Below are 1,113,268 nucleotides of genomic sequence, written 5' to 3' on the forward strand. Positions count from 1 at the left end.
CACGTTCCCGTACCTCGACAACGTCACCATCTGCGGCCATGACCAGCAGGACCACGACGCCAAACTCCGCAAATTCCTCCAGACCGCTAACGCCCTGAACCTCACCTACAACAGGGAAAAATGCGTGTTTAGCACCGACCGTCTAGCCATCCTTGGCTACGTAGTGCGTAATGGAGTGATAGGCCCCGACCCTGAACGCATGCGCCCCCTTATGGAGTTCCCCCTCCCTCACTGTTCCAAAGCCCTGAAACACTGCCTGGGCTTCTTCTCTTATTACGCCCAGTGGGTCCCCAACTACGCGGACAAGGCCCGCCCGCTAATTCAGTCCACCGTCTTTCCCCTGTCGACAGAGGCCCGCCAGGCCTTCAGCCGCATCAAAGCGGATATCGCAAAGGCCACGATGCACGCAATCGACGAGTTCCTCCCCTGTCAAGTCGAGAGCGACGCATCCGACGTAGCTCTGGCGGCCACTCTCAACCAAGCGGGCAGACCCGTGCCCTTTTTCTCCCGGACCCTCCACGCTTCAGAAATCCGCCACTCCTCAGTGGAAAAGGAAGCCCAGGCCATAGTAGAAGCTGTGCGACATTGGAGGCATTACCTGGCTGGTAGGAGATTCACTCTCCTCACTGACCAACGGTTGGTACCTTTATGTTCGATAATGTGCAGCGGGGCAAGATCAAGAACGACAAGATCTTGCGGTGGAGGATCGAACTCTCCACATATAATTATGAGATCTTGTATCGTCCTGGAAAGCTGAACGAGCCGTCCGATGCCCTATCCCGCGGCACATGTGCCAACGCACAAGTGGACCGTCTCCAAGCCCTCCACAAGGACCTCTGCCACTCGGGGGTCACTCGATTCTACCACTTTATGAAGACCCGCAACCTCTCCTACTCCGTCGAGGAGGTCCGAACAGCCACAAGGAACGGCCAAATCTGCGCAGAGTGCAAGTCGCACTTTTTCAGGCCAGGTAGAGCGCACCTGATAAAGGCGTCCCGTCCCTTTGAGCGCCTCAGTCTGGACTTCAAAGGCCCCCTCCCCTCCACCGATCGCAACACGTACTTCCTAAACGTGGTTGACGGATACTCCCGTTTCCCTTTTGCCATCCCCTGCCCCGACATGACCGCGGCCAGAGTCATTAAAGCCCTCTGCACCATCTTTACATTGTTCGGTTTCCCCGCCTACATCCATAGCAAAAAGTGGTAAAGCAAAAAGTGCAGAGGATACTGGAAGTCTGCAGAGGGATTTGGATAGGCTAAGTGAATGGGCTAGGCTCTGGCAGATGGAATACAATGTTGACAAATGTGAGGTTATCCATTTTGGTAGGAATAACAGCAAAAGGGATTATTATTTAAATGATAAAATGTTAAAACATGCTGCTGTGCAGAGAGACCTGGGTGTGCTAGTGCATGAGTCGCAAAAAGTTGGTTTTCAGGTGCAACAGGTGATTAAGAAGGCAAATGGAATTTTGTCCTTCATTGCTAGAGGGATGGAGTTTAAGACTAGGGAGGTTCTGCTGCAATTGTATAAGGTGTTAGTGAGGCCACACCTGGAGTATTGTGTTCAGTTTTGGTCTCCTTACTTGAGAAAGGACGTACTGGCACTGGAGGGTGTGCAGAGGAGATTCACTAGGTTAATCCCAGAGCTGAAGGGGTTGGATTACGAGGCGAGGTTGAGTAGACTGGGACTGTACTCGTTGGAATTTAGAAGGATGAGGGGGGATCTTATAAACATATAAACATATAAGATTATGAAGGGAATAGATAGGATAGATGCGGGCAGGTTGTTTCCACTGGCGGGTGAAAGCAGAACTAGGGGGCATAGCCTCAAAATAAGGGGAAGTAGATTTAGGACTGAGTTTAGGAGGAACCTCTTCACCCAAAGGGTTGTGAGTCTATGGAATTTCTTGCCCAGTGAAGCAGTAGAGGCTCCTTCATTAAATGTTCTTAAGATAAAGATAGATAGTTTTTTGAAGAATAAAGGGATTAAGGGTTATGGTGTTCGGGCCGGAAAGTGGAGCTGAGTCCACAAAAGATCAGCCATGATCTCATTGAATGGTGGAGCAGGCTCGAGGGGCCAGATGGCCTACTCCTGCTCCTAGTTCTTATAGCGATAGGGGGTCCTCCTTCATGAGCGATGAACTGCGTCAATTCCTGCTCAGCAAGGGCATCGCCTTGAGCAGGACGGCCAGTTACAACCCCCGGGGGAACGGTCAGGTAGAGAGGGAGAACGGTACGGTCTGGAAGACCGTCCTACTGGCCCTACGGTCCAGAGGTCTCCCAGTTTCCCGTTGGCAGGAAGTCCTCCCAGATGCCCTCCACTCCATCCGGTCGCTGCTGTGTACCACAACTAATCAAACGCCTCACGAGCGACTCCTTGTCTTCCCTAGGAAGTCCTCCTCCGGATAGTCACTTCCGACCTGGCTGGCAGCCCCAGGACCCATCTTCCTCTGTAAGCATGTGCGGGCGCACAAATCGAACCCGTTGGTCGAGAGGGTTCATCTTCTCCATGCGAACCCTCAATATGCATACCCCGACGGCCGACAGGTATGCCGCCGCCCGCCGGAACTCCCCACATCCCCCCAACACCAATCACCCCCTCCCTCCCGCCGGCGCGCCCCACAGCCGCTCCCTTCCTGGGTGGATCGGGCCTCCTCCCGTGCCCGCCCAGGAGTAGTGAAACAGGAACAAACATCGCAACGCTCCCAGAAACGACAGTGCCCGAGCCAGCGTCTGCAACACCACCGGAGCTGAGACGATCGGCAAGGACGACCAGGGCACCCACTCGACTCATTGAATCTGCGTGACAAAGCAAGATCTGTAAATAATTCAGTGGCCCAGTAAAAGCGGCATTGTAAATAGTTAACCGTTGATATCGATGCATAGCCACTGTGTTAATGGAAGCCCAGTACCGACTTTGTAACCCCTACCACCATGCGACTGCACCACCCCGCCGGGTTCTTTTTCAACAAGGGGTGAATGTGGTGGTATGTATTAGGGGTAGTACGGTACCCAGTGATGCCGAGAGGCTATTGATGGACAGACACTGGGTCCTGATTGGATCTGCCGCCTGCTGGCTCCACCCAGTAAGGCAGAGTATAAGAACCCGGGGTCTCCCAGCAGCCGCATTCTGTAACCGAGCTGCTGGGGAACAAGTCTGCGTAATAAAGCCATCGATTGACTTCATCTCTTCTCGCCTCGTGAGTGATTGATTGTGCTACACTATAACTGTAACATTATATTCTGCAGTCTCTCCTTCCTTCCCTATGTACAGTATGCATCGTTTGTACAGCATGCAAGAAACAATACTTTTCAGTGTATACTAATACATGTGACAATAATAAATCAAATCAAATCAAATCAAGTAGGGCAGGGTACTTGGAGGACCACCACACACACCTGTTATCATGGAAAGAGAGAAGACCATGTTTCATTCGAACAGAGCCCTATTCCCACCACAAACCAATATACTTTTGTGGAATCACAGCCCCTGCCCATTTAGCTCTTAATCTCCTGCAAACATGCTCCCCCAGAACCAAGACAATACAATTAGCCTGGTGTGATTTTAATGAGTGAGATTTTCTGTACAATCATTTTCTTTTCCAGGTCAGCTCACAAGTGACCAGGGGTGGGATTTTCCGGACCTTCCCATCGGCGGGATTGTCCGGCCCCAGGGGACGACCGGGAGGAGGAGGGGGGGGGGGGGGGGGTAGTGGGCGGAGCGTCGACCATTGGCGGGACCAAAAGTTCCCAATAGCAGGAAGGGCTGGAAAATGCCACCCCAGATTTTTGAGCCTAATTCTATTTGCACTACTCACCACCTCTAGGTTGGTAGTCCACTATCATAACAATAATAGCTTGCAGCTACATAGCAACTCGAAGTGGTGCACTGGTGTAGCACAAGAAAATATGAGTTCAGGTGACCCACAGCTTGGCCAAAGTGGTAGGTTTTAAGGAGCAATGTAAAGCAGGAGGAAGAGAGCGGGAGAGAGGGAGAGACAGCGAGAGAGAGAGTTGAAGGGGGGAGGAGGAATTTCAGCACTTAACTGCTTACAGCCCCCAGTGAAGGAGCCTCTTCCCAGGTCTGTTGTCCACATTTTCTTACAGCTCAGTTTACCTTCTCGAGCAGCGGGTGGGAGGTGACACCATAGAAAAGAATATGAAGTGAGAGATTGGACAAGCGCTCCAAGGGTTAATGCTACCTCGTCCGTGCGAGAGATGCAAAAACCATTACTCACTGCAGTACCAGTTGTTCAGGCAATGCAATTAACAGGCCATCATACAGGCACCACTTGTCAGGAATATAAATCAGGGTTGTGGTAATGTTTTGACTGAGCACACACACACACACACGTGATGTGTCTCTCCACACACGCTGTCTGCGAGCTGGAGTCTGTGGCGAGTGACTCAGGAGATAACAGCACTGCCAACCTTTGACATCAGTTCCCACATTTCCAACGGCAGTAATTTGCGAACCTTAATTTGCAAAATTCCTCACAGTGATATGTACTCCATCTCTGTCTGTGCCCCATTCAGAGGAGCATGGAGAAGGAAGCCTGTCTCAGACGGTTCTCCGGCCTGTCTCATGAGGTGTGCAAAAGGCTCTCGGCTTTTGATGAACGTTTTTAAAGTGGATTCGAGGCTATTTTTGTTTTTAAATGAGCAAACTTCAAACCTTTCCATTTCTAAGCTGCTGACTGTCATCCAAAGACTTTGCGCATGCCAATTCCTGTACCCCTGTCAGAATACCTCTTCTACAAAGAGTCTTCCCATTTCCTAATCACCGATAGAAGTCTTACAACACCAGGGGCGAGATTCTCCGCCTCCCCGCCGGGTCGGAGAATCGCCGGGGGCTGGCGTGAATCCCGCCCCCGCCGGTTGCCGAATTCTCCGGCACCGGAGATTCGGCGGGGGCGGGAATCGCGTCGCGCCGTTTGGCGGGCCCCCCCCCACCGCGATTCTCCGGCCTGGATGGGCCAAAGTCCCGCCGCTAAAATGCCTGTCCCGCTGGCGTAGATTAAACCACCTACCTTACCGGCGGGACAAGGCGGCGCAGGCGGGCTCCGGGGTCCTGGAGGGGGGGGGGCGCAGGGCGATCTGGCCCCTGGGGGGGGGGCCCCCACGGCGGCCTGGCCTGCGATCGGGGCCCACCGATCCGCGGGCGGGCCTGTGCCATGAGGGCACTCTTTCCCTTCCGCCTTCGCCACGGTCTCCACCATGGCGGAGGCGGAAGAGGCTCCCTCCACTGCGCATGCGCGGGAATGCCGTCAGCGGCCGCTAACGCTCCCGCGCATGCGCCGCCCGGAGATGGCATTTCCGCGCCAGCTGGCGGGGCACCAAAGATCTTTTGCCGCCAGCTGGCGGGGCGGAAATTCGTCCGGCGTGGGCCTAGCCCCTTAAGGTTGGGGCTCGGTCCCCCAAGATGCGGAGCATTCCGCATCTTTGGGGCGGCGCGATGCCCAACTGATTTGCGCCATTTTGGGCGCCAGTCGGTGGGCATCGCGCCGATACCGGAGAATGTCGCCCCAGGTTAAAGTCCAACAGGTTTGTTTCAAACACTAGCTTTCGGAGCACTGCTCCTTCCTCTGATGAAGAGGCCCAGGCCAATTCTCTGGGGACATGGGTTTAATTCCCACCACGGCAACTGGTGGAATTTAAATCCAATTGATAAATCTGAAATCTAGTCTGAAAAATGGTGACCATAACAACTGTCAAGGATTGTTGTAGAAATCCATCTGGTTCACTTCCCCTTAACTGTAATCTGGTTCACTCGTGTCCTTTAGGGAAGGAAATCTGCCGTCCTTACCCGGTCTGACCTACATGTGACTCCAGATCCACAGCGACGTGGATGACACTGAACTGCCTTCTTAAATGCCCTAACAAGCCACTCAGTTCAAGGGCAATTCGGGATGGGCAACATCCCGCCAGTGATGCCCACATCCCGTGAAATAATTTTTAAAAAATACCGCTTGTGGTATTTGAGGTCCACATTCTCACCACTCTCCAGGGTTTTCTCCCGAATTCCCTATTGGATATATTAGTGACTAACTCGTAGTTATAATCCTCATTCAGGTCTTTCCCTTCCCTATTCTACCCTATCAAACCTTCTGAGAATTTTAAAAACCTCGCCCCACGGTCTCCTCTTTTCCCGAGGGAAGAGTTCACACTTTCCTGATAGCTGTAACCTCTCAGTTTTGGTTTTGGCCAATTCAATCAACTTTTTTGCTCCTTTTCCAGTGCTTCTATCTCTCTCTGTATAATGTGGAGACCAGGATTGATAATAGGATACGGAACTCTTGTTCTCAGAGTTGTGGTCTTGCTCCAGTCTATCACGTCAATTTTTTCTAGGCCTAAGCTTTGGCCCCGTGCCCTTTAATCCTCTTTAATCGCCCGCCCACTGTGGCTGAAGAGCTCCCAATGTTAATTCTGCCCACTGAGGCAGGCATTGTCAAACTCGGGGACGCGACCCGCGGGTGGGTCGCGGGCGGGTGTCGGGAGGGTCGCGGAGCCGTCCATCGCTGCGCTCCCGATCGCGCAAATCTGCGCGCAACAGCCGCAGGAGCCGGCTGTTAAGAACGCTGGCTGCAAGCGGCCTTCAAAATGGCCACGAACATGTAAATAAAATGCGGCCGCACTGCGCATGTGTGCCAGATCATCGGCGCGCATGCGCAAAACTATGTGCGTGCGCGCCAATGATCAAGCACGCATGCGCAGTGCGGCCGCTTTTTTTTTTTACGGTCGCAGCTTTTTATTTTACAAGTTCAGGGGGGTTTTATTGGATAAAATTTTACAGGAAAAAAATGCAGAACTTTGGACAGTTGGAGACTCCATACGTTCCGACACCGGAAGGCTTCACCTTCATCCAACAGGTTCCATTGGAGGGGCGTGTACGAGGGCCAAAGGGACCCAAAACCATTTCCTCCATTTTTGTCAGCAGCAAACAAGGTAGGAGAAAATGGTGGGTCGCGCAGGTCGGCCGGCGTGGGTCGCGCAGGTCGGCCGGCGTGGGTCCCGAAGGTTGGCCAGTTGGTAAAAATGGTCCCCAGAAAAAAAGTTTGAAGAACACTGCACTAAGGGGCACAATGGACATGCGTGGCAACTACAAGACAAATGCAGGGAACAGCACACACCCTTGTACATGGCCTTCTTTAACCTCACAAAGGCTTTTGACACTGTCATCTTTTAGGGATTGTGGAGCATCCTCTCCACTTCAACTGCCCCCAAAGGTTTGTCACAATCCTCTGCCTGCTCCACGAAGACATGCAAACCGTGATTTGCCCAACGGAATCTACCTAATTCACGTTCAGACAGGGGTCAAGTAAGGATGTGTCACCACACTGACGCTCTTCTCGAGCTTCCTTGCTGCAATCCGCCATCTCAGCCTCAGCACGCTCCCCACTGGAGTGGAGCTAAATGGCAGAACAAATGGGAATCTGATCAACCTCTGCTGCCTGTGGGCCAGATCCAAGGCCGACCCATCTTTTGTCATTGAACTACAGGATGCAGATGATGCTCGGTCGCTGTGCACACTCGGGACTGAGCTCCAAGCCATCGGCAACACCTTCACTAAAGTGTACAAAGGCATGGGCCTTACAGCAAGGAGCTGTAAGACAATGGTCCTCTACCAACCTGCCCTTGCTGCACAGTACTGCCTCCTGGTTATCAAAATCCACGACGGGCCTTGGACAACGTGAACCACTTTCCTTAACTTGGGTGCCCACCATTAATGAGGGCAAACATCGACAACAAGGTTCAACACTGCCTTCAGTGTATTAACGCAGCCTTCAGTTGCCTGAGAAACAGAGTGTTTGAAGACCAGGCCCTCTGATCTGGCACCTAGCTCATGGTCTATAGAGTGGTAACCATACCCGCCCTCCTGTCTGGCTCAGGGATGTGGAGTATGTACAGCAAGCAACTCAAAACCCTGGAGAAGTAACACCAGCGCTGCCTCTGCAAGATCCTGCAAATGCATCGGCATTGGAGGGAAGAAATGCTCAGAGTCTTTTCTCAACCGTGTGGAGTTGTAAATAGTTGCGTTTATTTGGAATTGCTGTGTGCACACAGGAGAGGCAAGTTCTGCAGCTGGCCTTAGCTCGCAAAAATCAGCTCTGATCATAGTCAGAATTACACGCATATATATATATTTTTTTTAAAAATATTTTATTGAAAATTTTTGGCCAACCATCACAGTACATTGTGTATCCCTTACACAGTAATATAACAATATAAATAACAATGGCCAGTTTTATAAACAAAAAATAAATAATATATAAACAAAAACAAAACTAAATGGCAACTGCCTTGTCCCAGATAAATATTCTCCAAAAATATGTTTTAACCGTCCCATATACAATTATCTATAACAACAACCTATACATATTATACTTATATATTAACATCCCTGAGAATCCCTCTGGTTTCTCCCCCCCCCCCTCCCCCCACGCCCCCCCCCCCCCCCCCCCGGGTTGCTGCTGCTGTCTTCTTCTATTCCATTCCCTCTATCTTTCTGTGAGGTATTCGACGAACGGTTGCCACCGCCTGGTGAACCCTTGAGCCTATCCCCTTAGGACGAACTTAATCCGTTCCAGCTTTATAAACCCTGCCATGTCATTTATCCAGGTCTCCACACCCGGGGGCTTGGCTTCCTTCCACATCAACAGTATCCTGCGCCGGGCTACTAGGGACGCAAAGGCCAAAACATCAGCCTCTTTCGCCTCCTGCACTCCCGGCTCTTCTGCAACCCCGAATATAGCCAACCCCCAGCTTGGTTCGACCTGGACCCCCACCACCTTCGAAAGCACCTTTGTCACCCCCACCCAAAACCCCTGTAGTGCCGGACATGACCAGAACATGTGGGTGTGATTCGCTGGGCTTCTCGAGCATCTCGCACACCTATCCTCTACTCCAAAAAATTTACTGAGCCGTGCTCCAGTCATATGCGCCCTGTGTAACACCTTAAATTGAATCAGGCTTAGCCTGGCACACGAGGACGATGAGTTTACCCTACTTAGGGCATCAGCCCACAGCCCCTCCTCAATCTCCTCCCCCAGCTCTTCTTCCCATTTCCCTTTCAGCTCATCCACCATAATCTCCCCCTCGTCCCTCATTTCCCTATATATGTCTGATACCTTACCGTCCCCCACCCATGTCTTTGAGATCACTCTGTCCTGCACCTCCTGCGTCGGGAGCTGCGGGAATTCCCTCACCTGTTGCCTCGCAAAAGCCCTCAGTTGCATATACCGAAATGCATTCCCTTGGGGCAACCCATATTTTTCGGCCAGCGCTTCCAGACTTGCAAACGTCCCATCTACAAACAGATCTCTCAATTGCGTTACTCCTGCTCTTTGCCATGTTCCAAATCCCCCATCCATTCTCCCCGGAGCAAACCTATGATTATTTCTTATCGGGGACCACACCGAGGCTCCCGTCTTTCCCCTATGCCGTCTCCATTGCCCCCAAATTTTCAGAGTAGCCACCACCACCGGGCTATACGCATATATATTTAAGGTTCTTTCAGATTTACAAGTCGGCATTGACGTCATCGATTCAGTCGGAACAATACAAGGTGATCAGTATGCATATTTTCTGGTCGCTTTAATGGGAAAACGATCAACTAATACAATGCTTCTTTACAATCTCCTGGATTCTGTTCAACATATTTCCTTTACCCTGAACTTCTGGATGGGGTGTTAATGTGTTTTTATCCCCTGGACTGGGCTGGACAATGAATCTCCTACAGACCGGCTGGAGCCATGATTTCTGTGATGTGGGTCCCCTTTCTTATCCTAATGCCCTGTGAGATGATTGAATTACCTCCAGTGCAGGTGACTTTTCTTAAGGTCCACCATTTTAACCCCTTGCCTGCTGGTTTTCCCCTTGACCTGTGCTGTTATAATACTTGAGACATCTTTATTGTTACTTATATCAAATCTGACACACATATTGCAATTTCTTCCGCTAACACGCACCAACGTCAGTGTTCTCGCTCACACCAACATCACCAGCTTCAAAATATGAATCACTCTCGATCAGCTCTGCTGGGCGGGCCACATAGTCCACATGCCTGACGTGAAACTCCTGAAAGAAACATTCGACTAGGAGCGTCGACACAGCAAGTGAGCCCCAGGAGGGCAGGGGAAATGCTTGAAAAAGTGGACCATCCCCATCGACACCTGGGAATCTGGTCTAAAACCGCCTGAAGTGGAGGAAAAGCATCGGGAAGGAGGTGAACACCTTGAGTTTCATCGCCCACAGCAAGTTGAAGCCAAGTTGAAGCGAAAGGAGCGCGTGGCAACCTGGACACACACCCCACCTGCTCCTCCAATCACTGTCTGCCCCACCTGTGACAGACTGTAGGCCGCACATTGGATTCCTCAGACACCTGACAACTCTTTAGTCTGGAAGCAAGTCACCCTCTGCTCCGCGCGGCTGCCCAATAAGGTGAGTCCTCTGACTCCAGCCTCTCGTGCGTAGCTCCGCCCTCTGCTCCACAATTACTGGCAAACTCCTTGGCTGCCTTCACCTCTCCTCCAGAACTCCATCCCCAACCCCCCACCAGCCTTTATCATAGAATGTACAGTGCAGGAGGAGGCCATTCAGCCCATCGAGTCTGCACTGGCTCTTGGAAAGAGCACCCCACCCAAGGTCAACACCTCCACCCTATTCCCATAACCCAGTAACCCCACCCAACACTAAGGGCAATTTTGAACACGTAAGGGCAATTTAGCATGGCCAATCCACCTAACCTACATTTCTCCTCGTTTCTTTCAAAAGCCATCTTTTTGACCTCTTTCTTCGGTGACTGCTGCGTCTCCTGACTGGAAAGCAGAGTGAAGCAGCTCACAGCACCCAGTCTCTCGACTCGTACATTAAAGACAGCCAGACCGGTGAGGTACATGGTGCGAGTTGGTAAGAGTCAGTAGCTTGGGGAAAAAGAAGAGGAAATTGAGGAAAACTGCACCAAAATACTTATTAGTGGAGGAGGGCATGTGAGGAACAGCACCAGGCATTCCTAAAAATGATGGAGGAGCCCAGCACATCTGTGCAGAAGATAAAGCTGAAGCATCCACAACAATCCTCAGCCAGATGTGCCGAGTGGATGATCCATCTCAATCTCCTCTAGAGGTCCCCAGCATCACAGATGTCAGTCTTCAGCCAATTCGATTCACTCCACGTGATACCAAGACACGGCTGAAGGCAATGGATACTGAAAAAGCTGTGGGCCCTGACAATATTCCAGCAACACTACTGAAGACTTGGGGTGCCACAGTGGTGCAGTGGTTAGCTCTGCTGCCTCACGGCGCCGAGGACCCCGGTTCGATCCCGGCCCCGGGTCCATTTGGAGTTTGCACATTCTCCCCGTGTCTGCGTGGGTCTCACCCCGCAACCCATAGATATGCAGGGTAGGTGGACTGGCCATGCTAAATTGACCATTAATTGGGAAAAAAATAATTGGGCACTTTAAGTTTAAAAAAAACAGTGCTGAAGACTTGTGTTCCAGAACTTTCTCTGCCCATAGCCAAGCTGCTCCAGTATAGGTACTGGCATCTACCCAACAATGTATAAAATTGCCCAGGTATGTCCCGTATGCAAGAAACAGGACAAATTCAACCCGGCCATTTACTGCTCCATCAGGCCACACTCGATCATCAGTAAAGTGATGGAAGGGGTCATCGACAGGAAGGGGTCATCGATAGCACTATGAATGCTTTATGAATGCTACACTTTACATCAAGGCAGCATTTGATGAGTATCAAGCAGCCCTAGCTAAACTGGAGTCAATGGGAATCAGGGGGAAAACACGACCTGGCACAGAGAAAGTTGGTTGTGGTGGTTGGAGGTCAATCATCTCAGCTCCAGAACATCCCTGCAGGAGTTCCTCAGGGTAGTGTCCAAGGCCCAACCATCTTCAGCTGCTTCATCAATGACCTTCCTTCCATTATAAGATCAGAAGTGGGGATATTCACTAATGAATGTACAATGTTCGGCACCATTCATGATTCCTCAGATAATGAAGCAGTCCATGTCCAAATGCAGCAAGACCTGGACAATATCCAGGCTTAGCTGACACGTGGCAACGTACATTCGCACCACACATGTGCCAAGCAATGACCATCTCCAACAAGAGAGGATCTAACCATTGCCCCTTGACATTTAATGACATTATCATTGCTGAATCCTGGATGTTACCATTGATCAGAAACTGAACTGGACTAGCCATATAAATACTGTGGCTACAAGAACAGGACAGAGGCTAGGAATCCGGCGGTGAGTAACTCACCTCCTGACCCTCCAAAGCCTGTCCACCATCTACAAGGCACAAGTCAGGCGTGTGATGGAATACTCTCCACTTGCCTGGATGAGTGCAGCTCCAACCACAATCAAGACGTTCAATACCATCCAGGACAAAGCAGCCCTGCTTGATTGCTCCCCCTTCCACAAACTTTCAAACCCTCCACCACCGGTGAATAGTGGCAGCATGTGTACCATCTACAAGATGCACTGAAGGAAATTACCAAGGCTCCTTAGGCAGCACCTTCCAAACCCACAACCGTTACCAACTAGAAGGACAAGAGCAGCAGATACCTGGAAACCCCACCACCTGCAGCTTCCCCTCCAAGTCACTCAGCATTCTGACTTGGAAATATATCGCCGTTCCTTCACTGCCGCTGGGTCAAAATCCTGGAATTCCCTCCCGAACAGGTAATATGGGCGTACCGACACCACATGGACTAAAGCAGTTCAAGAAGGCAGCTCACCACCACCCTCTCAAGGGGCCATTAATGCTGGCCTAGCCAGCGAAGCCCACATCCCGTGAATGAATTAAAAAAAATGAACACAAAATGACAAATCATTAAGGAGGGCCGTTAAAAATTGGCTATGCCCACCACAGCTACTTCCAGACACGTAGGGCAGCCTCTGGGTTTCTAATGGGAAGAGCTTTAGTCTCTCAGCATCTACAGTGTTCCTGGCCACTCACAGAGCAAATTCAAATCCCCTCGGGTACTTGTGGCCACCACCCAGATCTCACATCAGCGCATCAGGCACACAATGTTTTTCGCAAGAGAAAGAAACCTTTGTTTCCTCCCCCCTCCCTCTCCCAGTCATCTCCATCTGTGCTGGATCGAGCCCAGAGACAGGATTGTGACTTCAGTCCCTCTCTGAATGCTGAGATGGCTAATTATCTGGCAGACAATGAATTGAGCATTAAGGTATCTTTGTTCCTGGAGCACCGAGGGGCTGCCCTCAAGATCTCATCTTGGACTTCCAGTTGCGGCTATGCCTAGGTAGGTTGCACATTCGGCAGCTCCTGCCGGGAACGGACTTTTGGGCTCTTCAGAGGGGCCCCAATGGCAATCGTTCGACGGCTTCCAGTGTGGGAAGGTGACAGCAAGGTTCCCCCGACACTATATGGATTGGACCAGGGATGGAGCGGTGAAAAAGGTAATCCTGGTGCAGCGGAAAGTGCGAGGGAGGAAAAGCAAGATGGCGGCGGGTGGAGACCAAGCAGCGTGGGCGCAGTGGTCGCAGGAGCAGCAGGAGTTCCTTAAATGCTGCTTTGCGGAGCTGAAAACAGAAATGCTGGCTCCAATGAAGGCGGCGATTGTGAAACTTGTGGAAACCCAGAAGGCCCAAGGGGTGGCGATCCGGGAGTTGCGGTAAAAAGCCTTGGAGAACGAGGACGAGATCTTGGGCCTGGCGGTGAAGGTGGAGGCGCACGAGGCGCTGCACAAGAGGTGGCAGGAAAAATTTGAGGACCAGGAGAATAGGTCGAAGAGGAAGAATCTTCGGATTCTGGGTCTCCCTGAAGGAGTGGAGGGGCCCGATGCCGGGGCATATATGAGCACGATGCTCAATTCGCTGATGGGCGCGGGAGCTTTCCCGAGACTCCTGGAGCTGGATGGGGCTCATCGGGTCCTGGCAAGGAGACCCAAAGCCAACGAGCCGCCAAGGGCTGTAGTGGTGAGGTTCCACCGCTTTAGACAGAGTGTGTGTCCTGAGATGGGCCAAAAAAGAGCGGAGCAGCAGGTGGGAGAACACAGAGATCCGAATTTACCTGGACTGGAGTGCGGCGGTGGCTAAGAAGAGGGCTGGTTTTAACCGGGCTACCGCGGTTCTCCATCAGAAGGGGGTGAAGTTCGGGATGCTGCAGCCAGCGCGATTGTGGGTCACGTTCCAAGATCGGCACCACTATTCTGAAATGCCTGATGAGGCATGGAACTTTATCCAGACTGAAAAGTTGCTCTCAAACTGAGAGTTTGTCGTGGGGGGATGTTTACTGTGTTTACTGCGTTTGGGGAATGTTCTTTTTGTTTGAGTGCTGGGTGGGGATGGGTGAATGGATTTGATGTGGGGGCTGTGGGAGAGTGTGGGCATCGGTGTTGGAGGGGCAGGGCCCCGTGGAGGAAGAGGGTGGGGGCCCGGGGATGGGGAGTTGGGGTAAGGGCGCAAAAAGGAGCTGCGCCAGAGGGGGCGGGGCCGGCTCAAACGGAAAGCGCGGGCATTTTCCCGCTTTAGGGAAGGATGGGGGCGGGGCCGGGGGGGAAGGGCGGTGCTGGAGAGGAGCGCACACTGACTGCCAAGGGGTGGGGGGATTCTCACACTGGGGGGTCGATGGAATGGCGGGAGGGGCCGGGGTCAGCAGGAGTCAGCTGACTTATGGGAGTGTCATGGGGGGAGCAAAATGGCTAGCTGTGGATCTAGCGGGCACGGCGGAGGGGGGGGGGGGAGGGGGGGGGGAACTGGGTTGATGCTGCATTGGCCAAAGGGGAGCTGGAAGTAGGAGAGGTAGTCGGGGCGGGGGTCCGCCGCCTGGGGGTCTGGAGGGTGCGGGAGGCGCGGGCACGTGGCTAGCCTAGAAAAGGAGATGGCTAGTCGGCAGAGGAGTGCGAATAGCCCCCCCGATCCGGCTGATAATTTGGAATGTCAGGGGTCTGAGCGGGCCGGTCAAGAGGGCCCGGGTGTTCGCGCACTTAAAGGGACTGAAGGCAGACGTGGTTATGCTCCAGGAGACACATCTGAAGGTGGCAGATCAGGTCAGGTTGAGAAAGGGATGGGTAGGGCAGGTCTTTCATTCAGGACTGGATGCGAAGAACAGAGGGGTTGCAATACTGGTGGGGAAGCGGGTGTCGTTCGAGGCAATGAATATTGTAGCGGATAATGGAGGTCGAGATGTGATGGTGAGTGGTAGATTGCAGGGGGTGCGGGTGGTACTGGTGAACGTATATGCCCCAAATTGGGATGATGCCGGATTTATGAAACGCATGCTGGGTCGGATTCCGGATCTGGAGGTAGGAAGCTTGATAATTGGGAGGGACTTCAACACGGTGCTGGACCCAGCACTGGACCGTTCTAGGTCCAGGACGGGTAAGAGGCCGGCTGGGGCCAAGGTGCTCAGGGGGTTTATGGGCCAGATGGGGGGAGTGAACCCATGGAGGTTTGCCAGGCCGCAGGCCAGGGAATTTTCCTTCTTTTCCCACGTCCATAGAGCCTACTCCTGGATAGACTTTTTCATTTTGAGTAGGGCGCTAATCCCGAAAGTGGAGGGAACGGAATATTCGGCCATAGCCATCTCGGACCACGCCCCGGATTGGGTGGAGCTGGAGTTGGGGGAGGAGAGGGACCAGCGCCTGCTGTGGCGCCTCGATGTGGGACTGTTGGCGGATGAGGGGGGGTGTGGGCGGGTGCGGGGGTGTATTGAAAGATACTTGGAGGCCAACGACAATGGGGAGGTGCAGGTGGGGGTAGTCTGGGAGGCGTTGAAGGCGGTGGTCAGGGGAGAACTAATCTCCATTAGGGCCCACAGGGAGAAGAGAGAGGGGAGGGAGAGGGAGAGGGTGGTGGGGGAGATTTTAAGGGTGGACAGGAGTTATGCAGAGGCCCCCGAGGAGGGGCTACTTAGGGAGCGACGGAACCTCCAGACGGAATTCGACCTGATGACCAAGGGGAAAGCAGAGGCACAGTGGAGAACAGCGCAAGGGGCGGTTTATGAGTATGGGGAGAAGGCGAGTCGGATGCTGGCACATCAGCTTCGTAAGAGGGAGGCAGCGAGGGAGTTTGGTGGAGTTAGGGATAGAGGGGGGAATACGGTGCGGAGTGCGGTGAGAATAAACAAGGTATTTAGGGACTTCTATGGGGATCTGTACAGCTCTGAGCCCCCAGCGGGGGAGGAGGGGATGTGACGATTCCTAGATCAGCTGAGGTTCCCGAGGGTGGAGGAGGAGCAGGTGGCTGGTTTGGGGGCGCCGATTGGGCTGGAGGAGCTGGTAAAAGGATTGGGGAGCATGCAGGCGGGGAAGGCCCCGGGGCCGGATGGGTTCCCGGTTGAATTTTACAGGAAATACGTGGACCTGCTGGGCCCGTTGCTAGTGAGGACTTTTAATAAGGCGAGGGAGGAGGGGACCTTGCCCCCGACAATGTCCAGGGCACTGATTTCTTTGATCTTGAAGCGGGACAAGGATCCATTGCAATGTGGGTCGTATAGACCGATCTCGCTCCTCAATGTTGACGCTAAGTTGCTGGCGAAGGTGCTGGCTACGAGAATTGAGGACTGTGTCCCGGGGGTGATTCATGAGGACCAGACGGGATTCGTGAAGGGTAGGCAGCTAAATACAAATGTGCGGAGGCTCCTCAATGTGATTATGATGCCCTCGGTGGAGGGGGAAGCGGAGGTAGTGGCAGCTATGGATGCGGAGAAGGCCTTTGATCGGGTGGAGTGGGAGTATCTTTGGGAAGTGTTGCGGAGGTTTGGGTTCGGGGAGGGGTTCATCAGTTGGGTCAGACTGCTATATAGAGCCCCGGTGGCGAGTGTGGCTACAAACCGGCGGAGGTCGGAGTATTTTCGGCTGTACCGAGGGACGAGGCAGGCATGCCCCTTATCCCCCTTGTTGCACTGGCAATTGAGCCGCTGGCCATGGCATTGAGGGAGTCCAGGAAATGGAGGGGATTGGTTCGGGGGGAAGAGGAACACCGGGTGTCGTTGTATGCCGATGACCTGTTGTTGTATGTTGCGGATCCAGTGGAGGGGATGGCGGAGGTCATGCGGATCCTTAGGGAGTTTGGGGACTTTTCGGGGTATAAACTCAACGTAGGGAAGAGTGAGCTCTTTGTGGTGCATTCAGGGGACCAGGGAAGGGGGAGCTTTCGGTACGTGGGGATCCAAGTTGCTAGGAGTTGGGGGGCCCTGCACAAGCTCAATTTGACACAATTGGTGGAGTAGATGGAGGAGGATTTTAAATGATGGGATATGCTGCCACTCTCACTAGTGGGTAGGGTGCAGTTGGTCAAAATGAAGGTCCTTCAGAGGTTTCTCTTTGTGTTCCAGTGCCTTCCCATTTTGATCCCCAAGGGCTTTTTCAAACTGGGAAGCAGGAGTATCATGGGATTTGTGTGGGCGAATAAGACCCCAAGGGTGAAGAGGGTGTTTCTGGAGCATAGCAGGGACAGGGGGGTGGGCTGGCGCTGCCAAATTTGTGTGGTTATTATTGGGCAGCCAATGTGGCGATGATCCATAAGTGGGTAATGGAGGAGAGGGGGCGACGTGGAAGAGGCTAGAGATGGCGTCCTGTGTGGGCACGAGCCTGAGGGCGCTGGTGACGGCACCGCTGTCGCTCTCGCCGACAAGGTACACCACGTGTCCGGTGGTGGCGGCGACGCTGAAGATCTGGGGGCAGTGGAGGCGACACAGGGGCGAGGTGGGAGCCTCGGTTTGGACCCCGATTCGGGAGAACCATCGGTTAGTCCCGGGAAAGATGGATGGGGGGTTTTGGAGCTGGCATCGGGCAGGGATTAGAAGAATGGGGGACCTGTTCATCGATGGGACGTTTGCGAGCCATGGGGCGCTGGAGGAGAAGTTTGGGCTACCCCCGGGAAACGCTTTCAGGTACATGCAAGTGAGGGCGTTTGTGAGGTGGCAGGTGAGGGAATTCACCCCTGCTTCCGACACGTGGGATTCAGGACAGGGTGATTTCGGGTGTATGGGTTGGCGAAGGCAAGGTTTCGGCGATTTACCAGGAGCTGCAGGAAGAGGAGGAGGCCTCGGTGGAGGAGGTAAAGGGCAAGTGGGAGGAGGAGCTTGGGAGGAGATAGATGAGGGTCTGTGGGCTGATGCCCTGAGTAGGGTTAATTCTTCCTCCTCTTGCACCAGGCTCAGCCTAATACAGTTTAAAGTTACTCACAGAGCGCATATGACAGGGGCGAGGTTGAGTAGGTTCTTTGGGGTGGAGGACAAATGTGGGAGGTGCTCGGGGAGCCCAGCAAATCACGTCCATATGTTCTGGTCATGCCCGGCGCTGGATGGGTTTTAGAGGGGTTTTGCGAGGACTATGTCCAAGGTGGTGAACGCCCAGGTCAAGCTGAGCTGGGGATTGGCATTATTTGGGGTATCGGACGAGCCGGGAGTGCAGGAGGCGAAAGAGGCCGGTATTCTGGCCTTTGCATCCCTGGTAGCCCGGCGGAGGATTTTGCTACTATGGAAAGATGCAAAGCCCCCTAGTGTGGAAGCTTGGATCAATGACATGGCAGGGTTCATCAAGCTGGAGAGGATAAAGTTTGCCTTGCGAGGGTCTGTGCAAGGGTTCCTCAGGCGGTGGCAACCGTTCCTAGGCTATCTCGCGGAGCGTTAGGAGGAGGTCAGCAGCAGCAGCCCAGGGGCGGGGGGGGGGGGGGGTTCTTTTGGGGTGGCGTTTGGGTTAAGGTGTTTTTTCCCCTACTTGTGCTTTTTACTGTTATATGGGGGGTTATTGTATATGGGGGAAATCCAATGTATAATTTCTGCTTTGTTGAAAATCTGTTGAAAAATTTGAATAAATATATTTAAAAAAAAAGATCTCATCTTGCACAGCAGTGCCAGTGAGCTGGGTCCCTGTGGAAAGTACTAATTTGCTGCTCGCCAAGAGCCAGCTCGAAACATAAAATTCAATTTGCTGAAATGACATTCCCTAATGTCGTCGCGCGGGGCGACAGGACGTGACCACTGATTTGAATGCCTCCTCCACAGAGGAAAGTAAGTTCCACGAAGGGCTGCGTCCGCGTGACGTTTGGGCAAACCTGCTTATTTTTTAATCAATACGCGGGTATTGATTGTGGGCTCTGGAAAGAAGAGAGTGCTTGATGAGACAGAGGGTAATGAAAGCAGATCACGCACTCAGGCAGGCCAATTAGACTAAAAGGATGCGTTAAAATGAATACCGAACACAAACAAAGCCTAATAGATGTCCAGACAAATTTAATGCAACTTCTCTCAGATGATTCATGTGACATTCAGCTTGTGGCTTGAAATATCGAGGGATGGCAGGCTGAACAGGCAGGTTCCCTTTCGCTTTTGATGTGTGAGGCAAGAAACACTTGCATTTACATATAGCCCTTTTCATCAACTCTGGAAGCGCCAAAGCCCTTCTGCAGCATTTTGAAGCACTGTCGCTCTTGTAACACAGGAAATGCAGCAGCCCATCTTTACACAGCAAGCTCCCACAAACAGCCATGCATTAAATGGCCGGGTAGTCTGTTTTTCTCTGTTGTTGATTGAGGGATGAATATTGTGCAGTGGGTCATCAGAGAGAACACCCTACTCTTCCTGGAGCAGTGCTATAGGGTTATTATTCGTCCGTCTAGTCCTTGTTGTGTCAGTACATCCACAGTGCTGTTAGGGAGGGAATTCTCGATTTTGACCCAGCGATAGTGAAGGAACGGCGATATATCAGAGTGGTGAGTGGCTTGGTGGGGAACCTCCAGGTGGTGGGGTTCCCAGGTATCTGCTGCTCTTGTCCTTCTAGATGATAGCAATCATAGGTTTTGAAGATGCTGTCTAAGGAGTCTTGGTGAGTTCCTGCAGTGCATCTTATAGATGGTACACACAGCTGCCACTGTGCATCATTGGGGGAGGGAGTGAATGTTCATGGATGAAGTGCGAATCAACTGCACTATTTTGTCCTGGATGGTGTCGAGCTTCTTGAGAGTTGTTGGAGCTGCACTCATCCAGGTAAGTGGAGAATATTCCATCACACTCCTGACTTGTGCCTTGTAGGCGGTGGACAGGTTTTGGGGAGTCAGGAGGTGAGTTACTCACCACAGGATTCCTAGTCTCTGACCTGCTCGTGTAGCCACAGTATTTATATGAAATGAAATGAAAATCGCTTATTGTCACAAGTAGGCTTCAAATTAAGTTACTGTGAAAAGCCCCTAGTCGCCACATTCCGGCGCCTGTTTGGGGAGGCTGGTACGGGAATTGAACCGTGCTGCTGGCCTGCCTTAAAAGCCAGCTCTTTAGCCCTGTGCTAAACCAGCCTTATATGGCTAGTCCAGCTCAGTTTCTGGTTAATGGTAACCCCCAGGGTGTTGATAATGGGAAATTCAGCAATGGTAATGACATTGAATATCAAGGGGCGGTGGTTAGATTCTCTCTTGTTGGATATGGACATTTACTGGTACTTGTGTGGCACGAATGATCTTGCCACTTGTCAGCCCAAGCCTGGATACTGTCTAGGTTTTGCTTAATTAGGATATGGACTGCTTCAGTATCTGAGGAGTGGCGAATGGTGCTGAACATTGTGCAATTATCAGCGTACACCCCCAGTTCTGACCTTTGGAAGCATGGACATTGAGGAAGCAGCTAAAAATGGTTGGGCCAAGGGCACAGCCCTGATGTACTATGCTGTGATGTACTGGATCCGCAATGATTGACCTCCAACCACCAGAACCATGTTTCTTTGTGCCAGGTATTATTCCAACTAATCACGACTGGATGTAGCAGAGCTCCGGAGCTTTGATCTGATCTGTTGGTTGTGGAATTGTTTAGCTCTGTCTCTCACATGCTGCTTACACTGTTTGGCATGCAAGTAGTCCTGAGTTGTAGCTTCACCAGGTTGACACCTCATTTGTAGGTATGCCTGGTGTTGCTCCTGGAATGCCCTCCTGCACTCTTCACTGAACCAGGATTGATCCCCTCTCTTGGTGGTAATGGTGAGTGGGGGATATGCCCGGCTATGAGGTTACAGATTGTGGTTGTGTACAATTCTGCTGCTGCTGATGGCCTACAGGATGCCCAGTCATGAGTTTCTAGATCCATTCACAATCTATCCCACTTAGCACGGTGGTGCTGCCACTCAACACGATGGAGGGTTTTGTCAATGTGAAGATGGGACTTTGTCTCCACAAGGACTGAGCGGCGGACATTCCTAACAATACTGTCATAGATCGATGCATCCGCAGTAGGCAAGTTGGTGAGGATGAGTATGTTTTTCCCTCTTGCTGGTTCCCTCACCACTTGCCACAGTCCCAACCCAGTAGCTATGTCTTTTACGGCTCGGCAGCTCGGTCTGTACTGTTCTGGGCCGTTATGGTGCAGGGTCTCAGTAAAGTTAGTCTAGTAGAATTGGGGGCATTGTCACTCCTACCGATACTGTGATGGACAGATACATCTGCAACAGGCAGGTCGCTGAGGATAAGATCAAATATACCCATGAGGGCTGCAAGTAAGGAGGTAACCGCCAAGCTAGCCTTGATTGAAAGAAAGGTTTAAGAATAGGATTTAAGAGGTGTGTGTGCAGTCTACACTGTGTCCATAGAATCTCACTTTTGATGCCTTCAGCCCTTAGATTCCCTCCCATGACCAGCTTCCCGCTGCACCCTCACCCCCCACCCCTCCCCCTTGACCCTTCACCTGCCTCCCACGTTCAGCCTTTGTGCAGCTGGTTGGAACGGCACCCGATATGAGCCAAGTTATGAGTGGTCCCAAGAAGATCGAAGCAGCATCTACTCACCTCAAAGTCGTGGAAAAGGTGAAGCTCGCCGGGTGCACGACATTTGTATCCAGTCGTAAACATTCTATTTTCTCACTGGCGGGGAATTTAATATGGCGGGGCAACTTAATTCCAATGAGGTGTTTTTTTAATTGTCATGCGGGACATGCTAATGCATATGAAAGGGATTCCCTACATATTTTATGGAAAGCTTAACCCACCTTCAAAATCCCAAAAACTTAATTCCCAATGTTTGTTTCACATCAATTCAGGTTTTGAATTGCAAATTCGCTGCGGAGGTTCCATTAAGCACAGGTGACTGAGAGACAAGTAACAGACACCACTCCCAACCCTCAGTCGTACAGGAGGTCCTTTGTTGCTTTTAAGGATCCGACGCAGATAAGGTTTGACCTGCTGAAATCCAGCTGCCAGTAGGAATGGACCCACAGCACAGAATTGCCCCTCGCCCGGCTTTAATATGGGAAACCACAAGGTAGCCAATTGTCAAATGAAATACCAACACATTTAGTGTGCTTTACTGAGTTTGGGAATGAGAGTCATAGAAACCATAGCAAAGAAACCATTTATATATTTGTCATTACTGAGGGAAGGCTCTTCCACCTCACTGCTGGTTTCCTAAGTCCTTTCCAAACTCCTCCTTGAATGATGTTATAGATTCTCTCCCAAAAACCAAGCACTCCACCTCCTAACGTATTGTTGAAAGAGATTCTTCTAACTTAATAGATACATAGAAGATAGGAGCAGGAGGGGGCCTTTTGGCCCTTCGAGCCTGCTCCGCCATTCATCACGATCATGGCTGATCATCCAACTCAATAGCCTAATCCTGCTTTCTCCCCATAGCCTTTGATCCCATTCGCCCCAAGTCTAGCCGCCTCTTGAATATATTCAATGTTTTAGCATCAACAACTTCCTGTGGTAATGAATTCCAACAGGCTCACCACTCTTTGGGTGAAGAAATGTCTCATCACTGTCCGAAATGGTTTACCCTGAATCCTCAGACTGTGACCCCTGGTTCTGGACACACTCACCAATGGGAACATCTTCCCTGCATCTACCCTGTCTAGTCCTGTTAGAATTTTGTAAGTCTCTATGAGATCCCCCCTCATTCTTCTGAACTCCAGCGAGATTCCTTCCAAAATCCATCCATCCATCCACGGCCCCCTTGGTAAAAATCTCCATTGTGTTCCAAGTAGAGAGAGCTATAAACCTCAACCAGTCTGGTACTGAGCTGCCACATCTCCTGATCCCCAGGGCGAACGCTCCCCTTTGGTTAGTGATTCTTTAGAAAAAAGTGACAGCCCAGAAGGGGCTCGAGGAACACTTTCTTCCAAAAATGGATGGGATTGAACCCCCTGTCACTGGGCCTTTCCACAGGAAATGATCAATAATGGGTTGCCAAGGGATACCAAGGCCACTACACCATCAGAATTGCCCTCGTGGGATAACTCTTTCACTGTTAGCTACTTGAAACTACTTTGTGGTTGAGCAAAAAATCCTTCCCACAGCTTAGATCACTGACTGAATATAAAAATAACACTTGCAATTATAGAATGCTTTCATGTATCAATAGCTCTCAAAGTACTTCCCATATTAAATTAGATTAAGTGCACTAATGGTTAAGAAGGCAGGCTTGAGGTGACTCGAATAATTCTCCCCCAAAAACATCGGGGCCCGGAGAATCGCTGGGGGGGCCACCGGCGTGGCAGGAATCCTGCGGGCGCCCGAGAATCGGCGCCGGAGAATGAGGAAGCCGGCGTCGGGGCGGCTGGGCGTGATTTTCGCGTCCCCCCCGGGGATTCTCCGAACCGGCGCTGGGTCGGAGAATCCTGGCCGCTGTCTTTTGAATGAGATTGTAAACCAAGACTCTGTCGGCTACCTCAGGTGGATGTGAAAAAGCCCATGGGACAATTTCAAAGAATAGAAGGGGTGTTCTCCCCGGTGTCCTGGCGAACATTTATAGGAACATAGGAATTAGGAGCAGAAGTTGGCAATCCAGCCCTTTGAGCCTGCTCCGCCATTCAATCAGATCATGGCTGATCTCTTCCTGGTCTTAAATCCACCTCCCCACCTGTTTCCCACACCCCTTCAACCCATTTTTTTCATCAGAAATATATCTATCTCCTTCTTGAAACCATTTAATGTCTCAGATTCCACTGCACTATGGGTCAGCGAGTTCCACAAATTCACCACCCTCTGCGAGAAGTAGTTCCTCCTCATTTCAGTTCTAAACCTACCAACTCTCAACCTCTATCCGAGACCTCTCGCTGTAGATTGCCCCACAAGAGGGAACATTTAATCTACGATTAGCTCTTTTAGTATTTTATATATTTGATCAGATTCCCTCTCAACCTTCTGAACTCCAGTGACTATAAGCCCAAACTATTTAATCTCTCTCCATACATCACTCTTTCATCCCCGGAATCAATGCACGGTGGCGCAGCGGTTAGCACTGCTACCTCAGGCGCCGAGGACCCTGGTTCGATCCCGTCCTCGGGTCACTGTCCATGTGGAGTTTGCACATTCTCCCCGTGCCTGCGTGGGTCTCGCCCCCACAGCCGAAAGATGTGCAGGGTAGGTGGATTGGCCGCGCTAAATTGCCCCTTAATTGGAAAAAAAGAATTGGGTTAAAAAAAACATTCCACTTACCTTTTAATTACATGCTGTACCTGCGTACCGACTTTCTGTGGTTCATGAACAAAGACACCCAGATCCCTCTGCCCAGACGCATCTTGAGTCTGCTATTCATTTAGATAATAATTTGCCTTTCTATTTTTTGGATAATCTTACACTTATCTACATTAAACTCCATCTGCCAAATTTTGGCCCAATCTCCTAGCCTACCTATATCCATCTGTAAGATCTGTATCTCCTCTTTGCTATGTTACATTCTGTCCTTGCTTGCAAATCATTCATATAGAATGTGAACATTTGAGGTCACCCCGCGACACCCCGCTAGTTACAGTTCACCAGCCAGAGAAGGACCCAATTGTCCCAATCCTCTGCTTTCTGTCAGTCAACCAATCCTCAATCCAATCTAGTTCTCTACCCCCAGTCCCCTGTGATCTCTCCTTCTGGAGCAGTCTTTTATGTGGCACCTTGTCAAAAGCCTTCTGGAAGTCGATGTGGACACACCACATCCACAGGTTCCCCATTATCCACCTTGCTGGTTACGTCCTCAAAGAACTCAAGCAAGTTTGTCGAGCATGACGTATCCTTCATAAAACCATGCTGACGATGGTGGATTGAGCTTTGTCTGCCCAAATTTTCAGTTGTCTCTTCCTTAATGATTGATTCCAGCAACTTACCCACCACAGAAGTCAAGCTAACCAGTCAATAGTTTTATATTTTTTGCCTCTTCCCTCTTTTTGAATGGAACATCACATTAGCGTGTTTCCAATCCACCGGTACCCCTCCAGAATCCAGGGAAGTCTGAAATATCATAACCAATGCATTCACTATCTCTGCTGCCACCTCCCTTAATACCCTAGGGTGCAGGACATCAGACCCTGGAGACTTATCTGCCTTTAGTTCCATTAGTTTATTCAATACCTTGTTTGTAGTAATGGTTATTGTACTAAGTTCCTCTGCATTAACTGCAGTTTTTGGAAAATTATTACCCTCTACCGTGAAGACAGGCAAAATATTGATTTAGTGCCTTTAACCATCTCTGTGTTCCCCAATATTACCTCACCAGTATCATCCTCCGAAAGGCCAACATTTACTTCTCGCTATTCTCTTCCTCTTTATATACTTATCATAGAATCATAGAATTTACAGTGCAGAAGGAGGCCATTCGGCCCATCGAGTCTGCACCAGCCTTTGGAAAGAGCTCCCTACTTAAGCCCACACCTCCACCCTATCCCCATAACCCAGTTATCCCACCTACCCCTTTTGGACATTAAGGGCAATTTAGCATGGCCAATCCACCTAACCTGCACATCTTTGGACTGTGGGAGGAAACCGGAGCACCCGGAGGAAACCCACGCAGGCACGGGGAGAATTTGCAGACACCGCACAGACAGTGACACAACCCGGGCAGTGACCTTGGGACCCTGGAGCTGTGAAGCAACAGTGCTAACCACTGTGCTACCGTGCCGTGCCGCAGAAACTTATATAGAAGCTTCTGGTATCTGTGTTTATATTTTCTGCTAGTTTCCTTTTGTAGTTCATCTTAGCTCTTTTGATGTTATTTTTAGTAGCCTTTTACTGCACCTTAAAGTTCTCCCAATCCTCCAGCTTACCACTAGTTTTTGCAGTAGGGTATGCCCGAGTTTTTGCCTTCAGGTGTTCCTTGACTTCCTTGTTTAGCCATGGAACGTTTTTCTTCCTTTTACAATTCCTCTTCCTCTCAGAGGTATTTTTAAAACAAATAAATTTAGAGGACCCAATTCATTTTTTCCAATTAAGGGGCAATTTAGCGTGGCCAATCCACCTAGCCTGCACATCTTTGGGTTGTGGGGGCGAAACCCACGCAAACACGGGGAGAATGTGCAAACTCCACACGGACAGTGACCCAGAGCCAGGATTGAACCTGGGTCCTCGGCGCCGTGAGAATTGAGAGGTATTTAATATCTCCCTGAACATCCACCATTATTCCTCAACTGTCCTACCCTCAATTATTTGTGATCAGTCTAATTAGGCCAACTCTTTCCTCAGGCCTGTGTAATTACCTCTGCCCAACTCTAGTATGGTACTGTCTTCTCTCGCACAATCTGAATTTGAAATTCTAGCATATTGTGACCATTCCTTCCAAGAGGATCCTTAACGACAAGATTATTTAACAACCCTTCTTTGTTAGAAAATACTAAATCTAAAATAGCCTGCTCCCTGTTTGGCTCCAGAACATATTGTTCTAAGAAACAATCCCTCATACACTCGATAAAATCGCCCTCGAGGCTACCCTTGCCAGCTTGATTAATCCAGTCAATGTGCATATTAAAATCACCCATGATTACCATTGTGCCCTTCTCACAAGCCCTCATTATTTCTTGGTCTATACTATGTCAGACTTTGGAAGTATTGCTTGAGGGCCTGTAAATTAGCCCTACCAAGGAGTTTTTTCCTTGTTTTTTAATTCTACCCAGATCGATTCTACATTTTGTCCCTTAGTGCCAAAATCATTTCTTAATACAGCCTTAATGTCATCTTTAACCAATAAAGCAACTCCACCTCCTGTTCAATCCTGTCTATCCTTTCGGAATACTGCGTATCCTTACATATTCAACTCCCAGTCCCTGTCCTCCTGCAACTATGTTTCAATAATCCCCACCAAATCATACCCATTTGTCTCTATTTGTGCCATCAGCTCATTGACCTTATTCCGAATACTGCATGCATTTAGGCACAAGGTTTTTGAATATGTCCGACAGATTTGTCTTTCCCTTGCAGGATCTTCTTGTGCACTACGGTTTTCACACATTCTGACCTCCTTTATTAATCTCTGATGACACTCATCCTCATCCCCAATTTTCTCTCCAACAGTCTCCGTACATTTTGATTTTTCACGTTATCTAGCCCCTCCGTAGGGGTAAGACTGGCCCCACCCATTCATCCTAATAACCTCTACCATCTGCTCATATGTTGACGTGCTCCTTTGGTTCCCATTCACCATTATACTGCTAGTAGCACCCCCCCCCCCCTTCCCCAACACCCCCCCCCCCTCCCCCCGCCCCCCCCAACACCAATTTCCGAGAAACGTATGATCTGGTCACTTAACTCATTGCTATTTTGGGACCTTGCTGTGTGCAAATTGGTCTCCCAATGTTTCCTATATTTCCTGCAGTGACCATAACTCAGAATGATGTAATTGGCTGTAAAGCGGTTTGAGAAGTCTTCGGACTGTGAAAGGCTCTATATAAATCCTCAAATAATGCCATACAAAAGGAGGCGATTCAGCCTTTGTATACTCTTTGAATGGACTACGGTCTTTCCCCAGAGTCCTGCAAACGTTTTATCTTCAACCACTTATGCAATTCCCTTTTGAATATTACCATTGAATCTGCTTCCATCACCCAGATCATTCCAACTTCTCGTATAAATTTTTGTTCTCCTCACGTCACCTCTGATTCTTCTGCCAATCACCTTTACTCGGGGTCCTCTGTCAGTGCAAACTGTTTCTCATTCTATCAGCACCTCTTATCGGATTTCTCCGTACGTTTCCATGGTCAGCGGATAAAATCCCAGCTTCTCCTAATTACCCCAAATAACCAAAGTCCCCCATGTTGCCATTCTAAATACAGCAGAAGGTCAAGACCCCCCCCCAATTGAGGATCCACAACCTTGAGTAAGAAACAGTGCCACCTGGAGGCAGAAGTTGACTTTCATGAAGTGTGGATTGCAGGAGGAATTCTTTCATGGGATGTGGGCATTGCTGGCTGGGACATCATTTATTGTCCATCCCTAATTACTCTTGGGAAGATGGTGGTGAGCTGCTTTCTTGAATCACTGCAATGCATGTGGTGTAGGTACACCCACAGTGCTGTTAGGGAGGGAATTCTGCGATTTTGGCCCCGGGACAGTGAAGGAACGGCTGATATATTTCCAAGTCAGGATCACGTGTGGCTTGGAGGGGAACTTGCAAGTGGTGGTGTTCCCATGTGTCTGCTGTCCTCGTCCCTCTAGATGGTAGAGGTTGCAGGTTTGGATGGTGCTGTCGAAAGAGTCCTGGTGAGTTACGACAGTGCATTTAGTACACAGTACATTGCTGCCACTGTGCAGTGGTGATGGGGGATTGAATGTTTGTGGATGGGGTGCCAATCAAGTGGGCTGCTTTGTCCTGAATGCTGTAGAGCTTCTTGAGTTTTGTTGGAGCTGCACTCGTCCAGGCAAGTGGAGAGTATTCCATTACACTCCTAATTTGTGTCTTGTAGATGGTGAACTGGCTTTGGGGAGTCAGGAGATGAGTTACTCATTGCAGAATTCCCAGCCTCTGACTGCTCTTGATGCCCCAGTATTTATATGGCTGGGTCCAGTTCAGTTTCTGGTCAACGGTAACATCCAGGATTTTGATGGTAGGGGATTCAGTGATGGTAATGCCATTGAATATGAAGGGGAGACGGTTAGATTTTCTCCTGCTGGAGATGGTCATTGCCTGGCGCAAATGTTATTTGCCATTTATCATCCTAAGCCTGAATGTTGCCCAAGTCTTGCTGCATTTGATCAGACTGCTTCAGTATCTGAAGAGTCACGAATGGTGCTGAACATCGAACCTCTACCAATACCTGATGGTGTCACCAAACACAGTTGCAGAAAAGATAGATCTTCATTGCCTTCACCTCCATACTGTGGATAAATGTGAACAAATCCTATCTGTTTCCCCAAAGGGAAGCTAACTCACTTGAATTGACACAACTCACTTGTGTATCTCTGGCCTCCCTGTGTTGCTTGAAGCCCGATGTTCTCAAGAACTTTGTGAACAGACTTTGTCCCTCATCTCACCCTTCCTACCCAGCAAATCATCCACAAGGACACTGGGGTCTCGCAGCAGCATGGAGCAAGTCCAGTAGTAGAGTCAATAAGTGCCTGCACTAAGCTCATCAAAGATACGATCAGGAGGATGTACTGTAGTTCACTGCCATTAGTTAAGCTCCCACGAGAGTAACTATCCATTTATTCAGTCACACTTACGCATCCATTAAACATCTCGTAAATCAGTTGTAAGAAACTGTCGATTTTACCTTGTCTGCTACCATTTATAATATGTTAGATCTTCCTGTCTGCAGACCTTACTTCCTCCTCTTTATGTTTTTGTCACACTTTGTTGGTCAACTATTCTCCATTGGAAAATAATAGTAATCTTTATTGTCACAAGTAGGCTTGCATTAACACTGCAATGAAGTTACGGTGAAAAGCCCCTAGTCGCCACATTCCGGCGCTTGTTCGGGTTCACAGAGGGAGAATGCAGAATGTCTAAATTACCTAACAGCACGTCTTTCGGGACTTGTGGATGGGACCTTCCTGTATGTAAACATGCCACACTGTACTGATACACTGCTACTAATGGCAGCACTATAGCTCAGTCTGTGCTCCGCAGAAACTCTTATCAGCTCTATAACTCTGCTTTCCACTTTACTGTATGTTTTTTCAGTTTTACGAGAAATTATGATATAAAAATATGTGAAGCATGTAGCCAAGTAGGGATCTAAACCTTATAAATCCAATGTCCTGGCCTCTCGCAACCGGCTTAAGGGGGTCACTGCACTCAATGTGCCTCGCACAGGAGATTGACCAGTGAATGAAAGACCTGCATTTATGTAGCATCTTAGTACCTCCTAACCACATCACAGCTAATCCAAATACTTTTTCAAGTGTGAGAAATGTAACAGCGGAATTGTAGAAAGCCAGGTCCGACAAGCAGCAATGTTACAATGACCCGACAATCTGGTTCAGGTGTTGGCTGACGGATAAACGCTGGCCAGGATATCAGGCAAAACTGATCTGCTTTTAAAGTGCCTCGAGATCTTCTGCATTCACGTGAAATAGAAGTCGGATCCTTAGGCGGCAAGGGGGGGCGCAGTGGTTAGAACTGCTGCCACAGGGCGGCGAGGACCCGGGTTCGATTCTGGCCCCGGGTCACTGTCCGCGTGGAGTTTGCACATTCTCCCCGTGCCTGCATGGTTCTTACCCCCACAACCCAAAAGGTGTGCAGGGTAGGTGGATTGGCCACGCTAAATTGCCCCTTCATTTGGAAAAAAAAACAACCAAAAAAAAAGTCTCGCCCAAAGATGGCACCTCTGACAGTGCAGCACTCCCTCAATGTTGCATCGATGTGTCAGCTTGAATTGTGTGCACAAGTCTCTGCAGTGGGATTCGAATCCAAAAGAGCCACAGCTGGCTCCTCGCATAGGGTCTAATTAGAAGAGAATTGTGAGCTCGGGGTGGGTGGGGCTAAGGTTAGGGCTATCCCTGTGTGGCGGCTGTCGCGTTTTGGTGCCGGGCCTCGGTTTAGATCGTAGAATATTAGAATTTACCGTGCAGAAGGAGGCCATTCGGATAGAGCACCCAAGCCCACACCTTCACCCTATCCCCGTAACCCAGTAACTCCACCTAACCTTTTTGGACACTAAGGGCAATTTAGCACGGCCAAGCCACCTAACCTGCACATCTTTGGACTATGGGAGGAAACCGGAGAACCTGGAGGAAACCCACGCAGACACGGGGAGAAAGTGCAGACCCCACACAGACAGTGACCCAAGCCGGGAAACGAACCTGGGACCCTGGAGCTGTGAAGCAACGGTGCAAACCATTGTACTACGGTGCCGTCCCGGCTCAAAGGACAATACAAAATGAGCAGGGGCAGGCTTTCCTCGTGGTGTGAGGAAGCCGGCCGAGCTGGAGAAAGGCGAGCCGTGTGTGGAAAATTGATTTTTTTCTTCTTCTTCAACCGAGGAAAGATCGTACTGCCTCACTTGGCATGCACGAGATGGCGGGGCAATGGACGGTGAGCTGACCCGGGCGTGTGTCTCCTGTTACAAAACGACAAGGAGCTCGAGCACGTCGGCCAGACAAGGTTGCTTGTGCATTCATGCTCGGTTGCAGGAAATCAATAACTGCCCGACAGCATCCTCGTTGCTGGCTGTATAATCAGTGTGTGTCTGCATTTTACATTCATTCACTGCTCCCTTCACAAGGAGGTTTATAGACTTCGAGAATGCGTCTATATTGACCGAGCAGTGGCTGACTGCTTCCCTCCAGTGCTAACAAATCTATCACCAAGTCACCACTGGCACCATTCCTCATTTAAAGGTGCAATATTCGTCGGCAGTCTTTACCCCCTCACCCCGGTACACAGTCTTTACCCCCCCCCCCCCCCCAGTAATAATGAGCCACCTTTAAACCGGCTCTACTTGAAGTATTTTGTGAAGGGAGTCTTTTGTGTGCAGGAGTACCATCGTCACATAGGCTGCAGCAGTTCGAGAAGGCAGCATATCGCCACCTTCTCAAGGGGAGTTAGGGATCGGCAATAAAGGTTGGCCTGGCCAGCGACACCACATCCTCCGAATGGATGAATAATTTTTTGTCTTTTGCAGGATGTTGCAAGAATTACTGTTTTGTCCCCTTTTGTTAGTGCAGAGCAGGCTGCGAGTCATTTCCCTCGCTCCCTCTTCTTTGTGTGAAAAGACAGCTGCCTTTGTTATGCTCTGCTTATCTTGTTGATATTAACTAATGTCCTTTGAAAGTCAGCAAACGCAGAGCTGCTAGATGCAACGATAGCATCCACGATATCTTTCAAACCTTTCAAACATGACCAAGGTTACCAGCATGCCTTCTGATTTTGGCCAAGCTCCCTTTGCTCCAGTGGTGCTTTAATAATAATGGCCCATTTCCTCAGTAAGCTATTGATCACAAACAAGCCTGCCTGTATCTCCATCTCGATTGTGATTGAGTGCAGGTGAGTTATCCACCATTCTCTGTCCGCACTATAATCCATCAATTTACGCAGGCAAACCAAGTTCCTGCGGCGGTTCAATTCCCGTACCAGCCTCCCCGAACAGGCGCCGGAATGTGGTGACTAGGGGCTTTTCACAGTAACTTCATTTGAAGCCTACTTGTGACAATAAGCGATTTTCATTTTATTTCATTTCATTTCAAGTTCCTTAAGCAGCAGAACCCTGGTCATTATTCTCTATTGTGAAGGGGTAAACCTAGCTTCAGTTTCACAGTCGTCCCTGAATTACAGTAGAACGCTTAATGGAGAGATGTCAGCCATGTTCTTCCACTACTTCAAATGGTGAAAGATAAAACAACACCTGACAACAGGCTAACTTATTTTGTCAGATTTATTTACAGGTGAAGAGCATAAGGTGTAGGAGCAGAGGTAGGCCATTCGGCCCATCGGGTCTGCTCCGCCATTCAATGAGACTATGACTGATCTGATATAATCCTTAACTCCCGCCTTATCCCTATAACCTTTGACACTCTTTACTGACTAAAAATCTGTCTGTCTCAGCCTTGAACATACTTTAATGACTAAGCCTCTACAGCTCTCTGCGGTAAAGAATTCCACAGATTCACTACTCTCTGAGAGAAGAAATTCTCCCTTAAATGTCTTGAATGGGTGACCCTTACTCGGAGATGATGCCCTCTGGTCCTAGACTCTCCCACGAGAGGAAACATCCTTTCAACATCTACCCTGCCAAGCCCCCTGAGAAGCCTACATGTTCCAATAAGGTTACATCTCATTCTTCTAAAATCCAATGAGTACAGTTCCAACCTACTGTCTTCATAAGAAAATCCCTCCATACCTGGACTGCCTCCAGTGCCGGTGTATCTTTCCTTAGATAAGGGGGCCAAAGGGCAGTACGGTGACGCAGTGGTAGCCGAGGTCCCAGGTTCGATCCCGGCTCTGGGTCACTGTCCGTGTGGAGTTTGCACATTCTCCCCGTGTTTGCATGGGTTTTGCCCCCACAACCCAAAGATGTGCAGGCTAGGTGGATTTGGCCATGCTAAATTTCCCTTTAATTGGAAAAATGAATTGGGCACTCCAAATTTAAAAAAAAAGATAAGGGGACCAAAACTGTTCACAGTATTCTGTATGTGGTCTTGCTAGTGCTTTGTACAGTTCTAGCAAGACTCTCCTTTGAAATAAAGACCAACTTTCCATTTGTCTTCCCCATTATTTTGTCTTATTGAATAGGGGCTGGTTCAGGGCAGTGGGTTAAATAGCTGGCTTGTAATGCAGAACAAGGGTTCAATTCCCGTACCGGCCACCCGGAACAGGCGCCGGAATGTGGCGACTAGGGGCTTTTCACAGTAACTTCACTGATGCCTACTTGTGACAATTAGTTATTATGATTATCACCTGCTGAACTTTCATGCTAGCTTTTTGTGCCTACAGTGGCTAGCACTGCTGCCTCACAGTGCGAGGGACTCGGGATCAATCCCGGCCTTGGGTGACTGTGTGGAGTCTGCACGTTCTCCCCGTGTCTGCGTGGGTTTCCTCCGGGTGCTCCAGTTTCCTCCCACAGTCCAAAGATGTGCAGGTTAGGTGGTTTGGCCATGATAAAATTAGCCCTTAGTGTCCAAAGATGTGGGGTTGTGGGGAGTGGGCCTAGGTGGGTTGCTCTTTCAGAGGGTCGGTCCAGACTCAATGGGCTGAATGGCCTGCATCTGCACTGTAGAGATTCTATGCATGAGGACCCCCAAATCCCTCTATTCTGCAGCTTTCTGCTATCTTTCTCCATTGGAATAATATTCAGCTCCTTTATTCTTCCTACCACAGTGCAGAACTTCACAATATCCTACATTATATTCCATCTGCCAAGTTCATGCCCACTCACCTAACCTGTCTATATCCTTCTGTGGACCCTTTGTGCCATCGTCACCACTTGCCTTCCCACCTAGTTTTGAATACATAACATAATAAAGACACTGCAAGGCATTAAACAATGCAGAACTTAAATAATATTGTAATAATCAGTGAACAAAGGGTGAGTAATAAAAATCATAAGACATTTATGACACAGAAGGAGGCCATTTGAGCCTCACTGGGTGAAACATTTTATTCCCAACTCTCCTCTAATCTTTCTATTTGTTACTTTAAATCTGTGCCCCCTGGTTATTGACCTGCCTGCAATGGGAAATTTGTCCTCCCTGTCAACTCTATCCAAGCTTCTCATAATTTTAGACACCTCAATAAGCTCTCTCCTCAGTCTCCTCTGTTTCAAAGACAATGACCTATCCAATCTTTCCAGCTCTGACCTCTGTTATTGAAAATATGGAAAGATGTGTCATTTGAAACATGGAAGACTGGCAATATCTGGTCTGAGAGAAACATGAGAGGATACAGGGAAAGATCCCACAAAGGGTTAACAGCAGCTGCCAGGGAAGGATTGTAAAATGCAGATATCCTTGCTCAAGCAGGCTTCGCAAAAACAAGACAAACAGGATTTTGAATGAAGCCAAAAACAATGGCTCACACCTTCATTGAAAGTAACTATCTTAGCAAGCACCTGGAAAAGCATGGATGAGGTTCAGTTGAATTTGGTGACGATTCTAGGTGTGAAAATTTGCTAATACCAGGTAAATTAAAGAAAACTGGAGACGACCAGTCTACGAGAAACATAATTTAAAGCCAAAATCAAAGTCAAGATTATGAGCTGAGGACTCAATTGGAAAATATAACTATAGAAATGACAGGAATTAAAAATAACACCTCTTGAAGTCAAAGCATTTTGAACATCACAAAGGAAACAATGTAATCAGATCTATGAGATGAAGTCATGTCAAAATGAATACTTAGTTGGATTAGAAAGTTTACATCAAAGATACTTTTTACAATCAAAGTTAAATCAAGAGTTACTTTACAATAAAGTCATAAAAACTAGATAACTGTTAAAAAAAATAATAAACCTAGAGACCAGAGCAGGAACTACCAGAACCAGAACTCAGAGGGAGAGAGAGCGAAGCAGAGGAGGAACAAGCAGCTCAGAGTCAGATTACAGTCAGCTCGGCCATGGGAAAGAGACAGGGCAGAGCAGCCGAGCTAAAACAGCTAATACATCTAAAGAAGACTAGAATTTAAAGAGTAGACAGAGTCAGCTCAGAGATAGCCAGCAGAGCCAGCTCTCACAGCTCGGTACATGGGAAAGACAGTACACAGCAACCGAGCTCATCAGCGAATACATCTAAAGAAGACCAGATTTTAAAAAGAAGATTGATTGTCAAGTTGGGCCTGAAGGTCCCTTCAACCAACCAGAAGGATCCAGAAGCAAGATCTTTTTCCTTTCTGTGAAGAAAGTAATTGCAGCTTTTAAAAGAAAAAATATAATAATAAAATAACTTAATTTAACCTGAAATAGTGGTTATTCCAAAGTCTACTTTACTTACTTAGCAATGTGGGACCCAGGATCGATGCTACTAAGTGGTAAGTAGATGAAATCTTCGGTGAAGGTATGGGTTATACCGGGGGATAACTTGAAAACATAGTTTGACGTGAATAGCACCCACTGAGGCTTGCATCGGAGTCGGGGAGTGAGAATCCCTGATCACCATTTAGAATGTCGGCCCTTTTTGGTATAGGGGGAATTCTAAGAATAGTGGTGAGTTTTCAAAAACACCCCTTCCCCGTAAACTTCCTTTATACCCTCTCGAACGGGATCACATCCTCCCTGTAATTCAGCGACACAGAACTGTATACAGCACTCCAGCTGTGATCTAACTGGTGTTTTATACAGTGTGATCTGTGCACTCCAAGGTTCCTCTGCTGCTTTACACTCCTTATCCTCCTACTTGTTGATTATTCCCACACCTTGTTTGTCCTCCCTAAATGCTTCTCAGGATTAAATTCCATTTGTCACTTTTCCAACCAGCTGACCAGTCCGATATCTTCCTGCAGTCCACGCGTTCCTTCCTCACTCTCACCGAGACAGTCTAATTTAAAAAAAAATTTAAGTACCCAATTATTTTTCCAATGAAGGGGCAATTTAGCCTGGCCAATCCACCTACCCTGCACATAGAATTTACAGTGCAGAAGGAGGCCATTCGGCCCATCGAGTCTGCGCCAGCCCTTGGAAAGAGCAGCCTACCCAAGGTCAACACCTCCACCCTATCCCCATAACCCAGTAACCCCACCCACCACTAAGGGCAATTTTGGACACTAAGGGCAATTTATCATGGCCAATCCTCCTAACCTGCACATCTTTGGACTGTGAGAGGAAACCGGAGCATCCGGAGGAAACCCACGCACGGGGAGGATGTGCAGACTCCGCACAGACAGTGACCCAAGACGGGAATCGAACCTGGGACCCTGGAGCTGTGATGCAATTGTGCTATCCACAATGCTACCATGCTGCCCTAATCTTTGGGTTCTGGGGGTGAGGCCCACGCAGACACGGGGAGAATGTGCCAGCTCCACATGGACAGGGGGCTGGGATCGAACCTGGGTCCTCGGTGCCGTGAGGCAGCAGTGCTAACCACCGCGCCGCCCTTCGGAAGTCTAATTAGTCATGTCATCTACCTTTAAATCTAAATCATTGATATGTACCACAAACAGCAAGAGACCTGAAACTCCACACTGTAAACACCTTCCAGTCATAACAACACTCAGCAATGATTACCCTTTGCTTCCTGCCATTAAGCCAACTTTAGATCCAACACTACCTCCCCTTGGATTCCATGGGTCTGACCAACCTGCCATATGGGTCCTTGTCAAAAATCTTGACAAAATCCATACTACTTCAGACTGGTCATAGGAACGTAAGAACAGGAAGGAGTAGGCCATTCAGCCCCTCAAGCCTGTCCCACCATTCAATGAAATCATGGCTGATCTGTGACTTAACTCCATGGACGCGATTCTCCGCTCCCACGCCGGTTGGGAGAATCGGCTGGCACGCCATTTTTCCCCGCGACGCTGGTCCGATACCCTCCCGCGATTCACCCAAGCGGCGAGAACGGCCCCGTCAAGTTCTGCGCAGCGTAGGCCGGAGAATTGCCCGGGACACCCAAAATGGCGATTCTCCGCTACACCCGCTATTCTCTGGCCCGGATGGGCTGAGCGGCCTGTCCAAAACGACGGCTTCCCGCCGGCGCCATCCACACCTGGTCGCTGCCGGCGGGAACAGCGTGGGAACGCTGGGGGGACGGCCTGTGGGGGGGGGGGGGCGAGGGGGGTTCTTTCACCGGGGGGGGGGCCTCAAATGGGGTCTGGCCCGCGATCGGTGCCCACCGATTGGCGGGCCGGCCTCTCTGAAGGAGGACCTCCTTTCCTCCGCGCCCCGCAAGATCCATCCGACATCTTCTTGTGCGGCGGCCTCGGGGCTCCGATCTTAGTCCATTTTCGGGCCCTGAATCGGTCGCGATCGGGGCCGTTTCGCGCCGTCGTGAACCTCGACGGCGTTCACGACGGCGTGGGCACTTAGTCGCGGGAGCGGAGAATCGCGCCCCATATACTTGCCTTTGGCCCACATCCCTTAATCCATTGACTACATCAAATGCACTACACCTATCAAATGCACTACACCTATCAACCCTTCTTGTTGCCTCCACAAGAGCTAGTAAATGAAAGGCCAAAAGGCCTCCTCCTGCTCAAACCTTCTATGTATCTATGTAAACAGGTGACCTTTCCCCTCCCAGCGTTGGAGATCTGGTCCGGCTGGTACCGGGGTCATGGGAGATCTGACAGCATCAAAACCTCCGATCCTGGTCACGACCCAAGTGGTAAGATGAAGCAGAGAGTTTTGGCTTCTTATCAAACCACCGCGGTCGATCAAAGGGCTTTGCGCTCAGCCACAGGTTTCTCCTTTGTAGTACGGTCACTGTTATTGTTGCAGCATGGCTTAACGTAGCAGCCGGGTGCGCATAGCAAGTTCCCAGGAATAGCAAATGCGAGAAACAGCGGTCGATATTTTTGGCTGTGTTGGTTAAAGGCGGGTAGCCGGGTTTCTCTGCTTTGTCTGGACACCTTTCAATCTGGGGCACCGAGCATAGTTCATGCAAGTCTTCTTGAGAGGGTGAGGGGAAAGGGTGTGTGCATCGAAGCTTAATCTAACCATTTTATGATAATTTGTGAAAGAGCTATAGGGGAGGGGGGAGAAAATCTTTCACACAGCGGGTTAATACTTTCTGACATGGGATGGCACTGCAGTGCAGTGGTTAGAACATAGAACATACAGTGCAGAAGGAGGCCATTCGGCCCATCAGGTCTGCACCGACCCACTTAAGCCCTCACTTCAACCCTATCCCTTTAACCCAATAACCACTCCTAACCTTTTTGGACACTAAGGGCAATTTAGCATGGCCAATCCTCCTAACAATCACGTCTTTGGACTGTGGGAGTAAACCGGAGCACCCGGAGAAAATCCACGCATACACGGGGAGAACGTGCAGATTCCGTATGGACAGTGATCCAGCAGGGAATCAAACCTGGGACCCTGCCGCTGTGAAGCCACAGTGCTAACCACTATGCTACCGTGGTTAGCGCTGCTGTCTTCCAGCGCCGAAGACCCGGGTTCGATCCAGGCTCCAGGCCACTGTCCGTATGGAGTTTGCACATTCTCTCCGTGTCTGCATGGATCCCAACCCCACAACCAAAAGATGTGCAGAGTAGGTGGATTGGCCACGCTAAATTGCCCCTCAATTGGGAAAAAAAAATTACTGTCTGGCATGACTTGTGTGAAGGGCCGGACCCAATGGTAACTTTAAAAAGGGAATTGGATAAATACTTACAAAGGAAAACATTTGCAGGGTTATGGGGAAAGAACCAGGGGAATGGGATAGTACTTTCAAGATGTGATGGGCTTAATGGTCTCCTTCTGTTTTGAGAATCCACGATATGAACTTTGTCCATGCAGTACAGAATATGACCACCAAGGGGCAGCCTGTGTCCAGCAGATGGCTGGAGCTTCACCAACCCTGGAGTTGAAGGGGAAGCCATCCAGGGAACTTGCAACATTCCGTTTTCATACAAGCTCCCCCCTTGCACAAGAAAAGCAATTCCATCCTGAATTTAACAAATCAAAACAAAGCAGTTCCCTGTGGAAATAATGAACAGGGATTAAATGAACGGAAACAGAAGAACAAGGAGCACTGATACAGCGGTAGATAGGGAGAAAAATTCCATTTAACTGTACTCAGGAGAGGCAAGGAGAAAGAGAATCATAAAAGGGAACAGGTGAATGAGAGAAATGGGTCGTGAAATTCATTCGCCCTGATATGTGGGTGCGGAGGCTGTGCTATGTGACACTTGCATTGGATTCTTCGGGTGGGGTTTAACTAAATGGGAACAAAGTCCCATAGCGGTACACTGCATCAAAGGCATGTTGTAGCGGTACATTGCATTAAAGGCATGTTGTAGCGGTACACTGCATTAAAGGCATGTTGTAGCGGTACACTGCATTAAAGGCGTGTTGTAGCGGTACATTGCATTAAAGGCATGTTGTAGCAGTACACTGCATTAAAGGCGTGTTGTAGCGGTACACTGCATTAAAGGCGTGTTGTAGCGGTACACTGCATTAAAAGCATGTTGTAGCGGTACACTGCATTAAAGGCGTGTTGTAGCGGTACACTGCATTTAAGGCATGTTGTAGCGGTACACTGCATTAAAGGCATGTTGCAGCGGTACACTGCATTAAAGGCGTGTTGTAGCGGTACACTGCAATGAAGGCGTGTTGTAGCGGTACAATGCATTAAAGGCGTGTTGTAGCGGTACACTGCATTAAAGGCGTGTTGTAGCGGTACACTGCATTAAAGGCGTGTTGTAGCGGTACACTGCATTAAAGGCGTGTTGTAGCGGTACACTGCATTAAAGGCGTGTTGTAGCGGTACACTGCATTAAAGGCGTGTTGTAGCGGTACACTGCATTAAAGGCGTGTTGTAGCGGTACACTGCATTAAAGGCATGTTGTAGCGGTACACTGCATTAAAGGCGTGTTGTAGCGGTACACTGCATTAAAGGCGTGTTGTAGCGGTACACTGCATTAAAGGCATGTTGTAGCGGTACACTGCATTAAAGGCGTGTTGTAGCGGTACACTGCATTAAAGGCGTGTTGTAGCGGTACACTGCATTAAAGGCGTGTTGTAGCGGTACACTGCATTAAAGGCGTGTTGTAGTGGTACACTGCATTAAAGGCGTGTTATAGCGGTACACTGCATTAAAGGCGTGTTGTAGCGGTACACTGCATTAAAGGCATGTTGTAGCGGTAGACTGCATTAAAGGCATGTTACATAAGAACATAAGAACTAGGAGCAGGAGTAGGCCATCTGGCCCCTCGTGCCTGCTCCGCCATTCAATGAGATCATGGCTGATCTTTGTGGACTCAGCTCCACTCTCCGGCCCGTACACCATATCCCTGAATCCCTCTATTCTTTAGAAAGGTATCTATCTTTTTCTTAAAAACGTTTAAAGAAGGAGCCTCAACTGCTTCACTGGGCAAGAAATTCCAGAGATTCACAACCCTTTGGGCGAAGAAGTTCCTCCTAAACTCAGTCCTAAATCTACTTCCCCTTATTTTGAGCCCCCTAGTTCTGCTTTCCCCGACCAGTGGAAACAACCTGCCCGCATCTATCCTATCAATTCCCTTCATAATTTTATATGTTTCAATAAGATTCCCCCGCATCCTTCAAAACTCCAATGAGTACAGTCCCAGTCTACTCAACCTCTCGTCATAATCTAATCCCCTCAACTCTGGGATCAACCTAGTGAATCTCCTCTGCACTCCCTCCAGTGCCAATATGTCCTTTCTCAGGTAAGGAGACCAAAACTGAACACAATACTCCAGATGTGGCCTTACCAACACCTTATACAATTGCAGCATAACCTCCCTAGTCTTGAACTCCATCCCTCTAGCAATGAAGGACAAAACTCGATTAGCCTTCTTAATCACCTGTTGCACCTGCACACCAACATTCTGCGACTCGTGCACCAGCACACCCAGGTCCCTCTGCACATGTTGTAGCGGTACACTGCATTAAAGGCATGGTGCAGTGGTACACTGCATTAAAGGCACGTTGCAGCGGTACACTGCATTAAAGGAATGGTGCAGCAGTACACTGCATTAAAGGAAAGGTGCAGCAGTATACTGCATTAAAGGCATGTTGCAGCGGTACACTGCATTAAAGGAATGGTGCAGCGGTACACTGCATTAAAGGAAAGGTGCAGCGGTACACTGCATTAAAGGCATGTTGCAGCGGTACACTGCATTAAAGGAATGGTGCAGCGGTACACTGCATTAAAGGAATGGTGCAGAGGTACACTGCATTAAAGGAATGGTGCAGCGGTACACTGCATTGCAGTGCTGAGGGAGGAGTGTGACACACCCGGGGAAGGAGACGGCAGCCACCAACCCCCCCCCCCCCCCCCCACTGTCTTAGTGACACCACCCTGAACACACTCTGCAAAAGGCTGGGGGATGGGTTCGCTTCTGCTGTCAACCACAAGCCCACTTTCACCAGTCAATATGCACAGTGGGATTGGTATAGCCACGTGCTACAAGATGGGCCTGTCAGTAATGTTGTAAACAGGGCCCATGCCACTTGCTCACCTTGCAAGCTTGATGCAGAAGCTGGGCTAATGAAAGCTATCCCGTGGGACAACGGCTACCCTGACCAGGCTACTGTTCGCTGTGACCCGCGCAAACGTGAACATGGTCTAAAGCTGCCACTTTCGGGCCTGAACAATGCTCGGTCTACTTCAAATTACCCTGGACAGGTGAAGCATCTGAGAAATCTGAACAATGGGTCAAGCAAGCTGCTCCAGGTGCTACGGTGCAGTGCCTACGCCAGTGAGATTTTACACCAGCATAATTTTGCTTTCAGTCCAAAAAGATATTCTGCCTTTCACACAGTTGAGCAACATTGTGTATGGATTTCAGTGTTGATGTGATGCCAGGTATGGAGGGCATACCCCTCAATGATTGGCTGATCAAATCAACAGCAGGTCCCGTCGGCTATTTGCAATAGGCAGAGTACAGACTGTACTCAACCAGCTCGAGCTCGCAAAACCCAAAACAGAACGTCTACCATTAGAGATAATATATAATAATCTTTATTGTCACAAGTAGGCTTACATTAACACTGCAATGGAGTTACTGTGAGAAGCCCCGAGTCGCCACATGCCGGCACCTGTTCGGGTACACCGAGGGAGAATTCAGAATGTCCAAGTTACCTAACAGCACGTCTTTTGGAACTTGTGCGAGGAAACCGGAGCACCCGGAGGAAACCCACGCAGACATGGGGAGAATGTGCAAACTCCACACAGTGACCCAAGCTGGGAATCGAACCTGGGACACTGGAGCTGTGAAGCAACAGTGCTAACCACTTGTATAGTCACCACTATTGTATATATATCGCATATGAGGTGTATTACGGTAAGGCTCCTGTACTACAGGTACGGGGGTAGATCCCTGCCTGCTGGCTCCGCCCAGTAGGCGGAGTACAAATGTGTGGGCTCTCCGAGCTGCAGCCATTTCGGCAGCAGCTGTGGGAGGCTCCACATCTCTGCATAATAAAGCCTCGATTACTCTCTACTCTCGTCTTGTCGTAATTGATAGTGCATCAAATTATTACGCAGTGATTTTACAACGATGGATCTCCGCATCAAGCCTGATCGCTGCAGCTGCACCCTCAAGCAGACAACGCCAAGTCGGCCTTCGCACATTGGCTAGCTTGCTTTGAATGGAGCGCTGAGCTCCATTATCTTTCCCCTCATCCGGGATGCACCGACCTACGCCGAGGCCATGGCGCTACTGAAGGAGAACTACGCTCAGCAGACTAACAAAATCTACGCCAAGCACCTCCTGTCCATGCGGCATCAACTGAAATCTGTGGAAGATTTCTGGTGTTCCTTGCACGCCCTAGCGAGGGACTACGATTGCCAGGCCGTTTCGGCCGTTGAACATTCTGAACTCCTGATTAGAGACACTTTCGTTACGGGCATAGGGTCAGCGTACATCCGCCAGCGCCTCTTAGAAGGGGCTACCCTCGACCTCGTGGCAACCAGGAAACTCGCAATCTCACTCACAGTCGCCTCCCTCAATGTCCAGGCGTACGCCCCCGACCGCACGGCCCCCTCCTCCGCCAGCGAACACCCCATCGTGGACCCCACCAGCGACCGCCCCCAGCCAACCCCAGGCCTGCGCCGCGCGGCAGCCAACCAACCCCGGGGGATCCAATCCAAGTGCTACTTCTGCGGACAGACAAAACACCCCCGGCAGCGCTGCCCGGCGCGGAGCTCGCTCTGCAAGGCCTGTGGGAAGAAAGGACATTTTGCTTCTGTGTGCCAGGCCCACTATTGTCCCTGCACCCTCCACGTGCGACCCGTGGGCGCTGCCATCTTCCTCGCCTCAGACCACGTGCGGCCCGTGGGCACCGCCATCTTGTTTGCCTCAGAACACGTGCGGCCCGTGGGCGCTGCCATCTTGTTTGCCTCAGAACACGTGCGCCCCGTGGGCACCGCCATCTTCCCCGCCCCAGGACCGCTGCTCGTGGGGCACCTCTTCGGGCCGTTCAACGCCTGCAACCGCCGCCGACCAGCCAGGGGCCTTCCAACACCAGCCGCGTCTTGCTTTCATCACGATCGACCAGTCCCGATCTCACAACCTTCCCCACTGCCCCAAAGCCCTCAAACGATGCCTGGGGTTCTTCTCATACTACGCCCAGTGGGTCCCTAACTATGCGGACAAGGCCCGCCCACTCATTCTCTCCACCGTTTTCCCACTGACGGCCGAGGTTCACCAGGCCTTCAACCGTATCAAGGCCTACATCGCCAAGGCCGCGATGCACGCGGTTGACGAGACGCTCCCCTTCCAAGTCAAGAGCGATGCATCAGACGTCGCTCTGGCCGCCATCCTCAACCAGGCAGGAAGGCCCATGGCATTCTTTTCACGCACCCTCCATGCCTCCGAAATTCGGCACACCTCCGTCGAGAAGGAGGCCCAAGCCATTGTTGAAGCTGTGCGACGTTGGAGGCATTACCTGGCCGGCAGGAGATTCACTCTCCTCACTGACCAACGGTCGGTTGCCTTCATGTTTAATAACACACAGCTGGGTAAGATCAAAAATGATAAGATCTTGAGGTGAAGGATCGAGCTCTCCACCTACAATTACGAAATTTTGTATCGCCCCGGTAAGTTCAACGAGCCCCCGATGCCCTATCCCGAGGTACATGTGCCAGCGCACAAGTGGACTGACTCCGGACCCTGCATGACGATCTCTGTCACCCAGGGGTCACCCGGTTTTTTCACTTCATCAAGGCCCGCAATCTGCCCTACTCCATCGAGGAGGTCAGGGTGATCACCAGAGACTGCCAGGTCTGCGCGGAGTGTAAACCGCACTTCTACCGGCCAGACCGAGCGCACCTGGTGAAGGCTTCCCGCCCCTTTGAATGCCTCAGTGTGGATTTCAAAGGGCCCCTCCCCTCCACCGACCGAAACACATACTTTCTTAACGTTGTTGACGAATACTCCAGGTTCCACTTCGTCATCCCATGCCCCGATATGACGTCTGCCAACGTCATCAAAGCCCTCAACACCATCTTCGCTCTGTTTGGTTTCCCCGCCTACGTCCACAGCGACCGTGGATCCTCATTTATGAGCGATGAGCTGCGCCAGAACTTGCTCAACAGGGGCATCGCCTCGAGCAGGACGATCAGCTACAACCCCAGGGAAAACGGGCAGGTGGAGAGGGAGAATGAGACGGTCTGGAGGGCCGTCCAGCTGGCCCTACGGTCCAGGAATCTCCCAGCCTCCCGCTGGCAAGAGGTCCTCCCAAACGCCCTTCACTCCATTTGGTTGCTCCTTTGCACTGCGACTATTGTAACCGCCCATGAACGTCTCTTTGCCTTCCCCAGTAAGTCCACCTCCGGGGTTTCGCTCCCAACGTGGCTGGCAGCTCCAGGACCCGTTCTCCTCCACAAACACGTGCTGCTACACAAGGCGGACCCATTGGTCGAGAGGGTACAGCTACTCCATGCAAACCCACAGTACGCCTACATGGCGCACCCTGACGGCCGCCAAGACACAGTCTCCCTCAGGGACCTGGCGCCAGCTGGGTCCCCACACCCCCCCTGCCCCGGTGCCACCCTCCCTCCCCCCAGCGCACCTCACCACGGCCCCTGCTCCAGGACGATCCGTCCTCCCGTTGGTCCCACCCGGGGATGAAGATGAGGCCGACACGCTCCCGGAGTCACCGGCGACCGAACCGACGCCTGCATCGTCACGGGGACTGCGGCGCTCACAACGCAGGATCAAGGCGCCCGATCGTTTGAATTTGTAAACTTTTCCTAAACTATTAACATATGCATGTAAATAGTCTTCCACCCCGCGGGACTCTTTTTTAATAGGGGGTGAATGTGGTAGTCACCACTGTTGTGTATATATCGCACATGAGGTGTATTATGGTACGGCTCCTGTACTACAGGTACAGGGATGGATCCCTGCCTGCTGGCTCCGCCCAGTAGGCGGTGTATAAATGTGTGGGCTCTCCGAGCTGCAGCCATTTCGGCAGCAGCTGCGGGATTCTACACATCTCAGCGTAATAGAGCCCCGATTACACTCTACTCTCGTCTCGTTTATAATTGATAGTGCATCACCACTGTGCTACTGTGCTGCCCGCCAGGTTACATAAGCCAGGGAATTACAGGCCAGTGAGTCTCACGTCAGTGGTAGGAAAACTATTGGAGAAAATTCTGAAGGAGGGAACCTATCTCCACTTGGAGAGGTAAGGTTTGATCAGCAATAGTCAGCATGGCTTTGTTTGAGGGAGTTGGTGCCTAACAAACTTGATTGAATTTTTGAGCATGTGACCAGGTGAGGGTAGTGCAGTGGATGCAGGTTACATGGATTTCAGCAAAGCCTTTGACAAGGCCCCACATGGGAGACTTATAAAGAAGGCAAATAGTCATGGGATACATGGTAACTTGATAAGGTGGATCCAAAATTGGCTCAGCTGTCGGAGACAGAGGGTGATGACAGACGGCTGCGTTAGTGACTGGAAGCCAGTGTCCAGTAGCGAACCACAGGGATCTGTGCTGGGTCCCCAATTGTTTGTCATTTATATAAATGACATAGGTGACCATTTGGGGGTAGGATCAGTAAATTTGCGGGAGTCAGTAAGAGCAATTGTTTGACTGAAGGGTCCGGTGGCTATGTTAACGACATGGCAAAGGGCCACTGTCTTGTTTTAAGGCTTTATGGTTTGTTTGACTGCTAATGGTGGGTATTTTTTGAGGGGACTTATTAAATACTTACATTGTTATTTCAACAGTGGTTCAGTTTCACCGTGAGCAAAAGGAGACCGGGTTATATAAAATTGTTTTTTTTTGTGTGTGTGAACTCATTCAAAAGAAAAGTGAATGATCGATAGCAGCAATAAAGAGCAAGGTAGACATTTCCATCAGATGGAATGCCTCGTGCCAGTCATCTTTACTGCTCTCACAACTGGAGGACCAACACAGCTGAGTAATAAAAGTGAACGCTGCTATTTGTCAGGGGCGACAGGGAGCGGCGCAGGACCAACAATCTGTTCGCAAAATGGGGTCTGAACTGAGCGTTTTGCCTGGTCACTGATTTAAATGGAACAAGAAGTCGTTTGGGAAATAAGCAGCTCATCTCGCGCCACGGGGCTGAGGTATGATTCATGAGTGTCATGATATGCAGATAATGATGTACAGACAGGCACAGACAGGCAGCTAATGAACACAGAGAACAGGACATGACCAATGAGCAGGCAGGACACTCAGGGGTGGTATCTCACTGTAAAAGGCACGAGGCACTCCCACTCCGCCTCTTTCCACTGATGAACATCTACAGAGTGAGTCAGGGTGTATGTACAGTATCACACCCCCAGCACGTGGCTAAGAGCTAGTCTGGTTCAGTCAGACAGAGTAACTACACTTCGGTTAGCAGAGAGTTGAAGTCATAGAGAAGTGTGTTAACTGTGCTACTGGTTCAATAAATCAGATTGAACTAACTTCAAGGTCTGGAGTATCTTTTGGTTAAAGTTGCATCCAGTGTTATCCCAGAGTACATAACACGACAATGAGGTGGAAGATTCAGAACATGGGAACACTTTCCGTGGCACTCTCTATTTATAGAAGGGTTTGCACAGCCTCTAGCAGTCAATGCAGGGCGTAGGCACAGGATTTAACTCGAGTGTGCTATGAAACGATGAACTGGTCTCTTTTCTGGGGTCAATCGGCTGGTCGGTGGTAGTGGGGGGGGGGGGGGGGGGGGGAGAGACACACTGTTGCGTTTGGAACACTGGTTTCGTTCTTTTTTATAGAACCCTTCAGCTTAGATGCATCACCTTTGCGATTGCTGACTTGTGAGAAAGGGTTGTTGGGACCATGGAATATTTATTTGCAAAGTTAGCCAGCCAAGGTTGAATGATGCTGATTATTTAGCTGAAGTGCATGAGGAGGCCATTCAGCATGTCAAACCTATTGCGCCATTCAATTAGATCCTGGCAGATCTGCATCTTAACTCCATCTACTCACTTAGGATTTGTTTGTAACCCTTAATAACCTTGCTCAACACAAACTGTTTTACCTCAGTTTTGATATTCACGGTCGATCCCCCTCCTCAGCAGTTTTTTGGGAGGGAGAGTTTCAGAAACCCGCCATCTTAGAAAATATAGAAACATTGGGCTGAATTTTCCAGTCCCTCCAGCTGGTGCAATCTTCCAGTCCTGCTGATGGCAAGCCTCTGCTGCAGGTTCCCCTGTGGCATGGCTTGCGGACAATGTAAAAGGCCATTGACGTCCAACACCATACTCCTGCCCTCTCCCCATACCCCTCGATGCCTTTAGAATCTAGAAATCCATCTATTTCCATCTTAAATATATTCAGTGACTTGGCCTCCGGGGCCTTCTGTGGTAGAACATCCCACAGGTTCCCCACCCTCTGAGTGAATGAACCCCTTCTCATCTCATCCCAAATGGCCTACCCCATATTCTGAGACAGACCCCCTGTTCCAGACCACTCCCCCTTTTCCCAGCCGGAGAAAGCATCACCCCTGCATCAAGTCAGTCCAGCACTGTCAGAGTTTTAATGATTCAACCTTCAACTGTTTTTTTATTGTACGGTAGCATAATGGTTAGCACTATGGCTTCACAGCGCCAGGGTCTCAGGTTCGATTCCCGGCTTGGGTCACTGTCTGTGCGGAGTATGCACGTTCTCCCCGTGTGTGCGTGGGTTTCCTCCGGGGGCTCCGGTTTCCTCCCACAGTCCAAAGACATGCAGGTTAGGTGGATTGGCCATGATAAATTACCCCTTAGTGATCAAAAAAGGTTAGGAGGGGTTATTGGGTTATGGGGATAGGGTGGAAGTGAGGGCTGAAGTGGGTCGGTGCAGACTCGATGGGCCGAATGGCCTCCTTCTGCACTGAATGTTCTATGTAATTTTGTTCCACGGTTTCTCACTTTCTTATGGGTTTTCTCCTTTCCGGGTTTGTCCCTGTTTGCGTCACTTTGGAACGAACGTTAACTGAGGAAACATGCGGGATTATGAAGAGGCTTGGTGGGGTGGACGCGGCGGGATTGTTCCCGCTGGTGAACGGCGCACAGTCTCAGGATAAGGAGCCGGTCATTTAGGACTGAGATGAGGAGAAATTATTCACTCAAAGGGTTGTAAATCTTCCGAATTCTCTACCCCAGAGGATTGTGGATGTTCCATCCTTGAATACATTTAAAACTGCGATAGATGGATTTTTGGTGTCTCAGGGAATTAAAGGTTATGGAGACTGGGCAGGAAATTGGAGTTGAAAGCCAAAATCAGCCATGATCGTATTGACTGGTGGAGCAGGCTCGACGAGCTGTGTGGTCTACACTTCTTAATTTTTGTGTTCTTGTTCTAGATTTACCTACAGTAACCCACTCACCACCTCCAAAAGACAAAAGGACAGGGAGATGGGCAAGAAGAGAAGGTGTGAGTAGAGGAGAGTAGGAGGGAGAGGAGAGAAGGAGGGAGAAGAGGGTAGGAGAGGAGGGAGGAGGGGAGAGGGAGGGAGGGATAGGAGAGGGGGAGAGAGAGGAGAAGGGGAGGGCGAAGAGAGTGGGTGGGAAGGGAAGGAGGGGAGGGAGGAGGGGAGAGGAGGGAGGAGGGGAGAGGGAGGGAGGGACAGGAGAGGGGGAGAGAAAGGAGAAGGGGGAGGGCGAGGAGAGGGGGAGGGAGAGACGAGAGGGGGAGTGAGAGAAGAGGAGAGGGGAGGGAAAGGAGAGAGGGAGGAGAGGAGGGAGAAGGAGCGAGGGAGGGAAGGAGAGGAGGGAGAAGGAGAGAGGGAGGGACAGGAGAGGGGGAGGGAGAGGAGGGGAGAGGGGAGGGAGAGAAGAGGAGAGGGGGAGGGAGAGAAGGGGGAGGGAGAGAAGAGAGGGTGAGGAAAAGAAGAAGAGAGGAGGAGTGAGAGGAGAGGGGAAGGAGGGAAGAGGAGAGGGGGGACAGGAGAGGCGGAGGGAGAAGAGAGAAGGGGAGGGAGAGGAGAGAGGAATGGAAGGAGGGGAGAGGGGGAAGGAGAGAAGAGAGGGAGGGAGAGAGGAAGAGAGGGGGAGTGAGAGAAGAGGAGAAAGAAGGAGAGGAGGAGGGAGAGGAAAAGGAGAGATGGATGGGGGGGGGTAGAAGAGAGGGAGGGAGGAGAAAGGATTGGAGAGGAGACAGAGGGATAGAGGGAAGATAGAACAGGTAAACATTTATATCATGATTTATCACATCTTTCTTGGGAAGATTCTAAAGTCCTTTGCATCATTATCACCACAGCAGATGTTAATTGCTGAGTATACCAAACGACAGAGAGAAACTTGATTTACAGGCCAGGCATTCTGAAAACAAGAAGAAACGCACTGATCTCTGTAGAAAGAAGTCCAGTATCACTTTTCGGCTTTAGAAGTTAATGTAAAAGACGTATTACCAATAAGAAAAGAAAACTTAAGCATGCTAGATTATGGTTACACAGTTAAAACTAGTTTTACAAAATATTCCACCAAAAGGCTCTCTACTTGGTTAGACACACAAGTAAACACCTTCCAGGCAACACTCCCTTATAGATGTTTAATTATAAAAATCCACATTATAAAAATCCAGTAATGTAACCAAGGCAAACTGTTATAGCTTTAGTAAAGGTGTACCACACAACTTCTTGAACGCACGACCACTCTAGTGTAGAAATCCAAGAATTCAGAACAAGACTGCTTTTTACGGCCCAAGACTTCATTAGCTTGACTGAATGGCTGATTCAAACTGCATCTTCCCACAGCTCAGAGCTGTTTCCTCACAGAGACAACAACTAAACTCTCCCTGGTAACTCTAAAATACTATTCCCCCCCCCTTTCATCTAAGCTTAACATAAGAACATAAGAACTAGGAACAGGAGTAGGCCATCTGGCCCCTCGAGCCTGCTCCGCCATTCAATGAGATCATAGCTGATCTTTGTGGACTCAGCACCACTCTCCGGCCCGTACACCATATCCCCGAATCCTTTTATTGTTTAGAAAGGTATCTATCTTTTTCTTAAAAACGTTTAAAGAAGGAGCCTCAACTGCTTCACTGGTTCCATTGTTCTCATACCTGTTTGAAACTCCAATCCTTCCAAATATCAAATCTTACATGTTTCTATTTTGTCTCAGCTTCTGGGGCAAGAAAATGTAATTTACCCTCTTCTATTTACCTATGGAACTCCTATAGGATGCAAAATGTCTCTCGTCCCATCTTTGATTTCCCTTTGATATTCAAATGAAAGCTTTGCAGAGAAAATCCCAATCTAGCTCACAGAATGGAATGTGTTAATGAAAGCTTACAGTGTCAGGTCAAGAATAAGATGATGTTAGTTTGTTTGCATGGCACGAATCTCAATGAGGGCAGACAAAGTGTGGGCTATTTCTAGCTTCTATAAACGGTGACCAATTTACAGGATGTCTCATCCTTTGTAGCTTTGTGAATAAGAACTGCTGACTGAGCAGTTCCCCCAATTATCGTTCAATTTCCAAAGAAATCTGCAACTGGGGAAGCCCTGGCAGGAACCAGGATTCAAGTTGGATTGTTTATTTGAGACATCCTTTCTGCCTACTCAACACCCCAAGTTGCCAACATCCCTGTGGTACTTCACCCGAGTGGCCGTTTGGCATGTGTGATCCCGGACAATAAGAGCCAGGAGGATCCGCTTCCGTTGTGTCAGTCAACTTGTAGCTAAGATGAGGTCTTGTCTACTCTCGGGGCCTACAGATTGGGAGTCATTGAATTGGATAATGGATTGGACAACGTTGGTTGGTGCAGTGAGCTACAAGCTGGTCTTTTACCTCTACATTTCCAATGTTCAAACTTTCCAGGGTTCGGACTCCTGACAGCTACCCAGTGACATTTGCCGGTGAGTTTCTCTTGGTGAAAACTGGGTAAAAATCAGGATTGGGCTTGGACTATGTTGCCGCCCTCCCACAGTCAATATCCCAGCCAATGCCGGCAATCTTGGTTCACAAGTGAACCACAACACCGTGGAAAAACCACGTGCTCATGAGATTATGGTTCCAAGCCCCACTCGGGACTCATGAATACAAACTGCAGGCTAACGTTTCTCCCCAATACCCAGTGAATACCGCGCTGCCGGAAGTGTCAGCGTGTGGATGGGATGGTGAACAGAGGCCCCATTTGCTCTCTCGGGTGTTATTTTGAAGAAAGGGAGGGGTGGGGGTTGTTCCTGACGCCCTGGCCAACACTATTTCCTCAATCAGTGAAGATATCTAGCCATTATTACATCATAGAATTTACAGTGCAGGAGGAGGCCATTCGGCTCATTGAGTCTACACCGGCTCTGGAAAGAGCACCCTACCCAAGGTCAACACCTCCACCCTATCCCCATAACCCAGTAACCCCACCCAACACTAAGGGCAATTTTGTACACTAAGGGCAATTTATCATGGCCAATCCACCTAACCTGCACAACTTTGGACTGTGGGAGGAAACCGGAGCACCCGGAGGAAACCCACGCACACACGGGGAGGATATGCAGACTCCGCACAGACAGTGGCCCAAGCCGGAATCGAACCTGGGACCCTGGAGCTGTGAAGCAATTGTGCTATCCACAATGCTACCGTGCAGCTTGTCGGAAATTACTGGGCACAAACATTTCCTCCAAACAACAGTGAGCACATTTCAAAAATACTTGCCAACGTAAGAAATAGGATCTAGCCCTTCGAGCCTGCTCCTTCATCGGACGGGGTATTGAGTACAAGAGTCGGCAGGTCATGTTACAGTTGTCTCGGACTTTGGTTAGGCCACATTTGGAATAGTGCGTGCAGTTCTGGTCGCCACATTACCAGAAGGATGTGGATGTTATAGAGAGGGTACAGAGGAGGTTCACCAGGATGTTGCCTAGTATGGAGGGTGCTAGCTATGAAGAAAGGTTGAGTAGATTAGGATTGTTTTCGTTGGAAAGACGGAGGTTGAGGGGGGACCTGATTGAGGTCTACAAAATTATGAGAGGTATGGACAGGGTGGATAGCAACAAGCTTTTTCCAAGAGTGGGGGTGTCAATTACAAGGGGTCACGATTTCAAGGTGAGAGGGGGAAAGTTTAAGGGAGATGTGCGTGGAAAGTTTTTTACGCAGAGGGTGGTGGGTGCCTGGAACGCTTTGCCAGCGGACCGGGTGGTAGAGGCGGGCACGATAGCATCATTTAAGATGCATCTAGACAGATATATGAAAGGCGGGGAACAGAGGGAAGTAGATCCTTGGAAAATAGGCAACAGGTTTAGATAAAGGATCTGGATCGGCGCAGGCTGGTAGGGCCGAAGGGCCTGTTCCTGTGCTGTAATTTTCTTTGTTCTTGTTGTTCCTCCATTCAGTAAAATCATCTACCTCAACCCCTACTTTCCTACTTTATTCTTCAATCCCTCGATTCCCTTATTCCCTCACTCAAAAATCTATCAATTTCTGTCTTGAGTATACTCAATGACCGAGTATCCACAGCCATCTGGGGTAGGGAATTCTCTCAATCCCAGTGCTAGGAACTAAATGGAGCCCCTCTTATTCTGAGATTATTTCTGGAATGGCTTTTGTGTCTTCCACCATGAGGACATGGGGCGCCACGGTGGCACAGTGGTTAGCACCAGGGACCTGGGTTCGATTCCAGCCTTGGGTGACTGCTTGTGCGGAGTTTGCACGTTCTCCCCGTGTCTGCGTGGGTTTCCTCTGTATTCCTCCCACAGTCTAAAGATGTGCAGGTTGGGTGGACTGACCATGATCAATGCGTGGTGTTACGGAGTTAGAACAGGGGAAGTGGGCCTAGTGCTCTTTCAGAGGGTCAGTGCAGACTCGATGGGCCGAATGGCCTCCTTGTGCACTGTAGAGATTCTATGAAGACAGATACAAAGTCTTTGTTTGATGTCACGTGGCAGTTACAATCACATTCATTTAAGTCAGTTTACAGCTCAGCATTACATTATAATCCAATATAAAAAGTGTGCCCCATGAGCAGGCCATCTTTATTGGACTGACGTTAGATGGCAATAAAGTTTCTCCAGCATTTCTAACCCTTTTAGTCTTGACAAAAGCCCCCACAGCTTTCTCTCCAACAATCTGGACATTGTTTCTGTGTGGTTTCATCCTCTCCTCTGTACAGTGGGGAAGGGATCAAAGATCTACCAAACCAATGGGTGTAAGGGAGGCTTATTAATTAATGCTCATGGTTAACAGTCCTCAGGGAAGTAAGATCCATTAAACACATGCCACCTAGCATCTTTTTAATCAAAGAACAGCTGGGCACACAGACTCTAAAAGGCTAACATAAAATATTCAGTGCTCAAAATTCTTTCTTGGAGGAGGGGCAGGGGGGTGGGGAGAGAGTAGGTCAATGAAATATCTTGAAATGTGACATCTGCAATGTAGAATGCACCTGCCTGCTCGAATCTGGGTGAAGGTCCGGTGGGGGGGGGGGGGGGGGGGGGGGGGTTAGGGAGGGCATGGGGGAGAGGCTGCCTATGGTTGGACTATAAATCTTCCAACACTCCCAGAAGCAGCACCTGCTTACGCTTGCCACTGGAGGCGCTGTACGTGGAGGTGAACCCAGGCAGAAGGTGCAGTTTTTGACTGCAATCTCTGTTAGGGTTGCTTCACCACTTGACTCCCAATTCCAGCTCTGGGTTACAATGCATGACTTTACATTCTGCTTTATCTCCCCTCCTCCCAATCGTATGATCTAGAAACTATGATAACCTGACCAGATAATCCATTTTGTTGTGATGTTAATTGATAAATATTCTTTTTTTGACTTTTTTTTAAAGAGTACCCAATTCATTTTTTCCAATTAAGGGGCAATTTAGCGTGGCCAATCCACCTAGCCTGCAAATTTTTGGGTTGTGGGGGCGAAACCCACACAAACACGGGGAGAATGTGCGAACTCCACACGGACAGTGATCCAGGGCCGGGATCGTACCTGGGACCTCGGCGCCGTGAGGCAGCAGTGCTAACCACTGCACAAACATGCTGCCCGATTGATAAATATTCGTTGAAATGATGCCATTGGACCTTTTACACACAGCCGAACCGGCCTCCATTTAACATGACACACACAAAGCAGCATCTTCATTTGGTGCTCAAGCCCTGGAATGGAGCCTGACCACAGAATCTTATGATTCAGAGGGGCGTACACCACAACTCTGTTCATCCATTGGTTGGCTGGGCCAGCATTTATTGTCCATCCCTGAGGGCATTTTAAGAGTCTCTCCGGACGGTCCCAGGTAGGCCAGATCATGTGAAGACTTGAGTGAACCAGATGGGTTTTTAATGACAATCGACAAGTGGTCACCATTAGACTTTTAATTTCAGATCTTTATTGAATTCAGATTTCACCATCTGCAGAAGTGGGATTCGAACCTGGGTCCCCAGAGCATTACCCGGAGCCTCTGGATGACTAGGCCTGAGGCAACACCACTACGCCGTCGCCTCCCCAGCACAGGTCCTGCAGCATATCCTGGCCTGAGATAATTGGAAAGGAATTTTCCAGGGTAATTCCATCCCTCGTTGGGTTGGGGATTTTCTTCTTTGTATTTTTCCCTGGGCCTCGCTTGTGAGAGAGGCTGTGGCCTACGGCTGTGAGCAGGGATGAGTTTGGATTGTCTGGTCATGCTACTCTCTCCATTACAGTGAAGGGGCAGGCTTGACAAATATGTCTTGCTCATCAATTTCAACTGTTCCTATCCATTAATTTTTTTCTTTCGAGGCGGGTGATATTGAAAATCAATTTGCAAGTGCGCAGCAACTATAGCAACAGCTTCTTTTACTTAAACAACGGGAGCCTTTTGAGGTGATCGGGTTTGAAAGCGTTGGAATTGCCTGATCTCTCCATCCGGCCAGGAACAAGCTGGCATCAGGAAGCTCGGGTACATCAAAGTCAAAATCAAAAGAGCCTGCATTGAATCAGGACAACAGGAACAGATACTCTCCAGTGACAGATGCTGCTGTCTCCCCGGTTACAGTCAGTGCCATTTATGACAGGGCTTATGCAGTGTGCTAACACCATGGCAAAATATCTCTCAAAATATCCCATTCCTTCCCAGCACAGAAGAAATATAATCAGCTCCAGTACATTTTAAAACCTGGGAAGGAAGAGGAAGAAGGTGAGACATTCATGTGATCAGTTCGGCCTCAATCTAAGTCGCTCTCAGTTCCTGCAAATCGTAATGACTCGTTGGAGTTTAGAAGGAAGAGAGGGGGGATCTTATTGAAACTTACTCCTGTACCAGCCTCCCCGAACAGGCACCGGAATGTGGCGACTAGGGGCTTTTCACAGTAGCTTCATTTGAAGCCTACTTGTGACAATAAGCGATTTTCATTTCATTTTCATTTCAGGATACTGCGAGGCCTGGATAGAGCGGATGTGGAGAGGATGTTTCCACTTGTAGAAAAAACTAGAAGGCAGAGGACACCATGTCAGACTAAAGGGACATCCTTTAAAACAGAGATTAGGAGGAATTTATTCAGCCAGAGGGTGTTGAATCTGTGGAACTCTTTGCCGTAGAAGGCTGTGGAGGCCAAATCACTGAGTGTCTTTAAGTCAGAGATAGATAGGTTCTTGATTAATAAGGGTATCAGGAGTTATGGGGAGAAGGCAGGAGAATGGGGATGAGAAAAATATCAGCCATGATTGAATGGCGGAGCAGATGCGATTGACCAAGTGGTCTAATTCTGCTCCTATGTCTTATGGTAATACTCCCAAGGCACAAACATCTCTGTGTTTCATGACAAGTGTTCAACCTTCCTCAGTATCAGCTCTTGGATCACATGTGCAGTACTGCCCAGAGTGAAAGGTGGTTTAGGTGGACTTTGAACCACTGAGCGAGTTTGCTTATTTAAAAAAATAATAGTTTAGAGTGCCTATTCATTTTTTTCAATTAAGCGGCAATTCAGCGTGGCCAATCCACCTCCCCTGCACATCTTTGGGTTGTGGGGCGAAACCCACGCAAACACGGGGAGAATGTGCAAACTGCACACGGACAGTGACCCAGAGCCGGGATCGAACCTGGGACCTCGGCGCGTGAGGCAGCAGTGCTAACCACTGCGCCACCGTGCTGCCCCCCCGAGTTTGCTTATTTTTGACCGATATCTCCTGTAAAGCACTGTAGGGTGTGCTACTACAATAAAGGTGCTATATAAATGCAAGTTGTTAGGCTGAACCACGACTGGTTTAATTGTTTGTTGAAAAGGGAGTGGGGGGGAGGGGGGGGGGGGGAAAGTTGGGGAAGGGTTTCCAAAAAGAAAATGCTGGAAAATCTCAGCAGGTCTGGCAGCATCTGTAGGGAGAGAAAAGAGCTCACATTTCGAGTCCAATGACTCTTTGTCAAAGCTGACAGAGAAAGTGGGAACGATTTATACTATGGAGTGAGAAGGGTTGCCCCTTTACAATCGCCCATTTCTTGCCTCCCCTCCTCCCACCCCAGCAGACTAACGAGGAGGTTTGACGAGCACCCCCCCCCACCCCCAAATCATCCTCCTGCAATCGTGAACATATAGTGGAGCTCCCCGCGATGCATCAGCAACACCCCCCCCACCCCGACCCCGGCATTGACACTTTGATTTAATTAGTCAAGTTTCCGTTTGACGTGTTATTTTGGTTGCAGTGGCCCCACCAGGGGCAGCCGCCCCCGTCATTATTGTTTAATTTATGGAGAATTGTTTTATCTTACAAGGAGATGGTGGAGTTCCACAGGGATCGGTGCTGGGGCCACTGGTCACCGTTTGCAGGAACCAGGTGGTCTGGGAATTCAGAAAGTTAACCTCAAAATTTGCAGGCGACACCAAATTGCGGCAGGCTGTCGTTAATACAGAGGAGGACTGGGATAAGATCCAGGAAGGGGTTAATAAATTTGCAGACTGCGTGTGTGATGAGCAAATCAACTTTGATATCGATCTGTCAGTAGCCTGCTACAAGAAATGTTTTTGATAAATGACCTGGTTATAGAATCACAGAATGGTTACAGCACAAAGGAGACCATTTGGCCTGTTGAGTCCATGCTAGCTCGTTCCACTCCCTTGCCAATTCCCCTTAGCCTTTGACATTTAACCAAATTGTTTTTGAAAGACACGATTCAATCTGCTTCCACCACACACTCAGGTAGTGTGTCCAGATCCTAACCACTTGCTGCGTTTGACACAAAAAGATTTTCATCACATTGCCCATGAATGGTGGATCAGGCTCGAGAAACTAAATTGCCGACTCCTGCTCCTAGTTCTTATGTTCTAAGAAAGAACTATTCTGTCTAATTCCACCTTCCAGCTCTTGGTCTGTAGCCCTGTAGGTAACAGCACCTCAAGCACAAATCTGCTATCTTGATCAATAAGGGGTTCAGGGGATAGGGGGGGGAAGGCAGGGGATGCGGATGAGGGAACATATGCTGATATGAATGGCAGAGCAGACTTGATGGGCCGAATGGCCCAATTATATCATAGAATTTTTATATCATAGAATTTGCAGTGCAGAAGGAGGCCATTCGGCCCATCGAGTCTGCACCAGCTCTTGGAAAGAGCACCCTACCCAAGGTCAACACCTCCACCCTATCCTCATAACCCAGTAACCCCACCCAACACTAAGGGCAATTTTGGACACTAAGGGCAAATTATCATGGCCAATCCACCTAACCTGCACATATTTGGACTGTGGGAGGAAACCGGAGCACCCGGAGGAAACCCACGCACACACGGGGAGGATGTGCAGACCCGCACAGACAGTGACCCAAGCCGGAATCGAACCTGGGACTATGGAGCTGTGAAGCAATTGTGCTATCCACAATGCTACCGTGCTGCCCTCTGCCCAATTCTGTTCCTATATCTTATAAGTGTGAGGGTGAGATGGCATATGTTGGTCAGAAGCATGAGGAGTCACATGCTCCTTGTAAAGTAAGTGTCAAATTGTAGAGGGATCTGGGGACACAGATGCAGGCATCGGTAAATTAAGCGACACAGGGTATTAAATCCTTTTCAGGTAAATGAAGCACTGGGGTGCATATCTCGAGGGGTAGGATAGAAAAACAGAGATCTTGCATTAATCGTGTATAGAATCCTGGTTGGGCCACACTTTGAGTGCTGTGAAGAGAGGTTTTTAAAAACAATTTATTCGATCATGGGATGTGGGTGTCGCTGGTTGGGCCAGAATTTATTGCCCATCTGAGGACATTTAAGAGTCAACCACATTGCTGTGGGTCTGGAGTCCCATGTAGGCCAGACCGGGTAAGGGTGACAGATTTCCTCCCCTAAAGGACATTAGTGAACCAGATGGGTTTTTAATGACAATCGACAATGGTTTCATAGTCACCTTTAGACTTTTAATTCCAGAATTTTATTGAATCACCATCTGCGGTGGCTGGATTCGAACCCTGGTCCCCGGAGCATGACTCTGGTCTCTGGATTACCCGTCCAGCGACAATACCACTAGGCCACTGCCTGGAGAAGATATTTTTTGCTTGGCGGCGAGACCAGAACTAGAGGTTGGAAATTTGAGATATTCACTGACAAATTCAGGAGAAACTTGTTTTTCCCAAAGAGTGATTAAAATGTGGAACTCACTGCCAGATGGAGCACAGATGGATTGAAGAGGAGTCCAGGTAAACTGGAAGCAGAATCTTCAGAAGGTAATGTTAATGGGGTTAGATGAAGAGAACTGGGAGGAGACTCATTTAAAGCACATATACCAGCTTAGACCTGTTGGGTTGATGAGCTTGTTTCTCTGCTGTAGATAATTTGTACTTTGTGATACTTTTGAGATAGAAGCTCTAGCCTGCAACTCTAATGGCAATGGTTTAAAAATAACATGATTGTGTCAGGTCATGAGATAACGCTCGCCAGGATCGAAGTCGAGAGACAGTGAATTTAATCGCAAATGAATATGAATTTGCACAGTTCAGAATCCCAACAGTTAGAACGAGGATCCTGATCACGTTTATGAACATGTAGCCCCTAGCTGTAGGTGAATTTTATCGTAGAATCATAGAATTTACAGTGCATAAGGAGGCCATTCGGTCCATTCGAGTCTGCACCGGCCCTTGGAAAGAGCACCCTACTTATGCCCACCCCTCCACCCCTATCCCTGTAACCCAGTAACCCCACCTATCCTTTACCAACATTTCTGTCCAGTTTGGGCTTTGGAAATATCAATTCCACCCCCCCCCCCCATAAACACTGATTATGGACAAACATGGGTAAATCCTGCAAGTTCCTGGTGGGTTGTCCCTCGTTGTTAGGCACTCTTCATATGGCGAACGTTCTCCAAAGGAGGCGACGCAGGACTCCTTAGCCACCCAGACCGCTCCATGCTCCCCACTACAGTATGAACCTGACCCCATTTCCAGTTCTCTCTAGCCTTGACAAAAAGTCGTTCAGATTCGAAACGTCAGCTCCCTTCTCTCTCCACGGATGCTGTCAGACCTGCTGAGATTGTCCGGTGTTGTCTGTTTTGTGCCTTAAAGGTCAAAGGTCGATGACCCCTGCTGTTGCACCAGCTGGTCCCTCTGTTTTATGGTTTTATATTGCTTCAATCTTCTTTCTTTCCCAACTATTTACCTTCATTGAATATTTCAAGGTGTCCTTCCTGTATATTTTATGTATGTGCATATGCATACACTTCAGTGCAGTACTCGATCAGGTAGACCCGATGACCTGGACCAAATACCATGGCACTGTTTTGAAAAAGAGCAGGGGACTTCTCCCTGGTGTTATGAACAATATTTCTCCCTTGATCAATACCTCAAGAATTGGCCACTCTCAGGTTGCTGTCTGTGGGATCTTGCTGTGCGAACATCATCTGCCTCAGTTCCTATATTACAACAGTGATACTATTCAACAAGTACATCGTTGGCTTTAACACCGACATTGGGATGCTCGGAGGTGCTGATAGGGACTATCTAAATGCAAGTTTTAAAATATATACAAATGAAACTTGCCTTTAATGTAGTTAAATATCCCAGCATGCTTCACCTGGGCGATCAGACAGACTCATTCCCAAAGGACATCTTTGGGCAGGTGGCTAAAAGTTTGCCCAAAAGTAGTAGGTTTTAAAAAGGGTCTTAAAAGGGGCGAAAGAGGTAGCAAGGAGAGGTTTAGGGATGGAATTCCAGAGCTTAGGCATGGCCATCAACAGCAGGGTGAAGAAAACTAGGGTCGTATAAGAGGCCAGACATGGAGGAGCACAGAAACCTGGAGGGTCGTAGAGGTGGAGGAGGTTGCAGAGTTCAGAAGAGCAGAGACCACAAAGGGGATTGAAAACCAGGATCGGGGCTTTAAAATTTAGGCGTTGTCGAAGCAGGAGCTGGTCTGGGCCAGCGAGCTCCGGGGTGCTGGGCTGGCGCAACAGAGGATACGGGGCGACAGAATTTTGGACGAGCTCAGGAGGATGAGTGCTGGAAGGACAGCTGGAGTGACTATGTCAAGAGTTGATAGCGATGTAATGCTGTCCTTGAGCAAATTGCCTATCATGAAGGGCTGAACTTGTGCAAGATACCAGAGAATAGGCAGCAGATATGATACTGCCTCTCAGGAACAGTAGGGGTTAAATATGAGAAAGCTGGGTGGAAATACATCTGCAGAAAAATCAAGTTTCGAAAGTATATAAACTCCATTCTCTATTCAGTTCTCAAACAGCTAGGATCAATTGTATAAATGCCCTGGCAGTGGTGTGCTATTATGGCTGGGATATAACACAACCTGAAGAGTATATTGCTATTGATCTGTATTTCAGGCTGTCAGCACATTAATGTATTTCAGGCTAAAGATATTTCTTTGCCTCGTCAGGCTCCATAAGATTTTTGGCACAAGAAAGACAAACTCTGAATCCCTCAGGAACAGAAGGACATCTGTATAGTTATCATTCAAAGTCGAGTGTTTTTTAAAAGAAAACAATAAAATGACAAACCGCACTCTCTGGTCCAGTTGCTGAATCCTCCCCCGCCCCCGCCCCCCCCCCCCCCCCCCCCCCCCGTCTGCATGGCACTGACTAGATTTGTGTGCGCACGTGGTTGTCAGATTTCAGATGAATTGGGATTACCACATGTGGTTGCTTTGTGGGAGAGGCACGGTGGCAGCATCACAATCGCCCAGGATTCGCGTTTCTGATTGCTGTCTAACTCTCCTTCGGTAGAGAGCGTCCTGGATAAGGGGAAAAAATATCGGAGCTCAACCGTGTGTACAGGATCTGAGGATTGTTCGGTCGCTGACCTGGTGTAGGCTTCAAAGCAAGCTAGCCAGTGGTCGAAGGCCGAGGTGGCATTGTCTGCTTGAGGGTGCAGCTGCAGGCGATCTGGCTTGATGCGTAGGTCCATCGCTGTAATATCGCTGCTTAATAAATTGATGCACTATCAATTACGATGAGAGGAGAGAGTAATCGAGGCTTTATTAAGCAGAGATGAGTTGCCTCCTGCAGCTGCCGCTGAAATGGCTGCAGCTCGGTGAGCACACCTATTTATACTCTGCCTACTGGGCGGAGCCAGCAGGCAGGGATCTACCCCCGTATCTGTAGTACAGGAGCCTTACCGTATTACCTCGCATATACGTTATATATACAAACAGTGGTGACTACCACAGAAGAGTGAGTGAAGCGTATAAGATTCTGAACGGCACTGACAAAGTGGATGTGTAAAAGATGTTTCCCTCTTGTGGGTGAGCACAGAACTAGGGGGGCACTGTTTTAAAATTAGGGGTCACCTTTTAGGACAGAGATGAGGGAAAAAAACAATTCTCAGAGGGTTGTGTGACTTTGGAACTTTCTGCCTCAGAAGGAGGTGGAAGCGGGGTCACTAAATGTTTTAAAATAGATATTATTATTAGCGACTTATCGAAATAGAGACGTGAACAGACGGGGTATAGAAGGATACAGGCGGTTGGTCTTGATAGGGCACGTGATCGGCGCAGGCTTGGAGGGCCAAACGGCCTGTTCCTGTGCTGTTCTTTGTTCTTCCATTTTAACAAATAATGCAACAACATCCTCAGATCTGCTACAGTATAAATATTTCAGCATGGATAAATACAGAAAAAGACAGGGGAACACCAACACAATTGGTTCAGCTTAATTATTATACTTGGTGCCTCCGTTTATACAATGAAAGATGGCGAATGGATAAATTAGAGAATAAGGAAGAAGAGTATAAAGCCGTGAAAACATAGTAAAGTGGCGCTCACCGTCATGTGTAGCGATTGTTTATACAGCCAACGAGAGTACAGGATAAGGTTTTTCCGCCATGTTTGGGCACGCAACTGGACACACTTTCCCCAACTCCAATTAGACCAGAGCTAGCAAGGACAATGGGCTGGACTATGTCCCCACGCCGGCGTCAAAACGGTAGAGTGTTTACACCAGAAAAAGTTGGATCAAAGAGACACAAATTCCCAGCCCTGCGGGGTCGAGGAGGGACCCGGAGTAGATCTCGCAGCTTTTGCTGCAGATACAGGCCCCCGGACATTCGGGTCGGAGGCCGCGCATGCTCCGTGCTCCATGGCGGACTTGGACCGCGGAGCTAGACCCACAAGCGACCCCCAAATGGCCCCGCACCTGACACTCAACCCCCGCATCAGCACTCCCTGGCCACCTAGAAGGCCCATCCCAGGCCTCCGATCCAGCCTGCCCTGACCAGGGCGGACGTGGACTGAGTCTGCAGCCGCCACGCGAGTATCCCGAACGGCTGGAGCACATTAGTTCCCATCCGTCGGGACTTCGGCCAGTCGGGGTGGAGAATGGCTGAGCGGGACTCTGGCAATGGCCCCAGGTAGGTCCCAGGCCGCTTTTCGGGGCTCGCAGAATCGATGAACTGGCGCCGGTCCCGATTTCTTGTGGGAAAATGGATTCTCCGCCCCTGCGCGGCTGCGATTTCGGCGCGAGGGTACGGAGAATCCAGCCCAACGTCTTTTTCTCGGATGGAAGAGCTGCCCGTACCTTCGCAGGAGCCAATTAAGGATTCTTTATTCCCAAAATAAAGAAAAGAAATACAGAAAAAATTCACAAAGACATTAGTTCTAAGAGGATATTTTACATATAACCACACGAGCCACAAATCCCCCAAATCTAGTCCAGTGCACAAGGCAATACCCGGCAGACGGTAATAATGAAGAACAGAGTATTAATTGGTAACTAACAAGGGTAAATTATGTCCAGGCACAGAGTCGTTAATATGAGTGTTAACACTCGGCTCCTGGGTTCACTCTGATTAGAACACTGTTCCTCGGGAACAACGCTAATCCCTCATTGGTCGGTGTTCACTTGCTCCTGCGTGATAGGCCCTGAGGCAGTCACAAGGACAGTGAGGGCACACCCTTTAAAGGGACCGTGCTATCACATTCCTCCTCAAGTCCCTCAATTAACGTATGTACAGACAGGCTGTGAACAATGATCATATACAATATAAGGCTGAGGAATACAAGGGAAGAGAGTCCAAACTATCCATCAGAGCATTAATCGATCAGGAGATTTCCTGGGTCTCATGGACCGTCTTAATCCCCCAACTTGCTCCTCCAAGTTGGAGATAACAGTATCGTTACTCTTAGTAGAATGTTCTTGGGCCTCAACCAACCCCGCAGGGTTATTCCCTTCTGTATCATTCCCGAATCATCAATGGGGCCTCCTCGAGACTTCTGGATCCCCTTTGACCCAATTCAACCACAGGAGCACATTTACAGCTGCCGGCTCCAACTATTCGAGATTGGGGTCCCCTGATTTCTCACATGGTCAAAGTGTTTCCTTACTGTTCTGCCGCCCAAGTCCACTACTGGGCCAGACGTGGGCATGATCTGGTCTGGTAACCATAGTGGGCCTGAGACAAAGTTTCTGACAAGGACCTGACCATCTACTTGGAAAGATCTGTCGCTTTTCTGTGAAGTGCGTTGTTTCCTCAGGGAGCTCTGCCGTGCCTCTACCCTCCCTGCCAAATTTGGGAAGACCAAGTCCAACCGGGCCCTTAAACAACGGCCCATCAGATGTTCTGCCGGTGCGACACCCGTAGTATTGGTAGGCTATTTCCCCCAACAGTATCCAAAGTGGTATTCCTGCTCGAGAGGGGGACAACCACAGTGGTATTCCTGCTCGAGAGGGGGACAACCACAGGGTATTCCTGCACTCACTGCCTGCCCCTTCTGATGGTCACCCATCTCTCTGCCTGCACCTTGGGTGTGACCACATCTCTATAATTCCTATCTATGACGCTTTTCGCCACTGCTCCTGTATGCTCCTCAGTGCATCCAATTGCTGCTCTAACCGAGCCAAGTGGTCTGTGAGGAGCTGCCATTGGTTACACTTGCTGCAGATGTAGTCGACTGGAACGCTGGAAGAGTCACAGTTGGAGCACTCCACCCCGCTGATTGCCACTTAAGCACTAGTTAATTAATTTGAAATAAACACTTGAATTGTTAGATTGAGTTACAATTAACTATATGACCCTGACGCTAGATTTTTACTGTAAAATTAAATGCTAAATACCGATCTCTGCCCTCAGGTTTAAATACTCCACTATCTCGTTAATCAATTAGATTTGTTTTGTAATATTATTTTTTTTTCAAATTTAACCAATTCCCAACCAACCAATCAGGTCTCAGCTTTACTGTGATGTCACTTCAGCCCCCCCCCCCCCCCACACACAATTTGAAAAGGTAATAAAATCATTGACCTTCCCAGGATGCTCTCTGGATCTCTCCTGGCAGATTAACAGTTACAAGCCGGAAGAAAGGAAACAAAATAGGGAAAAAGCTCCTCCTGCCACTCAGGATGTCTCAACTTCACCCTGCGCAAGCTTACTGTCTGCGCTTTATGTCTGTGTTTACATAGAACTCGACTAAACAAGATGACTCACAGTATTTACAGAAGAATGCAATTCAATACAATTCACACCTTTGGCCACTAATCAGGCTTCAGGTGACTGAGATTACTGCCACTTAGTAATTAGGGGTGGGGGCAGCCAATCAGATACTAAGCTACACACTGCACTTTTAACTGTAAAACAGCAAAATTAGATTTGCCATTTACCTTTCTTGATTACCTCACTGCACCAAATTACCAAGTTCCAATCCCCACTCTGGCTGTCTCTCACCGAATCAACCAGGGTGTTCGGCATAAATGCAGCAGGATTTCCTCCCACAGTCCAAAGATGTGCAGGTTAGGTGGATTTGTCATGCTAAATTGCCCCTTAGTGTCCAGGGATGTGTAGGTTAGGTTAAGGGGTTATAGGAATAGGGTGGGGAAGTGGACTTGGGTGGAGTGCTCTTTCAGCGGGTCACTGCAGACTAGAAGGACCGAATGGCCTCCTTCTGTACTGTAGGGAATCTAAATTCTATGAACTGAAGGCGAGTCCCCACCAAGTGCCCTTTTGATTGACAGGATTCTCTTCCCGCTTCATCCTTTCTCTTTAGGATATCATGTAGTTCATCAATGTGAGCACCCATGTTCCCAATGCCAGGGAGCCGAGATCATTGTCCACAATTTACAATGGCAGCCACCTTCTCACTCACCAGCGAACCCACCACTGCGAATTGGGCCCCACCACTGCCATTTCAATCAAACAAGGATTTTCTTGACCTAACTCGACTCCCCATCGCCAAAATCTAGTCAGGACCTTATGGGTTGAGCATCAGGATAACGATAACAATTAAAATATGAGTAGCTCCTGAGGTCATGAAAAGCAGCCACTCCTGTGCTCACATCACGTGAGCCCCACTGAATATTTGTCAGGCGGAACTAGATAGACTCTTGTTAGGCAAGGAAATCAAAGGTTATCGGGAGTAGATGAGGAATGTGGAACTCAACACAAACAGTTCAGCTATGATCTTATTGAATGGAGCAGGCTCCAGGGGCTGAAAGGGTCGACTCCTGCTCTTATGTCCGCAATCATGTTCATCTGCTCCAATTAGTTCCTCATCTGAGGGCCCTGCATTAGAACATGCGCGTGGCCTTTCCCACCAGGGTGTTTGCACATGAGCAGACCTATCTCCCTTTCCTGACTGATCATGCCTGTTGACTCACTAAGTGCAGATTGAGACTGTAAAATAACTTCTAACGTTTGCACTGTGCTGACATCTGAACTGATGACCGGAGTCGGGTGTGGTCAAGTTACGGTCATCTTCCGCAGAGGTAAGCTCTTCACTCACCCTTCCGCCTGACGTTGCAGTAGCTGAGCATCCGACGGTAATTAGCTGAAAGAGAGCCATGGGGTGAGGGAAATGGAAGGGGGTGCAGAAGGTCTTTGCATCGGCAATTCCCATTTCATGGCACCTTTCAGGGAAGTGAGGATCTGTTTATAATTTATTCAACAATGCAGCCAGGAGGAATCTCAGGCATCACTCAGACACTCTAGCATGCTGTACTGCTGAAGGTGCTGTCTTTCAGATGAAATGTTAAGCCGAAGCTCGAGCTGCTTGTTCAGTTGTAAAACAGTGGTAGGCAATCTACAGCCTCGGGGCCACATGCAGCCCACCTGGGTTCGGAGAGCGGCCCACGAGACATTTTGTTGACCGTTTCCCAGGCACAGGTTTACCTCATTCTGCTGACTTACGACCACATAGTTGTTTTCCTACCAGTATGACTGAAGTGATACGCAAGTAAGGCGAGGGCAAGTGAAGGGGAGTTCTCCCCAGCGCCCTGGCCAATATTTATCCTTATCTGATCATCATCACATTGCTGTGCACAAATTGGGGTTGCCGTGTTTCCCACATTACAATAGTGATGACACATCCAAAGGCATCCCACCGGTTGTAAAGCACTTTGAGAAATCTGGTGGTCATGGATTGCACTGTATAATTGCAGGTCTTTTCTTTTCCCCCATTCCCAACAGGTGCGTGGACACCATGAATCGTGGCATCCATGCCCAAAGTTCTGGGCACGAATTAAATGCCCAATATCTCCGAACATTGGATCACAGAATTGTTACGGCGCAGGAGGCCATTTGGCCCATCCTGTCTGCACCAGCTATTTTCTGTGTTTAATCCTGTGTTAATAATAAAGTTTGTTTTAATATAACGTATCCCTATTTGTCAGTGGAATCACTCCTGGAGTGAAGTATCCTTTCCCCACAGCTATACAAATTTAAAAAGCCTGTTTGGAGTTCTTGTTCCGGTATCCTAACAAACGCTGGGCTCTGGCCTGGGATCTTAACACTTGTGTTATGCAACGTTATTGTTACAGCTGATATAACAAGGACCTTCAATGTAATGTGTATAAAAATACAGAAGCGGTCACGTGTTGGCAATATTATTGGCTCAGTAATCCACAGACTTGGACGAATGCGCCAGGGACACAGGTTTAATTCCCACCATGGCAGGGGGAATTTAAATTCAATTTATTAATAAATCTGGAATAAATAGCTAATCACAAAAGCTCATCTGGTTCACTAATGTCTCTCAGCGGAGGAAATCTACCGTCATAACCCGGTGGCCTACCGGTGACTCCAGATCCACAGCAATGTGGTTGACTCTTAACAGCCCTGTGAAATGACCCAGCGATCCACTCACTTGCATCAAACTGCTGTAGGAAAGTTGAATACACCCACCACGTGGACTGTCACGGTTCAAGAAGGCGGCCACCTTCTCAAGCGTAATTAGGGATGGACCAATAAATGCTAGCTTTGTCAGCGAATGAACAAAAATTCACAGCAGTGTTACCATACAAAATCTGACACTGAGATACGTAAAAAGACAGGCGAGTAAAAGGTTGGTCAAAGCAATGGATTTTAAGGAGTGACACAGTCAGGTTTAGGGTGGGAATTCCAGAGCTGCTGTCTTTTCTGTGTCGGGTAGAAGTATTAAAACTGTAGCAAGATGCAAAATCCTGTTTCTGCAATCATTTGCGAACAGATGATTTAAAACTTAATTAAAATTGGTGGCGTTATATACAAACTGATTGTATTCTTAGAGGGAGAGATAGATAGGCACGAGTTGTAGCTTCCACCGGAGTGTGATTTTCACCATTGGGGGCGGGGAGTTGCAGATGGTGGAGAGGAGAGAGAAAAAGAGACAGCGAGAGTGTGAGAGAGATGTAATAGATGTCATATGGACACCTGCCCGTTAGCTCGCCTCATTTACCCATTCAGCCCTGCAGTGAAACATGAACAAGAAATAATAATAAGAAATAATAATCTTTATTGCCACAAGTAGGCTTACATTAACACTGCAATGAAGTTACTGTGAAAAGCCCCTCGTCGCCACACTCTGGCACCTGTTCGGGTACACAGAGGGAGAATTCAGAATGTCTAAATTACCTAAAAGAACAAAGTCTGTGGTGCTCAAGGAGAGCTAGTGGAAATACCCCCATCTTAGTTGCAAGTCCAATAAACATGACCTAACTATGGTAGAGGCACAGCCCATAAACTACAAATTGTAAAGAGCAATAAAAATTGAATTATGTCGCTCTCTATGTTCCACACTTAAAACCCAGCAACGCTATACTAAAAACCATATTTCACTCTGTTCCATAACCGAGAATGAATTGATAGTGCATAGCATGGCAGATGATGAGAGTAATAAAATTCATCAAAGGTTTGTCAGCTTAAACGAGCACCACCAACTGTTTTAAACACATTCAGGTCTAGTTCTTGTTATTAGAGAAATATTCTAATGGAGCTTTCTTCCAGTTGCATTGCTTGACTCCGCTGTAAAAAGAGGCTTTGAAGCTGGACTTCAAAGGGGGATTCGCTAAAAAAATATCTAAGTTGCAAAGGTCTTCATTGCTTTTGAGAATGCGGGTGGGGAATAGAAACATAGCTCATTTCTCTTCTTCAAGCAGAAAGCATTTGGGGCACGAGAAAGATCAGAGTCATGACATTCAGGAGAGAAGTTGTTAGGAAGCAATTCTTTACAAAAAAGGTGGCTAAAATGTTGGATTCACTGTCAAAAAAAAAGCAGTAAATGGTAGCTCAATTAATAATTCCCATCTGGGATCAGTAGGTTTTTGCTTGTCAAGAGTTTTCGTTGTGGAGAGGGAGGGCTAATTTTACTGTCCCTTTCTTAAAGTCACTATGAATGCTCATTTTCCGTGGAACAAACAACAGTACTCCTTTTTAAAAATAAATTTAGACAACCCAATTAATTTATTCCAATTAAGGGTCAATTTAGCGTGGCCAATCCACCTGCCTTGCACATCTTTGGGTTGTGGGGCGAAACCTACGCAGACATGGGGAGAATGTGCAAATTCCACACGGACAGTGACCCAGAGCCGGGATCGAACCTGGGACCTCGGCGCCGTGAGGCAGAAGTGCTAACCACTGTGCCGACCCCTACCAACAATACTCCTGTTGGTGAGCAGAGGTTGTCTTGGAACAGCAAAAGACAGACGTAACCCGTTCAGATCACTATCATCAATGTTTCCGGGTTACGCAACTGTATCAGTTGGTGTAGCGCCGAGTGGGTCAACTCCCTCAGCAGCAAGACGCCGAGACCACTTGTGGGACCATCAGGACACAAAAAAGTATCTGCCACAACCCCACAGTAGTAGCATTTACCGTTGCAAGGCTAGCACTGCCGTTCCTGACAGCTGAACGCTGTTAATATGAGCGCCTTAGAATTAGAGTAATAAAGTGGTTATGCATCTGACTATGTCTTGTTCAATCCTTGGGAGACCCAACACTAAATGAGCTGTTTTATGTAGAGTGAAACAAAGGCCAAATTAGAGTTTAACAACTAATTAGATGTTTTCAACTAGTGGTAGAGTTACTGTCTCTGAGGTTTCAGAAGGGATGGTGGATAAAACACTGGTTATTTTGGTCTCCCCTATGTTTCCCTCTGGAGTCTACCTTTCTATATTCAGTACATATTTTATATGCTTATAAGGAATTCTGGACTATTAGTGGAGGAAATTTAGATACTAATTTATCAATCCTGACATGATGCTCAACGCTTAAAGTATTTCAGGCAACAGAGAAACCAATATTCATGTATAAATACTTTACATTATTCACATGGTATAAAACCAGATCCCCCACTAGGTTTGATTATCTTGTAGCAGCTGTTCATTATTTGCATCTCACTTTATCAAAGTCTCCACCTGTTACAGCATATTTTCTCTTTGCAAGTAGAAGGTAACCATTGCAGGCTTTTTCCATGCTACTGCCCAGTTTCACAGATCAAGGCTGCCATAAATGAAGGGGTACGCTGGACAGCCTGAATGTGGCTGAAGTAAGAAATATGAATGACGGTTTTACAATTAGGAGTGCTACTCCAATTGAGTAAAACCTGGGCAAAACCTATGCTGGCTTTACAGTGAGACTGATCTATGCCACACTTGTCAGCTTGACAAGGCATTGCGTATACAATACAGATTGTTTTTCATTCCTCCGCAGCAATTCCTTTCATCTCAATTTGTGAATACTTGAAACACCCCCAAAACATGGGTACCGATGATGAGACCCATTAAAACTGGCACTGACAGGAAGATGCCTGAAAATAGCCGCTGCTGAGGAGGCCCACGAATACTGGTGTTGAGGGACAACTGGCACTGAGAGGGAGAACTGGCACTGACGGGGAGATCTGTGAATACTGATGCTACGGGAGATTCTTTAGTATTTCCTCAACAGGTTTTCCCAAGCACGTAAGGAGCAGAAATCTGGCAATGCAGGCATGGCGAGCTAATACATCACTGTCTCTGTGAATCTGCCAGTGCACAAAGCTGCCACCCCTCCAGTGAAAGGTTAGTAGGATTATGGAGACTCCGCTGGTGTTTCCAGTTTCTGTCGTTTATGTTCGTGATCCTCAGTGGCATCTTGGTGATAAGAGTACAGCTGGGAGTCTGCCATCTTTTCAATGTCCAGCACGACTGGGAAACTCTGTCCGACTCGCACCACCTGGCGCACCGTCATGTTTATCCTGGAGCTCTGTAAGTATTTCATACAGATTTCCCAGTCATCTTCATCACTTTGTTGGTAGCTTGTGTCAGCAGAGCAGTTGTCCCTGATCGGCGTGTTCTCTAAACAGCTGGGGACTGCCCTGCCTTCCAGATTGGGAACAATCCGGGGAACTGCGTGATAGAAAAGACGACTCCTGTCTGACATTATTACGATGTCGCCGCTGTGAATGAACATCGGAAGCGGAGGGTCCTGCCGCTTCAGGCCTCCGAGTAGAAACACAGCCGACTGGCCAAAACTGGAGGAACGAGAGAGAAAAGGAAAACTTGAGATTAGCAGTTTCAAATACTTTCAGCCTATCCATTTTCTCTCATCCCCTCTCAAAGCAGTAATTTAATGGTGCTACGATTTCACAGGTACAGATTATCCGTTGGTATCTCACCCGCACCACCATTCTTCAAATATGATGCTTGACAGTATCTATGGATGCTTCCATCATAATGACCCAGCAACTAGTTTTATCTGACACTGGGACACAACCAGCTCAGCATTTCCAAGGACTTGGTGACATGGGAAACTATACAGGCAGCAGAGCTTTGCACGAAGATTAGGGACTATGGATGATGAGAGGGCAATCAGGAGAGTACGAGAGTAACTGAGTCTGGAGGTGACAGAGGTATGAATGAGAGTTTCAATGATAGATGGAATGAGACAGTGGCAGAAGTGGGCTCTCTGTTGCAATGTGGAAGTAAAGTGACCTTTGTGATGAGAGAGGATACAGGATCTGAAACTCAGTGTTGCATTGGCCCTTAGCTGGGGATTCTGATTGAGCTCAAGACAATGATTGGAAGGGTGGGGATTGGAGCCAACGACTAGTCCTTGGGTAGCATTGTCTAATGCATTTTAAACAAATCAAATTTATCTTAGTTTAACTGACCGATTCCCACAGAAATCTAATCATTGAGGACTTGAAATAATACTTTTCCACATGCATTATCAGGTTACAATGAAAATCTGGCCCCAGATTTTGGCTACTTCTGTTGCGTTCATCCACAGCAAAGGTACCTCTCGAAACACTAACTGACAAAGCCGCACAACACTCACTGCCTGGTGGGTAATTTCAGGATGGTTATTATACTGGTAGAAATAAAGAGCAGTGTACTGCAAATTACTAGAATTCATTACTTTCATTGATCTTCTCAATGTTTACTCGTTCCCTCTCTCCATCCAGCACCTCCCTCCAGCCTGTAGAATTGGTCAACCAAGGCCATATAATTCCAAGTGTCAGAGACATTCTGAGAAAAAGATTAAGCTGCCAGTACAAGTGAAGTTACAGTCTGTGCAAAACCTCTCCCCTCCAGATGTTAAGTGTGTTTTGAGATGAGGAGTAAAGGCACTTACAGCTTTGTTAAGATACAGGACCAGACCCCAATATTTGTTAGGATACCGGACATGAACTCCAAACAAGGTGTTTGATCGTGCGAAACTGTGAGGAAAGGATACTTCACCCCAGAAATGATGACTCTGAACAACAGGCATCTATTATGTTAAAACAAACTTTGATTTAGGGTGGCACGGTGGCGCAGTGGTTAGCACTGCTACCTCACGCGGCCGAGGACCCGAGTTTGATCCCGGGTCACTGTCCGTGTGGAGTTTGCACTTCCTCCCCGTGTCTGCGTGGGTCTCACCCACACAACCCAAAGATGTGCAGGGTAGGTGGATTGGCCATGCTAAATTGCCCCTTAATTGGAAAAAAAAGAATTGGGTACTCTAAATTTTAAAAAAACTTTAATTTAAACAGAATTAACCACATTAACATCAAATAAATAGTTTTACAATTATCAGTTAACCTTACAAAAGGTAAAGTCACACTGGATCAGATGTTGTGGATAGTGGTGAGGACTGTCAGATGATACAGCAGGATATAGATTGGTTGCAGACTTCGGCAGAGAAATGGGAGATGGAGTTTAATCCTGACAAATGTGAGGTAAGGCATTATGGAATAATACAGTTGGGAATTATACAGTAAATGGCGGAACCCTTAGGAGTATTAACAGAGAGATCTGGGCGTACAGGTCCACAGATCACTGAAAGTGGCAACGCAGGTGGATAAGATAGTCAAGGTGGCATATGGCACGCTTTCCTTCATCGGTCGGGTCATTGAGTATAAAAATTGGCAGGTAATGTTGCAGCTGTACAGAACCTTAGTTAGGTCAGACTTGGAATATTGCGTACAATTCTGGTCACCACAGTACCAGAAGGATGTGGAGGCTTTGGAAAGGGTACAGAAGAGATTTACCAGGATGCCTGGTCTGGAGGGTATTAGCTATGAGAGGTTGGATAAACTTGGATTGTTTTCACTGGAAATACGGAGGTTGATGGGAAACCTGCTAGAGGCTTACAAAATTATGAGTGGCATGGACAGAGTGGATAGTCAAACGTTTTTTCCAAGGGTGGAAAAGTCAATTGCTAGGGGGCATCGGATAAAGGTGCGAGGGGCAAAGCTTAGAGAAGATGTGTGAGGAAAGTTTTTTTACACAGAGGGTAGTGAGTGCCTGGACAGTGCTTCCGAGGGAGGTGGTGGAAGCAGTTATGATAGTGACGTTTAAGAGGTATCTTGACGAATACATGACTAGAATGGGAGGAGATGGACCCCAGAAGTGCAGAAAGTTTTAATTTAGGCAAGCATCATGATCGGCTCAGGCTTGGAGGGCCGAAGGGCCTGTTCCTGTGCTGTAGTGTTCTTTGTAAACTGTTCTTTGTAAACTGTTCTTAAAAGGAGAAACTTGAACTTATTATCTATACCTGCTACTAACTCCAATTAAGCAACCCAATACAATTCAAATGCCACTTATTACTTGCTCTGCTGCACAGACCTTTAGAGAGCTTCTTTCACGAGCAGATTCAGTACACCTCTGCGCAACCTAGCAGCATTTGGCAAAACTGCTGTTCAACCTAAAATCCTTGCATCTTGTCAGATTCAAATCGCATGGCAAACTGCAAAACTACTGACAGACCTGGCTCCTCCCATTAATTACAGCACCTGTATCCCACTGAGATGTCACATGACCTGCTTGCCTAGGACTAAATACAATCCCTCAAATTATCTACTCTCCAGGGTATCTCCAGCTCGTAACAAATATACCATTAGCCCTTTATCTGTAACCAAGTAAGCAGTTGGAATGAATCATGACCTCATCTTTTACAACTTCTTAATTACAGCTTCAGCAGACACACAGTCTGGATACCTTAACCGTAGTTCTTCAATAATATTTATCCAGTAAACAACAAGGGCACCATTCTGCTTGAATCATTAATACAAAGGTACTACTAGAATCATGGAATGCATCAGCCCATTGGGCCTCTGCTGGCTCTTTGAAAGACTTAGACAATTCATTCCTATCTCCGACCTGTCTTCATGGTTTTGTAAACTCCCACCCTTCAGTCATTTATTCAACTCTTTTCTGAAAATTATTACTAAATCTGCTTCCACCCCCCTTTCAGACAGTGCATTCCAGAATGCAATAACTCATGATAAACAAATGTCTTCACATTTCGCCTCTTGTTCTTTATTGATTATTTTAAATCAGTGTCTTCCAATTATTGACCTTTTTGTCAATGGAAACACTAATTCTTAGTTCTTACTAGGAACAATTCTTATCCCACCCCCTCCCAAAAATCTGCTATTTTGTTCACTTTTCTTACCTGAATGATAACAGGGGTTTGGAATAATCCATTTCAGATTCATCCACATGAATACCCAGTGAAGAGTCAAAATGATAATAATTCAGTATTCCAGCTTCTGCCTTAAACTGCTGGAAGCCACATGCTGCCGCCACTTGTTCAGACAGGTGGGCGAGGTCCGTGGGAAATGTTGTATGGTGATCGGGTGAATACTTCTGCAAATAAAAAGTACGAGCAAACAGTCAGTTAGGTACACACATAGCAATGGCCACCTTAAAGAATGTGAGCACTGACTGCTCAAATAGATACAATCATTAAAAGAATATATAAACTCGGACATGTTCATTGCAAGTTTCATTAGTTCTCAGATTGGATTTGAGCAATGTTTGAAAGTAATTTTTAATGATGAAGAAGGCATCCATTGGTCATCTCTATGGACCAGTTAGCCCATCCTGCTTGTGCCTGCTGCTTGAGAGAACATCCAATTAATTCCATTTACCTCACGTTTTCCATGTTCCATGTTCAAACATTCACTGTTCAATTACATATCAACTTCCTTTTGAAAATTACAACTGAACTGTCTTGGCATGATACTCCCACACTGCACACGATTTAAGCGAGGAAAGACGATAATCAACCAAGCCAACTTGGGGATAGCGTTTCTACAAGATTGTTGACCTTGTGTCATGTGAGAGTACCTTTAAGAAATGGGTGTTTATTACTGCAGTGATGTCAGAGAGTTGGTGGAGCTGGGCTGTCTGCCAGCTTTTTACTTTCGTTTTAGGCTGTTTGCTGTTTCATTATCAGAGCTGGATAGCTGCAGTCACAGCCAGAAGATGTATGAATCTCTCTCTGTAATCTAAAGACTGTAACTCAATCCTGGTGATTTTAAACTAATACCAGTAATGACTTTAACCTGATGTGCTTTTGGTAAAAGGTGTTTTAAGTCTTATGGATGTTAAAGGGAAAACTTAAAGGATTACTTAGTGTTGTATTCTTTGGGGGTTGTATTTGAATTGATGGTTGCTAAGATGTTCACTGTATGTTTTAAAAAGGTTAACTTGAGTTCATAGAATAAACATTGTTTTGCTTTGAAAAATACTTTTCCATTTCTGCTGCACCACACCTGTAGAGTGGGCCGTGTGCTCCCCATACCACAATCTATTAAAAGTTGTGGGTCAGGTGAACTCCATGATACACTTTGGGGTTCTCTAAACCCTGGCCCATAACACTTGTCTCTCTTCTTGTTAGCTACCATGGGGAGGAGATGTTGAAGAAGTAATCTTAACGATACGCTGCAGTACATCTTGTACATAGCACACACACAGCAGCCTATGGTGAAAAGTGCTTTGGTCTGTACAGTGCTGAGCTTTGAGTGCTGGTATGGCTACAACCATCTAGGCGAGGGGTGAGTATTCCATCACAAACCTGACCCAAGTCTTATAACTGGTAGGGAGGCTTTGCGAACCTAGCCTTTCTTCTGCATTGTGACCACAGTATCAATATGATTGATCCAGTTCTGGTTCTGGCCAGTGGAGGCCAGCAAGTCGTTGACGTTGGGCAAAATTGGTGACTATGCTGTTGTTGAAAGTTGGGGGAGTTGGCTGGGATTATCTTTTGATGAAGGTGGTCACTGCATAGCATATCTGGTACAAATATTAAATTCAATTTGTCGATCCAGGCCTGGAATATGTCCAGATTCTATTCAGGTCAAATTGGGCAGTGGAGAGATTTTCAATAAAGTTAAACACATTGAGTAGTCATCAAATAACTCCATTCCTGATCTTATGGACTGGAGAAGACGAGATTTCAGACTGGTAAAAGTAAAGTTTCAGTGCCAGAGAGGCTGTTTTGCAGCAATTAAGGCCCTTAAACATTGAATGGAAAAGCCACAATTATTTCTGGCATATTTAATTGATAACTAATAGGCAGGTAATACAACTATATGCCCTTTTGCAGCTTTAATGCAGAATGCTTCTGTGAGTTAGCAGTGTAGCGAAGCTGGTAATCTCGTGGTTATTGTACTCCAATATCTGGACCATGATCTACATTTGGGTTTTCCTGATGGCTCACAGTTAAGGCAGTGAACAGCTGAGCCACTTGGATCAAGGATGTCCCAAGTTTGAATGGTCTGAATGAGTTAATGACCTCATTGGAGGTATGTAGAGCTTGGAGAAGTAGGTCTGCTACATTAGTTTCAGCACCTTTGGGCTTTCGGAAGGGAAAAGGAGGAGAAAGAAAAAGTGACCGAACTACTATCCAGTTGACTCCTACAAGTGTGGGCTAGGCTTGGGCTCAACTCTCATAGGATCACAGAATTGTTAAGGCGCAGGTGGCCATTTGGCCCATTGTGTCTGCACTGGCTCTCCAAACAAACATCATGACTTGGTGCCAGTCCCCATACCCCTGCATACAGATAATTACTTGAATAGAAACAAATGCCCTCTTTGATCCCTCAATTGAACTTGCCTCCACCACACTTCCAGGCAGTGCATTCAAGTCACAAACCACTTCCTGTGTAAAAACGTTTTTTCTCACATCACATTTGCTTCTTTTGCAAATCACTTTAAATCTGTGCCCTCTCGTTCTCGATCCTTTTGTGAGCAGGAGCAGTCTCTCCCTATCTACTCTGTCCAGCCCCCTCACGATTTTGAACACCTCAATCAAATCTCCTCAGCCTTCTTCTCTCCAATCTATCCTCATATTTGAAGTTTCTCATCCCTGGAACCATTCTTGTAAATCTCTTCTGCACTCTCGCCAATGCATTCACATCCTTCCTATAATGTGGCACCCAGAACTGAACACAGTATTCCAAATGAGGGGCGCGATTCTCCGACCCCCCACCGGATCGGAGAATCGCAGGGGGCTGGCGTGAATCCCGCCCCCGCCGTGTCCCGAATTCTCCGCCACCAGAGATTCGGCTGGGGCGGGAATCGCGCCGCGGCAGTCGGCGGGAATCGCGCCGGTCGGCGGGCCCACCCCTGCCGATTCTCCGGCCCGCGATGGGCCGAAGTCCCGCCGCTGTCAACCCTCGCCAGCTGGCGTGGATTAGACCTCCTTTTCAACGGCGGGACAAGGCAGCGCGGGCAGGCTGCGGGGTCCTGGGGGCGCACGGGGCGATCTGGCCCCGGGGGGTGCCCCCATGGTGGCCTGGCCCACGATCGGGGCCCAACCAATCCACGGGCGGACCTGTGCCGTGGGGCACTCTTTTTCTTCTGCCTTCGCCATGGTCTTCACTATGGCGGAAGCGGAAGAGACCCCCTCCCCTGCTTATGCGCGGGGATGCCGTGAGCGTCCGCTGACGCTCCCGCGCAAGCGTCGCCCGGCGAAGTCTTTTCGGCGCCGGCTGGCGTGGTGCCAAAGGCTTTTCCGCCAGCCAGCGGAGCGGAGACCGCTCCGGCGCGGGCCTAACCCCTCAAGGTGAGGGCTTGGCCCCTAAAGGTGCGGAGAATTCCGCACCTTGGGGTGGCCCGACGCCGGACTGATCCGCGCCGTCTTTGGCGCCGGGTAGCGGACATTGTGCCGTTTTCGGAGAATCCCGCCCGAGGTCTAATTGTAGAAATTCAACATAACCTCGTTGCTCTTATACTCTATGCCAGTGGTTATATACATTATGGGACACCTATATACTATTAAAAAAAATTGAGGTACACCTTCTATTTTCTCTGCTGACTTCCCTTACTGGAACTTCATTTTTAACTTCCTTCTGTCCTCTCTCCTATTTTTTTTAACCTCTCCCTGTCTCCCTTGTTTTCCCAGGGTTTCTGCGACCTTTTTGCGTTTTCACTTTTTGTGCAGGCAGATGGGACCATTTGTCTTCAACTCCAAGTGCCACTGGTCACGCGCATGGGCCTGACCCACATAAAAAAATCCAAACCACGCATGTGCGGTTCTTTCCCAGCCCGCACAGGTGCAGGAGGCCCAAGATTCACCGGATCTTGGAGATGCCAATCACAGAGCTGAAAACAAAGGTTAGTTGGAGTGTAATTACACAAATTTTGAATCTTTTTTCACGGCACACTTGGGGTGGGGGTGGGGCATCTTCAACCGCTGCTCTATGCCCCTACTAATAAAGCCCAGAATACTATATGCTTTATTTCCTGCTCTCTCCACCTGTCCTGTCACCTTCAATGATCTATGTAAATATATACCCAGGTCCTTCTGCTCCTGCCCCATTTAAAGAATTTTATCCCTTATTTTCCATTGTCTCTCCATGTTCTTCCTACCAAAATGCATCACATTTTGCATTGAACTTCATCTCCAACCCACCTGCCCACTCCACCAACTTGTCTAGGTCCTAATTCCCTGTAATGCATATTCATAATCCAGGTTCATAACAGGAAGGCTGGTCACTCGATTGAGTTGGAGGAGGATGTCAAACATCAGTGCTTACTACAGTGGGATGAAAAAAATAGACAGAGAGAAAAAGAGAGAGCAAGCAAACTAAAAAATGTCACTCCTGCAGTTATTACCCCTCAGAATGAGATGGTTTCAAGAAAGCACTGTCCTTATAATCAAGGGTTATGGAAGGCGAGAAAGTGGGGTTGAGGATTATCATATCAGATCAGTCATAATCTCACTGAATGGTGGAACAGACACAATGGGCTGAATGGCCTACTTCTGCCCCTATGTCATATGAACATCCTCTTCCTCTGGTGTACATCTCTCATGAACCAGATTGAATAAAGTGTTAGATTTTCAGCTTCCTCGCAATTGTGAGAGTGCTGATGGCTGCTTGGTTTAAACAGGGTTTTGAATTTTTCTGACAAGCTAGTGCCAAGTTGGCAGGAAGCTAGGAGCAGCTCACCCATTCAGCTTCCCGACAGGTGGAAGGTGTCAAGCCACAGGCTGAAATCACGAAATGGAACCCGATAAAAGGGAGGGAGTGTGCATTTTTCCTGAAAATGTTTTCTGAGTCACAGAGCAAAATTACCTTCGTCTCCCAGTTGTAATGATATCCGAGGGTAACCCATCGCAACTTCTCCAGCAAGCTTTTAGCCTCTCGTTTACCAGGAGCTTTTAGCCTGGAAAATATAGGAAGTTCCATTAAAAAATTCACTTTGCTTTTCATTCCCATTTCATGCCTGAATTTTTAGGATTTAGAGGTGGGCAATAAATTCTGGCTTTGCCAGAAATGACCACATCCTTTGAAATAAAAAGAACACTTGAGGAAGGGAAAAGGAAACCACCTCATACTTTCCTTTGCTCTGGTCCAATATGGTTAGTACAAACCATTCTTATCAAAGCAACAGCGAGAATGGAATTGGTACCGCAAATGTAGGTGGACCTGGACTGTCATCATGCTACTGAGCACACCTCAAAAGCTTGAAGAACATGAAAAAGGAAATAAAAACTGACACCAAAAGAACTGCTAATTGGAATGATGCAACATTCTATCAATCAGGGAAAGCATAAAATGTCATTCAGAAGATATGCAGATTATCAATCAACATTCTTGGTTTGTGTGATGCAAGGTGGATGGATGTTGGGAAGTACTAACACAATCATGGAGTCATTATCTGCTTGGCGGAGAGAAACATCTCCCACCCAGGCACTTTCATCTAAGAGGGTCAGTGGCTCAAGGATACAGCTTGGGACAGCACCTCGCTGGAGTACATCCAGTCAGTCTGCACCCTTTCCTCACCCATGAGATTTCATGGTCCATGTCCACACAGTACAACATCCAGTGTCCTGGGCAAGGATGGACGAGAAACTCACCCAACCAAATAAAAGAAGCAGGTAATGATTGGCAGCTCAGGGGCTCAAAGCACACACCGTTAAGAGTACAGGCTGCAAGCATCGATCAGTTGGGCATTTTGAAACTGCACGCTTTATTTTCAGAAATCATACATGATGGCATTGCTATTTTTCTGATGTTGCCATAGGCTACTGGAAAATTGTAATATTTACAAAGCCTACAAATATTGCATTTGATTGAAAGAAACAAAATCAGAAATTAAGAAATGGCTGCTTGTGTGGTTTGGGACAGGTGGGTGGGCAACCTTGCTCTCAAAACCAGCCTGCTTTATACACGCAGTTACAGAAGGATCTCAATGCCATTCTTTCTTCCACCTGGAGATTCAACATCTAAATTTACTAGATTCCTTTAGGGCCCTTGTTCTTCAGGGTTTGTAGTACAATTAGGAGTGCCACGATGCTGCTAGTAATGGGAATCTGGAATGTTTATACAGCATATAGTAGAATGCGTCAGTACATATACTGTAGTGCGCAGCATTCAAGTGTAAAATGCACAAGTTTCAAATCAAATATGCGATCATGATTTATATGGCTTGTCATTTTAAGTTCGTACTTAATTAAGTATTTTGGGGACGTGATTAGACTCTAGTTTGTGATGGTAATTGTCTGGCACTTGAGGAGATAAGCCTCCTTTGTCACCTTTCTTCATCAAAGAACAGAAAATATATTCTCCATTGACCATCTTCAGCTGCTTAATCCAACTTCCCTCAAAATTGAGATTAGAAGAGATGTTTGGCGATGATTGCACTATGCTCAGTTCTATTTGCGACTCCTCAGATTGTGAAGCAGCCTGTGTTTAGACACAGCAAGACCTGGACAACATTCAAATCTGGGCTGATGAGTAGCAAATAATATTCACACCACACAAGAGCCAGGCAATTACCATCACAAACTAGAGTCTAATCACTTCCCCAAAATACTTAATTAAGTGGGAACTTAAATTCACAAGCCATATAAATACTAGAACATCCCAGCAGCTAGGTGATCTGCAGCTAATGACTTGCCTCTTTCCCAAAGTCTTTCCACCATCTACAGGACATAAATCAGGAATGTGCTGGAATACCCTCCTGTGGATGAGTGCAGCTCGAACACATTCAAGAAGCTTGATACCATCCAGGACAAAACAGTCCCACTTGATTGGCAGAGCGTCCCATCTATTTGTGGTGCACAATAGCAGCAGTGTGTACCATCTACAAGATGCACTGCAGTAACTCACCAAGGCTTCAAACCCTTGACGTCTACCACCTATAAGGGGAAGGGCAGCACCATCACCTCCAAGCCACACACCATGCTGACTTGGGAAATATCACTGTTCCTGCCTCCTCAGTGGGTCAAAACTCTGGAACTTCCGCTTTGTCAGAATAGCTTTGCCACACAGACTGCTGTAGTCCTGGAAGGTATCCACCTGCCACAGTGTCAAGGACAATTAGGGATGGATAATCAATGCTGGTCTTGCCAGTGACATGCATATCACACGGTGGCATAGTGGTTAGCACTGTTGCTTCACAGCGCCAGGGTCCCGGGTTCGAATTCCCGGCTTGGGTCACTGTCTGTGCGGAGTCTGCACGTTCACCCCGTGTCTGCGTGGATTTCCTCCGGGTGCTCCCGTTTCCTCTCACAAGTCCTGAAAGATGTGCTGTTAGATGAATTGGACATTCTGAATTCTCCCTCTGTGTACCTGAACAGGCGCCGGAATGTGGCGACTGGGGTTTTTTCACAGTAATTTCAGTGCAGTGTTAATGTAAGCCTACTTGTGACAATAAAGATTACTATTAAATATCCCTTAAATGAATAAAGAACAAGGGTTGAGGCTGCGGCGTGGTTTTTAGCGGCAGAGGCAGCTCGCATAGGACGCCGGCGGGGTCTTCCTGGCCCATCAAGGTCTTTGGCACCTTGCATCGATCGCCCGCCACTGGGGAACCAGCCATGGGTAGGGTCGCTTTCAGTCGGACCCATAAGATCCTGCCAGCAGGAAAGGCTGAATGTCCCGCCCAAGGGGCGGGATTCTCCACTCCCGTGACGAAGTGGCCGCGCCGTCGAGGTTCACGACAGCGCGAAACAGCCCCGGTCCCGACCGATTCAGGCCCTGACAATGGGCCAGGATCGGGGCCGCGTCATCTACACGCGCCAGGCCTTGTCGCCCGTGTAAAAGCGGCGCCGCATAGATGACGCGGCCGGCGCCACATAACGGGCATAATCCGCGCATGCGCGGGTTGGCCGGCGCCAACCCGTGCATGCGTGGTTGCCGTCCTCTCAAAGTCCGGCCCGCAAGAAGATGTCTGACGGATCTTGCGGGGCCGCGAAAGGAAGGAGGTCCTCCTTCAGAGAGGACGGCCCGACGATCGGTGGGCACCGATCGCGGGCCACCCCACATCTGAGGTACCCCCCCGGTGCAGGATCCCCCCTCGCCCCCCTGCAGGCCACCCCCCCCAGCGTTCACGCACCACTCACGACTGCAGCGACCAGGTGTGGACGGCGCCGGGGGGAACCCGCCGTTTTGGCCTGGCCGCTCGGCCCATCCGGGCCTCAGAATAGCGGGGGTGCCGGAGAATCGCCATTTTGGGTGTCTCCGGCGATTCTCCGGCCTGCAAAACTCGACCGGGCCGTTCCCGCAGCTTGGGAGAATCGCAGGAGGGCGTCGGACTGGCGACCCGGGAAATCTTGGCGGCCCAGGCGATTCTCCCAACCGGTGTGGGAGTGGAGAATCGCGCCCAAGGTGTTTGGCTAATAGGTTAATAAGCATCTCTACAATTGTGTCTAATGGTAGTCAGAGGGTTGATGTTGATTATTAACTTTCTTCCTCTGTTTTGGAGTCAAAGCACATTTAGTTGTATAATCAAAGAGATCCTAACTTGTATCTATTATTTAAGGATTAGTGCCGATTACTTCACACTTCAAAGAAAAAGGATTTCATATCACCTGTAAAGCAAATTTCTGTACACTGGTATCCTGGATGATATCAAGAAGGATCAGAGATGCATGTTTAGCAGTCAATAAAACCAGTTTATTCACAAGATACTGTGTGCGAAGGTCAGATTTTTGTTTTAAATTTGGAACCAGTGGAAAGATTCAGCAAAATTACTGAGTGATTGAGAAGCAGGCTGCAGCATAGAATATCAACAATATTCAAAGTGCTGGAAACACATTTGTTATTACACTATTTTAACTCTGTTCAGATGGATCAGATGTGCATCTCAAAAACATTACATTTATTTGGCAGATTAGCAGCATTTGAGTGCTATCCAAAGATTGAACCCGTGATGTATTTCGCAAATCTTCGGTGTACTATAAGGTAGAATCAGCAAATGGAAGCTAGAAAAACAGGTACTTTTCCTGTGGGGATGGAGAAATAGAAAGGACCATTTTTCATACTAGTGAAGTGGGAGGGTTGCAAATGTGCATTGTGCAGAAAGGGCTCCACCAAGACACACACACCCTTTTCAATCCTCTCGCTGGTGGTTTCGGGCATAACTGCCAATGTAATTTGTGTGATAATTTATTATTTACATTGTGTTCTATTAATGTTCATGTTAGAATTTATTAAATCTGTTTAATGTAAACAAATGTTTTAGTATTTTGTTTTGAGAAGGATTGAAATTGGAGGACGGTAAGGCTGGGTGAAAGGGTGGTGGCATATCCGTGACAACAGAGGAAAGGAACAGAAGGGTTACAAACAGTGTTTGTCCTATAAACGCGATGGACACACACCAGCAGCAAAGAGGTTTGCACAGTTTTTGAAGCTGAGAACTGTGCGTGGCTGGGGATGAGAGACAGAAGAAATAAATGAATATCTACTTCTCCAAAAGTGTAATAATCCTCCACGTAGATTAAAGAACGCCTGGAAAGTGTATAAAATCAAAGCAGCCACATGACTCTGCATATAATTTGGGGAGAAAGCAGGATTAGGCTATTGAGTTGGATAATCAGCCATGATCGTGATGAATGGCGGAGCAGGCTCGAAGGGCCAAAAGGCCTCCTCCTGCTCATACCTTCTATGTATCTATGTAACTCGCTACAGATGGACTCTTTGGGTTATATCCAGATCCTGTGATTGCAAGATGCGAATAAAGACCACAAATTAGGAAATAAAAACCAAAACTTTTAATTGCGAGGATACTTGCCAGTTTTTAATAGTTACCTCAGCTGTTCTCTACTCTGCTCCCAAAGGTCTGTGGTTTCCTCTCGTGACATGTGAAGGTCCAGGTTGCAGACGTTTGGTTTCCGAGGGTAGATTTTCAAGCATTGTTTTACCCAATAACGCTGCCATCCAGGAAGAAATGGATCCGAAATGAACATGAACCCTAATAGAAAGACAGAATCGAATAGATAAAATAGTCTGCCGGGTCCACCCGGAGACCGGAGAATCCTGCCCGAGGTCAATGGACTTTTCCATTGTACATGGCTCACCTGGGAGAATCCAGCCCTGTGTGTCTCTAACTGGAATTCTACTCCTCCTTCCCCACTCACCACCGACTCCTGGGAAGTAGTGTAAAGTTGGATAGAATGACAGGATGAGCCAAGCCCTTTGCCTAACTGCCTCCTTTTGCATTTCACCAGCAGTGGGTTAGATGTTGGCTCACCTATCCAATTGAGGCTACTTAAGGGCTTCTTCCCACCACGTAGCTATTTTACTCATGGCTTCGGAGTGTCTAAGTCACATGGCGAGACTACCTGATAAACTGTTGGCTGCCTTGCTGCAATTGGGAACTGGAAGGGATCAAAAACCTTGTGGCCAACGAAAAGGTCCCCCTAGTGAAAAGGGCCCCAGCCCAGCTTGAAGACTAACCACTTGACAGTACAGGTACTGGTGAGGCCACTCCACCTGCCTGCCCCTCCAATATTACAGTGCCAGCCATGGCCTGGTGGTAGTAAGATCAGGAGAAACATTAGTCAATTGAATGACTGGCAGTTCTTAGTGGAAGCCTTCATCTCATCTGTTAACTGCCTGGCGACTGTAAAATCCAGTCATAGTTTCTTGGCCCAGCAGAGGTGGGCCCGCCCCTGACTTTTCAGCCAGTCGGCAGGGCTGCTGGCTTCATGTTAAATCATCTCACCAGATCCCCTCAGTAAAAATCATGGTTTTTCTCACCAATACATATGGGATATTGGATAAAATCAGGAAACTAGTGCCACCATGAATTGTTTGCTCAATAGGTTTGGCCGTTGATGAATATGTTCAAAACAGTGGGTGCACAGAAGACCTTTTGCCTGCATTGTGGGTAGATATGGTACATCATGATAAAAGGTACACAGAGAAAAAAAGTAATCACCCAGTTTGTAAGGGATGTGCCTGCACATCTTTATGTTAACATCAAAGTTGGATCATTGGGATGGTCTTCATGAAAAGGTGCTTACGGAAAAATAGCCTTTCCTCAGCGTACTACTCATTTAGATCTGTCCAATTCATAACGCACCTTGAGATTACCATCTATCAGGGATGGACAGTGTGGCTAATGTTATTGGAAAAATGTGCTGGAGAAGGTCAAGTGCTGAGCACCACCCTTTGCCTGACTGAAATATTTATAGAGGCGAGAATAATCAGTCTTGGTCAGGGGAGGGGGGAAAGACACTTATTTCTGTCTTTGTTGCCTAGTGCAAACATTATGTATTCTCAGCTACTATTGTACCCTATGGCAGATCAGATTTAAAGTAATTGGCAAAAGAAGCAAAAGCGATATGACAATAAGCTTTTTCACGTAGCGAGTGGTTGAGGTATGGAGTATGGGATGCGGTGCTTGAGTGTGGTGGAGGCAGGTTCAATCGAAGCTTTCAAGAGGGAATTAAACTGTTATTTTAAAAGGAAGGCTATTCAGGGTTAAGACGAGAAGGTCAGAGAACCACACTGAGGGAATTGTTCATTTGGGGCTGGTGCAGGCATGATGGGCCGAATGGCCTCCTTCTACATTGTAACAATTCTGTGACTCTGTGCTCTTATTTATAAAATTCAAAACACTATTGACTCTTTTTAATGGCTTCATCTACCCATGTGCTACTGTTACATGTTGACATTCACAGTCCTCTCGTCCTGGCATTCTGAATTTGGATCCTCACCTTCTTGACTCTTACAATAGGAATCCTTCACATTAGAGTGTTCATTGGAACCTTTCATGGTCCTAAAGGATAAGAGACTACTTATTGCTTCCAGAAAACTGATGTGCTCTTTCAGAAATAAGAGGCCCTTTATTTAGTATTTGTAAAGCAGGAAGTTTTGAATGCAGAATATTTGGGAAAATACACAAAGTATCAGCAGAGTAATGAAAGCTCAAACATAAGTGCTAATGTTTTACAAGTGACTGAAATAAATATTCTCCACCATTCTCTTCTTGGATAGTACAGAACATTTCACTATTACAGTACGGAGCTTTACACTATTATTTAATCTAGAAACCAGCAGAGGAAATAAAGAGAGAGGAAATACGAGAGAGTGGGGTAGAGAGACTGTGAATGCCCCAGATTCAACAGTGACATCTATTAATGGCATGAGAAGCTCAGCCATCTGGAAAAGTACAAAGTGATGGAGCAATATCCTGAGATAAACAGATCCTTAGAAAGGATTGACCAAAGATATCAGAACACCGTTCCCTAAAGCTGATGCAGAAAACTGCACTTAAAGAACAAAGAACAAAGAAATGTACAGCACAGGAACAGGCCCTTCGGCCCTCCAAGCCCGTGCCGACCATACTGCCCGACTAAACTACAATCTTCTACACTTCCTGGGTCCGTATCCTTCTATTCCCATCCTATTCATATATTTGTCAAGATGCCCCTTAAATGTCCCTATCGTCCCTGCTTCCACTACCTCCTCCGGTAGCGAGTTCCAGGTACCCACTACCCTCTGCGTAAAAAACTTGCCTCGTACATCTACTCTAAACCTTGCCCCTCTCACCTTAAACCTATGCCCCCTAGTAATTGACCCCTCTACCCTGGGGAAAAGCCTCTGACTATCCACTCTGTCTATGCCCCTCATAATTTTGTATACCTCTATCAGGTCGCCCCTCAACCTCCTTCGTTCCAGTGAGAACAAACCGAGTTTATTCAATCGCTCCTCATAGCTTATGCCCTCCATACCAGGCAACATTCTGGTAAATCTCTTCTGCACCCTCTCTAAAGCCTCCACATCCTTCTGGTAGTGTGGCGACCAGAATTGAACACTATACTCCAAGTGTGGCCTAACTAAGGTTCTATACAGCTGCAACATGACTTGCCAATTCTTATACTCAATGCCCCGGCCAATGAAGGCAAGCATGCCGTATGCCTTCTTGACTACCTTCTCCACCTGAGTTGCCCCTTTCAATGACCTGTGGACCTGTACTCCTAGATCTCTTTGACTTTCAATACTCTTGAGGGTTCTACCATTCACTGTATATTCTCTACCTGCATTAGACCTTCCAAAGTGCATTACCTCACATTTGTCCGGATTAAACTCCATCTGCCATCTCTCCGCCCAAGTCTCCAGACAATCTAAATCCTGCTGTATCCTCAGACAGTCCTCATCGCTATCCACAATTCCACCAACCTTTGTGTCGTCTGCAAACTTACTGATCAGACCAGTTACATTTTCCTCCAAATCATTTATATATACTACAAACAGCAAAGGTCCCAGCACTGATCCCTGTGGAACACCACTGGTCACAGCCCTCCAATTAGAAAAGCATCCCTCCATTGCTACCCTCTGCCTTCTATGGCCTAGCCAGTTCTGTATCCACCCTGCCAGTTCACCCCTGATCCCGTGTGACTTCACCTTTTGTACTAGTCTACCATGAGGGACCTTGTCAAAGGCCTTACTGAAGTCCATATAGACAACATCTACTGCCCTACCTGCATCAATCATCTTAGTGACCTCCTCGAAAAACTCTATCAAGTTAGTGAGACACGACCTCCCCTTCACAAAACCGTGCTGCCTCTCACTAATACGTCCATTTGCTTCCAAATGGGAGTAGATCCTGTCTCGAAGAATTCTCTCCAGTAATTTCCCTACCACTGAAGTAAGGCTCACCGGCCTGTAGTTCCCGGGATTATCCTCGCTACCCTTCTTAAACAGAGGAACAACATTGGCTATTCTCCAGTCCTCCGGGACATCCCCTGAAGAAGGGTCTATTGCCAAATCAATTTAACTGAGTATGAGTTTTCCTACTTGCGCGCAGCCCAGTCTTCTGGACAGTGCTTGCTGTTTCATGAGCAACATTGCCTGACTCTAGCCCCATCTTCATTCAAAAGGCCAAGGGCAGACCTGTATGATCTGTTTCCCAGTGTTTAAAAGAGCTGGCACAGGTACAATGGGTCGAATGGCCTCCTTCTGTGCTGTGCAGTTCTATTCATGTTTATTTTAAAACTGCAAAGTGAGGGTTCTCCAATACCCGATTCAGCTCATGCGAGATTTAAGACTGGTCAGGCTGCTCATTTGAAACCATATGTATAATAATTCCATTCACATTTCATTGGCAATGGCTGGTTAATGTGACATGCTCAGGGTGGACGGTGTACAGTACCTGGATAGCCATCTAAACTATATGCTTTCCATTTGCAAACTGGCTGCAGTCCAGCTTTACATGCATCCTGGTCACTGATGGAGGTCACATTCAGTGGTGCGATCAATACCTGCAAGGGAAAGAAAAGGTTACATAATGATTCGGCAGAACATTGGAATTATAAAAGTGATTATTGAATATTGTATTCCCTTGAGTAGAAGATTAAGAAGTGATCAGACTGAGATGTTCAGTTTGAATAAAGGACTTGATAAGGTAGATAGGAAGAAATTATTTCTTCTGGTGGAGAATTCCGGAATATGAGGCATAATATTAAAATTAGAGCTAGGCTGTTCAGGGATGAAATCAGGAAGTACTTCTTCACACACATGATGGGGAATTCTCGAACCCTGTTGAGGCTAAGTCAATCAGCCATGATATAACTGAATGCCAAAACAGGCTTGCGGGGCCGAATGGTACACTCCTGTTCTATCTTCCTAAAGCAATGGGCGCGATTCTACAGTTGAGTTGTGTTCAAACGAGAACACGACGTTGCCAGAGAATCACGGGAGAGGCATGCATCGAGCATCCTGACAGGCACCGCGCCTCGCGAGATTCTCCGAAGTCCCACGAGACATCCGAGTCGGAACTCTGCCCCAAATGGGCGGGACTGAATGATGCTCGCGGAAGTAGGTCGTAAACCTACTTACGACCTACTTGCCCGATATCCACCAGTCTTCTTTGATTCTCCACCCTCCCAGGGAGGCTGCAGTCAGGCACCGATCGGCACTAGTCCACACAAATGTGGACCAGCCGGAAGACGCCCGGGGGGTCTCCTAGGCCAACAGAGACCCCTGGGTGGTCAGGGTAAGTGCAGGGTGGCTCCCTTGCCTGCCCATGGAATATGGGCACCTTGGCACTGCCCAGCTGGCAACTTGGCATTGCCACCCTGGCACTGTCAAGGTGCCTGGATGGCACTGCCAAGCTGGCAGGAGCACTGCCCGAGTGTCAGGGTAGCACTGCCAACGGCCAGGGGGCCATGCCCATGAAATGATGGTGGGGGGGGTTGAAGGGTGGGGAAACGCAGGGCAGGTAGGTATGGGACTCCAGGAAGTAGGGTGGTGGTCCTAGAAGTGAGGGGGTGCTGTAAGAGGGCTTGGTAGGGCCTGAAGAGGGGGAACCCCCCCCCCAAGGACCCCATTGCGGGGTGTCCTCACTTGAGGGTGTGAGATAGTGTCCATTTGTGTGTGTGTGTGTGAGGGGGGTGACATTGTCCATGGGTGGGTGTTATAACCTGCCTACTTACCATTGGCTGTGGACTAATGTCTATCCCACAATCCTGTGGGAGTATGAGCTTCCCCAATGAGGGGGGCGGAGAAACCACTAGTAAACTCCTAGTATAAATAAAGCTGGCCAGTTCAGGAACCAGCAGGAAAGAGTATGTAGCAAGGGAAGTTACTGCTACTGTTATGTGTATATGTTATTAGTAAATAAATGTTATTACTTTGTATCCTTAAAACTTGTGCTGGATTCTTCGTGGCCCTTACAAAACTGGTGACGAAGGTTAAAGTGAATAGCTGTCTACACTGCTGAAGCCATCTCCCTTGATTTTTGTTGGATACAGGTTGGAAGTTGTTTTCTATTATACCATGTCTCTGTACGGACGTTTGGATGTTTTTGATGCTGTGCTGGAAAGCTGGAACCAGTACACACAACGGATGCGTTACTATTTCCGGGCAAACAATATCACCGAAAACGAGCAGCAGGTGGTCATATTGCTCACCGCCTGCGGCCCGCATACGTTTGGGGTGATTAGGAGCCTTACGTACCCAGCTGCGCCGGACACCAAAACGTTTGATGAACTTGTGAATATAGTGGGGCAACATTTTAACCCAACCCCGTCCACGATAGTCCAGCGTTACCGGTTTAATACCGCTGAGAGGACCCCTGGAGAATCCCTTGCCGATTTTCTATCCAGGCTACGCAGGATTGGGGAGTACTGTGACTATGGTGAGACCTTGTCAGAAATGTTACGCGACCGTTTGGTTTGCGGTATTAACAATGCGGCCACCCAGAGAAAGTTGTTAGCGGAGCCAACATTGACTTTTCAACAGGACATTCAAATAGTATTGTCCCGAGAGAGCGCAGAGCGAGGAGTACAGGAGCTACAGGGAATGGAAGTGCATGCCTTGGGGCGCAACCCCTTCCGTCCGAAAACGTCCCCCCACACTCCTGCGGTACCTTGGGCGAGGCAACATCCGGACCGACGCCACTGGCCGTCGGACATTCCTCCCCAAAGGGAGCCTTCTCCAGAGCCAATGGATGAGGAGCCATGTCCGTGTCAGACTTGTAGGCGCCGACCCCGTCGTGGACGGCGGTCCTGGGGGCGCCAGAGGCGCCGTCGTTCCGACCGAAACTGGGACCAGCCCAGGGGCCGTAACTGGGACCAGCCCAGAGGCCGTACCTTCCATGTGGATGAACCTGCGGCGACTACTCCTGAGGACGTGGAGACGGAGGACGATTGCCTGCAGCTGTATTGTGTGGCAGCTCCCCGTGTGGCCCCCATTAAGGTGACAGTACGGGTCAATGGCCACCCGCTTGAGATGGAGTTGGATACTGGCGCAGCGGTCTCCGTGATCGCCCAGAGGACATTCGGCCGCATCAAGCAGGGTATACAGACCATTACATTAACCGACTCACAGGCCAGGTTGGCCACCTACACGGGGGAACCACTGGACTTTGCAGGAACTACAATGACCCCTGTGGTCTATGGACGCCAGGAGGGGCGTTTCCCACTTGTCGTGGTGCGCGGCCGTGGGCCCAGCCTGTTGGGTCGGGACTGGTTGCGCCATTTGCGGTTGCAATGGCAGCACATCCTCCAAACAGTTTCTGAAGGGTTGACTGAGGTGCTAGGACGATACCCAGATGTATTCCAGCCTGGTTTGGGGAAAATAAAAGGGGCCGTAGCCCGTATCCACGTTGAACCAGGAGCCACACCGCGCTATTTCCGGGCGCGCCCAGTGCCTTACGCCTTGCTCGAGAAGGTAGAAGGGGAGCTCACTCGTTTGGAGAGTGATGGTATTATCAGGCCCGTCCGTTTTGCTGACTGGGCAGCACCAATTGTACCTGTAATGAAGCCAGGTGCCACAGTTCGCTTGTGTGGCGACTATAAACTTAGTGAATACGGTTTCCCGACTCGACCAATATCCAATGCCTCGCATAGAGGATCTCTATGCGAAACTTGCAGGTGGACTCTCGTTCACAAAATTAGATATGAGTCACGCCTACCTGCAGTTGGAGCTGGACCCTGCCTCCCGACCATATGTAACGATTAATACACACCGGGGCCTGTATGAATATACACGGTTGCCCTTTGGAGTATCCTCTGCCTGCGCAATTTTTCAACGTGTTATGGAGGGCATTTTGAGAGGTTTACCACGTGTGGCTGTCTACCTAGATGACGTTTTGATTACAGGGACGTCGGAGCAGGAACATTTGGAAAATCTGGAGGCTGTCCTTAGACGCCTTTCGGAGGCTGGAGTCAGTTTACGTTGCACAAAGTGCGTATTTCAGGTAAAGGAAGTAGTCTACCTAGGTTGTCGAGTGGACCGCGAAGGTCTGCACCCCGTCGCAGAGAAGGTGCGTGCAATTCAACATGCCCCCGCCCCGACTGACACTTCGCATCTTCGTTCTTTTCTCGGTCTCGTAAACTATTACGGGAAGTTCCTCCCGAATCTGGCAACTACGCTGGCCCCTTTGCACCTTCTGCTAAAGAAAAATCACACCTGGGTTTGGGGTCAGCCGCAAGAAACCGCTTTCCGGCGGGTAAAGCAACAATTGTCGTCGTCTGGGTTACTAATCCTGGAAAGCCTTTGCTCGTCACATGTGATGCATCCCCGTATGGTATTGGGGCCGTCCTGTCCCACAAGATGGAGAACGGGGCCGAACGACCGATAGCTTTCGCCTCCCGCACAATGACTGCAGCGGAGAAAAAGTACGCGCAGATCGAGAAGGAGGGCCTGACAGTGGTTTTTGCGGTGAATCGCTTCCACCAGTACGTGTACGGCCGCCATTTCACTATCGTGACTGATCATAAGCCCCTGCTGGGACTTTTCAGAGAGGATAAGCCAATACCGCCCATTGCTTCTGCATGGATCCAGCGCTGGGCTTTGTTGCTTGCTGCATACGAGTATTCTCTGGAGCACAAACCAGATAGCAAATGCCGACGCACTGAGCCGATTGCCTTTATCGACCGGCCCCATGTCGACCCCCACGACTGGTGAGGTGGTTGCAACCCTAAATTTTATGGACACCTTGCCTGTCACGGCATCACAGATCCGTGGGTGGACCCAGACGGAGCCAGTCCTGTCAAAGGTTCGGCACATAGTCCTGTATGGTGGGCAGCATAGACAGCTCCCAGGCGAGTTGCGGGCATTTTCCTCCAAGCTGTCAGAATTCAGCGTGGAAGACGGCATCCTCTTGTGGGGGACGCGTGTGATTGTCCCGGAAAAAGGCCAGGAGCTGATACTAACAGACTTGCACAATGGGCATCCAGGCGTGACCAAAATGAAAATGTTGGCCCGGAGTTATGTCTGGTGGCCAGGCCTCGACACCGACATTGAGAAGGTGGCCCAAAACTGCTCCATTTGCCAGGAGCATCAGTAGCTTCCGCCGGCCGCGCCCCTACATCACTGGGAATGGCCAGGGCGGCCTTGGGCACGCTTGCATGCAGATTTCGCAGGCCCTTTTCAAGGATCCATGTTCCTTCTACTAATTGACGCCCAGTCCAAATGGCTAGAGGTGCATAAGATGCAGGGGACAACGTCCTGCGCAACAATTGAAAAGATGCGTTTATCGTTTAGTACGCATGGCCTCCCCGAGGTGCTGGTCACGGATAACGGCACTCCATTCACGAGTGAGGAGTTTGCGAGATTCACGAAGATGAACGGCATCCGCCATATCCGCACTGCCCCTTACCACCCGGCTTCAAATGGGTTGGCAGAGCGCGCAGTGCAGACATTCAAAAGAGGCCTAAAGAAGCAGTCTTCCGGATCAATGGACACGAGACTGGCTCGCTTTTTGTTTACGTATAGGACCACCCCCCATGCAGTGACTGGGGTAGCTCCCGCAGAACTCCTAATGGGCCGGAGACTTCGCACCCGCCTTAGTATGGTTTTCCCGGACATTGGCGCAAAAGCACGCCGCACACAAGAACGGCAGGGACAGGGATTTTCTCGGCATCGGCCGATTCGGCAGTTTGCGCCCGGTGACCCAGTGTTCGTTCGGAATTTTGCTGGTGGTGCCCAATGGGTTCCTGGTGTAATCTTTCGCCAAACGGGCCCTATATCTTACCAAGTGCAAGCCCAGGGTCGTCTCCAGCGAAAACATGTAGACTACGTTCGGTCCAGAAGACCATCCCCTCAAAAGATTCCCCGCCCCTGGAGCTCATTTCAACAGCCGCAGAGACCAGAGACAAGGGAAGGTAGTCCTCACAATCTTCCACTGGTGCCTCACTTGAAGCCTGCGCAGGTCGTTATGGGACCGAATGGAGATAGAGACGCTGACATGACGGAGGCAGCAGACTCTGACTCCGAGATGGAGACACAGGATGCATCAGAGGGGGGATCCTCGGGTCCACAGGCCGTGGATGTACAACCGTGCCGTTCATCACGGAAGCGCCGGTCTCCGTCTCGTTACACGCCGCCTGATTCAGCGCCGCGTGCAAATGGTGTCCGGCCTGCGGCCTGAGTCCGACGCCCTCCTTTACCAGGGTCTTCGGTGGATTCCTTGGACTTTGGGGGGGGGAGGGATGTTATAACCTGCCTACTTACCATTGGCTGGGGACTAATGACTATCCCACAATCCTGTGGGAGTATGAGCTTCCCCAATGAGGGGGGCGGAGAAACCACTAGTAAACTCCTAGTATAAATAAAGCTGGCCAGTTCAGGAACCAGCAGGAAGGAGTATGTAGCAAGGGAAGTTACTGCTACTGTTATGTATATATGTTATAGTAAATAAATGTTATTGCTTTGTATACTTCAAACTTGTGCTGGATTCTTCGTGGCCCTTACAAAAGTGGGGGTGTGTGAGGGACCCACAAGCTCACTTCGACATTGGGGCACCCTTTCAAAATGGCGGCCCGATTCATGAGTTCAGTTCCTCAGCGTTAAACAAAAATTCTATGTGTGGGCTAAACCGATGAGAAACTCCCCAGGGCCCCAAAAAATGACGAAGTGTCGTTGAATAGCGGTGGGGAACTCACCGGCAGGATACTCGCTGAAAAACTGCCACAAATTAACTTCGTATAGCGATCAGAATTACATTCAGTACTCTGGGTGTGGTTTAACCAAGGTATGATACAAGTTTTTAAAAATATATTTGTTCATGACATGTGGGCATTGCTGGCAAGGCCAGCGTTTATTGCCCATCCCCAAATGCCCTTGAGAAGGTAATGGTGAGCTGCAATCATTGTGGTGTAGGTACACCCCCAGTGCTGTTAGGGAGGGAGTTCCAGGATTTTGACTCACTATCAGGGAAGGAACGGTGGTATAGTTCCGAGTCAAGATGGTATGACTTGGAGGGGGTCATCCAGGTGGCGATGTTCACATGCACCTGCTGTCCTTGTCCTTCTAGGTGGTAGAAGTTGTGGGTTTGAAGTACAGCATAACTTCTTTACTTTTCAATTCTATTCCTCCAGAAATTAACCTTAGTGCTTAATTTCCTTATTTTTGGTGGCCTTGTTAACTTGCGTCATTTGTCTTAGTGATCTGTGTATTGGTACTCCCAGATCCAATTTAGATTTTCTAAGTAATATGCAACATCCTTATTTTTCTTTCCAAAATGTAATATCTCATGTCTTTCTCTGTCAAAATTAATTTGCCAAATGTATGTCATTATATTTCAAGATTATCTTAAATATATTTTGTGTTCCTGTACAATGGGCCATATGGCTGCAATAGCCAGCTATGAACATTCAGCTTAATCATTTTAATGCTGACAATTTCGTACAGCAACATGGACAGGACTTTTGTGGCTGGATTCTCTCTATCCCCAGTCGTGTGTTGCTTGGCAGTACCCCGTTCGCTGGCGGTGGGATATTGTCTTCTCGCCGCTTGTCAGTGGGCTTTCCCATTGACGCCACCCCACATCTCCGAGAAACCCATGGGCGAGAGTCTATTGTCGGTACGAAAAGTGAATCGCAATGGTCAGACTTCCAGCCCTAATTGAGTGTGAACAGAAATTTTAAAAATTGTACTAAAAAACTATGGTAGATGGAATTAGTGATGTAGAACAGGGGAAACCTCCACATTAAAAACTTGGCATTTCATGAATTACTGCAATTTTGAATTAGGCAGCAGGTATAAGAAGTGAAAAACTCTTGACGGCCCCTTTGCCTTTTACCAGTCAACACTGAAAAGGTCAAATATATTTCCTGCTAATATTGATTCTGTTTTCATGCTATTCTCAGAAGTTTTACATGTTGACAGCAAGAGAGCAGAATCCAACTCGTGGTGTAAAAATTAGAGTGTTGATAAACGGTGGAAGGTTTCACTCTGTACCCAGAGGTGATGTCTCAATCAATGAGTGCAGGCTACCTGAGCCACCAGGCAGTACAATGTTGAAGGCAGATCAGTAACAGATCCTACACTGTGGCCCTTCTGCTGTCAGGTCCAATTTGGCAGCTGCAAGAACAACATGACATCGAGGAACAAGAGTCAATATTCAGTAACATCCAACATTGCTGCAGCAGGAATCGGGGATCATCTTTCTCCCTGTTCCCAATCACTAAAGATATTGAAATCATTGACTCCAAAGTCCCGGGATTTAAAAAAAAACTCTACATGGCTATAAAAACACACATCTGTGTAATGAATAAGAATGGATACTGAATATTGTCTCCAGTGAAAGGGGGGGGGGGTGGGGGGGGGGGGGGGGGTGGGGGGTGGGGGGGTGGAATAGGAAGCAGGTATTGCAATTATAAAAATATTATTTTTGTACAAAATGCAGTCTGCCACTTCAAAGATAACTAAAACCTAGAAACAACTTGCCATTCAAGTGTCAAACACATCGACACACATAATTCCTTGGTTTTTAGGCCATTCAAGTGTCCCATAGACGTTGGCCAAATTCTCCGCAGTGAGCTATTCAATCTCAAAGGTCAAAATAGTGGTAAAAGAATGTGTGTGGCTATGGAATTAAATGCAGAAAACGGCAAATCCTGTGTCAGGATCAATTTAATCACTTATTGACAAACAATTGAAGAGAATCTCAATGCTAATGGGGTTTAGTGCACCACAAGAATAATGTTCTAAGTAGAAATATTTGACTTTTTAAAAAGGCACAAGCTGTGTCTGAAATAGAGGAGGATTTTCACACGCCATCCTGCTTTGATGTAACAGTATCGAACAACTAGATGATTGAAGAACAGAAATAGACTGTCTTCACCCTAGGTGGCTCAAAGTTGTCTGAACAAGTCTGTTAGAACTGTTAGACTGTATTTTCACACCAGTGCTGGATTAAATTAACCATATACAAGAGCTCAGGGTGCACATGGCTTTTCTAAATGGTTCATGCTGTGCTTTCAGGATATATCAGTGTACTCTTACATTATAACTGTTTGACGCTGTCTTCTACCTAATAATCTGTTAATAATCTGTTATTGCCATAGACATCTCTGTAGTTTTTAAAGAGGGTCTGGCATCACACATTTTGAATCAAGTCAATATCACAATGACATCCATCAAATCTATGTTTATGGCTATCCCATCGTCGTCAGGGCTGTAGTTGATGCTTTAACCATGATATTTTGCCCAGTGCCTATGACTTCTTCAAGGCTCGACCTTCCTCTCTGCTCTTCCTATATATTAAAATGATCTTTGCAGCAGTCAAGTAATCCATCTCCTCTTAAGCCAAGGACACCAATCTAAATTTGGAAAATTCCAAAGTTTGCACACCCAATACTAATTTCCGTTGTTTTGCATGGACTGAATTGCTACACCTCCTCCAGGGCTTTCAATGAGGCTTGTGAGCATTGTTCCTTTCAGTTATTTAAATTGAGCTTCATATATTTGCTGTTCCCGTTAACAGTTACCATTTCTTAACTTTGATAATTCCATCTTTAGTCTTTCTTCATGTGCTGAACGTTTGGTCTCACCATTTCATTTGATCTGAAATTTTAAACATCTGCACTTTTTCCACAGATAAAGTTGCTTCCCAAGAGACCGGCCTTCCAATCACTTATCTGAACAGCTCTTAACTGTTAAGGACAGGGATAGCAAGTGCGGGTGAGCGGGTGCAAGATAGAGGATGACTCCAAACCAGTCTTCCACCTGCCAGTAATGCATTATGGAATGTCCCTGGAAGAGAGTTAGGAGTAATGGCCCTCCCTTTGATTTCAGTCAGGAAATAATACGCTGATAGATACACACCAAGTAAATGAATTCACCAGGAGGATAATTAGGATGGATAACAACAATAATAATCTTTATTGTCACAAGTAGGCTTACATTAACACTGCAATGAAGTTCCTGTGAAAATCACCCAGTCGCCACATTCCGGCGCCTGTTCGGGTACACTGAGGGAGAATCCAGAATGTCCAAATTACCTAACAGCACGTCTTTCGGGACTTGTGGGAGGAAACCGGAGCACCCGGAGGAAACCCACGCAGACATGGGGAGAACGTGCAGACTCCGTTAACAGTTGAAAAATATTAAGGTAGATAAGTCCCCAGGGCCTGATGGGATCTACCCCAGAATACTGAAGGAGGCTAGAGAGGAAATTGCTGAGGCCTTGACAGAAATCTTTGGATACTCACTGTCTTCAGGTGATGTCCCGGAGGACTGGAGAATAGCCAATGTTGTTCCTCTGTTTAAGAAGGGTAGCAAGGATAATCCAGGGAACTACAGGCGTCAGTGGTAGGGAAATTACTGGAGAGAATTCTTCGAGACAGGATCTACTCCCATTTGGAAGCAAATGGACGTATTAGTGAGAGGCAGCATGGTTTTGTGAAGGGGAGGTCGTGTCTCACTAACTTGATAGAGTTTTTCAAGGAGGTCACAAAGATGATTGATGCAGGTAGGGCAGTGGATGTTGTCTATATGGACTTCAGTAAGGCCTTTGACAAGGTCCCTCATGGTAGACTAGTACAAAAGGTGAAGTCGTACGGGATCAGGGTGAGCTGGCAAGGTGGATACAGAACTGGCTAGGTCATAGAAGGCAGAGAGTAGCAATGGAAGGATGCTTTTCTAAATGGAGGGCTGTGACTAGTGGTGTTCCGCAGGGATCAGTGCTGGGACCTTTGCTGTTTGTAGTATATATAAATGATTTGGAGGAAAATGTAACTGGTCTGATTAGTAAGTGTGCAGACAACACAAAGGTTGGTGGAATTGCGGATAGCGATGAGGACTGTCAGAGGATACAGCAGGATTTAGATTGTTTGGAGACTTGGGCGGAGAGGTGGCAGATGGAGTTTAATCCGGACAAATGTGAGGTAATGCATTTTGGAAGGTCTAATGAAGGTAGGGAATATACAGTGAATGGTAGAACCCACAAGAGTATTGTAAGTCAGAGAAATCTAGGTGTACAGGTCCACAGGTCACTGAAAGGAGCAACACAGGTGGAGAAGGTAGTCAAGAAGGCATACGGCACGCTTGCCTTCATTGGCAGGGGCATTGAGTATAAGAATTGGCAAGTCATGTTGCAGCTGTATAGAACCTTAGTTAGGCCACACTTGGAGTATAGTGTTCAATTCTGGTCGCCACACTACCAGAAGGATGTGGAGGCTTTAGAGAGGGTGCAGAAGAGATTTACCAGAATGTTGCCTGGTATGGAGGGCATTAGCTATGAGGAGCGGTTGAATAAACTCGGTTTGTTCTCACTGGAACGACGGAGGTTGAGGGGCGACCTGATAGAGGTCTACAAAATTATGAGGGGCATAGACAGAGTGGATAGTCAGAGACTTTTCCCCAGGGTAGAGGGGTCAATTACTAGGGGGCATAGGTTTAAGGTGCGAGGGGCAAGGTTTAGAGTAGATGTACGAGGCAAGTTTTGTTACTCAGAGGGTAGTGGGTGCCTGGAACTCGCTACCGGAGGTGGTGGAAGCAGGGACGATAGTGACAATTAAGGGGCATCTTGACAAATACATGAATAGGATGGAAATGACCCAGGAAGTGTAGAAGATTGTAGTTTAGTCGGGCAGCATGGTCGGCACGGGCTTGGAGGGCCGAAGGGCCTGTTCCTGTGCTGTACTTTTCTTTGTTCTTTGTTCTGCACAGACAGTGACCCAAGCCGGGAATCAAACCTGGTCCCTGGAGCAGTGAAGCAACAGTGCTAACCACTGTGTTACCGTGCCGCCCCAATGATTGAACGAATGTGAATAATGACGAGATGGGGGAGAAAAATATTTTTAAATTATATGAAAATTTATATTATGCACACAAAATAAATACTGTGTAACTATTACTTTCTGTGCAAATTCCTGACATGGGTAGCAACCTTATTAATTGTTAAAAGCAAGGGTGATGGTAGTGCAAGGTTTACTATTAGTGCACGGGAATAATTATTCTTAGAGAAATAATTTTATAAATGTTTTGTCTTTTTAGAGCTCAGACCATCTAGACAAGTCGACTGGCAAAAAACCAATTATACTGAATATCCCTACAGGGAATGCAGCATGCGCCAATTGAAGGAAGCAATGAAGGAATATTACAGCCTCTGTAAAATGCAAGTGCACATTATGCAAGGCAATCATAACCTTGCAAAAGCACAGTTTAAAATTAGATTAGGCTGCAACAGTGTTCAACTCCAGGCTGGATGTAATTATGCTAGAGTATATAAAAATGATAATTTACAGTGGCTCAAGGAGACTGAAAGAGAATAGTCACAACTGGAACTTCTCCAAAAAATTAAAATAATTACAAACAATGATAAACTTTAAACATTTTGGGTTTATACGAGTGCTGATGGGTTTAAATCAGGAGAACTGGTGCAGTGAAAATGCTAAGCCAATATGGAAGGAGTCACACTAATCAATGTTCCCTCTGGCTGTGTCAGTGTGCAACAATCTAAATATTCCTGCGCAGGCTGCACCCAAGTTGGCCTCTTTAAATTACTGTGTGTGCACAGTCGCAAAAAATAAGTTAAGGGCTGTGCACTTAAACAAATTAGCCATGCAACACAAAGAAAGATTCAAGGATACGTTGACACTAATATAGATGTGACCATTAACCCACAGTGTTTTAGTATTTGCTATGATACTCATGTTTCGGTCAATTTGCCACACCTCCCCTGCAGAACTATTTCAACTGATAAAATCAACAAAAAATAACTCTTTACAGTAACTTTATCCAGATGAGAAGAGATAATAAATGTGAACTCCATTCTTAAACTAAATACTCTCCCAAAGCAGATCTTTTTATTTTAATGGAGATTACTTCAGAGTTATTTCAGTTTAAGTTATTTTGAATTTGATCAATTTAAAAAACACTGACAGGCATGTTGTATTAGGACATCCGTTCAACCCAAGGGAGGGTTAAAAGATAGCCTCAGGGATGACAACTGTCTATCATTTGGCTTTAAGCTTTCTGCTTGTATGCATGTGCACAGGAATCCTAGCTTCTGTTGAAAGCTAGTACATAGCTTGAAACTGCCCAGTGTTGACTATTTTATTCATAGAGCTTCTGTGCAATGTGAAAATACTTTTCTTTATTGGGGAATACAAAAGGGAGGGCCAAGGGCCACAGGATTTGCATTGCCAACATTAAAAAAGCAACAAAGTTAAGAAGTAGTCAACTGTTCTTAATGAACTTAGAATTTGAAAGCATGAAGATCAAGAAGAAGTGATAAAAACGTTGGAGGCTCATCGTGAGAGAGAATCGTCAGATGGCAGGTTTCATTTTGTATTTTGCTGGGTGTGTACGGTGTGAGAAGAACCTCCATTGACGTTAAGAGAACACAAGAATTAGCAGTAGATCATTCGACCATGCTGCACCATTTAGTAAGATCATGGCTGATTTGATTGTGGCCTGAACTCCACTTTCCTGTCTTCCCCCGTAAATAACCCTTGATTCCGTCGATCAAAAATCTATCCAATTATACATCATCCAGGATTCTCTGGAAAAGAGAATTCCACAAGCTAACAACCCTCAGAGAAAAAGAGTTCTCTTCATTTCAGTCTTAAATGGGAGACGCCTAATTTTGAAACTCTGTCCCTGAGTTTGAAACTCCCCCAGAAGGAAAACATTCTCTCAGCATCCATTCAGAAATGTACTACCTTGATTTCAACACTTTAAAGTGAAAGTTCTGTTGATAAAGATATTTTTGTACATCAGGACATACACGACTAGAAAGTAGTACTTTTATACTTTATTTTCTTTGTGGTGTAGCCACCTGAGTTGGCCAATTCCCGACTTAAAATGGAGAACAGCAAAGGCTGAAGGGAAATTCAGCCAACACAGGCAAAAACTAGCAGGTGCAAGTTTACTGTGTATTAGACTCTGCAAAAGCCCAGACAGCATCGATACCAGCAACCATCGGATTAATAATGTAGCAGCCATCTACATACTAATGAGCGATCCCCGGGAACAATCGAAACATTTGAGGTAAACAAAGCCAAGCTCCTCGGCGCCAGCAGGAGCCAACACAAAAGAGGTTAACGGACACCTAAAGACCGCCCATCGATCAGGGAACCGCTCCAGTATTGGAGAAATCGAACCAAGCGATTGGAACGAAGTCCAATCACTTGAAACCAGGTACGGGGTCCGCCCCGAAAGGCGTGAAGCCCCTGGGGACTATAAAGTAAAGCCCCCAAGTTCAAATCGTCCTTCTTGACCGGTCCAACGCGAACCAACCCTTGACAGTGACCGGTGCAGCTGCCGCCAAGAGACAGTAAGTCTTAAGTCAACGCTCGCTACGAGATAGGCGCTCCTAGCTACCAGTCCATACCAGCTTTTGAATCCCGCAGACTCAGAACCCGAACAAAAGGCCATTTGTTCCCCTGATCTGGTGGGCCAGTCCGAAACTACGTATAGGCCTGTTAGTTGTAGAAGTAGCTTAGAAGTAGAATTTATGCATGAGTAGCGATTTACTGTGTATAATAAATGTGCTTTGATTTGAATCTTACTAATTGGTGTACTGAGTTATTGATCTTTACTTGAACTTCGTATCATAAAGATACCTGGCGACTCGAGAGCAAAGGTTATAAAACAGAGCCAATTGAACCAATCAAAAGTTAGCAACAGTGGGCCGTATTTTGAGACACATGGAATTATATAGGCATCTTCAACATAGTAAGGCCTGCAAAGATGCTTCACTGGAACCTAATCAGACAGAAATCAACTCCAAGTCAAAGAAGGAGACATTATGAAAGAAATAGCCTTTTTCATGTCAATTTGACATCTCACTTTACAGTGCTTAATTTTTGAAATGTAGTCAGTTTTGCAATCTAGGAAGTGTGGCAGCCAATTTGTGCAGAGCGAACTCTCACAAGCAGCAATGTGGTGAAGACCAGATTATGTGCTTTTGTAATGTTGATTGAAGAATAAATAAGGGCCAAGACACTGATGTAACCTTCCTGCTCTTTGAAACAGTGCCATTGGGTTTTTTTACAATCTCTCACACAGGTTTAATGTCTCATCCAAAAGGCAGCACCCTCCAATAGTGCAGAACTCCCTCAATACTATAACTGGAATGTCAGGCTTGCTTTTTGTACTCAAGCCCTGGAGTGGGACTTGGACGCAGAATCATGTGATTCAGGAGGTGAGAATTATACCAATTGAGCCATGCTGACAAGTATGTTTTACGCAGCATCTTAAAGAGGTAAAAGAAGTGAAGAACAGACACAAATTTCAAAGTTATAAGGTTAGAAGTATATCAGTTAAACTGCAGTGAAAGAGAAGTGGAAAATGCAAATTGCAGATTGACTTTTCTGACAGTCGCTCAAAGGAAATTTTGATTGCGCAAATAACCTAAGGCGCAAAGTTTGGGGGACAAACAATAGGACAGAAAAGAGCAGATGTAGTAGAAGGTAATGAAAAATTGAGATTGGAAGGAAAATTATTGAGTTGTTGAGTTTCTTCTGCCTCTGACGGTTTCTGTTTCGATATCACCCCCGGTGAGTGCCATTTTCTGATCCAAGTTAACACAATCTATATCAGGGTTTTTCAAATTGCGGGTGGCGACCCATGGGTGGGTCGCGGAAGGGTGTCGGGAGAAGTGCCCAACAGCCGCGACCGGCTTTTAAATGCAAACGATGCAGTCTTCCCACCAGAAGCCCGCACGTACACTCATATCACACGTCCTGTACATCCATGCTTGTGGCGCAAAATCACAGAGGAGAGATTCCTCCATTTTCTAGCTGCCAGTAAGCAAGGTAACATGGCTTTGAAGAACTGAAGATGGATTGTTTTGTTATAAGGAAGAGAGGGCCAGAGACACAAACAGATCAGGATCTCAAAACTGAATCTGCTAGACAGCTGGTCAGGAGAGTCCATGGCAGGACAAAGCAGTGCTGGTGTGAGCTGCATACAGAGGCTCCAGGGCCCCTGGTGAACAGTCTAAGAAGAAACTGAAATCGGGAACAAAACAGTACAATGATGATTTTTTGAGGTATGGCTTTGTTAATTGTGCCAATCCAAATCAGGATGCAAAGCCCATGTGTGTTCGATGCAGGGAAGTACTGGCAAATGAGAGTTGGATGCTAACTATGTCTTATCTTGCTGACATCTTTTCAATTCTAAACAAACTGAACCGCAAATTGCAAGGGCAGGATGATGACAGCTTTCGGTATTGTGAAGAAATAGGTGTTTTACAAAAGTAATTGAAAGTTTGGCAAGTGTGAGTGCAAAGCCAAAACCGCTACATACATGTTCCCCAGACTGCTACGACACATCGAAGAAAACAGTGTCAGTAAGGGAACTGTAAATAGACTGGCAAGCCTTATTCAGTCGCATCTGGCTGCACTGATCAACAATTTTGGTCACTACTTTCCAGAGGAGAAGCTTCAGATTTTGAAAAAGAAGAGGTGGGTGAAAAATCCTTTTGAGTTTGAGATCTCAGAGTCAATCATTAACTTACAGCTTCTGCGCCTCACCTGTGACAGCACATTAAAAACACGCCACATGTCCATGAGGCTGTCAGCATTCTGGAACACTAATAAAGATTATTATTATTGTTTCTGAGGCTTATCCAGTGCTGAATAAAACAAGCATTTTGTTGCTATTGTCCTTCACAACGACCTACATGTCCTAGGTTGAATTTTCCATCCTCACAAAGATGAAGACAGCACAAAGGAACCGGCTGAACTCTGCACCTGATATGCGCGTTGCCCTCTCTTCCTGTGAACCTGATTGGAATGGGATCGTGAGGACCAAGCAAGCTCACGTGTCATATTGAAGGTAAGCAAAAATGGTGTGTTGCAAAGGTTGTCCGGCGTGGGTCGCAAAGGCCGACGGTTGGTAAAAATTAACCCGGGGAAAATGTTTGAAAAACGTTGATCTATATAGCCCTGTTTCATTGTTTACAAACAATGCTATATAATTGCTCATAAGTGGGAAATTAATGAAGAATGACAACACACTTGGTCCTTAACATTCAAATAGAAAGTGGGAGAATGCAATTCCCTTAGGAAAACCAGAATCTTTTATATCCTAATAGCAGTTAGTAGCCAGATATCTTTTCCTAAAAGAGGACTGCGAGGTGAACAAAAAGAAAGTTACCACTGAAGAGCACTATAGAGAGGTAGACTGGAATGTACTTCCATTTGAAAAGAAGCCCCTGGAAACTATATTTAGCAGAAGCTGTAGTAGCTGTAAATTGGAACTAGCATGGAGAAGCTACATCGCTTTAAACTTCCTCTAAAAGAGCAGATAGATAAACCAAACAGAAAGCACAAGCCATGTTCTCAATCACCGTTGGTCATGTATTCACCTGTATAGATTGATATAGAAACGATAAGCAATGTATTAGGTTCCTGTTGAAAGGTTATTTGCAGAATATAGGTCAGTTGCTGGAACAAACTCGGGAGAGGCTACTGCTTTACAGCACTGGTCCTAGTAGACACATTTCTATTCGCAAACTGTTTTGCATTTCGAGACATTTGGGGAAGATTGATAAGGTCAGATGTTTTTAAGTGTTATATATGGTCAGGATTAAGAATACGCACCTCCTAATCCCTGAAAGCTTCTTCATCAACTACAAGGTTCAAGTCAGAAGTGGGATGAATTTATCCATCACTAGCCTGGATGGGATTTTTAAAATATATTATTCTTTCACTGGATGCGAATGTTGCTGGCAAGACAAGTATTTGTTGCTCATCCCTAATTGCCCTCGCGAAGGTGGCGATGAACCACCTTCTTGAACTGCTGCAGTCCATGAGTGTGATACACACAGGGTTGTTAGGGCCCGAATCCAGGCATGAGCAACCTGGCACCTGGGCAGTGCCCCTGCCATTCTGACAGTGCTAGATGGGTACCTGGCATTGCCAGGGTGGTATTTCCAGGGTGGCACTGCTGGGTGCCCATGTGGCAATGCCAAGGTGTCAGACTGGCGTTCCACGGTGCTCAGGAGGCAGCGGGAGTGCCAGAGTATCACCCTTCCCAGAGCCTGACCACCTAGAGCCCTCCGATGGCCTGGGCGACCATCCAGGTGTCATTACGCCAGGTTCATGTTTGTGTGGATCAATGCTAAATGGCGCCATGGCGAGGTCTGTCAGGCGCAGGTGTTTGTTCCTAGGCTTTGGGAGAATCTGGCGGCCGTCCGTTCCCGGGCCTTGGGAGAATGAGGCGCTAACATGTTAAAGAGAGCCGAACAGCTCACTTAAAAATGTAAAATCTGGGCAGCACGGTGATGCAGTGGTTAGCACTGCTGCCTCATGGCGTCGAGGTCCCAGGTTCGATCCCGGCTCTGGGTCACTGTCTGTGTGCAGTTTGCACATTCTCCTCGTGTTTGCGTGGGTCTCGCCCTCACAACCCAAAGATGTGCAGGGTAGGTGGATTGGCCACGCTAAATTGCCCCTCAATTGGAAAAAATGAATTGGGTACTCTAACTTTATTTTAAAACATATGTAAAATCTGAATCATGCCCAATGAGGGCGAGATGAGGCGTTCCGAACTTCGCAAATCTCGCGAGAGGCATGGCCTCGTCGCGTCGCCAAATCGGGCACAACGAGGCCGTTCGATCGCGCCCTATATCTCACCATCATCGAGATTCTTTTGGCTCAGAAGGAAGAATTTCTGTCTCTGAACAAGAAACGCAGGGATTAAGAACCCCCTTCAGGGCTTGATGTTCACGGGAGGTGTGTTCATGATGTGTTTTATGTAGGTTGATAATCTGCTTGATGATCCTTACAACACTTCCCCACTATTCCCTAAAGGAATGTATGAAGATACAAAGTAAACAAATATCACCATCACCCAAATCTTTATCCACACTACACTTCAGCGTCACTAAATGTTTATCCATACTACATCTATTGGCAATCTAAACTGTGATCCACGTTACACCACTCCACTTCTGTTACCTCAAAACATAATGTCTCTGAAAGCAGCTTACCAATCTCCTCAACTCCACCCAATACAAACCCTATCTCATTTAAAACTCAGCCGTCCACATCGTACCAGATTGCCCATCATGCCCACCCTCCATCAGCTACTTTTACCTTAATGTATGAAATGCAAATTCTCATTCGCAAAAATCGCTCTATCGCATTGCCCGCCCCATCTAATTTCTGCCACTTCCTCCGGCTGTGTATCTCAGCATGTTGACTTCAGCTTTGACTTTGGGTGTATTCTTCCACTAATAGTGGCAGAGCACTGACCCTTCTCAACTCTAGTGTCTGAGCCTCCAACCATTTGCTGCTTCAACAACACTGTTGGTGTTTCTAAACCACATAGACTGCAGCGGTTCAAGGAGGCAGCTCACCACCACTTTCTCAAGAGTGGTTGGAGGTGGGCAATTTCTGCTGGTTTAGCCAGTGACGCCCACATCCAATGAACAAATTTTTAAAAACTGCTGGAAATAGTCTGCTTTCATTGGCGCCATTCCATCCTTTTGTAATTAATAATACTCTTTACTATTGTCACAGGTAGGCTTACATTAACATTGCAATGAAGTTACTGTGAAAATCAAATCCCCTAGTCGTCACACTCCGGCGCCTGTTCAGGTACACTGAGGGAGAATTCAGAATGCCCAAATTACCTAACAGCACGTCTTTCGGGACTTGTGGGAGGAAACCGGAGCACCCGGAGGAAACCCACGCAGACACAGGGAGAACGTGCAGACTCCGCACAGACTGTGACCCAAGCTGGGAATCGAACCTGGGACCCTGGCGCTGTGAAGCAACAGCGCTACCACTGTGCTACCGTGCCTAAACACTTTCAAATCTACTAGTAATCTGCATTGTTCTAAAAAGGGTTACAGATTTTCAAGTCTCCCTTTGTATTTCCTATCCGGCTGAACCCTCATGAATGTGACAGTACGCTGTCAAATCCTGCATATCCTTTCAGTACTGTATAGCTCAATACTGCATTCAGTAATGAGGTCTTAAAATGTTATTATTGGCTCTTCATAAATGCTTGTATTGATTGAAATTTGGACTTAATAGTCTAGAATTAAATCTTGTATGTAAACCATGTTCCTCTGCAGATAGGCTTTTTCGCATAACAAGCCATTGTAAAATTAATCTTTCCAACCACTTAAATTTGTGCTGATCCCTCTGGTTGGCGTCAGTCACCAAGTAGAATGTATATAGTGCCTTCAGCTTCAGGATGCTTCACAGATGAGATGTGGATGTTCCAGTGGAATCATTAGAAAGAAGGACTGGAAATATGATGAGAAAGATAGTTTTGAGGGAGGGTGCTATTGTTTTATTCATTTACGGGATGTGGGCATCGCTGGCGAGGCCAGCATTTATTGCCCATCCTTAGTTGACTTCAGAAGGTGGCAAGTTGCCTTCTTGAACCGCTGCAGTCCTCGAGGTATAGATACACCCACTGTGCTGTTAGGGAGTTCCAGGATTTTGCCCCAGCGACAGTGAAGGAACAGCGATATATTTCCAAGTCAAGGTGATGAATGACTTGGAGGGGAACCTCCAGGTGGTGGGGTCCTTCTAGATGGTAGTGGTTGTGTGTTTGGAAGTTGTTGTCTAAGGAACCTTGGCGAGTTACTTCAGTGCATCTTGTAGATGGTATATACAGCTGCCACTATTCGTCGGTGGTGGAGGGTTTGAATGTTTGTGGATTGGGGAGCAATCAAGCTGGCTGCTTTGTCCAGGATGGTGTCGAGCTTCTTGAGTGTTGTTGGAGCTGTACACATCCAGGTAAGTGGAGAGTATTCCCTTACATTTCCGACTTGTGCTTTGTAGATGATGGACAGATTCTGGGATGGGGGGGGGTCAGGAGGTGAGTTAGTCGCCATATGATTCCTAGTATTTGACCTGCCCTCGTAGCCGCAGTACTAATGTGGCTCCTCCAGTTCAGTTTCTGATCAATGGTAACCCCCAGGATGTTGATTATGGGGGATTCAGTGATGGTAATGTCATTGAATGTCAAGGAGCGGTGGTTAGATCCACTCTTGTAGGAGACAGTCATTGTCTGGCACTTGTGTGGCACAAATGTAACTTGCCACTTGTCAACCCAAACCTGGCTATTGTCCAGGTTTTGCTCCATTTGGACGTGGACTGCTTCATTATCTGAGGAGTCAACAATGGTGCTGAACATTGTGCAGTCGCAGTCATCCGCAAACATCCCCACTTCTGATCTTATGATCAGAATGACCTTATGGTCATTGATGAAGCAGCTGAAAATGATTGGGCGTCGGATACTACCCTGAGGAACTTTTGCAGTGATGTCCTGGACTGAGATGATTGACCTCCAACCACCACAACCATCTTCCTTTGTGCCAGGTATGACTAACCAGCGGAGAGTTTTCCCCCTGATTCCCATTGACTCCAGTTTAGCTAGGGCTCCTTGATGCCATCCTCATCAAATGCTGCCTAGATGTCAAGGGCAGTCACTTTCACGTCTGGCATTCGGCACTTTTGTCCATGGTTGAACCAAGGCTGAAATGAGGTCAGAAGATGAGTGACCCTGGCGGAACCCAAACTGAGCATCCGTGAGCAAGTTATTGCTGTTATAAAGAGTTGGAAGGAAGTTGCAGGATTTTTACCCAACAACAGATAAGGAACTGCAATATAGTTCCAAGTTAGGATGGTGCGTGACTTGTGGGGGAACTTGGCGGTGGTGATGCTCCCATGTATTTCTTGTCCATGTCCTTTTAGGTGGTAGAGTTTGTGGGTTTGAAAGATGCTGCCGAAGAAGCCTTGGTGAGCTGCTACAGTCCATCTTGTAGGTAGTACACACTGCTGCCTGCCACTGTGTGTTGGTGGTGGAGGGAGTCAGTGTTTAAGGTGGTGGAAGGGATGCCTATCAAGTGGGTTGCTTTGTCCTGGATGGTGTCAACCTTCCTCAGTGTTTTTGAAGCTACACTCACACAGGCAAGTGGAGAGTATATCATCACACTCTTGACTTGTGCTTTGTAGACGATGGATAGACTTTGGGGAGTTAGGAGGTGAGGTGCTCATTGCAGAATTCCCAGCCTCTTACCTGCTCTTTTATCCACAGTATTTATATGGCTGGTCCAGTTAAATTTCTGTTCAATAGTCTTGACAGTGGGGGATTCAGCAACAGCCACAGAATGAACAGGGTCAGATGTCAAGGGGAAATGGTTAGATTCTCTCTTGATGGAGAAGGTCATTGCCTGGAACTTGTGTGGCGTGAATCTGTGCCATTTAATCAGGTCTTACTACACATAGATATGCACTGCTTCAGTGTCTGATGAATTGCAAATGGTGTTGACAATTATGTAATCATCAGCGAACATTACACTTCTGACCTTATGATAGAGAGAAGGTCATTGATGAAACACTTGAAGACAGTTGGGTCGAGGACACTACCCTGAGGAACTCCTGTAGCGATGTCTCTGGTCTGAGATGACAGAACCACCGTTTTTTTTTCTAGGAATGCCTCCAACCAACGGATAGTTCCCCCCTAACTATTCCAATTGACTTCAGTTTTGCTAGAGTTCCTTAATGCTACATTGGTTCAAATGCTGCCTAGATATCAAGGGCAGTCAATCTCACCTCATCTCAGGAGTTTAGTTTGTTGTCCATGTTTGGACCAAGGTTGTGATGAGGTCTGGAGCTGAATGGCCCTGGCAGAACCCAAACCGAGCACCAGTAAGCAGGTTATTTCTGAATAAGTGCTGCTTGATAACGCTGTCGATGACGCTTTCCATCACTTTGCTAATGATTAAGAGTACTGATAGGATAGTAATTGACTGGATTGGATTTACCTTGCGATTGGTGGACAGCAGTGTTGTAGCTGTATTGGATTAGCTTGGCTATGGTTGAGGATTCTCGATGGAGTACAATGGATACAAATTTTAAAGTAAAATGCTGAGAGCAGAGAGCTAGAGAAATTGTTTTACAGAGTGATGCAAGGCTTTTGGAATTTACTTCTATGATCAGTGATTAAGGCAGAAACTATATTAATGTTCATGACTAGAATGGATAGGCGAAGGAAAATAAGGTGACGGGATAGTGGAACTGGGTAGGTTACATGGCGACTAAACAGGGACACAGACTGAGTGGAGGAATGGCCCATTTCCAGGTTGCAATTTATATGATGTTGGTCAAGAACTGCACGTTGTTCCCAATGTGATATGACAATTAAAACAGGTGAAAGTAATGTTGTCAATTTTCTCTGCCTTTGGTTACATATGTTGTGAATGCTGTATCATTTATTTACGAAGACCATTAATTGCTCCCAGTGGTCATGCAGATGAAAATCAATGCTTTCAATTTGTTCTCTTTCATGTAGTGGTGTTTATTTTGAGTGTGACTCTGCAGCAATGAGGTGCACAGGAAAGGCTAAAAGTGCTCAAACCTAAAAGCAGCCCTGCAAAGGAGCAGTAACAGAGTGATGCTACAGCACTTTTGTAGAAAGCCTATTCACATAGAAAGGCTGAGTGAGAGGCAACTCAAACACCTTTGAGGTAAAAATAAACAAGTTATAGGATAGTACAATGCAGGAGGGGGCCATTTGGCTCATCAAATCTGCATTGGTTTGTTTGAAGAGCAATCCAGTTAGTCCCACTGGTCCCATCTTTCCCCATTTCACTGTTATTTTTATCTGCTTCAAGTATTTATCCATTAATTTTGAAAGGTACTATTGAATCTGTTTCAACTATCCTATTTGCATTGTAAATTCCGACCCCTGGTTAAAAGAAAATCTACAAGTATGCGTTCAAACTCAATTTATAGAGGACTGTAAAATTCTGTAAATTTTGTTCTACTTTTCAAAAAAGGCATCAATTTTCTTATCCTCCCACTAAGTCGTGTTTGTGACATGAAAAGGAAAATTTCTCTATAAATTTCACAGTGGGGGCCCTTAACTGCAATTGAACCAAATGCTATGCTGTAGTTATAGAACTTGAAAAAAAAATTGTATCTGCTTGACATTCTAGTCACATTCATGGCCAAGTGACTGTCAGCAGCATTAAAAAAATAATCATTCTTGGGATGTGAGCATCACTGGCAAAGCCAGCTTCTGTTGCCCATCCGGCATTGCCCATGAGGATGTGGTGGTGGGAGCTGGCCATTTCACCATGAGTTGGCAACTCGGAAAAGTATTCATTTCAGTGGGTTCACGAGCTGAGTCCAAACCCAGACATGGGAACATAACTGGGGAAGCATTCATGGCTTCAGTTCTGGATATGTGTGGTGCTATTGTCAAAAATTCAATAGCCAATTCCTTCATTTCAGAACTCAATCAGGAGTTGGCCATTTGGACCCTCACGTTTGTTCTGCTGGTCAGTTGGATCCTGCCTGATCAGTGCCTCAACATCATTTATTCACATTTGAGTTACATCCTTGGAAACCCGTTTCTAATAAAAATCAATCTTGTAAATTCAAACTGATATGGCATCCACAGCCCTTGGGCAGGGAAAGAAACACAGCCGTAATTCGGTGTTTTGACCACAGAAATCATGCAAAACTGTAAATAAGTTACACAGGTGCTCCATTATTAAAGCTGAATGCTGTGCAGGGAAAGAAAATATATAAAAATGATAGAAGGGGGAAGAAACAACAGGGGCGATCTAATGGCCACACCATGCCCGAAAAGCAGCATGGCCAATAAAAGCCGGGAGACCCTGCTCCCGGAATCTACCCGGCTCGCAATGCCTCCAGGAGACCATAAGACATAAGAGCAGAATTAGGCCACTCGGCCTATCGCGTCTGCTCCGCCATTCAATCATGGCTGATATTTTTCTCATCCCCAAGATCTAATGCGATCGTGCGAGACGTTGCGATGTAAATCCCGCCCATTGTGGTCGGGATCACATTTTAGCAAATCTGCACATTAAAGTGAGACAGCTAGTCTCACTGTAACGTGCAGATTCCTGGGTTACCCGAGGCGTGGAATTTAACCCACTCGCCTCGAAGACCTCGGGTGAACGCTGTTCAGTACTGGTCTCCACAAACGGGGACCAGATGGAACGGCACTCATGGGGTTCTCCCAGGGGATCGAAGGTCCCCAGGTGCATGCCCTTTGGCAGAGTGGCCCCCTGTGGTACTGCCGGTATCACCCCGGTACCCTGGCACTGCTAACCTGCCAGGGCAAGCTTGGCACCCTGGTGGTGCCAGCCTGGCACTGCCAAGATGCACAGTTGGGGAGGGTGTGTGGGGGAAGCGGGTACCCTCCCATAGTGCGTTGGGGTTGAAGGGAGGGCCGGGCACCATTTAAAAATGGCATCCCAATCTCTCGTTGCACCGAGGAGTTCCAGCGAGTGGAGCCCCTCAGTGCATAAAATGGGGCTATGTGCGGCCTCTTGTTGAGGCCCCTTATCAAATGTAAGTTGTGTTTTATAGCCTTGTGTTTCTCGCCACTGCGACCGCCGGGATATATGCAGCTAAACGCGTTTGCTATGGTACTTTTTTCCCCATTTAATTAAATTGCGTCCAAAGTGTTCCTACAACTAGATATCGCTGACAAACTAGTTTTTTTGGATAGGGCTCTCTGTTAATACCTTAAGTGTCTCATTTCAGTCATGTGGTCCTACTGGTAGCAGTCAGGTCTGGGAGTCACAATATCTGGGCTTGCTGCAATGTTGGAAGTGCAGTCTTTTGGCTGAGATATTAAACTGAGGACCTGCCTGGTCTCTCAGATGGATGTAAAAGATTTCAGGGCACTTTTTCAAAGAAATGTTCCCCTGTATGCAGGTCAATATTTGTCCCTGAACCAATAAAAGCAGATATATGGTTACTATGTTGCTGCTTGCTGTGCACAAAGTGGCTGCCCTACATTATAACAATTACTACATTTCAAAAATTACTTAATTGGCTGTAAATCGCTTTAAGACATGTGAGGTTGTGAAAGGCATTAAATAAATGCAAGCCTTTCTTTTATAAATGTACTGGAGACACAAAACATTTGAACCCAAATTAGCAAGACAATATTTCACTCAGGAGTGTTTACATGTGAGTGCTGGAGCACACAGTCTACAGAGCTGAATAAAAGCCCATAGGTTGGCATGCCTCTAGAAAGTTTTGAATGAACATTGTCAGGAAACAGAGGTTGTTTTAAGTAATCTACATTTATATTTGTGGGTATTAGAAATGTTGTAACCTACGCAAGATCCATGGGGCCTGGCCCCCTTATCAGTAGGAGAGGAATCCAGACTATAAAACTCTGGCCAGGGTGTGAGGCGCAGATAATCCCTTCTGGGACCTGTGTACACTCTGTAAATAAACCTTTCGTTCCCAACACTTCCCATGTAGCTGCTTCTGCAAACTCGACACTGGCGACGAGGATTAAGTGAAGCCGCAGACGCCACCATTTTCGCTGTACCTGGCCATCTCTCCGTAGACCTCTGGAGGTTGGTTCACACATTGCAGCGATGCCGGGCTTCAGGAAGCTGAATGTATTTGATGTGGGTATTCAAGATTGGTCACAATATGTCGAGCAGACACACAATTTTTTTTCCCTCGGGCCAACGTCATTATCGGAGAGGAGCGTCAGGACTGTGATCCTCTCGCTGGCCTATGGAGTGCCCAACTTCAGTGTGATTAAGAGCCCAACATACACTGCTGCACCGGATTCAAAGTCATTCGCAGATCTGGTAGCACTTGTGGTAGATTATTTCAAACCCAAGCCATCAGTCATCATCCAGTCCTACCACTTCAATATGGAGGGACGGAGCCATGGGGAGTCCATAATGGAATTCTTGGTGCATCTCCATCTCAAAAGAATTCTGCGAATATGGCGCCGCCCTCTCGGAGATGTTGTGGGATGGATTGGTCTGCAGCATGCGTAACACAGCGACCTAGCAGAAGTTGCTCGCTGAGCCTCAATTGGACATCCTTGGCCCTAGAAATCACCATGTCATGGGAAAGCGCAGAGTGGGGTGTACAGGAATTGCAGGGGATAGAGGTCCTCAGCTTAGGGTGCACCCCTCCCTGGACGTGGCATCCCTCAGCCGGGTAACGCTAGTTCTCCACCCTGGGCAGCAGCCTGTCGGGGGTCAGGCCAGTGGCCAAGGACCCAACAACCAGGCAGGACCCCTCCCCCGATCCGGATAAGGAAGACCCCGGGCGTTGAGAGCAGCCACCGTGGGATGGTCCTTCCGCCCACCGCTTCACTTTTTTATGGAAGAACCCACGGATGATGGTCTGCTCACCCAAAGTCGCCCCCATTAGGTTCACGGTTTGAGTCAATGGTCACCCATTACTACTGGAGTTGAACACAGGTGTCACTGTCTCTGTTGTCGGTAGGCCCACTTTTGAGAAACTCTGGATGGGAGCAGAGCTCCTGTCATTATGAACATCGAGGCTTGGTTGGCTGCGTACACCAGAGAACCACTGACTACAGCAGGCACCAAAGTGGCTCCTATAGTCTGCGGGCAGCAATCTACTGGTTTGCCCCTGATCATGGTGAAAGGCGACGGCACCAGTTTGCTCGGCAGCGACTGGCTACAATGCAGGGGGTTTTCCAAATGGGCTCGAGAGGCCCCAACAGTGTTGTCAAAGTACCCCAAGGTCCACGGTGCCATGGCGAAGATCAGTGTGGATCCTATGTCACAACAGAGGTATTTCTGTGATCGCCCAGTTCCCCACGTGCTACTGCCTACGATAGAGGTAGAGCTCGGTCGGCTTGAAGGCCTGGGGATTATCTGGTGAAGTTTGTGGATTGGGAAGCACCAGTCATCCCGTCATGAAGCCCAACGGCACGGCTTGCCTCTGTGGCGATTATTAATTGACAGTGAATAGAACCTGCAAGCTAGACCAGTATCCGATGCAGCTGATAGAGTGATAGAGGACCATTATGCCAAGTTCACTCAACGTCACTCGTGATATGAGCCATGTGTACCTCCAGTTGGTGCTGGTCCTGGAGCCTCGTCAGTACATGACGGTGATTACACATCGGGGTTGTGTGAGTATACAAGGTTGCCTTTTGATGTACCATCGGCCAATGCCATTTTCCAGCGCGTGATGGAGAATATTCTGCGGCGGGGGGCGGGCGCAGAGAAGAGAAGCTGTGTGTGGTGCTTTATCTGGATGACGTCTTGGTCAGAGGAACGTCTGAACATGACCACCTGAATAGCCTGGACAAGGTGCTCTGACACTTTGATGAGTAAGCACTGTCCCTCCGCAGAGGGATGTGCATTTTTCACGCCCAAGAGGTGACCTATCTGTGATATCATGTGGACTGCGAGGGGCTCTACCTGGTTGAAGACGAAGTGCAGCCCATCCAACAAGCCCCCGTGCCGGGTGATGCGACAGAGCTGCGTTTGTTCCTGGGCCTTGTAATTTACTAATGGGAAATTCATTCCGGGCCTTGCGACTATGTTGGACCCTCCTGCACAATTTACTCAAAAAAAACAGGAGTGGACCAGGAGGGGCACCGCAGGAGGCCGCGTTCGCCGAGATAAAAAGGTAGCTCAAGTCTTCTCAGCTGCTGATCCACTTTGACCCCATAAAGCTGCTCTTGGTCACCTGCAACACCTTGCCATATAACATCGGCACCTTGCTGTCTAATCGGATTGGCGACGGCAATGAGCAGCCGATAGCTTTGCCTCGAGGACGTTGGCCGCAGCTGAGCGCAATCATGCCCAGATAGAGAAGGAGGGTGGCTGTGGTCTTTGCCATAAAGACGTTCCACTAGTAGGTGGGGTTACTGGGTTATGGGGAAAGGGTGGAGGTATGGGCTTAAGTACGGTGCTCTTTCCAAGGGCCGGTGCAGACTCGATGGGCTGAATGGCCTCTTCTGCACTGTAAATTCTATGATTCTTCGTCGGTCTACGGGCACGGTTCACTGTATTGACCGATCACAAGCCACTGCTGGGGGTATTCAAAGAGGACAGGGCCATCCCACCTATAGCGTTGGCTAGAATTCAATGATGGGCCCTCTTATTGGTGGCATACAAATGCACGCTGGACCATTGCCCTTGGACGCAGATCGAATGCTAATGCGTTAAGTAGGCTCCCGCTTCTGATGAGACCACCGACGCCCCATGGGGCCGACAACTCTGTTGCTACAATGCATTTTATGGACAAATTGCCAGTCACGGTGGCCCCCGATTCATGCAGAGATGCAGACTGACCCCTTGTGATTCAAGGTTCATCATATCATGTTGTATGGGGCCCAGCATTGCGCCCTGAAAGCTTTACCTTGAAGATCGCCGGGTTCAGTGTGGAGGACAGTTTGGGGACGCGCGTGGTGGTTATGCACAAGACCGCATCTTGGCAGATCTCCATAACAGACACACTGCCCTGTCTAAGATGAATATGCTCGCCCAAAGTTACGTGTGATGGCCGGGGTTCGACACGGAGATTGAGCGGCTCTCCCAATCGTGCAAAGTGTGTCAGGACCAGCAGAACTCCCAACTGCGGCACCGCTTCATCCCTGGCAGTGGCTGGGTCGGCCATGAATGCACCTCCATGCTGATTTTGCAGGCACTTTTCAGGGGCCCATGTTCCTCCTCCTCATTGACGCACACTCCAAATTGTTGGATGTTCACAAGATGTAAACAATGACTTCTAGGGCGACGGTCGTTAAGCTCAGGCTCTGGTTTAGCACGCACGGCATCCTGGAGGTACTGGTCTCCGACAATGGAACACCATTTACTAGTGCAGAGTTCGGAAATTTAATGCGAACAAATAGAGTGCGCCACGTGAGCACTGCCCCATATCACCACAGTTCAATTGGGTTTTGCCGAAAGAGTGGTCCAGACATTCAACCGTGGCATGAACAAAGAGACCTTGGGGTCCCTGGTCACATGTTTTGCGTACTTCCTTTTCTGTTACCGCTCAAAACGCACACAGCCACTGGCAGAGATTCTCATGGGACGCGAAGTTGTCTCAGCCTGCCATTGGCGGGAAGGTACGCCATGGGCAGGAGCCACTGGGGTGCCGCTCTGCAAAGCATGTCCCACCCAGACAATTCACATCAGGTGACAAAGTCCACGTGCGCAACTTCAGAGTCGGGGCCAAGTGGGTTTCTGGCACTATCATTCGGCAGACCGGGCTAGTGTCGTACTGGGTTTGTGTGCAGGACCGGGAATAGAATAGGCACCTCGATCATTTCCGCAGTAGGAGCCCCATGATGTGCGACCTCCGAAAGGCTGGGACCATCCCACCCACCATGGCGCCGGTGACTCTGCACGTGCCGTCCCAGGAAGGACTTGAGGGCGAGTTGCAAGATGCCAAGGATTCCGACTCCACCATGGAGCTTCAGTGGCCGGACGTTTCCGATGGGGAGTCTCCCGCCGATGATTGTCCCACCCCTTTGCCAGACACCCGTTTTCAAACTTTGGAGGGGAGGGAGAGGAAGAGATGTTGTATCCTACACGAGACCCACGAGGCCAGCCCGTTTAGGTCCCCCTAGAGTCTGGGCGGCAAGGTGGTGCAGTGGTTAGCACTGCTACCTCACGGCCCTGACAACCTGGGTTTGATTCCATTAGGAATTTGCACATTTTCCCCATGTTTGCATTTGCGAGGGTCTCACCCCCACAACCAAAAAAACGTGCAGGGTAGGTGGACTGGCCACACTAAATTGCCCCTTAATTGGAAAACAAATTGGACACTTTAAATTAAAAAAAGGTTCCCCTGAGTCTCGTGGAGTATGAGCGTCCCCGCTAAGGGTTGGAGCCCCCTTATCAGCGGGAGAGGAAGCCAGACTATTAAAATCTTTGTCCGAGTGTGAGCCGGGGGCAGGTAGTCCCTTCTGGGACCTGTGTACATAGTGTAGCACAATCAATCACTCATGAGGCGAGAAGAGATGGAGTCAATCGATGGCTTTATTACGCAGACTTGTTCCCCAGCAGCTCGGTTACAGAATGCGGCTGCTAGGAGAACCCGAGTTCTTATACTCCACCTTACTGGGTGGAGCCAGCAGGCGGCAGATCCAATCAGGACCCAGTGTCTGTCCAGCAATAGCCTCTCGGCATCACAGGGTACCGTACTACCCCTAATACATACCACCACACATAGTATTTCCAAACCTCTGTAAATAAACCTTTTATTCACAATGCGTCCTGTGTGGCTACTTTTGTGAACTCAACAAGAAACAAGGTATAGCTTTAAGCAAGTTTAATTTTGTGTTTCTGTGTAAGGTGGCTAAAACATCAGTTAGCTTCATGTTGAACAAATGTGCCTGCTAGTCTGGGTTTTGGTTTCAGTTCAAACTGTGCCTGCATTGTAATTAAAGGTTTACGATGTAAAGTCAATGATAGATATCAAAAAACTAAGTTGTTGCTTAGCAACCAGGGGCTCACACTGAAAGGCATAAGCACTTGTAACCAGGAATCTGAGGAGAAAGCAGCTCTCACAGAAACTGCCAGCAGAGAGGTAGGGCATTGGAGTAAGATGCAGAAAGCAAGTCCCAGAAGTTAAAGAAGGACAGCTTTTCATTACTAAATCCCAGGAAAACTAAAGTCAAAGGAACAAAGAACTGGAATCAAGGGACTGTCCACTGAAGTTAAATAAAGGAGCAGAGAGAGGATCCTAGTTAAAGACAGGGCTGAAAGATGCGGACTTGGTGAGGTTGGCCAGCGAGATGCCAGGCATCTGAAGTAATCCTAAGGTTGGTGACACCTTAATACAGCCTGAAGAAGCAGTAATGTTCTGTTGGTATGGCTGAGTACCCGGTGAATTGTGTGGAAGCTTGAACGCATGTAGCAATCCAAGGTAGAGGAATACTGAAAGGAGGGACTGAAGTCCTGGAAGTGGATCCTTGGTGAAGGCATCTGAGAGAAAGCTTTGTTTTGGAGAAGATTATAAGGTGTGTTTTTCAAGAGTGAAGGTTGGAAACACTTGTGTGGAAATCAGAATTCTAGTGAGACCAGTTGGTTCACAGTGTGATAAGCATCTGTGGGAATTTGCTGATAAAACCACAGAAGTTGTGTTGGATGGCATCTACCACTTGGTATCAGAGTGTGGTCTGTCTGACCACAGTTGGCTTGTTGGTTTACACGGTCTGTGTCCTTACTGAGAACATTATGGTACAAGAAATATTGTAACTTGTGTTAAAAATCTGTGACGATATAGGTGGGGTGAAAGAATGTTACATTATAGTCAATCTTTTCATGTTTAATAAATGTTTTATTCTTTTGTTAAAAATTAATTGGCAGTGCTGTGACTGTTCATCCACGTCCCTAAACAAAAAATAAAAGTTATGGTCTATCGAGCCAGGGTTCCATTCTGGGACCTGACTGCCTAGCATTATCAGCTGGGATCCTAACAACATTTAAATATTTTAGGGCAGCACGGTGGCGCAGTGGGATAGCCCTGCTGCCTCACGGCGCCGAGGTCCCAGGTGCGATCCCGGCTCTGGGTCACTGTCCGTGTGGAGTTTGCACATTCTCCCCGTGTTTGCGTGGGTTTTGCCCCCACAACCCAAAGATGTGCAGGCTAGGTGGATTGGCCACACTAAATTGCCCCTTAATTGGAAAATATTAATTGGGTACTCATAAAAAAACATTTAAATGCTTTGAGCATTACATTATTGGATTCAAGATGGTGCCAGAGCATGGCGACTCTCTTGTGAGTTCTCTCAAACAAACCCTTTTCTTTTGTCTACTATGTAGACAATGCTTAAAGCATCTATGTGCGTTCCCTTGACCGCAGAAAAATACTTTTCACTGTACTTCGGTACATGTGACAATAAATATCAATCAATCAATCGGCCCCAACAGTGACCGAGCTTAAAGAGTTCATCACCAGCAGCTCCAACTGTATACACTTCAAAATGTTTCCTTTGCTCACCCCTTTTCTTCCCCCCCCCCCCCCACCAAAAAAAAACAACCAAGGACTGGAACAATCTTCCACTAGCCTTAAATAAATCCTGAGAGGGGGCATGGAGACTTAAGGAAAATCTGTTTCTGTTTTAACATTAACGTGGCCATCGACTGCACTCGTGGTGTACCTCCTGTGATAATTCCCTGAAGGGCAGAAGAAAGGCGAAGAAGGGAAACCTTTTACCGACTGCCAATCTTCCTCATCCCTAACCAGATGCCGCCAAGTGACGAAAGATGCGTGTGGGGTCTGCGCCCTCTCCGCGTGGGGTTCTACCGGGCGCTCCCCTTTCCTCTCACAGTCCAAAGATGAGAGCGGGTTAGGTGGATCGGCCACTGGGCTGTAAATTGCCCCTTAGTGTCCAGGGCTGTGCCGGTCAGGCGGGTTACGGGCCTGAGTGGGGTGCTCCTTCAGGGGTGGGGGGGAAGGGTGCAGACTCGATGGGCTGAACGGCCTCCTTCTGCACTGCAGGCATTGTGTGAATCTGTCAAGCGTGCTCGGGGGGGGGGGGGGGGGGGGCTGTCTTTATTGTTATGCGAGTTCAGGCACTTACTTTACAGTTGTGTTGAGCTCTGGAAAAGTCGACGATCCCCGACAGGTCCGGCGGGGGTTGGCGCCTCTTGTAGTATTTGAAGAGCCTCCTGAAGGCGTCTTCCCCCTGCTCCAGGAGGGCGGCCGCCATCAGCCCGGCGGCGGCCATAACAACAACAACAACTGCCTCACAACCGATCACAAACTTTGATTGCCACTCCCACCTCCCCTTCCGCGGTGTTTTGGCAGCAGTTATATTCAACGTGCAAGACGACTCTCGGCAGCCCCGATCCTTTAATTTTCGGCTGGGCCCTGAAGGTCGGGGGTCAGCGCCGGGCGGCCGTTACAAGATGGCGGCGGCTCCTTCCAGAAAGAGCTTCGAGATTTTCGTGTCGCGGATCCCCTGGACCCTGGCCAGCAGTGAGTGCTTCGTCCTCTTCACCCCCACCCCAGTGTGTTCGGTCCTTTGTTTATGATTTTTTTTTTGGTTGGGGGGGGGGGGGGTTTGTGGACTGGACGAAACAGCCAGATCATGGCGGGGGCGACGGACCCTTAACGCCGTTAAATACACAAAAACGCGGGGAAAGGCTGAGCACCTCTGACAGTATCTGTGGAGAGAGAAGCAGAGTTAACGTTTCCAGACCGTCCATCAGAATGGTGACTCTTACAGTGGGTGGGGGGGGTGGTGACTGGTCCAGGAGGGAGGGGGAGGGGTGAATACTCGTGGCTGTAAAATGGGGGTGGGTGTTGGTGGAGGGGGAATATTGGGAAGGGGGAAGCCAATACTGCTGGCTTTAAGATAAAGAGGGATTGATGGTTGGTCCTTAAGACCTGTTCCGCCACTCGGGTGAGATCATGGCCGACCCTAGTGTGGCCTTGACTCCACTTTCTTGCCTGCCTCGCCCCCAACCCTTGTCCATTACCAATCGGTAGCTTTCGGAGAGCAGCTCCTTCATCAGGTGAGCTGTGCTCCGCAAGCTAGTGATTCAAAACAAACGGGTTTGAATTTAACCTGCTGTTGTAAGACTTCTTATTGTGTCCACCCCAGTCCAACTCCAGCATCTCCACATCTGGTCAATTATGACATTGATAATATTCAATGACCTGACCTCCACTGCTCACTAGTTGACAGAATTCCCAACTCTAGCCCCCCCCCCCCCCCCCAAAGAGCTTTCTCAACTCTATCTTAAATGGGAGACCACTTATTTTTAAACTCTTGACCCCTGGTTTTGGATTTTCCCACGAGCGGAAACATCCTCCCAGCATCCAACTCCAAAAAATGTTCTGCCTCAATAAGAAGTTAACTTATTATTTCATTTTCATATCAGTATTATAACCTGGTATGGTTCCAGTGTCTGAAGTTCAGTTTCACACTGCTTGTACCCCAGACCCACTGGGTCTTTACCTAAGGTTTGGTGCAAAGGGTACATTACAATTAAAGATGAGGGACATATGGCAAAGATGGTTTGGAAGCTGAGTTTGTGCAATGCTTTCATGACAGTTTCCTGGATCAAAACATTGTGGATCCAAATAGGGATAAAGAATTTCTTTACTTCTTGTATTGCACAGTAAACTGGGATTACTCCGTAAACGATCTGCTGTGAAAAATGATCATAATACAATTGAATTCCATACTAAATTTGAAAATGATATTCCAGCTCCGAACCAGAATCTTAAAGCCAATTATATGAGGGGAAAGAAAGGTGGCTTTGAACGTGTAAATAGACTAAAAGGTATAGCAAAAAATAAACCGTGGGAAACATCGAAAAAACAATTCAATGTTCATCAAAATAATCAGTAAGAAAGATCCATCCTTGGCACAATAAATAAGAAGAAGTATAGTAGATTAAAAGAAAAGGCTTATAATGTGGCAAAGAATAATAGTAACCTTGAGGATTGGGAGCGTTTTAGAAACTAGCAAAGGGCCATCAGAAGGTTGATAATACGGGGAAAATTAGAATATGAACGTGAACTAATTGGAATATAAAAACAGATTGTAAATGTTTTTATAAGTGTATTGAAAGGAGAGTAGCTAAAATAAACGTTAGTCCCTTAGAGGCAGAGACCAGACAAATGATCATAAATGAGAAAATGGTAGAGACACTGAACAAATATTTTTGTCTGTCTTCACTGGAGGAGATACAAATTGCATGCCAAAAATAGAAGGCAATCAAGGGACTAAAAAGTGAGGAAATGATGGTAATTAAAATCAGCAGAGGAGTACTGGAGAAACCTAAAGGACTAAAATCCAACAAATCTCCAATTGGCTAAGGTGGACTGGACAATTGAGTTTGTAGAACAGATTCCTGGGTCAATAGGTTGTGGATCCAACTGGGGATAAATGTTCCTTTTTATTTATTTGTTTATGGGATATGGGCATCGCTTGCCAGGCCAGCATTTATTGCCCATTCTTAATTGCCTTTTGAGAAGGTAGTGATGAACAGCCTTCTTGAACTACTGCAGCCCCTGTGTTATAGGAACAGCCATTGCTGTTAAGAAGGGAGATCCAGAATTTTGACCCAGTGACGGTGAAGGAATGGCGATATAGTTTCAAGTTAGGATGGTTTGTGACTTGGAGGGGGACATGCAGGTGGTGGTGTTCCCATGCATCTATTTCCCTTGCCTTTCGACGATGCAGAGGTTGTGTGTCTGGAAGGTGCTGTTGAAGCAGCCTTGGTGCAGCAGTGCACCTTGTTGATGGTACATACTGGGCGGCATGGTAGCATAGTGGTTGGCACTATGGCTTCACAGCACCAGGGTCCCAGGTTCGATTCCCGGCTTGGGTCACTGTCTGTGCGGAGTCTTCACGTTCTCCCCGTGTCTGCGTGGGTTTCCTCCGGGTACACCGGCTTCCTCCCACAAGTCCCGAAAGTCATGCTATTAGGGAATTTGGTCATTCTGAATTCTCCCTCTGTGTACCCGAACAGGTGCTGGAAAGTGGCGACTAGGGGCTTTTCACAGTAACTTCATTGCAGTATTAATGTAAGCCTACTTGTGACGATAAAGATTATTATTATTACTGCTGTTACTGTGCGTCAGTAGTGGATGTTGTCCTGGAAGTTGTCAAGCTTCCTGGGTTTTGCTGGATCTGCATGCATCCAGGCAAGTGGAAAGTATTCCACCACACTCCTGACTTGTGCCTTGCCGATGTGGACCGGCTTTGCGGAGTTGGTAGGTGAGTTACATTCTACAGCATTTCCCGTCTCTGATGTGCTCATGTAGCCACGGTATTTATTTGGCTGCTCCAGTTCATTTTCTGGTCAATGGTAACCCCCAGGATGATGATAGTGGGGGATTCAGCTATTGGGAGATGGTTAGATTCATTTTTGGGGATGTTCATTGCTTGCCACTTGTGTGACACGAATGTTACTTGTCACTTATCAGTCCCAAGCCTGGATCTTGACCAGGTCTTGCTGAACTTAGGGCACTGACTGCTTCAGGGTTCAAAAGGGGGTTCTGAAAGAGATAGCTGCAGAAATAGTGGATGCAGTGGTTATGATTTTTCAAAATTGTCTAGATTTTAAAATGCTCCCAGTGATTACAGGTTAACAAACATGACAACTATACAAGAAGAAGTGTGAAAGAAACAAAAACTGTGAGCGCCAGGACAATTAGCCTGACATCAGTTGGGAAAATGTTGGAATCTGTTATTCTGGAAAGCATAACATGCACTTGGAAAATCATAGCATGGTTTTCAGAAAGGGAATCACATTTGATAAATTTATTGGCGTTCTTTGAGGATGTAATAGATAAAGGGGGACTAGTAGAGGTAGCAAACTTGGATTTCAAAAGACATTCAAAATGATGCCACACAATGTTAATATCCAAGATTATGGCTCATAGAGTTGGGGTATATATATTAGCATGCATAGATGATTGGTTAATGGACAGGAGGAATAAGGATAAATGGGGCATTTTTTAGGTTGGCAGGATGTGACTAGTGAGTGCCGCAAGGATCTCTGGTGCAACCTGAGATATTTACAATTTATACAAGTGACTTAGACAAAGGACTGAGAGTAATTTATCAAAGTTTGTTAATAAAAAGCCAGGTCAGATTGTAAGCTGTGATGAGGACCTGCAAAGAAATGTAGACGGGTTACGTGAGTGGGCAACAAGATGGCGGATGGCACGTGATGTGGGGCAGTGTGACGTTATCCACTTTGGCAGTAAAAATAGAAAAGCAAAATAAATTTGAACAGGAGTGAAATTTGAAAATGTTGATGTCCAGAGGGACTTTGGTATACTTGGACAAGGAGGGAATACAAATTTAATACTTAATTACAGCAACCAGAAGGGAAGGCAAATGGCCTTCATTACTAGTAGATTGGAGTACAAGAATAAGGAAGTCTTGCTACAATTATACAAAGGTTTGCTGAGACCTCACCTGGAATATTGTGTGCAGTTTTTGTTTCCAAATTTAAAGAAGAATATCGTGGTATTTGCTTTGGAGGCAGGACAGCAAAAGCCCACTAGTTGGTTCTTGGGATGAGAGGGTTGTCCTTTGTGTGGCTGAGTAAACATTGCCTGTTCTCTAGAGTTTAAAGGTGAGAAGTGATCTTGTTGAAACATACAAGATTCTGAAGGACTTGGACAAGTAGTGGTAATAGAATGTAAATGTCGCCACGGTCCTGAGGACCATGGGCTGCTCTCCCCTTTGAGAGCTGACTGTCTGTGATTTAACCTGAGTGTCACCATGCCTCAGGCGAGGGGCAGGGTTGGGAAGGCGGGCCCTTCATGAATAACCTCAGCCGGGACAGGAATTGAACCCGTGCTGTTGACGTCGCTTTGTGTCATGAACCAGCTGTCCAGCCAACTGTGCTAACCAGGAAGTTTTTGTCATCTGAAGGGTTGTGAATACATTATACATTGAGTACACTCCAGGCTGGGATGAGTAGACAGAGTTTTGATCTCAGAATCAATGAATGTGGGGTGCCGGTGGGAAAGTGGAGTCGAGACATGACCAGCCATGACCAATTGAATGGCAGAACAGGTTTGAGGGTGATATTGTTTACTCCTCCTATTTCCAATGTTTTTATGTAAGTGTGCTTTATATAATTTAATTAGTCTTTTGAAGATTATCAAATTTAATTAGTCTTTTGAGTGTTAAGATTATCAAATTAAATGTGCCCTCTATATCTCTGCAGAAGAAATCAAAGAATATTTTGGACAATTTGGACTTGTCAAGAAATGTCTTCTTCCATTTGTGAGTATTTAATTAGTTGCAGTAGCATTTTTGGTCTGTTATAATGTAAATTGGAGATTGCTTTGTATTCCGTGGCCAAGATTATTCTGTTTCTGGGTGGAGTTCACAAGTTAAGACACTTCTGGTAAGTGATCTTGAATATTTCCAATATCTTATTTACACAAATGGATATTCCATTTTTTAATGACGTGAGCTAATTTGAAGCTATGACAAATTGTAACATCCTTTAGGACTGCAAAAGGGTCAACAGGATGGGCAGATAAGTCACAGATGTAGTTTAATTTTGAAAAAATGTGAAGAATACATTTGAAGAAAGAATATAGAAAGAAATGCATCCTCAGTTGAGATTGCAAATCGAACAGAGGAGTGGAGGGTGGGATACAAGGGTTATTAGTAGCAAGAAGGGTAAGCCGAAAAGACCATTCTGTAAAAATCAAATTACACCCTGGTTTTGTATTTGGGGGCATAGAATACAAAGGCAAAGCTGTAATGTTGAACTTGTACAAATTGTTAGGCTGCGATTATGCGATTTTGGACATGGAATAAAAAGGATACCGAAAGCTTGGATGCAACGTTGCCTGAAACAGAGCAGTGGGATGTATATGGTGGGGTTCTCCAGGGATTGGGACCAGAATCAATGTTGTTTGGAAATTATATATTAATGATCTAAACTTTGGTATACACGTTTTGATGTGTAGAGGAAGAGGACGTAGACTGTTTGGGCAGTCATGTGGCAGATGACATTTGATGTATAGGGAGGAAACATAAGGAGGGGTAATATAATTTAGCGGGTGCAGGAAGAGACGTGGAGATATATGTGCATAAACAGTTGAAGATGGCAAATGAGGTAGAGAAAGCAGTTAAAAAGGCACATGTGATTTTGGTTTTATAATTGTTGGCATAGAGTACAAAGGTATGCAAATTATGATGAATCTTTATAAAACACTGACTTGGCTTCAGCTGGAGTATTATGTCCCATTATTGACACGTACTTAAGGGAGGATGTGTGAGGATGCACAAAAGATTTAGGAGCATAGTTCTAGGGCTGAGAGACTTCTGTGATGTGGATAGCCTGGAGATACTTGGGTTGATCTCTTCGAAGAGAAGGTTGAGAGATGTTCAAAATCGTGAGGGGTCTAAAATAGAGTAGATGGAGAGAAGCGTTTCCCAGTGGCAGAAGAGTCAAGAAGCAGAGGGCACCAATTTAAAGTGCTTTGAAAAAGAACCAGTGGTGACATGAACATTTTTACGTAGCAAGTTGGGTGGCTCTGTCAAGAGAAGGTGGTGGAGGCAGATTCATTCGTAGAATCATAGAAAATGTACAGCACAGAAAGAGGCCATTTGGCCCATTGTGTGGATTTCAAAAGGGAATTAGTTGATTTGCAACTAGCTGATTTGTCCTTTTTAGAGAGTAGGTAGGTATGTATGTGAAGGGCTGAATATCCTCCTGTGCTGAACCCATTCTAGGATTTAATGATGGTATGAGTTCAAAAAACATAAAAATGGATAAAGTCACTGAAATATTACAGTGGGTGAGGCATATAATTAATTATGAAGAGAAACCTGAGGTTTTAGCCTTTTTATCATGGGTGAGTTTTCAAATGAGTGTTCATAGTTGCGCAGGATGACTTTTTGCTTCATAAGAACCTAAGAAATAGGAGCAGAAGTAGACCATTTGGCCTGCTCTTGTCATTCAATATAATCCTGGCTGAGCTTCTGCTTCAAATCCACTCACTCCTCGTATCCCGTTGATTCCTGAAGGGGCCACTGGTCAGGCACAAATTTAAGATAATGATTAAAAGGGTCAGAAAAAAAATTAATAGATTTGTTTTAGAATGTGAAGTTCTCCACCATAAAGTTATGTTGAAATACGTGATTTTAATTGTATCAGTTGATGAAAAGGACATATGATAAAAGATATATGGTGAGGGAGGAGAGTAATATGACTGACGGCGTAAACACTTGTGCAGGTTTGATGTGCTGAATATGTTCTTGTGCTCCAGTATTCCATGATTCCAGCCAAGAGGGAGGGGTAGGTAACATGGTTACATTACTGGATGAGTAATCCAGAGACTGCTCTAATGATTCGGAGAGACAAATTCAGATTCCACTATGCAACTGGGGAATTTAAATTCTATTAAATATGGAATTTAAATAAATACTTGGTCACTATCGCTGATATCATAAAAATCCATCTGTTCACTAATGTATTTCAGGGAAAGATATTTGCTGTCCTCACCTGGTCTGGCTTTTAGGTAATTTGGACATTCTGAATTCTCCCTCTGTATACCCAAACAGGTGCCAGAATGTGGCGACTAGGGGCTTGTCACAGTTACTTAATTACAGTGTTAATATAAGCCGACTTGTGACAATAAAGATTATTATTATGTGACTTCTGACCAAAGCAATGTGGTTAATTTAAAAAAAAAATGTATTTTATTACAAACATGTATCAAAACAGGTTACAGCGAACAAACACCCTGGGAAACGGGACAGCAGGGAAGATGTTACCAATGATGGGTGTGTCCAGAACCAGGGGTTACAGTCTGAGGATTCGGGGTAAACCATTTCGGCAGAGATAAGGAGACATTTTGTCACCCAAAGAGTGGTGCGCCTGTGGAATTCATTACCACAGGAAGTAGTTGATGCTAAAACTTTGAATATATTCAAGAGGCGGCTAGATATAGCATTTCGGGAGAATGGGATCAAAGGCTATGGGGAGAAAGCAGGATTAGGCTATTGAGTGGGATGATCAGCCATGATTGTGATGAATGGCGGAGCAGGCTCGAAGGGCCAAAAGGCCTCCTGCTCCTATCTTCTATGTATCTGTGAAACATGCTTCCCTACAATCTACGTGGTTAATTCTCTACTGCCTCCTGCACTGGCCATGCCACTAATACCCACATTACATAAATAAATTTACAAAAAACTGTAGTTAACGTGATGAACTTTAAATGTAATCAGCAGAGATCATTTATAAAGTTTATCAGTCATTCAGTCTGTGTTGGTTTGTTGGATTTCATTGAAGTTGAAGCTGACCTGTCTGGCACTAGGCAAATTAATCTGTAACTACTATTGAAGATAGCATGTTTCTTTTATTGAGACTGTTAACACACCTACAGTATTTGAAATCTGCTTCCACTCCAGACTCAATATTTTAAACCGAGCAAATCAGAATCGTCAAGCCTTGTGGGCTGTATGTAATCTGTGGACTGGGATTTGGACATACTAATCTTAAATTACACTAACAAGAACTGTGGGACACTGATTAAGCGTGCCCATTATCATCTTAACGGGCAGGATTACAAGACAGTTTGGAAGAATATGTTATTTTCTTAAAATGTATCGGGGTGGCATGGTAGCACAGTGGTTAGCACTGTTGCTTCACAGCACCAGAGTCCCAGATTCGATTCCTGGCTTGGGTCACTGTGCGGAGTCAGCACGTTCTCCCTGCGTCTGTGTGGGTCTCCTCCGGGTGCCGGATCCGGTTTCCTCCCACAAGTCCCGAAAGATGTGCTTGTTGGGTGAATTGGACATTTGAAATTCTTCCTCTGTGTACCTGAACAGGCCCCGGAGTGACGACTAGGGGATTTTCACAGTAACCTCATTGCAGTGTCAATGTAAGCCTAATTGTGACAATAAAGATTATTATATTTCATTCTCTGCACCATCTGTGAGTAATAAAATTCTAGCACCCTAGATGTTCTTGAGCACAAAATCAAGTGCAGTACTGAAGGAGTGTTTCACTGTCTTTCGGATGAGATGTTTAACCAAGGCCGCATATGTCTGCTCATGTGAATGTATAAGATACAGATCCCATGGCACAATTTTGAAGAAGAGCAGGGGACTTGCCCTGGCCAATATTTATCCCTCAGTCAGTATCACTAAAACAGATTGTGTGGTTATGTATTTCTGTTTGTGGCAGCTTGTTGTATGCACATTTGCTGCTGCCTTTTTTTACAATCCAACAGTAGCTCGACTTCAGGAGTACTTTGCTGTTAAGTGCTTTTGAGATCTCCGGTGGTTGTGAAAAGTACTATATAAATGCAAGTCTGTCTCCAAGTAGAACTTCTTCAGCACAACACATGGTGTGCTACTATTGTCCAATCAACTTGTTTAAAATTGATCTGAGGCTTGAGGAGTACTGCATTAATCTAATCTACTGTATTATGTACGACTCTTGACTGCTTCATTTCAGATCCCATTCAAGTCCTTTATTTTAATACATGGGAAAACGCATCCAAACTTGCAGTTTATATCTAGATGATAGCAATAAAGAAAATAGTGGTTGCTGGAAATCTGAAATAAAGAGAATGCTGAAAAAAACTCGACCTGACAGCATTTGAGGAGAGAAGAGAGATTTTAAAAATAAATTTTGAGTACCCAATTTCTTTTTTTTTTCCAATTAAGGGACAATTTAGTGTGGTCAATTCACCTACCTGGCACATCTTTGGGTTATGGGGGTGAGACCCACGCAGACAGCGGGAGAGTGATCCGGGGCCGGAATCAAACCCGAGTCCTTGGTGCTGTGGGGCAGCAGTGTTAACCACTGTGCCGCCCTGGAGAGAAACAGTTAATGTTTTGAGTCCATTAATTCTTCAATGATCAAGAAAGGGAGAAATGTGAGGGGATGCAGCAAAATAGATTAGGGATATTGGGAACGCTGGAGAGATCTGATAAGATGTCATGGGCACAAGACAAAGGGAGTGTTCATGGTGGTGTTAAAGACTAATGAAGTGGCATAAAGTAAGATGACTGAATGCATGAATAGCAGAACAAGGATTAACGCTTTGTGAAAGCAAAGAATGTGACATTTGAGGGGTGGGGGATGTTGGGATGGAAAATGGGGTCAAGTTGCAGGTGAGAGTTCAGTCTGGTTCAAAAGAGTGTTAGGTGCCTATTCAGAAGGTGAACTGCTGTATCTCCAGTTTGTGTTGGGCTTCACTAGAAGATTGCAGCAGGCTAAGGATGGACATGAGAGCACGATGGTGAGCTGAAATGGCAAGTGACTGGAAGGTTGGAGTCATGCTTGCAGACTGAGCAGAGGTGTTCTGCAAAGCAGTCACTCAATCAGCATTTAGCCTCCCCAATGTAGAGGAGACATTAATGGGAACAGTGAATTCAGCAGATGAAATTGAAGGAGATGCAAGTGAAATGCTGCTTCACCTGAGTGTTTGGGGTCTCGGACAGTGAGGTAGTTAAAGGGGCAGGAGTTGCACCTTCTGTGGTTGCATAGGGGAAATGGACCAGAGTGTCATGGAGGGAAAGGTCCCTACAGAAAGAAAGGTGTTTGGCAGTGGCATCGTGCTGGAGTTGGCAGAAATGGTGTAAAATGATCCTTTTTGAGTAAAGTGAAAACTAGAGGCACCCTATCATCGTTTTGAGAGCGAGCAAAAGGGGGGAGGGTAGAGCTGCAGATGGGTTGAATGCCCGGTCAACCACTGGGGAAGTGGAGGGTGACCCGCAGTTTAGGAAAAAGGAAGAAATGGCAGAAGTATCATTTTGGAAGGTACCATCATTGGAACAGATGCGATGGAGGTGGAGAAACTGGTAGAATGGGATGGAGTCCTTCGAGGAAGTGGCGTGAGGAGCTGCAGTCAACATAGCTGTAGGAGTGGACTGATGTAAGTGTCAGGTGAATATTGTGACAGCAGTGCCAGACAGCTACATGCAGTTTCTAGTCGGAATATATTGGATCCAAGTGCATGTTACTTATGCTGAAGCAGGACTGTTTAGTAGGTACAAGTAATTGTTCCATTTGTCTGCTAATACTGTCAAAATAAAACCTTTTTAAAAAGTGGTATGTGCTGTGTCACTTAAACTCATTCATGTGTGAATAGCTGGGTTAATGATTTAAAGCTAGCCTGAGGGCTACTCTGGAGCTATGCAACCTCAGTAAACCACACCAACTACAATGAGTTAACATATTAATTGATTTAAAGTTTTTGATTAATCCAGTGTTTAGGTTCAATAAAGAAGTCTTCACATTAACAAGCTGCATGAAGAATTCTAGGTGTTTGCAAAACAAACTTCCAATGATTGAGTAGGGAGATGGGGGCAACTCCTGTGAACTGCACAGTAATACTCGTTGTTTGATGTTGCAATCAGCTGCAAATTATTTTCCACCAACAGCAACGTACAGATTTATAAAGTGCCATTAAAGCGCGAGAACGTTCCAAGTTGCTTCAGTAGTGAGGGAAGTCGGTGCAATGCTCTATAATTTATACAGTTTGAAAGGGTACAGTAAGAGTGGGGACCACAAGTTTGGTCAAGGAAAAAGTTACATTTTTTTTTTAAGGTGAGACTAAAGGGGTTCGGGGAGAGATTTGAACATGGGTGGCTGAAAGCACAACTGCTGAAGGTCAGATGAAGGAGGATTTAGGGCTAAGAACTTTGAGACATTTGGCTTGGAAGCCTCCGCAAAGAGGACTTGATATGGGATAAGATGCAGAGGGATTTAGATGAACTGGCTGGTAATGTGCAACAGAGTAATCAAGTAAAGAGTCAAAGGCATAGCTATGGAACGTAGTAGTTAAGCTTAAGTAGAAATAGCCATCTTAATGAGGGACTGGGCAAAAACTGAACTTGGTGGGGGTTAAATGGCATATCAGCCCGAGTCAGGAGCATTGGAGCTACTGGTGAGAATATAGATTTTCTGGAGAAGGCGATATGACCTGCACCTAAATAGTAAACCTATAAGTAGCCTAATGGCACAGGTGGAGATGGTGGGTGGAATGAGCATGCACAAACGGGTCTGAATGTGAACCATAGGAAAATTTCAGATGAAATAATTAGCCATCCTTTGCTGATACAATGTTAAACGTATGCTGCCCTAATTTATTGGACCCATATTCAGCACTATGCAACTTTGAATTGCAGGACAAAGAGACTGGATTTCATAGAGGATTCTGTTGGGTTGGCTTCAATACTGAAGAAGGGCTTCAGAATGCACTGCAGAAGGAACCACACCTCATTGAAGGTGCAAAGGTTAGTTTCAAAACTGTGGTCAAATTTATGGGTTACCAAGTATTGTAATCCAATTATCCAGAAAAGGTTTAGGCTTATTTTACTTGGTCTCATCTTCAATTTCTCCCTGGCTAATGCTTAATGGCTATCACACTTCTGTTGTGGTGGGTTTACAGCTGAGATTGAGAAATCACAGGATGTTTAATGTGGAGGGAAATTAACAAGTTTCAGAGGTGCAGTACAAGGCACCTGAGATTGGGCAGAATTAAAGCTTTACTGCTATACATCATGCAGGCATTCAGTGTTAGCTGTGGCCACTTCCATCCTCCTTGATAGTAACAAACCTCAAAAGCACAAGAATGTTTTTTGTTTTATTTTAAAAGTGAACAGAAGTGCATTACCAAACAGTGGCACCAGCCAGCAACCTATGATACAAAGGCAATTTCACCCAACAGCTGAGTGCTGCCTGCTACCCAACCACCTGGTTAGCATTCAAAGGAGGTAATTTAAACTTGTCAACTAACCTGGCCACAATTAGTTGAGTTTTAGCAGTACAATTTACAGCAATACGTTCCATGGGGATAATGTTGGTATTACATTAAAGCAGAAGTAGAAATTGGATAACTCATTAAAAATTTATTCTCTTCACAGCTTCAAGTTCAGAGAAACAGAAAATTGTTTCAAGGGCGCAGACCAAATAAAGTCACCGAATCAGCAAGTTGACACAATATGGAGGGTGCAGTTAAAGCTGTTTTGTCCTAATTAAATTAAAGATGGTGATTTAAACACTTCTTTGACGTCTTTTTTTTTTTTTAATAGTCTTGCAGACCTAGGGTGCTTATTCTAGTTTTTTGAATTAGGAAAAAAAGTGGCCAGACTGAATTTAACTTTACAGAAGCATCTCTGTACACCAAACTCCCATTAGAGGACTCAGGGTTTCATGATATTCAGTATTTGCAGAAATAAAGATCTTGTGCTATGAACACAAGGCTACACCATATAAACAGTCCATTATTCCTTTCTTCGCTTCTTTCCCTCATGTTCATATTCTTTTGAGCGACCACTTTCAGGCCTCTTTGAACCACCATGTTGCTTGGCTTCCTCCAAGAACTTGTCCAGACCAAAGGGATCTTCTTCATCTCTCTCGAATTGAACAGGGCCTTCACGACGCTGCCTGCGGTCTGTGCCAGAGAATTCTCGGTCGGGGACAAACCTAAGCAAAAATGCAATTGTTTACATTGAAATACATACACCACTTCCACGAGTCACAGGTTTCCAACCAGCAGCTTAATCCTGGATGTACATAACTAAATACATGAACTACAGTACCAGGCTGGAATGAAGTAAAGTGTGTGTCAAGGCAAATACATCAATGCAATTTTATAAGAATCCACTAAATAATCAACACAATGGTTTCTGGCAAGTTCACATTCCCCAACTATGAGATTTAATCATGCATTGTTCATCTTTAGATGACAATTTACAGAAAATAATCCACCAAAACCTGAATAGGTCAATGAAAGGGATCTTCAGATGAAGATCAACAAAATGCTAGGTTTTGGGATTTGTGAAGATCCCTAAAAACGGAAGGGTTTAAAAATAATTACACAGCTTTTAGATGAGCAAGAAACCAATTTTGGTTGCAAGACGTTTGACATGATACTATCTTGAGCTTCTCTGTTGACAAGTTTGCTGTTGACACGACCACAGTGGGTCAGAGTACAGGAGCGAGAATCTAGTGGCATAGTATAACAACAACAACAATCTCTCAACGTCAACAAAACTAAGGAGCTGGTCATTGACTTCAGGAAACAAAGTATCGTACACCCCCCTGTCTGCATCCATGGTGCTGAGGTGGAGATGGCTGACAGCTTCAAATTCCTAGGTATGCACATCACCAATGACCTGTCCTGGTCCACCCACGTTGACACTACGACCAAGAAAGCACCTATCCTTGGGCAACTTGGCATGTCCACGTTGACTCTTACCAATTTTTACAGATGCACTATGGTTATAGCAACTGCTCAGCCCAAGACCGTAAGAAACTACAGAGAATCGTGAACACAGCCCTGTCCATCACGCAAACCCATCTCCCATCCACTGACTCGGTCTACACCTCCTGCTGCCTCGGGAAAGCGGCAGCATAATCAAAGACCCCTCACACCCGGGTTATTCTCTCTTCCAACCTCTTCCATTGGGCAGGAGATTAAAAAAAGTCTGAACACACACTAACAGGTTCAAAATAGCTTCTTCCCCACGGTTACCAGATTCCCGAATAGACTGAAATGATCTCTTCACGCATCTTCTCTGCTGAGTAGTATTCCGTATGCTTCACCTGATGCCTGTGTTTCTGTATTTACACATGTCCTATGTTTTTTCAGGTATGGAATGATCTGTCTAGACTGTACGCAGGACAATACTTTTTACTGTGCCTTGGTACATGTGGCAATAAATGAAATCAACACAGTTTGTAGCATACAGTCAGCCTGTGGTAGAGCCAGTTAGCGTTGCTCTGAAACTAGATTCCAGCAGGCGGGCTGCAAAGGAGAAACGTGAGATTCTTCGAACCGTTCCCTACTATGACAGTGGACCTGAATGGAGTGAAAGATGATACAAACAAACCTATATCTCTGGACTAAACACCCTACAAGTTTTAAAAACAAAAATCAAACTCACCGACTATTTTTCATAAGTGTGTCTAAATCATCACCATATGTTTCTTTATCAGCATTCTTGGTTGGTCTGTAGACGTTTTGGGCCATATCTTTGCCAGTTCTCCATGGCTGATCATAAACATTGTAAAGCTCATCCTCTCCTCCTGCGAAGCCACTGTCCATACCCTGACAACATAAAACAGGACAATGGTACTCAATACATTTTAAACTGAAAATGTAATCAAGGTGTTGCTTATTTCATGTATATTTAAAGAATGCAGTTTTGGGTTTATCCGATTTTATTTCAACAAACTCTGCCAGATTCAATTTGAACCTGAAAGCTAAACTGATTAAAAAATGGACCATGTTAACTCTACTGAATTAAACTTGCAGTTACAATAATTACCCGACCTACAGCACAGAAAACCCAAAATGCTAAAAAAAAAAAGATCATTCATCCTATTCCAAAAGTACATGTAGTCTGTCCCATTAAGGGCTCTATCCAAATTTATCTTTTATGGGAATAGTCTACAAAGTTTCAAGTGAAAAATAAAATTGCTCGATTTATACAGGAGACAATAAATGCTTCCTGGCATCTCTTTAGGATCAAGGGTGACTCCTTAATACATAGAATTCAGAATAGAAACCAGCCCTTTGGCTCAAAATTGTGCCGATGTACACTCCTCACTTGGGTCCTCCCACCCTTTTACCGTCAACAAGATATTTATCTGAAGAGTCATATGGATTCGAAACGGCAGCACAAGTGGATAGCACTGTGGCTTCACAGCGCCAGGGTCGATTCCCCGCTGGGTCACTGCGGAGTCTGCACGTTCTCCCCGTGTCTGCGTGGGTTTCCTCCGGGTGCTCCGGTTTCCTCCCACAGTCCAAAGACGTGCAGGTTAGGTGGATTGGTCATGATAAATTACCCTTAGTGACCAAAAAGGTTAGGAGGGGCTATTGGGTTACGGGGATAGGGTGGAAGTGAGGGCTTAAGTGAGTCAGTGCAGACTCAATGGGCTGAATGGCATCCTTCTGCACTATGTTCTATGAAACTTTAACTCTTGTTTTCTCTTATTAACGTTGCCAGACCTGCTGAGATTTTCGAGCATTTTATCTTTTTGTTTCAGATTCCAGCTGTTTTGCTTTTATTTTAAGGTATTTATCTATCTTCCCATTATCCATGCTACTTACCTCATCACGTGGACACTCTCTGGGTAAAAAGGTTTTCCTTCAATTTCCTGTTAGATTTATTAACTACTATCTTATGGTTACAGCTCTTGGCTTTGGACATTCCCATTAATAGGAAACATTTTTTCTGTCTACCATATCAAACCTTCATAGTTCCAAAGACCTTAATGTTACTCTGTAGAATTCTTCTTTCTAGAGAAAAGAGCCCCCCACCTCATTCAATCTTTCCTGATAGTTGCAACTTAAGTTCTGGTATCACCCTTGGAAATGTTTTTGAATCCTCAACCAGAACTACACTATTCAAGGCTCAATAAGTTCTATGAATGATAACAAGATAGCTAAAAAGATGAAATTGGGAGAGATCGAGGAACATTCCAGCACTCAGCACGTCTAATTGCTATCGAGCAGCAATAAATTAAGCAAAAAAAAAAATAACAACTATACAGCCAAAACATTAGAATACAAGGCAGGAGTCATCACACTTGAACTGTACAGAATTGTAGTGATATGTTTAGATCATATTTTTTTTTACACTGGGGACATGAAGCAGAGAAATTTTCGATCCAGAGCATGAGAGAATTAAGTTACAGCAAAAAGAAATAAGCTTTAAGTAAAAAGCTGACCGTATAAGACAATATAAGATCATATTTTAAACTGAAGCATAACTATTTGACAATGGGAACAGACCAATATATTAAAGGTGAGATTTAAAACTCCTATTTCAGTCATCTTTCTGTAATGGAAAAGGGGAAAGACTAAGGATGTGTGAAATGCTATCCATATGAAATGTGACTCGATGGGCCGAATGGCCTCCTGCACTGTAAATTTTGTGATTCAATTGAGTTCAGATTATTTTTTCCTGTATAACACAGGTAAAGCACTGATCACGGTGGCAGAATTGGGAGCCATCCGAGGAAACACAAGAACATCATGCACAGTAGCATATTTCAGTGTATTGGCTTTTCTCCCTGTTGTGTACTGGTCAAGTGACAACACTTGCTTTTTTGCTTTCACTACGACATCAGTCAAATAACAACAAATTGTATTCATATAGCACCGTTCACCTAATAAAATATCCTAACATGCTTTGCAAAGACATTATAAACAACATATGACACTGAGGCACGTAGGAGACATCAGGGCAGATGCCCAAAAGCTTGGTCAAAGAGACCGAGGAATGTTAAGGGAGGACAGTGAGGTAGAGACGTTGAGGGATTTACAGAGAGAATTCAAAGCTTAGGTCCAATCCAACTGCAGGCATGGCCACCAATGGCAGAGCAATCAAAATTAGAGGTGTACAGGAGGCTGGAATTGGAGGAGAAAAGATACCTCAGAGGGTTGTGAGGCTGGAGAAGATTACAGAGATACAAAGGGGCTAAGACCATGAGGGGGATGACAATTTTAAATTCAAGGAGATTATTAACCAGAACCCAGTGTAGATCAGCGAGCACAGGGATGATGGGTGAATGGTATTTGATCGGAGTTAGGCCATGGACAGCAGAGTTTTGGATGACTAGGTTTAGAGGGAATGTGGGAGGACTGTTAAGTCCAGGCTTGCTCTAACAAGGCAAAGTTGAGGATTTCAGCAGCAGGAGCTGAGGCAGGGGTGGAAAGGGACATGTTACAGAGGTGGAAATTGGCAGCTTTAGAGACAGCATGGCCATATGGTTGGAAGCTAATCTCAGGGTCAAATATCACACTAAGGTTGTGAATCTGGTTCAGTTTCAGAAAGTTACCAGGGAGAGGGATGGAATAGTGAGCGAGCAAGGTTTGAGGCAGTGTCACTCAGGAGGAAATAGCTCTTCACAGGTTCACTGGACTATGTTCCATAATCGCTAGTTTGAATATCTAACTCAAACTATGATCCATCCAATGGCACGGTGTAAAGCCAAAGAGAAACTTGGCCAACTGGGAGAAACAAATATAAGTACCAGATCATTTCCTGAACAACCCACATTAAGGAAAGCAAATGACTGCATAAATCACCAGTTGCCAACATTCTTTTGTAATGGTCACTTTAGTTTACCTTGTTCTGGTTGAAAAGTCTTTGGTCATACTGTATTTCAGTTGCTGCACGTTGATTTGGTACACCCAAGGCAATCAGTTCACTGATGTCTCGGTCCTGGTCCCTTTGCAGCTTGGACCTGATGTTTAAAGAAGTAGAATTACTTACACAGCAGAACTCAGTTGCCATTGTGAAATCAGCACAAAAGCTCTTGTTGCAGGGTAGAGGATGTCAGAAAACTTCACTCTCCATGAAAATTTCCGAAATGTGCCGAATTTCACTAAACTCAATGTAAAATATTCTCTTAACCCTATCCACAATTATACCAATTGGCTTGAAAGATAAACTTGCATTGCTACAAACAGCTTTCGCTAATGTCACCTTTTGCTCAGCGGTAACACTGTGCTCTCAAAGTCAGTATTGTGGGTTCAAAGCCCATTCCAGAGACTCGAGCACAAAATCCATGCCAAGTCTTCAGTGCGGTATTGAAGGAATACTATTTTATTACAAGTGCTGACTTTCAGATGAAGCATTGGGTTTAGCCTGCACAACAAGTAAATATACCACATCAGTGTTTTAAAGAGCAGGGTCTTCTTGCTTGTTGGCCAACATTCATCTCTTAAAACATCAGCATCAAAAATATTAACTGGTCGTTTTTCTTAATACTATTTGTGGGAATTTCCTGTGTGCAAATTGACTGCATTTCTCTACGAACGTACGGAACAGCAGTGACTACACTTTAAAGGCAAATCCTTGACTACGTACTTTGGGATGTGCTGAGGATGTGAAAGAAAGGTGCTATCATGATTGAAAGTTTTTTATTTTAAAAAAGTGACAAGCTCTAGGCCAAAGGTACTGAGACGAGGATTTCACAACGTGGCATGCAATGATCCAATATTCTAAATAAATTATATTTCTCAAAAATTCATCAATTTGTGACGTACCTCTTATCCGGGGCTGCCCGGGCAAGATTGCGGTCATGCTGTCGTTCTTTTCTTCTTTCGTGTCGAATTTCATCCCGCTCTCTGGTTTCATTTTCCTCTTTAGAAAAAAGAAAAGCCCTGTCACATAACTTTTAAAACTACACTACACAGAAGTTTTCTTTTTAAACAAATGGAGGCTAGCCATTCTTTTATTTTTATAAATTTAGAGTACCCAATCCCGTTTTTCCAATTAAGGGGTAATTTAGCGTGGCCAATCCACCCACCCTGCACATCTTTGGGTTGTGGGGGCGAAACCAGGAGGCTAACCATTCTGCTTGTGAATACCGAAGATCAGACTTTTGAATTTTACATGTACTCTTTTTTTTTAATGTAGCGAAGCAAGTGAAGTTTTAGAAAGTCTTCAAATTAAAAATAAAACAGGTTAATAGAGGCACAGTAGTGTGCTTTGCAAATACAGGCTTGTTGCGCCGTGCAGTCGTTTTCTGCTTCCATAAGCATTTTGTACAGAATGCCTTATTGATAATCAACTGACTCACCTGTGCCATTGCAGCCAACTGCTATCACTACAATAGTGGGTTCAAATTGGTCATCACTATACAACTTGATATAAATTGCAGTGCCGTTGTGGGCCACAACAGAGGTCAGAATGATTTGGAGACTGGGAACAAATAGTGATAATAAACCCAACCCATTGTTTCACACATCTTGGTTTTGAATAATCGCAGCGGCTTGGGAACAGCTTGTCCAAGTGCTCTCTTTCCCAAGGATTATTTTTCTCTTTGGGTTGTGGGGCGAAACCCACGCAAACCCACGGGAGAATGTGCAAACTCCACACGGACAGTGACCCAGAGCCAGGATCGAATTGGGACCTCGGTGCCATGAGGCAGCAATGCTAACCACTGCACCAATGTGCTGCCCCTCTCTTTCCCAAGGATGCCAGTGAAGGAAAAATAAAACGAAGTTGATTTTTATTTTTAAAGTTGCATTCATATCCCCCCTCACCTCAAAATCATAGGTTCATTTAAGGGTTAAACCTTGAAAGAATATGTGGTAACCAAAAATTTTGTAAGGAATGAATACAATAAAAATCTGTCACATCAAGGTGCTTTTGTCCTTAAAAATGTTTTGGCATGTTCACGAACTGCATTCAACAGAAGATACTGTACTTAAAAGTATTTAATGCATATGAAATAGAGGCACAGTAGGATGCTTCCCAAATATAGATTTTTCTTTACAAATATCTCATACCTTTCTCTATGTGAGTCTTAATACCAGCTCTCCTTTCCCTGGCAATCTGAGCCAATTCTCGGAGCTTCTCTTCCTTCTTCTCTTTCTCCTTCTGAGCCATTTTCCTTTCAACTTGTGCTCGCATCTCTACAGCTTCACGTGCCTATGTGCACAACATAGGTCAGTTAGATGACCTCAATAAAAGGTTAAACATGAACAGAAGCAAAAGGAGATCACTCAGAAACTAGGCTGCGCCTTGCAACATTTCAGGAGTTCAGGAAAAGTTACCTTTCTGTCTGCAATGTAGAGAGCCTCTGCAAGTTTAGCAAAGTTCTCATTGATGTGAACAGTTTGAAGTCCTCGGCCATCGGCAGCAAGACGCTTGTCCAATGGAATTGTGTAACCCTGGAACATACAACAGAGACACACAATAAAGAGCTGTACAAATGTGCACCTGGCATCTCAATCAGAAACTAGGCTGCGCCTTGCAACATTTCAGGATTCAGGGCAGCACAAAGATTTTTAAAATAAAAATTAGGAATGCAGGCACCGACAGTCTGATGGGCTGATTCTGATTCAGCAGCCCAGGAATCTTGATTTTCAACTCTCATAATATCTTGAGCTCTTCTAAGATTGTGGGCTTTTTATAAGGAACTAGATAGTTTCTCTTGAAAGTTTGCATTCCAGTTGATCACCAGTGTAAACTTTAATCCTCTTGGGCCACTAAAAAAAATACTACCAATTTGAGAACTGCCACTTGAAGAAAAATAAAACGGAGTTGATTTTATTTATAAAGTTGTGTCCAAATGCACCAGACAAAGCCAAGAAAGGGTTCAAATACGGGAATACAAACGTTGCACATATAGCTCGCTGGAAATAGTTTCTGTTCATGGAATGACAAAACTTGTCAAAATATTAGGGTATGCGAATAAATCAATTTTTTGATAATTCTAGGTCAATTATTGAAGCCCAAGTTCAAAACTTCAATTAATTGCTACGCTCAACTTCCTTTGCATGAGATCACATTTCAGCAGATTCCGGAGTATTCATGCAATACTATTTGAAGATAATGACAAGAACGTTCTCCCAGGGGGCATATTCAGTTGAGAAATACACCAAATTTTCACAAAGCTTACAAACGAACCACCAGCCCCTTCTAACAAATTTCCTCAGGTAAACAGATATGCCAAGGCTCAGATTTCCACGGCCAGAGGTGAAATTCCAATTCCAGATAATCGGGTTGTGTCATCCAACCACGCGTCTCACTCACGCGCAGTGTTTTGCTGAGATCAGCCTAAACTAGAAACAGTGATTGCTACGGTCAGGGACAAAACTGGATTGGGAGAAGTGGAATGCTCAGGGAAACACAGAGACGGCTGTGACCATTTCCCCTCCTTGAGCTGCTTGGCGGTCATTTGGCCATGTTCAGTTTGTAAGATGTCAACCGAGTAAATTTTATCCAAACTTGAGGCCAATCGCTGCAAGTCATGCCAATTTTCATTGCCAGCCTTCAGCATCTTGAACACATCCTTCAAGATACATTTTAAAAGGAAGCTTTCAGTGTCTGATTCACATTACTTGCAGCATACAGCATTGTTTTGCATCTATCTGAATTAGGAAATTTTTATTTGACTAAACTGTTATAACGCGACCGGAGGCCAAGGGATCTGCAACCCGAGAGTCCGTATAGCCTCATCGGAGAACAATCTACCTAGATGAAGGGAGCGGAACCACCCCCTTAAACCAGGGGCATTTGGGACATATATACCCCGGCCCAAGTTTGGGCTGGGCGCGGGAGAGCGTTTGGGGAGTAGCAAGTGTAACATAATAGCTATAATAAATTTGAGTTTCTTACAGCCATCACTTCTTTTCTTAAATATAAATTTACAGTACCCAATTATTTTTTTCCCAATTAAGGGGCAATTTAACGTGGCCAATCCACCTAACCTGCACATCTTTGGGTTGTGGGTGTGAGAACCACGAAGACACGGGGAGAGTGTGCAAACTCCACACAGACAGTGAGCCAGGGCCGGGATCGAAGCCGGGTCCTTGGCACCGTGAGGCAACAGTGCTAACTACTGCACCGTGCAACAGCTATCACTTCCGAGTGGTCATTTACCTGGGACTTTACATAAACCAACAGTGCAGCCTGAATTACTTTAAATGGTTTCCTGGGTTACTGGCAAAGTCAACATTTTATTGTAATTAAACTGATGGCTACACCATAGTTCTTTTTAAAAAAAAGAGACTGCAAACAAAGGTCAAGTTTTTTTTTACCTTTGCGTTCTTCCAGTTTGATATGCATGGAGGAATCTTCCACTCTTGCTGTTCTTTTACAGTCATCTGAAACAAAGATATCAAAAATGCTGCATTGAAATAATCCAATAAACTGAAACAAGGAGGCTTCATAGCACTGCCGACTTGAAAAAATGAACACACTATTGTGGCAGCCTTCTTAAAGGTTTCAGGTAGGAACAAACCAGTGTGCATTTGAGGACACCTTGAAGTGCTTTATGTGAATTACTGTTGAAATGCAATTACTCGAAAATTGTTATGTAGGCAAATGTGTGATTGGCAAGATCTTATGAAAGGTAAATAATTACAATTGCTGCTTTGGTTAGGTTGAGGGAACTTAGGACAGCAGGGAAAGTCCCATCTATTTGAACAGTACCATGAGACCCTTTACTCAGTGTAGGCAGGTGGTGCAACCTTGGTTTCATCCAAGTGATCACTGTACTGGAGTGTCAACCTAGTATACACATTCCTTGAGCTGACTCGCTATTTTGGGATTAGGATGATAAGAGTTCATGCACCTGACCTCAGAATTTTACAGCACTGATGATCATTTGACCCATTATGTGCCGCTGAAATGTGGCCAAGAACAACAATACAAAGAAATCAGAGGCTCTCTGGAGATGTAGTTTCTATAACAGGATGCTGGACAGCAGGAGGCCCCTGGCCTGAAAAGGAGATCATTAGCAGCTACGTGATAAGGCAAAAGATAACCAGCTACGTGATAAGGCAAAAGATAACAGCTATGTGACAAAGAAAGCTGGAGGATGATTGAAACCAGGCTATTGGAGACAATTGCGCAAGGGGTCACATTAACCATTGTAGTCACAGATACGGTTAATCTGGAAGCTGTTTTATGGCATAATGGACCTCTGCAGCCAGAGGGCATTAAAACTGACATCATCGAATCTTCAAAAAGCTGGAAGAGATTGTATAAAGCAGGGATTCGAAGATTCATCAATGAAAAACGCAGGAACTACCATCGCAGAAGAGTACCATGAATCATGGCTCGGTGATCAGTAAATCATCCTTCGAGAAAGCTTGGTCAGCTGTTCGATTGGAGCGACGTTTGAGTTTGATTCGTAATAGTTATCAATTATTGAGTTAAAGTCGGTGTGGCATTGAGTTAAAGTTTGTGACATTTATTGAGCTGGTCTGTGAGACGGTTCAATTAAAGGTGACAATAATTAACTGCATAAGACTCTGTGTGACACATTTGATCTGAATAAAGTAAACGTGATTCAAGAATATTTGTATAAGTAGTTTGTGTGATGTGTCAATTGCGACCCTCATCCAGGAGCAACAAAGGTGACTGTGAGTTGCCTTCTTGAACCACTGCAGTCCCCATGGTGTAAGTACACCCACAGTGCAGTGCTGTTAAGCAGGGGGTTCCAGGATTTTGGCCCAGCGACAGTGAAGGAACGGTGATATATTTTCAAGTCAGGATGGCGAGCGGCTTGGAGGGAAACATTCAGGTGATGGTATTCCCAGGTGTCTGCTGCCCTTGTCCTTTTAAATGGTGGTGGTCGTGGGTTTGGAAGGTGCTGCCTAAGGAGCCTTGCCAAGTTCCTGAGATGCACCTTGTAGATGATACACACGGCTGCCACTGTGCGTCAGTGGTGGTGGGAGTGAATGTAATTGCAAGGGCTGCCAATCAAGCACGCTGCTTCATCCTGGATGGTGTCAAGCTTCTTGAGTGTTCTTAGAGCTGCACAGATCCAGGTAAGTGGAGAGTAATCCATCACATTCCTGACTTGTGTCTTATAAATGGTAGACAGGCTTTGGGGAGTCAGGAAGTGAGTTACATGCCAAAGGATTCCTAGTCTCTGACCTGCTCTTGTAGCCACAATCATAAAATCCCCACAGTGCAGAAGGAGGCCAGTCGGCCCATCAAGTCTGGACCGACCCACTGAAAGAGCACACTAAACTAGGCCTAGTCCCCCACCCATCCCCATAACCACACCAAGGGATAATTTAGCATATCCAATGCACCTAACTTGCACATCTTTGGACTGTGGTAGGAAACCCACACAGGCACGGGAACAATGTGCAATCTCCACACAGGCAGTCGCCCAAGGTCAGAATCGAACGTAGCGTTGTGAGGCAGCAGTGCTAACTACTGTCCCACTTGCCACCCTAATATTTATATGGCTAGGTCAGTTCCCCTAGGATGTTGATAGTAGTGGATCTAATAACGTTAATACCACTGAATGTCAAGGGGCGATGGATAGATTCGCTCTTATTGGAGATGGTCATTGCCTAGCATGGTGTGGAGTGAATTTAATTTGTCATTTGTCAGCCCCAGCCTGGATAGTCTAGGTCTTGCTGCATTTGAACATGGATTGCTTCAGGAATGACTCCAACCAGCAGAGGATATTTGTGAAGCCTCCTTCTCCAGAGAGTTGTTTAATTGTCCACCATCATTCACGGCTAGATGTGGCAGAGCTGAAATCTGATTGTTGATTGTGGAATCACTTAGCTCTGTCTATTACTTGTTGCTTATGCTGTTTGGCATGCAAACAGTCCTGTTTTGTAGCTTCAGCAGGCTGACAATGTATTTTTAGGTATGCCTAGTATTGCTCCTGGCATACCCTCCTACACTCTTCATTGAACCAGGGTTGATACCTTGGCTTGCTGGTAATGGTAGAGTGGGGGGTGTGCCAGGCCATGAGGTTACAGATTGTGGTTGAGTAAAATTGTGCTGTTGCTGATGGCCCACAGCGCCTCCTGGATGCCCAGTCTTGCGTTGCTAGATCTGTTCAAAGTCTATCCCATTTAGCACAGTGGGAGTGCCACATAACATGGAGGGTGTCATCAATGTGAAGATGGGACTTCATCTTCACAAGGACTGTGTGGTGGTCACTCCTGCCCATACGGTCACTGTGATCCCTGTTTTCATGTTCATAGGGGGAGAAAAACTGATAGAAAGTAAGTTTAAAAATTGATTATGCAAAGGCACGCAAATATCCATGGGTTCAGAGCATCATCATTAACCTTAGTTAACATTTGAAACCAAATAGGCCTTAGAATGCAGGCAATGTTTGTTTCTAAATCTATTTTTAGGCACGTTTGATGATGTCTTTCCCAATAAATCAAAGATCTATGACAGGTTTCCTTTGCTGCAGAATACTGTACAGGTATTTTATTTCTCTACTGCAAGTTGCAGGGCTGTGTGGGCTGTTAGTAATTTGCTGCTCTGATCCATCAAGCCCCATTACTTCGTTTTTCTGACAAACCTCACCTTGCTGCCAAAAGATAACACAGCAAGTTTTAATCCATTTGCAGTAACCACGTTTGAACGGTACCAAAGCTATCATTTTGTTGAGGATTTAATTCATTGTTTCTAGACCAACAAAGTTACCACTCAGTCAGGCTTTGATGAGGACATCACAGTTCATCTAGACTTCTGCTGCTGTGCTATAAAAGACAGCATAACTACATTAGAAAAATACTCCAGTAAAGTCTTCTGTGAAATACTGACAAGCAATATCATCTTGCATTAATTGATTGTTCCCCTACCTTTCTGCTCGGTGAGTGCATGACAGGTGCAGGAGGCGATGGGGGACCTCGAGGAATCTTCTTATTAATCCTAAATGCAAAGATGACAGAACAGGACTGGTCATAATCAACATGCAAAGTAACAGCAGAGTCAGAAATACATGTTGTTTTCTGATCCAAATGGAGCCTCAGTACTGGAAGATAGTGGAAGCGGAACTGCCAAACTATCAAATTGTCTGATCCCACTGAAGTGTCATGCCGGGACCCTTGAAAATCATACGCACATTCAGATTTCATGACGTTATTTCAAAATTTTACATTGGCTGTTAGGAAATTGCACGACCATTGTGAAGCACCATTAAAAATAGAATTCCACCGTTGAAAGATCTGGACACTACACTGGTATCTACTTACTTGAATCGAGGAGGTTCCATTGGGTCCTTTTGCATTTCCACCATTCTAATAACTCTCTGTTTAGCTCCTGAATTGAAAGCAACACCTTGTTGAGAAGGAGTGTACCTGAGCACAAGGAAAATGAAAAAAAAAACATTTAACGTGCTGATATGGTTAATTTTTACATACCTACACAACTTAATTCTTAAAAATTAGACTGTGGCTGTAGCTTCTTTTGCCATCCCTGCCTGCACCATTAGTCCCTGTGCCTCCAAGGATTGATCATTGGCTCCCTCCTGGTACTCATTTGCATGCTGCCCCTCAGTGAGATTATTCGTGTACACAATGTCATGTTCCACATGTACACTGGTGACACCAAGCTCGACCTCACCATTGCCCCTTCAATCCCACACTGCCCCTGATCTGGCATACTGCTTGTCTGACATCCAATAATGGATAAGCAGAGATTTTTTTCCCAGCCAAACACTGGGGAAACCTAAGCCATTATATTTGGTCTCTTGCCACATACTCCGCTCTCTAGTCAACGACTTCCTGGTAACTGTGAGTCTGAACCAGACCATTTGCAATTTGGACGTCATTCCTGACTCTGAGCTGGGCCTGTTACCTCCAGTCTTGACCATTAAAAATGCTCTGCTGGCCGGCATCTTCCAGCCTACATAAACTGAAGCGGATTCAAAACTCTGCAAAATGGGCCAGCACCCTTGTGCTTGCTGACCTGCATTGACTCTTGATCTGGCACGGTCCTAACTTTAGAAATTCTTATCCTTGCCACACCCAAATTCTGTAACCTCCTGCAGCCTACTCTGCCATTCAATGCGATCAAAGCTGATCTTTTGCCGTAACCCTTTTTTCTCACCTGCTCTCCATATCCATTGATGAGAAACCAAAAATCAGTCTATCTCAGCCTTAAGTATTGTCAATGATGGAACATCCACAACCCTCGAGGGCAGAGAATTCCAAGGACTCATAACATTTTTTCACCTCATCTCAGTCCCACACGACAGGCCATTTATCTTGAGACTGTGCCCCCAAGTTATAGATTTCTCCAGCCAGCAGAAACATCTCAGTAGTTACCCTATTGTGTCCTTCAGAACCTTATACGTTTCAATATCATGTCTCATTCTTCTAAAATCCAGGCCCAATCTACTCAGCCTCTCATCATAGGACAATCCTCTCATCCGAGGAAACAAGCTAATGAAACTTTGCTCTACCATCTCCAAGACAATTATATCGATTCCCGGCTTGGGTCACTGTCTGTGCAGAGTCTGCATGTTCTCCCCGTGTCTGCATGGGTTTCCTCCGGGTGCTCCGGTTTCCTCACACAAGTCCAAAGATGTCCAGGTTAGGTGGATTGGCCATGATAAATTGCCATTAGTGTCAAAAAAGGTTAGGTGGGGTTACGGAGATAGGTTGGAGGTGTAGGCTTAGGTAGGGTGCTCTTTCCAAGGGCTGGTGCAGACTCGATGGGCCGAATGGCCTCCTTCTGCACTGTAAATTCTATGACAATCTATGACATTTTCCCTGCTGATACCAATTACCTCAGGTTCCTCACTCTTATTAGTCTCCAGGCTACTCTCTATTATGTAGTTTGTCTTCTATTGTGAACAGTCACAAAATGTTTGTTCTATGTTTCTGCTATTTCTTCAATCACCATGATAATATCTCCTGTTTCTGTCTGCCAGCACCACTATTTACTTTAGCTATTCTCCTTTTTATATACTTTTAAACGCCATGACAATCTGCTTTTATATTTCTGGCTAGTTTGTCCAAATATTTTATTTTTTCCAGATCAACATTTTGGTGCTCCTTGCTGTTTTCTAAAACACTCCCAATCCTCAGGCTTACTTCCATTCTCCACCATATTAGCCTCTTCTTTTAATCTAATTCTATCTTTAACCTCCTCAGTAAGGCACGGATAGATATTTCTCCCTGTGTTTCCAATGGGTATAATTGTTTCCTTAAATGTTTACCACTGCTTTTTTTATTGCCAGGCCTTTTATTTTATTTACCCAAATCTTGTTTGGCAAGATTCTATGGTATTTATTTGAATGCAAGGAGATTGATGAACAAGGCATAATGATTGTGAACAAATTAAAACATGGAGGCATGATGTCATTGCTGTCACTGAGATATAAGAACAAAGAACAAAGAAAATTACAGCACAAGAACAGGCCCTTCGGCCCTCCCAGCCTGCGCGATCCAGATCCTTTATCTAAACCTGTCACCATTTTCCAAGGATCTACTTCACTCTGTTCCTTGCCCATTCATATATCGGTCTAGATGCAGCTTGAATGATGCTATCGTGCCCGCCTCTACCACCTCTGCTGGCAAAGCCTTCCAGGCACCCACCACCATCTGCGTAAAAAACCTTCCACGCACATCTCCCTTAAACTTTCCCCCTCTCACCTTGAAATCGTGACCCCTTGTAATTGACATCTCCACTCTTGGAAAAAGCTTGTTGCTGTCCACCCTGTCCATACCTCTCTATTTTGTAGACCGCAATCAGGTCCCCCCTCAACATCCTTCTTTCCAACGAAAACAATCCTAATCTACTCAACCTTTCTTCATAGCTAGCAGCCTCCATACCAGGCAACATCCTGGTGAACCTCCTCTGCACCCTCTCTAAAGCATCCACATCCTTCTGATAATATGGCGACCAGAATTGCACGCAGTATTCCAAATGTGGCTTAACCAATGTCCTATACAGCTGTAACATGACCTGCCGACTCCTGTACTCAATACCCCATCCGATGAAGGCAAGCATGCTGTATGCCTTCTTGACCACTCTATCGACCTGCGTTGCCACCTTCAGGGTACAACGGACCTGAACTCCCAGATCTCACCCGTGCTCAAGGAAGCTGCAAAGAGGGACAGGATTGGTAGCTCAATATTCCAGGATACTGGATCTTCAGGCGAGATAGGGGAGGAGGCGTAAGAGGAGGGGCGGTTGCAATTTTGGGAACCAATTATTGTAAGGAGGGATGACATCTTAGAAGGTTCTTCACCTGAAGGCATATGGGTTGAACTTAAAAATCAAAAAGGAGCAATCACATTGCTGGAGTGTACTATAGGCTCCCTAACAGTCAGAGGGAAATAGAACAGCAGATATGTAGGCAGATTTTAGAGAAGTAACAGGGTAGTGATAGATGGGGATTTCAATTTCCCCAACATTAACTGGGGTAGCCATAGTGTAAAAGGTTTAAAGGGAGTGGAATTCTTAAAATGCATCCAGTAGAACTTTTTAAGTCAGTACGTAGAAGGTCCAACAAGGGAGGGGGTGGTCCTGGACTTAATTTTTAGTAATGAAGCTGGGCAAGTGGTTGAAGTATCAGTGGGGGGAGCATTTTGTACAGAGTGAGCATAACTCCATTAGATTCACGATTGTAATGGAAAAGGGCAAGGATGGGCCCGAAATCAAAGTTCTAAACTGGGAGAAGGCCGATTTTAATAAAATCAGATATGATTTGGCCAGAGTGGACTGGCAGCAGACACTTTCAGGTAAATCTGTGACAGAAAAGTAGGATACATTCAAGAAGGAAATAGGGAGAGTCCAGGGCCAACATGTTCCAATCAAGACAAAGGTTGGGACCAACAAATCCAGTGAACCCTGGATATCGAGGGAAATACAGCATTGGATAAGGAGAAAAAGGGAGGCTTTTCTTTTTATGTACTAAATGATCTGTTTGAGCTGCTCGCAGAAAAATATTTTTCACTGTACCTCGGTACACGTGACAATAAACAATCCAAACATGACAAATTTCGAGGGCTTAAAACAGCAGAAGCCCTAGGTGTATAGAATGTGCAAAAGGGATTTTGAAAAGGAAATTAGGAGAGCGAAAAGGGGACAGGAAAGGATACTAGAAAATCCTAAGTTGTTTTACAAGTACATTAAGGGTAAAAGGATAACTAGGGAAAAAGTAGGACTTATTAAGGACCTGTGTGGTAATGTGTGTGGAGCCAAGGGGCATAGATAGGGTTCTAAATGAATACTTTGTGTCAGTGTTCACTTGTGATGAGGGACGGTGTGGGTATAGAAATAATGGAGAAGGACTATGATAAATTAAAGAGACAGAGAGGAGGTGGTGAGTGGTCTGGCAGGCTTAAAAGTAGGCAAATTTCCAGGGCCAGATGAAATGTATCCCAGGCCGTTGAAGCAAGGGAGGAGCCAGAGGACTGGAGGATAGCCAATGTGGTAGTAATTATTCAAGAAGGGAGAAAGGGATCAACCAGGAATCTACAGGCCAGTCAGCCTAATCTCAGTGGCAGGGAAACTATTGGAAGCAATTCTGAGAGACAGGATTAATCTGCATTTGGAGAGGCAGGGATTAATCAAGAACAGTCACCATGGTTTTGTTAAGGGGAGGTCATGTCTGACCAACTTGATTGAATTTTCGAAGAGGTGACCAGGTGTGTAGATGAGGGAATTGCATTTGATGTAGTCTACTGGACTTCAGCAAAGCTTTTGATAACATCCCACATGGGAGACTGACAACGATGGTAGAGCCCATGGGATCCAAGGAAATTTGGCAAATTGGATCCAGAATTGGCTGAGTGGCAGGAAGCAGAGGGTGATGGTCGAGGGGCGTTTTTCCGACTGGGTGCCTGTGTCCAGAAGAGTCCCGCAGGGATCAGTTTGTGGTTTATATAAATGATTTAGACATGAATGTAGGAGGGTTTATCAGTAAGTTGTGGATAATAAGAAAATTGGTGGGGTGGTAAACAGTGAGGAGGATATTCTTAGATTACAGGAGTATATAAGAGCTGGTCCGTGGCAAATGAAATTCAACCCTGATAAGTGTGAGGTGATGCACTTGGGCAGGTCAAACAAGGCAAGGGAATATATGATAAACGGCAGGACTATGGGAAGCACTGAGGATCGGAGGGACCTTGATGTGCATGTTCACAGGTCCGTTAAGGTAGCAGAGCAGGTGGATACAGTGGTTAAGAAGGCATATGGTATACTTGCCTTTATTAGCCGAGGCATAGAGTTTAAGGGCAGGGAGATTATGTTGGAATCGTATAAAACATTGTTTGTCTACAGTTAGAGTATTGTGTGCAGTTCTGGAATCCACATTATAGTAAGGATATTATAGCACCTGAAAGGGTGAAGAGATTTACCGAGATGTTGAGTTTTAGCTATGAAGAGAGATTGGATAAACAGTGGTTGTTTTCCTTGGAGCAGAGGAGACAGAGGGGGGCAGGATTGAGACGTGTATAATTATAAAAGGCATACATAGAGTAGACAGGAATAAATGTTTCCCCTTGGTGGAGGGATCAATGACCAGGGGTCATAGATTTAGGGTAAGGGACAGGAGGCTTAGAAGGGTAGTGAGGATGGTTGGAGTCTGGAACTCACTGCCTGAAAGGGCGGTGGAGGCGGAGACCCCATACCATTTAAGTAGTATTTAGATGTGCACTTCCAATCCCAGGCATACAAGGCTATAGATAAAGTGCTGGAAAATCGGATTAGAATAGTTAGTTGGTTGTTTTTGACCAGCACAGACATGATGGGTTGAAAGACCTTTTCTGTTCTGTAGACCTATGACGCTATCATCAACCATAGTCATTTTCTTCCTCATACCAATGTAATTGGCTTAAGTTTCAGGCTCTTGTTCAAGATGGAATATGCCACTTTCAAACTTAAAATTGAATTTAGTTGTATTATGATCAATCTTTCCCAGAGGAACGTCCACCGAGACTGTTAATTAACCCTGCCTCATTGCACATTACTTTTTCCCTAGTTGGTTCCACAAGGTATTGTTCCAGGAAACTGTCACAAAAGCATACTACAAATTCATCTTCCAGACCACCGTTGCCAATTTGATTGATCCAGTCTATATGAAGATTAAAGACCATCACAATCATTGCACGCTCCAATTACTTCTTGCTTAATGTTCTGTTCAACGATTTAACGATTGTTAGGAAGCTTATAAGCTATTCCCAGCTGCACCAATGGTTTTCTTACCCTTGTTATTCCAAATCTACATCCATACGAATTCTACTTCCTCTTGAGCATCCCTAATTTTAATCATTTCAACATAAGCAACCAAGCTTTCACCTACTTTGGCCTCTTAACTCTAGAATTCCACCCTCAGACCTCTCCGCCCTCCTGCAAGACATCTGCAAAACCTGCCTTTTTGACCAAACTTTTGGTTTTCTGATCTAATGTCTCCTTGTACAGTTTGGTATTAAACTTTGTTTGATAACTTGCCTGTGAAATGTCTTTGAACATTTTACTATATTAAAGGCACTAAATAAATGTAAGCTGCTGTTGGGTTTAGAGGTCTAATGGAGGATTTTGAAATGATAAAGTGATTCGATAGGGCAGGTTCAGAGAAATGTTTTAATCTGGCAGAGGCATCCAAAATTAGAGCTAGGTAGTTTAGAATTTAAATGAAATCAGGACTCGGGTAAGAAAAATCTGAAACTTGTTCCTCCCCAAGAAACTGTGGATACTGGATCATTTCAAGACTCAGATTGTTTTTTTTAAATATCGAGGGAAAAGGAACAAAGATGAAATTGAGTGTAGACCAGCCAGGCCCACGGGGCTGGATGGACTATTGCCATTCCTAAATTATTACTATTATTGCAAATTAACTTAGTTAAAGAAAGTCACTTGGGTGGCCCTTCTAACCTGATGTACTGTGCAGGGGCCAGTTTCTCAGCTGCCCGAACGGGCATGGCTGCTGCAACCTTCTGTGAAACTTGTTTTTCAAGAGCTGAACGTGTCTTTTCGGTCAACTGCAATGAAAATAAAGAGAATTTAGAAGCTTAATGTGCATTTCTTTACCTCCAGGTTTCATATGGTCAATGTTCCCCGAACCTTAATCTTAATTTTCAAGGACTATTTCGCCCATGGCAAAGTCAACTGTGAAACTCTATAGTGTTAGAAACATCATTTCACAGAGCATATGAAGCTGCCCGTTCCCAATGGTTACAGCATAATCCGATCCACAATTAAGGAGTTTTCTTTCCAATTGTACTGACATTACAGCTTTGTTACAAACAGACCGCACACAATCTACTGCAGCACAGGATTGTCAGTGGTGCTGAAAGTATTCATGCGGATTCTCCACTTTTACCATCACAGAATTGTGGACAGGCCTCCAATACCTCACTCCAGTGGCCATTCATGTGTGAATCTTAACTGTTAATATTTCGCTACAAGGCACATCACAGATAAGTCACTGACAATCGAGGCACATATACTTTACTGCAGGAACAATTATGATTTAGAATGGAGTAACAGTGATTTCCCCTCTCTATATATTAGTGTTACAGCCAATGTGACAAATTAACTTAATCAACACGGGGGGGGGGGGGGCAAAGAAACAGCTGGAATTTTGATGGATGGTATGATTCAGTAGAGCACTGTGCAGTATATTTATCAACTGAGCCATCAGACCGCTCAGGAACAAGAAAAAGTTTGACTTGCATATATTCTGCCCTGAATCTCACTGGGGCAATTAGCCCAGATGCAACCTTTGGATGGTGTGTACGTGCAGAACATGCTTAAACATATCCAACTTAATTACAGTACATGGACACCCATTTTACGCTAACAAAATAAATAGATTTATAATAAAATATCTCAACGGATTCAGCACACTTTGTAGTCCAGTGATTTAAGAGATGAACTGAACATCACAGCTTAATATAGCACCTTTCATATAACAAAGTGCCCCAGGATGTTGCATAGAACATAGTGTTGAAGGTGGCCATTCGGCCCATTAAGTCTGCACCGACCCACTTAAGCCCTCACTTCCAACCTATCCACGTAACCCAATAACCCCTCCTAGCCTTTTTGGTCACTAAGGGCAATTTATCATGGCAAATCCACATAACCTGCACGTCTTTGGACTGTGGGAGGAAACCGGAGCACTTGGAGGAAACCCACGCAGACATGGGGAGAACGTGCAGACTCCGCACAGTGACCCAGCGGAGAATCGAACCTGGGACCCTGGCGCTGTGAAGCCACAGTGCTATCCACTTGTGCTACCGTGCTGCCCAGGGGGAACAAAGTTCAACACACAAAGATCAATATGTTGACTAAGGAAAGATTTGTGCTAGGATAGCACCTTCCCTACCCCAGGAAATTCCAAAGTGCTCCATCGCCAACAAGTCACTTGACAAGATGGAGTCCCTGCCTTCACTTTTGTCCATTAGTGACAGAGGTTTTACTCACCCAGATTATACTCTCTGGATTGCTCTACCTAAACCCTTGCTCCTTTCCTCCGACCTCCCTTTACAATCTCCCCTAGCCCCATTATTTTGACCAAAATATTGGTCACCCCTCTTAATCTGCTTCCTCCTAAGACATCTGTGTTCCATGTGATTATCTGTAAAGCATTATTGAATTTTTAGAAAATCTTGAAAGTGCTATGCAAAAGTTATTGATTACACAGCGAAACAACCAATTCACAAGCAGCAAGGTTTTACACTCAAATTGAGTGAAACAACCAGTTTAATGTACTTGGTGGAATCGGCCAGGGAAGGCTCTCACCTCAAAACGTGACATGGGATCTTCAATTCTGCACGCCTTTCAACAGTTTGATGAACACAGTGCCTTGACAATGCACAAATGTGGTGGTTTGGATAGATCAGCCCACTTTGATTCATCTTTCCAAATCTCCCATCAGGTGCCTCACCATTTCATTTTTAACTGACAATACTATCCCTCAGAACAATTGCACACCTCATGCTAAAACCAGTAATAAATAACACACCTCTTTTATACATTCTTCATCGGGTCTCTGCAGCTCTGGGTCATCTTCATTGATGACCTCTTTTGGAATCAGATCTGTAAACTTGCTGTAGATCACCTAGACAGGGAAAAATCATTATTTTTCAAATACCTCAAAAAACTATTTGACTCAGAACTGGATAGCAAATATCTAATGAAAGATGGAGCCCCACTACTTCATAACAACTGTACAATATGTTGTTTGGCACAACATGAGAAACAGAATAATGGAGCATTTGATGCACATGACTACCTGGAATACACTCCAAGCTCTACTACTGGAAATGGAAGACAGAACAATTTAACAGGTCCGTGGAGAAGAATCGGACCACTGTTATGATACATGTTGCAGTACCTTGTCTTTCGACTGCCCTTGCCTAGCAATAGCGTCAAATTTGATCTTTCCCTCTGCATCCACTTGAATCGCCAGTGCATTGGATGACTTTTTCTTGCGGCCCATTTCCAATGGAAATTGTGCCATGTGGACCTCTGGGAATGCACCTCCATCGGCAAAATCCTGGATGAACAGAAACAAAGCCAAAATCTTAATCATCAAGAGCTGTAGAACCCAGGTCACACTCAGGAGCTCTGCAGGGGCAAAATCATATTGGTTGTTTACATTTTATGAAACATAGTCAGTTTTAATAATAATAATAATCGCATATTGTCACAAGTAGGCTTCAATGAAGTTACTGTGAAAAGTCCCTCGTCGCCACATTCCGGCGCCTGTTCGGCGAGGCTGGTACGGGAATTGAACCCGCGCTGCTGGCATTGTTCTGCATTACAAGCCAGCTGTTTAGCCCACTGTGCTAAACCAGCCCCTTTACTGACTGTACTCATGTTTGATAAAGAAAAACTTATCTTTGTTAAGTACTACTGTGGCAGCACACACACGTTTATCGAGGAAGACAACTGTACCGGCTCACTGGTTTTAATTCCTACAGATTCTGACAATCGTATATCTTGCCAAGTTCTCACTTTGAAAAGATGACAAACTGTTCGAGGTTTTATGGCACTGGCCCAATGCAGCCTCCGCACAGTTCCCTCCGATGTTTATAGATTGACCGCTGCCACCACCTCCTGCAGTTTTGTTGGGAGGAAAAAAGGGAACATATTTCTCTGCACAAGACCATGAATGGGCCCACAGAGGTACAATTCCCTTTGCATGTAAAGCAAAATTCTTCTGTTTTTAAAAATTGCCTGATTGAGGACAGGGTAAGGGAGATAAACCAGCCTAATGATGGAATTTTGTGACAGTGTGTTCAACCTACACTCAGACCCGTGGAGTTTCCTGTCTCTCAAATTTATGGTGCAGCAGTACTGCTGAAGTCCACAAATGAGGCGGCAGTCAGCTGCACGGACACCTCCAATCATATTACATTTTGTACTCCACCTTAGTTGGCATTTACCAGTCAAAAATGTTCTTTCCAATAAAGCCCTGATTTTAGGCAGTACAATGGACAGCATTTCACCAAAACCATACAATGACGACATGTCAGGCCTGTCACAAAGTGTTGATTCGACACAAATGGCTTCCATGTTAAATTCTGAATTCTAATTTTGCTTGTTTATATGATCTGCTTATCAACAAGGCTCACCCTGTTTTTTTTAAATTTAGAGTACCCAATTTTTTTCCAATTAAGGGACAATTTTAGCGTGGCCAATCCACCTACCCTGCACATCTTTGGATTGTGGGGGTGAGACCCATACAGACACGGGGAGAATGTGCAAGCTCCACACGGACAATGATCCGGGGCTGGGATCGAACCTGGGTCCTCGGCATCGTGGGGCAGCGGTGCTACCCACTGAGCCACCGTGTCGCCCAGGTTAAAAAGAAACTACACACGCTAGAAGTTTGTAATAAATTGCAGAAAAACCACACTCTTGTCAGCATCTGTTCTGATGAAGCCTAGGCCAGAAATGCCTTTCCTCTTCAAATGCTGACAAACCTGGCGTGCATTTCCAGTACTTTATCTTATGCAGTGTTATCTGACGACTGCCTACTATGTATGAGGTTAGTGGCTAACCTCAAAATGTGACTGGCAGATACGTCCACGAAAGCGATTAAACATTTGACACAAACATAAACATGCTAGCAAAGATATATTCTTTATCCCCCCCACTGTGATAAGCTGCAGCAATTCTAGGACAAACATTGAACAACTGCAATTCACTGAGACCTATTCAGTCTCTTGCTCAGTAGATGGTAGGGCTAAAGATCCAAATGATTGGAAAGATTTACTTTCTTGCCACTAACATCTTCATATTGACTCACAATGCGAAGTGCTGCGGCTGAACATTTAAGCATATGATGGACTAATCTTGCGATACGGAATAAATCACAGGATTTTCTCATGCCAAGACATTGCAGATGTTACCTCCATGGATCGAGGAACCCATCCCTTTCTGTGTCCATATGGTGGAGGTTCTCTCCGCGATGCCACTAATGCGGTCTGTCGAATTCGTTGAGAGCGAACTTTTTCCTCAGCTTCCAGCTGGTCCTGGGACAGCTGGGTTGGCGCAGGCAGAAAACTTGAAAGTAAAAGAAAAATACATTTATTATAACCATTGCATTCGCCAGGAGCAAGACAATCTCCACAATCACCAAATGAGCAACAATTGTGACAATAAGCGATTTTCATTTCATTTCACAAGTGGTACAAAGACACAGTTAGCCATGACTATGGGATGGTGTCACAGTGTTAATGCTTCTGGGCTAGTAATCTAGAGGCTTGGATTAATGACCCGGAGACAGGAGTTCAAATCCCGCTATGGCACCTGGAAAATTTAAATTTAATTAATAATTTTGGAATAAAAAGTTAGTCTCAGTAATGATGATCATAAAACTTCATGTTTAGGGACAGCACATGGTACAGTGGTTAGCACTGCTGCCTACGGCACTGAGGACCCGGGTTTGAATCCCAGCCCTAGGTCACTGTCCATGTGGAGGTTGCACATTCTCTCCGTGTCTGTGTGGGCTTGACCCCCACAACCCAAAGATGTGCAGGTTAGGTGGATTGGCCACGCTAAATTGCCCCTGAATTGGAAAAATATATAATTGGGTACTCTAAATCTATTTAAAAAATAAAACTTCATGTTTGCTGTAAAAATGCTAGCATAGGAAATTAGCTGTCCTTATCTGGTCTACATATGACTCCAGATCCATTAACCACCTACGTAAATGCCCAAGTGAACCACTCAGTTGTATCAATCACGAAATAAATGATAAATAATTTAAAAAACTGGATGACCACCCAGTCAGTCCGGCAAAGTCCTCTTTGCTAGCATCTGGGAGCTTGTGCCAGAACTGGGAGAATTGCCACATGGACGAGTCAAGCAGCAGCCTGACATAGCTATACTCACCGAATCATACCTTACAGCCAATGCCCCAGACACCATCACCACCACCTCTGGGGCTATCCTGCTGAAGTGACAGAGTTGAAGGCACAGTGCCACACAACGAGTCTTGCACATTGGACTTCAGACCCCATGAAATCACTTGGGAATGGAAACTTTCTGCTGATTACCACATACCGCCCTCCCTGTGCTGCTGAGTTGGTACTCGTCCATGTCAAACACCACTTGGAAGAAACACTGAGGGTAGTGAGGACACAGAGCGCACACTTGGTGGAGGGACTACAATACACATCACCAAGAGCAGGTGGATAACATCACCACTGATGGGCATATCTGATAGAATGGGTTTGCGGCAGATGTTAAGAGAAGTAGAAAATAGGGAAAAACCTACTTGACCCCATCTTTACTAACCTAAATGTCAAAGATGCATTTGTGCATGTCAGTGACCACCTCACAGTCCTTGTGATGTTGGCTGTGTCTTCATAAAGATGCCTTCCATTGTGTTTGGTTGCACTACCACCATGCTACATGGGATTGATTCAGGACAGATCCAGCAGCGTTTTCCACACTGAGCATTACTAACAAGCTAGTGGACCAACCATATCACAATGAAGAATGTAGGACAGCTTTCCAGGTGTAGCATAAGGCATCCAAAAATGAGATGCCAACTTGGTGAAGCTGCGTGCTTGCAGCATATTATAGACAGAACTAAGCTTTCCCACTACCAATGCACCAGTTATGAGCCCTGCAGTTCTGCCACATCCGGGACAATTGAAAACAAACCAGGCTTCGCAAACATCTCCATTCTCAATGCAGGAGGAGCCCAGCACATCAGCTCAAAAGAAAAGACTGAGCCGTCTTCAGCCAGTGCTGCCACATCCGGGACAATTAAAAACAAACCAGACTTCGCCAACATCTCCATTCTCAATGCGGGAGGAGCCCAGCACATCAGCTCAAAAAATAAGGCTGAAGAAATTGCAGCCACCTTCAGCCAGATGTGCCTAGTGGATGATCCACCTCAGCCTACTCCTGACATCCTCAACATCACAGATGCCAGTCTTCAGCCACTATGGTTCCCTGCATGTGAAATAATCAAATCGCTCAATACACTTGATACAGAAACACCCTGGCAACAACATGGTAGCAGCAGTGAAGACTTGTGCCCCAGACTTGGCTGCATCCCAAACCAAGCTGTTCCAGTGCAGCTATACCAACAGCATTTACCCCAGGAATGTCACGTCCACAAAAAGGACACATCCCAACCAGTCAACTGCTGTGCCATTAGTTTTCCATCAATCATTAGCAAAATGATGGAAGGTGTTATCAACTCAAGTGGCTTTTACTCAACAGTGACCTATTCACTAATGCTCAGTTTAAATTCCACCAGGACCACTTGGTTTCAGGGCTCATAGCAGCCTGGACCCAAACATGGCCGAAAGAACTGAACTACTGAAGTGAGGTGAGCCCGACTGTCCTTGACATCAAGGCAGAATTTGACAGAGTATGGCATCAAGGGGCCCGCGCAAAACAGGAATTGATGGCAATCAGGGGAAAAACTCTCCACTGATGGGAATCAAATTCTAGCACAAACGTTGTGGCTGTTGAAGGCCAATCAACTTAGTCTCATGTACATCGCAGGGGTTCCTCAGAGTAATGTGCTAGGACCAATCATCAACAGCTTCTTCACAACCTTCTCTCCAACATTTCAGAAATGCGAATTACTGATGATTGCACAAAGTTTAGTGCAATTAGTAACTCCTTAGAAACAAAAACAATGGTACACATATGCAGAAAGAGCTGGATGACATTCAGGCTTGGGATGAGAAGTGGCATGTGATATTTGTGCCACACAAGTGCCAGAGAATGGCCATCTCCAACAAGAGAGAATGCAACCAATCTCCCCTTAACATTCAATGGCATTATCACTGAGTCATTCATGATCAACATCTTGGGGGTTACCATTGATCAGAAATATAACTGAACCAGTAATATTATATACTATATATTGTATACGGTGACTACAAGAGGTCAGAGACCGGACATTCTTCAGCAAGTGCCTCAGTTACTGACTCCCTAAATGTATCCACCATCTATGGCAGGAGTGTGATGGAATACTCCACTTGCCTAGCACTCGATCTACCACCTTAAAACAGTACACAGTAGCAGTAGTGTATACCACCTACAAGATGCACTGCAGCAACTTGCCAAGCCTCCTTTCAACAGCACCTTCTAAACCCACGGCCTTTACCGCCTAGAGGAACAAGAGCAGCAGATAAATGGGAACACCATCAACTAAACTCCCCATCACACCTTGTTTAGAACAATTATTGCCATTCCTTCACTGTCCCTGAGAAAATCCTTCCAAACAGCATTGCGGTGTACTAACACCACACAGACTGGAGTGGTTCAAGAGGGTGGATCACAACCATCTTCAAGGGTAATTAGAGATGCTGATTTTGTTAGTGCCTACAGCCCCTAAAGGCACAGTTAAGCAAATTCTGTTTCCCAAAGAAGATGCCAGGCACAGCTCACCGATGGGCAGGTCATGGACACAATCCCACCACCAAGCTTGCAAGAAAGTCACTTGTGTATGGTGGACTGACAAGCCAACATAAAGATTATTTCCAGAAACAAATTTAGCTCTGTGAACTCTGCACCAAACCAAACTAGTACAAGTTACACAGAACTGTTATTCTGCACATTTTCACTATCTTTCTTTTTTTATTGAGAATCCCCCAATGAATCTAATAAGATTATTTCTCAACAGAACACAAAAAGTGATTGAGTATTAAGAGTGGCAATGTCTTTGGTTAACATTCATTTGGCTTAGTAAACCAACTGTATTTTACCACAGAAATGGACATGAGAGATGAAGAGTTGATGCTATAGTCACAACAGACTGATATTCAGTCCTCATTTCTTCTGTGGCAATCCGAGCTGGTTTAAACTCATTAGCTCCTTCCACGCACCAGATCACCATCATCCTTGCAATAGCAGTTTGTAGAAATATATTAATGTGGCTAAGTGTGCATTAAAGACAGATGCAGCTGATACTGCAATTTGTATCTATCTTGAGTAGAGGCAAGAAACAAAATACCAACGCTAAAACAAAACTAAAAATAAATCGAGGATCAATTTATTATATTCAGCACATTAAGAAAATGGCAATGGAGTAAATAATGGGAATTAAAATGGATAAGTCTCGTGGACTTGATTGTTTACCCTGGAGCTTTGAAAGTGAGGAAGTTCCAAAAACAATTGATGTTTAAAGATCTTTCTGATTCTGAAATTGTGCTATTAGATCGAAGTAATATCACTATTATGTGAGAAGCTGGAGAGGGAGGAACTAGGTAACTCTGTCATTGTAACCTCTGGAAGGGAAAAGCAATAACAAGGGGACATAATTTTAAAATTGGAAACAGATTTTTGAGGAGCACAATCAAGCAGCACTGTCAATGTTGGAAAACTCTCTCCCCGCCTCAGAGGGCTGTGGATGTTGGAGACAATTGGCATTTTCCAAGACTGAGAAAGATTTTTGTTAGGCAAGGGTATCACTGCGTCAGGATCAAAGGTAGATATCAAGCATGATCTAACAATGTCAGAGCAGACCTGAGGGATTAAATGGCTTATTCCTGTTCCTAATATTAATTTGTGATATTTGCATTATTTGACAGAAAGCAGGCATGGTGTGTAAAGTTGTCCACATTCTCTAGAACTGTTCCATTGATGAGGAAAGCCAAAGTACCAAGTACAGGCTGATAACTTTAATTTTGGAAATATTAAGAAAATAATTTGAATAAACTAGGTTTTATTTAAGGCATTCAGCAACATGAGGTCACTGGCAAAATAAGCCACAATTTTAAGAGCTTTTGGCCATGTCTGCAAGTACTATTATTGAACCTTGAGATGGAAAAGCCGCAAGGAAAATAGCAAAATGTGCAACCTGCATCCTTGTTTTATTTCTGTTTCAATGGGTAAGGATTGAGGTTGAGACCCAATGTGCAGCCCCCTTCCTTTAATATTACCAGACAATAGATAATGTTAATCTCATTGCAAGTGCAAACCTGCCATTGCTTATTCAAAACAAGTTCAGAAACATTGAATCAAACAACAGAGGGGAACATTCGGCCCATCATTCCTCTGCCAGCTTTGATAAAGCTACCAAATGCATCTTTCACTCCTGCTCAATTGTTTTTGATAAAATTACACTTCATTTTAGATTTCCGATATGTGCATCTTTTTGGTTTGGGTGATGGTTTCCATGGCAGCGACTGTGTGCTAACAGCATAGACATTGCACACCTCATCATAATTGGCTGGAGAACAAGCCCCAAAGGTATGACGAGCAAAATACTTGCAAGTAAATAGTATATTCATATAATCTGTAGACAGAAACCGGACTATCAGAATAATAACAGCTAAACCGTCTTCCCCACTCGTCACTGGGGTTAATAATCTTTCACGGTCCCTTTAAATTCTGAGGCCTGTCCTGTAAGAGAATGAATAAAAGTGACTCCAAGTATGAACTTTTCCGCCACGCTCCTCCCTGCGCTTCTCGCTTCCTCAACGCGACTGAGAGCCAAGCAGAGGCTCAGGCTTTGTTGGGCCTAGTTGCAACCCCGAGTGGATCATCCCAGAGACTCAAGAATATTCCAGAGACCCGGATCCCTCTGCGATGATCCCTCGCAGCGTCATGACACTGATAGGGGGGTGGGGGGGCGGGGGGGTCCCAGGATCCGGCACTTTACTGGCCGCCGGATAACGAGGGGAATAAAGAAAAAAAACACAGCATACCTCGTCAGCGCCATTTTCTCCTACCGCCGCCACCTTGCGTTTGACGTCACCCCGCAACGTTCCCTTCGAGAGCTTTGCGCCTGACGTCATCCCGCAACACGCAGCGGTCCCTTCCAGAGCTTTGCGGATGACATCATCCTGCAACTCGCAGCGGTCCCTCTGATGACTTTGAGTCTGACGTCATTGCGCAACACGCAGCGGTCCCTTTGATGGCTTTGCGTCTGACGTCATTCCGCAACACGCAGCGGTCCTTCCGAAAGCTTTGCGGTTGACGTCATCCCGCAATGCGCAGCGGTCCCTTTTGCGAGCTTTGCGTCTGACCTCATCCACATCGGTCCCTTTGAGAGCTTTGCGACTGACGTCATCCCACATCGGTCCCTTTGATGACTTTGCCACAGACGTCATTCCGCAACACGCGTCTGATCTCCCCTGATCAGATCTCCCCTGAGCCGCTTAATGGGGCCAACCGCAACCCTTGCGGGGAGCCGTGGTCTCCCTGCGGAATAAACGCCTTTCCATATAACTCCTGGGCGTTAGGGGGTCTCCCATTGTGAGTGATGTCCATCCAGGTTAGTGGAGGGTGTGCAATAGCGCTGCTTGGACTTGGTTCCCCTCCCCTCCCCCCCGGAGCTGCTGTAGTTCCTCCCCGCCCACCGCCGGTGAAGGGAGCGGGGATGGCGGCCGGAGTGGACTGCAAGTCCCAGCGGCCTTTGCGCGGTTGGATTGTGCCATTCTCAGCACCCGGCAGGGGTGTGGGGGAAACTCCAAGTGTCAGAGGGCGAAGGTGAGTGTTGACATTGTCCGGTAAGTGCAGCAGGCGGTTGTCAGGAAGTATATTTCAACATGGTACCGACGATATATACCTATTATTAAATACAGTTGCAAGCAAAGGTTGTGGAAACAGAATGATCAGGTTTAGTTGTATGGATGATTGAAAGGTCACATCTGTAAAGTGTAGAGCCTGGCATTTCAGGGAGGCTGGGAAAGGATAATTTTAAATAAAATCATGTGGCTAATAAGGTTCAACTAATAAGGGCCTATCCAAATAAGGTTTGGACACTTAAATAGTTGTTTTTGACCTGTGCAGACATGATGGGCCGAAGGGCCTTTTCCAGCTGTAGACCTCTGACTTTATGACAAGTTGTACAACATGTGTCAAAGAGGGTTGGGTGCATTGCAACCTGTATAACTCAGGCGCGTGTGTGGGATCTACGACTGTCTAGCTACTACTGCAAAAGTTGTACAACTCCTGCTTACTCCTTGACTCCATGATCACTATTCCTGCATTGTAATATTAATCTTTGTTCACATGATGTTGGTGGGTTAAATATTCCTTGGTACCTGAAAACCTGGTGTTAAAATGAAAGAAAGACTTGTATTCACTGTAGTGGCTTTCATAACCTCATGGGTGTCCCAAAATGCTTTACAGCCTTTGAAGTTTTGTTTAAAACTCTTTGCAGGATGTGGGTGGCAGCAGTTGTTGCCCATCCCTAATTGCCTTTGAACTATGTGAGTGGCTAGCCCACTGCAGAGTTGAGTCAACCATATTGTGGGTCTGGAATTACATGGAGACCAGATGAGATAAGGACAGCAGATTTCCTTCCTTAGAGGACATGAGTGAATGAAAATGAACAAATGAAATGAAAATCGCTTATTGCCACAAGTAGGCTTCAATGAAGTTACTGTGAAAAACCCCTAGTCGCCACATTCCACCGCCTGTTCGGGGAGGCTGGTACAGGAATTGAACCGTGCTGCTGGCCTGCCTTGGTCTGCTTTAAAAGCCAGCGATTTAGCCCCAGTGTGCTAAACCAGCCCCTCAGAATAAACCAGACTGAGGGGATGATGATAGCTTTATGGTCACCATTATTGAAACTAGCTTTCAATTCCAGATTTATTAATTGAATTAACGACACCAGCATGGTGCGGGGGGAGGGTGTGTGCGTGTGGATTTGATCCTATGTCTCCAGAACATTAACCTGGGCCTCTGGATTACGAAGTGAGTTAAGTTGCCACTAATAATAATGTAATAATCTTTATTATTATCACAAGTAGTCTTACATTAACACTGCAATGAGGTTACTGTGAAAATTCCTGAGTCACCACACTCCGGCGCCTGTTTGGGTACTCCGAGGGAGAATTCAGAATGTCCAATTCACTTAACAGCATGTCTTTTGGGACATGTGGTAGGAAACCGGAGCGCCTGGAGGAAACCCATGCAGACACAGGGAGAATGTGCAGATTCCGCACAGACAGTGACCCAATTCGGGAATCGAACCTGGGACCCTGGAGCTGTGAAGCAACAGTGCTAACCACTGTGCTACCATGCCGATCATATGCCTCAGTTTCCTTAATAGGGTTTACTGTTTACAAGTTTACTGCTGTAATGTAGAAAATGCAGCAGCTAATTTGTGGCAGAAAGCTTCTGCATTGGTGTTGGTTGCTGTAAATACTGGATATGACAAAATTGGACTTTGCACTGATCCCTCTGGGGTGCATCACTTGAAACATTGCCGCAGTCTGAGCAATATCAGTTAACCCAACCCATTGTTCCCTGTCAATCAACCATTATTCTGTCTATGTTCTTGCATTTCCTGTTGGGACCATGCACTTGACGTTTTATAACAAGCTTCTTATGAGAGATCTTACCGAGCATCTTCCGAAATCTATGTAGACCACTATTTTCTTTGAACTGTCCTATTAGCCAATTCTTAACAAAACCTCTTGCAAACACAACTTGTCTTTGAGTGGGCCAACTCGCCTTGAATTTAATGTGCTATTTAATAAGATCATGGTTGAACTTCTACATGAATCCTCTTTCTCATCTTAACTCTGTATTCCTTGCTTCCCTTAGTGCCAGAAAATCTTATCAATCTCCGTCTTGAATATATTCAACAATGGAGAATTCATAACCCTTTGGGATAGAGAATTCCAAAGTTTCAGAACCCTCGGAGTGAAGAAATTTCTCTTCCAAAAGGCCCTTATCTTGAGACTATAAACCCCTAATTCTAGACTATTTCGCATGGGACACACAAGTGCAGTTTTTCCAGCCATCTGGGGCTGTTTCCGTGCATGCCGGGTAGTAAAATCCTGGAAATTGATGTTAAGTCGGGATCTAGATGTCATCTGCCCTGTTCTGACTATCTTCGGTTCTCAATCCATCGGGGAATCCTCTTTGGTCTGGTGGGGAACCACTTGAATCAACTAACGAGGCAAGTCAGAGCCTTTTTAACCATGAATTTCTTCTTTCCAAACAATGTTTCTGTGCTGTGTTTACTCCTCACCAGGGTCATCAAGAGCAACACCAAACAGTTGTGACTGCTTTGATCGGTTACACTCAAGAGTTCCAGCCATGGTGAGACTGCTGTTCAAAGCACTTTCTTCTCTCAGAGAGTGATTGAGGGGCGATTGCAAACTTCTCGGAAGGCAGTTCACCAGACCGGTATTTCACTCACTTTCAGTTGCATGTTCCTGTTGCCAGCCTTCACGCCATGGGAGCAACCTTTGCAGTGCCACCTTCCATCTCTGCTACTGCAAGAGCACAGGCCGCATCACCACCAACTGCTCCAGCAACACCAGCAGCAACATAGGGTGTCTTCCGCTGACCCTCCACTGGGCAGTAAGAATGGATACCGGGATCCAGCTGGAAGGAAGCAAGACCTGCGACACAGGATGCACATGCAGAGAATCAACTGTCTCCACATGTCTGAGAGCAGTTGCCAGTTCTCCCTACTATGCCCGTCCCACTGTCCAGGGAGCCCAGACTGGCCTTCAAACGCCCACACACGGTTCAGCGTGGACCGGCTCTTAAACGTTGAGTAGATGTTGAGTGAGAACATGTGGCTTTGATGTTCTCCATTAGCCACTAGTTTGGCTGGGCTCACTCTCTCGGCTCTCTCATGTTGAGTGTCCACTTGAGCAGAGCACTAGAGGGCTTATGGCCCCCTTTTTGCACAAACTGGCTGGCACCTTCATCTCCAAAACGGCACTTCAAGAGAATGAAGTGACTGTGAAGCACTTTCAGGGAAACATCAAATACTCTGCTGAGTGCATTCCATTCAAACATACACCAGCTTTTGATTCCCAAGCTTTCAGGAGAAGGTGTGGGTGAAAATTGGCAAGAAGTGAACCTTGATTCAATATTTCAACAGGTGGTTTCACTGATATCTATAAATTCCCAAAGCTGCCTTTTATCTACCATGAAAAAGCAGGTTTCCAAATGAAAGCTTCTTTTGTGCCAGCTTGGCTCAGTAATGCTCTTTTCCTCGAGCTGTTGGTTCCATTCCTACATCAGTCCCTTTTCATGCTTTGTGATTGCAGCGCACTGCCGTGCAGAGGGAGCATCGTATTGCTGGGTGTGCCAGCCTTCAGATAAGGTATTTAACCTTGGACCCTCTCTCCCCTCCACACCACCACCTCCCTCATTCCCGTCCACATCTGCTCAGTAGTTCAGGTTGGGGGAGGGGATGGGGGTCTCCTGATCTCCTGACCAATGATGCTCTCAGTCAACATCAAGAGTAAATTAGTTGCTCATCCTGTTGCTATTGGTGGAATCTTGCTCTGTACAATGGCCGACGTAATGGTTGCCACACTTCATTTTCTGTGAAGTGCTTTGAGGTGGTTTCTAAGCGATCGGGTAAATGCAAATGTGTGTTTTTGAGACGAGCTGACCATGTTGTCAGCCTTGTCCCATGTGCTGACTGAGATGCGGCCTCATCTGAGGGGTGTAACTCTGGGGAGCTGGTGGCCATCGTTGCCAGTTCATGGAACTGGTCCGGGCTGGCACTCAACGCCCCCTCCTCCTGCTCGGTGCCCTTAAGGGCCCTGGAGTTCACCTTAGGACGGAGGAGCGGCTGATTCGAGCTCCGGCTGCCCCTGCATCATCTGGCTCATCAAGCAGTGGTGGTTCCCCAATGTCTACAACATTGTGTCAACGCTCCTCAGTGACTGGGACACGCTCTGCAGTGCCTCAGCAATGTCCACCTGACTGGGACAAGCTCCACAGTGCCTCGGACATTCCCATCAGCGCCTTGGACATTCCTATCTGAGAGCGGGACATGCAGAACCTCATCAAGGTCAGCCTGGTACTGGGTGACATCCCCCAGCGAGGCAAACAATCTGCCGAGACCCTCGGCCATGGCCGTCACCGACTGCGCAACGCTTTATACATCTTCAATAATGGTGCAGATGTCGTGCACCAGGCTCTGTGCGCTCGCCACCCTGGCAATGTTGGCCTCGGTGCTACGCATTGCTGGCGACATCTCCTGTGCCTGTGTCTGGGACTCCTCCAATCGGCTATGGATCTGCTGGAGTGACGCTGACATTTCCCTCTGAATGATTGGCTGCTCCCTATCGTCTCCATCAGCTCCAGGTACCTCTGTTCCACAGGCTCAGCATCTGGTTGGGACCGAGCTGGGTCCTGGGATCCAGCAGCCCTCCGACTGCTGTCTCGCCTGGGGGTTCCTGCCTCCAGCTGATGTGCAGCAGTGTGGTGCTCACCAGATTGTGCTCCCCAAAGCCTGTCCACTAACGTTTCCCACCGAGGTGTGTGTCTGCGCTGGTGGAGGGTGGGGATGACAGCTGTGCCGAGACTATAACGGTGGCATCCTCGGAGTTGTCCTTCGAGGTGGTCTCCTGGGAGGCTGGAGAGGGTGCTGCCTGGGATGGGCCGGCGCCATTGGCTGGAGAACCTGCAGGAGAATGGACATGTGGTCAGTGGGAGGGATGGGTCAGTCAGTAAGGCAATAACATCTCCCGTTTGACAGGTCCTCTGGATGCAGCCCGGCGGTTCCTCACCTCTGCGGCGTCCGCTAGCCTCCGCATGGGTGACCATCCCGTCTTCGGCCACATCAGTCATCTCCAGGCCACGCTCCTTGAAGGAAGTGAGGACTCTAATGTCCGGCACCCCTCCACCAATCTGGGCCCTCTCCTGACGATTATGGGAGAGCTTTTCCTGAGGAGACACAGAGGTGGCATCATTAACCACACGCGTGGTTCACTGTGGTGGGGGGTGAGGGGGTGTGAAGGGAGGGTTGGGGGTGGCTTGAGGAGGGTGGAGGGGGAGGGTTGGGGTGTCACATGGAGAGTTGGGGGTTGGATGCTGCCATGGGGGGTGGTGGGGGAGGCTTTAGTGTCTACTCACCCATGCTGCCCGGTGTAGGTCGTTGACCTTTTTTCGGCATTGGAGTCCAGTCCTCCTGGTCACACTTCCCAAGTGCACAGCTGTCACCACCACATCCCAGGCAGCATTGGCTGCCTTATAGCTCACCCTCTGGGACTCTCAGGGGAACAGGACATCCCTCCTGGCCTACACTGCATCTAGGAGCCTCCCCAGGTCAGCGTCCCTGAACCTTGGGGCTGGTCTCCTTGGCGCCATTGTTCCAAGCTGGCTGGAGTTGGCGGAGCAAGTGCAGCCTAAGTGCTGCTCGACCTTGTTAGCAGGCGAATCGGCTGGCGAGACTTCATTTACAGTGAGTAGCCCGTGGGGCCTCGTTAAGTGGACCAATTAACGTCAAATAGCATTGCCGGCTTCGCTGGGCCGATTGCCAGGAAGCTCGCGGCAATTCCCGCTCGTTAGAGCACTTAGAAATCTTTCAGGAGAATGCCGGCCTTGATTTTTCTTCCGAGTGTTGATATTTCAGAAAACCCACAAATTTTTTTTTTTTGCTTCTTGGATATAAAGTTTATTTGCAGCTGGATGCCGCATGAAATTTCACCAGTCACACAGTCTTGGGTGAACTGAAGCTCAAAGAAGCTGGTGGGTGGGAAATAGTTCTGTAGATGACGAGGGCATGGATGAGAGTTTCAGTGCCAGCTGGGCAGAAGTGGATGGCAAAGAGGTGGAAGTCATCTTTGTAAAGGATAGGACTGGTGAGATAATTAGCTTAGGGTTGATTAGGACGTTTGGATTGAGCTGCCTGGTTAAGCCTAAAACCATGACTACTGGGGATAGCAGGCTGAGGCCTGGCTTTGCCCAGGACGTAACTGGAGGGAATTGTTGCTCATCCAACACTCTACCGTACAAATGACCTGGAGCCAAGACAGTGGAGGACTTTGAGAGATGATGTGGAGATGCCGGCGTTGGGCTGGGGTGAGCACAGTAAGAAGTCTTACAACACCAGGTTAAAGTCCAACAGGTTTGTTTCAAATCACTAACTTTCGGAGCACTGCTCCTTCCTCAGGTGAATGAAGAGGTAGGTTCCAGATTTCTGGGACCTACCTCTTCATTCACCTGAGGAAGGAACAGTGCTCCGAACGTTAGTGATTTGAAACAAACCTGTTGGACTTTAACCTGGTGTTGTAAGACTTCTTACTGGACTTGAAAGATGGCAGAGAGGCACCAGTTGTGTGGCTTTGGTGTGCATGTGAAAGATGACCCTGTGGCTGTTGATGGTTTTACCAAGAGGACACCTGAGGAGGTGGGGGGAGGGGGTGTTGGAGGTCGAATTGCCCAAGACCAGATCATTACCCAAGGTAATGGTGGAGAGATAGGAATGGTTTGAAGCAATTTCTCGAGCTCTTGGCTATGATTTGATAGATGATGTATGTTGTTCCCCTTTGGTTTCCAGATGTTGTTAATCATCATCCTTTGGCCTTTGGAAGATCAGAACTCTTTCAGTTTTAGCTGCCATGAACAAGAGAAGGTCCCAGATTGAACTGGTTCTGGTATACATCTCAAGAGTCTCTAGTGTAGCTGTGAAATATGGCCCCCGGATCACTACACATAACAAATTAGTTCCTAGCTAAATAACTCCTAGCTATTTGCAGACATTTACACAACAGTAATACAATTGATAATTTGGACAACAATAATACGACTGATAAGAGGTGGAACCCCACTAGTGCAATTCACCTGAATTGGAAAGCAGGAATAGGTGGGGTGGTTGACGGAGATTACTTGTTCGAGATTGTCAGAGGTTGAGGAGGAGATAGCTCAGTCACTGAGGATGTTGTTTATGGTTTTGATTGGGGCCCTTCCCGTGCTTTTGAAATCTGATTGGAGAGCATTAAACACGGATTTGCATGGCCCCGGATTTGGGAAGATGACAACACTTTCAAGGATTTGGAGAGAAAAGGGAGGGGCAGTAGTTTGCTGAGTTTTAAAATGTGCGGGATAGTATGAAAGGGAGAGGAAACTACTTCCAATGTCAGCGAACACAGGACCTGGAAGGGAGATTGGGCTGTTAGTAGTTTAAGGAAAATGGTGCCAAGGGCCCAGTGTTCCCTTGACGATGAGGGAAGTCGGAGAGAAACTGGAGCCTGCCACGAGTTTATGGCAGGTGGGGACCCGGAGGGGGAGGGGGAACGGTGACTGGGGGAGATTTGGCTTGCTGGGTAAGAGGAAAAACAAAGCAGTAGAGGCAGCCGGATGGATTGTCCCAATCTTAGTGAGAAGTACATGACTGCCTCACACTTGTTGGATGTGCGTTTGGAGGAGTGGGCAGAGAAGTTGAATGAGATATTTGGTGGTGGAGAAAATAAACCAGGTGCTGGCTTCGATCTTGCTGATCCTGGTGCATGCCTGTGTCGGGAGAATGAGGCTTGACTGCGCTTGAGATTCTATTCCCAGCTGCTGTTCTTCCTATTCTAAAATAAAGTACCTCACACTTATGTGAAACTGTGTCTGTTGTCATATTGTCCATCTGCTTCATCTGTCTGTTCTCTTGCAGTTCACCACAACACCTATTTAATTTATTGGAAAACTTGGATAGACTGTTTGCTAGTCCCAAATCCTAGTACTGCATTGGAAAAAGTAAAGCCCAGACGGCTGGCACTTATTCCTGCCCTACACTAAGAATGTATTTTACCTCTTTCACCCAGATAGTCATGAAGCAGTCTCCAATTCCATGTGTCTCTCTGTTTACAATTTGTTTTGTTCCCGGTATGGCAGGTAACATGCGCTACTCAATTCAGTTACAGCAAAGGCTTTCGGAAGAAGGCTCAAAGTCGTCCAGAAGTTTTACATAAAGTTTATTGAGTGACACAACTTAAATAACTGCGTGAGCTCTTATATTACGAACTGTACTAGTAGAAAGGTTACAACTTTTCTATACACTACCACTAGGCCTGACCATACGAGCAGCCCTGAGCTAAATCTCTGCCTTTGTTCTCCTTACAGTCTTCTCAGCCAAAGAGACCTTGAGGGCTGCTTGCTTCCCCCTTTATACCCGCCAATGCTGCTCCCTAGTGGTCTTTCCATTTTCCATCAGCCCCTTCTCTACATACCCATGTAAAGATCACTACATCCCCCTTTTTCACTTTTTGTTTAGTTGCAGAGCTGTAACTACAATGGAACAAACACAGTTAGTTTTATGCACACACACTGCCCCTGATCTGGCATACTGCTTGTCTGACATCCAATAATGGATAAGCAGAGATTTTTTTCCCAGCCAAACACTGGGGAAACCTAAGCCATTATATTTGGTCTCTTGCCACATACTCCGCTCTCTAGTCAACGACTTCCTGGTAACTGTGAGTCTGAACCAGACCATTTGCAATTTGGACGTCATTCCTGACTCTGAGCTGGGCCTGTTACCTCCAGTCTTGACCATTAAAAATGCTCTGCTGGCCGGCATCTTCCAGCCTACATAAACTGAAGCGGATTCAAAACTCTGCAAAATGGGCCAGCACCCTGGTGCTTGCTGACCTGCATTGACTCTTGATCTGGCACGGTCCTAACTTTAGAAATTCTTATCCTTGCCACACCCAAATTCTGTAACCTCCTGCAGCCTACTCTGCCATTCAATGCGATCAAGGCTGATCTTTTGCCGTAACCCTTTTTTCTCACCTGCTCTCCATATCCATTGATGAGAAACCAAAAATCAGTCTATCTCAGCCTTAAGTATTGTCAATGATGGAACATCCACAACCCTCGAGGGCAGAGAATTCCAAGGACTCATAACATTTTTTCACCTCATCTCAGTCCCACACGACAGGCCATTTATCTTGAGACTGTGCCCCCAAGTTATAGATTTCTCCAGCCAGCAGAAACATCTCAGTAGTTACCCTATTGTGTCCTTCAGAACCTTATATGTTTCAATATCATGTCTCATTCTTCTAAAATCCAGGCCCAATCTACTCAGCCTCTCATCATAGGACAATCCTCTCATCCGAGGAAACAAGCTAATGAAACTTTGCTCTACCATCTCCAAGACAATTATATCGATTCCCGGCTTGGGTCACTGTCTGTGCAGAGTCTGCATGTTCTCCCCGTGTCTGCATGGGTTTCCTCCGGGTGCTCCGGTTTCCTCACACAAGTCCAATGATGTCCAGGTTAGGTGGATTGGCCATGCTAAATTGCCATTAGTGTCAAAAAAGGTTAGGTGGGGTTACGGAGATAGGTTGGAGGTGTAGGCTTAGGTAGGGTGCTCTTTCCAAGGGCTGGTGCAGACTCGATGGGCCGAATGGCCTCCTTCTGCACTGTAAATTCTATGACAATCTATGACAATCTATACAGAACAGAGAGCAATAATTGTATCAGTCCCATGTTCACAAGTTCAGACGGTTGGGTGCCTGTCTGATTCGGGTAGACCTCCTGAGTGGGCATGGAGATCCTGAGGTTTTTACGTCCAGCTGGGCAGCAGCTGCTGGTGTCCCGGGATGTCGCATGATAGAGTCCTGCAGATCCAACGTCGGAAATACAGGTTGATGAGGTCGAACCTTCAGCAGGTCTTGTCGATTGCGTCGAAACAGCACACCATCATCAGACTTCACAAAGTACGATCGTGGCGATACTTGGCGGAGCACCATTGCCATGTTAGACCAACCTCCACCAGGGTGTCGCAGTCTAACCATGTCGTTGATTGCTAACGGATGCAGCACTTTCGCATTCCGGTCACAGTGCTGCTTTTGTCCGTGACGTTGGTGACACAACTTGTCCAGCACTTGCGAGTGATCTGGATCGGTGAAGTGTAACGCCAGTAGCGTTGTCCTCACATCTCGATTGAAGAGCATTTGAGCCAGTGACAGCCCTGAGCTCAATGGTGATGAACGATATGATAATAGAGCCAAGTGTGATAATAGAGTCAAGTGTATGTCGGAATTCGAGTCAGTGGCCTTGCTGAGCAGTTGCTTAATAATGTGGACACCTTTCTCCACCCTGCCGTTCGATTGAGGAAAGTGTGGACTCGACGTCACGTGCTTGAAGTTATATTTTTTTGAGAATTCCATCCACTCCCCGCTTGCAAAGCAAGGACCATTGTCGGACATGACCATCTGTGGGATGCCATGCATCGAGAAGGTTTCCTTGCAGGCTTTGATAACTGACGCCGATGTGAGATCTGGGAGTTTCATGACTTCCGGAAAGCTGGAGTAATAATCGATGAGAAGAACATAATGTCGACCCATGGGATGAAACAAGTCAATGCCAACTTTGTCCCACGGTGACGTAGCCATCTCATGTTGTCGGAGTGGCTCCTTGCAATGTGCCGGCCGATGTCACATGTGAGCACCATGTTTGTTATGTCCTCGTTTACCCCAGGCCAGTACACGGATTGCTGTGCTCTTTTGCACTTCTCGACACCAAGGTGCCCCTCATGAAACCTGCGGAGCATGTCCGCCCGGAGCGCCAATGGAATAACGATTCTTGTCATTTCACAGTACGATGCCATCCACCACGGACAGTTCAGTTTTGACGTTTTGGAACTGTGGGCACCGCCCTCTTGGCCAGCCATGCGGAAGGTTGTGCATGACCTGGAGCAGGGTCGCATCTTCTCGTGTTGCCTGACGAATTTGCTGCAGCCTCTCGTCCGTTGCCGGGAATGTCTCTCTGCACAACTGTGCGTGAGCTTCTACATCGTTAATGGGTGCCGGAGGTGTACTGTCAGCATCAATGGCTCGGGACAAGGTGTCAGCGATTATTAGGTCCTTCCCTGGAGTGTAGACCAGCGTGAAGTCGTACCTCCTCAACTTCATCATCATGCGTTGTAGGCGCGTCGTCATGTCATTGAGATTTTTGTTGATTATGTTGATCAGTGGCCTATGATCAGTCTCCACTAGAAATGTGAGAAGGCCATACACATAGTGGTGGAATTTTGTTATACCCGTGATCAATCCCAGGCACTCCTTCTCTATCTGTGCATACCTGCACTCTGTGGCGGTCATCACTCTAGAAGTGTAAGCCACTGGGACCCAGTCCGACTGGTCACTCTGTTGAAGTAGCACCGCACCAATTCCATGGTGACTGGCGTCGGTGGAGATCTTTGTGGGTTTTATGGGGTCGAAGAATGCCAGCGTTGGAGCTGCCATCAATTGGTGCTTCAGATCCACCCACTCGTCTTGGTGGCGTGGAGTCCAGTCAAACTCCGTGTCCTTCTTTATCACATTTCATAATGCTGTCGCCCGTGCTGCTGGGTTCGATGTGAACTTGCCGAGGAAGTTGATGAATCCCAGAAACCTGAGCACCGCTTTCTTGTCACGTGGCCGCTGCATGTTCGGAGTTGCCGCGATCTTCTCAGTGTCCGGCTTCACCCCGTGCTCTGATATCGTGTCACCCAGGAAGGTCAGAGATGAACGTGCGAAGGTGCACTTGGATTGGTTAAGCTTCAGCCCAAATTGTTGGATTCTTTTGAAGACTTGCTTTAACCGAGCAATGTGGTCTTCCTCTGTCGTTGACCATATTATGATGTCATCAACATATACTCGGACGCCGTCAATGCCCTCCGTCATCAGCTCCATAATTTTGTGAAATATTTTGGATGCAGCGATAATCCCGAAAGCCATACGATTATAGCAGTATCGTCCAAACGGTGTGTTGAAGGTACACAGCAGTCGGCTGGAATCATCGAGCTGCATCTGCCAGAAGCCTTGTGAGGCATCAGGTTTGGTGAATACGCGAGCCTTCGTCATTTCACTCGTTATCTCCTCTCGCTTGGGGATGGGGTAGTGTTCCCTGTGAATGTTTTTGATCAAATCTTTGGGATCTAAACAGATTCTGAGTTCACCGGGCGGCTTCTTGACACATACAACGAGCTGACCCAGTCAGTCGACTGTGTGACCTGTGATCTGATGCCTTGAGATTGGAAGCGTTGGAGTTCTGCTTTTAGCCTGTCCCGCAACGGAGCTGGTCCCCTCCTTGGTGCATGAATGGCCGGTGTTGCATCGCCTTTGAGCAGGATTTTGTACTTGTAGGGTAATGTACCCATGCCACAAAAGACGTCAGGATACTCACTGAGAAGCAGCTGGATGGCATCAGCCAGTCGTGATGAATCAATCGTATTCATGAAAATCCTCTGTATCAGCTGCAAATCCTTGCAGGCTTGAGCACCTAACAGCGACGTTCGTTTGTCGTCCACGATCTCAAAGCGTAGTCCTTTCGTGACTTTCTTATTGACTACTTGTAGGTGGCATGATCCCCTCGACGTGATCTGGTTGCCATTGTAGTCTGTTAACTTGCCTGCAGCAGGTATCATCTCGTGTGTCCCTGGAATGGATGCGAGATCTTTGCTTGTCATCAATTCCCAGATGCTCCCGTGTCAAGCTTGAACGTAATTGGGGAGTTGTTCACTTGCACATTGGCACTCCATTCGCTTGTGGAGTCAATGGTATGCATGTATTGAGGCTGTGTGGTCAGCTCGTGCAGTTCCTCTGTGGCATTTATGATTCCAACGCCGTATGTGTTCTCCCAGGAGTGGAACTCTTCATGGTCGGAAAAACTTTCTTCGAGTGTCTGAGTGTCCATTGCATCTACTGTGCGAACCTTGAAGTTTCCATGTCTTTGCATTGGAGAGTAATATTTTGCTGTGGACTGACACTGGGAGGCAAAATGATTAATCTTGGAGCACTTTAGACATTTTTTCCCTAGTGCAGGACATTTCCCTTTTAAGTGGGCGTTGCCACAACGGTAACACGTCATGACGTCACGCGTCGGCAGCGATCGCGCATGCATGACTCGCTCTTCTGGCTGGGTTCGGAACTTTGCATACTGTGCATGCGCAGCTGGAATGGGTGCGGTGGCCGGAAAAGAATGCCTGTGAGTAGAGGCCACAATTTTACCGTCTTCCACCTCGTGGAGGATTTTCTCCTTGTTTTTTTTTTAGAAACTACGTACTGCTGTTTTTTCTGTTCTTGCTGTAAGCATTTTGCTATGGTAGTTTTTCAAGTTAAATCATTTTGCTGCATTAATGATTCCCTTAAAGCTTCATCTGAGAGACCATGGGCGAGATTCTCCACTCCCGCGCCGGTTGTGAGAATCGCCTGGGCCGCCAAAATTTCCTGGGACGCGGGTCCGACACCCTCCCGCGACTCTCCCAAGTGGCGGGAACGGCCCCGTCGAGTTCCGCGGGCTGCAGGCCGGAGAATCGCCGGAGACACCCAAAATGGCGATTCTCCGGCACCCCCGCTATTCTCAGGCCCGGATGGGCCGAGCGGCCAGGCCAAAACGGCAGGTTCCCCCCCGGCGCCGTCCACACCTGGTCGCTGCCGTCGTGAACGGTGCGTGAACGCTGGGGGGGGCGGCCTGCGCGGGGGGGGGTCCTGCACCGGGGGGTACCCACCGATCGTCAGGCCGTCCTCTCTGAAGGAGGACCTCCTTCCTTCCGCGGCCCCACAAGATCCGTCCGCCATCTTCTTGCGGGGTGGACTTAGAGAGGACGGCAACCACGCATGCGTGGATGACGGCAGTTATGCGGCGCCGGCCGCGTCATCTATGCGGCGCCGCCTTTACGCGGGCGACATGGCCTGGCGCGTGTAGATGACGCGGCCCCGATCCTAGCCCATTGTCAGGGCCTGAATCGGTCGGGATCGGGGCCGTTTCGCGCCGTCATGATCCTCGACGGCGTTCACGACGGCGCAGCCACTTTGGCGCGGGAGTGGAGAATCCCGCCCCATAAATTAATTGATTTCTGATGATGGAGTCTGTTACATTAGCATAGTTACAACCTTGTGCTAGCAATCGGAGATCTGTGACAAAATTAGAGATAGTCTCCCCATTTCGTTGGAATCTGTTACGCAGGTTAAAGTGTTCGATGATTTCATTTGGCTGTGATTTACAGTGTTCATCAAATTTTGCAATTGTCACTTGAAAGCTATTTTTATCTTCATTGTCACCATAAGTAAAAAAGTTATAAATGTCTACAGCTTGCCGGCCTACCGTTGACAGTAATATCCCAATCCTGGCAGTAACTGCCATGTATATTTGAAGCTGCTATTTATACATTTTCCAGTTACTATTTAAATTACTGGTAGTTTTTAGCAGCTCTGGAAGTGGCGTGTGGTCCATCACTTTGGTTGGTTGTCTGGAATCCAAATGCTGCGAAGTCTTCCACAGTCGAGTGGCCGGCCCGTTACTTTTTCTGCTTATTTTGGTTCTTTCTGGTCTCTAACCTAATCTATCTAGTACTGTTTGATTAAAGCCAACCTGGTACCATGTTTTGTTACCTGTATGGCAGGTAACATGTGCGACTCAATTCAGTTGTAGCAAAGGCTTTCAGAAGAAGGCTCGAAGTCATCCAGAAGTTTTACATAAAGTTTATTGAGCAACACAACTTAAATAACTGCGTGAGCTCTTACTTTAAGAACTGTACTAGTAGAAGGGTTACAACTTTTCTATACACTACAACTAGGCCTGACCATACTAGCAGCCCCGAGCTAAATCTCTGCCTTTGTTCTCCTCACAGTCTTCTCAGCCAAAGAGACCTTGCGGGCTGCTTGCTTCCCCCTTTATACCCGCCAATGCTGCCCCCTAATGGTCTTTTCATTTCCCATCAGCCCCTTTTGTACATACCCATGTAAAGATCACTACACAATTTATCTTTTCTTTTTAAATCTTTTCCCCACAGAACTTTTAATGTTGGGGGTTTAAAACAAAATGTATTCACACCAGTACTCAAAAAATATATATAGTTAATAGAAGTCGTTTTCGCTGAAGACCGCACACAATACACAATTGATTGGTTTGAGTTGGTAATCGATAATGAGTTCATGCCTTGATAACGAGGTAGGTATAGCGTGCTTTTAGTTTTTGATTGCAGACAGGATGAGATGAGTTGGAGAGGCAATCTAGACGAACAAAGGGTGGGAGAAGACAGTTGGTAATTAGAATGTGAAATATTGCTGAACGGAGAGACGTGTTACCGAATGAGCGTGCTAATAGCGACACTAATAACCAATTTAAGATGATCAGCCAAGCTCAAAACGTGGCTCAGTTATACTTGCTGGAAGCGACACCCATTCATATGCAGGGACCTGTTCACTGCAAACAAAGGGAAGGGCAACACGGGAGCACAGTGGGTAGCACTGTTGCTTCACAGCTCCAGGGTCCAGGTCCCGGCTTGGGTCACTGTCTGTGTGGAGTCTGCACGTTCTCCCTGTGTCTGCGTGGGTTTCCTCCGGGTGCTTCGCTTTCCTCCCACAAGTCCCGAAAGACGTGTGCTGTAAGGTGAATTGAATATTCTGAAATCTCCCTCTGTGCACCCGAACAGGCGCCAGAATGTGGCGACTAGGGGATTTTCACAGTAACTTCATTGCAGTGTTAATATAAGATTACTTGTGACAATGAAGATTATTATTAATATGTTCAAGTCTTGCACTTTTTTGAATTACTTGGGAGCTAGAGGAGCCTATAGTTCCCTGTTGCTTTCCCCATGGCAATGCCTTGGCCATTCAGAGTTGACTTGTCAGCCAATCAACACCCTCTTCTCCTGTAGTATAAATTGTTATTATTTGAAATTTATCATCCTTGTGTTTGTTCTGATGAGTGCAAGACTAAAAGCTTCGGCAATCACCTATCAACAATATTCAGGTTCTGTATTGCTAAGCAAACGTTAATACGTGGAAGGTCAATTTCCTCAGCTGGAAGCTGACCTGAAAGGACATGAATCAATATTCCACCTTCCCTTTTCCTTAGCGTGTGCATTTTTTTTTATCGGCTTCGTGCCAAAGGATGTGTTGTAGAATTTGGAATTGCGGCTATGTTCAGTCACTCGTGTTTTGACAAAATAACCAAGTTCTTGATTTGTCCTTGACCTTGCTCAATTGTCCAGCAGTTCCATATATTGAAAGATTGGGAAGTGGAACTGAGGGCCAGCTTGCATAGAATCAGAAAATCATAGAATGGACAGTGCAGATGGAGGCCATTCGGCCCATCGAGTCTGCACCAGCCCTTGGAAAGAGCACCCCTACTTAAGCCCACACCTCCACCCTATCCCCGTAACCCAGTAACCCCACCTAACCTTTTTGGACACGAAGGGCAATTTAGCATGGCCAATCCACCTAACCCGCACGTCTTTGGACTGTGGGAGGAAACCGGAGCACCCGGAGGAAACTCACGCAGACACTGGGAGAACGTGCAGACCCCGCACAGACAGTGACCCAAGCTGGGAAGCGAACCTGGGACCCTGGAGCTGAGACGCAATAGTGATAACCACTGTGCTACCGTGACGCATGTCATTGTTGTAGCTACCTGAGATAATAGTGCCATACAATTAGATATTGGGGAGTGTGAGTCAACCTAGGCATGTGAAGGGCATTAAGGGGTAATATCACTGGATGAATAATCCAGACCCAGGGTAATGCCCTGGGACATGTGTTCAAATCCCACTATGGCAGCTGGTGGAAAAATAAAACTTGGAATTGAAAACTAGTCTCACCCATCGATTTGTTGAAAAAACACATCTGGTTCACTAATAATAATATAATAATTTTTACTGGTGTCACAAGTAGGCTTACATTAACACTGCAATTAAGTTACTGTGAAAATCCCCTAGTCGCCACATTCTGGCGCCTATTCAGGTATACAGAGGGAGAATTCAGAATGTCCAATTCACCTACAGCACGTCTTTCGGGACTTGTGGGAGGAAACCGGAGCACCCGGAGGAAACCCACGCAGGCACGGGGAGAACGTGCAGACTCCGCACAGACAATGACCCAAGCCGGGAATCGAACCTGGGACCCTGACTCTGTGAAGCAACAGTGCTAACCACTGTGCTGCCATGCATCCTTTCGGGAAGAAAATCTGCCGCCCTGGCCTGGTCTGGCCTTCCCAAGACTCCAGATCCACAGTGAGGTGGTTGACTCTTTAGCTGCCCTCTGAAATGGCCGAGCAAAGCCACCCAGTTCATGGCTGACTCAGCCAGCGACGCCCACACCCCATGAAGAAATCATTAAAAAAAACATCCATGTACAGGGGTGGCTGCTGCCGCTGAATTTGAATGTCCCGAACGAGGACCCAAACCTGTGACGTGCACCAATTGTACTTGGCAACCTTGTGAGGAATCTCCAGTGCCTTCTGAAAGTCCGTGTGGATGCAACATCCACTGATCCCCTCTCCACCAGCTCAGTGACTTTCAAAGAGTCTATTACCTTTAGTGAGACATGGTCTACCTTTCAGTGAACAGTGCTGACTCTCCGTAATCAGCTTATACATTTCTAAGTGCTCACTCACTCTGTCAGCAGTGATGGATTACAGAAAGTCTTCCCCCGAGTGATCATCCCACACCGGCTTGTAGTTTCTCGGTTTGCCGCTCCTTTCTTTTTGAAAAAGGTACAAAGTTTTCTGCCTCCTAATCTTTTAGCAGAATTGAATGAGACAGATTCTACCTGACTTGTTTCTTGTTTGATACCTTTGGACGGGAACTGGGTGTGGAGGTTTTCCCAGTTTCAATTCCACAACTTATCTATTAGTTTTTTTTGTCTGCTTGTTGATCCCTGTAAATCTTTCACCTTCACTGACCTGTCTCCTCCTCAAACTGTGGGCTTCTATGCATCTCTGACATTGAATCTTACTCCACTTCGATGACCGAAAATAATGTATTCATTTAACATTTTGGTCATGTCATAGCGCAGAAAAGGCCCATCGGGTTTGCCCTGACAATAACTACCCCTAATCTCGCACTAATCCCACTTACCAGCACTTGGCCTATACCCTTGAATGTGATGGTGTTTCAAGTGCCCATCCCTGTGTTTTTTTGAAGGTTCTGAGGTTCCCAGCCTCCATCACCTTCTGGGCAACGCAGTCCAGATTTTCACCGCCCTCTTGAGTGAATTTTTGTTTTCTCGAATCCCCTCGGAATCTCCTGCCCTCCTGGTTTGAAATCCCAGACATCTATTAAAGGACCAGAAGGACTGGGGTGAAATGCCTGACTTCCTTTCTGCTTTATGGCATTCTTTTACATCTTTGGCATCAGACAGGTGCATGACAGACAAAAGATTTGAGAAAGAAAGAAGCTGAATTTGTATCACCCATAAATGTTCCCAAGACATCGGGAAGATTTTCACAGCCATTTGATTACCTTTTGAGAATAGTCACTGCTATTTTGGAGCAAACATAGGAGCCATGCATGTGGTGATATGCCTGTAAGCAATAGATTGCTGGTGCTGCGACCTCCAACCAGAAGGTGGCAGTACAGACACACCATGTGGTCTCAGGACAGTGGTCATGTGACAAAGCACATGGAGTTTGGTGTTTGGGGTTGAGTTTCCCCCCCCCCCCAAAAAAAAAATCCAATTAATTAAGTAAATTAATTAACTAGTTAAGGGAATTTGGTGCTCATCTTAAGGAGGTGCAGCGAAGCAGACCTGTGAGGGAGTCTCGGGAGCAATTACATCACAGCCAGCAGGTAAGTGATTGGCTTGTGACTGGTAAGTGATTTCTCTCTCTTTGACTTTCTCTTAGCTGTGTAGTTCAAATTTAACTTCAGGTTTAAGTCATGGCAGGAGAGCTCAGACCCGTGTCATGCTCCTCTTGTGAGATGTGGCAAGTCAGGGACCCTTCTGGTGTCCCTGACTCCTTCATCTGCAAGAAGTGTGTCCAACTGCAGCTCCTGTTAGACCGCTTGACGGCTCTGGAGCTGCGGATGGACTCACTTTGGAGCATCCGCGATGCTGAGGAAGTTGTGGATAGCACATTCAGTGAGTTGGTCACACCGCAGATTAAAATTACTGAGGCAGATAGGGAATGGGTGACCAACAGACAGAGGAAGAGTAGGAAGACAGTGCAGGGATCCCCTGCGGTCATCTCCCTCCAAAACAGATTTACCGTTTTGGAAACTGTTGGGGGAGATGGCTCACCAGGGGAAGGTGGCAGCAGCCAGGTTCATGGCACCGTGGCTGGCTCTGCTGCACAGAAGGGCGGGAAAAAGAGTGGCAGAGCTATAGTGATAGGGGATTCAATTGTAAGGGGAATAGACAGGCGTTTCTGCGGACGCAAACGAGAATCCAGGTTGGTATGTTGCCTCCCTGGTGCAAGGGTCAAGGATGTCTCGGAGCGGCTGCAGGGCATTCTGGAGGGGGAGGGTGAACAGCCAGCTGTCGTGGTGCATATAGGCACCAACGATATAGGTAAAAAACGGGATGAGGTCCTACAAACTGAATTTAGGGAGTTAGGAGTTAAACTAAAAAGTAGGACCTCAAAGGTAATAATCTCAGGACTGCTACCAGTGCCACGTGATAGTCAGAGTAGGAATGACAGGATAGCTAGGATGAATACGTGGCTTGAGAGATGGTGCAAGAGGGAGGGTTTCAAATTCCTGGGACATTGGGACCGGTTCTGGGGGAGGTGGGACCTGTACAAATCGGACGGTCTGCATCTGGGTGGGACCGGAACCAATGTTCTCGGGGGTGTGTTTGCTAGTGCAGTTGGGGAGGGATTAAACTAATGTGGCAGGGGGATGGGAACCGATGTAGGAAGTCAGTGGGGACAGAAACAAAAGGCAGGAAGGGAGAGTGTGTAAAGCATGACCAGAGAAAGCAGGGCAGAGAGCAAGGAAAGTCTACATTAAACTGCATTTATTTCAATGCAAGGGGCCTGACGGGCAAAGCGGATGAACTCAGGGCATGGACGGGCAAAGCGGATGAACTCAGGGCATGGACGGGCACATGGGACTGGGATATTATAGCTATGACTGAAACATGGCTAAGGGAGGGGCAGGACTGGCAGCTCAATGTACAGATGCTATAGAAAGGATAGAACAGGAGGTAAGAGAGGAGGGGGAGTGGCGTTTTTGATTAGGGAGAACATCACGGCAGTACTTAGAGGGGATATATCCGAGGGTTCGCCCACTGAGTCTATATGGGTGGAACTGAAAAATAAGAAGGGAGAGATCACCTTGGTAGGACTGTACTACAGGCCCCCAAATAGTCAGCGGGAAATTGAGGAGCAAATATGTTAGGAGATTACAGATAGCTGCAAGAATAATAGGGTGGTAGTAGTAGGGGACTTTAACTTTCCCAACATTGACTGGGACAGCCATAGCATTAGGGGCTTGGATGGAGGGAAATTTGTTGAGTGTATTCAGGAGGAATTTCTCATTCAGTATGTGGATGGACCGACTAGAGAGGGGGCAAAACTTGACCTCGTCTTGGGAAATAAGGAAGGGCAAGTGACAGAAGTGCTAGTGAGGGATCACTTTGGGACAAGTGACCATAACTCCATTAGTTTTAAGATAGCTATGGAGAATGATAGGTCTGGCCCAAGAGTTAAAATTCTTAATTGGGGCAAGGCCAATTTTGATGGTATCAGACAGGAACTTGCAGAGGTAGATTGGGGGAGACTGTTGGCAGGCAAAGGGACGGCTGGTAAATGGGAGGCTTTTAAAAATGTGTTAACCAGGGTGCAGGGTAAGCACATTCCCTTTAGAGTGAAGGGCAAGGTTGGTAGAAGTAGGGAACCCTGGATGACTCGAGATATTGAGACTCTGGTCAAAAAGAAGAAGGAGGCATATGACGTACATAAGCAACTGGGATCAAGTGGATCCCTTGAAGAGTATAGAGATTGTCGAAATAGAGTTAAGAGGGAAATCAGGAGGGCAAAAAGGGGACATGAAATTGCTTTGGCAAATAATGCAAGGGAGAACCCAAAGAGATTCTACAGATACATAAAGGGGAAAAGAGTAACTAGGGACAGAGTAGGGCCTCTTAAGGATCAACAAGGACATCTATGTGCAGAGCCACAAGAGTTGGGTGAGATCCTGAATGAATATTTCTCATCGGTATTCACGGTGGAGAAAGGCATGGATGTTAGGAAACTAAGGGAAATAAATAGTGATGTCTTGAGAAGTGTGCATATTACAGAGAAGGAGGTGCTGGAAGTCTTAAAGCGCATCAAGGTAGATAAATCCCCGGGACCTGATGAAATGTATCCCAGGATGTTGTGGGAGGCTAGGGAGGAAATTGCGGGTCCCCTAACAGAGATATTTGAATCATCGGCAGCCACAGGTGAGGTGCCTGAAGATTGGAGAGTGGCGAATGTTGTGCCCTTGTTTAAGAAGGGCAGCAGGGAAAAGCCTGGGAACTACAGACCGGTGAGCCTAACGTCTGTAGTAGGTAAGTTGCTAGAAGGTATTCTGAGAGACAGGATCTACAAGCATTTAGAGAGGCAAGGACTGATTTGGGGCAGTCAGCATGGCTTTGTGCGTGGAAAATCATGTCTCACAAATTTGATTGAGTTTTTTGAGGGGGTGACCAAGAAGGTAGATGAGGGCAGTGCAGTAGACGTTGTCTACAGTCTACATGGACTTTAGCAAAGCCTTTGACAAGGTACCGCATGGTAGGTTGTTGCAGAAGGTTAAAGCTCACGGGATCCAGGGTGAGGTTGCCAATTGGATTCAAAACTGGCTGGACGACAGAAGGCAGAGGGTGGTTGTAGAGGGTTGTTTTTCAAACTGGAGGCCTGTGACCAGTGGTGTGCCTCAGGGATCGGTGCTGGGTCCACTGTTATTTCTGATTTATATTAATGATTTGGATGAGAATTTAGGAGGCATGGTTAGTAAGTTTGCAGATGACACCAAGATTGGTGGCACAGTGGATAGTGAAGAAGGTTATCTAGGATTGCAACGGGATCTTGATCAATTAGGCCAGTGGGCCGACGAATGGCAGATGGAGTTTAATTTAGATAAATGTGAGGTGATGCATTTTGGCAGATCGAATCAGGCCAGGACCTACTCAGTTAATGGTATGGCGTTGGGGAGAGTTATAGAACAAAGAGATCTAGGAGTACAGGTTCATAGCTCCTTGAAGGTGGAGTCGCAGGTGGACAGGGTGGTGAAGAAGGCATTCGGCATGCTTGGTTTCATTGGTCAGAACATTGAATACAGGAGTTGGGACGTCTTGTTGAAGTTGTACAAGTCATTGGTACGGCCACACTTGGAATACTGTGTGCAGTTCTGGTCACCCTATTATAGAAAGGATATTATTAAACTAGAAAGAGTGCAGAAAAGATTTACTAGGATGTTGCCGGGACTTGATGGTTTGAGTTATAAGGAGAGGCTGGATAGACTGGGACTTTTTTCCCTGGAGCGTAGGAGGCTTAGGGGTGATCTTATAGAGGTCTATAAAATAATGAGGGGCATAGATAAGGTAGATAGTCAACATCTTTTCCCAAAGGTAGGGGAGTCTAAAACTAGAGGGCATAGGTTTAAGGTGAGAGGGGAGAGATTCAGAAGGGCCCAGAGGGGCAATTTCTTCACTCAGAGGGTAGTGAGTGTCTGGAATGGGCTGCCAGAGGTAGTAGTAGAGGCGGGTACAATTGTGTTTTTTAAAAAGCATTTAGATAGTTACATGGGTAAGATGGGTATAGAGGGTTATGGGCCAAGTGCAGGCAACTGGGACTAGCTTAATGGTAAAAACTGGGCGGCATGGACTGGTTGGGCCGAAGGGCCTGTTTCCATGCTGTAAACTTCTATGATTCTATGATCACTCCAATATAAGTGGGGGCACATCCGGTCCCCAGCAGATGGTAGTAAGATGTACAAGTGAACAGTCGTGCTAGGTGTAGTTCCAGAGGAGTACAAAGAAACTCCATAATAACTGAATTTAAAAAGCTCTCATCCGGCCTGGGTGGGGTGGTGGGGGTGGAATTCGCTCCACTGATCAATGCAACTTTGACTGATAAACCAGTTTAATTGAAAAGGTTTTGCCAATCTTTCAGCGCAGTTACAATGACTGTTCTGAAATTCCAGGCATCTGTCTCAACACCAGAGAGGGGAAAAAAGGGTTGTTAACAGAGCACCTGCTGAAGTATATAAAGCAGTGTGACTGAGAAACAGCAAAAGAGAAGGCTATTCACTGCTTGTGCCTATGGCGGCTCTTGGAAAGAACTATCCATTAGTCCCATTCTCCACACCCCTGACAACTTTTCCCTTTCAAGGATGTATTCAATTCTCTTTTGAAATTGAAATGAAAGTGCATGGGATAGGTGTAATGTATTGAGATGGATAGAAAACTGGCTGGCAGACAGGAAACAGCGAACAGGAATAAACAGGTCTTTCCCAAATGGCAGACAGTGACGAGTGGCAAACCGCAGGGATCAGTGCTGGGACCCCAGCTATTCACAATAAATATTCATGATTGAGATGAGAGAACCAAATGTAATATCTTCAAATTTGCAGATGACACAAAGCTGGGTGGGAGGGTGAGCTGTGAAGAGGATGCAGAGATCCTTCAGCGTGATTTAGACAAGTTGAGTGAGTTTGAGAATGCATGGAGATGCAGTATAGTGTGGAAAAATGTGAAGTTATCCACTTTGGTAGCCAAAAACAGGAAGGCAGAGCATTATCTGAATTGCTATAAATATTGCTAGGGGAATATGCAACGAGACCTGGGTGCCCTCATTCATAAGTCGCTGAAGATAACATGCAAGTATAGTAGACGGTAAAGAAGGCAAATGGTATGTTGGCCTTCATAGCGAAAGGATTCAAGTGCAGGGAGCATGCTGACTTGCTGCAATTGTACAGGACCTTGGTGAAGCCACACGTGGAATATTGTGTGCAGTTTTGGTCTCCTTATAGAGCCATAGAAATATCCTTATAATATAATAAGGGACTGGTTTAGCACAGGGCTAAATCGCTGGCTTTTAAAGCAGACCAAGGCAGGCCAGCAGCACGGTTCATTTCCCGTACCAACCTCCCCGAACAGGCGCCGGAATGTGGCAACTAGGGGCTTTTCACAGTACCTTCATTTGAAGCCTACTTGTGACAATGAGCAATTTTGTCACAAGTAGGCTTACGTTAACTCTGCAATGAAGTTACTGTGAAAAGCCTCCAATTCCTCTCTGACTGTGGTGCTTTATTCCTCTTTGCCTTCTCTACAGCATTCAGAATAGTTGACTATGTCATCCTCTTTCAATATCTCTTTGCCCCCCATTGTCCATCTCTGTGCGTCCTACATACCCCACAATTACCTGCCCAATCTAATCCAAGCATCTCCAGCAAATGCTTCTTTTCCTCTCTCTGGTGGACAGAATCGCCAAGATCTATCCTTTCTCAGAACAGGAAGAGGCCATTCTGTCCTGCATACTTATTCCTGCATTCAATTAGTTCATGGCTGACCCGGTCCTTAACTTTATTTATCAGCCTTTGCGTCCCTAGTAGCCCGGTGAAGGATCTTGCTAATGTGGAAGGAGGCGAAGCCCCCCAGCCTGGAGGCCTGGATAAATGATATGGCTGGGTTCATAAAGTTGGAGAGGATTAAGTTCGCCTTGAGAGGGTCTGCGCAGGGGTTCTACAGGCGGTGGCAACCGTTCCTAGACTATCTCGCGGAGCGTTAGAGGAAGGTCGGTCAGCAGCAGCAGCAACCCTGGGGGGGGAGGGGGGGACTGCGTGGGAGGGTGGATGAGCAAGAGATAACATGAAGGGTTGGGGAAACTGGCACGTACGGGTGAGGGCCAGTGTACAAAGCTGTGTAAATATATCATTTTGCCATGTATATATCTTGCTCTGCGCGATTTCTCGTTTTTTTTTGTTACGGGGGGAGGGGGGTTATTGTTTGTAAGGGAGAAAAATTGTGTTAAAAAACTTTAATAAATATATATTTTTAAAAAAAAACGTTATTTATCAGCCTTGGTCTCCTAAGCCTTGATACCAATTTCAGTTTTGACATTTTCCGTTATCCTCTCGTCACAGCAGCTTTTTAAGGGAGAGCGTTCCCCGAACTTTTCTGTGAAGTTGTGTGTACTGATGTTCTTGAAATGCCAAGCTCTGTTACTTTGGCTTGACACTGTGTGCTGTTTCACAGCAAAATCATCTGCACACAAGGGGGGGGACAGTCTCTACACACTTACCAATTATCCACAGCCCTGCTTCCCCTTCAGCTGTTTGACTGTCTCTGAACTGGTCACTCTCATTTTCTTGATGTTCAGGCTTGGACAGAGTCTTAAGTTCCTTTAATTCAACTTTTGGGAGACCAAAGATATCATTTTTGGCCTCACCCACCAGTTCTGTTCCCATGTCACTGACAATTCCACCTTCCCTGGCCATTGTCTTGGGCTGAAGTGGTTAGATTGCAGGTTTGGTGACCTGTTTGGCCCTGAATAATGACAGGCTGGTGGGAGCTTTTCGAAAGAGAAAGCTGATTGCTGTGGGGGCCATATAAGTGGCATAGGGGAGAGCAAAGGTTCAGGGCCAGCAAAGCAGCAAGCGAGGTTGAGGGTTGTGCTACTGGAGAAAGAGGATGACCCAAGGAGGGGTCAAGGACAGAACCTATTTGGCTAGGGAAAGGGAGATAAAGCAGTGCAACCAGGGGCTGGTTTAGCACAGTGGGCTAAACAGCTGGCTTATAATGCAGAACAAGGCCAGCAGCGTGGGTTCAATTCCCATACCAGCCTCCCCGAACAGGCGCCGGAATGTGGCGACTAGGGGCTTTTCACAGTAACTTAATTGAAGCCTACTTGTGACAATAAGCGATTATTATTATTATTATTATTATTATTATTATTATTATTATATTGCTTGGAGTAATGCACAGGCCATCAACTATTGGGGAGGATGTCGGGGAACAAATTTGTAAGGAAATTAGAGAGATGCTAAAATTATAGAGTAGTTATAATGGGGGACATTTAATGATCCAAGTATGGATTGGTATAATAGTAATGTAAAGGGCTGAGAGGGGTAAGAGTTTCTAGATTGTTTTCAGAAGAGTTTCCTTCAGTGTGTGTCCAGTCCCAACGAGAGAGGAGGCACAGCTCGACCTGGCTGTTGGAAATGATGTGGGCCAAGTGGATGAAGGGTCAGCAGGTGAACATTGAGGGCTGATCATTGTCTCATAACATTTAGGCTGACTATCGAAAAAGACAAAGAACAATCCAGAGTAAGAAGAAGCAATTTGAGGAAAGCCAACATCAATGGGACATGAGCAGATCTGGGTCAAATAAACTGGAGTCAAAGGTTAGCAGGAAAAACAGTGGCTGGACAATGGGTGACCTTCAAAGAAGAGAGAGTTTGGGCACAAGGGGCCTTGAAAGGTAACAGTAGGGCAAACTATACCAGAGATCCCAGGATGACCAAGGAGATAACATATTTAAGATAAAGAAGAAAACATGGGCGGGTTCTCTGACCCCGGGCCGGGTCGGAGAATCGCCAGGCCGGGCGCGATTCACGCGAGGCTGCCCTGACGCCGGTCCGCCGATTCTCCGGTGACCAGAGAATTGCCGCTGGCACGGTGCCGGTCGGGGGCCGCTCTACGTGGCCCCACCCGGCGATTCTCTGCGCGGGATGGACAGAGTGGCTGCCGAGGTAGGCCGAGTCCCGCCGTTCACATGTGGTCTTACCCGGCGGGACCTCGGCGTCCATCCTGCGGGGGGCAGCCTGATGGGGGATAGGGGGGGGGGGGGGGGGGGTCCGACCCGGGGGGAGGGGTCCGACCCGGGGGGGTCTCCACCGTGGCCTGGCCCGCGATCGGGGCCTATCGATCGGCGGGCCAGCTTCTCCTGGTGGAAGCTTTTTCTACTTCTCGCCGGGCACCTGTAACTCTACGCCATGTTGCGTCGGGGCCAGCGCGGAGACGGAAGCTAGTGCGCATGCGCGAATTCGCGCCGGCCGCAGCGCGCATGCGCAGACCCGCAGTGCCCGTTTGTCCCCGGTATCGGCAGCTGGAGCTGCGTGAGTCGCTCCACTGCTGTGCTGGCCCCCTGTAGGGCTCAGGATTGCTGCTGCTCCTGGGGGCCCTGTTGACACCGTCGTAAAACGCGACGGTGTTTACGACGGCGTCAACACTTAGCCTCAGGATCAGAGAATCCCGCCCAGTGTGTTTATGCCAAATGCCAAGTAGTAAATACACATGAGAACTAGGCTGAATATCGAAGCCCACCCCCCCCACCCCCCGGCGGTCGGACGAGCCACACAAAATGCAGTAGACATTGGTGGGACCAGAATATGTATCTCAAGCCTGCAGAGCATCAGGTGACCACTGCATCCTGTTTCCTGGCTAGCTGCCTCCTGCCCTGGAAAATACACCGGGGGGGGGGGTGGGGGGGGGGGGGGCGTGAAATCCTGTCCAAAGTGTTCTATAAATAAATAATAAAATGGTGATACTAGAAGGTGCAGGACGACCAGGGACCAAACAGGGGATTGAAGACTGAAGCCAGATTTGTAAGATCCTACCCAGGCCATGGTGAAAGAGGAGGTGATTTAGACATTGGAAGGGTTTAAAATTGATCAGGAGGAAGTATTGGATAGGCTCTCTGTACTTAAAGTGCATAAGGCACCAGGAGGATGAGATGCATCGGATGCTGAGGGAAATGGGAGTGGAAATTGCAGAGACATTGGCCATAATGTTTTAGTTCTCCTTAGACTCGAGGGGGGGGGTGAGGGGGGGGGGGGGTGCGGTGCGAGAGGATTGGAGAATCGCAAACTTTGCACATGTTCAAAAAAGGATGTGAAGATAAACCCAGGCCAGTCAGCTTGACTTCGTTGGTGGGGAATCTTCTAGAAACAATAATTTAGAGAAGGTAGTGGGAGTCTGGAATTCGCCGCCCGAGTTGGTGGTGGAGGCAGGGCCCCTAAACTCTTTTTAAAAAGTACCTGAATCTGCACCTTAAGGGCTGTAAGATACAAACTATGGGCCGGGTGGGTGCAGGAAGGTGGGATTGGAAAGGGCACCCGCGTGTCCTCGGGCTGGCATGGACAAGTTGGGCTGAATAGCCTCCTGTGCTGTAACGTTGCTACGGTTTTAAGGAGACAAAGTTAGTAGTCACATGAAGAATAATTAATTAAGGGAGTTTAGCATGGATTTCTTAAGGGAACATTGTGCTTATCTAACTTGCTGGAGATGTTTGAAGTGGTAACAGAGAGGGTTGATGAGGGCAATGCCGTTGATGTGGTGTATGTGGACTTCCATTTGATACAGTGTTGCAGAACAGATTTGCGAGCAAAGTTACAACTCCTGGAATAAAAGGCACAGTAGCAACATGGAATTGGCTGAAAGTCAGGGAATAGGGAGTGGTTAGTGGATGATTTTTAGGCTTGAGAACTGTCTGTAGGAGCATTCCCTAGGGTCAATGTTGGGATCCTTGCTTTTCCTAATATATATTAATACTGAAACCTTGGTACACGGGGAACAATTTCAAAGTTTGCTGATGATATGAAACCTGGAACTGTGTAGAACTTTAAGAAGTCACAGACAAGTCAGTGTAATGGGTGGACAGGTGGCACATGAAGAAGTTCAATGTGAGAAAAATGTGAAGTGATTTTTTTTGGTACGAAGTGGATGGAGAGGCAATACAAAATAAGGGCTGCAACTCTGAAGAAGGTGCAGGAGCAGAGGGATCTGGGTATATATGGTGCAGGAAGGTGGATTAGAAAGGGCACCCAGGTGTCCTCGGGCTGGCATGGACAAGTTGGGCTGAATAGCCTCCTGTGCTGTAACATTGAAGGTGGAAGGACAAGTTGAGAGAATCATGAAATCATCGAATCCCTACGGTGCGGAAGGAGGCCATTCACCCATCGAATCTGCACTGACCCTCCGAAAGAGCATCCTACCCAGGCCCACGTCCACACTCTATCCTCGTAACCCAGTAACCCCACCTAACCTTTTGGACACTTAAGAGGTCATTTAGAATGGCCTATCCACCTAACCTGCACCTCTTTAAACTGTGGGAGGAAACCAGAGCACCCGGAGAAAACCCAAGCAGACACGGGGAGAAAGTGCAAACTCCACACAGACAGTGACCCTAGACCGAAACTGAACCCGGATCCCAGGCTCTTCAGAGGTATTAGCATATGCTGCTTTTTTGTATGACTTATCTTTCTGAGCCACACACAAACATGCCACAAAGCATTTGCTGTGAGCCAGCAGTGCTAACCACTGAGATTGCAGTTAATAGAACATACAGTATCATAGGTATTATTAATAGGGACGTAGTATACAAGAGCAAGGGGGCTATACTGAACTTGTGTAAGACACTAATTCAGCCTCAGCCGGAGCATTGCATCCAGCTCTAGGAGGCGCACTTTAGGAAGGATGTGAAGACATTGGAGAGAGTGCAGAAAAGTTTCATGAGAATAGTTCTAGGGTGAGTTAGATAGATAGAGAAGGGAATTTGATAGCGGTATTCAAAGTCATGAGGGGTCTGGACAGAGTAGATAAGGAGAAACTGTTCCCACTTGTGAAAGGATTGAGAATGAAAGGGCACAGATTTAAAGTAACTGTATTGAGTATAAGAATTGGCAAGTCATATTGAAGCTGTATAGAACCTTAGTTAGGCCACACTTGGAGTATAGTGTTCAATTCTGGTCGCCACACTACCAGAAGGATGTGGAGGCTTTAGAGAGGGTGCAGAAGAGATTTACCAGGATGTTGCCTGGTATGGAGGGCATTAGCTATGAGGAGTGGTTGAATAAACTCGGTTTGTTCTCACTGGAACGACGGAGGTTGAGGGGCGACCTGATTTCATAGAATTTACAGTGCAGAAGGAGGCCATTTGGCCCATCGAGTCTACACTGGCTCTTAGAAAGAGCACCCTACCAAGCCCACACCTCCACCCTATCCCCATAACCCAGTAACCCTACCCAACACTAAGGGCTAGATAAATTATGAGGGGCATAGACAGAGTGGATAGTCAGAGGCTTTATCCCAGGGTAGAGGGGTCAATTACTAGGGGGCATAGGTTTAAGCTGCAAGGGGCAAGGTTTAGAGGAGATGTACGAGGCAATTTTTTTACACAGAAGGTGCCTGGAACTCGCTGCCGGAGGAGGTGGTGGAAGCAGGGACGATAGTGACGTTTAGGGGGCATCTTGACAAATACATGAATAGGATGGGAATAGAGGGATACGGACCCAGGAAGTGTAGAAGATTTTAGATTAGACGGGCAGCATGGTCAGCGCAGGCTTGGAGGGCCGAAGGGCCTGTTCCTGTGCTGTACTTTTCTTTGTTCTTTGTTCTAACTTGCACATTCCGAGAGGGAGGTTGCCCGTACAACATTCTTCCACTTTCTGTTGTGGAGAGTCCAACCGTTGCTGGTTCATTTCTCCCTAGCTAGCCTAGCTTTGATTGAGAACTTGCTCTGGTTGGGAACTGCATGCAATAAAACCCATGTTTTCTCACTCTGACCACCTCACCTGGTGCCCTGATCAGACTCGGCCATGGCGGCAGGTTCCTTCCTTCAACAGATTGGAAAAATAATGTGCCCCTTGTATAAATGCAGAAGACAAAGTAACAGATGAGTGAGGGGATGAGCAAGAGAGGCTTGGCGTTGGATTTTCTTGGGTCAATTTGCAGATGTGGCTTTGTGGTATGTTTCTGTGTGTGGCTCAGAAAGATAAGTCATACAAAAAAGCAGCATATGCTAATACCTCTGAAGAGCATAATAGGGTTCAGGGGGCGATTGCTCAGCTATCGCCTCATCAAGAGGGTGATTCAGACAGTGTCAGCAGGAGTGCGATTAGATTCCAACCTGGGAATTGTGGGCTCCTGTGTGTTAAATGAGATATAGCTAATAGTTATGTGGCCATTACTTCCCACTGTCCTACCAGTAGCCAGCTGTATGTGAAAATAAATGGAAAATCGAGACTTATTGCAGAAATCGCAGACACTATTAGCTCACCTAGCAACATTAGCTCACGATCTAGCAACACCTCAATGTTAGAATTCTCATCATGGTGTTAAAAACCCTCCATGGTCTCGTGTCCCCCCCCCTACATTTCTGCAACCTCCTCCAGCCCTTGAGATCCTGCCTTTTAGCAATTCCGACTTCTTGCGCAGCCCCAGTTTTCGTTGCTTCGCATTGGGGCTGTTACTTCAGCTGCCTGGGATTGAATCGTTGGGATTCCCTCCCCAAACCTTCCACCTCTTTATCTCTCTCTCTCTCTCTCCTCCTTTTTAAGTTGCTCCACAAAGCCTTCCTCTCTGGCCAAGCATTTGGTCTCCTGTGCAAACGTTTTCCATGGCTCGCTGTCAAATTTGTTTGAGAGTGCTCCTGTGAAGCACCTTGGGGCATGTTTACCGGTCCACGTAAGTACAAGTTGTTGTTGCCTAAACTGAAATTCTTTTTTTTCTCTACTAACTGGGTGGATGGCACATATAGAAATCCAGCATCAGGTATCAGAATTTCCTAACAAGCTACCGAGAAATCTGTCACCACCCGCCAAAACGTTGTGTTGGTGTGAAGGGTGTGGTGCATTCTGCTTTACACCCTTCAGCCTGTAGGTTGTGGTTAATTAGAGCAGCACGGTGGCAAAGTGGTTAGCACTGCTGTCTCACAGCGCCAGGGGCCCGGGTTCAATTCCGAATTTGGGTACCTCGGTACGGTAGCACAGTGGTTCGCACTGTTGCTTCACAGCTCCAGGGTCCCAGGTTCGATTTCCGGCTTGGGTCACTGTGTGGAGTTTGCACGTTCTCCCCGTGTCTTTGTGGGTTGCCTCCGGGTGCTCCGGATTCCTCCCACATTCCAACGATGAAATGAAATGAAAATCGCTGATTGTCACAAGTAGGCTTCAAATGAAGTTACTGTGAAAAACCCCTAGTCACCACATTCCGGCGCCTGTTCGGGGAGGCTGGTACGGGAATTGAACCGTGCTGCTGGCCTGCCTTGTTCTGCTTTCAAAGCCAGCGATTTAGCCCAGTGTGCTAAACAGATGTGCAGGTTAGGTGGATTGGCCATGATAAATTGCCGCTAGGTGGGTTTACGTGGATAGGCTGGGATTTGGGCCTGGCTGGGGTACTCTTTCAGAGGGTCGGTGCAGACTCGATGGGCTTAATGGCCTCCTTCTGCACTGTAGGGAGTCTATAATTCTAAGAGCCAGGCTTTCGGGTTTTCTGAGTAAGGACAGGGAAACTCCTAGACATTAATCAGGTTAACCATACAACGCGCTCACAGATTGCTGCAACACTATCCACTGCCTGTCCAGATTTAGACATCAGCCTTTTTCCGTCTCCACTTTTACATGAGCTGAGGTTTTTTTTTGAACACTGCCTTATTAGGATTTTGTACTTTTTGCCTCAGCTGGCAGTTCAATTCTGATCAGTCTTGCAAGGACAATCATTGGCTGTTTCGGCAGGTCAGAGACTGGGAATTCTGCAGCGAGTAACTTGCCTCCTGACTCCCTGAAGCCTGTCCACCAAGGCGCAAGTCATGTGTGATGGAACACTCTCTCCACTTGCCTGGATGGGTGCAGCTCCAACAAAACTCAAGAAGCTCGGCACCATCCTGGACAAAGCAACCCGCTTGATTGTCAACCCATCCGTCACTGTAAACACTCACTTCCTCCAACCTCGCACTGGCTTCTGTGTGCACCATCTACAAGATCAAACAGAGGTTGAGTGACTGCTTGGCAGAAAATCTCTTGTTCAGCCTGCAAGCATGACCTTGAGCTTTCTGCCATTTTAATTCTCCATCCCATTCCCATTCCGACTTCTCTGTCCTCTGCCTCCGACACTGTTCCAGTGAAGTTCAACATAACCTCGTGGAACAGCACCCCATTTTTTGATTAGGCACTTGATAGCCTTCCAGGCTTATCACTAAAGTTCACCAATTTCAGATCGCAGCCTCTGTCCCCATTATCTTGGGCAGCAGCAGTTGAGCATGATTCTTCTCTGTCCATTTACACCTCCTCTGGACTCATCGCTGTAACATTACCATCTCCTCTTGCCTTGCACCATTATCCCTTTGTCATTTAACCTCTTTTGCTTGACACCCCACCACATTTTTGTTCCTCTTCACCCCCCTCTTTCCTGTCTCTGTATTTACATCTGCGACATCTCTAACTTTTCCCCTGTCTGAAGAGAGGTGGTGTAAACATCAACCCAGCCTGGTGAGCTGAGCCATTCCATCATTTTCTGGGTTTATTTTTGCCTTTAAGAAGTCCATGTCCACTGTCTTTGATTTAAGTCTTGCATTTCCAAACACTGACTAACCTTATCTCGAATAATCGCAAGGTTCCGGGTCCAAGGCCCAATCAAGGCTGACACTCCAGTGCAATATGGTGAGAGAGATCACTGCACATTGAGATGCCAGGCCTACGCAGAAAGAGCAGAGGACTGGGATTATATGGATAGTTCTAAGGGCTGGCACAGGTATAAAGGGCTGAATGGCCCCCGCCGGAGCTGTATGATTTCCATGACTTGAAGATCGCCAGACTTGCTGCAAAATCAGTGCGTCCCATCCAAGGTCCCATTGGCAGCCGGGCACTTTGTATACCCTGCCCTGCAGTCAGCCGCTGTATTCCCAGCTGCAGAGGGGCAGGGGAGGAAATTAGGATGGTGTGACCTGCACTCTGTTCGGGATGCTGGTTTGGACCCCCTGACGGGTAACGTAATGACGTGATGATTGAGATGGGTGAGATGTGAGCAGCAAGCTGATAGCCAGTGGCTTTATACCCCAGTGGGAAACCTTGCCATTTGCGCATTTCACAAAACAAAAAGAACACACTCTCTCTCAAATCACCAGTGCAAGTGTAAACCATGATTTAACGTTTGCCTTCTGATGCGATTGCCTGTAGACTGCTGTCCTTGAGAACTAACAATGCAGTTATGCAGCCAGAACGGCTGGCAGTGATTGACATAGTTTTTGAATTTGTGCAATCGGCTTGGGGTTAGTGAAGAGAGTGCTTTCATCGTTAAAATGTCTAGATTGAACTGAGCTGGGACAGCATGGAGGTGTGGTGACTTGTATCGGCAGAGTATTCATTCCCACAGCCCCCGTTGGGCGTAATTTGCCGGGAAATCTCTCTTCACGTGGCTTCCTCGTTGTCTGAGGGTTGCCAAACATGGCCGATGCCACAATGTACCACAAGACATGGTGACAAGCCAGGTCCCAAGAACTGCCTCAAGCCAGTATTGAACCAGCCCTGTTGGCATTATTCTGCACCACGCTCCAGCCATCTGAACTAACTGACTCTGGCCTGTCAGAACGGGGGCAGCCCCCTCCAAACCATCCTTGTTTGTTTACATATATGCAGTCCTCAAAGAGGGTTGATTTAGTTGCGGTGTAGAAAGAAAGCACAAGGCCAGAGGCTTTTCAGAGTTCCTGCAATGCTAAATGCCTTGTTTTAGCAACAGAGGAAATAGGAGCTGGAGTAAGCCAATTGGCCCCTCGAGCCTGCTCCACCATGCAGTGAGGTTATGGCTGATCTTCTCCCTCAACATCATCATCCCCATACCCTTGACATTTCTAATATCTAGAAATCACGGTGACTGAGCCTCCACAGCCTTTTAGGTAGAGAATCCCAAAGATTCACCAGCCTCTGTGTGAAGAGATTCCTCCTCATCTCAGTCCTAAATGGCTTACCCTTTATTCGGAGACAGTGCCCCCAGGTTCGAGACCCCCAAGCAGGGGAAACAACCTTTCTGCATCTACCCTGTTGCGCCCTGTAATAATTTTGGCTGTCTCAATGAGGTCACCTCTCACTCTTCTAAACTCTAAAGAATAAAGGCCCAGTCTCCTCAATCTCTCCTCATGGAACAATCCATCCCGGGCATCATAGAATAGAATCCTAGAATCCCCACAGTGTAGAAGGAGGCCATTCGGCCCATCGGGTCTGCACCGACCCTCCAAAAGAGCACCCTACCTAGGCCCACTCCCATACCCTATCCCCATAGCCCCACCTAGGGGGCAATTTATCATGGCCAATCCACCTAACCTGCATATCTTTGGACTGTGGGAGGAAACAGGAGCAGCCGGAGGAAACCCACGCAGACACGGGGAGAACGTGCAGACTCCGCGCTGACAGTGGCCCAAGGTCGGAATCGAACCCGGGTCCCTGCCGCTGCGAGGCGGCGGTGCTAACCATTGTGCCGCCGTGCCACTCCAGCGATTTGGCGAACCTTTCTTGCACTCTCTCTATGACAGGGAGATCCTTCCTGGGTAAGAAGACCAAAACTGCACAAAACTTCAGGCATGGTCTTGCCAAGACTCTACAATTACAGCAAAACCTCTTCAGTAAACTTTGCATTCACATTTTGCAGTTCTGTTATTGGCGGTGCAGCACTTGCAATTGGCGCAAGTTAGGCATTTAATGTAATCAGGAGGCCCTCCACTGCTTCGGAAGTTTGTTTTCAATGTTTCTTTTCGCTCTGTGTACCGTGCTCTCTATCATCAGACTACATCTTGTTGCCCGCCTGATTTGCAAAATAACAAATGTATCTTGCAGCATAGCCCTCTCACTGGGGAATTTACACTGTCACTTTCCTTCAGACACGAGCTGCTTATCTGTCATTCAGAACCAACTTTGTCAGGGTTTTAATTTTTGTTCCTTGCTGGAGATGGTCAACGGGTCAGGCAGAGAGGGAGAGACAGAGTTAATGTTTCAGGTTGATGACCTTTCATCGGAAATGTTTCATCAAGCCTGATGAAAGGTCATTGATGCCAAAGATTAATTCTGGTTCTCTCTCTTGTTCTCGCTCTCTATCTCTCGTTCTCGCTCTCTCCCTATAGATGATGTCTGACCTACTGAAGTGCATCCAGCGTTTTCTTAATTTCGCATTTCCATGACTTGCAGTGTTTTGCTGTGAAATAATATTTCACTTTTAAAATGCCTATCTTTTGGTGTTCAAATGCCTCTCTCCATCCCTGTAATCTCCTCCAGCCCCGCAATCCTGCCATCCTGTGATCTCTACGCTCCTCCAATTCCAGCCGGGTGAGCATCCCTAATTTTAACCGCTCCACCATTGGTAGTTGTGCTGTCAGCTGCCTCCCCCCCCCCCCCCCCCCCCTTCCTAAGTCGTTCCTTAAAACTGACTTCTTTGTCAAAACCTTGTCGTCATTTGTCCTAAAATCTCCACGTGGCTCGGGGTTAAATTTTGTTTTGAGGTGGAAGTGAAAGATCTGGCACTCTTTCGACGAAGGGGATTGGCAATCCCCAGTGTCATGAGCAATGTTTATCGCTCAATCAAGGTCATAAAAACAGATGATCTGCTTATTAGCATGGTTATGAGCCAGTCGGGGGCCACGTTCTGCACTCCGCTGAACTAATTCATTGGCCGAGGTGGTGAAAAGGGGGCTACAGGAATACCGTCCTACTCTTTGTTTCACCTGAAACTCTTGCACTTCCATTGATGAACTCTGGCTAGTAACATTCCATGGTTGAACCATCCGCGGGCCCTGGCCACACAGGAACTGTCCTGTTCTGCAGTTTTAGCAGTCAGTTATTCTCAGCTGCTGGAGTTTCTTCACTCATTCCAGTTAATTATCCATTTCTAATTGTCACTGCTCCTCCATTGGTGTTTTTTTTTTGGCGTATATTGCCCACCGCAAGTCGCCCCTTGAGAAGGTGGAGGTTGCCCCTTGAGAAGATGGTACCTGGAGTGAGCCGCCTTCTGGAACTGCTGATGCCTGTGTGACGCAGGTACGCCCACGGGGCTTTTTAGGATTTTGACCCAGCAATGATGGAGGATGGCGATTAAAGTCAGGATTGTGTGTAACTGAAGGTGAAGGTTGTGGGAGTGAAAGTTCACATTATCCTAACATCTCTGTCCTGGGCTGTCTCTGAGGCCACCACATGATGAATTGAGACAGCTTTTTGCTGAGTATAGGATACATTGTGTAAACGCCAAGGGTATCTACTCCAGGAAGGTGATGGGATGTGTGAAATTAACACTTAAGAGATGCACTGCAGCAACTCATCCAACATCACCTTGCAACACCTAAAAAGGCAAGAGCAGCAGATACGTGGGAACACCACCTGAAAGTTCCCCTCCAAGCCACATACCATCCTACCTGGGAACTACATTGCCGTTCGTTCCCTGTCGCCAGGTAAAATTCCTGGAATAGAAAACCACTAACAAAAGATTACTTGAGATTAGGAAACTGGGGCCTCCCGAGTATTCATTAGATACTTCAGTGGGAAGATGAAAGGTTTGATCTTCTGACAGGATGCCACATGAAGTTTACATCACTGAAATAGGCCATTTAGCCACTTCCCTTCATCTCACCCTCTCGGCATATCCTATTCCTTCCTCCCAGACTTGGGCATGCCAAGTATAGAGGTCATGATAATCTCACATCAGCTGAGATGTACGGGCGACCATGATGTCAGAATGCCTGACTCTAGACTTCCCAGGCGGGTGTCATGGAGCTCCTTCACACGGGAGACATAGGAAATGTTCTGGAGATTACCTCAAAGCCTTCATGGAGCTCTGCTCTATTAACATCAATATATGGGAATCAGTTGCTCAGTTGCAACAGAAATGGTGATTCATCATCAGACATGACCTCAAGACCTTCCAATCAACAAGGGCAGCCACTGAAATGGAACGCTGAGAGAGATGGAAAGGGAGGGCATCTGCTTGTGCCAACAATCCCCCATCACCAACAACAATTGATGTCCTCACTGTGGGAGAGCATGCTTGGCTAAGATAGGGCTCATAAGCCATCTGCACAATCACAGCCAAAATCTCTCTTCCATCCAATAATCCACAAGAAAGAATCCGACTCGACAGGAGGAATTGTCACTAAATAGACTTCCGTGTCCTCATGTGCTTATCTAATTTTCCCCTTGACTGGCAGCCTCGCATGTGACCGCGAATTCCACATTCTTAACACACCCTGGATAGAGGAGGTTTTCCTGGATTCCTTATTCGAGGTTTCAGTGACTATCTTATGTTTAATGGCTTCTCGTTTTCATCTCCTCTACAAGTGAAAACATATTTTCTCCATGCCCAGCCTGTTGAATGCTTTCATTACCTTAAACAAACTCGATTCGGTCACCCCTCAGCCTTCCTCTTTTCCAGAGTTAAGTACCGTTCGATCCATTCTGCGAGGTATAACCTTTCAGTTCTGGTATCATCCCTGCACCAATGCCTGTGCATTTTCTTTTATTCTTATGGAGTGGAACTGTGCACTCTGGAACGTGACTAGCGGACGGTGGGAGGTAGTCAGGGGGGTGGATTAACACACACACTCTGCCCCATCCCTGCCATCTACAGGCCCAGCCAAGTAATGGGCCCTGCCACCACAGGTCTCTGTAAAACTCATCGTAGTACAGAAAGATTTCGACCAACTGTTGGATCAAAATATTCTAGCATTTACAAACCATGTCAGAAGAGGGCAATGCAGAGTTGGTGGGAAATTGGTTATCGCTCGTTCACAAAAGAAAGATAAAGATCTTTCATGTTATGCGTGTTTGTATCTTTTCATTCTGAGCTGTTTGCCTGGTGTTATTAAAAACACAATTTCTATCAGACACATTTACATCTAACCTATGAGTTTATCATTGCATGTTTGTTATCTGTGCATGTGACTGTAACAGTCAAGTGTGGTGTCGTGATCTGATTCACTATGTTACTAATGCAAGGTATAATACTTTGTACTACCAGGAGCTTGAGTGTTTGTGTCTATCTGTCCATCTGTGCGTGTGTCTGCTTGTTCAAACACATTTGTGTTATAGAGTGAACAGCGGTAGAGGTTGAATAGTGAAGAGGTCTGGAGGATCCCACACTGCATTCGCTGCCCAGCAGGATCCTTGGAATAGCAGTTGCGTTAAATTATAAATAACAGTATCAAGGATATCTGCAAGTGAGACATGAACGTGGTGGACATAGACACGAGCAACTGGGAGACAGTCGCTGACCTCTGGAGGCTGGCTGTCTGCAGGGGCGTTGGAAGAGGTGAGCAGATATGAGAAGTTCAACTGGCTGAAAAGAGGACCCAGAGAAAACAAAATCAGCAAAGCCTCAGCCACCACCTACACGTGCAGTAAATGGGGTAGAGACAGCCTTGACAGAATAGGGCTCCTGCACCCTGTTATAAGGTTGTCTGTTGCCCTATGAAGAGGTCTAGAGGCTTGTACGGATGAACAATAACTATTAATAACATAACCACATGCATATACATGGGATAGAGTCCTGGCTAAGGTGCTATCTTTACGCTGACTTCGACCAGACTTATTGCTCACTTTGCTACTTCCACATGACTCGCTACATCATAATGTCGGTGGTACTGTTTCTCCAGTCCCACATTAACCCTCACAGTTCCAAACGCCCTAATCCAGCCTGCAGGAAATAGCAGACCACAGCTTCAGGTTGTCTGTTATTCTGAATCTGTGCTGCATTCTGAATAGAACATGCAGTGCAGAAGGAGGCCATTCGGCCCATCGAGTCTGCACCAACCCACTTAATCCCTCACTTCCACCCCACCCCCCCTAACCCAATAACCCCTCCTAACCTTTTTGGACACTAAGGGCAATTTATCATGGCCAATCCACCTAATCTGCACGTCTTTGGACTGTGGGAGGAAACCGGAGCACCCGGAGGAAACCCACGCAGACACGGGGAGAACGTGCAGACTCCACACAGACAGTGACCCAAGCCGGGAATCGAACCTGGGACCCTGGCGCTGTGAAGCCACAGTGCTAACCACTATGCTACCGTGCTGCCAAATCATAACCACATGCTGAAGTTGAGGTCAAATTCAGTGGGGTCATGAAGGCAATCGCTGAGAATTGACCATCAAAGCAATGGTAATTCTGGACCAATATCTATTACATCCTTAAATAATTTGATGAGGTTTGTCGAGCATAATTGTCCCATTTGAAATTAATCCTGGTTACTTCTTTATCAGGATGGATAGCAATTCCATTCTTAATTAAAGATTTGACAATTTTCCCTACCACTGATATTAAACTAACTGGCCTATTATTGCCCAGATTAACCCTTGAGAGCTTTGCAGCACAGAAAGAGGCCATTTGAACCATCAAGCACCTATCTATTCAAATCCAATTTTATAGCACTTGGTCTGTAGCCTTGTGTGCCAACGCATTTCTAGTGCTCATCTAAATGCTGCTTCAATATTGTGAGGGTGTGGTGAACCACTGTAATAGGAGACGTAAGGTAGGACCTGCACTACAGGTTCGCCGGTAGCTTCTACCGCCCACGGAGAACTGTATAAATATGCATGACCTCCAGTGCCCTGCCATTTCGCCAGCTGCAGCAGGAGGCCACGCATCTGACTGTAATAAAGCCACAGTTGTACCCAACTTTAGTCTTTGTGCAATTGATTGCGCATCAAGTTATTACAGTCAGATTTTCCACAGAATGGATATCCAAAATAAGCCCGATCACCTGCAGCTGGATCTGCACTCGCCCGACGCCAGGAAAGACTTTGCTCACTGGCTAGCTTGTTTTGAGGCTTACATCAACGCGGCGGACCCCGCGCCAATGGAGGCTCAGAAGATAAATGTCCTGTACTCCAGACTGAGCTCCAGCGTGTTCCCATTGATCCAAGACGCCACGAATTACACAAAAGCAATGGAACTCCTTAAGGAACACCGCGCGGAAGGCGAACACGCTCTTCGCCAGGCATGTACTCGCCACCCGCTCGCAACTACCTGGTGAGTCCATCGAAGACTTCTGGCGGGCCCTAATTCCACTCGTCCGGGACTGTGACTGTCAGGCCGTTACGGCCACCGAACACGCAAATCTCCTCATGCGCGATGCCTTCATGACGGGATTGCGTTGGACCGCATCCAAGAACGATTACTGGAAGGGGCCACGCTTGAACTGGCGGAGACGAAAACCTTGGCGCTCTCCATGACGGTTGCATCCCGTAACATACAATCGTACCCCTCCCACCGCGCTGCCCACCCTTCTACTCCTTCCTACCCCTCCTGGACCCCGCCGACGACCTCCTCAGCCGGGGCCCTGCCTTCCCAATACGCCTGGGCCGCACGCCGATCCGCGCACCCCGGGGGTCCCCGCTGCTACTTCTGCGGTCAGCAGAAGCACCCCCGCCAACACTGCCCGGCCCGCACTGCAGTTTGTAAAGCCTGCAGTAAAAAGGGCCACTTCGCGGCTGTGTGCCAGGCCCGCACAGTCTCTGTGATCGCGCCCGCTATCGCCCCCTCCTCCACGCCAGATGCACAATGGGAGCCGCCATCTTCTCCTCCAGGGTCCATGTGCGACAAATAGGCGCCGCCATCTTGCCCCCCTTCAGCTACGTGTGCCCCATGGGCACCGCCATCTTGTCCCGACCCTGCAATGTGTACACCATGGGCGCCGCCATCTTGTCCCGGCCCTGCAATGTGCGCACCATGGGCGCCGCCACCTTGTCCCCCACAGGGTCTCCGGACATCCCGACATCGGAACCGCACACGCTCGCCACCCGAAGCATCCGATGGCCACCCGCAGCTCGCTTCGATGACGCTGGACCAATCTCACCCGCACAACCTGGCCACCGCGTCGACGACGGTTAAAATCAACGGCCACGCGACCTCGTGCCTGCTGGACTCCGGGAGCACCGAAAGCTTTGTTCACCCAGATACGGTAAGGCGCTGCTCCCTCGTGGTCCACCCTGCCAATCAAAGGATCTCCCTAGCCTCCGGATCCCACTCCGTCCCGATCCGAGGCTTTTGTACAGTCACCCTCACGGTCCAGGGCGTAGAATTTAGTAACTTCCGCCTCCATGTCCTTCCTAATCTCTGCGCTGCACTCCTGTTGGGCCTGGACTTCCAGTGCAACCTCCAGCGCCTCACCCTCAAATTTGGCGGGCCCTTACCCTCCCTTACCGTTTGCGGCCTCGCGACCCTCAAGGTCGATCCCCCCTCCCTTTTTGCCAATCTAACTGCGGATTGCAAGCCCGTTGCTACTAGGAGCAGACGGTACAGCACCCAGGACAAGACCTTCATCAGGTCCGAAGTCCAGCGGCTGCTTAAAGAGGGTATTATCGAGGCCAGCAACAGCCCCTGGAGAGCCCAAGTGGTAGTGGTTAAAACTGGGGAGAAACACAGGATGGTCGTGGACTACAGCCAGACCATCAATTGGTACACGCAGCTTGACGCGTACCCCCTCCCACGCATATCTGACATGATCAATCAGATTGCGCAGTACCGGGTCTTCTCAACAATTGACCTGAAATCCGCCTTCCACCAGCTCCCCATCTGGAAGTCGGACCGGCCATACACTGCCTTCGAGGCGGACGGTCGCCTCTGCCACTTCCTTAGGGTCCCTTTCGGTGTCATAAATGGGGTCTCGGTCTTCCAAAGAGAGATGGACCGAATAGTCGACCAGCATGGTTTGCGGGCCACCTTTCCGTACTTAGATAATGTCACTATCTGTGGCCATGACCAGCAGGACCACGATGCCAACCTCGATAAACTCCTCTGCACTGCCACTCTTCTCAACCTGACCTATAACAAAGAGAAGTGTGTGTTCAGCATGACCCGGTTAGCCATTCTCGGCTATATAGTCCAAAACGGACTTCTCGGGCCCGACCCCGACCGCATGGAACTTCCACTGCCCCAAGGGCCTCAAACACTGCCTGGGGTTCTTTTCCTACTACGCTCAGTGGGTCCCAAACTATGTGGACAAGGCCCGCCCACTCATTCAGTCCACCCAATTCCCCCTCACGGCCGAGGCACAACACGTTTTCGCCCGCATCAGAGCAGACATCGCCAAGGCCGGGATGCGCGCAGTGGCGAGTCACTGCCCTTTCAAGTGGGAAGTGACGCTTCTGACGTCGCCCTTGCCACCACTCTAAACCAGGCAGGCAGACCCGTGGCATTCTTTTCCCGCACCCTTCATGCCTCTGAAATTCGACACTCATCCGTCGAAAAGGAGGCCCAAGCTATCGTTGAAGCTGTGCGTCATTGGAGGCATGACCTGGCCGGTAAGAGATTCACTCTCCTTACGGACCAACGGTCGGTAGCCTTCATGTTCAATAACACACAGCGGGGCAAGATCAAAAATGATAAAATCTTGCGGTGGAGAATCGAGCTCTCCACCTATAATTACGAGATCTTGTATCGCCCCGGTAAACTCAACGAGCCCCCAGACGCCCTGTCCCGAGGTACATGTGCCAGCGCACAAGTGGACCAACTCCGGGCCCTACACGACAGCCTTTGTCACCTGGGGGTCACTCGATTGTACCATCTGGTCAAAGCTCGCAATCTGCCCTACTCCGTCGAGGAAGTAAGGACAGTCACCAGGGACTGCCAGGTCTGTGCGGAGTGCAAGCTGCACTTCTACCGGCCGGACCGTGCGTGCTCGGTGAAGGCTTCCCGCGCCTTTGAACGCCTCAGCGTGGATTTCAAAGGGCCCCTCTCCTCCACCGACCGTAACACGTACATTCTCAGTGTGGTCGATGAGCACTCCAGATTCCCCTTCGCCATCCCATGCCCCGATATGACGCCTGCCACCATCATCAAGGCCCTCAGCACCATTTTCGCTCTGTTCGGTTTCCCCGCCTGCATCCACAGTGACAGGGGATCCTCATTCATGAGCGATGAGCTGCGTCAGTTCCTGCTCAGCAGGGGTATAGCCTCCAGCAGGACAACCAGCTACAACCCCCGGGGAAATGGGCAAGTAGAACGGGAGAATGGGACGGTTTGGAGGGCCATCCAGCTGGCCCTACGGTCCAGGAACCTCCCAGCCTCTCAGTGGCAGGAGGTCCTCCCTGATGCTCTACACTCCATCCGGTCACTATTGTGCACCGCAGCTAATAACACACCCCATGAACGTGTTTTTACCTTCCCCAGGAAATCCACATCCGGGGTGTCGCTCCCGACTTGGCTCGCTGCTCCAGGACCGGTCCTTCTCTGTAGGCACGTCCGACTCCACAAGGCGGACCCCTTGGTGGACAGGGTTCACCTGCTCCACGCCAACCCTCAGTATGCCTACGTTGAGTTCCCTGACGGCCGCCAAGATACTGTCTCACTCAGGGACCTGGCACCGTCAGGTTCCACCCCAACACCCCCCCACCCCCACCAATGCGCCCCCCCCCCCAACCTCCCACCGCGCCGCCAATATTGACCCCACCAGACCACCCCCCCTCCCCTTTTCCGCACAAGAGGACGAAGAGGACTTTGGCACGCTCCCGGAGTTCCCCGATGACCGGCCAGCATCAGCACCGCCACCATCGGTGCCACCTCCACCACCGCCAGTACCGACTTCGCCGCCACCGTTACGCCGCTCCCAACGAAGCACCAAAGCACCGGACCGGCTGAACCTTTGACGGACTCTGGACCCGTCAACATGGACTTTTCTTTCCCTACCACTGTACATAATTGCACTAATTGTATATAGTTTCACGTCACTCCCGCTGGACTCATTTTTAACAGGGGGCGAATGTGGTGAACCACTGTAATAGATGTAAGGTAGGACCTGCACTACAGGTTCGCCGGTAGCTTCTGCCACCCACGGAGAACTGTATAAATATGCATGACCTCCAGTGCCCTGCCATTTCGCCAGCTGCAGCAGGAGGCCACGCATCTGACTGTAATAAAGCCACAGTTGTACCCAACTTTAGTCTTTGTGCAATTGATTGTGCATCAGAGGGTTCCTGCCTCAACCACCCTTTCAGACCGTGAGTTCCAGATTCCCACCACCGTCTGGGTGTAAAAGGTTTTCTCCTGCCCCTGACCTTAAATCTATGCCCCCTGGTTATTGACCCCGCTACTAAGGGGAAAAGCTATGTTCTGCATTATTTTGTACACGTCAATCAGGTCCCCCGTCAGCCTTCTCTGCTCCAAGGAAAGTAACCGCAGCCTAACCAGCCTCTCTACATAGCTGAAATGTTCCAGCCCAGGCAACATCCTGGTGAATCTCCTCTGCACCCTCCTTAGTGCAATCACATCCTTCCTCTAGTGTGGCGACTAAAACCGCACACAGTCCTCTAGCTGTGGCCTAATGAGCATTTTATACAGCTTCAACATAACCCCCCCTGCTCTTCTATTCTGTGCCTCGGCTAAAAAAGACAAGTATCCCATATGTCTTCTTAACCACCTTATCCACATGTCCTGCTGCTTCAAAAATCTTTGGACATATACCCCAAGGTCTCCCTGGTCTTCTGCACATCCTACCATTCATTGTGTATTCCCTTCCCTTGTTAGTCCTTCCAAAATGCATCACCTCATACTTTCCAGGGTTAAGTTCCATTTGCTACTGTTCTGCCGGTCTGACCAGCCGCTGTATGTTGTCTCAGGCATACATGTTTGAAAAGTAATTTGTCATTAAGACACAGTGCTGATTAGGTGCCAGCTTCATGCTGAGCAGACCCAATACTATAGTCTACTACTCCCATGTGTCCCTCTCATATAGGCAGTACTGTTTTACCAGTGCTACATTTGCCCTTACGGTCCTGAATACCTTAATACTACAAGCCCCACCAGTCGATGCTTAAGAGTTGACCACCAAGGCGCAAGCCATCATCTCACGAGAGAGAAGATTCCGAATGATAATAAAAACGGTATCTAGCTGTTTGTGGTCGACGACCTCTTTTCAAGTTCCATAGGCTGCGTTAATACTGCTGCTCCCACTCTTTGTGCAGTAACAGCACTCCTGAATGATAAACTCGGTACCGTCCAGATTTGATGCTTCTGATGGGAACAGTGCAGTATCATCACTGCATGTTAAAGCAGCAAGCAGGGCCTGTCCCTGTTGAGAGCTGAAATGTGGGCCTTGCAGGTTACATAAAGGATATTCCTCCTCATGTTAAACACCCACTGGATATCAATTGGGTCAAAAGTCATTTATCTTAACAGCACTTACCCAAATTGACCGGTTTTGCTCAGATGCCCTGTGTGTGTGTGTGCCCAATTATTTCATCATTTCTGGGTTGAATTAATATTACTTGATGCAGCACAATGTTGGAGTTGGAATATAATTAGTTTCCAAGTTGTTTTGTGATGTCTCCAGTGAAGTATTTTTGATGCACAGCCCATTCAGATGTATTTAAAGGTTACTGCGGTGCTGAATGTTAATCGGTAAGAATGTGCTTTGTGTGCCCTCCGATCATGTACATTAATCTGCCCTGTGGCTGGCAGGGGCCGGGCATGGCTACAATCCCAGGTGATAGAATAATCTCTTAATTTTATTCTTCCTGTGCCATTTTCACAATTCCTCTGAATTTTCTTAGCCTTTCCAAACTCCGTCCTTTCCCATTGCGCTGAAATGAGGGGGTCTAGATTGAGTGGGAAGGGGGCTGCATTTCCCTTGGTTGAGGGGGCCCATAACCAGGCGGGTATAGAATTTGGTTCAGAGTTAGGAGGTTTAGAGGAGATTCCAGGGGAATTTTTTTTTTGGCGGTGCACATTTCATAGAATTATCATAGAATTTACAGTGCAGAAGGAGGCCATTCGGCCCATCGAGTCTGCACCGGCTCTTGGAAAGAGCACCCTACCCAAGGTCAACACCCCCACCCTATCCCCATAACCCAGTAACCCCACCCAACACTAAGGGCAATTTTGGACACTAAGGGCAATTTATCATGGCCAATCCACCTACCCTGCACATCTTTGGACTGTGGGAGGAAACCGGAGCACCCGGAGGAAACCCACGCAGACACGGGGAGGATGTGCAGACTCCGCACAGACAGTGACCCAAGCCGGGAATCGAACCTGTGACCCTGGAGCTGTGAAGCAATTGTGCTATCCACAATGCTCCCGTGCTACCCCCACTGCCTCGAGGGGGGGGGGGGGGGGGGGCGGTGCGGTGCGGTGGTTGAGGCAGAAACCTTCACAACATTTAAGAAGTATTTGTAGCGCATGGCACTTCAAATCCATTTCCAAGACTGGATCAAGGTTTTGAAAAATAACCGCATATGCTGGAATCTGAAACAAAAACAGGAAATACCGGACAATCTCAGCAGGTCTGGCAGTATCTGTGGAGAGAGAAGGGAGCTGACGTTTTGAGTCTGGATGACTGTTTGTTTGTCAAAGCTAGAGAGAACTGGAAATAGGATCAAGAGCTGGAAAGTGGGATTAGCCTGGATGGTTACATGTCGGCTGGCATGGAAAAAGTGGGCCGCATGGCCTCCTTTTCTGCTGTATATTTCTCTGATCCGATGAGGTGGAGGCCATTCTGCCCCTTGAGCCTGTCCTTAGATGGTGGCAAATGTTGACTGCATTTACATGCTTTGGTGCTGTAACCCATAACACCCATGCCCGACAAAACATGTAGCAGCACATGTTTGAGGAACAAAGTTTCAAATTTCCACTACCTATTTGTATGACAAAGTGCTTCTTGGCATCAACCTTGAATGTTCCAGCTCTAGTTTTATACTTTTGCCCCCTTGTTGTGGACTTCATCACTTGAGAGAGAAAAGCTTCCCCCTCCCCCAGCAAATCATTTCATCACTTTAAGCAACTATGGGCAGCCCATATGTGCCTTGCCGACGTGTGCAGGTGGCAGCCAAGACTCTGCTGCTGGCGGGCATTGACTCTTGAAGGTCATCACCCCATTCCTGACTCCAGCTTGTTATTTTTCCAGTGCTTCAGAACAATGTACTAATCCCTCACCATTCCCCTCACCTATATTTCCCAGTTTGCCCGTTAACCAATTATTGCCCCCTGCAGCGAGAGGGGCCTCTTTTGGACCTTTTGTTGGTTCCTACACCGTGAACCTTGGTCCTTCACCTGGGCTGCTAGGTTTTCAAAGATTTGGTGTCCCTCTGCTTCCAGGATGTAGCTTTCTCACATTTCTGTTTTAAGAACCATTGAGATGATGTTTCTATAGCGATGGAACAGAAATAGCAGCAGCACTGTAATTGCAGGTTTTATCAATTTTCTTCACTCCAGACATCATCATGAAACACGTTCTGCAGTCGGGGGCGTTGGCGCTGTTTCTGTTGGCACAGCGAGAACGCTGCCTTGTGCTCGAAATGGTGGATTTGTCAGATGTACGGGATGTTACTCTGAGACCCCGTGTTCTCTCACTTGGATGTGATCAATTAGTTTAGTACTATTCGAGGAGGAACAGGGATTTCACCCCATGCACGATCCAACATTCACCTCTTGCTCAACGCCATTGTTGCGTTATGCTTCTTTGTGTGGCATAAGCTGCTTCCTTGATGTTTGCTCTGACAAAGGAAGGTCCAGACTTTATAATGAGTTCAATATGTTTATTGAACTATTAACACAGTTCTCAAATGAGTTCGACTCTCCTGCTAATCTAACTGTAGTAACTCAGTCTAACTAAACCAGTCTGCTCTAAGCCACGTGCTGGGTGTGATGCTGCTGAACAACCCTGATGTACTCTCTAGATGTCTGTATGAAAGCCTTACAACTAATAAGAAAATGTGCTGAATAATGGAAAACCACACACACACACAATTAAAATGCCACTATGATTGTTCATGGCTGTGTCCAGAGGATCTTGGAGTCTCCAAGTCACAGATTAGCACGTTGGCAGCCCTGGATGGTGCCTATTGCATGGGAAGTGAGGGATGGTTGTGGGGTAGAGGCACATCGGGTCAGTCCCCGTATCTTGTAGCAACCGTTAAAAGAAGTTGGGGGTGGGGGAGGAGGTTGTGCTGAAATTCTGATATTTTCCGTCCTGTTGATGGAGATTAATTCAAAACTCTTCTTTTTTGCTGCAGAGACCTTGGGTCCTGGGATGGCGAAGTGGTTCCTGAGGCTTGGAGCAGTAATTACAGGAGGGTTAGCGTTGTCTGATTTCTACGTGGCGACCCGTGTGGACCCTAATGACGTTGCGTTTATTCGAATTGCACGAGCTGTGACCACTGTAAGTCGTGTTCTTAAAATATCAAATTTGTACCAGGTTTTCCTCCCTATCTACTCCCTCTCACCCAATCAACATATCCTTCTGTTCCTTTCTCTCTCATGTACTTATCTAGATTTCCCTTAAACGCATCCAACATCTTTGCCTCATTAATTCTTGTTGGTAGCTGGCTTCACATCCGGCCTACTCTCCAGGTAAAGAAGTTTCTCCTGAATTTCCTGTTGAATTTGTTAGTGACTACTTCATATAATACAAGCTTACTTTAAGTAATCTAACAGTTGTAACGTTCTGTCCAATATGTGCGACACGCCTTGCATGACTGATGTTTCCTTACTCAGGTAGTTTTGTGAGGGCCACGACGAATCCAGCACAAGTTTGTAGAGTCGAAAGAAATAACTATTTACAATTACATATATGCAACAGCAGCAGTACTTCACCATTGCTCTCTCCTCTAGCTGGTTCCACGCTGGCCAGCTCTATTTATGCAGGTGACTCTGCTAATGATTTCTCCGCCCTCCTCATTGGGGGAGCTCATGCTCACTAAGGGTTGTGGGAGCCCCAATAGTCCCCAGCCAATAGTAATCAGGTAGGTTAGAACAGGTATATTGCCCAGAGATGTACTGTACACAGTACTCCAGATGTGGTCCAACCAGGGCTTTGAATAGCTGGGGCAAAACATTCTCTCCTTTATGTTTTGTCATTTGAGTTAGAAAGGCTCACATTCCGTGAGCTTTCTTTAGTAATTTGTGCACATGGAGGAGCCCTAGGCGTCATTGGATCTTCACTGTTCCTAACTTTTCCCCATTTAAATCAAACAAAAAGAACGAAGAACAAAGAAATGTACAGCACAGGATCAGGCCCTTCGGCCCTCCAAGCCTGTGCCGACCATGCTGCCCGACTAAACTACAATCTTCACACCTGGATTTCTCCTTTCTCAGGACGAAATGGAAGATCTCGCATTACCCGCATTGAAATCCATCAGCCACAGTCTCGCCCACTTGTTTACTCCATCAATGCCTCTTTGTAGTTTTGTTCTGTCACTTACACAGTTGACTATGCCACCAATCTATGTGCCACCGGTCAACTCAGATAAATGGCTCTCCATCATTAATAAATATAGCGAATAGTTCAGGCCCACTGTAGCCACCTAAAATGGCTGATTCCCGATTAATTTGGCCAAAACCCGATGTAAAATGGCTAACCGAAAAGGCTGATGGGAAAAGCAGCCAACAGGGCACAAACGGACAGCTGCAGACAGAATGGTGTATTCGGCTCTGGGGAAGTCGGCCCAGATCGATACCTGCGACCATTAGCAGCACATCAACACAGACATCTGCAGTTTAATCGGCTATCCCCGGGAACAATTGCAACATATTAGCAATTGAATGCCGATCCAGACCTCTCGGCGCCAGCAGTGGCCGAGACAAAGAAAGGTGAACGACCACCCCCCCGATCAAGGAATCGCCCCATTATTGGAGCATATCGAAGTCCAATCACTTGGGACCAGGGTCAAGGTCCGCCCCGAGAGGCGGGAGGCCCCCGGGACCTATAAAGATAGGGGCCAAGTTTAGATCGGCCCTTCTCTCCCTTCTTCTCCTGCTCGCAACCTTCGCAAGAACCATCGACCAGCAACCGTAAGTTTGACTCCAGTGATCGCTACCCGATAGAGACTCCTAGCCATCGACCTGTATCAGCCTTTTGAATCCCGCAGGCCAGACCCAATTCGATAAGCCATTTGTTTCCCTGACCTGGTGGGCCATTCCCAAAAGTTAAGTATTGGCCAGTAGTGGTAGGTAGTGATATAGAAAGTAGGATTATTGTGTAAGTATTTATTGCTGTACATAATAAATGACCGTTGATTTCAATCTTACTAAGCGATATGCTGTCTTATTAATCATAACTAGAGCTTGAACCATGTGGCGGTATCAGAAAAATACCTGGTGACTCGTGAGCAAAGGTGACAGAATTAGAGCTAATAAAACTAAGGCTAATAAGAGCAACGCCACAACACAGATCCTTGTGGGACACTAATGTGCGATTGACCCTACTCTCTGTCTTCTACAACCTAATCAATATCCAAACCAGGTCAATAAACTGCTGAGAAACCTCCCTTTAATTGTCCTCAGGGTGTTGCCATGCGGATTATTTCCCCTCTAGTGGACTTCAATCACAGTTTCATTGTAGTAGCTGTGCATCCCTGCCCAAGCTGGCCTGTAAATAATGGAATCGGGAAAGGCATGTGTGATGGTGTTAAAATGTAACACCAGCAAATTTTAAGCAACCTTCCTCACAGGAAGGGAAAGAGGGAGGATCCAGTCACACCTCTCCCCACACGGCAACCAACCTAGCTGCCCCTGTGAATAAACCAACAGATGTAATAGAGTGGCATGGTGAGGGGCCTAGTATTAGGACTAAGATACTTCAGTAAACCTGCTGGCTGGGAGGAAACAGTGGAGTGCTGAGAGAGGTAATAAAGCACTTTTTGGCATTTATAGCAAAAGGAATTGAGTATAAAGGTAAGGAACTGTTGTTGCAACTAAACAAGGCATTGGTAAGACCACACCTAGGGAATTGTGCACAGTTTTGGTACCCTTATTTGAGGAAAGATGTAGTGGCATTGGAAGCAGTTCAGGGAAGGTACACTAGGTTGATTCCAGTGATAAGGGGCGCAATTCTCCCATCGGGAGTCTAAGTGGCGATACCGGAGTGAAAACTGGAGTGTTTCACTCTGGCGTCGGAGCCCTCTCCCAGCCCCCTATTCTCCTGCCCCTGGGGGGCTAGGAACGGCGTCGCATCATTTGCGCACGCCGGGCCTTGGCGCCACATAAAAACGGCGCCGCGTAAATGACGCGGCCGGCACCGCGTAAATGACGTCACCCGCGCATGCGCGGTTGCTGTCCTCCCCCGAGGCCGTCCCGCAAGAAGATCTCGGATGGATCTTGCAGGGCGGTGGAGGAAAGGAGGTCCTCCTTCAGAGAGGCCCCCCCCCCCCCGGTGCAGGAACCCCCCCCCCACAGGCCGCCCCCCCCAGCGTTCCCGCGCTGTTCCTGCCGGCAGCGACCAGGTGTGGACACCGCCGGTGGGAACCCGTCGTATTGGGAAGGCCGCTCGGCCCATCCGGGCCGGAGAATCGCCGCTCGCCCGTTGCAAACGGCGAGCGCCGATTCTCTCAGCGGCCAGCCGTGATTCTCGCCGCACCGGTTTGGGGGGGTGTGGGAGAATTGCGTGCGGGCGTCGGGGCGGCGTGGCGGGACACGCGCGGTGCCACGGTGATTCTCCCACCCGGCGTGGGGGGGGGGAAAATTCCGCCCAAGGGGTGGGATTCTCCAATAATGGGGCTACGTCCCCATGTCAGCGTCAAAACTTGGGCGTTTCACTCTGGACTTTCCTCAAGATTCTCAGGCTTGCAGGGCCCCGGCGTGCTTCTCGCAGCTCTGGCTGCGGATACGGGGCCCTGCACTTCCGATCTAGAGTCCGTGGGTGCGCACAACGGCGGCCTGCGGCAGCAACGTGGCGGACTAGCACCACGGACCCTGATGCAAAAAGTAGGTGAGATTGCCGTGCCCGCGGATCGGTGCTGCCTGATTGCTTGCCTGGCCGGCCATGAGGCCCCCTGCCGGTGAAGGATCCCCCCCCCCCCCCCCCCCAGCCCCCATCAGGGCGGCCGCGGACTGAGTCCGCAGCCGCCTCCGGCCGTTCCCGACAGGCAAAATGTGGTTAGAACCATGCCATCGGGAACTCAGCCAGTTTTCCTCGGAGAATCGCTGGGGGGCGTCTCTGTCAATGGCCCCCTACCCACGGCGCATAGACCGCACGCGCATGATTCGCGGGAGTGGCGTCTGACCGGATTCGGCGTAAACGCCCATTCTCCGCCCCTCCGCCGATCGCAATTTCAGCGCGGAGGCTCAGGGAATCCAGCCCAAGGGGTTTGTCGGATGAGGAGAGATTGAGCAGTTTAGGCCTATATTCGCCAGAGTTTAGAAGAATGGGGGGAGATTTAATTGAGGTATACAAGATGCTAAAAGGTTTGGATAAAGCCGACGTGGAGCTGATACTTCCTCTTCTGGGGCATTTGAAAATGGGAGGTCATAATCTTAGAATAAGAGGTAGCAAATTGAAAACAGATTTGAGGAGAAACTACTTCTCCCGAAAGGTTGTGAATCTGTGGAATTCGCTGCCCCAGAGTGCGGTGGATGCTGGGACAGTGAGTAAATTTAAGGAGGATTAGACAGATTTTTAATTGGTAATGGGTCGAAGGGCTATGGAGAGCGGGCAGGACGGTGGAGTTAAGGCCAGAATGGGATCAGCCTGATCACTTTGAGGGTGTTAGGCTCGGGAGGCTAAATTGCCGACTCCTGCTCCAAGGCCATGTGTTCTAGGGAGGAGATGCTCTGAATGCTTTTGCAATCCAGCTCTTGGTCTGTAGCATTGTAGGTAACAGATGAGGAACATATCAGCCATGATAGCATGGCGGAGCAGACCTGTGGGCCAAATGGCCTAATTCTGTTTCTATATCTTACGAACGTTTGTGATCTTACTTTCAGACTGCAGTCATCAGTTTTGACTACATGACCTCACTCAGGGGGTTAGAATATGGGACGGAAGAATATGAGACTGCCCAATCACAGGTAAGTCCGAATCCTCATTGCTGGCTGTGCCTGTTGGATCTTCCATTGATCTGTGATTTCTTGTGAAGCATTTTGGTCTGAAGATGGTGAGGAACTTTGGTTATGCGGCTGGACGCATATTACCCTTGGGCCTACTCTTGAACAGATGAGAGGTGGTGAGAAGGAGGGAAAGAAATGAAATCAAAGGGAGTGTTGTCACTGGGCTGCTCTGGTGCCTTGAAAACAGCGTTGACGGACACTCTGACCCAGGAGTCAGTCACCAAAGGAAAATAGGAAGACGAGATTTGTGCATTGAGTGGGATGGGTGGAGGCCACACCATCAGGATCCCGCGATTATAGTATACCTCTGAAAAATATCACCGCTAAAGTAAGTGAGGGCTTAATATTGTTTGAAGCGGAACTAGATAAATATTTGGGCAGAAACGTATTCAATGTTCGTATGGGATGGGAAGGGGGAATAAGCTGCGTGTGAATAATTTTTCAGGGAGCTATCACAAGTGCAATGAGCCAAATAACAACCTCTTATGCCACATGCCAGGGGAATGAGGTAACAGGGCAGCTCATTCAGAGACCAAGTACAAATACAATGGGACAAATAACCTTTCATTCTGCACAACCTTTTGATTCTATCCTATGCGTCACATTTCTACTGTGAGATAAAATATGCTTTATCAAAGTAGTTTTATTTTAGTGGGATTCCGAGGGGAAGCTGTTGGCTTTGTTTGATGTGGAATACTTGTGTTGTGCCTTCTGACAAGATCCTGACCTTGACTCTGGATAAAGCATTGGTCACGGGCCAATCCACCTAACCTGCACATCTTTGAGCTGTGGGAGGAAACCGGAGCAACCGGAGGATACCCACGCAGACACGGGGAGAACGTGCAAACTCCGCCCAGACAGTCACCCAAGGCCGGAATTGAACCCGGGTCCCTGGCACTGTGAGGCAGCAGTGCTTGTTAAATAATTGAATTTTGATGGAAGTGAAAGGATAATCTTCTTCCAAATTGTAGTCGTGCTTATTTCTGTCAAAGGTGCACTTCTAGGCTGAGTCTGCTACAGTGCAGATTGTTGGATTACGTACTCAGAGGTGTCAATAATATGGCTGGGATGTTTTCTTTGTAAATTTATTCTCAATATTGCTGGCATTTAATGCCCATTTGGAACTGCCATCGAGGAGATGAAGGTGAAAAAAAAGGAACACTTGTATTTATATATCGTGCTTTTCACAACTGTCGGATGTCTCAAAATGCTTTGCAACCAATGGACCAATTGAAGTATAGTCAGTGTTGTAATGTGGAATACACGTCAACCAATTTGCACTCCGCAAACTCCCATAAACACCATTGTGATCGTATGTTTTTTGTGATGTTGATTTTGACCCTGCCGCTCTTCAAAATATACCAGGGGATCTTTAACATCTATCAGGGCAGGCAAGTGGTTTCAAATCTCAATGAAGAAACAGCGCCTCCAACAATGGCGGCCTCCCCGATTACTGCCGGCCAAGGTGCTAGCCAAGGAATTTGAGCAGTGGAGGATGGAAGAGAATCTACAAAAGTCATTTGAGGAAGCCCTGGTCCCTGTCCGGGTAAAAAAAAAGCATAGCGAGGTGCTCGAAGGTATGGAAAAAAGTCCTGAAGCAGCTGGCCTCGCTAGAAGCTGAAATAGCGGGTAGTGGCCGATGAAAACAGGAGGCTGAAGGCTCAGGCCGACGACCTCGAGAGCCGATCTAGGAGGCAGAACCTCTAGAGTCGTGGGTTACCGGACAGAACAGAGGGCCCGAATCAACTACATATCTTGCACGAATATTTGGGAAAATGATGACAGAGGATGGAGCCGCGTCCCCTCCGAGGCTGGACGGAGCCCACTGGACCCTTCGTCAAAAACCTCGGCCGACCACGTGCTGCCACGTGCGGCAATAATGCGCTTCCATTGTTTCCAAGAAAAAGAATCATAGAATTTACAGTGCAGAAGGAGGCCATTCGGCCCATTGAGTCCGCATCAGTCCTTGGAAAGAGCACCCCACTCAAGCCCTCACCTCCACCCTATCCCCGTAACCCAGCAACCCCACCTAACCTTTTTGGACACTAAGGGCAATTTACCACGACCAATCCACCTAACCTGCACATCTTTGGGCAGTGGGAGGAAACCGGAGCACCCGGAGGAAACCCACGCACACACGGGGAGAACGTGCAGACTCCGCACAGACGGTGACCCAAGCCGGGAATCGAACCCGGGACCCTGAAGCTGTGAAGCAACAGTGCTGACCACTGTGCTAGCGTGCCACAGAGTGGGTCCTCAGATGGATCAAGGATCATCGGTAACGGAGCTGGGAAGGCAATCTCCTGCGGGTATACCAGGAAGTGGGAGCTGAGCTGGCGACGAAGGTTAAGGCCACCTTGTACAAGAAAGACGTTCAGTTGGGGTGGTGTGTCCGGCGGGTCACTTGTGATGCAAGGGACTTTTACTTTGATACACCGGAGGCGGCAGACGCGTTCGTTAAGAAGCATGGACTCAATTCAAATTAATGATGCTATGTTTGATCTTTGACTACTGTGCGTGGGGAGGGATTTTGGGGAATCCTAAATATAGTTGTCTGAGGGCGAAATTCTTATCTTTCTCTGTTTTTTTCCTTCTATAGGGATGACGGGGGGATTTTTGCTTCACGTACGGTTTGATTTTTAGTGGGGGGCTAACTTCTATGCAAGGTGTTGTTTCTTGTATTATAGTTGGAGTTACATTGCCCCGACTGGGGACTCCGTTTTGTAGGAGTATTGGTTTCGGGAAGCTTGTTTTATCCCCGAGGCGGGCGATAAAGTTGTATTACTTCTTCTCTATTGTGGGGTGTGACTGCTCCTCCCGCATTAAAATTCAGCTAGTTAACGGGAGTGAGATGGGGAGCAGTTATCGAATCACTCTCAAGTGGTTCGTGCTTAGCATCCGTGAATGGTTTGGGTTTGGTGGGAGGGAGTTTTGGTTTTTTTCCGGGTATCAATATGTATATTTGGGGAGGGGTTAGTTTACTGATAGTGATTGCAAAATTCTCTTTGTCTCAGTCTGCAGATGGGTTTGGTGGCCATCTTGGGTGGGCCTTGGCCTGTTCCTTTTGAGTAGAGCTTGGCAGCCCTTGACGGTGGAAATGGCTGACTCGGGCGTGAGAGGGTTGGGAGGCCCCAATTCGGTTGGCCACCTGGAACATAAGGGGGTTGGGCGTCCCGGTAAACAGATCGGAAGTTTCTGCCCACTTACCAGCACGGTAGCATTGTGGTTAGCACAATTGCTTCACAGCTCCAGGGTCCCAGGTTCGATTCCCGGCTTGGGTCACTGTCTGTGCGGAGTCTGTACATTCTCCCCGTGTGTGCGTGGGTTTCCTCTGGGTGCTCCGTTTTCCTCCCACAGTCCAAAGATGTGCAGGTTGGGTGGATTGGCCATGCTAAATTGCCCTTAGTGTCCAAAATTGCCCTTCGTGTTGGGTGGGGTTACTGGGTTATGGGGATAGGGTGGAGGTGTGGGCCTGGGTAGGGTGCTCCTTCCAAGAGCCGGTGCCGACTCGATGGGCCAAATGGCCTCCTTCTGCACTGTAAATTCCATGTAAGGAATCTAAGTGTTGATGTAGTGTTTTGCACGGAGACCCATTTGCGGGTAAAGGATCGGACCTGACTGCAGAAGGGGTGGGTGAGCCAAGTGTTCCATTCGGACTTGGGTGGACGGGCCCGAGGTACAGCGATCTTCATTAATAAACGGGTTCTTTTTTCGGCCACTAGGACCGTAGCAGATCCCAATGGCAGATCTGTAATGGTCAGTGGATCTTTGGCGGGCACGTCGGTGGTACCAGTAAATGTCTACGCACCAAATTGGAATGATGTGACATTCGTTAGGAGAACGTTGACTTTTATTACTGACCTGGACTCACGCTAACTGATCTTTGGAGGGATCCTAAACGAGATTGATCTAGGCCTAAATCGTTTGCTCTCATGGGGATGGCAAAGGTGCTCCTGGTCTTTATGGAACATATGGTGGGGGGTGGGGGGGGGGGGGGGGGGGGGTGTAAATCTTGGACCATGCTCCATATGTCATGGACTTGAGCTTGGAAACAGATTCTAGTCAGTGGCCACCGTGGAGGCTGGACGTTGCGTTGTTGGCGGACAAGGGGGTTTGTGAGCACATGTCCAGGACCATCGAGGTGTATACTTGAATGACTCTGCCTCGCCCTCCACACTGTGGGAAGCCCTTAAGCCGGTTGTAAGGGGGTGGAAGTACGTTTAGACAGGGGTGTGAGGGCGGAGCACAACGGCTGGAGGATGCGCTCCTTGAGATGGATCACCAATATTTGTCTGACCCTACCTTGGAGTTGCTTGCAAATAGGAAGAATCTGCAATCCCAGTTTGATTTGTTGTCCACTGGGAAGGCAGTGACCCAGCTCCAGCACTCAAAAGGTTTTTTTTCAGTATGGGGAGAAGGCCAGCCGGCTTCTCGCCCACCAGCTGAGGACGCACGCAGCTTCCGGAGAGATTATACAAATTACAATCTCGGGCGGCAGTTTGGTTTCCACGGTCAATGCGGCCTGTAAGACTTTTACAGGAACCTCTATAGGTCAGATCCCCCAGAGAATAAGTCGGTCATGTTGGCACTCTTAGATGGGTTGTCCTTTCCGGCGGTAGATAGAAAACAACAGGGCTGTGTCCGAAAGAAATACTGAAGAGCTTGGGCTTGGTACAATAGGCTTTTGATGGGTTTCTTGTCAAATTTTATAAGAGGTTTGTGAGCAAGTTAATACCATTGATACTGGACGTGGTTAGCTATTCCTTATTATTGGAGTGCTTGCCCCGTATCCTCTCCCAGGCCTCTTTCTCTCATTTTGAAAAAAGATAAAAGTCCCACTGAGTGTAGTTCTTATAGACCCATATCGCTTTAGAATGTCATCGCCAAATTGATAGCTGAGGTGTTTGTGCTGCGTTTGGAGCCATATGTCCCAGAGGATATAACTGACGACCAGTTAGACGTCATTACGGGCCTGCAATTTCTGGATAATGTGCGGCAGTTATTGAACGCTGTCCTTTCCCCCTCTCCGGTTTCCAAACCAGAAATGATTGTGCCTTTGGACACTAACAAGGCATTTGACAGGGTAGAGTGGGAGTACCTCTTCGAGGCCCTGGGGAGGTTTGGTCTTGGGCAGAAGTTCATTTTGTGGGTTGGGCTGCTTTATAGTACCCCTATGGCCAGTATACGTACCAATGCTTCAAACTCAAAATATTTTTCATTGAGTAGGGTGTTACAACAATGCGCGCTCAATTAACAGTCCCACAGATCCCGGTGCCCCAACACAAATGAATTTACTAATAATTTGTATAAAATTCCCAATAATGTACCAGGTTTGTAAGTAATGCTTAAAATAAAGATGAAATATGCAGTCATTAGAACAGAATATCAGCAAGCTAACCTACTTCTACCCCTTTGACAAAAAGCTTTGACAAAAAGCTTTGACAAAGAGTCATTCATGTGACCATCAATTCACTGAGAGACACGTTGAGAAGTAAACTGTGGTTCTAATCAGCTTACAACTGAGCCTGCCTGTGACCGGTACAACAATGAATGCGGCCCCGCAGGTCAGCTGCCTTTATACTTCCTGTAAGGGGTGGAGCCATGGGCGAGCCCGTACATGCCCCGACATATCCCCCTGTGGGTGAAGCCGCACAATGGCCCATAGGTGGAGCCCACAGGGTTAAACACAACGTAACATGATACAGCAGTAACATGATATCACAGTGCACTGGTGAATTAACAGTAGTTCCATTCACCACATTCACCCCCTGTTTAAAAAATGAAGTTCGGCGGGGATGAGGGGTTTACAGATTCAGTCGGTCTGGTGCCCGGATCGTACGTTGCGACCGCCGAAGCACTGGTGTTGCAGCCGTTTCGGGTGGCTGTGGAGCTGGGCCCGGAGCAGGCACAGGCGTGGACTCCTGGGGCGGCTCTTCCGGAGCTTCATTTCTGTGGACCGGTGCGGCGGGTGGGAGGGAGCGCGAGAACCATATCGGGGTAGGGACGCTGAACATGGGAGGTTGGATAGGGGTAGGGGGGCTGAACATGGCAGGTTGGACGGGACCTAATGTGGGGGATGCAGTAGTGGTCGTGGTGTCGGAGCCTGTGGGCGCCAGGTCCCTGGAGGGAGACGGTATCCTGCCGGCCATCAGGGTGTCTGATATATGCATAGTGTGGGTTGGAGTGCAGGAGCTGGACCCTCTCTACCAGGGGGTCGGTCATATGGCTCCGAACATGTTTTCGGAGGAGGACTGGACCCAGTGTCATCAGTCAGGGCGGAAGCGAGGCCCCTGAGGTAGCTCCCCTAGGGAAAACAAACAAGCGGTCATGAGGGGTCTGGTTTGTGGCCGTGCAAAGGAGGGACCTAATAGAGTGAAACGCATCGGGGAGTACCTCCTGCCAGTGAGAAACCGGGAGATTCCTGGGCCGTAGGGTCAGTAGGACGGTCTTCCAGACCGTCGCGTTCTCCCTCTCCACCTGCCCGTTTCCCCTGGGGTTATAGCTGGTAGTCCTGCTCGAGGCGATGCCCTTACTGAGCAGGTACTGATGCAGTTCGTCACTCATGCACGACGAGCCCCTGTCGCTGTGGACATAGCTGGGGAAACCGAACAGGGTGAAGACACTATGCAGGGCTTTGATGATTGTGGGAGTGGTCATATCGGGGGAGGGAATGGCAAACGGAAAACGGGAGAACTCGTCTATGATGTTCAGGAAGTACGTGTTGCGATTATTGGAGGGGAGGGCCCTTTGAACTCGATACTAAGGCATTCAAAGGGCCGGGACGCCTTTACCAGGTGGGCCTTATCCGGTCGATAGAAGTGCGGTTTACACTCCGCACAGATTTGGCAGGCTCTGGTTACAGCTTTGACCTCCTCAATGGAGTAGGGCAGGTTGCGGGCCTTGATGTAGTGGGCGGGCCGGGTGACCCCCGGGTGGCAGAGGTCATCGTGGATAGCACGTAATCGGCCATCTTGCGCGCTGGCGCACGTGCCGCGGGGCAGGGCATCTGGGGGCTCGTTGAGCTTCCCAGGACGATGTACTATATCGCAGTTATAGGTGGAGAGTTCGATCCTCCACCTCAAGATCTTGTCATTCTTGATCTTGCCCCGCTGCGTATTGTCAAACATAAAGGCAACCGATCATTGGTCGGTGATGAGGGTAAACCTCCTACCAGCGAGGTAGTGCCTCCAGTGCCGTACGGCTTCCACGATGGCTTGGGCTTCTTTTTCGACCGAGGAGTGTCGAATTTCAGAGGTGGTGAGGGTGCGGGAAAAGAACGCTACCGGTCTGCCTGCTTGGTTGAGAGCGGCGGCGAGAGCGACCTCTGAGGCATCGCTCCCCACCTGGAAGGGAGCGGACCCGTCCACCGCGCACAATGCAGCTTTGGCGATGTCCGCCTTGATGCAGTTGAAGGCCTGGCGAGCCTCGGCTGCCAGTGGAAAAATGGTGGCCTTAAATAGTGGGCGGGCTTTGTCCGCTTACTGGGGGACCCACTGGGTGTAATAGGAGAAAAATCCAAGGCATCTCTTCAGGGCCTTGGGGCAGTGAGGGAGAGGGAATTGGAGGAGGGGGCACATACAGTCAGGGTCGGGCCCTAGGACCCCGTTTTCCACGACGTAGCCGAGGATGACTAGCCTGGTTGTGCGGAAAACGCATTTCTCTTGTTGTAGGTGAGGTTGACTTTTTGGGTGGTTTGGAGAAATCGGTGGAGGTTGGCGTCGTGGTCCTGCTGATCATGGCTGCAGATGGTGACATTGTCCAAGTATGGAAACGTGGCCCGCAGCCCGTATTGATCCACCATTTGGTCCATTGCTCGTTGGAACACCGAAACCCCGTTTGTGATGCCAAAGGGGACCCGGAGGAAATGGAAAAGGCGGCCATCTGCCTCAAACGCCGTGTAGTGGCGGTCCTCCGGGCGGAGTGGGAGCTGGTGATGTGCAGACTTCAGATCTACCGTAGAGAACACGTGGTAGTGCGCGATCTGATTTACCATGTCTGCAATCCGGGGAAGGGGGTACGCATCGAGTTGCGTAAAGCGGTTAATGGTCTGGCTGTATGTAATCAACCACCATCCGGGACTTTTCCCCGGTCTTGACCACCACCTGAGCTCTCCAGGGGCTATTGCTGGCCTCGATGACCCCCTCCCGCAAGAGACGCTGGACCTCGGACCTAATGAATGTCCTGTCCTGCACACTATATCGCCTGCTTCTGGTGGCTATTGGCTTACAATCGGCGGTGAGGTTCGCAAAGAGGGGGGAAGGGTCGATTTTTAGGGTTGCGAGGCAGCATATTGTGAGCGGGGGCAGGGGCCCCCTGAATTTAAGAGTTAGGCTCCTGAGGTTGCACTGAAAATCGAGTCCTAAGAGGAGAGGAGCGCAGAGGTCAGGGAGCACATATAGTTTAAAATTAGCGTACTCAGCGCCCTGGATCGCTCGGGTTGCAGCAGTGCACCCTTGGATTTGCACCGAATGCGACCCAGAGGCGAGGAAGATAGTTTGTCGCGTCGGGAATATTGGGAGCGAACAACGTCTTACCATGTCCGGGTGAATGAAGCTCTCTGTGCTCCCGGAGTCGAAAAGGCAAGGTGTCTCGTACCCGTTTACCCGGACGGCCATCATGGAGCTCCGGAGGTGCTTCGGTCGCGACTGGTCCAGGATGACCGCGCTGAGCTGGGGGTAGCCGGCGGCGTGATCGGAGCTGCTGGGGCGGCCCCGCAATGGCTGCTGTCCATGTCGTTCGTACAGCTCGGGTGGTGTACAGATAGCGGCCAAGATGGCGCCCCCGTTGGTCAAGCGCAGTGTGCGGTAAGGACGATGGCGTCCAAGATGGCGGCCCCCATGGATCGCATGTGGCCGGCCGCGTAGGGGAGGTTGGCCAAGATGGCGGCCCCCATGAGTCGCACGTGTTGCGCGGAGGCGGAGTCGGCAGACACGCTGCCACTTTGCGGGGTCTGCGGGCCTGTGGATCGGGTCTGTGAGTTTGTGTTTTTAGCCCTGGCCAGGCAGACCTTGGCGAAGTGTCCTTTTCACCCGCAGTTACTACAGTTCACGTTGTGGGCCGGGCAGTGCTGTCAGGGGTGTTGGGACTGGCCGCAAAAATAGCAGGGCAGCCCCCCATGATGGGCGGGCGGCCGCGTGGCACAAGCCTGGGGTAGTCTCTGGTCGGGGGCCCACGAGGGGGTCGCGTGGTCGGCGGGGAACGCAGTAAGGCTCTGAAACGCAACCTCCAGAGAGGAAGCTATTGTTACCGTGTCCTCCAGATCCTGGGCCCCTTTTCGAGCAGGCGCTGTCTTACATAGTTCGATCGGACCCCTGCCACATAAACGTCTCGGATAGCGAGCTCCATATGCTGAGGGGCCGAAACGGCCTGGTAGTTACAGTTGCGTGCGAGGGCTTTGAGGTCGCGTAGATAGTCATCTAGCGACTCCCCGGGGCGTTGGCGGCGAGTGATGAAGATGTGTCGCGCGTAGACCTCGTTCACGGGCCGTACATATATGTGTTCGAGTAGTGTGAGGGCCTCTATATAGGACGGGGCGCCGTCGAGCTGGACAGAAATACGATGGCTCACCCGTGCTTGGAGAAGACTCAGTTTCTGTTCATCCATGACGGATGGCGTAGACGACGCGGCGAAATAGGCCTTGAAGCATCGAAGCCAGTGCGAAAAAATTTCTCTCGCCTCCGCGGCCTGTGGATCGAGTTCCTGTCTATCAGGTTTGAGGGCTGATTCCATAGTAGTATTTTAAGCTGATTAAATTGATGTGACCATCAATTCACTGAGAGACACGTTGAGAAGTAAACCGTGGTTCTAATCAGCTTACAACTGAGCCTGCCTGTGACCGGTACACCAATGAATGCGGCCCCGCAGGTCAGCTGCCTTTATACTTCCTGTAAGGGGTGGAGCAATGGGCGAGCCCGTACATGCCCCGACATATCCCCCTGTGGGTGAAGCCATACAATGGCCCATAGGTGGAGCCCACAGGGTTAAACACATAACGTAACACGATACAGCAATAACATGATATCACAGTGCACTGGTGAATTAACAGTAGTTCCATTCACCACAGTCATCCAGACTCAAAATCTTAGCATCTGTGGAGAGAAAAGGAAGCTATCAGACCGGCTGAGATTGTCCAGTGTTTCTGTTTCAGATTTCAGCATCCGCAGTAGTTTGCTTTCAACTACTCCCCTTTAACTGTCCCACCTTCCGTCGGCACACACAAAGGACACCTCCGCTGTCCGAATTCCAAACAAAGTAAAAATGGAATTTTGTGGCTCTGAAGAACATTCCAGAGACGTCTAAACCAATCACTGCCGGGTATTGGCAGAGCCTAGCCTTGTTGAGCCAGCTCATTGGCTGCCAGCCAAGTCCATCAATCTGAATCACCACTGATGTCAATCGAATCGTTCTGGAATCTGCTTGTTTGAAACAAAGGCAGCACAACCGTCTGGAATCTACTGGTTGGAATTACAAACCACTTCATGCTTTGCCTTAGAGTCACAGATTGCTTATCGAATTAAAGGCAAAGTCTGCATTAAAGACACGGCCCATTAATCGTTCATGGATGTAAATTGTAATGGCAAAAATAAAGGAAGTATAAGAAAGGAGAAAACCGGGAACAAACAGGATTTAGGCGTAGGATCCCTTACAAGGGGCACAAGGCAGGGATGTCCTTTGTCACCACTCAGCCTATATGATAGCACTAAATTGCAAGGAGATATTGACAGACTAGGTGAATGGGAAAATTTGTGGCAGATGGAATTCAATGTGAGAGAATTCAATGTGAGCAAGTGTGAGGTTATCCATTTTAGACCAAAAAAAGGATAGAGCAAAGTACTTTCCAAATGGACAGAGGTTAGGTACAGTGAATGTCCAAAGAGATTTGAGGGTTCAGGTGCATAGATTCTTAAAATGCCACGAACAAGTGCAGAAAATAATCCAAAAGGCTAATGGAATGCTGGCATTTATATCTAGCGGATTGGAGTATAAAGACACAGGGTATATGCTGCAGCTATACAAAACCTTGGTTAGACCCCAGTACTGGGAGCGGAGCTGGGCACCACACCTCAGGAAGGATATTTAGGCCTTGGAGGGAGTGCAACGTGGGTTTACAAAAATGACACCTGGACTACAGGGGTTAAATTACGAGATTACACAGATTAGGCCTGTTTTCGGTAGAATTTAGAGCATTAAGGGGTGATCTGAAATATTTAAAATATCAATGGGGAAAGACAAGATAGATAAAGATAAACTATTGCCACTGGTTGGAGAATCTGAAACTAGGGGGGCATAGTTTAAAAATTAGGGCCAGACCGTTCAGGAGAGATGTTAGGAAACACTTCTTCACTCAAAAGCGGGTAGAGGTTTGGAACCCTCTCCCACAAACAGCAGTCGAAGCCAGAACGGTTGTTCAATTTATATCTGAGACAGATCGATTTTCGTTCAGCAAAGATATTAAGGGAGACGGGCCAAAGGCCACATATGGAGTTAGGCCACAGATCAGCCATGATCTCATTGAATGGCGGGACAGGCTCGAGGGGCTGAATGGGGGGTGGGTGGTGGTGGGGGGGGGGGGGGGGGGGGGGGGTGACGGGTGCATAGAATGTCTATGTGCTGATGACCTGCTTCTATATATGACCAAGTCTCCTCTATGGATGAAATAATGAAGCTACTGAGGGGCTTTGGCTCCATGTTCAGGATACAAACTGAACCTGAAGAAGAGTGAATATTTTCTGGTTAACCCCCCCTGGGGAGGGGAACTGATCTGGGGATATTACCTTTACATCTTGCCAGAGGTAGCTTGTGTTATCCGGGTGGCCAGGGACTGGCTATCACTCCATAGTTTGAACTACACAAGTCTGGTGAGCAGAGTGAGATCCGACTTGCAAAGATGGATTAATTTCCCTCTGTCCTTGGCGGGCAGGATCCAAACTATAAAAAAATGAATATTCTTTTTCAATGTCTCCCGATTTTTCTCCCCAAATCCATCTTTCGCGAAGGTAAACAGGTTTGTGGCCGCTTTCATTTGGGCGGGTATGACCCCCAAAGGCATACCTTTCGAGCTACTGGCTCTCGGGAGGTCCGGCGTTACCCAACTTGCCTGTTTATTATTGGACGGCCAGCATCGAGAAGTTGCTCGGATGGTTTGGGGAGCCGGGCCCCATGTGGGGACCGATCGGAGCAAGCTTCTGGAGGGGGCATTAGTCTAAGGGCTTTGGCAATGGCCCTGCTTCCCTTCTCCCTGACGAGATGCTCTTTGAACCCAGTGGTGGTGTCCACTCCTAAACTATGGCGGCAATTTAGCAGTATCTGAAATTGGGATCCATGTCGTTGCTGACCTCAATTTGTGGCAACCATCTATTTTCTCTGTTGTGTTTAGACGCCTCGTTCAGGTCATGGGAGGGGAAGGACCCTTTGAACAAAGCGTCTTCACCTCCACCACGCCATAGCCCAGACACCCGGGCAACTAGGAACCCAGGCCCCAGTCGGGGGTGGGGTAAAAGACTCGACATGGCCAGACATCTCAAGCCCCTCACGGTGAGCATCACGGACAGGAGAGCATAAGACCAATGATTGGGCCGTCCACCCAACCCCCGGCCCCGAAGACAGGATACAATGTGTTCTGTCAAACCTCTCAAGGATACGTCGCAGTTCATCAAGGTGAGCACCTAAACCCCGCGCCGAGATCGTCATCCAGGACACCATTTGCAATGGATATCATCCTGATGCAGACAATGCCTCCAAGGCGTAGGCCTGATCACCAGAAAACTCGACACTGCAAACTGGGCCCCACCCAGCCATCTCCATTCCGCCCCACCCAGCCATCTCTGTCCGTCCCCATCAAACAAAGATTCTCTTTGATTCAACTTGGCTCTTCACCACGGAACTCCGATCAGGATCATCCAGGGACGTTGCGCAAGACATATATCCCCCCCCCCCAAAAGATATTATGGATTGTGCATTAAGATAAAATAAAAGATTAAAAGACGAGTGGTACCAGAGTTCACGAAAACGCAGCTGGTTCCACACTCACATCACGTGACCCCGACTAATTTGTGTTCAAGTGCTGCTTAGTTGAATGGCTTCCAACCAAATTATATTTGCTGAATGTTTACCATAAGGCGAAGGTGAAAAACTCCACTGACGGCGCTGCTGCTAGGGTGAGAAGTGATAAACTGCCGCAAGCAAAGGAAATCGCACCATTGCTGAAACCTTATGGCGTTGAGAGGGTTATTTTGTTTTTCCCATTGAAACATTTGTGCTGGGAGTTTTCATCAGTGGGTTCGAACCAAGACAAGGGGGCTGGAGGGATGAACTGTGCAGAGTGGGGAGCTCCCACGATTACGCTGTTGTGTACTGAGGAAGAACTTTTATCTACACAGAAAAGCAAAATAGTGCAGATTCTAGAAATCTGAAATAGTAAGAGGAAATGTTGGAAATGCTCAGCAGTGTTGGTTAACTTTTACCTAATGAAAGATCATCAACTTGAAATGTTGAATCTGTTTCGCTCTCCATCTGCTGAGTATTTCTGGTATTTTCTGTTTTTATTGCACTTATATAGCACCTTTTTCGACTCCCCAGGCATTTCACAGTGGCTTTGTGGACAGTTAAGTATGTTTCGAAGTGTGGTCACTGCTGTGCTGCAGGAAATGTGTCAGCGGATTTCTGAGCAGCAATCTCCCACAAACGGTGAGGTGATAATGAGCAGTTAACCTATTTTTGTGATGTTGGTTTAGGATCAATATTGGCCAGGGTTGCTGGGGAGAATACATCTTGTCTTCTTTGACATAGCACCATTGGATCTTTTACATCCACCCGAGAGGGCAGATGGACCCGGGTTTAAAGTCTCACCTGAGGAGCGGTGTGTCTAACAGTGCAGCACTCCCTCAGCAGTGGAGTATCATCCTAGATTTCTGCCTTCAAGTCTCTGAACCCACAAAGTATCAAACTTAGAAGTGAAAGTGCTACCAACTGATCGATGGTCGGCGCCAGCTGGTGACAGCAATTGGATGGTGGGGTGGGAGGTGCATCCTATTCCTGAGGGGCACGCAGTGATGTTGATTGAGGGTAGACCCTGTCACGGTGATTGACGAGTCCGCTACTGACACTTGCTGTTGAAGCTGATTCGCCAATAATGCTCACTCAACTGGAAGGATCTCATGATCCCAAAGCACTTGACAGTCAATTAGGTTCTTTTGAAGTGTGGTCACTGTTATAATGGTGTTACGATATCCGTAGAGTCCAATAACTATTAAAAAGACATATAAATTTCCCAGTGGCAAAATCAAAGCATTGCACAAGATTCCATGTCCTAAGAGTTTTACTGCAAGAAACACACTAAAAAAATCAACACAGACTGAACATTACTTTTTTCCCCTTTATTTCTTGGGATGTGGGCGCCTTTGGCAAGGCAGTATTTGTTTCCCATCCCTAATTGCCCTTGCTCGGTCATTTCAGACGGATAGTAAGAGGCAACCACATCGTCATGGGTCTGGAGTCACAGGTAGGCCAGACCAGATGAGGATGGAGGATTTCTTTCCATCAGTGAATGATTGGTGGATTTTTGGGACAATCAATAGTTTCATGGTCACCCATGACATGTTTTATATTCCAGTTCAAATTCCACCAGCTGACATGGTAGACATGCCCCCAGAGCATTAGCCTGAGTCTCTGGATTACCAGTCCAGTGCCATGACCACTGCACCACCATCTCCCCTTATAGGCAACTATTATATTACACTTAAACTGAAGAAAACATATCCCCTTCTAATGTAACACAAAAAAGACCCCTGCTGTGTTTATACAGTACTGCACTCACAGCAGAAATGTATTCTTCTTGTTAAGTGCCAAAGTCCATTTGCTTCATTAGGATCTCTTCTCTGTGCCCTACCAGGATGAATCTTCCAGTGTCCTTTAAAAAAATTTCCCCTTCCCTCAATCTTCAATAATTGAATGGGCTTTCAGTAGCAAGGTGTCTTGATTCCGTGGTCTTGAATTCTTCAAAAGTCTCATTCTTCCAACTGGGAACCTGTCCTCCCTAGTCCATTGCTCGTTGGGTGAGCTGTGATTGGCATGGCAGCACCTGTTTCCAGTCTCCCTCTTCAGGTCTCTTTGTCTGGCTGAGACCTCTGTGCTTACAAAATGTCCTTTGTGACTTACCGTGCCCAGATATTAAAACATGTACCTAACTCTCAATGACCTGTGCCTCTGCCTCGGTGGCAACAAGGTCACATGGCCTTGTGTCCAGGCAAATACCATAGGAGGCCTCATTCCCCTCTCCAAACAGCCCCATTTTACCTTGAGTTAAAGGAGACAGTTTAAAAGTAACCATCCTACACAGCCCAGTTTCATCACAATGGAGGCGATGCAGAGCAAGCTCGCATAAACAGCAATGTGACAATGCCCAGATAATCCATTTTAGTGATGTTGGTTGAGAGTTACATTGTCCACCTGAGATGGGTAACAGTTCTTCAGCTTAACCTTTCACCTGAAAGGCCGGGCAGCATTCCATCAGTACGGCACTAGGACCTCAACCCAGGTACCTGGAGTGGGCTTTGAACCCACCACCTTTTGACAAAGTGCTACCGACTGAGCAGTTGGCCTGAAATTACAGTGGTGTAGGGTGGGTGAATGAATGGTTGGCCTACTGCCCACATTGTGAGCTGGGTTGGCAATGGAACGAGGAATTAGAGGCAGAACTTGGATTCACCAGGTTTCCATCTCGCTTAAGATCTGTTTTTGGGTCTTCTGCCCAACATTTCCCCCAAGGAAATGAAAATGAAATGAAATGAAAATCGCTTATTGTCACAAGTAGGCCTCAAATGAAGTTACTGTGAAAAGCCCCTAGTCGCCACATTCCTGCGCCAGTTCGGGGAGGCTGGTACGGGAATTGAACCGTGCTGCTGGCCTGCCTTGGGCTACTTTAAAAGCCAGCGATTTAGCCCAGTGTGCTAAACCAGCCCCTAATAGTGTTACGTCTGTTGGAGTTTCCAGACTACCCCGACAATATCCCACTCTTTGAGTAGCAGAGTGCCGCCCACTTTCTTTTACCACTGGCACTTGGAGATGGGACCTTTTTAAAATGATGCTTTCATGAGATGTATATGTTGCTGACTAGGCCACCATATATTGCCCATCCTGATTGTGAGTGGCCTTCTTGAACCGCTGTAGTCCATATGGTGTAAGTGCACCCATAGTGCTGTTAGGAAGGGAGTTCCAGGACGTTGCCCCAGTGACAGTGAAGGAACGGCGAGAAAGTTGCAAGCCAAGATGGTGCGTGGCTTGGAGAGAAACTTGCAAATGTTGGTATTTCCCTGTATCTGCTGCCCTTAACCTTCCAGGTAGTAGAGGTTGCGGGTTGGACAGTACAGTTGAAGGAGCCTTCCATCGCTACAATGCAGCTTGTAAATGGTATACACTGGTGCCACTGTGCGTTAGTGATGGAGGTGGTGGATGGGTGCCAATCAAATGGGCTCTTTTGTCCTGAATGGTGTCGAGCTTCGTGAGTGATGTTGAAACCGCACTCAATGAGGCATTTTAAAAAAACTTTTTTAAATGAATTTTTATTGGACATGGGCTTCGCTGGCTGGGTCCAGTGCTGGAACCGAGCTGGGACCAGTGTTCTGGCGAAAAGAATAAATAGGGTGGTCAATAGGACTTTAAACTAAAGATTGGGGGGGAAGGGAAAGTCAGGGAACCAAGAGGTGAAGTAATCAGTGGGAAGCGTAGCTGCTTAGGAATACAAAAAAGCACGAAAAGACAAAACTCAGGAGAGGTTACGATAGTCCCCATCCCACAAAATATGACACAGTGTATGGAAAGGCTCAGTAAACCAAGGTCCACCACACTAAGAAAACAAAAAGGGACGGTCAATAGAGAATTAAAGGTGCTATATTTAAATGCGCGCAGTGTACGGAACAAGGTAGATGAGCTTGTGGCCCAGATTGTGACTGGCAGGTATGATGTGGTAGGCATCACAGAGACATGGTTGCAGGGGGTTCAGGACTGGCATTTAAACATCCAGGGATTCACAACCTATCGAAAAGACAGGGAGGTGGGCAGAGGGGGCGGGGTTGCCTTGTTAATTAGGAATGAAATTAAATCAATAGCACTAAATGACATAGGGTCAGATGATGTGGCGTCTGTGTGGGTAGAGTTGAGGAACCACAAAGGCAAAAAAACCATAATGGGAGTTATGTACAGGCCTCCTAACAGTGGTCAGGACCGGGGGCACAAAATGCACCACAAAATAGAAAGTGCATGTCAGAAAGGCAAGGTCACAGTGATCATGGGGGACTTCAATATGCAGGTGGACTGGGTAAATAATGCTGCCAGTGGACCCAAGGAAAGGGAATTCATTGAATGTTTACAGGAGGGCTTTTTGGAACAGCTTGTGATGGAGCCCACGAGGGAACAGGCCATTCTGGACTTAGTGTTATATAATGAGCCAGACTTGATTAAAGATCTTAAAGTAAGGGAGCACTTAGGAGGCAGTGATCATAATATGGTAGAATTCAATCTCCAATTTGAAAGAAAGAAGGTAGAATCAGATGTAAAGGTGTTACAGTTAAATAAAGGTAACTACAGGGGCATGAGGGAGGAACTGACGAAAATCGACTGGGAGCAGAGCCTAGTGGGAAAAACAGTAGAACAGCAATGGCAGGAGTTTCTGGGAGTAATTGAGGACACAGTACAGAGGTTCATCCCAAAGAAAAGAAAGGTTATCAGAGGGGGGATTAGGCAGCCATGGCCGACAAAGGAAGTTAGGGAATGCATCAAAGCAAAAGAGAAGCCTATAATGTGGCAAAGAGTAGTGGGAAGTCAGAAGATTGGGAAGGCTACAAAAACAAACAGAGGATAACAAAGAGAGAAATAAGGAAAGAGAGGATCAAATATGAAGGTAGGCTAGCCAGTAACATTAGGTATGATAATAAAAGTTTATTTAAATACATTAAAAACAAACGGGAGGCAAAAGTTGACATTGGGCCGCTCCAAAATGACGCTGGTAATTTTGTGATGGGAGACAAGGAAATAGCTGAGGAACTAAATAAGTACTTTGCCTCAGTCTTCACAATAGAAGACATGAGTAATATCCCAACAATTCCGGAGAGTCAGGGGACTGAGTTGAATATGGTAGCCATCACAAAGGAGAAAGTGCTAGAGAAACTAAGAGGTCTAAAAATTGATAAATCTCTGGGCCCAGATGGACTACATCCTAGAGTTCTAAAGGAGATAGCTGAAGAAATAGTGGAGGCGTTAGTTATGATCTTTCAAAAGTCACTGGAGTCAGGGAAAGTCCCAGAGGATTGGAAAATCGCTGTTGTCACCCCCCTGTTCAAGAAGGGAACAAGGAAAAAGATGGAAAATTATAGGCCAATTAGCCTAACCTCGGTTGTTGGCAAGATTCTAGAATCCAATGTTAAGGATGAGATTTCTAAATTCTTGGAAGTGCAGGGTCAGATTAGGACAAGTCAGCATGGATTTAGTAAGGGGAGGTCGTGCCTGACAAACCTGTTAGAGTTCTTTGAAGAGATAACAAATAGGTTAGACCAAGGAGAGCCAATGGATGTTATCTATCTTGACTTCCAAAAGGCCTTTGATAAGGTGCCTCACGGGAGACTGCTGAGTAAAATAAGGGCCCATGGTATTCGAGGCAAGGTACTAACATGGATTGACGATTGGCTGTCAGGCAGAAGGCAGAGAGTTGGGATAAAAGGTTCTTTTTCGGAATGGCAACCGGTGACGAGTGGTGTCCCGCAGGGTTCAGTGTTGGGGCCACAGCTGTTCTCTTTATATATTGACGATCTAGATGACGGGACTGGGGGCATTCTGGCTAAGTTTGCCGATGATACAAAGATAGGTGGAGGGGCAGGTAGTATGGAGGAGGTAGGGAGGCTGCAGAAAGATTTAGACAGTTTAGGAGAGTGGTCCAAGAAATGGCTGATGAAATTCAACGTGGGCAAGTGCAAGGTCTTGCACTTTGGAAAAAAGAATAGAGGCATGGACTATTTTCTAAACGGTGACAAAATTCATAATGCTGACGTGCAAAGGGACTTGGGAGTCCTAGTCCAGGATTCTCTAAAGGTAAACTTGCAGGTTGAGTCCGTAGTTAAGAAAGCAAATGCAATGTTGTCATTCATCTCAAGAGGCTTGGAATATAAAAGCAGGGATGTACTTCTGAAGCTTTATAAAGCATTAGTTAGGCCCCATTTAGAATACTGTGAGCAATTTTGGGCCCCACACCTCAGGAAGGACATACTGGCACTGGAGCGGGTCCAGCGGAGATTCACACGGATGATCCCAGGAATGGTAGGCCTAACATACGATGAACATCTGAGGATCCTGGGATTATATTCATTGGAGTTTAGGAGGTTGAGGGGAGATCTAATAGAAACTTACAAGATAATGAATGGCTTAGATAGGGTGGATGTAGGGAAGTTGTTTCCATTAGCAGGGGAGACTAGGACCCGGGGGCACAGCCTTAGAATAAAAGGGAGTCACTTTAGAACAGAGATGAGGAGAAATTTCTTCAGCCAGAGAGTGGTGGGTCTGTGGAATTCATTGCCACAGAGGGCGGTGGAGGCCGGGACGTTGAGTGTCTTTAAGACAGAAGTTGATAAATTCTTGATTTCTCGAGGAATTAAGGGTTATGGAGAGAGAGCGGGTAAATGGAGTTGAAATCAGCCATGATTGAATGGTGGAGTGGACTCGATGGGCCGAATGGCCTTACTTCCGCTCCTATGTCTTATGGTCTTATGGGTCAGCATTTTATGGCCCATTCGTAATTGCCCTTGAAAAAGTGGTGAGCTGGCTTCTTGCAGGTGCAGTCAAAATGGTGCAGGTACACCTACTGTGCTATTGGCGAGTTCCAGGATTTTGACCTAGCGACAGCGAAGGAACGGTGATACATTTCACGTCAGGATGGTGAGTAACATGGAGGGGAACTTCCAGGTAGTGGGGCTCCCATGTATTTGCTGCCCTTGTATTCTAGATGATAGTGGCCGTGTGTTTGGAAGGTGCTACCTCAGGAGCCTTGGTGAGTTCCTGCAGTGCATCTTGTAGATGGCACACACTGCTGCTACTATGTATCAGTGAATGTTTGTAGAAGGGGTGCCAATCAAGCGAACTGCTTTGTTCTGGATGGTGTCGAGCTTCTTGAGTGTTGTTGGAGCTGCATTCATCCAGGTGAGTGTGAAGTATTCCATCACACTCCTGACTTGTGCCTTTATAGCTGGTGAGCAGACTTTGGGGGGTCAGGAGGTGAGTTATTCGCCTCATGATTCCTAGTCTGTGATCTGCTCTTGTAGCCAAAGTATTTATATGGTTAGTCCAGTTCAGGTTTTGGTCGATGATAACCCCAGGATCAGCATGTTGATAGTAGGGGATTCAGTGATGGTCATGCCAAGGGGCGATAGTTTGATTTTCTCAATGAGATGGTCATTGCCTGGCACTTGTGTGGCCTGAATGTGACTTGCCATGCATGCCAGCCCAAGCCTGGATATTGTCCAGGTCTTGCTGCATTTGCACGTGGACTGCTTCAGTGTCTGAAGTTGCGAATGGTGCTGATCATTGTGCAGTCATCAGCGATCATGCCCACTTCTGACTTTATGTTGGATGTAATGTCATTAATGAAACAGCTGAGGGTGGTTGAGCTGAGGACACTACCCTGAGGAACTCCTGCAGTGATGTCCCAGGACTGAGATAACTGATCTCCAACCACCACAACCATCTCCTTTTGTGCCAGGTATGACTCCAACCAGTGGAGAGTTTTCCCCCGATTCCCATTGACTCCAGTTTTGCTACGACTCTTTGATGCTCTACTTGATCAAATGCTGCCTTGATGACCAGGGCAGCCACTCTCCCCTCCCCTCTGGCATTCAGCTCATTTGCCCATGTTTGAACCAAAGCTGTAATGAATCAGGAGCTGAGTGACCCTGGTGGAACCCAAACTGAGCCTCCATGAGCAGGTTATTGTTGAGTAAGTGCCACTTGGTGGTACTGTTGATGACCTCTTCCATCGCTTTACTGATGATTGAGAGTCGACTGATAGGGTGGTAATTGGCCAGGTTTATCCTGCTTTTTGTGTACCGGGCATACCTGGGCAATTTTCCACATGACTGGGTAGGTGCCCGTGTTGTAGTTATACTGGAACAGCTTGGCTAGGGGTGCAGCAAGCTCTGGAGCACAAGTCTTCGGTACTGTTGCTGGAATATTAACAGGGTCCATGGCCTTTTCAGTATCAGTGTCTTCAGCCATTTTGATATCACGTGGGAGTGAATCGAATTGGCTGAAGACTGACATCTGTGATGCTGGGGACCTCTGGAGGAGACCCAGATGGATCATCCACTTGGCACAATCGGAGGAAGATTATTGTGAATGCTTCATTAGGTGGATTGGCCATGCTAAATTGTCCTTGGGTTAGGTGGGGTTACTGGGTTACGGGGGTAGGGTGGAGGTGAGGGCTTAAGTGGGGTGCACTTTCCAAGAGCCGGTGCAGACTTGATGGGTTGAATGGCCTCCTTCTGCACTGTAAAATCTGTGATTCTATGATTCAGCCTTGTCTTTTGCACTGATCATTGAGGATGGGGATATTTGTGGAGCCTCCTCCTCCACTGAGTTGTTTAATTTTCCACCATCGTTCATGATTGGATGTGGCAGGACTGCAGAGCTTGGATCTGATCTGTTGGTTGTGGGATTGTTTAGCTCTTGTCTATCACTTGTGCTTATGTTGTTTGGCACACACGTAGTAGTCCTGTGTTGTAGCATCATCAGAATGATACCTCGTGTGGAGAATATTCCATCGCACTCCTGACTTATGCCTTGTAGATGGTGGGCAGGCTTTGGAGAGTCAGGAGGTGAGTTACTTGCTGCAGAATTCCCAGTTCTACCACACTCTGACTGTTTCAATGGCCCCCATCCTACAAGTTTGCGAGGGTGGGGTTGGGGAGGGTGGGGGGGGGGGGGGGGGGGGGGGCAGGGTGGTGAGGTGGAGTGTGAGGTCAGTATAAGTAGCCATAGGTTGCTCAGTATAAGGACCCGGAATTCCTTTGTGACTGTTTCAGTGACGGTGATGCCTTTGTTAAAGATGGTAAGAAGAATTTGGGCCTCTTCTCTTTTGGGTAAGCAGAGGGTCAGCGCAATCCAAGCAAAGTCTTTTGAGATTACGCATGGGCGCTAGAGAAGTGTTCTCGGCAATCAGATAGACCACTACGGTTTAAGCATCAACAAATACAGATGTGAAAAGTGACTTATCCATAGCTCTAATACTCTGAAGTTCAGGAAATTCCCTCCTGGGTTTCTCGGCCCCCCCGTTCCTTTTTAGGGTTTTAAGGAGCAACCTATCTCTTAATATCGCTTAATATCTCTTAATATCTCCTTTGTGGTTCGTATCAAATTGTGTTTGATAATTGCACCTGTGAGCATTTTACTATATTTATAGCCACTGTATAAATGCAAGTCGTTGCATAAATATTGTCACATCATTTCTTATTCCTCACGCTTTCTTTGAACACTTTGCTCATTATAAAAGATCTTGGACATGAGGTATGGTGGAATCGTCCAATTAAGGACTAAGCTACTATGTTATTTGCTTCCCAATCGGCAATAATGCGGGGCATGATAAACATTGACCAATGACATCGCTGGGGCAATTGGCGGCAGTAGATCATGTGATGACAGCACCCGGAATATGTCCTAACCAGTGTTGGCAAACATCGAAAGATAGAAAATAGGAGCAGGCGGAGGCCCTTTGAGCCTGCTCCGTTATTCATTATGATCGTGGCTGATCATCCAACTCAGTTACCCGTTCCTGCTATCTCCCCCCCCATATATTTTGATCCTTTAATCCCCAAGAGCTATATCCAACTCCTTCTTGAAAACTTACAATATTTTAGGCTCAGATGCTTTCTGTGGTAGCGAACTCCCCAGGCTCAGCACTCTCTGGGTGAAGACATACTTAGAAAATAGAAGCAGGAGGAGGCCATTCAGCCCTTGCTCTGCCATTCCAAGTTCAATAACCTGATCCCACCTTCTACCCCCCCACCATATCCTTTGATTCCTTTAGCCCCAAGTGCTACATCTAATTCCCTCTTGAAATCACACAACGTTTTGGCCTCGATTACTTTCTGTGGCAGTGAATTCCACAGATTCACTGGTTGAAAAAATTTCCCCTCACCTCAGTCCTAAAAGGTTTACCCCTAATCCTCAATCTATGACCCCTACTTCTGGACACCCCCACCATCAGGAACATTCTTTCTGAATCTACCCTCTAATCCTGTTAGAATTTTGTAAGTTTCTATGAGATGCCCTCTCACTCTTCCACACTCCAATGAATATAATCCTAACTGACTCATTCTCTCCACCTATGACGGTCTCGCCATGCCAGGAATCAGTATGGTAACCCTTCGCTGCACTCTCTATAACAAGGATAGCCTTCCTCAGATAAGGAGACCAAAACTGCACACAATATTCCAGGCGTGGTCTCACCATGACCTTGTATAATTGCAGCAAGACACACCCCTGCTCCTGTACTCAAATCCTGTCGCTATGAAGGCCAACATACCATACTGTCTGCTGCAACTGCATGCTTACTTTCGGCGACTGGTGAAGAAGGACACCCAGGTTTCATTGCACATTCCCCTTTCTCAACCTATAACCATTCAGATAATAATCTACCTTCCTGTGTTTGATATCAAAGTGGATAACCTCGCATTTATCCACATTATACTGCATCCTCCTCACAACTCGCCCTCCCACCCAGCTTTGTGTCATTTGCAAATCTTGAGATATTACATTTAGTTCCCTCACCTAAATAATTTAATATATATTTTGTACGAGCACACATCACTGCGGTACACCACTAGTCTGTGCCTGTCTCGGGAAAAAGACGGTTTTTCCTACCCTTTTGGGCTCGATTTACCAGCTGCGTCTGCTGGAATCGGGATGGGATGCGGCCGGGAGAGCCCTCTTCCGGGATCCCCGACATCTTTATGCCTCGTGTCATGTGAATGTCCCTTCAAGAAAAGTGTTTATCAAGTGGCTGCAGTGATGTCATTGTGTGGGTGGAGCTGCAATGTGATTCTGTCTTTTACTTTCGTTTTGAGCTGGCAGCTGCAGTGTGTCTTAGTTTCGTTTTCAGCTGGAGAGCTGCATTCAAACCAAGCAGGTGTGTGTATTGATCTCTCTCTCTCTAATCTAAAGAATGTCTCCAGATCACTTGATGGTTTCAAAGTAATACCTGTTTCTGTAAGGAATGCAAACCTACTGTCTTTGTTAAAAAGGATTTTTTGACTTATGGATGTTGTTTGGAAAGTTATTCAGGGTTATCTATAGAGTACTATATCTTTTGGGGGGGGGGTTATCAAGGTTGGTAGTTGATAAACTGTTTACTGTGTGTTTATAAAATGTTAATTGGATTCATAGAATGAACATTGGGTGGGATTCTCCCAGCCCTGGGCCTGGCAGGAGAATCCCCGCGAACGGGCCACGCCGCCCCGACGCCGGCACGCGTTTCTCCGCAAAGCAGAGAATCGGCACCAGCAGCGCCGGTCGCGGGCCGCTCTACGCGGCCGGCCTGCCGATTCTCCGGCCCGGATGGGGCGAGTGGCCGTAAAAAAAGAGCCAAGTCCCGCCGGTGCCATTCTAACCTGCTCTGAGCCGGCGGCACCTCAGCGTTGAAGGGTCGGGTGGCGGCCTGTGGGGGGGGGGGGGCTCCGATATGGCCTGGCCCGCGATCGGGGCCCACCGATCGGCGGGCCGGACTCTGTGGCTGGGGGCCTCCTTTACTACCCGCCGGCCCCTGTAGTCCTGCGCCATGTTATGTCGGGACCGGCGTGTTGAAGGAGGGCGCAGTGCGTGCGCGCATTGGTGCCGGCGCCACTGCGCATGTCCTCCTTGGCGCCGGCGCAACTGCGCATGCATGGATCCTGCGGCGCACAGTTCGCACCGGGATCGGTCAGCTGGAGCAGCGTGAACCGCTCCAGCGCCGTGCTGGCCCCCTGTAGGGGCCAGAATTAGTCCTGGGAGTGGCCCATTCACGTCGTCGTAAAACACGACGGCGTTTACGACGGCGTGGACACTATGCCACGGTATTGGAAAATCCCGCCCCTTGTTTTTGTTTAAAAATACCTTTAGATCTCTGTTGCATTGTAAAGTGGGCCCTTGTGCTCCCCATAACCAAAATCTATTCAAAGTTGTGGGTCAGGTGAACTCCATGATATACTGAACCCTGGCCCATAATACTCGTGAGATCTCGCAAGACGTTGCGATCTGGTTCCCGCCTACAATGGACAGGACCCAGATTTGCAGAGTTCACTTAACTTTGCCGATGCTATATAGAACCAGCTCTCCAGAATCTACCAGCCTCGCCGAGGAGAGCCCAGTTTGGCACAGGTTCCCACAAATGAAAAGCAGGCGGAATGGCACTTTTGCGGGCATGGGGGGGGCAGTCTCCCAGGCGATTGGAGGCCCCTAGGTGGTTGGCCTTTGGGCCGAGTGGCACCCTGACACTGATGCCGCCCGGGTACCTTGGCACTGCCAGCCTGGCACCCTGGCTGTGCCACCTGGACACCCTGGCAAGGACACAGGTGCCATCGCAGGGGATGATGGCCTGATCCTCAACTTATTGACCCAGAAAACAATCCCGTATACACTCCAGGAATTCCTCCTCTACATTATTGTTACTAATTTGATCTGCCCTTGCCCAACATATATGCAGATTGAAGTAATCCACAATTGGAGATGTTCCTTTATCGCACGCATCTCTAATTTCCTGATAAATGCCATTCCCAACATCTCCAAGGCAAATGATATTTTTACAAAAAAACGAGGACTTATAAATTATAAATTTCACATTATTGTAGCTAATGAAATTTACCTTCATCTTGGGAAATCACTATGATTAGCCCGCTCTTGGTGGACGAAAGCTGGTGTTTATTGAAATGTTATTGCGATGATGTACATTACCTCATGTTCACCTTTTGGGATGGAGGACGAGGTGAACATTTGTCAAAAGCACAAATTAAGTGCCCCTGCAATTCATTCATTGTTGGAATAAACAAGAACAGGTTATTACGTTGATTCCAGCAGTATAAGAACCAGCAGGTTGCAAAATCCTCCCTGGGTCATGATTTGGAATAACTCCTCCCTTGCTGTACCAAAGCTGTAACCTAAATGTTTACTAATAATGCTAATTAGGGTGATTTATTATTTAAAACTCTCAATTGCTTATTTTGCCTGTTTTTTAAAAAACCATTAACCATGCACATTGGAGAGAAGAGACAATTAAAATACAACCATGAATTAAACTATGAACTATCCCATTGCACGGCTCCTTTATTAATTTCTGCAAATAGAAAAACTGCAAAGAAAACATGGTTCTACATCTCTGTAATCTCAAGCTGCTAATTCCCAGCACAGTTGGTCCTCATCAGCAATCATTGCTTGTGCTATGCCATCATGCATTACACAGCATGCAAAAACCTTCACATCGTTTTTCAACTGACTTGTCAGCACAGAACTGTGGCTTTTAAAATCTAGCCCCAGGCTTCAGGCCTACACTTCACATTCATGTGTAAAGCATCTGCACTCTGACGGCCTATAGGCACAAAGGAATTAACTCTTTGGAAGTTGTACAGAGGTTGAGAAGAAGATGCAAGATCTGAATAATGTTTGTTTTTGAAGACCTCCTTTGATTACCTGATTCAGATGCATGTTTGCTGTGTTGCTGACTCCCGCAGCTGCACTTTTGATACTGGTCTCGCACAGATATTTTTGCAGTTATGCATTGGCAGAATGGGGTTATACTGCCAGCTGGGTGCTATCGAGACTGCTGCAACAATGGGCGGATTTCTCCCAGGGCCCTGCCGGCAGGTTCAATGGTGGGCCGGCAGTGAGGGTGGTGGGGGAAATTCAACCCTTAAAATCAGTTTGATAATGTAGTGAATGTATAATTACTGATAATTCACCAGTGCACTGTTATGCTATTAACCCTGTGGGCTCTACCTATGGGCCATTGTGTGGCTTCACCCACGGGGGATATGTTGAGGCATGTACAGGCTCCGCCCATGGCTCCACCCCCTTTACAGGAAGTATAAGAGCTGCTGACCTGCGGGGCCGCCTTCAGTGTTGTACCGGTCACAGGCAGGCTCAGTTCTAAGCTGATTATAACCATGGTTTACTTCTCCACGTGTCTTCGAGTGAATTGATGGTCGCATCAGATGACAACGTGAATTTCCTGTGGGGTCTTCCGCTGGTGCCCACCATGGTGGATCGGGAAACTTGCTGGAGGCCGGCGTGAAACTAGTTTGCATCTCGCTAATGGGATGCAGCTGAAGGCCTGACCACCCATGCCTGATTCTCCTCAAAACCAGTGGGAAAACATGCCGGTGCAAAACACAGCTGGGACAACGTGGTTTGCAAGTACTTGGGCTCATCTGAATGATGCCTGGAGCTGCCTCTCGGACCCACAGACGTACTTTCAATGAAACACACAGCGTTGCTGCGCGGAGCCCAGGCCAATGGGGCCCCATATGGCGAGGTGACTGTTGTGGTAGGAAGCCTTCACCGAGGCAAGGCTGGCCAATGGTCGCCACGGGTAGCAACTTTTTGGACTTTTTAATTAAAAATTTAGTGAATCCAATTTTTATTTTTCAAATTAAAGGGCAATTTAGTGTGGCCAATTCGAAGCCGTGCTCATCTTTTTGGGTTGTGGGGGTGAAACCCACACAGACTCGGGGAGAATGTGCAAACTCCACACAGACAGTGACCCAGAGCCGGGATCGAACCCAGGTCCTTGGCGGCGTGAGGCAGCAGTGCTAACCACTGTGCCACCATGCCACCCAGCGGGGCGACTCTTGACCTCCTGGCCAGGGCCGAGGAGCCAATTAAAAAGAGCAGAGGCCACCAGGCCAGGCAGAGCTGAGAGAGCTATGCTGGGCAGCAAACAGACTGGCCAGAGAGGGTGCGAGAGAGCAGAGGCCAGGCCAGATAGCCAGCAGTAGCCATGCAGCCAGCCAAGAGCACAAGGTCGTAGAGGCTCGAGGCCTGACCACCCGAACGAGAGGTGAGCAAAGCAGCAGTCAGGAAGTGCGAAGAAGGCGAGGCAAGTGCTGGCATTGTGTCTTGGGGAGCAGTGGCCAATAGGAGCGGGGCGACTCGGCAAGAGGCCTGCTGGGCAGCAGGGCTGAGAGCTCCTGGTGGTAGCCACGCTGAAGATATGGAGGCTATTTCGGCAGTACATTACGTTAGTGCCGGTGTTGGAGCTGATGCCGATTCGAGAGAATCGAGTTTGAGCCGGCGAGACTGGATGCTAGGTTCGGGGATGGGAGGAGTGGGGAGTGATGGAAATGAAGGACTTTGTTGTATGTTTCTAACCCGGGCCCCACTGTGGGGGATATAATGGAGCTGCTCAGGCGACTTGGGGCTTTTTCGGGATACAAATTGAATTTGGAGAAGACCGAGTGCTTTTTGGTTTCCTCTCCGAGGACCGGAGCTGGCCTGGCGGGATTGCTGTTTCGTGTGGCGATGACTCACTTCAGGTACCTGAGGGTGCAATTGGCTCGGGACTGGGCCTGGCTCCGTAAATTACATTTTCCGAGCCTGATGGGTATTGTCCAGGCAGATTTGTTGAGGTGGGACTGCCGCCTCCTATCATTGGCAGGCCGAGTGCAGGCAGTTTGTATGGGCGGGTAAGGTGGTGAGGATTCAGAAGACGGTGCTTCAGAGGGGCCGACAGTCGTGGGGTTTGGCTAATCTGATGTATTACTATTGAGCGGCTATCGCCGAGGAGGTGCGGGGCTGGAGTAAGGAGGGAGCTGGAGGTGATGAGGATGGAGGCAGGCTCTTGTAGGGGGTCGGGGTTGCAGGTGCTGGCAAAGTTGCCACTCCTGTTTGCCCCAGGGAAATACTTGGTAGTCCGGTGGTGGTAGCCACGCTGAAGATATGGAGGCAATTTCGGCAGTACATTAAGTTAGGGCTGGGGTCGAAGGTGATGCCGAATTGAGAGAAACAATGTGTTTGAGCCGGCGAGACTGGTTGCTAGGTTTCGGGGATGGAAGGAGCGGGGAGTGATGGAAATGAAGGACTTATTTTAGGAAGGGCGGTTTGGGAGTTTGAAGGAGTTGACGGAGAAGTTTGGGATACCATGGGGGAAGTCCTTTGGGTGTATGCAGATGCAGGACTTTGCAAGGAAGGTTTTTCCGATGTTTCCGGTGACACTGTCCTCATTGTTGTTGGAGGAGGTGTTGGTGGTGGGGTTGGGGGTGAAGTCGGTGATTTATGGGAAGCTTTTGGAGTGGGATATGGTGTCGCCGGAGGAGGTTAAGTCCAAGTGGGAGGAGGAGCTGGGGTTGTCATTGGAGGGGAGGCTGTGGTGTGAGGTGTTACGGAGGGTGAATGCATCAACCTCGTGTGCAAAACTGGGGTTAATACAGTTAAAGGTGGTGCACAGGGCTCACCTGACGAGGCCAAGGATGAGCCAATGTTTGAGGGGGTGGAGGACATTTCCGAGTGGTGTGGGAGGGTGTGAGAGAGGTCTGGCCAACTATGTACATATGTTCTGGTCCTGCCCGAAGTTGGAGAAATTTTGGGGATCGTTTTTCAGCACCATGTCAGTGACCTTGCATTTAGATTTGGAGCCCAGTCCCCTGGGGGCCATACTTGGACTTGCCAGAGCTGTAGATGGGTGCGGGGGCAGATGCTTTAGCCTTCGCCTCGCTGATTGCTTGTAGGCGGCTCCTGTTGGGGTGGAAGTCAGCCTCTCCACTGTCATGGAGGTGTTGTGTTTGGGTAGGGTGCTCTTTCCAAGAGCCGGTGCAGACTCAAAGGGCCGAATGGTCTCCTTCTGCACTGTAAATTCAATGATAATCTATGATTAATCTAGGACAAATGTTCGGCACAACATCGTGGGCCGAAGGGCCTGTTCTGTGCTGTATTTTCTATGTTCTATGTTCATGTGAGAGTACCTTTAAGAAATGGGTGTTTATTACTGCAGTGATGTCAGAGAGTGGGTGGAGCTGGTCTGTCTGTCTGCTTTTTACTTTTGTTTTAGGCTGTTTGTTGCAGGGTGCGATTTAGTTTCGTTTTCAGAGCTGGATAGCTGCAGTCACAGCCAGAAGGGGTATTAATAGTCTCTGAAACATAAAGACTGTAAATCGATCCTGGTGATTTAAAACTAATAACAGCCGTGACTTTAACCTGATGTACTTCTGGTAAAAGGTGTTTTAAGTCTTATGGATGTTAAATGGAAAGCTTAATGGATTACTTAGTGTTGTATTCTTTGGGGGTTGTATTTGAATTAATGGTTGCTAAGTTTTTCACTGTATGATTTAAAAAGTTTTTTTTTTAAATTTAGAGTGCCCAATTATTTTTTCCAATTAAGGGGCAATTTACCATGGCCAATCCACTACTCTGCACATTTTTGGGTTGTGGGGACGAAACCCATGCAGACACGGGGGAGAATGTGCAAACTCCACATGGACAGTGACCCAGAGCCGGGATCGAACCTGGGACCTCAGCTCTGTGAGGCAGCTATGCTAACCACTAGGCCACCGTGCTGCCCTATGTTTTAAAAAGGTTCACTTGAGTTCATAGAATAAACATTGTTTTGCTTTAAAAAATACTTTTCCATTTCTGCTGCACCACACCTGTAGAGTGGGCCGTGTGCTCCCCATACCACAATCTATTAAAAGTTGTGGATCAGGTGAACTCCATGATACACTTTGGGGTTCTCTAAACCCTGGCCCATAACACCACCAAATGCCTCAGTGTGGCTTGGTGATCTGACGGAGTTTGTATTTGGAGATGTTAAGGTTACCTTGAGGGGGGTGATTGCCAGGTTCCACAAGAGATGGGGTCTATGGGGTCTGTTTATTTTTCACTTTAAAGAATTGGTTATCGTCATCTGCTGGGGGGCGGGGGTGACGATAGGGATGGGGAGTGCTAATGTTTGAGTTATTGGGGTGTTGGTTGGTAGAATAGGGGGGGTGGATTTTGTTGTTTTGCATTGTTTTGTTTCATGTATAAAATGTAAAAAATATATATTTTAAAAGTTTTTATGAGTCCCATTTCCTGAGGGTGAACAGAAATGGTGAGATGGAAAGGAGAAATTAGTTGATTTTTTTCCCCCAGAAACTGATATGTTTGCAAATTATTACCTGAACCTAGTAAAGGGAAACAATCATTAGTCGATGGGTATTCTAACTGGAGAAATGTTGAAGAGATATTGGTCTAAATTCCTGCTTGCGGTGGGAAGCCGTATGTAGACATTTTTTAAAAGTTATTTTTGCTCTTTCTTTTAAACCGGGATTGCTATTGTTTTATTGATTTTTTAAAAGTAATTTAATTTTTTAAAATGACTATAGGTGATTATCTTTAAGTGAACATGGGTTTGGTTATTTGTTTAAATCTGCACTATATTATTATATAATTTTACATCTGGCATGGTTAAAAATGTTTGTATGTTTTAATTTAGAATATGGCCACAAGATTTTAAACGCGCCCCAGGGCTTTTTACCGTCACTGTCCTCGTAACATCTGATTATTTTTGATTAGTGTTTGCAGAATCACTGCAGTGCGGAAGAAAGCCATTCGGCCCATCGGCTCTGCACTCTGAAAGAGCACCACACCCAGGCCCATGCCCTGCCCTATCGCCATAACCCCACCTAACCTTTGGACACCTAAGGGGCAAACCCACCGAACCTTCACATCTTTGGACTGTGGGAGGAAACCAAAGCATCTGGAAGAAACGGTGGCGGCACGATGGCACAGTGGTTAGCACTGTTGCCTCACAGCACCAGGGACCCGGGCTCGATTCTGGCCTTGGGTGACTGCGTGGTCTTTGTACATTCTCCTCATGTCTGCGTGGGTTTCCTCTGAGTGCTCTGGTTTCCTCCCACAGCCCAAAGATGATGTGGAGAGGCCGACGTTGGACTGGAGTGAGCACAGTCTTACAACACCAGGTTAAAGTCCAACAGGTTTGTTTGGAGTCACTACCTTTCGGGGCACAGCTCCTTCATCAGGTGAGTGAAGGAGCTACGCTCCAAAAGCTAGTGCTTCCAAACAAGCCTGTTGGACTTTAACCTGGTGTTGGAAGACTTCTTACTGAGTCCAAAGATGTGCAGGTTAGGTTTTGGGGATAGGGCGGGGGAGTGGACCCAAGTAGGTTACTCTTTTCAGAGGGTTGGTGCAGATTTGATGGGCTGAATGGCCTCCTTTTGCACTGTAGGAATTCTATGGTTCTATTCCATGCTTCTAGGAAACACATGCAGACACGGGGAGAATGTATTATCCGTTTTATTAATGATTTTATTTAGGAATTTATTTGTCATCTATATTCCCGTGATGCCCAGTAACGCTTAGATAAGATTAAATTACTCGTGGTGTAATTGCAGACATGTTAAAAAATCGTTTGCACTTAATTATCTGGATATCCTGTTATTACAATGCACATTTTAAGTTGACTAATTGACGATTGCAATGCACATAAACCTGAATAATGAGGTCTGAACTCCCTCGGAGTGGCAGTCAGCGTCGGAATGCCACACCGATCCCAATTTCTGACCTGAAATCCTGTCTCACCCGACCTTCTGACTCAGGCTGGGTGAGATTCGGGCCGAGGTGCCCTGGGCCTATTGTCGAGTGCAGCTCTGGTGAGGGGAAGAAAGCTACACCCCATGTTTCATGGCACTAGCTGCTGTAATGCAGGTAAGCTTAAAGGCCCTTGACAGGCCAGGGAGGAGGTAAGTGGGTAGGATTTGGAGGTGAGGGGCGGGGATGGTTGAATGGGCGTCAGGCCCCATGGTGTGGGGAGGGGTCAATCGGGCCTTGTGGGGGGTAAGGCAGTTGGGGTGAGAGTTGGGCCTGGCAATTGGGATGGGAAGAGTCCCTGTGGGGGCAGGAATAGTCAAGGGAATGGAGGGAGGTCCCTGGGGGGTATCGTGGATTTGGTGGGAGTCCCGTAAGGGTAACTATTGCTGTAACCTAGTCGGAACCATCTGAGGTTTTACGATTTAAATAGCATTTTTCGGATGGTTCACAGGGCAGGGCAATTGCCCAGGGGATGTTTGCACTCTGGGCAATTGTCATGCAATTTTTACCTGGGAACCTACGAAGGGGATTCCCTAGTGCATCTTTGCTGTCCCCTCCCGTTCGTAATACAAAGCACTGGAGTTCGGAAGTTGAGGCTCAGGAAATTAACATGAATTTGAAACAGTTATCTACAGGACCTGTAATTTCTCCAATAACCTGGTGATGGCACTGCTATTAAGGAATTAAGAAATTAAGGAGTGCATTTCTTTCGAATAAAGGTGATCTGTTAGATAATTGCGATGTTGAAAATAAAACAAACTTGTGTTTTTGTCTCATTTTCCTTCCTATTTGGGGTTAGTTCCTCCCCCCCCCCCACCGGCAACACCTTTTTTCTCCCGTCCCAGAAACATATGATTCCTCCTTCTGCACTGTAAATTCTATGATTCCTTTCCTTCAATGTTAAAGATGCTGAAAAGAAGGAAGCCCAAACCTCTCCAGGGTCACCCAAGTACTTCATGTCCATGTTTCCTCCCTTCAGATATTGTCACAGTATGTCCGCAGCTAGTTCTCACACAATGCAGCCCACAAGGAACAACAAGGCAAATGTTCAGCTGACTAGGGAGGGTCAGCGATTACAAGGCCAGAAGTGGGTTTCACAGAGAACAGTGGACCTCTGGAACAGATTAAATGCACCATTGGACTTTTCCCCTGTTTGCCATTGTTGCATGTCCTTAACTAACCCGTCAGCCAGGTAGCCAATTCCACAGGCTCACCAGTGAGTGGTCTGCCTGTGGGATTCGCTGCCACAGAAAGCAGTTGATGCCCAAACATTGTATGATTTGACGAAGGGGTTAGACAGACATAGCTTTTGGGGGTTTAACGCGATCAGAGGGTAATGGGGGGGGTGGAAAGTGGGAGCAGGTTACTGAATTGGCTAATGATCATAATGAATGGTGGAGTCTGCTCGAAGGGCCGAATGGCCTTTTCTGTGTTTCTGTGTTAGAAATATGTAGATGAACCAAAATGACAGCTGAGGAACAAGAACAGTGTTTTTCCAGATGTTCGTGAAGACCACCCTAAATGAGACAGGGCCATCACGGCTGCCCTTTGCTCAGCAATGTGGGTTTCAGTTGTCACAATTGTCAATTATTCTAGAATGTTTAATTTGACCCTTGGTGTCGAATTCATCACAATATAAAACTTAATTTCCAACTTCCTTCGTGAGCCGTCATACACTTGGACAAAGAGTGAGAACATTTGAGGTGCAGCTTTAACAATGGAGTTTCTAAGAGTGTAAGAGAATGATGTCTGTACAGAGGGAGCATCATGTTGGAGATGCTTCTAGCTGAGCTTTGATTTCACCACTCGAGGATATCCGTTCATCATCTTCAAAAATAGATAACAAGATTAGTAGGAAGTTGCACTTTTCCCCTGGCACACCGGTGTTGATTGAGAGGCGATGAGTTTAGGAACAATATGTCAACACTGAATGTTTCAGGGTGAACACTCACACCTCTCTGACAGAGTGCTTAGGTGGTGATGTCGCTTATGCTTGTCTCTGTCCGTCCATTACCTCTGCTCAAAAATGTAATGAAGCCCAGTGTGAAACATTGTCAATGAAGAAGACCAAAATACTGTGAATGCCAAAAATGCAGGTAATACTCAGCAGGTCAGGTAGTACGTGTGGAGAGGGAACCAGAGTTAATGTTTCAGGCCTTTCTTTGACCTTTCATCAAAACTGGGAAAAATTAGCGAGGTAATACATTTTAAACAAATACAGAGGAAGCAAGGAAAGGGGGGAGTGAAAGGAAAAGGACAAAAAGGAAGGCCTGTGGTTGAATTGGAAGCCAGGAGAAATTAAGGCTGGGATTATGGAGATGGGATTTAGAAAACAAAATGGCCACTGAGCAGACAAGGTGAAAATCCCAAGTCTGTTTCCACTCTGGCCATCTTCACCTTAGTGGGAAAGGGACGGTTGAGGAGCCAGCCTGCTGTGACTTTCCGGCACAGTTGTAGAAGGGAGCACTTCAGAACTTGGTCATGTTTTGGAAGTTCTCTTAAATCACACCTGCAGAGTGAAGACATGAACCATGCATTGAAGGCGGGAGCAAAAATTGTGTTGTCTCCTTTACAGTTCATCACAAAATGTTTGAGTTACATCTCTGTTTACTAAAGTGAGTAATGATAGTGCTGCGATTGGAAAATGTACGTGACCATTAAATAATGTGGTTGCGAGATTGTTAACTTCTGACAAATGGTAAGCTCTAAAGTGAAAGAATAGTGTTGTAAACGTGGAAAAAGTTTCAGGTGCGTTAGAATAGGTTATCCAGTGGATGAAGTGCTACCCTGCAATGTTTAATATTGAAAGCCTAGCCCAGTATGAGCTCCAAAGCTAATTGTTGAGACTCTTCCCATTGCTTTCATTCATTCTTTGCAGATGAGCACAGCCATCTGTATGCCTGTTTGAAATTTTTGACAGATGTATACGCTTTTGACTGCCATCATAAGCTCTAATGGATTCCGTAGTACCGAGTTTATCCAACCGTGCAGGTGAATGTGAATTTCGATGGCTTGGCTGCCTTCAAAAGCACTAATGGATTCTGTAGTGCAGAGTATGTTTATTCAGTTGTCATGGGGAATGAGAGTCTGATGGCTTTGCTACTCTCAAAGGCATTAATGGATCCTGCCGTGCAGAGTTTGTTCACTCAACTATCATGGGGAAGCGGAGTTTAGTTTTGACAGATTTACATGCTTCTGAAGAGGATTTCTTTCCTAAATGCCTGTCCAAGTGATGTTTGCTTATTTTGACAGATCTATGAGCTACTGAAGAGAATAATGTTTTTTTAGGTGTCAATTCATTTGTTGTCTTTTTGAGAGAACTTTGTGCCTGTAAAGGACTACCAAATGTTTTTTTTTTTTTTACAGAGTTGTGAATTCTGTTTATTAAGCGGACACTGAATAACTGGGTTAGGAGTCGTTAAGGGGCGAGGGGGGCCTGATCTGAAGAAGCGGACAGATGTTTCTGGGAACGCACTCGGGCTTTTTTACTGGGCCTGTTCGGCGCCTCCGTCTCTGCTCTGGGCTTCCCTGTCTCTGGCATTTTCAGTCCTTATTTCAGATTTCCAGCATACCAGTCATCAATAATGTGATGCGTCACTGTGGCTGTGTTACTTTGTTGTTTTCTGCTTTCCCTGGATCTATCTTTGGTTTAGTTTAGCACATTTGGCCCTGCCTGCTAAAGATTCCACTCTCACCTTGCCTCAGTGTCACCAGCACACTTGCAAAGATTTCCTATCCTGCTCCACGCCTTTGAATCAGGAGGTTATTGGGTCACATTACACTTGAGACACATTAGCACAAAGGCCAAGGCTGACACTTCAGTACTGCATTGTTCACTGGATGAAGGCCCTGTCTGCCCTCTCGGATTGAAGGCCCTGTCTGCCCTCTCGGGTTGAAGGCTCTGTCTGCCCTCTCGAGTTGAAGGCCCTGTCTGCCCTCTCGAGTTGAAGGCCCTGTCTGCCCTCTCGAGTTGAAGGCCCTGTCTGCCCTCTCGGGTTGAAGGCCCTGTCTGCCCTCTCGAGTTGAAGGCCCTGTCTGCCCTCTCGGGTTGAAGGCCCTGTCTGCCCTCTCGGGTTGAAGGCCCTGTCTGCCCTCTCGGGTTGAAGGCCCTGTCTGCCCTCTCGGGTTGAAGGCCCTGTCTGCCCTCTCGGGTTGAAGGCCCTGTCTGCCCTCTCGGGTTGAAGGCCCCGTCTGCCCTCTCGGGTTGAAGGCCCCGTCTGCCCTCTCGGGTTGAAGGCCCCGTCTGCCCTCTCGGGTTGAAGGCCCCGTCTGCCCTCTAGGGTTGAAGGCCCCGTCTGCCCTCTCGGGTTGAAGGCCCCGTCTGCCCTCTCGGGTTGAAGGCCCCGTCTGCCCTCTCGGGTTGAAGGCCCCGTCTGCCCTCTCGGGTTGAAGGCCCCGTCTGCCCTCTCGGGTTGAAGGCCCCGTCTGCCCTCTCGGGTTGAAGGCCCCGCCTGCCCTCTCGGGTTGAAGGCCCCGCCTGCCCTCTCGAGTTGAAGGCCCCGTCTGCCCTCTCGGGTTGAAGGCCCCGTCTGCCCTCTCGGGTTGAAGGCCCCGTCTGCCCTCTCGGGTTGAAGGCCCCGTCTGCCCTCTCGGGTTGAAGGCCCCGTCTGCCCTCTCGGGTTGAAGGCCCCGTCTGCCCTCTCGGGTTGAAGGCCCCGTCTGCCCTCTCGGGTTGAAGGCCCCGTCTGCCCTCTCGGGTTGAAGGCCCCGTCTGCCCTCTCGGGTTGAAGGCCCCGTCTGCCCTCTCGGGTTGAAGGCCCCGTCTGCCCTCTCGGGTTGAAGGCCCCGTCTGCCCTCTCGGGTTGAAGGCCCCGTCTGCCCTCTCGGGTTGAAGGCCCCGTCTGCCCTCTCGGGTTGAAGGCCCCGTCTGCCCTCTCGGGTTGAAGGCCCCGTCTGCCCTCTCGGGTTGAAGGCCCCGTCTGCCCTCTCGGGTTGAAGGCCCCGTCTGCCCTCTCGGGTTGAAGGCCCCGTCTGCCCTCTCGGGTTGAAGGCCCCGTCTGCCCTCTCGGGTTGAAGGCCCCGTCTGCCCTCTCGGGTTGAAGGCCCCGTCTGCCCTCTCGGGTTGAAGGCCCCGTCTGCCCTCTCGGGTTGAAGGCCCCGTCTGCCCTCTCGGGTTGAAGGCCCCGTCTGCCCTCTCGGGTTGAAGGCCCCGTCTGCCCTCTCGGGTTGAAGGCCCCGTCTGCCCTCTCGGGTTGAAGGCCCCGTCTGCCCTCTCGGGTTGAAGGCCCCGTCTGCCCTCTCGGGTTGAAGGCCCCGTCTGCCCTCTCGGGTTGAAGGCCCCGTCTGCCCTCTCGGGTTGAAGGCCCCGTCTGCCCTCTCGGGTTGAAGGCCCCGTCTGCCCTCTCGGGTTGAAGGCCCCGTCTGCCCTCTCGGGTTGAAGGCCCCGTCTGCCCTCTCGGGTTGAAGGCCCCGTCTGCCCTCTCGGGTTGAAGGCCCCGTCTGCCCTCTCGGGTTGAAGGCCCCGTCTGCCCTCTCGGGTTGAAGGCCCCGTCTGCCCTCTCGGGTTGAAGGCCCCGTCTGCCCTCTCGGGTTGAAGGCCCCGTCTGCCCTCTCGGGTTGAAGGCCCCGTCTGCCCTCTCGGGTTGAAGGCCCCGTCTGCCCTCTCGGGTTGAAGGCCCCGTCTGCCCTCTCGGGTTGAAGGCCCCGTCTGCCCTCTCGGGTTGAAGGCCCCGTCTGCCCTCTCGGGTTGAAGGCCCCGTCTGCCCTCTCGGGTTGAAGGCCCCGTCTGCCCTCTCGGGTTGAAGGCCCCGTCTGCCCTCTCGGGTTGAAGGCCCCGTCTGCCCTCTCGGGTTGAAGGCCCCGTCTGCCCTCTCGGGTTGAAGGCCCCGTCTGCCCTCTCGGGTTGAAGGCCCCGTCTGCCCTCTCGGGTTGAAGGCCCCGTCTGCCCTCTCGGGTTGAAGGCCCCGTCTGCCCTCTCGGGTTGAAGGCCCCGTCTGCCCTCTCGGGTTGAAGGCCCCGTCTGCCCTCTCGGGTTGAAGGCCCCGTCTGCCCTCTCGGGTTGAAGGCCCCGTCTGCCCTCTCGGGTTGAAGGCCCCGTCTGCCCTCTCGGGTTGAAGGCCCCGTCTGCCCTCTCGGGTTGAAGGCCCCGTCTGCCCTCTCGGGTTGAAGGCCCCGTCTGCCCTCTCGGGTTGAAGGCCCCGTCTGCCCTCTCGGGTTGAAGGCCCCGTCTGCCCTCTCGGGTTGAAGGCCCCGTCTGCCCTCTCGGGTTGAAGGCCCCGTCTGCCCTCTCGGGTTGAAGGCCCCGTCTGCCCTCTCGGGTTGAAGGCCCCGTCTGCCCTCTCGGGTTGAAGGCCCCGTCTGCCCTCTCGGGTTGAAGGCCCCGTCTGCCCTCTCGGGTTGAAGGCCCCGTCTGCCCTCTCGGGTTGAAGGCCCCGTCTGCCCTCTCGGGTTGAAGGCCCCGTCTGCCCTCTCGGGTTGAAGGCCCCGTCTGCCCTCTCGGGTTGAAGGCCCCGTCTGCCCTCTCGGGTTGAAGGCCCCGTCTGCCCTCTCGGGTTGAAGGCCCCGTCTGCCCTCTCGGGTTGAAGGCCCCGTCTGCCCTCTCGGGTTGAAGGCCCCGTCTGCCCTCTCGGGTTGAAGGCCCCGTCTGCCCTCTCGGGTTGAAGGCCCCGTCTGCCCTCTCGGGTTGAAGGCCCCGTCTGCCCTCTCGGGTTGAAGGCCCCGTCTGCCCTCTCGGGTTGAAGGCCCCGTCTGCCCTCTCGGGTTGAAGGCCCCGTCTGCCCTCTCGGGTTGAAGGCCCCGTCTGCCCTCTCGGGTTGAAGGCCCCGTCTGCCCTCTCGGGTTGAAGGCCCTGGGTTGCCCTCTCGGGTTGAAGGCCCCGTCTGCCCTCTCGGGTTGAAGGCCCCGTCTGCCCTCTCGGGTTGAAGGCCCTGGGCTGCCCTCTCGGGTGTATGTGAAAGATCTAGTGGCACATTTTAGAAGAATCAAGGAGTTTGTCCTGATATCCTGACCAATATTTATCCTTTAGCCAACATCATTAAAACAGATTATCTGGAGTTTGCTGTGCGCAAACCGACTGTCGCATTTACTACGATCCAGCAGTGACTATATTAAAAAGAAGTGCTTTGTTGTAAAGTGTCATGATATTCAGATAAACATCATGGTGCAAACACACATACACACTGATGGACAGATCAACGGACCAATCAATACACACACGCAACATCACAGCCAATCACAAGCAAGAGCAGACACACTATAAAACAGGGAACACGACACTTCCGGTTCATTCCAGCAGGAGACAGCTCAGGGCACAGAGCTCACAGCAAGCCACTCAGACATTCACCATGTGCTGAGTGCCTCTCCAAGATAGTGTTAGGGCTGGGTCCACAGATTAGAGGGTAGTGAACGAACCACAGTAACCAGTTTACAAATGTTAATATTGTTAGTAATAAAACTGAGTTGTACCTTCCGCAAGACCATAAGACATAGTAGAATTAGACCACTCGGCCCATCGAGGCTGCTCCGCCATTCAATCATGGCTGATATTTTTCTCATCCCCATTCTCCAGCCTTCTCCCCATAACCCCTGATCCCCTTCTTGATCAAGAACCTATCTATCTCTGTCTTAAAGATTTGGCCTCCACAGCCTTCTGCAGCAAAGAGTTCCACAGATTCACCACCCTCAGGCTGAAGATATTCCTCCTCATCTCTGCTTTGAAGGATCATCCCTTTAGCCTGAGATTGTGTCCTCTGCTTCTAGTTTTTCCTGCAAGTGGAAACATTCTCTCCACGTCCGCTCTATCCAGGCCACGCAGTATCTTATCACTTATTTCCATCAGGCTCTTGCTGATAAATATGGAGCTACCTTTTCAATGCTCCACTGTTGTCCCCGACACCACCCTCTACTCCGCGATTGCCACCGCACTGCGTGACTCCATGCCTGACATCAAGCGGCAGAGCGACCCGAGCTTCCTGCAGCTCAGCACCGGCCACGTTGAGCTGCAGTTTAAAGTCTCGTCCGAAAGACAGCACTCCCTCAGCACTGCAGTGGAGTGTCGGCCTAGATTTGCTTTTTTTATGCTCAAGCCCTGGAGTGGGACTTGGATTTGGAACCTTGTCATTCAGAGCTGGGTGTGCTTCCACAGCTGCTACCTGATATACATACACGATGTAGAGCACCTTTCTAGATCGTAAAGTTTCCCAAGACTCTTCAGCATAAAAAGTTTACCATCAATCCCCATAAGGCAGGTGACAAGAGCTTGGTCAATGGGGTAGGATTATGGAGTGTCTTAAAGGAAGAAAGAGAGGTAGCGAGGTTTAGGGAGGGAATTCCAGAGCTTAGGGTTCAAGCAGCTGAAGGCATGGGGTGCGATATACCGGTCAATGGGAATGCGACGTGGCCGGTAGATTCCGCGTGAGGCCTCCCGCAGCCATCCCGACAGCCGCTATACCTCGCGGGGTCTGGAACCCGCCCACAGTGGCAGCACCGCGCCGCGCTCCCGTAAGTAGGCCTTAAATATCATTCAGGCCGACTTATCCAGTATCGAAAGAACTGCAGGGATCTACCGGTCTCCTCAGGGAGGGCGCAGCCGAGTGCCGTTCCAGTCTGTGGAATGGAACCCCCAGGCCAACGGAAGCCCCTGGGTGGTCAGGATCAGTGATGAATGCCCGAAAGCTAGTGATACCAAACAATGCTGTTGGACTTTAACCTGGTGTTGTAAGACTTCTTACTGTGCCCACCCCAGTCCAACGCCGGCATCTCCACATCATCATTAGATAGCAGTGGGGAACCCACCGGCAGAGCTGGTGGGAAACTCCCAGCAAAACCTGCCACAAATGACATGTAGAAACGTCCGATAAATCGCGCCCGTGGTCACCATTGTTGCAGCAAGCAAAATCAAGATCTCCATTCTAAACGTTGCCATTTTGACTGGTAACGCTGCACAGAAACATCGAGGGGTGTTTTCCTTTGTAGCGGTGCAATATAAATGCAAGTTATTACTGCAAACTGCTTCACGTTGCCACATTTCTCATCATGTTAAGTACATGAAGTCTCACTCATGGGCGGTTTTTAATGGAGGTGTCGGGGATCTCGGCTGCGAGCTTGGAGAGTCAACGAGAGCCCCAAGCCACCTCTTATTTTGGCGAAGGCCTGTCACATTAAGCGCCAATCAGGCTCAGTTCACAGGGCAGTTGGGGGGCTTCCCTGGGTTCAAGGACTCCGGCGCCAGAAGTTCCACCCCCTGGCTAATTAGAGGCCTGACTATTTGCCCCACAGCCTCCAGATTTGGCATGGGGAAGCGCATTAAAATCCCCCATGCTGCGCATCAGAAATCTTTCAGGGGAGTGCTGGGGATAATAACCTTGTATCATATTCCTTGAGGTGATGCTGCTTTCCAATATATATATATTTTGCATTAATTGCATTTTGTTAATCAAAGACGTGCCAATTTTTTTCGAGTAAGCCTCTTTCTAAAATGGACCAATTTTAATTGCATGTCATTTAAACTGCTATCATTTTTTTGTTCTACCGTCCAAAGTAAAATGCAATTCAACATGATTAATAACTGGGCACATAGCACAGGAAAGGTGTTTGACACAGAACACTCAGAATTTACAATGAAGAAGGAGGCCATTCTGCCCATCACGTCTGCACTGGCCCTCGGAAAGAGCACCCTACTTAGGCCCACACCTCCACCCTATCCCCCAACCTTTTGGACACCAAGCGGCAATTTAGCATGGCCAATCCACCTAACCTGCACATCTTTGGACTGTGGGAGGAAACCGGAGCACCCGGAGGAAACCCACACAGACACTGGGAGAACGTGCAAACTCCACGCAGTCAGTCACCCGAGGCTGGAATTGAACCTGGGATCCTGGAATTGTTTCATATCATAGAAATTACAGTGCAGAAGGAGGCCATTCGGCCCATCGAGTCTGCACCGGCTCTTGGAAAGAGCACCCTACCCATGTTCAACACCTACACCCTATCCCCATAACCCAGTAACCCCACCCAACACTAAGGGCAATTTTGGACACTAAGGGCAATTTATCATGGCCAATCCACCTAACCCGCACATCTTTGGACTGTGGGAGGAAACCGGAGCACCCGGAGGAAACCCACGCACACACGGGACGGCGTGAAGCAATTGTGCTATCCACAATGCTACCGTGCTGCCCACAAAAGGCGGCAGTGCTAGCCACTGTGCCGCCCTGCAGGTGCTGGTCGGGTCAGTCTCGCTCGATGGCTATCAGAGGCCGGACTCTCTGCTTGCTGCCACTCCGCATCACCTCCCTGGCCCCGGCCCCTTCTGTTTGATGGTTTCTGATGCTATATTGATTCCCGGCAACAATAGCAGTGTGTGCTACTCACTTTAGCACTGCTGTGCCTTCGTTGAAAAAAACCCAGTGTTCAGCACTTTGCTACGCGACCTGGGAACGCAATGCTTTTTCAGTGGCCCGCAGGGAATTGATGTTTTTCTTGCCGAGTGAATAGGTCCATTGTGGCACTGATTTGTACTTCAAATTGTGATGTAGAGGTTGTTATTCTACTTGCACAGAAATTTTAAAAAATATTTTTTTTAAATTTGGAACCCCAATCCCAGGGTAGCATGCTCAGATAGTGTCAAAACTGGACAGGTTTGGCACATAAATGGGATAAATTAAGGCACGAGCGATTATGGTGCGCTAAAGGTTCGAAGCTCTGTCGATGCTATTAGGACTGGAGGGCTGATGGAGGGGGGAGTGTATCCACGGTTTCAGGGAAAGTAGGCGTTTGTGTGAGTCTGGATCTCAAGGCAGCGAAGGTGTACGAAAAAGAAAGGTAGATGTGCATTTCTGTAGCGCCGAGCACAACCTCAGGATGTGTTGAAACATTTTCTCAGGCAATGTTTCTGTGATCCTTGTTGCAATGTCGGAAATGCGGTAACCACCTGAGCGGACCAACAGCGTTTCAGCATAACATCTGATCCAAAACACGGCACCTCTGACCCTTCTGAACCTCCTGATCTATAGGGCGAGATTCTCCACTCCCGCGCCGGTTGGGAGAATCGCCTGGGTCGCCAAGATTTCCCGGGACGCCGGTCCGACGCCCTCCCACGCCAAGCGGCGGGAACGGCCCCGTCGAGTTCCGCGGGCCGGAGAGTCGCCGGAGACACCCAAAATGGCTATTCTCCGGCACCCCTGCTTTTCTCAGGCCCGGATGGGCCGAGCGGCCAGGCCAAAATGGCGGGTTCCCCCCGGCGCCGTCCACACCTGGTCGCTGCTGTCGGGAACAGTGCGGGAACGCTGGCGGGGTGGGGAGTGGGGGGGGGGGGGGGATCCTGCACCGGGGGGTACCTCAAATGTGGCATGGCCCGCGATCGGTGCCCACCGATCGTCGGGCCGTCCTCTCTGAAGCAGGACCTCCATCCTCCCGCGGCCCCGCAAGATCCGTCCGCCATCTTCTTGCGGGGTGAACTCAGTGAGGACGGCAACCACGCATGCGTGGGTGACGCCAGTTATGCGGCGCCGGCCGCGTCATCTATGCGGCGTCGCCTTTACGCGGCGACAAGGCCTGGCGCATGTAGATGACGCGGCCCCGATCCTACCCCATTGTCTGGGCCTGAATCGATCGGGATCGGGGCCGTTTCGCGCCGTTGTGAAACTCGACGGCGTTCACGACGTCGTGGGCACTTTGGCGCGGGAGTGGAGAATCCCGCCCATTATTCCAGATACATTGGTCTACATGCCCGTCCTCCCCCCTGTGGTGAGATTCAGACTTGGCCTCTGGCCTCCTCCTTCATTCTTCCCAGCAGGAATTCTTCACCTTTTGGCCGCTTCTGACTCTCCCACCTTCCCGATTTTGTGCTCAAGTTGCTGGAGCAGGGCTTGAACCCAGCACCGGCTGGCTCCTGCTACCCACTAAGCCACAGCCGACACCCGTAATGTCGCCGGGAGGTGGAAGTAGGAGGAAGAATGTGGGGGAAGGGGTGTCAGCAGAAGCGGGAGAAGGAAAAGTCAGAGGGATAATGGGCTTACAAGGAAGGAAGGCTGTAATTTGGTGTTGGGGATGTCAGGACCCAAAAAAGAGGTTGTGGTGGCTATACTTGAGGGAACGAATAGCTAAAACCTCTGACCCCTATTGGAAGATCCTGTAGAGAGCAAGACTTTCACATGAAATGATGACTGGCAAATGAAATGAAATGAAAATGATAATCGCTTATTGTCCCAAGTAGGCTTCAAATGAAGTTACTGTGAAACGCCCCTAGTCGCCGCATTCCGGCGCCTGTTCGGGGAGGCTGTTACGGGAATCTTAGTGGCCTTGTATAATACAATATGATACAGCCTAACCTGGCACTCAAAATCTCAGACAATGACACAAGATGAGATGATGAAAACGACACATCAATATAGTGGGGGGAAGGGGTGAATTTTTGAGAAGGTGATTAGGTTGATTAGGAATGGATCAATGGCAACTTATAAATGCTGACTTGGGTGTCAAAAGTAAAAGAGATTTATTCTACATTCTGAATGGGTATCTCGCTTGATGGAGTGCACAAACAAATACAGTCTGGGCTCCAGGGTTTGTTTTATCAACTTTAAAGCTTTGTCAGAAGACACACACTTTGGTTTGGGAAAGATATATATATTTTTTTCAGCTGCAATCTTTTTTTGATGGCTGCTTGACTTCCGCAGTCAGAGAGAGAGAGAGATTTTAGATATTCCTGCAAAAGATGACTTTCCTTTTCCCAGGGGCACTGCACACCTTCACTGTGGAAAACGATTAGCTGCTTTTCCTCACAGTGCATGCACATGCATGCACGAAGCCAGCAGGCAGGCATGCCACCAGCCTTCTAATAATAATAATAATCTTTTATTGTCACAAGTATGAAGTTACTGTGTAAAGCCCCCTAGTCGCCACATTCCGGCGCCTGTTTGGGTAAGCTGATACGGGAATTGAACTCGCGCTGCTGGTCTTGTTCTGCATTACAAACCAGCTGTCTCAGCCCACTGATCTAAACAAGCCCTTACTGACTCAGATTCCACTGCACTTTGGGGCAGCGAGTTCCACAAATTCACCACCCTCTGCGAGAAGACTAGCTGGTCACTTTAATTTGCAAATATTCCAAATACGGGTCCCGTCCATTGTGAGCGAGATCCACATGGCCTTGTTTTGCGTGATCCCGTTAGATATCGCGAGTCGTGGTGAGCTGGGGAAATCTCGCAAGAGGCCTCTCACAAGATTTACAGACCACGTCATGCCCGAGTCAGGCGGGGCGTTGCCGGTTAGATCGCTCCCAATGTGTTATCCAGATTGGGAGATCAGGTCATTGCTGGGTGCAACTCAGAAAGGCAGAGACATTGTGAGTTTGGAGAAGTTTTGAGAGCGAGAGAGGAGCTGGGTTCTGATCTTCCTGACTGAGTCCACAATTCTTTCTCAGTAGGATAGTGTAAAAAAGAAAGAGTAACAATATTTTAAAACAGAGCAGTCTTTGAAAATAAGGAAGAGGCCTGAAACAACCCAGTGGAAGCAGCATGTTGAAGATATTCAGCCAGAGTCTGAAGAGGTTCTAACCAGAGCCAGAATCTGTTTAGTACCACAAGTGTTACTCTATGCCTTGTTAATTTTAAAATAGATTTAGAGCTACATGTTTCTTTTCTTGTTGTTTAATGAGAAATTGGGTAGTAGTGTTACATAGGAACACAAGACATAGGACATGGAAATTTGGAGCAGAAAGAGGCAATTCAGTCTTTGAGACTGCTCCGCCATTCAATCAGATCATGGCTGATCTCTTCCTGGTCTCAAATCCACCTCCCCACTTGTTTCCCACATCCCTTTACCCCGTTTTTTAAAACTGTTGTTAAGGGGTAATCGTAAGCTGTTCTTTTCGGATACCAAGTCAAAAGAAGTTTAATATTGTATTTATAATAAAGTTATTTGTTTTAGAAATACAAAAGCCCTACTTTTTTCATGCAATCACTTCTTTCCGCACAGTCTTAAAATAAATAAAAATATCGGGGTTTCGGTCCAGTATCCTCCGCTGTTGAGGGTCTGGTTTGCGATCGTAATACCGTTGACTCTCGCAAGCCAACTGAGTGGTGGAAAGACGAGTATTTGTTTTGGCGCCTTCCCTCATCCCCATTCCAATTCAGGAGCATGCAGTGTTGTCCTTCATCATGGGTGATGACATTGTTTCTCGGTCATCATCAAAACGAACAATATCCGGAGCAACCTGCTTGCAGGATTGGAAGTGCAGATACCAGTGTTATGGTACAACCTGTCATTTTAGCCCTTTCCCATTGCCACCGGACTTTCCTGTCGATTTGTCGTTTGCGCTGACTAACCCTACCCTTTAAGCCTGGAGCACATCTGTCATGTCCCAGGGAACTAGGATGGCAGGAGTGAGGTCTGCAAGCTGTTGATTTGGATTCAGAGTTTTCTTCTCCTAGGTGGATTGCCAACCAAGGCTTGAAGGAAGCCTCCTGCCCTTGCTATTATATCCATAGCTGTTATACGAACAATTGTAGTCCACGCGATATGGTGTGGCACACCTTTGGTCCAGAATATGGTGGTTATTTGAGTTTGTGATGAATGTCAAAATTGATATATATTGTATATATAACGTTATTAAAAAACCCTGGTTTAAAATACATACAGGCAGTGTATCTATTAAAGCTGTAATTAAGATGTCATAAAAGGTGAGATAATCATTGATTTTAACCATTCGCTTGTTTACAGAGAGATGGTTAGTGGAACATTGTTTTGATTGCAATAGATTCCCTCAGCAGATAATTTATGAGGGAATAGTGTTTAGTGTTAGCTAAGCAGGTCATGGGACACCTTAGTGGGATATAGATGATATAATTAATGGATGGAGCCAGGTATGTCTGTAGTTTTGCCGTCTGTTAGAAGATTTCAATTTGAACAGCAATTTGTCATAGGATTTGAGTCTGACAGGACTGAATAATTTGCAGGTTGTTCCTGAAAGTGTCACTCTCCAAATGTCTGCACAGATAAGCAAGTAACCCTGATTGTTAACTTTATTTATAAGTGGCATTTGGAATGTACTGGGTTGCTTAATTGGAATATAGTGGCAGGTGTAGATAGTAAGTTAACGTTTTTCCTTTTATTTAAGAATTGTTTAACTGTTGATTGTAAAGCTAAATCTTTGATAATGTGGTTAATTCTGTGTTTAAATTCAAGTTGGTTTGAACATAAAAGATACCTATTGGTACTCCTGAGGTGAAGTATCCTTTCCTCACAGTTTTACGAATTAAAAAATTGTTTGGGGTTTCCCGTTCGGTATCCGAACAAAAACTGGGGTCCGGTCCGGTATCCTAACAAGTCGCATGGAATTCTTCTGCCCTGGTCATTTTATGGTTCTGAAGGAAGACGCCTCACGTTCATCCCTCACTACGCTTTACCTGTCAGCTGAGGTGGGTGTGTTGGGGTTTCACGCTTGGAGCCAGCAACGAGAGTTGGGTGTAAATGAAGACCCAGTGGTCCCAGTCCGTCCTACAAGTAGGATGTAGCGGACTGAAAATATAAGTGTACTAACTCTTATATGAACGACCCAGACACCCCTGTGATGTTAATTAAGGGATAACGATTGTCTGGGATAACTCCCCTACTCTCCTTTTGAAATAGTGTGATGGAAACCTTTGCACCCAGCTGAGCGAATATTCGAGGCCTCGGTTTTGCATCTCATCTGAGAAACAACAGCCCCAACTGTGCAGCACTTCCTCGGTGCTATGGTGGAGCGTCAGCTGAGATTCATTTTATTCTTTCATGGGTTGTGGGCATTGCTGGCTAGGCCGGTATTTGTTGCCCATCCCTAATTTAATTATGCTCATGTCTGTGACTTGGGAGATGGTGCTACCAACTGAACTACAACTGACACGACTGGTGCACTTTGTAATCACATTCATCAGAAACCTTGAGTGACGTGGGGTGACAAGGCAGAGAGAAAGGAACCAGACTTTGACTTTTAATATTTTTGAAGGTGGTGGAATAAATCAAATCTGTGAGTTGGAGGATCAGGCCAACCTGGCGATCTCTTGGTGTACAGGCAGTTGTGATTACAATCAGGTGAATTACTATCTGTTTCACACGAGTTATGCTACAGGGTCAACGCACAGAGGCTCAACTGCGATAGATGGGGAGAATTTATGTTCGGCTCCAGCATGCTGGCCTGTTCATCTGTCTCTGAATGTCATTGTCCTATTCATTATAACGGAGCATCTCGGTGAGCATCTTTCAACGTCCTTTGTTTAGTGACAGATATGGGAGAAGGCAGGGATGCGCTTGGCTGTGATGTGCCATGTGACTTTAACGCCCTGGTAGACTGGCTCGAGGCTTGCGTATCGAGAGAAAGGTTGCGTATTTCTATAGCACCTTTCATAACCTCAGGACGTCTCAATGTGCTTTACAACCAATGACTTACTGTAATGTAGCCGTTGCAATTTATGAAATACAGCACGCTCCCTCAAAGAATAATGTGGCGATGTTGAGATTATTTGCTTTTACTGATGTTAATTGAGGATTAAATATTAGCCGGAAACTTGTTCCTCTTCGAAATAGTGGCAGGAGATCATTTATGCCCCGCTTGAGAGGGCGGGTGGGGCCCTCAGTTTAAAGTCTTCCCCCCCAAACAAAACGTGGCACCTTCTGCAGGGCAGCACTCCCTCACGTCTGCGCTGCGCAAGACTCTGGAGTGGGACTTGAACCCACAACCTCCTGCCTGTGAGGCTAGAGTGCTACCCACTGAACCATTGGAGGGTAAAGCAGTCGTGGGGCCTGTGTAACCAGTATCCAGCAGGAATATGTGACTTTCGAAAGGGTGCACCGATCATGCAAGGTTGAAAAATGAAAATCGCTTATTGTCACATGTAGGCTTCAATGAAGTTACTGTGAAAAGCCCCTAGTTGCCACAATCCGGCACCTGTTCAGGGAGGCTGTTACGGGAATTGAACCGTGCTGCTGGCCTGCCTTGGTCTGTTTTCAAGGCCAGCGATTTAGCCCAGTGTGCTAAACAGCCCCATTCCCTGGGCCCACAAGTAACTCCAGGAGAATCCCTCACAAGCTGGTGGAAAGTATGATAACTCCATGCCGCCTTTTAACCTGTCAGAAAATTGAACAGCATCCTTCAGAATAAACACAGTAAAACATACATAGTGCAATAAATACTGCCTCAATTACTGGTGATTTATTGAAATATATGCAAATTTATGCAATAAGACAGGAAAAGCCCGCCAGGGGTTAATTTTATTCTTATTATGTAGTTCATTACTTGAATGAATCATCTTGTCGTGCTGATGTGCTGACTTGCATATTTTTGCACGAAGCAGTGAATTGGAATCTGAGCACTCTGAAGGAGGAACATATGTAGCTGACTGCAGTAAGCCTGCCAGGCTGGCAGAAGTTTGAACACCCATTGGCTGCACTCTCTCCCGTTTTAATTAGGTGCGTTCCGAGATAATTTAATAACATTGTGACAGAGGAATAATCGATGTGCACTTTCGGAGCGGACGGGACCAGACATGCTGTCACTCGCAGCCTGTGACAGTCAGAAGACGTTCCAGCTTCTCTCAGGAGGAGACACGTGGGCCTGTCCTCATCGTGCCGCCTGGCTGTGTGATGTGACAACATTGCAGCTGTGCCGAGTGTCAGTGTTAGCAGAGCCTTACTGGCAGCGGCTTGTTACGATAAAGCACCCACATCTCACTTCTGACTCAGTGGACCTGTTACATCTGTCGGAGGATTTACAGCTGACTCCAACGCTTCTATCATCTGACAGATTAGTTTTGTTTCCTTCCCCATGAGTTTATCACACTTTCCTTTGGTCATTTTCCCGCCTTGTGGCAGTGATGCTTGCTAGTATTTCCCCCCCCTCCCCCCCCCCCCCCCCAAAAAAAAGGTACAGGCCTAAATGATGAGTCCCGAAAACTTAAACTCATCTAAATGTCTGCCGGCTGTCGCCTATCCCAGTCACCCAGAAAATGCTGTTTATATTGCCCACATGCCCAATTCTCATCCTTGTGTTTAAACCCTGTCATTGCCCTGGCTTGTTATCTGTCTGACGACACGTCTGCCAAGCAGCTTGTTCCCATGTTAAAAGTGCTCCATGAAATGCCATTGGTTTTCTGCTGGCAAGGTACTCCGCTTTGGACGGCATCAGCCCTCGGTTGAAATGACTATTTACTTGCACTGCTTTCACATTCGTCTGCTGTATTCGCTGCTCACGATGTGGCCTTCTCTTCAGTGGGGCGAGCGAAAGCAGGTTAAGTGACCTGCTTTGTGGAGCACCTCCGTTTAGTGCCTGGATTCCTGGTCTCATGTCATTTTAATTTTCCACCTTGCTCCCAATCTGACCTTTCTAATTGGCCTGCTACGGTGTTCCAATAAAGCTCAATGTCAACTTGAGCTCCAGCACCTCATCTTTCAACATGGTACTTCACAGCCTTCTGGACTCAACATTGGGTTCAGCAATTTTAACTCGTAACCTATGGCCAATGTGGTATTCTTTGTGATTCTTTAATCAGGATGGATGTTGGTAGTGTTCACAAAGACCACAGAAGCTAAGTTCATTAACAAAGCTAACTTTTATTTACACTACTTATTAAAGCTCGAACACTTACTTTTCATGTAAACAATAATCCAGTAAACTACAATCTCCACTCTACTAACACTAGTCTCTACACTCTATCTATAACTGTACTCTACTCTCACGGCTCCTCTCCAGCCCTCTCCCAAAAGCCTGTGAGTCAGTGCTTTATATAGTTCTGCATCGAGCTCCATCTAGTGGTTAATCATGATATGACATTAACCCTTTGTATTCTGAACATTTCACATAATGTCACAGCCACCTTTTATTTCCTTTCTCTTTGCAGGTTTTGGCTTTTACATCTTGTTCCTCTTTCCTTTTAGATTTCGGACAGCAGCTACTCGGGATCCGGCCATTTGCACCTCCTCTAGACAGATCCTTTGTTTCTTTACATGTGTCACAAGCACTACCATTGGCCTTGCACCATGAACCCCTTTGACCATTCAACCTCTCCTCCACAACCCGTCTCCCCCCCCCCCCCCCCTCCCCCACCCCTTCACTTGCGTAGACCCTATTACGTTTCTAACTTTCCTCAGTTATAATGGAAGGTCACAGGTCAGAAATGTTGACTCAGATGCTACCAGACCTGCTGAGTAGGTCCAACATTTTTCATTTTTCTTATCCACCTAAACTTTTACTGTCAACCCCTTCATGTGCATTTTTCAGGATGGGTCACTGAATTCTGCTTATCAAGTGGAAACCCTGGCTGATTTTAGTTCTTGCATCAGGGACCTGGGACTTTATTAATTTCGATCGTTCAATACAGTCCCATAAAATGAATCAGCAGAAGTCGGCCTTTCGGCCCATCGAGTCTGCTCCATCATTCAATGAAATCTGATATGATAATCCTCAACTCCTATTTCCCACCTCATCCTTTTAATCTTACTTATTAAAAATCTATTTATCCCAGCCTTGGACATACTTAACGACCGAGCCTTGTCTTGAGATTTTCGTTAAAGAAATGTTTGGCTGCTCATATTACTGCAGTGATGTCGGAGTGGGTGGAGCTGGGCTGTCTGTCAGCTTTTTACTTTCATTTTAGCCTGTTTGCTGCAGGGTGTGTTTTAGTTTTGTTTTCAGTGTTGGAGCTGAAGCCAGACCAAGCAGGTGTACTGCTGTTCTCTCTGCCATCAAAAGACTATCTCTTGATCTTTGGTGAATTCAGAATGATAAATGTTCTCAGTAGTGAATGTAAACCTAATGTGCTTCTGGAAAAAGGTATTTTAAGTCTTCTGGATGTTGGTTGGGAAGTTATTAAGGATTACTTAGTGTTGTATTCTTTGGAGGTTGTATTTGAATTGATGGTTGCAAAGATGTTCACTATGTTTTAAAAAGGTTAACTTGAGTTCATAGAATAAACATTGTTTTGCTTTAAAAAATACTTTTCCATTTCTGCTGTATCACACCTGTAGAGTGGGCCATGTGCTCCCCATACCACAATCTATTAAAAGTTGTGGGTCAGGTGAACTTCATGATACACTTTGGGGTTCTCTAAAACCTGGGCCATAACAAATTGGGGGCTCGAGGGGGATAAAAGTCTATCTATTGGATTGGCTTAGTGAACTTAAAGACAGTGAGGGGTGAGCATATTGTGGTTGCTTTTCAGGTGTGGTATTTTAGTTTAAGTAGGGAGTGTGTTGTGGACGGCTCTTTCAGAGGCTCTGAAGTTTTTGGGGGTGGAGACGGTCACACGCAGTACCTTACGGACAGAGACTAAAAGCAGACTGTTAGATTTGGCAAAAACATTGCAGTTAACATTACCTGACAAAATGTGAAAAGGTGAGGTAATTATGGCGGTGGGTAAGCATTTAAAGCTGCTCATTGGAAATGGCAAAAATTCAGTTACAAATTAAACAAATGGCACATAAGAAAGAATTACAGCAGCTTGAATACGAAAGAGAGTGAGAGGAAAAAGAGAGAAGAAATGTAAACAAAAAGAATAGCCCCAGCAGAACAAAAAGAAAGAGAAAGGGAGATACAGATCAGGGAAAAAGGTAAAGAGATAGAGTTTGAACTTCAGAAAATGGCCATGAAACATGACAGTCAGTTAAAATTTGCAGGCGTAAAGGGAAACGTACAGTTGGATGATAGTGATGAGGATAGTGAGAAAGAGCGTCAAAGTTGAAGGCTTGATGGGAATCTATTTAAATATATCCAAGCATTGCCAAGGTTTGACGAGAAGGAGGTAGAAGCCTTTATCATTTCATTTGAGAAGATGGCTAAACAAATGAAATGGCCACAGGACATGTGGGTATTACTGATTCAAACAAAGCTGGTAGGTAGAGCTAGTGAAGTGTTTGCATCACTACCGGAGGAGGTATCTGGAACGTATGAGGAGGTGAAGAAATCCATCTTAAGTGCATATGAGCTAGTGCCTGAAGCTTGCAGACAAAGGTTTAGAAATTTAAGGAAATAATTTGGTCAAACATACATGGAGTTTGAAAGGCTCAAAAAGAGTAATTTTGATAGGTGGATAAGGGCTTTGAAAATAGACCAAACGTATGAAGCTCTCAGAGAAATTATACTTTTGGAGGAGTTTAAAAATTCAATTCCTGATTGAGAACTCATGTGGAAGAACAGAGGGTTAAAACTGCGAGGTTAGCAGCAGAAATGGCAGACGATTATGAATTAGTTCATAAATCAAAGCTTGGTTTCCGACATCAGTTTCAGCCTGTGAGGGATCGAAACTGGGGACATGAGAAATACTCAAGTGATAAAGGTAAAGGTGATCTGATGGGAGATAATAAGGAGAGTGTACCTCAGATTAAAAAAGAAATCCAGGAGGGTGGAAAAGAAATGAAAAGTTTCAAATGTTTTCACTGTAATAAACTAGGCCATGTAAAGTCACAGTGTTGGTGGTTGAAGAAAAGCACTGGGAAGGCTGATGTGGTAAAACAGGATAAGACAGTGGGGTTTGTTAAAGTGGGAAAGGAAAGCCCAAGTGAAGCGAAGGAGATGCAAAAGATAGCACAGCCTGATGAAGAGGTGATTGATAAGAAGGTACCAGATCTCTTTAAAGAATTTACTCGTGTTAAGGGAAATTTGCATTACAGGTTATTCATTTATTCGTTAAGAATCTCTATGTTTAATTATTAGCTTATGCCTGCAATAGTGTGGACTGCTGAGTCAATCTATACTAGCCTACTCACCACGGCAATCTAATTCTGCAATGACCTGATAAGTACGGTTACTGGCGAGTCATTCTCTAACTGACCTACTGACATCTGCAATGTTCCGATTAATTGCAGAGTCATTCTGTTTCTGACAAACTGACCGTTAACTATTGAGACACCTGTTATCCTTGTAATTGTGGACAAGGAGTTGTGGACATTAGATAATGAATGTTTTTAGAGGAATGTGATTGGAAGCTAAATGTTTCTAGGGGGGCCTAATTGGTCGTGTAGGTAACCCCCCAAGCTAATGAGGAACTAACCAAGTGTGTACATGTATAAAAGAGGCTAACTGCCGTTGTACAATTGAGAAGGTGACCACGAGCACTGCGGAGTGCCTGGCTTTCTCCCAAAAGCCTTTGCCAATAAATTGACTTGACTCAACTCTTTGGTGTGAATAAGTTATTTACCACTTCACTTGTGGTTACTCATGTGTATCAGGAGGCGTAGATAAAGAAGTCACAATTTTAAGAGATACAGGAGCTAGTCAATCTTTAATGGTAAGAGATGAGGAGTTATGTAGTTTGGGAAGAATGTTGCCAGAAAAGATGGAAATATGTGGAATTCTGGGTGAGAGGAGTAGTGTTCAATTATATAAGGTAAGGTTAGAAAGTCCAGTGAAAAGGTAAAAAATTAAACCATCTTGAAGTTGATGGTTTATTTTGTTTTCTTGGGGGGAGGTGTCATGAGAATGTCGCTTTAAGAAATGTTTGGCTGCTCATATTACTGCAGTGATGTCAGAGAGTGGGTGGAGCTGGGCTGTCTGTCAGCTTTTTACTTTTGTTTTAGTCTGTTTGCTGCAGGACGTGTTTTAGTTTCGTTTTCAGTGTTGGAGCTGAAGCCAGACCAAGCAGGTGTACTGCTGTTCTCTCTGCCATCAAAAGACTGTCTCTTGATCATTTGGTGAATGCAGAATTATAAATGTTCACAGTAGTGAATGTAAACCGAATGTGCTTCTGGTAAAAGGTGTTTTAAGTCTTCTGGATGTTGTTTGGGATGTTATTAAGGATTACTTGGTGTTGTATTCTTTGGGGATTGTATTTGAATTGATGGTTGCTAAGATGTTCACTGTATGTTTTAAAAAGGTTAACTTGAGTTCATCGAATAAACATTGTTTTGCTTTAAAAAATACTTTTCCATTTCTGCTGTATCACACCTGTAGAGTGGGCCGTGTGCTCCCCACACCACAATCTGATAAAAGTTGTGGGTCAGGTGAACTTCATGATACACTTTGGGGTTCTCTAAACCCTGGCCCATAACAGCCTCTACAGTTCTCTTGATTCACTACCGTCGGAGAAGAAATTCCTGCTTATCTCTATTTTAAATGAGTGCCTCCTTATTCTGAGATGATGCCCTCTGGTCCTAGATCCTACCACAAGGGGAAACAATTTCTCAACATCTACCCTGTCAAGCCCCTTTGCTTTGTTTGGCCCCTTTGTTCCGCACTGTAATCAATCACTTTGTCGATGTACCATTTGTCAATGTTCCCTGTTGATTATTCTTTTTGTCTACTATGTACGTACTGTGTACGTTCCCTTGGCTGCAGAAAAATACTTTTCACTGTACTTCGGTACATGTGACAATAAATCAAATCAAATCAAGTCAAAAAGAATTGTCTTATGTCTCAATAAGGTCGTCTCTCATTCTTCTAAACTCGAATGTGTATAGGCTTAACCTACTCGACCTCTCCTCATCAGAAAATCCCTCCACACCCGGGATCGACCCAGTGAACCTTCTCTGGACTGTCTCCAATGCCACTACACCTTTCCTTCGATAAGGCGACCAAAACTGTGCACAGTTCAATTTGCAGCACAGAAACATGCCTTTTAATCCAACTCCTCCATGCCAGTGTTCATGCTCCACATGAGCTTCCCTGCCATCCTCGCCATCTCAGCCCATCAGCAAATCTTTTATTCCTTTCTCCCCCGTGCTCCTGCCTATCTCCCCAATAAGGCAGCTTTTTTTCTCCCCCATGGTTTTGTTATTTTGACACTGATGCTGACCACTTTTCTGTTGAGGTGATGACCAGATGTTTGAAAGTTACGGTTTTATCCTCCCCCCTTAAGCACTTCACCGGAATTCATGATGAGAAACCTAGGGATTGTTAGAGGAAAAGACTCTGAGCTATCTGATTCACCTTGTACCATGCAAAATTCAAGGATAATGAAATTGCTGACTAATCCTTGCAATCAATCTCTATCAATTAGTCCATAGCTTATGGGGAGGCCGTGGCGCAGTGGTCTTTTTGCTGGACTAATAATGCAGAGACCCAGCGTGATGCTAGGGGACCCACAGCAATGTGGTTGACTCTTAACTGCCCTCTGAAATGACACTAGCAAGCCACTCAGTTCAAGGGCAATTAGGGATGGGCAACAAATGTTGGCCCAGCCCAGCGACGCCCACCACCCATGAACAAATAAATGAAAGACTGCGACGCAAGCTGAGGAAAGTGTCAAAGGCAATCGGCCCAAAGTCACCTGCTTCAGCCAATGGCCACCAGTCATGTCACAAATAACTCATTATTAGATGCAGACCTGTAAGCTATTGGGAGAGATGAAAAGTTTCTCACTGTGCTAATGTATAATTATATTATACCATAGTTTAAATCCTGAGGTTTTGGTGAAAGCACTTTTGTGCAGTGTCCACCTCAGTACTGTTGGTAATTCCTGCACTTGTGATCGCATTGAACCTGCCTGAACATTAAAACCCAGTCATACACCCAGATTTAGAGTTCCAGGTGTTAAGAACCCTGCTGATGTTAGACGCGAGGGTATCCCAAAACCCAGAAGGGTAACCTGGAAGGCCGGTTATTAAGAGTGTGCTTTTTCCAGTTTGATATAATGCGAGGACAGATATGCAGACTGGTGAGGGAATCGTAGAATCCCTACTGTGCAGAAGGAGGTCATTCAGCCCATCGGGTTTGCACGACCCTCTGAAAGAAGATCCTTCCTTGGCCTACTCCCCCGCCCTATCACCGTAACCCCATCTGACCTACACATCTTTGAACACTTGGGGGCAATTTAGCATACCCGATCCACCTAACCAGCCCATCTTTGGACTGTGGGAGGAAACTGGAGCACCTGGAGGAAGCCCGTTTCGACACGTGTGGAACATGCAATCTCCACACAGACAGTCACCCAAGGCTGGAATTGAACCTAGGTGCCTGCCACTGTGAGGCGGCAGAGCTAACCATTGTACCACCCCAGTCCAGTCTTGTTGTAACCACTGAAATAAAATAAGGTTTATTAACAGGTAAAACACAAAACAATCAATACAAAACAAAGGTACACTTAACTACAATAATGGCTACACACACACATGATATTCTGGAATTAACCCCGTTCCCATCAGTCTACATTCCTGAACTCTGAGAAATGTCCCTTCACCCAAAACAATCACCTATGCAGTAGAACTCTCAGCTAAATCCAGCAAATAGTTACCACCCATGAGTTAGCTTTACATTTAGGAAACCTTCTTAGGTTTGGTGTAGTTTTTCTCTGAGGTTTCCAAATCAGCAGTTTTTATCCAAGAATTCTGCTTTCTGGGAGCGTTTTGTTTTCCAGTTGGGCGTGGCTATAATCGTAACTGATTTTCCAGCTGTTTCCCTTCTTTCTCCTTTCCACCTTTCCTGCCAGTACAGATCTACATGGCTACTGATATACCAAATTTCCTTTTTGATCTCTCCCTATCTAAATGACTCGCCTCTGGAATCCAGCACATGCATGTAAACTGTGTAGTCATGCCCCCACTTTGAACACATCTCCTCTGCAGCTTTGACACACCCAAAATTCTATACTTCTATTCTTCCCCACTTCACTTAAGTAAATATCTATTTACCTTCCTTCTCGGCTAATTAAAAATCAAAACCACTTCAGACAACTGGACTCATCAATTCCTTTCATCCCATTCTTCAAACTTTATTTTGTCCAAACTTCTTTCATCTTTATTGTACCCCATTCGTAAATCTTTACTTTGTCCAAGCTCTTGACAAAGGCTGTTGGCGCAGTTAGGAAATAGAAATAGTTTAAATAATTGATATTTGTAATTGTAGGTATTAGGAATAAGGTTTAAGGGTTAAGCTTTATTTGTGTTTCTGGATTTGTGTGTGAAGAAAGGGTTAAAAGTTTGATTATCTTCATGCTAATTTTGTTTCACTTTAAACTTCGCCTGCATTGTCATTAAGGGTTTACGACACAATAACAATGACAGGCTTTTTAAAAAAAAAAGCTTAACAACCAGAGTCCCACACTGAAAAGCAGAAGCAGTTAGAATTCAGTTGGTATCAGGTAAGGAGAAGCAAAAGGTTTTCACAGAAATTGCCACGACAGGCAAGACAATACACTGATGCAGAAAACAAGTCCCAGAAGCAAAAGAACAGTCAGATCAGGAAATGAGAGTTTCAAGACTATGTCGGCTTTAAAACGTCTTAAATGGGCGAAGACCCTGGATCTATTCACTGGGTCGTTAAGCCCCCTGACATTCCTGGTGATAATCCTGGTGGGGGATTTCTGTCCCTTCCCCTTCCTGCGGGATCAGCCATACGTACCTGGTGGACACGCCCCTGCACTCCGGGGTTTTCCTTTGTTAAGGGGACATCCAAAATGGTCACTGTGCTGTTCTCACCATGAGGTCGTGCCCTTGCGCTCCTGGGTTTCCCTTTGTCCAGGGAGCACCCAACATGGCCGCCAACTGTGTGCACGCCATGTGGGTGGGGCCTCGACCTCTGGGTTTTCCCTTTGTTTAGGGACCCTCCAAAGTGGCTGCTTGCGGCGCCATCTTGTTCCCTCTACCTGCACCTTACCTGCTGAAACCAATCTGAAACCCAACCCTTTCTTCTCTTCGTGTCCCCCTTGTGTTCATTCCCGTTTCCCCCCACCCCCCCTTGATATCGTACTTCCTGCGCTAGCTATCCCGTCTTGTGTGGTGACCCCCCTCCCGGGGCTGGTCTTACCCCCCCTGTCTTATGCCTGCTGACTGTCCGTTAACTCTGCTTAAGCCTCACCTTCACCTACGTACTGCTGCCTCACCCTTCCTTGGTCTTTCTGATCAAAGCGAGGCAGCACAGTCCCGCGCAAACATATTGTGTGTCCATCATATTTCTTTCTTTCCCTCTTTCGCCTTCAGCGTTGCCTTGCCTGCACCTTGTCCAGGCCGTTCGTCCGAACAAACTTGTCACCCTCTGCCGGGATGTTGAAGTAGTGTTCCTTATTCTGGAACGTGATCCAGAGCCTAGCTGGGAACAAGATTCCAAATTTCACTCCGTTCCTCTATAGGGCCGTTTTCATCTGGTTAAATTCAGCCTTGGGTTTTGCCAAGTCCACCCCAATGTCCTGATAGACCCGGATTCTGTGTCCTTCCCAGCTACTCGCCTTTGTCTGTCTTGCCCACCTTCCACGATAATCGCCCTCGGTTGTTCCCCTGCCTCGGGCTTCGGCCGGAGCGACCTGTGCGCTCTGTCGATCTCAAGGGGGTTGGCGAAGCTGTCCCTCCTGATTAGGTTGCCCAGCATATTCTGACGGGTCTCTGCCCTCGATCCCCTCTGGCAAGCCCTCAATCTGAATGTTCTGGCGTCGGAACTCCTGGCCCTCAACTTGAAATGAAATGATATGAAAATCGCTTATTGTCACAAGTAGGCTTCAAATTAAGTTACTGTGAAAAGCCCCTAGTCGCCACATTCCGGCGCCTGTTCAGGGAGGCTGGTACGTGAATTGAACCGTGCTGCTGGCCTGCCTTGGTCTGCTTTTAAAAGCCAGCTCTTTAGCCCTGTGCCTCTTCAAGCTCCCTGGGGTTGCCACCAACCTTTTGATTTTGGCCTTCAGGGCAACAATCCTGTCGCTCTGGTCCATCAACGCCTTCTCAAGCTGCTGGATCATTTTTCCCTGTGCCTCCACCTTCTTTCCCCCATCCATTGATTGCCGTTTGCCTGGCGGCCAATGCCACCTTGACCACCACCTGGATTTCCACCTTTATCGCCTCCCTCATCGCGGCCAGTTCCTTCGTAAGGAATGCCTTCCATCCATCTCCAGGTGAGGGGTGGGGGCGGGGATAGTTGGCTGATGCTCGGGACATCGGTCTCCCTCTCTCCGGGCTGGCCGGGGCCCCCTCGCCTCATGGGTCCACCAGCTCGCCCTTCGTGTCCTTTTCCTCCACTCCTACCATCTCTTCAGCCTCTCGAGCTCCCATTTGCTGGCATGCTGGCTCTGTTCCTTCCCTTCCCTAACTGAGCGTGTGACGCTACCAGATTTTCAGACTAATTTCACCTAAAAGTACCTATTTGGCTATGTCCTGGAGGAGAGCCACCTGATCCTGACGTGCGTCTGCTCAGCACATCACTGTCACCGGAAGTCTGGTCCCATTGAAAGTTGATGGACTTTTGGCTGGCCCACTACGGCAGGGTTGGAAAGCCCTGGCCTTGGTCACAGAAATTCCCAATCTATATGGTTACTTTGCTGATGTTCCAATATCCAGGACAGCAACATCAAAATGATGTACAGGTTGCTAACTTTGGGTGCACCTTAACCTGTAGTTATGTCATGTTTTCCCACATTATAGTGCGCCACTTGTGCGGAATAGTCTGTGTACAACGTGAACAACCTAACATCATTAAAGCATTGGACATAGAGTGAGTAAGGTTAAAAAACAACAGGTCAGAGCATGTTGCTGAGGGCTACTGTATCAGAGATGTTTAAAAAAAAATTGTTGTGGCATCGGAGCTGATATTGTCCAAACTGGAGCTTTGTGACTTCAATTATTTGTGTGATGGTGGGAGGAGAGAGGGAACGAGTTACCATCTCACAACAAATTGCCCAGACACCCCAAAGGACTTGTGTGCAGGAGTGAACATTTATATACACACATACATTTTAAAAATTGCTTTTGTCTAGTGCCTGTCATGATTACCAGATGTCAGGGCAGCATGGTGGTGCAGTGGTTAGTCCTGCTGCCTCACGGCGCCGAGGGCCCAGGTTCGATCCCGGTTCTAGGTCACTGTCCGTGTTGAGTTTGCACATTCTCCTCGTGTTTGCGTGGGTTTTGCCCCCACAACCCAAAGATGTGCAGGCTCGGTGGATTGGCCACGCTAAATTGCCCCTTAATTGGAAAAAATGAATTGGGTACTCTAAATTTATATTTTAAAAAATGAATACCAGATGTCTCAAGGCGCTTTTTAAAAAAGAAAATAGTTTTACATTGAATTTATTCCAGGCAGCGTTAGACAGATATTTGATAAATAAAGGATTCACGGATTATTGAGATCACAGTCAGATCAACCACGGTCAAAGGGCTGAATGGCCTACTCCTGTTCCTCGCTCCTGTGTTGCTTTGCTTGCAGCCAATGAAGTACTTTTGAAATGTGGTCAATGTCATAAAGTTGTAAATTCAGCAGCCAATTTGTGTACAACAAGCTCCCAAAGATAGCAACATGATGATGCTCAGATAATGTTTTTTTGTGATGTTGTTTGAGGGGTAAGTGCAGTCCAGAAGCTCGGGAGAACTTCCCTTACATATAACATAGAACATACAGTGCAGAAGGAGGCCATTCGGCCCATCGAGTCTGCACTGACCCACTTAAGCCCTCACTTCCACCCTATCCCGGTAACCCAATAACCCGTCCTAACCTTTTTGGGACACTAAGGGCAATTTAGCAATCCACCTAACCTGCACATCTTTGGACTGTGGGAGGAAACCCACGCAGACACGGGGAGAACGTGCAGACTCCGCACAGACAGTGACCCAGTGGGGAATCGAACCTGGGACCCTGGCGCTGTGAAGCCACAGTGCTATCCACTTGTGCTACCATGGTGCCTGTCTGTTCACACAATGCGTGGTTCGGGGCTGGAATGCACTACCTGGAAGTGTGGTGGAGTAGGTTCAATAGAGGCATTCAAGAGGGCGTGAGATGATGTATAAACATTGTGCCGGAGTACGGGCAAAAAGCAGGGCGATTGGACTAAGCCATGATGTTCGTTTGGAAAGCAGACACAATGGGCCAAATGGCCTCGTTCCACGCTGTAACAATTCTGTAATTGTGTTCATGTACTCTCTTAAAAAAAAATGTTATTCAAATTTTCACAATATATCAACAACAAAATACAGAAAGAAAAGAACAGACCCCCCCCCAATATTCATAAATAATAAATTAACAGCCTTCATCAACACAAAGGCAAAAATACACACCCACTCAAGACAAAAAAAACGAAAAACGAACCAACCCCCCGAACCCCCACCCCCCCGGGATGCTGCCGCTGCTGACCACCTTCTAACGTTCTGCCAGGAAGTCTAGAAACGGTTGCCACCGCCTGAAGAACCCTTGTACCGATCCCCTTAAGGCGAATTTCACCCTCCAAATTAATAAACCCCGCCATATCGCTGATCCAGGATTCCACGCTTGGGGGCCTCGCATCCTTCCAGTGAAGAAGAATCCTTCGCCGGGCTACCAGGGACGCAAAGGCCAGAATACCGGCCTCTTTCGCCTCCTGCACTCCCGGCTCCTCTGCCACCCCAAACATTGCGAGCCCCCAGCCCGGCTTGACCCTGGATCCTACCACCCTCGACACCGTCTTCGCTACACCCTTCCAAAAGTCCTCCAGCGCTGGGCAAGCCCAGAACATGTGGGTGTGATTTGCTGGGCTCCCTGAGCACCTAACACACCTGTCCTCACACCCAAAGAACTGGCTTATCCTTGCCCCGGTCATGTAAGCCCTATGCAGCACCTTAAATTATATGAGGCTGAGCCTCGCATAAGAGGAGGAAGAGTTCACCCTCCCCAGGGCATCCGCCCACATCCCCTCATCAATCTCCTCACCGAACTCCTCCTCCCACTTACCCTTTAGCTCCTCCACCGAGGCCTCCTCCTCCTCCTGCATCACCTGATACAGATCAGGTGATCTGCCGAGATCCTTCCCTCTCCAACCCACCCCCCCGACAGCACCCTGTCCTGGACCCCGCATGGCGGCAACAGTGGGAACTCCACCACCTGCCGCCGTACAAACGCCCTTACCTGCATATATCTGAAGGTGTTCCCCGGGGGGAGCCCAAACTTCTCCTCTAGCTCACCCAGACTCGCGAACTTCCCGTCGACAAACAGGTCCCCCATCCTTCTAATACCTACCCTGTGCCAGCTCAGAAACCCTCCGTCCATCCTCCCCGGGACAAACCAGTGGTTCCCCCGAATTGGGGACCGCACCGAGGCCCCCACCTCCCCCCTGTGACGCCTCCATTGCCCCCAAATTATGAGGGTAGCCGCCACCACCGGGCTCGTGGTATACCTCGTTGGAGGAAGCGGCAGCGCGCCGTCACCAACGCCTCCAGGCTCGTGCCCACACTGGACGCCATCTCCAGCCTCTTCCATGCCACCTCATCACCCTCCATCACCCACTTACGTACCATCACCACGTTGGCGGCCCAATAATACCCGCAGAGGTTAGGCAGCGCCAAACCCCCCCCCCCATCCCTGCACCGCTCCAGGAACACCCTTCTCATCCTCGGGGTCTTCTGCGCCCACACAAACCCCATAACGCTCCTGTTAGCCCGCCTGAAGAAGGCCCTAGGGATCAGGATGGGGAGGCATTGGACCAGGAACAAAAACCCCGGGAGCACTGTCATTTTAACTGACTGCACTCTACCCGCCAGGGAGAGTGGGAGCACGTCCCACCTCTTAAACTCCTCCTCCATCTGCTCCACCAGCCTCGTGAAGTTAAGCTTATGTAAGGCCCCCCAGCTCCTAGCCACCTGGACCCCCAGGTACCTGAAACTCCTCTCCGCCCTTTTTAGCGGGAGCTCACCAATCCCCCTCTCCTGGTCCCCCGGGTGCACTACGAACAACTCGCTCTTCCCCATATTAAGCTTGTACCCGGAGAAATCTCCAAACTCCCTAGGGATCCTCATCACCTCGGGCATTCCCCCCACTGGGTCCGCCACATATAGCAGCAAATCATCCGCATAGAGCGACACCCGATGCTCCTTCCCACCCCGCACCAGCCCCCTCCAGTTCCTCGACTCCCTCAACGCCAGAGCCAGGGGTTCAATCGGCAGTGCAAAGAGCAGGGGGGACAGGGGACGCCCATGCCTCGTCCCCCGGTGTAGCTGGAAATACGTTGACCTCCTTCTGTTCGTGGCCACACTCACCACCGGGGCCTCATACAGCAGCCGCACCCACCTGCCGTTCCCCTCCCCGAACCCGAACCTTTTCAACAACTCCCACAGGTACCCCCACTCCACCCCATCAAAGGCCTTCTCCGCATCCATCGCCGCCACTATCTCCGCCTCCCCTTCCATCGCCGGCCTCATTATAACATTCAAGAGCCTCCGTACATTGGTATTCAACTGCCTCCCTTTCACGAACCCCGTCTGATCCTCGTGTATGACCTGCGGCACACAGTCCTCTATCCTCATGGCCAAAATCTTTGCCAGCAACTTTGCGTTTACATTTAAGAGTGAGATCGGCCTGTATGACCCACACTGTAGGGGATCCTTGTCCCGCTTCAGGATCAGGGAAATCAGCGCTCTAGACATCGTCGGGGGCAGAGCCCCCCCTTCCCTTGCCTCGTTAAAGGTCCTTACCAAAAGCGTGCCCAGCAGGTCCGCATACATCTTGTAAAATTCAACCGGGAACCCATCCGGCCCCGGTGCCTACCCCGCCTGCATATTCCCTATCCCTTTGACCAACTCTTCCAACCCAACCGGCGCCCCCAACCCCGCCACCTGCCCCTCCTCCACCCTTGGAAACCTCAGCCGATCCAGGAAGCGACCCATCCCTCCCTCTTCCAGTGGGGGCTCAGACCGGTACAGTTCCTCGTAGAAGTCCCTGAAGACCTCATTGATACCCACCGCACTTCGCACCGTGTTCCCTCCTCCATCCCTAACTCCCCCGATCTCCCTAGCTGCCTCTCGCTTCCGAAGCTGGTGCGCCAGCATACGGCTCGCCTTTTCTCCATATTCATATACCGCCCCCTGCGCCTTCCTCCATTGCGCCTCCGCCTTCCTGGTGGTCAACAAATCGAACTCAGCCTGGAGGCTACGCCGCTCCCTAAGCAATCTCTCCTCCGGGGCCTCCGCGTACCTCCTATCCACCCTCACCATCTCCCCCACCAACCTCTCCCTCTGTCTCCTCTCCCCCCTCTCCTTGTGTGCCCTAATGGAGATCAGCTCTCCTCTGACCACCGCCTTCAGTGCCTCCCAGACCACCCCTACTTGCACCTCCCCATTGTCATTAGCCTCCAGGTACCTCTCTATGCACTTTCAGACCTGCCCGCTTACCTCCTCGTCCGCCAGCAACCCCACCTCTAGGCGCCACAGCGGGCGCTGGTCCCTCTCCTCCCCCAACCCGAGGTCCACCCAGTGCGGAGCATGATCAGAAATGGCTATCGCCGAGTACTCCGTATCCTCCATCCTCGGAATCAGCGCCCTGCTCATGACAGAAAAGTCAATCCGGAAGTAGGCCTTGTGAACACTCCTGACATTCACCTTTTAAGGGCAGCACGGTAGCATGGTGGTTAGCATAATTGCTTCACAGCTCCAGGGTCCCAGGTTCGATTCCCCGCTTGGGTCACTGTCTGTGCGGAGTCTGCACGTTCTCCCCGTGTGTGCGTGGGTTTCCTCCGGGTTCTCCGGTTTCCTCCCACAGTCCAAAGATGTGCAGGTTAGGTGGATTGGCCATGCTAAATTGCCCTTTGTGTTGGATGGGTTTACTGGGTTATGGAAATAGGGTGGAGGTGTGGGCTTGGGTCGGGTGCTCTTTCAAAGAGCCGGTGCAGACTCGATGGGCCGAATGGCCTCCTTCTGCACTGTAAATTCTATGATTCTATGATAACATGGGAGGAGAATGAAAATTCCCTGGCCCCCGGCCTCGCAAACCTCTGTGGATCCACCCCTCCCATCTGGTCCATGAACCCCCTCAGCATCTTGGCCGCCGCCGGCCTCCTGCCCATCCTAGACCTAGAGCGATCCAATGTTGGATCCAACACCGTGTTGAAATCCCCCCCCCATTATCCGGAATCCGGCCCAGCATACGCCGCATGAACCCCGCATCGTCCCAATTTGGGGCATATACATTGACCAATACCACCCGCTCCCCCTGCAGCTTGCCACTTACCATCACATACCTACCGCCATTGTCTGCCACAATGCTCGACGCCTCGAACGACACTCTCTTCCCCACCAAGATCGCCACCCCCCGATTTTTTGCATCCAAACCCGAATGAAACACCTGCCCTACCCACCCCTTTCTCAACCTTACCTGATCTGCCACTCTCAGGTGCGTCTCCTGCAGCATGGCCACATCCGCCTTCAGCCCCTTCAGGCGCGCGAAGACCCGGGCACGCTTGACCGGCCCATTCAGTCCCCTTACATTCCAGGCTTTCAGTCGGATCAGGAGGCTACTCACCCCTCTCCCCCGCCGACTAGCCATATCCCTTCGTAGGCCAGCCACGTACCCGCGTCCCCCCCGCACGGCCCGCTCCCCACAGCGGCAGACCCCCGCCCCGACCTCCTCTACCAATTCCAGCTCCCCCTTGGCCATCCCAGCAGCAACCCGGTTTCCCCCCGTCCCCCCCGCCCCAGCTAGGTCCCCCCCCTAGCTGCATTGCTCCCCCCATTGCACTCCCGTAAGTCAGCTGACTCCTGCTGACCCCGGCCACTCCCGCCGCCCCATCGACACCCCCCCCCCCAGTGTGAAACTTCCCCTCCCCCTGTCCACCAGCGGATCATATCCATTCCACTCCCAGCGCGGGAGAAAAAGCCCATGCTTCCCATCTTTGGCCCCGCCCCTTAAGCCCTAAACGCGGGAAAGAATAAAAAAGCCAGCGCTTTCCACTCACCCGGCCCTGCCTCCCCTGGCGCAGCACCCTTTCCAGGCCCGGTCCCACTACCCCAACTCAGGCCCCCCCCACCCCGCCGCGGGGCCCCATCTCCCTTACCGACCATCAACCCCCCAAACAGTTTACCTACCCCTCCACACGAGCCCGCCCGGCGGACCTAATTAAAACAATGCCCAATCAACCCCCAAACAACAACGAACCCCCCCCCCTCGAAACACAACCCAACAATCCCCAACCACCCCTCCACCGTGACCCCTCATCCCCGACCCTTAGTCTGAGTCCAGTTTTCCGGCCTGAACAAAGGCACACGCCTCCTCCGGGGCCTCAAAATAGTGGTGTCGATCCTTATAGGTGACCCACAGAGGCGCCGGCTGCAGCATACCGAACTTCACCCCCTTGTGCAGCACTGCCTTCGCCCAGTTGTAGCTGGCCCTCTTCTTCGCCACCTCCACGCTCCAATCCTGGTAGATCCGGACCTCCGCGTTCTCCCACCTGCTGCTCCGCTCCTTCTTGGCCCACCTTAACACACACTCTCGATCAGCAAACCGGTGGAACCGCATCAGCACCGCCTGCGGCGTCTCGCTGGGCTTGGACCTCCTCGACAGCACTCGGTGGGCCCCCTCCAGCTCCAAGGGCCCCTGAAAGGCCCCCGCTCCCATCAACAAATTCAGCATGGGGACCACGTAGGCCCCCTCGTCCGATCCCTCCAGCCCCTCCGGGAGACCCAGGATCCGCAGGTTTTTCCGCCTCGACCGGTTCGCCATCTCCTTGAACCTCACCTGCCATTTCTTGTGGAGCGCCTCGTGCGCCTCCACCTTCACCGCCAGGCCCAGGATCTCGTCCTCGTTGTCCTCGTTGGGCCGTCTGGGTCTCCAGCAGTTTATCGATTGAAGCCTTCATTGGCTCCAGCAGCTCTGCTTTCTGTTCCTTAAAACGGCACTGGAGAAGCTCCTGCTGCTCTTGCGCCCACTGCCTCCACGCTGCCTGGTCTCAGCCCGCCGCCATCTTGGTCCTCCTCCCTCGCATCTTTCTTTGCTTCAATGCCACTTTTTTAATCGCCTCACTCCTGGTCCACTCCATACACTATCGGGGGAATGTTGCTGTCCCCTTCCCACACCGGGAAACGTCGAACAAGCGCCGTTACGGGCCCTAAAAGAGCCCAAAAGTCCGTTTTTAGCGGGAGCTGCCGAACGTGCGGCTTAGCTCCGCATAGCCGCAACCGGAAGTCATTCATGTACTCTCAAACTCTCATGTACTTCCATAGACTTTCATACATATACTCATATATTCCACTCACATACAGTAAGTGCATATATCCCATAAATTAATGAAAATACATCCCATGAACTTCTATAAACTCTTATATACGGTTTGAAAACTCCGTGTATTCTAATAAACTATCTCATATACTCAAAAACTCCGATTCTCGCAAATATTCCCAAGTATCCACTTTTCATCTGATTTATTGACCCACTTTCTTTTTAATCTCATATTGCTGCATTTTCTTGTATTCATTTACTGAAGTTATCATAAACTCCCATTTACACCCATAACATTTCCTAGCCCCCCATGTATTCCTGTACTTCTGTGTATTCTGGTAATGCCAAGTATTCACATACTCCCCTCTATTTTTGTGCTTCCATTTATTCATGTACTTATATTGAAGTGCTGTATCCTAAACTCTTTGTTTAGCAGGGACTCCAGGAACACAAAAGGGTTTCTGAAAAATGATGGAAGCTATTATCTGGAATCAATATGCATGTTGTCTTGGAACATTTCCCCATAGCACACCAATGCAAGCATTTCAAATGGCAAAGAATAATTTATTTTTCTTCAAAGAGGATAAAACAATCAAGTCTTTGTCTTTGGAAAAATGATCCAACAGCTTGAGAGATTTCATGCACAATTTAACTGTTCATCATCCATTACCAGCTCTTATCTCTCTTGAATGAGACAATGGAGGAGGACGCTAATTGTTTCTTTTTCTCCTTTGAGGAGAGGCGAAGAGGAAGAGGATCTGAGGGTATCCAATTCTGTTGCTGACTCTGGGGCCAGAGTTAGGGATTTTTTTTGTTAATATTCTACAACAAACCTTAATCTAATCCAAAACAGCCAATCAACAATTCAGATTATGGAGGACAGCTCCTTTCCAAGACATCGCCATGGAACCGAAGGAGGTAGGCGAGGCTGTGCATCTCATTGAAAAGCTGGTAAAGACGAAAGGCCATAAACCTGAAACATTTCTCTCTCCTCAGATGCTGCCTGACTTGCTGTGTACTTCCAGCAACTTTACTTTCTCTGGCTTTGTCGATCTTTAGTTCACCTCAGAGGTTTACCTCCTGACCTTGTAGGCTATTCATTGTTTAGGTGTGTGCTATTGGATAAACCTTGTTGAAATCTAAAATGTCATGTTTACAGAATCTTCAGAACCAGAGAGGTTTGCCATTTTCCTCAGGCCATTTGTTGAAGAGAAGAAAAAGAACGTGCATTTATATAGCGCCTATTCATAATCTCCTGAGGTGCCAAAGCCTTTTACAGTCAACTGGCTACTTTTGAAGTGTAGCCACTTGTTCTTTTTATTCACAGATATGCCCCCCCCCATTTCATACAGTGGGGTGTCATAAACAGCAATGATATAAGTGACCAGTTGATTGGTGTTTATTGATGTTGATTGAAACATAGGGAGGGAATTCTCAAGTAACTCACAGTATATGTACCTTTCAAATGTAGGCGCTGTTGTACTTTAGGAAATGCAGCCATTTTGTGAACAGCAACCTCCTATTAACGCAATGTAATAATGGCCATGCAATCTATTTTAGTGATGTCGATTGAGGGATTGAAAATAGGCCAGGACACCGGTATTAAACGCCATGGACTGGATTCCCAGTTTTTGGGACTATGTCCCCACGCCGTCGTACAAACTGCGGACTTTCGTGCCAAAAAAACGCGTGAAAGGGCCACATGTTCCCAGCCCTGCAGGGGGCTAACAGTGAACCATGCTTAAAACTAGCAGCTTGTGCTGCAGATATGGGCCCCTGCACTTCCGAGTCAGAGGCCGCGCATGCGCACGGCGACGATGGCCTCCAGCGGCCGCGCCGTACTCCATGGCGGACTCAGACCGCAGAGCTGGACCCTAAACATAGTGCCCCCAATCGGCCGCGTGGCCGAACTTGACCGCCCGCCCCAAAATTGCCTGGCCGCGTATAAGGCACCCCCCCCCCCCCCGCCCTCTGATCGGACTGCCCACGAACAGCGCGGCTGCGGACCACGCTAGTATCACAACTGGCAGGACCATGTTAGAGCCACGCCGTTGGGACTTTGGCCGGTCGGGGGCGGAGAATGGCGGGGCGGCTCTCCAACAATGGCCGCACGTAGGTGATATGTGGCGCGGCGTACTTTTTGGGGCCCGGGAAATTGGGGAACCGCGGTGAAATGGATTCTCTGTCCGGCGCCGGCCGCGATTTCGGCCTCGGGGTGCGGAGAGTCCAGCCCCACATCTTCTGTGAAATAGTGCAGTGGCATCTTCTCCTCTCACTTGACGGAGCAGGCAGCAACTCTGTTCAATGTTTCATCCGATAGAATGATGGGATGATTTGTCCTGTAAGCCTTTACTGACCTTGGTTGTGACAAGATTGTGGCTGCATTTGGTAGTCTTCTGTGTTGAATTCCCTTGATACGGGCCATGTTGCTCTGATATAAGCACTTATGGCAGGGAAGATAAGTGAAGATGAAAGATTTTCCACTGGCTTAACATCACTATGACCATTAACTTCAAAAGGCAGTTTCAGCGGATTTTCTTGGGCTACAAGAAATATAAAGATGCCCGTCGAAATCAGTTGAGGATACACACTAACTGTTACAGATCAATGTCTCGACTAGCAATGTGCTACAGTAAATATCTTTGCTCATGAGGTGATGATAACCCGCTCGCGCCATTCATCACCAATGGAGCCATCTGGCCAGCACTCCGTCTGTTTATGTTCATTGCTCAGGACACCTGACCATCCTTTGTTGCGCTACATTGACATGAGAGCAGTCTATCGTCTTTCAAGCAAAACTTAGATTCACTTTGTATTCAATGGATCTGCAATATGGCCAAACCATTCATGGTTAAATTGGCTGCTCGCATTCATTTGCACAAAATATTCCATCTGCGGATCTCAGATAATATTTCTACCAACTTATCTCTTAAAGGACTTACAGTTTAAATAGCTTAAACAGTAATTGGATTCCTCTACAAATTACCTCTATTATTCATTCTACTGTTAGAGTTCTTTGACTTTCAATCCTTACTATTTTTTTCTCTTTGGCTATCTTCAATGTTCATGTTTTCTTTCCAGACAGTCCATTGATGCGTTTTTGTTTATTCCAGGTTTTCACTCACTTGCTGAGGTTGTACAAGACCACAAAGATATTGGGAGATGACTGATGGACAATCCGACAGAATTTGGTTGAATGAAGTTGACAATGTTTGGGTAATAATAGTCTATCCTTGAGTAGACCTCGTTCATGTATGGAAAAAAAATGAGAATTCCCAATTGCGTGGATGCAGGAATCTCCACGGGTCCACTCCCCCCATCTGCTCTATGACGGTCTGAAGCACCTTCACCATCCCTGAGAGTGCCAGAGGTTTAGGCCTTGACTTTTTGTTGAGGAAGTCCCCGCTCCTGGGGTCAGAAAGCAAGAGTATTCTGCGATAGTAATCTCTGATCATGCTCCACATTTTGTGGACCTTGAACTGGGGCCATATCCCATCCAGTGGGCACCATGGTGGAGAGGGGGTTCTGTGAAGGGGTACTCTCATTGAAGAGTACATTGGATTTTTTTCCCTTTTCTTTTTCAAATGCTTTTTCCAATTAGGCGGCAATTTAGCATGGCCAATCCACCTACCCTGTCCATTGTTGGGTTGTGGAGGTGAGACCCACGCAGGCATGGGGAGAATGCGCAAACTCCACACGAGCAGTGACCCGGGGCTGGGATCAAATACGGGTCCTTGACGCCGTGAGGCAGCAGTGTTAACCACTGCACCACCGTGCCGCCCTTGAGATCAGTCTCTCCCTTCACGTTATGGGAAGCCGGTGATAAGTGAAGAGATAATCTCGCAAACTGCGCACTTAGACAGGGCAGTGAGGGTGGAACGGCAGTGTTTGATAGGGACGATCCTGGAAACACATCATTGTGTCATGTGAGAGTACCCTTTAAGAAATGAGTGTTTAAGAAATGTACCTTTAAGAAATGGAGCTGCTCATGTTACTGGAGTGATGTCAGAGTGTTGGTGGAGCTGAGCTCCACTTCTGCTTTTAAGTTTCAGTTTGAGAAAGAGCTTGGGTGTGTCTGTGTTTCAGTGAGCTGAATCTGAAGTTAAAAGTGAGCTGCACTGCTGTTGATCTCTGCCATCCAAAAACTATCGATGGATCATTTGGTGAATTCAGAAGAAGTATAAATGTTTTCAGTCTTGAATGTAAACCCTGATGTGCTCCTGTTTGGAGGTTCGTTAAGTCTTTTGGATGTTAAAAGAACAGCATACAGATTACTTAGTGATGTATTCTTTGGGGGTGTATTTGATTTACTGGTTGCTAAGATGTTCACTGTTTGTTTTAGAAAGGTTAACTTGAGTTCATAGAATAAACATTGTTTTGTTTTAAAAACCACTGGTCCATTTTCTGCTGTACCATACCTGGAGAGTAAGCCGTGTGCTCCCCATACCACAATCTATTAAAAGTTGTGGGTCAGGTGAACTCCCTGATACACTTTGGGATTCTCTAGACCCTGACCCATAACAATTGGGGGCTTGTCTGGGATAAAAGTCTATCTATTGGATTGGCTTAGTGAACTTAAAGACAGTGAGGGGTGAACATATTGTGGTTGCTTTTCAGGTGTGGTTATTTTAGTTTAAGTGGGGAGTGTGTTGTGGACAATGACTCTTTCAGAGGTCAGAAGTTTTTGTGGGTGGAGACTGTCACACGTAACACCTTACGGACAGAGACTAAAAGCAGACTGTTAGATTTGGCAAAAACATTGCAGTTAACATTACCTGACAAAATGCGAAAAGGTGAGGTAATTATGGCATTGGTTAAGCATTTAAAGTTGCCTGAGATAGAGTTTGACTCATTGGAAATGGCAAAAATTCAGTTGCAAATTACACAAATGGAACATGAGAAAGAATTAAAGCAGCTTGAATATGAAAGAGAGAGAGCGGAAAGAGAAAGAGAGGGAGAGGAAAAAGAAAAGGAGAGAGAAGAGAGGAGAAAAGAAAGAACAGCCCTAGCAGAACAAAGAGAAAGGGAGATACAGATCAGGGAAAAAGATAAAAAGAGAGAGTTTGAACTTCAGAAAATGGCCATGAAACATGACAGTCAGTTAAAATTGGCAGACGTAAAGGGAAACGTACAGTTGGATGATAGTGATGAGGATAGTGAGAAAGAGCGTCAAAGTTGAAGGCTTGGTGGGAATCTATTTAAATATGTCCAAGCATTGCCAAGGTTTGACGAGAAGGAAGTGGTAGCCTTTTTCATTTCATTTGAGAATGTAACTAAACAAATGAAATGGCCACATGACATGTGGGTATTACTGATTCAAACAAAGCTGGTAGGTAGAGCTAGTGAAGTGTTTGCATCATTAACGGAAGGGGTATCTGGGAAGTATGAGGAGGTGAAATAATCCATCTTGGGTGTATATGAACTAGTGTCTGAAGCCTACAGACAAAGGTTTAGAAATTTAAGGAAAGAATTTGGTCAAACATACATGGAGTTTGAAAGGCTCAAACAGAGTAATTTTGATAGGTGGGTAAGGGCTTTGAAAATAGACCAAACGTATGAAGCTCTCAGAGAAATTATAATTTTGGAGGAGTTTAAAAATTCAAATCCTGATGTAGTGAGAACTCATGTGGAAGAGCAGAGGGTTAAAACTGTGAGGTAAGCAGCAGAAATGGCAGATGATTATGAATTAGTTCATAAATCAAAGCTTGGTTTCCGACATCAGTTTCAGCCTGTGAGGGATCGAAACTGGGGACATGAGAAATACTCAAGTGGTAAAGGTAAAGGTGATCTGATGGGAGATAATAAGGAGAGTGTACCTCAGATTAAAAAAGAAATCCAGGAGGGTGGAAAAGAAATGAAAAGTTTCAAACGTTTTCACTGTAATAAACTAGGCCATATAAAGTCACAGTGTTGGTGGTTGAAGAAAAGCACTGGGAAGGTTGATGTGGTAAAACAGGATAAGACAGTGGGGTTTGTTAAAGTGGTAAAAGAAAGCCCAAGTGAAGCAATGGAGGTGCAAAAGATAGTACAGCCTGATCAAGAGGTGATTGATAAGAAGGTGCCAGATCTCTTTAAAGAATTTACTTGTGTTAAGGGAAATTTACATTAGAGGTTATTCATTTATTCATTAAGAATCTCTCTGTTTTATTATGTTTAATTATTAGTGGATGGGGGGGGAGGTGTCATGTGAGAGTGCCCTTTAGGAAATGAGTGTTTAAGAAATGTACCTTTAAGAAATGGAGCTGCTCATGTTACTGTAGTGATGTCAGAGTGTTGGTGGAGCTGAGCTCCACTTCTGCTTTTTAGTTTCAGTTTGAGAAAGAGCTGGGGTGTGTCTGTGTTTTTCAGTGAGCTGGATCTGAAGTTAAAAGTGAGCTGCACTGCTGTTGATCTCTGCCATCCAAAAACTATCGATGGATCATTTGGTGAATTCAGAAGAAGTATAAATGTTTTCAGTCTTGAATGTAAACCCTGATGTGCTCCTGTTTGGAGATTCGTTAAGTCTTTTGGATGTTAAAAGAACAGCGTACAGATTACTTAGTGTTGTATTCTTTGGGGGTGTATTTGATTTACTGGTTGCTAAGATGTTCAATGTGTGTTTTAGAAAGGTTAACTTGAGTTCATAGAATAAACATTGTTTTGTTTTAAAAACCACTGGTCCATTTTCTGCTGTACCACACCTGTAGAGTGAGCCGTATGCTCCCCATACCACAATCTATTAAAAGTTGTGGGTCAGGTGAACTCCCTGTTACACTTTGGGATTCTCTAAACCCTGACCCATAACAATTGCTACTTAGAAGATCCTACCCCCAGAGCTGCTTACAACTAGGAAGCAGCTCCCCTTAGCACCGCAACCCTCCCTCTTGGAGGAAATGTTAGGGTTGATGGGGGCGGCGTGCGGGGGAAGAAATCTCGAATATCTATGAGTGAACCATCTCAACGAAGTCTGCGCCGCTTGATCGAGTGATGATGAAATGGGGCAGGGGTTGGGACCCATCCTAGGTGAGGATGTGTGGAATGGACCCTTTGTAGGGTAAATTCCACCTCCTCTTGAGCATGGCTCAGTCTGATCAAACTCAAAGTGGTACACAGAGCACATCTAACCAAAACTGGAATGAGCTGTTTTTTTTGTTGAAGTGGAGCGGTGCTCTCATGGGCCCAACAACCATACCCACATGTTCTGGTCCTGTCCAAAGATGGTAAGCTCTTATCTGGAGCCTTGTGCGTTGGTGGCCATTTTCGGGGTGTCGGACTCGCTGGGACTGCCAGCAGGGGTGGAGGCTGATGCACTTTCCTTACTTCACGAATAGCCCGAAGGAGAGTTCTGCTGGTTTGGAGAGCGTCCGTTCCGCCTAGTGCCTCGGTCTGGTTGGGTGACCTTATGGACCTTTTATACCTGGAAAAGGTCAAGTACACTGTTAGGAGATTGGTGGAGGGATACTTCCTGAGGTGGCAGCCATTTATCTCAAACTTCAAAGAGTTACCATTAGCTGTTAGGGGAATGGAGGTAGGATTTGGTTGTTGGACTGGAGGGGTTATGGGGGGGGGGGTGGGTTGGATATAGCTGTTGTTGCTTGTTTTTCTTTTTCTCTGATCTTTTGGGTTATTAACACGACAAATGTACCATGTTTGAACCATTTTTAGAGTTGTGTCGTAGTTTAGATTGTGCGTGTTATCTATGAAATCTTTAATAAAATATTATTTAAAAAAAATACTGTTGTGCACTCTCTGGGTACAACATCAACTAGATGAAGTTGGAAATCGTGTCGTTGGAATTCTATTGCCATTAAATGGCTAAAAATTGGTATTGGATAGTCAAAACAGATCTGTAGATTAAGTTAGAATTAGCTCTAGCTACAATGATCAAAAACCTGGAGACTTACTGCCTGGATATTAATGTGTGCAAGTGATCTAAAATCCCTTCTAATAAAACATATAGGTACAGTAACAGTGGTTATGTTACTGAACTAGAAATGCAGAAGTGGGGGCTAATCTGGAGATGTGAGTTCAATTCCCACCATGGCATTTGTGAATTTCAATTCAATTGATTAAATAAATAAATCTACAATAAAAAGCTGTTAATTGCAGCTGTGAAACCCAACATGTTCACTCATAGCCTTCTGGGGAAGGAGACATGCTGTCCTTACCTGACCTGTCCAGAACCATAACAATGTGATTGACTCTAATGCTCTTAGAAAAGGTCTAGCAAACCATTTAGTTATATAAAACTGCTATGAAAAGCACAACTAAAATAAACGCATGAGGACGGCCTCAACCGGAACCTTGGATTCATGTCACACCCCCCACCATCTGGCCTGGGCTTGCGAAATCTTACCGACTGTCCAGGCTTGAGACAATTCACACCTCTTTAACCTGTGATTATCCCTCTCTCCAGTCGCACCGTCTGGATCTGTAAAGACTTAATTACCTGCAAAGACTCGCATTCAAAGTATTGTCTTGCATCATTGACTTTGTCTATATATATGTTTCTGGAACCCACCTCTTCACTCACCTGATGAAGGAGCTGCGCTCCGAAAGCTAGTGATTCCAAACAAACCTGTTGGACTTTAACCTGGTGTTGTAAGACTTTTTACTGTGCTCACCCCAGTCCAACGCCGGCATCTCCACATCATCGAATAAATAGGGATCGGACATGAAGGCAGACCCAGCACAGTTGACCGTCCAAAGTACTCCTCCCTCTCATCTGAGGACTTGTCGAAATTGAGCGAGCTGACCCACAGACCAGTCAAGCAGCAGCCCAGTCATACACCCACAGTTTTGTACCTTACCAACAATGTCCCAGACACATCCATTACCATCCTTGGGCATGTCTTGTGCCAACAGCAGGCCAAATCCACCAGAGGAATCACAGTTGTATACAATTGGAAAGGTATGAGCCTGGGAGTTCTCAACATTGACTCCAGAAGCTGTGAATTGTCATAGAGGTAGGCAAGGAAACCCACTCCTGCTGTTTGCCATCTACCACCCTCCCTCAGCTGATGAGTTGGTGCATGGAATGTACTCTGGTTGGGGGCTCTAATGTTTGCTGACCGAGTCCTGAAGGACATACCTGTCACACTAGTCTTGTGGCAGGTGAGAGAATCAACATGAAATAAACAAACTTACTTGGCCTAATACTTTCTAGTACCTGTTGTAGATGTATCTATCCATGCCATTATTGGTCGGAGTGACAGCCACGGAGTCTTTGTGGAGAAGAAGTCCCATCTACACACTGAGGACACTCTCCATCATGTTGTGTGGCATTAACTCCATGCCAAATGGGATAGATTCAGAACAGATCTAGCGGATCAAAACTGGGAATCCATGAGGTGCTGTGGGTCATCAGCCACAGCATCACTGTATTCCACCTAAATTATAATTGGATGTATCCTGACTGTATTTCATTATGTTAGGGGATGCATTCTGGTTTAATGGGAAAGTGTAGAAGACTAAGGGAGGAGTAGCATCCAGTGTACCTCAAAGTGAGATGCAAACCTGTTGAAGCTACAGCAAAGGAAAACACACATGCTAGGTAGTAGCGGCAGCATTAAAAACGATCCCACAACTAACAGATAAGATCAAAGGTCTGCAATCCTACCACATCCAGATGTGAACCTCTTCAATGCTTCATCAATGATCTTCTCTCCATCATAAGATCAGAAGTGGGGATGTTTGCTGATGGTGCTCAGTGCCATTTGCCTCTCCTCAGACACTGGAGCAGCCCATGCCCGCAAGCAAGACCTGGGTTACATTCAGGCTTGGGCTGGCGACTGGCAAGTCACTTCCATGCCACACAAGTGTGAGGCACTGGCCATCCCAAGAAAAACGCGTCTAACCCACTCCTCTTGATATTCAATGGCATCATTATTGGTGAAATGCCCGCCATCAACATCCTGCCAAGCACCTAGAAACTTAACTGGACCAGTAATGTAAATACTGTGGTTAGAGGAGCGTGCCAGAGGTTGGTAATTTTGTAATGAACGACTCAACTACTGACTGAAGCACCTAAAAGGCACAAGTTGGGAATGTGACGGAATACTCTTCACTTGCCCAGCTGACTGCAGCTCCAACAGTACTCAAGAAGATCAACACTTAGAAGTTCTCCTCCTCCGAGTCTCACACCATCCTGACTTGGGACTGTATTAATGTTCCTCACTGTCGCTGGCTCAGAAACCTGGGACACTCAGATCCCATGAATTTTCTTTTTATCATTTACTCTTCCATGGGATGTGGGTGTCGCTATCCAGGCCACCTGCCCATCCCTAATTGCCCTTGAGAAGGCGATGGTGAGCTGCCTTCTTGAACCATTGCAGCCCATGTTGTGCAGATATACCCACATTGCTGTCAGGAAGGGAAGTTCTAGGATTAAGTAAATAAATGTATGAAAGTTAAATAAACAAATAGTTATTCTGAGTTGACCCTGGGAGCACTTGCTGTGCTTTTTGGAGAACACTTGCACCTCTGGCAAGACGACCAACACGGCCAAGATTCAAAATGACACAACTGGTCATTGCAAGTCACATCACTGAGCAGTTCCTACTCTCTCCGACAACAGGAACATTTTGAGCAGAGAGAGAGTCGGGCTAGCATTTTTCCCAGGCCTGAGAATAGTCTATTTGGCCCGTGGGCTGTTTAGCACAGGGCTAAATCGCTGGCTTTGAAAGCAGACCAAGGCAAGCCAGCAGCACGGTTCAATTCCCGTAACAGCCTCCCCGAACAGGCGCCGGAATGTGGCGACTAGGGGCTTTTCACAGTAACTTCATTTGAAGCCTGCTTGTGACAATAAGCGATTTTTCATTTTCATTTTCATTTTTCATTGAATTTATCCTTCCAATACGTTCAACACCCTGAAACCCTGGATCGCTCTCATTCCGTTACATCATCTGGCAAAATATCTCCAGCAATTTAATCCTTTGGGAATTATTTGTCTCTGATTATTCAACCATTCCTTATTTTATTGCACAACCTCTCGGTATTATCCTGAGTTCACTTAACCAATGCCATTGAACAGCTTTGTGACCATCTCTCAGCCGCTTCCTTTCTCGATTGATGAATAAAAGAATCTCCAATTACTCCTCGTGGCTCACTCGCATTTACTTTGCCACGCTTTGTGATTATAAATTCTTGTATCAGCGTTACTTTAGAGAGTTGGATGCTCTTTCTAGGCTGCGATTGAAGTTCAGTCTTCAAGATGTGTGAGGGCTGATTTTTTTCCCCCTCCAGTTATATTGTTAACGCAGTCTTAAAGATTCCTTTCCGGGCCCGAGATCAATGTGAGAAGTGAAACAATTTGCTCAGATCGATAAGAACCGAATGTGTGTGGGCAGGGGGGGGGGGGTGGGGGGCGGCAGGGCTGGCAGAATTTCTTTGTAACATTGCAGTTGTTGACCTCTCATCCACCCTAGGCAATTACAAAGGAAAAAAAAGGAGCTTTGGATGAGTTGTACCCGCCACAGGCTGACTGTGAGGGACAAAGCTGGTGTGACTCTGCGCTTGAATTGTTTCTGTTGTCAGAGAGAGAGAGAACCGCTCAGTGATATCGCTTGCAACAAACAGAGGTGTAAGTGTTCTCAAAAGAGCACAGCGAGCAAAATTGTGTCTGTTAACGTTTAGACGAGTGCCTGCACTATTCAGCCTTTTGAACAGAACACATTGCTCAGGAGCATCTTGCCAGACCGTCAACTAATGTGGCAGGGGGATGGGAACCAGATTAGGAAGTTAGAGGTCAGTAAAGAGGCAGTAAGGTACTAGATAATAAACTCAATGTGACTAAGGGGAAGAGTAGACAGGGAAGAGATGAAGAACGCAAAGGGACAGGTGGTTTGAGGTGCATTTGTTTTAATGCGAGAAGTGTAGCAGGTAAGGCAGATGAATTTAGGGCTTGGATTAGTACCTGGGAATATGATGTTATTGGTATTACGGAGACTTGGTTGAGGGAAGGGCAAGACTGGCAGCTAAAAATCCCAGGGTATAGATGCTTCAGGAGGGATAGAGAGGGAGGTAAAAGGGGTGGAGGAGTTGCATTATTGGTCAGAGATGATATCACAGCTATGATTAAGGAGGGCAATATGGGTAGAGCTAAGAAATAGGAAGGGTGCAGTAACATTGTTGGGACTTTACTACAGGCCTCCCAAAAGCGAGCATGAAGTAGAGGTACTAATATGTAGACAGATTATAGAAAAATGTAGGAGCAATAGGGTGGTCGTGATGGGAGATTTTAACTTCCCCAACATTGAATGGGACTCATGTAGTGTTTGAGGCGTAGATGGAGCAGAATTTTTAAGGAGCATCCAGGAGAGTTTTTTAGAGCAGTATGTAAATAGTCCAACTCGGGAAGGGGCCATACTGGACCTGGTATTGGGGAATGATCCCAGCCAGGTGGTTAAAGTTTCAGTCGGTGATTACTTTGGGAATAGCGATCACAATTCCGTAAGTTTTAGAATACTCATGGACAAAGATGAGAGTGGTCCTAAAGGAAGAGTGCTAAATTGGGGAAAGGCCAAGTATAACAACGTTCGGCAGGAGCTATGGAATGTGGATTGGGAGCAGCTGTTTAAGGGCAAATCCACATTTGAAATGTGGGAGTCTTTTAAGGAAAGGTTGATTAGAGTGCAGGACAGACATGTCCCTGTGAAAATGAGGGATAGAAATGGCAAGATTAGGGAACCATGGATGAAGGGTAGAATTGTGAGACTAGCTAAGATGAAAAAGGAAGCATACATAAGATCTAGGCGACTTAAATCTGATGAAGCTTTGGAGGAATATCGGGAAAGTAGGACAAATCTCAAACATGCAATAAAGAGGGCTAAAAGGGGTCATGAAATATCTTTGGCTAACAGGGTTAAGGAAAATCCCAAAGCCTTTTATTCGTATATAAGGTGCAAGAGGGTAACTAGAGAAAGGATTGGCCCACTCAAAGACAAAAGAGGGAATTTATGCATGGAGTCAGAGGAAATGGGTGAGATTCTTAATGAGTACTTTGCATTGGTATTCACCAAGGAGAGGGATATGACGGATGTTGAGGTTAAGGATGGATGTTTAAATACTCTAGGTCAATTCGGCATAAGGAAGGGGGAAGTTTTGGGTATTCTAAAAGGCATTAAGGTGGACAAGTCCCCAGGTCCGGATGGGATCTATCCCAGGTTATTGAGGGAAGCGAGGGAAGAAATAGCTGGGGCCTTAACTGATATCTTTGCAGCATCCTTGAGCACGGGTGAGGTCCTGGAGGACTGCAGAATTGCTAATGTTGTCCCTTTGTTTAAGAAGGGTAGCAGGGATAATCCAGGGAATGATAGACCTGTGAGCTTGACGTCAGTGGTAGGCAAACTGTTGGAGAAGATACTGAGGGATAGGATCTATTCACATTTGGAAGAAAATAGACTTATCAGTGATAGGCAGCATGGTTTTGTGCAGGGAAGGTCATGTCTTACAAACCTAATAGAATTCTTTGAGGATGTGACAACGTTAATTGATGAGGGAAGGGCTGTAGATGTCATATACATGTTTGATAAAGTTTCCCATGGCAGGTTGATAGAAAAAGTCAAGTCGTATGGGGTTCAGGGTGTACTAGCTAGATGGATAAAGAACTGACTGGGCAACAGGAGACAGAGAGTAGTGGTGGAAGGGAGGGTCTCAAAATGGAGAAAGGTGACTAGTGGTGTTCCACAGGGATCCGTGCTCGGACCACTGTTGTTTGTGATATACATAAGTGATCTGGACGAAGGTATAGGTGGTCTGATTAGCAAGTTTGCAGATGATACTAAGATTGGTGGAGTTGCAGATAGCGAGGAGGACTGTCAGAGAATACAGCAAAATATAAATAGATTGGAGAGTTGGGCAGAGAAATGGCAGATGGAGTTCAATCCAGGCAAATGCGAGGTGATGCATTTTCTAAGATCTAATTCAAGAGCGGACTATACGGTCAATGGAAGAGTCCTGGGGAAAATTGATGTACAGAGAGATCTGGGAGTTCAGGTCCATTGTAACCTGAAGGTGGCAACGCAGGTCGATAGAGTGGTCAAGAAGGCATACAGCATGCTTGCCTTCATCGGACGGTGTATTGAGTACAAGAGTCGGCAGGTCATGTTACAGTTGTATTGGACTTTGGTTAGGCCACATTTGGAATACTGCGTGCAGTTCTGGTCGCCACGTTACCAGAAAGATGTGGATGCTTTAGAGAGGGTGCAGAGGAGGTTCACCAGGATGTTGCCTGGTATGGAGGGTGCTAGTTATGAAGAAAGGTTAAGTAGATTAGGATTGTTTTTGTTGGAAAGACGGAGGTTGAGGGGGGACCTGATTGAGTTCTACAAAATTATGCGAGGTATGGACAGGGTGGATAGCAACAAGCTTTTTCCAAGAGTGGGGGTGTCAATTACAAGGGGTCACGATTTCAAGGTGAGACGGGGAAAGTTTAAGGGAGATGTGCATTGAAAGTTTTTTACGCAGAGGGTGGTGGGTGCCTGGAATGTTTTGCCAGCGGAGGTGGTAGAGGCGGGCACGATAGCATCATTTAAGATGCATCTGGACAGATATATGAATGGGCGGGGAACAGAGGGAAGTAGATCCTTGGAAAATAGGTGATAGGTTTAGATCAAGGATCTGGATCGGCGCAGGCTCGGAGGGGCGAAGGGCCTGTTCCTGTGCTGTAACTTTCTTTGTTCTTTGTTTTTTGTCAAAGCAAAGTGAATGACGCTATTCCCCATTGGAGACTTAATTGTTTGGGCAAACGTACAGACAGGTTCTAGACACCTCCCGAGGAAATACATTTCACAAAAGCAATTGGATACGTATTTGAAATGGATAAATTTACAGGGCAATGGGGAAAGCGAAGGGAAGTAGATATAATTGTTGGGGGTGGGGGCATGTTAGCACAGTGGTTAGCACTGTTGCTTTACGCTAGAGTCATAGGTTTGATTCCCGGCTTGGGTCACTGTCTGTGCAGAGTCTGCACGTTCTCCCCGTGTCTGTGTGAGTTTCCTCCGGGTGCTCCGGTTTCCTCCCACAAGTCCCGAAAGACGTGCTTGTGAGATAAATCGGACATTCTGAATTCTCCCTCTGTGTACCCGAACAGAAGCCGGAGTGTGGCGACTCGGGGATTTTCACAGTAACCTTGTTGCAGCGTTAATGTAAGCCTACTTGTGACAATGAAGATAATTATAATTATTTGGCGAGCATTTTCAAAGAGCTGGGCTGGGCCAAGTGGCTGCCTTCTGTGCCATGATCAGTGAAGCTGGTCCCTTTCAGTTACCTCTCTGAGATCATGCTCACTTGTTGAATGTCTAACTGTTGCTTAACTAAAAAACTGGCGGCCACTTCCAAGGCCTCATCAATTCAGTGGAGGTGTTGATGCTCAGTGGGTGGTATTCTCTCTCTCTCCCCCCCCCCCCCCCCGCCGGATGTATTTCACAGTGGCAGAAGCAGCCCACCCGTTGCTGTCAATGAAGTTTCCTGTTGTTGGCACTTTTGGCCAGGGGAGAGCTGGAGTGGGAAGTCAGGGGAGACTCTGGACGGGAGTTATTCCCTTCAGCAGTATGTTTCCAGTCCATTAAGGAAGGAGGCACTCCTCGTTCCGGTGCTTAGAAATGAGATGGGCCAAGCAGATCAAATGTTAGTGGGATAATATTTTGGGGACTGTGATCATTGTATTACAAGGTTTAGACTGACTACGGTAAAGATCAAGGAACAGTCCTGAGTACGAATAATTAACTGGCGGAAAACCAACTTCAATGGAATAAGCGCAGACTTGGGTCAATTAAACTGGAGTCAAAGGTGGGCAGAAAAAATGGTAGCTGTTCACTGGGCTACCTTCAAAGAAGAAGTAATTTGGGTGCAGTCAAGGTATATTCCCTCGAAAGGGAAGGGTAGGGTGTACAAATCCCGAGTTCCCTGGGTGACAAATTAAGATAAAGAACAAAAAGTGAGCGTATGATAGGTGTCAGGTGGGAATGATTAAGGACCATGCTGAATCTGGAAGGTATGGACGGGAGGTGAAGAAGCAATTAGGAGAAGCAAAGAGGGAGTATGAAAAGAGACTGTCAGCTACCATAAAACAGAATCCTAAAGTCTTCTACAGGCTTAGAAATAGTAAAACAATGGTAAAAGGAGGAGCAGGGACAATGAGGAGCCAAAAAAGGAATTTACATCTGGATGCAGAGGGCATACCTGAGTATTAAATTAATACTTCGTATCTGTCTTTACCAAAGAAGAAGATGCTACCCAGGTCATGGTAAAAGAGGAGGTAATTGATCCATTAGAGTGTTTAAAATTGAATAGGAGGACGTAGTGGATAGATTATCTGTACCGAAAGTTGATAAGTACGAGAAGTGAAAGTGGAAATTGCAGAGGCACTGGCCATAATTGTTCAGTCTTCCTTAGAGTCAAGGGTGGTGCTAGAGGACTGGAGAATTGCAAATGCTTTATAGCCTTGTTTAAAAAAAAGGGTGTGAGGATAAGCACAGCAACTACAGATCCGTCAGTTTTACTGTGGTGGTGGGGAAACTTTGAGAAACAGTAATTCAGAACAAAGTTAATACTCACAAGGGCAGATATGGGTTAATTAAGAAAGCTAGCCTGGATTTCTGAAGGGAAGATCATGATTGACTAACTTCCTGGAGTTTTTTTTATCGAGGCACAGAGAAGTTGATGTGGGTAATGCTGTTGATGTAATGTACCTAGAAACTCAAAAGGCATTTGATACCACACAGCAGTGCCACACAACAGATTTGTAAGAAATGTTATGGCTCATGGAATAATAGGGACAGGAGCAATATGGAAATGAAATAGGCTGAGTGGCAGGAAACAGAGAGTAGTGATTAATGGGTCTTTTTCATGCTGGAAGAGGTTTACAGCGGAGGTCCCCAGCGTTGGTACGCTTGTTTTTTCTGACTTAGATCTGTGCACCATTTCGAAGTTTATGGTTCGTACTTGTTATAAGAGTATTATTATTATGCATCTTCCATTGCTGGTGTCATCAGTAAGTGCTGTGACATCATTAGTTGTTGTCTTACATGTGTATATTCGTATTCAACTGTCATTAGTTCTAATCTTATTCTGTTACTGTTATTTCAATGTTTAACTAGCTGCTCCCATTTTTGAGTCCATACTGTATTTTAAACCTCATCATTTTTACATATTAAAAAAGGTTAACTTATAAGACGTTTTCAACTACCTTTTTGTGGTCCAGTTACCACAATACTCAACTCGGAAGCATTGCGAGTTGTGAGGGGAATAGCGTAGAGCCTCAAAATTACCGGCACATTGGAGGCATGGGTGGACAGGTTGCAGATAAAGTTCAATGTGGCGAAATGTGAAGTGATTCATTTGGTAGAAAGGACATGGAAAGACAGTGCAAAATAGGGGGTACAACTATAAAAGGGCTGGAAGAGTAGAGGGACCTGGATGTTTGTGTATGGGCAATTAAAGGATAGAATAGAATCCCTACAGTGCAGAAGGAGGCCATTTGGCCCATCGTGTCTGCACCGACCCTTCGAAAGACCGTCCTAACTATGCCCAATTCCCCGCCGCTATCCCTACAACCCCATCCTAAGGGACAATTTAACACGGCCAATCCACCTAACTTGCACATCTTTGGGTCGTGGGGGTGAGACCCACACAGACACGGGGCGGATGTGCAAACTCCACACGGTCAGTGACTCGGGTCCTCAGCGCCGCAGGCAGCAGTGCTAACCACTGCGCAACCATACCGCCCTACCAAAGTTGGCAGGACAGGTTGAGAGAGAAGCTAATAAAAAGTACAGTATCGTGGGGCCGTATTACTAGGTGCATAGAGAACAAGAGCAGGAAGGTTATGTTGAACTTGTGTAGGTCACTAATTCAGTCTTTGCTGGAATATTGCATCTGGGTGAAGGCATTGGAGATAGTGCAGAAAGGATTCACAGGAATGGTTCCTGGGATGCAGAAGATCAATTATGAAGATAGATTGGAGAGGTTAGGACAGTTTTCCTTAGAAAAAGAAGGCTGAGAGAAGATTTGGTAGAGGTATTCAAAATCTTGAGGGCCCTGGGCAGAGTAGATGGGGACAAACTGTTCCCACTTGTGAAAGAGTCGAGAGAGGGCACAGATTTAAAGTAATTAGTTAACGAAGCAATAGTGATATGATTTTTTCACACTGCATGGTTATGTTCTGGAAGGTTCTGCCTGAGAGTGTGGTGGAGGCAGGTTCAATTGAAGCTTTCAAAATGGAATTAGACTGTTATTTAAAAAGAAAGAATGTGCAGGTTAGTGGAGAGAAAGTGGAGATTGGAAGCAGGTGAGTTGCTCATTTGGACACCTGGTACAGACGCGATGAGCCAAATGGCCTCCTTCTGCGCCATTACAGTTCTGTGATTACCATTGGGCGGGATTCTCGGGTCGCCGATGCCGAAATCGCGTTCAGTGATCGGCTGGAGAATCCCCGTTTGCGCCGAAATCGGCAGAGGCGCCGCTTTTGCAATTCTCCGGCCCCCTCAAAAACGGCGTATTTTCAAATAGCCCCCCACCAGACGGAGGATCGGTGCAGCTTTTGCGCAGCTTTTCGGGGGCAAAAAGCCACTGTTCCCACCCTGGCGTCAGCACTTAGTCTTCGAATCGGAGAATCTAGCCCATTGAGTCCGCTTCCTGCACCCTTTTGGACAGTGCAATCCGGACTCAACTCACTGCTTACTTCCTCAGACCACGTCTAGTTCTTCCACCACTGATTTTAAATCTAGGTTCTCTGTTACTGACTTTTCTGGCATTGAAAACTGTGCCCAATTCTTTACTCTATCAAAAGCCTTATTATTTTGAGCACAAACAAAAACTAACACTGAAAACTGACGAGGAGATGTAGTCACTTAACTCTTATCAAGTTGAGTTGTTAACTTCTGGAAATGCATGATCCGTTGATCTTTCCTTTCCATAGTAAAAAAACCTGAACCTGTCCAAAGCTCTGCTGCCTGTATCTGAATTTGCACCAAGTTCAGTTCCCCCATCACTCTGATGTACATTGACTCTCGGTCCACCAAAGTCTCGATTTTAACATTCTCATCCTTGTTTTCACATTTCCTCCGAGACCTTGTCCCTCCCTCTCTCTGTAAGCTCACTGCGGCCTCATTCAGTCTGGCAACCCTCTTGAGATCTTTGTGCTCCTTGGGATGTTTGGCAACGTTCAAGGTGCCATGTAAATACAAGTTCCAATCAATAATGGATTGCCCAGTGGCGCCAGCTGAATTTTCCTCTTTTTCTGCTTTAGCTTCATAATTGTCCATCCTGCATCCTTCCTGAATTTAAATTAATCCCCCAAACACTCCTTCCAGGTGAGCAGCAATTGAATTGTACTTCTTTCGATTTATTGTACTCTATTCACTGCTCACGATGTATTGGGGGAACTGACTGCAGACTGATTGACTGCTTTGCAGAGCATTTCTGTTTAGTTCACGTGCTGGACCCAGAGCTTCCAGTCGCCTGTTGTTTTAATCCTTTGCTCCACTCCCACTCTGACCTCTGTGTCCTCGACCTACTACACTGTTCGCATGAAGCTCAACACAAGCTTGAAGAACAGCACCTCGTCTTTCGGTTAGGCACCTTCCAGTTTTCCAGACTCAATATTGAGTTCAGCGATTTAAGGGGGGGGGATTCTCCGACCCCCCCGCCGGGTCGGAGAATCGCCGTGGCTGGCGTGAATCCCGCCCCCGCCAGTTGCCGAATTCTCCGGCACCGGAGATTCGGCGGGGGCGGGAATCGTGCCGCGCCGGTTGCCGCCCCCCCCCCAGCGATTCTCCGGCAAGTCCCGCTGCTGGAATGCCTGTCCCGCCGGCGTGGATTAAACCACCTCTCTTACCGGCGGGACAAGGCGGCGCGGGCGGGCTCCGGGGTCCTGGGGGGGGCGGGGGTCGCGGGGCGATCTGGCCCCCGGGGGGTGCCCCCACGGTGGCCTGGCCTGCGATCGGGGCCCACCGATCCGCGGGCGGGCCTGTGCCGTGGGGGCACTCTTTTCCTTCCGCCTTTGCCATGGTCTCCACTATGGCGGAGGTGGAAGAGACCCCCTCCACTGCGCATGCGTGGGGATGCCGTGAGCGGCCGCTGACGCTCCCGCGCATGCGCCGCCCGGCAATGTCATTTCCGTGCCAGCTGGCGGGGCACCAAAGGCCTTTCCCGCCAGCTGGCGGGGCGGAAATCAGTCCGGCGCGGGCCTAGCCCCTCAAGGTTAGGGCTCGGCTGCTCAAGATGCGGAGGATTCCGCACCTTTGGGGGCGGCGCGATGCCGGACTGATTTGCGCCGTTTTTGGCGCCGGTCGGCGGACATCACGCCGATTACGGAGATTTTCGCCCCCAGATCATTGAAGCTGTCCTCATTTTCTTTGATTTTGGATGGCAGCAATCGGTGATAATTCTACCATTTTTATCTTCTCTGGCCTGATCTTCTTTACTTATCCTATTACCATTCTCCCTTTTACCTTGCAACCTTTTGTTGCTTAATGTCTTTAGTCTTCCATGCAGACTTTTCCTTATGCTTATTTCCTCCCCCTTATCCCTGCCTCTCGTTCTTAAAACCTCTTTTTCCAACTCTGAAAGGTCCTTGACCTGAAACATTTACTTTTGGCACGATTCTCCCAAAAAGGAACAAAGTCCCCCAGCGAGCGCGTTTAGCCGCGTGTTTCCCAGCGTTCGCAGTGCCGAGAAACACACGGCTCTTCAACGCGGCTCACATTGAATTAGGGGCCTGAACGGGGAACGCGTGGCCAAGGTCACACACAGCCCCGTTTTGTACAGTACGGAGCTCCGATTGCTGGAACTCCCCATTGTAGCGAGATTTCCGAGGCCCCTGAAAAAATCCCCGACCTCTCTCTCCCCCACTCCACCCCAGCCCGAACACAGTATGGGAGGGTCCCCACCCTCCCACCCCGCACACCCAGGTGCAGGCAACCCCGGCCCAATCGGACAAAAGATGCGAGCTTGGCAGTGCTAACCTGCCACCCTGCCAGTGCCCATGCCAGCTGGCATTGCCTCCTGTGCACATTGGAAGTGCCAGGCTGGCACTGCCAGGGTACCCAGGTGGCACCAGCAGGGCTAGGGCACCAACCTGCTCAAAGGGCATGCAGCTGGGGTTCCGATCCCCTGGGAGACCCCCGCGAGCGCCGTTCTGTCTGGTCCCCGTTTGTGATGACCAGTGCTGAACGGCGTTGGTCCGAGGTCTCTGAGGTGAAGGGATTGAATCCCAAAGCCTCAGGTGCCTCGGGAACCTGCACATTTAGCGTGGGGCTCACTGCCTCGCTTTAATATGCAGATCTGCTAAAGAGTGATTCCTCCCGGGTCCTGTACCCAGCAAGCATATGTTTTCTTGTTTGGCTCAGAAATATCACCATGAACCTAAACTTCATGATGATTATAAATCATTGAAATTATTAATTGGGATAGATTTAAAGGTCGTGGTGGTCCAAGAATCCAAATAACTGCCTGCCTGCGCATGGAAGGCAGCGGTGTGCCCACTGGGATAATCGCAAATTCATCTTTCCCTCTACTTGGGTCAAGTACATTAGTCCTACATTATCCAGCTGGAGCCTGTTTTAGAAAGGGGCATTATTCAACGAGGCAAATTGTTTCTCTGCAGTAAAGTTTACATCTGATTTATTATTTCTTCCTATAAGTTCTTCAGTTCAGTCTAAGAGAAGTGTTGTTACGAATGCCAATTTCTTTCTCCCTCTCGTATTTTTACGACTACCAGCGCGCCGAGTGGCAGTCTTGTGGCGCAGTGGGTAATGTTCCTCCCGCTGGGCCAAAAGCCCCAGGTGTAAGTCCCACTTGAGGACTTGATGGCCACAGAAGGCTCATAATGTGGCCAACCAGGTTGATAATCAGCCTGTAAATCCTTCCAATGCGCCTGATGGATTAGATTGGATCGGATTTGTTTATTGTCACATGGACCAAGGAACAGTGATAAGTATTGTTCTGCGTACGGATGGCAGGTGGTAAAGAGCGGGACAGTTCCCTGGTCAGACGTACTGCACAAGGCAATGGCAAACCACTGCAGTACTTTGTCAACCATAATCGTCGACCATTCTCAATGCAAGTCTATGGTCGCCACTGCCCTTTTGGGGCATGGCAGCTGATGGAGGAGGAGGGTTTCATGCTATGTGCCAATCACGTTCCATGGGCCAGCAGCCTTGTGTCTGATGGTGAAGAGTGTAGACAGCAAAGTTCTTTCTGGCATTTAATGCCAGGCAGTCATAGCGGCTGCTTTTGGGAGACTCTGTTACTGAAGGGCATTTTAGAGAGTGGGGTGGCAATGTTGATGATAGCAAAAGGCAGTTCCTGTTTAAAATAATCTTGGTCATTATAGCACTATTGTTTTATTTATTCTCGGGATACCAGTGTTGCTGGCATGCCTGTCATTTATTGCCGATTCCTAATTGCCCTTGAGGAGGTGGTGGTGAGCCGCTGTTTTGAACCGCCGCAGTCCACGTGGTGTAGGTACACCCACAGTGCTGTTAGGGAGGGAGTTCCAAGACTTTAACCCAGCGACAGCGAAGGAACGGCTGTAGTCCCAAGTCAGGATGGTGGTGTTCCCATGTATCCGCTGCCCTTGTCCTTCTCAATGGTAGACATTGCAGGATTGGCGGGTGCTGTCGAAAGAGCCTTGGCGAGTTGCTGCAATTACAGATAGGACACACTGAGTGCCGGTGATGGAGGGAGTCGACCTTCAGGATGGTTGATGAGGTGTCGATCAAGGGAGCTGTCCTGGATGGTGCCAAGCTTCTTTAATGTTGTTGAAGATGCAGACATATATACAATGATATAAAGCAAAAGATGCCAGGGAAGCTTTAAAGGGGTGATCTGCTGTTTAGCATAACAACCATTATTGAGTTCAGCGTCTTTGAGAGGCCTATCAACATACCTTTACCTTGTGTTTTGATGCAGTGCCAACCCCCTGGCAAAGTGCCACCCTGACCTAATGGATTTCTCTTAAGTCAATTTTGTCTTTGCTATTTGCTGATCTTATTCAGTTAAGTGAATACACAGTGAGTGCAAAAAAAACAACACATTATTCTTGTCAGATGTGCAAACTCCTTTCAGAATCTCTGACTCTCTATTCTGTTAGTTATTTACTTGGGAGTAAAGACAAGGACAAACGTGATCCTCAGGCTCCAGAATCACTGTACAATTCAGTCTGCAGCCACTCTTTTTCAAAGTCTAAAATGATTAATTGGATTTCACGCCTTTTTAATCATTCCTGGCACATTTTCTCTGCCTGCTCTTTGTAGTGCAATGACATACGAGTGTCATCATAGATTATCACAGAATTTACAGTGCAGAAGGAGGCCATTCAGCCCATCGAGTCTGCACCGGCTCTTGGAAAGAGCACCCTACCCAAGGTCAACACCTCCACCCTATCCCCATAACCCAGTAACCCCACCCAACACTAAGGGCAATTTTTGGACACTAAGGGCAATTTATCATGGCCAATCCACCTAACCTGCACATCTTTGGACTGTGGGAGGAAACCGGAGCACCCGGAGGAAACCCACGCACACACGGGGAGGATGTGTAGACTCCGCACGGACAGTGACCCAAGCCGGAATCGAATCTGGGACCCTGGAGCTGTGAAGCAATTGTGCTAACCACAATGCTACCGTGCTGCCCATACCGCACAGAAGGAGGCCATTCATCCCATTGTCCCCAAACCAGCTCTTTGAAAGAGCTGTCAGATTAGACCATAGGACCATGAGATATAGAAGCATAATTAGGCCATTCTGCCCATCGGGTCTGCTCCGCCATTCAATCATAGCTGATATATTTCTCATCCCCATTCTCCTGCAATCTCCCTGAAACTCCTGATCTCCTTATTAATCAAGAACCTATCTATCTCTATCTTAAAGATCTCAGTGACTTGCGTCCACAGGCTTCTGCCGCAATGAATTCCACAGATTCGCCATCCTCTCGCTGAAGAAATTCCGTTTCATCTCAGTTTCAAAGGATTGTCCTTTCAGTCTGAGGTTGAGGGTTCTAGTCTCTCCTACGAGTGGAAACATCTCCATGTCCACCTAGACCTCTCAGTATTCTGTAAGTTTCAATGCGATCACCCCTCATCCTTCTACTACATTCAGTAAAGACCCTGAGTCCTCAACGGCTCCTCATAGGACAAGCCCTTCATTCCCAGGATTATTATTTGTTTGACATTTTTTCCAATTAAGGAATTTGGCATGGCCAATCCACCTACCCTACACATCTTTGGGTTGTGGGGGTGAGATCCACGCAGACACAGGGAGAGTGTGCAAACTCCAAATGGACAGTGACCCGGGGCTGGGATCGAATCCGGGTCCTCGGTGCCGTGAGGCAGCAGTGCTAACCACTGCGACACGGTAGCCGCCCTTTCCTAGGATCATTCTTGTGAACCTCCTCTGGACCCCCTCCAAGGCCAGCACATCCTTCCTTAGATATGGGGCCTAACACTGCTCACAGTGTTCCAAATGGGGTCTGACCAGCCAGTGTGTCCCTGCTCTCATAGTCTAGCCCTCTTGAAAGTCAAGTTTCATGTCAGGATTAAAAATTGCGTCACTTGCAGGGAGCTCGGAAACCTGCCCTATATGGCAATTAATTAAAAGATGAATTTCAATGGAGGTTGCAATATTTTCAATATTGCAGAGGATGGAGTGATAGAGTAACCAAAATGACCTGGCAATTTGTCGAAAATCAGAACTCATCTCTATTACTGCAAATCGCAGGGTCTAAAAACTAATAATGGCGAGTGCTATTAACTCACCATAATCTTCCCAGCAATTCCAGGACCGTTTATGTTAACAATAAATCTGCTGCTTCTCTCCGTACATGAACATTTCTTTTACGTTCCTACCCTGGATACACAGGACAACCACACTGAACAAAAGCTAATATTATGAAGACGACAACAGCCACTGAAAAAAGCTAGCATTGCATTGGCTTTCCTAACTGCCGACTGAGCCTGCACGTTAACCTTAAGCCTGAACTAGGACTCCCAAGTCACTTTGTGCTGCAGATTTCCGAAGCTTTTCCCCATTTAGAAAATAGATTGATCTCACACCACCCCAATCTCTCCCCATCGTGCTGCAAATATTCAGTTCATTGTGGTTCCGTACCTTTATGATCATTTCTGAATATTCTCTAACAGTAGATGATAGACTCTACTACCCCTTACTGTTCATAAATGTATTTAAGGGCAGCACGGTGGCGCAGTGGGTTAGCACTGTGGCCTCACAGTGCTGAGGTCCCAGGTTCGATCCCGTCTCTGGGTCTCTCTCCGTGTGGAGTTTGCACATTCTCTCCGTGTTTGCGTGGGTTTCGCCCCCACAACCCAAAGATGTGCAGGGTAGGTGGATTGGCCACGCTAAATTGCCCCTTAATTGAAAAAAATGAATTGGGTACTCTAAAATTAAAATAAAAAATAAGAAAAATAAATGTATTTAAAGGAGTCCCATATTAAAACGTTTCCTACGCTGATGAAACCTGTCTGTTTTTTCATTACGAGAAACCCAGGTGAAGAGCCAGGAGATGAATAGACCAGGAGGCAAGATAAGGTAAATTACGATCCACGCAGTCATGGCTAGTTAACACTAAGCCTAGGTATTATAAAGAAGTAGGTTGCAGGAGGGAGAAAAGGCTGAGGGAGGTTCCGGGTGCCATAGTGTGTAGACCCAAGAGAGAATGAGTTAGAACAGGCCTCACAGAGTGAGGCCTTGAGGAGTCAAAGGAGGAAGAAGAGTGTGTTTCTCCCTTGGCCGCACATAATTCCCTGATTGGGAGGGCAGTGAGCCTTGCGGTGAACAGTCGACTTGAGTCAGAGGTCCACTCCTAGGGTGTGCTACCCAGTAGGAAGTGTATGAACAAGATTTGGGGCAAACCTGTCCTGCTGTTTTCAGCCTTCCTGTGACTCTATTTCCATTAGTCACGGGATGTAACTGTTATTCATAGCTCTGATTTCTGATGTACCCTGTGATTACTGACGTGACTCATAAGAGTGCTTGTGATGGAGCATTCTGTCAGTGTAGTGTGGGTGTTATTATTTCGGAGGCACTTGACAGTCACGTGACAATGGCTTAACGACTGCAGCATCCTCCTGGCATTGAGCCTGTCCTGGCAGACTCAGTAAACTAAACGACAAGAGTATTCTGAGCTTTGAATTTGCAAACATGGCTCCTTCTTTTCACACGCCCTGAACAATACTTGCAACATGGTGGAAGCATCAAGGGCGAAAGCCCAGTTAACAGATTGTATTCCAGCAACTGCATTGTCGAAATGTTGAATGCCAATCCGAAGTGAAGTTATTTTAATCTGTGATTGTGAAATCTTGGCATCAGGGGTTTTAAATTGTTGCAAACTGGAAATAACCTCTGGAGTTCAGTGATGTTGGTAACGTGTGTAAGCGGACTAGCTGTGGTCTCGGAATGAATGGCAGACCGGTAAGATACCTCATTTTGGAGATGGCAAGTGAAAATACCGAATGACAGTTCACTCAAATTTTGGTTTCTTTCGACTTTAGAATTGCACTACGTTATCCTGCCTTGGCAACCTCAGAACCTTTTCTGGCCAGCCGCCTGGCTCCAATGGGATTATGGTGAATGAACTTACCCTTCGCTGACCGGGCTCCCATCTCAGACCTAACGGGATGCTGAGGCCTTTTTCTGTTTGTGCAGCCGCCTTCTCCTCTTCTGCCCCCCCTCCTCAGGTTTTACTATCCAAGCTCTCCCTGGACAGTGATGCCTCTGTCATTACTGACTGCTTATCCTAATGCCGTTTTATTTCCCCGGTGATCTAAGCTTTCCTACAAAAGCCCTCCTGAAATTGCCAGGGCCTCCTGGTTTTTTTCACATGTGCAGAGCAGTAGAACCTGTGGTGCTTGGTCACTGAGGTCTGCGGCAACCGGTGCTTAGACCAGACGCAAGCTATGTTGCTCTGATCTTATCTTCCCTGAGTTGCTTGCCTATCAACTTCCTTGGTGTCAGCATCTTTCTGTATCCTATGGATGACCACTTCTCTGGACTCTGCTTAAAGGAAGAAAGACTTGAATTTTTACAGGACTTTTCATGACCATCTCAGAACTCTTCGCAGCCAATGAAGTACTGCTGATGTGTAGTCACTACTGTAATGTAGGATTCATGGCGGTCAATTTGCGCTCAGCAAGATCCCAAAACAGCTGTATGTTAAGAACCAAGATAACCTGTTTCTGTGACGTTGGCTGAGATGTACATATCGGCCAAGTCACCAAGGAGAACTCCCCTCCTCTTTTTCAGAATAGTGCCAAGGGATCTTTTATGTCACCCCAAGCTGGCAGATGGGGCCTCGGGTCAATGTTTCAACTGAATGATGGGCCTGTGCCAGTGCCAGTGCAGCACTCCCTCATACTGCACTGGAGTGTCAGCCCCGGTGTTTGTTCTCAAGTCCTGGAATGGTGGCACTTGAGTCCCCGAACGTTGTGACTCAGAGTGACCAATTAAGCCAGAGCTGAAATATTCATAGAACCCAAACATCCTAGCCAAACTCCGACCATGGTTCACGGTGCAGAAGGAGGCCATTCGGCCCATCGAGTCTGCACCGGTCCTTGCAAAGAGCAACCCCACCCAAGCCCACACCTCCACCCTACCCCCGTAACACAGTAACCCCACCCAAACCTTTTTGGACACTAAGGGCAATTTAGCAGGGCCAATCCAGCTAATCTGCACATCTTGGAAACCGGAGCCCCCCGGAGGAAACCCACGCAGACACGGGGAGAATGTGCAGACTCCGCACAGACAGTGATCCAAGCTGCGAATGGAACCTGGGACCCTGGAGCTGTGAAGCAACTGTGCTAACCACTGTGCTACCGTGCGACCATCTGTGCTACCGTGCAGTTCCCTCTGCGGCCATTGTCAAACATAAGGCGGCCCCATCAACAAATCAATTCCTCTTGGATTTGGAGGCTGCTTCACGGAACTGTAAACAGACTCAAACCCTAGTGAGGCAACCCTGACTTAAGGCACGTTCCCTTTCTTTCTGTGGGAATGTGATCAGGAAATCCTGCAATGTAACATGACATGGAAAGAGCTACTTGGTTCTAGAATTGTGCTCAGGAAATCAATGAGAGGTTTAGAAGGGTTGACTATATTGAGCTCCTGCCCAAACCCCTTATTGTTTTTCGTGTTTCTCTTCAGTTAAGCGTCTTGTACAACTGCACTACACTGAAGGAATCCCTCGAGATGTCTTTCTTTAAAGATCACAATAAGAAAGGCTTGCATTTATGTCGAGCCTTTCATGACCCCGGATGTCCCGAGGTGTTTTGCAACCAATAAAGCGAATGAAATACTTTGGGCTCGATCCAGTGGCTACTGTCATGAGAATGTCACTTTAAGAAATGTTTGTCTGCTCCAGTGGCTGCAGTGATGTCAGAGTGTGGGTGGAGCTGAGCTCTGGCTCTGCTTTTTAGTTTTGCTTTGAGGAAAAGCTTGGGTGTGTCTGTGTTTTTTAGTTTTGTAGTTTTGGTTCCGTGTTGGAGCTGCAGCCAGCCAAAGAAGGTGTAATTTCCATCTCGCTGCCATCTAAAGACTATCTCTAGATCATTTGCTGACTTCAGAGTGATAACTGCTCTCAGTAGAGAATTTAAACTTGTTGATGTGCATCTGTAAAAAGGGTTTTTGTCTTATGGATGTTAAAAGGAAAGTTTAAGGATTACTTAGAGTGTTGTATTCTTTGGGGGGTGTAATTGAATTGATGGTTGCTAAGATGTTCACTGTATATTTTAAAAAGGTTACCTGAGTTCATAGAATAAACATTGTTTTGCTTTAAAAAATACTTTTAGCGTTCTGCTGCACCACACCTGTAGAGAGGGCCGGGTCCTCCCCATACCACAATCTAGTAAAAGATGTGGGTCAGGTGATCTCTATTATATACTTTGGAGTTCTCCAAACCCTGGCCCATAACACTACGTTGTGCTGGAAAAGCAGCTAGCTGCGGCGCACCGTGGCCGATAAAAGTCGGGAGACCGGTCGGCCGGGAAGGGCTGGCGGGTTGTTTTTAGAAGCCAGATTGGTTGGGGTTTGTGTCCGGGGGCGGGGGGGGGGGGGGGCGGGCTGATGGTTATTTTATTGCGGGTTCTGTATCTGTTGGATGTTGTTGTTGAGAAGAGTTCAAATTATAAATGCCTCAATAAAATATTTAAATAAAAATAAAATTTAAAAAACGCCGGGAGACCCTGCTCCCAGTGCAGCAAATGCCAGGAAACACCCCATCTTTTTTTTATTAAATCGCACCCAGAATGTATGTGCTCTCAAACTACTCATGATCCAGATATTTTTCATGGGAAGAGATGCGTGTTTTCCTTGGAGTAGGCATTCCAATTCAACAATTCAGCAGCAAGCTTTTGTGAGTTAAAAATAAATGTTATTTCTCGCACCCTTACCCTGAATTGAACGCAATATCTGACACACTTGTTTTCATGCAAAGACATATTATAGACAGATAAAGGTGATGAACTTCAAATTATAGGTGCCTTGGTCTCTGATTGTTTATTATCGGTTGTACCTGCAGACCACTTTTTTACGATTCATGCACGAGGACATCCAGATCCATCTGCACTGAAGCACTCTGAAGTTCCTGACCTGGAACATTAACTCGCCTTTCTCTCTCCAGAGATGCAGCCTTACTTGTTGAGCATTTCCAATGTTTTCAGTTTTTATTTTAGATTTCCAGCCCCTGAAGTATTTTGCTTTTGGATCACAAGGTTGCAGATAAAGATGGGAAAGCAGGGCCAGTCGTGACGTTAAAGAATTGGTCTAGCTGGCTCATGCCAGTGTTTATGTTCCACACAATCCTTCTCCCATCCCTCTTCACCGATCACTCTATAGTCGTGCCCTTCTAACCTGGAGCATTTAGAGTTTTCTCCTTAAATACACCAATGCTATTCTTCTCAACCACTCCTTGTGTTAGCAGGTTATACATCTAAACCACTCTGGATAATGTGGTTTCTCTTGATTTTAGTTTTGATATATTAATATTTCTAATTTTGGTCTCCTTCACTAGTGAAAACATTTTCTCCATGCCTACCTATCATAACACAGTTCATAGAATTTACACTGCAGAAGGAGGCCATTCAGCCCATCGAGTCTGCACCGGCTCTTGGAAAGAGCACCCTACCCAAGTCCACACCTCCACCCTATCCCCATAACCCAGCAACCCCACCCAACACTAAGGGCAATTTTGAACACTAAGGGCAATTTAGCGTGGCCAATCCACCTATCCTGCACATCGTTGGACTGTTAGTTCACCCTCCCTAGACCTGAGTTGTACTATGTTGTAAAGCCAGTTGTTAAAGGCTTGCCATTGTGTATTAACGATTAATACATAACTGCCTCATGCATTTTCTTTTCAGTAGCATTATTATATACTGTTCATTAAATTCCTGGTAAGCAGTGTCAAATTATCTCTTTTCATAAACTTGTCCCGATCAATAGTGATTACCTCAGTGCAGATCATCACTGCAGTGGTAATACAAGACAGGTTTACTGCTCACATTTAACTACACCCCAAAACGCTGAAAAATCATCCATAATATGAACTGCATATGCAAAACAAAAGAAAAACTACCAAGGCAGCAGTTATTAAAGTAATCTGATCCAGGGCTCAGCTTCACTGTCACTTCTTATGACAGCTGAACCCCCCAATTGAATTCTAGCCTATACCTCGCTCCCAGGTATTCATTGTTTTATATATGAACCAGCTAAATCTCTTGATTAGATTCCAGCCTCTAACTAACTCTTGGGTATCTACTGTTGCCTTTATAAACCGCTTGGGTCCCTTAATTTGTTTCCAGTCTGTAACTAACTCCCAGGTATCCGTTATTCAATACACTGCTGAAAAGAGAAACATGTTTTTGTCTTTTAGGCTCATTAGGACAAACACAAAAACGCCAAGTTTCAAAGGGAACTGCAATTACACTGCATGAGAAAAATGTGCTGATTAGTTGGCAAGTCAACTGCTAGATGTAATTCCACATTTGGGCAGTACTTGCTGGACAGGCCCGAGTGTGATAATAGCTGCCGTAATGGTCTATTTAAGATAATCGGTTGGACTTATAATGTGGCTTATTTACACTTGCTAGAAGAGAAACAAGAACAGATTCCATGCAAACAAAAAAATGTTCAAGCTTTGCACGTTTTTGAAACACCCAGGAGCTTGAGGACCCTATAATGCCCCATTACTTTCTCCATGGCAACACTTCGACCAATCAGAGTCAATTTTCCAAACAATCAGCGTCTTTCCTCCAAGTTGCGACAGTGGTTAGCACTGCTGCCTCACAGCGCCTGGGATCCGGATTCAATTCCAGCCTTGGGTGACTGTCTGTGTGAAGTTTGCACTTTCTCCCCTTGTTTGTGTGGATTTCATCCGGGTGCTCCGGTTTCCTCCCACAGTCCAAAGATGTGCAGGTTAGGTGGATTGGCCATGATAAATTCCCCTTAGTGTCCAGAGGTGTGCAGGTTAGGTGGGATTATTGGGTTACGGGAATAGGGTGGGGGAGTGGGCTTAGGTGGGGGTGCTCTTTCAGAGGGTTGGTGTGGACCCGACGGGCCGAATAGCCTCCTGCACTGTAGGGATTCTATTCTGTTGTATAAATTGTTGTGATTGTTTGAAATTTGGCATTCTTTGGCAAGATGTAAGCTTCAGCAACATATTTTTACTGTAGTATTCAAGTGATGTATTACCAAGTGACAGTTTTTATTCTATATAAACTGTTGGAATCATCTATTTCAAAACTATATTTTTCTTTCAAAATATGGAAAAACATTGCATTATTTGGACTCTTGGCTGCTGACCTGGAGTTTCTTTTCACAAAGGTCATGAGTTCACTTTGGAACTGTCAACAAGCATGTCAGAATGGTACTTGAGGGGGAAGAGCTGCTTTTGCCTTGAACTACATTCACATTAATTGATGGAGAAAATCTGATGAAGGCAAAGGCGAGCGAATTATTGGAAATCCACGGTAGGGGGCAACACGGTACCATGCCAGGGTCCCAGTTTTGATTCCCCGCTGGGTCACTGTCTCCCCGTGTCAATCATAGAATTTTTACAGTGCAGAAGGAGGCCATTCGGCCCATCGAGTCTGCACCGGCTCTTGGAAAGAGCATGAGTGGGTTTCCTCCGGGTGCTCCGATTTCCTCCCACAGTCCAAAGACGGTTAGGTGGATTAGACGTGCTAAATTGCCCTTAGTGTCCAAAAACGGTTAGGAGGGGTTATGGGGATAGGGTGGAAGTGAGGGCTTAAGTGGGTTGGTGCAGACTTGGTGAGCTGAGTGGCCTTCTGCACTGTATGTTCTATGTTCAATGACTGAGGCAAGCTTTTGAACCTGTTGTTTTTGGGGAATAAGGTGAGAAGGAAGGTTGCCCGAACTCGCTTTCTCCGTGGGCGGTTATCAACCTGCATCCAGAGAATCCTCATCCAAGGAGAACTTGTCTTTATTTGGAAACCTGCAAAGCGGAGATGAGAAAAAATGATCCAGCTCTATATTCTCTTCTACACCGAAGCTTCGTTTGTGAGGACCTCCGGACAATTACTGGGGTCGTCTTCACGCCGGATCAACAGCATTGAAACCCTGCGAAGTTTATCCTTTGTTTTATTAAGTTAATCCCTCAAAACCCATCTCAGTAGACACCCTAGGCCCAATACCGCCTCGTCACGCCTGACTCGGTGATGCGACGAAGCCGTTGAATCTCGTGATAGGCCTCCCAACGATCGAGACGTCGCACGAGATTCAACTGAACCTCATGAGGTGGTGCGATCTGGATCACGCCCTCGCTGGGCGAGATCCTGATCAACATATTTAAATGATCCATCAGGCTAATTTAAATATGCGTTCGCCGGATTCTCCCAGGCGGCGTTTAATATTGGGTCACATAAATGTGGACCAGATGTAGCGGCATGTGCGGGGTTTCCAAGGCTATTGGCCCCCATTTCTCCCTCCGGCATGTGTGCACTGTCAGCCTGCCACCCTGGCACTGCCAAGGTGTACGGGTGGCACTGCCAATCTATCAGGGGCCTGAGGGGGGGCATGTCCATGAAGGGGGGATGAGGGGAATTATGAAGTGTGGCAGGGTCAAGGGTGTGAATGAAGGGGCCTCATAAAGATTTGGGGGGTTACGGTGGTGGGGTTCCTGAAAGGGGGTGGGCCCAAATAGGAGGCAGTGGGGAGGCCTGAAAAGGGGGGTGGCCTAGTGACCCCATAGCGGGGTGTCCTCATGGGGTGTGTGTGGAGTAATATTCATATGTGCAGGGGGTGACATTGCCTGTGGGTAAGGTGGGCGCGGGTGACCCTCAAGCTCACTTAGACATTGGGGCACCTTTTCAAAATGGCGACCCAATTACTGAGGAGCCAGTCTCGCCAGTGGGCTAGACCGGGGATAAACTCCCCATGGCCCCAAAATGTCTAAGTGTGGCTGAATACCGGTCTGGATCTCACCCAAAAAGCCGGCGGGAAACACCCCGTCGAACTCTCCCAACATTACGCTTTTGGTTGAATTCTGCCTTCCATCTGTTTCTCCCTTGTTTGTTTGTTTGTGTATGTGTGCATAGAACATACAGTGCAGAAGGAGGCCATTCGGCCCATTGAGTATTCACCGACCCACTTAAACCCTCACTTCCACCCTATCCCTGTAACCCAATAACCCCTCCTTTTGTGGCGACTAGGGGCTTTTCACAGTAACTTCATTAAAGCCGACTTGTGATAATAAGTGATTATTGTTTTGGACACTAAGGGCAATTAGCATAGCCAACCCACCTAACCTGCACGTCTTTGGACTGTGGGAGGAAACCGGAGCACCCGGAGAAAACCCACGCAGACACGGGGAGAACGTGCAGACTCCGCACAGACAGTGACCCAAGCCGGGAATCGAACCCGGGACCCTGGCGCTGTGAAACCACAGTGCTATCCACTTGTGCTACCGTGCTGCCCTTCTGCTGGAGTATTTTTAAAAAGGCATAGATAGTTCTACTTACAGAGTGCACCAGTTCTTGCATCGTGTTTTAGAAAAGAAAGCCTTAAAAAATAATAAATCAATCATTCTGAGTTTACTGAAAGAAGCCTGGTTTAAGTATAGTCTGTTCTCGGTCTAACAGCAGCGAAGGCAAATAATTGGCCATTTTGGTGAGTGAATTAAACTAATGGTGTAACCTGCGGAGTAGTGGTGATGGATAATTTGCGCACTTCTCCCATCCCTGTCGTATCAAAGCCACCTGAGTCTCTTGAATGTCTGTTGTCTGATGTGCACCATTACCCGAAAGGTGGCTTTGCAACAAAGCCCAGGATATCTCCATAATCCCCTCCTAATTTATAATACACGTCGCTCATCAGAGAATGTCCATTAAACACCAAGAAGTTGTAATGCTGCGATTTCCTCATGTCTAATGTGACACTGCCTCAGCCTCTTCTCTGATGTCAAAGCCCTTATCGCACTGCTGCCTTCTGTCAGAGAGACTCAACAAAAATAGAAAGCCTTGCAGTACGGCTTCATCAAGATGGGCCAGAGGATGCTCGCAGGAATTAGATTCAGAATGACACATCTGTCATTTTGGTCTGCAATGTTGATCCTGTACAATCTCTTGAAACCATGTTAGTAATCGCAGCATCAAGTCTCTCAGCATCAAATTGGTCAGTGCCCCTTCATAGTTTAACTATTCAGGAGCTTTTTCATTTAAGAAAATACAATTCCCTTCCTCTCTTCTCTCTTCAATCCGCTGCGATGCTGGGTCCTGGTGCCATGGGTGTTAGTTATCCTGCAGGGCTTCGGGGAGGCAGTGGCACACTGGTACTGTCACTGGTTTAGTAATCCAGAGACCCAGGGTAATGCTCTGGGGACCCAAATTCGAATCCTGCCAGAGCAGATGGTGAAATCTGAATTCGATAAAAATAAAACTGGAATTAAATGTCTAAGGATGACCATGAAACCATTGTTGATTGTTGAACTCTGGTTCACTAATATCCTTTAGGGAAGGAAATCTGTCTACCTTACCTACTCTGTCCTGCATGTGACTCCAGACCCAGAGCAATGTTAAATGCCTGCAGGGATGGGCAATAAATGCTAACGCAGCTACCGAAGACTGCATCCCATGAACAAATAAAAAAACAACACATAGCCATTGAACAATAGCTGCAATAGCTTACTTCAATGTCGAGAAAATCTGCCACAGCACTTCACATCAGACCAAATTGGGCAACATTTTGTAAGAAAAGTGAAATATTAGGAAGGCAACCAGAACCAAAGAGGTGTATTTGTACGAGTGTCTTAACGGAGGCGGAGGTGGTTTAGTGATGAAATTCCAGAACATCCAAGAATACATCCAATCAAAGTTGGCAACTAAAGTGCTACAAGTTGGAGGTGTGACATAATACTCTCTGCTTGTCTAGAGTGTGGGTCCAACAATGCTCAAGAAGTTTGACACCATCTAAGACAAATCACCTCACTTGATTGGCATCCCATCCACCGCCTTCAGCATTCACTCCCTCCACCACCAACGCACAGCGGCAGGAGTGTGTCCTATATGCAAGACATACTGAAACAACTCACCAAGGCTCCTTCGACAGCACCTTCCAAACTCATGACCTCTACCACTCCGACGGTCAAGGGCAGCAGACACATGGGAACACCACCACCTGATAGTTTCCTTCCAAGGCACACACCACCTTGACTTGGATCTTTATCGCGGTTCCTTCACTGTCGCTGGGTCAAAGTCCTGGATCTCCCTTCTTGATGGCACTGTGGGTGTACCTACACCACAGGGAACTGACGTGGTTGTAGAAGGTGTCAAAGGCGATTTGGAATGGGCAATAAATGCTGGACTCGCCGTTGACACTAAGATCCCATAAAAACAATAGGTAGAGTATTAAAGCTTTAACCTATTGGTGGACGTTAAATGGACTTAACTGCTGGTTTGTGTTTTTGTTACGATAACCAGTTGGGCTTTGATTGGCACTCTATAGCATGTTGAACAGATTAAATTTGACACTGTGAGTGATTCACCTCCTGGGGCCTGGCAACTCTTAAATGATAATGCTTTTTGCAGATTGGTATTGCTGCCAGTGACATCTTTGTCAATTTTAGCATCGTGTCTTAAAATCAAAACTCAGCAGACAAGAATGTTAAGTAGGGAAAAAAAACGTTTATTTTGTAACAAAAGCTTGCAGGGAGAATTTGAACCTCTATTTTTGTACTTTCCTGCTTATTTTTTTCAAGATCTTGGGCTGGATTCTCTGCCCCGCCATGCCTCTTTTCAGCCTCGACCCGCCGGCGGGATTCTCCGTTACGCCGGTCTGTCAATGGGGTTTCGCATTGTGGGGCAGTCCCACGCCGTCGGGGAAACCCCCGGGCGCCGGCAAAACGGAGAATCCCGCCCCTTGTGTTTCTGCCTTTCTAGCTTCAGGACCCGGAGCTTTGGGTTGAGATGTAGAGCTGAGAAGTTGGAGATTTGAAGGCAAGAAGGGTGGAGGGTGGGAGCAATGATTTATACTGCATGAGAAAAGGGCGTTGATACGGGGAACATCAAAAGCTATCATGCACAATAATGGCTACCTCGATCAGATCATTACTCGCTGCATACTCATGAATGGGCTTAAGGCTGCCACCTTTGGACCTGAAAAGTGCCCACTGCTCCTTAAGTTACCCGGGAAGGGTAAAGTATCTCAAAACCTTGAGCAATGGGTGAAGCTAGCTGTTTTGCATTGTTACTGTGCAGTACCACCCCAAGTGCAATTTTCCAGGAACGATGCTGCCGTCAAACCAAAAAGATAATTTGCCTACGGGACGAGTGAATAATGTGGCTTACAATTTTCAGCGCTGGTTTGATGCCAGGCATGTAGGCCATAAATCTCAACGATTGGCAGGTCATATAAAACAGCATGCCCATTCAACTGTTCGCTGAGTACTGACCGTAGGCAGAGTACTGACCATATTAAACCAGCTTGTGCTTACAAAACTCATAATATAATGCCTAACATTACAGGAGATTTTGCGATTAGACAGCACTTGCAGAGCAATCCCGAGTGTTCCCACAATTATACTAACAACCTATTTATTGTTATCGGTCAGGCTTGCAATATGGCTTATTTACGTGCACTAGAAGCTAAACATGTTCAAACACAGGGACTTGTCATCTGTAGGCAAAAGAAATATGTCCAGGCTTTGCACTTCTTTGAACTAAACAAAAGCATGGGGGACAATAGTTCCCTGGGGGACAATCGTTACCTGGTGTGTTCTTCATGGCAACACTTGAATTGACTTACCAACCAATCAGCACACTTTTCTCATGCAGCATAATTGTTGCTTCCTTTGAAATTTGGCATTCTTGTGCCTGTTCTGATGAGTGCAAGACAAAGAGCTTGGGCGAAATTCTCCGGTATCGGCGCGATGTCCGCCGACTGGCGCCCAAAACGGCGCAAATCAGTCGGGCATTGCGCCGCCCCAAAGGTGCGGAATGCTCCGCATCTTTGGGGGCCGAACCCCAACCTTAAGGGAATTTCCGCCCCGCCAGCTGGCGGAAAAGGCCTTTGGTGCCCTGCCAGCTGGCGCGGAAATGACATCTCCGGGCGGCGCATGCGCGGGAGCGTTAACAGCCGCTGACGGCATTCCCGCGCATGCGCAGTGGAGGGAGTCTCTTCCGCCTCTGCCATGGTGGAGACCGTGGCGAAGGCGGAAGGGAAAGAGTGCCCCCACTGCACAGGCCGCCCGCGGATCGGTGGGCCCCGATCACGGGCCAGGCCACTGTGGGGGCACCCCCCGGGGCCAGATCGCCCGGTGCCCCCCCCCAGGACCCCGGAGCCCGCCCACGCCGCCTTGTCCCGCCGGTAAGGTAGGTGGTTTAATTTATGCCGGCAGGACAGGCATTTTAGCGGCGGGACTTTGGCCCATCCGGGCCGGAGAACCGCGGGGGGGGCGGGGGGGGGGGGGGGGGCGCCAACCGGCGCGGCGCGATTCCCGCCCCCGCCGAATATCCAGTGCCAGAGAATTCGGCAACCGGCGGGGGTGGGATTCACGCCAGCCCCCGGCGATTCTCCGACCCGGCAGGGGTCGGAGAATCTTGCCCCTTGTCTTTTTCAGCAACACTGAAGTTCTTTCTTTATCATTGTTATCTCAACCAACATCCACCAAAAACAGAGTAACCGGCTGTCCTTCTCATTGTGTGCAGTTGGTAATTATTTTACATGCTGAAGAAAAGTAACCAACTTGGTTTCAGATCTTTGCTGGCAAGTATGGGTGAATATCTTTTCACGTGAGTGAACAAAGCTCATTATAAGGAGTGTTTCAAGTCACTGTTATGGGCGGCGCGTTAGCTTAGAGGTTAGCGCTGTTGTTTCACAGCGCCAGGGTCCCATGTTCAAGTCCTGCTTGGCACTGTCTGTGAGGAATCTGCACATTCTCCCCGTGTCTGCACGGAGTCTGCGTGGGTTTCCTCCAGGGGCTCCGGCTTCCTCCCACAAGTCCTGAAAGACGTGCTTGTTAGGTGAATTGGACATTCTGAATTCTCCCTCAGTGTACCCGAACAGGCGCCGGAGTGTGGCGAAGAGGGGATTTTCACAGTAACTTCATTGCAGTGTTAATGTAAGCCTACTTGTGACAATAATAAAGATTATTACATTATTATTATTATTATTTCTCGAGGCAAACATCAAATTCAGACATGAAATCTCTGTTGAGAAATGGAGAGATGAGAAATGTTGCAAAAGGATGACTGAGTGGAGAAGATCAACAAATGACCGTTATTTTGGTGATGGTTGTAGATTGCTCATATCCTTACTGGAAACTATAAGTGCACAGATTTATTTATATAATCACACTGCAGTTTGTCACATAATACTCAGGTACACCAGTGGTGGACATTGATAATTGCTATGTTTACTCTTCTGTGATTAGAATGATGTGGCAACACTTTGTGTGACCCAGCCAAACATGTTTTAAGTGGAGTCCATACACTGGATTTCCTGACTGGCTTGCTGTAGGAGCTAAGAGTCCGTGGGCAGGTTCTAGCAGCCAGAGTACTTGGTTGTCAGGGTTTCAGAGAGCTCTGCTGGAGCTCCTGAATAAAAAGGATCCCCTGAAGGCCACATGCCATGTCAGGCAGAAATCTCCCATTTCTACATCCCAGGCAGGAAGCCAAATTCAGGCTCTGGAGCAAAATCTTCGCCTAACCAACCTCCGCAGGCCTGTAATCAGACATGTCACGGAATGTTATCTCGATTGTGGAAGAGCACAATGCAAAGGAACCTTACAGATGGTTGTGGTATTATCAGAACTGACAAGCTTAATGAAGTGTTAAGAGTAGCCACTGGAGGGAGCTACAGGTACAACTATATAAGGCAGTGATGCTAAGCCTTGTGGGAGAGTGTGTGCAGGAGTTAGCTCGTGAGAGTCAGAAGTGCAGATAGTGTAAGTGAGTGCAGATCATAGTTAAACCAGCAGTGAGATTAATTGTAGATGAGTGTAGTGTAGATGTTATTAATCAACTGTTTATGGAGTACATGTCGAATCCAAGTTAGTAGTGTGAATAAATTTACCTGATGAAGGAGCTGCGCTCCGAAAGCTAGTGATTCCAAATAAACCTGTTGGACTTTAGCCTGGTGTTGTGAGACTTCTTATTGTGCTCACCCAGTTCATCACCGGCATCTCCACATCATAATAAATTAATAGCTTTGTCTAAGTTAACGCTTTTTTGTGGTCTTGTGAACACTACGCCAACCATCCTGAAATAAGCACCACAAAGAACACCACAATGGTGAGGAGAGAAGTTCAGAATCTGTGATCACGATTGGACAGTGAAAGCCTTCAGGACATTTTTTTAATGAGCAGCCTGATCTAGTTTAATCCGTTATGGGCAAAGTAATTATGTGTTTATCAGGATTCGAGGATATTTATAGATGTAACTGGCCAAACATTGCTGAGCTCACTCATAAGTTGTTGCCATGCTTAGGAAGCTTTAATCATGACCTTGCAAACCAGCATCATAAACATACACATGAGAGCTGTTGAAGTGAGCATTAATGTCTTCCCTTTCTTAAATTTTAAATAAAAAGTGGCGTCTATTTTCCGATACTAAATAAACTAGCTGTCAGTATGAATTGCCAGCTTCCTTCAGGCAGCCAAAACTTTCTGTCTCCGTTATCAATACCATTGTTTTATGGCCATCTTGTTAATCCTCAGCCAAGAACCTTGCTGAATATTTGATGTGTCAAACTTTTTCGCGAGGTGTGAAGCAATGCGGAGCAGTATCCCGACCTAGTGGGCCGGTTTGTATTTTTCACTCTCTTGTGCTGTGTACGCTTGTATTTTTGCACGACCCATGCGGTGTTAGTTTTGCATCTTGTGTACTTTCAGTTTTGTCTTTTGGTAACATCTCTTGGTCTACATACTGAATGTCATCACACACACAGACAAACAACACCGAGGGAAAGGGTGGTGGAGAAGGAAAGAAAATATAAATAAAAGGATAAGGATGCTTGATGCACTGTGATGACTTCCAGTCTAACGTTGGGGCTTTCTTTTTGGTACTTCTTCACGTTATGGGCCAGGGTATAGAGAACCCCAAAATGTATCATGGAGTTCACCTGACCCACAACTTTTACTAGATTGTGGTATGGGGAGCACACGGCCCACTCTACAGGTGTGGTACAGCAGAAATGGAAAAGTATTTTTTAAAGCAAAACAATGTTTATTCTATGAACTCAAGTTAACCTTTTTAAAACATACAGTGAACATGAAATGAAAATCGCTTATTGTCACAAGTAGACTTCAATGAAGTTACTGTGAAAAGCCCCTAGTCGCCACATTCCAGCGCCTGTTTGGGGAGGCTGGCAGGGGAATTGAACCGTGCTGCTGGCCTGCTTTAAAAGCCAGCGATTTAGCCCAGTGTGCTAAACCAGCCCCTATATCTTAGCAACATCTTAGCAACCATCAATTCAAATATAGCCCCCAAAGAATACAACACTAAGTAATCCTTAAGCTGTCCTTTTAACATCCATAGACTTTAAAAAAAAAACTTTAAACAGAAGCACATCAGGTTAAAATCACTGCAGAGAGCAGTTATTAGTTTTAAATCACCAAAGGATCGATTTACATTCTTTAGATTACAGAGAGACTAATACCCCTTCTGGCTGTGACTGCAGCTATCCAGCTGAAAACGAAACTAAAACACACCCTGCAGCAAACAGCCTAAAACGAAAGTAAAACGCTGCCAGACAGCCCAGCTCCACCCACACTCTGACATCACTGACAAACACCCATTTCTTAAAGGTACATTTCTTAAACACCCATTTCTTAAAGGTACTCTCACATGACATTCCTTCTCGACTTGAGATGGTTTTCTCTGGCAAGGTTGTCTACTTTCTCTGCAGACTCAGCATCGTTTCAGGTTCACGTCAAAGGGTGTGCCAGTCACTCACTGCTTTCAGAACAATAGGGCAGCTCTTTCACTTCAAGCAGGAGAGAGAGTGCGAGAGAGAGAGCGCTCCTTTCACTTCAAAGGTCTAAGCACATTTGCTCAGTTTTTTCAGAAAGCACCACGCAAGAACCAATTACTGACTGTTGTCAGGCAGAACATTGTCCCTGGCCAATCCACTGATTGCCAGCTAACCAATTGAACCGACTCCCTCCAAAACTGGTTCCTAAGATTCTCAGTGCCGAAGAATCTGGCTTCTTCTTTCCAAGATACGAAACCTTGGAACATAGTGTCCTGACAAGCAGGCTGTTTTCAACTTTGGGCCTTCTGATTATGGGTCCACAGCCCAAAATAATTAAATAAAAGAAATGGGAACAAAGGAAATAAGCAGGAAGGACTCTAGACTATCGGCTATCTGTTAATGTCTATCGATATAGAAATTGATTTGTAAGCATTTTGACAAGGTAAAGCCCACTAAGAGATTTTATCCCATCAAGTGATATGGGTGGACAGATGCAGAAGAAAATGATACCCAATACATTCACCAACATTGACGCTTGGTCTGATTCTGGGCAGCAGCCCTTATAGTTCAAAGAAACATAGAAAATAGGAGCAGGGATAGGTCATTTGGCCCTCCAAGCCGGCCTCCATTATTCATTATGATCTTGGTTGATCCCCTATCTCAATGCCATACTCTCACTTTCTCTCCACCCCCCTTAATACCTTTAGAGTCTAGACATCTATCTATTTCTTTCTAATATATTTAATGGCGTGGCCTCCACGGCCTTCTGTGGTAGAGAATTGCACAGGTTCATCTGGGTGAAGACATTTTTCATTATCTCAGTTCTAAATGGCCTATCCCACATCCTGAGACTGTGACCCCTTGTTCTGGACCACCCTAGCCGGAGGAAACATCATCCCTCCCAGTCCTCTCAGAATTTTACACGTTTCAACGAGGCCCCCTCTCATTCTTCTGAACTCCAGTGAATTCAGATCTAGTTGACCCAATCCCTCCTCACATGACAATCCCAGGAACCTTCGCTCCACCATGGAAAGAACAAAGAGAACAAAGAACAAAGGAAAGTACAGCACAGGAACAGGCCCTTCGGCCTGCCAAGCCTGCGCTAACCATGCTGCCCGTCTAAACTAAAATAAAGAACAAAGAAAAGTACAGCACAGGAAAGCATTCTTTCTGGTTGTATCACAGCTTGGTATGGATCCTGCTCTGCCCAAGACCGCAGGAAACTACAAAACGCCGTTAATGTAGCCCAATCCACCACACAAACAAGCCTCCCATCCATTGACTCTGTCTATAATTCCCTCTGCCTCGGAAAGGCAGCCAGCATAATTAAGGACCCCACGCACCCCGGACATACTCTCTTCCACCTTCTTCCGTTAGGAAAAAGATACCAAAGTTTGAGGGCACTTACCAACCGACTCATGAACAGCTTCTTCCCTACTGCCATCAGACTTTTGAATGGACCTACCTCCTATTATGTTCATCTTTTCTCTACACCTTGCTATAACTGTAACATTACATTCTGCAGCCTCTCCTTCCTCCCCTATGCACGGTATGCGTTGTCTGTGTCGCATGCAAAAAGCAATACTTTTCACTGTAAACTAATACATGTGACAATAATAAATCAAATCAAATCAAATCAAAATGTAAGGCACAGGACTCAATAGTTTGACATTGATTATTGAGGGAGCTGATCTGTTCTGTGCACCAACTGTCTGATAGTACCAGTGGAAAGCCTTGTCCATTCAAAGGGCTGGCCTCATTACCCTACAGCCACCAATGGGTGTACTGCGGTCGCCTGCTGTCTCCAGGCCAGCCCAATATCAGACAGCCCTTCATCAAAATAGATTTGGGGGAGGGGTTGGGGTGTTTCTGTAATGGGAAAGGTGCAGAGGCGTTGACCATGTGTATCGACTAATTAAATTGGAGTTGGTCTTTGCTCTCTCCGTCACTATTTGGGTAGAATCATTAAATCGTTAAAGCACAGATAATTGGACCAATGTGGGCAATTTAACTAGCACTGCTTTTTTGTCCTTTCCCCATAGCCCCGCAGTGTTTTTCCTCTCACATAATTATTCAATTCCCTTTTGAAAATTACAATTGAATCTGCCTCCATCAGCCTCTCCAAGGTGGTATATTCCAGCCCCTAACCACTTGCTGCATAAAACAGGTTTTCCTCATGTTGCCTTCAATTCTTTTATAGTCACCTTAAATCAGTGTCCTCTGGATCTCAAATGGTAATTGTGGATGTTATGATGAACTTTAACAATGGATGATCAGAATAACGTCTGTGGCAATACATTCAGGATTAATTCTTACGGATGGCATTTTAAAGGTTGTTGACCAGTTTATTTTAAACAGTGAACGAAGTTGCTTCATCTTTTATATTGATCAAAGTATTAAAAATAAGACTCTCCGAAATTTTGCTGCCGCTGTGCTGGTGATGGGAGACCCCTGAGGGTATTGTGTAAAACAAGCTCTGTGTTACCAATGAGCTACTTGCTCTAAATGTTAGACAGAGGAAATCCAATATGAGTGACTAATTTATGGACTTGCGTCTCATTGAGGGGGTTTCTGATAATACCGGTTCAAGTCATCATTTGACTGTCACAGTTTTCCTCATGAATCCTTGTGAGATAGCTCTGTATATGTGTTAGAGCTTGACTCGTTTAAATGACATTTTTATGAATGGTAGGTGCCGTGGAAACACTCTCTGAAGGATTATTGGTGACTGTATCATGCAGTCAGAGCAAGTTTATCCAACTTTAATCGTGGGAATTACACTGAGCATCTGTAACAGTATTGATATTTCAGCTTGTCCTTCCAACCTCTCTCTCTCGTACAACCATTCTTCAAGCTCCAAAATGTGCTGCCCCTGCTCGAACTTCCTCCTCCTGGCACCCTTGCACTTTCCTCATTCTCTCCAGTGATTCCGAACGCCAGCGCTCCTTATGTCTCCAGCTCTCCTGCTTCCAAGATCCAGTCACCCAACTGCTTACCCCTTGACCCGCCGAGTCTTCACCCCCATATTCTCTTTGAACCTTGGTGCTGCCCTGTATTCTGAGCAATTGTCCTTTCATGCAGGTTACTTGATACATAGATACATAGAAGATAGGAGCAGGAGGAGGCCTTTTGGCCCTTCGAGCCTGCTCCGCCATTCATCACGATCATGGCTGATCATCCAACTCAATAGCCTAATCCTGCTTTCTCCCCATAGCCTTTGATCCCATTCGCCCCAAGTGCTACATCGAGACATCTCTTGATCTGCAAATAAAGGTGCAAAAAAATAAGAAAGACTTTACCAAGTATCACAGGATTTCCCCAAGTGCTTTACTGCCAGATAAAGGATTTCTGAAATGCAGTTGCTGTTGTGGTGTAATAATAATAATCTTTATTATTGTCTCAAGTAGGCTTACATTAACACTGCAGTGAAGTTACTGTGAAAAGCCCATAGTCGCCACACTCCGGCGCCTGTTCGGGTACACAGAGGGGGAGAATTCAAAATGTCCAATTCACCTAACATGCACATCTTTCGGGACTTCATAGTATCATAGAATCATAGAATCTACAGTGCAGAAGGAGGCCATTTGGCCCATTGAGTCTGCACAGGCCCTTTTAAGAGCACCCCAAATCCACCCTATCCCAGTAACTCCATCTAACCTTTTTTTGGACACTAAGGGCAATTTATCATGGCCAATCTACCTAACCTGCACATCTTTGGACTGTGGGACGAAACCGGAGCACCCGGATGAAACCCCCATGCAGACACTGGGAGAAAGTGCAGACTCCGCACAGACAGTGATCCGGGGCCGGGATCGAACCTGGGACCGTGGAGCTGTGAAGCAACCGTGCTAACCACTGTGCTACTGTGATGCCCACTTGTGGGAGGAAAGCGGAGCCCCCGGAGGAAACCCACGCAGACACGGGGAGAACGTGCAGACGCCGCACAGACAGTGACCCAAGCCGGGAATCGAACCCGGGACCCTGGCGCTGTGAAACCACAGTGCTAACCACTTTGCTACCGTGCCATCCTTGTAGGATAAACATTCTCAACACCACCCCCCCCTCACCCCACTGCCCTCCATCCCAGTATTGTGTTACAAATGTGAGGGTTTCTAAGATTATGGAGCTATATCTTTAAGTTTCTAACACTAGCATAGTTTGGGTCATCATGTAGGTTAAATGAAAGGATCATGTGATACATTTGCAGGCTGTCTGACGGCAAACCTGCATTGTTTGTTTGTTGAAGATCAGATTTGTTTTTTTCAGAATGGAGCTGGTGGAAACAATGACTGTTGTCCTCAAGTTCATAATGAGAAGACTCTTCAGTCTTTTTCTTTTTCTTCTAAATCCTGTTCCAGGTGAGAAAACTGTCCTGCCGCTCGCCAGCCTCACAGCCGGGATTTAGAACATAAGAACTAGGAGCAGGAGTAGGCCACCTGGCCCCTCGAGCCTGCTCCACCATTCAATGAGATCATGGCTGATCGTTTTGTGGACTCAGCTCCACTTTCCGACCTGAACACCAGAACCCTTAATCCCTTTATTCTTCAAAAAACTATCTATCTTTATCTTAAAACATTTAATGAAGGATCCTCTACTGCTTCACTGGGCAACGAATCCCATAGATTCACAACCCTTTGGGTGAAGAAGTTCCTCCTAAACTCAGTCCTAAATCTACTTCCCCTTATTTTGAGGCTATGCCCCCTAGTTCTGCTTTCACCCACCAGTGGAAACAACCTGCCCGCATCTATCCTATCTATTCCCTTCATAATTTTATATGTTTCTATAAGACCCCCCTCATCCTTCTAAATTCCAACGGGTACAGTCCCAGTCTACTCAACCTCTCCTCGTAATCCAACCCCTTCAGCTCTGGGATTAACCTAGTGAATCTCCTCTGCACACCCTCCAGTGCCAGTACATCCTTTCTCAAGTAAGGAGACCAAAACTGAACACAATACTCCAGGTGTGGCCTCACGAACACCTTATACAATTGCAGCATAACTTCCCTAGTCTTAAATTCCATCCCTCTAGCAATGAAGGACAAAATTCCATTTGCCTTCTTAATCACCTGTTGCACCTGTAAACCAACATTTTGCGACTCATGCACTAGCGCACCCAGGTCTCTCTGCACAGCAGCATGTTTTAATATTTAATCATTTAAATAATAATCCCTTTTGCTGTTATTCCTACCAAAATGGATAACCTCACATTTGTCTACATTGTATTCCATCTGCCAGACCCTAGCCCATTCACTTAGCCTATCCAAATCCCTCTGCAGACTTCCAGTATCCTCTGCACTTTTTGCTTTCCCACTCATCTTAGTGTCGTCTGCAAACTTGGACACATCGCCCTTGGTCCCCAACTCCAAATCATCTATGTAAATTGTGAACAATTGTGGGCCCAACACTGATCCCTGAGGGACACCACTAGCTACTGATTGCCAACCAGAGAAACACCCATTAATCCCCACTCTTTGCTTTCTATTAATTAACCAATCCTCTATCCATGCCACTACTTACCCCTTAATGCCATGCCTCTTTATCTTATGCAGCAACCTTTTGTGTGGCACCTTGTCAAAGGCTTTCTGGAAATCCAGATATACCACATCCATTGGCTCCCCGTTATCTACCGCACTGTTAATGTCCTCAAAAAATTCCACTAAATTAGTTGGGCACGACCTGCCCTTTATGAACCCATGCTGGGCCTGCCCAATGGGACAATTTCCATCCAGATGCCTCGATATTTCTTCCTTGATGATAGATTCCAGATGATAGATTATAGCTCACTGGCCTATAATTACCCGCTTTCTGCCTATCTCCTTTTTTAAACAGTGGTGTCACGTTTGCTAATTTCCAATCCGCTGGGACCACCCCAGAGTCTAGTGAATTTTGGTAAATTATCACGAGTGCATTTGCAATTTCCCTAGCCATCTCTTTTAGCACTCTGGGATGCATTCCATCAGGACCAGGAGACTTGTCTACCTTTATCCCCATTAGCTTGCCCATCACTACCTCCGTAGTGATAACAATACTCTCAAGGTCCTCACCTGTCATAGCCTCATTTCCATCAGTCACTGGCATGTTATTTGTGTCTTCCACTGTGAAGACCAACCCAAAAAACCTGTTCAGTTCCTCAGCCATTTCCTCATCTCCCATTATTAAATCTCCCTTCTCATCCTCTAAAGGACCAATATTTACCTTGCCACTCTTTTTTGTTTTATATATTTGTAGAAACTTTTACTATTTGTTTTTATATTCTGAGCAAGTTTACTCTCATAATCTATTTTACTCTTCTTTATAGCTTTTTTGTAGCTTTCTGTTGCCCCCTAAAGATTTCCCAGTCCTCTAGTCTCCCACTAATCTTTGCTACTTTGAATGCTTTTTCCTTCAATTTGATACTCTCCCTTATTTCCTTAGATATCCACGGTCGATTTTCCCTCTTTCTACCGTCCTTCCTTTTTGTTGGTATAAACCTTTGCTGAGCACTGTGAAAAATCGCTTGGAAGATTCTCCACTGTTCCTCAACTGTTTCACCATAAAGTCTTTGCTCCCAGTTTACCTTAGCTAGTTCTTCTCTCATTCCATTGTAATCTCCTTTGTTTAAGCACAAAACACTAGTGTTTGATTTTATCTTCTCACCCTCCATCTGTATTTTAAATTCCACCATAATGTGATCGCTCCTTCCGAGAGGATCCCTAACGATGAGATCCTGAATCAATCCTGTCTCATTACACAGGACCAGATCGAGGACCGCTTGTTCCCTCGTAGGTTCCATTATATACTGTTCGAGGAAACTATCGCGGATACATTCTATAAACTCCTCCTCAAGGCTGCCTTGACCGACCTGGTTAAACCAATCGACATGTAGATTAAAATCCCCCATGATAACTGCTGTACCATTTCTACATGCATCAGTTATTTCTTTGTTTATTGCCTGCCCCACCATACTGTTACTATTTGGTGGCCTATAGACTACTCATATCAGTGACTTTTTCGCCTTACTATTCCTGATTTCTACCCAAATGGATTCAACCTTATCCTCCATAGCACCGATGTCATCCCTTACTATTGCCCGGATGTCATCCTTAAATAACAGAACTACACCACCTCCCTTACCATCCACTCTGTCCTTCCGAATAGTTTGATACCCTCGGATATTTAACTCCCAGTCGTGACCATCCTTTAACCATGTTTCAGTAATGGCCACTAAATCAGTCATTCACGATGATTTGCGCCATCACTCATTTACCTTATTCCGAATACTATGAGCATTCAGGTAAAGTACACTTATGTTGGCTTTTTTTATCTCTGTTCTGAATCTTAACACCTCGATCAGTAACCTCTCCTAAGTTACATTTCCTCTTAACTTTTCTCCTAATTTTCCTTGTCGTTGAACCCATATCTTCATGTAACAACCTGCCGCGTCGCTTACCATTAATGTTTTTACTTCCCGTTTTATTCCTTTTAGTATTCCTGGTCCTATTCACTGAGCTCCCCTCAGTCACTGTACCTTGTACTGTCGCCCTTTTTGATTTTTGACTAAGACTTCTCTGCCTTACACTTTCCCCCTTACTGCCTTTTGTTTCTGTCCCTGTTTTACTACCTTCCAACCTCTTGCATCAGTTCCCATCCCCCTGCCACATTGTCCAGCACTTAGAAATAAACTAGTGTTGGAGGCGTGTGTCACACTGGCGAGCGGGGCCTGGAAAAGCTGGCAACGTTGCCTCTCAAGAGGTTGGGGCACCTTTTAATAAAAGGTGTCCCAAACTCTGGAACAAAAAAAAACTAATAACGCCCCCTCACGGACCTGGGGACCCCCCTACAACACTCAAGGGCTAAACTCCCTCCACCATGTATACAGGGACTACCCCCTAACCCCATGGAGCTCCTCAGACTAACTGCCCCCTGGCAATATTTTATTGAGGAATGACTGTTGTGTGGAGGGGGAAAAGAACAGCTCTTACACTAGACAACATCCCAGTGTCACATCGTGGGTCTAATTGGGAGGGAATTTTTGTTGGCATTGTTGGTGGTTCCACTAAAACGCCCTACAGAAATACTGACACCGACAGCAAATCAGGCAGCCACACGATACAAAATGTTGGTGTGCTACCGTGGGTTGGTTGAAAAGGTGATGGTCCCTACTGAGTTTCCTCAGCGACTGACTTGCCACTCGATGGAGGCTTTGAGTTAGAAGCAAAGGTATTTTGACCTGAGAAGAAGAATGGCTCTCTTCGGGCTAAAGGAATCAAGGGATTTGGAGGGGGAAGGTGGGAACAGGGTACTGAACTTGATGATCAGCCATGATCATAATGAATGGCGGAGCAGGCTCGAAGGGCTGAATGGCCTCCTCCTGCTTCTATTTTCTATGGCTCACCAGAGGCCCACTACCATGCATTTCACCTTTCCTTTTGCAAAACTGGCTTTCGCAGTTTTGTGTCTGCTGTCTGCTCTTTCAGTTCGGAATATAACACGAGGAGGCGTCTAATTAGAGTGCAAAAAAATGAATCCGAAACAAAAGCAAAATACCGCTAATGCTGACAGATCAACCTGAAAATTCTGAAAATACTTGACAGGTCAGGGGGCATCTGTGGAGAGAGAAACAGAATTAATAGTTGCACAGTTCGATAAGATCTGTAAACAGTCATGAGAGTCGTGAAGTGCGATCAACCAACATCCATTTCTTCCGCTACAGGCAGGACACGAACTCCACGCTGCTTACTCATTTACATGATTGCAATGTTGAGGGTTGCATGCCTGAGCAGGAGGTGTAAAATCATGACAGGGCAGCAAGTATTTAAGCCAGCTTGCACTACTGAAGAGATATAGGCTGGCTTTAAAGGGAAGGTATATTTTGGAAAGGACAGGTGCCGGAAGGCATTGCGAAAGTTAGTTTGACCTGCGAAAGATACAAGGATGACACAGTGTGGCAGAGCGTAGGCGTCAGATTTTCCAACGGCATTGGAGGTCTTGGGTCAACAAAGTGCAGATGGGGAGCAGTGCCATCGTGAAGTGGATTATAATCCTCGCCCCTTCTTGGGACTACTATTCTCGGTCAGGCGCACTGCTCGGAAAATCGCTCTCACTTATAAGTTGAGAAAGACAGGCCTCACAGACACTTGTGCGGGTCTGAAGAATTGATCTAACACTCCCTGGTGGAAAGGAACCAACAGAATATTATTGTCCTCCAGATAGCTTTTTGAACAAGTTTTAGCGACAATGTAACAACCCAGATATTATAAGAGTCCAGGCATCTAGCCTCAACAATGTACCTCTCCACTTAAGAGTACACAGAGATAGGTTTTCAAGTTTGGATACGAGACAATATATTTTTTAAATTATATAATAGTTTATTAAAGAACCGAATATGCAATTCACTTTTGATGGTAATCGCAACATTGATAGTTCTGGGAAAAGAAAGTTTAATTTTGTTTCCAATAGAGAATCTAAGTCTTATTTATGTTATTGAGAGATATTTCAGACCCATCAATATGTAAAGTACTTACCTTGAATCCCCGAGTAGAAAGTCACTGAGCCTACCAAGATACTTCCATCCAAATGAAGGGGAGAACTATCAGCACCTTAGCAGCTTTGCCTTCACTTTGAGATGATGTGGAGATGCTGGCGTTGGACTGGGGTGAGCACAGTAAGAAGTCTTACAACACCAGGTTAAAGTCCAACAGGTTTGTTTCGACATCACTAGCTTTCGGAGCGCTGCTCCTTCCTCAGGTCCTCCGAAAGCTAGTGATATCGAAACAAACCTGTTGTACTTCACTTTGAGAGGCACTGGAGTGAATCCAACAAATCAAAAAATCCTGATGAAAAGACCGAACCAGCAGGAAACATGTTGAGCACTTATGCTGGACAACATTCTTTGTTTTCTTCAACATCCATAATTTTCGTCAACATCCTTCAAGCAAACAGGATACTGAGAAGTGCAGTTAGTGGTCACTACTGATTCTATTGATAGATTATTTAGGGTCATCCTTAAATTATCCATAGTTAGGTTGTAGAATCTTACAATTGATCATTGCTTTGCAGGGGTGATGTAGAGGCCAATTCCTGTTTTTTCAGAACTGTCTTGTGTTAGAGGATATGCCATATCCTTTCCTCAGGGATGTTGTATCCATGTGCACACACTTATGCCCAGGCATATTGATAAATCTCAAAGCTTTTGTCCAGCAGATGAACTTTGATTTTAATTTTTAATTCTGACTTCATTGGAGAATCGCTCTTTTTTATCTTATAACTCCTTATTTATAGCTGGATTCTCTTCTAACGCTGTATTTGTAGCAGCATTCCTTCACAATATGTCCACAAGGTTCCATAAGAAATTCAATGACCTCACACGATCAGTCAAGGTCAGTGAATGTATCTTCAAATGCCATATCCTACCAGCTACACCATTAGCCTCACACACTGCACAATGCATCAACCCCCCCATCACTCAGTAACCATCAATCTCTATTAGTCAGGACGCATAACAAATGTTCCTAGATACATCTCCCCTTCACACACTTAGCACTAGTGCAAGCCTCACACCCAAATCTCGCAGCTTGCACACAGCGCCAGTTAGTTAACATGACAGCAACATCACCCAAAGAGATTGCACTACACTCAATTATACACTTTTTCTCTCTCTAACAAAACAAAGTGGCAGCAGCACTTAACCAGCAGGGTTCACGGAGGACTGTATGTCCTCACCCTCGTGGAGGAGACAATGCTTGTCATTGTTGGATTGCCAATGGCTGACCCTGTGGCCAATGGCATGATTGAAACCATCGATGATAACGGTCACCATATGCCCCCGCCTCCTTTTCACATCCCTCATTCTGCAACCTCTTCTGGTTCATTAGTTGCAGGAGGTATAAGCATTCACTTTCCCCCTCTTTTCCTCACTGAATTCCTACCTTTCTGCCTTCCTCCATTCAAATACCATGAAACCGCCACTTAATCATGTGGAAGTGAAAGAGGTACAGTCACAGGAAGACAGTGATGATGATGAGGAAACACCGTCACTCCCTCGTGCACTCACAGCCACCAGTTCAGATACTGACACTGCATGTACCTTATGGAGTATTTTTTGAAGTGGGTTCGGCTTGTGGTGAGACACCATGCTTAAGTGGCCTGCAGCCAGAGCAGGGGAAAGAGGGCGCCCAGGAGTTCTGCTGCAGAGGATTCAATCGGGCGGCCTACAGAAGAAGCTTGATGGGTCATGAACAATGAAATGCGTTGGCAGGCCTGCCAAAAAGCCAATGTCTGGGAGAATGGAGGAATCTGGCACCAACGTGACTTAGCGCTTGGCGCAGAGCTTGGAAGTGTGGCCGACGTTGTTCGTGAACCCATCAGTGGGCCTGAAGAACCCTCCATTGTGCTGCCATTCTGGGCTTGTTTAATGTCATCACTGAGCCTGCTTTCCAGACGCAATTATCTCATTTTGTTCTGCCAGCGCACTGGATTGTAGCAAGAATCTCTGTCTCGGCGAGTATTGATATATTCAGCAGGACACTGATTCCCCGAGGAGTTGCAGATAAGCTGGTCAGCAACTCTGAACCATGTTGAAAGCTTATGTTAAAAAAACAAAAACAAACATCAGTTGCAGCTTTGTAATTGAGAATGAAAAAAGCCTTTGGGCGATTTGCAAATCATGTCTAACTGTACATTGGTTTTTGATCATGCTTTATTGACTTTGCTTAAAGTGGATGAAATGAAAGTACCCAGAAGGCCAGTGTGGTGGAGAGTTCTCCTGAACCATTTTTTCTGCTGCCTAGATTTTTGAGTTTATCAAAATGAACCATGTTACTGCTTAATGCAATTAAACATTAATGCTCTTCATCAGCATCAAGCTCTCCAGGTCAGCTAGAGTAAGACGCAAATTACATCTTCCTGTCCCCTCCAATCATGGACCTCTTCCCAACCGTGCAGTTGAGTGCTTGGTGTATAGTGATTAGCACTGTTACTTCACAGTGCCAGGGTCCCAGGTTCGATTCCCAGCTTGGGTCACTGTCTGCGTGGGTTTCCTCCGGGTGCTCCGGTTTCCTCCCACAAGTCCCGAAAGAGGGGCTGTCAGGTGAATTGGACATTCTGAATTCCCCCTCTGTGTATCCGAACAGGTGCTGGAACTTGGGGACTAGGGGCTTTTCACAGTAACATCATTGCAGTGTTAATGTAAGGCTACTTGTGACAATAAAGATTATTAAATTAAATTAAATATATGTTTTCCACCCCACTAATTAGAATGGAAAAATTACCTCTGGCAGGGTTTGATTCAGCAAAGGTGACAAACATATTTTTTGAAGCATCTTTCATGTTAAAACTTAGGCCTCATTGGCAAGGTTACCCTTTATTGCCCATCCATCTTTTCTTTTTGTTCTTTCATGGGATGTGGACGTCACTGGCAAGGTCAGCACTTGTTGCCCATCCCTTAATGCCCTTGGGAAGCTGGTGGTGAACCTCCTTGAACCGCTGCAGTCTGTGTGGGGTCGGTGCACCCACAGTGCTGGGAATTCCAGGTTTTGACTCAGTGCCTTGAAGGAATGGCGGTTTAATTCCACGTCAGAATGGTGGGTGGCTTGGAGGGGAACTTGGAGATGTAGGTGTTCTCTTGCATTTGCGGCCCTGTCCTTCTAAGTTGTAGACGTAGCAGGTTTGGAAAGTGCTGTCGATGGTAGCATGCTGAGTTGCTGTAGTGCATCTTCTAAATGGTATCTACTGCCGCCACTTTGTGTTAACGGTGGAGGGGATTGAATGTCGAAGGTGGCGGATGAGGTGCCGATCAAGCGAGCCGCTATGTCCTGCATGGTGTCAAGCTTCTTGAGTGTCGTTGGAATTACACTCATCCAGGCAAGTCATCACACTCCTGTCTTGCACCTTCCAGATGCTGGACAGACTTTGGGGAGTCAGGAGGTGAGTTACCTGCCACAGAATTCCCAGCCTCTGACTGCTCTTGTAGGCGGGGTATTTATATGGATGGTTCAGTTCAGGTTTTGGACACTCGTAACCCTTTGTTGATAGTGAGGGCCTCAGCAATGGTACTGCCATTGAATGTCAAAGGGGAGATGGTTAGATTATCTTTTGCTGGAGATGGCCACTGCCTGTACCGTCCCCAAATAGACTGCTGCGGTTCAACGCGGGGTCTCACCACCAGCTTCTGAGCAATTAGGCATCAATGTGCTGGTGGTGGTGGGTCTTATTTGTCGTGGTTTGATATCACTGATTGGTGGCTTGGTTGGCCACTTCAATGGGCAAGCAAGAGTCAACCACATTGGTATGGGCCTGGAGTCACAAATAGGCCGGGTGAAGACACACCAGTTTTCCTTCGCTAAAGGACATTCGTTGTTTTTTTACGACAAGCAAAACTTTTTTTTTTTTTAATTTCCAGATTTTGGGTAAACTGAATTTCAAAATCTCAAACTTCCGCGTTTGGATTTGAACTCATGCAGTCTGAGCTATTGAACCGGTAATTTAATCACTGCATGACCATATCCCAACGAGGAGGAAATGGATTCTTGATCAATAAGGGGATCAGGGGTTATGGGGAGAAGGCAGGAGAATGGGGATGAGAAAAATATCAGCCATGATTGAATGGCGGAGCAGACTCGATGGGCCGAGTGGCCTAATTCTGCTCCAAAGTCTTATGATCTTATGGATGTTGAAAATGACGTAGAAATGAGAGGTTTTGAGAAGGTTCTTGACGGTGGAGGAAGAATCGGAATGTTGAGGGGATTTAGGGTAAAATTCCAGAGACGCAGGCTGAAGGGACACCTTCCAGGGACACTCTTTTCTTCAAGGCTGTGGCTGGATTTGAAGTTGAAGACTTCCACATTCAATAATGTTTGGATGTGAGGGAGGATATTTTTGAACAAGGTGGAGTTTTTGAAGATGGTGGGTGGGAGGATTGAATGTAAGAAACAGCGAAGAAAACCAAGTGTCTCCAAATGTGCATATCCGCCGGGTGGTGGGTGCTGCTAATCCCCTTTCATGGGGTTGGGATAGGTGGGGAAAAACTTCCTTCCTTAGCGTCCCACCCGCCCACCTCTGGCTGAGAGGTGTCATCTGTGAGTCTCTGGAACAAAATAATTCACCTCTCAAGTTTGGGAATGTTATAGCTCGTTATGTCCAGGGAGCTTCTGCCAGACCGCCTGGAGACTGCACGATCCAACTTCAAAGGGAGACCATTTGCATTTGACAAACCATGCATGCTGGTAGTCTGTGAGTCTATGAAGACAGTGACTTCCCAAGCCCCAGACCCTCAACAAATCGCACCTCTTTCAACCCATAATGACTGAGATGGTATCAGCCTGGAACATGGGGTGGGATTCTCTGCAGTCCGGCATCGCGCTTTCCCAAAGGTGCGGAATCCTCCGCATCTTGAGGGGCCGAGCCCTCACCTTGAGGGGCTAGGCCCGCACCGGACTGATTTCCGCCCCGCCAGCTGGCGGGAAAGGCCTTTGGTGCCCCGCCAGCTGGCGTGGAAATGACTTTGCCGTGTGGAACATGCGCGGGAGCGTCAGCGGCCGCTCACGGCATCCCCGCGCATGCGCAGTGGAGGGGGTCTCTTCCGCCTCCGCCATAGTGGAGACCATGGCGAAGGCGGAAGGAAAAGGGTGCCCCCACGGCACAGGCCCGCCCGCGGATTGGTGGGCCCCGATCGCGGGCCAGGCCACCATGGGGCACCCCCCGGGGCCAGATCGCCCCGCGCCCCCCCAGGACCCCGGAGGGGTCAAAGACAATTAGGGATTTGCACAAATTCTGGTCTTGCCAGTGAATCCCAAGGCACATGGATGCCACGTATACCCTTTGAGCAGAGCTGGGCAATATTGAGGGTTGCGATGCACTGACAATGTGAAGGGAGATTTTCTAAGAGGAAGTCTCATCATACAGACCCATGAGTGGTCTGCTGTTACAAAGCCATTCATGTTAGTTTAACTTAAAAAAGGAAGGTTATAAATGTGGCAGCATGATTTCCTATTCTGTGAAGGGTCTAGATGGTGAGTCTTCCTTTTGTGCAGGATTTGACTCCATCAAGGTTGATTGTACATGATTCATATCCTTGTTTAAGGTGATGTATAACAGACTTTCGTAGCTTTGATTAGAATGTGTGTTCCTTATAGGACACTGCACACAACGGGCACTTGATGATTAAGATTGGAAGTGTGAAAAGCAAGCATGAAAGGATAAATCAGTTGCTTGCTGCGTACTTTGATGCTGCCGGAAGTTAAGTGAGTGCATCGATCCTAAAATGGGAGGTATTACCATTGCCGCACTTTTTCAGGCTTCATGCAAAGGGACTTTTAATGTTGAAAGTGCACCAAAATCCAATGATCGCATTATTTTTACCATATAAGAAATACTAACCAGAAATATACTCATTATCTATGGACACATTGGGAGACTCCTGTGACTTGATGCATATCCTGCGTGGGAGCCTAACTTGATAACATGCAAAAGGTAAATTCGCAAGTGAATTGCCGCCACAAGTGTGATATTACTGATATCCTGCTGGCATTAATAATAACTTATGCAAAATCTGAAGGATTTAGTCTGGCGAGAAATTAGGTAAAGTTAATTAAGTAAATGGGTGAAAATAATTGATCTTCATATAGTCCTAAATCTCATTATAGTTTTGTTGCAAAGCAGTTTAAAGATGAGCAAGTGCTCACTACTGTATTCCCCTAAGGATTTAGAATACTTATAATTTAATGTTCTCCTCTCCCATTAATGTGTGGCTTGGGTTTAAAATGTTTGCACATCGAAGATTCTATTGATGTGTGGCACGACTTTGGCCTTGCTGTATTAATATATAAAATGAGATAAGATTTGTAGGTGAACATTGTTTTGCCGTATTGACACGACAAAGGTTTATAATGTGTTGCTGTGTAGTATGAGTTTCCCGTTAGTTTTTGCTCTTTGACTATGGAAGGGCACACAATGACGAGCGCTAAAATGAAAGAAAAATACTGCGGATGCTGGATATCTGAAATGGAAAACAAAATGCTGGAAATACTCAGCAGGACTGGCAGCATCTGCAGAGAGAAAGATAGTTAATGCTTGTGTTATGGGCCAGGGTTTAGAGAACCCCAAAGTGTATCATGGAGTTCACCTGACCCACAACCTTTAATAGATTGTGGTATGGGGAGCACACGGCCCACTCTACAGGTGTGGTACAGCAGAAATGGAAAAATTATTTTTTAAAGCAGAACAATGTTTATTCTAGGAACTCAAGTTAACCTTTTTAAAACATCCAGTGAACATCATAGCAACAATTAATTCAAATACAACCCCCAAAGAATACAACACTAAGTAATCCTTAAGCTGTCCTTCTGACAGCCATAAGACTTTTAAAAAACCTTTATCAGAAGCACATCAGGTTAAAGTCACCACTGAGAGCAGTTATTAGTTTTAAATCACCAAAAGATCGATTTACAGTCTACAGGTTACAGAGAGAGAGACTAATACCCCTTCTGGCTGTGACTGCAGCTATCCAGCTCTGAAAACGAAACAGAAACACATCCTGCAGCAAACAGCCTAAAACGAAAGTAAAAAGCTGACAGACAGCCCAGCTCCACCCACCCTCTGACATCACTGATATATACCCATTTCTTAAAGGTACATTTCTTAAACACCCATTTCTTAAAGGTACTCTCACATGACACTTGGAGTCAAGAATGATTCTTCTAAAAGGTAGAAATGTGATGGGTGTACATAGTACATAGAAAATACAGCACAGAACAGGCCCTTCGGCCCACGATGTTGTGCCGAACCTTTGTCCTAGATTAATCATAGATTATCATTGAATCTACAGTGCAGAAGGAGGCCATTCGGCCCCCTGAGTCTGCACCAGCTCTTGGAAAGAGCACCCTACCCAAACTCAACACCTCCACCCAACACCAAGGGCAATTTGGACATTAAGGGCAATTTATCATTGGCCAATTCACCTAACCCGCACATCTTTGGACTGTGGGAGGAAACCGGAGCACCTGGAGGAAACCCACGCAGACACGGGGAGGACGTGCAGACTCCGCACAGACAATGACCCAAGCCGGAATCGAACCTGGGACCATGGATCTGTGAAGCAATTGTGCTATCCACAATGCTACCGTGCTGCCCTTAAGAACAAATAAATCTACACTATATCATTTTCCCGTAATCCATGTACCTATCCAACAGCTGCTTGAAGGTCACTAATGTTTCCGACTCAACTACTTCCACAGGCAGTGCATTCCATGCCCCACTACTCTCTGGGTAAAGAACCTACCTCTGATATCCCTCCTATATCTTCCACCTTTCACCTTAAATTTATGTCCCCTTGTAATGGTGTGTTCCACCTGGGGAAAAAGTCTCTGACTGTCTACTCTATCTATTCCTCTGATCATCTTATAAACCTCTATCAAGTCGCCCCTCATCCTTCTCCGCTCTAATGAGAAAAGGCCTAGCACCCTCAACCTTTCCTCTTAAGACCTACTCTCCATTCCAGGCAACATCCTGGTAAATCTTCTTTGCACCTTTTCCAGAGCTTCCACATCCTTCCTAAAATGAGGCGACCAGAATTGTACACAGTACTCCAAATGTAGCCTTACCAAAGTTTTGTACAGCTGCATCATCACCTCACGGCTCTTAAATTCAATCCCTCTGTTAATGAACGCGAGCACACCATAGGCCTTCTTCACAGCTCTATCCACTTGAGTGGCAACTTTCAAAGATGTATGAACATAGACCCCAAGGTCTCTCTGCTCCTCCACAATGCCAAGAACTCTACCGTTAACCCTGTATTCCGCATTCATATTTGTCCTTCCAAAATGGACAACCTCACACTTTTCAGGTTTAAACTCCATCTGCCACTTCTCAGCCCAGCTCTGCATCCTATCTATGTCTCTTTGCAGCCGACAACAGCCCTCCTTACTATCCACAACTGCACCAATCTTCGTATAGTCTGCAAATTTACTGACCCACCCTTCAACTCCCTCATCCAAGTCATTAATGAAAATCACAAACAGCAGAGGACCCAGAACTGATCCCTGCGGTACACCACTGGTAACTGGGATCCAGGCTGAATATTTGCCATCCACCACCACTCTCTGACTTCTATCGGTTAGCCAGTTCGTTATCCAACTGGCCAAATTTCCCACTATCCCATGCCTCCTTACTTTGTGCAGAAGCCTACCATGGGGAACTTTATCAAATGCCTTACTAAAATCCATGTACACTACATCCACTGCTTTACCTTCATCCACATGCTTGGTCACCTCCTCAAAGAATTCAATAAGATTTGTAAGGCAAGACCTACCCCTCACAAATCCGTGCTGACTATCCCTAATCAAGCAGTGTCTTTCCAGATGCTCAGAAATCCTATCCTTCAGTACCCTTTCCATTACTTTGCCTACCACCGAAGTAAGATTAACTGGCCTGTAATTCCCAGGGTTATCCCTAGTTCCTTTTTTGAACAGGGGCACGACATTCGCCACTCTCCAATCCCCTGGTACCACCCCTGTTGACAGTGAGGACGAAAAGATAATTGCCAACGGCTCTGCAATTTCATCTCTTGCTTCCCATAGAATCCTTGGATATATCCCGTCAGGCCCGGGGGACTTGTCTATCCTCAAGTTTTTCAAAATGCCCAACACATCTTCCTTCCTAACAAGTATTTCCTCGAGCTTACCAATCTGTTTCACACTGTCCTCTCCAACAATATCGCCCCTCTCATTTGTAAATACAGAAGAAAAGTACTCATTCAAGACCTCGCCTATCTCTTCAGACTCAATACACAATCTCCCGCTACTGTCCTTGATCGGACCTACCCTCGCTCTAGTCATTCTCATATTTCTCACATATGTGTAAAAGGCCTTGGGGTTTTCCTTGATCCTACCCGCCAAAGATTGTTCATGCCCTCTCTTAGCTCTCCTAATCCCTTTCTTCAGTTCCCTCCTGGCTATCTTGTATCCCTCCAATGCCCTGTCTGAACCTTGTTTCCTCAGCCTTACATAAGTCACCTTTTTCCTCTTAACAAGACATTCAACCTCTCTTGTCAACCATGGTTCCCTCACTCGACCATCTCTTCCCTGCCTGACAGGGACATACATATCAAGGACACGTAGCACCTGTTCCTTGAACAAGTTCCACATTTCACTTGTGTCCTTCCCTGCCAGCCTATGTTCCCAACTTATGCACTTCAATTCTTGTCTGACAACATCGTATTTACCCTTCCCCCAATTGTAAACCTTGCCCTGTTGCACGTACCTATCCCTCTCCATTACTAAAGTGAAAGTCACAGAATTGTGGTCACTATCTCCAAAATGCTCCCCCACTAACAAATCTATTACTTGCCCTGGTTCATTACCCAGTACTAAATCCAATATTGCCCCTCCTCTGGTTGGACAATCTACATACTGTGTTAGAAAAGCTTCCTGGACACACTGCACAAACACCACCCCATCCAAACTATTTGATCTAAAGAGTTTCCACTCAATATTTGGGAAGTTAAAGTCGCCCATGACTACTACCCTATGACTTCTGCACCTTTCCAAAATCTGTTTCCCAATCTGTTCCTCCACATCTCTGCTACTATTGGGGGGCCTATAGAAAACTCCTAACAAGGTGACTGCTCCTTTCCTATTTCTGACTTCAACCCATACTACCTCAATAGGGTGATACTCCTCGAACTGCCTTTCTGCAGCTGTTATACTATCTCTAATTAATAATGCCACCCCCCCACCTCTTTTACCACCCTCCCTAATCTTATTGAAACATCTATAACCAGGGACCTCCAACAACCATTTCTGCCCCTCTTCTATCCAAGTTTCCGTGATGGCCACCACATCGTAGTCCCAAGTACCGATCCATGCCTTAAGTTCACCCACCTTATTCCTGATGCTTCTTGCGTTGAAGTATACACACTTCAACCCATCTCCGTGCCTGCAAATACTCTCCTTTGTCAGTGTTCCCTTCCCCACTGCCTCATTACATGCTTTGGCGTCCTGAATATCGGCTACCTTAGTTGCTGGACTACAAATCCGGTTCCCATTCCCCAGCCAAATTAGTTTAAACCCTCCCGAAGAGTACTAGCAAACCTCCCTCCCAGGATATTGGTGCCCCTCTGGTTCAGATGCAACCCGTCCTGCTTGTACAGGTCCCACCTTCCCCAGAATGCGCTCCAATTATCCAAATACCTGAAGCCCTCCCTCCTACACCATTCCTGCAGCCACGTGTTCAACTGCACTCTCTCCCTATTCCTAGCCTCGCTATCACGTGGCACCGGCAACAAACCAGAGATGACAACTCTGTCTGTCCTGGCTTTCAACTTCCAGCCTAACTCCCTAAACTTGTTTATTACCTCCACACCCCTTTTCCTACCTATGTCGTTGGTACCAATGTGCACCACGACTTCTGGCTGCTCCCCCTCCCCTTCAAGGATCCTGAAGACACGATCCGAGACATCCCTGGCCCTGGCACCCGGGAGGCAACATACCTTCCGGGAGTCTCGCTCGCGACCACAGAATCTCCTATCTATTCCCCTAACCATTGAATCTCCTACAACTATTGCTTTTCTACTCTCCCCCCTTCCCTTCTGAGCCCCAGAGCCAGACTCAGTGCCAGAGACCTGGCCGCTAGGGCCTTCCCCCGGTAGGTCATCCCCCCCAACAGCATCCAAAACGGTATACTTGTTTTGAAGGGGAACGGCCACGAGGGATCCCTGCACTGTCTGCCTGTTTGTTTTTTTCCCCCTGACTGTAACCCAGCTATTCTTGTCCTGTACCTTGGGTGTGGTTACCTCCCTGTAACTCTTCTCAATCCCCCCCTCTGCCTCCCGGATGATCCGAAGTTCATCCAGCTTCAGCTCCAGTTCCCTAACACGGTCTTTGAGGAGCTGAAGTTGGGTGCACTTCCCGCAGGTATAGTCAGTGGGGACACCGGTGGTATCCCTCACCACCCACATCCTACAGGAGGAGCATGTAACTGGCCTAGCCTCCATCCCCTCTTACCTTACAGAATATAGCTGCTGTGTGGACTAACTAGATCTCCGCCCTCCGACTCTGCTCCCAGTCAGCTACACTTCCTGTAAACTCCTGGCTCTCTTCGCACTCTTTGCGGAAATGTCGGAAACAAAAAGAAAGGAGCACCTTACTCCCTCCTCACCTAACTCCCTCGGTCACCAAACTCTCACTATCGCACTCAAAAAGCACCAAATTCAGCACTCCCTCGGTCACCAAACTCTCACTACCGCACTCAAAAAGCACCAAATTCAGCACTCCCTCGGTCACCAAACTCTCACTATCGCACTCAAAAAGCACCAAATTCAGCACTCAGTGCAAACAAAGTCTGCACTGTAGGGGATCACTTTTATACTGTGAATCTAGCCTCTGAAAACTGGCCTAATCCAATTAACTAATTAACAAGCTCCAGCTGCAAGTGCCTAGAAGTAGAAGCCTGTTTAAAGCTGATTGAAAATTCACCTTCTAAACCAAACAGCAACTTTTAAGTTAATTAACTAAATAAAAGAAAGACTAAACTTTAGATGAAAATGAAGCCTTATACTCCCTCGGTCACCAAACTCTCACTATCGCACTCAAAAAGCACCAAATTCATCATTCACGGGTGATGCCGTTGAAAAGGAGAAGAGGGAGGAAAAATAGCCTGGTTCTTTGGCAGCATACTTTGATCTTGCCTCGATGGGATGTGGATAGCACTGCTTCCTCATAGCGTCAGGCTTCCGGTTTCGATTCTGACCTCGGCTGACTGTGTGTAGTTTGAACGTTCTCCCCGTGTCAATGCGGGTTTCCTCTGGGTGCTCCGGTTTTCCTCCCAAAGTCCAAAGATGTACAGGTTAGGTAGATTGGCCATGATAAATTGCTCCTTAGTGTCCAAGCATGTGCAGATTGGGTGGATTGCTCATGATCAATGCGCGAGTTATGGGGATGGAGCGGGGGAATGGGCCTAGGTAGGGTGCTTTTTTGGAGAGTCAGTGCAGACTTGATGGGCCGAATGACCTTTATCTGCATTGTAGCGATTCTATAAATTATATGGGCCACTTGGTAATGGGTTCCAGGAAATTGAGTACACCTGAAAATTCAGTGCAGTTCCTAGGGAATGTGGCACTGTTGGAGGTGATGTCTTTCAGTTCAGATGTTAGATTGTGCCTCCATCTGCTGGAATGGACATAAAAACATACCAGAGCAATATTAAGAGAGTTAACATAGTGGCCTGGAGCTAAGTGCTTCTGCTGACGGAGAATCACTCTGGTCTCCGCTGGCTCTGGGAGCAGGGCCCAGTAAGCGTGTCTCTCTTCTTTATCATGCTAATTTATGCACGGGGAGAGCTCGCCGGATTCCGTCAGAGCCTTGGTATCAGACCACCATTTTGATCGGGTGGCCGGATTCCAGGGTCCAGCAGCAGGCCCCCTACACCCCACAACTTAAACCCTTCCACGCCCCACTGACATGTCTGAGAATCATTCCCTCCACAGAAATAACAGGTCACCCTCCCACAACCTGCACGCATGAGGGCAATCCAAAATCCCATCAGACTCCCGCCATGAGAGACCCCCCATCAGAGACCCCCAACAGAGACCCTCATCAAACCTCCAAATGTCAATGGGAGAGAACATTAAATCATAAGTGCTTTCTGCTGTGATAAAGAGTAAGTGAAAGCACTTAGCTCCTTTTGATGTGGTGAGGAGCTGTCAATCATAGCAAGAGTGTATATAAACTTTGTTGTTAAAGTCAAAGCAAGGTACTTGAGATACATTCGTGCATGAATGGGAGGAAGGATAAACACTCCACCAAGCACCTATCTCTGGAGTAATAAAACTGTCAATCACTGGCTAATGTAATGGATTTCTGTGTGAAATTGAATGAAAAATTTGCATTTCAAAGGCTGCCAAGGGATTTGGAGCCCTTTGAAGTGTGCTCGGCCTCTGAGGAAACCCCTGACACTCGTAAAAGCTGCTGCTTTAAACACTTCTGTCTGAGGCAGCAAATGTTTGGGGAGGGAAGTGAAAATGCAGCAGTGATTTTTCAGTCTACTGCCTGGACTGCTCTTCAGCTTTCAGACAGGGGTGCCTTCTGGAGGTCTTTGATTGGTTCTCTGTTGGGGGTGGGGGGGGGGGAGGGGGGCTCTGATGCGGAGGTCTGCTGGAGAGTCGGGGGGGGGGGGGGATGTTGTATGGGGTGGTTCGGGTCACCCTCAGGCATCTGTGCCCTTACTTATCGGGGGAGAGGAGCCTTCTGATTGATTTTGCGGGAACACCTCAGTTATGCACTGACCCCCTCCACCGTGTGAGGGAGGGCCACGCCTGTGCAAACTTGCACCAAAGCCCGCCCGGAGGATTTCCTGCAGTGGGGGTTGATGCATAGTGGGCGGGTTGGAAACCTGGGCTTCCAGCCCGTTAGACACTGGCGCTGAGGCTGCTGACAGGGGATCGGAGAAGGGCAGCGAACCCGTTTTTCCCTCTGAACACAGAACATATAGTGCAGAAGGAGGCCATTCGGCCCATCGAGTCAGCACTGACCCACCTAAGCCCTCACTTCCACCCCATCCCCATAACCCAATAATCCCCTCTAAACTTCTTGGACACTAAGGGCAATTTAGCATGGCCAATCCACCTAACCTGCACGTCTTTGGGCTGTGGGAGGAAACCCACGCAGACACGGGGAGAACGTGCAGACTCTGCACATACAGTGACCGAGCGGGGAATCGAACCTGAGACCCTGGCGCTGTGAAGCCACAGTGCTATCCACTTGTGCTACCGTGCTGCCCTCTGCTCCATCTCCACCCCATTGGGAATCCTGATCGGAGCGGCGTTGAATGGAGAATCCTCGCCAGTGTCTTGGCCTGTATTTGATGCTCAACCATCACTACAGAAAAGGATTATCATGGCCTGTTATCTCATTGCTCTTTTTGGAAGCTTAATATTTTCAGGTTGGCTGCTTAACAGCAGTGCCCGCACTTGAAAAGCAATTCATTCGCTGCGACTTGCTGTGGGACATTCTGAGGTTATGATAGGTGCTATATAAATGTGAATTTATCCTCTCAGTTTCTTTTACCCGAATGCACTATTAATGGATCTCTGTTGATGCTCTTTGAGAATTTTAATCATAATATAGTTACTGAAAGATAAACTATTAAATAATTCATTGGGATATGGCCTGCCGAATAGATCAGTAATGCATGCTTGCCTTTCATTTGCTTAAGTCAACAGAACTTAACATTAATTCCCCCTCAGCCACCTCACTCAATACAATCTCAATCAATATTCTAAAACTAGTAAATTTTAGTAACATGTTTTCACAGGGTCTTGTTTTCGCTGACAATGTGATTTAAATGAATAATATTGAAGGAATAAGCTAAAAATAGCTAGATTTTAAAGTCATTCCAAGTATTTTTACAAATAAATCTTTTTTTTAAATTTAGAGTACCCAATTCATTTTTTCCCATTAAGGGGCAATTTAGCATGGCCAATCCACCTAGCCTGCACATCTTTGGGTTGTGAGGGCGAAACCCACGCAAACATGGGTAGAATGTGCAAATTCCACGCGGACAGTGACCCAGAGCTGGGATCGAACCTGTGACCTCGGCGCCGTGAGGCAGCAGGGTTAACCCGCTGCGCTACCGTAATGCCCGATAAATCTTTTGTTGTGGAATGCCCGTGAGTGAGATTGGAGCCTCTGGGTGCAAAAAACATCCAACTTCAGGCCAGAAAGTGGCCATTTCATGAGATGTCAAACTTTAAGATGAATTTCTAAACACTCTGGAAATTGAGGAAGAAAGGAAGAATTATTTTAATTCAGCCCTGGCTGGTCCAGCATTTATTGCCTATCCCTAATTGCATGTGAACCACTGCAGTTGGTGTGGCGTGGGTAACACCCCCAGTGCTGTTAGGAAGGGAATTCCGGGATTTTGCTCCAGCGACAGTGGAAGGAACATCGATATGTTTCCAAGACACGATGGTGTGTGGCTTGGAGGGGAACGTGCAGGTGGTGGTGTCCCCATGCAGCTGTTGTCAACATCTGTCAATACATCACAAAGTAGGCTTACATTAACACTGCAATGAAGTTACTGTTGCCTAGTTGCCACACTCCGGCGCCTGTTCGGGTACACTGAGGGAGAATTCAGTATGTCCAATTCACCTAACAAGCATGTTTTTCGGGACTTGTGGGAGGAAACCAGAGCACCCGGAGGAAACCCACGTAGACACAAGGAGAACATGCAGACTCCGCACAGACAGTGACCCAAACGGGAATGGAACCCGGGACCCTGGCGCTGTGAAGCAACAGTGCTAACCACTGTGCTACCGTGCCGCCCACAGCCAATAAAGTACTGTCATGATCAGGAAATGCGGTACTCAATTTGTACAGAGCAAGCTTTCAGAGTAGCAGTGCGATAATGATTAGATATTATGTTTTAGTGATGTTGGTTGGGGGATAAATATTGATCAGGACACCTACTCTTTCTTGAATAGTGTCGTGGAATTATTTAATCTCCACTTTAGAGGGGAAACAATGCCTCGATTTGATGTCTTATTCTAAGGATGTATAGAATTTGCAACAGAAACAGCCCCACAGATCTACGTTCCACACAAGTCTGCTCTCATCACTTCACCCCACCCTATCAACATATCCTTAGTTCCTCATGTATTTGTCCAGCTTTTTCTTAAATGGATCCGTGCCATTCACCTTAATTTCGCCATGCAATAGTGAGATTCACCTTCGTTGTTGTATGAAGTGGTTGAGGTGATTATCATGGATCAGTGTGGTACAGTAATCTTACTGCCATTAATTGTGCAGTCGTCAACGCTTCGATGGGATTGCAGATACAGTCAGAAACCCGGCTCTGACTCCCGGGATACCTGTGAGCAGCATCAGGAGACATCTATTCGTAGTTCTTTCAAAATGTAACTAAAGAAGATGGCAAATAGTGGATATATACTTGGGAAGGAAACAAAATAAGCAGGGCTCTGGCGAAAGAGCAGGAAGCATGGATCTAATCGAATTACTGTTTCATAGAATTTACAGTGCAGAAGGAGGCCATTCGGCCCATCGAATCTGCACCGGCTCTTGGAAAGAGCACCCTACCCAAGGTCAACACCTCCACCCTATCCCCATAACCCAGTAACCCCACCCAACACTAAGGGCAATTTTGGACACTAAGGGCAATTTATCATGGCCAATCCACCTAACCTGCACATCTTTGGACTGTGGGAGGAAACCGGAGCACTCGGAGGAAACCCACGCACACACACGGGGAGGATGTGCAGACTCCGCACAGACAGTGACCCAAGCCGGGATCAAACCTGGGACCCTGGAGCTGTGAAGCAATTGTGCTATCCACAATGCTACCGTGCTGCCCTTTAAAGGGCTAGCACAGGCATGATGGGTGAAGAGCCTCCATTTGTGCAGTAAAATTCCACAGTTCTACAAAGGCAAATCCACCTGCTGTGGGCCGAGGAAATGGCAGCTCCTGTAAGCGTAATGTTAAACAATTATTGGCTCTGGTTAATTGTGAGAATTAGTAATTACTGCTTCAGTGGTTAAGAAATTAAATCAATTTAAGTGCCTTGGTTCTCAGTCACTTTATAGACTGGGTACCTGCAACGTTAGTGTTTTTTCAGTCTCCTCATGTTTCATTACTGTAATCTTTTTAAAGCAATCCTATTAGTTTTGTGTGATTTGAAAGTTCTCATTCTTGTGTTTAATTCACGTCAATGGCCTCGCACCTTCCTATCTCCGTAACCTCCTACAACCCTCCAGGATCCCCGCACCCTTCAAATTAATCTCCACCCGTCTCTCTCCTTTTAGGCGCTTCTTAAAGTCTACCTCTTTGACCAAACTTTTGGTCACACTTATGTGGCTAAGTGTCAGATTGTGTTTCTGGACTCTTGGAATGTTTCACTATGTTAAAGGCACTATATGAATTCAAGTTGTTATTATAGGTGAGGGAACATGAGGGCTCTACTCGGAGCTGTTACACTGGACCCCCCCCCCCCCCCCCCAACCAGACCCCAACCACACCAGACCCCATCCCCAAACCCCAACCATCCAACTGCCAAAACTGGACAAGGTGAGGGTAGTGTGGTTGATGTAGTTTATATGGATATCAGCAAAACCTTTGACAAGGTCCCACATGGGAGACTTATAAAGAAGACAATGCACATGGGAAACAGGGTAATTTAATAACACAGATTCAAAATTGGCTTAGTTGTCGGAGACAAAGGGTGCTGACAGATGGCTGCTTAAGTGACTGGAAGCCGGTGTCCAGTGGCATATCACAGAGATCTGTGCTGGGTCCCTAATACTCGTAATTTATATAAACGACATAGATGACTATGTGGGGGTAGGATCAGTAAGTTTACGGGTGACACAAAGATTGGCCTGGTAGTTAACAGTGAGGTTGAGTGTCTTGGGTTGCAGGAAGATATAGACGGGATGATCAAATGGATAGCTAAGTGCCTGCTTTAGCACAGTGGGCTAAACCGCTGGCTTGTGATGTAGAACAAGGCCAGCAGCACGGGTTCAATTCCCATACCGGCCTCCCCGAACATGTGCTGGAATGTGGTGACTAGGGCTTTTCACAGTAATTTCATTGAACCCTACTTGTGACAATAAGCGATTCTTCTTCTTATTAGATGAAATTTACCCTGAAAAGTGATACACGTTGGAAGGAGTAATCTAAGAGGAAGTATTTAATGAACGGCAAGACATTAGGAATTTCTGAATAGTAAAGGGACCTTGAGCCCCAGGCGTGTTCTGGACAGCCTTCTAAGAGGCGATGTTCGAGTTGTGGGGATGAGGGTGGAGCCATGCCCGAAAGTGGCAGTCTTCAGGGTATCAGGACAGCCAGAACTCTTCATGGGAAGGAGGGCCGATGCCCCTACCTTTGTCCCCCTAATCGCCTGCTGAGGAATCCTGCTCGGCTGGCGGTCAACAGCACCACCTAAAGCTGCGGACCGGCTGTCCGACCTATCGGAATTTCTCCAAATGGAGAAAATCAAATTCACCATGTGGGAGTTGGAAGAGGTCTTCCACAAGGTATGGACATTATTCCTCATCTTGCTCCAGGACCTGTTTATAGCCAGCAGCCAATATACCAGGGGGAGGGGGGACCCACTGAGGGACCACAGACACCAATGAAAAGGAGAGGGGGAGGGAACAAGGGGCCACATAACCCAACCACACCCCACACTCCCACATTCGGGGAATGTTTGTAAATACAAGCAACTAAATAAGAACAACTTAGCACGGTGCAACTTATGTATCACTCCGCTACCCCTGTATGTCCAGGACTGATGAACCAGCGAACAAAGGAAACATGCCAGATAGCAAGAAAGGGAGGGGGTCTCGGGGCAGTAGGGCGAGTTGGGATTAGGAGGCCAATTCAAATGCTGGACACTTGTAAATTGTAAACTGTAACTGATGTGTATAGATTTATTTTTCTCCTTTCTATGTAGAACCCTAATAAAAATATTTTTTTGAAAAAGAAAGGGACATTGGCGTGTTAGTCCTTAGATCTCGGAAGGTTCGATTTGGATCGTGGGTGACTGTCTGTGTAGAGTTTTTAGGCTCTCCCTCTATCTGCGTGGGCTTCCTCCAGGAGGTCCGGTTTCCTCCCACAGCCCAAAGATGTGTAAGTTAGGTTGGTTGGCCATGATAGATTGCCCTTTCGTGTCCAAAGGTTAGGTGGGGTTACGGGGATAGAGAGGGGGGGTGGGCCTAGGTAGGGTGCTCTTTCAATTGTTTGATGCAGACTTGATGGGCCAAATGGCCTTCTTCTGCACTGTAGGTGTTCTATGCATCTATGAGTCTATAACGCAGAAGGGCAGGTTAGTAGGGTGGTGAAAAAGGCATTTGGGATACTTTCCTTTATCAATCGAGGTAGAGATTGCAAAAGCAGGGAGGTCATGTTAAAGGGAACTTGTGTCTTGTAGGTGGTGAACAGGCTTTGGGGGGTCAGGAGGTGAGTTACTCGCCGCACAATTCCTAGTCTTTGACCTGCTCTGATATCCACAGTATTTATATGGCTAATCCAGTTCAGTTTCTGGTCAATGGTAATCCCCAGGACGTTGATTGTGGGGGATTCAGCGATGGCAATGCCATTGGATGTCAAGGGGTGATGGTTAGATCCTCTCTTGTTGGAGATGGTCATTGCCTGGCACTTGTGTGGCACAAATGTAACTTTCCACTTGTCAGCCCAAGTATGGATATTGTCCAGGTCTTGTTGCATTTGGAAATGGACTGCTTCAGTGTCTGAGGAGTTGCAAATGGTGTTGAAGAGTGCGCAATCATTTGTGAACATCCCCACTTCTGACCTTATGATGGACGGAAGGTCATTGATGAAGCAGCTGAAGATGGCTGGGCCTAGGACACTACCCTGAGGAATTCCTGCAGTGTTGTCCTGGAGCTGAGATGATTGACCTCCAACCATCTTAACCATCTTCTTTTGTGCCAGGTGTGACTCCTACCAATGGAGAGTTTTCCCCCTGATTCCCATTGACTCCAGTTTAGCTAGAGCTCCTTGATGCCATACTCGGTCAAATGCTGCCTTGATGTCAAGGGCAATCACTTTCACCTCACCTCTGGCATTCAGCTCTTTTGTCCATGGTTGAACCAAGGCTGTAATGAGGTCAGGAGCTAGGAGACCCTGGCGGAACTGAAACTGGATGTCCGTGAGCAGGTTACTGCTGAGTGAGTGCAACTTGATAGCATGTTGATGACCTCTTCCATCACTTTTCTGATGACCGAGCGTAGACTGATGAGGCGATAATTGGCTGGATTGGATTTGCCCTGTTTCTTGTCTACAATTTTCCACACTGCTGGGTAGATGCCCGTGTTGTAGCTGTACAGGAACAGCTTAGCTAGGGGCTAAGCAAGCTCTGGAGCACAAGTCTTCAGGCCTATTGCTGGAATATTGCCAGCGCCCATAACCTTTGCAGTATCCAGTGCCTTCAGGTGTTTCTGGATATCATATGGAGTGAACAGATGTGCTGGGCAGGATTCTGCAGCTTCAGAAGTGTTAAAGATTCTGCCGTAGCTTCTGTGCTGACCTCCAGCTCTGGAAGGTAGAAGACTTTCATTTGGGACTGAAGCATGGGTGGCATTTGACTTTCACCCGTGGAAGATACCAGCTCTTTAGCAGTCTGATCCTCGTGGACTCTGGCCTGGATCGAGGCAAGGCATTCTCGATGGAAGAATCTTCATGAACAACAGTAGATAAAGTAGGCCATGCCTCGGTAGGCTCAGTGGAACGAAGATCTGAATACTGCTCAACCACTAAAAACACAGCTGTTTCTACCAAAAAGACAATCGACACTTCATAACGTGCATAAATCAATAGGAAAGATTAACCATTCCCTAGGACCTCAACCACTTAGGCGTCACTCTCAAGGAAGGCAGTGCCTTCTGCATCCTTCACCTCTGGCCTTACTTAATGATTAACTGAGCGATTTATAACTTCCATGGGCAGAACATCAGGATAGAGTGAATGTGGAGAGAATGTTCCCACCAGTCGGAAAAACTCGAATCCGAGAGCATAGCCTCATCCTGAAGGGACAATCCTTGAAAACCGAGATGAGGAGGAATTTCTTCATTCAGTGGGTGGTGAATCTGTGGAACTCTTTGCCGCAGGAGGCTGTGGAGGCCAAATCCCTGAGCGTCTTTAAGACAGAGATAGATAGGTACTTGATTAATTAGGAGTTGCAGGGAGAAAGTATGGGAATGGGAATGAGAAACATATTGGCCATGATTGAATAGCGGAGCTGACTCGATGGGCCGAATGGCCTAATTCTGCTCCGATGTCTGCTTATGGTCTTATGCCACCCTGGGTATAGTGGATGGTGTGTTTGTGAAAGAAAATAACTTACTGCTGAGTATATAAACTTCCCCAGCTTCTGAAGGCTAGATTTCCAATGTTTTAGTAAAAGGTTGAAGATTATTGCATGATAGACGGCGAGTCTTTCAAACGATGAGCATCATCTATTTCTTCCCAGAATTCCTAGAAGTATGCCAACACCGTCACTCAACAAGGATGTACGTTGATTGTAAAGCACGCAGAGGTGATTTGTCTCCCTTTGTAGCTCAGAGCAACAATAACCCGCCTTTGATTGGAAAGTCTGGACCTGGTAACCTGATGTCTGGTGGATGAAAGGTCATTGGCTGAAGCTAATCAAGGTTATTCGCGAATATTGCCAGCTGCTCAAGTATCACTTTTAAAAGGAGTATCAAAGTTTTGAACTTGGACTGTAACTGACCGGCACTCTGGGCCAAGTTACCTACCAAGTTTGGGGCAGCACGGTAGCATTGTGGATAGCACAATTGCTTCACAGCTCCAGGGTCCCAGGTTCGATTCCGGCTTGGGTCACTGTCTGTGCGGAGTCTGCACATCCTCCCCGTGTGTGCGTGGGTTTCCTCCGGGTGCTCCGGTTTCCTCCCACAGTCTAAAGATGTGCAGGTTAGGTGGATTGGCCATGATAAATTGCCCTTAGTGTCCAAAATTGCCCTTAGTGTTGGGTGGGGTTGCTGGGTTATGGGGATAGGGTGGAGGTGTTGACCTTGGGTAGGGTGCTGTTTCCAAGAGCCGGTGCGGACTCGATGGGCCGAATGGCCTCCTTCTGCACTGTAAATTCTATGATAATCTATGATACCTCCCTTTGGAACTCTTGTCATTTAGAATTTTTCTGGACTTCTATTTCTTGGAAGGACTGCGTTTTATGAATATTTGCTGGTCTGTGAATTTGATTAAAATTGCTGGATTTGCGGAAATACTTGAAAAGTTCTGTTTTGCACCCCCCCCCCCCCCACCCCCGGCAGCATCTGCCCCCCCCCCCCCCCCCCCCCCCCCCCCCCCACCGCCGCTGCACAGTCTATGCTGGGTTTTTGTTTCACAACGCTAGCATCTCAAAATGACATCTGGCATGGCGGTTCCCACCATTTTGGTGAGTTTGGCGGCCTTTCGTATGGTTGGGGTCGCTGCCCGTGAGTCAACACAATCTACAGAGTCATGTGACGCCTCCGAGTCGGCCCGAATATTAAAGCCTGAATAGGCGCAAGAGCATCACGCACTGAACTTCCTGCCCGACAGCAGGGCTCTGTCATGGATTAAACAAGGTATCAAAGGCAAAGGTATCATAACAGACTCAGAATCCATGCTGGACTCCCGCACACCCCACCTTAGGAGAACGACGTCTGCTACACAACCTACTCAATATAGAAGTGAACCAACTTGTATCTTTGGCTCCTTTTCATGAGGACCTGATACTGTTTGGATTTGGAGAAAATGGCGTATTCATAGCTCCCACTGCTGGCCTCCCTGGAGCCCTGGAGGTAGTCAAACGGGTGAAGCAAGGGCAGGGACTGGTCACTGGGCACGGTCATCATAACCTTTCGCCAGTGTGCCTCCTCTTTCCGCCAAAGTTTCTCGAGCTGCTTGCAAAGGTTTCTTCACTCTGTGGTTCTCTTGATAACACCCTTCTGTCTTGGGTCCTAGGGGTGGGACTTGGCTCTTAGACTGTGGACATACTCTGGTACCTGCTTGTTTTTGGTACTACATCCAACGAGGTTCCAGAGTAGGCACATAGCTCCTAGGCATGATTCCATTCTCTCTCTCTCTCTCTCTCTCTCTCACACACTCTCTCTCTCTCTCTCCTCTCTCTCTGTCCCTTCTCCTCCTCTCCCTCTTCTCCCTCTCTCTCTCTCTCACACTCTCTCTCTCTCTCTCTCTCTCTCCTCTCTCTCCCTTCTCCCCCTCTCTCTCTCCTCTCCTTCTCTCTCTCCCTTTTCCCCCTCTCTCTCTCCTCTCCCTCTTCTTCTCTCTCCCCCCCCCTCTCTTTCCCTCTCTCTCTCTTCTTCCTTTTTCTCTCCTCTCCCGCTCACTCTCTCTCTCTCTCTCTGTGCCATATCTTAAACATCACACATTAGCATATCCCACCTGTTAACTCTTTATACTACATCCAGGACAAATGTTTTTTTGGGAAGAGGCCTGCCATTATAGGCTTCATCTCTCACAGATTTGACATTTTTTTCATTTTCACAAGTTGCTTGAGGTGTTCTACCTTTGTGTGGATGTTTAAATGAAAAACATCTAATCATCTATTGGAGATACAGCCTGCCTTTGGCCTGAAATCGGACTATAGTTACAACAGTGGCACATCACAGTACCCTGCATTCTGCAGTGTGGACCTCTCCAATTCACCCACAGTTAAACGCTAACCTAATCTATTCTATTCCCATTGAAAGCTGCTGTTGAGCACTGTGCTATTTGTTCTGAATGCTCCAGTATACATCCTCCAAATTTCATATTTATAACAGTCTGTCACGGTCCACCCAGACCACATCTGTCCTCTCAAATGGGCGTACAAGGTCCCAGGGTTCTATTTTGAAGAAGGGCAGGGGAGTTTTCCTCCTTATCCTGGCCAATATGTATGCCTCAATCGACACCTAAAATAATTGACGTGGCTTTTATTTCAATGCAGTTTCTGGGAGCTTGCTGTGCGTGCAATTGTCTGTGCTGCATTGCCTACATTACGAACAGTGACTACACTTTGAGAATATTTCACTCGCTGCAAAATGGTCACCCTGAGGTGGTGAAAATTCTTTATTTTCTTTATGTGGCACTGTTAAACAGCAAAGCAATTAAAATCTAAAGCATACACTTCTCAATTAGTATTCTTCAATATCGCATTAACTCATCCAAAATCAATGGTTGATACTCATCAGAAAGATTAGGCTTAAGCCTAAAGATCAGATCTGTGTTTCTATTTTATTAGATACGCTGAATGAACCTGCATTCTCCCCATTCCTAAATCTACCGTGGAGGGGTACGATTGAAGGTAGAAACAGCCTATCATATCTGTCAGGAGCCTCTCAAAAGTATGAAAGGAATTGATAGGGTACTTTCTACTTGCTATAAATATGGTATGAGATGGAATCTAAAACGTCTGATCGGGAATTCAGGAGAAACCTCTTTACCCAACGAGCATCAGAACTTAACGTGTGGGCGGCACAGTAGCACAGTGGTTAGCACTATTGCTTCACAGCCCCAGGGTACCAGGTTCGATTCCCTGCTTGGGTCACTGTCTATGCGGAGTCTGCACGTTCTCCCCGTGTGTACCCAGTGACCCGGGTTTCCTCCGGGTGCTCCGATTTCCTCCCACAGTCCAAAGATGTGCAGGTTAGGTGGATTGGCCGTGCCACGTTGCCTTAGTTTCCAAAAAGGTTACGGGGATCGGGTGGAGGTGTGGGCTTAAGTAGGGACCTCTTTCCAAGGGCTGGTGCAGACTTGAAGGGCCGAATGGCCTTCCTCTGCACTGTAAATTCTATGATTAACGACACAGAGTTGTTGAGGTGATTAATATAGATGCATTTGAAAGGAAAGTAGAAAAGCACATGAGGGAGAAACAAATAGTAGGACTTATTAATGGGATTAGATAAGGAAAAAAAAAACTTTTTTACCCAGAGGGTTGTGGGAGTTTGGAATTCATTGTCTGAAAGGATGGGGGAGGAAGAGGCGCTCAGAACATTTTAAGAAGTATTTAGATGTACTAGCGATCCAAGCGCATGGGCCATGTGCTGGAAAATGGGATTTGAATGGTTAGGTGGTTGTGTTTGACTGGCGCAGAATGGCCTTTTCTGTGCTGTATGATTCTATGACTATGAGAAACAGGAGGAGACTCCTAAACGGCAGTAGTGGAACAGTCGGGATGCACAACCACGTCTGTGCTGTCGATAGTTTGTACTTTATACTACAGTGGATATGTCTGAAACCATTTGAAGGCCAGTGTGCACTAAACCAGGGCTTTTCAAACTCAGGGTCTGATGGCATCTGTAATTTGAAAGAATGTTAACTCCTGGCTGGCTCGCCAATTGTTGAGAATCTTTAATTTGAAGGGATCTTAACCTGGCGAGCTACGCCAAGTTTGGGGGAAGCTTAGTTGATGAATCAAAGTCCTGGCGCAATACGACAAGTTGTAAGATTTGTAATATTTCTGGACTATGCCAAGTTGTTGGAGTCCTAGTATTATTCGACTGTGTAAAGTTGAAGGAGTTTATATAATTTCTGCTATTCGGTTACCAGTAGCACTTTGCGAATACTGGGACTCAGCGGAAATTTGCAGTTAAAACTTCTCAGGTGCCAAAAAGAATTGTTTTATTTGTAGTCGCTTGATTACAATTTGAAAGTCATTTAAAAGGCAATTCCTAGACAATTCGAAGCTTTCAGAGAATTACAGACATTATCTTTTTGCTTGGGCAGACAGCTCGAAAGTAACTTTTTAAAAGGTCAAAGTCTGGCAATGAAACATGAAGAGAGAGAGAGAGAGCTAATCTTCAACTAAACTCAAACTCAAAGCCAAAAGTACACTACATCACTGACACAGACTAACACAAAGACAGAAATTAAGGACAGACAACACTAAAATGGCGGGCGGAAACTTTTCAGTTATACACTTTCATATCTGTCTTAAGTCATCTAATCACACCCCAATATAATCCTAATTGGTTTGGGTTAGACTCAAACACATTTGATTTGATGGCAAGCCGTCCATCTTCAATGTGCAACATTAGCTTTTCTGACTTGGCTGTTATCTGCATTGTGAACAATGGTGCCTTCATGTTGCTATGGTATTCAGTCCTTGTCCTTGACAATTAGCACAATCAGTGTCAAATTGTCTTGCAACTGTGCTGTTTTAATGTCACACTGACTTTGAAAATATGCATTTGTCAGAACAACGGACCTCAGTAAAAGTGAATTATGCTGTATAAATGGGTATTTAAAACTGGGGCTTAATATTTATGCTTAAACAGCTATCTTTTACCTATACTAGTTTTATTCGAAATACCTGGCTTCTACAGGGTCGCGACCCGTGGGTTGGTCATGGCAGGTGTCTGGAGGGTCGCAGTGCGAGCAGCCATGGCATTCCCGATTGTGGGAGAAGCGGCCAATGGCCATGACCAGCTTTTCGGAATGCCAGCAGTATCCGGCCTTTAAATGGGAATGCTTGAGTCTCCCTGTCAGAAGCGGCAGAGAGCAGGTCATGCGCCCGGAATATACACGGACGTCATGCGTCCTGTAGGCCTGTGCTTTGGGAGCAAAATCACAACGGAGAGATTCCTCCATTTTGTAGCTGCCAGAACCAAGCAACAGGGCTTTGTGAAGAACTGAAGAGGGATCATTTTGTAATAAGGAAGAGAAGGCCAGTGACACAAACAGGCCAGGATCTCACAACTGAATCGGCTAGAGAGAGCTTCTCAGGAGAGTCCACAGCAGGACAAAGCAGTGCTGGTGTGAGCTGTATCCAGAGCTGCAGAGCCCCAGGGCCTCTGGTGAACAAGCCATGAACAAGAAACTAAAATCGGGAATACAGCAGTAAAAAATGATTGTTAATTTTACCAATGCAAATCAGGGTAAAAAGCCCATGGGCTAGATTCTCCGCCCCGCTACATTTCTGCCTCGACCCGCCAGTGGGATTCTCCGTTACGCCGGCTGGTTAATGGGGTTTCCTATTGTGGGGAAGCCCCACGCCGTCGGGAACACCCCGGGCGCCGGCAAAACGGAGAATCCCGCCGGTGGAGAATCCCGCCCCATGCGCATAATATGCAGGGAAGGACTGGTAAATGAAAGATAAAACCCTCAAAATTTCCCAAGGCATTTGTAGACGAAGCTTGGCGAGTATGAGGACAAACCTCTTTCAAAGGATGCAGCGAGAACGTAAAACGTCAGCTGAAGTCCTTAGCAGAAATGCAACATTGAATGACAAAGCAAGTGAGATCGTGAGGACCAGGCAGGCTCACCTGTCGCATTAAAGGGAAGCAAAAAGGGTGTCAGTCGGCGTTGGTCGTGAAGGTCGGCTGGCATGGGTCCTGAAGGTTGGCTGGTGGGTAAAAGTGGATGCTGGGAAAAAAAAGTTTGATAAACACTGCACTAAACTGTAGGCTAACAGGCAACTCTTTTGCACACAGCTCTTCAATGAGCGAACTGTTACTTAGGAAGAATCTTGCCTAGGGTTCTGTGAGGGCGCTTCTGTTTTTAATCAGGTCCTAAGACTTTTAACATCCATCCAAACATTTGAAATGGGCAGCGTGGACCTCAGTGGAAGCTCTCAATCAAAGATGTGGCACTCCCTCGCAGCCAGCTTGATTAAAATCACTGGGGGAGCTTTTTCTTTGTCCGTCGCTGCTGATTTCCTTTTAATAATTGTTTTGTTTAAGTTGGAGAGCGCTGTGCACAGGGTATGGGGGTGGCAGGGGATGGGTACCTGCATTTGGAGAGGATTCTGACGCTCGTACTGTAACTTGCATCAAATCCCATTCACCCATCACACTTCTTTTCAAACCCCTCCAGGGCATCTCCAAAACCTCCTCCAACCCTCGAAACGTTCAAGGTGTCTGTGTTCCTTCAGTTCTGGCCTCTTACGCATTCCCAGTTTTCATCGCTCCGCCATTGGTGTCTGTTAACCCAGCTGCCTTGGCTCTGAGCTCTGCCATTCCTTTCCTGAACTGTTCCATCTATGTACTTCTGCTTCTTTAAATCGCTCCTTAAGAGCTACGTCCTTGAACATGTTTTGGGGCACTGTACCTAATATCTCCTTTCACCTGCTCGAGGGCATTTAGGGATGGGCAACAGAGGCTGGCCGAGCCCCCATCCTGTGAAAGAATCGCGATTCCTGCCAGGTTTTGCCTGATGATGTTCCGAAGACCTATCTTCGGATTTTCTTTCTGCATTAAAGGCACTATGCAAATGTCACCTGTTGATTTACCTAGTCCAACTCGGGCGTAATGACCGTTCAATTTGTGTGCAACCATTTTGAGTTGTTGCTTTTGTTGTTTAAACATTTTGTTGAGATATTTATTGTTTTATAACAGTAACAGAAGAAACAGTGTACATACAATTATAAACATGGTGCAAAAGCCACCTTCCTCTCTCACAGGTCCCACCTTTTCTAGCCCCCTCCTCTAAACTAAACTAACCCCACAGCACCCCCACTTCTGCTGACGGTTATTTTTCCCCAAAGAAGTTGACGATCGGCTGCCATCTCCGGGCGAACCCTAACAGTGACACTCTCAAGGCGAACTTGATTTTCTCCAGACAGAGAAAGCTAGCCGTCAATTAGCCAGGTCTCCGACTTCGGGGGCTTTGAGTCCCTTCAAGCTAATAATATCCATCTCCGGGCTACCAGAGAGGCAAAGGCCAGAACGTCTGCCTCTTTCTCCTGGAATCCCGATCTTCCAACACCCCGAAAATTGCCACCTCTGGACTCGGCGCCTCCCTTGTTTTCAACACCTTGGACATGACGTCCGCAAATCCCTGCCAGAATCCCCTAAGCTTCAGGCATACCCAGAACATATGGACATGGTTCGCTGGTCCTCCCGCACACCTTGCGCACCTGTCTTCCAGCCCAAAGAACCTGCTCATCCGGGCCACTGTCATGTGAGCCCGGAAAACAACCTTAAACTGTATCAGGCTGAGCCTGGCACATGTTGTGGACGTGTTGACTCTACTCAATGTGTCCGCCCAGAGAGCGTCCTCTATCTCTCCTCCTAACTCCTCTTCCCATTTGTGTTTCAGTTCCTCGGTCTGCGTTTCCTCTGACCCCATAAGTTCCTTATAAATGTCCGAAACCCTCCCTTCTCCCACCCACACTCTGTAAACTACCCTGTCCTGCCGCCCCCTTGGTGGTAGGAGCGGGAAGGTTCAGGCCTGCCTGCGTAGGAAGTCTCGCGCCTGCAGGTACCTAAATTCATTCCCTCCCGTCAGTTGAAATTTCTCCTCCAGCTCCCTTAGGTTGGGAAAGCTCCCCTCTATAAACATATCTCCCATTCTCTCGATCCCTGCTCTCTGCCATCTCCGGAACCCTCCATCTAACCTGCCCGGGGCAAACCGGTGATTATTGCAAATTGGAGACCAGACCGATGCTCCCTCTGCTCCCACATGTCTCCCCCACTGACCCAGACTCTCAGGGCCGCGACCACCACGGAGCTGGTGGGGTAGCGTGCCAGCGGGAACGGCAGTTGAGTTGTTGCTTTAACAGCGTTAAAACAGTCTAGCCATGCTCCGATTAAACTGGTTAAACCCAGAAAAATTCAGCCCATGTGCAAGGTGGAGTTTGTAAGCAAAGGTGACGCGCTGCTTGAAGGTAACAATGTTTAAACCAGTAATCAATCTCGTTTTTTTTTATTGATCATTCAGTGCTCAGTTATTAAGGCTCCAAAAGCGGTGGAGTAATAGAATGCGCAGTTGAAGTGGTAACATTTATTGATGTACATTGGGTAATGAGCAGAGTGCTAATTCATGTTTCAGTCAAAGTAACTACTTAAAGATGTCCCCTTAACACTCAGCTTTTGAATGCAAATATATTCGATTTGAACTGCTTCCTTTAAATCAAAACTGTGATTGAAGATTAGAGTCAGTTTGGTTCTGTGTTCTTTGATGCAATTTATACCGTCAGTTCACGAGCAAACCTTTTTCATGCAAATTGTGTCTGTCCCAATTTAAAAACCTCAACTGACATTGAATAGCAGAAACACACATTAATCATAATGATTCAATCTTACAAGCGGTCTGGAGGTGGATTTCCCTCATTAACAGGATTCTTGATGGCACGAGTGTTGTTTAAAAAAAAAAAAATGTCCTGATGGACAGACTCAGTGAATTCTGATCCAATTGATAATTTGTTCTGTAATAAGGACCTTGTTGGCAAAAGATTATCTTTAATGCGGTTACAGTCGGTACAAATGTAGCATTTTTCTTCCATTGATCTAGTTATTAGGAAAGCAGGGGCTGCAATGAACCTCTGGCCCCTCTGACTTTATTTTGAGTAATTTGTTTGAGTAATTAATGGGGCTGGTTTAGCACAGTGGGCTAACTAGCTGGCTTGTAATGCAAAACAAGGCCAGCAGCGCGGGTTCAATTCCCGTACCGGCCTCCCCGAACAGGCGCTGGAATGGAGGGGATTTTCACAGTAACTTCACTGAAGCCTACTTGTGACAATAAGCGAGTATTATTATTACAATTTGTATGCTCGCTGGATTTGCTCACAACAAAACAATAGCCTCCATAAACAGATCCTCGTCTCCTATTAACAAAACTAGACCCCTCTACGTAAAATAAACGGGATTGTATACCATGGGATTGCTTCAGTCACTGCATTACATATGGCATGAACTGCTCACACTAAACAACAGTAAATATCACCTTGCCAGATATTAGCATTCAGGTTAAAACTAGCATTCAAATTTAGTTCCAAATAGGATAATTATATAGAGATAGAAAAACATTGTACAATAAAATAGGATTATTGATTTGTGGGTAACACTTTCAAAACAATAAGTCCTGAATCATCAGTAGTTCCTTTCAATAACGTTTGGAACTGAGCCGCTGCTGACGAGTTATGTAGCTAACAACCCCATCTCGATGAAGAATTCTATCATATTAAGGTCGCTTATTCTCAAGAGGCATCACACAACTAGATTGCCAATTATTCCTCTCTCCCAATCTTTTAGTTGCTGCTGTGTCTCCATGTCCTCCTCTCTCCCAATCTTTTAGTTGCTGCTGTGTCTCTGGGTCCTCCTCTCTCCCAATCTTTTAGTTGCTGCTGTGTCTCTGGGTCCTCCTCTCTCCCTCGCTTTTAGTTGCTGCTGTGTCTCCATTTCCTCCTCTCTCCCAATCTTTTAGTTGCTGCTGTGTCTCCATGTCCTCCTCTCTCCCTCGCTTTTAGTTGCTGCTGTGTCTCCATTTCCTCCTCTCTCCCAATCTTTTAGTTGCTGCTGTGTCTCTGGGTCCTCCTCTCTCCCTCGCTTTTAGTTGCTGCTGTGTCTCCATGTCCTCCTCTCTCCCTCGCTTTTAGTTGCTGCTGTGTCTCCATTTCCTCCTCTCTCCCAATCTTTTAGTTGCTGCTGTGTCTCCATGTCCTCCTCTCTCCCTCGCTTTTAGTTGCTGCTGTGTCTCCATGTCCTCCTCTCTCCCTCGCTTTTAGTTGCTGCTGTGTCTCCATGTCCTCCTCTCTCCCTCACTTTTAGTTGCTGCTGTGTCTCCATGTCCTCCTCTCTCCCTCGCTTTTAGTTGCTGCTGTGTCTCCATTTCCTCCTCTCTCCCAATCTTTTAGTTGCTGCTGTGTCTCCATGTCCTCCTCTCTCCCTCGCTTTTAGTTGCTGCTGTGTCTCCATTTCCTCCTCTCTCCCTCTCTTTTAGTTGCTGCTGTGTCTCCATGTCCTCCTCTCTCCCAATCTTTTAGTTGCTGCTGTGTCTCCATGTCCTCCTCTCTCCCTCGCTTTTAGTTGCTGCTGTGTCTCCATTTCCTCCTCTCTCCCAATCTTTTAGTTGCTGCTGTGTCTCCATTTCCTCCTCTCTCCCTCGCTTTTAGTTGCTGCTGTGTCTCCATGTCCTCCTCTCTCCCTCGCTTTTAGTTGCTGCTGTGTCTCCATGTCCTCCTCTCTCCCTCGCTTTTAGTTGCTGCTGTGTCTCCATGTCCTCCTCTCTCCCTCGCTTTTAGTTGCTGCTGTGTCTCCATGTCCTCCTCTCTCCCTCGCTTTTAGTTGCTGCTGTGTCTCCATGTCCTCCTCTCTCCCTCGCTTTTAGTTGCTGCTGTGTCTCCATGTCCTCCTCTCTCCCTCGCTTTTAGTTGCTGCTGTGTCTCTGGGTCCTCCTCTCTCCCTCGCTTTTAGTTGCTGCTGTGTCTCCATGTCCTCCTCTCTCCCTCGCTTTTAGTTGCTGCTGTGTCTCCATGTCCTCCTCTCTCCCTCGCTTTTAGTTGCTGCTGTGTCTCCATGTCCTCCTCTCTCCCTCGCTTTTAGTTGCTGCTGTGTCTCCATGTCCTCCTCTCTCCCTCGCTTTTAGTTGCTGCTGTGTCTCCATGTCCTCCTCTCTCCCTCGCTTTTAGTTGCTGCTGTGTCTCCATGTCCTCCTCTCTCCCTCGCTTTTAGTTGCTGCTGTGTCTCTGGGTCCTCCTCTCTCCCTCGCTTTTAGTTGCTGCTGTGTCTCCATGTCCTCCTCTCTCCCTCGCTTTTAGTTGCTGCTGTGTCTCCATGTCCTCCTCTCTCCCTCGCTTTTAGTTGCTGCTGTGTCTCTGGGTCCTCCTCTCTCCCTCGCTTTTAGTTGCTGCTGTGTCTCCATGTCCTCCTCTCTCCCTCGCTTTTAGTTGCTGCTGTGTCTCCATATCCTCCTCTCTCCCAATCTTTTAGTTGCTGCTGTGTCTTCATGTCCTCCTCTCTCCCTCTCTTTTAGTTGCTGCCGTCTGACTCCAGTTCCTCTTTCCCTCTATTCCAGTCTCTGCTGTCTGTCTCTGGGTCCTCCAGGCTTCTAATCTTCTAGGTGCATACAGGATTTTGGAAAGGTTTACATCCAAATCAACATCAATGACAAACTACCATTTGTTCAAATAAGCTGTTTGCGCAGTTTTCCAAGTTCCAGTGGCCATCAAGGAATTCTTGCCGTTGGGATGAAGAGGCTGGGATTTAGTGAGAAAATGGCTGAACCTGGGGTTACATCCCTCAAAGATGGAAGAACTGATACAGGGAAATCCTATCTGCATCTGTTGAGAAAGTAGACAATTCCAAATCCTCTTTCCCCCAAGGTTGTTGAACACATCAGCAGCCCTTCCCCAACCTCATATCCCTGCCACCATGCTCATCTTTCCCAAAATTCCCCTTTAGGAATTCTCCTTTCAGCTTTCAAGCTATTAACAAGGCTGAGACCATTACAGTCACCAGTCTGTGACTGTGACCACTGCCTCCTCCGGCATCCTCAGTCTTTCTATAAGACATGCTGCAATCAACTAATCCATATTCCCCACCACTTTACCTCTGTGTCCCCACTTTCTGGGGCCTGCCCTTTCTTAGTTCCAGTCTTAACCATTCTAACGTAACCATTGCATCTCCACAGATGCTTCTTTGCGTACTCCCAAACTGTCACCACTGAGTTTTCATTCTTGGTTTCCATCATTCCTTATTCATGCATTGCTTCTGGGAGATTTTATGCACAGACCGTGGTGTCCCTGATTCCATTGCCACCTTGGTTCTGTCACACTATCTATCTAATATTACACATGTTGAATTCTAGACCTTAAGAAGGCCATTTAATCCATCAAATGTGTTCTAGCTCTGAAAGAATGTTCCACTTAGTTTCATTCCATTGCCATAAGAGTTATTGACTGATATAGCACAGAAGAAGGACATTGCAATTGAACTAGATGGTCCGCAAACTTAGTTTTGTGTTCAATCCAAAATAAAGCTTCAAATCCCGTATCTTACCCATGGTCAAAACTTCTCAATTCTATCTCTATCTTCACCCTTGCCTTACTCGCCACAGTAAGAATTCCTAGTTTAGAGGATTATAATTTGGTTACATCTCATATCTTATTGCTTTGACTTTGTTTTTCAGTTATAGTTTGTAGATTTGGATGTAGCTCGAAATAGTGTCTCGGTCAGGTTGTTCATTCCAAAATTCTTCAGAATACAGATGATATTTAAGGGAAAAAAGCTTTGTCAGTGAGGGGTCTTTTGTGAGTAAGGAATGCTGATAAAGGGTCAGTGGTTTCTCAGGTAAGAGAGAGTAACAGGCAAACAAAATAATAATTAACTGGTTTGGAAACTGAGAAACAGCTTATTTTAAGCGATGCCGATGCTTGATGAGAGCCCTATAAAGATCTTAAGCTTTGCTTTACAATTCATAGAAAGAGGCAAAAATGAAAGATTTGATGAAGATTACATTCTCTATCCGGAGCGAATGTGGGTCATAACGTTTATTTCTCAGTTTGACTGTTGTCCAGATTGTGTATGTACAAAATGAACTAAACTCAATAAAACTTGTTTGGAACTGAGTTGGTGTAAAATCCAAGAACCTTTCACCACCACCATCAAAGCCCTCCACCACAATCCTCATGAAGGCTACACTTCGTCTGTACCCTCTTCCAGCCTCCTGAGGTCCACCCTACCCCAGCCCACATGATATTCAACTGTCCCAGATCTTCACTGCTTTCTTCCTTGTTTTTTGTCAAGTTCAACCCGCCAATCTCCATGACCTCCCTGTTCTTCAACACACCAAACATGAAAACCGCCCGCTCTCCCTCACCCAAACTCTCAACCTCTTCCGACCTTCATTTGCTGGTCCCCTGACACTGGCCTCGTATGCAGTCCTTCTGCTCCTCCTACGCCCAATCCCACACCCACTGGCTTGTCTAAAATTGTATTTTCTGGAAGTTGCTGAGAAGCTAAATAGAAAGAGAGGAGTTAAATAGGAAAAAATGGGTAATAGAGCTCCCTTTCTTGTCATGTCACTGCTCTTCCTCTTGCCCCTGTTCCGTACAGGCTTTGGTTCCAGAGTTGATGGAAAGTCGGATTGTCATCAGTTAAAATGAAGACCTTCAGTTCTCCAGGCCTACTTGGATCTGGTAGTAGAGAGCATTCTAGGAGCCGCTTCAATGTTTAGGATGCTTCTCTGCAGCCACTGTTGTTATAATTCGTTTGGCTGCATCTCCACTTCTGCACAAAGGCCTTTGCAGTGCTTGATGCCAGTCCTGAGGTGATTGAGGCACAGTTGAGTCGGCCATGTTTCCCTGACTCCTGGAGGGAGGGCGCCTGTGTCTGTGGATGTCTTGACCAGGTGTGGGGGGTTACAATGTAGGGGCTGGAAAGTAGGTAAAAGGTTGCCCCTTGGCATGAGTCTCTTTGTTGCCGGCTCTTTATGGAAGAGCGGATGAAAAGTGGCACTGGTCTGCTTTGCTCGTTGTCAGCCATGATGTGGCGATGCCGGCGCTGGACTGGGATGGCCACAGTAAGAAGTCTTGCAACACCAGGTTAAAGCCCAACAAGTTTATTCGGCGTCACGAGCTTTCGGAGCATAGCTCCTTCATCAGATTCACTCACCTGATCTGGAGCTACGCTTCGAAAGCTCGTGATTCCAGATAAACCTGCTGGACTTTCACCTGCTGTTGTAAGACTTCTTACTGTGCTCGTTGTGGTTAGAACCCGCAGATAGGATATATCGTCAGCCAATCGTAGTACTGCCTCATAGAGTTGTAGATATATAAAGAACTGCCTTAATTGAGGGATGTGCACAGCAGATGGAGACAGAACAAAGGGAATCGGACAATTTTGGCACTTGGTCACCTAGTTGTAAAGGATCAGGATAATCAGGATAATATCTGTCCTTTGCACCTATTGCCTTGATACTGTGAGTAACGATTTTTAAAAAAAATTTCTGCTTCATGCAGTTTTGATTTTCTCTTTTCAGGTCTGTCTACCTCTTGAAAGTTTGCAGACTTTCAGCACCCTTTGGACCAGACGCAGAGGCGGACTTAGACCACGTGGGGTCCTGCGCACACTTTCATTTCTCAGCCCTCGGGATCGAGTTACCCCTGTTGCTCTCTCCGACCTCACCTCGCTGCTGGTTCAGGCTGCCTGGCTACAGCCTCGCTTTCCTGACCCTCCTCAGCCCTGGCCTGGGGGTCGAGTTGCCCCTACTTCTCTTGCGACCTCGCCTCGCTACTGGCTCAGGCTGCCAGACTATGGTCTCGCCTGCCCAGCCCTCCTCAGCCATGGCCTGCTGGTCGAGTCACCCCTTTGCTCCCCTTGATGCCACTTCACCTCGCTCGATGATCTCTCCTTGCTTCTGGCTGCCTAGCTAAGGCCTGACGTCCTCAACCCTGGATCGAGATCAAGAAACCTGTTGCTTTTTCGCAAAAACAGAGGAGATCTTCACTTTGACTGTTGCCTCTTTTCCTCCAAATCACCTCAATGACTTTGGATCAATGTTTTCACGCTCTAAGGGAACTTGACCAATCAGAGTCTGATGTCACTCTGCATTGCTTACTTATAGGCTCATTTGTATTTGTCTAAGCAAATGCAGAGTTAACAGGCTCTGATTGGTGCTCAAGAACTGCCCACAGACACCGGCCAGCAAGGGCCTCCCCCATTGGTCAGGGCCCGGGGCCTGGGCACGGTGTTTCTTTATGAGTCCACCTCTGGATGGCAATGTAATCCAGAGTGCCGCTTCTGTCTGTGTAAAGCCACCCAGTATCCGGCCTATTCCTACTCTAACAATGTTTAAACTCAAGCACAAGGGAGGAAAATACCTGGAACTGATCAATAATCAGTACCGAAGATCTGAAGTAACAGCACCAAAAATCAGAATGCGAGGAGCGGGAAGGTCAAAGACAGACTGGAAGAGATTGTCTAGAAATCTTCATCAGCGCAGTCCTCATGTGAACAGAATTTATTTCTCTTCAGCAGATACCTACTGACCTGTTGTATACTTCCAGAATTTTCCACAATTTTGCCCTTTTAATATTTTGCTTTGTTGGGGGAACATATCTGGGCTTCGAAATGAATCTGGGATCGTGAACATTTACTGATCTGTTGAGTCCCTTGGACATCCTCTGGTACCTTCATTGCCCACCTTCACATCTGGAGAACAATTGAATTGCGTTTGGTTTATTAATAATTCGTCCATGAATGTGGGCGTCGCTGGCTGGGCCAGCATTTAATGTCCTTCCCTGAGGGTATTTAAGAATCAACCACATTGCTGTGGGTCTGGAGTCACATGTAGGCCAGACCGGGTCAGGCGACAGATTTCCTTCCCTAAAGGACATTAGTGAACCAGATGGGTTTTTGCGACAATCGACAGTGGGTTCATGGTTACTTTTCTTTTAGACCTTTAATTCCAGATTTTTTATTGAATTCAAATTCCACCATCTGCCATGACGTGATTCGAACCCGGGTCCCCAGAGCATGACTCTGGGTCCCTGGATTACTAGTCAAGTGACAATACCACTATGCCATTGCCTCCCGAGCAGTTCCGACTGCTCGTATTTATTTTGAGAGTTTGAGGGAATGCATATTGCCATGAACTTTCCTTTCAAACAACAGTAATGAAATTAAAGCCCTTCAGGGCATTCATAAGGTCAGTAAGGTCAAGTATTTTACAAAGGGATAGGGGAGAAAGGTCAAAAGCCTCAAGACCATTTTCTACAAGCCCTCACAACTATGACTGTTTGTGTTTTCCTGACCATAAGACATAGGAACAGAATTAGGCCATTTAGCCCATCAAGTCTGCTCCGCCATTCTATCATGGCCGATATGTTTCTCATCCACATTCTCCCCGTAACCTCTGATCCCCTTATTAATCAAGAACCTATCTCGCTCCGTCTTAAAGGCACTCAGTGATTTGGTCTCCACACCCTTCTGCGGCAAAGAGTTCCACAGATTCACCACCCTCTGGCTGAAGAAATTCCTCCTCATCTCTGTTTTAAAGGATCTTTCCACCAGTCTGAGGCTGTGCCCTTGGGTTTTCAGTTTCTCCTACCAGTCGAAACATCTCCTCCACGTTCACTCTATCCAGGCTTCTCAGTATTCTGTAAGTTTCAATGAGATCCCTCCTCATCCTTCTAAACTCCATCGAGTTCCGAGTCCTCGACCGCTCCTCATATGGCAAGTCCTTCATTTCCACATCATTCCTCTTTGCAAAATGCTTGGCGATATCTTTTTGTGTGTGAGGTGTGATAGGGAACATGTTCCAGTGCATGAAGCAAAGAGTAGTGTGGGCAGAACCATGTACGTTGGGCCTGTGGAACTTCCTGACCTATGGTTGGTGAATGTGGCCACTCAGTCCTGAATAAAGGGGGTGCAACAGGCAATTAGTATTCCTCATTGTTAACATAGGAAATAAGCAAATGAAGAGTGCAACACTAAATGAGTTTGCCTGCTGGCCTGGCCTTGCACATTACCGTTGTGCGATGGATGTTCTTTAGAAACACACAAGGGAACAAACAGGGTTCAATCATCACATTAATATTTAACTTCGGCACTTCGGCAGGACTAGAAGGTGGGTGGGAATGTAATTTCTAAAATTTTTGCCTGCAATTAATAGTCACCTCTAATTAAGTCATTACATCGTATTACTGGGTGATGTGAAGGAGGTCAAGGCATTCTCACCACTTCACTACCACCATGTATTCAACCTCCATGGGTTTTGCAGTGCAGTATTCAATTGTTCATTTGTTCGGTGTTTGATTGTGTGTTTCTGCTGAGTCTTCTCTGTTCAGTGCGCTGTTAGTCAAGGCTGAACGTGGTTGCTGAGAAAGAAGAACTAAAATGAAACAAGAAGCTAGAAGCATGAGAAAGCCGACATTTTAAAAGCACTGTAAATCAAGCTTCTGTTTAGACATAGAGACAGGTGTGTCATCTCTGCATATCTCCAAGGCATAACCATGACCTGCAAAACTTAGATATTGAGGAACTAAACTTCTAGAGTCATGAGGAACTTGCTAGTTGGCCCGTTGCTGCCTCTGCTGATGTGTGGCCGCTGTGTATCCTCCTGTGAAGCTGTGGTTTCTTTTTAAGTTGGTTCTTGGTATTTCTGGCAAAGCCGGAATTTCTTGCCTGTTCTTAATTGCCCTCGAGAAAGTGGCCACGTTGTTGAACCACTGCAGTGAAGAGTTCAATTAAGAGTCAACCACATTGATGGCCTGGAGTCAGAGGTAGACCAGACTGAGTAAACAAAGGTCATTTCCTCCCCTGCAGGGGGAAACATTGAACCAAATGGGTTTTAACGATAATCAGATTGTTTTATAATTAATGCTAATAAAACTAGCATTTTATTCTAAGTTTATTTAATAAATTGGATTAAAATCTCCCATGCCGCTGTTGCTAACTTTGCCTTAGTTCAATTGCTCTGTTTTATTACCTTTGCTCTTGAGTCGCCACGTGGTTCAAGTCCGAGTAATGATCAATAATTCAATACACCGATTAGTAAGATTTAAATCAAAGCACATTTATTATACACAGTAATCGCTACTCATGCATAAATTCTACATCTAAGCTACTTCTACAACTAACAGGCCTATACTTAACTTGGAACTGGCCCACCAGGTCAGGGAAACAAATGGCCTTTCGTTCGGGTTCTGGGCTTGCGGGATTCGAAGTTGGTACAGATTGGTAGTTAGGAGCGCCTATCTCGTAGCGAGCGTTGAAGTAAGACTTACAGGTTCGATCGGCTGCTGAAGAGTGACGAGAGCTGGAAGAGAGCTTGAAGGTCTGAAGAGAGCTGGAAGAGAGCGATTTGAACTTGGGGCTCAATTCTTATAGTTCCCAGGGGCTTCCCGCCTTTCGGGGCGGACCCTGTACCTGGTCCCAAGTGATTGGACTTTGTCCCAATCGCTTGGTTCGATTTTTTCCAATGCTGGAGCGGTTCCCTGATCGATGGGCGGTCTTGAGGTGCTCGTTCACCTCCTTTTGTGTCGGCTCCTGCTGGCGCCGAAGAGTCTGGTTTTGCTTTGCATGTCTAAATGTTGCTCATTGTTCCCGGGGATTGCTCATTAGTATGCAGATGGCTGTTGTTTTGTTATGCTGATGGTTGCTGGTATCGATCTTGTCTGGCCTTTCCAGAGGTAAATACACAGCCAACCTGCAGCTGCTGGTTTTTGTCTTGTTGGCTGACTTTCCCATCAGCCTTTGCCGTTCGCCATTTTAAATCGGGAGTTGGCCATTTTAAGTGGCTACACCGCCAAGGTGGGAGAAGAACTCATGGCTCTGAAGCATTAGGTAAGGCCATTAGATTCCTCTTGCAGCAATATTACTGTGATGTTGCTATCCCCAAATATGTATTTGAATTGCAGGACCTGAGTAAAGCTAGTGTTCCAGAGGAAGAGAGCGAGAGCGAAGGGACAACGATAAATCGATACTCATCGCAACCCTTCAAATATTTGAACAACAGAATTCATTTTCCAATCAAGCATTTCTTGCGTGAAAACAAGCGTCCAGAAATTTCAAGCTGACGAGCTGCCCTCCTGTGGCATTGCTCACAGGTCACGTTATCAGAGGTTCACAAAGCTTATCCTTTTAGCCAAGCCCGTTCTTTGAAAATTCGAGGCCCATGCACCGCCCCACCTCCCCATGTTGGCCTGGGCATTAAATGGGCATCAGTGGATCATGCACCCTGTCAACTATTTTCCTTTCAGTTGACTTCAGTGCAAAAGGAAAAACCGTTGAGGATGTGCGACCAGTCGCTGATTGGCGGGAGCCCAATGTCCCAGCCAAGGTTGAAAGTTCCCTCCATAAGAATGAGGAATGGCCCAGCCATGATGAGCCGGACAACCTCCTCCTGCGCTGTAGAGAGTCCAGGCTGAGAGGGAAAAGGACGCTTTCTTTTTTTTAACATCAACTAAGATGGAATAGGTTACCGGAGAAGGCAATCCAAGCCAATGGTGGGAATGGATGCAAATAGAAATGCAATGCACTTCTGGGGTTATGAAGGAATGACAGGTATTTTGATGAGATAGTGGCTGGAGTTAATGGTGTCAGTTGTGGCTTTGTTGGTAACCCCCTTGCCTCTGAAGATTGTGGATTCCAGTCCCCACTCCAGAGAATCGAGCACAAAATCGACGCTGAACTCCAGCGCAGCACTGGGAAAGTGCTGCACTGTCGGTGGTGCCGTCTTGTCAATGGGTAGATGTAAAGGATCCCACAGCACAATTTGAAAGAAGAGCAGGGAAGTTCTCCCAAAGTGCCCTGGCCAATTTATCCCTCAGCCAACTTCACCAAGAGCACGTGACCCAGTCATGATCACATTGTTGCTTGTGGGAGCTTGCTGTGCAGATTTTGAATATTGCATTTCTTGCATTGCAACACTTGTACTTCAAAAGTACTTGATTGGCTGAGAAGGGTTTTGAGGCTTTCTGAGATGGTGATATACGTTATAGAAATGCAAGCCTTTCTTTACACAGAAACATAGAAAATAGGAGCAGGAGGAGGTCTTCCTACCTTTCGAGCCTGCTCTGCCATTCATTATGATCATGGCTGATCATCCAACTCGGTGGCATGTTCTCGCTTTCCCCTCATATCCTTTGATCCCATTAACCTCGAGACCTATATCTAACTCCTTCTTGAAGGCATAGCATGATTTGGCCTCAATTGCTTTCTGTGGTAGCAAATTCCACAGGCTCACCATTCTCTGGATGGAGAAATTTCTCCTCATCTCAGGCCTAAATTACTTAGCCTGTATCCTTAGACTGTGATCCCTGGTTCTGGACTTCTCTGCCATCGGGAACATCCTTCCTGTATCTATCCTGTCTAGTCTTGTTAGAATTCTATCAGTTTCTATGAGATCCTCCCTCATTGTGCTAAACATAATCCAAAGCGGTATATCTGTTTTGCGAGAGAATGGCCATAGGAGATTCTTGCGCTGTCGACCTAGTCCTTACGGTCTGCCGAGTGGTCACCCATTCCTTCCTGCCTGCCGAGTCTTTGTCTGCAGTGTGACCACTTCTCTATGCGTGCTCTCCGTGATACACTCCACCTTGCGGATGTTGCACAATGTCCCCAGCTGCTACACCAGCTCCAAAACCCAGGAGCTTCAGTTAGAGACACTTACTGCACACATGCTGGCCCTAGGCACTGGAAATGTTCCCAGCTTCCCATATAGGACAGGAGGAGCACGCCACTGCTTTAAGCTCTCCTGTCATGACTTACCCCTTTAAGTTAAACATTTTGGAAGATGCTTAAAATCAAACAATGTCAATTACTCTCGGAACTTTCTTCCCTGGTCCTCGTTACTAAAGAATATATCCCTTACAAACTATAGAGCACAAAATATAGAACTTACAAATAAGCGATAAAAGTAGTAAATACTTATACAACCGTACACTCCCGATCAGCTGTTTCCATTTGCCGGGTGTCACTTTTTAATCCTGACTTCACCTCAGGAGCTCCAAACTCCAAGCTTGCACTCCTCTCTGAGTCTCGCTCTTTCCCGTGCTTTTTTATCCTCCCGGTCCCGCTCTCAGTCTCACTCTTTCCTGTGCTCCTTTATCCTCCCAGCTCCACTCTCCAAGTCTTTGAAGTCTTTCTTTCTGATCTATGAGACAGGAATAATCTGGGAACATCAAAATGAACCTTTCCTGGGCTTAAAACTAGAGTGCTCATTGTTTTCACTCTGAATTTGCTGCTGAATCCACGTTTGGTCACACCGACGAAACAAACCAGAGCAGCTGGTTAAAGTTTGAATTTGACGGACGTTCGTTAGCCATACTCAGCGCTGGTCAGACTAGATGTTGAACTAATTGGCTGAAACGCAGGGATGTACAGACGGCTGGAGATGTGCGGCTTGGCTTTGTTTGAAGTGAGTTAATCCACTCCATCAAAGGCACTATGAAAATAGAACCTTTGAACCCTGCTGTTCCCATTGCGTTGACTCTCAGCAGCTGGCAATGCTGGAAGCCTTAACTAACAATGGCACGACATTGCAAGTAACCAGCAGCTTGCCAGTCGGGATCTTAGACTGGTTTTTCCTCAGAACCTGGAGCTATTTTTTGTTATGATGTGGAAAGGGCATCGGAAGAAGATTCAATCGTAACTTTCGACATATAAATACTTGGAAAGACTGATAGACATCAATTCAGACGAGGCCTGAGAAGCAGTGAACCGATGCTTTAATAAGCTAAATATGTGCCGACCTGTAGCTCCTCCCGCACTGCAGGGCTGACCCAGGTCAACAGGCTTTATACCTCCACCGCTGGGCGGAGCCACAGGCAGAGCCAACAGCAGCACCAATAATAACATTCCAACAGTACAACAGCAACAACCAACAACAGAACAGCAATAAGTATTTACAACGGTGGAGATAACAATCCTAATAGAACAGTAGAACATATATACAACAGCCTTACGTAGCCATACGTGGCTCATTGCAAAGACAAACTAATTTGCAATGCTCCGGCGGAAGAGCAGAGTGTGGCGGAAGAGCAGAGTGGAGGGGTACTAATCTGATTAACTCTTTTGCAAAGAGCTGGCCCAGGCCCGATGGACTGATGCACACTTCTGTGAACAGTGGCAAATACTTGCACTTGTGATGTCTTTTGGAGCACAGCAAAATGTACCACCCAGGATTGTGGATGGGAGAAAGATGAATGTCATGCAGGAGCTGGAATTACAGGAGGTGTCTGTTGTTTTTCTTAAACGCTTATTCACTGGATGTGGGTACCACAGGCAAGGGGGGCAGGGGGACACAAGTGGGGCTTTATTGGCCGTCCCTAAATACCCAGCGAAGGAGCTGATGGTGGGAGGCTGCTTGAATCATTGCAGTCCTTGTGGCAATGGTGCTTCCAAGGTGGAGCTGTCACAGTGGTGGGTCTGATTTTCTGCCCATTGTGGAAATGGGTAATCAGTGGGATGGGTTCCAACCAACTACACTTCCCTTGTCCACCTGGGGAATCAGGCAGAACAGGAGGAACAGGCGTCCTTTCTTCTGGGTGGCTTTATAAAGGAATGTAACAGGATTTGAGCAAAATACTATAACGTACTCTTATGCAGGAAAGCTCAGCATCAGTTTGCATCTATATAGCATCCTCTAACATAATCGCTTCTGTAAAGCACCTTTATTATCAGACAAACATTTTTCGCTGAACCACATTGTGAGACTAGAACAGCTTGGTTAAAGTGCTAGTTTTGTAAGGGACAACAAAAGGTGTCCACACCGAGTTGTATAGAAAAACATAACTTATTTGTATTTACCTCGTAAACTATATACATGTCTCCTGTAGTTCCCTACTGGGTCTTCTGTAGTTGGTGCCTGACTGGTCGACTCTGCTAATACAGAGGCACATGATCTGTGTTAAGGGTCCCCCGCCCCCTTACTGGGGAGCTCGTAATCTGCAAGCTCCACGCGGTAGTGGATCATCCCTACTCCGTGAGATCCGTGCGGGTTACAGCAGATCGGTTTTAAAGAGCATATTAAAGGAGGAAAGCGGGCTGGAGAGATGGAGAGGTTTAGCGAGGGAAATCCAGCGCTTAGAACGTTGGCAACTGGACTCACGGTGATCACAGATGGAGCCATTCACATCGGGGTTGTGGAGCCAGAATTGGAGGAGCACGGAGATTTCAGAGTGTTGTGGGTCTGGAGGTGATTACCGGGATAGGCAATTTGAGGCCATAGGGGGATTTGTAAATGAGGATAATCATTTTAAAATTGAGAAATTGATGGTGCCAATGTAGGCCAGCGAGCAGAGAATTCACTGCTGTCTCCAGTGGCAAAGTCAACCAGTCTTATACCTGGTGTAACAAATGTTAGGCGTGGTATAGACCCACTGTTATTCTGCCTCTTAAAATGGCCCTTTACTTCTAATGTTAGGTTCATACTCTATCTCCACTGTCTGTCCGTCTGTCTGTCTCTGCCTGCCTGTCCCTCGCTCTCTCTCTCTCATAAACCATTCCAAACACCCCCCCTGGAGAAGTCAGTTAAACCAATTGTCATGATATGCAGACATGCAGATAATGATATACAGACAGGCACAGACAGGCAGCTAATGAACACAGAGAACAGGACATGACCAATGAGCAGGCAGGACACTCGGGGTGGGATCTCACTATAAAAGGCACGAGGCACTCACACTCCGCCTCTTTCCACTGATGAACATCTACAGAGTGAGTCAGGGTGTATGTACAGTATCACACCTCCAGCACGTGGCTAAGAGCTAGTCTGGTTCAGTCAGACAGAGTAACCACACCTAGGTTAGCAGAGAGTCAAACTCGTAGAGAACTGTGCTACTGGTTCAATAAATCAGATTGAACTAACTTCAAGGTCTGGAGTATCTTTCGGTTAAAGCTGCATCCAGTTGCAGCCTGTGTTATCCCAGAGTACATAACACATCATGCTACCAGGAGACTGCTTAATGTAGGTGGTTTACCTCCTACCGCCTGTGACGACCAGTGAATGTATCCTGGCACCGTGGAGAAGATTCAGGCTCCTCACCAGCTCAGGACCTCTGGCAATCTCAGTGCCAACTGGCGGATATTCAAGCAAAAGTTTCTGCTGTACATCGAAGCTTCAGACCTCGTGGGTGCGTCTGATGCAAGGAAGATCGCGCTTCTCCTCTCAACAGCGGGTGATCAAGTCATCGAACTCTTCAACTCTTTTCACTTCACCGAAGGCCAGGACAAGACAAAGTTTCAGACCATCCTGGACAAGTTTGACAGTCACTGTGAAGTGAACACCAATGAAATCTTCGAACGCTACAGCACGGTAGCATAGTGGTTAGCACAATTGCTTCACAGCTCCAGGGTCCCAGGTTCAATTCCGGCTTGGGTCACTGTCTGTGCGGAGTCTGCACGTTCTCCCTGTGTGTGCGTGGGTTTCCTCCGGGTGCTCCGGTTTCCTCCCACAGTCCAAAGATGTGCAGGTTAGGTGGATTGGCCATGATAAATTGCCCTTAGTGTCTAAAATTGCCCTTAGTGTTGGGTGGGGTTACTGGGTTATGGGGATAGGGTGGGGGTGTTGACCTCGGGTAGGGTGCTCTTTCCAAGAGCCGGTGCAGACTCGATGGGCCGAATGGCCTCCTTCTGCACTGTAAATTCTATGAAATTCAAACAGCGTCTACAAGGTAAAGATGAATCTTTCAACTCCTTCTTAACTAGCCTCCGCCTGCTAGCGCTGTCCTGCAACTTTGCTGATATTGCTGACTCCATGATCATAGACCAAATCGTATTTGGAGTTCACTCTGATCCTCTGAGAGAGCAGCTACTGAAAATCAAGGATATGACCCTGCCAGTCGCGATTGAAACATGCACAGTGCATGAGCACGGCAAAAATCGCTATGCCCAGTACAAATCGGCTGAAAATGAGAAACTTGCCTCCCATGAGGCAGAGTATGTGCAGGCCACCTCCCGGATGCAGCGCCTCAGCATTGATGAAAGCAGCCATTTAGAGTGCTTTTCCCGGGGCCCCACGCATGCGCGAGGCGAACGGGAGCAGCCGACACCCGCACTGCGCATGTGCGACGACGCGCGGAGCGTCATGACGCCGACGTCATGACGTGCTCGAACTGCAGCAACGCCCACTTAAAGAAACACGGGCAGGCGATGTTTAAACTGTGGGAAGCCTGGACACTATGCAGCCTTGTGCAGGTCTGCACCACCAGTCAGGGGCCAGCGCTCCCAATTCCGACGACAGCGCGTTCAGAGTGTGCAACAACGATTACAGGATTCTGATCCTGGCAGCACAACGGATCCAGGGGAAGAATGCCTGGACTCCGCCTACTGTGTGGGCATCATTACCAAATGTGAATATGCCACATCCAACTCATCACAAATTCAATCCATCCTCGCTGTGGATTCTGCGGACGAATGGCGTGCGGTGATGCAGGTCAACCGCTGCTCCATCCAGTTTAAGCTGGGCACAGGTGCTTCTGCCAACCTCCTCTCACAGGCAGATTTCAAACACATCAAGAAGCTCCCCAAGGTCCTTCCAGCAGCCTGCAGGCTCCTGGACTACAACGGCAATGCCATCACGGCACTGGGATCCTGCCATCTACTCGTCTCCAACCGGAGCACCCATGCACGGTGACGTTTTGAAATTGTCAAGCCAGACAGGGCATCCCTACTTGGTGCGCATGCCTGCAAGCAGCTGAACCTCGTGCAGCAGGTTCACACAACGACATCCTCCAATGTGGATCTTCAGGCCGGCATTGACGACATCCTCGCTCAGTATCCGGATGTGTTTGAAGGGGTGGGAACGCTGCCATATCGATACAAGATTCTGCTATGACCTGATGCCAAGCCAGTGGTCCACACACCACGCCGGGTTCTGGCTCCGCTGAGGGAGCGCCCGAAGGCACAGCTCAAGGATCTTCAGCAACAGGCATCCTCCCCGTGTGTGCGTGGGTTTCCTCCGGGTGCTCCGGTTTCCTCCCACAGTCCAAAGATGTGCAGGTTAGATGGATTGGCCATGATAAATTGCCCTTAGTGTCCAAAATTGCCCTTAGTGTTGGGTGGGGTTACTGGGTTATGGGGATAGGTTGGAGGTGTTGACCTCGGGTAGGGTGCTCTTTCCAAGAGCCGGTGCAGACTCGATGGGCCGAATGGTCTCCTTCTGCACTGTAAATTCTATGAAATTCTATGAAATTTCCAAGGTAACTGAACCGACTGACTGGGTCAGCTTGATGGTATGTGTTAGAAAGCCTTCGGAAGACCTGCGCATCTGCATTGATCCCAAGGATCACAATAAGAATATAATGCGTGAAAACTACCCCATCCCGAAGTGGGAGGAACTCACCAGTGAGATGGCACATGCACGGTTTTTCACCAAGTTAGATGCGTCACATGAATTTTGGCAAATCCAGCTGGATGAGTCCAGCAGAAGGCTCTGCACCTTCAACACATCGTTTGGCAGATACCGCTATAATCGCATGCCGTTTGGCATTGTCCTGGCATCGGAGATCTTCCATCGCATCATGGAGCAGATGATGGAGGGCATTGAAGGGGTTCGTGTGTACGTGGACGACATCATCATATGGTCCACAACCCCTGAAGAGCATGTTTCCAGTCTCCAGCAGGTATTCCGCCGTGTCCATGCCAATGGCCTGAAGCTGAACACGTCCAAATGTTGCTTTGGCATGTCGACACTGAAGTTCCTAGGTGACCAGATCTCTCAGCAGGGCGTGCGTCCGGACACAGACAAGGTCAAGGCCATCGAAGCCATGAAGGTCCCTGAAACAAGAAGGCGGTGTTGCGCTTCCTGGGCATGGTCAATTTTCTGGGCAAGTTCATCCCAAACCTGGCCTCACACACCACGGCCCTACGATACCTGGTGAAAAGGTCCACTGACTTTGAGTGGAAGGCAGTACATCAGGCAGAGTGGTTGGAGCTGAAAGCCAAGCTCACCACTGCACCCGTACTGGCATTTTTCGACCAGACAGGGAGACGAAGATCTCGACAGATACGAGCCAGAATGTCTTCGGTGCAGTGCTGCTCCAACGCGATGACACTTCATCCTGGGCACCGGTATCCTCAGCATCGAGGGCCGTGACGCCCACCGAAACAAGGTATGCACAAATAGAGAAGGAATGCCTGGGTCTTCTCATTGGCATTCTCAGGTTTCACGACTATGTCTACGGCCTGCCGACATTCACTGTCGAGATGGATCATAGGCCTCTGGTCCACAGTATCCACAAGGACCTGAACGACATGACGCCTCGATTGCAGCGCATCCTCCTCAAACTCAGAAGGTACGACTTTGACTTAGTGCACACGCCTGGCAAGGAGCTCATCATCGCTGATGCATTGTCCCGCTCCATCACATTGCCTAGTGAACCCCTGGAAATCATCCGGCAGATTGAATCACAGGTGCAGCTATGTGCTAGGACTCTCCGGACGTCTGATGAGAAGGTGGTTCGTATCCGCGAGGAGACAGCCAAAGACCCCCTCTTGCAGCGTGCCATGCACCACCTCGCCAATGGCTGGCAGAAAGTGCAGTGCCCTCAATTTTGCAATGTAAAGGACGACCTGACGGTGATTGACGGTATCCTCCTCAAGCTGGACCGGATTGTCATTCCACTCAGTCTCCAGAGCTTGGTGCTCCGCCAAATCCATGAGGGACACCTGGGCACGAGAAGTGCGGACGCAGAGCCAGGCAGGCTGTCTACTGGCCCGGTATTAGCCAGGACATCTTGACCATGGTCCTCAACTGTGCGACCTGTCAACGCTTCCAGCCAGCGCAGAGCAAGGAGACGCTCCAGCAGCATGAAATCGAGACCGCCCCATGGTCCAAGGTTGGCATCGACCTCTTTCGTGCGAATGGTCGTGACTATGTGTTGGTTATTGACTATTTCTCCAATTACCCTGAAGTCGTGAAGCTCTCAGACCTCACATCTCGGACTATCATCAAGGCCTGTAAGGAGACGGTCTCCAGGCATGGTATCCCACTCACTGTCATGAGTGACAGTGGCCCGTGCTTCAATAGCCATGAGTGGTCTATGTTTGCCAAGTCATACCATTTCATACATGTGACTTCCAGCCCTGGAAGGTTGAAAAAGGGGTGCACATTGTGAACCAGCTCATCTGCAAGGCCGCGGATTCTGCTTCTGACATCTACCTCGCGCTGTTTGCGTACAGGGCGACCCCACTGTCCACTGGCATGTCACCGGCTCAACTCCTGATGAACAGGGACCTGTGGACGACACTTCCAGCCATACACTTGCCCAACCTGGATCACCTCTAGGTGCTGCAGAAGGCGTAGCAGCTCCAAAACCAGCAGAAGCAGGGCTATGATGTTCATGCCACCGATTTGCCCGTGTTATCCCCGGCAGACACTGCCAGGATCAAGATACCAGATGGTGGCTGGTCTGCTCCAGTTGTCGTTGTTCGACAGGCTGCGCCCCGCTCGTATGCTGTACGTATAGCTGATGGTTCTGTTGTGCGACGAAACAGATGGGTACTGCGCAAAGTTGCCTGCCCGCAACCCCTTTCTTCTCTGTTTCCGTCCGGTGTTTTGTCATCTCCTGATACCTCGAACTACGAGGCCACCAGTCAGGCTTCCATCCCGCCTGTCAAGACGCCCTCGTCCCCACCACCACCGCTCCGGCGGTCGACAAGGATCAGACGCAAGCCCCAGAGACTGGACTTATGAACATTTGTTTTGTTTGCTATGTTCTGTTTTCTCACATTAGACAGCTATCTTCACATGTAAATATGTTCACATACGCCACGGCTTGTAAATATGTTAATATATGCCACCACATGTAAGTACGTTCCCATGTGCCAACAAAACATTAAAAAAAGGGGAGTTGTCATGATATGCAGACATGCAGATAATGATATACAGACAGGCAGCTAATGAACACAGAGAACAGGACATGACCAATGAGCAGGCAGGACACTCGGGGGTGGAATCTCACTATAAAAGGCACGAGGCACTCCCACTCAGCCTCTTTCCACTGATGAACATCTACAGAGTGAGTCAGGGTGTATGTACAGTATCACACCTCCAGCACATGGCTAAGAGCTACTCTGGTTCAGTCAGACAGAGTAACCACACTTAGATTAGCAGCGAGTCAAACTCCGAGAACTGTGCTACTGGTTTAATAAATCAGATTGAACTAACTTCAAAGTCTGGAGTATCTTTTGGTTAAAGCTGCATCCAGTTGCAGCCTGTGTTATCCCAGAGTACATAACACATCACCAATAAGTCATCACTTACTGTTTGTGCTGTTGGATAGAGGGTACCATCCCTTCATCTGCATGCAATTGGCTCAAGCTCCAAATGTTTAAGACTGTGGGCTGAATTTTACATACCCTGGAAAGCACGTTTCCTATGGGTGTGGGGGGATGGGGTGGGGGTGGGGGGGGGGGGGGGAACGGGGAGGGGGGGGGGGGACTGAGATGCACCTAAAATAGGGGCGGGTGGGGAGTGTAGAATGAGGCGATTGCTCATCCACCTCCTTTCCACCCACCCTGAGCTCACCCCCCACCGTACGGGTGGTGGGGCTTTGGCAGGTGCCGAAATCAGTAGCCTGCCAACCATATTTAAATGAACCATGAAGGGTCAATTCGGCTTGTTATCAAGCCAGTTGAATCTGATAATACACAAAGTGTTTGGTGTGGTAGCAGGGTGGGAGTGGGATTTTCTTTTTCTCTCTTTGTCTTTCCTACCCCAAACACTTAAAGGGCAGAAAGGAAAGGGGGAGGGGCTGCTGCTCAGGAGCTGCCCTTTGCCGATCGTGGAGTGGCACCCCCTTAGGTTGAACCCCCACTTCCTTCCTACGCACTCCCTCCCTTAAACTGAACTACAGCCCAGTAAGATTACAACACCAGGTTAAAGTCCAACAGGTTTGTTTCGAATCACTAGCTTTTGGAGCGCAGCGCCTTCCTCAGGCGAATGAGCTGTGCTCCGAAAGCTAGTGATTGGAAACAAACCTGTTGGACTTTAACCTGGTGTTGTAAGACTTCTTACTGTGCCCACCCCAGTCCAACGGCGGCATCTCCACGGCATGAGCTCCAGCAGACAGGTTAGCTGGACATTAGAGGTGCTATGGAAAGATGTGAACACCTTTAATTCTGGCACAGTGCTTTCTGAGACAATATTGTTTTGTGGGGAAAGCATCTAAAAAATATATTATTCCACTTTTGACCAGTGCGGTACAATACAGCTGTACCATCCAACATTCAGGCATTTAAAATCTCCCGATAATGACTGATCTCTGCACCCTCCCCACCCTCTCCATTTGGGGATGCAGAGGCCAATTTTAACACTTGGCCTTGCTCCCCCTCCTGAAAATACAGCATGCATTTGCATGTATGTGTGTGCATTTAAGTCTGTGTTGTTTGTGCATCGCACAGTTATTGGGGGTGTGTCTGAAGTCCACACTGTACCATTACCTTGTCATGTAGGTTCAATAGTAAAATTGCCATGTATTCCTGAGAGGCAGCGGGGGATCGTCAATGGGTATCAAAGCTGCAATACTGAATCATCGTAGACCGCTTCTCTCAAGCTCTCACATCACGTTCTCCTCCCATTATGTTTCCTCAGGAATGTTTCACTGTAGCTGCACCGGCTGAGCAGAAATGTCCTCCCATGAAATGCCGGGTAGGCTGAAGCCATTGCTTTTGGTCCTCACTTCAAACATCTGGCAACAAACTGAAACTAAGTCAGTTTGATTTCAAACTTGGCGTCACATTTGACCCCCGGACACATTTCATAAGATAATATATGATAATAGTACCATCTTTATTAGTGTCACAAATAGGCTTACATTAACACTGCAATGAAGTGACTGTGAAAATCCCCCAGTCGCCACACTCCGGCGCCTGTTCAGGTACACTGAGGGAGAATTCAGAATGTCCAATTCACCTAACAGCACGTCTTCCGGGACTTTGTGGGAGGAATCCGGAGCACCCGGAGGAAACCCACGCAGACACGGGGAGAACGTGCAGACTCCGCACAGACAGTGACCCAAGCCGGAAAGCGAACCCGGGACCCTGGTGATGTGAAGCTGCAGTGCTAACCACTATGCTACCATCATCCATATACCTGTGCTACCTCTATGACTGTCTAAATCCACTTCCATAACATTGTCCCACTTTGCCCTATCTCAGCTCTTCTGCCTTTGTTATTCAAGACTTTAATATTCCGCGCACTCCTGGCCGATTTCCCACTTTCTATCCTCCGTAAACCTGAGGCCATCCAAAGTTCTCCTGCCCATGCCTTAGCTTGCAGCAAATCCCGTACCCCGAACACGCTATTTTAAAATTCTCATCCTTGTTTTCAAATCTCCCTGCGGCCTCGCTAACCCTCCACTCCACATCTCTCCTGTCTCTCTGTAACCTCCTCCATCATTTGTGGCTGTGGCTTCCTGAGTTCCAAGCTCTGAAATTTCCTTCCTCAACCTCTCTGCTTCTCTACTTTTCTTTCCTCCTTCAAACCGTTCTTTGACATCTACCTCTTCACTCGACATCTTGATCACCTGTCCTAATATCATCTGTTGTGGTTTTGTCCAATGATGTTTGATAATGCTGCTGTGGATCCACTTGGGATGTTTTACTGTGTTACGTAAGTGCAAGTTTGTTGTGTATAGATTGTGGCGATTGCCAGTTTGGAGTGGTTAGACTATGGGGACTGGCATTATTGCCAGTTTGGAGTGGTTAGACTGTGGGGACTGGCATTATTGCCAGTTTGGACTGGTAAGACTGTGGGGACTGGCATTATTGCCAGTTTGGACTGGTAAGACTGTGGGGACTGGCATTATTGCCAGTTTGGAGTGGTTAGACTGTGGGGACTTGCATTATTGCCAGTTTGGAGTGGTTAGACTGTGGGGACTGGCATTATTGCCAGTTTGGAGTGGTTAGACTGTGGAGACTGGCATTATTACCAGTTTGGACTGGTAAGACTGTGGGGACTGGCATTATTGCCAGTTTGGAGTGGTTAGACTGTGGGGACTGGCATTATTGCCAGTTTGGAGTGGTTAGACTGTGGGGACTGGCATTATTGCCAGTTTGGACTGGTAAGACTGTGGGGACTGGCATTATTGCCAGTTTGGAGTGGTTAGACTATGGGGACTGGCATTATTGCCAGTTTGGAGTGGTTAGACTATGGCGACTGGCATTATTGCCAGTTTGGAGTGGTTAGACTATGGGGACTGGCATTATTGCCAGTTTGGAGTGGTTAGACTGTGGGGACTGGCATTATTGCCAGTTTGGACTGGTAAGACTGTGGGGACTGGCATTATTGCCAGTTTGGAGTGGTTAGACTGTGGGGACTTGCATTATTGCCAGTTTGGAGTAGTTGGACTGTGGGGACTGACATTATTGCCAGTTTGAAGTAGTTAGACTGTGGGGACTTGCATTATTGCCAGTTTGGAGTAGTTGGACTGTGGGGACTGACATTATTGCCAGTTTGGAGTGGTTAGACTCTGGGGACTTGCATTATTGCCAGTTTGGAGTGGTTAGACTGTGGGGACTTGCATTATTGCCAGTTTGGAGTAGTTAGACTGTGGGGACTGGCATTATTGCCAGTTTGGAGTGGTTAGACTCTGGGGACTTGCATTATTGCCAGTTTGGAGTGGTTAGACTATGGGGACTGGCATTATTGCCAGTTTGGAGTAGTTAGACTGTGGGGACTTGCATTATTGCCAAGTTTGGAGTGGTTAGACTGTGGGGACTGGCATTATTGCCAGTTTGGAGTAGTTAGACTGTGGGGACTGGCATTATTGCCAGTTTGGAGTAGTTAGACTGTGGGGACTGGCATTATTGCCAGTTTGGAGTGGTTAGACTCTGGGGACTTGCATTATTGCCAGTTTGGAGTGGTTAGACTATGGGGACTGGCATTATTGCCAGTTTGGAGTAGTTAGACTGTGGGGACTTGCATTATTGCCAAGTTTGGAGTGGTTAGACTGTGGGGACTGGCATTATTGCCAGTTTGGAGTGGTTAGACTGTGGGGACAGGCATTATTGCCAGTTTGGAGTGGTTAGACTGTAGGGACTGGCATTATTGCCAGTTTGAAGTAGTTAGACTGTGGAGACTGGCATTATTGCCAGTTTGGAGTGGTTAGACTGTGGGGAATGGCATTATTGCCAGTTTGGAGTGGTTAGACTGTGGGGACTGGCATTATTGCCAGTTTGGAGTGGTTAGACTGTGGGGACTGGCATTATTGCCAGTTTGGAGTGGTTAGACTATGGGGACTGGCATTATTGCCAGTTTGGAGTAGTTAGACTATGGGGACTGGCATTATTGCCAGTTTGGAGTGGTTAGACTGTGGGGACTGGCATTATTGCCAGTTTGGAGTGGTTAGACAATGGGGACTGGCATTATTGCCAGTTTGGAGTGGTTAGACTATGGGGACTGGCATTATTGCCTGTTTGGAGTGGTTAGACTGTAGGGACTGGCATTATTACCAGTTTGGAGTGGTTAGACTGGAGGGACCGGCATTATTGCCAGTTTGGAGTGGTTAGACTGTAGGGACTGGCATTATTGCCAGTTTGGAATGGTTAGACTGTGGGGACAGGCATTATTGCCAGTTTGGAGTGGTTAGACTATGGGGACTGGCATTATTGCCAGTTTGGAGTAGTTAGACTATGGGGACTGGCATTATTGCCAGTTTGGAGTGGTTAGACTGTGGGGACTGGCATTATTGCCAGTTTGGAGTGGTTAGACTATGGGGACTGGCATTATTGCCAGTTTGGAGTGGTTAGACTATGGGGACTGGCATTATTGCCTGTTTGGAGTGGTTAGACTGTAGGGACTGGCATTATTACCAGTTTGGAGTGGTTAGACTGTGGAGACTGACATTATTGCAAGTTTGAAGTAGTTAGACTGGCATTATTGCCAGTTTGGAGTGGTTAGACTGTGGGGACTGGCATTATTGCCAGTTTGGAGTGGTTAGACTGTAGGGACTGGCATTATTGCCAGTTTGGAGTGGTTAGACTGTAGGGACTGGCATTATTGCCAGTTTGGAGTGGTTAGACTGTGGGGACTGGCATTATTGCCAGTTTGGAGTAGTTAGACTGGCATTATTGCCATGTTTGGAGTGGTTAGACTGTGGGGACTGGCATTACTGCCAGTTTGGAGTGGTTAGACTGTGGAGACTGGCATTATTGCCACGTTTGGAGTGGTTAGACTGTAGGGACTGGCATTATTGCCAGTTTGGAGTGGTTAGACTGTAGGGACTGGCATTATTGCCAGTTTGGAGTGCTTAGACTGTGGAGACTGGCATTATTGCCACGTTTGGAGTGGTTAGACTGTGGGGACTTGCATTATTGCCAGTTTGGAGTGGTTAGACTGTGGGGACTGGCATTATTGCCAGTTTGGAGTAGTTAGACTGTGGGGACTTGCATTATTGCCAGTTTGAAGTAGTTAGACTGTGGAGACTGGCATTATTGCCAGTTTGGAGTGGTTAGACTGTGGGGACTGGCATTATTGCCAGTTTGGAGTGGTTAGACTGTGGGGACTGGCATTATTGCCAGTTTGGAGTGGTTAGACTGTGGGGACTGGCATTATTGCCAGTTTGGAGTGGTTAGACTGTGGGGACTGGCATTATTGCCAGTTTGGAGTGGTTAGACTATGGGGACTGGCATTATTGCCAGTTTGGAGTGGTTAGACTATGGGGACTGGCATTATTGCCAGTTTGGAGTGGTTAGACTATGGGGACTGGCATTATTGCCAGTTTGGAGTGGTTAGACTGTGGGGACTGGCATTATTGCCAGTTTGGAGTGGTTAGACTATGGGGACTGGCATTATTGCCAGTTTGGAGTGGTTAGACTATGGGGACTGGCATTATTGCCAGTTTGGAGTGGTTAGACTGTGGGGACTGGCATTATTGCCAGTTTGAAGTAGTTAGACTATGGGGACTGGCATTATTGCCAGTTTGGAGTGGTTAGACTATGGGGACTGGCATTATTGCCAGTTTGGAGTGGTTAGACTGTAGGGACTGGCATTATTGCCAGTTTGGAGTGGTTAGACTGTAGGGACTGGCATTATTGCCAGTTTGAAGTAGTTAGACTGTGGGGACTGGCATTATTGCCAGTTTGGAGTAGTTAGACTATGGGGACTGGCATTATTGCCAGTTTGGAGTGGTTAGACTATGGGGACTGGCATTATTGCCAGTTTGGAGTGGTTAGACTGTAGGGACTGGCATTATTGCCAGTTTGGAGTAGTTAGACTGTGGAGACTGGCATTATTGCCTGTTTGGAGTGGTTAGACTATGGGGACTGGCATTATTGCCAGTTTGGAGTGGTTAGACTGTGGAGACTGGCATTATTGCCAGTTTGGAGTGGTTAGACTATGGGGACTGGCATTATTACCAGTTTGGAGTGGTTAGACTATGGGGACTGGCATTATTACCAGTTTGGAGTGGTTAGACTGTGGAGACTGGCATTATTGCAAGTTTGAAGTAGTTAGACTGGCATTATTGCCAGTTTGGAGTGGTTAGACTGTGGGGACTGGCATTATTGCCAGTTTGGAGTGGTTAGACTGTGGGGACTGGCATTATTGCCAGTTTGGAGTAGTTAGACTGGCATTATTGCCAGTTTGGAGTGATTAGACTGTGGAGACTGGCATTATTGCAAGTTTGAAGTAGTTAGACTGGCATTATTGCCAGTTTGGAGTGGTTAGACTGTGGGGACTGGCATTATTGCCAGTTTGGAGTGGTTAGACTGTAGGGACTGGCATTATTGCCAGTTTGGAGTGGTTAGACTGTGGGGACTGGCATTATTGCCAGTTTGGAGTGGTTAGACTGTGGGGACTGGCATTATTGCCAGTTTGGAGTGGTTAGACTGTAGGGACTGGCATTATTGCCAGTTTGGAGTGATTAGACTGTGGGGACTGGCATTATTGCCAGTTTGGAGTGGTTAGACTGTGGGGACTGGCATTATTGCCAGTTTGGAGTGGTTAGACTATGGGGACTGGCATTATTGCCAGTTTGGAGTGGTTAGACTGTAGGGACTGGCATTATTGCCAGTTTGGAGTGGTTAGACTGTGGGGACTGGCATTATTGCCAGTTTGGAGTAGTTAGACTGGCATTATTGCCATGTTTGGAGTGGTTAGACTGTGGGGACTGGCATTACTGCCAGTTTGGAGTGGTTAGACTGTAGGGACTGGCATTATTGCCAGTTTGGAGTGGTTAGACTGTGGAGACTGGCATTATTGCCAGTTTGAAGTAGTTAGACTGTAGGGACTGGCATTATTGCCAGTTTGAAGTAGTTAGACTGTGGGGACTTGCATTATTGCCAGTTTGGAGTAGTTAGACTGTGGGGACTTGCATTATTGCCAGTTTGGAGTAGTTAGACTGTGGGGACTTGCATTATTGCCAAGTTTGGAGTGGTTAGACTGTGGGGACTTGCATTATTGCCAGTTTGGAGTGGTTAGACTGTGGGGACTGGCATTATTGCCAGTTTGGAGTAGTTAGACTGTGGGGACTGGCATTATTGCCAGTTTGGAGTGGTTAGACTGTGGGGACTGGCATTATTGCCAGTTTGCAGTGGTTAGACTGTGGGGACTGGCATTATTGCCAGTTTGGAGTGGTTAGACTGTGGGGACTGGCATTATTGCCAGTTTGGAGTGGTTAGACTATGGGGACTGGCATTATTGCCAGTTTGGAGTAGTTAGACTGTGGGGACTGGCATTATTGCCAGTTTGGAGTGGTTAGACTGTGGGGACTGGCATTATTGCCAGTTTGGAGTGGTTAGACTGTGGGGACTGGCATTATTGCCAGTTTGGAGTGGTTAGACTGTGGGGACTGGCATTATTGCCAGTTTGGAGTGGTTAGACTGTGGGGACTGGCATTATTGCCAGTTTGGAGTAGATAGACTGTGGAGACTGGCATTATTGCCAGTTTGAAGTAGTTAGACTGTGGAGACTGGCATTATTGCCAGTTTGGAGTGGTTAGACTGTGGGGACTGGCATTATTGCCAGTTTGGAGTGGTTAGACTGTGGGGACTGGCATTATTGCCAGTTTGGAGTGGTTAGACTATGGGGACTGGCATTATTGCCAGTTTGGAGTGGTTAGACTGTGGGGACTGGCATTATTGCCAGTTTGGAGTGGTTAGACTATGGGGACTGGCATTATTGCCAGTTTGGAGTGGTTAGACTATGGGGACTGGCATTATTGCCAGTTTGGAGTGGTTAGACTATGGGGACTGGCATTATTGCCAGTTTGGAGTGGTTAGACTGTGGGGACTGGCATTATTGCCAGTTTGGAGTGGTTAGACTATGGGGACTGGCATTATTGCCAGTTTGGAGTGGTTAGACTATGGGGACTGGCATTATTGCCAGTTTGGAGTGGTTAGACTGTGGGGACTGGCATTATTGCCAGTTTGAAGTAGTTAGTCTATGGGGACTGGCATTATTGCCAGTTTGGAGTGGTTAGACTATGGGGACTGGCATTATTGCCAGTTTGGAGTGGTTAGACTGTAGGGACTGGCATTATTGCCAGTTTGAAGTAGTTAGACTGTGGGGACTGGCATTATTGCCAGTTTGGAGTAGTTAGACTATGGGGACTGGCATTATTGCCAGTTTGGAGTGGTTAGACTATGGGGACTGGCATTATTACCAGTTTGGAGTGGTTAGACTGTAGGGACTGGCATTATTGCCAGTTTGGAGTGGTTAGACTGTGGAGACTTGCATTATTGCCAGTTTGGAGTGGTTCGACTGTAGGGACTGGCATTATTGCCAGTTTGAAGTAGTTACACTGTGGGGACTGGCATTATTGCCAGTTTGGAGTGGTTAGACTATGGGGACTGGCATTATTGCCAGTTTGGAGTGGTTAGACTATGGGGACTGGCATTATTACCAGTTTGGAGTGGTTAGACTGTGGAGACTGGCATTATTGCAAGTTTGAAGTAGTTAGACTGGCATTATTGCCAGTTTGGAGTGGTTAGACTGTGGGGACTGGCATTATTGCCAGTTTGGAGTGGTTAGACTGTGGGGACTGGCATTATTGCCAGTTTGGAGTAGTTAGACTGGCATTATTGCCAGTTTGGAGTGATTAGACTGTGGAGACTGGCATTATTGCAAGTTTGAAGTAGTTAGACTGGCATTATTGCCAGTTTGGAGTGGTTAGACTGTGGGGACTGGCATTATTGCCAGTTTGGAGTGGTTAGACTGTAGGGACTGGCATTATTGCCAGTTTGGAGTGGTTAGACTGTGGGGACTGGCATTATTGCCAGTTTGGAGTGGTTAGACTGTGGGGACTGGCATTATTGCCAGTTTGGAGTGGTTAGACTATGGGGACTGGCATTATTGCCAGTTTGGAGTGGTTAGACTGTGAGAACGTGCATTATTGCCAGTTTAGAGTGGTTTGACTGTGGGGACTTGCATTATTACCAGTTTCGAGTATTTAGGCTATGGGGACTGGCATTATTGCCAGTTTGAAGTAGTTGGACTGTGGGGACTGGCATTATTGCCAGTTTGGAGTGGTTAGACTGTAGGGACTGGCATTATTGCCAGTTTGGAGTGGTTAGACTATGGGGACTGGCATTATTGCCAGTTTGGAGTGATTAGACTGTGGGGACTGGCATTATTGCCAGTTTGGAGTGGTTAGACTGTGGGGACTGGCATTATTGCCAGTTTGGAGTGGTTAGACTATGGGGACTGGCATTATTGCCAGTTTGGAGTGGTTAGACTGTAGGGACTGGCATTATTGCCAGTTTGGAGTGGTTAGACTATGGGGACTGGCATTATTGCCAGTTTGGAGTCGTTAGACTGTGAGAACGTGCATTATTGCCAGTTTAGAGTGGTTAGACTGTGGGGACTTGCATTATTACCAGTTTCGAGTATTTAGGCTATGGGGACTGGCATTATTGCCAGTTTGGAGTCGTTAGACTGTGAGAACGTGCATTATTGCCAGTTTAGAGTGGTTAGACTGTGGAGACTGGCATTATTGCCAGTTTGGAGTGGTTAGACTATGGGGACTGGCATTATTACCAGTTTGGAGTGGTTAGACTATGGGGACTGGCATTATTGCAAGTTTGAAGTAGTTAGACTGGCATTATTGCCAGTTTGGAGTGGTTAGACTGTAGGGACTGGCATTATTACCAGTTTGGAGTGGTTAGACTGTGGAGACTGGCATTATTGCAAGTTTGAAGTAGTTAGACTGGCATTATTGCCAGTTTGGAGTGGTTAGACTGTGGGGACTGGCATTATTGCCAGTTTGGAGTGGTTAGACTGTGGGGACTGGCATTATTGCCAGTTTGGAGTAGTTAGACTGGCATTATTGCCAGTTTGGAGTGATTAGACTGTGGAGACTGGCATTATTGCAAGTTTGAAGTAGTTAGACTGGCATTATTGCCAGTTTGGAGTGGTTAGACTGTGGGGACTGGCATTATTGCCAGTTTGGAGTGGTTAGACTGTAGGGACTGGCATTATTGCCAGTTTGGAGTGGTTAGACTATGGGGACTGGCATTATTGCCAGTTAGGAGTGGTTAGACTGTAGGGACTGGCATTATTGCCAGTTTGGAGTGGTTAGACTATGGGGACTGGCATTATTGCCAGTTTGGAGTCGTTAGACTGTGAGAACGTGCATTATTGCCAGTTTAGAGTGGTTAGACTGTGGGGACTTGCATTATTACCAGTTTCGAGTATTTAGGCTATGGGGACAGCATTAATAATAATAATCTTTTATTGTCACATGTATGAAGTTACTGTGAAAAGCCCCTAGTTGCCACATTCCGGCGCCTGTTCGGGTAAGCTGGTACGGGAATTGAACCCGCGAAGCTGGCCTTATTCTGCGTTACAAATTAACTGTCTACCCCACTGAGCTGCCACTTTAGAGTAGTTAGACTTGGGGACTGGCATTATTGCCAGTTTGGAGTGGTTAGACTGTAGGGACTGGCATTATTGCCAGTTTGGAGTGGTTAGACTGTAGGGACTGGCATTATTGCCAGTTTGGAGTGGTTAGACTGTAGGGACTGGCATTATTGCCAGTTTGGAGTAGTTAGACTATGGGGACTGGCATTATTGCCAGTTTGGAGTGGTTAGACTGTGGGGACTTGCATTATTGCCAGTTTGGAGTGGTTAGACTATGGGGACTGGCATTATTGCCAGTTTGGAGTGGTTAGACTGTGAGAACGTGCATTATTGCCAGTTTGGAGTGGTTAGACTATGGGGACTGGCATTATTGCCAGTTTGGAGTCGTTAGACTGTGAGAACGTGCATTATTGCCAGTTTAAGTGGTTAGACTGTGGGGACTTGCATTATTACCAGTTTCGAGTATTTAGGCTATGGGGACTGGCATTAATAATAATAATCTTTTATTGTCACATGTATGAAGTTACTGTGAAAAGCCCCTAGTTGCCACATTCCGGCGCCTGTTCGGGTAAGCTGGTACGGGAATTGAACCCGCGAAGCTGGCCTTATTCTGCGTTACAAATTAGCTGTCTACCCCACTGAGCTGCCACTTTAGAGTAGTTCGACTGTGGGGACTGGCATTATTGCCAGTTTGGAGTGATTAGACTGTAGGGACTGGCATTATTGCCAGTTTGGTGTAGTTAGACTGTGGGGACTGGCATTATTGCCAGTTTGGAGTGATTAGACAGTGGGAACTGGCATTATTGCCAGGTTGGGGTTGTTAGACTATGGGAACTGGCATTATTGCCAGTTTGGGGTGGTTAGACTATGGGAACTGGCATTATTGCCAGTTTAGAGTACTTAGACTATGGGAACTGGCATTATTGCCAGTTTAGAGTACTTAGACTATGGGGACTGGCATTATTGCCAGTTTAGAGTTGTTAGACTATGGGAACTGGCATTATTGCCAGTTTGGAGTGGTTAGACTATGGGAACTGGCATTTTCGCCAGTTTGGAGTGGTTAGACTGTGGGGACTGGCAATATTGCCAGTTTAGAGTGGTTACACTATGGGAACTGGCATTATTGCCAGTTTAGAGTTGTTAGACTATGGGAACTGGCATTATTGCCAGTTTGGAGTGGTTAGACTGTGGGGACTGGCATTATTGCCAGTTTAGAGTGGTTACACTATGGGAACTGGCATTATTGCCAGTTTGGGGTGGTTAGACTGTGGGGACTGGCATTATTGCCAGTTTAGAGTGGTTACACTATGGGAACTGGCATTATTGCCCGTTTAGAGTGGTTACACTATGGGAACTGGCATTATTGCCAGTTTGGAAAATTTAGACTATGGGGACTGGCATTATTGCCAGTTTAGAGTGGTTAGACTATGGGAACTGCTAGTTTGTATGGATTAGACCGTGTGGTGGATTCAGAACACTTACCCCACATGCACTGTGGTACATTTGTGATTGCTCAAAGGATGTGTGTGTGCAACTGTCTGTCTCTGACCCTGTTTTGTCACGAGAAGGCCTTCCAGAAATTGTTAAAATGGCCCTGGTTAGCATATGCTGACATTCTCCTGGGGAGCCACTGTAAATACTGGCACTCTCCCGGGGATCCTCTGCAAATATTGACGCACTGAATCTGGGAAATATTCAAACACCCTTCGAGGGACTCCTGACTCACTGGTGCACTCAAAATGCCCCTTCACAGTGAAAGCATTGAGAACAAAATGGAACTGCAGGTGTGTGTATCCTGTTAGGAGATGACTGGAGTGTGATGTGCCTGCGGAGTTGTTACCCAATTATGAAACAGCCCAGTGCGACTCGAGAAAAAGAGAGAGACATTTGTGGTTGGGGGAAAAAAAAGGTGTGAATTAATTTCAACTATTTGCAGGGTGACGCAGTCAATTAAAACCAATTCTACAGCAGCAAAGATCTGCAGAAAGATCAGCAGTTATTTGAATTTAGTGTGTGCTTGAAATAAACTAAATGGACTGTTACAGGGATCGGGTCAGGAGCCTAACTCACTGTATTGGAATAATCATAGGTTTTCAGTATAATGGAATACGGACCAACCTGAGAAGCAAGTTGTATTGTACTTATTATCCAGTGTTTTACGATAAAAGTAACACTGTCCAACATACAGCAAATCAATAATTTCTTCAGCCATACTGGTAAAGGCTCCTGCTGCAGAGTGTGAACCATTATTGTCCTCCTTACAGATTAAACACCGTGGTTTAATGAGGTGTGGCCAGTCTGGTTTGTTCACCTTTCTGATCCTTGTCCAAATCTGCTGCGCTGTGCCATGCTCCCCGGCCCCATGGCTCCGTCAGTACATGGTCCGTAGGCTGCCTTACTGAGCTGTGCCGAACCTTGGTCTGTGTAGGTTGGTCAGCGGTAGCAGGAGGTGGCGGCGCAGTCGGCCCAAGCCTCCTCTGATCAGGAAAGGAAAAGCTAACCTGGTCGCAATGCTGCAGCTCTGCAGTGACGAGAGACGCAGCCACCTCGCTAGCTGAGAGAGGCGATGAGACCAATTGGAGAAATGCATTGTTACGTTTGCAGGGTTAGGGAACAATGGGGTGGCCCTGGTGGGTGTGGGCAGCCTGATTTGCCTCAACAAATGTTTCACTCTCGATTGAAACTTGTTATGCACTGACCGTTGTGGCTTGTGGCACGGTGGCACAGCGGTTAGCACTGCTACCTCACAGCGCCAGGGACCTGGGTTCAATTCCAGCCTCGGGTGATTATCTGTGTGGAATTCGCCCGTTCCCCCGTGTCTGCGTGGGTTTCCTCCGAGTGCTTAGGTTTCCTCCCACAGTCCAAAGAGGTGCAGGAAAGGCGGATTAGCCAGTATAAATTGCCCCTTTGTATCCGAAGATGTGACGTTTAGGTTATGGGGTTTCAGGGATAGGGCAGGCCTAGGTAGAGTGCTTTTTCAGAGGGTCTCTGCCGACCCAATGGGCCGAATGGCCTCCTTCGGCACCGTAGGGATTCTGCGATTCTATGATGTTTGCTGGAAGATTGGACAAACTCTAATACTAGTCTGGTGTCTGGAGGCTTTCTTTCTCCATGACTCTCTCTGACTCTGTGTATCTCTCAGTTTCTGTCCCTCTCTGTCTCTCTCTAACTCTTGTTGCTCTGCTGCCTCTTTCTCTCGCTCTTTCTGTCTCTCTTGCAGCGTCTTTTCTGACAATTGGAAGATGTTAGGAAAATTGGATTATAAATGTAGGAGCTAATTTAAGGGTTAAAAACCTGAGGTTAGAATGTGTTTGTTTAAATGTAATTCTGCTTTGCAGAGCCTGGGTGTTTTAGCAGCCAGCAGGTGAAATTAACAAGGAATGTGTTTTTCAGTCTAGGCTAATGGGCTGTAGTTTGACAGGGGAGGTCCTTGGGGAGTTAATGTGCTTTAGCAGCCAGCAGAGATTATTTGTTTTTTAGCCAGGGGAAATGAGGCCATTGTATGGAGCTCAGAGAGATTTTAGAGAAGCTTTGAGAGAAAGAAGAGCTGAGTTCTGATCTGCCTGACTCTGAATTCAGTTCTTTCCAAGTAGGTTAAAAGAAAAGGGTAATAATATTTTAAAGCAGAGCAGTCTTGCCTGAAGACAAAGAAGAGGCTGTAACAATCTAGTTGAAGCAGCTAGTTGAAGTTATTCAGCCAGAGTCTGCAGGGGTCCCAACCGGAGCCAACTGTTTTATAAAGCGAGTATTACTCTATGCCTTACTAATTTTAAGATGGATTAAGAGCTGTATGTTTATTTTCTTGTTGTTTAATGGGAAATTGTGTTGTTGTGCTAAGGGATAATTGTAAGCTTTTTTTGGGGGGTGTGAAGTTAAAAGTTTAATGTTGCATTCATAATAAAGCTTTGCTTCAGAAATACCAAAACCCTATTATTTCATACAGTGACTCCTGGAGAGAATCATTCTTTCAACAGTCTTAAAGTAAACTAAAACATTTGGGTTTCGGACCAGAATCCTAGCCACTGTTGGGGTCTGGCCTGGTATCGTAATACTTTATGTATCTATGTGTGTGTGTGTGTGTGTGTGTGTGTGTGTGTGTGTGTATGTATATGTCTCTCTCTCTCTCTTTTTCTCTGTTTCTGTGCCTCTCTCTGTGTCTTTCTCTCTCTCTTTCTCTCACACAACATTGCTGATGGTATTTATGATTACTGTTCAGGCTGTCTTTATATTTTTGGAGAAACATTTCGCACCAGCACAAAACTCCTACAATGTGCGAGATGTTATTAGCCCCACTTAAGCACTTCTCATTTGATACTGGCTGTAATAATTGAGGAATCCATATTTCCATTTAATCTAAGAAAAAAAAGACTTGCATTCAGTGAGTGCTGTTCACGACTACCTGACATCTTACAGCGTTTTACAGCCTATGAGGTACTTTTGAAGTATGGTCACTGTTGTAATGTAGGAAACGCAGCAGCCAATTTACACACAGCAAGCTCCCACCAACCAGCAGTGTGAAAATGACCCCCCAAAAATCCAGTTTTGTCATGTTGATTGAGGGATAAAATATTGGCCAGGCGCCAGAGGGAACACCCTACCGTGCCCCCCCCCCCCCCCCCCGCATCTTCGCAATTGTAGCCGCAGGTTGTTTTAGGACCAGGCAGACGGGACCTCAATTTAATATCTGAACCCAAAGTCAGCGCTCCCTCAGTACTGCGCTGGAGGGTCAACCAGACGTTTTGTGCTCAATCCCTCGTGTTAACCTTGAACTTGGAATCTTGTGACTGAGATGCGAGAGTGAGCATCACTGAGCCGTGACTGACATACAACAAAGTTCCTGCATTCAAATCTACAATGGCAGACAGGAATAGACCCTCTGGTCCATCTGGCCTGTCATCAACAATTGCCTTACCTTCTGTAACACTATCCTGACACTCTTCACCCTACCCAAGGTGATGTGATCTCCTGGGAGAGGCATGAGAACAGATCAAAACCCAGGGTTTCAAAAGGAATTGTTAATTGTGTCAGATGTTACTCCTTTGAAATGCTAATGTGGTTAGAATTTTTAGAATCATCTCAGGCAATTATAGCTATGGTGCAGTGTTAAGTGCAAATGAGTCGATGGGCAGCCAAGAGACTGTCATTCACGCTTTATGTACTTAAGTGCTAGAAATTATTAATATCTTGATTGCCTGACATTGTGAAAAGAAAAAAGCCATTTGATTCTGAAATGAACTTGCCTTCAATTGAAAGAAAATTGAGGAGCATATCAAGACCACAGTCTTAGGTTCTTTTTAGTTCTTGGCTTTGTATTTCCTATTCAAATGTGGCTCAGCAAACAAATCTGAATGGGGTTCGGTGAGGATCTTTACCTTTAACAATTCATCAGAAACATGGTTCAAGGGCTGGAGAATGAAATTGCTGCACTTACAGGGATTCCTATTTTTTCAAAACAGTTTATGTATTTAAGTCAAATATTTCTGTGCGGTTCTATGCCTCTGTATAATTATTTTACTTGTGAATAAATCCGACTGTTAGTTTAGCCTGAATGTTATCATCTGACCACCTTCTGTTTGCTGTCTGTTGAAATTGACAGGAGAACGTGGTGGACTTTCATATCCACTAAAACTATAATTTAATAATAACCTTTTATTGTCACAAGTATGAAGTTACTGTGAAAAGCCCCTAGTCGCCACATTCCGGCGCCTGTTCAGGTAAGCTGGTACGGGAATTGAACCCGCGCTGCTGGCCTTGTTCGGCATCACAAACCAGCTGTCTAGCCCACTGAGCTAAATCAGCTAAACTGCAGTATAAGAGGTATTTGGCTATCTCATCATACATAAGTGATTAGGTTTTAGTTGTTGCATCTGCTTTCAGAGTTTGCCTTTGCACTGTGAACATAAGGAATGTTTTGGGTGAACAGTAGTACCGGAGTCCCGCCTGACCCCTTGTACAGCTGATGAAGATCCCCGGCATTACTGGAAGAACCTGAAACCTTCAGATCATAATCACTGCTCCCATTTTGTTCATAAAGCAGGAGCTTGGAATGGAATGCCATTTACGGCAGCTCTCGTTTGGGGCCTTACTTAACTCGCCCCCTTTGCTTTTCACTATCACCTCTTTTGTCATTTAATCTCTCCGACCTTCTGCCCTATCACAGACCATTCCTTCTGTTCTTTCCTCACTTTTCTCTGCCGTACCTGCTTAAATAAAACGCTGTTGCATTTCTTTTTCCCGTTCTGATGAAAGATCTGAAATGCTGGGAGGCATTCTCCGTTTGAGAGACTAGGTGCTGATGCCTGGACTGAATGGGGGGGGGGGGGGGGGGGGGAGGGGATAATTCCGCGGTCCTGATGGGGGCGCCAGTCCCGGAGCCGTAAAGAACATACAGATGTGCCAGCAATCGCGCCACGTGGAACTAGTGCAATTCCAACTCTCACCGGCGGCAGATTGGCTGGGGTAGGGATTTGCAGTGGAGAGCTTGGCTGCGTATAAACACTCCACTCCCCACACACTCATTCCAGCCATGAGAATGGCACCATGTAGAGCAATCCTGAGGCTCGCCGACGAGGAGCTAGAGATACTACTGGATGCTGTGCAGGATAGGCAGGACACCTGGGTTGGAAGGAGGCTGCCACCCTCCGACGTCAACCTGCAGGTGGCAGAAGCCAAGAGAACTGTGGGCCCCACCCTGAGGACTGGCCAGCAATGCCGAAAGAAAGTCCACAATCTCAGGGCGGCCTGGGTGAGTTACCACATCCGTGCCGCTGGTCCAGCCCCTGTCCCCCATACCTCTCAACCCCCCCCCCCCCACCGCCCAGAGGACGACCGAACCCCAGCCACCGACAGCCCCCTGCACCCCATCCTGCACCACATGCCAACACCCATGCCCCCCACCATGGCCGGGTGCCTTGCACACACAGGCCACCAGCTGTGGATCCCCTGCACTACCGGCGTCTGAGTGTCTCTCACTGTGCATGTCCCCCCCCCCCCCCCACCCAGGTGAAGGCGGCCCACAACAACCGGGAGCGGGAGAAGACCGGAGGGGGCCTGCCATGCCTCACCGTCGTGGAGCAGTAGACGTTGGACCTGGTTGGCGGGGTGGCAGTGTGGGCAGTCGCAGAGGGGGAGATTGGCATGGGACACCAAGTGACCATCCAATGTGTTGCAATGTCCCGTGAGCCACCCTCTGCTACTCCCCATACTCGTAGGTCGCCCCCTGCGCTTTCCTCCACTGTGCCTCTGCCTTCCCTGTGGTCAACAGGTCCAACTCCGTCTGGAGACGTCGCCTTTCCCGAAGTAATCCCTCCTCAGGGGCCTCTGCATATTTCCTGTCCACCCTTAAAATCTCCCCCACTAACCTCTCCCTTTCCATGCCCTCTATCTTTTCCCTGTGAGCCCTGATGGAGATTAGCTCTCCCCTGATCACCGCCTTCAGCACCTCCCATACCACCCCCACCCGCACCTCCCCGTTGTCGTTGACCTCCAAGTACCTTTCGATACACCCCCTCACCCTCCCACACACCACCTCATCTGCCAGCAGTCCCACATCCAACCGCCACAGCGGGCGTTGGTCCCTCTCCTCTCCCAGCCCCATTTCCACCCAGTGCGTGGCGTGATCTGAAATTGCTATGGCCGAATACTCCGTTCCCTCCACTTTCGGGATCAGCGCCCTGCCCAGAACAAAAAAATCTATCCGGGAGTAGGCTTTGTGCACGTGGGAGAAAAAAGAAAATTCCCTGGCCTGCGGCCTGGCAAACCTCCACGGGTCCACTCCCCCCATCTGATCCATAAACCCCCTAAGCACCTTGGCCGCTGCCGGCCTCTTTCCGGTCCTAGATCTGGAGCGATCCAGTGCTGGGTCCAACACCGTATTAAAATCCCCAGCCATCATCAAGCTTCCTACCTCCAGGTCCGGAATGTGCCCCAACATGCGCTTCATGAATCCGGCATCATCCCAGTTCGGGGCGTATACATTTACCAATACCACCCACGTCCCCTGCAACTTACCGCTCACCATCACATATCGCCCTCCGTTGTCCGCTACGATATTCTTGGCCTCAAACGCCACCCGCTTCCCCACCAATATTGCCACCCCTCTGTTCTTCGCGTCCAGCCCCGAATGGAATACCTGTCCTACCCATCCCTTTCTTAACCTGACCTGATCCGCCACCTTCAAGTGTGTCTCCTGGAGCATAACCACGTCTGCCTTCAGTCCCTTTAAGTGCGTGAACACTCGGGCCCTCTTTACCGGCCCATTCAGGCCCCTCACATTCCACGTTATCAGCCGGATTGGGGGGGCTCCCCCCCGGCCGACTAGCCATCTCCTTTTCTAGGCCAGTCCCGTGCCCGCACCGCCCTCACCCTCCAGTCCCCCAGACGGGAGACCTCCGCCCCAACCACCTCTTCTGTGTCCCATTCCCCTTCGGCCAGTGCAGCAGCAACCCTTGTTTCCCCCCCTTCCACCCCCCCTCCCCCCCCCCCCCCGCTAGACCCCTGTCTAGCTTTTTTGCTCCCCCCCATAACACTCCCATAAGTCAGCTGACACCTGCTGACCCCGGCTTCCCCGCCGTCCCATTGAGCTCCCCGTGTGGGAATCTCCCAATCAGTGTGAGTTCCTCCATTCCCCCTCCCGCCTTTCTTCCCTAGCGCGGGAAAAAAAACGCGCTTTCCTAAGCCTACCCCGCCCCCTCTGGCGCAGCTCCTGTCGCGGCCTTGCCTCTTTCCCCCCATCGCCATCCCCCTCTCTCCCCCAGCCCGTGTAACATTTCCTGCGCGTGATTAACACCCTATATACAACAACCATCAAACATCAAACATCCCCCCCCCACCCTTACAAACCCTCAGTTTGAGTCCAACTTTTCGGTTTGAATAAAGGTCCACGCCTCTTCAGGCGTTTCGAAATAATGGTGCTGATCCTTGTATGTGACCCACAATCGCGCTGGCTGCAGCATTCCGAATCTCACTCCTTTCCGGTGCAGCACCGCCTTGGCCCGGTTGAAACCCGCTCTCCTCTTTGCAACCTCCGTGCTCCAGTCCGGGTATATTCGGATCTCCGCATTGTCCCACCTGCTGCTCCGCTCCTTCTTGGCCCATTTCAAGACCCTCTCTCTGTCCGTGAAATGGTGAAACCTCACCACAATCGCCCTTGGCAGCTCGTTAGCCTTGGGCCTCCTCGCCAGCACCCGGTGTGCCCCATCCAGCTCCAGAGGCCTCGAAGGGGCCTCCGCGCCCATCATCGCTTCGAGCATCGTGCTCGCATATGCGCCGGCATCGGCCCCCTCCACTCCTTCAGGGTGACCCAGGATCCGAAGATTCTTTCTCCTCGACCTGTTCTCCAGGTCTTCGAATCTTCCCGCCCACCTCTTGTGCAGCGCCTCGTGCTCCTCCACTCTCACCGCCAGGCCCAAGATCTCGTCCTCGTTCTCATTGACTTTTTTCTGCACCTCCTGGATCTTTACCTCGTGGGCCTTCTGGGTCATCCCTAGTCCTTCAATCGGTGACAGCATCGGCGCCAGCATCTCCTTCCGCAGCTCCGCGAAGCAGCGCTTGATGAACTCTTGCAGCTCCGGCCCGCATTCCACTTTATCCCCGGCCGCCGCCATTTTGTCTTTCTTCCCTCGCTTCTCCCGCTGCTCCAATGCCGCTTTTTTGGCCGTTTCGCTTCTGGTCTGGTCCATAAAATGGTGAAGGGGGACCTCATTCTTCCCTTCCCACACGGAGCGTCTTCAAAACAGCACACAACATTCAAGGTGTGGCCTCATCAAGGCCCTGTATAATTGCAGCAGGATAAGGACAAGTGTGGCTCAACCCCATTTTACTACAGAATCTTACCATTCAAACACTATATTAACAAAAACAACTCTAACTCCTTAAAATGCCGCACTATCGATCTGAAATATTGGGCATCACGGTGGTACAGTGGTTAGCACTGCTGCCTCACAGCTCCAGGGTCCCAGGTTTGATTCCCGGTTTTGATCACTGACTGTGCAGAATCTGTACGTTCTACCCGTGTGTGCATGGGTTCCCACCGGGTGCTCTGGTTTCCTCCCACAGTCCAAAGATGTGGAGGTTAGGTGGATTGGCAATGCTAAATTGCTCTTAGTGTCCAAAAAGGTTAGGTGGGATTACTGGCTTACGGGGATAGGATAGAGACGTGGGCCTAGGTAGGGTGCTCTTTCCAAGGGCCGGTGCAGACTCGATGGGCCGCATCTATGATCCCTGCTCCTGTACTCAAATCCTTTCACTGGCCAACAAACCATTTGCCTTCTTTACCGCCTGCTGCACCTGCACCTTTAGTGACTGGTGTACGAGGACACCCAGGTCTCGTTGAACATTCCGCTCTCCTAATTGGTGTTCCTCTACCTCCTTCTCCAGCATCCCGCCCCTCTGCTGCGCAATGTTGTGGAGGACGCAGCAGGCCACCATGATGTGGGAGCCCCTCCTCGGGCTGTATTGGAGGGCCCGCCCATAGTGGTCCAGGCACCTGAATTGCACGTTCAGCATGCCGATGCACCGCTTGATGACGTCCCTGGTCGCTGCACGGGCATCATTATAACGCTCCTCCGCGTCGGTCTGGGGCCTCCGGATAGGTATCATCACCACGACCGCAGTGGATACCCCGTGTCACCCAAGAGCCAATCCCTCACCTGGGGGAACGCATCGAAGGATTCGGGAACCGTTGAGATATCATTGGTTTCAGAGTTCCACCTGGTGTCCAGGCCAACATTCCTCCCTTAACGCACACAAACAGAAATCAAAGGAGATGGCTGTTCACGGTTTGCCAAGCTAACAGTCGCTGCTTTCCAAAAGCAATCTAATTCGCGTTGAGACCTTTGAATTGTCTCTGTGACATGATAAGGTGTTGCATGATTTTAGTTTTAAGTTCTTGTGCGTCAGGGGGGGTGGGGGGGGGGGGGACTGGTGTTTATTGTCATCTTTATTTTCTCCTTCAGGGAGATGGTGGTGCGTTACCTTCTTAAACACACTGCTGTCCATGTGATGGAGAAGCTTCTACAGTGTGGATGGATAGGGAGTTCCAGGATTTTGACCCAGCAACATTATGTCTTCTAACGCTACATTTAATAGGTCTGCACAGGAACATAGGGACTGAGGGGGGTGTGTGTGCACAAAGCGTTGAAGGTGGCAGGACAGGTTGAGAAAGTGGTTAAAAAGGCACACGGAATTCTAGGCTTTACCAAGAGCGACGTAGAGTACAAAAGCAAGGAGGTTATGTTGAGCTTCTGCCCACATTCTCCACTTTCATTTTAAGGGCAGCACGGTAGCACAGTGGTTAGCACAGTTGCATCACAGCTCCAGGGTCCCAGGTTCGATTCCCGGCTTGGGTCACTGTCTGTGGGGGGGTCTGCACGTTCTCCCCGTGTCTGCGTGGGTTTCCTCCGGGTGCTCCGGTTTCCTCCCACAGTCCAAAGATGTGCAGGTTAGGTGGGTTGGCCATGCTAAATTGCCGTTAGTGCCCAAAAAGGTTAGGTGGGGTCACTGGGTTATGGGCAAAGGGTGGAGACATGGGCTTAAGTAGCGTGCTCTTTCCAAGGACTGGTGCAGACTCAATGGGCCGAATGGCCTCCTTCTGCACTGTAAGTTCTCTGATTCTGTGAAGCTGTGTTTCAGCCTCAGCTGACGAAGTCTGTCCCGTTCTGGGCACCGCACTTCAGGAAGAATGTGAAGGCGTGGAAAAGATTGACAAAAACGGTTCCAGGAAGGAGGAACTTCAGTTACAGGGATAGATTGGAGAAGCTGGAGTTGTTCTTGTTAAAGAAGGGATGGTTAAGGGTGAGATTTAATCGAGGTGCTCTCAACGTCACAAGGGGGTCTGGACAGAGTCGATAGGGAGGAGCTGTTCCTGTCGGCTAATAGGGCCGAGATCAGGGGAGACGGATTTAAGATGATGGCCAAACGAAGCAAAGGTGACATGAAGAAAACAATTGTTTTTACTTGGGGAAAGGTTACAATCTGTAATGCACACCCTGTGAGTTGTGGTTCAGTTGTGGATTTTAAAATGGAATTGGGTAAGGACTAGAAGGGAAAAGATTATTAGGGCAGCTGGATAGGAGAGGGCCTGGGATTGGCTGAGTTGTTCTTGCAAAACAAGCAGCATAGAATTCAGACGGAATGGCCTCAGTTTGTGTTATAACCATCCTATGATTCTATGCATGCTTGGGTTTTTTTTTTTGGGGGGGGGGGTCGTATTTTGGTGAGTAATCATGAGAATGTGAGCGATGCCTGACCTTTCTTTTAATACTTCAGGAATTTGCCTTGTCGCCTCTGTCTTTCAATGAGATAGCCAGACCTTTCAGGTTTCAGACTGTCGGAACTGTCTTTTTGCTTCCCCAACCCCATCAAGGTGCATCACCGTTCCGCCAGACGCCTGCTCGACCTTTGCTCTGCCAACAGGGGCACGTTCATCAAAGTGGGCCAGCACCTTGGAGGTTTGGACTACCTGTTACCCGAGGAGTACACCAGCACCCTGAGGATTCTACATAGTAAAGCCCCACAGAGCAGTCTGCAGGAAATCCAGCAGGTCATCGAGGACGACCTCGGCAAAGAGGTAATGTGGAGACTTACACTCGACGTTTTTACATCTTCTGTAGAATTAATTTTAACTGAAGGGAGGAGAAAGTGTGAAATTACCCCTCTCCCTACCAACATACACACGTATACAAACACACCTGTATCCTGCTATTGTTCATCTTTGTGTCTTTAATTAGTTCAGAGGATTTATCATAATTATATTTTAAGGTCTCGAGTGATATTGTTAATTTTGGTACCGTTAATTAAAACAGTTTGGAGTATTTATCATATAATTATTTTAAATGTCAATGGTGGGTCAAATAATGTGTTGGTGTCATAGAAATTACCGTGAAGCTGTCTCTTTAACACGATGAATGCTGATAATTAGCTATTGATGCGTTGAAAATAAGCCACAGAGAAACAGGATCCATCTTTATTTTATTTTATTTTTTTAATTAATTTATTTTTTAATTACTTTTTTCTGAGTTACCAAGCCAGGGCTCAGAGTGTGGGTCAGGGGCGAACCCCTAATCCAGCTCCTCGCCTGCTCCAAAAACCAATTCAAATTGAATCCAATTCATGGTCCCCACAAGAGAGACATATCAGATCTGAGCCAAAGGCTCAATCTACATTACACTTGATCTTATTGAGGCTGCAAGGTGGGAACAGAGAGACATAGACAACATAAATTAGGCAGTGGGACAGATAGACGGAAAGAGAGAGAGAGACCGAGAAGTGGATGGAGAGGAAGCAAGCGGGAAGAAAGAGAAACACAAAAAAACATTTTGAGAGAAGCAGATAAAAAAAATAGTGATATTCACACATCACAAGGCAGGCACACATGCATATAAGCACACATGCATATATAAGCACACATGCATATATAAGCACACATGCGTATATAAGCACACATGCATATATAAGCACACATGCGTATATAAGCACACATGCATATATAAGCACACATGCGTATATAAGCACACATGCATATATAAGCACACATGCATATATAAGCACACATGCATATATAAGCACACATGCATATATAAGCACACATGAGCACAAACACAGGCACACAAACATACGCAGGAATGTAAACACACAAACACAGGCACAAACACAGATACACACGACGCACACACAAACACATAGATGAATACAAACACACAGATGTGCACACACACAATTTCCGTACATAGAATGAGATACACCCATCAAATGGGCCAGTTATGAGACCTGTTGGCAACCGACGCATTCTCTATGCATCAAAATGACCATTAAGATAAAAATGCCTGCTCCGGCTCTGGATGTGGGAAAGTTGATTGCGCCTGACATGTGAGCGCAGAGAGAGAAACAACAATCAGCCCCCAGTTAGCAGGGTCAGAGAGAAGCCCCCCGGCTAGCCAGCGTGACAATTTGAGGGATATTCAAGCGGCTTTTGTCCCAGAGCGCTTCCTTACCGTGTGCGAGCAGAGGGCAGAGACGGCAGGGGCTCTGAAGGGCAAGGTTAGAAGCTGAAAGTGGAGCTGTTTCACATCACTTCGTTCTGACGCATCATTTTTTTTCGAACCCAAGATTTACGGGAGGGGAAGTTGTTTTATCCATTCATTGCTGAGGGGAGGATATGTTCAGCGGGAAAAGAGAAAGAAATTTGCCTTTAGATTTGCTTTCCATCACTGATCCTCCTTTTATTTATTTGATGTGCTGGAGCTGCTCGTCGCACTTCACTGGTTTCAGCAGAGCAGCTGGGTAGGTTCACCATCATTTCACAGTAAGCAACCCCCCACCCCCACACACACACACACGACCCAGCTATACTTGTCTTTTAGCCCACCCACTCCTCTCGCTAGCTGCCTTTATCGTCATCTCTCGTCATTTTTCTGTGGGGAGAAGGAACACAGAAATAGAATTCAGAAGCTGGTGTGAATTGTATGTTTCTTTTGTTAAATGTCCCTCAGTTCCTGGTTGTTATTGGCAGTCCGTGTGCACAGGTGGGAGCTGGACACTCGCCGAGCAGGGCATGGGGCAGCCCCAATGGCAGACACACAGCCATGGACATTCCCTTGTAATAGCAGACAAAAGCTTCTTTCCCCAATCCTATTGGGCTTAAATAAATGGTGAGATGAGCGTGGCATGGCGGTTAGCACTGCTGCCTCACAGCGCCAGGGACCCGGGTTCAATTCCCGCCTCGGGTGACTGTCTGTGTGGAGTGCGCGCTTTCTTCCTGTGTCTGTGTGGATTCCCTCCGGGTGCTCCGGTTTCCCCCCACAATCCAAAGATGTGCGGGCTAGGTGGATTGGCCCAGCTAAGTTGTCCCTTAGTGTCCAAAGATGGACAGGTTAATTGGGGTTACGGGGATAAGGTGGGGGAGTGGGCCTAGGTAGGGTGCCCCTTCAGAGGGTTGGTGTAGACGTGATGGGGCTGAATTGCCTCCTTTTTGCACTGCAACAACTCTTCTGTGTGCATTTGAGCACCTGAGTGAGCGCTTTAAAGAGGTCCTGCTACTCAGCAGCTTAACCTGTCTCTGCCTCAGCTGCTGCCCCCCGCACCTCCACCACCAACACCTTTCCCACCACTCCACTGCACCTCCGCATTTGGCCCCACTGTTCCTGAAGATGTTGGCACTTATTGGGGTCATGTCCTCCCTGTGGTACATTGTTCAAATATCCAGCTGCTCTCCTTTGCGTCAAAAGCTTGTGGATTCAAGGCCACACCCTCAGAGACTTGAGCGCAAAAGACTTGGCTAATGCTCCCCAGTGGAGTACTGAGGGAGAACTACCACACCATCGGATGCGCTATTTCTCAGCTGTTAAACCAGGGCTTCGTCGGCCCTCTGAGGTGAATGTGACAGATCCCATGGCGCTCTTCTGAAGGAGATTAGGGGGCTGAACCCTGGTGATAAAAGTAAATTACTGCGAATGCGAGAATCTGAAACGAAAGACAGAAAATGCTGGACAGCGTCAGCAGGACTGACGGCATCTGTGGAGAGAGATGGAGCTAACGTTTCAAGCCTGAATGAGTCAGGACTTAACCCTGGTGCCCTGGCCGATGTTAATCCCTCACTCAACACCACAAAAAACGGGTTATCTTGACATTATCACATTGATATTAGTAGGAGTTTGCTGTGCACTATTTGGCTGCCGTACATCCCTCTGTTACAACCATCCGCCTTTGCAAAGGTCTTCCAGTGGCTGTAAAAGCGCCTTGGGACTTCCTGAGGTCGTGAAAGGCCCTATATAAATGCAAGCCTGTCATTCATTGGTTCTCCATGTGTGAATACACCATCCTGTTTAACAATGGAAGACAGAACCCTCCAGCTTGATAGATCTGGCGCCCGAGGTCCAAATAGTTGCACTGACCAGCGGGGGAATCAGAAACAAGAATGGCCTAACCTGAGGCTTGGATACCAGCTGCGGCACCAGTTTTACCACCCAGGCTGGGATCAGCTCACTCAGTACGGACCAGGGGAATGACCCTGCCGGCCTCTCCAGGCAGTGCATCTCAACGGAGCTCTCCGGGAAAATTAGAGGCGGTCCACCTTTCATCCACCACTTAGTTTATCCAGAAAATGAATTGGGAGGTTATGAGTAAAGAGCAGAGGAGGGAGTGGGATGAATTGGACAGCTCTTTCAATGAGCCAGCATGGGCATAATGGGGCTGACTGGCCTCCTTCTGTGCTGTATCATTAAGAACAAAAGAAATAGGAGCAGGAGTAGAGCATATGCCCTGTCAAGCCTGCTCCGTTGTTCAATACGACCGGGATTGATCCTCAGCTTCAACATCACTTTACCGCCCGTTGTCCATAGCCCAAGATTCCCCGAGAGACCAAAAATATGCCTGTCTCAGCCTTAAATATATCCAATGATGGAGCTTCCACACCCCTCTGGGGTGAAGAATTCCAAAGATTCGCAACTCTTTGAAGAGATTCCTCCTCAGCTCAGTCCGAAATGATTAGCTACTTACCCTAAGGTGGCGCTCCGATGTTCTCGGCTCCCCAGCCAGAGGCAGGCAATCTCTCAATGTCCGTCCTGTCAAGAATCACCTCTCATTCTTCTAAACTCCAGAGACGCAGGCCCGATTTACTCCGCCTTTCACCATAGGACAACCCTCTCATCCCAGGAACCAATCTAGCGAACCTTCGCTCGGCCACCTCAAATACAAGTCTATTCTTCCTTAGATACAGAGGAAAACTGCACACAGTGCTCCAGGTGTTATCTCCCCAAAGCCCTGTATATTTGTTTTTGTCTACCCTACTAGGTCTATGCTCAAAAAACACTACTAAATTTGTCAATTTTATTAAATTATGCTGACTTTCTCTGACCATAGCATGATTTTTCTAAGTGCATTGTTAAGATGTAGACCACCAGATCCTGCACATTTTGGGGATTTTAGTTCCTAAGATTCCTCCAATACTTTTTCTCTGCTAATATTAATTACTTTGTGGTCTTCACTTGTATTAGCCCCTAGGTTTTCCTCTGACATGTAATTTGTGTCTTCAACTGTAAAGATGGGACAAATATTTGTTCAATGTCTCTGCCAGTTCCTCATTTTCCTGAGATAATTTCCCCTGTCTTTGCTGTTAAGAAACAAATGTATACTTTAGCTACTCTCCTCCCTTTTAAGGTATTTGTAAAGGCTCTAACAATCAGTTTTTATATTCCTGGCTAATTTACTCAGTCTTTTGTTTTCCCATTTGTTTAAATGTTTTTGTGGCCCTTTGCTAGTTTCTAAAATACTTCCAATCCTCAAGCTTAACACATTTTTGCCACAGTATAAGTCCCTTCTTTTAATCTAATGTTAGGCAGCACTGTAGCATGGTGGTTAGCATGCTCCAGGGTCCCAGGTTCAATTCCCGGCTTGGTTCACTGTCTGTGCGGAGTCTGCACGTTCTCCCCGTGTGTGCATGGGTTTCCTCCGGTGATTGTTACTGTACTCGGTCTGGTAATAAGGTTAAACGATCCAGCCTCAATGTTAGCGAATGGGAAGGGTAGGTAGGGTGTGTACGAGGGTGAGGTGATGAATGGGTAATTCGGCGCGGCGGGGGGCTAGCCAGGTCTGGTTTTGGGGGAGGTGGGGAGGGGTGGTAGTTGGGTTTGGCCATGGGGCTAGTCACACACGTGGGGTGCAGCCGGGTTCTCGGAGGAGAGTAAGCTCTGCTGGGGAATTGAGGGGGTTAGTTAGGCCTGGTTAGGGTGGGGGGAATGGGATCATCAGGTCAGAAAGGTAGTCGAGTGGCCAGGTGGGGTGGTAATCAGGTCTGTTTGGCAGAGTAGCCTGTTGGGGTGGGGGTTGGCGGAGTGTGCGAGGAGGATGTGATAGTAGTTGGGTCAGGGCTGTGGTTTTGTCATTGAGTCATTGCCCTGGTCCACCATTCCCAGGATAACGTTCCAGGTAAGTACTGCAACATTGACCAAAGTCTCCAACTCTAACTCAGAGTCAGGGACGTTTGTGCAGCATCCAGGGAAGCTGGGGAATTGCAGATTTTGGAAGTCCCCACGTCGGTCCACGGGTCAGGACCTTCACAGGGCCCCGACATACATCTTCAGTTGTCTGTCTGATTCCCGGTGATTCGGAGATTGGGCCCCTTGTGAAAAAAACACACTTTTAGATTAGGATGTTGGACAAACAAGTAGCTTCTCTGAAAACAGAGAGTTTGATCTGCCTGTGAACAGGAGAAGTTTCTCTCAAAGCAATGAGTTGAAGATTTGTCTCTGAACAGGACAGGAGCGGTTTCTCAAAACCTGGCAGATAAAACAGTACTCTCAGACAGACAAGAACCTGCAAGCTGTTTTCTGCCCTTATTTCTCTCTCTCCAATCAGTCTTTTAAAAGGATTTCTATTGAGCAAGTATTCCTGAGCCTACTAACTGTATTTAAAAGTGGATTGTGACCTGAGCTGGGTGTTGTTTGAGTGGAGATAAAGATATTAGTTAGCAGTTACTGTTTAATTGTATTGTTAAGCATTGTTTAACTGGCAATTTTAAGCTATTGTCTTTATGATATTAAAATTAATAATACTGTGTTCTAATATACCATATCCCTATTTGTGCATGGAATCACTCCTGGGGCGAAGTACCCTGTCCTCACAGTCTTACAAATTAAATAATATATTGGGATTTCTGTCCGGTAGCCTATCAGCTGTTGGGGTCTGATGCAGGATCGTAATAAGCTGTATAACTCACATAGTAACACAGTGTCTGTTCTATTCTCAGAGATCAGTTTCAACACCAAGATCTGTTTAATGACTGTCAGATAGAAAGTTCTGCCACTTGGAGTGGACCCTTATTGTTTCCTCTTTGCATGAATTCTCAGGGTACGCTGATCTGCCAAGCAGAAAATAGACTGAAACCCAATCTAATTGCAATTAGGCTTTTGTGTACACTTTGCTTCTTAGCTGTTCATTTCCTTCTGAAATGTCCAAGGTCCCCAACTCTAACCCAGAGCCAGGGACGTTTGGGCAGCGTCTCGGGAGCAGGGGAGTTGTTGATTTTTGAAGTTCCCACGTCGGTCCACGTGCCAGGACTTTCACAGGGTCCCGATACACATCTTCAGTTGTCTGTCCGATTCCCGATGATTTGGAGACTGGAAGATTTGGCCCCTTGTGATAAAAACCACAGGGACGTCAGAAAACCCCAGTTTGTATGGGAATTTCTTGGAACCTAATGATGCCATACCAGGAAACCAACATATCTTTCAGAATGCTCCCCAGCCCACTTTGGCCTTAAAGGGACATTGCACAAAAAGAAAATACATGGGCCAGAATTACAAATTGATTGGGTGGACCCGCCTGACTTGCAAGCACGTGAAATTGCATGAGAAGATGTCGGATGCGTGTCCTGACCTAAACGAGCTTGTGCGCAACATTATCGTCATTGGGTGTGTGCAGGAATCTGAAGTGGCCCACTGACAATTAAAAGGGCAGTTAAACTCATTAAGGAGGCATTTCTATGTGACGCGTCCACTTTTACGATTGGCAGACAGGCCAGGCGGCCTTCACATTTTCACTACAACTTCAACCCAGGGCAAGATGAAATGTCGAGGGTGAAATATAATGAAAAAAGATATCTGGGAACTGAGATTTTCTTTACTTCTGCTGTCAGCTGCTTGAATGTGCTGCATAGACAAAGCTTACTGCAGCTTTTTCATCTCATTTCATTTGTCCATGTCTACAACTCCCCGAGGCAGCTCTGTCTGCAGCAGCTGTCCACATTCAGGGAGCGGCACGGGGGGACAGTGGTTAGCACTGGTGCTTTAGTACCAGGGACCCGGGTTCAATTCCAGCCTGGGTGCCGATGTGGAGTTTGCATGTTCTCCCCATGGGTGTCCTTCGGGTACTCCGGTTTCCTCCCACAGTCCAAAGATGTTCAGGTTAGGTGGATTAGCCATGCTAAAATTGCCCCTGAGTGTCGAAAGTGTGCAGGTTAGGTGGGGCTATGGGGGAAGGGCAGGGGAAGTGGGCTTAGGTATGGTGCTCTTTCAGAGGGTTGGTGTCGACTCGATAGACCGAATGGCCTCCTTCTGCACAGGAGGGATTCTGTGGATTAGAATTGCCCTTCTGTATCCTCACTTTTCTTGGCGCCCACCCTCTTTCTGCCTTTCTTAGTGCGCTCTTATGTTGGCTGCCTGTTAATTGGCAAGGCAGCGTGAAACCGCGGGTGGGAGCCTATTGCGGCTAGAAGTGCAGACTGCTTCAGCTTCTGGGCCCTGCCAATCGCACATGCCCAGCGAGGGTAAGATACCGGATTCCCAAAAGACATGGTGGGTGCAGCACAATTATTTTCACTTCCTTGAGCTTTTTCAAATAATCTAAGTATCGGAGGTGGGAAAAGTTGGTTTTTTGGATGACTTGAGACTTCAGGCAATCGAGTGACAAAGCATTTGTTCAGTCGTAGAGTGGCAATACCATCTACAAGCTGCAAACTCAGGAATACTTTCCACTTGCCTGGATGACTGCAGCTCCAACAGCACACAAGACTCTCAACACCATCCAGGACAAAGCAGCCACTTGATTGGCACCTCAGCCCCCACCTTAAACATTCAGTCCTTTCACCATCGACACAGTGGCAACAGTGTGTACCATCAACGAGGTGCGGGCAGCAACTTGCCAAGCCTCCTTCGACAGCAACTTCCATACCTACCACCACTTGGAAGGACAGGGGCAACAGACACATGAAAAACCATCATCTGGAAGTTCCCCTCCAAGCGACACGTCATCCTGACTTGGAAATATATCACCATTCTTTCACTGTGGCTGGGTCAAATTCCTGGGACTCCCTCTCCAACAGCACTGTGGGTGTACCTACACCACAGGGACTGCAGCTCACCACCATTTTCTCAAGGGTCAATTGGGGATGGGTAATAAATACTGGTGTTGCCAGCAACGCTCACAGCACGGTAGCATTGTGGTTAGCACAATTGCTTCACAGCTCCAGGGTCCCAGGTTCGATTTCCGGCTTGGGTCACTGTCTGTGCGGAGTCTGCACATCCTCCCCGTGTGTGCGTGGGTTTCCTCCGGGTGCTCCGGTTTCCTTCCACAGTCCAAAGATGTGCAGGTTAGGTGGATTGGCCATGATAAATTGCCCTTAGTGTCCAAAATTGCCCAAAATAGTAACTGGGCGGCATGGACTGGTTGGGCCGAAGGGCCTGTTTCCATGCTGTAAACTTCTATGATTCTATGAATTGCCCTTAGTGTTGGGTGGGGTTACTGGGTTATGGGGATAGGGTGGAGGTGTTGACCTTGGGTAGGGTGCTCTTTCCAAGAGCTGGTGCAGACTCGGTGGGCCGAATGGCCTCCTTCTGCACTGTAAATTCTATGATAATCTATGATAATCTCTGATAAATTATTAAAAAGAAGCATGCAGACATCTGGGTGAATTAAGCAGACAGAGTGATTTGTGAATAAGGCAAGAAAGGAACGGGCAAAGAACGCAACTGCTCCCCCTCTTGAGTGTGGTATTGATTCAGTGTATTGACAAATGAAATTTTGTTAAATTGGCCTTGTAGATTTACTGCATTGCCTCCAGATTCACTGAATGTACAAAATGTACCAACGGATAGCGTCAGCAAGCTTTGTCTATCCAAACATGTCCTGCCATTTTCGATGGGACTGCAGTACCCCCAGAGCTCTGCTGGTTTAAGGGCTGAATACACTTTATAAGGGGATTTAATAGGGATTTTCAAAATGACAATATGATTTCAGAAGTGGAATAAATAAAATTGTCCTGTTTTCACGACTGACAACGGGTATTGATTGAAGATTATCACAGAAGAATGAAAGGGTCTGTTAGCCAAATTTATTTCACAGAGCATTATCTGAATATGGAATGGTTGATCACAGGTTACTATTAAGTTAGGCAAGTTTATTTTACATGAAATGTATTTGAACAGGAGTGCTTATCAAGTGCCTTTCGAGCCCCTCAGTCCTTCCAAAGAGCATCATAACCAATTGTCTACTTCTGAAAATCAACTATTGTCGTTCTAACAGAAGAAGTAGGATCAGAGTAGGCCATTTGGTTCATTGAGTCTGCTCCGCCATTCAATATGATCATGACTGATCTGAATGTGGTCTTAACTCTACTCTCCTGCCCCACTCCCACCCCCTGTTGCCTTGGAATTTGTCTTGTCACTTGTTCCAATTAAATATCAGGAATAAAGCCACTGGGCGGGATTCTCCGCTCTCCGATGCCGAAATCGCGTTCGGCGATCGGCCGGGACGGCTTCAGGACATTTCCTGAGGCCCTCCCCCGATGCTCCGCCCCCTGATGGGCCGGGTTCCAGACAGGGTCGGTCGCGTGTGGTATTTATTTTCGGGAAGCGGTGTGGCGGCTGCGGACTAAGTCCAGCACCGCCACAGTCGGGACTGTGGGGGTGGGGGAGCCGATCCGTGGGCGGAGACTTGGGGCACTGGTGGGGGGTGGTCCGGGTGGCGAGCCAGGCCAAAGGGGAGCACTATTTGGCAGGCTGGTTCCATGCGCGGCTGGGACCATGTTGCACGGCTGCTGCAGGCCGCTGCCGCGTGCAGGCGCGGCCACGGACACAGCAATTCTCTGGCCGTATCCGCAGTTAGAGCCGGGGGCTTTACGCTGCGTGCCTGCTAGCCCCCCCACCAGACGGAGGATCGGTGGCCGTTTTGCGCCGTTTTCCCGGTCATAAAAGGCCACCGTTCCCACACCGGCGTCAGCACTTAGTCTCCAGATCGGAGAATCCGGCCCTTTGTCTTTGGTCACTGACACAAATTCGCTCCGTAAAATCTGCACATCCCTGCCGAAGCCTGCTGCTGAAATCCTCATTTGTGCTTTTGTTAACCCTATTAACCCCAGATCCGACTATTCCAATGCTCTCCTGATTGAGCACCAATCTTTACCCTTCCTTAGAATCATAGAATTTACAGTGCAGAAGGAGGCCATTCGGCCCATCGAGTCTGCACCCCCCCTCCCTTGGAAAGAGCACCCGACTTAAGCCCACGCCTCCACCCTATTCCAGTAACTCAATAACCCTACCTAACCATTTTGGACACTACGGGGGAATTTATCATGGCCAATCCAACCAACCTGCACATCTTTGGATTGTGAGAGGAAATCAGAGCACCTGGAGGACACCCCCGCAGGCACGGGGGAGAAAGGGCAAACTTCACGCAGACAGTCCCCCCCCCCCCCCCCCCCCCCCCGAGTCCGGAATTGAACCCGGGTCCCAGGAGCTGTGAGGCAGCAGTGCTAACCGCTGTGCTGTCGTGCCGCCCCCATTCAACCAGAACACTGCTTCCCAAATTCTAAAGTACACTGAGACTCGTTGACCTACATCCACACTTCCACGTTTAAATTTCTCATGCGTGATTTCAATTTCCCCCAGGTTCCACCCTCTCCCTGTTCTGCGCAACCTAACAATTCAGGAGAAAACGTTACCCAGAGACGGATGAGAATGTGGAATTCCCCACCAAATGTACTAATTAGGATGAATAGCATGGATACATTCAAGGCAAAGCCAGGTTCCCACGAGGGAGAAAGAAATAGAGGGATATGTTGATGAGGTTCGATTAGGTCAGTTGCAAGGAGGCTTATGTGAAGCATAAACGCAGACATCAATCTAATGGACCAAAGGCCAGTTTGCACTGTAAATACTATGCAATGTAACCTCCTCCAGCCCTCCAACCCTCCCCGAGCTCTGCACACCTCCACCCCTGGCCTTGTCCTCACTGGATTTAATTGACCCCTTTATTGGAGACCGGCCATCAGCTGCCTTGATCCGAAGCGCAGGAATTAGGGTAGCACAGTGGCTAGCACTGTGGCTTCACAGCGCCAGGGTCCCAGGTTCGATTCCCGGTTTGGGTCACTGTCTGTGTGGAATCTGCACGTTCTCCCCCTTGCCTGCGTGGGTTTCCTCCGGGTGCTCCGGTTTCCTCCCACAGTCCAAAGATGTGCATGTTACACAGATTTTATCCATGCTAAATTGCCCTTAAGTGTCCAAAAAAGGTTAGGAGGGGTTATTGGGTTACGGGGATAGGGTGGAAGTGAGGGCTTAAATGGGTTGGTGCAGACTCGATGGGCCGAATGGCCTCCTTCTGCACTGTATGTTCTCTGAATCTCTGAATTTCCCCGTTGAACCTCTTTGCCTCTCTGAACCTTCAAGACACTTGTTTAAAATCTCTGGCACAGTCGTTCACAATATCTCCTTTGGTTTGATTCAGAGTTTTGTCTGATAATGCTCCTGTGAAGCGCCTTGGGATTTTTTGTTCCATGTCTGGCACCAAAGTGGGTTATAATTGGAACTGTAGCGATTTGCAGCCTGCCAAATTGCACACTGTATTTTTTTGCACCATCTGAGCACCAAATTGTCGGCATATTTTTCTCCATTCACTAATGTCACTAAAATAAGTCATCACAATCGCGCCTGCTGTCACCTTTTGAAGCTGACAGAGTTTAAGTGCCAGCCCGTCAGTGATTCAGAAGCAAAATCTACCTGTCCTTATTCCCCAGAGTTTGGCAGTTGTTTGCAACAACCAATCAGATCAATTGGAGGGGAGGTGGGGCAGTTATCACAATCAATCAGATCAAGATGAAGGCGGGACTGGATTGTGATCACAGCCAATCAGATCAAGGGGAGGGCGAGACTGGCTAGCTATCACAGCCAATCAGATCAGGAGGAAGGCTGGACTGGATAGTGTGACGACTGGAATACTTTAGGATTATTGGATTCTAAATATTGGGAAATGTAAGAGTTAAAAGTCTGGTGTATGGTAGTAGCATGAATAGAGGATTGGTTAATTAATTAAGTCTGGTCACGGTTTAAAAAAAAAATCTGTTTTGCAAGTGCTTTTAGCAGCCAAAAGGTGAACTTGACAAAGGAATGTGTTTTTCAGTCCGGACTAAAGGGGCTGGATTCTCCTATTTTCAGGCTATCTCCCGGCGCCGGCGTGGGAACGATGGCGTTTTACAACCGGAAATTCAGTGCACAACGACCACCGATCCTCCGTTTGGGGGGGGGGGCTAGCAGGCAGGCAGCGTAGAGCACCCGGCCCGGAGAATTGACGGGTCTATGGCTGCGCATGCGCACGGCGGCCTGCAGCAGCCGTGCCGTGCAACATGGCGCCGGTCGCGTGCGGACCGGGCCTGCAAAATAGTGCCCCCCCCTCTGGCCGGCTCGCGAACCCCGGATCCCTCCTCAACAGTGCCCCCATCCCCTGCCAAAGCCCCGTCTGCCTGCGGATTGGCCCTACCCCGACTGTGGCCGAGTTCCCGACAAACTTATGTTCTTATACGTAGAAATCTAATGCAGAGAAGTATGAAGTGATGCATTTTGGTAGCATAGGGTAAGGAGAGACGATATCAAATAATGCAGGGAGGCAGTGGTGTAGTGGTACTGTCACTGGATGAATAATCCAGAGTGATGGCCTTGGGGCCCAGGTTCGAATCCCACCATGGCAGATGGTGACATTTGAATTCAATAAACATCTGGAATTGAAAGGTCTAATGATGGAACCATTGCTGATTGTCGAAAAAGCCCATCTGGTTCACTAATGTCCTTTGGGAAAGGAAATCTGTCGTCCTTACCTGATCATGTACCTGACTCCAGATCCACAGCAATGCGGTTGACTCTGGGTAATAAATGCCAGCGGCAGTCACATAAGAACTAGGAGCAGGAGTAGGCCATCTGGCCCCTCGAACCTGCTCCGCCATTCAATGAGATCATGGCTGATCTTTTGTGGACTCAGCTCCACTTTCCCCCCCGGACACCATAACTCTTAATCCCTTTATTCTTCAAAAAACGATCTATCTTTATCTTGAAAACATTTAATGAAGGAGCTTCACTGGGCAAGGAATTCCATAGATTCACAACCCTTTGATGAAGAAGTTCCTCCTAAACTCAGTCCTAAATCTACTTCCCCTTATTTTGAGGCTATGCCCCTAGTTCTGCTTTCACCCGCCAGTGGAAACAACCTGCCCGCATCTATCCTATCTATTCCCTTCATAATTTTATATGTTTCTATAAGACCCCCCCCCCGCCCCCCCCCCCCCCCCCCCCACATCCTTCTAAATTCCAACGAGTACAGTCCCAGTCTCCTCAAACTCTCCTCATAATCCAACCCCTTCAGCTCTGGGATTAACCCAGTGAATCTCCTCTGCACACCCTCCAGTGCCAGTACGTCCTTTCTCAGGCAAGGAGACCAAAACCGAACACGATACTCCAGGTGTGACCTCACTAACACCTTATACAATTGTAGCAAACCTCCCTAGTCTTAAACTCCATCCTCTAGCAATGAAGGAGAAAACTCCATTCGCCTTCTTAATCACCTGTTGCACCTGTAAATCAACTTTTTGCGACTCATGCACTAGGACACCCAGGTCCCTCTGCACAGCAGCATGTTAATATTTTATCATTTAAATAATAATCCCTTTTGCTATTATTCCTACCAAAATGGATAACCTCACATTTGTCAACATTGTATTCCATCTGCCAGACCCTAGCCCAATCACTTAACCTATCCAAATCCCTCTGCAGACTTCTGGTATCCTCTGCACTTTTTGCTTTACCACTCATCTTAGTGTTGTCTGCAAACTTGGACACGTTGCACTTGGTCCCTAACTCCAAATCATCTATGTAAATTGTGAACAATTGTGGGCCCAACACTGATCCCTGAGGGACACCACTAGCTACTGATTGCCAACCAGAGAAACACCCATTAATCCCCACTCTATGCTTTCTATTAATTAACCAATCCTCTATTCATGCTACTACTTTACCCTTAACGCCATGCATCATTATCTTATGCAGCAACCTTTTGTGTGGCACCTTGTCGAAAGCTTTCTGGAAATCTAGATATACCACATCCATTGGCTCCCCGTTGTCTACCGCACTCATAAAATAATTTAAAAAAAATCTAAAGTGAGTGCAGGAGCAGAGGATCTAGGCTAAATGTACACAGTTTGTGGGAAATTACAAGACAGGCTTAGAAGGCGGTTGGGAAGTCCTATGAGATCATGAGCTTTATAAATAGAAGCAAGAGTACAAAAACAAGGAGGTTTTGGTGAATGTTTATAAAAGTGCCGGAGTTATGAATCATAGAATTTACAGTACAGAAGGAGGCCATTCGGCCCTTGGAAAGAGCACCCTACTTAAGCCCACTCCTCGACCCTATCCCCGCAACCCAGTAACCCCACCTAACGTTTTTGGACACTAACGGCAATTTATCATGGCCAATCCACCTAACCTGCACGTCTTTGGACTGTGGGAGGAAACCCGAGCACCCGGAGGAAACCCACCCAGACACTGGGAGAACGTGCAGACTCCACACAGATAGTGTCCCAAGCCGCGAATTGAACCTGGGACTCTGGAGCTGTGAAGCAGCAGTGCTCACCATTTCAGGGCACCATACTTTGGGAAGGATGTAAATGTTTGCGAGAGTGTGCAGAAAAGAATCGTTGCAGAGATGAAGGGTGAGATTCGTGGATAGATTGGAGCCGAGCTGGGGTGTTCTCCCGAGAGAAAGGAAGATTGAGGGGAGATTTGATAGAGGCGCTCACACTCATGTGGGTTCTGGGTAGAGATTCTGAAGAAAGAAACTGTTTCCGCTGCCCAACTGGGACATTACTTTAACGTTTTTAGCAATGGAAGTGCGGTGACATGAGGGAACCCCTTTATGCTCAGTGAGTGGTTTGGAACTGGAATGCACTGCCTGAGTGGCAGAGGCAGCTATGTAGGGACTTTCAAATGGGAATTCAGTAACCACCTGAAGAGAAAAAAACAATTGTAGGGCTATGGGGAAAAGTGTGAGGGAATGGATTAGCTGAGTTTCTCTTGTACAGAACCAGCATGGGCATGTTGGGCCAAACATCCTCCTATTGTGCTGTAACCATTCCATGATTCCACTTTAGAACTAGACTGAGCTTTTTATGTCGTGGCCGTTTTGCAGTGACACCTGTCAATGATTGACATCAATTGGACTGTGAGAGGGACATATCAATCCCTGATGATGCAGGGCACAAGAACTTGAAGAGAACATGCAGGGATAATAATAATAATAATCACTTATTGTCACAAGTAGGCTTCAATGAAGTTACTGTGAAAAGCCCCTAGTCGCCGCATTACGGCGCCTGTTCAGGGAGGCTGGCACGGGGAGAGGTGAAGCGTGAAGTTATAACGACTCTCAGTTTAGCTGGCTTGATACTGATGTTCTCTGCGGCTCCCATCCCTGGGAGCTGGCTTATTAGTCACTGGTTTCCTGAATTTGAGTTAACATCACGCACTATGAAAGGAGCTGGTGATGCGGAACAGGTCCTGCAGCGATCTTCGGAGGGTCTGCAAAACGTTGCTTAAAATATAGTGGAGATCAGTGGCGATAAGTATCTGTTTTTGCTACTGTGAACTACAAGCTGACCTTCTTTGATCAGTCTATGCTTTGGGATTCCTACAACTCCACACTCTTCAAGATTGGCTTTATTGGCAAACTCTTAAATTTTTGCCTTTCGCTCACTGTGCATACTTTACGCCAAAGAATAAGGCACATCAAAGCTATCCTGCGGGATAATGGATACCCCAAACACATCATTGCTTGCCATGTATTGCGCAGACTCAATAATGGGCCGAAGGCCACAACGTTTGGATCTGAAATGTGCGTGGTGTTCCTCACATCATCCTGGAAGGGTAATGTTTTTCAAGCATTTGAGCAACGCTTCACTGGTAATGCAGGGGGTGTCCTCCACTAACAGGATGCTGCTGTCACGCCAAAAGGATGTTCTCCCTACCACAGTTGATTAATGTGTTATATAAATTACAATGCTGCTGCAATGCCAGGTAGGTAGGCCATACATCCCAAAGACCGCCGGATCGTACCAAACAGCACGTCTCTTTGATTGTTCGTAATCGGCAGTGTGAACATACTCAACCAGCCCTTGGTTGCAAAACTGAGAGCATGATGTCTGATGTCGGATGCGATTCTATGATTGGGCAATATTTGCTGGACAACCCCGAGTGTGCTAATAGTTACAGAACAACCAATTTAAAATTATCAGTTGGGCTCGCAATGTCATTCACTTATGCTACATAGAAGGTCCATATATTCATATGCAGGGGCCTGTCCTCTGCAGACAAAAGGAACATGTCTGGAATATATTATTAAGGAAGTCGTAACAATGTATCAGGAAAATATAGTATGATTACAACAAAGCAACATTGTTTTACTAAAGGGGAATCCAGTTTGACAAACTTATTAGAGTTTTTGAGGATGTAACTAGGAGGGTGGATGAAGGGGAACCAGTGGATGTAGTATACCTGGATTTCCAAAAGGCAATGTATAAGGTGCCACATAAAAGTGTAATAAGCAAGATAAGGGTTATTGGAGTTCGGGGTAATATTTTAGCAAGGGCTTTTTTGAGTTGGCAGGCAGTGAATGATGGAGTGCCACAAGCATCAGTGCTTAGGACTTAGTTAATTATCATCTATATTAATGGTTTAGAGTCAGAGTAAAGTATCTGAGTTTGATGACAACACAAAGCTCTGTGGAAAGGTAAGCTGTGGGGAGAACACAGAGGGGCTGCAAAGAGATACAGGCAGGTTAAGTGAGTGGACAACAAGGTGGTAGATGGAGCATAATGTAGGGAAGTATGAAGTTACTCACTTTGATCATAAGAATAAAAAAGCTGAATATCTTTTAAAAGATGTGAAACTTGGGAAGTGTTGCTGTTTTTAAAAAAACTCTAATGTTCTCATATGGAACACAGAAAGTTAGCCTGCAGGTGCAGCAAGCAATTAGGAAGGCAAATGCGATGTTGGCCTTTATTGCAAGGGGATTGGAGTGCAGGAATAAAGAATCTTGCTGCAATTGTACAGGGTTTTGGTGAGACCACATCTGGAATACTGTGTGCAGTTTTGGTCTCTGTATTTTAAGAAGGATATACTTGATTTGGAGGTGGTACAGAGAAGGCTCACTGAATTGGTCCTTGGGATGAAGGGGTTGTCCTGTAATGAGAGCCTGAGCAAACTGGGTCTATATTCTGTGGAGTTTAGAAAAATGTGAGGCAATTTCATTGAGACCTCCAAGATTCTGAAGGGGTTTGATAGAATGGACACTGAGAGATTGTCTCCATTTGTTGGGGAATCTAAAACAGTCTTGGCATAAGGGGCTGATCATTTAGGACTGAGATGAGGAGAAATTTCTTCACTTTAAGGGTAGTAAATTGTTAAGAATTCTCTATCGCCGAGGGTTGTGAATGCTAAATCGTTGAATACATTTAAGGCTGGGATGGACAGTATTTTGTCTCTCGGGGAATGAAGGGATGTGAGGAGCAGGCAGGAAAATGGAGTTGAAACCCAGCCATGATTGTATTGAATGGCAGAGCAGATTTGACGGGCCATATGGCCTACTCCTGCTACTGTTTTTTGCGTTCTTGTGGCCATTGCACTTTTTTTGAATAGACAAAACATGGGCAGTAAGAGCTCCATGGTGCGTTCACTATGGCAACATCTTGAATCAATCGAAGCCTACTAGCTAACCAATCAGCAACCTATTTCTCATGCAGTATAAATTGTTGTTGCCTTTGAACTTTGGCATTCTTGCATCTGTCCTGATGAGTGCAAGACGAAAAGCTTCGACAGTGTGTCTCTTTTTTTCAGCAATATTGGTTGTGAATTTGTGAATGTGTTTAGAAAGGGCTTATTTATAATTTTATTACAAATTGCAAACAGAAGCTAAAACTCCCCTATTCCCCATCTCCCCACAGGAGCGTCATAGAAACCACTATCCCAGTAATTTATTTGCTCTCCTTTCCCTAAAGATGCTGACTCATGTAAAGGTATAGTTCTGGAGGGCAGCACGATGGTGCAGTGGTTAGCACTGGGACTACGGCGCTGAGGACCCGGGTTCGAATCCCGGCCCTGGGTCATTGTCTGTGTGGAGTTTGCACATTCTCCCCATGTCCGCGTGGGTTTCACCCTCCACAACCCAAAGATGTGCTGGTTAGGTGGATTGGCCACGCTAAATTGCCCCTTAATTGGAAATAAAATAATTGGGTATTCTAAATGTATAAAAAAGCTAAATAAAAAGGTATAGTTCCGGGCTGGCACCGGTGCAGACTTGGAACCGATGTTGAGCCAATCCTGGTCTGGTATTCATTGTGGAAATGGCCCTCGGATGCCAGTGGGAGTGTCAAACCTTGGTGGATATTGGCACTTCTTCCCTGTGGTGAGGGTGGGGGCACCAGGGCCAATGCCAGCACCCCTGATGTGTACACCTTCCAGATCTGCCTTTTGGGGAAAAACTAACTTGACCTGCCGCAGATAACGGGACTCTTGGATTTATTTGATATTTCAACTATGTTTGATTTATGGCACCTTGAAGGATGATAATCTCCATTGTGCAAGGACAAATCTATCTTTTATGCTGCTGTGCTAAAGCCCAGCTGCGCCTGCTTACCTATTCATGGAGTTTAGTTACCACATATACTTTTACAATCTCTGCTCACTTGTCAGTAAAGTGTCGCTTAGCTTTGATTTGATTTTATTGGGCCCCAGTGTCCTTTTTGTTGGAGATGATGCTGTGCCCAAAGCAAGGCTACTGATTATTGCCTTGTGACCAGTTTGTAAGGGAGATGATCGTTTGATTTCTCTTATCCCTTTCCGACTCAGAAGCAATGTTCAGAGCCCACAACCTTTTAACCCAGCAAGGATGCTATTGCAAAAGCGAGACGTAAAAGCATTTGTTGTAGCACCTCTCATAACCACAGCCAATGAGTTACTTTTGAAGCGATGTCAGTACTGTAATGTAGATAACGCGACACATAATTTGCGCCCAGCAACCTCCTGCAAACAGCAATAAGGTGAAAGAGCAGTCGATCTGCCTCTCGTGATAACAAAAACTGAAAGTTGGGCGGCACGGCGGCACAGTGGTTAGCACCGCTGCCTCACAGTGCCAGGGACGCAGTTTGAATTCCGGCCTTGGGTGACTGTCTGCGTGGAGTTTGCACGCTCGCCCCGTGTCTGCGTGGGTTTCCTCCAGGTGCTCCGGTTTCCTCCCACAGTCAAAAAAATGTCCAGTTTAGCCATGCTAATTTGCTCCTCAGTGTCCAAACATGTGCGGGTTAGGTGGGGTTACAGGGATAGGGCGGGGGGAGTGGGCCTAGGAAGGCACTCTTTTGGAGGGGCGGTGCAGACTCGATGGGCTGAATGGCCTCCTTCTGCACTATAGGGATTCTAAGGTCTCAATGGAAAATGCTGGAAACACTCCGAGACAGAAACAGAATTGGAAAAAGTTCCTGTGTGGATTTTAGGGAAGATGAGAAGTTTTTAAAAAAAAAACACAGTGGGTGGTATTTTCCATTTTTTTCCCCAAAGTGTTGACTCAGGCGAGAAAACGGTGTGTAGATTGCTGGCTGCACTGCCAGCTTTTCCTGCCACATCCAACATGTTGGAAAAAAAATGCTGGAGGCGTGGCTCATGCCATCACACTGGCAGGGCATGGCCGGAAAAGGTCGGCAGCTGGGAATACTGAGTTCCAAAGGACATCCCAATCTCCAATATTAAAAAAAGGGAACCCCCCCCCCCCCCCTTCCACACACACACATAGAATTAGAACCCCCACCTGGAGCTCTGCAGATGGCCTACCCCAGCACCGGCACCAGGCAATGTCACCCTGGTAGAGCCAGGGCATTTCCCCCTCCCCCAGGGGGCTATACCTACCCGTGTGGCCCCCAGCCGATTCCCCTTGACTGTTTCATGTTTGTGAAAGGCAGTTGTAAAGGTCGGCAAAGCAGGGAATTCCCAAGACTGGGTTTGGAGATTCAGTGATACCCTTCATAGAAACATAGAAAATTGAAGCAGGAGGAGGCCATTCAGCCCTTCGAACCTGCTCCGCCATTCATTATGATCATGGCTGACCATCAAACTCAGTAACCTGTTCCCGTTTTCCTCCCCTAGACTTTGATCCCCTTAGGCCCAAGAGCTATATCTAATTCCTTCTTGAAAACATACAATGTTTTGGCCTCAATCGCTTCCTGATGTACCATATTCCACAGGCTTATCACTCTCTGGGTGAAGACATTTCACTGCCGTGGTGCATATGGACACCAACGATAGAGATAAAAAATGGGATGAGGTCCTACAAGCTGAGTTAGGAGTTAAACTAAAAAGTAGGAGCTCAAAGGTAACAATCTCGGGATTGCTATCAGTGCCACCTGCTAGTCAGAGTAGGAATCACAGGATAGCTAAGATGAATACGTGGCCTGAGGGATGGTGCAAGAGGAAGGGTTTCAAATTCCAGGGATATTGGAACCGGTTCTGGGGAGGTGGGACCAGTACAAACCGGACGGTCTGCACCTGGGCAGGACCGGAACCAATGTCCTTTGGGGAATGTTTGCTAGTGCTGTTGGGGAGGCTTTAAACTAATATGGCAGGGGGATGGGAACCGATGCAGGAAGTCAGAGGGAAGTAAGGTGGGGACAGAAACAAAAAGCAATAGACGGAAAAGTGGAAGGCAGAGAAACCAAAGACAAAAATCACAAAGAGTCACATTACATCATAATTCTAAAAGGGCAATAAATGTCAAAAAAACAAGCCTGAAGGCTGAGTATCAATGCAAGGAGCATTTCTAATAAGGTTAATGAATTAACTGTGCTGACAATCATTAAAGGATATGATGTCATTGGGATCACGGAAATCTGGCTCCAGGGTGACCAAAGATGAGAACTCAACAGCCAGGGGTATTCAATATTCAGGAAAGACAGAAGGAAAGGAAAGGGAGGTGGGGTAGCCTTGCTGATTAAAGAGGAGATTAATGCAAGGAAGGACATTAGCCTAGGCGATGTGGAATTTGTATGGGTGGAGCTGCGGAACACCAAAGGGCAAAAAACATTAGTGGGAGTTGTGTACAGATCACCAAGTAGTAGTTGTGAAGCTGGGGATGGCATCAAACAGGAAATTAGAGATGCGTGCAGTAAGGGTACATCAGTTATTAGGATGACTTCAATCTGCATATTGATTGGGCTAATCAAACTGGTTGCAGTGCGATGGAGGAGGATTCCCTTGAATGTATAAGGGATGGCTTTCTCGACCAATATGTCGAGGAACCAACTAAAGAGCAGGCCATCCTCGACTGGGTATTGAGCAATGAGAGAGGATCAATGAACAACATTGTGGTGCAAGATCCTTTAGGGAAGAGTGACCATAATATGGTAGAATTCTTCATTAAGATGAGTGACACAGTTAAATCTGAGACTATGGTCCTGAACTTAAAGAAAGCTAACTTTCATGGTATGAGACTTGCATTGGCTAGGATAAGCTGACAAAAGATACTTAAGGGGTTGACGGTTGATAGGCAATGGCAGCCATTTAAAGAACACATGGATTAACTTCAACAGTTGTACATCCCATAAAAAGCAGCAAGCCTGAGGACTGTGTGAAATTTAAAATTCAGCCGAGGAGGACAAAGGGCTAAATTCGGAAAAATAGAATACAAAGGTAAGTTTGCAGGAAACGTAAAAACTGACTTCAAAAACTTCTATATGTGAAGAGAAAACGACTGGTGAAGACAAATGTAGGTCCTATACAGTTAGAATCAGGTGAATTCAAAATGGGCAACAAAGAGATGATAGACCAGTTGAACAATTACTTTGTATCTGTCTTCACTAAGGAGGGCACAGATAACTTTCTGAAAATACTAGGGGACAGAGGGTCTAGCATGAAGGAGGAATGAAGAAAATCCTTATTAGTCAGGAAATTGTATTGGGGAAATTGATGGGATTAAAACCCGATACATCCCCAGGGCCTGATGCTCTGCATCCCTGAGCACTTAAGAAAATTACCCTAGAAATAATGGATATATTGGTGATCATTTTCCAGCATTCTATAGAATTTGGAAGAGTTCCAATGGATTTGAGGGTAGCAAATGTGACCCCACTTTTTAAAAATGAGGGAGAGCGAAAATGGGAAATTATAGACCGGTTAGCCTGACATTGGTGGTGGGGAAAATGTTGGAGTCAGTTATTAAAGTGGTGACAGGATTGGTCCAAGTCAGCATGGATTCACCTGCTGCACCTATTTCCTATGTTTCTATTTCTCCTCATATCTGTCCTAAATGATTTACCCTGTATCTTTGGAGTATGACCCCTGGTTCTGGACTCCCACTCCATCGGGAACATCCTTCCTGCATCTACCCTGCCTAGTCCAGTTAGAATTCTATAGGTTTCTATGAGATCCCTCCTCATTCTTCGAAATGGATTTCAAGTGACGTTATGTGTAAGCAGGTCGCACGAAAGGTGGCTCCTGCCAGGGTCCAGGTACTTTGATCCTTTAATCCCTGTTTTTTAGGGATATTTTGGGTTCTAACCCAGTAGGTTGGCGTGGAGAACAGAAAGGCAACAGGGGAACGTCAAAAAGCTCATTTTTCTAAAATCCAGCAAATGTAAGTCTCTCCTACTCAATCCCTCCTCGTATGTCAGTCCCACCATCCCAGGAATCAGTCTGGTAAATCTTCGCTGCACTCTATCTTTAGCAAGAACTTCGCTCCTCAGATAAGGAGACTAAAACTGCACACAATATTCCAGCTGTGATCTGTGTAATTAAGGGTGAGACGTCCCTGCTCCTGTACTCACTATGAAGACCAACGTACCATTTGCCTTATTCACCGCATGCTGCACCTGCATGCTTACTTTCACTGACTGGTGTACTAGGATACCCAGATGTCATTGTAAATTCCCCTCTCTCAATCTATAGCCATTCAGATAATCTTCTTTCTGCTTTCAATCATCTGCTTTCAATGGGGGCCGGTTTAGCTCACTTGGCTAGACAGCTGGTTTGTGATGCAGAGTGATGCCAGCAGTGTGGGTTCTATTCCCGTACCGGCTGAGATTATTCATGAAGGCCCCGCCCTCTCAGCCTTTCCCCTCGCCTGAAGTGTGGTGACCCTCAGGTTAAATCACCACCAGACAGCTCTCCCCCTCAAAGGGGTCATCCGGGACGATGGCGACTTTAGTTTTGCTACCAAAGTACCATTTATCCACATTGTACTTCATCTGCCTTGTATTATCTCACTCACTCCCAGTCTAAATCACAGTGAAGCATCTCTGCATCTTCCTCACAGCTCAACCTCCCACTGAGCATTGTGTCTGTAAATTTGGTGATATTACATTTAGTTCCCTCATCTAAATATTGTGAAGAGCTGGTGCCCTAACACCGCTCCCTGTGGTACCCCACGAGTCTGCCATTTGGAAAAATACCTTTTTAATCCTACTCTGTGTGTCCTGTCTGCCAACCAATTTTCTGTCCATCTCAATACACTACCCCCAATCTCATGCGCTTTATTTTACACGCTAATTTCGCATGCGGGACTTTGTCGAAATCCTTCTGAAAGTCCAAATAAGCTGGCTCCCCGTCATCAACTCCACTAGTTACATTCTCGAAGAAGTCCAGTAGATTTGTCAAGCATGATTTCCCTTTTATAAATACGACCCTGTGACTTTTTTCCAAGTGCTCTGCTATTACATCTTTTATAATGGACTTGAGCATTTGTTTGACAGGTCTATAATTCCATTTTTTCTCTACCTCCCTTTTTAAATAGTGGGGTTACGTTAGATGCTCTCTAATCTGTAGGAACTGTTCCAGTGTCTATAGGATCTTGGAAGGTGACCACCAATGCATCCATTGTTATGGGCCAGGGTTTAGAGAACCCCAAAGTGTATCTTGGAGTTTACCTGACCCACAATGTTTAAAAGATTGTGGCTATGGGGAGCACACGGGCCTACTTTACAGATGTGACGCAACAGAGAGCTAAAGTACTTTTAAATTAAAACAATGTTTATTTATGAAACCAGTTAACACTTTATAAACCCACAGTAAATATCTTAACAACTATCAACACCAATCATCCCCACAGATACAATATTCTAAAAGTAACCCTTAATCTTTTCTTGCAACATTCAGAAGACAAAAGACTCTTTTTAAACACAGAGATCAGGTTTAAATTCTCTACTGAGAGCAGTTATCACTTTGAAGTCATCCACATGATCTGGAGACAGTCTTTAGATTGCAGAGAGATTCTTATACAGCTGCTTGCTTTTCCTGCAGATATCCAGCTCTCAAAACAAAAATTAAACACACCGTTTAGCTGCCTGCTCAAAAACGAAAGTGAAAGACAGACAGCCCAGCTCCACCCACTCACTGACATCACTGCAGCTATTCAGTAAACACCCATTTCTTACAGGTATTCTCACAAGACACCATGATTTCTAGGGTCACTTCCTGACTGCAGTGTGACCATCTCTTTACATATGTCATCCACAATACTCTGCCTCGTTGATGCTCCACAATGTCCCCGGTCGCCACTCCAGCTCTGAAACCCAGGATTCCAGGAACTGCAGCTGGAGACACTTCCTGCACACATGCTGGCCCCGGGCACTGGAAATATTCTCGGCTTCCCACACAGAGCGTGACGAGCACACCACGCCTTTTGTCTCTCCTGCCATGGATTACTCCATTAAAGTAAACATTTTAGAAGATACTTAATATCAAATAATATCAACTACTCTAGCGCCCTTCTTCCCTGGTCCTCGTTACTAAAGAATATAGCCCTTACAAACTATAGACCACAAAATATTGATCTTACAAACAACAAGCGATAAAAGGTGTAAATACTTACCTGACCATACTCAGCCAATCACCTGCTTCCACTTGTCCAGCATCACTTTTGAATCCTGACCTCACCTCAGGATCTCCAAATGATGAAGATTCCGGCAGACGCGCATCTCTAAACTCCCCTCTCAGACTCGCTCTTGTATCCTCCCGGCTCTGCTTTCCTCGCGATCTGATTCTCCTTTCAAAGGGGATTTGGATCTCTCCTGTAAAAGGCAACTTTTGCGAGCCTGTGGATCAGGAGTTGGGGAGTGGGACCAATTGGATAGCTGCTTCGAAGAACCAGCACAGGAAGGATGGGCCGAATAACCATCTTCTGTGCTGTTTAATTCTATCGTGCATCTCTGCTCAATACAATTTAGTTGTGAATAGCAAGTCCGTGCCAGACAGCAGGACAATACCGATTGCAATGTCTGAGAGTGCTTGTACTTATTTGATACACTCGAGTGGGCAATGAGCTGTGTTTGGGGATTCACGTCTGCTGGAATCTTCATCTACACGCTTGTTCAGGCGCTCAGCCAGGTGGTGTCAGCAGTTCCTATCCGCCAAGTGATTTGAATGCCTGGTGGGGCTGTGTGCATGTTGGGAATGTCTCTTTCACTCAGCACGGGACAGTGAGAATGGAGAGGCAAACACATTCTGGAGGAACCTTTCTGCAGGGGAAAGCACAGAGGAGGAGGGACTCACTGAGGCCTTTCGAGACTCACTTGCTTTTCTGTGCCCTGCAAAGCTAATTCTTAACCCAAGCAGCATTTATCGCTGTGCTGATTGAAGACAAATAACCGCTAACGTAATGCCCAGTTCCTGTGTCTCCCAGTAAACATTGGTTTCTTTAACGGATTCTCAGGAGGCGTGTAAGGCTTGGAAGGGCTCTTTGTGGTATTGGTGGCAGAGGAGGGGGAAATATTAACCCCCAAAAATTGGATATGTTGGGAGAAGCGGGGGAGTTAAAATAATTGATTGTTGGATCGTGGTCCACTTCTGGGTCTGAGGAGGTGCGTTTGATGCCAGTGAGCAAGCAACTCACTGAAATTTAAATTAGTGCACACAGGAATGTGTTGCAGCAATTTAAAAAATATATGTTTATTAAAACATTTTCATATTGAACAAAACCACCCAGAAAAATTAACCAAAATTACACAATAGAAGAAAGAGACAAACAAGCAAAAACACATATTAACTTTAACCCCCCCAAAAAACTAAACCCCCTAACAGCTGATGTTGAATTGCTCCTTAAAAAAGGAAATGAATAGGGCAGCACGGCGGTGCAGTGGTTAGCACTGCTGCCTCACATCCCGAGGTCCCAGGTTCGATCCCAGCTCTGGGTCACTGTCCGTGTGGAGTTGGCACATTCTCCCCGTGTCTGCGTGGGTTTTGCGCTCACAACCCAAAGATGTGCAGGTTAGGTGGATTGGTCATGCTGAATTGCCCCTTAATTGGAAAAAAATAATTGGGTACTCTAAATTTTAAAAAAAGGAAATGAATGGCGGCCATCTTAGGTAGAACCCTTCTACCGACCCTCTAATGTGTACTTGTCATTCTACAAATGTAGAAAAGACATGAGGTCATCCAAACAAGCCAATGCACTAGGTGGAGTAGGAGACCTCCAAGCAAGCAGAACTCAACTCCAGGCTATCAACGAGGCGAAGGTGAGGACATTTGCCTTCACCCCCGACTGAATCACCCAGCGAGTCCGATACCCCAAATATGGCCACTAGCGGACATGGATCCAAATGTACATTGAGAATCTCCGACATGGTGTTGAAGAAAGAGGCTCAGAAGCTTACCAACTTGGGACAAGACTAGGCTAGCCGGCCCCACGAGAGCAATGCTCACTTGTCCTCCATCCCAGAGAAAAATCCGCTCATTCTCGCTTTAGTCAGATGCACCATCTTGAATTAGAACATAAGAACATAAGAACTAGGAGCAGGAGTAGGCCATCTGGCCCCTCGAGCCTGCTCCGCCATTCAATGAGATCATGGCTGATCTTTTGTGGACTCAGCTCCACTTTCCGGCCCGAACACCATAACCCTGAATCCCTTTATTCTTCAAAAACCTATCTATCTTTATCTTAAAAACATTTAATGAAGGAGCCTCTACTGCTTCACTGGGCAAGGAATTCCATAAATTCACAACCCTTTGGGTGAAGGAGTTCCTCCTAAACTCAGTCCTAAATCTACTTCCCCTTATTTTGAGGCTATGCCCCCTAGTCCTGCTTTCACCCGCCAGTGGAAACAACCTGCCCGCATCTATCCTATCTATTCCCTTCATAATCTTATATGTTTCTATAAGATCCCCCCTCATCCTTCTAAATTCCAACGAGTACAGTCCCAGTCTACTCAACCTCTCCTCGTAATCCAACCCCTTCAGCTCTGGGATTAACCTAGTGAATCTCCTCTGCACACCCTCCAGTGCCAGTACGTCCTTTCTCAAGTAAGGAGACCAAAACTGAACACAATACTCCAGGTGTGGCCTCACTAACACCTTATACAATTGCAGCATAACCTCCCTAGTCTTAAACTCCATCCCTCTAGCAATGAAGGACAAAATTCCATTTGCCTTCTTAATCACCTGTTGCACCCGAAAACCAACTTTCTGCGACTCATGCACTAGCACACCCAGATCTCTCTGCACAGCAGCATGTTTTAATTTTTTATCATTTAAATAATAATCCCTTTTGCCATTATTCTTACCAAAATGGATAACCTCACATTTGTCAACATTGTATTCCATCTGCCAGACCCTAGCCCATTCACTTAGCCTGTCCAAATCCCTCTGCAGACTTCCAGTATCCTCTGCACTTTTTGCTTTACCACTTATCTTAGTGTCGTCTGCAAACTTGGACACATTGCCCTTGGTCCCCAACTCCAAATCATCTATGTAAATTGTGAACAGTTGTGGGCCCAACACTGATCCCTGAGGGACACCACTAGCTACTGATTGCCAACCAGAGAAACACCCATTAATCCCCACTCTTTGCTTTCTATTAATTAACCAATCCTCTATCCATGCTCCTACTTTCCCCTTAATGCCATGCATCTTTATCTTATGCAACAACCTTTTGTGTGGCACCTTGTCAAAGGCTTTCTGGAAATCCAGATATACCACATCCATTGGCTCCCCGTTATCTACCGCACTGTTAATGTCCTCAAAAAATTCCACTAAATTAGTTAGGCACGACCTGCCCTTTATGAACCCATGCTGCGTCTGTCCAATGGGACAATTTCCATCCAGATGCCTCGCTATTTCTTCCTTGATGATAGATTCCAGCATCTTCCCTACTACCGAAGTTAAGCTCACTAGCCTATAATTACCCACTTTCTGCCTACCTCCTTTTTTAAACAGTGGTGTCACGTTTGCTAATTTCCAATCCGCCGGGACCACCCCAGAGTCTAGTGAATTTTGGTAAATTATCACTAGTGCATTTGCAATTTCCCTAGCCATCTCTTTTAGCACTCTGGGATGCATTCCATCAGGGCCAGGAGACTTGTCTACCTTTAGCCCCATTAGCTTGCCCATCACTACCTCCTTGGTGATATCAATCCTCTCAAGGTCCTCACCTGTCAGAGCCTCATTTCCATCAGTCACTGGCATGTTATTTGTGTTTTCCACTGTGAAGACCGACCCAAAAAACCTGTTCAGTTCCTCAGCCATTTCCTCATCTCCCATTATTAAATCTCCCTTCTCATCCTCTAAAGGACCAATATTTACCTTCGCCACTCTTTTTTGTTTTATGTATTTGTAGAAACTTTTACTATCTGTTTTTATATTCTGAGCAAGTTTACTCTCATAATCTATCTTACTCTTCTTTATAGCTTTTTTAGTAGCTTTCTGTTGCCCCCTAATGATTTCCCAGTCCTCTAGTCTCCCACTGATCTTTGCTACTTTGTATGTTTTTTCCTACAATTTGATACTCTCCCTTATTTCCTTAGATATCCACGGTCGATTTTCCCTCTTTTTACCGTCCTTCCTTTTTGTTGGTATAAACCTTTGCTGGGCACTGTGAAAAATCACTTGGAAGGTTCTCCACTGTTCCTCAACTGTTTCACCATAAAGTCTTTGCTCCCAGTCTACCTTAGCTAGTTCTTCTCTCATCCCATTGTAATCTCCTTTGTTTAAGCACAAAACACTAGTGCTTGATTTTACCTTCTCACCCTCCATCTGTATTTGAAATTCCACCATATTGTGATCGCTCCTTCCGAGAGGATCCCTAACTATGAGATCCTGAATCAATCCTGTCTCATTACACAGGACCAGATCTAGGACCGCTTGTTCCCTCGTAGGTTCCATTACATACTGTTCGAGGAAACTATCGCGGGTACATTCTATAAACTCCTCCTCAAGGCTGCCTTGACCGACCTGGTTAAACCAATCAACATGTAGATTAAAATCCCCCATGATAACTGCTGTACCATTTCTACATGCATCTGTTATTTCTTTGTTTATTGCCTGCCCCACCATAATGTTACTATTTGGTGGTCTATAGATTACTCCTATCAGTGACTTTTTCGCCTTACTATTCCTGATTTCCACCCAAATGGATTCAACCTTATCCTCCATAGCACCGATGTCATCCCTTACTGTTGCCCGGATGTCATCCTTAAATAACAGAGCTACACCACCTCCCTTACCATCCACTCTGTCCCTCCGAAAAGTTTGATACCCTCGGATATTTAACTCCCAGTCGTGACCATCCTTTAACCATGTTTCAGTAATGGCCACTAAATCATAGTCAATCATGATGATTTGCGCCATCAACTCATTTACCTTATTGCGAATACTATGAGCATTCAGGTAAAGTACACTTATGTTGGCTTTTTTACCTCTGTTCTGAATCTTAACACCTCGATCAGTAATCTCTCCTAAGTTATATTTCCTCTTAACCTTTCTCCTAATTTTCCTTGTCGTCGAACCCACATCTTCCTGTAACAACCTGCCGCATCGCTTACCATTAATGTTTTCACTTCCCGTTTTATTTCTTTTAGTATTCCTGGTCCTATTCACTGAGCTCCCCTCAGTCACTGTACCTTGTACTGTCGCCCTTTTTGATTTTTGACTATGGCTTCTCTGCCTTACACTTTCCCCCTTACTGCCTTTTATTTCTGTCCCTGTTTTACTAACTTCCAACTTCCTGCATCGGTTCCCATCCCCCTGCCACATTAGTTTAAACTCTCCCCAACAGCTCTAGCAAACACCCCCCCTCGGACATCGGTTCCAGTCCTGCCTAGGTGCAGACCGTCCGGTTTGTACTGGTCCCACCTCCCCCAGAATCGGTTCCAATGTCCCAGGAATTTGAATCCCTCCCTCTTGCACCATCTCTTGAGCCACGTATTCATCCTCTCTATCCTGACATTCCTACTCTGACTAGCTTGTGGCACTGGTAGCAATCCTGAGATTACTACCTTTGAGGTCCTACTTTTTAGTTTAACTCCTAGCTCCCTAAATTCAGCTTGTAGGACCTCGTCCCGTTTTTTACCTATACCGTTGGTGCCTATGTGCACCACGACAGCTGGCTGTTCACCCTCCCCCCCAAGAATGTCCTGCAGCCGCTCCGAGACATCCTTGACCCTTGCACCAGGGAGGCAACATACCATCCTGGAGTCTCAATTTCGTCCGCAGAACCGCCTGTCTATTCCCCTTACAATTGAGTCCCCTATCACTATAGCCCTGCCTTTCTTCTTCCTGCCCAGCTGCGCAGCAGAGCCAGCCACGGTGCCATGAACCTGGCTGCTGCCGCCTTCCCCTGGTGTGCCATCTCCCTCAACAGTATCCAAAGCGGTATATCTGTTTTGCAGGGAGATGACCGCAGAGGACACCTGCACTGCCTTCCTACTTTTGCTGTCTTTTGGTCACCCATTTACTATCTCCCTCAGTACCTTTCACCTGCCGTGTGACCAACTCGCTAAACGTGCTATCCACGACGTCCTCAGCATCGCGGACGCTCCAAAGTGAGTCCATCCGCAGCTCCAGAGCCGTCAAGCGGTCTAACAGGAGCTGCAACTGGACACACTTCATGCACATGAAGGAGCCAGGGACAGTGGACGGCCCCAACATTGAGGGGCTAGGCCGCCAAAGATGCGGAGCCTTCCGCACCTTTGGGCCGGCGCGATGCCCGTCTGATTGGCGCCGGCTTTGGCGCCAGTCGGCGGACATCCCGCCGTTGGGGGAGAATTTTGCCCCTCATTCCAGACCACACCATCCATAGTGGGACCCAACTTACCCTCCCATTTCATCCTCCCCTCACTCAAAGTTGCGGACTCCGCTGAGAGGATATGGCTAGATATGCCCAAAATATATGCCAGGGGATTTATCAGTCTGCATCAACCCAATGTATTTTGTTTTTTCCTCTGGGCCCAACTGGAATTCCAACTCATTGGTACTCTCCACCTCCACCGCTGGGATGGTTAAACTGTCCAAAAAGTCAACCATTAAAAAAATAAAATCATTATTATGGGATATGCGTGTCTCTAGCTAGGCCAGCATTTATTGCCCATCTCTAGTTGCCCTTCAAGGTGGTTGTGAGCTGTCTTCTTGAACCACTGCAGTCCTTGAAGTGTAGGTACACCCACAGTGGTGTTAGGGAGGGGGTTCCAGGATGTTGCCCCAGCGACAGTGAAGGAACGGTGATATATTTCCAAGTCAGGGTGATGAGTGACTTGGAGGGGAACCTCCAGATGGTGGGGTTCCCAGGTATCTGCTGCTCTTGTCTATCTAGATGGTAGTGGTTGTGGGTTTGGAAGGTGCTGTCTAAGGAACGTTGGTGAGTTACTGCAGTGCATCTTGTAGATGGTACACATGGCTGCCACTGTTCATCGGTGGTGGAGAATTTGAATATTTGTGGAAGGGGAAGCAATCAAGCGGGTTGCTTTGTCCTGGATGTCGTCAAACATCTTGAGTGTTTTTGGAGCTGCACTCATCCAGGAAAGTGGAGAGTATTCCATTACACTCCTGACTTGTGCCTTGTAGATGGTGGACAGGCTTTGGAGGGTCAGGAGGCGAGTTACTCGCAGTAGGATTCCTAGCCTTTGACCTGCCCTAGTAGCCAAAGTATTAATATGGCTAGTCCAGTTCAGTTTCTGATCAATGGTAATTGAGGTTAATCGAGGTTAATCTACCGGTGGCCCACCTCAAGAATAGAGTCCACCTGCCTCTGCTGCTCCACCCTCACTGTCTCTACCATGCAGGCTTTATAGGAGATAATCTCTTCCTGAGGACCATCTTAAGGGCTTCTCATAGTGTGGAAGGTGAGATTCACTTACTTTTTGTGGTACCCTCAATAATGACGGTTAGAGTGTAAACAGTAAAGAAGGCTTTAATAAACTAAGAACTAGACTAGTGCTGAGACGTGTGCTAACTGCTGCACTGCCCACAAGGCGGTCCCTTATATACGGCTCCAAGATGGGCGGAGCCGGAAGCGGAGTTCCCCAGGGTTCCAAGCCCGGTCTTAAAGGGGACATCACCTTACATGATGACAAGGGTACAGTTTTACAGTCACCGTTCATCACATTTTTATTACATTTTAAATAATCCCCAATGGCAGTGGACATGCATTCGCTAATAATGTTGTGTCCAACGTCCAGGGATGCGTTGTTGCTGGAGATTCTACTTGGCTTTGCTTTGTAACCCGTTATATTGATTAAGCCCTGCCACAACCGATGAGAGTCCGTGTTGTTAGTCTGTGACTCTAGCTTAGTCTGGTATTGTCTCTTGGCGTCCCTGCTGGCTTTGCGGAGGTCGTACCTAGATTTCTTGTCTCGGTCAGGGTTACAGATGGGGATGGGGTGGGGGAGTGGACCTAGGTTGGGGTGCTGTTTTGGAGGGTTGGTGTCGACTCAATGGTCCAAATTGCCTTCTGCACTGTAGGAATTCTCCACTGCTGCTCGTGCTTCAGATACTTCTATCGTATATCTAGCAGGTAGGTTTTGCGTTCATACAACTTTTTCTAAACATTGGAGTCTCTCACACTGACAAGATTGGGATGCGAGGCATAATGGACAAGTGGGTCGCAAGATTAGCAGAGCAAGACCATCATCATCCACACAGCGCTTGCCCGATGGGATCAGCAGATGCCCAGCTGGGAAGTGAGGAGGCGAGGGGCAGTACCCACGCCACAAGATACGTAGAGAGTGCGCTCAGTTTCCTTGAACTCTTGGAAGAGCAGTGCTGCCCAAGGGCTGAGGTGGTCACGTCAGCTGGTAGAAGATGTCCACAGACTCTCCACCCTGCTGGACAGGCATTACCGGTGTTGCGAATGTCACCACTACCCTCAACCTGCCGGCCTCTGGTCTCTTCCGAGGCGCTGCCAGAGACATCGCAAGGACGTTCTCGGCGCACTGCACATAATTGCACCAGGCAGGTGCCAGATGTTTGCCAGGCCCCGCCAGTTGTGCAGAATTTCCTTGTGATGACAGTAGCCAGAATGAGTGGAATTCGCTTCCCTCGCTGCATTCCCACAGGAACGGGATGCAATTGATTGGGCAGCCAGGCTAATGCGGGCACCACCCGTGTCAAACAGGCTACAAGGGATTCATCAATGCTCAGCCTGTTAGTACGCTACACAAATCCCAGTTGCAGCTCATTCAGCAAGGTGTAATCTTTTCAAGGGTGCTGGTAGAAAGACTAACAGCGTAAAAGTGAAACTTCACATAAAATTGAAGTGGTTTCTAAAGATTTCTAACCTCGACAGTGTGGAGGAGATGGGAATCACTGACTGTGACCTCTGGATTTCCTGTGTGTGCTTCAGGTTTACCCTGTTTGGTTTCCCCGCCTACATACACAGCGATGGGTCCTCCTTCATGAGCGACGAACTGCGTCAATTCCTGCTCAGCAAGGGCATCGCCTCGAGCAGGATGACCAGTTATAAACCAGTTAAAACGGACAGGTAGAGAGGGAGAACGGAACGGTCTGGAAGACCGACCTACTGGCCCTGCGGTCCAGGAATCTCCCAGTCTCCCGCTGGCAGGAGGTCCTTCCCGATGCACTCCACTGCATCCGATCACTGCTGTGTACCACGACAAACAAAACACCTCATGAATGTCTCCTTGTCTGCCCTAGGAAGTTCTCCTCCAGGACCTCGCTCCCAACCTGGCTGGCAGCCCCTGGACCCATTCTGCTCCACAAACACGTGCGGGCGCACAAGTCGGATCCATTGGTAGAGAGAGTCCAACTCTTGCATGCTAACCCTCAGTACGCCTACGTGGTGTACCCCCACGGTAGGCAGGATACGGTCTCCCTACGGGACCTGGCGCCCACTGGACCCCCCCCCCCCCAACCCCACCCTCCCTCCTACCGGCGCATCCCACGGTTGCCCCCTTCCCAGGTGGATCGGTTCTTCCACTGGTCCCACCCAGGGGTGATCAAGCTACCAAACAAGCCAAAGTCACGCTCCCGGAGTCACGGATGCCCGAGCCGGCGCCTGCATCACCGCCAAAACTGCGACGATCACAGAGGACGACCAGGGCCCCCGATCGACTAATTGCTTCATTCTGATATGTACATGTAAATAAATACTGTAAATAATTGTGACATGTAATAAGGCAAAACACTGTACCACCGACGTGTACCACCATAACCTCTACCACTGTATGACGCGAGACCACCACCTCCGTCGGACTCATTTTTTTAATGGGGGTGAATGTGGTAGTCGGTATTAGGGGTATTACGGTACCTAGGTTGAGGCTGTAAGATCATTGGTGTGGGAGGTACCTGAGACAGGAAGATCAGTGGTGAAGCCTGCCTGCTGGTTCCGCCCAGTAAGGCGGAGTATAAGAGTCTGTGTCTCCCTAGCAGCTGCATTCTGTACCTGCGCTGCTGGGGTAACATCTAGTCCAATAAAGCCTTCAATTGTCATCCAGTCTCGCTTCTGGAGTCATTGATTGAGCATCAATTTATTGGACTAGATTTTAAAGAATGGAGCTCTGAATCAAGCCGGAGTGTCTGCAACTCAGTCCCCACACGGAAAACTCAGCGGCAACCTTCAAACACTGTCTGGCGTGCTTCAAAGGGTACCTCAGGATGGCCATGACTGCACCCACGGAGGACCAGAAACGGCAAGTTATCCACTCGAGGGTGAGCCCAGAGATCTACACCCTCATCGAGGATGCGGACGATTTCGAGGCCGCGGTGGCCCTGTTGAGAGGACACTACATTCGCCCAGTAAACCAGGTTTACGCTCGACATCTGCTAACGACAAAGCGACAAATCCCGGGGGAATCGCTGGATGAATTCTACCGTGCGCACCTGGTACTTGGTCCCGCAAGTTTCAGCCAGCGACCACATCGAACTTTTAACCCGGGACACATTCGTTGCAGGTATGCTGCCCTCCCAAATCCGTCAGCGGCTCCTGGAGAAAGAGACACTAGGCCTCAAGGAGGCACGGGCCCTTGCTAGCTCCCTGGATGTGGCCTCCCGAAATGCCCACGCGAATGTCCCCGACCGCGCGGCAGCCCCTTGGGCAGCGTGGAACCACATGTGGACGACCCCGATGCATCCCCCATCCCCCCACAAACTTGTGCAGTGTGGCTACCAGGCAATCCCGGGGGGCCCTGCTGTTATTTTTGCGGGCAAGCCAAGCACCCCCGGCAGCGCTGCCCGGCCCGCTCCTCCACCTGCAAATGTTGTTGCAAAAAGGTCCATTTCATGGCGGTATACCAGGCCCGGGCGGTCGCCGCTGTCTCCGGGGGTGAACCGGGGCCGCCACCACAACTCTCTCCATGGGCCATGTGCGGGCTGCGGGCGCCGCCATCTTCATTTTCCCGAGCCACGTGCGGGCCCCGGGTGCCGCCATCTTGTTCCCCAGGGACCATGTGCGATGCGTGGGCGCCGCCACCTTGCACACCCCCAGCCATGTGCGACCCGTGGGCGCAGCCATCTTGGCTGGAGTCTCAGGACCCCGATTCGGATGACCACACACCGCCCGAGGAAAATCTTCAACTTTTACCACAACTCGCCTCGGTGACCCTGGACCAGTCTCGGCCCTGAACGCTCTCGACCGCGCTGACAACCGTGCTCATCAACGGGCGCAAAACATCCTGCCTGATCCACTCCGGGAGCACAGAGAGCTTCATACACCCCAACACGGTAAGGCGCTGTTCTCTTCCCATACACCCAGTTAACCAAAGAATCTCCCTGGCCTCAGGGTCTCACTCTGTAGAGATCAAGGGGTTCTGCATTGCGAACTTCAAGGTCCAGGGAAGAGAATAAAAAAATTTCCGACTCTACGTCCTCCCTCACCTCTGCCGCTGCCACGCTCCTGGGATTGGACTTCCAATGCAACCTCCAGAGTTTAACCTTTAAATTCGGCGGCCCTGTACCCCCCCTCACTGTCTGCAGCCTCGCGACCCTCAAGGTCGACCCGCCTTCCCTTTTTGCAAACCTCACCCCGGATTGCAAACCCGTCGCCACCAGGAGCAGACGGTACAGTGCCCAGGACCAGACCATTAGGTCGGAAGTTCAGCGGCTACTGAAGGAAGGTGGTATCGAGGCTAGCAACAGCCCCTGTTGTGGTTGTAAGTAGTGGTTGTAAAGACCAGGGAGAAGCACAGGATGGTGATCGATTATAGTCAGACCATCAACAGGTATACGCAGCTCGACGTGTAGCCTCTCCCCCGCATATCTGATTTGGTCAATCAAGATTGCACAATACAAGGTCTTTTCCACGGTGGACCTCAAATCCGTCTACCACCAGCTCCCCATCCACCCGGGCGACCGCAAGTACACTGCATTCGAAGCAGATGGACGGCTCTACCACTTCCTAAGGGTTCCCTTCGGTGTCACAAATGGAGTCTCGGTCTTCCAACGGGAGATGGACCGAATGGTTGACCGGTACGGTTTGCGGGCCACGTTTCCGTACCTCGACAACTTCACCATCTGCGGCCACGGTCAGCAGGATCACGGCACCAACCTCCGCAAATTCCTCCATACCGCAAAAACCCTTATCTTAACCTACAACAAGGACAAATGCGTGTTCAGCACCGACCACCGTCTAGCCATCCTCGGCTATGTAGTGCATGATGGAGTCATAGGCCCAGATCCCGAACGCATGCGCCCTTTCATGGAGTTTCCCCTTCCCCACTGCTCCAAGGCCCTGAAATGCTGCCTGGGATTTTTTTCATATTACGCCCAGTGGGTCCCCAATATGCGGACAAGGCCCGCCCACTAATCCAATCCTCGGTTTTCCCCCTGTCGGCAGAGGCCCGCCAGGCCTTCAGCCGCATAAAGGCGGACATCGCAAAGGCTACGCAATCAATGAATCCCTTCCCTTCCAAGTCGAGAGCGACGCGTCCGACGTAGTTCTGGCGGCCACCCTCAACCAAGCGGGCAGGCCCGTGGCCTTCTTCTCACTCACCCTCAATGCTTCAGAACTCCATCATTCCACCGTTGAAAAGGAGGCCCAGGCCATAGTAGAAGCTGTGCGGCACTGGAGGCTTTACCTGGCCAGCAGGAGATTCACGCTCCTCACTGACCAACGGTCGGTAGCTTTCATGTTCGATAATGCACAGCCGGGCAAGATAAAGAACGATAAGATCTTACGGTGGAGGATCGAGCTCTCCACCTACAATTATGAGATCTTGTATCGTGCCGGGAAGCTAAACGAGCCTCCTGATGCCCTATCCCGATGTGCCAACGCACAAGTGGACCGACTCCGGGCCCTCCATGAGGACCTCTGCCACCCGGGGGTCACTCGATTCTTCCATTTTATCAAGATCGCAACCTGCCCTACTCCCTCGAGGAGGTCAGGACCGCCACCAAAGAACAAAGAACAAAGAAATGTACAGCACAGGAACAGGCCCTTCAGCCCTCCAAGCCCGTGCCGACCATACTGCCCGACTAAACTACAATCTTCTACACTTCCTGGGTCCGTATCCTTCTATTCCCATCCTATTCATATATTTGTCAAGATGCCCCTTAAATGTCCCTATCGTCCCTGCTTCCACTACCTCCTCCGGTAGTGAGTTCCAGACACCCACTACCCTCTGCGTAAAAAACTTGCCTCGTACATCTACTCTAAACCTTGCCCCTCTCACCTTAAACCTATGCCCCCTAGTAATTGACCCCTCTACCCTGGGGAAAAGCCTCTGACTATCCACTCTGTCTATGCCCCTCATAATTTTGTATACCTCTATCAGGTCACCCCTCAACCTCCTTCGTTCCAGTGAGAACAAACCGAGTTTATTCAATCGCTCCTCATAGCTTATGCCCTCCATACCAGGCAACATTCTGGTAAATCTCTTCTGCACCCTCTCTAAAGCCTCCACATCCTTCTGGTAGTGTGACGACCAGAATTGAACACTATACTCCAAGTGTGGCCTAACTAAGGTTCTATACAGCTGCAACATGACTTGCCAATTCTTATACTCAATGCCCCGGCCAATGAAGGCAAGCATGCCGTATGCCTTCTTGACTACCTTCTCCACCTGTGTTGCCCCTTTCAATGAAGTGTGGACCTGTACTCCTAGATCTCTTTGACTTTCAATACTCTTGAGGGTTCTACCATTCACTGTATATTCCCTACCTGCATTAGCCCTTCCAAAATGCATTACCTCACATTTGTCCGGATTAAACTCCATCTGCCATCTCTCTGCCCAAGTCTCCAGACAATCTAAATCCTGCTGTATCCTCAGACAGTCCTCATCGCTATCCGCAATTCCACCAACCTTTGTGTCGTCTGCAAACTTACTAATCAGACCAGTTACATTTTCCTCCAAATCATTTATACATACTACAAAGAGCAAAGGTCCCAGCACTGATCCCTGTGGAACACCACTGGTCACAGCCCTCCAATTAGAAAAGCATCCCTCCATTGCTACCCTCTGCCTTCTATGGCCTAGCCAGTTCTGTATCCACCTTGCCAGTTCACCCCTGATCCCGTGTGACTTCACCTTTTGTACTAGTCTACCATGAGGGACCTTGTCAAAGGCCTTACTGAAGTCCATATAGACAACATCTACTGCCCTACCTGCATCAATCATCTTAGTGACCTCCTCGAAAAACTCTATCAAGTTAGTGAGACACGACCTCCCCTTCACAAAACCGTGCTGCCTCTCACTAATACGTCCATTTGCTTCCAAATGGGAGTAGATCCTGTCTCGAAGAATTCTCTCCAGTAATTTCCCTACCACTGAAGTAAGGCTCACCGGCCTGTAGTTCCCGGGATTATCCTTGCTACCCTTCTTAAACAGAGGAACAACATTGGCTATTCTCCAGTCCTCCGGGACATCCCCTGAAGACAGCGAGGATCCAAAGATTTCTGTCAAGGCCTCAGCAATTTCCTCTCCAGCCTCCTTCAGTATTCTGGGGTAGATCCCATCAGGCCCTGGGGACTTATCTACCTTAATATTTTTTAAGACACCCAACACCTCGTCTTTTTGGATCACAATGTGACCCAGGCTATCTACACCCCCTTCTCCAGACTCAACATCTACCAATTCCTTCTCTTTGGTGAATACTGATGCAAAGTATTCATTTAGTACCTCGCCCATTTCCTCTGGCTCCACACATAGATTCCCTTGCCTATCCTTCAGTGGGCCAACCCTTTCCCTGGCTACCCTCTTGCTTTTTATGTACGTGTAAAAAGCCTTGGGATTTTCCTTAACCCTATTTGCCAATGACTTTTCATGACCCGTTCTAGCCCTCCTGACTCCTTGCTTAAGCTCCTTCCTACTTTCCTTATATGCCACACAGGCTTCGTCTGTTCCCAGCCTTTTAGCCCTGACAAATGCCTCCTTTTTCTTTTTGACGAGGCCTACAATATCACTCGTCATTCAAGGTTCCCGAAAATTGCCGTATTTATCTTTCTTCCTCACAGGAACATGCCTGTCCTGTATTCCTTTCAACTGACACTTGAAAGCCTCCCACATGTCAGATGTTGATTTGCCCTCAAACATCCGCCCCAATCTATGTTCTTCAGTTCCCGCCTAATATTGTTATAATTAGCCTTCCCCCAATTTAGCACATTCATCCTCGGACCACTCTTATCCTTGTCCACCAGTACTTTAAAACTTACTGAATTGTGGTCACTGTTACCGAAATGCTCCCCTACTGAAACATCTACCACCTGGCCGGGCTCATTCCCCAATACCAGGTCCAGTACCGCCCCTTCCCTAGTTGGACTGTTTACATATTGTTTTAAGAAGCCCTCCTGGATGCTCCTTACAAACTCCGCCCCGTCTAAGCCCCTGGCACTAAGTGAGTCCCAGTCAATATTGGGGAAGTTGAAGTCTCCCATCACCACAACCCTGTTGTTTTTACTCTTTTCCAAAATCTGTCTACCTATCTGCTCCTCTATCTCCCGCTGGCTGTTGGGAGGCCTGTAGTATACCCCCAACATTGTGACTGCACCCTTCTTATTCCTGATCTCTACCCATATAGCCTCACTGCCCTCTGAGGTGTCCTCTCGCAGTATAGCTGTGATATTCTCCCGAACAAGTAGCGCAACTCCGCCTCCCCTTTTACATCCCCCTCTATCCCGCCTGAAACATCTAAATCCTGGAACGTTTAGCTGCCAATCCTGCCCTTCCCTCAACCAGGTCTCTGTAATGGCAACAACATCATAGTTCCAAGTAGTAATCCAAGCTCTAAGTTCATCTGCCTTACCCGTAATGCTCCTTGCATTAAAACATATGCACTTCAGGCCACCAGACCCGCTGTGTTCAGCAACTTCTCCCCGTCTGCTCTGCCTCAGAGCCACACTGTCCCTATTCCCTAGTTCTCCCTCAATGCTCTCACCTTCTGACCTATTGCTCCCGTGCCCACCCCCCTGCCATACTAGTTTAAACCCTCCCGTGTGACACTAGCAAACCTCGCGGCCAGGATATTTATGCCTCTCCGGTTTAGATGCAACCCGTCCATCTTATACAGGTCACACCTGCCCCGGAAGAGCTCCCAGTGGTCCAGATAACGGAAACCCTCCCTCCTACACCAGCTGTTTAGCCACGTGTTTGTCTGCTCTATCTTCCTATTTCTAGCCTCACTGGCACGTGGCACAGGGAGTAATCCCGAGATTACAACCCTGGAGGTCCTGTCTTTTAACTTTCTGCCTAGCTCCCTGAACTCCTGCTGCAGGACCTCATGCCCCTTCCTGCCTATGTCGTTAGTACCAATATGTACAACGACCTCTGCCTGTTTGCCCTCCCCCTTCAGGATTCCCTCTACCCGTTCGGAGACATCCTGGACCCTGGCACCAGGGAGGCAACATACCATCCTGGAGTCTCTTTCACGTCCACAGAAGCGCCTATCTGTGCCCCTGACTATAGAGTCCCCTATTACTATTACTCTTCTGCGCTTTGACCCTCCCTTCTGAACATCAGAGCCAGCCGTGGTGCCACTGCTCTGGCTGCTGCTGTTTTCCCCTGATAGGCTATCCCCCCCGACAGTATCCAAAGGGGTATATCTGTTCGAGAGGGGGACAACCACAGGGGATTCCTGCACTGACTGCCTGCCCTTTCTGGTGGTCACCCATTTCTCTGCCTGCACCTTGGGTGTGACCACATTTACATAACTGCGATCTATGACGCTTTCCGCCACCTGCATGCTCCTAAGTGCATCCAATTGCTGCTCCAACCGAACCATGCGGTCTGTGAGGAGCTGCAGTTGGGTGCACTTTCTGCAGATGAAGCCATCCGGGACGCTGGAAGCCTCCCGGACCTGCCACATCTCACAGTCAGAGCACAGCACCCCTCTAACTGACATTGCGTCAATTAATTAAAATTAAAATTTGTCTTTTTTTTAAAAAATACTTTTTTTTAAAATTGCAAAGTTACTGTCAACTATCTGTTTCCTAGCACTAGATTTCTAATAGAAATGCGATAGCTAACTATAATACTCTCCGATCTCTGGCTTAGATATCTTCTAAATTATAATTAAGTTATTATGTTTAATTAGTTCCCAAATACTCAAATTTTTTTAAAATTTAGGTTAGAATCCCAACCAGCCACTCTGGCCACAGCTTTTCTGTGATGTCACTTCAGTTTCCCCCTGACACACACAATTTGAAAAAAGGTATAAAAGTAAAAATCACTTACTTACCTTCTTACCTTCTGAGTGTCTGAGATGTTCTCAGGTTCTCTCGCTGACAGAGACTGCTCCTCCACCTCCGATCCTTGACCTGCACAATGCTAATAATATAATATGGCACTTACCTTACACCAATGGGTCTTATTATTAGGTTAGAGGAGGAGGGCGGGTGGGAGACACTACACGTGTAGTGTCTCGGGTTTCCTCTCCACCAGAATTTATTGGTTGGGGGGGGGGGGGGGGGGGGGGGGCGACTTGCCAGAGGTCGAACTTCCGGTTCCCGCCTCATATAAAAATAAATAAAACAGAAAAGAAGAACAGACACGGGACCAGGCAAGGCTTTTTAAATTCACTACTCACCTCCAAGAAGGCCCCTGCGCACCGCTGCCGCCGAAATCCAAAGGGCTGCTCCTGTAAAGGTAAGAGCTTTTCAACTCACTACTCACCTCCCAGAAGGCCCCTGCGCACCGCTGCCGCCGAAATCCAAAGGGCTGCTCCTGTAAAGGTAAGGCTTTTTAAATTCACTACTCACCTCCAAGAAGGCCCCTGCGCACCGCTGCCGCCGAAATCCAAAGGGCTGCTCCTGTAAAGGTAAGAGCTTTTAAACTCACTACTCACCTCCCAGAAGGCCCCTGCGCACCGCTGCCGCCGAAATCCAAAGGGCTGCTCCTGTAAAGGTAAGGCTTTTTAAATTCACTACTCACCTCCAAGAAGGCCCCTGCGCACCGCTGCCGCCGAAATCCAAAGGGCTGCTCCTGTAAAGTCCAGAAACTGCCAAATCTGCGCGGAGTGCAAGCCGCACTTCTGCAGGCCAGAGAAAGCGCATCTGATAAAGGCTACCCGCCCCTTTGAACGCCTCGGTATGGACTTCAAAGGGCCCCTCTCCTCCACCGACCGCAACACGTATTTCCTGAACGTGATTGACGAGTACTTCCGGTTCCCATTCGCCATCCCCTGCCCCAACATGACCGCAGCCACCGTCATAAAAGCCCACCACAGTATCTTTACCCTGTTCGGTTTCCCCGCCTACATACACAGCGATAGGGGGTCCTCCTTCATGAGCGACGCACTGCGTCAATTCCTGCTCAGCAAGGGCATTTCCTCGAGCAGGACGACCAGTTATAACCCCCGGGGAAACGGACAGGTAGAGAGGGAGAACGGAACGGTCTGGAAGACCGTCCTACTGGCCCTGCGGTACAGGAATCTCCCAGTCTCCCGCTGGCAGGAGGTCCTTCCCGATGCACTCCACTCCATTCGATCACTGCTGTGTACCACGACAAACAAAACATCTCATGAACGTCTCCTTGACTGCCCTAGGAAGTTCTCCTCCGGGACCTCGCTCCCAACCTGGCTGGCAGCTCCTGGTCTCATTCTGCTCTGCAAACACCAAACACGTGCGGGCGCACAAGTCGGACCCATTGGTAGAGAGAGTCCACCTCCTGCACGCTAACCCTCAGAGTGCCTACGTGGCGTACCCCCACCGCCGGCAGGATAAGGTTTCCCTACGGGACCTGCCGCCTGCTGGATCCCCACCCACACCGCCCCCCCCCCCCCCCCCCCCCCCACCAACCCCACTCTCCCTCCCACCGGCGCATCCCACGGCTGCCCCCTTCCCAGGTGGATTGGTTCTTCCACTGGTCCCACCCAGGGGTGATCAAGCTACCAAACAAGCCGAAGTCACGCTCCCGGAGTCACGGATGCCCGAGCCGGCGCCTGCATCACCGCCAAAACTGCGACGATCACAGAGGACGACCAGGGTCCCCGATGGACTAATTGCTTCATTCTGATATGTACATGTAAAATGAATACTGTAAATAATTGTGACATGTAATAAGGCAAAACACTGTACCACCGACGGGTACCACCATAACCTCTACCACTGTATGACGCGAGACCACCACCCCCGATGGATTCTTTTATTTTAACGGGGGGTGAATGTGGTAGTCAGTATTAGGGGTATTACGGTACCTAGGTTGAGGCTGTAAGATCATTGGTGTGGGAGGTACCTGAGACAGGAAGATCATTGGTGAAGCCTGCCTGCTGGTTCCGCCCAGTAAGGCGGAGTATAAGAGTCTGTGTCTCCCTAGCAGCTGCATTCTGTACCTGCGCTGCTGGGGTAACATCTAGTCCAATAAAGCCTTCAATTGTCATCCAATCTCACTTCTGGAGTCATTGATCGAGCATCACTGTGTTTAACAGCACATGTTCAGATGCTACAAGATGCTGCCAGCTCCACAGACCCAATCACGGAGCGCACTGACCGCTTTGCTGTCTTTACAACAGCCAAATCTGGGCCAATATGTGGGCAGCTGCTGAGAAGTGGCAGATCTGTGGAGTCACTTGGCCGACCCAAGTCTGTTCGCTGTCTGCCCGCTTCTTGCTACCATTCTCTGGTGAACTGCCATCTAAAGATCGCACTTCCGCTATATCTCTGTGCAGCAAGAAGAGCAATCCTTTCGACTGTCGGAGAATCTCATTCCTTTGTCCTTGGGTTGCAAGTTATTGTTATTCTGAGTCACAAAGGAAAGACTTGCATTTATAAAGTGCCTGTCACATCCTCACAATGTCCCAAAGCACCTTCCAGCCATTGAGGTACTTTCATAGTGTTGTAGTGTAGGCAATGGGTGGGATAAACGGAATACTGTGCAAGTGAGCACAAATCTACCTGCTGACCGTGATGTAGAATTCACCAGGTTAATAATCCCAGAGAAAACACAAATAGTAACTGCTGTTCAGATGGAGTGGGCGTTAATTTGCACTCTTTGTGCTGGAAGTCAGAAAGCAAAGTGACAGGAGTTGAGCAATGTGATTCAAATCACTGTGGACCATAATGGAGAATGCTTTGCAATATAAATGGCACCATGCAGTTGCAGAGTATTAGTATGAAGTCAACACCCTCGGTGTCACCGTGCAGAAAAAATGATTGCTGGACAGGAGCAATTTACTGTGGTCTAAATAGTGCATTACGAAAGATATGGTTTTGATTGGTCAAGATGGGGAAATACACTTGTCACCATTGGAAATGTCCAATTTGTGTCCACAATGCATCTGACCTCTTGGCCCTGCATTCTCTGCTAATTCTTGACAAATGCCAAACATCATTTCAAACTTCTATGAAAAGGGTAATGTTTGAGTTTTGAAGTGAATGCAGAGATGTCACAAAACAGCAGTGTGCGAATGAGCAGCTCATGTGCTTTGAGGGAGAAATAAAATATTGGCCTGGGCACCAGCCCTGCTCCCCTTCCAAATAAGGCATGGGATCTCTTTTGATCACCTGAGAATGCAGACAGGCCTCCCCATCCAAAGGAGCACATCTCTGATAGTGCAGCCCTCTCTCTGCCATAGTTCCAGAAAGCTCAGCTCCCAGGTTGAGCCCCGTGTTCCTGATATCGCTGCGAAAACCCCAAAGGTGGAGGAGCCCCGAAGTCTCCCCCTTTCACTCGGACTGCCCTGCATAGTGTAATAAGAATTGCGTATTGCAGGTTATTAGAGTGTTTGCAATACTGCAAGCCTGTTTCATTACTGAATTAAATGAAAATGAATGAAAATGAAAATCGCTTACTGTCACAAGTAAGCTTCAATGAAGTTACTGTGAAACGCCCCTAGTCGCCACATTCCGGCGCCTGTTCGGGGAGGCTGGTACGGGAATTGAACCGTGCTGCTGGCCTGCCTTGGTCTGCTTTCAAAGCCAGCGATTTAGCCCTATGCTAAACAGCTGAATGACTAGAGCACAAAGAGTACACCCTTTTTTTCAAAAACAACTCTTGTAAAGAGTTCTCATTGAAGTCCTTTCACAGTGGAAAATCTTCAGTCTGCTATGCTGGCACATCTCCAGCTGCCAGCTGTGATCTCACTCACACACACACACACACACACACACACACACACTGTGAAAAGGTCAGTCCATTGTTTTTTCACCTGTATTCTTTTTTCTTTAATTTCTCAGAGGATGTTCTCCTCGCTTAAGAGGGCCAATATTTACCTTTCTCCTTTGATCACAGAGTAGCAGTTCACAAAACAGCCTCTCTTCCTAACACCTTGTTGTAAAGCTAATGCGGAGGCTGTTTCATGATGAGGCAACTCTGCTCGCTTTCATAAAATCATAGAATCCCGGCAGTACAGAACACACTCTCTGTCTGTTCCCCCACCCCTTTTCACACTCTCCACCCCCCTCACACTCTCTCACCTCCCCCATACAATGTCACCAGTCCCTTCCCCATAGCTCTCAAGCAGCCATGGGCAAAACCATGAAGCAAATCCGCCCGACCTGGTACAAAGGAACACTGTTACCCTGGTGCCACGGCCCGTTGACCTTAATGTACTTTATTTTGATGTTTGTATTGACCGTGCAAAACCCAGGCATTGCAGGCTGATTGGCATTGCAACAGCCTAACAGACCCGATTGTTGAAGAACGTTCAAAAAGAGGAGACTGTTAAGATAACTTATTTGCTTATCAACGGATCTGGCAAGAATGGAAGTGGGCAAATTGATCACTATGATCTTAAAAAATTCACCGATGGCCCGTTGGCGTCGCTGGGCTGGGCCAGCAATTATTGCCCGTCCCTAATTGCCCTTGAACTGAGTGGCTTGCTTGGGGCATTTAAGAGCGTTGAATCCGCGATAAGTAACATGCATAGAAGATAGTACAAATTTCCGAACAATGTTTATTGCAATACCTTTTCAAATACTCCCCCACTCCCCTCAGGGTCTCCTTCCTCGACCTGCAGCCAGGCCGATGTTTTAATGCAGCTGGGCCTCTCCCTGTTAAGGGGAAGCCCCACCCCCTTGAAGGTAAAGTCCCACCCCCTTAAAGAGGAAGCGCATATTCCGGGGAGGGCATGGAAAACCAAATGGTCCTGACCCCAGCACCTCCATTGGGGTGCCGTACCAGCCTCCCCGAATAGGCGCCGGAATGTGGCGACTAGGGGCTTCTCACAGTAACTTTGTTTGAAGCCTACTTGTGACAATAAGCGATTTTCATTTCATTCATTCATTCACCCTCCCCCCCCCCGCCCCCATGTCCGGAGCAATGTCTACATCCATGGGAAAGTCCACAGGTCCTTTCAACTGATTCACCTGTGGACGGCATTCAGGCAAATCCTTGCGTCGTGAGGGGGCGTATGTTGAACTGGGGAGTGGCGTTTGTGTGACGAGCGTCTGGGCGGCGGGGAGGTCACGAGAGCTGGCAAGGACACCTCCGGTGGTGGCAGAACATTCATCACGGTTTCTGAGTCGGAGCTAAGCGGTTCTTCATCCGACGTCTTGGCGTCCTCAAAAATGACTTCTGGATCCTCGACAACTGGCGGAGCTGGGGGCGGCAGTGGTAACAGGCAGCGGTGAAGACGGCGGAGCGAGCACGTCCGAATCAATGGCCGGTTCAGCTGGAGTATCCAGCACGCAGCTTCAGAGATGGTCCACGTGGCGATTAGACTCGTGACCCTCTGTCCATACTTGGTAAGAAACTAGACCCGTTTTCGGCAACATGATGCCCGGGATCCAACGGCTCCATTGCCGAAGTTCTAGTTGTACGATGTGAACTCGCGCATTGGCCTGCGGTAGCCTGTATCCGGCTCAGTTCGATCCTGAGTGCGGTGAATTTTCCTCCAATATCCGGAAAGATGATCTCCAATGATTCCGGAGGCGGTGACCCATCAACATCCCGGCTGGCACGATGCTCATCGTTACATGTGGGGTTGTCCGGTAATAGATGAAGAATCATGCCAGTCTCCCAGGATCCTGGGGCGAAATTCTCTGGTATCGGCACGATGACCGCCGACCGGCGCCAAAAACGGCGCATATCAGTCGGGCATCGCGCCGCCCCAAAGGTGCGGAATCCTCTGCATCTTGTGGGGCAGAGCCCTAACGTTGAGGGGCTAGGCCCGCGCCGGACTGATTTCCGCTCCGCCAGCTGGTGGAAGTGCCCCGCCAGCTGGCGCGGAAATGACATTGCCGGGCAGCGCATACGTGGGAGCGTCAGCGGCCGCTCACGGCATCCCCGCGCATGCGCAGTGGAGGGAGTCTCTTCCGCCTCCGCCATGGTGGAGACCGTGGTGAAGGCGGAAGGAAAAGAGTGCCCACACGGCACAGGCCCGCCCGCGGATAGGTGGGCCCCGATCGCGGGCCAGGCCACTGTGGGGGCACCCCCCGGGGCCAGATTGCCCCGCGCCCCCCCCCAGGACCCCGAAGCCCGCCCGCGCCGTTTTGTCCCGCCGGTAAGAGAGGTGGTTTAATCCACGCCGGCGGGACAGGCATCCTAGCAGCGGGACTTCGGCCCATCCGGGCCGGAGAATGGCGGGGGTGGTCCCGCCAACCGGCGCGATTCCCGCCCCAGCCGAATCTCCGGTGCCGGAGAATTCGGCAACCGGCGGGGGCGGAATTCACGCCAGCGCCCGGCGATTCTCCGACCCGGCGGGGGGTCGGAGAATGACGCCCCAGATGTCTGCTTTTTCATTCCAAGCTTATATGTTTGCACCGCCCGTTTGGCCAACCCATTCAAAGCTGGGTGGTAGGGGGCGGTCCTCGTGTGACGGATCCTATTGGCGGACATGAATGCTATAAATTCCGCACTTGTAAATACTGTACCATTGTCTGATACCAGCACCTCGGGTATGCCGTGCATGCTGAAAGTATGTCGGAGTTTTCTATGGTGGTCCGGGCCTTCGTCGCCTGCGTTTTGCGGACCTCCATCCATTTGGAGTGTGCATTGACAAGGACAAGAAACATCGCCCCATGAAATGGGCCCACAAAGTCTATATGGAGGCAAGACCACGGACCATTCCTAGGGGTGGAGCGGGGCTGCAGGAGGCAACTTCTGGTGTGCCTGATACTGGATGCAGTGCTGGGCTACCCGTTTGGTGTCTGCATCGATGACGGGCCATCAACCGTAGCTTCGAGCTAACATTTTCATCTTGGACACACCAGGGTGCCCATTGTGGAGGTCCATCAAGACCGGGCCGCATCCACGTTCGGGGACCACCACACGGGACCCCCAAAGGAGCATGCCATCCTCTGTGCTAAGCTCCTGCAACTTTGGTGTGTAGGCCTTCAGATCCTGCTGTAAAGGCCTGTGCTGAGCCCCCTACTGCACCATGTGGTGGATGGACGCGGGATAGCTGAGGGTCAGCCTGGGTCCACCTATGCATGCGGGACACTGTGACTGGTAACGAGTCCATAAAATGGAGGGCGGCAATTACCCCGCCGTCGCTGCTGGTATAGGTGACCTGGTTTGCAAGGGGAAACGGCGTAACGCGTCGGCGTGGGAACCCTGGCCCCAGAATGGTGCTCCATAACAAAGTCATATGCTGCGAGCAGCAATATCCATCGCTGGATATGAGTGCTCGATCTTCCTTAAAGAGCCCTAGAAGGGGTTTGTGAGAACGGTGAAGCGACGGGTAGACATATTGGTGAAATTTCTTGACCCAAACATGGCAGCCAATCCCTCCTTCTCGATCTGAGCATATCGCCTCTCTGTGTCAGCCAATGTTCCTGAGGCCAAGGCGATGTGACGTTCAGATCCGTCGTCCGTGGTGTGGCTGAGCACGGCCCCGACGCCATACGGAGAAGCGTTGCAGGTCAACAGGAGTGGTCAGGATAGGTGGAAGTGGGTTAGCAGTCTTCATGAGGAGAGTTGTTTCACCTTGGCGAGGGCCGCCTGGGCCACCCCCAGTGTTTCCCCTTTTTTTAACAGATGGTGGAGGGGGGCTAAAGTGGTGGCCAGGTTTGGGAGGAACTTGCCATAGTAATTCACCAAGCCCAGGAATGATTGGAGTTCCTTTGGGCCACCTGGTACCAGAGCCTGCCGAATTGTTTGGACCTTTTCTTCCACCGGGTGTAAGCCATGGCGGTCTACGCAGTAGCCGAGGTAAGTTACTTCAGCGGCGTTGAAGACACATTTCTCCTGGCTTCCTCAAAACGCCTCAGCACCTTGTCCAGGTTTTGTAGACACTGGTCCTGGTATTCAGGACATTGTTTAGATAGACCACAACGTGAGGTAGGCCTCACACGATATTCTCCATTACGCGCTAGAATATTGCACATGCGGAGGAAGCCCCCAAGGGCAGGCAGATGTATTCATATAGCCCCCTGTGTGTGTTCACGGTTACCAAGTGTCTGGACTCAGGGTGGGCGGGGCAGGGGGGGCAGGACCAACTGGGGGTAAGCGTGACTCATGTCGAGTTTCGTAAATGTGCGACCTCTGCTGAGTCATGGTAATATGAATAATAATCACTTATTGTCACAAATAGGCTTCAATGAAGTTACTGTGAAAAGCCCCTAGTCGCCACATTCCGGCGCTTGGTCCAGTCGAAACCCACGGTTGACCAGCATCTTATAGTCGCAACACACAAGTACTGATCCATCCGGTTTCATGACCAGGACGACCAGCATCACCCTGTCGGAGAACTGCCCCGAGTATACAATGCCGAATTCTCCATCCGGTCCAAATCAGCGTCCCGCCGGTAACCTCGGGTTGTAAGGCGTACAAGACAAGTCAGGCGCAGAAGTTGCGTGGTTGAGCCATTGGGTCCACGCTTATTCGGGCCACAGCGCCTTTTATGGTGTCCAAGCCATTCTGGAATACCGATGTGTTCTGGGCGAGGCGTTTCCAGAACCCCAAAATGTATCATGGAGTTCAACCAACCTCTCCCTTTAATGGATTTGTTGCTTTTCCTAGCACACGGTTTTTTCCCTAGGTGTGGGATTACAATTATGGACATGTGGGGTTTTAAACACAAAACACTGTTTATTCCATGAACTCAACTTAATATCTTAAATAAACATTGGATCTCTTAACACCCCTTACTTCAAAGATAACTCAGAAAATATTGCAACAGTAAATAATTCCTTAAAATGTTCCTTCAAACTTCCAAGATACTTAACACTTTTAAACAAAATCACATCAGGTTAAAGGTTTTACTATTATGAGTTTAAATCACCCAAATGTTCCAGAGATGGTCTTTTATGGCAGGCACCACAGCTCACTGCAAACACAGACACACACAAGCTGTTTTTAAAACTGCAAAACTAAACTGCAAAATGGCTGACCTGACCTCAGCTCCACCCACTCTCTGACATCACTGTTTTCTTAAAGGTACATTGCTTAAACATCCATGTCTTAAAGGTACTCTCACATGACAGATGGAAAACCGGTCAGAACCACTTCAGGGCCATGTGGGTGCATGCGTCACACACACTGCCAACGTAACCAATCACGCCCCAACAAGCTCGGACTACTCCCTTGGACCAGAAGCAGAGGAAGGTTTGCAGATTGTTGACCATAGTCAACCGGAACAGCTGGTTTGGAATTAGATTTGTTTTATTGTCACGTGTACCGAGATACATTGAAAAGTATTGTTCTGCATACAGTCCAGACAGATCGTTCCATACATGAAAAAACATAGGACATACGATAGATACACAATGTAAACACAGGCATCGGGTGAGTATACGGAGTGTAGTACTACTCAGTAGAGAAGATGTGTGAAGTGATAAGTTCAGTCCATGAGAAAGTCATTCAGGAGTCTGGTAACAGCGGGGAAAAAGCTGTTTTTGAGTCTGTTTGTGCGTGTTCCAGACTTTGTATCTCCTGCCCGATGGAAGAAGTTGGAAGAGTGAGTAAGCCGGGTGGGAGGGGTCTTTGATTATGCTGCCCGCTTTCCCCAGGCAGTGGGAGGTGTAGATGGAGTCAATGGATGAGAGGCAGGTTCGTGTGATGGACTGAGCGGTGTTCACGACTCTCTGAAGTATCTTGTGGTCTTGGGCCGAGCAGTTGCCATACCAGGATGTGATGTGGCCAGGTAGGATGTGTTCTATGGTGCATCGGTAAAAATACCCAATTGGTAATCTATCAGTGATGGTGTAGAGAGTGTTCCTCGGGTCAGTGTCTATCAGTGATTGTGTAGAGAGTGTTCCTCGGGTCAGTATCTATCAGTGATAGTGTAGAGAGTGTTCCTCAGGTCAGTGTCTATCAGTGATGGTGTAGAAAGTGTTCCCTGGGCCAGTATCTATCAGTGATGGTGTAGAAAGTGTTCCCTGGGTCAGTATCTATCAGTGATAGTGTAGAGAGTGTTCCTCGGGTCAGTGTCTATCAGTGATTGTGTAGAGAGTGTTCCTCGGGTCAGTGTCTATCAGTGATTGTGTAGAGAGTGTTCCTCGGGTCAGTATCTATCAGTGATAGTGTAGAAAGTGTTCCCTGGGTCAGTATCTATCAGTGATAGTGTAGAGAGTGGTCCCCAGGTCAGTATCTATCAGTGATAGTGTAGAGAGTGTTCCTCGGGTCAGTATCTATCAGTGATAGTGTAGAAAGTGTTCCCTGGGTCAGTATCTATCAGTGATAGTGTAGAGTGTTCCTCAGGTCAGTATCTATCAGTGATGGTGTAGAAAGTGTTCCCTGGGTCAATATCTATCAGTGATAGTGTAGAAAGTGTTCCCTGGGTCAGTGTCTATCAGTGATTGTGTAGAGAGTGGTCCCCAGGTCAGTATCTATCAGTGATAGTGTAGAGAGTGTTCCCTGGGTCAGTATCTATCAGTGATAGTGTAGAGAGTGGTCCCCAGGTCAGTATCTATCAGTGATAGTGTAGAGAGTGTTCCTCGGGTCAGTGTCTATCAGTGATAGTGTCGAATATGCCCAGGTCAGTATTTATCAGTGATAGTGTAGAATATGCCCAGGTCAGTGTCTATCAGTGATAGTGTAGAATATGTCCAGGTCAGTGTCTATCAGTGATAGTGTAGAATATTCCCAGGTCAGTTTCTATCAGTGATAGTGTAGAATATTCCCAGGTCAGTATTTATCAGTGATAGTGTAGAATATGCCCAGGTCAGTGTCTATCAGTGATAGTGTAGAATATGTCCAGGTCAGTGTCTATCAGTGATAGTGTAGAATATGCCCAGGTCAGTGTCTATCAGTGATAGTGTAGAATATGCCCAGGTCAGTGTCTATCAGTGATAGTGTAGAATATGCCCAGGTCAGTATTTATCAGTGATAGTGTAGAATATTCCCAGGTCAGTTTCTATCAGTGATAGTGTAGAATATTCCCAGGTCAGTGTCTATCAGTGATAGTGTAGAATATGCCCAGGTCAGTATCTATCAGTGATAGTGTAGAATATGCCCAGGTCAGTGTCTATCAGTGATAGTGTAGAATATTCCCAGGTCAGTGTCTATCAGTGATAGTGTAGAATATTCCCAGGTCAGTGTCTATCAGTAATAGTGTAGATTATGCCCAGGTCAGTATCTATCAGTGATAGTGTAGAATATGCCCAGGTCCGTGTCTATCAGTGATAGTGTAGAATATTCCCAGGTCAGTGTCTATCAGTGATAGTGTAGATTATGCCCAGGTCAGTATCTATCAGTGATAGTGTAGAATATGCCCAGGTCCGTGTCTATCAGTGATAGTGTAGAATATTCCCAGGTCAGTGTCTATCAGTGATAGTGTAGAATATGCCCAGGTCAGTGTCTATCAGTGATAGTGTAGAATATTCCCAGGTCAGTATCTATCAGTGATAGTGTACAATATGTCCAGATCAGTATTTATCAGTGATAGTGTACAATATTCCCAGGTCAGTTTTTGTCAGTGATAGTGTAGAATATTCCCAGGTCAGTATCTATCAGTGATAGTGTAGAATATTCCCAGGTCAGTGTCTATCAGTGATAGTGTAGATTATGCCCAGGTCAGTATCTATCAGTGATAGTGTAGAATATGCCCAGGTCCGTGTCTATCAGTGATAGTGTAGAATATTCCCAGGTCAGTATCTATCAGTGATAGTGTAGAATATGCCCAGGTCCGTGTCTATCAGTGATAGTGTAGAATATTCCCAGGTCAGTGTCTATCAGTGATAGTGTAGAATATGCCCAGGTCAGAATCTATCAGTGATAGTGTAGAATATTCCCAGGTCAGTATCTGTGAGTAATAGTGTAGAATATTCCCAGGTCAGTATCTATCAGTGATAGTGTAGAATATGCCCAGGTCAGTATCTATCAGTGATAGTGTAGAATATTCCCAGGTCAGTATCTATCAGTGATAGTGTAGAATATGCCCAGGTCAGTATCTATCAGTGATAGTGTAGAATATGCCCAGGTCCGTGTCTATCAGTGATAGTGTAGAATATTCCCAGGTCAGTGTCTATCAGTGATAGTGTAGATTATGCCCAGGTCAGTATCTATCAGTGATAGTGTAGAATATGCCCAGGTCAGTGTCTATCAGTGATTGTGTAGAATATGCCCAGGTCAGTGTCTATCAGTGATTGTGTAGAATATGCCCAGGTCAGTGTCTATCAGTGATAGTGTAGAATATGCCCAGGTCAGTGTCTATCAGTGATTGTGTAGAATATGCCCAGGTCAGTGTCTATCAGTGATAGTGTAGAATATGCCCAGGTCAGTCTTTCTCAGTGATTGTGTAGAATATGCCCAGGTCAGTGTCTATCAGTGATTGTGTAGAATATGCCCAGGTCAGTGTCTATCAGTGATAGTGTAGAATATGCCCAGGTCAGTGTCTATCAGTGATAGTGTAGAATATGCCCAGGTCAGTGTCTATCAGTGATAGTGTAGAATATGCCCAGGTCAGTGTCTATCAGTGATAGTGTAGAATATGCCCAGGTCAGTGTCTATCAGTGATAGTGTAGAATATGCCCAGGTCAGTGTCTATCAGTGATTGTGTAGAATATGCCCAGGTCAGTGTCTATCAGTGATTGTATAGAATATGCCCAGGTCAGTGTCTATCAGTGATTGTGTAGAAAATTCCCAGGTCAGTGTCTATCAGTGATAGTGTAGAATATGCCCAGGTCAGTCTTTCTCAGTGATTGTGTAGAATATGCCCAGGTCAGTGTCTATCAGTGATAGTGTAGAATATGCCCAGGTCAGTCTTTCTCAGTGATTGTGTAGAATATGCCCAGGTCAGTGTCTATCAGTGATTGTGTAGAATATGCCCAGGTCAGTATCTATCAGTGATAGTGTAGAATATTCCCAGGTCAGTATCTATCCGTAATAGTGGAGAGAGTGTTCCCCAGGTCAGTATCTATCAGTGATAGTGTAGAGAGTATTCCTCGGGACAGTATCTATCAGTGATAGTGTAGAATATGCCCAGGTCAGTGTCTATCAGTGATAGTGTAGAATATTCCCAGGTCAGTGTCTATCAGTGATAGTGTAGAATATGCCCAGATCAGTGTCTATCAGTGATAGTGTAGACTATGCCCAGGTCAGTGTCTATCAGTGATTGTGTAGAATATGCCCAGGTCAGTATCTATCAATGATAGTGTAGAATATGCCCAGGTCAGTGTCTATCAGTGATAGTGTAGAATATGCCCAGGTCAGTATCTATCAGTGATAGTTAAGAGAGGCTTGCTGATTCTGTTTCCTAGCTACTGGCGCAGAGATTCTCTCAAATGCTATTTTTCCGTACTTACATGGAGTCCATAATTGAGACCATTCTGGTGTATATGGTCCAAATGATCCAAGCCAGATTGGTGCCCACGTGGGCAGACAGATTGGGGACCACGCGGGCAGACAGTTTGGTGACCACGCGCGCAGACAGATTGGTGACCACGCGGGCAGAGAGTTGGTAACCACGCGGGCAGACAGATTGGTGACCACGCGGGCAGACAGATTGGTGACCACGCGGGCAGACAGATTGGTGACCTCGCGGGGAGACAGATTGGTGACCTCGCGGGGAGACAGATTGGTGACCACGCGGCAGACAGATTGGTGACCAAGCGGGCAGACAGATTGGTGACCACGCGGGCAGACAGATTGGTGACCACCCGGGCAGACAGATTGGTGACCACGCGGGCAGACAGATTGGTGACCACGCGGCAGACAGATTGGTGACCACCTGGGCAGACAGTTTGGTGGCCATGCGGGCAGACAGATTGGTGGCCATGCGGGCAGACAGATTGGTGACCACGCGGGCAGACAGATTGGTGACCACGCGGGCAGACAGATTGGTGACCACGCGGGCAGACAGATTGGTGACCACGCGGGCAGACAGATTGGTGACCACGCGGGCAGACAGATTGGTGACCACGCGGGCAGACAGATTGGTGACCACGCGGGCAGACAGATTGGTGACCACGCGGGCAGACAGATTGGTGACCACACGGGCAGACAGATTGGTGAGCACGCAGGCAGACAGTTTGGTGACCATGCGGGCAGACAATTTGGTGTTCAATATTGAGAACCGTTGGGTGGGATTTTCCCGCACCCGTTTGCGTGTTTTTCGGTGGCGGAGGCGGCTCGACTAGCGGAATCTACTAGTCCTGCCATTGTCAGCGGGACTTCCCGTTGACTGCACCCTTTGTTGCCGAGAAACCCATGTGTCGGCGTGGGGCTGGAATATCCCGCCAGCGTGAACAGACGGTCAATCCTGCCCAATGCGTTCAATCCCCGCTCTCAAGTCAGTTCCCTGGTTACTGACTGCATCCTTCTCCCTGGCCACTGTCTGAAGTTGAGCCAGCTTGTTGACAATTGTGGTGTCATATTTGCCCCTCAGATCAGCTTCCGAACACGTAATCACGTCACCACTATAACGACCCGTTTCCATCTTTGCGCCATTGCCTCATTTCACCCTGCCTCAGCTCACTGCTGCTGAAACCATCGTTCATGCCTTTGTTACCACTAGACCTGACTGTTCTAGCACACTCCTGACCGCTCTCTCAAACTACCTTGCATAAATTCCAGATCCAAAACTCTGCTGCCTGTGTCCTAACGCACTCCATGTCCGGTTCCCCCCATCGCCTCTGGGCCTACTGACTATACTACTGGGCATTGACTCCCGGTCAAGCCACGTCTTAAATTGCAGCTCTTCCTCCAATTTTCAAATCCTGCCATGGCCCTATCGCTGTAAACTCCTCCAACCGCACAACCCTGCTATGCCTGTGCTGCTCAATTTTGGGCATCCCCCTTTTTAATTGCTCTATCATTACTGGCTGTGCCTTAGCGACCTAGGTTCAAAATTCTGACATTCCCTCCTTTAACCTCTCCTCCTCTCTCTCTCTCGCGCGCTCTTTTCCTTTCAGCTGCTCCTTTAAATCTACTCCTTTGATCAAGCCTCTGACCCTTTGCCCTAATATTTCTGAATGTGGCTCAGTGTCTCATTTTGCTATGGGACACTCCTGCGAAATAAATGCTTTGGGAATATTTTTGATGTTGAAGGTGCCCGGTAAATCTGAGTCGTTGATAGCGACCATAGCGCGTGAAGGGCACTCCCGTGTGTATAAAACAGTGGCCCCGCATCGTCGGGTAAACAAGAGTGAACGCTGGTGGAGAGAAGGAAGCAGGAGCTGCAACCTGAAATGTAGGTTAATGCTGTCCTCAAGGCATTTCGTTCAAGCTCATTCTTGGATTGATGCAGCAGAGGGGATTAAAGGGATGTTGTCGAGTGCTGTCGGCTGTTAAAATAAGCACTCTGCCTCAGAAACCTTCTGCAAGCAGATGGCGATGATGGGTGGGGGTGCAGGGGAGGGGGAGATAGGGAGGACATCTCAAAGCCAAGAGCCATCACAAGGGGGCACTCCACCTTTGGCGGTTTGGCCATTGACTGGAAGAGTGAAAGCATTATCTTTCCTTTTTGACCCCGTCTTAAGCTCCGGAATTAGTTGAAAATGAAATTCTGCCCGATAATAACACGCAAGCCTTAACCTTGAGAAGTAGCAACTGTTTGCTTTGTCACAGAAAATCTTGCAGGAGGTAATGTGGCAATGAATTCCAGTGTTTGAGCGTGGTGTCTTTTAGGTAAAGTCAGCTTGCTTTTATAAAGAGGTACATTCCAATACCCCAACCAACAGAGACGTATGAGCAGAGACTCACTCGTAAGAAAGAGATAATGTTCAAATGCTTCCTTTTTAAGGGAGATAAGAGGCTTTCATTATTGGGAAAAGTCCCCAGTTGGCCTTTCTGTTTGATGAGTTAACTGTGTTGCTACTGACAGTATCTTGGTGAAGAACCATCCCAATTGTATCATCATCATCCATTGCTCAGAGAGAGAAGTGATGACAAGAAGGTTTAAAGCTAAAATTAAGTCTTACTTAGCAGAGAGGGGAAAATGTGTACTTCAGTGCAATTCTGTTCTTTTTAAGGCTTTTTTATTGAATTGTAAAAATCTTGATGAAGGTCCCAAGGTGCCTAGTTCAGGACATGATCGATGCTATAAAATATATTTGGTAGATCAAGAAATGATGGCTAGATGATAGCAAAGAAGTAAGAAAGCATTTTCATTTGTATAGCGCCTCACACATAGAGTGCAAAAGGAGGCCATTCGGCCTATTGAAGTCTACACCTACCCTCTGAAAGAGCACCCTACCTAGACCAACCCCCTGCCCTATCTCTGTAACCCCACCTAATCTGCACATCGTTGGACACTAAGGGGCCATCTATATTATGGCCAATCCTCCTGACCTGCATATCTTTGGACTGCGGGAGGAAACCGGAGCACCTGGAGGAAACCCACGCAGACGTGGGGAGAACGTGCAGACTCCACACAGACAGTGACCCAAGGTCAGAATTGAGCACGGATCCCTGACGCTATGAGGCAGCAGTGCTAACCACTGTGCCACCGTGTCGCAGGCATTCCCAAAGCACTTCACAGCCAATGTAATATTAAATTGCCGTTACTATTGTATTGAAGGGACTACAGCAAACCAACGTTAATGACCAGATCAGAAGTTTATTGATTGAAAAATAAATATTGGCCAGTGCTGCATATTCTCCAAAATGGTTGCCAAGGGATTTTTTTCACGTCGATCTGAGAGGGTGAACAGCCACCTTGATTTAATATCTGACCCCTGATTGCATCTCTGACATTGCAGCACTCCTCGGGTATGTCACCAGAGTGGCAATTTAAATTTTTGTGCTCAATAGTCTGGAGTGGGCCTTGAGCGCACAACCTTCAGACTCAGAGGCCTGATTGCCATCAACGGAGCTAGGGCTGTCATTTAGTATGTGTGTGCGTGCGGTGTGTGCGTGCGGTGTGTGCGTGCGGTGTGTGCTCGTGCGTGTGTGTGCGCGCGTGTGTGTGTGTGTGCCCCTTCCCCACCCAGTGAGGCAGCTACTGCTGCCTTACATTGAGCGGTGAACTGTGTTTGTCCCAGTTGCTGCGGTATTAACATTGCCTTTCAGCTGAGGCGGTGTGGGCAGGCTCCGCAGAATAGAAGCACAGCACTGAGTACGTTCTGCTCCTTGTGAGTACAGTGGGCCCTGGTGGATTCATGGCTTCTGTTCATTCAGTTGTTCTCTGCCATACCGCCTGCTTTTCCCACTCGTTCCTTTTTGCATTCCGGTGGATCAGGTCACCGTGGATTTCTGCTTCTCAATAAACTGATGCAGTCCAGAGAACAGACCCAGGTGTGGTGGCTGAATCCAATGTTTCAGCTCACTGATGAATCTATTTACCCACCGTTTAAACAGTGGGCCACATCTCCCTCTGCACACTGAGGGTGTGCTGCGCTGTCAAAGGTGCTGTCGCAGATGAAATGGAGTCATAGAGTCATACAGCACAGAAAAGGCCCTTCGGCCCATCCCATCTGAGCAAGTCACAAACAACAACCTAACCATTCGAATCCCATTTTCCAGCACTTGGCCCATCGTCTTGTATGCCTTGTGCAAGTGCACATCTAAACACTTGTGAAATATTAGGAGGGTCTCTGCCTCCACCACCCTTTCAGAGACAGTCAGTCCCAAACTCCCTGCCACCCTCTGGGGGAAAACGTTTTTCCCCACATCCCCCGTTAAACCTCCTGCCCCTTACCTTAAATCGATGCCCTCTGGTCATTGACGCCTCCACCAAGGGGCAACGTTTCTTCCTGTCTACACTCTCTATGCCCCTCAATTTTATACATCTCAATCATGTTCCTCCTCAGTCTCCTCTGCTACGGTGAAAACAACCTCAGTCTATCTAATCTCTCTTCATAGCTAAAACTCTCCAGCTCAGGCAACATCCTGGTAAATCACCTCCGTACCCTTTCCAGTGCTATCACATTTTTTGAGTATAGAAGCAGGGATGTGTTGCTGCAATTGTACAGGTCCTGGGTGAGGCCACACTTGGGGTATTGTGTACAGTTTTGGTCTCCTTCTCTGAGGAAGGATGTTCTTGCTCTCGAGGGAGTGCAGCGAAGGTTTACCAGACTGATTCCAGGGATGGCGGGACTGTCATGCGAGGAGAGATTGACTAGGTTGGGATTGTTCTCGCTGGAGTTCAGAAGAATGAGGGGGGATCTCATAGAGACTTATAACATTCTAACAGGACTAGACAGGGTAGATGCAGGGAAGATGTTACCAATGATGGGTGTGTCCAGAACCAGGGGTTACAGTCTGAGGATTCAGGGTAAACCATTTCGGACAGAGATAAGGAGACATTTCTTCACACAAAGAGTGGTGAGCCTGTGGAATTCATTACCACAGGAAGTAGTTGATGCTAAAACTTTGAATATATTCAAGAGGCGGCTGGATATAGCGCTTGGGGAGAATGGGAGCAAAGGCTATGGGGAGAAAGCAGGATTAGGCTATTGAGGTGGATGATCAGCCATGATCGTGATGAATGGCGGAGCAGGCTCGAAGGGCCCAAAGGCCTCCTCCTGTGGATTCCAGAACTGCTCACAAACCTCGAACCAATGTTTTAAACAGTTCCAGCATAATCCCTGCTCTTAAACTCTATGCTTTGGGTAATAAAGACAAGTATACCATATGCCTTCTTAACCACTATATCCACCTGCTCAGCTAACTTAAGGGACATGCACACCAAGGTCTCTCTGATCCTCGGTGCTTCCCAGGGTCCTGCCGTTTATCATGTATTCCCTTGCTGTTAAATTGTCACTCCCTTCTGCCCTCTCAGGTAAACATAAAAGCAAGGTGAATGACTGTTACAAAATAAAATAAGGGACTCTTCGAATGGCAGGGTTGCGGGTGAGTGCTGGTGAGCGTGAGAATGGCGGTTGGGTAATTGGAGGGCGGGGGATGTTTCTGGTGGATTTGGATTTGAGTTTATTGCCATGTGTACCGAGGTACAGTGAAAAGTGTTGGTCTGCGTACAGTCCAGACAGATCGCTCCATACATGACAACATATGACACATTATAAATACACAATGTAAATACATAGACACATATATCGGACATGATTCTCGTTGCGCTCTCACTCGATTGAAACGAGGCCGGTGAATAGCGGGAGAGGCCGTAAACGAGAACCGTGCCAGGCGCCAAAGAGTTTGCGATGCAACCAGTCTGCTCTCAAAGGCGAAATCGGGATCTCACCATTCCGGGGGCAACCCATATCCCTGCCCGTCTGGCCCACCGCCCTCCCATAGCCCGCACCGACTACCGAGGCCTCTGGCCGTACGGCTGAAGGCTATTGCTAATCGGGAATTGGCAATCGTGGTTAAGTGAGTACTTCACACAACCCAAGTGGGTTCCAGTGGGTGGGCAGGCCATGTAGCATGTGGGAGTTATTGCCTGGACATGTGCCTGAACACTCCGGGAGGCAACACCACATACACAGCAGCCAACATCCCAACACCCAGGGGATGGAACACAGCTCCTGGGACATGTCCAGGGCTAGGGGGAGGGCACCAGTGTCCGGGGTACTGGGTCTGGGGTCCGGCAAGTGGAGCCCACTGCTGCCGGGTATCCGAGGGGGTTCTGCATGGAGGGTGAGGGGTGGATTAACGGGGGAATGGAGGGTCCCTGGGCGGGAGCTGCTTCTGTCAGCCTAACACTCTCTCCCAATGCCTTACAGATATTGAACGTTATTGCAGGTATATGGACCCAGAACTTGCCCCAGTGGTGCTGCTGCTAGGCCAGACACCTAGACAGTGGCAGCAGCAGCGTCTGCAGATGCTTGAGGTGGTGGACCATGTGCCAGACCCTGTCCCACACCCTGAGGACCCGGCTGCCCATCAGGCCAAGGAGGGACCCAGAGCGGGAGTCCCGCGACGGCCCAGGGTGTACAGGCGTCGCTGGTCATTCGAACAGATGGCGGACAGCGTGGGCCACAGCGGGTGCCACATGGTACCTGTGCCATGTCCTTGCGGACTTGGCTGCACATGGAGGCGGAGCACAACTGCTCCCGGTGGCCGTCAAGGTCACTGCAGGTCTGAACTTTTACGCCTCAGGATTATTCCAGGGCTTGAGTGGGGACCTGTGTGGCATCTCACAGGCCACAGCCCACCGGTGCACCTGACAGGTCCTGGATGCCCTGTTTGTCCGGGCAGGAAACTACACCACCACCAAGTGCAGCAAGATGCTCGGGTAGCAGGTTTCTCCGCCATCGCTGGGATGTCCCAGGTCCAGGGGTTAATAGATGGTACGCAGGTTGCCTTGTGCGCACCGGGCCAGCTGGGAATACCCTACATTAACAGAAAGGGGTTCCACTCCCTGAACATACGCTCATGTACGACCACCACATGAAGATCATGCACGTGTGTGCACGCTTCGCAAGGGTGTGCAAAACAGTTACATCCTGGGCAGTCAGGCATCCCCGGCCTCTTTGAGGACCACCCAGGATGGGCGGCTGGCTCTTGAGGGATAAGGGCTACCCGCTGAGGACCTGGCTAATGACGCCAGTATGGAGGCCGGAGACCAAAGCGGAGACCTGGTACAACAAGGGCCATGTGGCCACCCGTGCTGTTATATAGACCGGTGCATCGGACTGCTCACGATGTGGTTCTGGTACGTCGCTCGCTCCGGTGGTTCACTGTTGGAGGGAAGAAAAACCTCAAAGTCTGTTCTCGACCGCATGGTGTTGGTAAAACTTTGTTTAATTCGGAAAAACTGTGTGTACACAGGAGAGGCAAGTTCTGCTGCTAGCTTTAGCTCGCAAAAGCCAGCTCTGCCTGTCCTCAGTATTACATGCATATATATTTAAAGTCCTTCGGAGTCACAAGCAGATATTGACTGAATCATTCGGAACAATACAAAGTGATCAGAATGCATATTTTCTGGTCCCCGTAATGGGAAAACGGTTAAAGAATACAATGTTTCTTTACAATCACATGGGTTTGTGCTTAACATATTTAACTTCTAGAAGAGGTGCGAATGTGTTGGACAGTGGATCCCTTAGACTTACTGGGGCCTCCTGTGTTTCCCTTTTCATATTCAAATGCTCCGTGAGATGATTAAATCATTTCCAATGTGGGTTACTTTAACCCCTTGCTTGCTGGTTTTCCCTTGATATATGTTTAACCCCTTGCCTGCTGGTTTGCCCTTGACCTGTGCTATTACAATACTTTGAGACATCCTTATTATACCAATCCTGACACATATAGCAATTTCTTCCGCTAACACTCACTCTAGTACACCCCCCCGGAGGGTCGCCCACTTTGTGGTCGTCTGGTGTGCCCGCCACAATCCCGCACAGCAGCGGGGCAATGGGCTGGAGGTTGTTGATGAGCAACATGTGGCCACCGAGGAGGAGGGGGATGAGGAGGATGAGGCGGCGCCAGACCAGCAGGGGCTATAGGACGATCCCAGGGAGGTACTGGAGGACCGGCCGGGGGCTGCAGGACAGACGGCAGCGGTAAGGGTCTGGCAAGCCTGGAGGGCTAGGGGTGCCTTCATACCCACCCGATTCACTTGGGACGTGGCCTGTTCCGTCACCCCATTTCCCATCCACCCAGGGTCCATGTCACATCACTCCAGGGTGCTGGGACTGTGTTGGCACTGTCAGTGCACCCACATTGCAGAATAAAGTAACAGAGGCGTCATACTGGTTGCGCATACGGGTGTCTATTGTGTGTAACAATTCCCCACTCTCCCTAATGGTGCAGCCACCCCTTCCCCCACCCCACCCCCTCACTCCTACCTGCCCCCACATCCCTCGGCCTCCCCCAGTGCCCTCAGTGATCCTCAGTGTGCTTTGCCTTCCTAGCTCTACTGCTATTTCTAGGTGTGTACCCAGGATGCTTAGCACACTTAATGGCCTTCGGTGTCCCTGGCGGGCATCCTCTCGGGCCGGAGGGCCCCGGCTCGGCACATGCACAGCCGTGCCGCCCTGTTCCAAGTGCTGGCTGAGAGATGCGGCTCCATCAGAGGGGTGGAATTCGGGGTAGCTGATGGCCACCGTCACCACCCCATGGGATGTGTCCTGGTTGGCACCCTCATCCCACTTGGCGCCCATAGGACCCTGGGGTTCACCTTGGGACGGAAGGGCAGCTGGTTCAAGCCCCGGCTGCCTCTGCGTCGCCTGGCACTGCCAGCCCTGGCAGTTCCCCATGGTCTGCGCTGTCGTGCCGACGACCTCAATGGTGCTCCTCAGTGACTGGACCATGCTCTGCAGCGCCGTGGCAATGACCACCAGCTACTGGGACAAGCTCAGCAGCACCTCGGCCATTCTCATTTGAGAGCGGGACATGTCCCGCAAAGACTCATCAGGGTCAAGCTGTTACTGGGTGACTTCCCAGCGAGGCAGACATTCTGCTGAGACCCTCCGCCATGGCCGTCACCGACTGCGCGATGCCTTGGACACCTTCACTAATGGTACTGAAGTCGTGCACCAGGCTCTCCACTGCTGTCACCACCCTCGCAGTGTTGGCCTTGGTGCTACGCACTGCTGGTGTCCTTTCCCGTGCCCGTAGCCTCCGGGACTCCTCCAATCAGCCAAGAGTCTGTTGGAGTGTCGCTGATATCTCCCTCTGAATGTCCTGACTGCTCCCTATCATCTCCATCAGCTCCGAGTATACAACCTCCAGAGGCTCGGCATTAGGCTGGGACCCAGCTGGGTCCTGGGATCCAGCAGACCTCCGACTGCTGTCTCACCTGTGGTTTCCTGTGCTCCAGAAGCCTGTCCACGAACCTTTCCCACCAAGGGGCATGTATCTGCGCTGGTGGAGGGTGGGGATGACAGCTGTGATGCCTCGATCGTGTCTTCCTCGGAGCTCTCCTCCGAGGTGTTCTCCTCGGAATCAGGGGAGGGTGCCGCCCGGGATGGGCTGGCGCGGTCGGCTGGAGGACCTGCGGGAGAACGGACATGTGGTCAATGGGAGGGACGGGCCAGTCCGTAAGGCAATAACATCTCGCGTTTGACAGGTCCTCCGGGTGGGGCCCGGTGGTTCCTCACCTCTGCGGCGTCCGCCAGCCTCCGCGTTGGTGACTGCTCCTCGAAGGAGGTGAGGATTCTTATATTTGACATCCCTCGGCCAGTCTGGGCCCTCTCCCGACGGCTGTGGGAGAGCTTTTCCTGAGGAGACACAGAGAGGGCATCGTTCGCCACACGCGTGGTTCGCAGTAGTGGGATGAAGGGTGTAAAGAAAGGGTTGGGGGGAGTTGAAGGGAGAGCAGCGTGGAGGGAGGTTTGGAGGTGTCACATGGAGAGTTGGGAGGGTGAATGCTCGCGTGAGTGGGGGGGGGGGGGGGGGGGGGGGGGGGGGGGGGGGAGAGGGCATTGGTGTCAGCTGACTCATGCTGCCCGGTTGACCTTTTTCCAGCACTGGAGGCCAGTCCTCCTGGCCACACTCCCGGCCCTCACAGCCGCCATCACGTCCCAGGCACCACGAGCTGCCCTCTGAATGACCCTCAGGGACCCTCTGGGGTACAGGATATCCCTCCTGGTCTCCACTGCGTCTAGGAGCCTGGCCAGATCGACACCCCCGAACCTTGGGGCCGGTGTCCTGAGTGCCACTCTTGTGAGCTGGCTGGGGCTGTTTAAGTGCTGCTTGACCTGGTTAGCGGGGGGCTGGCGAACGCGGTGCCGGCGAATCGACTGGCGAGCCTTCATTTGCGGCGAGAAGCCCGTGGGGCCTCGTTAAGTGAACCAATTAACGTTGAATAGCGTTGCCCGCATCGCTGGGCCGAGTGGCGTGAAGCTTCTGGCAGTTCCCGCTCTCTACCACACTGAGAAACCTTTCTGGAGAATCCCGCCCATTGGATAAAGCATACGGAGCGTAGTACTACTCAGTAGAGAAGATGTGTGGAGAGATCAGTTCTGTCCATAAGAGGGTCGTTTAGGAGTCTGGTAACAGTGGGGAAGAAGCTGTTTTTCAATCTGCTCGTGCGTGTTCTCAGACTTTTGTATCTCCTGCCCGATGGAAGAGGTTGGAAGAGAGAATAAGCTGGGTGGGAGGGGTCTTTGATTATACTGCCTGTTTTCCCCAGGCAGCGGGAGGTGTAGATGGAGTCAATGGATGGGAGGCTGTTTCATGTGATGGACTGGGCTATGTTTATGACTCTTTGTAATTTCTTACGGTCTTGGGCCGAGCAGTTGCCATACTACAGATTCACAGGATTCACAGTGCAGAAGGAGGCCATTCGGCCCATCGTGTCTACATCGGCTCTTGGAAAGAACACCCGAACAAAGCCCCCACCTCCACCCGTAACCCCACCCAACACGAAGGGCAATTTTTGGACACTAAGGACAATTTATCATGGCCAATCCACCTAACCTGCACATCTTTGGATTATGGGAGGAAACCGGAGCACCCGGAGGAAACCCACGCAGTCACGGGGAGAACGTACAGACTCCGCACAGACAGTGACCCAAGCCGGGAATCGAACCTGGGTCCCTGGAGCTGTGAAGCAATTGTGCTATCCACGATGCTACCGTGCTGCCCACTGTGATACAGCCAGATAGGATGCTTTCTATGGTGCATCTATAGAAATTGGTAAGAGTCACCGTGGACATGCTGAATATCCTTAGTTTCCTGAGGAAGTATAGGTGCTGTTATGTTTTGTTGGTCGTAGAGCTGACGTGGGTGGCCCAGGACAGATTGTTGGTGATGTGCATACCTAGGAATTTGAAGCTGTTAACCATCTCCACCTCGGCCTCGTTGATGCATGATACTTTCATTACTGAAGTCAATGACCAGCTCCTTGGTTTTGCTGACGTTGAGGGAGAGATTGTTGTCGTTACACCACTCCACTAGGTTCTCTATCTCCCTCCTGTGATCCGACTCATCATTGTTTGAGATCCAACTCACTACGATCGTGTCATCAGCAAACTTGTAGATGGAGTTGGAGCCACATTTTGCCACACAGTCAGTCGTGTGTGTCTAGGGAATATAGTAGGGGGCTAAGTACACAGCCTTGCGGGGCCCCGGTATTGAGGATTATCATGGAGGAGGTGTTGTTGTTTATCCTCACTTAAAAAAAAAATTTAGAGTACCCAATTATTATTTTTTTTACAATTAAGGGGCAATTTTAGTGTGGCCAATCTACCTAACCTGCACATCTATGGGCTGTGGGGGTGAAACTCGCGCAGACACGGGGAGAATGTGCAAACTCCACACGGACAGTGACCCAGGGCCGGGATTCGAACCTGGGTCCTCAGCGCCACAGTCCCAGTGCTAACCACTGTGCCACATGCTGCCGTGTTGTTTATCCTTTCTGATTGTGGTCTATGGGTCGGGAAGTCAAGGATCCAGTTGCAGAGGGAGGAGCCAAGTCCAAGGTTTTGGAGATTTGATATGAGCTTGTCTGGGATTATGGTGTTGAAGGTGGTGCTGTAGTCACTGATAGGAGTCTGATGTGGGAGTCCTTGTTGTCGAGGTGCTCCAATGATGAATGTAGGGCCAGGGAGATGGCGTCTGCTGTGGACCAGTTGCGCGGTATGTGAATTGCAGTGGATCAAGGCATTCTGGGAGTGTGGAGTTGATGTGTCCCATGACCAAACTCTCAAAGCACTTCATAATGATAGATGCCAAGACCTCTGGATGGTAGTCTGGGGCGAGATTCTCCGACCACCCGCCGGGTCGGAGAATCACCGGGGGCTGGCGTGAATCCCACCCCCGCCGGTTGCCGAATTCTCCACCACCGGATATTTGGCGGGGGCGGGAATCGCGGCGCGCCGGTTGGCGGGCCACCCCCCGCTAAAATGCCTGTCCCGCCGGCGTAGATTAAACGACCTCTCTTACCAGCGGGTCAAGGCGGCGCGGGCAGGCTCCGGGGTCTTGGGGGGGGCGAGGGGTGATCTGGCCCCGGGGGGTGCCCCCACGGTGGCCGGGCCCGCGATCGGGGCACACCGACCCGCGGGCGGGCCTGTGCCGTGGGGGCACTCTTTTCCTTCCGCCTTCGCCACGGTCTCCACCATGGCGGAGGCGGAAGAGACTCTCCACTGCGCATGCGCGGGAAACTGTCAGCGGCCGCTGACGCTCCCGCGCATGCGCCGCCCGGAGATGTCATTTCCGCGCCAGCTGGCGGGGCACCAAAGGCCTTTTCCGCTAGCTGGTGGGGCGGAAATTCGTCCGGCGCCGGCCTAGCCCCTTAAGGTTGGGGCTTGGCCCCCAAAGATGCGGAGCATTCGCACCTTTGGGGCGGCACGATGCCCGACTGATTTGCGCCGTTTTGGGCGCCAGTCGGTAGACATCGCGCTGTTTCCGGAGAATTTCGCTCCAGGTTCTTCTTTGGCACCGGTATGATGGTGGTCTTCTTGAAGCAGATGGGAACCTTGAAACAGAGTAGGGAGAGGTTGAAGCTGTCCGCAAACACACCCGACAGCTGGTCCACGTAGGATCTGAGTGCACAACCAGGGACTCCGTGTTCTAACGGTGACCATTAGAATTGGGGGAGGGGCGTTTGCACTTGCAATGTATCTTGTGGAGTCACAATCTTGTTGTGCGCGTGCTCACAAAAAATAAGAGGGAAAGGCAAGAGGAGACGTCCAGGCTTATTCTCCCTCAGGCTGTCCGAGAAGTACAGGACAAAAGATGTCCCTTAAGGAATGCTGGACAAACAGTCAAAACACTGGACTGCTTGTCTCCCTGCATAAAAGATCAAAGGCATTTATTTTGAAGAAGAACGGAATTCTTCCTGGTGTCCTGGGTGGTATTTATTCCTCCTGCAACCGCAGCTTAAATAAAAAGTTGATTTTTTTCATTCTTGTATTGCTGTTTGTGGGAGCTTGCTGTGTGTAATTTGGCAGCTGTGTTTCCTACATGACAACAGTGACTACACTTCAGAAACCCTTCATTGGATGGAAAACATGTTGGGATGTCCGGAGGCCATTAAAGGTGCTGTAGAGAGTCTTTCTTTACTTTTTTTCTAATACATATTTTTATTCCAAAAATTTTCAAATGATCACAAAACAATCCAATAGAATACAAATAATTTGTTATTTAAAGAAAGTAACAGCCCTAAACTCGCCTCCTCCCCATGACCAGATTCCCACACTTCCCATCCCAACCCCTAACCAATGCCAACCCCCCCCCCCCCCCACCCCAGTTGCTGGCCACAAACAAATCCTTAAAGGTGATAACGGCTTCCACCTCAAAAAGAACCCTTCCTCCGACCCTCTAATAACATACTTAAACTTAATCTTTTCCAGTCTCAGAAATCTGACAAGTCCACCAACCATGCCAAGGCCTTTGGTGGTGCCGACAACTCCCATCCAACCAGGACTCTGAAGGCCAAGATATCAGCCTTCTTCCCCTCCAGACCGCTGGCGGGTCTGACATCCCAAAATTCACCACCAGAGGGCACGGCTCCAGCCTGACCCCCACAATCTCCAACATAGTCTCAAAAATGGAGACCCAAAACCCAAACAGCTTAGGGCAGGACCAGAACGCGTGTGAATGGTTCACCGGCCCCCTTCAACAATACTCACTCCTGTCCTCGACTCCGGGGAAGAACCCACTCATGCACGTTCCAGTCAAATTGCTTCACAGCTCCAGTGTCCCAGGTTCAATTCCCGGCTTGGGTCACTGTCTTTATGGAGTCTGCACATTCTCCCCGTGTGTGCGTGGGTTTCCTCCGGGTGCTCCGGTTTCCTCCCACAGTCCAAAGATGTGCAGGTTAGGTGCAGTGGCTATGCTAAATTGCCCTTACTGTCCAAAAAAGGTCAGGTGGGTTACAGGGATGAGGTGGACGTGAGGGCTTAAATAGGGTCGGTGCAGACTCCATGGGCCAAATGGCCTCCTTCTGCACTGTAAATTCCATGATTCTATGAAGTGCGCCCTGTCAACTATTTAAACTGCATCAGGCTCAGCCTGGCACAAGAGGAGGTGGAATTCATCCTGTGCAAGATATCCCTCCAGCCCAGGCCCATCTCCACCTCACACATCCCCATTACTTCTCCAACGGTGCTCCCCCTATCTCCAACAACCACCCATTTATATCAGATATCTTCCCTTCCCCATCTCAACTCAGGATAGTATCCTGTCCATACATTTAGGTCCCGCCAATTGAGGGAACAAAGATACTTCCTTAGGAACAAAGTTTTGCACCTGCATATACACCTAAACAAACAGAGGGAGCTGTCTGGGTCAGTATCTCAGTGCTGACTGGGAAGGACTCATTTCTTTCATCCAGAAAGTTTTGGGGTAAAATATTTTCAGCTGGCTCAGGTCTGATGGGCTGAAATACCTCCTCCAATCCCGTCAATTTCAATGATACTATTTACCCCAAGCTGAGGAAATTCTGGCTCATTGAGTGCCCATGACGATATTTGCACTGCAATATTGTACCTCCTGGCAGCCTATCTCTTCTGAAGCAATCTGCTTGGAGCACTTTTACTACGGGCCAAAGCATTTGAAGTAATGGACCAATCTGTGAGAGTACCATTGATTGGAGAACTGCTCCCTTTTGCACTGTCATACTTCTCCCATTCTGTACCAGACGCTAATGCTGGTGAGCTACTTTAAGCAGCAGTTAGAATATTATAACCTCCCCAGCCGCCCCCTCCACCTCCTCCCCATGCAGATAGAGAGCCCTGTCTTGCGCTGGCTGAGGCTCATGATGTTTCAGTAAACGAAAGCACGCTCATTTTTAAGGGCTAGACTGAAGGGGGAAAAGGAAAATGCCAGCCCCGGGAAATTAAGTGAAGTGGTGCAGAAATACACAGCATGACCTCAAGGTTAATCGCATATGACAGACGCTTTCTCCAAAAGGCACAAACTGTCTTTTTTTTCCCCCCCACCCCCTCGCTCTCCTGCTGCTGGCTTGCCAAGTCTTTGCAAATGAAATTTCCAGAACGTTCCCATTTTCAGCCGCATCTTGCTGCCGAAAACAAAATAGGAAAACAGCCCTTTTAGATTAAAAAAAAAAAATTTTTTCCAAGGATAGATTAGTCAATGTCGGAGGAAATGAGCCTGGAGTTGATTGGCCGACTGAGCTCCAGTGATTGAGAGATCCAAAGCAAATGTCTTGTGTGTGAATGAACGTGACCTGAGGTTAAGGGAAGCTTATACTACTGCAGTCTGGCTTGGCAAGGCAGTCTGATTTAACATATTTAGATGAGCGAACCTGTGCCACCTTCCTGGCAGATTATTGCCAGTTGTCGTTGCAACTTGTAGGACTAATGATCAATCAGCCACCATCTGCTCTGTGGGGTGGAGAGGAAGAGGCAAGATTAGTCTTTTTAGCACAAGGGCGACATGCCGATGGGAGCAGGATACCGAACCAACCCTTTTCTCCTCACTTGCTAGCCTGGTGCCTGAGCCAGCCATTCTGCTGCTGATCAACTCGCTAACCTGGCTCATTACTGAGCTCCAGAGCGATGGACGTGCCGCAAGATTTCTTCCCAATATTCATAAAAATAATAATCTTTATTGGTGTCACAAGTAGGCTTACATTAACACTGCAATGAAGTTACTGTGAAAATCCCCTAGTGGCTACACTCTGGCTCCTGTTCGGGTACACTGAGGCAGAATTCAGAATGTCCAATTCACCTAACAAGCACGTCTTTCAGTACTTGTGGGAGGAAACCGGAGCACCCGGAGGAAACCCACACAGTCACGGGGAGAACGTGCAGACTTCGCACAGACAGTGACCCAAGCTGGGTTTTGGACCTGGGACCCTGGCGCTGTGAAGCAACAGTGCTAACCGCTGTGCGACCGTGCCGTCCATATTCTGGTCCTGCTACCCCTACAGTTGGTATTGCAAGAGCTGTGATGGTCGAGGGAGCTTCAACCAGTGTTGAACTAGCACGCCCTCACGTCGACTCTGTCTGGTGCTCCAGCACCCACCAGGGTTATTTTGGTGAAAGGGTGAAAATGGGTACAGTGCGACTGAGACACGTCCTTTTGAAAGTTGTGCCCAACTACTTTGTGGTGTTGGGTGCTCTGAGGTACAGATGAACCAACACGGTTGAGATTGGTACAAGGCAGTTTTATTCCAACTTGTTATTTACAGATCTGTCTTGGTACTCAGCACGTGGTGACTGTGTGAGTGTCTTGTTAATCAGGTCCTGTCCTTGTCCTTGTCTCCAGATGGACTGACCACCAGGTGTCGTGTTTCTTGTCTTATACTGTGTCTGCTCTTGTCTGTGATTGGCTGTCGTGTTATGTGTGCTAATTGGTCTGTTGGTCTATCTATCATGATGTGTGTGTTTGAATATCATGACATACTTGTTACAATAATTTGAGTTTGCCTGGAACTGCTAAACGAGAAATCTGCAGGCTTTGCACTCAAGTGCTGATTGGATACAATTTTTACAATGACAGTTTCAGCGACCGAGGAAGTGGGTGGACTGAGGAAGAGGTGGAATTGAAGCTCCTGGTGGAGGAGGCCTGGAGGTGGCGTGTCGTCCAGTACCCACAGTGGGAAGGAGTCCACCTCATCCTCCTGACCCACTCTCCTTCAGCAACTGGCCCTGCTCTGCCCAGCTTCCTCCCATAGTCCTGTAAACCAAGCAGGCACTCTTAGTAAGATGCCCACGACAAGCTCTCCTTTCTCCTGGTGCCTCCTATGAGGTAGAGTAGCACAACATGCACTCATTTTAGGTGAAGCCCTCAGAGAATTTGTTACTTGAGCGTGGCAAAAATCTCAACAAACATTTCCTAGGAGTCTCCCAATGTGGTTTAAACATCCTCCTCCAGTCCTCCAACAGAAAGTGAACAGTAAAACATAACACATTCTTAAGTAGCACGCAAAATCCTCTGTGGCAATTTAATTGCAATCGAAAAGGCACTTGCCATCCAATCTGGACTGCCCATGACGGCGAGCCCTACTTCACTAAGCTGTAGCTGGTTTTGAAGCAGGGTGAGGATTGGAATCTAGAGTGAGGTAAAGGAGTTTCAAGGTACGGGACCTGTTTGATTGGGCAAGAAGGTGTGGCGTGGAGATCCCACCGCCTCTCCACCTCCCTTTCTGCCTCATCAACCAGTGACGGGCAAGGCAATCACCATACTCAAAAACTCTCAGCGCTTGATCGAGGGACTAACGTCAGGAGGGAGGATGCCTATTTCGAACTGATCTCAACTCTTCCCCCCCCCTGGTGATCCCACCTCCCCATGACTCTCACCCTCACCCACCTTACCCCAAGGAATTCCTGGTGAAGGCCCAAGTGGTCAGGCTGGTGCTGCTGGTGATCCGGAGCTGCCAGTCTCTGTTTGGCCGGAAACTCTCCGGAGCAGGATTTCCGCCCTCATGGGGGAAGTACAGCACTCAAATGCCTGCTGTGCAGTGGGAACCCTGGCAGCCAGCTGCCAGTTAGAAACGTAAGTCACTCAAAGCTCCGGAGATCAGGTCTGCGGATGGCTGCCAGTTTTGGGATGGAGATCTGGCACCCGCTGCCCTCCTTAAATTCCACCCTGAATATCTGACTCTCACCCATTGGCTAACCTCCTCAATGTTCTATGGTTCGTGAATGCCCAGTGTTTGAAGTTGCTCCCTCAACCCTGTACACTTGAGATAGTGACTTGTGTATCAATTAAGCTGTTTTCTAATTAACCACATTCTCATTAATATGCAACTTCTAATTTGCACAATTCTTTCATGTTCCCCCTCATTTTACTCCCTGAACTTCTGTGAAGATGAAACTAGCTGACTTCGAATTGTTTAATTGGCTCCATTTCCCTAAGTAAATTGTCTAATTAACATAATTCACATTTTATTATCCTTCACAGCATAACAATTCTACTCTGATTTAACCCTGGTGCAGTTTGTTTATATTTGGCTTCTAGGGGAAACGGCTGAATTTTAACTGAACTCGTGCTCGATATTAATCTCACTGATTTCGCAGACCTGTCTGTGAAGGTTTCTGTGGCGCAGAATAATACCAACTGCATATCTATTGGAAGTTTGAAACATTTCACAGGAAGTTAAGTTTTACTTCCCCCTTTCACAAGATCACAGGATAGGAATGGGTGAGGAAGGCTGTTCGTTGGGTCAGCACGCTGGTGCAGTGGTTCGCACTGCTGCCTCACGGCGCTAAGGTCCCAGGTTTAATCCCGGCTCCGGGTCACTGTCCGTGTGGAGTTTGCACATTCTCCCCGTGTTTGCGTGAGTTTCGCCCCCACAACCCAAAGATGTGCAGGCTAGCTGGATTGGCCGCGCTAAATTGCCCCTTAATTGGAAAAAATGAATTGGGTACTCTAAATTTATAAAACAAAAAGAAAGGCAGTTGCATACAGCCTAGCTCATACATTCTAATTCACTGGTCTTAACACACATCCAAACTCACTCATTAAACTCACTCACTCATCCATTAAACTCACTCACTCATCCATTAAACTCACTCACTCATCCATTAAACTCACTCACTCATCCATTAAACTCACTCACTCATCCATTAAACTCACTCACTCATCCATTAAACTCACTCACTCATCCAACTCACTCACTCATCCAACTCACTCACTCATCCAACTCACTCACTCATCCAACTCACTCACTCACATACAGCCTAGCTCATACATTCTAATTCACTGGTCTTAACACACATCCAAACTCACTCATCCAACTCACTCACTCATCCAACTCACTCACTCATCCATTAAACTCACTCATCCATTAAACTCACTCATCCAACTCACTCACTCATCCAACTCACTCACTCATCCATTAAACTCACTCATCCATTAAACTCACTCACTCACTCATCCAACTCACTCACTCATCCAACTCACTCACTCATCCAACTCACTCACTCATCCAACTCACTCACTCATCCAACTCACTCACTCATCCAACTCACTCACTCATCCAACTCACTCACTCATCCAACTCACTCACTCACATACAGCCTAGCTCATACATTCTAATTCACTGGTCTTAACACACATCCAAACTCACTCATTAAACTCACTCACTCTCCAAACTAACTCACTCATCCATTAAACTCACTCATCCATTAAACTCACTCACTTACTCATTAAACTCACTCATCCAAACTCACTCACTCATCCAAACTCACTCACTCATCCAAACTCACTCACTCATCCAACTCACTCACTCATCCAACTCACTCACTCATCCAACTCACTCACTCACTCATCCAACTCACTCACTCACTCATCCAACTCACTCACTCACTCATCCAACTCACTCACTCACTCACTCATCCAATTCACTCACTCACTCATCCAACTCACTCACTCACTCATCCAACTCACTCACTCACTCATCCAACTCACTCACTCACTCATCCAACTCACTCACTCACTCATCCAACTCACTCACTCATCCAACTCACTCACTCACATACAGCCTAGCTCATACATTCTAATTCACTGGTCTTAACACACATCCAAACTCACTCACTCTCCAAACTAACTCACTCATCCATTAAACTGACTCAGTCACTCATCCAACTCACTCACTCATCCAACTCACTCACTCATCCAACTCACTCACTCATCCAACTCACTCACTCATCCAACTCACTCACTCATCCATTAAACTCACTCATCCATTAAACTCACTCACTCATCCATTAAACTCACTCACTCATCCATTAAACTCACTCACTCATTAATTAAACTCACTCACTCACTCATCCATTAAACTCACTCACTCACTCATCCATTAAACTCACTCACTCACTCATCCATTAAACTCACTCACTCACTCATCCAACTCACTCACTCATCCAACTCACTCACTCATCCAACTCACTCACTCATCCAACTCACTCACTCATCCAACTCACTCACTCATCCAACTCACTCACTCACATACAGCCTAGCTCATACATTCTAATTCACTGGTCTTAACACACATCCAAACTCACTCATTAAACTCACTCACTCTCCAAACTAACTCACTCATCCATTAAACTCACTCATCCCTTAAACTCACTCATCCACTAAACTCACTCATTAAACTCACTCACTCTCCAAACTAACTCACTCATCCATTAAACTCACTCATCCATTAAACTCACTCACTCATCCAAACTCACTCACTCATCCAACTCACTCACTCATCCAACTCACTCACTCATCCAACTCACTCACTCATCCAACTCACTCACTCATCCAACTCACTCACTCATCCAACTCACTCACTCATCCAACTCACTCACTCATCCAACTCACTCACTCACTCATCCAACTCACTCACTCACTCATCCAACTCACTCACTCACTCATCCAACTCACTCACTCACTCATCCAACTCACTCACTCACTCATCCAACTCACTCACTCACTCATCCAACTCACTCACTCACTCATCCAACTCACTCACTCACTCACTCATCCAACTCACTCACTCACTCACTCATCCAACTCACTCACTCACTCACTCATCCAACTCACTCACTCATCCAACTCACTCACTCACATACAGCCTAGCTCATACATTCTAATTCACTGGTCTTAACACACATCCAAACTCACTCATTAAACTCACTCACTCATTAAACTCACTCACTCTCCAAACTAACTCACTCATCCATTAAACTCACTCATCCATTAAACTCACTCATCCATTAAACTCACTCATCCACTCATCCAACTCACTCACTCATCCAACTCACTCACTCATCCAACTCACTCACTCATCCAACTCACTCACTCATCCAACTCACTCACTCATCCAACTCACTCACTCACATACAGCCTAGCTCATACATTCTAATTCACTGGTCTTAACACACATCCTCACTCACTCTCCAAACTCACTCACTCACTCATCCAACTCACTCACTCACTCATCCAACTCACTCACTCACTCATCCAACTCACTCACTCACTCATCCAACTCACTCACTCACTCATCCAACTCACTCACTCACTCATCCAACTCACTCACTCACTCATCCAACTCACTCACTCACTCATCCAACTCACTCACTCACTTATCCAACTCACTCACTCACTCATCCAACTCACTCACTCACTCATCCAACTCACTCACTCACTCATCCAACTCACTCACTCACTCATCCAACTCACTCACTCACTCATCCAACTCACTCACTCACTCACTCATCCAACTCACTCACTCACTCACTCATCCAACTCACTCACTCACTCACTCATCCAACTCACTCACTCACTCACTCATCCAACTCACTCACTCACTCACTCATCCAACTCACTCACTCACTCACTCATCCAACTCACTCACTCACTCATCCAACTCACTCACTCACTCACTCATCCAACTCACTCACTCACTCACTCATCCAACTCACTCACTCACTCACTCATCCAACTCACTCACTCACTCACTCATCCAACTCACTCACTCACTCACTCATCCAACTCACTCACTCACTCACTCATCCAACTCACTCACTCACTCACTCATCCAACTCACTCACTCACTCACTCATCCAACTCACTCACTCACTCACTCATCCAACTCACTCACTCACTCATCCAACTCACTCACTCACTCACTCATCCAACTCACTCACTCACTCATCCAACTCACTCACTCACTCATCCAACTCACTCACTCACTCATCCAACTCACTCACTCACTCATCCAACTCACTCACTCACTCATCCAACTCACTCACTCATCCAACTCACTCACTCACTCATCCAACTCACTCACTCACTCATCCAACTCACTCACTCATCCAACTCACTCACTCACTCATCCAACTCACTCACTCACTCATCCAACTCACTCACTCACTCATCCAACTCACTCACTCACTCATCCAACTCACTCACTCACTCATCCAACTCACTCACTCACTCATCCAACTCACTCACTCACTCATCCAACTCACTCACTCACTCATCCAACTCACTCACTCACTCATCCAACTCACTCACTCATCCAACTCACTCACTCATCCAACTCACTCACTCATCCAACTCACTCACTCATCCAACTCACTCACTCATCCAACTCACTCACTCATCCAACTCACTCACTCATCCAACTCACTCACTCATCCAACTCACTCACTCATCCAACTCATACATTCTAATTCACTGGTCTTAACACACATCCAAACTCACTCATTAAACTCACTCACTCTCAACTCACTCACTCATCCATTAAACTCACTCACCCATTAAACTCACTCACTCATCCATTAAACTCACTCACTCATCCATTAAACTCACTCACTCACTCATTAAACTCACTCACTCATTAAACTCACTCACTCACTCATCCAACTCACTCACTCACTCATCCAACTCACTCACTCATCCAACTCACTCACTCATCCAACTCACTCACTCATCCAACTCACTCACTCATCCAACTCACTCACTCACATACAGCCTAGCTCATACATTCTAATTCACTGGTCTTAACACACATCCAAACTCACTCATTAAACTCACTCACTCTCCAAACTAACTCACTCATCCATTAAACTCACTCATCCATTAAACTCACTCATCCATTAAACTCACTCACTTACTCATTAAACTCACTCACTCATCCAAACTCACTCACTCATCCAAACTCACTCACTCATCCAAACTCACTCACTCATCCAACTCACTCACTCATCCAACTCACTCACTCATCCAACTCACTCACTCATCCAACTCACTCACTCACATACCGCCTAGCTCATACATTCTAATTCACTGGTCTTAACACACATCCAAACTCACTCATTAAACTCACTCACTCTCCAAACTAACTCACTCATCCCTTAAACTCACTCATCCAAACTCACTCACTCATCCAAACTCACTCACTCATCCAAACTCACTCACTCACTCATCCAAACTCACTCACTCACTCATCCAAACTCACTCACTCACTCATCCAAACTCACTCACTCACTCATCCAAACTCACTCACTCACTCATCCAAACTCACTCACTCACTCATCCAAACTCACTCACTCACTCATCCAAACTCACTCACTCACTCATCCAAACTCACTCACTCACTCATCCAAACTCACTCACTCACTCTCCAAACTCACTCACTCACTCTCCAAACTCACTCACTCACTCTCCAAACTCACTCACTCACTCTCCAAACTCACTCACTCACTCTCCAAACTCACTCACTCACTCTCCAAACTCACTCACTCACTCTCCAAACTCACTCACTCACTCTCCAAACTCACTCACTCACTCTCCAAACTCACTCACTCACTCTCCAAACTCACTCACTCACTCTCCAAACTCACTCACTCACTCTCCAAACTCACTCACTCACTCTCCAAACTCACTCACTCACTCTCCAAACTCACTCACTCACTCTCCAAACTCACTCACTCACTCTCCAAACTCACTCACTCATCCAAACTCACCCATCCAAACTCACCCATCCAAACTCACCCATCCAAACTCACCCATCCAAACTCACCCACTCAGCCGAACTCACTCACTCAGCTGAACTCACTCACTCAGCTGAACTCACTCACTCAGCTGAACTCACTCACTCATCCTAATTCACGCATTCATTATAACTCAAACATTCTGAATGCTCCCTCTGTGTACCCGCTGGAATGTGGCGACTAGGGGAGTTTCACAGTAACTTCATTGCAGTGTTAATGTAAGCCTACTTGTGACACTAATAAAGATTTATTTATTTAACATCACACTGAGGGGATAACCCTTGAGTCTGCCTTCTTTATTTAGTCAGACAGGCCGAGCACTTACTAAGCTTTTCCCCAAACTCATACAGTTTCTGTCTGACAAATGTTAAACTTCTCTCAGCCCGCTGAGTCAATAAGGAATCGAGCACCACCCTTGCTGCGTTAACCTCTTTCGCTAACTGCTTATTAGGGGGCTTCCTAAACCTCTCCGAGGCATCAGCTAAACAGACCTCCAAAGGAAGCTGGCTCTCCAGCATTCTTTACACCTTTTGCTGGCCATGTAGGAAACAACCAGACCCCTAACATAGACCTTACAAGTCTCCCAGAAGGTGGAGAGGGGCTGGTTTAGCACAGGGGGCTAAACAGCTGGCTTGTAATGCAGAACAAGGCCAGCAGCGCGGGTTCAATTCCCATACCGGCCTCCCCAAACAGGCGTCGGAATGTGGCGACTAGGGGCTTTTCACAGTAACTTCATTGAAGCCTACTTGTGACAATAAGCGATTATTATTATTATTAACTAACCCCCTCAATTCCCCAGCGGAGCTGACTATCCTCCGACAACCCGGCTGCACCCCACGTGTGTGACTAGCCCCATGGCCAGACAACTACCATCCCTCCCCACTTCCACCCAAAACCAGACCTGATTATCAGAAATGAAGTTAACTGAGCAGAAATCTCAAACACCTTCTTGAAATATTCAGTAAACAATGCATCCCTAAGTAAGGAGGCATCAAATTGCCGTGGCCTAGAGCTGGGGATGTGGGTGGAGGTATTAAGCAGTTGAGCAGAAATTGCAGGAAGGCAGGGACATGGTCATAAATTACAATGCTACCTATAGAACAAGAGGGAACCAAATGTAGGATTGTCCTAGGCACAAAGAAATAGTCGATTCTTGTGTGACACTGATGGGGGGGCTGAGAAAAAGGTAAAATCTTTAGGCACACATCCAGATAACCCACTTCTTCAGACGTCAATGCCATAACTCTGGCCTGTAGGGTGGGATAGATTCCTGGCGACCGGGAGCTTGTCTATTAAGGGGTACAGATGGCAATTGGAGTCATCACCCACAAATGAATTGGCCGAAGCTAACTCTGCAAAGTCTGTAAAAGCCTTAGTGATAAACGCCGGGGAGTACTTCGCTGGACTGTACACATTCATTATTGAGACAGCTTCCCAGTGTACCAGTCCCTTAGCTATCACATACCTACCGTCCTTATCCTTTACACACCTCTTGGCCTTCAAGGGGACATTCTTGTTGGCTAGGATTGCAACACCCTTACTGCTCATTCAGAAAAGGTGGAAAAGACCAGCCCTGCCCAATCCCGCCTCAATTTTAAGTGCTTCCTATCATCCAAGTGAGTCTCCTGTAACAGGGCTGTGTCCACTTTCTCCTTCCTCAGAAAAGAGAGGATAATTTTCCTTTCGATAGAGTGATGAACTCCCCTTACATTCCATGAGTAAAGTTGAAAATTGGTAACAGCCTGTGCGTAGACCACCAAAGGAAGAGGAGGATAGGATTTTCGTGCCACATTTGGGCATGCACCATCTGTGATGAATGTAGGAATTTCCGATTTTTGTATTGCATTTATTTGGTGCAGTAGGGGTTAAAAGCCTGGGCTAGTATGTGACTGCAATTATGTTTTAAAATAATCCTGGTTTGAAAGGTTTTGGGAGCCAGAGGTGCAATTAAAACATTGTAAAAGCTTGGGCTAATGGATTTTTGTTTGGATTAAGAGGGTTCCCTGTGGAATATTTAATTAGAGACCTTTGTGTTCAGTTAGTCAGATGGTGGGACTAATAGGAGGAGATAGAGTACCAGGCATTTTGCAGAAAAGTAGGCAGTTGCAATTGGTTTCTGAAAGTCAAACTGTGAGACAGTTTGTGAAGACTTCAATTAGGGATTCGGAATTGTTCTGACAGGACTGAGGTGTGTAATAATCCACAGGAGGCAGGGGTACCGTCCCTACACCAGTATTTATTTGCAATAACTATATCCCAAGAACAGCTCCAAACAGTGCTGCTAGCATTCCAGTCAATCTAAGACTGGTTCACAAAGCCTACACAGGTGCTTATATGGGCCCCCTCAATGAGCTATCTTTGAGGGAGCTCATACTCCAATTGGCCAACCAATAATGCCAATTGGAGGTCATTACACCCCTCCCCCCCCAAGGTCCGAGGAATTCCTGCCAGCTGGCATTCCTCTGAGCTTCTTCCTGCTCCTCCTGTCCGGGTCTGTCACCTCTGTGTCATCCGCCGGGTCGTTCCCCGACGTGGGTGGGGTGTACCTTATTAGGTGCCCATCTTTTCCTTGACGACCTCCTTGGAAGTTGTTCTTCCTCCTCCTCGGGGAGAGGTGGCGCGGCGGCCTCGTCGAACGTGTCCATCTCCGATTCTGACGACGGGATGACGGGGTCTGGAAAAATTGCTCGGGGCTGGGGTATCTTTCCCGTCTGGGCTAGCCCAGCTTGAGGCGGTCCTGCTTCGCCTGCCTCCAGGTGTGGTTCCGCTGCCCTATTTGGTCTTGGTGTTTCCTCAGCACCTTACCTCCTATCGAAACGTCATAGGATATGGGCCCTGTTTGGGACTCTACCGTGCCTTTGACCCACGTTGGTCCATTCCCATAATTCTTGACTCAAACCGGTGCCCCCACCTGGAAATGTCTCTGCTGCCGACTATTATCATGCCCCCTGCGTTGGAACTCCTGTTGTTTCTCCACTTTCCCCGTTGAATTTAGGAAAAGGAGACTCAGCCTCGTTCGTAGCCACCTTCCTATTAAGAGTTCAGCTGGCGGTATGCCCGTTGTGGAATGCGATGTGGTCCTGTAATCAAACAGCCAGCGGGAGAGCTTTGTGTCCAGTGACGCTGCCGGCTGCTTCTTGAGTTCCGCTTTTAGTGTCTGGACCGCTCTCTCTGCCAGGCCGTTGGACGCTGGATGGTAAGGGGCCATTTTGATGCGGCGGACTCCGTTTCCCTTCAGGAATTTTCCAAATTCCCCACTTGTGAATGCTGTTCCGTTGTCCGACACCAATACCTCCGGAAGTCCATGTGTTACAAACGAGGCCCTGAGCTTTTTACTTGTCGATGCTGTGCTTGCCGCGTTTACCCGGTGGACGTCCAACCATTTGGAGTGGGCGTCCACTATCACCAAAAACATTGAGCCCATGAAAGGGCCGGCATGGTCAATATGCAGACGGGTCCACGGTCTGCCTGGCCATTCCCACGGGTGCAATGGCGCAGCTGGTGGCACACTTTGCCCCTGTTGGCACTCCTGGCACCGACGTACCAAGGATGCTCTGTCTGTGTCCAATCCTGGCCACCAAACGTAGCTTTGAGCTAGCATCTTCATTTTAGACACCCCTGGGTGTCCGTGATGTAACTCGGTTAAGATTGCCCGACGGCCCTGAGCTGGGACTATTACCCGGGCTCCCCATAATAGGATTGCGTCTTCTACGGTTATTTGGTCCCTTCTGCTCCAGTATCGCTGCATCTGGGGCTCCACTGGTCTCTCCAGTTCCCCTGTTAGCAGTAAATGCTTCATCTTGGCTAAAACTGGGTCTTTTTGCATCCACAACCGAATATGTTGTGCGTCCACTGGTAGGGTGTCCAAAAAATAGAGTCATTACTGTCTCCTCTACTTTCGGTATTAGCGGCGGGGTGTCTGGGAGGGGAAGTCTGCTCCAAGCACCTGCATTTGCTACTTGCGTTCCCGGTCTGTGCTCCAGAACGTATCTATATGCCGCCAGTAGCAACGGCCAGCGTTGGATTCTAGCTGATGCAATCGGGGGTATTGACTTGTCTTCTTTTAATAACCCTAATAACGGCTTAAGGTCCGTCACTATGGTGAATTTTCGCCCGGACAGATACTGGTGAAATTTTTTTTACTGCAAATGTCACCGCCAGTCCTTCCTTCTTGATTTGGGCGTACTTTCTCTCAGCCATCGCCAAGGTCCTCGAAGCATAGGCTATTGGCCGTTCTTCCCCATTCCTTCCTCTATGGGCTAAGACGGCTCCTACCCCGTGATGCACAATCAATTACTCTCACGATGAAGTGATTCATAACTGAAGGCTTTAATCTGCTAGACCTCTTCCCCAGCAGGTTCGATACAGAATGTGAAGGCTGCTGGGACAGCATCGGTTCTTATACTCCGCCTCTCAGGACGGTGCTATGTACATCAGCCAATGGTAGATTCCTGGGTCTAACCAATGGTCATCCACCTCTCAGGTACCGCAATACCTGGTATTACCACATTCACCCCCTGTTAAAAAGGAGCCCGGCGGGGTGATGGCCAGTGTTAATAGTCGCCTTTCGCATGGTATGACCAGGTATGGAGGTACCGTGATGTCGAGGGTAATAACAAAGTGTTCATAGTGCAGCAATCAGTCGATCTGGTGGCCTGGTCGTCCTTCTGGAGCGTCTGGGCTTCAGCGGTGATTCTGATGGGGGTCCCGGCGGTTACCACTCTGGGAGCGTGATGTCGTCCTCCCAGGCAGCTTCGTCACCCCTAGGCGGCACTGTTAGGGCAAAAGGTGGACAGGGGGGGGAAGGCGCCTGTAGGGGGCGTCGGTGTGTGTTCGGGCCTAGGCAGGAGCGGCGGGAGTACTGACCCTCCAGTTAGGTGCTGTGGGGAGGGTGGGGGTGGGGGCAATGGTGCGGGTGCGCGTGGGGTTCCGGCGGGCGCCAGGTCCCAAAGAGAGACCGTGCCTTGGCGGCCGTCAGGGAACGCTATGTAGGCGTACTGGGGGTTGGCATGCAGCAGGTGGACCCTCTCGACCAACGGGTCCGACTTGTGCGCCCTCACGTGCTTCCGAAGCAGGATGGGTCCGGGTGTCGCTAGCCAGGTTGGGAGCGAGGTCCCGGAGGAGGACTTCCTGGGGAAAACAAGGAGATGTTCATGAGGTGTCTGATTCGTGGTTGTACAGAGCAGTGACCGGATGGAGTGGAGAGCCACCGGGAGGACTTCCTGCCAGCGGGAGACTGGGAGATTCCTGGACCGTAGGGCCAGCAGGACGGTCTTCCAGACCGTTCCGTTCTCCCTCTCTACCTGCCCGTTTCCCCGGGGGTTGTAACTTGTCGTCCTGCTCGAGGCGATGCCCTTGCTGAGCAGGAATTGACGCAGTTCGTCACTCATAATGGAGGACCCCCTATCACTGTGAATGTATGCGGGGAAACCGAACAGTGTAAAGATACCCTGGGGGGCCTTGATGACGGTGGTTGTGGTCATGTCTGGGCAGGGGATGGCGAATGGGAACCGGGAGTACTCGTCAATCACGTTAAGGAAGTACGTGTTGCGGTCGGCGGAGGGGAGGGGGCCTTTGAAATCCATGCTGAGCCATTCAAAGGGACGGGAAGCCTTTATCAGGTGCGCCCTCTCTGGCCGGTAGAAGTGCGGTTTGCACTCTGCGCAGATTTGGCAGTCCCTGGTGACGGTCCTGACCTCCTCGACGGAGTAGGGCAGGTTGCGGGTCTTGATAAAATGAAAAAAACGAGTGACCCCCTGGGTGGCAGAGGTCATCGTGGAGGGATCGGAGGCGGTCCACCTGTGTGGTGGCACAAGTGCCGTGGGACAGGGCATCAGGAGGCTCGTTCAGCTTCCCCGGACGGTACAAGATCTCGTAATTGTAGGTGGAGAGTTCGATCCTCCACCGCAAGATCTTGTCGTTCTTAATCTTGCCCTGCTGTGCATTATCGAACATGAATGCAACCGACCGTTGGTCCGTGAGGAGAGTGAATCTCCTGCCGGCCAGGTAATGCCTCCAGTGCCGCACAGCTTCTACTATGGCCTGGGCCTCCTTTTTGACCGAGGAGTGGCGAATTTCGGATGCATGGAGTACGGGAGAAGAAAGCCACTGGCCTGCCTGCTTGATTGAGGGTGGCCGCCAGAGCTACGTCGGACGCATCGCTTGCGATCTGGAAGGGGAGGGACTCATCGATGGCGCGCATCGTGGCTCTTGCAATGTCTGCTTTGATGCGGCTGAAGGCCTGGCGGGCCTCCGTCGACAGGGGGAAGGTTGTGGACTGGATCAGGGGTCGGGCTTTGTCTGCGTAATTGGGGACTCATTGTGCATAATAGCTGAAGAACCCGAGGCAGCGCTTTAGGGCCTTGGGGCAGTGAGGGAGGGGGTACTCCATGAGGGGGCGCATGCGCTCAGGGTCAGGGCCTATGACTCCACTTCGCACTACGTAGCCTAGAATGGCTAGACGGTCGGTGCTAAACACGCATGTATCCTTATTGTATGTCAGATCAAGGATTTTTGCGGTCTGAAGAAATTTGCGGAGGTTGGTGTCGTGGTCCTGCTGGTCATGGCCGCAGATGGTGACGTTATCCAGATACGGGAATGTTGTGCATAAGCCGTACCGGTCAACCATTCGGTCCATCTCTCGCTGGAAGACCGAGACCCCGTTCGTGACACCAAAGGGAACCCTTAAAAAGTGATAGAGCCGCCCATCTGCTTTGAAGGCAGTGTACTGGCGGTCACCATTACGGAGGGGTAGCTGGTGGTAGGCAGACTTGAGATCCACCGTGGAGAAAACCTTGTATTGCGCGATCCTGTTCACCAGGTCGGCTATACGGGGGAGAGGGTACGCGTCCAGCTGCGTAAACCTGTTGATGGTCTGACTGTAGTCAATGACCATCCTATGTTTCTCCCTGGTCTTTACCACCACTACTTGAGCTCTCCAGGGACTGTTGCTCGCTTTGGTGACCCCTTCCCTCAGCATCCTTTAGACCTCCGACCTGATGAAGGTCCGGTCCTGGGCACTGTACCGTCTGCTCCTGGTGGCGACGGGTTTGCAATCCGGGGTGAGGTTCGCAAACAGGGAAGGTGGGTCGACCTTAAGGGTCGCGAGGCCGCAGACAGTGAGGGGGGGTACAGGGCAGCCAAATTTAAAAGTCAGGCTTTGTAGGTGGCACTGGAAATCCAGCCCCAGGAGGGTGGCTGCGCAGAGGTGCGGCAGGAAGTACAGGTGGAAATTGTGGAATTCCCTGCCTTGGACAGTGAGGTTCGCTAGGCAGAAACCCTTTATCTCCACCGCGTGTGACCCGGAGGCCAGGGAGATCCTTTGATTTACGGGATGGGTGACAAGAGAACAGCGCCTTACCATGTCAGGGTGAACAAAGCTTTGCGTGCTCCCAGAGTCAATCAGGCACGGCGTCTCGTGGCCGTTGATGGAGATAGTCGTTGTAGCTTTTGCAAGCGTCCGGGGACGGCTCTGGTCCAGAGTCACCGAGGCCAGCTGAAGTAATGGAGAGTTCTGGTCGGGCAGCATGTATTCGGCTGTGCTGGGGGCCTGGGGCCCCATCCAAGATGGCGTCACCCATGGGTCGCACATGGGGTCCGGGGATGACGAAGATGGCGGCGGCAAGGGTCAAAATGGTGGCGGCGAGGGACAAAATGGTGGCGCCCACCCGTTCAGCGTGGTGTCCGGGGGTCAAAATGGCCACGCCCGCGGGTCGCACGTGGCCTTAGGATAGGGGGGTAGACTCCCGGGTCTAACCAATGGTCATCCACCTCTCAGGTACCGCAATACCTGGTATTACCACACCCCGTAAGGTGATGCGTCACACGTGACCACCAACTCCTTCCTTGGGTCATTATGCTCTCGGACATTTTCGAATGACAGCTGTTCCTTAATGTCCCAAATGCTCGGTTTTGGCGGGCGGACCATTTCAATTCTTGTCCCTTTTTTAGTAGCTGGTGGAGGGGTTCTAGGATGGACGCCATAATATGTTACCAACCCTAGAAATGATCGTAGCTCCTGGACTGTGGTGGGAGCTGGGGCTTCTTTTATTGCCCTTACTCTGTCTTACAATGGGTGTAAGCCCGACTCGTCTACTTTATGTCCCAGGTACGTCACTTGTGGGGCCAGAAAAACACATTTTTCTCTCTTCAGCCGTACGCCTGCCTTTGCGAAACGCCTGAGCACTTCCTCCAGGTTCCTTAAGTGTTCCCTGTTTGTCCTACCCGTGATTAAGACATCGTCCAAATAAATCGCCACCTGCGGTAGTCCCTGCAGAATATTTTCCATCGTACGCTGGAATATAGCGCAGGCTGATGACACTCCGAAGGGTAGCCTAGTATAACGAAAAAGTCCCTTCAGGGTGTTGATCGTAGCGAACTTCCGGAGCCCTCTACTATCGTCAACGGTAATCTGAGCAATTGTTTGTCATATTCCACGGGTACACGAGTCATGCCTAGAACCTCCAGGGGTTCCCCCGTGCAGATTTTAAGTTTTGTCGATGTTTTTGTGAGGGTTAGTGGCTGGAGTCCATCTTTGATTTTTTAAAATGCTGCCACTCCCATTACTGATACGGCCGCACCCGTGTCTATTTCCATTATTGTCGGCCGACCGTTCACCCGTGGGGTAATCTTAATAGGTTCTGCTTTCTTCGTCGCAATATTATATAACTGTTCCCCTTCGGAGGAGGATGGGGCTTCTAGGTTGTGTACTTCCCTGCGTCCCCACCTGCTATTCCTCTTTTGCCACCTCCTTCCAGGGTTTCTGTCGCTGTTACCCCACTCTGTCTGGTGCCAGAAACGGTCCTTCTCGGTTGGGGGAGTCTCAGCCAGTAGTTCCCTCTGTCTCCAGTTAGTCCTAGCAGACTTGGGGGCAGTTCTGGGGTTTTCCTTTGGCCCTCTATTCCTCAGGCTTTTCCTGAGGGCGGCTATCTGGTAGCTGGACCCGTTGTGGTAGTCCCTCTTCCAGGTATCTACCTCCATTGGCGTGCCCTATAGTTCTTGCGCCCCACTTGCTGCCTTTTCTAGGGACAGTGCGAGCTGTAACGCCCGCCTGCAGTCTAGCTGCGTTTCCGCCAACAGGCACTTCTGTATTGTGAGGCCATTTATGCCACACACTAACCGGTCCCGAAGCATTTCATTTAGCGTCGGGCTGAAGTCACATTTTTCCGCCAGCCTTCTCAGGCGGGTCAAGAAATTCGTGACTGACTCTGTCTTCCCGCTTCGTTGTGTAGAATCTGTACCGACGCAAAATGAGGGGTGGTTTTGGGTCATAGTGCTCTTCCACCAATTTCGTTAATTCTTGGAAAGGTACCGTGTCCGGCGTATCGGGATAAGTTAGACTACGTATAATGGCGAAGGCTGAGGGTCCGCACGCCGGCAGCAGTATAACCCGTTTCCTTCCGTCCTTCATTATCTCATTGGCCTGGAAGAAGTAACACATTCTCTCCACATACTGGGACCAGTCCTCAATAGTCGGGTCGAATGCATCTAACTTCCCAAAACACAGCATTTTTGAAATAGCAAGGCTTACCCTCCGAGTGCGGCAGCTGGTCTCTGCAAGGTTCTTTGTTTACCTCGTCGCCACTGTAATAATCCACAGGAGGCAGGGGTACCGTCACTACACCAGTATTTATTTGCAATAACTATATCCAAGAGCAGCTCTAAACAGTGCTGCTAGCATTCCAGTCAACTTAAGACTGGTTCACAAAGCCTACACAGGTGCTTATATGGGCCCCCTCAATGAGCTATCATTGAGGGAGCTCATACTCCAATTGGCCAACCAATAATGCCAATTGGAGGTCATTACAAGGTCTAAAACAGTTTCAAAGAAGTTCTCTTAAGCAAAGATGGCTGGGTCTGCTAACTGTATTTAAAAGTGGATTGAGATCTGAGATGGTTCTGTTGTTTGATTGGAAGTAAAGATAGCAGTTAAGGGTTATTGTTTCACTGTGCTGATTAGCATTGTTTAAGAACATAAGAACTAGGAGCAGGAGTGGGCCATCTGGCCCTTCGAGCCTGCTCCGCCATTCAATGAGATCATGGCTGATTATGGAAGGGGTAAATTGTAAGCTATTTTCTTGCGTGATGTTAAAGATATTTTAATACCGTTTTAGTAATAACGTTTTTTTTAATATACTATATCCATATTTTGTGTGAAATTACTCCTGGAGCGAGGTATCCTTTCCTCACAGTCTTACAAAATTAAAATATTGGGGTTTCTGTCTAATATCCTAGCCATAGCTGGGTCTGGTTCGGGATGGTAATAATGACACCCCTTCCCCACGGATGTAAGATCTGTCTATGCCTAAGCATGATTTAGTCAACATCATAAATACAAAAGTATTGCAACCCCAAATGCTCTAAAGTGAGATTCCTCAACCAAAATGAGGACCCATAGGACTAACCCTATGGCCAACTGGATACATCCTCCTCAGAAAGAAGAAGAAGATAAGATCCCCCAAGCGAGTGGGGGTTAAATGCTCCTACTGCGTTGTTAGCCCACCCATGAAAACCTATACCCACCACTCACCCTTCAGTAATGGCCCCACTCGAATCTGCCATGATTAATACACGGATAATAAGAAAAGACGATGAATAACTAGCGTGCGGCACAGCTCCCATACATAAAGATAATAAGGGTCCCCAAAACACTCAAGGCCCAGAAATAGACACTCCTTGCAAAGCTCAAATATTAACGTCTTCCTTTAACAGCAGAAATGACAATAAAATCGGACAACCCCCCAGTAGGGAGAGAGTCCGGATCAAAATTTGTAAGCCTTTGAGAATCCTGAGCCGCAGAATATTAGTCAAACTCCGTGCCCTTCATGGATTTAATGAAGGCCAAGGCAGTAGATGGTTTATTGAAAGACTTAACTGAGTCGCTGGTTAACGCTATCAAGGTCGCAGGATAATGGAGACCATAATTCACTCCAGCTGCCTTCAGGCTTCATCGAAGCCTTGACACTTTGGCGGCATCATTTCCAGAAAGTCCTGGAAAAAGGGGATCCTTGCTCCTTCGTGGAGCCAAGCCCCACTGCCCCGCGCCATCTCCAGGACCCTCTGGTCATCCTTAAAATTGTGGAAGCGAATGATTAAAGGCCTGGTACATTGATTGTCCCTCAGCCTCAAAGATGGAATGCAATACGCTCCTTCCAATTTGAAAGGCCCAACTTTCACATCCAGCCCAAGAAAACATGGCAGCCAGTTCTTAAAGAACTTAACAGGAGCCTTACCCTCCACACCCTCAGGCAGACTGGCGACCTGGATATTCTTTCTCCGGCCCGGATTCTCCAAATATTCCAAGATTTCTGACATGCCACATAGCTGGTTTTCCAAGGATTGAATACGAGCTTCAGCTGAAGCAGCAACATTTCCGACGCTCAGGATTATTTCCTCTGTTTCATTGAGCCTTTTATTGGTATTCTGCAACCCAGTCCCATGAGCACTCAAGCCCTGTGTCAACACTTTGTCCGAGTTATTGTTCAAACCCCAATGTTGGCAGTCACCATTTGCAACGCCTCCAAGAGCACCCCAGCAAGCGCCGGGTCCAGAAATGTCCCGGGGATCAGGGCGCCATATTGAAAAGGCGTCTCCACCCCCGTTAAATCTATTATCGCCGGATTTCTTCAGGTGTCTCGGCATATTCTTCAGACGCCAGAAGTCTTCTCGGGACACAACATCAAATATTAGATCTTGGATTCGGCAAACCTGTGCCGGGCAATCAGGAGAAATGGTGGATTATATAGCAGATGGCGCCAGAGCCCGTGAGAAAGCTACTATTCCATGCCCACATCATATGATCCCCAGAGGAATACTTTTGGACAGGCGTGAATCTTTTAAATGTTGATGCTGAGGGCTGCTTGGTTGTAGCCATACGGTGCTCTTGTGGTGGTACCGCTGGTGGTACATCTCCAGTGCTTTCAGATGCCCGCTGTGTGTCAGTTGGCTGAGTCTCTGAAGTATACAGTCGCGTGGGGATCACTGCCCAGTAAACCATGACCTGAATTCCGGGTTTGAGATCCTGGTCCTCAAATACTCTGGCACATTGGAGGTGATGATGATCAAGATGTGCTCAACCTGGTGGCAAGAAAGGTGATCCAACAGCAGAGGTCTCTTCCAAGCCAACTTGTCAAGGCGCTGTATTAGCATAGGGCTAAATCGCTGGCTTTTAAAGCAGACCAAGGCAGGCCAGCAGCACGGTTCGATACCCGTAACAGCCTCCCCGAACAGGCGCCGGAATGTGGCGACTAGGGGCTTTTCATAGTAACTTCATTTGAAGCCTACTTGTGACAATAAGCGATTTTCATTTTCATTTAATTTCATTTCAAGGCAGTAATCATTCAAAACCAGCTCCGCTGTCACTCGAATGCCTGACACCAGACCTCTGAAGCAACTGCTCCACTCCAAACTCAGTCATAGCAGGAAACTTCCAGGAGGACAGCGGAAATGCTTTAGGGATCGTAGAATCAGAGAATTTACAGTGCAGAAGGAGGCCAATCAACCCTTGGAGCACCCTACTTAAGCCCCCCACCTCCACCCTATCCCTGTAACCCAGTAACCCCACCTAACCTTTTGGACACTAAGCGGCAATTTATCGTGGCCAATCCACCTAACCTGCACACCTTTGGACTGTGGGGGGAAACTGGAGCACCTGGAGGAAACCCACGCAGACAGGGGGGAGAAAGTGCCAACTCCACACAGACAGTTACCCAAAGTCGGAATTGAACCCGGGTTCCTGGAGCTGTGAGGCAGCAGTGCTGACCACTGTGCCACCGTGCCTCCCGTATCCTCAAAGCGTCCCGAAAGAGGTCAAACATCTCCATCGTCTCATGGTCGTCGCTAACTTGTGACTGACCAAAATGGAGAAGATTCGATGGGAAGGCATCGAGCACATCAAAAGGCTTCATAAGAAACATGCTGAGGCAAAGATGAGGCATCAGGTAAAGCTCACAAACCCCCAAATAAACTCAGCTACTCGACCCTCGAAGTTTCACCTCCCCTACATGCGACAGAGACTGGAGATAGAACATTGGACTTTTCAGTTATCTCCAAACCCATTGGATTCTGAGGGACTGACTAGGAAGACAAAGACTCCTGCAGGGAACACAAAGTTAGCATGCAGGCACAAAAAACAAATAAGAGGGCACATGGCATGCTGGCCTTTATTTGAAGGAGTTTCGGGTACAGGAATATGGAAATATTACTACAGCTGTACAAGATTTTGGTGAGACTGTATCTGGAGTCCTGTGCTGAGTTTTGGGTACCCATGTTGAAGGAAGGATACACTTCTGATTTGGTACGGCAAGGGTTCAATAAATTGGTTCCTGGGATAAGAGGATTGGCCTATGAAAAGAGGCTGAGTAAATTGGGCCTATAGTCTTTGGAACTTAGAACAATGAGAGATGATCTTACAAACAGGTGAACTAGGAGTAGGAATAGCCCACTCAGCCCATCAACTTGCTCCGCCATATGATACGATCACGGATGATCTAGGAACATAGGAGTAGGCCATTCAGCCTGTCAAGTCTGCTCTGTCATTCAATATGATCATGGCTGCTCCAACACTTATACCCACACGATCCCCATAACCCTTTACGTTATTGTTAATCAGAAATCTCTACCTTAAACAGATTCAAGGGGCTGAATTCTCCGCCGTCGGGTGCTCCATTTTGCCGGCAGCCCGGGGGTTTCCTGATGGAGTGGGCTGCCCCACACTGGGAAACCCCATTGACCAGCCGGCGAAACGGAGAATCCCGACGACGTGCTGAACCAGAAATCTGGCATGGAGAAATTCACCCAAGGAATTGGCTTCCACTGCCCTCTGAGGCAGAGATTCCCAACCTGCTGTGTGAAGAACTTTCCCCTCATCTTGGTCTTGACTGTAGCCTCTGATGTCGGAGCGGTTTCAAGACCTGTGTATTGAGTCAGCTTCCACGTGGGGTCATTCCCTGTGGCTCAGAATAGTACGGAGAGGAACAAACACGACAACCTGGACAAGATGGCTTACTTAATCAAGCTTGTTACGTGTACACAGAGAACAGACTGGATATCTGCCAAGACCTGTTCTGCCGAACAAAGACCAGAGCACAGTATTTATGCAACGTTCAAAAATCAATAGCCCACCCCAGTTGGACGCGATCCAATCCCTGAAGTTGCTACGTTTAAACTTATCCAATAGAATTGCAAGCAGCGCATGATTGATCCTCATCCTGACAGCTGTGTACAATCCCAGCAGTTTGTGCTGACTGTTTGTGAGAAACAGAACAACAGAACCAGCACCCTGGATTGTTTCACAAAGACAGAATGTCAGAAGTAATGTCCTTTTGGTCAAGTGAGCTATCCTAAATCCCATTTGATTACTTATTACTGCTATGTCCTTAAAATACATGTTAATTAATGGTTAATAATGATGACTCAGTCCTATAATTCATCTCAATCCTTAATAAAATAACTTATGTAAAACTTCCCTACTGGCATGCTAACTATTCAGTTTTAAGAGGTATCATCGCTGAACCCCCCCCCCCCCCCCCTTCAGTCTCAACTCTACTCTCCTGTCTTCCCCTTCCCCTTATAATCTAGGCCCAACCATCTTCAGCTGCTTCAGCAATGACCTACCTTCTATCATAAGGGCAGAAGTGGGGATGTTTGCGGATGACTGCACAATGTTCAGCACCATTTGCGACTCTTCAGATATTGATGCAGTCCATGTCCAAATGAAGCAAGACTTGGACAATATCCAGGCTTGGGTTGGCAAGTGGCAAGTTACATTCCTGCCACACAAATGCCAGGCAATGACCATCTCCTACAAGAGAGGATCTATCTAACCATCAGCCCTTGACATTCAATGACATTATCATCGCTGAATCCCCTACAATCAATAACTGGGGGTTACCATTGATCAGAAACTGAATTGGACTAGCTATATTAATACTGTGACCACCAGGGCAGGTCAAAGACATCGGAGTCCTACAGCGAGTAACTCACCTCCTGACCCCCAAAGCCTGTCCACTATCTACAAGGCACAAGTCCGGAGTGCAGTGAACTATTCTCCACTTGCCTAGATGAGTGCAGCTTTAATGACGCTCAAGAAACTTGATACCATCCAGGATAAAGCAGCACACTTGGGATTGCTTCCCCCTTCTGCAAACATTCAAACCCTCCACTACCGAAGAACAGTGGCACCCATGTGTACCACCTACAAGATGCCACTGCAGTAACTCACCAAGGTTCCCTAGTCAGCACCTTCCAGACCCACGACCACACCTCAGAGACTACAGCGGTTCAAGAAGGCAACTCACCACCACCTTCTGAAGGACAACGAGGGATGGGCAATAAATGCTCACCTAACCAGCCACGCCCACATCCCGTAAATAAATTTTTACAAAACCTTTGACTCCATTGTCAAATGTGATCTTATTGAAAAACACAAGACTTGGAGAGGACTTGATAAGATGACAATAAGATGTTGTTTAGCCTACCTGGAGAATCTGGAATATGGGGGCACAGTCTCAGGAAAATTTTGGGCGGGATTCTTCCCCCCCCCCCCGCCGGGGCGGAGAATCGCTGGGAGGTGGCGTGAATCACGCCCCCGCCGGCCGCCGAATTCTCCGACACCGGAGATTCGGCGGGGGGAGGGAATCGCGCCGGTCAGCAGGTCCCCCCCCCGGCGATTCTCCGGCCCGCGATGGGCCGAAGTCCCGCTGCTGTAATGCCGGTCCCGCCGGCGTGAATGAAAGCACCTCCCTTACCGGCGGGCCCAGGCGGCGCGAGCGGGCTCCGGGGCCCTGGGGGGGGGGGGCGATCTGGCCCCGGGGGGTGCCCCCACGGTGGCCTGGCCCGCGATCGGGGCCCACCGATCCGCGGGCGGGCCTGTGCCGTGAGGGCACTCTTTCCCCTCTGCGTCGGCCATAGCCTCCGCGATGGCCGACACTGAGGTGACCCCCACCCCTGCGCATGCGCGGGGATGACGTCAGCAGCCGCTGATGCTCCCGCGCATCTGCGGACTTCCGCCGGCCGGCGGAGTCCCTTCGGCCCCGACTGGCGTGGCGCCAAAAGGCCTCTCACGCCAGCCGGCGGGACGGCAACCACTCCGGCGTGGGCCTAGCCCCTAAAGGTGAGGAGAAATCCGCACCTTTGGGGCGGCCCGACGCCAGAGTGGTTCACGCCACTCCATCCCGCCGGGACCACCTGCCCCGCCGGGTAGGGGAGAATCCCGCCCCTGATTTGGGATTTCTTTATTCAGATCGTTGGCAATCTTATGAACTATCTGCCCCAGAGGGCTGTGGATTCTCCACTGTTGACGATATTTAAGACTGAGATTGATAGATTTTTGATCTCAGGGAATCAAACGAGATTGGAAGTGGGCAAGAATGTGGAGTTTGAGACAGAAGGTCAGCCGTGATCGTATTGAACGGCAGAACAGACTTGAGGGGCCGAATGGTCTACTCCTGCTTCTTTATCTTACTTTCTAATGTAGGGCGGTGAGCTCAGAGATTGACAATTTAGTAGACCGCCTCCGGGAAGACTGCACCCCTCGTCTCGCTGGCGGAAAGTGCGGGCTCACGACCTCCATTTGACCTTGATGTGGGGGTGCCAAAGCCAGGGACAACTTCCAGCTCAAAGCCTCTGTTCCCTGTTAAATTGGCCAAGGGCTGGCAATGTGCCTGAAGGATGGACTATTACTGGGAGCATGTGCGCAGGATTGAGTGAGGTGGAGGTCTCATGATTAAACCTCCAGGGACACAGCCATCCTCCAGAAAACCAATCCTGCTGTACAAGATCAATCTGAATAAAGCTAGTCTTTCTGTCCATTTGATTATCCGGACTGTCCTCCTGGACACAGCAGTTATCCAGCTTGGGGGGTGGGGCGAAGCTTGGAGGATAGAGAAGGAGAGAAGCTCCGGGAGAATATAGATTCCTTTGAATCGTGCTGCATTGAGTGTGAACATTGAACTACCATTGCTTCATATTGAAGCATCCAAAGACAGCCTGATCCTAGCTGCTACCTCCATGCAATCGATCATATTAAAGACATGTTGATGCACACATCTTGCATTTAATTACAATGTGCTTTATATGCTTGTTGAAGTCCTCTTCAAAATGAAGTGTCATTGATACTTATTACTGCTTTATTTACTATACAAGTGAACATAACTACTGTATCCATTACAAATGTTATAAACACATATACAGGCATAGAATATATATGCTTACAGATCACATATATACATTTACAGGCTTAATGCACATGTACATAGATATAGATATACATATATATGTATATATATATATATACACACAAACATACAGACACACATTGATACGCATACCTAAATAGTCATGTATACACACAGACACATGGGCACAAAATTACACACACACACACACACACACATGCATGTTCATGACTGTTCATGCATGTTTGAAACTTCTGCTACTTTCCTGTGAAACGTTGAATTTACCCATCGTAATTAAGTACTCCTATCAAAATTCTTTGAAACCTAATCAGCCATTTGCTCGCAGGCACTGCTTCCCTTATTAAATAAGCTGGGGATTAAGACAATAAATGCAGACAAATAATCTTTAACAAGAGAGACAGTTTGGGCAGCTGAAAACAAATTAAAACGTTATTTTTCAGAGATCAGAATGTAATCAAAGTCGGACGTGCAAGCTTTGGCTAGGAAGTTGTATCAGAGAGGACGAGATCACCCTGCTAGTTCTCGGTGTGACAATCCAGTCTCGCCCATCCCCATAGAGCAGAGACAGGTGTAACTTGCCCTTCCAGCAGCACAATGTCGGCGGAAGATTTAGCAGATCAGTGCTTAATGAGGCTGCCTCACTCGTGTTCAGTTGCTCAAACACTGCCTGGGAATTCGGACCAGAGCCACAAGCAATAGTTGAACAGGAGGGTAGATCGGATTCACATCATTCACTGGGGGATTCTGCACGAATGCAGTACAGAATGAGGCTGGCTGGCTTTCCAAGGTGGATATCCCTCCAATGCAATGAATACTCTTCATGTATTATGACCAAATAAAAGCCAGAATCCATTTCAGGTATCGTGACTAATGCTCAGTAGTCATTTCAGTAGCCTCACAGTGGTTGAATTTGTTTTTATTTATTTGTTCACGGGACAATGCTTGGTCAGCATTTATTGCCCATCCCTAATTGCCCTTGAGAAGATGGTGTTGAGCTGCCTTCTTGAACCGCCATGTCCTTGTGGTGTAGGTACTCTCAGAGTGCTGTCAGGGAGGCAGTTCCAATATTTTGACCCAGTGACAGTGAAGGTGTGTGGCTTGGAGGGGAACCCAGGTGGTGGTGTTCCTATGTATCTTGTGCCCATGTCCTTCTGAGTAGTAGAGGTTGTGGGATTGGAAGGTACTGTTAAAGGAGCCTTCCTGAGTTATTGGTCTCTATCTTGTGTACAGCTCACGTTGCTGCTGATGTACGTCAGCGGTGGAGGGAGTGAATGTTTAAAGGCGGTGGATGGGCTGCTATTCAGGCAGCTGCTTTGTTTTCGATGGTGTAGAGTTGCACTCATCCAGGCAAGTGGAGGGTATTCCTTCACACTCCTGACTGTTAGATGGTGAACAGGCTTTGCGTCAGTTAATCGACACACAATTCCCAGCCTGTGACCTGGTTTTGACGCCACGGTATTTATATAGCTGGTCTGTTCAGTTTCTGGCCAATGGTAACCCCCAGGATGTTGATGGTGCGGGGATACAGCGAGGCCAATGCTGTTGAATATTAAGGGGAGATGTTTGGATTTTCTCTTATTGGAGATGGTTATTGCCTAGCACTTGTGTGATCTGAATGTTATTTGCCATTTATCAACCCGAGTCTTGAGTGTTGTCAAGATCGTGGTGCATTTAGATATGGGCTTCTTTACAATCTGCATGTTGGTTCATGCTATTCTGCCAGTTGCCATGATGTCTTCATCCTTTGTAAATCGTGATGCTGCTGCTTTTCATTGCATTGTGGTTGGCCTCTAACTGGGGGCATTGCACAGCATGCCCACTTCTTCCCTCCTTTGTCATCAAAGAATGGGAATACGCAAGTTTGGGTTCATACTACAACATGTCCATTGTATAGAAAGATTATATTATTCCGCATCCACAAATAAAAGACACGAATGTGACCGGCTCAGTGTTACTAATGGTGCAGAGGTATTCCAGTTACTTGCCACTTATCAGCCCAAGCCTGGATATTATCCAGGTCTCGCTGCATTAAGGACACGGGCAGCATCAGTGTCAGGAGTCGCGAATGGTTCTGAACATTGTGCAATCATCCTCACTTCTGCGCGTATGATGGAAGGCAGGTCATTGATGAAACAGCTGAAGATTGTTCGTCTAGGTTACTACCCAGAGTAACACCTGCAGTGATGCCCCTGGACACAGTTGATTGACTTCCATCAGCCTCCACAACCATTGTGGCTATTTGTGCTAGGTATGACTCCGACAAGTGTGGAGTTTCCCCCCTGATTTCCATTGGCTTCAGTTTTGCTCGGGCTCCTTGATACCACGTTAATTTATGTCGTCATTTTTCTGTTTTGCTGGGATCCCTCTAATCACACCCATGGTGTTCGTACATGCATAGTGTTTTGGTGGGCCAAGTGCTTTCATGCAATGTGTTTAACACATGTTGATCCCCCAGATGGATCAGCTTACCAATGCAGCCCATTATGGTACGATTGTTAGGTAAATGCCGTGTCTCTCCCATTAGTCTATTTCAGAGCTGGCAAGACAGTTAAGTGCAACAATTAGCCTCAGAAGCCCTAATCTAGTGTTTGGAATGGAAACTGGGGCCATGATCCCCCACCCCACTCCCGCCAACCACCCCAAACCTATAATTCTTTGAAGTCTCTGAACTCCTTGAATACTGATCTCTTGCGTATCCCTGGTTTTAACCTGTCCACCACCGGCAGCTGTGCTTTTACCTCCCTGGGCCCTAAGCTGTGGAATTCCAACCCTAACCTTCTCCACCCCTCTCTCTCCCTTTAACATACTCCTTCGAACCGACCTGTTTGACCAAGCTTTCTGTTACCTCCCCTGAAATCTTCGCTCGGCCTCCAGTTTTGTTTACTAATTCTGTCGTGAAACGCCTTGGAATATTTTACTATGTTGCCGCTGCTGTTGGATCAGAGGGCTCGACGGTATATTCGCGAGTTCCCATTAATCCAGTTGCAGAGCGCTTCACACCGACTATGGACTTACTGATGATGTATATCATGAATCACTGGGTGGTATGACCAGAATGATCGATTACATTATGAGGATTAAATTGTCAGTTCTCACTGGGAAAGAGCAGGTCAAGAGGCGATATGATTGCTTTTTAAAAAAAGATTCTAAAAACGACTAAAAAATGTAGACCGTGACCTTTCACCTTGGCCAGATCAGTGTAACAAGAGGACACAGAGAGGACTTGAAGAAGGATAAATTCAAAACTAATCTGTGGAAATATTATTTCAGTCAGTGTGTAAATCTATGGAAAGGCTCCCGAGGGAGACGGTTGAAGCAGATAGTGTTGATTAATTTAAATGCAAATTAGTTCGATTTTCTTTTCAGCAAATAACATTTTTGGATGCAGCATTTGAGTAACTCGAGACATGATGTGTGCTGAGTATATAGCATTGCTTGGGAAAAGCAGGTATTTTTGGACCTATGGTTCCCAAAGCTCTTCACCACTGGAATTTTACCTCACCTCATATGGGGCTGCACGGTGGCACAGTGGTTAGCATTGCTGCCTCACAGCGCCAGGGACCCGGGTTCAACTCCGACCTCGGGTGACTGTGTAGTTTGCACATTCTCTCCGTGTCTGTGAGGGTTTCCTCCGGGTGCTCCGGTTTCCTCCCATAGTTCAAAGACGTGCAGGTTAGGTGGATTGGCCATGCTAAATTGCCCCCAAGTGTTCAAAGGCTAGGTGGGGTTACAGAGATAGGGCAGGGATTGGGTCTGTCTAGGGTGGTCTTTCAAATGGTCAGTGCAGACTCGATGGGCCGAATGGCCTTCTTCTGCACTGTAGGGATTCTATGATTCTCTTCTCTGGGTCTGTTATAGACTGATCGATAAGCGGTTGATTGCAAGGATCAGTCATCAACTCTTCTTATTGTTGTTAAATCGTGCAATCTAGATGGACCTCGGACTTTTATTTGTTCAACCATTCCTATGTATGATCAGAGTGCCTGCCTCATGGCAGTCTGTAGAGTCAATGAGCCATAGCAGCGCAGAAGGGGGCCATTGGGCCCACCGAGTCCATGCCTGCTCTGTGTAGAGCAATCCATTCCCCCGCTCTATCCCAGTATCCCTGTTAAGCTTATTCCCTGCAAGTACCCATCCAATTCCCTTATGATATCACTTGTTGTCTCTGCATTCACCACACTCGTAGGCAGTGAGTTCCATGTCATTAGCTGTGTCGAAATCTCCACCTCGCAGCCTGTCTGCATCTCTTGCCCAAAACCTTAAATCTGTGGCCCATTAGTCTTTGTACCATCAGTTAATAGAAACATAGAAAATAGGAGCAGGAGGAGGCCATTCCACCCATCATGCCTGCTACGCCATTCATTATGTTCATGACTGATCACCAACTCAATAGCTAATCCCGCATTCCCCCCATATCCTTTGATCCCATTCGCCCGAAGTGCTATATCTAACTGCTTCTTGAAAACATACAAAGTTTTGCTCATATCTGCTTCCTGTGGCAGCGAATTCCACAGAAATGACCCCCCTCCGGGTGAAGACATTTCTCCTCATCCATGTCCTAAATAGTCTACCCCGTATCCTCAGACTGTATCCCTGGTTCTGGACGCACCCACCATCGGGAACATCCTTTCTGCATCTACCCTGTATAGTCCTGTTAGAATTTTATAGGTTTCTATGAGATTCCCCCCTCATTATTCTGAACTCCAGCGAACATAACTCCAGCGAATATTCTTCCTCAGATAAGGAGATCAAAACTGCACACAATACCCCAGGTGTGGCCTCACCAAGGCCCTGTATAAAAGCTGCAAGACATTCCTGCTCTTGTACTCGAATCCTCTCATAATGAAGGCCAACATACTATTTCCCTTCTTTACCGCCCAGGTCTCGTTGCACATTCCCCCCTCCTAATTTATTGCCATTCAGATAATAGTCTGCCCTCTCGTTTTTGCTACCAAAGTGGATAACCTCGCATTTCTCCAAATTATACTGCATCTGCCATTCATTTTCCCACTCACTCAACTTGTCCAAATCACGGAAGGATCTCTACATCCTCCTCACAGCTCACCCTCCTACCCAACATGGTGTCATCTGCAAATTTGGAGATATTACATTTTGTTCCCTCATCTAAATCATTAATGTGGAGATGCCGGCGTTGGACTGGGGTGAGCACAGTATGAAGTCTTACAACACCAGGTTAAAGTCCAACAGGTTTGTTTTGATGTCACTAGCTTTCGGAGCGCTGCTTCTTCCTCAGGTGAATGAAGAGGTATGTTTCAGAAACATATATATAGACAAATTCAAAGATGCCAACCAATGCTAGGAATGCGACCATTAGCAGGTGATTAAATCTTTACAGATCCAGAGATGGGGTAACCCCAGGTTAAAGAGGTGTGAATTGTATCAAGCCAGGACAGTTGGTAGGATTTTGCAGGCCAGATGGTGGGGGATGAATGTAATGCGACATGAATCCCAGGTCCCGGTTGAGGCCGCACTCATGTGTGCGGAACTTGCCGAAAAGTTTCTGCTCGGCGATTCTGTGTTGTCGCGGGTCCTGAAGGCCGCCTTGGAGAACGCTTAACCGGAGATCAGAGGCTGAATGCCCTTGACTGCTGAAGTGTTCCCCGACTGGAAGGGAACATTCCTGCCTGGTGATTGTTGCGCGATGTCCGTTCATTCGTTGTCGCAGCGTCTGCATGGTCTCGCCAATGTACCACGCTTCGGGACATCCTTTCCTGCAGCGTATGAGGTAGACAACGTTGGCCGAGTCGCACGAGTATGTACCGCGTACCTGGTGGGTGGTGTTCTCACGTGTAATAGTGGTATCCATGTCGATGATCTGGCACGCATTGCAGAGATTGCCATGACAGGGTTGTGTGGTGTCGTGATCACTGTTCTGAAGACTGGGTAGTTTCCTAGCATTGTTTGGCATCTTTGAATTTGGCTATATATGTGTTTCTGGAACATACCTCTTCATTCACCTGAGGAAGGAGCAGCGCTCCGAAAGCTAGTGACATCGAAACAAACCTGTTGGACTTTAACCTGGTGTTGTAAGACTTCGTACTGTGCTCACCCCAGTCCAACGCCGGCATCTCCACATCATGGCTACCATCGACACCGCAAACTGCCGGCTCAAAGTGGAGAGGATCTCCAGGAAGATCGCGCATATAGACACTGACATTAAGTTTCTACAAAGATGCAAGAAAGCAGACAAGATCCCGAAAGGGCTACAGATCACAAACCCACTCAAGTCGACCTACAACACAGACTACGCTGAGAGACTCTGCCGTCGCACCTCTCTCACACTCCTCAACCATCTCGTCCGCCAGCTATACAGCAGACGACGCAACCTGGAAACCAAAGTAGAGGCCATATTCTCAACTTGCGCTCAGGATGCAGCAGACCAACTGCGGAACACCGCCAAACAGATGAGACAACAATACTATGCCACCTATATGCATACCAAGAACAGGAAGCTTGAGAAACTCGGCATCACCACCAGCAGCAACCAAGCCTCCCCGGTACCACAGTAGAAAACAATACAGGGAAATCTATTGTCAACTTGTCAGACTACACCCTTCAACCAGACAAAATCGAAGTCCTCAGCAGAGGGCTCAATTTCTGCACCACCACCAAAATGGAGCCCATCAGTCTCGTGGCAGACACGGAGGAATTCATCAGGCGAATGAGGCTCCGGGAATTCTTCCACAGACCCCAAGAGGCCAACAGCGAACTCAAGCAGACTATCAATGAACCGGAACAGCAGACCGAGAGATCTGCGGAGCGGCAACCGAGGAGGAAAGAGTCGAATTGGACCCCTCCGGAAGGCCGCTGCCTTAGACGCGACATGTATGCTCAAGCCGTCAGGAGTTGCGTCAATGCCTGATTCATCAGTCGCATTCACAAGACAGCCCCGAACGTCACCCAAGCACAACGCAATGCCATCCGTGCTCTCAAGACCAACCGCAGCATCGTCATCAAACCAGCAGACAAAGGAGGGGCCACTGTCGTACTGAACAGAACGGACTACTGCAAAGAAGTATACCGACAACTGAACAACCAAGAACACTACAGACAGTTACCCGCAGATCCGACCAAGGAACACATCCGCCAACTTAACAGACTGATCAAGACCTTGGATCCAGATCTTCAGAGCACCCTACGTGCTCTCATCCCATGTACTTCCCGCATTGGAGATCTCTACTGCCTCCCGAAAATACACAAGGCCACACACCAGGCCGCCCTATCGTTTCAGGCAATGGGACCCTGTGTGAGAACCTCTCTGGCTACATCGAGGGCATCTTGAAACCCATCGTACAAGGTACACCCAGCTTCTGTCGCGACACGACGGACTTCCTACAGAAACTCAGCACCCATGGACCAGTTGAACCAGGAACATTCCTCGCTACAATGGACGTCTCGGCACTCTACACCAGCATCCCCCATGACGACAGCATTGCTGCAACAGCCTCAGTACTCAACACCGACAACTGCCAATCTCCAGACGCAATTCTGCAACTCATCCGCTTCATTCTGGATCACAACGTCTTCACCTTCGACAACAAGTTCTTCATCCAGACGCACGGAACAGCCATGGGGACCAAAGCCGCACCCCAATACGCCAACATCTTCATGCACAAGTTTGAACAAGACCCACTCACCGCGCAAGACCTTCAACCGATGTTATACACCAGATACATCGATGACATTTTTTTCCTTTGGACCCACGGCGAAGAATCACTGAAACGACTACACGATGACATTAATAAGTTCCATCCAACCATCAGACTCACCATGGACTACTCTCCGAAATCAGTTGCATTCTTGGACACACTCGTCTCCATCAAGGACGGTCACCTCAGCACTTCGCTTTACCGCAAACCCACGGATAACCTCATGATGCTCCACTTCTCCAGCTTCCACCCTAAACACATTAAAGAAGCCATCCCCTATGGACAAGCGCTCTGTATACACAGGATCTGCTCAGACGAGGAGGAGCGTAACAGACATCTACAGACGTTGAAAGATGCCCTCGTACGAACGGGATATGGCACTCGACTCATCGAGCGACAGTTCCAACGCGCCACAGCGAAAAACCGCACCGACCTCCTCAGAAGACAAACATCGGACACAACCGACAGAATACCCTTCGTCGTCCAGTACTTCCCCGGAGCGGAGAAACTACGTCACCTTCTTCACAGTCTTCAACACGTCATTGATGACGATGAACATCTTGCCAAGGTCATCCTCACACCCCCACTACTTGCCTTCAAACAACCGCGCAACCTCAAACGAACCATTGTTTGCAGCAAACTACCCAGTCTTCAGAACAGTGACCACGACACCACACAACCCTGCCATGACAATCTCTGCAAGACGTGCCAGATCATCGACATGGATACCACGATTACACGTGAGAACACCACCCACCAGGTACGCGGTACATACTCGTGCGACTCGGCCAACGTTGTCTACCTCATACGCTGCAGGAAAGGATGTCCCGAAGCGTGGTACATTGGCGAGACCATGCAGACGCTGCGACAACGAATGAACGGACATCGCGCAACAATCACCAGGCAGGAATTTTCCCTTCCAGTCGGGGAACACTTCAGCAGTCAAGGGCATTCAGCCTCTGATCTCCGGGTAAGCGTTCTCCAAGGCGGCCTTCAGGACCCGCGACAACGCAGAATCGCCGAGCAGAAACTTATAGCCAAGTTCCGCACACATGAGTGCGGCCTCAACCGGGACCTGGGATTCATGTCGCATTACATTCATCCCCCACCATCTGGCCTGCGAAATCCTACCAACTGTCCTGGCTTGGTACAATTCACACCTCTTTAACCTGGGGTTACCGCATCTCTGGATCTGTAAGGATTTAATCACCTGCTAATGGTCGCATTCCTAGCATAGTTTGGCATCTTTGAATTTGTCTATATATGTGTTTCTGGAACATACCTCTTCATTCACCTGAGGAAGGAGCAGCGCTCCGAAAGCTAGTGACATCGCAACAAACCTGTTGGACTTTAACCTGGTGTTGTAAGACTTTGTACTAAATCATTAAAATATATTGTGAATAGCTGGCGTCCTAGCCCCGATCCTTGCGGTACCCCACTAGTCACTGCCTGCCAATTTGAAAAAGACCCACTAATTCCTGTTCTTTGTTTCCTGTCTGCCAACCAGTTTTCTATCCATCTCAATACACTACCCCTAATCCCATGCACTTTAATATTACACACTTATGCAAGACTTTGTCAAAAGCTTTCTGAAAGTCCAATTAAACCACATCCACTGGCTCCACCTCGTCAACTCTACTAGTTTCAACCTTGAAGAATTCCAGTAGATTTTTCAAGTATGATTTCCCCTTCATAAATCCATGCTCACTGTCCGATCCTGCCACTATTTTCGAAGTGCCCTGCTATAAAATCTTTGATAATGGAATCTACAATTTCCCCCATCACTGACATCAGGCTTACCGGTCTATAATTGCATGTTTTCCTCCCTTTTTAAATGGTGGAGTCACATTAGCTACCCTTCAATCTGCAGGAACTGTTCCAGAGTCTATAGAATCCTGGAAGATGACCACCAATGCATCCACTATTTCTAGAGCCACATCCTTAAGTACCCTGGGATGTAGATTATCAGACCCTGGGGATTTATCAGCCTTCAATCCCATCAATTTCCCCCAACTCCATTCCTCGACTAATATTGATCCCCTTCAGTTCCTCTCTCTCACTAAACCCAGCATTCCCCGACATTTCTGGTATCTGATTTGCATCCTCATCTGTGAATACAGAACCAAAGTATGTGTTTAGTTTCTCAGCCATTTATTTGTCCCATATTATACAGGAAAGGTGGCAAATCCTTTGGCTGGATTCTCCATTTGGGAGACTAAGTGTTGACGCCAGCGGAGCATGTGTGGACATTCAGGACAGAAAATTCAGCGCCAAACCCTCGCCAATTCCAGTACCGGTGAGGGGCAAGCATCGGCGGCGTGTGAAACTCCTGCAGATCTGCCGAAAACGGCCGGAGAATGGTTGGGTCGCGGGCCGAGCATGTGCACGGCTGACGACCTGCACCTGTTTCTGACTAAGGGACCTACATTTGTCTTCACCAATCTTTTTCTCTTCACATACCTACAGAAATCTTTACAGTCAGTTTTTATGTTCCCTGCAAGCTTATTCTTGTATTCTATTTTCCCCCTTCTTAAATCAAACCCTTGGCCTTTCTTTGCTGAATTCTAAACTGCTCCCAGTCCTCAGACTTGTTGTTTTCTTGGCCAATGTGTATGCTTGTTCCTTGGATTTAATGCTATCTCTAATTTCCCTTGTAAAACAAGGGGCTTGATTCTCCATAGCCCAACGCCTAAATCGTGATCGGCGATCAGACGGAGAATGGGTTCCCATGCCGGAATCGGGGCCAGCCCCGGTTTGACGCTCGTCCGCCATGCACCACCCTCTCCAAATTGGCGTCACCATGATGTGCCATTTCAACGGCGTTGGCGCGTCATCGGCCGGCCCACAGACGATGCTCCGCACTGATGGGCCGGGTTTCCGACGGCACGGGCCACATGTGAGGAAACACTGCGTGCCATCTGCGGACAGTGTCCAGCGTCACCACACTTGGCCGGGATCCGTGCCACTGGCCGTGGGGAGCTTCTGCTAGGGCTGGGGGGGAATGGTGGCGGGTGGCCATGGGGCAGCACGGTAGCATTGTGGATAGCACAATTGCTTCACAGCTCCAGGGTCCCAGGTTCGATTCCGGCTTGGGTCACTGTCTGTGCGGAGTCTGCACATCCTCCCCGTGTGTGCGTGGGTTTCCTCCGGGTGCTCCGGTTTCCTCCCACAGTCCAAAGATGTGCAGGTTAGGTGGATTGGCCATGATAAATTGCCCCTTAGTGTCCAAAATTGCCCTTAGTGTTGGGTGGGGTTACTGGGTTATGGGGATAGGGTGGAGGTGTTGACCTTGGGTAGGGTGCTCTTTCCAAGACGCCGCTGGCGTCACACTTAGTCTCCCAAATGGAGAATCCAGCCCAAGGTTTAGCTACCTTTCCTGTTTTACTTTTGTGCCAGACAGGAATAACCAATTATTGCAGCTCCCCCATGCACTCCTTGAATGCTTGCCATTGCCTATCCACCTTCATCCCTTTCAGTAACGGGTACAGCTTTTCTGTACCTACCTTAACTAAACCTGTCATAACTTTGTTCACCTCTGCAAAATCTTCCCTTAATCTCCTTGGCACCAAGGAAAACAACCCTAGGTTCTCCGACTTAGTCTTGTAGCTTCATCCCTGGAATTATTCTGGTAAATCCCATCTGCATTTCCTCAGGGAACCTCGCAACTTTCCGTAAGTGCGGTGATCAGAACTGGATACATTAATTATGCCTGAACGACAGCTTTCTAAATGTTCAACATAACTTCCCTGATTTTGTACTCAATACCTTTTTTTATGAAGCCATCCGGCTTTGCTAACTGTTTTCTCAACATGTTCAGTTACCTTCAAGGATCTGTGCACCACTCTTAGGATTCCAGTTAGCATTACAATTGGATGGGAAGATACCAGAATGGAACTCTGGCTCAAAAGAATGTGGGCGGGATTCGCCAATCACCGACGGTGAAATCGCGTTTGGCGATCGGCCGGAGAATCCCCGTTGACGCCGGAAACGAGGACGGCGCCATTTTTGCAATGTTCCGCCCCCTCACAAACGGCGTACACGTGGAGTACTCCGCACGCTGTATGGACGGCCTCAGGACGTCACCTGAGGCCCTCCCCTAATGTTCTGCCCCACCCGATGGGCCGAATCCCCAATGGCATGGGACACATGTGCTCACACCGTTCGGGGACCCTCGTGTGGCGACTGCGGACTGAGTGCAGCGCCAACACAGTCGGGGGAAGGAACCATTCTACTGGCAGGGGGGATTCGGTGGGGGTTGGGGCACTGATGAGGGGTGGTCCGGGGGTGGCGAAGCTGGCCACAGGGGGGGGGCAGATTTTGGCAGGCCGTTGTATGTGCACGCCTGTGCCATGTTGCACCGTGCGGCCCCTGCCGTGCGCATGCGCGGCCACGGACCCGGCCATTCTGGGGCCGTATCCGCAGGTAAAGTCAGGGGCGGACATAGCCGCAGGATCGGAGAATCCAGCACTGTAACTTTTACTCTTTTTATAAACGTGGAGGATTAGAGTCACAAGGCCGCTAATTAGTTTCAACAATAGGAAAAAAATCATTTACTAAACATGGAAAAATTGGATTATAATATAATACTCCTTTAATCTTCCCTGAGTTTAACAAATACATACAGATTTAAAGATTAACATGGATAAGCTACAATGGTCTCATTAACGCAAAAATGTCCCTTTTAAGCACACGAGGTAACTGTGCCAAATACACACACACTCCACTCTGAATCAAGTTTGTGCCTGCGGATTTTTCCTCAGAATCCCCCCAGATGATCGTCATGTAAGAGTTTCCGAACTACACTCCCAAAAAACACGCTTTGAATTCTCTTCATTTCTGGTGTCTTAACCATGCTTTCTATCTCAATTCCCTGGATTGTATCTTGTTCCTTCGAAAGCTTGCAACTTTGCAACTCCCATCTTTTCCTGGCAGATTTGAGAGATGTTGCCTCCTCAGTGTCCTGTCTCCAACTGCCCACAAATTCAGCTAAACCTAAAACTCAAAAGCTTCCCTACCGTACAAGGCCAAGTTGCTAAACAACACCGGTAGCCATCTTTAAGCTCAATAGAAACACAGTTGGAACTTAACCAACCCCCACATAGGTTTTACCCTGCCAGGCACAGAAGCATTAAATTAGAACCATTTAATATTATACCTTTTTAAAATGTTTACCAACACAAATATAAACACCTCAAAACTACCTTTATTTTCCTATCACCACTAAGATTGGTCTGTCCCTGCACACTCTGAAGGACTATACCATTGGACTGGATTTTCCTCTTAGGGGTGGGAAACAGAGATCGGGACAGTCTCTCTATTCTGGCTCTGTGCAGGGGTGAAGCAATCACAATCCCAGATTTTCATGGGGTGGACCGTTAATTATGTTATTTCTTCACAAGACCACAAGTGGGTTTCGGTAATTAAGACCCCATTTGAACATAAGAACATAAGAACTAGGAGCAGGAGTAGGCCATCTGGCCCCTCGAGCCTGCTCCACCATTCAATGAGATCATGGCTGATCTTTTGTGGACTCAGCTCCACTTTCCGACCCAAACACCATAACCCTTAATCCCGTTATTCTTCAAAAAACTATCTATCTTTATCTTAAAAACATTTAATGAAGGAGCCTCTACTGCTTCACTGGGCAAGGAATTCCATAGATTCACAACCCTTTGGGTGAAGAAATTCCTCCTAAACTCAGTCCTAAATCTACTTCCCCTTATTTTGAGGCAATGCCCCCTAGTTCTGCTTTCACCCGCCAGTGGAAACAACCTGCCCGCATCTATCCTATCTATTCCCTTCATAATTTCATATGTTTCTATGAGATCCCCCCTCATTCTTCTAAATTCAAACGAGTACAGTCCCAGCCTACTCAACCTCTCCTCGTATTCCAAACCCTTCAGCTCTGGGATTAACCTAGTGAATCTCCTCTGCACACCCTCCAGTGCCAGTACGTCCTTTCTCAAGTAAGGAGACCAAAACTGAACACAATACTCCAGGTGTGGCCTCACTTATACAATTGCAGCAGAACCTCCCTAGTCTTAAACTCCATCCCTCTAGCAATGAAGGACAACATTCCATTTGCCTTCTTAATCACCTGTTGCACCTGTAAACCAACTTTTTGCGACTCATGCACTAGCACACCCAGGTCTCTCTGCACAGCAGTATGTTTTAATATTTTATCATTTAAATAATAATCCCTTTTGCTGTTATTCCTACCAAAATGGATAATCTCACATTTGTCAACATTGTATTCCATCTGCCAGACCCTAGCCCATTCACTTAGCCTATCCAAATCCCTCTGCAGACTTCCAGTATCCTCTGCACTTTTTGCTTGACCACTTATCTTAGTGTCGTCTGTAAACCTGGACACATTGCCCTTGGTCCCCAACTCCAAATCATCTATGTAAATTGTGAACAGTTGTGGGCCCAACACTGATCCCTGAGGGACACCACTAGCTATTGATTGCCAACCAGAGAAACACCCATTAATCCCCACTCTTTGCTTTCTATTAATTAACCAATCCTCTATCCATGCTCCTACTTTCCCCTTAATGCCATGCATCTTTATCTTATGCAACAACCTTTTGTGTGGCACCTTGTCAAAGGCTTTCTAGAAATCCAGATATACCACATCCATTGGCTCCCCGTTATCTACCGCACTGGTAATGTCCTCAAAAAATTCCACTAAATTAGTTAGGCACGACCTGCCCTTTATGAACCCATGCTGCATCTGCCCAATGGGACAATTTCCATCCAGATGCCTCGCTATTTCTTCCTTGATGATCGATTCCAGCATCTTCCCTACTACCGAAGTTAAGCTCACTGGCCTATGATTACCCACTTTCTGCCTACCTCCTTTTTTAAACAGTGGTGTCATGTTTGCTAATTTCCAATCCGCTGGGACCACCCCAGAGTCCAGTGAATTTCGGTAAATTATCACTAGTGCATTTGCAATTTCCCTAGCCATCTCTTTTAGCACTCTGGGATGCATTCCATCAGGGTCAGGAGACTTGTCTACCTTTAGCCCCATTAGCTTGCCCATCACTACCTCCTTGGTGATAACAATCCTCTCAAGGTCCTCACCTGTCATAGCCTCATTTCCATCAGTCACTGGCATGTTATTTGTGTCTTCCACTGTGAAGACCGACCCAAAAAACCTGTTCAGTTCCTCAGCCATTTCCTCATCTCCCATTATTAAATCTCCCTTCTCATCCTCTAAAGGACCACTATTTACCTTAGCCACTCTTTTTTGTTTTATATATTTGTAGACACTTTTACTATCTGTTTTTATATTCTGAGCAAGTGTACTCTCATAATCTATCTTACTCTGCTTTATAGCTTTTTTAGTAGCTTTCTGTTACCCCCTAAACATTTCCCAGTCCTCTAGTCTCCCACTAATCTTTGCTACTTTGTATGCTTTTTCCTTCAATTTGATACTCTTACTTATTTCCTTTGATATCCACGGTCGATTTTCCCTCTTTCTACCGTCCTTCCTTTTCGTTGGTATAAACCTTTGCTGGGCACTGTGAAAAATCGCTTGGAAGGTTCTCCACTATTCCTCAACTGTTTCACCATAAAGTCTATCTTAGCTAGTTCTTCTCTCATCCCATTGTAATCTCCTTTGTTTAAGCACAAAACACTAGTGCTTGATTTTACCTTCTCACCCTCCACCTGTACTTTAAATTCCACCATATTGTGATCGCTCCTTCCGAGAGGATCCCTAACTATGAGATCATTAATCAATCCTGTCTCATTGCACAGGACCAGATCTAGGACTGCTTGTTCCCTCGTAGGTTCCATTACAGACTGTTCTAGGAAACTATCGCGGATACATTCTATAAACTCCTCCCAAAGGCTGCCTTGACCGACCTGGTTAAACCAATCGACATGTAGATTAAAATCCCCCATGATAACTGCTGTACCATTTCTACATGCATCAGTTATTTCTTTGTTTATTGCCTGCCCCACCATAATGTTACTATTTGGTGGCCTAAAGACTACTCCTATCAGTGACTTTTTCGCCTTACTATTCCTGATTTCCACCCAAATGGATTCAACCTTATCCTCCATAGCACCGATGTCATCCCTTACTGTTGCCCGGATGTCATCCTTAAATAACAGAGCTATTCCACCTCCCTTACCATCCACTCTGACCTTCCGAATAGTTTGATACCCTTGGATATTTAACTCCCAGTCGTGACCATCCTTTAACCATGTTTCAGTAATGGCCACTAAGTCATAGTCAATCACGATGATTTGCGCCATCAACTCATTTACCTTATTGCGAATACTATGAGCATTCAGGTAAAGTACACTTATGTTGGCTTTTTTACCTCTGTTCTGAATCTTAACACCTCGATCAGTAACCTCTCCTAAGTTATACTTCCTCTTCACCTTTCTCCTAATTTTCCTTGTCGTTGAACCCATATCTTCATGTAACAATCTGCCACGTCGCTTACCATTAATGTTTTCACTTCCCATTTTATTCCTTATAGTATTCCTGGTCCTATTCACTGAGCTCCCCTCAGTCACTGTACCTTGTACTGTCGCCCTTTTTGATGTTTGACTAAGACTTCTCTGCCTTACACTTTCCCCCTTACTGCCTTTTGTTTCTGTCCCTGTTTTACTACCTTCCAACTTCCTACATCGGTTCCCATCCCCCTGTCACATTAGTTTAAACTCTCCCCAACAGCTCTAGCTCTAGCTCTTGCCTAGGACATCGGTTCCAGTCCTGCCCAGTCCGGTTTGTACTGGTCCCACCTCCCCCAGAACCGGTTCCAATGCCCCAGGAATTTGAATCCCTCCCTCTTGCACCATCTCTCGAGCCACGCATTCATCCTATCTATCCTGACATTCCTACTCTGACTAGCTCGTGGCACTGGTAGCAATCCTGAGATTGCTACCTTTGAGGTCCTACTTTTTAGTTTAACTCCTAACTCCCTGAATTCAGCTTGTAGGATGTCGTCCCGTTTTTTACCTATATCGTTGGTGCCTATGTGCACCATGACAGCTGGCTGTTCACCCTGCCCCCCCCAGAATGTCCTGCAGCCGCTCCGAGACATCCTTGACCCTTGCACCAGGGTGGCAACATACCATCCTGGAGTCTTGATTGCGTCCGCAGAACCACCTGTCTATTCCCCTTATGATTAAGTCCCCTATCACTATAGCCCTGCCATTCGTCCTGCCCAGCTGCGCAGCAGAGCCAGCCATGGTGCCATGAACCTGGCTGCTGCTGTCTTCCCCTGGTGAGCATCTCCCTCAACGGTATCCAAAGCGGTATATCTGTTTTGCAGGGAGATGACCGCAGAGGACACCTGCACTGCCTTCCTACTCTTGCTCTGTCTTTTGGTCACCCATTTTCTATCTCCCTCAGTACCTTTCACCTGCGGTGTGACCAACTCGCTAAACGTGCTATCCACGACGTCCTCAGCATCGCGGATGCCCCAAAGTGAGTCCATCCGCAGCTCCAGAGCCATCAAGCGGTCTAACAGGAGCTGCAACTGGACACACTTCTTGCATGTGAAGGAGCCAGGGACAGTGGACGTGTCCCTGAGCTCCCACATCGCACATGAGGAGCATTACACGGGTCTGAGATCTCCTGCCATGTCTTAAACCTTTGGTTAACTTCAACAATTACAATTTCCCCCCAAAATAAACAAATAAATAAATAAATAAACAACGAAGAAAAAAAAAAATATACCAATGAAAAGAAGAAGAAAACAGAAACACTACTTACCAGTCACTTACCAGGGATAAAAAGCACTTCCTCCCCACCCAGCTTTGAATTCCCACCTCGATTCAAATTCCCAAACTCACTCTTGGTTCTGTCTCACTCTGGCTGTGTCTTCTCTGGCTCACTGGGAGGACTCACTGGGAGTGAGTTTACAAGTTGCTCATTTTAAATTGTCCTGAATTGACTCCCCTCCCCCACCTGCTTTCCGATCAAAGTAGATTTAAGTGACTGACACTTAACTGCCAACCAGTTATGTGAGTGGGTGGGGCAGCCCTTGTTAACCTACACTGCACAATTCTAGCTTAATTTAAATGAATTTAAACTCCTGAAATTTAAATGGAGCTGCCTTACTGATTTGATTCAATTCCCACCTAGATTCAAATTCCCAAACTCACTCTTGGTTCTGTCTCACTCTGGCTGTGTCTGTGTGTGTCTTTGATCTCACCTTTCCAGATATTCCACTCTTCCCAATGAAGCATCCAGAAGGTTCTTAACTGAATTCAGTATTTTCACCTCAGCTAGCATTGTGGCAACTTGTTCCTGCTGTTGAGCATTCTATGTATCAAGAAATGCTTCCTGATATTATGTTCTAAATTTACAAATGTTTAGCTCAGTGACGGCAAGCCCCAGTCACCACTTTATGCATGGACTGTGCTTGTATGGAGGTTTCTGGAAGTCTATTGTTTTTTTTAAAATGGACACTCATCAAGTGGCTAAAATGGCTGCTGAGGTCAGGTTGCTTTTGCAACGCTCAAACGTTCCTGATTGAATAGTGGATATACATAGCTGGAACTTATACTTGCTATTGTTAGGGGATTTACTAAAGAAAAAAGTCCACACTCCAAGTTGGAGCCCTAATGAAAGCTGGGCAGGAATTAATTCATCCTGAATAATTGCGAATACCTCATCCATTATCTCCATTGTATGGTAATGACTGTCAGCTTTAATCCGTTCCAGGGGGATAATAGCAGTTGGTCATGTGACTGAAACCAGCTTGATGGAACAGGTTTTCATATCTAAAAATCCAGAAAGACAAGGGTAGGCTGCAGAGAACATTGATTTAAAAAAAAATATATTATTTTTATTCAAATTTTTATCGAAACAAAATTTTTACAAAACCATTAGCAACATTTAACAAAACAAGGTGAACGTAAACATCATATAATAATTTAAAAAACAAACAAAAAAAAAAAGAATATGCAGTAAGTGAACATTTCCCACCCCTCCGCCCCCGCCCCCCCCCCTCCCCGGATTGAACAATGTACAGCACAGGAACAGGCCCTTCGGCCCTCCAAGCCCGTGCCGACCATGCTGCCCCACTAAACTACAATCTTCTACACTTCCTGGGTCCGTATCCTTCTATTCCCATCCTATTCATATATTTGTCAAGATGCCCCTTAAATGTCCCTATCGTCCCTGCTTCCACTACCTCCTCCGGTAGCGAGTTCCAGGCACCCACTACCCTCTGCGTAAAAAACTTGCCTCGTACATCTACTCTAAACCTTGCCCCTCTCACCTTAAACCTATGCCCCCTAGTAATTGACCCCTCTACCCTGGGGAAAAGCCTCTGACTATCCACTCTGTCTATGCCCCTCATAATTTTATATACCTCTATCAGGTCTCCCCTCAACCTCCTTCGTTCCAGTGAGAACAAACCGAGTTTATTCAATCGCTCCTCATAGCTAATGCCCTCCATACCAGGCAACATTCTGGTAAATCTCTTCTGCACCCTCTCTAAAGCCTCCACATCCTCCTGGTAGTGTGGCGACCAGAATTGAACACTGCTGCTGCTGCTGACAGTTTAATGGTCTCCTAGAAAGTTGAGGAACGGCTGCCACCTCCGAGAGAATCCCATCATGGACCCTCTCAAGGCAAACTTTATTTTCTCAAGACTGAGAAACCCAGCCATGTCACCAACCCAGGTCTCCACAGTCGAGGGTTTCAAGTCTCTCCACATTAAAAGGATCCGTCTCCGGTCTACCAGGGAGGCAAAGGCCAAAACCTCGGCCTCTTTCGCTTCCTGAACTCCCGGATCGTCCGATACACCAAAGATCGCTATCTCTGGACTCGGCACCACCCGCGTGTTTAGGATCTTGGACATTGCCTTAGCGAATCCCTGCCAGAATCCTCTGAGAGCCGGACATGCCCAGAACATATGGACATGGTTTGCTGGGCTTCCTGCACATCTATCCTCAACCACAAAGAACTTGCTCATTCTCGCTGCCACCATGTGTGCCCGATGGACCAACTTAAACTGAATTAAGCTAAGCCTGGCACATGATGAGGAGGAATTAACCCTGCTTCGGGCATCAGCCCACAGGCCCGCATCCAGCTCCCCGCCTAGTTCCTCCTCCCACTTGCCCTTAAGTTCCACCACTGGGGCTTCCTCCACCTCCTGTAGTTCTTGGTAGATGTCCGACACCTTCCCCTCCCCTACCCAGGTGCCAGAGACCACCCTATCCTGTATCCTATATGGGGGTAGCAACGGAAATGTCACCACCTGTTTTTTTAGAACGGTGCGTACCTGAAGGTATCTGAAGGCATTATCAGGGGGCCAGATTAAATTTCTCCTCCAGCATCTTCAAGCTGGGAAAAGTCCCGTCTATGAACAGGTCCCCCATCCTTTTAATGCCTGCCCTATGCCAGCTTTGAAACCCCCCGTCTATCTTGCCCGGAACAAATCTGTGACTGTTGCGTATCGGGGTCCAAACTGAGGCTCCCTCCACCCCCCCCGTGTCTTCTCCACTGACCCCAGATCCTTATTGCCACCGCCACCACCGGACTTGAGGAGAAGCGCGCCGGCGAGAACGGCAGAGGTGCCGTTACAAGTGCCCCTAAGCTGGTGCCTTCGCATGACGGCGCCTCTAACCGCTCCCCCGTCGACCCCTCCCCCAATACCCATTTCCTAATCATGGCTATATTAGCCGCCCAGTAGTAGCTGCAAAAATTCGGCAGCGCCAACCCACCCCCCGACTGCGCTCTAGATACAGTCTCTTTACTCGCAATGTCTTATTTGCCCATACAAATCCCGAAATGATCTTGTTCACCCGCTTAAAGAAGGACTTAGGGATGAAGATGGGAAGGCACTGGAAGACAAACAAAAATCTGGGGAGGACCGTCATCTTAACTGTCTGCACCCTCCCCGCTAGAGAAAGCGGGAGCATGTCCCACCTTTTAAAGTCCCCCCCCTCATCAGCTCTACCAGCCGGGATAAGTTAAGCTTGTGCAGGGCATCCCAGTTTCGAGCCACCTGTATGCCTCGGTACTGAAAGCTCTTCTCTTACCATCTTAAGCGGAAGCTCTCCCAGTCTCTTCTCCTGCCCTTTAGCTTGGATCATGAACATCTCGCTTTTCCTCTCGTTTAATTTGTACCCTGAAAAGTTATCAAAGTCCCTCAGAATCTGCACGACCTCCCCCATCCCCTCTAGTGGGTCCGAAATATACAGGAGCAGATCATCCGCGTAGAGCGAGACCCGATGCTCCTCCCCCCCCGAACCAACCCCTGCCAGTTCTTTGAAGCCCTCAGCACTATGGCCAACGGCTCTATTGCAAGGGCAAATAGTAACGGGGAGCGGGGCCACCCCTGCCTCGTCCCTCGGTGAAGCCTAAAATACTCCGACCTCACCCTGTTCGTGCATACACTTGCTACGGGGGCCTGATAAAGTACTTTGACCCACCCTATGAATCCCTCACCGAATCCAAACCTTCTTAACGTTTCCCACAGGTACTCCCATTCCACCCGGGCAAAGGCTTTCTCTGCATCCATCGCAGCCGCTGCTTCTGCCTCCCCTCTCTCTGAGGGCATCATAATAATGTTTAGGAATTCCGTACATTGGAGTTCAGTTGCCTGCCCTTAACGAAGCCTGTCTGACCCTCCCCTATCACCCCTGGGACACAGTCCCCTATTCTAGCGGCCAAAATCTTGGCCAGCAATTTGGCATCTACGTTCAAAAGCGATATCGGTCTGTAGGACCCACATTGTAGCTGATCTTTCTCCCGTTTGAGAATGAGTGAGATCGAGGCCTGTGACATTGTTGGGGGGAGGGTTACTCTTTCTTTAGCCTTGTTAAAGGTCCTTAGCAGGAGTGGACTCAACAGTTCCGAAAATTTATTGTAGAATTCTACAGGATAGCCGTCCAGCCCTGGGGCCTTGCCCGACTGCATACTCTCTAGGCCCTTAACAATCTCCTCCAACTCTATCAGGGCCCCCAGTCCCCCCACCAGATCCTCTTCCACCTCTGGAAACCTCAATTGGTCCATGAATTGCTTCATCTCTTCCCGTCCCGCCGGAGGTTCTGACTCGTACAGTTTACTATAAAACTCCTTAAAGACTTCATTCACCTCCTCTGGGTCCAAGACCGTGTTATCTTCCTTATCCCTAACTCCCCCAATTTCCCTGGCCGCCTCTCTCCTACGAAGTTGGTGCGCCAACATTCTACTCGCTTTCTCCCCATACCTCATAGACTGCCACTTTTACCTTCCTCAGCTGTGCTACCGCTTTCAGCAGATCAAACTCTGCCTGCAGTCTCCAGCGCTCCTTCAGTAGCCCCGTCTCGGAGGTCTCCGCGTAACTCCTGTCTATTCTTAGTATCTCCTCTACAAGCCTCTCTCTCTCTGCTCTTTCTTCTCCCTATGGGATCTGATAGAGATCAACTCCCCTCTAATAACTGCCTTCAGAGCCTCCCAAACCGTAGTCGCCGTTACCTCTCCCATATCATTTGTTTCCAAGTAGTTTTGGATGTTCCTATTTATCCGCCCGCAAACCTCGTCATCCGCTAGCAGTCCCACATCTAGCCTCCAGAGTGGGCGCTGCCCTCTCTCTTCACCAAGTCGCAAGTCCACCCAGTGCGGAGCACGGCCAGAGACTGCAATGGCCGAGTACTCCGTCCCCTCCACCCTTGGGATTAACGCCCTGCTCACAACAAAAAAATCTATACAAGAATAAATTTGTGAATGTGGGAGAAAAAAGAGAACTCCTTCGCCCTCGGCCGAGCGAATCTCCATGGGTCTGCGCCCCCCCACCTGTTCCATGAAACCCCTCAGCTCCTTAGCCGCTGCCGGTCGCTTTCCTGACCTGGGCTTTGACCAGTCCAATACAGGGTCAATGACTGTGTTAAAGTCGCCCCCCATTATCAAATTATGTGAGTCTAAGTTCGGGATTTTACCCAGTGATGCATGATCAATTACTATTAAAGACGAGGTAGTAACATAACTGAAGGCTTTAATAGACTAGAACTGTTCCCCAGCAGCTTCGGTACAGAATGAGGGCTGCTGGGACGGCACCGGTTCTTATACCCCACCTGTCAGGGCGGAGCTACATATCAAACAGCCAATGGTAAACTCCTAGGTTTAACCAATGGTCTACAGCCTCTCGGGTACTGCAATACCTGATAATACCACATTCACCCACTGTTAAAAAAGAGTCCGGCGGGGGTGGTGGCCAGTGGTTACAATTGCATTTAACATGGTATCATCAGATATGGAGGTACCGTGATACCTGGTTACAGGGTTGTCGAGAATATTTACAAGAGTGGAAGATATATACATTCAGTGTTCATTTACAGTTACAGTTCCAGTGAAGCAATCAATCGGTTGGGTGGCCCAGTCGTCCTCCTGGATCGTCTGAGCTTCGATGGTGATTCTGGTGGGGGTCCGGGTGCCTGCGACTCCGGGAGCGTGGCTTCGTCCTCCATGGCAGCTTTGTCACCCCTAGACGGCGCTGGTGGGGCAAACGGTTGACACGAGAGGGGGGCGCCTGTAGGTTGGTGGGTGGGAGGGCCTAGGCAGGAGCGGCGGGAGGACTGACCCTCCTGTGAGGTGCTGTGGAGGGGGGAGGGGGTAATGGTTCGGGTGTGCGTGGGGTTCCGGCAGGCGCCAGGTCCCGAAGGGAAACTGTATCTTGCTGGCCATCAGGGATAACGTCGTAGGCATACTGGGGGTTAGCGTGCAGCAGATGGACCCTCTCGACCAACGGGTCCGACTTCTGCGCCCGCACGTGCTTCCGGAGCAGGATGGGTCCGGGTGTCGCTAGCCAGGTTGGGAGCGAGGTCCCGGAGGAGGACTTCCTGGGGAAGACAAGGAGACGTTCATGAGGTGTCTGGTTGGTAGTGGTACAGAGCAGCGACCGAATGGCGTGGAGGGCCTCCGGGAGGACTTCTTGCCAGCAGGAGACTGGGAGATTCCTTTATCGTAGGGCCAATAGGACGGTCTTCCAGACCGTTCCGTTCTCCCTATCTACCTGCCCATTTCCCCAGGGGTTGTAACTGGTCGTCCTGCTTGAGGCCATGCCCCTGTTGAGCAGGAATTGACGCAGTTCGTCGCACATAAAGGAGGATCCCCTATCACTGTGTATGTACGCAGGGAAACCGAACAGTGTAAAGATACCCTGGAGGGCCTTGATGACGGTGGTTGCGGTCATGTCTGGGCAGAGGATGGCGAATGGGAACCGGGACTACTCGTCAATCACGGTCGGTGGAGGGGAGGGGGCCTTTGAAGTCCATGCTGAGGCGCTCAAAGGGACGGGAAGCCTTTATCAGGTGCGCCCTCTCTGGCCGGTAGAAGTGCGGTTTGCACTCCGCGCAGATTTGGCAGTCCCTGGTGGCTGTCCTGGCCTCCTCGATGGAGTGGAGCAGGTTGCGGGTCTTAATGAAGTGGAAAAAACGAGTGACCCCCGGGTGGCAGAGGTCCTCGAGGAGGGCTCGGAGGCGGTCCACTTGTGCGGTGGCACATGTGCCGCGGGACAGGGCATCAGGAAGTTCGTTTAGCTTCCCAGGACGATACAAGATCTCGTAGTTGTAGGTGGAGAGTTCTATTCTCCACCGCAAGATCTTGTCGTTTTTTATCTTGTCGTTTTTTTATCTTGCCCCGCTGTGCATTATCGAACATGAACGCCACCGACCGTTGGTCAGTGAGGAGAGTGAATCTCCTACCGGCCAGGTAATGCCTCCAATGTCACACAGCTTCTACTATGGCTTGTGCCTCTTTTTCGACCAAGGAATGGCGAATTTCGGAAGCATGGAGGGTACGGGAGAAGAAGGCCACGGGTCTGCCCGCTTGGTTGAGGGTGGCTGCCAGAGCTACGTCGGACGCATCGCTCTCGACCTGGAAGGGGAGGGACTCGTCAATGGCGTGCATCGTGACCTTTGCAATGTCTGCTTTGATGCAGCTGAAGGCCTGGCGGGCCTACGTCGACAGGGGGAAGGTTGTGGACTGGATTAGGGGTCGGGCTTTGTCTGTGTAGTTAGGGACCCGCTGGGCGTAATACCTTAAAATCCCGAGGCAGCGCTTCAGGGCCTTGGGGCAGTGAGGGAGGGGGAACTCCATAAGGGGGCGCATGCGTTCAGGGTCGGGGCCCCTAACTCTATTTCGAACTACGTAGCCTAGAATGGCTAGACGGTCGGTGCTAAATACGCATTTATTCTTATTGTACGTTAAGTTAAGGATCTTTGCGGTCTAGAGGAATTTTCGGAGGTTGGTGTCGTGGTCCTGCTGGTCGTGGCCGCAGATGGTGACGTTATCAAGATACGGGAACGTTGCGCGTAAGCCATACCGGTCAACCATTCGGTCCATCTCGCGTTGGAAGACCGAGATCCCGTTAGTGACACCAAAGGGAACCCATAAAAAATGATAGAGCCGCCCATCTGCTTCGAAGGCAGTGTATTTGCGGTCACTAGTACGGAGGGGTAGCTGATGGTAGGCGGACTTTAGATCCACCGTGGAGAAGACCTTGTATTGTGCAATCCTGTTTACCAGGTCGGCTATACTGGGGAGAGGGTACGCATCCAGCTGCGTAAACCTGTTGATGGTCTGACTGCAGTCAATGACCATCCTATGCTTCTCCCCGGTCTTTACCACCACTACTTGAGCTCTCCAGGGACTGTTGCTAGCTTCACTGACCCTTTCCCTCAGTAGCCTTTGGACCTCTGACCTAATGAAGGTCCGGTCCTGGGCACTGTACTGTCTGCTCCTGGTGGCGACAGGTTTTCAATCCGGGGTGAGGTTCGCTAACAGGTAAGGAGGGTCGACCTTAAGGGTCGCGAGGCCGCAGACAGTAAGGGGGGGTATAGGCCCGCCGAATCTGAAGGTCAGGCTTTGCAAGTTACATTGGAAGTCCAACCCCAGGAGTGTAGCCGCGCAGAGGTGCGGCAGGACATAAAGGCGGAACTTGTTGAATTTCCTGCCTTGGACAGTGAGGTTTGCTCGGCAGAACCCCTTTATCTCCACCGAGTGTGACCCGGAGGCCAGGGAGATTCTTTGGTTTACAGGGTGGTTAACAAGTGAACAGCGCCTTACCGTGTCGGGGTGTATAAAGCTTTCCGTGCTCCCAGAGTCGATCAGACAGGACGTCTCGTGGCGGTTGATGAAGACCGTCGTCGTTGCTGTTGCGAGTGTCCGAGGTCGATTTTGGTCCAGAGTCACCGAGGCCTGATGAAGTAGTTGCGGGTTTTGATCGGGCAGCGTGTAGTCGGCCGTGCTGGGGTCCTGGGGCCCCATCCAAGATGGCGTCTCCCATGGTTCGCACATGGTGGTCGGGATGGACAAAATGGCGGCGGGGATGGACAAAATGGCGGTGCCCATCCGTCCAGCGTGGTGTCCGAGGGGCAAGATGGCCGTGCCCGTGGGTCGCATGTGGCCCTAGGATAGGGGGGTGGCGGTGAGTGCTGGCCACCTGGGGTCCGAAGAGAAGGTTACCGCGGCGGTCCGGAGTCACTGGAGACCGCGGCCACGGCTCGTGCCTGGCAGACCCCCACAAAATGGCCCCTCTTGCCGCACCCTTTGCAGGTGGAGGTGCGGGCCGGGCAGCGCTGGCGGGGGTGCTTTGCATGCCCGCAGAAGAAACAGCGGGGCCCAACGGAGTTCGTGGGCCATCTTACAGCGCAGGCCTGCGGGGACACGGGAAGGTCTGTGGGGCTGCTGCTCTGGGATGCCACGCAGCCCAGGGGGCCGCCACGCGGTCGAGCGCATCGGATTGTGCGTTTCTGGAGGCAACGTCCGTGGACCATGCCAGGGCTCGTGCCTCTCTAAGTCCCAGGGTGTCTTTTTCTAAGAGTCTTTGGCAGATCTCTGAGGAGCTCATACCTGCTACGAAGGCATCCCGGATTAGGAGTTCCATGTGCTCGCTCCCCGAAACTTGCGGGCAGCCACAGTTTCTGCCCAGCACCAGTAGCGCACGGTAGAACTCCAACGATTCCCCGGGGCTTTGCTGTCTAGTTGCAAGCAGGTGACGTGCGTAGACCTGATTTATAGGGCGGATATAATGTCCTTTTAACAGTTCGATCGCAGCATCAAAGTCCTCCACCTCCTCGATGAGGGTGTAGATCCCAGGGCTTACCCTTGAGTGCAGGAGATGCAGTTTCTGTGCTCCTGAGGGTGTGCCTCCGGCCGTCTCGAGGTAGCCTTTAAAGCACGCCAGCCAGTGCTTAAAGATCGGCGCCGGGTTCTCCGCGTGGGGGCTGAGTTGTCGACACTCCGGCTTGATTCGGAGATCCATCCTTTCAGCTTAAGTGTAGTCTATTAAATTGATGCACGATCAATCACTATTAAAGACAAGGTAGTAACATAACTGAAGGCTTTAATAGACTAGAACTTCCCCAGCAGCTTCGGTACAGAATGAGGGCTGCTGGGACGGCACCGGTTCTTATACCCCGCCTGCCAGGGCGGAGCTACATACCAAACAGCCAATGGTAGACTCCTAGGTTTAACCAATGGTCTACAGCCTCTCGGGTACTGCAATACCTGATACGACCACACCCAGCATGCGTCTCATGAATTCCACGTCATCCCAGTTCGGGGCGTAGACGTTCACTAACACCACCCGGGTCCCCTGCAGCTTTCCACTCACCATTATGTATCTGCCCCCTTTATCAGCCACAATACTCCCAGCCTTGAATGCCACCCGTTTACTGACCAGAATTGCTACCCCTCTGGTCTTTAAATCCAGCCCCGAATGGAACACCTGGCCCACCCACCCCTTTCTCAATCTTGTTTGATCTGCGAGTTTTAAATGAGTCTCCTGTAGCATGGCTACGTCTGCCTTTAACACTTTTACGTGCGAGAACACGTGAGCCCTCTTGACCGGCCCATTCAGATATCTCACATTCCACGTGATCAGCCTGGACGGGGGTTTAACCCCCCCCCTCCCCTGCGATTAGCCATCCCCCTTTTTCGGCCAGCGACGAGCCCACTCCCCCCGCTTATTCGAGCCACCCTGATGTGTTAGGCAGGTTGGTTCGATGTGGACTGCACTCGATGCAGGGAAGCTAGAAACAGACGTCTAACACTGGAGAAGATCCAACACTGTTTTATTCAACGAGATGAACTGCTGTCCATATTCAGCTGTGGATCGACACAATACTGATCTGACTAGTGGCCTTGTCGTAGCCTGACCAGACTTACTAGCTACCGCATGGTGTTTGCACTGTGCTAGCTCATGGACTCTGACTGTCTCAGTAGCTGGGTGCCGAGAGAGCGGGAAACCTAGTGCACTCTGGCTTTATAGTGATAGTGTCCTGTCTGGTGATTGGCTGTGCTGTGTTGTTTGCTTATTGGTCATCCTATGTGTCAATCACTGCCTGTCTGCATCTCATTATATATATGAGTGGATATTATGACATCTCCCCCCCCCTTTTTTTTTGAGGTAAATAAATACTGAGGTGTATTATATATATGCCTGATTATATACAAACGGTGATTGAACAAACATATATACATGGGAAGGTGTCGATAGTGCAGATACATGGCAAACTAAGCAATATTTACAAGAGTTAAGTCGATGGATTCAGTCACAAAAATTTACAAAAGTTAAGTCTACAGATTCAGTCTTTGTGGTGGGCGACGAGTCCTTGTTGATTGCTGCAGAGGTGGATCAGGAGCCGCCTGCACGTGGAGAGGTGAGATCGCTGCCATCGTGGTGGTCGTGTGGGCCGGCAGGATCGCTGGCAGATCGGTGGCCTCGTGGCAGGGGACGTCCTGAAGAAGCACGATAGCCGGCGGAGCACTGCGGTCAGGTGGTGGGCGTGGTACTCTTCGCAATGCCCGTCTGTTGCGCCGTAGCAGGGAGCCAGCAGCCATGCGAACAATGAAAGACCTCGGGGCAACTTGTTTGACAACAACAGCTGTGGCTGACCAACCGCCCTCAGGCAACTGGACGCAAACATGATCGGCTGGAGCCAGCTCAGGTAAATCCGTGGCATGAACATCATATGTGGCCGTCTGTTGGGCCCGGGACTGCTGCACATTTTGTCATACTGTGAGGTGGTCAAGGTCTGGAACATGGATGGCTGGAACTGTGGTCCTCAGAGTGCGATTCATGAGCATCTGAACTGGAGACAACCCAGTGGACAGTGGGGTTGCCCTGTATGCCAGCATGGCCAGGTTGAAGTCGGAGCCTGTGTCTGCAGCTTTGCACAGCAGCCGCTTGACAATGTGGGCCCCTTTCTCGGCCTTCCCGTTTGATTGCGAGTAGTGGGGACTGGAGGTAACGTGAGGAAGTTGTAGGACTGTGCAAAATCAGACCATTCTTGGCTGTAAAAGCAAGGACCGTTGTCGCTCATTACCGTGAGCGGTATCCCGTGCCTGGCGAACATTTTTTTGCAGGTTTTGATGACCGCCTTTGACGTGAGGTCGGACAGTTTCACCACTTCTGGGTAACTGGAGACGTAGTCGACCTGATGTACGTAGTCACGCCCCTTGGCGTGAAAAAGGTCTACACCTACTTTGGACCACAGAGAGGTCACGATCTCGTGCTGTTGCAGTGTTTCCTTGGGTTGAGCCGTTTGAAACTTCTGCCAGGTGGGGCAGTTGAGGACCGTGTTGGCAATATCCTAGTTAATGCCCGGCCAGCAAACCGCCTCCCGAGCTCTGCGTCGGCATTTCTCGACTCCAAGGTGACCCTCATGGAGTTGACCCAGCACCATAGCCTGCATGCTTTGAGGAATAACGATCCTGTCGAGTTTCAGAAGGATTCCCTCCACAACCGTCAGCTCGTCTTTAACATTAAAGAATTGGGGACATTGTCCCTTCTGCCAGCCATGGGTAAGGTGCTGCATCACACGCTGCAGGAAAGGATCCTTGGCCGTTTCCTCATGAATTTGGACCACCCGTTCGTCAGAGGCTGGGAGGCTGGCGGCACAACTGCACTTGCGCTTCTATGTGGGTGGCAGATGAAGTCACCTTGTTCACACGGTGTGGTGATGGACCGGTATAGGGCATCTGCAATGATCAGCTCTTTACCTGGCGTGTAGACAAGTTCGAAGTCATAGCGGCGGAGTCGAAGAAGAATTCGCTGTAACCGAGGTGTCATGGCATTTAAATCCTTCTGGATTATGTGGACTAGAGGCCTGTGGTCCGTTTCCACCGTGAATTTCGGCAGCCGTAGACGTAGTCATGAAACTTGACTATTTCTGTCAGGAGACCCAGACACTCCTTTTCGATCTGGGCATACCGTTGCTCAGTGGGTGTCATGGCCCGGGAGGCATATGCCACTGGAGCCCAGGACGAGGAGTCATCTCGCTGGAGGAGCACCGCCCCAATGCCGTCCTGGCTTGCATCAGTTGATATCTTGGTTTCCTTGGTTGGGACGAAGAATGCTAGAACTGGGGCTGTGGTGAGCTTTGCCTTCAGCTCACGCCATTCCTCTTCATGTGTGGGCAGCCACTGGAATTCCTTTGACTTCTTGACGAGATGGCGGAGGGCCGTGGTGTGGGATGCCATATTGGGAATGAATTTCCCGAGAAAGTTGACCATCCCAAGGAAGCAGAGGACCGCCTTCTTGTCCTCCGGGGTCTTCATGGCGTTGATCGCCGCGACCTTGTCGGCGTCTGGCCGCACACCCTGCCGTGAGATGTGGTTGCCGAGAAACTTTACATCAGATTGACCAAATGAGCACTTGGCCCTGTTGAGCTGGAGACCATGATCATGAATTCGCTGGAGACCTGCTTGAGGCGAGCGATGTGTTCCTGGGGCGTTATGGACCAGATGATCACGTCGTCCACGTATACTTGTACCCCCTCGATGCCCTCCATCATCTGCCCCATGATGCGATGAAACACTTCGGAGGCAGATATGATGCCGAAAGGCATGCGGTTGTAACAGTAGCGACCGAACGGGGTGTTGAACATGCACAGCTTGCGACTGGACGCGTCCAGCTGTATTTGCCAAAAACCCCGGGAGGCGTCCAGCTTAGTGAAGAATTTGGCATGAGCCATCTCACTGGTTAACTCTCCACGCTTCGGGATCGGGTAATGCTCCCGCATGATGTTGCGGTTTAGATCCTTGGGATCAATGCAAATGCGGAGCTCCCCTGATGGCTTCTTTACGCATACCATGGAGCTGACCCAGTCTGTTGGCTCCATGACCTTCGAGATAATGCCCTGGTCTTGGAGGTCCTGTAGTTGCTTTTTCAGACGATCCTTGAGGGGCGCCAGCACCCGGCGTGGTGCATGGATTACAGGGGTGGCGTTCGGCTTGAGAAGTATTTTGTATCGGTACGGGAGCGTGCCCATTCCATCGAATACACTGTGGTACTGCATGATAATGTCGTCTATGTCGGCTTGCAAATTTCCCTCGGGCGAGGCCGTCGCCGGTGACGATGACATGGTGTGGACTTGCTGAACCAGGTTCAGGAGCTTACAGGGCGAGCACCGAACAGGGACACCCTGTCAGGCCTGACTATTTCAAATCGTAATGTTGCCTTGATTGCCTTGTTGGATACCCCTAGTTGACACGAGCCACTGGCAGCTATCGCATTGCCATTGTAGTCAAGGAGCTGGCAGGCCGTTGGGAGAATGCTTGGTCGGGCCCGGATGGTGTCGAGGTCGGATTTTGAGATGAGGTTCGCAGATGCGCCAGTGTCCAGTTTAAATCGGATGCGAGCCTTGTTAACTGTGAGGATAGCACACCACTCGTTGTCGGGATCCACACTGAGGATCGAGAGGTGTTGCGCAGGTGTGGTGGAGGCCAGCTCATATGTGGTTATGATGCCCACCCGGTGTGGGGACTTGAGGCACTCAGCATCAGTGTCTGTTGGGCTGTCGGGATCGGAATCTGGCATGCCTTGTTGTATTGAGCGGACACTTCTGCGCCGCAGCTGGGATCGCTGGCTGCTGAGTAGTGGAGCGGATCTGCAGAGGGTTGCGTAGTGGCCAAGCTTGCCACACTGGAGACATCGGCGTCCTCTTGCCGGACATTGCCGCTTTAAGTGGGCGGAGCCACAATTTGGACACGTCATGACGCCGACGTCAGCGCGTCCCGTGCACCATCGCACATGCGCAGTGCGGTCAGCCGACGTACGCACCTGCGCAGTCGGGTTTTCGGTCTCGTCGTCCACTCGGTCGTGGCGCGTATGCGCAGGGACCCGGGAAAAGCGCACGAAACGGCCACTCCTCGATGCTCAGGCCCTGCATCTGTGCAAAGGCCTGAACCCATTCCGCCTCGTGGGAGGCCAACTTTGCAGTTTCTGCTGCCCTGATGTGGGAGTAACGATTCTCAGCATGCTCATGGACAACGCACGTCTCGATAGCGACAGAGAGGGTCAACTGTTTGACTTTCAGGAGCTGCCGCCGAAGGGAGTCGGAGTGGACCCCGAAAACGATCTGATCCTGGATCATGGAATCAGCCATCGAGTCATAGTTACATGACTGCGCTAGGATGCGGAGGTGGGTCAAGAAGGACTGAAAAGGTTCATCCTTACCCTGAAGCCTCTGCTGGAAGATGTACCGTTCAAAGCTCTCATTCACCTCAATGTCGCAGTGGCTGTCAAACTTCAGCAGGACTGTTTTGAATTTTGTTTTGTCTTCGCCGGCAGCGAACGTAAGCGATGTGGATGGCGTGGTCCCCCGCAGTGGAGGGAAATAGCGCGATCTTCCTGGCATCCGATGCTGCTTCGAGGTCGGAGGCCTCGGTGTACAAGAGGAACTTTTGCCTGAAGATTTTCCAAATGGCGCCGAGGTTGACGGAGATGCGGAGGAGGCTGGATGTTTTCCATTTCGCTGGATGGCTGCTTGCCGGTCGATGCTGATTCACTCGAGGTAGGTCCGTCAAGATCAATATCACTCTGGTACCATGATGTGTTAGGCAGGTTGGTTCGATGTGGACTGCAATCGATGCAGGGAAGTTAGAAACAGACGTCTAACACAGGAAAAGATCCAACACTGTTTTATTCAACGAGATGAACTGCTGTCCATATTCAGCTGTGGATCGACACAATACTGATCTGACTAGTGACCTTGTCGTAGCCTGACCAGACTTACTAGCTACCGCATGGTGTTGGTGCTTGCTAGCTCGTGGACTTTGACTGTCTCAGTAGCTGGGTGCCGAGAGAGCGGGAAACCTAGTGCCCTCTGGCTTTATAGTGATAGTGTCCTGGCTGGTGATTGGCTGTGCTGTGTTGTATGCTTACTGGTCATCCTATGTGTCAATCACTGCCTGTCAGCATCTCATTATATACATGAGTGGATATTATGACAGCCGCCACCCGACTCTCTATCTGTTCCCCAAAGTTGGCTCCTCTTCTGTCAGCAAAGCAGCATCCCCCCCCCCCCCCGGCCCCCCACCTCCCCCCAGCATCCCCACAATCCCAATCCCCCAAGTCAAGCACCAGCTTAACACTAATTCTCCCCCCATTACGCTTCCATGAGTCTGCTGACCCCGGACCCGACCCCGGGCGTTAACCCGGCCCCATCAAAGAAACGGCTCCAGATGACTGAAGAGCAGCCCTAAGTATAGGGCCCCTCTCCCCACTCTGTGGCTGAGCTCCACAAAAGCAGAGAGCATGGCCAGAGAAACAGGGAACAAAAAGGGAGACAACATAACATAGCTCCCTCCAGCCACCTCCCCAGCCCCCTCAAGCATTTAACATTACTCCCAATCTTATGTGAGGACAACCTCATGTTACACATCCTCACCAGAGCGTTTCATCAAAGTGTAGCTGTCCTTTAGCTCGAGTCCAACTTTTCATGTTTAATAAATGTCCACGCCTCGTCCGGTGTATCGAATTAGTAACGCCGGTCTTGATACGTGACCCAAAGCCTCGCCGGATGCAGCAGCCCGAACTTCACCCCTTTGTTGTGGAGGGACAACTTAGCACGGTTGAATCCAGCGTGCCTCTTGCCCTCAGGTCCTGGTATAAGCGAATTACGATGTTCTCCCACTTGCTGTTCCGCTCCTTTTTGGCCCATCGCAAGACACGTTCCTTGTGTGAAAAACGGTGAAATCTTCCCACCGTAGCCCTCAATGGTTCGCTAGTCTTGGGCTTCCTTGCAAGGACTCTGTGCGCCCAGTTCCAGAGGCCGAGGGAATGACCCGTCCCCATCAGAATCCCCAGAAACGTGGTCACAAATGCACTCGCGTCCGACCCGGTTATGGTTAAAGAGAAGACAGAGAAGCAAGTTTTCAACAAAATAGTAATTCATAGTTCACATGGTTGGAGATTAGTCCTTTTGGCCCAATAACGGCCCCTAGTCGGCGCATTCCGGCGCCTGTTCGGGTACACTGAGGGAGAATTCAGAATGTCCAAATTAGCCAACAGCACGTCTTTTGGGACTTGTGGAAGAAAACCACCCTCAGGGATGCCCAAAATTCGCAGGTTTTGTTTCCTGGACCTGTTTTCAAAGTCTTCCAATCTCTCCTGCCATCTCTTATGCAAAGCATCATGCGCCTCCACCCTGACGGCCAGACCAAGTATCTCATCCTCGTTATCAGAGACCTTTATCTCGATCTCCTTAATCGCCTTTTCCTGCATTTTCTGGGTCTCAACCATCTTCTCCATTGAGGCCTTCATCGGGGCCAGCATCTCCGTTTTTAACTCTGCAAAGCAGCGTCTGAGGAAGTCCTGCTGTTCCCGCGACCACTGGGCCCACGCTGCCTGATCCGAGCCGGTCGCCATTTTGTGCTCCCGCGCCCGTTCCACCCGCTTCTCCGCACTCACTTGCTTCGCAGCCCTACCTCTGGTCCCCTCCATAAACCGATGCGGGGAACCTTTCCAGCGTTGCTTGCCCCGTCGAATTTCACCGCGGGAGAGCTGCTAAAGCTCCGAAAAAGGGCCCGTAAGTCCGTTTGTGGCGTAGCATTTAGTCTTTTGGGGGTGAATATGTGAATAAATCATCCTCTTTATTCAAACCGCTGAAAGCTTGTGACTATTATTTAAATTGACCATTAAGTGTGGGGGCTATTAAAGACACATCTTCTTTTCCAAAGCCGCACATTCCGGACACTAAGGAAAATGGTCCGAGGGCTTCAGTTCTGCCCTGACCCTGTCCGTAACAAAATAACGATCTACCAGAAACCCATGTCCTCTTTGGTGCTTATAGTTTTCTTGCTATCTCTTGTCAAGCATCTTACATGGTCCCGTCTGAGGCAGGTCTTATCTCAGACTTAAGAGCCATAGATTATTGGGCCGTTTATCATACATCAGCTCTCTAACACCGGGGTGTAACCTCATTGCTGTCTTCTGCACAAGAGCATTGGTTGTCTTTTTGGATCACAGTGACCAGCACTGTACTCCGTGTACCGGGTGTGGCCTGACCATGGTTCCGTGCAGACCTCTCATGACTTCTGGCGATTTGAATTCAATTGATCGGGAAATTTAATGCAATGCCCGATTCACCTTGTTTTTTAGGTGTCACGCACTGTACTTAAATCACCTTCAATCAGTTCTTCCTCCCAACTATCAACAACCACCACCATCCCCCGCCTGCCCTCCATTCCCCGCATTGCTCCCCCCCCCCCCCCTCCTCCCCATTGCCTTGGCCAGTTCCATACTGTTCCATCCGCTGAATTTGTGCATCTTAATTTCTCATTCCCGTGTGCAGTCTTGACAAAAGATTGAAATGTTAACAGTGTCCCGGGTTTTGCTGCGGTAATGACGATGCGATTGACTGCATTCACCATCACTTTGCACTGTAACTGTCAGCAACCTTGGGATTCTGCGGGTGTGCAGATTAACACAGAAATCCATCCATTGCTGTCAGTGATTCTACACTTCTCAAGAGGTTGCAATGATGAGGTATTCCCAGAATGCGATCAATGGGAAATCTTTGAATTGACAAGAACTTCCATTTCTAAAGTATTCGACTCACAGTAAAAACTTGAGGGGTGACTGTGTTTTTAATAGTGTACTAACTTCAAAATTAGCGCTAAACATCCTCAAGGCTTTGAAATGCCAATTTTACATTTGTGGAATGTCAAATTTCTCTATTATGGTAAAACATTCCACATTACTAAAATATGTTTTTTGAAGTTTATGATATTCCTGTCTTAACCAAGTCACCATAATTTAATTCACTCTAGGCGTTATTTAAATTAAAAGTGAAATTATTCAGTTCTTTTAACACCCTGGGTTGCTGTCTGTGGAAATGCTTCAAACTCATTAGCTGCATATCATGTTTGCTTTCAACACTGTGCTGATGGCCGGCGGTCCTTTTGACTTAGCACCAGATTCAAAGAGCTGTCGGGAAAAGGGGAAAACTGTGCCATAGAGATCACCAGATCTATGGGACAACTGTTATTGAGGTCCGCAACGAGCACCATTCCTTCACTGCTGGTTGCAATACCCACCTCTCTATTTTTCTCACAACAGTTCTATCTGACCTGTTGGGTGTTTCCAACATTTTCTGTTTATCTATAAGATCTCCAGCATCCGCAGTATTTTGCCTTTATGCAAGATCTTATGTTTTGTACCATTAAACGACCGACAACGCCAGGTGCCAAATTATGGTGCGCTATGGTAGCATGGAGGTTCCACTCCACAGGCATGAGCACAAAAATCTGGACAGTCCCATGCAAGACTGAGGGAGTGCTGCACTGTCAGTGGTGCCACCTTCTGGCAAGGATGTCGAACCAAGCCTGTCCCCTGAAGTGGACACAACAAGGGAGTTCTCTGCATCAGTCAACATCACCAAAACATGGCGATTTGGTCGTCATCATAGTGCTGTGTGTGGAGTTTGCTGGGCACAAATTGACTGCCATGTTTCCTGCTTTACAACAATGACCATGAAGGTAAAGGCAAATTACTGCAGATGCTGAAATCTGAAACAAAAGAGGAAATGCTGGAAAATCTCAGCAGATCTGGCAGCATCTGTAGGGAGAGAAAAGAGCTAATGTTTCGAGTCCGATGACTCTTTGTCAAAGCTAACAGACAGAGAAAGTGGGAAATATTTATACTGTGGAGTGAGAATGAAAGATGAGTCATAGCCACAGAAACCGGGTGCTAATGGCCACAGAAACCCAGGGAAACCGGGTGCTAATGGCCACAGAAGCCAAGGGGAAAGAGTGTTAATGGCAGTCCCCAGAGAGGACAACAGATGTGAAAGGCCAAACAGCAGAGAAACTAACATCAGTGGATGAACTGTAGATGTGGGGGGAGGGGAAGGGGGAAGCAAAGAGGAGAAAGGGTAAGGAAAGGTGGATAAGATGGGGGGGTGGGGGGTGGGGGAGGGATTTATATATATATGAAGAAAGAAAGAAATGGTAAAAGACAGTTAAAATGAAATGGGATGAAAAAAAATGGGTCGAGGTGGGGTGGAGCTAATCATCTGAATTTGTTGAATTCGATGTTGAGACCGGAAGGCTGTACCGTGCCTAACCAGAAGATGAGATGTTGTTCCTCCAGTTTGCGTTGAGCTTCTCTGGAGCATTGCAGCCAAGGACAGACATGTGGGCATGGGAGCAGGGTCTTGTGTTAAAATGGCAAGCAACAGGAAGGCCAGGTTCCTGAATGCGCACAGACCAAAGATGCTCAGCAAAGCTATCACCCAGTCTGCATTTGGTCTTTCCGACCATGAAGGTACAGACCATGAAGGTACTTCAGTGATTGTGAAGTGCTTTAGGACCTCCTGAGAGCATGAAAGACCGCTCTTATGAATATAAATCTTTAACAAAAATTTAGGAGTCGCGAACAATAGCGTGGGATTTTCTGCGCAATCTGCCACGTGTTTCATGGCGGTAAAGGCGGCCTGCCATTGTCTGCTAGCGGGATCTTCTGTAGGGAGAGAAAAGGGGTTTCCTGTTGAATGCACCTCAAACCCGCGGCGCGGTGTGTCATCGACGGAATCGGAAGATCTTACCGGCGTGAATGGTCGGAAATTTCTGGCCACCATGTTAAAATTTGGATGACACAGTGATGGTAGATTCCCAATAGCATGGAGCTGTACAAATGTACGTACAATTCAGTAGTAGTACGGGTTGATTACTGATTGTCTATGGGTGGCATTTATGCTTTGGGGGTTGAACCTGTCAATCTAATTGTGACTTGCCTTCACAGAGAGATCCAGATTTTAATATTTCAAATGCTGGATTTGAATTTTTTGAAACATTAGACGTCCTGAATATTAATCCAAAGTGCATATGTTGTGAATATTTCCGACTGACGATGGGAGCGTAACCTTAGATGTAAAAAAGGAAATTACTTTGTGAAATTTAAAGTCACAATTTGCATCCAGAGTTGACAGTTTCTCAACTCTGGACCATATTTAGTGTAACGGACTGAGGCCTCTCCTGTTTGTAATCAACATCATTCACAACGCTCCAGCAAGGTTACTTTCCCAAAGCACTTGTGGCGGGTACATAAATTGGAACAGGGAAAACAATTTGGTTTTACTGCTGAAAAAGCAGAACAACCTGTGACAGCACAAAAGAAAACACAGAAATCTTGCAACACCAGGTTAAAGTCCAACAGGTTTGTTTCGAATCACTTAGCTTGCGAAGCGCAGCTCCTTCCTAAGGTGAGGGAAGAGGTAGGTTACGCAAACACAGCATATATAGACAAGAGTCCATGATGCAAGACGATACTTTGAATGCGAGTCTTTGCAGGTAATTAAGTCTTTACAGGTCCAGACGGTGCACCTGGAGAGAGGGATAATCCCAGGTCAAAGAGGTGTGAATTGTCTCAAGCCAGGAAAGTTGGTAGGATTTCGCAAGCCCAGGCCAGATGGTGGGGGGTGAATGTAATGAGACAGGAATCCAAGGTCCCGATTGAGGCCGGTGTTGTAAGACTTCTTACTGTGCCCACCCCAGTCCAACGCCGGCATCTCCACATCATTGAACCAGGGGTGGTCTCTTGATTTTAATGGCGAAGTGAGCAATATGCTGGGTCATGAGGATGCTATAATTCCAGCTTGCTTCTGAACTACTCTGCCCCTCAAAGGTTCGAACACATTCTTATACCTTTTGCAAAGGTTTGAACACATTCTTATACCTTTTGCTTTACAAAGCATTACATTTACATTAGGTCATCATACTGTTACTTTGCATTTGTTATAGTTCTGTTCTGATCACATTGTCCTGTGTGCTTGCACTTTAATTGTTTTCTGGTCATCTCCTGTCTATCTGTTTACAATCTCAAAGCGTTGTGTTTGTCAAGCCAATTTCGATGGTGTGTTAATTGTCCCCTTTTCCCTGATACTTTATTCGTTTTAAGAGGCACAATGGCCCACCTAGACATTGTGGAGCCTCGTTACACGGTATCAATTCTCTTACTATAGCTGCGGCCTTGGAAAGATCTCACCTGGGGTGCTACTGTGTATTACTGTCTGGGATGTGGTAAGTTGTCGTGACTGTCCACAGTGAGTGTGAATCCTGTAGCCAGGCTGTCTGTTTAATAATAATAATAATAATCTTTATTGTTATAAGTAGGCTTACATTTACACTGCAATTAAGTTACTAGTCGCCACATTCTGGTGCCTGTTCAGGTACACAGAGGGAGAATTCAGAATGTCCAATTCACCCAACAGCATGTCTTTCGGACTTGTGGGAGAAACCCGGAGCACCCGGAGGAAACCCACGCAGACACAGTGTAAACGTGCAGACTGCACACAGACAGTGACCCAAGCCGGGAATTGGACCTGGGACCCTGGAGCTGTGAAGCAACAGTGCTACCTTGCCGCCCAAGGTAGCGGCCCTTTCGATTCCTTACTCTCCTGCTGCAGCCCACACTCCCTGGGTATTCCCTACTACATGGTGGAATACAATTCTGCCTCTTCTCGTGGCCCACACGGTGCATTATAGATGCCTAGTTTTCAGCTGGGCAAGTGAGATCATTGAACTTCAGTGGCACTTCACTTAGATTCTCGAGGCTAGACTCCTGGCATGGACTGCAACAGCTACCCGCTCCTACTGCCTTTGTTTGCAAAGCTCCGAGCTCCCGGTGGGTGAACCATCTCTCTTCTGCTTTACACCTCCTCCATCAAGGCACAGAGTGTGGTGTCACAGAAGCTTAGAGTACTCGCTGTCCTCTACTGCACCATAATTCACTCATCTCACACTCCCCTTCACAAACTTCCAGCATTTGCTTCAGCCAGAAATACACCTCCCCTTTAATCGGTACAGCCTGTATTGAAGTAATGCAGACCAGTGTGAAGTGCTGCTAGCCTTGCATGAACCTGGGCCTCTTGCTGAGGCACGTAGTGTAATGATCTCGGTAGGCTAATTACAGTGGGCAGCACGGTAGCATTGTGGATCGCACAATTGCTTCACAGCTCCAGGGTCCCAGGTTCAATTCCGGCTTGGGTCACTGTCTGTGCGGAGTCTGCACATCCCCCCGTGTGTGCGTGGGCTTCCTCCGGGTGCTCCGGTTTCCTCCCACAGTCCAAAGATGTGTAGGTTAGGTAGATTGGCCATGCTAAATTGCCCTTAGTGTCCAAAATTGCCCTTAGTGTTGGGTGGGGTTACTGGGTTATGGGGACAGGGTGGAGGTGTTGACCTTGGGTAGGGTGCTCTTTCCAAGAGCCGGTGCAGACTCGATGGGCCGAATGGCCTCCTTCTGCACTGTACATTCTATGATAATTTTTATTTTTATTTTTCGGAAATCCAAAAACCCAGGTATTTACTAAAATAACCAAACCACGAGGTAAACGGTTTAAAACAAAATAATTTTACGACGCAAAAAACAAAGAAACTGCACTCTGTCTTAAATAGTCAGTTCCCTTACTGATATTAAAAGTACAACACGGGTGGTAACTTTTGCTCCAAATCAAACTTCTTAACTCAGATTTCCTTCTACACCCATTTGGTTTACACTCCCAAGAAGCTCGAGTCAGATACTGAGCAAATTGGAAGACTAAACCAAACAGCGAATACTGAAAAAACTCAGCAGGTCTGGCAGCATCTGTAGGGAGAGGAAACAGGGTTAATGTTTCGAATCCATGTGACTCTTCCTCAGATTTAAAGAAGAGCCAAATGGACCCAAATGTTAACTCTGTTTTCCCTCCCGCCAGATGCTGTCAGGTCTGCTGAGGTTTTCCAGAATGGCGATGTGGCGACTGGGGGCTTTTCACAGTAACTTCATACTTGTGACAATAAAAGGGGTATCATTATTATTCTTGCAGATTCTTTCAGGGGCTTTTCACAGTAACTTCATTGCAATGCTAGCCTACTTGTGACAATAAAGATTATTATTATTATAGATTCCAGCATCCGCAGTCTTTTGCTTTTATGGTAGATTAACCACTTAGTCTGAGTACTTTATATCCAGAAACTGGTAGATCTGGGTCTCCTACTTATGCTGTTCTGTGTCAGCGCTCCAGTGCAGGGCTTTGGGACGACTTAGGTCAAAGACAGCAAATAAATGCAGGTTTTTGTTGTGTCATCTGGCCACGATGTATTGATTTACCTGGTCTTCTGTTCAATATTTCTGGCATCTACATACGGGTCTCATTCTTTCTCGTCTGCCTCTCAACAACAAAGACAAATTCAACCCATTTGTAGATCTATTCCCAGCTCGGAAGACAGCTGGCTTTTTCAGCTCAGTCTGCCGTGTACCCGATGCATTATATTGTCCAGTGAGGTAGTAACAGTAATTTTCAGTGTGCTGAACATATCCTCACAGTCGATTTACTGGTGCAGAAACCTTCGATTTAATGAGAAAATTATGGCTTTATATTTCAACCATGACCGGCACTGATTGATGGCCGAATCTGGGCCTCTGATTGGCTCATTTTAATCAATGGGGACAAACAAGGTGCCTTGAGAATTTCGGGTAATATCCAGTGTGTTGCATCCTTGCCCGAATTATCTTTTTGCGTTGTTGCAAAGCATTTCTACTTCTGCATTAATACAAGCTGCATGGTGTCACAGTAACTTAATTCAAATTCCGTCAAGAGGCCTGCAACATCCTGTGGAAGATGATCTCATCCTACCTTGGTCTCGCACACTCCGCTGCTTTACAACCATTAGCAAGAGGAACACGAGCTTCAGCCAAAAGCTTCCACTAACATTAACACAAACTGAGTGAACTTCACATTCACTGGCTGGAGAGTAGGTGTGGAATCAGCAGTACGACTTTGGTCCGTTGGGCCTGCATTGTCACTTCCAAGAAAGCATCAAAGAGATGTGATTGTTGTGTTATGCTGCTTCGTGTAGCATAAGCTGCTTCCTTGATGTATGCTCTGACAAAGGAAGCTCCAGACTGTGAAATGAGTTCAATATGTTTATTGAACTATTAACACAGTTCTTAAATGAGTTCGACTCTCTGCTAATCTAACTGTAGTAACTCAGTCTATCTTTACCAGCCTGCTGTAAGCTGCTGGGTGTGATGCTGTTGATCAACCCTGATGTACTCTCTAGATGTCTGTCTGTGGAAATAGGCAGAGCATGTGTGCCCTATCCTTTTATATGGGTTGTGAAGTGCCCCCTTGTGGTAATGCCACCTCTGGGTGTCCTGATTACCCATAGGTTGTGTCCTGTTGTAATGACCCATTGGCTGTATGTCTGCATGTCATGACATCTCTGGTGCTCCCTCTAGTGGTTACTTAGTTGTAGTGTATTTACATTAACCCCTTGTGTATATAGAGTGATGCATATCACCACAGTGACGACCCTCCTTAAATTGGGAGCAATGGCAACTTACTAATTTCAAAATGAAGGTTGTGCCAACAAATGCCAGCGAAGCCCACATCCCGTAAAAAATGAATTTTAAAAAATGAACCTTTTTTAAAAAAAAAAATGTTCTTCAAGTAATGAAGTAACGCTGAGATTTGGGGAATGGATTTGATGGATTCACTTCCCAGAGATGTAAGAGGAGCTCAATTAATATCAGCAGATGGTCAGTTATCACCTCCTTTGGACGGCACAGTGGTTAGCACTGTTGCTTTATGGTGCCGAGGACCCGGGGTCGAATCCGGTCCCGGGTCACTGACCGTGTGGAGTTTGCACATTCTTCCCATGTCAGTGTGGGTCTCACCCGCACAAGCCAAAAAGATGTGCAGGGTAGGTGGATTGGTCACGCAAAATTGCCCCTTATTTGGAAAAAAAGAATTGGGTACTCTAAATTTATTTTAAAAAGTAATCTCCTCCGTTCAGTGCCATTGGCAATTCAACTGCTCAGAGCTTCAATAGTTCCCCCCCAAGCCCCAGTCAACACAACTACTTGGCGGCTATTATTCCACTGATCATGGACCCATCCAATCTATGAGCTCATCCTACTTTTACCTTGCATTATGCTTGGGGTCTCTATTGGGTCTGTTGGAGACCCAATACAAGGGAGACTTCTGATCCACCCTCTGTCTCAGCAGCAGTTCTTGAAATTCATGAAATTGTCTTCCTCACCATCAGGATCTTTAAGGTCACCGGTTACATGGACAGTGAGTCAGTGGGAGTATTTATTGTGTATCTTCCATGCAGGTTATCAACATATAATAATGTCAGTAGATTGTGGTTTTACAAAGACAATGGATGGAATTTAATGGTGTCCCCCCCCCATCCTCCATGGCGAATTTGAAGCCAGTGGGGGGCATTTAATCAGATGGGAGGGTAACAAGCCAGGAGGAAACTGGCCGCCTTCCCTCCTCCACCCCAATTATGTCGCTGGTATGAAAATCAGTGGACAGCCTTTCCACCCACCACCTGTTGAGGCCCTTAAGTGGGTCCCACCCAAGGGCTTCGTTCCACTTTCCACCGATGTTAACCGGGGGGTGATTCTCAGCAGTCTCCTCCACACAATTTCATTGCCATGTTGGGTTTGCTTATTGTGTTTATCCGATGACAAGGCCCCTGACCACAGCTGTGTTAATACCAGCAACAGTGCGATGGGGCCCTTAATTGGCCACTTCAAGGCCTCAATTGGCATCCGGACGGGAAGGGTCTTCCTGTAATGGGGCTGGTTTAGCACAGTGGGCTACATAGCTGGCTTGTAATGCAGAACAAGGCAGCAGCGCGGGTTCAATTCCCGTTCCGGCCTCCCTGAATAGGCGCCGGAATGTGGCGACTAGGGGCTTTTCACAGTAACTTCACTGAAGCCTACTTGTGGCAATAAGCGATTATTATTATATTATTATTATAATAGACGTAATCAGGATGGGGATGAAAGGGTGATTGAATGCCCCCTCCTCACTACTAAACTCGCTATTGGGAAGGGCATTAAATGTTGTCCTGTGGATGTGATTGATCCCTCTCCCCTACAAACATTGACACAGCTCCTGTCCCAGTGGGACCCCAGCAAATACTCACACACTAAGGTTTCCTGCAAATATTGATGCACTCCTAGGGACACCCTGCTAATACTGATATACTACCAGGCTTCAGCTGCAGTTACTGACGCTCTCCCAAGTACATCTTGCAAATATTGATATACTTCCAAACTCCCCTTCCAGATATTAACACTCTCCCAAGGACCCCTGCAAAATTGACATTGCCCTCGCAGATATGGACAATCTCCCAGCGACCCCTCCAAATATTGATGCTGTCCCAGAGACTCTTGTAGATCTTGATGCTCTGTCCGAGATCCCCTGCAGATATTGATACTCTCCCAGATGTTAGCCGTTTTAGTTGCTGCGATATGAAGAGTCTAAAGTTCTTATTCCTTTTCACCAAACACCATTTATTTCACTTCCACAGCCTCTGCACAAAACTCTTAACAACACACCACCTCAACAGAGGCCACCTGAAGCCCCTTTACATATCAGTGTCAATTAATGGATACTTAACATAAATGAGACAACTAATTGCAATGTCTCTTAACCCATTACTTAACAGTCTCCCCTTCCTTGGAGAAAAAAAATAATTAGGTGAAAACAAAATTTCAAGAAACTCAAAAACACACATAATTCCCCCCCCCTTTTTTTTTGTTTGGACGCGAAAGAAAAAAAAAACAGTCACAGAAACAAGCGCCCTTCATTAACAATATCCAAAAGTTTCTGTGAACTCGCCCCACTTTTCGTAAAACAGTCTGACAGTTGATAGCTCCTGTCGACCCATTTAATTTTTGTTATTTCCCCTCTGTCCAACATCTGCTTCAAACTTGCGATGTCTATCCGTAACCTCTTTTCATTGACACTTTTTGTAGAGTGCACATTTTCCCACAGGGATTTATTGTCAATGTGACAGTCAATAGGTATATTACCCAAATCCCCAATCCCAAAATTTCTGTCAATATCATACTTATATAAAAGGCCATATCCACCGCCTCTACAAGGCTTAACGTCTCAGCAGCCAAAGTGCTTTTTCCCACTCTCCTTATTTTCTTTGTTTCCCACACAAGCGGGCAACATTTGCCATTGATCCCCAAAAGGAAAATTATAAAACCTCCTGCGCTTGAAACCCCATCACATAAATTTGCGTAGGACGCATCACTATAAACTATGAGTTTCAAGTGCTTAAGGTCACCTAAAATCGGGAACTTCAAAACACACTCCTGCATTTTTAGTTTGGCCAACGCTTTATTTGCTCTTATTATGTCTTGCACTTTGGAATCATTCATTTTTGTACTCAACTCTAAGACATCAAAACTCACAGCCGGTTTGGTCTGTCTACCTAACCAGTTCAGTTGCCCAATTAAACTTCGCAGTTGCTCTTTTTCTATCTTTGAAACCATTGCATCTTTTTGTGAAACTCGGCCACGACTAATTGCTATTGGGGTGATGCTTTCCAAATAAGATTGCTGACGTAAAGTTGCCCCTAACTTAGTCTGTCCAATTTCCAGTCCAATATATTTAAATGCACCGGAAGCCTGACTTCCAACCCTGAATTCTTTCCTCAAACCAGAGATTACAATAGCTTCAAAATCACTAGTCCCACCCCACAAAAAATCATCGACATGCATCATAAAAATGCCAGAAAGATTTCCTTTATAGTGCCAGTAAAACATTGCAGGATCTGCTTTCAACTGGCAACAGCCTAACTTTAACAAAACTGACCTTACCGAAAAATACCAGACTCTAGATGCATCATGTAAACCATATACACATTTGTTCAACTTCCAGAGTACCCCTTCTGTGTTAGCTGCTTCTTTAGGAGGACGGAGAAAAATGTCTCTCTGGAGCTGATGCCCCTGTAAAAAGGCAGCTTTTATATCTATAGATTTGCATTCCCATGCCTTTGTGGCTAATAGAGCCAAGAAGATCTTTAAAATAACCTTTCCTGCTGTAGGTGAATCTACCCTTAAATCCTGATCTTCTAAGTTTTCTTCAAATCCCCTTGCCACAAGCCTGGCCTTTGCCTTATAAGTTCCATCCGGAAGAACCTTTTCCGTGCAAATCCATCTGTGGGATAGAGCTCTTTGTCCCCTATCCGGTACTTCCGTGTTTATTCCCAAATTTAGTCCAACTATGCAATTCTTGCTGTTTAGCTTCTTTAATAACTTTTTCATCTAATTTATTTGAAGCCACCAAAATCTCACGTGCATGTGGGCTTCTACTCCTATTAGTATTCGTAGTCTTACTCATGTTCCGAGATCTTGACAAACTACGTCCCCTCTCCCGCCTGGTATCTCGTTCTGTACTGCTACTGCTTGATCTTTCCCTTCTGCTGTGGGATGCCCTTTCAATAGTTCTCGACCTTTTCCTGTGGACCTGTTCACTATCCAATGTACTATTTGAACTGGCACTGTGTTTCTGTGCCCTCCATTTTTGAACTTTGTTTTCCCAATCCATTGTCTTGACTCCTTCCCCTGATTGCTGTACATTCAACCAATGTTTATACTTTCCAGTGGCCTTCCCTGCTCTACTAATAACAGTTGCATCCTTCCATTGACTAGACCCTTCAGGCAAGTATGAACTTTTGTACCAACTTTTGGCAGTTGCCCTTTCAGAAAAATGGCCTGTTCTAATTCACCAGAAGTGTTGTGTTCCTCCACAGAAACCCTGTCTATATCAATTAATTGGCCCTCATAGTTCTGTAACTCATGCGTACCAGATGACTCTGGTTCCTCGACATGTCTGTCTGCTCTGTCTAAATTTGAAAATTTGTAATCTGTACCCATTATCCTTGATGAATGTACCCTAACAGTTTGATTAACATGTTGCAAAATAATTGTTTTGCCATCTATGCCTCTCTTCCCTGGGCCTTTCCATTCATTAGAATTGTCCCCCTTCTAGTATACCATGCCTCCTTGCTGAAAAATGGCATCTGATGGCCGTACGTTATGTCTTAAAGCTCTGCGAATTCTTTCAGAGACTTCTGCTTCCAAAAAAGCTTTTCTACTGCTATGTAATGCATTGAAATGTTCAGCAAAACCAGAGCTAATTGTAGTCCCCTCCCAAGCTGGAGGCTGGTCATCCAAAATGGACGGAATTTTAGGATTTCTACCAAACACTAATTGATAAGGACTATAGCCCCCAACCATCTGCAATGAGTTCTTTGCATGTACTGCCCATGCTAAAGCTGAATTTAGCCTGCAATTTGGTCGATCTGCCAACATTTTCCGAAGCATGTCATCGATGACAGCATGATTTCTTTCACAGACACCATTACTAAATGGGCTTTCTGCAGCCGTAATCATAACTCTGATATTCATGTTTTCACACATATCCCTCAACTCATCATTAGCAAATTCTCCCCCATCATCCGTAAGGAATTTTGCCGGTGGACCCATTCCTTTCCCTATCCATTTTTCCACGATTTGATCCAGAATTACTCTCTTTTTTTTTACTTCGTACAATCGTTGATTGACTAAATCTGGTTGCTAAATCTACAAAATGCAAAATAAATATATTATTTGCTTTATCCCAGATCTTAAGGTCCATGGCCACAATGTTGTTAAAATCCCTGGCCAAAGGTAGGGTTACAATCGGTCGTGCTGGTGTCCTTCTGTACTTCCTACAAACTTCACAGGGGTCACTAACCTGTTCTATCAGTCTAGTATAGTCGCCATCCCTTACCCCTGCATCCTTTAATAAAACGTTCAGCCTCCGAGGAGACGGATGTGCAAATTGCCTATGCAGTTTTAATATCACAATCTTTTTATCAGCTAAAGTCCCATTTTCAACTGCCATTAACACATCCTTAACCACTCTACTTGAAAAATTATTTGTCAGTAATGGAATACAATAGTGTCCCGACTGTGTAAATTGTAAGTCCACCGTCTTTTCAAAAACTGTTGCCTTATCCTGTTCCATATCCAGTTTCATGTGTGCTTTCTTCATCGACAGTCTGCTCAGAAGCAAAGGTATCTCACTTGATACAACATCCGTGCTAATGTAATGATTCACTCCGGCAATATTGCAAGGGATCACCACTCTTTTCAGCGACTTCAGAGTATTAGAGTATTATCATCCCCAAACCTGAAACTTGTGGAACTTTCAAATTCCTTAACCTTGTTATGATTTTCAGCATTCAAAGAGTCCAGGTAACATTTTAACCAGTCAATTCCACACACAGTAGATGTGCAGCCACTGTCCAATACAGCACAGTTGAAGGATTCTGCAACCAACACCCTCATTACCGGCGTAAAACTGCTTGTCAATAGGACAATGCCTTCTTTCTGGTCACTATCTTTGTCCTCTTCTGACTCTTCCGTGTCATGTGTCGCTTCAAATACTCTATCATAACGAGTTGGACAGTTGAAAGCATAATGGTATTGAGAGTCACATCGAAAATATCCATTTATCATGCCCCATGCATTTCTGGGGTTCATCTTCCTATTGTAGGTTCTAACTGGGTTTCTGTCTTCATAATTTCCTTGTCTCGGTCTCCGTCTATAATCTTGAGCCCTGTTCATAGCCATACGATTTCGCCATCCTGTTACTAGTGTATCTTCTATATTCTGCCTTATTGCAGGCTGACCTATTTGGGTCATCAGAGCCATCGGAATCGAATGTTTCCCCAGAAACTTTTGTCAAGCTTTTGTCATCTGTTCAAATAAGGTATCCTTATCAGTAAACTGAACTCCTGTCAAAACCAGGAGCCTATCCATGTTGCTCACTCTAGCACAGACAAGTAATTTAAAGGCCAACACAGACTGTGGAAATTCCAGAGTGTGTTTCTGCAGCCTTTTATATAGTCTGCCAAATTCCATTATATAGTCTTCCATGGAGATATCCTCCATTTTCCGGAACTTATCAAAATCCGACCATGCTTCATACACACTTAACAAGTCATCTTTCTTATAAATCTTATCCATATAATGTAATAAAGTCTCCAGACCTTCTTCTGAGTCTAACTCTTCCAATTCCAGCTCAGAGAGCACTTTGTTTCGGATTTTACTGCCATATGGTAGAGAAAGAGCCAATGCCATACCTTGTTTTCTCTTTCCCAAAGCAGTTACCATAGTCCACATAACTACTGCACTTCTCCATTGGCCGTACGATTCCCTTTCAGAAAATAAGGGAGGATAGTCGTATCCAGCCATCTTTATCCTCGCTTCAGCCATATATCCCTTTTTTTTTTCTTTTCTCACTCACTCCTTGGTTTGATCTGGAAAAGTTGTATCTTTCAGCCCTTCACATGTACACAGCAACCATCCTCTGCTACCAATTGTTAGCCGTTTTAGTTGCTGCGATATGAAGAGTCTAAAGTTCTTGTTTCTTTTCACCAAACACCATGGGCGCGATTCTCCACTCCCACGCCGGTTGGGAGAATCGCCTGGGCCGCCAAAAGTTCCCGGGACGCCGGTCCGATGCCCTGCCGCGATTCTCCCAAGCGGCGGGAACGGCCCGGTCGAGTTTCGCAGGCCGGAGAATCGCCGGAGACACCGAAAATGGCGATTCTCCGGCACGCGCTATTCTGAGGCCCGGATGGGCCGAGCGTCCAGGCCAAAATGGCGGATTCCCCCCAGCGCCGTCCACACCTGGTCACTGCAGTCGTGAGCGGTGCGTGAATGCTGGGGGGGGGGGCGGCCTGCGGGGGGGGCGAGGGGGGATCCTGCGCCGGGGGGTACCTCAGATGTGGGGTGGCCCACAATCGGTGCCCACCGATCGTCGGGCCGTCCTCTCTGAAGGAGGACCTCCTTCCTTCCGCGGCCCCGCAAGATCCGTCAGACATCTTCTTGCGGGGCGGACTTAGAGAGGACGGCAACCACGCATGCGCGGGTTGGCTTTTACTCGGGCGACAAGGCCTGGCGCGTGTAGATGATGTGGCCCCGATCCTGGCCCATTGTCAGGGCCTGAATCGGTCGGGACTGTGGCCGTTTCGCGCCGTCGTGAACCCCGACGGCGTTCACGACGGCGCGGCCACTTCGGCGCGGGAGTGGAGAATCCCGCCCCATTGATTTCACTTCCACAGCCTCTGCACAAAACTCTTAACAACACAGGATACTTTTTCAAAGGGGTGGTGCAAGCTCGATGGGCCAAATGGCCTCCTTCTGCACTGCAACAATTCTGTGATTCTATTAGTCGGACCTTGCTGCCTGCACAGCAGCTGCCATGGTTTCTACATTGCAACAGCATAGATACATGTGAGGTGGTGCGTTTGAGTAGGATGAATAAAGGGGACACACACTGCTTGGATAATAAGAGACTGAATGGAGTAGAGAAGCAAGATACACATTCAATAACCACTAAAAGTAGCAATGCAGGTGAATGACATCATGAAAAGACAAACCGAGCACCAAGAATCATTTCTGAAAGCATAGAATTGATAAGCAGAGATCTTTTATTCAACTTATATCCAGCTTTGGCTGGATAATACTTGGAGTACTGTGCACAGTTCTGCTTGCCATATTATAACAAGGATCAAGAGGTACTGGTGAGGCAAACAGATTCGCAAGGATGATACCTTAACTGACAGGATGTATTTATCAGGAGAGAGTGAACAAGTTTGGCCCACGTTCAAAAATTAGCTTTATTTTCCAATACTCAAGCATGTTCTTTATTCAGATGTACCTGACAATAGGAATTCCAAAGATTGAGTTTAGTTTTTAAACAGTGAGCGCTAACTGCAAGTGGGAATACCAGGATTGGATGAGAAGGAAAGAAACTTGCATATATCTTTCTGTCATATGAGGAGAGACTAAGTTGGTTCGGAATATATTCATTGGAGTTTAAATCAGTGGTGGGGGAGGGGGATCTCACAGAAACTTACAAAATTCTAACAGGATTAGACAGGGTAGATATCAGAAAGAATGTTCCCGATGGGTGGGGGAGTCGAGAACTAGGGGTCATTGTTTGAGGATAAGGGGTAAACCTTTTAGGACTGAGGTGAGGAGAAATTTCTTTACCCAGAGAGTGGTGAATCTGTGGAATTCACTATCACAAGATGTAGTTGAGGCCAAAATATTGTGTAATTTCAAGAAGGAATTAGATACAGCTCTTGGGGCTAAAGGGATCGAGGGATATGGGGAAAGGTGGGATCAGGGTATTAAACTTGGTGATCAGCCATGATCGTAATGATTGACGAAGCAGGCTCGAAGGGTTGCTTCTATCTTCTCTGTTTCTATATAGCGTCCTTCACATCCACAAGACATCCCATAACGTTTACTTATGATGCACTTTTGAAGCGTAGTCATTTTGAAAACACGTGGCCTAAATTGTTAATGTGCTGCTTGAGCCCCTCCCACTCCTCTTCATCGAACCCGATCAACATATCCTTCTGTTCCTTTATCCCGCATGTACTTACATAGCTTCCCCTTAAATGTACCTATGCTGTTCACCCCAATGTGAGTTCTCCATTGTAAATATTCTCTGAGCAAAGAGATTTCTGCTGAATTCCCTATTCAATTCATCAGTGCTATCTTATATTTATGGCCCTCAATTGGACTCCTAACAAAAGTCAAAACATCTTCTCTACATTTACTCTTTCAAGCTCCTTCGTCGTCTCAGATTTCCAAAGAGATAGCACAGTTACAATGGGCTGATTAACCTCTTTCTGTGCTGTATCATATTATATTATAATTCCAAAACCCTCGGAGGCATCTTCCTGGGGCTGGTTTAGCACAGGGCTAAATCGCTGGCTTTGAAAGCAGACCAAGACAGGCCAGCAGCACGGTTCAATTCCCGTACCAGCCTCCCCGAATAGGCGCCGGAATGTGGCGACTAGGGGCTTTTCACAGTAATTTCATTTGAAGCCTACTTGTGACAATAAGCAATTTTCATTTCATTTCATTTCCTGACCTCTATGTCTGCTTACATTGGGCATGGCTTAACTAAAAAAAATAGAGTCCGTTCTGGGCGGGAATAAGTGGCAAGAACGATCCGCTATCTAATGGCATTCTGTTGCACTGTTGAGGCCGCACTTCGCATAATTTCCTGCACTGAGGAGCTCCGGCGAGCTCCATCCAGACTCCCTGATACGACCCCCGGATCCCCAACTCACCCCATCTCACCCGGCAGGGCACCCCCGGCCTGATCCTCAGTGCGGGCAATATGCCGGCCTGACCCCTATACACTGTCAGTCTGGCACCCTGGTAGTGCAACCGTGGCACCCTGGCGGTGCCAGGCTGGCATCCAGGTGGCACAGCCAGTATGGCACTGTCAGGGTGCCAGGCTGGCAGTGCCAAGGTGACCGGGTGGCACCAGCAGTACCATGGTGCCACCCTGCCTGTAGGCTGACCACCTAGGGCCTCTGATCACTCTCTGAGTGAAGTAAGCTCTCCTCAACTCAGCCCTAAAACGCCTATCCTGTATTCTCAGACTGTGACCCCGTGTTCTAGACCCCTGCCAGCCAGGGGTAAAATCATCCCTGCATCAAATCTGTCAGAATTTTACGCATTTCAATGAGATCCCCTCTCATTCTCCTAATCTCCAGTGAACACAGGCCGAATCAACCCAATCTCTCCTCATACAACAATCCTGCCATCCCAGGAATCAGTCGGGTGAATCTTTGCTGCACTCCCTATTTGGCAAGTATATCCTTTCTTAGGTAAGGAGACCAAAACTGCCCATAATACTCCAGCTGTAGTCTCACTGAGGCCCTGTACATCTGCATAAGATACCGTTGCTCCTGTACTCAAATCGAATCGCAATGAAGGCTAACATATTGCGCTCTTAACTGCTTGCTGCACCTGCCTGCTTACTTTCAGTGACTGGTGTACAAGGGCAGAGTATAAATATGTGTGCTCCCCATACAGCAGCCATTTCACCAGCTGCTGTAGGAGGCCACACATCATGGTGTAATAAAGCCTCAGTTGTATTCAACTTTGATCGTGCAGCAGTGTGGCAACATCCTTATAAGTCTCTTGCACTAAGGAAGTGGAGATGAGGGCTCTACCTTGTGTGTGTGTGGGGGTCAGTCAGCGTGAAAGAGATTATTGAAGGCCAAACGGTGACAAAGATGGAGTTGAGAGTGTATTTGAGCAAATCAGTAGCTGCAGAAATGTGGTTAATGGAGGATCAAAAACTAGGTAATTGGGATGTTGAAAGTGTATTTGTAACTACATTTAGTAGATTTTTTTTCCAGGGTGGATACAGAACGATGTATAGTTATTCAGAATGTGGAGATGCCGGCGTTGGGCTGGGGTGAGCACAGTACGAAGTCTTACAACACCAGGTTAAAGTCCAACAGGTTTGTTTCGATGTCACTAGCTTTCGGAGCGCTGCTCCTTCCTCAGGTGAATGAAGAGGTATGTTCCATAAACATATATATAGACAAATTCAGAGATGCCAGACAATGCTTGGAATGCGAGCATTAGTAGGTGATTAAATCTTTACAGATCCAGAGATGGGGTAACCCCAGGTTAAAGACCTGGGATTCATGTCGCATTACATTCATCCCCCACCATCTGGCCTGCATAATCCTACCAACTGTCCTGGCTTGACACAATTCACACCTCTTTAACCTGGGGTTACCCCATCTCTGGATCTGTAAAGATTTAATCACCTACTAATGCTCGCATTCCAAGCATTGTCTGGCATCTTTGAATTTGTCTATTATATATGTTTCTGGAACACACCTCTTCATTCACCTGAGGAAGGAGCAGCGCTCCGAAAGCTAGTGACATCGAAACAAACCTGTTGGACTTTAACCTGGTGTTGTAAGACTTCGTACTGTAGTTATTCAGAACCAGAGAGGTTTTTTAACAGTAGTTATGACTTAGTAGTACACCATTTAAAACCCCAGTTTTACCTCATTGACAAGGTGTAACCTTTTCAGTGTTTTTTTAAGCAGCGCTAGTACGGTAACACGTGGGGCAGCATTGTAGCATAGTGGTTAGCACAGTTGCTTCACAGCTCCAGAGTCCCAGGTTCAATTCCCGGCTTGGGTCACTGTCTGTGCGGAGTCTGCACGTTCTCCCCGTGTCTGCGTGGGTTTCCTCCGGGGGCTCCGGTTTCCTCCCACAGTCCAAAGATGTGTGGGTTCGGTGGATTGGCCATGATAAATTGTCCTTCGTATCCAAAAAGGTTAAGTGGAGTTACTGGGTTACGAGGATAGGGTGGAGGTGTGGGCTTGGGTAGGGTGTACTTTCCAAGGGCTGATGCAGACTCGATGGACCGAATGGCCTCCTTCCCACTGTAAATTCTGAATACAACATAAAAGGGGAAGTTCTTACCAGCTCAGTGATTTCCAATTGATTGCCGTCAGTGGTGACTTCAACAGTTTTTGGAGGAGAATAAAATCATTGATGGTCTCTGTGCTTTTATTCTATGATTCTTTCTCTGGATCGCCATCTTTAACTGCGCATGTGCGGACTCCAGAAGTTGCTGCCAGTTTCAGAGGAGTAATGGCGATGCTGACAGTTTCGACATCATTACGACTGCAAAATGTGGGCCATTAATGAGCAACGGGTTGGTTGCTGGCCAACAAGGGTGAATGGCTTAAGTAGAATAAGGTGAAAGGGACAATGAGTTAAGGGAAAACAATAGTAAATTGGGTTGTTGGATTTTGAAGAGAACTCAGAAAGGTCTTTGTGCCCTTACTTTAGAAGCTCAATGATCTATTGTAGACTGTAAGCCTTCGCTTTAATGTCCTCTGATGTACTACATTCTTTGAAGTATTGTTTATGGTGCCTTCACTAATAGAGAAACTGTATAAATCATTCACTCCATAACAGGACTCTCGCTTTAATACTCTGATAAATTCTCCGGTGTCAGGTTAAGCTGTTATGGTGCACAGTGTCACACTGTACTGTAATTCCCCAACATTTATAGTTTGAATGAGCATTAGCATCGTGTTCAAGTCATTACATTATGAGCGGACTGCTCGGCACTACAGGGTTCAGCTTGGACATCTCGGCAAGTGGTTACTCTTCTTGACCTTGAGACACAGCTCTGTGTTATTCATCACGTCACTGGCTATGGTATCACTTTCAATGGTACTCTGTGTTGAAACTCAAACGTTTTGTATGTTGCAGTATGTCCTGGGTTAAAATAGTGCCTCTTCTCCCAAAGAACGTTGGAGATGAATGGTGCTTGTAATATTGTCATAAACAAGTTCTTTGAAGAGCCGAGTTGGAAGTTAAATATCATTTTGTGATCTTGAGATGTGAGTGATGCTGGAAATGCCACATTAATTGGTCTTTCTCAGATGACAATGTTGAGCCATTTACTTTCAATGGTTGCAGCTCTTGTGCTGATGGTGCTCAGGCGGGGTATCCAGGTAGTATATCTCCTAGCCGGGATGGTGTGTGACCAGAAGGGAACTTGGAAGTGATGGTGTTCCGTGAATCTTACTGCGCTGATCCTCTCTGCTAGATCTCTTGTGGCTGTTTGAAGCATACTTGGTGAGTTGGTGCAGTGCTTGAACCATGCATAGTGCAGCCACAATGTGGTGGTGATGGAGAGAGTGGATATCAAGTCCAATGAATGGGGGAAATCATTCGTTACCAGGATCCCAATGTATAGTCTGTACTTTCACCATATGGTTGATATGATTCGCTCTGATGAACTTTCAACCAATGGTGCCCTCTAGGGCATTGACCGGGTGGGGTCTTGTCAATGGTTATGCCATTGACCGCTTGCCAATGGTTATGCCATTGAAGGCCAAGGACAAATGTTTGGGCATTTCTTTCTTTGAGATGGTCAATACCTAATGGTCAGTTTAGACCAGAAAGTGAACTAGACTGGCTGCATAAATACTGTGGCAGGTCAGACACCAGGGGCTGGATTCGCCGTTGCTGAGGGTTCTCGTTCCAAGGGCCGGCGCAGACTCGATAGGCTGAATGGCCTCCTTTTGCACTGTAAATTCTGTGGTACCAAATCAGATGGATGGAAAAGATCCTGTGAATCATTTCAAACTGAGCTTTCATGTTCTCTGGTATATTACAGTCCCAGAACTAACCCCAACAGTTTTAATATTTTTTATTTTGTAAGACTGTGCGGAAAGAATACTTCACCCCAGGAGTGATTGCACAAAGAAATAGGGATTTCGTATTTGAAATCAAAATTTTATTATTGATACAATATTAAACTCTTTAACATCACACCCAAAAATAGCGTACAATTACCCCTTTAACAATTATACTCAATGCAGTAAATACCATACCCTTAGTTACTATCTCTATTCTCAATTAAACAAGAAAGGAAATACATACAGCTCTCATTCATCCCACATTCCCATTGGCACAGAGTAATACTTGCTTTCCAGAACATATTTGGCTCCTGTTAGAACCCCTTCAAAAAGCTGTTTCGACTGGCTTGTTTCAGTTTCCCCCTTGTCTTCAGACAAGTCTATTACTAAATACTATTGCTCTTTTTTAAACTATCCTACTGTGACCAAAAGCCCTTACCTGCGGTCTGAAGGGTTAGTCAGATCAGAACCCAACTCAAAAAGCTGTCTCAAAATTGCAGAGTACCGTAGCTCCACCCAGCAATGACATAATCTCCCCAAGCTGAAAACAAATTAACTCCTCAGGCTGAGAACACATTAACTCCCCAGGGACTCCCCCAGTCAAACAACATTGCATTAGTCCAGGCTGTTTTTACTCTAGCTCCTAAAAGCTTTCCAGGTTTGCAAAACAAGATTATTTTTCAAATCATGCCGACTGCAGTCAAACAGACTCTAACCCCAGGCTTTAACACTTAAATTGCCATATGTTTAAAATCCAATATATCTAAAATCCCGCATTCATCACAAGTTGCTTGGCTTTTTTCCCTTCACCTCCCTGAAGAAAACTTTGAACCAGCAAAGGACCTCAATTGGCGATACCACCTACAACCAAAGGTTTCCATTCACGTCCTTGTGAATTGGTGTATTAATATCTTTAGCAACCTCCTTAGACAGCTTGGCAGGGTAGATGGTGAGAGGCTTTATTCTCTGGCTGGAGAGTCTAGAATTGGGCATCATAATCTCAGGATATGTATGGGGTTGATTAGTTAAGATTAGGATGTGGAAAAAGTTCTTCACCCCCATGGTTTTGGTTCATAGAATCACTAAAGTGCAGAAGGAGGCCATTCTGCACTGACCCTCCACCACCCTATCCCCTTAACCCAGTAACCCCATCTAACCTATCCTCTAACCATTTGGACATTAAGGGGCAATTGATCATGGCCAATCCACCGAACCTGCACATCTTTGGACTGTGGGAGGAAACCAGATCACCCGGTGGAAACCCACGCAGACACGGGGAGAAAGTGCAAACTCCGAGGCCGGAATTGAACCCGGGTCCCTGGCGCTGTGAGACAGCAGTGCTAACCACTGTGCCACCATGCCGCCCACGGTGTTGTTCGTTGGAATTCTCCAGCCCAGATTGCTGTGGATGTTTAGATCGAGGCTGCCAGATTTTTCGATGCTAAGGACATCAAGTGCTGTGGGGATAGGCAAGATAGTGGAGTTGAGGGAGAAAATCATCCTTGACATTGAATGGCGAAGCATTCATGCTGCACCAGCGCCAGGCAGTGACCATCTCAGAATCACAGAACCTTTACAGTGCAGAAGGAGGCCATTTGGCCCATTGAGTCAGCACTGGCTCGCTGATAGTGCATTCTACCTGATCCCACTCCCCTGCCTTATCAATGTAACCTTGCACATTCTTGTACACTCTCCAACACGGAAAAATCAAACCATCTCCCTTTGATGTTCAGTGACATTAACATTGCTTAATCCCCCACCATAACAAATCTACGTACCTCTAAACACATAAACCCAACAGGAAAGATTAATCAACTGTGGCTAACAAAATAAAAGATTGCATTAAATCAAAGCACGTGCCTTATAAGGTTGCCAGAGGAATTGGACGCCCGAGTATTGGAGGCAATTTGGAATTCAGTAAATGAGGACCAAGAAATGGCAAAGAAAGGGAAAAGAGAATATGAATGCAAGCTATCAAGAAACATAAAAGGCAGACTGTAAACGCTTCTTTAAGTATTTGAAAAGGAAAAGGTTAGCTAGGGCAAATGTGGGTTCCTTCCAGGTTTAGACAGAAGCATTTATAATTGAAATGGGGGAAATGGCGAGAAGCTAAACAATTACGTTGTAAATGTCTTCATGGAGGAAAATACAGAGAATCCCCAAGAAATCTTGGGGAACCACGGGGCTTGTGAAAATGAGGACCTGAAAGAAATTACTCAGATAAAGAGGTAGTACTCAAAAAATTAATTGGATTGAAGGTTGATAAATGTCCTGGTCCTGATGAGCTACATCACAGAGTGTTGAAGAAGGTGCCTTTAGACATAGTTGGTGCAGTGGTGCTCATCTTTCAAAATTCTACAGATTCTGGAAAGGTTCTTACAGACTGAAAAGTAACAAATGTAACCCCACTATTTACAACGGGAGTGAGAGAAAAGAGGGAACTACAGACCTGTTAGTCTGACGGCAGTAGTAAGGAAAATGTTCTGCACTGTAAAGGTTCTGTGATTCTGAGATGGCCACTGTTAGAATTTATTATAACATGACACTTAGAAAATAATGATATGATTGGGCAGAATCAACATGGAATTATGAAAGGGAAACCATGTTTGACAAACTCGTTGGGAGTTTTTTGAGGATGTTACTTGTAGCATCGATAAAGGGGATCAGTGGATGTGGCCTACGTGGATTTTCAGAAGGCTTTCAATACGGTAAGTAAACAAAAGTAGGTGACCTGTGACTGGAGGTAATACACTGGTTTAGATTGAGAATTGGTTAACAGACAGAAAACAGAGTAGGAATAAACAATTCTCAGTGGGGTACAGCAAGGATCGGTGCCGGGACCACAACTAACTGTTCGCAATCTATATAGGTGATTTGGAAGTGGAGACCAAATGTAATATTTCAAAATTTGCTGGTAACCCCAAACTAGGTGGGGATGTGTTTTGCGAGGATGATGCAAAGATTCTTCAAGGGCACTTGCACTGGCTAAATGAGTGGGAAAGAACATGGCGGATGGAAAATAATTTGAATAAGTGTGAAGTTATCCACTTTAGTAGAAAAACAATACAAAAAGGAAGAGTGTTTCTTAAATGGGGAGAGGTTGAGAAGTGTCGGTGTCCAAAGGCACCTGGAGGATTGGCGACCATAATGAGAAACTGTGTTTGATTTATTTGATTTGATTTGATTTATTTATTGTCACATGTACCGAAGTACAGTGAAAAGTATTTTTTTCTGCGGCCAAGGAAACGTACACAGTACGTACACAGTTGACAAAAAAAGTAGATAGTTACAGTCAATGTATAAAAGTGCACAGTATGTCGACAAATAAGTAATTAGTTATAGTATGGAACAATGGCAAAATAACAAAGCAAATACGACATAAGCAAGAGCAGCAGAGAGGATCGTAAATAGTATCTTATAAGGAACATTTCAGTCCGAGGGAGAGTCGTTGAGGAGTCTACTAGCTGTGGGGAAGAAGCTGTTCCTATGTCTGGATGTACTGGTCTTCAGACTTCTGTATCTTCTGCCTGGTGGAAGGGCCTGGAAGAGGGCAAGGCCTGGGTGCGAGGGGTCTCTGACAATGCTGCCTGCCTTCCCGAGGCAGCGGGAGGTGTATACATTGTTTAATCCATTCCTTCTGCAGGCTGTTACCCATCACCACCCCTCCTGGAAGGTTTCGGGTTTGAAGTTTGGTGAGAACGGTATTGGTTTAGACTGAGATCCCCACTGTTTAGCACAGGGCTAAATCGCTGGCTTTGAAAGCAGACCAAGGCAGGCCAGCAGCACGGTTCGATTCCCGTAACAGCCTCCCAGAACAGGCGCTGGAATGTGGCGACTAGGGGCTTTTCACAGTAACTTTATTTGAAGCCTACTTGTGACAATAAGCGATTTTAATTTCATTTCATTGCATAGCCTGACAACCCTCGAACGTGAATAACAGACTGCGCTGGAGCACAGGAGAAGTCTGTTTCCTGTGGTATGATTTTCTCTGAAGATTCAGCGCCTTGAGGGGGTGAAGAAAATTAGCAAAGAAAATAAATTGAAGTTTAAACAAAAAGGAAATCATTTGCAAATTAGAATTGCACTATTTTCAGATTTTAATAATGACATTTGAACAGAAAAAGTGAATTAAAATTAAAAAACAACATTGAGTGCAAATACTGTGTGTATTTCATCATGGTGATTGTGTTGCAAATCATACGATTGCTGCGCTGATTAATCCTCAAGAAAGTGCTGGATAAAGGATATCTGCTTGCCTGCCTAACAGTGACTGTACTTCAGAGCAATTCATTATACACGGAGTACTGAGATTCCCTCAGATATGTGGTGAGGCACAATATAAATGCAAATCTTTCCCTCCTTTTATCTTTTTCGAAGTAGGAATGAAGGTTATCGGTATACATATAGACACTGATAAGTCAAATGCGCCAGGGAATAGAATGGTTCTAAGATAATCTAAAAAAAATGGTACTTGTCTGAAGAATTCCTTCCAGGATTGAATTGAGGAGATTTGAGGATTTAAGAGTATTCTAGAGTTTTGTTTATTCATGTTTAGGGATCTGGAGTATTTACACTGAGCTTTTCCCTGGAGATTAAATGAAAGAGACAAGTCATTGGATAGGGAAGATAGCACATAGTCTGCAGAAGGAATGGATTAAATGATGTCTTCTCTACACAGTTTCTCAATAGGGTCGCCAACCTGGCTGGCACAATGGCACAGTGGTTAGCACTGCTGCCTCACAGTGCCAGGGATCCGGGTTCAATTCCGTTCTCGGATGACTGTCTGTGTGTAGTTTGCAAATTCTCCCCGTGCCTGCGTGAGTTTCCTCCGGGTGCTCCGATTTCCTCCCACAATTCAAAGATGTGCAGGTTAGATGGATTGGCCATGCTAAATTACCTCTTAGTGCCCAAAGGCTAGGTGGGGTTACGTGGATAGGATGAAGGCAGTGGGCCTAGGTAGGGTACTCTTTCTGAGGGTTGCTGCAGACTTGATGGGCCAAATGGCCTCCTTTTGCACTGTATGGATTCTAGGATCTTTCTATGAACCCTCCTGGAGTCTTCCGGAATTTTAATCCCCTGGACTCTCCTGTGAGCAACCCGGGGGAAAAAAAACATGGAGGCAGTTTCTTCTCTAGTTTAATGGCTCACAGCAACAAGCCCAGTGCAACTCTGATGGTCATTGTGATAGATAGAGCAGCTTCTGGGGTGCAAAGAATTGTTGGTATTGTCACCGCCATTACTGTCTGAGTGTATCGGGTGGCAGGGGTATGAGGGGTGGCTGGCTAGAAGCAGGAAGTTATGAGTGTACACGTCCTGGAATATGGCCCAACTAAGGTCCTACCTTATGTCTGTGGTCTGTATGTCGACCTTTAGAAACTTGATCTAATTTTGTACATGCCATTATTTATTACCCGGAATACAGCAATGACTCTTTAAATCAAAGAGTTACCGAGAGACAGGAATCGTCTCATTGTTGCTACAGGTGATTTAACGTTAATAAACCTGGTTTGTCTTCTGATACACCATGTTCCTCGGTTATTACTCGGCGGCTCCCAATTTCCTGAGTTATCTTTTGCAAATGCTGAATTTGTGACAGAAAAAGGTTCTGTATTGCAAACTGTGCAAATAAATTCTGTATCCCCAGGGCCAGGCATAATGCAATTGCCAAAGCTGAATAAAATTCATTTTCCCCACCCAAAAAATGTTCGGAAAGAAAACCACTTTCACAATTGAGAAATGACCGTCTTTAAAGGATGGGTTTTAAACGTCACTTTCGCATTCATTGCCCAGGATTGATAAGATGGTTCATTGACTGAAGCTAAAGAGTGCATTTATTTTCTGGCTATTTCTTTCAGTTTTCATTTCCTTTTCATATTGCAATACAATGAATCAAAGTGGCCCCATGTGCTGAGTATAAGGGCATCTTTTATATCTTTTATTCACCTAGTTTCGGTAATTCTAATCAAAGTCAGACCAGTGGACAATGTGCATTCAGTATTCTCTTAACTTAAACTCAATGGCCCTGATGTTATGCAGAAAAAAACCCATTTTAAAGTTCATCTGGAATTCCTCTCTATGCTGGCTTTTGTGTTTGCGCAGTTTTTTCAAACTCCGTATTGGAATAGCACAGGAAATAATTTTGTGTTGTCAGTGCATTCGTATCTCAGTATAATCTCAATTTTCATCTGTTGCGACACAGGTTTATAATCCACCCACCCAAAACAGCCATCTGAGATGAAATTCAGACGATGGAAATATTCACGATGGAGAAAAGACAGCGCATCTCTTTTGCTCTTTATTCTTACGTTGTGGGTAGTGATGGCAGAACTGTGTTTATTGCGCAGCTGTAGTTGCTCTAAGAAGGCGATGGCTGTTCTCCATAGGGTAGAGAAGTCCGATAGGAGATTTGATAGAGGTGTTCAAAATCATGAGTGGTCTGGACAGTGTAGATAGGGAGAAATTGTCCCATTAGCAGAAGAGCAGAGAAACAGAGGACACAACATCAAAGTGTTTGGCAAAAGAATCAAAGGTGACATGAAGAAAAAAAAACGCAGCGAGCGATTAGGATCTGGAATGTACTGCCTGAGAGTGTGCTAGAGGCAGATTGACGGGGCTTTCAAAAGAGACCTGGAGGTGCAGCACAGTGGCGCAGTGGGTCAGCCCCGCAGTCTCACGGCGCCGAGGTCCCAGGTTCGATCCCGGCTCTGGGTCACTGTCCGTGTGGAGTTTGCACATTCTCCCCGTGTTTGTGTGGGTTTCGCCCCCACAACCCAAAAGATGTGCAGGCTAGGTGGATTGGCCACGCTAAATTGCCCCTTAATTGGAAAAAATAAATTGGGTACTCTAAATTTGTAAAAAAAAACGAGGACTGGAGAAGCAAATATTGTAGGAGAATGGGGAAAGGTGGAGTGGGACTCACGACATTGCTCTTTCAATGGGCTGACACAGGCTTGACGGGATGAATGGGCCCCTTCTGTGCTGTAATAATTCTGTGATTCTCCTTCATTCGCTGTATTTCTTATGGTGTTGATTCCCCCTACAATGGCGTTCGGTAGGGAGTCCCACCATATCAACCCAGTGACGATGAAAGGATGGTGACATATGTTTAAGTCAGGTTGGGAGCAAAACCTGTGGTGTTCCCGTGATAATGTGGCTTTGGTCATTTTTGACGGTCGAGGTAGCTGGAGTAAGTCATTGCTACGTTGCTGGTGATGTGATAAGAGTTCACCCTGTCGATCCTGCAAACAGTTTCCATGGTGTGTCAGTGATGGACATGATGGATATTGAGTGTCGCGGCATCAATCAAGTCCCCTTCTCTGGGTGATCTTGAGCTGCTTGGGTGTTTTTACAGCTGAATCCATCCAGGTGAACACTGCAGTTTCCATCATACTTCATTAAAGGATCAAGAGGTGAGATAATTATCACAGAATACCAAGTTTCTATGCTGGTTTTGTAACTATGGTGCTGATATGGCCAGTCCAGTTTAATTTCAGTTCAATGGTTATCTCCAAGATGTTGATGATGAGGGACTTAAATGATCACGGTATTGTTGAGGGTCAAGGGGGGTGGCTGCGCTTTCTCTCTCTTGAGATGGTCATTATCGGGCATTTATTTCCTATTTCTTTTGGAAGGGATGTCAATGATCAAGGAGCATAGAGTTAAATTAATTGATGGAAGAAGCAGAGGGCAGTTGAGAAGAAACATTTTCACCCACAGGGTTTTGAGGTTCTTGAACTCAGTGACTGAAAGTGTGGCAGAGACAGAAACCCTCATCCCATGTAAGAAGCATTGGTATATGCACGTGTGAGGTGCCATGATCTTCAGGCTACGGACCATACCTGGAAAGTAAGATTAGAATGGATAACTCCTTTGGTCTGGTGGAGATACAATGGGCCGAATGTCCTCCTCTCTTGTAAATCTTTCTGCCGTCCGGGGAGCAGCAACCACCGTCGGATTATCTTCCTGCTCCTACTTCTCTGTACCAAGACAGAGTGGTACATTTCTAGCTGGGTCTTCCAACCCTGGCTTCTTCAGAAATGCGAAGTGGTCTTCCATGAAACTGCTTCCTCATGGTGCTGGATCATCAGGATGGGAGGTGAGACAAGTCTTTTTAAGGCACGTGCTGCCGTTTTCTGGTAAGCGTTCACTAACAGGCAGCACGGTAGCATTGTGGTTAGCGCAATTGCTTCACAGCTCCAGGGTCCCAGGTTCGATTCCGGCTTGGGTCACTGTCTGTGCAGAGTCTGCACATCCTCCCCGTGTGTGGGTGGGTTTCCTCCGGGTGCTCCGGTTTCCTCCCACAGTCCAAAGATGTGCAGGTTAGGTGGATTGGCCATGATAAATTGCCCATAGTGTCCAAAATTGCCCTTAGTGTTGGGTGGAGTTACTGGGTTATGGGGATAGGGGGGAGGGTTTGCCCTTGGGTAGGGTGCTCTTTCCAAGAGCCAGTGCAGACTTGATGGGCCGAATGACCTCCTTCTGCACTGTAAATTCTATGACAAATTTATGAAACACACTGGAAATTGGGTGGGTAATGAGGTCAGACCAGGAGGGGTTGTCAGATTGGAGACTAGTCCAATCTGGTTGGGGTGGGGGGGGCAGTGTCAGGTGGGACTCCGAGGTCAGGTGGTAGGGGCTAGTCAGGTCGGGTTAACAGTGAGTTGGGGGGGGGGGGGGGCGGTGTCATGTGGGACTCCGGGGTCAGGTGGTAGGGGCTAGTCAGGTCGGGTTAACAGTGAGTTGGGGGGGGGAGGGGGCGGTGTCAGGTGGGACTCCGGGGTCAGGTGGTAGGGGCTAGTCAGGTCGGGCTGATGGGGAGTTGGGGGGGGGGGGGGGAAGGGTGTCAGGTGGGTCTCCGGGGTCAGGTGATGGGGGCTAGTCAGGCTGTGGGTGGGGGGCGTTTCTGACCGTTAAATTGGGGAGGCTGGGCTGGCAATTGTATAGTTCCCCAGGAGATCATCTAGGATTTTTTTGTGTCACAATTTGTGTAACCATCCAGATGAGTAAGCCAGAGACTGTCTAAAGTCTGAAACTCTGAGCCAAAGACTTTTTCAGAGGGTCCCTGGGGGTCTTGCCCATCAGGATGAAAATTTCTCAGGCAATTCCCACAGAGCCATTGTGCCGGCACATCTGAAAGATCCAAAAGCACATCTTGGTTGTTAAATCCAGACTCCGACAATCGGGAGATTCGAAGATCTGAGCCAAGGTTATGTGATTTCATAGAATTTCATAGAATTTACAGTGCAGAAGGAGGCCGTTTGGCCCATCAAGTCTGCACCGGCTCTTGGAAAGAGCACCCCACCCAAGGTCCACACCGTCACCCTATCCCCATAACTCAGTAACCCCACCCAACACTAAGGGCAATTTATCATGGCCAATCCACCTAACCTGCACATCTTTGGACTGTGGGAGGAAACCGGAGCACCCGGAAGAAACCCACGCACAAACGGGGAGGATGTGCAGACTCCGCACAGACAGTGACCCAAGCTGGAATCGAACCTGGGACCCTGGAGCTGTGAAGCAATTGTGCTATCCACAATGCTACCGTGCTGCCCCAAATTTGAATGTTACCTACTGGTTCTCAATGCAAATGCGGAACTCAAACGTGCCCCATAGGAGACTCAGTTGGATAGCTTCGTTTTCAGAAGAATCGTGAAAGAAACAAAACCTTTCTTACCTTATGGTAGGGGGTAGGTCATTGATGAAGGAGTTGAGGATGCTTGGACGAAGGACACATACCTATGGAGCTCTTGCAGAGATGTCCTGAGACTGTAATAATTGACCTTTTCCTTTGTGTCAAGCTTTGTTCCAGGCAATGGAGGCTTTTCCATCGGACCCCCACTGCTTTCGTTTTATCCACAGCTCCTTTGTTCCACACTCAGTTGAAAGCTACCTTGATATTGAGGGCAGCTATTCCCATTTCTTCCCTGGTTTTTTTTCTCTGTCTTATCTCCTTCATGATGTGGAGATGCCAGCGTTGGACTGGGGTGAGCACAGTACGAAGTCTTACAACACCAGGTTAAAGTCCAACAGGTTTGTTTCGATATCACTAGCTTTCGGAGCGCTGCTCCTTCAAAACCTGAGGAAGGAGCAGCGCTCCGAAAGCTAGTGACATCGAAACAAACCTGTTGGACTTTAACCTGGTGTTGTAAGACTTCGTACTTATCTCCTTCAGTATTTTACAGTTGATTGATTTTTTGCGGGTTCAAGTCAAGAACATTGGTAAACCAACTGGATTGTTGTGTCAATCTGAAACCTTTAATGGTTATTTTTCTGTTGATAGCTCTCAGAATACTATATTTATTGAATTCATTTTTCGAACTTGCCCTGATGGGATTTAAACACATAACCTCTGTGTCACTGACACCAGATTATGTGTTCTTAATTCATTACACTGGATGTGGGGCCTGACTCGATTCCTTTATTGACCTTGAGAAGGCAGTTGTAAGCTGTCTTCTTGAACCACTGCAGGTCCGTGTGCTCTAAGTGCACCCAGAGTGCTGTTTATGGCTTACAATGTTTATTGTACGATACCAGGAGAAAGTACACAGATTGGGCCATAACTATCTCGGTGTGGCAATCACACCTTGGTGGGGAGGATGGGACATTGGGGTGGTGGGGTCATTGGGTTAAGGGGGGTCAGGGGGGTCAAATCTGGTTGGGTCAGGGGAGGGGAAATGGGATCAGGTTGGGTTAGAACATACAGTGCAGAAGGAGGCCATTCGGCCCATCGAGTCTGCACCGACCCACTTAAGCCCTGACTTCCACCCTATCCCCATAACCCAATAACCCCCCCAAACCTTTTTTGGACACTTCGGACAATTTATCATGGCCAACCCACTTAACCTGCACGTCTTTGGACTGTGGGAGGGAACCGGAGGAAACCCGCGCAAATACAGAGAACATGCAGACTCCACACAGAGAGTGACCCAGCGTGGAATCGAACCTGGAACCTTGGCGCTGTGAAGCCACAGTGCTAGCCACCTGTGCTGCCCATGGGTTGGGGGGGGCGGGGGGGAGAGTCTGTTTGGCCATGGTGGGATGGGGATTCCTTTGTGGGCGCGGGCCGGGGATGGGGAATAATGTTTTTTGGGGGGAGGGTTCCTTAGTGGGTGGTGGAGGTGTCCCCTGTGGCACTAGCGTGTCGGGGAAGTCCGTCACAATATGTGAAGTAGTTACGCTGTAGTTCGAAGTGGTTTTATTTCCTCTGACTCTTTCAGAGTAACTATCAGCATAACACTGGCAGAACAATTCAAAGTTAGTGATTTAAATCGCTTTGTTGGATGGTTCCTGTGGTAAACCATTGTTGTACTTATATTAGAGGATGTACGGTAGAACCTGCACTACAGGTTCGCCTGTGGCCCCTGCCTGCTGGCTCCGCCCAGGAGGCGGGGTATAAATATGCGTGTCCTCCAGCTCGCAGCCATTTCGCCAGCTGCTGTGGGAGGCCACACATCTGATACTAATAAAGCCTCAGTTTGGATTCAACTTTCGTCTTTAGTCAAATTGATCGTGCCTCAATTTATTGGTATCAGTTTAGAAGGATGGACCACCGTTTCAAACCGGATCGCCTACAGCTGGATACGCACTCAAGCGACGCCAGAAAGGACTTCCAGCACTGGCTAGCTTGCTTCGAAGCGTACATCAACGCGGCGCCGACCCCTGTTCCAGAGGCTCAGAAGATCCAGATCTTATATTCCAGGCTGAACTCCAAAGTCTTCCCACTGATCCAGGATGCACCAAACTACGCCAAAGCCATGACTCGACTCAAGAACAATTACGAGCAGAAGACAAACACGCTCTTCGCCAGGCACGCGCTCGCAACTCATTCTCAACTACCGGGTGAGTCCACAGAAGACTTCTGGAGGGCCCTAATCCCACTAGGCTGGGACTGTGACTGCCTGGACGTTACAGCCAAGGAACACTCAGACCTCCATATGCGGAACGCCTTTGTGACTGGAATTGGGTCAGATATCATACGTCAGCGTCTCCAAGAAGGGGCCACACGCGACCTCGCAGAGACTAAAACGCTAGTGCTCTCCATGACGGTCGCCCTGCGCAACATCCAGTCCTACGCCCCCAACCGCATGGCCCACCCCTCCTATGCTTCATGGACCTCGCAGGCAACCGCCCCAGCGGGGGCACTGCCCACCCAATACGCCTGCGCTACACGCCAGCCAGCAAACCCCGGGGGGCCCCGATGCTACTTTTGCGGCCAGCAAAGGCACCCCCGCCAATGCTGCCCGGCCCGCGCTGCCCTTTGTAAAGCCTGCGGGAAGAAGGGCCACATCGCCGCAGTGTGTCAGGGCCGATCAATGGCCGCGATCGCCCCCACCTTCCCCCAGTCACGGACAATGGGCGCCGCCATCTTCTCCTCCCCCCAGAACATGGGCGACCAGTGGGCGCCGCCATCTTCCCCTCCGCGCAACACGTGCGTTTCATGGGCGCCGTCATCTTGCTCCACCCCCGCAACGTGCGTTCCATGGGCGCCGCCATTTTGTAACCCACAAGATCTTCAGGCGCCGCCATCTTGTCTACCCCTCAGCACATGGACACCACCAGCGTTCCAGGATCTGGACTCAACGGCCGCCCCCATTACCCGACGACCAACCAAGGCTCGCCTCCATGTCACTCCGCCAGTCTCGCCCGCATAACCTGTCCAACGCATCCACCAGCGTGAAAGTGGACGGCCATGTGACCTCTTGCCTGCTGGACTCTGGGAGCACCGAGAGCTTTATACACCCGGTAAAGCGCTGCTCCCTCATGATACACCCCGCCAATCAAAAAATCTCCCTGGCCTCCGGATACCATTGCGTAGCGGTCCAGGGGTACTGTACGGTCACGCTCACGGTCCAGGGCGTAGAATTCCACGGCTTCCGCCTCTACGTTCTCCCTAACCTCTGCGCTGCACTTATCCTCAGCCTGGATTTCCAGTGTAACCTCCAGAGCCTAACCCTTAAATTCAGCGGACCCTTACCACCCCTTATGTGTGCGGTCTCGCGACCCTAAAGGTCGACCCACCTTCCCTCTTTGCTAATCTAACTCCAGATTGCAAATCCGCCGCCACCAGGAGCAGACGGTACAGCACCCAGGATAAGACCTTCATCAGGTCCGAAGTCCAGTGGTTGCTTCGGGAAGGCATCATCGAGGCCAGCAACAGCCCCAGGAGAGCTCAAGTGGTAGTGGTTAAATCTGGGGAAAAACACCGAATGGTCGTGGACTACAGCCATCAACAGGTACACGCAGCTCGACACGTACCCCCTCCCACGCATATCTGACATGGTTAACCAGATTGCACAGTACCGGGTCTTCTCAACGGTGGACCTGAAATCCGCCTACCACCAGCTCCCCATCCGTAAATCGGACCGTCCATACACCGCCTTCGAGGCAGACGGCCGTCTATATCACTTCCTTTGGCATCACTAACGGGGTCTCGGTCTTCCAAATGGAGATGGACCGAATGGTCGACAGGTACGGTTTGCGGGCCACGTTTCCGTACCTAGACAATGTCACCATCTACGGCCATGATCAGCAGGACCACGACGCCAACCTTGTTAAATATCTTTGCACCGCTACTCTCCTAAACCTCACTTACAACAAGGAGAAGTGTGTGTTCAGCACGAACCGCTTCGCCATCCTCGGCCATGTGGTCCAGAACGAAGTTCTGGGGCCCGATCCCGACTGCATGCGCCCCCTCCCCCACTGCCCCAAGGTCCTCAAACGCTGCCTGGGGTTCATCTCATATTACGCGCAGTGGGTCCCAAACTATGTGGACAAGGCCCGCCCACTCATACAGTCCCCTGACGGCTGAGGCCCAACAGGCCTTCGCCCGGATCAGATCTGATATTGCCAAGGCCACAATGCCGCTGTAGATGAAACACTGCCCTTCCAAGTAGAAAGCGACGCATCAGACGTCGCCCTTGCCGCCACCCCCAATCAGGTAGGCAGGCTCGTGGCATTCTTTTCCCGCACCCTTCATGCCTCTGAAAGTCGGCACTCATCCGTCGAAAAAGAGGCCCAAGCTATCGTTGAAGTTGTGTGACATTGGAGGCATTACCTGGCCTGCAGGAGATTCACTCTCCTCACTGACCAACGGTCAGTAGCCTTTATGTTCAACAACACACAGCGGGGCAAGATCAAAAATGATAAAATCTTGCGGTTGAGAATCGAGCTCTCCACCTATGATTATGAGATTAGGTAGCGCCCTGGCAAACTCAATGAGCCCCCAGACGCCCTATCCCGAGGTACATGTGCCAGCGCACAGGTAGACAGACTCCGGATCCTGCACGACACCTTTGTCACCCAGGGGTCACACGGTTGTACCACTTCATTAAGGCACAAAATTTGCCCTACTCCGTCGAGGAAGTAAGGACAATCACCAGGGACTGCCAGGTCTGTGCGGAGTGCAAGCCGCACTTCTACCGGCCGGACCGCGCATGCCTGGTGAAGGCCTCCCACCCCTTTGAATGCCTCAGCGTGGACTTCAAAGGCCCCCTCCCCTCCACCGATCGTCACATCTATTTCCTCAGTGTGATCAACGAATACTCCCGGTTCCCCTTTGCCATCCCATGCCCCGACATGACGTCTGCCACCGTCATTAAAGCCCTCAATTCGATCTTCACTCTGTTCGGTTTCCCCGCCTACATCCACAGTGACAGGGGATCCTCATTCATGAGTGATGAGCTACGTCAGTTCCTGCTCAGCAGGGGTATCGCCTCCAGCAGAATGACAAGCTACAACTCCCGGGGAAACGGACAGGTAGAGAGGGAGAATGGGACGGTATGGAGGGCCGTCCAGCTGGCCCTACAGTCCAGAAATCTTCCGGCCTGCCGCTGGCAGGAGGTCCTCCCCGATGCACTACATTCCATTCGCTCGTTACTCTGCACCGCCACTAACAATACACCGCATGAACGTCTTTTTGCCTTCCCCAGGAAGTCCACATCCGGGGTGTTGCTCCCGACTTGGCTCACAGCTCCAGAAACCGTGCTTCTCCATAAACATGTCCGACTCCACAAGGCGGACCCGTTAGTGGAGAGGGTACACTTGCTCCACATAAACCCTCAGTACGCCTATGTGGCATTCCCCGACGGCTGCTAGGATACTGTCTCCCTCAGGGACCTGGCACCAGCAGGTTCCACCCCCACACCACCCCGTCGCCCGCAGCGTCACCCTCCCCTCCCCCGTCGCTCACAACACCACCCACCCCAGGACCGTCCGTCCTCCCCCTGCCCACGCCCATCGATGAAGAGGCTTTCTGCACGCTCCCGGAGTCACCTTCAACCAGGTCAGCACCAACATCGCCGTCACCGCTTCGTCGCTCGCAAAGGACCATTCAAGGCCCCGGACTGGCTGAACCTCTGACCGGTCCACCGGCCGCAGCCATTTTGCCAACTGCTGTGGGAGGCCACACATTTGATACCAATAAAGCCTCAGTTTGGATTCAACTTTTGTCTTTAGTCAAATTGATCGTGCCTCAGTTCCCATTGTTGCTAACTTTTGGTTGGTTCAATTGGCTCTGTTTTATAATCTTTGCTCTCGAGTCGCCAGGTAACTTTATGATACCGCCACGAGGTTCAAGTTCAAGTAATGATCAATAACTCAACACACCAATTAGTAGGATTCAAATCAAAGCACATTTATTATACACAGTAAATCGCTACTCATGCATAAATTCTACTTCTATAGCTACTTCTACAACTAACAGGCCTATACTTAACTTCGGACTGGCCCACCAGGTCAGGGGAACAAATGGCCTTTCGTTCGGAATCTGAAACTGCGGGATTCAAAGCCGGTATGGATTGGTAGCTAGGAGCGCCTATCTCGTAGCGAGCGTTGACTTGAGACTTACTTCAGAGATGCGGCAGCTTGGACCGTTCACTCCCAGGGGTTGCTTCGCGTTGCTGAGTGACCCGGTCAAGGAGAGCGATTTGAACTTGGGGCTTAACTTTTATAGTCCCCAGGGGCTTCCCGCCTTTCAGGGCGGACCCTGTACCTGGTTCTAGGTGATTGGACTTCGTTCCAATCGCTTGGTTCGATTTCTCCAATACTGGAGCGGTTCCCTGATCGATGGGCGGTCTTGAGGTGTCCGTTAACCTCCTTTGTGTTGGCTCCTGCTGGCGCCGGGGAGTCTGGCTTAGCTTTGCTTGTCCTAAATGTTGCGATTGTTCCCGGGGATTGCTCATTAGTATGTAGATGGCTGCTACATTATTATGCTGATGGTCGCTGGTATCGATGCTGTCTGGGCTTTTGCAGAGTTTAATACACAGCAAACCTGCACCTGCTGGTTTCTGCCTGTGTTGGCTGAATTTCCCTTCAGCCTTTGTTGTTCTCCATTTTAAATCGGGAGTTGGCCAACTTAGGTGGCTACACCATCACAGTGCCGTTGTCCATAGAAAGTTAGCCGTTCTGGGCAATTGCCATGTAAACTCTTACCTGGAAACTTCCGAGAGATATTCCCCAATGCATCTTTGGGGTACCCCATCAATCTGATGCTGCGGAGCCAGGAAGTTACGGGAATATCTTTAACAAAAGACATAAAAACAATTCAGCTATCATTCCTCTCTCTCGTTAGAGACGTTCTTTATGTTTCTTCCTGGCCTTGCATTTTGTTGCAGATTATTAAAGAATGAAGCTTGGGATCTTATAATGTGCTTCTCATTCATTATTCCGTTGTGACCAGCACTCTTACCTCTTATCAAAACAACAGATGCCACATGTTATTATCCTGCTGACCATTGTTTCATCCTTTATCTCAAAGCTACATTGACTGAGCTTTCCTAACCAGGACTGTGAAAGCAATCACGAGTGTTGAATCATGTATTTCATCAGTAAATCAAAACATATCCTGACACCCAAAATACTGAAACATCCTGGGACATCCTGGGAATGAGCAATGTTCTTATGTTCCTCATGTTTAACCAAGTGTATTGCTGAAAAAAAGAGACATGTTATCCAATCTTTTTATCTTTCGGTCATCAGGGCAGATTGCAAAAATACCAACAGTAAAGGGAACAGCAATTTATAATGAATGCATGAGAGCAGAGTGCTGATTGGATTGGATTGGATTTGTTTATTGTCACGTGTACCGAGGTACAGTGAAAAAAATATTTTTCTGCGAGCAGCTCAACAGATCATTAAGTACATGAAAAGAAAAGGAAATAAAAGAAAATACATAATAGAGCAACACAAGGCACTCAATGTAACTACATAAACACCGGCATCGGATGAAGCATACAAGGGTGTAGTGTTAATGAGGTCAGTCCATAAGAGGGTCGTTTAGGAGTCTGGTAACAGCGGGGAAGAAGCTGTTTTTGAGTCTGTTCGTGCGTGTTCTCAGACTTTTGTATCTCCTGCCCGATGGAAGAAGTTGGAAGAGTGAGTAAGCCGGGTGGGAGGGATCTTTGATTATGCTGCCCGCTTTCCCCAGGCAGCGGGAGGTGTAGATGGAGTCAATGGATGGGAGGCAGGTTTGTGTGACGGACTGGGCGGTGTTCACGACTCTCTGAAGTTTCTTGCGGTCCTGGGCCGAGCAGTTGCCATACCAGGCTGCGATGCAGCCAGCTAGGATGCTTTCTATGATGCATCTGTAAACGTTGGTAAGTGTTAATGTGGACAAGTTGAATTTCCTTAGTTTCCTGAGGAAGTATAGGCTCTGTTGTGTTTTCTTGGTGGTAGCGTCGACGTGGGTGGACCAGGACAGATTTTTGGAGATGTGTACCCCGAGGAATTTGAAACTGCTAACCATCTCCACCTCGGCCCCGTTGATGCTGACAGGGGTGTGTACAGTACTTTGCTTCCTGAAGTCAATGACCAGCTCTTTAGTTTTGCTGGCATGGAGGGAGAGATTGGTTGGCAAAGTGGATGGCGATTGGGAGAGGCGTTACCATGGAGAATGCAGCTGGGAATAGTTCACTGCTCAGGTTTTGCTCACATTCAAATCAGGCAGGTTAACTCTGATTGGTCAAGGCATTGCCCTGGGGAATGAATCAGGGAATGGCTTAACTTTTGACGAGCCGAATTTTCCAGCTGTTCCCGTAGATCCCGCTGCGGCAACCCCCTGCAATGGGTGCGAACAATGGGAAACCCTGTTGACAGCGGCAGGTTGCAAAACACGCCGTGGGGGTGGAGAAAACCCCGCCCAAGCATTTAATTCAGCAAAAATAAACTTAAAAATAGACTTAGATGAGAATAACCCAAATCCTAACCCAACATATATGTACATAATTAAGGTACTTCATACCAATTACTTGTCCAATGTTTCTGCATATTGATTTTTCTCTGGTAGTGCTAATCAAAGTGAGGGAACAAATATACTTTCAATGCTTGGCCATCAAATACCAGTACACGGTTCTCACAGATTAGATGTTGCAAAAACCACACAGAATAATGCTGCATCTCTTCCCCCCCCCCCTTCAGTCAGTGTGCTTTAATTCTGTCCACTGAACCAATGTGATATTTCCAAATGTAATACCGGTTATTCAGAGCGGATGTGCTGTACCAGCCACCTGCCCCATCTGGGATTGTGCCTGCTGTATGTGCTACACTTGCACTTTCTATCGGTCGCTCCATCATAAATGGTGCAGCGGAAATAAAAGCACAATCAGAAAACTCTGCAGGACATTACCTGGAAAAGCATCAGCCCATCACACATGTGAAAGAAACACAAATACAGCCTCCAATCTCTGTCAAAGCCATGTGTTATTAACACAGTTGGTAGCATTAAGCAGTGCTGATAAGCCTTTGTGCTGGTGCGGTATGATGAGGCTGAAAACAATCCTCGGCTTTCTGCTTTCCCTTGGCGATTTTCAAAATTCTATAGCTTTTAGCTTTTCCCCCATCAGTATATTTAAGCAGGATATTCTCAGAGACATATTTAATTCTGTCGAATGCTGCGATTGTGATTATCATTCTGCGATTTTCTTTCCCTCTTCACTGCCCCCACGAGCCCTGCGGTCACTTTCTATGATCTGATTTCATTGTCGCCGTTTTAGCGTTTGGTAATTCCTCTCAGTGACTGTTGTTCACGTGGTCAGTGTCGACATGGGTGCGTTTTTCAGGAAGGCTAGTTGACGTTTGGAATGAAATTTGAGAACAAACAGTACCTTGCCAGGGAAAGTTTGAGGGAACGTGGATTGAAAGTAGGATTCGCCTGTCAGGGGAAGGGCAAATCTGTGGTTGGTCTATCTGCTTCTTTATGCCCTGCAGCGACTCAGCCAAGGTTACTCTGGAAGCACCTTGAAGCCATGTCACTTCTATCACCAATAAGGACAGATCACCAAGATAATAAGAACACCTAGTTTCACACACAACTTACATTCATACAGTGCCTCCCTCAGTGCCTCCAGTCATTTCACAAGAGCATTATTAAAAGGAATTTGAAGCTGACCAACATAAGGAAACATTAGGCCAGGTGACCAAAAGCCTGGTCAGAGTTTGGTTTTAAGGAGTAAAGAGAGGCTCGTAGACTTTTGGGCACCAAACTTTAGAAGTTAGAGAAGGTTATGGAAGTTGGTGCTATAATTGCTTCCTGGGATTGGTCTGTCAGAAAAGCGAAACAATGTTGAGACTGGAGTATGTTTCCCATTCCTTAAAACTTTTAAAAGTACAGAGGTCAGATTGGCTTACATCACTTCTTTGTGGAATGGATAACCAACAAAAACTGCTTGTATTTTCAGATTCCTCAGCTGTTTGTCAGCTTTGAAGAAACCCCACTGGGTGCAGCGTCGTGGGCCCAAGTCCACAAAGCAGTGTTACATGATGGAAGGACAGTGGCAGTCAAAGTTCAGCATCCGAAAGTGCGGAGCCAATGTGGCCAGGACATCATTTTGATGGAGGTAAATGGAAAACTTTAATCAAACCTTTCAAAGCAAAGACAATGACATTGGGAGTGATCCAGATAACTGGATCCCTAAGAACAACACACGCAAGAGTTTGTCTTGCTTTTGAACTCCTCCAATCCCGGCATCTTCAGCATCTCCAATGCTAATCACTCTACCATTGCTAGACGTGCCGCTAACTGCCTGGGCCCCAAGTTCTGGAATTCTCTCCCTAAACCTCGCCTCTCTTTTAAGACACTCCTTAAATCCTACCTATTGGAGCAAACCTTTCGTCACCGGTTGTATCTCAGCATCAAATTTTGTTGGCTAACATTCCTGTCACTCTCTCTTAAGGAACAGCCAAGACAATTATTTTATTACATAGAATGTAAAGCACAGAAACTGGCCATTTGGCCAGTTTGTCTACGCTGGCATTTATGCTCTCCGTGAACCTTCCCCCATCAGCCTTCATCTAATCCTATGAGTGTTTTTTTCTCTGTCTTATTTATCTAAGTTCCTCTGAAATACATCATCTGGCTATTCCCTGTGGTAGTGGAATTGACATTCTAACCACTTTCTGGGTGACTATCTTATATGTTTATGGCCTCTAGATTAGGTCCTCCTTATTAGTCGAAACAGTTTCTCTACATCTACTTCATCAAACATCTTCATAATTTGAAAGACCTTTATAAGATGACCCCTCTCATTTTCTTTTCTAAAGAAAAGAACTCCAAAAGAAATACAGCATCATCTTCCGATGACCAGGAGTGGGCTATGATAGCGGTTGCGGTTGGCTGGAAACCCAGATGTAGTGATGTCAAATACCAATATTTTAAAAATGATCTATTCATTCACGGGAACCAGCCCAGCATTTATTCCAATTCCAATTCTCCCCCCGCACCTAGTGTTTCCATATCTTGTAATTCCCGGAACAGGTCACTAGACTGTCGCCAGGGGCTTAAAGCTTGAGGGGCGCCAATCCACATTGAGTGTGGCTGACCAGGAGTCTCACCCGCTGTTACCGTCAACCATTGGCGTGTTTCTTTGAAAGGATTTGGCAGGTTGACACTCAACCTGTTGGCCGCGTTGTGAACTCACCTTCCTTGGCCACCCAGTCCTGGGGTGGGACTCGAACCTGGAATTTCCAGCTCAGAGGGAAGGACATTATCCCCTGTGTCAGCATGTATTGCACTGTCATGTGAGAGTACCTTTAAGAAATGGGTGTTTATAAATGGGTGTGTATATAAATATCTGTAGTGAGAGTACCTTTAAGAAATGGGTGTTTACTACTGCAGTGATGTCAGAGAGTGGGTGGAGCTGGGCTGTCTGTCAGCTTTTTACTTTTGTTTTAGGCTGTTTGCTGCAAGGTGTGTTTTAGTTTCGTTCTCAGTGTTGGAGCTGAAGCCAGACCAAGCAGGTGTACCGCTGTTCTCTCTGCCATCAAAAGACTGTCTCTTGATCATTTGGTGAATTCAGAATTATAAATGTTTTCAGTAGTGACTTTAACCTGATGTGTTTCTGATAAAGGTTCTGCTTTTCAGTTGTATGGATGTTAAAAAGGAAAGCTTAAAGGTTTACTTAGTGTTGTATTCTTTGGGGGTTGTATTTGAATTGATGGTTGCTAAGATGTACACTGTATGTTTTAAAAAGATTAACTTGAGTTCATAGAATAAACATTGTTTTGCTTTGAAAAATACTTTTCCATTTCTGCTGTACCACACCTGTAGAGTGGGCTGTGTGCTCCCCATACCACAATCTAGTAAACGTGGGTCAGGTGAACTCCATGATACACTTTGGGGTTCTCTAAACCCTGCTTGAAAAGGGAATCTGCTTCATTTCTGCGAGTCGGTGAGGAACGCCCCGCCAAGATGGCACTTGGTCCCATTTCCTGCACTAACGAGCTCTGCTCGCCAGTGCATGAAGAGTATGGTGGGGCCCAATATCTGAAACCCCACCACGGCCTGCAGACCCCACCAACACCCCCAACATACCAAGAAGGTGTCCCTGAGCCCCCGCACCTCACCTCATAAGGGCAGGGAACCCCCGGACCCAATCCCCAGTGCGGGCAACATACCACCTGGGCACCTTGGCACTGCCAGTTTGGCATGCTGGCAGTGCCAGGGTGCTACCCAGGTGGCACTGCTAGGGTGGCACTGCCAGGGTGCCAGGCTGGCAATGCCATGGTGCCCGGGTGGCATCAGGGGCACCAGGCTACCACCCTGCCCAGAGCCCGACCTCCCAGGGGTCCCCGATCGCCTGGGAGACTCCCTCAAGTGCCGGTCGCCCTGGTCCACATTGGTGGAGACCAATGCAAAACGGCGCTCGCTCGGGGTCGCCGAGCCACGGTCGTTGGATCCCGTACCTTGGGCAACTCCGGCGTGAACATGTTCAAGTGAGCCTGACTGCATATTCAAATATGCAAATCTGGATCCCGCCCATTTTTGGCGAGATCCAGATCACGATGTCTCGCGAGATCTCATTAAATCTTGTGATATGTAACGAGGCAGTTAAATCTAGTGAGAGGCCATTCATGAGATTTAACGGCCCCCTCGCATCCTGATTCGGGCGCAATGAGGCTGGTAGATGGCGGCCTATTTGTCTGCTGAAGTTGTCATTAAGGGGTTAACAGCTTGGCAGGCTGTGATGTTGCTCATGAGAGGGGCTGGGTCTGTTTCATTTTTCAGCCCTGCCCTGTGTCTTGTTTTTAGTATCAGTTTTAGAGTTCTGCCTTGATTTTCTGAGAAAAGGAGGTGTGTTTCTCGGATTGACTTCTGAAAGCTTCTCTACCAAGGACTTTGTGCATACATCTGTAAGCAACTGTGTGTTAACTTTATTAATAAGTGACATTTGACCTGTGTGTGTGGATTTTGCTTAATTTAAAGCTTAGGCTTCGATGTGATAGTAAGCTCATAGACCTTTCTTTATTTTTGTTTTAGATCTGTTTAACTGTTAATTGAAAAGCTGTCTTTTCTTGGGTGTTAATGGGGTAAATTTGGTGTTATTGATAATGTTTGTTTTAATATAAAAGATCCCTAGGTGTCAGTGGAACCACTCTGGAGCGAAGCTTCCTTTCCTTAGTCTACAAATTGAAAAACTATTCGGGTCTCGTCCAGTTTCCTGTTATAAATTAGTGTCTGGCCTGGGTCCTGTAACATTGGAAGGTGCTGTTGAAGTTACTGCAGTGCCTCTTGTAGACGGTACACACTGCTGCCACTGTGTGCCATTGGTGGAGGGAGTGAATGTTTAGGGTGATGGATGGATTAAGTTGTGACTTTGACTTTGATCGAGCTGGTGATTTGTGTGGGCTGGCACCAGAACAGAATTCCCACAAGAACAAAGCAGCTGGACTTGCCTCCCTGTATGACCGACACATGGTTGCAATTCTAAGCGGACGGGTCAGCACCACCCTCTCTGGACAACTAGGCACGGACGCGTAACCCTGGCTTTATCGGAATCACCCACACCCTGTGGGCAAATGAAGAAAACAACCTATTGGTTGGACAGTGAGTGCAGTTTTCTCTGCTCTGTGGCAATGATGTAACATGGGGCTGGTTTAGCACAGTGGGCTAAACAGCTGGCTTGTAATGCAGAACAATGCCAGCAGCGCGGGTTCAATTCCCGTACCGGCCTCCCTGAGCAGGCGCCGGAATGTGGCGACTCGGGGCTTTTCTACAGCAACTTCATTGAAGCCGACTTGTGACAATAAGCGATTATTATTATTATTAACTCCAATCTCACAACATTCTTGGCGAGGTGAACAATTCCTGATGCCCGGCCGCTGAGGAGAATTGATGAAAGATAGGGGGCAGTTCTCCTTCCCCTGTCATCACCTGGCCTTCCCTGCCAGGTATGAGTGATAGATACTGCTGCAAGAGGGTGTGGCTGGGAAGGGGTAGAGAATGAACTTTAAAGTGTTACCCATATATAAGGTAACTAGAAACATGGCAGATGCAGACACTAATTGGCATAAACACTAACCAATTCACTTTGTGAGATTTCATACAGACTGCCATTACTAAAGCATTCTTGCTTCTGCTCCATGTGAGCTAAGGGTTATAAATCTTGTGTCCTTTTCATTTAAAGAGCAGCTATTCCCTAATAATAGATATTACCTTCTGTGGGTTCAGTTTGTTCTCATCCTTATTGCTCTATAAACCCACATTGTACAGGAGTCAATTGGCCAATGTTCTAACCAGGGTTTTGTCCGTGTTTACAGCCCCAAATATATGGCACTGTCGGTTATCTTTCTTCAGATATTTCCCTTTCCCTCCTGCCTTTCACAAACCAACTTTTCTGTAGCAGTTTTGTACAACTGAACTGCTTGCTGGGCCATTTCAGTAGGTAGTTATATGTCAGCCATTTCGTTGTGGATCTTAATCAGGCTAGGTTGGCAGATTTCCTTTCCCAGCAGGACATTAGTGAAGCACAATGGTTTTTACACAATCGATAATAGTTTTATGGTCGCCATTATTGGTGCTAACTTTCAGTTCCAAATTTTTTTACTCAATTCCACCAGCTGTAGGTTTTCAGCCCATGTACCCAGAGCATTGTCTGGGCCTTAGAATTACTAGCCCAATGCCATTCTCTTACCTGCCTCCCCCTATGTTAAGACTTCTGAGATGGTCAGAATTAAGCCACAGAAGACATTAAACAAATGCAAGTTTTTTCTTTCTGTAAAAGCATGTATGAATATGGGGTTTGCTGACTAGCTTGACTATCGTTTCTTAGATGCCTTTCTTTCCTTCTCCCTGGAAAGCCTGATCATGAAAGAAGGTACCATGAAATATATCTTCTCCTCAACCCTCTGTCAGCATTCCACAGGGACCAATCCCACTGTGACACCCTGGCCCCACTCCTCTATTACCCTCAACTTCTCATTCTCTTCCCACAACACCTTCCCTCGCAATTGCAGGAGGTGTAATTCCTCACCCTTTAAGGCCCCCAAACACTCCTTCCAGGTGATGCAACCTTTCACTTGCACATCCTCCAATTTTGGTCTGCAGTATTCGCTGCTCATAGTGTGGTCTCCCCTGCATTGGGGAGACTAAACGCAGGCTGGGTGACCGCTTTGTCAAACAGCTTCGCTCTGTCCGCAAGCATGACCCCCAACCTTCCTGTCGCTTGCCATTTCAACTCAGCACCTCGCTGCATGCTCACATGTCCATCCTTAGCCTGCTGCAGCGTTCCAATGAAGCCCAGCGCAAACTGGAGGAACAGCATCTCATCTTCTGACTGGGAACGTTGCAGCCCATGGGACTTAACATTGAATTCAACAACTTTAGATTGAAACCTTCCACCTGTATCTTGACCCCTTTTATTTATCCAAAACCTTTATTTGTCCCAACACAAATCCCCCCCTCCCCCAATGGGCCATCTGTCACTTGTTCTCAAGTGTTTCTTTCTCTGAGCATTGGCCTCCGTTTTCCGATTAACGCATTCTGCTAATTTACCTCAATGCCACGATCAACACCTTTTATAGTCCTTCGCACTGCCAATAACGCTTCCTCCGTCTTGAGCCCTACACACCTTTGTTGCCATCTCTCCTTGCTCTCACCCATCACTGACCTTCTACTCTTCTCCAGCTGCTCCGCCCCCTCTTACCGAATATATAATCCACCACCTTTTTCCCTCCCTTTAGCTCTGAAGAAGAGTCATATGGACCCAAAAAGTTAACTTTGTTTCGCTCTCCACTGAAGCATCCAGACCTGTTGAGTTTTTCCAGCATTTTCTGTTTTACTTCATGAAAGAAAGATTACAGTCATATCCAGAAGGAAGTTCTCCATTTTTGCTGGAAAAGCCACTATATAAGAAAGTAAATTGGTCAAATCAACAGGAAAGTGGTCATTAGGCACCCAAATAGTCAATGGAGGAGTAGGAATAAAGGAACGGGTGTAGGCTGTTCAGCTCTTTGAATCTGTCCCCATCATTCAATTCGATAATGACTGATCGGTAACTTGATTTTACATACCCGCTTTAATTCCGTCACCCTTACCTCACAAACACATGGCAATCTTAGATTTGAAATTTTCAATTCACCTCCCCCCCAGCCTCAGAGTCTTTTTTGGGGAGGAGCAAGCCATCAACATGTTTCACAAGTTAGCTTCAGATGACAAAGGCCCGTTTTGTCTCATCCACAATACTGACCTGCCTTCCTAGTCCAGTGCAGCCTCCTGCAGCTGCTGCCGAAATGGCTGCAGCTCGGTGAGCACACACATTTATAATCCGCCTACTGGGCGGAGCCAGCAGGCAGGGATCTACCCCCGTACCTGTAGTACAGGAGCCTTACCGTATTACATCTCATATGTGATGTATACAACAGTAGTGACTACCACATCCAGTATCCAGTTAACTTAGTTCAATATTGCCATGTCAGCCTGTGCAAGTGACACAATATACGGACCATCAGTTTGAGTCCCGGGAAGAGGATCAGAGTGAAGGTGCCAAGGTTGTGGGCGAAGACTTTGAGCATGTAAGTACCTGGGGTCTAGGAGGTCGATTCTGGAAATATGGGAATGGAAATTAAGCAATGGATTTGTTGTGCTTGGATTAACTGGGAGAAGGGCAGTGGAGCGTAATTTGATCGAAGAGTATCACTGAAAGGAAGAATCTATGAGGCAGTTGTGAGGCCGGCCTTGTCATGTAGTGCGCAGAAACCTGGGCAGCATCAAGAAGTGAGGAACTATGATTGGATACTAATGCTGGTGCTGAGATGGATGTGTGAAGTAACGAGAAAGGACAAAATCAGGAACCAGCACAGTCGGGGGTCAGCAAAGGTTGTGGGAGCATTGAATAAAGTAGTTGAGAAGAGATTGAAATGGCCTGGTCATCTGTTGCAGAGGAAAAGAGAGAGAGAGGAACTGTGGTGAGGTGAGCGATGAGAATGAGACTGGGAGAGGAAAGCCCAAGACCAGCTGGCACAATGTGACCGTGAGAGGCTTAAAGGCAGCAGGACTGGAAGAGGAATGGGAGGAGATGGAGAAAGGTGATGAACCAGCACTGTGGTAACCCCAAGTAAAAAGGCAGATGCTGAAATTAGAAGACATTGTGATGTCAGCCTACCTTTTCATCGGTTTGTTCTACATTTCCGAATTGTGAATGTGACACATGTAGATTTAATAAGGATTGCATGTTGAGTTCCAAAGTACAAAGTAAAAATCATGGACGGGATTCTCCGACCACCCCCCCCACCCCCCGCCGGGTCGGAGAATCGCCGGGGGGCGGCGTCAATCCCGCCCCCGCCGGCCGCTGAATCCTCTGGCACCGGAGATTCAGCGGGGGTGGGAATCGCGTCACGCCGGTCGGCGCCCCCCCCCCCCCCCCCCCCCAGCGATTCCCTGGCCCGCGATGGGCTGAAGTCCCGCTGCTGTAATGCTGGTCCCGCTGGCGTGAATTAAACCACCTCCCTTACCAACGGGACCAAGCGGCGCGAGCTGGCTCCGGGGTCCTGGGGGGAGGGGGGGGGGCCTGATCTGTCACCGGGGGGTGCCCCGACGGTGGCCTGGCCCGCGATCGGGGCCCACCGATCCGCGGGCGGGCCTGTGGTCAGCACTGCTGGTTCGATTCCGGCCTTGGATAATTCCGTGAGTGGAGTTTGTACATTCTCCCTGTGTCTGAGTGAGCTTCCTCTGGGTCCTCCGGTTTCCTTCCACAGTTCAAAGATGTCCGGATGAAGTGGATTGGTCATGCTAAATTGTCTGTAGGTTCCAAAGGTTAGGTGGGGTTATGGGGTTACAGGGATAGGGTGGGGGAGTGAGCCTAGTTAGGATGCTCTCTCAGAGACGTTTGGTGTAGACTTGATGAGCTGATAGGCCTTTTTCTAAACTGAAGCGTTTGTATGATTCTATGCTGACTCTTTAGGCTGCTAGAAACATTCTGGAGAAAGTGAGGGAGGAGAAATTCGACCAACAGAAATTCTAAAGTGATTGTGATCCGAGAACATTGAGAAAGATAAAACAGATTGTTAAAAAAGGGGTTTAGTTAGTAAGAGCAAATTCCTCTTAGATGCGCACTGTTGGTTCAAGTGATGGGTTAGAAGATGAGAGCTTTAACATAAGGACGTTGGAAAGCATGAAATGAGTAAAATCCACTCAGCCATTAAGCTTCTCCTGATCATCACAATTTGCCTGTGCACTCCACGTAACACGCTTGTTTTCCTAAGCAAGCTTGGATAATGGGGAAGTGAAGGTGAATCCTTTCTGTAACCGTGTTACTTAAAGGTTTCCATCAAGTTGGACTCTGTGCAGTATTGCACCTCTATGACCAACCCTGCTTAAAAACACTACTTATGCTTGAAATCTGAAATAAAGAGAGAAAATGCTGGACATACTCCGCAGGTCTGACAGCATCTGTGGACAGAGACTTTTCAGGTTGGCGGCCTTTCCTCGGGAGTTCTGATGGTAGTTCACAGACCTGAAGCATGAACTCTGTTGCTGTTTCCAAAGCTGCTCTCAGACCTGCTGAGTAGTTGCAGTATTTTCTGCTTTTCCTTTGGAATTGTTTAAGAATCGTTCGCAAATGTTCATATCAAAGAAATTATGTGAGCCCTGAATGTGATTCCTCTGTGCTGCTAATTTGAGTGGGTTGTCTGTCTTCTGGCGTGGATAATTGCCTGAGAGTTTCGACTATGATTAGATCATAAAAGCCTAACAGCGCCAATTGGACAACCAAATTGAATTCTCAGCTATTGAATTGTGTCCTTGGACAGCAACAGCCAAGATAATTGGGATTTAATACTGGCTACTCTGATTTAATTAATATATTGTTAGTAGCATAATTACTTACCTTTGATCTCTGTTAAATAAAGAGTTATATTTTGTTACACAAGTGGTTTGCTACCTCAGACTTATTCAAAACCTTGCGAGTATGCCAACTATATCTTTCTTGACTAAATCAAACTATTGCAACTTATTGCAGGTGCATGATGTTACTAAAGGTGCATACTAGAGGAAACAGAGTGATTTGAGTATGCTGTGGAGTTGTGTGCAACTCCTTTGTCCATTACTTTTGGTATGGCAGCAGAGTGGTTTTATTTCTTAACCAATACTCCAAGGACTTCAAATGAGGCTAAAAGTGAGGCTAAATCTCATTATGGTAGTTCGTGAATCTGAATTCAACTGACAACCTGTCCATCACAAAGACTGCCTACTTTTAACTCCCTATTGTGCATTTCCTAAATCCATTTCTTTCATCAGATTAAAGAAGGAATTTTAAATGATGGAAACTTAATCTAAGGTCGGTTTGAGGACATCCGACAGCATGCTACATTGTCATGGAGATAGCTGGAACTCAGGGAGGTTCTGTGGTTTCAATTTATTTGGGTGGTTACTGAGAGAGGTAGTTGTGGCTTGGAACTGGTGTGTACAGTTTTCAGCTCACTGAGAGAAGATAGCTAAAGCCAATCACCATTAGTTGGGCCTGAAATGTAAGCAGAGAAAAAGCTTAATGATTCACCCTGTAGAATGCAGGTGAGGCTTCATCTCAGTTGGAAGTTTGTGAGGGAACAGAAGCTGGAAGGTTGTCTAATTTGAAGGCAGTGAAATAATCTTCAGTGGTCCTCATTGCGTCCAATGGGAAAAGAAAGAACTCAATAGGTTAGCTGGGAAGTGTTCGGAAGGCACCCAGAACATGGAACTGAGGCATTCACAACCTAGAGGCAGTAAATGAAAGTCTTACCTCTGAGAATAGCTATAACTGAGGAGATTTAAAATATTTTTCCAGTCCTATGGCATAGTTCTCCACAGAATTGGATTGTCCCTACAGAAGTAAATAACTTTAAAATTGATACGACTTGGGGGGGAAAATAAGAAGTAAACCTGAAGACATAACATAGGTATTGTTCAGTTAATACTGATGGTTTTGTTTGTATTTCATATACAATAATGTTTGGGTTTTTTTGTTTAAAAACATGAAATCTTGTGGCACAGTTCTACTGGGTAAAACCAGGTGTTTGAATTGTTCTTTAAATCCCTAAGTGGAGCTGGGGGCACTTGGCAGCGTTCCAAACCCAAAGACTAATCTGAGGAGCGCTGGGATATTGGCTAACGTCTAAGATAACAAGATTTCACAGTGAACTTTGATTGTATTTATTGAGACATAGTGCAATGTTGTTAATTATTTAAACTTTTCTGGAGATGGAATATTTATCCCGTGTTAATTCCATTAATTGCATATTGAGGAAAGGGTGAATCTGAAGCCCATCTTGTGTTTAAGACAGGTTTATTTACAAAACTACAGAATAAATATGCATATTCATCCAGTTCCCCCAACCCCCAGTGAGAACTGGCTTTATGCTTCTACAATGATTCCCTAATCTTTCCCCAATTGACCATAAGACCATGAAACGCAGCAGGAGCAGAAGTCGGACATTCGGCCCATCGCGTCTGCTCCGCCATTCAATGAGATCATGCCTGACCTGATATAATCCTCAACTCCACTTTCCCGCCTTATCCCCATAACCCTTGATTCCCTCACTGATTAAAAATCTGTCTATTTCAATCTTGAACCTATTTAATGACCCAGCCTCTACAGATCTCTGCGATAAAGAATTCCACAGATTTGCCACCATCTAAAAGAAGAAATTCCTCCTCATCTCTGTCTTAAGTGGGAGACCCTTTATTCTGAGATTATGCCCTCTGGTCCTAAAGTCTCCCATAAGAGGAAACATCCTCTCAGCATCTACCCTGTCAAGCCCCCTGAGAATTGTATATACTCAATAAGGTCACCTTTCATTCTTCTAAACACCAATGCGTACAGGCCCAACCTACTCAACCTCTCCTCATAAGAAAATCCCTCCATACCTGGGATCAGCCTAGTGAACCTTCTTTGGACTGCCTCGACTGCCAGTGTGCCTTTCCTTAGATAGGGGGACCAGAACTGTTCACAGTATTCCAGGTGTGGTCCAAATAATGCCTTGCATAGTTGTAGCAAGACATCCCTATTTTTATATTTCATTCGCTTTGAAATAAAAGCCAGTATTTCATTTGTCTTCCATTGGGGCACCTGTTCTAAAAGTATGTACTCTATTACAGCACAATTCCAACGTTAACAACCCTGAGTGATTTGTATTAATTAACCAAAGTGAGGTTAATAGAATTAGCAAAGCGTTGAAAATTAAGTTAAAAATAGTGGCTGCGGGGGGACCTGTTGGAATTCTTGACTCTTGAGAAGGTTAAGTTTGAACTGATGGGAAGGATGGGCATTATTCATTATGCACTTTCAAGAACTGGATAACATTGAACATTAGTTGGGGGGTTGTGGGGAGGGGGGCGATGGGCATTAATGGTGGCTATGGGTGATTCCTGATTCCTTTTTGTCATTTGTTTATGCGAACATGTGGGCGAATGTTTGGGGTTTGGTGGGAGAATGGGATTGTTGTTATTGATATGGGGGTTGACGTATTTGCTACTGATTATTGTTTATTGTTGGTGGGTGTAAAGTTAGGAGAAAATGTGAAAAAGGAGGAGAATAAAGAAATATTTAAAAATAAAATAGTGGCTAAAGCAAGAGCGCAGCATTTGGGATTGGAAGAAAAACCCAATCTAACAAAACGACGTTTGAGTTGGCCAGAATTCAGTTACAGATAAAGGGTTTTGAAATTGAAAAAGAAAAAGAAATTTTTAAAAAGCGAGTTCAAAGGAAAAAGAAAGAAAAAGACAGGGGCCGGGATTCTCCCCTACCCAGCGGGGCGGGGAAATCCGGCATAATGGAGTGGCAGGAACTCCTCACCTTGAGGGGCTAGGCCCGCGCCGGAGTGATTTCCGCCCCGCCGGCTGGCGAGAAAGGCCTTTGGCGGCAGGCCAGCCGGCGCCGAAAGGACTTCGCCGGGCGACGCATTCGCGGGAGCGTCAGTGGACGCTCACGGCATCCCCACGCATGCGCAGGGGAGGGGGTCTCTTCTGCCTCCGCCATAGTGGAGACCATGGCGAAGGTGGAAGAAAAAGAGTGCCCCCACGGCACAGGCCCACCCGCCGATCGGTGGGCCCCGATCGCGGGCCAGTCCACCGTGGGGCCACCTCCCGGGGCCTGATTGCCCCGCGCACCCCCCCCCCCCCCAGGACCCCGGAGCCCGCCCGCGCCGTCTGCCCCCGCTGGTAAGGTAGGTGGTTCAATCCACGCCGGCTGGCCAGGGTTGACAGCGGCGGGACTTCGGCCCATCGCGGGCCGGAGAATCGCCGGGGGGGAGCCCGCCGACCGGCGCGACGCGATTCCCGCCCCCGCCGATTCTCTGGTGGCGGAGAATTCGGGACACGGTGGGGGCGAGATTCAGGCCAGCCCCCGGCGATTCTCCGGCCCGGCCGAATGTCGGAGAATCGCGCCCATGAAATTGAACTCCAGAAAGAGAGGTTGGCGCGTCATCGGCCGGCTCACCCGCAATGCTCTGCCCCCGATGGGCCGAGTTCCCGATGGCGCGGGACACGTGTGGTCTTAGCCGTGTGGGAACCGGTGTGGCGGCTGCAGACTGTGTCCCACGCCGCCACACTTGGCCCGGGATGCATGCCGCTGGTCGGGGGTGGGTGGGGGGGCGGGGAGGGGGGGGGGGTGGCTTCTGCCAGGGCTGGGGGGGACTGGTGGTGGGTGAAATGGAGAATCCAGCCCAAATGGTATGAACCAGCTAAAGAAAGGCTTAAGTTATGGGGTGAAAGTGGAAATAGTAGCTCAGAGATGGGTTGAGACTCACTCCGAGTTTTTCTGTGCCTACTGAGGATTGAGTTTAGAGATATTTTGTTTCGTTGGAGAATGCTGCTACACAACGAAGGTGGCCAAAGGACAGATGGTCTCTTATTTTGCAAAGCGTGTTAATTAGGCAAGGATGTTTATTCAAGTCTTTCGACAGAGCAATCTTCAAATTATGAGACAGTTAAAACTGCAATGCTTAATGCGTATGAACATGTCCCAGAGGCGTATCAATTAAAATTTCAGAGTTTAAAGATAAGACAGATTGAAAGGTTTGTAGAATATGTGAGGGAGAAAGAGATATGGTGACAGAGTTCTATTGGTTTCAACAAGCTGTTTAGATTCCTCTTCAAATGTGAAGGGTTTTCAACTGGACCGTACCATAACCAGCACTGCCAAAGCAGATAAACAGATCATTAGTCCCATTGCTATCTTTTGGGACCTTGTTGAGTACACATTGTCTTTGCCACTTGTCGGCAACACAGCAGCATAATTGATTGATTGCAAAGAATTTTTGGATAACTATGGATGTGAATGGTGCTATATAAATGCAAGTCTCTCTACTGATTTTGTTTAAATTATTTAACAGGCGCATTCATACAATTCTGATCTGAATAAATCCACATTTATAGTCATCTGACAAGAACATTGTTTGTTTATATGGTGCCTTTATATGTCCCTCCACCTGTGTTTCTGAAATGAGCTATCATAGAATTTACAGTGCAGAAGGAGGCCATTCGGCCCATCGAGTCTGCACCAGCTCTTGGAAAGAGCACCCCATCCAAGGCCAACACCTCCACCCCATCCCCATAACCCAGTAACCCCACCCAACACTAAGGGCAATTTTGGACACTAAGGGTAATTTATCATGGCCAATCGACCTAACCTGTACATCTTTGGACTGTGGGAGGAAACCGGAGCACCCGGAGGAAACCCACGCACACACGGGGAGGATGTGCAGACTCCGCACAGACAGTGACCCAAGCCGGAATCGAACCTGGGACCCTGGAGCTGTGAAGCAATTGTGCTATCCACAATGCTACCGTGCTGCCCGTGAGCTAAGTCTCATCCCACCCTATTCCGGTTACCTTCAAAAGCTCTTTGCTGCACCAGACATATTCATTTGCTGGTTTTGCTTTATCTTAGTTTGTCTGACAAATAGCAATGAATATCCTATTTGTCCTTCTCCAATGTCAGAAGCCCATTGACTAATTATAATGGGTCTCTAACAATAGGAGATCTATGAATAGATACAATCTCTATTTGTTCAAATGACTGGAAAATGAAACAATGGGAGCTCTTCCCCTTAATGTCATTGCCACTCAAACAGGATCAGCATTTTCTATGACCACCCTGATTCACTGTCTGACATTGCCACTGTGGCTAAGTGCAAGAATGCCTTTCTATAGAGGCTTCAATATTTTAAAAAATATCTAAAGGCATTTAACAGGGGCATCTTTAAACAAACATTAATGCTGAATCAAAGATAGTTATATATGGAAGGGTGACTGAAACTTTGGTTAAAAAAAATGTGGAAGGTGTTATGAGCCAGGGTTTAAAATCTCCAAAGTATACAATAGATTTCACCTGACATATAACTTTTGTTGAATTTGGCTAGGATGAGCACAAGAGCCTTCACTTCAGGTGTGATTCAACAGTCTTCCTAGACACTTCAATCAAAATAAGCTTTATTCTAAGAACTTAGTTAACATTTATATATAACGAACCAGCAAGCCGTTTTATCAATTACAAATACCTCACAGCTACAGTAATCTATGTATAACACGTAATGAATTCCCCCTTAACTGTTCCAAATCAAAAACAAAATCCCATAAACCAGAAATCCCTTATCAAGGGCGTGGCCCAGCACTCTGCATTCTCACTTGAATAAGACTGGCTTTTCCTGAGATTCTGACCCCGTCTCACCAGCAGGTTTAAGCCCTTCCAGAAAGCAAACTATATTTTTTAAGTTTCTAAAGCAGGTAGATATAATCAATGTTCCTTTTCCTGGAACAACTCTTTAAAATGAAAATAGAAAGATAGGAACAAAACACTTCTTTTTCCCTGAGTCCACAGCAGTCAAATCTGAAAGTGAATAAGAAAATCAGCTCACAAAGCCACAGCCCAGCTCCACCCACACAATGACATCACTGAAGCCATGTGATAAGAAAAAAAACCTTTCTTAAAGAGACATTCCCAAGACAAAGGACATAAGGAGAATAGGGTGGTTGAGGGACAGAGCTGATCAGGAATGGAAATCCCGATTGTGGCACATAAGAGTAAGCGGAATAGAGCGTTTGAGGTGCTGTGGGGCCAGAGGCGGTTGCAGAGCCTCGCAGCCAATGAAGTATTTCTCATGTGTACTCAATGCTCTCATGTAGGAAACATGCACTCAACTTGCATATAGCAAGCATCCACACAGTGCAGTGAGATACATTTCTAGATATCCTGTTCTGGTGAACTTTTATTGAAGAATAAATAATGGATATGGTCGCGGTGAGAGATTCCCCTTCTTTCATACTTTTCAGACTGGGGAGGCCGTTATCAGGCATTTGGTCATCACATGGGTGACAACTTGTGGACGTTGCTGGCTAAGCCAGCATTTGTTGACTATCTCTAATTGCCCTTGAGAAGGGTGATCTGCTTTCTTGAACCACTGCAGTCCATGTGTTGTAGGTACACCCACAGTGCTGTAAGAGAAGGAGTTCCAGGATTTTGATTCAGCCACATGAAAGATCGGCAATATAATTCCCACTCAGGATGGTGTGTGCATGGATAGGCTTGCAGGTATCATCTTCTACACTTATTCTTCCAGGTGGTAGAAATCATGTGCTAAGTGCTGGCTGAAATGGAGAATTCACGGGCGTTCTTATGACGCCAATATCGGCGCCTAATCCAGAGGTGTGGAGAGTATTCCATTGCATATGTGCCTTATAAATTGTGGCCAGGCTTTGGGAGTCAGGAGGTGCTTGCCTCAGAATTCCCAACTTCTGACCTGCTCTTGTAGCTACAAATATGTGGCTGGACTAGTTAAGTTTCTGGTCAATGGTAACCTCCAGGATGCTGATGGTGGGGTATTCAATGGTGATAATGCCAGTGAATGTCAATGGAAGACAGTTAGATTCCCTCTTATTGGAGATGGTCATTTCCGGGAATTTGTGTAGCAAAAATGTAACTGGCCACTTAACAGCCCAATGTCTTGCCGCATGTGGGCATGAACTGTTTCCGTATCTGAACTGAACCCTGTGAAATCATCAATGATCATCCCCACTCTGGCCTTGCATTGGAGGGAATCAAAGAATTTACAATGCAGAAGGAGGCCATTCGGCCCATCACGTCTGCTGATGAAGCAGCTGCAGAAGGTTGGGACTCAGGCACTATACTGAAGAACTTCATCAGTGATGCCCAGCAGCTGAGGTGACTGATATCCAATCACCACGAATGTCTTTCTTTGTGGGAGCTATGATTCCAACCAGTGGAGAATTTTCCTCTGAATCCCGTTGACTCATTTTGCCAAGGCTCCTTGATGCTACACTCGGCCAAATGCTACCTTGATTTGGCCACGGCTGGGACAGCATCTAGACCCCAACAGCAATTGTTCGAGCTGAATGCAAAGGTAACTGGAAGGCTCCAGTGAGGGAGTGGGCAAATACGAGTGGGGTGGGGGGATGTAATCAGTCTCACCTCGCTGCTAGAATTCAGCTCCTTTGTCATGTTTGAACCCAGGCTGTATTGCGTTATGGAACTGACTGACCCTGGTAGAACACAAACTGAGCATCAGTGAGCAGGTTATTTCGAAGTTCCGCTTGATAGCACTGTCAACAAAATCCTCCACCATTTTGTTGATGATTGAGAGTAGACCCAGATGTAGGAATTGGCCAGATAGGATTTGTAGACATGACATACCCAGGATATGTTCCACATTGCCGAGTAGTTGCCAGTATTGTGGCTCTACTGGAACAACTTGGTAGGGGCACAGCTAGTTCTGGAGCAGAAGCGCAATGTTCTACAGCTATGATGTTGTTTTGGCCCTCAGCCTTTACCGTATCCAATGCCTTCAGCCATTTCTTGACATCAAGTGGAATGAAATAAATTGTCTGGCAAGTTTTGAATGATTAAGCACACACAGAAAGATTAAGGATTGGCTGCCATCAACAGAGTGACTTCTAGTGATACCCTACATTGCCTTGTGTGCTGTTCACTGCAGTCGTGCTCTGTAAGGTAGAAAGACAATAATAAGCAACATTGACATTCCAATTCATGAAGACTTGAATACCTCACTGTCAAATGGCCAAGTCACAAGACATCTACCAGTGTCTGTGAAATAGTCGCAGAATGGTACCAATGGTAGCCGAGGCCATTGGGCTCAGGGCAAGAAGAGTTTTTATAAGAACAGGCAGCTGTGGCTCAGTTGAACGCACTCTTTTCTCTGAGTCTTGAGGTCCTGGGTTCAATCCCACTCCAGGCATTAACCACAAAGATCTCGGCGGAACCTCCAGTGCGATATGGCGGGAGCACCGCGCTGCCCAAGGTGGTGTCTTTTGGATGAGGCGTTAAATCGAGGTCCCATCTGGCTGCTTGGGTGGATGTAAAAGATCCCGCCTCACTATTTTTAGGAAGAGCAGGAGAGTTACGCCTTGACAGATATTTATCCCTCAATCAACAGCATAAAAAAACAATTTAAATCATCTTTATCACATTGCTGTTTGTGGGAGCTTGCTGTGCGCAAATTGGCTGCCGCACTTCCTACAACAGTGACTTGAAAAGCACCTCCTTAGTGATAAATCGCTTTGGGGGGCCCAGTGGTTGTGAACAGGGCTATATATAAATGTCCGTCACCTTTTTCTTTGTTATATTAAAATGAACCGTGCATACATTGTGTGAAGGAAGAGGAATGCGCAGCAGTGAGTTTTCTGCTGTGATAGTGTGGATTGTGTAAGGAGGACTGGGCATCAATTTGCACATATCAGGCACATCAGCAGGGACTGGCTAATGGCAGCAGTCTGTCCTTTCATGCGTTTAAAAAATGCAGTCAATACAGAAAAACAAAAGACCTTTGAAACTCTCTGCAGTGAATGGGAGGCCATGATTAATGGGACTGGAGTGGTTATCTGGGGCGCATATTATTCGTTCACCCCGACAGGTCTCGTAAATGCTGTGCATCATTCATTATCTCACTGTAATTGGGAGCAAAAAGGTGACATGTTGCCAGGCCCGTTGCCAACAGTGTTCTTGAATTGGCTGATAGATGACGGACATGGGTTACACCTCTAACTTCCTAGGGACGAGACTCCCAAGCTCTGGACTGTTGCCTGTAGCCTAGTCTAGTCACATGAAGAGACTGGAGAAGCTGAGATTGCTCTCCTTAGGGCAAAGGAGGGAAAGGGGAGGTTTAGTAGAGGTGTCGAAATTCTGACGGGTTTTGATAAAGCAAACAGGGAGCAGATGCCTCCAGTCATAGGAGGGTCAGGGACCAGAGGGCACAGATTTAAGACAGTGGGCACTGGGGCCAGAGGGGAGATGTGGTGATATTTTTATTTCTGCAGGAAGTTGTGAACTACAATTCACTGATTGAAAAAGTGGGAAAAACAGACACAATAAGGGAATTTGATATGTATATCGGGTAAAGAACATGTTTGCAAGACTGTAGGGAAAGAGCAGGGTGAATGGGACACACCGGATAGCTTGTTCAAAAAGTTGGCGCAAGTCCGCTCCTTCCATCATAAGATCAGAAGTTGGGATGTTCGCTGACGACTGCACAATGTTCAACACCCTTCATGACTCCTCAGATTCTGAAGCAGTCAGTGTTCAAATGCAGCAAGACCTGGACAATATTAAAGTTGAGATGACAAGTGGCAAAGATCATTCACGCCACACAAGTGCCAGGCAATAACCATCTCCAACAAGAGTGAATCTAACTATCGCCCCTGGCCTTACAATGGCACTACCATCACTGATTCCCCCACTATCAACAACATCCTTGGGGTTACCATTGACTGGAAACTGGTTTCTGTGGAGGGCTCCAATAACACTTAAAGTTTGACACCATCCAGGAAAAGGCAGCCCGCTTGATTGTTAGCCTTCCACAAACATTCACTCCCACCACCACCGACACTCGGTGGCAGCCGTGTGTACCATCTACAAGATGCACTGCAGCAACTCACCAAGGCTCCTTCGCCAGCACCTTCCAAACCCACAAGCGCTACCATCTAGAAGGACACGGGCAGCAGTTACTGGGAAATGAAACGAAAATCGCTTATTGTCACAAGTAGGCTTCAGAGGTTACTGTGAAAAGCTCCTAGTTGCCACATTCCGGCGTATGGTTTCAAAAGTCCGTGTTGAAATTACCCAAATCCTTCACCAATGGTGTTGGCGTGTTGGCAGGTTCACACGCGGATCTACTCATCACCTTTAACAGCGCTCCAGCAGGTGGGATATATAAGTGAGACTTTCCCTTCAAGACTGATCATAACATTGTGACACACTCTTTAACTACTCTAAGATGTAAAGTACATATAGTCCTGTTCTCATTTTGCTTCAGTGGATAATTAGTTTGCGACACATATTTTAAGATTAATCCAGCTGCCATATGTTGACAAGCTAATTAATTTTGGCACTGTGGCCCTGGTGTGCGCCATTCTGTGGCAGTGAGGGCCTGGCTTCAGTTAAAGCTTCAGTGTTTGTCACAATTTGCTCCCTGGCACCCCCTTTAATTGGGATGGTAGGGCCTGTTCCGGTCAGGACTTCACTCCTCCAATAGATTAGCGTGAAAGGTAAATTTGCGAGTGTGTAGGGGGCTGCTGGGGGGGTCATGGGTCAGCGGGTCAGGGGCACAGGGGGTTGGAAGGACTTGGGGGTGTCGGGTGGCTGGGAAGGTCAGGGTTTAGTCAGGCGGTTGGAGGGGGAAAGGTCCAGGATGAATCCAGGGATTAGAGGTTTAGTTGGGGGTGGGGGAGAGGATATCGGGTGGTTAATCCGGTAGCCAGTCAGAAGGCCGAGGGATTAGGCGTGGAGTTGTTGTTAGGAGGTTAGTTGGGTAGTCGGGGGTTAGTCATGCGCTTAAGGGGATTGGAGGAAAGGGGTCTTAGTCTTGTAGCCGATGGGGATGGAGGGTGGTAGTCGGGGGGTCCAATCAAGGGGTGGTGGTGGGGGGGGGGTTGTCAGTGGTAAAGTTACCCAGGAGTTAGAACTGGTCTTAACCCTTCTAACTTTTCCTGGGTAAATATTTTGCTAAAAAGGTCAGAAACATTCAAAGTCTCTGACTTTAAAATGAAGTTTTGGAGTTTGAGGCACAAGATAATTCCCATGTCGTTCTTGTCTGGGAAGCTCTGAGAGCCAGCTAATCTTCTGAGGTACATCGTGGTATGATGTTCCGGCGAACAGAAGATTTGGTATTTAGAGCCTGGGAACAAGGCCATTTGGGCCCTCCAGCCTGTACTGATGTTTAAGCTCCAATTGAGCCTCCTCCTATTCTTCCTCATCGAACTCTGTTGGCAAAACCGTCGATTCCCTCCAGCCTCCAATGTTTAAGTGCATCTATACAATCATTTCAATCACTCCTTTTGGTAGTGAGTTCCACGTTCTCACCAACTCTCCAGGCAAAGACGTTTCTCCTGAATTCCCCATTGGATTTCTTGATGACTGTGTTATATTGAAGGCCTCAGACTCTCCGTGTCCATTCTGTCCAAATCGTTCATCATTCTACAGACCTCCAGAAGGTTACCCCCTCAGCTTTCGCTTTCCAGCCTTTATTTTATTCTCAAAGTCATACCCCCAATTGTAGAAAAGATGCCAGCGAACATCCCTTGATATTACTGTCACTTCTAAAAACAACTTGAGGTGCCTGCTCTAGTTATAATGCATCTTCCCTTGAAGAGTTGCAGCCTTGCTTTAAGTAATGCAGGCTAGCTTTAATTTGTGCCAGCCTCTCACCATTTGGCGCTGGCTAAACTACTGAAATCTTTTCACTCAACAGACTGCACGACATTCCTGCTTTGGGAGCTACGGGCGTGGTGTAATCCCACATCCTGATCTCCGAGCCTGTTTTCGGTCCCTGTCCAATTTTACCCGCTTTCAACAGAAAAATAGTCAGTAAGTGCACAGTTGTAATAGCTTCCACTGTTCGCCAAGTTGCCATGACAACCGACATGGCCATGCTCGAGCAGAGATATAAGTAGTAGGCCCTCCATGTGGGTGAATGATATGTGTAAAATACATCATGTACACATTTTGCCCCCTCTGCACCTTCTTGACTGCTCTCTGCCCTCCAAGCTCGTCTGTACCCGCACGATGGGCTGAATGGCCTCCTTCTGTGCAGGAACCGTGCTAATGGAATTTGTTACCTTGCTCAGTCAATAGAACAATAGAACATTGCAGCGCAGTACAGGCCCTTCGGCCCTCGATGTTGCACCGACCTGTGAAACCAATCTAAAGCCCATCTACACTGTTCCATTATCAAGTCTTCCTGCAAACCACCCAGTTTCCACTCCTCTGTAACAGCACAATCCAATAATTGTCAGTAAATGGTTATTTTGACACTTCTTCCATGGACAGTAACTCCCAGGAATCAGTACACATTTTATTTTGTAGCCCTATTCATTTGCAGGTCGAATTAAATTCTGGTTCACACAATAATGTGGATTCGCCCTCGGTGAAAATGTAACATATTGTGATTATTTCACCCTTAACAAAAATTACCAGAGTTTACTAATTGTACGTGAAAGTGAATTGTGATTCGGTTCAGTAGGGAATTTACTGAAGGGTTACTGTGGTGATTCCAGCCACCTGCTTCAAGGCCTTGGAACCGTTACCCAGCTTCAAATTGAAAGCTATTGAATCGTAATTAAATACAATCAAATGTTGGCGGGATGATTTGTGAGGCTGGATTCTGTTCCAGTGATGTGAGTCCCACCTGCTAGTTGGAGAACTGGCGAGAACGCCGCGACACTTCGAAGAGAAAGGTCCACCGCGTTGAAATACCCGATTGGCGGGTGGTGGGGCCGCCCACGCGGTTAAGGACCCTGGAGGGGTGGACATCCCGCTCCCGAGCTCTATGTTGGCAGGCAGCGCCACGGGGAGCTGTGGCTGCTGTCGGTAATGCACCGAGGCCCCAGAGTCGACTCTGGATCCCAGGGCAAGGGTGAGTGAAGCAGGATGGGGGTCGCAGGGAGGGGATTGGTGGGGGTTTGATGTGTGGGTCAGATGAAAGGATGGGGGTGGTTTTTAGATGCCCACCCCCCCCTTCCTACCTCCCTGATGCCAGGTCTCTTGTTTGAACATGCAGTGCCTGTGACTGGGGGACACATTCCCACGAGGCCGCAAGACAAACACAACTGGGAGCCCTTTGGGAAACGCGGGTTTTCCGTGCAATTTCGGGAGAAACCCTGAGACACCACTAAATCCCTTAGGGCTAGGGATTAAGTAGCTCATTAATAAGGCTAATCTCGACATTGGGCCCATCCCACCCTCAACTTAATAATGGACAGTTTTCCTAACATCAGGAATCTGATGGGGGCACTCGCACCCAATTTTCCGGCTGCCCTCCCTCCCACCATGCCAACTCCGATAGCTCCATCTTGCCCAGAAACCCTTACCTTTTAAATGCAATAAGATAGAATTTGCTGCCCAGAAACAGGACATTTGGTCCAGGTCGATGATGATAGTTACTCTCCACGTGAGCCTCCTCCAGCTCTTACTCCATCTAACTGTCATAATATCCACTCATGTATATAATGAGATGCAGACAGGCAGTGATTGACACACAGGATAACCAATGAACACACACGACACATAACAACCAATCACCAGACAGGACACCACCACTATAAAGCACACAGGGCATTAAGACTCTCCCTCTCTCTACAGGACACAGCTACTGAGATAGTAAGAGTGCACAAGCCAGTGAGCACTATCACCATGAGGTAGAAAGTTAGTCTGGTCAAGCCAGTAGGAGGTTATCAGTTAGATTGATAGAGTGTCAACTCACAGCAGACTATGTACAGCAATCAGGAAGTTCAATAAAACAGTGTTGGACCATCTCCTGTGTCAGAAGCATGTTTCTAGTTTCACTGCATCCAGTTGCAGTCAACGTTGAACCAACTTACTTAACATATCACTAACCTTCACAGATTCATCCCACTTAATCAGCTGGGCTGGTAGCAGCCTCGCTAACGGTCCAAAGAGTGCAGACCAGTTTAATTCCCATTCATTTAAAGACCGAATCCTTGAACGACACAGCATTCTGCTGCTGCATGCTCCCTTTCAGCCCCGTGGACAAGAGGTACAAGTTTTAGTTATCTGTGCAATTATTGCTCACCCCCCTTTGAACTGAGCATTACTGCTGTTTCTTCATGATAGTCGCTCCGTAATCATTTATCACCTCTCGGATCAGCACTCTCGTTTTCTTAAGAGCGTGCTGTGTTTTTGTGATAGAAAATAGATTAGTTTTCTTTCTCAAAAGAAGATGCTATCTTCACGTGGTACAAAATGCTCCAAAAGCAGTTGCTAGCGAGCTAAGAAGAAAAACCTTGGGGTGCCGGGGATTAGAATTTTGATTAAATCAGGCATAACCACCTATTAAAATGCAAAATTTATAAAATGACGCGCACGAGGACAGAAGAAAAATCAATCCGAGCCTCTGCGGAGTCCAAAAAGGCACTCAGTGGATTAAGAGCGAACACAGTCTTTGTACCCGGGTGATTTACACACAAGCTTGGAAGATTCAACGGCACTGCCGTTTCTTTTTTCTCCCCCTTGAAGATGCACATTGAACAAAGTTCGCCAAATCTTGTGTGTAACTCAGCGAGGCAAAGCGAAAAGGGATGACATTTCAATCAGAGAACGAGCTGGTGGCGACTGATTTGCAAATTGGTTGTTTAGCCAGCTTCTTCTGTAGGTGCCACGTCAGAATGAATTTTAATTACAAACAAAAGTTAACGTTTGAAACGTTCCTCACGGGTGCCACTGCTTCGTATTCCACTGATACAGGAAAGGCAGAAGTGGCTGTGCGTGTCGCTCTTTTCTCTAGCCAAACAAAGTGTGAGAGATGACCTGATAGGGGGTTTTGAAATGATAAAGTGGGGCTTGAGGGAAATTACCTGACTTGCCAACACCACTTCAGTAACAAGCACCCTGAAGTGTATTTTCACTGTTTGGTGGTGGTGGGGGTGGGGGGTTACCCTCCATGCCACATCCGCTGCCATTCACCCAGTATCCACAATGGGCAGGTCTCATGAGCCACGCTGAGATGATAAAAAATAAACTTACAATCATGTAATTCAGCTCTCTCTCACTCCGTTACACTTGATAACGACAAAACCCCCATTTGTAAAATCCATTCAAAGGGCTTTTCAATCTCCTCAGGTGGTTAATTGCCTACAAAAACAAACAAACTACTAATCAGTAGCCACATCAAATGCAGCTGATATTTTAATAGCCTTTTAAATCTGTCAATCAACCTGTGAACTCCGAACTCCCTGCTAAGATCGTCATAGGTTTTGGCACTAAACCAAATATTTGTAATTCATAATACGAGCCCTTTGGGAAATGTCAACAAAGAGCTCGATTGAAACTGCATGACCAAATGCCGCTTTTTTCCTAACCTACACCTGTCAACCAGGGTAGCCAGCAGAGGTTTTTTTTAACTCTCACTGGCAGCTGCAGCCTGAGTTTTTAAAAGTTTGAAGAGGGGGGAATTTTAAAAAACTTCAGGTCATAGCAGTTAAACATACCTTGGGCACGATTTAATGGAAAAGGTTCGAAGTGTGGTGGTGAGCGGGAACTGCCATGAGCTTCCCGACCGTTGACCCGGCAAGGCCGTCACTGGTATCAAACATTACTAAGACCACTTAACGAAGCCCACGGGCTTCAAGCCGCGAATGATGTTCCCGCTGGCTGATTCGCCATGACCACACCCACCGGCTTCCCGCTAACAAGGGAGAGCAGCACTTAAACTAGATCCGCAGAGCAAACCCCAGACAGCATGCAGCCCTGCCACCGCGCGGACCAGCTCCATGATTTGGCGATGCCGACTTGGTCAGAATGTTGGATGCGGTGGAGTCCAGAAGGAATGCCCTATTCGCCCGAAGGGCTCGGAGGGTCAGCCAAACGGCAGCCAGTGCCACCTGGGAGGAAGTGGCAGTGGCCGCTAGCTCGGGGCATTTCACCAGGAGGACCAGCATCGATGCCGTAAGAAGATCAGCTACCTCCACCGGGCCGCACGGGTGAGTTGGCACTGGCCCTGCCTGCCACCCTGCTCCCCCCCCCTCCGATGACCGTGCACCTGGCATCTCCCTCGTCCATAACCATACTGTGCCCCAGCTCACCCATACCCAGCAATGGTGCCCACGCCTGCCCCTCCCCCCCCCCCCATGTTGCACGCAGCATAAGCCTCACAATTCCCCCTCTGTGACCCTGCAGTAGAATTTGATTGCCCCCAACAGATGGGAGAGGGCCCAGGCGGGCGGAGGGGTGCTGGACATCAGAGTCTACATCCCCTATGAGGGGATGGACCCTGGAGGTCGCGGGGGTGGCCGAGGATAGATCGGTCACCAGTGAAGAGGTCGGCGCAGAGGTGAGGATTCACCGCTCCCACCCAGATCACCTGTCACACCTGAGTTGTTAATGCCAGTCAGAATGATCCTTCCCTCCCACTGACCACATGTCCATTCCCCTGCAGGACCTCCATCCGATGGTGCCGGCCCATCCGGAGTGGTCCCCCTCTGCCTCCCAAGAGAACACCTCTGAGGGGAGTTCCGAGGAGACCACCATCGATGCGTCACAGCCGCCAACCTCAACCTCCACCAGCGCAGAGACACACACCTCGGTGGGTGAAGGTAGCGGACACGCTTCCGGGGCACAATCTGGTGAGCACCACACAGTAGCTGATGCAGATCAGGTGGAGACAGGAACATCCGGGGGATACAGCAGTCGGAGGACTGCTGGACCCTCGGGCCCAGCTGGGTCCCAGCCTGATGCTGAGCCTCTGGACCATGTTTACCTGGAGCTGTTGCAGTCGATAGGGTGTGGCTGTGGGATTCAGAGGGGAATGTCAGCAACACTCCAGCAGGTCCACAACCAACTGGAGGAGTACCAAAGGCAATGGGCGCAGGAGATGGCACTGGTGATGCGTGGCACCTAGGTCAACACTGATAGGGTGGCAACCGCAGTGGAGAGCCTGGTGCATGACGTTGGCATCATGCAAGGTGGCATCAATGGTGCAGCTCAGTCAGTGACGATGGCTGAGGGCCTCGGCAGCATATCTGAGTCACTGGGGGACGTGTCCCAGTCCCAGGCACACCTTTCTGAGGTGCTGAGCAGCATATCCCAGTCTCAGGTGGGCATTGCCGGGGCACTCGGTCGCTGGGGGACGTGTCCCAGTCTCAAGCTGGACCTTTCTAGGGTGCTCCAGAGCATGTCCCGGCCACTGAAGTGCATCAGTGAGGGCGTCGACACCATGACGCAGACATTGGGGAGCCGCCAGGGCTGGCTGAGCCAGAGGACGCAGGGACATCCGGAGCTCAACCCAGCTCCCCTCCAGCCCTAGGGCCCCCAGGGGACGCCCGCCAGGGGCATTGACGGCCACGGGATGTGGTAAGCAGCAGGCAGCCTCCACCAGTGATGTGCATCCTGGGGACACACCAAGACATAACGGCAGAGCACGGAAGGCTAAGCAGATCGAGTATCCCTGAGAGGGCACTGGGATGGGAGAGGGGAGCAGGGGTTGGAAAGGGAGGGCTAGGGCGAGATGGGGTCACAACTGTAGAGCATTGAAACATGTTGCCCCTGAGACATGTGATGCCTCTGGCACGTTATTCCGCAATGTGTGCCCCTGCCCCAGCCCGCCTGGCTTGGTAGTTCTGGATTCTCCACTGCCCACCAAAGGCATGCCACGTGCAGGTGATGGGTGTGAGTGAGCACTCAGCAGACAGACAGGAGTCAGACTGTGGCATAGATTGAGGGGCACCAGAGCTCAGCTCATAGCGGGTTATCATCACCCACCTGCCTTTGACAGAGGCCCGCTGACGGTGCCGACACAGGCCCATCACCCTGCAGTCATGTAATATAGACCCTGGGCGGGTGGAACTGGGCGATTGGAGCAGAGCGGGAAATGGGCGGAGCTAGGGTGGGGAAGGTAAAGAGGACAGGGTGGCGGAATGGAGGGACGGGTGTGGTAGGACGGGTGTGGTGGGAGGGTGGGTGAGAAGGGGGTGAGATGACAGATCACGTCCTATGTGAAGAGGGCGAGGGTGAGAGCCTCACTGGCCCTCCGGCTTGCCGGATCATCACCGCTCTTGCCTGCCCTCCAACCTCCGACTGGTCCTGCAGGGCCTCCCCGGGCCCGTCCTCCAGCCCCTCCTGGTCCGGCGCTTCCTCGCCCTCCTCGGCTCGGTGGCCACATGTTCCACCTCCTCGGCCACTAAGCAGGCGACCCTCTGTCGGGGGAGTGGGGGGGGGGGGGGGGGGGCAGGGGGAGTACTACAGTGCACCACCCGAGCAGTCGAGGCGTTAGCGTCATTAGCCAGGCCCTCAGCAGGTACCCCTTATCCCCAAGAGCCAACCGGCCATGCTGGTGTCCTCGAAGAGGCCGGGGCTGTCTGACTGCCCCAGGCTATAGCTTTGTGCGAACTCTCGGGAAAGCTTGCACACATGCATAATCAGGAGGTGGTGGTCAAACATTAGTTGAACGTTCAGGGAGTAGAACCCCTTCCTGTTAATGATGGGACTCTCTGACGCCACGGTGGCGCAAGGCGATATGGATGCCATCTATTATCAACTGGGCATCCCAGCGATGGCGGAGAATCATGCTGCCCAGACATCCTGTTGGGCTTTGTCCAAGTCAAAGTTTATATAATTAGCTGCCAGGGAAAAGAGGGCATCAGTGACTTCTCGGGGCCACTTGTGGGCTGTAGCTTGTGAGATGCTGCACAACTCCCCGCTCGAGCTCTGGAATGATCCTGAGGCGTAAAACGTTAATGGCTGTGGTGACCTTGATGGGCACTGGGAGTGGGTGTCCACTTCCTCCACGTGGTGCCATGGACATAGCACAGCTGCCGCACCATCCCCTTGTAGAGACGGAGCCTGCTGCGGCACACGCTGTCCCATCAACTTGTCAAAGGATCAGCGACGCCTGTATATCTTTGGCCGTCACGGGCCTCCCCCTCTAGGTAACTCCCTGACCTGCTGGGTGGCCTGGTCCTCAGGTTGTGGGGTAGGGCCTTCTCCGACGTCTGGTTGCCTGGCCTGCCACCAGAACCGCGATAGCCACCTCCGCAGGTCCATCTCATGTAAAATCTGGAAGGAATTGGAGAGGTCGAGAGACCGACAACTAGCCATGGCTTTGCCCCGGGTCTCTCCAGGTCCACATGTCTCCCCCTCTCCCACATCTCCTGCCATCCCTCCGGGTTCTATCCAATCCACTCTGCCCACGCACCTCCAGCCACCGCAGGACCCCTGGGCACCTGACCCCAGACCCTGTACCCCATACACCCACTGGTAACGTTACCTGCGTTGGATGCTGCTTCCCTCAGGGTGCACACAGCCACCCTTTGTCACGGGACTGTGTCCTGTACTGAGGCCCAGCCCCAGGATGTTTGGATGTTGCTTCTGTGGTGGCGAGGCCTCCAGTATTCAGGCAAAGCGTCCAGGCCTCACGGTCTGATTGGGATGCTAGGCAAGAACCCCCACCTGCGACATGGCATGCCTACCCAAGGGAATCCACTTGGGAACTGTGAAGTTACTACGATTACCAATTCCCTATTAGCAACAGCTTTCAGCAGTGCAGCCAGATGCCGCCATGGTCAGTGGAAATTATGGGTGGTTGGTGGGACAGACGGGCAGGAGCTGGAGTTGACCCCGTTATGGGTACACACGCTCCAGGGGGTAGCATAGTGGACCCGATGAAACACCCAACACCCCCCGCATCCATCGATGGTGGTCCACCCACCCCCTCCGTCCCCACCCCCTCCCCAGATGACACCCACCCCCCCTCCCCAAGCCCTAGGTCAGCTCCCCAGTGTCCCCAGGCTTACTGCCCGGGATTGAGGTGGCCCTGTGTGAATCAAACCCTTTCTCCGATATTCAGGACGCCAAAGCATGTAATGAGGCAGTGGGGAAGGGAACACTGACAAAGGAGAGTATTTGCAGGCACGGAGATGGGTTGAAGTGTGTATACTTCAACGCAAGAAGCATCAGGAATAAGGTGGGTGAACTTAAGGCATGGATCGGTACTTGGGACTACGATGTGGTGGCCATCACGGAAAATTGGATAGAAGAGGGGCAGAAATGGTTGTTGGAGGTCCCTGGTTATAGATGTTTCAATAAGATTAGGGAGGGTGGTAAAAGAGGTGGGGGGGTGGCATTATTAACTAGAGATAGTATAACAGCTGCAGAAAGGCAGTTCGAGGAGTATCACCCTATTGAGGTAGTATGGGTTGAAGTCAGAAATAGGAAAGGAGCAGTCACCTTGTTAGGAGTTTTCTATAGGCCCCCCAATAGTAACAGAGATGTGGAGGAACAGATTGGGAAACAGATTTTGGAAAGGTGCAGAAGTCATAGGGTAGTAGTCATGGGCGACTTTAACTTCCCAAATATTGAGTGGAAACTCTTTAGATCAAATAGTTTGGATGGGGTGGTGTTTGTGCAGTGTGTCCAGGAAGCTTTTCTAACACAGTATGTAGATTGTCCGACCAGAGGAGGGGCAATATTGGATTTAGTACTGGGTAATGAACCAGGGCAAGTGATAGATTTGTTAGTGGGGGAGCATTTTGGAGATAGTGACCACAATTCTGTGACTTTCACTTTAGTAATGGAGAGGGATAGGTACGTGCAACAGGGCAAGGTTTACAATTGGGGGAAGGGTAAATACGATGTTGTCAGACAAGAATTGAAGTGCATAAGTTGGGAACATAGGCTGGCAGGGAAGGACACAAGTGAAATGTGGAACTTGTTCAAGGAACAGGTGCTACGTGTCCTTGATATGTATGTCCCTGTCAGGCAGGGAAGAGATGGTCGAGTGAGGGAACCATGGTTGACAAGAGAGGTTGAATGTCTTGTTAAGAGGAAAAAGGTGACTTATGTAAGGCTGAGGAAACAAGGTTCAGACAGGGCATTGGAGGGATACAAGATAGCCAGGAGGGAACTGAAGAAAGGGATTAGGAGAGCTAAGAGAGGGCATGAACAATCTTTGGCGGGTAGGATCAAGGAAAACCCCAAGGCCTTTTACACATATGTGAGAAATATGAGAATGACTAGAGCGAGGGTAGGTCCGATCAAGGACAGTAGCGGGAGATTGTGTATTGAGTCTGAAGAGATAGGAGAGGTCTTGAATGAGTATTTTTCTTCTGTATTTACAAATGAGAGGGGCGATATTGTTGGAGAGGACAGTGTGAAACAGATTGGTAAGCTCGAGGAAATACTTGTCAGGAAGGAAGATGTGTTGGGCATTTTGAAAAACTTGAGGATAGACAAGTCCCCTGGGCCTGACGGGATATATCCAAGGATTCTATGGGAAGCAAGAGATGAAATTGCAGAGCCGTTGGCAATGATCTTTTCGTCCTCACTGTCAACAGGGGTGGTACCAGGGGATTGGAGAGTGGCGAATGTCGTGCCCCTGTTCAAAAAAGGAACTAGGGATAACCCTGGGAATTAGAGGCCAGTTAGTCTTACTTCGGTGGTAGGCAAAGTAATGGAAAGGGTACTGAAGGATAGGATTTCTGAGCATCTGGAAAGACACTGCTTGATTAGGGATAGTCAGCACGGATTTGTGAGGGGTAGGTCTTGCCTTACAAATCTTATTGAATTCTTTGAGGAGGTGACCAAGCATGTGGATGAAGGTAAAGCAGTGGATGTAGTGTACATGGATTTTAGTAAGGCATTTGATAAAGTTCCCCATGGTAGGCTTATGCAGAAAGTAAGGAGGCATGGGATAGTGGGAAATTTGGCCAGTTGGATAACGAACTGGCTAACCGATAGAAGTCAGAGAGTGGTGGTGGATGGCAAATATTCAGCCTGGATCCCAGTTACCAGTGGCGTACCGCAGGGATCAGTTCTGGGTCCTCTGCTGTTTGTGATTTTCATTAATGACTTGGATGAGGGAGTTGAAGGGTGGGTCAGTAAATTTGCAGACGATACGAAGATTGGTGGAGTTGTGGATAGTAAGGAGGGCTGTTGTCGGCTGCAAAGAGACATAGATAGGATGCAGAGCTGGGCTGAGAAGTGGCAGATGGAGTTTAACCCTGAAAAGTGTGAGGTTGTCCATTTTGGAAGGACAAATATGAATGCGGAATATAGGGTTAACGGTAGAGTTCTTGGCAATGTGGAGGAGCAGAGAGATCTTGGGGTCTATGTTCATACATCTTTGAAAGTTGCCACTCAAGTGGATAGAGCTGTGAAGAAGGCCTATGGTGTGCTCGCGTTCATTAACAGAGGGATTGAATTTAAGAGCCGTGAGGTGATGATGCAGCTGTACAAAACTTTGGTAAGGCCACATTTGGAGTACTGTGTACAGTTCTGGTCGCCTCATTTTAGGAAGGATGTGGAAGCTCTGGAAAAGGTGCAAAGAAGATTTACCAGGATGTTGCCTGGAATGGAGAGTAGGTCTTACGAGGAAAGGTTGAGGGTGCTAGGCCTTTTCTCATTAGAGCGGAGAAGGATGAGGGGCGACTTGATAGAGGTTTATAAGATGATCAGGGGAATAGATAGAGTAGACAGTCAGAGATTTTTTCCCCGGGTGGAACACACCATTACAAGGGGACATAAATTTAAGGTGAAAGGTGGAAGATATAGGAGGGATATCAGAGGTAGGTTCTTTACCCAGAGAGTAGTGGGGGCATGGAATGCACTGCCTGTGGAAGTAGTTGAGTCGGAAACATTAGGGACCTTCAAGCAGCTATTGGATAGGTACATGGATGACGGTAAAATGATATAGTGTAGATTTATTTGTTCTTAAGGGCAGCACGGTAGCATTGTGGATAGCACAATTGCTTCACAGCTCCATGGTCCCAGGTTCGATTCCGGCTTGGGTCATTGTCTGTGCGGAGTCTGCACGTCCTCCCCGTGTCTGCGTGGGTTTCCTCCGGGTGCTCCGGTTTCCTCCCACAGTCCAAAGATGTGCGGGTTAGGTGAATTGGCCAATGATAAATTGCCCTTAATGTCCAAATTGCCCTTGGTGTTGGGTGGAGGTGTTGAGTTTGGGTATGGTGCTCTTTCCAAGAGCTGGTGCAGACTCAAAGGGCCGAATGGCCTCCTTCTGCACTGTAAATTCAATGATAATCTATGATTAATCTAGGACAAAGGTTCGGCACAACATCGTGGGCCGAAGGGCCTGTTCTGTGCTGTATTTTCTATGTTCTATGTTCTCCTGGGAAAAATTGGGTCATTCCGAAATGGGCCCCACTCACCATTTTATAAGGTCTGCGGGCTCTTAATGACTCTGCAAAAATCTAGCCCAAAATGTTTTCACTTGTGACGTCTCCAAAATTAGCAACCCAGGCATATGGGACAGTTATTAATAAATCCAGCCTGTACAAATCACAGTGAAGGATCACTGCATCCTCCGCACAGCTCACCATCCCAGCCTGCTTTGTATCATCTGCAAATCTAATTCCCTCGAACCTTATTGAGTTCTTTGAGAAGGTGACCAAACAGGTGGATGAGGGTAAAGCAGTTGATGTGGTGTATATGGATTTCAGTAAAGCGTTTGATAAGGTTCCCCACGGTAGGCTACTGCAGAAAATACGGAGGCATGGGATTCAGGGTGATTTAGCAGGTTGGATCAGAAATTGGCTAGCTGGTGGTTGATGGGAAATGTTCAGACTGGAGTCCAGTTACTAGTGGTGTACCACAAGGATCTGTTTTGGGGCCACTGCTGTTTGTCATTTTTATAAACCTGGAGGAGGGCGTAGAAGGATGGGTGAGTAAATTTGCAGATGACACTAGAGTCGGTGGAGTTTGGACAGTGCGGAAGGATGTTACAAGTTACAGAGGGACATAGATAAGCTGCAGCGCTGGGCTGAGAGGTGGCAAATGGAGTTTAATGCAGAAAAGTGTGAGGTGATTCATTTTGGAAGGAATAACAGGAAGACAGAATACTGGGCTAATGTTAAGATTCTTGGCAGTGTGGATGAGCAGAGAGATCTCGGTGTCCATGTACATAGATCCCTGAAAGTTGCCACCCAGGTTGAGAGGGTTGTTAAGAAGGCGTACAGTGTGTTAGCTTTTATTGGTAGAGGGATTGAGTTCCGGAGCCATGATGTCATGTTGCAGCTGTACAAAACTCTGGTGCGGCCGCATTTGGAGTATTGCGTGCATTTCTGGTCGCTGCATTATAGGAAGGATGTGGAAGCATTGGAAAGGGTGCAGAGGAGATTTGCCAGAATGTTGCCTGGTATGGAGGGAAGATCTTATGAGGAAAGGCTGAGGGACTTGAGGCTGTTTTCGTTAGAGAGAAGAAGGTTAAGAGGTGACTTAATTGAGGCATACAAGATGATCAGAGGATTGGATAGGAGGACAGTGAGAGTCTTCTTCCTCGGATGGTGATGTCTAGCACGATGGGACATAGCTTTAAGTTGAGGGGAGATAGATATAAGACAGATGTCAGAGGTAGGTTCTTTACTCAGAGAGTAGTAAGGGAGTGGAATGCCCTGCCTGCAACAGTAGTGGACTCGCCAACACTAAGGGCATTCAAATGGTCATTGGATAGACATACGGACGATAAGGGAATAGTGTAGATGGGCTTTAGAGTGGTTTCACAGGTCGGCGCAACATTGAGGGCCGAAGGGCCTGTACTGCGCTGTAATGTTTTATGTTCTAAATCATTGATATATAATGTGAACAGTTGGGGTCCTAGCACAGATCCCCGTGGTACCCCATTAGTCACGCCTGCCAATCGGAAAAAGACCCATTTATTCCAACTCCAAGTTTCCTGTCTGCTAACTAGCTTTCTATCCATCTCAAGACACTACCCGCAATCCCATGAGCTTTAATTTTGCATACTTAGCATCCGCAGTAATTTGCTTTGACCTTGCATTTATATGGTGTTCTTAATGTAACAAAACACTGCAAGCAAACACAGAATTATACAACATGGAATGAGGTCATTGGCCTGTTGTGTTTGTGTTGGGTCTCAGAAGATTGACACCATTAGTCCCGTTTACCCTGTTCCTTCCCGACAGCATTGATATTTATTTATTTCCAAGTGTTTGTCCAATTCCCATTTTGAAAGTTACCCTTGAATCTGCATCCACCGCCCTTTCAGGCAGATCATAACAGCTAGGTGCACAAAAGTAAATGCCTTCACCTCCCCTCTAGCTCTCTTGGCAAATATATTAAATCTGAATCCTCTGGTTAGCAACCCACCCGCTCCAGAATACAGTTTCTCCCTGTCGGCCACTATCAAAATCTCCTCATTATTTGGAAGTCTCTGCTCAGTGACACTCTCTACTGTGAGGAGAAGAGTTCCAGTTCCTGTCACAAAATCATCCCACATTTCATCCCACCAGCCTCCGTATGCAAAGCATAATCCTCCGCCATTTTCGCCAACTCCAGCGTGTTGCCACCACCAAACACATCTTCCCTTCACTCCCTCTGTCAGCAATCCGCAGAGACCGCTGCCTCCGAGATAATCTAGTCCACTCCTCCACCATATCCAGCACCTCTCCCATCATCCATGGCACCCTTCACCTGCCCCTTTACCTCTTCCATGCTTAACATTCCAAGCCCAAAACACTCATTCCAGGTTAAGCAGCGTTTCACTTGCACCTCTTCCAATTTGGTCTACTGCGTTCGCTGCTCCCAATGGGGTCTCCTCTATATCGGGGAGACCAAACGCAGACTGGGTGATCGCTTTGCTGAACACGTTCGGTCTGTGCGCATTCAGGACCCGGACCTTCCCGTTGCTTGTCATTTTAACAAAAGACGCTGCTCCCATGCCCACATGTCTATCCTTGGCCTGCTTCAATGTTCCAGTGAAGCTCAACGCAAACTGGAGGAACAACATCTCATCTTCCAGTTAGGCACTGTACAGCCTTCCGGTCTCAACATCGAATTCAACAAATTCAGATGATTAGCTCTATCCCATTATTTACATCCCATTTCAATTTAACGGTCTTTTACCATTTCTTTCTTTCTTGTCTTTCTTAATATATATTTACCCCCCCCCCCCATCTTATCCACCTTTCCTTACCCTTTCTCCTCTTTGCCTCCCCTTCCCCTCCCCCCCACATCTACAGTTCACCCTCTGATGTTAGTTTCTCTGCTGTTTGGCCTTTCATATCTTTTGTTCTCTCTGGGGACTGCCATTAACACTCTTTCCCCTTGGTTTCTGTGGCCATTAGCACCCGGTTTCCCTGGGTTTCTGTGGCTATGACTCATCTCTCATTCTCACTCCACAGTATAAATATTTCACACTTTCTCTGTCTGTTAGCCTTGACAAAGAGTCATCGGACTCGAAACGTTCGCTCTTTTCTCTCCCTACAGATGCTGCCAGACCTGCCGAGATTTTCCTGCATTTTCTCTTTTGGTCCAGTTCCTGTCACCTTCTGCCACCTTAAAATGGCCCATCACAAACTTGACTCTTTTGGTAAGCATCCCGCCCTCCTGCCCTGGGGCCTCCTCTATTCAGGCTGGTTGCTTATTGGCAAAAAAATATGTGGTCAGTACCTGTAATTGTGAATCGATTGTCGACCGCCCCTCGTCACTGGCAGCACTCGCTCCCAACGGTGCAAAATATTGGTTGGAGTCAAATCAACCGCTCCGCACAGGAATACATTTGTTCTGCAATGTGTGGAATATGCTACAATTAAACTATGCAATAACATGGATTGTGAATGATTGCTCACTTGGATTTCCAAACTGTCGGAGATAATTGATCAAGCTGCGACCTTTAAGAGGAAAAAAGAATTACCCCAAATCAATGCGTTGGCATACACTTCCACAACCTTTGTGGCAATAAATTCATCACTGTCACCTAAACAACAACATATTTTTGTATAATACAGTCCACTGTGCAGTTCATGATTGTAGAACTAAAATAAAAAGGAACCGCGTTGGTCGCTCTCGGGCTGTTAATTAAATGAGTATCGTTCCAGGATCACATCAACAGCATAAGTGTTCGAAAACATGACAGTCTTAAAGGTTAGTTGCGGAGGTTTTGTTAAAGGAGTTATAAACCATCATTAAAATCAATAAGACTTGAGCAATTTTATGCTGCGATTGCAGTCATTTTGGAAGTTTGATCATTTGCTCCCCCAAGGTGAGATACCATGTCGGAATCAAATCCCTGAATAGAAAAGCTATCCTAGTATTTGCTAAGTTATGGAGGTAGCGAATGTTCACCTTTTTAATGAGGGGCATCGCCATTCGAAAATTATTAGCAGACAGATGCAAGAAAGTTTGCTCAGTGGAATCAACCTGTGGAGGAGTGGGTTCCACTAAATCTAGCTTAACGTGGGGAGGAGAGGATTGAAGATCATTGGGCTGTGGGGGTGATCAAATGCTACATGGTGAGGTGACATTTGACTGTGCAGCTGGGTTTGAGTTGGAACGAAGGGTTGTTTAGTGGAGATATAGGAAACAATGAGCAAATAGTGTGCATTTTTAAAAATTATCCTTTGGAGATCAGGGACTGTTTGCGCAACACATTTCCTCAGGGGGTTACGTGAGCCAGATAGGGTTCATGATGGCGTAGAGTTGATATGGACTGTGAAGGAATGAGCTGACTCTCACATAAACATTTTGTGTCACCTGTGGTCTGGCAGGATGACGTGTTTGAAGTTGAAAAATATTGTTGCATTGTCAATCCTGTGTTGAAAGGAGCCTCTTCTGTATCCTCTCCATCCCGAGAACAATCCTTCGTAAAAAAAAGACTATTGAGTATGAAAAATTGGCAAGTCATGTTGCAGCTGTACAGAACCTTAGTTAGACCACACTTGGAGTCTAGTGTCCAATACTGGTCGCCACACTACCAGAAGGATGTGGAGGCTTTAGCGAGTGTGCAGAAGAGATTTACCAGGATGTACCTCCACCCTATCCCCGGAACCCCACCTAACCTTTTTTGGACACTAAGGGCAATTTAGCATGGCCAATCCACCTAACCTGCACATCTTTGGACTATGGGAGGAAACCGGAACACCCGGAGGAAACCCAGGCAGACACGGGGAGAACATGCAGACTCCCCACAGACAGTGACCCTGGGACCCTGGCACTGTGAAGCCATAGAGCTAACCACTATGCTACCGTGCTGCCTAGTATGCTACCGTGCTGCCTGGTGTTGGTGAGACCACATCTGGAGTATTGTGTCCAATTTTGGTCTCCTTATTTGAGGAAGGATGTGGTGGTATTGGAGGCAGTCCAGAGGAGGTTCACCAGATTGATTCCGGGGATGAAAGGGTTGATGTATGAGGAGAGATTAAACAGTTTGGGCTTATTATACTCACTGGAGTTTAGAAGGATGAGAGGGGGATCTGATCGAGGTATATAAATACTAAAAGAGATTGATAAAGTAAACGTACACCAAATGTTCCCCGTTGTGGGGAAATCTAGAGCGAGAGATCACAGATATAGGTTGAGAGTTGGTAGGTTTGGAACTGAGATAAGGAGGAACTACTTCTCGCAGAGGGTGGTGAATTTGTAGAATTCGCTGACCCGTAGTGTGGTGGAGCCTGAGCCATTAAATGGTTTCAAGAAGGAGATAGATATATTTCTGATAAAAAAACATGTTAAAGGGACATAGGGAACAGGTGGGGAGGTGGGTTTGAGACCAGGAAGGAATCAGCCATGATCTGATTGTATGGTGGAGCAGGCTCGAAGGGCTGAATTGCCTACTTCTGCTCCGAATTCCTATCTTCCTATATGCAAACAAATTAGGACCAGCAGTAGCCCGCTCGGCCACTCGCCTGCTCCGCCATTCAGTATAATCACGGCTGATTCCTACCTACTCCTTAATACCCTTCGCCACCATAATGTTCAAAGATTCTGAAACTTATTCTTATCCTGAAACTTCTGTCGCCCTGTGGTTATGGCATTCCTACAATGGGGTTGGAAAGTTAACTCCAGGATATTGAGTCAATGATGATGAAGGCGTGACGAAATGTGTCACAGTCAAGACTTCGAGAAGAACTCGGATGTGTCATAACCTTACGGGCAGCACGGTAGCATTGTGGATAGCACAATTGCTTCACAGCTCCAGGGTCCCAGGTTCGATTCCGGCTTGGGTCACTGTCTGTGCGGAGTCTGCACATCCTCCCCGTGTGTGCGTGGGTTTCCTCCGTGTGCTCCGGTTTCCTCCCACAGTCCAAAGATGTGCAGGTTAGGTGGACTGGCCATGATAAATTGCCCTTAGTGTCCAAAATTGCCATTAGGGGTGGGGTTACTGGGTTATGGGGATAGGATGGAGGTGTTGACCTTGGGTAGGGTGCTCTTTCCAAGAGCTGGTGCAGACTCGATGGGCCGAATGGCCCCCTTCTGCACTGTAAATTCTATTTAAAAATAAATAAATAAAAATAATGGGCGCGATTCTCCACTCCCACGCCGGTTGGGAGAATCGCCTGGGCCGCCAAAATTTCCGGGGACGCCGGTCCGACGCCCTCCCGCGATTCTCCCAAGCAGCGGGAAGGGCCCGGTCGAGTTTCGCGGGCCGCAGGCCGGAGAATCGCCGGAGACACCAAAAATGGCAATTCTCCGGCACCCCCGCTATTCTCAGGCCCGGATGGGCCGAGCGGCCAGGCCAAAACGGCGGGTTCCCCCCGGCGCCGTCCACACCTGGTCGCTGCAGTCGTGGGCGGTGCGTGAACGCTGGGGGGGGCGGCCTGTGGGGGGGGTGAGGGGGGATCCTGCACCGGGCTTCACCTGGAATGTGGGGTGGCCCGCGATCGGTGCCCTGGGATTCATGTCGCATTACATTCATCCCCCACCATCTGGCCTGCAAAATCCTACCAACTGTCCTGGCTTGATACAATTCACACCTCTTTAACCTGGGGTTACCCCATCTCTGGATCTGTAAAGATTTAATCACCTGCTAATGCTCGCATTCCAAACATTGTCTGGCATCTTTGAATCTGTCTATATATATGTTTCTGGAACATACCTCTTCATTCACCTGAGGAAGGAGCAGCGTTCCGAAAGCTAGTGACATCGAAACAAACCTGTTGGACTTTAACCTGGTGTTGTAAGACTTCTTGCTGAGCGTCTGTGGAGAGAGAGAAACAGAGTCAGGCTTTTGAGTCTGCGTGGCTCTTCAGAGTTAAAGAGAGGTAGAAATGTGATGGATTTTATCCTGGTTAAGAGGGGGTGCAGCAAAATAGAAGGTCAGGGAGAGGTGGGAGCTCAGGAGAGATTTGACAAAGATGACTTGGAACAGAAACAAAGGGAGTGTTAATGATGAAAGACTAAAGAAGGTGTTAATAGTGGCATGGAGGTAATATAGAGGGTGGAATCTAATGGCCGCGCCCGACTCAGGAAAGGTCGCGATGCGGCCGGTAAATCTCACAAAAGGTTTCTCGTGAGATTTACCCGGCTCGCTATGCCTTGTGAGATCTAATGCTATCTCGTAAGGTGTCCTGATCCGGATCCCGCCCACAGTGGGCAGGGCCCAAATCTGCATATTAAAATGAGCAGTTAGGCTCACTTTAATAGGCATTCTCCAGAGTTACCCAAGGTGCGGGATCTAACTTCTGTGCCTTGGAGGCCCCGAGCGAGTGCCAGTTAGTACTGGTCTCCACCAACATGGGCCAGGTGTGCCTGCATTTGGGGGGTCTCCCAGGTATTGGGAGCCACTGGCTCCCCCCCCCCCCCCCCAATGCCACCTGAGCACCCTGGCAGTGCCACCTGTGCACAGGGTGGTATGGCCAAGGTGCCCGCGTGGCATTTTCCAGCACTGGAGATTGGGCCCTGCCCTTATGAGGTGTTCCAGAGATCGGGATGCTATTTGAAAATGGCGCCCAGTTCTCATCCTGCTCTAACGAGTGCCAATCGCCAGTGCAGGAGGGCGCTCATTAGTGCAGGAAATGGGACTGAGTGGGACCACGGCGGGACATTCCTCACCAAGGCCCCGAAATAGAAGAGCCCCATTTAATAGCGGGGCGGTTCCCAGTGCAGCCGGCGCCGAGAAACACCCGGCTAAACGCGCTCGACACGGGACTCTTTCGTTTCCATTAAATCGCGCTCAGAGTTCATCGTCTAAAGTTGTTGAACTCAACGTTAAGGCCAGAAGGCTGTAAAGTGCCGATTGCTGGCTGCTATTTTCTGGCCTACCTGGGCAGGCTGTGAACTCAGCCTGTGTAGTCCAAAATCATAATGGCCATGAATCTAGTAAACATAATAGATTTAATATCTCGCTGACAGGAATTCTTTGTAAAGCTCTGAGCACTTTCTGTTTCATTGTGGTCAGAAACATAAACCCACATGCCCATGGGATTAGTGTGTTTACAAACCAGCTGTTGACTATAGATTGATTCCTGAGTAAAATGAGCCCATTTCCTTGAGAAGGATGAACGGTGATCTCATTAAAACATATAACATCTTGGCGGGCTTGACAGGGTCGATGTTGAGAGGCCGTTCCCCCAACGGGAGAGGCTAGAACTAAGGTTCCTACCTCAGGATTAGGATTTGGCGATTTCGGACTGGGTTGAGGAGGAATTGCTTCATTCAGAGGATTGTGAATTTTTGTATTTGGGAACCTACTGCAGATAGCTGTGGGTGCTGCTATTGAGTATATTCAAAATCGTGGTCAAAGGTCCTTGAGGCACTAAGGGAATCCAGGGATATAGGAATCTGATCTTACTGAATGACGAAGCGGACTTGGAGTGTTCAATGGCTCCCTCCAGGAATTTATGTCGTTAAGTGATGCACTATCAAGTACGATGAGACGAAAGTAGACAGTAATCGAGGCTTTATTAAGCAGAGATGTGTTGCCTCCTACAGCTGCCGCCGAAATGGGTGCAGCTTGGTGAGCACACACATTTATACTCCGCCTACTGGGCAGAGCTAGCAGGCAGGGATCTACTCCCGTACCTGTAGTACAGGAGCCGTACCATATTACTTCTCATATATGTCATAGAAACAAACTGGTGACTACCACATTCACCCCCTGTTAAAAAGGAGTCCAGCGGGGGTGGTGGAAAAACAATTTACATGGTATGTGAGCATATTTAAAGAGTTCAGTTTGGGGAAAGTTCACAAATTTAGCCGGTCGGCTGCCTTGATCCTCCGTTGTGAGCGCCGCAGTCCCGGCGGCGATGTAGGCGCCGGCTTGGTCGCCGGTGACTCCGGGAGTGTGTAGTCCTCATCTTCATCCCCGGTGGAACCAATGGCAGGATGGATCGTCCTGGAGCGGGGGCTGTGGTGACGTGCGCTGGGGGGAGGATGGGTGGTGCCGGGGCAGTTGTGGGAGGGGGGGGGGGGGCAGCTGGTGCCAGGTCCCTGAGGGAGACTGTGTCTTGGCGCCCACGTAGGCGTACTGCGGGTTTGCATGGAGTAGCTGTACCCACTCAGCCAACGGGTCCGCCTTGTGGAGCCGCATGTGCTTGCGGAGGAGAACCGGTCCTGGAGCTGCCAGCCACGTTGGGAGCGAAACCCCGGAGGTGGACTTCCTAGGGAAGGCAAGGAGACATTCATGGGGGGTTGCATTTGTCTCCGTGCAAAGTAGCGACAGGATGGAGTGGAGGGTGTCGGGGAGAACCTCCTGCCAGCGGGAGACCGGGAGATTTTTAGACCGTAGGGCCAGCAGGACGGCCTTCCAGACCGTCCCGTTCTCCCTCTCCACCTACCCGTTTCCCCGGGGGTTGTAGCTGGTCGTCCTGCTCGAGGCAATGCCCTTGCTGAGCAGGAATTTACGCAGCTCATCACTCATAAAGGAGGATCCCCGGTCGCTGTGGACTTAAGCGGGGAAACCGAACAGAGTGAAGATGCTATTGAGGGCCTTGATGACTGTGGCAGACGTCATATCGGGGCATGGAATGGCGAAGGGGAATCTGGAGTGTTCGTCGACCACGTTAAGGAAGTAGGTGTTTTGGTCGGAGGAGGGGAGGGGCCCTTTGAAATCCATGCTGAGGCGTTCAAAGGGACGGGAGGCCTTCACCAGGTGCGCTTGGTCTGGCCGGTAGAAGTGCGGTTTGCACTCCGCGCAGACCTGGCAGTCTTTGGTGACCGCCTTGACTTCCACAATGGAGTAGGGTAGGTTGCGGGCCTTTATGAAGTGAAAGAACCGGGCGACCCCTGGGTGACAGAGACCATCGTGTAGGGCCCGGAGTCGGTCCACTTGTGCGCTGGCACATGTACCTCGGGATAGGGCATCGGGGGGCTCGTTGAGCTTACCGGGGCGATACAAAATCTCGTAATTGTAGGTGGAGAGCTCGATCCTGCACCTCAAGATTTTATCATTCTTGATGTTGCCCCGCTGTGTCTTATTGAACATGAAGGCAACCGACCATTGGTCAGTGAGGAGAGTGAATCTCCTGCCGGCCAGGTAATGCCTCCAATGCCGCACAGCTTCAACGATGGCTTGGGCCTCCTTTTCAACGGAGGAGTGCCGAATTTCGGAAGCATGGAGGGTGCGGGAAAAGAATGCCACGGGTCTGCCTGCCTTGTTGAGGGTGGCGGCCAGAGCGACGTCTGATGCATCGCTCTCGACTTGAAAGGGGAGGGTCTCGTCGACCGCGTGCATTGCGGCCTTGGCGTCGTCGGCCTTGATATGGTTGAAGGCCTGGTGAGCTTCAGCCGTCAGTGTGAAAACTGTGGAGTGAATGAGTGTGCGGGCCTTGTCCGCATAGTTAGGGAATCACTGGACATAGTATGAGAAGAACCCCAGGCATCGTTTGAGGGCCTTGGGGCAGTGGAGGAGGGGGAGATCCATGAGGGGGCGCATGCGGTCGGGGTCAGGCCGAAGAACTCAATTTTGTACCACATACCCAAGGATGGCTAAGTGGTTGGTGCTGAACATGCACTTCTCCTTGTTATACATTAGGTTCAGGAGTTTGGCGGTGTGGAGAAATTTGAAATGGTTAGCGTCGTGGTCCTGCTGGTCATGGCCGCAGATGGTGACATTATCGAGGTACGGGAAGGTGGTCAGTACCGGTCAACCATTCGGTCCATCTCCCGTTGGAAGACCGAGACCCCATTAGTGACGCCGAAGGGAACCCTAAGGAAGTGGTAAAGGCGGCCGTCTGCTTCGAACGCAGTGTATTGGCGGCCCGCCTTGCGGATGGGGAGCTGGTGGTAGGCATATTTCAGGTCCACTGTAGAGAAGACCCGGTACTGTGCAATCTGGTTGACCATATCAGATATGCGTGGGAGGGGGTACGTGTCGAGCTGCGTGTACCGATTGATGGTCTGGCTGAAGTCAACGACCATCCTGTGTTTCTCCCCAGTCTTTACAACTACCACTTGGGCTCTCCAGGGGCTGTTGCTGGCCTCAATGACGCCTTCCCGCAGTAGCCGCTGGACCTCCGCCCTGATGAAGGTCCTGTCCTGGGCACTGTATCGTCTGCTCCTGGTGGCGACGGGTTTGCAATCCGGGGTGAGATTTGCAAACAGGGAAGATGAGTCGACCTTAAGGCACGTGAGGCCGCATACAGTAAGGGGTGGTAGGGGCCCACCGAATTTCAGAGTTAGACTTTGGAGGTTGCACTGGAAGTCCAGGCTGAATAGCAAGGCAGCGCAGAGGTTGGGGAGGACGTAGAGCCGGAAGCCGCTGAACTCTACGCCCTGGATGGTGAGGGTGGCGGTGCAGTACCCCCAGATTTCCACGGAGTGGGATCCGGAGACCAGGGAGACTCGTTGGGTAATGGGGAGTACCGCGAGGGAGCAGCGCCTTAACGTATGGGGGTGGATGAATCTCTCCGTGCTCTCGGAATCGAGAAGGCAAGGTGTCTTGTGGCCATCGACTTTCACCGTTGTTGTCGCGGTTGCGAGGTTGTGTGGCCGGGACTGGTCGAGTGTGACGGAGGCGAGCTGCGGCTGGTGTTGGTGGGGCCCGGGCTGGTCGGCGGCGGTTAGAACATAGAACATAGAACGATACAGCGCAGTACAGGCCCTTCGGCTCACGATGTTGCACCGACATGGGAAGTCAAAAAACAAAAGCCATCTAACCTACACTATGCCATTAGCATCCATATGCTTATCCAATAAACTTTTAAATGCCCTCAATGTTGGCGAATTCACTACTGTTGCAGGTAGGGCATTCCACGGCCTCACCACTCTTTGCGTAAAGAACCTACCTCTGACCTCTGTCCTATATCTATTACCCCTCAGTTTAAGGCTATGTCCCCTCGTGCTAGCCATTTCCATCCGCGGGAGAAGGCTCTCACTGTCCACCTTATCTAACCTCCTGATCATTTTGTATGCCTCTATTAAGTCTCCCCTTAACCTTCTTCTCTCTAACGAAAACAACCTCAAGTCCATCAGCCTTTCCTCATAAGATTTTCCCTCCATACCAGGCAACATCCTGGTAAATCTCCTCTGCACCTGCTCCAAAGCTTCCACGTCCTTCCTATAATGCGGTGACCAGAACTGTACGCAATACTCCAACTGCGGCCGTACCAGAGTTTTGTACAGCTGCAACATGACCTCATGACTCCGGAACTCAATCCCTCTACCAATAAAGGCCAACACTCCATAGGCCTTCTTCACAACCCTATCAACCTGGGTGGCAACTTTCAGGGATCTATGTACATGGACACCTAGATCCCTCTGCTCATCCACACTTCCAAGAACTTTACCATTAGCCAAATATTCCGCATTCCTGTTATTCCTTCCAAAGTGAATCACCTCACACTTCTCTACATTAAATTCCATTTGCCACCTCTCAGCCCAGCTCTGCAGCTTATCTATGCCCCTCTGTAACCTGCTACATCCTTCCGCACTGTCGACAACACCACCGACTTTAGTGTCGTCTGCAAATTTACTCATCCACCCTTCTGCGCCCTCCTCTAGGTCATTGATAAAAATGACAAACAGCAACGGCCCCAGAACAGATCCTTGTGGTACGCCACTTGTAACTGAACTCCATTCTAAACATTTCCCATCAACCACCACCCTCTGTCTTCTTTCAGCTAGCCAATTTCTGATCCACATCTCTAAATCACCTTCAATCCCCAGCCTCCGTATTTTCTGCAATAGCCTACCGTGGGGAACCTTATCAAACGCTTTACTGAAATCCATATACACCACATCACCTACCCTCGTCTACCTGTTCAGTCACCTTCTCAAAGAACTCGATAAGGTTTGTGAGGCATGACCTACCCTTCACAAAGCCATGCTGACTATCCCTAATCATATTATTCCTATCTAGATGATTATAAATCTTGTCTCTTATAATCCCCTCCAAGACTTTACCCACAACAGACGTGAGGCTCACCGGTCTATAGTTGCCGGGGTTGTCTCTACTCCCCTTCTTGAACAAAAGGGACCACATTTGCTATCCTCCAGTCCTCTGGCACTATTCCTGTAGCCAATGATGACATAAAAATCAAAGCCAAAGGCCCAGCAATCTCTTCCCTGGCTTCCCAGAGAATCCTAGGATAAATCCCATCAGGCCTCGGGGACTTATCTATTTTCAGCCTGTCCAGAATTGCCAACACCTCTTCCCTACGTACCTCAATGCCATCTATTCTAATAGCCTGCGGCTCAGCATTCTCCTCCACAACATTCTCTTTTTCCTAAGTGAATACTGACGAAAAATATTCATTTAGTATCTCGCCTATCTCTTCAGACTCCACACACAACTTCCCATCCCTGTCCTTGACTGGCCCTACTCTTACCCTAGTCATTCTTTTATTCCTGACATACCTATAGAAAGCTTTTGGGTTTTCCTTGATCCTACCTGCCAAATACTTCTCATGTCCCCTCCTTGCTCGTCTTAGCTTTGTCTTTAGATCCTTCCTCGCTACCTTGTAACTATCAAGCGCCCCATCTGAAACTTCACTCCTCATCTTCACATAGGCCTCCTTCTTCCTCTTAACAAGAGATTCCACTTCTTTGGTAAACCACGGTTCCCTCGCTCGACGCCTTCCTCCCTGCCTGACCGGCACGTACTTATCAAGAACACGCAGTAGCTGTTCCTTAAATAAGCTCCACATATCCAGTGTGCCCAACACTTGCAGCCTACTTCTCCAACCTATCCCCCCCAAGTCATGTCTAATGGCATCATAATTGCCCTTCCCCCAGCTATAACTCTTGCCCTGCGGTGTATACTTATCCCTTTCCATCACTAACGTAAACGTCACCGAATTGTGGTCACTGTGGCCTCTCCTCTTGTTGGCCTGTCAACATATTGTGTCAGGAAACCCTCCTGCACACATTGTACAAAAAACGACCCATCTAATGTACTCAAACTATATCTTTTCCAGTCAATATTTGGAAAGTTAAAGTCTCCCATAATAACTACCCTGTTACTTTCGCTCTTATCCACAATCATCTTCGCCATCCTTTCCCTACATCCCTAGAACTATTTGGAGGCCTATAGAAAACTCCCAACAGGGTGACCTCTCCTTTCCTGTTTCTAACCTCAGCCCATACTACTTCGGAAGAAGAGTCCCCATCTAGCATCCTCTCCGCCACCGTAATACTGTTTTTGACTAGCAGCGCCACACCTCCCCCTTTTTTGCCTCCTTCTCTGAGCTTACTAAAACACCTAAACCCCGGAACCTGCAACAACCATTCCTGTCCCTGCTCTATCCATGTCTCCGAAATGGCCACAACATCGAAGTCCCAGGTACCAACCCATGCTGCCAGTTCCCCTACCTTATTTCGTATACTCCTGGCATTGAAGTAGACACACTTCAAACCACCTACCTGAACACTGGCCCCCTCCTGCGAAGTCAATTCTGTGCTCCTGACCTCTATACTCTCAATCTCTCGTACCCTAAAACTACAATCCAGGTTCCCATGCCCCTGCTGTATTAGTTTAAACCCCCCCAAAGAGCACTAACAAATCTCCCCCCCAGGATATTTGTGCCCCTCAGGTTCAAATGTAGACCATCCTGTCTGTAGAGGTCCCACCTTCCCCAGAAAGAGCCCCAGTTATCCAGAAATCTGAATCCCTCCCGCCTGCACCATCCCTGTAGCCACGTGTTTAATTGCTCTCTCTCCCTATTCCTCATCTCATTATCACGTGGCACGGGCAACAACCCAGAGATAACAACTCTGTTTGTTCTCGTTCTGAGCTTCCATCCTAGCTCCCTGAAAGCCTGCCTGGCATCCTTGTCCCCTTTCCTACCTATGTCGTTAGTGCCAATGTGGACCACGACTTGGGGCTGCTCCCCCTCCCCCTTAAGGACCCGGAAAACACGATCCGAGACATCACGTACCCTTGCACCTGGGAGGCAACATACCAAACGTGAGTCTCTCTCGCTCCCACAAAATCTCCTATCTGTGCCCCTGACTATCGAGTCCCCAATTCTCCACCAGAATTTATTGGTTGGGGGGGGGGGCCTTCCCAGAAGTCCGCGGGTCGAACTTCCGGTTCCCGCCTTATATTAAAAAAAATATATAACAAAATAAAACAGAAAAAGAAGAACAGAAACGGGACCAGGTAAGTGTTTTTAAAGTAAAAACTTACCTCCCAGAAGTCCCTTGCGCACAGCTCCCGCCGAAATCCAAAGGCCTGCTCCTGCAAAGGTAAGTGCTTTTAAAGTAAAAACTTACCTCCCAGAAGGCCCTTGCGCACCGCTCCCGCCAAAATCCAAAAGGCTGCGGGCGATGAGCGGCCCGATGAGATGCCCGACAAGCAGGGGTCCTGAGGCTCCGTCCAAAATGGCGGCGAAGATGGCGGCGCCCACGGGGCGCACGTGGCGGGTGCCGTTAAAGATGGCGGCGCCCACGGGCCGCACGAGGTCTGGTGGGGGGAAGATGGTGGCGCCCACGGGCCGCACGTGGGTTGCGGGGACGAAACTGGCGGCATCCACGGGTCGCCGGTGGGGGGCGCAGGAACAATGGGGCTGGTTACAGCGGCGATCGACCGGGCCTGGCACACCGCAGCGAAATGTCCTTTCTTCCCGCAAGCCTTGCAGATTGCGCTCCGCGCCGGGCAGCGCTGCCGGGGGTGCTTTGTCTGCCCGCAGAAATAGCACTTTGGCCCCCCGGGGTTGGCTGGCTGCCGCGCGGCGCAGGCTTGAGGTTGGCGGGGGACGGTCGCTGATGGGGTCCACGATGTCCAGGAGGGGAGCGCCGTGCGGTCGGGGGCGTACGCTTGTACATTACGGGAGGCTACCGTTAGTGAGGTCGCGAATTTCCTGATCGCCGTGAGGTCGAGTGTACCCCCTTCTAAGAGACGCTGGCGGATGTACGCTGACCCTATGCCCATAACGAAAGTGTCCCTGATTAGGAGTTCGGAATGTTCAACGGCCGAAACAGCCTGACAATCATAGTTCCTCGCAAGAGCGTTCAGGGCACGGCAGAAATCTTCCAGTGACTCACCGGGGAGTTTTTGCCGCGTGGACAGGAGGTGCCTGGCGTAAAGTTTGTTGATCGGCCGGGTGTAGTTCTCTTTCAGAAGCGCCATGGCCTCAGTGTAGTTGGGCGCATCCCGGATAAGGGGAAAAATTTCGGAGCTCAACCGTGTGTACAGGATCTGGAGTTTCAGTGCTTCTGAGGGTTGATCTGTCGCTGATCCGATGTAGGCTTCAAAGCAAGCTAGCCAGTGGTCGAAGGCCGAAGTGGTGTTGTCTGCTTGAGGGTGCAGCTGCAGACGATCTGGCTTGATGCGTAGGTCCATCGCTGTAAAATCTCTGCTTAATAAATTGATGCACTATCAACTACGACGAGACGAGAGTAGAGAGTAATCGAGGCTTTATTAAGCAGAGATGCGTTGCCTCCTGCAGCTGCTGCCGAAATGGCTGCAGCTTGGTGAGCACGCACATTTATACTCCGCCTGCAGGCAGGGATCTACCCCCGTACCTGTAGTACAGGAGCCTTACCGTATTACTTCTCATATACGTCATATATACAAACAGTGGTGACTACCACATTAAGCTGTATCTGTTTGTGCAACAACATCAGGGGGAACACTTCCTGTATATGCTCAGTTGAAGTATCACCTGGCAGCATTGAAACAAACAAGTTAGTTTGACACAGACTAACAATATAGTTTACGTTATTAATTTAATTCTTTTTTTCAATTAGGGGGCAATTTAGTGTGCCAAATCCACCTACCCTGCACATCGATTTGTGTTGTGGGGGGTTGAGACCCACACAGACACGAGGAGAATGTGCAAACTCCACACGGACAGTGACCCGGTTCCGGGATCGAACCCGGGTCCTCGGAGCGTGAGGCAGCAGTGCTAACCACTGCGCCACCGTGCCGCCCTAGTTACTAATTTTTAAGGAATATTCTCCACTCGGCTGGATGAGTGCAGCTCCAACAACACTCGAGCAGCTCAACGGACGAAGAAGCCCGTTTGATTGTCACCCCAGCCACTGCCTCTGTCACCAGCTACAACGCAGCAACCCACCTGGGCTCTTTCAACAGCACCTTCCAAATTAAGCCTCTACCACCTAGAAGGACAAGGGCACCAGATGCATGGGAACACCACCTTCTCCAACTTCCCTTCCCAGTCACTTACCATCCTGACTTGGAACAGTATCACATTTCCTTCACTGTCGCTGGGTAAAAGTCCTGGAACTCCCTCCCTAACAGCACTGTGGATGCACCTACACCGCCGGGACTGCAACAGTTCAGGAAGAAAGCTCCCCGCCAGCTTCTCAGGGGCCTGGCCGGAAAAGGCCACGTCCCATGAAAGAATTTTAAGAAAGGTCAATTGCATGTTCTTATATTTAGACAATGACAAATACGCAGGTTTTATCCTGTCAGTTGGGGAAACCATGAGCAACAGCTCTGTTGGACACTCAGAATGAATTCTATAATGCGGTGCAAACAATTAAATGTATTGTTGTTCCTAGATTTGTCATGGTAAGACGGAGGATAAAGAAGGATTCCTTTAAGATCGGATTTGTAAAATATGTCGCCGACTGTAACCCAGAGTTTTATTTACAGATACTGATTCGAGCCATCTCATGGATGTTCCCTGACTTCAGCTTTGCGTGGCTGGTTGATGAAGCAAAGAAAAACATGCCGTTAGAACTGGACTTCCTGAAAGAGGGCCACAACGCGGAGGTGGTGGCCGACATGCTCAAGCGCTTCCAGTTTCTCAAGGTATGAATTTTCGAGCTTTAATCACGTGGGCTCCAACTTAAATGTAGGTGGCATTAATTGGGAAATGTCCTGACAGCCACAAAAAGCTTTTTTGTTTATATAAAGCCCTGCTTAATTTTGTCACCGTGTTGCCGTCTTTACTCTGAAAGTGAAGCATTTGAGGTTTGCTCCGATGGGAGTTGGAACAGAAAACAATTATTGGGTAAAGTGCTGAAGCATTCCATGTTTGACGCACAGGCTGTGCCATGGGATGGTATTGTTTGTTATGGAGCAAAGCTCGTGCTTGTGTTATGCAATAATGCGTATCGAAATGGCAGTATAAGGCGGAGGAATACATGGCTGGAGAGGTGGTATTGGGACATTAGAATCGGTTCAGGGGCAAGTCGGAGTGGTACTGAGCCAGATAGACTGCATCCGAACAGAGCTGGCAGGATGGGGTTATTTGGAAGGGTTTAAACTAACTTGGCAGGGCGACGGGAACCAAACTGTAATGTTAGAGTATAAGATGCACAAAAGACAAGAGGAGACAGAGAGCACTAGAGTGGGAAATTGTGAGATATTATAAAGGGCCAGAGTAAGAGAGATTACAATATTGTCTAAATTAAGCTTATAGTGCATATATGTAAATACATGAAGCGTGGTAAATCAGCTTGGTGACCTGCAGGCACAAATAATCACACGGGAGTATGATGTTGTGGCGAGAGACCTGGCTATAGAAAGGGTACTATATATCCCTAAATTACATTGAAAGGTAAGAAAGGAAAGCAAGGAGCAAGGGTTGTTTGATTGGCAGTATTTATTCGGGAGAATATAAAAGAGCTGGAGAGAGAGAGACACGGGGCAAAATTCTCTGCCTCACGCCACCAGTGGCAGAGTTCTCAGTGAGGTGGAAAATCCAACATGGGGAAGAAGCGGTTTCCGATGCTCCGGCCCAACGCTGGTTTCGGGATCGAGCTTCGCGCCTGCTCTGCTCACCATCGGGCTGGCCACCGTATTCTCCGCACCCACGCGATTCTCCCGTCCTCTGGGACAAGCGTGGCCGTGACGCGGTGGACCTCGCGGCGGGCCAAGGGGGTAACTCTTTAAGGGAGTTGCCCCCAAAGTCCATCTGAGGGCAACCACACAACTTCCCACCCAACCCCCACCAGACTCCCCCTCACCACCCCCAGAGACCCCCTAAATAAGTAGACCCACCTCGAGACCCTCTAAATACAAATACAGCTTCCACATAGACACAGCTGTCAGCTTTGTCCATTCATCTTCCTTCACGGTTGAGTAACTCTGAAGTACTCGAAGCAATGTTTAAATCTTTGATTGACAGGTCCTGGCCCGCTTCAGACAGAATTAAGTGCAGTCAATTTCCAGCTGACCACTTCACAATCACTCGACGTGAAGGGAGGTAATCGGAGAGTACTTAATTCTGATTTGCTTTGGGGGGGGGGCTTTGGCCAGCCGTGGGACATCACTCTCGGGCCGCGCCCTCAAAATGGCGGCCTGTTAGCGGGATTCCCTCGCGGATCCCTCACAATCCTTGCGCAAATCGCGTGCAACTCAGCTCCGGCAGGAGAACACAGAGCTGGATTCTCTGATTGCCTGCGCCGAAATTGCATTCGGTGATTGGGCAGAGGATTCGTTTTGACGCCGAAATCGGGGGCAGCGGCGTTGTCCGGATGCTCCGCCCCTTTAAAAACGGCGTCATCACTGAGTGCGCTGCACGCCATTGGGACGGCCTCAGGACGTCACCTGAGGCTCTCCCCCGATGCTCCGCCCCCGATGGGCTGACCTCCCGGTGGCGCGGGACACGTGCGCCCACAGTTTTCAGGGACCTCGGGTGGGGGCTGCGGACTGTGTCCAACACCGCCACAGTCGGGGGGAGGGGGGAGCAGCCGTTCCGCTGGTGGGGGGCTTCGGCTGGGGGCTGGGGTGACTGGTGGGGGGGGTGGTCCGGGGCTGGCAGGGGGCACTATCTGGCAGGCTGGGTCCGCGCACGTCCGGCGTCATGTTGTACGGCGCGACCGCTGCAGGTCCCCGCCGTGCGCAAGCGCAGCCACGGACCCGGCAATTCTCTGTCCGTATCCACAGGTTGTGGCGCAGCTGCTAGCCCCCTAACGGGCGGAACATTGGTGCCGGGGCAGCGCCGACCATTTGGTCGTAAGATCCGGACATAGCCTCAAAATCGGGGAATCCAGCCCACATTCTCCCAAACGGAGAATTCCACCATGATAGCCTTGAGGTAAACGCATGGCCTCCATCTGTGCTGCAACCATTTAATGATTGACATTATAATTTAAAGCTGTCGCACCACCTTCAGACTGTTGAATTAACCTAGATTTCACATTGTTATTCAAAATGACTCTGCTTAACATCCATTTCTTGGAAGAGTAACAATCGTGACAGAGCAGTCCGGAGTGAGGAAATATTGGGAATGAGATTAAGACGGATAGTTTTCAGTGATGTCTCTATGTTCCCATCAGCTTCTCACATCCTTCCCTTTATATCTCGTGATTCCCACTCCTGGGGCTGGATTATTCCGGCCCGTCCGCCGCGAGAACGCCACGGGAGAGGCACGGACAATGGAGTAGTCCGTCGAACCCGGGCGGGATTCTCCGGTCGCCGGGCAGGCGCGGCTGGATAATCCCGCCCCTTCTCCTCATTTGATCTCTCAGCGTCTCTGTCCTGACGTTTTCTTGGTCCATTTAGTTTTCCTCAGTCACTCCATCTGTCCTACACCGCAGCCCAATAGCAGCATGCCTCTATCACCATGAGAATCCCTAAAACCTGCTGCATATTGTTGTTCTAAAATATCTATTGGGCATGATCTAATGGCCGCGTTGGGCCTGATGCGGATCTGTGCAGACCAGTTCGATCCCGGAGAGGCCAAAGTCACATCCATGCTAGGCGCCGATCGGTTTCTGACCTAGCCTCTGATAGTCAGAGGCTTTTCCCCGGGGTAGAGGGGTCAGTTACTAGGGGGCATAGGTTTAAGGTGAGAGGGGCAAGGTTTAGAGTAGATGTACGAGGCAAGTTTTTTACACAGAGGGTAGTGGGTGCCTGGAACTCGCTGCCGGAGGTGGTGGTGGAAGCAAGGACGATAGTGACGTTTAAGGGGCATCTTGACAAATACATGAATAGGATGGGAATAGAGGGATACGGACCAAGGAAGTGTAGAAGATTGTAGTTTAGTCGGGCAGCATGGTCGGCACGGGCTTGGAGGGCCGAAGGGCCTGTTCCTGTGCTGTACTTTTCTTTGTTCTTTGTAACCGGCTCGCACCCGGTGGCAGATCCTGCCCAGAAGTGGCAATGTTCCAACTAACACCAATTTGATGGTGATCTCCATATCATTAACGGGACGGACACCCTATCAAACGGCCTCCCGACGACTAACCGGCTCCCCAGCGGTGGGTCACTCTGCCGCTGTTTAGCATACCTAATTAAAAATGGGAAGGTGGCGAAACGGCTGCTGAGGGGATCGGAGGGGGTGAGTGACCATCTTCAAAGTCGGGCATGCAGCCCGGGGGCTCTGGAGCTGCTGCCCCAGTGCTCGGTGGGAGGGGGGGGGGGGGGCGCTGGTGTGCATTGCAAGTCGCCGATTCGTGGCGGGGGTGAGGTCCAGGTATGGCATGTGGGACCGGTGGCAGGGGGCCGTTGCGAACACATCTGTGCTGTGGAGGACATTGAACTTATGACACTGGACTGAGGCCCTCCATGTAATGCTCCCCTAGCTGACAGCCGCTGCCACTGCCTCCGAGGCGGCGCAGGCTGACCTGTGGCCGACCCCCCAGGGGAACAGGGTGTCCCATCCCGAGACCACCGCGTCCAGCAGTTTGGCCGGGTCGGCATCTCCGAAACGTGGGGTGGGTCTGCTGGGACGGGTGGTATGGCTGCGTATTGTCCAGGATCTGCTGGAAGGGAGGTTATGCGCTGCTCCCCCTCATTAGCGGGGAGCTGTCGGGCATGCTCCAAGCCAATCGGCTGGCGGGACAGCCATTGTTGCTGTGAAGCCCGTTCAAAATCATTTACTCTTATATTTCCTGTCTGCCTCTCTGTATGGGGCCGGGAATGCAGACTGAGTTTTTAATGATGACTTATTTTATTGACTGTTTGCTTCCTCCAAATGGATTGTCTGGCCAGGCCCGATGCCTGAGGCTCCCAGTGGATCTGGCAGCAGGTTCAGGCTCCATATCATCTCTCAATGATATGCTGCCTCTGCCAGAGGGTACCACCCCACCCCGGCTCCCCCAGTCCCCATCCACCCGATCCCAGGCCATATTGTAGAAGCAGAGACTTCTAAATGAACAATTTAAACACATTAACAACCGGGACATTTGAAAACACAGTTGGCCTGTATAACATCGTCCGTGGGTGGCCTGCATGGTCTTTCAGCAGCTCCAAAAGTCTTTTTATTTGTCTGCTGGATTCCAGGAGATATACATTAATGCTGATGTTTCTTATTCCTCAATCCCAAAGGTCCCTAAAATTCATTGGGAGCTGTCAACCAGTCGTGTTCTGACCATGGAGTTTATGGAAGGTGGTCAGGTAAATGACAGACAGTACATGGAGAAAAATGGCATTGACGTGAATGAGGTAAGGACTGGGTTGGCTCACGTACTTTGACTTGATCGGCTTGTTTTTATTTTCCAGGATTAGTGGTGGGGATTATTACCTTATAATTGCTGTACACATCTCCAGACGATTGTGTTGCTTAATGTGTATTTAACAGTGGGCATTCTGCATTATTCTTTCTGTATTTCTTACTGTCATGTGAGTTATGAGAAATAATTGTTTATTCATTTTTCAAGCGTTGAAAGGAGAGGGTCAGTAATGCACTCATGTTAGTTTTGCTTTTCATTTATTTCCCTTCTACTGAAACTGTTTTGAGGCAGCATGTGGTATGTTTTTACACTCATATAAGGGCCATTTAGATCCGAAACGTTCACTCTGGATGCGATCTACCAGCCTCGTCACGCCCGGCTCAGGACACGACCCTGCCGGTAAGTCCCGTGGGAGACCTCTCGTGAGATTTAACAGCCACGTTATGCCTCACAAGATCTAACGATATCTCGTGAGGCATCGCAATCTGGATCCCGCCTACAATTTAAGTGTGTCGGCAAGCTCCCTTGAATATGTTTGCGCCGGAGTTACCCAACGCGTGGGATCTAACGCCCGCGCTCGGAGATCCCAAGCTAGCGCCGTTTAGCACTGGCCTCAACCAACGTGGATCAGGAGTACCGCCACTTAGGGGGGGTCCCCCAGGCGATCAGAGAGCCCTCGCTGGTCGGGCTCTGGACAGGGTGGTTACCCTGTCACTCCCTGGTGGCACTGCCAGGGTACCTGGGTGGCACTGCGCTGCTGGCATTGTTCTGCATCAAAAGCCAGCTGTTTAGCCCATTGTGCTAAACCAGCCCCAAGAGCCTGGCATGCTGATTTCTTTGCGTTTTTATAGTACCTTTCATCAGTACGAAGTACCAAGGTGTACACAGGCGCAGAATTGGGCATAACTCGTCTCCAAGCCACACAAAGATATTTAAGCAAATAAGAACTAGGAGTAGACAATTGAGCCCCTCGACCCCGCTCCGCCATTCAATACCATCAGTCCTCTCTGCCTCAACTCCACTTTCCTGCCCGTTCTCCATAACCCTTCAACCCATTGCTAATTAAAAATCTGTCTCACTCCTCCTTAAATTTACTCACTGTCGCAGTATCCACCGCACTTTGGGGTCGTGAACTCCACAGATTCACGACCCTTTGAGAGAAGTAATTTTTCCTCATCTCTGTTTTAAATCTGCTCCCCCTTATCCTAAAACTGTGACCTCTCGTTCTGGAATGCCCCACAAGATGAAACGTCTGCTCGACATCTACTTTGCCAATAGCTTTTAGCATCTTATATATGACTAAAGATATGATGAGCCGGGTCTTAAGGAGCATTTAAAGGAGGAGAGGAGGAGGTAGCAGGTGGAGGGTAATAGGCTGGACAAAACCCATTTGTCCATTTTTACCACATGCCACGTCTAAATGTGGTTTATGCTTCAAACGCAAAGTGCTTTGGAACATTTTACGATATAAATTAAAGTTGTTACTGTTCAGTCTCATCTGAAGCATGGTGTTGTGTATGAGGATTGATACTCAGATGAGCGGGTAACACAAGCAGGTTTCCCAGCCCGAGTTGAATGTATCACTGGAGTTTTCATCATATGACCTTCTGCCTCCAACGACCCTCCTAATGGCATGTTAATTATATTGTTAAGATACACAGCTGGATGATATTGTTTAATGATTAAGTACTTGAAGCACATATAAAGAGAGACCGTGAGGGGGCTGGTGTGCACCATCACCCCGGGAATTATATTTTAGTTTGATTAGTTAAGTTCCCTTGGACGTTTTGTTTTAGTTATAGTTCCTCACCAGGGGCTGTCATGCCCTGTCATTTCTGTTTAATTTATTGTTGCTTTTTCTACTAATCAAAAAGAGTATAAAGAGTGACTGTTGGAACGCAGGGTTAATAGATGGGAAGCGGCATATATCTAATGCTGCATTCTGTAAGTAAACCTATTATCAAGAAAAGTGTTAGTATTAGTCTAGTTTTGTATTTCGTCAGCTGGCCTGGGTTTGATGCCCTGCCCCCACACTCCCGCCATTGGTCAGCTATGCTGTTATTGAATGGCAGAGCGGCTCGAGGGGCCAAATGGCCCACTTCAGCTCCTATTTCATATGTTTCTATGTTCATATGCCACTGTATGGCCATTCTTACGGTGCCCCGCGTGACCCCAACCAATTGAAAAGCAGAAGTGACTCTTCATGGGATGAAATTTGATTGTCAATCAAATAGCTTTTTTGCCCAGAGGAAATTTTTTTAATAACCAATAAATTGAAACATTCAAAGAAAATCGAGCACTCAACTTTGCCTTAGTGCCCCTGTAATTTTTCTCATGGAGTTTCTTCTGCAGAGCTCTGGATATTAATTTCTAATTCCGGGACACTCCGGGCTACTTCTGCACGGTTAGCAACCCAAAGCAAGATTTTAGTTGGCGAAGCAACAAGTATTAGAAACCATATTTGCTCCTCCCTAGTAAAAACGGAGGGAGAGTTGTAGTCGGAGATGGAAAAGTTAATGATGTTTTTAAGAATTGTGAATCTATTTGAAATTTTCTCCATCAGACGCCTTCCAGATGCAGGGCCAAAATTCAAAATCCAAAATCAATTGGCCTACTTTTGAGGTTCCAATGCATTAGAAAACCTTCCTTGTGAATTTCTGAAATAGAAACAGTGAATGTTGGGAAAGCTCAGCGGTCTGGCAGCATTAGCGAAGAGTAAGGGAGAGGTAACGTTTTGGTTCTGTATGACTCTACTTCAGAGCTGAAGAGAGGTAGAAATGTGCCGGGTGTTACAATGTTGAAGAGAGAGTCGGAGCAGGTGGAGCAAAATAGAAGGTCAGGGATAGGTAGGGATAGTTTGTGAATTTCTGATGTTGTTCCAATTTCTCAAAAAGGTTCCAAACCAGTAAATGTTCCCTGACATCCAACATTGAATAGATAATATCCTATGAGGATTGACTGGACCAGTGGGCTAGGGCATAGTTGTTATGCTGTTAGAATGGTAATGCACAGGCCTAAATTAGAAATCTAGGCAACGTCCAAAGATGTTCAGGTTAGATGTGTTGGCCATGCTAAATTGCTCCATAGTGTCCAAAGATGTGGAGGTTAGGTGGATTGTCCATGCTAAATTGCTCCTTAGTGTCCAAAGATGTGCAGGTTAGGTGGATAGACCATGCTTCATTGCCCCTTACTGTCCAAAGATGTGCAGGTTAGGTGGATATGCCATGCTAAATTGCTCTTTAGTGTCCAAAGATGTGCAGGTTAGGTGGATGGACCATGCTAAATTGCTCTTTAGTGTCCAAAGATGTGCAGGTTAGGTGGATGGACCATGCTAAATTGCCCCTTTGCATCCAAAGATGTGCAGGTTAGGTGGATAGGCTATGCTAAATTTCCCCTTGATGTCCAAAGGTCGGGGGGGGGGGGGGGGGGAAGTGGGGGTTACAGGGATAGGGCGGGGAAGTGAGCCTGGGAGGGGTACTCTTTTGGAAGATCGGTGCAGACTCGATGGACTGAATTGTCTCCTTCAGCACTCATGGGATTCTATGTGGGTTTAACGCCCACCATTGCAGTTTGACATTTTGAAATAAATGCAGAAAACACTGGAAATACACAACAGCCAAGGCAGGATCTCTGGAGAGAAAAGCAGAGTTAATGTCCTTTCATCAGAACATGAAGATTTTGAATTCAGTTTAAAAAATCTGGGAATTAAAAAAAAGCTGTGATCGGTAAAAGTGACCATGAAGCTCCCTTTAACATTGACATTGTCATATACTCCCCCCATCAATATTTGGAGTGTCACCATTGGCCAGCCACAAAGATCATGGGGCTCCAAGAGCAGATCAGAGGTTCGATATTCTGTGGTATGCCCTAAAGCCTTTCCACCAATGGCAAGACACAAGCCAGGAGTGTGATAGATTATCACCACTTGCTTGGGTGAGTGCAGCTCGGCCAACAATCAAGAAATTCAATACCATCCAGAATAAAACAGTCCACTTGTTTCGCCCCCTGGTTTCTGCACCACCAGCTCAATGTGGCTCCACGCTCGCCGCACCACCAGTTCATCATGGCTCCAGAGTGTATCACAAAAACGATACACTACAGCAACTCTCAGGGCTCCTTAGGCAGCACCTTCCATAGCTGTGACCTCTACCACCGAGAGCAGAAGGCTAGTGGGAATACTGTCACCTCCAAGTTCTCTGCCAATCCCACTCATCGCAGCTTGGAACTATCTTGTCATTCCTTCATTAATGCTGGAATAAAACTTAGAAACCCTTACCCAACAGCACTGAGGGTGTATCTGCAGATGGGCTGCGGCGGTTCAAGAAGGTGGCTCACCGCCACCTCCTCAAGGGCCATTAGGGTAGGGCAATAAGGTTTGGCCTACCCAGTCACGCCCGTATCTGGTGAATGAACAAGTGAGTAAAGAGCAGTCGGGTTGTTGCATTTGTAAAAATCCAACTGCTTCATGAATACATTTTAAGGAAGGAAATTTGCTGTCCCTACCTGATCTGGTCTGTACATTGTTGTGTTATGTACTCTGCGATAACACGGGCTGCAACTCGATGCAGCTTTGACCAAAAGATACTCCAGATGTTTAGCACAGTTCTCTATGAGTTCAACTCTCCTGCTAATCTTGCTATAGAAACTCAGTCTAACTAACCAGTCTGCTCTAAGCCACGTGGTGGGTGTGATGCTTCTGATCTGCCCTTGTCCTACTCTCTAAGTGTCTCCTGTGAAAAGAGACAGAGCATGTGTGCCCTGTCCTTATATATGGGTTGAAAATGAAATGAAATGAAATGAAAATTGCTTATAGTCACAAGTATGCTTCAAATGAAGTTACTGTGAAAAGCCCCTAGTCGTCACATTCCGGCGCATGTTCGGGGAGGCTGATACGGGAATTGAACCGTACTGCTGGTCTGCCTTGGTCTGCTTTCAAAGCCAGCTATTTAGCCCAGTGTGCTAAACCAGCCCCATATTGTGTAATTCCCCCTTGTGGTAGTGTCACCTCTGGGTGTCTTGACTGCCCATTAGTCGTGTCCTATTCTATGTGTTCATTAGCTGTATGTCTGCATGTCATGTCGTCTCTGGTGCTCCCTCTAGTGTTTACTTAGTCGTACTGTATTTACATTAACCCCTTGTGTATTTACAGTGATGCATATCACCACATCCCCTCTTTTATCGTGTTAAATATTTTCTGTACTGTGTTAAAGAAAAATTGAACAGAAACAGGTAAATAGGTGATGCCATGTACAAGTTATGATGACTGTGATGACGATACAAGATCAAAGAATAGTTATGATGACATTGAGGATTATACAATACCAAATAATAGTTATGAGTCCAAAGTTCATGAAATTACATGGTCGCGTGGATTTCTTGTGCTGTTATGGAAGTGTCGATGTTGATGTTGTCATTCCCTTGTGAACGCCATCAGTGTCCTGGTGTTTACGTAACCAAGAAGTCATCAGGAGGTGTTCAAATGGTCAAATCACTTCATTGTCTCAGGTGGACTCTTCTTTTTTATGCTTGTGGTAGCAATTCTTGATGACATATTTCCTGAAAGTTGGTTTGCTTGTCCGTAGTGTAGCAAACGTGAATTGGTAAGATGCGTTGACATGCCATGGTATGTTTGCACTCTCGCCATTGTTCTGAGCTGAGCAGTAACATTGTCCTTCATGGGCAGAGTTGTACCATGTCGTACCAGTTGTTGGTCTATTGTTGTTGTCATTGTTGTTATTGACGTGCTTGTTGTTGTGTTTGTTGCCTCTGGTGCGCTTCTTGTTGTTGTCTTTGTTGTTTTTGTAGGTTTTGTTGCCGTGTTTGTTGCGCTCAATGACCACACCGAGTGGAGTCCTTCACAAAGTTACTTGTGTCAGTGCCTTTGTGGCATCTGCTGTTTCATTGAGCGTGCCGTCTCTGATTCCTCGGCGCTCCCTGTCTGGAGTCATGTCCGGTTCACTTGAATCATCTTTGGCTTGTCGATGCTCCCCGTCTGGAGCCCTTTCTGGTTCACCTGAATCACCTTTGGTTTCTTGATGCTCCCCATCTGGAGTCATTTCAGGTTCTTGTGGAGAGGCTCGAGTAGATGAGGTTTGAATTAACGTGGTGTCACTGGAGTCACCAGTAGCCTCACTTTGATTGTCGAGTGCCTCTGTACATACTAGCTGAGATCTGTCAATCTCGCTGAGATGTCGCACATCTTGTATGGGAATTGTGAAGCTTTTGTCACTTGTCGCACATACAGTGGGTAGACCTTCAGTGTCTTGTTGCCGGTTAGATGAGCTGGGTAGACTGTCAGAGTCCTCTTCTGGTGGCTCAAGTAATCTTGGTAGACTGTCATAGGCGTCTTGCTGTGCACTTGAGCGTGGCAGACTTGCATCGTCTGCTGCTGGTTGCTCAGATAAGGTTGCTAGACCTTCATGGTCTTGTTCATGCAAGGACTGCGCTCTGGAGTCTTGCTTGCTTCCATCGTGGAGTCTGTCAACGAGCTCGCTGTGGAGGCTTGTATTGCTCTCTTTGTGGAGTCTGGCATCGTTCCCTGTGTGGAGTCGTGCAGTGGTCTCGCTGTGGAGTCGATCTGTGCGCTCTCAACGGAGTCGTGCAGTGGTCTCGCTGTGGAGTCTTTCTGTGTTCTCTGTGTGGAGACATGCAGTGGTCTCGCTGTGGAGTCTGTAATCGCTTTCTGTGCGGAGTCGGGGACTCTTCGTGATGCGTGGACCACTCTCTGTCTCTTGGCACCAGGCCGCAGCAGAATCCTGTACTCATGGGTTGGGATGTTGTCTATGCTGGGATGAGGATCCTCAAATCCGAAGAACTCGTCCATGACTGTGTCGGATGCTTTAATGTACAACACATCTCGTTGCGGTTCGGATTTGGTACTGAGGTTGCCACGTCCAATGATGAAATCATTGTCTGAGTCGTAGACTTCAAGGACTAAATCATCTCTTAGGGTGGTGCTAACTGCTTGTTGCAGGGTTCTGCGGAGGTTACTTTCAGCTACTGGTCGAAGTTCAGGCATTGTGCTGTCGTTCCAGGTGAAAGAATTATGTTTTCTGGCTTTAAGTTTTTTTTCCACTATTTTTGGACATTTCTCCTTTAAGTGGGTGTGGTCCAGGGCCTCTGACGTCATGACGCTTGTGACGTAGAGTGTAGGAATGGATTGTGCATGCGCAGATCGCTTTTCCTTCACTGTGCACTCTTTTCGTAACTGCGCATGTGCGGCTCCTTGCGCAAGATGGCTGCCAATCAAAATTGCCGTTTGCCTCTGCTGCAAGCCTACCTTTGCCTCGTATTGAGTATAGCCGCCAGTTTTACCGATTTCTGTTGTGTTCACCTCGCAGTAGTTTTCAAACTTGTCCAGGACTGCCTGGACGTCTCTCTTGTCCTGCCCTTTGGAGTACTTGAAGGAGTTGAAGATTTCTGTCGCACTTTCATCCGCAATGGTGAGTAGACGATCTATCTTTTCAGCATCAGCCATGCCATCTAGGTCGGATGCTACCATGTAAATCTCAAATCTCTGCTTGAATGCACACCAGTTGGCACTGAGATTGCTGTGGTACCTGAGCTGCGGAGGAACCAGAATCTCGATCATCTTGCCTGGGTGCGGTTGCTGGTAGTCACGGATCTTGCTGAGTTGAACTATGTAGATTCAACAGGCACTACTGGTACCATGTTGTGTTAAGTACTCTGGGATAACACAGGCTGCAACACGATGCAAAAGATACTCCAGATGTTGAAGTAAGTTCAATGTGATTTATTGAACCATAGTTCTCTATGAGTTCGACTCTCCTGCTAATCTTGCTATAGTGACTCAGTCTAACTAACCAGTCTGCTCCAAGCCACGTGGTGGGTGTGATGCTTCTGATCTGCTCCTGTCCTACTCTCTAAGTGTCGCCTGTGGAAAGAGACAGAGCATATGTGCCCTGTCCTTATATATGGGTTGTGTAATGCCCCCTTGTGGTAGTGTCACCTCTGGGTGTCTTGACTGCCCATTGGTCGTGTCCTATTCTATGTGTTTGTCAGCTGTATATCTGCATGTCATGTCACCAAGGCTGGTCATCCCTCTAGTGTTTACTTAGTCGTAGTGTATTTCCATTAACCCCATATGTATTTACAGTGATGCATATCACCACATACATGACTCCAAATACACAGCATCGTGGGTGTCCTCTGACGTGATCTCCGAAGTGGCTTAGTTAGCTACTCAAATATATCAAATCGCTCGAGGAACCAGTTCCCATGGAATCAAGGTATGGGCAATAATATTATTATTTAAACATTGAGCATAGAATCCATACAGTGCAGAAGGAGGCCATTCGGGCCATTGAGTCTGCACTGACCCTCCAAAAGAACACTCTACCTGGGCCCACTGCCCCATCCTTTCCCTGTAACCGAGTGCATTGATCATGGCCAATCCACCTGACCTGCGCAGCTTTGGACCTTGGGAGGAAACCAGAGCACCCGAAGGAAGCCCACGCAGACAGGAGGAGAACATGCAAACTCGACACAGATGGTCACCCAAGGCTAGAATTGAACCCGGGTCCCTAGCGGTGTGAGGCAGCAGTGCTAACCACTGTACCACCATGCTGCCCTTAAGTGAGCAGTAACCGGCTACCGACCGTGAATTGAGCCGAGGACTCCCTCTCCCACTGCCACATTGTGCACTGTATGAAACCTGTCATTGGTTCAGCCAATTCCTATTTTAATCACTGTTCTGAAGGATAAGACTCAAGTTGAGGTTCAAGGCATGGAAGATTCAGCCAACCATCACGGGGCCTAAAATTATTTTTATTATTTAGATGTACCACACTAAAATTATTTTTATTATTTAGATGTACCACACTAAAATAATAAATTCTCTTTGATCCTTTTAGTGAAGGAGACACTTCCTTACTTATAAGTGCATCCGATAAGATTTCACGTGCAGTAACTGTGCATCAATGTAAATTCAACTTGACAACCCCAACCGGTTATGCAAGGCAGTAGCTGTTTGCTTAATGTAACGTGTGTATGATTTTAGCAGCAGATTGTGATCAGTTGCTCCTGCTTCCCAGTTTTATTTTACAAATGCGGATTTATTTCGGAAGGGGAGCGTTGGAGCATCCATTGTAAGTTGCACCTTTCATAGATTTCATCTGAGATGCTCTCCAGTAAACGTACAGATTCACCTCCAGCTTTTCGATTGCTTGCGGAATTGATACTGTGGATGAGTGTGGCTGTAAGTTTAAATTTTTTAAAGAAGCTGTTTTTGTTTTCTACGGATTTGCCTTCAGTTTTATACCATATGGTCAATGGGCACTTCAACAATAGATACAGAGCTTTCAACTTTTAAAAAGATAAATATGTTTATGCCTTTGTTAACGTAATAGAGAGAGAAAAATAATTGTGTTCCCATATCATCTTTCACAACATCACAACACCCCAAATCCCGTGCCAGGCAAATATCTTTTTTTTTAAAAATGTAGTCACTGTTTCATAGAATTTCATAGAATTTACAGTGCAGAAGGAGGCCATTCGGCCCATCGAGTCTGCACCGACTCTTGGAAAGAGCACCCCACCCAAGGTCAACACCGCCCCCCTATCCCCATAACCCAGTAACCCCACCCAACACTAAGGGCAATTTTGGACACTAAGGGCAATTTATCATGGCCAATCCACCTAACCTGCACATCTTTGGACTGTGGGAGGAAACCGGAGCACCTGGAGGAAACCCACGCACACACGGGGAGGATGTGCAGACTCCGCACAGACAGTGACCCAAGCCGGAATCGAACCTGGGACCCTGGAGCTGTGAAGCAATTGTGCTATCCACAATGCTACCGTGCTGCCCCAATATTGTACTGTAGGAAACACAGCAGCCAATATGCCTGCACGAACATCAACAACAACCAGATCCTTTGATTTCTCGTGATCTTGGCTGAATATTGGCAGAGCAGGGGGAGGGATGATAATGCATCTACAGCACCTCCGACAGTGTGGCATTGCCCCAGTACAGCACTGAAGTGAAAGCTGACATGTTGTGTGCAAGACTGTGCAGTGGGTCTAGAACCCACAAACATGTGACTCAGAGAGTCACTCAGCTAATCACTCAGCCATGGCAGATACTTTAGATGTTAGTGCACTAGTATCAGTAACATTTCTGTACAGTGAACTCTCCCATTTAAACAAAAAATCATTTTTTGCGCCCTGCTAAAGTTTTAGTCGAAAAACCCTCTCAGAATGCATCTTATTGTAAGGTTGCAAAAGGTGATGTAGCCATCAGGCAGAGTCTATTGACATTGTTTAATACAGACTTTTAAGGATTATCATTAAACCTTTACGAACGTATATAAATCTGCAGAGATTAGTCTCACTGTTTGACTGTCCTGACATATAATCGTTGTGCGGTTGATTTTCAAAGGACATGCTCTCTCTCTCCTGCACATTGCATGCTCTCGCTTGCGTGTGTTTCAGTGATCCAAACCCTAATACTGATTTTGCTCCTGTGAGGTTCTCGGCTAGTGAAAGTGTCAGGACGATGAACAGCATGCAGCAGGAGGCAGCTTTGAACAAAATCCCATCTCGCTCAAAATTTACAGCACCTTTTTAGCCTCTCGGGCTGGGGAAAACGCAGAGATGGTGAACTGAAAGATTGCAAATGCCTGGGAAGATTGACAGCATCCGAGAGAGGGAAAGACAGGTTAACGTTTCACCTGGGCGCCCATCAGTGGATACCCGCTGCCTCTTTCTGCATTTTATTTTCTATTCCAGCATTTTTCATTTTATCTTAACTAAAATATTGAATTCACCATGGAAGTGACTCCACGGCACTTGGAGGAGGCTCTCCAGGGGAGGGTGTGAAGTGAGGATCTCAGATCCCAGTCCATTGCAAATATTGTCTGGAAATAAAGCAAGCCAGGCCCATTTTGCATTCATTCTGAAAGGTGACACCGTCACTGAGAGAAGAGCAAGGCTGATTAAAGAACAGGGGGAAACGAGCAGTGCTCAGAGTAAGGCCTAGACTCTTGTAAGAAAAGATAAAATATAATGTCTTTCAGCACCCATGGATATTTACAGCCAAATAGTTATTTCTGAAGTATGATCACAGTTGCAAGTTAAGGAAATGTGGCGGCCAGTTTGTGTACAGAAACTCCCACAATGACAATGAGATGAATGATAAGATAATCATCGTAGAACCATAGAATTTACAGTGCAGAAGGAGGCCCTTTGGCCCATCGAGTATGCACCAGCCCTTGGAAAGAGCCTATCCCATCCCCGTAGAACAGTGCCCCTTCCAGTCTGCAGTGTCACGTGGGCACCCTGATAGTGCCAGGCTGGCACTGCCAGGGTGCCTGGGTGGCAGTGCCAACGTGCCGGGCTGGCAGTGCCAAGACTCCTGGGTGCCAGCGGGAGTGACAGATAAGCACCCTGACCAGAGCCCGACCACTCGGGGGGGCTCCGATTGCCTAGGAGACCCTGCAGGTGCTGAAAAACCTGGTCCATGTTTGTGTGGACCAATGTCAAATGGCGCCATGGCAAGGTCTCCCAGGCGCGGGCATTCAATTCCAGGCCTTGGGAGAATCCGGCACAGATGTATTTAGCTGCTCATTTAAATATGCAAATCTGGATACCACACAGCGAGGGCGAGATCCAGATCATGGCGTCACATGAGATCTCGTCAGATTTCGCAAGATGTCCCGAGCGTCGCGAATCTCGCGAGAGGCTTTAATGGCCTCGTCGCGTCCCGAGTCGGGCACGACGAGGCCATTCAATCGGGCCCAATGTGTTCCCAGTGATGATAGTTGAGAGATAAATATTGGTCAAGTTTGTTTTGTTGTAGAAGGACTTCATGCAGCAGAGCACACCTTTTTGAGAAAATAGACTCTATTTACATAATTTAGTTTATTCATTCCTCTTTGACCGAGGTGAAGTTGTTGGCATCTGTTCAACATCTGTTCTAGGCAATGACCTTCCACCTTTGAGACCTAAACAAAGACACGACAGATGTAGAGGCTCTCTAACAACACTCACCTTCAGTACGTGACTGTTGCTCAGAGTTTCAATCCACCTCCCTCTAGACGTGTGACATATGTGGGAAACCCTTGGAATATTTGCACTTAAATTCGTCAGCTCGGTCAGAAGGAGATCGGGGAAGGAGCAAGTGACGAAAGGTGCAATCATACAAATTCAAATGATGGGACGGTTCTTTGAGGAGATGGTAGAGGATGAGGCAATTATTTCTGGAACAATATCCAAGCAGCCTACACAGTAATGAAAAACCTTGCTTTATCTGATCCTGCCTGGAGTGAAGTACTACGCATTTCTGACATTATAACAATACTTTAACAGTACGTCATCGGCTGCAGCGCTGTTTGAGATGCCCTGAGGTTGTGAAATGGGCTATATAAATGCATATGCCTTCCTTTTTTCCAAGGTACATACAATCAATGAACAGTAATATCAATGCAAACTCTTTCTGTTCATTACTATCACAATGAGCAAGTCAACCCTTCATTGGGAGAGATCATATATTTAGATTTTCTGAAATATTGAGAACTCAAGCTACATAGTGGTGTTTAAGAGTAATAGAAGGTATGGTGTTGGATAAAGAATAGAATATATGGGTGTTAGACCAAGAATTAAAGGTATTGTGGCGACAAAAGGGAGGTAACGTTTTGAGTCTGGATGACTCATTGTCAAAGCTCTGACAAAGAGTAATCCAGACTCGAAACTTTAGCCCCCTTTTTCTCAACAGATGCTGTCAGACCTGCTGAGATTGTCCAGTGTTCTCTGTTTTTGTTTCAAATTCCAGAATCTACAGTACTTTGCTTTTATATAAAAGGTATTGTTAGGAGCAAGAATATAAGGTATGCTGTTGGACAATTCATAGAAAGTATTGTGTTGGACCAAGATTAGAAGGTATTGTGTTCAACCAAAAATAGAAGATATTTTGTTGGACCAAGAATAGAAGGTATGGTGTTGGATCAATAATAGAAAGTATGGTGTTGGACCAAGAATAGAAGGTATGGTGTTGGATCAAGAATAGAAAGTATGGTGTTGGACCAAGAATAGAAGGTAAGGTGTTGGACCAAGAATAGAAGGTATGGTGTTGGACCAGCAGGGGCTGTTTAGCACAGGGCTAAATCACTGGCTTTGAAAGCAGACCAAGGCAGGCCAGCAGCACGGTTCAATTCCCATAACAGCCTACCCGAACAGGCACTGAAATGTGGCGACTAGGGGCTTTTCACAATAACTTCATTTTAAGCCTACTTGTGACAATAAGCGATTTTCATTTCATTTCGTAGAGGAGAAGTTGCGGTCAATCAAACAAGCGTGAGAACGCGACCAAATTGTGGTCATCCTCAGGACTCGTGAATTATTATAGGGGTTGTTTAGCACAGGGCTAAATCGCTGGCTTTGAAAGCAGACCAAGGCAGGCCAGCAGCACGGTTCAATTCCTGTAACAGCCTCCCCGAACAGGCGCTGGAATGTGGCGACTAGGGGCTTTTCACAGTAACTTCATTTGAAGCCTACTTGTGACAATAAGCGAGTTTCAGTTTTCAGAATAGAAGGTATGGTGTTGGATCAGGAATAGAAAGTATTGTACGAAGTCTTACAACACCAGGTTAAAGTCCAACAGGTTTGTTTCGATGTCACTAGCTTTCGGAGCGCTGCTCCTTCCTCAGGTGAATGAAGAGGTCTGTTCCAGAAACACATATATAGACAAATTCAAAGATGCCAAACAATGCTAGGAATGCGACCATTAGCAGGTGATTAAATCCTTACAGATCCAGAGATGCGGTAACTCCAGGTTAAAGAGGTGTGAATTGTATCAAGCCAGGACAGTTGGTAGGATTTCGCAGGCCAGATGGTGGGGGATGAATGTAATGCGACATGAATCCCAGGTCCCGGTTGAGGCCGCACTCATGTGTGCGGAACTTGGCTATAAGTTTCTGCTCGGCGATTCTGCGTTGTCGCGGGTCCTGAAGGCCGCCTTGGAGAACGCTTACCCGGAGATCAGAGGCTGAATGCCCTTGACTGCTGAAGTGTTCCCCGACTGGAAGGGAACATTCCTGCCTGGTGATTGTTGCGCGATGTCCGTTCATTCGTTGTCGCAGCGTCTGCATGGTCTCGCCAATGTACCACGCTTCGGGACATCCTTTCCTGCAGCGTATGAGGTAGACAACGTTGGCCGAGTCGCACGAGTATGTACCGCATACCTGGTGGGTGGTGTTCTCACGTGTAATAGTGGTATCCATGTCGATGATCTGGCACGTCTTGCAGAGATTGCCATGACAGGGTTGTGTGGTGTCGTGGTCACTGTTCTGAAGACTGGGTAGTTTGCTGCAAACAATGGTTCGTTTGAGGTTGCGCGGTTGTTTGAAGGCAAGTAGTGGGGGTGTGGGGATGACCTTGGCAAGATGTTCATCGTCATCAATGACGTGTTGAAGGCTGTGAAGAAGATGACGTAGTTTCTCCGCTCCGGGAAGTACTGGACGACGAAGGGTATTCTGTCGGTTGTGTCCCATGTTTGTCTTCTGAGGAGGTCGGTGCAGTTTTTTGCTGTGGCGCGTTGGAACTGTCGCTCGATGAGTCGAGTGCCATATCCTGTTCGTACGAGGGCATCTTTCAACGTCTGTAGATGTCTGTTACGCTCCTCCTCGTCTGAGCAGATCCTGTGTATACGGAGCGCTTGTCCATAGGGGATGGCTTCTTTAATGTGTTTAGGGTGGAAGCTGGAGAAGTGGAGCATCATGAGGTTATCTGTGGGTTTGCGGTAAAGCGAAGTGCTGAGGTGACCGTCCTTGATGGAGACGAGTGTGTCCAAGAATGCGACCGATTTGGGAGAGTAGTCCATGGTGAGTCTGATGGTTGGATGGAACTTATTAATGTCATCGTGTAGTTGTTTCAGTGATTCTTCGTATTGTGTTGGACCAAGAATAGAAAGTATTGTGTTGGACCAAGAATAGAGTGTATTGTGTTCGACCAAAAATAGAAGGTATTTTGTTGGACCAAGAATAGAAGGTATAGTGTTGGACCAAGAATAGAAGGTATGGTGTTGGACCAAGAATAGAAGGTAGCGTGTTGGACCAAGAATAGAAGGTAGCGTGTTGGACCAAGAATAGAAGGAATGGTGTTGGACCAAGAATAGAAGGTAGCGTGTTGGACCAAGAATAGAAGGTAGCGTGTTGGACCAAGAATAGAAGGTATGGTGTTGGACCAAGAATAGAATGCATGGTGTTGGACCAAGAATAGAAGGTAGCGTGTTGGACCAAGAATAGAAGGTATAGTGTTGGACCAAGAATAGAAGGTATGGTGTTGGACCAAGAATAGAAGGTATGGTGTTGGACCAAGAATAGAAGGTAGCGCGTTGGACCAAGAATAGAATGCATGGTGTTGGACCAAGAATAGAATGCATGGTGTTGGACCAAGAATAGAATGCATGGTGTTGGACCAAGAATAGACGGTATTTTGTTGGACCAAGAATAGAAGGTATGGTGTTGGACCAAGAATAGAAGGTAGCGTGTTGGACCAAGAATAGAAGGTAGCGTGTCGGACCAAGAATAGAAGGTATGGTGTTGGACCAAGAATAGAAAGTATTGTGTTGGACCAAGAATAGAAGGCATGGTGTTCGACCAAAAATAGAAGGTAGCATGTTGTACCAAGAATAGAAGGTATGGTGTTGGACCAAGAATAGAAGGTATGGTGTTGGACCAAGAATAGAAAGTATTGTGTTGGACCAAGAAAAGAAGGTATGGTGTTGGACCAAGAATAGAAGGTATTTTGTTGGACCAAGAATAGAAGGTATTGGGCGCGATTCTCCACTCCCGTGCCGGTTGGGAGAATCGCCTGGGCCGCCGAAATTTCCAGGGCCGCTGCTCCGACGCTCTCCCGCGATTCTCCTGAGCGGCGGGAGCGGGCCAGTTGAGTTTCGCGGGCCGCAGGCCGGAGAATCGCCGGAGATACCCAAAATGGCGATTCTCCGGCACCCCCGTGATTCTGAGGCCCGGATGGGCCGAGCGGCCAGGTCAAAACTGCGGGTTCCCCCCAGCGCCGTCCACAACTTTCGCTACAGTCGTGGGCGGTGCGTGAACGCTGGGGGGGGCGGCCTGTGGGGGCCGAGGGGGGATCCTGCACCGGGGGGGTACCTTAAATGTGGGGTGGCCCGCGATCGGTGCCCACCGATCGTCGGGCCGTCCTCTCTGAAGGAGGACCTCCTTCCTTCCGCCGCCCCGCAAGATCTGTCCCCCATCTTCTTGCGGGGCGGATGTGGACAGGACGGCAACCACGCATGCGCGGGTTGGCGCCGGCCAACCCGCGCATGCGCGGCTGATGTCCGTTATGCGGCGCCGGCCGCGTCATCTAATCGGCGCCGCTTTTACGCGAGCGACAAGGCCTCGCGCGGGTAGATGACGCGGCCCCGATACTGGCCCATTGTCAGGGCCTGAATCGGTCGCGACCGGGGCGTTCCGCGCCGTCGTGAACCTCGACGGCGTTGAAGACGGCGCGGCCACTTCGGCGTGGGGGTGGAGAATCGCGCCCATTGTGTTCGACCAAAAATAGAAGGCATTTTGTTGGACCAAGAATAGAAGGTATGGTGTTGGACCAAGAATAGAAGGTAGCGTGTTGGACCAAGAATAGAAGGTAGCGTGTTGGACCAAGAATAGAAGGTAGCGTGTTGGACCAAGAATAGAAGGTAGCATGTTGGACCAAGAATAGAATGCATGGTGTTGGCACAAGAATAGAAGGTAGCGTGTTGGACCAAGAATAGAAGGTAGCGTGTTGTACCAGGAATAGAAGGTATGGTGTAGGACCAAGAATAGAAGGTAGCGTGTTGGACCAAGAATAGAAGGTATGGTGTTGGACCAAGAATAGAAGGTAGCGTGTTGGACCAAGAATAGAAGGCATGGTGTTGGACCAAGAATAGAAGGTAGCGTGTTAGACCAAGAATAGAAGGTATGGTGTTTGACCAAGAATAGAAGGTAGCGTGTTGGACCAAGAATAGAAGGTAGCGTGTTGGACCAAGAATAGAATGCATGGTGTTGGCCCAAGAATAGAAGGTAGCATGTTGGACCAAGAATAGAATGCATGGTGTTGGACCAAGAATAGAAGGTATGGTGTTGGACCAAGAATAGAATGCATGGTGTTGGACCAAGAATAGAAGGTAGCGTGTTGGACCAAGAATAGAAGGTATGGTGTTGGACCAAGAATAGAAGGTATGGTGTTGGACCAAAAATAGAAGGTATGGTGTTGGACCAAGAATAGAAGGTATGGTGAAGACCCAAGAATAGAAGGTAGCGTGTTGGACCAAGAATAGAAGGTATGGTGTTGGACCAAGAATAGATGGTATGGTGTTGGACCAAGAATAGAATGTATGGTGATGGCCCAAGAATAGAAGGTAGCGTGTTGGACCAAGAATAGAAGGTATGGTGTTGGACCAAGAATAGAAGGTATGGTGTTGGACCAAGAATAGAAGGTAGCGTGTTGGACCAAGAATAGAAGGTAGCGTGTTGGACCAAGAATAGAATGCATGGTGTTGGACCAAGAATAGAAGGTATGGTGTTGGACCAAGAATAGAAGGTATGGTGTTGGACCAAGAATAGAAGGTAGCGTGTTGTACCAAGAATAGAAGGTAGCGTGTTGGACCAAGAATATAATGCATGGTGTTGGACCAAGAATAGAAGGTATGGTGTTGGACCAAGAATAGAAGGTATGGTGTTGGACCAAGAATAGAAGGTAGCGTGTTGTACCAAGAATAGAAGGTAGCGTGTTGGACCAAGAATAGAATGCATGGTGTTGGACCAAGAATAGAAGGTATGGTGTTGGACCAAGAATAGAAGGTATGGTGTTGGACCAAGAATAGAACATAGAACATAGAACAATACAGCGCAGTACAGGCCCTTCGGCCCACGATGTTGCACCGAAACAAAAGCCATCTAACCTACACTATGCCATTATCATCCATATGTTTATCCAATAAACTTTTAAATGCCCTCAACGTTGGCGAGTTCACTACTGTAGCAGGTAGGGCATTCCATGGCCTCACTACTCTTTGCGTAAATAACCTACCTCTGACCTCTGTCCTATATCTATTACCCCTCAGTTTAAAGCTATGTCCCCTCGTGCCAGCCATTTCCATCCTCGGGAGAAGGCTCTCACTGTCCACCCTATCTAACCCCCTGATCATTTTGTATGCCTCTATTAAGTCTCCTCTTAACCTTCTTCTTTCCAACGAAAACAACCTCAAGTCCATCAGCCTTTCCTCATAAGATTTTCCCTCCATACCAGGCAACATCCTGGTAAATCTCCTCTGCACCCGCTCCAAAGCCTCTACGTCCTTCCTATAAAGCGGTGACCAGAACTGTACGCAATACTCCAAATGCGGCCGAACCAGAGTTCTGTACAGCTGCAACATGACCTCCCGACTCCGGAACTCAATCCCTCTACCAATAAAGGCCAACACTCCATAGGCCTTCTTCACAACCCTATCAACCTGGGTGGCAACTTTCAGGGATCTATGTACATGGACACCTAGATCCCTCTGCTCATCCACACTTTCAAGAACTTTACCATTAGGCAAATATTCCGCATTCCTGTTATTCCTTCCAAAGTGAATCACCTCACACTTCTCTACATTAAACTCCATTTGCCACCTCTCAGCCCAGCTCTGCAGCTTATCTATATCCCTCTGTAACCTGCTACATCCTTCCACACTATTGACAACACCACCGACTTTAGTATCGTCTGCAAATTTACTCACCCACCCTTCTGCGCCTTCCTCGAGGTAATTGATAAAAATGACAAACAGCAACGGCCCCAGAACAGATCCTTGTGGTACTCCAATTGTGACTGTACTCCATTCTGAACATTTCCCATCAACCACCACCCTCTGTCTTCTTTCAGCTAGCCAATTTCTGATCCACATCTCTAAATCACCCTCAATCCCCAGCCTCCGTATTCTCTGCAATAGCCTACCGTGGGGAACCTTATCAAACGCTTTGCTGAAATCCATATACACCACATCAACTGCTCTACCCTCATCTACCTGTTCAGTCACCTTCTCAAAGAACTCAATAAGGTTTGTGAGGCATGACCTACCCTTCACAAAGCCATGCTGACTATCCCTGATCATATTATTCCTATCAAGATGATTATAAATCTTGTCTCTTATAATCCCCTCCAAGACTTTACCCACTACAGACGTGAGGCTCACCGGTCTATAGTTGCCGGGGTTGTCTCTGCTCCCCTTTTTGAACAAAGGGACCACAATCGCTGTCCTGCAGTCCTCTGGCACTATTCCTGTAGCCAATGATGACATAAAAATCAAAGCCAAAGGTCCAGCAATCTCTTCCCTGGCCTCCCAGAGAATCCTAGGATAAATCCCATCAGGTCCCGGGGACTTATCTATTTTCAGCCTGTCCAGAATTGCCAACACCTCTTCCCTACGCACCTCAATGCCATCTATTCTATTAGCCTGCGGCTCAGCATTCTCCTCCACAACATTATCTTTTTCCTGAGTGAATACTGACGAAAAATATTCATTTAGTATCTCGCCTATCTCTTCAGACTCCACACACAATTTCCCATCCCTGTCCTTGACTGGTCCTACTCTTTCCCTAGTCATTCGCTTATTCCTGACATACCTATAGAAAGCTTTTGGGTTTTCCTTGATCCTTCCTGCCAAATACTTCTCATGTCCCCCCCTTGCTCGTCTTAGCTCTCTCTTTAGATCCTTCCTCGCTACCTTGTAACTATCCATCGCCCCAACTGAAACTTCACACCTCATCTTCACATAGGCCTCCTTCTTCCTCTTAACAAGAGATTCCACTTCCTTGGTAAACCACGGTTCCCTCACTCGACGCCTTCCTCCCTGCCTGACCGGTACATACTTATCAAGAACACGCTGTAGCTGATCCTTGAACAAGCCCCACTTATCCAGTGTGCCCAACACTTGCAGCCTACTTCTCCACCTTATCCCCCCCAAGTCACGTCTAATGGCATCATAATTGCCCTTCCCCCAGCTATAACTCTTGCCCTGCGGTGTATACTTATCTCTTTCCATCATTAACGTAAACGTCACCGAATTGTGGTCACTGTCCCCAAAGTGCTCTCCTACCTCCAAATCCAACACCTGGCCTGGTTCATTACCCAAAACCAAATCCAACGTGGCCTCGCCTCTTGTTGGCCTGTCAACATATTGTTTCAGGAAACCCTCCTGCACACACTGTACAAAGAACGACCCATCTATTGTACTCGAACTATATCTTTTCCAGTCAATATTTGGAAAGTTAAAGTCTCCCATAATAACTACCCTGTTACTTTCGCCCTTATCCAGAATCATCTTCGCCATCCTTTCCTCTACATCCCTAGAACTATTAGGAGGCCTATAAAAAACTCCCAACAGGGTGACCTCTCCTTTCCTGTTTCTAACTTCAGCCCATACTACCTCGGAAGAAGAGTCCCCATCTAGCATCCTCTCCGCCACCGTAATACTGCTCTTGACTAGCAGCGCCACACCTCCCCCTCTTTTGCCTCCTTCTCTGAGCTTACTAAAACACCTAAACCCCGGAACCTGCAACATCCATTCCTGTCCCTGCTCTATCCATGTCTCCGAAATGGCCAAGAGGTAGGTATGGTGTTGGACCAAGAATAGAAAGTAGTGTGTTGGCCCAAGAATAGAAGGTAGCATGTTGGACCAAGAATAGAAGGTATGGTGTAGGACCAAGAATAGAATGCATGGTGTTGGCCCAAGAATAGAAGGTAGCGTGTTGGACCAAGAATAGAAGGTATGGTGTAGGACCAAGAATAGAATGCATGGTGTAGGACCAAGAATAGAAGGTAGCGTGTTGGACCAAGAATAGAATGCATGGTGTTGGACCAAGAATAGAAGGTATGGTGTTGGACCAAGAATAGAAGGTATAGTGTTGGCCCAAGAATAGAAGGTAGCGTGTTGGACCAAGAATAGAAGGTATGGTGTAGGACCAAGAATAGAATGCATAGTGTGGGCCCAAGAATAGAAGGTAGCGTGTTGTACCAGGAATAGAAGGTATGGTGTAGGACCAAAAATAGAAGGTAGCGTGTTGGACCAAGAATAGAAGGTATGGTGTTGGACCAAGAATAGAAGGTAGCGTGTTGGACCAAGAATAGAAGGCATGGTGTTGGACCAAGAATAGAAGGTAGCGTGTTAGACCAAGAATAGAAGGTATGGTGTTGGACCAAGAATAGAAGGTAGCGTGTTGGACCAAGAATAGAAGGTAGCGTGTTGGACCAAGAATAGAATGCATGGTGTTGGCCCAAGAATAGAAGGTAGCATGTTGGACCAAGAATAGAATGCATGGTGTTGGACCAAGAATAGAAGGTATGGTGTTGGACCAAGAATAGAATGCATGGTGTTGGACCAAGAATAGAAGGTAGCGTGTTGGACCAAGAATAGAAGGTATGGTGTTGGACCAAGAATAGAAGGTATGGTGTTGGACCAAGAATAGAAGGTATGGTGTTGGACCAAGAATAGAAGGTATGGTGAAGACCCAAGAATAGAAGGTAGCGTGTTGGACCAAGAATAGAAGGTATGGTGTTGGACCAAGAATAGATGGTATGGTGTTGGACCACGAATAGAATGTATGGTGATGGCCCAAGAATAGAAGGTAGCGTGTTGGACCAAGAATAGAAGGTAGCGTGTTGGACCAAGAATAGAATGCATGGTGTTGGACCAAGAATAGAAGGTATGGTGTTGGACCAAGAATAGAAGGTATGGTGTTGGACCAAGAATAGAAGGTAGCGTGTTGTACCAAGAATAGAAGGTAGCGTGTTGGACCAAGAATATAATGCATGGTGTTGGACCAAGAATAGAAGGTATGGTGTTGGACCAAGAATAGAAGGTATGGTGTTGGACCAAGAATAGAAGGTAGCGTGTTGTACCAAGAATAGAAGGTAGCGTGTTGGACCAAGAATAGAATGCATGGTGTTGGACCAAGAATAGAAGGTATGGTGTTGGACCAAGAATAGAAGGTATGGTGTTGGACCAAGAATAGAACATAGAACATAGAACAATACAGCGCAGTACAGGCCCTTCGGCCCACGATGTTGCACCGAAACAAAAGCCATCTAACCTACACTATGCCATTATCATCCATATGTTTATCCAATAAACTTTTAAATGCCCTCAACGTTGGCGAGTTCACTACTGTAGCAGGTAGGGCATTCCATGGCCTCACTACTCTTTGCGTAAATAACCTACCTCTGACCTCTGTCCTATATCTATTACCCCTCAGTTTAAAGCTATGTCCCCTCGTGCCAGCCATTTCCATCCTCGGGAGAAGGCTCTCACTGTCCACCCTATCTAACCCCCTGATCATTTTGTATGCCTCTATTAAGTCTCCTCTTAACCTTCTTCTCTCCAACGAAAACAACCTCAAGTCCATCAGCCTTTCCTCATAAGATTTTCCCTCCATACCAGGCAACATCCTGGTAAATCTCCTCTGCACCCGCTCCAAAGCCTCTACGTCCTTCCTATAAAGCGGTGACCAGAACTGTACGCAATACTCCAAATGCGGCCGAACCAGAGTTCTGTACAGCTGCAACATGACCTCCCGACTCCGGAACTCAATCCCTCTACCAATAAAGGCCAACACTCCATAGGCCTTCTTCACAACCCTATCAACCTGGGTGGCAACTTTCAGGGATCTATGTACATGGACACCTAGATCCCTCTGCTCATCCACACTTTCAAGAACTTTACCATTAGGCAAATATTCCGCATTCCTGTTATTCCTTCCAAAGTGAATCACCTCACACTTCTCTACATTAAACTCCATTTGCCACCTCTCAGCCCAGCTCTGCAGCTTATCTATATCCCTCTGTAACCTGCTACATCCTTCCACACTATTGACAACACCACCGACTTTAGTATCGTCTGCAAATTTACTCACCCACCCTTCTGCGCCTTCCTCGAGGTAATTGATAAAAATGACAAACAGCAACGGCCCCAGAACAGATCCTTGTGGTACTCCAATTGTGACTGTACTCCATTCTGAACATTTCCCATCAACCACCACCCTCTGTCTTCTTTCAGCTAGCCAATTTCTGATCCACATCTCTAAATCACCCTCAATCCCCAGCCTCCGTATTCTCTGCAATAGCCTACCGTGGGGAACCTTATCAAACGCTTTGCTGAAATCCATATACACCACATCAACTGCTCTACCCTCATCTACCTGTTCAGTCACCTTCTCAAAGAACTCAATAAGGTTTGTGAGGCATGACCTACCCTTCACAAAGCCATGCTGACTATCCCTGATCATATTATTCCTATCAAGATGATTATAAATCTTGTCTCTTATAATCCCCTCCAAGACTTTACCCACTACAGACGTGAGGCTCACCGGTCTATAGTTGCCGGGGTTGTCTCTGCTCCCCTTTTTGAACAAAGGGACCACAATCGCTGTCCTGCAGTCCTCTGGCACTATTCCTGTAGCCAATGATGACATAAAAATCAAAGCCAAAGGTCCAGCAATCTCTTCCCTGGCCTCCCAGAGAATCCTAGGATAAATCCCATCAGGTCCCGGGGACTTATCTATTTTCAGCCTGTCCAGAATTGCCAACACCTCTTCCCTACGCACCTCAATGCCATCTATTCTATTAGCCTGCGGCTCAGCATTCTCCTCCACAACATTATCTTTTTCCTGAGTGAATACTGACGAAAAATATTCATTTAGTATCTCGCCTATCTCTTCAGACTCCACACACAATTTCCCATCCCTGTCCTTGACTGGTCCTACTCTTTCCCTAGTCATTCGCTTATTCCTGACATACCTATAGAAAGCTTTTGGGTTTTCCTTGATCCTTCCTGCCAAATACTTCTCATGTCCCCCCCTTGCTCGTCTTAGCTCTCTCTTTAGATCCTTCCTCGCTACCTTGTAACTATCCATCGCCCCAACTGAAACTTCACACCTCATCTTCACATAGGCCTCCTTCTTCCTCTTAACAAGAGATTCCACTTCCTTGGTAAACCACGGTTCCCTCACTCGACGCCTTCCTCCCTGCCTGACCGGTACATACTTATCAAGAGCACGCTGTAGCTGATCCTTGAACAAGCCCCACTTATCCAGTGTGCCCAACACTTGCAGCCTACTTCTCCACCTTATCCCCCCCAAGTCACGTCTAATGGCATCATAATTGCCCTTCCCCCAGCTATAACTCTTGCCCTGCGGTGTATACTTATCTCTTTCCATCATTAACGTAAACGTCACCGAATTGTGGTCACTGTCCCCAATGTGCTCTCCTACCTCCAAATCCAACACCTGGCCTGGTTCATTACCCAAAACCAAATCCAACGTGGCCTCGCCTCTTGTTGGCCTGTCAACATATTGTTTCAGGAAACCCTCCTGCACACACTGTACAAAGAACGACCCATCTATTGTACTCGAACTATATCTTTTCCAGTCAATATTTGGAAAGTTAAAGTCTCCCATAATAACTACCCTGTTACTTTCGCTCTTATCCAGAATCATCTTCGCCATCCTTTCCTCTACATCCCTAGAACTATTAGGAGGCCTATAAAAAACTCCCAACAGGGTGACCTCTCCTTTCCTGTTTCTAACTTCAGCCCATACTACCTCGGAAGAAGAGTCCCCATCTAGCATCCTCTCCGCCACCGTAATACTGCTCTTGACTAGCAGCGCCACACCTCCCCCTCTTTTGCCTCCTTCTCTGAGCTTACTAAAACACCTAAACCCCGGAACCTGCAACATCCATTCCTGTCCCTGCTCTATCCATGTCTCCGAAATGGCCAAGAGGTAGGTATGGTGTTGGACCAAGAATAGAAAGTAGTGTGTTGGCCCAAGAATAGAAGGTAGCATGTTGGACCAAGAATAGAAGGTATGGTGTAGGACCAAGAATAGAATGCATGGTGTTGGCCCAAGAATAGAAGGTAGCGTGTTGGACCAAGAATAGAAGGTATGGTGTAGGACCAAGAATAGAATGCATGGTGTAGGACCAAGAATAGAAGGTAGCGTGTTGGACCAAGAATAGAATGCATGGTGTTGGACCAAGAATAGAAGGTATGGTGTTGGACCAAGAATAGAAGGTATAGTGTTGGCCCAAGAATAGAAGGTAGCGTGTTGGGCCAAGAATAGAAGGTATGGTGTAGGACCAAGAATAGAATGCATAGTGTGGGCCCAAGAATAGAAGGTAGCGTGTTGGACCAAGAATAGAATGCATGGTGTTGGCCCAAGAATAGAAGGTAGCGTGTTGGACCAAGAATAGAATGCATGGTGTCGGACCAAAAATAGAAGGTATGGTGTTGGCCCAAGAATAGAAGGTAGCGTGTTGGACCAAGAATAGAAGGTATGGTGTTGGACCAAGAATAGAAGGTATGGTGTTGGACCAAGAATAGAAGGTATGGTGTTGGCCCAAGAATAGAAGGTAGCGTGTTGGACCAAGAATAGAAGGTATGGTGTTGGCCCAAGAATAGAAGGTAGCGTGTTGGACCAAGAATAGAAGGTATGGTGTTGGCCCAAGAATAGAAGGTAGCGTGTTGGACCAAGAATAGAAGGTATGGTGTTGGACCAAGAATAGAAGGTATGGTGTTGGACCAAGAATAGAAGGTAGCGTGTTGGACCAAGAATAGAAGGTAGCGCGTTGGACCAAGAATAGAATGCATGGTGTTGGACCAAGAATAGAAGGTATGGTGTAGGACCAAGAATAGAATGCATGGTGTAGGACCAAGAATAGAAGGTAGCGTGTTGGACCAAGAATAGAAGGTAGCGTGTTGGACCAAGAATAGAAGGTAGCTTGTTGGACCAAGAATAGATGGTAAGGTGTTGGACCAAGCACGGAAGGTTGGCTTTAGACCAATACCAGAAGGTATGGTGATAATTCAGTACTATAAAGTATGGTGTTAGACCAAGAATGCTAGGTATGGGTGTTAGACCAATAGTCAGCAGTGTGGTGTTAGACCAAGCGTAGAATGCATTATTTTCCATTCCTATTTGGTGTTATAACTAGTTGGGAAGATCGCAGAATGGAACTCTGGCTCAAAAGGCCGTAACTTATACTTTTAAAAAAAAAGTAGGAACAAAGTCACAGGACCGATAATTAGTTTTAACAGCCAAAAAAATAAACATTTATTAAACATGAAAAATTGGATTATGATACAGCACTGCTTTACACCCCACCCAGCTTAACATTTACTTTTTAAAGATATATTACTATTCATTGACAATTTAGCGTTGTCAATCTACCTACCCTGCACATCTTTCGGTTGTGGGAGTCAAACCCATGCAGACATGGGGAGAATGTGCAAACTCCCCACGGACAATGACCGGGGATCGGGATCGAACCTGGGTCCTTGGCGCCGTGAGGCAGCCATGCTAACCACTGTGCCACCGTGCCACCCTTGCTTAACAGTTACACACACATTTTAGGATTAACATGGTTTACACCAGTACATCTTAATCTACAATGATCACATTAACACAATGTCCCTTTTAAACACACAACATGACGGTGCACACTTCACTCTCAATCCATGTTAGTCTCTGTGGAATTCTCCTCAGAATTCCCTCAGATATTTGTCACATGAGAGTTTCCAAACTCCACTCCCTAAACACGCTTTAAAATCTACTCTCATAATTTCCCTTGGCGGTTTGCATTCCGAAATTCAGACCAGGTTTTACAAATGAAACTTTTAAACAAAGCTTCTGCTCCACTTTTAACAGTGAATCCAGTCCAGGAATTGACACCACACCCTTTTAGGAAATCATTGCCTTGACTGCTGTGTAAACTACTCATGATAGCTTTAACTCTCAAATCCCAGACTCTATTAGAATGGCATCAGACATTTGATTTACCTTTGAAGGCTGCTGTCCTCCTTTAAATCTGGTTACTGCAATTGTCTCTTTAACGCAGGACACTTTTTTTACTCTTCTTTGACTTCTTCTGAACCATACGTTGGTCTCTGTTCCATTAAGTCCGTACGTCTCAGAAACTTCTCTTAATTTCTCTAGTTTCGTTAACAAGCTGGACTTTAGCTTTCCAGCATCTGTTTTCTTAACCACTACCCCATAGTATGGCTTTTATTCTAGCAAGGCTAAGAGGGATTTCCCCTCTTTTTAACCTTATAAACCAACTGCTTCTATCAGAGATGTGAGAGTGGCCTTCTCTCTTACTACCTATCTCCAACTTCCCACAAATTCAGCTAAAACGTAAACTGAAAAGCATCTGAGTCCCCAGTTGCTAAGTAACCACCGCTGGTTTATTTATTCTTCAACCGCAGTCCTCTCTATGCACAATAGAGACACAGTTGGAACTTAACCAGCCCCATACATACAAATAAAATTAACCAGCATAAATCTAACTGTAGGTTTTACCCTTCTAGGACAGACTTAAAACTATACGTTATTTCAAATGTTTATCAATATAAATCCCTTAAAACTAACTTTTTCCTAACAATAATGTTAGACCAAGAATAGAAGGTTGAAACAAGAATTTCAGGCATGGTGTTAGACAAGGAATTGACTGGAAAGCAGAGGATAACCATTAATGGGAATAGGAAATAAATTACAAGCAGGATACCTTTATGGTCAGTTTTTGTTTGAACCATTCCAGGAGAAGGATTAGATCAAAATAGAAGGCAGGGATAATGGTGAAGGACATTGAAACCAGACTGAGGTGTCTGAAGCAAACTGGAATTCTGACACGAAAACAGCAGAAGGTTAGTCATCATCTGGACAGAGAAAAACACACGTCAGTGGGCATCATTTTAACTCTGAATGGGATGAGAAGTTAAAATTCTAAAATATTCAAATCTGACTCCGCTCTTAACAGATGCAACAAGGCTGCAGACAAGCAATCCACATGCAGGAGGCCTGCGGACTGGCAGCAGGTTTTAAGGAGGCAGTATGTCTCAGTTTGTACAGGCTTTTTTATTTTTCACCCATTTCGCCCGGGTTTCTCTGACCTTCAGAAACCCAGCAGGTAAAAGGAGGTGAGAAGGTCTGCATACATGGGTAAGTAAGTGTCTTTACAGCACTGCCTGTGGGCTTAGGGGAAAGGTTTTTTTTTTCCATTTGGACCAATTTTCCTACCTGCTTCCAACTCAAGATCATCTGATAGAAGCGTAGAAAATGGGAGCAGGAGTACACTATTCCGCCCCTCGAGCCTGCACCGCCATTCAATATGATCTTGGCTGATCCTACATCCCAACGGCATGTTCCCACTCTCTCCCCATATACTTTGATGCCTTTGTGCCGAGAAATATAGAAAAATGTCTCACAACATAGACCTCCCACTACCTCTGCACTTCAACTCCCGCATCATGATCACAAACCCCCCCCCCCCCCCCCCCCCGAACCATTAGCTCTAACCCTTAATCACCATAACCTCTGACCCTTCATCGCAAATCTCCCTCCTCGACTACAAGACTATCCTCTTTCCTAACCGCGAACTCTCACTGTGTTCCCCCTGATCATCAGTTGCTTCCTTCAGCCGCTAACCTCCCTACATGACAATCTGGGTGGGACACCAGCAGAAAAAAATTGAGTTAAGTCCTGCAGTGAATGCACTCTCTCCCAACCCCTGTTCTAGATGCACAGTCCCGTAACTATCAGTGTCAAGAATTCTACTTCAGTACTTCATTGAAATTGAAAGCTGAACCAGTGTTAAATACCAACAAAAATACAGAGTCAATCTGAAAGGATCCATCACAGCTTATGTCACCATCCAGCTTGCGTTATACTTAAGTCCAGAAACACTGAATAACAGATTTTTAAAGTGCGTAATGTTTCAGCGTGCAAGCAGTGCTACGTTGGCCAGATGCCCCATCTGCCCAACGTGGGTGCTACAGATGAACATTCTGTTACGACTCTTCTGACTGAGAGACCTCCTTCAGCGAATTACAGCCAAAACAGACTAACTTGTCGCTCGTCTCATTGGTATTTGTGGGATCTTGCTGTGCGCAAAATGAAATGAAATGAAAATCGCTTATTGTCACAAGTAGGCTTCAAATGAAGTTACTGTGAAAAGCCCCTAGTCGCCACATTCCGGCGCCTGTTCGGGGAGGCTGTTACGGGAATCGAACCGTGTTGCTGGCCTGCCTTGGCCTGCTTTCAAAGCCAGCGATTTAGCCCTGTGCTAAAATGGATGCTGCACTTAATTTGATGTGAAATGCTCAAGAGCCAATCCTCGAGAAGTGTGATAGGGTATTTCTTTACTTTTGATTAAAGTTTGTGTCTGAAAACAGCCATTTTGTTGTCTTGAGCTGTAAGTTGTAGTCAATGAATTTTATATACTGTTTCATGTATCTTATTTGGTATTGGTCCAATGTGTTGCTTGGTCTTAATGCTAAAACCTTGCCTGAAGTGATTTATGAGTTCCATTTAATGGGAATCACCATCCTATCTTTCTTTCCTGCCCCTTATGAATAAGAAATGGGACATATACTTCACTTTACTGATGTACATAGTTCTTCATGCTCCTATGGGATAAAATGCAGTGTATTAGAAAAGCTAGCCAGCTATTTCCCCTCCCCCACGAGGATGGAAAGATTAGGTTAACCTTTGTCTAAAACAAAGAGTGGCTGTGCAATGTGTTCAATGCTGAAACAGAAAAGGAGGGTGATTTTTTATATAATGTAAAAAACCCTTTCAGCAATTGCAGTCACTACTTAGGATGATATGAAACTGGTGCCTATAGAAGATACCAATAAGACTACCAGAAGGAATAACTCGTAGATCGTGCAAATCACTGTTATATCGACATTGTTGTCAGTATGCGTCATTCCAGACTCTGTTATATCCTCCAATGATGTATTGCTTTGGGAGCGGTAATTCTACAATTTCAGGATACTGAATGTAATAATAATAATCGCTTATTGTCACAAGTAGGCTTCAATGAAGTTACTGTGAACGGCCCCTAGTCACCACATTCCGGCGCCTGTCCGGGGAGGCCAGTACGGGGATTGAACCCGCGCTGCTGGCCTTGTTCTGCATTACAAGCCAGTTGTTTAGCCTACTGTGCTAAACCAGCCCATGTGGGAGAGGGATCAGTTATTCGGCAAAGAAATAAGGCAGAAACAGGAATTTTTATCATTAGTTTTGTGCACCTTCGAATTGCTGAGATTTAAAGGGCAGAGACGACCGTCTGACTGTGAGAAAGGGATTCCTTTTCATCAGGAATTGTTTAGGGTGAGGATGATTTGGGGTATTTGCAGCTCTTCTGATCTACCATTTTCTCCATGTCACGTGTGCTCAGCCTTGGCTCAGTGGACAGCGCATTCACCTAGAGAAGTCACAGCTCCTGGGATTCTGTTCCACATCCAGAGACCTGAGCACGTAATCTAGGCTAACGTCCTGGTGTGGTGCTGAGGGAGTGATGAACCAACACTGCTTCCATCTTTTGGATGAAGCGTGAAACTGAGGTTCCCGGTGCTCTCTCAGGTGAGTGTTGAAAGATTCTATGGTGCCATGTCAAAGAGGGTGGGAGGAGGTTTGGGTGGAGCATCAGCAGTTGCGTGGGCCTGTGGGGCTGAATAGCTTATTTTGAGCTTGAAGTACATTGCAGTACTTCAGAACCATTACCCGCGGAGCCCAATTACCTGATATTTTTCCTATATTATAATCGTGACTTTACTTCCAAGGTACTTAATTGGCTTTAAAGTGCTTTGGGAAGTCCCAAGTCATTATATTTTTTCCTGTAACTCACAGACTGGAGTGGTTGCTGCTACCGTTATTGAATTGAATGAAATGGAATGCTGTGAGGGGCATGGTGGAGGACAGGATGGGTAATAGAAGAAACTGAACTGGACTAGCCACATAAATACTGTGGCTACAAGAGCAGGTCGGAGGCTGGGAATTCTGCAGCGAGTAACTCACCTCCTGACACCCCAGAGCTGTCCACCATTTGTAAGATTCAAGTCGGGAGTGAGATAGAATACTCTCCACTTGCCACTAGTTCCAACAACATTCAGGTGACGGTGCCAAGCTGGCAGTGCCAAGATGCCCAGGTGGTACCAGCAGTGCCAGGGTGCCACCATGCCCAGAGGGCAAACACCTGGGGGCCTCTGAATCTCGGTAAGATCCCCATGACTGTCATTCCGCTTGTGGCGATCCGCACTGAACGGTGCTTGCCCGAGGTCTCAAAGGCGAGGGAGTTAGATCCCACACCTTGGTTAGACCTTGGGAACGCATATTAGAGTGAGACTAGCTGTCCCACTCTAATATGCAGATTTGCCAGACAGTGATCCTGCCCACAATGTGCGGGATTCACATTGTGACGTCTCGCGAGATCGCGCTAGATCTCATAAGGCTTGGCGAGCCGGGTGAATCCCGGAAGTGGGATCTCCCGCATCTACAGGCCACGTCGCGCTGTCATTCGGGTGCAACGCGACTGATAGATCTCGTCGATAAATTTTTTTAATGGAATGCCATGGGCATCAGCAAATGACTAGTGAATTCATTTGATAGCCAGATGGGATGGAATGTTCCAGTAATGAACAATGGAAGTTTCCAGAGAACATTGATAGGCTGACTCGTACACTTGATGCTGCAACAGCGCCGGGGGGGGGGTGTCTCTCAGGAGTATGCTGGCAAAACACATCATTTAAATTTAAAAAATTATTGCATGGGATGTAGGCCAGCATTTCTTTCCCCCTTCCTAATTGCCCTTGAACTGAGTGGGCCTGCTGGGCGAATTAAGAGTCAACCCACATTACTGTAGCTCTGGAGTCACAAGTGGGCCAGACCCAGTAAAGATGACGATTGGTGATAGTTCTCATGGTTACCATTACCAAGATTAACTTCATATTCCAGATTTTATTAACTGGGTTTAAATTGCACCAGCTGCTGTTAAACTCCACCGCTATCTCCTCCATGAAGAGATCGATTGGCGACTGAAAGGAGCTCCTTACTTCAGTGGGTGAACAGTGAATGACTTTACAGGGATTCGACAGCACGGAGGCTCACATTTATGCTCCACAGAAGCTTCTCCCAATCCCCTCTCCATTAAACCTGATCAACGCATCCAGCAGGGCTGAAAGTAAAGCAAATATTTGGATCAAGAAATTGATGTGGAGAAGGAAAACATTTTTTTAAAAAAAACTGTTATCTGATTGTTATTCTAATTTGAAAGAAAATGTTTTTAATCTCCACTACTACTCAGTAAATTTGGGAACTCATTTTAAGATCGCCCTTTCTGAACAAAAGTAAAAATCGGTCCAACGTTTCTGCAGTAGGTAGTGGAGAAGCGAGTGATTGTCTGCTATCAGAACAATGCATCAGATTAATGATGCTTTGGTAGTTAAAGTCTAATTAGATTTTTACAGACTCTAATGCCACGTGCAAAATAGAAGGGAGATCATTTCAAGGTCATGTCATCCAATCACTGGAACTGAGTGCTCCATAGCTCTGTAGGAATGACAAACACCACAAGTCTCCATCTCACTTGTTTGCAGACAGATTGTATCTCTGGTCCCCGCTATTCATTTGCATTTCTCACAAGATGTAGTTTTGCCGAGTCACTGTGAACATCTTTCCTTTGCCACAGCTAGTGTCCTAATTCCTAAATCCTAAAGTGGGCAGCACGGTGGCACAGTGGTTAACACTGCTGCTTCACAGCGCCAGGGACCCGGGTTCGATTCCCGGCTTGTGGTCCCTTATAAAGTCAGTGATCTCTTCTTGCATCTCAAAGTAGTACCCCCGGCCTTCAAACGTGACCGAAAGTTTTGCCGGGTCCAACACCCCAAAGCAAATCTTCCTTCGAAACAGCTCAGACTTGGCCCTGTTGAATCCATGTATCCAGCCCGCCTCTTAGCCAACTCCGCACCAATTCCTGATATATTCGGACACGACTCCCCTCCCATTCCCAGTCTCGCTTTTCCCTGGGCCACCTTGGAATCTTCTCCTTCTCTATGAACTTGTGCAACTGCACAATCACCACCCACGGTGGCTCCCCTGCGCTCAGCTTCTGCCTTAGGGACCTGTGGGCCAGGTCGACCTCTGGGGCCTCCTCCTCTACCAACCTGGTCAGCGTCCTCTACACATACTTTGTGGCGCTCGTTCCTTCCACACCCTCTGGCAGACCCACAACTGCCTGGACATGTTCTCCTGCTCCTCCACCTTCACTCGCAGTGACTTGCATAGCTCATCCACCTCCGCTTCCAAGGATACAATCCGGTCGGACAGCACTTTCTCCACCTCGCCTATCGTCGCCCCTTGCGCTTCGAGGCACTTGTCTGTCAGAGGTGCTACTGCTCCCTCAATGGCCTTCGACGAATCACCATGCATCTCCTTCTTCTGCTGGTGAAATTAGTTTTTGATGAAGGCCATCAACTGTTCCATCTGGGACTTTCCCACTGGCGACGACCCTTCCCCCTCCACCATTCTTGGAATTGTTGCTGCTGTTATGGGCCAGGGTTTAGAGAACACCAAAGTGTATTATGGAGTTCATCTGACCCACAACTGTTTATAGATTTTGGTTGAGGGGAGCACAAAGGCCTACTTTTCAGGTGTTATTCAACAAGGCCTTAAGCACTTTCAAACAAAACAAAGTTTATTCCACAAATTCAGTTAACATCTTATAAACACACCCAATAAGCATTTTTATCAACTACAACCATAAATCCCCCACACAGCTACAGTTCTCTACATATATAAAACCCTCAATAACTTCTCAATTTGATAACAACATCCAAGACCAGAAAAACCCCTTTAACAAAACAGTAGGTTTGAATTCTTTACAGAAAACAGATATCACTTTTAAATTATCAAGTGACCTGGACACCTTTTAGCATGCAGAGAGAGAGACGAGAAGCCTTCTTTTGTCTGAATCCAGCTTCCAACAGCGTAAAACTGAAAGTAAAACTCAGAGCCACAGCCAGCTTCCAGCTCAAAAATGAAAGTAAAAAACACAGCCACAGCCCAGCTCCACCCACACAATGACATCACTGAAGCCATTTGATAAAAAGGGACACTCACATGGCACTGCGCCACAGGTCCACTCCAATTCAGTAGCCAGGGGTCTTTAACTGTTTTTTGCTGGGTCTGGTAGCCAATAGACATGTCAATCTTGGGGCGAACTTCTCCTTCTACATCTTCCACACCACTCTTCTGCCAGAGTCACCCCGCTAACGGGTATAAAGTTTTCAAACCAACGCCTTCAAACCAGACCTGCCCTGTGTGCAACCACTCACTCCATGGCCATCACTGGAAGTTACCTCGCCACATTATTCCTAACCTTTGACCTGCTGTGGTCACCTCAGTAACTATATGACTGGTCCAGTTCAGTTTATGGTCAATGCTAACCTGCAGGATGTTGACAGACTGGATTCAGTGGTGGTAATGCATTGAATGTCAAGGGGCAATGGTTAGATCCTCTCTCGTGGTAGATAGTCATTGTTTGAACCTTGTGTTGTGCAAATGTAACTTGCCATTTGTCAGCCCAAGCCTGGATATTTCCCAGGGCTTGCTGCATTTGGACATTGGCTGCTTCAGTATCTGAGGAGTCGTGAATGGTGCTGAACATTGTGTGATCATCAATGAACATTCCCACTTCTGACATTATTTTGGAAAGAAGGTCATTGATGAAGCAGCTGAAGATGGTTTGCCTCGGACACTACCCTGAGGAACCTCTGCAGTGAGGTCGTGGAACAGAGATGATTGACCTCCAACTGCCACAACCGTCTTCCTTTGTGCCAGGTATGACCCCAACCAGCGGACGGTTTACCACTGATTCCCATTGACTCCAGTTTTGCTCGGGCTCCTTGACACAATATTGAGGAAAGATATTAGCACAGACAATGTGGAATCTATATGGGGTGAGCTAAGAAATACCAAGAGGCAAAAGACATTCGTAGGGGTGGTCTACAGACCACCAAACTGCAGTGGTAATGTTGGGAATAGCATAAGACCGAAAATAAGAGATGCATGTGAAAAAGGAACATCTGTGATTATAATCTGCAAATAGATTGGATGACTCAAATTAGTCACAGTACAATAGAGGAGGAATTTCTGGAGTATATCCGGGATGGTTTACTGGACCAATATGTTGAGGAACCAACAAGGGAAAAGGCCACCTTGGACTGGGTGTTGTGCAATGAGAAAGGATTAATTGGCAATCTAGTTGTGAGAGAACCCTTGGGAATGAGTGACCATAATATGATAGAATTGTTTATCAAGGTAGATAGTGAGGTAGTTGATTCTGAGACCAGGGTCCTGAACCTCAATAAAGGTAACTATGATGATATGAGGCATGAGCTATGACGGACTGGGAAACATTACTGAAAGGAAGGACAGTGTAAAGGCAATGGCAGGCATTCAAGGAACACATAGGTGAACTCCAAAAGTTATTTATTCCTATTTGTCGCAAGAGTAGAAAGGGAACTATGGCCAAACCATGGCTTACAAGGGAAACTAGAGATAGTATTAGATTCAAAGAAGGGGCATATAAGTTAGCAAGAAAAAACAGTAGACTTGAGGATTGGGAACAGTTTAAAATTCAGCAACGGCAGACCAAGGGATTGATTAGGAAGGGGAAAATACAATATTAAACTAAGCTAGTGGGAAACATAAAAACTGACTGTAAAAGTTTCTATCGGTATGTAAAGAGAAAAGGATTGATAAAAACAAATGTAGGCCCCTTACAGTCAGAAACAGGGGAATTCATAACAGGAACAAAGAAATGGCTGAGGAACTAAATTTGTACTTTGCTTCTGTCTTCACAAAGGAAAACATGAATAATGCACCGGAAGTTCTGAATAACAAAGTTTTAGTGAGGAACGGATGGTAATTAGCATTAGTAGAGAAATGGGACTGGATTCTCCGCCCTGCTGCACCACATTTCTGTTTCACCCCGCCGGCGGGATGCTCCGTTTCGCCGACCGGTCAATGGGGTTTCCCATTGTGGGGCAGCCCCACGTCGTCGGGAAACCCCCGGGCAGCCGGCAAAATGGAGCATCCCGCCGGCGGAGAATCCAGCCCATGGTTTGGGGGAAATTAATGGGATTGAAGACAGATAAATCTCCAGGGCCTGATGATCTTCATCCCAGAGTGGAAGTGACACTCGAATAGCGGATCTATTGGTGGTCATTTTCCTAAATTCTGTGGATTCTGGAATGGTTCCTACAGATTGGAGGGTAGCATAAACAACCACACTATTCCAAAAGAGAGATAGAGAGAAAACAGGGAACTATACACCAGTGAGCATAATGTCGGTAGTAGGGAAGTTGCTGGAGTAAATTGTCAACGATTTCATAGCACAGCATTTGGAAAGCAGTGGTGTTATCAGATAAAGTCAGCATGGATTTACAAAAGGAAAATCGTGCTTGACAAATCTACTAGAATTCTTTGAAGATGTAACTCGTAAAGTTCACCAGGGAAAACTGGTGAATGTGGCTTATTTAGACTTTCGGAAGGCTTTCAACAACGTAACACCGAGAAGATTACTATGTAAAGTTAAAGCGCATGGGATTGCGGGTAGTGTCTGGAGATGGATGGAAAGCGCGTTAGCACACAGCAAGCAAAAAGTTGGAATAAATGGGTTGTTTTCTGATTGGCAGGCAGTGGCTAGTGGGGTACCAAAGGGATCTGTGCTAGGAATGCAACTTTTCACATTTTCTATTAATGATTTGGACGAGGGAATTAAATGCATGATCTCCAAATTTGAAGATTATAGAAAGTTGGGTGGGAGGGTGAGCTGTGAGGAGGATGCACAGATGCTTCAGCAGGATTTGGACAGGCAGAGTGAGTGGGCACATGCATGGCAGATGCAGTATAATGTGGATAAATGTGAAGTTATCTGCTTCGGTAGCAAAAATAGGAAGGCAGATTATTATTTAAATGGGTGTAAATTGAGAGAGGTGGATACTCAGCGAGACCTTAGTGTCCCCGTGTATCAGTCACTGAATGTAAACGCGCAGGTACAGCAGGCAGTAAAGAAGGCAAATGGAATATTGGCCCTCATAGCGAGAGGATTTGAGTATAGGAATAGGGATGTTTTACTGCAATTGTACAGGGCACTGGTGAGGCCACACCTGGGGTATTGTGTGCAGTTTTGGTGTCCTTATCTGAGGCAGGATGTTCTTGCTATGGAGGGAGTGCAGCAAAGGTTTACTGGCTGATTCCTGGGATGGTGGGACTGTCATACGAGGAGAGACTAAATCGGTTAGAATTATATTAATTGGAGTTTAGAAGAGTGAGAAGGGATCTCATAGAAACTTAGAAAATTCTAACAGGATTAGACAGGATAGATTCAGAAAGAATGTTCCCGATGATGGGGGAGGGCAGAACTAAAGGTTATAGTTTCAGGATAAAGGGTAAACCTTTTAGGACTGAGGTGAGGAGAAATGTCTTCATCCAGAGTGTGGTGAATCTCTGGAAATCACTACTACAAAGAGTGGTATTATATTTAAAGCTTAATCTTGCACTGCAGAAGAAAATGAACACACCACTGTGCATAGGCTGGCGTTGGGGAAAAAAAGTAGACTGAAAATTTGTACACCAAATTGTTGATGCCAAAACATTGTATAATTTCAGTAAGGGGTTAGATATAGCTCTTGGGGCTTAAAGGGTCAATGGATACAGGGGAAAGCTGGATCAGGGTATTGAACTTGATGATCAGCCGTGAGTATAATGAATGGTGGAGCTGGCTCAAAGGGCCTCCTCCTGCTTCCATTTTCTATGTATGTTTCTATGTATAACATACTTGGTCATATGCGGCCCTGAAGTCAAGGGCAGGCCCTCTCTCCTCACCTCTGGCATTCAGCTCATTTATCTATATTTGACCCAATGCTGCAATGAGGTCAGGAGCTGAGTGACCCCGGCGGAACCCAAACTGAGTTGGTTACTGCTAAGTAAGTGCCGCTTAATGGCACTGTTGATGATTCCTTCCACCACTTAACTGATGATTGAGAGTAGACTGATAGGGCGGTAATTGACTGGGTTGGATTTGTCCTGTTTCTTGTGCACAGGACACACCTGGGCAATTTTCCACATTGCCGGGTAGATGCCAGCGTTGTCGCTGTATTGGAACAGCTTGGCTAGGGCAGCTCTGGAGAACAAGTCTTCAGAACTATTTGCGGAATATTGTCTGGGCCCGTAGCCTTTGCAGTATCCAGTGCCTTCAGCAGTTTCTTGATATCACCTGGAGTGAATCGAATTAGCTGAAGACTGACATCTGTGATGCTGGGGACCTCTAGAGGAGACCGAGCTGGGTCATCCACTCGGCACATCTGGCTGAAGATTGTTGCAAATGCTCAGCCTTGTCTTTTGCACAGATGTGCTGGGCTCTTCCATCATTGAGGATGGAGATATTTGTGGAGCCTCCTCATCTAATGAATTGTTTAATTGTCCACCATCATTCACTACTGGATGTGGCAGGACTGCAGACCTTAGATCTGATCCGTTGGTTGTGGAATCGCTGAGCTTTGTTTATTACTTGCTGCTTATGCTGTTTCTCACACAAGTAGTCCTGTTTTGAAGCATCACCAGGTTAACCCCTAATTTTTAGGTATGCCCAGTGTTACTCTTGGCATGCCCTCCTTCACTCTTCATTGAAGCAGGGTTAATACCCTGGCTTAGTGGTAATGGTAGTGTTGGGGATATGCCAGGTCATGAGGTTACAGTGATCCACTTACCCAGACCTACCCATTACCTCAGATCCACTCAGTACCCCCGACCTACTCAGACCCACTCACTATTCCAGACCTACTCACTACCTCAGATCCAATCACTCCTGTTGACCCATTCACCACCACAGACCACTCACTACCTCAGATTCACTCACTAGCCTATGCCCCATTGATACTAGGCTGCTGCGCAGTGATGCTTTGCAATTGCGTTCTGGGGGCGGGGCTTTTGTTGTGCGTTACAATCAATCAGATTGTGGACACAAAGTCGTTTTAATCACCTGAATGTCAAACTCCTCTGTATTTGCCCGGTGACATTTCCTGGCGTTTGTTGACAGGCAGCTGATTTAATTGGAAGGATCGTTAATGCTGCAAAATGGGAGCTGTGATCTTGAAGTGATATCCATTCTGTGTTCATTTTCCTATTCTCCTCCTTTCCTCAGAAGGGTGACTTAGACTACAATATGATGACTATCCATTGTAATCCACCTCTCTGAATTAATCCAAAACAAACCAAACACGATAGAGGGTGGTGGAGAGCTTTGGGAACCGTGGGTATTGAGTCATCTGGCCCTTCCAAGCTTAGCACATTTCAAATTACCCATTTGCTGTATTCCAAAATATTATTCTCTGAAAGAAATGAGTTTGAATTCAATCTGAATCAACACTAATGACTCCCTGGGGTGTCTTTTCCATAGGTTTCACTGAAATAACGGGCAGGATGTTTCCACCATCTGAAGCGTCAATGGGGAATACATCCCCACTGATCATGGAAACCTCACAGCCATTTAGTGCTCCAAGGAACGTTGATTGGCTGGAGACAGGAATTCTGCCTCTCTTTCCGATAGTGGTCCCGCTCTGAAAGCTACCGGTGAGGACTGGGATTGCAAGCTATCCCCAGACTCTAGGATCCAGGATCAGGTGAGTGTTGTTGGGGGGTGCCGGGGAGAGGGGCGAAGCCGGGAGGCCGCGGAAGAGTTGAGAGAGAGGGATTGAGATATTGATGGAGAGGCCAAGGCCAGAGGGAGCATCCATGGGGCAGACCTTGGCGGAGTGCGGGGCGGGGGCGCAGTGTTGGTGACAAGGATGCAATAACAGGGCACTTGGAAACTATCAACTAGATTAGACCAAGTCAACATGGGTTTATGAAAGGGAGATCATGTTTGGCAAACTTACTGGAGTTCCTTGAGGATGCAACTAGCAGATTAGATAAGGGAGAACCAGTGGACGTGGTGTATTTGGATTTTCAGAAAGCTTAAGTCCCACATAAAAGAGGTTAGTGTGCAAATTAAAGCCCATGGTGTTGGAAGTTATATACTAGCATGGATTGTGAATTGGTTAGCAGACAAGAAACAGAGAGTAGGAATAAATAGGTCTTTTTCAAAGTGGTGAATAGTGGAGTCCCGTAGGAATCAGTGCTCGGGCCCCAGTCATTCACAATATACATCAATTATTTGTTCAAGGGAACCAAATTTAATATTTCCGGGTTTGCTGACGACATGAAACTTGTTGGGAATGTGAGGCTTCAAGGTGATTTAGACTGGTTCAGTGAGTGTGCAAATACATGGCAGATGTAGTATAAAATGGATAAGTGTGAAACTATCCACTTCAGCAGGAAAACAGAATGGCAGAGTGTTATTTAAATGGTGATAGATTGGGAAATGTTAGTGTAAAAAGGGCCTGGATGTCTTTGAATACCAGCCACTGTCAGGGCTAGACAGACTGGATGCAGGGCTGATGTTTCGTCTGGCTGGAGGGGTTCTAAAGCAAAGGGTCACAGTCTCAGGATATGGGGTAGGCCATTTAGGACTGAGATGAGGAGAAATTTCTTCACTCAGTGGGTGATGAATCTGTGGAACTCTCTCCCACAGAAGGCTGTGAAGGCCCAGTCACTGAATATATTTAAGAAGCGGGAAAGATAGATTTCTACTCTTAAAGGCGTCAGGGGAGAGTGCGGGAGTTGATGTTGAGCTGGAGGATCAGCCATGATCATGTTGAACTATTATCTATGTTTCCACGGTGGTGGGCTCGGTATAGGAAGGGGGCCTTTGTGGGTGGGTTGGGTGGGTTGGGTGGGTCCCCCCCCCCCCCCCCACGTTCCCACCTGACGTTCGAGCAGGATGCCCTTCCAGGCTGCTTCCCTGCTCCTGAACTACTCCCACCATACTCTCAATTAAGGCTAGAGGGAGGTGGCCCATATGCGGCCAATGATTGGCCACTGGGAGTGCAGTGGGAGGGCCACCGAGGGAATTCTTTGGACCTCCCCTGCCTGCAAAATTCTGTCTAATGTTTTTGCTAATTTGTTTTAAGTCTAACCCCCTTCAGTTCTGGATAAGGTGTTATGGCGTCGTTGACATTATGGAATCTCTTTCGAATCCCCAAAACAGCAACCCTGTCACCTCCCAACCCTCTCGTTTCCAGATGGAGCATATCCAATTTACATTTTGCTCATCATATCCAGTCCCGCCATCCACTTGCTTACTTCTGCGGGCCAAAGCCCTAGTGAAGGAGAAGGGAGTGGAGATGCTGGCTTAAAATGGATAAAGCTAGGGTATTCTGTACTGAAAGTTGATAAAGGACCACCATTGGATGGGATGCAAAAGGATGCTGAGGGAGGTTAAGATGGAAATGGGTCACATCCTCCAGTCTCGATATCTGGAGATAGGCCCAGAGGACTGGTACAAATCTTGTGTGCCTGGCCTCAGAAAGAAAAACTGACTCCCAGCCTCATTCATTACCTGTCACTTCCGTGTCAGGCCACTTCCTCACGGTTGCTGCGTCAAAAACCTGGAATTCCTTTCCTCATGGCAGACAGGTCTACCTGTCGCAGTTAGACTGCCAGGACTTATCATAAGACATAGGAGCAGAATTTGGCCATTCAGCCCATCGGGTATGTTCCGCCTTTCGATCCTGGCTGACATAGAACAAAGAACAAAGAAAGAACATTACAGCACATGAACAGGCCCTTCGGCCCTCCAAGCCTGTACCGGTCATGATACCAACCTTTGCCAAAACCCTCAGCACTTCCTTGTGCCGTATCCCTCTATACCCATCCTATCCATGTGTTTGTCAAGATGCCTTTTGAACGCCGTTAATGTATCTGCTGCCACAATCTCCCCTGGCAACGCGTTCCAGGCACTCCCCACCCTCTGCATAAAAAATCTGCCTCGCACATCTCCTCTAAACGTTTCCCCACAGACCTTAAACCGATGCCTCCTGGTGACTAACCCCTACACCCTGGAAAAGAGTGCCTGGCCATCCACTATCCTTGCCCCTCACAATCTTGTAGACCTCTATCAGGTCACCCCTCAACCTCCGTCTTTCTAATGAAATTGTGCGCAATATTCCAAGTGCGGCCTTACCAAGGTTCTATACAACTGTAGCATGACTTGCCAGTTTTCATACTTGATACCCCGACCAATGAAGGCAAGCATTCCGTATGCTTTCTTGACTACCTTGTCCACTTGAGTTGCCACCGTCAAGGATCTGTGGATCTGCACGCCCAGATCTCTCTGACTTTCTACATTCCTAAGAATTTTATCATTTATGGTATATTTCCCCTCTAGGTTAGACCTACCAAAATGCATTACCTCACATTTATCCGGATTAAACTCCATTTGCCATTTCTCTGCCCAAGTCTCCAACCTATCTATGTCCTGCTGTATCTTCTGACAACTCTCAACACTATCTGCCACTCCACCAACCTTGGTGTCATCCGCGAACTTACTAATCAGATCGGCTACATTTTCCTCCAAATCATTTATGTACACCACAAACAACAGAGGCCCAAGCGCAGATCCCTGTGGAAAACCACATGTCACAACCTTCCATTCAGAAAAACAGCCTTCTACTGCTACCCTTTGCCTTCTGTGACCAAGCCAGTTCTGTATCCATCTTACCACCTCACCTCTGATCCCATGTATCTGCCATGAGGCACCTTGTCAAAGGCTTTACTGAAGACCATGTAAACAACATCCACAGCCCTCTCTTCATCAATAATCTTTGTCACTTCCTCAAAAAACTCAATCAAGTTAGCGAGGCACGACCGCCCCTTCACAAAACCATGCTGTCTATCGCTTATGAGTCCATTTGTTTCCAAATGGGTATAAATCCTGTCCCTGAGAATTCTCTACAATAATTTACCGACTACCGATTTGAGGCTCACCGGCCTATAGTTTCCAGGATTATCCCTGCTACCTTTCTTCAACAGCGGTAACACATTAGCTATTCTCCAGTCCTCTGGAATCTCACCTGTAGTCAATGAGGATACAAAGTTGTCATCAAGACCCCAGCAACTTCCTCCCTTGCTTCCCTCAGTATTCTGGGATAAATCCCATCTGGCCCAGGTGACTTATCTATCTTAATATCTTTTCAAACACCCAATACATCCTCGTTTTCGATGTTAACATGATCCAGACTGTCCACACACCCTATCCAAGAATTAACTTCCACAAAGTCCTTTTATTTAGTGAACACTGATGCAAAGTATTCATTTAGTACCTTGGCCATTTCCTCTGGCTCAACACATAGATTCCCCCCATTGTCCTTAAGTGGTCCAGTCCTTTCCCTGGCCACCCTCTTGTTTTTTACATATGAATAAAAAGCTTTGGGATTCACCTTAATCCTACTTGCCAAGGACTTTTCATGACCCCCTCCTAGCCTCCTAATTTCCTGCTTCAGTACCTTCCTACTTTCTTTATACTCCTCAAGGGTTTTGACTGTTCCCACCCTTCTAGACCGTACAAAAGTCTCCTTTTTCTTTTTGACAAGGTTCCCAATATCCTTTGTTATTCATATAATTTAAAGTGCAGAAGGAGGCGCTTTGGCCCATCGAGTCTGCACCAGCTCTTGGAAAGAGCACCCTATCCAACCGCACATCTCCATCCAGTCCCCATAACCCAGTAACCCCACCCAACACTAAGGGGAATTTTGGACACTAAGGGCAATTTAGCATGGCCAATCCACCTAACCTGCACATCTTTGGACTGTGGGAGGAAACCCAAGCACACACGGGGAGAACGTGCAGACTCCGCACAGACAGTGACCCAAGCTGGGAATCGAACCTGGGACCCTGGAGCTGTGAAGCAATTGTGCTAATCACTATGCTACCATGCTGCCAAAGGCTTATCCAAGGCTCCCTAAACTTTCCATACTTATCCTTCATTCTCTCAGGAACGTGACTTTCCTGAATCCTAATCAACTATCGCTTGAAAGACTCCCACATGTCCGATGTTGATTTATTATCCAACAGCCGCACCAACCAGAGTCCTCAATTACGATAATGTTATCGTAATTTGCCTTTCCCCATGTTCCTCATCCCCATTCTCCTGCCTTCTCCCTATAAGCCCTGATTCCCTTACGAATCAAGAAATCGCCTTATTACTCAAGAACACTAGATTGGATTGGATTGGATTGGATTTGTTTATTGTCATGTGTACCGATGTACAGTGAAAAGTATTTTTCTGCGAGCAGCTCAACAGATCATTAAGTACATGAGAAGAAAAGGGAATAAAAGAAAATACATAATAGGGCAACACAACATATACAATGTAACTACAGAAGCACTGGCATCGGATGATGCATACAGGGTGTAATGTTAATGAAATCAGTCCATAAGAGGGTCATTTAGGAGTCTGGTGACAGTGGGGAAGAAGCTGTTTTTGAGTCTGTTCGTGCATGTTCTCAGACTTCTGTATCTCCTGTCCGATGGAAGAAGTTGGAAGAGTGAGTAAGCCGGGTGGGAGGGATCTTTGATTATACTGCCCGCTTTCCCCAGGCAGCGGGAGGTGTAGATGGAGTCAATGGATGGGAGGCAGGTTCGTGTGATGGACTGGGCGGTGTTCACGACTCTCTGAAGTTTCTTGCGGTTCTTGGCCGAGCAGTTGCCATACCAGGCTGTGATGCAGCCCAATAGGATGCTCTCTATGGTGCATCTGTAAAAGTTGGTAAGAGTTAATGTGGACATGCCGAATTTCCTTAGTTTCCTGAGGAAGTATAGGCGCTGTTGTGCTTTCTTGGTGGTAGCGTCGACGTGGGTGGACCAGGGCAGATTTTTGGAGATGTGCACCCCTAGGAATTTGAAACTGCTAACCATCTCCACCTCGGCCCCGTTGATGCTGACAGGGGTGTGTACAGTACTTTGCTTTCTGAAGTCAATGACCAGCTCTTTAGTTTTGCTGGCATTGAGGGAGAGATTGTCGCTACACCACTCCACTAGGTTCTCTATCTCCCTCCTGTATTCGGACTCATCGTTATTCGAGATCCGGCCCACTATGGTCGTATCGTCAGCAAACCTGGAGATGGAGTTGGAACCAAGTTTTGCCACGCAGTCGTGTGTGTACAGGGAGTAGAGTAGGGGGCTAAGTACGCAGCCTTGCGGGGCGCCAGTGTTGAGGACTATTGTGGAGGAGGTGTTGTTCATTCTTACTGATTGTGGTCTGTTGGTCAGAAAACCGAGGATCCAGTTGCAGAGTGGGGAGCCAAGTCCTAGGTTTTGGAGCTTTGACATGAGCTTGGCTGGGATTATGGTGTTGAAGGCGGAGCTGTAGTCAATAAATAGGAGTCTAATGTAGGAGTCCTTGTTTTCGAGATGCTCTAGGGATGAGTGTAGGGCCAGGGAAATGGTGTCTGATGTGGACCGGTTGCAGCGGTATGCGAATTGCAGTGGATCAAGGCGTTCTGGGAGTATGGAGGTGATGCACTTCATGATCAACCTCTCGAAGCACTTCATTACGACTGAAATCAGGGCCACTGGTCGGTAGTCATTGAGGCACGTTGCCTGGTTCTTCTTTGGTACCGGTATGATGGTGGTCTTCTTGAAGCAGGTGGGGACCTCGGAGTGGAGTAGGGACAGGTTAAAGATGTCCATGAATTCCTCTGCCAGCTGGTCCGCGCAGGCTCTGAGTGCACGACCTGGGATCCCGTCTGGGCCCGTCGCCTTCCGAGGGTTCACTTTCAGGAAGGCCAATCTGACTTTGGAAGCTGTGATGGTGGGTATGGGTGAATTATGGGCTGCTGGGGCACTCGCCAGCGGATTGTTGGTTACCTGCTCCCACCGAGCATAGAATGCATTGAGTTCATCGGGGAGGGGTGCGCTGCTGCCAGAGATATTGTTCAGCTTCGCTTTGTAGCCCGTTATGTTGTTTAGTCCTTGGCACAACCGCCGAGAGTCTGTCTGTGACTCTAGCTTGGTTTGATATTCTTCCTCTTGTGGGGCATTCTGGGACGAGATGATGATTTGTGCTCGAGGTGCTGTTACCTACAGGGCTACAGACCAAAGACTGGAAGGTGAAATTATACAGAATAGTTCTTTCTTAGAACATAAGAACTAGGAGCAGGAGTCGGCAATTTAACCTCTCGAACCTGCTCCACTGCTCAATATGATCATGGCTGATCTCATCTTGGCCTCAACTCCACCGTCCTGCCCGTTCTCCATAACCCTTCAACCCAATACTAATAAAAAATTGTCAAACTCCTCCTGAAATTTAGTCACTGTCCCAGCATCCATCACGCTCCGGGGTAGCGAATTCCACAGATTCCCGACCTTTTGGGGGAAGTAGTTTCTCCTCAATTCCATTTTGAATTTGCTACTGAATTTCCAGAACTCCTGAAGCTGGTAGTTAATCAGCAGGACCTCTGAAGGAACGCTGTCTAACTGACTGAACAGGGTGTGGGATTCGGATGGCTTCCCACGGGAATCCAGCTGTTAGAGTGAAATAGCCACTTTACTACTCATTGTGACTCTTCTTTGTCTAAGAGGTCCAGAAGAGGGAAGCTATTTATTCTATTGGCCTGAAGTTGATTCAAATTCAGATGCCAGAGGTGTCAGTCCTCGTTGACTTACATCAGCCCTTTATCCATCAACTATCACCATTGGGAGGAATCTTTCAGTCCCAGGAGCAGCACGGTGACACAGTGGTTAGCACTGCTGCCTCACAGCGCCAGGGAACCGGGTTCGATTCTGGCCTTGGGTGTCTGTCTCCGTGGAGTTTGTACGTTCTCCCCATGTCTGCGTGGGTTTCCTCCGGGTGGTCTGGTCTCCTCCCACATTCCAAAGATGTGCAGGTTTTGTGGATCGGCCGTGATAAATTGTCCCTTAGTAGAATGCTCTTTCGGAGGGTGGGTGCAGACCCAATAGGCCGAATGACCTCTTTCTACACTATAATGATTCCATGTTATATGTTCTTACTCTCTGGGTCACATAGGTATAGATTCAACTGCTATACATGACTAGATGTTGAACTTTAATAGAAGCTAAGTTCCAGTGTGATACTGAAGATAATATGGATGCTACCTCGCTTATAAAGCAATGTCCACCTGTTTCACTGGCCAATATTGGCAAATGTCACTAAAAACAGATGATCTGATCAATACACATTGGTTTTTTTAATAAATTATTTTTTTCCAATTAAGGCTCAATTTAGCGTGGCCAATCCACCTACCCTGCACATCTTTGGGGTTGTGGGGGCGAAACCCACGCAGACACGGGGAGAATGTGCAAACTCCACACGGATAGTGACCCAGAGCCGGGATCGAACCTGGGACCTCGGCGCCGTGAGGCGGCAGGGCTAACCACTGCGCCACCGTGCTGCCCTTCACTATCACATTGTGTCTGTGGGAGCTTGCTGTGCACAAAGTGACTGTCGTATTACCTGCATTATAACAGGGACTACACTTTAAAAGGTACTTTATTGTCTGCAAAGCATTTCGGGATGCCCTGAAGTGGTGCGAGGTGCTTTAGAAATTCAGTTATTTTTTTCTTCTTATTCAGTTAAAGAGGGGCCAGAATTCCCCTGATGTCCTGCCACACAGGAGCTGCTGTTTCCTGGGAGCAGCCTTGCTCTTGGACGTGACAGCAAAACAGGTCCATCAATCAGCACATCAAGTCAAGCGATGGCTACCAGCTGTTTTATTTTCCCAGACTTTCTAGACATATATTCGGACAGCGGGAATAATTGTACACTCTGCTCTTTGGTAGTTAGAGATGCCCTTGATCATCTTTTTGTATTCCACAGGCGTGGACTTGTCAGTGCCCAGGCATTTTATCTTCTTTCATTTTAACCTGCTCTTGCGTTGAGCGACCCGTCACAGTGGTGAAATGAAATGGGGAAGAATATGATTTATTTGGAGGCCACACACCTCCCACAGTGACCCTTGTCAAGAACTGAAAGAGAATCACCACCAGGTCATCATAAAGGGAGGTGGTGCCGATCATAATTCAGTGTCAATCGTTGTAGACTCAATACCATTTTACCCTTTAGCCTTTCATTTTTCTCTCCCACACTTCTCACTGAGACAAGACAGGTCCGAGCGGGAATTTACCCTGTCTTCATTTTATAAGAAATGTTGTAAGCCTCCTCGTCAATTTGCATCTATTATCCTTTAAATTTCTCACACTGCTGCCAATGTGCGGTCAACTCCACATGACATGATGACACATTTGTTCCAAATAATGCATTGAATCACTGCCCATTCGCTGTCTTTTAGTCAGACTCTCGAGGGACCGGGTAGCAACCATATCCATTGTTCCCTCTTTGTGTTAATGCCCAGGTTACTGACATGTTGGCAATTGTCAGTGCAACACTGTGTCTTGCCTGAAGATACTGGTAGCACTCGTGAATTTCGAGGCCAGTGTGTTTAGTCCTTTACTGCATCTCCGATTGTTAGTGGGACCTCCGTGTGGGTACATAGAACATACAGTGCAGAAGGAGGCCATTCAGCCCATCGAGTCTGCACTGGCCCACTTAAGCCCTCACTTCCACCCTATCCCCGTAACCCAATAACCCCTCCTAAACGTTTTGGTCACTAAGGGCAATTTATCATGGCCAATCCATCTAACCTGCACGTCTTTGGACTGTGGGAGGAAACCGGAGCACCCGGAGAAAACCCACGCAGACACGTGGAGAACGTGCAGACTTCGCACAGACAGTGACCCAAGCCCGGAATCGAACCTGGGACCCTGGCGCTGTAAAGCCACAGTGCTAACTTGATAGAGTTTTTCGAGGAGGTCACAAAGATGATTGATGCAGGTAGGGCAGTGGATGTTGTCTATGTGGACTTCAGTAAGGCCTTAGACAAGGTCCTTCATGTCAGACTGGTACAAAACGTGAAGTCACACGGGTTCGGGGTGAGCTGGCAAGATGGATACAGAACTGGCTAGGTCATAGAAGGCAGAGAGTAGCAATGGAAGGGTGCTTTTCTGATTGCTGTGACTCGTGGTGTTCCACAGGGATCAGTGCTGGGACCTTTGCTGTTCGTAGTATATATAAATGATTTTGAGGAAAATGTAACTGGTCTGATTAGTAAGTTTGCAGACGATACAAAGGTTGGTGGAATTGCGGATAGCGTTGAGGACTGTCAGAGGATACAGCAGGATTTAGATCGTTTGGAGGCTTCGGCGGAGAGATGGCAGATGGAGTTTAATCCGGACAAATGTGAGGTAATGCATTTTGGAAGGTCTAATGCGGGTAGGGAATATACAGTGAATGGTAGAACCCTCGAGTATTGACAGTCAGAGAGATCTAGGTGTACAGGTCCACAGGTCACTGAAAGGGGCAACACAGATAGCGAAGGTAGTCAAGAAGGCATACGGCATGCTTGCCTTCATTGGCCGGGGCATTGAGTATAAAAATTGGCAAGTCATGTTGCAGCTGTATAGAACCTTAGTTAGGCCACACTTGGAGTACAGTGTTTAATTCTGGTCGCCACACTACCAGAAGGATGTGGAGGCTATAGAGAGGGTGCAGAAGAGATTTACCAGGATGTTGCCTGGTATGGAGGGCATTAGCTATGAGGAGCGGTTGAATAAACTCGGTTTGTGCTCACTGGAACGACGGCGGTTGAGGGGCGACCTGATAGAGGTTTACAAAATTATGAGGGGCTTAGACAGAGTGGATAGTCAGAGGTTTTTTCCCAGGATAGAGGGGTCAATTACTAGGGGGCATAGGTTTAAGTTGTGAGGGGCAAGGTTTAGAGGAGATGTACGAGGCAAGTTTTTTACACAGAGGGTAGTGGGTACCTGGAACCCGCTGCCGGAGGAGGTAGTGGAAGCAGGGACGTTAGTGACGTTTAAGGGGCATCTTGACAAATACATGAATAGGATGGGAATAGAGGGATATGGACCCCGGAAGTGCAGAAGATTTTAGTTTAGACGAGCAATATATTCAGCGCAGGCTTGGAGGGCCGAAGGGCCTGTTCCTGTGCTGTACTTTTCTTTGTTCTTTGCTAGCCACTTGTGCTACCGTGCTGCCCCTATTGTAGGTGATGATGTGGTGGCAACGTCACTGGACCGGTAATCTGGAAGCCTGGGGCCTTCAGCTTCAAATCCTACCATGGCAGCTGGTGGAATTTTAAATGTAGAGCTATCATTGATTGTTGTAAAAACCCTTCAGGAGCAATACATTGGATGTGAAATGCTTGGAAATATCCTGAACGCTTCACAAGATGTTGTGCAAAGGCAAGTTTATTTATGCACAATAGATTCAACACAGCTCCCATTCCTGGAGAAGCTCTTTGAGGGGTTGACAATGCCCCACTCCCCACCACCCTGCACCCCTATCCAACCTCTTGGGAATAAAACTTCTTGCTCATCTTGTAACTCTTAATCCGGCCTCTCTCGGTCACAACTCCTTTGTTTCCATCTGTTTTACTAACATTATTTTGGCCATTGTTCCCTTTGAACTTTCCTCACTTGCTTCTGCTAAATTCCAAACATGCTATATTCGATACAGTCTCCTCACTGTGCTCAAGTCACTGCACATGAGATGGCTTTCTACATGAATATAAGGCCTGATAATAATAGAAATGGATTAGGATCGCATTTCTTTGCAATACTTAAACTATGAAACTCTTAACTTCACTAATTACTCCTTTAATCGAAGTCAGAAAGTTCTGGGTTCATCAACTCCAGGACTTGAGCACAGGAATCAAGGCTGACCCTCCAGTTCACTACTGATGGAGTGTTGCACTGTCGGAGGTGCGTGTGACCTTGAACTAAAGCCTCATCTGTCATCTCAGCTGGACGTAAAAGACCCTATGGCACTATTTTGAAAAGGCGCAGGGACCCCGGCCAAATATTTATCACTCAATCAACATTTGGCAGAGTGGTAGTACAGTGGTTAGCACTGTTGCTTCGTAGCAGCAGGTAACCTGGGTTCGATTCCCGGCTTGGGTCACTGTCTGTGCGGATTCTGCACGTTCTCCCCGTGAGTGCGTGGGTTTCCTCCGAGTGCTCCGGTTTCCTCCCACAGTCCAAAGATGTGCAGGTTAGGTGGATTGGTCACGCTAAATTGCCCTTACTGTCCAAAAGTTAGGTGGGGTTACTGGGTTACGGGGATAGGGTGGAGGTGTGGGTTTAGGTAGGGTGCTCTTTCAGGGCCTGGTTTAGACTTGATGATTCCGCACTGTAAGTTCTATGATTCTGTGATAACATCCCAAAAACAGGTAATCTGGTCATTATCACATTGCTGTTTGTGGGAGCTTGCTGTGTGCAAATTGGCTGCCACGTTTCCCACATTACAACAGTGGCTACACTTCAAAGACACTTCATCGGCTGCCCACAGGTTGTGAAATGTGCTATATAAATGCAATTAACTTTACTCCATGTTTCATAGGTTGTTTAAGGGGCGTCTTGACAAATACATGAATGGGATGGGAATAGAGGGATACGGACCTCGTAAGTGTAGAAGGTTTTGGGTTAGATGGGCAACACGGTCGGCGCAGGCTTGGAGGGCTGAAGGGCCTGTTCCTGTGCTGTGCTTGTCTTTGTTCCTTGTTCTTAACTGTAATTACTACTTGATTACTAATTGCTGCTAATTTGGATTAATTGCTAGTTGATCGCAAATTTTACTATTTGATTGCTGATTATTTCTACTTGATTGCCAATTACTACCCCCTAGCTAATCTGTTTTTACTCTCTTCAGCTTTACCCTTGTGCTGGACTGTGACTTTGACCTTTCGTCAACACTGGGAGTAAAATAACGTTGTGACAGGTACCTGATGAGCTCCATATTGGGAGGGTGTGAAACATTACGGGCATGATTCTCCCAACAGGAAACAAACTCCCCTCGCGAGTGCGTTCGGCTGCGTGTTTCCTGGCACTCACAATGACGAGAAACACATGGCTATTTAACGCAACCCGCGTTGAGTGAGGGGCCTTAATGGGGAACGCGCGGCCGAGGCCGCACATAGACCCGTTTTGTACAGTGGGGAGCTCCACTCGCCGGAACTCAAAATGGCATCCCGATCTCCGAGACCCCCCAAACAATCCCTGACCTTCCCCCAAGCATGAACGCAACATGGGAGGGTCCCCACTCCCCCCGCCACCCAAGCTGGGGAACTCCAGCCCGATTGCGCGTGCGCAGAAAAATGCCAGCTTGGCACTGGCACCCTGTGAGTGCCCATGCCAGCTGGCAGTGTCACCTGCGCACCTTGGCAGTGGCAGGCTGACACCCAGGTGGGGCACTCCCAAGATGCCAGGCTGGCACTGCCAGGGTAACCAGGTGGCACTAGCAGTGCTAGGGCGCCACCCTGCCCAAATGGCATGCAGCTGGGTGCTTCTGATCCCCGTGGAGAGCCCCACATGTGACATTACATTTGATCCCCGTTCCTGGGGACCAGTGTTGAACGGGACTCACCTGAAGCCTCTGAGTCTAAGGAATTGAATTCCAAAGTCAGGTGCCTCGGGAATCTCCACATTAGAATGAGGGAGTATAAGGGTTCATTTCTATCTAAAGTCTAGTATTTCTTTTATTTAGTTAATTAACTTAAAACTTGCTGTTTGGTTTAGAAGAAGGTGAATTTTCAATCAGCTTTAAACAAAGGTTCTACTTGTAGGCACTTGCAGCTGGAGCTTGTTAATTAGTTAATTGGATTAGGCCAGTTCTTAGAGGCTAGATTCACAGTATAAAAGTGATCCAGCTACAGTGCAGACTTTGTTTGCACTGAGTGCTGAATTTGGTGCATTTGAGTGCGATAGTGAGAGTTTAGTGACTGAGGGAGTGCTGAATTTGGTGCATTTGAGTGCGATAGTGAGAGTTTAGTGACTGAGGGAGTGCTGAATTTGGTGCATTTGAGTGCGATAGTGAGAGTTTAGTGACTGAGGGAGTGCTGAATTTGGTGCATTTGAGTGCGATGGTGAGAGTTTAGTGACTGAGGGAGTTAGGTGAGGAGGGAGTAAGGTGCTTCTTTCATTTCATTTACACAAAGAGCGTGAAGGGAGCCAGGAGTTTACAGAGAGTGCAGCTGACTGGGAGCAGAGTCGGAGGGCAGAGGTCCAGTTGGTCCACAGTGCGGCTATATTCTGTAAGGTAAGAGGGGATGGAGGCTAGGCCACTTGCATGCTCCTCCTGTAGAAAGTGGGTGATAAGGGATACCACCGGTGTACCCGCTGACTATACCTGCGGGAAGTGCACCCAACTCCAGCTCCTCAGAGACCGTGTTAGGGAACTGGAGCTGGATGAACTTTGGATCATCCGGGAGGCAGAGGGGGTGATTGAGAAGAGTTACAGGGAGGTAACCACACCCAAGGTACAGGACAAGAGTAGCTGGGTTACAGTCAGGGGAAAGAAAACAAGCAGGCAGTCAGTGCAGGGATCCCTCGTGGACGTTCCCCTTCAAAACAAGTATACCGATTTGGATGCTGTTGGGGGGGATGACCTACCGGGGGAAGGCCCTGGCGGCCAGGTCTCTGGCACTGAGTCTGGTCTGGAGCTCAGAAGGGAAGGGGGGAGAATAGAAAAGCAATAGTAAGAAGAGATTCAATGGTTAGGGGAATAGATAGGAGATTCTGTGGTCGCGGGCGAGACTCCCGGAAGGTATGTTGCCTCCCGGGTGCCAGGGCCAGGGATGTCTCGGGTCGTGTCTTCAGGATCCTTAAGGGGGAGGGGGAACAGCCAGAAGTTGTGGTGCACATTGGTACCAACGACATAGGTAGGAAAAGGGGTGTGGAGATAATAAACGAGTTTAGGGAGTTAGGCTGGAAGTTAAAAGCCAGGACAGACAGAGTTGTCATCTCTTGTTTGCTGCTGGTGCCACGTGATAGCGAGGCTAGGAATATGGAGAGAGTGTAGCTGAACACATGGCTGCAGGAATGGTGTAGGAGGGAGGGCTTCAGGTATTTGGATAATTGGTGCGCATTCTGGGGAAGGTGGGACCTGTACAAGCAGGACGGGTTGCATCTGAACCAGAGGGGCACCAATATCCTGGGAGGGAGGTATTCTAGTACTCTTCGGGAGGGTTTAAACTAATTTGGCAGGGGAATGGGAACTGGATTTGTAGTCCAGCAACTAAGGTAGCCGATATTCAGGACTCCAAAGCGTGTAGTGAGACAGTGGGGAAGGGAACACTGACAAAGGAGAGTACTTGCAGGCTCGGAGATGTGTGTATACTTCAACGCAAGAAGCATCAGGAATAAGGTGGGTGAACTTAAGGCATGGATCGGTACTTGGGACTACGATGTGGTGGCCATCACGGAAACTTGGATAGAAGAGGGGCAGAAATGGTTGTTGGAGATCCCTGGTTATAGATGTTTCAATAAGATTAGGGAGGGTGGTAAAAGAGGTGGGGGGGGGGTGGCATTGTTAATTAGAGATAGTATAACAGCTGCAGAAAGGCAGTTCGAGGAGTATCTGCCTACTGAGGTAGTATGGGTTGAAGTCAGAAATAGGAAAGGAGAAGTCACCTTGTTGGGAGTTTTCTATAGGCCCCCCAATAGTAGCAGAGATGTGAAGGAACAGATTGGGAAACAGATTTTGGAAAGGTGCAGAAGTCACAGGGTAGTAGTCATGGGTGACTTCAACTTCCCAAACATTGAGTGGAAACTCTTTCGATCAAATAGTTTGGATGGGGTGGTGTTTATGCAGTGTGTCCAGGAAGCTTTTCTAACGCAGTATGTAGATTGTCCACCCAGAGGGGAGGCCATATTGGATTTGGGTACTTGGTAATGAACCAGGGCAAGTGATAGATTGTTAGTGGGAGAGTATTTTGGAGATAGTGACCACAATTCTGTGACTTTCACTTTAGTAATGGAGAGGGATAGGTGCGTGCAACAGGGCAAGGTTTACAATTGCGTGAAGGGTAAATACAATGTTGTCAGACGAGAATTGAAGTGCATAAGTTGGGAACATAGGCTGGCAGGGAAGGACACAAGTGAAATGTGGAACTTGTTCAAGGAACAGGTACTACGTGTCCTTGATATGTATGTCCCTGTCAGGCAGGGAAGAGATGGTCGAGTGAGGGGACCATGGTTGACAAGAGAGGTTGAATGTCTTGTTAAGAGGAAGAAGGAGACTTATGTAAGGCTGAGGAAACAAGGTTCAGACAGGGCGCTGGAGGGATACAAGATAGCCAGGAGGGAACTGAAGAAAGGGATTAGGAGAGCTAAGAGAGGGCATGAAAAATCTTTGGCGGGCAGGATCAAGGAAAACCACAAGGCCTTTTACACATATGTGAGAAATATGAGAATGACTAGAGCGAGGGTAGGTCCGATCAAGGACAGTAGTGGGAGATTGTGTATTGACTGAAGAGATCGGAGAGGTCTTGAATGAGTACTTTTTTTCAGTATTTACAAATGAGAGGGGCCATATTGTTGAAGAGGATAGGGACAGTGTGAAACAGACTGGTAAGCTCGAGGAAATACTTGTTAGAAAGGAAGATGTGTTGGGCATTTTGAAAAACTTGAGGATAGACAAGTCCCCCGGGCCTGATGGGATATATCCAAAGATTCTATGGGAAGCAAGAGATGAAATTGCAGAGCCGTTGGCAATGATCTTTTCGTCCTCACTGTCAACAGGGGTGGTACCAGGGGATTGGAGAGTGGCGAATGTCGTGTCCCTGTTCAAAAAAGGGAATAGGGATAACCCTGGGAATTACAGGCCAGTTAGTCTTACTTCGGTGGTAGGCAAAGTAATGGAAAGGGTACTGAGCATCTGGAAAGACACTGCTTGATTAGGGATAGTCAGCACGGATTTGTGAGGGGCAGGTCTTTTTTTTTATTTTAGAGTACCCAATTCATTTTTTCCAATTAAGGGGCAATTTAGCGTGGCCAATCCACCTAACATGCACATATTTGGGTTGTGGGGGCGAAACCCATGCAAACACGGGGAGAATGTGCAAACCCCACACGGACAGTGACCCAGAGCCGGGATCGAACCTTGGACCTCAGCGCCATGAGGCACCAGGGCTAACCCACTGCGCCACCGTGCTGCCACGTGAGGGGTAGGTCTTGCCTTACAAGTCTTATTGAATTCTTTGAGGAGATGACCAAGCATGTGGATGAAGGTAAAGCAGTGGATGTAGTGTACATGGATTTTAGTAAGGCATTTGATAAGGTTACCCATGGTAGGCTTATGCAGAAAGTAAGGAGGCATGGGATAGTGGGAAATTTGGCCAGTTGGATAACAAACTGGCTAACCGATAGAAGTCAGAGAGTGGTGGTGGTTGGCAAATATTCAGCCTGGATCCCAGTTACCAGTGGTGTACCGCAGGGATCAGTTCTGGGTCCCCTGCTGTTTGTGATTTTCATTAATGACTTGAATGAGGGAGTTGAAGGGTGGGTCAGTAAATTTGCAGACGATACCACGATTGGTGGAGTTGTAGATAGTGAGGAGGGCTGTTGTCGGCTGCAAAGAGATATAGATAGGTGCAGAGCTGGGCTGAGAAGTGGCAGATGGAGTTTAACCCTGAAAAGTGTGAGGTTGTCCATTTTGGAAGGACAAATATGAATGCGAAATACAGGGTTAACGGTAGAGTTCTTGGCAATGTGGAGGAGCAGAGAGATCTTGGGGTCTATGTTCATACATCTTTGAAAGTTGCCACTCAAGTGGATAGAGCTGTGAAGAAGGCCTATGGTGTGCTAGCGTTCATTAACAGAGGGATTGAATTTAAGAGCTGTGAGGTGATGATGCAGCTGTACAAAACCTTGGTAAGGCCACATTTGGAGTACTGCGTACAGTTCTGGTCGCCTCATTTTAGGAAGGATGTGGAAGCTTTGGGAAAGGTGCAAAGGAGATTTACCAGGATGTTGCCTGGAATGGAGAGTAGGTCTTACAAGGAAAGGTTGAGGGTGCTAGGCCTTTTCCCATTAGAACGGAGAAGGATGAGGGGTGACTTGATAGAGGTTTATAAGATGATATGGGGAATAGATAGAGTAGACATTCAGAGACTTTTTCCCCAGGTGGAACAAACCATTACAAGGGGACATAAACTTAAGTTGAATGGTGGAAGATATAGGGGGGATGTCAGAGGTAGGTTCTTTACCCAGAGAGTAGTGGGGGCATGGAATGCACTGCCTGTGGAAGTAGTTGAGTCGGAAACATTAGGGACCTTCAAGCGGCTATTGGATAGATGCATGGATTACGGTAGAATGATATAGTGTAGATTAATTTGTTCTTAAGGGCAGCACGGTAGCATTGTGGATAGCACAATTGCTTCACAGCTCCAGGGTCCCACGTTCGATTCCGGCTTGGGTCACTGTCTGTGTGGAGTCTGCACATTCTCCCCGTGTGTGCGTGGGTTTCCTACGGGTGCTCCGGTTTCCTCCCACAGTCCAAAGATGTGCAGGTTAGGTGGATTGGCCATGATAAATTGCCCTTAGTGTCCAAAATTGCCCTTAGTGTTGGGTGGGGTTACTGGGTTATGAGGATAGGGTGGAGGTGTTGACCTTGGGTAGGGTGCTCTTTCCAAGAGCCGGTGCAGACTCGATGGGCCGAATGGCCTCCTTCTGCACTGTAAATTCTATGATAATCTATGATTAATCTAGGACAAAGGTTCGGCACAACACCGTGGGCTGAAGGGCCTGTTCTGTGCTGTATTTTTCTATGTTCTATGCCAATTGTAGTTGTGTAAATTGTGATGTCAGTTGTATTAGCTCAGTTGGAACAGTTTCAAGTCTAGTAATGTCAACTGGGGAACTTTGGACATATAAATCGTTTTCTATATTGCCGTTTGCCGCTTCCTGAGAGCGCTGGCGCTGTGAAAGGGTAAATCCATCTGGCTGCTCTGATAAGATTCCCTATTCTGCTCTTTGTTGAGGAAATTCAATGAGGTAACTTCTCCAGCCCAGGTATGAAATTCAAGCTTGCGTTTGTGTCGGGCCTTGAGCTCCCTCAGTGTGTCCCAAAGTCAATGAAGTATATACTTCTGAAATGTACCTATTGTTGTTTTGCGGGCTAATGGGGCAGTCAGTTATGCACAGCAAGATCCCACAAACAACAAACGAATGGGTGACCAGATAATTGACTTTTTGGTGATGTTGGTTTAATGTTGGCCAGGACATTTGAGCGTGCAAACAGGTCTTTGGCCTAACATCTCATCAAGAAGATGGCGCCTCCAACGGCCTCCCTCCCCGGGCGCCCCGGCTGTCAGCCTGAATTGTGTTTTCAGGTCTGTGGTGGAGCTTGAATCCTCGACCAGAGGTGAAGTGAGTGCTCCCAACTGAGCCACTCTCTGATGCTTCTGAACATTGGAAGAACTCAGCACGGGGCGGCACAGCATCACAGTGGTTAGCACCGTTGCTTCACCGCTCCAGGGTCCCAGGTTCAATTCCTGGCTTGGATCACTGTCTGTGCGGAGTCTGCACGTTCTCCCCGTGTCTGCGTGGGTTTCCTCCGGGTGCTCCGGTTTCCTCCCACAAGTCCCGAAAGACGTGCTGTCAGGTGAATTGGACGTTCTGAATTCTCCCTCAGTGTACCTGAACAGGTGCCGCAATGTGGCGACTAGGGGCTTTTCACAGTAACTTCATTGCACTGTCAATGTAAGCCTACTTGTGACAATAAAGATTATTATTAAATTATTAAATTAAATTATAGCCTCAAACCGGCTATTTTGTTAGCATTGATGAAACTCCTGCTTTTCTGAGTTCTCTTGGTTCCCCATGCCCAACCCTGCCCCCTGGTTAAGATAGTTGGTGGCACTCTTCTCTCAGCCTCATGCCAATACCACCCAGAGAACCACAGCAACACAAAATAGTGCAGTAGAGATGGAGACCATTTGGCCCATTGAGTATGGGCTCCCTCTTTGAAGAGTAATGAGAAACACTCAAACCATGCTCACCTGCTGAGTTTGTATTGGATATAGTCTTAAATCACTCATTCTTTTGTGTGCACACATCATAGAGTGTTCTTTACCTCTAATACAAGTCTGAAGACTAGAACATATTGGAAATCTGATTAATACACTTTATTAAATCAAGTCGATGTAATAATAAAATAACGCCCCTTCAGTGCATATGAGATTAAAGAACCAAACCTCCTTCTGGAAGTCACAAGTGTGACATCTTGTCTGGCTGAAGCTAGCACAAGCAGCCTCGAATCCCAAGGACCTCCAGTGTGTTGATCGATTTAATGATCTAAGACAAATGTGGGCACTATATATCATTACGTTCTTTATGTGTGTGTTAACATGCAAGCTCATTTGGTGGTGAGGTTAGCTGTTCCCATTTGTTGTACATGGCTTTGATGTCTTGGGCTATTTGTTACACTCTGGACATTCAACTCAGGAGTGCTCATTGTGTTTTCTTGATTAGCTGTGCATGACCTTGTATAGCCATTGCTACCACTGCAGACTTGCTGGTATATATCCTATGTTAACAAAGGCTGACTATGGCTATTTAACTTGGTACACCAATGCCACTTCCACGTAGCTTTTTTTAGCCGCTCACGTGGATGTTGCTGGTTAGGCCAGCACATATTGCCCATCCCTAATTGCCCTTGAGCAAAAGGTGGCAGCCCTTTCTTGAATGAACCGCCATCGTCTTCGGTGGTACACATCCATCCATAGTGCTGTTAGGGAGGAAGTCACAGGATTTTGACCCAGCAATGCTGATGGAAAGATGATATATTTCCAGTCAGGATGCTGTGTGACTTGGAGAGGAACAAGGTGCTGTTCCCATGGACCTGCTGCCCTTGGCCTTCTAGGTGGGAGGCTGAAGAATACAAGTGAGATTCGGAAGATAAATTGCGACGGCAGTGTCAGGTTCCAGATTGGCTATCCCTTTGACTCTCCCATCCCCATAATAACCCATCAAAATGGGGTCATCCAACATGCTTTTCTTCAGTATATTTTCAAAAAATGTATATTTTATCATTTACTGATCAGCTAATTAACTGATAAACATTCTTCATCGTAGAACAGTTGTGTAGTAAACTAAGACCTGGTACTTGACTCCAGCCATTAATTCACAGGTCATTATTATCATCTGTCAATGCAGATTTGGAGACGTTCAATTTCTCCCCACTGTGTAGCTAATGCAGGGGCCATCTGAACTTGCGGTGGTACCTTCGCTGGTCGGTCAACAAACTGAACATTGGGAGCTCCAGTGACTTTTCTGACCATCCCCAGCCTTTCTGACGTTGCACTTAATTTTGACAGAAAGTGTGGCAGCACGGTTTCATAGATAGAATTTACAGTGCAGAAGGAGGCCATTCGGCCCATCGAGTCTGCACCAGCTCCTGGAAAGAGCACCCCACCCAAGGTCAACACCTCCACCCCATCCCCATAACCCAGTAACCCCACCCAACACTAAGGGCAATTTTGGACACTAAGGGCAATTTATCATGGCCAATCCACCTAACTTGCACATCTTTGGACTGTGGGAGGAAACCGGAGCACCCGGAGGAAACCCACGCACACACGGGGAGGATGTGCAGACTCCGCACAGACAGTGACGCAAGCCGGAATCGAACCTGGGACCCTGGAGCTGTGAAGCAATTGTGCTCACCACTATGCTACGCGCAGTGGGTTAGCCCTGCTGCCTCACGGCGCCGAGGTCCCAGGTTCGATCCCGGCTCTGCGTCACTGTCCGTGTGGAGTTTGCACATTCTCCCTGTGTTTGCGTGGGTTTCGCCCCCACAACCCAAAGATGTGCAAGGTAGGTGGATTGGCCACACTAAATTGCCCCTTAATTGGAAAAATGAATTGGGTACTCTCAATTTATTTAAAAAAAAATTTTTTTTGACAGAAATGTCGTTGTGGAAGATAATAGCTTTTACTTTACTTTTCTGTCCAATGAGTTTGATCTGGCCCATGAGCTCATGTTAATTGGCCGACAGAAGCCCCTCCCAGCTCTGTTTTTCTTTGTGTTTCATGCTTAGAGCTGGTATCAACTTGCGGTCACTAAACCTGCCCAGGATTGTAGACAATAACAACTTTGAGAACAACTTGTAGTTAGATAGCATATTTAACGTAGCGAGACACACCAAGATTCTCCATAGGATGGCTATCTAACCAGGACACGTAAAGAAAGAGATCAGGGCTGGTGACCAATAACTTGGCCAAAGAGGCCGCCTTGAAGCAGAATCTTAAAAGAGCAAAGAGAGATAGAGAGGTGGCGAGGTTTAGGAAGGTTAATTCTAAAGCTCTGGTGCAGTCATCAAAGGTGGAGCGATTAAAATCGGGGATACACAAGAGGCCAGAATTGGAGGAGCACTGTGATACCGGGAACTGTGAGGCTGGGCAATAACATGCACCAATTGATGAATATTGAACAAACAGGAGCAGCCGCTTTGCACTGATCAGAAACACACTTAACCGGTCCTCCAGGCCCAAGAATCTGAAGGAGCTGAATGTACCAGAGCAGGAGAAGTTAGAGGGAAAAGAAGGGAGTACAGCAAAGTGAGACTTTGTTTTATTTGGTGCAAGGTGAAATCTTACTTACTGTTTATGGTGCGTGCCGTTATTTTCTCGGCCCTTATTTTTATGTATAATTACAAGGTGGCTCCCATTTCTGTGAAGTCACATGCAGTCCACTTACTGTTGCAAAGGTTGCAGGCTTGCTGAAATTAAATTAAGTTGGGTTTACTGTTGCTGTTTATCAACTTGTCCAGATTCTTTCCATCTTGGCACTGAAAAATATTGATGTAGATAATGTGTTGTCATGTCCAGTGCTTTTCACGAAAGACATTACTTCTGAAGTGCCCTCACTGTTGCTTTACAGTGTGGGAAAACTTAGCAGCAGCCAGTTGTGCAAGGCAAGAGTCCATGAGCAGCTAATGAATAAGTGACTATGAGAATGTGAAACTCCCTACCACAGGGAGTGCTTGAGATGAGTAGTATTTAAGGTAAAGCTAGACAAGCATCTGACGGAGAAGGGAATAGAGAGTTACTATGGTCAGAAAGATGGAAGGAGGCTCAAGTGGTATTATCTATTTGCCCAAGTAAGAGCTTGTAATGTTTGGTTGGGTTGCTCTTCCATGAACATCACTGTGGGATCTCTTACATCCAGTTGAACAGGTGACAGTGTTAAGGTCCCATTCAAAAGATGTCACCAAAAGGCATTGGAGCAGAATGAGGCCATTCGGCCCATCGAGGTCTGCTCCGCCATTCAATCATGGCTGTTATGTTTCTCATCCGCATTCTCCTGCCTTCTCTCCATAACCCCGATCCCCTTATTAATCAAGAACCTATCCATCTCTGTCTTAAAGACACTCCGTGATTTGACCTCCACAGCCTTCTGCGGTAAAGAGTTCCACAGATTCACCACCCTCTGGCTGAAGAAATTCCTCCTCATCTCAGTTTAAAAAAAATAAATTTGGAGTACCCAATTTTTTTTTTTCCAATTAAGGGGCAATTTAGTGTGGCCAATCCACCTCCCCTGCACATCTTTGGGTTGTGGGGACGAGACCCACGCGAACACAGGGAGAATGTGCATACTCCACATGGGCAGTGACCCAGGGGACGGGATCGAACCTGGGTCCTCGGCTTCGTGAGGCAGCAGTCTTACCACTGCACCAACGTGCCACCCCCTCATCTCAGTTTTAAAGTTTTGTCCCTTCAGTCTGAGATTGTGCCCTCTGGTTCTAATTTTTCCCACTAGTGGAACCATCCTCTCCATGTCCAGTCTTTCTCGGCCTCTCAGTATCCTGATTTCAATAAGATCCCCTCATCCTTCTAGACTCCAACAAGTACAGACTCAGAGTCCTCAACCGCTCCTCATATGACAAGCTCTTCATTCCAAGCATCATTCTTGCGAAGCTCCTCTAGACCCTTTCCAAGGCCAGCACATCCTTCCTTAAATACAGTGCCCACAACTGCTCACAATACTCCAAATGGGGTCTGACCAGAGCTTTATACAGCCTCAGAAGTACATCCCTGCTCTCGCATTCTAGCCCTCTTGACATGAATGCTAACATTGCATTTGCCTTCCTAGCTGCCAACTGAACCTGCACGTTAGCCTTAAGAGAATCCTGAGGACTACTAAGTCCCTTTGTGCTTCCGATTTCTGTAGCCTTTTCTCATTTTGGAAATAGTCTATGCCTCCATTCTTCCTCCAAAGTGCATAGCCTCACACTTTTTCACATTGTATTCCATCTGCCACTTGTTTGCCCACTCTCCTAGCCTGTCCAGGTCCTTCTGCAGCCCCCCTGCTTCCTCAATCCTGCCTGTCCCTCTGCATAGCTTTGTACCATGCACGTCGCACCTTACAGCACTCTTTCAATACTGAAAAGAAGTGTTAGCCTTGAGTATGTGCTCAAATCTCTGGGGTAATACGCAATCTCAAACTTTCTGAGGCAAGGGGCTGAAATTTTCCCTCGGCCCAATGTCAGTTCCAATCCGGATCAGGAACCTGGAAGTGGCCATCGCATGATGGCGATCCCTTGTCTTGTCATGAGGGATGTCAGCCATGTTCTAGGGTTGGCAAATCTGTTCAGTGTGAGCGCCGCCCAGGTGCCATCAGCTGGAACATCACTGATGCCATGGAGGTGCCTTAAGTAGGATGGCAACGATTGCCATGGCAACAAAAAGCGACATTAAACGAGACATTTATCTCTATTACATTGCAATAGCATGCCTTCTGGATGAAGTTTTTTTAGCACAGTGATTTAACATCAATAACTGAATAAAAGGCCTAATATGATTTTCAGCTCAGATTCCCCACTGTGACGCCACTTCCGCTCAACCTCTGAGCTCCAGGCGCAACAGGGAAAGCAAGTGCCATTGGCTAAATTGCAATCTGTTTCCACAACAGGTGATAATTGCCTGATTAAGTGCCATAATTGGTCACACACCACTGAGGGTCATTTAGCTTCACTGCTGAGAGCATATCTGCGGGAAAATAGCACAGAGCTGAGAATATGTTGCTGAGCAGGCCCTCTTCAAGTTAATCGCAGGGTAGACACATCAATGCAGTGTGAGGAACAGATTAGTGATGATCCCATTGAATGGCGGAACTGGCTTGAGGGACTAAGTGGTTTTCTAAGTTGAGGGACTAAGTTGAGGGACTAAGTATTCCAATGCGGGCTTGAATCAGTCAGCATTAGAAACTGGGTAGGATTCTGTGGGCAGCAGAGGCATCTCCAATCAGAGAGACATGTAGATTGAACTCAGTCCTTCCTCAGACCTCATTGTAAGAATACTTGTAGGCTCAGCCTGCCCATGTGCCCCACAAGTAGATCCAGGCAGAGTGCCAATCAGGAGCAGGCGGCACGTGGTCAGGAGATCCCAGGAGAAGCCTTCCCCCGGAGATTCCGATGGCCGTTACGCCTCGCGAGGTCTCATGCGGTTAAGTGAGTTTAAAAGCTCACTTAGCTATGCTGCGCTGGTTCGAACGGCCACCCAGCATCTTCCGGCCTCGCCGAGGAGACCCCAGCCGGGCACCGTTCAGCACTGGTCCCACAAAGAACAAAGAAAAGTACAGCACAGGAACAGGCCCTTCAGCCCTCCAAGCCCGCGCCGACCATGCTGCCCGTTTAAACTAAAATCTTAAACACTTTGGGGGTCCATATGCCGGCGGGATTCTCCATCCGGTCACGGCATCACGGCAGCGGGATTCTCCATCCGGTCACAGCAGCGGGATTCTCCATCCGGTCACGGCAGCGGGATTCTCCATCCGGTCACAGCAGCGGGATTCTCCATCCGGTCACGGCAGCGGGATTCTCCGTCCGGTCACGGCAGCGGGATTCTCCGTCCGGTCACGGCAGCGGGATTCTCCATCCGGTCACGGCAGCGGGATTCTCCGTCCGGTCACGGCAGCGGGATTCTCCGTCCGGTCACGGCAGCGGGATTCTCCATCCGGCCACGGCAACGGGATTCTCCGTCCGGTCACGGCAGCGGGATTCTCCGTCCGGTCACGGCAGCGGGATTCTCCGTCCGGTCACGGCAGTGGGATTCTCCGTCCGGTCACGGCAGCGGGATTCTCCGTCCGGCCACGGCAGCGGGATTCTCCGTCCGGTCACGGCAGCGGGATTCTCCGTCCGGTCACGGCAGCGGGATTCTCCGTCCGGTCACGGCAGCGGGATTCTCCATCCGGTCACGGCAGCGGGATTCTCCGTCCGGTCACAGCAGCGGGATTCTCCATCCGGTCACAGCAGCGGGATTCTCCGTCCGGTCACGGCAGCGGGATTCTCCATCCGGTCACGGCAGCGGGATTCTCCATCCGGTCACGGCAGCGGGATTCTCCGTCCGGTCACGGCAGTGGGATTCTCCATCCGGTCACAGCAGCGGGATTCTCCATCCGGTCACGGCAACGGGATTCTCCATCCGGTCACAGCAGCGGGATTCTCCATCCGGTCACGGCAGCGGGATTCTCCATCCGGTCACGGCAGCGGGATTCTCCATCCGGTCACGGCAACGGGATTCTCTGTCCGGACACGGCAGCGGGATTCTCCATCCGGTCACGGCAGCGGGATTCTCCATCCGGTCACGGCAACGGGATTCTCTGTCCGGACACGGCAGCGGGATTCTCCATCCGGTCACAGCAGCGGGATTCTCCATCCGGTCACGGCAGCGGGATTCTCCGTCCGGTCACGGCAGCGGCATTCTCTGTCCGGTCACGGCAGTGGGATTCTCCATCCGGTCACGGCATCACGGCAGCGGGATTCTCCATCCGGTCACGGCAGTGGGATTCTCCATCCGGTCACGGCAGTGGGATTCTCCATCCGGTCACGGCATCACAGCAGCGGGATTCTCTGTCCGGTCACGGCACCGGGATTCTCTGTCCGGTCACGGCACCGGGATTCTCCGTCCGGTCACGGCAGTGGGATTCTCCGTCCGGTCACGGCAGCGGGATTCTCCGTCCGGTCACGGCAGCGGGATTCTCTGTCCGGTCACGGCACCGGGATTCTCCGTCCGGTCACGGCAGCGGGATTCTCCGTCCGGTCACGGCACCGGGATTCTCCATCCGGTCACGGCACCGGGATTCTCTGTCCGGTCACGGCAGCGGGATTCTCTGTCCGGACACGGCAGCGGGATTCTCTGTCCGGTCACGGCAGCGGGATTCTCCGTCCGGTCACGGCAGCGGGATTCTCCGTCCGGTCACGGCAGCGGGATTCTCCATCCGGCCACGGCAGTGGGATTCTCCGTCCGGTCACAGCAGCGGGATTCTCCATCCGGTCACAGCAGCGGGATTCTCCATCCGGTCACGGCAGCGGGATTCTCCGTCCGGTCACGGCAGCGGGATTCTCCATCCGGTCACGGTAGCGGGATTCTCCATCCGGTCACGGCAGCGGGATTCTCCATCCGGTCACGGCAACGGGATTCTCTGTCCGGACACGGCAGCGGGATTCTCCGTCCGGTCACAGCAGCGGGATTCTCCATCCGGTCACAGCAGCGGGATTCTCTGTCCGGTCACGGCAGCGGGATTCTCTGTCCGGTCACGGCAGCGGGATTCTCTGTCCGGTCACGGCAGTGGGATTCTCCATCCGGTCACGGCATCACGGCAGCGGGATTCTCCATCCGGTCACGGCAGTGGGATTCTCCATCCGGTCACGGCATCACAGCAGCGGGATTCTCTGTCCGGTCACGGCACCGGGATTCTCTGTCCGGTCACGGCACCGGGATTCTCCGTCCGGACACGGCAGCGGGATTCTCTGTCCGGTCACGGCAGCGGGATTCTCCGTCCGGTCACGGCAGTGGGATTCTCTGTCCGGCCCCGGCAGCGGGATTCTCCGTCCGGTCACGGCAGCGGGATTCTCTGTCCGGTCACGGCAGCGGGATTCTCCGTCCGGTCACGGCACCGGGATTCTCCGTCCGGTCACGGCAGCGGGATTCTCCGTCCGGTCACGGCACCGGGATTCTCCGTCCGGTCACGGCAGCGGGATTCTCTGTCCGGACACGGCAGCGGGATTCTCTGTCCGGTCACGGCAGCGGGATTCTCCGTCCGGTCACGGCAGCGGGATTCTCCGTCCGGTCACGGCAGCGGGATTCTCCGTCCCGTCACGGCAGCGGGATTCTCCGTCCGGTCACGGCAGCGGGATTCTCCGTCCGGTCACGGCAGCGGGATTCTCCGTCCGGTCACGGCAGTGGGATTCTCCGTCCGGTCACGGCAGTGGGATTCTCCGTCCGGTCACGGCAGTGGGATTCTCCGTCCGGTCACGGCAGTGGGATTCTCCGTCCGGTCACGGCAGCGGGATTCTCCATCCGGTCACGGCAGTGGGATTCTCCATCCGGTCACGGCAGCGGGATTCTCCTTCCGGTCACGGCAGCGGGATTCTCCATCCGGTCACGGCAGTGGGATTCTCCGTCCGGTCACGGCAGCGGGATTCTCTGTCCGGCCACGGCAGCGGGATTCTCCGTCCGGCCACGGCAGCGGGATTCTCTGTCCGGTCACGGCAGTGGGATTCTCCATCCGGTCACAGCAGCGGGATTCTCCGTCCGGCCACGGCATCACGGCAGCGGGATTCTCCGTCCGGTCACGGCAGCGGGATTCTCCGTCCGGTCACGGCAGCGGGATTCTCCATCCGGTCACAGCAGCGGGATTCTCCGTCCGGCCACGGCAGCGGGATTCTCTGTCCGGTCATGGCAGCGGGATTCTCCGTCCGGTCACGGCAGCGGGATTCTCCATCCGGGCACAGCAGCGGGATTCTCCGTCCGGCCACGGCATCACGGCAGCGGGATTCTCCGTCCGGTCACGGCAGCGGGATTCTCTGTCCGGTCACGGCAGCGGGATTCTCCGTCCGTTCATGGCAGCGGGATTCTCCGTCCGGCCCCGGCAGCGGGATTCTCCGTCCGGTCACGGCAGCGGGATTCTCCGTCCGGTCACGGCAGCGGGATTCTCCGTCCGGTCACGGCAGCGGGATTCTCCGTCCGTTCATGGCAGCGGGATTCTCCGTCCGGCCCCGGCAGCGGGATTCTCCGTCCGGTCACGGCAGCGGGATTCTCTGTCCGGTCACGGCAGCGGGATTCTCCGTCCGGTCACGGCAGCGGGATTCTCCATCCGGTCACGGCAGCGGGATTCTCCGTCCGTTCATGGCAGTGGGATTCTCTGTCCGGTCACGGCAGCGGGATTCTCCGTCCGGTCACGGCAGTGGGATTCTCTGTCCGGTCACGGCAGCGGGATTCTCCGTCCGGTCACGGCAGCGGGATTCTCCGTCCGGTCACGGCACCGGGATTCTCTGTCCGGTCACGGCAGCGGGATTCTCCGTCCGGTCACGGCAGCGGGATTCTCCGTCCGGTCACGGCAGCGGGATTCTCCGTCCGTTCATGGCAGTGGGATTCTCCGTCCGGTCACGGCAGCGGGATTCTCCGTCCGTTCATGGCAGTGGGATTCTCTGTCCGGTCACGGCAGCGGGATTCTCCGTCCGGTCACGGCAGTGGGATTCTCTGTCCGGTCACGGCAGCGGGATTCTCCGTCCGGTCACGGCAGCGGGATTCTCCGTCCGGTCACGGCACCGGGATTCTCTGTCCGGTCACGGCAGCGGGATTCTCCGTCCGGTCACGGCAGCGGGATTCTCCATCCGGTCACGGCAGCGGGATTCTCCGTCCGTTCCTGTCAGCGGGATTCTCCATCCGGTCACGGCAGTGGGATTCTCCGTCCGTTCATGGCAGTGGGATTCTCTGTCCGGCCACGGCAGCGGGATTCTTCGTCCGGTGGAAGCAGGCGGAACTTGGTGGGGTCTCCCAGGTGATCGGAGCTCCCCCGTGTGGTCAGCCGCAGGGCATGGTGCCACCTGAGCACCTGGCACCCTGACAGTACCACCTGGCACCTTGGTGGTGCCACCCTGTCACTGCCAGGGTGCCAGGCTGACATTTTGCCCACTCCAGGGATCGGGCCAGTGGATTCCCTGCCTGTGTGAGTGGGGTGCGGTTGGGCCCAAGGACCCCCTTTTTAAGTAAGTTGGGGCGTCCGGAGGGCATGTTAGGGGGTTGAGAGAAAGAATTATGCTAAGTGTAGCCTCGGGGTGTGGGTAGGGGGGAGGGAAGGACGTTCCCCGCCGCTAGATAGCAGGGTTGGTCCCGACGCATCTGAGTATTTTGTGTTAGATCGCACCTGTAATTTTCCTGAAGCTTTCATGTCACAAACCCTCTCACCTCCAACCCCCTCACCCAGAAATAACAATCAAAACTTGCACCTCACAAGCTCCGACGTGGGCAAAGAGAGGACACCACTTGAGCCTCCTCCCAACTTTCCTTATCTAAACTTACTATCGTAACTCTCTATTATCTTCAGATATGTGTCCAACTTTACCATAAATTCACCTCCACCACTCCCTGTGTTGGCAAGTTTCACATTCTCACCACTCTTTGGGCAAAGGGGATTCTTCTGAATTCCCTATTGAATTTTATGGTGATTGTCTTATACTGCACTGACGGCCTGCAGCTCTGCTTTTCCCTACAAGCCAAAACATTCTTTCTGGATCCACTCTATCGAAGCATCTCATCATTTTAAAGTTGGCCGGCATTCTCCGTTGCGAGTCCACCCCGCGACCTCTGCCAGCGGTGTGGAGAATTTGGCGCTCATCCAAATCTCCCATTCACATCTGTGGGACTGGAGAATCCCGGCGGCGTGACCGGATGGAAAATCCCACCAACGTCACCGGACGGAGATTCCCGCTGGCGTCACCGGACGGAGAATCCCGCCGGCGTGACCGGATGGAGAATCCCGCCAACGTCACCGGACGGAGAATCCGCCGGCATGACCGGACGGAGATTCCCGCCGGCGTGACCGGATGGAGAATCCCGCCAACGTAACCGGAGGGAGAATCCCGCCGGCGTCACCGGACAGAGAATCCCGCTGGCGTGACCAGACAGAGAATCCCGCCGGCGTGACCGGATGGAGAATCCCGCCAACGTCACCGGACGGAGAATCCGCCGGCATGACCGGACGGAGATTCCCGCCGGCGTCACCGGACAGAGAATCCCGCTGGCGTGACCAGACAGAGAATCCCGCCGGCGTGACCGGATGGAGAATCCCGCCAACGTCACCGGACGGAGAATCCGCCGGCATGACCGGACGGAGATTCCCGTCGGCGTGACCGGATGGAGAATCCGCCGGCATGACCGGACGGAGATTCCCGTCGGCGTGACCGGATGGAGAATCCGCCGGCATGACCGGACGGAGATTCCCGTCGGCGTGACCGGATGGAGAATCCCGCCGGCGTCACCGGACAGAGAATCCCGCTGGCGTGACCAGACAGAGAATCCCGCCAACGTCACCGGACGGAGAATCCCGCCGGCGTGACCGGATGGAGAATCCGCCGGCGTGATCGGATGGAGAATCCGCCGGCGTGATCGGACGGAGAATCCTGCCCATCTTCTGATAGGCCCCTCAGCCTCTGTTTTTCAAGAGCATAAAGACCCCGTCCATTCATGTACACAGGCCATCATTCTGGGTATCATCCTTGTAACTATCAATTTTTTTTTAAAAAAGGGTTGTCAATGATCAGAACACATTCTTAACATGATTCAAATTGAGACAGGCACACACTATAACCACAAGCTTTGACAACTACCGTCTCTTCAAGTCATGAAGTCGAGTTTCATGGGCATGACTGTACCAATGGAACACTGGACAGCTCCCCAAAAACATCATCATCTCCCTACTCTCCCTTCTTATTGTTTGATGCTGAAAGGCAGATGTTGAGGTCAGTATTTAATTGCAAACTCAAATGAAGAGTGAAACGTGCTGACTCTGAACAGAGAACGTGTGTGAGATCTGACCATGACATTGCCTAAAGTTAGGGGCTTGCACAGTTGGAGCGCTGCCTTTCAATTGGTGTTTCTGCTGATGTTCCGCTTTGTACTGGCAGAAGGGATGATGCCAAAGATGTCATACAATTTACAGACGGAGGCCACTCGGCCCATCGGGTCTACACTGGCCCCTGAAAGAGCACCCTACCTAAGCACACACCTCCACCCCATCCCTGTAACCCAGCAACCCCACCTAACCGTTGGACACCAAGGGGCAATTTAGTGTGACCAATCCACCTACTCCACACATCTTTGGACTGTGGGAGGAAACCGGAGCACCCGGAGGACACCCACGCAGACACGGGGAGAACGTGCAGACTCCGCACAGACAGTGACCCAAGCCGGTAATCGAACCCACGTCTCTGGCGCTGCGAAGCATCGGTGCTAACCACTGTGCTACTCTGCCAGACTGCTTGGGACTTGGGTGTCATTCTAAGCACACTTACTGTGCAAACTCACTCCGCCGGGTGAGATTTTAACTCATTGAAAACCCATCCACTGCCCAGAGATGGACATAAAAGGGAACTGCTGCTGGGCATGTGGGAGGGGACAGGTCATGGGGTGATGCAAGTTTCAGGCATCTGTTGAACCAGAATCGATAACCTTATTTCCTATTGTTCAGCATTTTTCAGTTTCCTGGTGTGTATATGTTATTTGAGACGTGTTTGGCATAATTGAAGTGCCACATTGCTAATGATGGGGAGGCCAAAACTACCTCCAATACCTGGAAGGCTGCTATTTTTGTCTTAGCCTATTTGGAGAAATGCTACTGGAACGACATTGAAGCAAGAGATGGAAGGAGTTTGACCCTATGCTAAAATATTATTGAACGTGGGAAAAAAATAAGCCTCATGTTACATTCTCCTTTTTTTTTGGTATTGCAGATTTCTCAAAATCTGGGGCAGCTGTACAGTGAGATGATCTTTGTAAATGGCTTTGTTCACTGTGACCCACATCCTGGCAATGTGCTGGTGAGGAAATCCACACAGACCCACAAGGCTGAAATCGTGTTGCTGGATCATGGATTATATCAGGTGGGCTCCGATTCAGGTTTGATGTGTTTCGAAGTGCTCTCGAGATATATTGGAAGGCTGCGGGCTCCAGTCCTACTTGAAAATTTGTGTGCGTAACCCAGGTTGTTCCGCATCCTGGGCGGGATTCACCGTCGGCCCAAATAGCGAAGCGCGATTGGGTGGAAAATAGCCTCTGACACCAAAATCGCAGTGGGCGCCGGTTTGACGCCAAATTGGGATCCGCCGGCACCCGAAAATGGCGTAAATGCGTTGCTCGCTGCGTGGCGGTTTAAGCACCGTTAGCATATCATTAGCGGGCCTGACCCTCTATTCTCCGGGGCTTCCGCAATTCACCGCCGCCGATGGGCCGAGTTCCCGACGGCCTGGTTCACTTGTGGTCTCAGCGTGGTGGCTGCAGACTGTGTCCAGTGCCTCCACAGTCAGCTGGGAGCCAGGCTGCTGGCCGGGCGGGGTGGGGGATTTTGCGAGGGTGGGGGGGGGGGGGTTGGCCAGGGGGTGGACGGGAGGCAGTATTTGGCAGGTCAGGTCTGCACACGGCTGCCGTCATGTTTTACGGCGTGACCGCTGCAGGTCGTCACATGCGCATGTGCGGCCATTTTACTCCTTTAGGATACTCATTAAAAACTCTCTCTTTCATCAAGCATTTGCTTAGATCTCCTCGAGTGGCCCAGTGTTCATGACATGATAGGTAGAGGTGACCATCTCAGTCCTTGTGAATATGAAATCCTGCCTTCACACTGTGCAAACCCTCCATTGTGTTGTGTGGCACTACCACCAGGCTGAGTGGGATAGATTCAAAACAGATCTAGCAACTCAAGATTGGGTATCCATGAGGGTCTGTGGCCCATCAGCAGCAACAGAATTGGACTCAACCACATTCTGTAGCCGCTTGGCTGGACAGCCACCCCCACTCTCCCAATATCATCAGTCCAAGGTTCAAAGAAGGAGAACATGCCAGGGCCAGCACTAAGCATACCTAACAATACTCACCTGGAGAACACAGGTAATGTGAAGCCATTTACTTGCATGCCGAATAGCAGAAGCAACACATGTTAGGCAGGGCTAAGTGAGCCCACAACCAATGGATCAGATCTGAACTCTGCAGCCCTTCCACAACCAGTTGTGACTGGCAGACAACTAAACAGCCAACGGGAGGAGGAGGTTCCACAAACATTACCATCCTCAGTGATGTGAGAACTGAGCAAATCAGTGTGAAAGAAATGGCTGAAGCATTTGCAACCACCTTCAACACGTAGTAACGAGTGGATGATCCATCTCTGCCTCCTACTGAAGTTCCCAGCCTCACAGATGCCAGTCTTCAGCCAATTTGATTCACTCCATGTGAAATCAAGAAATGGCTGAAACCAGTTGATAATGCAAATGGGCCTGACATCTCGACAATAGATTGACGTTCCAGCACTTGCTGTGCTGTCAGCCAAGCTGGTCCAGTATTGCTGCTATACTGGCATCTACGTGACAATGTGGAACATTCCCTATAATGTCCTCTCCACAACAAGCAGGACAAATGCTTCACAGCGGCAGCGGCCCAGGTTCGATCCCCGGCTTGGGTCACTGCCTGTCTGGAGTCTGCACGTTCTCCCCGTGTCTGCGTGGGTTTCCTCCGGTTTCCTCCCACAAATCCCTAAAGACGTGCTTGTTAGGTAATTTGGACATGCTGAATTCTCCCTCTGGTATCCGAACAGGCGGCGCGGAATGTGGTGACTAGGGGATTTCCACAGTCATTGCAGTGTTAATGTAAACCTACTTGTGACAATGAAGATTATTATTATTAAATCTAAATGAGCTGCCTCTCGATCATCAGCAAATTTATGGAAGGTGTCATTGACAGTGCTATCCAGCATCACTTAAGCAGCAATAACCTGCTTACTGATGTTCAGTTTGGATTCCACCAGGACCATTCCACTCCTAATCTCACTGCAGCCTTGATCCAAGCACGGACAAATGAACCAAACTCAAAAGAGGAGGTAAGGTTGGCATCAAAATCTTGATATCAAGGCAGCATTTGTCGACATGTCAAGGAGCCCTGGTAAAATTGACCATCTTCAGCTTCTGAAATCAATGATCTTCCATTCATCCTAAGGTCCTCAGAAGTGAGGCTGTTCGTTGATATTCAGTACCTTTTGCAACTCTTCAGATACTGAAGCAGTCCATGTCCATGTGCAGCAAGACCTGCGGCAAGTAACATTTGTGCCACCAAAGTGCCAGGCAATGATCCTCTCCAACAAGGCCTAATCTAACCATATCCCATTGACATTTAGTGGCATTACCATCACTGAATTTCACCACTCTCAACATCCTGAGGTTTACTATTGATCAGAAACTGAACTGGACCAGCTCGATAAATGTAGCTACAAGAGAAGGTCAGAGTCTGGGAATTCTGTGCTGAATAACTCACCTCCTGACTTTCCAAAGTCTATCCACCACCGACGAAACACAAGCCAGGAATGTGATGGGATACTCTCTACTTGACAGGGTGAATGCCGCTCCAACAACACTCAAGAACCTCAACACCATCGAGGACAAAACAGCCGGCTTCATTGGCACCCCAACCACTAACGCAAAGTGACAGCACTGTACACCTTCCATGAGGTGTACTGCAGCAATTCACCAAGGCTCCTTCGTCAGCACCTTTGCGACCTCTACCGACCTAACAGGGCAATGGCAGCAGACGCAAGAGATCACAGCCATCTTATAATTCCCTTCCAAGCTACACGCCATCCTGACTTGGAACTATATTGCCGTTCCTTTTGCTGTCGCTGGATCAAAATCCTGGAACTCCCTTCCGGATAGTACGTTGGGTGTGCACGCATCAAAAGGACTGTGCAGCTGAAGAAAGCGACTCACCACCACGTTCTCAAGGGCATTTTGGGATCAGCAATGCTGGCCTTGACAGTGTCAGCCACATCCTATGAAAGAAAAAAAATTACATGCAGCTGTAAGCAATGATAAAGGAAGAAAGAATTGCATTTATGCAGCGCTATTCACTGACCCTGGATATCCCCAAGAACTTTACAGCCAATGAAGTACTTTTGAAATGTAGTCACTGTGGTAATGTAGGAAGAGCAGCAACTAATTTGCGCTCAGCGAACTCCCAGAGTAATTTGATAATGACCAGATAACCTGTTTTGTAACGTTGATTGCGGGATGGACAATAAATGCTGATCTAGCCAGCCACGCCCTGTCCTCTAAATGAATTTTAAAAAAGGCGACCAAACAGTACAATTCAAGAGCAGTGTTGCTTCAGTTAAGGAATATCAAAAAGGAGGAGAAAAGAGTGAGATTTGGAGGAGGATTAGGAAGTGAATTTTGGAGCTGAAAGAAAGGCCTCCAATGGCGCCTGATGGACAAGAAGCCAGAATTGATAGAAGGCAGATCACGGGGAGAGGGGGATAACAATGTCGGGCTGTGTGAGCTTACAGAGATGGGGCGGGGGAAATTATGCCATTAAAAGTTTTGAAAACAAGCATGAGATGACATATGCTGTACACAATGGTACAAAGTGAGCGCCATGGGTAAGTTGTAAAGGCAGTGAGGGCAAGTGTCAAATCGTGAAAGGAAACAGCTAGGAGGACAGGTAGGGAAAGAACAAGGATAAAACGGGGAGACGAGCATTTCAGGTAGCACTCACTGTTGAGAAAATTGCTAATATCTATTTGTCAGTGTGAAGCGTAAAGCACAGATTGGAGTCTGAAGCAAGGTCACAGATACGTCCATAGTCCTATAGCATCGAATGACATTTAAAATTGACTGAATAGCGAAAATAAAAGCGCTGCATCTGCCTGAGTGTTCTGATCTTGTCATGTCTGCTCTTGTCAGTTTACCGGCCAGGACAGATGCAGCTTTGCTGAGTGACCCCAGCGCCTTCTGCTGTGAGTTTGGTTTACATCGGCTTCCCTTCGCCGTCATTAGATCATCTACCTACTGTCATGATTGATTGTCCACAAAGGTTGGGCCAATAGCTTCTGAACAAGCGAAAAAAGGCCCCAGTATAATTCTGTGATGAGTAATAAATACTGGGTATAGGACAGCTGATATGTCAACATATCGGTTGTCGAGGTTTCATCTGCTTTCCAGTTGCTGACAAGCCTGCTGTGACGAGAGCTATTTCTGGAATTACAATAGACAGTGGACGCAATGGATTTGATGGATTTCAGTTCTTTTAACTTCCTTTTGAATTGCGTTGTTGTTTTCCCTCCCTCGGCACTATCCAAATTGGACAGAGCCAGTAACCTCCTCACCAGCTTTCGCTGGAAGCTGCTTTTTAAATGCCTCCATTACCTCCTCCAGCCTAATTAATCCAATGCTATCCAATGGCTCACCTGGTTAGCCATTGGATAGCAAGGGCTGGTTTAGCACACTGGGCTAAATAGCTGGCTTTTAAAGCAGACCAAGGCAGGCCAGCAGCACGGTTCAATTCCCGTTCCAGCCTCCCCGAACAGGCGCCGGAATGTGGCGACTAGGGGCTTTTCACAGTAACTTCATTGAAGCCTACTTGTGACAATAAGCAATTTTCATTTTCATTTCATTCGTTGCAGCCTCTGTACACCTCAGCTCATTCGAACACTGCTGCCCGATGTTACGATCCGCGTAGGGATCCACAAACCAAAGGAACCAAACTTACCAAAGTCACATGGAACCACCAAAGCAACACATATGGTTCTCTCAGATCTTCCAGGAAGTCCACTATTCCCGAACGGTATCAATTTGAGCAACACAGCTTTTCCAAGCTTGGATCTCCCTCACACAGAACCCAAGTCCCATTCCTTCAAGGATTTAGCCGATTCCCCGCAGGCAGCAGAGTCAGTGTGGACAGGGGACGGGATTCTCTGATCCTGAAGCTAAGTATTGACCCCGTCAGAAACGCCGCTCCAGCTGCCGATCCTGGCGTCAGCTGGGCGCCGCATGTTCCACGCATGCGCAGTGGCTCCCTTATCCGCGCTGGCCCCGACGCAACATGGCATAGAGCTACAGGGGTCGGCGCGGAAGAAAGGAGCCCCCAGCCCGAGAGGCCGGCTCAACGAACGGTGGGCCCCGATCGTGGGCCAGGCCACAACGGAGACCCCCCCCCCCCCCCCCCGGGGTCGTTCCCCCCCCAACAGGCCGCCCCCGGACCCTTACACGCCGAGGTCCTGCCGGCTGCGAGCAGATTAGAACGGCGCCGGTGGGACTTGGGATCTTTGCTACGGCCGCTCGACCCATCCCGGGCAAGAATTGGCGGGGGCGGGGGTGGCGTAGAACGGCCCCCGACCGCTGCCACTCCAACCACGTCGGCGGCAAGAGCGGAGAATCGCGTCGGGGCGGCCTGGCGCGATTCGCGCCGGTCGCGGGGATTCTCCGGCCTGGCCCCGGGCTGGGAGAATCCTGCCCAAGGTTCGGCCACAGCAATCTACCACAGAGTGGCACACGTTTGCCCAGAACCTTCTGAACTCTTAGCCTCAATTGCTTGTGGTAGCGTGGATCCACCAGAACATCTCTTACCGTCACGCAATATGGCTGGTTCTGGGCATTCAATCACTCAGAAGTAAATAAAACAATGGAAGTAGTCTTAAATAGGCTTTCTGTAGGTTAGCCCTGCAGCCTCATGGCGAGGTCCCAGGTTCGATCCCGGCTCTGGGTAACTGTCCGTGTGGAGTTTGCACATTCTCTCCGTGTTTGCGTGGGTTTTGCCCCCACAACCCAAAGATGTGCAAGGTAGATAGATTGGCCACACTAAATTGCCCCTTAATTGGAAAAAATGAATTGGGTCCTCTAAATTAATTTTTTTTTTAAATATGCTTTCTGATCACTCAGACCTCTGGCTCCCTGATTTGGCTATTTATAATGTAAGGTCTGAAATGTAATAAAGCATTCCCAGGTGCTTCACACAAGAGTTTTAAAGAGAAATTAGACACAGTGTGTGATTAAGCGATATTGGGACAAATGGCCAAAAGCTTCGTCCAAGAGGTAGGTTCGAAGGTGCCTCTTAAAGGAAAATAGAGAGGTAGAAAAGTGGTGAGGTTTAGGGAGGGAATTCCAGAGCGTAGGGCTGAGGCCCATCAATGGTGGTGCGATTCAAGTTGGAAATGTTGAAGAAGCCGGAGTTAGAAGAGCGCAGATATCCTCATATCGAGATAGGGGGAGTGGCAGGCCATGAGGATGTTAAAATCCAGCGTTGTTCGGCCAGCAACCAAGGTCAATACAGGGGTAATAGAGGAATGGGACACTGCACATGTTAAAACACAGTCAACACAGATTTGGATGAGCTCAGGTTTAGGGAGAGTAGATTATGAGAGGCCAGCCAGGAGTGCACTGGAATCGTAGTAAGGCACGAATGAGAGAGTTATGAACAGGGTCAGGAGAGCTGAAACCCTTATACCCTTCTCCTTACTGTGCCTAATCTGGATGCCTTTTGAGAGGAAGATGCAAGTGTTTCTTAGCCCCCCTCACCGCCCCCCCTTCCCCGCAGTGTGAGGTCAATTTCAATAACAGCCGCAAGCTTTTGTGGGTTTAAATAAAGAAGATTATTTATTCAAACATTCACTCCAAAAGTCTAAACACCACACTTTTTTTTAACAAGTTTATAGTTCACGTGGTTGGCTCATTGTAGGAACATCAATCACTGCAGGCCCAGCAAAAGTGGTGATTTCACTCTGAAAGGCTAGTTTAGACTGTTTCAATAACTGTGGTCGTGTATCAGGGATTATTGTAGGATTTCCTCGAAGAGATGGATGTTCAGTGGGGCCCAAAGTTGATCACTTGTAATTTTGTTTTACCAGGAGATCAGGTTTCTTTACAGGTGAATTTGGAACAGAAATCAGGCTGGGGAGACCATCTCCAGATTTAGAAATGCGTGGGTCTACTGCCTTTTCTGCTACTGATCGTCTCCAGCTGATGGTCCGTGTAGTCTAACTGAGTTTCTCTCTGGGTCTTGATAAGTACAATTCGCTACCTGAAGACAGTTTTGGTCACATGATCAACTTTTATTGTCCACCCAGAATGATCTACAAGTCTAAAGCCATAGCTACGCAATGAAATAATGGGCAAGTTCTTCACACTTACACGTGATGAATTGGTTTCTGCCCAGCTCTGATTGTTAGGATTCAAACTCTGAGACATAGGCTGGGAATTCTCGGCCTCCTTGTGGTGGGACCCGCTACAGAATATTCAACGACAGGCAGGTCGGGAAAATCCCACCATGGAGTCCGGACTTGTGTTTTGGTAAGTCCAGCAACTATAGTAAGTGCAAATTCCACAGATAGCATTCGCCTTGGTATGTCAATTCAACGCGGAGTACAACAGCCATGGGCATTCAAACAGGAACTTTCCGGAAACCTGAGGTAGTCGGTGGGGAAAGTGGAGCAGTCACCTGAACGTCAGCAGCAACCTTAACAATCTTGTTAATGGCCAATTTTTAAAAATTAAGGATGGCCCCAGAAAGTTATACAGGCTGGGTGCAGTCCACATTTATTTATTATTTATTTATTTTCTTAAATTTGAAGTACCCAATTCATGTTTTCCAATTAAGGGGCAATTTAGCGTGGCCAATCCACCTAGCCTTGCACATCTTTGGGTTGTGGGGGCGAAACCCACGCAAACACGGGGAGAATGTGCAAACTCCACATGGACAGTGACCCAGAGCCAGGATTGAACCTGGGACCTCGGAGCCGTGAGGCAGCAGGGCTAACCCACGACGCCACCGTGCTGCCCTGTCCACATTTATAATTATGAATAGGACATGCTTCACGGGGCATGACCGAGGTTATCAGCAGACAAACTCACATCCTGAGAATGAAGAAGGAATAACAGCAACGCAAACGACATTATTATGAAGGATAGCACCTTCATAATTAGATAGCTCTTTCAAAGAGTCAACACAACAACAGTGGGCTGAATGACACCCTTCACTGTCTGATGCTTTGGTAAGGCACATCCTTTGACGAATTGTGTGGGTATGTGCACAATGGCAGAACATTTCTGTGCCCATTACTAAACATGAAACAAATGTGACCGTTTTAAGTTGAGCAGCCACTTTTTGCATTAAATTGGAGACAAGAAATGTATTACTTTCGATATCAAACCTTGAGACCTGCTGCCCTGGAGGAAAATACGTTCCCGGAGAAGCCTATTAACTTGAGACAATTTTCATTTCAGCGGAGAAGGTTGGCGTTGCTGTGACAGCCGGGATGTGATTCTGAAATGTTTCCCTCAAACGCTTTTATGCATTTCAACCCATCTCGTCTCTCTATTGGGATTGTCGACTGTTCAGCTGTCACTGCACATTGACTCTGCGTCGGAGGCACTGTATTACAGTGGGATCGACTGACACCCGACATGGTGTTAAATTGACATCCTGCATATGAACATAACCTGACCCGAGCTTCTATTTTAGTTGCTTTATCACTGTCGAACAGCCCTGAGGAAATTCTCAGGGAATCATTTGAAGGTGTTTGATGTTTGCATGGTGTTTGAGGGATCATCAGCAATCCAATTTTAACAGTGACCTCCGGATTACAATTGTTTCTACTTTTCCCATCTTCTGCCTCCACCCCCCCCCCCCCCCCCCCCCCCACTCCCCCCCCCACTCCCCTCAGCACCCGTTCAACTTCAAGGATTTGTATCCTGTTGGCCTACCCTTTCCTCCTTACGGAAACTGTGCCTAGAGCTAGTGTTGGACACGAGGCTGGATGTTTGGAATGGATAACAGGTGGGAAGCTACCTTCCCTCCTCCCCCACCACTGAACTCTTCCTGTACTGATAGGAAGGGTCGATGTATCCCCTCACCCCCCCCCAACCTCCAGAAGGTCATTCGAACAACAGCAAATTGTATAGAAGTAGCCCCTTTGAACCGGAATAATGGCCCATGGTGCTGATCAATAGCGTAATCAAGTAAAAATGGACCCTGAGCTAAGGAGGCATGTATTTGGGAGCTGACTGTAACCTCAGACAAAATGGTGGCTTTTGAGGAGGGTCTGAAAGGAGAGGAGGAAAATGTGGAGGCAGGGAGAGTCATGGAGGGAATGCCAGTGAATCGGGCCAGTTGTTTGAAGGTACAGCTGTCAACATGGAGTGAGGGGAGTAATATATCAAAATGGTACGGAGTTATCAATCAATGTATCCTGCATTCTATCCTGATTTAATGTGTGGAAAGGATAAAAGCTACAAACACAATATCTTCACAATATTGGGGAGGCACGGTGTCACAGTGGTTAGCACTGCTGCCTCACAGAGCCAGGGACCGGGGTTCAATCCCGACCTTGGGTGACTGTCTGTGTGGAGTTTGCACTTTCTCCCTGTGTCAGCGTGGGTTTCCTCCAGGTGCTCCGGTTTCCTCCCACGTTCTAAAGTACTGCAGGTTAGGTGAATTGGCCACGCAAAATTGCCCCTGGTAGTGTCCATGATAGGGGATAGGGCGGGGTGGACGGGGGAATGGACATGGGTAGGGTGCTCTTTTAGAGTGCTGGAGCAGACTCGATGGGTCGAATGGCCTTCCTTCTGCACTGTGGGGATTCTATGAAATATTACCAGTTCTGATTGAGTTGAAACATTCCAATAACAACTTCAGCTTTTGTGTTTATATCGTGTCATTAACCTTACACAAAGCTGCTACATGGGCCTGTTATAAATTTAAAATTGATACTGAGCTACAAAGAAGATACTTGGGACGATTGCCGAATGTTTGGATAAAGGAGTAGCTTTTAAGGAGGAAAAGGGGGAAAGAGGTGAAGGAATTTGGGGTGGGAATTCCCGAGCTTTGGACCCGTGCAGCTGAAGGCAAGGCCACCAAAGGTGGGGTATTAGATGAGCCGAGACATCTTGAAAGGTTGTCGGACTGGAAGAGATTACAGAGAAAATGAGGAGCAGGTCCATGGAGGGATCGGGAAGCCTTTTGAAAATTGAGATCTTTCCAAATACACTGGAAATCTCGTTGTTATCTTATCTCGGTGATTATAACCTAACACATTGCAGCATTTTTCACCCTGACTGCTGCTGCTCCATGCTGTACTTCCCCCGACCTCACTGAGGTCTTATAGTGGTGAAGCGCTGTGGAGTGGAGCGAGACAGTCCGAACCTCAGACCAAATCCTTTTCTCCAGCCATCACATTTTCTATTGATGCTCGAGGGCGAAGGTCTCATCACTATACTGTCATATTGAACGTCTTCTGTTGTGGAGGTACCAGAGCGTGGATCTGAGAAGCTCGGCACTGGACGTATGCTGGATTTGGGGATTTTATGGATTTTGGGTATTCTCTAAAATAAATCATGAAAAATAAAGAATAAAAGGGTTTTATTCAAATTGCTACCCAGGGCTCCAGTTTCAAATATGGCTGGTTCTTTGGATCATTCTAGAGTTTGGGACAGCGGATAATGGGTCCGAGGCCTATATTTTCAATTCATGGGAAGATGTTACCCACTGCTCAATGTACGGGCCTGTGCGGTTCTGATAGTCCACTGTTGAGGTGTGAGTGCAGGAACCTTGTTACGGGTTCCTTATGAAGATGTCTAGATCAGGGCCTACTGGAGAGCTTCGGGGGCACAAACCCAGCCAGGAGTTATTGTTTCTCTGCATTGGCTGGAGCTCAGGACCTGCATAAAATTGGAGCAAAGCTGAATGTCCACATTTCTCCGATTGCAGGCGTTGCAGTTTGCAGAGACGTTTTGGAGGCAACCAGGATCGAAAAGCTTGCAGGAGGAGGCTTGGGGCTGTGGGGTGGCGGTGGGTGGAATAGAGTTGCCAACTAAGTATATTCCTGGAGGTTTCATCGCACGCCTTGCCCTCCCCCTCCAGCCATTCATCGGCCAACAAATTCCATCCTGCAACGCATGGCCTTCCTAATTGGAAAGCAAAACGACTCATTGCCCAATTGGATGATGATTGGCCGTCAGCCCAACCAGCCCTTTTCTCGCCATTTTCAATATTTTTATATCTGGTAAAGAGAAATGTGAAAAGCAAATGACAAACAATAAGAACAATTAATGTCCTGATGATCTTTCTCCTGGGTCGCACACAGCAGTGGCCTGGAGGTTGAGCTCCAATCCTCGATGGGTGGTAGGTAACTCAAGATGGTGTAAGAGGGCCCCTTTTGTTTTAGCAGAGTGGTTTCAGAATGGCTGTGCATGGTGGGACAGCTGTGCCTCAATAACAGTTTAATGCGTACAGCAGTCCAGGCGCAAGCCAGGGAGGTTATAATGAGAGAGAAATAGAGGCGAACGGAGGCATAAAGCAAAACACAATGGAGGATAGCAGAAATGAAAGAGATCTGTTAGAGATATGCTCGCACCTATGAGGAGGACTTCTGATTGACCTAGAGCGTGATCTTTTAAAAGATTGAATACCGCTCACAGGATAGGCAGCTTCTCTTGGATCAAAGCAATGTGCACAGTGGGGATTATCAAAGCCTTTTCTCACTTTTATCTTCTCAGGAAGGGCTTTGCAACTGCTACTTTATAATAATAATAATCTTTATTGTCACAAGTAGGCTTACATTGCAATGAGGTTACTGTGAAAAACTCCCCGTTGCCACATTCCGGCGCCTGCTCGGATACGCTGAAGGAGAATTCAGAATGTCCAAATGACCTAACAGCGCGTCTTTCGGGACTAGTGGGAGGAAACCGGAGCGCCCGGAGGAAACCCACGCAGACACGGGGTGAACGTGTAGACTCCGCACAGACAGTGACTCAAGCCAGGAATCGAGCCTGGGATCCCGGCGCTGTGAAGCTACAGTGCGAGCCACTGTGCTACCGTGCTGCCCACTTTAACCCTCAGCTGATGTACATACCTCAATAAGAGCAGTTGCCTCGAAATGTCAGGTTTACAGTGATCTGGACTTGTTCGATTGCCTAGTTGTGATGTGCGAGGAATGGTGGTGGTGGGGGGGGGGCAGGGCGAGTGTTGTAGAGGAATTTCCCAGATCGCTTTCCCAAAATTGACCTGTGATTTTAATCTAGTTTTTCACATTGTTTCTGGGTGAGGTGGGGCGTGCTTGCATTGTGATAGACAGATAATGGTGATATGTCGAGCTGAATATTCCATGGAATGGCAGTCCCTGTCTGATTGCCACTCCGCTCCTACCTTCTTACATTAGGTTGGAACTCCACTTTGCTGACCTGGAGTTTTGAACAGGGCCTCCTGAGAAATGTGGAGCATATCTGCTTCCACAGTCCTTTCCTCAGAGTGTAGGAACATCGGGGAAAGCTAAGTCAAGCCCTTTTTTATGACACCAGTTGCCATAAACCAACAGTTATTGAGGTCCCAGTCGCTCTGGCAAGCTTGGGAAGAAGGTAAGTGTGTAAGGTTCATGGGAGAGTGGGGATACTTGGAGAGGTGGGTTAGTTGAGGATGTGGGAGGTTGATCTTGAGGATTCGGTGGTTGGGTGGTCGGGGAGAGCGGTTGGGGGTGATTGGTTGCAGTGGTGCTGGTTGAGGGCGGAGTGTTGAGCACTCGGAGGATAGTCTCGGTAGTCGTGGGGTGTAGTCGGGGTTGGAGGATTAATCGGGGGTCAAGGGTAGTCTGAGGTCAGGGGATAGTTGGGGAGTGGAGAGGTAGCTAGGGGGTCAGGGGGGTAGTCGGAGATGCAGGGGGATTGTCCTGGGGTTGGTTGGGAGTGTAGTTGGGCAGTTGGCATTGTCCGGTGGGGAGGTATTTGAGGTGTTCAGTAATATAGTTACCTGAGATTTAGAACTGGTATTAATCCTTCACGCATTTCCTGGGTAATTATTCTGCTAAGGCAGGCAGAGCTATCAGAAGTCTTTGACTGTAAATCGGAGTTTTGGAGGGTTCCAGATGCAGGGTAATTGTCCACTTCCTGGACAACTTGTGTGGAGTCAGTTCCTGAGGAGTTCTGAGGTGCATCTTCTGGGGTATTGTAATTATGTGGACAAGCTAGATGAAAGAGATGATCATTTCCTGACATCCTATCTTCTGATAGGTCTCTGGCTGAAATAATGTCTTCCTGTAGTTACCAGAAGGCGAGACCTACTTAGTCGAAGATTGGGAGCATCCCAACCATAGAGATCCTGGATTAAAGCAGGTTTGCACATTCCTCTGAGCTTGTATAACGGATGCAGTTTGCTGCTTCTGGTGCAAGTGGTTGCTCAGACATGCCCAGTGTTGACAGCTCTGTAATAGCACAACTTTCTTGATTGTTCTGAACCTTAATTGTGCAACTAAAATCCAGCTTTTAAACTTAATAATATTTGTGGACAAATGATTCAAGTTTTCTCATGGGGTTCCTCAGGCCATCATTTTTGCAGAGGTGTAACACATATAAATTAAAGGTTAATGTCTGCATTTAAAATAACAGATGAAGGAATGTTAATTGTTCATGAAAGATGCCAGCGGTTAAAAATAGATACAAGGTTTGAACATATTTCTTTCGTTTTTAGAGAACAGGGGCAGGATTCTCCGACCCCCGCCGGGGTCGGGGTCACTTCCGCATCGGCCATCGCAGAGGCAATAGCCGAGGCGGAAGGAAAAGAGTGCCCCCATGGCACAGGCCCGCCCGCGGATCGGTGGGCCAGGCAACCGTGGGGGCACGCCCCGGGGCCAGATCGCCCTGCGCTACCCCCCAGGACCCCGGAGCCCGCCCGCACCGTCAGTCCGGCCGGGAAGGGAGGTGGTTTGATTCACGCCGGCGGGACTGGTATGACAGCAGCGGGACTTCGGCCCAACGCGGGCCGGAGAATCGCTGGGGGGGGGCGCCGACCGGCCCCCGCCGGCCGCCGAATTCTCCGGCACCGAAAATTCGGCGGGGGCTGGAATCGCGCTGCGCCGGTCGGCGGGCCCCCCCCCCCAGCGATTCTCCGGCCCGCGTTGGGCCGAAGTCCCGCTGCTGTCATACCAGTCCCGCCGCCGTGAATCAAACCACCTCCCTTCCCGGCCGGACTGACGGTGCGGGCGGGCTCCGGGGTCCTGGGGGGTAGCGCGGGGCGATCTGGCCCCGGGGCGTGCCCCCACGGTTGCCTGGCCCACCGATCCGCGGGCGGGCCTGTGCCATGGGGGCACTCTTTTCCTTCCGCCTCGGCTATTGCCTCTGCGATGGCCGATGCGGAAGTGACCCCCCCCCGCGCATGCACGGGGATGACGTCAGCAGCCGCCGATGCTCCCGCACATGCGCGGCCTTCCGCCGACCGGCGAGGTCCCTTCAGCCCAGGCTGGCGTGGCGCCAAAGGCCTTTCCCGCCAGCCAGCGGCGCGCCAACCACTCCGGCGCGGGGCTAGCCCCTCAAGGTGAGGGCTTGACCCCTAAAGGTGTGGAGAAATCTGCAGCTTTGGGGCGGCCCAATGCCGGAGTGGTTCCCGCCACTCCATCCCACCGGGGCCCCTTGCCCCGCCGGGTAGGGGAGATTCCCGGCCCAGGTCCCCGTGTTTGGATGTACGTCACTTCGAGCAGGTACAAATGAGCCAAGTTACGAGCTCGACTGATTATCTTAAATTGGTTGTTTGTAGCTATTAGCGCACTCGTGATTGTTCAGCAAGTACTGTCCAATCACCTTTTTTGAATTATGGGGAGCTTGGGGAGAGTGTAAATCCCCGTTGCTTTCTTCATGGCAATGCCTTGGCCAATCAGCCAACTTTCCTCCCTCTTCTCCTGTACTGTCAATTGTTGTGATAGTTTAAATATGGCATTCTTGCAGTTGTCCCGCAACATGCCTCTCTTTTCAACGATATTCAAGTTCCTTACTACCCTGAATTGTATTTCTAATTATTTCAATGCTATTGGGATGATCATTCAACCGATATCAATGAACTTGTGCGCTGAACTGAAGCTTGTTTTCTGGGACTGTTTATTTTTTGAGGGATGAATGTCTCAATCCTAACAGGAGTCTGAAGTGAGATTTCCCCCTGAGGTTTACGACCACTCCCGCATTCGCTGTCGATGGTCGCACCCGAGACTGCGCTATCCAGCTGGGATAGCCAGTTTTCACAGGTGTGGGCTTTGCTAGTAATTCCCAGCCATTCTCTTGCTGGAGAGCCAAAGGTCAGAACAGAGGCAGGACTATCCCAGCTTCTAAAACAGTTCCAATAGAAGGCTGGTGCTGGGGGGTGGCAATGGCTCCAAAGCTGCTCTCCAACAGAAGAAAGGAAAGAGACATTTGCAAATCCCACAGCTTTGGATGCACTGTAAAGAGAGAAAGGGGATAGAAGGGAGATGGAGATGGAGGGAGAAAGGCAGGAAGGCGAGCAGGAAAGGGAAAAAGAGAAAGAATAATAAACGTTTGCTTTCAGTGCAAGGCACAGTAAGGTTTGCAAGTGGAAGATTTACCCACGTTGACAGGTTGAATTCAGTACTTGCCTCCTCCCCTCAGACTGCAAGCGTCTTTTTCCGAGATTCTGCCTTTCTACCTTCTTCACGCCACCTTGGACCTTTACAAGCAATGGAAAGAACAAAACAAATCCCGTTGTAGCAGTCGATCGAGGCAGCTGCATTGACACAATGGAGATCTTGGACTGTGACTGGGGGTGGTGGTTGTGTTGAATTTTGGTGCCTGCTTGTCACAGTTTGAACACTGAAAAACCTCATTCCTTAAATCCCAGTGAATCCTTTCGTAATGCAGCGAGCTTATATACCTGGGCCCTGCGTGTCTTTTTGAGAGATTTCAACTATCAATCTTTGCCAGTCGAGGGATTCTGTGATCCCCTGAGTATACACCAGAGACGGGATTTTGAAGCATTCACACAGGCCTTTCAGGAATTTATAAATTGCATGTTTGCTGGCATTCTGGGGGTCTCTGGACTAAATTGAAGCTGCAGGCGTTTCATCAATATATCTGACTTTAAGCCTTTAGAAAAGTTTTTAATGTTTCTGCATAGCAAGAACTGACCCGATAATCGGAGAGTAGACAGAGAGAGGAAAACAATGAACGCCTCAAACAGGCTATCGAATCGACCAACTACATGATTTACTGAGCCTATTAAACACATGCCAATCATGTGCTCCAGCCGGTAGACAGTCTGCACTGGCTGTTCGACAGCTTGGAGGAGTTCTGTCGGTATGCTGCAAAAAAAGGATTTCAGGCAGGACACTTCCATTCAACAATTAACTGCACAGCTCATCTATAGCAAACTGTGGGGAATGTGTGATCAGTATCAACTGCCTTGGGAACTGGGACATGCAGTTTGAATTCCTCGGAGCAGTATGGCTCAGAAGTAACATTGAAAGCAAATCATCCCAGGGCTAAGGCCAGTTGGAGAACCAGTATCTCCCACCGACTACCCCAACCACTGCACAGGAGCCCATTTTAAGCAGATTTTTAAGAAAATGTGTTCAGGGGATCTGGGTGTCACCAGCTGACATTTGTTGCCTATCTCTAATGTCCCCTGGACTGAGTGACCTGCTCGACCATTTCAGAAGGCATTTAAGAGTCAACCACATGGCTGTGGGTCTGGAGTCATGTGTGGGCCAGACCGGGTAAGGACGGCAGATTTCCTTCCCCTACAGGACATTAGTGAACCAGTTGGGTTTTTACAACAATCAACAATGGTTTCATGGTCATCTTTAGACTTTTAATTCCAGATTTGTATCAAATTCAAATTTCACCATCTGCTGGGATTCAAACTCGGTTCCCAGAGAATTGTCCTGGGTCTCTGGATTACTAGACCAGTGACAGTGACAATACCAATACCACCTTCCCCCAGTGTTTTCTATTGAGTGATATAAACAAGAAATAATGGGCTGAAAAAGTCCTGCTTGGTCTTCAAACTTGTCCCATGCTCATGGCTGGAGCATCCAGGGGACGTGTTTCCTTCACCTCCATGCATTCTCCTCCCTCCTCACCGCTAAATCAGCAAGGGTAAAATGTGAAAAGAAGATCTTGGAAAATCCCTCTCCACAGCCCCTGAGATGCTTGAGGCCAGTCCATTATAGCTCACGGGCTATGTGTACAGTAACAAGCCATTGACTTTCTGTGTGCTGCCATTCTCTGCCTCAGTCAAGGACCAGTCCCACTCCTCCTTGAAGACACACAGAGAGTACCAACTGGCGCTGCATTCCAGACACTCACTATGCTCTGGGAAAAGAGGAAGCATTTAACATCCAACCTATTTGTATTTTCCCATCGTTTAAATCCCTGTCCCCATGTTCTGCCCAATCTGACACCGAATACTTGATCAATAGCATGTAATCCAGACTTTTCATTACTGTATTAACATCTATCACGTCACCTCTAAATCAGTGCTGCTCTAGAGAAAATGGAAAGTTTTTTTTAAAGCCTAGCTAAATATCCTAGATAAAGGTCAAGACATGTCTAACTAGGATGTCACCAAGACGGCCGTTTTTCTGGTAGAAGTGTCAAATATTGTTTGCTTAATGTCAGATCTTAGACCGCACTAGTATTGGACAGCATCTTCAAGCAACAGTTGGGAGGAAAAGGACGAAGAAGTGGTTCATACCTCATGGCCTGTAGGAATACATTAGAGAGTACATAGAGAAAGGGAGGTATGAATTCTTACACATGGGTGGCAAAGTGGTTAGCACTGCTGCCTCACAGCGCCAAGGTTGAATTCCGGCCTTGGGTGACTGCCTGTGTGGAGTTTGCCTTTTCTCCCCTTGTCTGTGTGGGTTTCCTCCGGCTGCTCTGGTTTCCTCCCACAGTCCAAAGATGTGGAGGTTAGGTGGGTTACAGAGATCGGGCGGGGTAGTGGGCCTAGGTTAGGGTGCTCTTTCAGAGGGTCAGTCCCGACCCGATGGGCCAAATGGCCTCCTTTTGCACTGCAGGAAATTTGTTGTTCACCTCTGAAAATGGATATAGTGATGGTGTAAGGAAGCAATCACTGGCTACCAATGGCCTATACGCCACCAGTATCAAACTGCTGGGCCAGCAGTGTAGTCACCAGGAGTGTTTCTGACACTCAGAAACCCCTCTACCTGGATCCTTTTGTGTGATGCCCACAAGCTTCCACAGGCGTTGGTTTTATCGGTTGGACGATAACCGTTAGCTAGGACACCAAAGAACTCAGTTGTTCTTATCCAAATTCTTTGGAAATAGTGCCGCAGGATCTCGTAAATCCACTTCAGTAAGCAGGCTCTTAGCTTTAACATCATCCGAAGTCTAAAGTACCAGCCAGGATTATATGTGCTCAACCCTCAGGACTGATGGTCAAACCCTCAACTTTCCAACTCGGAGGTGTGAGTGTTGCCCACTGAGCCTAGGTTAGCATCAAGAGCCAAGGAGCTGTCCCCTGGCATTGTTTCAGTATCTGCTAAAACTAGTCACTTGAAAGAGATTTATCTTCTGGGTAAATGAGATTTTTATGAAACATTCCTGGGTTGCTGCTGTCATAGGATGGATATTTTAATGAATATCATCACACTGGTTGGTTTGCAATGTGAGCTGTACTATCTCAATCATGGGACAGAGTTGCTCTAGCATGTTGCCAGAATCCTGCAAATATTTACTTTCAGACAGGCTGCATAGATTATAGCACCCATGCGTACATCTGAGAAGTTTCCTTCTGAAATATATAATACTACAGTACATTTAGAGAAAAAGTTTTAAGTCTGTCACACTTCAGCTAGCACATGTTAAGTGCCAAAATACATTTGAAAAAGAGTAGAACTGGCAGCAGCTTCATTCAGGTCCCTTCTGCATTGAAGCTAGGAATTTACGAGCACATTCCAATCTCGACTTTCTTCACCCCCAATTCACCTCAGGTTTTGCACGGCAGCACAGTGGTTAGCACTGCTGCTTCACAGCGCCAGGGACCCAGGTTCGATACCTGGCTTGGGTCACTGTCTGTGTGGAGTCTGCACATTCTCCCCGTGTCTGCGTGGGTTTCCTCCGGGCGCTCCGGTTTCCGCCCACAAGTCCCAAAAGATGTGCTTGTTAGGTGAATTGGACATTCTGAATTCTCCCTCTGTGTACCCGAACAGGCGCCGGAGTGTGGCGACTAGGGGCTTTTCACAGTAACTTCATTGCAGTGTTAATGTAAGCTTGCTTGTGACACGAATAAAGATTATTATTATTATTATTAAAGACAGCACCTCCAACAATGCAGCACTTCTTCACAACTGCAATGGAGTGTTGGCTGAGATTTTAGCTTCCAATCGCTGGTGTAGGATTTGAATTTACCTCTTGACCTTAAATGACATTACTGTCGCTGAATTCCCCATCGTCAACATTGACCAGAGCTGTAACTGGACCAGTCACATAACAATACAACTACAAGAGCAGAATAGAGGCTGCGTATGTCATTATCATTATTGAATGTCGTTATCATCGCTGAATTCCCTACTGTCAACATCCTGGGTGTTATCATTGACCAGAAACTGAACTGGACTAGCCATATAAATACTGTGGCAGCAAGAGCAGGTCAGAGGCTGGGAATTTGGTGGCATGCAACTTACCTCTTGATTTCCTGAAGCCTGTTCACCATCTACAAGACATAAGTCAGGAATATGAAGGAATACTCTCCACTTGTCTGGATGAGTGCAGTCCCTACAACACTCAAGAATCTCAACACCATCCAAGACAAAGCAGACCGCTTGATCGGTACTTCTTCCATCAGCTTCAACGTCCATGCTCTCCAGTACTGATGCATAGTGGTAGCAGAGTTGCACTGTAGCAACTCAACAAGGCTCCTTCGACAGGATTTTACAAACCCATAATGCCTACCACCTAGCAGGATAATGATATCAGATGCATGGGAATATTACAATTGCCAAGTTCCCCTCCGAGCCACTCATGATCCTGACTTGGAACTACATCGCCGTTCCTTCACTGATGTTGGGTCAAGATCCTGGAACTCCCTCCCCAGCAGTACTCTGATGTACACCACAGGGACTGCAGTGGTTCAAGAAGGCGACATGCCACCACCTTCTCAAAGGCTATTGAGATGAGCAAAGAGATGAGCAAAGAAATGTTGACCTTTCCAGCGACACCAACATCACAAATAAAAGACATCTGACTCGGAGGTGATGGGTGCTGCCCACAGAATCAAGACGAACACATTTTTGATGTTCACATTTGTACACACTCTAAAAAGGCTAAGTGGACTGTCATCAGGAATAGAATACTTTTTTTCTTTACCCAATTCATTTTTTCGAATGAAGGGGCAATTTAGCGTGGCCAATCCACCTACCCTGCACATCTTTGTGTTGTGGGGGCAAAATCCGCGCAGACACGGGGAAAGTGTGCAAACTCCGCACAGACAGTGACCCAGAACTGGGATCGAACCTGGGACCACGGTGCCATGAGACAGCAGGGCTAACCCACTGCACCACCGTGCTTCCCAGGAATAGAATACTAAAGAACATAGAAAAGTACAGCACAGGAACAGGCCCTTCGGCACTCCAAGCCCAATCATGATGCCCTAACTAAAAAAAAACCTTCTGCCCTTACTGGGTCCGTATTCCTCTATTTCTTCCCTATTCATGGACCCATCCAGATGCCTCTTAAATGTTGCTAATGTGCCTGCTTCCACCACATACTCAGGCAGTTCGTTCCAGGCACCCACCATTCTCTGCGTGAAAATCCTAGACCATAAGACATAGGAATAGAAATAGGTTACTTGGCCCATCGAGTCTGCTCCGCCATTCAATCATGGCTGATAATTTCTCACCCCCATTCTCCTGCGTTCTCCCCATAACCCCTGACCCCCTTATTAATCAAGAACCTATCTATCTCTGTCTTAAAGACATTCAGTGAATTGGCCTCCACAACCTTCTGCGGCAAAGAGTTCCACAGATTCACCTCCCTCTGGCTGAAGAAATTCCTCCTCATCTCTGTTTTAAAGGATCGTCCCTTTAGTCTGAGATGGTGTCCTCTGGTTCTAGTTTTTCCGACAAGTGGAAACATCCTCTCCACGTCCACTCTATCTTGGCCTCGCAGTATCTTGTACGTTTCAATAAGATCCCCTCTCATCCTTCTAAACTCCAATGAGTACAGAGTCCTCAAACGTTCCTCATATGTCAAGTTCTTCATTCCAAGGATCATTCTTGTGAACCTCCTCTGGACCCTTTCCAAGGCCAGCACATCCTTCCTTAGATATGGGGCCCAAAACTGCTCACAATACTCCAAATGGGGTCTGACCAGAGCCTTATACAGCCTCAGAAGTACATCCGTGGTCTTGTATTCTAGCCCTCTTGACATGAATGCTAACATTGCATTTGCCTTCTTAACTGCCGACTGAACCTGCACATTAACCTTCAGAGAATCGTGAACAAGGACTCCCAAGTCCCTTTGTGCTTCTGCTTTCCGAAGCCTTTCCCCATTTAGAAAATAGTCTATGTCTAAATTCCTCCTTCCAAAGTGCATAACCTCACACTTTTCCACATTGTATTTCATTTGCCACTTCATTGCCCACTCTCCTAGCTTGTCCAAATCCTTCTGCAGCCCCCTTGCTTCCTCGATACTACCTGTCCCTCTAAGATCTTTGTATCATCTGCAAACTTAGCAACAGTGCCTTCAGTACCTCCTTCCAGATCATTCATGTATATTGTAAAAAGTTGTGGTCCCAGCACAGACCCCTGAGCCACACCACTAGTCACCGGCTGCCTTCCTGAAAAAGACCCCTTTATCCACACTCTTTGCCTTCTGCCAGTCAGCCAATCCTTTATCCATGCCAGGATCTTACCCTGAACACCATGAGCTCTTAACTTATTTTACAGTCTCCTATGCGGCACCTTGTCAAAGGCCTTCTGGAAATCTAAATAAATCACGTCCTTTGTCTAACTTGCTTATTACCTCCTCAAAGAACTCTAACAGGTTTGCCAGACACGACCTCCCTTTGACAAAGCCATGCTGACTCAGTCCTATTTTACCATGCACTTCCAAGTGCTTCGTGATCTCATCTTTAATAACAGACTCTAACCCCGCACATCTTACCCCGCACATCTCCCTTAAACTTTCCCCCTCTCACCTTGAACCTGTGCCCTCTTGTTATACTGATACATTTTCCCTTCCTGCTCTGGAACTCACTGAGGCCAGCTGTACTGGTCTTATCACCACCCTGGCTAAGACAAGCTAACTCGGAATGGATTTGGAATGTTATTAGTCTGAGTAATTCAGTACAATGCTAAGTGGTACACTTATCAACAGAGCCCTTGGGAGGCAGTGTGATTCCTATTTTGTATAACAAGCTATCCGCAATTTTTATTGTGAGAGTTAATAGGAACATAAAAAGGACCAAGATCCATGTAGTTTTCCTTCAGATAGTCACATGATGCAATGATAATGAAGTGTTGACTAATTATAGCAATCAACCTTGAGCAATTATAGAATCGTAGAATTTTCAGTGCAAAAGGAGGCAATTCAACCCATCGAGTCTGCACCAGCCCATGGAAAAAACACCCTACTTAAGCCCACATCTCAACCCTATCCCCGTAACCCAACCTAACCTTTTTGGACAACTAAGGGCAATTTAGCATGGCCGATCCACCTAACCTGCACGTCTTTGGACTGTGGGAGGAAACCGGAGCGCCCGGAGGAAACCCACGCAATTAATCTACAACAGACCCAGACATGGGGCTGAACTATCTCAATCCTGAAGGACCAGGAGCAAAATTTGAAAACCTTACAGTGGGGCGCTGCAATTAACTCTGCACTTTGGGTCAATTGATGACACCACCAGGATCTTTCCAATGGTCAATGGAGAACTCTTCCTCCCCCTCCCCAGGACAAAGTCCTGCTGGCCCCTGGAGATACCAATAACACTTCCTCCAATTATTCTTCCCCATCCCCGGCCCTCCTGTACTCCCCTTCTACGCTGATTGCTTGGGAGGTGTGGCCATACTTTTCATGATTCTTCAAGTTCCCTCATTTGCGTTAGCTACATTGGCAGTGTTCACCTTTCACGTGGAACTGCTGGCTGGATATTGCTGTCGGTCTTCCTATTGGACCTCCCTGTTCATCTGCCACCCTAGTTGGTCAGGGGTCCAAATGACAGCTCCTTGATTGACTGCGACTGATGTCTCGCATGACCTCGTCCCTCCCCCAACCCTGGTTTTCTGACCCGGAATTGAGCCTGGCGTCGGTTTTCCGATTATCTTGGCAAAATCCAACCCATGAGCTGAGGAAAATCTCCAGTGGGGGGGACTTCGGGAACCTTAGATTTAAAACATTTGCAACTTGTCTCAAATTACTCGCACTGTATTCCAAAATGTTATTTTCTAAAAGAGGTCTGTCTCATTTGCATTTAGACGAGTCAACACTAACCATGTCCTCCACCTTCCTGTGAGCCTGTTACACAGATTAACCACTCTTTGATTATTCTGGTTTTGAATATACCCTTATTCCAGTTCAGACTAGGCTTCAGCAGATGCCAGCTGAACTCCCTACTGGTCCGTGCATATGCATCACTATCCATTAATACAAATGTTTGAACTTTTGAGTTGGGATAAGTTGCAAAAACAACAACAAAATAAATCATGTTGATGTCAATTCTGTTGACACCAGTTTTTTTTTTAATGCAGTGCACCTGATTTTTGCAACCCTGTTGAATGTGATGGAATGTTCACCAGTCTGGAAAAGTGCACAGCTTTGTACTATTAATGCTGCTGTGGCACATTTGTCCATATGTTTGACATGAAGCTGAAACTCATAGAATTAGAGAAAATGGAAGAATCCAAAATCATCAATATAATAAAAGCAGAAAGTGCTTGAAAGGTTCAGCAGGTCTGGCAGCATCTGTGGAGAGAGGAAAAAGCAGAGGGTGCGATCGGACGGCCCTGTGTCGCTTGACTTGGTGGCGTGATGAGGCCATCAAATCTCGCAAGAGGGTCTCTCGCAGGATTTGCGACCCTCGGAACACCTTGCAATCTGGATCACGCCCTCGCTAGATCCTGATTTACATATTTCAGCGAGCCATTCGGCTCATTCAAGTATGTCGCCAACCGATCCACCCGAGGCCCGGGAACTAACACCCGCGCAATGGAGACCTTGCCATGGCGCTATTTAACACTGGCCCACACAAACGTGAACCAGGGGAATGGCACCTGGGGGGGGGGTGGTGGGTCTTCAAGGCCATTGGAGACCCCTGGGTGGTCAGGGATAGGGCAGGGTGGCACCCCTGGTTCTCCTCATGCACCCGCCACCTTTGGCACCTTGGCACTGCCACGTGGGCACCTTGACAGTGCTAATATGCCACGGTGGCAGTGCCAGGGTACCGGGTACCAGTTTGGCACTGATAAGGGCAGGGCCTGAGAGGGCTAGGCCCACGTAAGGGTGGATAAGGGGGGGTATGAAGGTGGGGTACTAAAAGGGGGAGCCTTAAATGGGATAGGGGCCTCAGCGACCTCACCGTGGGGTGTCCTCACTTGGGGGGGGTGGGGTAATGCCCATGGGTGCTGGGGGTGACATTGCCCATGGTGGGGGGTGTGGGGGAACCTTCAAGCTCACTTAGAAATCGGGCACCCTTTCCAAAATGTGGCCCGATCTCTCCGTTTAGAGTTAACGAGCGCAATCTAACCAAAGCAAAAGAGAACCCGTTCTGGATGGGAATCGAGAGGAACTACCCCGCTATCTAACAGCACTCTTTCTTTCAGACTTCAATGGGGAACTCCCCGCCGAGGCCGCATTTCCTGCACTGAGGAGCTCTGACGAGCGGTGCCCTGATCTCTCAAATCCTCAATGTGACCCTTGGACCCTCCCAACACCCCAGGTTACTTGTTGAGGGTCTTCAAGCCCCTCCGCACACCATCAGATACCGGCAGGACACCCCCGGACCCGATCCCCGGTGGGGGAAAAATGTCACTTGACACCTTGGCATTGCCAGCCTGGCACCCTGTCAGTGATCCTATCAGCCTGGCAATGCCACCTGGGCACCATAGTAGTGCCAGGCTGGCATCCATGTGTCACTGATAGGGTGCCAAGGGGGCACTGTCAAGGTGTCAGGCTGGCAATGCCAAGGTGTCTGGGTGGAACCGGTCATGCCAGGGTGCCAGCCTGGTGAGAGGCCGACCACCCGGGGTGCCTCCGATAATCTGGGAAACTCCCCTAAGTGCTGGTACATCTGGTCCCAATTTGTGGGGTCTCCTCAGTGAGGCCAATAGGTGCCGCGTGCCGGTTGGATCCGATGGCAAAATAGCTAAGTGAGCTTTTAAGCTCTTTTAACTATGTAAGTCTGGTCCCGCCCATTGTGGGCAGGATCCAGATCGCGATATCTCATGAGATCTCCTTAGATCTCTCAGGCGTAATGACCGTCGATTCCCATGGGACGTGTCCGCTAAATCACCAAGGTTTCGAGTCTAACCTGACTCTCCTTCAGAACTTTATTTCAGATTTCCAGCATCCACAGTATTTTGCTTTTGTTTCTTGCTATCAACATGGGGCGCCATGTTTGCACAGTGGATAGCACTGCTGTCTCACAGTGTCAGCGACCAAGGTTCAATTCCGACCTCGGATGACTGTCTGTGTGGAGTCTGCACGTTCTCCCCGTGTCTGCGTGGGTTTCCTCCGGGTGTTTCGGCTTCCTCCCACAGTCCAAAGATGTGCAAGTTAGGTGCATTGCCCATGATAAATTGCCCTTAGTGTCCAAAAGGTTAGACGGGGTGCTCTTTCAGAAGGTCGGTGCAGCTTCGATGGACCGAATGGCCTCTTCCGACACTGTAGGGTTTCTATGATTACTGAATATAACATAGTCACTAATTCAACCCAATAAAGAATCCACCAGAAACCTTTTTAACCTGGAGGTAGATTAGAATATGGAACCTGCTGCCACATGGAGTGATTGAGGAGAATGGCATTCAAGGGGATGTCTTCAGAGGGAAGTGATGAGTACCTGAGGAGAAAGGAATAGATGGATATACAGGTGAAGTTAGACAAAGAAGGCTTGGCAGGAAACGTGTGTGGAGTGTAAACACCAACATTGACCAGTTAGGCTGAATGACCTGTTTCTACGCTGTTGGGGGGAAGGGAAGTGTAAAGCTATGGACAATATAATGGTTAATGGAGATCAAGGCAGCAGGTTACGTGACAGGTTATTATGTAGAGATATGGGTTCAAAGACAAGGAAAATTAGGAGAAAGGGTAAGAGGAAAAATAAATTGCGAAAAGTTACTGATCAAGGTGTTAGGATTCATAACAAAGACATAAAAAACAGCATAAGTGTACTTTACCTGAATGCTCGTAGTATACGAAATAAGGTAAATGAGTTGATGGCGCAAATCATCGTGAATGACTATGATTTAGTGGCCATTACTGAAACATGGTTAAAAGATGGTCACGACTGGGAGTTAAATATCCAAGGGTATCAGACTATACGAAAGGATAGAATGGACGGTAAGGGCGGTGGTGTAGCTTTGTTGTTTAAGGATGGCATCCGGGCAATAGTAAGGGATGATATTGGTGCTATGGAGGACAAGGTTGAATCAATTTGGGTGGAAATCAGGAATAGTAAGGCGAAAAGGTCACTGATAGGAGTAGTCTATAGGCCACCAAATAGTAACAGGATGGTAGGGCAGGCAATAAGCAAAGAAATAACGGATGCATGTAGAAATGGTACAGCGGTTATTATGGGAGATTTTAATCTGCATATCGATTGGTTTAACCAGGTTGGTAAAGGCAGCCTTGAGGAGGAGTTTATAGAATGTGCCCGGGATAATTTCCTGGAACAGTATGTAACGGAACCTACAAGGGAACAAGCGGTCCTAGATCTGGTCCTGTGTATTGAGGCAGGATTGATTAATGATCTCATAGTTCGGGATCCTCTTGGAAAGAGCGACCACAATATGGTGGAATTTAAAATACAGTTGGAGAATGACAAGGTAAAATCAAACACTAGTGTTTTGTGCTTAAACAAAGGTGATTACAATGGGATGAGAGAAGAACTAGCTAAGGTAGACTGGGAGCAAAGACTTCATGGTGAAGCAGTTGAGGAACAGTGGAGAACCTTCCGAGCGATCTTTCACAGTGTTCAGAAAAGGTTCATACCGACAAAAAAGAAAGACGGTAGAAAGGGGAAAAATCGACCATGGATATCTAAGGAGGTGAGGGAGAGTATCAAATTGAAGGAAAAAACATACCAAGTGGCAAAAATTAGTGGGAGACTAGAGGACTGGGAAGTCTTTAGGGGACAACAGAAAGCTACTAAAAAAGCCATAAAGAAGAATAAGGTAGACTATGAAAGTAAACTGGCTCAGAACATAAAAGCAGATAGTAAAAGCTTCTACAAATATATAAGACAAAAAAGAGTGGCTAAGGTAAATATTGGTCCTTTGGAAGATGAGAAGGGAGATTTAATAATAGGAGATGGGGAAATGGCTGAGGAGCTGAACAGGTTTTTTGGGTCAGTCTTCACAGTGGAGGACACAAATAACATGCCAGTGACTGATGGAAATAAGGATATGATAGGTGAGGACCTTGAGATGATTGTAATCACTAAGGAGGCAGTATTGGGAAAGCTAATGGGGCTAAAGGTAGACAAGTCTCCTGGCCCTGATGGGATGCATCCCAGAGTGTTAAAAGAGATGGCATGGGAAATTGTAAACGCACTAGTGATAATTTATCAAAATTCACTAGACTCTGGGGTGGTCCCAGAGGATTGGAAAGTAGCAAACGTGACACCACTGTTTAAAAAAGGAGGTCGGCAGAAAGCAGGTAATTATAGGCCGGTAAGCTTAACTCTGGTTGTAGGGAAAATGCTGGAATCTATCATTAAGGAGGAAATAGCGGGGCACCTGGAGGGAAATTGTCCCATTGGGCAGACGCAGCATGGGTTCACAAAGGGTAGGTCGTGTCTGACTAATTTGGTAGAATTTTTTGAGGCCGTTACCAGTGCAGTAGATAACGGGGAGCCAATGGATGTGGTATATCTGGATTTCCAGAAAGCTTTTGACAAGGTGCCACACAAAAGGTTGCTGCATAAACTAAAGATGCATGGCATTGAGGGTAAAGTGGTAGCATGGGTAGAGGATTGGTTAACTAACAGAAAGCAGAGAGTGGGGATAAATGGGTGTTTCTCTGGTTGGCAACCTGTAACTAGTGGGGTCCCTCAAGGATCAGTGTTGGGCCCGCGGTTGTTCACAATTTACATAGACGATTTGGAGTTGGGGACCAAGTGCAATGTGTCAAAGTTTGCAGACGACACTAAGATGGGCGGTAAAACAAAAAGTGCAGAGGATACCGGAAGTCTGCAGAAGGATTTGGATAGGTTAGGTGAATGGGCTAGGGTCTGGCAGATGGAATTCAATGTTGCCAAGTGTGAGGCTATCCATTTTGGGAGGAATAACAGCAGAATGGATTATTATTTAAACGGTAAGATGTTAAAACATGCTGCTGTGCAGAGGGACCTGGGTGTGCAGGTGCAACAGGTGATTAAGAAGGCTAATCGAGTTTTGTCTTTCATTGCTAGAGGGATGGAGTTCAAGACTAGTGAGGTTATGCTGCAATTGTATAAGGTGTTGGTGAGGCCGCATCTGGAGTATTGTGTTCAGTTTTGGTCTCCTTACCTGAGAAAGGACATATTGGCACTGGAGGGAGTGCAGAGGAGATTCACTAGGTTGATCCCAGAGTTGAGGGGATTAGATTATGACGAGAGGTTGAGTAGACTGGGACTGTACTCATTGGAGTTTAGAAGGATGCGGGGGGATCTTATAGAAACATATAAAATTATGAAGGGAATAGATAGGATAGATGCGGGCAGTTTGTTTCCACTGGTTGGGGAAAGCAGAACTAGGGGGCATAGCCTCAAAATAAGGGGAGGTAGATTTAGGACGGAGTGTAGGAGGAACTTCTTCACCCAAAGGGTTGTGAATCTCTGGAATTCCTTGCCCAGTGAAGCAGTTGAGGCTCCCTCTTTAAACGTTTTTAAGAAAAAGATAGATACCTTTCTAAAGAATAAAGGGATTTGGGGATATGGTGTTCGGGCCGGAAAGTGGAGCTGAGTCCACAAAGATCAGCCATGATCTCATTAAATGGCGGAGCAGGCTCGAGGGGCCAGATGGCCTACTCCTGCTCCTAATCTTATGTTCTTATGTAAATTTCATGTTACGATTCTGAAATGTATTTTGTGATAAAGCAAAGTTTGCTGTTGATAAGCTCCAGGATATTTCTGTGGTTAATGTGATACTCCGTTCTGAATATGGCCTCTTTCTCCTGACCTCTGTTTCATTCTTGGTTTTGTCCAGAACTTGACAGAGGAGTTCCGTCTCGACTACTGCCGCCTGTGGCACTCCCTGATGAGAACCGATATGAAAGGCATTGAGATGTACAGCAGGCGGCTAGGGGCTGGGGACTTGTATCCGCTCTTTGCCTGCATGGTAACGGCCAGATCCTGGTCTTCTATATCCAAAGGAATTAACCAAAGGCCCGTCTCCAAGATTGAGGTGAGGAACATTTGGAAATCCAGCAGGCTTATAATTCGCCTTTAACGAGGCCTTAACAAGAGTCACAACTGTCCAGATTTGCTTGATTGACTTGCGGTGGGGGATTTGCAGTGTTTACATCATTGCTGCTGCAATGGTGACTGCCATGGCACTATTTCGGAGAAGGGTAGAGGAGCCCTCCTCATTGTCCTGACAAATATTTATCCCTCAACCACCATCCCTAAAACAGATGATCTGTCATTATAACATTGCTGCTCAGGGGATTTTTCTGCGCACCAGTTGGTTGTGAAAGGTGCCACGTAAATGCAATTCTTTCTTTCTTCCCACCTGGTTGTGTTCACTCAGAGGAGTAATTCAACTGTAGAGCTCAAAGAGTGAGATATGAAAGCTGCCTTGCGAAGGGGCCATGATTTGACAACCATTTGCGGTGATGGCTCGCACACACTCACTCGCGCACGTTAATATTGGAAAGCCTTTTCCACCAGCACGGTGGAACTTTTCCACCAGCCTTTTCCACCAGCAAATGGAACTCCCAAGAAGTACCCATAGTTACCGTGTGATGCTATGGTCCTGTGTACTAATATTTACAGTGATTGTCATGAAGTTACCACTGTTACCATGAGAACAAATAATCCTTCCACGTCTGACTCTTGGACACCGGACATTGATTGTAGAGGTGTGGCTATAACTGTGTGATTCAATTCAACCAATCGATTTCATAGAATTTACAGTGCAGAAGGAGGCCATTCGGCCCATCGAGTCTGCACCGGCTCTTGGAAAGAGCACCCTACCCAAGCCCACACCACCCTATCCCCATAACCCAGTAACCCCACCCCACTGAGGGCAATATTTGGACACTAAGGGCAATTTAGCATGGCCAATCCACCTAACCCGCACATCTTTGGACTGTGGGAGGAAACCGAAGCACCCGGAGGAAACCCACGCACACACGGGGAGACCGTGCAGACTCCACACAGACAGTGACCCAGCCGGGAATCGAACTTGGGATCCTGGACCTGTGAAGCAATTGCGCTAACCACTATGCTACCGTGCTGCCCTAATATGAGTAGCTTTGAAAAGGGACTTCAGTTCCATTCCAGGTAACATCCTCATTTTGAAGCATGTGTTAAATCCTTTCCTGTTTTCCTTCTGTAAGGGGAATGGTTTTGAAGAATAACAGTTGAATTTCCGTCTGGTGTTTTTGGACAAAGTAGACAGTCAGTAAAAAGTGGTCAGTCAAAGTAAAAGAAAAGACAATATTAATAACTTTTGCATCTAATTTCAACTCACGTTCCTGAGTTAAAACCCATCCCTGGGCACCTAGAAAATTGAACGGTAAGACCTTTAACAGGTTAATCAGGAGGCCAGCGAGTGAAATTGGACAGGGCAATGGGATAGAAATGTGGTAGTCACCACTGTTGTATTATATTGTATATACTGCACTGCATACGAGGGTATTACGGTAAGGCCCCTGTACTACAGGTACGGGGGTAAATCCCTGCCTGCTGGCTCCGCCCAGTAGGTGGAGTATAAATGTGTGGGCTCTCCGAACTGCAGCCATTTCGGCAGCAGCTGTAGGAGGCCACACATCTCTGTGTAATAAAGCCTCAAATACTCTCTACTCTCGTCTCGCATTAATTGATAGTGCATCAAGAATTGAAAAGGATTAGTTTACTTGCACACCTTTACATGATTTGAGGCTACTTCTGCTCTTGTATTCCTTCCAGTTCCTCGAGCCCTCTTCCACCATTCAGTTAGGTCATGCCTGATCTGTATCTTATTTCCATGGACCCACCTCCACTCCATTTCCCTTAATACCCTTGCCTGATAAAAAATCTATCACTCTCAGGCCTTGCATGTGACTTGCATGTGGCTTTGATGACCAGTGCTCATTTAAAAGAATTGTGCACATGGAAAATTAACCGCGATAATGGTAACGTCATAAATCAGTAACTACTTTTGAAAGCTGTGGCATGGACAACCTCCTTTGCACTTTATCACAGAGCTAGTTCCCAGTACAGTGGGTTCCCTGGCGTTAGGCTCAGTGTGTTGTGATGTGTTTCACAACACAAAGGTGGACTTAATGCAGAGAAGAACGATTTATATCCAAAAGCATTAGTGACTCAGTCTAGGCTCAGTGTCCAAGCCCGACAGTGTAAGGTCGGTTCAATAAATTCATTTCACTGGCAGCTAATTGTATTTTAAAAAAAATGTTTTTATTCAAGTAGATTTTCATTGTAACAGAATAACAATACTGCAAACCCCGACACAATACAAACTGCAAACTATCCCCACACGACCCCCAGTCCACGTTCCCTCCCTCCTCAACCCCCCATAAATAAACCAAAACATGAACAAAAAGACAAGCCCTCCCCCCCCCAACAGCTGACGGTGACCAGTTACCTGGAAAAGGAGATGAAAGGCTGCCATCTCGGGTCGAAGGGCCTGTACTGCGCTGTAATGTTCTATGTTCTATCTCGAGTAGAACACCTCTACCGACCCCCTCATGGTATATTTGATCTCCTCAAGGTACAAAAATTCCATCAGATCCCTCAACCAGGCCAAGGCCCTAGGCGGCACCTGGGACGTCCACCTAAGCAGAACCCGCCTCTGGGTTATTAGCGAGGCGAAGGCTAGAACCTGTCGTCATCTTGTCTGCAGCACCGGCGGGTCCGAAACTCCAAAAATGGCCACCGAGTGGCATGGCTCCAATTGAACACCCAAAACCCCGACATCGTGTCAAAAAACCCCCCAGAAACTGACACAGGTGAGAGGCGGTAGATTTAGAACTGACTTGAGGAGGAACTACTTCTCGTAGAGGGTGGTGAATTTGTGGAACACGCTGCCCCGTAGTGCGATGGAACCTGAGACATTAAATGGTTTCAAGAAGGAGATATATTTCAGATAGAAATATGAGTTCAAGCGATATGGGCAACAGGTGAGGAGGTGAAGTTGACCCTGTGACGACCCTCCCTCCATACCACCCCTCTCTTCAAAAGCCAAACCCAGTTCATCCTCCCAGATCCCCTTTACTTGTTCCAGCGACAACATCTGCCCATTAATATCCAAAATCTTACCCATCGCCAACTCAGCCAAGGACACCTGTCCAAAAGCGAGGGTGACGGTACCAGGGGAAATGAAGGAAGTTCCTTACAAAGAAACTCACGCACCTAAATACGTTCCCTCTCGGGAGTTGGCATTTCTCTAAAACCTTGTCTGAGCCAGCGAACCTACCTTCAAGAAACATGTCCCTATACTTCTCCAACCCCTCCCTCTCCCCTGCCCTGAATGATGAATCCAAGCCAGACGTCACAAACCTTTGGTTCCTGCAAATTGGAGCCAACAGTGATATGGAGCAAACTCCCCAGAACAGCTCTCGCCCCAGGGGGAATTCACTGGAAATTATTCAGTTTTGCCTAGATTTAGCTTGTACCCAGCAAGGAGCCAAAAATCCTGAGCAGCTTTGTCATCTCCTACACATTGGAGAGGATCCGTGATGTATAGTAACAAATGATCCGCATATAAGGACATTGTGCTCCCTCCCCCCATTCTCTATTCCCCTCCATCTAGTGCATGACCTCAATGCAATGGCCAGCAGCTCAATTGTCAAGACAAACGAACGTGGAACAATGAATACCCCTGCCTTGTACCCCTATTTAACTGAATATAACCTGAACTCAGGGCATTAATACGTACACTCGCGGTGAGGCCCAGTACAAAAGCCTAATCCATTACATAAATTTTGGTCCACAGCCAAACCTTCCAAGAATTTCAAAGAGGTAGCCCCACTCAACCCAATGAAACGCTTTCTCAGCTCCATTGAAATAATCACCTCTGGCTCGGGTCCTAAGGAGGGCGACAGCACAACGTTGAACAATCTCCGAATGTCGGTCGACAACTACCGGCCTTTAACAAACCCAGTCTGCCCCTCCGAGATCACCCAGGAAGGCAGGGCTCCAAAAGCATTGCCAATACCGTAGCTCAAACCCTAGCGGCAGCGTTTAACAACAAAATAGGTCCTCCACGTTTGCAAATCTGCCCCCTATAAACAGATCGCAAAAGTGCTTAATCCCTGCCTGCCGCCACCCCCGAAACCTCGCATCCAGCCCCGCCGATGCAAATCTCTGGTTATCGCAGATCGGTGCCCACACCGAGGCACCCTCCAGCCCCAAATGCTGCCTCCACTGCCCCCACACTCTTGGGGTTGACACTATCACTGGGCTCACGGAGTAACTGATCGGCGGGAACGGTAGAGGCACCAACACCAAAGCCTTCAAACATATTCCCCTACGTGATGTTGCCTCTATCCGTCATCACGCTGACCCTTTCCCCATGGCCCACTTCCATAGCAATATTCACCGTCCAGTGGTAATTCATCATATTCGGCAATGCCAGCCACCACCCCCACCCACCTTGCCCCCGCTCCAAGAAAGCCCTCATAACCCGCGGGGTCTTCCCCGCTCACACAAATCCAGAAATCAGCGCATTGACCTTTTTAAAAAAATGACTTGGGGACGATGATTGGGAGCTTCTGAAATACGAACAGAAACCTTGGCAGCACCGTCAGTTTTACTATCTGCACCTCCCACTGCCAGCAACAGCGGCAACATATCCCACCCCTTAAAATCCACTTTCATCTGCTCCACCAACCGAGCCAGGTTCAGCTTGTGCAGCGGCACCCACCCCCATATCGTAACACAGTGATTAGCATTGTTGCTTCACAGCGCTAGGGTCCCAGGTTCGATTCCCGGCTTGGGTCACTGTCTGTGCGGAGTCTGCACGTTCTCCCCGTGTCTGCGTGGGTCTCCTCCGGGGGCTCCGGTTTCCTCCCACAAGTCCCGAAAGACGTGCTGTTAGATGAATTGGACATTCTGAATTCTCCCTCTGTGTACCCGAACAGGCGCCGGAATGTGGCGACTAGGGGCTTTTGACAGTAACTTCATTGCAGTGTTAATGTAAGCCTACTTGTGACAATAAAGATTATTATAAGATTATAGCACCCAAATGTCTAAAACTCGCCCCGCCAAACTAAACGGCAACTCCCCTAACCTTCTTTCCTGTTTACCAGCCTCAATCTGGGCAGCACGGTAGCACAGTGGTTAGCACAGTTGCTTCACAGCTCCAGGATCCCAGCTTCGATACCCGGCTTGGGTCACTGTCTGTGTGGAGTCTGCATGTTCTCCCCGTGTCTGTGTGGGTTTCCTCCGGTTTCCTCCCACAGTCCAAAGATGTGCAGGTTAGGTGGATTGACCATGATAAATTGCCCTTAGTGTCCGAAAACGTTAAGAGGGGTTACTGGGTTATGCGGATAGGGTGGAGGTGTGGGCTTACGTAGGGTGCTCTTTCCAAGGACCGGTGCAGACTCAATGGGCTGAATGGCCTACGTCTGCACTGTAAATTCTATGATGTGTATGATAATTTCTATGAATTGGAACACCTCACTTTTCCCCATATTCATGGGGCATACACATTGACCAACACCACTAATATGCCCACCAACGGCCCACTGACGATCACGTAACTCCCACCTGGGTCTTCTAATATATTAAACACAGAAAAAAACACCCTCTTATTAATCAACACAGCGGTCACCCACGCCCTCCAATCAGAACCCGCATGATACCTGCCCCACCCAGCCCTTATGCAAACTTCATTCTCAAGTGGGTCTCCTGTAAAAAAAGAAAACACATCAGCATTCAAACTTCTCAGGTGCGCAAAAGAGGGCTCTCCTGGCATTTACCGGCCGCGTCCCACTCCTTCTCCGGTAGGACGCGGCCGTTGGATCGTGTCCTTCATTAGTGAACAACAAGGGATTTATTACCAAGTCATGTAGATCAGCAGCATGTTTGCAGCTCATTCTAGAATACCTCTGTCGAGGAGAACCGTCTCCCCACTCTGAGAGTCCCGATTGGTCACCCAAGCTCGGTTATCCTTACTCTGCTGTGTTGCTCTGAAAGGGACAATCAATATACATAGCCACTCCCTTTTGTAGCTCTCCATTAAAGAAAGGAAGAGGAAAGGAAGGACTTCCATTTATATAGCATCGTTCACTAGCTTGGGCCAACGAAGTGTATTTGAATTGCTGTCTCTGTTGTGATGTAGACACTGGAGCAACCATTCTGGACACAGCAAGTTCACACAAGCAGATAATGCAACTAATGGCCAAGCTTTATTGGTGTTGTTTGAGGGATAAATATTGGCCAAACCACCAGGGATAATTCACCTACTCCTCTCCGAACAGCATCGCTGGATATTTTATGGGGCCTCACCCAAAAGACGGCTCTGTCACTGGCAAATGGCCCCCCACCCCGTGCAGCTCCATCTTTCTTCTTTCCCTCAGGATGAAACGCGCTCAGTCCCTTCAGAGTCCATCAGCCGCGTGAGCCCGCTTTCTCAAGTTCACCTTTTCTTAGTTACAAAGGAGTCAAAGCAACGAGAACTAAACTTGAGACTTTGTGACTCGCTGGATGCTGTAAACTCATCAGGTGCCGATCAGCCTGATTTAAATGAGAATTTCAGATCGTCTGGCAATTTTTAATCTTCCCCACTGCAATCTATCTCCTGAGACCATCAGCTCGAGGACCTCGATGTCGTTAACAGCAAAACCTTTGCATTTGCTGCTGCGGATTATTGAGGTTATTAGAGAATGGGAATGCCTGCAATTCTGGGCCTCTGACGTTTATCTATGATTGGAAAGTGGATTGTAAGTGCTGCCCAAGGAACATTATGTCTTTAAGCCGAGGGAACGCAATCTCCTTCAGGGGCCTTTAGCGCAAGAAGGAGCTGTTTCAATAATCAGCATTTTTATGGAGTTTCATATGGGCTGGCAGTCCATAACTGAATGAGGGTTATAGCTCTTCACTGGATCTTGACCGTTTGAGGAGCCAGCAAGGAACATTGTGGCGACCCGCCTGCTTCCCTTTCTATTAATCAGTTTAGTATCCGATGCCATGATGTGCAGGGTGGATCCATTAAAAAGTGCATGAAAATCCAAGAAGTAACCCTTTAGTCGCAGACAAAGTAAAATATGCCCCAAATTGTGTATTGACGATGGCTTTGCTGGACTCAAAGAAGTAGAGCAACTACAAATCTGTGTAGGAAATCAAGAGAGGCACATCGGGACGATTAAACAAATTACACGGTGAGTTGCCACTGCTTCAAAAGGTGATGGAACAGCCTTAACAGGAGCTTTCGGAAGGGAACTTTTGTCGGGCTCGAGAGTAAGAGTGAGGGAGTGGGACTAATGGGATAGCCCCTTCATAGAGCTGGCACAGGTACGATGGGCTGAATGGCCTCCTTCTGTGCTGCATCATTCTGTAAACCAGGTCCTCTTTGCCCAGTGGAGGAGACAGATACTGAACGAAAGCACCAACGTTGCATTTTTGTGCTCTTCATTATTTTGTCTCCTTAAGGTGAAGACAAGGGGTGGGATTGTTCGGCCGCGTCCGCCCGCCGTCTGGAAATTCCCACCCGAGGTCAACGGACCTTTGCACGGCCCACGTCCCGCATGTAGCGATCGTATGGCGGGCAAGAATTAAAAGTCTAATGATGACCAGGAAACATTGTCGATGGTCATAAAAAGCCATCTGGTTCACAAATGTCCTTCAGGGAAGGAAATCTGCCGTCTTTACCCGGTCTGGCCTACATGTGACTCCAGACCCACAGCAATGTGGTCGACTCTTAATTGCCGCCTCAAGGGCAATTAGCGGTGGGCAGTAAATGCTGGCACAGCCTGCGATGCCCACATCCCATGAACGAATAAGAAACAAAAGATGTTACTGGTGTGTGGTGTTGGATGTGGATGTAATGCACACCATGGGGCCAGACTGGGCCAATCCCCCTTCAGGAGGCTGTAGTATTGACCTTTTCCCTTAACCTCCCACCTCCAGAAAGCTGCTCACTTCAGATAGTGTTCAGGTAAGACCAGTTGTGAAATATGGGCTATGATCAACCTCAAACTGAACCTGTGTCTTTCCCTCTCCAGTTGTTGAATTCATGTAATCCAACTTCCTGTGTTGTTTAGCTGGCTACAGGGTGGATAGTAAATATTCACAATACGACCATACTTCGCACAGGCTAAAACCGCTGTTCGGATTTACTTACAAATAAAATAATGCACGTGTTCTAATCTGTACAGCTCAATTTATAATGCAAATGACCGTGATGACCATTCACACAAGTCCACACAACAGTTGAAAAGACACGAGGGCTGAATGTGCAGGCAAGTGCCTTTCTGTGGAAGGAGTGCCTGAGCTCAGAGCCAGCCCCACTATCGTTGATGGTGTGGTGCTCACAGAACTGTATAATAGCCTTAGCTGTACAACACAAAGATCAGGGACTGATGATCGAAAGAAGAGATATAGTGGTTGGCGGTATAGGGTTGGAGGTGTTACAGAGACGGAGAGGAAGGTGGCTGTGGGTGGATTGGGAAATTAACAAAGGGTCAAAATTGTACTTGAGCTAGCCATGGCCCAGTGGGCTGCTCTCCCGGTGGTATGTTGGTTACATACATACGAACATAGTGCTGAGATTTGGATTGAATGTTAAACCGAGGCCCCTTCTGCCCTCTCATTCGATGGAAATGACCCCTTGCATTTTTCTAAGAAGCGTAAGGGCCTTATCCCCGATGCCTTGGCCAACATTGTCCCTCGATCAACTTCACAAAACAGATTTGACAAAGCTCTGACAAAGAGTCATCCAGACTCCAAACGTTGGCTCCCTTCTCTCTCCACAGATGCTGTCAGACCTGCTGAGATTGCCCAGTATTTTCTGTTTTTATTTCAGATTTCAGCATCCACAGTAATTTGCTTTTATCACAAAACAGACTACCTGTTTGTAGGAGCTTACTATGCACACATTGGCTGCTGAGTTTCCGACATTACATTAACATACAGAGGGTCCACAGTTCCCTAAAAGTGGCAACACCGTTGGCCAAGGTGATTAAGAAGGCATATGGCATGCTTGCCTTCATCAGCCGCGGCATTGAGTATAGGAGTTGGGAAATCATGTTGCAGCTATACAAAACCTTGGTTTGGTCGCATTTGGAGTATTGCGTGCAGTTCTGGTCACCACATTATCAGAATGACGTGGAAGCTTTGGAGAGAGTGCAAAAAGGTTCACCAGGATGTTGCCTGGTCTCGAGGATGTTGTCTATGAGGAGAGATTGAATAAACTAGGATTGATTACACTGGAAAGACGGAGGCTGAGGGGAGACCTGATACAGTTCTACAAAATTATGAGAGGCATAGACAGGGTGGATATTCAGAGGCTTTTTCCGAGGGTGGCAGTGCCAATTATAAGGGGGCACAGGTTCAAGGTGAGGGGAAAAGGTAGGGGAGATGTGCGGGGTGTTTTTCACGCAGAGAGTGGTGGGTGCCTGGGACGCGCTGCGGTGGATGTGGTGGAAGCAGACACATTAGCAACATTTAGGAGGCATCTGGATGGGTCCATGAATAAGGAGGAAATAGAGGGATACGGACCGAGTAAGGGCAGAAGGTTTTTTTCTAGTTAGGGCATCATGATCGGCACAGGCTTGGAGGGCCGAAGGGCCTGTTCCTGTGCTGTACTTCTCTTTGTTCTCTTATTACGACAGTAACTACACTTCAAAAGTACTTCATGGCTGCAAAGAGGACCTTTGCATTAAGGGTGCTATATGAATGCATGATTTTGAATTCATTGCAGTAAGAGAACCAGTGGCATTTGGCAAGGACTTTGCTGATGATCGAGAATCGACTAATGCAGCAGTAATTGGCCAGGTTGGATTTTACCTGCTTTTCGTGGACAGGACTGTGGTAGGCTATATTAGGGGTATCGCAGTACCTAGGTGGGATGTACCTTATACTGTAGTATGAGTGGTAGAACATGCCTGCTGGTTCCACCCAGCAGGCGGAGCTTAAGAGTCTCTGTTTCACCCACAGCAGACATTCTGTACAGGAGCTGCTGGGGTAACTACTTGTTCATGAAAGCCTTCAATTGGACTACAATCTCGCTGCAGTAGTGATTAATCGTGCATCAAGGACATACCTGGACAATTTTCGTCACTGTTGGGTAGATGCCAAAGGTGTAGGCATTCTTGAACAGCTGGTTCTAGAGCAAACGCCTTCAGTGCTACAGCTGGAATGATGTCAGAACCCATACTTTGCAGTTTTCAGAGCATTCTGCCATTTCTTGCTATCACGTGGAGTGAATCGAATTGGCTGAAGACTGACATCTGTGATGCTGGGGACCTCAGGATCATCCACTTCTACTTCTGGCCCATGATTGCAAATACTTCAACCTTGCCTCTTGCACCCCCATTACTGAGGATGGGGATATTTGTGGAGCCTCCTCCTCCAATGTGTTGTTCAGTTGTCCACCACATCATAGAATTGGAGAACTTTGACCTGATCGGATGGTTGTGGGACTGCTTAGCTCTGTCAATCATTTCTGCTCCAGTACTGTGTTGTAGCTTTACCCATCAGGGAGCTGGGGCTGGATTCACCGTTTCAGGGACTAGGTCCCCACGGCATCGTAAAAACCGTGGCCTTTCACGCCAGAAAAACTGGCATGAAAAGGCCCCATATTCATAGGGGGCTGGCAGGGACACGTTGTGAATCTCGCAGCTCTAGCTGCAGATACGGGCCCCCGCACTTCCGAGGCCGCACATCGCACGGCGGTGGCCTCCAGCGGCCGTGCCGTGCTCCATGGCGGACTCAGACCGCGGAGCTGGACCTCCTAAATAGTGCCCCCGACCGGCTGCGCGCCCGATCCGGACCGCCCGCCCCAAAATAGCCCGGTTCTGTATGAGACCATCCCTGCCCTCCGATCGGCCCGTCCCCGACCATGGCGGCCGCGGACTGAGTCCTCAGCCACCACGCGAGTATCCTGAACGGCAGGACCACAATGGATCCACGCCGTTGGGACTTCGGCCGGTCGGTGGCGGAGAATAGCGGTGATATGCTACTCCCTGAGTACGTGCTTTCAGGGTCCGGAGAATCGAGGAACAGTCGCCAGTCCCGATTCCATGCTCGGAAATGGATTCTCCGCCCCGGCGCCAGACTTAATTTTGCTGTCGGGGTGCGGAGAATCCAGCCCCTGATTTTGGGGTATTCCTGGCCCTGCACTGCTCATTGAATGTGGTTTGATGGCAATGGTAGTGTGAGTGATGTGCCGTGCCTTGAGGTTACGGATTGTGATCGAAAACAATTCTGCTGCTCCTGACGGCTCACCACTCCTCATGGAGGCCCAGTCTTGAATAGCTGGATTTGTTTGAAATCTATCCCAGTTTGCATGTTGGTAGTGCGAGACAACAGAATGGAGGGTATCCTTGGTGTGAAGGCGGGATTTCGCTCCACAAGGACTGTGTGGTGGTCACTCCTACTAACAGCACCATGGAGAGATGCAACAGATAGATTACTAAAGGTTAAGGTCAAGTCGCTTTTCTTGGTTTCCTCATCACGTGCCGCATGCCCAGTCTGTCAGATATGTCCTTCAGACTCCGGTGAGCCTGATCAGTAGAATGGCTACAAAGCCACTCTTGTTGCTGGACATTGAAGTTCCCCCACCCAGAGTACATCCCTTTCTATTCTCAGTGCTCTTTCAAAGTAGTGTGGAACGCAAGAGGAATACGTCAGCTGAGGGGTGAAAGTCAGTCATGACCAGTTGGAGATTCCTTTTCGCCTGTTTGAACTGATGTCATGTGTTATAACCTGCCTGATTACCATTGGCTGGGGACTAATAACAATCCCACAATCCTGTGGGAGTATGAGCTTCCCCAATGAGGGGGTGGAGAAATCATTAGCAGACTCCCTGTATAAATAAAGCTGGCCAGTTTGGAACCAGCAGGAAGGAGTGAGCAGCAAGCGAAGTTGCTGCTGCTGTTATGTATATATGTTATTGTAAATAAATGTTATTTCTTTGTATCCTTAAAACGCGTGCTGGATTCTTCGTGGCCCTCACAAAACTGGCGACGAGGGTTAAAGTGACTAGCTGTCTACACTGCTGAAGCCACCTCCCTGGATTTTTGTTGGATACAGGTTGGAAGTTGTTTTCTATTACACCATGCCTCTGTACGGACGTTTGGATGTTTTTGATGCTGCGCTGGAAAGCTGGAACCAGTGCGCACAACGGATGCGTTACTATTTCCGGGAAAATTTCTGGGGCTGGTTTAGCACACTGGGCTAAATTGCTGGCTTTTAAAGCAGACCAAGGCAGGCCAGCAGCACGGTTCAATTCCCGTACCAGCCTCCCCGAACAGGCGCCGGAATGTGGCGACTAGGGGATTTTCACAGTAACTTCATTTGAAGCCTACTTGTGACAATAAGTGATTTTCATTTTTTTCATTCAAACAATATCACCGAAAACGAGCGCCAGGTGGTCATATTGCTCACCGCCTGCGGCCCGCATACGTTTGGGGTGATTAGGAGCCTTATGTTCCCAGCTGCACCGGACACCAAAACGTTTGATGAACTTGTGAATTTAGTGGGGCAACATTTTAACCCAACCCCGTCCCGATAGTCCAGCGTTACCGGTTTAATACCGCTGAGAGGACCCCAGGAGAATCCCTTGCCGACTTTCTATCCAGGCTACGCGGGATTGCGGAGTACTGCGACTATGGTGAGACCTTGTCAGAAACGTTTCGCGACCGTTTGGTTTGCGGTATTAACAATGCGGCCACCCAGAGAAAGTTGTTAGCTGAGCCAACATTGACTTTTCAACAGGCCATTCAAATAGTATTGTCCCGAGAGAGCGCAGAACGAGGAGTGCAGGAGCTACAGGGAATGGAGGTGCATGCCTTGGGGCGCAGCCCCTTCCGTCCGAAAACGTCCCCCCGCACTCCTGCGAAACCTTGGGCGAGGCAACGTCCGGATCGATGCCAGTGGCCGTCGGACATTCCTACCCGAAGGGAGCCTTCTCCAGAACCAATGGATGAGGAGCCATGGCCGTGTCAGACTTGTAGGCGCCGACCCCATCGTGGACGCCGGTCCTGGGGGCGCCAGAGATGCCGTCATTCCGACCAAAACTGGGACCAGCCCAGGGGCCGTACCTTCCATGTGGATGAAGCTGCGGCGACTACTCCTGAGGACGTGGAGACGGAGGACGACTGCCTGCAGCTGCATTGTGTGGCAGCTCCCCATGTGGCCCCCATTAAGGTGACAGTACGAGTCAATGGTCACCCGCTTGAGATGGAGTTGGACACTGGCGCAGCGGTCTCCGTGATCGCCCAGAGGACATTTGACCGCATCAAGCAGGGTATACAGACCCTTACATTAACCGACACACAGGCCAGGTTGGCCACCTACACGGGGGGAACCATTGGACATTGCAGGAACTACAATGAGGGGCGTTTCCCACTTATCGTGGTGCGTGGCCATGGGCCCAGCCTGTTGGGTCGGGACTGGTTGCGCCATTTGCGGTTGCAGTGGCAGCACATCCTCCAAACAGTTTCTGGAGGGTTGACTGAGGTGCTAGGACGATACCCAGATGTATTCCAGCCTGGTTTGGGGAAAATAAAAGGGGCCGTAGCCAGTATTCAAGTCGAACCAGGAGCCACGCCGCGCTATTTTCGGGCGCGCGCAGTGCCTTACTCCTTGCTCGAGAAGGTAGAAGGGGAGCTCACTCGTTTGGAGAGTTTGGGTATCATCAGATCGAGAAGGAGGGCCTGGCAGTGGTCTTTGCGGTGAAACGTTTCCACCAGTACGTGTATGGCCACCACTTCACTATCGTGACTGATCATAAGCCTCTGCTGGGACTTTTCAGAGAGGATAAGCCAACACCGCCCATTGCTTCCACACGGATCCAGCGCTGGGCTTTGTTGCTTGCTGCATACGAGTATTCTCTGGAGCACAAACCAGGAACGCAGATAGCGAATGACGACGCACTGAGCCGATTGCCTTTATTGACCGACCCCATGTCGACCCCCATGACCGTGGTTGCAACCCTAAATTTTATGGGCACCTTGCCTGTCACGGCATCACAGATCCGTGAGTGGACCCAGACAGAGCCAGTCCTGTCAAAGGTTCGGCACATAGTCCTGTATGGTGGGCAGCATAAACAGTTCCCAGGCGAGTTGCGGCCATTTTCCTCCGAGCTGTCAGAATTCAGCGTGGAAGACGGCATCCTCTTGTGGGGGACGCATGTGATTGGCCCGGAAAAAGGACAGGAGCTGATACTAAGAGACTTGCACAATGGGCACCCAGGTGTGACCAAAATGAAAATGTTGGCCCGGAGTTATGTCTGGTGGCCAGGACTCGACACCGACATTGAGAAGGTGGCCCCAAACTGCTCCATTTGCCAGGAGCATCAGAAGCTTCCGTCGGCCGCGCCCCTACATCACTGGGAATGGCCAGGGCGGCCTTGGGCGCGCTTGCATGCAAATTTTTCAGGCCCTTTTCAAGGATCCATGTTCCTTCTATTAATCGACGCCCAATCTAAATGGCTAGAGGTGCATAAGATGCAGGGCACAACGTCCTGCACAACAATTGAGAAGATGCGTTTGTCTTTTAGTATGCATGGGCTCCCCGAGGTGCTGGTCACGGATAGCGGCACTCCATTCACAAGTGAGGAGTTTGCGAGGTTCATGAAGATGAACGGCATCCACCATATCCGCACTGCCCCTTACCACCCGGCTTCAAATGGGTTGGCGGTGCGCGCAGTGCAGACATTCAAACGAGGCCTAAAGAAGCAGTCTTCCGGGTCAATGGACACGAGGCTGGCTAGCTTTTAGTTTTCGTATAGGACCACCCCCCATGCGGTGACTGGGGTAGTTCCCGCGGAACTCCGAATGGGCCGGAGACTTCGCACCCGCCTTAGCATGGTTTTCCCGGACATTGGCGCAAAAGTACGCCGCACACAAGAACGGCAGGGACATGGTTTTTCTCGGCATCGGCCGATTCGGCAGTTTGCGCCCGGTGACCCAGTGTTCGTTCGGAATTTTGCTGGTGGTGCCCAGTGGGTCCCTGGCGTAACCTTTCGCCAAACGGGCCCTATATCTTACCAGGTGCAAGCCCAGGGTCGTATCCAGCGCAAACATGTAGACCACGTGCGGTCCAGAAGACTATCCCTTCCAAAGATTCCCCGCCCCCGGAGCTCATTTCTACAGCCACAGAGACCAGAGACAATGGAAAGTAGTCCTCACAACCTTCCTCTGGTGCCTCACTCAAAGCCTGTGCAGGTTGTTACAGAATCGCATGAAGATAGAGACGCCTAGATGACGGAGGCAGCAGACTCTGACTCCGAGATGGAGACACAGGACGCATCAGAGGGGGAATCCTCGGGCCCACGGGCCGTGGATGTACAACCGTTACGCCGTTCATCGCGGAAGCGCCGGTCTCCATCTCGTTACACGCCGCCCGATCCAGCGCCTCGTGCAAATGGTGTCCGGCCTGTGGCAAAACGAGTCCGACGCCCTCCTTCGCCAGGGTCTTCGGTGGATTCTTTGGACTTTGGGGGGGAGGGAGAGTATGAGCTTCTCCAATGAGGGGGGGGCGGAGAAATCATTAGCAGACTCACTGTATAAATAAAGCTGCCCAGTTTGGAACCAGCAGGAAGGAGTGAGCAGCAAGCGAAGTTGCTGCTGCTGTTGTGTATACATGTTATTGTAAATAAATGTTATTTCTTTGTATCGTTAAAACTCGTGCTGGATTCTTCGTGGCCCTCCAAAATCGTGAGACTTCAATGGGCCCAAAGTCAATATTGAGAACCCTCAGGGACAGTGTCTCCTGGCTGAATACCACTGTGCCGCCACCCATGGTGTTTATGTCCTGTGCTGCTGGTGGGATATGGATTTCTAGGGATGATGTTGGACTGGGGTTAATGTAACTTACATTTTTACAGGTATTGTAGTGTGGGGAACCCCCCTCCCCCCCTCCAACTTCCCACCTACATTCCTGGACACTTAAATTCATGGATACTGCTGAAATGAAACTTAATATTGGAATAAAAGCTTATAGAAACTCCCACATTGGCCCATACAGCGGATTTCGCTTCTCCCCCTTCTCATCATGCTGTGCCCTGAGATGAATGTGCTTGCTGAGTCTCAATTTGATTACTCGGCAGTTCAGCAGTTTCATCTGCCTCCTCTCCTTGTGGATGACGCTCAGGTTCAGCTTCTCATTTTGTTGTTGTTCTTATCGCCTAAGAATCGCACCCCATTTCCTCACTTCTACGTTTAAACATATCCACTAGGGTCTGTGGAACGTACATCTTCTTAGGTGGCATTTAAAAAAAAAAATCAAAATGCAACCTTTTTTAAAATCCTCACAGTAAAATATATTTCAAATCATGAATTTTCACTTTAAATTGTTTCAGCAAAATGTTCCTTTAACCATTTAAATATGAAGTAATTTTAGTCCCTGCCCCTGTTTATCTCTTTCAGACACTTTAAAGTATTCCTCTGACTGATTTAAGTTTTGATTCTAGCTGTAGCTCTACTCATTTATTTCCAATCCCTCAGTGTTTGACCCCAAAGGTATTTTTTCTCTGTCACACACGCTGTTAAATGTCTCCGCCCAGCCTCACTCTTCATCCCTCTGCCTCCTCCAGCCTCTCCCTTTCTGTCCATCGTCTGATGTCGCCACCGGTTCTATTAGCAGCACCGATTCCTCCCCCTCCCTGAAAGGTGACTTAAATCTCACGCTCCCTCGTCCCCGCAAAAGGGTTTTGACTTTTTTATTGAATCTCTCGCGTTGGTCTGCCTTGGAATGTGAGGCGCGTGCTCCTCTCTCACCGGCCCTCGCACAAAAGCCCAGTTGTCAGGGGCAACGCTCCGATTGGTGGAACGTGGGGCACATGCCCCCCCACCACACCCCCACACCCTGGCCAATGTGGGAAGCCGGCGCTTTAAATGAAGGAGGCAGCCGATTGGTGGAAGGACCAGACTGCAGGAGGGGTGAGAGATGTCAGTGAGGCCCCTCCTCACATCTCTGCCTTTCCATCGCCACCGTGATTGTTTTCCCGGTAAGGAGTACTGGACCATACTGTCACCTCTGGTGTTGGAGGGGTTCTGGACATTCGCTGTAAAGTGTGATTTGATCGGTATGACTGTGTGATGCTGTTGTACGACTGGTATGTGGGACAGCTCTTCCAATTTTAGCTCAAGGCCCCAGAGGTTAGTGAGGAGGATGTTATAGGGTTGACTGGATTGGGTGCGCCTCTGTCATTTCTGGCGCCTAGGTTGGCACCAGTGATCCATCCAGTTTTATTCTTACTTGATTTTTCTGTACGGTTTGATACAACTGAGTGGCTTGCGAGGTCACTTCAGAGGGCAATTAAGAGCCAGCTATGTCGCTGATCGTTTCGTGATCATCGTTACTGAGATGAGCTTTATTTTTTTTTAAATCCAGATGCATTAATTGAAGTTAAATTCCCTCAGCTGCTGTGGGGGGATTTGAACTCTTGTCTCCAGAGCATTAGTCTGTGCCTCTGGATCACTAGCCGCTAACCTTACCATCATGCTGCCATTCCCGAATGGGGCAGAACAAGCTGTCAGATATCTGACACATGCAGAAATCTAGGGAGTTCCGCATGGCACAACTATTGACCCATCAACTGAAGAACATCAAGAAGCGAGCTGATCTAAAGAGCTTGGGGAAGCAAACTCGTGGCTGCTGATTTAACTGGCTCCTCACAGACATGGGAGGAGAGAATTCAGTATAAAATGCTTAAAGTTACAGACTAATGGATGTTGATGTTCTTACTAGTCAGGGTCAATACTGCTCTGAGGAAAACAGTGTTGACTGGATAATCTTAGGATCCCGGAAGGCCTTTCAGCCTGGGCCAACAGCAGACTGATCCCGAATCCACCCAGCTTTACCCCTTTCCTGGCCTGTCAGAATTCCAGGATCCAGTGGGATTCCTGGATGCCTAAATGGGCAGGTCCAATAACAACACCGAATGCATGAATGCAGCACATTTAGTGCACAGAGAAAAGGCCCCTGAGAGTTTCACACAGGCGTCAGGACTGATCAGGAATAGGTCTTTTTTAAACGGGTGAATAGGGTGAGTTTGTGTGGGCGGGTAAAACCCCGCGAGTAAAGAAGGTACTGTTGGAGCGGAGCCGAGGGGGGGTGGGGAGGGCTGGCACTGCCGAACTTCAAAACTAGTACTTGGCGGCAAATATAGCCATGATTAGGAAGTGGGTATTGGGGGAGCGGGTGGGGGCGGCCTCATGTAAGAGCACAAGTTTGGGGGGCACTGGTAGCGGCTCCTCTGCCGCTCTCGCCGGCCCAGTACTCCACAAGCCCAGTGGTAGTGGCAGCCCTGAGAGTCTTGGGGAAGTGGCGGAAGCATATGGGAGTGGAGGGAGCGTCGGTGTGGGCTCCAATTTGTGGTAATCACCGGTTTGTCCTGGGGAGGATGGATGGGGGGTTTCGGAGGTGGCAGAGAGCGGGGAGTGAGAGGCTGGGGGATCTATTTATTAATGGGAGCTTTCTCTGTTTAGAGGATTTGGAGGAAGAGTTTGAATTGCCAGGTGGGAATGGGTTTCAATATCTGCAGGTGAGGGATTTTGTGTGTAGGCAGGTTTTGACCTTTCCGCTTCTACCGTCGCAGGAGATACAGGATAGGGTAGTTTCTAGAATGGGGGTGGGGGAGGGGAAGATATCGGAAATCTATAAAGAACTTATGGAGTGGGAGGAAACCCAGATGGGTGAGATAAAACGTAAATAGGAAGATGAGCTGGGAGGGGAGGTAGAGGTGGGTCTGTGGGTGGATGCCCTGAGCAGAGTCAACGCAACCTCATCATGTGCCAGGCTCAGCCTGATACAGTTCAAGGTGGTCCACCGGGCACACATGGCGGTGGCACAGATGAGCAGGTTTTTTGGGAGGACAAGAGGGCCTGCAAACCATGTCCACATGTTTTGGGCATGCTCAGAGCTTAGGGGATTCTGGCAGGAATTTGCGGATGTCATGTCCACGGTACTAAAAAGGAGGGTGGCGCCGAGTCCAGGGTGGTGATTTTTGGAGTGTCGGAAGACCAGGAGTCCAGGGGGCGAGAGAGGCTGACACTTTGGCCTTTGCCTCCTTGGTAACCCGAAGACGGATATTACTAGCGTGGAGGGAAGCCCTTGAAATCAGAGGTCTGCGTTAGCAACATGGCTGGGTTTCTCAACTTGAGAAAATTAAATTCGCCCGGAGAGGATCAACGTTGGGGTTCGTCCAGAGGTGGTAGCCATTTATCGACTTCCTCGGAGAAAACTAAACTGTCAGCAGGTTCAATAAGTGGGGGCTTAAGAGGCAAGGGCGGTAGGGGGGAGTTAGGCTATTTTTTGTCCAGATTAGGCAGGAGATGGAAGGATGACTTATGGTTATAAAACCATAAATGCCTTAATAAAATGTTTGTTAAAAAAAAAGGAATGCTCAGGAATGCCAAATGAGGGTGATCAAAAGCTTGGGTTCTAAGGAGGGTCTTAAAAGGAGAGAATTAGGGAGACGGAGAGGGGTAGTGAGAACATTCGGAGAGGCGGTGGCGTGTTGTCACTGAATTAGCAATCCAGAGCCGCAGCGCGATGCTCTGGGCACCAGTGTTTGAATCCCCCCAACAGCAGAAATTTGATTTCAGGAAACATCTGGAATGTGATTGACCATGCAACCATTGTTGATTGTCTGCCATCTTCACCTGGCCTGGCCTTCATGTGACCCCCTTGTCGTGTTGGGTGTTCCGCTATACAAACGAACCAACACGGTTGTAGATGGTACAACTTTTTTTTTTAATTCTTGATAACATCTACTGTATACTTCTGGCTGTGGTTCGTACTTTACCAGTTATCCTGTGGACCCAGCCCTTGCACTATCTTAGAGAGGCTCTCAGCACATGGTGTATGTCTGAGTGGCACGCTGTGAGCTCTGTGCTCTGAGCTGTCTCCTGCTGGGATGAGCGGGAACTGTGGTGTTCCCTGTTTTATAGTGCATGTGCTCTCACTGGTGATTGGCTGTGATGTTGCATGTGTGTTGATTGGTCCATCGACCTGTCCATCAGTGTGTGTGTGATTGCACCATGATATGTAAGTATGAATATCATGACATCCCCCTTTTCACAAGAATATGTGCCTATATGGTAATAAATATTGGTGTGTACTGAGTGCAGCTGAGTATGTGTGTGCTATATCTACAACATGTACATGAGGCTAAACTATAACATAGGAAGGTGTCAGGTGCAACATAACAACGAGGTTGTACCACAAACAAAACAAGTGCAATCATCAAACATCGAACGAGAACTCCTGGGATGACAAAAAGAGAAACAATTAACATTGTTGCATAACAATTCAGTGAGTCCAATGTGCAAACAGGCTCATAAGTCCAGCCTAGTAGGTGGGCGACGAATTCGGGGTGACTGCCTCAAGGGTGGGCCAGGATCCACCAGCTGAGGAATCGGGCGATAGAGCAATAGGCAGAGTGGCAGGAAGCTCCACGAAGTTGACATCAGGGACAACAGGAGGGCATGGCGCCGGTGCATGATCACGTAGCAAGCGTGGAAGCAGCCCAAGGGCCCGCCGATTACGCCGGCGAATGGAGCCATCAGGCATGCGAACCAGAAACGAGCGGGGAGCCACGCGGCGGAGAACCTCGGCAGTTGCCGACCAGCCACCCTCTGGTAGGTGTATGCAGACGTTGTCTCCAGGCGCCAGGGCAGGAAGATCAGTTGTCCGAGTGTCCTGTGCCACCTTCTGCTGAGCACGCTGCTGTCGCATCCTTTGCAATACTGGAGCATGGTCTGGTTTAGGAACATGAATGGACGGCACAGTGGCCCTGAGACGCGACCCATCAACAGCTGGGCAGGTGAGAGGCCTGTGGACAGTGGGGCCGAGCGATAGGCCAGCAGGGCTAAACAGAAATCAGAACCAGCATTAGCAGCTTTGCAGAGGAGTCGCTTCACAATATAGACGCCCTTTTCCGCCTCGCCATTTGACTGGGGATGCAAAGGGCTGGACGTCACGTGTGTGAAGCCGTATGAAGCGACAAAAGAAAGCCATTCTTGGCTCGCAAAACAGGGCCCGTTGTCCAACATGACGGTAAGCGGAATGCCATGGCGAGCGAAGGTTTCCTTGCATGCTCTGATTGCAGCTGCTGATGTCAAGTCGTGCAGGCGTATGACCTTCGGACAATTTGAAAAATAGTCAATTATGATGACGTAGTCCCTGCCGAGCGCATGAAAAAGGTCAACACCCACCTTCGCCAAGGGGGACGTGACCAACTCATGGGGCTGAAGCGTCTCAGGGGGTTGCGCCGGCTGAAACCTTTGGCAGGTGGGGCAGTTGAGCACCATGTTGGCAATGGCGTCGCTGATGCCCGGCGAGTACACAGCTTCTCGGGCCCTCTGCCTGCACTTCTCCACCCCGAGATGGCCTTCGTGTAATTGTTCGAGGACCAGCCTGCGCATGCTGTGTGGAATCACAATCCGGTCCAACGTTAGGAGGACACCGTCAATGACGGCTAAGTCGTCCCGGACATTATAGAATTGTGGGCACTGTCCTTTGAGCCACCCTTCCGTCATGTGGAGCATCACACGTTGTAGAAGGGGGTCAGCCGCAGTCTCCCGGTGAATACGGGCCAGACTTGCATCATTAGCCGGCAGATTGGCTGATGTGAAGACCACATGCGCTTCGACCTGACAGACGAACCCCCTCGATTCGGGGCAGTGTGCTCACTGCTCTGGACAGGGCATCTGCAATGATGAGGTCCTTTCCCGGGATGTAGACCTGCTGGAAGTTGTACCTCCGGAGCTTGAGCAGAATGCGCTGGAGGCGAGGGGTCATCTCATTGAGGTCCTTTTGTATGATGGCGACCAGGGGGCGATAGTCGGTTTCCACGGTAAACTGAGGAAGACCATACACATAGTCGTGGAATTTATCTATGCCGGTTAACAAACCCAGGCACTCCTTCTCAATTTGCGCATAGCGCTGTTCTGTGAGGGTCATGGCCCGCGAGGCATAGGCGACCGGAGCCCATGATGCAGTGTCGTCCCGTTGCAGGAGTACCGCCCCAATGCCGGACTGGCTGGCATCAGTCGAGATCTTTGTATCTCGAATAGTGTCGAAGAACGCCAATACCGGGGCTGTGGTGAGCTTGATCTTGAGCTCCTCCCATTCCTTCTGGTGTGCAGGCAGCCACTGGAACTCCGTAGTCTTCTTCACTAGGTGGCAAAGAGCCGTTGTGTGGGAGGCAAGGTTGGGAATGAACTTCCCCAGGAAGTTGACCATCCCGAGAAAGCGTAGCACTGCCTTCTTGTCTGCCGGCTGCGGCATGGCTGTAATAGCTGTCACTTTGTCTGCATCCATACGCACCCCTGACCGGGATATGTGATCCCCCAGAAACTTTAGCTCAATTTGGCCAAAAGAACACTTGGCTCGGTTGAGGCGCAGGCCGTGTTCTCGTATCCGAGCAAAGACGCGTTGGAGACGACTGATGTGCTCCTGTGGTGTGGTGGACCAGATGATGACGTCGTCAACATAGACGTGCACCCCTTTGATGCCCTCCATCATCTGTTCCATGATCCGATGAAACACCTCGGATGCCGAGATGATGCCAAACGGCATTCTGTTATAGCAGAACCTGCCAAAGGAGTGTTGAAGGTGCACAGCTTCCTGCTGGACTGATCCAGCTGAATCTGCCAAAAACCCTTTGAGGCATCAAGCTTTGTAAAAATTCTATCCCGGGCCATTTCGCTCGTGATCTCTTCCCGTTTGGGTATGGGGTAGTGTTCCCTCATGACGTTATTGTTCAGGTCTTTCGGGTCGATGCAGATCCGGAGTTCGGCAGAGGGCTTTTTAACACACACCATGGAGCTGACCCATGGCGTGGGCTCCGTGACCCGGGAAAGCATTCCTTGGTCCTGGAGATCCTGCAGCTGCTGCTTGAGGCGGTCCTTGAAAGTGGTGCTGGGACTCTACGAGGTGCGTGAATGACCGGGGTGGCGTCCGGTTTGAGCCGTATTCTGTAAGTGTAGGGCAGTGTGCCCATGCCCTCGAAAGCCTCCTGGTTGTGGGCGAGGAGTGAGTGGAGCTGTGCCCCAAAGTCTGCATCCGGGAAATCGGACGTGCCTTCTGGAGATAGAGTGTGTACCCGCTGAACGAGGTGGAGAACCTTGCATGCCTGTGCGCCTAGCAGGGAGTCCTTCGAGGATCCAACTATCTCAAAAGACAGTGTAGTTGCGTGTGAATTGTGTATAACCTTGAGCTGGCAGGATCCCATGGCCGGGATAACATTACCGTTGTAATCGACCATCTGACAGCGGGATGGCCGAATCGGTGGTTTGACCTTCAAAGCGTAGAAGGTTGACCATGCAATGAGATTGGCGGAGGCACCAGTGTCTAAACGGAATGTGATTGGTGATCGGTTGACCGTTAGGGTGGCACACCATTCATCACCCGGATTGACGCTGTGCACTGGCATCGGCTGGTGGGTCCTACTTGGGGACATCCGATTTCTGTCAATTACCGCAACGCGGAAGGCTTCCTGGTGGTCGGTATCACCGGTCTGTACGTCGTCAGGGTATGACTCAGTGTATGGAGGCTGAATGGCCCGCACGTCCCTGCGAGGCTGGCGGAATTGGGGAGCGTTGGCAGGTTGAGCTGCTCGATAGCAGGCAGCGTATTGGCCCATCCTGCCACAGCGGAGGCATTGCCGCTTTTAATGTGCGGATCCACAGTTGCCGCACGTCGTGACGTCATGGCGTTCGTTGCGCTGTCGCGTATACGCAGTTCGGTCCTGCGTAGAGCGTGCCTGCGCGTCACGTCCCTCTGCGTCGACATCTCTTTTGGCGCGTACAAGCGCGGGAGGCTGCGGAAAGCGCGCGAAATGGCGTCCGGGCCGGGGGCAGGGAGGAACTCGATGGAGTGGACCCGCTCGGCCTCGTGGGATCCGTGCCGATTCGGCCGCCTGGAATTGGTAGTACCGGCTGGTCGCGTTCTCGTGGAGGACGCAGGTTTCGATGGTGGTGGCTAGGGTGAGGCTCTTTATTTTGAGGAGCTGCTGGCGTAGGGTGCCCAAGGTGACCCCAAAAACTATCTGGTCCCGAATCATGGAATCGGAGGTGGCCTCGTAACAGCAGGACTGCACGAGGATACGGAGGTGTGTCAAAAAGGATTGAAAAGGATCACCCTTACCCTGCAGGCGCTGCTGGAAGAGGTACCTCTCGAAACTCTCATTCACTTCGACGCTGAAGTGTTGGTCAAGTTTGAGAAGGACCGTCTTGTACTTCGTCTTGTCCTCGCCGTCCGCGAATGCCAGGGAGTTGTAGATGTGGATGGCGTGTTGCCCCGCCGTGGAGAGGAGGAGGGCGATCTTCCTGGTGTCGGATGCATTCTCCCTTTCTGTGGCTTCTAGGAAGAGCTGGAAGCGCTGTTTAAACAGCTTCCAGTTGACGCTGAGGTTTCCAGCGATTTGGAGCGGCTGCGGCGGGCTGATGGTGTCCATGGCGCAGGATGGCGGATCGCTGAAGATGTGCAGGTAGGTCTCACAGTTGCTGGGTTCCAAACCTGCCGTGTTGGGTGTTCCGCTATACAAACGAACCAACACGGTTGTAGATGGTACAACTCTGTTTTATTATTCTTGATAACATCTACTGTATACTTCTGGCTGTGGTTCGTACTTTACCAGTTATCCTGTGGACCCAACCCTTGCACTATCTTAGAGAGGCACTCAGCACATGGTGTATGTCTGAGTGGCCCGCTGTGAGCTCTGTGCTCTGAGCTATCGCCTGCTGGAATGCGCGGGAACTGTGGTGTTCCCCGTTTTATAGTGCGTGTGCTCTCACTGGTGATTGGCTGTGATGTTGCGTGTGTGTTGATTGGTCCATCGACCTGTCCATCAGTGTGTGTGTGTGTTCGCACCATGATATGTAAGTATGAATATCATGACACCCCTGACCCACAGCAATGTGGCTGGCTCATAAATGCCCATGATTCCAGAACTTGGGGCCCAGATAGCTGAATTGAGGGCCGCCAGTGATGGGGGATGATGGAAGGGCAGGATGTACAGGATAGCAGAGTTGGAGGAGTGGAGAATTTGAAAGGAGTGGTAGGCCTGGAGGAGGTAACAGGTTGAATGGGGAACGATCATTAAGGATGAGAATTTTAAATTGGAGGCAATGGAGGGTCAGAGTGGCAGAAGAGCAGGGTTGGCGTTTTGAGATAAACTAGTAGCACTGCAAGCCTGTGAACACTGGGACTTGATAAAAGCGCTGTGCCCGGGCAGCACGGTGACGCAGTAGGTAGCACTGCATGGCGCTGAGGTCCGAGGTTCGATCCTGGCTCTGGGTCTGTGTGGAGTTTGCACACTCTCCCCGTGTTTGCATGGGTTTCGCCCCCACAACCCAAAGATATGCAGAGTAGGTGGATTGGCCATGCTAAACTGCCCCTTAATTGGATAACATTTATTGGATACTCTAAACAAAATCATCTGAAAGGGAGCTTCACTGGCAGTGCAGCATTCCCTCGGTAATGCACTTCAACCATAGACTATGTGCTCCTGGTGCGGGGGTTGAACTCAGCCCTGCTGAGCCAGGGCTGAGTGCAAAATACCAGTGAGCAGGCACACTGGGCAGATTATTATAAAACCCGGCAATAAAGGGATGAAAGTGATCGCACAAGTCCCAATAAGTAATAATATTTAAATACCTTTGCATACAGGCCGAGCAAAAAATTACAAGGAAATTAGTACCCAACCCCTTAAAAGCTGTAAACGTGGGCGGCACGGTGGCGCGATGGTTAGCACTGCTGCCTCACGCCGCCAAGGACCCGGGTTCGTTCCCGGCCCCGGGTCACTGTCTGCGTGGAGTTTGCACATTCCCCCCCCCCCCGTGTCTGCGTGGGTCTCATCCCCACAACCCAACAAATGTGCAGGGTAGGTGAATTGGGCAAACGTAGGTTTCCTCCGGGTGCTCCGGTTTCCTCCCACAGTCCAACGAGGTGCAGGTTAGGTGCATTAGCCATGATGAATGTAGGGTGGAGTTGCAGGAATAGGACAGGGGTTTGGGCCTGGTTTAGGTGGTCTTTTGAAGGGTCGGTGCAGACCCGATGGGCTGAATGGCCTCCTTCTGCACTGTAGGGATTCTATGATTCTAAATTGCCCTTTAATTGGAAAAGAAATATTTAAAAAGCTGTAAAATCTACCCTGTGTGTTGTTTGTGTTGCCATTTGAGTCCATGTACTTGACTGACTTTGAAGCCGAAAGGGCAAAATGTTTTTTCCATCACATTAAGCCATCATTAACAAGCTGGTGACGCGGGCAGTCTCTTGCTATTGCGTCTGACTGACGATCTCGGCTATTTTAGGGCAATTGTTGGAATTTTTAAAAAAAATCTGAAGCAAGAAAGACAAAACCCAAAGCATCACTATTTCTGCTGTGCCATTGTGAGGCCAAAGCTGTTGTTGTAAAGTTTTGAAGATGTATTCGCAATTTGTATCTCCGTAATTCAAACCATTGGATTCAGTCAGTTACGGTCGTTATTGAGAGCTGCACTGGAAGCTCATCAGCTGTACTGCCTTATTATCTCAGTAGCTTAACCTTGTCCCTCCCCATCCCTCCATCGCTGAAGCCAGGCACTAGAATCTGAAACACTCCCCCGGAGGTTTTATGTTGAAAGCCACTGCCTCCATGCCCATCGGAGCCTGATGAGAAAAGGACACATGGGGGGGAAAGAGTGGGGGAGGGGGTCAAAATGGAGGTAGCATTCTTCCCTTTGACCCCTGTCATTTTTATAAGAGGTGTTTGGACACCATAAATGTTCGAGTGTCGCTGTCTGATGATGCCTCAGACCCCAGAGTGGATTTGAAAGGGGCTTGCCTTTTACTTCACCTGATACGGGTCTCAGGGAAGCCAAGATGGTGCCGATCTCGGACATTCAATTTTTTTGATCTTTTTTTTTACAGGTTTCTTTTGTAGGGATGGGAGAAGCCAGTATGTTGCTGGCCTTACGAGGAAACCTAGGATCATTCCTCTCACCAACACTTACTCTTAACTGTGATGGACCCCACCGCTAACCACACATCATTATGTAGGCCTCAAACTCCCACCCCCTTCTTGCTGCTCGGCAACTGATTCCTGATGGGAGTTTCAGTGCGCAGATGGAAGCAAAGCTCGGACATTAGACGGCCACTGGTTTCACTCAAGTATCTGCCAACAAACTTTAAACTAATTCCATTTCCATCTTCACCCCCAGACACCTAGCCCATGCTGTGGCAAATCAAACTACCATGTATTTTGTAAACCATGTCTGGGCAGCAACTAAGAGACAGGAAGGCCGAACTGAAGACCAGTCCCAAGTCCTGGTCACTTAGGCCATACGATGTGATCGTCACTGGTCAGATTTGACCAATAGATTTATGTTGTTTGGGAAATGGAGGGGCCACAGTAGAGTTTAGGAATACAGGGGAAATAGATGCTTTTTCGGTTTCCAGGCTTTGAAGGACTAAGTGCTTCCTGTTAATGTGCTGAAGTATAAGATTATTCTTTGTAGTATTTCATTACATTTCTTCTACTTTCATTGTTGTTAAATGAAATAGTGATTGAGTTCTCACTGCTTCCACAGACACGTCTCCCTACTTTCCAAAACGAAATACACCACACAAAACCAGTGTTTCAGGTTAGAACACTCTCGCACATAACGTCAATGGGGTTTTGTAACACTACCTTCCTCCATTACGACAGTGTCTACGCTTCATTGACTGCAAAGTGCTTTGGGATATCATGAGGTCATGAAGGGCGATATAAAATTGCAAATTCTAATCTTTCCTTAGCCTTATCTTTTCTAATTTTGTTGTGTTGCTTGTATAAAAAATTAAGTGCGAGGAAAATGTCTTTCTTGGTGGCTTAGACTGCTCAGCACCTGCCCCGGAATAAAGGGTATTTACATTCAGCTGAAGAGCCTCGCGCTGGTGTATCTCTGCTTCACATTGTATACTTTCTGAACAGCAGCTAGTCAGATGCTCCTCTGGCACCAGGAAGTCCTGCCCTGCACGAGGATGAGCTGCCTTCCTTTTAGAATAGGAGTCACTTCAGACAGTTCACTTGCCTCTTTCCGAACAAAAAGGAAGGCCAGGGCCTTCGCCTGTGCCACACAAGTGCAACATTGTAGTCGTCGTGCAAATCAAATGGGGCAAAAAGAGACGTAACAGCATTTTTTTGAAACTTAAGGAGTGGGATTCTCCGTTTAAGTGTTGACGCGGATGCCGAATTCGTGGACTTTCACAACGACAAAACTAACGCCGAACCTGGGTCGGTTCAGCAACTGTGGCGGGGCTAACATCGGCCACACGAGATGGCACTGGTTGTGCTGGAGCGCTCTCATACAGCTGATCGGTCGGCTGGGCCCAGAGGCCATCTGGGGGGGTGGCCTGGAGGGAAACCTATACGACCCGTGGCCCTAAGTTCACAGTGGTCTTTCAGTGGTGCGCGCGGCTGCACGGCTGCCTTGCCGGCTGCAGCAATGGTGTTCCATGCCCGTCCACCCCGACCCCACAGCCGGGGCATTCCCCGCTACTCCCCCCAGCCCTGGCAGAAGCCCCCCCCCGCCCCCTCCCGGCCAGCAGCATAACTGTCAGCAAACTATGGCGATGCTGGACACTTTCTGTCCCTCTCTCTCTCCCTCAGCATCCACGACCCCGGTTTCACAATTTCTAAAAGCACAAGTGAACCCTACCGCAGGGAACTCGGTCCATCGGAGTCGGAGCATCGCGGAGGCCCCGGAGAATACCGGGTCAGGACATGCAAACGGTGTTTCCTGTACGTGCATTCTGGACCACATAGACGCAGCTGTCAAGGTGACGGAGAATTAGGATTTGGCGTTAAATGGGCTCCCGTCGCGATTTTAGCGTGGGAACCTATTCTCCGCCCAATCACATTTTGCGATTTCAGCATCAGCTGACAAAGGATCCCGCCCAACGTATTTGTTTTCCCGGACGGATTATGGAAATGTTATCTCGTCATCCGATTTGATGTTTATAAAGCTGTGCAAATATTGACATTGCTGTCAAGTTACAATCCAGTTTAAACTGCACACAAAGAGAAAGAATAATGTGATTGAAGTCCCCTCTATAATTAACCCTTTTCCCTAATGAATGAAGAGTAATTGAACACACTAAACAGTGACTCAGGCTTGTCGCTCACCTTCACTTCGAGGTCGAAACCTTTTTCTTGTTTACTGCTTAAAAGTTTTTGGGGTCTGCAGATTATGACAGGCTGCCTGGTTATGTTCGGCAACACCGTTGAGCACAGCAAGCTCCCACAAGAAAGCAACGTGATAAATGCCCAGATAACCTGTTCAGGAATAAATATTGGGCAAGACACCAGGGAGACCGAAGCGACTCTCCCTCGAAATAGTGCCACGAATCGTTTATATCCACTTGAGAGGGCAGACGCGGTCTCCCGTTGGCATCTGAAAATGAAAATCGCTTATTGTCACGAGTAGGCTTTAATAAAGTTACTGTGAAAAGCCCCTAGTCGCCACATTCCGGCGCCTGTTCGGGAAGGCTGGTACGGGAATTGAACCGTGCTGCTGGCCTGCCTTGGTCTGCTTTAAAAGCCAGCGATTTAGCCCAGTGAGCTAAACCTGCCCCATCTCATCTGCCAACGAGCATTTTCCAATCTGGGTTTTCTTCACCAACAGCAAATAACTTCAGGATGACCGTGAAAGATGGCGCCTTCAATAGTGCGACACTCCGTCAGTCCTGCACTGCAGTGTAAGCCTAGATTATGTACGCAAGTGTCTGCAGCAGGACTTAAACCCATTGCTGACTCAGAGACAAGCCAAGAACTACAGAGCAGGGCAGCACGGTGGCGCAGTGGGTTAGCACTGCTGCCTCACGGCGCCGAGGTCCCAGGTTCAACCCCGGCTCTGGGTCACTGTCCGTGTGGAGTTTGCACATTCTCCCCGTGTTTGCGCGGGTTTCGCCCCCACAGCCCAAAGATGTGCAGGCTAGGTGAATTGGCCACTCTAAAATTGCCCCTTAATTGGAAAGAATTAATTGGGTCCTCCAAATTTATTTTTTAAAAACTACAGAGCAGGATGCTCTGTTCTCCGACGCCAAAACCGCGTTGGCGATCGGCCGGAGAATTCACGTTGGCGCCAAGATCGAGGGCGGTGCCGCCTTGCGACGCTCCGCCCCCTCAGTCTAGGAGTGCGCCGCACTCCGTCGGGACGGCCTCAGGACGTTACCTGGGGCCCCCCGATGCTCCGCCCCCAATGGGTTGAGTTCCCGACGGCGTCGGGCACATGTGGTATTTATTTCCGGGAACTCGGCGTGGCGGCTATGGACTAGGTCCAGCGCCGCCACAGTCACGGGGGGAGGGGAGAGCCGATCCATGGGCAGGGGGGGGGCTTTGGCGGGGGCTGGGAGCAATGGTGAGGGAGATAGGTCCGGGGGTGGCGATCCTGACCAAAGGGTGTCACTAATTCACAAGCCGGGTCGGCGCACGGCCGGCGCCACGTTGCACAGCGCGGTCGCTGCAGGCCACCGCCGTGCGCAGGCGCGGCCACGGACCCGGCAATTCTCCGGCCCTATCCACAGCTCGAGCCGGGGGCTCGATGCTGCGTGCCCGCTCGCCCCCCCACCAGGCGGAGGATCGGTGGCGTTTTGCGCCGTTGTTTTGGTCATAGAACGCCACCGTTCCCACGAGCACTTAGTCACAGAATGGGAGAATCCAGCCCTACAGCGTCTGCAAATCGGAAATAGGAACAAAAAAGGCTGGCAAGACTCGAAATGTCTGCTTCTGGCATGGGATCCTGAAGGGTTAATTCTGTTTCCCTTCCCATCCATGCTGCCAAACCCGCTGAGTATTTCCTGCAATTTCTGTTTTTATTTCAAAGGTGAGAAAGCCACCCACAGAGCTATAGCTGACAATTATGGTCCAATTTTGCAATCCACTTACTCTCTGATTAAACTGTGCGCTTTTCAGTTTTTCAATATTTTATCTGATTCATGTAAGCCATTGGTCTTCAGAACTTTCCACTCTTGCTCCTCCTTAGCCTTAAAAAACGACTCACTCCGCTCCTCTGTCTCCACGTAGCCACACCAAGGAAATTCTCGCCACCTGCATTCGAACTCTTCTTTCTCGCAGTCTTCCCATAAAGTTGGAGGAGCCGTTTGAGGTAGGTAGAGACCGGAATTTTCCACCCGTTCACGCCGGTGAGATTCTCTGGTCCCGTCAGCAGCGCATCCCTGCCGCGGGTTTCCTGGTGGTGTGCTGTGGCTTCAGTGGGAATTCCATCGACAGCCGCCGGACCGGAGAATCCCACCACCATGGAACGGCACGCCGCCTCCCGCTGCCAAGAAACACGCGGCTGGGAGGCCACAGAATCCCCTCAGTAGGAATCCCGTTCAGAACAGTACACAAATAGTCCACTTGCCGCCCCCCCACAATGCAGAAGGAGGCCGTTCGGCCCATCGAGTCTGCACCGGCGCTTGGAAATAGCACCCTACTTAAGCCCACACCTCCACCCTATCCCCGTAACCCAGTAACCCCACCTAACCTTTTTGGACACTAAGGGGCAATTTATCATGGCCAATCCACCTAACCTGCACATCTTTGGACTGTGGGAGGAAATCGGAGCACCCGGAGGAAACTCACGCAGACACGGGGAGAATCTGCAGACTCTGCACAGACAGTGACCCAAGTTGGGACCTGAACCTGGGACCCTGGAGCTGTGAAGCCCATGGTAACCACTGTGCTACCGTGCCTTCAGCATATCCTTCTAATCTTTTCTCCCTCACGTGTTTATCTAGTTTAATCTTAAATGTATCTCACCTCAGCTGCTGCTTGTAGTAGCAAGCTCCACATTTGACCACTGGTCCAGGTAACACAGATCTACCCCTGAACTTAAGTGAGTTTAGCCAGTGAGAATTACTGACTGGGAAAAACCTAATACTCTTCACTTTTAGTTGGAGATACCTCACGGGATATCTAATGGAGGCATTCGTTAATGATATAAAGTAAACCGTTTCGGATATTCCCGGACCACTGGGCATTGGGGCACAGGTTCAGGCTGTGAAGGGAAAGCCTAGACCAGATGCATTCATTCCAAACCACATCTCGCATGGAACCTCTTGCTAACATGCTTCCATCACTGCCAGTGAGAAGTGATTACATTGGAAATGCAACGGGCACATGAGTTCCTAATTTGTAACTCAACCTTTCTGCATTTCTGCTGGGAAAGTCATGTTGAAGCGACAATGCTTCCTGCCTTTTGGAGTGAGGGTCTGGAGGCAGTCCCACACATTTCCAGAATCCGTTGCTCTTTGGCACTGCATTTAATAAACTTGCAGTATTTTCGAATTGACGATGATCACGGGTGTTGCACTCTGCTTTAATCTAGAAAAGGAAAGATCTTTTTTCTTTCCAATTTTGTTGAAGCCCGCTCTCTTGCGCCAATGGGAATTCATTATCTTCTGTCAAACTTAAAAATATCTTTCTCCCAATTACAGCTGCTATTACCTGAAATTTTCATTCTTTTTCTTTTAAAATCTCCTGGTAGCAAATCTGGGCTTACTCCTTGTCAGGCCTGGGCACACAGCAACAAAACCCGAGGACAACTCAAGACCTGTAAGCTGGGCCCTAACTAAAGATCCTCCTCGGCGTTTGAATCATTTCAATGACTAACTTCGCTAAATAGAGGGCCCGAAAAGCAGCTCGCTGTAGCACAGCGTGGCCTTTGAAAGCCGCCAGACCCCGCACCCGGGATCTACCCAGCTCGCCACACCCCACGTGATCCTACGCAATCTCGCGAGATGTTGCAATGTGAATCCCACCCACAATTGACGGGATCACTTTTTGGCAAATCTGCATATTAGAGCGAGGCAGTAAACCTCACTCTAATGTGCAGGCTCATGAGGTACCTGAGGCTTTGGGACTCAAGGAATCGACCTGGCGCTGCTGGTGCAACCTGGGTACCCTGGCAGTGCCAGCCTGGCATCCTAGCATCCTTCTGCGGGTGGAACTGTAGCACAGTGGTTAGCACTGTTGCTTCACAGCTCCAGGGTCGCAGGTTCGATTCTTGGCTTGGGTCACTGTCTGTGCGGAATCTGCATGTTCTCCCCGTGTCTGCGTGGGTTTCCTCCGGGCGCTCCGGTTTCCTCCCACAAATCCCAAAAGGTGTGCTGTTAGGTAATTTGGACTTTCGGAATTCTCCCGCTGTGTACCCGAACAGGCGCCGGAGTGTGGCAACTAGGGACTTTTCACAGTAACTTCATTGCAGTGTTAATGTAAGCCTACTTCTGACAATAAAGATTGTTATTATTATAGCAGTGCCAGCCTTACACCTTGGCAGTGCCACCTGGGTGGCAGTCTGGCACTGCAATGGTGCCCATGTGGTACTTCCATCTGGCATGGGCATTGACAGGGTGCCAGGTTGGCACTGCCCAGGTGCCAAGCTGGCATTGTTTTGCACGCATGATCGGGCATGGAAGGGGCTGGGGACTCTCCCACAATGTGTTCGGGCTGGGGGGGGGGGGGGGGGGAGAAGGTCGGGGATTGTTTCAGGGGCCTTGGAGACGGACGCCATTTAAAAATGGGGTCCAGACCTCTCGCTACAATGGGGAGTTCCGCCGATTGGAGCTCCCCACTGTATAAAACGGGACTATGTGCGGCCTCGACCGCGTGTTCCCCATTCAGGCTCCTTATTCAACGTGAGTCGCGTTGAATTGCCATGTGTTTCCCAGCTCTGCGAGCGCCTGGAAACATACGGCTAAATGCTCTTGCTAGGGGATTTTGTTCTCTTTTGGAAGAATCGCACCCACAATTGTCAAATATCTAGTTACTTGAAACTAGAATATCAGCCATGATAGAATAGTGGATCAGACTCGATGAGCCGAATGGCTTAATTCTAATCCTGTATCCTATATAGATACATAGAAGATAGGAGCAGGAGGAGGGCTTTTGGCCCTTCATCCCGATCATGGCTGAGCATCCAACTCAATAGCCTAATCCTGCTTTCTCCCCATAGCCTTTGCTCCCATTCTCCCCAAGTGCTATATTCAGCCGCCTCTTGAATATATTCAAAGTTTTGGCATCAACTTCTTCCTGTGGTAATGAATTCCACAGGCTCACCACTCTTTGTGTGAAGAAATGTCTCCTTATATCTGTCCGAAATTGTTTACCCTGAATCCTCCGACTGTGACCCCTGGTTCTGGACACATCCATCATTGGTAACATCTTCCCTGCATCTACCCTGTCTAGTCCTGTTTGAATTTTATAAGTCTCTATGAGATCCCCCCCTCATTCTTCTGAACTCCAGCGAGAATAGTCCCAACCTAGTCAATCTCTCCTCATATGACAGTCCCGCCATCCCTGGAATCAGTCTGGTAAACCTTTGCTGCACTCCCTAGAAAGTAAGAACATCCTTCCTCAGAGAAGGAGACCAAAACTGTACACAATACTCCAAGTGTGGCCTCACCAAGGCCCTGTACAATTGCAGCAACACATCCCTGCTACTGTACTCGAAACCTCTCGCAATGAAGGCCAACATACCATTAGCTTTCTTTACCGCCTGCTGCACCTGCATGCTTACCTTCAGCGACTGGTGCACAAGGACACCCAGGTCCTGCTGCACACTCCGCTCTTCCAATTTACAACCATTCAGGTATAATTTGCCTTCCTGTTTTTGCTTCCAAAATGAATAACCTCACACTTATCCAAATTATACTGCATCTGCCATTGGTTTGCCCACTCACCCAGCCTGTCCAGATCTTGCTGTAGGATCCCTGCATTCTTGTCACAATTCACCCTCCCACCTAATTTGGTATCATCTGCAAATTTTGAGATGTTACATTTTGTTCCCTCATCCAAATCATTAATATATGTTGTGAATAGCTGGGGTCCCAGCACCGATCCCTGTGGTACCCCACTGGTTACTGCCTGCCAATTTGAAAAGAACCCATTAATCCCGACTCTTTGTTTCCTCCCTGCCAACCAGTTTTCTATCCACCTCAATACACTTCCCCCAATCCCATGCGCTTTAGTTTTACACAATAATCTCTTGTGCGGGACTTTGTCAAACCCCTTCTGAAAGTCCAAATATACCAAATCGACTGGCTCCCCCTTGTCGATTGTACTGGTTACCTCTTCAAAGAATTCCAACAGATTTGTCAAGCATGATTTTCCCTTCATAAATCCATGCTGACTCTGACTGATCCTGCCACTGCTTTCTAAATGTTCCGTTATAAAGTCCTTGATAATGGATTCAAGCATTTCCCCCACTACCGATGTTAGGCTATAATTCCCTGCTTTCTCTCTACCTCCCTTTTTGAATATCAGAGTGATGTGAGCTACCCTCCAATATGCAGGGACAGTTCCAGAGTCGATAGAATCCCAGAAGATGACCACCAATGCATCCATTATTTCCAGAGCCACCTCCTTAAGCACTCTGGGATGTGAATTCTCAGGCCCTGGGGATTTATCTGCCTTCAATCCCATCAGTTTTCCCAGCACCATTTCTCTACTAATGTTGATCTCCCTCAGTTCTTCCTTCTCACTAAACCTTTCATTCTCCAACATTTTTGGGATCTGATTTGTGTCCTCTTTTGTGAAGACAGAACCAAAGTATGTATTCAATTGCTCAGCCATTTCTTTGTCCCTTATTACGCATTCCCCTGTTTCTGTCTGCAGTGGGCCTACATTTCTCTTTACCAATCTCTTTCTCTTCACATATCTGTAGAAACTCTTAGTGTCAGTCTTTATGTTCCCTGCCAGCTTCCGTTTGTACTGTACTTTCCCCTTCTTAATCAATCCCTTCGTCCTTCTTTGCTGAATTCTAAACTGCTCCCAATTCTCAGACCTTTAATTTCCTTGGCCAATCTGTATGCTTCTTCCTTGTATCGGATACTATTTCTAATTTCCTTTGTAAGCCATGGATTGGCCCTCTTACCCCCTTTGCTTTTGTGCCAGACAGGAATGAACAGTTGCTGTAGTTCCCCCATGCTTGAATGTTTGCCATTGTCTATCCACTGTCATCCCTTTAAGTAACTCTCCCCAATCTATCAAGGCTGACTCACGCCTCATATCCTCATAGTTCCCTTTATTAAGATTCAGCACCCTAGTCTCTGAATCGGCTACTTCACTCTCCATCTTGATAAAAGATTCTATCATGTTATGGTCGTTCATCCCCAAGGGGTCTCGTACAGCGAGATTGGCAATGATTCCCTTCTCATTACACAGTACCCAGTCTAAGATGGCCTGCTCTCTAGTTGGTTCCTGCACATATTGGTCAAGAAAACCATCCCGTGTACACTCCAGGAATTCCTCCTCTACTCATATCCTAGGGTTTTGTGGTGTATGGGACGGCCCTAAAAACACACAACTAGAGTTCCCATGTGTACTCTGAGCTTCCATCAAACTTTGGTGAAATTTATGGGGAGGTTTTGTAAGAAGATTCCATCCTGCTCTTCTTGTAGAACGTCTACTCCTCGAGCTTCAGCTGGTGACTGCTCATAATTAGGAGTTTGTTCTGGACCCACAGGGGGAAGAATGGAAATGCAAATTGCCAAATCCAGTTTCTGCCAATGCAAAGATTTAAAAAATATATATAATTGGTTCAAAGACGGTTTACAGCGTAGAAGGAGGCCATTCGGCCCAGCATGTCCACGTCGGTCAACAAAGATCTGACAAGACTAATCCCATTTTCTAGCGCTTGGCTCATAACCCTTGAGGTTATGACAGCGCAGGTAAATTTCTAAATACTTCTTAAATGTTGAAGAGTTTCTGAGACAATCATCCTTTTAAGCAATGAGTTACAGTCTCCCACCACCCTCTCAGTGAAACAGTTTCTCCTCACCTCCCCTCTTAGCCTTCTACCTCTTACCTTAAATCTATTCCCCCTGGTTATTGACCCCACTACTAATGGAAAATGTGCCTTCCTATCCATCCGACCTATGCCTCTTATAATCTTATACACCCCCTCATCAGGTCCCCTCTCAGCCTTCACTGCTCCAAGAAAACACCCTCAGCCTATCCAATCTCTCCTCACAGCTCAGCCCCTCAAGCCCAGGCAGCATCCTGGTAAATCTCCTCTGTACCCCCTCCTGTGCAATCACATCCTTCCTATAATGTGGTGACCAGAACTGCACACTGTATTCCAGTCGTGGCCTAACCAGCGATTTATACAGTTCCAGCATGACCTCCCTGCTCTTGTATTCAATACCCCGGCCAGTAGAGACAAGTATCCATATGCCTTCTTAACCACCTTATCTACAGGGATCTGAAGGTGGCAGGACATCTTGGGCGGGATTCACCCCTATCCGGCGGGGCGGGGGGTCCCGGCGGGACGGAGTGGCGTGAACCACTCCGACGTTGGGCCGCTCCAAAGATGCGGAATCCTCCGCACCTTCAGGGGCTAGGCCCGCCCCGGAGTGGTTGGCGCCCCACCGGCCGGCTGGAAAGGGGCTTGGCGCCACGCCAACGGCGCCGAAGGGCCTCCGCCGGCCAGCGCGAGTCGGCGCATGCGCAGGAGCACCAGCGCGTGCTGGCGTCAGCCCCGCGCATGCGCAGAGGGATTCGACTCCACACCGGGAATGGCGGAGGACCACAGCCTCTGGTGAGGAAGGATAGAGTGCCCCACGGCACAGGCCCGCCGTGGGGGCACCTCCCGGGGCCAGATCCCCCGCGCCCCCCCAAGAACCAGCCGCCCGCACTGCCAGGTCCCGGCGGTAAGGGACCTACTCCAATTTACGTTGGCGGTACCGGCAACAGACGGGCAGGACTTCGGCCCATCGCGGGCCGGAGATTTCGGACAGCCCCGGCGCCCATTGAGTGGCGCCGGACCCCGCCATTCTCCGTGGCCGGCGGCGCGACTCACACCGGGCCGTTTTTTTGGGGGCGGGATAATTTGGAGGACGGTGGGGGCGGGATTCACGCCGACCGCGATTCTCCCACCCGGCGGGGGGGTCGGAGAATCCCACCCCTTGTACCCATCTGTCGAACCTTTAACAGAAGAAAACACCCCAGAGCACTTCACAGTCAGAAAAATGAGACCATGCAAAAGGAGCTATGAGCAGGGATGTCTTAGAAGCTTGGTCACAGAGATCTGTGTCAAGGGGCAGAGGCGGAGAGGTTTGCCAAGGTAAGCTTCAATGCTTCAGGCATAAATAGCAGAAGGCTCGGCTGCCAGTGTTGTTACAAAGTGATGGCGAGCTTGCTATAAGCTGAAGTTTGAGGCGTTCAGAGATCAGGAGAGTTGCAGGAATGGAGCAAGTCATGGAGATGATGTGAATTTTAAAATGAAGGCGCTCAGGGACTGGGGGCGCTAGCACAAGGCCGGTGACTGAATGGGGCTTGGTGCTAATTAGCACACCGACAGTAGATTTGGCCGCCAATACTGCAAAGGCCGATTGCCCTCAGAATGTGTGGATGCATGTCACAAAAATTTAAACTGATTTGCTCACAATTCTTCCCCCTCACGAGAGTTCCACTTGTGAATTCTCCGAATGCGGCTAAAGTTAAAACTCCAGGTTTGAATCCATTGCACTCTAAACCCTCGCTGCCCCACGCCACGGATCGCAGCCCTCGCTGCCCCACGCTACGGATCGCAGCCCCCGCTGCCCCACGCCACTTCAAACCCTACGTTCAGTTCCCAATCTCTGTGGTTGACACCTCCAGCTGCCGCGTGTGCAATCCTGCAAACAGCCGCCAAGAGCCTGTGGCCACATCTTGTAAGTTTAATTGCTACCTTGCTCCAGGCAAGACAGCCCTCCTCTTTAGAAGCAGTGGAAATTGGAGCTCAATGCAAAACCGCACTGGAGGTTATTCGGAGCCACTTCAGTGGCCTAGAAAATTACTGCCCGCCTGTTGCTTACCATCAAGAAAAAAAGAAATAATCAGGCTTCTGTTTGGACCTTGCCACATCTTCATCTGCCAGATGCTGTTGGCGCTGATCGGTTCCCACATCCCTACACCCTGATTAAAGTCAAAACCTGACTGGGGAATTTAGAAAACACAATGTGAAGAGATTAACTCATAATCCATGCATTGTCACACTTTCCCAAGACTGTGTACGCTGATTTGTCCAAGGTTGTAGATTCATTTAAGTGGCTGTGTGTCCAGGAGGTGACAAATTCTCCCTCACTTGCGACTGGAAGAGTTCCCTTGCCTGGCTGTGTGCCTGCGACTCGGGGAATGAAACATTAATCTGTTTCCACACACGGTATTTGAGATTTCAGTAGTCGTCGTCCCACTATGTTGATGATACTGCAAAACCATGGCAACCAGAGGAATTAAACATTCGGCCTCAGTGTGTACTTATGCTGCTGAGAGGGTTACTTATGCTGCTGAGAGGGTTTATCAGACACTCTGATGTTTGACCTTCGGTGTGTACCGTTCTACCAAATATAAGTTGGCAAATCGTACTGCAGTGTAAATTCAAGCAGTATCTATATATTGTATCTTTAGACTTAACAGTACAAAATAAATATATTGCCGAAGCATGTGGGTTTTATGCAAGATCAACAGAGGTTAATTGAATAGGTCCCCACTGTACAAGGGTTAGGCACAGTAAGAAGTCTTACAACACCAGGTTAAAGTCCAACAGGTTTGTATCGAATCACTAGCTTTCGGAGCGCAGCTCCTTCAGATGAGTCGCCGGCAGTTTGCAGTGTCGATGGTAGCCATGATGTGGAGATACTGGCGTTGGACTGGGATGGCCACAATAAGAAGTCTTACAACACCAGGTTAAAGTCCAACTTTAACAAACCTGGGTACAAGGGTTGGTACTCGATTGACTCCTCAAAAGCCCACATAGCAGCCGATGGCATCATGCATGTCACGTGACTCAGTTCTTAAAGAGACATTGCACATGACTATAATAACCCACACATATAACACTATGCAATATATTGACCATTTGTTATGTGGAGGGAACTCTTTTTAAAAATAAATTCCACTTCCTGTTTCTGCATCACATTTTATGCTTCAACATTTCCAGAAGATCCAAACTGATCCCAGAATTTCCAGAGCCTCGCTCTGTGAACACCAAACCTTTCTGACACATGACCTCCTGACTCCAATCCAATTGCTTGACCCAGGGTCACTTGAGGGTCAGCATAATAAGGGCATTTACCACACAGGGAGCCAGAATTTCCAAGCGACAGTGATGGCCGCTGAATGGAGTGATACAGCACAGAACGAAGCCTATTGTTCTGCTTCGTTGAAAGGGCGATCCAATTAGTGCCACTCCCCTGCTCGTTCCCCATAGTTTTGCAAAAGACATCCAACTCCACTTTTGCCTTTCCCTCTTTGGCCCTGTTTCTCTGGCTCTGCTCTTTCCTCCCTCCTTATCCTTTTCCTTTCTCAGTTGCTGCACTAGATCCACGTCTTCATCAATAACGGCCTCATTTTGCCATGGGCAATGTCTTGGGAGATTACTGATAATCATCCATATCTTTGTTCTACATCTGCTGTACTTTTTCCCTCACTTTGAGCATTGCGCTTCTTGGGCGAAATTCTCCGGAAACGGCGCGATGTCCGCCGACTGGCATCCAAAACGGCGCCAATCAGACGGGCATCGCACCGCCCCAAAGGTGCGGAATGCTCTGCATCTTTGGGTGCCGAGCCCCAACATTGAGGGGCTAGGCCAACGCCGGAGGAATTTCCGCCCCGCCAGCTGGCGGAAACGGCCTTTGGTGCCCCGCCAGCTGGCGTGGAAATGACATCTCCGGGCGGCGCATGCGCGGGAGCGTCAGCGGCCGCTGACAGTTTCCCACGCATGCGCAGTGGAGGGAGTCTCTTCTGCCTCCGCCATGGTGGAGACCGTGGCGGAGACGGAAGGGAAAGAGTGCCCCCACGGCACAGGCCCGCCCGCGGATACGGTGGGCCCCGATCGCGGGCCAGGCCACCGTGGGGGCACCCCCCGGGGCCAGATCACCCCGCGCCCCCCCCAGGACCCCGGAGCCCACCCGCGCCACCTTGTCCCGCCGGTAAGGTAGGTGATTTAATTTACGCCGGTGGGCAGGCAATTTATCGGCGGGACTTCGGCCCATCTGGGCCAGAGAATCGAGCGGGGGGGCCCGCCAACCGGCGCGGCGCGATTACCACCCCCGCCGAATCTCCGGTGCCGGAGACTTTGGCAACCGGCGGGGGCGGGATTCACGCCAGCCCCCGGCGATTCTCCGACCCGGCAGGAGGTCGGAGAATGTCGCCCCTTGTTTTATATGCTGAGATCACATCTCATGATTTGTTCAAAATCTTCTGAACGTAGAACTGCCCAGGGTAATGAGCTGTAACTGTAGCAGTTTTGGTATTGTTGTGTTGGGTGTTCCGCTATACAAAGGAACCAACACGGTTGTAGATGGTACAACTCTGTTTTATTGTTCTTGATAACATCTACTGTATACCTCTGGCTTTGGTTCGTACTTTACCAGCTAACCTGTGGACCCAGCCCTTGCACGATCTTAGAGAGGCTCTCAGCACATGGTGTATGTCTGAGTGGCACGCTGTGAGCTCTGTGCCCTGAGCTATCTCCTGCTGGAATGCGCGGGAACTGTGGTGTTCCCCGTTTTATAGTGCGTGTGCTCTCACTGGTGATTGGCTGTGATGTTGCGTGTGTGTTGATTGGTCCGTTGATCTGTCCATCAGTGTGTGTGTGTGTGTTTGCACCATGATATGTTTATATGAATATCATGACAGGTATGTGCCCTTAAAGGGACACAGCAGTTGCATGCTTTGGCAACAAAATGATACACCAAGGGACAATTTTAACTGAACCGTCCCATCAGGAAACAAACAGGATTGGAAATAACGCTGGTTTTAAACCCTGTCTGATTTCAGTCACCATTGAAGGCAACGGGACAGTAATGTTAGATTAAGATGACCCCCATCATGCCTTAAAGCCGGGGTGGGCAACCTGCGGCCTATCAAGGTTCTGAGACATTTTCTTGACCATTGCCCACGGGTTGTGTTCCCAGACTCCGCTGGTTTCTGTCGCGCAGTATTTTCCCTTCCGGTATTATTAAAGTGATACGCCCGTAAAACAAGGGCACGTGAAATTAGCTGTGTGCTGATTGCACACAATTATTGTGAGAGCCATGCGCTCCCCCTGCGCCCAAGCAAAGCACTGCCAACATTCAGTCGGCACACCCCATGCAAATTCTGGATACCCAAGCTGGGAGAATTACCCTTTCCCAGGAGACCGGTGGATGTGTGCTTTTTATGTAGTTTTGTACCTTAAGTCAGACAAGCAAAAATATTTATTTTGTTTTTAATCATTTGAAGTGAGACAGTTGTATTAATAGATGAATGATTAAGCATTTCCTGTAACTTATTAAGAAATATGTGCTGTGTATGGAATGTATTTAATATTGTTGATGGGGTTCTGGTTAGTGCCCATGCCTCTTGCGGCCCACTGAGATGAAGGAGGACCACTCATGCGGCCCACTCACTAGGTTGCCCATCACTGTCTGGGAGGGTCTCGTGAAGAAACATATGTGCCCATCTAATGTGAGCACAGCCACTTCAAAACTGCAAAGACAACTGTATATGGACGTACAATTTGCTTTCCCAACCTTGTGTGTAGCATGTACGGAACAATAGTTTGCTCAGGAATACATGACTCCACTCAGTAAATTTATCACAGTAACCTAATCATGCTCTTAAATAATGTATCCACAGCACTCAGGCTTTGTTCTTGTGCATCTATGACTAAGACTGAGCCCAGCATTGAATTACTACCTTGCCTGTAATCCCATATCATGGTTACTGTCCCGCCATACAAGGCACAGCTGGCACTACCATTCTTCATCCAGTTTGTAATGCGGCAAAGGTGATATAATGTAGATGACAGGTTAATAGTGATGACTACGATGTGGGAACTGGAATGGGTTCCACTTTATTCAGACTGTGGGAAAATGTACACAATGACCTGTCGTGCCTTTGGCCATGGCTCACCTTTTCTCGTTACCTATGTTGTTGGTGGAAGGGTAACACTTTCCATTCCAGGTTCAAATATTTGATATGCAGAATCCCACCTAACCTGCACATCTTTGGAACATGGGAGGAAACTTGGAGCACCCGGAGGAAACCCACGCAGACATGAGGAGAGCGTGCAAACTCCACTCAGTCACCCAAGGCCAAAGTTGAACCTGGGTCCCTGATGCTGTGAGGCAGTCGTGCTAACCACTGTGCCACCATGCCGCTTGAAATTAAATTCCACCAGCTGCCCTGGTGGGATTTGAATTGTAAGCTGAGAATTTGAAAGTGCAGTCGTAAGTGACACGAAGTGTAGTGATATCATGGTTGTATTGTAATTCAACGATTGGCCACTAGGAGTCTCATTAGTATATAAGCGAATGTCAGAGTCAGGTGATCTTAGACTGACTGGACAGCTGGAAGGGAGAGGTTGCTTGTGCATGATCATACTGTTATTCATCTGTTGTTTTGTATATAGTTTACCCATAGTTAATGTTAATAAATCATTTATAGCTTTAGCTACAAATGTTCTTGTAATATAAATCAGGCCATCTTAAGGATTACACAAAGGAGAGATTTTTCCGGGTTGGACACAGAAAGTGGTGGGGCTGGAGGGATGTGAGTGGGCGAGAGGGCGCGGGGGAGAGTCAGGAATATGGGTAAAGCCTGATACAAGAAAATGTTCAGAGATTACTTTAACTGGACGTCTTGTCACAAAGCTTGAGACTATCCAGACAGCTGCCTCTCCACTTGCCTCCCTTCCCTTAGCCCATCATACAGACCTCCCCAAATGCGCTCCACTGCCCTTGCCCTGAATTCTTTCTTTCTCTCTGACCTTATGTAGGGTGCTCTGTCCAAGGGCCGGAGCAGACTCAATGGGCTGAATGGCCTCCTATTTGCATTGTAAATTCTATGATTCTATAATTCTCACTTCCCCTTCACATCTGTTGTTATCACTACTTTTCCTAAAACACCTATCCTTAATCCTTAATAGCTACCACTCCCTCGCCAACCTCCCGTTCCTCTCCAAGGTCCTTGTGTGCAATGTTGTTTCCAAAATCCGTGCCTATCTTTCCCACAATTCCAGGTTTGAATCCCTTGAATCAGCTTTCTCATCAGGCCGTAGTCCTGTAATGGCCCATGCCAAAGTTAGAAATTGTAATGAATCCCTCTTTATCTTTCTCAACCTGTCTGCAGCTTTTGGCAGGGTTGACCCACATCATCATCCTTCAACGTCTCTCCTCTGTCTCCAAACTGGATAGAACTGCTTTAGCTTGATTCAATTCTTAATCTATTGAACCATTGTCAGAAAATCACCTGCAGTGCCTTCCACTTCCAGTCCTGCAATGCTACCTTTAGAATTCCGTAAGGATCTATCCTTGCTCCCCTTTTATTTCTCATGTACATGCTACCCTTCAGTGGCAACAGGTTCTTCCTGTATGCTTACAGCACTCAACTCAATCTAACCATCAGTTTTCTGGACACCTCCATTGTCTCTGATTTATTGGAATGCTTGTTCAATATTAACTATTCACTGAGCAGGAATTTCCTCCCAAGTGCATATTGGATGGACTGAAGTCATTGGGTGGGATTCTCCGGCCTCCTAGCCACGTGTTCTTCGGCAGCGGGAGGCTGCACGCCATTCGCTGGCAGCCGGATTCTCTGCTCCCCTCGCTGTCAATGGCATTTCCCATTAAAGCCGCCCCATGCCACTGGGAAACTCACAAGCGGGGTTGCACTGCCAGGAGGATAACAGAATCCCACCGCCAGCGAACGGCCAGAGAATTCCGGCCATTGCCTTTGGTCCCCATCACAAACTTTGTTCCCTGATGACCATTTTCCCGCCTGAGTAAAATTATTTGTGACCTCGGGATTGTGTTTCTACCCCGAGATGAACTTCTGACCTCATATTTGCACCATCATTAAGGCCGCCTATTTCCACCTCCGTAACATTGCCGGAACCCTCATCCCTGCCTTTGTTACCTCTAGGCCTGACTAATCCAGTGTACATATGGCTAACCTCCCATCTTCTACGGTGTTTAGCTTGCTGATTCCCAACTCTACTGCCAACTGACACTTAGTCCCATTCGCCCATCAACCCCGTGCTTGCTGGTCTTCATTGGTGACTGATTTTGAAACTTTTATTCTCGCTTTCAAATCCCTCCATGACCCCCCCCCCCCCGTCCGCCCCCCCCACACACACACACACCCCTCCCTCCTCTCATCGCTGTAACCTCCTCCAGACTTACAAATCTCCAGGATATCTGTGTTCACTCAATTTCCTGCCGCATCCCCAATGTTAATTCGCCACTGTTGGTGGCTGTACCTTCAGCTGGCGAGGCTCTAAGCTCTGGAATTCTTTCCCTAGACCTGTGTGCCTCTCTTCCTCCCTCTCCTTTAAGATGCTCCTTAAAACCCAGGAGTTAACCTTTCTTTGATCAACCTATTGGTCACCTCCAACCAGCCGGGGAATTAACCTTGGTTCAATGAAGAATGCAGGAAGGCGTGCCTGGAACAACAACAGGCATAAGTAAAAATGAGGTGTCAACTTGGTGAATCCACAACACAGGACTACTTGCGTGCCAAACAGTAAAAGCAGCACTGGATACTACAAAGGCTATGGGCCCAGACAATATCCCGGCAATAGTACTGAAGACTTGTGCTCCAGAATCTGCCGCACCCCTAGCCAAGCTGTTCCTGTACAGCTACAACACTGGTATCTACCCAGCAATGTGGAAAATTGCCCAGGTATGTCCTGTACACAAAAAACAGGATAAATCCAACCCAACTAATTCCCACCCTATCAATAATACTATCAAGTGGTACTTGTTTAGTAATAAGCTGCTCGTTGACACTCAGGTTAGGTCCTGCCAGGGTCACTCTGCCTCTGACATCATTACAGCCTTGCTTCAAACTTGGATAAAAGAGCTAAACTTCACAGGTGAGAGTGACTGACCTTAACACCAAGGCAGCAATTGACTATTGCATCAAGAAGCCCAAGCAAAACTGGAGTCAATGGGGATCAGGGGAAAAACCCTCCACTGGTTGGAGTCATACCTGACACAAAGGAAGATGGTTGTGGTGATTGGACATCAATCATCTCAGTTCCAGGACATCACTGCAGGAGTTCCTCAGGATAGTGTTCTCGGCCCAACCATCTGCTTCATCAATGACCTTCCTTCCATCATAAGGTCAGGTGTGGGGATGTTTGCGGATGACTGCACAATGTTCAGCACCATTCACAACTCCTCAGATAATGAAGCAGTCCGTGTCCAAATGCAGCAAGCCTTGGACAGTATCGAGATTTGGTCTGACAAGCGGCAAATAACATTCACACCACACAAGCACCAGGAAATGACCATCTCCAACAAGAGAGAATCCAAACATCGCCCCTTGACATTCAGTGGTATTACCATCTCTGAATCCCCCAATATCAACATCCTGGAAGTTATTATTGACCAGAAACTGAACTGGAATGGCCATATTAATACGGTGGCTGAAAGAGCAGATCAGAGACTAGCAATCTTGACTCCCCAAAGCCTGTCCATCTCTACAAGGCACAAGTCAGGAGTGAAATGGAATACTCCCCACTTGCCTGGATATGTGCAGTTCCAGCAACACTCAAGATGCTTGACACCATCCAGGACAAAACAGCCCACATGAATGGCACCCCTCCCCCAAAGATTCACACCCCCCCCCACCGACGGACAGTAGCAGCAGGGTGTACCATCTATAAGGTGCACTTGGATTCGATCATAGATTGCACGCTACCAGCTGCTGAAGGTTGAGAATCCCGGACACGGACGACAATAGGCACTCACCAAGACTCCTTAGGCAGCACCTTCCCAACCCATGGCTGCTGCCATGTAGAAGGACAAGAGCAGCAGATACCTGGGAAGCCCATCACCTGGAGGTTTCTCTCCAAGTCACTCACTATCTGGACTTGAAAATATATCGCCGTTCCTTCATTGTCACTGGGTCAAAATCCTGGAATTCGCTTCCTAACAGCACAGCGGGCGTACCTACACCACATGGACTGCAGCGGGTCAAGAAGGCAGCTCACCGCCACCTTCCCAACGGCAATTAATGCTGGTCTAGCCAGCGACACGCAGATCGCATCAATGATTGAAAACAAAAGGTATCTGTCCTGATAGCATTTCTATTGATATCACTCTTGTTAAGAGCCTTGGATCATTTTACTATATTAAATAAGCTATATAAATATATACTGTTGTTGTTGGGAGTGTCTTATTGTTCTGGCTTTCTGGGATCTCAGTCCCACCAGGTCCCTGCTGTTCAATTATCACTTGAAGGGTATATCTTTACTCTTTTAATAAATAGTATCCCTACCTGCCCCAATCAATCTGCCCCGAAGGCACATGGAAAGATTTGGAGAATTAAAAATACATTATCCTTTGTGTGAATTTGGGTAATTGCTTCTTCATTTTAATATTAATTCAAATTCAATAATTCATGTGCCAGCAGCTCAGCTAAAATATCCCTTTTCACAAAGATTGATGTTTCAATTTAAAAAGTGTTAAACTGCGCTAACATCAACAAGTGCGAGTGTTAGGAAAGAATATTTGTCTCTCATGGAGTTCGGTGGCATTGCCCACACAAGCATGAAGCACAGCCGGTGGCACTGGAGCCAGGGGGTTGCCTGTGGATAGCGGGTCAGGCCCGCGCACGGCCGCCGCCATGTTGCACGGCGCGACCGCTGCCTGGGACCTTGCCATTCTCTGCTTGTTTTCGGCGCGGGAGGCGGCAGTTTCATCCGGGGCTGCTGCTCGCCCCTCACCGGCCCCGGAATCAGTGAGGAGACGGCGCCGATTATTTCGTCGCAAACCTCTCGCGCAGTCTCCTTTCGACCCGGAACTTTGCCGCTGGAACGGAGAATCCAGCCCGACATCTTGTGGATGAAGCTTTAAATCGAGCTCCAACCTGATGCATCAGATGGACATAAACGATTCTGTGGCACCATTTGAAGAAGACAGAAGAACCGGCCCAGTGTTGTACCTAACATTTGCCCCTCAACCAACACAGATCAGATATTCTGGTCATTCCCCTCATGTTTGTCTTGTGGGGCTTGCTGTGTGCAGATTAAGCTGCATTGTTGACATGGCTACACTGACTACTCTTCAGTAGTACTTAATTGGCGCAAAAGCACTTTGGGACATCCTGAAGTCATGAGAGGCGCTACATAAATGCATGTTCTTTTTTTCTAAACCTTTCCCTACTGTATCCCTCACTCGGCTTCCTATTCGCGGAACAATCCAATTGCTCTTTGAATCTACTTATCCTGCCTACTTCAATGAATCCTCCTGTTCATTTATTCTGCTACACTGCCATTCTATGTTTGATGACTGTCACCTCGCCTTTCATAATACATCTACCTCATGTGGTTGTTAAACATCTCATAGTTTGAATCGGAGCAGGGGGGTTCTCCCCAGAGGCCTGAGTACTATTTTCTTCTTTCGGCCGACATTACTAAAGTATATTACCTGACCATTATGGCATTGCTGTAGATGGGTCCTTGTTGGGCACAAATTACCTCCTGCATTTCAAACGTTACAACAATGGGCATTCTCAAGAATGCACAGAGTGCTGGATCAGGCGAGAAAAGTTGTGTGAAATTCGCCGGCTTCACAGATGCCTTTCTTTGTCTGATTTAACAGCAATTTCAGAGTGCTGGCAAGGGCCACACAGCCAGCTAGAAGGGCGAGACCCAAACACACCAGCAACATCGCCTGATCTCAAAGTTACAGTAAAGTCCTGCCTTCACCCTACCTTGGAGATTAGGATCCCCACCCAAGGAGATCAGGAGCACCCAAGGAGTTTGGCACAGCTCCCCCCCCCCCCCCCCCCCCCCCAGCTGCTCAGGACCTCCTTCCCTCAGGAGATCGGGATCCCACCCAGCAGACAAGCGGACCCCCCCACCCCAACCTCCATCCTCAGAATAGCAGCCACCCCTCCCCCACCACTCAAAGATCGGGGCACAACCCCACACACCACGCAAGCATCGGGATGATGCGTCACCCCCCCCACATCCGCACTGGCGCACCCCCCACCCCCCTTCCCCCCCCCCCCCCCCCCCCCCCTCACTGGCACCTCCTCCTTCCCCATCACCGGCAGCGACCCCACACCCCTCCACATACTCTGGCAACCCACCACACACCCCACCCACACCCAAATGTATACACAGTAACCCCCCCGCCCGCCCCCCTCACCCACCTCCCGCCACAACCATCGGGCCCACCCCAGACGCAAGGGGAATTCCCTAATGGGGCTCCGGAGAGGGCCTGCCCCTGGCAATGCCAACCTGGCACTGCTAACCTGTCATTGTCGTTGGCAGTGCTGCCACCCAGGGGCTATGCTCACTCCGCCCGCCTGGTGTCATCACGACCGGTTTCGCTTTTGAAAATCAGTAGAGATTGGAACTTCCGGGTGCGGCGATGACCAGCTGAGTCGCACGTTTCGGCAGCTCCCTGTGAAACGGACTTTTGGGCTCTTGATAGGAGCCCCAACGGCAATTTTGACGGCTAAAAACACTGTGCGGTAAACCAGAAGGGTGTTCCCCCTGGACACTGATGGAAAAAGGAGAGGAAAGTGGCCGGATTGCAGCGGATCCTTTGGAGCAGCGGCAAGGAAGGCAAGCAGAAACCAAGATGGCGTCGGAAGGTGGCAGTTTCATATGGGGCCCTGAACAACAAGAGTTTTTGAAACGCTGCGTGGAGGAGATAAAAAAGGAAATGAAGAAAGAGTTGTTGGCCCCGATATTACAGGCGATTGAAGGGCTGAAAGAGGAACAAAAGACCCAGGAGCAGGAGCTTCGGGTCGTGAAGGCGAAAGCAGCAGAGAATGAAAACGATATACAGGGCCTGGTGGTGAAGTCGGAGATACAAGAGGCACACCAGAAACGATCTGTGGAGAGGTTGGAGGCACTGGAAAATAACGCAAGGAGGAACAACTTGAGGATTCTTGGCCTTCATGAAGGTGTGGAGGGGGCGGACGTCGGGGCATATGTGAGCACGATGCTGCACTCGTTAATGGGAGTGGAGGCCCCGACGGGTCCGTTGGAGGTGGAGGGAGCATACCGAGTTATGGTGCGAGGATCGAGAGCAGGAGAAGCTCCCAGAGCAATAGTGGTGAGATTTCTCCGTTTTAAGGATAGAGAAATGGTCCTTAGATGGGCGAAGAAAACTCGGTGTAGTAAATGGGAGAACGCGGTGATCCGCGTCTATCAAGATTGGAGTGCGGAGGTGGCGAGAAGGAGGGCGAGCTTTAATCGGGCCAAAGCGGTACTTCACAAAAAAAAGATAAAGTTTGGAATGCTGCAACCGGCAAGACTGTGGGTCACATATCAAGGGAGGCACCACTACTTTGAGACGGCGGATGAAGCGTGGACTTTTATTGCAGAAGAAAAATTGGAATGATTGGACTACGAAAATGAACGTTTGGACAAAGTGGTGGGACGAGTGGGGGGGGGGGGCGAAGAGGGATTGTATGATTAATCCTGCGGTATGGTAACTTTTCTTTCTCCCACAGGTGGTGATGGGGGGAGGTGGGGAGGGAGAGGAGATGGGGCGTTGGCCATGGGAGGCGGGGCCGAGGGAGAGGCGCGGGCTTGGTTCCCGCGCTATGATAATTATGGCGGGAATAGAGAAGCAGGAAGGAGGGGGCGCCGCACGGGGCGAGCCGTGATCACGGGGGGAAGCCGAGGTCAGCCAGAGTTTGCTGACTTCTGGGAGCAACATGGGGGGAGTAATTACGCTAGCGGGGGGTCTAGCGGGGGGGGGGGGGGGGAGGGGGGAATTACTGGGTTGCTGCTGCTGGGGAAAGGGGGGAGTGGGTACGGGAAAGGATGGGCGGGGGGGCACCGTCTGGGAGAAATACAGCTGCGTGGGAACTGGGCGAGAAGCTGGAAAACGATGATGGCTGACCGGCAAGGGGGGGGGGGTGGGAAGCCCCCCAACTCGGCTGATCACGTGGAACGTGAGGGGGCTTAACGGGCCGATAAAGAGGGCACGAGTACTCGCACACCTTAAGAAACGTAAAGCAGATGTGGTCATGTTACAGGAAACGCACCTGAAACTGATAGATCAGGTGAGGTTGCGCAAAGGATGGGTAGGGCAGGTGTTCCATTCGGGGCTGGATGCGAAAAACAGGGGGGTGGCTATATTAGTGGGGAAGCTGGTAATGTTCGAGGCAAAGACTATAGTGGCGGATAACGGGGGCAGATACGTGATGGTGAGTGGCAAATTACAGGGAGAGATGGTGGTGTTGGTAAACGTGTATGCCCCGAATTGGGACGATGCCAATTTTATGAGGCGAATGCTAGGACGCATCCCAGACCTAGAGACCGGAAAGCTGATAATGGGGGGAGACTTTAACACGGTGTTGGAACCAAGGCTGGATAGGTCGAAGTCCAGGACTGGTAGGAGGCCGGCAGCAGCCAAGGTGCTTAAGGATTTTATGGAGCAGATGGGAGGGGTGGACCCGTGGAGATTCAGTAGACCTAGGAGTAAGGAGTTCTCGTTTTTCTCCTATGTCCATAAAGTCTATTCACGCATAGACTTTTTTGTGTTGGGTAGGGCATTGATCCCGAGGGTGAGGGGAACGGAATATACGGCTATAGCCATTTCGGATCATGCCCCACACTGGGTAGACTTGGAGATAGGGGAGGAAACAAGAGGGCGTCCACCCTGGAGAATGGACATGGGACTAATGGCGGATGAGGGGGTGTGCTTAAGGGTGAGGGGATGCATTGAAAAGTACTTGGAACTCAATGACAATGGGGAGGTTCAGGTGGGAGTGGTCTGGGAGGCGTTGAAGGCGGTGGTTAGGGGGGAGCTGATATCAATAAGGACACATAAAGGGAAGCAGGAGAGTAAGGAACGGGAGCGGTTGTTGCAAGAACTTTTGAGGGTGGACAGACAGTATGCGGAAGCACCGGAGGAGGGACTGTATAGGGAAAGGCAAAGGCTGCATGTGGAATTTGACTTGCTGACCACAGGCACTGCAGAGGCACAATGGAGGAAGGCGCAGGGTGTACAGTATGAATATGGAGAGAAGGCGAGCAGATTGCTGGCACACCAATTGAGGAAAAGGGGAGCAGCGAGGGAAATAGGGGGGGTGAGAGACGAAGATGGAGAGACGGAGCGGGGAGCGGAGAGAGTGAATGAAGTGTTTAAGACATTTTATAAAAAATTGTATGAAGCTCAACCCCCGGATGGGAGGGAGAGAATGATGGAGTTTTTGGATCGGCTGGAAATTCCCAAGGTGGAAGAGCAGGAAAGGATGGGATTGGGAGCACAGATCACGGTAGAAGAAGTGGTGAAAGGAATTAGGAACATGCAGACGGGAAAGGCCCCGGGACCGGACGGATTCCCAGTTGAATTTTACAGAAAATATTTGGACTTGCTCGCCCCGCTACTGACGAGGACCTTTAACGAGGCAAAGGAAAGGGGACAACTGCCCCCGACTATGTCAGAAGCAACGATATCGCTTCTTTTAAAGAAGGAAAAGGATCCGCTACAATGCGGGTCCTACAGACCAATCTCCCTCCTCAATGTAGATGCCAAGGTCTTGGCCAAGGTAATGGCAATGAGAATAGAGGAATGTGTCCCGGGGGTGGTTCATGAGGACCAAACTGGGTTTGTGAAGGGGAGACAGCTGAACACGAACATACGGAGGTTGTTAGGGGTAATGATGATGGCCCCACCAGAGGGTGAAACGGAGATAGTAGTGGCGATGGATGCCGAGAAAGCATTTGATAGAGTGGAGTGGGATTATCTGTGGGAGGTGTTGAGGAGATTTGGGTTCGGAGAGGGGTATGTTAGATGGGTGCAGCTGTTGTATAGGGCCCCAATGGCGAGTGTGGTCACGAATGGACGGGGATCGGCATATTTTCGGCTCCATAGAGGGACAAGGCAGGGATGTCCTCTGTCCCCATTACTGTTTGCACTGGCGATTGAGCCCCTGGCGATAGCGCTGAGAGGTTCCAAGGGATGGAGGGGAATACTTAGGGGAGGAGAAGAACACCGGGTATCTTTATATGCGGATGATCTGCTACTATATGTGGCGGATCCAGCGGAGGGGATGCCAGAAATAATGCGGATACTTGGGGAGTTTGGGGATTTTTCAGGGTATAAATTGAACATGGGGAAGAGTGAGCTGTTTGTGGTGCATCCAGGGGAGCAGAGTAGAGAAATAGAAGACCTACCGTTGAGGAAGGTAACAAGAGACTTTCGTTACCTGGGGATCCAGATAGCTAAGAATTGGGGCACATTGCACAGGCTAAATTTGACGCGGTTGGTGGAACAGATGGAGGAAGATTTCAAGAGATGGGATATGGTAGCATTGTCAATGGCAGGGAGGGTGCAGGCGGTTAAGATGGTGGTCCTCCCGAGATTCCTCTTTGTGTTTCAGTGTCTCCCGGTGGTGATCACGAAGGCTTTTTTCAAAAGGATAGAAAAGAGTATCATGGGTTTTGTTTGGGCCGGGAAGACTCCGAAAGTGAGGAAGGGATTCTTACAGCGTAGTAGGGATAGGGGGGGGCTGGCACTACCGAGCCTAAGTGAGTATTATTGGGCCGCTAATATTTCAATGGTGAGTAAGTGGATGGGAGAGGAGGAAGGAGCGGCGTGGAAGAGATTAGAGAGGGCGTCCTGTAGGGGGACCAGCCTGCAGGCTATGGTGACAGCCCCATTGCCGTTCTCACCAAGGAACTATACCACGAGTCCGGTGGTGGTAGCTACACTGAAGATTTGGGGACAGTGGAGACGACATAGGGGAAAGACCGGAGCACTGGGGGGGTCCCCGATAAGAAACAACCATAGGTTTGCCCCGGGGGGAATGGATGGGGGATATGGAATGTGGCAAAGAGCAGGTATAACGCAATTGAAAGATCTATTTGTGGATGGGAAGTTTGCGAGTCTGGGAGCGCTGACCGAGAAATATGGGTTGCCCCAAGGGAATGCATTCAGGTACATGCAATTGAGGGCTTTTGCGAGGCAACAGGTGAGGGAATTCCCGCAGCTTCCGACACAAGAGGTGCAGGACAGAGTCATCTCAAAGAAATGGGTGGGGGACGGTAAGGTGTCGGATATATATAGGGAAATGAGAGACGAAGGGGAGACTATGATGGACGAACTAAAAGGGAAATGGGAAGAAGAGCTAGGGGAGGAGATTGAGGAGGGGATGTGGGCAGATGCCCTAAACAGGGTAAACTCGTCGTCCTCGTGCGCCAGGCTAAGCCTGATTCAGTTTAAGGTATTACACAGGGCACATATGACTGGAACACGGCTCAGTAAATTTTTTGGGGTGGAGGATAGGTGTGCGAGGTGCTCGAGAAGCCCAGCGAATCATACCCATATGTTTTGGTCATGCCCGGCACTACAGGGGTTTTGGATGGGGGTGACAAAGGTGCTTTCGAAAGTAGTAGGAGTCTGGGTCGAACCAAGCTGGGGGTTGGCTATATTTGGGGTTGCACAAGAGCCGGGAGTGCAGGAGGCGAAAGAGGCCGATGTTTTGGCCTTTGCGTCCCTAGTAGCCCGGCGCAGAATATTGCTAATGTGGAAAGAAGCCAAGCCCCCGGGGGTGGAGACCTGGATAAATGATATGGCAGGGTTCATAAAGTTAGAGCGGATTAAGTTCGTCCTAAGGGGGTCGGCTCAAGGGTTTACTAGGCGGTGGCAACCGTTCGTCGAATATCTTGCGGAAAGATAGATAGGGGAGAACAAAGAAGGCAGCGGCAGCGGCCCAGGACTTGGGGGTGGGGGGGGTGGGGAGGGATGGGGGGGGGGTGTGGCCTGAGACAAGGCAGTTGCCAATTAGGGCTAGTTTTTTTTTTGTTATTTAATATTTATTTATTTGTTGTTGCTTTTGTTTAAATTTAAAAAGGTCATTGTTATCTGTATTGTTACAATGTTGTGTAAAGGATGCACAATGTACTGTGTTGGTTGACCAAAAATTTTCAATAAAATATTATTTAAAAAAAAAAGAAGAAAATCAGTAGAGATTGGCACCGGTGTGATGCCATGTAGACTGGGTGGGAGGATAAAGCGTGGGCGGATGTTACAGCGTCAAGTATGCCAAGGCGGTGGTGTAGTGGTATTGTTGCTCGATTAGTAATCCAGACACCCAGGGTAATGACCTGGCGACCCGGGTTCGAATCCCACCACGACAGCTGGTGGAATTAAATGTCTAATGTTGACCATGAAACCATTGTCGATTGTGGTAAAAACCGTACCAGTTCATTAATGTCCTTTTGGGAAGGAAATCTGCCGTCCTTCTCTGGACTGACCTTGATGTGCTTCCAGACCCACTGCAATGTGGTTGACTCTTAAATGCCCTCAGGGATGGTCAATAAATGCTGACCCAGCCAGCGACACCCACATTCATGAACGAATAAAAAAAATGTCCCAGACACCACTACCACCGTTCCTGGCCATGTCCTGTCTCAACGGCAGGACAGACCCAGCAGAGGTGGCGACACAGTGGTATATGGTCGGGAGGAAGTTGCCCTGGGAATCCTCAACATTGGCCCTGGACCCCATGAAGTCTCATGGCTTCAGGTTAAACATGGGCAAGGAAACCTCCTGCTGATTACCATCAGCTGATGAATCAGTATTTCTCCAGGTTTATCACCACTTGGAGGGAGCACTGAGGATGGTAAGGGAGCAGGATATACTCTGGGTGGAACTTCAATGTCCATCACCAAGAGTGGCTCGGTAGTACCACCACAGACCGAGCTGGCCGGGTCCTACAGGACTTGGCTGCTAGACTGGGACTGCAGCAGGTGGTGAAAGAACCAAGAAGAGGGAACAGCATGATTTCATCCTCACCAACCTGCCTGGCTGCAGATGCATCTGTCCATGACAGTATCGGTAGAAGTGACCACCGCACAGTCCTTGTGGAAACAACGTCCTGTCTTCACATTGATAATACCCTCCATCGTGTAGTGTGGCACTACCACCGTGCTAAATGGGTTAGACTTCGAACAGATCTAGCACCTCAACTGGGCATCCATGAGGCGCTGGGGGCCATCAGCAGCAGCAGAATTGTATTCAATCACAATCAGCAACCTCATGGCCCGGCATATCCCCCACACTACCATTACCACCAAGCCAGAGGAACAGCCCTAGTTCAATGAAGAGTGCAGGAGGGCATGCCAGGAGCAACATCAGGCATACCGAAAAATGAGGTGTCAGCCTGGTGAAGCTACAACACAGGACTACTTGTGTGGCAAACAACATAAGCAGCAAATAATAGGCAGAGCTGAGCGATTCCACAACTAACGGGTCAGACCTAAGCTCTGCAGTCCTGCCACATAAAGCCATGAATGATGATGGACAATTAAACAACTCATTGGAGGAGGAGGCTCCACAAATATCCCCATCCTCAATAATGGAGGAGCCCAGTACATCTGTGCCAAAGATAAGGCTGAAGCATTCGCAACAATCTTCAGCCAGAAGTGCCGTGTGGATGATCCATCTCGGTCCCCTCCGGAGGTCCCCAGCATCATGTCAGTCTTCAGCCAATACGATTCACTCCACGTGATATCAAGAAATGGTCGAAGGCACTGGGTGCTGCGAAGGCTATGGGCCCCGCCAATATTCTGGCAATAATACTGAGGACATGTGTTCCAGAACCTGCTGCACCCCGAGTCAAGCTGTTCCAGTACAACTTCACCACTGGCATCTACCCGACAATGTGGAAAATTGCCCCGGTGTGTCCTGTACACAAGAAAAAGGACAAATTGAACCCAGCCAATTACCGCCCTATCAGTCTACTCTTCAGCAAAGTGATGGAAGGAGTCATCAACAGTGCTATCAAGTGGCACTTACTCAGCAATAACCTGCTCACGGACGCTCAGTTTTGAGTTCCGCCAGGGTCACTCAGCTCCTCACCTCAGTACAGAAGATCTGAATGGCAGAGATGAGATGAGAGTGACTGCCCTTGACATCAAGGTGGTTTTGACAGAGTATGGCATCAAGGAGCCCTAGCTAAACTGAAGTCAATGGGCATCAGGGGAAAACGTTCCTCTCGTTGGGGTCATACCCGGCACAAAGGAAGTTGGCTGTGGTGGTTGGAGTTCAATCATCTCAACTCCAAGACATCACTGCAGGAGTTCCTCACGGAAGTGTCCCCGACCCAGCCATCTTCAGCTGCTTCATCAATGACCTTCCTTCCATCGTAAGGTCAGAAGTGGGGATGTTTGCGGATGACTGCACAATGTTGAGCACCATTCATGACTCCTCAGATAATGAAGCAGTCCATGTCCAAATGCAGCAAGACCTGGACAATAGCCAGGCTTGGGCTAACAAGTGGAAAGTTACATTTGTGCCACACAAGTGCCAGGCAATGACCATCTCCTACAAGAGAGGATCTGACCACCGCTACTGAACATTCAGTGGCATTACCATCACTGAACCCCCACAACCTGCATCCTGGGTTTAATAAGGACATGGGGAGTCCACACCAAGTAAAATAAAAGAAACAGAAGTTTTTATTCACAGCACAGTATATACTACCTGGTCGATCGCTACCGGGTTCCTTTCTAGGCAGTGCCTTACTGGTGTCTTAAAGAGGGTAATAGATTTACCCCTGCCCCTAGCGGGGTAGCTCCTACTCCGCAAGGGTAATGGAGAAGATAATCATTCTCACCCCGTAGACCTCGTGCGGACTATTACACTGGGGGTTACCATTGATCAGGAACTGAACTGGACTAGCCATATTAATACTGTGGCTATCAGGGCAGGTCAAAGGCTAGGAATCCTATGGTAAGTAACTCACCTGACCCCCCAAAGCTTGTCGACCATCTACAAGGCACAAGTCAGGAGTGAGATGGAATACTCTCCACTTGTCTGGATGAATGCAGCTCCAATAACACTCAAGAAGCTCGACACCATTCAGGACAAAGCAGCCCCATTTGATTGCTCCCATTTCCACAAACATTCAAACCCTCCACCACCGATGAACAGTGGCAGCCGTGTGTACCATCGACAAGATGCACTGCAGGAACTCCCCTAATTTCCTTCTACCTCTACCTGAGATCTCGCCGGCGCAACCGCCGTTATGGCTCTCTCGCAAGATTTAGCAGCCAGAATGGAGTTTGCTCCGGCAGCGAATGGGCCCACTAAATCCCGCCCAATGACTACTCTTCAAACGTTCTTCATTGTTTGTAAGGTGCTTTGGGATGTCCTGAGGATGTGAAAAAGTACTTCTTCCCGAGGCAGCACGGTGGCGCAGTGGTTAGCACTGCGGCCTCACGGTGCCGAGGTCCCAGGTTCGATCCCGGCTCTGGGTCACTGTCCATGTGAAGTTTGCACATTCTCCCCATGTTTGCGTGGGTTTCGCCCCCACAACCCAAAGATGTGCAGGGGAGGTGGATTGGCCACGCTAAATTGCCGCTTAATTGGAAAAAATGAATTGGGCACTCTAACTTTATTTTTTAAAAGTTTTTTAAAAAGTACTCCTTCCCTTCTTTAGATTCCCAACCTAGTCGTTGAGTTTTTTGCCATAGTTTCACAGGGAAATGGAGGTGAGAAATGTTGAGTCAGCCATGATCCTATTGGATGGTGGAGCAGGCTTGAGGCAATGTTACTGGGTGCTAAAAGTGTGGAGAGGAATGAATCATAGAAATAATCAAACTGGATTATGAGCAGAAAGGAGCAGAGAATCCCAGTAAAAGTAGATAATGTGTTGCCAGTTGCATTGCAGCAAAACAGTCTGGCTGCTTTTCTGGGTTGTGTTGTCAAGCACCCTTCACTGCTCTCTATCGCTGCAACCTCCTCCAGCCCTACAATTCTCTGAGAACTCTCTGTTCCTTCAACTCTGGCCTCATGGCCATTCCTCGTCTCTTGCAACCCTTCCCCTGGTGGCTGTCGCCCTAATCTCTGGGATCCCACCCTGAGCTCCTGCGCCTCTCCGTCTCGCTGTTTAATTAAGATGCTCCTTTCAAACCAACCCCTTTGCCCACGTTTTTAGACAACTTGACCTGAGGCGTCCTTTTGTTTGTTGTCAATGTCTGTGGGTGCACATTCCTGTGATGTCCCTCAGCAGGTTAAAACGGCTGAATCAATGCAAATATTTTTGTTGTCAAGCATTCCAGTGTGTACAGACTTGTAGGAGATCCAGGTGGACCCAGTCTCACAGCATTTCTGCCTCTAAATGTGCCATTTTATCCAGCCAGTGACTGCGGCTTTCGCGAGATTTGCAGTCCACTCCAGCCCCTCCTGTGACACCTGCAGAAAAGAGATTGACTGGGTGATGCACGATCAATGACCACTAAAGCGAGGTTGTAGTCCAACTGAAGGCTTTAAAAAGCTAGATGTTTCCCCCAGCAGCTCAGGTGCAGAAAGAAGGCTGCTGGGGTAGCACGGGCCCTTGTACCCCGCCTTGCAGGGCGGAGCTACCATACAGCTTGACCAATAGGAAACATACAATATCTACCAATGGTGTTCCAGCATTACCAGGTACCGTAATACCTCTACACAGACTACCACATTCACCCCCTGTTAAAAAAGAGTCAGGTGGGGGTGGTGGCTTGGTATTACAACATGGTAACCTGGTAGAAGTTATAGTTATGGAGGTACCATAATACCTCCGTACTGCGTTTTGTCTTATTGTCGTAACTATTTACAGATTCACAATTAACTATATACACTTTAAAATGAAGCAATCAGTCGATCGGGGGCAGCTTCAACACCCCTAGACGGCGCTGGTGGGGAAGCCGGTTGACCTGGGAAGGGAGCGTCTGTGGGGTGCATCGGTGGGCGGGGGGCGGGGGGGGTCTAGACGGGGCCGACAGAACGACCGATCCTCCTGGGATGGGGGCGGCTGTAAGGTGCACTGGTGGGAGGGAGGGTGGGACTGGTGGCTGGGGTGTGCGTGGGGATCCGGTGGGTGCCAGGTCTCAGGGAGACCGTATCTTGCCGGCCGTCGGGGTACGCCACGTAGGCGTACTGGGGGTTAGCGAGGAGAAGATGGACCCTCTCGACCTATGGGTCCGACTTGTGCGCCCGCACGTGTTTTCGGAGCAGGATGGGTCCAGGAGCTGCCAGCCAGGTCGGCAGCGAGGTCCCAGAGGAGGACTTCCTGGGGAAGACAAGGAGACGTTTGTGAGGTGTTTGGTTGGTCGTGGTGCAAAGTAGTGACCGGATGGAGTGGAGTGCATCCGGGATGACTTCCTGCCAGCGGGAGACTGTGAGATTCCTGGACCGTAGGGCCAGTAGTACGGTCTTCCAGACCATTCCATTCTCCCTCTCTACCTGTCCGTTTCCCCGGGGGTTATAACTGGTCGTCCTGTTCGAGGCAATGGCCTTGCTGAGCAGGAATTGACGCAGTTCGTCGGTGGAGGGGAGGGGGCCTTTGAAGTCCATACTGAGGCGTTCAAAGGGACGGGAAGCCTTTATCAGGTGCGCTTTCTCTGGCCGGTAGAAGTGTGGTTTGCACTCCGCGCAGATTTGGCAGTCCCTGGTGACTGTCCTGGCCTCCTCGATGGAGTAGGGCAGGTTGCGAGTCTTGATAAAGTGGAAGAAGCGAGTGACCCCCGGGTGGCAGAGGTCCTCGTGGAGGGCTCGGAGGCGGTCCACTTGTGCAGTGGCACATGTGCCGCGGGACAGGGCATCAGGAGGCTCATTTAGCTTCCCGGGACGATACAAGATCTCGTAGTTGTAGGTGGAGAGTTCGATCCTCCACCGCAAGATCTTATCGTTTTTTATCTTGCCCCGCTGTGCATTATCGAACATGAAAGCAACCGACCGTTGATCAGTGAGGAGAGTGAATCTCCTGCCGGCCAGGTAATGCCTCCAATGTCGCACAGCTTCCACTATGGCCTGGGCCTCCTTTTCGACTGAGGAGTGGCGGATTTTGGAAGCATGGAGGGTAAGTGAGAAGAAGGCCACAGGTCTGCCCGCTTGGTTGAGGGTGGCCGCCAGAGCTACGTCAGATGCGTCGCTCTCGACCTGGAAGGGGAGGGACTCGTCGACGGCGTGCATCGTGGCCTTTGCAATGTCTGCTTTGATGCGGCTGAAGGCCTGGCGGGCCTCTATCGACAGGGGGAAAACTGTGGATTGGATCAGGGGACGGGCCAGGTCCGCATAGTTGGGGACCCACTGGGCATAGTAAGAGAAAAACCCGAGGCAGCACTTCAGGGCCTTGGAGCAGTGAGGGAGGGGGAACTCCATAAGGGGGCGCATGCGTTCAGGGTCGGGGCCTATAACTCCATTTCACACTACGTAGCCGAGGATGGCTAGGCAGTCGGTGCTAAACACGCATTTATCCTTGTTATACGTAAGGTTAAGGATCTTTGCGGTCTGGAGGAACTTTTGGAGGTTGGTGTCGTGGTCCTGCTGGTCATGGACGCAGATGGTGACATTATCGAGATACGGGAATGTTGCCCGTAAACCGTATCGGTCAACCATTCGGTCCATCTCGCACTGGAAGACCGAGACCCCGTTAGTGACACCGAAGGGAACTCTTCAAATGAAATGAAATGAAAATCGCTTATTGTCACAAGTAGGCTTCGAATGAAGTTACTGTGAAAAGCCCCTAGTCGCCACATTCCGGCGCCTGTTCGGGGAGGCTGCTACGGGAATTGAACCGTGCTGCTGGCCTGCCTTGGTCTGCTTTCAAAGCCAGCGATTTAGCCCTGTGCTAAACAGCCTCTGTTCTTAAGAAGTGGTAGAGCCGCCCACCTGCCTCGAAGGCAGTGTACTTGCGGTCACTAGTGCGGATGGGGAGCTGGTGGTAGGCGGACTTAAGATCCACCGTGGAGAAGACCTTGTAATGCGCGATCCTGTTTACCGGGTCGGATATGCGGGAGAGAGGGTACGCATCCAGCTGCGTAAACCTGTTGATGGTCTGACTGTAGTCGATGACCATCCTATGCTTCTCCCCGGTCTTTACCACCATTACTTGAGCTCCCCAGGGACTGTTGCTAGCTTCAATGACTCCTTCCCTCAGTAGCCTTTGGACCTCTCACCTAATAAAGATCTGGTCCTGGGCACTGTACCGTCTGCTCCTGGTGGCGACCGGTTTGCAATCCGGGGTAAGGTTCGCAAACAGGGAAGGCGGATCGACCTTGAGGGTCGCGAGGCTGCAGACAGTGAGAGGGGTATAGGGCCGCCGAATTTGAAAGTTAGACTTTGGAGATTGCACTGTAAGTCTAACCCTAGGAGTGTGGCCGTGCAGAGGTGGGGAAGGACGTAGAGCCGGTAATTTTTAAACTCCCTTCCCTGCCTTTATCTCTACTGAGTGGGAACCGGAGGCCAGGGAGATTTTTTGATTAACGGGGTGGACGGGGAGAGAACAGCACCTTACCATGTTGGGGTGTATGAAGCTCTCCGTGCCCCCAGAGTCGATTAAGCAGGACGTCTCGTGCCCGCTGATTAGTACTGTTGTTGTAGCAGTTGAGAGTGTTCGAGGCCGGGACTGGTCCAGGGTCACCGAGGCTAATCGCGGCAGCAGTTGAGTTTCTCTTCGGGCGGTGTGTGGTCAGCCGAGCTGGGGTCCTGGGAGTCCATCCAAGATGGCGGCGCCCATTGGTCGCACATGGCTGGGGGTGCACAAAATGGCGGCGGCCATCCATCGCACGTGGCGTCCGCGGGACAAGATGGCGGCGCTCGGGGGCCGCACGTGGCCCTGAAGGAGGAAGATGGCGGCGTCCGCTGGCCACACGGGGACCGTAGAGAGAGTTGTGATGGCAGTCGGCATTCGTCACTGGAGACCGCAGCGACCGCCCGGGCCTGGCATACCACCATGAAGTGGCCCTTTTTACCGCATCCCTTGCAGGTGGATGCGCGGGCCGGACAGCGCTGCCGGGGGTGCTTGGCCTGCCCGCAAAAGTAGCAGCAGGGCCCCCCGGGGTTGCCAGGCCTCCTTGCAGCACAAGCTTGTGGGGGGATAGATGTCTTGGGGTCGGCCGGGGGGGGGGTTCCACGCTGCCCAGGGGGCTGCCGCGCGGCAGGGACGTAAGCACGGGCGTTTCGGGAGGCCACATCCAGGAAGTCTGCAGGGTCCCGTGCCTCCTTGAGGCCTCGGGTGTGTTTCTCCAGCAATCGTTGGCGGATTTGGGAGGACAGCCTACCTGCAACGAAAGCGTCCCGGATCAAAAGTTCTGTGTTGTCGCTCGCCGAAACTTGCGGGCACGTTTCTGCAGTTTCTCCCCAACACCAGGAGCGCACGGTAGAATTCTTCCAGCGATTCCCCAGGGATTTGCCGCCTCGTTGCTAGCAGATGTCGGGCGTAGACCTGGTTTACCTGGCGAATATAATGTCCTTTTGAGCAGCTCCATTGCTGCATCGAAGTCGTCCGCGTCCTCGATGAGGGTGTAAATTTCCAGGCTCACCCTTGAGTGCAGGACTTGCAATTTCTGTTCTCCCTTGGGTGTGTTTTCGGCCGTTCCGAGATATCCGTTAAAACACGCCAGCCAGTGCTTGAAGGTTGCCGCAGAGTTCGCCGCGTGGGGGCTGAGTTGCAGACATTCCGGCTTGATTCGGAGCTCCATCCTTTTAAATCTAGCTTATTAAATTGATGCCCGATCAATGACCACTAAAGCGAGGTTGTAGTCCAACTGAAGGCTTTGATAAGCTAGATGTTTCCCCCAGCAGCTCAGGTACAGAAAGAAGGCTGCTGGGGCGGCACGGGCTCTTATACCCCACCTAGCAGGGCGGAGCTACCATACAGCTTAACCAATAGGAAACATACAATATCTACCAATGGTGTTCCAGCATTAACAGGTACCATAATACCTCTACACAACTACCACACTGGGTAGCTGCTTTTGCTGGAAACTTAAACTGATCACTCAGTTTTATTAAAGAAACCCAGGTTTAGCAGGGTCCAGACCTATAAACAGATTGATCATTGAGAAAGGACAGAGTTCACCGATGATTAGTTGATGGCCCGTTTATTCTTTCACTGTTGATGGCAGTTTGTAGGAGTTGTGCACCTTGTAGTGTCAGCTGTGGCTCAGCGAGTGACTGGTCGGTTCAAGTCCCACTGCGGAGACCCCAGCACAAAAATCCGGGCTGGCACTTCCAGTGCAGGACCGAGGGAGCGCTGCACTGTCGGAGGCACCATCTTCTGTACAGGAGGTCAAGCGAAAGCACTGACTGCCCTCTTAGCTGGAAGATGCCGTGGCTCTATATTGAAGAAAAGCCTGGGAACTCTTCACACATCAGGAGCCACGATTTCGTCCTCAACCAACATCACTTTAAAAAAGCACATGTGGTCATTATCAGATGGCTGTTGTGAGGAGTTTGCCGAATTGCCTGCTGAATTTCCTACGTTACTACGGTGACTATGCTTCAAAACCACCTCATTGCTTGTAAAGCACTTTGGGACATCCCGAGGTTGTGAAAGATGCCCTCTAAATGCCAGTCTATGTTTTAGTTGCAGTATTCCCAAGAGGAGTCTTCAAGCAGTTAATGTCTGGAGTGGGACCCTCTGCTTCACAGGCATAACCCAGTTATGTCCTGCTCAGAGATACAGGGAGAAGTAGGCCTGGACGATGGGGTTGGGAGTGAAATCAGTCTTTTACCACAACCGATTAATAGCCCAGAACACACTGAGAAATGGTGTTCGTCGCCTGGATCTCTTTGTCTTCATGATTAAATGAGAGAAAAAGGGAAGGGAAGTGTAACTGGCTCCGAAAATGTTTAGTGGAATGGAGCACAGGAACAAGCAAAGGGGAAGGGGGACTCACAGTGTCAGAGAGCGTCAGAGAAAGCCTGTTCTGTTAGTCGATGACTGAGATTCAAATGTCCAGAGTAGTTAACAACATATTTATAATGAGGAGACAGTTTCACTTCTTCCAGCACGGATGCAAACCTCTATGAGCTTAGGGATGGGCTGTGGGGTCCATCAGATAAACAGGTTGTCACTTGTGCTGATGGATGTGCCGTTTCCTGTAGTCGTACACCCCCTGCTTCTGATGAATATGGATGAGTTTAGCTGACAGCTTTAATTACTGCCCTCCCCTTGTTCCCGATCGCTCTGGTTTGCCTGCTGTGTGCTGAGCAGCTGCAGCGATCTGACATCTTTCCTTGGTGGAAGGCTCTCGACGCGCACTCTCAAAAAAGAGCAGCCTTTACGTTGCATGGCGTGGCTTTATGTGATTGGACGCACGTTTTTAGAATTCATCTTTTTATTTATCCTGTTAAAAAAATGTGTACAGTGGAGTTCGCATTTGATACCCTCGATGGCGGAGGCAGTGATGGCGGTCCCTTGAAATCGAGGATGGCCTTCGCCAGGCCCAGGTGGAGCCTTGCCGAGCGGTCCCCAGCCTTCTCCCCCCCATCCGTGGTGTTAATACCTCCGTGCTTTAGGGCAGCCTTGAGCGTATCCCGGCACATTTCTACATTTGACGCCACCAGAGCATTAGCACGCCGTGGCCACAAGGCTGAATGGGCGGCGAGCCCCGTTTTGGACTGTGCTGTGCAGAAGATTGCTGAGGCACGAACCTGACTCTAAGCCCCAGCACCACTTCTTGGCTGGGGGTGCACTGAGGTCCGGGAGGGCGGGGAGTGAGGGCTCGAGGGGAGACACGGACAAGGAGGATGAGAAATGCCATGACCCCTTCTCTCGCCCTACCTTCAAAATGCTCCATAAGATTGACTGCTTTGACCAAGGCTCCTATCTGGATCAGTGTCACATTGTTCTTCATTATGCTCCTGTGAAGTATCTTGGACCATTTTACTCTTTCAACGGCGATATGGAAAAGTAATCGCGTGTGGCATTTGGATCATTGTAGGACTATGTCACAGGCCTGGTCTGTAATGTTGCCTGGACTACTCGGCTGTCCCTCATTGTGGTTGTACAGTACCTGCACGATCACAACTCTGACCCAGTGATGGGGTAAAATCACCGACAGAGGAGACCATTCAGCCGTTTGAGACTGTGAGGGTCTTTCAAAAGGCAATCCAGTCCGTTCACTCCTCTGCTCTTTTCCTGTATCCCTCTAAACCTTTCTTAGCTTTTTAAATATAAATTCAGAGTACCCAATTCTTTTTTTCCCAATTGAGGGGCAATTTAGCGTAGCCAATCCATCTACCCTGGGTGGCGGGGGTGAGACCCACGCAGACACGGGGAGAATGTGCAAACTCCACACGGACAGTGACCCGTGGTCGGGATCGAACACGAGGCAGCAGCGCTAACCACTGTGCCACGGTGCGGCCCGATAAATTTTTCTCCTTCAAGTGCTCATCCAGTTCCCTTTTGGAACTTACTGCTGGATCTGCTTCCAAAATATACAGAAGCATCAGTAAATGCAACAAAGATTTATGAGGATGATACCAGAACTGCAACCGTATGTATGCCTGTCAGGAAAGGATGAAAAGGCTGCCTCTGTTTCCTCTTGAAAAGAGAAGGCCGAGGGATGATCTAGCAGAAGTCTTCAAAATTATGAAGGCTGGTGATGGGTATGTGCGGGAGAGCAAGCTAACTTTAATGGCCTTGACAGTGGCCCTGTCCATGGGCCACAGAGCCAGTGGTAACCCCGCCGCAGGAGCCTCAGTGGGATTAAATCCCAGTCAGGTACTTCCCAGCCTGTCGTCAGGGCCTTTAGAACAAAAACCTGCCTCAAAAAGCTGCCGGCCGGTCAGGACAGGTGACATTTTGGAACCAAAGGTGCCATCGGAGGCATGCAGTGGAACAAGGAGGCCCAAGGCTGAGGAGCAGCATTGTAGGCCTCAGAGGAGAGGTAAGCCAGACTGACTCACTGAGGGAAGTGTCGGGTAGGCTCAGACTCCGTGATGGGAGCAGATTGGGAGGGCGGGGGGGGGGGGGGTCATCCTGCCCTTTAAGCTTGCGGGACCCTCAGTTAGACATGTCCCAGCAGGAGGGACCCCATGCCCTTAGCCTACAGGGAGGCAGCCAGAGGAAACCTGGTGGTCTGCTCATCTGTTACATTTCCCTCCCATCCCTGATGCTGGTAGACTATCAAATGAAGCATGCTGAGGTCACGTAAGGGCTTCAGTTGGCCGAGAGGAAGCAAGGCCTGCGCTACCCTCGACTTAATCGGGAGCGAGGAGGTTTGGGGTTGGGGGGGAGGTGGGTGGCAGGGGAGTCAGGAAGAAGGCAGGCTCTCCACCTCATGCCTTCCTGACGATTTGAAAGCCCCCTCCCCCACCACCACATCCCCAACCCTCCCACCTCCCACCCCACTCCCAATGGGAGCATTTATTTCCACTCAATGTTTCCACTTGTGAGGAAGAAAACATCGTGTTAAATTTAATGTGGAGTTCAAGAAGAACTTCTTTACCCAGATAGTAGTGAGAGTTCATGACCTCAGAGAGTGGCTAATGATAAGGATGCATTTTGAGGGAGGGAGAAGGAAATAGAGGTTATGTTGATAGATGAGGAAACTCCAGTTCCCAACAGGCCTTGGGCCTTCTGCCCATATGCCAACCAGGAAGTGGCTGCACATGCGCAGTTGGTGTCCTTTACCAGCTTTACGCCAGGAACTGGGCCTGCGCGCCTGTACAGAAGCAAGGAAGAATCTATGCCGCAAAGCCGCAGGTCAGGTGACCTGAACTGAAGCATGACCGCAAAGGGTGTCCCGAGGAGCAGGACACTGGGTGGGGGAGGGGGGGGGGCATGGAGAGGTCCCAGAAGAAAGTCCCAGACAGAGCCAAAGAAAGGGATCAGAAAAAAGTCCCTGAAGTCAAACTAAAAAGAAAGGAGCAGAGCAATAGGCTCTGAGTTAAAGAGAGAGCTGCGGGGAGCAGACCTGAAGCGAAGTGGGCGTGAGCAAAGCTCTGAAGATCCAAGAAGGCCAGCTGAAGGTTGGTGACGCCTTGCTACAGACATTTTGGAGCAGAGCTGTTCTGCTTGGCAAGGTCATGGTTCTGAAATTCTGTTTGGAAAGGCGAAGCATGAGTGTACTCGGCAATTCAGAGGAAAGGAATCGCAGAGGGCGAAATTTAAACCCTGGAGCTGGATCCTTGTTGAAACCTTCTGAGTGGGAGTGACGTTCAAAGAGATTTCTGAGGCAGCAACTTCAAATTTGGAGATCGGAACCTTTCGTGAGAATGGCAAATCATGCGATTTTCCATTCCCACCCACTGGCAGAATTTAGCAATGCCGCCAAAAAGATGGAGTTTTGGCTGGTTCGCCACATTTTCCTGTCCCACCCGTGGCATTACCCACTGTAGTGGGACTGGAAATTCCTGCCAAAGTTTCCGTGTGACTGGTTGGTTCACAATGTCATAAACATCCGGTTGGCAAGTTGGGAAATCCATGGAATCTGCTTTGGTCGCATGTATCATTTACTTTGAAGTGTGGCGTGTCTGAACACGGTTCACCTTTTCATTCACATTTACCTCATACCTACCCTGAATAGTGGAGTACAAGATGGATCTTGTAATTTTTTTTATTGTTCCAAATTTTTACGTGTTTGTAGAGATATTGCTGAATTAATGGAACTGAGAATATTTGAATCATCATCCTGTGTTTGAATTGTGATTTTTATTCCAGTCTTTTTGTCTGGTGTAATATAGCCAATTTTTCTTGTTCAATTGTTTCTTTGTGTGTAAAAAGCTCATTTAAAAAAAAAAAAAATCTATATTGTCACAAGTAGGCTTACATTAACACTGCAATGAAGTTACTGTGAAAAATCCCCTAGTCGCCACACTCCGACTCCTGTTCGGGTACATTGAGGGAGAATTCAGGATGTCCAATTCACCTAACAAGCACGTCTTTCGGGACTTGTGGGAGGAAACCGGAGCACCCGGGGGAAGCCCACGCAGACACGGGGAGAACATACAGACTCCGCACCGAGAGTGACCCAAGCCGGGAATCGAACCTGGGACCCTGGCACTGTGAAGCAACAGTGCTAACCACTGTGTTACCATGCCGCCCATCGGCAGACTCCTGTGAATTTGTTCAGTAACCTTCCCCCCCACGTGGTTTCTGAAAAGAAAAGTTAGGATCTATGAAGCCAGGGTGCACTCTGTGATCTGACTTGTCCAGTAGTAACAGCAGCTGGGATGGTAACAGAAGAAAGGGAGGACGTTTGAGCAGAGCACAAAAAAACCAGTATGAACTGGTTGGGTCGAGTGGACTTTTACTGTACAACATATCTGATGCAATTCAATGTAACCCCTTATCTCCCCAGATTGAAGCAATGTGATTACACAACATCAGTCATGATGAAGCTGTAATGTGCAAAGCACAGCAATGATCCCACAGTGTGCTGTGAAATGAAATCTGATTATCAATGCAACTTGAATGTTTCTGGTGACCATCGTTGCTTCCTTTGGTTTCTTTTGAAAGGTCAATTTATTCCAAATCAACTACTTTCTCTGGGATTCTGTTTTGCATCTTCGTGTCCCCCATGAGGGGCGAAGTTTTATTTAACACCCAACCTCGTTTCCAGCTGCAGAATGTTGCATTTCACGTCCTCTAGCCCTTTGCTTGCAGTCCAAGTTATATAGCTTGCATGCTTCAACTATTCCGATACCCTGTTATTTATTTCATACGCCAGTATCTGCTTCCTCTCAGCGTTTCCCTTCTCCAGGGAGGGTAACGATGATTGTTATCACGTCATTTTAACTGCAGCGATGGTCTGATTTTATTCTATAACACGCCCCAGGACAGTGTCGGAGAGCTTGGGAAAGGATTCGTAATGTCAGCTGTTCCCTCGATGTGTCAGACAGCATCAAAGAAAGGAACATAATGGCCATGCTGTTCGACATTATCCCCAACACGACACCGGGGATGGCGGAGGAATGATTCTAGCCAGAAGCGAGTGGACTGGTGCTAGATGTATCCAACCTGCAGCCACTGTCCTCCCCAGCGGGGTAGTGGGAGCTCCCGGCACAATGATGAGAGTGGCTCCTAAGAGCGCGAAAAGGAAGAGAATTTTCCCGTTGAGAGAAATCCTCTTGTGCATGGCCGCACTCATTCACTGAACGGCGTGCTGCCATCATTAGAAATGTTCAAGTGTTATCGAATGCCTGGAGGCATTCAGTGCCAGGTGACCCAGGCTCTGTCAATCTCCCTGCCACTGACCCTTCCACCAGAGGTCAGAAACTCCAACAGAGTTGAAGATCATGCTCGATTGATTTTTAGTCTTTTTAATGTGTTCTGATCCAGCTGTTTTGTCGTTTTCAACTTTTCTTGTGGCTTGATGACATTTAGTTCCCAGTGGGCCCCTGGTCTGACAATCCTTTGGAGCATCTTTGAAAAAATTGTTCATTTCCAGCTGGAGAGGTTTCGGAGTATTGGGGATCTGGGGCGGGATTCTCCCCTACCCGGCGGGGCGGGGGGGGGGTCCCTGCGCCGAGGAGTGGCGTGAATCACTGTGGCATCGGACCGCACCAAAGGTTCAGAATCCTCCGCACCTTCAGGGGCTAGGCCGGCGCCGGAGTGGCTTGCGCCTCGCCAGCCGGCGCCGAAGGGGCTTGGCGCCACGCCAACGGGTGCTGAAGGGCCTCCGCCAGCCGGCGCGAGTTGGCGCATGCGCGGGAGTGCCAGCGTCTGCTGGTGTCATCCCAGCGCATGCGCAGGGGGGGATCTTCGCCACGTCGGCCATCGCGGAGACCACAGCGGCCGGCGCTGAACAATAGAGTGCCCCCACGGCACAGGCCTGCCCGCGGATCGGCGGGCCCCGATTGCAGGCCAGGCCACCGTGGGGGCACCTCCTGGGGCCAGATCCTCCCGCGCCCGCCCGAGGACCCCGGAGGCCGCCCGCGCGCCAGGTCCCGCCGGTAAGGACCTACTCTAATTTACACCGGCGGGACGGGCAAAAAACGGGCGGCCATTCGGCCCATCGCGGGCCGGAGAATCGCCGAGGGGGGGCCACTGCCAGCGGCCCATTCCCACCCGTGCCAAATCCCCGGCGCCGGAGAATTCGGCAGCCGGCGGGGGCGGGATTCACTCCGCCTCCCGGCGATTCTTCAAACTGGCGGGGGTCAGAGAATCCCGCCCCCGGTGTCTAACAGCATTTTAGGGGCTGGTTTAGCACAGTGGGCTAAACAGCTGGCTTGTAATGCAGAACAATGCCAGCAGCGCGGGTTCAATTCCCGTACCGGTCTCCCCCAACAGGCGCCAGAATGTGGCGACTAGGGGCTTTTCACAGTAACTTAATTGAAGCCTACTTGTGACAATAAGCGAGTATTATTATTATTATTATTTTAGTCGAAGGGCTGTGGTCATGCCGAATTTCCTTAGTTTCCTGAGGAAGTAGAGGCGCTGTTGTGCTTTCTTGGTCGCATCGTCCACGTGGGTGGCCCAGGACAGATTTTTGGTGGTGTTACCTCATGCTGTGCCTGGCTCTGTTGTAGAGTAATTGATGGAGATTACTAAGTTAACAACTCCATTAGCATGACACCATGCAGCGGTGATGGGGATGGAATTGGAAGACCTTTAGCCTTTCTTTTGAACTACCAATCCCAATGTTTGTAAAGAATATTGGAGTCAGAACCTCCTCGTGCGCCTTGGCAGGATTCGAGGAGCAAGCTGTTTGCTAATGTGGTTTTTCAAGAATGGTGCATGGCCTGGTTAGAGAGGAAGAAAATACACACATGTTCTCCCAAATAAGAGGGTTAGCAATGATTTAAATAAAAATCTTGAAATAGCTGAAATCCAGTTGCTGGATTGTACTAAGAGGTTTAATATTTTCTGAACATTATTTTCTAAGCAGATTGAATGATGCATTCTCCTTCAATTCTTACTGTGCTCCTTTAACCCATTTCTGTGTTGAAGTAAAACCAACAGGAATTTTACGCAAACACTAAATGTGGAAGGGAAATTAACATAAATGAAATACTGCTGAAATATTCTGGTTTCAGCCTTATTGTGAAAAACACATTGTCCTCCGAAAGATAATAAAAACAAAGGCAAGAACATACGTACTACGTATTTCATTGTACGTACTTTCCAAGGTCTATTTAATATAAACATGCCTTTTACTTCAGATTATAAAAACATGATGTCTTCAATCGAACCTCAGAGTGCAGTGCCCTGACTTTGCAGCTAGAACACTATCTCTCCGCAAATATATTTGTGCAAATAAATTTCCTTAAATCGAACCTCGAGGAATTTGTCTTTATTATGATTTCCACGACACTAAATATATAATAAATCTATCAAACGGTGTCTGCGGGATCCCCCTTGGAAGATCAGTTCTGCTTCAACATTTTGGGCACAATTTACTGGCTACATCCCGTCCTTATTACAGCGAGAGGACACTTTCGGCATTCCCCAGGCTTGTTACGTCTCACGACATCTAACGAGATCTCATGAGACGTCGCGAACTGGAACTCCCCCACAATGGTTGGGACCCAGACTTGGAGGGTTAGGTGAAGCTCACCTAACTCTGCCAACGTATAAATGTTGAAAATTTGAATAATAAATAAAAAACATTTTTTTTAAAACACTCTGCCAGCACCAGATTTAACTGGCTCCCGGGCTCTAGCGACCTCGCCAAGGAGACCCCTGCCGGGCGACATTAAGCACTGGTCCCCACAAATGGGGACCAGACGGAATGGCATTTGGGGGGGTCTCCCAGGCGATCAGCGGCCCCCAGCTGGTTGGTATCTGTCGTGTTGGGTGTTCTGGTGGACAAACGATCCAACACTGCTGGAGATGGTGTATGTCCATCAGTGTGTGTTTGATTGCACCATGATATGCTGATCTAAATATCATGACATCCCCCCTTTTCGCAAAGAATATGTGCCCACATGATAATAAATAAATAAGTGTGGTGAGTGCATCTAATCATGTGTGTGCAATATTTACAACAATATGTACATGTGGCTATACTATATACACAGGAAGGTGACCGGTACAGAAACTAACTGTTACACCAAGAACGAAATCAATGTCATTAACAAACAATAACAAAATCTTAAACAGGATCGCAAAAAGTCAAAAACAGTATGTCAGAACAAGTCAGTGAGTCCAATGTGAAAAGGTTCATAAATTAAGTCTCTCAGGTGGGCGACGAATTCGGGTTGACCGTCAGGGTGGCACACCACTCGTCGTCCGGATCAATGCTGTGCACTGACAGCGGCTGGTGCATTCGACTCGGGGACAGCTTGTTCTTGTTGATGACAGCAACGCGGAAGGGCTCCCTGTCCTCAGTGTCATTGGTCTGTGTGACGTCAGGATCGGACTCGGTGAACGTGGGTTGAATTGCCCGAATGTTTCTGCGAGGCTGGTTAAACGGGTATGAGTTGGCAGAGTGAGCTGTTCAACAGCAGGCAGCGTAGTGGCCCAACCTGCCACAGCGTAGGCATTGTCGCTCTTTTGCAGGACATTGCCGCTTTAAATGGGCGGAGCCACAGTTGCCGCACGTTGTGACGTCAGTGCGTTCGTTGCACCACCGCGCATGCGTTGTGCGTTCTTGCGTAGTGCGTGCCTGCGCATCGCGTTCCTCTGCATCAGCGTCCCCTCTTTTGGCGCGTACAAGCGCGGGAGTCCTCGGAAAGCGCGCAAAATGGCCGGCCTCCTCCAGGCCGCAGTACTCGATAGTCTGGGTCTGGACCCGCTCCACCTCGTGGGGCCCGTGCCGCGCCGTTTCGGCCGCCTGGATGTGTGAGTACCAGCTGGTGGCGTTCTCATGCAGGACGCAGGTCTCGATGGCAGTCGCCAGGGTAAGTTGCATGACCCGAAGGAGCTGCTGGCGCAGGGTGTTCGACATGACTCCGAAAACTATCTGGTCACGTGTCATGGAGTCAGAGGTGGGCCCATAGCCGCAGAACTGCGCGAGGATGCGGAGGTGTGTTAAGTAAGACTGGGAAGGTTCGTCCTTACCCTGCAGGCGCTGCTGGAACAGGAACCTCTCCAAGCTCTCGTTTACTTCAACGCTGAAGTGTTTGTCGAACTTCAGGAGCACCGTCTTGTATTTGGTTTTGTCCTCGCCGTCCGTAAATGTAAGGGAGTTAAAGATGTGGATGGTGTGTTGCCCCGCCGTGGAGAGAAGAAGGACAATCTTCCTGGTGTCCGATGCATTCTCCCTGTCTGTGGCCTCGAGGAAGAGTTGGAAGCGCTGATGGAACAGTTTCCAATTGACCCCGAGATTGCCAGCGATTTGGAGCGGTGGCGGCGGGTTGATGTTCTCCATGGTGCAGGACGGCGGATTGCTGATACGTCGCAGGTAGGTCTCACAGGCGCTGGCTTGCGTCCACTTCTGGTATCATGTCGTGTTGGGTGTTCTGATGTACAAACGATCCAACACGGCTGGAGATGGTGTAACTCAATTTTATTAACTACTTAACTGTAACAGCACACTGCTAACTTGGGTACGTGCATTACCAGCTAATCTGCGGACCCTGTCCTATTGCTATCTGGGTGAGGCACTCAGCACATGGTGAATGTCTGAGTGGCAGGCTCTGAGCTCGGTGCTCTGAGCTGGCTGCTGCTGGAATCCGCGGGAACTGTAGTGCCCCCTGTTTTATAGTGCGTGTGCTCTCACTGGTGATTGGCTGCGATGTTGTGTGTGTGCTGGTTGGTCCTACTGCATGTCCATCAGTGTGTGTTTAATTGCACCATGATATGCTGATCTAAATATCATGACAGTATCTGGACAGGGTGGCACCCTGGCACTGCTGATACCACCTGGGCATCCTGGCAGTGCCACCTGGGTTCCAGCCTGGCACTGCCAGGATGCCCAGGTGGCATTGCCAGACCTGCAGGGGCATTGCCAGGGGACCAGGCTGGCAGTGCCAAAGTGCCAAGATGGCATTTTGCCCATGCTGGGGATCGGGCTCGGGGTGTCCTGCCTGTATGAGGTGGGGGTCTTGAGGCTTCCCCAAGAGGTGAGTTGGGGGTTTGGAGGGGTCTGGGGGTTGCACGGAGGGAGTCGAGAGATCGGCCATTTAAAAATGGCTCCCCGATCTCTTCCTGCATTGATAAGCAAGTTACATCTGGGGCTGTTTAGCACAGGGCTAAATCACTGGCTTTGAAAGCAGACCAAGGCAGGCCAGCAGCACGGTTCAATTCCCGCAACAGCGTCCCCGAACAGGCGCTGGAATGTGGCGACTAGGGGCTTTTCACAGTAACTTCATTTGAAGCCTAGTTGTGACAATAAGCGATTTTCATTTAATTTCATTCAAGCGGAGCTCTTCAGTTCAGGAAATACGCCTGTGTGCGGCCCCAGCTGAAGCCCGAAAAAGGAGTGTTGCTGGGTAACAGGGTCGTTCCTGGTGGTACCTCTAGTCCCACCCAGAACGGACCTTGTTTCATTTTGGTTGGATCGCGCCCTTTCTCTTTGGGCGGAGTTTTTCCATCATCTTGCAGAGTGTCACAGCAGGCGGGAAAAGCAGCATTACGGTGGCTTTCTCTGCCCTATCGTCAGGGACATTGTGAAGGGAACCCAGGGGATGGTCCTCATTTTTAAAGGCTGCCCCGATATAAAAGAATAAAAATGGAACACCTACCCCCGCCTAAGTCATTGCCCCTGGCACTGCCCTTGGCACTGCCATTCACACCCGATGCAAACAGGAACGCAAAATCCCGGCCTCTTTTTTTAAACCGGGTCAGTCCAGAGTTCAGTGCCTTTACAGAATTAGGATCGTGGAATCACACAGTACAAAAGAAGGCCATTCGGTCCATCATACCTGTGCTAGCCCGCCGAAAGATCAATTCACTTTGTCCCGTTCCCCTGCTTTTACCCTGGAGCCTCGCAGTTGCCTTTCCTTTTTTAGCCCAGAACCTACTCTCATTTGCAAGTTACATCTGAATCTGTTCCCTCCGTCCCTTTGAGCAACACATTGCCGATCAAAACAACTCACTGAGCGCAAGAAATTCAACAGATTTCTCCGGAAAGGTGAGAAAGCTTTCCTCGTGATTGAGTGCAATGCTTTGAATATTTCAAGGGACAGTGCTTCACAGGGAGATGTTTTTTTTACAAGCTAGCCAAAAAACATTTCCGATATATATATATGCAGAGAGGAGATTTTGTTTTTCCATTCATTCATGGGTGGTGGGCATCCCTCGCTGCGCCAGCATTCGTTTCCCACCTCTAATTGCCCTTGCATTGAGTGGGCTTGCTAGACCATTTCAGAGGGCAGTTAAGAATCAACTACATTGTTGTTGGAGTCACATGTAAGTCAGACCGGGTAAGGATGGCAGATTTCCTTCCCTCAAGGAAGTTAGTGAACCAGATGAGCCTTTACGACAGTCGACAATGGTTTCATGGTCATCATTAGACTTTAAATCCAGATTCTTATTGAATTCAAATTTCACCTATTGCCGTGGTGGAATTTGAACCCGGATCCCCAGAACATTACCCTGGGTCTCTGGATTATTAATCCAGTGTGTTACGGATGCCTGGTCAGCTCTCAACAGTGGCTAAAAAACTGGACCAGAACCATAATGTTTTTAAGGCGATGCAGAAAGATCAATTCGTTCCAGCAGTGATATAAGAAATAGGGCTCGGTTATTTTATAAGTAAACATTATTGAAACAAAAGAAAAACAATATTTAAACTCTTAAATTTCAGCCCTAACAATAACAGATTACAGGTAGTTTCTTAACCTTAACACACAGGTTCCCATTAAACATCACTTCAAATGAATATACAGCTCTATTTCCACTTACATAGGTAGGCAAAGATGATACTTGTATTTAAGAAGCAATTTTTGGCTGTTAGCCAAGTTCTTTTGGAAACCTTTTCGAAAGCCTGTCTCTGGGACAGTCTTTTCATGGCCTCTCTTGGTGGCTTTTCAAAACCTTCTACTCACCTGTTCAAAACAGAATTATTTCTGTCTCTCTCTAAGCTCCGTCCAGCCCCTCAAACAAATGTTCTCTCCTGGGGTGTCCAGATATGAACCCATCAGCGTTATATTGGCTGTTTGATTTCCCACTCCCGTTTATACAAAAGAACAAAGCCATGCTTTTGATATGCACCTAACCTCCCATTGACGGACTAAGAGGCCATCAGATTCTGTAATGGGCTAATAGCTGGTCAGACAGGAATGCCCTGAAAGACAATGGATCTCAAGTGAATCGTCCTTGCTGAACAGGGGATATCCTGTTTATTCCCAAGAACGAGTTAAAGTCTGAATGGGAAAATGTAACTCAGGCCAAAGTGTGGGAGTAACGCTCTGACTCCATGCTAGCAGCTTTCCCCTCAGTCTGTTTAACCCCGAAATTGCCTGGTATAACTTTAATTCCTTTTCTAGGCTCAATTTCCTACTATCTCCCTCTCGTAAGAAGTGCCAACACCACTTTGCCCCGAATGCAACACAGAAACTGGGAATGTGATGCCACCATTATGTCCCTACTTGCCCCTGCCAATATTTTTTCTGCCTTTTCCCTTTTTATGCTTTGTTTCCAGAAGTGCTGGCCTACTCTGGACCATAACAATGGGTTTTCCGATTGTACCCCACACGATTGGAGAATCCGCACAATCAGAAAGTCAATCCTTTGGCTCCCTGGTCTTCCAGAGGCAGCCTGTGTGGGCTTGACTGCAGGCTCTGCAACCGTGTAAATCACCAAAGCTGCGCTGGGGCCTGTGCTCTAACGAAGTACCACTTACGGGTGTCGGAAATCATCTCCAGGCATCTCACCGAGACAAAAAGCGGATACAAAAAGCCAAAGAAAGTACTAGGAGGAGTGATTAAAGGTACAGCCAATCTGTTTTAAGGAATGTCCGAAAGAAGGAAAGGGAGATTGTTGCAGAGTCCAAGGCCGCTGGGTAACAACCCATATAGTGACTGATTTTTATTTTCCTGCCCCAATTACCTCTTTCATCTGTTTTGTTTGAATATAAACAACAATGAAAATACTCGACCTAGAAAGAAAATGCCCTGAGACCATAGCGAAGATAATCCAGCAGACTGCAGGAGGAGTTTCTGAGTAGGAGTGTTGCTGAGGGGGGAAGATGGTGGTTTGTGCAAGGCTGTTCCAGGGAAAAAGCCTTCCTGAACACACACTCGTGGTAATATTGGGTTTTGATAATAATCCCTTCAAAAGCTGGTTCTCCAAGTTTGTTCTCCCATTGTCACAGTGCAGAGGGAACCTATGACATTTAATGGTGTGTTAAATAGGTCACTGCGTTTGATTTTGTTGCTCAGTTGGTTCCAGCCATCTACGATAAGCTAAGCATTTCGTTCCCTATAGAGAAAAGCTGCCCCCAAATTCTGATTGTTTATTCTATAACATGTTGAAGAAATGCAATTGGAAAAAAAGTCATACTTTGATCGTCAATACCGGCTGGATCCTCCCCCCCCAGTTCGCTGGTGGCGGGATTCCCGACTTTCAACGCTCATCCATGGGATTTCCCATAGAAGCCACCCCACACTGCCGAGATACCCGTGGGCGGAGGCGCGCTGCCGGCTGGAACAGGGAGTCCCAACGACCGGAGGATTCCGGCCTACCCATGTAAGAACTAAATGGACAGTTTCCAAGAGAAAGGCAGGAGAAATGGAGATAGCTGGTTAGTGCAAAAGCAACAATCAACCAAAAAGATTGGGCGGAATTTTCCAGCTCCACCATAGGCGGGTTTCGTGGAGGTTGGAGTGGAAATTCAGGGAGAGGCCAAATGTCGGATTCCCACCAGCGGGAAAACAAATCAGAATTTTCCCCTCACCAATTTGGCCTGTTGTGAATACGTATTAAAAATGCAACTCGCCAGAATCACGGGCGGGATTCTTCGGAAACCGGCGGTGCGGGCAACTCCGGCGGGACGGAATGGCGTGAACCGCTCCGGCGGCGGGCCGCCCCAAAGTTGCGGAATCCTCCGCACCTTCAGGGGCTAGGCCGGCGCCGGTGTGGTTTCCGCTGCGCCGGCCGGCGCAGAAGGGGCTTGGCACAACGCCAACCGGCGCCGAAGGGCCTCCGACCCAGCGGGGGGTTGAAGAATCCCACCCTATGTTCCTCCTCCCAATTACGCGCCACGCCAGCAGGAAATTGGACCGGTCCAAATCACGACCGGATATAAGTGGCATGCAGCTGTCCACCCTCACTCCACTCGTGACTTCATGGTAAGTGCAACATTCAAACCTACCTACAGCAACAGTGGTTGGGGTCCTCAGCGATGCCAGCGTTAGCCCACACGACTGGGACTGCTCACCCTGACTGCCTTGGCTGCTGAACTGGGCTTCTCACAGTGGCTTCCACACTCCGGCAGGGTAGCACGGTGGGCTGCGAGTCTCAGGCTGAGCTGCACCTTAAAACAGGCCAACATAGCGAGCTGGGGGGGCTGCGGGGCAGTCATGAGGGTGAAGGGAGTTTGGTAGGGTTGGAGGAGGGGGGGCTGGCAGATGGCAGACATGAGGACAAAGGGGTTTTGGTAGGGTTGGAAGGGTATGGGGCAATGGTAGTCAGAGAGAAGGTTGGGGTGGAGAAGCTGGAGCTCGACATGGAATAGTAGAACGCAAACACGGGGGGGGGGGAATAATTTTCAGGAATGGGAGGAGATACACGCAGACTGCAGGGAATGAAAGCTGGGGTAGATTACTGCGGCAGAAGAGGGAAGGATTGCACAAAGAATCATAAGTGGTGGAAGTTGGGGGAGGCTTGCACAAGTGGAACAGTTTGCGCAGAGGCTCATAAGGGGATGTGATGGATGGTGGGGGGAAGGAAGCAGTCTTATCGTCATTCATTGAAGAGCCAGAGAGCTGAGTAAAAGAGCCATAGTCCCTGGACTGGTGAGGGGTCAGGGTGAGAGATTGAAGGCAGTCCTGGGGCTCTGTGGACCTCGTAGACAGAGTGAGACATTAAAGACAGTCCTGGGGCGTCACGGCCATTCTACAGGGCTAGCATGGCACACATGTCGTGCGCTCGCTCCAGGGACGGGAAAGGCCTGGTGCTCAATGGGGTTCAAGCACAGTTTGGTGTCCAAGGTGTGGTCAGAGTCTCCAATCGATGGGGATGGCTGGCTTGATACTGGGCTGCAGGTGGGATGGTCATGATCAGGAGAGGCGCCTGCAGCCTGTAAGTGGGGAAATAAAGGAGGGGTACACAAAGCTCTCCTGGGGTGCTATGACCTCTGTATGTGACCATACAAATAACCACAAGATGGGGAAGGGTGTAGTCCACATGGGACCTGGACTGACAATGGGATCCAGGGTTATGGAGGGAGGCTGGAGAATCACCGGAGGGAGCTTCGCCTGCACATTGTGAGGTTGCAGGAAGATCGAGGGGACCCGAACTCTGACAGAAGGAGGGTTGAAGCGCGTCTGGAAGTTGAATTGCAGTGCCACAATTTTGAGACCCACTGGTTATGACGTAGTTTAAAATCGAAACTGCAAAACAATCATCAAGGGAGTGGGTTGAGACAGGGTGGGAGGAGCCCACGGCTGGAGTCAGGCCCTGCAAGGAGTACCCTCAAATTGTTTTGAGTAGCAACATTGGAATGGAGTGTGAGCTGACGGAGCCCAGGAAGAGTTTATCGAGACGGTTCTGTTGGAGCCAGTGACATTTGGAGTACTTTTACCTGAGACTGCGGGAGCCATTGGTTTCTCAATGAAGTTTATCAATTTGAGCATTAACAGAGAGGAATATGAGAATGGAAGATGCAGCCAATCGTGAAGGGACCCACAGCTGCTGGAAGATGATCAATGGATGTCTCTAAGGTGTTTAGGGGCTGGTTTAGCACAGTGGGCTAAATAGCTGGCTTGTAAAGCAGACCAAGGCCAGCAGCACGGTTCAATTCCCGTACCGGCCTCCCCGAACAGGTGCCGGAATGTGGCGACTAGTGGCTTTTCACAGTAACTTCGTTTGAAGCCTACTTGTGACGATAAGCGATTTTCATTTCATTTCATTTCATTTTCTCCAATTGGCGTGGCTGACGTGCCAAAGGGCATCCTGTCATTCTAAAAGTGACGGTTAGGCATGATCAGTATACCAGATCAAACATATTTGGAATGACTTTCATAAGGGTGAACATATCCTGCGTATGCTCTTCCAACCTCTCTGGGATTAAGATGTCAAGTAGCTGGTCACCCCGCAGCTGGAACGCTGCATGAGGGAAAGGCGAGGAGCACAGACGCTGCTCTAGGGCATGACAGTGGCTTTCGAATTGCGATTGGGAGCTCTAATATAGTTGCCCATTGCTCATTAATCTGCTGGATCTACTAGTTGACAGGTGAAGGAGGATTGAATAATGGGGCCTACACGCATGATGTCTTCCTGATGGCAGTGATCCAATTGAAGAGGAGAAGCAGAGCTTATCCTAGGGATCGTTACATTTTTGATTTGTTTGGAAACTGTTGAGTATGTTTGGATGGAATAAAAGCGAGAGCTTGGCGAGGTAGTTCTGGCATTTTGAGATTTTAAAATATTCGCTCATAGGATGCAAGCATTGTTGGCAAGGCCAGCATTTATTGGCAATCCCTAATGTCAGTGAGCATCGAGCAAGGTCGTGAGCTGCCTTCTTAAACTACTGCAGTCCTTTTGGTGTGGGTTCACTCACTGTGCTGTTAGGGAGTGAGATCAAAGCTTTGGATCTGGAGGTCTTGTGGCACAGTGGACAGCATCCTGACCTCTGAACCAGAAGCTCTGGGTTCAAGCTCAGCTCCAGGACGTGTTGGCCATGGGAAGGAGCATTCATAACGTCGTTCAGTGGGCTGATTATCAACTCCGGAATCCTTCCACCACTTCCCCCACTATTCCCCGAAGGGAACAAAGTGTGTGTGAAGATATGCTAACAAAAAAGCTTTTGGTACAGTGATTGTGAAGGAATGATGATGTAGTTCCAGGTGTGTGGTTTGGAGGGGAACTTGATGATGGTGGTGTTTCCATGTGCCTGCTGCCCTTCTCCTTCGAGGTCATGGGTTTGCAAGGTGCTGTCAAAGGAGCCTTGGTGAGTTGCTGCCGTGAGTTGCCACTGTGTGTCGGTGGTGGGAGTGGGTGTGTGAATGGGTACCAGTCAAGCGGGCTGCTTTGTCCTGGACGTTGTAGGGAGTGCTTAGGATTGATTGGCCATATTCAGCAGTCCATAGCTACCTATAGTTCCAGCTCTCTGCACTCATGGATGTGGGCGTCGCTGGCTGGGTCAGCATTTATTACCCATCCCTGGGGGCATTTTTAAAAGTCAACCACATTGCTGTGGATCTGGAGTCACATGTAGACCAGACCAGATAAGGACACCAGATTTCCTTCCCTAAAGGACATTCGTGAACCAGATGGGTTTTTACAACAATTGATCATGGTTTCATGGTCATCGTTAGACTTTTAATTCCAGATTTTTTTTATTGAATTCAAATTTTACCATCTGCCCTGGTGGGAATCGAACCCTTGTCCCCAGAGCATTATTACCCTGGGTCACTGGATTACTAGTCCAGCGACAATTCCACTAGGCCACTGTCTCCCCATTGATAATGTTTATATGGATTTTAGCAAAGCCTTTGATGAGGTCCCACATGGCGTTCTTATGAAGAAGGCAAATGCACATGGGACACAGGGTCAATTGATAAGGTGGATTCAAAGTTAGCTTGGTTGCAGGAGACGAGTGATTATGGCTGTTTCAGTGACTGGAAGCCAGTGTCCAGTGGTGTACCGAAAAGATCTGTGCTGGATTCCCTAGTATTCGTCATTTATATAAGCAACATGGATGACTATGTGAGGGATAGGATTAAATTTGCGGATGACACAAAGATCGGCCGGGTGGTTAACAGTGAGGTTGAGTGTCTTTGATGGGCCGAAGAGCCTTTTCTGCGCTGGATTTCCTGTGATTCTGTGATTTTCTCAGCTGCCTTCCTGTACCAACCCCTTATACTAAAACCACCTCAGCATCGTAACGCAAAAAAACAAATGGAATACTCGATTGTGTAATAAATGGCAGAGCATTAAAGTTGAGAACGGTAATGCCGGATTTATGTAGAATATTACAAAGGCCAGGCATTGCATGCAGTTTTGTGCTCTACGCCATAAGAGATCATCATAGATCATAGAATTTACAGCGCAGAAGGAGGACATTCGGCCCATCAAGTCTGCACCAGCTCTTGGAAAGAGCATCCTACCCAAGCCCACACCACCCTATCCCCAGTAACCCCGCTCAACCAACCCTAAGGGCAATTTTGGACACTAAGTGGCAATTTAGCACGGCCAATCCACCTAACCCGCACATCTTTGGACTGTGGGAGGAAACCGGAGCACCCGGAGGAATCCCACGCAGACACAGGGAGGACTTGCAGACTCCACACAGACAGTGACCCAGCCGGGAATCAAACCTGGGCCCTGGAGCTGTGAAGCAATTGTGCTAACCACTATGCTACCGTGTTGCCCTTAAATTTAGACTACCCAATTAATTTTTTTCCAATTAAGGGGCAATTTAGCGTGGCTGGCCAATCCCACCTCCCCTGCACATCTTTGAGTTGTGGGGGCGAAACCCACGTAAACACTGGGAGAATGTGCAAACTCCACACAGACAGTGACCCAAAGCCGGGATCGAACCTGGGACCTCGGCGCTGTGAGACAGCAGGGCTAACTCACTGCGCCACCATGCTGCCCTTAAGGCCTTGGAGGGAATGCAGCGCAGATTCACGAAAATGTTGACTGGTTTGAGGAAAGACAAATTTGGAGAAAATGCTGGTTTCATCGTAACAGAGAAGATTATGTCGTGCTTTGATCAAAGAGTTTAAAATTATGATGGGGTGGGACAGAATAGCTGGAAAGGGATTGGGCGAAAAAGGGGCATGGATACATTGGAAAGGTTGGGACTGTTCTCCTTGGAGAGAAGGCAGCGAAGAGGAGATTTGGGAAGAGACATTCAGAATCCTTGAGGGGGCTGGACAGAGTAGCTAGGGAGAAACTGTTGCTGCTCTTATAAGGATCGAGAACGAGAGGGCACAGATCGAACGTGATCTGCAAAAGAAGCAAATGTGATGTGAGAGAAAACTTTTTCACACAGCGAGGGATTTGGGTCTGGAATGCGCGGCCTGGAAGTGTGGCGGAGGCAGGTTCGATGGAGGCATTGGAGAGGGCATTAGATTATTATTTGCAGAGCAACAATGTGGAGGAGTACGGGGAAAAGGCAGGGGAACGGCACTAAGTCGTGATGCCTATTTGGAGAGCTGGTGCAGACGTGACGGCCCGAATGGCCTCCTTCTGCACTGTAACAATTCTGTGATGTGAGATTAAGTGTAAGGTTTTGGACACAGAGGAGGAAAATCTCTTTTCACCAACTTTGTGAATCCATAGTTGGTGATTGAAGCAGACCATATCAACTTTGATTGTTTCACACATGGTTTGGGGGAAAGTGCAATAAAGGGAATGCGATTGGTCATGCCAGACAACTTGTGGTGCCAGTTATGGCTCAGATGGTGCGCACTCTCCTGTCTGAGTTCACAAGATTCTGGGTTCAGGTCCCACCCCAGGACTTGAGGACCAAAATCTAGGCTGACACTGGTGTAAGAGTGAGGGAGTGCTGAACTGTTGGAGGTGCTGTCTTTCAAATGAGATGTTAAGCTGAGATCCTGTCTGCCCTCTTGGTGGCTGTGAAAAGATCCCAAACCGTTTGCTTCTACATAGAACATACAGTACAGAAGGAGGCCATTCGGCCCATCGAGTCTGCACCGACCCACGTAAGCCCTCACTTCCACCCTATCGTCATAACGCAATAACCCCTCCTAACCTTTTTCTTGGACACTAAGGGCAATTTAGCATGGCCAATCCACCTAACCTGCACTTCTTTGGACTGTGGGAGGAAACCGGAGCACCCGGAGGAAACCCACGCAGGCACGTGGAGAACGTGCAGACTTCACACAGACAGTGACCCAGCCAGCAATCAAACCTGGGACCTTGGTGCTGTGAAGCCACAGTGCTATCCACGTGTGCTACCGTGCTACCCTAGAATCTGTATCGTAATTTCCAGACACTTCTACATAGCTCATCCAGCTCAACTTTGTCCTTTCTTATCGAGTTTGCTTTTCACTCCTACTGTTGTTCTATTTGAGGTTTATGTCTTTTCCCAGTCTTGATTTTTGGATATATATCATATTTCTCCCCCACTCAAGTCCCTGTATTCTCTCTCTCCTCAGTGAGGACCTCGAGCCAGAAGTCCATTCTTATGAGGAGAGATTGAGTAGTTAAGGCCTGTATGCTCTCGAGATTAGAAGAATGAGAGGAGATCTAATTGAGGTCTGCAAAAGGTAGACGTAGAGCAGATGCTTCCTCTTGTGGGGCAAGCTAGAACAGTTTTAATAATCTATATTGTCACATGTAGGCTTGCATTAACACTGAAAAGAAGTTACTGTGAAAAACCCCGAGTCGCCACATTCAGGCATCTGTTCGGGTACACAGAGGGAGAATTCAGAATGTCCAAATTACCTAACAGCACATCTTTCGGGACTTGTGGGAGGAAACCGGAGCACCCGGAGGAAACCCACGCAGACACGGGAAGAACGTGCAGACTCCGCACAGGCAGTGACCCAAGCCAGGACTCGAACCTGGAACCCTGGCACTGTGAAGCAATAGTGCTAACTACTGTGCTACCGTGCCGCCCATGGATAAGGTGCATTGAGTAAATTAGTAATGAGTTGAAGAGTTATGGATAATGGGCAGGAGAGGAGGCCAATCAGCCATGATCGTATTGAATTGCAGAGCAGACTCGAGGGGCTGAATTGCCCCTTCCTGCTCCTAGTTCTTATGTTCTTGTACTCTATTCCTGGAAGCTCCTGCCATCCAGTCATTCTATCGGTTCCTGGATCTGAATCTGTTGCCACTGTACATGTCATGATTGGTACCTTGGGCAATTATATGGTTGACTCGACACATTTACTGGAGTTAGACTTGTGGAATCTTCAGGTGTCGTGCCTTTGACAGCACGATACTCTGGACCACTTCATTATTCATAAAGACGTGAATAATGAGTTCATCATTATCATTAAATTGGAAGAGGGAGGTTCATCTTTTTGTGTAATTAAAGTCTTATTTCATTTTTAAAATGAAATCACAAAATCCACAAATCATCCAAGTCATGCCCGACTGTATCCCAATACCTTGTGAAGATGTCTCTACTTTCCATTCAGGAAAGACTAGACCCATTTCTGAGAACAGTGAAGAAGTGGCAAAGTCTGAGGCCAAGATCTTATCCTGGCCCTCACACAGTAATCCACAACGGAATGAATGGTAATGGACTGAAACGCCAGAGCTCTTCCCCCAGAGATTGCACAGAATTCTCTCAATTGGGGTAGTCAATTAGTCTGCTCCTGCAGGAGAGTTAACATCATCACTCAAGCCTGAAAGCTACTATTTTCACTTCTGTCAGTTCTTGACTTTCAACTGTTGGGTAGTAATGAAAGAATATTAATGAAGCCACTTCTGAGACTGGAGTAGATTGCTGGTGCACTGTGAGTCCGTGTCCTAGCCAGTAAAAACTATCCACAGAGGCATTCCTTCTATTTTCCAGCTTTATGACCGGCACTTGAGCAGTTGTCCATCCCTAAATATGCCCACCAAGGTTTTTCCACAATTACTTCTTTTGACTGGGTTGTGTGGGTGATCGGCCTGGCGTAAGTCAGCACAGTGGGCTAAACAGCTGGCTTGTAATGCAGAACAAGGCCAACAGCACGGGTTCAATTCCCGTACTGGCCTCCCCGAACAGGCGCCAGAATGTGCCGACTAGGGGCTGATGCACGATCAATTAAACTCAAAGACGAGGTTGTATCATAACTGAAGGCTTTAATAGACTAGATCTGTTCCCCAGCAGCTTCGGTACAGAATGAGGGCTGCTGGGACGGCACCTATTCTTATACCCCGCCTGTCAGGGCGGAGCCACATACCAAACAGCCAATGGTAAACTGCTAGGCTTACCCAATGGTCTACAGCCTCTCGGGTACTACAATACCTGATACTACCACAGGGGCTTTTCACAGTAACTTCATTGAAGCCTACTTGTGACAATAAGCGATTATTATTATTAAGTCCTTTTCCACGTGGACTTTCATCCCCTGGTAGGTCTGCCTTCAGCTGGCATTCCATTCTCCTCAGAAGGCGCAGCTGAGACAGTTGGAATGTTCCACGTGAAACAATGTTCCCTCAGATTGGGAATAGAGCTTGCAGCTCCCAGTAAATGGCCCTCTGTCATTGCTCAGACAGCTGAACTTGATCCCAAACTCACCCAACGTTCAAATAAGGGGCGATGGTGGTGTAGTGAGAAATGTCACTAGCCACCCAGAGGCCCAGGGCAGTTGGTGGGATTTAAATCCAATTCATAAATCAGGAATTGATTAATCATGACCGCGACGATATCATCAGTTGTTCTAAAAACCCACCTGGTTCACCCGTGTCTTTTGAGGGAAGGAAATCTGCCATCCTTGCCTGATCTGGCCGACATGTGACTCTTGACCAAAACAATATGGTTGACTCCTAATTGCCCTCTGAAATGCCCCCCGCAAGCCCACTCAGTTCAAGAGCAATTAGGGATGGACAGCAAATGCTTGCCTTGCCAGCGACGCCCACATCCTATGAAAGAATAGGGTGCTCTTTCCAAGAGCCGGTGCAGACTCGATGGGCCGAATGGCCTCCTTCTGCACTGTAAATTCTAAGAAAATCCTATGAAAGAATATTTTAAAAAGTGGAGTTTTGTTTAAAAAGCAGGCCGCACAAGTCGGCCTATGAGCATCTGAAATGTGATTAAGCAGGACTGTTGAGTGTGTCTTCCGTCAGGGACGCTGCAAGTAAGAAGCTATTTCCCCCACCGGCTAATTTGAAGGGAAGGATGTGAGTCAGATGAACAATATTTCTCAATTTTCTCTTTGTTGTGAAAGCTTCTGTGCTTCCCTTGGAGATCTTTTTTAAAAGGTCTTCTTGAGTTGTGGCCAATAGCAGCAAGACCCATTTATGAAGGATAGGATAGGAACAATGTACAAAGCAGGTGAGGGTAGCAGGATGCCCCAGTGAAGGAAACCAATAGAACCATTTACACAGTTTTTTACAGTCAGTTACATGTTCCTGCTCTGGTGCGAGTGAGCAAGTAGCTAGTTTTATCAAATTCAGTTTCACATGATGGAATTGAACTCGTAACAAAGGATTTTACAGGCACCTCACCGGCGGGGGGTGGGGAGAGAGAGGAAATGAAATTAAAATGAAAATTGCTTATTGTCACAAGTAGGCTTCAAATGAAGTTACAGTGAAAAGTCCCTAGTCGCCACATTCCGGCACCTGTTCGGGGAGGCTGGTACGGGAATTGAACCGTGCTGCTGGCCTGCCTTGGTCTGCTTTAAAAGCCAGTGATTTAGCCCAGTGTGCTAAACCAACCCCTGTATAAAACTCCCCCGGTGATCTTCCCGCTTCCTTTACACTCACCTGCGGCCTGTCTGCAAAGTTTACTGGGGCGAACGTAGCCAAGGGTCACCCTGAAGTAGGAGAATGCTTTCATCACAGGCGCCCATTCCAGATTTGGTATCCCAATCACCCAAGGCCCCTCCCCCCACTCCCCCACAACATGCTCCCTCCATGCCTGGCCTTGTCATCATGGCCCCACTCCCACCTCACCCCTGGCCCTCCCCTCCCCCCCGCAACTACCTGGTCCTGGGTGCTCCCGGCATGTGGACTGGAGGCGCTCCTGTAATCCCAGCAGCAGGCTCCATTCAAGATGGCGCTGCTGGGACAACGGAACCGCCAGCCAATCAGATAGGCAGACCTCTCTCTGAAAGGCCCAAATGTGGGGTAGACATCCCACCTCCAGCAAATTAACTCCGATGTGTGAAGTGGCTGTGTGGCAGCCATGATCGTCAGGGATGCGTTCCGTGCCAACTTGCCGGGGGGCGGGGGGACGCACCCCTGACGATCACGGCAACTCTAAATCTAAATCTAATCTCGGTATTGCTAAATCACAGAATAGTACAGGACAGGAGGTCATTTGGCTCATCCAGTCTGTTTTGGCACTTTCAAAGAACAATTCTATTGCTTCCACTACCCCACTCGTTCCCCATACCCTGACGTTTTTTGTTCCGCTTCAGGTATTTATCGAATTACCTTTTGAATGTTGCTGCTGAACCTGTTTCCACCTATAAGGCAGAGCATTCCAAACCCTAACACTAAACTTTTATCATCATATTAGCTCTGGTCCTTTCACTAATCACCTTAAATCTTTTCCCCACCGCCCCAGTTATCGCCCCTTCAGTCAGTGTGAATAGTTTCTCTTTATTTACTCTATCTAAACCCTTCACAATCTTTAGCATCTCTATCAGAATCTCCTGTTTAGTTTTTCTTTGCTCTCATAAGGACAAACCAAGTTCTGTGAGAGTGTCAGTTACAAGGGGTCACGATTTCAAGGTGAGAGGGGGAAAGTTTAAAGGAGGGTGCCTGGAAAGTTTTCTATGCAGAGGGTGGTAGGTGCCTGGAACGCTTTGCCAGCGGAGGTGGTAGAGGCGGGCATGATAGCATCATTTAAGATGCATCCAGACAGATATATGAACGGGCGGGGAACAGAGGGAAGTAGATCCTTGGAAAATAGAAGACAGGTTTAGATAAAGGATCTGGATCGGCGCAGGCTGGGAGGGCCGAAGGGCCTGTTCCCGTGCTGTAATTTTCTTTGTTCTTTGTAACCAAAAGACCATCATATCCATACAGGAATGGAAAATTCGGGAAAATTCCAGCAGTCTGACAGCACCTGTGGTGAGAGAACAGAGCTAACGTTTTAGACTCAGGATGACCCGTCGTCAAAGCTAACTGTCTACTGGTTGGAGTCATACCTGGTACAAAGAACAATGGTTGTGGTTGTTGGAGGTCAATCATCTCAGTTCCAGTAAATTGCTGCAGGAATTCCTCGGGCCAACTATCTTCAACTGCTTCATCGGCGGCCTTCTCTCCAGCATTAATGATATGGGGATGTTTACTGATGATTGCACAATGCTCACAATGCAACTCCTCGGGCACTGAGGCAATCTATGTCCATAAGCGGCAAGGCCTGGGCAACATTCAGGCAGTTGACACTTGGGCTCCAGAAATGCCAGACAATGCTCTTCTCCAACAAGAAAGAATGAACCAACGTCATCCCCTTGACATTCAATGGTGTGACCATTGTTGAATCCCCCACTATCAACATCTTGAATGTTGCCATTGACCAGAACCTGAACTGGACTAGCCATATAAAAACCGTGGCTACAAGAGCAGGTCTGTAGCTGGGAATTCTGCAGCGAGTAACTCACCTACTGACTCCTCAAAGTCTACTTACAAGGCACAAGTCAGGAGTGTGATACAATTCTCTCCAGTTGCCTGGATGACCGCACTCAAGAGGCTCGGCACATTCCAGGACAAAGTAGTCTGCTTGTTGGCTACCCATCCACCGTCTTAAACATTCACTCCCTCCACCATTGAGACACAGTGGCAGCAGTGCGGGCCATCTGCAGGAGACACAGCAGCAACTCACCAAGACTCCTTTACCTTTCAAACCTGTGACCTGTGCCATCAAGAAGGACAGGGGCAGCAGCTACATGGGAATGCCACTACCGGGAAGTTCCCCTCCAAGTCACACACCATCCCGACTTGGAAATATATCACTGTTCCTTCACTGTTGCTGGGGCAACGTCCTGGAACACCCTCCCTAACATCACTGAGGGTGTACCTATACCACATGGTATACCACAAGCTCATTACCTTCTCAAGGGGCAAGTCGAGATGATCTAGCCAGCGATGTCCATGTCCTGTGAAATAATTTTTACAAACTTCTTGGGAACTCTCCTAAACTCAAAAGAAATTCTGGAAGATAAAACTCAAGGGTGCAGGTCGTTGGATGAATGGGATTTGTCTCCGTTTTATACCATTCACCTCTTTCCTTATTCTGCTTTCTGTAGGTTCCTCCCTCTCCCTTGATCCCCCATTACTTCCAGAATGCCTTTTGCACCGTCTACCGTGAAGACACAGACCGGGGGCGGGATTCTCCCAGCGCTGCGCCGGGACAGATAATCCCCGCAACCGCACCAAGCAGCCCCGACGCCGGCACGCGATTCTCCGCTGAGCGCCCAGATGGGCCGAGCGGCCGCCCTAAAAAGACAGAGTCCCGCCGGCGCCGTTCACACCTGGTCGCAGCCGGCGGGAACTCTGCGCGCAGGGTCAGGGGACGGCCTGGGGGTGGGGGGTGAGGCTCCGACCCCAGGGTGTGCCTCCAATGGGGCCTGGCCCGCGATCGGGGCCCACCGATCGGCGAGCCGGCCTCTCGCTGCCCGGGCCTATTTTCTTACCCGCTTGTCCCTGAACTCCCGCGCCATGTTGCGTCGGGGCCGGCACGTTGAGGGAGGCCACCGCGCATGCGCGGGTTGGCGCGGTGCGCAGTTCGCGCCGGGATGGGAAGCTGGAGCGGCGTGAACCGCTCCGGTAGGGGCCACAATCGGTACTCCCAGGGGCCCGTTCACGCCATCGTGAAACGCCAATGCGATTCCGACGGCGTGGACACTCTGCCGCCGAATGGGAGAGTCCCGCCCCGGGACTTTCCAGTCTCACCAGAGGTGGCATCACCACGGGTTGGATTGGAAAAGTCGGGAAGGTGCTGACCCTTAACAGCTCTCCAAATTTTCCTGTCCAACGAGCAGCGGTGCCCACTGAGGTTGGGGCCAGAAAGTCGCTCCTGCAGACAAAGGCTGGGATGTTACGCACCCTTCCCCCAACCCACGGCGGACATTCCGGCAGCGGAGACAGTTTGCCATTGGCTGGCGGTGGAATCTTCCAGTCCTGCTGAAGGGCCGAAGCCTATGGTGATTTGTATGGCTCACCCACCCTGCCGTCGGGGACCCTGCCGCGGGAGGTTGGCCTTCAGCAGAACCAGAAGATCCTGCCAACGGGAGGCCTGAAAATCCCGTGTCTGTTTAAAGTTTCTCGCATTTCCTCCTACCTCATTACAATTTTGCTTGTCTCCTGCCTCCGATGGGTTTGCTTTCATTAATCTCTTCCAATTTGCATACCTATGGAACTGTTTACAAGACGTTTCTCTGTCTCTTGCTGATGTATTCACAGAACACTCGAGAAGCTCGGCACCATCCAGAATAAAGCAGCCCGCTTGATTGCTCCTCCTGCCACAAACATCCAATCTCTCCACCACCGATGAACAGTGGCAGCCGTGTGTACCATCTATAAGATACACTGCAGGACACATGCCAAGGTTCCTTAGGCAGCACCTTCCAAACTCACAACCACTACCATCTAGAAGGACAAGAGCAGCAGATACAAAGAACAAAGAAAAGTACAGCACAGGAACAGGCCCTTCATCCCTTCAAGCCCGTGCCGACCATGCTGCCCGATTAAACTACAATCTTCTACACGTTCTGGGTCTGTATCCCTCTATTCCCATCCTATTCATGTATTTGTCAAGATGCCCCTTAAATGTCACTATCGTCCCTGCTTCCACCTCCTCCGTCAGCGGGTTCCAGGCACCCACTACCCTCTGTGTAACAAAACTTGCCTCGTACATCTACTCCAAACCTTGCCCCTCGCACCTTAAACCTATGCCCCCAAGTAATTGACCCCTCTACCCTGGGGAAAAGCCTCTGACTATCCACTCTGTCTGTGCCCCTCATAATTTTGTAGAGCTCTATCAGGTCGCCCCTCAACCTCTGTCGTTCCAGTGAGAACAAACAGAGTTTATTCAACCGCTCTTCATAGCTAATGCCCTCCATACCAGGCAACATCCTGGAAAAATCTTTTCTGCACCCTTTCTAAAGCCTCCACATCCTTCTGGTGGTGTGGCGACCAGAATTGAACACTATACTCCAAGTGTGGCCTAACTAAGGTTCTATACAGCTGCAACATGACTTGCCAATTCTTATACTCAATGCCCCGGCCAATGAAGGCAAGCATGCCGTATGCCTTCTTGACTACCTTCTCCACCTGTGTTGCCCCTTTCAGTGACCTGTGGACCTGTACACCTAGATCTCTCTGAGTTTCAATACTCTTGAGGGTTCTACCATTCACTGTATATTCCCTACCGCATTAGACCTTCCAAAATGCCTTACCTCACATTTGTCCGGATTAAACTCCATCTGCCATCTCTCCGCCCAAGTCTCCAAACAATCTAAATCCTGCTGTATCCTCTGACAGTCCTCATCGCTATCCACAATTCCACCAACCTTTGTGTTGTCTGCAAACTGGGAACCCCATCACCTGGAGGTTCCCCTCTAAGTCACTCACCACCCTGACTTGGAAATATATCGGCCGTTCCTTCACAGTCGCTGGGGCAACATCCTGGAACTCCCTCCCTAACAGCACAGTGGGTGCACCTACACCCCAGAGACTGCAGCGGTTCAAGAAAGCTACTCACCATCTGAAGGGCAACTAGGGATGGGCAATAAATGCTGGGCCTAGCCAGCGACGCCCACATCCCGTAAATTCAATTTTTAAAAATTATCTTTCCTCCTACCTTATCAACTTCTTGGTCCTCCTCTGCTGAATTCTAAAATCCACCCAATCCTCAGGCTTTTGGCTCGTTTTGACAACATTGTAAACCCCTTCCTTTGATCTCATAAGATCTTTCGTTCCCCTCATTAACCCTATCCCCCTTCCACCCAGCTTAGTCTTTCAGAAACAGTGGGAAAATTGCAAATAATATTCCACCATCGGGACCAGCAACACCGAGACCCTGTTTATTCCCAGGAAGTTTTCAGGTAAATTTTAATCTTTAGCAGAGCGTAAAGGGGGTTTTAATGCTTCAATTGTCCTGGTTGACTCAAGTGCTTTTCTGACTCAGCGCCAGATTCATTGATTCTGCCACACTGATATATATAGTCCTCCTCTTCATCGGAAGGATTCCTTTGGGCAGAAGGAGACTGGCTGTGGCAGGAATGAGCTGGAGGAACAGAGAGCCACCTTTCTTTCCCCGCTTTTTGCTCTTCTCCTCCCCTGTCAGATGGATGTTTTGCATAAACTAATTTTGTTGCAAGAGATTCATTTTTATTTTTGGGGCAAATGCTCAACACAGCCTGAGGGCCCATTCAACCCATTGCTATTATCAAGGGCAAACCACACAAAGGATTAGCCACTGTAGCAAAGCACAGTCAGACACTAAGGAGCACAAACCTTTACAGTAAACGGCCTTCCACTTCATCCACAATTTTAATTGGAATTCACCTGCCACCTTCGGTCATCCATTCGCTTGTATTTAGTGGCTAACTTTTCAGGAGTAGGCACAAAAGAAGGAAAGTCTGCCAAACAAAACACTAAAGCTCCTTCTCGTTGGAATATTGCTGCAGCTTAAAATGGACCTAACGCATCATGCAGTTTGCGTTTTTACTTGACCCATTCTTAATGTCACCTGGGTTCATCTATCTTCCAACATCCAGGGCTTCATTACAAGCTGATGGAAGGCAGATCTTCCCTGTCTCTCTCTCTCTCTCTGTTTCTCTCTCTTCCTCTCTCTCCTCCTTCGGGCACCTCATCCGTGCCCCTGTCAGGTCTGGCTGTGGCACGGCTTCACGAATGAAATGAAATTCTCACCTATTGGGTGATGTGTTAGACAGGTAGGTTCGATGTGGACTGCACTCGATGCAGGGAAGCTAGAAACAGACAACTATCACTGGAGAAGATCCAACACTGTTTTATTCAACGATAGAACTGATCTATATATTCAGCTGTGGGTCGACACTTTACTGAACTGACTGGGGACCTTGTACTAGCCTGACCAGACTTACTAGCTACCGCATGGTGTTTGCACTGTGCTAGCTCGTGGACTCTGACTGTCTCAGTAGCTGGGTCCCGAGAGAGCGGGAAACCTAGTACCTTCTGGCTTTATAGTGATAATGTCCTGTCTGGTGATTGGCTGTGCTGTGTTGTGTACTTACTGGTCATCCTGTGTGTCAATCACTGCCTGTCTGCACCTGATTATTTACATGAGTGGATATTATGACATCTCCCCTTTTTTTTTTAGATAAATAAATACTAAGGTGTGATATATATATGCCTGACTATGTACAAAAGGTGTCTAAATGAACGTATATACAAAGGAAGGTGTCAATAGTGCAGATACATGGCAAACAAAACAATATTTACAGAGGTTAAATCGATGAAGTCACAAAATGTACAAAAGTTCAGTCTACAGATTCAGTCTTTGTGGTGGGCGACGTATTCTTGTCGATCGCCGCAGAGATGGATCAGGAGCCGCCTGCACGTGGAGAGGTGGGATCGCGGTGGTCGCGTGGGCCGGCAGGATTGCTGGTAGATCGGTGGCCTCGTGGCAGGGTACGTCCGGAGGAAGCATCGTAGGCGGCGGGGCACTTTGGTCAGGTAGCGGGCGTGGAACTCTTTGCAGTGCCCGTCTGTTGCACCGTAGCAGGGAGCCATCAGCCATGCGGACAAGGAACGATCTTGGGGCCACTTGTTTGATCACAACAGCTGTGGCTGACCAGCTGCCCTCAGGCAACTGGACACGAAGCAGCATCGGATGACAGGAAGTTTGCGCTATTTCTCTCCACCGCGGGGAACGACGCCATCCACATCTACAACTCCCTTACGTTCGCGGACGGCGAAGACAAAACGAAATTCAAAACAGACCTGCTGAAGTTCGACAGCCACTGCGACATTGAGGTGAATGAGAGCTTTGAACCGTACGTTTTCCAGCAGAGGCTTCAGGGTAAGGATGAACCTTTTCAGTCCTTCGTGACCCATCTCCTCATCCTAGCGCAGTCATGTAACTATGACTCGACGGCTGATTCCATGATCCGAGATCAGATCGTTTTCGGGGTCCACTCCGACTCCATTCGGCAGCAGCTCCTGAAAGTCAAACAGTGGACCCTCCCTGTCGCTATCGAGACGTGCATTGTCCATGAGCATGCTGAGAATCGTTACTCCCACATCAGGGCGGCAAAAACTGCAAAGCTGGCCTCCCACGAGACGGAACGGGTGCAGGCCATTGCACAAATGCAGGGCCTGAGCATCGAGGAGAGTGGCCGTTTCACGTGCTTTTCCCGGGTCCCTGCGCTTGCGCGCCATGACCAAGTGGATGACAAGCCCGACAACCCGACTGCGCAGGTGCGTACGTCGACCGACCGCACTGCACATGCGCGCTGACGTCGGCGTCATGACGTGTCCGAATTATTGCTCCGCCCATTTAAAGTGGCAATGTCCGGCAAAAGGACGCCGGTGTCTACAGTGTGGCAAGCTTGGCCACTACGCAACCCTTTGCAGATCTGGTCCACCGCTCAGCAGCCAGCGATCCCAGCTGCGGCGCAGAAGTGTCCGCTCAATATAAAAAGGCATGCCAGATTCCGATCCCAACAGCCCAACAGACCCTGATGCTGAGTGCCTCAAGTCCCCATACCGGGTGGGCATCATAACTACACATGCGCTGCCTTCTACCACACCTACACAACGCCTCTCGATTCTCAGTGTGGATCCCGACGACGAGTGGTGTGCTGTCCTCACAGTTAACAAGGCTCGCATCCGATTTAAACTGGACACTGGCGCATCAGCAAACCTCATCTCAAAATCCGACCTCGACACCATCCGCGCCAGACCAAGCATTCTTCCACCAGCCTGCCAGCTCCTTGACTACAATGGCAATGCCATAGCTGCCAGTGGCTCCTGTCAACTAGGGATATCCAACAAGGCGATCAAGGCAACACTGCGGTTTGAAATCGTCGGACCTGACAGAGTGTCCCTGCTCGGTTCTCCAGCCTGCAAGCTCCTGAACCTGGTTCAGCGAGTCCACACCATGTCATCATCACCGGCGAATGCCTCGCCTGATGGAAACTTGCAAGCCGACAGAGATGACATTATCACGCAGTACCACAGCGTATTCGATGGAATGGACAAGCTCCCATACCGATATAAAATCCTGCTCAAGCCGAACGCCACCCCTGTAATTCATGCACCTCGCCGGGTGCCGGCACCCCTCAAGGATTGTCTGAAGAAGCAATTACAGGACCACCAAGACCAGGGCATCATATCGAAGGTCACAGAGCCAACAGACTGAGTCAGCGCCATAGTCTGCGTTAAGAAGCCGTCAGGGGAGCTTAGCATTTGCATTGACCCTAAGGATCTAAACTGCAACATCATGCGGGAGCATTACCCGATACCAACGTGAAGAGTTGACCAGTGAGATGGCTCATGCCAAATTCTTTACTAAGCTGGACGCCTCCAAGGGTTTTTGGCAAATACAGCTGGACGCGTCCAGTCGCAAGCTGTGCACGTTCAACACCCCGTTCAGTCGCTACTGCTGCAACCGGATGCCTTTTGGGATCATATCTGCCTCTGAAGTATTTCACCGCATTATAGAGCAGATGATGGAGGGCATCGAGGGGGTGCGAGTATACGTTGACGACGTAATTATCTGGTCCACAACGCCCCAGGAACACATCACTCGCCTCAAGAAGGTATTCCAGAGTGGTCTCCAGCTCAGCAGGGCCAAGTGCTCATTTGGTCAATCGGATATTAAGTTCCTGGGTGACCACATCTCGCAGCAGGGCGTGCGGCCAGATGCCGACAAGGTCTCGGTGATCAACGGCATGAAGATCCCGGAGGACTGATGTCTTTGTAAATTGTTTTTAAAGAAAAAGGGCAGCACGGTGGCATTGTGGATAGCACAATTGCTTCACAGCTCCAGGGTCCCAGGTTTCGATTCTGGCCTCGATGTACAGGAGGAACCTTTGCTTAAAGATTGCCGGAGATGCGGAGCTGCGGAGGAGGCTGGATGTTTTCCGTTTCACCGGATGGCTGCTTGCTGGTCAATGCTGATTCACTCGAGGTAGGTCCATCAAAATCTGTATAACTCTGGTACCATGATGTGTTAGGCAGGTAGGTTCGATGTGGACTGCACTCGATGCAGGGAACCTAGAAACAGACGTCTGACACTGGAGAAGATCCAACACTGTTTTATTCAACGATAGAACTGATATACATATTCAGCTGTGGGTCGACACTATACTGAACTGACTGGAGACCTTGTAGTAGCCTGACCAGACTTACTAACTACCGCATGGTGTTTGCACTGTGCTAGCTCGTAGACTCTGACTGTCTCAGTGGCTGGGTCCCGAGAGAGCGGGAAACCTAGTGCCCTCTGGCTTTATAGTGGTAGAGTTGTGTCTGGTGATTGGCTGTGCTGTGCTGTGTGCTTACTGGTCATCCTGTGTGTCAATCACTGCCTGTCTGCATCTCATTATATACATGAGTGGATATTATGACATTGGGCACTAGGGGTGTGATGTTTTGAGGATTGCATTGTTGAAGGAGACTGGAGTATGGCCACTGACATGAAAGTACTTCATGCTGAAAAATTGTAAAATGACTTATTCCTCAGTACTTTCCTTACTTTGATAAACAGCATAAAAATAGCACCAAACATAAAATGCTCGTGAAAGTATTTTGGATATAAACTATTTAAATTTATTGACGGTTGATACAAATTGATAGTATTGCTAGTTTCATAAAAGTTTCACATTTATTTACCCTGTTTTTCAGTTCATGGGTCGAACCGTCATATTAGATACACTGGTCTAACACTGGTTGCAACTGGATGCAGCTTAGATCAGAAAGATACTTCAGACCTTGAAGTTAGTTCAATCAGATTTATTGAACTAATAGCACAGTTCTCTGTGAGCTCGACTCTCTGCTAACTTAAGTGTGGTTACTCTGTCTGACTGAACCAGACTAGCTCTTAGCCACGTGATGGAGGTGTGAGATTGTAACAACACCCTTGACAGACTCTCTAGATGTTCATCAGTGGAAAGAGGCGGAGTGTGAGTGCCTCGTGTCTTTTATAGTCGGATCCCTCCCCTGAGTGTCCTGCCTGCTTATTGGTCATGTCCTGTTCTCTGTGTCCATTAGCTGCTTGTCTGTATATCATTGTGTGTGTCTGCATATCATGACATCTCCCCCTTTTTTTAAATGTTTGGATGACATATGTGAACGTATTTACAAGAATAGGCCAATATTAACATATACATGCAGTGGGTGTGAACATATGTACATGTGAAAACAGCTGTCTAATGCGAGAACACAGAACATAGCAAACAGAACAAATGTTCAGAAGTCCAGTCTCTGTGGCTTGCGTCTGATCCTGGTCGACCGCCGCAGAGGTGCTGGTGGGGATGACAGCGCCTTGATGGGCGGGATTGAAGCCTGACTGGTGGCCTCGTGAGTCGAGGTATCAGGAGGTGGCAAAACAACAGAAGGAAACGGAGAAGAAAGCGGTTATGGGCAGGCAACTTTGCGCAGTGCCCGTCTGTTTCGTCGCACAACAGAACCATCAGCCAGCCGCACAACATATGAGCGGGGGGCAGCCTGTCGAACAACGACAGCTGGAGCTGACCAGCCACCATCAGGGATCTTGACCCGAACAGTGTCTGACAGGGATAACAGGGGAAAATCGGTGGCATGAGCATCATAGCCCTGTTTTTGCCGGTCTCGGAGTTGCTGCACCATCTGCAGCACCGGGAGGTGATCCAGGTTGGGCGCGTGTATGGCTGGAAGTGTCGTTCGCAGGTCCCTGTTCATCAGGGGTTGAGCCGCCGACATGCCAGTGGACAGTTGGGTCGCCCTGTACTCAAGCAGCGCTAGGTGAATGTCCGACGCAGGATCCGCAGCCGTGCAGATGAGCTGCTTCACTCTGTGCAACCCTTTCTCAACCTTCCCATTGGACTGCGGATAGTGTGGGCTGGAAGTGACGTGTTTGAACTGATACGCCTGGGCAAACAGAGACCAGTCATCGCTGCTGAAGCACGGGCCATTGTCACTCATGACCGTGAGTGGGATGCCATGCCGGGAGAACGTCTCCTTACAGGCCTTGATGACGGTCCGAGATGTGAGGTCTGAGAGCTTCATGACTTCAGGGTAATTGGAAAAGTAATCAATGATTAACACGTAATCACGACCATTTGCATGATGCCAACCTTGGACCACGGAGAGGTTTCGATTTCATGCTGCTGAAGTGTCTCCTTACTCTGTGCTGGCTGGAAGCTTTGGCAGGTCGCACAGTTAAGGACGATGTTCGTGATGTCCTGGCTGATCTCGGGCCAGTAGACAGCCCGCCTGGTTCTGCGTCCGCACTTTTCCACACCCAGGTGTCCCTCATGGATTTGACGGAGCACCAAGCTCTGGAGATTGTGTGGAATTACAATCTGGTCCAGTTTGAGGAGGATACCATCAACCACCGTCAGGTCGCCCTTTACATTGAAAAATTGAGGGCACTGCCCTTTTTGCCAGCCATTGGCTAGGTGTTGCATAACACGCTGTAAGAGGGGGTCTTTGGCTGTCTCCTCACGGATACGAATCACCTCCTCATCCGATGCCGGGAGGGTGATAGCACACAGCTGCACCTGTGACTCAACCTGTGACTCAATTTGCCGGATGACGTTCAGTGGTTCACTAGGTACGGTGATGGAGCGGGACAGTGTATCGGCAATGATGAGCTCCTTGCCAGGCGTGTAGACCAGGTCAAAGTCGTACCTTTTGAGTTTGAGGAGGATGCGCTGCAACCGAGGCGTCATGTCATTATGGTCCTTGTGGATAATGTGGACCAGGGGCCTGTGATCCGTGTCGACTGTGAATGTCGGCAGGCAGTAGACATAGTCGTGAAACCTGAGAATGCCAGTGAAAAGGCCCAGGCAATTCTTCTCGATTTGTGCATACCTTTGTTCAGTGGGCGTCATTGCCCTTGATGCATAGGCAACCGGTGCCCAGGCCGAAGTGGCATTGCGTTACAGCAGGACTGTACCGATGCCATCCTGGCTCGCATCTGTCGAGATTTTCGTTTCCATGTCTGGGTCGAAAAATGCCAATACGGGTGCAGTGGTGAGCTTGGCTTTCAGCTCCAACCACCTGCCTGATGGGCCGCCTTCCACTCGAAGGCAGTGGACTTCTTCACTAGGTTTCGTAGGGCCGTGGTGTGTGAGGCCATGTTTGGGATGAACTTGCCCAGAAAATTGACCATGCCCAGGAAGCGCAATACCGCCTACTAGTCTTCCAGGACCTTCATGGCTGCGATGGCCTTGACCTTGTCTGTGTCGGGGAACACGCCCTGCTGAGAGATCTGGTCTCCTAGGAACTTGAGTGTCGTCATGCCAAAGCAACACTTGGCCCTGTTCAGCTTCAGGCCATTGGCGTGGACACGGCGGAATACCTGCTGGAGACGGGAAACCTGCTCCTCAGGGGTCGTGGACCATATGATGACGTCGTCCATGTACACACGAACCCCTTTGATGCCCACCATCATCTGCTCCATGCTACGATGAAATATCTCCGATGCCGAGATGATGCCAAACGGCATACGGTTATAGCAGTACCTGCCAAACGGTGTGTTGAAGGTGCAGCGCCTTCTGCTGGACTCATCCAGCTGGATTTGCCAGAATCCATGTGATGCATCTAACTTCGTAAAAAACCGTGCATGTGCCATCTCACTGGTGAGTTCCTCCCGCTTCGGGATGGGGTAGTGTTCACGCATTATATTCTGGTTGAGAACCTTGGGATCAATGCAGATGCACAGGTCTCCAGAGGGTTTTTCAACTACCACTATCGAGCTGACCCTGTCAGTCGGTTCGGTTACCCTGGAAATGATCCCCTGCTGCTGCAGCTCCTTGAGCTGTTCCTTCAGGCGCTCCATCAGCGAAGCCGGGACTCGGCGTGGTGCATGGACCACTGGCGTGGCATCAGGTCACAGTAGGATCCTGTACCGATATGGCAAAGTGCCCATCCCGTCAAACACATCTGGATACTGAGCGAGGATGTCTTCAATGCCAGCTTGAAGATCCACATTGGAGGATGTCGTTGAATAAACCCGTTTAGCTTTTTGCAGGCATGCGCGCCCAGTAGGGATGCCCTGTCCGGCTTGACAATTTCAAAACTTAGCCGTGCATGTGTACTCCGGTTGGAGACGAGTAGATGGCAGGACCCCAGTGCCGTGATGGCATTACCGTTATAGTCCAGGAGCTGGCAGGCTGCTGGAAGGACCTTGGGGGGCTTCTTGATGTGTTTGAAGTCTGCCTGTGAGAGGAGGTTGGCAGAAGCACCTGTGTCCAGCTTGAACTGGATGGAGCAGTGGTTGACCTGCAAAACCGCATGCCATTCGTCCTCCGAATCCACAGAGAGGATGGACTGAATGTGAGATGAGTTAGGTGTGGCATGTTCACGTGTGGTAATGATGCCCACTCGGCAGGCGGACTCCAGGCACTCGTCCTCTGGACCGTTGTACTGCCAGGATCAGAATCCTGTAATCGTCATTGCACATTCTGGACGCGCCGTCGTCGGAATTGGGAGCGCTGGCCTCTGACTGGTGGTACAGACCTGCACAAGGTTGCATAGTGTCCAGCCATCCTGCAGCTTAAGCATCGCCTGCCTCTTGCAGTGCAGTATCCCTTTAAGTGGGCATTGCCACAGTTCGGGCACGTCATGACGTCGGTGTCATGACGCGGTGTATATCGTCGCACATGCGTAGTGCGGTCGGCAGATGTCTGCACCTGCGCAGTGTGGGTATCGGCTGCTTCGTTATCCCGTTCGCAATGCGCATGCGTGGGGCTCCGGGAAAAGTGCGCGAGATGGCCGCTGTCTTCAATGCTGAGGCGCTGCATCCGGGAGATGGCCTGCACACTCACTGCCTCGTGGGAGGCACGTTTCTCATTTGCAGCCGATCTGTATTGGGAATACCGATTTTTTGTGTGCTCATGCACTGCACATGTTTCAATCGTGACTGGCAGGGTCATATGCTTGATTTTTAAGAGCTGCTCTCTCAGAGGATCAGAGTGAACTCCAAACACAATTTGGTCTCTGATCATGGAGTCAGCAATATCACCAAAGTTGCAGGACAGCGCTAGCAGGCGGAGGCTAGTTAAGAAGGCATTGAAAGATTCATCTTTACCTTGAAGACGTTGTTTGAATATGTAGTGCTCCAAGATTTCATTGGTGTCCACTTCACAGTGACGAGCGAACTTGTCCAGGATGGTCTGAAACTTTGTCTTGTCCTGGCCTTTGGTGAAGTTAAACGAGTTGAAGAGTTCGATGGCTTGATCACCCGCTGTTGAGTGGAGAAGCGTGATCTTTCTTGCATCAGACGCACCTTTGAGGTCTGAGGCTTCGATGTACAGCAGAAACCTTTGCTTGAATATCCGCCAGTTGGCACTGAGATTGCCGGAGGTCCTGAGCTGGTGAGGAGCCTGAATCTTCTCCATGGTGCCGGGATACATTTGCTGGTCGTGACGGAACGGACTGAGGTAAGCCACCTTAAATTAGTAGTCTCCTGGTATCATGTCGTGTTAGGTACACTGGTCTAACACTGGCTGCAACTGGATGCAGCTTAGATCAGAAAGATACTCCAGACCTTGAAGTTAGTTCAATCAGGTTTATTGAACTAACAGCACAGTTAGCATAGTTCTCTGTGAGTTCGACTCTCTGCTAACTTAAGTGTGGTTACTCTGTCTGACTGAACCAGACTAGCTCTTAGCCACGTGATGGAGGTGTGAGATTGGAACAACACCCTTGACTGACTGTAGATGTTCATCAGTGGAAAGAGACAGAGTGTGAGTGCCTCGTGTCTTTTATAGTCAGATCCCACCCCTGAGTGTCCTGCCTGCTTATTGGTCATGTCCTGTTCTCTGTGTCCATTAGCTGCTTGTCTGTATATCATTATGTGTGTGTCTGCATATCATGACAGAACCTACAGCCTGTTGACTGTTTTCTCAGTCGCATTCTGTCCCGAATGGGATGCTGTTCCTTGTCACCCAGAATGTGTACTCCATTGGAGTGTTTCCTTGCTCTGATGGTATGCTGTCCTTTGTTTGTTATGACAGATGAGAGCACCGTCTATAAAATAGACTGCTCACCAAACTAAATTGTCAAAGAAAACGGTTAGTGGTTGTGCTAATTCTCCATGATGATGCTGCACCTTTATAGTGGTCACTGACTAGCTTTTATATTGGGCGCAACTTCCCGCCCCCCTCGCATCGCTCCCGGCACCGATCCGGGCGCTCCGGAGGCATCGCAGGAGAGCCCCAAATCAGGCTCCGAAAACCCTTATCAAGTCAACTGGCCCGTGACGTGCGGGGCGATCTGGACCACGCCTTTGCTGGGCGTGGTTGAGATAATCATATTTAAATGAGCCATTAGCCTCATTTGAATACGTGCGGCCTAGGGGAGGCTGCATTCTCTCGGTGTCCAGGAGTCACTGGCGAGGCCTCACCTGGGCTCCGATTAGCACTGGACTCCACAAGCGGAGACCATACACAATTATTATTTGAATGGGCGTTAATTTAGAGAGGTGGATACTCAGCGAGACCTTGGTGTCCTCATGCATCAGTTGCTGAAAACAAGCACGCAGGCACAGCAGGCAGTAAAGAAGGCGAATGGTATGTTAGCGTTCATAGCGAGAGGATTTGAGCATGGGAACAGGGATGTTTTACTGAAATGAAAAAATGGAAATGAAATGTAAATCGCTTATTGTCACAAGTAGGCTTCAAATGAAGTTACTGTGAAAAGCCCCTAGTCGCCACATTCCGCCGCCTGTTCGGGGAGGCTGGTATGGGAATTGAACCGTGCTGCTGGCCTGCCTTGGTCTGCCTTCAAAGCCAGCGATTTAGCCCTGTGCTAAACCAGCTCCTTATTGCAGTTGTATAGGGCATTGATGAGGCCACATCTGGAATATTGTGTGCAGTTTTGGTGTCCTTATCTGAGGAAAGATGTTCTTGCTATGGAGGGAGTGCAGCAAAGTTTACCAGGTTGATTCCCGGGTTGGAATATTGTCATATGAGGAGAGACTAAATCGGTTAGGATTATATTCATTGGAGTTTAGAAGAGTGAGAGGAAACGTCATAGAAACTTATAAAATTCTAACAGGATTAGACAGGGTAGATTCGGAAAGAATGTTCCCGAAGATGGGGGAGGGCAGAACTAGGGGTCATGAAATGAAATGAAATGAAAATCGCTTCTTGTCACAAGTAGGCTTCAAATGAAGTTACTGTGAAAAGACCCTCCATAGTAGGGTCCTAGTTTGAGGATAAGGGGTAAACCTTTTAGGACTGAGGTGAGGAGATATTTCTTCACCCAAGGAGTGGTGAATCTGTGGAATTCACTGCCACAGAAAGTAGTTGAGGCCAAAACATGGTGTAATATCAAAAAGGAGGTAGAAATAATTCTTGGAGCTAAAGGGACATCCTGGGCAGGATTCTCCCCTACCCGGCGGGGCGGGGGTTCCAGCGTAATGGAGTGGCGTTAACCACTCCGGCGTCGGGCCGCCCCAAAGGTGCGGAAGTCTCTGCACCTTTAGGGGCCAAGCCCTCACCTTCAGGGGCTAGGCCCGCGCCGGAGCGGTTTCCGCTCCACCGGCTGGCGGGAAAGGCCTTTGGCGCCACGCCAGCCGGCGCCAAAAGGTCTTCGCCGGGCGACGCATGCGCGGGGGCGTCAGCGGCTGCTGACGACATCCCCGCACATGCGCAGGGGAGGGAGTCTCTTCCGCCTCCGCCATAGTGAAGACAATGGCCAAGGCGGAAGAAAAAGAGTGCCATCATTGCATAGGCCCGCCCTCGGATCGGTGGGCCCCGTGCCAGGCCACCATGGGGGCACCCCCCCGGGGCCAGATCGCCCTGCGCCCCCCCCAGGACCCCGGAGCCCGTCCGCGCCGCCTTGTCCCGCCGTTCAAAAGGTGGTTTAATCCACGCCGGCGGGAGAGGGTTGACAGCGGCTGAACTTCGGCCCATCGCGGGCCGGAGAATCGCCGGGGGTGGGCCCGCCGACCAGCGCGGCGCGATTCCCGCCCCCGGCGACCGGAGCGGCGCGATTCCCGCCCCCGCCGAATCTCTGGTGGCGGAGAATTCGGGACACGGCGGTGGCGGGATTCACACCAGCCCCGGCGATTCTCCGACCCGTTGGGGGGTCGGAGAATCACGCCCCCTGTCTCTGGGAATCTCTCTCAAATATATCCTGCCTCGGTGCATCCCTCTCTCAGATATCTCCTGTCTCTCTGTGTATCTCTCTCAGATATCTCCTGTCTCTCTGTGTATCTCTCTCAGATATCTCCTGACTCTGTGTATCTCTCTCTCAGATATCTCCTGTCTCTCTGTGTATCTCTCTCAAATATCTCCTGTCTCTGTGTATCTCTCTCTCGGATATCTCCTGTCTCTCTGTGTATCTCTCTCAGATATCTCCTGTCTCTGCGTATCTCGCTCTCAGATATCTCCTGTCTCTGTGTATCTCTTTCTCAGATATCTCCTGTCTCTCTGTGTATCTCTCTCTCAGATATCTCCTGTCTCTCTGTGTATCTGTCTCAGATATCTCCTGTCTCTCTGTGTATCTCTCTCTCAGATATCTCCTGTCTCTGTGTATCTCTCTCTCAGATATCTCCTGTCTCTCTGTGTATCGCTCTCAGATATCTCCTGTCTCGCTGTGTATCTCTCTCAGATATCTCCTGTCTCTGTGTATCTCTCTCTCAGATACCTCCTGTCTCTGTGTATCTCTCTCTCAGACATCGTCTGTCTCTGTGTATCTCTCTCTCAGATATCTCCTGTGTCTCTGTGTATCTCTCTCAGATATCTCCTGTCTCTGTGTATCTCTCTCTCAGATATCTCTTGCCTCTGTGTATCTCTCTCTCAGATATCGTCTGTCTCTGTGTATCTCTCTCAGATATCTCCTGTCTCTGTGTATCTCTCTCTCAGATATCTCTTGCCTCTGTGTATCTCTCTCTCAGATATCGTCTGTCTCTGTGTATCTCTCTCTCAGATATCTCCTATCTCTCTGTGTATCTCTCTCTCAGATATCTCCTGTCTTTCTGTGTATCTCTCTCAGATATCTCCTGTCTCTGTGTATCTCTCTCTCAGATATCTCCTGTCTCGCTGTGTATCTCTCTCTCAGCTATCTCCTGTCTCTGTGTATCTCTCTCTCAGATATCTCCTATCTCTGTGTATCTCTCTCTCAGATATCTCCTGTCTCGCTGTGTATCTCTCTCTCAGATATCTCCTGTCTCTCTGTGTATCTCTCTCTCAGATATCTCCTGTCTCTCTGTGTATCTCTCTCTCAGATATCTCCTGTCTCTCTGTGTATCTCTCTCAGATATCTCCTGTCTCTGTGTATCTCTCTCAGATATCTCCTATCTCTGTGTATCTCTCTCTCAGATATCTCCTGTCTCGCTGTGTATCTCTCTCTCAGATATCTCCTGTCTCTCTGTGTATCTCTCTCAGATATCTCCTGTCTCTGTGTATCTCTCTCAGATATCTCCTATCTCTGTGTATCTCTCTCTCAGATATCTCCTGTCTCGCTGTGTATCTCTCTCTCAGATATCTCCTGTCTCTCTGTGTATCTCTCTCTCAGATATCTCCTGTCTCTCTGTGTATCTCTCTCAGATATCTCCTGTCTCTGTGTATCTCTCTCAGATATCTCCTATCTCTGTGTATCTCTCTCATATATCTCCTGCCTCTCTTTGTATCTCTCTCAGATATCTCCCGTCTCTCTCATATATCTCCTGTCTCTGTATATCTCTCTCAGATATCCCCTGTCTCTGTGTATCTCGCTCTCAGATATCTCCTCTCTCTGCGTATCTCGCTCTCAGATATCTCCTGTCTCTGTGTATCTCTTTCTCAGATATCTCCTGTCTCTCTGTGTATTTGTCTCAGATATCTCCTGTCTCTCTGTGTATCACGCTCTCAGATATCTCCTGTCTCTGTGTATCTCTCTCTCAGATATCTCCTGTCTCTCTGTGTATCTCTCTCAGATATCTCCTGTCTCGCTGTGTATCTCTCTCAGATATCTCCTGTCTCTGTGTATCTCTCTCTCAGATATCTCCTGTCTCTGTGTATCTCTCTCTCAGACATCGTCTGTCTCTGTGTATCTCTCTCTCAGATATCTCTTGCCTCTGTGTATCTCTCTCTCAGATATCGTCTGTCTCTGTGTATCTCTCTCAGATATCTCCTGTCTCTGTGTATCTCTCTCTCAGATATCTCTTGCCTCTGTGTATCTCTCTCTCAGATATCGTCTGTCTCTGTGTATCTCTCTCTCTCAGATATCTCCTGTCTTTCTGTGTATCTCTCTCAGATATCTCCTGTCTCTGTGTATCTCTCTCTCAGATATCTCCTGTCTCGCTGTGTATCTCTCTCTCAGCTATCTCCTGTCTTTGTGTATCTCTCTCTCAGATATCTCCTGTCTTTGTGTATCTCTCTCTCAGATATCTCCTGTCTCTCTGTGTATCTCTCTCTCAGATATCTCCTGTCTCGCTGTGTATCTCTCTCTCAGATATCTCCTGTCTCTCTGTGTATCTCTCTCTCAGATATCTCCTGTCTCTCTGTGTATCTCTCTCTCAGATATCTCCTGTCTCTCTGTGTATCTCTCTCAGATATCTCCTGTCTCTGTGTATCTCTCTCAGATATCTCCTATCTCTGTGTATCTCTCTCTTAGATATCTCCTGTCTCTCTGTGTATCTCTCTCTCAGATATCTCCTGTCTCGCTGTGTATCTCTCTCTATGATATCTCCTGTCTCTCTGTGTATCTCTCTCTCAGATATCTCCTGTCTCTCTGTGTATCTCTCTCTCAGATATCTCCTGTCTCTCTGTGTATCTCTCTCAGATATCTCCTGTCTCTGTATCTCTCTCAGATATCTCCTATCTCTGTGTATCTCTCTCATATATCTCCTGCCTCTCTGTGTATCTCTCTCAGATATCTCCTGTCTCTCTCATATATCTCCTGTCTCTGTATATCTCTCTCCGATATCTCCTGTCTCCCTGAGTATCTCTCTCAGATATCTCCTGTCTCTCTGTGTATCTCTCTCTCATATATCTCCTGTCTCTGTGTATCTCTCTCTCAGATATCTCCTGTCTCTCTGTGTATCTCTCTCAGATATCTCCTGTCTCTCTCAGATATCTCCTGTCTCTCTCAGATATCTCCTGTCTCTCTGTGTATCTCTCTCAGATATCCCCTGTCTCTGTGTATCTCTCTCAGATATCTCCTGTCTCTCTGTGTATCTCTCTCAGATATCTCCTGTCTCTGTGTATCTCTCCCTCAGCTATCTCCTGTCTCTCTGTGTATCTCTCTCAGATATCTCTTGTCTCTCTCAGATATCTCCTGTCTCTCTGTGTATCTCTCTCAGATATCCCCTGTCTCTGTGTATCTCTCTCAGATATCTCCTGTCTCTGTGTATCTCTCTCTCAGACATCGTCTGTCTCTGTGTATCTCTCTCTCAGATATCTCCTGTGTCTCTGTGTATCTCTCTCAGATATCTCCTGTCTCTCTGTGTATCTCGCTCTCAGATATCTCCTGTCTCTGTGTATCTCTCTCTCAGATATCTCCTGTCTCTCTGTGTATCTCTCTCAGATATCTCCTGTCTCTCTCAGATATCTCCTGTCTCTCTCAGATATCTCCTGTCTCTCTGTGTATCTCTCTCAGATATCCCCTGTCTCTGTGTATCTCTCTCAGATATCTCCTGTCTCTCTGTGTATCTCTCTCAGATATCTCCTGTCTCTGTGTATCTCTCCCTCAGCTATCTCCTGTCTCTCTGTGTATCTCTCTCAGATATCTCTTGTCTCTCTCAGATATCTCCTGTCTCTCTGTGTATCTCTCTCAGATATCCCCTGTCTCTGTGTATCTCTCTCAGATATCTCCTGTCTCTGTGTATCTCTCTCTCAGACATTGTCTGTCTCTGTGTATCTCTCTCTCAGATATCTCCTGTGTCTCTGTGTATCTCTCTCAGATATCTCCTGTCTCTCTGTGTATCTCGCTCTCAGATATCTCCTGTCTCTGTGTATCTCTCTCTCAGATATCTCCTGTGTCTCTGTGTATCTCTCTCAGATATCTCCTGTCTCTGTGTATCTCTCTCTCAGCTCTTTCCTGTCTCTGTAATCCCACTTTGGTGACTTCTCTGTCACATTTCTCAGCTATTTCTGACTCTTCTTGCACAGATATGCATTATTCTCCTGGATACTCTGCCAGGCCAGCCATTATCCTGTATATCAGAGCTGTTCCCCCAGACCTTCCTGCTACTCTTTCTGATAAATGTGAACATGTAAGACACAATTAGATTGACTTTATGTTCAATTGGACTTCCAAGTGGATCGGGATCGCACAATATTTGGAAGGGAATGGACAGATTAATATTTGCGTTCTGGAATCTTTGTCAGGACTACCTTCTGTTCTGGAGGCTACTAGTTAATCCTTCATTCAATATTGATTCCCACACTCTGCCTTTTGCTTTCTTTCTGATTTCCCATCTTTCTTTTACCCCCTGCATACCCTCCGCGAGAGAGTACATTCTATTTTGTGTGCGTGTATAGACAGGAGAAAGTAAATGTTGGAGTGACTTTGATGTGTAACAGAGTGGATCAGCAGGGACTCCCCTCAGTGAAAGCTCATGGACTGAGGAAGGCACTGAAGTGAAAACTGGTTTCATCTAACAGCAGATGTCTCCTATTTTCTGGTACAGGCAGCCTGTTATCACAAAGCACAGCTTACAATCCAGGCAGATGAAGGGATGCACAGGCTCTCCTTAATACAAGTCTGAATCACATCTTTTTTTTACAGGCTTGCTTCTCTGCCTGAGCAGTCAAATCTTATCTCCTAATTCTCCACACAGCCTCCCCCAATCCCTCTTCATCTCATTTTATCAGCATAATCTTCTCTTCCTTTCTCCCTCATGTACCTGTCTAGCTTCCCCTTGACCATCTACACTATTCACCTCAGCTATTCCTTGGTGGTAACGGGTTCCACATTCTAACCGCTCTCTGGGTGAAGAACTCCTCCTGAATTCCCTATTGGACTGTCTTGACTGGACCAGAAGTGAGGGTTTTTTATTTTCAGTGGTGTGGAGCACGGGGATGGTTGGAGTGAGGCACAATGTTGCACAGCGAACACATTAACACAACACATTAATGTTTCATTTTTAACCTCTTTAAGCAAGATTATTTTGTTGAGGGGTAAAGCAGTCAGCATGAGAATGTTACTGACGGACGATGTGCACCCGTCATGCTTGCATAGGTGAAGTCAGAAGAGAAAGAAGAATGCATTTAGTATCCCTAGATAATGGAAGAGGAAATTGCTCTGAGAAGGTGTTTCACAAAAGAAAAATCACTTTCACGGAGTTAAAAATTGCATATGTTAGGTAAGCATTCCAACTTCACTGTTTGCTCAACTAGAAAATCTGATTCCAACATGGACCCTTCTTGTGCGTCTATCTACTCCCATCCATTGTTTCTCAACAGATAAATGTTCCCCAAAATGTAATCAAAACAAATTGGATGTCAAGCCCAAGGAGATATAGAGAAAAATCATAAGACCATACGACATAGGAGCAGAATTCGGCCACTCGGCCCATCGAGTCTGCTCTGCCATTCAATCATTGCTGATATTTTTCTCATCCCCATTCTCCTGCCTTCTCCCCATAATCCCTGATCCCCTTATTAATCAAGAACCTATCTATCTCTGTCTTAAAGACACTCAGTGATTTGGCCTCCACAGCCTTCTGTGGCAAAGAGTTCCACAGATTCACCACCCTCTGACTGAAGAAATTCCTCCTCATCTCTGTTTTAAAGGATCACCCCTTTAGTCTGAGATTGTGTCCTCTGCTTCTCGTTTTTCCTACAAGTGGAAACATCCTCTCCAAATCCAGGCCTCACAGTATCCTGTAACTTTCAATAAGATCCCCCCCTCATCTTTTTAACTCCAACAAGTACAGGCCCAGAGTCCTCACCCGTTCCTCGTATGACAAGCTCTTCATTCTAGGAATCATTCTTCTGAACCTCCAGAGACCCTTTCCAAGGCCAGCACATCCTTCCTTAGATACAGGGCCCAAAACTGCTCACAATACTCCAAATGGGGTCTGACCAGAGTATTTTTACAGCCTCAGAAGTACATCCCTGCTCTTGTATTCTAGCCCTCCCGACATGAATGCTAACATTGCATTTGCCTTCTTAACTGCTGACTGAACCTGCACTTTAAGAGAATCGTGAGCAATGACTCCCAAGTCCCTGTGTGCTTCTGATTTCGTAAGCATTTCCCCATTTGGAAAATAGTCTAAAGGTGAATAAAAACGTCAAAGCATATTTTATAATCCATCTCGCCTGTCTTCTATCCTCTTATCGCAAGTAGCTTTTCCACGAATCTTTCTCAGATATTACCTATCCTCAGTGACCTGCTATCACCTGCTTCTGCATACAGCCTTTCACCGGTACAGCACTGAGGGAGTGAGAGGTGAGGTGTTAAACCCCAGGCTCAATCTTGGGTAAAAGATCCCATGGCACTATTCTGAAGGCGAGCAGGGGCGTTCTCTCCAGTCTCTTGGCCAATCTTTTTCGCTTGATCATTAGAGAAGCAGATTATTGTCATGTTGCTGTTTGCGGGAGCTTGCTGTGCGCAAATTGGCTACATCACAACAGTGACGACACTTCAAAAGGTACTTCCGTACTGCTGAAAAAAAAAGACATGCCCTTACCATTTGGTTCTGGACTATCAGGCAACTGTTTGTAGAGCACTTTGGAAATAGGAGCAGGAGCAGATCATTTGGCTCTTCAGTCCTGCTCTGCCGTTCAGTATGATCATGGCTGATTCTCTACCTTAACGCCATACTCCAGCACACTCTTCATACTGCTTGATGCCTTTAGGGTCTAGAAACCTATCTATTTCTTTCTTAAATATATTCTGTGAGTTGGCCTCCACAGCCTCCTGTGGTAGAGAATTGCACAGGTTCACCACCTTATGATTGAAGAGATTTCTCCTCATCTCAGTCCTAAATGGCCTCCCCATATCCTGAGTCTGTGACCCCCCTTGTTCTAGAACCCCCGCGTGCCAGAGGAAACCTCATCCCTGCATCCAGTCTGTCCACCCCTGTCAGACTTTTATATATGTTTCAATCCTCTCTCATTCTGTTAAACTCCAGTGAATACAGGCCCAGTTAACTCAATCTCTCCTCGTATGACAATCCTGCCATTCCAGGAATCAGTCTGGTAAATTTTCATTGTACACCTTCTCTGGCAAGTATATCCTTTCTTCGGTAAGGAGACCAATGTTGTGTTATGCTTCTTCATGTAGCATAAGATGCTTCCTTGATGTATACTCTGACAAAGGAAGGTTCAGACTTTGAGATAGGTTTAACACATTTATTGAACAGTTAACAATTCTCCTACTTGGGTTCGACTCTCCTGCTGATCTTGTTATCGTAACTCAATCTAACTAACCAGTCTGCTCTAATCCATGAGGTGGGTGTGATGCTTCCTGATCTGCCCCTGTCTCTCTGAGTGTCGCCTATTGTGTACCCTGTCCTTTTATATGGGTAGTCCCCCTGTGGTAGTGTCACCTCTGGGTGTGTTTTGACTGCCTATTGGTCATGTCGTATCTTACTGACCTATTGGTTGAATGTCTGTGTCATGATGTCTCTGGTGCTCCCTCTAGTGTTTACTCAGTCGCAGTGTACCTACATTAACCCCTTGTGTATTTACAGTGATGCATATCACCACAACCAAAACTTCCCACAATACTCCAAGTGTGGCCTCACCAAGGCCCTGTACAGCTGCAGTGAGACATCCTTACTCCTGTACTCAAGTCCTCTTGCGATGGAGGCCAACACACCATTTGCCCTCCTAACTGCTTGTTGTACCAGCATGGTTGCATTTCAGTGATTGGTGTACAAGGACACCCAGCTCTCTTGTTATTACGATCCCAGACCAGACCCCAACTGTGACTGGGGTCACTGGACCAAAACCGCAATATTTTTGTTTATTTTGTAACACTGTGCGGAAAGAATTCTTCTCTCCAGGAGTGGTTGCACAAAGTAATAGGGATTTAGTATTTTTAAAACAAAACTTTATTATTTACACAATATTAAACTCTTTCACATCACACCCGAAAATAGCTTCCAATTACCCCTTAAACAATGCTATTGAAAACAGTAAATACAACACCCTTAATTACTATCTCTATTCTCGATTTATCCATCCTACAACCCAATGGAACAGAGTAATACTTACTCTCCAGGACAGCTTTAGCTCCTGTTAGAACCCCTGCAGACTCTGGCTCGATGTCTCCAAAAAGCTGTTTCAACTGGTTTGTTTCAGCTTCTTCCTTGTCCTCAGACCAGTCAGCACGGCTTTAAATACTATTGTTCTTTTTTAGCGTTCCTACTGTGAGAGCAAAAGACTTAACTTGTGGTCTAAATGGTAGCCAGATCAAAACTCACTCGAAAAGCTTTTTCAAAATGTCTGAATGCCTTCGCTCCACCCAACATTGACATCAACTCCCCAAGCTGAAAACAAATTAACTCTCCAGGCTGAAAACAAATCAACTTCCCCAGGCTGAAATCGCATTCACTCCTCAGTTACTCCCCCAAGTCAAATAAAAGTACATTTGCCCAGGCTTTTATTATGGTGAATTTCACCTCTGGCTCCTAAAAGCTTTCTGGTCTTGCAAAACAAGATTATTTTTAAAACATGACTCCTGCAGTCAAACACACTCTAACCTAGGCTCTTAGTCCTTAAATTGACAAATGTTTATAATCCAATATATCTAAAACCCTGCATTTGTCACATTTGTATACCAACATTTCCTAATCTATCACCATTTAAATTATACTCTGCCATTCTGCTTATCCTACTCAAGTGGATAACGTCACAATTATCCATGTTATACTGTATCTTCCATGTACTTGCCCACTTACTCGACCAGCCTAAGTTGCCTTGAAGCCTCTTAACATCCTCCTCGCCACTCACGCTCTCACCAGGTTTTGTGTCATCAGCAAACTTGGAAATATTAAATTTGGTCCCGCATCCAAATCATTGAAGGATATTGTGAATAGCTGAGGCCAAGTCACTGACCCCTGTGGTATCCCACTAGTCACCACCTTCCATGTCTAAAAATACCTTTTTATTCCTACTCTCTAACCAATTCTCAATCCATTACCCCCAATCCCATATGCTTCAGTTTTGCACACTAACCTCTTATGTGACACTTTATCAAAAGCCTCCCGAAAATCTAAATACACCACATCCACTGGCTCTCCCTTATCTATTCTGCTAGTTACGTCCTCAAAAAAACTCCAGTAGGTTTGTCAAACAGGATTTCCCTTTCATAAATCCATGTTGACTTTGTCCAATCCTCTTGATATTTTCTAAGTGTCCTGTTATCACATCCTTTATAGATCATAGAATTTACAGTGCAGAAGGAGGTCATTCAGCCCATCGAGTCTTTACCGGCCCTTGGAAAGAGCACCTACTCAAGCCCACTCCTCCACCCCTCCCCACAACCCAGTAACCCCACCTAACCTTTTGGACACTAAGGAACAATTTAGCATGGCCAATCCACCTAACCTGATGGATCTTTGGCCCTTGGGGGGGGGAGAACCGGAGCACCCGGAGGAAACCCACGCAGACATGGGGAGAAGTGCGAACTTCACACAGTCACCCAAGGCCGGAATTGAACCTGAGTCCGTAGAGCTGTGAGGCAGCGGTGCTAACCACTGTGTCACCGTGCGCCCATTAGAGTCTATCATTATGATAATAGAGTCTAGCATTTTCCCTGCTACTGATGTTCGGCTAACCGGTCTGCAATTCTCTATTTTCTCCCTCCTTTTTAAAGAGCGGGGTTGCAGTTGCTACCCTCCAATCTGCCGGGATTTGTGCCAGAATCTATAGAATTTTGGAAGACGACAGCCAATACATCCACTGTTTCCATGGACACATCCTTTAGATCCTGGGATGTAGATTATCAGACCATAGGGATGTATCGACTTTCAGTCCCATTAATTTCTCCAGTACCTTTTTTTAGTATTATTAATTTCCTCAACTCCGCCTTCAGGGGCTGGTTTAACACAGGGCTAAATCGCTGGCTTTGAAAGCAAACCAAGGCAGGCCAGCAGCACGGTTCAATTCTCGTACCAGCCTCCCCGAACAGGCGCCGGAATGTGGTGACATGGGGCTTTTCACAGTAACTTCATTTGAAGCCTACTTGTGACAATAAGCGATTTTCATTTTCATTTCATTCACACCAGACCCTTGGTTTCCTAGCATTTCTGGGAAGGTATTTGTGAGTTCCTCCATGAAGACAGAACTAAAGTGGTTGTTTAATTATTTTGCCATTTCCCAGTTTTCAATTATAAATTCTCCTGTTTCGGACTGTAACGGTCCTACATTTGCCATCATGAATTTTTTTCTTTTTACATACTTCTAGAAGCTTTTACAGCCCACTTTTATATGTTTACTCTCGTACTCTGTTTCCAATCTCTTGATCCCCTTTTCTGAATTCTAAATTGCTCCAAATCCTCAGGCTTACTACGTTTTCCAGCAACTTTATATGAGTCTCTTTGGATCTAATACAATGCTGAATTTCTTTTGTTAGCCGTGGTTGGGCCACTTTTCTTGTTTTTTTGTGTCAGAAAGAAATGTATAACTGTTGCAATACATACATTTATTCCTTAATTATTAGCCATTATCTATGCACCATCAAACCTTTAATGAAGTTCTCCAATCTATTGTAGCCAACTCATGCTTCATACCTCCTAGTTTCCTTTGTTAGATTTAGGTCACTAGTTTAAGATCGAACTACTTCACTTTCCATCCTAATGGTGAATCCTATCAGGTCTGGTCACAGTTCCCTAAAGGACACCACACAAGGTTATTAATTAACCCCTTCTCATTACACTATACCAAATCGAGGATAGCCTCTTCAGTAGTTGGTTGCTCGACGTACTGGTCTAAAAAAAACATCTTGTACACATTATCTGGTCTTGGAAGGTGCTACATGAGTACAGACCTTTCCTTTGTTTTCTTTCCACTACAATCCTTCGTGCACGATCCCTCACATCGGTGGCGATTCTCCGAGCCCCGGGCCGGAGAATCGCCGCAACCGCGCCACGACGCCTCGACGCCGGCGTGCCATTCTCCGAGGTGTGGAGAATCGGCGCCATTTGCGCCGGCGCGTTTGGTGCGCCGCCGGCCGCGGGCCGCTGGAATCAGCAGGGCCGCCGATTCTCCGGCCCGGATGGACCGAGCGGCCGCGCCGATACGACAGAGTCCCGCTGGCGCCGTTCACCCCTGGTCGCTGCCAGCAGGAACCCGGCGCGAACGGTCAGGGGGGGGGGGGGGGGGGGGGGGGAGGAAGGCGGGCTCCTTCACCGGGGGGGGGGGGGCCTCCGATGGGGTCTGGCCCACGATCAGGGCCCACCGATCGGCGGACCGGCCTCTTCCCCCTCCCCCAAGCCTACTTTCTGGCACGCCGGCCCCTGAACACCGACTCCATCTTGAGTCGGGGCCGGCGTGCTAAAGAAGTCCCCCGCGCATGCGCAGGATGGAGCTGACCCAAATGCACATGCGCGGGTTGGCGCGGCGCTGGAGCGGCGTGAACCGCTCCAACGCCGTGCTGGCCCCCTATGTGGGGGCCAGAATCAGACGTAACCGGGCCCTGTTCGCGCCGTTGTGAAACGCGACGGCGTTCACGACGGCGCGAACACTTGGGCCCAATATTGGAGAATCGCCCCCATCTTTCCTTCTTTAGTGGGTCCCACCACTCTCCGATTACAGGAAACAGCAAGCCAGGTGTGCTCACCCAAACATCCTAACACAGAACAAAGGACTCCACAGAACTGTACAGTACATAAGCAACTGGGATCAAGTAGATCCCTTGAAGAGTATAGAGATTGTCGAAATAGAGTTAAGAGGGAAATCAGGAGGGCAAAAAGGGGACATGAAATTGCTTTGGCAAATAATGCAAGGGAGAATCCAAAGAGATTCTACAGATACATAAAGGGGAAAAGAGTAACTAGGGACAGAGTAGGGCCTCTTAAGGATCAACAAGGGCATTTATGTGCAGAGCCACAAGAGTTGGGTGAGATCCTGAATGAATATTTCTCATCGGTATTCACGGTGGAGAAAGGCATGGATGTTAGGAAACTAAGGGAAATAAATAGTGATGTCTTGAGAAGTGTGCATATTACAGAGGAGGAGGTGCTGGAAGTCTTAAAGCGCATCAAGGTAGATAAATCCCCGGGACCTGATGAAATGTATCCCAGGATGTTGTGGGAGGCTAGGGAGGAAATTGCGGGTCCCCTAACCGAGATATTTGAATCATCGGCAGCCACAGGTGAGGTGCCTGAAGATTGGAGAGTGGCGAATGTTGTGCCCTTGTTTAAGAAGGGCAGCAGGGAAAAGCCTGGGAACTACAGACCGGTGAGCCTAACGTCTGTAGTAGGTAAGTTGCTAGAAGGTATTCTGAGAGACAGGATCTACAAGCATTTAGAGAGGCAAGGACTGATTCGGGGCAGTCAGCATGGCTTTGTGCGTGGAAAATCATGTCTCACAAATTTGATTGAGTTTTTTGAGGGAGTGACCAAGAAGGTAGATGAGGGTAGTGCAGTAGACGTTGTCTACATGGACTTTAGCAAAGCCTTTGACAAGGTACCGCATGGTAGGTTGTTGCAGAAGGTTAAAGCTCACGGGATCCAGGGTGAGGTTGCCAATTGGATTCAAAATTGGCTGGACGACAGAAGGCAGAGGGTGGTTGTAGAGGGTTGTTTTTCAAACTGGAGGCCTGTGACCAGTGGTGTGCCTCAGGGATCGGTGCTGGGTCCACTGTTATTTGTGATTTATATTAATGATTTGGATGAGAATTTAGGAGGCATGGTTAGTAAGTTTGCAGATGACACCAAGATTGGTGGCATAGTGGATAGTGAAGAAGGTTATCTAGGATTGCAACGGGATCTTGATCAATTAGGCCAGTGGGCCGACGAATGGCAGATGGAGTTTAATTTAGATAAATGTGAGGTGATGCATTTTGGCAGATCGAATCAGGCCAGGACCTACTCAGTTAATGGTATGGCGTTGGGGAGAGTTATAGAACAAAGAGATCTAGGAGTACAGGTTCATAGCTCCTTGAAGGTGGAGTCGCAGGTGGACAGGGTGGTGAAGAAGGCATTCGGCATGCTTGGTTTCATTGGTCAGAACATTGAATATAGGAGTTGGGACGTCTTGTTGAAGTTGTACAAGACATTGGTACGGCCACACTTGGAATACTGTGTGCAGTTCTGGTCACCCTATTATAGAAAGGATATTATTAAACTAGAAAGAGTGCAGAAAAGATTTACTAGGATGTTGCCGGGACTTGATGGTTTGAGTTATAAGGAGAGGCTGGATAGACTGGGACTTTTTTCCCTGGAGCGTAGGAGGCTTAGGGGTGATCTTATAGAGGTCTATAAAATAATGAGGGGCATAGATAAGGTAGATAGTCAACATCTTTTCCCAAAGGTAGGGGAGTCTAAAACTAGAGGGCATAGGTTTAAAGTGAGAGGGGAGAGATTCAGAAGGGCCCAGAGGGGCAATTTCTTCACTCAGAGGGTAGTGAGTGTCTGGAATGGGCTGCCAGAGGTAGTAGTAGAAGCGGGTACAATTGTGTCTTTCAAAAAGCATTTAGATGGTTACATGGGTAAGATGGGTATAGAGGGTTATGGGCCAAGTGCGGGCAACTGGGACTAGCTTAATGGTAAAAAACTGGGCGGCATGGACTGGTTGGGCCGAAGGGCCTGTTTCCATGCTGTAAACTTCTATGATTCTATGAACTGTAGTTAGCACCGCTGCCTCACAGCACCAGGAACCTGGGTTTGATTCCGGCTTTGGGTAACTGCCTGTGTGGAGTTTGCATGTTCTCCCCGTGTCTGCGTGGGTTTCCTCCGGGTGCTCGGTTTCCTCCCGCAGTCACAAGATGTGCAGGTTAGGTGGATTGGCCATGCTAAATTGTCCCTTCGTGTCCAACAGTTACATGGGGCTACGGGGATAGGGCGGGGAGTGGGCCTGGGTGGGGTGCTCTTTTGGAGAGTCGGTGCGGACTCGATGGGCTGAATGGCCTCCGTCTGCACTGTAGGGATTCTGTGATTTCTTGTCAACAATGGTGCTGGCATGTTACAAGTTGCTGTGTTTTTCTCTCTGAAATTCTTCGTGATTGTGTATTCCCCTCCATTCCAAGGTTCTCTCACCAACCACATCTCCTGATTGGCTACAACCCTTTCTGGTATGCATCAAATAAAACTAGTGGGCTGGTCCTATTTTGGTTTTAGAGAATTGACGTATTCGAGACAAAGCAACAGAGAGGAATGAGTGGTGATGAGGCGGAAAGGCTGAGTGAGGGAATTCCAGAATGTGGGGCCGAGACCGAAGGCAACAATGAAAATCCTCACGATGGTTGTCGAGAAGAGAGGTGTCAGTGGTGGGGCAAAGAGAATGGGAGAAAGTCAAGAGAACAGATAATTAGTTGGAGTGGAGGATGGATGGAGTTGTACAGCTGGAGGAATTGCAGTGATTGGAAGGGGTGACATTTTGTGAAGACTTAAACACGAGGATAAGATATTCAAATTTGAAGTTTCAGGATACCAGGAGATAATATAGGTCAGTAAGTACAGCATATATGGGTGAGTGGGTCAGGGTACATTTAGAAGAGTTTAGAATGAGCTGACGTCTATGCAGTCTGGAGGAAGGGTGGCCAGCCAGGCAAAAGTTACAATATTGGGTCTAGACGTTATAAAGACATGGCTCAGGATTTCACCAAAAAATGGGCTGAGGTAGAGGTGGAAATGGAGCATCTTACGGACATGGAAGTAGGTGGTCTTTGTGATGGGGAGGATATAAGATCAGTAGCTTAATTTGGGTCAGATAAGATACTGAGGTTGCAAACAGCCTGAGACAATGGCTCGGGCCACCCTGTTTTCTGGCTGCTGGAGTGTGCAGTGAACTAGGAGTTGAGCCGGTTTCTAAAGAGAATTTGGGGCCGAGGCCAGACAAGGGATGGAAAACCCAACACCAAAACAAAAGGAGGGATAAGCATTCCGGTGTCGAGCCTGGAGACCAGGGAACAAAGCTGGCACCAACGTAGGGAATAAGGTGGAAGAGCCAACACTGATCCCGGGGAAAGATGGAAATCCTAGCACTCGGCCTCAAAAACGTTGAAAGCCCTCACAGTGGGTGTCAAGAAGAGAGAACAAAGCTGGCAGCAAGGCGGGAAAAGTGAAGGGAAGCCCAGTGCCCAGCCTGGAAAAGAGGGATGGGAGTAATTGATGTGTTGGGTGCTCTGGATCCGTGTAACACATACAGGCCACCAACACTTAAAATAGTGCAACACTATTTTATTAAGTCAGAGCGGCTGGTTTAGCACACTGGGCTAAATCGCTGGCTTTTAAAGCAGACCAAGGCAGGCCAGCAGCACGGTTCGATTCCCGTACCAGACTCCCTGAACAGGCGCCGGAATGTGGCGACTAGGAGCTTTTCACAGTAACTTCATTGAAGCCTACTCGTGACAAAAAGCGATTTTCATTTCAAACTGTTGAACATACTTTCACTGTGGGTTAACACAATATTAGATTGAACTAAAGACCTATGCCTTGTCCTAACCAGTCTATGCACTCAGCACATGGTGAAGATCTGTGCTGCAGGCTGTGAGCTCTGTCCTACTAGAAGGCTGCAGCTCAAATGAACGGGAACTCCGATGCCCCCTGTCTTTATAGTGCGTGTGTTCTAACTGGTGATTGGTTGTGGTGTTGTGTGTGTTGATTGGTCCCACTGTGTGTCCATCAGTGTGTGTATCTGATCCATGATCCATAATATACTGGTGTATATTATGACATCCCACCTTTTATAAAAGAATGTATATGTGTGGCAATAAATAGTGTTCCTAACTACGTGTGGGGTGCGAAGACATATTTACAGGACTACGTACATGAGAACTAAGCTATTTACATGGGAAGGTGCCTGGTGCAGAGAAGCAGTATGCAACAAGAATAACGAGATGAACATTATATACAAGCCAGGGAAACGATCAAACAAAGCAACAAATCAATTCAGAAAGTCTATAAGTCCTCAAAGTTCTTAAATTAAGTCTCTGAGGTGGGCGACGAATTCTGGTTGACCGCCTCAAGAGTGGGTCGAGAGCCGCTGGTTCAGGAGCGGGCTGGACTGTGTCAGACTCAGGGGGATGCAGAGTGACAGGGAGTTCTGCATAGTCCATGGCAGGGTCAGCAGGAGGGCGAGGAGACAGTGGAGGATCACGTAGCGAGCGTGGAACGAGACGAAGGGCGCGTCGATTGCAGCGCAGAATGGAGCCATCCGGTAGACGAAGTAGGAACGAGCTGTTGCCGAAGGACAACAGCGGTTGCAGACCAGCCACCATCCGGAAGATGGATGCGGACGTTGTCATCTGGAGCCAGAGCAGGGAGATCAGCTGCACGGGAGTCATGAGCCGCCGTGTGCTGTGCATGAGACAGCTGCATCCGGCGAAGGACCGGAACGTGGTCGAGATCTGGGACATGAATGGACGGCACCGCCGTCCTCAGGGTGCGACTCATGAGTAATTGGGCTGGCGACAGGCCAGTGGACAGTGGGGCGGAGCGATAGGCCAGCAAGGCAAGGTAGAAATCAGACCCAGCATCGTCAGCCTTGCATCAAAGCCGTTTGACTATATGTACTCCCTCTCCGCTTTGCCGTTGGATTGGGGATACAGGGGACTGCATGTCATCTGGGCAACATTGTACCGCCTGGCAAAGTTAGACCATTCCTGGCTGGCGAAGCAGGGGCCATTGTCCGACATAACCGTGAGCGGGATGCCATGTCGAGCAAAGGTTTCCTTACAGGCACGAATGACTGCAGACGAGGTGATATCGTGCAACCGTATCACCTCCAGGTAATTCAAAAAGTAGTCCACGATCAGGACATAGTCTCTACCCAGAGCGTGGAACAGGTCGATGCCCACCTTGGTCCATGGTGACGTGACCAACTCATGGGACTGCAGGGTCTCACGTGGTTGGGCCTGCTGGAAGCGCTGACAAGTGGGGCAGTTGAGCACTGTGTTGGCTATGTCCTCATTAATGCCGGGCCAGTACACTGCCTCTCGGGCCCGTCGGCGGCACTTTTCCACGACAAGGTGGCCCTCGTGTAGTTGTTCCAGGACAAGCTGGCGCATGCTATGCGGGTTGACAATGCGGTCCAGTTTTAGAAGAACTCCGTCTACTCCCGCCAGATCATCTCTGACATTATAGAACTGAGGGTATTGGCCCTTGAGCCACCCGTCTGTTAGGTGACGCATGACACGCTGTAGCAAAGGGTCAGCCGCCGTCTCGCGCCGAATTTGGACGTTCATCCGTGGCAGGTAGATTGGAGGCCACGAAGGCCACATGGGCGTCAACCTGGCAGACGAATCCCGCTGGGTCACACGGAGTGTTGACTGCCCTCGAGAGAGCGTCAGCAATGTCATAGTCATAGTCATAGAATTTACAGTGCAGAAGGAGGCCATTCGGCCCATCGAGTCTGCACCGGCCCTTGGAAAGAGCAACCTACCCAAGGTCCACACCCCACAACCCAGCAACCCCACCCAACACTATGGGCAATTACGGACACTAAGGGCAATTCAGCATGGCCAATCCACCCAACCCGCACATCCCCGGACCGCGGGAGGAAACCGGAGCACCCGGAGGAAACCCACGCACACACAGGGAGGACGTGCAGACTCCGCACAGAGAGCGACCCAAGCCGGAACCGAACCCGGGACCCTGGAGCTGCGAAGCAACTGCGCCATCCACAATGCTACCGTGCTGCCCACCAGCCGACACTAGGACCTTTTATTACCTTTGCTCTCGAGTCGCCAGGTATCTTTATGATACCGCCACGAGGTTCAAGTCCAAGTAATGACCAATAACCCAATACACCGATTAGTAAGATTCAAATCAAAACACATTTATTATACACAGTAATCGCTACTCATGCACAAATTCTACGTCTAAGCTACTTCTACAACTAACAGGCCTATACTTAACTTCGGACTGGCCCACCAGGTATGGGGAACAAATGGCCTTTCGTTCGGGTTCTGAGTCTGCGGGATTCGAAGTTGGTACGAATTGGTAGCTAGGAGCGCCTATCTCGTAGCGAGCGTTGAATTAAGACTTGCTTCTTTCGGCAGTCACGGCACCGGTCACGGTCAATGTTGGTTCGTGTTGCTGGGTGACCCGGGCAGGACGAAGAGGTGAAGAGAGCGATTTGAACTTGGGGCTTAACTCTTATAGTCCCCAGGGGCTTCCCGCCTTTCAGGGCGGACCCTGTACCTGGTCCCAAGTGATTGGACTTTGTCCCAATCGCTTGGTTCGATTTCTCCAATACTGGAGCGGTTCCCTGATCGACGGGTGGTCTTGAGGTGTCCGTTAACCTCTTTTGTGTTGGCTCCTGCTGGCGCCGGGGAGTCTGGCTTAGTTTTGAGTGTCCCAAATATTGCTATTGTCCCCGGGTATTGCTCATTAGTATGTAGATGGCTGCTACATTATTATGCTGATGGCCGCTGGTATCGATGTTGTCTGGCCTTTTGCAGAGTTAAATACACAGCAAACCTGCACCTGCTGGTTTCTGTCTATGTTGGCTGACTGTCCCATCAGCCTTTGCCGTTCGCCATTTTAAATCGGGAGTTGGCCAATTTAGGTGGCTACACGCTGAAGCGAGGCGACTCTCTGCGAGCTCTCCCAAACAGATCCACTTTTTACTTAAAAACTTATACTCATTCTAATCCCTATTATGTATTTTCTTTTATCCCCTTTTCTTCCCATGTACTTAATGATCTGTTGAGCTGCTCGCAGAAAAATACTTTTCACTGTACCTCGATACACGTGACAATAAACAAATCCAAATCCAAAAAAAGTCTATAGCTTATTTTGGCATTCGCACAGGGAAGCACAACGTAAAAATACAATCTTTTATTGTCACAAGTAGGCTTACATTAACACTGCAATGAAGTTACTGTGAAAGCCCCTAGTCGCCACATTCCGGCACCTATCCGGGTTCAGAGAGTCTCAGCCGGTACAGGAATTGAACCCGCGCTGCTGGCCTTGTGTGCATTACAAACCAGCTGTCTAGCCCACTGAGCTAAACCAGCCCTGCAATTTGGGGAATGCAGGCTTCAATATTGTACCTTCAAGAATTAAACTGGTCATGTCTCAAAATTACTATCTTGAAGAAATTTAGCTTTTTTGCATTCTTTTTTCCAAAACATTTAGAGTACCCAATTCATTTTTTCAAATTAAGAGGCAATTTTAGTGTGGCCAATCCACCTATCCTGCACATCTTTGGGTTGTGGGGGCAAAACCCGCGCAAACACGGGGAGTATTTTTGCATTTTGACATGAATTATAATGAAACTGCATTCTGGAAAAATAATGGATTTTTAAAGCTATATTGCCATACCAGAAAATAATGCTCTTTACTTTTGGTTATGTTGAGATCTCGGATGCCTACCTGTCCAAAGAAAAATGGCGATCTCTGCTGTCTTTTAAATGAAAATTAGGTTGTGTGAAGTTTTCCAGAAAGCAGCAGCAGCTGAGAACAGGTCACGTGCACCCTGCACGCACGCTTGACATTAAGTACTCTCCAGGTATGCACTTTTGGCAGCAAATCATGCAGCTGGCAAGCAAAGCAAGTGAACCGTGCAGATGAAGAGACAACCCGAGACTCAAATAGGCAGTTTACCTATTGGACAGGATCACACAACAGAATCTGCTCGACAGAGCTGTTCAGGAGAGCTCAGGGCAGGACAGAGCAGTGCTTGTGTGTGCTCTGCACACAGCTCCAGAGCCTCTGGTTAACAGTCTACAAAGAAGAAACTTAACTCGGGAACAAAGCAGTAAAACGAGGATTTCTTGGAGGTATGGTTTTGCCAATTGTGCCAATGCAACTAAAGAATGCAAAAGTCCATGTATGTTATATGCAGGGAAGTACTAGCAAATAAGAGAAGTTTGAGAAACGTGGTGGGTGATAAATTTGAGGTTGAGACCAGAGAATCAGTTATCAACTTAGAGCTGACTATTAAAAGACTATGCTGCTGTAGCTGTCCTGCAATACCGTATTAAAAACACACTAAAAGCCCATGAGGATGTCAGAATTCTGGTGCAGCAGATGAAGAGATGAAGACAGGACTGGCTGAAGTCTGCACCTGATATGCACATTGCCCTCTCCTCCTTTGAACCGGATTCATGAGATTGTGAAGACCAAGCAGGCTCCACTTCCGCATTAAAAGGTAAGCAAACATGGGGTTTGTTGCGAAGATCGGTCGGCGTGGGTCCTTAAGTCTGCAGGCTGGCAAAGGTGGATCCTGGGAAAAAGCTGCTCGAACATTCAGGGTAACTATGAAGTACATACAAATTAAAAGCAAATTGCAGTTTAATACACTAGAGATGCAACCAGGTCTAATAATCTTTATTGTCACAAATAGACTTACATTAACACTGCAATGAAGTTACTGTGAAAGTCCCCTAGTCGCCACACCCCGGCGTCTGTTCGGGTACGCAGAGAGTGTTCAAGCAATTGGTCCAACTGCATCAACTGAAGTCTTTCTTACAAGGATTTCCAATTTGCACCTTTGAAGATTGTGACTTGGAATTCTCACCAAACTGATCTCTTGGATGGCTTTAACAATGGCCCACCACGCAGGGTTTCAATCTCTCCTCCTGAGATTCCTGGTGATGAGGTCTTTGCCTGGGGTGTATACCAGCTGGAAGTCGTATCGCCGGAGCTTGAGAAGAATACGCTGGAGGCGAGGCGCCATGTCGTTCAAGTCTTTCTGTATTATATTGACCAGCGGGCGATGGTCGGTCTCGACGGTGAATTGAGGAAGTCCGTAGACATAATCGTGAAACTTAACCACACCGGTCAGAAGGCCCAGGCACTCCTTTTCTATCTGCGCGTAGCGCTGCTCCGTAGGGGTCATGGTGCGTGATGCATATGCAACGGGGGCCCATGATGAGGCCTCATCACATTGAAGGAGCACTGCCCCAATGCCGGATTGGCTGGCATCAATCAAAATTTTGGTCTCCTTTGCTGGATCAAAGAAAGCTAAGACCGGGGCCGTGGTGAGTTTTGTTTTGAGTTCTCTCCATTCGCGCTCGTAGGCAGGGAGCCATTGGAAGTCTGTCGTCTTCCTGACCAGGTTCCTGAGAGCCGTGGTATGAGAGGCGAGGTTAGGGATGAACGTCGCTAAAGAATTGACCATGCCCAGAAATCGGAGGACCGTCTTCTTGTCCTCTGGTGTTTTCATAGCTGTGATGGCAGCTACCTTGTCCGCATCTGTCTGCACACCCAATTGGGAGATGTGGTCCCCGAGGAATTTGAGTTCCGTCTGACCAAAAGAGCATTTGGCCCTGTTGAGGCGGAGGCCCTGCTCACATATACATTTGAATACGCGCTGGAGGTCACTGATATGCTCCTGCGGGGTGGTGGACCAAATGATTATGTCGTCGACATAGACACGAACACCTTCAATGCCTTCCATCATTTGTTCCATGATTCTATGGAACACCTCTGAAGCAGATATGATCCCGAACGGCATCCTGTTGTAACAATATCTGCCAAAGGGGGTTTTAAATGTGCAAAGTTTCCTGCTGGATTTGTCGAGCTGGATTTGCCAGAATCCTTTTGAGGCGTCGAGTTTGGTGAAGAGCTTGGCGCGAGCCATCTCACATGTGAGCTCTTCGCGCTTGGGAATTGGATAATGCTCCCTCATGATATTGCGATTTAGATCCTTGGGATCAATGCAAATTCTCAATTCGCCGGAAGGCTTTTTTACACATACCATGGAACTGACCCAGTCGGTTGGTTCCGTGACTTTGGAAATCACTCCTTGGTTCTGGTGGTCCTGCAGCTGCTGCTTGAGGCGGTCCTTAAGGGGTGCTGGGACCCTGCGAGGTGCGTGCACCACAGGCGTGGCATTCTGTTTTAATAAGATCTTGTAGGTGTATGGGAGCATGTCCATGCCCTCGAAGACGTCGTGGTGTTGGTTGATGATGGCGTCGAGTTGCTCCCTGAAATCAGTGTCCTGAAAGGCAGACGTGTCATCAGGAGAGAGAGAGAGTGAACTCTCTGAACTAGGTTCAACAGCTTGCATGCCTGCGCGGCAAGCAGGGAGGCTTTCGAGGAGCCCACGATTTCAAAAGGAAGGATGGCTTTGCGTGACCTGTGCGTCACTTCAAGTTGGCACGAGCCACTGGCATCAATGGCATTGCCATTGTAATCTAATAGCTGGCAGGCTGATGGAAGGATGGCTGGTTTGACACGAAGGCTTTAGAGGTCAGACCGCGCAATGAGATTGGCGGAGGCACCAGTGTTCAGGCTGAATCGTATTTGGAACCGGTTGACCGTCAGGGTGGCACACCACTCATCATCGGGATCGATGCTGTATACCGATAGAGGCTGGAGTCTTTGCTTTGGGGACTGTCATGATATTCAAACACACACATCATGATGGACACACTAACAGGCAAATCAGAGTACACAACACCACAACCAATCACAGACAAGAACACCAACCACATAAAAAGCACGAGCACGACACCTGGAGGTCAGTAGGTCTGGGGAGAAGGAAGCATGAAAGAGCTGTTGAAACACCACAAGCAGGGAGCCCCCCACGTGCAGAGTGCAAAGACCAAGTTGTAAATAGTGAGTTTAAATAAACAAGCGTTGTACCATATGCAACTGTGTTGGCTCTTCTGTGTGTTAGAACACCCAACACCACATGGTACAGGAGTGGATCGATACCTGCCTACCAACCTGCCATTCTGGACATGGACCACACCGGCAAACCGCAGCCGATGCAAGTCACGGGGAACCTAGGCACCAACTGGAAGCTCTACAGGCAGCGATTTGACCTGTACATCCGTGCCACCGAAAAACAGAATGTCTCGGATGATTCGAAGATTGCAATGCTCCTCTTCTACGCAGGCCCCCACCCAAATGATGTCTTTAATTCACTGGTGTTCGAGGAAGGCGAAAACCAGGCCAAATATGACACGGTCATCCTCAAAATGGACCAGCACTTTCAAACTGAAGTAAACGAAACTTTCGAAAGATACATCTTTCAGCAACGCCTGCAAGGTAAGGAGGAGCTTTTTCAACCCTTTTTGACGCACCTCCGGATTCTGGCGCAGTCCTGCGGTTACGGCACCACCACAGAGTCCATGATCAGGGACCAGATTGTTTTTGGCGTTGCCTCCAGTGGCCTACGCCAGCAGCTTCTTAAAATAAAGAGCCTCACCTTAGCGTCTGCTGTGGAAGCCTGTGTCCTCCATGAGAATGCTGCCTGCCGTTTTGCCCGATTTCAGGCGTCCGAGTTGGCACGGAGGGGGTCCCCAGCCGTCGAATCGGCAAGCCAGGCCGCCCACGACGTTGAACGCATCCAGGCCGTCGATTTCTTCCCGCCCCACGGCCCGGACGACAGCGGCCGCTTCCCGCGCTTTTCGCGGTCTCCCGCGCAGGTGCGCGCCAAGAATAACGGCCACAACGAGGGACGCACTGCGCAGGCGCGCCCACCGCAAGATCGCACTGCGCATGCGCAGTGGCGCAACGAACGCCGTGACGTCATGACGTGCAGCAAGTGTGGAGGTCTACACTTAAAAGGGCAATGTCCTGCAAAATACCAACAGTGCAACAGATGTGCCATGATAGGCCACTACGCAGCCCGCTGTCGTGCGGCTCAACCCATGGATCCGGCGCATCCTCGACAACCTCGCACACGAGTCAGGACCGTCCAGCCCACGCATCAAGACTTCCAGTTAAGTGATGCAGATGACCAGGATGACTTCAGAGTTGCCGTCATTGATGTCAACAAGGTCAATGCCATCAATCCAGACGATGAGTGGTGTGCCACCCTGACGGTCAACCGATCGCGCGTCGCCTTCCGTCTGGACACCGGCGCATCCGCCAACCTGATTGCTTACTCTGCAGTCCAGGCCATGAAGGTCAAACCACTCATCACACCATCCCGGCTTAAGATGGTTGACTATAACGGGAACGTTATCCCGTCCGTAGGATCTTGCCAGCTACAGGTGACTCACAAGAGGTACACGGCCACACTCCCCTTCGAAGTTGTGGGCTCATCAAAGGACTCGTTACTGGGCGCACAAGCGTGTAAGGTCCTTCACCTGGTACAGCGCATCATGTCTCTCTCTCCAGATGAGATATCCGACTTCCCGGATGCTGAGTTCCACGCGAATCTCCATTCCCTCCTCGCTCACAACCAGGAGGTTTTTGAAGGCATGGGGACATTGCCACACACGTACAAGATTCGACTCAGACCGGACGCCATCCCTGTCGTTCACGCACCTCGCAGGGTTCCTGCGCCTCTCAAAGACCGCCTCAAGGCACAACTGCAGATTCTTCAGGACCAAGGGGTCCTATCCAAGGTCACGGAGCCCACGCCATGGGTCAGCTCCATGGTCTGTGTAAAGAAGCCCTCTGGCGAGCTCCGTATATGTATAGATCCAAAAGATCTGAACAACAACATCATGCGGGAACACTATCCCATCCCGAAACGAGAAGACCTCACCAGCGAGATGGCGCGAGCCAACATATTCACTAAATTGGATGCGTCCAAAGGATTCTGGCAGATCCAACTGGACCCGGCCAGCCGAAGACTATGCACATTCAACACCCCTTTTGGCAGATTCTGCTACAACCGGATGCCATTCGGCATCATTTCGGCATCTGAAGTATTCCACCGCATTATGGAGCAGATGATGGAAGGCATCGAAGGGGTACGTGTATATGTGGACGATATCATCATTTGGTCCACCACTCCGCAGGAACACATGCATCGTCTTCGACGTGTCTTCACCCGCATACGGCAAAATGGCCTGCGTCTCAACCGTGCGAAGTGTGCTTTCGGCCAGACGGAGCTGAAATTCCTCGGGGACCACATCTCAAGGTCCGGGGTCCGTCCCGATGCAGACAAGGTTAGCGCCATCACAGCCATGCCACGACCGGCTGACAAGAAGGCTGTCTTAAGATTCCTGGGCATGGTCAACTTCCTTGGGAAGTTCATTCCCAACCTGGCTTCTCATACAACAAACATGCGCCATCTCGTAAAAAAATCGACGGAATTCAACTGGCACCAGTCGCATCAGCAGGAATGGGAGGAGCTCAAGCACAAACTGGTCACGGCACCAGTGCTGGCCTTCTTTGACGCGACTCGCCCTACAAAGATCTCAACAGACGCCAGCCAATCTGGTATTGGAGCGGTACTCCTGCAAAAAGACAGCACGTCATCATGGGCCCCGGTTGCGTATGCCTCACGAGCCATGACCCCTACCGAACAGCGCTACGCGCAAATCGAAAAAGAATGCCTGGGCTTGTTAACTGGACTGGACAAGTTCCACGACTATGTGTATGGCCTGCCACGATTCACGGTCGAAACTGACCACCGCCCCCTGGTCAACATCATTAACAAAGACCTGAACGACATGACTCCTCGCCTCCAGCGCATCTTACTCAAACTCAGGAGGTACGATTTTGAACTGATCTACACTCCGGGGAAGGAACTCATAGTGGCGGACACTCTTTCCCGAGCAGTGAGCACACCACCAGATGCGGAGGGGTTCGTGCGTCAAATTGAGGCACACGTGACTCTGACAGCAGCAAATATGCCAGCTGATGATCCTTGTCTGGCCCACATACGCGCAGAGACGGCGACTGACCCTCTGCTGCAGCGAGTGATGCGCCACATGACGGAAGGGTGGCTAAAAGGGCAGTGCCCCCAGTTTTATAATGTGCGAGATGATCTCACCAATATAGACGGGGTCCTTATGAAATCGCATAGGATCGTCATTCCACACAGTGTGCGCCAGATGATTCTTCGTCAACTACACGAAGGCCACTTGGGTGTCGAAAAATGCAGACGAAGGGCCCGGGCGGCGGTATATTGGCCGGGTATTAATGAAGACATAGCCAACATGGTGCTCAACTGCACAACCTGTCAGAGGTTTCAGCCGGCGCAACCTCCGGAAACACTTCTACCACACGAGATGGTGACGTCCCCCTGGGCGAAGGTGGGTGTTGACCTATTTCACGCGCTCGGCAGAGATTACATTGTTATTATAGACTACTTCTCAAACTACCCGGAAGTCATGCCTCTCCATGATCTGACGTCGTCCGCAGTCATTGGGGCCTGCAAGGAAACGTTTGCTCGCCATGGCATTCCAAGGACTGTCATGTCAGACAATGGACCTTGTTTTGCCAGCCGTGAATGGTCGTCCTTTGCCGCAGCATATGGTTTCACTCATGTGACATCCAGCCCTCTGCATCCACAATCGAACGGGAAGGCTGAAAAGGGTGTCCACATAGCAAAGCGGCTCCTGTGCAAGGCGGCTGATGCCGGATCGGACTTTAACCTTGCCTTGCTGGCCTATCGATCGGCCCCGTTATCCACGGGCCTCTCGCCAGCGCAGCTACTAATGGGTCGCTCCCTCAGGACGACGGTACCTTCCGTCCTGGCACCGACAACAGACCATGAGGCGGTTCTTCGGGACATGCAACTGCAGCGTGATCGCCAGAAAGGTCGGTACGACACACGAGCGACGGACCTGCCCCCCCTGTCCTCCGGAGACAAAGTACGCGTCCATCAACCGTATGGTGGCTGGTCAGCACCGGCCGAAGTCCTCCGACAAGTGGCTCCCCGCTCGTTCCTGGTTCGCATGCCGGATGGTTCCGTGCGTCGCCGCAATCGGCGCGCCCTTCGCCGACTTCCACGTTCACAGCCACACAACACGCCAGATCCTCAACAGGCTTCCGAGGATGACTTTGTGGAGCTGCCGCACATCACGCCCTTTCCATCGCCACCCATGGCCATGCCTGCACAGCAGCCGGTGGTTCTTGATCCACCCTTAAGGCGGTCAACCCGAATTCGTCGCAAACCCATTAGAATGGACTTATAATACAGTTCATATGTTTAATAAGTTGGACAATTTTACATGATAACCTGTTGTTGTTTATCGTTCCAGCTGTCGTCTGACTGGACAACTGTTCAAAATTTTTTTTCTTCTTCTCTCGTTCGCATTTCTGTTATGTTATGGTACAACTGGATTCATGTGACGCACTCGACATCGCCCCATGTACATAGTTCCGTCATAGACACATGCTGCACACGACACACACACACTCTTAGATGCACTCACGTCACGATCATATTTATTACCACGTAGGCACATATCTTTGTAAAAAGGGGGGATGTCATGATATTCAAACACACACATCATGATGGACACACTAACAGGCAAATCAGAGTACACAACACCACAACCAATCACAGACAAGAACACCAACCACATAAAAAGCACGAGCACGACACCTGGAGGTCAGTAGGTCTGGGGAGAAGGAAGCATGAAAGAGCTGTTGAAACACCACAAGCAGGGAGCCCCCCACGTGCAGAGTGCAAAGACCAAGTTGTAAATAGTGAGTTTAAATAAACAAGCGTTGTACCATATGCAACTGTGTTGGCTCTTCTGTGTGTTAGAACACCCAACACCACAGGGACACCCTGTTTTTTGTCACGATGCCGACTCGAAAAGGCGCCTTCGGGTCCTCGGTGTCAATGTTGGGTGATAGGTCCGCATCGGACTCGGTGACCGTGGGTTCAATGGCCCGGACATTCCTACGAGGCTGGCTGAAGCGATATGAGTTGGCAGGCTGAGCTGCTCTGCATAAGGCAGCATAGTGTCCAAGTTTGCCACATCTCAGACATTGTCGGGATTTGGCAGGGCATTGCCGTTTTAAATGGGCGGAGTCACAGTTGCCGCACATCGTAGCGTCAGTACGTTCGCTGCGCTACCGCGCATGCGCGGTGCGGTTGTACATGGTGCGCTCCTATGCATTACGTTCGTCGACGTCGCCGTACCCTCGTTTGGTGCACACAAGCGCGGGAGTCCGCGAAAAGCGCGCAAAATGGCCGCCCTCATCCAGGCTGAGGCCCTGGAGTTGCTCGATTGCTTGGACCCGTTCCGCCTTGTGGGATGTTTCAGCCGCTTGGATGTGGGAATACTGACTCGTGGCATTTTCGTGTAGCACGCAGGTCTCGATGGCGGTCGCTAGGGTGAGCTGCTTTACCTTGGGGAGCTGCTGTCGTAGGGGGTCCAACTGGACACCGAAAATGATCTGGTCGCGTATCATAGAGTCGGAGGTGGGCCCGTAGCTACAGGACTGCGCAAGTATGCGGAGGTGGGTGAGAAAGGACTGGAAAGGTTCATCCTTACCCTGCAAACGCTGTTGGAATACATAGCGCTCGAAACGTTCATTCACCTCTATGCTTCAGTGAGTATCAAACTTGAGGAGGACCGCCTTGAACTTTGTTTTTATCTTCATCATTCGCAAAGGTGAGAGAATTGAAAATGTGGATGGCGTGGTCCCCGGTCGTGGATAGGAAGAGAGCGATCTTCCTAGTGTCCGAGGCATCCTCCCGGTCTGTGGCCTCAGGGTAGAGCTGGAAACGTTTGAATATCTTCCAGTTGGCCCCTAGGTTACCGGTGATCCGGAGCGGCGACGGGCAGATGCTGTCCATTTTGCTGGATGACGGTATGCTGGGGGAAGGCAGATCACTTGCAGGTAGGTCTAAGAAGTTCTAACATCCCTCAACTCCTGGTATCATGATGTGTTGGGTGCTCTGGATCCGTGGAACACATACAGGCCACCAACACTTAAAATAGTGCAACACTATTTTATTAAGTCAGAAACTGTTGAACATCCTTTCACTGTGGGTTAACACGATATTAGATTGAACTAAAGACCTATGCCTTGTCCTGACCAGTCTATGCGCTCAGCACACGGTGAAGATCTGTGCTGCAGGCTGTGAGCTCTGTCCTACTAGGAGGCTGCAGCTCAAATGAGCAGGAACTCTGATGTCCCCTGTCTTTATAGTGCGTGTGCTCTAACTGGTGATTGGCTGCGGTGTTGTGTGTGTTGATTGGTCCCACTGTGTGTCCATCAGTGTGTGTCTGCACCATGAGTTACTGGTGCATATTATGACAGTAATTGAAGAGACGGGAACCCTAGCAACCAGTCCAGAATGGCGACAAAGCAACAGAGATGATCCCAGTGTGATTGCCGTTGCAAATAGACCTGGAGCTCAGGTATCATTAGAAAGGCTTTGGGGGAATGTTTTTCTCAGCCTACCTTAGCTGCTAAAGGAGCAGTTAAGGTGGCCAAGATGAGGGCTTGAGCTGAAAAACTAGCCCATATTAAGCTTGAGACACCACCTTGGTAAAAGAGATGTGGTCAGTACTGGGAACAGCAGGTTCATTAAACATCTGATTGCCAGCAAAAAGATGCCTGCCAGCACTCATTCAGGAGGTTACACAACATTTTGGTGCCTAGCACCTGAATCTAACACTCTCTCCTTGCCAGCTGACAGGGAGTAAGCAAGTCATAGCTGAGGATTGTGTGCACTATTTAAGGCTATATCACCTTTTACTGTTCATTTGCCGCTGGAGCTTTGAGGAGGACGTTTGAAACACACTTGGAGACATTTCGTCAAGATTTCACCAACATGTGAGCAAGATTTGTTCCGGAAATTCTCTGATGACTTTACCTAAAAAGAGTACATGCTGTGTGTACATGCTGTGTTACTGTACCTTATTAAACATCTGGGGATCAGGGATCCAGGGGACACTAAATATTTAATGTTGGGAAAAGGCAGGAAAATGGCTCAATCGGAGAACCGGTGCAGGGACAATGGGCTGAATGGCCTCCTTCTGCACTGTAACAATGCTGTGAGTCACCAGGAGAAGGGTAGTACTTGGTTATGGGGATCTTGTTCGGGGTCTGTCTCAAGCTGGAGGAATGTGAGAGGACGGGCAAAGCAGCACCGCCTGCCGGAGTGTAGGAGTCAATATTTTCCTGCTTCTTTGACTGTGGTAAAGACTTAACAATAGATTGTTATGGTAAAATAACAAGGCTTTATTTACGAAATGACCGCATGCAGTTTTGGCTGAAAGTTGAGGTCGGAGAGCAGTTACTACCACTGCTAATTCCTACTCAAGTCCGCCCTTTTACAGAAAATCAGTTCAATATTTATACATTATCATTATCAAGATTGCGTGACTACAGCTTAGTCAGGAATTCGATCGGAAGTAGAAACGTAAGCAATGTCATGAAACAAGCATGACCTGTTGATCTTCTCGGACTCTTTATCTCATCCCTCATATCGTTACCTTGTCCTTTGATAGAACATTAAAAGGTTGGAGGAGACTCATCCATTCCTTATCTTGTCTTATTCATACTGCCCTGGGTTATGACGTGTTAGCCTTATCAGAAATTACAGAGGTCAGACATTTTGGAATAGCTTGACCTTCTCTGATCTTATTCATGCTTTAGGTTATGCGGAGTCAGCCTTATTGGTCTTACAAAGGGGTCTGGTACCTTGAAATGGCTAGGTCAGCTTTTCTTACATTGTACCGAATAGCTGACCAGTTTTCCCATCATGCCATTACTTAATTCGTATAACATCACAGGAGGAGGGCGGGACAGGAGGGTGAGGTGCTGCTACCGTGGGCACAGGATCTTTCTCCTCTCAACCTGCTTCACCAGGACCACCAGTGCTGTGTCTGGAATCCTGTGCCCACTCTCGGTTCCTGAAACCAGTCTGCCATGTATCAGCCAAACCTCCATAGTAGCTGTGTACAGTACTTCTCCACAAAATGTGGGTCTAATCAGCACTCAGGTACCGAATGTGGAAGTGGGTGTTTAACCAGACACGTTCAAGCGATGGTAATCATTAAACGGGACCAAATTTACTGCCATAACAAGACTTTCAAATTGGTGTGTCTCATTAGCAGAGCTCCCATTTTTCACCCTTTCACCAAAATAACTTCCGTAGAGTTGTCTTATTATTTGAAAAGAGACACCTTGCGCACACTGGGCAGTGTCATGATATCCATATTAACATATCATGGTGCAATCACACACACACACTGATGGACAGGTAGTTGGACCAACCAACACACACACAACATCACAGCCAATCACCAGTGAGAGCACACGCACTATAAAACAGGGAACACCACAGTTCCCGCTCATTCTACCAGGAGATAGCTCAGAGCACAGAGCTCACAGCGTGCCACTCAGACATACACCATGTGCTGAGTGCCTCACTAAGATAGTGCTCGGGCTGGGTCCACAGGTTAGCTGGAGAAGTACGAACCACAGCCAGAAGTTAATAGTTATTATTGTACAGAATAATAAAACAGACTTGTACCATCTACAACCATCGTTTGTGTATCGGAACACCCAACACGACAGGCAGCATCCTTGGTTTGACTGCCACTCCAGGACTTGACGGCCAAGGAAAGTGTTCATCATAGCCATATCCAAATTCCTAAGGGTGCACATCTCCAAAAATCTGTCCTGGTCCACCCACGTCGACGCTACCACCAAGAAAGCACAACAGCGCCTATACTTCCTCAGGAAACTAAGGAAATTCGGCATGTCCACATTGACTCTTACCAACTTTTACAGATGCACCATAGAGAGCATCCTATCGGGCTGCATCACAGCCTGGTTTGGCAACTGCTCGGCCCAGGACCGCAAGAAACTTCAGAGAGTCGTGAACACCGCCCAGTCCATCACACGAACCTGCCTCCCATCCATTGACTCCATCTACACCTCCTGCTGCCTGGGGAAAGCGGGCAGCATAATCAAAGATCCCTCCCACCCGGCTTACTCACTCTTCCAACTTCTTCCATCGGGCAGGAGATACAGAAGTCTGAGAACATGCACGAACAGACTCAAAAACAGCTTCTTCCCCACTGTCACCAGACTCCTAAATGACCCTCTTATGGACTGACTTCATTAACACTACACCCTGTATGCTTCATCCGATGCCAGTGCTTATGTAGTTACATTGTATATGTTGTGTTGCCCTATTATGTATTTTCTTTTATTCCCTTTTCTTCTCATGTACTTAATGATCTGTTGAGCTGCTCGCAGAAAAATACTTTTCACTGTACCTCGGTACACGTGACAATAAACAAATCCAATCCAATCCAAGTATCAACCTGCAAATCTTTCCAGCCAATCTTGCCAATGACAGGTGGCAAGACTGGTCAGTCATGCAGTGGAGAGTCAGAGCTTCTACCTTCACGAGAGTGGCAGACACTCAAATGACCTTTCCATTGCTGTCCATATAGCTCCAGATTACAACATGAGTGTTGCAGTGCATGTTATCACAGCAACCTGTAACACGCCAGCACCACTGTTTTAAAAAGAAATGGAGTCCTTTGTTCTGCATTAGGTTTGGCTTGCTGTTTCCTGTAAGCGGAGAGAGCCGGGATCTGATAAAGAAGGAAGGCTGTAGGTTTATATATTGCATTTCGTGACCTCAAGATGTCCCCGAGCACTTTACAGTCAATAGCAGTACTTTTAAGTGTAGTCACTGTTGCAATATAGGTGTCCCCCTGTGGGCCCTTAATTGAGTAAAATCTGTAAGAAGACATCTTCCCCAATTAGCAAGGGACTTCATTTTCTTCAGCCTTTGGCTTTGGTGAGTGATCACTGAGTGGTAACATTTTGTTATTTTATTGCCAAACGCACCAGGAGTATATGTAGCGCACAGTATCAGACATTTATACTCTTCCTCCTTTTCCCCGTGGAGCCAATCTAATCGGCGTATCTTTTTTTTTTAACCCGTCTAACTCTTACCAAAAAGCAACCTGCAGCAGCCTATAATTCTATCACCTCACTGTGGAGACCAGAACTGTCACAGTGAGGGATAGTTTGTTTTCCCTGAATCCCGTGGCTAATGCAACTAAACCTTTTACTGATGTGTCAGGGCTTCCATTTGAGGTGACACATTTTCTATTTTGCAGTGACACTGTTTTGGCACTTCGCAGGCGCCACTATGAAAGTGATAGATCTGGGCACACACTATAGTCTAAGTAAATGTCTGTTTAAAAGTACATGGTTGTGTTCCCCTTAGAAATGACTCATAGCGCATGTGCGTGACAAAGACTGGGCCAACGCTTGTGCCTGATCCCTTCAGGACAGCCCATTTCCCTTAGCTTCAGTCATGCAAGTTTCAGCAACCAATGATGTGAATTTCCAAAATACATCTCTGCCCTCCTGTATCTGTTGTGTCGTTGCCATGTCGAGATCAACTATTGCCGAATGAGACACTGTCCTCTGTCCAAATACATTTCATTTGCCGGGGGGGGGAGGGGGAGGGGGGGGGCATTTTTAAAACGTGCTGTTGATTTATTTTTTGTTTAAATGCTCAGAAGAAGAGCAGGCCTTCTACTCGGCCACAAATAGCCCGATACGAGTTGGTCAAAAGAAAACTTGGTTTATTGCAAAGCATTATTTTGACAATATACACCAGATCCCAGCCGGGTCTGCTCTGTCGGTTCCACATCTGGCTGACTTTAGTAGGGGAGCTCTTATTCGGCGAGACTCACAGGGAGGCTGAATGCTCCAGCCGTGTAGGTCTCGTGCGGCTTAAACATTCCCCCCCACCCCACCCCAAAGCCCAAAGACTCTTCTGACGACTGGGGCATAGGAGGGCACCGGACTCTCTTCGCCCATGGCTGTGCGTCCTGCACGTATGGGGCTGGATCAGGCATTGCATATCTGGATGGCGAATGCCTCATCCGTTCGGTACTCCGTGCTGGATGCACGACCTGAGGCTGCTGCACTGCTTGCTCCCCATCCGAGACCCCCAACACCTGGGTCTCCATTTCAGAATCCTTATCTACATGCATTCTCTTTCTGGCATCATGATCCGCTTAGGGTAATGCTCTAGCCTCCACCGGCATCGGATTTGTTGGACTATAATTTGGATTGGATTGGATTGGATTTGTTTATTGTCACGTGTATCGAGGGACAGTGAAAAGTATTTTTCTGCGAGCAACCCAAACAGATCATTTAGTACATGAAAATAAAATAACAGAAAAAGAAAATACATAATAGGGCAACACAAGGTACACAATGTAAATACATAGACACCGGCATCGGGTGAAGCATACAGGAGTGTAGTATTAATGATGTCAGTCTATAAGAGGGTCATTTAGGAGTCTGGTAACAGCAGGGAAGAAGCTCTTTTTGAATCTGTTCGTGCGTATTCTCAGACTTTTGTATCTCTTGCCCGATGGAAGAAGTTGGAAGAGTAAGTAAGCCAGGTGGGAGGGATCTTTGATTATGCTGCCCGCTTTCCCCAGGCAGCGGGAGGTGCAGATAGAGTCAATGGATGAGAGGCAGGTTTGTGTGCTTTTTCATGACCCAACCTTATGCCTGACCTTAATGAGATACCGGCCCTGTCTGGCAGACGCTTGTCCCTGAGAGCCACCCGGCACTGTTTGCAAAGTTGCGAACTTAGAGTACGTCACCTGGCACAAACAGTCTGGGTCTGTGCTGGGACCATAACATTTCACAATATACATTAACGACCTGGAAGAAGGAACTGAGGGCACTGTTGCTAATTTTGAAGATGATACAAAGATATGTAGAGGGGCAAGTGGTATTGAGGAAGCAGAAGGACTAGGACAAGCTAGGAGAGTGGGCAAAGAAGTGGCAGATGGAATATAATGTGGAAAAGTATGAGGTTATGCAATTTGGTAGGAATAATGGAGGCACGACTATTTTCTAAATTAGGAAATCAGAAGGATAAAGAGACTGCGGAGTACTTGTTGAAGATTCTCTTAAGGTTAACTTGCAGGTTCAGTCAGCAGTTAGGAAGGTGAAAAAGATCTACCATACAGATCTAGTGGCACTTGTGAACACTAAAACTCAGTCGAAATTTGAGTTAAAACTTCTCGGGTGCAAATAAGAATTGTTTATTGCCTCTATTTGATTACAATTGAGAATCACTTAAATCTTATTCTCTAATGAGTCCGGCTAGCAAAAAGGACTTAAAGAGAAGCAACTTGTACACAATTTAACTTTTAAAATAATACAGAAATGGTTTCTTGCTTACGGCAAACAGCTTGCATTTACTTCAAGAGTTAGAGTGGAAAAGTGAAAGTATAGAGATAGAGAATAGTTTAGATCAAAGTATAGAATGATCCGGATAGAAATGGCCGTATGGACCTACACGGTTATACTAAATCATATCAGTCTTTAGCCATCTATCTAAACCTCTATGTAATCCTAATTGGTTTGGGTTAGAATCAAATGAGTTTGATTTGACGGTTAGCTGTCAATCTTCAATGTGCAACATTGGCTTTAATTGTTTCATGTCTGAATTCTTATACATGTTATGGAATGCGATATTGTGCTGTTATCACGACCAGCTTAAACTGGTCTTCTGCTGACCAAGCTGTTATCTGCATTGTGAACAATGGTGCCTTCATATTACTGTGGCATTGCTATGGTGTTGCTCTGTCCTTGATCTGACAGCACAAATATAGTGTCAAACTGTCTTGCAAATGTGCTGTTTTGTGTCTCTGTATGTTTTGAGATGACCTGAGGTTATGAGTGAATTTAAAGTGGATATTTAAAAACCGGGGCTTAATATTTACACTAAATAGCTGTCTTTTACCTATCAGGTGTATTAGAAAATAGTTGGCTTCTACAGAAGGCAAATACAGTGTTAGCATTCATGTTGAGACGGCTAGAATACAAGAACAGGGATGTACTTCTGAGGCTGTATAAGGCTCTGGTCAGATCCCATTTGGAGTATTGTGAGCAGTTTTGGGCCCCGTATCTAAGGAAGGATGTGCTGGCCTTGGAAAGGGTCCAGAGGAGGTTCACAAGAATGATCCCTGGAATGAAGAGCTTGTCATATGAGAAGCGGTTGAGGACTCTGGGTCTGTACTCGTTGGAATTTAGAAGGATAATAATCTAGTAATCTTTATTCGTGTCACAAATAGGCTTACATTAACACTGCAATTAAGTTACTGTGAAGAGCCCCTAGTCGCCACATTCTGGCGCCTGTTCGGGTACACAGAGGGAGAATTCAGAATGTCCAAATGACCTAACAGTACGTCTTTCGGGACACGTGGGCGGAAACCCACGCAGACACAGGGAGAATGTGCAGACACCGCACAGGCAGTGACTCAAGCTGGGAGTCAAACCTGGGACCCTGGTGCTGTGAAGCAACAGTGCTAACCACTATGCTACCGTGCCACCCATGAGAGAAGGGATCGTATTGAAACTTACAGGATACTGAGAGGCCTAGATAGAGTGGACGTGGAGAGGATGTTTCCACTAGTATGAAAAACTAGAACCCAAGGGCACAGCCTCAGACTGAAGGAATATCCTTTAAAACTGAGATCAGGAGGAATGTCTTCAGCCAGAGGGTGGTGAATGTGTGAAACTCAAAAGGCTGTGGAGGCCAAGTCACTGAGTGCCTTTAAGACAGAGATGGATAAGTTATTGACTAACAAGGGGATCAGGGATCATGGGGAAAAGCTGGAGAATGGGGATGAGAAACATATCAACAATGATTGAATGGCGGAGCAGGCTCGATGGGCCGAATGGCCTAATGCTGCTCCTATGTCTTATGGGCGGTATTCATCCAACAGGGTTTTGTGAGGGCCACAAAGAGTCCAGCACGATTTGTTGAGTTAAACAGAAAGTAACTTTTATTTACAACAATATTTACACGGGACCAGTAGTTCACTACTGGCTCTCTCTCTAGCCGGTACCATACTGGCCTGCTCTATTTACACAGCTGAAAGAGTAGCGATTGCACCGCCTCCTTATCAGGGGAGCTTATATTCCCCAAGATCCAAGGGCTAACCAGTTGTCCCTACCCAATAGGATCTGGGAATGTTACGACACATGGCACTGCCCTTGCTGCTCCTGGCTGTGGCGTACTTTCCCGTCAATATCAGGGAAAGACAGACTAAGACGGGCTTGAAACCTCCAGCCTAATAGCAATGAGTGACCATTCTATGATAGGATTTTTCAGCAAGTTGGAAGGTAAAGTAGTTGATTCTGAGGCGAGGGTCCTGAATCTTAATAAAGGAAACTACGATGAAATGAGGCGTGAGTTGGCTTTGATCATTGGAAAAGTTACTGAAAGGTAAACTGTGGATAGGCAATGGCAAAAATTCAAGGAGCGCATAGGGGAACTGCAAAAATTGTTTACTCCTGTCTGGCATAAAAGTATTCGATCCAAGGAAGAAGAATACAAATTGGCCAAGAAAAACAACAGGTCTGAGGGTTGGGAGTAGTTTAGAATTCAGCAAAGAAGAACCAAAGGATTGATTAAGAAAGGGATAATAGAGCACGAGAGTAAGCTTGCAGGGAACATAAAAACTGACCATCAAAGTTTCTATTGGTACATGAATAGAAAAAGATTGATTGGTGAAGACAAATGTGGGTCCCTTACAGGCAGAAACAGGGGAATGTATAATAGGGGACAAAGAAATGGCTGAGCAACTAAACACATACTTTGGTTCTGTCTGGTTTACTCGTAGAGGCCTGTATGGGTGTTTACAGTGACCTACTTACGTGAGGCACAGTCCAACTCTAACTGCAAGCACGCATGGCTCATGTAGCATTCTGACCGTCTTATCAACTTTGAGCACCGGGACAACCAGCACCGCCCAATTGGCAGAACATACCGGTCTAATAATCCCAAGGCCGTCAAGCCGGCTGAGTTCGTCCTCAATCTTTGCTAACAAAGCATAAGGGATCGGGCAGGCCCTGATGTACCTTGGTTGTGCGTCCGAGTCTACCTGAATTTTTGCCAAGACCCTTTTTATTTTCCCCAGTCCGGGTTGGAAAGCGTCAGGGTATTTTCCTAGTACCGGATCCCATTTGGAAAATTTGCTGCCAGTCCAGCTGTAGGTGTTTCAGCGAATCACGGCCTAGCAGGCTGGGGCCGTGTCCCTTGACTATGATCAACGGAAGTCGCACTGACTTTTGTCTGTAAACTACCGAGGTCATCGTGGTTCTTGAAATGCGTAACGGTTCGCCGCTGTACGTCATTCAGCTTGCCTCGGTGTCCCGCAGATCTAACTGCTGTACCCCTATCTTTATTCTGTTGAAAGTCTGCTTTCCAATACTGAAACCGCAGCTCCCGTGTCTAGTTCCATGTCCAATGGATGCCTATTAACTTGCACAGTTACCTTTCTGGGAGACTTTCGGGTGCCGCAATGCAATTCAGCTGCATACTCCGACTGGTCCTGGTGGAAAAGTGAGAGCCCTTGGTTGGCACCTACCTCGAATGGGGCTTCCTAACTTGTGCCTTAGACCAAAAGGCCATAAGATATAGGAGCAGAATTAGGCCATTCGGCCCATTGAGTCTGCTCTGCCATTCAATCATGGCTGATATGTTTATCATCCCCATTCTCCTGTCTTCTCCCCCTAACCCCTAATCCCCTTATTAATCAAGACCCTATCTATCTCTGTCTTAAAGACACTCAGTGACTTGGCCTTCACAGCCTTCTGCCTCAGCAATGAGTTCCAAGATTCATCACCCTCTGGCTGAAGACATTCCTCCTCATCTCTGTTTTAAAGGATAGTCCCTTCAGTCTGAGGCTGTGCCCTCAGGTTCTAGTTTCTCCTCCCAGTGGAAACATCCTCTCCACGTCCACTCTATCCAGGCCTCTCAATATTCTGTAAGTTTCAATGAAAGATTCCCCCTCATCCTTCTAAGCTCCATCAAGTACAGACCCAGAGTCCTCAATGACTCCTTATATAACAAGTCCTTCATTCCGGGGATCATTCTTGTGAACCTTCTCTGGGTCCTCTCCAAGGCCAGCACAACTTTCTTTAGAAACAGGGCCCAAGACTGCTCACAATATTCCAAATGGGGTCTGCCCAGACCCTTTACAGGCTCATCCCTGCTCTTGTATTCTAACCCACACATGAATGCTAACATTGCATTTGCCTTTCTAACTGCCAACTGAACCTGCACGTTAACCTTAAAAGAATCCTGAACCAGGACTCCTAAGTCCCTTTGTGCTTCAGATTTCCGAAGCCTTTTCCCATTTAGAAAATAGTCTATGCCTCTATTATTCCGATCAAAGTGCATAACCTCACACTTTTCCAAATTGTATTCCATCTGCCACTTCTTTGCTCACTCTCCTAGCCTACCCAGGTCCTTCTGCAGTCTCCCTGCTTCCTCAATACTACCTGTGCTCCCTCAATAAAGCCTGCCCTTCTACATATCATTGTATCATCTGCAAACTTAGCATCAATGCCCTCAGTTCCTTCTTCCAGATCATTAATGCATATCGTGAATAGTTGTCCCAACACTGACCCCTGCTGACCACCACTACTCACTGGCTGCCATCCTGAAAAGGACCCCTTTATTCCCACTCTCTGCCTTCTGCCAATCAGCCAATCCTCTATCCATGCTGCTACCTTGCCCCTAACACCATGGGCTCTTATCTTATTTAGCAGCCTCCTGTACGGCGCATTGTCAAAGGCCTTTCTGGAAATCCAAATAGATCACGTCCACTGGTTCTCCTTTGTCTAACTTTCTCATTTGCTCCTCAAAGAATTCTAACAGATTTGTCAGACATGACCCCCCCTTGACGAATCCGTGCTGACTCAATCCTATTTTACCATGCACTTCTAAGTACTCCGCAAACTCATCCTTAATGATAGACTCTGAAATCTATCCAACCAATCTATCAGGCTAACCAGCATATAATTTCCTGTCTTCTGCCTCCCTCCCTTCTTAAACATTAGCCATTTTCCAATCCTTTGGGCCCCTCCCTGCCTCCATGTTTCCTGAAAGATCACCACCAATGTCTCCACAATCTCCTCAACTATCTCCTTCAGAACCCTGGGGTCGGGTCCATCCGATCCAGGTGATTTATTCACTTTCAAACCTTTCCGTTTCAACAGCACCTTCTCTTTAGTGATGGTCACTCTACACTCACCTCTGCCCCTGCCTCTTTTGAATTAAGGTGTGCCACTGGTGTTTTTTTACTGTGAAGACTGATGCAAAGTACCTATTCAGTTCCTCTGCCCTTTCTTTGTTCCCTATTACGACTTCTCCAGCCTCATGCCCCAGTGGATCAGTGTCCGTTCTTGCCTCTCTCTTACCTTTTATATATCAAAAAAAACTCTTGCAATCTTTTTTATATTACTAGCTAGCTTACACTCATATTTCATCTTCTCCCCCCTTACTGATTTTTTAGTTAGAACATAGAACAGTATTGCACAGTACAGGCCCTTCGGCCCACAACGTTGTGCCGACCATTTATCCTAATCTAAGGTCAACCTAACCTACACCCTTTCAATTTACTGCTTCCCCCTTACTGATTTTTTAGTTGTCCTCTGCTTGCTTTAAAAAGCTTCATAATCCTCTGGCTTCCCACTAATCCTCGCCACATTGTATGCTGTTTCCCTTGCTTTTATGCTGACTTTGACTTCCCTTGTCAGCCATGGTTGCCTTGTCCTTCCCTTTAGCATGTTTCCCCCTCCTTGCTCCTTGGGATGAATTTCTGTTGTGCCTCCTGAATAACCCCCCAAAACTCCTGCCATTGCTGTTCCACTGTCTTCGCTGCTAGGCTCCTCTTTCAATCAACTCTGGCCACCTCCTCCCTCAAATCTTTGTAGTTACCTTTATTTAATTGTAATACTGTTACATCTGATTGCAGCTTCTCCCGCTCAAACTGCAAGGTGAATTCTATCATATTGGATTACTGCCCCCTGAGGGTCCCTTCACCTTAAGTTCCCTAATCAAGTCTGCCTCATTACACATCACCAAATCCAGAATTGCTTGTTGCCTAGTGGGTTCTACCACAAGCTGCTCCAAAAAAACATATCGTAGACATTCCACAAATTCCTACTACCAACCTGATTTTCCCAGTCCACCTGCATGTTGAAGTCCCCCATGATTATTGTAATATTGCCTTTCTTATATGCCTTTTCCATTTTCTGATTTATTTTCTGCCCCACATCCTGACTACTGCTAAGGGGCCTGTACCTAACTCCCATTAGGGTCTGTTTTCCTTTGCGATTCCTCAACTCTTACCCACACAGATTCTACGCCTTCTGATCCTATATCGCTTCTTGCTATCGATTTAAGTTCATTTCTTACGAACAATGCAACCCCATCCTCTCTGCTCATCTGCCTGTTCTTTCGCAAGGACACATGGGGCAGCACGGTAGCACAGTGGTTAGCACCGTTGCTTCACAGCGCCAGGGTCCCAGGTTCGATTCCCGGCTTGGGTCGCTGTCTGTGCGGAGTCTGCATGTTCTCCCCGTGTCTGCGTGGGTTTCCTCCGGGCGCTCCGGTTTCCTCCCACAAGTCCCGAAAGCTGTGTTGTTAGGTGAATTGGACATTCTGAATTCTCCCTCAGTGTACCCGAACAGGCGCCGGAGTGTGGCGACTAGGGGATTTTCACAGTAACGTCATTGCAGTGTTAATGTATGCCTACTTGTGACACTAATAAAGATTATTATTATAACCTTGGATATTAAGATCCCAGCCCTGATGCCCTTGCAGCCACATCTCTGCTGCCCACAACATCGTACCGCCAATTTCAATGTGCGCAACAAGCTCATTTACCTTGTTTCGTTCACTGCGCACATTTAGGTACAACACCCTCAGTCCTGCGTTGACTGCCCCTCTTCTCATAGTTGTCCCCTTTTTTGCTGTGCCTGGCGTTAGATTCCTGCCGCTTTCTATGCTCTCTGTCCTATTACGTGTTCTGGAAACTTCCCTAACCTCGCCTGAGCCTTTGTCCCCTTTAACCCGTGTAGACTCCTCATCATTAACCTGCACTCTCTCCTACTCCTTTAACTTTGATTTTCTAAGTTTCCATACTACTGAAATCCCCCCCCCCCCCCCCCCCCCCCACACACACACACACTCTTTAGTTTAAAGCCTTATCTACAGCCCTAATTGCCAGGGCTCTGGTCATAGGTGAAGACCGTCCCAAAGGAACAGCTCCCTCCTTCCCCAATACTGCCGCCAATGCCCCACGAATTCACATTTCTCCCAAACCAACCTTTCAGCCACGCACTTAGCTCTTTAATCTGTTGGCCGTGTGCCAATTATCTCGTGGCTTGGGTAGTAATCCAGAGATTATTACTTTTTTGGTTTTGCTTTTTAATTTAGCCCCTTGTGCTCCCTGTGAGCCTCTGTGTCCACATGCCCCACAATGCCTGGACTCTCCCTCTGCAGACTGTGGGGAGGTATCGCTTTCGGACATTTTGGACCTGGACCAATGGACCAGGCCACTGGGGTACTTGGTCCAGGATGGGGTTTCAGTCTCGGGGGGGGGGGGGGGGGGGGGGGGGGGGGTGGAGGGGGGGGGAGGGGGGGAGCGGCTCACTGGGAGGGGCGCGCCCCAGGGTGTTTATCACCATCCCCTGGATCTCTTGCACTCTTCTCTCGGTGCTTTCGCGGGAAAGCAAAATTTGCCCGGCCTGCTGAAGGTCTAGGGGAGGTTCCGCCAGCAACTTCCTCTGGGTGGCCGTGTGATTTACGCCGCAGACCATACGGATGGGCAGCATTTTGGAACGGGAAGCTCTGTCTTCACAATATTCGGCTAGCTTTCGTCGCCTCGTCAGAAACTAGGTTGTGGACTCTCCTGGGGTCCTATCTGCTGTGTGAAAATGGTATCTCTGCATGAAAGCGGATGGTTTAGGGTTGAAGTGTTGCCCCACCAACGACGCCAATTGTTGTGTCCAGAGCTGCAGGCTTTGTAAGGCTCCGTAAGTATGAGCTCCGCAGACAGTCAGCAATATCACGGTCTGTCGGCCAACATATGTGGTTGTGTTCGCCCAGAAAAAGTAACGTATGCATACTGTGTCCAATCCTCAAGGCTTGTTTCAAACACATCCAATCTTCCGAACGAAGGCATATTTACAATCGAACAAAGGTTCTCCAACATTAGTCCAGCAGTGGAAAGGAGGTGGCTGTTTGCTCCACAGTGTAGCAACGTCGACAATAATCTCGTTTTTTCCTCGTCGCCAGTTTAGTAGGCCACAAACGGGTCTGAACCGAGTTGGTCAAAAGAAAACTTGGTTTACTGCAAAGCAGTACATCAGAAATACATCAGATTTCAGCCGGGTCGATTGCCCGCAAAAGTAGCACCGGGGCCCCCCCCCGGTGGTCTGGTGCTCTGGCCGTGCAGGCTTGCGGGGGGATGGGGGGTGCCAGGGAGTCGCTCACGGTGGGGGTCCACGGAGCCCAAGGGGCTGCCATGCGGTCGGGGATGTAAGCGCGGGCATTCTGCGAGGCCACATCGAGAGAGGCCTCAAGGGCCCGTGCCTCCGTGAGCCCCAGCGAGTCTCTTTCCAGCAGTCGCTGGCGAATTTGGGATGAGGTCATACCTGCTACGAAAGCATCCCTGATTAGGAGTTCCGTATATTCGTTAACCGTCACCGGTGGGCAGTTGCAGCTCCTTCCCAGTATTAGCAGCGCGCTGTAGAACCCGTCCAGCGATTCCCCGAGGATTTGCTGTCTCATCGCGAGTTGGTGGCGTGCGTAGACCTGATTTACGGGCCGAATGTAGATCCCTCTCAGCATGGTGAGCGCCGTTGGGAAATGCTCCGCATCTTCGATGAGCGTGTAGATCTCCGGACTCACCCTGGAATCCAGGACCTGCATTTTCTGGTCTTCTGTCGGTCTGCCAGGGGCCGTTCAGAGGTATCCCTCAAAACACGGTAGCCAGTGTTTAAAAGTGGCCGCTGAGTTTGCCGCATGGGGGCTGATTCGCAGACACTCCGGTGCGATCCGGAGCTCCATAGTCCTTTAAAGTGTGCGTAATAAATTTTAGTGCAATCAATCACTCACAAGGCGAGAGGAGATGAAGCCAGTCGATGGCTTTATTACGCAGACTTGTTCCCCAGCAGTTCGGCTACAGAATGCGGCTGCTGGGAGAACCCGGGTTCTTCTACTCCGCCTTACTGGGTGGAGCCAGCAGGCGGCAGATCCAATCAGGACCCAGTGTCTGTCCACCAATAGCCTCTCGGCATCACTGGGTACCGTAATACCCCTAATACATACCACCACATTTCCTATTTGCTGGACTCAGGAGCCATGTGTCGAGATTCGAAGTCTGAGATCGGGCTTAGCGACGGGCTGCTTTCAAAAGGTGCTAATGACCGAACGACTTCAAAGGGGTTTCTCAGGGCTGGCTTGTCTGGACGTTAAAAACTTTACCTCACCTTTGCAGGCTGCGAGCTCTGTTTTCTGAAGATGAGCTTCCATGTCGGATGCTGTGGTGTCCGCTGATTGAGTAAAACCTCTCCCTTTTCTTGTTTGCTTTCAGGCTCGTCTGTCTCTGGGGCCTTTCCTTTATTGATTTTTGCCTGGTGAGTTTTCTCAGTACCCGTACCTTCAGTTGGGAGTTAAGCTCAGTGCAGAGTCCGTTGAAGATGCCCCTTTCCTAGTTTCGCATCATTTTTGTGAGGACGAGGGAGTTGATCCCAAAGGTAACACCATGAAGTAGGCTTTGCAGTCTGGGGTTCATTAACATCCAGTCTTTATTAACAATTCATAACTATGTACGTATTTACAGTGGAGGTTACAGATAAGTCTTACCCTTCTTTGTCCATCTCTACACTGTCCCTGGCTCTGGGTCATGTGCCGACTTACATCACTGTGTGGGCAGTACTGTACTTGGTTCCCCATTAACTCTGTATGCACCGGACCCTAATACTGCAAGTCCCATATTCCAAATGCTCTCAAAGATGTTCCTCCCGAATTCCCTGTTGAACCTATTAGTGACTGTTGTGTTTGGTCCTTTGTACTTCACAACACAAAGGCACTCACCAAACACTGCGACTTGTCCAAACCAGAATCTGTGTAGAAGATTGTAGTTTAGTCGGGCAGCACGGTCGGCACGGGCTTGGAGGGCCGAAGGGCCTGTACCTGTGCTGTACTTTTCTTTGTTCTTTGTTTTATTGAGTCTCGTGTGGTAAGGTAGCAATCTGATACAGAGCGCGTTATCATGGAGTTTGCTTACTACTCCTCTGGAACTTGCACCTCGCATTGACCATTCGCATGTACGTCTTATTGCCCTCTCAATCTTCTGCTCCAGGTGGCCGGATGTGCCTCCACTTATATTCGAGTGCCTGGTTACACAACCAGTGTCTGGAGACCATCTGGTGTGTCAGTACCGCCACCTGCTGGTTGGATGTCGCATCGCCAGTTACTTGTGATATCACATCCAGCCTTTTCGCCACAACTGTCTTTTATTTATGGTCTGTAACTTTGGTCTCCCCGACACTTGGAAGCTTCTTATCCAGGTCTGATCAATAAAACTCAACACTAGAAACAAGAGTAGGCCATTCAGCCACTCCCCACCCCCCAACCCTCTCCCCATTGAATTATGTCTGTGATTCCCTATAAGATTTGTCAGTGATGATTTTATATCTGTGGTCCCTAGCTCTGGCCTCCCCACACAAGTGAGAATATCTCCTCCATATCTATTCTATCAAACGCTTGTATAATCTTAAAGACTTCTATCAGATCACCTCTTAATCTCCTGTATTCTAGAGAAAGAACCTGTTTGATCTCTCCTGAAGGGTATAATCTCTCATTTTTCTAGTCATTCTTTTGCTCTGTGTCTAATGGCCTACTCTTGTTTCCAGTGTCGCATTTGACAGGGTGAGCCTGTTAGGGGCCACAAATATAATGAGGGACAAAATACCGCAGCTGCTGGAAATCTGAATTAAAGACAGGAAATGCTGGATAAACCCAGCATCCGTGTGGAGAGAAACAGGGTTAACATTTCAGAGCTCTGAAGAAGAGTCAGATGGCCATAAATATAAGATTGTCACTAATACATCCAACCGGAAGTTCAGGTGAAACGCCTTTGTCCTGAGAGAAGTTCGAATGTGGCACTCACCACCACAGGGAGTAACTGAGGCAGATGGGATGATGCCAGATAAAAAGCATGAGGTAGACGGGAACAGAAGTGTTTGCCTGATAAGATTAGATGAAGTAGAATGGAAAGAGACTTGAGTGAAGCATTGTTGTACCCTCAATAAGGACGCTTAGAGAGTAAACGGTAAAGAAGGCTTTAATAAGCAAAGAACTAGCCTGGTGCCGAGACGGGTGCTTACTGGGTGCCGCCCACAAGGCAGCCCCTTATATACGACTCCTAGGTGGGCGGAGCCGGAGGCGGAGTCCCCCAGGGTTCCAAGCCCGGTCGAAAGAGGACATCACCTTACATGATGATAAGGGTACAGTAATACAGTAACCGTTCATCACAAGCATAAAGACCAGCATTGACCAGATGGGCAGAACGGCCTGTTTCTGCTTCTGCACGTTCCGTATAATTTGTGCAATTCGCAAATATCTCGAGATGTAGGTACCAACAGGTCAGGCTTCCCGATTAAAGATTTGGGCAAATCGAAATGAGTGAGAAAGGTAAACACACAGAGAACTCAGCCTCGTTGTCCAAAGTGCCGGGGCTGCCGCACCAAAAATGTTCGGCCGCCCACAGGGACGAGGAAGCCTTAACACAGAACAGCAGCTGGCATGGGCAAAAACACAATCGTTGTCCATTTTAAAATGGACAATGGGCCACAAAACCCCTTTTGAAATTTTGTCCTGCTTCTGCAAAAATTTCCATTCACTATCATTTCCCATGCACTGTACGGTGACGCTCCTTTATTTGTGCCAAGAAAGTGGGCATTGGCGACGAGGGCAAGTATCTCGTGTCGACACCCTAATTACAATTGGTCCGTGTGACGCTAGTACACCCACAGTGCTGTTAGAGAGGGAGTGTCAGGATTTTGAGCCGGAGATGACGACTAAATATTTTCCAAGTGAGGCAACTCCTTGGAAGAGACGTCCCCACCTCTGACCCTCAACTGTGCCCAGTTCCTGGATTTCCTCGGCTGGGCTGCTGTTCAACCTGGTGAGAAGGGCAGCAGGCGTGCTTTGAAAATAGCACACCCGGTTGGTGTACCTCGACGTGCCCCCCCCCCCCCCCCCCCCCCCCCCCCCCACGAGTGTGCAGCAATTTTCAAAGCAAGGGCAGGAGTTGGAGTCACCTTCCATTGATGGCCCACTAAATTCCTTGAGGAGTTTGTAAACGGGCCACAAAGGGCCAGGAGGCAATTTTCAATTTGCAAAGCCAAACCGGAACGTGACTGCACAGCTGTTGGGCTCATCGCAGGGAACAAATAAGTGATTGTTTTTTTAATGACGGAGAAGTTTTACCACTCAAGAGTCTTTGTGTCGGATCTGGTGCAGTACCTTCCAGTTGGCTGTTTTGTGGTCTTCAGTACAGTGAAGCCGCTGGCCCTTTGATGTCCTGCCTCCTCCCTTCTGCAAACGAGTGGTACATCCAGTCACGGCATCCGCCTGCCTTTGAGACCAGTGCTGAACAGGCAGCTCCGGAACCCTGGTAATGTTCGGTGTCGCCAATTGGGCACCTACATTTGAAGATTGTGTTGCGTGAGCGACCCGGGCGTGATGCGGAGTCGGGACCCAGACCGTGTCCGGCGGGGGAGGGGGTCACTTTCCCGACCCTAGACTGAAAATCAAGCCCCCTTACGTCTGAATTAAAACTTCCAGCTCAGCTGCCTCCCTCAGGCCCACTCATTTGCCGCAAACAACTTAATTCAAGTAGAGAAGATATAGGTTGCGCAAAGCAGCAAGTTGTCGGAATGGTACTGAGATTATTTATTTATTTTAGTCGATTTTTGAAAAGGATAAAGAAGTGAAACTGTTTTAGGATGAGGCCGCCCCGAAGGCACCCATTCTCTTGTCAGAAGTCATTGTCTGGCCTCACAATTGGAGAGGTGTCTTTTTTGAATTAAACGCACAAACTACGGGGAGGAAAATAAATCTATTTTTCATAAATGTTCTTGCCTCAGGAGGCATGGGTTTATAATCATTTTCCAATTGTTATCGCTGCTGTGTATTATCTGAAATTGAGTTTATTCCAAAATGAGAAAGGTTCAGGTTTGAGCTGCTGAATGCAGACGGAGATAATGAAGAATAACCCCCACCCAGTACCCACCCCACCCCACCAGTGAAGTGGCTGTTTGGATAATACAGCCATGTCTCCAATTCCAAATATAAGCGGCTGCATTCTCTATTCCCCCAGCCGCGTGTTTCTGGGCTGCATGCCGTCTGGAGGTAGCGGGATTCTATCTTCCCGCCGCTTGTCAATGGATTTCCCATTAAAGTCATCCCGTGCGCTCAGGAAACCCAATGGCGGGGGTGCGCTACCAGCGGGGAAGCGAATCCCAACGAGCGGAGAATTCGCCAAAGGGTTAGTCGATTTCCTTGTGTCTGCAATTAGAGCCTCCTGCTCAGCTGCCTCCTCGTGACCAACGTTTCGTCCTGCTCCTCCCACCTTCCAAGCCCCTGTTCCCACCATCTCACAGCTTCCTCCCAGATCTCCCAATGAGACCGAAGCACCCGCCTCTCCGGCCCCACCCGACTCAGCTCTTAGTATCTCCTTGGCAAAATCATCAATCCTCTCTTTAGTCTGATGTTGGTCTGTGCTCTTCACAATTGGTGAAAACCATCTCCCTCCCCCGCACCATGCACTCAGTTCTTAAAGATACCGCCCCCCCCCAACCATCCCCGACCACCACCCCACCTGCAACCTCCCCTTCCTCACCATGATTCTCAGTTCTTTGTATCCACCCACAGCTCTGCACTGATCTCCTCCTACTCCCTGCTTGAATTCCCTCGCGACAATGCCTGGCTTTGACAAAACTATTCTCGAGTCAGACTGATGTGCCCAAGGCTCTGTTTTGTTTCTTTTTTCTTTGAGTGTCTTTCTTGTCTCCCTACTTTTCCTTGCAGGGGGAATGGTTTCACAGACACTGAGAGCTCTTGGCACCCTTAGAAAGGATCATTATTTTATGCATGGGCCTGGACAATAAATATCCACAGACTGTTCAATCTCACAGGGGGACCATTGACAAACTTAATTTTGTCCGACCATATGCAGGGGTCAATGGATAGTCAATCAGGAGTAGGATCACTGGATCACTGTATTCTTCCCTAACCTCCAGATATGTCGACAGTGAGATCAGCTACTTTCTGGGCAGGATTTTCATTCTGGGGCTTGGGAACTCATCATTGGGAAAATTTCGGATCCTTGACCTGGGACCATGTCAATTGTAGGACCCCCGACATGATTTTTCAGTGCCAGGCCAGTTAATGGCGAGAGGTTATACTTGCCATCAAACCATGGACGGTGAGCGGGCCCCCATGCCTGGAGGGTCAATAGGAGGTGAGATTAGGCAATGTATGCAGGAGAGAGAAAGGGGTGACCGCAAGATTAAAAAGAAGAAAGGGGGCAACAATTGCCAGGCTGTCCTCATGGAGGGGACCACTCTCCACAGGGCAGCCTGTTGACGTGTGTGTGAGCATCACGATATGCTGGCATTGGGTGGGACTATTGACAAAAAACACTGCAGTGCTGCCCCTCAATCTGCTGCCAGGAGGCCACCTCCTCTCACTGGCTGTGTTAGGCCACCTCCTCTCACTGGCTGTGTTAGGCCACCTCCTCTCACTGGCTGTGTTAGGCCACCTCCTCACACTGGCTGTGTTAGGCCACCTCCTCACACTGGCTGTGTTAGGCCACCTCCTCTCACTGGCTGTGTTAGGCCACCTCCTCTCACTGGCTGTGTTAGGCCACCTCCTCTCACTGGCTGTGTTAGGCCACCTCCTCTCACTGGCCCTGTTAGGCCACCTCCTCTCACTGGCTGTGTTAGGCCACCTCCTCTCACTGGCTGTGTTAGGCCACCTCCTCTCACTGGCTGTGTTAGGCCACCTCCTCTCACTGGCTGTGTTAGGCCACCTCCTCTCACTGGCTGTGTTAGGCCACCTCCTCTCACTGGCTGTGTTAGGCCACCTCCTCTCACTGGCTGTGTTAGGCCACCTCCTCTCACTGGCCGTGTTAGGCCACCTCCTCTCACTGGCTGTGTTAGGCCACCTCCTCTCACTGGCCGTGTTAGGCCACCTCCTCTCACTGGCTGTGTTAGGCAACCTCCTCTCACTGGCCGTGTTAGGCCACCTCCTCTCATTGGCTGTGTTAGGCCACCTCCTCTCACTGGCTGTGTTAGGCCACCTCCTCTCACTGGCTGTGTTAGGCCACCTCCTCTCACTGGCTGTGTTAGGCCACCTCCTCTCACTGGCCCTGTTAGGCCACCTCCTCTCACTGGCTGTGTTAGGCCACCTCCTCTCACTGGCTGTGTTAGGCCACCTCCTCTCATTGGCTGTGTTAGGCCACCTCCTCTCATTGGCTGTGTTAGGCCACCTCCTCTCACTGGCCGTGTTAGGCCACCTCCTCTCACTGGCCCTGTTAGGCCACCTCCTCTCACTGGCCGTGTTAGGCCACCTCCTCTCACTGGCCGTGTTAGGCCACCTCCTCTCACTGGCCGTGTTAGGCCACCTCCTCTCACTGGCCGTGTTAGGCCACCTCCTCTCACTGGCCGTGTTAGGCCACCTCCTCTCACTGGCCGTGTTAGGCCACCTCCTCTCACTGGCCCTGTTAGGCCACCTCCTCTCACTGGCTGTGTTAGGCCACCTCCTCTCACTGGCTGTGTTAGGCCACCTCCTCTCACTGGCTGTGTTAGGCCACCTCCTCTCACTGGCTGTGTTAGGCCACCTCCTCTCACTGGCCGTGTTAGGCCACCTCCTCTCACTGGCCGTGTTAGGCCACCTCCTCTCACTGGCCGTGTTAGGCCACCTCCTCTCACTGGCCGTGTTAGGCCACCTCCTCTCACTGGCTGTGTTAGGCCACCTCCTCTCACTGGCTGTTAGGCCACCTCCTCTCACTGGCTGTGTTAGGCCGCCTCCTCTCACTGGCTGTGTTAGGCCACCTCCTCTCACTGGCCTTATTTCAGCCATCAGCAAAGGACCTTAATAGGCCCCTTCATTACCTTTAGCGGAACCTGCCACATATAAGGGGGTGGGGAAGGGACAGGGTATTCATTCCAACCTTATAGTAAGGTAAAGTCGCCATTGTCCCAGATGACCATAGGCTGCTCTCTCCTTTGAGGGGGAGAACTGACTGGTGGTGATTTGACCTGAGGATTACCACACCCCAGGCGAAGGGCAAGGTTGATAATCATAGAATCATAAAATTTACAGTGCAGAAGGAGACTATTCAGCCCATCGGGTGCACCAACCCCTGGAAAGCGCAGCCGACCTAAGCCCACACCTCCACCCTAACCCTGTAACCCAGTAACCTCACCCAACCTTTTTGGTCACTAAGGGCAATTTAGCATGGCCAATCCGCCTAACCTGCACATCTTTGGACTGTGGGAGGAAACCGGAGCACCCGGAGGAAACCCACGCAGACACGGGGAGAAGGTGCAGACTCCGCACAGGCAGGTGGGGCCTTCGTGAATAACCTCAGTCGGTACTGGAATTAAACCTGTGCTGCGGGCTTCGCTCTGCATCATGAACCAGCTACCCAGCCAAGTGAGCTAAACCGGCTGACATGACCTTTTAGGCAAGAGTGCGGTTGGAATCGGGCATGGGAAACTGGCATTACAGCTAGCAGCCGCCTGCCTGCCTGCGTTCCTATTCCCATTGGGCTTTGAAAATCCAGCCCCATGTGTTTGCTTTCTAAATTGTATTTCACAGATTCAGCAATGTTGTTTAATGATAATAATAGCTTATTGTCACAAATAGGCTTCAATGAAGTTACTGTGAAAAGCCCCTAGTCGCCACATTCCGGCGCCTGTTCGGGGAAGCCAGTGTGGGAATTGAACCCGCGCTGCTGGCCTTCTTCTGCATTACAAGCCAGCTGTTTAGCCCACTCTGCGAAACCAGCCCCTTATGAGCCCAGGCAAGTTAGAAAGGAAAGGAAAAATACCATACCTCATCATTACTTCACTCATTCTTTTCTTTTGTTTTAGCTTCTGAACAGGAGTTTTCTAACAACTGACTACCAAAAATATATGAAAAGACTAAACATTTAAATGATTGCTAACTTTCCAAACCCTTGACCTTTGTCATCTAGAAGAACAAGAGTAACAGACTCATGGAAACACCACCACCTGCAAGTTGCTCTCCGAGTCACACACCGTCCTGACTTGGAAATATATCACCATTCCTTCGCTGTCGTTGGGTCAAAATCCTGGAACTCGCTTCCTAACAGCACTGTGTGTGTACCTACACCACATGGATTGCAGCGGTTCAAGAAGGCAACTCAGGATGGGCAATAAATGCCGACCTAGCCAGCAAGAGGAATTTAAAAGATGAACATAGTTGGACTAAATTAATGCACAGTCCTACAAGTGTTTGAGAGCTCGACGCGCCTCCAATTCTAACCTCCTGTGCATTCCTTGATCGCCGCACCATTGGTGGCCGTGCCTTCAGGTGCCTAGGCTCTAAGTTCTGGAGTTCTCTTCGTAAACCTCTCCAGCCCCAACTCTCCCTCCTACTATAAGACGCTCTTTGAACATCGTCTTTCTGCGAAGTGCCTCGGGAAATGTTACCATGTTAAAGGTGCAGTGAAAAAACAGGTTGTTATGGTGTCAGAGCCTGGGTTGCCGTTCAAAGGCAGAATGCAGTGTTGTGTGCTGGCATGTGTATGAGCTGCTGCAATTTTCTTTTTTTTTTTAAAGGGATGTGAGAGCTAATTTGGAATGGTCTTTATTGGCTGGTAGTCTACTGGTAGAAAGCCCATGCATTAGTGATGAGTGTACAGATCCCTTATGCTTCTAGGATATTTATAAGCCCATACAGTTAAATATGAATTCATCAATATCAGTAACCACTGCAATCCGTTCTTCTAAAATTGCTTAATCCAAATACTCTCGCAATTCTACTTTTCATAGCGCCAAATTTCCCCTTTATTATTGTGAGCTTAATTCAAATTAGTAGATCATAGATAGAGTGGACGTTCAGAGACTATTTCCTCGGGTGGGTGTAGCTGTTACAAGGGGGCATAACTATAAGGTTCGGGGTGGGAGATATAGGAGGGATGTCCGAGGTCGGTTCTTTACTCAGAGAGTGGTTAGGGTGTGGAATGGACTGCCTGCTGTGATAGTGGAGTCGGACACTTTAGGAACTTTCAAGCGGTTATTGGATAGGCACATGGAGCACACCAGAATGACAGGGAGTGGGATAGCTTGATCTTGGTTTCGGACAAAGCTCGGCACCACATCGTGGGCCGAAGGGCCTGTTCTGTGCTGTACTGTCCTATGTTCTATGTTCTATTCAACCTTTTTTTGCAAAAAAGAGTTGTGTGGACCAGATTTTGCCAGAGTGAGGGATCAAGCAGCTTCCGCCAGCAATTAGAATTGCCCCTGCAACCATCAGCTCAAAGACCTTCGCCCACTAGGTTGCTCTAGGTGTGAACTGATAACAGCACAATGAGGAAACTGGGGCGTCTGGGACCTGAGTAAACAGGGCAGCCGACCTGCTATCTCCTTAACTAATTGCGTAGAAGAATTGAGACATAAACAGCGGTGGGACTTGGAAAGAGGCTAACTTGAAAGGAGTGAGATCAATGCCAAATTAAGTACAGAAAGAGAAATAAAGCGGGGAAGACAGATTGGATTCCAAAGAAGACACAACTAGAATCAAATAGAGTGGTTTGCCACTCAACTTGGCATCTTTAAAATGTCCAACAACACAGATAATAATAATAATCTTTATTAGTGTCACGCGTAGGCTTACATTGACATTGCAATGATGTTACTGTGAAAATACCCTAGTCGCCACATTCGGGTACACGGAGGGAGAATTCAGAATGTCCTATTCACCTAACAAGCACATCTTTCGGGACTTGTGGGAGGAAACTGGAGCACCCGGAGGAAGCTCACGCAGACACGGGGAGAACGTGCAGACTCCACACAGACAGTGACCCAAGCCGGGAATTGAACCCGGGTCCCTGGTGCTGTGAAGCAACAGTGCTAACCGCTGTGCTACCAATGCTTGAAGGGATGGAGCGTCACATTTGTAGTGGTTAGTTTCCGGTGGTAGAGAGGTTGATCAGCACTCGTTGACACTCCCACATCTTGCTGAAAGGATACTTGCACTGGCGATGCTGAAAATTACGTTTCTGTGGTGAATTGAGTTCGTATCTATGATGCAAATGCAGCAATTTCAAAATGATCTCTGCATTTCAATGGCGTGGCAGACAGCAGTATGCCATCTTCAAGAATAAGAACGATGGAGTAGCACAAGAAACGTTTGGACATTGATGTTTACCTGTATTTCTAGCCCTCACCTGAAGCCACCACACATTTATGTGTCAGCAATGGAGAGCACCATTCGCCTCACTATTATTTTGGTAGCAAAATCTAGGTCCTTTGTATTTTAGGAACAGACCCCATTTGACACTTGCTTTAGACTTCCGGCAAAAATAGGTTTTCAACTCTGCGCTCGTCAATGTGAGAGTAGTCAGTGCTGAGGTTAGAGTAACTGGGGTCGTTCTCCTTGAAGCAGAGAAGGTGGAGGGGAGATGTTCAAAGTAATGTGAGGCTATGACAGACTGGATGAGGTGAAACTGTTTCCACTGGCAGTGAGCTCCCTAACAAGAGGACATGGGGATAAGGTAGAGGCATGGGCTTAAGTAGGGTGTACTTTCCAAGGGCCGATGTAGGACCTGGATTTCAGATAACTTGTTTGGAAAAAAAAAAGCCAGAGAGCAGATGCGAAGAAATATTTTTATGAAGCGATTGTTTTGATCTGGAATACACTGCTGGTAAGGGTGGTGAAAACAGATTAAAGTATAGCGAACTAAAGGGCACCGAACCTTCATTGAAAAGAACCAATTGCAGAATGGTGGAGAAAGAGCCGGCATGGGCATGATGAGTAAAATGGGCTCCTTTTGTGCTGTGTGATTCTACAATGCAACCTCCTCGCAGTGATAGCAGTGTTGCCCCACCATTCGTAGAAATACATTGAATGCAAATCGGGACCACATGGCCTGCTGGTTTTTATGTTCCACGCAAGCCTTTTCCCACCTTAATTCATCTCACCCGAGGGGCATGTTCTCCAATTCCTTTCTCACTCGGGTGTTTATCCCCTGCGCCAAGCAGCAATGTGATAACGACCAGATAATCTGTTTTTCTGATGTTGGTTGAGGGATTGGTCAAGACACCAGTGATAACTCCCCTGTTATCCTTCAAAACAGTGCCGTGGGGTCTGCTCACAACTGCCTGAGAGGGCAGACGGGGCGTCAGTTTAAGATCTCGTCTGAGACACAGCACCTCCAACAGTGCAGCACTCCAGCAGAACCGTTGCAGAGCGTCGAATTTTGTTCACAATCGGTCTCGGGTGGGACTTGAACTCACAACCTTCTGTCTTTGAGGTGAGAATGCGACCCACTGGGCCATGGTTGACACCTCAATGGATAGGCCATGGCTGACACCTCAGTGGATGGGCCATGGTTGACACCTCAATGGATGGGCCATGGCTGACACCTCAGTGGATGGGCCATGGTTGACACCTCAATGGATGGGCCATGGTTGACACCTCAATGGATGGGCCATGGCTGACACCTCAATGGATGGGCCATGGCTGACACCTCAATGGATGGGCCATGGCTGACACCTCAATGGATGGGCCACGGTTGACATCCCGGTAATTAATTTGATGTCAAAATTGCCTCAGATGATTCCCATTTGTGACATTGTTTTAACACAAAAACAAATTCACAGTTACCTTCATCGTCTTGACGAAGGCGTCTGTCGCGTATTGACAATTCTTTTACATTATTCAGAACAGTATGGGTGGCATCCGCAGAATTGAAAATGGCAGCAAAACCCAACCCAAATACCGAAACTCTGCTCAAGTACTTTAACTAGACTGCAGGCAGCAGGTACAGGACTAGGCCTCTGCAGGAAAATGTTTTCCAAGCACTTAGAATACTGTATACGCAGCTCTGCAAGAAAGAATTATCTTTGATGTGTTTGTTATGAATGTTAGCTCGGTGGGTATAGTTTCAGGCAGCTGAAATTCCAAGGCAGTGATTGAAATTAAGTTCCTCAACTTAAATGAATGGTTTGATTAAGCATTTTCTGCTACTTGCCAATTCAGAAATGGAAGCTTAAGAAGGGGGAAAAATTGAGCCATTCGATTGCTAAGCGTCTGCTGCTTATGCTGCTTTTGGCACCTGCTCAATGAATTGCATTTGACAATACTCACATTTGGTCGATCAGATATGTGATTAATAAACTCATAATTTCTCCGAGACAACTTGTAGTGTACTTTGACATGTGCTAGCCTAGAATGTGATGCTTTTGAGATGCAATGCCTCAAGGATAATACTTCCAGGTACTGCGTTTGAAAGCCGTGACATGACTGGTGCACGTTAGGTACGAGCCCTGTTGCAATGATTTCAGAGGATTGTTGTCGCATACATTTGTGTCACATTTAATCCCAGTCAATTTTGGCAAATCATGTTATTTTGCAAACCATGTTGCGAAGTTCCCGGGAATGCAGAAATTTAATTCCACCTCCAGCATGTTTTCTGTAACTGATTGTGTACCACACAGATTCTATTCGGATTAATTTAGATGTTAACTTGTTGGGGAAGAGCAAGCAATTTAATTAACCCTCAGCAAAGCAGAAGACGATGAAGAGGGCAGCCTTACACAACAGATGCCATCTCAGACTGGCACCTGACATACTTCAGGAGGATAGGGTAGAAGGATCTCGTACAGAATGTCAGAGAACATGGAGGGCTCCAGTTACAACTTGCATGCTGCCTTCACCCACGGCATCAAGGCCATGGAGTCAACCATGGAGAGAGTGGTCAGCTCAATGAGCACGACAATCGGTACCCACTGTCATGGAGACTTCCGCAGAGACCGTTCCCTCCGAGATAATCTAGTCCACTCCTCCACCATACCCAACACCTCTCCCATCATCCATGGCTCTTTCCCATGCAATCGCAGAAGGTGTAACGCCTGCCGCTTTACCTCTTCCATGCTTAATATCCGAGGCCTAAAACACTCATTTCAGGTTAAGCAGCTTTTCTCTTGCACCTCTTTCAATTTGGTCTATTGCATTCACTGCTTCCAATGTGGTCTCCTCTAGATCGGAGAGACCAAACGCAAACTGGGTGATCGCTTTACTGAGCACCTTCGGTTTGTGCACATTCAGGACCCTGACCTTCCTGTTGCTTGCCATTTTAACAAAAGACCCGGCTCCCATGCCCACATGTCTGTACTTGGCTTGCTGCAATGTTCCAGTGAAGCTCAACGCAAACTGGAGGAACAACATCTCAACTTCCGGTTAGGCACGCTACAGCCTTCCGCTCTCAACATCGAATTCAACAACTTCAGAAGATTAGCTCTACTCCACCTCGACCCCTTTGTTTTCATCCCATTTCATTTTAACTGTCTTTTACCATTTCTTTCTTTCTTTATATATATTTACCCCCCCCTCATCTTATTCACTTTTCCTTACCCTTTCGCCCCTTTGCTTCCCCCTCCCCCCACCCTCTCCCCACATCTACATCTGTCACAGTTTACTCTCTGATGTTAGCTTCTCTGCTGTTGGGCCTTTCACACTTTTTGTTCTCTCTGAGGACTGCCATCAGCACTCTTTCCCTTGGTTTCTGTGGCTATTAGCACCTGTTCCTTTGGTTTCTGTGGCTATGCTCATCTTTCATTCTCTCACTCCACAGTATAAATATTTCCCACTTTCTCTGTATTTTAGCTTTGACAAAGGGTCATCTGGACTCGAAACGTTCGCTCTTTTCTCTCCCTACAGATGCTGCCAGACCTGCTGATATTTTCCAGCATTTTCTCTTTGGTCATGGCGATGTAGTGGGATCCAAGATAGCCAACCTGCTATGGTGCAGCATCACTTCTAGCTTAGAGAACCTGCAGGAGATAGGGGTTTGTGAGAGCCTTTAATTGCTCCTCATCACTCACTGGAGCAATGGGATTGCAAATGCTGAGCCTCGAGACTGGTACTAAAGACCCAATTCCAATCTCACTTTGAGGAGGATTCTGGCTGACAATCTGTGCTGACTGCTTGCGCCAAGATGGTCCTCAAATTTTTAATTTGATTGAAATGAACTTCTATCAGATAATGCCCTGCAAATGAGGTTTGCGTGAATATCAAACATAAATAATGTACAACTCAGTAAATTCTTTATCTTTTATTAATATAAGCGATTAAGGAATCTTTAAATAATTGAATTACAATGTGAGTTCATCCTTCTCAAAAAATAAAAATACACTTTGCCTCTGTGATTGCGTTTTCCTAGGAGGTTCGGAATTAAATCATTTACAGTAACTTTACAAACACAGGGCTTGCACCGGCCGTTCTAACTATCATTCACTCAAATATTCCTCAACAGGGCAGCGAGCATGGAGGCGGTTAATTAGAAAGCTGCCTCAGTTAAAATAGCTCCCCAATACTGGATCGGACGACTGTGGGCTCAGGACCTCCATTTGGTCCCGATGTTGAGGGGGGTCTGAAAACTGTGGGAAAATCCCGCCCTTAATGCCAAAAAATTAATAGAGCTAGTTGCCTAAAATTATAGATCTGTTAGGAGCAGTTCAGAGAAGATTGATTCAACTGGACAGGCTGAGCCTCTATCCATTGGAGTTTTGAAGATTGAGAGGTGATATTATTGAGATATACAAGATCCGGAGGGTGCATCCTGAAAGGATGCTTCCCCTTGTGGGAGAGACTAGAATTAGAGGATGCAGTTTAAAAATAAAGAGTCGCCCATTTAAGATGCTGATGAGGAAGGCAAATTTTCTCTCAGAGGGTCATTAGTCCATGGAATTCTCTTCCTCAGGGAGCAGTGGACGCTGGGTCAATGAATATATTTAAGTCAGAGGTGGATACAGTCTTGACTAAAAAGGGAGCGAAAGGTTATCGGGGGTAGGCGGGGGGATAGGCAGAGGTTAGAGTTGAGGAAACCATCAGATCAGCCATGATCTTATTGAACGATGGAGCAAATGGCCTACTCTTGCTCCTAATTCCTGTTTGTATGCCTCCCACCATGGAAATTATCCCCTGTCCACTGCCTCACCCCAAGCACCCTCTCTGCACCTTTTTGAAGCCATCCTTCCACTGTGTCACCATTTTCAGGTCTGATCAAATTTCGAGGTCCACCTGTTTGAGTCGTGCCAAATGAGGGATAAATTTTGGCAGGGACGCTTGGAGAAGCCCCCTCCTCGTCTTTGAAATAGAGCCGCGGGATCTTACTCCTCCACCCCAGAAGGCTGATGGGGAATTGGTTCAACGCACCTCCATTAATGTTGCACCAAATTATCAGTTTTGTTCTGCGCTCAGCTCTCTGCAGCAGCTGGGACTCGTGGGGTTTGACATGGCGGAGCAGTGGTTAGCACTGCTGCCTCACAGCGCCAGGGACCCGGGTTCAATTCCGGCCTCGGGTAATTGTCTGTGTGGAGTTTGTACCTTCTCCCCGTGTCTGCGTGGGTTTCCTCCGGGTGCTCCGGTTTCCTCCCCCAGTCCAAAGATGCATAGGTTAGGGGGATTGGCCATGATAATTTGCCCCTTAGTGTACACAGATGTGCAGGTTAGGTGGGGTTACGGAGATAGGAAGGGGATGTCGGCCTGGGTAGGGTGCTTTTTCCGAGGGTCGGTGCAGACTCAATGGGCTGAATGGCCTCCTTCTGCACTGCAGGAATTCTGTGGGTCTATGGATCCTCCCGTCCTGCAGCCGTGTGTTTTCTCGGCGGCGCGCCATTCGCTGGCGGCGTGATTCTCTGTTCCGGCCGCGTGTCAATGGAATTCCCCATTGAACCACCCCAAGCCGCTGGGAAACCCAGCAACCGGAGAATTCCGGCCTTGAACCTTTGACTCAGCAGTGAGAGCACGATTACTGAGCCAGGGCTGACGCAGAGCAGCAGATGGAGAATGGTCGCTGAAGGATTAGTATCCCCCCCAAGCTGGTGTGAGGCATTCAAGAATGCTCATTTTTTTTATTTGGCATTTTGCTATTAATTGTGCGACTGATAACCACAGCACAAGGTGTCAATGAGAGAGATCTCCCTATGGACATGTTCCAGAGCAGTGAGAGGTGCAAAGGGGAATCACTCCTTTTGTATTCTTAAAACTTGACACATTATTCAGTATAAGTACAGATGGAAATGGACTGTTTAATGTGTAATCCTGGCTTCATTCATCATTGAAGCCCAGTGCACAAGGTGGGTAGGCAATTAGACTCAGTGGGAGCCTTGTTAATAGAGTCTCGGGGACGATCTGGGAGTGGGATTTTGGTATTTCTTTGAATTAAAGTTTTTAAAAGTTGGCTGGGAGGGCACCTTCTTGTCGAAGCGCACTCCAAATTGCTCACCTTGAACTGCAGCCAGGTTCTTCTCTGAAGCTGAAAGGTCCGAGAGCTCGCCTGTCACGCCTGATTGGACGGGGAACTTGTCTCCATACAATTTAAAGGCTCACTCACGTGAAAAGATGAACCTCGTCAGTTTTCCAGCGGAGGCAGGTCTGGGATTCAAAAAAAGTCCTGACTCCTGTTTCCACCTCCCTAGGCAAGGTCCTGAGAGACCGTTTCCCCTGGCTGGGAAGTCTAGAACCCGGAGGCATAGGGCGCGATTGTCCGGCCTAGTTACGCTCTCGCTCAAGCGTAATGAGGCCGGTGAATAGCGGGAGAGGCCAGAAACGAGATCCGCACCAGGCGCCAAACAGTTTGCGACTCAATCGGGCCACTCCCGTCGGCGGAATCGGGATCACACCGTGGCGTGGCGAGAAACCAATTATCACCACTTATGCCCCATTTCCATACAATTAATGTGAGCCACCCAGTATCCAACGGCCTCCCGTCATTCAGCGCCCTCCCCAGCAAGTGCTCACGCTGCGCCGATTAGGACTCCTTTTGAAAAGCGCGAACCTGGCGGAAGGGCTCCTGCGGGGAGCTGAGGTGGTGAGTAGCCATCTTCGCTCACAGGCAAAGAGCCCGGGTTCACTGGGCTTGTCACCCCAGTGATCAGTGGGGGGTGGGGACCCTCCGCAGAGCTGGGTCGCCCTGGGGTGGGCGCGCTACAGAGCTGGGCAAACGGTCCAGGGTTACCCCGCATTGCAGATGCAAGTAACAGAGGCGTGATAATGGTTTTGCAAAAAGGTGTTTAATGTGCTACACAAACCCCACTCCCGATGGTGCCGCCCCCCCCCCCCCCCCCCAACCCACCCCCCACCCCATCCCACGGTGCCCTCAGTTTCCTCAATGTGCTTTGCCTTCCGAGCTCTACCACTAAGTCTAGGTGTGTCCCCAGGATGCGCATCTGAGGTGGAAGCAGCCAGCTGCTTACCTCATCTCGTGGCCTTCGATGTGCACGGCTGGCATCCGCTGGGGGCTCTGGGGCCTGAGGGACCTGGCTCATTTGTCGGCGGCAAATGCACACCCTGACCCATGTGCTGACTGCGAGACAGGACCTCATCAGAGGGGTGGAACTCAGGGGGAGCTTGTGGCCACCGTCATCACTCCATGGGACGGGTCCGGCTTGACACCCAGCACCCCCTCCTCCTGACCGGTGCCCCCAGGTCCCTGGGGTTCACCTTGTGATGGAGGGGAAGTTGGTTCGGGCCCCGGCTGCCTGACTCTGACACTGCCAGCCCTGGCTGTTTCCAATGGTCCACACCATGGTGTCGACACCCTCAGCGGTGCTCCTCAGTGACTGGGCCGTGCTCTGTAGCACCCGAGCCATGCCCACCTGCGGCTGGGCCAAGCTGCGCAGCACCTCGGCCATTCCCACCTGAGAGCGGGACACGTCCGCAGAACCTCATCAAGGTCAGCCTGATACTGGGTGACTCCCCCAGCAAGGTAGACATCCTGCCGAGACCCTCAGCCATGGCCGTCACCGACTCTGCGGCACCTTGGATACCTTCGCTCATGGTGCTGATGTTGTGCACCCGGCTCGCCACTGCGGTCGCTACTCTAGCATTGTTGGCCTCGGTGCCACAAATTGCCGGCAACATTTCCGGCGCCTCTAGCCTCTGGGACTCCTCCAGGTGGCAACAGATCTGCTGGAGTGATGCAGACATCTCCCTCAGAACACCCAGGTTGCTCCCTATCATCTCCCTCAGCTCCGGGTATCTCTGTTCCACAGGCTCAGCATTAGGTTGGGACCCAGCTGGGTCCTGGGATCCAGCAGACCTCCGACTGCTGTTGCGCTTGGGGATTTCTGCTTTCACCTGATGTGCATCATCAGCGGTGTGGTGCTCACCAGATTGTGCCTCCGAAGCCTGTCCACTAACATGTCCCACCGAGGTGTGTGTATCTGCGCTGCTGGGGGGGGTGGTGCGGATGGCAGCTGTGTCGCGACCACGGTTACATCCTCGGAGCTCCCCTCTGAGGCGGTGTCCTGGGATGGACTGGTGCCGTCGGCTTCGGGACCTGCGGGAGAATGGACACGTGGTCAATGGGAGGGATGGGTCAGTCAGTAAGGCAATAACATCTCATGTTTGACAGAGTGGAGCCCACTGATTCCTCCCTTCTGCGGCAGCCGCCAGCCTCCGCGTGGCTGACTGATCTAACCTCGCCAGGACCTGTTCCTTGCAGGAGGTGAGCATTGTTTGTCTTGCACCCCTCTGCCGATCTGGGCCCTCTCCCGGCGATTATGGGGAAGCTTTTCCTGAGGAGACATAGAGAGGACATCGTGAGCCACCCGCGTGGTTCATAGTGGTGGGAGAGGGGGGGGGTGAAGATGGGATTGGGGGGTCGCATGGGGAGTTGGGGGGGGTGGGTGCTCCCTGGGGCGGGGGGGGGGGTTGCGTTGGTGTCTACTCACTCGTGCTGCCTGGTGTAGGTCGCAGTCCTTCATCCTGCATTGCTGGCTAGCTCTTCTGGTCCGAGCTCCGGGAAGCTCGTGGCAACTCCCGCTTGCTACCACACTTATTTCCGGAGAATTGTGCCCTAAGTGTGGGAGAGAGTGGGAATTGCACAACGTTGGGGCGGTATTTAGGCACAGTGGTTAGCACTGCTGCCTCACAACACCAGGCACCCGGGTTCAATTCTAGCCTGGGGTGATTGTGGAGTCTGCACGTTCTCCCCGTGTGTGCGTGGGTTTTCTCCGGGTGCTCCGGTTTCCTCCCACGGTCCAACAATGTGCAGTTAGGTGGATTGACCGTGACAAATTGACCCTCAGGGTTTAAAGGGTAGGTGAGGTTACGGGTTTATGCGGGTGTGGGTCTGGGTAGGGTGCTGTTTCAGTGGGTCAGTACAAACCCGATGGGCCTTATGGCCACCTTCTGCACTGTAGGGCTTCTATGAATTTCTTTTCTATAAAAATGACCTCAGATTCATGTCACTGAATCCCTCATCCCTGGAGCCAATCTCACAAATCTCTTCAGTGCCCTGACCATAGCCTTCGATGGCACGGTAGAATAGTGGTTAGCACTGATGCTTCACAGCGCCAGGGACCCGAGTTCTCCCCGTGTCTCCGTGGGTTTCCTCCGGGCACTCCGATTTCCTCCCACAAGTCCCGAAAGATGTGCCCTTAGGTGCATTGGTCATTCTGAATTCCCCCTCCGTGTGCCCGAACAGGCGCCGGAATGTGGCGACTAGGGGCTTTTCACAGTAACTTCATTCCAGTGTTAACATAAGCCCACTTGTGACAATAAGGGGCTGGTTTTGCACAGGGCTAAATCGCTGGCTTTGAAAGCAGACCAAGGCAGGCCAGCAGCACGGTTCAATTCCCGTACCAGCCTCCCCGAACAGGCGCCGGAATGTGGCGACTAGGGGCTTTTCACAGTAACTTCATTGCAGTAAGCCTACTTGTGGCACACTAATAAAGATTATTATTATTCATCTCCTTCCTAAAGTACAATGGCCAGAATTGGGAGCTGAGTGAGCTTCTAGTTTGTTCTCTGTATTCAGTGTCAATAATTATAAATGATGTGGAGATGCCATATTTACAAAGTCCTGGATCCCAAATGCTTTACTGCCTTTGCCATCTTTAAAAAATTGTACACCGGCACCTCAAGGCTCTTTCTTGTTGCACCCCAATTAATTTTTATTGTAATTCCTCATTCTTCCTAACAAATTGGATTGCCTCAAATTTTCTGCCTTGAATGAAACCCACCATGTGTCTCTCTTCCACCAAGCCAGGTCCCCTTGAAGCCTATCACTATCCTCCTCAATGCTTAATTCACTTCCAACTTTGGTGCCATCTGTCCTGTTTTTTTTTTAAGTGTCTGTCAGATTTGCTTGTTTCAGATTGAAGCCTGCTTAGAGACTCTGTAGAGGGCACCTATCACAGAGTTTGTACTTTAGCACAACAGCTCAGGAATATTTGCCATTTGTTACTCACTTGAGAAAACCATTAAGCTTAAAATGTAAGTCTGAGACATACGGACTATGTTGCCACCATTTCATTCTGAACCCACTGTTCATTAACTTAGTTTGCTGCTTGTCAGGGCCTCAACCTAGTGTGATGTTAGGTTGCTGCCTTCCGTGAGGGCACGTGACAAGCACAAGGTGAATGCCGTGTCACCCTGTCCAAACTCTGGCCAGATAGAAATTTGACCCGCTACCCAGGCAAGTCACAGCACCTTGTAGGATATAGGGTGAGAGGGACTGTCCACATGATGATCAATGAGCCTGGACTTAAAAAAAATAAACAAAATGAATCGCCAACAACAAGTGCAAATAGATAGGGCCCAGAAGTTTAGGCTCGCCTGGCCCCAGGGGGTTCTAAGGCACAGTGGGGGAGTGTAACATTGCGAGAATGGGATTCCTTCTGGAACCTGCTCACAATGTTATGGCAGGCTGGGCAAGTTCTCGGAGGGGCAGCCTGCCCTTGCCTCAATTAAGGCCCTTAACTAGCCGCTTAATGGTCACTTAAAGGCCTTTTCCTGCTCAACCTCAATTTTTAGGCTGGCAGGCAGATGGTTGGTGTGGGGGGTAGGGGCAGAATTGAACAGTTCAATCTCAGGTAGGAACTGGGGTGCGCCTCCATCAGAAGCCCTCTTCCGACTGGGGGTGCCCTCTCCTAAGGGCCCTGTGAGCTTTCACCGCCCCCCCCTTCCTTGACCTCTTCCCCCTTGACTCCAATTGCTCCCCCACATTGTGACCCCTCAGGCTTTGCTAAATGCCCTCCTGCCCCTCCGCCCCTTGACACCTGCCCCTGCCCCTTGACACCTGCCCCTGCCCCTTGACACCTGCCTCCCCTTAACACCTGCCCCTTGACACCTGCCTCCTCCTTGACACCTGCCCCCCCCTTCCTCCTCCCCTGCCCCTTGACACCTGCTACTTTCCTTTTCCTCCAGTTGCCGGCACTTAGTTCTAGGCAGCGAGCCACAGTGTCTCCTCTGGCCAATCCTGGAATGACAGGCGAGCTGTGGGCTAATCAGATTGGCTGGCAGCCCTCCAAGGTGGGACATCCTCTCGGAGATGGCTGGAAGTCCCACCTTCTGCCAGTCAACACAGGGTGGAGCGTGAATGGCATTGCGGCTGCTGGAGTCTGGGGGATGCATTCTCTACCGACTCTTCGGTTCCTGGGGGCCGAGCTCCTGCCAGCCTGAAATATGGAGGAAAGGGTTTGATATCCTCTTCCAGCCCCTCAGCCTGACTTGACCCCAAATCAATCTGACCTGACTGCAACCCCTGGACCTGACCTCCACCCATAACCCCTAGCCCCACTTAATGACCCACTTACCTGAGGGCTACTGGGCCGCCAGCATGGCCTTGACATTGTCCAAACCATCGCTGGGGCTCCAACGATGCATCGGCTCCATTATACAAGGCCTGAGGCTCACTATTCACAAAGGCCTTGGGCCTCACCATTCAGGCACAGAGAATGAAACCTGCCCACCAGCCTACTACCGACCCCCCACACAACCAGAAATCGACACTCCCACGTTCCTGGGCCCTCATATATTGTAGCTTGATCTGACTCAAGGCCTGTGAATCCTAACAGACACTTCATCAACCTTCCTTTCCTAAAATCCAAAAATTGATCGATTTTTGGACTCCAAAGGAATCGAGGGATATAGGGATGGGATGGGAAAGTGGATGAGTGGTTGAAGTTCAGCAATGGTCATATTAAATGCCGGAGCGGGCTCAAAAGGCCCTACGGTCTGCTCCTGCTCCGATTTCCTATGTTCTTAGGTCACTCTCCAGTAGGCCTGGTGGAAAGTGACTGTTTCCTTGGGCTTTGCATAAGACCTTTGGGGAGTGGGTTAGGGTCACTAGTGCAATGCGGAGTGAGGACACTGGTGCCATGTGGGGTGGGGACACTGGCACAATGTGGGTTGGGGGCAATGGTGTGATTCCTCTCATGTTGAATAGACCAGTCACTCTTGTTTTCCAAGTTCAATGGTGGAGTGATTATTCTGCTGCTCAGCTTGACGAGGAAGCTCATGTCTTGCGTCTTTCCAAAACATTTTACCAGACCAGGGAGCGGAATATGATCCACTGCCTGGCTGCTCTTTCTGATTTCCCTCATTGTTTTTGAGAATCCACTTACTTATCGCAACTGATGTGTGTCCTATAATCCTGCCTCTCAAAAACACTTTCAGCGACTTCCTCTGCGACAGATGAGCCTAAAGGCCCAAAATTAATCTTTAGAAAATCGAAGGATTTCACTTTTGATCATCTCAATACAAGTGTGCCAGCTGCAAATCAGTGTGTGATATCAGAAAAGCAGCAAGTCATTTCGCATCAGCTAGTCTGGTGGGCCTCATGTTTGTCAGATGGAACAACAGGGTAAGCTGAAGACATTCAGGTTCAAAAGATGCCTTTTGGCATCAAGGAAGGTTCAACCGATGAATACCATTTATGAAAATCACAAATGAAAGCAGTTTTCCTTCCATCATGTGTTGAATATGGTCAATAGCCGACAATCTCATTGTGGCTTAAATCATTCAGTGACGATAAAGCTGACAATTTTACACTGTTGAGCATCTTACCCATCCCTGATTCTCATCACTCCACCATCAGAGGTCTTTCCTCCAGCTGCCGAGATCCTCAGCCCTGAAACTTCTTCCTTAACCTCTCCGCCTCTTTACCTCCCTCTCCTCGCTCTTTAAAACCTGCCTACTGTGGTAGTCACCACTGATGTATATATTGTATATAGAGGATGTCGGTGTAGGTGCTTTGTGGTAAGGCCCTGTACTACAGGTACGGGGGTAGTTCACTGCCTGCTGGCTCCGCCCAGTAGGCAGAGTATAAATAGGTGTGCTCCCCGTACAGCAGCCGTTTCGCCAGCTGCTGTAGGAGGCCAAGCATCTTAGTGTAATAAAGCCTCGATTGCACCCAACTCTCATCTTTGTATGATCGTGCATCACCTACTCAACCAAATTTTTGGCCATCAGTCCGAATATCTCATTTTATTCGGTGTCAAATTTTTGCCTGATGACTCTGTGTATTGGGACATACGTGAAAGGTGCTATATTAATGCATATTGTTGTTGTTGATCATCTCTGAATCTGCATAAAGCAAGTTGCAAATGGCTACCCTTTAAATGTGCTTTATCAGAGTCAGGCACCTTGCAATAATTAATTAGATGGTCCTGCAGTATTTTTAAAACCTTTTATTCCCACAAAAATAAGCTTGATAGCTGCTATTAAGCATCGTAAAAATGTAGATAGAAAGTATGATGGAAAATATTTGAGGGTTAAGCTACCACTATTTGGAGGAAGGGTAAATTTATGTGTTCTTACTTTTAAATTATCCTGGAAATTAACCGGCTTTGCAACATTGCCATTTGTCACGGATTTATTAATCATACACTAATTAAATATGCTCTTAACAGCACTACTTAAGACAAGACCTTGCCAGCTTTAGGTTTTGTCTTAAGTACTGCTGCTGAGAGTACAGCTGGAGAATTCTAGTGTGTCGCTACCCTAAACTCGCCAGACTAATTGATCGGACCTTTGTCAAGTCCCAAAACACCACTTGCAACATCCGCTTTTTTACCATTTCTTTAACCCCTCCGTGTGAGGATTTGCATGTTTCGACATTATGCTTAGAGCGCTAAAGTGCAGTAATCAGATTCAAATACAATCGTAAATGATCATGGATTCTTAGCCTTTATAGCTAGAGTGTTGGAATATGAGGGGGAAGAAGTTTTGGTATAGTTGTAAAAGCCCTGGTTAGATTACATCTGGGGTATTGTATGCAGTTCTGGGAGTCACACCTTAGAAAGGAGATAAGAACAGAAAATGCTGCAACTGCTCAGCAGCTCCTCTGTGCAGAGAAAGAAACAGAGTTTACGGGCAGGATTCCCTCATCCCGCGGCAGCGTACACGCCGTCGTAAACGCTGTCGCATTTTATGACGGTGTGAGCGGGCCGCTCCCAGGACTACAGGGGGCCGGAGCGGTTCACGCTGCTCCAGCTGCCGATCCCGGCGCGAACTGGGCGCCGCGGGATCCGCGCATGCGCAGTGGCCTCCTTCACGCGCCGGCCCCGACGCAACATGGCGCAGGACTACACGGGCCGGCGTATAGGCAAGGAGGCCCCCAGCCAGAGAGGCCGGCCCGCCGATCGGTGGGCCCCGATCGCAGGTCAGGCAGCATCGGAGGCCCCCCCCCCCCCCCCCCCCCCCCCCCCGGGGTTGGAGGTCCACACCCTCCCCACAGGCCACCACCCGAACCTTCAACGCTGAGTTCCCGCCGGCTGAGAGCAGGTTTGGACGGCGCCGGCGAGTCTCACCGTTTCCGTGACGGCCGCTCGGCCCACCCCGGGCCGAGAATCGGCGGGCCGGCCGCCTGGAGCGGCCCGCGACCGGCACCGTGCCGGTGCCAATGGTGCCCATTCTCCGTTCTGCAGATAATAGCGTGCCGGCGTCAGGGCGTCGTGGCCCGGTCGCGGGGATTCTCCGGCCAGGCCCAGGGCTGGGAGAATCCCGCCCAACGATTCAGATTTGTGACCCTTCTTCAGAACCCCGAAAACAACGGTTCCAGGAATGCCGAATTTCTGGGAGACATCTGGAATCGCGGGTCTATCCAAAACACAAAAGGTGGGATTTCAGCTGGGAATTCATGTGGAAAGCCTTTGATGGATTGCAGCACACATTCTCCTGAATTTAACCAGGGCTGGTTAATCGCAGGCCTGGGTGCGGTTCAGTGAACTGAGGTTAAAGTATAGTGAACGGGGGGTTTAGGAGGGGGTTCTCAGAGGCGGCAGCATCGATAAACATCCCGTTATCCAATGGCACTTTACCATTTATTTGGCCTCGGGGAATTTCTGTCCGCCGGGTGATTCAGGAAAGGCTCCTCGCAGATCAGAGTGCCATTTTATTTGTCAGGACTCAATGTTTCTTCCCCCCTCCCCAAACTTACAGCCCCCCCATCCCCAACCTTTTTGACCCATCCTCACCTGTCCATCCTTGGGGAGGCCCCTAGCGACCACCCTCAACCCCCCCCCCCCCCCCACTAATTGGCAAGGCCCAATGGCTGGCCCTTGGAATGCCAATCTGGCACCTGGGGACCCTGGAATTGCCAGCCTGGCATTGCCCCCAAGCACCCTGGCAGTGCCACCTGAGTGACACTGCCAATGTGCCCGGGTGTCACTGCCAGGGTAGCAGGCGGGCTGTGCTGAGGCGCCCAGTATGCAAACATGCAACCAATGAACACTCAGAATAGGACACAACCAATGGGCAGACAGGACACTCAGAGGTGGCATCACCACAAGGGGGCATGACATAAACACTATAAAAGGGATGAGGCACTCACACCCTGCCTCTTTCCACAGACAGACATCTAGAGAGTTAGACAGGGTTGATCAACAGCATCACACCCCAGCATGTGACTTACAGCAAGCTGGTACAGTTAGACTGAGTTACTACAGGTAGATTAGCAGAGAGTCGAACTCATTTGAGAACTGTGTTAATAGTTCAATAAACACATTGAACTAATTTCAGAGTCTGGAGCATCCTTTAGTTAAGTCTGCATCAAGTAGCAGCCTGTGTTACCCGAAGCAGCATAACACAACACCCTGGTGTCTGGGGAGTGCTAGTGTGCCACCCTGCCCTGTCCTCCACTACCCAGGGGTACGGCCTGGGAGACGCCCCCTCGCACACCGGAGTCGTTAACTCAGGTCCATGTCAGCTCATTTAAATATCTAGATTGTGCTGGGTGGAGCGAGTAGGGTGATTCTCGATTGGCCCCAAGTGGAGCCTAATTTGGGGCTCGCTCGCAATTCACCCGCTGCGCCCGGTTCTGCATCGGGTGTCACTGGGCCACTGAATCACACCCTATATAATTCCAATTGGTGCATGAAGGCGGACTTTCTTCTGTTCTATTGCGCATGAGTCCCAGGACATGTTACCAGAGGCTTAAAGTTTGAGGGGCGCCACTCCACATCAAGTATGACTGACCAGGAGTCCCACCTCCAGGCCAGTCATTGTGTGATTAGAAGGATTTCCAGGTTGACACGCAACCTGTTTGGCTACGTTAAGAACGCATCTTCTTGCCCATCAAGTCCTGGGGTTGGACCTGAACCCGGGAGCATCTGACTCTGAGACTGCGCCACAAGATTTCAGGAAGATAATATAACCTTGACGTTTATTCCTTGGAATGTGAAAAGTTAAGGGATGAGTTGATCTGAGGTTTTGAAAGCAACTCAGAGTGTAGGACAAGGAGACATAACCTTAAAATCAGAGATTGATGTAGATGTTTGGAAACAGCTTTTTCACACCACGGGTGATAGAACGGCCACTCCAACAATTAGGAATAGATTTTACATCTGAGGATGGATAGAATTTTGCTAGCCGAGGGTATAGCTAAGGCAGGTGGATGGAGTTCGGATACAGATCAGGGGCTTTTCACAGTAACTTCATTTGAAGCCTACTTGTGGCAATAAGCCACTTTCATTTTTTTTTTCTGCCGTGCTCTTATTGAATAGCAGAACAGGTTTGAGAGGTTGAATGGCCTATGTTTGCATTGCGATCATTCAATGCTGATTTAATTATGTTCTGTACCTACAGTGACATGCCCAGATTGGCATGGATCAGAGCAGCAACTAGAATATCTGTTTTTGGCATTATTGGACTGCAAGGGCCATGCCTCTAACTCTCTGTCCTACAAGCTGTGCTACTTATCTTAATTTAAGGCATCAAGGCCTCCCTTCTGATAAATAAAGTCTTTTTCACTTTCTTTGGTAGGGAGGGAACTCTTTCACCTGCACTGTTCATGAAGTTAGTACCCTTTCCTTCCCATAGTCGATTTCGGCGGCGTGAGAGCAGCTGGTTAGTCAGTTTCAGCGGGAGCATTGCGGAAGGAGGTTGCTGGGAGGTAAGTCAACCTTTAAAAGCACTTCTCTTTGCAGGGGCAGGCCAGTCGATTTCGGCGGCGTGAGAGCAGCTGGTTAGTCAATTTCAGCGGGAGCATTGCGGAAGGAGGTTGCTGGGAGGTAAGTCAACCTTTAAAAGCACTTCTCTTTGCAGGGGCAGGCCAGTCGATTTCGGCGGCGTGAGAGCAGCTGGTTAGTCAGTTTCAGCGGGAGCATTGCGGAAGGAGGTTGCTGGGAGGTAAGTCAACCTTTAAAAGCACTTCTCTTTGCAGGGGCAGGCCAGTCGATTTCGGCGGCGTGAGAGCAGCTGGTTAGTCAATTTCAGCGGGAGCATTGCGGAAGGAGGTTGCTGGGAGGTAAGTCAACCTTTAAAAGCACTTGTCTTTGCAGGGGCAGGCCAGTCGATTTCGGCGGCGTGAGAGCAGCTGGTTAGTCAATTTCAGCGGGAGCATTGCGGAAGGAGGTTGCTGGGAGGTAAGTCAACCTTTAAAAGCACTTCTCTTTGCAGGGGCAGGCCAGTCGATTTCGGCGGCGTGAGAGCAGCTGGTTAGTCAGTTTCAGCGGGAGCATTGCGGAAGGAGGTTGCTGGGAGGTAAGTCAACCTTTAAAAGCACTTCTCTTTGCAGGGGCAGGCCAGTCGATTTCGGCGGCGTGAGAGCAGCTGGTTAGTCAATTTCAGCGGGAGCATTGCGGAAGGAGGTTGCTGGGAGGTAAGTCAACCTTTAAAAGCACTTGTCTTTGCAGGGGCAGGCCAGTCGATTTCGGCGGCGTGAGAGCAGCTGGTTAGTCAATTTCAGCGGGAGCATTGCGGAAGGAGGTTGCTGGGAGGTAAGTCAACCTTTAAAAGCACTTCTCTTTGCAGGGGCAGGCCAGTCGATTTCGGCGGCGTGAGAGCAGCTGGTTAGTCAGTTTCAGCGGGAGCATTGCGGAAGGAGGTTGCTGGGAGGTAAGTCAACCTTTAAAAGCACTTCTCTTTGCAGGGGCAGGCCAGTCGATTTCGGCGGCGTGAGAGCAGCTGGTTAGTCAGTTTCAGCGGGAGCATTGCGGAAGGAGGTTGCTGGGAGGTAAGTCAACCTTTAAAAGCACTTCTCTTTGCAGGGGCAGGCCAGTCGATTTCGGCGGCGTGAGAGCAGCTGGTTAGTCAGTTTCAGCGGGAGCATTACGGAAGGAGGTTGCTGGGAGGTAAGTCAACCTTTAAAAGCACTTCTCTTTGCAGGGGCAGGCCAGTCGATTTCGGCGGCGTGAGAGCAGCTGGTTAGTCAATTTCAGCGGGAGCATTGCGGAAGGAGGTTGCTGGGAGGTAAGTCAACCTTTAAAAGCACTTGTCTTTGCAGGGGCAGGCCAGTCGATTTCGGCGGCGTGAGAGCAGCTGGTTAGTCAGTTTCAGCGGGAGCATTGCGGAAGGAGGTTGCTGGGAGGTAAGTCAACCTTTAAAAGCACTTCTCTTTGCAGGGGCAGGCCAGTCGATTTCGGCGGCGTGAGAGCAGCTGGTTAGTCAATTTCAGCGGGAGCATTGCGGAAGGAGGTTGCTGGGAGGTAAGTCAACCTTTAAAAGCACTTGTCTTTGCAGGGGCAGGCCAGTCGATTTCGGCGGCATGAGAACAGCTGGTGAGTGGTGAGTCAGTTTCAGCGGGAGCATTGCGGAAGGAGGTTGCTGGGAGGTAAGTCAACCTTTAAAAGCACTTCTCTTTGCAGGGGCAGGCCAGTCGATTTTGGCGGCGTGAGAGCAGCTGGTTAGTCAGTTTCAGCGGGAGCATTGCGGAAGGAGGTTGCTGGGAGGTAAGTCAACCTTTAAAAGCACTTGTCTTTGCAGGGGCAGGCCAGTCGATTTCGGCGGCGTGAGAGCAGCTGGTTAGTCAATTTCAGCAGGAGCTGAGAATTTTTCTTTTTTTTTTTTAAATTAGTTTTTTAGGCGGGATCAGGAAGTCGACCCGCGGACGTCTGGGAAGACCCTCACCAATAAATTCTGGTGGAGAGGAAACCCGAGACACTACACGTGTAGTGTCTCCCACCCGCCCTCCTCCTCTAACCTAATAATAAAACCCATTGGTCTGAGGTAAGTACCATATTTTTATTATATTATTATTATTTTTTATAAAAATTTAATTTAGTTGTTAGCCAGATCTTGGTAGAAAGTTAGAGGAATGGCAGGGAAGGGAGTGCAATGTTCCTCCTGCAGGATGTTTGAGGTGAGGGATGCAGTTAGTGTCCCTGCTGATTTTACCTGCAGGAAGTGCTGCCATCTCCAGCTCCTCCAAGACCGAGTTAGGGAACTGGAGCTGGAGTTGGAAGAACTTCGGATCATTCGGGAGGCAGAAGGGGTCATAGATAGCAGCTTCAGGGAATTAGTTACACCAAAGATTGGAGATAGGTGGGTAACTGTAAGAGGGACTGGGAAAAAACAGTCAGTGCAGGGATCCCCTGCGGTCGTTCCCCTGAGAAACAAGTATACCGCTTTGGATACTTGTGGGGGGGACGACTTACCAGGGGTAAGCCATGGGGTACGGGCCTCTGGCACGGAGTCTGTCCCTGTTGCTCAGAAGGGAAGGGGGGAGAGGAGCAGAGCATTAGTAATTGGGGACTCTATAGTCAGGGGCACAGATAGGAGATTTTGTGGGAGCGTGAGAGACTCACGTTTGGTATGTTGCCTCCCAGGTGCAAGGGTACGTGATGTCTCGGATCGTGTTTTCCGGGTCCTTAGGGGGGAGGGGGAGCAGCCCCAAGTCGTGGTCCACATTGGCACCAACGACATAGGTAGGAAAGGGGACAAGGATGTCAGGCAGGCTTTCAGGGAGCTAGGATGGAAGCTCAGAACTAGAACAAACAGAGTTGTTATCTCTGGGTTGTTGCCCGTGCCACGTGATAGTGAGATGAGGAATAGGGAGAGAGAGCATTTAAACACGTGGCTACAGGGATGGTGCAGGCGGGAGGGTTTCAGATTTTTGGATAACTGGGGCTCTTTCTGGGGAAGGTGGGACCTCTACAGACAGGATAGTCTACATCTGAACCTGAGGGGCACAAATATCCTGGGGGGGAGATTTGTTAGTGCTCTTTGGGGGGGTTTAAACTAATACAGCAGGGGCATGGGAACCTGGATTGTAGTTTTAGAGTAAGGGAGAATGAGAGTATAGAGGTCAGGAGCACAGATTTGACGTCGCAGGAGGGGGCCAGCGTTCAGGTAGGTGGTTTGAAGTGTGTCTGCTTCAATGCCAGGAGTATACGAAACAAGGTAGGGGAACTGGCAGCGTGGGTTGGTACCTGGGACTTCGATGTTGTGGCCATTTCGGAGACATGGATAGAGCAGGGACAGGAATGGATGTTGCAGGTTCCGGGGTTTAGGTGTTTTAGTAAGCTCAGAGAAGGAGGCAAAAGAGGGGGAGGTGTGGCGCTGCTAGTCAAGAGCAGTATTACGGTGGCGGAGAGGATGCTAGATGGGGACTCTTCTTCCGAGGTAGTATTGGCTGAAGTTAGAAACAGGAAAGGAGAGGTCACCCTGTTGGGAGTTTTTTATAGGCCTCCTAATAGTTCTAGGGATGTAGAGGAAAGGATGGCGAAGATGATTCTGGATATGAGCGAAAGTAACAGGGTAGTTATTATGGGAGACTTTAACTTTCCAAATATTGACTGGAAAATATATAGTTCGAGTACAATAGATGGGTCGTTTTTTGTACAGTGTGTGCAGGAGGGTTTCCTGAAACAATATGTTGACAGGCCAACAAGAGGCGAGGCCACGTTGGATTTGGTTTTGGGTAAGGAACCAGGCCAGGTGTTGGATTTGGAGGTAGGAGAGCACTTTGGGGACAGTGACCACAATTCGGTGACGTTTACGTTAATGATGGAAAGGGATAAGTATACACCGCAGGGCAAGAGTTATAGCTGGGGGAAGGGCAATTATGATGCCATTAGACGTGACTTGGGGGGGATAAGGTGGAGAAGTAGGCTGCAAGTGTTGGGCACACTGGATAAGTGGGGCTTGTTCAAGGATCAGCTACTGCGTGTTCTTGATAAGTATGTACCGGTCAGACAGGGAGGAAGGCGTCGAGCGAGGGAACCGTGGTTTACCAAGGAAGTGGAATCTCTTGTTAAGAGGAAGAAGAAGGCCTATGTGAAGATGAAGTGTGAAGTTTCGGTTGGGGCGATGGATAGTTACAAGGTAGCGAGGAAGGATCTAAAGAGAGAGCTAAGACGAGCAAGGAGGGGACATGAGAAGTATTTGGCAGGAAGGATCAAGGAAAACCCAAAAGCTTTCTATAGGTATGTCAGGAATAAGCGAATGACTAGGGAAAGAGTAGGACCAGTCAAGGACAGGGATGGGAAATTGTGTGTGGAGTCTGAAGAGATAGGCGAGATACTAAATGAATATTTTTCGTCAGTATTCACTCAGGAAAAAGATAATGTTGTGGAGGAGAATGCTGAGCCCCAGGCTAATAGAATAGATGGCATTGAGGTACGTAGGGAAGAGGTGTTGGCAATTCTGGACAGGCTGAAAATAGATAAGTCCCCGGGACCTGATGGGATTTATCCTAGGATTCTATGGGAGGCCAGGGAAGAGATTGCTGGACCTTTGGCTTTGATTTTTATGTCATCATTGGCTACAGGAATAGTGCCAGAGGACTGGAGGACAGCAAATGTGGTCCCTTTGTTCAAAAAGGGGAGCAGAGACAACCCCGGCAACTATAGACCGGTGAGCCTCACGTCTGTAGTGGGTAAAGTCTTGGAGGGGATTATAAGGGACAAGATTTATAATCATCTAGATAGGAATAATATGATCAGGGATAGTCAGCATGGCTTTGTGAAGGGTAGGTCATGCCTCACAAACCTTATTGAGTTCTTTGAGAAGGTGACTGAACAGGTAGACGAGGGTAGAGCAGTTGATGTGGTGTATATGGATTTCAGCAAAGCGTTTGATAAGGTTCCCCACGGTAGGCTATTGCAAAAAATACGGAGGCTGGGGATTGAGGGTGATTTAGAGATGTGGATCAGAAATTGGCTAGCTGAAAGAAGACAGAGGGTGGTGGTTGATGGGAAATGTTCAGAATGGAGTACAGTCACAAGTGGAGTACCACAAGGATCTGTTCTGGGGCCGTTGCTGTTTGTCATTTTTATCAATGACCTAGAGGAAGGCGCAGAAGGGTGGGTGAGTAAATTTGCAGACGATACTAAAGTCGGTGGTGTTGTCGATAGTGTGGAAGGATGTAGCAGGTTACAGAGGGATATAGATAAGCTGCAGAGCTGGGCTGAGAGGTGGCAAATGGAGTTTAATGTAGAGAAGTGTGAGGTGATTCACTTTGGAAGGAATAACAGGAATGCGGAATATTTGGCTAATGGTAAAGTTCTTGAAAGTGTGGCTGAGCAGAGGGATCTAGGTGTCCATGTACATAGATCCCTGAAAGTTGCCACCCAGGTTGATAGGGTTGTGAAGAAGGCCTATGGAGTGTTGGCCTTTATTGGTAGAGGGATTGAGTTCCGGAGTCGGGAGGTCATGTTGCAGCTGTACAGAACTCTGGTCCGGCCGCATTTGGAGTATTGCGTACAGTTCTGGTCACCGCATTATAGGAAGGACGTGGAGGCTTTGGAGCGGGTGCAGAGGAGATTTACCAGGATGTTGCCTGGTATGGAGGGAAAATCTTATGAGGAAAGGCTGACGGACTTGAGGTTGTTTTCGTTGGAGAGAAGAAGGTTAAGAGGAGACTTAATAGAGGCATACAAAATGATCAGGGGGTTGGATAGGGTGGACAGTGAGAGCCTTCTCCCGCGGATGGATATGGCTGGCACGAGGGGACATAACTTTAAACTGAGGGGTAATAGATATGGGACAGAGGTCAGAGGTAGGTTCTTTACGCAAAGAGTAGTGAGGCCGTGGAATGCCCTACCTGCTACAGTAGTGAACTCGCCAACATTGAGGGCATTTAAAAGTTTATTGGATAAACATATGGATGATAATGGCATAGTGTAGGTTAGATGGCTTTTGTTTCGGTGCAACATCGTGGGCCGAAGGGCCTGTACTGCGCTGTATTGTTCTATGTTCTATGTTCTATATCTCCTAGTAACACTTTCTCGATCTGTGAAGTTCTTATTGTTTTCAGATTGTTTTAACCCACAGTGCGAACAACCTCGCTGATGTTAAATGCAAGGGTACCCCAAAACCCAGAAGGGTAACTCGGAACACCGATTTTTTAATGGTTTACTTTGCAATTTATAATGTATAACGTGAGGAAAGATGTGCAAACCAGTGAGGAATGGTCCAGTCTTGTACATCATTCACAAAAAATAATGTTTATTGAGCCATAAATTACACAACAAGAAAGGCCACAATACAAAACACAATAAAAAAACAGTCAATTACAGTATGTCTACTGTTATGGGCCAGGATTTAGAGAACCCCAAAGTGTATCATGGAGTTCACCTGACCCACAACTTTTAATAGATTGTGGTATGGGGAGCACACGGCCCACTCTACAGGTGTGGTGCAGCAGAAATGGAAAAGTATTTTTTAAAGCAAAACAATGTTTATTCTATGAACTCAAGTTAACCTTTTTAAAACATACAGTGAACATCTTAGCAACCATCAATTCAAACACAACCCCCAAAGAATACAACACTAAGTAACCCTTTAAACTTTCCTTTTAAAATCCATAAGACTTAAAACACCTTTTACCAGAAGCACATCAGGTTAAAGTTCACTACTGTTAATAGTTTTAAATCACCAGGATCGATTTACAGTCTTTAGGTTCCAGAGAGTGACTCTAATACACCTTCTGGCTGTGACTGCAGCTATCCAGCTCTGAAAATGAAACTAAAACACACGCTGCAGCAAACAGCCTAAAACAAAAGTAAAAAGCTGACAGACAGCCCAGCTCCACCCACTCTCTGACATCACAGCAGTAATAAACACCCATTTCTTAAAGGTACTCTCACTATAGATATTTATATACACACCCATTTATAAATACCTATTTCTTAAAGGTGCTCCCATGACACTACACACACAAAGTCTACTTGAGTTAAGCCCATTCCACATCTATCTACATTCCTGAACTCCAAGAATGTCCCTTTATCTAAACCAACCTCCCATAAAGTTTAGCTCTGCAAGTCAAATTCAGAAAATATTTACCACACACGATTTGTATCTTCGTTTTATAATCTTTATTATTGTCACAAGTAGGCTGACATTAACACTGCAATGAAGTTACTGTGAAAATCCCCTAGTCGCCACACTCCGGCGCCTGTTCGGGTACACTGAGGGAGAATTCAGAATGTCCAATTCACCTAACAAGCACATCTTTCAGGACTTGTGGGAGCATACCGGAGCACCCGGGGGAAACCTTTTTCCAGTTCAGCGTCGAATCTTTGAGGCTTTTGAAACAGCAACTTCTTAACTGCTTCCGGGAGAACTTCCATTTCCAGCTGGGCGTGAGTATGATCTCAGTTGCTCACCAGCCGTGCTTCTCGCTCTGCAGTACAGAGCTAACCCTGCCACTGATGTATTGTTTAACCCCATTGACCTTGGCCTGTCCAAACAACTCATTTCAGAAGTTGTGCTTTTACTATGTAAGTGTGGCATGCCTTTTTAAGTCTCCAATTTGAAGTTTGTGCAGTTTCAACACCGACAATTCTATACCCTGTCGTTCTTCACTTCACTTGAGCAGCCAAACTCTCACCGATTCACTTTTATCCGATTCTTTCATCTTTATTTTATCAAAGCCTCTTGATAAAAGGCTAATAGCTGTCACCACTGCAATATGAAGAAAGGCATTTTGCAGCGGCGCACTTCACGTTTGCCTCATTAATCCTTTCCTCCCAGTACAACTGCTATATTTTAAGCTTTTGTAATGTGTAGAAGACCACAAAAATTACCATGCATTTGACTGAAAGAGTGGGAGCGGATGCAGATGGGTTTAGTCACGGAGACAGTGGTGCAGACAGCTCAATTCACCTGTAAACGACAAAGGGAAAAAAACTGAACCCACTGAAAATTCATCATGCACTCTTATCCTAAATTTTATGCAAAACCTTCTCGAGGCACTTTACAAAAGGATGGTTATCCCATTGGAAGGGAGTCTGAGCTGGAGTGACTGGCTGCAGTCATGGTCAAAGCGAGAGGTTTTGAGGAGGTCTTTTTGGAAAATGGGTGGAAGGATTTAAGGCTTGCGTTCTGGAGCTTACAAGCCACGATGATTGAAGGTTTGATCATTATCGAGTCACTAGGCGCCTACTCAGCCCATCAAATCTAAACTAGTGCTCTGTGGAGGAATCCAGTCAGTTCCAGTTTCTCGCTTTATGGGCAGCACGGTACCACAGTGGGTAGCACTGTTGCTTCACAGCGCCAGGGACCTGGGTTCGATTCCTGGCTTGGATCACTGTCTGTGCGGAGTCTGCACATTCTCCCCGTGTCTGCGTGGGTTTCCTCCGGGTGCTCTGGTTTCCTCCCACAAGTCCCGAAAGACATGCCGTTAGGTGATTTGGACATTCTGAATTCTCCCTCAGTGTACCCGAACAGGCGCCGGAATGTGGCGACAGAGGGGCTTTTCACAGTAACTTCATTGCAGTGTTAACGTAAGCCTACTTGTGACAATAAAGATTATTATTATCATCTCCATCGCTCCACAAGTTTACTTCCCTCAAATGTCCATTGGGTTTCCTTCTGAAGGCATTGATCATCTCTACTTCCATCAACCTCATGGGAAATGAGGTCCAGGCCATTGCCGCTCACTACTTTAAAAATGTTCTTCCTCATATTCTCCCTGTAAAACCTGCCCAAAACTGTGCATCTGTGTCCCCCAGTCCTTGGAGTGATCATCTAATGGCGACGCTTTTATTTCTTTGCCTAATTTAAACTGGTTATAATCTTGCGCACATCTATCAAGTCCCCCCTCAACCTTCCTTGCTCCAAGGAGAACAGCCCCAGCTTCTCCAGCCGAATCTTGCAGCAAAAAATTCCTCATCACTGGGACCAATACTGGAAACCGCCTCTGCATCCTCTCCAGCGCCCTCTCACCCTTCCGAAAGCACGGCGATTCGAAATGAGATGGAATTGATGGTGCCACGGGGCTTGGTTGGAAACGTGAGCTACCGGAGAAGATTGCTTTTGCCGAGAAAAGCGAAAAACCTGCCGAGCAAATGACCCGGAAGAGAAATCACCCTTTCACCTTGCAGAAGGCAATACCACCTTCACACCTCAGCCACATTCCCGATGGTGTCAGAACAGTACGACAGAAATGTCTTGATTCACCTGTGTGTAATAATCGGTTTGATTTTAATTTAGTTTGAGGAGGTGGCCCAACAAGCATATGTCTGAAGAGAAATGCAATTAATTGACAGAACAATAACTGATTATGGTAAACTCAATGGCCACTCTCCAAATTTATCGCTGCGACGCTAATTTGAGATCACCATGGCGAATACTATGAACCTTGAACAAAAAGAAAATAACCCCAAGAATATCCAGTTACTTTTGATTAATTTAAAATGTAATTTATCTAAAGCTCCTTGGCCATCGTCGCCGTGTTTTTGAAACTTCATGAATATGAATGAGCAGCAGCCAATTGTACAATTACATTCTTGAGATAATAGCCTTTCAGTTCTCTATTATTTTTAACAGAGGCCTGTAGCAGGCTCAGAGACACGAATACAGTTACCACAATCAAAATAATTCCGCACCTGGCAGCCGACTGCTTTGAATTTATAGTTTTGATAGCGTGTTCTTTGGGAGAAATAAATTAGGTTCCTACTCAAAGTGAATCTTGCCTTGTAAATAGTACGGCGCATCGTTACTCAGTGTGCAAGGGAGAGGTTCAGCAGAGGCACCTGCTCCCCAAGCTCCTTCTTGCTGTTGACAAGCTCAGCCTGACCTCTGTCAAATCCTCCGCCGCTTGCCTTACACGGACAACATTTGCCGCACTTTCACTGTGAAGGAGGAGGTGGTGCTGCACCTGATGGCAACCATCATTCAGACTCGTCTCCCATCTGTGCTTTCAGCTGCGTATCCTGTTTCACATCCTGTGCTTTGACACCCAGCTTGTGGTCCTCTCTTCCTCATATTTCCATTCCTGCCCCCCCCCCCTCCATCACCCTCCTTTTTTTTTTACCCCTCACTGTGCCAACTATTACTGGGCACTGGCAGCCTTGATGGCTCGTGGGCAGCACAGTAGCATAGTGGTTAGCACAGTTGCTTCACAGCTCCAGGGTCCCAGGTTCGATCCCCGGCTTGGCTCACTGTCTGTGCGGAGTCTGCATGTTCTCCCCGTGTGTGCGTGGGTTTCCTCCGGGTGCTCCGGTTTCCTCCCACAGTCCAAAGATGTGCAGGTTAGGTGGATTGGCCGTGCTAAATTGCCCTTAGTGTCCAAAAAGGGTAGGTGGGGTTACGGGGATTAAGGGGATAGGGTGGAAGCGTGGGGCTTAAGGAGGGTGCTCTTTCCAAGGGCCAGTGCAGACTCGATGGGCTGAATGGTCTCCTTCTGCACTGTAAATTCAGGGGCTGGTTTAGCACTGTGGGCTAGACAGCTGGTTTGTACAAAGAACAAAGAAAAGTACAGCACAGCCCTCCAAGCCCGTGCCGACCATGCTGCCCGACTAAACTACAATCTTCGACAGTTCCTGGGTCCGTATCCCTCTATTCCCATCCTATTCATGTATTTGTCAAGGTGCCCCTTAAATGTCACTATCGTCCCTGCTTCCACCACCTTCTCCAGCAGCGAGTTCCAGGCACCTACTACCCTCTGTGTAAAAAACGTGCCTCGAACATCTACTCTAAACCTTGCACCTTGCACCTTAAACCTATGCCCCCTAGTAATTGACCCCTCTACCCTGGGGAACAACCTCTGACTGTCCACTCTGTCTATGCCCCTCATAATTTTGTAGACCTCTATCAGGTCGCCCCTCAACCTCCGTCGTTCCAGTGACAACAAACCGAGTTTATTCAACCGCTCCTCATAGCTAATGCCCTCCATACCAGGCAACATTCTGGTAAATCTCTTCTGCACCCTCTCTAAAGCCTCCACATCCTTCTGGTAGTGTGGCTGCCAGCAACGCGGGTTCAATTCCCGTACCGGCCTCCCCGAACAGGTGCCGGAATGTGGCCTCTAGGGGCTTTTCGCAGCAACTTCATTGAAGCCTACTTGTGACAATGAACTATTATTACTATTAAATTCTATGATTCTATTCTATGGTTCGGCCCCACCCTGCTAGACTGACAGCTGCACGTGGGTATTTTCGACAGAATGACTCGAGGCCTGCTCTGAAAACTCGGCTGTGCATCTGGAGAGATCCACACCGGTTTTCAGTCAGACCCTGACACTCGTGACAAATTGTGGGAAAGTCCCACCCTTGAATTCTGTTAGTCTCTTTCTCCACAGATGCTGCCAGACCCGCAGAGTATTATCCAGCATCGCATGTTGTTAATTCGGATTTCCAGCACCCGCAGTACTTAGCTTTTATCAATTGCTTTGGTTTACCTCCATTCAGGGGACCATTGAATTATTCTGCAGAGTTCATTGTCTAGGCCCATGCCTGAGTTAATCTAAGTGCAGCGTTGTCTATCTGTCTCTTAGACTGAATAAATAAGGATAACTTTCACATGTAGATTGGACGTAGTCCAACTGATGAACATCGCAGGTCAGGAGCTAGATGACGCACCTTTGGACCCTGCAAGACAAACTCTTCTGGCATTTACTCTCTCCAGTCCTTCACAGGCCCTAACACAGTCTATCATAGCCTATTATATTCTATTACAGCCATTCTATTCCACACCTTTAGGGGCCAAGCCCTCACCTTGAGGGGCTAGACCCGCGCCGGACTGGTTTGCGCTCCGCAGGCTGGCGGGAAAGGCCTTTGGCGCCACGCCAGCCGGGGCCGAAAGGTCTTCGCCGGGCGACGCATGCGCGGGAGCATCAGCGGCTGCTGACGTCATCCCCGCGCATGCGCAGGGGAGGGAGTCTCTTCCACCTCTGCCATAGTGAAGACCATGGCGAAGGCAGAAGAAAAAGAGTGCCCCCCGCGGATCGGTGGGCCCCGATCGCGGGCCAGGTCACTGTGGGGGCACCCCCCAGAGCCAGATCGCCCCGTGCCCCCCCGAGGACCCCGGAGCCTGCCCGCGCCGCCTTGTCCCGCCGTTCAAAAGGTGATTTAATCCACGCTGGCGGGACAGGCATTCCAGCAGCGGGACTTCGGCCCATCAGAGGCCGGAGAATCGGCGGGGGTGGGCCCGCCGACCGGCGCGCTGCGATTCCTGCCCCCGCCGAATCTCTGGTGGCGGAGACTCCGGGACACGGCGGGAGCGGGATTCACGCCAGCCCCCGGCGATTCTCCGACCCGGCGTGGGGTCGGAGAATCCCACCCCATATAACCATCTACTAAAGATCCTTTCACAGTCTATTACAGATCCTATCACAGTCTATCACAGGCCCTATCAGTCTATCATAGCCTCTCTCAGTCTATTACAAGTCTTATCACAGTCTATTACAGACCCTATCACAGTCTATTACAGTCTATTTCAGGCCCAATCACAGTCTATTACCAATTCTATCAATCTGTTACAAAACCTATCACAGTCTATTTCAATTTCTATTACAAAACCTATCACAGTATACCACAGACCCTATCACAGTCTATTATAAAACCTACCACAGTCTATTACAGACCCTATCACAGTCTATTACAGATCCTATCACAGTTTATTACAGTCAATTACAGTCTATCACAGACCCTATAAAACTTTTATTACAGTCTATCATAGACTCTATCACAGTTTATTACAGTCTATCACAGTTTATTACTGTCTATTAGTGTCTATCACAGACCCTATTACAATCTATCACAGTCTATCGCTGACCCTATTGCAACCTATCACAGTCTTTCCTATCCAGTCTTTCACAGATATCTATCACAGATCTTCCTTTTGTCTGCGTCCCACCTCCTTGATCAAAACCTATTATGCCTCTAACATTTTCAGGTTCTGATGAAATATTGCAGACTTGAAACGTTGGGCGCGATTCACCCAAAAACTGACATTTTGGGTGAGTTTGGTGGGATGTTTTTGCTAGACCTGGATTCACCCACACTTAGTAATGTTTTGCGGGCTTGGGGAGTTTCTCACCACCCCAGCCCAGCAGTGGGGAACTACACTCACCAGCAATACTGGCTCCTCAGAGATCCGGGCACCATTTTGAAAGGGTGCCCTGATCTCTAAATGAGCTAGAGGGTTCCCTAAACCTCCCACCCATGGACACTGCCACCCCCCCCCCCCCCCCCCCCCCCCGCAGACATGGGTATCACCCCCCCCCCCCCCTCCCGTGAGCACATCCCACTATGGAGTTGCCGAGGGCCCCCCACGTGTAGGGCCTCCCCCCCCATCAGTATACCCCAATTCTCCTCCAACCTAATGATGCCCCATCATACCCCCCTTCACTCCTCCACCCATCATAACCCCCCCCTCTTCACTCCCCCTTTCACAGGCTCTGACCCTTGACACCTGTGCCGTGCCCCAGACACCCGGGCAGTGCCAACCTGGCACATATGCCAGGGAGAGTGCCAGGGTACTGCCCTGATCTGCCCCCAGCCACCTGGGGGGTTCTCTACTTGCCTCTGAGACCCTCATTTTGTCTTCGTTTGTGGAGACCAGAACAAATTGGCGCCCGGGTGAGGCCTAGCCGATGACTCCTGGGGAGCCGGGAAACTGTGGCTTCAACCCGGCCGCGTATATTTAAATGAGCCTAATGGATCGCGGAAGGGCGTTGATCCAAATTGCACCATCGTTGGGTCAGGTGACCCGCGCAGGGTTTTGCACCTGGCACAAAGTCCGATTTGGGCCTCTCCCACAATGCTCCCGGCGCAACGCGATCGATGCCGGGAGCAACCCAGTGGGAAAGTCACGCCTGTTTCTCTCCACAGACGCTGCGTATTTTCAAGGTTTCCTGTTTACATTCAAATGTTTTGTTTCATCAGTTTAAACCTGGGCTACTCCCCCCACCCCCCCACTATCCAACTTTACATTTCATTCCACAGCTGCCTTTTCTGTGGACCATCCAATGTTTCTCGTTATGCTGCTCAAATGGCCCTCATCAGTCACTCCTCTCAAGGTTAAGAGGCCAATTTTCTCCCATCCTTTGTAATAATAGCACTATCACTGGGGATCAGTATTGATAAGAAATTACCATCCGCAGCAGTTGGATCGGTTGTAAACATCTAAAGCTTCTGCTTTTACTCTATAATCAGTCTTTTCAGCGTGCTGCAGAAACCTGCTACATTCTGAATCTCGGCTCCAAGATTTAATGTACCATACTCCATCGAATGCATGATGAGAGTAATGGTGGAAGGAGTTTTCTAATGCCTGACACACTGAGGCAGAATCTGAGACTGTTGCTAAAAAGGAAGGAATGTCGCCGCAGCTTTCTGACTTGCACTCTTCAGGACAAATGCAAGAATGCCAAATTTCAAAACGAATGCAACAGTTTATGATGCAGGAGAAAACGGCGCCGATTGGTTGGGAAGCCGACGCCATTTGCTTTCTCCATGGCGACACCTCGGCCAATCAGTGTCAACTTGCCAGCCAATCAGCATCCCTTTCTCCTGCACTATTAATTGTTGTAGATTGTTTGAAATTGGGCATTCTTGTGTTTACCCTGAGTGCTATTGGCAAAATTATTCAGCAACATGTCTCCCTTTTCAGCAATGTTCAAGTTTTGTACCACCAAGTCGCTACCTGAGACTAGAGCAGGGGAGTCTAACCTCAGCCATTTACTTGGCCTCTCTCTCACAGACGCTGCCACAGTCGACTGAGTGCCATAGAACCCCTCCGGTGCAGAAGGAGGCCATTTGGCCCATCAAGACCGCAAAGGGGAAAGTTTAAACATGACCAATCCACCCAACCTGCACATCCTTGGACTGTGGGAGGAAACCGGAGCACCCGGAGGAAACCCACGCAGACACGGGGAGAACGTGCAAGCTTGCATTTCCAACACTTTCTGTTTTGAAGAGGCGGGGGATTGCCCTCCTCAGAGCAGGGAAGGCTAAGGTGGGATTCAAAATCATGAATAAAGTAAATAAGAAGAAACCGTTTCCAGTGGCACGAGGGTGGATAACCTGAGGACATAGATTTAAGGGGCAAAATTCTCCCCCAACGGCGCGATGTCCGCCGACTGGCGCCAAACACGGCGCCAATCAGACGGGCATCGCGCCGGCCCAAAGGTGCGGAATGCCCCGCATCTTTGGCGGCCTAGCCCCAACATTGAGGGGCTAGGCCGACGCCGGAGGGATTTCCGCCCCGCCAGCAGGCGGAAATGGCGTTTGTTGCCCCGCCAGCTGGCGCGGAAATGCGGCGCATGCGCGGGAGCGTCAGCGGCCGCTGACAGTTTCCCGGCGCATGCACAGGAGCGTCAGCGGCCGCTGTCAGTTTCCCGCGCATGCGCAATGGGGAGAGTCTCTTCCGCCTCCGCCATGGTGGAGGCCGTAACGGAGGCGGAAGGGAAAGAGTGCCCCCACGGCACAGGCCCGCCTGCGGATCGGTGGGCCCCGATCGCGGGCCAGGCCACCGTGGGGGCACCCCCGGGGTCAGATCGCCCCGCGCCCCCCCCAGGACCCCGGAGCCCGCCCACGCCGCCTAGTCCCGCCGGTAAATACCAGGTTTGATTTACGCCGGCGGGACAGGCAATTTCTGGGCGGGACTTCGGCCCATCCGGGCCGGAGAATCCAGCGGGGGGTCCCGCCAACTGGCGCGGCCCGATTCCCGCCCCTGCCCAATCTCCGGTACCGGAGACTTCGGCGGGGGCGGGATTCACGGCGGCCTACGGCCATTCTCCGACCCGGCGGGGGGGTCGGAGAATGACGCCCCTGATATTTGACAAAAGACCCAGAGACGGGATGTGATTTTAAAACATGCAATTCAGTGAATCTTTGTCTGTAAGGGTTGTTGAAGCAGATGCAGTAATGACGATGACCATTGTTATAAAAACCCTCTTGGTTCACTCATGTCCTTTAGAGAAGGAAATCTGCCATCCTTACCCGATCTGGCCTACAGGTGACTCCAGACCCACAGCAACGCGGTTGACTCTTAACACCCCTCTGAAGTGGCCCAACAAGCTACTCTATTCAACAGCAAAAAAAATCTCCAAACTATTTTCTTTACAATCGTTTTCTGAATCAGAGGAAGAGTCCAAAACTGCCCCATCCTCATATTTTGGAGATGCGCACTTTTCCCTCTGAGCAATTGACATGGAGCACCAGGGAGAAATATGTTCACCCAATTGCTAGTCCAGAACTTGAATATTGCTGAAAAGAGAGGCATGTTGTCAAAGTTTTTCTTCTTAGACTCATTAGGACAAATGCAGGAATGCCAAACTTCAAATGGTCACAAAATCTATGCGACAGGAATGTTGTGATCATTTGATATTCCGTGAGGGATTCTCCGTCGGCGGGATTCTCTGCTTCGCCGGCAGCGCACTCAGGCCGGCGGATATCCCGGCATCGTGAGGGTGCCCACAATGGGAAACCCCATTAGCTGGCTGCCGGGACAGAAGATCCCGCTGCCGGCGGGGGTGCAACGCACCGGAAAACGGGTGCGGCGAGATGGAGAATCCTGCCCGCTGTGTTTGTCCTGATGGGTGTAAGATGAAAAGCTTCAGCAACATGTCTCCCTTTTCAGCAAAAATACCTTGTTGCTTCTAATTTCAAAGCAGCGTATATAAAGATAGGGCGGGGAACTGAGAAGTAGCGTTTGAAATCCAACCAATCTGCCACTCGGCCCAGATTAAGGCTTGAACTGTTAAATTACTTTTCGTGGTTGACCACGATGGTACCAAAACTCCCAAAACAGACTGTGAGGAGATACAGGGCAAGCGAGGCTTCAGAGTGGCATGGAGAAAGAAGAACGTCAAAAAGGGAAATGTCAACCAACTTTAAAAAAAACAAGCATAAACAGGCAAGAAAACGGACCTTAAAAAAAAAACCTCTGAATATAGCCTCATGCCATGTGAAGACAAGTAAGGCAGGCAGTGTGGGGCGGCACAGGCCTGTGTGCGATTCTTCTGCCCCTAGATTGGAAGGTTAAGTCCATCCCAGACACTTGAGCACAGAATCCAGGTCGACTCCTCTGTGTAGTACCATCGGAGTGTTGCAAGATGAGAAGTGCCATTATCTTGGTGGGACATCAAACCAAGCTCATCAAAGTGTTTTTTCCCAAAATACTTTAGATTCAGGAACTGTACCATTAGATTGGAAAGGAGTTGAAAAATGTTTTTTTTTTAAATTTAGAGTACCCAATTCATTTTTCCCAATTAAGGGGCAATTTAGTGTGGGCAATCCATCTGCCCTGCACATCTTTGGGCTGAGACCTATGCAAACACGGGGAGAATGTGCAAACTCCACACGGACAGTGACCCAGGGCCGGGATCGAACCTGGGACCTCCCGGAGGAAACCCACGCAAATACGGGGAGAACGTGCAGACTCCGCACGGACAGTGACCCAAGCCGGGAATCAAACTCGGGACCCTGAAACTGTAAGGCAGCAGTGCCAAACGCTGTGCCACCGTGCCGCTCTCATTCCTGGGTTTCGATTATTCTGTACATAAACCACCTGAACGCCTCGATTAGATTCCAGTGTGTAACTCGCTACCGAGTAGCCATTATTCTACATATAAACCATCTGAACCCCTCGATTAGATTCCAGTGTGTAACTCACTCCCGGGTATCTGTTATTCTATTTAAAAAACATCTGAATCCCTTGATTAGATTCCAGTCTGTAACTCACTCCCGGGTATCGATTATTCTATATATAAAACATCTGAATCCCTTGATTAGAGTCCAGTCTGTAACTCACCGCCCAGGTATCGATTATTCTATATATAAACCATCTGAACCCCTCGATTAGATTCCAGTCTGCAACTCACTCCCGAATATCCATTATCCTATACATAAACCATCTGAACTCCTCGATTAGACTCCAATCTGTAACTCACAACCAAGTATCCATTATTCTATACATAAACCATCTAGACCCCTCAATTAAATTCCAGTGTGTAATTCACTCCCGGGTATCTGTTATTTTATATAGAAAACATCTGAACCCCTTGATTAGATTCCAGTCTGTAACTCACTCCCGAGTATCCATTATTCTATACATAAACCATCTGAATCCCTTGATTAGATTCCAGTTTGTAACTGACTCCAAGTATCCATTATTCCATATATGAACCATCAGAACCCCTCGATTAGATTCCAGTCTGTAACTCGCTATCGTGTATCCATTATTCTGTATATAAACCATCCCGAACCCCTCGATTAGATTCCAGTCTGTAACTCACTCCCAAATATCCATTATTCTATACATAAACCATCTGAACCCCTGGATTAGATTCCAATCTGTAGCTCACTCCCGGGTATCCCGAGTATTGGGGCAGCACGGTAGCATTGTGGATAGCACAATTGCTTCACAGCTCCAGGGTCCCAGGTTCGATTCCCGGCTTGGGTCACTGTCTGTGCGGAGTCTGCACATCCTCCCCGTGTGTGCGTGGGTTTCCTCCGGGTGCTCCGGTTTCCTCCCACAGTCCAAAGATGTGCAGGTTAGGTGGATTGGCCATGATAAATTGCCCTTAGTGTCCAAAATTGCCCTTAGTGTTGGGTGGGGTTACTGGGTTATGGGGATAGGGTGGAAGTGTTGACCTTGGGTAGGGTGCTCTTTCCAAGAGCCGGTGCAGACTCGATGGGCCGAATGGCCTCCTTCTGTACTGTAAATTCTATGATAATCCGTTATTCTATATTTAAATAATCTGGACCCCTCGATTAGATTCCAGTCTGTAACTCACTCCTGAGCATCTGTTATTCGATATATAAACCATCTGAACCCCTCGATTAGATTCCAGTCTGTAACTCACTCCCACCCGGTATCCACTATTTGAAGTATTAAAAGTCTAAAGCAAAGCCAATCTGAGACAACAATATTTGCAAATCCCAGTAAAATCCTATCATTTGTTTTCTTTGCCAAACTGTAGTGGCTGTATTGATTAGGCTTTGCAGCATTATCAAAGTTATTGCAGCTTGTAGGGAACTGTGCACTGACAGAGAAACAGTTCTCGGTTGACCCTGAGCACTGTGGTTGCAAAGTAATTTTCTTTTCGGGTCAGCAGTCCTGGAGTGGGCATTTCTTTCACAGTAAGTAATTATTCAGTCAGTGACAGCTAAGGTGCCGCTGATTTGCGACTGTTGTGTTGCCATGGTTACCAGCATCTGGCAGTAGTTTGAGAAGGTGGAAGTAGACATTGCAGAATGTGCAAACGTTGGCCCAGTTGTAGATTTGGATTGATTTACTTATGCTCAATTAATTGACAGCGAATTAAACTAAACCCCGGAGCTGGCACGTAAGATGATCGGAATGTGTCGTGCTGGATGCATGCAATGCAGGAAAGAGATTGCACCTTGACTACTGCGGCACATCGGCTGTCAGAGACTCGAGGGACTTATCCCATTCCTGGAGGCATTTTAGATTTTTTTTTTAAACCATGCGGCTGATTTCTGGAGACTTCTGAGAAGATTGAGCTTACCAGTCGTGGACAATAGGTGACTTATTCCCCCTTAGAACAGAGAGTGTTAACAACACCAATAACAATGGCTCATATTTATAAAGTGCATTTATAAAAAGAAAAACGCACGGGCGGGGCATTTCACAGGAGCATTGCAGAAAACAAAATACGCGATCGAGCTACATGAGGGGATATTGAGCGGCTCCTTACTGCCCCGTCCATCGCCGGGGTCGTCCGGCCCACAGCAAGTCAGTGGACATTTGGCGGTGTCGCTCCATTCCCGGCGGTGAGCCCCGCCGCGGTGGGGCGGGAAAAATCCCGGCCTTTGGGTCAGATTGCCTTAAAGGAGGAGGAGAGGTAGAGTGGCGAGGAGGAGAGAGGGAATTCCAAAAGCTTCTGGAATCTCGACAACATGGAGGTGCGGCCAGCATTGGGGAAGCAATTAAAACTGCGGATGCTCGAGAGGTCAGAATGTTTTTTAAAACTTCATTTCCGGGATGTGGCCGTCGCTGGTTAGGCCGGCATTTATTGCCCATCCTTAGTTGCCCTTCAGCAGGTGGTGGTGAGCTGCCTTCTTGAACCGCTGCAGTCCTCCAGGTATAGGTACACCCACTGTGTTGTTAGGGAGGGTTTTCCAGGATTTTTTCCCCAGCGACAGTGAAGGAACGGCTGATATATCCCACAACAGTTGCCAGAGGGCGATCTGACAGAGCTGATCAAAACTGTGAGGAGTTTTGATAAAAGTCGACGAGGAGAATGTGTTCCTGGTGGCAGAAGGGTCCAGATGTAAGGAGTCTGCACAAATAAGGAGAATTTCTTCCGATGCAGTGAGTTATTGCGATCAGGAATGCACTGCCTGGTAGGAGGGGTGAAAGCAATTTTAAAAGGGAGTTTCAAAAGGGAATTGGACAAATATTTGAAGGGTGAAAGATTGCAGGACCAGTTGGAGAGGGCAGTGCACCAATAGGATAGTTTTTTTCAAAGAGCTGGCCTGGACGCATTGGGCCAAACACACCCTTTCCGCCCTGAATGATTTACTGACTAATGTGTACAGCAATAAAAGTGTTTAAAAAAAAGGTAAAGGTGGACCATTATTTACCGCTGGTGTCAGGATGTCCTCCATAAAAAGAATGATAAACGCAAGGAAAAGACCTCGAGTTTGGGTACAAACCATGACCCTTGGAATCATCTAAGTGACAGTTGGATGCTTTATAATGATGTTGTAGATTTTTCCAAATCAATGAGCTAAAATAGGCAGAACGTCCTTCTTCACCTCTACCTGTGATCTTGAATTATTGCAGTTCAGTCTCATTACCTGTAACGCAGCTCGTGGTTCAGTTCTGCGGTGGAGATTCACTAACTGTTCCAAAGTCAAACTATTCAAGGGATTGACAGGAATAACACCTTACGTCCGAAGCTAATTTCACCCCTCCCAATTTTTGTAAATTCTTTACCCACCAAGGTAACAAAATAAATAAAATAAAAGAACTTGCATTGCCGTAACGCCCTTCACAACCATGGCACGTCGCAAAGCGCTCTCCGAAGCATAAAGTACTTTTGAAGAACAAAGAACGAAGAACAATACAGCACACGAACAGGCCCTTCGGCCCTCCAAGCTTGTACCGGTCATGACATCACCTTTGGCCAAAACCCTCAGGACCTCCTAGTGCCGTATGCCTCTATACCCATCCAATGTATGTAATTTTTGAGATGCCTTTTGAACGCCATTAATGTATCTACTTCCAGAACCTCCCCTGGCAGCGCGTTCCAGGCACTCACCACCCTCTGCGTAAAAAACCTGCCTCGCACATCTCCTCTAAACTTTGACCCACAGACCTTAAACCTATGCTCCCCAGTGACTGACTCCTCCACCCTGGGAAAGAGTGCCTGTCTATTCACTCTATCCTCTATGCCTCTCATAATCTTGTAGACCTCTATCAAGTCGCCCCACAACCTCCATTGTTCCAATGAGAACAGTCCAAGTCTATACAGCCTCTCCGCATAGCTAACACCTTCATGACCAGGCAACACCCTGGTAAATCGCTTCTGCACCCTCTCCAAAGTCTCCACATCCTTCTGGTAGTGTGGCGACCAGAATTGTGCGCAATATTCCAAGTGTGGCCTTACCAAGGTTCTATACAACTGCAGCATGACTTGCCAGTTTTTATTCTCGATGCCCCGTCCAATGAAGGCAAGTATTCCAAGCGAACTCATTGTTGTAACGTAGAAAATGCAGGGCAACCAGTTTGTGCACAGCAAGCTCCCACAATTAGCAGCGTGATAATAAACAGATAATCCGTGTTTTTTAATGATGTTGATTGAGGGATAAATAAATATTGGCCAGGAGACCATGGTGAACTCCCCTGCCCTTCCTCAAAACTGTGCCATGGGATCTTTTATTAGTGAGAAATGGAGCACCATCTCATTCAAGCAAGGAACCTTGGGCGGGATTCTCCGCAATCGGCGCGATGTCCGCCGACCGGCACCAAAAACGGCACAAATCAGTCTGGCATCGTGCCGCCCCAAAGCTGCGGAAGTCTCCGCTCTTGAGGGGCCGAGCCCTAACCTTGAGGGGCTAGGCCCGCGCCGGACTGATTTCCGCCCCGCCAGCTGGCGGGAAAGGCCTTTGGTGCCCCGCCAGCTGGCGCGAAACTGACTTTGCCGGGCGGCGCATGCGCGGGAGCGTCAGTGGCCCCTCACGGCATCCCCGCGCATGCGCAGTGGAGGGGGTCTCTTCCGCCTCCGCCATAGTGGAGACCATGGCGAAGGCGAAAGGAAAAGAGTGCCCCCACGGCACAGGCCCGCCCGCGGATCGGTGGGCCCCGATCGCAGGCCAGGCCACCGTGGGGGCATCCCCCCGGGGCCAGAGCGCCCCGCGCCCCCCCCAGGACCCCGGAGCCCGCCTGCGCCGCCTTGTCCCGCCGGTAAGAGAGGGTGTTTGATTCTCGCCGGCGGGACAGGCATTCCAGCAGCGGGACTTCGGCCCATCCGGGCCGGAGAATCGCCGGGGGGGGGGGCCCGCCAACCGGCATGGCGCGATTCCCGCCCCCGCCGAATATCCGTGCCGGAGAATTCGGCAACCGACGGGGGCGGGATTCACGCCAGCCCCCGGCGATTCTCCGACCCGGCCGGGGGGGGGGGGGGGGGGGGGGGGGGCGGGGGTCGGAGAATCCCGCCCCTTTTATTTCTGCTCCCAGAGGGAGGAAGCTTTCAATAATAACACTGAACACTGGCCACCAGACTGCTCAGGAAAATGGGCATTAATATGTCGAGCAACTATTTGTCTTTTAAGGATATAGTGTTGTATTAGACAACAACCCAGAAGCCATAAATTCCAATTCTGCCATGGCGTTCTATTCCAGAAATCCAGTTGGTGAAAGATAAAACTGGAGCCAATCTTTACACAGTTTCATCTTTATTTAGAATTACATATTCTAGGCATACATCTCCCAACCCAACAACCACAGTGCCTCTTTATGCAGGCACTCAGGATAAGCCCTGGTTAATGGCCCCCACCTCCGTACAATTAAATGCAATTAATATATAATTAGCACACGGCACCTTGTGAAACCGAGCTTGGTAACTTATGGCATAGAACCAGGTTTTCAAGGCACCTTCCTTGTTGTAGGAAACCAGATTCCTATCCAGTCTGACCCTTGCGTCCAGTCCCACTGTCTGGGTGATCCTCTGAATTCACTGGGCCAAAGAAAGGATCCACTACCAACTTTGCAAAGCAACTATGGATGGGCAGGAAAGCTGTTGCCTTACCCGTGCTGTTCATGAAATAATCCACCCTTGTACATTACTGGAGGCAGGGAAAACATGGTTCAATGCAGAGCAGAAATATTCTTAATCTGGGGCAGCAGTGTATATTAGCCTACAGGCACCTCTTACTATACTATTGTGTTGTTTTCCATTTCCAATAAACTTATCCCATGGCTTCTCTCAGTGATGTTTCCACTTAGAGCCCCATTAGATGAAGTTTTGTGCTCAGGCCTATATTGAGTTGAGATTTCTCAGACTCATTTCACAGAGCCTAGATGAGCCTTTCACCCTATTAGTCCAAGTTATCTTCAAATCCAGATCATAGAGTCCCTACAGTGCAGAAGGAGGCCATTCGGCCCATCAGGTCTGCACCTACCCTTCGAAAGACCACCCTACCTAGGCCCAATCCCCTGCCCCATTCCTACAACCCCTAACCTGCAGATTTTTGGACTGTGGGAAACCGGGGCACCTGGAGGAAACCCACGCAGACACGAGGAGCAAGTGCAAACTCCGCACAGGCAGTCACCCGAGGCAGGAATTGAACCCGGGTCCCTGGCGCAGTGAGGCAGCAGCGATAACCACCGTGCTGTCCTGATCGCTGAGGTGAAAGGCCAAGTTGCTAAACATCACAGAGAGATTGGCACCCTGCCCGATTGTCCTCCTAGTGACCCAACAAAGTGCCTCGTGGGCCGTCAATCCGGTGTAAAGAGTTACCATATTCCCCCAAATCTCACGTGATACTTTAACTGTGTCCATGTTGACAAACACCTGTCACACCCGAACCAATTCAAAAACATTTCTTTTTCGGCGCACATCTCAGATCCATTTCTAAATCCCTTTGGTGACCATGCTTCTTGCTCCCCAGCGCTCCCCTGTCCACTAGCTGTGAGAGGTGGACATGTGATGAGCTACGCTGTGGGAGATCTGATAATATTAATCAGATGACACAAGTGTTTTGATACATTTTTATAACTATAAAAACATGCATATAGTTGGTATGAATTTGGATCTGGACATTCTGAAAAACAATATGAAACTATGTAAAGATTGGCTCCGCTTCTTTCCTTCACCAACTGGCTTTCTGGAATAGAATGTCAAACAGAACGGGAATAAAAAGGTTGATCAAGATAGATTGACTGGGTTAAGTTATACGGGCAGGTTGCTTAGATTAGACTTATGAGCCCTCGAGTAGAGAGAACTAAAAGGTGATCAAATTGAGGTGTTTCAGATGATTAAAGGAATGTGTAGGATAAATAAAGAGAAACTATTTCCTTTAGTGGGGGAGTCCAGAACAAAGGGGCAGAGCCTTCAAATAGAGCTGACCATTCAGGGGTGGTCTCAGGAAGCACTTCTTCACACAACGGGTACTGGCAATCTTGTACCGTCACCCCCTAAAGCCTGTTGAGGCTGCGGGCCAATTGAAAATCTAAAATTGAGACTGCTGGGTTTTTTATTCGATAGGGGTATCAAGGTGGTCAAATGGAGTAGCGATACAGAACAGCTTGACCTAATTGAGTGGTAGTGCAAACATGAGGGGCTGAATGGTCCCGGTGGTTTGGTGTGTTCGGCACCTGCAAACCAGAAAATGGTGAGTAACAGCAGGAACCTTTTGGCTACACCCTCTTCCTGACATGGTCACTGCCCAGATCACAACTGGGCCCCGGTGACGTTTCCCGGCACAGCTATGTTATCGGGGCCCAGCTAAAAAAAAAAAGGCAAATGGTCTTGCCTTAATCTCCATGAATCTTCAGAGAGTTACATGCCATTTCTGATGCACCAGCTCAATTCAGCGCAGACAAAAACAAATGATAATGGTAGGTGACTACACAGCTTATCTACTGGAGCAGAGCTGTCCTTTAAGTGGATTTGACTGCACAAATACGTGCAGACTATAATAATAAGGACAGTTTTCCACAGACTATAGGTTACTAGTCTTTTACAGGGACACAAAGTAAATTGCTCAGAACAAAATTTCAGGTTTGCAGTTGCGTAAAATTAATTAGCCTCACCTGGGACTGGATTCTCCGCAGCCCCGCGCCGAAATCGCGTTTGGCGCGGGGGCGGAGAATCGATGTTCCTGACCGGATCGCACCCGGCTCCGCTCCGGCGATTCCCTGGGCCCCGGAGAATCGCTCGTCCGCGAACCACGGCGCGCGGCTGGGGGCCCATTGCCAGAGGCCCTCCCAGCGATATTCTGCCCACGACCCGCCGAGTTCCCGGCGGCGTGGTTCTAACCACATGTGGCCGGTGGGGACTCTCGCGCAGCGGCCGCCCTGGTGGGGGGTGGGAGGCTGGTGCAGCGATCGGGCCGGTCCGATGCAGTGGCGCCCGGCCGATCGGGGGTCCTGGTTGTGCATGTTGGTCCCCGGTCCGAGTCCGCCATGGCACTTGGCGTGGCCGCTGGAGGCCACCGCATGCGCGGACTCGGAACCGGAAGTGCGGGACCCCATATCCACAGCCAAAGCTGCGTGAAGCTCCCCGGGTTCTTCCGAGCCCCTTGCAGGTAAGTGAATCGCTCTTTAGTGTTTGCAGGAAACTGGGGAGTGAAATGCCAGCGTTTTTACTCCGGCGAGGGGACTTAGTCCCATTTTGGGAAAATCCAGCCCCTGATTTTTGTTCCCTTCACCTATTTCCCGGGGCAGTTTTTAAACATTTCCCGTTACAGTCTGCGCCTCAGAGAAAGATTGCAATAGGGCAGTTGCTGACATTTCCCCGTGTTTTTGTGGCTTTAATTGCCAGTCGTAGCACAGTGCCAATGGCACCCTCGCCCCTGACTCCGAAGGTTGTGGGCCGCTCTCCAGGACTGGAACACATAACCTAAGCTGACGTTCCAGTGGAGTACCGAGGGAATGCTGTAACGCCGGTGGTGCTGTTTTCTGAATGGGATGTCAAACTGAGGCCTGGTCGGCACTCTCAAATGGACCTAAAGGACCCATGGCATTATTTCAGAGTGCAGGGGACTTATCCATGGTGTTGTGCATAATATTTATATTTCAGCAGCACTAAAGCAGATTATCTCTTAAATGAATCACTTCTCTACCCCCTCTATCGTCTTGTCATCTTTTCTAAAGTAAGGTGCTCAATATTGGACACATTTTTTAAATTCTTCCCTAAACAGGCTCAGCATTATCTCTTTGCCTTTATGCTTCATGGCCATATTTACAGTATTGCATACTCTTCCTGTGCATGTTCATGTCTGAATCTTATATCTACCTGCTCTTTTCGAAGTGTTGCCATTCAGCGTGCCTGACCTGTACTTATTCATACTCCCACAGTGTATCACTTTGTATTTTCTGCTGCATTCGATCTCATCTGACGTTTATCTACAAATGTGCCATTTGTATCGGGAGTAATCAAGTGTTCCAATTGTATTACAGGATGTGCAGATTAAAGTAAATGCAGTTAAGTATCTACCTCGCATCAATGAACTGCTGAACAAGGTCCCTCGCCAAATGCTTCTGCTCCTAAAGACTAATGACCTACTTCGAGGGATTGAAACATCACTCCAGACCCGAGCCAGTGCTGCTTCCTTCATCAACATGTCACGTTGCTGCGTCAGAGCTTTGTCCAGGTAGGATAAAGAGCCTGGAATGCAGATTACATTACTCATCAGCGCTTGGTGTTCAAAGACCAGGGGCAGCTTTGGCTGTATCCAGATGTTTGATCATCTGGGTACTGTGCGTGGAGGAACATCAAGCCTTATTCAGCTTTCCTCTGTGGTTACGCCCTGGTCATCCGATGTTCCCCACCAGGAACATTTGCTTTTTGCTATTCTCTCTTCGTAACTTAGTTTCCAACTACAATGTCCACTGCTGGGTCACAGTCTAGTAACTCCCAGATTTCATTACTTGGCCCATACTGAATCACCTGATCACTGCTGTAGTGGTAAGAGGCAGTACCACCGAGGGAAAAAAAACATGAGCCAATGTTCTTACTCCTGACAGCTACCTAGTGATGCCTGCTAAAAGATGGGATGAGTACAGGAACAGGCCCCACAATGATTGCAGTTAGGACCAAACAGCCTGATGATGTAGATCCATAGAAATGTATAGAACCTAGCAGATCAAAACAAGCCAATCAGTCCAGTTGGTCCCTGTTGGCATTTACTTTCCGTGTGACCAAACAGTTGTAATCAAGGAGAATTCCTCTGCTTGCGTTTAATCCTTGTTCTTGATTCTTCTGGTACTGGAAGCGGTCTGTTCCCCCGACCCTGTCCCACCTTTTCGTCATTTTAAACATTGCCTCATAACCTCCTGTGCTCCAATGGAAATGGCTCAATTTCTTCCCTCCAGTCTTTTTCCATGCTTGTGTTTCCTCGCATCAAGCAGCTTCCTGGTGAATAAACCAGCACGAACCTCCTGTCGTGTGGAGCTCGATCCTGCAGACGGAGTTCTAATTGAACTCTCACTGAGGTTTCGGACTGCTTCATCGTTACGTAGCCTTTTATGTTGTACAGAACTTGAAGTTAAACCAACTCTATTAGCTATTTTTTATTGGCTTACCATCCCGAGGTTCTGCCTTGAATGTTCTATGAAGCTATCCTCCCAAAACCTCCTACTCTTCAACAAGGCCAAACCTACTACTTCCAATCGAAGTACGCTTATTGCTACACTTTCTTGCAACCACATTGCACCAGCCATAGTGGGATTCATTTCTCCCTGACAGATTTCCCTCCAGCCTATCAAAATCAATTTGCCGATTCATCAGTTCTCCCAAAGGCTGAACGGGGCCTCTTCTTTTGGTGTCACCTCCAAATCTTAGCACCAATCTGTCCAGGCCTATACCTCTAAATCATTGATGGACACGGGGAACAGACGTGGAGGGCACACTACTGCCCGATTCCAGTGGAAATTAAACTGCGATGGGTTGTGCACGTAGAATATAGAACATACAGTGCAGAAGGAGGCCATTCAGCCCATCGAGTCTGCACCGACCCACTTAAGCCCTCACCTCCACCCTATCCCCGTAACCCAATAACCCCTCCTAACCTTTTTGGTCACTAAGGGCAATTTATCACGGCCAATCCACCTAACCTGCACGTCTTTGGACTTGTGGGAGGAAACTGGAGCACCCGGAGGAAACCCACGCAGACACGGGGAGAACGTGCAGACTCCGCACAGACAGTGACCCAGCGGGGGATTGAACCTGGGATCCTGGCGCTGTGAAGCCACAGTGCTAGCCGCTTGTGCTACCGTGCTGTAGTGTGGGCAATCTGTCCATTTCATCACCCACCAGATGACCAGCCAACTGGTAAACGTGAAGGCCATCTCCAACCTGTCAGCCGTGGCTCTGATGATAGCACTCTTGAGTCTGATGCAGACTGGGTGGGTTCGAATCCCACACCAGACACAAATTTCAGACGGAGTGCTGCACTGTCTGAGATGCACACTTTCAGTGAGGATGTTAAACTGAGTCCCTTTTTGCCCTCTCAGGTGGATCTAAAAGATCCCATGGTCACTATTTGAAGAAGGAAGGCGGGGGGGGATTTCCTCGCCAAAATCTACCTCTAATCAACATCACCAAAAATAATTACCTGATCATCCATCTTGTTGCTGTTTGTCAGAGCTGATACCCGGATTGGCGGGACTGTCCTATGAGGTGAGATAGGTTGGACTGGGCCGGTATTCACAAAGGTTAGAAAGATGAGAGGGGATCTGATTGAAATGCAGTAAATTCTAACAGGGCCGGACAGACTAGATGCAGGGAGGCCGTTTTCCCTGGTTGGGAAACCTAAAACCAGGGTCTCAAGATACAGGATAGATCATTTCGGACTGAGATGAGGAAACCTTTCTTCACTCAAAGGGGAGTGCACCTGTGGATTTCTCTACCACAGAAGTCACTGAATGTATTCAAGAAAGAGACAGATTATTAAAGTATTTTTATGGCATCAAGGGGTCTGGGGAGAAAGTGGGAATATGGCGTTGAGATAGAGGATCTGCCTTGATCATATTAAATGGCAGAGCAGGATTGAAGGGCAGAATGGCCTGCTCCTGCTCCTAGTTTCTATGAACTGTGAATGTTGGTCGCCAGTGCTCCTCTTTTCTCCCAGTGACACCCCCCCCCCCCTCCCCAAGGCACCCATCATGAGGAGACAGCCCCAAAATTCAGGAATGGGGCAATGAAGCTTTCGAGATGTCAGCATTGCTGACAAAAAAATGGTTTGGCCAACTCTGACCGGCATTTTTCTTCATTTTTCCAAACAACGATTCCCTCTCTTCTGCTGCTCTCTTTTGCAATCTTTAGTTTAATTTCACAAAAATCAAAGCGAGCCAAGCAGTGACACCAGCCTACTGGAGCTGACGCCTCAGGGGATGAGTTGCCAGCCCAAAATGTCTGAAGTAAGCTTATTACTGAAAATGCCAGGCAGGTGACTCTTTCCCTGTTGCAGGGATCACAAAATACTGCTGAGCGTTTTATTTCACCCTTGACCAATTTGCCTTTTCTCTCATTTGGGATCCAGGTTGAACACGATGCAGCGAAAATCAAGCTGGCCATTTGATATTACCCAATAGATATTAGCCTTTGGCCAGTGTTGTCTGTCAAGTTCTGGTTTAGCTCAGTGAGCTAGACAGCTGGTTTGTGACGCAGAACATAGCCAGCAGCGCGGGTTCAATTCCCGAACCGGCTTACCCGAACAGGCGCCGGAATGTGGCAACTAGGGCCTTTTCACAGGAACTTCATACTTTATACTTGTGACAATAAAAGGTTGTTATTATTATAAGATTTCCCACTGCGCAGGTTCGCTGAGCTCAAGCTGTTCCTGGCCTCTTGGCGGCTGCCTCACAGCTCCAGGGTCCCGGGTTCAATTCCGGTCTTGGGTGACTGTCTGTGTGGAGTTTGCACTTTCTCCCCGTGTCTGATGCTCCTGTTTCCTCCCACAGTTCAAAGATGTGCAGGTTCGGTGGATTGGCCATGATAAATTGCCCTTGGTGTCCAAAAAGGTTAGGCGGGGTTATGGGGCTAGGATGGAGGCATGGGTGCTCTTTCCAAGGGCCAGTGCAGACTCGATGGGCCGAATGGCCTCCATCTGCACTGTAAATTCTGTGACTTACTGGTTGTGGAAAGTACAAATCAGCCATGGGTTTACCTTCCTCTGGGGCCTGTCAGTGGCTGGATGGCAAGCGGACGTTTGCTGTGTTAGGGACACGATGGTGCGATTCTCCGCTTTGTCTGTAGAAGGACCCACTGCCAGCAAGAACAGAAAATGTGGCGTTCTAGCCCAAACTCCACTATCAGTGGCAGCAGAAAATCCCAGCCGGGATGAGGTCAGAAAGTTTCAGCCTACATAAATGCCAGCTGATGCTGTTGGGCTGATGGATTCTGATGGATTCCCCTACCATGCCACCCACTGCTTGCATAGCCTATTGTTGACTCCTGCAGAACCACTCGCACCTGCTGAACTGTTTCTTTACATGTTGGGCAACAGGGAAGAGGGAGAATTGAGCAGGTTTTTATTTTTATCAGCATGGTTTTAAAACCACAAACAAAAAAGGCCGATATGAAAGGGTGAGTCAAATACTGACAGTTTTCCGAATGATCACCTAAGAGCCTCGTAAGTGCCTGCCTTTCTTGGTCCCTCAGGAATTTAACACAAACTTTCTGTTTAAATTTGGCAGATACGAGAGGGATAATTGTAAATCCTGGTACGGGAAGCTGAAAATCTCCTGGGCCGAAACGCTTGATCTTTGGCAGATCAACCTGTACGCAATCTTGCTCTGGATTAAGGCATCATTACTGTGGAGTTGGATTGCTTGAGTCCTGGGCTACGATCATCCTCTGCAATGAAGCTGCTCTCTGACCAAGAAAAGACCATTAATATTTATTCTTGGGTTTTCTATTTCTCTGCTGCACTTCACGACCACCTTGGCCAGCTTCCTATATGCTGTGAAATTGTAATAGGCGATGGGCCGAATTGACCTCGGGTCGTGCTCAAGTTTGTTTCCTGTCGGTGTTAAAGGTTCAACTTATCATCATATTCGCAGCCATTTATTTGAGACACTTGTGTTGAATCAATCATGTAGTGGCCCTACCCGGAGATCCAGGGATCTACAGTTTAGGTGGGGAGCATGAAATATGGTGGGGGAGTAGGCCTAGGGAGGGTGCTCTTTCAGAGGGTCGGCGCAGACTCGATGGGCCTCCTTCTGCACTGTAGGGATTCTATGGTTCTATGGTCCCTTTCCATGTCGTCGCCCCCACCGTGTCGTCCCCTCTGCCCCCCGCCCAGTCAGCCTCATAAATCCGGTTCTGGGATCCATCTCATTAAACAGGTGACCCTCCGTAGGCACTGTTGTCCCGGCCATGTCTGAACATGACCATTACCCTCTGCTAATGCCTCAGCTCCCTTGGAGCTTAGAAGATTAAGGGGCGATTGAATCGAGGTGTTTAAGGTGAATCAGTATGATAATGGAAATAGAGAGAAACTGTTTCCTCTGGCATGTTTAAGGGGAGCGGGGGGGGGGGTTGTGGGGGAGTCCTGAAAAGATGGCTCATCGCTCAGCCATTCCGGGCTGATGTCGAGAAGCGACTCTTCGCACAAAGACTAGTAGAAATCTGGAACTCGCCCCCCTCGCCCCCCCCCCCCCCCCCCCCCCCCATACAGGATGGGGATCAATTATTAATGTCTAAATGGAGCCCAGTAGATTTTTGTTGGGCAAAGGTTACGGACACAAGGTAGTTAGGTGTCAAATGAAAAATGAAAACAGATACTGGGGATGGTGGAGCAGGCTTGAAAGGTCGAATGACATACTTCTATTTTCTACGTTCTATGTTCTGTTTCATAAGTATAATGTTGGGAATGCAAAGCCCATTTGCGTACAGCAAGCTCCCCTCAAACAGCAATGTGGTAACGACCAGTTAATCTAATTTTTAGTGATATTGACTGAGGTATAAATATTCATCGCCCTGCCTGGGGGGAGCTCCCTGCTGTTCATTAAAATAGTGCCGTGGCATCCTTCACACCCACCAGAGAGGCCGGCCACAGCTCGGCATGATGGCGGCACTCTCTGACATTGCAGCATTCCTTCAGTGCCAGTCAAGGTGTTGGGTGTCGAAATCTCTGGACTGGGGCTTGAACCCACCGCTTCCTGCCTCTGAGGCACCGAGTGTTACCCTTCCAGCTTACTCTTCAATCCTTGTGGAGAACAGATTTTATAATCGCTCTGTTACGAACAACCAACTCCAACCGAACCCGCTCTTTTTATTTATTGCCGTATTCACAATTTTGCACCATTTTTTGTTGGGAGTTTGTTTTTCCACACGCCCCCAGCAGCACAAATTTAGAGTTCCTGAGGAGATGCCCAATCAACCCCCACTTTCCCTGCCTTATTTTCGAATCCATTCTCTCCTCCTGCTATTAGTTCCTGTAATTCCTCGTTCCCGATAGTCTCTGGCCAGGAAAATGTCCAAAGTCCTTGATCCTGACAAGGTTTTCATCCTTCCACTCCATACAAAGGACCTGATTTAAACATTGGTGTTAAAAATGCAAAGTTTGATCTTTTGCGATCATTCTTGGGATCTGGATTGGATCATTTACTTTGGCAGTGACTTTGTGTTTTCCTTTGAAAGAATTAGGTCACTCCTGTGAGTGAGGCATTTTTTCTTCATGCCCAGAATAAATCACCTGGTGTCCTACACAGCCTGAATCCATTGTGTCTCACTTAGGCTCAAGATAGGTCGTATCACTTGATAAAATGTGTGCAATCTGATACGTAGAATCATAGAGTGGGTACGGGTCAGAAGGAGGCCATTTGGCCCGTCAAGTGTGCGCCCCTCTCTGCAAGAGCCACTTCCACTCCCAGAGTGCTCTCTAACGCTACAAATGTCTCATCTTCAGGTGGTTATCCAATTCCCTTCGAAAGCTCCGATTGCATCGGCCTCCACCGCACGCACAGGGATATCATTCCTGATCCTAACCACTATGCATGTTAAAAAAAACACTTTTCTTCATATCAACTTTGTTCCTTCTGCATTGGTTTGATTATGGTGTTTCAAACTGAGTGATCGCCTCAAGTGTACAAAGAGTGACATCTGTGAGCGAACAGGCTTTCAGCTTTTGACTTGTAGTCCCTCGTTTACAGCCCGCTACGCTCAGCTTCTTGCCTCAGGCCTTGTTTGACAGCCTTGTATCTGTAGATGCGTCAGTAATGCCTCCAGTATTTCTTTTTATCGAACAAGGTTAGGGCTTAGTCATCCTCACTTTGTGCTGGTCTGCGATCAGCAGCTGCGTTGAATTGTAACAGGTGAAGTCTGCGGCATCACAACTCCAGCCCATTTTTGGAAGAGGAGGCGGACATTGGAACACGTAAACTGAATGCGAACACGGTAGCACGGTGGTTACTACTGTCGCTTCACAGCTTCGGGGTCCCAGGTTCGATTCCCGGCTTGGGTCACTGCCTGTGCAGAGTCTGCACGTTCTCCCCGTGTGTGCGTGGGTTTCCTTTGGGTGCTCCGGTTTCCTCCCACAGTCCAAGGATGTGCAGGTTAAGTGGATTGGCCGTGCTAAATTGCCCCTTGGTGTCCAAAAGGGTTAGGTGGGGTTGCGGGGATGGGGTGGGGGTTTGGGCTTAAAAGGGGTGCTCTTTCCAAGGGCCGGTGCAGACTCGATGGGCCGAATGGCCTCCTTCTGCACTGTAAATTCTATAATTCTATGATACGAGTTAGGAGCAGGAGGAGGTCACCCGGCTCCTCGAGCCTGCTGGCTGATCTGATTGTAACCTCAACCCCACATTCCCGCCTACCCCGATGACCTTTCACCCCGTTGTTAATCAAGATTCTATCTACCTCAGCCTTAAAAGTATCCAAAGATGTTCTAAGTCCCAGTAATTAATGATTTGACGCCCAAAATAATTTTTTTTAAACGTATCCAAAGATTCTATTTCCGCTGCCTTTTGAGGAACAGAGTTCCAGAGACTCACGGCCCTCAGAGAGAAACGATTTCTCTGCATCTCTGCCTTAATTGAGCGACCCCTTATTTTTAAACAGTAACCCCTAGTCCTAGATTCTCCAACAAGAGGAAACATTCTTTCCACATCCACCCTGTCAATACCCCTCAGGATCTTAAAGGTTTTGATCATGTCACCTCTTACTCTTCTAAACTCTAGTGGACACGAATCTAACCTAGCTAACCTTTCCTTATACTAAAACCTGCCCATTCCTGGGATTAGTCGAGTAAATCTTCTATGATCTGCTACAAACCTTTTTACATCTTCCCTAAATAAGGAAACCTATACTGTGCACAGTACTCCAGATATGTTCTCACCAATGCCTTGTACAGCTGAAGCATAACCTCCCTCCTGGTGCATTCAATTCCCCCCACTATAACATTCTATTAACTTTCCAAATTATTTGCTGCAGCTGCATACTAACATTTTGTGATTCATGCACCAGGACACCCAGGTCCCTCTGCATCTCAGAGCTCTGCAGCCTCTCACCATTTGGATAATAAGCTTATTTTTTATTCTTCCTGCCAAAATGGGCAATTTCATATTTGCCCACATTGTACTCCATTTTCCAGACTTTTCCCCACTCATTTAACCTATCAATATCACTTTGTAGCCTCCTTCCGTCCTCTTCGCAATTTACTTTCCTACTTATCTTTGTGGCGTCAGCAAATCTAGCAACCATGCCTTCAGTCCCTTCATCCAAGTCATTTATATCAATTGTAAACAGCTAAGGCCTCCACACTGATCCCTGTGGCACACCACTCATTGCATCCCGCCAACTAGAAAATGATCCATTTATGCCAACTCTGTTTTCCGTTAGCCAGCCAAACATCAGGCCGTGTCAACATGTTACCCCCTATACCGTGAGCTTTTATTTTCCGCAATATCCGAATGAATTTAAGTTTCTGACCGGTAGTTGGAAATGTTCTTCTAATTTGTCCCTGTTTTAAGCGTAAATTGTCTAACATGCTAACTTCATCAGTAGAAAGATACTGTAAATCCTTGGTGTATCAGTCAGCATCTCGTCGGGAGAGAGGTTGTTGGAACTCGTCATTGGAGTTTGAATGTATCGGGTTAAACCTCATTCTATATATTTCTCCTGTGCTGGCATTTCTTTTCTAGTTTTAGATTTCCTGCTGCCACCTGCTACTCCAGGACAGTTCGAAGACATATGGCATGTTTTCTTTAATTGGTAATGCTAGAAGTGTATGCTAGAATTAGAGCACAGCTAGAGTACTGGAAAGATGTGATCGCACTGGAGACAGAGCATAGGAGATTTACAAATACGATGCCGGGATGGGAATGTTCGGCTTTGAGGAAGGATTTGATGTGCTTGGATTGTTGGAACTGAAACAGATAGATACCTTAGCAGAGTGCATAATGACCAGGGGTCATAGATTTAAAATAATTAGCACAAGGATTAGAGGGGAGGTGAGGAACCTTTTTTTTTAACTCAGAAGGTGGTAGAGATTTGGAACTCGCTGCCTGAAAGGGTGGAGTCAGTGAGGTACCATCAATGAAGACAGACGAGAGTCGGAAGAGTAAACTGTTGCTTTAATCGGCTAAAAGATACCCGCTGGCAGCCGGTCCCAGAATGAGGGCAGGGCTGGAGGTTAGCTACTTGAGCCCGAGGGGAGGAGCCAGCAGGGACAAACCCAGACATGTAACAAACAGTAAGAACAGTGAGTACAATATAATACAGTGGTTTACCACAGTCAGGCGACCTCTGCCCATTTTAAAAAGCACTTGGATGCCCACTTGAAGAGCTATGGTGAACAGCAAAGGCTGATGGGAAATTCAGCCAACACAGGCAGAAACCAGCAGGTTTGCTGAGTATTTAACTCTGCAAAAGCCCAGACAGCATCGATACCAGTGACCATCAGCATGATAATGTAGCAACCATCTACATACTAATGAGCAATCCCCGGGAACAATAGCAACATTTGGGACACACAAAACTAAGCCAGACACCCCGGCGCCAGCAGGAGCCAACACAAAGGAGGTCAACGAACACCTCAAGACCGCCCATCGATCAGGGAACCGCTCCAGCATTGGAGAAATCGAACCAAGCGATTGGAACAAAGTCCAATCACCTAGAACCAGGTACAGGGTCCGCCCCAAAAGACGGGAAGCCCCTGGGGACTATAAAGTTAAGCCCCCAAGTTCAACTCGCTCTCTTCCTGCCCGGGTCACCCAGCAACGCAAACCAACGTTGACCGTGACCGGTGCAGTGACCGCCGAAAGAAGTAAGTCTTAATTGAACGCTCGCTACGAGATAGGCGCTCCTAGCTACCAATCCGTACCAACTTCGAATCCCGCAGACTCAGAACCCGAACGAAAGACCATTTGTTCCCCTGACCTGGTGGGCCAGTCCGAAGTTAAGTATAGGCATGTTAGTTGTAGAAGTAGCTTAGACGTAGAATTTGTGCATGAGTAGCGATTACTGTGTATAATAAATGTGCTTTGATTTGAATCTTACTAATCGGTGTATTGAGTTATTGATCATTACTTGGACTTGAACCTCGTGGCGGTATCATAAAGATACCTGGCGACTCGAGAGCAAAGGTAATAAAACAGAGCAATTGAACCAACCGGAAAGTTAGCAACACTACCTGATAGAAAGACCATCAGAGGTAAGCCGAATCGTGTCCTCTCCAGCTTTGTACCATGCGTGGGATTGTCATCTTACAGTCGGAGGAGGCCCTGACTGATGTTACCCTTCCGTTGCCTAAGGACACGAATATTATAGCGCAAAAGGAGGCCATTTGTACCAACATGCCTGTGCCAGACCTTTGGTAGAGCTCTCCAATTGATTCAATTCCTTACTCTTATCCCCGAGCCCTGCAGAAGGATTCCCTATTTTGTATATGGCCAATTTCCTTTTCAAAGTTTATATTGAGTCTGCTTCATACATCTTTTCAGGCAGGACACCGGGCTCGTTGTGGAAAATAAATCTCTTCTCACCTCCCGACAATATTTTCCGTCTTGTCAGACTATAAGAGAGTGTATAATGAGTCTGAAGATGTATACAAAACAGGAGCTTTATTGGAGCACACCCGGCTAATATCTTCAGCCAGGTTGAACGAAAGAGAGAAAAAGCATGTGGTGTTGCATCACTTCCTGTGGTGATGTATATGGTATGTAATTCGCATGTCAAATAGTTCCTTTACAGCTGCCCAAAGTTCAATTCCTATTTCCATTGTGATGATCAAACAAATCCCAACTTTAGTGTGTTATAGTCTCTTTAACTGCCTTTGTTCTCTCTAGGCCCTCTGCTTTCCTCTTTTCCTGTGTGGAAAACCGCGGCTGCAGAAGTCTATCAGAAGAGGTCCTCTTCTCCTTTTGGAGAGGATTGGGGGGGGGGGTTTGTGTCCTACGGTGATCTCTCGAACTCTGCTGGGCAGGCGGGGAATTGGCAAAGGGCTCAAATCTTCCAGTCACGTAGGCATCTGGGGTGGTGGATGAATGCTGCATCCCTGGCCCGCTATAGTGGACAGATGAGGGCATCCAGGGGGCAGGAGGCTGTTTCTGTGTGGCAACCGTCTCACCTTACCGTGCTGTGCTTGGGTGAGGTAAGACTCTGAATTTGGTGCCTGTGTAACTTGCCCATAGTGAGCTTGGTCTCGGATTCAAACTGGTTCTCCTAGTTGGAGGTCTGGCAGGTTGCATGCCTTGTGACATTTATCATCGTTCCACATATGGTTGGGATGGCATTTGCCCCCCCCTTCTCTCTCATTCTGCCTAAGTTGTACTTGAGTATGTGTGTGGGAGAGCAGGGAGTTGAGTTTCCTGTCTTCTTCCCACAAGGAGTTCACATGGTGCTGGACCATTTTGGAGTGGAGTTGGACGAGAGCTCAGATGTGCATTTTGAATGTAATCATTCTTCAGCGCTGCTTTCATTGTATGCACTCCTCTTTCAGCTTCACCGTTGACTTGAGGGTATCTTGGTGAGCTGGTAATCTGGGCAAATTCATACAATCCTGTGAAAACTTTAAATTATTCAGTGGCAAACTGCAGTCCACTGAGATTACAAGGTCTGGGATTACAGGTATTACAAATATCTCCTTCAGCAATGTAATTGCTGCTTCTGAAGATGGTTGACTTCTATTCATCTGCAGTAGTCATCTACTAAGATCAAGAACATCTCACCTCTGTCTTCAAAGAGGTCCATCCTAAGACGTTCCCATGGTCTTGTTGGAAAGGAAGCTAACATCATTGGTTTCCTGATGATGTAATACCATTGTAATACGGGGGCGGCACGATGGCACAGTGGTTAGCACTCACAGCGCCAGGGACCCGGGTTCGTTTCTGACCTCGGGTCACTGTCTGTGTGGAGTTTGCACTTTCTCTCCATGTCTGCGTGGGTTTCCTCCGGGTGCTGCGGTTTCTTCCCGCAGTCCAAAGATGTGCAGGTTAGGCGGATTGGCCACGCTAAATTGCCCCTTAGTGCCCAAAAGGTTAGGTGGGGTTACTGGGTTACGGGGGGAGGCATGGGCTTAAGTAGAGTTCTCTTTCCAAGGGCCGGTGCAGACTGGATGGGCTAAATGGCCTCCTTTTGCCCTGTAAATTCTATGGTCCGCGGGTGTGAGTGCGCTGCCGGTGAAGCGTAGGATCCCGCCCACTGTCTTTGCCTGAACCCTCATCCTCAGTCTGAATCATTGTACTCATTGAGGTGTTATTGCTAACTCCTTAGAATTTAAGAGCAAGACCAAGTGGTGTGTCTCTGTTTTGAAACAGAGACCTAAAACATGATCTGCAAACTCTTCACAAGCCCATGTAACGATTAGTACTTCTTTCTCTTTCACTGCATAAGTCTGTTCAATCTCTGTCACTGTGCAGGGTACATTGTAATCTGGTTTGCACGCCCCATCTGTCTGTATCAGAAAGAGTACCGCTCCCAGTCCCGTACAAGGTGCATCTGCAGCAATGATAGTGGGTCGCTCTGGGCCATAGCGAGCTGAAATATCAGGTGATATCAGCATCTTTTTGATTTTTTTTCAGAAGACCCCTGTTGTGCTTCCTCCCAGAACCGTGTGCTGTCCCGTTTCAATGGCTGACAAGAGTGGCTTAATGACGACAGCTGGGTCAGATCAGAACTTCCTGACTTGCTTTTCCAAACCCATGAATCCCTGGAGCTCAGTCACATTCCAAGGATCTGGGAAGCCCTTGATTGCTCTCGTTTTCTGTGGATCAACTCCGACACCGGATACATCCACAACATGCCCACGGGACTCAACAGTTGGCTGGGAGAACTCGCATTTGTTGCTGCGTGTAAGTCCGGGTTCCTCGAGGCGTTGCAGCACAGCACCCTGAAATGCCACTCGGTTCAAGGGCAATTAAGGGTGGGCAATAAATACTGGCCCAGCCAGCAACACCCACATCACATGACGAATTACATTTTTTTTAGGTGTCATGTTCTGCCTGAGTGGGTCCTTGGATCAGGACATCATCCATGTGGCACCCAATTCCATCCAGTCCTATGACAGTTGGCACTGATTTGGTGCCAGGGAGCAGTTGTACTGCCCGAGGAGGGGGTGTTCTGTGGGGGGTGGTTGCGTGGGTGGGTGTTCTGTTGGGAGGGGGTTTTGTGAGGCGAGGGTGGGTGTTTCGCGGTTGGGCGGGGGGGGGGGGGGGGGGGATGTTGTGATGTTGTGGGACCCGCCCTCTTGGCTTTCCTTTTCAATGTCACGGACAATACGGAGGAGGAAGGCATCATTGGGATCTGCTGTTTCTACCTACTGCCACTCTGTCGAAAAGTGGGAAAATCCCACCCAATGTTTCTGTCCTTTCTTTCTTTCTGGATATTGGAGGGCAACCTTCAGTTCTCCTGTGACCCCACCCTCCCAGCCCATGTAGTTTTTTAACATGACGGCAGAAGATGTCGGCGCTGAATTCCTCGAAGTAGAACTCCCGCGAATGCTCCGCTCTAGCTGGCACTTAGCTGCTGAAATGGAGAATCCAGCCCAATATTCTTGGTGCAGTTTGACAAATGCAGAATATAGAATGAATCTGCAGAAGTACATAAAACAGGGGCATTCTTGGAACATATCCTACTGCGCTGGCTACATGAGAGGGAGCAAATCCGTTGCTTCACTTCCTGTGATGTTGCACACCGTATCTGATTAGCATATCAAACAATTAGAACTAACCCATTATGCCACACTCCCCTCTGATTCTTTTGCCAATATCCTTACGTTTGTGTCCTCGAGTTACTTTATTCCTTTGGGGAATGTGGGCATTGCTGGCTGGGCCAGCATCTAGTCCCATCCCTAACTGCCCTTGAACTGAGTGGCTTGCTAGGCCATCTTAGAGGGCAATTAAAAATCAACCACATTGCTCTGTCCTGGAGTCACACGTAGGCCCGAATTGGCAGATGTTCTGCACTGAAGAACATTACTGAGCCAAATGGGTTTTTGTGACAACTGACTATGGGTTCATGATTGGATTGGATTGGATTTGTTTATTGTCACGTGTACCGAGGTACAGTGAAAAGTATTTTTCTGCGAGCAGCTCAACCTTAAATACATGAAAAGGAAATAAAAGAAAATACATAATAGGGCAACATATACAATGTAACTACATAAGCACCGGCATCGGATGAAGCACAGGGTGTAGTGTTAGTGACGTCAGCCCATAAGAGGGTCATTTAGGAGTCTGGTGACAGTGGGGAAGAAGCTGTTTTTGAGTCTGTTCGTGCATGTTCTCAGACTTCTGTATCTCCTGCCCGATGGAAGAAGTTGGAAGAGTGAGTAAGCCGGGTGAGAGGGGTCTTTGATTATGCTGCCCGCTTTCCCCAGGCAGCGGGAGGTGTAGATGGAGTCAATGGATGGGAGGCAGGTTCGTGTGATGGACTGGGCGGTGTTCACGACTCTCTGAAGTTTCTTGCGGTCCTGGGCCGAGCAGTTGCCAAACCAGGCTGTGATGCAGCCTGATAGGATGCTTTCTATGGTGCATCTGTAAAAGTTGGTGAGGGTTAATGTGGACATGCCGAATTTCCTTAGTTTCCTGAGGTAGTATAGGCTCTGTTGTGCTTTCTTGGTGGTAGCGTCAATGTTGGTGGACCAGGACAGATTTTTGGAGATGTGCACCCCTAGGAATTTGAAACTGCTAACCATCTCCACCTCGGCCCCGTGGATGCTGACAGGGGTGTGTACAGTACTTTGCTTCCTGAAGTCAATTACCAGCTCTTTAGTTTTGATGGCATTGAGGGAGAGATTGTTGTCGCTACACCACTCCACTAGGTTCTCTATCTCCCTCCTGTATTCGGACTCATCGTTATTCGAGATCCGGCCCACTATGGTCGTATCGTCAGCAAACTTGTAGATGGAGTTGGAACCAAGTTTTGCCATGCAGTCGTGTGTGTACAGTGAGTAGAGTAGGGGGCTAAGTATGCAGCCTTGCGGGGTGCTGGTGTTGAGGACTATTGTGGAGGAGTCCTTGCCACAACCGCCGAGAGTCTGTCTGTGACTCTAGCTTGGTTTGATATTCTCTCTTGGCATCTCGGATAGCTTTGCGGAGGTCGTACCTGGATTTCTTGTATAGGTCAGGATCGTCTGTCTCGAACGCCTCAGATCTGTCCTTCAGTAGGGAATCAATCTCGTGATTGAGCCATGGTTTCCGGTTGGGGAACGCCCGTACTGCTTTCTTTGGCACGCAGTCGTCCACACATTTGCTGATGAAGTCTGTGACGTTGGTAGCATACTCATTTAAGTTGGTCGCTGAGTTCTTAAATATGGACCAGTCCACTGTCTCTAAGCTATCACATAAGAGTTCTTCTGTCTCCTCGGACCAGCATTGCACAACCTTCTTAGCTGGATTCTCCCGCTTGAGTTTCTGTTTGTATGCCGGGAGAAGGAGCACTGTCTTATGGTCTGATTTCTCACAGTGCGGTCGGGGGATGGAACGGTAGGCGCCCTTGATTTTTGAGTAGCAGTGGTCAAGAGTGTTGTCGCCCCTGGTGGGACAGGAGATGTGCTGGTGGAATTTTGGCAGTACAGTCTTGAGGTTGGCCTTGTTGAAGTCTCTGGCCACGATGAACAAGGCCTCCAGGTATTCTGTTTCGTCGTTGTTTATAACTGTGTATAGTTCGTCCAGCGCCTTCCTCACTTCTGCCTGGGATGGGATGTAGACCGCTGTGATAATGGCTGAAGTGAACTCATGATAATCATTACTGTGACTAGCTTTCAATTCCAAATGTTATTGATTTAATTCCACCAGCTGCCATGGTGGGTTCTGAACCCATGTCCCCAGACATTAGCTAAGGCCTCCTGATTACTAGTCCAGTGACATTACCACTACACCCCTATTAATAAAACCCTAATACTATTTTCTTTATTAACTGCCCCCTCCACCTTCAATGACCTATGCACATATCCACCCAGGTCCCGCTGCTCCTGCAGCCCCTTAAGTATTTCACCCCTTATTTTGTATTGTCTGTCCACATTCTTCCTACCAAAATGCATCACCTCACACGTCTCTGCATTGAACTTCGCCTGCCACTTATCTGCCCACTTCAATTGTCTTATGTCCTTTTGAAGTTCTAGATTGTCCACCTCAGAGTTTACAACGCTTCTGAATTTTGTGTTGTCTGCAAACTCTAAAATTGTCCCCTGCACACCAAGATCTAGATCATTAACCAATATCAGGAAAAGCAAGGATCACAATACTGACCCCTGGGAAACATCACTCAGAACCTGGGGTAGCATGGTCGCACTGTTGCTTCACAGCGCAAGGGTCCCAGGTTCGCTTCCCGGCTTGGGTCACTGTCTGTGTGGAGTCTGCATGTTCTCCCCGTGTCTGATTGAGTTTCCTCCGGGTGCTCCGATTTCCTCCCACAAGTCCGAACGTGCTGTTAGATGAATTGGACATTCTGAATTCTGTGCACCCGAACAGGTGCCGGAATGTGGCGACTAGGGGCTTTTGACAGTAACTTCATTGCAGTGTTAATGTAAGCCTACTTGTGACAATAAAGATTATTATTATTATTATTATTAACCTTCCTCCAGCCCGAAAAATATTCATTGACCATTACACTCTGCTTCCTATTATTCAGCCAACTTTGGATCCATACTGTTGCTGTTCATTTTATTTCACGAGCTATAGCTTTTCTCGCAAGTCTGTTGTGTGGCACTGTGTCGAATACCTTCTGAAAATCCATGTACACCACATCAACAGCATTACCCTCATCCACCTTTTCTGTTACCTCTTCAAGAACAACAGCAAGTCATGTTAAACATTGGGCGCGATCTAATGGATAAGTTTGTCTCTGTCATTTGTGGCGGGTTTTGCTGGGAATTTCATCCCGGCTGTCGGAGAGGTCCCCACCGCTAAATAACTGCACTTTTATGGACCAAGGGCAGTTTATCCCCAGTCAAACCCACACTTCAAATTATTTTCATCACTGGGGAGCTGAACTCACTAGCCAAACCGGCTCCTCAGAGATCGGGTCACCATTTTGAAAGGGTGCTCCAATCTGTAAGTCAATTTGTGTATCCCCACCCGTGGACAATGTCAGGTCTCCCCACACACACACACACACACATGTGGGCATTACCCTACTCCCTACCTAAGTGATGATACCCCATTATGGGGCCCCGCCCCCACCAATTTTCAGGTCTTCCCATGCACCATTTCAGGCTCTCCCCTTCCAGGACCCCCACCCTTCACCCCTCCCAAGCTTCCGGTGGCCCGTTCATACTCGTCCTGCACGCACCCCATCCTTCAAACCCTCCTCCACCCTCCTGCCTTTCCCATGGCCCCTCTCAGGTCCTGATCCTTGACAGTGCCACCCTGGCACCTGCGCACCCTGACACTGGCATCCTGGCAGTACTCCTTCTGGCTTTGTCATGCCACCCAGACAGCTTGGCAGTACCAAGATGCCCGCATTCCAGGTGAAGGGCCAGGGGGACACCCTGCCCCTGGAAAGTGGGCACCTTGGTCCTACCAGGCTGTCACCTTGGCACTGCCACCCTGGCGCTACAAACCCTCCGATGGCCCGGGAGACCCCCAGGTGCCATTCCGCCTGCTCCACGTTTGCGTGGCCCAGTACTGAACAACATCCGGCTGGGGTCTCTCTGGAGAGGCCATTAGCTGCTGAGAGCTCAATAGGTCCCGGGTCAGCGTGCCGGAGCGGGTTTTAAACCTACGTAGCTGTGCGAGGCCATTGTGGGTGGGATCCTGACCGCGATGCTTCGTGTGGCCTGGGTAGATCCCGTGATGCTTCTTGGCTGCCGGGAGGCCTCTCCTGGCATTTACCGGCCGCGTCGCGCTCCGTTCGGGCTCAACGTTAGATTGGGCCCATGGTTTTCCCCTTCCCATGCCGGCTCTTCCTATAATAACCCACATTTTTCTACGTGACCACTAATTGTTTCCTGAATAATTGCTTCTGGAGGCTTACCCACTAATGATTGGTTAAAGGACAGATCTCTTGCCAGGGATGTCCTGATGGGCCGAAGGCAACAATGCCAATCATCGCTCCCCGCGCCCCCCCCCCCCCCCAGCTCCAGGCCCTCAAAACACAATAAACCAGCGACTAGGAAACATATGTTTAATAAGAACATGGGGGGGGGTGGGGGATCCACACCGAGTAAAATAAGAAGCAAAGTTTTATTTACACAAACGATACCTATACCACCCGGTAGATCCCTATTGGGTTCGGTGTGGGATACAACAATAAGCGTAAACTGGATTGAGTTATTTGGAAGCCGAGTAGTTTGTTTGCCAGGCTATCAGTGCATGAGTCAGTCTAGGGTCACATCTTGCATCGGGGATTCTGGCAATGCAGGTTCAAAGGGGGATCTTGAAATCATACAGCACCTTTCCTATCCTCAGGCCTTTCCAGGCTGCTTCACTAACAATTACTTTCAAAGTGCAATAACTGTTATATAAGCCAATATAGCAGCTTTATAAAAGCAATTACTCACGGGATGTGGGTGTTACTGGCCAAGCCAGCATTTATTGTCCATCCTTAATTGCCCTTAAGAAGGCAGCTTAAGGTGGTGAGCTACCTTCTTGAACCGCTGCAGCCCATGTGGTGTAGGTACCACCCACAGTGCTGTTCGGGAGCTAGTTCCAGGAATTTGACCCAGTGAGAGTGGATGAACAGCGCTGTAGTTCCAAGTCAGGGTGGTGTTCGAGTTGGAGGGGAACTTGCAACTGGTGGTGTTCCCAGGCATCTACTGCCCTTGTCCTTCAATCTCGGTGGCAGAGGTTGTGTGTTTGGAAGGTGCTGTTGAACGAGGCTTGGTGAATTGCTGCAGGGCACTTTGTAGATATTACCCACTTCTGCTACAGTGCGCCGACAGTGGAGGGAGTGGATGTTGAAGGTGGTGGATGGGGCGCCCTCCATGCAAATAATATGATATAATATGCAAAAAGCAAGGCCCCACAATCAGCACTGCGCTGAATCGTACAATAATCATAGAATCCCTACAGTGCAAAAGAAGGCCATTCGACCCATTGAGTCTGTACCGACCCTTCGAAAAAGCACTCTATCCATGTCCACTCCCCGTAACCATATAACCTAACCTGCACATACCTGGACACTAAGGGACAATTGATCACGGCCAATCCACCTAACCTGCACATCTTTGGACTGTGGAAGGAAACTGGAGCACCCGGAGGAAACTCACGCAGACACGGGGAGAACATACAATCTCCATAGAGTCACCGAAGGTCGGGATTGAACCAGGGTTCCTGGCGCTGTGATGCAGCAGTGCTAACCACCGTGCCAAATGCTGCCCGCAGATAATCGTGTGAATTCACTTTTGGTGTTGGTTGAGGGATAAGTATCGACCAGGAGAATTCACTGGCTCTTTCTTCAAATTACACCAAATTAACTCCACCTGATGAGACAAGCAGAGCCTCGAGATGTCTTGTTCAAAAGGCTGCACCGCTGACAATGCAGCACTCTCGCAGCACCGAACTGACATTGACTTTGTGCTCGACTCCTGGCGTGAGAATAATGCCTGATGTTAAAATGTAACATTGATCAATTAGACATTCTGGGCGTGATCTACCCGAATGGGAGCAGAGTCCCATAGCGCACGATTAGCTGGGTGTTTCCCAGCCCTTGGAGCTCTGAGAAACACCACACTATCGAACAGCCAGTCGGGTAGATCAGGGGCCTCAGCGGGGAACACATGGCTGAGGTCACACTGAGTCCCATTTTCTGCACTGAGGAGCTCCGCTTGACCTCCCCCCCCCCCAAGGTCACAACCCCCAATCCCCAACCCAAACTCCATTAAAAGGGGGTCCTTTTGCATGAGAACATAGGAAACTGGAGCAGTAGACGGTCATTCAGCCCGTTAAACCGGCTCCGACATTCAGTTTTATTTTATGTATTGTAAGTATTTGTATAATGAAAGGTTCATAACTGTGCAATCCTTTTATTATTTTCACCTTTATTTTCATTTCACCCATTGTCCATATCACACTGTGATTTATAATTACTTGTTTTATTTGTATCATCATCACAATTTGGCTGATTTTTCAATAAACCAATTATGAATCAAGCTGTCTATTAGTAAAATATCACTGATCTGATTGTTACCTTAACTCCACTTTTTTGCCTTGTCCCCCATTCCCCTCAACTCCCTGGTCAATTAAATACCTGTCCACCTCAGTCTTGAATGTCGACGAGCCACTGCTCCTCGAAAGAGACATTCCAGAGATTAATGATCCTCCGAGAGAGGGACATTTCCGTCTTAAATGGGAGATCCTTTGGCCGGATGCTCCCTCCTGGGGACTAAGTCCTCACGCCAGTGGGAGAACCGGCGCCAACCACTCCGGAGTCAACAGCCCCCGAAAGTGCAGAATTCTCCACATTTTCGGAGCCTAGGTGGACGCCGAAGGGGTTGGCGCCACTCCAGCTGGCGGCAAAGGGACAGCGCGAGTTTGCGCATGCGCGAAGGGCCGGCGTGATCTCGCGCATGCGCAGACCCGCCGGCACATTTTGGCTCATGCGCGGGGGGTTCTCTTCTCCACGCCGGCCATGGCGGAGCCCAACAGGGGCCGGCGCGGAACGAAGAAGTGCGCCCACGGAACAAGCCCGCCCGCAGATCGGTGGGCCCCGATCGCGGGCCAGGCCACCGTGGGGCCCCTCCCCTGGGGTCGGATCCTCCCGCCACCCCCCCTCCCCCCCGAGAACCGCCCCTGTCGACTTACCTGCCACGTCCCGCCGGTACGCGAGTTGAGTGATTCACGCTGGCGGGACTGGCCAAAAATGGTCTGGCCAAAAATGGACGGCCGCTCGGGCCATCGGGGCCGGAGAATCACTGGAGGGGCCGCTGCCCTCACCCGAAAATATCCGCAACAGCCAGCGTTGGGGTGGCGGGGCGGGATTCGCGCCGCCCCCTGGGGATACACCGATCCGGCGGGGGGGGGGGGGGAGAATCCCGCCCACTATTTTGAAACGGTGCTCCCTAGATTCCTCCACAAGGTGAGACTTTTGCTCAGCGTCTACCCTGTCAAATCCCTTCGGGATCTTATATGTGTTACAATCCTTGACCAGATCCCCAAGTTTTTGGTAAGATTCATTTAGGGACTAATAACATTTTATTTAAAGGAGACAAGGTTGGAGATTTAAGATACTTGCTCCGCGAATAAAGCCACAGGATTCCATGGGTTTTGACCAAAACAGAAATACACTTTACTGCTCAAGTTCAGAAAGATAAAACAATTTACAATATCTACCTTACACTTCAACATTCAGGGTTAATGCGAGGTACATGTTAATTAACAAGCCAACTGTGGTCGAATACGCCACACTGCACAATAAATGCCAAATGCGACCAAAATAGAGTCCACAAATTTCTCAACAACCCACGCAGACAGCAGTAACACTGTGAGTCAACCAATCTCACTGAAACTCTGTCTCCCTCACGAGGAATTCCAGTCTTCATCTTTGAAGACCTAACCTGGAAATTTTCTCCGAAAGTCGTTCCAGCCCGGCCAGCGTCAACAATGGCCCAGCTTGCAGGATTTCAGTCTAATCTCCGTTCTGCTGGAACCCGAGTCTGCACTCCAGCGCCAACTCACTATCATCAGTTCAGATCTTCGGCTGTGCTGAGCAGAATACTTCTGTCTGCTCCAGTGAGGTACCGTTGCCCACCAACCTGCAGCTCCTTGTCATCAACCTCCAGCTGCCTTCTTGGATATTCAAGATATTCTTCTGAGCCCTCTTCAATTACCAGAGCTTGCCTTGAGTCCTCTCCCACTCACAGACTGCACATGTGCAACTTACTCAGTCTGCACATATGCAACCCATTCCCTGACTGCACATGTGTAACCCGCTACCAGACTGCACATGTGCAACCCGTTCAGTCTGCACATGTACAACTCACTCAGTCTGCACATGTGCAACCCGCTACCAGACTGCACATGTGCAACCCGCTGCCAGACTGCACATGTGACACCCACTCACAGACTGCAAATGTGCAACTCTCTCCCAGTCTGCACATGTGCAACCCACTCACAGACTGCAAATGTGCAACTCTCTTCCAGTCTGCACATGTGCAACCCACTGCCAGAGTGCACATGTGCAACCCACTGCCAGAGTGCACATGTGCAACCCACTGCCAGACTGCACATGTGCAACCCACTGCCAGACTGCACGTGTGCAACCCGCTGCCAGACTGCACATGGCTCTGAGACCTGTGGGAGTTGGAGTTGCAGAACTCCAAGTGCTAGTGACCTCTGATGTCTCTGCCTCCTCCTGCTGTGGACGGGATTATGTGCTGTGCTCACCAGATTGTGACCCTGGGCCTGCTCTAGATCTGGGTCCCACCGAAGTGTGTGTGCCTCTGCATTGATGGAGGGTGTGGGGCCAGCACTGTAACGGATATTTAAAAGTGTAGTCCTCAGGTTCCTCATCCGAGGTGTCATCTGGAGCTGAGGGCCTGGCTTTCTAGAGGTACCGATGAAAGAGAGTAGAGAGAATGAATGCATGGCAGAGGATTTGAAAAGAGGACAAAGCACTCATGGTGTCACTGTCTGTGGGATGAGCTGGTGCAGTATCATCACTTGGCTGTGCGCCATCCACTCCCCCATAGCCTCAGGCATGGTTGGCGTCCTCCCCAGCCTGCGTGATGGACCGCTCCTCAAAAGGCAGTGAGGACCCTAATGTTGGCAGCGCCCTGTCTGGGACCTCTGTCTGGTTTTGCGTGTGGGCTTGTCCTGGATAAAGACAGGTGGAGAGAGTGGGAGCAGGACGTATGCAGAGGTAGACGATAAGGATGTGTGTGGTGAGTGGAGCCACGGGTGGGATGAGGATGTGAGCTCGAGAAGATATGAGCCTGTCGGAGATCATAAGGTGTGTGTGTGAGAGTGTGTGGTGATGTCCTTTGGAGCTGGTAGTAAGTGAGATGAATGTGTGGTGGGCTGTTGAGTCTGTGAGTAATGAAACGGTGGGCTTACCGTAGCGGCACGGATGAGATCATTCATCCTCTTCCTGCACTGGGTGTCGGACCTCACTGACCGCCATTGCCACTGCCTCCCAAACCCGAGTGGTGAAGTTGCTGTGGGGAAGAGGACATCACCGTGGACCTCAACTCCATCCAGCAGGCTGTATAGGGAGGCATCGCTGAACTCTGGGGCAGCAGTATCCTTGACTTTTGAGGACATGTCATTGCTGTGCAGTAGTCCTGGGCTTGGACTCACTTTAATAATGATGCCCGGGGAGAGGCAGCGGTGAGGTCATGGCGTGGTGGGTAAATAGGGGGCTGTACACCAGCGTTCCAGTGTGTTTGCATGGATGACTATTTAATAAGCTGCACAGTGGATGATACAGCCCGAAAACCTGCAATTGCAGCGGGGGCGGGCCAGTGGGGGGCGGGGGGGGGGGGACCTGCCCTTTTTCACACCCGCCCGTGCAGATATTGGAAAATTCTGCCCGAAGGTGAGTCTGACTCAATAAGATCACCCCTTATTCTTCCAAACCCCATGGGTTTTGTCTCGACCTGCTCCATCTCTCCTCAGAAGACAAATGGTGTAAGGCAGATCACACCGACGCATCAGGCATCGATACTTTGCCAGTATTGTATTTTCAGCTAATTTGTGCCCTCTGATGTAACTTGACATTGACATCAAAGGAAACGCAGAAGGTGTTGGTAAAATGGTATGTTTAGCTATGTAACTGGGCGATGATGGATTTGGCTGTAGTTTATCTTCCTCAGATGCCTCCGCCAAAAGATTCTGATTTTGATAGAAGCCAGGTTGAATCATAGAATCAGAAGTACATGTCACAGAAGGAGGCCATTCAGCCTTAATGTATCTCTGCTAGCCTTCTAAAAATGGACGATAGTACCAGAAAAGCTTGATAAATGAAAGTCACTGTTGTTGCTTTTGTTCGTGCCCTCCTAAGGGGTCGTCACTTAGCAGGGGAATGCTGTACTGTATATAGCAAGATAGCAGAAAATAAATTCTGCTCAAACTGGCCGTCGTGGCCACGTTTACACGATTGTAAGGTTCACTAATGACAACTTGCATTTATGCAGTACCGTTAAACTGGAAGTAAGCACGCTGACCGCCATCGCTAACACAGATTTTCTGGTCGTGTTATGGCAATGCTGTCGTGGCGTGGGATCTTGCTGTGCACAAATTGGATGCCGCACATCCCTATGTTACCACACTTCAGAATGATTCCGGGAACCCTCACAACATTTAAGAAGCGTTTGGATGAGCATTTAAAATGACGGAGCACACAAAGCCACGGGCCAAGTGTTGGAAAATGGTGTAAGAATCGGTAGGTGCATGACGGCCGGCGCAGCTACGATGGGCTGAAGGGCCACTTTGTGTGCTGTTAGACTCTGTGATTCTAAATCTACTCAATCCGATGCTGATGATAAAGACATTGGCAGGGTGGGCAGGGGAGGGTTGTTCAATGTGGAGCTGGGTGCTGGGTTAGGAGCCGTTCAGAGGTTACTTTGATGAATTTGAATGGGCAAGGATGGCCTTTCCTGACTTCTCTAAGGAGAAGTCCAGGAAGACCATTATCACTTTGTCATGTGGGAGTACCTTTCTGAAATTGGTGTTTACTGCTGCAGTGATGTCAGAGAGTGGGTGGAGCTGGGCTGTCTCAGCTTTTTACTTTCGTTTTTGAGCAGGGTGTGTTTTCAGTGTTGGAGCTGAAGCCAGACCAAGCAGGTGTACTGCTGTTCTCTCTGCCATCAAAAGACTATCTCTTGATCATTTGGTGAATTCAGAATTATAAATGTTTTCAGTGGTGACTTTAACCTGATGTGCTTCTGGTAAAAAGTGTTTTTAAGTTGTATGGATGTTAAAAGGAAAACTTAAAGGATTATTTAGTGTTGTAGTCTTTGGGGGTTGTATTTGAATTGAAGGTTGCTAAGATGTTCACTGTATGTTTTAAAAAGGTTACTAGAATAAACATTGTTTTGCTTAAAAAAATACTTTTCCATTTCTGCTGTGCCACACCTGTAGAGTGGGCCGTGTGCTCCCCATACCACAATCTATTAAAAGTTGTGGGTCAGGTGAACTCCATGATACACTTTGGGGTTCTCTATACCCTGGCCCATAATAACTTACAGTAGAAGTGTGTTACTTGGCAGAAAAAGATTAAAATCGATCATTGTGATTGACAATTAAACCTCCTGGAAAAAGTGCCACCAGATACTTTCATCAGAATTGTGCACATTATTTGTTCTACCACATTTACACTGTTTGATGACTGCAAGTAAAACAAAAAAAGTTTGTCGAGCACGCTCTCCTGAAGATATTGCCCATTTCAGAATCAAACTGAGAGTTTGACCTTTCCACCGTGGTGCCATTTTCATGGTTCTAGCAAATATCCTAGTAACCAGTGATATAATTATAGTTTTTTTTTAAACAGAAGCCTACACCTCCCACACGACCAACTGCCAGGCTCTCTCCTGAAGAGGTACTGCATGCTTTCGACTGCCACTGTCAGTGTCAGTTTGCTTTTAACTTCTCTTCATTCTATTTCGAGGCTGCCATGAGCATTCATCCTCTCATTCCTGGAAGTCCACCACTTCTCTGGGCTCTGAAGTGGAAGTGAGAGCTTAAGTGAGTGGGTGCAGACTCGATGGGCTGAATGGCCTCCTTCTGCACTGTATGTTCTACGTTCTTTCAAACGTCCAACTCCGACAGCACTGGCGGTGTAGTTACAGCACCTGGACTGCAGGGGTTCAAAGAGGCGCCTCACCACCACCTTCTCAAGCGCAATTAGGGATGGGCAGCAACTCCCACGTTCTGTGAAAGAGTATTTTAAAAGGTATGACATTATAAACATGTGGGTATTATAATGCCATCAAACCTGCTTTCTCCATGCTCCTTCCCTTAGCCATAGTCTTTCCTCTTCCCACTCACAACCTGTGCTTTTACTGTGCTGGTTTAGCACAGTGGGCTAAACAGCTGGCTTGTAATGCAGAACAAGGCAGCAGCTTGGTTCAATTCCCATACCGGCCTCCCCGAACAGGACCGGAATGTGGCCACTAGGGGCTTTTCACAGTAACTTCATTGAAGCCTACTTGTGACAATAAGCGATTATTATTATTATGTCAGTCTAGTAACTCTAGAATCTCTCCACTGCAAAACCACTTACTGCCGCCTCTGTCACATTGCTTTGCTTAATCACTACCTCAGTCTATCCAACACTGAAACTGTGCTTTTGCAACCCTCTGGACTCTACTGTTCCAACCCTCTCTTGGCCAACCTCCCACCCTCCATTTCAGCTCATTAAAAACTCTGTTACCCACGTCAAGTCCCACATCACCCAGCAGCCTGTCGCCACTGACCTTCATTGGCTCCTGCTTCGAGCTGCGTTGCTCGCTTCACAGCCTTGCATCCTCCCTATCCCTGTAACTTCCTCCACCCTTGCAAACCACCAAACTCTCTGTTCCTTTTGTTATGGGCCAGGGTTTAGAAAACTCCAAAGTATATTATGGAGTTCACCTGACCTACAACTGTTTATTGATTTTGGTTACGATGAGCACAAGAGCCTGCCTTTCAGGTGTTATTCAACAGAATTCTTTGGTGCTTTTAATCAAAAAAACAAGCTTTATTCTAAGAATTTAGTTAACATTTGTATCAACACACACAGTAAGAATTGTTATCAATTACATAGACAAAGACCCCACACAGCTACAGTAATCCATGTATAACCCTTAATGAATTTCCCATTAACTGTTCCAATTCAATAATAAAATCCAAGTAAAACCAGAAACCCCTTTTCAAAGGATTGGCCAGCACACGGCATTCTTACTGGTATAAGACTTGTTATTGATACTCTGTTCCCCTTCTCAAACAGCAGGTTTAAATTCCTTCCAGAAAGCAATTATCTCTTTTAAGTTATCAAGCAGTCTGGAAACAGCTTTTAAAATGAAGATAGAGAAACACTTCTTTGAACCTGTGCAGCTCAAAACCAGTTCAAACTCAAAGCAAAAGTAAAACTCAGAGCCACAGCTCAGCTCCACCCATACAATGATATCACTGAAGCCATGTGATAAGACAAAACATTTATTTTAGGGACACTCCCATGATACTTTGATACTGGCCTTTGGTGCATCGATATCCATCGCCCCACCATCAGTAGCCGTCAGCTGCATGGGCTCCACACTTTGGAGTTCACTCCCTCAAAGCCCCTCCCTCATCAGGTCCTTGAAGACCATCCTTGCTTTCTATCTCTGAGCCAATTTTTTTTCTTAGTTATTCGTGGGATGTTCCTTCCCTAAAGGACATTAGTGAACCAGATGTTTTTTTACCGACAGTCAACCGTGGTTTCATGGTTATCATTAGACTTTTAATTCCAGGTTTTTATTGAATTCAAATTTCACCATCTGCGTGGCAGGATTCGAACCTCGGTCCTCAGAGCATGACTCTGGATCTCCGGATTGCTAGTCAACAATAATACCACTACGCCACTGCCTCACCAACTCTTCTTATTTAAATCTGCTGACCATTTAAAATGGTGAGTGGCTGCAAAGACATTACACATTGTTATGGGCCAGGGTTTAGAGAACCCCAAAGTGTATCATGGAGTTCACCTGACCCACAACTTTTAATAGATTGTGGTATGGGGAGCACACGGCCCACTCTACAGGTGTGGTGCAGCAGAAATGGAAAAGTATTTTTTAAAACAAAACAATGTTTATTCTATGAACTCAAATTAACCTTTTTAAAACATACAGTGAACATCTTAGCAACCATTAATTCAAATACAACCCCCAAAGGATACAACACTAAGTAATCCTTAATAACATCCCAAACAACATCCAGAAGACAAAAGGAACACCTTTTAACAGAAGCACATCAGGTTTACATTCACTACTGAGAACATTTATTATTCTGAATTCACCAAATGATCCAGAGATAGTCTTTTCATGGCCGCGAGAACAGCAGTACACCTGCTTTGTCTGGCTTCAGCTCCAACACTGAAAACCAAACCAAAAAAACACAGACACACCCAAGCTTTTCTCAAAGTGAAACTAAAAAGCAGAGCCAGAGCTCAGCTCCACCCACACTCTGACATCACTGCAGTAACATGAGCAGCCAAACATTTCTTAAAGCGACATTCTGTTGACAACATGTAGTTGGTGTTACGGTGGGTGCTCATGTTATGTAACCCATTACGTGCAGTGCGGCCCACCTAATGTTATATGATAGACCCTCTCCCATTGACCTCTAGTTCCCCTCATTGCACTTCAAAGTTGTTGAGTCAAGAAACCTCTGAACCAATAACTTACATATTGATGATCGCCACTTCTTCCTTGTAGCTGTTGTGTTAATCTGTGTAGTTTATTGTACTATCTACGTTCCAGTCTCCTCCTTCATGTCAATGCAGTTTACCATACCTGGGAAAGTCACTGGGCCATTTCGCATCAGCATATTTAACCATTCTGAATGGGGTTATTCATGGCCTTCTCAACCTTGCCCCTAGCCTGAGGTGTGGTGGTCCTCAGGTTAAAACACCACCAGTCAGCTCTCCCCCTCAAAGGGGAAAGCAGCCTATGGTCATCTGGGACTGTGGCGACTTTACCTTCATCTTTTCATTTATCCTTTATGTGCAAAAGTGTGTATACATACAGCATTGTCTAAAAACGTATAACGGGAGTAGGGGAAATTGAATTTAGAGTGAGCCCCAAGGTCAGAAGTGGGGATGTTTCATGTTTCGCTGATGATTGCACAGTTCTCTCATTCCCATTCGCACCTCTCAAGTAATAAAGCAGTCCTGTCTTTACGGGCACCACGATCTGGACAACATTCAGCCTCGGGCAAATAACATTGGTGTCGCACAAGTGCCAGGCGATGGGCAGCTCCTTGCCAGTGATGCCCACATCACCTGAATAAATAAAAAAGACTTTGCCGACCTAGTTCAATTTCCCGTCCCCTTTAGTTAAAGTTGAGTTTAGTGCATGTTACCCCCTCCCCCATCCCCACCCACCCCCACCCCCCCCGCCCTGCCCTGCCCCCACCCCCCTCGCCCAGTCACACACACAGTCAGATAGCCTTTGCCATGTTCCATGTTTTCCCATGTTCCTCCAACACAGGAGGAAAAGCCATCGGCGCACTTAACGATTAGTGGGCTGATCAAAGAATTCCCCCTTGTTTCGTTTCAAATGCTTTCACACTGATTCGCAGGCAACCAGGAGAGAGGAATAAAAAATTAAAATGCTGCAAATGCTCGGCACCCCTGCCAGCAACTGTGCAGAGAGAAACAGAGGGCGGGCGGAATTCAACCCCCCCCCCCACCCCCCCCCCACCCCCCCCACCTCCCGCGGCAGGTCTGGTGGCGGGCAGGAGTGGAGAATCCAGCAGAGATACACCTGGGGCATGGGCACCTCGCAGGCGATGGTTTCGGTCGGGGTGGGGTGGGGGGAGGGGCGGTTGAATCAGTGGACTTCTTCTTCAGGCTGTTAGCCTTTTGCTTCTGGGTTCTGGGCGTCCCGCGTGGTCTCAGGAGAGTAGGTGGACTGGAGAGAGGGGTGTGCTGGACTGGCATTTGCATGTGGCGGCTGGACCTTCAAACACGCTAACTAATGGCGGCTGGACAGATCAGCTGCAGGCCCGCCAGGTGACTCGGAAGGAACGTGCCTGTGCATAATTAATTAGCTTCCCAGCGCTGAATCCGGGGCAGGATCCTGCCGTTCCGGTCAGCGGGAAAGGTAAAGCCGGAGCTGCACATAGTCTCAAAAATGGAGAAATCTGCTCAGAGCCACGGGCTGGATTTTCTTAGCTGGGTCACAATGAGGTGGCACGGTGACACAGTGGTTAGCACTACTGCCTCACAGCCTATACATCACTGTATATTCACAAGGGGTTAAGGTAAATACACTACAACTAAGTAACCACCAGAGATGTATATATACATAGACAAACAGGAAGTAAGTCTCTCTTCACAGGAACAGCAGCTGGTGAGCAGGACACAGACAGGCAGCTCAGATGTAACATAGTATAAGCGCTGGAGAGAGAACAAACTCCACAGAGAGAGCAATGCAAGCCTCCACAGAGAGCTCGTTGACAGACTCCAAAATGGAAGCAACTCAAGACTCCATAGCGAAGTCCTTGCATGAACAAGACCATGAAGGTCTATCAACCTTATTTGAGCAACAAGCAGCAGACTATGAAAGTCTACCAAGCTCACGGGAACAACAAAAAGACTATGGAGGTCTACCCAGCTCATTTAACCACCAAGCAGACACTGAATGTCTACCCACTGTATGTGAGACAAGTGACGAAGACATCACAATTCCCATACAAGATGTGCAAGATCACAGCGAGACTGACAGATCTCAGCTCGTATGTACAGAAGCACTCAACAATCAAAGTGAAACTACTCTTGAGTCCAGTGAGACCATATCAATTAAAACCTCATCTACTCTAACCTATCCACAAGAAAATGAAATCTTGAAGATTTTGACTCTAGAAGAGGAGCATCAAGAAACCAAAGATGATTCAAGTGAACCTGAAATGACTCCAAAAGAAGAGCATCAAGAAATCAATGATGATTCAAGTGAACCAGAAATTACTCCAGAAAAGGAGCACCAAGGAATCAAAGAGGAATTACATCAACCACAAATGAGTGATGTCACCAAGATCAATGCAACATCAGGTCATTCTCACAATCCTCAAGAAGAAACGCTCAATGAAACATCAGATACCACAAAGGACACTGACACTTTGAGAATGACTCGAATTATCCACACAGAATAGTCATTGAGCGCAACAAGAACAACAAAAACCACAAGAAGCACAACAGAAACAAGAACAACAGCAACAACAAAAACAACAAGAAGCACAACAAGAACAACAACAAAAACTACAAGCACAACAACAAAAACTACAAGCACGACAACAAAAACAACAAGAAGCATAACAAAGGCAACAACAGCAACAACAAGCATGACAAAAACAACAAGAACAACAACGGAAACAACAAAGACAAAAACAAATATGAAACAACAACTTGTGCGACATGGTACAACTCTGCACATGAAGGACATTTTAACAGCACAGCTCAAAACAATGGCAAGAGTACAAACGTGCCATGGCATTATAACGAATCTCACAAATTCACATTTGCTCCACTACAAACAAACAAACCAGCTTTCAAGGCAGATGACATGCAGCATCAATACCGCAAACACAGGAAAATGTCCAGGTCAGACAACAAAGATGACATACAGAATCAATACCGCAAACACAGAAAAAAGTCCAGGTCAGACAACAAAGATGACATACAGAATCAATACCGCAAACACAGAAAAAAGTCCAGGTCAGACAACAAAGATGCCATACAGAATCGCTACCACAAGCACAGAAAACGAAGTGATTTGACCAGTCGTACACCTCATGATGACTGCTTGGTTACTTAAACACAAGAACACTGAAAATGACAAGAAATGACAACATCAACATCACCACTTCAACAGCAGAAGAAGAAAGCAACTCAATCATACAAATTCATAAAGTTTGGACTCATAAATTTTTAAAATTAAGATTGGACTCATAAATATTAATTGGCTTGGTATAATCATCAGTATCATCACAACTTTTACATATCATCATTTATCTACCTGTGTTGTACAATTTTCTTCAACAAAGTACAGAAAATATACAAAGTACATAAAACCAAAAAAAGAGGGGATGTAGAGATATGCATCACTGTATATACACAAGGGGTTAAGGTAAATACACTACAACTAAGTAACCACTAGAGGGAGCAGGAAGTAAGCCTCTCTTCACAGGAACGGCAGCTGGTGAGCAGGACACAGACAGGCAGCTTAGATGTAACATAGTATAAGCGCTGGAGAGAGAACGAACTCATAGAAATAAAGCATCTACTTCAACTGGAAGACTACGAGCTTTATTCAGACACAAGGAATAATACACCCGGGTTCAATTCCGGCCTCGGGTGACTGTGCGGAGTCTGCACTTTCTCCCCGTGTCTGCGTGGGTTTCCTCCGGGTGCTCCGGTTTCCTCCCACAGTCCAAAGATGTGCAGGTTAGATCGCTTCTCGGCCTTTTGACTAGGATTGAGCGTGAGGTCAGGTGCAATGCCTGGATTTGCTGTGTCTCTCTTATGGAGACTATGAATTAGGTTCAATTTGGTTGGTTTTTGGGGCGGCGGAGAGATGGATTGGGGGTTTGCCCCTGTCTGCCCTGCACTTTGGCTTTGTGGCTCTGGTTAGGCGGATTGACCATGCTAAAATTGTCCCTTAGTGTCCACATATGTACAGGTTAGATGGGGATAGGGCGGAGGAGTGGGCCTAGGTAATCTGCTCTTTCAAAGGGTCGGTGCAGACTCGATGGACTGAGTGGCCTCCATCTGCACTGTAGGAATTCTACAATCCCAAACTCGATCTCAATTCTGGGCTGGGGACCCGGAAGCGGCTGTGACCAAGACTGGACATCACTCCTGACATTCCAGGAGGTGGACAATAAAGAAACTGCCTCCTGGAACCTTGACCACCTGTTCCTGGTAACCTTGTGTCACCCATTTTAAAGTTACCTGAGGTCCCACAGAGGAGTTTGTATCTGCCCGACAGAGGAGTTTGTACCCGCACTGATGGAGGATGCACTGGAGTCATGTGACGGCGATTCCTCAGTGTGTAAGTCATCTTCTGAGGTAGCCCCGGCCTCCGCAGTCAGTTGCTGCCATACCCCTCGAGTGCCAGACCTGTATAAAAGAGAAAACATCAATGTCTGAACCTCCTACGACTCGATCAGCAGATGCTTCAACAGACATCGTTCAAGTCGTTATACAGGAAACCTAGTTTGTAAAAGTTGGGAGCTGCTCCATGGCACATCCCTGGAGTGTATACTAAACAATCACTCTCGCTCTCTGCCGCAAACCAGCCTCGCTGCCATCAACCGCTGTACTGCAGCCACCCTGGCCTCCTCCTCCAAGGTGGCAGGTCGCCAACACCATCTCAAGGACAATGTACGATGGGCAATAAATAGTGGTCCAGCTAGCGTCACACACATCCCGTGAACAGATACATTTTACGAAGGCTGCAATATTACCAGGTTGGCCGTTCCACCCTTGAACGACTCTTCTCTTACGTGTCATGTGCAATGTGAGGATGGAGAGTCAGCTACACTTTTCTATTTGCCCATCTTGATCTATCAGAAGTGATGCTCTTGCCAATTCATTTGCCCAGGACTTACATTACCACCTTTCTCAGCTTTTCTCTCTTCTCGTGGGCAAGAGTTGGCAATGGGAAATTGCCTCAATCATTGCCTGCCCTGAGGGACGCCCTGTTCAGAGATGTGCTGTCCCTCTAAGATACCCACTGCTGACAGTTTGGCTTTGCTTCATACTCATCTTCACTCGTGTGCTTCCTGCTCACCATACTGTGGCAGCTGAGCTTTTTAAAAAATGCACTGATGGGATGTGAGTGTCGTTGGCTAGGCCAGCATTTATTGTCCATCACCTATTGCCCTGGAGAAGGTGGTGAGCCTTTTCTTGAACCCCTGCTGCCTTTGTACCGTAGCCCCATCAGTTTGTGATCACTTCCCTGGTGATTTTAATTTCACCACCTTCCTCTCCCCCTTCCACCTCCTGATTTACAGCTATTATTAGAATGTTTTTGTATTTTCTATAGTGAAGACAGAAGCAAATTATTTGTTCATTTCATCAGCCATTTTCTTATCATCTTCTGTTCACTCCCCATTGTCACTGTCTAGAGGGCCAATGTTCACTTTACTTACTCACTTTCTCTTTAAAGGCCGGGAGAAACTCTTACCACCTGTTTTTAGATATCTAGCTCGCTTCCGCTCGTATTCTAATTTCTTTCTCCAAATTGTAATGTCCTTGTCGGATGGCCTGATTTATATCACAACAACAGTTGTAGCTAAAGCTATAAATGATTTATTAACATTAACTGTAGATCAAATATGTATAAAACAACAGGTGAAAAGCAGTATGATCGTGCACGAGCAAACTCTCTCTTCCAGCTCTCCAGTCAGTCTGGGGCCACCTGACTCTAACATTCACTTATATACTAATGAGACTTCCTGTGGTCAGTCGGTGAATTACAACACAACCATGATATCGCCACACAGATGACTTCCATGTGATTGTTCTGATAAACTGTTCCCTTGGCACTGATTTTCTCGGGAAGCTTGCACTTTGAACCCAGGCTCACGCCCTTTAAATGGGCCCTGCCACTTTTAACACCCGCAAAATGCTGATGTACAGCCCACTCTGACCTCCATTTAGGTGGGAATCCATACTCAGATAGGGGAAATCATGCTTGCAGTTAACCAGCTGTTTGCCCCACCGGCATCCTCAGGCCTCCAATTCGGCAGTCTACGCAGGCTCCAGCACGGCGCAGGAGGTGTGCAGCCTCGTCCCCTTATGACGGGGGCCAGCATGGGAACGTCCATTGACAGCAGGCATTTAAACTGCAGATTTATATTGAAGACCACAGGCAACTATTTTACAAGTTTTTTAAATGTATGTGGAAGTTTTTGGAACAGTTTTTTTTGCTCTTTAATTTAAACAGGCATTACTGTTGTTATTAATTCTTATAAAGTAATTTTTAAAAACAATTATGATTAAAGATGATTATTTATAAGTGAACATAGGTTTGGTTATTTGTTTTAAAGCTGTGAAAGTATTTAAATCTGCATTATATATTATTATGTAATTTTACATGCTTAAAATTATTTGTCTGTTTGCATTCAGATTATGGTCATAAGGTTTTCAAAGCGCCCCAGGGCTTTTTGCTGTGACTGTCCTTGTAACATCTGATTTTTTAATTAGTGTTTATAGAATCACTGCAGTGCAGAAGAAACCCATTCGGCCCATCAAGTCTGCATTAACACTCTGAAAGAGTACTCTAACGAGGCCCACGCTCCCGCCTTATCCCCGTCTAATATATGGACCACTCAGGGCAATTTAGCATGGCCAATCCACCTAACCTGCACATCTTTGCACTGTGGGAGGAAACCGTAGCATCAAGCACCCGAAGGAAATGGTGGCAGCACGATGGCACAGTGGTTAGCACTGCCGCCGCACAGCGCCAGGGACCCGGGGTCAATTCCGGCCTTGGGTGACTGGATGGACTTTGTACGTTCTCCCCATGTTGTGTGGGTTTCCTCCGGGTGCCCGAGTTTCCTCCCACAGTCCAAGGATGTGCAGGTTAGGTGGATTGGCCTTGCTAAATTTCCTCTGAGTGTCCAGGGATGTACAGGTTAAGTTTCGGGGATAGGGCTGGGGTGTGGACCCTGATAGGGTACTCAGAGGATCAGTGCAGTTTAGATGGGCTGAATGGCCTCCTTCAGCAATGTAGGAATTCTATGGTCCTAATCTATGGTTCCAGGAAACCCATACAGACGCAGAGCGAATGTACAAACACCACACAGTCACCCAAGGTCCGAAGTAAACATGGATCCCTGGTGTTGTGAGGCAGCAGCACTAACCAGTGTGTCACCATGTTCCCGTATTATTATGTTTCTGCCTTGGTTACTTCAATTATCTTATTCCTGTATATTTATGTCATAATGAAATGTTGTGTTTCGATGTTTCATTAAGACATTTGTAGAAGCTTGTAAAGTTTAATGGAAAACGTTTATTATCAAAGCTAATTTTACAAATACCAAACTTTGAAACCAGTTAATATTTAACTTAACATGTAACTTTATCTGCTGAACAGTGACATTTTGTGTAATAGCCGCAACTTTTACAAATTTCGTGCAATAAAATATATTTTGTCCCTTAGACACAACAGTCAATATAATATATATTTCCACATAAACACAATGGTTCTGTCTATTTGTAAAGGGGAGGGGAGGCGGAAAGGGGAGGGAGGGAGAGGATGGAAGAGGGGGAAGGGGAGAGAGTGTGGGAGGGAGATGAGGAGGGCGAGTGGGTTCAGACATATCAATTGTTATTCTTCAAGCTCAAGAGTTTGAAAGCAGCACCTGCTGAAGCGAAGTATCCTGGCACATATCTCCTCTGACATCATTTCGGGATATCCTTTGCCTATACCCTCTTAGGATGTTTAATTGATTTGCTTCCTCACCAGATGTAGCCTGACTCTTCTCTCAAGACCCCTGCGCCTACCTATAAGCCACAAAAGAAGTTCAAGGATTTTAAGAAGCCAAGCTATAAGTGTAATGCCCCAGTGGAGGTGAAGCATGACTACAGATTTTGAATCTGCACTGGATTCTGCAATACCTGTCAGAGAGATAGTTCACATTAGCCTACAGGAGGCTTTCATACATCAACTAAGGCACTAAACTTTGTTAAAACATTTGAAATAATCACTGAGGCTTTTAAGGATGAACAATACATAAGGGAGACTCTTAAACAACACAGCTTAAAATACTTTGCAAAATCCAAATGTACTTTACCTCTGAATCAGCTGGGAGGACAGGCAAGCTAACATAGTGTCCTTGAAGAGTTAATAACACCAATATCGAGGTCATGATCATCCGAAACCAACTCTGCTGGGCCGCCCATATGCTGAGGATGTCAGAGTTCCAACTACCAAAACAAATCTTATTTACCCAGCTCAAGGAAGGATCCCGAACAAGAGGAGGAAAAAGGAAGCTCTTCAAAGACGCCTTGTAGGCTTGCCTCAAGAAATGGAACAAAGACGTCAAGACCTCTGCTCAGAAGAGACCCATTAGGGGGAACCTCCTGATTGAAGGGACACAATTCTTCAAAAACATCCAAAGGCAAGAGGAGGCCTGGAAAAGGAGCCTGTGAAAGGAATACCGACGACCTAGAGTTCAAGGACTGATCCACCTTTTGGAAATTCCTGCCAAGTGAGTGATTGAAGTTGCGGCTCTGGGATCAGGCTCATCAGCCACACAAGGACCCCAGAACCCATAACCCATAGCCAGTAACACGGAGTATCTTAAGTGGACAATCATACACGTTAGCGAGTGATCACCGCATTCTATCCATTACAGTTCCTTTAATGGAATTTAAATACTCATGACAAATCCAAGTTTAAGAAAAATCTTTCCTTCCTTTTTGTTACTCCAGACTCACATTATGCAGTAAAGTACCTTTATAATGGAATTAACAGCCTCATGAACATAGAACATACAGTGCAGAAGGAGGACATTCGGCCCATTGAGTCTGCACCGATCCATTTAAGCCCTCACTTCCACCCTATCCCCGTAACCCAATAACCCCTCCTAATCTTTTCTAGTCACTAAGGGCAATTGATCATGGCCAATTCACCTAACAGTCTTTGGACTGTGGGAGGAAACCAGAGCCCCCGGAGGAAACCGACGCAGACACGGGGAGAACGTGCAAACTCCGTACAGACAGTGACCCAGCGGGGAATTGAACCTGGGACCCTGGCGCTGTGAAGCCACAGTGCTGTCCACTTGTGCTACTGTGCTGCCCTAAAGCAAAGCAAAGTTTAATAAAAATAAAAATATATCTTCCTTTCTCTTTATTTTCATTTTAAACATATTTATAAATGATAAACACTGAATGATATAAAATATTAACCTACCAAAACAATGATTCCTGATGTCTCCTGCCTCTGCGCAATGATCTGGATCGGGGGGAAAAAAGCGCAAATAAAAAGGTGTAAAGACGTACCTACCATCTGGGCAAGTCGACCAAGTTAGTGCTGTCCCTGAATTCTCATACTGTCCAGTCCCAAAAAAAAGCGGGAGTTTAAACGCAGCGCGCATGTCCGTGTGTCTGCGTCTCATTGCACATGTGCGGCGGCGGACCATCGACTTAAGTCTAGGGTCGGAGAGGAAGTTAAGGGCCAATTTTGTGTATGGTTTGGATGTCACACTGCACGGATTGCAGAGAGTGAAGAAGAGGTTTACAAAAATTGTTCCAGAGATGAGAAAGTTCAGCTGTGAGGATAGATTGGAGAGGTTGGGACTGCTCTCCTTGGAGAGACGGAAGCTAAGAGGAGATTTGATCGCGATGTTCAAAATCACGAGGGGGCTGGACAGAATAGATCAGGAGAAACTCTTCCGGCTCGTAAAAGGATCGGGATCGAGAGGGCACAGGTTTAAAGTGAACCGCAAAAGAAGCATTGAGGAAAAACATTTTCACACAGCGAGTGGTTGGGGTCTGGAATGCTCTTTCTGGCAGCATGGTGGAGGCAGGTGAGGTCGAGGCGTTCAAGAGGTCATTAGATGATTACTTGAATAGAAACCATATGTAGGGGGACAGAGAAAAGTCAGGGAAAGGACACTGAGTCATGATGCCCGTTTGGCGAATTGGAGCCTACACGATGGGCCGAATGGCCACCCCCTGCCCCATGATTACTGTGTAAAGTTAAAGCACGTGGGATTACGGTAGTGTCTTGAGGTCGATGGAAAGCTGGTTCGCAGACAGCCAAAAAAGTTGGAATAAATACATCTTTTTCTGATTGGCAGGCAGTGACTAGTGGGGTACCGTAGGGATCTGTGCTAGGACCCCAACTGTTGACATTATATATTAATGATTTGGACGAGGGAACTAAATGCATGATCTCCAAATTTGCAGATGATACAAAGTTGGGTGGGAGGGTGAGCTGTGAGGAGGATGCAGAGATGCTTCAGCGGGATTTGGACAGGCTGAGTGAGTGGGCACATGCATGGCAGATGCAGTATAATGTGGATAAATGGGAGATTATCCACTTCGGTAGCAAAAATAGGAAGGCAGATTATTATTTGAATGGGTGTAAATTGAGAGAGGTGGATACTCGGTGAGACCTTAATGTCCTTGTGCATCAGCTGCTGAAAGTAAGCGCGCAGGAACAGCAGGCAGGAAAGAAGGCCAATGTATGTTGGCCCTCAAAGCGAGAGATTTTGAGTACAGGAATAGAGATGTTTTACTGCAATTGTATAGGGCATTGGTGAAGCCACATCTGGAGTATTGTGTGCAGTTTTGATGTCCTTATCGGAAGTAAGATGTTCTTACTATGGAGGGAGTGCAGCAAAGGTTTACCAGGCAGAGTCCTAGGATGGCGGGACTGTCATATGAGGAGAGACTTAATCGGTTAGAATTATATTTATTGGAGTTTGGAAGAAAGAGAGGGGATCTCATAGAAACACAAAATTCTAACAGGATGTGACAGGTGATGCACGATCAATTACACTCAAGACAAAGTGATTTCATAACTGAAGGTTTTAATCGACTAGAACTTGTTCCCCAGCAGCCTCGGTACAGAAAGTGAAGGCTGCTGGGACGGCACCGGTTCTTATATTCCACCTGTCAGAGCGGAGCTACGTATCAACAGACAATGGTAAACTCCTAGGTTTAACCAATGGTCATCAGCCTCTTAGGTACCGCAATACCTGATAATACCACATTCACCCCCTGTTAAAAAAGAGTCCGGCGGGGGTGGTGGCCAGTGGTTACAATTGCATTTAACATGGTATCATCAGATATGGAGGTACCGTGATACCTCCCTACAGAGCTGTCGAGAATATTTACAAAGTGTTTGTTCACGGTTAAAGTCACAGCGAAGCAATCAGACGATCGGGTGGCCTGGTTGTCCTTCTGGATCGTCTGGCTTCGGTGGTGATTCTGGTGGGGGTCCAGGTGGTTGCGACTCCGGGAGCGTGGTTCCGGCCTCCCTGGCAACTTTGTCACCCCTAGGCGGCGCTGTTTGGGGCAAACGGTTGACACGGCGGGGTGGGGGGGGGGGCGCCTATAGGGGGCATCGGTGGGTGGGCGGGCCTAGGCAGGAGCGGCGGGAGTACTGACCCTCCAGTGAGGTGCTGTGGGGGGGGGATGGGGGTAATGGTTCGGGTGCGCGTGGGGTTCCGGCGGGCGCCAGTTCCCGTAGGGAGACTGTATCTTGCCGGCCGTCAGGGAACGCCACGTAGGCGTACTGGGGGTTAGCGTGCAGCAGGTGGACCCTCTCGACCAATAGGTCCGACTTGTGCGCCCGCACATGCTTCCGAAGCAGGATGGGTCCGGGTGTCGCTAGCCAGGTTGTGAGCGAGGTCCCGGAGGAGGACTTCCTGGGGAAAACAAGGAGATGTTCATGAGGTGTCTGATTGGTAGTTGTACAGAGCAGTGACCGGATGGAGTGGAGGGCCACCGGGAGGACTTCTTCCCAGCGGGAGACTGGGAGATTCCTGGACCGTAGGGCCAGTAGAACAGTCTTCCAGGCCGTTCCGTTCTCCCTCTCCACCTGTCCGTTTCCCCGGGGGTTGTAACTTGTCGTCCTGCTTGAGGCAATGCCCCTGCTGAGCAAGAATTGACGCAGTTTGTCGCTCATAAAGGAGGACCCCCTATCACTGTGTATGTACGCGGGGAAACCGAACAGTGTAAAGATACCCTGGAGGGCCTTGATGACGGTGGTTGCGGTCATGTCTGGGCAGGGGATGGCGAATGGGAACCGGGAGTACTCGTCAATCACGTTCTGGAAATACGTGTTGAGGTGAGTGGAGGGGAAGGGGCCTTTGAAATTCATGCTGAGGCGTTCAAAGGGACGGGAATCTTTATCAGGTGCACCCTCTCTGGCCGGTAGAAGTGCGGTTTGCACTCTGCGCAGATTTGGCAGTCCCTGGTGACTGTCCTGACCTCCTCGATGGAGTAGGGCAGGTTGCGGGTCTTGATGAAGTGGAAGAAACGAGTGACCACCAGGTGGCAGAGGTCCTCGTGGAGGGCTCGGAGGCGGTCCACTTGTGCAGTGGCACACGTGCCGCGGGACAGGGCATCAGGAGGCTCGTTTAGCTTCACGGGACGGTAGAAGATCTCGTAGTTGAAGGTGGAGAGTTCTATCCTCCACTGCAAGATCTTTTCGTTCTTAATCTTGCCCCGCTGTGCATTATCGAACATGAAAGCAACCGACCGTTGGTCCGTGAGGAGAGTGAATCTCCTGCCGGCCAGGTAATGCCTCCAATGTCTCACAGCTTCAACTATGGCTTGCGCCTCTTTTTCAACCGAGGAATGGCGAATTTCGGAAGCATGGTGGGTATGGGAGAAGAAGGCCACGGGCCTGCCCGCTTGGTTGAGGGTGGCTGCCAGAGCTACGTCGGACGCATCGCTCTCGACCTGGAAGGGGAGGGACTCGTCGATGGCACGCATCGTGGCCTTTGCAATGTCTGCTTTGATGCGGCTGAAGGCCTGGCGGGCCTCCATCGACAGGGGGAAGGTTGTTGACTGGATTAGGGATCGGGCTTTGTCTGCGTAGTTAGGGACCCACTGGGCGTAGTAACTGAAAAACCCTAGGTAGCGCTTCAGGGCCTTGGGGCAGTGAGGGAGGGGGAACTCCATAAGGGGGCGCATGTGCTCAGGGTCGGGGCCTATAACTCCATTTCGCACTACGTAGCCTGGGATGGCTAGACGGTCGATGCTAAACACGCATTTATCCTTATTGTAGGTCAGGTTAAGGATTTTCGCGGTCTGGTGAAATTTGCGGAGGTTGGTGTCGTGGTCCTGCTGGTCATGGCTGCAGATGGTGACATTATCCAGATACGGGAACATTGCACGTAAGCCGTATCAGTCAACCATTCGGTCCATCTCGCGCTGGAAGACCGAGACCCCATTAGTGACAGCAAAGGGAACTCTTAAAAATTGATAGAGCCGCCCATCTGCTTCGAAGGCAGTGTACTTGCGGTCACTATTACGGAGGGGTAGCTGGTGGTAGGCGGACTTGAGATCCACCGTGGAGAAGACCTTATATTGTGCAATCCTGTTTACCAGGTCGGATATGCGGGGGAGAGGGTACGCGTCCAGCTGCGTAAACCTGTTGATGGTATGACTGTAGTCAATGACCATCCTATGTTTCTCCCCGGTCTTTACCACCACTACTTGAGCTCTCCAGGGACTGTTGCCCGCTTCGATGACCCCTTCCTCCAGCAGCCTTTGGACCTCTGACCTGATGAAAGTCTGGTCCTGGGCACTGTATCACCTGCTTCTGGTGGCGACGGGTTTGCTATCCGGGGTGAGGTTCGCAAACAGGGAAGGCGGGTCGACCTTAAGGGTCGCGAGGCCGAATTTAAAGGTCAGGCTTTGCAAGTTACATTGGAAGTCCAACCCCAGGAGGGTAGCCGCGCAGAGGTGCGGCAGGACTTAAAGGCGGAAATTGTTGCATCTCCTGCCTTGGACAGTGAGGTTTGCTCGGCAGAACCCCTTTATATCCACCGAGTGTGACCCGGAGGCCAGGGAGATCCTTTAGTTTACAGGGTGGGTAACAAGTGAATATCGCCTTACCGTGTCGGGGTGAACAAAGCTTTCCGTGCTCCCAGAGTCAATCAGGCAAGACGTCTCGTGGCCGTTGATGAAGACCGTCGTTGTTGCTGTTGCGAGTGTCTGAGGTCGACTTTGGTCCAGTGTCACCGAGGCCAGATGAAGCAGTTGCGAGTTCTGATCGGGCAGCGTGTAGTCGGCCGTGCTGGGGGCCTGGGGCCCCATCCAAGATGGCGTCTCCCATGGGTTGCACATGGTGGCCGGAGATGGACAAGATGGCGGTGGGGATGGACAAAATGGCGGCACCCGCCCGTCCAGCGTGGTGTCAGGGGGGCAAGATGGCCGCGCCCGTGGGTCGCACGTGGCCCTAGGATAGGGGGGTGGTGGTGAGCGCTGGCCGGTCGGGTCCTGAAGGGGGGGGGTTGCCGTGGCGGTCCAGAGTCGCTGGAGACCGTGGCCACGGCGCGGGCCTGGCAGGCCCCCAGAAAGTGGCCCTTCTTGCCGCACCCTTTGCAGGTGGCGGTGCGGCCGTGCAGCTCGGGCGGGGATGATTCGCCTGCCCGCAGAAGAAACGGCGGGGCCCGGCGGCGTTAGCGGGCCGTATCGCAGGGCAGGCCTGCGGGGTCAGGGGAAGGTCTGTGGGCCTTTAAAGCACGCCAGTCAGTGTTTAAATATTGCAGCCGAGTTCTCCGCGTGGGGGCTGAGTTGTAGGCACTCCGGTTTGATTCGGAGATCCATCCTTCCAGCTTAAGTCTAGTCAATTAAATTGATGCACGATCAATTACACTCAAGACGAAGTGATTTCATAACTGAAGGCTTTAATCGACTAGAACGTGTTCCCCAGCAGCTTCGGTACAGAAAGTGAAGGCTGCTGGGATGGCACCAGTTCTTATACTCCGCCTGTCAACAACCAATGGTAAACTCCTAGGTTTAACCAATGGTCATCAGCCTCTTAGGTACCGCAGTACCTGATAATACCACAACAGGGTAGATTCAGAAAGAATGTTCCTGATGTTGGGGGAATGCAGAACTAGTAAGGGGTAAACCTTTTAGGACTGAGGTGAGGAGAAATGTCTTCACTCAGAGAGTGGTGAATCTGTGGAATTCACTACCACGGAAAGTAGTTGAGGCCAAAACATTGTGTAATTTCGAAAATAAATTAGATATAGCTCCTGGGGCTAAAGGTATCAAGGTATTATGGGGGAAGGCGGGATCAGGGTATTAAACTTGATGCTCAACCATGATTATAATGAATGGAGGAGCAGGCTCGAAGGGCCGAATGGCCTCCTCCTGTCTCTATTTTCAATGTTCTCTGTTTCTATGACAATTCTGTGATTCTGTGGAACTGGTAGGATTTCTTCAGTTTTGATGGCAGAACTTTGTTCAGTCAGAACTTGCCTTCTAACAAGATTCATTTTTTCACTCCCCCAATGTTTTTGAAGGCGAATGTAACCATTAAAGAAATGTTGATCCAATCTCCATATCGTGAAATAGCATAAACATGAGCATTGAAATTGCACAGGCTGATTAACATGACAACACTATCTGGTTTTGAAAGATAGTTTTCTTATCCCAGGTGCTGCCTGTATGTTCATGTGCCGTCAATCTCTGAGTTTTGAAATCAGAAATAAAGCTTAAATTTACAAATTGAATGTCTGGTCCACTTGTCAAAGTTGCACTAAAATCTCAAAGGCAATGATGTCATGATATATATTTTTAAAATAAATTTAGAGTACCCAATTCATTTTTTCCGATTAAGGGGCAATTTAGCGTGGCCAATCCACCTCCCCTGCACAATTTTGGGTTGTGGGGGCGAAACCCACGCAAACACGGGGAGAATGTGCAAACTCCACACGGACAGTGACCCAGAGCCGGGATCGAACCTGGGACCTCAGCGCCACGAGGCAGCAGTGCTAACCACTGTGCCACCGTGTGATGTAATGGTATTCAACCATTCCAAAATGGCCCAAACTTTCCAGCGCCCAGAGCAATAAAGGACTGTAATCCAGTAACCCAGTGGAATTCCTGTTGCACATACATGCGCTGTGATCATCGCTGGACATGTTTAAGCTTCTCTTGTGGCTGGAGTGTCAATTGAACGTTATGTGTGCGCGGTAGATAGATTTCTGTTCCACAAGGCTATCGAGGGTTACTGATTCAAGACAGGAAGATGAGATTGGGATACAGATCCGACATGATCAAACTGAATGTGGAACAGGCTTGAGCAGCTGAATAGCCTCCTCCTGGTCCTAAGTTCTTTAAAGGTCCGTTATCTCGGTACAGTGGTTAGCACTGCTGCATCACAGCTCCAGGGACCCGGGTTCAATTCCATCCTTGGGTGACCGTCTGTGCGGAGTTTGCACTTCCTCCCCGTGTGTGCGTGGGTTTCCTCCGGGTGCTCCGGTTTCCTCCCACAGTCCAAAGATGTGCAGGTTAGGTGGATTGGTCATGCTAAATTGCCCCTCAGTGTCCAAAAGGTTAGGTGGGGTTACTGGGTTACAGCAATAGGGTGGAGGCGTGGGCTTAGGTAGGGTGCTCTTTCAGACTCGATGGGCCGAATGGCCTTCTTCTGCACTGCAGGTATTCTATGATCTCCATGATTACATTAGCTCCCCTGGCATGTTAAAATCACATTTTGCATACAAACAGTCACCATAATTATTGAGGACATCCCAATATGGTCCTATTGTTTTTGAAAAGCTCTTTTAAAAGAGAAAGTTTCTTTTGCATGACTTTATAAAATTTCTGGGAAAATGAATATTAAAGGCAGCACTCTCCCCATTGTCAATTCCTGAAATGCTAATGTCACTGTTGTCAGTTCCAAAAGAATTTATCTTAATAAGAATGTTTTTCAATTAACGTGACGGCTTGGATAGAAGTCTTCTTACATTTAATGCCTCATTGGAAATATTAACATATTTCACAAGTTACTGACATGGAGAGACAAACTGTCAGGTGGAACAGTTGTAAGAAAGTCTTTGTAGCATGTGTGTCCTCACAGTGTAAGGATATCTGCAAACTCTGCCACATGAAATGAAATGAAATGAAAATCGCTTATTGTCACAAGTAGGCTTCAATGAAGTTACTGTGAAAAACCCCTAGTCGCCACATTCCGGTGCCTGTTCGGGGAGGCTGGTACGGGAATTGAACCGTGCTGCTGACCTGCCTTGGTCTGCTTTCAAAGCCAGTGATTTAGCCGTGTGCTAAACAGCCCCTACATGCCTTATAACAGGGATAGGGAGGGGGCCTGACCCTTGCTAGGGTGCTCGTCCAGAGGGTCGGTGGGCCAATGGCCTCCTACTGCACTGTAAGGATTCTACAATGTTATGATTCTATGAATCTGTCCAGCCAGATTTAGCAGCCCTCATTGGGACCAGGGAAACCATCACAAATTAGCCTAATGTTCAGTTGCATGTCTGACATACATCAGTAGACCTCCTGACTCAGCACAGACCAGAGACATTTCTCATCTATAAAGTTTACTAGCATCATAGATCACAGAATCTACAGTGCAGAAGGAGGCCATTCGACCCATCGAGTCTGCACCGGCGCCTGGAAGGAGAACCCTACCTAAGCCGACACCACCACCCTCTCCCCGTAACCCAGTAACGCCACTCCTTTTTGGGCACTAAGAGCATTCTTAGCATGGCCAATCCACCGAACCTGCACATCTTTGGACTGTGGGAGGAAACCGGAGCACCCGGAGGAAACCCACGTACGCACGGGGAGGACATGCAGACTCCGCACAGACATGACCCAAGCCAGGAATCAAACCTGGGACCCTGGCGCTGTGAAGCAACTGTGCTAACCACTGTGCTACCGTGCCGCCCTGGGCCTTTGGATGCACTAAGCCATGGAGTGTTCATGAGAAAGAGTGAACAGACCGTTGGGTGACAGCCCACTGCAGTATACCTGTGCCTGCATATATGTCCCACCGCCAGCAAAGAATGTGTTCGCCGATGCACATCAATGCAAAAACCATCTTCTTTTCCTGCTTCTTGTTTAACGGATTATGCAATCGCTTGCGGGATTGAAGATTGGAAACTTGGGCTCAAAGCTTTGGCTCCGTTGGAATAACGGCATGAGGATCATCGAGTGAAAATGGAAGGTTAAAAAGAATGGCACTTTCATTGCTGGTCACATGGTCACCTCAAGCTGTCTGAGACTTTTGACTGGCTGTCAGACTCAACATGTTTGCAATCACTGTGGCGACAGGCTGTGCCTCGAGTTGTCGAGCGTGTTGATACCACAGTGTATTACCAGTATCCCTGCTGCTGCTGCTGACTCAATTGGCTTCTTTTCTGCAACCTGCTTTCAGCTTCCAAAGTTCCAAAGGAACAGGGCCACAGTATTCGTAGGCGACAGATCAGTAAAGAGTGCAGAATGAATTAAACGACAGAAAGTGCCGGAAAACGCTCAGCAGCTCAGTTAGCACGAGTGGAGGGAGAGGTCAGAGAGGAGCTTCCGGGTCACGGACCTTTCAACAGAACTGGGCAATGTCATATGGGGCACTCCTCTTCTGAACGGGTAAAGCAAGGCATCGGGGTGGCACAGTGGTTAACACTGCTGCCTCACAGCACCAGGGACCCGGGCTCAATTCCGGTCTTGGGTGACTGTGCGGAGACTGCACGTTCTCCCCGTGTGTGCGTGGGTTTCTTCCGGGTGCTCCGGTTTCCTCCCACAGTCCAAAGATCGACAGGTTAGGTGGGATGGCCATGATAAATTGCCCTTAGTGTCCAAAAGGTTAGATTGGGTTACGGGGATAGGGTCGAGTCGGGGCGTGGACCTAGGTCGGGTACTCTTTCCAAGGGTCGGTGCAGATCCGATGGGCCAAATGGCCTCTTTCTGCTCTGTAGAGATTCTATGACCATGGCCCATATGGGTAAGGGCAAGGATGAGATTCCTGTAAAAGCAAGCAAAATACTGCGGATACTGGAATCTGGGTCAATAACAGAGTAGGCCGTAAAACCCCAGCAGGTCAGGCAGCAGCTATTAGGAGGGAAAGCAGAGTTAACATTTCGAGTCCTTTGGCTCTTTGTCAGAACTGAAAAAATCTAAGTTGATTTATAACCCCCAAGAGACGCACGGGGCAACCTGATCGATCTCCCCATAGGGCTCATGGAGCAAGAGCTCCCCGCTAAGGGGCGGGGCCCAAACATCGGCCTTGTTAATGCCCCGAGAAAGCGAGACAAAAGCTGGCCCAGGAAAGAGTCGGCATCTCAGGATGATCCAGTGTGGGCCGTGGACTGTTGCCTAGTTGCTGCGCTTCCTAACTGGACTGCTGCTTAGTTGCTGCGCTTCCTAACTGGACTACTGCTTAGGTGCTGTACCTCCTAACTGGACTGCTGCTTAGTTGCTGTATCTCCTAACTGGACTGTTGCTTAGTTGCTGTATCTCCTAACTGGACTGCTGCTTAGTTGCTGTATCTCCTAACTGGACTGCTGCTTAGTTGCTCTATCTCCTAACTGGACTGCTGCTTAGTTGCTGTATCTCCTAACTGGACTGTTGCTTAGTTGCTGTATCTCCTAACTGGACTGTTGCTTAGTTGCTGTATCTCCTAACTGGACTGTTGCTTAGTTGCTGTATCTCCTAACTGGACTGCTGCTTAGTTGCTGCACTTCCTAACTGGACTGTTGCTTAGTTGCTGTATTTCCTAACTGGACTGCTGCTTAGTTGCTGTATCTCCTAACTGGACTGCTGCTTAGTTGCTCTATCTCCTAACTGGACTGCTGCTTAGTTGCTGTATTTCCTAACTGGACTGCTGCTTAGTTGCTGTATCTCCTAACTGGACTGTTGCTTAGTTGCTGTATCTCCTAACTGGACTGTTGCTTAGTTGCTGTATCTCCTAACTGGACTGTTGCTTAGTTGCTGTATCTCCGAACTGGACTGCTGCTTAGTTGCTGTATCTCCTAACTGGACTGCTGCTTAGTTGCTGTATCTCCTAACTGGACTGCTGCTTAGTTACTGTATCTCCTAACTGGACTGCTGCTTAGTTGCTGTATCTCCTAACTGGACTGTTGCTTAGTTGCTGTATCTCCTAACTGGACTGTTGCTTAGTTGCTGTATCTCCTAACTGGACTGCTGCTTAGTTGCTGCACTTCCTAACTGGACTGTTGCTTAGTTGCTGTATTTCCTAACTGGACTGTTGCTTAGTTGCTGTATTTCCTAACTGGACTGTTGCTTAGTTGCTGTATTTCCTAACTGGACTGTTGCTTAGTTGCTGCATCTCCTAACTGGACTGCTGCTTAGTTGCTGTATCTCCTAACTGGACTGCTGCTTAGTTGCTGTATCTCCTAACTGGACTGTTGCTTAGTTGCTGTATCTCCTAACTGGACTGCTGCTTAGTTACTGTATCTCCTAACTGGACTGCTGCTTAGTTGCTGTATCTCCTAACTGGACTGTTGCTTAGTTGCTGCACTTCCTAACTGGACTGCTGCTTAGTTACTGTATCTCCTAACTGGACTGCTGCTTAGTTGCTGTATTTCCTAACTGGACTGTTGCTTAGTTGCTGTATCTCCTAACTGGACTGCTGCTTAGTTGCTGTATCTCCTAACTGGACTGTTGCTTAGTTGCTGTATCTCCTAACTGGACTGTTGCTTAGTTGCTGCACTTCCTAACTGGACTGTTGCTTAGTTGCTGTATTTCCTAACTGGACTGTTGCTTAGTTGCTGTATTTCCTAACTGGACTGTTGCTTAGTTGCTGTATTTCCTAACTGGACTGTTGCTTAGTTGCTGTATCTCCTAACTGGACTGTTGCTTAGTTGCTGCATCTCCTAACTGGACTGTAGCTCAGTTGCTGCACTTCCTAACTGGACTGCTGCTTAGTTACTGTATCTCCTAACTGGACTGTTGCTTAGTTGCTGTATCTCCTAACTGGACTGTTGCTTAGTTGCTGTATCTCCTAACTGGACTGTTGCTTAGTTGCTGCACTTCCTAACTGGACTGTTGCTTAGTTGCTGTATCTCCTAACTGGACTGCTGCTTAGTTGCTGTATTTCCTAACTGGACTGCTGCTTAGTTACTGTATCTCCTAACTGGACTGCTGCTTAGTTGCTGTATCTCCTAACTGGACTGTTGCTTAGTTGCTGCACTTCCTGACTGGACTGTTGCTTAGTTGCTGTATCTCCTAACTGGACTGCTGCTTAGTTGCTGTATTTCCTAACTGGACTGCTGCTTAGTTGCTGTATCTCCTAACTGGACTGTTGCTTAGTTGCTGCACTTCCTAACTGGACTGCTGCTTAGTTGCTGTATCTCCTAACTGGACTGTTGCTTAGTTGCTGCACTTCCTAACTGGACTGTTGCTTAGTTGCTGTATCTCCTAACTGGACTGCTGCTTAGTTGCTGTATTTCCTAACTGGACTGTTGCTTAGTTGCTGCACTTCCTAACTGGACTGTTGCTTAGTTGCTGTATCTCCTAACTGGACTGTTGCTTAGTTGCTGTATTTCCTAACTGGACTGTTGCTTAGTTGCTGTATCTCCTAACTGGACTGCTGCTTAGTTGCTGTATTTCCTAACTGGACTGTTGCTTAGTTGCTGCACTTCCTAACTGGACTGCTGCTTAGTTGCTGTATCTCCTAACTGGACTGCTGCTTAGTTGCTGTATTTCCTTAACTGTGAGTAGGAAATAAATTACATTTGACTCACCATGATGGGATTCCTCATTTGCTACAGTATTGAACCTCCTAGTGCAGTACTGAGGGAGGGTTGCATTATCTATAGCGCTGTTCGTCTGATGGAATGTCAAGCTGAGGAGCCATCCTCTTTCGTAGATAAAACATCGCATGGCATTATTCTGAAGAAGAACAAGACAGTCTTTCTGGCAAATATTTATTCTACAACCAACCTCAATCGCACAGGTAATTTGGTCGACATCACTTTGCTGTTTGTGGGAGCTTGCTGTGCTCAATCCACTGCTTGCTGTGTGTCCAACATTTACAATGACTGCAATTCAGTGGTAGACATAGACATAGAACATACAGTGCAGAAGGAGGCCATTCGGCCCATCGTGTCTGCACCGACCCACTTAAGCTCTCACTTCCACCCTATCCCCATAACCCAATAACCCCTCCTAATCTTCTTGGTCACTAAGGGCAATTTATCATGGCCAATCCACCTAACCTGCACGTCTTTGGACTGTGGGAGGAAACCGGAGCACCCGGAGGAAACCCACGCACACACGGGGAGAACGTGCAGACTCCGCACAGACAGTGACCCAGCGGGGCATCGAACCTGGGACCCTGGCGCTGTGAAGCCACAGTGCTGTCCACTTGTGCTACCGTATTTTATTGGCTGGAAAGCTCTTTGGGGTGTCCAGAGTCCATGAAAGTTCCTACAAAACATCTCTAGCTCTTCCCCTCTCTTTCGCTTTTTCCTCTCTCTTTCACTTTGAGGTCATTGTAAACTAACAGTCTCGTTCACTTAAGACGTGACAGTGTGCAGTGGAACAAGTGGACAGTGTTTTCCTCTCCCCAGACATGCAAAGGATAAGCGTAGCCAAGTGCAAGTTGCGAATGCGAGAACCTAACCTCAGGCAGGCTGCAGTCATAGAGCCAACCAGCACGGAAAGAGGCTATTCAGCCCATCTTAAGATCTATCCAATTAGTCTCACTCTCCTGCTCCCTGACTGTCGCCCTGAAAATCTTTTCTATGCACATTTATATCCAGTTGCCTCTTGAAAGGAATTAAGAGCACAGACCTGGCAATTCCTGCATGTTATTCGATGCCAAATTAAACCGGCTGGTCATTTTGGTCCCGTTATATTTGATGAATGGTTTACACAGGAGCATGTACTACGCCAGGCCTGCAGATTGGAAGTACCTCTACATTTTGACCACATAGTTGGCTCACGTTAGATAAAGAGTTAATATCCTCGGTACAGTAGCTTTGGAAACACATGCCTCTGCCCACTGTTAAAACATTCCATTTCCCAATCAGGTCATTTTCATGCCCTTTGCAAGATGGGCTGCCCATTTTATGTAATCTTTGCATTATTGCAGTGGGCAGAAAGACAGAACACTCACATTCCACCCGATCAGGTCTCTGAACCAGAGGGGAAAATCCGAGGGCCTTTTGTTCACACCTGACGTTAACTCTAGAGGGAGTTCGGAAGGCGCAAATTAGGACAGGTCCTGGAAACACTGGATCCCAGCCCTCCTCTGGGCTATCCACATGAGCGTTTTGTGGGTTGTTTTCCTAGGATAGACCAAGGGCGGCATTGCCTGATAATAATAATCGCTTCTTGTCACAAGTCGGCTTCAATGACGTTACTGTGAAAAGCCCCCAGTGAAGCCAAGTGAAGTCAGACCAAACGGATAGGCCATTTCAGTAGCAGGACTGGGGCCTACTTAAAGGTTCAGGCCTTGGCTACCCCCCAAAAGTGGAGAATAACTAAAGAGGAAGGAATAAGAGTGAGAAGGACTTTGCCACCAACATGCACAGAGTTTTTCTCCCCAGGAGAGTTGGTGATGTTTGATATGCAAACATGCAACCAATTAGGGGCAGCACGGTAGCCTTGTGGATAGCACAATTGCTTCACAGCTCCAGGGTCCCAGGTTCGATTCCGGCTTGGGTCACTGTCTGTGCGGAGTCTGCACATCCTCCCCGTGTGTGCATGGGTTTCCTCCGGGTGGTCCGGTTTCCTCCAACAGTCCAAAGATGTGCAGGTTAGGTGGATTGGCCATGACAAATTGCCCTTAGTGTCCAAAAATTGCCCTTAGTGTTGGGTGGGGTTACTGGGTTATGGGGATAGGGTGGCGGTGTTGACCTTGGCTAGGGTGCTCTTTCCAAGAGCCGGTGCAGACTCGATGGGCTGAATGGCCTCCTTCTGCACTGTAAATTGTATGATAAATTCGATAATAACTATGATGAACACTCAGAATAGGACACAACCAATGGGCAGTCAGGACACTCAGAGGTGGCATCACCACAAGGGGGCATGACATAAACACTATAAGAGGGATGAGGCACTCACACCCTGCCTCTTTCCACAGACAGACATCTAGAGAGTTAGACAGGGTTGATCAGCAGCATCACACCCCAGCACGTGGCTTAGAGCAGACTGGTACAGTTAGACTGAGTTACTACAGTTAGATTAGCAGAGAGTCAAACTCATTTGAGAACTGTGTTAATAGTTCAATAAACACGTTGAACTCATTTCAGAGTCTGGAGCATCCTTTAGTTAAGACTGCATCAAGTAGCCGCCTGTGTTATCCGAAGCAGCATAACACAACAGTGTTGTGGTAATGCGACTGGATTATTGAGGCGTATACAATCCTGAGGGGTATTGACAGGGTGGATGTGGAGAGGATGTTTCCTCTTCTGGGAGAATCTCGAATCAGGGGTCATTTAGACAGGAATGTTTTTTTCCCTCAGAAAGTTGAGAATCTTTGTAACTTTCTTTCTCAAAAGGTGGTGGAAGCAGAGTCTTTGAATATTTTTAAGGCCGGGCCAGGTAGATTCTTGATCAGCAAGGAGGTGAAAGGTTATGGGGGGTAGGCGGGAATGCGGAATTGAGGTTACGAACAGATCCGCCACCATCTTATTGAATGGCGGATCTGGCTCGAGGGGCTGAGTGGCCTCCTCCTGCTTGCTCCTAATATGTATAACATCACATTATGAGGTGGCACTTAATGCCTTGGATCTAGTTCATTCTTGGAATATGCATGGCAATGCAGGGCCAATATTGGTTGCCCATCCCTAATTGCCCTTGAGAAGGTGGGTGGTGAGCCACCTTCTTGAACCGCTGCAGTCCTTGTGGTGTAGGTACACCCACAGTGCTGTTAGGGAGCCGGTTCTGGGATTTTGACCCAGTGACAGTGAGGGAACGGCGATCATCGCTCCAAACCAGGACGTGTGCATCTTGGCGAGGAACTTGCAGGTCATGGCGTTCCCGTGCATTTGCTTCACTTGTTCCTCTAGATGGTCGCGGTCTCAGGTTTGGAAGGTGCTGCTGAGTGACCATAAGACCACAAGAAGTAGAAGTAGCCCATTCGGCCCATCGAACTTGCTCCGCCATTCAATGAGACCATGACTGATCTGACATGACAATCCTCAACTCCACTTTCCCGCCTTATCCCCATGACCCTTGATTCCCTCACTGATTAAAAATCTGTCTTTCTCAGTCTTGAACATACTTTTTTTAATATAAATTTAGAGTACCCAATTCATTTTTTTTCCGATTAAGGGGCAATTTAGCGTGACCAATCCACCTAGCCTGCACATCTTTGGGTTGTGTGGGCGAACCCACGCGAACACGGGGAGAATGTGCAAACTCCACACAGACAGTGACCCAGAGCCGGGATCGAACCTGGGACCTCGGCGCCATAAGGCAGCAGTGCTAACCCACTGCGCCACCGTGCTGCCCCAAGCCTTGAACATACTTAACGACCCAGCCTCTACAGCTCTCTGTGGTAACGAATTCCACAGGTTCACCACCCACTGAGAGAAGAGGTTCCTTCTCCTCACTGGCCTTGGGCCCTGGCATGTTGCCCCGGACCAGGGATCGGCTCCATTGCTGACAAATATTGTTTTAAATAATTTCAATATGTGCAGAGCAGACTCGATGGGCCAAATAGCCTACTTCTGCTCCTACGTCTTATGGTCTATTTGTACCTTGTGTGCAATAATCTATCCAGAAATAACAGAGAGAGGAAACCTCCCCCACCTCCCCCCTACCCCCACTGCTCCTTCATTTATCTTCCGTCCGACCCGTTACAATCTACTGGGCTTTGTTCCTTCACTTAGACATCTCAAGAAGCAGAAATGAGATAATGCTGCGCCCATCAAAAGCCGTTCCTGGCACAAATTGGATCAAAACCGCAACAAAGAAGCACCCAGCACTGCACAGTCAAAGAGACGTTCCTCGCAATTAATAGCCAGTGCCAGGGATTGATTTCCAGACCGTAATCTAATCTCGCCACTCGGGTGGCTGCTGTCAGTTGATCAGGTTTACGCCGGGGCAGAAGGTGGGATTGCAAAACAAAGACTGATCTGAAAGTAGCCACAATATCAATAGTATTCCTTTCAGGCCTGGTGAAGCCCTGCAGATGCAGCACTCCCCGTCTGTAATTTGAGTCCCGGGCAAGAGGGAGGAAATACAATCAGAGTTACATTTCAGTCCCTTTGTCCCTCCAAACATGGTTCTGCAAGTAGTTTGATGGATTATCCTGCATTATCCAGGGTTAACAGATATGATTCAGCCTCATCAGTATGAACAATTTGATTTTAATCCTTTAATGCCTTTCATGTACTGGGATGATTGAAGTTAACAGGTCATTTCTATTTCATTTTATGACTATTTTTGCCCCTGGGAATGACACAGTGGGACGTGGCAGTATTGCACGTCCTCCAGTACATGTGAGAAATGTTTCTCAGCAGTTACCAAATGCAGCGTCCAACTTTCGCCCATCTTTCCGAGGGTACGGATTAGGAAGAGTAGACCACTCGGCCCATTGAGCTCCATGCGATCATGGCTGCCTACTCCCCATAACCTCCGCCGGGACTCGAACCTGGCATCCTGGAGGTGTGAAGCAACAGTACTAACCACTGTGCCACCGTGTTGCCCATATGCCCTTACGGGAGTTATTTTCAAGCCCCTCCATGGCCTCACCCCTCCCCAGTTCTGTAATGCCCTCCAGTACTCCAACTCTCTGAACCATGTACACCTTGGTCCAACTCGGTATCAACTCTTTTAATTGCTCCACCATTGCTGGTTGTAATGTGACTCCTTCACCTCTGGAATTCCCTCCCTTGCGCCCGCCATCTCTCTATTGCACTCTCCTCCTTTAAGACACTCCTTAAAATCTACCCCCTTTGTCATGATATTCAAACATACATCATAACACATACATAATGATAGACAGACCAACGGACCAATTAGCACACATAACACGACAGCCAATCACAGACAAGAGCAGACACAGTATAAGACAAGAAACACGACACTTCCTGGGCAGTCCATCAGGAGACAGCACAGGGCCAGGACCTCATAGCAAGACACTCACACAGTCACAACGTGCTGAGTACCAAGTCTGATGTATAAATAGTTAGATGGAGTAAAACTGCGTTGTACCAATCGCAACCGTGTTGGTTCATCTGTACCTCAGAGCACCCAACACCTCATGAGACCAGGAGTGAATCGATACCTACCGGCAAATCTGCCATCCTGAGCCATGGACACCCGCAACAAACCGCAGCCGTTGCAAGTCGCTGGGAACCTGGGCACAAATTGGAAGCTCTTCAAGCAGTGCTTCGAACTCTTCATGCAAGCCAATGAAAAACAGGGCGACTTGGACAAAACAAAGATTGCCATGCTCCTCACTACCGCAGGTCAGCACGCCATCGATGTATACAACTCCTTGGTGTTCGCGGAAGGCGAGAACAAAGCTAAGTATGACACGGTCCTCCTCAAGCTCAACCAGCACTTCAACGTTGAGGTCAACGAAAGCTTTGAGAGGTATGTCTTTCAGCAGCGCCTGCAAGGTAAGGTTGAGCTCTTTCAGTCCTTCCTGACGCACCTCCGCATACTCGCACAGTCCTGCGGTTACGACACCACCTCAGAGTCCATGATCCGGGACCAGATTGTTTTTGGCGTTGCCTCCAGTGGCCTACGGCAGCAGCTTCTAAAAATTAAAGGCCTGACCTTAGCATCTGCAGTTGAAGCCTGTGTCCTGCATGAGAATGCGACTAGCCGATCTGCCCAATTTCAGGCGACCGAATCGGCACGGAGGGGGTCCCACGCGATCGAATCGGCAAGCCAGGCCGCCCACGAGGCCGAACGCGTCCAGGCAATCGAGTTTCTCCCGGCCCGCGGCCCGGACAAGGGCAGCCGTTTCGCGCGCTTTTTAAGGCCTCCCGCATTTGTGCGCGCCAAAACCTACGGCAACACTGAGGGACGTGCTGCGCAGGCGTGCCCGCGCGAGACCGAACTGCACATGCGCAGTGGCGTAACGAATGCCATGACGTCATGACGTGCGGCAACTGTGGAGCTGCACATTTAAAAGGGCAATGTCCTGCAAAAACCCGACGATGCCTACGCTGTGGCAAGATGGGCCACCACACTGCCTACTGTCGAGCGGCTCAACCTGTTGATCTTCCACATCTCCGACAACCTCGCAGGAACGTGCGGACCATTCAGCCTCCACATCACGACATCCAAACCGACGACACAGATGACCAAGACGCCTTCCGGGTTGCGGTCATTGATGCGAACCGGGTAAACACCATCAATCTGGGCGATGGATGGAGTGCCACCCTAACGGTCAACCGATCGCCGATCACTTTGCGCCTGGACACTGGCGCCTCCGCCAACCTCATAGCATGGTCAGCCTTCTACGCCATATAGGTCAGACCACCATTCCAGCCATCCCGGTGCAAGATGGTCGACTACAACGGGAACGTTATCCCGGCCATGGGATCCTGCCAGCTCCAGGTGACACACAACACACACACAGCCACACTCTCGTTCGAGATAGTCGGCTCATCGAAGGACTCCCTGCTAGGCGCACAGGCATGCAAGGCTCTCCACCTCGTGCAACGAATCCTCTCTCTCTCTCCAGACGGCACGTCTGACTTCCCGGATGCAGAGTTCTACGCACAGCTCCAATCGCTCCTCGGCCACAACCAGGAGGCATTCGAAGGCATGGGAACACTGCCATACACCTACCGAATTCGCCTCACACCGGACGCCATCCCGGTCGTTCACGCACCTCGCAGGGTTCCTGCGCCACTTAAAGACCGCCTCAAGCAGCAGCTGCAGAATCTCCAGGACCAAGGGGTCCTATCCAGGGTCACGGAGCCCACGCCATGGGTCAGCTCCATGGTGTGTGTCAAGAAGCCCTCTGGCGAGCTCCGCATCTGTATTGACCCCAAAGACCTCAATAATAATATTATGAGGGAACATTATCCCATACCTAAACGGGAGGAAATCACCAGTGAAATGGCCCAGGCGAAGATATTCACGAAACTGGATGCTTCTAAAGGATTTTGGCAGATCCAACTGGACCCGTCCAGCCGAAAGCTATGTACCTTCAACACCCCTTTCGGCAGGTTCTGCTACAACCGGATGCCATTTGGCATCATCTCGGCATCCGAGGTCTTCCACAGAATCATGGAGCAGATGATGGAAGGCATCGAAGGGGTGTGCGTATATGTGGACGATGTCATCATGTGGTCCACCACATCGCAGGAGCACATATATCGTCTCCAACGCGTTTTTGCCCGCATACGGGAAAAAGGCCTGCGCCTCAACCGAGTCAAGTGCTCCTTTGGCCAGACCGAGTTGAAGTTCCTGGGGGACCATATCTCCCGGTCAGGGGTCCGTCCGGATGCAGACAAGGTGAGCGCCATCACAGCCATGTCGCAGCCGGCCGACAAGAAGGCTGTCCTACGCTTCCTTGGCATGGTCAACTTCCTGGGGAAGTTCATTCCCAACCTTGCCTCCCACACGACGACTCTGCGCCACCTCGTCAGAAAATCCACAGAGTTCCAGTGGCAACACACGCCACAGCTGGAATGGGAGGAGCTCAAACGCAAACTCACTACGGCACCAGTGTTGGCGTTTTTTGACACGTCTCGTGCCACCAAAATCTCAACTGATGCCAGCCAATCCGGCATTGGAGCAGTGCTCCTGCAGAGGGATGACACGGCATCATGGGCCCCAGTGGCCTATGCATCGCGGGCCATGACCCCCACAGAGCAGCGCTACGCGCAAATCGAAGAAGAATGCCTGGGCTTGCTAACTGGTTTAGACAAGTTCCACGATTACGTCTATGGTCTTTCATGGTTCACGGTCGAAACTGACCACCACCCCCTGGTCAGCATAATAAACAAGGACCTGAACGAGATGACCCCTCGCCTCCAGCGCATCCTACTTAAACTCAGGAGGTACGACTTCCATCTGGTCTACACTCCAGGGAAGGACCTCATCGTGGCGGATGCCCTATCCAGAGCAGTGAGCACGCCGCCAGATGCGGAGGGGTTCGTATGTCAGGTCGAGGCACAGGTGGCTTTCACATCGGCCAATCTGCCAGCTACTGATGCACATCTGGCCCACATTCGCCGTGAGACTGCGGCTGACCCCCTTCTACAACGTGTGATGCACCACATGACGGAAGGGTGGCTCAAGGGGCAGTGCCCACAATTCTACAATGTACGAGACGACCTAGCCATCATTGATGGTGTCCTTCTGAAGCTGGACTGGATTGTGATTCCGCACAGCATGCGCCAGCTGGTTCTCGACCAACTACATGAAGGCCACTTGGGGGTCGAGAAGTGCAGACGTAGGGCTCGAGGGGCGGTATACTGGCCGGGCATCAGTGTCGATATTGCCAACATGGTGCTCAACTGTACAACCTGCCAAAGGTTTCAGCCAGCGCAACCTCCTGAGACGCTTCTGCCCCATGAGCTGGTGACGTCCCCCTGGGCGAAGGTGGGTGTCGACCTATTTCACGCGCTCGGCATGGACTATGTCATCATAGTTGACTACTTCTCAAACTATCCAGAAGTCATACGCCTGCACGATTTGACGTCGTCTGCTGTCATCAGGGCCTGCAAAAGACACCTTTGCTCGCCACGGCATTCCGATGACTGTCATGTCGGACAATGGGCCCTGTTTTGCCAGCCATGAATGGTCGTCCTTTGCTGCTTCGTATGGCGTCACACACGTGACGTCCAGCCCTCTGCATCCCCAGTCCAATGGAAAGGCGGAGAAGGGCGTTCACATTGCCAAGCGGCTCCTCTGCAAGACTGCTGCTGCCGGGTCGGACTTCTACCTCGCCCTGCTGGCCTATCGCTCGGCCCCACTAGCCACTGGTCTCTCACCAGCACAGCTGCTGATGGGTCGCGCCCTCAGAACCACTGTGCCTTCCATCCTGGCACCAACAATAGACCATGCTCCAGTACTGCATAGGATGCAACTGCAGCGCGAACGCCAGAAGAGATCGTACGACACAAGGGCAACTGATCTTCCCTCCCTGGCCCCTGGAGACAACGTCCGCATCCGCCTACCAGACGGTGGCTGGTCAGCACCTGCCGAAGTTCTCCGACGCGTGGCTCCCCGCTCGTTCCTGGTACGCATGCCGGATGGATCCGTGCGTAGGCGCAATCGCCGAGCCCTTCGCTTACTTCCACGCTCGCAACGGGACCTACACAGACGGCGTGTCCTCAACTGGTTCCTGATAGCGTCTTCGTGGAGCTGCCATATACCATGCCCCTTCTGTCGCCGCCCATGGCCAGGCTCGCACCTCAGCCGGTGGTTCTCGACCCACCCTTGAGGCGGTCAACCCGAATTCGTCGCCCACCTACTAGACTGGACTTATGAGACTGTTCACACGTCAAACCTTTGCAACTACTGTTTTGTAACATGTCACTGTTTTATCGTTACAGGCCTCGTTTGATCGTTCCAAATTTCCACGTTGTTCTTCTTTTGTTATGGTACAACCTCGTTAGCATGTCACACCTGACATCGCCCCTTGTATATAGTTAAGCCCCATGTACATGATGTAAATATTACGCACACACACACACCTTTAGCTGCACTCAGGACACATTTATATTTATAACCACGTAGGCACATAATCTTGTAAAAAAGGGGGGATGTCATGATAGTCAAACATACATCATAACACATACGTAATGATAGACAGACCAACGGACCAATTAGCACACATAACACGACAGCCAATCACAGACAAGAGCAGACACAGTATAAGACAAGAAACACGACACTTCCTGGGCAGTCCATCTGGAGACAGCACAGGGCCAGGACCTCATAGCAAGACACTCACACAGTCACAACGTGCTGAGTACCAAGTCTGATGTATAAATAGTTAGATGGAATAAAACTGCGGTGTACCAATCGCAACCGTGTTGGTTTGTCTGTACCTCAGAGCACCCAACACCTCACCCTTGACCGAGCTCTTGGTCACCAGCCCTAATCCCTCAGGCTCCGTCAAACCGCCTTGACATATTTTATTGCAAAGAAGAATGTTATACGAATGTAGGCTGTTGTTGAATTTGATGCTCTTTGAGGGAGTGCCGCGCTGTCAGGTGGCCAGTACTGAGGGAGTGCCGCACTGTCAGAGGGTCAGTACTGAGGGAGTGCTGCACTGTCAGAGGGTCAGTACTGAGGGAGTGCCGCACTGTCAGAGGGTCAGTACTGAGGGAGTGCCGCACTGTCAGGTGGCCAGTACTGAGGGAGTGCCGCACTGTCAGAGGGTCAGTACTGAGGGAGTGCTGCACTGTCAGAGGGTCAGTACTGAGGGAGTGCCGCACTGTCAGAGGGTCAGTACTGAGGGAGTGCCGCACTGTCAGGTGGCCAGTACTGAGGGAGTGCCGCACTGTCAGAGGGTCAGTACTGAGGGAGTGCCTCACTGTCAGAGGGTCAGTATTGAGTTAGTGTCGCGCTGTCAGGTGGCCAGTACTGAGGGAGTGCCGCACTGTCAGAGGGTCAGTACTGAGGGAGTGCCGCACTGTCAGAGGGTCAGTACTGAGTGAGTGTCGCGCTGTCAGGTGGCCAGTACTGAGGGAGTGCCGCACTGTCAGAGGGTCAGTACTGAGGGAGTGCCGCACTGTCAGATGGTCAGTACTGAGGGAGTGCCGCACTGTCAGAGGGTCAGTACTGAGGGAGTGCCGCACTGTCAGAGGGTCAGTACTGAGGGAATGCCGCACTGTCAGAGGGTCTATACTAAGAGAGTTCCGCTGCACTGTTGATGCTGCAGACTGTCAGATGAGTCATTAACCTAAATTTCTGTCTGTCTGTGTAAAAAAATCCAGTTCCCCACAATGTCCTGGTCAAGATTTATTCCTCAACTCACTATTAAAACAGATTACCTGTTCACTATCACATTGCAGATGACTCATCTGGTAGAGCTTGCTCTGCACAAAGGGCCAGAGTTTTTCTTATGTTACAACAGTGATTATGTTTCAAAGATACTTCATTTGCTGTAAAGTTCTTTAGAAAGTTGTAAATGAGAGCAAATCAATGCCAGTTGTTTTTCTTCCCTATCGACCTCTCGTGGACACCCTTGCAGGGAGGCCTCATTATCATGTTCCCTCGACAGCCTCTGAACATGGCTTCTGACTCCTCTGCAAGGTCTACATTCTCCCCTTGGATCCACTCTTGCGGCAGGTCAGCACCCCGACACTCAAAAGCCATGGGCGGGATTCTCCCATCCCGTGGCAGGGTGTCCACGCCGTCGTAAACGCCGTCGCGTTTTCCGATGGTGTGAACCGGCCGCGGGCAGGAGTAATTGTGGCCCCCCATGGGGGGCCAGCATGACGCTGGAGCGGTTTGCGCCGCTCCAAGCGCCGGTCCCGGCGCGAACTGTGCGGCGCCGGATCCGCGCATGCGCAGTGGCCTTCTTCAACGCGCCGGCCCCGACGCAACATGACGCAGGGCTACAGGGGCCGGCGCGGAAGAAAGGCGGCGCCCAGCCAGAGAGGCCGGCCCGCCGATCAGTGGGCCCCGATCGTGGGCCAGGCCACATCAGAGGCCCCCCCCCCCCCCCATGGGGTCGGAACCCCCCTCCCCACCCACAGGCCGCCACTCAACCCTTCCACGTCGAGATCCCGCCGGCTCAGAGCAGGTTAGAACGGCGGCGGCGGGACTCGGGTTTTTCCTTACGGCCGCTCGGCCCATCCGGGCCTGAGAATCGCGGGGGGGGGGGGGGGGGGGGGGAGCGCGTATAGCGGCCCGCGACCAGTGCCGCGCCAACCACGCCGATTCAGCACATCGTATCCATGCCAGGTCTCTGCAAGTGTACCTTACCTCATGCCACCCCCTTGCCTTGACCCTGTGGACTTGCAAATGTCTTCTCCTCGTCTAATGCTCCTCTTCCAGATTGATTGAATTTGCCACCGGCACGTGCTCAGGCTTTTCCTCACATCACAGTTGCTTCTTCCGCCAATCAAATATTGTCCTCTGCTTCTCGACCCTCCTGCCCATGGGAACAGTTTCTTCCTGTCTCCTCTCTCCAGACTCCTCATGATTTTCACATATGTCATCCCATCTCCTCTTCATTGTCGCTCCTCCAAGGAGAACGAACCCGGCTTTCCCAAACCATCCATGAAACTGAAGTGCCGCATCCCTGGAACCATCCTCTCGAATGGTTTAAACGATCTGCTACCTCTCTACTTGCAATTAATGGAGCAGATCTCCTGCCGTCCAACACAATTTTAGGCCCACGCATGGTTAAGTTGGTTGAAACCTCTGCCTGTACACAACACTGCCAATGTTGCCAAAGTGGGGTCTCTTCCTGGTTCTACCAATGAAGTGGACAATCCAGACTAGACAAATAATTATATTGGCTACATCTATTCCTCAGCTCTAACTGAGAAGTGCGGCACTCCCTCAGCACTGACCCTCTGACAGTGCAGCACTCCCTCAGCACTGACCCTCTGACAGTGCAGCACTCCCTCAGTACTGACCCTCTGACAGTGCAGCACTCCCTCAGCACTGACCCTCTGACAATGCAGCAATCTCTCAGTACTGACCCTCTGACAGTGCAGCACCCCCTCAGTACTGACCCTCTGACAGTGCAGCTCTCCCTTAGTACAGACCCTCTGACAGTGCAGCACTCCCTCAGTACTGACCCTCTGACAGTGCGGCACTCCCTCAGTACTGACCCTCTGACAGTGCAGCTCTCCCTTAGTACAGACCCTCTGACAGTGCAGCACTCCCTCAGCACTGACCCTCTGACAGTGCAGCAATCTCTCAGTACTGACCCTCTGACAGTGCAGCAATCTCTCAGTACTGACCCTCTGACAGTGCAGCACTCCCTCAGTACTGACCCTCTGACAGTGCAGCCCCCCTCAGTACTGACCCTCTGACAATGCAGCAATCTCTCAGTACTGACCCTCTGACAGTGCAGCACCCCCTCAGTACTGACCCTCTGACAGTGCAGCTCTCCCTTAGTACAGACCCTCTGACAGTGCAGCACTCCCTCAGTTCTGACCCTCTGACAGTGCAGCACTCCCTCAGCACTGACCCTCTGACAGTGCAGCAATCTCTCAGTACTGACCCTCTGACAGTGCAGCAATCTCTCAGTACTGACCCTCTGACAGTGCAGCACTCCCTCAGTACTGACCCTCTGACAGTGCAGCCCCCCTCAGTACTGACCCTCTGACAATGCAGCAATCTCTCAGTACTGACCCTCTGACAGTGCAGCACCCCCTCAGTACTGACCCTCTGACAGTGCAGCTCTCCCTTAGTACTGACCCTCTGACAGTGCAGCCCCCCTCAGTTCTGACCCTCTGACAGTGCAGCACTCCCTCAGTACTGACCCTCTGACAGTGCAGCAATCTCTCAGTACTGACCCTCTGACAGTGCGGCACTCCCTCAGCACTGACCCTCTGACAGTGCAGCAATCTCTCAGTACTGACCCTCTGACAGTGCAGCTCTCCCTTAGTACAGACCCTCTGACAGTGCAGCACTCCCTCAGTGCTGACCCTCTGACAGTGCAGCCCCCCTCAGTACTGACCCTCTGACAGTGCAGCACTCCCTCAGTACTGACCCTCTGACAGTGCGGCACTCCCTCAGCACTGACCCTCTGACAGTGCAGCAATCTCTCAGTACTGACCCTCTGACAGTGCAGCAATCTCTCAGTACTGACCCTCTGACAGTGCAGCAATCTCTCAGTACTGACCCTCTGACAGTGCAGCAATCTCTCAGTACTGACCCTCTGACAGTGCAGCACTCCCTCAGTACTGACCCTCTGACAGTGCAGCAATCTCTCAGTACTGACCCTCTGACAGTGCAGCAATCTCTCAGTACTGGCCTTTTCCCAGTGGCGAATGAAGATTTTAGTATTGCATTATATGAATTGAGATAGACAGGGTCAAAGGTGTTTGAAAATCTGTAACAGCTAGTGGGTATTTATAGAGGAAGCACAGTGTATATGTAGGCCAGACTTAAGCCAGTGATTTTTGAACTGTAGCTAATCGAATTATTGTTTTTTATGAAAGACAGCGGGTCTTTTCTATGTTAACCCAGCTCATGGCAATCAGATGAAGGATAGTGATTTCAATTACTGTCAGATGTCAGAAACAATCAGGCTGTCAGAAAGCTAGGAGGCTACAGTTCATAACTTATTGATTTAAGTGTTCCATAAGCAGACAATCGAGAACTTGTGCACACAGCAAATGGGCCTGCCTTCACCTCAAAGCAGAAACAAGTACTTATTTCCAGAAATACCTCGTGGCCCCTCGGTTTTCTGCTTCTCACACCCTCAGCCACGTGGGGGTCCAAACCCGGCTTCTTGCAAGGTCGCGATGCATGCATCTTCCATCAGAAACCTACCCGGGGTTCTTAAGCCGAAGAAAATCTTGCACTTGGCATCAGATTTGAGGATCGGGGTGGGGGAAGGGAACTTGAAGGAGATAGTTTGTAGGGCAGAGAAGGTGTTTGCCTTTCAAAATGACCCTGGACCATTAAGAAAGGTGGTTGAACCAGTGCGAACTCAAGTCTGTGGCCCTTTGATCTGATGACGCTAAGCTGGATGCTAAACCTCTGGGAGGGCTGCTGGTGAGATACCCCCAGTTTCTGGAGAGTGTGACATTATGTGAAATGTTCAGAATACAAAGGTTTGATGTCATATCACAATTAACTACTAGATGGAGCTAGATGCTGATCTATATAAAGCACTGACTCACAGGCTTCTGGGAGAGGAAAGGGAAACGGAGAGGAGAGGTCGAGAGAGTGTAGAGTACAGTTTTGGTAGCGTGTATAGACTAGTGTTAGTAGAGTGTAGATTATTGTTTACTTTGGGAGTAAGTGGTCGAGCTTTAATAAGTAGTGTAAATACAAGTTAGCTTTGTGAATGAACTTAGCTTCTGTGGTCTTTGTGAACACTACAACATCCATCCTGATAACAGAATCTCAAAGAACACCACAGCGAGGTCAAAGGCATTGAAAGCAGGAGGAAGGGTGTTACTCAGTAGGACAGAGGAAGTCCAGCTGAGACAGGACTCAGGCTGGAGGGGAGGCAGCTTGGACACCAAGCCGACATAGTCTTTCCAGGAACATCCAGTGATAAGAAGATTGGAGATGGATCTGAGCGGCAAGGAATTGATCAAATAGAGCTGCATCAGTGATAAAACACCTCAGAAATACTGACATGACCTGTTCACCACGCAGCTTTATACAACTGAGTCCTGCCAAGTCCCTCCATATCACAGTTTTCATCGACACCCATCAACATCAGCCTCCAGTTTATGTGCCTGCGTACTCATTTATTTCTTGAAACATCAGCTTCAACTTTCCTCGGGGCAGTGGGAACACTGAACGAGCTTATTAATCACTGAACTCTGTGATACTGTGTGATCGAAGCTTCAAGTCTGGAACATTTGACAAAAGCAAGTGTTGTTCATTCCACTTAAACTTGGAAGCTTCCAATCAATAAAAATTTGTATTTCTCAAAAGTAAAAACGTATTATAAGAGTCACAGTTGATATATTTTCCACGAGTGATGCACCTTCCTCGAGCAAGTTAACCGAATAACATGTCCAAGCACAAGTTTATATTACCAGATCAACACTAATATTGATGAACAAGGACAGTGACCATCCATTCCAACAAAGTCGAAGGGAGTTCATTCCAGAACCGATATCATCCACTTCTAACACTTGACCTTGTTCAGGCAGCAAAACTTCCTTTTTTCTGAATAGCTGGTTCTTTTAGGTGCAACTTGTGGCGAATACCTTGAGGAAATACTGTGGCAATATTGTAAACCTCAATCAAACTTCCAAACCATCCTCTCACGTGATGTTCGCATGCCAAACATCTTTGAAAAGTATTCCTTGCCTCGGCACGGTAGCACAGTGGTTAGCGCCGTTGCTTCACAATGGCAGGGTCCCGGGTTCGATCCCCGGCTTGGGTCACTGTCTGTGCGGAGTCTGCACGATCTCCCCGTGTCCACGCTGGTTTCCTCCGGGGGCTCCGGTTTCCTCCCACAAGTCCTGAAAGACATACTTGTTAGGTGAATTGGGCATTCTGAATTCTTCCTCTGTGTACCCGAACAGGCGCCGGAATGTGGCGACTAGGGGATTTTCACAGTAACTTCATTGCAGTGTTAATGTGAGCCTACTTGTGACAATAATAAAGATTATGATTATATTTCCATAGTTGAGGCATAAAACTTAGACATAAGGCAGCACAGTATTTGGCACCTCTGCCTCACAGCACCAGGGACCCAGGTTTGATTCCCGGTTTGGGTGACTGTCTGTGCAGAGTCTGTACGTTCTCCCCGTGTCTGCGTGGGCTTCCTCCGGGTGCTGCGGTTTCCTCCCACTGTCCAAAGACGTGCAGGTTAGGTGGATTGACCGAGATAAATTGCCCCTTAGTGTCCAGGGATGAGCAGATTAGGTTACAGTGATGCGGAAGGGAAATGGTCCTTGGTAGGGTGCTCTTTTGGAGGGTTGGAGTAGGCGCCATGGGCCGAATGGCCTCCTTCTGCACTACAGGGATTCTATGATTTCAGGGGAATATGCAAAATAGGAGCTGGAGGAGGTTCTTTGACTCTTTGAGCCTGCTACAGTCTTCAGAAAGATCACGGCTGATCCTCTACTTTGACCCCTCCTTCTCGCTCTATCTCCAATTTCCATACTTTCCTTAGCACTCAAACGTTTATTGTATACTCAACAACTGGATAATGACAGCTTTCTTGGGTAAAGAATTCCGAAGATTCACAACTCCTCAGGTGAGATTATCCGGCTCTTTCCGCCAGCGGATTCTACCAGTCCCGCCGGAGGCAAAGCCTCCTCCAGTAAGCGTTCCCAGATGGCAGGGCAGGCGAGCCACGTAAAACGTCGGAAGCATCGGCGACCAATGGCGAGGTACCCCCGCCGCCGGAATAACTGCCGCAGGAGGCGGGGGTGGGAATACCGCCCATTGAGCGAAGAAATTTCTCCTCGTCCCATTCCTGCATGTCCGACCCCCTATTCTGAGACCGTGGCCTTATATTCTAGATTCCTCAGCCAAGTGAAAGCACTTCCCTAGCTTCTATCCTGTCAAACCCTTTAAGAATGTTGGACGTGTTGAATAGATTGCCTCTCCTTCTTGTAATCTCCAGGGAATATAGGATCCAGTCTACTCAATCGCTCCTCCTCGGACAATTCTCTCTCCCAGAACCAGTATAGAGAAACTTTGTGGCACTCCCTCTGGGATAAGTACGTCCTTCCTCAGCAAATGAGACCAAAGTTGCACACTGTACTAATCAATGCCATGCACAATCGTAGGAAGAGTTATTTACTTTTGTACTCCAATCCTTTTGTACCAAAAGCTGATGTACCATTTGGATTCCCAGCAGCCGCAGTTCTGTTTTTACTAAAATACTTTCTTGGCTGCTTGCTGCGCCTGTATTTTAGTTTCTGTGATTCATTTACTCGGATCCCCAAGTCTGAATGTAAATATTTCCCAGTCCCTCAATATTCGAAGAATATAATTTTATTCCCGCTTCACCGCATTGCGTTCCATCGGCCCAGTCACCTCACCTGTCCTCATGATGCTCCTTAATCTTTGACCAAACGTTTGGTCACCTGTCTTCATATTTTGGCGTCATATTTTGTTTTATAACGTTCCCATGAAGTGCCTCAGGATGTTTTATCACATTACCATAAGACCATAAGACATAGGAGCGGAAGTAAGACCATTCGGCCCATCGAGTCCACTCCACCATTCAATCATGGCTGATTTCAACTCCATTTACCCGCTCTCTCTCCATAGCCCTTAATTCCTCAAGAAATCAAGAATTTATCAACTTCTGTCTTAAAGACACTCAACGTCCCGGCCTCCACCGCCCTCTGTGGCAATGAATTCCACAGACCCACCACTCTCTGGCTGAAGAAATTTCTCCTCATCTCTGTTCTAAAGTGACTCCCTTTTATTCTAAGGCTGTGCCCCCGGGTCCTAGTCTTCCCAGCTAATGGAAACAACTTCCCTACATCCACCCTTTCTAAGCCATTCATTATCTTGTAAGTTTCTATTAGATCTCCCCTCAACCTCCTAAACTCCAATGAATATAATCCCAGGATCCTCAGACGTTCATCGTATGTTAGGCCTACCATTCCTGGGATCATCCGTGTGAATCTCCGCTGGACCCGCTCCAGTGCCAGTATGTCCTTCCTGAGGTGTGGGGCCCAAAATTGCTCACAGTATTCTAAATGGGGCCTAACTAATGCTTTATAAAGCTTCAGAAGTACATCCCTGCTTTTATATTCCAAGCCTCTTGAGATGAATGACAACATTGCATTTGCTTTCTTAATTACGGACTCAACCTGCAAGTTTACCTTTAGAGAATCCTGGACTAGGACTCCCAAGTCCCTTTGCACTTCAGCATTATGAATTTTGTCACCGTTTAGAAAATAGTCCATGCCTCTATTCTTTTTTCCAAAGTGCAAGACCTCGCACTTGCCCACGTTGAATTTCATCAGCCATTTCTTGGACCACTCTCCTAAACTGTCTAAATCTTTCTGCAGCCTCCCCACCTCCTCCATACTACCTGCCCCTCCACCTATCTTTGTATCATCGGCAAACTTAGCCAGAATGCCCCCAGTCCCGTCATCTAGATCGTTAATATATAAAGAGAACAGCTGTGGCCCCAACACTGAACCCTGCGGGACACCACTCGTCACCGGTTGCCATTCCGAAAAAGAACCTTTTATCCCAACTCTCTGCCTTCTGCCTGACAGCCAATCGTCAATCCATGTTAGTACCTTGCCTCGAATACCATGGGCCCTTATTTTACTCAGCAGTCTCCCGTGAGGCACCTTATCAAAGGCCTTTTGGAAGTCAAGATAGATAACATCCATTGGCTCTCCTTGGTCTAACCTATTTGTTATCTCTTCAAAGAACTCTAACAGGTTTGTCAGGCACGACCTCCCCTTACTAAATCCATGCTGACTTATATACAGGTGGTATATAAAATTAGTTGCTCTTCCCTGGGCCAGGAGGAGCTAGAATGATACACCGGCCCCCAGAATGAACCCCCCCCCCCCCCCACACACCCAGTAAAGCTGGGAAATAAGAGTACTGGTCTGAACTGGTGTTCCATTTTAAGGTACAAAACACCAGTTCAGTTTTTCCTATTTTTTCCTATTTTTAGATCCATAAAAAAAAAACTCCTGCCCACTTTTGACCCATTCCGTTGAATCTCAAGAGGCGTTGTGATCTGGATCTCGCTCACGCTGGACAAGATCCACACACGCATATATATATATTTTTTCTTTTTAATAAATTTAGAGCACCCGATTCATTTTTTCCAATTAAGTGGCAATTTTAGCATGGCCAATCCATCTATCCTGCACATCTTTGGGCTGTGGCAGCGAAACCCACGCAAACACGGGGAGAATGTGCAAACTCCACACGGACAGTGACCCAGGTGGGGGGAGGGGAGGTAGAGTGTCATTCCAAGGCATCCCTATACTGCCTCCTGGAACTGCAAGGGGCCCCAGGGGGAGCTCTATTGTGGGGGTTCCCATTATTGGCTGGGGTTGCCCTCGTGCTTGTGTGGGTGGGGGAGGTTCCCCTTGTACATGTGAGGGGCTTCCCTGTGTTTGTGTGGGGGAGGGGGAGGTCTCTGTGTGTGTGGGGCGGTGGGGGGGTTCCTCTGCCTTATTTGGAGATCATATAAAAACAGCACCCCAATCTCAGGATTCCGGCTGCCGTCTTTTCCCAGCCCCGCCCCGCCAGCGTGATGGTGTGAGCCACACCTCCAGATTGCCTCCACACAGAGTGCTGGCTTATGTAGACAGAAAATCCAGCTGTACGGCCTGTGAGCTGAATGGCGGTTTTCTCACCTCAGCTAGCATTCTGTGCAGAAAATGGAAAATTACAAATCACATTAGCCTCATTTTGTGTAAAAAATCTCTCTTATGGCACCTCATCAGATCCATTTTGAAAATCAAAATGCACTACATCCACTGGCTCCCCCTTATCCATCCTCCTACAAGGAGTCTACATCCTTAAAAACTGATTTGTCCAACGTGGCTTCCTTTTCATAAATCCATGTTGGACTTCATCATATTTTGACGTTCTAAATGCCCTTTCTAAGAAGATGGTTAAACAACATGAGGGGGAAATGATTGAAAGTTGGATGAAGGAGGCTGGGAGTTGGCATGTGTCGAGCAAAGCAAAATCACGAACCTGTCGGGTCATATAACCTGCCACTGTCCTGCAACTTTGTAACATAACTTTGTAAAATTAGTTATTCAATAGAGGGGGCAATGGCGTAGACATACAATGGTCTGAGATACCTTTGGTGCAAATGAGAATCAGATGAGGTTGAGTTGGGATTGACAGTTTGACTTTATTAGAGTCTTGCACCCGTGTATTCACTCCTTCGCCCTTATATTCTCTCCTCTCCCATCCATTATATTCTCCTCTTCTGTCCCTTTGTATTCAGCCCCTTCCATTGTATTTTCTTCCCTCCCTCCATCACAGTGATTAGCACTGCTGCATCTCAGCGCCAGGGACCCGAGTTTGATTCCAGCCTTGAATGACTTTCTGTGTGGAGTTTGCATGTTCTCCCCGTGTCTGCGTGGGTGGGTTTCCTCCAGGTGCTCCGGTTTCCTCCCACAATCCAAAGATGTGCAGGTGAGGTGGATTGGCCACGCTAAATTGCTCCTTAGTGTCCAAAGATATGCAGGTTAGGTGCGGTTACAGGGTTATGGGGATAGGACAGGGGAGTGGGCCTAGGCAGGGTGCTCTTTTGGAGGGTCGATGCAGAATCGATGGCCCAAATGGCCTCCTTCTGCACTGTAGGGATTCTGCGGATATCCTGGGTGGAGGTGGAGATGGGCTTGGGGTGAGTTACAGACTGGAATCTAATCGGGAGTTGAGATGGATAACAGTTATCTGGAAGTGATAAGAAAGTTGGAATGTTGTTAAGGTTCAGCTGACAGAACAATGCCAAGGCGAAGATTAAATAGTTTGAAACCATAAAGTGAATTTAAGTCAACAGGCACCTCTCATTATTTCACATAATGGATTTTTGAGGTGGCCCCACTGAGTTTTGAGTTTAACAGTGGCTGTCTGATTGAATGTTGTTAGTTAATGCACAAAATGACAGATTAGATTTGGTCAAGGACTAATTTCCTATTGATTACTGAGAAACAATACGGTTTGTTAAATGGATCCAAGCCAGAAGGTGATGTATAAAGCTAAACATACATCCCTTCTCGATAGTAGGTTTATTCACTAAAAGCAGCACCACGTGTTTCTGCCTCCTACCTACTAACAACCGATGTCCCAGCCGTCTCTTTTTTATACTCTTTTTAATAAGACAAAAATTGATAAATGAAACAAAAATGATAGGGTGATAGGCCCTAGTGGGGCGCCGTAATTAAAATAAAGCATCGAAAGAAACTTAACGGACTGAACCAAAATATCATTTCCAGAGGGGTGGTGATGCACATCATCCCCCACGGTGCCCACCGGTCACCGAAGACCTAAAGCATATCAGTGGACACTGCGCGCTCCCTCTCCAGCGCCACTGGCCGCAATCATAGCTGCTATAGAGGAGGAGACAGCCGGATCGGATGACCCCCTCAACCTCCCTCTGTCTGAAGCTGTTGATATCCACCTTGGCTAAGCCCAGGATCAGGCTGAGGAGAAGGTCTTCCTCCTCCCTCCTCACCCTGTGGAACGCGGGTCTATTCCTTTACCCGTGCTGAAGATACTTAGTCAATCACCACCCTGCTTCTGTTTACCCTTAACCATAATAATACAACTAACATAACATTAGAACAGTCAACATAAGTCACTCGTAAAAATATAAATGTAAAGTGTCACGTTCAAGTCAGTGGGATTGAGGTGGTTGTAAGTGATAACTGATATATGATACACAGGTAGACAAAAGCTGACAGCTCGGTCACATTTTCTATTGAAACACTGGCACATGTCTCGCCAACATCTGTGTGTGTGTGTTGTAATCTGGCTCCTTTTTTTTTTAGCAATTACTGCTAAAGGGGCTGATATTTGAGAGGAAGGCAAGCTGTGCTGACGATGGAGAAGCCAGAGTATCTTAGTTTCACATCACAGATGTGATGTGATGTATAAATGGTCCGCACCTCCTCACAGATGGCAAATGCATCCTGCACACGATGCATGCAGCTTCTGTTGTGAGTCTTATATGATACATACCTTCTTAAAAACCATTCTCATAGCCTCCTCAGCTGCCTCTGCGAAAACGCACAATTGGTTTTAAGTGAGAAAATTGCCCTCACACAATGAGAAAGAAAGGAAGAGAGGAAGAAAGGAAGGGAGGGAGAAAGAAAAGGAGAGAGAAAGAAAGGAAGGGAGGGAGAAAGAAAGGGAGAGAGAAAGAAAGGAAGGGAGGGAGAAAGAAAGGAAGAGAGAAAGAAAGGAAGAAAGAAAGAGAAAGAAGAGAGAAAGAAAGAAAGAAAAAAGAAAGGAAGAGAGAAAGAAAGGAAGGAAAAGAAAGAAAGAAAGAAAAAAGAAAGGAAGAGAGAAAGAAAGGAAGAGAGAAAGAAAGGAAGGGAGGGAGAAATAAAGGAAGAGGAAAAGAAAGAAAGAGAGAAAGAAAGAGAAAGAAAGAAAAAAGAAAGGAAGAGAGAAAGAAAGGAAGAAAGAGAGAAAGAAAGAAAGAAAAAAGAAAGGAAGAGAGAAAGAAAAGAAGAGAGAAAGACAGGAAGAGAGAAAGAAAGAGAGAAAGAAAGAAAAAAGAAAGGAAGAGAGAAAGGAAGGGAAGGAGAAATAGAGGAAGAGAGAAAGAAAGGAAGGAAAAGAAAGAAAGAGAAAGAAAGAAAGAGAGAAAGAAGGAAAGAGAGAAAGAAAGAGTGAAAGAAAGAAAGAAAGAAAGAAAACGTTGAGCCAAAGCGTTTTGCTGCCAATACACTTGTCATGTGGGGATGAGTGCAGTCAGCTGTGCACTGCAAGGTCCCATAAACATAACATGATCATGGGCAGATGGTCTATTTTAATGATGTCGGTTGAGGGATAAATATTAACCAGCGCACCTGGGAGAATTGCTCTGCTCTTCAAAATGGTGCTTTGGGATTTTTACATCGACCCGAGAGGGCAGACGGAGCCCCGGTTTCGTGCCCAAACCTCAGGACGGCACTTCTGACAGTGCAGCACTCCCTCAATACTGCATTGATGTGTCAACCTTGATTTCATGCTCAATTCCTGGAATTGAACACCGCTCAGGGGAGAGAAAGCTACTGAGGGAGCCACAGCTCACACCGATCTTTATCAAATATCTCAATCCGGTAAGTTACTATAATTCGGAAAAAGACACCAACAGCTGAAAGTGCTCTTTCTTGCGACAGCTTCTTCCAAATGTTCCTGTGCCAAGGTTCCTCTTTAAAGACAATTCTTCCTTGTTTAGCTTGTGGAATGTTTGTTCCCTGCGAAGGTGTTGATCATTGCTGGGTTACACTCTCGCATGTACCAGGCTTCTTCCAGTATCTCCACCTGAGTGACAGACACCTGGTGTAAATATCAGTGAGGCGCTTGGCATTAAAGCGGGCATCATAGTAAGTGACCACTCCCTTCTTTCCCAGCCGAGGGACGGTACTGAATGTTGACTATCTTGCAGCCCATCTGTAATCATCAAACTCAGGATAGGCTCAAAATCAAAAATGGGGGTGGGAGGGGGGGTTATTTTCCCGCTGGAGGCAGGAATTGGGAAGCAGGTTGGATTCTGGGTCAGCAAACTGGAGGTGGGACACAAGGAAAGTGGGAAGCCCTCTGCCCGAATCGGCTGCCTCAGTGTGAGGCCTTGAAAAAGTGAGATTATCATAGAATTTACAGTGCAGAAGGAGGCCATTCGGCCCATCGAGTCTGCACCGGCTCTTGGAAAGCGCACCCTACCCAAGGTCAACACTTCCATCCTATCCCCATAACCCAGTAACCCAACCCAACACTAAAGGCAATTTTGGACACTAAGGGCAATTTATCATGGCCAATCCATCTAACCTGCACATCTTTGGACTGTGAGAGGAAACCGGAGCACCCGGAGGAAACCCACGCACACACGGGGAGGATGTGCAGACTCCGCACAGACAGTGACCCAAGCCGGAATCGAACCGGGGACCCTGGAGCTGTGAAGCAATTGTGCTATCCACAATGCTACCATGCTGCCTTCATCTGAGGATCTGCCTCAATGAGGATCTTCATCGTCGTAGTGTTTTACAGCACAGAATGAGGCCCTTCCTCCCATCGTGTCTGTACCGACCATCAAACGCTGATCTATTCTAATCCTATCTTCCAGCAGTTGGTCCCTACTCTTGTATACTACCATATTTCAAATGCTCATCTAAATGCTTCTTAAATGCCTCTACCACCCTTTCTGGCAGTGAGTTCCAGATTCCCACCACCCTCCGGGTGAAAAGATTATTCCTCAAATCCCGTCTAAATCTCCTGCTCCTTCCCTTAAACCTATGCCCCCTGGTTATTGACCCCTCTACAAAGGTGAGAGGTTTATTCCTATCTACCCTCTCTATGTCCCTCATAATTTTGTACACCTCACTAATGACCCCCCTCAGCCATTTCTGCTCCAAGGAAAACAATCCCAGCCTAATGTGGCAACCAGAATTGCCCACAGTACTCTAGCTGTGGCCTAACGAGTGTTCAGTGCAGCTTCATTATAACAGTTCAAAGTGACCAGGGCAAATCGAGAGTTGGAAAGGTTGTGTTGCTGAAATGTTGCCACTGCTCAGTTCCTTTTCTTGCAGGTCGTTCAATAAAGCTGCTTGAACAACTTACCATGTCGGCACGGTGGCACAGTGGTTAGCACTGCTGCCTCACAGCGCCAGGGCCCCCAGTTCAATTCTGACCTTGAGTGACTGTCTGTGTGGAGTCTGCACATTCTCCCCCATGTCTGCGTAGGTTTCCTCTGGCTGTTCCTCCCACAGTCCAAAGATGTGCAGGTTAGCAGGATTGGCCATGCTAGTAGGTGACACGATAGCACAGTGGAATTAGCACTGCTGCTTCACAGTGCCAGGGTCCCAGGTTCGGTTCCCGGCTTGGATCGCTGTCTGTGCTGAGTCTGCATGTTCTCCCCGTGTCTGCGTGGGTTTCCTCCGGGTGCTCCGGTTTCCTCCCACAAGTCCCGAAAGACGTGCTTGTTAGGTGGATTGGACATTCTGAATTCTCCCTCTGTGTACCCCGGAATGTGGTGACTAGGGGCTTTTCACAGTAACTTAATTGCAGTGTTAATGTAAGCCTACTTGTGACACTAATAACGATTATTATTATAAGTTGCCTCTTTGTGTTGAAAGGTTAGGTGAGGTCACACAGATAGGGCAGGTGAATGGGTTTGGGTCGGGTGCTCTTTCGGAGGGTCAGTGCAGACTCAATGGGCCAAACTGCCTCCATCTACACTGTAGGGATTCTATGAATGCGGTCGTCTCCTGTTCCTGTCAGGTTGCAGTTGGCTAGCTTCACAGAACTCCTAACGGCAACACCCCCCCCCATGAGATTCTTGGGAGGTCAGAAGGCAAGCTCTTAATGACCTCTCGAATGACCTCAAGCTTCCCAATCTACAAGATGAGCAGCTTCACCTTCCCGAGCTCTCCCCCTCTCCACCTTGCTCCTCCATTGCGAAATGAGGCAGGAGGCCGACACGGCACCAATATTCTGCCTCCATCCCACCCGGTTGAGGTTGGGAAAATCCCCACCTGCGACTATCTGCCCTGCCAGTCCCACATCTTTCTTTTTGATTTTCTGAAGCGTTTTCAGTTTCCGATCAGGAATATTCGGACCATGGTGAAAATGACAGTGGTTTATTTTTGCAACACTGCTCCTTCCAGCAGGGAGCTGCACTGACAGGGACTGTGAGTCAGAACATCAGGACTGCAATATGATAGTATTATTCATATCTGTGTGCGGGTAACTCACCTCCCCCCGCAACCCCCCCACCCCCCCCCCCCCAACCCCCTCCCCCAAAGCCTGTCCACCATCTACAAGGCACAAGTCAGGAATGTGATGGAATGCTCTGCACTTGCCTGGATGAGCGCAGCTCCAACAATGCTGAAGAAGCTTAACGCCATCCAGGACAAAGCAGCCCCGCTTGATTAGCTCCTCATCCTTAAATATTCATTCCCTTTACCACTGATGGCAGTAGTGTGTACCATCTACATGATCCACAGCAGGAACCCACAAGGCTCCTTTGACAGCACCTCCCAAACCCTGAACATCTACCAACCTGGAGAGGCAGGGGCATCAGATACATGGGAACACAACCACCTTCAAGTTCTCCTTCAAATTCCACACCATCCTGACTTGGAAATATGTCGCCATTACTTCGCTGCCGCTGGGTCGAAATCATAGCACAGCTTCCCTAACAGCACTGAGGGTGCACCTACACCACACAAACTGCAGCGGTTCAAGAAGGTTGCTCACCACCAACTGATCAAAGACAATTAGGGATGAGCGATAAATGCTGGTCTAGCCAATGATGACCACGTTCCATGAATGAATAACAAAAAATGTAAAGCTTCCTTTAATAGTTCAATCTCGTTATGACTTCCCTCATTCTCTAAAGACAACAAGAGCCAGATTTATTTTGACAGGTGTCAATGGACCCCTGCCACACGGCCCCCTCGCCTGACAGGGGAATTCCTAGGGAGACAGTCAATTGTGGTCCATTCATTTCTCAGCAGAGGGGAAAGCACTGGCGTGTTGAGAATCTGGTGATGGGTCCAATTATCTTCGCTGATTCAGCTGTCAGGAAGGACTTTAAATGTGGGCTCTCAGGCACCCTGCCATAAACAGAGCACCACCATCTCCGTGTCCCAGGCCTTGCCAGGTTCCTTGGCTGTTTTTGGCCTGATCTGCACTGTCTCCGCTGGGGCCTATGATCCTGTGGAGCCTAATCAATTTTCTTCATCAATTTTCTCCATTTTCTTTAAGTGTTAATAAAGGCCACCTTTTGGGACAGAAACACAGTCACTCTGTGCCGAAAAAGCAGCTCGCCGCGGCGCAACATGGCCGACAGAGCTGGGAGACTCAGCAGCCGGGATCTACCTGGCTGGCGACGCCTCGCGAGATCTATTGTGATCTCACGAGACATTGCGATGTAAATCCCGCCCATTGTGGGTGGGATCACTTTTTGGCAAATCAGCGGCCAGTCTCACTCTAGTGAGCAGATTCCCAAAACACCCGAGGAGTTGGGATTTATCCCCTTCACCTCGGAGACCTCCGGGGAGCGCCGTTCAGTGCTGGTCTCCACAAACGAGGACCAAACAGAACGGCACTCATGAGGGTCTCCCAGGGGGTTGAAGGCTCCCAGCTGTTCAGGGTGGTACTCTGGCACTGCTGGTGCCACCCTGGCACGCCAGCCTGGCACTGCCAAGGTGCCCAGATTCAACCAGCAGGTGCACTGCAAGGGTACCATTTTGACACGGTGGTGATTGGGCTGGGGGTGCCCTGCGTGGTTGTTGGGCGACCCAGGGATCCCATCATAGTGAGTTGGGGCTGGGGGGGGGGGGGATGGTCGCAGGTAGCGGCGGAGGCTCCAGCGAGTGGAGTTCCTCATTGCAGAAAACGGGCTATGCATGGCCCTGGCTGCGCATTCCCTGCTGAGGCCCCGCATCTAACCCGAGTGACGTTTGATAGTGCTGCGAGCACCGGGGAGCACGTGGCTAAACGCGCTCACTATGGGACTGTGTTCCCATTTAGTTAAATCGCGTCCAGTATCTTTACTATGTTATTTCCATTATTTAACAGCCAACATGTACCTTCCTCAGTCCATCCTGTTTAGGGGCTGTTTAGCACAGGGCTAAATCGCTGGCTTTGAAAGCAGACCAAGGCAGGCCAGCAGCACGGTTCAATTCCCGTAACAGCCTCCCCGAACAGGCGCGAAAATGTGGCGACTAGGGGCTTTTCACAGTAACTTCATTGAAGCCTACTTGTGACAATAAGCGATTTTCATTTCATTTCATCCGGCCAGGTTGACACAGAGACCCGCAATATTTACAGGAATGAGATTTCCACAGACAGACGGGAGAATGTCATGTTTGTTTAAAAAGAGGTTTCCCTCCCGGAGGTCAAGCTGATTGACAGCTGACTCCCTGTGGTCCAGGGGCTTCTGCAGGACAGGAGGGCCTGGCCCCAGGCTCCTTGCTGTTTGTGTCGGAGTTGGTGAGAGGAAGTGTCGGGAGTTGGTCACCCACAAACCGATAGTGTTCGGGGGCAGAAATGGAGGATGCGATTGGCGATCTTCGGGGCTCAGTTATCATGGGGTTACAGGCTGTGTGGAGCCAGGGGCACGGTTGTTATGCCTCCTCATTCCCATATCTTTAAATTAATCAGAATTTAGGCTCAGAATTCTGGTGCTTCATCGAGTGTATGCCTTGCATCTCCCCATGTGGCTGGTGGACTGATACATTGTGCACTGTCGCAATAATTATTTCCTGGTTCTTTATGAGTCAATATAAGTGATCACAGGGTTGAGTCAATGATCTCTGGAAAGGGGGCTGGGTAGATCATTGATCGTGGCAGATTGCCCAATCGAGTTGGGCGTGAGCGACAGTAACTGTGAGGAGGCACTGGTGGGTGGGGGCGGGGGCGGCCGGGGGAGGGGTGGCTTCCAATCATGTGGAGGTGGGCCCGGGAGTGGGGTGAGATTGGTCACCCACTGAGCATCCACAGTCATAAGATCAAAAAAAAGAGGGCCGGGAGTGGCCATTGGGCCTATTGAGCCTGCTCCACCATTCAATTACGATCATGGCTCCTCTGGGGGAGAGAGTACTGTGATGAATGGTTACTGTACCCTTAACACCATGTAGGTGATGCCCCTTTAAGACCGGGTTTGGAACCCTGGGGGACTCCGCCTCCAGCTCCGCCCACCAGGGAGCCTTATGTAAGGTGACGCCCTGTAGGTGGCACTCAGTAAGCACACGTCTCGGTCACCGACTAATTCTCTGCTTATTAAAGCCTTCATTTACCATTCTACACTCTCGTGTCATTATTGAGGGTACTACAAGTACCAAAGATTGACAACCCTCCGGAGTGAAGAGATTCCTCCTTAACTCAGTCCTAAATGGCCGCCCCATTAGTCTGAGATTGTGATCCCGTGTTCTAGCCTCTCCAGCCTCTTGGCATCTACCCTGTCAAACCCTCCCAGAATTTTACTGAGATCATGGAATTCTTGTGGCACAGTGGGTGGCAACCCTGCCTCTGAACCAGAAGCTTGGAGTCAAGTCCCACCCCAGGGCTTTATGTTCATAACGCAGCCAAACATCTTGAGTATCAACTTGTAAATCCTTCCAACACACACCAATGGAAGATGGCAAATGATTTCTGGTCAGCCACATGATGGAGAAAAATTGGAGCCTCTACCATTACTATCCATAGCTCCAAATGACAACATGTTGCCACAGAAATTCAGACTCCTTGGGCGTTGGTTGCTTGGGCATTGGTGTGGATCAGATTGGCATCACCAGCATTTGGTTCCATTCCCATTCTGGCTGGGATGGATTTACGACCTGCTTCCTTGCCGTGTCTATGGTGGAGGTCGCAGGCTATGGATCAGACCTGTTTTTGGGCCGAAAACTGAAAAAGAATGAGGTAATCGCTTCTCATTCTTTCTGGTTCTCGAACGGTCTCATCAGATGTCAAGCTGTCCCACTTGGGGCGCTGTCTGTATGTTGGAGAGACCACACTTCTGTTGGCGACTCATCTTTGGTCACTTCCATTCACACCTGCATAGTTTGAGAGGCAGGCCTCTTGTTCCCATCCTCGACATTCCGCCTTTTTTCACTCCCTCGGATCCTGCAGTAGGACCGCCACGGAAGAGTTAGGGAAGGACGGGAGGCCTCCCAGGTCATTGTCCATTCCTATGGGTTGCTGAAGCTTCAGGGATCAATGAACCTCGGCTATTCTTTTCCCATCCTAGGGGCGGCCCGTCGGCACAGTGGTTAGCACTGCTGCCTCACAGCTCCAGGGTCCCAGGTTCGATTCCCGGCTTGGGTGACTGACTGTGCGAAGTCTGCACGTTCTCCCCGTGTTTGCGTGGGTTTCCTCCGGGTGCTTCGGTTCCCTCCCGCAGTCCAAATATGTGCAGGTTAGGTGGATTGGCTGTGACGAATTGCCCCTTAGTGTCCAAAAGGCTAGGTTGGGTTACGGGAATAGATGGAGGCGTGCGCCTAGGTCGGGTGCTCTGTCCAAGGGCCGGTGCAGACTCGATGGGCCGAAGGTTCTCCTTCTGCCCTGTAGATTCTATGATGTTGCTAAATCTTTTTGCCAATAGCACGCAGGGCAAACACGAGGATGCCCAATTTCAAACAGGCTAGGTGGATTGGGGATGTTCAACGTGCAGGTTACGGGGATGGGGCAGGGGAGTGGGCCTCGGTAGGGTGCACCTCCGGATGGTGGATGCAGACTCGATGGGCCGAGTGTCTTCCTTCTGCACTGTACGGACTCTGATTCTATAATAATAATCTTTATTGTCACAAATAGGCTTACATTAACACTGCAATGAAGTTACTGTGAAAAGCCCCTAGTCGCCGCACTCCGGCGCCTGTTCGGGTACACGGAGGGAGAATTCAAAATGTCCAATTCACCTAACAAGCACGTCTTTCAGGACTTGTGGGAGGAAACCTACGCAGACACGGGGAGAACGTGCACACTCTGCATAGTGACCCAGCGGGGAATCGAACCTGTGAAGCAACAGTGCTGACCACTGTGCTACCGTGCCACCCTTTAATTAATTCCCTTTAACTAGAAAGCCTTCCTTTGGCAGATTTCATGCGTCATTCTGCCTGCCCTCTCTCATTGGTCAGGGAACTCGGAAGCGGATACTTGGCTAAGTTCAAGAGCCATGGTAAAGCTCACTGACAGAAAGAAACGTGTTGCCAACCCAACCGCATGCAGGTCTGCTCTGTTCAAATTCCACCAGGAAGTAATTGGCTACAGAACTATCAATCAATATAGAAAATCCCCCAGAAATCTACCTCATTCACCAACTCGATAAACCAGTGCTGTGAGGCTGGCAAACCTGACCTTAATGTTTGTTGAGGCAGAAGACATAACTGGTAGGATTTCTGTAAAGCATTTTCAGACGCGGTGGTACGGTTTACGTAAAGAACTCTGACCTGTTCGGGATTCTGTAAGCCACAAACGAAGATTTTAAACAAACATCAAATCTAGATTGGTTTATGTTCGAACAACAATTGCAACTCATGAATTTCATTGCCAAACTCTTGACTTTTCAGAGATTGTCCTATGATTTTTCAAATGATGGGGTTGGCGTAATTACATTTTGCGAGTCATGGTGCAGACCATATCATTAGAAATGTAAAGTGTACAAATGTAAAATTCAATAAAAATATTCATTAAAAAAAGAAAAAAAAAGAAATGACGTTCATGATACTCATGAACAAATACGTATCAATATAACCCTGATAGTCAGCAACGACTTCCGGCAGAGCGGGGACGACTACACGGAGCTGTAACAATGGTGGCCAAACCCACTTTCGGGATTCCCAGCCCATTCCCAATTTTCACCAGAATGGGCTAAGGGTGTGGGCTCGCGATCCTTCACTCCTGACCTGGCCAGCTCTGTTGCGAAGTCAGGCATCTCCTTGCCCTCCACAATTTTCATGTTGTAGGGCCAGGTTTTCGGGGATGCTTGCTTCATTGCCACTCAGAGGTGGCCTGAACCATCGTCTGGCCAACCTCCACCCACTTCTCATGACCCCTCATACCCTCCATGCCAACCTCACCTCTGCACCCATCCCCGTGGCCCCTCACACTCTAGTTACCAACCTATGGCATTCCATGATCGTCCACTCAGTCTACATTTTGTACAGAACCATAAAACTCTGTAGTAACATGTGAAAGATCTTTAAAAGAAACAGTTGTTCATTCATAGAAATTGCTTTTACTACAGCCCTACAAAAGTGCCAGTCATTCAGACACATTAAAATATCAAAAGCAGAAACTGTGAGCACTGGAAACCCCTTTATCTTGCATCAATATAAAGTGGATGGAATAGATCATAGAGAAGGAGTTGTTAATGAAGCATTGTTTTCCCTGGAGCACAGTCATATCAACAGAGTAACGGATGTCTGGCCTCTCAATCAAGCCTCATTATGCATTCTTGGGGCGTGGTTGGAGGGGCATAGATTGGCAGAGTATAAGGGCCCATGGGGGTGGTAAGGGGCATGAGATGGTTTGAGTTCTTTGGAGTTGCCATCGGTTGGCAAGGAGAGTATGAGGGACCATCAGGGTGAGTGCAGTATAGCTGGTTTTGTGCAGTAATTGAATTGTAACTGGAGCAAGTCCCAGAACACTGAGACAGGCCTCGGCACACAACAGCCTCTGTGGCTGCCTTTCAACTCTTTCCAGGGAAACTGGGTCCAACTCCAGTCGCCTCCCATAGCCCAGGTGTGAAAATCCCGCCTTTGCAGGCATTTCCTCCCGAGACGGATCGTGGAGCTGGGAAACATCCCAACTCCCGCCACCTGCCTCAAAGATGAACACCCAACCCTAAAATCAGTCAATTATTTGCTCTTCTCCAACTCTGATTCTGGAGCATCCCTAATTTTCATAGCTCTGTGACTTCAGTCGCCTAGACCCTCTCTGCATTTCCCTCTCTAAACGCCTTTCTACCTCTCTCTCCCTTTCTCCTCCTTCAAGATGCTCTCTGAAACATATTTCTGTAACAAAGCCTTTAGTTACCTTGTCTTAATATCTCCCTGTGTGATGTGGTACCAAGTTTCCTTTGAGGTTCTATTACTTCATTGAAGTTCCATTGCCTGACAGCCACTGTAGAAATAACGGCTGTTGTTGTTGATATATTTCCCTTTTAAAAATGGCATCATGTTGGGTTATCTTCCCTCCCCCCACCTTGTATATAAAGAAACCAAGGGTTGGATTCTCTGATTGTGAGGCCATGTCCTCACGCCGGCATAGGAACGGTGGCGTTTTACGCCCGGAAATTCGGTGCAGAATAGCCACTGATCCTCCGTGTAGCTGGGGGATAGCACTCGGCTCTAGCTGCCGGTAATTGCCGGGTCCGTGGCCGCGCATGGACATGGCGGAGCATCGCGAAAGCAGCGCCGCCCCCCCCCCCGATTTGGTTGGAATCGGATATTCTCCGGTCGATTGCCGAACGCGACTTCGGTGTTGGCAACCGGAGAATCCCACCCCAAATGTTTAAGTTTAGTATTTTGACTGGAAAGTTGTGCCTGAAGAGCACACTGGTCAGAGGACCAATATTAATGAGCTCTGTCTCCAATCCACTTTATCTTTTGAATGTAGCTACTCACAAGGAACACTCAAAAAGTTCCATTTCATTAAAACCAGTGAATCCTAACGTATGTATTTGTTTGGCTGGTACTTTTTGGAGTCAAGTCTTGTTACTCCTGTGCACATGCAAATTTGATCTCGAAACAGCCAATTCATAGATTTCATAGAATTCATAGAATTTACAGTGCAGAAGGAGGCCATTCAGCCCATCTAGTCTACACCGGCTCTTGGAAAGAGCACCCTACCCAAGTTCAACACCTCCACCCCATCCCCATAACCCAGTAACCCCACCCAACACTGAGGGCAATTTTGGACACTAAGGGCAATTTATCATGGCCAATCCACCTAACCTGCACATCTTTGGACTGTGGGAGGAAACCGGAGCACCCGGAGGAAACCCACGCACACACGGGGAGGATGTGCAGACTCCGCACAGACAGTGACCCAAGCCGGAATCGAACCTGGGACCCTGGAGCTGTGAAGCAATTGTGCTTTCCACAAGGCTACCGTGCTGTCACAACCACGAGGCTTGGTTGGGCGGGGCTTCGGGTGGGGAAGAGGGGGGGCGGGGAGGGGGAGGGGGAGGGGGAGAGGAGGGGGGACGCCTTTCACCAAACTCTCATATGAAAACAAAATCTCATCCCTATTCCCACTCCCTGCAAAAACAAACAAATGCACAAAGGAGTCATTGTAAATATTGCAGCAGCAATAGAAGTGAAATGAAATGAAAATCGCTTATTGTCACAAGTAGGCTTCAAATGAAGTTACTGTGAAAAGCCCCTAGTCGCTACATTCCGGCGCCTGTGGGAAGTTCTTCCCATTGAGAGGATGTCGTGTCATCCTTCAAGTTAGGCTGAATATGGAAATGCAGCAGTGTGCAGTGACCCCCCAACATGTTTGCCCTCTTGAATCAGCGCCAACTCTGCTGCCTTTGACATGTGACCTGAATGGATGAGGGCTGCTTTCCCAAAGACTATGACGATCCTGTAATGGGCAAGAGACCAACAGGTCACCCGTGTCTGCAATACAAGAGTGTCTGAAAGCGAGACTTCAGGTTGACTGTGATCGGAGTCAGTGCATGGGAAGTCCACGGTGGCACAGTGATTAGCACTGCTGCCTCACAGCATCAGGGACCCGGGGTCAATTCCGGCCTTGGGTGACAGCCAACGTGGAGCTTGCACTTTCTCCCCGTGTCTGCGTGGGTTTCCTCCGGGTGCTCCAGTTTCCTCCCACAGTCCAAAGCTGTGCAGATTAGATGGATTGGCCGTGCTAAATTGGCCCTTATTGTCCAAAAGGTTAGGTGGGGTTACGGGGATAGTATGGGCCTGACCCGAGGCAGGGTGCCCTTTCAGAGGGTCGGTGCAGACCTGAGGGGCTGAATGGCCTCTTTGGAGCTGGTTTAGCACAGGGCTAAATATCTGGCTTTCAAAGCAGACCAAGGCAGGCCAGCAGCACCGTTCAAGTCCCGTACCAGCCTCCCCGAACAGGCGCCGGAATGTGGCGACTAGGGGCTTTTCACAGTAACTTCATTTGAAGCCTACTTGTGACAATCAGCACTGGGCTGAGAGGTGGCAAATGGAGTTTAATGCAGAAAAGTGTGAGGTGATTCATTTTGGAATAACAGGAAGACAGAGTACTGGGCTAATGGCAAAATTCTTGGCAGTGTGGATGAGCAGAGAGATCTCGGTGTCCATGGACATAGATCCCTGAAAGTTGCCACCCAGGTCGAGAGGGTTGTTAAGAAGGCGTAGGGTGTGTTAGCTTTTATTGGTTGAGGGATTGAGTTTCGGAGCCATGAGGTCATGTTGCAGCTGTACAAAACTCTCAAATACATTTGGAGTATTGCGTGCAATTCTGGTCGCCGCATTATAGGAAGGATGTGGAAGCATTGGAAAGGGTGCAGAGGAGGTTTGCCAGAATGTTGCCTGGTTTGGAGGGAAGATCTTATGAGGAAAGGCTGAGGGACTTGAGGCTGTTTTCGTTCGAGAGAAGAAGGTTAAGAGGTGACTTAATTGAGGCATACAAGATGATCAGAGGATTAGATAGGGTGGACAGTGAGAGCCTATTTCCTCGGATGGTGATGTCTAGCACAAGGGGACATAGCTTTAAATTGAGGGGAGATAGATATAGGACAGATGTCAGAGGTAGGTTCTTTACTCAGAGAGTAGTAAGGGTGTGGAATGCCCTGCCTGCAACAGTAGTGGACTCGCCAACACTAAGGGCATTCAAATGGTCATTGGATAGACATATGGATGATAAGGGAATAGTGTAGATGGGCTTTAGCGTGGTTTCACAGGTCGGCGCAACATCGAGGGCCGAACGGCCTGTACTGCGCTGTAATGTTCTATGTTCTACGTTCTATTTCTGCACTGCAGGGATTCTATGATATGATCAGTTGACCTCGGAAACAAGCTATTCATCGGTGTAGGGCTGGGGAAGGGACTGTCGCTGACCAATCAGCCTCGACAGCCACAGCTGGCAATGTTCAACCCACAAGCGACACACAGTCCAGGCGCAGTCCATCATCTCCCAAGACGGACAGTTGGCGTTAGCAAAGCACATGAACGTGGGGTCGGTTTCCCTATTGCTGGTTGCCGAAATCTCCCCGAGTCGAATGCCGAGGCCTGCGTCACACAATTATATGTACGATTTACTGCATTGGATGATTGTGAAACAATCTAGTCAGCGGAGTCTCCTGAGGACTCCCCTCTTTTAACCTGGGCTGAGCAAGCTGTACTTCTGGTGGATCAATACGGAAAGCATTCACTTGCAGCTTGTGCGGTTCCTCCACTTCCCCCGTCATTGAAATGTAACTAAACTACTGTTCGGAGTTTTGCCTCCCAGGTACCTTCGGAAACATGCTTAGTAATCTCCTGGGCTGACTACCTCTGCAGCTGACACACTGCTGCCCTCGCTTCATCTTAATGAACTCGACTTGCGCCCGGAATGATGGAACAATCCCCTCCTCTTTATTTGTCGAGCCTAATTTGTCAGTGCAGTGCAACAGTGACCAGCAGCTTATTTGAATCACGGGGCGAGACTAATCCCCAGACACGCCATGCAATTGTGTAACTTGCTATTTCTGAATTAAATCAACATCTCTTCAAGGCTTTTGATCTGGCCTAATTTACACTGTCGCCTGACATTGCACCAAAGTTACAGATTGCCTTAAGAGAAGAAACAAGGTGAGGGAAATGGGTGATTTGACATCAGCAGAACAAGATCGGAATATGGTTCGGATTTAGAGATGGGTTTTAAAATAACAGACTCCTTGAATATGTGGGGGAGGGTTTTATCCCCCAGTAGTCAAAGGTGCCAATGATATGGTGGGAAGCAGGTTAATAAATTCGAAGAGCTTCTCCTGTCTGTCATTCTTCCATCTGTGAGGACTTGTAACTGGGTCACTTGTCAGAACTGAGGGAACCATGCAGGGGGCAGAGCAAAGCAAATCCATTTCTGCAAAATAGATCCAATCCAAATCCAAATCTGTCTGGCATTGTGAAATGCAAATGGTCATCAACTTTAAGAATGTGGAAAAACCCAGGGCGGGGCTTTCAAATCCCACTAGTGGCGGACGCCATCGCAGGGTGGGGGGACAAGAACATTTGGAGAGTGGCCAAAAGTCAACTGATGCCGCCATGTGTGGCGCAGTGGGTAGTGACCCACTCTGAGCCGGTAGCCCTGGGTTCAAGTCCTGCTCCAGGACTGGACTGGATAGCCACCGAACAACATGGCCAAACTGGCTGATGGTCAACCTGCAAATCCTTCTGATATGCCAATGGAAGGTGGTAAGACTGGGCGAGTTTCCTGGTCAGTCAAAAACCATGTGGGTCGCTGCAGCACAACAGCCTCCTCGCGTTCAAAGATTCCACGCTCAAGCTCTTGTCACGAGCTGTGCTCTGTGGAAACCGCCCTGGCTTCAAGGCATTGCTGATGATGATCATGGCGATGATTATCCACACTTACTATTTCCATGAGGGTACAGACACATTGGGTGGAAGCTAATCCGTTTAATTTTTCCCGCAGTGGGAATAATGGCGGCTGAGCACAAGAGGCCTTGGGGCAATTTTCCCATGGTAGGAACCCCCCCCCCCCCCCACAACGATTAAGTTGGAGATGGGAAGGGGTTGATGTGCGCACATCGCCCACATGTGGTGGGATGCCATTGATGAGCTGTTTGACACTAATACCGCCTGCGTTTACCAGAATTTAGTGGTGGCTTAGTGATTAATGAGAGTTGCAAGACTCCCTTCTGCCCCCCCCCCCCCCAGGCTGCTCAACGATCCCTGTCAGAGGGCTTCAAGGTGCCCTCCCTCCTTCACAGGCACTCAGTGGAACCTGGCATCAGGAAAACGGGGAGGGGGACACTGAGAGACACCCCACTGCCTGGCATCTGAATTCCCAAGCACCCCTTTGTTGAATACCCCCTCCTCGCATCTCTCAAGTCCACCCCATTCACCTGTGCTCAGGGATCCAGAAATGATCCCTGGTGATGTATTTAGAGCATTCCTGGCAGTAGCCATCACATCCGGGGCACTCCCTGCAATAGGGGGTGGGGGGGGATTTCCACCCTGTGGTCTAATTCCTCAGGAAGATTGGGCCTCCCCAAGGAAGCAACGAGGGGTTCACAATGGTTCTCCAACCAGTGGCGAGACCCCATTGCCCACAATCAATCTTGGCCATAGACACTGGTGCCATCTTCTAGTGAGTGGAGGAAGAGTAAGCAAACATGCCCTGGGGGGCAAGAAATTATGGTGTAGTGGTAATGTCACTGGATTAGTAATCCAGAGGCCCAGGCTCCTGGGGGCATGGGTTCAAATCCACGGCAGCTGGTGGAACTTACATTTGGTTAATAAATCTGTAATGTAAAACTAACCTCAGTGATGGTGACCATGACAACTATCATCAATTGTTGTAAAAACCCATCTGGATCACTACTGTCCTTGAGGGAAGGAAATCTGCCTCCTTGATCTGGCCTGGCCTACATGTGACTCCAGACCCACAGCAATGTGGTTGAATCTTAACTGCCCCCTGGAATGGTCCAGCAAACCACTCAGTTTAAAAGAAAATTTAGAGTACCCAATTATTTTTTTTCCAATTAAGGGGCAATTTAGCGTGGCCAATCCACCTAACCTGCACATCTTTGGGTTGTGGGGGGTGAAACCCTCGCAGACACGGAGAGAATGTGCAAACTCCACACGGACAGTGACCCAGGGCCGGGATTCGAACCAGGTCCTCAGCGCCGCAGTCCCAGTGCTAGCCACTGCGCCACATGCCACCCCCCCCCCCCTGCTCAGTTGAAGATCAATTAGGGATGGGCAGCAAATGCTGGGCTTTGCCAATGATGCCCACATTCCATGAAAGAATAATGAAAAAGAAATATTTACTTTAGCCCTTCTCCTAATACTGGAACACATCAACCTCATGTGCTCCCAAGAACGATGGATTGAAGGGACAGCTTTGCTAACTCAGCTGATGCACTTTGAAGCTGTGTCTTTACAGAATTGTGGGATTCAGCTAAATAAGGGACCTCCCACCGTGCCCACAACTCCGAGAGCTTGGGGACTCAACACTGCGGGCTTCATTGGGAACATTTGGACTATGAGACTATTGAATCAGAGAAGGTTACAGCATGGAAGAAGTCATTGTGTTTGTATCAGCTGAGAAATAGCCATGCAGCCTAAACCTACTTTCCAGATTTAAGGGGCTGGATTCTCCGCACCCCTTGCTGAAATCGCGGCCGTCGCAGGGGCGGAGAATGCATTTTCCCGCAAGGAATCGGGACCAGCGCCGGTTCCCCGATTCTGCAAGTACGTTGCGCCGCCTAGGACCTACCTGGGGCCATTGCCAGAGGCCCGCTGCGCCATTCTCCACCCTCGACCGGCCGAAGTCCCGATCGCATGGATCTAATGTGGTCCAGCCGGTCGGGATACTCGCCAGCCGGCTGCAGACTCAGTCCGCGGCCGCCCTGGTCGGGAGGTGTCCAATCGGAAGGCGGGGGCGGGGGGGTGGGGGGGGGGGGGGGGGGTGCGTGCGGGAAATGTTTGTGTGAGCGTTGAGGGTCGGGCGCGTGGCCGATTGGGGAATTTATTTTTCGGGTCCAGCTCCGCGGTCCGAATCCGCTATGGAGCACGGCACGGCTGCTGGAGGCCACCGCCGTGCGCATGCACGGCCTCCGACCCGGCTGTGCGGGGGCCCGTATCTGCAGCAAAAGCTGCTAGATTCACAACGTGTCCCTGCCAGCCCCCTGCAGGAATAGGAATTTGTAGCCCTTTCATGCCAGTTTTTGTGGCGTGAAACTCCACAGTTTTGACGCCGGCATGGGGGCTTAGTCCCAATAACGGAGAATCTAGGCCAAGTAGCTCTGAAGCCTTGTAGGTTACGGCACTTACAGTGCGTATCCAAGCACTTTCTAAATGCTATAAGGCTTCCTGTCTTTACCATTCTTTCAGATCCCCCACCCGCGGGGGTGAAAAATAATTTCCCCTCAAATCACCTCTCTACCTCCTTGATCTGTTTTGATTCATTGTCACATATACCCAAGTACAGTGAAAAGTATCTTTTCTGCGGCCGAGGGAACGTACGTACATAGTAGACAAAAGAATAATCAACAGAGAACATTGACAAATGGTACGTCAACAAACAATGATTGGTTACAGTGCGGAACAAGGGGCCAAACAAAGCAAATACATGAGCAAGGCCAGCATAGGGCATCGTGAATAGTGTTGTTACAGGGAACAGATCAGTCCGAGGGGGAGTCGTTGAGGAGTCTTGTAGCGGTGGGGAAAAAACTGTTCCTATGTCTGGATGTGCGGGTCTTCAGACTTCTGTACCTTCTGCCTGATGGAAGGGTCTGGAGAGGGCAAAGTCTGGGTGTGAGGGGTCTCTGATAATGCTGTCTGCCTTCCTGAGGCAGCGGGAGGTGTATACAGAATCAATGTGGGGGTGGCAAGCTTGTGTGATGCCCTGTGCTGAGTTCACCACACTCTGCAGTTTCTTGCGATCTTGGACCGAGCAGTTGCCATACCAGGCTGTGATGCAGCCGGATAGGTTGCTTTCTATCGCACATCTGTCGAAGTTTGTGAGAGTCGATGCAGACATGCCGAATTTCTTTCGCTTCCGTAGGAAGTAGAGACATTGTTGGGCTTTCTTGACTGTTGCATCAACGTGAGTGGACCAGGACAGACTGTTGGTGATGGTGACCCCCAGGAACTTAAAGCTATGACCATCTCCACTTTGGAGCCATTGATGCAGACGGGAGTGTGTGTCGTGCTGCGATTCCTGAAGCCGATGATCATTTCCTTGGTCTTTCCAACATTTAGAGAGAGGTTATTTTCGGTACACCATGCAACCAAGTGATTTATCTTCCTCCTGTCGTCTGATTCGTTGTTGCTTGAGATACGACCCACCACAGTCGTATCATCCGCAAACGTATAGATTGAGTTGGTGTTAAATCTTGCCACAAGTCATGTGTGTATAGGGAGTACAGCGGAGGACTGAGCACACATCCTTGCGAGGCCCCGGTGTTGAGGACTATTGTGGAGGAGGTGCTGTTGCCTATCCTGACAGATTGTGGTCTGTTGGTGAGGAAGTCGAGGATCCAGCTGCGCAGGGAGCGGTCATGTCCAAGATTGGGGAGTTTGGTTATTAGTCTTGTCGGGATAATGGTGTTGAAGGCGGAGCTGTAGTCGATGAACTTACATAAGTGTCCTGCCTCTTACCCTAAATCTGTGCCCCCAGCATGCATCCTCATGGGGATTGGACATCCCTGTCTCTTTACCCAGACACTTCGTAATTTTATACACTTAAACTGGGTCATCCCTCAGCCTCCGCCGCTTCAAAGAAAACAACTCCGGCCTTTCCAATCTCTCCTCACAGCTAACATTCTCCAATCCAGCAAACATCCCTCGGAAATCTGCCCCAACTCAGTGCCAAGCTCCTTCAAAAGTGTTCTAGTTTTGTGTCGAGCGGCAGCTCTTGAGGAGCTGCTGACGTACCCACGTCCACATCGCCCCCTTGTGGTGAAATGCCTGTGAATAATATTGCATACACTCAGCAGTGCAACCTCCCACCAGCAGGTGGCATCAGACATCAGTCTTGTGACATCCGGCTACCAGCAGAAGGTTGTAACGCGTACACGAGGACAGTCGCACGTAAGAGTGGTTCCAAGAGAGTCTAATGTAACTCCATGCTAACTTGGACCTGTATAGCATTCTGATTGTTACCTTATCACATGTACATCAATAAATCATCATTCTAGTTAAGTCACCAGTAGTTCTGCAGAAGACAAGATCACGGGACAGAACACCCCTCACCCAACAGGCTGAGGCTTTTCTACACGCAGGGAACATGTGTAAATAGGAGCAAGGGGAGGTCATTCGGCCCTTCGAGCCTGCTCCACCATTCATTACGATCATGTCTGATCATCCAACTCAAAAGCCTAATCCCGCCTTCCGCCCATGATGGCAAGATGTGTGCCACACAAAATTCCCGAAGGACCACCTCCCCTTGACTCTTGCAACTGCTCCCAGCCGGCAAGTCTTATGACTTACACATTCAGTGTGAATTTCTACTGCTGTAAATACCTGCGGACGTCTGCCGCTAACCTGTATGAGATATGTCCGCACTTGTTTAGACAGAAGGACTGTAAGAATCTTTACAGCCTTGGAGATGGATAAGTGAATGCATATAAGGGCAGCACGGTAGCATAGTGGTTGGCAGAGTTGCTTCACTGCTCCAGGGTACCAGGTTCGATTCCCGGCTGGGTCACTGTCTGTGCGGAGTCTGCACGTTCTCCCCGTGTCTGCCTGGGTTTCCTCCGGGTGCTCCGGCTTCCTCCCACAGTCCAAAGATATGCGGGTTAGGTGGATTGGCCATGCTAAATTGCCCTTAGTGTCCAAAGAATGTTAAGTGGGGGTTACTGGGTTACGGGGATAGGGTAGATATGTGGGCTTCAGTAGGGTTCTCTTTGTAAGGGCCGGTGCAGACTCGATGGGGCGAATGGCCTCCTTCTGCACTGTAAATTCAATGATTCTATGATTCTATGATATACACATATACACATGTGAGAAACACTGTGGAGAAGTAAGCCATGAATACATCAAGCATGTTTCAAATATCTATGTTATTAATGGTCTTTCAGGCAGCTGTCACAGTATGAAATTGTTTTTTATCTGACTGCTTTTCTCAAATCTTACATATATAACTCCCTTGTCTTGCTCCTTTCTTGCGAACCAGACGATGATTAACTTCTCAGTTCCCGCTGTAAGGTCAATCGATGATGCTTTCATTTAATTTAATTATGGACTTTATCTAAAGATTGTTCCCTCCCCCCCCTCCCATGGAGATCATGGAGGGACCAGATTCTCGCCCACATCTGTCTTATTATCTCATCCACTTCAATAGCTCGGAGCTACCAGGGTGCATGGAGGGGCGTGGGGAAGAGCGGTAAGCTGGTGACCCCTGCTGAAAGATTAGTTGAGATGCCAATGCCCAGGGTTCACAAGATGGCGGAAGCTGAAGGCAAAGACTCAGGTGGCATCTCAGTGAATTGGCTGGTCAGCTAATGGCCAGGAATAATAATTCAACACGGGTTGGAATCCCAACACGAGAATTTTGAGATAAGCGCAGAGAAAGTCGGCAAGAGTGAATTAGATTGCTGTAAAACGAAACAGAATTGCTTCACTAACGTCCTTCAAGGAAGGATATGTGCTGTTCTTGCGTGGTCTGGTTTATGTGGGACTCCAGTCCTAAGTCAACGTGGTTGGCTTTTAAAACACCCTCTGTGAAGGCCCAGCTAGGCATTCAGTAAGGTCAGACTGCCACAAAGAGCGCTCCATGGATGCCAATGACAGCTCACCACAACTTTCTCAGTATTTTGTTAAAGAAGAGGCCTAAGAAAGGGTGGGCGAAACTGAAGGGGAACCAGAAGTCCCCTTGTTCAGATGTAACTCCACATGCAGGTAATGGAGCAGGCAAAATACCTGACTGCGCTTCACGTGGAAGCACTTCGTGACACAAACCCAGCTAGGTGCTTCTGATCACAGCGAGTGTTACGATCATTGGTTGTGCCCACCCAATGTTGCATGGTGGCTGGAGATGTCCCTGCAGCAGTTCCAGTCCCTGTGTGGCCTGGATAGAGCGGACGTGGAGAGAATGTTTCCACTTGCAGGAAAAACTAGAAGCAGAGGACACAATCTCAGACTAAAGGGACGACCCTTTAAAACAGAGATGAGGGTGAATTTCTTCATCCAGAGGGTGGTGAATCTGTGGAACTCATTGCCGCAGAAGGCTGTGGAGGCCAAATCACAGAATGTATTTAAGACAGAGATAGATATATTTTTGATTAATAAGGGGATCAGGGGTTATGGGGAGACGGCAGGAGAATGGGCGTGAGAAAAACATCAGCCATGATTGAATGGCGGAGCAGACTCGGGCCGAGTGGCCTAATTCTGCTCCTATGTCTTATGGTCTTATATCAATAATGGCAGACAAGGAAGGACCCCCTGGTCCGCCCAGCCTATCCTACAGAATTGTGATGCCTCGTGTATCGGAATATGTGTAGCACCCCATCCCACCCTCAACTGACCAATTTGGAAGAATTCTAATCTGGGAAATGCCTCTCTGACCCTGTATAAGCAGTCCAAACTTGTCCAGGAGTTTTTCTTCTGTGCCCCTCTGCCGAATTAAACTCTGTTACAGCAGGTCCCCCATGGTCATGACCAGGTCGGTGCAACAGACATGGTTGGTCCTGAATGGAGCTTGTTGAGATGCCTGACAGCACGACACTGCGATTGAGATTCTTATGATTGAAAATTATCTGCTCTCTCTCATCTCCCTTTGGGAAGAAAGGCTTCCACACTACTAACTGTGTCTGTGATTCCTGTTCATCTCAGATGGTCTTGGCGGGCACAGGTACGCAGATTATCACATGTGATCGACCCCCCTTGGAGTTCCTCCACGGCTTCTGCTCCTCACACCTCTCAATGTTGACCTGAAAAAGAAGAAGGGAAGATTTGACAACTCAATGAAGGAAATCCAGCCGTGCAGCACTGCACTAGTCTAGGTGCTCAAGGACTATAGTGGGGATTAAGCTCACAGCCGTCTGACTCAGATGTAAGCAATCGACTCATTGAGACAGACTCACAGCTATAACAGAGTTTCAACTACAAGAAGCAAAATGTATCAGTCCACTCCGTCATTCAATACGATCGCGGTTAATCTTGGCGCTGGATTCTCCGCCCACGCTGGCCTGCCGACTGGAAATCCCTGCCCAAGGTCATTGGGCCTTCACATGGTCCACGTCACGATCTTGCGGTGGGCGCGGCCAAAGAATTCAGCCACTAATCTCGGTCTCAACTCCACTTTCCTGCCTGTTCTCCATAACCCTTCAACCCATTTACTGATTAAAAATCTGTCTAACTTCTCCTTAAATTTACTCAAGTCCCAGTATCCCACCGCACTCTGGGGCAGTGAACTCCAGATTCACAACCCTTTGAGAGTAGTAATTTCTCCTCATCTCAGTTTTAAATCTGCTTCCCCTTATCCGAAAACTGTGACCTCTCGTTCTAGAATGTCCAACAAGATGATCCATCCTTTCTACGTCAACTTTGTCAATACCTTTTTATCATCGTATAGATCTTTGCACACCTCTGTGCTTGCTGACCTCCACTGCACAGGAGGCTATTACGTTATAATAATAATCGCTTACTGTCACAAGTAAGCTTCAATGAAGTTACTGTGAAAAAGCCCCTAGTCGCCACATTCTGGCACCTGTTCGGGGAGGTCAGTACGGGAATTGAACCCGCACTGCCGGCCTCGTTATGCATTACAAGCCAGCTGTTTAGCGCACTGTGCTGAATCAACTCCTTAAAGGTGCTACATAAATATAAGTTGTTAAGATTAATAGCTGAATCTAAATGGGAGGCCACTGAATTGAAAGGGAGTGCTGTGCCAAGAGTAGCTGTACTCATACACTGCCGGGAACCATTTAGGAACTTTAGCAATAAAACATCACCTCAGCTAGCCCGGAGTCAACATATCCGTTTGAAGGGATCTATGACCGTTGTTTGGACCACTCGGTTTCTCCCATCTAACCCCAGTCTCTACCAACTCTGGTTCTCCCTGCCCCGGTCGAGCTTTAATTTTGCTTATTATTCAGTCGGTTCACCTTTAATAGGCAACCAGGCTGTAATAGTCTCTCTGCAGTCATGTCTAAACGTTGCTGTTGAATTGTTCGAATGTAAATTAGGTCCCCCATGGCTTGGTGATAAAGGCATTGCCTTGAGTAGTATTGTGCTTTTTTTTTTGCAAGTCGCAACACTCATTCCCACCCTTTCATTACACTAATATGAGACAGATGGTACCTAAGCTGATCGCTGCAGTGGCATTAGACAGATACTGGCAGGCTTTCACTTCTCTGTTTATCTGTACCATTAATTTATCCTCCAGCTCTGTTCTCACTTATTTTTTTCCGCGCTAATGAATTAAACAGGTCACTTCAACACATGTGAATTTTCTCTCTCCTTCAGTGTACCTCATCTTTTGGTTTTAAACACTAGAAAGAACCCGCATTGATGCAGGGCCTCGTACAATCTCAGGGTGTCCCAAAGCATTTACCAGCCAATGAGGTACTTTTGGAGCAACTGTTACAATGTCGGAAATGTAGCAGCCAAACTGTGCGCATCAAACAGCGATGTGACAATGACAGGATCGTGGTTGTTTTTCTGATGTTGGTTAAGGGGCTGGATACCAGGGAAAACTCGTCTTCAAACCAGTGGCCGTGGGCTCTTTAGTGTCTCGCTGAGGGAGCAGGGAGGCCCTTGGTTTAACATCTAAAAAGGCGGCACTTCTGACAGTGCAGCACTTCCTCAGCCCTGCACTGGAGCGTCAGCTTCGATTCTGGACTTAAATCTTTTGAATGACTTGGATTTCGCTGGTTTGTTGTATATTTAAAATATCTCAAGTGTGCAACAGGTTTATTGACAGTGTTTTAAAATATCTGCATTCACAAAATGTCTGCAGTCATGATTGGGAACATTCTTTCTGAACCTACCCTATCTAATCCTGTGAAATTTTCATACTTTCTATGAGATCCCCTCTCTTTCATCTAAACTCCAATGAATATAATCCGAACAGACTTCGTCCCTCCTCATATGACAGTCCCGTAATCCCAGGAATCAGCCTGGTAAACCTTTGCTGCACTCCCTCCATAGCAAGAACAGCCTTCCTCAGATAAGGACACCAAAACTGCACACAATATTCAAGGTGTGGCCTTAGCAATGGCCTGCAGAATTGCAGTAAAATATCTCTATTCCTATACGCAAATCCTCTCGCTATGAAGGCCAACATACAATTTGCCTCCTTTACTGCCTGCTGTGCCTGCGCGCTCGCTTTCAGTGACTGATGCACGAGGGCACCAAGGTCTCGCTGAGTATCCACCTCTCTCAATTTACATCCATTCAAATAATAATCTGCCTTCCTAGTTTTGCTACCAAAGTGGATAATCTCCCATTTATCCACGTTTACTGCATCTGCCGTGCAAATGACCCCTCACTCAGCCTGTCCAAATCCCGCTGAAGCATCTCTGCATCCTCCTCACAGCTCACCTTCCCACCCAACTTTGTATCACCTGCAGATTTGGAGAGAATACATTTAGTTCCCTCGTCCAAATCATTAATATATAATATAAAGAGTTGGGGTCCTAGAACAGCCCCCTATGGTACCCCACTCATCACTGCCTGCCAATCAGAAAAAGATCCAATTATTCAAACTCCCCGTCTGCTAACCAGCTTTCTGTCCATCTCAAGACACTACTCGCAATCCCATGCGCTTTAACTTTACAAAGTAATCTGCTATGTATGTGAGACCTTGGTGAAAACCTTCTGAAAGTCTAAATAAATCACATCCACCGGTCCTCCCTGGTCAACTCTACCAGTTACATCTTCAAAATATTCTAGTAGATTTGTCACATTGTGATCACTATTTGATAAATGTTCACACACAGGTAGGCTATGAAGCAGCTAAATATAGCACTTGGGGTGGAGGGGATCAAAGGATACGTGTGGAAAGCGGGATTAAGTTGGATGATCAGCCATGATCAAACTGAATAGCAGAGCAGGCTCGAAGGGTCGAATGGCCTGCTCCTGCTCCTATTTTCTACATACCAATCCAAATTGGCCAATCCACTAGTAACAACCTAACAGAGCGCACTTTACCTAAAAAAAGGAAATTCTTGATTTGCTTCACTGAACTCAAATATGGGCCGGGATTTTCCGGCCGTTGGGGTTCTTTAGTCCAGCCGGGATTCCTGGTGGCGTGGGTGGCCCATTGACAAGCGGCAAGAGTATAGAATCCCGCTGCCAACGAACGCTGTGTCGCTGAGAAACACATGACGGGGAGAACGGAGAATCCAGCCACTGATGTGTAGTTTGGCAAAAACAAAGGGAGAGGGAAATGATGGGTGTTTAACGACGAGGGGAAGAAGTGAAGATTTAAGGTGAGTCTCTGAGAATGTGTATGTCCCACCAGCAGTGTCATTGTGTTGACACAGCCAATGGCCGGGTATCGAATGGCGTATCCGTCAGCTAAGGAATTAAAACCGCCTGAGTACATTGAGCCTGGGACACGGGAACACTGCCGGTAGCTTAATGTCAAATAAATTGTTATTTATAATGTCCAGCCAGCTTTCATTGACCTTTCAGTTAACCTTGCCCGGGCACACAGAGACACAAATCCCATTTGTTCAACAGTATTAGGCAGGGAAAAGACCATTCTCCTTTCCCCAGGAGACCACAGCAGAGACAACGTGGAGCGTAGCGTTTTCACCAGAGATTATTCCCGCGACAGTTTGACATGGTTTGCTGAAGCAAATTAAGCGAAGGAATGCCCCCATCCAGTAACTCTTGGCTGGGTAGAGCAGGTCTCCTGTTAATAACTGTCTCGGGCCTCGGCCCTGCAAAGTGAGGTAACAGTACATCGTGCTCAGCTTCAATTTATTGTAAGGACAGAGGTGTCACGGGAGACAACAGTGGAACAATATACAAGAATAAAATACTGCGGACGCTGGGAGTCTGAAATAAAAACAAAGTTCTGAAATTACTCAGCCGGTAAGGCAGCATGTACAGTGAGAGCAATAATGTCAACGACCTTTCCTTAGAACTGGACAACATTTTGAGATGTGCTAGGTTCTAAACATGCGTAGAGTGTGGAATTTGCACTTTGTCCCCGTGTCTGCGTGGGTTTCCTCCAGGCACTCCGGTTTCCTCCCACAGTCCAAAGATACGCAGGGTAGGTGGATTGGCTGTGCAAAATTGCCCTTAGTGTCCAAAATGTTAGGTGGAGTTACAGGGTTATTGGGTCAGGGGAGTGGACCTGGATAGGCTGCTCTTTCGGAGGGTCGGTGCAGACTGGATGGGCTGAATGGCCTCCTTTTAGGGGCTGGTTTAGCACAATGGGCTAAACAGCTGTCTTGTAATGCAGATCAATGCCAGCAGCGCAGGTTCAATTCCCGTACCGGCCTCCCCGAACAGGTGCCGGAATGTTGGGACGAGGGGCTTTTCACAGTAACTTCATTGAAGCGTACTTGTGACAAGAAAGCAATTATTATTATTATTTTGCACTGTAGGGATTCTGTGATTCTAGGTGGGGAGGTGGGACAAGAACAAATGGGAGGTCTGTGAAAGGGTTTAAGGCAGGAGAGATTGAACGACAAAAGGGAGGATAGTGCAAGGACAAAGCAGGGTGGGGATGGGGTAATGTGACAGGTAATAATAATAAGAATCTTTATTGCCACAAGTAGGCTTACATTAACACTGCAATGAAGTCACTGTGAAAATCCCCTAGTCTCCATACCCCGGCGTCTGTTCGGGTGCACAGCGTGAGAATTCAGGATGTCCAATTCACCTCACAGCACGTCTTTCGGGACTTTTGGGAGGAAACTGGAGCTCCCGGAGCAAAACAACGCAGACACGGGGAGGACGTGCAGACTCCGCACAGACAGTGACCCAAGCTTGGAATCGAACCCGAGATCCTGGAGCTGTGAAGCAACAGTGCTACCCATTGTGCCACCGTGAGGGAAGAGATGGGTTTGGGGGAGGTGTAAACGGGAAAAGCAGAATCATTGCGACAGCTGTCACCTGAAGAAAATGGGGAAAGGACAACGACCTGAAATGGTTCAATTTAGTGTTGAGATTGGGAGTAGCGGCTCCTGTGCGGCTGAGAGATTCAACAGCAGAAGCAGGAGCCAGCTGCTGCTGTGACACGCAACCTGGATGCCGGCGTGAAGTGCAGCTTCCGCGACATCAGAGCAAAGACAGCAAATGGGACGCGTGCAGGAGCTATGGCTGGGTAAAGGAAGAAGACGGAATTGCCAGAAGCAATGGTCCATGTCTGAACCCACAGTGTTAGGAAGAAAAGGATTCATCTCCTGAAAAGGAGTTACATGAAGAAATAAACCTCAAAGGAAGAAAGACTTGCGTTTATATAGAATTTTACAGAACTTCAGGACCTCTCAAGGTGCTTTGCAGCCAGATGCTTTTGGAATGTAGTCACTGTTGTAATGTTGGAACGTCGGGACAAAAATAATTTCCACAAGTGTCTGTCACTGATCTATGCACTGATGAAGGGAATTGTTCAATTAGGTATGTAGGGCATGTGTAAAGAGAGACTGCTTCATCAGCCCCGGAAATACCATTTTGATTTAATTAGCTAAGTTTTCCTTAAACATATGTCCCTTTTCTTACAGTGCCCCCTTTATCATTTTAAATTTAAAAAACTTAATTTATGGGATGCGGGCATCGTTGGTTAAGACAGCATTTATTGCCTATCCCTAGTTGCCCTTCAATAGAAGGTGGTGAGTCGCCTTCTTGTACCGCTGCAGTTCCTGAGGTGTGGGTACACCAACTGTGCTTTTAGGGAGGGAGTTCCAGGATTTTGACCCAGCGACAGTGAAGGAACAGCGATACATTTCCAAGTCAGTGTGGTGAATGACTTGAAGGGGAACCTCCAGGTGGTGGGGTTCCCAGGTATCTGCTGCTCTTGTCCTTCTAGATGGTAGTGGTCGTGGGCTTGGGATGTGCTGTTTAAGGAACTTTGGTGAGTTCCTGCAGTGCCTCTTGTAGATGTTACACATGGCTCATGGCTGCCACTGTTCGTCGGTGATGGAGGGTTTGAATGCTTGTGGAAGGAGGAGCAATCAAGCGGGGCTGCTTTGTCCTGGATGGTGACGAGCTTATTGAGTGTTGTTGAGGCTGCACTCATCCAGGCAAGTGGAGAGTGTTCTATTGCGTCCCTGGATTGTGTCTTGTAGATGTTGGACATGCTTTGGAGGGGTCAAGAGGTGGGTCATTTGCCATAGGATTCCTAGCTTTTGACCTGCCCTGGTAGCCACAGTATTAATATGACTAGCCCAGTTCAGTTTCTGAATGTTGATGGTGGGGGATTCAGCGATGGTTAGATCCTCTCTTGAAGGAGATGGTCATTGCCTGGAATTTGTGTGGCACGAAGATAACTTGTTCATGTATTTGCTTTGTTTGGCCCCTTGTTCCGCACTGTAACCAATCACAGTTTGTCGATGTACCATTTGTCAATGGTCTCTGTTGATTATTCTTTTTGTCTACTATGTACGTACTGTGTACGTTCCTCGGCCGCAGAAAAATACTTTTCACTGTACTTCGGTACATGTGACAATAAATCAAATCAAATCACAGTCAGCCCATGTCTGGATATTGTCCAGGTCTTGCTGTATTTGGACATGGACTGCTTCATTTTCCGAGGAGTCGCGAATGGTGCTGAACATTATGCAGTCATCTGCAAACATCCCCACTTCTGACCTTATGATGGAAGGGAGGTCATTGATGAAGCAGCTGATGATGACTGGGCCAAGGACACTACCCTGAGGAACTCCTGCAGTGATGTCCTGGAGCTGAGATGATTGACCTCCAACTACCGCAACCATCTTCCTTTGTGCCGGGTATGACTCCAACCAGCGGAGAGTTTTCCCCCTGATTCCCATTGACTCCAGTTTAGCTCGGGCTCCTTGATGCCAGACTTGGTCAAATGCTGCCTTGATGCCAAGGGCAGTGACTCTCACCTCACCTCTGACATTCAGCTCGTTTGTCCATGGTTGAACCAAGGCTGTAATGTGGTCAGGAACTAAGTAACCCTGGCGGAATTTTCGTGTCGCAAGTAGGCTTACGTTAACACTGCAATGAAGTTACTGTGAAAATACCCTAGTCGCCACATTCCGGCACCTGTTCGGGTACACGGAGGGAGAATTCCGTTCCTGAGGAAGGAGCTAGTGATTCTTTAGTGGACTTAAACCTGGTGTTGTAAGACTTCTTACTGTGCCCACCCCAGTCCAACGCCGGCATCTCCACATCGTAGTTTCACTAGGTTGGTGCCTCAAATTAGACGTGTCTGCTCGTGATCCTGACATGCTCTCCGCCATAAAAGCAGAAAATACCGGAAAAGCTCAGCAGGTTTGGCGGCGCCTGTGGAGAGAGAAGCAGAGTTAACGTCTCGAGTCCGCGTGACTCTTCTTCAGGGACCTCCTATGGTCCTCATTAAACCAGGAATGTACCCCCCCCCCCTCCCCGGTTTGTTAGTAATGGTAGAATGAGGGATATTCTAGGCCCCGAGGTTACTGGTTGCAACTAAACACAACTCTGCGGCTGCCTCATGGATTACTAACATTGCCACTGTGTTACTGGTACAGTAATCTTTGTCATTTGTGCAATGTGGGTGTTCATAACTTCCTGCTAAAGTGTGGGAAACTTTACAAGCTCAAGAGCTATAAAAAGAATGGACAGGCCAAAAGCAATAATGCTCATTTCTGCAGCACCTTTAACATGGCACAATGTCCCAAGTGCCTCACAGGAATCATAGAATCTACAGTGCAGAAGGAGCCCATTCGGTCCATCGAGTCTGCACCAGCCCTTAGAAAGAGCACCCCCACTCAAGCCCACACCTCTACCCTATCTCCGTAACCCAGTAACCCCACCCAAACGTTTTGGACGCTAAGGGTAATTTAGAATGCCCAATCCACCTAACCTGCACATCTTTGGACTGTGGGAGGAAACCGGAGCACCCGGAGGAAACCCACGGGGAGAAGGTGCAGACTCCGCGCAGACAGTGACCCAAGCTGAGAATCGAACCTGGGACCCTGGCGCTGTGAAGCAACTGTGCTAACCACTGTGCTACCACGCTGCCTTTAACAACATTTGACACCTAGCCGCATAAGGATGTATTAGGGCAAGTGACAAAATGCTTGATCGGAGGAGTAGGTTTCAGGGAGTGATCCAGAGGAAGAGAGGCGCAGAGGTTTAGGGAAGGGACTGGGAAGCTGAAGGCACGGCCGCCAGGTATGGAGTGATTAAAATTGGACAGGCCAGAATTAGAGGCGGGCAGAGATGCTGAAGGGTGCGAAAGCTGGAGGAGATCAGAGGGAAAGGAAGTGGCGAGTCTGTGGAGGGACCTGAAGACAAGGATGAGAAGCTTAAAACTGAGGCGTTGTTGAACTGGGAGCCAATATGGGTGAGTGAGCACAGAGGTGATGGACGAATGAAATTGCTCTAACATGAAATGTCACTTCTGACATACCTTCTTGAACATGTGGATTGGGTACTGCCTCATCCTCTCACTTTCTCACCTCTCAGTCGCATACCCCTCTTTGCCTATCTCATTCCACCCTCGCTCACTGAGCCATCATCTCTGACTTATTATTTTCCCCTCTTTATTTTGGGCAGCACGGTGGCGCAGTGGGTTAGCCCTGCTGCCTCTCGGCGCCGCGGACCCGGGTTCGGTCCCGGCTCCGGGTCACTGTCCGTCTGGAGTTTGCACATTCTCCCCGTGTCTGCGTGGGTCTCACCCCCACAACCCAAAGATCTGCAGGGTAGGTGGATTGGCCACGCCAAATTGCCCCTTTATTGGAAAAAAAAAGAATTGGGTACTCAAATTTTTTTTTTTAATTTCCCCTTCTTTAATTTCCCCCTCTCTCATTCTTGCTCCCATCTCTCTCCTTCTCTCGTTCACCTTTTGGAATCATAAAGTTATGGCATGATGGGGCATAATGAGAGGCCATTTAGCTCATCATGCTTGAACCAGCCTCATGAAAGATCGACCCAATTAGTTGCATTTCCCTGCTCTTCCTCCAGTGTCGGCAATTATACTTTTTTGATTCTGCCACCATTTACGACTTTGCCACCCATATCACTGCTCACTGCCGAATAACTTATTCCCATATCTCACCTCTGACTCTTTTGCCAGTTGTCGTCATAGAATCCCGACAACGCAGAAGGAGGCCATTCAGCCCATCAAGTCTGCACCGACCCTCTGAGAGAGCACCCTACTCCCGCCCTATCCTCGTAACCCCACCTAACCTGCATATCCCTGGACACTAAGGGGCAACTTTACCACGGTCAATCCACCTCACCTGCACATCTTTGGACTTTGGGGGGAATCCGGAGCACCCGGAGGAAACCCGCGCGGACACGGGGAGGAAGTGCAAACTCCACACGGACAGTCACCCGAGGCCGGAATTGAACCCGGGTCCCCGGCGCGGTGAGGCAGCGGTGCTAACCACTGTGCTATGGTACCGCCCCGTCTTAAATCTGCGCCCTCTGGTTCCCGAGCCACGGGAAATGATTGCTCCTTATTAATGCTCTTTGCGACTTTGTACCATTGTCCCCATGTGCTCCCCCCCCCCTTTTTCTTTTTTTTCCTGCACCCCATATTTCAGAAACTGTGAGGAGAAGGAAAATGTGAGTTAGGGTGAGGGTAGAGAATCTAAACCCTTCGAAGTGGACTGGCGTTCGAGATGGCCGGGGACCCTGAGTTATGCCAACACATCATAAGGCAGTGAGAGTACAAGCCATGAGGCCCGACTATGACAGCCACTTGTAAGGCCGTGCGGTAGCACAAGTGAATAGCACTGTGGCTTCATAGCGCCAGGGTCCCAGGTTCGATTCCCGGCTTGGGGCACTGTCTGTGCGGAGTCTGCACGTTCTCCCCGTGTCTGCGTGGGTTTCCTCCAGGTGCTCCGGTTTCCTCCCACAGTCCAAAGACGTGCAGGTTAGGTGGATTGGCCATGATAAATTGCCCTTAGTGTCCAAAAAGGTTAGGAGGGGTTATCGGGTTACGGGGATAGGGTGGAAGTGAGGGCTTAAGTGGGTCGGTGCAGACTCGATGGGCCGAATGGCCTCCTTCTGCACTGTATGTTCTATGTCCTGTTCTAACGTAACGGCCGACGTACCACATCATGATGCACAAAACTCTCTGCATAATCCTGTTCTACCACAACGTCTTACATGCACGATCAGTGCAATCTGACATCAGTTTACATCCAGGAGAGTTTGCTCTTCCAGCATCAGGCGCCCACTGTGATGCTGCTGACTGGAAATTAAATGCCCACTTGGCTCCATTCACTTTATTATTCAAATCAGAGTGAAACAGTATTTTTCATCAGCGGAGGCAAATATTACATTGAATAACAGATGCTCAGAGACTTCCAGTGGATGTATTTAAGTTCCCTCGGTGGCTTCAGCTTGTAGGCACATCCAGAGTGCAGAAGAATTAGCTCAGAACCAGCTGTAGATTATAATCCTGTCACTCAGCCAGACCACACAGTATTTTACCAGGATAATAGTGCAAGGCTCCACGCGTAGCATGGATCCCTCCCCCACCCCCCCACCCCCTTCCCCCCGCTCAGTGGGGTTGGGTAGGGGGTGGTGAGGGGGTTCAGCGATGGGGCTGGGGTGGCGGCTACACGTCCGCGACAGGAATTCACTGTTCGGCCTTGTGCGGTTCAGGAGTGGGTGGGTCCTGGCAAACTGAACCCACCCCATCTAACTGGATGAATATCGATGCGAAGGCTCCTGAAACGCACTGCCACCGATTTCTGGAGATGGAGCTGCTCAGCTCTGAGCTGTTACTGACGCCGACCCCGACGCTGAGAAATATAAACCTTGCTCGAGGCTGCATCAGACATTCCGTTGCGATAATGCAGTGCGTCAAGCCTACTGTTGTGAAGTTGGCACGAAGGAATGAGTCCAGGTTGGGCAGTGTACAGAACCCAAAACAAAACACGTAGGTCGAGCATTCAACGCTTGGATCCACTAGAATCGTAGTATCCCTACCGTGCAGAAAGAGGCCATTCGGCCCATCGAATCTGCGTCGACCCTCTGAAAGAGCACCCTAACCTCGGCCCTATCCCGTTTACCCTTTAACCCCACCTAATCTTCGGACACCAAGGGTCAATTTTGCATGGCCAGTCCACCTAACCTGCACATCTTTTGACTGCGGGAGGAAACTGGAGCACCCGGAGGAAACCCACGCACACACGGGAGAGAGTGCAAACTCCACACAGACAACCACCCAAGGCCGGTATTGAACCCGGGTCCCTGGTGCTGTGAGGTAGCGGTGCTAACCACCGTGCTGCCGTGCCGACACTGCGGAGTTAATTTTCCACATTTCCACATTCCAAATGCTACAGATATCAGATAATTATAATCTGATTGTTTTAAATGACGAAGTTCAATGTACAGTTCTGTGGATTCTGGATTGTGTTTCACAAATTTTTTAAAGTTCCAATTAAAATATCGTCTGCCCCCTCACCGCCTTACCACCCCGTGGCACTGCCAGTACAGGAGAACTGCTGGCCTCTGATTGGGCGTCAGCTCTCTTCAGGCTGTGGGACTCTTGACCGAGGGGGGGGCGGGGGGGGGGGCACCACCCACCCTGATTTTTTTAGCTGGCAGGGGTAGAGGGACGCGAGAGGTTGGGGGGTTGGAGGGGCCATGTCGTCCCATAAAATTCAGTCTCTTATTTCTGTTTCTTTCTCCCCAGGTGCCACCTGAGCTGCCCCAATGTATCAACATTTGCTGATTGTCTACTTTGCTGGGCAGAGTAAGAGCAACATTGCAGTGGGGTTAATGGACATTTTTAAAGTAGTTTGCATGCAATCAATTCCATTAACTACTGTTATGGGCAAATGCAGCGGTTGGTTTGAGCACAGCAAGATCCCACTAACCACAGTTAGAGCAAGGGCCAATAAATGTACAGCAAATGTTATTAGTCGAGGCGGTAAGATTGACTGGGGCATCAGAATGGCTTCCTTGTCTTCTTTGAATAGTGCTGTGGCATCTTAAACACCACTTCCTTCAGCGTGGTGCTGAGATTTGAACGCAATTGACGAGCTGGGTTGATGGAAATTCCCGGTGGAAAAGAATAAATCCTGGAATTTCCGGTCCCACGTCGTTGCTGCCCGAAAGCAACGGGTCTTCGAATGGTCCGTCAGATGTTCCATCCCCTCCCATAATGATCCGTGCCACGGTCAGGACTGGAAAATCCTGGCTGAATTCACTGAAGACTTGGATTTATACGGTATATTTCACAATCGCAACACATTCCAAAATGCTTTACAGCCAGTGAAGTACTTTATGAAGTGTGGTCACTGTTAAGATACCGGACCAGACCCCAATACTTGTTCGGATACCGGATCAGACCCCAACGTTTATTAGGATACCGAACCATACCCCAACATTTTGTTAGGATACCGTTCGAGAACCCCAAACAATTGTTTTTGAATTTGTAAAGCTGTGAGGAAAGGATACTTCACCCCTGGAGTGATGACTCTGACCAATATAATAATAATCGCTTATTGTCACAAGTAGACTTCAATGACGTTACTGTGAAAAGCCCCTAGTCGCCACATTCTGGCGCCTGTTCGCGGAGGCTGGTACTGGAATTGAACCCGCGCTGCTGGCCTTGTTCTGCATTACAAGACAGATGTTTAGCCCACTGTGCTAAACCAGCCCCGATAGGCATCTTTTATGTTAAAACAAACTTTAATTTAAATACAGAATTAACCACATTAACATCAAAGAAACTAGCTTTATCATTATCAGTTAAACAGTTCTTAAACACAAGGAAAAACCTAAACTTATACCTTGCACCTTCCCTAACCCCAATCAAGCAACCACAATACAGTTTAAATGCCACTTATAAATAAAGTTTTAAAAAATAAATTTAGGATACCCAATTAATTTTTTCCAATTAAGGGGCAATTTTAGCATGGCCAATCCACCTAGCCTGCACATCTTTGGGTTGTGGGGGTGAAACCCACGCAAGCACGGGGAGACTGCAAACTCCACACGGACAGTGACCCAGAGCCGGGATCGAACCTGGGACCTCGGCGCCATGAGGCAGCAGGGCTATCCCACTGCACCACCGTGCTGCCCTACTTATAAATAAAGTAAAAGAACAGGTTTACTTGCTTGTCTGTGTAGAGACCTTTTGGAGAGAAAACCTTTCAAGAGCAACCTGAAAATTCATCTGTCTTGTCAGAAGCTTCTGCTCAGCCTGGCAGCCTTGGCAAAACTGTCATTCGACTCGAAATCCTTTAGTAGAGTGCCAAAACTGCAGGCAGTCCTGGCTCTTCCAATTAATTACATAATTTGTATCACACTAAGATGTTCCGTGATCTGCTTAGCTAGGACTAAATATAACCCCTCATAAATTATTTACTCTCCAGGGAATCTCCAGAAATCAAAACAAAATTCCATTTGCCCTCTATATGTAAAGAAGTAAATGGCTAGAATCAACCATGACCTCACCTTTATGACTTCTTAATTACAGCTTCAGCTGACACACAGTCTGGGTACCTTAATCTAGGTTCTTTAATAATATTACTGCAACAAATATATACCTTAACCCAGGCTTTTAATAACATTACTGCAAAATATATAAAATACAACATATATACCATTGTTTTTACATTCATTACATCAGTGTTGTAATGCAGCAAACATAGTGGCTAATTTGTGCACAGCAAGCTCCCACAAACAGCATGACCCAATAATCTGTTATTTTGCAATGTTGATTCAGGGATAAATATCGACCAGGGAGAACTCCCCTGTTCTTCTTCAAAACAATACCATGGGATTTTTTTCACATGCCCCTCAGAGAGCCGAAAGAACTTGGTATAACACTTCAGCTGATTGACAGCACCTCTGACAGTCCAGTACTCCCTCAGCGGAGTGTCAGATTAGATTTTTGTATTCAAAACCTGGAGCGGGATTTGAACCCACAACGTTCAGACTTAGAGCTGAGGATGCGACCAAGTGGACCACAGTCGACTTTTTAAAAGGGAAAATTAAATGAAAAAAATGAACATCGCTTATTGTCAAAAGTAGGCTTCAAATGAAGTCACTGTGAAAAGCCCCTAGTCGCCATATTCCGGCGCCTGTTCGGGGAGGCTGGTACGGGAATTGAACAGTGCTGCTGGCCTGCCTTGGTCTGCTTTCAAAGCCAGCTCGTTAGCCCTGTGCTAAACCAGCCCCTGCTGTGACTGTGAGTGTTATGAAATGGGACTGTTAGTGTTATCAACATTAACATTAAAAACATTAATCTATCTAACCATGAAACAAGCAGCTGATGTTCAAATTCTGTATGAGGCTTTCAGTTACAAGGCTAGATTGGAGAGATTGAGACTGTTATCCTTGGAGAGAAGAAGGCTATGAGGAGATTTGATGGAGATGTTCAAGAAGGGGCTGGACAGAGAAGATCGGGACAGATTGTTGGCGATGTGCACATCTAGGAATTTGAAGTTGTCAACCATCTCCACCTCGGCCCCATTGATGCAGACAGGGGTGTGTACAATACTTTGCTTCCTGAAGTCAATAACCAGCTCTTTAGTTTTGCTGACATTGAAGGAGAGATTGTTGTCGTTACACCACTCCACTAGGTTCTCTACCTCTCTCCTGTATTCTGACTCATCTTTATTCGAGATCCGACCCACTATGTTTGTGTCATCAGCAAACTTGTAGATGGAGTTGGAGCCAAAATTTGCCACACAGTCGTGTGTGTATAGGGAGTACAGTAGGGGGCTAGGTATGCAGCCTTGCGGCGCCCTGGTATTGAGGACTATCATGGAGGAGGTGTTGTTGTTTATCGTTACTGATTGTGGTCTATGGACCAGGAAGTCGAGGATCCAGTTGCAGCGGGAGGAGCCAAATCCAGGTTTTGGAGTTTTGATATGATCTTGGCTGGGATTATGGTGTTGAAGGCGGAGCTGTAGTCAACGAATAGGAGTCTAATGTAGGAGTCATTGTTGTCAAGATGCTCCAAGGATGAGTGCAGGGTCAGAGAGATGGCATCTGTTGTGGACCGGTTGTGGTGGCATGCGAATTGCAGTGGATCTAGGAATTCTGGGAGTATGGAGGTGATGTGTCCCATGACCAACCTCTCGAAGCACTTCATAATGATCAATGTCAAGGCTACTGGACGGTAGTCATTGAGGCACGTTGCCTGGTTCTTCATTGGCACCGGTATGATGGTGGTCTTCTTGAAGCATGTGGGAATCTCAGAACAGAGTAGGGAGAGGTTGAAGATGTTCACGAACACATCCGCCAGTTGGCCCGCGCAAGATCTGAGTGCAGGACTAGAGACCCCGTCAGGACCCAGAACTGGGGCAGCACGGTAGCCTTGTGGATAGCACAATTGCTTCACAGCTCCAGGGTCCCAGGTTCGATTCTGGCTTGGGTCACTGTTTGTGCGGAGTCTGCACATCCTCCCCGTGTGTGCGTGGGTTTCCTCCGGGTGCTCCGGTTTCCTCCCACAGTCCAAAGATGTGCGGGTTAGGTGGATTGGCCATGATAAATTGCCCTTAGTGTCCAAAAATTGCCCTTAGAGTTGGGTGGGGTTACTGGGTTATGGGGATGGGGTGGCGGTGTTGACCTTGGGTGGGGTGCTCTTTCCAAGAGCCGGTGCAGACTCGATGGGCTGAATGGCCTCCTTCTGCACTGTAAATTCTATGATAATCTATGACCCGTCGCCTTCCGAGGGTTCACTTTCAAGAAAGGTGGTCTGACTTCGGAAGCTGCGACAGTAGGTATGGGTGTGTGCGAGGCTGCTGGGGCAGATGACAACTGTTTGATGGTTTCCTGCTCGAACCGAGCATAGAATCCATTGTGTTCGTCGGGGAGGGGTGCGATGCTGCTGGAGATTCGACTCAGCTTTGCTTTGTAGCCCGTTATGTTGTTTTAGTCTTGCCACAACTGAGGAGCGTCCGTGATGTTAGTCTGTGACTCTAGCTTAGTCTGCTATTGTATTTTGGCATTCTTGATGACTTTGCGGAGGTCGTACCTGGATTTTCTACATAGGTCAGGGCCGCCTGTCTTGAACACCTCAGACGTGTCCCTTCAGGAGGGAGAGATTCTCCCAATTAAGCCATGGATTCCTGGTGGGGGATCGTACGTACTACCTTTTCGGCATGCAACCTTCTACACACTTGCTGATGAAGTTTGTGGCAGTGGTGGCATACTCGGTTTAGGTTTGTCGCTGAGTTCTTGAATATGGACCAGCCCACTGACTCAAAGCAGTCAGGCAAAAATTATTCTGTTGCCTCGGAACTGACAAGTTGAGGTGATCTAATGGAAGTTTTCAAAATTGTGAAAGGTTCTGAGAAGGCGAGCAGTAGAAAATTGTTTAGATTGCTTGGCGAAATGGCAGACAGCATTAGGCATAGACTCAGGATTATCATTAGATGAACAGAAGATTCGAGCGATCTGAAGAATCTCTTAACCTCAAGTGTCTATTCAGGAAGGTGCACTTTGCATGGATTGAAAGAGAACAGGATAAGTATTTGTAAAGAAAGAATATAAAAGGATACAGGAAAAACTGAAGGGAACTGGGTTAGTGTAAATATTTTCCGTTGAAGAGCTAGTACAAATACAGGACTTAAGGGTGTCCTTTTGTGTTGTAAACGTTATGACTCAGTATGAACACTTTGAATTCGACACTGGTGTTGACTTCCTTATTATAAGTAATCAGGGAATTTTCAACTGCATCTGTTCCATTTGGCCTTTATCATCAACTCTGTGAGGCCTGCCGTAATAATATCACCCTCCCCTCAACCATAAACAAAACGGTTTGCATTAGAGCAGGTATGTGTGGACATAATGCAGCACTCCAAAATACACAACAAAATATACTTCTGTTTCTGAATGTGCCCCAAGATTCATTCTGGTGAGGTGTCAGCTGGGTCTCAACGGGTAGCGCTCTCCCAACTGAGTCAGATGCTTGAGGGCTCTCAGTCCCATCGCAGAGGCAAGATTACAAAACCTATGTGATGCACGATCAATTGCGACGAGACGAGAGTAGAGAGTAATCAAGGCTTTATTACGCAGAGATGTGGAGCCTCCCACAGCTGCTGCCGAAATGGCTGCAGCTCGGAGAGCCCACACATTTGTACTCCGCCTACTGGGCGGAGCCAGCAGGCAGGGATCTACCCCCATACCTGTAGTACAGAGGCCTTACTGTAATACCCTCGTATGCAGTATATACAATACAACAGTGGTGACTACCACACTAAGACACTTCCAGTGCATTACCGAGGGTGTGATACTTTGTCGGGAGTGCCGTCTTTTGCATGTGTTGTTAAAGTGAGACATAATCTTCCCCCTGCGGTGGGCGTTAAATCATCCGACCACGTTTTTTAGAAGCGGAGCAGGTGGGTTATCTCTGTTGCCCTGGCCAACATTTAACCTTCAACCAGCATCACAAAAGACAGATTATCTGGGAGCTGGCTGTGTGTAAATTGACTGTTACCTTTCCACATTCCAACAATGGCGATACTTCAAACTTGTTTCATTGGTCTACTGGCCACCTTCTCTCGGTACTCAACTACGCTCTGCTTCCGGGGTCGACAGGTCCGATTCTATCTCACACCAGCCTCCCTGGAGCAGGAAACGCAACATTCGGAGGCCTTCAACCCAGGCGGGTCCCGCAAGTTGGGGGCTTTCCCCACTCAAGCTGCCCAACGTGGTCGCATAAATTTGCCCCGAGATCCTGTTTCTTTCTTTCCCCCCTCCAGCCTCCCAATGAGATATTGATCTCGCCGAAGAATCTGGACATCTGTTTGGAAAGTATTTCTACAGAAGCCCCAGCTCCTTCCTGATGAGTTTCTACATATCTCATGCTCAGAAGGACTCAATGTAGACCAGGAGTACCAAACTGTGAAGGGTTGAAGGCTACTTGCTTTGGCACATCATTGAGTCCTAATGAGTCAGGTTTCTCCAACGAGTGGTCTCTGAAAGAGATTCCAATCACTTATCATAGAATCTCTGCAGTGCAGAAGGAGGCCATTCGGCCCATCCAGTCTGCACCGACACTCAGAAAGAGAATCCCACCCAGGCCTGCTCCCCCCGCCCTGTCCTCGTAACCTCACTTCACCTGTACATCCCAGGATACTAAGGAGCAATTTAATCATGGCAAATCCACCTAAACCACGCATCTTTCGGGAGGAAACGCCCGCAGATTCGGGGAGAAAGTGCAAACTCCACACAGACAGTCACCCATGGCTGGAATTGAACCCGGGTCCATGGCGCTGTGAGGCCGCAGTGCTGACCACTGTGCCACCGTGCCACCCCAGCTTAAGCTGGAACGGACATTAATTCCCTCCCCTCACCAACTCCTCACTTTCTCCACCCTATATATTGTTGAATCTATTGAGTTCAAGCTACAGATATGAATTTTGCCTCTGATCGCCATCCATTGGTAGACAAGGCACCATGTGTGCAACTAATGACCACTTGAGTGAGATACGGGTCTTTGCTGCATGTGAACCCCAACAGCACTTGGTACATTTTAAGGGGAAATCAGCATATGAAGGAGAAGTGAAGTGAAGGGGGTTAAAATAAAATAGGTTGGGAGGAGCGTAAAGACTGGCATGGGCGAATTGTGTGGAGTGGCCTATTTCTGTCCTACAGACCCTGTGTAGCTCTGCAACGTGTAAACGTGGTTATAGATGCTTTATTTTTTGCCCTTTGTAATTTTCTCTAATATAATTGGAATATATGCCTTCATGCTGATGTCCATTACTTTACTTATTTCTTTTGCTACCTGATGAAAAAGAAAAGTTGTCGAATGCAAAATTGGATTTTACCCTTCTCTCAGTGAGTTGATTCCTATCTCCTCGGGACGAGTTTTGATCCTTAAACCCCTCGAAAGTTCAAATATCATTTTCGCTTGGATCCAAAATGGCAACCCCCGTTCAGTGCAGAAAGGAGGCGGGTGCAGACAATTGAACAGAGCCAGCACCTTGATGGTTCTCCCAATGGATTGCTCAGCCAAAGGCGAGTTGAGAAATAACAACCATTTTAATATTGGAGCAATAAACTCAGAGGACTGCTGCAGACTGATCTCGAGAGTGTTTTACCATGGATAGCCTGTGGAGTATAATAATGTTCTTCAGTAAATCCTCCGGAGTGCTTCAGGAATACATCATTGTCACGAGGGCCCCACAGTGAGGTCCTTTGAAAAGTGATTCTATCTCGAGGAAGCAATTCTGTTAACACCGGCAAGTATTTCTGCCGACACGCTTGACCTCTTTACTGCAATGTCTTTGCAGAGAGGGCTTCAGCAGTGTATTATGTCTACTTATTTAATCCAGGGTGGATTAGGCAGCTGAGTATATGCAGAATGAAATAATGAGGCACCTTCAGGAATTAGCATTCGGTCAATGCTAATTATTTAAAAAAATTATTCTTTTACATAATGTGGGCATCTCTGGCAAGGCCAGCATTTTGTCGCTCATCCCCAGTCGCCCTTGGGAAGGTGGTGGTGAGCTGCCTTATTGAACGGCTGCAATCCATGCGATGTAGATACAGCCACAGTGCTGTTAGGAAGGGAGACCCAGGATTTTGACCCAGTGAAGGAACGGCGAAAAAGAGTCCAGGTCAGGATGGTGTGTGGTTTGGTGGGGAACATGCAGGTGGTGGTGTTCTCAAGCATCTGCTGCCCTTGACCTTTCTGGTGGCAGAGGTCACGAGTTTGGAAAGTGCTGTCCAAGGAACTCCGGTGAGTTTATAGAATTTACAGTGCAGAAGGAGGCCACTCGGCCCATCGAGTCTGCACTAGCCCTTGGAAAGAGCACCATATTTAACCCCACACTTCTAACCTATCCCCGTAACCCAGCAACCCTACCTAACCTTTTTGGACACTAAGGGCAACTTAGCCTGGCCCACCCACCTAACCTGCACATCTTTGGACTGTGGGAGGAAACCAGAGCACCCGGAGGAAACCCGCGCAGGCACGGGTAGAACGTGCAGACTCCGCACAGACAGTGACCCAAGCCGGGAACCGAACCTGTGACCCTGAAGCTGTGCTAACCACTGTGCTACCGTGCTCCCAGTTGCTGCGGTGCATCTTGGAGATGGTATTCATTGATGCCACTGTGCGTCGGTGGTGGAGGGAGTGAATATTTAAGGTGGTGGATCAAGTGGGCTGCTTTGTCCATTTAGAATCCTAACACAGAATATAGAGTTCAGATGTGGTCCCATATGCACAAGATAAATTTTATGTAACCTCCATATAGGACTGGATTTCCATTCCGGAGACAAAGCGCAACTGTCAGCGGAGGATCTGGACTGGTCTCTGCCCACCCAAGATGTAAATTAGCCCAATCCTGGTGTTCCTGGTGTGGCCGGGATTGATCATGGTGGTGGTTGGAAGTTCTGCTCCACACTCCCATCCGCACTACTTGGGATGAAGGGCTGGTTTAGCTCAGTGGGCTAAACAGCTGGCTTGTCATGCAGAACAAGGCCAGCAGCGCAGGTTCAATTCCCGTACCGGCCTCCCCGAACAGGTGGCGGGATGTGGCGACTCGGGGCTTTTCACAGTAACTTCATTGAAGCCTCCTTGTGACAATAAGTGATTATTATTATGAAGACAGACTGCTGCACAGTAGCTTTCAATATTCTCTGCGCGACATCGCAGGGACGATAAGTTCTGAATTCAAGGGATAATGATATATTCTGTTGCAGGGGGGATATAGGTGCCTATGGAAGAATGAATTGGATAGAAGAATCGGAGTCCCTCATCATTGCTCAGCTTCGGATAGGACACTGCTGCAGGAATTGTAAACATCAATTAAAATCCTTAACGTAAGAGAGGATTGGAGGATTGGATTTGTTTATAGTCACGTGTACCGAGGTACAGTGAAAAGTATTTTTCTGCGAGCAGCTCAACAGATCATCGAGTACATGGGAAGAAAAGGGAATAAAAGAAAATACATAATAGGGCAACACAAAGTATACACTGTAACGACAGAAGCACCGGCATCGGATGAAGCATACAGGGTGTAGTGTTAATGAGGTCAGCCCATAAGAGGGTCATTTAGGAGTCTGGTAACAGCGGGGAAGAAGCTGTTTTTGAGTCTGTTCGTGCGTGTTCTCAGACTTCTGTACCTCCTGTCCGATGGAAGAAGTTGGAAGAGTGAGTAAGCCGGGTGGGAGGGGTCTTTCATTATGCTGCCCGCTTTCCCCAGGCAGCGGGAGGTGTAAATGGAGTCAATGAGAGTGAACCTTTTGTTCAAAGAAATTTGGCGAATGTTCTTATCGAAGGAAATTAGAGGCAGGGTAGATATTAAATAGGTTGTTGGTCCACCATCACCCATTTAACACCATCAAGGTCAAGACCTACATCTCCGATGCTGTCTTCTCAATGCCTGAAGGAATTTCAAAACATCAGGGCTCTTGATGACGTATATGAGGAGAGACTGTTGACACTGGGAGGAGAGTCAGTAGTGGCAGGCCAGGACTAGAGATCATCACTAACGAACCGGAGGGGAGATGTGTGTTGTTTCAATGCGGTGAGTTGTTAAGATCTGGAATTCGCAGCTTGAGAGGGTGCTGAAGGAAGAAGATTCAATTGTGATCGCCAAAAGGGAGTTGGATAACTATTTGAAAAGGAAAAGTAAAATAGCAGACGAGGCCATGGGAAAGAGCAGGGCTGGTGGGTGGACTAACTGGATCGCTCTTTCAGAGAGCTAGCACGGGCACGATGGGCAGAATGGTGCTCCATGAGTATATTTGGAAGTTTGAATATTGACAACTTTAATCGCTTTACACTCCATTCTCAGTCAGCAGTGTTTGAAGACATTTGTGTGATAATTCGAAGAGAAGTTAGAAGTGCCAAATAGTCGCTTTGTGTCAACCTGATGATGTAATTACACACCGGCCGTTTAAAATTCACTATAACTATGCTAGTAAAATTGTCAGCATAATCCAGTGGGAAAAGATCATTTAGGAATCCAACGGAGTGGCAGTATAAATCTTGGCAGCGATTGCCGGCCCCGTATAATCACATAGGCCACCACAGATCATAGTTATCTGCTCCAGGAAGTCTTTAATAATCAGTTCTTTCTTCTCTCTCTTTCTTTTACTTCTTTCGCCCTAAGCTTTTTCGTGCCCCTCCAGCCACCTCAGCCTGAAACTGCAACCTGTGAAAGTGAGTACGAGAGCGCTTGAAGCATCTGTATTCAGTGTTTGTCTGCAGTTTCATCAAGTGTTAGTTATTAAAATAAGCCTCCGCTGAAATGATGGAGAGCAGAATTGCAAGCAGGCGGGTCAGTCGTTCAAAGACTGGTATTTGCACAGTGTGACTTCAAGGCTTGTGTTTTGATCTGCATGCCTCTTTCTCTCGTTTGCTCCAGTGTGTGCATCGGTACGCTGGAAAAGGCGGCCTTGACGAACAGATTCGGCAGTCCCCGACAGCTCGCAAATTGCAGACTTGCAAATGGCATTGGCAAAAACATGTGCCCATTGAAAATTGCAATCCTTCACACCCCACTTTAATTCTTCGTCCACCGCTCTCTGTGCTCTCGTTTGGTTAGCTATGGGGGGCCGGCTTGATGGGAAAGCTGACTGAAATCGCAACACTTTCAACAGCCAGCACTCAGAAATGCAAACGGTAATTCCACTCAATTCCCTGAAGTGCAGTCGTGTTTGAAGGAGGGGGCCAAGGTCAGTGAAAGATAGCCGCTGTGATGCAAGATTATGGAGTTGGACGCTCTGCCCTGGTCAGGAGGAACAAAAAGGTTGTGAACAACAGTAGCAAGAACCGCAGCGCGCATTTACATATCGCCTGCTTCCGGGAACCGTCACCAGATTTCTATCGAGCAAAATTTGTCGCCGAGCTAAATAAACCGATATTTGGACACACGGCTCAAAGCTCGATCAAAGAGGTACTGAGGCCGAGAGTTTAGGGAGGGCATTACACAGCAAAGGACAGTGGAGGTCACAATGGGCGGAGCAATGAAAATCAGGGATGCACAAGAGGCCACTTTCAGAGGAGGTTACGCATCGTCCATGGCCCACGTGGATTTTTTTATGAGCACATCCCACTCACTTTAATGGAGGTTGAAGCCAGGCACCTCTACTGTTGGGTCAATGGAGGGACATTGATCCTCCAAGCTTCGTGCTTCTGATTTCCATCCATCTGAATGGTGGGTTGACACCAGCTTCAAGGGTGTGAGCTTCTTGTTTCCCTGAATGGTCAACACCATTTTAAATGCTGCTGTGGTGGGTTTTGCAAGCACTTTTTCGAACGGGAAGGCCGGTGTTGCTTGTGGCTTTTTCCATCTCATGGAGCACAGCGGTATCATGGCACAATTCAGGCAGGGAAACGCTGGACAGCACCCCGGACCACTCTGTCGGAGTGGGCTGAAGTGTTCACCTTTATCATGGGTGAGGTTTGAAACTGAAGCTCCGGCCGCCTGTTCAGTTGAACGTGACTGAATCCATGGCTGGGATTCTCCAGACCCGCCAAACGTCAATGGACCATTAATTGACCTTTAATTGACCCGCCGCATCCTCCGCTTCAGGGCCCTGCCAGAGGATGGCCAGGTGAGCGATCGGGCGTCACGCACCTGCCGGCGCGCGCGATCTCGGGGGGGGGGGGCCTACATTTTTGGTGCTGCTCCCCGGTCCGAGTCCGCCATGTCCCATGGGGCGGTTGCTGCAGGCCGGCGGCGTGCACATGCGCGGACCCCCGACTGGAACTGCGGGGCCCCGTATCCGGGGACTGGTTTAACACAGCGCTAAATCGCTGGCTTTTAAAGCAGACCAAGGCAGGCCAGCAGCACGGTTCAATTCCCGTACCAGCCTCCCCGAACAGGCGCCGGAATGTGGCGACTGGGGGCTTTTCACAGTAACTTCATTTGAAGCCTACTTGTGACAATGAGCGATTTTCATTCCATTTTCATTTTCATTTCCTCCGCAGCCAGCGCTGCGAGAAGCACTGCGGGACCCTGCCAGCCCCCTGGGATCACTCAGGATTATCTCAAGGTCTGGCGTGGGGACATAGCCCCATTATTGGAGAATCCAGCCCAGGGAGCACACAGTAAATGGGAATATACTAAGAGGAGTAGATGAAGTGAGAGATCTTGGCGTACAGGTACACAGGGCCCCTAAAGGCAGCAGTTCAAGTAGACAAGGTTGTTAAGAAAGCATATGGAATGCTCTCCTTCATTGGCAGAGGTATAGAATATAAAAGTAAGGTTTATATAATGTTGGAATCGTATAAAACACTGGTGAGGCCACAACTAGAATATTGTGTGCAGTTCTGGTCACCACATTACAGGAAGGACGATATTGCTCTGGAGAGAGTGCAGAGGAGGTTTACAAGAATGTTGCCAGGGCTGGAAAAATGCGAATACGAGGAGAGGTTGGATAGGTTGGGGTTATTTTCCGTGGAACAAAGAAGGCTGAGGGGTTACTTAATCGAGGTGACAATATTATGCGGGGAAGAGGTAGGTTGGACAGGATAAAATTGTTTCCCCTGGTGGGGAATTCTAGAACCAGGGGACATAGATTGAAGATAGGTGGCAGAAGGTGTAGAGGGGACATGAAGAAAAACTTTTTACGCAGAGGGTAGTGGGAGTCTGGAATTCACTGCCCGAGTTGGTGGTGGAGACAGAGACCCTAAACTCTTTTAAAAAGTACCTGGGTTTAAGCTAGAGGGCTATGGACCGGGTACAGGAAGGTGGGGTTAGAAAGGGGTATCCTAGGGCTGGCAGGGGCCGAATGGCCTCCTTCTGTGCTGTAATTTTTCTATGATCTTATGATTCTAAATTTCTCGGGGATGGTGGGGTGGGGGATTCTTAAATGACCTCCAATGCCAATTCATTCTGATGCCGCAGATTATTTAACTATGCATATTATGTGTAACCTCTCCTCACTATTTAACCCTTAGAGTCCAGGTATTGTCTGATAAATCTACATCGCACTTCTTCCAAGATTAATACATTGTTCCTAAAATGAAGTTCTCAGAACTGAACACAAACTTTTGGTGCAGAGGGAACTGGGCGTTCGAGTGCATGAATCACAAAAGACAGGTACAGCAACTAATTAGGAAAGCTAATAGAATGTTACTGTTTATTATGAGGGGAATTGATCACAAAAATTGGGAGGTTTTGTTACAGGTAGTGAGATCACATCTGGAGTATTGTGTACAGCATTGGTCTCCGTATTTAAGGAAAGATGTAAATGTGTTCGAAGCGATTTAGAGAAGGTTTACTGGACTAATAACAGCAATGGGCGGGTGTTATTTTGAGGAAAAGTTGGAGAAGTTAGATTTGAATCCACTAGAGTTTAGAAGAGGAAGAGGTGACTCAGAACATAGAATCACTATAGCGCAGAAGGAGGCCATTCGGCCCATCGGGCTTTGCACCGGACCTTCGAAAGAACACCCCATCTAGGCCCAGTCCCCAATCCCCCGCCCTATTCCTGCAGCCCCACCCTAAGGGGCAATTTAGCATGACCAATCCACCTAACTTGGACTGCGGGAGGAAACCGGAGCACCCAGAGGAAACCCACGCAGACACGGGGAGAAAGTGCAAACTCCACATAGACAGTGACCTGAGGTCAGAATCGAACACGGGTCCCTGGTGCTACGAGGCAGCTGTGCTAACCACTGTGCCACCGTGCCGCTGCAATTAAAACATACAAGATCCTGAGGGGCATTGAGAGGGTGGATATGGAGAGGATGTTTCCTCTTGTGGGAGAATCGAGAGCTGGGGGGGTCACTGTTTGAAAATAAGGGGTCACTCATTTAAGACAGAGATGAGGAGAAACGTTTTCTCTCGGTGGATCATGAGTCTCTAAAACTCTTTCTCAAAGGACAGTGGAAGCAGAATCTTTGAATATTTTTAAGGCAGAACTAGATAGATTCTTGATGAGCAAAGAGGCGAAAGGTTATCGGGGTAGGCAGGAACATGGGGTTGAGGTTGCAATCAGATCGGCCTTGATTGTATTGAATGGCGGAGCAAAGTGGAGGGGCCGAATGGCCTACTCCTGCTCTTAATCCGTATGTTTGTATGTACTCCAGGTGGGGTCAAATGTGGAGTTTTCTGACTTAGAGGCAGGAACGGTGCCGCTGAGACACAAATTAATCTCAAAACGTCGCGTGTGATCTTTGCTATACACAAAATGGCTACCTTGTCTATCAATGCAACAGCTGTCACAGCTCCTCAAAGCAATTAGTTGCATGTGAAATGCTCTGAGACGTTCCTGAGACACGATAAGGTGCAGCGCAAGTGCAAGTCTTTGTAAGATCAGTGCCGTTTGCATAGTCAAATAATCTGCGGCATCAGAATGAATTGGCATTGGAGGTCATTTAAGAATCCCCCCCCCCCCCACCCCATCACCCCCAAGAAAAAAAGGTTCTCAGAAACCTTTTCTGGCTCCCCATTGAAATAATTTCACATTAACTTAATTTCACATTCACATTAACGTGCGTTCATTTAGAAATGTGGGGAATTGGAAATATTGCTGAATGTCGGATTGGAAATATTTCCCAGGGACGACCCAAATGCAATGCAGCACCGATTCCAGATCTCAGAAGCGTTTTTGTTTTGTGCGTGCTGTGACTAGAAGCTGTATTCTGCAGTTTTCCTGCCTCATTTTGTTTCAGCCAGCGCTCTAACACAGTTGCAAATGACTGGTAGGCATGACGTGGATAACAAAAGCAGATGGAGTCAAAAAAAAAAAAAAATGAAGGTTTAATTATAGTAATTATCAGCAGCAGCAGGAGGACAGGACATGCAAAGCTGAGAGAGTCTTCAGAGTGAAGTAAAATAAAATGAGTCCTGGAGAACAGGCGTATTTAGCTCCTCGACAGTAAATTCCACAGGCTCAAAATGCGGCGCCTGCTGAAACATTGCATTTTCAGAAAGGCGGTTTAGACAGCAGTGTTTTGTTGGCTTGTTGTCGCTTCCTGTTCTGCGCCGTTTACATGTTTTGACATTATTTTATTGCACTGATCCAACAAATGCAAATAGTATGTTGGAGGATACCCTCAGTGTTATCAAACAGCATATCATCTGACCTGCTGTTCAAAAAGGCCAGCCATGAGTGTGTCACCTGTTAGTGACGAGCAGTTACAGCTGACTGACCACAGCGATTTCTAAGCAGGTATAATTACCTCGATTTACCTATGGGGATTAGTGGCCTGAAAGGAACAGCCAAGGTTCATAGATAAACATCACTACTGTGCTCCCAAGCGTGCCACAGGATATTCAAATTATATTTTTAAAGAAACAATTTCGTTTAAACTCCACATATCTTCAGCGCAAGTGTGTCACACAAATCACAGTTCTAATCGGCCGCTGAAGCTGGGGAGCGGGATGAAGAGATTTATTTTTCTTTCTCAGGGAGCTGTGATGATCTGGAATAGTGTAGTGCCTGAAGCACTGGTCGAATCGGTTTCAATAGTACCTTTCAGAAGGGAAATGAGAGATCTGCTCGAAAAGGGGGAAAGTCGGGGCAGCACGGTGGTGCAGTGGGTTAGCCCTGCTGTCTCACGGCGCCGAGGTCCCAGGTTCGATCCCGGCTCTGGGTCACTGTCCGTGTGGAGTTTGCACATTCTCCCCGTGTTTGTCTGGGTTTCGGCCCCACAACCCAGAGATGTGCAGGGTAGGTGGATTGGCCGCGCTAAATTGCCCCTTAATTGGAAAAAAAATGAATTGGGCACTCTAAATTTGTAAAAAAAAAAGGAAAAAAAAAGAAAAGCGGGAAAGTATTGCAGGGCGATGGAGAAGGAGCAAAGAGAGTAATTGGGTAGCTCCTTCAGAGCGTGCAGCACCTACCTGATAGGCCATAAGGTCTCTTTCTGTGCTGAATGACTCTATAAAGAGTTTGCAACAAATTGGAAGATGTTATTCTTTTTTATTCGTTCTTGGGACGTGGGCATCGCTGAGCTCGGCCAACAGTTTTTGCCCATCCCTAATTGCCCTCGAACTGAGTGGTTTGCTAGACCATTTCAGTGGGAGGCAGTTAAGAGTCAACCACATCGCTATGTGGGTCTGGAGTCGCATGTCTGCCAGACCGGATAAGGACGGCAGATTTCCTTCCCTGAAGGACATGAGTGAACCAGATGGGGGTTTTACCACAATCGGCAATGGTTTCATGATGACTTTTAATCACAGATTTTTTTGTTTTAGCGAATTCAAATTTCAGCATTTGCCATGGTGGGATTCAAACCCAGGACCCCAGAACATTACCCGGGGTCTCTGAGTGACAAGTCCAGTGACAATACCACCACACCACTGCCTCCCCATTAGTGTTAGCGATGCAAAACACACTTCCAAGAGCATCAAAGAACAAAGAACAAAGAAAAGTACAGCACAGGAACAGGCCCTTCGGCCCTCCAAGCCTGCGCCGACCATGCTGCCCGTCTAAACTAAAATTTTCTACACTTCCGGGGTCCGTATCCCTCTATTCCCATCCTATTCATGTATTTGTCAAGATGCCCCTTAAATGTCACTATCGTCCCTGCTTCCACCACCTCCTCCGGCAGCGAATTCCAGGCACCCACTACCCTCTGTGTAAAAGAGTTGCCTCGTATATCTCCTCTAAACCTTGCCCCTCGCACCTTAAACCTATGCCCCCTAGTAATTGACCCCTCTACCATGGGAAAAAGCCTCTGACTCTCCACTCTGTCTATGCTCCTCATAATTTTGTAGACCTCTATCAGGTCGCCCCTCAACCTCCGTCGTTCCAGTGAGAACAAACATAGTTTATTCAACCGCTCTTCTTAGATGATGCCCTCCATACCAGGCAACATCCTGGTAAATCTCTTCTACACCCTCTCCTAAGCCTCCACATCCTTCTGGTAGTGTGGCAACCAGAATTGAACACTATACTCCAAGTGTGACCTAACTAAGGTTCTACACAGCTGCAACATGACTTGCCAATTTTTATACTCAATGCCCCGGCCAATGAAGGCAAGCATGCCGAATGCCTTCTTGACTACCTTCTCCATGTGTGTTGCCCCTTTCAGTGACCTGTGGACCTGTACACCTAGATCTCTCTGACTGTCAATACTCTTGAGGGTTCTACCATTCACTGTATATTCCCTACCTGTATTATACCTTCCAAAATGCATTACCTCATATTTGTCCGGATTAAACTCCATCTGCCATCTCTCCGCCCAAGTCTCCAAACGATCTAAATCCTGACAGTCCTCATCGCTATCCGCAATTCCACCAACCTTTGTGTCATCTGCAAACTTACTAATCAGACCAGTTACATTTTCCTCCAAATCATTTATATATACTACGAACAGCAAAGGTCCCAGCACTGATCCCTGCGGAACACCACTAGTCACAGCCCTCCATCCTTACCATGGGAGCCAGAAGAAGATCAAAACAGAGACAAGGGCACCTTAAGCATTGACGAACAGTAATTCCAAATTCCGACATACCACCAGAAATTGATCAGAGTAAGGCGACAGCTCTCTGGATTTTGACGGGGACCCTATTCCATTCTTAATGCTTCTTTACGCGTTATTCCCCATCTGCCAAATTAGGAGAAACATGCCGTTAACTGGCAGAGTCTCACAGAATCTCACATCTAAGGAAGAAGTTGTTGGCGAGATCATGCGCGTCGCACACGTGACAAGTATCAGCGAGAGAGAGAGAGGGCGCGGCTCAAAATATGGTGACATCTGATGGAAAGTTCCTTGGGTTCGCCGGGAAAACTAATTCGAGGCTGAGCCTAATCATTTCTAAGTAATTCCACCTTCAAGTGGCCCTATCTGTTGTCTCTTTACCAATCTGATATGCAGGGAGCACTGTCCTCGGAAAGCAAAGGGAATTAAGTTATGTGAGGTGAACGATTTTTCATAGAATTTGTTTAATGGCAATTTGAGTGGAATTGCTTCGATTCCACTGCAGCTGGGATCGATGCCTATTGTTAGGTTCAGCTTCGACGTTCTAATCTCATTATTGGGTGGTTGGTGGATTCATCATTGTTCTGAGAATCGCAGGGTGCATTGTGAGAGAAGGTGATTGTTCCAATTAATACATTAGTGATGGTCCTAGGCTTCCGCCAGCTCTGATTATTTTAATCCCCTTTCCCTGTTTCTATTCCCTCTGCGAGCGTTTACCTAAGGGTCAAATCTTCCCTCTCCACGGGAGTGCATTGCAGACTCATCCCTGAGATGAACCATATTTATGAGGGGATTGGAGGGATGAATTTGCAGCCCCGCACACTCAAAGCAGGCAGCAACATTCCAGGAGAGAGAGAGAGAGAGAAAATCATTTGAAACCATGGCTGCATGTGAGTCTGCAATTTTCCAATCATTTGTTTTAATGGGTAAGAACTCATAAACTGTGTTGCTAGGATTTTCCATGATGCCCTCCATGGGAGTGGGGAATGGACCCTCTCATTTCCCCTTAACTCGCATTTGACTTGGTGATGTGCAATCAATATACTCGAGACGAAGGTATTCAGTAACTGAGGCTTTAATGCACTAGAACCTTTTCCCCAGCAGCTTAGTAACAGAAAGTGAAGGCTGCTGGGATGGCACCATCTCTTATACCCCACCTTCAGGGCGGAGCTACTTCACACAGCCAATGGTAGACTCCAGGGTCTCAACCAATGGCGTCGGCCTCTCTGGTACCGCAATACCTGGTATTACCACACTTGGCTTCTGTCGTCACTTGCGTAAAAGAATAATGCCCCTACTGTCGACCTAATGTGCTCAGACTGAGTTAACTCTGCGATCAATAGAGAGGAGCTTTCGCTATTTATCCTTTTCAATTCTTGTGGTGAACCACTGTACACCTGTATTAGGGGATGTAAGGTAGGACCTGTACTACAGGTTCGCCGGTAGCCCCTGCCTGCTGGCTCCGCCCAGGAGGAGGAGTATAAATATGCGTGTCCTCCATTCACCTGCCATTTCGCCAGCAGCTGTAGGAGGTCACGCAGCTTACTGCAATAAAGCCACAGTTGTACCCAATCTGAGTCTTTGTACAACTGATCGTGCATCAATTTATTGCAGTAAGATTTTCTACAAGATTGACATCCGAATCAAATCAGATCGCCTGCAGCTGGATCCGCAATCGACCGACGCCAGAAAAGACTTTAATCACTGGCTAGCTTGCTTCGAGGCTTACATAAACTCAGCGAACACCCCACCGACGGAGGCTCAGAAGATTCAGGTCCTGTACTCAAGATTGAGCTCAAGCGTGTTTCCGCTGATCCAGGACGCCCTGACCTACGTGGAAGCCATGGCGCTCCTCCAAGAGAACTATGCGCAGAAAGCGAACACACTCTTTACCAGGCACTTACTGATGTTACTTCTGCGGCCAGCAGAAGGACCCTCGCCAACGCTACCTGGCTCGCACTGCCATTTGCAAGGCTTACAGCAAAAAGGGCCACTTCACCGCAGTGTGCCAGGCCCGCGCAGTCGCCGCTATCGCCCCCTCCCCCCTGACACACGGGCAATGGGCGCCGCCATCTTTACCCCCCCGGACCACGCGCAGCCAGAGGGCGCCGCCATCTTCACCTCCCGGGGCCACGCGTGGCCAGTGGGCGCCGCCATCTTCACCCCCGGGGCCGCGACCAGCCAGTGGGCGGCGCCATCTCCCCCCCCTCAGTCGACATGCGGCCCGTGGACGCCGCCATCTTGTTCAGCTCCAGCAATGTGCGGCCCATGGGCGCCGCCATTTTGCTCCGCCCCCGCAACGTGCGGCCTATTGGTGCCGCCATTTTGTCCCCCGCAGGATCTTCCGTTGCCGCCATCTTGTCTTCCCCACGGGGCATGGACGCCGATGACATTCCACGACTGGGGCCCCCCACGCTCTCCGTCTTCTACCACCAGTGACAATCAACCGCAGCTCGCCTCGATGACGCTAGACCAGTCTCGTCCACACAACTTGGCCACCGCTTCGACTACGGTGAAAATCAACAGCCACGTGACCTCTTGCCTGCTGGACTCCGGGAGCACCGCAAGTTTCATCCACCCGGATACAGTTAGGTGCTGCTCCCTCGCGATCCACCCCACCAATCAAAGGATCTCCCTGGCCTCCAGATCCCATTCCGTCCCGATCCGAGGGTTCTGCACGGTCACTCTCACGGTCCAGGGCATAGAATTCAGCGGCTTCTCCCTCTACGTCCTTCCTCATCTCTGCGCTGCACTATTTATAGGCCTGGATTTCCAGTGCAATCTCCAGAGCCTCACCCTCAAATTCGGCGGGCCCCTACCACCCCCCACTGTGTGCGGCCTCGCGACTCTAAAGGTCAACCCCCCCCTCCCTCTTTGCCAATCTAACTTTGGATTGCAAACCCGTTGCCACCAGGAGCAGACGGTACAGCACCCAGGACAGCGGCTGCTTCGGGAGGGCATCACCAGGGCCAGCAACAGCCCCTGGAGAGCTCAAGTAGTAGTTTTTAAAACTGGGGAGAAGCATAGAATGGGCGTGGACTATAGCCAGACCATCAATCGGTACACGCAGATCGACGCGTACCCACTCCCATGCATATCTGATATGGTCAATCGGATTGCGCAGTACTGGGTCTTCTCAACGATTGACCTAAAATCCGCCGACCACCAGCTCCCTATCCGGAAGTCGGACCCCCCACACACGGCCTTCGAGGCGGACGGTCGTCTCTATCACTTTCTTAGGGTTCCCTTTGGCGTCACTAACGGGATCTCGGTCTTCCAAAGGGAGATGGACCGAATGGTCGACAGGTACGGTTTGCGGGCCACGTTTCCGTACCTAGACAATGTCACCATCTGCAGCCATGACCAGCAGTACCAGGATGCCAACCTTGCTAAATTCCTCCGCACCGCCACTCTCCTCAATCTTACTTATAATAAAGAGAAGTGTGCGTTCAGAATGACCCGCTTAGCCATCCTCGGCTATGTGGCCCAGAACGGAGTTCTGGGGCCCGATCCCGACCGCATGCGCCCCCTCATGGAGCTTCCCCTCCTCCACTGTCCCAAGGCCCTCAAACGCTGCCTGGGGTTCTTTTCGTACTACGCTCAGTGGGTTCCAAACTATGCGGACAAGGCCCGCCCACTCTTACAGTCCACCCAGTTTCCCCTTACGGCCGAGGCACAACAGGCCCGTTTCAGAGCAGACATAGCCAAGGCTGGGATGCACGCAGTAGACGAGACACTGCCCTTTCAAGTAGAGAGCGACGCATCAGACGTCGCCCTAGCCGCAACTCTCAATCAGCCAGGCAGACCCGTGGCATTCTTTTCCCGCACCTTTCATGCCTCAGAAATTCGGCACTCGTCCGTCGAAAAAGAGGCCCAAGCTATTGTTGAAGCGGTGCGGCATTGGAGGCATTACCTTGCCGGCAGGAGATTCACTCTCCTCACTGACCAACGGTCGGTAGCCTTCATGTTCAACAACACGCAGCGGGGCAAGATCAAAAATGATAAAATCTTGCGGTGGAGAATCGAGCTCTCCACCTATAATTACGAGATCTTGTATCACCCCAGCAAATTCAACGAGCCCCCAGGCGCCCTATCCCAAGGTACATGTGCCAGCGCAAAAGTAGACCAACTCCGGGCCCTACACGACAGCCTTTGTCACCCGGGGGTCACACGATTGTACCATCTTGTCAAGGCCCGCAATCTGCCCTACACCATCGAGGAAGTACGGACAGTCACCAGGGACTGCCAGGTCTGTGCGGAGTGCAAGCCGCACTTCAACTGGCCGGACTGTGCGCGCCTGGTGAAGTCCACCCGCCCCTTTGAACGCCTCAGCGTGGACTTCAAAGGGCCCCTCCCCTCCACCAACCGAAACACATATATCCTCAGTGTGGTCGATGAGTACTCCAGGTTCCCCTTCGCCATTCCATGCCCCGATATGACGTCTGCCACCGTCATCAAGGCCCTCAACACAATCTTCGCTCTGTTCGGTTTCCCCGCCTACATCCACAGTGACAGGGGAGCCTCATTCATGAGTGATGAGCTGCGTCAGTTCCTGATTAACAGGGGTATCGCCTCCAGCAGAACGACCAGCTACAACGCCCGGGGAAACGGGCAGGTAGAGAGGGAGAACGGGACGGTTTGGAAGGCCGTCCAGCTGGCCCTACGGTCCAGGAACCTCCCAACCTCTCGCTGGCAGGAGGTCCTCCCTGATGCACTACACTCCATCCGGTCACTACTGTGCACCGCTATGAATAACACACCTCATGAACGTCTCTTTACCTTCCCCAGGAAGTCAACATCTGGGGTGTCGCTCCCGACTTGGCTCGCAGCTCCAGGACCGGTCCTGCTCCGTAGGCACGTCCGACTCCACAAGGCGGACCCGTTGGTGGATAGAGTACACTTGCTCCATGCCAACCCCCAGTATGCCTATGTGGTGTACCCCGACGGCCGCCAAGATACTGTCTCCCTCAGGGACCTGGCACCAGCAGGTTCCACCCATACACACTTCCCCGTCCAGGCGCCATCCTCCCCTTCCCCGGCGCTTCCAACATTAACCCCACCAGGCCCATCCCTCCTTCCCCTGCCCACGCAAGAGGATGAAGAGGATTTTGGCACGCTCCCGGAGTCATCCAACATCAGGCTGGCACCAACGTCTCCAGCATCGACATCGCCACCACCGTTATGCCGCTCCCAGCGGAACGTCAAGGCACCAGACCGGTTGAACCTCCAACTGGCACCGGACTTTCAAGAGGACATTTTTTTTCTCATTTCTTTTTAATAAAACGCTGTACATAATTTTCAACACTGTATATAGTTCTACGCCACCCCCGCCGGACACATTTTTAACAGGGGGTGAATGTGGTGAACCACTGTACACCTGTATTAGGGGATGTAAGGTAGGACCTGTACTACAGGTTCGCCGGTAGCAGCCTGCTTGCTGGCTCTGCCCAGGAGGAGGACTATAAATATGCGTGTCCTCCATTCAGCTGCCATTTCACCAGCTGTTGTAGGAGGCCACGCATCTTACTGCAATAAAGCCACAGTTGTACCCAATCTGAGTCTTTGTACAATTGATCATGCATCAATTCTTTCATAATCTCGCAAACCTCGTAATCCTCACAAACGTTCCCTTTTTCATAGATCTGGGCCGGAATTCTTCCAAACGGCGGCTAAGTGTTGATGCCGGCGTATACACCAGGGTGTTTCACGCCGGAGTCAATGGGCCTCTTGGCCCAACGATTCCGTGCCCCCCAGGGGGCCAGCATGGCACCGGAGTGCTCCGCGCTGAGCCGGATGCCGATACGTGACCCTGCACTGCCGGCCCCGCGCAACATGGTGGAGCCACACAGCGGGCCGGCGCGGAAGAAGGTAGGGCCCCCCCCCAAAATCGCGCGTGCCCGCCGATCGGAAGCCCTCCCCGGAGACTGATCCCCCAGGCCCCCCCCTCCAAATCAGGACGGTGGAACCATACGTGAACCATGTCGGCGGGAACTCGGCCGGTCGACCGCGGAGGATCGCCGCGGGGGCCTCTTTCAACGGCCCCTGACCGGCGCCACTAAGACCACGCACGCACGACTGCCGCCGATTCTCCGGTCACCGGAGGTTCGCGTCGCGGCGTCGGACCCGATCGCGGGTCTGACGCACCATTCTCTGCTCCCGCTCCGAGCGCGGTTTCGGCACGGCGGCTCGGAGAATCCCGGCCCCTATATTCCATGAGGAACCACCAGTTGCAACATCAACTCAATATTCCACAAGGTTTCTGTTATGTACCTGGGAATACATTCCTGCTGTTTATGGATCACGTGATGTGTTGTGACGTCAGCAGTGTTTGCCCAGACTTTTGGGCTGATCGTCACCTCATAGCCACATCTCTCATAAACCACCGGTCATGTTTGACGAGAATCCAGGGTGAGCACCTCCATGTCTTCAAATGCGAGAAGTCGCGATAACGAAGCCGACAACAACTGAGCAGACCATTGAGAAACCAGACAAAGTATTCGCAAGATTCAGAACGCCGGAGCAGATTGTCAGTGATTATGGTACACAGTTTACTTCAAAGGTGTTTGAGGATTACTTGAAAGGGGACGGTATGCAACATATCATCCAGCTCCAGATCATCGAATGGATTGGCCAAACGGTGTGTGCAATCATTAAAACATTCTATCAAAGCAAGAAGGACCAGGGAACATTATTAAGACAAGTAAACAAATCTCTAATATCTTAACAAAATACTGTACATGCTACCACGCCAAGGTCACCGGAAATGCAGTTGTTCAAGAGGAACCTATGAGCACAGTTTGATTTGTCAACTCCCCCTGACACTTCTGAGATTGTCAAAATGACAACAACAAATACAAATTGCTCAGAGGGAGGAAAACTCCCTCATGTGCGGCACGGTGGCACAGTGGTTAGCACTGTTGCTTCACAGCACCAGGACCCCCAGGTCCGATTTCTGGCTTGGGTTACTGTCTGTGCGGAGTCTGCACGTCCTTCCCGTGTCTGCGTGAGTTTCCTCCGGGTGCTCCGGTTTCCTCCCACGAGTCCCGAAAGACGTGCTGTTAGGTGAATTGGACATTCTGAATTCTCCCTCCGTGTACCCGAACAGGTGCCGGAATGTGGCGACTAGGGGCTTTTCACAGGAACTTCATTGCAGTGTTAATGTAAGCCTACTTGTGACAATAACGATTATTATTATGAACGCTAAAAGGCGAGTATTCAACTAGGGAGAGAATAATAGCTAGGAGATACTCACTAACGAGAAAGAGGTCCCAGCTATGATCTAGAGAAGACAGGTCCAACATCATACACCGTTCAGACGGGTGTTGAAAGAGTTTGGCGATGTCATGCTGATCAGTTACTTGCCGCACCAAGTGAGTTTGCAGAGACTTCCCAAGAGGTTCAGCACTTGGAAAATCTAGGGAGCAATACTTTGTAACGGAGGTCAGAGATATCGACAAGTTTAGGTTATTTTTCTGTGGACATTTCAATGCTTATAGTTACAGATACTGAAATTTAAAAAAAAATTTAGAGGACCCAATTCATTTCTTTTTCCAATTAAGGGGCAATTTAGCGTGGCCAATCCACCTACCCTGCACATCTTTGGATTATGAGGGCGAAACGCACGCAAACACGGGGAGAATGTGCAAACTCCACACGGACAGTGACCCATCGCCGGGATCGAACTTGGCACCTCGGTGTCGTGAGGCAGCTGTGCTATCCACTGCGCCACCGTGCTGTGCTACAGATGCTGAAATAACAATTCAAGAAGTGCCATCTACAGAAAGGAATGAGGATTCTTCCAAGGTCACAAGTAGCCAAGTTCAAGAACGCCCGAATGCTGCCAAGAAGTAATAAACATCCACCGCAGAAACTGTCTCAGTGAATTGTGTAAATGTAGCGAAATAATACATTAGGGGATATATCGTGTCAATGTCAGTTGGTGTCATTGTGCTAAAGAAGTAAAGAGGGACGGGTGTTATGTATCTGGGAATACATTCCTGCTGGTTATGCGCCATGGGCTGTGTAGCGATGTCAGCTGAGTGTTTGCACGGACCTTGAGCAACACCTCTAATAAATTTCTTATCGTGTTTCACAAGAATCCAGAGAGTGGGCACCACCGTACAGTTATAATAATGACTTTTTATTGTCACAAGTATGAAGTTACTGTGAAACGCCCCTAGTCGCCACATTCCGGCGCCTGTTCGGGTAAGTCGGTACGGGGATTGAACCCGCGCTGCTGGCCTTGTTCTGCATCACAAACTAGCTGTCTAGCTCACTGAGCTAAACCGCTTTGCTGCAACAAAGAAAATATAATAGTTTCTGTCCGATGTCCAATCGCCAAAGCAGAAAACAAACGACGTGTGTGTAAAATAATTGCGTGTGGCAAAAAGAGTGATTAAATAGTGGATCGAAGACAAGGAAACACCATAATGTACTTATTTTTCGAGCGCAGGTGACCAGCGAACGGTCTGAATTTCATTTTTGTAATTGACTTCGGCTGAAATTCTCAGTTGGCATGATGCCATCGTGTTATGTCACTCTTTGATTGACACAATGACGTCATCAAAATTGGGTTTTTTTTGTTCATGGGATGCGGGTGTCTCGGGCTAGGCCAATATTTATCACCCATCCCTAATTGCCCCGGAGACGGTGGTGGAGAGCCGCCTGTTGAATGGCTGCAGTCCATGCGGTGTAGGTACACCCACAGTGCTGTTAGGGAGGGAGTTCCAGGTTTTTGACCTTGTGAAGCGACAGTGAAGGAACGGCGGTATATTTCCAAGTCAGGATGGTGAGTGACTCGGAAGGGAACCGCCAGGTGGTGGTGTCCCCCAGTGATCTGCTGCCCTTGTCCTTCTGGATGGTACAGGTCGCGGGTTTGGAAGGTGCTGTCGAATCCGAGCATTCATAATAAGAATAATATTTTATTGCCACAAATAGGCTGACATTAACACTGCAATGGAGTGACTGTGAAAAGCCCCTCGTCTGGCGCCAGTAAGGAGCCAGTCCGGGAATTGAACCCGCGCTGTTGGCCCTGTTCTGCGTTACAAACCAGCTGTCCAGCCCACTGAGCTAAACCAGCTCTTCCTGGCTTGCGGTTGAAAATTTAGAGCTCAGACCCCCCACTCCAAGCAGCGGGGAGGGGGCCTCAAATCACTGGGTGGACATGGACTGGGCTACCCGAGTCTAAAGAGGCAGTGGTGGCTCACACCACTGTCTCCCCCCCCCCCCCCCCCCCCCCCGCCCCCACACACACACACACACAATCAAGCTTAGTTGATTCTCCTGATTTTGAGTCAGTGAGTTGGCCACTTTAATGCAGGGACTTAGTTATTGGATCAAGCCAAAGCGCAATTCTGGGTCCATAGCAGTGAGGCAAATTAATTGCCTCTAATGCGCGTCCTGTCCATCTAGTGCCACCCTACATTGAGAATCATTTCCAACAGGTTTCGGGGGAATTGGATTTTGGTTGTTTCCCTAGCACCTGCCGCAAATATCTATGCGACAGGGGCTCACTGAGCAAAGTCACAGAATTCCAGCCAGATAACTCTTGAATCTGCTGGGTCTGTTCACTCTGCAGCAGGTTTGACTAGAAACTGCTGTGTAAATATCTTCGACTGTCAGAACTTCCTACAGAGTTATGTTCACAGATATTGATGTAATCCATTAACTCCACCAAGGCTAATCTCTTGTGTAACAAAATATTCCGGCAGTTCTATTTAACAAGAGAAACAAGGAGTTGTGAAGCATGCCTTCTCAGATATTTTTTGTCTCTCGAATGGAGAGCTAGGAGTGAACGTGGGGAGGAGTTGGTGAGTTTTTTTTATTCGGAATGGTATCTGTAATTAAGTAATTTGCTTTCTTTTTAAACAGTGCCCTCTACCAGTTCACGTACAATGTAGAGCATAATGGCAGGATTTCCGTTGCCAACCGGGGGGGGGCGGGGGGGGGGGGGGGGGGCGGGCATCGTCGAGGCAGGACAGGAAATTTGGGGAACTACGAAAAGCCAGCGGCTTTCCAAATGTTCCCATCCGGCCCGCAACAATACCCATTGGTGGTCGGGCTGGGCAACCTTGCCCCAGGTCTGTTCATTAGACAGACAACATTTTCTTTTGTTCTGGAGTGTGTGTGTATATCTGTGTGCATATGTATGTGCATGTGTGTCTGTATCTCAGGGTGTGTGTGTGGGTATGTATCTCGGTGTGTGTGTGTATGTATCTCAGGGTGTGTGTGTGGGTATGTATCTCAGGGTGTGGGTGTGTGTGTCTGTATCTCAGGGTGTGTGTGTGGGTATGTATCTCAGGGTGTGTGTGTGTATGTATCTCAGGCTGTGTGTACCTTTGGATATTGTAGCCACCTGGGTTGGCCACTTCCTGACTTAAAATGGAGAACCGCAAAGACTGAAGGGAAATTCAGCCAACACAGGCAAAATTGAGCAAGTGCAGAAATCATGTGTATTGAAACTTGCAAAAACCAGACAGCACTGAAACCAGCAGCCATCTGCATAGTAATGAGCGATTCCAAGGCACAATCGCAACACTTAAGGTGAATAAAGCCAAGGCAGACTCCTCGGTGCCAGCAGGAGCCAAGACAAAGGAAGGCCAACGGACATTTAGAGACCGCCCAGCGATCAGGGAACAACTCCAGTATTGGGAAAATCGATCCAAATGATCGGAACACAGTCCAATCATTTGGAACCAGGTACGGGGTCTGCCCCGAAGGGCGGGAAGCCTCTGGGGACTATAAAGTAAAGCCCCCAAGTTCAAATCGTCCTTCTTTGGCAGGGTCACTCAGCAACTTGAATCAACCCATGAGAGTAACCTGTCTAAGCTGCCGCACCAACCAAGTAAGTCTCCAGTCAATGCTCGTTACGAGATAGGCGCTCCTAGCTACCAGTCCATACCAGCTTTTGAATCCTGCAGACTCAGGACCTGAACGAAAGGCCATTTGTTCCCCTGACCTGGTGGGCCAGTCCGAAGCTAAGTATAGGCCTTTTAGTGATAGAGAATAGACTAGAAAGTAGAGTTTATGCATGAGTAGTGAGTTACTGTGTATAATAAATGTGTATTGATTTGAATCTTACTAATTGGTGTGTTGAGTTATTGATCATTACTTGAACTTGAACCTCGTGGCGGTAATATAAAGATACCTGGCGACTCTAAAGCAAAGGTTAAACAAACAGAGCAAATTACGAATTAAGAACCAACCAAAAGTTAGCACCATATTACTGGCGACATCCTGATGGGACCCGATCTAGAAGTGGCTTAACCACTCCGGGAGAACCCAAAATTTGAATTAGAAATCCAATTGGGAACAGAAAAACCACAAGTGTTCAAGCAGTTCTGATCAATCCTCATAATTCGGAAGTGTGTTAATGCATGCGTAACTAATAGGGCTATAAGGTAAAACTGATAGATTTTTGTTGCAAAAAACTGTCGGGAGTTTGTATTCCGGAAAATAGCGAAAGCCGTACCCGTAATTACAGCACCGCCTTAGTACCCCTCGTTCCAAATTTTAAGAGAGTATTTAGAGAGGAAAGATGGCAATGCAGGCAATGCAACGCCTCATGAACCCTGAAGAATTTGTGGTTGCAGCGACCAACAGCAGAGTAGGTCAGTGTCCCATTTGGGAAGAGGAGATCAGGAAATATCTCAAAGGGAAGGGATGGCCCCTTTGGAGTGAATTCTGTGACAATGAGGAAACAGGGCCCGGGAGTATAGGACATACTTGGTGGGAGAACCTATCAGAGATTCATATGAAAAGCTTAGGGAAAGCTCGCAAGCCAATGGCAATCGTGTCCTGTCTGGCACAATTGCGAGGCACAGAGGAGGTCATTCGGACGCTCCGTAAAGAGATAGAAGGAGTACATCGAATGGGCAAGGTCGATGTAAGTGAGGTTGAGAAAGAGAACAGAGAGTTGAGAAGGAAGTTAGCAGCAAGGACGGAGAGGTGGATGATGCCAAGGGGGCACACCAGTCTTGTCTGGTGCACCTAAGCAGCTTCCAGACACAGTACGAAAAGGCCTATCAGGACACGCAACGTGCAGTCCTGGTAAGAGAGGAAACAGAGAAACAGGCAGAGGCATTGCAAAGGCAGTGTAGCGACCTGAAAACAGCATTACGAGCACTCCATGCTGCCACCACGGAGCACAGACAAAGCTCACTAGATCATGCGAAGTGCAGGAAGCAGATTGCAGAACTGCAGTCTTTGCTTTCAGTTCAGAATGGATTCCACAGCACCTTTGGATCCCAGTTAGATACAGAAGACGGCCCGGATTTGGAAGAATTAAATGAGACCGCACATAGATATGTTCAGGAAACATGTGCGCAAGGAAAGCCCCAGAAGTGAAAAGCACCCCAACCCCCCACAGAGCAGATTGCTCAGGCACCAATGAACCCAGTAACCACCCACCGCACAGTCACATCGGACGGAGATACAGAATTTCTTTATACCACCCCCTTAACCGTGACCCATTTACGGGACGCGTGCGAGAAAATCACACCGTTCCTCCCCACCTCAGACCCCCACCACTTCTTTGCTAGAGTAAAGCAGCAGGCGACCATGTACGGCCTGGACCAGCGTAAGCACGTGAAGCTCACAGTTTTGAGCTTAGACCCTTCAGTCGTAGCAGCCCTTCCCGACCCACAGAATGTAGGAGGAGGCACCCTTGCAAAAATGCACGCAGCGATCCTAGACGCGATCGGCTACAACAGAGGTGACCACGTAGAAGGCCTGAATAAGTGCAGGCAGAAAAAGACAGAACACCCCACAGCGTTTGCTGGACACCTGTGGATTCATTTCACCGCAGTTTTCGGTAATTTAGAACGTGCCCATTTGTCCCAAGACGGTATGGCCAAATGGACCCGCACCCTTATCTCCCATGCCACAGAGGCAGGACAAAAAGCTTGTACGAATTATGACCCCTCGGAGGGGTGGGTTTTAAAAATGGGTTTTAAGAAGATTGTCCCGCGCCTGGGAGCAGTCTGTACAAAACAAACCCGCAGTTAGGAAACCCGAGGAACAGCAGCAGAAGCAGACATCCAAGCGGTGAAAACGCACCAGAACCCCGCATGGGTGAACGAAGGCAGGAACAGCCCCCCACAAAAGCCACAGGAGTGTTACAACTGTGGACAGTTAGAACACTTTGCACGAGAATGCAATGACCAATGAAAGCCACAGAGAGCCCAGCAGGCAGGCACTCTGAATAAGAATAGGACAGAGCCCATACATAGTGTGAGCACCCGTTCAGACCAGAAGGACATGAACGGAACGGACTGACGGTGTTCGGGCTCCCCCAGTTGGGTCTGCGACACCCTTTGGGATAGGTCCGGCCGACCAGTAGTTGCAGCAAATATACGGGGACAGCCCATCGAATTTCTCTGGGACACAGGAGGGTCCCACACCACAATCAATTCCTCCGCCATATTCCAGAAAGACACTACAGCCACCATCACCCTCAGCGGCTTCACAGGCCACTCACAGCAGGGACACATCACAGCCCCTGTACCCATTCAGACTGGCAATATAACGACAAAGCACCCCATAGTTTTAGTCGACCTGCCCCACACAGCAGAACACATTTTGGGCATCGATTTCTATAACCTGTCCTTTGATCCAGTAAACCAATGTGTTTGGAGAATGGCAAAATTGGCAAGAGCCCCCGCAACGCTCACAATAGGTGAATACGCAAACAAGATTAGCTTAGTCGGTGAATTTTGGTTTGACCCGACCACGATTAGCACAGACAAGCAGGTTAGAGCAGTTCTGCAGAAGCACAGGACAGCATTCGCGACCCACAAACACGACTGTGGCCGGATGACTGGTTCCGTTCAAATCACAGGACCTGACCCTGGACCCCAAAAGCAATACGGATTTCCCCAAGAGGCAGAGGGAGAAATCGCAAAAGTTATCGACAGCTTATTAGAGCAGGGCGTACTCAGATCAGTAGCCTCCACTAATAATGCCCCGATTTGGCCAGTGAGAATGCCCGATGGATCATGGCGACTGACCAGCGATTACCGGGAACTCAACAAAGTCACCCCCGCAGCAGCCCCCACGATAGCCACAAGTCCCGAGACCATGCTCAAACAGGGACTCAACTCACGATATTTTACGGTTTTGGTCATCAGTAATGGATTCTGGTCCATTCCATTGGCAAAAGTGTGCCAATACAAATTTGCCTTCACTTTTAAAAATTAGCAGTACACGTGGTCATGCCTTCCACAAGGATTCCACAACTCCCCCTCCATTTTCCACCGACAGCTGGCAAATGGTTTGTCAACATTTTCTCGCCCCCAATATCTGGTCCAGTATGTGGACGACCTATTACTGCAGACAGACACCAAGGCAGAGCACATCGAGCTTCTGTCCGAACTCCTGGAACTCCTACAGAAAATTGGTTGCAAAGTAAACCCCAAAAAGGCCCAGATTTTGGAAAACAAAGTGATATATTTGGGTATGATTATCACACACGGTAAACGCGAGATCGAGCACAAGAGAATTGACTCGATTGCCAAATTGCCCCTTCCCCAGAATGTTCAGTCCTCCGGTCGTTTTTAGGACTGGTTGGCTACTGCTGAAACCACATTGACGGTTTCGCCAGCAAGGCAGCACCCCTCTCGGAACTCCTGAATAAAGGAGCCCCTTGGGAATGGCTTCCGCAGCATACGGATGCTGTGGATGCTTTGAAAAGAGCCCTCATTGCAGCCCCCCTCACTACAGGTTCCAGACCCGCTTTCCCCCTATGCTATAGAGAAAGCTAGCACCGACTGCACCCTTTCGGCCGTGCCCCTCCAGGAACGGCACGAACAGCTAAGGCCCGTGGCTTACGCATCCAGACTTTTAGATCCTGTGGAGCAGGGATTTTCGGCCTGTGAAAGGCACCTGCTCGCAGTTTTCTGGGAAGTTCAGTATTTTCCTACATAACCGGACTAAACCCCATCACAATCCTCACGGAATACATCCCCACCCAACTTTTACTAGATGGACGACTTAAGGACGGTACAGTCAGACAAATTAGAGCAGCTAGATGGACCCTTCTTTTGCAGGGACGGGACATCACCGTTAAAAGGACCAAGACCCACACCTTCTTAGCCGATAACCTTCAGTACCCAGGCACCCCCGTGAATGTGAAATCATCTCACCGCACCACAACACAGGCCCCTTTATTGCGAAAACACCCCCTAGAAAGATAGGTAGTTCACCCCAGAGCCCCCAGCACACAGACACGTGCGTACCTTTAAGGATTTATGTGGATGGTTCTTCCACAGTATTAGACGGGAAGCGCATTACAGGATGCGGCATTTATGTTGAGGACGCGCAGGGACGTGCCCTAGAAGAGATCTCACTAAAACTACCAGGCCACTTAGGCGCGCAGGCGGCAGAACTAGCAGCCATGGCGTACATTGTGGATCACCCAGATTCCTTCCCCAGCCCAGCAGACATATACTCGGACAGCCTGTATGCCTTACATTATTCCTACCCCTGTGGAAAGCAAGAGGATTTGTTTCCGCAGGCGGAAAACCCCTCCCTTCAGCCCCTTTGCTCCGCCACATTTTAGAGAAAGCACAGGACAGGACGTTCGGAATTGTTAAAGTTTGCAGTCACCACCGTTCCTCCCTCCCTGGAAATGTAAAGGCCGACGCACTGGCCAAAGCAGGTTCCAGGCATGGATATTTTTGGACACCCCCCGAAAGCGCACCAGTGAATGCAGTTCAGGTCTCGCAGACTAATACTGAGGATTTAGCGCAGGCCCAGAAGCAGGGCAGCAATCTCAGGGAGATTTTGAAAGGACAATTTCCAGCACCTTACGTTAGATTTAAAAATGCACTGACCACATATGACGGTGTGGTGTTATGTGCTTCCTGAACAGGACAGGAATCAACTTATTTGTTTGTTCCATGACAGTCATGGGCATCAGGGAATTGACCCCACTACAGCCCACCTCAGGCAGCTCTGTTGGTGGCCAAGTTTAAAAGAAGGTGTAAAGCACTACGTTGAGAATTGCCTTATCTGTGCCCAGAACAATCCGGACAGATACGCAAAGAAGGCTCAGCTTAGTTACACCCGCTACGTTAACGGCCCCTGGACTAACCTCCAGATTGATTTTATAGGACCATTGCCCCCTTCCAGGAATGGTTACAAGTACGTATTAGTCGTCATAGACACTTTTACGAAATGGGTAGAGGCATTCCCATCCAGAACGAACACGGCAAAGACCACCGCAAAGATCTTAACCCACCACATCTTTATGAGATGGGGACTCCCCCGCAGCATTGAATCCCACCAAGGTTCCCATTTTATGGGACAAGGAAGAAACAGAGCAAGGCCTGTTTCGACAAGACAGTGCATGCGACTGAGTTTGAGGTAGTGCACAGCAGATCATGCTCTCAATTTACAACCCCAGCACATACCTGTCACCGAAGTATTCGGGTCCGTTCTCCATTGCAGACAAAATAATCCCCTCAGTCTATAAAAATAAGTACCCCAACGGAAAGACTGCGTGGTTCCATATTAACCAGCTTAATGCATATGGCCCACAGTCCAACCACGCACACCACGTCATGCTCGACGCAGCAGACCACACCCCACCCACAGCCAAAGTATCCCTACCCTCCCCCAACACGCCCACCACATCCACGGACTCGCCCTCGACTCCACCCTCGACCTCTAGACTCCGCCCCGGAACGCCCACAGACAGCAGCAGCAGCGATAGCGACTGTGACTCAGACAATAGCCACAGCACGCCTCCCTTCTATCCCCAGGCAACAAGACCCACACCCAGCGAATCTGACCACAATTCGAGTGATCCCTTCCTCATCACATTCCTCAACAAACCCCACCAAAGACCACCGCCCTACGATGACAATTCCGTCCCCACAGAACTAGACACCACCTTTTGGCACCGCGATAACTGATACAGGCTCGTCCGAGACGACGAGGTGGACCCCAAATCGCACCATGCAGCCCTATCAGCCCTTATACACTCGAGAGTATGGCATCCGGGAGAAGATGACGACTTTGAGTCTGACTCCCAAAGCGAGAACCCCTTTGCAACCCTGTTCGCAACTGATAACTGAGGTGTCCAGATGATGTTTGAAAAGGAACCGCTTGAGAGAAACGGTGTCCTTTCTGATGGAACCTGCAGCATGTTGTTTAATGTTGTTTGTTACTGTTAGTGTTAAATGTTGTTTGTAAGATCGGAAATTCTTTTTACGGCCCCACGCCTTATTTGTCTGCAGAAACCTTTGAGAACTTGCCAGCACACTCATCGGCAGAAACCGCTGAGAGCTTGCCAGCTCCCGTTCATAACTGCTCTTCTGGTTCTAAGGTAGAAACAATACGGCAACCCCCCAACGATGACTACATTTTTGCCCGTTCTTGTCGGTTGCTCAGGCAGTGGAGAAATGGCATTGGTCTCCACCCTGCCTGAGGACCCCCCCTCTGGTCAGCTACGCTCGGGTAAAGCACACACGGCATTGGTCGCCGTCCTACCCAGGGATTCCATCCAATTCTTACCCGTCGCGGCCCATACGCACCTCATTTCGGCACTCTTGGTTCAAAAAGTTTTGTTTTGTTTTCCGGCAACCCTTAGGTTGCCATCCTGATGCTATTTACATCCTCAAACATTTGGATGGTAAATCGCACAGCCTGCGAGACGGCTCGCACTGTTTCAGTATTTTTAAGTGTGTCTGGTCCTGAATATTCGGTTTATAAAAAAAAATGAGGGAGTCACACATGGTGACAAATTGTAAAGGGGAATTGGCACAAAAGGACAGACATATTAACGCACGAGATATTAACCAAGATAGTAACAGACACTATGCTTGATCCATAGAAACCCAGAAGCTCCAGGAAAAGAGACGAAACGGAAAAGTAAAGAATAGAAGAGAAAGAAGAAGAACAAAGAGGACATCCTTCGTGTTGATCACCACCATTATAATGTGTACCCGGTTGCGCGCGAACGTGAACCCCCTGACCCCAACCCCCCCGGTCGTTAATGATTCACTTCCCCATAGCACCCAGAGCCCAGTAACAGGCAACACCACACCATCATGGTGTGATAAGCTCATAACATGCTTATGCATGTTAAGCCCCTTTCCTACGTAGTCGAATCCCTATTAGTGTTGGCGATACTCTGCAGCATTGTGCAGACTATCCGCATGAGGAAATGGAGAAGGAGAGCCTACCGCGCTAGCACCCCGGTATACAGAATGAGATCCCCTATCTTCGGTTTTCACCAGGCCCCCGAATCCCTTGATCTACAATATAGACCATTTGTGTTGTATCTTTTGTTAATAAAGAAATGGAAATATTGTACACCCCTGTGCTTGACTGCCAAGCCAGGAAAAATGTAAATGCTGCTATTATTTTGTATTGTTTAGGAAGTTAATATGACTGAATGTTTAGTGAGTGTAGTTTATCGAGGACAATTAGAGGTACCGTTTTTTAATTTTGTAATGCATGTCCCTGTTTTGACATAGCACCACTTAGAATGTTAGTTAAAAATTTTCATTGCATAGTTATGGTCAGTGTAGAGGCCATGGAAGAGTGCTCGCCGGGTCAGGGAATGACGAAAATGCAGTTATGTGATCCTTCACGCTTCGCGTTAGGGATCACAAGGAGGGAGTGTAGCCACCTGGGTTGGCCACTTCCTGACTTAAAATGGAGAACCGCAAAGACTGAAGGGAAATTCAGCCAACACAGGCAAAATTGAGCAAATGCAGAAATCATGTGTATTGAAACTTGCAAAAACCAGACAGCACTGAAACCAGCAGCCATCTGCGTAGTAATGAGCAATTCCAAGGCACAATCGCAACACTTAAGGTGAATAAAGCCAAGCCAGACTCCTCGGTGCCAGCAGGAGCCAAGACAAAGGAAGGCCAACGGACATTTAGAGACCGCCCAGCGATCAGGGAACAACTCCAGTATTGGAAAAATCGATTCAAATAATCGGAACACAGTCCAATCATTTAGAACCAGGTACGGGGTCCGCCCCGCAGGGCGGGAAGCCGCTGGGGACTATAAAGTAAAGCCCCCAAGTTCAAATCATCCTTCTTTGGCAGGGTCACTCAGCAACTTGAATCAACCCGTGAGAGTGACCTGTCTAAGCTGCCGCATCAACCAAGTAAGTCTCCAGTCAATGCTCGTTACGAGATAGGCGCTCCCAGCTACAAGTCCATACCAACTTTAGAATCCTGCAGACTCAGGACCTGAACGAAAGGCCATTTGTTCCCCTGACCTGGTGGGCCAGTCCGAAGCTAAGTATAGGCCTTTTAGTGATAGAGAATAGACTAGAAAGTAGAGTTTATGCATGAGTAGTGATTTACTGTGTATAATAAATGTGTTTTGATTTGAATCTTACTAATTGGTGTGTTGAGTTATTGATCATTACTTGAACTTGAACCTCGTGGCGGTATCATAAAGATACCTGGCGACTCTAAAGCAAAGGTTAAACAAACAGAGCAAATTACGAATTAAGAGCCAACCAAAAGTTGGCAACAATATGTTGGTGTGTACGCGTATTTCTGTGTATCTCAGGCTGTGTGTAGTGTGTGTACCTTTGGATATGTCGGTGTGTGCGTGTATTTCTGTGTATCTTGGTGTGTGTAACTTGGTGTGTGTATCTCGGTGTGTGTGTGTGTGTGTGTGTACCTCGATGTGTGTGCACCTCAGTGTTGGTGCATATATATCTTGGTGTGTGTGTATCTCGGTGTGGTATCAGTGTTTATATTTGTAATTTGTATATCTGCACGTACATTTACACCTGTGCATACATTTGTTTGCAGGTCTGTACGTATGTGTATTTGTGTCTGCATGTTTGAGTATGTCTGTGTGCATATTAGTGTTACAAGACTGGGATGGGACCCACGCACACCTAATTCTTTCCTCACCACTCCTCACCAAAATGATCAACTGTTTACCTTCACTAATATCAGCTGCATAAAGGAAACTTTGATCAGGCTTCTTTCAATAAACGCAGAATAATTGATATATTATAGAATCATAGAATTTACAATGCAGAAGGAGGCCATTCTGCCCATCGAGTCTGCACCGGCCCTTGGACCCCATTTGAGCCCACACCTCCACCATATCCTCGTAACCACACCTAACCATTTTTTTGGACGCTAAGGGCAACTTAGTGTGGCCAATCCACCGAACCTGCACATCTTTGGACTGTGGGAGGAAACCGGAGCACCCGGAGGAAACCCACGTGGACACGGGGAGAACGTACAGACTCTGCACAGACCGTGACCCAAGCCGGGAATCAAACCTGGGACCCTGCCACGGTGAAGTAACAGTGCTACCCACTGTGCTACCGCGCAAATAAGGGACGGGATTCTCCGACCCCGCCAGGTCGGAGAATCGCCGGGGGGTGGCGCAAATCCCGACCCGCCGCTCAGACGCCAGCTGCCGAATTCTCCGGCGCCGGTTTTCAGGTGGGGGCGGGGATCGCGCCGGTTGGTGGCCGTTGGCAGCGGACCCCCCAGCAATTCTCCGGGCCTCGATGGGCCGATCGGCCGCCCGTTTTCGGCCAGTCCCGCCAGCGTGGATTAGACATGGTCCATACCAGCGGGACCTGGCTTTTAGGGCGGCTAGCGAAGCCGGCGGGGGGACACGGGGGGATCCGGGCCCCCACGGTGGCCCGGCCTGCGATCGGGGCCCACCGATCTGCGGGCGGGCCTGCCTCTGTAAGGCTCCGCCATGGCCGGCACAGAGAAGAAACCCCCAGCGCATGCGTTGGAAACACGCCAGCGGTTCTGCGCATGCACCAGAACATGCTGGCGCTCCTGCGCAAGCGCCAACTCGCGCCAGCCGGCGTAGACCCTCCAGCGCTGGCCTAGCCCTCGGAAGTGCGGAGGATTCCGCAACTTCCGGGCAGCCCAACGCCGGAGTGGTTCACGCCGCTCTTTGGCGCCGGTAGGGGCCGCCCCGCCGATTCCGGGAGAATCCCGGCCAAGATCTCTAGAGAGATTGGTGCAAGGGACACTTTAAAAAGGATAAAGTTCAGAAAGGTCATGATGTTGTTGATCTAACAAAGTTCCAGTGACAGTAGATCTGGAAGTCCTTCTGGATGAATCTTTGGAAAAATGCTGCCTTTGATAACTCTTGCCTGTCACAACTTTGCAGGCTATCAAAATACAGACGAATTATCCTGAGATGAGAAGGTTCTGGTTGAAGGTGAGCTCATTCTGGACTGCAGGCAATATAGGGAGAGAGCGAAAGAGAGGGAGGGAGTCATCCTTCACAATCTGCTCTCAAGGCACCAAGTTAAAAATAAAATTTCCAGAGAGACCCTCTCCCAGGCCAGGTGTTGTCAACCAATCAGCAGGAGCCTAAGGCCACGCAACAGCTGTTTTTTTCTTCAACTAAACAAAATAACTTTTCCCTCACCAGGTATCTGCTGGTCGTCTAAATGAAGACGTGGTTCATTCGGGGAAAAAAGATGGCTCACAGACCAAAGTGGACTTGTGGCCTTAAAAATCCCAGGAAGGAGAGTGTCCAAAATTCAGTGTTCTTCCGATTATTGTTAAAAAGCCTGGATGGATTCTCCGTCCCGCAACTCTGTTTCCTGGCGTGCCCCCCCCCCCCCCGCCTCCCCCCCCCCCCCCCCCCCCCCCCCCCCGCCACCCCCCGCTAGCAGCGGGATTCCCCGTTCCAGCAGCCGGCCATTAGGAAACCCGCAGGCATGGGTACTCTGCCGGTGGACCGGAAGATGTTTCTCGCGGACTTTGTACATGTTTTTATCTGTATGTCTGTGTGCGTTTGTATGTCTTTTTGTGTGTGTCTTTCTTCATTTGTGTATTTTTGTGTGTGTATACTTACCTGTTTGTGTATGTATGTGTGTGCATTTCTAACAATAATCTTTATTAGTGTCACAAGTAGGCTTACATTAACACTGCAATGAAGTTACTGTGAAAAGCACCTAGTCGCCACACTCCGGCGCCTGTTCGGGTACACTGAGGGAGAATTCAGAATGTCCAATTCACCTAACAAGCACGTCTTTCGGAACTGTGGGAGGAAACCGGAGCACCCGGAGGAAACCCACGCAGACACGGGGAGAACGTGCAGACTCCGCACAGACAGTGACCCCAGCTGGGAATCGAACCCTGGTCCCTGGTTCTGTGAAGCAACAATGCTAAACACATATACATTTCTGTGTGTGTTTGTGTGTGTGTATTTTAGTACGTATATTTGTGTATTTGTGTGTATATATTTGTGTGTGTGTTTATGTGTGCAAGTACATTGTGTATCTGTGTGTGTGTGCATATTTGTGTGTATATTTGTGTGTGTGTACATTTGTGTGTGCATGTGAATTTGTGGGTGTATACAGGAGAAAGTGGTCTCCATCATTCCTAACCTTTGGGCACAAAGGTGAGAAGCAATTTCTGGGCATTGGTCTATCGTGTCCAATCCACCCCAAAACTGCGTCAAAGGCCGCAAAAGAGTATTCTAGAATCCCTAAAGAGCAGAAGGAGGCCTTTTGGCCCATCGTGTCTGCACTGACCCTCTGAAAGAGCACCCCACCTAGGCCCGCTCCCCCCGCCCTATCCCTGTAACCCCGCCTAACCTGCACAGCTTTGGACTGTGGGAAGAAACCGGAGCATCCGGAGGAAACCCACGCAGACATGGGTAGAACATGCAAACTCCACACAGTCACCCCAAGGCCAGAATTGAACCCGGGTCCCTGGCGCTGTGAGGCAGCAGTGCTAACTACGTGCCGATAATTTTATTAGACTTATCTTGAGGTGGATCAAGGAGCTGCAGGAGCACTTCTCCAGGTCTTACAACAGTACTGCGCAGGTAATTTGTCAGAATCACGTGGACCAGGCCCAAGGCCTTTTTATTCAATAAGCCTCCAGCCGCCTTCTGCAGGTTGCCATGGATGCGCTTCCACCATCACGCTACGTTGGGGCGCCCAACTGGTTTCCTGCTCTATGTGGTCAACATAACCCTTTTTGCACGTGAATCAGTGCTAAATAATTATTGGGTTTGTCATCAAAAATTTGAGTAATGTTCAATTTATTCCTACCCCCTTAATATCCCACAAACCTCTGCCCATTCTCACTTGACTTTATTGCTTTTCCTTCAGTGAAACCATTCCCACTTCCCTCAGTCTATCCTCATTGTTCAGAAGCCCAACCCATGACTCTTGGTTGCGCCGGGGGCCATTTTGAGCCAAACCTTATCTGTCAGTGTCAACGACGACGCAAGTCCAAAGTCTCACGAGTGAGTCGGAAAACGCGATTCCAGGTGCTGAGATCACCTTTCCCAATTTTCCACGCCGCCCACCCTCCCCAGAAGGGGCAGGGGCTCTCCCATTTCAATAAATTTTAATTAATTTTAATATAATGAAAGGGCTTCCCCGCAATATGCGTTTCCCCGATGGGATGGAGTCCTGCGATCCTTACGGAGAGATGGGGGAGGGTGCCCCGATGCCTGGGGGGGTGGGGGGGGGGGGGGGGTTGCCACGACACTTGTGGTGGAGGGGTTGAGTCACCCTGACGCCTGTAGGAACAGCTTCACTCCCAATGCTCATTGAATATAACGAAGCAATGAATTGGTCAAAGTACCTGTAGCTTCTGTGCACCAGTCCTCCCTAGTGAGGGTATAAAGTGTTCAGTTAATGGTGTCTTTAAGGACTTCATCTCACCCGCACCAGTATTTTACCTGTGACTGGGGGAAGGGGGGGGGGAGAGGGGGAGGGGGGACATGATGGGGGCGGTGGGGTCAAGTCCATGCCATTCGGGGTCCTGGCAGTTTTAGAAATGCAGGCTGGCATCAGGTAAGGGGCGGCTGGAGAAAGGGACCTAATATGTGGGTTTCCTGGGGTGATCGGAGGCACCCCCCCACCCCCACCCTCCACCCCCGCCCCACCCCCTGCAACAAACCGCTCTCTTCAACCCTTCACCAGCCTCTTGAACCCGGCCCTCACACCACCCTTCTCACGGTGACCCCTGACCCCAGGGACTACCTGTTCCCAGCATGCCTATGGTGCAAAGAGTGGCCGCTGCTGCCAGTTGGCACTGCTGGGTCTACAGAGCGGCCTCTACAATGAAGTTACTGTGGAAATCCCCCAGTCGCCACACTCTGGCGCCTGTTCGGTACACGGAGGGAGAATTCAGAATGTTCAATTCACCTAACAAGCATGTCTTTCGGGACTTGTGGGAGGAAACCGGAGCACCCGGAGGAAACCCACGCAGACATGGGGAGAACGTGCAGACTCCACACAGTGACCCAAGCGGGAATCGAACCCTGGTCCCTGGTGCTGTGAAGCAACAGTGCTAACCGCTGTGCTACTGTGCCGCTTACCAAAGATTCGCACGCTCTTGGTTTAGTTCTAAATGGCTGACCTCTTAATCTGAGATTGTGAACCCTCATTCTAGATTCTTCAACTAGGGTAAGCAGTCTCTCAGCATCCAACCTGTCCATCCCTTGCAACCTATTCATAAACACACGTGTTGTGATACATACACAAACATATTTTTGTAAATATACAAGGAATGCAGTTCCCAGCCGATTCTGAACTGCTCAATGACTCCCCTGTTGTTGTCCAATGAGTAGCCAGTCCAAATGAGAGCTCCAATCACCAGTTTGTCAGCTATTATCTTAGGGGTTCTGCTAAAAGGTCACAATCTTAACTCTCGCTCCAGATGCCTCCAGACCTGCTGAGTACTTTCAGCACTTGTTGGTTTTGTGTGAGCTTTCCAGCATTTGCCAATCTCTGCTCCCGCACTGGTGAAGAGGTCTCAGTTTATGAGCTCGGCTCAATTGGTGAGGGACAAGGTCAGCCAGAGGTTCCCGCGTCCGATCGCTATCCAGTCACCTCTGCCGCGAATGGCTCCGGATTCAGCTGCATTGTGCTTTCCTGCACCTTGTCGGAAGGTTTCAGTCAAGTTTCCTCCAAAATAATTGGGCAACTTTGGGAACAAACTGAAGGGTGACCAGTTAATCTACACCTGGGGTAGGAGCCAGCTGTCTTCAAGAGAGGGTGAGGGAGCGGTTCAATGCAAAAGGCGCTGATTAAATGAGTTAAACTTCAACGAGTAAGACTAGAGGAGGGCGAAAACTCTGCATTTACTCATTGCCTGAAACAAAGCTTCATTGGTACCAGGGATTTCCAGCACATCGGCTAATTTGAAAACAGACCTTGACACTGCGACAGTGGGGGGACACGGTAGCACAGTGCTTAGCACTGTTGCTTCACACAGCTCCAGGGTCCCAGGTTCGATTCCCGGCTTGTGTCACTGTCTGTGCGGAGTCTGCACATTCTCCCCGTGTCTGCGTGGGTTTCCTCCAGGTGCTCCGGTTTTCTCCCATAAGTCCCGAAAGACATGCTTGTTCGGTGAACTGGACATCCTGAATTCTCCGTCCTTGTATCCGAACAGGCGCCGGAATGTGGCGACGAGGAGCTTTTCACAGTGACTTCATTGCAGTGTTAATGGAAGCCTACTTGTGACAATAAAGATTATTATTAAATGGAGAAAATATACCCAAAGGAAGTGTTTTGCCGTTGGCACAAATGATTTGAAATAAAAACGTGTCGATGAACCCTTTTTGAATATTAAATGCCTTTCGGGACCTGCATGTTTACCCAGTGGCAAAGCAAATTGGTTGAATGCCAAATTAAATTTCCAGTTTGTTGGTCAGGTTATGAAAGTGCGCCATCCCCACACTTTGCACACTGCGGCAAACCCATTCACCCGGGTCTTGTTGATTTCTTGCGATTCATTCAGGAGCTGGAGAATTTCCCCCCCAAATGTCTTCCCAGAGCCGTCATTTCTGATCCTGCTCGAAGTTCTTAACGGCCCCGAGTGCATGGTTTCTTCGCGATGTCATGGTGCTCGGTTGTATTTTCCTTTTATTCAACATCTCCATCTCTGTACCTGTGAACAGAATATGGAAGCCCACATTAGCATACCATTAATATAATTATGGTGCGATTTGCATGTCTTTTTTATTCTCTTTAGTGTTCACAAAATTGGCTTGAGGATCAGAGAGGAGCCAAAGTATGCAGAACAGCAAATAATTTTATCTATCATTTCAACACAAGCGAAAATTGTCAGCGAACCTAATTTTTCAGAACATCAAAAAAACGCTACTGAACTAGCTGAGCAGGATTCTTGGTTTTCATAGATTATCATAGAATTTACAGTGCAGAAGGAGGCCATTCAGCCCATCGAGTCTGCACCGGCTCTTGGAAAGAGCACCCTACCCAAGGTCAACACCGCCACCCTATCCCCATGACCCAGTAACCCCACCCAACACTAAGGGCAATTTTGGACACTAAGGGCAATTTATCACAGCCAATCCACCTAACCTGCACATCTTTGGACTGTGGGAGGAAACCGCAGCACCCGGAGGAAACCCACGCAGACACGGGGAGGATGTGCAGACTCCGCACAGACAGTGACCCAAGCTGGAATCGAACCTGGGACCCTGGAGCTGTGAAGCAATTGTGCTATCCACAAGGCTACCGTGCTGCCCACTGGTTGTCTACTGTTTTTTTCCCAAATGTAATTTAAGCTTTAAAGACTACACTTAACATAGTTAAGCTACTGCTCAACACTTAGGGCAACGGAGACCAGGATATCAAAGCACCAATATGCAGAATGAATGTCGACAATGAAGGGCCCCTAACTGCTGAAGAAGAAACCAAATTAAAATTGTCATGGATGGTCAACAAACTCGGCCTCTCGCCACAGATGCTGCCAGACGTGCTGAGTATTTCCCACGTTTTCCTGTTTTTATTTCAGACTTCCAGCCGCGGTGGTATCTCGCTTTTATGCAACAGCTCCAAAATGGTGCCGCGGTGAAGCAAAAAAAGCTCAATACTTGGGACAACGTGGGCTACTTATCGACACATTGGAGCCACGAGACGTGAGAAATCTTCTTTATCTTTATTCTTCTATGGGTAGTGGGAATCACTGGCAAGGCCAGAATCTGTTGCCCATCCTTTCTCACTCTTAAACTGAGTGACTTGCTGGGACATTTCAGAGGGGCCGCTAAGAATCAACCACATTGCTGTGGGTCTGATGTCACACGTAGGCCAGGCCAGGCCAGGATGGCAGATTTCCTCGAACCGGGTGGGGGGGGTTACGATAATCGATAATGGTTTCACGATCATCATTATACTTTTGTTCCAGATTTCTATTTAAATGTCACCATCTGCCATGGTGGGTTTTGAACCTGGGTCCCCAGAGCATTAACCTGGGTCTCTGGATTGCCAGTCCAGGGACAATAGCACGATGCCACGGCCTACCCCATAGGAGCATGACTGGTCTTCAACCTCCTGCACTATCTCCAATCCCTTGGAGTCTAAAGATCTATTGACCTCAGCATTGAACATACTCAATGACTGAGCTTCCAGAACCCTGTGCTGTAGAGAATTCCAAAGATTCACAACCCTCCGAATGATAGCGTTTCTGAACATCTCATCTTAAACGGCCAACTCCTTAACCTGAGACGCGACCTTCTAATTCTATATTCCTCAGCCAGGAGGAACAGCCTCTCAGCAGCTACTCTGTTAAGCCACTCTGGAGAATCGTACATATTTTGATTGTGTCATTTAATAGCAAGTTGAATACTGCGATGCAGCCACCACAAGCGTCAACTAAAGCTGGACCACATGGTCTTCCTTGAACCTATTTGCTTCCTGGTTTTACTTTTGTGTGGTAAATCAAAGTGCCTGCAGTTATAACATCTTCGATGTTCTAACGTAAGTTTAAATAAAGTCTTGGCTAAGTGGTAGCTCTCTCATCTCTTCAGTTTGAAGCTTTTGGGTGTGAGTCTCACTCCAGGCACTTGAGCATGACATCCCGACTGATGACTCAGTGCCACAGTGATGAACTGGTCTCTTTTATGAGATGTTAGAGTGAGGCTCCATTTGCCATCTTAGGTAGGCCTCGAATGTCGTATGTCACCGTTCACAGAGGGGGGTTTCTCCCTCGACTCGTGGCCGTTATTTATCCCTCAATGAATAATGCTAAAACAGATTAACTGTTTGTTACCACTTTGCTTTGCACAGATTTAGAAGCTGCATTCTCTACGTCACAAAAGTGACAACCGTGGAAACAAGAGTTCACACGACCCAAGTACCATGATGCCCCGAGCTGCCTGTGGGATCCATGCACAATGAGTAAAAGGCGCTTTCCAGTGAGCCTGGGGAGCATTGTGCGAGCAGGCCTGAGGCAAGAATGGCCAGAATTCTTCGGCCGTCGGGATTCTCTTTTCCCACGGGCAGCACATTCCCATTTTCCCGTTTCCCAGTGACGTGGGGTGACTTCGATGGGGAATCCCATTGACAAGGAGCAGGAAGAGAGAATCCCGCCGCCAGTGAACGGCGCGCTGGGTGGGCCGAGAATGCAGCCCAATATCTTTCAGGTTAAGAAGCAGATGTAATATGTGAACTGCACTCAGTTATGTTTCTGCTGGTCTGGGAGATATTGACCTGGATTTGGATTTTGTTTATTGTCACGTGTACCGAGGTACAGTGAAAAGTATTTTTCTGCGAGCAGCTCAACAGATCATTCAGTACATGGAAAGAAAAGGAAATAAAAGAAAATACATAATAGGGCAACACAAGGCACTCAATGTAACTACATAACACCGGCATCGGGTGAAGCATACAGGGTGTAGTGATAATGAGGTCAGTCCATAAGAGGGTCATTTAGGAGTCTGGTAACAGCGGGGAAGAAGCTGTTTTTGAGTCTGTTCGCACGTGTTCTCAGACTTTTGTATTTCCTGCCCGATGGAAGAAGTTGGAAGAGTGAGTAAGCCGGGTGGGAGGGGTCTTTGATCATGCTGCCCGTTTTCCCCAGGCAGCGGGAGGTGTAGATGGAGTCAATGGATGGGAGGCAGGTTTGTGTGATGGACTGGGCTGTGTTCACGACTCTCTGAAGTTTCTTGTGGTCCTGGGCCGAGCAGTTGCCATACCAGGCTGCGATGAGGCCCGATAGGATGCTTTCTATGATGCATCTGTAAAAGTTGGTAAGAGTTAATGTGGACATGCCGAATTTCCTTAGTATCCTGAGGAAGTAAAGGCCTGTTGTGCTTTCTTGGTGGTAGCGTTGGCGTGGGTGGTTCAGGACAGATGTTTGGAGATGTGCACCCCTAGGAATTTGAAACTGCTAACCATCTCCACCTCGGCATTTGTATTTATAGTGATAAAATGATGGGCAAATTGTCTGGGGCTAATATAGCCACGGAACTGGGATATCATATAACCATGATAACAGAGTAGTTGGAAGAGTATGAAAAGAGTTAAATGCATTTTGATGGATGCATGTTGTTACTCTGATGTCCCACTTTTATTGAACCATAATTTTGTGGTAGCATGATGAAATGATGATCACTTATTGTCACAAGTAGGCTGCAAATGAAGTTACTGTTAAAAGCCCCTAGTCGCCACATTCCGGCACCTGTTCGGGGAGGCTGGTACGGGAATTGAACAAGAGCACCCATATTGGTTTGCGTGTTTACCTTGTGCCCTGAAAGATCTGAGCGCACCTTCTGGATTGTGAAGGGTGATATCCCATCAAAGTTCTAATTCTGCAACATTATAACTGCATGTATCTGTACTCTGACAAAATAGAACACGAAAGCAGTCCAACAACTGCACTTCAAGGTCACAAAATGTGTCAGTTATTTCTTGCTAAAATGCTTCGAAGGTAATATCGCTGCCCAGCTAAGACTTTCTACTTGCATTCCTAGCTGCAGAAGGTATATATGTTAGACTAGGCAGATTAGAAATTAGTGGTGGTAAGGCTCAGTGAATTGGCTCAGCGAGTAGTCATGTCATTTGTTGAAGGACAATCCCAGCTTCAATCACCAGTGGGTGCTCTTTTATCTGATGTCAGCCATGGTAGCAGCAGGGAGCGCACAACTGGTCAAAGTACCAGAGGACAACCCAAAACCTGCAGAGCCATGTCCTATAAAAGAGCCAATGCGATTGGGAGAGGAGGGACATGGGAGAAAACTGGCAGGGAATATTGGTGAAAAGCATAGGATGTTTTCCGCAAATTGGGAAGACCATACAAGGCGAATAACATTCACGCCACACAAGTGACAGGCAATGACCATCTCCAACAAGAGAGAGTCTAAATATTTTCCCCTGACATTCAAGGCATTGCTATTGCCGAATCCCCCACAATCAACATCTTGGGGGTTACCATTGACCAGAAACTGAACTGGACTAGCCTTATAAATACTGCGGCTACAAGAGGAGGCCAGACATTGGAAATCCTGAAATGAGTAATTCCCCAAATTACGTTCACCATCTATAAGTCACAAGCAAGGAGCGTGATGGAATACTCTTCATTTGCCTGGATGAGTGAAGCTCCAACAATATGAAGAAGCTCAACATCAGGGCAGCACGGTGGCACAGTGGTTAGCATTGCTGCCTCATGGCTCGGCGGTCCCAGGTTCGATCCCGGCTCTGGGTCACTGTCCGGGTGGAGTTTGTGTTTGCATGGGTCTCACCCCCCACAACCCAAAGATGTGCAGGGTAGGTGGATTGGCCACGCTAAATTGCCTCTTAATTGGAAAAAATGAATTGGGCACTCTAAAATCTATTTCAAAAAAAGAAGCTCAACATCATCCAGGACAAAGCAGCCCACTTGACTGGCATCCCATCCACCAACATAAACATTCACTCCCTCCACCAATGACACAGCGGTGTGTACCATCTACAAGATGCACTGTAGCAACTCGCCAAGGCTCCTTCGACAGCACCTTCCAAACCTGCAGCCTATACCACCGAGAAAGACAGGGGCAACAAATGGATGGGAATACCACCACCTATAAGTTCTACTCCAAACCAAACCTCATGCTGATTTGGAACTATCAAAACACCGTTCCTTCACTGGGCAGGATTCTCCGGTCGGCTAGCCACGTGTTCCTCAGCGGCGCGCCGTTCGCTGGCGGTGGGATTCTATCTTCCCGCCGAGTGTCAATGGGATTTCCCATTGTAACCACCCCACGCCACCGCGAAACCCGCTGGCGGGGCTGCACTGCGAGCGGGAAAATTGAATCGCAATGACTGGAGAATTCCAGCCTCTGTTTCCGGGTCAAAACTTACGAATAGCACTACGGGTATGCCACAGGCGTTCAAGAAGCATCTCACCATCTGCTTCCCCTGGGCAATTCAGGATGGACCACAATATTGGCCTCACCAGCAATGCACAGATCCGATAGAAGAATAAAAACAATTCAAGTAACTGATGGCGGAGGAGGCGAGTACATTAAAATCCAGCCCTTTGCTCCATGTGGGCTTTTAATGAATAATTTGCACGTGCTGTGGGGTTGAGCGGGTTCTGGGCTGCATCGGTTAAATTAGTGGATTGGCAGAAGCTTTAGGCTGTCATGTACTTTAACTATGTGGTGCTTGTGAACCCAAGCTCACTCATGTCTCCTGTGAAATCACGATGAAATTGAGAGGTTGGGTTTTGCCTCGCAGAGTGCCTTGGGGCAATATTGCTCCCCGTGCTAACGTAACTCATTCGTCAGCCTGTTTAAAATGACCGCACAAACATGTAAAACATGCAGAGAAAATTAAATTCCAAAATGCTTCACCGAAACGTGCTCATTAAACTGAGGAAACAATCTTTGCCCCGGGGCCTAAGATTTATTTTTAGATCGGTAAGTCAATTAAATAAAGGCTATATATAGTACTGATCTCGTTCTGCCTAGAATCCCAGTTTTATTAAAAAGAAAGCTAAAATGTTTGGCAAGGTTTGCTGATGCAGTATTCTTGTTTCATTTTCAACATGGAGACTCTGCTTTGCCTTGTCACCGATGGCCTGTGGATTTCCTGAGGAAATAATGGGTGTCATAGAAATCTTTCGAAGTGTTTATCAGTGCATTATTTCATTGCGGAATCTCCAGACATTCTAGTGAAGTCGTGTTTGACTGACTGACGCTCACAAGAAATGCAATTCACCCATTGTACATCGTCTGATGAGAATTGTACGCTGACACCTGATCTGCAGCTAATTATTAGTTATGCGAGTTTCTTTGTGTGTATGCATATCAAGTTTAGCTTAATCTCAGTTTATTCTGATAATGAATGGATGAACCTTCAATGGTTCATACATTTGAGCAGAAGCATTAACCCATTCAAAATAAATGGGTTAACACCTCCATTCAAATACCAAACAAAGGAAAGCCATATTAACTTCTTAAGCACATTTTCTGTGAATATTAGCAACAGTAATTTCTTGGCTTTAGTATCATTTTTGTGATATATATTTTAAACATTTTTCCAATTTTCCAACCTGAGGCGGTACGGTGGCACAGCGGTTAGCACTGCTGCCTCACAGCTCCAGAGTCCTGGGTTCAATTCCTGATTGGCTGCCTGTGTGGAGTTTGCACTTTCTCCCCGTGTCTGCGTGGGGTTTCCTCCGGGTGCTCCGGTTTCCTCCCACAGTCCATAGATGTGCGGGTTAGGTGGATTGGCCGTGTTAAATTGCCCCTTAGTGTCCAAAAGGTTAGGTGGGATTACGGGGATAGGGTGGAAGTGTGAGTTGAGTAGGGTGCTCTTTCCAAGGGCCGGTGCAGACTCGATGGGCCGAATGGCCTCCTTCTGCAGTGTAAATTCTACGATTAAGGGGCAATTTAGTGCGGCCAGTCCACCTACCTTGCACATCTTTTTGCGTTATGGGGGTGAGACCCACGCAGTCACTAGGAGAATATGCAAAGTCCACACGGACAGTGACCCGGGGCCGGGATTGAGCCCAGGTCCTCGGCGCCGTGAGGCAGTAGTGCTAACTGCTGCGCCACTGTGCCGCCCCCTGGTTTCAGTATCATAACCGGATCCTAAGCCTCTTCTGGCTCTTTCAACCTAGCTTAAAGATTGCGAATCGCATCATTCTCTGGGCAAATGTCCTCTTGACCGAGTCCAACTATGTGTGCGCACTGCAAAGAATTACCATTAAACAGAATGCTTTTGGGCATGGCTAACACAGGGCAATCGGCAGATTTTGGTTTGAGTAAAGAGTTTGGATACTCTTGCGGAAGATAAAAGGCAGTTGATTATTTATTATGCAGGTCCCTCGACTAAAATCTTATGTGCCCATTAATCCTGGGTTGTTAGTGACAGTGTGGAGAGTGGAGTGATGATCTGCCTTGGCTAATTTGTGGATTGACTTCGCCCCAAACAGAAAATGCCTGTCTCGGTACAAGAGCGTTATCTGGGTAGGAGTTACGGCTGCATTCCCTGGTACTAACCAACACTGGTTAAAAATTTCAATTAAGCCTATTTATGTGCAGGAACTGCAGATTCAATTAACTCCAACAATATTGCAACTTTCCAATTTTTACATATCCCCTTCATCTGGACCTTTGACATTAGTTCGGAAAGTCAATTTGATAAAAGCCTATTGTTATTATTACGTGGAATGAGTCTGGGAAAATGAGTGTGTTGCCCTATATAAATTGCATGTGGTGATGTGCAAGTGTTGACCAGAGTGGCATAAACTATTGCATATGCAACAAATACTCTGCATTGTTTAATATTTTCTAGAGCACTATTCGGAATGCACATTTACTGAATCGATAACACACATGTCGTTACAAGTATGAAATGCAACGGGCAGCAAACAAGACCGCCCCTCCCCCCACAACCCTGTGAGTTTTTGACGCAGATCGGGTGCCCGATCTCTGTTGAACTAGTGTTGCCGGCTCTACCAGGCCCCGCCCTGCCAGCGGGACGGCGCAAACCATGCCCCCAGCATTTCTGTGCACAGAGTGCCAGAGAACCCAGAGAGGAAACTTGGCCGTGAAGCTGGAGAGCTGGAGAACCCCAGCCAGCAGACAGAAAGTAGTACGCTCACCACGGCGGGCAATGTTTGGGGTATCTTTTTTCACCCTTTCCCCCATAAAGGGTGGGAACAGCTGTCTTAAAGATGGCTGCCCAGTCACCCTAGACGCTGGCGAGCCCCTCCACCCTCGGCACAGAGTTGAGCGACCACCAGTCCACGGGTCTCCCATGTGCAGGTCCGTCCACCGCCTCCACCTGTCGCTTCCCCACACCCCCATTGCCGCAGGAAGAAAGAAACAAAGATGGCTTCGCACAAAAACCGGTGCGAGAATGCTATTAAAGTGGGAGAATTTGCACAGGAGCTATCCCACTCTCTCAGCTGTGAAGACCTGGGTTCACTGGCATGGAGAACCGTTGTGGCTGAAGACTTCTTTGGTTGTGGGAGATGACGATGAAGTCTTGTGTGCTTTCTCCTGCTATTCACACTTCCCAGCACTCTGCAGAACTGCCTCCTTGAACCGTTAAATCAATCAACCAATCAGGTGGTTTCTTCAGCCAAATCCACCTTGAGGTAGACAAAACTTTCATCACCTGAGCACCTCAGACACCACAGTCCCTGCAGAATGGAACATATCTGGGAGCCCAAGGCAAAAGGGCAACATGTTCACCAATTCCAATCAACCCAATGTAATCATCAGAACAAAACATGTGCTGTAACTAACGCAGGGATCTGTGCGAGGACCCCAACTGTTCACATTATATATTAATGATTCGGACAAGGGGACTGAATGTATTATCTCCAAATTTGCAGGTGATACAAAGTTGGGTGAGAGGTGAGCTGTGAGGAGGATGCAGAGATGCTTCAGCGGGATTTGGACAGGCTGAATGAGGGGGCATATGCTTGGCAGATGCAGTATAATGTGGATAAATGTGAAGTTATCTGCTTCGGTAGCAAAAATCGGAAGGCTGATTATTATTTGAATGGGTGTAAATTGAGAGAGGTGGATACTCAGTGAGACCTTAGTGTCCTCGTGCATTAGCTGCTGAAAGTGAGCGCGCAGGCACAGCAAGCAGTAAAGGAGGCAAATGGCATGTTGGCCTTCATAGCGAGAAGATTTGAGTATTGGAATAGAGATGCTTAACTGCAATGGTATAGGCTGAGGCCACATCTGGAGTATTGTGTGTAGTTTTAGTGTCCTTACCTGACGAAGGGTGTTCTTACTCTCGAGGGAGTGCAGCGAAGGTTTACCAGGCTGATTCCTGGGATGGCGGGACTGTCATGTGAGGAGAGACTAGTGAGAGGGGATCTCATAGAAACTTACAAAATTTGAACAGCATTAGGGTAGTTCAGAAAGAATGTTCCCGATTGGTGGGGGAGTGCAGAACTAGGGGTCATAGTTTGAGGATAAAGGGTAAATCTTTCAGGGCTGAGTTGAGGAGACGTTTCTTCACCCAGAGAGTGGTGAATCTGTGGAATTCACTACCACGGAAAGTAGTTGAGGCCAAAACATTGTGAATTTCGAGACGGAATTAGATATAGCTCTTGGGGCTAAAGGGATCAAGGGATATGGGGGAAGGCGGGATCAGGGTATTGAACTTGATGATCAGCGATGATCATAATGAAAGGCAGAGCAGGCTCGAAGGGCCGAATGGACCCCTCCTGCCTCTATTTTCTGTGCATGTTTCTATGTCTGTAACTAAAATAATTCTGTCAATGATAAGCACTTGAAAAGTATGGAATAAGGGAGGCCGTTAGATTTCTTAAATCTGCCCCATCTACAGACCATATTCAAATAACTCTACTGTGTATGTTACTGAATTGATTTCATTTCTAATTTGAGCAAAGTTTTGCTTTGGACCTCTTAAATTAACTGGGCAACCCATCTATCCTTCCATCTCCTTTATTCACTCTGGCATTCCACAGGTGAAATACTCATTGACTCAGCAAGTCAGGATTGTGCAAATACAATCATTGTCATCCAAAAGGTTTCGGATCTCTGTTTATGAGTTCTTTTGTTGCCTACAATAATATTTATGGTTTTCTTTTTATTCAGCTGTTTTTGAAAGCAGTTATCTGGTATCCCCTTGAGCATTTTTGATGGACAGTCGTTCCACACAGCTGGTGTTATCTGTGAGGGAACAAAATCTTGCAGGTAAGTCTCATTTTGAGATTGTTAATTTGGTGTTCATGTCTTCTAGTTCTGCTCCTGTAAACAGCAGCGTGACAACCAGATTGTCTGCTTTCTTGATGTTGATTCAGAAATACATGTCACCATGATACCTTTCCTGTTCACAATAGCTGTCTTATATTAACTCCAGAGAGAGGGTACTGCTTCGATTTGACATTGCATCTTCAACTGTGTAGTACTCCCTCAGTACAGGGCTGGAGCGTTAGCCTTAATCGTTGTGCTCAAGTCCTGGATGAGATTTGAATCAATGACTTTCTGATCCAGAAGCGGGAATGCAACCGGCTGCGCCACAGCTGAATTGCTGCTCAAGTTATGCAAGATGTACCAGCGATGTGGGATTCTGCGCTGCGTGTTTTATTTTGTAGCATTACATGAAGATACGCTCTTCTGATTGGATCCTAACTGCTACACTGTTGCAGTGCAGTCACTGTGAGACAAAGCATCTGAACAATTCGCATTCAATTCACCTTACCAATTGAGCTCAAATATAAGAAGGCCTATAAGATTGCAATAGGATCTTGACCAATTGAACCAGTGGGCCGATGAATGGCAGATGGAGTTTAATTTGGATAAATGTGAGGTGACGCATTTTAGTCGATCAAATCAGGGCAGGATCTACTCAGTTAACGGTAGGGAGTTGGGGACAGTTACAGAACAAAGAAATCTAGGAATATAGGTTCATAGCTCCTTGAAGGTGGAGTCGCAGGTGTTATATTACTTGGGAGTAATATATATTACTCATTTGTTATGCTGAGTTAAACTTAACTTTGATGATGAACACTCAAAGTCTTCCAGTAATGACAAATTATTTATTGAGTAACAAATTAATATACTTGTGAGTTCTTTTCTTTAATACTTTTACTAGTAGTTGAATTAACAAAAATTGAATTAAATTAACAATGAATATAATACTCTACACTCTGAGTTTGCTACACTTCTGTTCTCTAGCTACAACACACACGAAGAGAGAGGGAAAACAGCTTGAGCTTGTTTATATACTCCCTGTTAGTGTTACCCTCTAGTGATCACCTGACTGTACTGACTACACATTGACCAATTATGTATTTACATATACAGAGATCACTACATCCCCCTTTTTTTGTGGTCCATATTTTCTCTTTGGTACAAAGTAAATTGTACATAAAGAAATTATACAGTTTGTCATGCATTATACATAGGTTATGAATCAATCAGTCCAATGTTCATAAATTTAAATGATTTGGTTTCTGTCATCGTCTGCTTGGTCTTCTCAGTGTACTTGGAGAAGTTGGTACTTTAATGTCCTTCTGTTCCATTTCAGCTGGTTTTCTGACATTCACATGTTGTTGACTTAGAGATTGATATAAATTCAAAGTTGGAAATACAAGTTGATGAATTTGTACTTTTAAAAGATCTCGCCTATTTCTCTTAATCAATCCACCCTCTGCAGTTTTGATTATGTAGGAGCGTGGTGATACTTGTCTGATTAGTGTGGCAGTTTGAGACCATCCTCCTTCTGGATGTCGAATTCTAACAATGTCACCTGCTGTTAGTGGATTCAGTGACTTTCATGCATGTCATAATAATGTATTTGCTTGTTACATTGTTGTTGAATTTTTTCAGCACACCCATTTGATCAGGATTGTCAATTTGAATCTTTGGCAGTGTTGTACTTATTTCACGATTGAAAAGCATTTGAGCCGGAGACAAACCTGAGTTTAACGGTGAGGCTCTATGTGATAGGGCAGCACAGTAGCATTGTGATTAGCACAGTTGCTTCACAGCTCCAGGGTCCCAGGTTCGATTCCCAGCTTGGGTCACTGTCTGTGCAGAGTCTGCACGTTCTCCCCGTGTGTGCGTGGGTTTCCTCCGGGTGCTCTGGTTTCCTCCCACAGTCCAAAGATGTGCGCGTTAGGTGGATTGGCCATGCTAAATTGCTCTTAGTATCCCAAAAAGGTTAAGTGGGGCGACTGGGTTACAGGGATAGGGGGGAGGTGTGGGCTTGGGTGGGGTGCTCTTTCCAAGGGCCGGTGCAGACTCGATGGGCCTAATGGCCTCCTTCAGCACTGTAAATTCTATGAAATCTATGATAGTAAAGCCAAGTGAAAATCTGATTGCGAATCACTTGCCGTGCTTATTAATTGCTTTACAATGTGTACACCTTTCTCTACTTTGACTCGAGGTGATGTGGTTGAAATCCTATCTTTTTGAGAATTCTGTCCACTCCCAGCTTGCAAAACAGGGACCATTATCTGACATAATGGTTGTGGAATGCCATGGTCTCGCAAAAGTTTCCCTACAATCTTTGATCACTGACGTGGAAGTAAGATCTGGAATCTCTCATCACTTCAGGAAAATGGGAGTAATAGTCTATGATGAGAGCATGGTCTTTTCCTTTAGCATGGAACAAGTCAATGACTATTTTCGTCCACAGTGACGTAGCAATGTCATGCTGCTGGAGTGTCTCCTTACACTGTGCCGGTTGATTGAACACATCATTATCATGTCTGCAATGTCTTTATTTATTCCATGCCGATATACAGCTTGCCGTGATCTTCTTTTGCACTTCTCGATTCAGCGATGTCCTTCGTGAATCTTGCTGAGCATTTCTGACCTGAGAGTTAGCGGAATGATGATCTGGTCATTTCTTAGTAGCAGTCCATCTACCACAGTAAGTTCTGCTTGGATATTTCGAAACTGAGGACAGTGTCCTTTCGGCCACCCATGCTGTAGATGATGTATAATTCTAAGCGAGGTTGCATCTTTTTGTGTCTCATCACGTATTTGCTTCAGAGGCAGGTAGGTTTTCTTTATACAACTGCAGTTGAGCTTCTATACCGTTAATGGAGTCGGGAGGTTAGTTGTCAGTATGTATGGATCTCGATAGTGTGTCTGCTACGATGAGGTCCTTTCTGGGAGTGTAGATTAATGTAAAATCATACCTCCTCAACTTCATCATCATTCTTTGTAAACGAGGTGTCATATCATTGAGGCCTTTCTCCATGATATTGACTAGAGGACTATGATCTGTCTCGACGATGAACTTAGGTAAACCATACATATAGTCTTGAAACTTTGTGATGCCTGTGATCAGTCCAAGATACTCTTTTTCAGTTTGTGCATACCTGCACTCCCTGGCGGTCATCGCTCTGGATGCGTATGCTACAGGAACCCAGTTTGTTTGGTTGTCTTGTTGAAGTAAAACCGCACCAATTCCATCTTGACTGGCGTCGGTCGAGATCTTTGTGGGCTTGGCCGGATTAAAGAAATTTAAACTTGGAGCTGTCATCAATTGCTGCTTGAGGTCCACCCATTCTTCCTGGTGGCGTGGAGTCCACTCAAACCCAGTATTCTTTCTGATCAAGTTTCGTAGAGCTGATTTCCTCATTGATAAATTTGAAATGAATTTCCCAAGGAAATTAATGAATCCAAGAAATCGAAGCACTGCCTTTTTATCTTTGGCTGCTGCATATTCTGTATTGCAGATATTTTCTCATTATCTGGCCTGACACCTTGAGCTGCAATTGTATCACCCAAGAAATTTAAAGAAGAGCATGCAAATGTGCACTTGGACTGGTTGAGTTTCAGTCCATATTGGTGTATTCTGTGAAAAACTTTTCTTAATCTGGCAATATGTTCTTCTTCCGGAGTTGACCAGATGATGATGTCATCGACATATACTCTGGCACCTTCAATATTCTCCGTCATCTGCTCCATGATTCGGTGAAAAGTCTCTGAGGCTGGGATGATCCCGAAAGACATTCGATTAAAGCAGTAACGTCCAAATGGCGTGTTGAACGTACAGAGTTGTTTGCTGGAATCATCCAGCTGCATCTGCCAGAAACCTTGTGAAGCATTGAGTTTGGTAGAAATGCCAGCGTTTGCCATCTCACAAGTTATCTCCTCTCGCTTGGTGATAGGGCGATGTTCCCTACGGATGTTCTTGTTTAGATCTTTGGGATCCATTCAGATTCTGAGATCTCCTGAAGGTTTCCTGACGCAGACAAACGAGCTGACCCAGTCAGTCGATTGCGTGACTCTCGAGATGATTCCTTGAGACTGTAATCGTTGTAATTCTGCTCTTAGTCTTTCACGCAGAGGAGCTGGTACTCTTCTTGGCGGATGTATGATGGGTTTTGCATCCTTCCGGAACAAAATTTTGTATTGGTACGGTAATGTACCCGTACCTCAAAATATGTCAGGGTATTCACTTAGCAGTTGCTGGATATCATCGTCCAGTCGTGATGTCTCTTTTGTGTTCATGAAGTTTCTTTGGATTAGCTGCAAGCCCTTGCATGCTTGAGCACCTAATAAAGAAGATTTGTGATCATCAACGATTTCAAAACAAAATATTTTCTTGACTTTCTTATTGACCAACTTCAAGTAGCATGATCCTTGTGAAGCAATCTGGTTACCATTGTAGTCTTTTAAATTGCATGCCAAAGGTACTGTCTTATAATCTCCTTGGATTGATGCAAGATCTTTGCTAGTCATCAAGTTTGCTGAAGCACCAGTGTCAAGTTTGAATATTATTGGACAATTAATAATAATCACTTATTGTCACAAGTAGGCTTCAATGAAGTCACTGTGAAAAGCCCCTAGTCGCCACATTCCGGCACCTGTTCGGGGAGGTCGGTACGGGAATTGAACCCGCGCTGCTGGCCTTGTTCTGCATTACAAGGCAGCTGCTTAGCCCTGTGTGCTACTTGTATTATTGTTGTCCATTCACTGCTGCAGTCAATGTAGTTTATTTGCTGAGGAGCCTTTGTTGTTGATTGAAGATCCTCCGCTATATCAATGATGCCAACAAAGAACGTATTTTCCAGGGAAAAATAGTCCTCAACATCTGAAGAAATCTTTTTTGAATTGGTGTTTTCCATTTTATCAATGCTGCGAACATTGATATGTTGTTGTTTCTGTGTTGTATTATAATATATCGCTGTTGACTTGCACTGAGAAGCAAAATGGTTAGGTTTGGAGCACTTTGAACATCTTTTTCCTTGTGCAGGGCATTTCCCCTTGAAGTGGGCATTACCACATTGGTAGCACGTCATGACGTCGTCTCTCTGACACGTGAGTGAAGTTCGCGCATGCGCAGACTTCTGTGGAGCCTCACATTTCTGAACGAACTGCACATGTCCCGAGCTGGAGTGCGCGCACGCAAGATACATGCCATCCCGAATGTGCTCCTTTGCTGCCTGCGACACCATTTTAACACTCTCAACTTCGTGATGGACCTTTGCGCCCTTTTCCTGGGGATAAAACTGCAAATATTGATTTCTGCTTTGCTCATGCAAAATACATTTTTCGATCGTGATTTTGAGCGTTAGATCATTCTGTCTCAATAATGCTTCTCTTAGGCTTTCATCATTTAGTCCGGAAACAATTTGATCCCGTATTAAAGAATTACGCAAAGCAGCAAATTTACATGTTTGAGCTAGCAGTTTTAAGTTGGTGACAAAGCTTGTGATTGGTTCGCTACTTTTTTGTAACCTTTTATGAAACCTGAAACACTCCAGTATTTCATTTACCTGCATCTTGCAGTGCTCATCAAACTTTGCGATAATCACATCAAATTTGTTTTTATCTTCGCCTTCTGAGAATATAATTGAATTATATATCTCTATAGCTTGTTGACCTGCCATTGACAGTAGCAGTGCTATTCTTCTAGCTAGCTTCAGAGACATATTTATATCATGAGCTTCCAAATAGAGTTGGAACTGTTGTTTAGAGAGTTTCCAGTTTAACTTTAAGTTACCGGTAGTTTTCAGCTGCCGTGGAGCTTGAACGTAGTCCATCGAATCGATTTGTTGTCGAGGATTCCTTTGCTGCGAAGACTTCCACAGTCGAATAGTCGGTACTTGAACTTTTTCGTTTCGTGCCTAATCAGTCCACTAGTTGTTCTGAAAGCTTTTATAACCTGGTACCATGTTATATTACTTGGGAGTAATATATGTTACTCATTTGTTATGCCAAGTTAAACTTAACTTTGATGATGAACACTCGAAGTCTTCCAGTGATGACAAATTATTTACTGAGTAACTAATTAATATACTTGTGAGTTCTTTGCTTTAATACTTTTACTCGTAGTCGAATTAACTAAGATTGAATTAAATTAACAATGAATATAATACTCTACACTCTGAGCTTGCTACACTTCTGTTCTCCAGCTACAACACACAGTAAGAGAGAATGAAAACAGCTTGAGCTTGCTTATATACTCCCTTTTAGTGTTGCCCTCTAGTGATCATCTGGCTGTACTGACTGCACATAACCATTCATATATTTACATGTACAGAGATCACTACAGCAGGTGAACAGGGTGGTGAAGAAGGCATGCAGCATGTTAGGTTTTATTGGTCAGAATATTAAATACAGGAGTTGGGACGTCTTATTGAAGTTGTACAAGACTTTGGTAAGACCACGCATGGAATACTGTGTTCAGTTCTGGTCACCCTATTATAGGAAGGATATTGTTAAACTCGAAAGAAGAGATTTACGAGGAGGCTACCAGGACTTGGTGGTCTGAGTTATAAGGAGAAGCTGGATAGATTGGGACTTTTTTCCCTGGGGCGTAGGAGGCTCAGGGGTAATCTTATAGAGGTCTATAAAATAATGAGGAGCGTCGATAATGTAGATAGTCAACATCTTTTCCCAAAGGTGGAGGAGTCTAGAACTAGAGGGCATAGGTTTAAGGTGAGAGGGGAGAGATACAAAAGAGACCAGAGGGGAAATTTCTTCACACAGAGGGTGGTGAACGTATGGACTGGGCTGCAGAGGCAGTGGACGAGGCCGGTACAATCTTGACTTTGAAAAGCAGTTAGACAGTTACATGGGCAGGGTGGGTACAGAGGGATATGGGCCAAATGCAGGCAAGTGGGACCAGCTTAGTGATAGAAACTGGGCGGCATGGACAAGCTGGGCCGAAGGGCCGTTTCCATGCTGTAAACATCTATGACTCTAATCGCAAGTGGATAGTTCGGATATAAGCTGTTATGCTGGGTATCTGTGCCTGACCACGTTGACCCCGAGATTGTTTCTGTTCCTCAAACCTATCTCCTGTCTACCACGGCCCTGTTGAAGGTAACATGTCCAACATTGCACAGAATGTTCTAGATGTGCCTTCATCGATCATTTCTGAAAAGTTGGAATAGCTTGTTTCATTTCAAATTAAATGTCCTTGAGCTGCATCTCAGCACTTGATTAGTATGGTTGGAAACAGCTTCACATTGGCCATCTGCTTACAGTATTTAAACAATCGTCTCTACAAGCCTCCCAAAATGCAATTACCAGCCCTATGAAGCTCTTTGAATATACGTTCAACTAATTCTAATTATCTTTGTATGCCTATTCAGCCCAAAACAGTATTAAACAATTTTCCTCGGTTCATTCCTGCTGGTGTCAGAGGTTTCTGAAACCAGCCTGTCCTCATATGAGCAGGACTAGGATTTATAGCTACATAGTTTTACAGAATTTACAGCACAAAGTTAAACCCTTCAGCCCTGCGGCCTATACTAGCATTTATGCCCCCAGGAGCATCACCCCACACCCTAGCCCCACCCTTCTTCCTCTCGCCCATTCACCATATCCTTCCATTGCTTTCTCTACCATTTAGGTTCTCAAACATTCCATTGTATAGTGAATTCCACATTGGCATCACTCCACGGACTGGGAAAAGAGGATCATCCTGAACTCCTGACTGTATTTTTTGCTGGCTATTGATATTGATAGCCCCGATACTTTTGGACTCCACCCACATCTTCCCTCCACCCACTCGATCAAACGCATCCCATTATCCTAAAGACCTCTGTATCAGACCACCCCTCAGTCCACCAGGCTCAGAGGAATACTACCATTCCTGCATTGGAGCAAATGGACCTGATGGAGCTGCCCTCTCTGTGGTGTAGGCCTGGGACCTGTGGGGGCCTTACGGTGCAGAATACCGAGGATAGCCCAGGGCTCCCTCTCAGATACGTCCCTTTAAATGTAGAGGAGGGTCCTGCAGAGAATTCTCCTAAGATCCGACCTTGGGTTCTCCTAGCTTTTACCCAGGTTGTGATCAGAACTCCAAGCCGTTCCTGTGTTTTACTGTGAATGCCGTGTCCACATGCAACTTTATGTAAATCAATGAAGGGTTGTGCGTGCATTCTTTTGACTTTGAAGTGTAAGGTTTTGTAAAACCTGACCATGTTCGGAAACTTTCCCCACGCCTCTGCACCCCATCCCTCCTACGTCAACAATCCTGAGACTACATATGTGCAAATTAGAGCTGATATTGCTAATTATGAGAGCAGCTAATTAGTTAGTAGGAAACTGTGTGCAAACAAATTAGGAAAGTTGCTCAGGTATTTATCTTGTTTTTGAATCATTTTGTCAGGACAGATAAAGGGAAGTTTTTCCGTTTACTGCAAGCAACCTTTGGCTGTTCCATAGAATGCCTACAGTGCAGAAGGAGGCCATTCGACCTGTCGAGTCTGCACCGGCCCTCCGAACAAGAGCCTTACCGAGGCCCACTGCCCCCCCCCTCCCCCCCTCCCCATCTATCACTGCTACCTCATAATCCCATCTAACTGCATATCTTGGACACGAAGGGACAATTGTACCATGGTCAATCCATCTAATCTACACATTTTTGGACCATGGGAGGAAACCGGGGCACCCAGAGGAAACCCACACCAGACATGGGGAGAACGTGCAAGCTCCACACAGACAGTCACCCAAGGCCGGAATCAAACCTGGGCCTCTTGTGCTGTGAGGCTGCAGGGCTAAGTGCTGTGCTGCCGTGCCTGTTCGCAGCCTTGCTTTACCGAACGACGTCCCACCTTTGCAATTAGGCGGAGCACTATGTGACCATCAGTCAACAGTCCAAGCTTTTCCCTTATGATGGGGGGGGGGGGGATGATACTGGCGTAGTGGCTGGAGATGACTGGGCCAAGGACACTGATTTGGAAAAGCCCACAGCAAAGTCCTGAGACTGAGACGATTGGCCTTCAACTAATACAACCTTTGTCCTGGGTGTGACTCCAGGCAGTGGAGAGCTTTCCACCTGATCTCCATTCACTTCAGTTCTGCTAAGGCTCCTTGATGCCACACTCGGTCAATTGTTACCTTGATGTGAGGCAGTGACGCTCCCCTCCCCTCTGGAATTCAGCTCTTTAACCTATTTTTGGAGCGAGGCAGTAATGAGGTCTAGAGCCCAGTGGTCTTGGGGGGTTATCATCCTCATATCCGGTGGTCTTTTTTGACCCAATCACCCCTCCTCCTCGTGAGTACCTGCTACTTTCCCCACTCAACATGAGCACATCCTCACAACAGCTTTGCATGGATCTATTTATTGTAACAAGAATACCACTTTTCAGATGAATGTTAACAAGTAAGATTTGGGTTCCATTTGATTTGATATTTGGGCCACCACAGATGATGTAAAAAGGATGGGAAAATATGAGGAAATGAAAGGTTTCCTAGCCTTTTGTTCCCAATGCTTTCAGACTCCATGCTGTTTGGTGTATTGTGGTCCTCACTTTGTCGAGGAGGTGATTAATCACACAGACTATGCTGAGAAGATAGAGCCTTTTGTTTTTTTTCTCCCTAATCCCTTACAACAATCTAGCAAAACTCCCCAAATAGTGATCTAACATTGCAACTTATCTTATTCAATACTGACCAGTTCCAATTCGGATTTATGTTTCCAGCAATGGCAGAGAAACAGCAAACTGATGTTCTGGTCATTATTACATCGCTCTTTGTGGGAGCTTGCTGTGCACAAATTGCCTGCTGTGTTTCCTACACGACAACAGTGATTACGCTTCAAAATGTGCTTCACTGGCTGTAAAGCTTTGGGAAGTCGTAAGTGAAAGGCACTATACAAATGCAAAATCTTCCCTTCGTAGGAATTAGAAAGAGCTCGGAATGAAGGAGAGAGTTTTATTTTTACGGTCCATCTCCCAGTGTTAGCGACCTTTGCTAAGTTCAAAATGAGCTGAAACTCTGAACAAACCCCCTTTGGGGAACAGTTAACAAACATAACAGGTCAAGAGCAATGGACTCAAGAAGCGTGAACCTTTTCATAGAATCATAGAATTACAGAAGTTTACAATTCTGTTGCAGATTTGTATAGACTAGGTGTCATGTAAGAGTACCTTTAAGAAATGGGTGTTTATAAAATGGCTGTAGTGGGTGTACCTTTAAGAAATGGGTGTTTATAAAATAGCTGTAGTGGGTGTACCTTTAAGAAATGGGTGTTTTATCGGTTGGCTGCAGTGATGTCAGAGAGTGGGTGGAGCTGGGCAGTCTGTCTGCTTTTACTTTCGCTTTGGGCTGCCTGCTACAGAGGGCATTTTAGTTTTGTTTTGGAGAGCTGGATAGCTGCAGTCACAGGCTATTTGGCCCATTTTGTGCCTGCCTCTTTGAAAGAGCAGTCATGCTTTGTCCCACACCCCTGCTT

The 1,113,268-nt window shown here is 48.3% G+C and overlaps 4 protein-coding genes across 6 annotated transcripts; 2 read left to right on the forward strand and 2 right to left on the reverse strand.

The window, feature by feature from the left end:
* Positions 1 to 68,743: 68,743 nt before the first annotated feature.
* On the reverse strand, positions 68,744 to 122,409 carry alkbh1 (alkB homolog 1, histone H2A dioxygenase). Its single transcript, XM_072493588.1, has 6 exons — positions 122,263 to 122,409; positions 89,390 to 89,498; positions 85,039 to 85,201; positions 80,077 to 80,167; positions 75,165 to 75,358; positions 68,744 to 71,757 (listed from the first exon to the last, which is right to left on the reverse strand). Exons 1-6 carry the CDS (start codon positions 122,407 to 122,409, stop codon positions 71,316 to 71,318), a joined length of 1,146 nt encoding a protein of 381 aa, XP_072349689.1. The 3' UTR covers positions 68,744 to 71,315.
* Positions 122,410 to 122,506: 97 nt separating this feature from the next.
* Positions 122,507 to 135,200, forward strand: slirp (SRA stem-loop interacting RNA binding protein). Its single transcript, XM_072493589.1, has 4 exons — positions 122,507 to 122,660; positions 127,385 to 127,443; positions 134,323 to 134,430; positions 135,061 to 135,200. Exons 1-4 carry the CDS (start codon positions 122,591 to 122,593, stop codon positions 135,130 to 135,132), a joined length of 309 nt encoding a protein of 102 aa, XP_072349690.1. The 5' UTR covers positions 122,507 to 122,590; the 3' UTR covers positions 135,133 to 135,200.
* On the reverse strand, positions 134,768 to 165,629 carry snw1 (SNW domain containing 1). The gene is made up of 14 exons (XM_072493587.1): positions 165,525 to 165,629; positions 159,753 to 159,906; positions 157,730 to 157,891; positions 157,358 to 157,453; positions 155,266 to 155,372; positions 148,632 to 148,736; positions 148,239 to 148,308; positions 144,705 to 144,770; positions 142,716 to 142,832; positions 142,449 to 142,590; positions 141,201 to 141,297; positions 140,278 to 140,395; positions 137,086 to 137,249; positions 134,768 to 135,622 (listed from the first exon to the last, which is right to left on the reverse strand). The coding sequence occupies exons 1-14, from the start codon at positions 165,536 to 165,538 to the stop codon at positions 135,421 to 135,423; spliced, it is 1,614 nt and encodes a 537-aa protein (XP_072349688.1). The 5' UTR covers positions 165,539 to 165,629; the 3' UTR covers positions 134,768 to 135,420.
* A 285-nt stretch (positions 165,630 to 165,914) lies between these two features.
* adck1 (aarF domain containing kinase 1) lies at positions 165,915 to 947,626 on the forward strand. Of its 3 annotated transcripts, XM_072493590.1 has the most exons (11): positions 165,916 to 166,093; positions 214,966 to 215,111; positions 219,653 to 219,736; positions 412,367 to 412,570; positions 584,627 to 584,785; positions 634,422 to 634,580; positions 639,048 to 639,164; positions 710,549 to 710,698; positions 739,759 to 739,956; positions 943,029 to 943,222; positions 947,268 to 947,626. In XM_072493590.1, exons 2-11 carry the CDS (start codon positions 214,983 to 214,985, stop codon positions 947,404 to 947,406), a joined length of 1,533 nt encoding a protein of 510 aa, XP_072349691.1. In that variant the 5' UTR covers positions 165,916 to 166,093; positions 214,966 to 214,982; the 3' UTR covers positions 947,407 to 947,626. The 3 variants fall into 3 exon arrangements, with proteins under 3 accessions (XP_072349692.1, XP_072349691.1, XP_072349693.1); XM_072493591.1 differs by lacking the exon at positions 710,549 to 710,698 and having other exon boundaries at positions 165,915 to 166,093; XM_072493592.1 differs by lacking the exon at positions 412,367 to 412,570.
* Positions 947,627 to 1,113,268: the final 165,642 nt, after the last annotated feature.

The sequence above is a fragment of the Scyliorhinus torazame genome, chromosome 2 (genome assembly GCF_047496885.1).
Source record: "Scyliorhinus torazame isolate Kashiwa2021f chromosome 2, sScyTor2.1, whole genome shotgun sequence".
Classification (NCBI taxonomy): domain Eukaryota; kingdom Metazoa; phylum Chordata; class Chondrichthyes; order Carcharhiniformes; family Scyliorhinidae; genus Scyliorhinus; species Scyliorhinus torazame.

Coding starts and splice junctions, on each gene's coding strand:
- slirp (XM_072493589.1), top strand. CDS start 122,591: ATGGCGGCGGCTCCTTCCAGAAAGAGCTTCGAGATTTTCGTGTCGCGG. Junction 122,661..127,384: donor CCCCTGGACCCTGGCCAGCA/GTGAGTGCTTCG, acceptor ATATCTCTGCAG/AAGAAATCAAAGAATATTTT. Junction 127,444..134,322: donor AGAAATGTCTTCTTCCATTT/GTGAGTATTTAA, acceptor TTTGAATTGCAG/GACAAAGAGACTGGATTTCA.
- alkbh1 (XM_072493588.1), bottom strand. CDS start 122,409: ATGGCCGCCGCCGGGCTGATGGCGGCCGCCCTCCTGGAGCAGGGGGAA. Junction 89,499..122,262: donor GAGCTCAACACAACTGTAAA/GTAAGTGCCTGA, acceptor TTTCCCTTGCAG/GTATTGATCGCACCACTGAA. Junction 75,359..80,076: donor ATTACAACTGGGAGACGAAG/GTAATTTTGCTC, acceptor TTTTATTTGCAG/AAGTATTCACCCGATCACCA.
- snw1 (XM_072493587.1), bottom strand. Junction 144,771..148,238: donor TGCACTCACCGAGCAGAAAG/GTAGGGGAACAA, acceptor TCTTTGTTTCAG/ATGACTGTAAAAGAACAGCA. Junction 141,298..142,448: donor TAAGACTCACATAGAGAAAG/GTATGAGATATT, acceptor TTTTTTCTAAAG/AGGAAAATGAAACCAGAGAG.
- adck1 (XM_072493590.1), top strand. CDS start 214,983: ATGGCGAAGTGGTTCCTGAGGCTTGGAGCAGTAATTACAGGAGGGTTA. Junction 219,737..412,366: donor ATGAGACTGCCCAATCACAG/GTAAGTCCGAAT, acceptor AACCCCATCAAG/GTGCATCACCGTTCCGCCAG. Junction 639,165..710,548: donor ATGGCATTGACGTGAATGAG/GTAAGGACTGGG, acceptor TTGGTATTGCAG/ATTTCTCAAAATCTGGGGCA.